At 39.4% G+C, this 1,143,444-nt stretch overlaps 60 protein-coding genes and 2 long non-coding RNA genes across 123 annotated transcripts; 30 read left to right on the top strand and 32 right to left on the bottom strand.

The window, feature by feature from the left end:
• Positions 1–1,774: 1,774 nt before the first annotated feature.
• plaub (plasminogen activator, urokinase b) lies at positions 1,775–8,570 on the top strand. Its single transcript, XM_063894066.1, has 11 exons — positions 1,775–1,923; positions 2,003–2,111; positions 2,413–2,517; positions 2,602–2,755; positions 3,788–3,885; positions 3,973–4,014; positions 4,094–4,292; positions 5,327–5,478; positions 5,559–5,699; positions 6,552–6,693; positions 6,778–8,570. The coding sequence occupies exons 1-11, from the start codon at positions 1,861–1,863 to the stop codon at positions 6,971–6,973; spliced, it is 1,401 nt and encodes a 466-aa protein (XP_063750136.1). The 5' UTR covers positions 1,775–1,860; the 3' UTR covers positions 6,974–8,570.
• A 3,413-nt stretch (positions 8,571–11,983) lies between these two features.
• On the top strand, positions 11,984–14,007 carry LOC134870410 (DELTA-sagatoxin-Srs1a-like). Its single transcript, XM_063892563.1, has 3 exons — positions 11,984–12,147; positions 12,922–13,050; positions 13,445–14,007. Exons 2-3 carry the CDS (start codon positions 12,947–12,949, stop codon positions 13,872–13,874), a joined length of 534 nt encoding a protein of 177 aa, XP_063748633.1. The 5' UTR covers positions 11,984–12,147; positions 12,922–12,946; the 3' UTR covers positions 13,875–14,007.
• Positions 14,008–15,145: 1,138 nt separating this feature from the next.
• Positions 15,146–16,330, top strand: LOC134870587 (DELTA-actitoxin-Afr1e-like). The gene is made up of 3 exons (XM_063892820.1): positions 15,146–15,322; positions 15,488–15,608; positions 15,754–16,330. Exons 2-3 carry the CDS (start codon positions 15,505–15,507, stop codon positions 16,205–16,207), a joined length of 558 nt encoding a protein of 185 aa, XP_063748890.1. The 5' UTR covers positions 15,146–15,322; positions 15,488–15,504; the 3' UTR covers positions 16,208–16,330.
• Positions 16,331–16,506: 176 nt separating this feature from the next.
• Positions 16,507–22,602, bottom strand: LOC134870586 (endonuclease domain-containing 1 protein-like). The gene is made up of 2 exons (XM_063892819.1): positions 22,212–22,602; positions 16,507–21,279 (listed from the first exon to the last, which is right to left on the bottom strand). The coding sequence occupies exons 1-2, from the start codon at positions 22,491–22,493 to the stop codon at positions 20,659–20,661; spliced, it is 903 nt and encodes a 300-aa protein (XP_063748889.1). The 5' UTR covers positions 22,494–22,602; the 3' UTR covers positions 16,507–20,658.
• Positions 22,603–24,201: 1,599 nt separating this feature from the next.
• LOC134870585 (UDP-glucuronosyltransferase 2C1-like) lies at positions 24,202–27,547 on the top strand. The gene is made up of 2 exons (XM_063892817.1): positions 24,202–24,311; positions 25,321–27,547. The coding sequence occupies exon 2, from the start codon at positions 25,330–25,332 to the stop codon at positions 26,932–26,934; it is 1,605 nt and encodes a 534-aa protein (XP_063748887.1). The 5' UTR covers positions 24,202–24,311; positions 25,321–25,329; the 3' UTR covers positions 26,935–27,547.
• A 9,794-nt stretch (positions 27,548–37,341) lies between these two features.
• On the bottom strand, positions 37,342–42,637 carry LOC134870324 (receptor activity-modifying protein 3-like). 3 transcript variants are annotated; one of them, XM_063892456.1, is made up of 5 exons: positions 42,454–42,637; positions 42,122–42,214; positions 41,396–41,506; positions 40,516–40,669; positions 37,342–38,786 (listed from the first exon to the last, which is right to left on the bottom strand). In XM_063892456.1, exons 1-5 carry the CDS (start codon positions 42,488–42,490, stop codon positions 38,546–38,548), a joined length of 636 nt encoding a protein of 211 aa, XP_063748526.1. In that variant the 5' UTR covers positions 42,491–42,637; the 3' UTR covers positions 37,342–38,545. The 3 variants fall into 3 exon arrangements, with proteins under 3 accessions (XP_063748526.1, XP_063748527.1, XP_063748528.1); XM_063892457.1 differs by having other exon boundaries at positions 41,396–41,503; XM_063892458.1 differs by lacking the exon at positions 42,454–42,637 and adding an exon at positions 40,896–41,001 and having other exon boundaries at positions 42,122–42,204.
• Positions 42,638–55,106: 12,469 nt separating this feature from the next.
• Positions 55,107–64,129, top strand: ccr10 (chemokine (C-C motif) receptor 10). The gene is made up of 2 exons (XM_063893627.1): positions 55,107–55,162; positions 62,785–64,129. The coding sequence occupies exons 1-2, from the start codon at positions 55,138–55,140 to the stop codon at positions 63,948–63,950; spliced, it is 1,191 nt and encodes a 396-aa protein (XP_063749697.1). The 5' UTR covers positions 55,107–55,137; the 3' UTR covers positions 63,951–64,129.
• Positions 64,130–69,364: 5,235 nt separating this feature from the next.
• LOC134871154 (formin-like protein 1) lies at positions 69,365–108,069 on the top strand. Of its 5 annotated transcripts, none has more exons than XM_063893782.1 (27): positions 69,365–70,146; positions 80,421–80,504; positions 81,912–81,995; positions 83,271–83,344; positions 83,754–83,837; positions 83,981–84,124; positions 86,079–86,184; positions 86,823–86,899; positions 87,109–87,202; positions 90,972–91,046; positions 93,608–93,718; positions 93,804–93,953; positions 94,202–94,303; positions 95,305–95,548; positions 96,416–96,685; positions 97,421–97,545; positions 97,909–98,111; positions 98,531–98,765; positions 99,144–99,212; positions 100,258–100,338; positions 100,452–100,581; positions 101,592–101,755; positions 102,413–102,514; positions 102,698–102,784; positions 103,234–103,348; positions 106,062–106,141; positions 107,289–108,069. In XM_063893782.1, exons 1-27 carry the CDS (start codon positions 69,994–69,996, stop codon positions 107,292–107,294), a joined length of 3,249 nt encoding a protein of 1,082 aa, XP_063749852.1. In that variant the 5' UTR covers positions 69,365–69,993; the 3' UTR covers positions 107,295–108,069. The 5 variants fall into 5 exon arrangements, with proteins under 5 accessions (XP_063749852.1, XP_063749854.1, XP_063749851.1 ...); XM_063893784.1 differs by having other exon boundaries at positions 86,100–86,184; positions 106,062–106,168; positions 107,289–107,401; XM_063893781.1 differs by having other exon boundaries at positions 106,062–106,168; positions 107,289–107,401.
• An 802-nt stretch (positions 108,070–108,871) lies between these two features.
• Positions 108,872–111,184, bottom strand: LOC134871155 (keratin, type II cytoskeletal 1-like). Its single transcript, XM_063893785.1, has 2 exons — positions 111,084–111,184; positions 108,872–110,291 (listed from the first exon to the last, which is right to left on the bottom strand). Exon 2 carries the CDS (start codon positions 110,258–110,260, stop codon positions 109,208–109,210), a length of 1,053 nt encoding a protein of 350 aa, XP_063749855.1. The 5' UTR covers positions 110,261–110,291; positions 111,084–111,184; the 3' UTR covers positions 108,872–109,207.
• A 2,502-nt stretch (positions 111,185–113,686) lies between these two features.
• srcin1b (SRC kinase signaling inhibitor 1b) lies at positions 113,687–194,956 on the bottom strand. The gene is made up of 19 exons (XM_063893703.1): positions 194,567–194,956; positions 173,708–173,734; positions 152,451–152,652; positions 150,084–150,213; positions 148,209–148,380; positions 141,715–142,655; positions 140,450–140,539; positions 139,372–139,412; positions 139,110–139,133; positions 136,825–136,985; positions 135,798–135,973; positions 135,558–135,688; positions 131,242–131,389; positions 130,196–130,493; positions 129,146–129,479; positions 128,614–128,756; positions 125,387–125,536; positions 122,477–122,616; positions 113,687–116,492 (listed from the first exon to the last, which is right to left on the bottom strand). Exons 1-19 carry the CDS (start codon positions 194,954–194,956, stop codon positions 116,399–116,401), a joined length of 3,792 nt encoding a protein of 1,263 aa, XP_063749773.1. The 3' UTR covers positions 113,687–116,398.
• Positions 194,957–245,747: 50,791 nt separating this feature from the next.
• Positions 245,748–260,478, bottom strand: grb7 (growth factor receptor bound protein 7). The gene is made up of 15 exons (XM_063893763.1): positions 260,302–260,478; positions 258,415–258,589; positions 257,097–257,214; positions 253,245–253,401; positions 252,335–252,456; positions 250,900–250,974; positions 250,043–250,180; positions 249,344–249,454; positions 249,027–249,125; positions 248,814–248,897; positions 248,597–248,713; positions 247,783–247,840; positions 247,588–247,675; positions 247,228–247,321; positions 245,748–247,121 (listed from the first exon to the last, which is right to left on the bottom strand). Exons 1-15 carry the CDS (start codon positions 260,351–260,353, stop codon positions 246,975–246,977), a joined length of 1,635 nt encoding a protein of 544 aa, XP_063749833.1. The 5' UTR covers positions 260,354–260,478; the 3' UTR covers positions 245,748–246,974.
• Positions 260,479–262,259: 1,781 nt separating this feature from the next.
• arf2b (ADP-ribosylation factor 2b) lies at positions 262,260–268,324 on the bottom strand. The gene is made up of 5 exons (XM_063892853.1): positions 268,186–268,324; positions 266,625–266,782; positions 266,120–266,230; positions 264,384–264,508; positions 262,260–264,096 (listed from the first exon to the last, which is right to left on the bottom strand). Exons 2-5 carry the CDS (start codon positions 266,770–266,772, stop codon positions 263,935–263,937), a joined length of 546 nt encoding a protein of 181 aa, XP_063748923.1. The 5' UTR covers positions 266,773–266,782; positions 268,186–268,324; the 3' UTR covers positions 262,260–263,934.
• A 2,790-nt stretch (positions 268,325–271,114) lies between these two features.
• LOC134870938 (uncharacterized) lies at positions 271,115–284,936 on the bottom strand. Of its 3 annotated transcripts, XM_063893472.1 has the most exons (15): positions 284,791–284,936; positions 282,399–282,680; positions 282,147–282,222; positions 280,482–281,244; positions 279,444–279,578; positions 279,194–279,323; positions 278,834–278,962; positions 276,229–276,333; positions 275,345–275,508; positions 275,100–275,250; positions 273,803–274,366; positions 272,788–272,894; positions 272,582–272,702; positions 272,392–272,492; positions 271,115–272,145 (listed from the first exon to the last, which is right to left on the bottom strand). In XM_063893472.1, the coding sequence occupies exons 2-15, from the start codon at positions 282,664–282,666 to the stop codon at positions 271,981–271,983; spliced, it is 2,979 nt and encodes a 992-aa protein (XP_063749542.1). In that variant the 5' UTR covers positions 282,667–282,680; positions 284,791–284,936; the 3' UTR covers positions 271,115–271,980. The 3 variants fall into 3 exon arrangements, 2 of the variants coding, with proteins under 2 accessions (XP_063749542.1, XP_063749543.1); XM_063893473.1 differs by lacking the exons at positions 275,100–275,250; positions 275,345–275,508; XR_010166618.1 differs by lacking the exons at positions 271,115–272,145; positions 272,392–272,492 and having other exon boundaries at positions 273,760–274,366.
• Positions 284,937–288,539: 3,603 nt separating this feature from the next.
• Positions 288,540–302,567, bottom strand: grnb (granulin b). The gene is made up of 17 exons (XM_063892959.1): positions 302,429–302,567; positions 302,094–302,168; positions 300,495–300,635; positions 299,487–299,627; positions 299,102–299,215; positions 298,407–298,545; positions 298,116–298,225; positions 297,332–297,461; positions 297,136–297,227; positions 296,422–296,572; positions 295,490–295,587; positions 294,395–294,628; positions 293,280–293,516; positions 292,197–292,460; positions 291,869–292,105; positions 290,919–291,176; positions 288,540–290,164 (listed from the first exon to the last, which is right to left on the bottom strand). Exons 2-17 carry the CDS (start codon positions 302,094–302,096, stop codon positions 290,018–290,020), a joined length of 2,496 nt encoding a protein of 831 aa, XP_063749029.1. The 5' UTR covers positions 302,097–302,168; positions 302,429–302,567; the 3' UTR covers positions 288,540–290,017.
• Positions 302,568–303,452: 885 nt separating this feature from the next.
• Positions 303,453–315,376, bottom strand: LOC134870664 (protein FAM171A2). Of its 2 annotated transcripts, none has more exons than XM_063892960.1 (8): positions 315,148–315,376; positions 311,783–312,010; positions 310,954–311,046; positions 309,367–309,525; positions 308,874–309,053; positions 308,657–308,770; positions 307,288–307,435; positions 303,453–307,126 (listed from the first exon to the last, which is right to left on the bottom strand). In XM_063892960.1, exons 1-8 carry the CDS (start codon positions 315,227–315,229, stop codon positions 305,641–305,643), a joined length of 2,490 nt encoding a protein of 829 aa, XP_063749030.1. In that variant the 5' UTR covers positions 315,230–315,376; the 3' UTR covers positions 303,453–305,640. The 2 variants fall into 2 exon arrangements, with proteins under 2 accessions (XP_063749030.1, XP_063749031.1); XM_063892961.1 differs by having other exon boundaries at positions 307,309–307,435.
• Positions 315,377–345,606: 30,230 nt separating this feature from the next.
• LOC134871244 (corticotropin-releasing factor receptor 1-like) lies at positions 345,607–417,525 on the top strand. Its single transcript, XM_063893934.1, has 14 exons — positions 345,607–346,189; positions 353,633–353,720; positions 355,512–355,571; positions 355,906–356,031; positions 380,210–380,295; positions 387,479–387,585; positions 393,736–393,856; positions 396,378–396,531; positions 399,262–399,322; positions 400,757–400,829; positions 407,552–407,637; positions 407,838–407,973; positions 408,196–408,237; positions 413,492–417,525. The coding sequence occupies exons 1-14, from the start codon at positions 346,160–346,162 to the stop codon at positions 413,630–413,632; spliced, it is 1,311 nt and encodes a 436-aa protein (XP_063750004.1). The 5' UTR covers positions 345,607–346,159; the 3' UTR covers positions 413,633–417,525.
• Positions 401,244–404,130, top strand: LOC134870489 (protein FAM200A-like). Its single transcript, XM_063892673.1, has 2 exons — positions 401,244–403,560; positions 403,699–404,130. The coding sequence occupies exon 1, from the start codon at positions 401,476–401,478 to the stop codon at positions 403,555–403,557; it is 2,082 nt and encodes a 693-aa protein (XP_063748743.1). The 5' UTR covers positions 401,244–401,475; the 3' UTR covers positions 403,558–403,560; positions 403,699–404,130.
• A 10,063-nt stretch (positions 417,526–427,588) lies between the features above and the next one.
• kansl1a (KAT8 regulatory NSL complex subunit 1a) lies at positions 427,589–460,538 on the top strand. 7 transcript variants are annotated; one of them, XM_063892386.1, is made up of 16 exons: positions 427,589–427,624; positions 428,234–428,316; positions 434,457–435,930; positions 446,771–446,912; positions 447,037–447,120; positions 448,397–448,506; positions 449,200–449,335; positions 450,616–450,784; positions 451,306–451,463; positions 452,061–452,280; positions 452,883–453,028; positions 454,134–454,258; positions 454,395–454,452; positions 455,587–455,699; positions 456,208–456,460; positions 458,881–460,538. In XM_063892386.1, the coding sequence occupies exons 3-16, from the start codon at positions 434,525–434,527 to the stop codon at positions 459,088–459,090; spliced, it is 3,330 nt and encodes a 1,109-aa protein (XP_063748456.1). In that variant the 5' UTR covers positions 427,589–427,624; positions 428,234–428,316; positions 434,457–434,524; the 3' UTR covers positions 459,091–460,538. The 7 variants fall into 7 exon arrangements, with proteins under 7 accessions (XP_063748456.1, XP_063748455.1, XP_063748454.1 ...); XM_063892385.1 differs by having other exon boundaries at positions 427,590–428,316; XM_063892384.1 differs by lacking the exons at positions 427,589–427,624; positions 428,234–428,316 and adding an exon at positions 431,003–431,505.
• A 238-nt stretch (positions 460,539–460,776) lies between these two features.
• On the bottom strand, positions 460,777–492,224 carry mapta (microtubule-associated protein tau a). Of its 20 annotated transcripts, XM_063892395.1 has the most exons (18): positions 492,062–492,224; positions 482,141–482,273; positions 479,179–479,250; positions 478,040–478,129; positions 476,754–476,780; positions 474,599–474,633; positions 473,408–473,548; positions 473,154–473,208; positions 473,007–473,045; positions 472,540–472,787; positions 471,205–471,297; positions 470,567–470,659; positions 469,642–469,734; positions 468,342–468,434; positions 466,720–466,801; positions 465,805–465,911; positions 464,957–465,107; positions 460,777–463,314 (listed from the first exon to the last, which is right to left on the bottom strand). In XM_063892395.1, the coding sequence occupies exons 2-18, from the start codon at positions 482,253–482,255 to the stop codon at positions 463,310–463,312; spliced, it is 1,539 nt and encodes a 512-aa protein (XP_063748465.1). In that variant the 5' UTR covers positions 482,256–482,273; positions 492,062–492,224; the 3' UTR covers positions 460,777–463,309. The 20 variants fall into 20 exon arrangements, with proteins under 20 accessions (XP_063748465.1, XP_063748462.1, XP_063748463.1 ...); XM_063892392.1 differs by lacking the exon at positions 464,957–465,107; XM_063892393.1 differs by lacking the exon at positions 464,957–465,107 and having other exon boundaries at positions 476,754–476,777.
• A 2,065-nt stretch (positions 492,225–494,289) lies between these two features.
• Positions 494,290–504,649, bottom strand: LOC134870911 (uncharacterized). The gene is made up of 3 exons (XR_010166614.1): positions 504,394–504,649; positions 495,583–495,641; positions 494,290–494,601 (listed from the first exon to the last, which is right to left on the bottom strand). It is a non-coding gene; the product is annotated as an uncharacterized LOC134870911 (long non-coding RNA).
• On the top strand, positions 495,687–500,817 carry ghrhr2 (growth hormone releasing hormone receptor 2). Its single transcript, XM_063893726.1, has 13 exons — positions 495,687–495,877; positions 496,109–496,223; positions 496,310–496,417; positions 497,013–497,128; positions 497,248–497,345; positions 497,438–497,570; positions 498,103–498,256; positions 498,335–498,395; positions 498,474–498,540; positions 499,638–499,729; positions 499,803–499,932; positions 500,401–500,442; positions 500,545–500,817. Exons 1-13 carry the CDS (start codon positions 495,824–495,826, stop codon positions 500,635–500,637), a joined length of 1,263 nt encoding a protein of 420 aa, XP_063749796.1. The 5' UTR covers positions 495,687–495,823; the 3' UTR covers positions 500,638–500,817.
• LOC134870909 (S-adenosylmethionine synthase-like) lies at positions 502,894–512,249 on the top strand. Its single transcript, XM_063893427.1, has 9 exons — positions 502,894–503,134; positions 505,661–505,738; positions 506,116–506,238; positions 506,363–506,475; positions 506,729–506,872; positions 508,179–508,397; positions 508,759–508,941; positions 509,326–509,459; positions 510,216–512,249. The coding sequence occupies exons 1-9, from the start codon at positions 503,041–503,043 to the stop codon at positions 510,316–510,318; spliced, it is 1,191 nt and encodes a 396-aa protein (XP_063749497.1). The 5' UTR covers positions 502,894–503,040; the 3' UTR covers positions 510,319–512,249.
• Positions 512,250–512,253: 4 nt separating this feature from the next.
• Positions 512,254–535,052, bottom strand: LOC134870910 (transmembrane protein 150A-like). The gene is made up of 8 exons (XM_063893429.1): positions 534,362–535,052; positions 532,498–532,571; positions 528,677–528,724; positions 526,790–526,876; positions 523,922–523,989; positions 521,005–521,132; positions 514,171–514,348; positions 512,254–513,322 (listed from the first exon to the last, which is right to left on the bottom strand). Exons 2-8 carry the CDS (start codon positions 532,560–532,562, stop codon positions 513,063–513,065), a joined length of 834 nt encoding a protein of 277 aa, XP_063749499.1. The 5' UTR covers positions 532,563–532,571; positions 534,362–535,052; the 3' UTR covers positions 512,254–513,062.
• A 2,919-nt stretch (positions 535,053–537,971) lies between these two features.
• LOC134870857 (very long chain fatty acid elongase 6-like) lies at positions 537,972–551,689 on the bottom strand. Its single transcript, XM_063893335.1, has 4 exons — positions 551,369–551,689; positions 547,501–547,632; positions 544,959–545,110; positions 537,972–543,396 (listed from the first exon to the last, which is right to left on the bottom strand). The coding sequence occupies exons 1-4, from the start codon at positions 551,458–551,460 to the stop codon at positions 542,966–542,968; spliced, it is 807 nt and encodes a 268-aa protein (XP_063749405.1). The 5' UTR covers positions 551,461–551,689; the 3' UTR covers positions 537,972–542,965.
• Positions 551,690–579,554: 27,865 nt separating this feature from the next.
• On the top strand, positions 579,555–634,311 carry LOC134871061 (PH and SEC7 domain-containing protein 1-like). Its single transcript, XM_063893652.1, has 16 exons — positions 579,555–579,960; positions 580,849–580,966; positions 581,711–582,266; positions 583,066–583,533; positions 593,337–593,531; positions 594,767–594,847; positions 595,907–596,019; positions 597,293–597,351; positions 598,913–599,002; positions 613,708–613,751; positions 622,830–623,023; positions 623,805–623,875; positions 625,212–625,369; positions 627,105–627,249; positions 628,782–628,925; positions 629,882–634,311. The coding sequence occupies exons 1-16, from the start codon at positions 579,565–579,567 to the stop codon at positions 630,152–630,154; spliced, it is 3,105 nt and encodes a 1,034-aa protein (XP_063749722.1). The 5' UTR covers positions 579,555–579,564; the 3' UTR covers positions 630,155–634,311.
• Positions 586,504–589,038, bottom strand: LOC134871060 (general transcription factor II-I repeat domain-containing protein 2-like). The gene is made up of 2 exons (XM_063893651.1): positions 587,608–589,038; positions 586,504–587,289 (listed from the first exon to the last, which is right to left on the bottom strand). Exons 1-2 carry the CDS (start codon positions 588,881–588,883, stop codon positions 586,775–586,777), a joined length of 1,791 nt encoding a protein of 596 aa, XP_063749721.1. The 5' UTR covers positions 588,884–589,038; the 3' UTR covers positions 586,504–586,774.
• Positions 634,312–635,676: 1,365 nt separating the features above from the next.
• On the top strand, positions 635,677–658,546 carry LOC134870895 (inhibitor of nuclear factor kappa-B kinase subunit alpha-like). The gene is made up of 22 exons (XM_063893399.1): positions 635,677–635,766; positions 636,245–636,363; positions 636,577–636,671; positions 636,888–637,005; positions 645,057–645,126; positions 645,224–645,312; positions 645,385–645,474; positions 645,953–646,077; positions 648,357–648,464; positions 648,725–648,860; positions 648,998–649,192; positions 649,491–649,593; positions 649,758–649,881; positions 650,662–650,813; positions 650,915–650,976; positions 651,070–651,179; positions 651,982–652,031; positions 652,166–652,271; positions 652,906–653,053; positions 653,759–653,895; positions 655,847–655,946; positions 656,800–658,546. The coding sequence occupies exons 2-22, from the start codon at positions 636,259–636,261 to the stop codon at positions 656,863–656,865; spliced, it is 2,289 nt and encodes a 762-aa protein (XP_063749469.1). The 5' UTR covers positions 635,677–635,766; positions 636,245–636,258; the 3' UTR covers positions 656,866–658,546.
• A 4,440-nt stretch (positions 658,547–662,986) lies between these two features.
• Positions 662,987–677,359, bottom strand: adam8b (ADAM metallopeptidase domain 8b). Its single transcript, XM_063893330.1, has 23 exons — positions 677,267–677,359; positions 676,143–676,249; positions 675,039–675,112; positions 674,876–674,951; positions 674,557–674,633; positions 674,110–674,299; positions 673,945–674,010; positions 672,894–672,956; positions 672,616–672,785; positions 672,446–672,527; positions 672,211–672,353; positions 671,814–672,000; positions 671,346–671,435; positions 670,316–670,514; positions 669,210–669,312; positions 668,840–668,996; positions 668,673–668,753; positions 668,469–668,553; positions 666,466–666,586; positions 666,221–666,380; positions 666,038–666,085; positions 664,992–665,042; positions 662,987–664,708 (listed from the first exon to the last, which is right to left on the bottom strand). The coding sequence occupies exons 1-23, from the start codon at positions 677,289–677,291 to the stop codon at positions 664,580–664,582; spliced, it is 2,484 nt and encodes an 827-aa protein (XP_063749400.1). The 5' UTR covers positions 677,292–677,359; the 3' UTR covers positions 662,987–664,579.
• Positions 677,360–677,709: 350 nt separating this feature from the next.
• tubgcp2 (tubulin gamma complex component 2) lies at positions 677,710–686,485 on the bottom strand. Its single transcript, XM_063892962.1, has 18 exons — positions 686,140–686,485; positions 685,625–685,785; positions 684,921–685,049; positions 684,472–684,648; positions 683,900–684,059; positions 683,536–683,743; positions 683,246–683,445; positions 682,477–682,666; positions 682,003–682,148; positions 681,743–681,923; positions 681,273–681,453; positions 680,016–680,188; positions 679,721–679,849; positions 679,521–679,641; positions 679,246–679,389; positions 679,008–679,124; positions 678,705–678,868; positions 677,710–678,250 (listed from the first exon to the last, which is right to left on the bottom strand). Exons 2-18 carry the CDS (start codon positions 685,772–685,774, stop codon positions 678,175–678,177), a joined length of 2,646 nt encoding a protein of 881 aa, XP_063749032.1. The 5' UTR covers positions 685,775–685,785; positions 686,140–686,485; the 3' UTR covers positions 677,710–678,174.
• A 298-nt stretch (positions 686,486–686,783) lies between these two features.
• On the top strand, positions 686,784–695,795 carry kctd2 (potassium channel tetramerization domain containing 2). The gene is made up of 6 exons (XM_063892963.1): positions 686,784–687,459; positions 687,956–688,064; positions 688,181–688,272; positions 688,370–688,465; positions 689,255–689,380; positions 689,832–695,795. Exons 1-6 carry the CDS (start codon positions 687,100–687,102, stop codon positions 689,859–689,861), a joined length of 813 nt encoding a protein of 270 aa, XP_063749033.1. The 5' UTR covers positions 686,784–687,099; the 3' UTR covers positions 689,862–695,795.
• A 516-nt stretch (positions 695,796–696,311) lies between these two features.
• On the top strand, positions 696,312–712,629 carry slc16a5a (solute carrier family 16 member 5a). Its single transcript, XM_063892870.1, has 5 exons — positions 696,312–696,423; positions 699,737–700,200; positions 705,157–705,300; positions 705,983–706,822; positions 710,166–712,629. The coding sequence occupies exons 2-5, from the start codon at positions 699,840–699,842 to the stop codon at positions 710,429–710,431; spliced, it is 1,611 nt and encodes a 536-aa protein (XP_063748940.1). The 5' UTR covers positions 696,312–696,423; positions 699,737–699,839; the 3' UTR covers positions 710,432–712,629.
• A 961-nt stretch (positions 712,630–713,590) lies between these two features.
• tap2t (transporter associated with antigen processing, subunit type t, teleost specific) lies at positions 713,591–730,233 on the top strand. Its single transcript, XM_063892868.1, has 12 exons — positions 713,591–713,801; positions 714,531–715,065; positions 715,714–715,828; positions 715,951–716,081; positions 716,960–717,165; positions 718,059–718,256; positions 718,932–719,060; positions 719,160–719,351; positions 719,434–719,607; positions 720,084–720,243; positions 720,864–721,000; positions 729,381–730,233. Exons 2-12 carry the CDS (start codon positions 714,561–714,563, stop codon positions 729,564–729,566), a joined length of 2,133 nt encoding a protein of 710 aa, XP_063748938.1. The 5' UTR covers positions 713,591–713,801; positions 714,531–714,560; the 3' UTR covers positions 729,567–730,233.
• Positions 730,234–732,295: 2,062 nt separating this feature from the next.
• acsf2 (acyl-CoA synthetase family member 2) lies at positions 732,296–758,077 on the top strand. The gene is made up of 16 exons (XM_063892869.1): positions 732,296–732,644; positions 734,045–734,240; positions 735,623–735,751; positions 736,836–736,889; positions 736,980–737,098; positions 738,343–738,505; positions 738,919–739,014; positions 739,942–740,093; positions 742,920–743,011; positions 743,171–743,247; positions 752,462–752,569; positions 753,286–753,434; positions 753,544–753,685; positions 754,134–754,244; positions 754,944–755,012; positions 756,176–758,077. The coding sequence occupies exons 1-16, from the start codon at positions 732,526–732,528 to the stop codon at positions 756,236–756,238; spliced, it is 1,839 nt and encodes a 612-aa protein (XP_063748939.1). The 5' UTR covers positions 732,296–732,525; the 3' UTR covers positions 756,239–758,077.
• Positions 743,479–750,004, bottom strand: chad (chondroadherin). Its single transcript, XM_063892871.1, has 4 exons — positions 749,020–750,004; positions 746,226–746,395; positions 745,996–746,148; positions 743,479–744,632 (listed from the first exon to the last, which is right to left on the bottom strand). Exons 1-3 carry the CDS (start codon positions 749,803–749,805, stop codon positions 745,998–746,000), a joined length of 1,107 nt encoding a protein of 368 aa, XP_063748941.1. The 5' UTR covers positions 749,806–750,004; the 3' UTR covers positions 743,479–744,632; positions 745,996–745,997.
• Positions 757,765–761,570, bottom strand: armc7 (armadillo repeat containing 7). Its single transcript, XM_063892877.1, has 3 exons — positions 761,186–761,570; positions 759,778–759,921; positions 757,765–759,683 (listed from the first exon to the last, which is right to left on the bottom strand). Exons 1-3 carry the CDS (start codon positions 761,271–761,273, stop codon positions 759,340–759,342), a joined length of 576 nt encoding a protein of 191 aa, XP_063748947.1. The 5' UTR covers positions 761,274–761,570; the 3' UTR covers positions 757,765–759,339.
• A 1,972-nt stretch (positions 761,571–763,542) lies between these two features.
• Positions 763,543–779,777, bottom strand: ndel1a (nudE neurodevelopment protein 1-like 1a). Of its 4 annotated transcripts, none has more exons than XM_063892876.1 (10): positions 779,491–779,777; positions 777,456–777,552; positions 772,990–773,143; positions 770,751–770,899; positions 769,763–769,899; positions 769,409–769,582; positions 768,352–768,446; positions 768,106–768,251; positions 767,651–767,685; positions 763,543–765,294 (listed from the first exon to the last, which is right to left on the bottom strand). In XM_063892876.1, exons 2-10 carry the CDS (start codon positions 777,539–777,541, stop codon positions 765,278–765,280), a joined length of 993 nt encoding a protein of 330 aa, XP_063748946.1. In that variant the 5' UTR covers positions 777,542–777,552; positions 779,491–779,777; the 3' UTR covers positions 763,543–765,277. The 4 variants fall into 4 exon arrangements, with proteins under 4 accessions (XP_063748946.1, XP_063748944.1, XP_063748943.1 ...); XM_063892874.1 differs by having other exon boundaries at positions 763,543–765,297; positions 779,491–779,776; XM_063892873.1 differs by lacking the exon at positions 767,651–767,685 and having other exon boundaries at positions 779,491–779,776.
• An 889-nt stretch (positions 779,778–780,666) lies between these two features.
• Positions 780,667–788,967, top strand: tex47 (testis expressed 47). Its single transcript, XM_063893591.1, has 9 exons — positions 780,667–780,822; positions 781,882–781,954; positions 784,067–784,170; positions 784,651–784,712; positions 785,324–785,402; positions 785,587–785,712; positions 786,230–786,377; positions 786,499–786,558; positions 787,347–788,967. The coding sequence occupies exons 1-8, from the start codon at positions 780,709–780,711 to the stop codon at positions 786,534–786,536; spliced, it is 744 nt and encodes a 247-aa protein (XP_063749661.1). The 5' UTR covers positions 780,667–780,708; the 3' UTR covers positions 786,537–786,558; positions 787,347–788,967.
• LOC134871007 (rho GTPase-activating protein 44-like) lies at positions 787,565–859,639 on the bottom strand. Of its 2 annotated transcripts, XM_063893589.1 has the most exons (21): positions 859,327–859,639; positions 820,549–820,588; positions 819,677–819,796; positions 819,167–819,243; positions 817,459–817,570; positions 816,733–816,809; positions 815,105–815,222; positions 813,676–813,744; positions 813,511–813,592; positions 812,423–812,550; positions 810,895–811,006; positions 807,718–807,799; positions 807,544–807,624; positions 805,377–805,490; positions 803,575–803,666; positions 803,102–803,282; positions 799,067–799,261; positions 797,346–797,882; positions 795,834–795,946; positions 794,575–794,958; positions 787,565–792,840 (listed from the first exon to the last, which is right to left on the bottom strand). In XM_063893589.1, the coding sequence occupies exons 1-21, from the start codon at positions 859,377–859,379 to the stop codon at positions 792,683–792,685; spliced, it is 2,925 nt and encodes a 974-aa protein (XP_063749659.1). In that variant the 5' UTR covers positions 859,380–859,639; the 3' UTR covers positions 787,565–792,682. The 2 variants fall into 2 exon arrangements, with proteins under 2 accessions (XP_063749659.1, XP_063749660.1); XM_063893590.1 differs by lacking the exons at positions 797,346–797,882; positions 799,067–799,261.
• Positions 859,640–863,304: 3,665 nt separating this feature from the next.
• On the top strand, positions 863,305–871,029 carry stx4 (syntaxin 4). The gene is made up of 10 exons (XM_063893611.1): positions 863,305–863,527; positions 863,878–863,982; positions 864,860–864,959; positions 865,163–865,237; positions 865,837–865,907; positions 865,996–866,104; positions 867,297–867,370; positions 867,697–867,834; positions 867,917–868,027; positions 869,849–871,029. Exons 1-10 carry the CDS (start codon positions 863,498–863,500, stop codon positions 869,927–869,929), a joined length of 894 nt encoding a protein of 297 aa, XP_063749681.1. The 5' UTR covers positions 863,305–863,497; the 3' UTR covers positions 869,930–871,029.
• Positions 871,030–871,394: 365 nt separating this feature from the next.
• Positions 871,395–904,817, bottom strand: srcap (Snf2-related CREBBP activator protein). Its single transcript, XM_063893163.1, is given in 35 exon segments — positions 871,395–877,500; positions 877,917–878,000; positions 878,155–878,331; positions 878,681–878,806; positions 879,336–879,450; positions 880,134–880,330; positions 880,518–880,687; positions 881,201–881,403; positions 881,498–881,811; positions 882,441–882,625; positions 883,601–883,930; positions 884,635–884,790; positions 885,183–885,347; positions 885,807–886,022; positions 886,120–886,268; positions 886,928–887,097; positions 887,196–887,382; positions 887,953–888,282; positions 890,632–890,801; positions 891,270–891,406; positions 891,557–891,734; positions 892,111–892,337; positions 892,476–892,649; positions 893,044–893,133; positions 893,254–893,347; positions 893,869–894,038; positions 895,025–895,090; positions 895,092–895,227; positions 895,769–895,909; positions 895,999–896,184; positions 898,119–898,391; positions 899,164–899,205; positions 899,771–902,556; positions 903,087–903,163; positions 904,616–904,817. Coding segments are annotated over 33 exon segments (12,699 nt in total). The 5' UTR covers positions 902,318–902,556; positions 903,087–903,163; positions 904,616–904,817; the 3' UTR covers positions 871,395–872,706.
• A 1,069-nt stretch (positions 904,818–905,886) lies between these two features.
• On the bottom strand, positions 905,887–924,225 carry fbrs (fibrosin). 7 transcript variants are annotated; one of them, XM_063893352.1, is made up of 18 exons: positions 922,476–924,225; positions 919,685–919,861; positions 919,005–919,031; positions 918,816–918,845; positions 918,489–918,537; positions 917,539–917,884; positions 917,183–917,415; positions 916,209–916,504; positions 916,051–916,095; positions 915,760–915,858; positions 914,766–914,849; positions 914,511–914,552; positions 914,006–914,077; positions 913,711–913,864; positions 912,741–912,821; positions 912,454–912,537; positions 909,984–910,200; positions 905,887–909,270 (listed from the first exon to the last, which is right to left on the bottom strand). In XM_063893352.1, the coding sequence occupies exons 1-18, from the start codon at positions 922,776–922,778 to the stop codon at positions 907,602–907,604; spliced, it is 4,008 nt and encodes a 1,335-aa protein (XP_063749422.1). In that variant the 5' UTR covers positions 922,779–924,225; the 3' UTR covers positions 905,887–907,601. The 7 variants fall into 7 exon arrangements, with proteins under 7 accessions (XP_063749422.1, XP_063749423.1, XP_063749424.1 ...); XM_063893353.1 differs by having other exon boundaries at positions 909,984–910,197; XM_063893354.1 differs by having other exon boundaries at positions 914,766–914,834.
• A 904-nt stretch (positions 924,226–925,129) lies between these two features.
• mrm1 (mitochondrial rRNA methyltransferase 1 homolog (S. cerevisiae)) lies at positions 925,130–927,890 on the bottom strand. The gene is made up of 2 exons (XM_063892565.1): positions 927,445–927,890; positions 925,130–926,484 (listed from the first exon to the last, which is right to left on the bottom strand). The coding sequence occupies exons 1-2, from the start codon at positions 927,675–927,677 to the stop codon at positions 925,428–925,430; spliced, it is 1,290 nt and encodes a 429-aa protein (XP_063748635.1). The 5' UTR covers positions 927,678–927,890; the 3' UTR covers positions 925,130–925,427.
• A 494-nt stretch (positions 927,891–928,384) lies between these two features.
• Positions 928,385–931,731, top strand: chmp2a (charged multivesicular body protein 2A). The gene is made up of 6 exons (XM_063892806.1): positions 928,385–928,531; positions 929,318–929,485; positions 929,886–930,065; positions 930,156–930,286; positions 930,686–930,747; positions 930,835–931,731. The coding sequence occupies exons 2-6, from the start codon at positions 929,318–929,320 to the stop codon at positions 930,954–930,956; spliced, it is 663 nt and encodes a 220-aa protein (XP_063748876.1). The 5' UTR covers positions 928,385–928,531; the 3' UTR covers positions 930,957–931,731.
• Positions 931,732–932,287: 556 nt separating this feature from the next.
• Positions 932,288–938,657, bottom strand: msl1b (MSL complex subunit 1b). 2 transcript variants are annotated; one of them, XM_063892803.1, is made up of 9 exons: positions 938,532–938,657; positions 937,304–938,017; positions 937,014–937,213; positions 935,780–936,141; positions 935,603–935,667; positions 935,430–935,497; positions 934,557–934,681; positions 934,383–934,455; positions 932,288–933,943 (listed from the first exon to the last, which is right to left on the bottom strand). In XM_063892803.1, the coding sequence occupies exons 2-9, from the start codon at positions 937,925–937,927 to the stop codon at positions 933,853–933,855; spliced, it is 1,608 nt and encodes a 535-aa protein (XP_063748873.1). In that variant the 5' UTR covers positions 937,928–938,017; positions 938,532–938,657; the 3' UTR covers positions 932,288–933,852. The 2 variants fall into 2 exon arrangements, with proteins under 2 accessions (XP_063748873.1, XP_063748874.1); XM_063892804.1 differs by having other exon boundaries at positions 935,822–936,141.
• A 2,255-nt stretch (positions 938,658–940,912) lies between these two features.
• snf8 (SNF8 subunit of ESCRT-II) lies at positions 940,913–945,688 on the top strand. Its single transcript, XM_063892706.1, has 8 exons — positions 940,913–941,323; positions 941,404–941,454; positions 942,140–942,278; positions 942,384–942,488; positions 942,962–943,034; positions 943,125–943,266; positions 944,349–944,423; positions 944,880–945,688. The coding sequence occupies exons 1-8, from the start codon at positions 941,270–941,272 to the stop codon at positions 945,015–945,017; spliced, it is 777 nt and encodes a 258-aa protein (XP_063748776.1). The 5' UTR covers positions 940,913–941,269; the 3' UTR covers positions 945,018–945,688.
• calcoco2 (calcium binding and coiled-coil domain 2) lies at positions 945,302–953,639 on the bottom strand. 2 transcript variants are annotated; one of them, XM_063892704.1, is made up of 15 exons: positions 953,548–953,639; positions 952,899–953,069; positions 952,457–952,559; positions 951,234–951,394; positions 950,878–951,003; positions 950,661–950,786; positions 950,476–950,580; positions 950,308–950,402; positions 950,159–950,228; positions 949,662–949,829; positions 949,405–949,584; positions 949,063–949,179; positions 948,400–948,571; positions 947,151–947,176; positions 945,302–946,499 (listed from the first exon to the last, which is right to left on the bottom strand). In XM_063892704.1, the coding sequence occupies exons 2-15, from the start codon at positions 953,061–953,063 to the stop codon at positions 946,335–946,337; spliced, it is 1,779 nt and encodes a 592-aa protein (XP_063748774.1). In that variant the 5' UTR covers positions 953,064–953,069; positions 953,548–953,639; the 3' UTR covers positions 945,302–946,334. The 2 variants fall into 2 exon arrangements, with proteins under 2 accessions (XP_063748774.1, XP_063748775.1); XM_063892705.1 differs by having other exon boundaries at positions 945,302–946,496.
• Positions 953,640–955,424: 1,785 nt separating this feature from the next.
• On the top strand, positions 955,425–972,251 carry ttll6 (tubulin tyrosine ligase-like family, member 6). 3 transcript variants are annotated; one of them, XM_063893796.1, is made up of 18 exons: positions 955,446–955,544; positions 957,431–957,479; positions 959,056–959,243; positions 961,495–961,644; positions 961,843–961,880; positions 962,568–962,686; positions 963,113–963,243; positions 964,351–964,507; positions 964,587–964,730; positions 965,409–965,494; positions 965,590–965,815; positions 966,478–966,656; positions 966,762–966,950; positions 967,837–968,011; positions 968,318–968,593; positions 968,737–968,802; positions 969,544–969,670; positions 971,130–972,251. In XM_063893796.1, the coding sequence occupies exons 4-18, from the start codon at positions 961,496–961,498 to the stop codon at positions 971,393–971,395; spliced, it is 2,328 nt and encodes a 775-aa protein (XP_063749866.1). In that variant the 5' UTR covers positions 955,446–955,544; positions 957,431–957,479; positions 959,056–959,243; position 961,495; the 3' UTR covers positions 971,396–972,251. The 3 variants fall into 3 exon arrangements, 2 of the variants coding, with proteins under 2 accessions (XP_063749865.1, XP_063749866.1); XR_010166639.1 differs by lacking the exon at positions 957,431–957,479 and having other exon boundaries at positions 955,425–955,544; positions 967,837–968,016; positions 971,130–971,143; XM_063893795.1 differs by lacking the exon at positions 957,431–957,479 and having other exon boundaries at positions 955,425–955,544.
• A 1,425-nt stretch (positions 972,252–973,676) lies between these two features.
• Positions 973,677–993,856, top strand: hoxb6b (homeobox B6b). 6 transcript variants are annotated; one of them, XM_063893800.1, is made up of 4 exons: positions 973,677–973,971; positions 984,274–984,356; positions 985,640–985,863; positions 992,361–993,856. In XM_063893800.1, the coding sequence occupies exons 3-4, from the start codon at positions 985,659–985,661 to the stop codon at positions 992,924–992,926; spliced, it is 771 nt and encodes a 256-aa protein (XP_063749870.1). In that variant the 5' UTR covers positions 973,677–973,971; positions 984,274–984,356; positions 985,640–985,658; the 3' UTR covers positions 992,927–993,856. The 6 variants fall into 6 exon arrangements, with proteins under 6 accessions (XP_063749870.1, XP_063749873.1, XP_063749871.1 ...); XM_063893803.1 differs by lacking the exons at positions 984,274–984,356; positions 985,640–985,863; positions 992,361–993,856 and adding exons at positions 976,552–976,945; positions 977,945–977,974; positions 978,065–978,865; XM_063893801.1 differs by lacking the exons at positions 973,677–973,971; positions 984,274–984,356; positions 985,640–985,863; positions 992,361–993,856 and adding exons at positions 976,416–976,945; positions 977,945–977,974; positions 978,065–978,865.
• hoxb5b (homeobox B5b) lies at positions 979,427–981,363 on the top strand. Of its 2 annotated transcripts, XM_063893807.1 has the most exons (3): positions 979,427–980,106; positions 980,464–980,729; positions 981,019–981,363. In XM_063893807.1, exons 1-2 carry the CDS (start codon positions 979,512–979,514, stop codon positions 980,709–980,711), a joined length of 843 nt encoding a protein of 280 aa, XP_063749877.1. In that variant the 5' UTR covers positions 979,427–979,511; the 3' UTR covers positions 980,712–980,729; positions 981,019–981,363. The 2 variants fall into 2 exon arrangements, with proteins under 2 accessions (XP_063749877.1, XP_063749876.1); XM_063893806.1 differs by having other exon boundaries at positions 980,464–981,363.
• Positions 993,857–994,007: 151 nt separating the features above from the next.
• hoxb1b (homeobox B1b) lies at positions 994,008–995,857 on the top strand. Its single transcript, XM_063893805.1, has 2 exons — positions 994,008–994,877; positions 995,132–995,857. The coding sequence occupies exons 1-2, from the start codon at positions 994,313–994,315 to the stop codon at positions 995,440–995,442; spliced, it is 876 nt and encodes a 291-aa protein (XP_063749875.1). The 5' UTR covers positions 994,008–994,312; the 3' UTR covers positions 995,443–995,857.
• A 1,035-nt stretch (positions 995,858–996,892) lies between these two features.
• On the bottom strand, positions 996,893–1,003,716 carry LOC134870483 (uncharacterized). The gene is made up of 4 exons (XR_010166572.1): positions 1,003,623–1,003,716; positions 1,000,895–1,000,990; positions 997,273–997,496; positions 996,893–997,100 (listed from the first exon to the last, which is right to left on the bottom strand). It is a non-coding gene; the product is annotated as an uncharacterized LOC134870483 (long non-coding RNA).
• A 1,510-nt stretch (positions 1,003,717–1,005,226) lies between these two features.
• Positions 1,005,227–1,037,210, top strand: skap1 (src kinase associated phosphoprotein 1). Of its 2 annotated transcripts, none has more exons than XM_063892933.1 (13): positions 1,005,227–1,005,463; positions 1,006,823–1,006,928; positions 1,007,472–1,007,500; positions 1,008,138–1,008,245; positions 1,020,995–1,021,075; positions 1,021,384–1,021,467; positions 1,021,556–1,021,680; positions 1,022,450–1,022,513; positions 1,024,471–1,024,662; positions 1,027,864–1,027,917; positions 1,028,038–1,028,135; positions 1,036,016–1,036,118; positions 1,036,457–1,037,210. In XM_063892933.1, exons 1-12 carry the CDS (start codon positions 1,005,424–1,005,426, stop codon positions 1,036,106–1,036,108), a joined length of 1,074 nt encoding a protein of 357 aa, XP_063749003.1. In that variant the 5' UTR covers positions 1,005,227–1,005,423; the 3' UTR covers positions 1,036,109–1,036,118; positions 1,036,457–1,037,210. The 2 variants fall into 2 exon arrangements, with proteins under 2 accessions (XP_063749003.1, XP_063749002.1); XM_063892932.1 differs by having other exon boundaries at positions 1,028,026–1,028,135.
• A 198-nt stretch (positions 1,037,211–1,037,408) lies between these two features.
• Positions 1,037,409–1,040,284, bottom strand: LOC134870647 (uncharacterized). Its single transcript, XM_063892939.1, has one exon. It carries the CDS (start codon positions 1,040,172–1,040,174, stop codon positions 1,039,548–1,039,550), a length of 627 nt encoding a protein of 208 aa, XP_063749009.1. The 5' UTR covers positions 1,040,175–1,040,284; the 3' UTR covers positions 1,037,409–1,039,547.
• On the bottom strand, positions 1,037,409–1,049,321 carry snx11 (sorting nexin 11). The gene is made up of 8 exons (XM_063892930.1): positions 1,049,138–1,049,321; positions 1,046,446–1,046,485; positions 1,046,050–1,046,136; positions 1,044,493–1,044,593; positions 1,043,742–1,043,837; positions 1,043,400–1,043,624; positions 1,040,626–1,041,805; positions 1,037,409–1,040,566 (listed from the first exon to the last, which is right to left on the bottom strand). The coding sequence occupies exons 2-8, from the start codon at positions 1,046,467–1,046,469 to the stop codon at positions 1,040,282–1,040,284; spliced, it is 1,998 nt and encodes a 665-aa protein (XP_063749000.1). The 5' UTR covers positions 1,046,470–1,046,485; positions 1,049,138–1,049,321; the 3' UTR covers positions 1,037,409–1,040,281.
• Positions 1,049,322–1,049,522: 201 nt separating this feature from the next.
• On the top strand, positions 1,049,523–1,055,509 carry cbx1b (chromobox homolog 1b (HP1 beta homolog Drosophila)). Of its 5 annotated transcripts, XM_063892934.1 has the most exons (7): positions 1,049,523–1,049,535; positions 1,050,307–1,050,352; positions 1,052,524–1,052,605; positions 1,052,854–1,053,013; positions 1,053,368–1,053,521; positions 1,054,374–1,054,468; positions 1,054,783–1,055,509. In XM_063892934.1, the coding sequence occupies exons 2-7, from the start codon at positions 1,050,311–1,050,313 to the stop codon at positions 1,054,922–1,054,924; spliced, it is 675 nt and encodes a 224-aa protein (XP_063749004.1). In that variant the 5' UTR covers positions 1,049,523–1,049,535; positions 1,050,307–1,050,310; the 3' UTR covers positions 1,054,925–1,055,509. The 5 variants fall into 5 exon arrangements, with proteins under 5 accessions (XP_063749004.1, XP_063749005.1, XP_063749006.1 ...); XM_063892935.1 differs by lacking the exons at positions 1,049,523–1,049,535; positions 1,050,307–1,050,352 and adding an exon at positions 1,050,378–1,050,591; XM_063892936.1 differs by lacking the exons at positions 1,049,523–1,049,535; positions 1,050,307–1,050,352 and adding an exon at positions 1,050,403–1,050,580.
• Positions 1,055,510–1,055,914: 405 nt separating this feature from the next.
• On the bottom strand, positions 1,055,915–1,065,356 carry nfe2l1b (nfe2 like bZIP transcription factor 1b). 3 transcript variants are annotated; one of them, XM_063892927.1, is made up of 6 exons: positions 1,064,387–1,065,356; positions 1,062,586–1,063,409; positions 1,061,214–1,061,438; positions 1,060,002–1,060,091; positions 1,059,734–1,059,892; positions 1,055,915–1,059,333 (listed from the first exon to the last, which is right to left on the bottom strand). In XM_063892927.1, the coding sequence occupies exons 2-6, from the start codon at positions 1,063,144–1,063,146 to the stop codon at positions 1,057,969–1,057,971; spliced, it is 2,400 nt and encodes a 799-aa protein (XP_063748997.1). In that variant the 5' UTR covers positions 1,063,147–1,063,409; positions 1,064,387–1,065,356; the 3' UTR covers positions 1,055,915–1,057,968. The 3 variants fall into 3 exon arrangements, with proteins under 3 accessions (XP_063748997.1, XP_063748998.1, XP_063748999.1); XM_063892928.1 differs by lacking the exon at positions 1,064,387–1,065,356 and adding an exon at positions 1,063,510–1,064,326; XM_063892929.1 differs by lacking the exon at positions 1,060,002–1,060,091 and having other exon boundaries at positions 1,064,387–1,065,353.
• A 75-nt stretch (positions 1,065,357–1,065,431) lies between these two features.
• On the bottom strand, positions 1,065,432–1,070,916 carry cdk5rap3 (CDK5 regulatory subunit associated protein 3). The gene is made up of 14 exons (XM_063892931.1): positions 1,070,753–1,070,916; positions 1,070,426–1,070,471; positions 1,069,998–1,070,129; positions 1,069,636–1,069,736; positions 1,069,429–1,069,477; positions 1,068,685–1,068,863; positions 1,068,469–1,068,605; positions 1,068,116–1,068,260; positions 1,067,784–1,067,891; positions 1,066,913–1,066,988; positions 1,066,736–1,066,824; positions 1,065,987–1,066,192; positions 1,065,730–1,065,901; positions 1,065,432–1,065,561 (listed from the first exon to the last, which is right to left on the bottom strand). Exons 1-14 carry the CDS (start codon positions 1,070,756–1,070,758, stop codon positions 1,065,496–1,065,498), a joined length of 1,512 nt encoding a protein of 503 aa, XP_063749001.1. The 5' UTR covers positions 1,070,759–1,070,916; the 3' UTR covers positions 1,065,432–1,065,495.
• Positions 1,070,917–1,078,355: 7,439 nt separating this feature from the next.
• Positions 1,078,356–1,083,119, top strand: prr15lb (proline rich 15 like b). The gene is made up of 2 exons (XM_063893258.1): positions 1,078,356–1,078,603; positions 1,082,223–1,083,119. Exon 2 carries the CDS (start codon positions 1,082,250–1,082,252, stop codon positions 1,082,583–1,082,585), a length of 336 nt encoding a protein of 111 aa, XP_063749328.1. The 5' UTR covers positions 1,078,356–1,078,603; positions 1,082,223–1,082,249; the 3' UTR covers positions 1,082,586–1,083,119.
• Positions 1,083,120–1,083,578: 459 nt separating this feature from the next.
• On the bottom strand, positions 1,083,579–1,089,230 carry pnpo (pyridoxamine 5'-phosphate oxidase). The gene is made up of 7 exons (XM_063893257.1): positions 1,089,006–1,089,230; positions 1,088,072–1,088,196; positions 1,087,888–1,087,987; positions 1,087,420–1,087,473; positions 1,087,194–1,087,322; positions 1,087,043–1,087,113; positions 1,083,579–1,084,989 (listed from the first exon to the last, which is right to left on the bottom strand). The coding sequence occupies exons 1-7, from the start codon at positions 1,089,228–1,089,230 to the stop codon at positions 1,084,824–1,084,826; spliced, it is 870 nt and encodes a 289-aa protein (XP_063749327.1). The 3' UTR covers positions 1,083,579–1,084,823.
• An 814-nt stretch (positions 1,089,231–1,090,044) lies between these two features.
• Positions 1,090,045–1,093,666, top strand: mrpl10 (mitochondrial ribosomal protein L10). The gene is made up of 5 exons (XM_063892531.1): positions 1,090,045–1,090,179; positions 1,090,379–1,090,548; positions 1,091,214–1,091,378; positions 1,091,802–1,091,946; positions 1,093,029–1,093,666. The coding sequence occupies exons 1-5, from the start codon at positions 1,090,140–1,090,142 to the stop codon at positions 1,093,265–1,093,267; spliced, it is 759 nt and encodes a 252-aa protein (XP_063748601.1). The 5' UTR covers positions 1,090,045–1,090,139; the 3' UTR covers positions 1,093,268–1,093,666.
• Positions 1,093,667–1,094,423: 757 nt separating this feature from the next.
• On the top strand, positions 1,094,424–1,109,620 carry osbpl7 (oxysterol binding protein-like 7). Its single transcript, XM_063892528.1, has 23 exons — positions 1,094,424–1,094,663; positions 1,097,918–1,098,074; positions 1,098,659–1,098,802; positions 1,098,900–1,098,953; positions 1,099,035–1,099,148; positions 1,099,234–1,099,374; positions 1,099,481–1,099,577; positions 1,100,379–1,100,497; positions 1,100,600–1,100,689; positions 1,100,905–1,100,928; positions 1,101,724–1,101,874; positions 1,102,500–1,102,606; positions 1,102,699–1,102,867; positions 1,103,681–1,103,827; positions 1,103,907–1,104,043; positions 1,104,647–1,104,784; positions 1,105,685–1,105,748; positions 1,105,881–1,105,959; positions 1,106,681–1,106,825; positions 1,106,939–1,107,089; positions 1,107,233–1,107,359; positions 1,107,476–1,107,598; positions 1,108,216–1,109,620. The coding sequence occupies exons 2-23, from the start codon at positions 1,097,955–1,097,957 to the stop codon at positions 1,108,322–1,108,324; spliced, it is 2,550 nt and encodes an 849-aa protein (XP_063748598.1). The 5' UTR covers positions 1,094,424–1,094,663; positions 1,097,918–1,097,954; the 3' UTR covers positions 1,108,325–1,109,620.
• tbx21 (T-box transcription factor 21) lies at positions 1,109,512–1,129,166 on the bottom strand. The gene is made up of 6 exons (XM_063892530.1): positions 1,128,351–1,129,166; positions 1,118,955–1,119,109; positions 1,115,987–1,116,108; positions 1,115,568–1,115,726; positions 1,114,896–1,114,957; positions 1,109,512–1,114,619 (listed from the first exon to the last, which is right to left on the bottom strand). Exons 1-6 carry the CDS (start codon positions 1,128,893–1,128,895, stop codon positions 1,113,800–1,113,802), a joined length of 1,863 nt encoding a protein of 620 aa, XP_063748600.1. The 5' UTR covers positions 1,128,896–1,129,166; the 3' UTR covers positions 1,109,512–1,113,799.
• Positions 1,129,167–1,143,444: the final 14,278 nt, after the last annotated feature.

The raw sequence follows: 1,143,444 nt of genomic DNA, 5'->3' as shown, positions 1-1,143,444 counted from the left end.
AGTAAATGTTTTTAAACACGTTAATTTTATGTGTTTACTGCTTCAGAAATATTGACATAAAATATTTGCATTTAATACAATGTACTCTAGATTCTATATCTACTGAAGATAATCCAATAATTCCCATTGCCCTTAAAGGTAGCATTCAGCCAAGCAGGATCCAAACTGGACGACTTCCGGGATCCTAATGTACATATTTGCGTTCATTGAAAAGTGGCTTCATTTGCGTAAAACAGTGATTCAGATGCAGGTAATAAGAATGAAACAATCAGATCATCATCATCATCATCATCATCATCATCATCATCATCATCATCATCATCATCATCATCAAATGATGTCATCAACATTTGAAGACGTTATTAGTAATTTGCTTTCTATCTCTAAATACATAAAGAGACAGACATTGGAAAAACTCAACATTTCAGGTACAATCAGGATAAATTACCTCTTATGTTTGCAAAGCAACAGTGACATCCAGTGACACTTTATTACATTATGTATATAAAATTAAACGTGTGTTTGTTTGGTTATGTTAAGTTCACAAATTGTGCAATTAACCTGATCGAAATGTTAATTTTGATGGCTAATGTGCTCGAACGAATTTTCCTCAGACGACTTAAAGTCCTTTTTGATTTTTTGATTTTTTTTCACCAGACAAGAGATGAAAGATCATTTTTAATTTGATTTAATGTTTATTTCTTTTGTCATCACTATTTAAACAGTTAATAACGGTACATGTTAAGTATGTTCTTTTTTGCAACAATTGAAGATATTACAGATTTACAAACTCTGTAATACTGAGTCCTTTATCCCTATTATCCTTTCAGGTTAAGTAAACTTTTTTTCTTATTTCTAAGAAATGGTAATGGTACTTATTCCTATAGATTTGGACCTAACAGTTTTATAAATTAAAAACATATCAGAAATGTATTTTTGGCCCAACACTGATTATTGATTTGTAAAATAAATTAAAAAGTACAAATCTTAAAACATATTATAATTTTAACTCTAATAACTCTTGGTACACGGTACTAAATCCAAAACACAGTATTCACATACAGGTAGAACATTTTATGCAACACTTAAAAAAACAACACCCTCAAATCGCAAATTAATACAATCAGTATAAACGTATACATCATTTTTATAAATAAAATTAATTGTTTCTAAATGTGCCATTAAAGGCCGATTTAGTATGTAAAAGAATCATGGTAGAAAAGTGTAATTTCACGTCATTTCTTTGTTATTGTCTTATTTATTCTTATTATACAGCATATAGAGCCACATTATATGCATTTTATTATAATGTTTCCTTTTAATATACATGAGTATAAACTTAACTTTAAAATCCTATAACAGAGAAGTTCTGTCTTAAAGACACGCCCTGATTACAGAAACCATTCCTTCCTCATGTGGTCTTATTAGTTCACAGCAGTATCAGTTACCCAACTGGTGTTGTTGTGGTGTCACTGATGAGGTCTCACAGGGCGTGGGCACCAACATCCTGCAGGTTTATGATGTCCAGAACCTCACAACATGTTCCACTGTATTACTTTATGACTCATATGCTTCCAGAATTTGTGAAATTCTCCACTCAAACAGCTGCATGTCCGAAATGACGTCCTAGCATACCAAGGTTATTGATATGCTTCCTGGAAAGTACTTATGTAGTTAACAGCCTTAACTCACCCACTCAAAAAACACAGATATTACTTCACATCATATCAAGTCTGTGGGAAAGTTCCCCAGCCAATCAGGAGCGCCCCTCCTCCCTGCACACAGTAGACAAAACACATTACCCCCGAGGAGGTGCACACAGCTCTCTGCAGGCACGCTCATGCTGTTGGGATTCCAAACATGGCAACGATGAAAAGCTTTGTTTTCATTTTCACCCTGGCAGCCCTGGCAGCAGCTGAAGCAGTAAGAACATTTCTACTATGCTTCTATTGAAAATTGCATTTATATGTATGAGAATTAATCCAGCTTTTGTGCTTTTTAGGGATTATTGAGAGAAAAAAGAGGGTACACATTTCCTCTTTTTCCTTCCTCCCACTCTACATCGTCCTCGTCCTCTTCGTCTTCATACTCGTCCTCTTTTGAAAGTTCAGGTGAGAATTCACAATTGTCAAGTCAATATACTGTGCATTAAAACCAGGCTGCATTGAAATGTATCATGCAAACCATACAGATCTTTCAGTTTAATTCAGATAAATTGTAAATATTTGATTAGGTCTTAGGTCAAAATTATTTGATGTATCATTTTCTTATATTTTGCCTTTATGCTTCTTTTTAAAAATGTGTATTACATATAGTTGTCCTATGTTCATGGTGTGCAACAATAGACTGAAGCAAATTCCTTCTACCTGCAAATCTAATAAGGTATAAATGTGATTGTCATTTGTCATACAGGTAGGATCTGTCTTAATGGAGGCAGCTCTGTCCCGTCCCTGACTTCTGGTGAACACATGTTCTGTTTGTGTGCTGAGGGTTTTGAGGGGAGACATTGTGAAAAAGGTCAGAACTAAACTAACAAACCAAATTGCATTTAGGATTTTTAAATATGATTTATTAAATCAAACCCCCCTGCTGTCCCTGTAGTGAAAGCTGGTCAGTGCTATGAGGGAGTGGGGCTGTACTACAGAGGCACCGTGGCCAGATCAGAGAGTGGACGGACATGTGAGGAGTGGGATTCAGACACCAGGGAGGGCTACCTGTCAACAGATGTCAACTCAGGGAGGCACAACTACTGCAGGTAGGCTGACATCACTCCAAATCTACTAACTCAGCCTGAACATAGTCAGACAGCTTTGCTTTGGTGAATTTCAAATGAAACTATGACTATCTTGGTGATGCTAGATGATAGAGCAGATTGGCCAATAATCTTGGCACTTTTTTTCTGCTATATGAATGTGACTATACTCAACATTTCTGTCTTGCACGCTACTAACAGTACAACCAAATGCATGAATGATAATAAATCAGATATTTAAGTGTCCGGCTTTCTGATGTTAGTTTGTATACAGATAAAATACTAATAAAATACATATTTCAACCATTTTTTAAAATTCAAATAGTTTTAAAAATCTTGACATTTAACTGAAAAAGCCGAATCAAATCCAAAAGCAGATTAGGTTAAAAATGGCAGTTTCCTTCTAGATTCTGTTTCAACTCCCCAAAAAGTTGATACTTAGAGGAGAAAAACAAAGTTTGAACACTGCAAACTCCTAAACAAAGAAAATACAAAGCACACACTCTTAGTGGAAAACATGTTAGCTAACAACAGCTAACATCATATTGAGGTTATATTTATATGTAGATACCAGGCAGTACATTGCTACTTCAAAATCTGAAGCGATGCTGGGTGTCATGCTGTTCAAGCAACATGTTTCATCTCAGCTTTTATTTAAAGGGGTTTACACCCAAACAAGATGAAGTGGGCAGGAACTTCTCCAAAGAGATTGTTTATAAAGAATGAATTGCACAAAACACATTCAAAGCACAAATTGAAAATGTGTTTTCTATCCTACTTATTTTTCTGTAATACTTTATTCATTATCATACAAATAAACATCTAAGGTTAAGTGCTCAAACCCTGGAACTCAGTAACAAATTTCAAAACTTTGGCCGTCAAAAGGCGGGGAAACCTATGTAGACCAACTGAAACACAGAGAAAGCTGTTCACGACTAAAAAGAGACGGATCAAGTCAGTAATTCAAACAATTATGTTGACAATAAGGATTCATTTAGGAACCGAAAAAAACATGCTGTATTTTGTTGTTTCCAGAAATCTTCACTACAGGCGGCGTCCGTGGTGTCATGTGTGGAAGAACCTGAAGCTGGTGTGGGAGTACTGTGCTATCCCACGCTGTGGCTCTGACTCATGTAAGTGTACCATCTTTCTTTGGTCTTCCAATAAAATCTAAACCAAATTTCATGTTCCTTCGTGGTAAACACCCTCTAATCTTATAGTTCCAGATCCACCCCTGCCTGCACCCACTGAACCTCAGCCAGGTAAACCCCCCTCCTTTACGGCATTTATTGAATATTCATATGATTTCTTCCACTGTTTAACCCCTGTGTCGACCCCCAGCTGCAGAGTCCTCATGTGGTCAGCGCTCCAGGAGAAAGCAAATGAAGATCGTGGGAGGAACAGTTGCCACTGTGGAATCCCACCCGTGGGTTGCTGCCATATTTTGGCGCGGCAAATCCAAGGAGAAGGTTTTCCGCTGCGGGGGGAGTCTGATCTCACCCTGCTGGGTGCTCACAGCTGCACACTGCTTCCCCGACGGGTAGGAAGTGAGATAACTTACTGTAACCACAGCAGGTGCCTGAGAGTAACTGAGTACATTAAATCAAATACTTTACTTACTTTTAAAAACTGAAACATTGACTTTAATTACATTCATCATGTCAACAAGTGGTATTAGGTTAGTTGAAAGCAATAATATCAAGTTAAACTTAATACGTGTTATTTAAACGTAATATCAATGCTTACAACTAACCTCATATAGTTATGTGAAATTTGTTGACATAATGCATTTAAATAAGTCAACTTTTACATTTTTTGGTGGAAGTACAATTCCAAGGTACTTTATTCTATATTATTCTAAATAATACCATTTTCTACTTTTGAGAGAATTGTTGTACTTTTAAGTTCTGATAGTTGTCTGACAACTGATGTTACTTTTACATTGCCTTCCTGTCCAGTGAAAACCATGCATCTCTTTAAATGTGTTCGTTTAGAGTTAATAAAACGTTTCTTCTTATTATTCTATAAAACTCAATTTAAATATGGATTTTGATTTAAATGTACTTTATTGATCCAAATTTGGGTAATCCATTCATCACATCAGTATGTAGACATGTCCTTTTGCACAATAAAAATAAATAAATTAACAAACATAAACAGCTCAACCATAAACACCTACAGCAGTAAAATGACAATTAATGCAGCAGTATTATTTATATGAAAAATCACAAAAAACTGACAGAAAACATTTACTGCACAATGGATTCTTTTACAGATGAAACTTACTTTTACTTTTAGTTAGACTTTGACTGTTTGGCTTTATTGCAGTAGTTTCACAGTGTGGTGCTATTACTTTTAAAGTGGTAAATAGACTGCATTTATATAGCACTTTAATGGTCTTTACAACTCCTCATTTGCCCATTCACACAGATTAATACAGAGGTGCCATCCACTCATGGAAACATGCAACATGTTGAATGGGCTGGGAGCCAACCCCCAACCTTCCAATGACCTCACAATATATCTTGAAACTTCTGACATCAGGTTGATTTGGCATTTCCTGTGACTTTTCAGCTCCCAAACCAAAGTGCGCCGTCTCTCTGTCACCCTGGGGAAAAATGTGATGAATGAGACTGACCCGATCGTGGAGCAAACATTCAGGGTGGAGGAAATCATCCTCCATGACGGGTTTGACAAAAGTGAAGAGAGCTATAACAACGATATCGGTATGAACTTGTCTATAGAGGCTTCTCTGTTGATTCTGTAATGTTATACAGGCAGTGATTATTTGATAAATGTCTTGCAGCTCTGCTGAAGCTAAAGGCTAGGAATGGGCAGTGTGCAGAGGAGAGCAGCTCAGTGAAGAGTGTGTGTCTGCCGCCGCCTCAGCAGAACCTCCAGCCTGGGGTTACCTGTGAGATCGCGGGATATGGGAAAGAGAAGTTTGGTGAGTAATTTGGTGTTCCGGTCTGGGAAGACCCAGCAGTGCATTGTTATGGGTGACCCTAGGTCAAATTTGGCCCAATCAAAAATCATCTTTGACTTTAGACACCCCACTCCCTTCCTCCACTTTAACAATAATTTGAAATTGTATTCTAATATAACTCTATTATAGTCAGATAACATAATTATCCACTGTCTTTGCTATATGGAATTTAATGAGTTAATTCAATCCCATTTTTTACTTAAAAACATATACTATTATATGTTTTGGGGCCATAAAATAAAACAGGACTGTATGGTTATGAATGCATAATAAGTTATTTATGATGTAGTAAAAACAATATTGGATGATGGTCATTATTTTTGATTGTTTTGGACTAAATCATGGGTCAATATTGACCCGCGAACACAATGAACGGAAACTTTCAAAGACAAGACAGGGTTAAGTTAACTCAACTCAAATAATTCAACTTAACACAACTCAACTCAAATTAACTTGAATAATGCAAGTATAAAAAAAAACATGGCCAAAATTATGGGAACAGGGGATTATGCTTACCTCAATCCATATACAATAGGTCCTGTAGTTATTTCTATAAATAGAAATACTCAAATAAAGTACCTCACATTTTTTCTCAAGCACAGTACTTGAGTAAAAGTACTTTATAAGGTACATAAATGTTCATATCATGTTGAAATCTTTATTGTAAATGCAGTAATTACATAAATGTAGTGGCGTTAAAGAAGTAGCACTTAAGTGAATGTAATTACTTATTTTCTAGCTAATTATATATTATATGCATTATACAAGCATTAAGTTGTACAAGGTTTAACAGTCTTTCTTCTTCTTCTTCAGGTTTGTGGTATAAGTCTCAGTTCCTCAGAGAGGCTCAGGTGAATCTCATCGCTGACGATGTGTGTCGCAACTATTATGGGAACATGATCAGTGATAACATGTTGTGTGCGGGACGTACCGACTGGAGCCAGGATGCCTGCGAGGTATTTACGACACGTCCTAACTCGATCAGGATTCCAAGGATCAGTTTGTTGATTTCCTTTAATGCTGCTGGTTTTTCTCCTACAGGGAGACTCGGGGGGCCTCTGGTGTGCGAGGCTGGCAACACGCTCTTCCTGTTTGGAGTCATCAGCTGGGGCGACGGCTGCGCACAGGAGGATCGACCAGGCGTTTACACCAGAGTGACCAACTACAACAGATGGATAGAAGAGAAAACGGGGCTGACCTCCATCACTGCTGGCTCCATGTTTCCACAGAAATGAAGATAGGGACAAGGACTGTTATTACTGCTGCTGTTTTCTCATGTTCTTGGTGGTCCTAAAGGATTTCTGCAGTATTTAACATTTTCCCATGAATAGAATCAAACCAACAACCCATTCATTCGACTAGCTAGCATGGTTTAGCTAAAGCCAAATCGTATTCCTCTGCGCAATGGGGTAGTTAAGTAACGAGTCATAAATCCCGGGAAATGCATGCGGTAAGAAGAGTCTGCGGTTAACGCAAGTTTGCAAGATTCTCACGTTTTGTTGTACGACATCAAAAACGTAAGTAAATACCCCACTCGGGAATATCCGAGGCTAATATCATCAAAACGGCGGTTGCTAACAAGTGACTTAATTACACTCCTAAACCTTATCAAGCCGTACAGTAGCCGCCTAGCTTTGCGATGAGTGACACGCAGCCATGCAACTCGAATGTAATTCATTTATAGCATTGTTAGCTCTATGGTTCTGCAGTTGCATTTACGCTTCAAAAATCACAAAGTGGTAATAATTTGTGGAGACATTTCTGCTGAACACAACGTATGAAGTGTCATAAACATGTGCTGGCCACAAGACGCATTTTCTGCGGTATACTGAAAGCCAATAGGGAAATCCCATTGGCTTTTTATCAATTGAGCCCATGCTGTGCTAACATGGCCTTCAAAATATGTCATCACTGCACCACTCTATGGAGCTCCATTGTTATTCCAAAACTATTAACAACACCTGAGGCTTCTGCACTCCAACGATTTTTCATATTCAAAATATAGATGATGTAATTGTGTCAATTGCGTCAAGATACTGACCACTAAGTTTTCTGAATATGTTTAATTTCAAAAGACTTTAAGAAATTGATTTAAAACTTGGAGCCACTGTACATATAAAGATCATCATCCATAATGGCGTCTGATTAGCTAGTTCACTTCCAGCACAAAGCACTTACTTAAAAAATGGCAACATTTTAATGGTAACAAGTACATCCATATACAATACAATCAATTTCACTTGCAGCATGTATTTAAAGGGATCAGCAATAATGTAAAATGCACATGATGTGTAGGTTAGAGCTAAAAAGTTATTTTTAGCTAAAAAGTTATTTTTAGCTCTAACCTTGTTTTTTAGCTTAGTTTTTTATTCTGAAATGTAATTTCAATACTGTAAATACAATGCAGCTTATTCTGTAACGACAGGGTGTTTCATATCTGGTACTTATTGCATTAAATGGCCATCTGCTTATTTGTGTCTTTTATAAGGTAATAATATACTCTCATATTCAGAAATATGATTCCCTTTGCTTTTATATTTTTTCTTGTTCTTTTTTATCGGATTTTACATATTAAGGGATTTTTCTAAAGCGCAACCCATAATATTGCACTTGCATAATGTTGCATAATTCCTTGATTGTTGTGTAAGCTATTTGAATAACCACAGGGTCACTACTATTGTTTGTTCTTCATTCTTTATGTTGAATACTTTTGTAAATGTTTTATGTTTTGTGTATTTTATGTTTTTTTGTTTTGCACCATCTTGGAAATAACTGTTAAACACTTGCTGTAATATAAATAAAAATAATATTCTGTAAAAGTTACACAAGCGAGGATGTAGCCCCTGTTACCTCCTTATGTTTCCTGTGCATCATTCTCTCTGCTCCCTGATTGATGGTAAGCAGATTCCCCAGCTGCCAGCTCCACGCCTGCAAAACATCAGAATCAGAACCAGAAACTCTTTATTTATTAATAACTCAATAAAATGATGTTTATTATCCTTAACAAATACTTTTTAAAATTGATTTATTCAATTAGCACGCTTTGCAATCTATTGGATCCATAATATGCTGTAATCCCTAATCTCCTAATTGCACCTATTTTTTCTCAAAATTCAAATTTTTTGGTTTGGTTTATCACATGTATTGAACCTTGTTGGATTTTTAGATTGTAAATAATTCCTCTACAGGTGACCTTTCACATTTCTGTAACTAGGTTATTACACTCCCTCATAAAAGACAATGCTCAGTCATTCAAATATGTAAGTCTTTAAAGATGGAAAAAAGTATAAACATTATAAAATAAAAGGGAATAAAATTAAAATGCAATAAAAACAATAAACAGCAGCAAGCCTTTATACACAACTACAGTAGCCTATAAAGGACATTAACCAAAAGAATACTCAATATAAAATGTTCTAGATAATTAGACTGTTAATTTTACAGTAGCACACATGCATGCAGAGTGTCAGCTGCATTTGGATTTATGTTCCAACCATAGTCTATACAGAAAGACAAGAGGACAATATCTCTTGTTTTGATTGAAATGACTGCTGTCATCTCTGTCTTTATTTTCCTTACTGTTTTGATTTGACCACAAGATGGTGCTCATGAAGTAAACGTTAAACACGTTAGCTCAGTATACAGTATGCTTGTGCTCTTCTTCCTTGATGGGGTAGAATTCAGAGGCCAATTATCCCACAGAGAGGTGTGTAAGTGATGGCGTCACTCAACAACTTGTGTGATTTGGGTGTTTCCAGTCTCTGAAACTATGACTGGGCTTTTTCTAAACTCCTCTAATGAGCTGTAGCTAATGACACTAGGGAAACCACAATTAAGACTGTAACTCTCCACAGACACAAAGACAGTTTGTGAATCTCTATAGACTGAAATGATTTTTATTTAAAATTCTATTAAAGAAATAAGACACATACTGCATGTTCATGCTACATTAAATGTTAACATCTGAGTGAAACTGTGAAACTGTGCCTCACACAAAAAAACAAAAACACATTTCAATTACTCATCAATGAAGTATGTTCTAATACATGGTATATGAAGAAGTAAATAGAATAACATAAAGTTATAAAATGTGCATATATTTTTGGGGCTTTGCAGATGCTATGCAAGAAAGCTGTAGTAAAATATAAACACAACTACAAATGTAGTCATTGCATTGAAATAAAAATACATTTTGGTATATTTCTTATAAAACACATTTGCTGTTGCACTATAGTAGGATGAACATCATGTTGTAAGTCAAAATACCGTTGTTAATCCATAAAGGCTATTAGAGTATGGATAAAAACCAACAACAAACACACAAATGCACACATGTATTTTAAAGCAAAGGAGCTCTTAAGGACTAAATTGGGCTGTTTAATTAAATCTCAATAAATCTGCAAATAAAAGTCTTGCAAACAATATTATCTGTGATCCTGACCATCCTAAACCTATCCCCAATGGTAATAACGGCCTTTGCCCTGACCTGCTGCTCAAAGAATGAGGTTATTGGGTGCTCTACAGGGGCACTCCAAAGATTATGGAACGATTGTTCAATGTAGTTTAGGGGTACCTTCTGCTTCTGACAGTGAAGGACTGGAATCAACAAATCAAACAGAAACACAAAACCCAGTGTTACAGGGGCACAGGCACTGTTGGCCGCCCTGAAATGCCCATGGGAATTTGGTGGTTTTGGGAAGCAAGGCTTGTCCTTTCTGCGGATGCGGATGATGGTGGTGGGGGGTCCACCCCCTGATACAGCGGGGACTCATCTGCATGAAGCCCTAAAGCACCAACAATGCGCTCTTGCATTTCATTTTTGAACAAGTGTTTCATGTTTAAATATATTTTAGAATAAAGACCCATATATAGTGTTTTTTGATTTGCAGACATGATAAAAACAAAACAGCAGAAAAATGGTATGGATTATGGGTGCAGAGCGGTGATGACATGTTGTTCTGCAGGCCGGACCAGTAGAGGTAAGCCGACATGTTCAACTTTGCTGTTGCAACGGAGCATTACAATGTTAGCAGGCTCATTTCAGGAGATATCTGTGCAACATACTAGAAAGATATTTGACATTATGTCAACACTGTTACTTATTATTCCCTGTTGATTATGTTTCAAATGTTTTAAATAAAACTGTTTTACACATACGCCAAAGTTTATACATTGAAACCCTAGGAGGTGTTTGGAAATTAATTGTGTCTTGTTTATTAATTTATCACAGCTCAAAGACACACCTTTTTCAGGGAGAAAATGATTGATGAAAAAAGCTTTAAACTTTGAAATGACACATATTTAATGAGTTTATCAGATCATCTTTGTTCTCATTTTGTGATTCCTGATGGTCATTTTCCGAGGGACCTTTCCATCTTTATTTCTAACAGATTTAAAGATGGAAAGGTCCCTCGGACATATGAAATGTATATATATATATATATATGACATATGACCCCTTGACCCCTTAGTTAAGACTGCATCGACTTCCTCATATGCCATCCATCACTTTCATTCAGTGCATGCTGGAACAGGTTTCACAAATATTAGGTTCATAAAAACAAAAAGAAGTGTGTTGCTTCAGATATATCATTCATCACATTTTGGCACAAAGCAGTAGTGAACAAAGACAGCATGTAAGAAATCACTCGCAGGAACCAGTTTAGGAGTTTCAGAAGGCTTCATCCAAGACTAGTCACTTCCTTGACTCTCTGAAGGGTGCGGCGCTTCATTTTAAAACATTTACCCAGAAATTCAGGTTATTCACCCAACAACAACCAGTCACAGGGCTCCACCCTTTGTATGCCTGGGTGAGGATTACTTTTTCATCTTGTGCCAAAGAAGTGGTAAGAGTCCTAAATATTACATTAAACACATAACCTAATATTTTCTATACTACAGTCTATTTCATATACATACACTGAACAGGTAAAACAATTACTTCATGCGATGTCAATTTTTCATTTGGGGCTATTTTGCTTCCATAACATGTGTTCTTTTAGATAAGTGCAAATAAAAACACCCAAAATACACATTTAAGTTTTTTTACTTGGTAATATGTTCTGTCAACGTAAAGCAACACATACAAAAATAAATAATGCCTCTTTTGCAAATGTAACCATTTACAGGAAACTTGTTGTGCACATGTTCCTGTGTAAGTTATCAACTGAAAGATTAATAGGGGTAACAATTGGTTAGAATTGTCAGCACCCATAACTGGTAGTGTCGTCCCTTAAACTGTCACACATACCCAACATTGCATGAAAGCAAAGACACACCCAGAGTGAGCTGTCAGTGTGTGTGAGTTGTGACTCCCCCTGAGAGGGTGTGACTTTGTCTTCGTCTCTGAACCAAAGTCTCACCTGTTTTCAGAGGACTCTCTGCCATCCCGTGTGTGACATAGAGTAAAGTAAGTACATTTACTTCGAGGTAAATATGAAGTATTTCCCAAAACTGCAATAATTTTGAATAAAGAAAAGCCAAGTGGTAATGTTGATAGATAATATTTTTAAATGCTTCTCAGTAGATATGGCTTTAGTTCTTTGTTGGTTTTTTTGTCAATTGAAGTAGTGTGCGGAGTTGGTGTAACGTTTGATATCCTCTATGCACTGTAATTTGTTCCTGTGCCACAGTGTGTGTTTAGAAGTGTTGTAGCATTAGCATGTATTATTAATTTAAGATGAAGTCAGTTACTGAATACAAATGACATTATAGTTTTCATATGAAACCAGTAGAGTTATCCATTGACTTACAATAAAATGTGTTGAGGTGCTGAAATGAGAACTACAAATATTTGACCCATAGAATTGGTTATTGGTAAAAACATAATAAAGTTACATTGTTTTAAATTTAAAAACATTTTTAAAAAATTGCAGTAATCATTGACAATACAACTTTAACTAAATCACAATTTTTGAAGTGTATTCCAGTTCTGATCTGATTATGTAATCTCAATTACATGTCATTCGTTACATCCCATCCCTGGTGTTAACAATAATTGTCTGCATGCCTTTAAGCAGCATGTGTCACTCGAATAAAACACCCAGCTAATATGTAAGCAATATGATTCTGTAAAATAAAGAACTTTAATGGGAGGTATTTAAGTAAACAAAAATCTATTTTAACAAACACAAAATCAGGATATATTTAAGTTTTGCTAAACTCTCTTTTGTACATCCATCAGTTAGCAATCTCCACCCGTCATCATCATGTCTGAGAATGCAGAGTCCCACTCCCACACCCTCTCAACCAACCGCAACTGCACCATCGAGATCACCAATGTCAGTGCCGTCTACTGTCTCATCCACCCCAAGTAAGAATCTCTATTAGACAGTGAACTGTTTTTTTTGTATTATTTGTGTGTTAAAGAAATGAAGATGGTGTTCTTGAATCCATGCATGCAGTAAATACATCTTACATATACTGACATTCAAAGGAACTTGCACTTTTACACCATCACCTAGGTTGGGAACCATTGGCCAAAATTACATTGGGACCAGTACTGTTTTTGAAGTTAAAACAAATTTCACCCTTTTTACTTTTAATCAACCAGGATTTTTTAATGCAGAGCACATTCGCCCACTTATGAGGAAGTATTTTTACATTGTGGTATAAGCACCACCTGAGTAGAGGTTAGGGTTAGGGTAAGATTTGGGGTTGGGGTTCTGGGTAAGGAAACTCATTACTGCATCTCTTCTATCCTGCAGGCTGCACATGGAAAGTGGCTTCGCCTTCAGCCCTCCACAGCCGACCGTGCGTACCCAGAAGACCGAACTGTGCTCCTTCATCAAAGACGACAACACGGCATCGGGTGCCGTTGGTGTCCTAACCTACGAGCTGTTCGACATGCGCAGCCGCCACTGCAACGAGTTGATCGCTGTCATGTTCTCCGTGCCGTTCGACTACAACTTCTACAAAAACTGGCTCGGGGTGGGCATCTTTGAGCACACGCGAGAATGCAATGAGAAACTGTTCAAACATATGTACAATGAAAAAGATTTCACCAACTTTGTGCGTCACGAGGCCGACGGCTCAGGGGTGACATACAAGGGGAGAATGGTGGATGTGAGGGCCTGCATGTCCGACGAGGGCAAGGCCATTATTAAACTGGAGTTGTACGACAAGATGGGAAGATGAATGTTTGTAATGAGGGCATTGGTGTGGAATAAATTGTAAGAACACAGTTGAAACAGATGTTCCTCAAACCTACATATCATTTGTTTGTCAATGTATGGTCGCTTTAAATGAATAAAAAAAACAATACAATGGATTTCTTGTCCTTGCCATTTTTCATCTTTTTTCCAAAAATGGTCACAAACGTTTGCAGGCAGTCACATCAGGTAAATGAAAAGCTTGGAATCTCTGCAGTAGATATAACATGAATCAGGCCTCACTTTGATTTATAAAAGTATAAGAATCAACAAGGCCAGACTGTGCAGCATGCCTTTTAAAGGTGCAGCATGTTCTTGTCCTCTTGCACACAGGAAAAACCACATCTTGGCAGAGATAACAGGTGTGGTGCATAATGAGACAATGAGATAGTAAACATTCAGCCTTATGCAGCAACGTTTTCTCACAGAAGTTAACTCCAGATGCACTGAATGATCTTAACCATCCAAATCTCTTAATCCAGCTGTGCTGAATGATAAATCCCGCTTAATCAAAAAATGTGAGTATTCTCACAGGAAATGCCCCCTATACAACGGCTGAGCATGTATATTGCAGAGTGAATATTCTATGGCACATGCAAATTGGAGATATTAAATTACTACATGACATAAGTAGAAGAAGAACTTCAGCTAACTGGTGATTGTTGAGAGCATCAGTATGGTGTTGCAGGAAAAGAGTATCTAAAAGCAGTATGTAAGGTAGCCTATACAGAAGCTGAACGCACAACATATTATCCTCCAATGGTTTTTTAAATTGGACCAATGGATTAAGAGTATTCCCCCATTAAAGTTAAATATTCTAAATGTGATTACATATAATTTGTATGCAGTTTGATTTAATTTCCTCAAATTTCAAACGTTTGCAATGGACAATCATTTTGAGGACGGTAAATGTTTGTTTTATTATCTTGGTAATAGTGCTCTCTACCAATAACACCAACAATGGGAAAACATTTGGGAATCCCTGAAATCAAAGGGTATTAACAAAATAAAAACAAAAGGTTGATGGGTACAAAATAAGAGGACATTGCTTTCTGCATGGATACTAAGGAACAAATCACAGATATGAATAAAAATAGGTTTGTTCGCTTCTTGCATGAGGCTCAATGTCACTGAAAGCTGAACAAACTTGATCGTAGCTAGGCAAAAAAAAACACATTATGAAAACAAAAAAAGGCCATCCTTATGTTGCAACGGTTGGCTACACCCTGTCTCCGAGCCTCAGTCTACATACCTCAGGTGAGAGGCCAGGGCAGAAAGACATATGACAGTAACAAGGAGTAGGTGTTGTGGGTGGAAACACTTTTGGGTGGGGTTACAGTGTCACACATTTCCAAACAAGAATGATCGAAAGAGAGAATCCTGTGTTTCGAATCTGCACTGCCTGAGCGAGCAACACACCTGGGATCCGGACAGGTAAGCCTGTTTATTACTGGGTCGATTTGGAGGTTTAATGAAAAATATAGTTTGTATGTAGGATTTAGCACTGTGCATCATATGTTATAGACACTGTTATAGACACTGTTCACAACTAGGCGTATACACTCCATTGTAATAAATTAGAACTCTGCTTTGCTGCAGCCTTTACGAGCAACAACATGAGTGAATCAGCAGAGGCTTTTGCTGCTAACCTCAAAAGCAGAAGAAATGTCACCATTGAGATCACCAACCTCACCAGCAGCATCTGCCTGGTAGACCCCAAGTAAGTACACATCTAAAAGACGATATAGTTTATAGTATTCTTGAAATAATGCAACTTTATTCCCTTGTGTGTGTGAAGCCTGATGAAAACAAACTATAGATGAATTTCTATTTATTCTCTTTCTTCTTTTGCCTTTCAAAAAAAGGGTTTACCTGGATAGTGGGAACTGCCATAGCCCGCCCCAGCCCACCGTGCGCCCTCTCAAAACCGAGATATGCAACTTCAGCAAGACCAGTGCCAAAGCCACCGGCGCTGTGGGTGTCATGACCTACGACCTGTTTAAGAGAAATACCAACGCCCCTCAGGAGAAATTAGCCATAATGTTCTCTGTGCCCTACGATAATTCCACGTACAAGAACTGGTTGGCCTTGGCAATCTACCCTGTGGACAAAGAGTGCAATGAGAAGCTTTACAAAGAGATGTATTATGACAAAGAACCTAAGGGCTTTGTGAGGGCGGAGGCCCATGGCTGTGATCTCACGTTTGAGGGCAGGGAAGTGGACCTGAAGGCTACCATGTCCCCCATGGGCAGGGCCATATTGAAGTTGGAGGTGTGGGACAAGCTCTTCACTCCATCGATGAATCAGCAGAATCACTAAGCCAGTGATCAATTTTTACCAAAACAAAGTTTGATGGGTGGTGTCTTTTATTAAATATGATTAGCCCTAACACCTGTGCTACTGTAAAATATATTCATGCAATAAATCCAGTGTGAAAAGAAACATGTGTCTCAGTGATCATTACAAAAAGTCTTGGCAAAGCTTCAGAACAGTCAAGACCAACTGGTGGAACAAGTTACTGTTTGTCTAAATGTGCTATATCTACAATGGCACCAAGATAACATTACATTATTTTAAAAACATGCCCAGAACAAAGTTGATTCATTTCACATAAATAGTTGATGTGTAGTTTTTTTTTTTAATACAAAACAAAATATCCTTGACATGATTATGTAAAAAATAAGATAAAAGACATTTTTCAACAAACATACAGTGTGTGAACAGCCTGCAAAAGCTGCCTGTCATGTAGAAGGTTTGCACAAGGTTACCATCTAGTGGTTACAAGGATACCGCTACAAACCTTCCTCAGTATCAATGCACATTGTACTAAGATTAAGAGAATACCATCATATACAATATAGGCTACCGTATACTGTATGTATATCAGAGTGAGAGTAGCATTATTTATAATCTTTATTAAGCTAAGAGAATTATCTGAGGTCAAGTTATAGCTTTTACACAAACAGCAACTCACTTTATTGCCAAGAGTTAGATGAGAAGATTGATACCACTCCCATATCTTTAGAGTAAATATCAAGCTGCAAACTTAGCTTAGCATAAAGACTAGAAACAGAGGGAAAATGCTAGCATGGCTCTATTCAGTGATAACGAAATGCACTTCCAATATTAATGTGTGGTATGTTTCTTATTTGATCAGGATGAAAACCCAAGTGTAAAAATATCAAGTAAAGATGTTTTTAAAGAAGGAACTGGGCTAGCTGTTTTCCTGCTGTTTCCAGTTTTACCGCCAAGCTCCATTTATTAAACAGACACAAATGACAGTGGTAGGTTATCAATCATCTTACTGTTAGCAAGAACAAGTGTATTTCTCAGAATAAAGAAAAAATAATCCTTTAAAACCAGCTTTATTAACACTACCTATCAGGTTGAAAGTAGCATGAATGCTACAAATAAAGTATAACATTATTTGTTTCCATAAAACCATCACCATTGGAAAGTTTCCTCAAAAGAAGGACCTCTTTTCTTGATCAATCACACCTTAATGAAAGGTCATCGTGCAACAATGCTTCAGCAGTTTTCTTAGTTCATAACAATAAATCCCCCCAACATTTTAAACATATTATTTTGTTTCTATTGCAAGATATAACAGTCATTAAAAGTGAGTCTCTACTTCTTTTAACTAACAATATTGCCACTGTATTTATATTAGGCCTTAATTAAAGGATCCATATTGTAGCTGTTTTTGCTGATCATAATTCCATTGTTGAGGTGTACTACAATAGATTTACACTGTTCAATGTTCCAAAATCACCTTGGTTTTCTCATGCAGCATCTCTGTAAAGTATCTCTATTCACTCTCTGTCCTAACGCCTTGTCGGAGCGCCTGCCCCTGGATGGTGTACCATAAAGGATGCTGTTGCAGTAGTTTAGTCTGGATGAGATGAAGGCATGGATCAGGGTTTCAGCAGCAGAGAAGGAGAGTGATGGGCGGAGACGGGATATATTTTTGAGGTGGAAGAAGGCAGTTTTGGTGATGTGCTTGATGTGGTTCTCAAAGGAGAGGTTGCTGTCGAAGATGACTCCAAGGTTTCGGATGTGAGGGGAGGCAGTCAGCGTGGTATTGTCGATGGTGAGGGATAGGTTGTTATATTTTTTGGTGAGGGATTTGGGACCGATGATGACCATGTCAGATTTATCACAATTGAGTTTGAGGAAGTTGTTCTGCATCCAGGATTTTATGTCAGTGAAGCAGTTGGTGAGAGTTGAGATGGTTGAAGTGGTGATGGATTTAGTTGAGATGTAAAGTTGCACATCATCAGAGTAGCAGTGGAAGTGGAGGCCGTGGCAGCGTATGATGTTACCGAGGGGAAGGAGGTAGAGGATGAAGAGGAGAAGACCGACCACCGAACCCTGGGGGACACCTTGGGGCACGGGAGCGGGGGGGGAGGTTCAGTTGTTGATGTTGATGAATTGCTGTCGGTTTGTGAGGTAAGACTGTAGCCAGGAGAGTGCAGTACCAGTGATGTTGATGGAAGTTTTGAGCCAGGAGAGGAGAATGGTGTGGTTGATGGTGTCGAAAGCTGCAGTGAGGTCCAGGAGGATGAGGATGCTGAGGTGTCCAGAGTCTGAGGCGAGGAGGAGATCATTGGTGATTTTGAGTAGGGCTGTTTCAGTTCGGTGTTGCGATCGGAAACCAGATTGAAAGGGTTGGATGGAGACTACACGTTCAAGTATTTTAGACAGAAAGGGGAGATTGGAGATGGGCCGGAAGTTGGACATGATGTCTGGGTTGAATCCCGGTTTTTTGAGGATGGGGGTGACAGCAGCCAGTTCAAGTGAGGGGGGGACAGAGCCAGAGCTGAGGGGAGAGTTGATGATCTCTGAAATTAGTGGGGAAATGGTTAACAGACAGTTCTTCACGAGATGGGAGGGGATGGGATCCAGGATGCAGGTGGAGGTTTTCATTGCCAGTCAAGATATTGGAGCGTGACCGTTTTGGTTTTTATGGGAGCCAGCTGGTCGAGACAGGAGGAGAATTTGTTGTTGTAAAGTGCACAAGATCAGAAGGATTATCAGACATCAGTGGGGGGGGGGGGGCGGCCAATAATATTGTAGAGATGGCAGCAGAGAGAGCGTTGGGGGAGAGAAATTTTATGTTTCTGAAGTGTATTTGATGTTTTTCTTTGGGTGTAGGTACTGGTATGTCAATTTCAATAGTGATGGTCAGATGATCAGAGATGTTGAGGCTGGAGAGTTGGTGAATTGTAAGACCAGTTGAGCAGACCAGATCCAGGATGTGTCCATGGCTGTGGGTGGAAGTTGATGTGCTGGGTAAAATTGAAGCAGTGTAGCAATTCCAGGAATTCTGTGGCAGGTTTGTGGATGTTGAAGTCCCCTAGGAGGAGAACGGATGGTGAAAAAGCACATAGTTGAGTCAGGAAAGCAGAGAAGTCGGACAGAAAGGAAGGGTTAGGTTTAGGAGGGCGGTAGATAATCGCAGTGACCAGGGGACTGGAGCCTGAGAGTTTAAAGGCGAGGTGTTCAAATGAAGTAGTGGCGGGGATGGGAATTGTGGTTATTTTAATGTCCTTCCTGTAAACTGCTGCAACACCGCCTCCCCACCCCCTCAGGACGAAGTTTTTTTATGTATGTGAAGCCAGGGGGTGTAATCTGATTGAGTGAATTAGAGTCCAGGGGTTTGTGCGTCCAGGTTTCAGTGAAGCAGAAGAAGTCCAGGTTATTGTCTGTGATGAATTCGTTCAGTATGAGGCTTTTATGGCTGAGTGAACGGGTGTTGAGTAGGGACAGTTTCAGGTGACGCTGCGTTGTGGTTGGTTTGGAGGACTGAGGGAGGAGACGGAGATTGGACGGATTGACGTGCTGTTTATTGCGATGGCATAACACGGAGGTTGGTGTGCAACGTGATGACCACAGTTCAAGACAGTTCAATCGGATGGTAGACCGGTAGCAGGATGTCGGAGAGTCAAGCTAGCAGGTGAGGCTGAAATGTTTGGTATAAAGATTGGCGATCTACACTAATCCTGTAATATGATTGTCTTTTGGATCGTTAGTTCAATGTGGTGTATCCAAATGCCTAGTAGGATAGCAGTAGCCTACAGATTAAAGTAGTTCAACGGCAAAACATACACAACAACAGTAACAGAGCGGCAGCCAAAGTGCGCCAGCGTCAGGCAGCTGAAAATGGTGTATCGTCAGCCTCAGTGGAAAGTGTGTGTTACATTTCAGATGTAATGTTAGAACTGAAACAAAGTAGGAACAGCCTCGTCCTTCAGTACTGCACGCTTGCTTATCGGCATCAACCTGTGCAAGGTTTTTGAAGCTGTCGTCCGTGAAATGCCGGGCACACAGTAGGCCTACAGTACTTCGAACCATTGAACAGTATTAAAAATACATTTCAACCACTGACGTTTTCGTGGTTGTGCCTTCGGTAAGGCAAACAGATGACATTTCCCCTCACATTTCAGGGAACAGTACTTTCTTGACATTTCAGCCTTCCAACAGTACATGGTCGGTTGGCAGAGGGTGTGCCGATTGGCAAAAAGAAGAAAAATCTGCAATGAGGCGTGGGAGGCCAGCATAGACAAATCTTTTCTGCTTTAGAGTTTTACTCGCTACAGGGTGTACTTTGAGGTTTTGTGACATTGCAGACCGTTTACAGAAAAAGCTACATAACACACGAAAGGACGGGGTATAACCAGAAAAGCATAATAGGGGACCTTTTAAAGGAAAGAAAAATTAAAAAATCTAATTCTTGTAGCTATACCATCAGTGTATTTGTGTCTGCAAAATCAGTTGGATTGAGAGCACTGCTCGTAAAAGACACTGACAACAGTTTTGAATCTGTCCTTCAGATACATCTCGAGTGTTTCCAGTGGCATTTTTCTGACATCATACCCTCTGAACTGTTTCTTAGCCTGCTGGTTTACTGGCACAATCTCCTCTGTGCTGTTGCAGTCGTTGCGTCCAATGGCAGCATACGTGGGGAAAGCCTCCTTCAGTTCTTTTGGTAGACTGTTGTTGTAGTTTGGGCAGCAGTATGCAGACCAAATATACTCAGGCACGGCTACGCGATGATTCCTGAGCCAGGGCTCATCGCTTTTGTAAGGGATGATGCCAGTCACTACGTAAGCGTCTCCGAGACAGTATGCATCTAAAGTTTGGTTGACGGTGTTCTCCACTGCAGCCCACGGCCCATCATTAGAGCCTGACATTTGAGGAACCACATTAGTTAGGGTGAAGGTAGCTGCGCGGTCCTCATGGCTCTTGTGATGGAGGCTGGGGTTCAAGTGTCCACGAGAATAGGTGGAGTTAATGTAGTCCAACCCCACTCCTTGGCTTTCTACCACGTTCTGATCCAGATGGCCCAGAGGGAAGGAGAGCATGTTGCCATCAGCTCCTGGGTAGGCTAACTGTTCATTGTGGGGGTCAGAAGAGAAAAGTGATGAACATTGCACACCGACCTATTATAGATAAACTGTTATTTATAGGAAGACTGACTCAAGGAGTGAAGCTGATTTTTATCACATATGTGGAAAACACTAAAGCAAAACCAGACTTGAAACAAACACAAGCTCTGCACCAGCAAAAATGTCTATGTTATGTGTGCTAGGTGTGCTTTTCTTCTGCGCCTGGGTAACGCACAACACATTCTACGATGACATGATATAAGAAATGTAATAATCTTATCATATCAGAGTCGCACCTCCCACAATTTCAAACTTGGCCCGAAAAAGCTGTGGCGAACTTTACTAATTGACCACTTGCAAAGGTGTTTGCCCATAGCTATAGCTACACGTCTTGATATTATTGGGGTCGACGAGTCAGTCCTGCTACAGCTCCCTTTACTCAGCACTATCTCTTTTTTACCATGGGGAGTTAATAGACCGTAAGTACAAACATTTACCAGTTCCCTTTTACTGTGGCTCATTTCCTCATTTCTTACGTAATATTGTTTTTGTGTGTGAAGTATGCTGAACTGGAACATATACCAGCAAGTCAATGTTTCAAAAAAAATCTGTAAATCTTATTTGGACGTATAACAATATATCAGTAAAAAAATTATGACAATATTTACTTTTTACCCAGTAGTAATAGAATCTGCTGATTTTAACTTTCTATATCATATAAATATTTTTATTTTTTATTTCCTTTCATTTTAAAATAAAGTAACCTTAAGAAACCCCCAGGGATAGAAAAAAAAGTAATCAAAAGAATTAGAAGATATTCTGAATCTGATTAATATAACAAGTATCCCAACTTTAACATCTTAAAAACACATTTTATTGAATCATAATTACTTTTTTATGATTTCATGATTGACAGAATATTTGAACATGCTCACCTGGGGCTCATACTTCCAAAATGTATGCGGTCTTTTTCCTTCTGGTGTAGAGTACAAATAGGCTGAGAACCAAGGAGTGCGGCGTGGCCGACTGTAAAGCGTGGCAAAGCGGTACTGGTTTTTATAACGTTGGCAGATCGGGGTCCCCAACAAACCTTTAGGAGGCCAGGATCTAAAGAATTTCTCAAGGCATGGAGCGAAGTCTCCAACGTCAGCTGCACACATGCCCCAGACTCCAGCGAAGGCCAGGATGAACACAGCCAGAGCGTAGTGATGTGCCATTTTAATAAAGACTAGTTGGTTAGGAAATCCAGCAGTCAAATGTTCAAATATGATTTATGCCTTCATGTTCTGCTTTTCAATAAGACATGACCTTTTGGTGAAAGCAGAAGTAGTTTCAACATTAGTTTCAGTCATGCCGACATTTGCATAAACAGCAGAGAATTACCATGCAGAAGAGGGAAGTCACAAAGTAACGACAGACAGACAAACGCATTGTTAGGTTTCAGTCTCCTTTAAATACAGGAATAAGACAGCCTTGATATTTTATTTGAGCATAAATGTAACCAACATTGTCCAGATTTTCACAAAACTACCTGCTATAGTTTAATAAACTCCCCTCTGGAAGGGTTATCAGGACAAGTACGGCGGATACAACTCGAGTCACTTTACGAATTTTTATTGCGCACACATACACAATAAATTCACCCACTGATTATCCCAACTGTTTCAGCTACACTAGCCCGTTGGTAACGTTAGTTACTTAGTGACATTTAGTTAGGTTGTAAACCTGCAATGCAAACACAAAACAAAACCCGAATTAACCAATGAAATTATACACTCGTTCATATTAACATTAATTCCTCATTTAACCTAGCTTAGTTTATAGTCACTCACCGACAAGGCGTACCAGTCCTGACCATCAATTGAATGAAAACAACAAAAGGGGGAGGCACCTTGTGGCGAGTTGTGCATATACACACACACAGGTCGGAAACCAAGTATGATAACAAAATAAACATTAATATAACATGAAAGATATTACAGCAATCAGTTACAGTAACCTAGTTTGATTACAATATAAATATAAACATAACTCTTCCTATCACTTATAAATATATATATATATATATATATATATATATAAAGCAATAGTTTCCTCTGCTGGAAAGTTCTACAAACATACAGTCCCCCAATTCCTTGACATCAAATTTGGATCAAACCCTTTTCTTTTTTATAAAGATGGTTGAAAAAGATGATTATTGACTGTATGGGAGGAATCAAACTGTTCTGTATACACAGGCACTCTCAAACTCTTTCATTTTTTATATTGTTCATTTAAATTATTAACATATGATAGCATAGTGGAGCAGAGCAAAGCCGTTAACCTGTGGTAATTTTAATCTGGAGCCAGCATTCCTGTCTTTTCAGTTAAAGAGAGATTTCCAGCCTAGTGCAAATGTTAATGTTTGTTATTGTTTTGGCATTGTGTGTCAGTTTGTGGTTGTTTTGCACCTCTTTGTAATCTTTTTGGGTCGTTTCTTGTTACTTTATGTCTCATTTTGTGCCTCTCCCTGGTGTGTACGTGTTTCTTTCATTGACTTTTGTAGATAAATGCTTTACCATGATAACAGTTTATATGGTGCTAACGTCGCACTGCTGTTTTTACAGCTCATTTGCTGCTCCCAAGGGAAAACACACCATTGTATGTATATTAGAAAAGATATAAAGCACTCAAGGACTTTGGTCCATTTCAAATAAAAACAATAACTAACTTGACTTTTTGCAGGATGAGCTCATTGTGTCACAGCAGGTCACCAAAAAACTGCATTGATAAAGTATTGTGTTACTTTCCCTTGAGTGTGTATGCAGCACAGAGAAAGAGGGTGGGCCTGTAGTAGAAAAACTTTCCCTCTCCTCCCAGTCAAAATGCTCACATCCTGAAGTCCATTTGTTGTTCCCCCCTCCCCCAACACCCCCTTCTCCTTATGTAACACATTAAGCGGGTTTGGAGTTTGGATTCCTTTCCATGCAGACGCTGGGCTTCACTTATCCGGAGCAGACTTACAGAACATTTCTTCACTATTTCAGGGATTAAAGGTAAGTTTGAACACTTTTTCCTTTATCTACAAAACATTTAAACGATGCCTTCCCAGTCGTAATGAAAAGGACTAACTAACTTGGTACTGCTGACAGTAACTTGTGCAGGATTGTGGTTAATCTGCAGGAGAAAGTGCACAGTGTTATGGTTTCCCTTTTACGTTTCTCAACAATAGACATGCAGAAAGGAAACTAGACACACAGGGCCTGCTTATTCTGCATGTTATGAATAAATAGTGTTTTCAGCCTTATAGTAAGTCCCAGCTGAATGCAGAGGATGAGATTATCAACCCTAGTAACAGCAGGCATTAGTTAGCCTTTCATTCCCCTGGACTTTGAACATTTCAGGGTTTTTGTTTTAGTAGAAGGTCTGTGGGTATACAAACAGTGATTTCCTTTTGGTTGTACCATTTAAAATTACTAGGCTTAGGTATAAAAATGAGCATTTTTGTATTCCAGACTGGCAATAAGCAAAATCAATCCACGTTTGTATACATTTGCACTTCTTAATCAACAGATGCTTGACTTATTTTCTAAAATGTATTGTAACACCAATGTTTTCTAGAATATAAAACCCACAAATTCCAGAATATACTAGACTCAACCTCAGTGCAGTAGAGGGATGTCAATGTTTGTTGTGATTTCCAGCTGATTGATTTAAAGAGGGGACATGAATTCAATAGAGATGTTTTAATACATCAAGTGTGACGTCTTATATGCCCTTTAAGTATGGGAAATGTTATCATTTAGCAGTTGCTGGGGAAAAAGTAGCAAACGAAACACATACATTATTCACAAGTCCAATATTAACACCCTTTTGGAAAGATGTCTAAAAGTCCCTAAGTATAGTTTTGACTTTTGAAAATTTAAATTTAACCCAAAATCTGCAATTTATCTAGTTTTCTCTTTGTATGTCTTTTGTTGTTTCTACAGTTGCCTGGAAGATGATGGAAGGAACGTTTCGTTAAAGTATCACAAAAAAACTGTGAATGTTTTTTCTTTCCCTTAGGGTTTATCAATGGGGAGCATCCCAGGTGTTTCCCTTCTGCTTCTGGTGGTGAGTCTGTCCCTCCTGTGCAGCCCCAGTGTCAATGGAGGAAAGATTCTGGTGTTCCCAGTGGATGGTAGCCACTGGGTCAACATGAAACTCCTTATCCAGGGCCTCCACGCCAGAGGCCATGAGATCACTGTAGTCCGAACAGCCTCGAGCTGGTACGTCAAAGAAGACTCTCCACATTACAGCTCCATCACTGTCACCTTACCAGAAGCCATCAGCATAGAAGAGCAAGACTTCTTCGTAACCTTCCTGTTCAAGATGCTAACAATTCAAAAAGAGGGGGCATCTATAATCAGCTTTGTCGAGTTCTACTGGGAAATGCTTGGTGCACTCTCAAGCATTCACAAACAGGCCAGCCAGTTGACGGTAGAAATATTTGAGAACAAGACTCTACTGCAGAGTATTCGTGAGACTCAATTTGATGTGGTTCTTATAGACCCGGGTTTGCCTGCTGGAGTTCTGGTGGCTCATGAACTGAAGCTGCCAACTGTTTTTAACGTGAAATGGATCACGAGTGGAGAAGGCCATTTTGTGGTAGCACCATCGCCAACATCCTATGTTCCAACTTCAGGAAATGCCATGACGGATAAGATGAACTTTGGGGAAAGGCTCACGAACACACTGTACTTTTTTTTAAACTTTTGCATTGACAAGTTAATAGTGTGCCCTCACTATGATAGACTGGTAGACAGGTACTTCGGTCCAGATGTGAACTTCTATCACCTTCTACAAGGAGCAGACCTCTGGCTCATGAGGGTCGACTTTGTGTTTGAATTCCCCAGACCCACCATGCCAAACATCGCCTACATTGGTGGTTTTCAGTGTCAGCCTGCTAAACCTTTACCATCAGAGCTGGAGGAGTTTGTTCAAAGTTCAGGAGAGCAAGGATTCATCCTGATGTCTCTTGGTACGCTGGTTAAAGGTTTACCTGTAGAGATTACTTCTGAAATTGCTGCTGCATTTGCCCAACTTCCTCAAAAGGTCATATGGAGGCATGCTGGTGAGCCCCCCAGCAATTTGGGGAACAACACCCTACTGATGAAATGGCTGCCCCAGAACGACCTCTTGGGTCACCCAAAGATCAAAGCCTTTGTGGCTCACGGTGGCACCAACGGGATCTACGAGTCCATCTACCATGGAGTGCCAATCGTAGGCATTCCCCTTCTGTTTGACCAGTTTGAGAACTGTTTGAGAATGGAGGCGCGAGGAGCCGCCAAGGTGTTGGATGCCACCAAACTGACTCGTGAGATTTTTTTGGAAGTGATACAAGAGGTTATTCACAATCCCTCCTACAGAGATAACATGGAGCGTCTGTCGGCTCTCCATCGGGATAAACCGATGCATCCTCTGGATACGGGCCTTTACTGGATAGAGTTTGTTATGAGGAATAAAGGAGCTTCACATTTACGCACTGAGTCTTATAAGATGCCCTGGTATGCCTATTATTCATTCGATGTCATATGCTTTTTGATTACAGTCTTGTTGATGTTGACAGTCATTGTAGTGGGATCAATACGATTCCTTTGCTGTGGACTATGCAGGAAAAGAAAAACCAAACAGGAATAGTTACTCAAATGACAACATATACAACTCATATGGTTAGCCATGGGACATTTTTGGTTTTGAGTGAAATCTGTTAACTATTCCATTGGTTGATATCATATTATTGATATGTTATATATATGTTAATAATGGTGCTCAGAGGTTTGTTCCAAGAAATCGTGTTAAAACCCAGACTTTTCCTCCAGCACCATCAGCAGGTCACTGTCATTTTTATAGATGGATCGTCCCAAATGTTGTACAGAATTCATCCTTATGTCTGTAGTGATTGACTTACTTTTCATTCAGCCATGAGAACACATGGCATTGTTTTTCATGACTTTATGATGAAATTAATAAAACCTTTGTGATCCCATAACGTGTTATCTAGAGTAATTAGCCCTATACTTTGTGTTGTGACCAAATACCTGCATAGCTTGCGTAGCTTTGCATAACTGCAAAAAATAATGACAGAAATGTAAGCTCAGGAAAAAATGTGTATTGCATACATCAAATAGTGAAAATGTGCCTGTACCTACTTCCAACAAAAAAGTTTGTTTTTAATGTTGCACTTTATTATATAACTCATTGTATGCAGATTTGAAATTTGAAAAAAGGTAATAAAATAAACCTAAAAACACTTATGTTTGTTTGAAAGATCAATATAAAAAATGAATGCTGCAGCTTTATGGTTTGTATTATAACTTGAAGAATGAACTTTACAAACATCTGAAATTGAAAATAAAAAGGTAAAAATGATTCTTTGTAAATACTCTTTACTTCCTGCAGTAATGGACTCAGGAAACTGATAATTGTTTTATTTTTGAAAGACAACATCTTCTACCACAAATCAGAGCATGCATAGCAGGATGTACATTCACATAATAGACATATAAACATTTGAAGTATGAAATTAGATGGATGTTGGATTTTTAAACATTTTTTTCGCAGATCCATCTATAAGGTGTCTTACAGGAACCATCCATCCAGGACTGGAGTTTGTCTTCACTGATGTCCATGTGTCCACAGTCTTCTCCCAGAGGGTCGTCCTTCTTCCAGTCGTCAGGCTCAGTCTGCAGTCCTTCTCTGCTCAGCCAGTACCTGCAGGAAGAGACATGTCACAGTCCGCACACTGTCTTATTTCAAAAATATTACTAAAACATGCATTCCTTATACAGTAACAACAACACAGTCCTGCTGGTCCCACCTGGACCGGAGGAACACTTATGTGAGAATGCTGTTCATTGACTACAGTTCAGCATTCAACACCATTGTGCCCTCCAAGCTCATCATTCAGCTCAGGGACCTCGACCTCAACAGCGCCATCTGTGACTGGATCCTGAGCTTCCTGACGGGCAGATCCCAGGCAGTGCGGATGGGGAACATCACATCCTCCACCTTGACCCTCAACACCGGAGCCCCTCAGGGTTGTTGTGCTCAGCCCCCTCCTCTACTCCCTGTTCACGCACGACTGCGTGGCCACACACAGCTCCAACACCATCATCAAGTTTGCTGACAACACGACCGTCATCGGCCTGATCACAGACGGCGACGAGACGGCGTACAGAGAGGAGGTCAGAGCCCTGACATCTTGGTGCCAGGACAACAACCTCCATCTCAACGTCAGCAAAACAAAGGAGCTGATTGTGGACTACAGGAAGAGGCAGAGAGAGGCACACACACCCATCACCAATATATATATATATATATATATATATATATATATACAGTATATATATATATATATATTATACACATCTGCCACAAATATCTGTTTATACGTAATGTATGCATCTGTCTATACCTCCTCATTCAACAGTGTAAAGTATTTTAATTACTGTACAGTGTATTTAAATCATCTCAAATCATTCTAGATATGTATATATTTTACATCTTTACATCCTTATTGTTGTTATTGTATATATTTTCTATTTTATTTATCTTATTTGCACCATGTATGTTGAGTTGTTGGAGGAGCATGGGATATAAGATTTTCATTGCCAACATTTACGCTGTATCTGCTGTGCATATGACAAATAAAACCTTTGAACCTTTGAACCTTTTGAACCTGGTCAAGCTATCTTGTTCCACGGCCGCAGGAAACAGGAAATGAAGCCTAACTACCAGTGGTTGTCAAGCCAAAAATTAACAGATTTATTTGGTTTATTAATGTATTTTTTCAGGATGAGTTAAAAGCTTTTGTTGTTGTTGCAATTCACTTAATGATGTAGAAATATAACAAAATACTTATATTGATAGTGGGAAATAATAGTGTCATGTTTTTACAAGATATTGGATCAGCAGTGAATAAATTAATATAGAATCTCAAAACTGTCTCAAAAATGTCCATAGAGAGAAATATTTTTTCAAGATGGACAGTGACAGACTTTGATTTTTTTTAAAGGTCACTTTTATTTACTTTAGGCGGAATAATTAAAACCATTTAGTGCCAATCAGAAGACATATTTCTACCAGAGGTGCTATCACAGTGTCATTTGACTTACTGTTCATCTGAAGTAACCCGGCTGCCATCCACCCATCTCCACACACCCTCCTCCTCCGTGTCTGTCAGACCCATCCACAGCCGGCCGCTGCTCGGCTCAAGAGCCTGGCTGCTTTCAAAAACAAAATTCTGAAAAGGGAGAAAGAAACTAGTTAATACATACAATATCTGTCAAACGGTCCTGCTGTTGTCACATGTTCTTTTTGTCCTTTACCTGTTCTGGCTCACTGTTAATGATGAGCAGGTCGCCCCCCTGTGTCTGGCACCACTCTCTGCTGGAGCTCCAGGTGAGCATGCGGGAGGAGATGTAATAGCACTTGGTCTCAAACAGTCTCCAGCTCTCCTGACACTTTTTGCAAATTCGTTCTGAGGAAAAATATTGTATAATGTTTGTTTAAGGCCTGATTTACAGTACTGTCTTCCTCTGTCCCATAGACATCCACCAAGGCCAATGTGTGTTTCAATGTGTTTCCAGTATTTGCTTGACGAAAAAATAGCCCTGGAAACATCATTTGAGCCTGAAAATGTGTACTAAAGATACTTTTTTAGTTGCTGTTCAAGTGAGTTTTATCAGTTGGGAACATAGTATTTCCATAATTCTGACCGACAGAGAGAAAAGCAAACCAACAAATACACAAATAAAACTCGTAGGTACCTTTTGTATGGTGATTTGCCACAGGGCAGTAGAGGTCTAGAGAGTGGAAAGCATCATTTATGGAATGCATGTTCGCCATCATTCGCTCCATCTCGTCTTGCCTGGTTTCCTCTTGCTGTGCAGCTTCCTGCCTCTCTTTCATCAACACCGTGCTCAAGTTCTGGCTTTGTTCTTGAAGCTCTGTTGATCTCTCCAGGAGCTGCATGTTGTCTATTGATGCCTTCTCACAGTCGTCGTTCATCCAAGCTCCAATCTGATCACTCAGATTCTTAACTTCCCTTTCAAAGTTATTGTTTATTTTCAGAAGTTCTTGATTATTATCCTTGAATATAGCAAGCTCTTCCCTCAGAAGACTGTTCATCTGAGAGAGTCTGTGTCCCTCCTCCTCATGTTGAGTATTGGAGACGGTCAGAAGTGTGATAGCTTGAGACATGTTAAGTTTATTCCCCTCCAGATCAGACGTGTACTGCACCAACCGCAAGTGTTCTTCTGCTTGTTCTGAATTTGTAGAAGTTAGATTCACAATCTGCTCCTTAAACTGGGTGCTTTCCAATATCAAAGCGAGATTATCTGACATAAAATTAGCTGAAGTTCTGTTGAGGAATTTGGTTTGTTCGTGCAGCCAGGCGCTCTGCTCCTTCAAGAGTTCATTATCTCTTCTCAGGTCCTTGTTTACTGCAGTTAGGCTGAGGTATGTGTCACTCATGTTCTGGTAGTCAAAAAGGAGGCTCTTCCATTTTGGCTTGCTGCCTGACTCATTGTTATCTGAAAGATAAAGATGGAGAATCGTTACAACTCAAAATACTTCTACACTTAACTACATTTTAATCAAGTGAATACTGTGCTGTTTTCAGAGAAAAAGCTGTGAAAAGTCACAGTATTCTGCATGTTCAACAGGAGACAGAGTGAGAAACCAGCTGATAAACATAGTTGCAAACCATTTAGCAGCCAAAGAGACAGATATTTCCCTCATAAGATGGTAACAGAGCTTAAAGATAGAGCATTTTGGACTATTTGTGGTCATGTGAACCCAAAAAAGGTCTACAAATGATTGATTATAGCTCTGTAACTGCAGGCTGTGAGAAGTATGGGAACGTTAGCTAAGAATTAGCATTATGTTTGTAAGCTTGTCTCTGCTGTCCCCATGTGGCCAATGTTAAGTATTGCAGGGTTACGCAATAAAATAAATTAAAAAATGTTCCCTCGGCTACTCTTTATGTTAAGCTAAGCTCACCAGGTCATGAATCCAGCTTTTTACTCATTTTATCATCCAATCTGTAACTTGTACTTACGCAATACAGACAGTGCTATACAGGTCACGAGGAGCAGCAAGCAGAGTGATGAGAGACCGACCACTGGACACAAGCGGTGACGCATCACTTTTGTTCTGGTACCCAGGCATGCTAAAGCTACAACAAACAAACACATGTATTATTATTCAAAGAAGCAGTTGAAGTATTGGTAAAAGTATTCATGGAACAACATTTTCTACAATGTAGTTTTATGCAAATATGAAAACATTTCAAAGTCTATAAATGAACTGAATTTCAGATAAATTATCATTTGTAGACATATAATATATTATTAAAAATGTGTTCTTTTTACCAGTTGTATTATTCTGTGTTTACACACTATGGTAAATGACTCATAGTTAGTCAACTTTTATATATCCTTAATATACTGGATATAATAGGATTATGTTGCCATTTATGAAATAGTTATATTACTTACATTTTTCCTGATCGTGCTTGGCTGAAGTCACTGAGATTGAGCCGGAGTTTGGATTATTGAACCAGGGGATCCATTGATGACCGACCATTTTACCTGAACAGAGTCAGAGTGTGAGAGGAGCAAACAAACAAGAACCCTCCTAAAGTCATGGATGTATTGAATAGCATTTTAACCAAGTACTTGCAGAGAAGTTACATATCGATAATTGTTTTAAAGTTAAGAGTTAGATCCTAGGTGTAGAGGTGATAAATGCCCTGCTGGTTGTAAATCCTCTCACACATCCTCAGACAAACAGAGTGTGTATTCTGTGTCTAGACATCAAAAACACACCGAATACAAAACATCTTTAAAGTACCCTTTAACTTTGCCGGAAAAAGTGTTTTGGTGGTTTTCCTGTTATCATAATCAAAGAGTAGTAGTTAGAAACGCATTAGAGTGTACATTTAAACAGAACATTTGAGAGGAAATGTACTGATTTATATTCATATTTAGTGGTACAAAGTACCATTTTTAAGTGCTTGTACTCATGTTTTTAAAAATGTGAACTTTTTTTTAAAGGCTTTTATTCATTTTATCTAAATATTTTACTTCTTAATCAACCATGACTTTAAAATACATTGGATATGGAAATGTTGTAATAATAATCCTATTTAATAGAATGTATGGTGTATAGCATCATGATACAGTGTGATATTTGAGTACAATTAGGTACATGTTTTAGATTATTTCCATTTTATAGAACTTTATATCGATTTTTACTGATCTACATTCATGTAACAATTATAATATTTAACAGGAATCGCTTCATGCATACATATTTATAATTTTCCGTCTTATAAAACAGGACATTGTCACAGATTTAAGGTGTTACACTTAAAGGTTTACCATTCATCAACTTCCCCATTACCTACTCTCTTTTCTTTTTCTTTTTTTGTTTCCTGAACTGTTATGTTGAAATATGCAGGCTTTACCTAAAGCTTACTTCTGCTGGATTTCAAAGAAGACACAAATAGACACCTAAATGTGTATTCTGTATCTTTTCTCATCACTGGTAGACATATTCTTCAGGTAAAACTGTCTAAACTTTCAACATTCTTAAAAATACAATGATGCAAGCCAATCTTTTTCTTGTAATAGAGGAGTGTAATTGTGCTGCTCTTACTTAAGGAGGCAATCTCAATACCTTTCACTGAGCATGGCACTCTGACCTTTTTGCATTCTTAGGCTAATGGTAAAAATGATGTTTTCATTGTCACAAGGTATTGCTTCCATACTTAGGAACAAATAAATACACATACTTCTCCACTTATACATTTCACACATAAAACACACTGCTACTTGTGACTCACCTCAGTTATTTGGTGTCCTTGTCTCAGTCTGATGTCTTTAAAATGAGTCCTGGTTATTTCTCATCTCATTGAAGTAGCAGGAATCACTAAGTTCACATTTATAGCCCCTAACCCCCCGCTGCTTTACTTCCAATAGGTGCAAAAAGACTGTATTAATGGCCCATTCTGTTTGATGTCACCTTATCTCTCACCTAACAATGGTCAGTGAAAGGACCCACTGTGTGTCATTGGGTAGCTTTTAAGCAACAAATAGTTTCTTGTAGACCTAAGTGTATCCCTGAGTTGTTTTGATGTGAAATGTATAAATCAAGTTCTAAAAATATAAAATAAAAATACATGACTCCAAGGTAAATCATTTTCTTTTACCTAATGTCAACCAGTAGGTGGCAATATATCTTTTTGCCTTTTAAAAGTGACTTTTTTGAGTTTTGGGGGGGAATTTTTTATTCACATGGTTTTGACTTTTTGGTTGCAATGAAGTGCAATCTTATTTAATCTTAAGACTTTAGACCCCCATAATTGGCCACACGTTGGGATAAGAAATCAGAAAAAACACTTCATACTCCAAAAGCTTTGTTTTTGTTGTGCTATAAAGACTGATTTTACCATTTCAGATCCCTAAAAGTGATTCAAATAAAGCAAGAAACAAAGATAATTTGGTGTACGCAGTTGGGTCACAATAAGACCACTTTTTTTTATTTTGAAGCGGCCAAAGTTTCAGACAAGCACATGTTTTTAACATCTTGTGTGTCACTTTCCTGATTCAGGAGTATGTCTGTAAGCCTGCGCCGTAAACAAATAGTTTTCCCGGTTTGGTGAGGATCTTATCACCAACATCAGTGTTGAACCTCACTAATGCTCTTGTGTCTGAGTAGGAAAATAATCTCGGGAGGGGGGAGGGACTGAAACAGGAAACACATTAAAACTAAGTGAGATGTTCAAATATCACGTATGGTAGTAACATTGAGGTGGCTAGTACTTGTGGTTATGTAGTGCATGCATATCTGAGGAATCTCATTGGAAAGATATTGTGCAACAAAAAAAAAGTTATCTAGTGGGGCATTGTGGGAGCACTTCATTTCTTATTAAATAAACACAAGACGTTCCAGAACATTTGGAATTTGTATTACATTTGATATTGTGGTTTGTGATACAGTTAACTGCCAAACATGCTGCTGCCAGCAGGACATCTAGTAACAACAGAGGGTGTAAGATAAGAGAGACAATGCTCTTTCTCTGCTGGGAGAATCATCCCTGCAGACATCTTCTCTAAACAAACACGATGCCACTGATATATGTGAGAAAGGAAACACAGACCATCATGGTTTAACAGCCCCAGTCTCCTCTCTATTTAACAACGCATAGTAGAAAGTTTGCAACGCATTTCAAAAGCTAAACAGCAATGTCTCACTCCAGAAATCTCATGGTTACTCAAGATAATCTCAAAGCCTTGTTGTGAGTTTGTGAACAGTTTCATATAGGAACTGTTTACTTTCAATGTTACAGCTCAGCCAAGAATGACTGTATTAAGGTTTGAACCACACGTTGTCATGACGCTCTTGTTACATACTAAATGCATTCTTCCTTTTATGCGGTAGTACAGTATAGAAATGAATAGCTCCTATACCAAACTGAGTGTGTCAAGAAAGTTGTGTGGATTGTCTAAAGTAAAGATGTCATGATTTCTGGAAAGTTTTAAGTATAAGATTAATTATTATTATTATTATGGCACTTTAAGCAACACAAGCCAAGTGCCATGTAGTTCTATTCTTTTTAGGAGAAGGTAGACATTTCAATGGTCAATATCTTTAACACTTACCAAAGTTATCTTCATCAATAACTAGGAAGACAACAAAAGAGAAAATGTGCATTTATGATGAACTTTACCTTTAACAAACTATATAAGTCCTTAGATTCATCAAATACATTATATGAGGATCATTGCTTTTACCCTATATGAGAGATTATGTGTTAATTATAGTGAAATATATCTTTAGTTAAGGTAACCAAGAGAAAGAATAAAAATCTCAAAATCAAAACAAGTTTCTTGGAAGTTGGACAGCTGTGTAGCATTTCTTAGAACAGAATATAAAAAAACCTGCTAGACTGAAAGTGGAGGGCTTGAGTGTGGTGTTGGGTGGTGTGGTGTGAAGAAGTTGACTGGTTTTCCTTTGAGTTGACCTGCCTGATGCAAATGACCTGTTTGTGTGTGCGCATGTGTGTGTGTGTGTGTGTGTGTGTGTTCACCACTAATGCCAGTGCATACAGAGGACAAGCCTTGTTTGCATAAGTGAGACTCTGTGCTAATTCTTCCTCCATCTTCTTATCTTCAACATCTTTTATAACCTATCAAGAAGCATCAACATCAAAGGGCCTTTGCAGTAGATTACATGACTTGCATTGAGTTTATCTAACCTTTTCAAGGTTTCAAGGTTTCAAGGCTTTATTGGTCATATGCACAGCATATACAACGTATATGTTGGCAATGAAAATCTTATATCCCATGCTCCTCCAACAACTCAACATACATGGTGCAAATAAGATAAATAAAGTAGTGCAAAAAGAGAGAAGAATATTTACAATAACAACAATAAAGATTTGAGGATGTGAAATACATATGTGGAATACATTGAAAGTATTTAAATACTTTACACTGTTGAATGAGGAGGTATGGACAGATGCATTTATTATGTATAGCAGATGTATATGGCAGATATGTATAATATATAGATATGTGTACTATAAACAGATATGTATGGCAGATGTGTATAATATATATATATATATATATATATATATATATATATATATATATATATATATATATATATATATATATATATATGTATGTGTGTACTATAAAAAGATGTGAGTAGACATTCACAGAGCTCAGGAGTTCAGCAGTCTTATAGCCTGTGGTATAAAACTGTCTCTGAGTCTGGTGGTCTTGGTCCGGATGCTGCGGTACCGTCTGCCAGACGGCAGCAGACAGAACAGATTGTTGCTGGGGTGATTGGGGTCCTTTAATATCCTACCGGCCTTCTTCCTACACCGCTGGGTGTAGAGGTCCTCCATGGATGGCAGCTCCGTCCTGGTGATGTGCTGAGCAGTTTTCACCACCCTCTGTAGAGTCTTACGGTTGAGGGCGGTGCAACTGCCATACCAGGCGGTGATGCAGCCAGTCAGGATACTCTCGATGGTGCACCTGTAGTAGTTGCAGAGTATCCTGGAGTCCATGTTGAACTTCCGCAGCCTGCGGAGGAAGAAGAGCCGCTGTCGAGCCATCTTGGATATGACCCTGGTGTGATGTGTCCATGTCAGGTCCTCACTTTAAACAACAGTATAACCTTAAGGGCACAGTTTGGATATTTGTAGTGTGGTTGTATGCAGCACTTATCCATAGACAGTGTATTGAATACAGTAGAGGGTACTCGGCACACCCATATTTTGGAGAAACAGACAGGAATAAAAAACAGGAAGCTAAGCAATGGACTGCTCTGGACAAGGGCAGTTAAACGTATGCAAGCCCCCTTAGAAAAATCTATATCAGTTTAAGAACACTTTTACTTTACCTTGGCTTCAGATCAGTTTTCACAGTGAACTAAATCTGTATCAACAATCTCTTTAAATCCACTAATCCTTCATCAAAAAGCTATATTTTACCTCACAGAACAAGGAATTGCTGATGAGTTGCTGGTACTGCTGTCAATATCTGTAAGTCTGATACTCAAGTTGTCCCTCACAAAAAAGAACACACAGATGCAGATACACACAGTACTACCAGGAACCACAGCAGATAAGAAAAACGTTTTGTTTTTTGTTTGCGTATGCACTTTAATTTACCATGTGGGCAGTTTCGTTTTTATCTTGGAAGCTGCAAATTGTAAACAAGTCTGCTGATATGCAAAATACTGAATACTTCTGAAAAAGTATTGAAACTGCTTGCAGTACCAAATCAGGTACATTTGAATATGTAGTTTGATGAATGTTGTTTTATTTATCAAATAAAAATAAATTAATAAAAAACAATAATCACATTTGTTAATATGCAAGCTCTGTTAAAACAAATTCATGTATTCAACCCGTGTTAAGCAAGAGGTTAACATGTTAAACTGCCAAAGAATATGTCTTTAAATGGCTATGAATGCCTAAATACACATATTAAATGAAAGAAGAGCACCCATAACATATCAAACTAAACTTAAAGTATATATTTCAGACTTTATTTACTGAAAACAGAAATTCCAAATATCATACATGTACAGACATTTCTGCAAGGAGATTCAGACATGATACAGTACAGCAAGTATTATGACCGTTTGTGTTTTGTTTTTGTTCATACAGGTTCAAGAAGGGTGTGTGTGTGTGTGTGTGTGTGTGTGTGTGTGTGTGTGTGTGTGTGTGTGTGTGTGTGTGTGTGTGTGTGTGGTTAAAGTTGTGATTCACAGTTCTTGAGCGTGTCTTAATCTTAATGTTTCGGGTTACAGTCTTTTTTTTTTTAGCAATACTGTGTTCTCAGCTTTGTTCTTTCCAAATAATAGAAATGACCCATTATTGTTTTTATGCAGGGTTATGTCTTGACAGTGGGGAGTGACTAACTGGATATTGCCACACATAACCTCCATATTGGACTTCGTACAAATTAAACAAGCAAGATATAATGCATACATATACATGTGTGAGTCGATGGGTAGGTTTTTGTTATCTTTGAAATAGGGCAAGACAAAAAAGGAGAGTTTGATCTATCTTCACATCTAAGGGGTTGGATTTATGGTGCATGTATTAATACTGGAAGTGTTTTGTATTCAATGTAGATATACAGGCAGACCCCAAGGGCAACATCCCTTTTTTTCAGAGTCATGGTTCTCTGTCTGTGTCCCGAGTTACATGTATGTACTGCATATCATGTGACAAGAAACATATTTACATTCATCCGGTTTTGGTTGCTTGTCAAAATCAGGCCAAACTTTCCTAACTTACCCTTTAATATCCTACCAGATTGCATTATACAAAATAAACATATTCTCAAAATGATAACATGTACTGAGCTGAATCTCATCGTAGCATAATTTGTATTTATTTATTTAAGATAATTAACCTTGGAAAATTAGTCCATCATGTAAATGGGCCATATTTATCCATAAAGGCTCATTTTCATCTGCAGTCACTGACAGGCTGATAGCATTATAATTAAACACACACTAGCACATAAGCACACAAAAGACATGAACACAATTTAAAACATAAGGACAATGATGCACAATTGCAGCACATAGCCAAATGCCCAATTAAAATCCCTCATATACAAACCCAACGACATGCAACAGACAAAGGCACATACATAAGCTCAGATAAAAGCTAATAGGCTCAGACATTATGATGGTCTAACATGACTTACTCTTAGACTTTGCTTTTGAAAACCACCAGATAAACCAGTACGGGGATGATGCTCACAGGGATGAGAGTGAGGGCAATCACAAGCCCCTGAGGTGCATCCTCAAAGGGAATCTTCTCTGTAGTGCAGTTGATGAAAAACTTAGAGTGGATGGTGAGGAAAAGCTCCTGGATGGTGGGGTTTGGGTAATAACAGCTGAAACCATTTGACAGGTCCTCCAAGCATAGCGTCAAGTTGTTGTATGGCCTGAAGAAGATACAGAAACCAATGTATTAATGATGAACAACCCTTGATTAAACAATCAGTCCTTTAGGCTACTGTTCTAAAAATTAATTCATAAGTTAAGTAATTTATGAAGTCATTGTCGTCACTGGGAGGTCTGGGAAAATGTGGTAGAGAAATATTTGTTACCGTTTTCTGATATTTTACAGACCAAATGGTTGGTAATAAAATACACGAGAGATGTTCAATTGTTTATCTGTGATTGAAATTAAAATCTACAACAATTAGGGTTGATTTTTTATTTTAGCAACAGTTTATTTTATTTTATTTACATATATTGCATAAAAAACAAAAACAGGAAAGCACAGAAACAATTAACTGATTAGAATCAAAGCCTCATGAAGCCTAATAGAGAGGTAGGTGTTAAAAGCTTAGAGGGCTTTTTTATAATAAAGAGAAAACAGTTCGCATTATATATTTAAGTGATCCAATTTCACAAGACGTAGGATTAAGTACAGCCAAAGAAAAGTTTAACAGTGTTTAATTTGATAAGATAGTGATTTTGGGAAACCATCTACAGCACTTTTGAAATGAAACTCTCCAGTTTGAACATGAAGCACTCGAGCCACTTGAACCAAAACTGTTGTGGTCAAACCATTTCCTGATTGAACACAAACAGAACAGAAATGATTGAGTCTGTGCAAAAAGAAGGTCCAAAGGAAGAGAGCTTTAGTCAGATTTTTTCCTCAACTCTGCAGAGGGAGGCACTAACTCAGGCTGCAGCCGTTTACCGGCCTGGTTCTGATGATAGACATTTCCCATTGCCAAATTGCTGTTCATGTTGCAGAGTGCTGAAGTTTGTGAAACAGCGCTTCCGAGAAATAGTGTTGCTAATAACAGCTAACGTTAGCTAGCTTGGAAAGATAGAGGGAAGGAGGTTAGACTATGTCAACAAACAGACAACAATAGCAACGGTGTATTATTATCAAGTGTATCATGGATAATGTTCATAAGTTGTCCTCATTGGAGAAAAATGGCCTTCGGCGTCAATTAACGTGAGTGTATAATTTTCTTTGTCTGTGTCTGGCTGGTTTCTGTCCTGATAACTTTTTTCAATTGGATTTACACAGAGATTGGCTCTGTCGGTCTATTATTTATTTTAGTCCTTGCTGTGTCATTTTTTCGTTCATGGAGGTTGTATTGTAGCTTGTTCGCTTGGACACTGCTGTTTGGAGGAAAGGGCTGACGTTTGAGAAATGTTAGTCAGGCTGTTACCTGTTGATGTGCAGAATCGTCTAGCTGCATGTGAGAGTTTATTCATTCATTAATATTATTGACTGTGCTGTTTAATGAGTAACACTTTTGACTAATTTACTCAACCAACTTTATTGTTATTAAGTACAGCTGAGGTATGCTGTACTACGTCCCACTACATTTTGCCGTGAAATATCGTACTTTTTAGTCTATATTTGTTGTACTTGTTGCAGATGCATTAATCAAGTGTACCATCAAGTAGGGCACGACATTAAGTAGATGCTAGAAGATAAATAACCCAATGTCAATTTTTATAATTCTGGTAAATTGGACAAACAAATATATATTTTTGCATCCTGGATGTACACATATCAACAATCACAATCCAATAATGTACTGATCTTTCTAATAGTGTGCATATTTATCAGAAAATAAAAGAAGCTTGTGTAAAAGTCAAGACATCATGTAAAAATGTTACCCTGTATTTGGTATTCCTTACCTGATAATGTTGGCAAGCACACATCTGTCTTCTGTGCTGATTTTCATCATTTCCATTTGAAAAATTAGCCCACAATAACTGTGACTGTATATTTCCAGCCAGTCCTCAAGGCAATGTCTGCCTGTGTTTACAATTTCTTGGTCCTGGAAATTCTCTGCATAGAAATGTCAAAATATATTTGAGACATATACCAAAAGCAACAGCAAATCACAAATATGGCTATATCATAAAGCACATTAATCCGACTGTCTTGGTAAATGAGATGTATGAAAGTGGATTAACTGTTTCAAGCAGCTTAATACACAGTACAGGTGTGTTGAATTGATTCCCATTTCAAACACATCATATCATATGCTTATTCATTAGCCTAGTACACATACCTGAAAGTGATACTACATTCCTGATCACATAGTTTTCAAATGTAGTTGCATTCACATCAAGTCCTGGGACATTAGCCCTCTTAGTGCTGTCTTTTGCGTTGTGTTTCTGCGGTAAAGACCATTCGAACCATTAACTCAAAGCGCACCATTTATGTGTGATTTATTTGGTTGAAGATGTTTACTTTTTCTGATTTGCCAATTCAAGTGTTTGCTGCTAATGAATACGATGAATTAACTTTTTATCAGAATGCAATTGATTCAATAAATCCTAGCTAGTGGAGTCCATGGTCCCTCATCCCCAGGTGATTAGTTTGAGGGTCAGAGGGCAGCAGCTCCAAGTTCTCCAAGCAGCAAGTGAGGTAGAGGGACCCTTTTTTGACCAAGTGCTGCCACTGTTCGCTACCCCTGCTTTTTAGCCTATCTTTCAGTAGGGAATTCAAAGGAACTGTTCAGGACTGGGGGGTATCCTTTCCTCGCACAGAATAAGTAGAACAACTCACCATCATCCTCTGTGATAACAGATGTTTGGTTGTGTTTCAGTTTATCCTCAATCCAAGTCTTCTCCTCTCTGTACAAACTGGATGTTGAGTTGACTGGTTCCATTGTACCTGCTGGCAAAATAGCATTGTTTTAATTTGAGCAATATGATCTGAATTTGTTGAATTAATGAGGTCCAATCCACACGATGACTACATCATCTTATTAACACTGCTGCCATTAAGTAATAGCATTTTTGAATCACAAATGAAGTTATTTTTAAGGCAACAATGCCTAATGTTCTCTTGGCTTTTGCAAATATCAGGACTTCCTGCTCTCCTTTGTGTTATATTTACCTCCGCTCTGATGGTTCGACATTACACTATGTAGATTGATTCAGATTGAGTCAGACAATGACTTGCAATTTAATAATTGTTGAATAATTGAACTCGCATTTTACACAAATCGCTTACATTTCACTCCGTTTGAGTTTCAGAAGTAAAAATGTGATGTTTTTTCTCAGTCTTTGATAAAGAATATTTAATGTTTTAGGATTTTTTCCAAACATAATGATAAATGTGATGTCCCCTTTGGCTCAGCAAAACTGTAATGGATACATTTAAATATCTGACATTTTACATACCAATTGATTTATCAACAAAATCCGCACAGGTATATGAAAATGAAAAAAGTCAGTAATTGCTGCTCTGCTCATGCACAGAAAATGAAAACCAAAAAGTCAGTCTTACTGATGTTGGTGTTGGACTCTATGAATGTTTTGTTCACCCAAACTCTGCTCAACTCTTCTTCAGTCATGTTGGCTGTTTGTGAGTCCACATTATCTGTAGAGACGGATTCAATGAAGCAATTAAATGTCACACAAACAATTCCATCCCATTTAAAACACTTGTACCAGCCTTTTCTTTGCTACCAAAACTAGCTCCCCCACCACGCGTTTTCCTTTATCTATCCCACACGGGTGAAACAATGGACATTAGGAAACCTGATCAAACAGGAAATACTAAGAAATAAAACATCATCAAACTCAAACCATTGAGTAAAATTAAAGTTGTATACATACTGAGGATAAGAACAGGAATAAGCAGGTACTGGATCATGTTGGAGCGGTCAGAGGATCAGCAGTGACTTCAGGGTCAGTCTGTGACCTGAGCTGCCATTAATGAAGCTCGTGGTCTGAGAGCTGTGGGGGCTGACGAAGCCCAACCCTCTTTATCTTAGAACTGCTTTCTGTGTTTGTTGTGCACGTGCATGGGTGGGTGTATTTATGCTCCCCTGATATGACTGATGAACACATGATAGCAGATGAAGAAGTGTGATGACAGGGGGATAATATCCTCATCATGAATTTAATGTATCCTGTGGAGGGGTAGGAAGAGGAAATAATATAAACTGACCGCTTACATAATATCAGATATAATAAGACGCCCTATATTACCTACATTTTTTCAAAGCATCACACATTTACTTTTGTGTGAGATAATGTTTGCTACTGTCTAAGGCTTTACACATTGTAAAAAGGTTGGACTATTGAATTGAAGTTTGTAGATTTACTTTATTGCGTTATATTACGGATACAGATTAATAGATTATCAAATTATTCACAGATACTATTGATCAGCTCAGGAAATACTGTCAATTAAACAAGCTTTCATTTTTGTTCTTGGTCTCTTGAGGGCAGCACAAGCAGGAAAAACATGTATTTCTATAGTTGGCAAACATTTTTTCATTATTTTAGAGAAAGGTTTAAGCCTGCATAACCGAAGGGGCACCTATGAAGCACAATGTTATGGCTCGTTTTTTAACGATATGAATACGCCATTAATAAACTCTCTCCAGCCAGATTTAGCACAACAGGAAAGTCAGTAAACGTCACCGGGTGCATCATATCCACTTGTTGTGCAATTGCCGTTATATAACTAAACTATGTGACCATGTAGGAGAGACGATAAGTAATATTCATAAGGTACCGCCAACCATATTTGTATTCACGTTAGGCCACACTGAGCTCCTAATTTTTATGGATTCTCCATCTTTCTTTGTGGGGATGTAGGTTCTGTCTTTGCGCAGGGAGTAACTGAAACATTTTTTCTGTTTACTCTGAGCACAGCCATAAGAATTTAAATGTACTATTACTTCTTGTCTTGTAAATACTGGCAAATGGAAACACTATAACCTTTGCTGTCTGCTCTGTTTGCTCCTGGGGGAAATATCTTCAGCTTCTCCACTGTGTACACCAGGTCTGCTGATGGTGCTAAGCAGGATAATGTACTGTGGTTTTTTAAAAAATCTTTTCTGCTGTTGGCAACTTCCTGCCACAAGCTGTTAAGATTAGTTTTTGCACAATAAAATAAAAACTATAAGCAGAAACATATAGTCTAATGAGCTGAGGGGAACGCCAAAGTCAGATTGCAGTTTTATGTCGGTTAATCTCGATAAACGAAACCATTCTAATGACTCATATTATCCAGTTGTTACAAAAATGAGTAATACAGCTTTAAAGATTCAGGGTATATGGGCAAAGCCATCCAATTGATACCTTAGTGTATTTGTTATGAAGTCAAGTGACTGATGTATTATCAGATGTTGGGGCTCATTTTTTCTCTTTTTTCTGGCTTATGTAAAACTTTATTTTCAAAGCGAAATACTAATAAAATCTCATACCAGGAATGTTGCAGTGCTCTATTGTTTGCCATATTTATCAGTAAGTAAATATGTGTATGTGCTCATAAAGTCCTGTGGGGCAACAGCCATAAACGCATGATAATACATAACTGTAATACAAATGCTAATTGGTGTCGGACTGACCTGCTGGTGGTATTGTGGGTAAAAGGAGGCAGCACGCCCGTTTCCTGCTCTTCATCAGATAGTAAGTGAAAACACTCTTAAGGGATTTCCTCCTGCATTTAGCAGTGGGGAAGGCGGCCTTGATAGAGACATGCCTGGAATTCAGGAAGCTGCTGCAGCATAAAATACACCTCCTATACACATAAGCAATACCTCAATGGGCTCATAGATAGCTGTTTTTATGAGTAGAAAACAGCTGTATGATTGTATTTAAACCATGTTGACTTCTTTTTATTTCAAAGAAGATGTGATAAGGTATGCATCTGCCTTTTACACACTTACTACAAGGTCTAAAAACAAACAAACACCTTCCTGTTCTTTGTGGTTTCTAGTGTGCAGGAAGTCTGAGCTTTTTGTGAAGGTTTCTGTATTCACCTCAGCTCGCAGAGACAGGAAACTGGCATTTGGAGCTTTGCCACCCATGTTGAAAGAAGTTTCGGGACATTGGAAGTCATAAAAGCAAGTCAAGGATGTTGAGCAACCCAAAAATAACATCATGGCTGTTTTTAAAGATTTTAGAGATTCAGTAAATGTAAGCACAATTTGTGTTGCATATTTGCCTGTAACTTGCTTATCAATTTTATATGAGGGGCCGCCTGAGAAATAATTCATACTTGGTCTTACACACATTATCATAATCATGCATATACACCACTATACTCATACATACTCACTGTTATACTCCCTTTACATGTATGTCTGAGAATGTATAGTTGTGTATGTGAGAGAGTATAGTAGTGTGTGAGAGAGTATAGTAGTGTATGTGAGAGTATAGTAGTGTGTATGTGAGAGAGTATAGTAGTGTGTGAGAGAGTATAGTAGTGTGTGTGAGAGAGTATAGTAGTGTATGTGAGAGAGTATAGTAGTGTATGTGAGAGAGTATAGTAGTGTATGTGAGAGAGTATAGTAGTGTGTGTGAGAGAGTATAGTAGTGTGTGTGAGAGAGTATAGTAGTGTGTATGTGAGAGAGTATAGTAGTGTATGTGAGAGAGTATAATAGTGTGTGAAAGAGAGTATAATAGTGTGTGAGAGTATAGTAGTGTGTGTGAGAGAGTATAGCAGTGTGTGTGAGACAGTATAGTAGTGTATGTGAGAGAGTATAGTGGTGTGTATGTGAGAGAGTATAGTGGTGTGTATGTGAGAGAGTATAGTAGTGTGTATGTGAGAGAGTATATTAATGTATGTGAGAGAGTATAATAGTGTGTGAGAGAGTATAGTAGTGTGTGAGAGAGTATAGTAGTGTGTGAGAGAGTATAGTAGTGTGTGAGAGAGTATAATAGTGTGTGAGAGAATAGTAGTGTGTGAGAGAGTATAATAGTGTGTGAGAGAGTATAGTAGTGTGTGAGAGAGTATAATAGTGTGTGAGTATAGTAGTGTGTGAGAGAGTATAATAGTGTGTGAGAGAGTATAGTAGTGTGTGAGAGAGTATAATAGTGTGTGAGAGAGTATAGTAGCGTATGTGAGAGAGTATAGTAGTGTGTGAGAGAGTATAATAGTATGTGAGAGAGTATAATAGTGTGTGAGAGAGTATAGTAGTGTGTGAGAGAGTATAATAGTGTGTGAGAGAGTATAGTAGTGTGTGTGAGAGAATAGTAGTGTGTGTGAGAGAGTATAGTAGTGTGTGTGAGAGAGTATAGCAGTGTGTGTGAGAGAGTATAGTAGTGTATGTGAGAGAGTATAGTAGTGTGTATGTGAGAGAGTATAGTGGTGTGTATGTGAGAGAGTATAGTAATGTATGTGAGAGAGTATAATAGTATGTGAGAGAGTATAATAGTGTGTGAGAGAGTATAGTAGTGTGTGAGAGTATAGTAGTGTGTGAGAGAGTATAATAGTGTGTGAGAGAATAGTAGTGTGTGACAGAGTATAATAGTGTGTGAGAGAGTATAGTAATGTGTGAGAGAGTATAGTAGTGTGTAGTAGTGTGTGAGAGAGTATAATAGTGTGTGAGAGAGTATAGTAGTGTGTGAGAGAGTATAATAGTGTGTGAGAGAGTATAGTAGCGTATGTGAGAGAGTATAGTAGTGTGTGAGAGAGTATAGTAGTATGTGAGAGAGTATAATAGTGTGTGAGAGAGTATAGTAGTGTGTGAGAGAGAGTATAATAGTGTGTGAGAGAGTATAGTAGTGTGTGTGAGAGAGTATAGTAGTGTGTGTGAGAGAGTATAGTAGTGTGTGTGAGAGAGTTTAGTAGTGTGTGTGAGAGTATAGCAGTGTGTGTGAGAGAGTATAGTAGTGTATGTGAGAGTATAGTAGTGTGTATGTGAGAGAGTATAGTAGTGTGTATGTGAGAGAGTATAGTAATGTATGTGAGAGTATAATGGTGTGTGAGAGTTTAGTAGTGTATGTGAGAGTATAATAGTGTGTGAGAGAGTATAGTAGTGTGTGAGAGAGTATAGTAGTGTGTGAGAGAGTATAATAGTGTGTGAGAGAGTATAGTAGTGTGTGAGAGAGTATAATAGTGTGTGAGAGTATAGTAGTGTGTGAGAGAGTATAATAGTGTGTGAGAGAGTATAATAGTGTGTGAGAGAGTATAGTAGTGTGTGAGAGTATAATAGTGTGTGAGAGAGTATAGTAGTGTGTGAGAGAGTATAGTAGTGTGTGAGAGAGTATAGTGTGTGAGAGTATAATAGCGTATGTGAGAGTATAGTAGTATGTGAGAGAGTATAATAGTATGTGAGAGTATAATAGTATGTGAGAGAGTATAATAGTATGTGAGAGAGTATAATAGTGTGTGAGAGAGTATAATAGTGTGTGCTAACATCACGACCATGCTAACATGAATTTAGGGGGACACTGCAGATAGGATGGCGTTAATAAAAAAGAGTCCTTGGATATTCTTTTAATCAACTCAGCTCTTCCTGGATTTCGACGACCATCCACCAAAATGCTGTCTCGTCTGGTAACGGGGTCCTCCGGGTTCCATTAAGCTAGAACTAGAAGCGCGAGCGCTAGAACTAGAGCCAGGTCTGACTGGATTTGCAGTTCCACCCATGAATAATCTCTGCATCTCCGAATCAGAGCTCTGTTGGACTTGATTTAATTGTCGAGACATCGTTGAAAATAGCTTACCATAGCTTCAGTTGGCTTCTCTCTGTCCGTTACAGTTCCACTACAGCCAAATTATTATAACGACAGCGCCGGATTTTGAGCGTCAAATACCGCTTCTTTGTCAATCAGGAACTGAGTAATCAAACTCCCTTCCGTTTCAATCAAACTCTCTCACACACACTACTATACTCTCTCACATACACCCCTATACTCTCTCACATATTGCAAAACATCTCAGCCCACCTACACTTTAAATAAAGAAAAGTTTTGACTTGTCCATTCATATTCAGTGATTAATAGCTTTATATGGTTTTACAGTCATGTTTAAGTTGTGCTAGGGCTGCAATAATCACTAAAGCTGGTTTCAATTCGTTCAAGTGAGCAGCCGGTCTTTGCTATTTTTTTATTTATTCGAAATAATGTGGTCACCCACACATCTTGATCTGAAAATAATTGTATTTCTCCCCCTTGCTCTCTCTTCACACCTTCAGCGGCTCTTGTTTTATAATCACAAAGACAGAAAGTAGGAGGCCTAAACGTGTTGCTTTCCATGAAATAATGCATATTTGTTAACTACTGTAGTGCTTTAAAGAAGGCGTCATGAAGAAAAACTTCTCCCAATGTTTTCTTTAAATGCAGAAGTAAAATAAACAATGTAATATTAATTTTAAAAAATTGCTGCGCTAAATAATTAATTACCAGTCAAAAGAATCTTTCTTTTCAGAAGACTTGGAATCTGTAGTTTACAAAAACGTAAGCACTATTTTTTATTTATTTCATCAATAACTAAGACATAGTTTATTATATTAACTTTTTTATAATAATTTCAAAATATAAATGGAGCCTTACACATTTTTAATGATATTAAAATAGCAATGATAGATTTAATTGTGTGTTTTACATTGGTAAATAGAAAAAGAAACAAATAGCAGACTAATCAGAAGTAGTTGAATGATTGTCAAACAGAAAGGGCGTAATATAATTCTAACTATGTTTTCTGTACTGAATATACAGAACTGAATATTATAAGGGGATTGCTGCTTTGGAAAATTAAAGTATGACAATAACAGTAATACTTTGCCATGAATAATCCCATTCATATGTTGATATACATGTAACACCTCTAAATATATATTGCAGTCCGTGCAACCACTTCTCTAACTCTGACCCCTGTGTTTATTTCATTATCTAATACAAATCTCTAGGACATATCCAAAAAATCGAAACATTATAGGCGTCATTAAAATAGACTGTGGTAAAACAAAACTATTGGATTGCGCATATCAGGGATTCTTGAGATGAGGGACAAAACATGTCCGAGAGATAAAACTCATTGTAATTCTTAAAATGTGTTTAAAAAATGTCCAATAATTTGATTAAACAATAAAACAAGAACTTATTTATACCACAAAATGTGAATTAATGCTTTTTTACACATATATTTTATTTTACATCACCTAGTGTGCTGCCTGAACCCCAAAATACCCTTGTCCGAAAGCAAGTTCCATGACTTTACAATACTTAAATAATTGTTAAAATTAAAATAAAACAAACACAATAGCTACTGTGATCATGTATTTTAAGTAATTATTCAAACTATATAGAAATTTACAATTAAAAATATATATTTATGTACTTTTTACGTGATTGAAATCGCGTCCGGAGTTTCTGTCAACACCATAAGATTTTTCTAAAAATGCAAAAAAACAGGCATTATATTTGCCAACTCATACTCTAAGGACCCCTTTTCCACTTGCTGTTTGGTGGACATGCCATGAGGCCACTGCTCTGGTAAGTAAATATTTCTCATAATTTTCCTTAATTATCTTCTTTTACAAAACCAGCTATGTCACAACCATAGAGTGTCAACACCATGGTCGATAAAATTCAAGGTTTATGTGATTTTATCAAGAAATAAAAGTTTAATCTAACGTTATTGTTGAGGCCACTAGCAGCTAGTGATAAACAAGATGGCTTCTGCAAAGAAATCACATGTTATGATGAAAAATTGAAGATATCGTCAACTCCGTAAGACTCCATCAGACGTCAACTCCGTAAGAAATGTTGTCTTATGGAGTTGACCACTTACCTTATGGTGTTGACAAATGGGATTTAAATGTATCATTTGCCCATTTAATTCAACACCACGGCATCCACACACCACATTGTCTGGCAAAATCCTCAAAAAGTATCGCCTGATGCATCAGGTTCGTGAATTTGGCCTTAGCTACAAAACACTCAGAGAAAACACACCAATCCAAAGAAAGCCCAGTTACCTCCAGACAATCTCCTCAGTGGTTCACACATTTTTTGAAAACAATTCAAGAATCACGACAGACAAGCAAGACACCATCACAAGAAAAAAAGTGAAACGTCAAAGGATGGTAATGACAGACACAATGCAGAATCTCCACCAGTCATATACTGAGCAAAACCCCAGCATTCGCCTGAGTTATTCCTCTTTCTGTGCACTACGTCCCTTCTACATAACACCACCCAAAACCTCAGATCGAAACACTTGTCAGTGCCAGATCCATGAAAACGCCACGCTCATGCTTGATGTTTTGAAATCTTTCCAGGCTGTGTCAACCAGCAAGCTTAAAGAGAGTTTTCAGCTTGTCTGTTGTTCTCCACCAAGTGAATTGTGTCTATTGCGCACCTGTGCAAGATGCCTTCACAAATCATCAAGTCTGCCTTTAGAGCAAGGGAAAACAAAAGTGGACTGGAAGCAGTGGGAACGGGTCGAAGAGAAAACAGAGGATGGAGTTCACTTTCATACCAGACTACAGAAACGTACGGGTACTCTGTCGGAGCTGATGGATCTCTACCAAGACAAATTAAGAAACGAAACAACCACCCATGTCCATCTTGTTCAAAATCAATCCAAAGAGTACCGAAACATGATTGAAAATTGCAATGAAAGAACAGTGATTGTGCATATCGATTTCTCTGAAGCATGGAAATGCAAATACAGCTCCGAAGTACAATCCTGCCACTATGGCCAAAATCTCCCACTGATAACGCTCCATACAGGCATGTTTTACACCAAGCAAGCAAAACAAGCTTTTTGCACAATTTCCGAGTCCAAGCGCCAAGACGCAGCAGCAATATGGACCTACATGGATGAAGTTCTGAAGGACATTCATACCAGATTCCCCCACATTGACACAATTCACTTTTGGTCTGATGGTCCAAGTAAACAATACAAAAATAAAAAGAACTTTCTCCTCCTCTCCACCATCCCTCCTCGACTGGGGTTCAACAATGTAACATGGAACTTCTTCCCTACATCCCACGGAAAGGGCGCCCCGGATGGTATTGGGGCAACAGTTAAGCGGTGTGCTGACAGAATGGTTCTTGGAGGAGTGGACATCGTCAATGGCATGACTTTTCATCAGCTTGTGTCCAGCAGGCTAAGTGGAGTCCACCTACACTATGTCAGCACTGATGATTTCCTGGCTTATGATGCTGTCCTCCCCAAGTCCCTACGACCCATCTCAGGAACAAGAAAGGTTCATCAAGTGGTGGCTCGGGGCAATACCATCTACTGTAGGCATAGTTCATGCTTTTGTAATGAGCCACAAATCTGCCGCTGTTTTAATCCAGTTGCACACCACCACAATCCAGTTGCACACCACACCACACCACACACACCACAGCATGCAGATGAGCATCGGGCTGTTCAGAGTCCTCTTGCCATGTTAGTGGAGGCAATGGAGGAGGAGCCGACCAGAGCACCTGAGGGCTTAATGTCAGCAGTGGGGCCGAGTGACATCAACACAGAGGATTGGCTTGCTGTGGTTTATGACTACAATTGGTGGCTGGCTAAAGTGCTTAAAACAGATCAAGAACAAGGGGATGTTCAAGTGGATTTTTTCCACCCTCATGGGCCATGTAGTCGTTTCCAAAGGAAACAAGGGTGCCAGGATGTCTGCTATGTTCCATCTACTGACATCATAGTCAAAATTCACCCATCATTACCAGTCCGCACAAGCCGCACAAGGGATATCTACCAGCTCTCCTCAGAGGTCATGGACTTCCTAGATGAGGACCTTTTCAATCGGTTGTTGCCAGGTGTTTAAATTCATGCCATGATATAAGATGAGTTCAAGATTTACAGAGAATTTTCCATTTCCAAAGGCTGAATTAATGAATATTCTTAGTGTTTTTCTCCATGATCTGTAAATTTGATGAGTTTATGGACTGTTCAAGAGATCTGATATGAGTTTATGGACTGTTCAAAAGATCCAATATGAGTTTATGGACTGTTCAATAGATCAGATATGAGTTTATGGACTTTTCAAGAGATCCGATATGCCTACTGCCAAGTTCCTGTTTTTAAAGTGGGTGTGAGTGCAAAAATAACGATTGATATTAAATGTCCTTTTATCCTGAAATGTTACAGTTGAAAAGTTGAGTTTTTGAAGTTCAATGGCCATGTTAAATGAAGTTATCTCCAGTTCTCTTCTAATTCGTCAACACCGTAAGATGTGCGTCAACACCGTAAACAGCTGGTCAACTCCATAAGATGAGTTTTCTGTTCATTTTTGTTTTTAAAAAGATATTTTATTACATTTTCTCACATTATCTCAACAAAAGCACTGCATTTCCTAAATAAATGTGTAATTTCTGTATTGCTGACTAACATTGTTTGTTTTTGAGATTAAAAAATAAATGTGAACATGTATATTTCCCCAGTTATAATAATTGGCAGCTTGATAATATATATATTTTAAAGTAATAGTATTAGTTTAAAAACATGGATTGAATAACACAGATTAAAATAACCTCCAGTAGTCAAAATAACTGCAATAAGTTTATTCAAAATACATATTTCTATGTTTCTTTGTGTCTTACGGTGTTGACAAAATCCCAGGCTTGTCCAGCAAACATGAAAAAAATGTTTAAAATGTTAAACCTGGGAGATTGTATTTCAACAGCATCAAAAGGCCAGCACCTGGGACAAATATAATATATAGATATATTTTGGAAAAATCAACATTTTATTTTTAGAAATTAAAAACCCATTTTGTCCCTTGTCTCAAGAATCCCTGATATTTATTTGATTGAGTAGTCACTGAGAGTATAACCTAATTAGGAAATGAGTAAAGCAACAGGTAATATGCACAGAAAATATGATGTTATTAATAAAATATGATTTAATGCAAATGGAATCAAAAGCATGAGAAAAACTGTGAAAACAAATACAAACAAACAGTGCAGTATCCTATCAATAAGCACGAGAAAAATAAAAGGTTTCAGTTTGCGTTTGAATATATAAGTAACCAAAAGCTTCACCAAATCTGGATCATACTCTGTGTACAAATGGAAAACCTCCATCTGAAATAGAGTTTTGTAACTGTTGAGCAGGTCAAAATTAAATGACTGTTACCAAAGCCGATTCTGTATTTTACATGTTGCTCTGTATAGGTGAATTTAAACTGACCACATGTGTTATAATATGGATACCTGTCATTTAGAGCTTTAATGGAACATTATGGTCATCTATTTTAATTACCCAATGATTTGTTATGTTATCTTCCAAGCAAAAAACAAATCAAATTTCTCAGTTTCAAATGTGGGAGGATTTGCAGTTCTTTCTCTCCTATGTGATATTAAATAAAATACATTTAGATTTTGCCTTGATGGCTGGCATTTATGATAATTTTTTGGCAATAAATAATTTCTTATGAACCATTTAACGAAGACTTTTGACTTAACAACATGTACAATTATAAGCATTTAGTAAGTGACTTAATAACATAACTGCAGACCTGATAACTTTAATAGTGCAAATGTTGTCCTGATCAATGGCATATCAATCACCTGAAAACGCACTGATTAACTTTTTGTGTTGAACTGTAAAATAATCCCCTTATACTTAACTCAGAAATACCTTTACAAAGTATGCCTTGTGAGAGTAAAAAAACATGAACAGAATTTCAAGAAATGTAAAATGAAAATATATAAACTAAAAGTGGTAATACCTTATTTAAGTTCACAAGAGGTCACCAAAGGCAAACTAGTTGTCTGAAACCTAATGAAAATATATTTTTAGAGTAGATAAAAAATACTAATATTAGGGCTTGATGGGAACCATTTATGAATGAAAGAGCCATCCTGCCCAGGAGCCAATCATTGTTCAACCTGGTTGTTGTATTTACATGTTGAACAGTTGAGTTATTCCTTCATCTGATAGCTCAAGTTATTTCCAGATACCATCATTTAAAATAAAAATGTTATTAAGGTACATTATTTTACGGTCATTTGTGTTTTAATGGCATACATTTCAAAATGTCTTCTTTTGTTAAATGGAAACATTTTTGTATTTCTTAAAGTAGGGTTAAACAACAATTTCCCGAAAACGTATCATCACAGTTCTGAGTAGTATTAAAGCTTGATGGGAACTATTTACAAATGAAAGAGCCATCCTGCCCAGGAGCCAATCACTGTTCAACCTGGTTGTTGTGTTTACAGGTTGAACACTGGGTCACAGGTTTCACAGCAGTTTACAATAACCACATATTCAAAACAAAATAGGAGGCAGGGTAGAAATGGCAGGTTAACAAAACCACACTGGGGATCAAGAACTGTCAACACATTAGCCCAGCTGTACAGATGCCAGCAGTTCTCATGGGCACAAACGATGTATCGCCCAATCGTACAATGTTCTCATGGTCTGGTGCCAACAAGTGAGGCAAACATTGTGGTTTGAGGGTCTTCAATGTAAACGCCTCTGTAACCATAACCATACATGTTTTCAGCGTGTTTAACCAATTACAATATTAGTGATGTTTTTAATTATTCTTATCATAATCTGGATATTCATTTCACATATTCACAAGTTTTTAATAAGAAACAACATGTTTGTAGATCTGTCCGAGGCTTTGAAGAAAGACCATTATTGTGCTGTGCAATGATTAGCACCGTCGCCTCAAAGCTACAAGCTACTGGTTCTGATCATAATCTTCTCTTGCAATCCAAAGTAATGTAAGATTGGTTAAATTGCTCCTTAAAGTAAGAGTATTTTTACTTTTTCTGTTTTTATATTTGCATACTGAATGTTTTATTTTTGTATCACTGCACCACTCTAAGTAAAGAAAGAGCTCAACTAAATGCAAGTTCAGCTTTGAATATAGACAAAAAAGCTTGCTCTTGGATACTACCTCTAAGAAGTTCTGATCAGGTCGACTTTTTTTGTCTGATTATTGACAAACAGTCATACCAAAAGAGGTCAGTGCAAAGCTGTGAATGCATTGGCTTAAGCAGAAACACCCTCATGTTTTCACATCTTGGTCCTCTGTTGAACCTGTGGCTGCTCCCACTGCTCCTAACACTAGGATGGGTCAAATGCAGAGACCGCATTTCGTTGTCCTAGTACTTGTACTCTGTGCAATGACAATAAAGTTGAATCTTCATCTGAATCTTCAATCTTGATGATGTGAACGTTATGCCCTTAAATGAAATTTGTCCCCGTGTAAAAGAGTATATTTTGTATTTTTTAAATCAAATTTAGAGTTAATCAAAACGGTGATTGTGGAAATTGAGGGGAAAAGCTACTTAATACCGATTATAATGACAGTTACAGTTTTGGGTACATGCAGTATGGTTGCATTGATTAACATCTGTTGAGGTAGAAATAACACATTTCAAATCAGTTTGCCAATAACAGAGTCAGTCTCAGAAATATGAGAGTGACACGTGAATACTTGTGACACAAACAACCAACCAAAGAGGGTATGGTAAGGTCATCAAAACACAGAGCTGGTGTCATTGGGTAGGGTTAGGCCCGCAGGTTTGTTTTAAGAGTGGCAGGCTCTGCATATCTACAGCAGACACAGGAGGACGTGGACATGCTGAACAATTCAAATCACACAGGTAAGTTCACTATGAAAATCTGGAAAGTTTTGCAATAGAAATTAAGATACAAAAGAAACTGATTGATTTAATTTGTGTACAAGGGTACAGCTTCATCTGATTCTAATAGGGTAAGATTAAATATAAACATTTCAGAAAAATAAATATATATAGGGGGATTTAAAAAACGGATATTATGTTTTTTCTAGGAATTCAAAAACACACTAGATGAATACATCAAATAGACATGACTGAGCTACCAATTTTAAATGTTTTAAGTAGATTTTAAAACCTCACTCACTGATATTTTTAATGAGTTTTTGATCACTGCAGATAATTCCAAGAAGCTGAACTGTTGTAAAGTGTGATTGTGGTTAATGACAAGTCAGAGCCAACATCAACCTCTCCTATTCTGTTAAATTAATACAATAATCTTTATATGAATAAATACACACCAATACATTTAAAGATGTCAAACTTTATTTTAAATTATATTTAAGGTAGCTACTGTTAAATAGAGATTATACTGCAATGTCTTTCCCTCCTGACAACTCATGCCGGTAACAAGAACGAAAGATTATATTATTATTCACTCAGCTGCTCCAGTGAAAGAAAAAATTAAACCGACTATAATGGCATGTGACACTGCAGATCTTAAAGCTCCTCATGGCTTTCCTCATGCCTACAGACTTGCTGACACCATGTCAACAATGACTGAAATATATATCACTGCTTCCCACTCAAACTCGAGTACGAGTTCATATATGAGCTCACTTTCAACCTGATTGCAAAGGATTTATTATTTCATTTTTCTGTTAATAATAAAGGCACAGCGAAGAAAGATGCAGAACTGGATATCATTTCTAAAATAAAGTTAATAGTGTGGCAATGACAACTGATGGCAAATGTGAAGAATGTGTAAAATGTAGAATAATTATTTTTCAAAAACAAAAAATATTTGCAATCAAACTTCTTGAAAAATGTTTAACCTTGGAGCATAAAAAAACAATGTGAATTCAGATAACCCATTTTAAAAGTAAATAAGAATAAAACAATTATATATATATATATATATATATTGTAAGTATATCTTGTGACGATGTTTGTGAAGATGATGAAGAAGTCTCCGGAGACACCAGCTTGTATATAATAAGGTTTATTACAACAGCATAGTATCAGACACCAACACGGGCGTTCCCAGAGCCAGTTGTGAGTATCTGCCCTGATCAGGCCCGTCGCGTTCAGGTAGGCATGGTAGGCAATTGCCTAGGGCCCCCGAGTAGGAGGAGGCCCCCCAAAGACGACAGGTTAAGATTTTTTTTTTTTTTTTTTTTCAAAATTCAAAGAAAAGTCTGATACAAATGCAACATGAATCAAACAACATGCATACCAATAAGACAGGTCATGTATTCAACAGCAATGACGATTTTAAATAGCTTCATAATAATAAGCAGTCATCTGTATATGAAGGGCTCTGCTGCGACTGCGAGGGCAGCAACAGCGCCTCCCTAGAGCATGCGATGTCCGAAAAGCGCAACGACACATTGTAGTCGAAATACCCCAGCTCGAGGGGGCCCCCCTTTCCCATGCATTAGCGCGACAGCGTCAAGTGCAAGTGAAAAGTGAAAAATTAAAATGAAGCGAAATTATCTCTCCGGCAATCAAAAAAAGAAGAAGAAAAGGGAAGAGGAGCAGAAAAGAAAACAAGACACCGGTAAGTAGAATATACACAATCAACATGAAAATTGTGCCAGGCAGGGTATACCATATTTTGCTAGAGTAGCGAGGTTGTAACGACGACTAGCTAGGAACCAGTGGTTTGGCATGCTAGCATGCTAACCAAACTTAAACTGCTACCTTTGACTTCACTATAAGTTCATAACGTTATCAGCTGGCCAAATTGATCAACGATTAATTCCTCTTAATATCCTAAATAAACTTCACATATGTTTTCAGTCGTTAGAGCCTTGAGACAACCAGTGAAATAGTTATTCCTGTAGTAGCTAGCTATTTAATAGGAGATTAACATGGGAGTTTACAATAATTTTGCTAGAATACCATTGGGTTGATTTACTTACTTTATTTACATTTTAACGGTTAACATCCCGGCGCAGATCAGCCACATGAAGAAAACAGCCACTTTAGTGTCAATTAATCCTTTTCTAAACCTATTCTGCTGTTTGTTGTTGTTGGTCTCCATGATAGCTGTAAATACCACTGGACCACCGTTAAAAACTGTACCGATAGCTTTGAGCTTTTTCTATGGGACACAGACAGTACACAGACACACACAGACACACCACGGGTGCGGGGATGGCGCTGTTGCCACTCACAGAATTGATTTCAGGAAAACAGCTCGTCTTAGTGACTGTATTTCTGTTTTCAAACCAGTGAAAACGGGATTATTGTAAGATTTTATTATTATTTTTTTTTTTACTTTTTTTTGGTGAAGCAGTGCTTCACCTGTAGTCGTATAGAAACCGCCACTAAACCGCCTAGTAGGAACTGTGTGTAATGCTTTTAATATCTATTTCACCACAATTATCAGACTGTAAAATGATAGGATTTCAAAAGCATTTGAAAAATAACCAAGCTAATCATACAGTACTTATTCTTTCTCCAAGGGGCATTGCTGAAATTTCTTCATCCCGCTCTACCAAGTGTTGTCTCTGGTGCTACTGAAGGTAACGTTCTTTTCTACCTATTATTAGTGCCTTCTATCAACACACTTGATGTTATCAAAATGACTTTACATTTTTCTAATTCAAGTCATAGTTGTGTGTATTCATTCCACTTGCCCACAGAGTCTTCTGGACATTTCAAATATGTGGGACATTCACTAATGTTAATGAATAACTGAGTTGTTGAGATCAATGCATGCAAAATGTGCAATATAAATAAAAAGAATATTATTTATGTATTTATTTATTTTTGCACCAGGGCCATCAACATCGTCTTCGTCACATGTTTATGAGGAGGAGCAAGTGGAAGACAACATTGCGGCGTCCACACCACTTCCCAGCAGTGGTTCAACAGAAGGTGCATTAAGCCGCACAATTTCAACTTATCACCTATCATAGTGACCCAAAGTTATAGCAGCATGTGCTGTGAAAGTGTATTAAAATGACCATTTGCTATAAAGCGTTACACAAGTAGATCACCATACCTTAAGCATTTAGTTGTCGTACTTCACACATGAAACTGTGCCATGAATTAATTTGTAATTACATATTTTTCAGCAGTGCCATCAACTCCATCACGACTTGAGGAGGAGCAAGTGGAAGCATCCACACCACTTCCCAGCAGTGGTTCAACAGAAGGTGCATTAAGCCGCACAATTTCAACTTATCACCTAACACCCATGTGCTATGAAAGTGTATTAAAATGACCCTTTCTTTTTAAAGCATTATACAAGTAGATCACCATTCCCTAGTTGCTGTACTTACCACATGGCAATTGTGCTATAAATTAATTTGCAACTATATGTTTTCAACAGTGCCATCAACTCCATCTCCACTTCATGAGGAGGACAAAGAGGAAGATGACATTGACATGGCAGAGACCACCCCACCATCCAGAACTGGGGTACCTGTAGGTATTGCAAGCACCACATTAAGTGATGACCCAGGATGTTGGCCCAGTGTCCTAACAAGCAGTATGCGCTGTGAAATAGTCAAAAAAGGACCTGTGCAAATCATGGACATTGAATTCCCGCAAAACTTAGACAATCCTCCTCGAAGATTCACCAAGGACAGTTACAAAAGAACCATGAAAAATGGTGAGAATATACATCGATCGTGGCTGGTGTATTCCATCCACACAGATGGAGTGTTCTGTTTCCCTTGTACTGTTTTCGGGAAGCGTGAGCGTGACAATGCCTTAACGACCTGTGGCTACGGTGGATGGAAGAACCTTTCCTATCGCCTAAAAAAACACGAGTGCACAAAGGTGCACTGTGACAATGTGAAAAAGTGGCACGACCTTCAGAGGAGACTGCAAACCAGTACACTGATTGATCAAAGACAGATGGAGTTGATGCAACTTGAAGTTGAACACTGGAAAGGCGTGATTCGGAGAGTGATTGCCATAGTTTCCCATCTGGCAGAACGCAACCAGGCTTTGAGAGGAACTACCAGTACCGTGTATGATCGCCACAATGGGAATTTTCTGGCTCAAGTGGAACTCCTAGCACAGTTTGATCCGGTAATGAATGAACACATCAGACGAATACAATGCAAAGAGACAAAGGTGCATTACCTGAGTGGAGTCATTCAGAACGAAATCATTCAGCTGGTCGGAGACAAAATCCTACAGGAGATTGCAAGAAGAGTGCACAAAGCAAAATACTTCTCCGTGATCATGGATTGCACTCCTGACATCAGCCACAAGGAACAACTTTCTGTTGTTCTCAGGATTGTCAACTGTGAAACACCTGTTTCTATTGCTGAGCATTTTTTGGGATTTGTACATGTTGAAGACACAACTGGTAAAGGGCTCAGTGAAATCCTGCTTGACCAGTTGGAGAAGCACAACCTCAGCATTTCAGATTGCCGTGGGCAGTCATACGACAATGGCAGCAATATGATGGGCCACAAACAGGGTGTGCAGGCAAGAATTTTAGAGCTGAACAACAAGGCGCTATGCATCCCATGCAGCAGTCACACACTAAATCTGGTTGTGTCAGATGCTGCCAAGTCTTCAGTGTTGTCCATGTCTTTTTTTGGTATGCTGCAACGACTGTACAACCTTTTCAGTTCCTCTGTGCACCGCTGGGCAATTTTGAAGCAGCATGTGAAGCAGCTCACCCTTAAGCCACTTTCAGGGACGAGATGGGAGGCCCGAATTGACAGTGTGAAGGTAGTGCGGTACCATCTACCTGAAATACTAGACGGACTGTCAGCACTGGAGACATATGCTACAGAGAAGGGGGACTCAGAGACCATGTCCTCAGCAAAAAGCTTACATGGTGAGCTTAAAACATGGTCCTTTCTTCTGTGCACAATAACCTGGTACAACGTTTTGTATCAGGTTAACCATATGAGCAAGCTCCTCCAGAGCCCGGATGTTTCAATGCAAACACTGAAAAAAGAAACCGAGGGAGTGACAGAGTACCTAGAAGATTTCAGGGAAAATGGACTCGCATCAAGCCAAACGGATGCAATGGAGATTGCAGAAGATCTGGAAATTGAGAGGAAATTGCCTGAGAAAAGGCAACGTAAAAAGAAAAGGCAGTTCCTTTACGAGAGTACAGATGAAACCCAATCGACCCCAGAAGAGGCCTTCAGAAGGGACTTCTTCCTGCCTTTGGTTGACACTGCCATCACCAGCCTAAAAGACAGATTTTCCAGACTGGAGGGGGTGTATGCCCTGTACGACTTCCTGTTCAGCATTGATATCATGAGGGCCACAATCAAGACTGGGAAATTGCATGAGAGATGCAGGAAAGTGGAACAAACCCTCCATGATATTGATGCAGACGACTTGGCATTGGAGATCAACTCTGCTGTCCACACCTTTCCAGATGAAGTATCCAGGTGCCCATTTAAAATGCTGGACTACATATACAGTGAGAAGCTGTTGGACCTGTACAGCAATTTAAGCATTGCACTGCGCCTACTTCTGACCCTTCCTGTCTCGGTTGCCTCCGGAGAGAGGAGCTTTTCATCTCTGAAGCGCATAAAGAATTACATGAGGTCAACTATGAGCCAAGAGAGGCTCTCTGGACTGGCACTCATGTCAATTGAGAGTGACGTCCGCAGGTCTTTGGACTTGGAGGGGATTGTGTCTGCATTTGCTGAGGCCAAGGGCCGCAAGCAGCAGTTTCAGTAGGAAATAAAAAAAATAATAAAGGCTACTTTTCAGTGTATGTTTGACCTCTTTTGTGATTAAAACGCACAGAATTGCGGAAATTTTTTTTTTAAAGGCCCCCAACAACTTCTTTGCCTAGGGCCCCCAAAATCCTAGAAACGGGCCTGGCCCTGATATATCTCCAGATTTAATACACCACAATATATAAACACTACGGAAGAGGATTAGGGCCACACGGAAAAAACATTTTTTGGGGGGATGTGGAAAAAGTCAGAATTCTGACTTTTTTCTCAGAACCCCCCCAAAAAAGAAGAAAAATCACATCCCAGAATTTTTTTTTTTTAGTTTTTTACTTCAATCTCAGAATTCTGACTTTTTACTCAGAACAAAAAAAAATGTCCCCCCCAATTTCATGTGGCCCTAATCCTCTTCCGTAATATACTGAGGTTTTAGAGAATATATTTATTTTTGTATTACCATGTATTAATTGAGATGTATTACTAGAGATGTCTGCCGCAGTAATCCATGCATAGAATGTGATTTATTTGAACGTAATTCAGTTTTTTCAAAAGAGAACAATAAATACAAAAGTATTAGAAGAGTTATAGACATGTGTTATTTAGCCTTAACAACGTTAATTTAATTAGTAAATTATGTTCACACTTAGTCACATTAAAGTCAAACCTCTCTGTTTGACAAGAACACCTGCTTCCATAAAAGGTTTGAGTATCTCCATGGCTTAGGAACCCTTAAAAAGTATTTCCTGACTAAAAAGAAAGAAATATCAGAAAAATTCCCACAATGCTCTCCAAACTTTCTACAAAATCAGCTTATTGTTGTTTCTCTTACCTTCAAGGGAAATACCATCATGCCTATGTCGGCCCGTCAAATACAGATTAAACAATAAAAAATGAAGAGAAAATCGACAAATTGAATGTGCGCATACCCTTGAAAACTTAACTGTGTCGTACAGTGAAAGACGAAATGATAAAAGGTGATTGTGGGAACTGCATATAATGGTTCTTAGCACGCGACACTGACTGATCTGTAGAAACTTGCGCTACCCACGAGTTCCCCTGTGCCAACGACCTGGTGCCAGTGGCACGCAACCCAATGCGAAATGACTGAAATATTGCAAAAGCTTAGTGAAACTGAGAAACAGAGCTGCAGGTCTCTTACTTTCAATCAGATTGAGGAGGAGTTGCTATATCCTGAGTTGCTGTATCCTCATATAGCAACATGAAGTACATTATCTGCTCAAAACCAAACCAAGCGAATGTTTATAAGAAGCCCTTGGTTTAACTATGGCATTTTGTAGAAGCCAAGACTGACTATATAACAACATAACCATAACAGGCATGCTTCAGATGTTTTAAGTTATTTTACTGCTAACCATTGTGGCTCAGTAGTGACAGTTCAGCTACCACAATCCACAAATCACCAAACTATAATTACATTACTTGACATGTTCACAGATGATGCCAGATTTATTTATCAAAAAGCCACAACCACCCTTACATATGGTTTATGTTCGTGCACACAAAGACAATGCGACCAAATATTGGCAACGTTTAAAAATGTATTTCAATTCATTCATTGGGTAACATGTCTGTATCCAATTTCATGGTAATTCACCCAATAGTTTTTGGTTAATTTCCCAACAAAAAAAAAAGGTAAAAAGTCAGGGGATCACCAAAGCTAAAATGTTCACAGAATAATATTCCAAGGTTACGTCAGTTTTAAACATATTATCTTCAAATGATTTTTTCAGTAATATCACTGTTCTTCTTTAATAGGGTTGTTCTTTAAAACATTTCTTATTTTTTTCCCACCAGCAATGGAAATCATCCATGACGATGACCGTTATGGCTCCTATTATTACCCAGACACTGACTATGACTTTTTAAACTTCTCCCTACGGAATAACTCCACAGACTTCAACGAGAATGATTCTGGCCTTTGTGAGGCTGAAGATCAGGAGTTCAGCATCAAAATGTTCCAGACCTGCATCTTCTGCCTGATTTTCGTGTTGGGCGTGGTGGGAAACTGCCTGGTCATAGCCACCTTTGCTTTCTCCCGCAGCTTCTATATTCGCTCCATGACCGACGTCTTCCTGTTCCACCTGGCGCTGGCCGACCTTCTCCTGCTCCTCACACTCCCATTGCAGGCTCTCGATACGCATCAGGGTTGGATCTTCTCTAGTGGCCTTTGCAAGCTTCTGCGTGCATGCTACGCCATCAACACATACAGCGGGCTACTCCTGCTAGCCTGCATTAGTGTTGACCGCTACATTGTGGTGGCACGTGCCCAACAGATGCAACGGCAGCGCAGTCTGATAGTAAAAGGCGGGAAAGTAGCCGCTGTTGCTGTTTGGTTAGTTGCTATTCTCCTGAGCATGCCTGAAATCCTCTACTCTGGGGTGTCAGTGTCTTGGGATAAAGCGTACTGCGGCATGGTAACGCGCGGAACAGTCAAGATGTCAACTAATGGAGCCATCATTGCTGTCTTCTGCCTGTCTTTCTTCATTATGGTGACATGCTACTCTTTGATAGCTCAAGTGCTGCGGGAAGGGAATGCAAATCAGCGGGGCAAGCAGTGGCGTCAGCAGCGCACCCTGAAGCTTATGGTGGCACTGGTGGTGGTGTTTCTGGTGTTCCAGCTGCCATACACAGTTGTGCTGTCGAGAAAAATGGCAGGGCCGTTCTGCGCTCTGCTGCTGGAGTACATCACCTGCACTTTGGCATACTCCCGATGTTGCCTCAACCCCATCCTGTACGCGCTGGTAGGTGTGCGCTTCCGTCACAAAGTGTTGAGGCTCATGTATGTTTTAGGATGCCAGTGTGGGATCCGGTCAGCGCAACAGACTGTGAGCTGCACCTCCACCTTCCCCACCTCACCTGCTCTCACTGTGCTTGCTCGCCAGCAGTGCCGCCGCTCCCATAACGCGCATTACGCGCTGTGCGTAGGGCACCAAGTGTCGAGGGGGCACCACCAAAAATAGCCTAATGAAAAATCGTCATAATAATTATAAGGCCGAAATTATTTCAGTAGACTATAGAAATATGAGGCACTTTTTAGGCATACTACTCAAAGGTACCGATGGTGCCCCCCTCTCCCCTCCCCTCCCCACTCACTCATCACAACTCATAATGTTTTTTTATTGGGGGGGGGGGGGGGGGGGGGAGGGCATCATGAAGGAATTATGCTTAGGGCACCAAAATGGCTAGCAGCGGCACTGCTCGCCAGCAAAGCAGCAACTCCATGTCAACCACCAAATTTCAGTTTCCGGGAACCATGTAATATTTTATGATGTATGATGTGGGCTTTCCATTTTAAAATCTCTATTCTCTGTTTTAGTGTAAATCATGTTTTATTATTGGGAAGAAATCAACTGAATAATTAGAAGGGGTCGCGAAGATGTGCATATTATCATTAAGGATTGAATGAAATGCAAGTGTTGAAACCAGGGCTCTAACTTAATTGTTTCTCTGGGAGAGGAAAACATACATTCAGAATGGTAGCAGGAGGCAAGGTAACCTAAAGTCTAAAGATGTAACCTAATTGTTCAATCTGGAATTGCGAGAGAAATCACAAAATATTCTGCAATCACTTTTTCGAACACAGTGACAGATGCAGTGTCTTTTTTTATTTGAGAGTGTGTGTCATTTTTATTTTGGAGGTCATCATTTATTTCAGTAAAAGTTGATTAAATTCCATACATTTTGGGACATTAGGGAAAAGGTTAAGTTGGATCTCTGGTCAAAACAATGCAGTATTTCTACTGTATTATATACTCATATATTGCTATGCTTGGACTGACTTACTTATATACAGCCCTTCTGAACATGTAGTTTGCTCTTTTGTGTTTTTAAGTGTCATTTGTTAATAAAACTGTGTTTTTGCAGTATCATGGTGTGTGCTGGAATTTTCTTTCGGTCATCTGACGCAAATAGATTGGTTTTAACCCATTGATTATATTTGAAATGTCATTTTTATATTTTTTCCCAAACTATATATTTATAGAACATTTTCAATTACTTAAGGCCCATTTGTTCCTTCCTTTGTAACTTTTATTTGTAGATTTTGATTGGATAATTGAGATATTTTAATATATTTCTGAGTTCCTAAGAGAGACGAACTACAATAATGGTTAGGCATTTAAAGTTTTGAGACTGGCTACAAAACTGTTTTAAATATACCCCTCTAATATAGGTATGTAAAATGGGTGATTAATCTAAGGTGGAAAAAATCAGACTACTCTTTTAGTGCCAACGGTTAAGATGCTGGTTGCCTCTACTTCTGCTTTATGTGGTTAAACCATCTAATTTAACTAGAAGTGGGTTTAAGTTTAATTTGAACAGTTTTCTTTTTTAGTTTTGCTTCTGTTCTCATACTATGCCTTGTAATCCAAATATTTATTTATATGATTATCTGTTTCAAAATTTTGATAGTAAAATCGTTAAATGAGCTGCAGTCATGAGTTTTAAAAGCTGGTTACTGTTGAGTGATTTCTCAAAAAGTCACGAGGTTTGATACCCAGTTCAGTCACATTTCCCTTATGGCCAAACATAGCCACAGAGACATGATCTGGTCACATTTTCCCTTCAGTCCTTTGGTCATATCAGGTGACCAAAAGCAGATGTTCAGAGCCACAGATTGACATAACACTAACCACAACCCCATGTTCAACCTGATGCCACGCAGCACCATGTTTTTATTTCAAGGAACTGGAATTCCATACTTGCCACTGTTTGCAGAAGTGCTTGTTGTCCGAAATATTTTATATGAAAGCCTTCAGATTGCAGGCTGCATTATAGACCTGGCCTTTTTTTATGCCCAACAAAAAAGTAGTTTTCTCTTTTGATCAGTTTCAGGTTCATATCTGTATTTAGTGCCTCTACCGTGACATGTTTCCATGCTTTACTGTTCAAAAAGCTCTTTATTTTTCTCATACTGCCTGTGCTGCAGCACCTTTTTTCACCCTCTGTCTTAAACCAGAACCCAGTCTGCTCTGATTAGTTAGCAGCCTGATCTGTTGTGATTGATCAACCTTTTAGAAATGTCCCGCCCCTTAGCCTAATGTGTTGGAGCGCTACACACTACAAGAAAGGGAAAACACCAAAAGCATGATATTTAAATGATCAAACCTCTACCCTATAATCCAACCTCATTTCTAACCAAACCCAAACGTTGACCCAAAAACAAAACTGTCATGATCCTTGTTTTGTGTCTGTTGTTTCCTGTTTTATTTTGGAATGTTTTCCCCTCTTGTTGTGTCATGTTTAGCTTCACTTCCTGTCTGCATTTCCCTCCTGTGCCTGATTGTGTCATTGTGTTCACATGTTGCCCCTGTGTTTCTGCTCCCCTCTTCCGCTGTGTCTTGTGTTGTGATTACCCTTGTGTATTTAATTTTAGTTCCCCTTTTGTCTCTTGTCCGGTCGTCGTCCTTCATGTGTCAAGTTGAGTATTTTTCATGCCCTGTATTCCCCTAACTTTGCATTTTCAACAGCTTTTTTAAATAAAGCTTGCTTTTAGTTCAAACCCCCATACCTGCCTCCCCTTGTTTCTCTGGATTTGGGCCCTGTCACCCTACCCTGACAGTATGTGAGCCCTCCTAGTTTCAAACAATGTTGTCCTGTTAAAATATGTTACATCATCTCTATTCTGGTCTTACATTTAAGAGTATGCTGTCACAGATACAGCATGTATGGATCAATGTTAAAATCAGCCAGTTAACCACGTATTGAAAACTCCCATCTTCGTAAAAAGGAAATTATCTTGTTAGTTGTTCAAGATTCAAGAAGCTTCAAGATTCAAGAAGCTTTATTTATCCAGAGGAAAATTGAGGACCTTACCTTTATAATTACAGAACAACAAAAACATGATAACCACTTTTATTTGGAAAACAATCCTTTCATAAGGTGCAGTTCCTCCCCTCATTTCATTTGTAGTTAATTTTAAAAAATCATCAAATGTAGAGATTTGGGTGATAAAATTAGTAGTATTACAGCACTACTGCTGTAATACCACATGTTGACCACTAGGTGTCAGTGTGATGCAGAGGCTTATAACATGACACTACTCTATGAAGGGGACAGAGACAGGGATACAGAGCTGTTTCACAGAAAATGTACATAGCAGATCTTTTTTTATTTTATTTAATAAAGGTGCCAGAGACCTTAGAGTCCACACACCAACACACTATCTCACATTCATACTGACAAAGTACTGTCCTAATAAAGGCCATCACTGATTTGTTGTGAAAATGTAAATGAGCAATTCAGTCTGATTATCTATTTATTAATTTAGTTGGTAGGGACAGTGCTCATTGATTAACAGACAAATTGCTGTAAATTAGCCAGATATTTTTTTGTTCATAGACTAATTATTATTAGTTATTTTCTTGAATAACTGATGTATAAGTTGTTGTTTTGATCTTTCAATACAATCCAAACAATGAATATAATGTAAATGCAGAACAGTACAGCTGTAAACGAGGGTTATGTTGTTCAGGAGAAGCTGAACTGCAGCTACAATTATTCATGTATTGTATTACTGTACCCTGTTTCTATTCACGTTTAATGGTTTGATCTTTATCTTTTTTTTTGTCGTAACAGCAGTATAAAGCACAAGGATAACTCAGTTTCATATTCCATGAGACAAACAAGCTGCTCATTCTTACATAAAAAAAACACCAAACAAAATAACAAAACAAAAATGGAATCAACCAAGAAAATTACAAAATCGTTAAATCTCTATTTATTGCAAATATGATATGTGAGAAAACTCCATGACTGCATGTTATGACATAATCTCCAGTAAAAGCATTAGATGATATAAATAACTTTACAGATATTTTGATCTTTATTTTTAATGTGTTATACTTTTGGAACGGTCACTTCCGATCATTATCTGTTAGAAACCTCATACCATAGAACTCCTTATACCTTTATTCTTAAAATCTACTACACCCAGTGAACAGACTCCTTCAGTAAATGTGTCACACTTTATTGTGTCCTGTTTGCGGCTGAACAGGCGTGTCCAGACGTACAGGTAGGTATCAGTGTGACAATCATCATTTATTAATGGCTGCTTCCACCTTTCCTGTTTCACTCTGTAGCCAATAACAACACTATGCTTACTAACAAAGAGCTGTGGCCCTGAAGTCACCGCTGCAGCCACACAACTTATGATTGTGATTAGGTGTGTGATCCTCTTTAGCAGCCACTGGGGTTTGTTAAGATGCGGGGTATTATGAGTTTCTGATGACGCATGAGGCTCTCTGAACTGCCAATGTTTGGCTGTTTTCCTGTTTGTAAGAAAGATGCTTATTTCTGCTTTTATTGACAGATTGTCTCACAACTTGATGTTATTTATAATTAGTCCAAATTAAAACTCATGTCCTGTTTCTAGCCTTTGCAAACGTATAAAATAACCTAAAATGATCACATAAAAACATTAGGTCCTTACAGTATGTTTGCACTAATAGTGTAGCACAGGAGACACTCATTAAATATACCTTTTATGTAACTGTCCCAGTAAATCATGACCGTGGGAAAGCTAACCGCCATGTAAATACCAGGACCCTAAAACTAAAGCCTCTTAATGGATTTCAGCCATCATTCGTTTTCTTTCTTTTCTACTGTATTGCAACATCTATCGAAGACTCAGATTAATAAGCAGCCTGATAACATTTCAAGACTTTCTTGTCTTTGCCAATATTTAGAAACAAAAAAGGCTCAGTAATCTCCTTAGAACTGTTGGCAACTTTAGTTTTTTGCAGATCATACAGGAACAGGAAGAAATCGTGAATGTGTCAGGGACTATTTTCCACAGCTGATCAAGACACATTTTTAGTGGGTTTTTCTTCTATTTTCAGTATTTCAAAAATTAACTGCTATGGGTGGGTTAATGATTACGAAAGAACATGTCACCCAGTGCAACCGTGACTCAATTCATATTTAGTTATTCTTTTTTGGACAACAATAGAGGAAGAAGATGTATCAGGGTTTCATACACAAACATTATCTATGTTTTTAGATGCTGAATGATCTCTGTCTTTCCTCTTGATTTCAAAGTAAGAAAATAAGAAAATCAGGTGGCATGATTCAAGATTCAAAGGCTTTAACTTTAAATCTAAAGCTCCTCCAACAATGCAACTTAGTTATATAAAACATAGAACATATTCAAATTCCAACGTAAAATAAGATTAAAAAGGATAAATAGTGTACAATACAATAGATGAAATCAAATACAGTTTTATTTTTTTACAGTGATAGCTATTGAGATAATATGTTGCTTCCTGTACATGTAGGCTTTAGGACCCAGGGTGCTTGGCTCTGGCTGTGCTCTCTGCTGTTAGGACTCTGCTGCCGTCCGTCTCTCGCTATCTCTGTTTCGGTTAGACACAGTGGCTGCCTGCTGGATCTCTGCCTTTCCCTCTGTTCCTCTTTCTTCCTCTGGATGTGGAGATCAAAGTCCCAGAGTCTCCCAGCATCCAACAGCAGATGGGGGGCTTCCTCAGACTTCCTGCAAGCACTAAGACTCATTACCCGAGAGCACTGCAGCTTTTGGAGTAGTTTCCTGCAGAGTTTTCTCCCCACCTGTGCAGCGGGGAAGTGATACCTTTCTTGGTTAATCCTATATTTTTTTCTTCTTATTGCAGCCTCGTCCTGCATGCAGACCTCCAGGCTTTGAACTTTATCTCCTCCCCTTCTCTTTCAGTCGTTCAGCTGTCACTCTGTCTGTCAGTCTCAGGATATCCCCTTCCCTCTGTCTAGGGTTTCATAATGCATCAGGATCTCATTCGGGGGCAGGGGTGCATTTCATCCCTCTGCTTTCTCCTTGTTTGAGAGTAGGGACCAGTAACGAGTGCTACTTTATAGGATGAACCAAAAGACTGTGGTCATGGAAATAACGAAAGGTCACGGGCCACACAGAACGTCACACGTAACTTTGAAAAACTAGATACAGAGTTTATTTGGTTTTTTTTGGGAGACATTTTTTTGTATTTGTATTCTCTTGGATCTATTAAATTTACAATCATGGGAAATGCAGCAGGAAGCATGGAGGTACCCCAGGGTAAAGAGAGTAAGGCGGTGTCGGCCCCTCCAGGGTCAGCAGGCTCCCAGAATCCATCTGAAAAACTCCCAATGCCACCTGAAGAAGAACTGGAGCAACGCTTCAGTGCAGTGCTGGTGAGTGTTGCACTTGGCACCTGTCAACTTTCAAATTACAGCAAAGGGACACAAGGCAAACGGTGTATACAAACAAAGAATTTGGAATATGTTGGAAATGTGCATGTCCTCAGAACCAGCTTATCACAGTGCCAGGTACACAATGCCACTGTGGAAAGATACATAAGAGGTCCTTTATACTGGAGCTTACTGCAGCTTTAGGCTCACTGCATGGTCTGCTGGAGGATAAATGATAGAGGGGGGGGTCAGATCTGTTTACAATTTCATAAAAAGTGCAACTTATCTTCACCTTTGACCATAAATGCTTAAAAATCAGCTAAGAATACCTTGTACATCACTATTTGATTTGATTTGATGCCCTTTTAAAGAACTCTACAATGTTACAAAGAGTATATAAATACTATATGACCAACACCTGGGCACCACACTTACTTGGTTTGGCCTAAGCTTCTTAGTCCTGATTAACAGAAATGTGTGATGGCATGCAATTTGTATACTTCCAACAGTTCATGTTTGTCTTATTTTTTGTTCCAACATGACAATGCCCCTGTGATGAAGCCAAATCCAGGATTAAATGTTTTCTTTCAGTTTAGTGTAGAAAAACTTGACACATCTCTCTGACGTCAAACCCCTAAGAACCCATGGCTGTTACTTGAACACTTTTCAAACCAGATCCAACTGTCTTATATGAAAATAATGATATGTCTTCATAATAAGTGCCCGAAAGTGAAAAGGAAAGGTCTTCAAAAACTAATGTGAGAAAATGTAATAATCCCTAATTGTATATGCTCCTGTTCCATATGTGTGACAACACACTTTGCAGGTACAACATACTATTCACACCCACATTTTATCCTTGTTTTTTCCCACCCCATCTTTTAAGATTTCTTGGGAAAAAACAGAAAAATGAAGTTTAAATGTTGTTCTATTCACCAAAACACATTGTGTATATCCTTGAGGTTTAACAAAGGCACCAAATGCATATTTTTCTACCTGATGAAACCATAACACCATTGACAAAAAGTGGATCTAGGCTACTCTCAATGTCCTGAGCTTTTAGTATAAAGCCACTGTTTATAGTACACACATACATATATATTATACACATCTGCCATACATATCTGTTTATAGTACACATATCTATATATTATACATATCTGCCATATACATCTGCTATACATAATATATGCATCTGTCCATACCTCCTCATTCAACAGTGTAAAGTGTTTAAATACTCTCAATGTATTCCACATATGTATATATTTCACATCCTCAAATCTTTATTGTTAATATTGTAAATATTCTTCTCTCTTTTTGCACTACTTTATTTATCTTTTGCACCATGCATGTTGAGTTGTTGGAGGAGCACGCGACATAAGATTTTCATTGCCAACATATACGCTGTATCTGCTGTGCATATGACCAATAAAACCTTGAAACCTTGAAACCTTGAAACCAAATGGAAACAGAAGTAACACAAAAGGGTGCAGTGGCTTCACTTTCCTGACCTGGATGTTGCCATTTGAATACAACACTTGAAAAATGTAGCAGCATGCTGTTTTTTTGGTGCATCGCAGCCACCTGTAGATCAGTGGAGCAGTGGTACTATAGTCAGGTCCAAAATCGGTTAAGATCAAAGTGGAGTGTAGGTTGTAAAAGCAGCATAGTTACGTCAAAGATTTGTGATTCCTTGACATATTCAACTATCACATACGTGTCTGATACATTATTGAGGCGTCCACATTATTTAGAACTGGTCGTAACTTTCTTTAGCTGAGTGGTTAGCTGCAGTGTGCTGTGGTTGTATTGAAAATAACTCTCCCTGATTTTTATTCACCAAAAAGCTTTCATGATTCTTATACAAAAATGATATTGACATATTGTGTTAGATAAATGTACTTTGTTTATTCTCTGGCCGTTACCACGACGAGTCAAAGCTACATTGTCAAAATCATTGTCATACTAGAACAGCACTCCTCGTACTACGGTAACTTAATTTATTCTTCATTACTTCCTTCTGCCTCCTGTTTATTACAACATATGCAGTGACAAGCTAAACTCATGCCTTGGTGGTGACACTCAGAAAAAAACAATGGGAGACGGTATTGAGTCTGAGAATGCAGAAATGTTCAATATGTGGCCGGACCACATTATGTATAATGAGCTGCATTCCTGTTGTGTCCTCATCTCTGAAGTGCGGGGTATAGCTGGTCTGTGATTTTAGCGCGGAAGATAAACACACAGGCTTGAGGTTTTTTTTGTCAGTGAGTATACTTACAGAAGCAGCTTCCTTCTAACCCTCCTGAAGGTGAATGGCAATCAATTAAAGCCCTGATAAATGCTGCTCCCTTCCACTGAGGCAGGTCAATCAATGAGTGTGAGCATAAAACGCTGTAGAACCCAAACTCTCATTATGCCTGCTCAAGAGCTAATTGGTTTTCTCAATAGGGAATCCCTCAACCGTACTCTGTGAAAGTCAGAAATAGTTTCAGTCAGCCTTTTAATTATATTTTCAATTATTTTGTATTTCCACAAATACTACATTGATTGTTAGGAAGTATGTGGACACATGTACATTATGTATGTAAGTATGTCATCTAATGCTAGAACAACCTCCCTCCACTGTTCTGGTTTCAGTCTCTCCACCAGATTTAGGGGTTTAAACCCATTGAGACAATGTTTGATTTGGGTGATCAGGTCTGACACAGTCGGTGTTGATGTTAGTTTCAAAGGTGTTGGATGGAGTTGAGGATAGAGCTCTGTGCATACCAGTCAAGTTCTTCCACACCAAACTGGGAAACATTTTCTTAATGTTGCTTGCTATGTGGATGGTGGAATTGTCTTGTTAAAACAGGAAGTGGAACAGCAGAAAAGTAGCCACAACATTGGAAGCACATGATTGACTTACATATCATTTGAATGATTTTGATGGGACTTAGGGTTGTAGAACATAGGTGTAGACCAATTGTCTGTTTAGAAGAAGTGGACCTAGTCATTGTGATGTCACCCATTTGTTTGTGGGCTACAGTTGATTGGTCTTTTGAAATGAAAAGTGGAGAAAAAAAAGGAGGAGAAAACCAAACTCCTACCAAGACCAAAATAGTAAAACCTTCCTGAAGGGTTAAAGTTGAGACAGGACAAGACCTTGTTAGCAACCCATCAATCACAAGGTAGCCACGCCCCGAAAGCACATCCTGCCATATCTTCCTTTTTACTCTAAATGTGATCATCATTCAATATTTTAACACCAAGCTGTATTGAATAAGACTTGAAACTAGTGATTGAGGCCATACAGTGTTTTAATTCATGTTTAGTAAGGTAATACATTAGGTGAGATTTTTTTCATCGACTTCTATGCAGTCAGACTTCTTCTTGCAACCAAAGGAATTGCCCTACTCTTTTAAGGGCCTTCCACATTGGCTTAACAATTCTAAACTGGAGGTTGTTAATTGTTTAAGCAAAAAAGTACACCTAAACTGTTCTGTCAGAGATGTCTACATCATTTTGGCCATATAATAAACATGTCTCTGTAATATTTGACCTTCTGTAGAAGGTGCTCTAATGAAATATAACATGTATCATGCATCATATAACAGGTATTTTAAGCTATCTCTTTTATTCTTTGCTGTAGCTTTGGAATTGTCCATGATTCAAACTGAAGGGCCGAAACCATAAAAACATTATGTGGCAAAAATACTAAATGTTCTCCTATTCAGAATAAATAAACAGTATTTATGCCTATGTTTTAACATCCAGTTCCAGTTTGAAACACAGTCTGTTAGTTAAAATGATGTTGACTCTCTGTTAGTGAGTGGAGGTCATAGGATATCTCCTTATCTAATATTGCATCTGATCTCTTGTTTTGCATACAGGAAGTCGTTTTGCAAATGTTTTTTTTTTTAACCTAGAGTGCATATCCATATTGTACCATCCAGTCCCTCTTGCAGTGGAATGATTTGTGTGTGGGGTCGTGGGATGACCACAGCAATGAATTAATGTGACACCAGCATGTGTCCTGTGCCAGCTGCTGCAGGTTGTTCTGCTTCAGTATGTGAGGAGCTGCAGTGAATGTGCAGTCTTTCATCTTCAAAAAAGCAGGCGTCACTCTGCAGCAGTTTAACTGCATCTAAAACTGTTTCTACTCCCTAGTGCGGAACACATTCCCAGCGTTCTTTTTTTTTGCAACATCATCATTGCATCCCACCAAATGTACGTAGATCATTTCTCCCACACACACCCCCTCCTCATGCAGTCGCCCCTACATCTTCTGCTGAGTCTGCACAGCAAATCTCCTCTGCTAAACGGAGACGATACTCTGTCTGCATACAAAACATGCACCCGCCTGTGTGTGAGGATGTCAAAGTGAGGGATGCTTCAAACTGTCGATGCTTTTATTCTTCTCTTCTCAAAGGGACAACAGAAGAGGTGTGGATTCGGAGGGAGGCGGATAATGTGTGCGTGCATTCTCTCATGTACACATTTGCATTAGGATATATAGGCAGTGTTTGGGAGTTATATAAGCCAATAGGTTTCTTTGGGAGCAGCTTTCATCAATGCTTTATTCATGTGGTGATGGATGTGTGTGATGCCACTGCAGTGTTTTCATAACTGGGAGAATCAATATCGAATCAACAGAAATCTACGCAGTTCTGTTTGTGCCAGTGTTCAAACGCTTTAGGCACAGCCAAGTTTTGGAGCACTTTCCCACTTTTGCATAACGCTTTGCATATTTCCCAACAGGGAATGCGGCAGTGGGTGGAATTGTAAATGTGCATCTGTTGATTTGTTTACTGTATTTACAGACTGCGACAGGAAGAAAAACCACAGAACAAATACTCTCTTGTTAGCCGTTCTAATCATAGAGCTGGTTAAGGGTTTTGTACGTTTGTTTGTCGGACTAAGAATTAACTGAACATTAGTGTCATCTCTACAAAGTACCTTCATGCTGTGTCTTATCCTAGCACTGTTACGCCATTAAAAGACATTTCATTTCTTTAGATAGCGATTCATCACGATCACAAGTCCCTTTCCCAAGCTCCATAAAAAATTATGTTTCCAGTTTGGTGTGAAAAGGACTGGCCTGCAGCAAGCCTTGAACAACACTTTTGGGATGATGGATAAACAACCCACCAGGAACAGCCCTGGGCTAAGTGATAATATTGGTAGAGCGGCCACAGACAGAATTCTAATCAATCATTACACAATATATACACTTAATGCCCAGAAGTCATTCTTGGTATGATCAGAATCTGACTTTTACCAAAAGGGTGAAAAAAAACCTTATAAATGAAAACGCTTCATGCCATTAATCTGTAAAGACAGTGAATATGGAAACAAATCAACATGAATATGTTTTGGGCCGATTGGGAAGGGACACAACAAACAGCCTGAACAAAAAGAAAAACTAATATTTAAGAGGCAATGGTTTATTTACACTAATTTATACATTGTTCGATATCAATATTTAAATGTTTAACTTCAATACCGATATATAGCAACACCCTTTTAAATTCAATGTGGTACCAGTATCAAGATTCCCTCCATGTTTGCCAGTAAAGCTTATTTGCATTTTATTAATAATACAATGTTAAGCATCTCTTGCTCATTCTGCACCCCTATATAACCTTGCATGTGAATGCTTATTAAAGTGTATAATGGTACCAATTCATAACCACTCCAAGCTTTTGCTTAATAAATAAATGTATTGATCCTGAAATTAGTTTTAACACGATTACATGTGTTACATTGAAATAACATTACATGCAAAACAGACACAGACTTCCACTGCGTGAGACAGTAGGGCAGGGAGAGGAATGAGGACACAGATTTAGCAACGATTATTCAGCCATGGCTGCAAACGCAGCTTGTTTCTGTTCACTTGATAATTCCATTGATCCGTCCTTTCGGGATAGTCAGCTCATTTAGGAATTCAAAGTGCATCTTTCAGCGACTCAAAATATGTCCCATTTCTGTCTGCTCAACTCAACACATTGTCTTCCAACTGTCAGTTTGAACCCCGTATTCTTGAATTTACAATTGTTTCATATTCTGTCACTGAGCATAGATGATAAAAGCAGGTGTTAAAGGTCCTGTATTTTCTTTGAATGCCTCATAAATCAGCATAATGGAGGCTATGTTTTTTGGGTTTCCTAAGTAGAGAATACTGAGGCAGTTATTGCGCAGGTTGTCATGGAGAGAGTGTGACAACATGCTTTCACACTTAATGAGGCATTAGGGTGTATAAAAGGATCACATAGCAAATCAGCACGCTAGAGGTGAAAATTAAACTTGTTTAAATACGAAACACAGGTTATACTTTACATGTCTGAGCCTACTTCAGTACAGTTCTACCATTCCAACAACACACTGGAGACCAATTTGATGCTGATCTGAGCTCTTGGCCAGGTGCTTTGCTAATGTTAGTTTGTAAAGGTTTGTTAGTGCAACACATAAAGCAGTGTTACTCATTTGCGTGTATGCATGGCAATCCATTTTCTGAGTTTGATATCATTTTCTAATCTTTTTCTTCCTCATTTGTAAAAATTGGTGAAAGATGTAACTCTCATTCGAGCCGCACATGGCTGAAGAGCACCACTACCCATTGTTCTAAATCGTAAAGCAGCACAGATTAAAATAAAATTAGATAAGATAAGATGTACCTTTATTAATCCCTGTGGGGAAATTCAAGTGTTTATGCAGCAACAGAGAAGAGGAAAAATACACAGGGATATGACACAAATCCCAAACACAAATTTAAATTAAAAATTCTAAAATCAAAAAAAATAATTTCTAATCAAATACATCACATTTAATATATATTTATTGCTTGGACAAAAAAGGTTTGGGTACCACTTACATTCAAACTGATATCAATACCTGTGATTCAGTGTCCAACGGTAACTTGTTTCTGTATTTTGCTCCCAGAAATGTAATAGTGACTGCTTTAGCCTCGCCTGCACGGTTGACTCACTTTCACTCTGCCAAAGCCTCTTACTTGTACTGGTCCTTCAGATGCTTGATTCAGTTGCTACCCTTTAAAAAATGTAGTTCAAAAACAACATTTGCATTGTGTTGAAAGTTTATCGATTTTTAGTCCTGTTTAGAACAAACAATCCTGACATTTTTTCACCTGTTTTCACAAATGGGAAGAAAATATTCCTGGCAAAAATCTTACACAGCACACAACAACTCTTAATATCAGACTTTATAGTTTATATAAAAATATATCTCCAGATTTGTCTCCCTTTCTTCCTTCTCAGGGCTTTCCTATGTTGTCTATGCTTTGACATAAATGGGACAAGCTGACAACTGTGTAAGACTTTCTTTAGTTTCAACAGAGAACTGTCCACAATCCGTTGGGATTTTCGGATTCTTGAAACTTACTGTATGTAGGAAAAACTTGCTTAGATAGAAGATAGATAGAACCGGAGGATGAAACCCTCTTTATTGTCACATACATGCACACAGCAGAGCACACACAGTGAAATTAGTCCTCTGCATTTAACCCATCCTAGTACTAGGAGCAGTGGGCAGCTATCGTGCAGCGCCCGGGGAGCAATGGGGAGGGGGGATTGGAGGTGTCCGGTGCCTTGCTCAAGGGCACCACAGCAGGGCCAGGAGGTGAACTGGGACCTCTCCAAGTAGCAGTCCACTTTCCATATTTCAAGTCTGTTCAGGGACTTGAACCGGCGACCCTACGATTCCCAGTCCAAGCCCCTACTTACTGAGCCACTGCTGGACACTGCTTTTGATATTGTTGGATAAATGTGGCAATATTCTTGATATAAGTACTTTAATTCTGATAATATTTTGTGTATTATTTGGTGACTGATGGAGCGGAGTTTTGAGTGTTGAACTCTTCTTAATTTAAGATGCTTTTCAAAAGTTGACCGTTTCCTTTGCAAAAATAATTATTGAATGTTATATATCAATTCATGCTTGTCATTTTCAGGGACTTTAAATCCTGTCTCTTGCAGTGCTAGAGTAGTTTTATTCAGTGTTGCAGCTGGCCAAACATAACCGGCACATATTGACCCAGCGGCTCCATTAGTCAGGTCTGATTTATCAGATTCACATCCAGCCTCAGAACAACATTGATTTGCTGTGCCATTTAGAATTTACTGAGCCACTGTTTGTCACTGCAGCTTTGACGTCAGGATAACGTTGAATGTTGTATAATGATTGTACAATTTCTATTTTATAAAAGGACACATTTAAAGACTTATGTGGTTAAGCTTAGGCTAATCTCTGCAGCTCAGAGGTAAAATAAAGTAAAGTCAGCAGTAAGAAACCATTGCGGGACATTCCTCAGCAAACTCAGTCAGTGTTTGAGCGCTGACCTCGTGAGGAATCGCTCAGCTACAACTTAGACAAGAGTAGGAGTGTTAGGGAGGACAAAGCAGAGGAACAGATGAGACAAGAGGAGGATGTGTAGCATTTAGACAGTGAGGAGATAGCTGACTGTGTGTCGCCCTTGAGTAGATGTCTCCTGCCGACTAGCCCAGTTTCCTGTGTGTGTGTGTGTGTGTGTGTGTGTGTGTGTGTGTGTGTGTGTGTGTGTGTGTGTGTGTGTGTGTGTGTGTGTGTGTGTGTGTGTGTGTGTGTGTGTGTGTGTTATAATTAGCTGATTTGATGATGTGATACAACCTGTTTGTTATATGGGACACCACAACTGGTGTGTGATGAGAATCTTTCTTTGGAACCTCTCAAAAACTGTGTGGAACATCAAGGATGAAAAAATATATATATTTATAATCCACACAAACAAGCTTATCCTCAAACAGCTGAGTTTAAGATTCATCAAAGTGTAGTATCAGGATGCTGATTCCAAATAAAATATGTTCATAGACTTTTATAGATAAAGCAAACAAAGTTGCATTTCAGATTTGTGGTTAATTTAGGAACAAAGTAACATTGTATCACTGTTTATGAGAAGGTGAATGACGTGCTGCGATGTTAGCAACAAAACAGTTCTTGTGTTGTGATGACAGCTTTGCAGAATTGCAATGTAAACCCACCGCCTTTGAGTTCTGACTCATAGAGTGGCTGAGAACAGGAAGGCCATGACCAAGAAAACATTCATTATTGAAGAAGGCTTCATAGTGGGAAACTGTCCACTTGTGTTTGTTGTCGTATTGTTTTAGGACCATCTGCTTAATTAAATAATACCATTAGAGTTTGGAAGTCCACAACTTGACCCATGGCCATGGATAATTAAGACGACTATAAATAACCTGGTCAGTAAACATGAGTAGTAAGATTTTGAGAAAGCATACTAGCTTTTTTAGAAATGGCTGCGGACAACTTTTTATTATATTTTTTTACCAAAATGTGTTTGTTTTTTCTGCCACATCGTGCATATTTCGAATAGCAATAGCAATAGTAATAGTAATAACAAAAATCCACCTTTTTTGACAGTTTCGCTAAAGTAATTTGCAGAAAAGTAAATAAATACAAATAAGGCATTCAATTAAGGGGGAGAAATACATCTTATCTAAGATTGTTACTAAAATAAAATTATTAAAATAACCCTACATTAGTTTGACATGTGTTTACCTCCTTAAAAAAACCCACCTAAACTAGACATTATTTATTATCACAATTGTTCCACAAGTTAACCACTTGCCATATATTATGTATTTTTGTCTTTATTATTGCTTTTTAAAATACCCCTTCTTCCTAAAATTATACAGGTTTCCAATTTCAAACCACCTCTAAATGCAGTTAGGAAGCCAATTATTCATAATTGCTAAACTTTGTTAATCACAGAGCGCCAAAAGGGAGGTATTTGTTATGTGCATGAGTGAGTCAGAATGCTGAGGATGTAGACAAATAGGTTATTTGCATATTACCAACCAAATTTGGTCATTTTTGCCTAAAGCAGTACACGTGTCAATATTCTATCACTGACTCACAGACTCTAACTAACAGCTGACAGCAGCATGAGAAACATTTAGCTTCCTAGCTAATCAATGTGTCCTGTTTTGTTTTTCTGCATGTTGAATGCTCACAGTAGCAGTTCAACAATAAAAAAGGCATCTGCAAATATAAGAATCATTAGTTTATATACTAATATACATTGTCAACGTTCAATACTGCTAACAAAATGCCATGTTTCCCAGAAGTGTTTCTACATTCTCAGAGCAAATTGTGGTTCCTTTTCAGTTATAGATAAACAGTATTATACAGTATTATATTTTGCCGCAGGTTCATATATTCCGCCTCTTTCTATCCAAAAGCCTGCATCTTTTTTCCTTCTTCTCTCTGTTTTTTAGAACACAATGAATCTTCCTCCGGATAAGGTGAAGATCCTCAGCCAGTATGACCACGAGAAGAAGTGGGACCTGATCTGTGACCAGGTGGGTGTGCCCTTTAGATGTACTGCCCAGGCTGTCACCATGCACTTGTCTCTGCATATTCTATTTAAAAAAAAGGCTAATTAAATGCCCCTATTTTGTGGTTGGCTGTCATACAATATAAGCATTATCCATACAGTGACGCAATGTGGATGCCACACACCACACTAATCCTCAAACACACACAAACACGCAGGAGCTCATTAATATCACACATTGCCTTAGTAACCAAAGGAAGGTTTATAACAGCCTGCCACATGAGGGGAGAGTGATTCCAGAGGACCCCTATCACTAACGTACAGAGGCTCACTCAGTTTTTCATTTTCGGAAATGAAAAAGAAAATGAAAGCCAATTATTTACACTTCTACGGTAGAACATATCAGCCAGGGAAATAAAAAAATAAGAGCCAGGTGATTATAAGCGCAGATGCACTGAATATATTTATTTATTACGTGTGTGTGTGTGTGTGTGTGTGTGTGTATATTATGTGTAGAAAACAAAGTGTAGTAAGTGACACAGTCCACAAACTGAAGTAGAGAGGTAAACATATTACTTTAAAGCTCACCTATTACGCAATTCCACATTTTCATGTCTTTTATACATAAATATGTGTCTCCTCCATGTAAATACATTCTGACAGATTCAGGAAAAAAGATTCTCTCTCTTTTTGTCCTGATCCATCTAAATAAAAACCTGTCTGACAATCAGCTGATCAGATTTTGGCCACTGGGATGTGCAACCATTAGCCAATAACCAACCAAGGTAAAAACCCACCCACCTTACCACCTGAATCCTCCTAGATCAATCAAACCTAAGCTAATCAGTCATTATTTAAAGATACTAAGTCAGTATTCTAAGATAAAAAGACATTTTGAGATTCTTTTTGACATAGTTAGTCATTATTTCGAGATAGTAAGTCATTATAATGATTGGAATTATATATATTTTTTTTTGCATGTTGGCGGATATGGGCTTCCATACTTTTAGATGTTTGTAAGCTCTTATTGTTTTCTCCATGAATAAAAATGTAAAAAGGAACTTCATAGATGGTGTGATTGAAGAGTGGGACTGCTCCAGCTGGACTGTGTGTGAATATAACTCCTGCTCTACTGTAGAATCATGTCTCTAGAAGCATGTTAGGATCAAACTAATTTGCATAAGAGACGCTGTGTAATCAAACCACCTGTGTGAAGCCTCGCCTGAGCTCTGCCCTCTGGACCCCCCCCCCCTCCCATCACTGCAATCAGATATAATTAGAGGTGTGTGTGTGTGTGTGTGTGTGTGTGTGTGTGTGTGTGTGTGTGTGTGTGTGTGTGTGTGTGTGTGTGTGTGTGTGTGTGTGTGTGTGTGTGTGTGTGTGTGTGTGTGTGTGTGTGTGTGTGTGCGTGTGTGTTTCTCTGCTTCTTCAGGAGCGCTTTCAAGTGAAGAATCCTCCGTCTGCTTATTTGGAGAAGCTGAAGAGTTATCTGGATCATGGAGGAGTCAGTCGCAAGGTACAACCCAACTGTCTCCCATCTCACCTCTTAATATCAGGCTCAGTTTCTGTTCACAAAAGTCCCTTATCTCCATATTTTCAAGGGAATGTACGTTTATAATGCTTTACATTATTGTGGCAGAGGATGAAAACAATATTTTACACTACCGACATATTGACTGTGTACTGAATTATTTCTCAGATCTTATCAAGATTCAAGATTCAAAGGCTTTATTGTCATGTTCACAGTAGCTGCAGTGTAGTTATGGCAAATGAAAAAAAAGTCCCAGGGTCCTCCAACAATGCAACATGAATATATATAGGACATAAAACCAATAAAAATAGTGAAAGAAATAACAGAAAAGAGATCAAATAGTGCAGGATTTTTGCAAAATGTGCAAGTAAATAAACATAAAATAAAATTGGTGCAAGAAGAAGTCTATATACATGTAAATAGAGTATGATATACAAGAGATAACTATTTAGATAACTAAATTGCAAGATGCAAACAGATGAGTGCTTATGGAGATTAAGCATAGTCCTTGGTATTTACAGTTCACACAATATTGATAAGAGAATAAGCTTGGTTTAACAGGACTCTTACACCTATCCTGAATCAGAAAACTAACCTTTATTTTTGATGCTGTTCGTGATCTTAAACACTGTTAACTATCTATATTTTAATGATAGGGACACATCTGAAAAAAACACAAGGAATATGTTTGAGTTGTTTTCAAGATTTCCATTTTGTTTGCACGATATTGATTTGAAAAAAAAGAAGCCTATTCTCAATTTAAATTTGGATAATTTCACAGAGCTGTCAATGACAACAAAACACCAAAGCATAAATTCATAAATCCCAAGAAATATGAATCATTCATATATCCTTTCTGTAGTATATGAATTGAATTTAGTCATGTCTGACTAAAATACTAAAAAAAACACTCATAACCATGTATTGATTTTGAAAAGGCACTCTGCAGACCTACAGCTTTGACCGCAGTAAACATTGATTGAATAAGATGACACAGTTAACTCTAGATTCACATCCTGGAAACGTTTAAATGTTTTATTGTTTCATTTAATCTGTGAACATGTGGCTGATTGGAATGTGAAGAAACAAGTTATGAATGGCATGTTTTTGTGTCAGTTTCACTGGTAGAAAGTTTTTCACTTAAATGAGAGAATGAATTCATATCATTTCAGTCAATGCTTTAACTCAATACCCTGACATCCTTCAGATGTCCTTATATTTAAGCTTTACTTGCTTCCCTGCTTCCATGTGTGCTGTCAGTTTAAGAGACGTGTTCAGGAATCCACTCAGATCCTGAGAGAGTTGGAGATTTCCCTGAGGACCAATTACATTGGGTGAGTCTCACTCCAGTTCTCAAAGTCTTTGTCAAGCTCTACCCTCTGTTAAAGGGGACAAGCTAATTACTACACACATTAAAAGTTGAGCAAATACATTCTCAGAAAAACCTCAGAATAAAACTTTCTATTAGCATTTGAGACTCTAAAGGAAGTGTTGAATTTAAAGATGTTTTAACACAGTATATTAAAATGTCATGGTCATTTAAAACCTCCTAAATATTGTTGGAAACATCTCTCCTGCCTAAAATAACATTGTTATATTAAACGTTTGTATTTACTGAACGTGTGCTTTGAACGTTTTCAATAAAACAAATTCAGGCGATGTTTAAAGCAAAAATATGTATTTTTTGTGGCTTAAAAGGCATATTTTCCACATACAGTAAGTGATATGTGGTTTATCTTGCAGCTGGGCTCAGGAGTTCCTAAATGAAGAGAACCAAGGCTTAGATGTTCTTGTGGATTATCTGTCCTTTGCCCACAGTGCTGTCACGTAAGTACAAGCTTGAAACACCATTACTTTTATTCCTGAAACTATCAAGTCTTATCTTCTCCACACAGCCACAACTGTATCAAACCTACCCATAAATACCACCACGGCAACATTTGTATGAGTTCCGATTCTGTGATTTACAGGTATGATGTGGACAGTTTGGACAATGGAGTAATGCCCTCGGACAAATGCAAAATAATGGACAAGTCAGTCGAGGATCTGAGCAGGAGTGCCAGCAACTCACCCACTCACAGTGCCTCCAAGGCCAGCAAGGGATTCACAGTCAGGTACGGAGAGTGTGAGGAATGATTCATGATTTATGGGATGTTGTCCCAGGTGAGAATGACAATAACTGGTTAGTATGCTGATCCTGTACACATGTTTATTTTCTATGAACAGATACCGTATATAATTTAGGCTTCATATTATATTGAGGCATTTCATTTTTATTCATTAAGTGTTTAAAGGCATGAGTGGATGATTAGGCAATGGCCCCCTCCTGTGCACTCATGCAAAACCCCCCAGAACCTCAGATATGAATACTTCCTTCTTGTCTTTGTCTTTTAATCATGATAATGGGACTTTCTTTGGGTTTTGCAAATGACCTTGGACGTTGAGAAGCTGGGATGGACATATTTGACTAGATTTTGAAATGTTATAGACCAGCCCTACTTAGTTATTTTGTTTCTCTTTGCAGTTGTATCACCACTTCTTGTAGTTGTGAGTCTCTTTGTGTCTCTGAGCATCTTTTCTGCACGTCTTTGTAACTGTTTTGGACTCTTTGGAGACTAAATTGTATTGTGTATGGTTGGCCTGTCCTTAACCCATTCATGTGATTACATTATTATAAATGGTTTCTTTAAGGTTTACAAACCATGTAATGACTAAGCACAGTGAGTAACATCCATCAAGTTAATAGAAATAAATATCAGTAAACTATTATTAAAGGGCCATGGCTTTTTTTTAAACAATAAACTATCAAGATAAATAAAATAAAGCTAAAGTTGGATGGGGTTGAAGTCAGAGCAAAAATACAAAATATATTCAAACATTTCACTTTTAAGTTATAATTTATGAACCCCTAAATAATGTACTGTAAATCTATAATATTTCTAACCTACATGTACAAATACTTCACACTTGTATGTATACTATTCCATAAAAACACAGATTTATGTGCAAATACACACGCAAAAAATACTGCTACACAGATTAATTTCAGAGCACGCAGTTTCTGCCTCCTGATCCCTCCCTCGACAGATGACACAGTTGTGGAGTGTCTGTTTGCATTTGATTTCCAAATACATTATCACACACACACCCACCAACACACACAATGTTGTGGCCCATTCTACACACATACAAAACATTTATTTTACACCCAGCATAGAGGATATTTTCTCCAGCAGGATGCCATGCTGTTTAACAAACACAATGTATGTTTATTTCTCTCTTTAAGTTGTTTAAATAAAATAAAACACAATACTGTTATTGTGTTTTCCATGGTGATCTAAGAATATAAGATCATAGTATAAAAAAACAACATTTGAATTATAGATATCTTATTTAAAGTAACAAGTAATGGGACATTAAATAATAAACCTAAGAGAAATAAAATGAATCATTTTTTAATTAAATGATTTCATTCATAATGAATCAATATAAAATAGTTTTTACATCTATATATGATACTACTGATTGACCGTTTATGATTCATTGTTGTCATTTTGTTTTGTTTTCAAATTACAGAGGGTTTTTGTTTGGCAAAACAACTTTCAACTTCAGAAAATAATAGAGTCATTTTTATTAAAGCAGCACATGAACTCTGCGGGTTTTCTTAAAAAGATGTCACACTACAAATGAAGTTGTGCAGTTACACGTGAACACACACTCACACTCACACACAATCACACACTAAGACATGTAATGTTTCTGGTCTGAAGTGCCATAGTCTGGGCTATTGTTCAGATTGCAGTGACAGAAGTCTGAGTGACTCTCCTAACATTAGACCTGTTATAAGACAAAGTGGGGGTTTCTGGCCTTTAGCTTTTAATCTGCAAAATGATAATTAAAATATGGAATATCGTTGTCAACAATCCAAGCACACACAGCCACTGCAGCCATCACACAGAACATTTGACCGAATAAAAGCATGCGTAAGCTTACTAAGTGGTTAATAAATATAGAAACATATAGGTGTAGGGACAACAAAGCCGTAACCCCAGCGTCTCTCACCTGCAGATTCAACTCTCTCCAACACAGGAAAGCCCTGAGGAACTCTCGTGTTGTGCAGACAGACGATGTCCATCTCTGCATCATGTGTTTACGTGCCATCATGAACTATCAGGTATTTAAAAACACATACCTTTCAAAAAACACATACTTTGTTGTTATCAGAATTTGAGTCGGTTTATTACCAAGTAGGTTTACACATACAAGGAATGTGCCTTGGTATATGTGGGGCATACAAAGACACAAAAAGAAGAAGACTCTTCTCACAAATATAAAATAAGGACAATATTTACACAACATATAATTATGTGAGGAACAGAATATAATATAACAAAATATGACAAATACTATATACTCTATTCAAAGTGGAGCGCTGTGCTGATTTAAAGACTTAGTGTGGAGAAGAGATAGGAGAAAATAGGATTTACCATTTTAAAAAGAACAAAATACTGTTCGCATGACATGCATAAATGTTATGCAAACATAAAATACTCATGAGATACATGAGACTACTACATGACTACTACTGGACTTGAGAAACAAGATGCTATGATATAATTATGTAATGACACACGTTATTAAGTTACAAAACAATTATCAGAGGTCAAAAGTAAAAATTCCATCTTAAAAGTAAATATGTTGACCCAAATTCTAAATTAAAATTAAAGACAGTTAATCAGATAAAATGATGTCATTATTTGAAATTAAGTCATTTTTAAGAACTGCATCATAATTGTGATTACATGTTTTCAGTCTGGGTTCAACCTGGTGATGAAGCATCCCTGTTGTGTCAACGAGATCACGCTCAGCCTCAACAACAGGAACCCACGGTACGCAGCACAAACTGTCTGAAATGTAATCTGTGTGCATTGTGTTTTCTGTAGGCTAACTTAATATCATGCCTTTCCTCGATGTAACTCAACATTACAAAAGAATGTGCTGAGAAGGGTTGGGCTGAAAAACCTCATTATTCATCTCACAGATAGATAAAAACAACACTTTCCCTCATAAGCAAGTATATGTTACATGTACTCCTCAGGACCAAGGCTCTGGTGCTGGAGCTGCTGGCTGCTGTGTGTTTGGTTCGAGGAGGTCATGACATCATCCTCTCCGCCTTTGACAACTTCAAAGAGGTACAGCAAGAACATTTCTACTAAATTACGTTCAGCAATGTTCATTTGTAAGCATCATAGCGATCACAAATATGTTGTTTACACCTGTTAGCAGCGATGGCAAAAATACACACATACTTAACTCAAGTAGAAGTACAGACACTCATGTTTAAAAATACTCTGTTAAAAGTACAGACTAAAGAAGTATCGGCTTCTATACAATTACAAACTGTTTGATAGAGTCAACCTGGACCTCACTTAAGATTAATACAACATTAAAGAACTTCTATTTCAAATTGTAATACTGTCATTGTCTTGTCATACATACACCAATAGTTTTTTCTGTATGACATTAAGTTCAATGCAATGATGAATAATAATGCAACCAAATGCAGATTAAAACAAAAATAAGTAGACTGTTTTGAAAAGTAAAATGTTGTCAGAAAAATAAATACTGGAGTAGAGTACTGATACCAGATTAATGTACTTAAGTACAGTAAGGAAGTATTTTCACTTCAGTTCTTCCCACATCTGCTACAATACTTTGAGAAATGAATTTAGCTATATCCCATGACTGGTCTGTAACAAAGACATATTGACTTTTTTCTGGCATTGATAACCATCTCTAATGAGTTTGACATCTTATTGATGACAAGACCAGGCTCTGTTGCAAAAATGTAATTCGTATATTCCACCCAGTCATTCTTAAAGTTCACTTTTCCCACTTTATGCTCCTTTTAAATATCCAGGCCGACCTATTTCACCAGCATCAGCAGAGATGACTCAGCCCACATTGAGACTTTATTTTAAACTGCACATATGCTTAACATAGTCAGGGTATTAGTGTTACAGAGCCCACATACCAGTAGCTCTTTAATGCATGGAAACGCAGGTTAAGGGGAACCCCAGAGCCACCTGCCCCCCCTTCAGCTGCTCTGCCCAGTTGTCCCAGCGCCAGACCAAACTCACTGCAGAGGCGTAGAAGTATGTGAAACACTTGTTGGGTTGCCTCTGACCTCTCCTTGGACCTCTCTCATCTTTGCCTGAGAAAGCAGCAACTGTTGCCAACAGATCGCCTCCTGCAGCGACAACAACGCAGGCAGAAAGCAGCATAGACCTGAACCAGGACCTATTATTAGCAAATGTCAAGGATGTTAGAAATCTGCCCTGCGACACGCTGTACAGCAAGAATGAGGTGTCCACTGGCTTTTGGATTCAAATCTTACAAGTAATTTCACATAGAGACAAGTTACACCAACCTAAAAACTACAGAAGTTTACCTAACTCGTTAAAAAGTCTTGGAAAATGACTGCTTTTTTTCTTTTTAAGTTTTGCTTCAAGTTCACTTTTATCATTTCTTATAATAGCCTGCAGCTGCTAGCATCTACTGCCTTTTTTAATTTCAGAAAAAGCAGTTTAATTAGATTGGATGGGTGCTCCAGTGGTGTTTTACTCATTTTCATTTGAATTTAAATGCGTGGAAGTATCAGTCAGATTGTTTTCAAATTGTGGATTTACCCAGGGGGAGTATATCAAACAGACCAAAAAAAATTAAATTTCTATCACTGAATTAAATTAGTTTTCTGTGCTTCTTCTCCAATGAAGTTATTTCCTTGTTTGTCACCCTGAGAGCGGCTGTAACCTGATGCAGAAGCATCACTTACACTACAACACACTACCGGTACACCTTTGCCCTCATTGCAGTCAATTTCTCCCTGTAAGGATTCCCTCAGAATTCATCGTTCAGAAGGGTTTTACCGTCAGCAGCGGTGTCCTTCTCTTCGAAACAAACACACAAGCTGAATAAAAACACAGAATAAAGTGGCTATCTTAAAAATTAGCATGTTCCACAAGCAGACGATGGGCTGCTAGCTAACCGCTAACGTTATCAGTTAGCTCAGCTTCTTTCTTTGATAACTAAAGACCCATCTGATTATTAGAATAATCCTTCACCCAGCAAAGTTTAAATCAAACTCAAAGTCAACTCTATTGTCAATCTTCTGTGTGTGAGTTACAGACAGGGAGATCAAAATGCTGTTTGTCACAATCCCTCCGAAAGTTGAACTATCCAAAAAAAATACATGCTCAAACATAGACACATATTTACAAATTCCCACATTAAGAAGCATCAATAAAAAATAAAGACACAACAGTCAAATGGCCAATATCTAAAGGATTTCTTAGAAATGTGGCTTTAATTGGATAAAAGGTCAGTTTATGGCAAACAAACCCCTGCTTTATTTTTAAAATATGGTTCAATATTTTATGGAAATGCTTAGGTTTAAGTACATTACTCAACAAAATATACAATAGGACATAAGTTTTAAATGTTAAACCTTCTAACCAGACTCCATTTGGAAACAGCCGCAGACAGAAGCAGAAGGGGCCAAACAAGAACACATACTAGTGTCTGACGCGTTAGGATAAATATGAACAGCTCCAACTTTAAAAAGTAATCTATCATTATGTAATTATTTCTTTAGTGAGTTATTACAAAACACAGCAGGTCACTAGTTTGTGTCAAACTAACAGGAGGAAATGCTGCTTGAAACAGCGGATAAATCCAAATTTGGTACTCGAATGATTATTTTTGGCAGTGGGACTGTGATTTAGTTAAAATACTAAATCACATATATATAGTGAGTATGTTCACTGTAATGAAAAAGCAACAGTATGACATATTGATGTGTTTTTAATAGTTTTTTTATCATCAATTCAGCACTTTGTCATGGAATAAAAAGATATACCAGGATTTGTACTTGTAATGATCAATTAATGTATTGTTTTCATTCAATTTATTAAGAGAGAGAGAAATGTAGAATATTACCAGGCTTATCCTTCAATACAGAAAACAAAACAGGTGACAAATCCACACCTCCCCTGCTTGATCAGTGCGGCATCAGTTACCACACAGGGACTTGAGTATCACAGAGAGTGGCACTTGTTTTTGTGCCGCAGCAACGTGCCGTGTGTGTGGGCGAGAGCCAGAGCCAGAGATAGAGCAGCGATAGATTGGTCGTAGAGTAGAGGCAGGCGGGCGGGAGGGCGCCCAGCCAGGAGCTGGCTCATGTGTCCCTCAGCAGCATAACGTGGGCATTGTTTTGGGTTGTGCAGGCTGTCAGGTTGGCAAGCTGCATTATTTAGCAGGCATAAGTGGGAAAAAGGTGGAGGCAGAGTAAAAGATCGCAAACACAGAGAAACTATTGGAAGCAGGCAGGGAATCTGCTGAGCTGTGAGTTATTGAAACAGAATTATAATTTAACCACATGGTTTTCAAGCACATACTTGAGCCTTGTTTATGTAATAGTTCTCCTGCAAAATGAAGAACAATCAATGTGTGTAGCCTATTTGTTTATTTTATTTATTTTTATTATTTTAGTTTTCTTTAGGTCATATTTTATTATTATTTCCTTTTTGTTTTTTATTATTGCCATAGTTTTTCCCTGAGCTGGGCCTTATCTTAACTTATAGTCACAAATGCACATTTCTATTTAAAAAAAAGGCTAAATGATCTTTTTCTCAGTCTTTCAAAATTGTACATAGATAGATAGATACTGTAGATAGATTTAGAAGGATTTGACTTGTTTTTGTGAGCACACTGCCCCCATGTGTGTACATACGGAGAAGGCACATTAAAAATGTCTTGTATCTCATCCATCATCAGGAGCATGTCTCAAAGGGCTTCACCCAGATTTACCTCAAACACAGTCAACACATCATTAATCATCGTCTGCTGTTTCCCTCTGCCCGCTGTGAGCTGATGTAAATTCTCACTCTTACTGTCTTTCAGGTGTGTGGAGAGAAAAGTCGGTTTGAGAAGCTCATGGAGTATTTCTGCCATGAGGACAGCAACATCGACTTCATGGTAAAGCTGAAACCAAACGGAAACAGAACCAACGATACAATCGATCATCCAATAACACGGCATGTGTTCAACGTGAAGTCTCATATACACAGAGAGGATTTAACTTGATACTGATGCTGGTCATCTGATAGTAGAAATCCTGGTGCTTATCACCATCTTGTTGTAGTTAAATTGGAACCACCACAATGAAGACATTTCAAGTAATCAGTAAAAAAAAAGGTTTAAAACAACTGTAAACTTTAAATAAACTGAATTGGTATTTTCTGGTTTAAAAAAGAGGACAATTTAAGAAAATACATTTCCATTTTGTGGCTTTATTATATTACCACTATAAAAAAAGAGAGACATATACAGTATGTGTATACTCTTGTGACGTACCACAGAAATTTAACAGATGTCGTTTCACTTAAATTGCTTCAAAAAATTGCTTGTTGTGTTTCAAATGCTGCCTAATCTTGGAAAAATCAAATAACAGGATAGTAATTTAAATATTGTAGTTATATTAAATATTGTTTGACCAGCTCAGGTCAGAAATAAAAAAACAGGCCATTCCAACAAAGTTCTCTAACCATGTTTTCTGTACATATATATGTAGCTTCAGACTGAAAAGTTTACCTGGCTCTGCAAAAAGCTAAAACTAAACTGACTCAAATTAAAAATAGCAAATTCAATCTGTAAACTATAACTTCACTTAAAGCACATTGAAAAGTCATACAATTATCAAATACAAACATAAAAAATTCGTAACGATGATAATATTTGTGTAAAGTCTGATAAATGTGTACCTACTGTCATTTAGCTTCACATACTTACCCTCATCTGTAACCATTAGCAACTACAGTGGTATGCAAAAGTTTGGGCACCCCTTAGGAAAACCACTGCATCAGTTTGTCACTTGCTGAGCTTTTGAAGCAGCAACTTCATTTTAACATATGTTATACCTTATGGTAACAGAAACATCTCAGTAGTGAAATAACTTTTATTGGTCAAACAGAAACATGTTTATGTGCATTCAAACAAAAATAGGCATGTGCATAAATTTGGGCACCCCTAAGAAATAATTCCATTAATATTTAGTATTGCCTCCTTTTGCTGCAATAACGGCCTGTAGACGCCTCCTGTAGCCACAGACAAGTCCCTTAAGCCTGGCAGGTGGTATTTTGGCCCATTCTTCCACACAAAACGTCTCCAGTTCAGTCAGGTTTCTTGGCCTCCGTGCATGGACAGCCTTCTTCAAATAAATCCATACATTTTCAATGATGTTAAGGTCTGGGGACTGGGATGGCCATTCCAGAACATTGTACCTGTGCTTCTGCATGAATTCCTTGGTGGATTTTGATCGGTGCTTAGGATCATTGTCCTGCTGAAAAATCCAACCCCGGCGTAGCTTCAACTTTGTGACTGACTCTAGAACATTCTTGTCAAGAATCTCCTGGTACTGTAAGGAATTCATGTGGCCCTCAACTTTAACAAGTTTTCCAGTACCTGTGCTAGCCACACAGCCCCATAACATGATAGATCCTCCACCAAATTTTACAGTGGGCAACAAGTTCTTTTCATTGAATGCAGTGTGTTTTTTTCGCCATGCATACCTGTTCATGTTATGACCAAATAACTCAATCTTGGTCTCATCTGACCACAGTATTTTGTTCCAAAATGCTTCTGGCTTGTCCAGATGTGCTTTTGCATACCTCATGCGACTCTTCTTGTGATTAACACTCAGGAAAGGCTTTTTGCACATCACCCTTCCAATGAGCTCTTCCTGGTGCAAAGTACGCTGGATTGTGGAACGGTGAACAACTACACCATCAGCAGCCAGATGTTGTTGTAGTTCTCTGGAGGTGGTCTGTGGCTTCTCTGTGACCATTTTCACCATCCTTCGCCTGTGCCTTTCCCCTATTTTTGTCGGCCTACCACATCTTTCCTTCACACGGACTGTTCCAGTGGCCTTCCATTTCACAACTACGTTTCTGACTGTGGAGACAGACAGTTTAAACCTGTCAGATAATTTTTTGTACCCTTCTCCTAATTTATAATGTTGGATTATCTTAGCTTTCAGGTCAGTGGAGAGTTGTTTTGAGGTCCCCATCTTGCCACTCCCTAAGAAAGAACCTAGGCCAGGCACAGCCAGCTATTACCTATGTTAAATAGCCTTTTTCATGATTGGTTCCACCTGTCTTTGTAATTGAAGGTCTAATGAGCTAATCAAAGCAATTTTGTGCAGCAACCTGTCAGCTATAAATCCGTACAGGTGTTGAAATGAATGCTATTTATAAGGGTGCCCAAACTTTTGCACATCCCATTTTTTGCATTTTATTTTATTATAATAAAACTATGTAATGCTACCCTAAGAATTTTGGTCTGGAAAACACTAAAACGTCTACATCTTTGTAGGAAAACAAATGTTGTTGCTGTGATCTTCTATTATAAAGGAAAAGCAAATTGTCATGAAATCTCAGAGGGGTGCCCAAACTTTTGCATACCACTGTATAATGATCACACTTATAGTTGCATATTCTGACTAAATTATAAGTTAAGTATTTCCTCTGTCTCCCCACCAGGTGGCCTGTATGCAGTTCATCAACATCGTGGTGCACTCAGTGGAGAACATGAACTTCAGGGTCCACCTGCAGTACGAGTTCACCCGTCACGGGCTGGATGAATACCTGGAGGCAAGTTTGACATTTGTCCATTTAATTAAAAACACGATTGTTTTATTCATCAAGAATCAGAAGATAATTTCCTGTGTTTGTGCAGAGGCTGAAGTTCACGGAGAGTGACCGGCTGCTGGTGCAGATTCAGGCCTATCTGGACAATGTGTTTGACGTCGGAGCGCTGCTGGAGGATGCAGAGACCAAGAACGCTCTGCTGGAGCACATGGAGGAGCTGCAGGAGCACAACACACAGGTGGATACACACACACACACACACACACACACACACACACACACACACACACACACACACACACACACACACACTCACACTCACACTCACACTCACACACACACACACACACACACACACACACACACACACACACACACACACACACACACACACACACACACACACACACACACACACACACACACAGTATGCAGATGTACACAGCATTTGGAAGGTAATCATAATGTGTAAATGAAACTTCACAGTTGAGCTCCAGGCTTGAGGAGAGTGAGAGGGAGGGGATGGAGAAAATGTCAGAAATGGAGAAGAAGCTCATTCAGACCACGAAAGAAGTGGAGCTCTTAAAGGTACAGTACACCATTCAACTCTTTATTTTTCTCAAATGTAAAGTATAAATTGTGATTTATTTTCATCATATTGTTTGCAGCAAAGTAATCACAGAGGTTTTGGAACCTCGATTCATAAAAATAGCTTAAATGTTTAGACAAAGCTAAACTAAAGTTTGTCCAACATACTTGGAGGACAAATTAAAGTAAGGCTTAAAAAATAGCACGCAAATAATCTGTTCTGCCTGACTTTGTGGTTCAGTTTGACCTTCCATACTTGCCATAGTTGTTGATGATCTGTATTGAAAGAAGTACTAAGTGAAAGTATTGATTCTACAATAATATTCTATTATAAGTAAAATGCCTGTATTAAAAATACATGTGCATGTGTGTTTTATTAGTTTACTGCGGGGCAGCTTACTTCATAATAAAAAACAATTATTATATTTGTATTAATAATGTAAATCCGCAAAGTAACTTAAGTTTGTAAAACAACAATATTTTCCCTAAAATAAAGGGAAGTAGAAGTATAAATAGCTAAAAACGAAAATACCTTAAAGTTATGATTAAGTGCAGTATTAGTAAATGTACAAGTTTGATTCATTACTTTTTTGCCCCAGATTTCGTTTGATTACCTCATTTATGAGTGTTGGTGGGGCCAATTATAAAGAAATACCTGCAGACAAAACTCAGGGCTGACAAAAGTACTTCAATTGAATCTATTCTTTTTTACTGTTTACTTCTTTTGTAATGCTAGAATTTTATGTTCAAGAAAGTGTTTTTACAAGGGCCCTTGCACAAGAATCCAAATGTTGCAGTTCAGTACTAAACAATGCAGTACAAACTATATATTTCATTGTGAACATGTACTTTAATATGAATGTCCAGAGCTACAACAATAAAATCCAAGATATAATGCTGGTCATGATCATTGATTCTAATTGATACGTCAGGCCCCTTGTGAGTTTGTCTTTCATACACATCGTTTCCTTATAAATTCTGTATTGCACTGTGTGTTGTAGGAGGGTCTGCGTGAGTCCTGCTCCCAGGTGATTGTCCTGCAACAGCGAGAACGAGAGAGAGAAATAGAACGTGAGAGGGAAAGAGAGATAGAGCGAGACAAGGATCTCTCCACCCAGGCCCTGAAAGAGCTTGAGGTCAAAGTCCAGGCTCTGGTGGAACAGGGGCTGGTCCAAATGAAGCGCTCCTCCTCCGGACAGCTGGAGGTCCAGGTGGTCCCCGTCATCCAGCACGTGATACAGAAAGGTCAGAGCTGCAGGCTGAAATTATAACTGTTACATCATTGATTTTGGTCAGCGTTTTCTCTCACACTGTTTAAACAATACTACTCAAATATTGTCACTTAGAAGCTGAGAAGATGAATTCTGTTTGAGATTGTATTCCTGTTGAGAATCAACTTTCTCCTCACAGATGAGACAAGGAGATAATGTGCAAGTCACTTCTCTTAAAACTGTCTGTCCTCTAAATCAAGGCTTATTTTAGGATTAGAAAAATATATTTTGCTGCCGATGTTCATTATTGAGATCTGAAAAATTGGGGGAGAAAAAATCATGTATTTGCAGACCAGATGAGTTAAGATGAAATATTCACAATTTATCTTAAAAAAGACTCTCACTTATGTCATCACCTGAGTTTGCCTTGATCCACCATGATAAATTCTATATATTTGTTGGTCTCAATCACCTTTATCTTGCTGCTCTAGACAACTTTTGTGACAATGATCAATTAAAAATAATAACATTAATGAAAAGATGTGATGAAAGGGTCCTATGTACTCTGTCTTTAGTTTTTCAGCCAGCACGACAGATTGACCACACGTTTATTTCATGCCCATGTGGTGTCTTCTTTACTCTCAATGCAAAGATGTGATTGGACATCAAATTTACCTTCCCCTGGGGGGTAGGAATTAAAGGCGGAGACGTGCAGTTTGTCAGTTCAAACCTTTCTAAGCTAGTTTAACCTTAGATGCACACAATCAACATCTACGAAGACAAAGCGTGCTCTGGTTTTGTTTAATTATGTATTTCTTTAAAGTAAGCTTGACAAAAAGGACATTTTGTGGAAATAAAGATTATCTGGAGGTATTAAGACTCCTCTTTTTTCCCCTGACAGCTGAAGAAGATGCAGACTCAGGTAAAGACGCCTCAACCTCTTTCCCCTCCTCAGACCCTCAGCCTCCCGCCTCTGAGGATCCTCTGCAGGCGACAGTGCCAGCTCTTCCACCACCTCCACCACCTCCTCCACCCCCACCTCCACCTCCAGGCTTAACTGGAACTCCTCCTCCTCCTCCTCCCCCTCCACCACCAGTACCTTCACCACCCCTGCTGGCTCCTGGAGGTGGTACGACCCAGCTGTCAGGGGCTCTGACTGATGGGAGCTCAGGTGAGTCCACAATGAAGGAGAGTGGTTCTTGAGAAGACTGAGCATGAATACTTAAGAGCAAATGATTTGAAGACGTACTTATTTATTTAAATGTGACCTCATTTCTGACCAGCAGTGAAAACAGCCATAGGTATATTTCATTTTCAACAGAACATTATCCTGAAGAGAGATTCCCAAAGGTTTTAGCTTGAAACCTCAAAAGTAAGTTTGATTTAAATATGAGGTGCCAGAAGAGGTTAAAACTATACAAACATATATTTTACAAGAAAAAGATTAGAGAAAAGTCAAACAATACACAGCAATTTTGTAGAAATACCTTTTTATAAATGATTTTATATTACACAATATATTTGTTGCATTTAGTTTATTCCATTTTTATATAATAAACAACATAAATACAGTTTAAGAGAGGCAGGAAGCCTGACACGCTTATTCAGAGTCTTTTAAACAAATAAAAAATGACATTATTAGTCATTTAAAACTAGGAAACATACTGTAGTTCAAAAGGAATATCTGTGCATGCATAACTCACAATCAAGCATGAACTGTAGGAAAGAAGAGAAAAGCAGAAAGGTCATTTAAAATAAGTAGATATGTAGCATCTTGCTTTAAGGGTCAAGATGAAAAGGGAGTTTCTTCAATCCAACTTTTAGTAGTTCCTTAACTGTGGACCTCTACATTTGATTAATCCTTTTTTTAAATTAAGTTCTGATGTAATTTCGATCTTTGTTCTAGGTTGTAAAAAGAAGAAGCCTATTCAATCCAAATACCGCATGCCTCTGCTGAACTGGCAGGCCCTTAAATCCAGCCAGGTGGCAGGAACCATCTTCAACGAGCTGGACGACGAGCACGTCTTAGAGGTTAGACGCCTTCATGTACAACATACAGTACACACTGAAATGCTTGTATATCCATTGTGTATGCATCAGGTAATTCTTTATATTTGTTTATATATTTGTTTTATTTTTATTAGGGGTATATTTTTTGGGACCACCACATACTGTAGCTCCATTGGTAGAAAAGCCGCTAGCAAATACTAGGGATCAGTCCCTGCTGTGGAGGAGCCTAACCCTGACCCTTATGGTCATTAAGAAAATAAGGGGTTTTGAAACAAACAATGGCTATGGTCTGGCTCTCTTCCTGCTAAAAAAACCCACCAAAATATAAAATAAAATCTAAGAAAAATACAAGTTTTTATATTTCTCCACCATTATCTTTCTTAGGAGCTGAACATGGCATCTTTTGAGGAGCAGTTCAAAACAAAAGCCCAGTCCAGCCCTGTGGAGCTGGGGACCATCAAGATGAAGCTAGCCCACAAGACCCCCAGTAAGGTCTTTCTAATGGAGCCCAACAGGGCCAAGAACCTGGCCATCACCCTGCGCAAGGAAGGAATGGCTGCCTCTGATATCTGCTGTGCAATCGAGATGTATGTACCGGAATTATTATCGCTAATTGTTGGAAAAGACTCCCTGGTAAAAAACACTAAAATAAGCAGGTTGAGGTCAACAGTCAGCGGTATGGATGTCACAGGGGCCACTAATGTTATCTTAGCTTTTTTTCCTTGTTTGTCTGAAACATTGGCTACGTTTGTTTAGCTGATAGTTTTCTGATTATTTGGACTGAAGGTCTAAAAGGTTGAAAAACTGTTGAAAACTGTGGGATTATGTAGGTACAGTACTCAACTCAAATGTAATCGTGGGAGTCCCTTTCAGACGCTTTAGACTTTAGGAATGCATGATGCATTTAATATACTTCTAAATAATCAGGGTATAAAACAACATCCTCTATTGTACCTGATAATATTTGTCTCTGAAATGGGTTTCATTGTACCACACGTCCCTACAGGTATAACCAGAGAGCTCTGAGCCTAGACTTCCTGGAGCTCCTGGAGCGTTTCATCCCCACAGAGTACGAAATGAAACTCATTCACAATTACGAGTGTGAGGGCAGGCCCCTGGACGAGCTCAGCGAGGAGGACCGCTTCATGGTGCGCTTTAGCAAGATCCCACGGCTCTCCCAGCGCATCAGCACTCTCACCTTCATGGGCAACTTCCCCGAGAGCGTGCAGCTGATACAGCCGGTGAGTTCACCATCCGTCATTCAGATTATGTAAGGTAGGAGGCATCCAGTCTTTCAGATACTACACAGAAGAAATGTATACCTCAACCAGCAAATAATGACGTGATAAAACCTTATTTTACAAGAGAATTTATAGTTCCCTTTAGTGGGGCTAATTATTTCTGTCTTCATTTTTCTTTTGCATACCCCTTTTCCTCCATACTGAAAATAACTTGCTTGTATTCTAGGTTGCCACACAAAAGAAATAATTGAAACCAAGCAGTTTTAATAAAAAAAGAAAAACAATAGAAACATTACAGATTTTAGAGGCCATTTGTTACATCTTAAATATTTTATTTGTTATATTTGGCTGATAAAAAATGTCAACTCTTTCTGGCAGCAACTGAATGCCATCATCGCGGCCTCCATGTCGATCAAATCTTCCAGCAAGCTGAAGAAAATCCTTGAGGTAAGTACTGAACCATTTATTTATTCTTTGTTGGTGTATGACTAATAGTTTCTATTCTGGCACTAGTTTATGTGAGTGAAATTCCACTCAGGGATTAATAAAAGTTTATCTTAACCTTAAAATAAAGCACATGTTGGCCTTGGAGTTATTTGAGTATATGAACAGATATATTAATTGCAACTGCCCCTTCCTTTATTATTATTATTATTATTATTATTATTATTATTATTATTATTATTATTATTATTATTATTATTATTATTATCTGTTGTACCTTAGTTTAAATTGAATTAATACCAAAAACTTTATATATATATATTTAATATTTTATCAGAAATGAGCCTGAAATTAATAGATGTATTCAGTTCATATCAAAATAAAGATTATAAATATTATAGTGAATATCTGTGTGTGCATTTAGCATTACCATGTGTAAAAACAGTTCCATTTAATGTTTTCCCCGAAGAGAAAATCACTATTTTGTAGAGGGATTCAGATAGAAGGACATCTTAGGTTTTATTAATGTTTACATGCTGATTTAAAAGTCAATGTGTAGGATTTATGGGGACCAACTTGGCGAAAGTTAAACTTATATTGAAAGCTATTGTTTAATCAGTGTATAAATCCATCATGTTGCACCACTAATTTACTACGGTAGCCCGGAACGGACAAACTAAACGGTGGCTCTCGAGAAGGCCTTTCATTTTTTTGTGTTTTTTAAGGGAGGGGTGAGCTGAGGGGTGTTAAATCGGTTGCAATGTGCATCCTCACAACTAGATGTCACTAAATCCCACACACAAGCCTTTTAGAGGAAACACTTTCTGTAAAACCTCTCCTATTTTTGTTGTATTTTTGGGTTTGTTATTTATAATGTTTATAAAGGGAGTTTTGTTATTTTCTCACTAACGTTGTTTCACAACTTCACACAACAATAGTATTATTCTGTCTTACTGTTCACGTCTTTAAGGAGCCTGACACAAACAATTATTATGTAATCACTACTTTTTTCTTTTATCGACATGTTCTTCTCTGTTTCCGCACAAAGATCATCTTAGCGTTTGGAAACTACATGAACAACAACAAGCGAGAGGCGGCGTTTGGCTTCCGCCTGCAGAGTTTAGATTTGGTGGGTAAAAGGCTGTTATACTCTTTTTAAATTTTCTTATCAATGCATTTCTATACGCAATGTAACAAAGGTTTGAAAAACTGAAATGATTGTTTTTTGCTTTCTATCCTAAGCTGTTAGACACCAAATCCACAGACCGAAAGCAGACGTTGTTGCACTTCATCGTCAGCATCATCCAGGAGAACTACCCGCAGCTCCAGTCCTTTTACACAGAGCTGCACTTCCTGGACAAGGCGGCACTAGGTGAGTACAGCAGGGGCATAGCAGCAACAGTATATTGTAGTACGTGTGGTGTGTTCAGGGGCGTTGTATCAGCAAGGATGCTGTAAGAGTGTCACGTTGACAGGTACCTAACGTATCATTTGAATATGTGACGGATTTGACTGAAATAAATCAAATCAAATCAAAACTAAATAAAAGGAAACATGCTAAAACATTTTTCGGAGTGATTCATGGAATTTCAAAGGAATGAGGCAAGAATCTGTTCACTGAATAACAAGAGCAGTAGTGTGATCCTAGTGTGTACTTTCCAAACATGACAAGTCCCAAACAAATGACATCCTATTTTTATGAATAAATGAAATAAAGCTTACAAATGATTGTTATTATCATTATATCATTCATTCTTTTGGCCATATCAACAGAATACCTTCCATTATAACTGGAAACAAGACAAAAATACAGGACTTATTAACTCCTTATTCTGTATATCATAACATTGTAAATACTTGTATTAAGAGCCTAAAAATGCTTTTGGAAAACAAACCATAGCTGACCAAAAAACTATATATTTTATCACACTAAAATAAATGTGGTAGGATTTGTTTTAATATAGAATATTTCTAAATGTGTCAAGTTGTTTAATTGTTTCATCATCTGCCATGCTGAGGCTTTTTGAAGACTATCTAGCATATATTACTTTTTAAGGATGATTTGTAGCAGTTAAAATAAACTTTATATTGAAACTGAATGGATCTATGGGTGTGAATCCAATTACGCTGAGACATTAAATCCAACCTGTGCAGATAAGTGTGTGTCATACATCAGAAGGTAATGAGGAGTTATGGCAGTGAGAAGAAGGTTTTGTTCATATTTTTTCCTTTGTGCAGGTTATCTTTCCCTTCACCCTGGCACATTGTGACCCCTACATTAGCATTAATACCATATAATCAAATTACTTTTCTAAGAGCACTGATAAGGGTGTTAAATTGAACTTTTAAATGACACTGAAGTCCCTCTCCTTTCTCTGCTAGTTTCTCTTGACAGCATCCTGCAGGATGTGCGGGCTCTGGAGCGAGGCATGGAGGCGACCAGGAGGGAGTTCTCTGTGGAGAAAGACAACCCTGTGCTGCAGGCTTTTCTCAGCAGCAACGCTGAGCTGCTCCAAGCACTTCTGTCTGATGGGAAAACTGCCCAGGTCGGTTTAATTTACCCTAAAATAAACCTAAATCACATGTTACTGTACTGAGTTCACCCTCCAGGACTTCATTTGGTTCCTAGATGATAATGTACGGAAGCCCTGAGAGGCCATGATGCAAAAACAATTCTGATGATCAATTTTCTATGACTGATCTCCTGAGTTTATCACTTAACAATATATATTTTTTTGTATGTGAAAACAGGTGCAATAAGGTACTTTTCGTATGTCAATTTTGTGTTATAAAATGCGATTATAGGATCAAAATAATTCACGTTTTCTTCCAGGTGAGTTATTTCTCCATGCCTTCTAAACACTGGTAGATATATTTTAGCATGTGATAGCAAATTATGTAATATTAAATATTAATATTACTGTCATTAATGTTATTTTCTGAGTCATTGAAACTGAGCAAAATATAAATGAGTGATTTTAAACCTGGAAACATTTTTATATATATAAAAAAAAGTATAACTTAGAATGAGAATTCTGGCAAAAAATTATGTAGAACAAAATTAGAAAATAAATAGTTTCAATCTTTTTTTGTCCTATTTTGTCTCTCAGGGCTTCCATATGATTTGCAATAAATGCCTAGGATTCACAACCTTTTTATTTGAGTTGAATTGAAGCTAAAGATGTTTTTTCTTTATCTTTAAGGATGTGTACGATTCCGCTGTGGAGTACTTCGGAGAGAACTCTAAAACCACTTCGCCCTCCATGTTCTTCCCTGTGTTTGTCAGGTTCATCAAAGCATACAAGGTCAGATAACGCTCATCATATTGATTCCTAGCATGCATGAACAGACAGTGCAGATAGCTGCTTCACTGATAAAACAGCTGTTACTGTAAACTCACAGCCCTATCAGTGAGCTGCTGCCACACTCTTTATTTGACCTTTACCTGGAGATAAGTATATACCATTAAAAAGATTTTTCCCCGTCAGCAAGCGGAGCAGGAGAACGAGCAGAGGAAGAAACACAACTGTGATGCTCCAACAACTCCACCTAAACCTGAAGTCACGGGGAATAAGGTACATTTAGTTTCTGCTCAAAATACAGTGCAAGCAGCAACATATTCATTAACTAACCCAAAAACGATGTGCATAAAAACGAATTCTCTCATAAGCCAACAACCACAAAAGCTACTGTATAAAGGGTAATATTATCTTCATTGCAACTGAAATCTTTACAGATTTTGCGACAACTTGTATCACTTGATAAGCTTAATACAGTATATTTCTGTTTGTTATTTGAGTTTTCAGCTGCACAAATGAAAAAATGTTCAGTAAAAACAGCCATCCCATAAACAGATTTCTGTGTGTACTGTTGTGTACATGTGCAAACTGAGTAGGTATTAGCACAATATACTGAATCTGTAATTTGGGGGATTATAAGAGCCATACAATTATTATTAGTTATCCTTTAAAATGTTTTTTATTTGACGACAGCAGCTGTGATTCAGACATGTTTGATGTTTCAGGTGTTAATGGCGTCCAAACTGCCGCAGATGGATTTGATAGCAGAGCTGAAGAAGAGGCAGGTGTCTCCCCTGGTGAGGGAGGGGAAGGACGGAGCCATAGAAGACATCATCACAGGTACACACATACACCGGCTGCTTCTGTAAAGGAACTGATGAACATTTTGGGGAAGTACACTTACTTTTTTAAAACTTTCTAAGTTAAATACCTTATAATAATAATAATAATAATAATAATAAATTAATTTTATATAGCGCCTTTCAGGACTCTCAAGGTCGCTTTACAAAGAGTGTGTGTGTGTGTGTGTGTGTGTGTGTGTGAGTGCGTGCGTGAGAGCGAGTGAGGGTGCAAGTGCGCAGGGCGCCAGGTGGGGTTGTGAGGGGGTTAAAGTCCATAGGCCTCAGAGAAAAGGTGTGCCTTGAGGTGCTTTTTAAATGAATCAACTGAGGGGGCACAGCGGATGTGTGGGGGGAGTTGGTTCCACATGGTAGGGGCAGACACACAAAAGGCCCTGTCCCCAAAAGTCTTAAGTCGGGTGCGGGGTACTGCCAGCTGGTCCTTGACAGAGGACCTGAGGGACCGCAGGGGGGTGTAGGGGTGTAGGAGGTCGGAGAGGTAACGGGGGGCAAGGGCGTGGAGGGACTTGTAGGTGAGTAATAGGATTTTGAATTTGATGCGGAATTTGACAGGTAACCAGTGGAGCTGCATGAGGGTGGGGGTGATGTGCTGCCAGGGCTTAATGCCAGTTAAGACCCTAGCAGCAGAGTTCTGTACATATTGCAGTCTGTCCAGGGTTTTTGAGGGGAGACCTGTGAGGATGGCATTGCAATAATCCAGGCGGGTGGAGATGAAGCAGTGAATGAGGGTTTCGGTTACTGAGGCTGAAAGTGAGGGTCGGAGTCTTGAGATGTTTTTCAGGTGGTAGAATGCAGATTTAGTGATATTGTTAATGTGGGACTGGAATGATAGAGTGGGGTCGAGAATGACACCCAGGTTGCGGACAACGGGTGATGGGGTGATGTAGCAGCCATCCACTTCCAGGAGAAGATCCCCAACCTTCCTGAGCAGTGGCTTGGGCGCCACAACCATGAGCTCAGTTTTATTGCTGTTGAGTTTGAGGAGGTTAGAGGTCATCCAGGTTTTTAGTTCTTGCAGACAGTTGATGAGTGGGCCAGGTGGGAGCAGAGTGGAGGGTTTGGTGCTGATGTACAGTTGAGTGTCGTCGGCGTAGCAGTGGAAACTGAGGCCGTGGTGACGAATAATTTGGCCGAGGGGGAGCATGTAGATGGTGAAGAGGAGAGGGCCGAGCACAGATCCCTGGGGTACGCCATGATTGACTGGGGCCAGGATGGAGTTGGCATCTTTCAGGGTGACATATTGTTTGCGGTTGGAAAGGTAGGACTGAAACCAGGAGAGAGCTGAGCCCCTGAGGCCGATGAGCTCAGTGAGACGGGAGAGGAGGATGGAGTGGGACACTGTGTCAAAGGCTGCAGAGAGGTCGAGGAGGATGAGGATGGAGATGAGGCCATTGTCGGCGGCAGTGAGCAGGTCGTTAGTGATTTTAATGAGGGCGGTCTCGGTGCTGTGTTGAGTTCTGAAGCCAGATTGGAGGGGTTCAAAGAGCTCATGGTGTGACATGTGATGTTGAAGCTGGGAAGCCACTGCTCTTTCCAGAATTTTACTTAGGAAAGGAAGGTTGGAGATTGGACGATAGTTGTTAGGGTCGTCAGGGTCCAGACCGGGCTTTTTCAAGGTGGGAATGACTGCAGCTGTTTTGAAGCCTGAGGGCACCACACCAGAGTCCAGTGAGCAGTTTATGATGGCGGCAATAGAGGCAGAGATGACAGGGAGGCAGGTCTTCACCAGGGTGGTAGGCATGGGGTCCTGCTGGCTGGAGGAGGTCTTCGCTTTGGACACCAAGTCATGCACCTGGTCAGTGTCCAACATGGTGAAGGAGGAGAGGCAACACTGCAGTGGGCAGGCAGTAGGGGTGTCGGCACCAGGATGGTGGGGAGAAGGGGGGGGTGGCGTAGAATATTGCAGAAGGTGATTATGAATAGTTTCCACTTTTTTCTGAAAGAAGTCCAGGAACCTGGAACACAGATCAGCTGCATCAGAGGGTTGGGGGGAATCAGGAGGGCGCAGTAGTCGGTTGATTGTTATGAAAAGCTTTTTAGGGTGGTTTTGTTGGTTATTAATAAGTATGGAGTAGTAGAGTGTCTTCGCCTTCAAGAGAGCCTCCTTGTAGTCCCTGATGTGGTCTTTGTAGGCCTCATGGTGTACGGTGAGGCCAGATGTCCTGTAGCGCCTCTCAAGCTGGCGGCCGGCTGCTTTCATGAGGCGGAGCTCAGGAGTAAACCAGGGAGCGGGGCGTGCAAATGAGACCAACCGGGTTATGGGAGGGGCAACTGAGTCCAGACTGAGGGAGAGAGCAGTATTGTAGTGTTCCACCAGACCATCCACGGTGGTGTTAAGAGGGGGAGTGGCCAGGTGGGTCACAAGGGTGGAAGACAACAGGGATGTGCAGACCTGTTTGGTTTTCCGAAATGTGATGGTTCGTTTACTGGGCTGACTGGGAAGGGGCACAGAAACAGAGAATGAGATGGCGAGAAGTCTTCCATAAACTTGTTTAAAGAAAATAATAAAAGATTACACTCGCCAAATACCTTGGCTTCACTACTGCATTACTAAATATTCCCTGTGTTCTCTGTAGGGAAACTTACCTTTTTTCTAAGTTCTTCACTCTTTTCTTTCTTTTACTGCTTACCTCACTTGTATTTGTCCTTGCCTTTCTTTGTCTCCCTCCCTGTGGTTTCTCTGGTGTCTTCAGCTCTTAAGTCCGTGCCCTTCACGGCTCGCTCTGCCAAACGCTCCTCCCGTCTCTTCTGCGACTCGGTCTTCAGCGACGAGGTGACTTCTTAAATCCCTCGCTGCTCTGTGGGTCTGCCTCTCTTCCACTCTGTTTACTATGATGCTGAACAAGCAGCTGTTTATCTCTACTGCATATTGTTTTTCTTCAACCTGTTGCAACTTTATTCTTTAAAATCCAAGAATCCATATTAAGTTTGGAGTTTAACCACGCTTACTTTATAATCTGGCAATGTTTCTCTGACACAAATACAACTTTATATCATTATTATTTGACCTTTCTTGTAAAACCATGCTCTTGTAATATGACAGCTTAATCATCAATGCTACAACTTAATTAATAAATTAAGATATTTTGACCTACAATATCTGTAAAACACTTTTAGGGGTTATTCGCAAAGCTCACTGTTAATGTCAATACTCAATGCTGTGACTGAATCATGATTATTCATAAATATACATATTTTAATACCCCTGATGTTGATATTCTCTACATGTTTCTGTGAAGGACAAAATACCGTCTACTCTGCTCAGAAAATGTATTATAAAACAAGATATGGCGTCTAATACTTAATGGGTTTTTCTGCTTCTGTCCAAAAGTAATAGAGTACATTTACTGAAGTTCAATTTTGAGACACTAGTACTTAACTTAAGTGTTTTTTGCTACTTTGTACACTACAATTCAGAGGTAAATGGTGTACTCCTTACTCCACTACATTTATTTAACACCTTTAGTTACTTGGCAGATTTACACTTGGCAGCAGCTACCCTGCAGTATACAGAGCCATTAAAACTAGCTGCACCTTTACCAGCTCTGAGAACACTTTAATGATCAATAATTATAAAACATATCAGAGATATTATTCTGAAATGGACCAATCAAACAATGACTACTTTTACTGTCGCTACTTTTGAGTACAATACTTTTTTTTTACTTTTACTTGAGTAACATTTTGAATGCAGGACTTTTACTGTAACAGAGTATTTTAACTTTAACTTAAGTACAAGATAAGAGTAACTCTTCCACCTCTGAATGTCACTAATGTCATTTACTGCGCTTACGTTCACATTTGATTTCTACTTGAGTACATTTTATACATCGTTGTACCTTTACTCCACTACATCTCAGAGGTAAATATTATGCTTTTTACCCCACTAGTTTAACACTCTGTTTCGTCCACCGCCTCAGATTTAAGGAACCAGCCGTACAGACGGGCAGACGCCGGCCGACGCAGCGCCAAGTGGAAACCAGGACAACAGCTCCATGTGTCCTCAGACATCTCGCTCTGAAAAAGCACTGCACACACTGACAGCTACAACTAGAAAAGCACAAAAAGATCAGATGTTTAACTCACCGTCTTTCTCCCTCATGCATGTTAAGGAATGCAGAGATGATAATGCATGTGAAGCTGTTCACACACATACATACACACACACACACACACACACACACACACACACACACACACACACACACACACACACACACACACACACACAAACACACTTCCTCTGAATAAAGTGAAGAGGTGGATGATTGTAGGATCTGTGATTTGAATAATCAAATGTTGAAGTTGGTGAATATTAGCTGCACTTGACGCTAATGACACTGGATGTCATACGGGCTTGTTAAGACGATTCAGTGTTAGAATGAGCTGATTTGTAACGAGACTGCTTCATTACCCTGCTTCAAGTGAATCTTCAAAAGGCATTTAAAATAAACTTTGACGGACGGATCACTCATAAATCATTTTGATAGGTTTCCTAAAAATGCTCCAGACATGATTTTTTAATTGGTTTAATTTTAAATAGAATCTTAATTACCGCTATCCATCTCTCTGTCCTGCAGGAGGTCTGAAAGATTTAGGTTGAAGATGTGTAATATATTTAAATTATTTTTAATACTGAAGTGCAAGAATGATGAACCTATACTTTCTTCTGCATTTCAACAAATAAAGCATTTTTTACTGTGACTGCTTTAGTGCCTTTTTTTCTTAGTGCCGTGTACGACATGGCATTTTTCGGCCCGTATGGAAATATATAAAATTGAACAGTCTCTGTGAGGCTTTTATGTGCACAGCTGTGGTTTTAGCTGAATGTGCACGTGGAGCGTTTTTCATCTTAGTTCAGCATAAGACACTTTGATTACTTTCTATACTTTGATATTTTTATGACATGATAAAATAACATTTTCATCATCTTTTGACATGCTGTACTATGAATAGTTTTATGATTTAATTGAATGACTACTATGTAATAACATTATGACCTTTGTTATGACATGACATACTATGACATTAATATAGCACACTATCTTGAGAATTTTTGTAATAACATATTTCAGATCTTTGTAGCTGTTATATTGAAATGGTATGATTTATAGACATTATATAATATGGCTCGGATTTTTAAACATTCTATGCTATGCTATTTTTCTCTTATACAGTATGACTATTTTCAAACTACGTATAACATTCTTTCTGATATTTCAATAAAAAACGCTATGCTGCTTTTTCTGATATTTTCAGCATATTATACTACGTTGTTTTTTTGCATAATCTCGACATAATATGCTGTGGTTTTTTAAAAATATATTTTTGACATACTACACAGTTTTTTAAAATATATTTTAGATATATTATACTATGTTGTTTTTTTCCCAACATACAATTTTTTTTTCTGATATTTTCAACATACTATAACATGACTTGTTTTCGGCAAACTATTCTATCTCTCTCTTTCTGCGCCGAGGTAATGGCATTACATAAACACTTGAACTGTAACTTATATTACAAAGTTAAACATCATCTCTGTAATCAGAAATGATCTGCAACACATATGTTATACACTTTTTTAATAACATCTGTAGGCTAATTAAAACATCCCTTCATTAGTACAAAGGACCACAAAGGAGAAGTCTTCCATAAACTTGTTTAAAGAAAATAATAAAAGATTAAAGAGTATCAGGGAGTGGTGTGTGAATCGAATGTACAGTGTTGGTTGTAAACATATTTACAGCTTTTATTCTCCTTGTATCGTTAAAAAGAATAGTTTAACCTGCTGGGAAACAGCAGTGTAACTCGTTTCTAAGGTACTTGTTTTTCAGCGTCAGTGTGTCATCAATGAAACCAACATTTTTTCCCCTTCTTTATTCATCTGCGCCAGCTCCTCTGTGATTCTCTTGCTATGTCGCGCCAATTCTTCAGCACTGGAAATAAACCGTGGCAGATCTGTGATGGGCAGAGAGTCACTCAGGGTTTTCAGCATCAGCTTCACAGACGTCAGAGTCTTTGCGGACTGTTCGGCTACACCCTGTGCTCCGGCACTGGTGGCCATTTTGTCGCTGATGGTTTTGATGCTATTCAGCTCGGTCACCAGGAGTTTGAAAGTCTCACAGAAATGTGCAGTTTTCCTCAACATCTGCTCTTTCGTTGATTTCTCTTCTTCTAAATTACTTGAACGCAAATAATTGACGATTCCAACTACACCCCCTGCAAAGCCCGTAGCACACAACACTCCGAAAGCACCACCAACTGCCCCACCTTTAGCACCCACTCTCCCACCAAAAATACCACCGATCGCACCACCAGTTGCAAGGCCGATGGTGAGCCATACTACATTTCTGACTTTCCCTTTATCTGGACTGTCACTCGCTTTAACTCCAGCAGAGACTGCACCGCCAATAGCACCACTGAACGCTCCCCCAAAAACTCCACCTAACACACTGCCGACAAAGCCCACAGTTGTTTCCGCTGCGTTAATGTGGTCAAAAATCCGTGCCCAAGTTGAAGCAGCAACTGCCCCAAACGCTCCCCCAACTCCACCAGTAACACCACCAAAACCTGCCCCAAGGAATCCTCCAGTTATCACACAGAGAACTTGGACCCCAGAAGAGTCCTTGTGCTTGTCCTGAAGTTGAGCAGCTGTCAGTGATAAGCCCTCTGAGGCTTTCTGAAGGTCATCTCTGCGTTGACTGTAGAGATGAATGAAATTTATCAAACGTGATTCGAGATCATCTTTTGGATCAGTTGAACAGGAAAAGATCCCGGAGCTCATTTTTGTGTTTTTTCTTTCACAAAAATCAACGTGATGCCGGGGAACGTCTTTTACTTGAAAAAGTTCTGTGTTGATGTTGTTGGACGTTGTTAAGGATAATAACATATTAGAGAGGTCTGCATTCTTGCTTTTGTGCCTGTGAAAAACAGAAGGGGCATTTAGAGTAAAACTTGCTGGTATTCCTTTATTCCAACTCCTGAAATCCACCGGTGTTACCTAAATACTAACCATTCATTTTGTTTAAACATTTATACAACTTTTCCAAAGACCCAATGGAATAGTTAGTGTTGTTCATCTCAAAATCGCTTTAATTTAAATATGCGTCAACCATTTAAACATTAAATAAAAGTATTAACCCAGAGCAGCTGTTAAATGGTGAATGCGGGAAATTTGCTTAAAAATCTACACAAATATACAAGCCGATTACGGCAAAGATTATTTTCAAAAATGTATCCTGCGATTACATTTCAAAATACAATAACTAATATATTTCAGAAGAGAGTATACAGTACAAACTATTTGTATTTACAGTTTTTGAATGCACTGCATTACACATATCATTTTCCAAAATAAAGTGCAACACTTCATAAACTAATTCACACATTTTAAAGTCTATATTTACTCTGGTGGCACACTTGAGACTCCATACAACATGCAAATATGTGTGTAAAAAGGGGGCTACCACTGTCACATGTTTTGTAACTTTTCCAGTTTGGAAAGTTTCTAAACTGCAGAATGCCGACAGCTTGCTTTTCTGCTGCTGCCTTCTGTCTGAACATGTTTTCACATACCGAAGACGGCATTGCTAGCTCAACAAGTTCTGGTGTGGAAAATAAAACAGAGGAGAAAATGCATTCATAAAATCTGGTCAAAAAGAAGCATTAAACATGAGATACAGCAGATTCAGAACATGTTATATTGTACTTACAGGCTGCTTTCTGTTCCACACCAACTGCTGGTTCCAAACACAGAGCATGTCACAAAGCTACAGTCTGTTTTAGTTTAGAGGACAAATGTGGAAGCAGGAAGTGAATAAGTGTCAGCCAGGAGGGCGTAGTGTTTACAGTGTCTTTCACTTAGCCGGTGCCTCGAGATCAAAACATGATGTATCAAACAACTGGAAAACTGCTGAGTTTATAGACCACAAAAAGCTTTATTGCAACTCTCTTATTACATTCTGGGGACACAGCCATGAACATTTCACTTACCTGTTCCTCATATTTCTCTCTGCAACTCACCAAAGTTTATTCTAGCCCTTTATTTTTGGCATTGTGTATATTTTTGTTTTGAATGCTTTCATTATTTGTGCTTTAACTGCTGCACAAGTCCCTGAAGTTAAATACATTTCTATATTTTCTCTTAGTCATATTTATACATGTAATGTGTGCATGAAGGGAGATCAAATGAAACAAACACAGCCAAATATACTATTCATTTTGAAACTAAATGCATCAATCTGGTGAACTTTGAGGGCAACAGTAAGAGACTAGGTCTACATCTCTCAACAACACCCATAAACAGACCTGCATACATTTACAAATAAAGATTAGAATAATGTCATATTTTCTATTTTTTAATGCTTATTTTACAAATCACTCCCCCTTTAAACTGTATTTTTGTGTGACTGTCCTATATTATGAATTGGAATTACTGCATACCTTTTTTCCTTTATTCTCTTGTTGTTTTATTACTATAATGATCATATAAAAGCGTGCCTTAGAAATATCTAGAAGCTTATCTAGACTAAAGTTAACTATCTAACTTGGGAGAGTCTGCAAAAAACGCAGCATGTGTATGGCTCCTTCTGGATGAGCTACGTTTGGACAGTATATAGCAAAACATTCACACAACAGCATTCTAGTTAGGTGAATTTTGCAACTTTGTTTAGAGCCAGGCAAGCTGTTACACCCTCTGTTTGCAGTCTTAATGATAAGCTATGCTATGCTAAGCTAGGCTAACCCCTTCCTGCTTTCAGCTCCCGACTTCACAACTATGAGTGTAAGCAAACGTGAACTACCCAATATATCAAACTTTTCCTTTAAACAGTGCTTCAACTGCACTCACAGTTTATAACATTTTCAGAAATAAATCATCCCTTTACCCCCAAAACATGTTTTTTCCACGTATTACATTATCTTACATCTTACTCATTTGATTTTTATCTTTCTCTAAATCCTCTCTGCTAATGCCATCTCAGCTGCTCCTGAAAAATCATTAAACTTTCATCTAATCTAAATGAACTCCCGCCAACCTCATCACACCACAGCTCAAATCTCTTTCAGCACATATTTGGTTGGTTTTAGGCGTTGCTTGGTTTAAGCTAATCCATGATATTTGTTTGTCCATGGGGAGGACTTCAAAGTCAACATGATTTAACGCGTTTGCACAATTAGAATGATGATACACTCATGATTTATTAATGGCAACAGAGCTGCATTCTTCTACTGCTGGCTATTCTAACCTTATAATAAGGATGATGTTTTACACAATAACTAATGTCTTTAGTTCAACTAAAGCAATGATTCATTAAATATACACTTGTTTTAACACGTCTTTTCTTAAGTAGCACACATAAGAGTTTTAAGAGAACTAAATATATATTTGTGTGACCTAATGAATACCATCTTGAAGCTGAATACATTTAAAGTGTAATTATGCTACGAAAGCCTCCTACAGTAAAATAAGACTAAAAAAGCATTTTCTCTGATCACTCACCCTAGCATGCTAACAAGCTGGCTAACTGTCAGTTATCATGCTTGTTAGCTAGGTATTGTAAAAGAAAAGTCAGTTTATTTAAAATTTGCTTTTGTCTCTGTCTGCAAACCATTCCTCTTTTAAGGACTTGCAAGTTTGACAAGAGCAGTTTTGGAAGTTGACGTCGCAAAACAGCTAATTAGCATCGATAGCTTTAACTCCACTATGGACTCTCCAGTTCAGCACTGCTCAGCCTGTTAGCAATCGGTTAGCCACCTTAAATAGCAGGTCAATGTTCAACAAAGTAAAACAGACACAAAAAATGTGCACGCATTTATTTCAGCCATAAAATGGTCTAGTGATCAGATAATTTCCATTGATATTTCTAAGTTTTAAAGGTCGCAGTTAGCAGGTAATTATTAAGCAAGTTAGCAGCATTGCTATCGTTATCATTTAGTCAACCAAAATTATTTTAAATACATATTTTAAAAACATCTTTATACAGCACATCTACATTTCAAATCTAAAATAACTATTTTGATAATCAATGACTTCTTTTAATGGAATTTATAAGAAAAAAGCCAAAAACAAAATATGGTTGCAGGTGATACATTTTGAGGGTTCATTACTTGTCTTTGTCTTTAATTATAGCAAACATATTATGTTTAGGTTATGGACTGATAGTGAGACAAAGCTAAATATTTATAGACATCAAATTTAGCTCTGCATCTTGCATTATTTGTGTCTATTTTACAGACCAAACCAATACACTCACTAAAACAAAACATGGATTGATAAATGTGAGTCCTTTCACAGAAGAGTCACTCACAAGCATCATGTATAAGAGGGTCACCTTTATTGTCACAAAAACACAACAGGAACGTACAAAAGCAGCAACCTTTTTTGTTTGGTAGATTTTTCTCACACAAAGCAGCAACTTTACTATCCATACACAAAGTTGCGCGGTGTTTTGCACGGTTTAGTTGGTCTTTAGTTATACTGACTTGGTAGTAGATTATCATTCTTCTTCACAATTCACAAACAACACTTACCTCACACAGCAAGCATCACTCTCAGACTGGAGGAACAATATGTATTTGATATACAATATCATCCATATTTCTTTCTCTATAATACTTATCTTTTTTTTTTCTTCTTTATTCTGACAGTAAAAGGGGCTTTATCGACCCATTTGGAACATAATACAAAAATCTATGTTACTGTACAATTTTTGTTTACTCTATCATACACTCACAAGTATACACAGAATTATTGACAAGAAAATTTGACCTCTGTTGACCCAGCGTGCAGATTTTCAGGAATGTATACAGTATGCATGCCATTTTGGATTTTTTTTCCCGTTTAAAAAAAATGTCCACATAAAATCAATTTCTGTAATATATCATTTGGGTTTATATACATTTTTTAACATCCACAAATGTTCGAACAATCACACATTCATCAAGAAACCATCAATAGAGTTTAATCTGTGCAGTGTACGTACACTATTGGTTATTATAGAGGAAAACAGCTACAAAATGGGGCGTCCTATCAGTGAGGGGGTTGTTTTTCGAGGAAGTAAATGTGCTTTTTGTAAATGTGGTGGTACTATTATACACTTTTCACCTGGAGAACCTCCCACTCTGGTCTTCTACAACAAAGTTTCATCATGGTTTGTTTTTACGGTTAGCAGGAAAAAAAAATAAAAATCTTTAACACAGAAAAATAAAAATGTACAGATAAAAATTGTGTTACATGCTCATGACTCCTCTTCTTCAAGTATAAAAATACAAAAAAAGCTTGATTATATAAAACATAGATGATACCTTTTCTTTTTTTTACATGATAATAAAGCAATTTCTTCCAAAACAAAAAACTAAATGGTCTTATAATATACATACAATATATCTGTGCAGTGGTTCAGGATATGCTTCAACTGCTGTTTTTTTCTTTATCTGTGCTAGCTTTTAATGCTATATCTGAGACTACTAATACATTCCATAAATGTATTTACTACACGGTTAAACATCCGTTTGTAATTTTATTTCTGCCAGTGGTATAAATACGCACTCACAGTGCGAGATTAATATTTCCCTACAGCAATGTCAGCACAGCACAGAGCCGGTGTGCAGGATTATGTATCTTGTTATTATAGACGCAGTTCAAACAGTTCACCCAAAAACCTTTAATCTCAACCCAGGTTCAATCACACTATGCAACATCTAATATGTGGTAAAAAGCATTCTGAAAAAACCTAAATGTTGAAGGGAAACTGAAAATATTGGTCCATTTCATACCAACTAACTAATGTAATAGTTAATGTGTTTCTATTGTGTTAATGTAAGCACATTAGGGTCTGACTGATTTGCTTGTATCTTTACTACCCGTCTCACCATAATCATCATTTTTTTTTGTTTATATGTAACAACAACAAATACACATGTATTTTAGTTTACGTATGATTCAATTGAATAAGTGAAGGTGCACATTTCTGGTAGGTTACTTTATAGCATATTATCCATCAATGAACTCTATGTTTTAACAGAAAACCCCAACAACAAATCGCAAGATAAACAGAAGAAAGAATAATCATTTGTTATTCTGACCTGCTTCTAAATGTAAGGGCCTCTTCTGTCACCCGTGCTACACCCCCTATTACCAATGTTGTGCTATTTTGGGATTATGCTCATCCAGAAGTAGTTCATACCGAGTGTAGTCGGACCATGTTGGAAATTGAAACAGTTTATATCTGATCCTAACACAATATGGTTTGTATTTGTGGTTAACATTTTCAACAGTCTCTCCTGGAAGACATATATATATATATATATATGGTGATACAATAAAAAAAAATGGAGGGAAGAGAAAAGCCCTTCTCAGTTCTTCACAGTAGGTGTGATTGTAGGTTATGGAAAGTTTTCGAGTGTGAGGAAGTTTGTTTCCAAGGCCATTCCACTCACAGAAAAGCTCTGGAAGCATTCTGGTCGCTTGATTAAAAATATGCTATCAAGTTGCTTTATGGGAAATGTATGATCCAAGAAGTTTGACCCAAAATAGGGACTTCAATGCAGGATATTTCAACATCTGTCGCTTCAATATTCACCGAATTCTCATTTTATTTGTCTTTTGCAAGCCTTTAAACCATATGGAAGAAGATTCTTGGTATGCAGAAACTTACATTTTTGCATACTGACTGCTGCAAAAAAAAGAAGTCATACCGACGCCTTTAACTTTTATCAACTTGGTCACTTTTCCTGTATAAACTACAGACTGCTCAGTATTAGTGTGTATAGTAGTATAGCGTATTAGTATGAATATTGAGACACAGATATGGGTTTGCTAGATATGCTGGATGTTAGGAGTAAAATCCAAACTGCTTTATAGAGCTGAAGCAATTACCTCCAAATGTTAAAATCTTTATGAAGTGTGAAGCAGAACTGCATTATGGGGGAGAAATCTGATCATTTGAACTAATTATTGGAGTGTTATCATCCTTGATTGAGGACCTCTAGCTTATTAAGTCGGATAAATTGCTCAAACGACAAGATCTCACACTTTCAAGTTCTGACCTAGGATCGAGTCCAAACCCAGAATGATCCGAGCGCTCGCTCCTCGCGTTATTAGTCCAGCTGAGACCTGAGAAGCAGACAGAGAATGTAAAAGCAAAGCAACAGAGAGAAGAGGAAAGAGAGGCTGGCTCACAGACCAAAGAGATGTGAGGAGAGGCAGCGGAGGGGAAACAGCAGCAAAACTAATGGTGATTGGCCAGAAGGATGAGCAGCGGTTCTTCTGTAGCACAAGAAGAAAAAAACATCTCAGCACTACCCCAAAAAAAGCAAGCAGAGAGGGAAGATTTAAGAGGAAAAAAAACAAGACAAGAAAAAAATTGAAAAGAAACAAGAAGCGGTGAAAGGGAGGGGGAAAGAAAACAAGACAAAAATGAAAATTTACAAACAGACAAATGTACTTCAAGTTCTTGTTAAATCTTACATGTGTGTCTGATGAGGTTTTCTGCCCCCCCCTCCCTCCTCTCCCACTACCCTACGCTTCCATCTCCTGATTGGCCGCTGGGGAAGTTGGGTTTTGGTGCATCGGCGTGACAGTCCTCGTGCTTGTGTGTAGAGGGGAGAGAGGAGAGGAGTGTCTGTCTGTTGCTGAGCTGCACACAGCCAAAATTGATGCTGTGATCACAGTCTGCTGTCAGAACTCTGGGACCAAAACATGTCCTTCCTCCTCTCCTCTGTGCAATGCAGGGGGGGGAAGCCAGAAAAGTAAAGGCAGGAGTGGAGGGATATTGTTAACGCAGAGTAGACAGCAGGTTCGTATAGGAGGAGAGGAGAGGAAACGAGAAGAGGATACAAGGAAAGAGAGTAAAAAAAAGCATGGAGAGGAGAAGAGAAAAGGAGAGATGTGAAGGAGAGAGCAGGGAGAAGAGGTGTGTCAAGGAAAGGAAACAATGAGACAGAAGTAAAGGAGAGATGATGAGAATAAACAAGGAGATGAGGAAAGGAGATCAGATGTGGAGGGGCCATGGAGGATAGGAAGCAAGAAGTGAAGGGAAAGGAAACAAGGTGGGGGAATATGGAGATAAGAGATGGGAGGAAAAGAAGACATAAGCAAACCGAGGAAATAGGAAGAGAAGAAAGAAGCGGGGCAGTGGTAAAAAAAAAGGAGTGAAAAGGAGAGGAGGGAAGTGAAAATGAAAGGAGAGCAGCTGGAAGGAAAGAAAAGGAAATGTGGAGAGGAGACAAGGAGAGGAGATAAGAGAGGAGAGGAATGAGAATGACCAAACAAGTAAAACAAGGACAGAAGGAACAAACATACTGAGGAAGGTTGAAGAAACAGAAAGAAATTAAAAGAAAAGGAGAGTAGAGATGAGAAAAGGATGTGTCAAAGGAGACAAGGAGGGGAGATTAGGGAGGAATTCAGAAATTAGCGAAATAAACAAAACATAGGGGTATCAAGAAAGAAAAAAAACAAGGAAAAGAAAGAAGGAGAAGAAAGGAGAGGTGCGGAGGGGGAAGAGGAAGGGTACGATTCTCTGACCGGAGCTCTTTATTAACCGAGCCTCCTGGGTGGAAACATTTCCTCCTAACTGACCTGATGTTTCTTTAAACACCTCGCAGCAGCAGCAGGGGCCTCAGAGGCTCCTAATGTGTAGAGTAAATAAAAGCGGAAAGACAACCAGAAGCCGAGCGTCCCCTGGCCCCCTCTGCTGCCAGAGCCAATCTACGTCTCTGTGACACCGCCCACCCCCCGATGCACGTCTGATAGTCCGGTCTGCTCTGATTGGTTAGCTGGCCGGCTCTGTTGTGATTGGTCAACTGCTTAGAGATCAGTCGGAAATGTCCCGACCCTTAGCCTATCAAGTACAATGTGTTGGAGTGCTAATTATCAGAAGCCTGAATGATACATAATGATGTCACTATGTTACTGAAGTAAACAAAGGAGTCCAATGGAGACGTTTCAGGCAGTTGGGGGAGTGTGTGGGGGAGAAACTCCCTCTGGATGGAATTTTGGGATTGTAGCATTTGCAGGACATTTATATAAACATATATAACACACTACAGGAAAGGGGAAACCCAAAAAGCACGATAGGGCCTCTTTAAAGAATGAAATCCCCTAGATGATACTGCGTGTGTGAAAGGGAAATGATCAAAGTAGAATCAGAGTTTTGGCTGCTCTGATGAACATGGATTCTTTGCAGATGAACAGCCGGCAGTGGAGCCTGGCTGAATGAAATACTTTTAAAAAGCCTTTCTCGTGCTCTGAAAGCTCATATTGTGTGTAACTATGTTGGAACAGGCTGTACGAGGAGGAAGAATGCAAGCCTGACAACGGCTTAAGTTAAACAATGAAAGAAAACAGTATGAGGTGGAAGGACTCTGCTCGCAGCCTCAGGGGGACAGGACTGCCTCTGTGTTTACTCCTGGAGATATAGGAGGAGCAGACAGGTGCACCACCCTGATATTACACAGTTCACGCCTCTGTTCACTGCAGCAGAGCAGCCACTTTTCCATCAAACTAACAAGCTGTGTCAAATAATAAATGCCTACACAGGTCAGCAAAAAAAAGCGTATTATTTGGCCACATTGTTTTGTCAGCTTTTGTAGATTGATGCTGTTGTCAAATAGCCTCAGGTTAAAAAACAATCTAAATGCATTCAGTTGCCTGAGGCAAGTTCACAAACTGCACCACTTTCCTGCTGATCCTGGAACAGGCATCATCTGTAAGTACAGTTTAAAGTGACACAGATGCATTTATAATGTACTGATGAGGAACAAAAAATGACTCCCATTATGTGTAAAGTACAGTTGATCATCTGCAATCTTTTGGAATCTTTCCCTGGGATAAGCACGTGTTTGAGTATCTGATATCAAGCCATGATCTCAGTCCTGACTCTGTAAACAGAGACTCTATGCCAAAAAATAACAACGAGTGACTGTTTGCTTTCGGGCTCTCTGGGCAATACATTTTTAAAAAGCAATAAGGGAAATGAGCTGGAAAATAAAGCGGAGTTGATATTCAGAGCAGCATGAGAAACAGCCGGCCCTGAATGCTAATCCTGGCGGTCTGTGTAGAGGGAAGTGCAATGCTGGCCTGGACGGCATCAACATGTCAAGTGGAGGTCAGCCGTGTTAGCTGTGTGCTAATTACTGCTACAGCTAATAGGATCTACTGCCAAAGACACTGAACACGTTTACATACTATTCAGGGTTTTGCCCTTACTCCTATTTAGCTTTTGACATGATTAATGGAAATTAATATTCCACCAATATGCCTTGACCATGCCATTGTGCAAACCAAAATTGAATAGGATATTAAAAACATTTTGCCATGTTCTGGCAATGTTTTACCTTTGCAACACCATCCCTCTTTCATAAGTTTCAAAGGAAGTGTTTTTCTCCTTTCAACCAGCCATGATTTCTTTTGTGCATGCATCTCTACTTGTTTTGCAGCATATTGAGATGCATATTCCAAATCCGCTTTATACGTATCCATAAAAAGGTTCTAACCCCTGAACATCTTAATGGGAAAATGTAACTTTAAAAACAAGGACATATCCAGAATGAACCATGGATGTGTATAGAGAACTGGACACAGCATTGGAGGCGGGACCAAAATCCAAAATGGCCTGTCTTTAGAGATCAAAAATACCTGTATTGGTGCCCTTTTGCGTTTTGCGAAAGCCCCGCCCCCAATCTGCAGCGTCATGGCTCAGTCTCTGCTCAGTCAAATAATTGGAAAAGGAAAATAACTCTGGACTTGGCTTTAAGCTCATTTTACAACTTTTAGACCCTATCGATTTAAATAAGGGCTATTAAAGTATTCGTACTGGGATGTTGATCGACTGATTTGCAGAAGTATTTTCCCCAAATTTAAGTTAAAGGAAAACATAATTATTGGCCCAATGACGTCACGGACTGCCACAGAAGTTGTAGTAGCGCTGTTTGGCCACCCCGAAAATGAGTTTTAATGTTCGGGTCTTGGAATCAAGAAACGGAATACGCTGTTTCCTTTTTTTAAGCTCGGCACTGTCCTGTTCCAAATCAAAGTGGAACATTAGCTTGCATCTGAACGTAGTCAGTGTCTGAGAAGTCCTGACCTGATACATGAAAGCTGAGCCTCTAAATACATCTGGGCTGCTGTGGAGCAGCGGCTTTGGGTTGTTTGGAGAATATAGACTGTAAATAAACTTCTAAATGGGGTCCTGCATGTTTAATGTGGTAAATTCATGAATTAATCAGGACAGATTCCTGAAACTCCCCCTCATGCAGAGAGGAAAATATGGATCGGTGTGAAGCAGTTTAAGCTCTTCCCGGCTGGGACTGACTGGCTGTTATCTTTTTCTCTTTCTGAGTATTTTCTCAAAGCTCTTTTTTTTTTTTCAAGAGTTCCGTGGCCAAGGATGGGTCAAGAATGCTGCACTCTGCAGGTCGGGGACAGCAGGGAGCGTCTGCAGAAGCAGATAAGACGAGAGCAGCTCCACATCTCAGAGGCCAAGTAGTGGGTTTAACCTCCTGTTCACACACACTCACACACTCTCAAGTGTCCCCCTCCTCATGAACCTCAATCTTTGGGACGTAGTTTGAAATGAGTATGTAATATCACATACTCTGCTCTGATTCTTATTAATCCTTTTGTTAATGTCACTGTGTTTAAATTAAACATTTTCTTATTTAAGAAACATTGAATTTTCTATCTATATGGATGTGATTTGAATTTAGTTTTTTTTCCCAAAAGTTTGTAAATTTCAAATCTGTTTTGTTCATGATTGACAGTAACCTGAGTCTGAGTGAAGGCTTCCAACAGCGCAATGTGACACAGTTCAAGTAAATAATCTGTGTGCCCTTAAAAATTGCATATAATATTGGCGATGGTGCAGTCAAAACAGAAGGGGTTTTAGTCTGAGACGTAACATGTGTAGACTTTCTGCCTTCCTGTTTTCAACGGGATGTGGGAATTTAAGTGATGACGAAGATTGAAGTGGTTGGGCAGCACGGTCTGGCCTCCTAAGAAGTTCTGGCTGTGGACTGGATCCCAGGGAAATTGTACTGGATCAACAGCAATCTGGACCAGATTGAGGTGGCCCAGTTTAACGGAGATGTGTGCATCACGCCGATGACCAGATTGATGGAACAGCAGCTGGACTTTTCTTTCGACCTGGTCAAGGGAACGTTACACACTCACACAAACAGCAGCCATCTATCTCTGAGAATGAGCGCCTTATTGAGTTTCATAGATTCTCTTAATTCTGACCTGAAAGGTGAGGTTATAATGTTTTTATTTAAAATATCACAAAGCTGAATGTGTTTCCCTAGTTGCTTTGTATTGTAAATTGATAGATTTTCTATTTTGTGCTATACCATAACTCTCTCACAATCAAGTCTCAAAATCGTTCTTGAAAGAAAAACGCAACCTTAATGACATTTTAAAATGGGATATTCAAGCATTAGTGGTGGTTTTCAAAATAAAACTGGTCAAAGTTATATATCAGTGGAAATGATTTCATAATCAGGTACAGTTGTTTAATGATTTAAATCCTTTCTTTTACTTCCATATGTACACATTAAACTGAAAAGCTCCTCCTTGTATCTTGTGCTTCACTCTTACATAATGTGTGGTAGCATTAGAGCTGTTGAAAGGCAGTTCTGAGTAGGCTAGCTTAATGGATCGGCCTCTCAGCAGTATGCTGAAACAGTGTGAAGAAGAGAGATGAGGAATCAGGAAGAGACTACATGGCTGGATCACTTTCAGATATGAAATCGTTCCGTGGCATTACTGTAGATTATCATGGAAGTAAAAGATGTCTGTGACTAGATCTGACTATTACAGTAAAGTTAGTTTAATCAGTCACAAGCACCACTGAGACCTTCCTCTGGAAATCAAAACATCGACACACTCGAACGACAAAAATGTCTAAGCAAGCTAGGTTAGATCCAGTAACTCAAATGTCAAAACACACACCAAGAAATGGAAAAACCAAGGTTTCTGTAGATAGTCCCCCCCTCTGCTGCCTGTGCAATCTGTTATAGTCTGCTGGCGGGGGCCGGGAGATCCTCTGAAGGGACAGCAGAGAGGAGAGGAGGCAGACGGAGCGTCAGGTGGAGGGTTTAGAAGTGGAATACCTGCTGCTGGCCCTGGACTTTGGGAAAATCCTCTTTCTGCTTGCGTGCTTTGGGCCGCTCCAGGCTGCCTTGTTGGAGGTGTTTAAGCCGGGCTGCCACGGTGGGGCCCTTCGTCGGTCCGGGAGAGTTAGTGCTGTTCTGTGGGAGCAGGGAGAGGGCAGGTAGTAGTTTAAAGACTTAACATAATAATACATACCATAGAGCACACTCCATGAACTCATAATAACACTACTTATGTGATTGTTGATCATCTCTTTCCAACACCAAGGGCATTAATCTGCTGCTATAGCACATTAATAAAACAGTTTAATGCGCATACTAAGCCTTTAATATTTGCCCCCTTAAAGCATAACCTACATAATATTAAATGAACACTAAAATTGTACTTAAAAAGAGTTTTCTAATAAATGGACAGGCCCGTTTGTATGTTTAACTGTTTGTTGACATTTAGGACCAGGTTTTCAACATCGAGGTATTACAAATAACTATTGATTAATAATTATCTAACAGACAATGCATATTTAGCCCAATACACAACAACAAAACAAGGAAGGGTCACTAGCAATGGCCTTTCAAGAAACTCCAAAATGTCTTATAGAAACTGGATTTTAAACCTGACTAACTTTTTTCACTTTTACGCAGAGATATACATTAAAATTAAATTCGAAAAATATATTTCAGATTATGAGTGTCCTAAGGATGAAGGAACATTTGGTAGACCTTTCCTAGAAAATTGGAGAAATGTTTTTCTTTTATGCAGACAATGAGGGCATAATAATATCTGGATACGTCTATATGGACACAAAGATAGGAGACCAAGTCATGTCACAGACACTCCTTCACCCTCCATGAATTCATAGACAGCACATGCACAGAAACTAAAGTGCTCTCGCTTTATTTTAATAACTAAAAGACTTTGTGTTATTCTGCTGACAAGAATCACTTTTTAAGTTAAGACATAGCAGAGGAGCCTCCTGTCTAAAAGATAAAGGATATACAACATGAAAATAGCTGCAGCTCTGAACCTGAACCCCCCTCCGTCACCTTCCCTCCCCCTCTCTGTCCTTTTTATTTTATTTTGACAGCTACCTGCTTGGCGTTGTTGTGTGATAATTCCAACAAAAAAACCTCCTCTTTCCTCTGCTAGATGTGTCACCATCGCTGTCGGGAGGTGCTCACAGTCTGCCAGACAGAAACTGAATACACGATCTGCCTGAATCTGTGACTCACTGCACATCACACCCTCAATTACAATGTGTACACTGCTAAAGCTGCAGCTAACTGAGACCATCAAACACTGGCTCACAAACATACATTACATTATGCAGAGCTCAGAGGAAGCAGCAGAGGAACTGTTAACAAGGTCAGAAAGAGAAGTTCAGAACGGCATCAAACACACTGCTTTCAAATGTCTTTATCTCTTCTATTTGGTTAAAAAATCTGTCTTTTATAATAGTGACTTAAGAAAAGTCCATATAATGTTGTGATTGTGATTTTGTCTGTGGTTTTACTGGAACATAACATGTCTTTAAGATGGATAAATGTCACGGTAATGGTAACAATACCAATATCACCCCTAATTGACGATAAGATACACAACAAAAAGTATAATGTGATAAAAACCATTAATGCTGAGGTCGCCCTTACATCCCTACCTAAGGAAGACTTTAAAACAATCAATGTTATTACACATCCCAAAAGGATTTACTTACTGACCTGTAAGTGTCTACCCTTAGATGAATAAGTAGTCTGTTGCTAGGACAATAGTAACCATTCTCCTCAGGACTTTTTAAACGGACCTCCAGTCTCTTAATAGTGAAATCATTTGTGGGACGATGGATTTAATTATGGCGATTAAAGAGAAGGAGCTACAAAGGAAAGTAAAACCTCTGGACACTGAGAGATGTTAAACGTTCTAGAAGGTATAAAAGTGTATTTGTAAACATATCTATTATATCATACATTTTCTAATTGTATTGTGTATCATATTCCACGAGAAGAGCAACATCTTCTGAAGACTTTCCTTTTTGTCTCTGCACTGTAACTTTTATTCATGTATTTTATACCCGTGTTATCCATGTTTTACGTCTGTTTTATTATCTTTCATTTTTACATTTCATAATGTGTTTCCGCTGCTGTATTTCTTAATGCTCTTAATGTCTATCATTTTAGTACAGCACTTGTGTTGAAAGGTGCTATATGAATAAACTGGCCTTTCCTTGTTCCAGTTTTGTTTCTTTTTGTGGAGTTATTTGTTGTCCATTTTGGAGAAGCTAGCTAACCGGGATGATGATGTCGGTTAAGGTTCAATGTACTGTTGATTAGTGAAGTAAGATAAACTATGGTAAAAGCCTTCGTCCAAAAACTTGGGCAACGAGATTACCTAATAGGATTTATGCAACACTACTAAATGAGTTGCAAAAGGGACAACTTTTTACAGAAGGTAGTTTATGCCCAGAACTTTACACACTGATGCCACAGCTAAAGATTGTGTACACCTCTCTGTTTTCTGTGATTAAAACTGACTTAAAACACTTTGAAAAGATTAGTTTTGAAGTATTGATCCGTGGAGTTCACAGTTTAGGTGTTAGTAGTTTTAAAAGCTGTAGTAAAGTGGTGAATAAAAAGGGGAAGAGGAGGCGAAGGGAAGTCAGTAGAAGCACAGTCCGAAGGCGGAGAGGGGCGCATTTTGATTTACCTTTCTGCCCAAGGACCCAAAGATGCAGGGAGGGGTGGGGGTGGCCTTGGTTTGGGTGCTTTTATTATAATCTTTAACAGGCGTTCTTTGAAATATCTGTGATCCGGGGTTGGTGTGTGAGAGAGTGTGGCAGAGACAAGTTAACACCCATCATCAGCAGCAAAAATCTGAAATATAAACCTCTGTGTTGCAAATAAATTAATGATCTACCTCGAGCTCGGCTATAATCTTCTCTTCGTCGTCCTCGTCCTGAATGCCGGATGCTGCGATCACAGGCGGGGTGGAGGCGGGGCGGGGGGTGTCACAGGGGGTCCGCCTCAGCTTCACCAGAGTTTTAGGCATATCACCATCTTCTTCCATCTTAAAGGAAAATGTAAGACATTAAATGCTCAGGTAGTAGAATGTTTACAAAAGCACACAATAATTAACTTGTCACAGCGTAGTTCATATTTCATGGTTAGCAGCAGGATCCTTTTACGCTGTCTGCTCGTTCAGATGGGCTTTATACAACCAGTAATTACTTTCAAACTGTTGATTAATTTCCAGAAAGGCCTCATTTGTGAACACAGAAACCATTTCATTAGGTATTCTTTTTAAGTACAATGATATTCCATGGTCCTGTCTATCATTACAACTTTAAACGAGGATACACTGAATATTTAGGGGTTTTAGACTGTAGTGGAATACAATAAGACATTTAAACAACGTCTCTTTGGACATGTATTTGTTCACTATTTGAGGTAATTCTATAGAACAAACACATGAGCAAAGAATTTATATGTCAACTGGAAATTGTTGAAAGTATCTTAAATTGTATTAAATCTCTGTTTAATCATCTCAGTAACAGTCCTTTACTTGACTTGAATCATCAACTTCTCAGTTATTGATAAATGTTATAGTTTTTCTTCTTTATGCAAATAAAGAAGAACAACTTCATTAAAACCTGCCATGCTTCACGTTGTTTTCTGTTTGTATCATATTAAAGTAAATACCTCTGACCAAACCAGTATCTGATTAATCGAGAAAAAAATCTGCTGATTAATTAATAAGGAAATATTATTATAATTATTTGCAGCCCTAGTTTTTCATGCTCTCCGGGGTATTTAGTTTACTTCTGTGAGACAACAGGAAGTGTTGTGCTGTGGGTGTATAGACAGTAAAGGTCACAGCCTAACAGAGTGTAATGCAATATGGTGCAGAGCTTTGGCAACAGTTTATTTTTGATGGACACTGATGAAACACTGATGGAGTATCCATAACCCTTAATACCTAATATCAATACACAGATCTCTTCAACATCCCGAAATAACACCAACGCAACTCTGAATTGAAAACGTTTTTTTTCACTTAGATTTTTTGCATATTTTTCAGTCAAGATCAATAGTACAGGAGTTGCCAGGAGTTTTAAAATCCAGTATTAACTAAACAGACAGCCCATCTTGAGGATTATGGAAAGGATTTTTTGAATACATTCATCATTATTTGCATATCATTTTCCATGTCAGACAATAACAGGAAGTGAAATGACATTCCCCCACATTGTTGGATTTGTTGTGGTCTTCCTTTGCTTCCATCATTGTAGTTTTGTTTTATTACAATGTTAAATGTTTTAATTTTAACATTGTTTTCCCTTTGCTCTTGCCACAGGCATTTAATAATCTTTAATAATACTGAGAGAATTATTTTCGATTTACACTGCCATCTTGAAATCATGTGTGAAGCAGCTACAAAAAGGCAGGGGTGCTTGAGTTTCAGCTCTTTTTTTGAATTAATGCCATGATGGATTCCGACTGTTCAGGAGACAGGTGAATTCTACTCAGGGAGTTCCTCCACAGAGCGATGGATCAGGGAGATCAGGGAGGCTTTAGAGCAGCAGCAGCATCTTGTTCTCGCCTGAAACCAAAACCTTAAAATGCCTCCAGACAACAGGAAGCTCACTGAGGTACATGTTGTATCCAGCATGTTTTAAATCCCTACATAGAAAAACCACAGGGACTGTTGGTGAAGCTAACTATTTTAAGCTACATCCAAACTTATAGGATTTTCTTCCTGTTTATTTTAGTTGACAGCGCCTTTTTAAACTTCACAAAAAGTAGTCAGATCTTTAAAGGGGCCATATAATGCTCATTTTCAGGTTCATATTTCTATTCTGTGCCTCTACTGGGACATGTCTCCATGCTTTAATGTTCAAAAACCTCTTCATTTTTCTCATACTGCCTGTGCTGCAGCACTTCTTTTCACCCTCTGTCTGAAACCAGAGTCCAGTCTGCTCTGATTGGTTAGCTGGCCAGCTCTGTTGTATCATATAGAAGTGTTACATTCTGACGCTACAGAAGTAAACAAAGTCCAATGGAGGCGTGTCAGGCTTGGGGGCGGGAGTGTCTGGGAGAGAAACTCCCTCTGGAGGGAACTTTGGGATTTTAGCCTTTGCAGAATAGTCCCCTTTAAACACTGAAGGTTTCAACCCGCAGCGCTGTAGAGGTGGGTTTCATCTATGAAATGTCACTAAAATTAGAAATAAAACAGCTGCTGTTGAAACTTAAATCAGCTCTGCACTCAGTGACACTCTCTGTCACATCATTAATTCAAACTGCCGGCTGTCGTGTGTTTATTTAGTAGCTGCGAAGTTCACTTGCTCTTAGGGAACAAACCCTGGCAGTGTTTTAATGGCAGCTATCACTCCTGGAGCCAACATGGCTTCATTTCCAATAACTAGGAAGTATTAATCATGGATCTGTTACCTTTTAGGAAAACATCAACATTGATTATTATATCTGTTGTTTAACCAGTGATCTTGGGCCTTTCCTTTACTGCGACTTTTCCTGGTCCCCTAGGTACTTTACATGTATGTCTTTGCACACAAAACACACGACTGTACAAGCCGTAACAATTATTCAGATGACACAATATTAAGTGGCAACTGTATTGAATGTTTGAATCATATTCATGTCACACTACTCATTGTTGTAATTTCACAATTGTGAATATTTGCTGTTTTCCTTTTTTAGTGTTTTAATAGGTTTTAATAATAATGTTGGTGAATGGGTCAATGAATGGGATTGGGGGTACATTTATCAGCAATTTCACAATCTTTTATAAGACAATCAATTTATTATTATATAATAGAAATAATTATTACGTAATAGGGGGGAAAGATCTAAAAGTAAAAAATAAAAAAACCTTTGTCTGTAACAGAGTATTTTCACAGTGAGGGATTATAACTTTGACTTTAGTAAAGGAGCAAAGCGCTTCCTTTACGACTGTGTTTAACTGATTAGCTGAGGCATGACTCAATTAGATGGCGTTTGAGGGCATAATCATTCAGTTTTATGTAACAATTAAATTGAATCAGTGTGACAGACCTTTTCAGAGTAGATAAAAAATAAACGACCTACTGCTCGACCACTGATCTCACATGTGGCTAAAGAGCCTCTCACCTTCATACTCTTGGAGGTGACGATGACGTCTCCGGTGCGGTTGGTGGTGAGGCCGTGTGCAGAGGGGAAGCTTCGGCGAGGTGGGGGTGGAGGCGGGGACTTGGAGGGTTTCTCTGTGCGATACCTGGCCACGCTGAGATCCACTGTAAACACAGAACAATGGTTTGGCACAAATGAATAATACATAACATGACCAATAGTGCAGAAGGGGGGGGGGGAACCCCTTGGACTTATTTAAATCCTCTACCTCAATAATGTTAAAAATCACAATTTTCAATCACTGTACAAAAAAAACATCAATATGCAAACAATTGCTTTAATTCAATAGAAATGGCAAACATATACCATACTTAAAATGTAATTAAAATAACACTGGTGTGAATATGAAAACTGGGCACCATAAAGCGGTCAAATTATTTGTGGATATTTCTTAAACCAATGCAGCTGTGAAGTTTTAACAATTGTAAAAAATGTTAAACCCTTCAACCTAAATAAACTGAAATTACTGCTTAACTGGTAGAGAGACACTCACCGGACCCTCGGTGTGAACCTCCCCCCTCCATATTGTTCAGCTTCTGGGCAGCCAGCTGCACTTTGTTGGGCTGCTGGTCCCCGCTGGGCGTGGTGGTCGAGGCGGTGGTCCCGGTGGTGCCAGCTGCAGGAGAAGTGGCTGAGGTGGAGGTGATTGGGACAGTGATTTGGGGCTTGGGGGGCACTACAGGCTTGTTTATGTGCCTGGCAGCAAAGTCCAGGTCCGGGATGGCCTTCATCAGCTCGGCCTGCGTCTCCTCCAGCAGCCGGTTGATGTCCTGCGCACTGAACTGGGTCAGGCTGGCACGCTTCTCCTCCCAGTCCCGCTCTGCCGCCTGACACGCACGCACACACACACACACACACACACACACACACACACACACACACACACACACACACACACACACACACACAGAAGAGTGATGAGCTGTGACATGCTAACTACTAACAGGCCAAGCTGGGAAAACATAATTAAGACACATTGATGCGTGTGTTTTCTAATATTACAAGGATAAATGGGAGGTATACACACACTGCTGCTGCTGCTGCTGCTGCTGCTGGTGTGTGAACAGATTCTCAATAGGACATTTAAGCACCTTCAGATCTGATCTTAAATGTAAATGGACATTTGGCCATCTGGCTAATCTGGACAGGTATTACCACCTGTGGAAAAATGTGCATAGTGTTGTTGAAGTTAACGAAAGGATCCATAGTACCTTCGTTTAAAAACAATAAGCTGCCAACATTCTGACAATGTCTGTGAATACATATATTTTTTTACGATATGCAAGAGACGCAATCTACATATTTGTGACTTCAAACGATATTCAATTACTTTTCTCTTTTATGTGCAAGTTATTTCTTTTGTAAATTAATCTTTTGTAAAACTATCTCAGAGAATATTGTATATTAGGATTTTTCCTTAAAAATGAACACTTTAATCCTGATATTCTCAAAATATTACGCCCCTGTCCACCAAGTTCAAAAACAAGTGATAAAAAAGTATGATTGAAAAGACCCCAAAAAACCATAATCAGCATCTCATTACCAGTCTGACTTCAGCCGACACAGACTTATCTCCAGCACGCCGACTGGGAAGCTCATCGAGGACCCGGTTCCTGTAGCTCATTGTATGCTGGAGGTCCTGCTCGGGGCCCGAGGGGTCTGCGTCGCCCGCGGATACGGGCATCCAGTTGGCAAGGACAGAGCTGGAGCTCAGGTCCGTGAGGCTGAGAGTAGGACTGTTCAGGATGTCCAGGTCAGAGCTGCGACTCACGTCCTCAGATCTCTTCTGTGATTGGCTGGGGAGGTCTTCGGGGCCCTTCCACACGCCCTCCGTCACTTGTCTGTACATATAGGAGGGATACAAGAAACTACAATACACACAGGACACAATGAAGGAAGCAAACTACAAGGAATAAAAGATCAAATACACTCAATGTACCAAAAAACAAATGCTTTGTCAAAAGAACAACAAGGAATATGAAGGTGAGCTAATCAAACCAGGAACGTTGAAGCTCCTGGTCAGTGCCTCAAAACCCCATGGACATTTGGATGGATATTTTTATTATATGATTTGTTTTTTAATCATCTACTTTCGTCATATTTTAAAAAAAATAGTGCATATTTTATCAGAAATTCCAAAAGTGGCATGATGGAAACATCTGTTTTGAAGTACTTATTTATTTTTTTGTATGACAGAATTGTAGTTCATTGTAACGCATTTCAAGGCTATTTTTTTATGTTAACTTGAGTTTTTGAAAGAGGGCTTTCAATGATATCAGCTTTCCATCTCTCCTGCCAATATATATAAACACATATACAGTATATATGTGTGTCAATGTCTTTTTGTGTTTCTTTTATTGAACACGCAAACATTATTATATTTCTCATAGTAGAAAATTATTTGTCATCAAAATCGGGTATTGCAACGTCCTACCAGCTCTATTTTTCAGCATACACTGAGGTTGAGCTTTAAACCTTACAGTGGTCTATAATAAAATCCCCATAAAAACGTCTACGAGAGGAAACTGTGTCTGACGTTGGACAGTGAGGTGTTATGTGAGCAAATTGAGGAGCGCTTGATATGTATACCTGCGGAGCGTGCTGAGCGCATCAGTCATGGTGTTGCAGCGCTTCAGCAGGGCATCCAGACGGTGGGGCTCCTCTTTCAGGAACTTCACAGCCTCCACCTCCACCCTGAGCACCACCCGCATCTTACTCTGCAGGCTGGGGAACTGGTCTGCAGGGGGAGAGAAGAGAGGGGTGAGGAAGACAGGCATGGAGAGACAGGTGGATGAGGAAGACAGAGTGGCATTGTCAGAGGGATGTGTTGAGATAATGATGTGTGGAGGAATAGCAGCGGAGAGAGGGGGAGGTAAAGAGGGAAGGGAGGGGGGGATTATAGAAGAGGAAGACAGAATGCTGTTTTCTGTCGCAGCTATATTTCGAAGCTGCTGGATTTTCTTGTCATATCCAGCAGGAGGATTCAGTGGAGGTCGGCCAAGTGAGAGGGAAGGGCATGCTGGATGTGCGGTAACAAATACACAGCCTGTGTTCGTCTGTGGGTGTGTTTGAGGACACTTCACAGATTCTGACATTCAGCTGTCCTGAAAAATTGTCCAACTGCCACTCAAATGCTGAATGGAAGGACAGTGCTGCAATTGTAGGCGCCAGGTGGACATGCTAACTAGAAGTGGTCAGTTCACACCAGTCTAATGAGGACCCTTGAAGGTATGAACCTGTGAACTTCAGAACCTGAAAGGAAAATAAAGGTACATTTCACTGCTGTGGGACTAATAAAGGATTTTCTGAGTCAGATTCTGAAACTGCAGCCACATTTGAAATGTATGTTTTCTTTTAAAAAATAGCAAAAATAACATAATTTATCAGGGCCGTGAACTGTTAAAATAATATAAATAACCCCTTTTCGGCCCCCCTTCCTCATTATTTTCCCCATCTTTCCTTCATTTTTATATTTGCTTGATATGTTACAACTACGTAAATAAAGCTACATTTCTTTTTTTAACTGTAAAGGTAGGCTTAAGTGTAAATATGTTTGTATAAGAGAGTAGAGAAAGTAAAAAAAAGAAAGAAACCAGAAATAATTGTCAGACGTTTTTTGAATGAATCATGTGTTTCGAATGCTTCTCGAATAGCAAAAATCACTAAATAAAAACTAAAAAATAGACATGTTAATAAATTCATATTATTTTAAGCGGTTCATTCATAATTAAAACTAAAAATAACAATTTGCAGCCACCACATCCTGTAAAAAAAGGTTTGACTGTACGATCATTATTGTCATGTGACTACAAGTCTGTGAAAATTGATCTGAGAGAGGTTGTAAGCAGAAATTGCAAAAATGAAAATAGTTAATGTATTATAGTTATGTACAGTGGGGAGAACAAGTATTTGATACACTGCCGATTTTGCAGGTTTTCCCACTTATAAATCATGTAGAGGTCTGTATTTTTTATCATAGGTACACTTCAACTGTGCGAGACGGAATCTAAAACAAAAATACAGAAAATCACATTGTATGATTTTTAAGTAATTCATTTGTATTTTATTGCATGACATAAGTATTTGATCACCTACCAACCAGTAAGAATTCCGGCTCTCACAGACCTGCTAGTTTTTCTTTAAGAAGCCCTCCTGTTCTCCACTCATTACTTGTATTAACTGCACCTGTTTGAACTCGTTACTTGTATAAAAGACACCTGTCCACACACTCAATCAAACAGACTCCAACCTCTCCACAATGGCCAAGACCAGAGAGCTGTGTAAGGACAACAGGGATAAAATTGTAGACCTGCACAAGGCTGGGATGGGCTACAGGACAATAGGCAAGCAGTGTGGTGAGAAGGCAACAACTGTTGGTGCAATTATTAGAAAATGGAAGAAGTTCAAGATGACGGTCAATCTCCCTCGGTCTGGGGCTCCATGCAAGATATCGACTCGTGGGGCATCAATGATCATGAGGAAGGTGAGGGATCAGCCCAGAACTACACGGCAGGACCTGGTCAATGACCTGAAGAGAGCTGGGACCACAGTCTCAAAGAAAATCATTAGTAACGCACTACGCCATCATGGATTAAAATCTTGCAGCGCACGCAAGGTCCCCTTGCTCAAGCCAGTGCATGTCCTGGCCCGTCTGAAGTTTGCCAATGACTATCTGGATGATCCAGAGGAGGAATGGGAGAAGGTCATGTGGTTTGATGAGACAAAAATAGAGCTTTTTGGTCTAAACTCCACTCGCCATGTTTGGAGGAAGAACAAGGATGAGTACAACCCCAAGAACACCAACCCAACCGTGAAGCATGGAGGTGGAAACATCATTCTTTGGGGATGCTTTTCTGCAAAGGGGACAGGACAACTGCACTGTATTGAGGGGAGGATGGATGGGGCTATGTATCGCGAGATCTTGGCCAACAACTTCCTTCCCTCAGTAAGAGCATTGAAGATGGGTCGTGGCTGGGTCTTTCAGCATGACAACGACCCAAAACACACAGCCAGCGCAACTAAGGAGTGGCTCCGTAAGAAGCATCTCAAGGTCCTGGAGTGGCCTAGCCAGTCTCCAGACCTGAACCCAATAGAAAAATCTTTGGAGGGAGCTGAAAGTCTGTATTACCCAGTGACAGCCTGAAACCTGAAGGATCTAGAGAAGATCTGTATGGAGGAGTGGGCCAAAATCCCTGCTGCAGTGTGTGCAAACCTGGTCAAGAACTACAGGAAACATCTGATCTCTGTAATTGCAAACAAAGGTTTCTGTATCAAATATTAAGTTCTGTTTTTCTGTCATGCAGTAAAATGCAAATGAATTATTTAAAAATCATACAATGTGATTTTCTGGATTTTAGTTTTAGATCCGTCTCTCACAGTTGAAGAGTACCTATGATAAAAAATACAGACCTCTACATGCTTTGTAAGTGGGAAAACCTGCAAAATCGGCAGTGTATCAAATACTTGTTCTCCCCACTGTATATCTTCCCAGCCTTTCCCCCCCTAATATTGGTAACTCTTGGGAGCACTTGGAACATGTTTTTATATTTAGAGTCCTATATTTTCCAATCTGGTTAAATATATTGTCAAAGAAATTCAAATGACTCTTTCAGTTTTTCTGATTAATGATATTATAACTGGGTTTCACTACACATAGGATATTGTTGAGTTCTCCTGACTTCCAACTACGATTCCATGGTGCAGGTCTTCTGAATTGCAAGGTAAATTCAGGCTGCAGTGAGTAAAATGTGGCAGGAGCAGAAGACTCCTCTGGGTTCAAAGGAAGTTCTCATTAATATTCCAGATGGAGAGTGGAAGTACACAGGTCAGAGTCGCAGGACAAGTCGCTAAACCTGGAACTTCATGAATATCAATTCTGAGAGGATTCATAAATATTCATCAGTGACTTTGTTTTACACCAATTTGACATACTGTAAACGTAGTACTTCAGCAATCCCAGTATTTAATCTTGAGCCAAAATGTGTCCAGTGCTGCACTCAAGATTTATGAGTAGAGCTGTTTTTATTTATTTGAGCAATTCATATCCTCTCAAAAATCGAGCCAAAGGATCTTGGACAAAAATAAGACGAGGTACCATCATTGCCATGTTTGAATTTAAGCCTAGATTTGAGCATTTTTTCAAATATTTTACATTTTCCTTATTTAATGCTTGTGTTTGCGTTTAATTGGCAGCAGATCCTCCAGCGAAGCATTATGAAACCACATTGTTCTGAAATACATAACGCAAAAGGACTACCTGGATAAATATGTGCCACTAATAACAAAAAATGCTATTTTGTATCTGACTTTGAATAGTAAAATCCCATATACTATTCATCTTTAGGTGGGATATATAGGACGTTTTTTTTTACAAATCAAGCTGTAAAGTAGTTTTTAGCAGTAATACTCAAACAGGAAGACATTTGATGGGGACTATTTTCAGCGGCGGAATAATACACATTTGGTGCTCTAGTGCGTATTTGCATCAGCAGGATGCTGTTTATGTGATTGATTAGAAAGTCAGTGGATTTAGTGTTTATATTGACAACAGTGGAGCTCTGTGGTACAGAAGAAGAAGATAGAACAGGCTCTGATTCCCACCACACAGTATTTGTTCGTAGAAGCATTCGCCAATGGTTTTGAAAGCAACATGCTTATGTGCAATGAGGCTGCAGCAGTTGTAAAACAGCATGGTGGATAAGTGAAAGTAAGCCAGGCAGGATTTGAACATTTTGAAACCAGCTGCACTGAAATGTTTGGCAGTTTAAGGGTAAAAGCACTGAGACAGGCAGGGAAGGCTTTAATTGGCTGCATCAAGCTTGCAGTGTGACTCAACGCTGGACCAGAAAAAACACAGCACACACAGTAATCTCCCGAAACACGCTGGAGGTCATGACCGCACTTACTTTTGAGTTCAGTGAGCGTTTCTCCCAGCATCCTCAGCTCTTTGCTCTTCTGCTCCACATCCTGCTCCGTCACCAGGCCGTGATTCACCGAAGAGTTCCTCTGCAGCTCCTCCACCGACTTCTCCAGGTCACTGTGGAGGACCAGGGTCACAGATTCATATCACTCCATACTGTCCCTCTCTGTTCTCCCTTATTCATTATGTTTTTTTTTTTAATAAATGGAGGGTGATCTGAACTCACTGCAGCTGCTGGATGAGCAGCTCCTCCTGGTTGAGGTACTTGAGTCGCTCCTCCTCCACCAGGAGGCGCTGTCTCTGGAGCGGGTCCTCCTGTGTGCGCATGGCGTCCAGCATCATGAGGCTGAGCTCGGACTCTGTCTGCCTCAGCAGGGCCAGCACTGAGTCCTGGTTCTCCAGCTGGGACACCAAGAAACATGGTTTGTTACTTGTCTGTCATGTGAATTTACACCGATGTATGAGCAGGCACGCCCTAACATACAATTATATACTAGGTCAAACTAGGTAAGCAACAATTGCCATAATTGTTTATTCTGCCAATCAATTTCCATATTAATTAAACAAATCTGATAACATTGAAAACATCCATGATGAATGTTTTCTTTTGTCAGTTCAAAACCCGGAGATGCCCACCTTAAAATGATTTAAAATAGGAAAAAATAATCTGTGTTCCGTATCAGTATATCCAATAAATAGGCCAATTTTTAATTCAAAATTACCATAACATATTTGATTTTGTTGAGTGGGTTAAGGTATTATTTGGCGGGATTGACATAGTTGCAGCTGTAGTCTAAAATACTGAATTTTACAGTCATTTCTACTTTTATGAAGTTGTGAAGTTGTTTCAACTAACCAATAATAAACATAAGAGGTATCTCTAAAGCGTTATATAGAATTGCATCACGTTTAAGTTAAAGGCATAAAAAGTTTAAAATTATATAATAATTGTGGAAAATAAATAATTTCATGAAATAAAAAGGCAACAAAAAACGACTTCCTACTAAGCAGATTATAAAGGCGTTACGGAGGAATGAACAATATTTAATGTTCAACGTACATTTGGGCTTTTGGTCCATAGTAACAAAAGGCTGTCACTGAATATTTCTTCGTCCTACATGCTGTTTGATTACCTGAGTTAAAAACTAGGAGTATGGAGAAGCTTTTCTAAAGAAATATTAACTAAATATATATAAGAATAAAGATGTAGAGATGCTTAAAAGCCTGTGATGTGATCATGTTCCTTCACACACCTGCATGTTGCGTAGCTGGGACAGTTGTTTGCGCAGTGCGTTGGTGTTCTGCTGCAGGCCTTGTAGGTGGAGCTGCATCTGCAGACGGGACACTGTCACGGGCTGGTTGCCCCCCGAGGGTGGAGGAGGCATCAGAGCCAAGGGAGCAGACGGTGTCAAAGCTGCCCAGCAAAATAACAGGACTTTAACTCAGGTGATGTTCTTTCAGAGCACAGCGGAACTAATAGAAGTTGTCCCGAAACACCGTTAGCAAATCGGAAGCTAGCAAAGAAGCGTGCAGAGAGCATGAGGGAAGCAAATCTCCAACGGTTTGTTTCTCATGACCTCAGATGTCCATCCAGTAGAAAAACAATTTGTCTGACTGGACACAGGATGTTTCCAGGATTTGGCAGCAGCAATTCAGGACAAGTTCTATCAGTGCTGCAGGTCAAGGGTGGAGATTACAGTCTTATGAAGACTTAACAATGATGAACAGCATGGAAGGCTTCATGGACAAACAGGATCAGCAGTGAAAAACTGAATTTCCACTACATCCAACTCTCTCATAATGGCAGAGTCCCCTGACAGCCAAAAATATATCAGTGTGTTTCCAACTGAGATAATCACGGTGGCTGACGGGCAAACACGTTACAACAGCCTAAAACAGAAACATGCTCAGAAATAAACCCAGCATGAACCAAAACACATTCAAATTAAGAAAACATTTTCACCAACTTGACAACCCATCTGCAGGTTTTACTGAACTGAGCGAAATGCGCCGCAAATAAAGAAAAGCTGCAAAAAGCTCAAAACACAACGGAAAAGGGGACACTAAAAAGTGACGCACACAGCTGGGACGTTTCAGGGCTTATAAAGTCGACCAACTGTCACTTGAAACCGAACTAAAATCGAAGTTTTATTGGCTTAATTTAACAATGTGATCTCATGATTCCTTTCGATATTATTGAAGATCGGCTGTAAGCTAACTAGCTAACAAAGATAACCTAGACATTTCAAATATACTGACAAAAGTTTCTTGCAGCGTTTTGTATTTGCAGTGTTCAAATAAACACTGCCCATGTTTCATTAAGTTGGCTAATGTTTTCTAAATGCTGTCCATGTGTTGTCAAGATGGTGAAGATGTTTCTTCATTTGCATGTGTTTTGGCAAATTTGTGTTCTTATATTTACATCGTTTTCCAGAGTGCAGCGCGTCTCTCCTAATGGGAGTGTTTTGTGCCGTTGAAACGTATTTGTACCCATCTGCCACCGAAGATAATACCTTTGAAATGTATGAATGTTATGACAGTAATTGGGGAGTTGAGTCACACGCATCATGCAGAACAAAACATAGGGATAAAAAATCCAGGACAATTAATCAATAACAGATTTCATTATTGCATTTTATGGCCATTTTTAATCAACTGAAATCTTCTGAATCGACCCCATACCAATGAAATTCTAAGTAATATCCTCAACACCTCTGCAGACGAGGTGATGAGTTCCTGCTGTAGCTGCAGTGTGTCCTAGAAGCTCTCACCCTGCAGACTCGGTTGGGTTTCTGTGTTTATTTACACGTAACTCAAGATGGCTTCAGAGGAGTCTGACAGACACAGTCGTCCTGAATTTAACAGGAAGCACAAAGGCAGTCTGAACTGATAACAGTTTGCGTCAATCAGACTAAAATAAACACTGAAGATATACACTTTCCTCATTCTGGCAAATAGTATTTGATCTTCACCGGAGAAAGATAGAAATGTAAAGAGCTGAAGTCATGGAAAATGTTGAGGATTTCTGAAATTGTAGAAGAAATAAATGCACAAACAAAACTAAGTCTCCAAAAAGAAAGGTCTTATTGAAATTGCATCAGATTAAAAAGATCCAGGCTTTTCTATAGTTTGACATGGGATCAAATAATAATTCAATTTGTCTCGGATACTTCAAAACAAAGAAGCAGCAGCTCAAGCCAAGTACTTAATCTAAATAAATCTATGTTGCTTTCAAAACATACAGCCTTTAGAACACTTTTTAAGATTAATCCTGCATGGCTCCCATAAATAACCTACTCAAGATCACGAAAAAGGAGGAAAACCTTGAAATAATGCAGGTTTTTTTCCAAAATGAATGCACTCAAAAGGTTTGTTACTCCAGAAGACAGGAAAGGAGGGGAAGTGAAAGACACCAACTGAGAGGGAGGTAAATCTTTCAAGACACACAAACATGTTTTAGCTAAAATCAGGAGAATAAAGACAGGGGGGAGGGAAGACGAGGGAACAGGTACCAGACACTTCAGGAACTCATAGCTACCTTTCTTTTTTTTACTTCGTCCAGCTAAAACAAGAAGCATGGGCACCAGTTACACAGCAGCAGAGCGAATGAACAAGCTTGCAGAGTCAGCCATTACGATCACATATGGAAGGCTATTCAAAATTATGCAGAGAAAATGAAATAGCAGCAGTTCTGTGAGAGCAGGAAGAGCCAATTTATGTGGCTATCAAACAGGCAGCAGTGGGGAGCAGTGACAAGCAGTGATATGGAATCGTTTTTTTTTTTGGTAGTGAGCACTTACTGTCGGTTCCTGAGCAGTCACTGGCTGACTCAATCTTCTCCCTGGAAGAGGCAAGTGTTAAAGTACTTACAGCCAGAACACACTATCGACTTAGTGACTGAGAAGCTGTTGATATATGGAGGGAAATGTGGGGAATATATGGGCTGCGTGCAGCTTTATTCACAATGTACTTAAGTCTGACATTACTCGTTTAGTATTCCTGACATGATCTACAGTATTGGGCAGGCAGTTAATACGTAATTCAGGCATGAATCGTGATCATTTTCACACATCAGTGACATTTTCTGTCGTGTAAAACTGTCATCTACATGTATAGGAAAAGCAAATACAGGGCTGTAGCAAATGTCATTTTAAATTGAATTTGAAGCTTCAATTGAGGTATTTAAATGACATCATCACCCTAAAACATTTTTTTAAACACTCCAAAGATATCTTCAATTTGAATAAGAAATATGTTCATAATTTAAATTAAATAAATAAAAAAGGGTGTTTTTTTATAAAGGCTAAACACTGACAAAAAATAGCCCGAAACAAAATAAATACTTTGATTAAAAAAACATTATAAATTATAGAAATAATCTGATCTATTTTTACATGTCACATGACTTGGAAACAGGCCTACATATATATTTATTATATGTATGATTATTATATATTATTTGTATACATATACAAATGATATAGTATAAAATATATATATAATGAAAATAAATACATCACATAAAACGATCTGCATTGGAATGGAGATTTAGAGTTTGAATATTGTGTTTATAAATAAAGATTTGAAACTTTGATCAACCTGATACAAGCCCTAAGCAAAACGCATTTTACATAATATGTTCGTAGTTTTAGGGCAAATATATATATGGTCTAATTGTTTTACTACGGGTCATACACAATTTTTAAAAATCACAGAAAAATGCGTTAAGTAACCGAGGTAGAACAGAGCCTTCTAGTCTGCATAAAAAGAGTGTCTTTACATACTGCAGTTTTGTGTGTGTGTGTGTGTGTGTGTGTGTGTGTGTGTGTGTGTGTGTGTGTGTGTGTGTGTGTGTGTGTGTGTGTGTGTGTGTCTTACGGGCTCTCTGCCTCAGGCGCTCTGCTCAGTACTCTCTGCAGCAGCCCAGTCAGGCTGGCTATCTGCTTCTCCATGGCCTCCATACGCTCCCTGTTCCATACAGCACACAAACATACATAAAACACTATCACATAATGACATCATAAATATTACAAGACACCCCCAATGCTCGAACTACTCTCCCCTTTTAAGCCCCATTTGTACGTGGAAGGGATGACGTTTGGTATGATTTTCATCCAGCTCCAAGATGAATGTTTGTACTGATTGAAAAAGCTCATGAATAATGATAAATATATGTGATTATGGTTATACCGTCAAAAGGACATGCATTAGAAGCACTAGACCTTGTTCACAACATCATTTATTTCAGACAGAAATCAATTATTTAAATGGTATTGCCATGCTCAGTTAGGTAAATCTCCCATCAAGCCTTGTTTTGGTTTCTTTGACCCACAGCTAACTCTCTGATCTCTGAGAGCTTAAACCCCCACATTAGGAAACTGTAATCTAAACTATGTCACAGCCTTTCATTTTATATAATCCTGCTCTGCTGGAGTATATACGACTCTAAAAAAAGATAGTTGAAGGCACAGACTGGGGTTCCATATCACAATTATTATTTGGATTAAATAACTATTAACTAATTATTTTCCAGATGAACTGATCAATCATTTAGACTATAACGTCTGCAAATAGCAGATAATGTTCATGTCAGTTTCTGTAATGCTGGGTAATGTATCTGAATTGTTTTCAGTCCAAAACAAATTCAATTCAGTTCATATTCACTATCGATTTAAAACATAGAAAATGAGGAAAATCCTCACATTTGAAAAGATGAAAACAACAATCTCTTCCCACTAGGTCCAGTAGAAGCAGACATACTCATCTTTTGCCCCTATAAGGTGATGATCATACCAAGACACACAGATGGTAGCGGTGCGTAGTATCGGGCAAAGGTTTCAACTTTTCATTTATGCTTATAAGTGTATGCATATTCTTTACTTAATATATAGCCCATCAGCGTATCCAATTCAACATTTTTTATCACCTTTGTACTGTGAACATAAAGCATGAATAGTTTGCAGTTTGTACCAAAAAGGATGACTTAATATGTTCATCCCGAGAAAAAAAAAGTCTGTGGCTAAGACTAGACGATCACGAGATGCCACAAACTTTATTTCTCACTGACTGTTGTTATATAAACATGCAACATTGGTTCAAAAAAACAACATCAGCATGCAGAAGTGTTGAGAAATACTCCCTACCTGGTCTCTGGTTCGTTCACCAGCAGAGGTGAGCCGAATCCCCCGGCGCCCCCTCCCTCCCCCATAGGCCCGGCCATCAGACACAGCTGCTCTGAGGTGAGCCCGAGCCCAGGGCCCTGGCCCCGTGCTTTGGGACTGTCCCCGAACACGGACGAGGTCACAGAGTCCCTTCTCAAACTCTGCCTGCCCGGGGAGCCCCGGCCGGGCATGCTGCCCCCATAGGACTCCCTCATGTCAGGGATCTTCTGTGGGGAGGAAGGCGGAGGCACCCGCAGCCCCATGGCCAACATGGACGCGGCGTAGGCGTCGTTGTAGAGCGGTCCCCCAGGTCTATAGAGAGCCCCACTTTCCATCAGCTCTCCCTGTAGAGCGGCTGCTGTGTAGGAGGTGAGTGAACGCATTGATCCTGCGCCCCCACCTCCCCCCCCTCCTCCTCCTCCACGCCGATACAATGAGCCGTATGGGTCGGCTCTGGCCGGCAGAGGGGAGTGAGGCCCTGCAAGACTCAGCCTCCCTGTGTCCGGGCCCAGAGAGTAGGGGTCAGCGTAAATCCCCCCTCCCCCTCGGTCGTCTCCCCGCAGCAGCACCATGCTCCTGGACCCCCCCACTTCATCGTCGGGCTTCACGTCCCTGCGCTCTAGGATGGCGCTGGAGGAGGCGATGAAGGCCTGCTGGGTGTGATGCGGCTGGTGGAGCTGCTGTTGCTGGTGGGGGGAGGAGTGGTGGGACTGGGAGTGCGGGTGCTGGTGCGGGTGGGGAAGGGAGTGGGTGTGGTGGGCTGGCCCGGCGTAGGAAGAAGGCCGGCCGCCGCTGTAGAGCAGGCGGGCGCGGGACGGGGAGCCTTGAGGGGAGGCGGAGGAAGAGGAATGCTGGGAAGACATGGGGGGGTTGCTCAGGCGGCGGTTGGGTGGAGAGTCCTGAGGGGCGTAGACCATCTCCCTCTGTGGAGTCACCAGAGAGCAGACATAGATCCGGTTATTGTCATGTTTCAACAACCCAGTCATAACCAAGACATTAAACCAAGCTGCTGTCGTTACTAATATCAAACTGAAAAGTTAATTTATTTAGTAGTTTTGTTTGCAGCATATTGCTTGTTAAGCTAAATGGTGCCAAATGTTCAATATTTATAGAAGTACAATTTTTGTTAACAGTGAAGTTTTATTTATTTTTTATTGGGTGATTTTATTTTTTATTAAGGATATTTTAAAACTTTTTTTACGAATAGTATTCAGATTCAAATTGTCATTGCTATTTCAAAGGGTGCACATGCATTTTTAGGATTTCCCATTTAGATTATATCAGTGGCATAACATTTTTGACATTTATTGCAGATATTGTTGGGAAAATATATTATCCAACAACATGAGCCATAGTGACCGGCATAGTCTTAACAGAACATACTTTTGTTGCAGTTTTAACTCTAAACTTTTAACTCTAGTATAAGATTACCTGTATAACCCTTCCCAAACTTACTGATCCTCCGCCTTTTTAAAATGATTCGGCTGCTGATTTACAAAAAAGGGAAAACTAAACTTCGAAAACAGTGTTTGTTGTACAAACAGCCAAAATCAAGCTTTGATTTCTCTTTTCAACGCTGATTAATATAAATAAAAACAAGGATACACTTTTATAACATAGTAGTAAGTGTTAAAGTATTACATTTTGGATGGTAAAGTGTCTTTAGCTGGTTTAAATAAAAAGGAGATCAGAAGGAGTTGCTTGATGAGCCCTGATGAAATTGTACATGATGATTAACCCTTGTAATTCCAATCAAATTCATAATTTTATATCAGGAGAAGCAAAGTGTTGTGGCGGCTAGTCAATAAAAAAAAATCCCAGGGCAGTTTACTGTAACTTTTTACAGCACTTAATAGATTCAGTTTCAAGATTGACAGGAAAGTTTCCAAATTGCCCCCCCTAAGTGTGTTTTAAGTTGCACTTGATAGCTCATGGACGGAGCGAGCATGATGGAATTATCTTTTGGCATCAATCCGAAATAGTCAGAGAAGGAGGCACAAACAAAGCAGAGCATAACGGAGAGTGTAAATGACCGGGTGTCTAAGGGTATACCGGACAGGAGTAATAGATCCAGCGAGGAGGACACAAAAGACGGCGGCGCTGTAATTGCTTGTGATGCACAAAGCCCTCTCCTGGAGACGATGCAAATCATAAAACCAATATTTCCACATAATAACCCTTAGGCCTCTTACAACAACACCCCGTGGACAGCCTCGCAGCACACTAATGACTCTAGCGTCATCATCTTCCATCTTGTATCTTAGCAACAGCCTCTCATCGAAACTGTCCCTTTACAGAAGACATTTCATTCCACCTCCAAGACCCCCCTGAAGAAGACGTCTATCACAGGTATGCACCAGCAAGATCTGTGCCGTGGCCTTTTCTCCCGCTGAGGAAAAATCTGACAATCACTCTGATCCACAACCACAGCCTGTCCTCCAGACCCGGCTGGGATGGACAGCAGTAATCCTGGTCATGCTTCAGTGGGCTGCAATCAGGGAATCTCGACTCTGCTGGCTGGGGTTCAGTAAGCTCTCACACAAACAAACGTCCCAGTCACTCATCTTGGTGAGGCCAGAAGCTGCAATGTTTGAAAACTAAAACAGAAAAGTTATTATTTTCAGTATTGGGGTTAAAAATATGTGAAGTTTATGAACAGGTGTTTGTAAGCGTATATGAATGTAAATGTGCAAAATCATCCGTCTATTGTGTTTGACGATGAAAGATGTACTGTGCCATTGATTTGAAATCAGCTTAAATCTACCTTTAAATATATAACTGCTTATATTTTAGTTTTTCTTTTTTCTTTATTTATTTTTCTTTCATTTTGGATTTCAGTTACATTTTTGTCTTTATTTTCTGTTGTGATTTGTTTAAACTCTATGTAAAAATATGAGTTTATATGCTGAACAAAGTGCATCTGTTCAATGAAATAAGTTGATAATAAAAAGTACTTGGTTGCAATGTACCCCACACACATCAAACTCAAGGTAAGCCTGCAGTTTGATAAGGCTGTAAAACGCCAGAAAAACTATAGAGCCGAGGACAACACAAACACAACGACGGCCCTCATGGGACCAACAGTTGACCTCTGAAATATTGGCAGCGGTGAATCATGAATAGGAGCAGGCAGAGAAGCATTGACAAACAATAAAACCCCAGGGTGTTTGACTGACGGCAACAAAAACGTGTGAAAAAATCCCAGCTGACGACAACACTCCATCTCAGCTGCTTAGCATGCAAATTCATTTTGTGCACTGCACAAGTCTGCCGCCTCGCTGTAATGTAATTTATCTGCTTTATAATTTATTTTTACTCTATAAAAGCAGCATTCTCTAACATTTTAAATTGCTGTGTTCTCATTTCCATAATGGCACTGTAATTAGACGGCAACAAAATGCGAGGTTCAAAAAAACAGAAGCGCTGAGAGAAACTGAGTGACATCAGACACTCCGTCTATCAGCTGACAACGGCTAGTTTTTCTCCCAGCTCAAACTAAATGCATACAGTGTTAATAATCATGCTTATCAGGATGATGCCACATTAATTAATTCATTTGCCAGCAGCTCACTGATAAATTAAGATAACATCCATTGATAAGAGCTCAGCGACTGAACAGGAAGGATGTCACCGGTACGAAGGCGAAGGAAGATTCAAGAAAAATAAACACTTTTTCGGAGATGGCGTACAGAGAGGAGGTCAGAGCCCTGACATCTTGGTGCCAGGACAACAACCTCCATCTCAACGTCAGCAAAACAAAGGAGCTGATTGTGGACTACAGGAAGAGGCAGAGAGAGGCACACACACCCATCACCATCGACGGGACTCCTGTGGAGAGAGTCAGCAGCTTCAGGTTCCTCGGGGTAAACATCAGTGTGGACCTGACATGGACACATCACACCAGGGTCATATCCAAGACGGCTCGACAGCGGCTCTTCTTCCTCCGCAGGCTAAGGAAGTTCAACATGGACTCCAGGATACTCTGCAACTACTACAGGTGCACCATCGAGAGTATCCTGACTGGCTGCATCACCGCCTGGTATGGCAGTTGCACCACCCTCAACCGTAAGACTCTACAGAGGGTGGTGAAAACTGCTCAGCACATCACCAGGACGGAGCTGCCATCCATGGAGGACCTCTACACCCAGCGGTGTAGGAAGAAGGCCGGTAGGATATTAAAGGACCCCCATCACCCACAATCTGTTCTGTCTGCTGCCGTCTGGCAGACGGTACCGCAGCATCCGGACCAAGACCACCAGACTCAGAGACAGTTTTATACCACAGGCTATAAGACTGCTGAACTCCTGAGCTCTGTGAATGTCTACTCACATCTGTTATAGTACACACATACATATATATATCTATATATTATATATATCTGCCATACATATCTGTTCATAGTACACATATCTATATATTATACATATCTGCCATATACATCTGTTATACATAATATATGCATCTGTCCATACCTCCTCATTCAACAGTGTAAAGTATTTAAATACTTTCAATGTATTCCACATATGTATATATTTCACATCCTCAAATCTTTATTGTTGTTATTGTTAATATTCTTCTCTCTTTTTGCACTATTTTATTTATCTTATTTGCACCATGTATGTTGAGTTGTTGGAGGAGCATGGGATATAAGATTTTCATATGCACAGCATATACGTTGTATATGCTGTGCATATGACCAATACAACCTTGAAACCTTGAAACACTTCTTATAGTCGTTAAGCAGGTCTTTCAAAATATTGTTGATACCACCACGGCCGAAGCTATGAGAAGAAACGCGCTGCAGCCTGGGAATTTGCCAATTAAAAATCACACAAGATACATGTTAATAACTGAAAGTCAGTTCGAGGTCGGTATGGTAGCGTCATTGATTCTATACATTTGATGAGAAGTAAGATAAAAAAGTCCTATTGTTCGTTAAGGCCTGACCTATAGAGTGGTCTATGGTCCTTATTGAGCAATCATAGTCGGCAATAGTCTTAACATACTACAATCAAAAACGGATACATTGTCAATGAGCTGCAAATGCATAAATTCATAAATTTAACTGAGCTGGGAGTAGGAGATCAGAGGAGGGGCTTAAGGGAAAGCTAAACTGCACATGCTCTATGGGCCCACATTCGGGGACTTTTGCTCTCGAGAGGCATAGCAACTTTCATAGAAATGACGATGGCCCACCTCCGACGGCGTATCCAGTTCTCTTTAAACATCCATGTTCCTGCTGCTCTTCTTCCTTCAACTGCACCGTGCATGATGCTATTTGCTAGCGACCCGTTGGTTATTGTGAAGTGTCCAAACCACTGTGGCTTTCGCAGTCTGGCAGTTTCCGTTTGCGTTTCAATAAACCCTGCCAGTGTCTGTATCTCCCGTTTCACAGAGTTTTTTTCATGGTGCATTTGCCATGTCACCCCGAGGATCCGCCTGTAGCAATGCACTTCAAAAGGCGTCTACTCTCTTTGCCATATTTGTGTTGTATGTCCAAGTTTTACATTTACAGTGCAATGGATGTCAGTGAGAGCATCGTTTTTTTTTGTTCTGGTAGGGTAATGTTTCTATGATTCCATACCTTATTTAGTTTGGCAAGCTGTTGCAATGGCCAATCTTCTCCACACTTCCAATGGCACATGGGTGACAATGAATAATCAGGTTTGAAAGTGTTTTGTCCTGATCTTAGTTTAAAAACATTACATTGAGTAAGTCCATTCTCAATGTAGCAACTACTACAACGATCAGACTCAGATGATCTGGACCTCAGATAAAGTGTTTACCCTATTTTACATTCTGCCGGCATCCAACCTAGTCAGCACTTTTGAAGTGAAGGACTGGCACTGATCCAGGAACAGTAGTGCTGGAGTAAGTAAGGTCACGTGACTCGCTCACTCTCGGAGACTAATTTATGCTTGGACACGTTCTGTAAGGCAAACTTGTGTTTGAAAACATAGAGAGAAATAATGTCAGTGATTTGTGGGAGATGGATTCTGGCGTCTGGGTGAATTAATGACTATTTTCAAGGGAAATTATTAAGTATGATGATTTGGTCGGATCTGCATAAACGCCAGAAAGAGAACGAGTTTGTCTCGCTTCCTAGACTATGAGTCACAAGCCAGCTGCACAGAGAGTGAATTGGTAATGAAGGAAAAGGTGACTAAGACTTAAGCTGGATGATTTCTCTTCATCAGTTTTGGCACCATAGTTCACACCTAATGTAATAAAAAAAACCTAGAAATGTAAAAACTCAGTAAGTAGGGCTGCAAACAACCATTTTTTCGTTATTGACCATCTGGTAATTATTAAGTGTAATTAATAGTAGTGAAAAATGTCCAATCCCCGTACAAGGTTTTATTTTGCCAGTCCAAGACCCAAAAATGTTAACTTTAATATGATTTGAATTCCCAAAACTTGTGGGTAGGGGTAAAGCAGTGAAGCAGAAAAACACAATTTGAACCCTGAATATTTACCCGCAGGTCTCCGTTCGCCAGGTGTGGGTGTTGGTGTCCGGGGTAGGTGCCGTAGATGGGCTCTTTGCAGTAAATCTTAATTACGCAGCGGTCCTGAACGTCCCGCGGGTCCTCCAGCTCATAGAACACATTACGGGTCTCATCTTTGATCAGCAGAGCTGTGTTGGGAGACCTGAACATCAATAATAATCAAAATAAGAATCAAACACTGATAAATAGTCCCATGCAAAGACAATTTCAGCACCTATTACCTGCTAATAATCACTGACGAACAGACAAGGGAGGATTGTAAAATCTTTAAACTGCATGAGTCCTAATGAGAGACTGGACGCAGTCTTATGTTGAATTCATCAGCAGAGTAATATTCAGGAGTTAAGAGTGTCCTGCTGACAGTAACAATGGGAATTTATAGCTAAGAAGCTTCACAGAAAATACAATAATAACACCTTATTGAAAATACCTTCTTGAATGTTGAGAAGATTTTCAAAAAATAGTCTTTAAGTCAAACTGAATATTTATATTTTGACGTTGCTTCCGATATAAGAGACTTCCTTTAATGTGAATCTAGATCACTCAGGTACCAGATTACTTTCTGCTCTGTGCCCCTTAACTGTAAACTCACTGTGTCTGGATATTACAGGGGCAAGCTGCCATTTTGTTTTTCTTCTATTCAGTTTTATTTATTGTTTTTTAATATTTTATTTGTTGTCATTTTTTTATAGAAAATGGTTATTATTGATTATTTCCTTTCAGGTTTTTATCTATGTGAAGCAATTTGGTCTACATGATTTTATGGGATGATGATAATGTTTATTTTACAACTCCTATATGAAAATATGTAGGCTATACAGAGCTTTAAAAAGCTCATGTTAGCAACCAGTGGTGTTAAGTAATTTAGTACATTTACTACATTTCTAGAGACTTGTACTTTACTTTAGTATTTCAAATTGTTGCTACTCCGTATTTCTAATCAACTACAATTCAGAGGTAAATAGTGTTTTTTTACTCCACTACATTTATTTAATCCCTTAAATTGCTAGACAGATTTGGATTAATGATGGTAAATATAATCAACCCTTAAATCAGACTTTAGTTCAGAGGTAAATGTTGTACTTTTAATCCACTCATTTATTTAGTACCTTTAGTTACTTTACAGATGTGGATTAATGATGGTAAATATAATCAGCCCTTAAATCAGACTTAAGTTCACCTGGAGTAAACTCAGCAGCTACCCTGCAGTATACAAAGCCATTCAAACTAGCTGCACCTTTACCAGCTCTGAGAACACTTTAATGATCAATCATTATAAAACATATCAGAGATATTATTCTGAAATGGACCAATCAAACAATGACTACTTTTACTGTCGCTACTTTAAGTACATTTAGATGCCAATACTTTTGTACTTTTACTTTAATAACATTTTGAATGCAGGACTTTTACTGTAACAGAGTATTCCTACACTCTGGTACTTCTACTTTTATTTAAGTACAAGATCTGAGCACTTCTCCAACCTCTGATAGTAACACACTACAGGAAAAGCCCATTCAAAAGCTCAAAGCTTGGACTCTGTTTTCACAAATATGTTTTAAATACTTTTATCCTCTTTTGTATGTGAACATAAGATGTAGCATTATTTTAGAGCAAGAATGAAGAGGATTCAGTTTTCAGTTGGACCTAAATTATTGTAAAGATTTGACTCAAGTAGAGATGTTATGCATGTTTACTCGTTGCCTGAGAGGGAATTCCTACCTTCTTTGGCTTTATTGATTTCTATCTGTTTGTTTCCTTTATTTCCTGCCATCATTCTCTATCCGTTTAAAAAATATACAGTTCAATTACTTGTGTACTACACACACACTTTTATTAATGTACCTGAGCATGGCCATGGTGAGCCTCTGGGGGAACATGTGCACGATGAGGGCCCTCAGAGTCTCCAGGCTGGTCAGCTCGTGAGTCAGGTGCACCCTGCGGGTCTCCTCCCCAAGCTGGAGGAACAAGATCCCTGCATTTATGGATGGGGAGGAGCAATGAGGGAGATCCACGATGGTTGAAGGGGGGGTAATGAAATTGAATGTCAGGGATAAAAATAGAAAGTGGAGGGATATTTTTTACCTTCACAATATTCTTTTTTTTGTTGATTAAAGGAGTAATAGTCAACTAAATACAATTTCTAGCTTGAATATGCCTACCTTACATATTCAAACCTATCCCGATACCACTGGACTCCCAATCCCGTACTGTACAGTACTGAAAAATGGTCTCACCCCTGACTGGCTCAATACAGGGGGCAGTTATTCAAATCATAGCCCTTGTTTAATATTTACAATTGATGGCTAATAGCTTGAATTGAATCTATTTTGGTACTTCTACAAGACAACTTGATCTACTCATGGTTAAATGCACTCAAACTGGAAAAAACTCAAAAATCTAATCAATATTTCCTACATCTCTTTCTGTTGATTTCCGTATTATCATGTTGGGGATACATTAAGAAAAACAAACGTTATGTTGCCTTCATTTTTCGGGATTTGATAATGGAAAAACTAAACTTCTTTAACTTTAAAAAGTAACTTTTGCTAACCAACAATTTCCCTAGGGATGTCCTCGGTGCCATCTTATGTATCACTCCTGAACAAGTAACAGTCTCATGCAACCACACTTGATTATCATCCGTATATTAATGTGAGCACAGTGAGGATTCTCTCCAGTGTGTGAAGAAGAAGAAGCACTGAGGAAATGAAAATGGTTGCTGAGGTGGTTTTTGAAAAGTAGTTAAAAGAGAGAGCTCTGTTGAAGCTTATGCAGGGTTACATACGCTCTTATCTTTTTATGTTATATGTTCTTGTTTATATTTGCACTGTGGGACTGCCAGAAATGGTATTTCAATTTTCTGTATGTATAACACATGTGGAAACTATACAATAAGTGGACTTTGACTTTTTGACTTTGACTTTGATAATACATTCAGTTATACACAGCCTTAAACTGACTTGGAGAAATGTTTTAGAAACATTTGAACAGTTTATTATATACTCTGTCACTCATTGGTTGCATTTTGTTCAACCTTTTTTAGTTTTTTGGGCTTCCTGCCAAAGCCATTCATAAAGATGACAGGGAGCTGGGCGGGATCATTTGGAAGCATTAGTTAGCTCTGTTTGTATTGAGCGCTCCTACAGACTGAAGGCTGACTTCTACCTGACATTCAGGGCTGAGCAGGTTACCTAGATTCAAACTTGATGCTTTCAGTCAACTTGAATATGTGAGTCCCTGGAAGAGGACATTCACAGCTAACGTGTCACGTCCAAAACATCAAATAACATATACAGTACACGCATAGACAGGTCCAGTTTCTGATTGGTTCTCAGCTTGTCAATCAAATGGATGTTGTCAATAGACATGTCATACCCACATTCATCAATACTGAAACCAGCCGGATTTGGAACAGGGTATACATCAGCAAGACTCAGAAATAGAAGATTTTAACCTGATCATGGCGCTAGATTAAATATCAGATGATCACCAAATCAAATATACAATTTAACATGAGGGTATTATGATTGTTAGTACCAAAAATAATGGGGACCTGACGGTGAATGATGACATATCTGAGGGGAAGAGTCATCTTCTGGGGATCATAAATGTCAAGGAAATTGGTGCTGAGATATCTCGACCCAAGTGATGACCTGACCAACATGGCCATCCAAAAAAAACCATCCAGCGATGGCATTTTCCACAACAAGACACAAATGAAAACCACCAGCATGCAGCAAAAATAATAACTGTCATCTCATGTTTGATTGACGTCTTTTTGCATGATTTAGTGATAAACTAGGAAAAACATAAAAGGGGCAGTTGTGACTTCGGTGGGGAAAATGGGCGTCAACCAATCAGAGGGTCAACGGTTCGAACCCTAGCCCCTGCACTCAACATGTCGAAGAGTCCTTGGGCTACTTGATCCCAAATTGCTCCCAGAAGCATCTCTACTATAGTAAGTGTCTGAAAGACGCTTTGGACCGCTAAATCACGTTTAATACATTTTGTATTAATTTGTAAGTTTAAACTACGTTCTAAATTTCTTTTTTTTATGTTCTTTTGTAACACGTTTCTATGTACATATACATATATAAAGAAAACCTATGCTAAGCTAACTCTTTCATTGGCTTATAGATGTCTATGACTGAAGGCACAGTGTAGCACACACAGTGTTGGTGTTTTACTCAAAGTGTTCTGAGTTCTGACCTGGCGCTCGCAGCTTTGCTTGGCTGGACGAGCGTGCCAGTGGCAGGCTCTGCCGGAGCCGGTTCATCCGGTTAAAACCGATGGGCATATCAGGCTCCGACATGGTCTCCAGATTTTCAGCTGACGCAAAGGAAACCCTGCTGGCCTGTTCAGCAAGAGCCGGCTGTGTCGGGCTGAGGCGCGTCACACGTGGGGTGCGAGACTGCAAGACACAAGAAGATAAGAAAAAAACAGGTTAAGTGCAAAGATACCAACAGATGATGCTGACAGACATTTCTGCCTCCATAGAAATACACAGAAACATTTAAACAGCAATAAAAACTAACAATTTTTGCCTCAGGAAATCAATGCCAATAAACAAAACAGGGACTGAAAAAGAAAGCTTCAGCGCAGAGTAAATAAACAGTTTAGCTTGGACAAAGCAGCCTTTACATTTTGCCAGCAGAAGCTCAAGTAAAAAGGAAACTGAATCCTGAAGATAAAATTAGAGCGCCTCAGATAGAGCGGCAGCAGGGTTAAACTAACCTACACTCACCTAGAGTAAAAATACGCCTCGGAAAAGTCTACCTGGACAATAACTATTGAACAATGATTTAATTACATTTCACAAGAGTGTGTAGAAATGTGGACCGAAAAAAAACGGGGCTGGCAGCAGCAGTTGGCGAGTGTTTCTGGGGGGAGATAAGATGAATGGATGTTATTCTGCAGCGACTAGAAAAAGCTTTAACCCCGAGCAGGCAACAGTGAGCTGTTCCGTAGAACAGAGCAAACACGAGTATTGTCATGCTAATAAATGCAACAAAGCCTCTATCCGGGATGCAGATTACAGCCAATATTTTACCTGTCCAACTGCAACCGTCGGGGGAGCCCAAATTGTGAAGGACCTCTCATTACAGCTCTACCAGGAGCTGCTGGAGCAGGTTGGCTTTTAATGAATCCTCACTGACAGACATTTTCCAGCCCAAAGAATACAGTAATGAGCTCCCACAGTGCTGTGAGAAGCAGCGCCTCATGCATCCGTGGACTTTGCTTAGCCCTCCTGAGCAAAGCACGGGTACACACTTGATTTCTTGAGGCGACAACAATCATGCAGGCGTGGCACTCGGTCATGCATGTGTGCGCAAACATGAAGGAAACACTAAGGAATCCGAAGACATAAAAGATTGAAATGCACACACATCATCTGTTGCATCAGATTTTTGGAGGATTTTTCTTCTGTTTTGAGAGTTCTCAAATTAAAGTGTACACAAACAATGCACCTTCACCAACATGGAGCAGCATGACGGATTATGTGTGCTGCCGCTCATATGTTGGGAGACTTACGGTCTCAGAGTGTGCCAGACACACCTTCTGCCTGCAAACACATAGGAGTGGAGCTACGGAGGAACGCAGCGAACCGGAATTATAAAGTTTTTGTTAAGTGAAGTGTGAATAAAAAGAAAGGGGTTAGGAAGAGTGCATATGCTTAGCAGAGATGAAGAGAGATTCAAACAGAAGCGAGAGAATAAAGGAGAACAACTTAAAGATGGAGGAAGTCAAACATTCTCTAACTTTTCCCTAACTAGGTTCGATTTTCGATTTGTCGCAGAGGAACTTTTCTTCAGGTTGAAAGAAAGAAAGAAAGAAAGAAAGAAAGAAAGAAGAAAGAAAGAAAGAAAGAAAGAAAGAAAGAAAGAAAGAGAGTGAGCTTGGTTAACACTGGTGTTTTATTTTCCAGAGCAACAGTCAATAATCCTTCCCATGGGAGATCTCAGTGGACTCCCTCGCTCTTACTCTCCCCTGGCAATCATCCATAAGACGCTCTACTCGGCTTTTGGGGTTTTCCCTTTCAGAGGGGGTTTCTATCCCTCGCATTCCTCCCCCCTGACTGAAACACCTCCATTGGACTCCTTTTTTACTTCTGTAACATAATGACAACACTATGTAACACATGTGCTTCTATTGGCTAGTGCTCTAACATATTGAACGTGCTAGGCTAAGGGGCGAGACATCTCTACGCGGTTGACAAATCACAACAGAGCTGGCGAGCTAACCAATCAGAGCAGACTGGGAGGGTAAAAAGAGGTGCTGCAGCACAGGCAGTATGAGAAAAATAAAGATGTATATAGACTTAATACTCAAGTACTCAAGTATTTGTTTAGTCAAGACAGTATGTATAAAACTGCACTTTTTAATTTAAACTATCTTTTAATTTTTTTGTTCACTTCAATGTTAAATGACCAGATATTGGAATAAGTTACCTTTTATATCATTTTAATTAAAAAAGCAGTTTGTTGTGTAATAGCTGTATACTGAAAGCAGCAGAAAGGCATAACTGATTACAATTTAATGTCAGTTTATATTTTTCAGGTGATTTGGTTCCTGATAGCCAACAAAGTAATCCCATATGTCATATTTCCCTCACATCATGCAGCCCTAAAATGAAATTGATTTTTTATAACGACAGTTTCAAGAGAGCTAGGAAAATGTGAAAAATTCAAAGAAGTTTGAAAATGCTAAATCATGTAGAGAAATAAAATGATTACAGATTGATGTTCAAAGAAATGGGTTCTCTTTGTACTTATTTCCCTAATAGAGGATAATTGGTAAAGTGTATGATTGAAAGGATCAACAGAATTATTGAAGTTATGAAAACTGACACATAAACGTAGAATCGAACACAAAATAATCATGTTAGTCCCGAAGGATGAGGTGCATCAGAGTTTTGTTATATCTCTATTACTCTGTTTTTTGCAAGCATTCCAATGAATTCATGTTAAAAAATTAATAAATCTGATCTTACATTTTTCTTTATTCTCTCCAGACCATGTGGGAATTCTTCCAACAAGCTCTACACTGCTATACATAAAATATCTCAAGTGCATAATTCCATGTCTTCTGCAGGGATTATCTGCTGAATGATTTTCACTTTTCCTACAAGCGTTAGCCTCGGCCCTTTTTGAACAGTAATGGTAACTGTTGAGTTATATCATGTGCTGCGCAGTATGTATCCATCAAATGCTTTTACTGGGTTGTTATTTTTAAAAAGAGTCAGAAGGAAAATATCAAGTCTGCCAGAGACTGTTTTGAGTCAACTCACTGATTAGTAAGCACTAATTATTTAGCTAAGCGTCAACACTATATCTGTGTACATGCACTGCTGAAAAGAAATATTGACATGCTTAAAAAAGGAAACTAATGGAGACCGTGCATAGCAAATGCTTAACTCTACATTAAGTGAATGTATAACGTATAGCATATATCCACGGGATCTCTCATTAATTTTCCATGATACAAACTATCGGTTGAACGTGGGAAAAATGAAACACACAAATCTCTTATTATATTTTGAATTAAAATGCATCCGTTTGACCCAATGCATATTCTACCCTTCAGTAAACAGTGCCCTTGTTGCCGTCTTTGCTACTGCAAGTGGAGAAAAGTAGAGACCCATGCTTCAGTAGATGGAACATTTTGATAAAGAAACATGAAAGAAGTGAGGGGAATCACTTGGATATGATTCCATTGACAAAAATGGAATTTGTAAAATGCTACTAGAGTAGGCGTACGCTTGTAGTGAGCAGCAGAAGAAGACTAAAGAGGAGTTAGGATGGACTATGTGGGCTGGGTTTGAATTCACTAAAAAGGAAATGTGCTACTTCTTTTAACAGAGACAGCACTTTTGCCTTGACAAAATGATAAAGGTATCACCTTACATCTGTATAATCAACAGTAAGGTTCTTAAACTCACTTAATTAGCAACAGGGTTTTAAGTTGAATATCTAGAGCTAAAAGAAAACCTTATACAGTGTTGCAGTGATGACGTATAGACCTACCAAAGTTAGCATAGAAAGGAATCCCTCTACGATAGGCAATGGGATTGTTCCATTGGATTTCGCAATATTTCCAAAAATAAGATCTGTGGCAAACACACGTTTATGATTCTAACATGTGTTGTCCAGCAGGATAATCTCCACATATTTACGCCACTGTTAGAATAGTTTAAGCATATATGCGAGCGCTATTAGAAATGAGCTAATATAATGCTATAAACTTTACTACTACTACATGGCGGTTGCTTGACTTAGTTTTACCGCCGCTAAGCTAACGGTGGCTAATGTTTGGCGTGATGACGTTTAGTAGTTTTATTAGTCACTTGATATCCACAACAGTTTTTAAAAAACCTAAAGCTTCAGATAATAACCAGTGGGATCTATACTGAAGTATGTTATGTCTTTCAACAAACAATGGACATTTCCGGGTTTAGGACTCATTCCTGCACCGCTCTATAGGCACAGAGTCAAAAGTAATAAACTGCCGTGCAGCACAGCTGTGTTTGACTTGTATATCTCCAGGGGCTAACACACTCATCAGGCCACATAATGGACAGCTCAAAGGTTATTGAAGTCGAACCAGCTGCTACAAAATGTGCATAAAACATCAGTCTTTTCTGAAATCTTAAGTACACCCTGTCAGGAAAATGTCTATTTGTATTTCTTGCATGAGGGACTCCATGAATTTCATGAGGGCTGAACAAGTCATGCAAGATTCCTGGGTTTCTACAGCTTGAAATTGAATTGTAATCACTGAAGGAAGACAAAGGAAACAGTTGTTAAAGTTTACTCGTTTCACCATTCTGATGCATTAATCAACTTTTATGTAAAACCTTCACGTTACACTGTTCTGCCAGACATCTATATTTTCCTGAGTTTCAGAGCAGAACAATTGTTTAATTCTGAGTTAATAGTTTGATGGGTACACAAGATGTATTCAAAATGTTTTATTTGTGTGATCTACTGTATGAATTTAAATTAACGCCATCTCTAACATTGTAAAGTTTGACTCAACATGTCATTTAGCTTCTTTTTTCTCTGTAACAATGAGCAAACACCTGGCTGCATAACCAGCCGTTTCCCTCCACAGACGCACTGAGCAGTGAGCGCTGTATAATCGGCGCTGGCTGCACCACTGTTGATAATCACAACAGCAACAACCCTTAGCCAACAAAGCTACCCACAATCCTTTTAAATAGGGGACTCAGAGAAACCTCGGTTGTAAGTATGTAAATGACTTAACTGTATGAGGTAAACTTTATAATTGTTTCAGAAACAATTTTAACATCTCTTGGAATATAGAAATGTAACCGTTTTTTAAACATTGAAACATCGCGTACATTCCTCATACAGCTGAAACACCAAATAGTCACCGCTTTTTCACAGTTTTTTTTGGGGATCATTTTTCTGGTTTATGTTGCTTTGGAATTTCTTGGGAAAACAAGTATTTTCAAAATGTTAATTTTGCCAAATGTAAATATTTTTTGACACTTTAAACACTTAGCGATAAACTAATGAAACTACATATCCTGTTCTAATGTTCTGTCTCTTTGCAGCTCAAAAAATCCTATTTAACATAGTGTCAGTGGCGGAAGAAGTACTCATGTCTTTGTAAAAGTATCAATATTCAAGATAAGTCATATTAAATGTTAAATGTTAAGTGTACAATACCGTATAGGTCTTTCAGAACCTTTGCCTGGCTCAGAAACCACCCGTAACATAACACAACTTTATGTGCGACAACAATTGACGTTGCGGTGATATAACACTTTATAAGTGTATAGTGGTAATCTAAAAACACTACATGCTTAATGGCAGACGCCCCTTGGAAGAACACACAACCATTTTTAGTTTCAGGTGACTCTACACTAAGGAAACACAGCTACAATGACAATATTGTTTTCATATTTTTGTTAATATATTCCTCTAAATACCTGGTTATTATTGGTTAAGAAATGCACCTAGTTACTTCCCAACTATGTTTTACAGTTTATTTGTAATATGTGTACTTGTAACACATTACTTCCCCCTCAAATAAGTCTATTTGGATTTCTGTTATTTGAGTAGCATACTGTTCCACATCTTATGTTTAAATTATATCAGGAGAAGGTAAATTCATGTTTTTTTAATTAATGGTTTTCAATCATTATTGCACACAGTAGGGCTCTGTGGGAGGCCAAACAAGACTAAACATCAACAGCATGAATAGATGATGATGATCGATAATAGCTGCGGCTATAACCACATGAAAGGCCAATTAGTGCTATTTATTAGTCAAACAGGGTGATATTATAAACAATTATGTACAGTTGACCCTTACCTCGACTTCCAGCATGTCGTTTAGCATGAAAAGAGCCTAGTCATTCACTCTTCAGCTCCTCTCCTTGAAACGGTGAATACATCTTTAGGTATTGTATAAAAAGGATATAAATCCACAGTACTTGTGTCGCTGTTTAACCTTAGTGTATTCACTCCACTGGTCAGACCCAGATTTCCCAGCAGCTCACACAGAAGTTTGATTGACCAGGCAGCTGTGCACAGCTGTAACATGCCCCCCTCCCCACTCTGAGATTTCACAGGCATTACTGCTGTGTACCGTGGCATTCCTTTCCAGTGAGAGTGATAATTGAGAGAGCCTCTGAATCCCGTATGGTCAGCAGATATGACTCTGTGTCACATCGTATGAACTGAGGGTGGAGAGGCAGGTGAAGCAGCACACATGACAACTTCACTAAAGTCACAGTCATGATTTGGGTTCCACAGAGCAGCTGGGGTTAATTGCCTTGCTCAAGGGTGCTTGTTTGTCAGTCAGAGGAAGGAAACCTCTTCTTCTCTTCCCTGCTGAACTCTGGTTTTGTCACAGGTTTTACGACTTGATGATTAAAGCCTAGGTTTGACTTTGAAATCCACAGGAATTTCAAGGCCACAGGAAGAGTGTTTTTGAAACGTTTTCTGAAAGAAGTATTCAGATATTTTAAAGGGAAGAAAGAGTAGGATCTTCCTTTTTGCTGTATATAAAGATAATCTCTCAATCCTAATTCATAACGTATAGTTCCCTTTCTGGATTTTCAATTATTTTCTAATGTTAGATTCAAATTAACTTAGGTAAAAGTACAAAATAATTTGCATATAAATATAGACATATGAAGTACGAAAAAGGGGTTACTCCTGCAAATGGCTTATTGCTGAATGATCTCAATATATTATTGGATTTTAATTAGTGATGCGTTAAAGTGTTCATGTTGCAGCTGGTAAACATGGATTTTAACTACTTTATATACTGCTGGGCATCATTTACAGTTGATTCATATCATGTATTGTATGATTTCAAATCTTTAAAATAGCTTATCTAATAGTCATCAGATTTAATTTATTTTTCCATAAGTCATATTGGAAGTGTATGCGGTATTTTTTCAGACCACTGTCCAAGTTGTTTAGGGGACATTAACGTATTTACATCTGCATCATCAAATACATATTGCAATATTTTCAAAGTATAAGATAAGTGCACACAATGCTAAAAATTGCTACAAATACTCAGTAAATAACAAGGAAAATAAGTCAAAGTACATCAGAATTGGACATTATTGGAGTAATTATATCTAGTTACTTTTCCCTCTGTCCCTGTGAGCCAAAGTTATCATAGTCCACAGCGTAAATGTGTCATTCATTCCATTTTTGTCTCTTTATTACTTCCTATTCATAGCTTACCCTGAAAGCTAATTGTCTTTCAAATAAAATTGAGTGTGAACTTTTCATCCTGTCATTGCTTTTCGAATAAGTTCAGCCTTATTAGTGTGCAGCGTGCTAAGCATAGCTCGCAGTGTTGGCAGATGGCAGAGGAGTGTCAATAAGTGATTCTGGCCACGTGCCTCAGCACAGAGTCTGTCGCCGAGCCAGCCGGGGAACTCTGCAGCGCCCGGACTCCTAAGCCTTTTAACGGCGGAAAACACCAGCTTTTCTGCGCGTCAGATCAGGGAATAGCGATTTTCCACCGAGCATCATATCAACAGCCAAACAGCACGAGGGCAACAAAAGGTTTTGTCTGAATGGGTTAGAGTTGAGCTAGCTCACTGGGACATATACAGCAGGGGAGAGTCAGGGGAGGGCTCTGTGTAGAGAAATGCCAGGGCACTTTCTGTATGTGAGACACAGAGGAGAGACTTGCAAAGCTCCCAAGCTCCCTGAAGTGGTACAAATCCTTTAAAAACATTTTTAGTAAATGTCTGCAGATGATGTCCTTTTTTCTGTACAATCTGGTTTAAGAGTGCTTAGTAAAGAATCATATTAAACGTAGAGTTTCTGTTTTTACAGTGCAGATGGGAAAGCAACTGAAAAATTTAAATATGATCTATGCAAAGAGTCAGTCTAAAGGATTTCTCTTTTAGTTAAAACCAAACATGTACTGCATGTTTGTACTTTTGCCATACTCAACACATTATCACACAATAGGAACAAAACTGTATGTTCTCTGGCTCTTTTCCACTTCCCCAAGCTATATGTAGCACTCATTCCTACTATATCTTCAAAAGGGAATCTGAAATATAGAATATAGAACCAAAAGGCCCAACAAGAAGTTAGCATGAAAGACTATCAACCTTCCTCTTCACACATTAAATAATCTAAAAGGAATGATAAAACGCCATATAGACTAGGTAAAAAAATACCTAAACCGCCTCCTATAAATATTCATGCGATATGTCCTGTCAGTGTCACAGTGGAAGATGAAGGGTAGCCTAGCAACATCTTCTCTAAATTGTCACTGCAACATTGGTACGGACAGCTCCAGAATACATTTTAAATACCATTTAATTTCAACAAAATAAATGTGTCTGGAAAAGTAAAATGATATGCACAGTAGGTGTCGTAATCAGCGTCTCTGCACAATGTGTAGGGCAGACATATTTAAATCTCTTCAGTCATATTGTCCGGTGAGAAAAAATCTCTCTCAGCAAAATTTGAATTAGAATATATTAGAGATCCACAATTCATAATCACTCTGTCCCATCTGTACTTCAGGAACCTGCTGAACCAGCCTTTCAAACCATTCTTGGTAATTTTAGCCAAGAATTGACCTGTGAGGACGAGTCCACTCCAGCCACGGCCGCTCTGACGCCACAAACACAATTTGCTATTCTGTCATAATGTGCTATGAGTGTTAATATTGACTGGATTATTGTGTTTTGAATATATTCTACGAACAAAAGTAGAAAACTTTTACATCTACATGCCTTGATGATGTCATGCTTTTTAAAGCTTGCCTATCAATTGTTTTACAATGAATAAACTCATAGGACATGTGACTGGAATTTCATTGAAATGTTCCATGACACACAACAGAAATACTGGTCTTATCATTATTTTTCACCCAAAATCAGACAAATGGGTATTATGAATCAGGGTTTTCTCCAAACCGGGTAAAAAAAATGCCCATTTCCCCCTCATCAAATGTTAAAGTGATGACAGAAAACAATATTTCTGTTCGTCAAAAAATGGTATGAGTACTACAGAAATATAAAAATCGTGTCGAATAGAGCGTCAGACGGCAGAAACAGCTTTGTTTTACAGAGAGTAAATAGGGGATGGATGTCCGGTGGGTCTGCCGGTGGAAGATTGGCAGGCAGCAGCCTTACACTGAAACTGTGATTTCTGAATTAATTTCTTTTATGCTCCTTTTTCTGTCAAGGAAGTAAAGAAACTGAAGCTTAGGATTTTTTGTCGCTTGAGGTGCAATATATGACTCAACAGCTTTAAGACATGGAGAAACTATTATTTTCTGCTTCGCTCTGATGCAGTATTTTCACCAGAAAGTGGGCGGGGCCATAATTTTCACCCTCATACTGTATTATTCTAGAAAAACACCCGAGAATGATACTGGGGTGCAGTACTATTCATGGTCATGGAATGTTATTCTCCTTTGAACGCTCTGAGGCGGCAATGATATTTCTTTCAAATGAACTATTTCCTTGGCTCTGTCTCAAGAAAAACAGGCTTCATAATAACCAACCCCGCATAAATAAAGATGGTTGATGAACAACCAGGATCCCCTTTCACTGTCTGAAACCCACAGTGTTCCTCTGAATTCAACACCCAGGAGAGAAAAACAATGGGCTGTGATTACTTTGGCCGATCCAGACAGAATTACCAGAGCACAAGAGATGCAACATGGAGAATTAATATTTGTAAAAGTGAGGCTGGGTGCAAAGAAAAGGGGAGAATTATGCAGCAGTCTGCTCTATTGTGTTTCTGACAGTGGCAGAATCCATGTTCTCTCTAAATATGGACACCCTGTCGATCCCCTCTCCCTGTGCTGTTTGAACATCCATATTCACGCTTACCAACACCCCTGCACATCCATGAAAATGTGTGGGCTCATATCCCATATAACGTAATGGTTTGCTAATGTACTGTGTACTGTGTAATGTGCTCTTTGCAGTGGGTGTATCTCCCATGCTTGTGTGTGCACTTAGTGAGCTGGCAAACCAATGAAACATCAAAGGGGAGCAGTGGGAGACTATTAAACACACACACACACACACACACACACACACACACACACACACACACACACACACACACACACACACACACACACACACCCTGCAGCCGCACAGCATAGCACTGCTGCAGGGGATTCTCTTGCATCAGAATAGGAAGAAGAAACACCCCCGACTCCCTAAGAGGAAAGGGGAGCGATAACCAATCCTGTAAGAGCTGCCGACCAGTAACAAATAGGGAGGAGATCGAAAAAACAGCATGTGTGTTTGTCACGAGCTGAACAGAGGAGGGAGATGTATGGAGAGAGCTGCTGCTGCCGCACATGACGAGGAGGAACACGAGGGACCAGCAATATGGAAAGATTATGCAAATGACAAAATGACAGAGGGTGTGGTTATGCAATAAAGCACATCATGATTAAAAAGAATACTCAGAACTGTGAACACGGCTGGCATCAGTACTGTCAGTTGTTATTCTATATACAGTGGGGCAAAAAAGTATTTAGTCAGCCACCAATTGTGCAAGTTCTCCCATTTAAAAAGATGAGAGAGGCCTGTAATTTTTATCATAGGTATACCTCAACTATGAGAGACAGAATGAGAAAAAGAAAATCCAGGAAATCACATTGTAGGATTTTTAATGAATTAATTGGTAAATTCCTCAGTAAAATAAGTATTTGGTCACCTACAAACAAGCAAGATTTCTGGCTCTCACAGACCTGTAACTTCTTCTTTAAGAGGCTCCTCTGTCCTCCACTCGTTACCTGTATTAATGGCACCTTTTTGAACCCGTTATCAGTATAAAAGACACCTGTCCACAACCTCAAACAGTCATACTCCAAACTCCACTATGGCCAAGACCAAAGAGCTGTCAAAGGAGACCAGAGACTAAATTGTAGACCTGCACCAGGCTGGGAAAACTGAATCTGCAATAGGTAAGCAGCTTGGTGTGAAGAAATCAACTGTGGGAGCAATTATTAGAAAATGGAAGACATACAAGACCACTGCTAATCTCCCTCGATCTGGGGCTCCACGCAAGATCTCACCCCATGGGGTCAAAATGATCACAAGAACGGTGAGCAAAAATCCCAGAACCACACGGGGGGACCTAGTGAATGACCTGCAGAGAGCTGGGACCAAAGTAACATAGGCTACCGTCAGTAACACACTACGCCACCAGGGACTTAAATCCTGCAGTTCCAGACGTGTCCCCCTGCTTAAGCCAGTACATGTCCAGGCCCGTCTGAAGTTTGCTAGAGGGCATTTGGATGATCCAGAAGAGGATTGGGAGAATGTCATATGGTCAGATGAAACCAAAATAGAACTTTTTGGTAAAAACTCAACTCTTAGTGTTTGGAGGAGAAAGAATGCAGAGTTGCATCCAAAGAACACCATACCTACTGTGAAGCATGGGGGTGGAAACATCATGCTTTGGGGCTGTTTTTCTGCAAAGGGACCAGGACGACTGATCCGTGTAAAGGAAAGAATGAATGGGGCCATGTATCGTGAGATTTTGAGTGAAAACCTCCTTCCATCAGCAAGGGCACTGAAGATGAAGCGTGGCTGGGTCTTTCAGCATGACAATGATCCCAAACACACCGCCAGGGCAACGAAGGAGTGGCTTCGTAAGAAGCATTTCAAGGTCCTGGAGTTGCCTAGCCAGTCTCCAGATCTCAACCCCATAGAAAATCTTTGGAGGGAGTTGAAAGTCCGTGTTGCCCAGCGACAGCCCCAAAACATCACTGCTTTAGAGGAGATCTGCATGGAGGAATGGGCCAAAATACCAGCAACAGTGTGTGGAAACCTTGTGAAGACTTACAGAAAACGTTTGACCTCTGTCATTGCCAACAAAGGGTATAAAACAAAGTATTGAGATGAACTTTTGTTATTGACCAAATACTTATTTTCCACAATCATTTGAAAATAAATTCTTTAAAAATCCTACAATGTGATTTCCTGGATTTCTTTTTCTCATTCTGTCTCTCATAGTTGAGGTATACCTATGATAGAAATTACAGGCCTCTCTCATCTTTTAAAATGGGAGAACTTGCACAATTGGTGGCTGACTAAATACTTTTTTGCCCCACTGTATGTCTTAACAATTGAAAGGAAAACCCCAACAATGTGTTGGTCCATCTGTCAATACTGCTCGACTCTCAGTCTTAAGCGCATAAGATGCTACAGTTTTTTTAATTGGCCCTATAATGAACATTTTCAGGTTCATATTAGTATTTCGTCGCTGTCCGATGAAACTCACGTACATCCAAAACGGTTACTTTTCAGGAAATGAAAAAAACACCCTAATTTCAAAGCAGTTAAACGTAGCATTGTCATACTTGGTACGTCATCTTTAATTATAATCGTAATATTGCCAGTGTGAAGGTATAGTTCACATTTTACCAAAATCTAGTTTAAATGGATATACGTGCATATTTTACAGTAACGGTGGTCGATACGCGTTCTTTCGATCATGAATGGGCAAGTCGCGTTTCATACTGACAGATGAATAGGCTACGCTAAGTTTATTAAATAGCCTAAGTCCAACCTAAGGCTATTTAATAAACTGAGCATAGCCTATTTATCTTGTCAGTATGAAAATCAGTGAACTGATTCATTGTCCCTTCATAATTATGTCTCCTGCTAACTATGGGATAATGAATCAGTACGCTAACAAGCTAGACAGAGGTTGTAACGAGACCTACAGTGCCAAAAAAAACGAATTAAGGTAGGTCTAACGTCACTCCTCCACTCCTAGACCTACGTCTCAGGCGACAAGGGGAAAACTTTTTCTAGCGATAAAGTTAGGCCCACTGTAAAGGAAAGCTATTGTCTCACCAGGCTATCATCAAAATGATATTTATTTGGCACTGTATTGCAGAAAAGAAAATGAAAAATGAAGCTGCCATTTCACTAAACTCCAGTTAGCCCGTTCCTGTTTATTCCTCTTTCTTCTTCAGGTGATTCAAGCACGACTAATTAGGCTCACTACTGCTACTACAGGTGGAATTATAAAATAGCAACTGTGGAGAGCTTAGTTATTATCTTACGTTCGTCAGCCAGAGATGACACAAGACAGCTGAGATGGCTCCACAGAGCGGGAGATACGCGGCGTGATTGACAGCTTTGACACCAAATGGATATACTTGAAAATCAGATGACATGATTTCACAACTTTTCATTGGTCACTTAGGTACATGACGCATACTGTATACGGAAATGAACCTGGACATTGTATCCATCGTAAAATCTCAAAATCGGCAAAAATGGACATACGAGGTTTTCATCGGACAGCGACGATTTGTTCCTCTTCTGGGACATGTCTCCATGCTTTAATGTTCATAAAGCTTTTTATTTTCTTCATATTGTCTGTACTACCTCTTTTCACCCTCTGTCTGAAACCAGAACGCAGTCTGCTCTGAGCTAAATTTAGAGACTCGTGACTTGACTTGGACTTGAGCACTAATGACTTGAACTCGGACTTGTACTCGTGCATTCGGACTCGCGATGACTCGAAAGGACTCAACTTTGTCATTAAAACCCTGAGGTCGACGAACGCGCCGGCACGTTTTCGATATGTTTCTATTAATTTGTATGCCATACTATGGCGTAGAAATGTTGCCGGAATCGGTAGACTCTCTTCTTTCCGATGCATTCTCCCGCGAGATCCTACGTGATTCACAGCCGGAGCTAGGAGGCCAATAATAGAGCTTGATGTATACATCTTTGTGAATGATGTGTGTGTCAAGCTCTCTTATTCGCCCTTTCAATGCATATCAAAGTTCATAGCGCACGCCATTAGGACACGCCTATGAGCTGCGGGACCAGTTATGTTTTTTTGAAGTTTAACAACACAGGGTTTCCCACACATACACTTCACTTGCGCGGGCCGCCCAGGGACATTAACAGCCGCCCAAGTGTATTTTGCGACCCATTTAGTTTTTTTTTATCCGTCTGCGAGCATGACGCTATCCGCGATCGATTAACTAGTGGACAATGATCTCCTCGCTCTACGCCTCCTGTACCTGTTCGCTCTGCTATCGTCCCCCCCCCGAACTTGATCAATAGGGACTCTACTCGGACTTGACTTGGATGAGTAGTGGACTCGACTCGGACTCGACTTGGATGAGTAGTGGACTCGACTCGGACTCGACTTGGATTTTTTTTTTATGACTTGGACTTGACTCGGACTTGACTTGGATGAGTAGTGGACTCGACTCGGACTCGACTTGGATGAGTAGTGGACTCGACTCGGACTCGACTTGGATTTTTTTTTTATGACTTGGACTTGACTCGGACTTGAACACTGGAAACTTGCACCTGGACTTGGACTCGAGGCATAGTGACTTGACTACAACACTGGCGTCCCTTAGCATATCCTGTCCAATTTGTTGGACAGCTAGCCAATAGAAGCGGGAATGTTACATCGTGATGTCATTACGTTACACAAGGGAGGGCAGGGGGGTGGGTGTGAAAGACAAGGGGTGTATTTTAAAAGGTGTGGTCATTTTCTAAGATAGTTGTTCACTGTGGAAGTAAACATTTGGAAGGGATTATTTTCTGCCACAAATGAATATATGTTATGTCTGGTCAAATCTGTTAGTTATGTTTATTTATTATGTCTGTCATTTCATGTTTAATCTACTATTTATGTCATACCAAGTGAGGAGTTCATGTATTCACGTCATGTCATGTCTAGTCAAGCCGCTGTGTTTCATGTTGTGTCTCGTTTTCCATTTCCTGTTTTATTTTGTACTTACCTTGTTTCTCATTGCAGGCCCTGTTACTTTCTGTCTTTGTGTGTTTTCCCGCCATTGTCAGTGTCTGCCCCGCCCCTGATTGTTGTCACCTGTTGCCCTCGTGTTTCTGCCTCCCCTCCCCATCTGTGGCTTGTGTCGTGATTAGTGTCTTTGTATTTAGTCCTGCTTTCCCTTGTGTTCTCTGTCAGTTCGTTGTCGTCTTTCATGTATCAAGTCAAGCGTTTTTCATGTCTTGGATTTCCCTATCGTCTTCATGTGTTCAAGTCAAGTGTTTTTCATGTCCTGGATTTTTCCTAACTTTGTATTTTTGTAAAACAGCTTTGGAATAAAGCTCGCCTTTTGTTTGTACCCATACCTGCCTCCCTTTGTTGCTGCACTTGGGTCCTATTTCCCCTAACCCTGACAGAACGAACTGACCAAAGATGGACCCAGCAGCTGAGCTACATGAGGTGAAATACAGATTACTTTGCCTAAAGAATTGGTCTCGATATGCCTCAAGTAAAGAGGAGAGGCGTCAAGGTCCGGCCGACTCCAGCCCCTGCTGTCCTGTTGGCGGCCCGGCCGACTCCAGCCTGGCCTGTCCTGTCGACTCCGGCCTCTCCGGCCGTGCCGACACCGGCCTCGCCTTTCCTCTTGGCTCCGGTCTCGCCTGTCCGGTCGACTCCGGCCTCGACTCCAGCCTTGCCTGTCCAGTTGACTCCGGCCTTGACTCTGGCCTCGGCCCCAGCCTCGACTCCAACCTTGCATGTCCAGTCTACCCCACCCTCGCCTTTCCAGTCAACCCAAGCTTCTCCTATCCAGTCGACTCCTGCATCACCTCTATCCTCAGCCGTCGAGTCGACTCCAGCCTCGCCTGTCCAGTCGACCCAGGTTCGCCTGTCCAGTTGGGGGTCCCACTGACACCTGTTCCGCCAGGGGTCCCGCCGACATCTGTTCTTGTTCTGTTGGAGGACCCGCCATCAGCTGTTGTGCCGGGGGTCCCGCCAACTCCGCATCCCGTCAAGTCGCTGGTCCCTCCGACACCTGTCCCGTTGGTGGTCCCACCGATCCATGTCCCTGTCCAGTCGGGGGCCCGGCCGAACCATGTCCCTGTCCAGTCGGGGGCCCGGCTGACCCATGTCCCTGTCCTGTCGGGGGTCCCGCCGACTCAAGTTCATGTCCAGTTAACTCAAGCTCATGTCCCGCCAACACCTGCACCGGCTCCGTTGGGGGTCCTGCCGTCACCTGTTCCGATGGGGGTCCCGCCAATCCATGTCCCTGTCCAGTCGGGGGCTCCGCCGACTGAAGCTCATGTCCCGCCGCCTCTAGTTCATGCCCCGTCAGTGGTGCTGCCGGCCCCTTCACCTGCCTCTTCCGGGGTCCCGCTGACACCATTACCACCAGGGTTCCCGCCAAAGCCATGTCCTCCCTCTTCCGGGGTCCCGCTGACACCATTACCACCAGGGTTCCCGCCAAAGGCAAGTCCTGCCTCTTCCGGGGTCCCGTTGACACCATTACCACCAGGGTTCCCGCCAAAGCCATGTCCTGCCTCTTCGGGGGTCCCGCTGATGCCAGTACCAACTGGGGTCCCGCCGACAATAGCTCATGTCCCGTCGGGGGTCCCGCTGACTGGTGCTCCTGTCTCCTCAGTGGCCCTGCCGCCTCCTGCTCCAGGTGCTCCTTACTTTCCTCCAAAGGCGTCTCGCCGTCCTACAGCCCGTCGTCCAGAGGCGTCTCGCCGTCCTACAGCCCGTCGTCCAGAGGCGTCTCGCGGTCCTACAGCCCGTCATCCAGAGGCGTCTCGCCGTCCTACAGCCCGTCATATAGCCCGTCGTCCTCCAGCCCGTCCTCCAGGCCGTCCTACGGAACTGTCTCGCTGCCCTCCGGAGCTGTTCCGCTGTCTTCCAGGCCGTCCTCCGGAGCTGTCTCGCCACCTTCCAGGCCACCCTCCGGAGCTGTCTCGCCACCTTCCAGGCCGTCCTCCAGAACTGTCTCGCCGCCGTCCGGAGCTATTCCACTATCCTCCAGGTCGTCCTCCGGAGTTCCCTTGCCGTGGCATCCGCCCATGTCTCCGGCTTCCGGAGTTCCCTTACCACAAGCCCTTTCCATGCTCTGCCTTGCCCGTGGGCCGTCCGCCCGAGACACCCTCCTCGTGCTCTGCCTTGCTTCCAGGTCGTCATCCAGAGTTCCCTCGCCATGGTCTACGCCCTTGCCTCCGCCCGTGTCTCCGGCCTCCGGAGTTCCCTCGCCGTGGCCTCCGCCCATGTCTCCGGCCTCCGGAGTTCCCTTGCCACAAGGCCTGTCCATGCTTTGTCTCATGCTCTGCCTTGCCCGTGGGCCATCGGCCCGAGACACCCTTCTCATCCTCTGCCTTGCCCCCGGGTCGTCCGCCCGCATCCCGCCTCCGGACCCCCTCCACCCACCCTTTTGGCCTTGGTCATGCGTCCCTCCTCCAGACCCCCTCCACCCACCCTGTTGGATTTTTTGGGACGTCTGGAATCCGCCCCTAGAGGGGGGGGGTACTGTTATGTCTGGTCAAATCTGTTAGTTATGTTTATTTATTATGTCTGTCATTTCATGTTTAATCTACTATTTATGTCATACCAAGTGAGGTGTTCATGTATTCACGTCATGTCATGTCTAGTCAAGCCCCTGTGTTTCATGTTGTGTCTCGTTTTCCATTTCCTGTTTTATTTTGTACTTACCTTGTTTCTCATTGCAGGTCCTGTTACTTTCTGTCTTTGTGTGTTTTCCCGCCATTGTCAGCGTCTGCCCCGCCCCTGATTGTTGTCACCTGTTGCCCTCGTGTTTCTGCCTCCCCTCCCCAGCTGTGGCTTATGTCGTGATTAGTGTCTTTGTATTTAGTCCTGCTTTCCCTTGTGTTCTCTGTCAGTTCGTTGTCGTCTTTCATGTATCAAGTCAAGCGTTTTTCATGTCTTGGATTTCCCTATCGTCTTCATGCGTTCAAGTCAAGTGTTTTTCATGTCCTGGATTTTTCCTAATTGTATTTTTATAAAACAGCTTTGGAATAAAGCTCGCCTTTTGTTTGTACCCATACCTGCCTCCCTTTGTTGCTGCACTTGGGTCCTATTTCCCCTAACCCTGACAATATACACGTTGTTTTAATTCACTGTTGAGAAAAGACATTACAAAAGATTTTTTTGTGATTGTATTCTTCTTTAAAATGCATGGGTTAGTATTTGTAGTAGCCAACAATTTACCCATCTCTATTAAGATATGCAAATGAGCAGTATCAGGCTGGTTTTAGCTATTTTTCAAATATGACTGTAAAACAAGGTAATAAAAGGCATTCGTTCTGTGCAAGTGAATTTATTTATGTTTTACAAAGGGATTAACCCGAGTTAGGCCTTACAATCCCATCCCATGTGATATTGGATCTGGATTCTTCATATACTTATAACACTTCTCAAAAGTGTGTTTTCATTTGCTTACCATTTGTTGCCTTATCCTCTCGTAACCCCTAACAGAGGTACATCGCAGTGTGTGTGTGTTCATGGTAATGAAGGAACACCCAATGCGACAGAATATCAGTGTTACCCGTTAACATTTAAAAAGTTCCATCTGTACAATAGCTATACAATATTTATGTTTTACTTAATTGGAAAGCAGCAGCTTATCTTTTGTTGTATTTCAGAAAATCCTTTAGCAATGTGTATATTCGCTGGCTCAGCAATACAGTAGGTATGCAAAGAGAGTCATTTTATGGTTAGGATGCTGTAAGCTGCAGTAACTGCTTAGGTTAGCATATGCATAGCAGTACAATTTCCCGCAGGCTACATTAAAGTGAGGGGTCAAAAGGCTCTGTTCAATGAGCATAATGTATTCAAGTCTGAGGTGGAACTAATAATGCATTATAGTTTAGTTTGCCAAGCTCCGAGGGAAACACTGACTTTTGAATTGGAATGTTGCATGATTTGTTTTCTCTCCTCATACTTAAAATGCTAAATCTACCGAAACACAATGAAGGTTTTCTTCCCTCTACACCAGCAGTTTGTTTTTCTGAAACAATGTTAAAACACCCCTGATAAACCACACACTATTTCTGTGGGGATTACCTCTTCAGCAGAAAGTAGTTCCAATGAAAATCTCATAATAACCTTGGTTGTATTAATCCAAAATGTTCTGCATGGCTGATACTGCAAACGCTAGGTTTTTATTTTCTGTGATTTAAGTAAACTGACCCTAAAAAGAGCTCATTATACTTTTACCACATGGGAGAACTTATTTTTGCTGTTACTCCTAGGATTATTTTCTCACTGTTATTAAGCTTCCCCTTAATGAGACCACTCGGCTAACAGCTTGAGCTGAGTTCATGAATTCACATCTCTTGTCCTAACAAGCCTGGCTTGATCTCTCTACAATTTGTCTTTGCATTTTTATATAAAAATAAATAAATGAGAGTGAACTTCCACAGTTAGTAAATTGAAACCAGTTGGGGGTGGCTAAGATATAAAAAGAGAAATAGCATGGAGCTGCCAGCGACTGAAGGCCACGATGGCTCCAATTTCAAATCAACTTGTGCAATTTTACACCGTTTACATCCCAACCTGGCCAGTGCTTGGTAAAAATATCTGACTCCAACTGGAAACCAGGTATCATTTTGATGTTAGCACACAGTGTGGGCACACTTTCAGAAGGAACCGAGTGGTTCAAACATTCCTGGAGGCAAATCATGCGTTTGTAACAGCATGGGTTAAAAAATACAGACAACAATCCCATCTGTCACTAGGTAAACGCGGTAATACAGTACAGATCGCATTAATATTAAGAAATAAGGAGCCATGAATAATCTTGCACCATACTGCACTTTCACAGCTGTCTCCATTTCCACTCTCGGGACTGCTCAGAAGCTCTCTTGCAGCTAATCAAATAATAACCCAGGTGTAGCACCCCCCGAGGCATGGAGGCAGTCAAACTTGCAAGAGAGTCAACATTAAGTGCAACCTCACACCTACAGTATAGGCTGTGCTTGAATTGTGATAAATAACAACAATGTGCATGCTGCACGGCAAGCACATGCAGCATCTCCGGGGCTCGGATTCATGACGTAAAATAGTCCCAAAGTGGATCTAAACGTGTGTAGAAAATTGTATGGCAAGGAATCTAATAGTTGTTGAGATATTTTACTTTAAATCACACATTTTAATATAATATTTGTGCTAGTGGACACGCCTGATTACAGAATCCATTGGGTGTATCCCCTGGGGAACATGATAAACAAAAAAGATTTAGATATTTCATAAGTAAATGAAAATGTTGACCTGCTGGTGGTGCTAAAGGATAAGTTAAGAAGTTACCACAGTCATTGGAGCACTACCTCTGGGGACCATGAATGTCTGTACAAAACATAAAGATGATCCACTGCATACATGTTGAGATAGTTCAGTCTGAATCAAGTGGTTTGACACTTTATTTGATGTAGTTAACCAATCAGCAGTAAAGTGACATTTCTGTCTCATCTATATCATGTTGGAGCATACATTAAATAAGGATGCAGATTAAAGCAGCTATACAATAGTCTCTTTGTCATCTGAAAGTTCCTAAATGAGTGAAATGACCTAGAAATATCTAAGTGGCAGCCATGATAAGATCTTATTGATTAACCTTAATGCTGTTAAAAAGTGCTTCAATGCTTCCTTTCTTATCTCTTTTCACAGGTCCCAGGACTACCATCGCAAAGGAAAGGAGATAATGCCTGAGGGTTGACTTCATGACGTTTTTCCATTGAAGTCAAGAACAAGGGGCTAGGAGAAGAGACATTTATTTGACTTTTCAACTACAGCCTAAGAGTAGCCAATACTTCCCTACCTACAAACAGGACGTTACAGGCCTTTATAAACACAGCATTTTGGAAGCAGAAGCACAAAGCTAAACTCTAACTAGTTATTTAAAGGCTTAACTAGACCACACATATCTCATATAAAAGGGCAGAAATATATAGAGCATGGCCACCAATCAAACTCCATTTCAAGTCAAGAATGCTGTTTACTTCCTGATACAGAAATGCCCCAGCATTCGGTACAAGAGAGAGTTAAAAACAAAAGTGTGTGCCAACATGTGACCAAGACTGAAAGCGGCGGAGAAAAGGCAAGCAGGCATGCAAAGACACAATGAGAAGTTATCTTATTAGAGACAAATCCACACAGAGGGACAGATTTACACTGCAACACAAACACAATATTGGCACTGACCTTGAAGCTCCAGTAGTTTGGTTGTTGCTAGGGGGGGCAGAATAAAAACAAAGAGCAAAGGAGACAGAAAAGGGACGGGGAGGGGAGAAAAAGAAGGAAGAAAAGGATTTAGTGTGAGATATTTTCTCATGTGCAAAACACTGCAAAAGATCACCGGCTGGGTAGAACCGGTACTGAGGAAAAATGCTTTGTCACTCAGTTCCCATGGGAAGATATGCACGTGATACCACAAAGTGTGACTAATAAAGGTTAAACGGTACATTTTTTCAAGGCAGCGAGTGCGGTACGCCCCCTAAAATGTCCCTACCATAGCCAAAAAAATGTATCTATTTTCTTCTGCATTAGGCTTGGTGGGAAAATGATGGGCTAATTATTGTGATGATAGCCAGATTAACTTGCGTTGTCCTTCACTGCCATCATAATAGGACTTTAATTGCTTGTAATTGCTTCTCAGCAATTAATCAAATGTTTACAGTGACTTCACAGACACTAATGATGTAGCTCCTAAACTCTACCCATTGCTCTCCAGAGATGCAAAGTAGTCTGGCGCGGACCCAGCAGCAGGATTAAAGCAATGCACACACTGGATTAAGAAGCTGCCATATTCGCTTTATCTGAGAGGAGGCCGGCGTGCAGGTCAACGCTCCTCTGATTCTTTAAGACATGGCGGATGCATGTGTGCTCATCCGTGACTTACAGTTCATGCATTATAATGAATATGCTCATCCATTAATGTTCTCTTTGTGGCCAAAAGTATGTGGGGAGTCCTATTTGCATACTGTATATGTCTGGGTCTGCTTTTCATGGTTTGTTTGGTTCTGAATGATTCAACAAAACAATCACAGGTAGGCCTCCACTTTTCATCCTGCTCCAAATCCTGGGTTGCATAGCGCTTACATTCAAGGCTGGGGATACGGCTCTATATATTGAAAAAACCTACTTTAAGATATTTTAGTCTGTCTATTAATATTGGCATCCTGGCTGCAGCTCTTATCCCCAATTTTAAATGTTCAAGGTGAAGATATAACTATTTTAGAACTGGTCACAAATGTAAAGTTTTTACATTTTTGTTTAAATAAGCTCAGTCATTTCCTAAAACAGCTAGTCAATCTAGTTTCAAATTAACAGCCCAGGAAAAAATTAAGAGACCATTTCAGCATTATCATTTATCATATCACTTGTTTTGCTATTTATAGGTTTGTCTTTGAGTTAAATTATTATTATTTTGTCTTTATTGTATTCTATAAACTACTGACAACATGTCTCTGTGTTGGAATTCAACAGACACTGGAATGGCTGCCATACATGTAGAGCTAAAGATTTAAGAAACATTTGGAGTGGTCTCTTTATTTTTTCCGGAGCTGTATATATACACTCAAACAGAATGAAAAATAGCTTTGTGGGGACTATTTTCTGCAGCGGATTAATCCAATTTTGGAGCATTTGTTGCAACAGGTTCAGAAATTGTGAAATTGAGTCAAAATAAAATATGGTAATAAAGGAACAATGCAGCAGCGCGGCTTAATGATGTATTGGACTTCAATGGAGCTCTATGGCAGAGAAGGAGAAGATCCATCAGGCTTTTGTGTACATACATGTATTGTTCGTATTAGTCTTTTTGTGGGACTTTTCGACCAAACATAAAACCAGTATTCAGTATTTTCCTACAAATAGCAACAGGAGCAGTGGTGCTTGATAAGCAAATCATGCAGTGGAAATATGATTAGTCTCCAGTGAGAAGATGGAGCTTCCCTCTTCTCTGTTGTGAACAAAAGGATTTTGCACATATTTTCCCCTCCATCAATTATCAATAATCTGCTGATACTGATTGTGCTTTGAATGTACCCTTAAAGCATCCTGAGGCTCTTAAGAAACTGATTCCCAGTAACTATCAATTATTGACTGTGGATAATGGACAAACTATAGGGTAGGGTAATGCTTATAACATAGGGACATTTTTAATGGTTCTGCATACACCATTAAAGCTTGGAACGCGTGTATGCTACAGTTCTGGTCATGACTGATATCGACACAACATTGTTTCATTTATACCTGAATGAAACTGTGCAAGGTCTCAAAAGGAAACGCTAGTTCCTGAACTTATTTTCTGTCATTATCATGGACTGGTAAGTGTTGAATGTGTTGAATGAGTCAATGGATACACACACAGCACAAGGTCTTTGTATTTGTCGTATCAGACCTTTCAAGACTCCAGTGAAAAGGAAAAAGGTATAAAAGAGTTGAATGTTGGAGTTCAAAGAGAAGCGACCTTGTAGTGACTCTACCATTTTTCTCATATCTTACTTTTATTAGTTTTCTGTGGCAATGAAGTCACGTGTAAATTCCAATACATTTACATTGCAGAACATCTCAAAAAGCTCAGAAAATGTTTATGATATTGGCAAAATATTTTAAAACAAAATTGCATTTCTGAACTTGACAAAAAGATTGTGACCACCTTAATGTAGATCCAGATGCATCAACAATAGACTGAGGCTGTGGTCAGTCAAAAATAATTGCTATCATTATGTATTTTCCTAATTACTTTTCATAGCCCTCAATGGAAAACTTCATAAAGTCAAAGAAAGATATGAAAAGAAATGTTTTGCTGTTTGCTCATCGGGAAGTTGGGTGTGGTTAAAACAGCTAGTACAGTTTAGTTTCTATGGTTACATTCCCTGCTAGCTTGCGCCGCTACATACAGTAAAGCTGTCATCTGATTGGTTGCGGTTTAGAATGTCAGCGTCAGTCGAAGTTGAAAACATTTTAAATTTGAGCGCAGTGCCCACGACTATTTTGAGCGGTGTGAGACGCCGATGGTAGTGCTTCCGCCTAGTTAGCGTGACCGCTCTCTCCATAGAAACATGATGACTATGCCAGCGCAGAGCCGTTTTACCGTGTATCATGTGAAAGCAGCTCAAGGACATGCACCGTGCTTCCTGAGCTATAAATACTATATTATTACTAGAGTATTAATATACATCCACCTTATCAAGGGACATATTTATCATGTGATCATCTAAGCATAACTTGTTAGCATGCTAACATTAGCCGAGCAGGACAAAGCAAAGTACAGCAAGGCTGATGGGAATGAGTGTTTAGTCAAACATGTTGGAAAAATCAAACATTTTAGCTGATGACGTTGCTAGATACAAAAGTTAAGAGATCTTAGGATTACAACTTTTCCGGAAGGGAACGCGTCTGTTTCAATGTGATTGCTATCCATCCAATACTTGTGTTTGTACATTTAATCAAACTTGACCCTGAACCAAAGTGGGAGCAGTCGATTGCTTGAAAAATTGGCTGAGATTTCTGATATCTGATTGTTCCTTTAGAAAAGAGCAATTATAGATTCAGATCAGTTAAGTCATCAGCTTTAGTAAAGTTCAAGTCTTGTGTCCAGTGTGGTGTTGTGATTGAAAATAATACACAGCAATGACAACAGACATTGGCATTAACATTCAGAGTCTGTAGTTTAAGGTTCACATCAACAGCTGAAGACACTCACATTGAAAGTGTAATAATAACAACAATAATCTATTTAAAGAAGCTCAGTATCGACCAATAACAGTCTGTATTTAACAGTTTGTATATAACAGTCTAGATTTAAGTCTTCTGCCTGCAGAGAAGAGGCAACAGTAATCTTAAAACCCATCAATTAATCACACATGATGGCACAGACTGAGCTTCTGGGCGAGGATGGGATATTTGGATCTGGCTGCACGCCAACATGCTGGCTTCACTGAATATCATTCTTTGTCTCACATGTTTTTTACAGGGCTTTCAGTGTTCTCCAGGTGTGAACAGAACTTGCGAGCTGTGGTTTGGCTCGTACTGATGCTTGGAACCTGATTGCTCTCTACAGGGATTTGATGGACCAATGTAAACCAACCTCATCACTGCCAATTTGTCTTTAAGCAATGTCTGATCCAACATTTAACTTTATGAATGCATGACTCCACCGACAAGCCAAGTGCACCCATCTATGCCCGAAATGTCATCAATTATCCAACTAATACGGGAAAAAAACAATGTTGACTGAGGTCGTTGACCACCAAACTCCATATTTGCACTCCTAAAATATCGACTCTACTGGAATGCGAGAGACATGAGGTCACAGTGACCATCGATTACATTTTAATCAGTTCATTCTTGATTCCAAGTGGAAATTGTTTGCCAAATTTGAAAAAAGGTCCTTCCAGGAGTACCTGAGATATCGTGTTTCCAAAACATGCAGAGGGACAGACAATAAGAAAACATAATGCCTCCGACCTTGGCTGTCGTGCGGAGGAATAGGAATTAGGTTCAGATAATTTTTAGGCAGAAGAAAGAGATTTTGTCTTGACAGACGTGAGAAATTAGTTCTCCAACGACTGTGATTGTGGAAGAGAAAAACTGAAATGCAGCTTCAGTATTACCAAGAATTGTCTGACTGACTCGTCACGTATACAAAGGATGATAACATTTCTGTGGCAGGCTTCAGTATTTTTAATGGTAAGACAAAAGCATTTATCTAGGTAATTCTAGATGCTGAAAAAAAAAAACCCTTCTACCTTTCCCCATATCAATTATTAAACGTCTTCACAGTGGATTGTGTTTTATATTTATAGTGTCAGCAACCATCCCTGTTGTTTAACCCTGCACCAATAATATCCACTGGTCCTGTAAATATATGTTTACATTTTGAATACACACTCTCCAATATATGTGTATACATACTAGTATTTGCATGCTAGCTTTTTCCCTTTCAGCTCCTCTTTAGTGGCCATGTGGCACACAGTAGTGCACAAATAACCGTCACAACAACCTATTAATAAAAATGTACCTGTCATTGCATTGCATTGATTCAAATACTGATTTGCACTTTGCTTTAACTTAACCTCAAATGAATATCTCATTTTAGTTTTCTGTGAGTCGAATTGCACCACATATGCTGTGAGAGCTTTTGATGCAAACGTTTTCCCTGATTAATTAAACGAAGGTGTAGGTAGAACTGAATTCATGTTTGAGCAGATGTTCAGGGAGTCGCCTGAAACCCAAATATTTTCTCTGCTAAAATCTCAGTTGCAAACTTTTGAAATCCGTCTCACTCCTGTTGAAAATGGAGTTGAAGGATATAAGAAGAGTGTTTGTGAAAGAAAGAACAGGCCTGTGGGCTGCTGTGACCCAGATTTCAGAGCTCCGTGTGGTTTGTAGGCCTCAATCCAAACGTGCTGACCAAAACCGCAAAATCATACCTGATCTGAAGCCATCCAGCCCATTACAGGAAGCATGTAGTGTCTACATTTTGTTCCTTTCTATATGCCTTTGTCCTTTAAATACTATTTGTTCATATTTTATTTATAGTGCGGTTGATCCTCACAAAACTACATCAGCAAATGTTTTGTACGTAACTTCCATTCATTAAATCTACTGGATTCATTAAATGGAATGGAAAATAAGGCATCTATTTAGTGAATCTGACTGATTTACAAATGCTATTATGAAAACAATTCTACAGACTACGGTTTATATGTATTTGCAGATGACGTTTGCTAGTCTTTTGTTTGGGGGTGATGTGACTGCAGTTGCGTACGAGCTTAACTCCAGTAAAACAAAAGGAGCCATTATCTGCTTTAAACAGGTCTTTACCACACAGCCAGCGGAAACTGCAAATTCATATACTGAGGGATATTAACGTGAATTTGGTGTGAGACAGTAAGTTCTTGATGTGAACGTTTTGTCACACGATGTTTGCATGCATGACACCTGAAGGAGCTTGCTAGTGAGGGTCATTAATGTGGACATTAAACTGATCACATGACCTGTTTTCCAGAAGCTAAACTCTGGTAAGTGGTACAGAGAGCCTTTCAACAAGGAGGTAAGAAAACTAATTTATCCCAAAGGGAAATTGGCTTGCTCAAACCTCAGACACTCTATGTATTTATTTGTTTTGTTTTTGGTATCCTTTTTTAACTGATGAACAGCGCTTTTTGTTCCTTTGTGGAAAGTAAACGTGTGTTTTGATCTGTGAAACATTTAAACTTTAGGGTCTCCAAGTAAGGCTGGGCAATATATCGAATATATTCGATGAATCGCAGATTGTTGCACGTACTTTTTTCTCCTCCCGCTATCTCCCAAACTTCTCTCCCTCTCAGAGAAACAGACAAACTACACACTTACCATATGGGCTAGGTCACATACACTCGCTACCATCAGCACTGAGAGTTAAGCTGGGCGGGGTTGTTTACAAAGATGCGTTTAAAATGCAGATCTGCTCACAAAAAACGCCCCTTCGTATCAAATCAAGCGCTCCTTTAACTTACAGTCGAACAAAGTTAGAAAGGTTTGAGTGAGCCGTTTAATCATCAGTCACATACACCCTTTGTGTTCATGTTAATGTTGTTTACAAGACAACATGAGGTCTAATCCACCAGATTCGGTGCGTTTCATTTTAAAATGCATCATTTTGGTTGAAGCGTTCAGTAACTATAACCAGGTTTTTTTTTTCATATACAATACAAAGTTAGAAAAATATATATTTCAATGTCTTTTTTAATGTTTCTATAGCACGAAGGCTCTGTTTATTTGAATGTAAACAAGCCATACAATGTGTCACATATATTGATGAATAATTAAAATAGTCATGATGCCTATATTACAATTATTTTCATTTTCATTTTAGCCATAATCTTGCCGGGCTTTGCATTCAGCAGGTACACATGTAGTTGTTTTTCACTTTTTTGAAGCTACATTGTAAGGAAATAGAAATAAAAAGCCTCCCTTGAAAAGTCATGGAATGGTTTGGAGATTTGAAAAGATATGTTAATCAAAGTTTCATGTAACTATTCACAGATAAATAGGAGCGGTGGGGTTAGGCCTGGGCATCATGAATAGCCCTACATGTTTATGTAAAAATAAAAATGACTTACTTAATACTTGCATATCTAAATGAGCATGCCTCACCAATGTAATCATGTAGTCAATTATTGAAACAACATTATTTGACAAGACACACAAAACACCTTTACTGTTTTCAAGATGTGCCACAATGATGGTTATGCGTTAGGCGTACATGCGTTTGTAGAAACATGAATGCACTACTCTGAAAATCCACACACCTGACCTTGACTACATGGCCTGTTTTAGTGTTTGCATATGACTCTGCTGCAGATGTAGCAGATGTAAATGAAGATAATTAATTAGTTCTTTCATCTATTAAGCCCATTAATAAATCTGCGGCATTTGCTGGAACGCAGCGCCATTAGTCGACTTCATTATGCTTTTACTACGGGTGTTTTCTGAAGGAGACAGTCTAATCAGGAGGCCCCTGTCTGTGCAATTGTTAATGTGTTTGTTCATCAATTATTCTGCTAATATTTGTCATATCCGAACAAGCCTACCCAAATCTATACTTGGCAGCTAGAGCTTTGTATACACATTGCGACTTGTTCATTAATAATTATGTTATTAGAATCAAAATATAATCAAATGTAGTAGTTGACTGGACTGGACTAGTAGTTGGCATTTAGGCCGCCAAACTGCTGTGTTAATATTCTGCATATAATCATATATTTGTAATAAATAAATGGCCTGCTTACATTCATTTCCCAACTTTACATCATGCATTTATGTCATATAAATAATATAAAAGAATAGTTTTGCTGTCAAGGATCATAAAATAAGATAAGAATTACTTTATTAATCCCAAACTGGGATATGTTTGTGTTGCAGCAGCATAATACAATACAAGGCATAGAAAATAATTAGAAATAATAAGAAGAAATAAACAATGCTTAAGTGTAGACATCTCAAAGAAGAAATACAAATAAAAACAAACTGGCATTAGAGAAAACATATATGTACAGTTGACTATGAAGATAAATAATCTATATACTGTCAGACAAGTAAACACTATTCTAATGACATAGTGTCAACAACCCCTGTAACCTCAGGCGGACGATACGTTTTAAACTTTGAAGACCCTCCATGTGGTGGCTTCATCCCTACAGCTGTGCATTAGTATTATCAGCCTCACAGAATCATTGTGACAGAAACAAACAGCTGATGGACGTGTGTTATAACCGCTAATATACATCCCGCCGTTCTCAGGAACTAATCACTATCTCTGCTGGTACATTCACCTTAAATTGAAAATGGCCAAATATACCACCGAGTCCCTCCACAAATAATGGAATGCACCAACAAGCTGACACTTTTGGGAACATAAACCCTGTCTCGTCGCAAACAGGCCCCCTATGCACGGTGACTCAGTGATTACTGCCTGCAATATTTCTCAATCACTTGAGCAGAAATCCCAGAGCGCACATATGCTCAGTGACGGCCGGCGCTCAGAGAGACGATGGGGCGAGAGGAAGCAGAGAGGCAGAGAGGAGCAGAGACACATGCATGCCTGACCTGCATGCCAAGTAGCCATCTTTGTACCCACCCTCTTTTTTTTCCTCTTTTTCAAGCCCCAAACACACACCAACACATGTGCACTGACACACACTAGTGCAATACATTTTTTTTGGGTGATTCTGCAAATTGCCTTCACATCGATGAGGGCACGTCACTGCAGCAGCACACACACACCTGGTCATCACCTGCCAGCTCAGGGAACATGGGAACACACACACACACACACACACACACACACACACACACACATTTTGTCATGCACTCACATCATATAGAAAAAGGAGCAGAGGATAAGTTAACACAAACCACTACACATATTCAGAAGATGGACAAACACACACACACACACACACACACACACACACACACACACACACACACACACACACACACACACACACACACACACACACACACACACACACACACACACACTCCTGTACTTTTCACACTCCGTCATCATTTATGCAGCATTCAAGCGTCACACAGCCATGGCAGCGCCGTGGAAACGTCTCAGTAGAGGATGCAAAGACGGGTTAGATAGTTACCGTGGCTACTTAATGAGCATGTCGGCTGCCTGGTGCATCCTCCCGCTCCACACGCCTCCCTCTTCCTCCTCCCCTCTCTCCATCTTTCTTGTTTTTTTTTCTTCTCACTGCGGCTCTGTGTCTTTCCCGCGCCCTGAGGATCCGCCGGAGTCCCCCCTCACTGGTACCCGTAGTATCGCCTCATAGGCACTTAGCATCTCTTCCTGCTCCTCCTCCCTACTGTGGCTTCCCCTCTCTCTCTCCCCACGTCTCGCTAGCTGTCACCCTCTCTCGCCCCTGACTCAAGCGATAGAAAAGCCTCCCTCTTTTCCTCCAGCGTCTCTCCCCTGCCGCTGTCGCCTCTCACTCAGTACAGCCTGTGCCTCCTTCCAGAGCCCAGGCATTGCCAGCCATATGATATCACATTCTCCTTATATGGGAAACCGGTGGGTTGCCATGACGACGACAGACTCCACCTGTTTCTCCATCTCTCTCTTTCTCTCTCCTGCTGTCAGTCCACCTTTTTCCTCAGGAGATAGATGGTGGGGCTCTGGGCACAGCACATGAACGAGCAAAGAGTGGGTGGAGAGGGAGGAGGAGATGTGAGATGATGCGAGGAGACGGAGTTGTGATGGACAGAAGCTGACGGAGGCTCGGAGAAGGAGAGCACACTTAAAGGAGTAGCTCAACGTTTGAGGGAATTGATTTGCTTCCTTTAGGAGAGTTAGATAAGAATATTGAAATCTAATTGGGTGGTAAATACAGAGCAGGATCAGCTTAGCATAAACGCTGGGGGCTAGGGAAACAGCTAGCCTGGCTGGAGAGAAGAAAATAAACTCTAATGGTTTTAATTACACAATAATACGTTTCATTTGAATCTCATTTGATGTATTTTTTAAAAAAATGAAGCCCAGAATATCTGTAGTAATATTTGATCAGCCTTAAAAAGTGAAAATAAATGTTTTTGTTACTGTTTGAATCCAATTTATGGAGATATTAAGTTGCTGCTCACTGTTAACTTTTGTCCACCAAGCTGGAGAGCAATGCGTTTCTTTTTAATGCAGTGAAATGTTTTGAGTGTTATTGCCAACTAAATATTCAAATGTTGGAAACAATTACATTTTCTTTTCAATCATGTTGAATTTTGAACTGAATAACACTCAGTAACAGTAATTGGAGCTGTTGGATCAAACACCCTAACCCGCCCCCGATGTTATCTTACTCTACAAATATTATAATATATATAAATTAAATGAGCCTAAATAGCAAAATCTTAAGTGCAACTATGCAGTCGTACCTGCTTAAAGGTCCCCTATTACGCAAAATGCACTTTTTGCTGTCTTTTATACATTAATATGTCCCCGGTGTGTAAGGAGACTCAAAAAGTACAACCCTCTCTCTTTTCCTCCTTACCCACATCTCTAAAAACGGGGGTACAAACGAGCTGATTCAGATTTGCTGCTGATATGACGTCATATCGGAAATGTGGGCTGGCTTTACATTGAATTTCTGGCAACGTCCAGCCCACGTGACACGTCCCAACCTATCGTCCCCCATATACAGTTGTGAGCTGAATCCCCTCTGCAGCACCTCTGTGTGTCTGTGTGTTCAGGAGGATGTCTGCAGGAGGGACTTACAGTAAAGTTGTTGTATATATAATACATATAATGTCTCTGTTCTAGTGGTAAACACTGAGAAGTGTTTCAGAAATAATGCTGGATGTGGTTTGGAACATAATATGGGGTTTAATCACGGCAGCATTTAGCTGAGTTTGTCCTGGTAGAAAACTTTTACAGAGGAGAGAGAGCTGCATGACGGTCCAAAGGGGCGTGGCCAGCTTCAGCTCAGCTCAAATTTAAAGGGACAGTCACAGAATCAGCACTTCAGGAACATGGCTGAAATAGAGGGGTATGATGCATGCTAAAATCAATGATGTGTTTGGTATTTGGAGCAAAACACTTCAGAGACATGTTTTTTATATATTTGAGACCTATAATATATGCCATAAAAGAGCATAATAGGAGACCTTGAAACAAAATCAATAAACATGGCTAAAAAAAAAGAATCTATATTTAGAACTCAAATGTCAAGTTGAATGAAGTTTTGAATGGTTGGGTTCAGCCGTAGGGTGAGCCACAGCTGGTTCAGTGACACTTGTGAGGAGACCCAGTGAGGGCACTTTGGTACCATCATACCTGCTTAGAAAAAATGGGTCATTCCACTTGTCATCGCAAAGATAAAACACCCAATGATTTTTCTGGCACTCATTGGCTCCAAATATTTAACAGGGAGAAAAAATGTAGGCGTTTTTTAGCTCCCACAAAAAAGATGAATCACAGCAACCATGAGATATAACTCAGCAAACAGTCATAAATAAATAAAACTGATAAATGAATTAAAGTGTGCTTTTCTTCTATATTCTAATATGTTAGCTTATTCTGTATTATTATATCTTTTTTTACTAAAACCAACTAAAAAGGCTTACACCTGACGAACTGTATATAATTATATATATACATCTCCGGAAAAAATTAAGAGACCACAGCAGCATTATCATTTTCTCTGATTTTATTATTTATAGGTTTGTCTTTGACTTATAAACTACTGACAACATTTTTCTGTGTTGGAATTCAACAGACACTGGAATGGCTGCCATAAATGAAGAGATAAAGATTTTAAAAATGTGGAGTGGTCTCTTAATTTATCCGGGGCTGTATATAAATATCTTTGCTCAATTACCTGTTTTATATTTTTCTGCCAGGAAAAGGGAATATTTTTACATTTTTTGTTATTAGTTTTGTTAATTAGAAGTTTTAAAGGGGCCCTATTACGCTCATTTTCAGGTTTGTATTTGTATTCTGTGCTTCCACTGTGACATGTCTCCATGCTTTAATGTTCAAAAAGGTCTTTATTTTTCTCTTACTGCCTGTGCTGCAGCACCTCCTTTCACCCTCTGTCTGAAACCAGTGCCCAGTCTGATCTGACTGGTTAGCTTGCTGGTTCTGTGGTGATTGGTCAACCACTCAGAGATGTCCCTTCCTCTAGCCTATCAACTATCAAATGATATTGTTCATGGCTGCTTTTGTCCAGGCTGCAGCTCTGTACACAGGGTAGACATGATATTGACATCAATCTTCCTGACTGAGCGTCAGACAGAAAGCACACAGAATGCTGAGCTGCTCCTTAAAGCTGTGCAGGGAGAAAAGCTGCAGCTTCTGTCCAGCCCGTCTGTGGCAGGTTTCACGTCAGAGCATGTGGTGATTGATGGAGGAATGAAACAGAGGCTATGAAGAGAAGAGTGGGACAGGAGAAGGATGTGATGGAGCGTTCAGTTCAATATTTCACATTCTGACAGGTTCTCTCACTTAAATCCTTGTCTCAATATTCTATCGGTGACTTTCTCAGATAATAACCACTAAAATAGTGGCCTTGACTGCCCTTGCAAGGTGATCATAAGAAAGCCTCCACTGCGAGAATCTTAAGCCCCAGAGGATTCTCGCCAAAAATGTCCATCGATGTGCTGTTATTATCTCCCAGGAAGAAAATGGGGAAACAGGCAGCAATTTACAAGGTTTCTTCTTTTGCTAGATTGATGCTGCACTAGTTTAGGAGAACATTTTTGTTGTTGTTGTTGTTGTTATTGTTATTGTCGTTTATAAATCTTTTTTAAAAACTTCAAATTCTTTAATAGTAACATAACATTAGGTAGCTTTCAAATGTTGCTCAGGTTTGTCAAAATCAAACTACATCTTGGTATTTATTGATTATACGTATAAAACCTTCACAACCCAATATTATCTCCACCATCGCACTTAATATTGTCTTCCTGATGATCCTGTTCCTTTGTCCTTCTGTAATAGTGGTGAACGACTCATGGAGCAAATGCCAAGAGCAGAGTTTCCACTTCCACGTAACAAAATTAGAATTGGGGTGTTAACGGCATGCCAAATCTAATCTCAAAACGCAGAGCCAAATCGCCTCCTAAATAACTATATGACCGGTTGGCGATGTAAAAAGGATATTCGTTTCAACAGAGTTTGGCGCAGTTCTCACGTTACATCAAACGCCCGGGGGCTTCATTACATCACTTCCAGCTAAATGGAAGCATCAGTGTTTCTGGATCATAGGACGTTGAAAAGATTGTAGATTTGTGCCAGAGTAAACGTTGATGTGTGGTAAAATCTCAGTCTAGTTTCATTGATATTTTTCAGTATGTATGGTAATGCCTTTCTAATAGTACTGTGTTTACTTTGCATCCTGGTTTACCCGGATAAACAGCACCATGATGAGCAGGTTCAACAGAGTATACATTAATCTAACCTCGGTCTACTTTTATGGAGATTAATAATGTAAGTGTTTATTAGGGGTGGGGGTAATAGTCGATACAGCATAGTATCGCAATACTTTGCATAGCGATATTGTATCGATACACGGACGCCAAGTATCGATATTTTATTATATTAACTATTCATATTGCAAATCCAAATTAAAGTTTTTGATTGCTTTTTCAATCCACTAGATCAGGGGTGTCAAACTCAATTTCATCGCGGGCCACATTAGCATTATTGTTGCACTGAAAGGGCCGGTTTTAACTTTAAGAGAATATAAGTGAAAAGAATTGTTAAAGGAGCTGTGATGCTGAGACTATGTTTCCGGTGGCAACCACTGTAGAATGTCCGATTAGAACAATAAAAGGAAACGGTGTCCAAAGAAATGAGTCTTTATTGAGTCTTCACACCCACAACACAGAGTAAGAATGATCAATGTGTGATCAGAGTTTGTATGTATTTATGTGTGTGTTTCACTAGATGCACGCACACCATCAAACACAAAAGAATCAAATTACTTCAACAGTCAGCCTGCAACAGCTGGACTTCGATCCCACTCCTGAAGATGCCAGAAAAAGGAAGAGGTCCTAATGAAACCTCAGCTTTATAGTGCTCAGCCATAGGTGGCCAATTAACTGCCTGACCAAAATAACAATAGCACAACTTACACATTACCAAAATAATATGAATCGATGGGCTTTTGTACAGCCGCCCCCAAATCTGTTGTACGGATTTGCTTCTAAAAGTCCTTCTCTCCATGGTCGTCTGGAAATGCAGGCAACTTAATCAGTTTAGCCACCGGGCGAAGATAGGTGCGATCCTTCACTTTAACTTCTGCTGCCCTTACTCTTCCATCGGAGCCAGGGCAGACCGTCTTCACTGTTCCAACAAGCCAGAGGGCCCTTGGAGACTGAGGATCCACAATCATTACGACTGTGCCGACGGTCAAATCGTCTTTCTCCTTTTGCTACTTCTGACGTGTCTGTTGGGCAGGCAAGTACTGTCGGATGAATCTGGACCAAAACTGGTCAGCCAGAACTTGACTGTGCCGCCATCTCCTGCGAGTGAGTAGCTCAGACTCTGGGTAGATCACCTGAGGTAGAGAGCTGTCGGGCCGCCCCATGAGAAGAGTATTTGGAGTCACGGGGTCTGGATCTGAGACGTCTGAGGATACGTAACCCAAAGGCTTGGAGTTAAGAATGCCTTCAATCTCAACCAGGACTGTCCTGAGTACTTCTTCTGGCACGGTCTGCGCTCCAACAACGGTGTACAGTGCTGCCTTTATGGACCGTATTTCCCTTTCCCAAGAGCCGCCAAAGTGGGGAGCACTTGGCGGGTTGTACTGGAAAGCGATCTGTTGTGCAGTCAGCTGCTCCTTCAGAGCTGGTTGGAGGGCCTGAAATGCCTCCTTCAGTTCGGTATCTCCACCCTTGAAATTCGTTCCATTATCACAGAGAATCTCATGTGGCTTTCCTCTTCTTGACACGAATCGCCGGAGTGACATGAGGAAAGAATCAGAGTCAATGCTTGCTAGCAGATCAATGTAGACTGCCTTGGTAGTAAGGCACTTATACAATATGCCCCAGCGCTTTTCATTTCGCCTCCCGACTCTGATCTGAAAGGGACCAAAACAGTCGATTCCGGTGGAGTAAAATGCTGGCTTGTAGAGCCGGAGACTGGAGGGGGGCAAATCGGCCATTCTTGGGACCTCAGGCGTTCCGCGCCACTTACGACATTCGGGGCAACTGTGTTGGAATTTGCGAATTGCCTGCCTGCCTCTCAGGATCCAAAAGCGCCGCCTGATCTCCGCAAATACTCTCTCCGGACCAGGATGGTGCAGGTCTTGGTCGTAGCGCTTAATAATCAGCTTTGAGAGAGGATGGGAAGGATCAAGTACAATTGGGTGCTGTACTTCTTGACTTAGCTGATCACATCTACGCAGACGGCCTCCAACATGAATGAGCTGAGTGTTGGGGTCAAGCTCAGGGGCTAGCGTGACTAGCTTACTGCTTGATGTGACAGGGTTTCCAGACAGTAGCTGTGTCATGTCATCTGGGAAACTTTCGATCTGGGCTTGACGAAGAACATCCAGCTCAGCTTTCCTTAAGTCAGCCGCTGACGTACTCTCCGTATCAGAAGCCACCCCGTGAGGTGAGCAGGCTACCGCTTCAAGGAGTTCCTGGAAGGTGCTGTATTGACCGATGTCAAGTAGAGGTGGACCACTGTCGACGGTTGTGGCTCCGCAAAAGGTTTGTTTCCGCATCTCTTCAGGGACCTCAGCAGGATTTCCTGATGGCTGTTCAGGCCATGAAGTTTCTGGCTGTCTAAGGAAATCTGGGCCTTGGAACCAATGGGGGCATTCTGCCAGCTGTGACAGGGTCTTCCCTCTTGTAATGTCATCAGCTGGATTCCTCTGGGTGTCGACATAGCGCCAGGTTTCAGCATCTGTCAATTCCTGAATCTCAGCAATCCTAGTGCCCACGAACACTTTGTACTTGCAGGATTCGGAATTCAGCCAGGTAAGTACTGTCGTTGAATCGGTCCAGTAGGTGTAGCAGTGGATATCCAGGGTCAACTCTCTCTTCAGGACTGATGCCAGTTGAGCACCTGTCACGGCAGCACAGAGCTCCAGCCGGGGAATAGATAGTTGCCGTTTGGGGGCCACTCTTGACCGGGCTGCAATGAAGGCAACTTGGGTGCGTCCACTGCCATCCTGCGTGCGAAGATACACCACAGAGCCGTATGCTTTTTCAGACGCATCACAGAAGACGTGGACGCTCCGATTGCAGGTAGTGAGATCCAGTTCTCCTGCGGTGTAGCATCTAGGCAGTGTAATGCTGGACAGCTGCGGAAGTTCCTCCACCCAGGAAGACCATGCTTGCAGGAGATCCATGCTTGAAGCCGATGCTGTCTAATTGACAGTGCCATATTAGTCCGAGGGTGCGCTCCTCTGGGTCAGCTGTATCGTGGTTGAACCAGAGTTCGCTACTTTCTGACCTGGACTCGGGGGGCAGGTGGCTGATTATGCTAGGGCAGTTGCTGGCCCATTGTCGCAGGTCAAAACCACCCTTGGCCAGAAGACTGCGAAGATCATCCACCAGCTGTTTCGCTCCTTCAGCAGTACGTAGACTTTGTAGACAATTGTCCACGTAGAAGCATTGTTCCACTGATGTGCGCAACTTGTCTCCAGGTCCTGCGTGGTCAGTCACATGCTTCTGGAGAGCAAATGTGGCACAGCAGGGGCTTGATGTAGTGCCGAAAGGCAGGACCTGCCACTGGTAGATGTCCGGGGGGTCGTTCCTCCTCATCTCTCTCCAAAGGAATCTCAAGAGTGGCTGGTCCTCTGGGAGAAGGCGGACTTGATGAAACATGCCCTTTATATCCGAACTGATCGCAAAGGGATGTTCACGGAATCGGATGAGAACACCTATTAGGGTAGCACCCAGCACAGGTCCAGGGAGCAGGTGATCATTCAAGCTGATGCCCTTGAAGGAGAAAGAACAGTTGAACACTATTCTATTCTTTCCATTATGGTGGACCATGTGGTGGGGGATATACCACCCCGGACTACTAGCTGCCTCATCCAGGGGTATCTTCTTCACATACCCAGCTTCCACCAGCTTCTTGATCTCACCCTTGTAGGTAGCCGCCTTATCAGGATCCCCAGCCAGCCTCTTCTCCGTACTGCGCAGTTGGGCCATCACAGCTTCCTTAGGCGCAACCAGTGGGGGGAGGTCCTTTTTCCAGAGCAGAGGAGTGGCGTACCGCTGAACTCCCTCTACCGTCACCCTAACGGTCTTCTCCTCCAGAATACGTACTGCCTCTGTGTCTTGTCTTGAGCGTGTCACAAGCTTCTCACTCCGGTAAGGCAAAGTGTCTAATTGCCATAGCTTTTCGACATGACCGAGTAACTCAGCGGTGATCGGAGTGCTCGATGTCCAAAGGCATTGCTGAGTGGTCAGGCTGTGCCTCAGCAGCTTAGAAGGACCTTGGAGTGCCCATCCCAACTTGGTCTTGACCGCAGCCGGCCCTCCCGGTGGGCCCAGGCGAACAGGTTCAGTTGGGGTTATGAGGTGTGGATGGTCCGATCCAATGAGCAGCAAGGGCTGCGCACGGTCAATGGGCTGCAGAGGTAAGTTCTTCAAGTGACAATATGACTTCTTGAGGGCCGCAACAGGGTAAGTATGGGGTGCCAGACCTAGCTCTTTGGCTGTGAATGCTCTTTGAATGTGGAAGGTCTTACTTGGTTGGTTTGCAGGTGAAACTGTGAACGACACTGTGGCTCCAGGGATGACTCGCACATCTTGACGCACTGTACGCAAGGACAGCTCCTCAGGTAAACCTTGTAGGCCGAGCTGTTGTGCCGCTTCATACAGTAAGATGGTGCGCTCCGAGCCATCATCTAGCAGTGCATATGTGTCCAATGAGTTCTCACCATTCTTTAGGATGACCCGACTCATCTTCAGTAGCACCCTGCTGCTACCAGTAGGTCTGTCCACATAGAGGGTTTCAGCAGTGGAGCTGGTGGGTTTGGCACGCTCCATGGATCCAGTTGTGGCTTTCCTGAAAGTGGTGGTCTTACCGCTACCTCCGGTGTTCACCTCATGAAGGATTTCAAGATGTCGCTTGTCGCATTTCTTACATTTAGCCTTCAAAGTGCACTCGGAAGAGAAGTGTTCGCGTCCACACTTCCAACACCTCTGATTGGCCCGGATCCATTTCTCGATCTGCTCCTTGGACAGTAACTGAAAATTTGCACACTGATTCAGATAGTGCTGAGGTGTGTTGCAAAATGGGCAGAATTTCTTGGGCTTTTCTCGTGGCTGATCTGAACTACTTGACTGTAACTGAGATGGACACTCTTTTGGCTCACTGTTGTGAAGAACCATTGTGGACTGTGACTTTCGGTCCTTGCGGTGTTCTTTGTAGCTCTGATGTTCCTTACCGTGATCACCAGTGAACTGTGAACCATCAACTTGCACCCTTACCTCATATTCTAGCCAGTCAGCTAGGTCGAGAAGAGTTGGAATGGGAGTTCTTATGGGATTGATATACCTCCTAAAGCTTGCTCTTAAATCATGAGGCAACTTTCCCAGAAGCCGTGAAACATGAGATCCACACCACAGTTCGGTTCTTCCACTGCTGCCAAGTTGCTCCAACATCCCTACTAAAGCGCGCACTTTCAGTGCGAATTGACGAAAGGCCTTAGTGTCACCTGCCTTGACGTTCGGCTCCTCCATGAGCTTGGAGATGCGCTGAAGTGCAAGTTGGTGCGGTTGACCATATAACTCTGTGAGAGCCTCCATGGTGTCAGTATATGGATCCCTGCTGTGACTGTATGAATCAGCGATGAGCATTGCCTCTTCCAGTTTGAGGTGATCCAGTAGAATCTGAAACTTGAAGCGCTCTGTGGCATCGGGCGGAAGAAGGTTATCAAGAGCAACTTTGAGTCTTGCGAACTCACGAGGATCTTCATGAACGAAGTCAGGAATCTTTGGCTTCGGGCCCCGATATGAGTGCTCTCTCTCCACTGAAGGATGTCGAGAATGACGCCCAGGTGAGTAAGAGGGTTCGCGGCGTCGGCTTGACTCATATCCCCTTGGAGTGTCATATTTGTATTGGCTTGAATAGTCATGCCAATAGTCAGCAGGTATACTTGAATACTGGTGTTCCCGTGATGGAGAAGATCTGCGGGAACGATGTTGCCGGGGCCAATCCAGGTAAGGATCCTTCCGTGAAGATGAGCTGTAATGAGGAGGTGATTCTCTGCGGCGACTTGTCTGTCTGCTTGGGTAGTTTCTATCAGGAGATCTGCGGTCGCGGCTAGATGGCCGCCCCATCCTTTCTAGACCTCTGGCTATCTCATCAACTTCTCTTTCCCTTGCATGTAGCTTGCCCTCAGTCGCTGTCGGTTCTAATTTATGCCATGGAGGACGCGGATCCTGTTGATCTCTTGGAGACGTCTCCATACATTGTGAAACCGGCGAGCTTGATCTGGAGCCTGCAGCATAGCCTCTCATGCTATTACGCCTTGAAGGGGGGTAGGAAGAAGTGTGATAATGAGAATCTTTCTCCTTCATTTGGTCCAGACAGCGCCTCAACAGTGCATTCTCATCAGAAAGGATGCGGACACACCTCTCAAGCCCTGGGGAGTTTGACCTGTCTCTGTCTGGGTCTTCATGTGTTGTGGGTGACTCACTCTTCTTTGGTGTTGCCATTGTTAACTAGAGAAGTTTGCCAAATCCGGCTCGAAGGACCATGAAAAGAATTGTTAAAGGAGCTGTGATGCTGAGACTATGTTTCCGGTGGCAACCACTGTAGAATGTCCGATTAGAACAATAAAAGGAAACGGTGTCCAAAGAAATGAGTCTTTATTGAGTCTTCACACCCACAACACAGAGTAAGAATGATCAATGTGTGATCAGAGTTTGTATGTATTTATGTGTGTGTTTCACTAGATGCACGCACACCATCAAACACAAAAGAATCAAATTACTTCAACAGTCAGCCTGCAACAGCTGGACTTCGATCCCACTCCTGAAGATGCCAGAAAAAGGAAGAGGTCCTAATGAAACCTCAGCTTTATAGTGCTCAGCCATAGGTGGCCAATTAACTGCCTGACCAAAATAACAATAGCACAACTTACACATTACCAAAATAATATGAATCGATGGGCTTTTGTACAATAAGTATACATATATAATATATATAAAGTAATGTATTATATTACATTATTGCCTCTGCACTGGATAATTATTAGTTTTGGTAATAACTACATCTGAAAGCAGAAGTCTAGGGAAAATAATTGCAAGGGAAAATAAGCAACAATTACAAAAACTGCACAATTTATTTAAAAATGAACACACAGTCGTGCAGTTACATATGGTGCACATAGACACAGAAATACTGAATGTGGGTGCACACTTACATTTCTCTGTCTGTTAAATAAATCCCAAGATCAAGCACTATTTAAGTATTTATAATTTGAATTTTGCAATATTTGAATAGTCTGAAAATTCGCTTCAGTGCGCATGACACAAAACGAGATGAATTGGGGACATTTAGTTTATAGGCAACGAGCTTCTGTAAAGCGGCGTGTAGCTGTATTTTAAACGTATTATATTCTTTGAAAACTAAAACTCTCGCCGGCCACACAAAATGTGTTTGCGGGCCGGATTTGCCCCGCAGGCCTTGAGTTTGACACGTATGCACTTGATGGTGCTGCGCTTTTTCTTGTGCGGTCATGGTCATGTGAAGAGTCAGGGGCATTGTCAGGAAGTTAGTTAAAACAAAGATGGAGTCAGCGGACAAAAAAAATCTGAAATGCTGCATATCGCAATATATCGTTTTGCAATACTTAGCATATCGTAGAATCGCAAAAGTATCGTATCGTGGCTGAAGTATCGCGATAGTATTGTATCTTGCGGACCCTGGTGATATCCAGCCCTAGTGTTTATAATATGTTGCTTATTATAGATATTGTTAAATGGATGTTAGTGACGACCATTGCTGCGATTGAAAAAGTTAACCCTTTTAGTATCATGAACACATTCTTGTTTTTTCTGCTTCTTGGGGGCTATTAAGGCGTGTTTGTTGTGAGGTACCTGTCGTCCTGCGGGGGCGGAGCCCTGCGACAGGCTGCCCGGACTGTTGGAGAACTTGTTCTTCTGGAGATCCATGAGGGCGTCCCGCTGCCGCTCGATGTCCGCCTTGTGGATGCTGTTCAGGGCCTCCAGGCTCTTGGCGGCTATGGAGTTGTGCCGGCGGTCCAGCGAGGACGACGTGAACCCCCCATTGGTGTTGTCGGGGAAACGCCGGGCCCCGCGGCCTCCGCCGGCGGCCAGGGTGTGGTAATCCCGCGGGAACTCGGCATCACCGGCAGAGATCATGGGACCCTTTCTCTTCTCGCGACCTGCAGCAGATTTTCGGGAGGGGGGGGGTTCAAGAGTAGGGGGGTAGAGAGTGAAGGAGTGAGCAGCGACACAACTACTCATGATAAGGGGACGCCACTATGTCATATGATACAATGCAGCAAATATCCAAGTTTGTAGACCTTCTTACTTTCCAGTAGCCTGTTGGTTCTTTTTAAAATGAAACAATATGCAGAGACTGGAGCCCGGACTAATTAAGAGTTTACAAATAGTCAGCTTAATGTCTTTTAAATTAAAAAAGTAAAATGCTGCTTCCAAAGATTGACTGAGCTCAGGTTACACAAAAATCACATTATTGTTATAAAGAAAATATACATACAAAATATAAATCAATATTTGTCTCAGGAGAGTTAAAAAAAGGTTAGGTCTACCACTTCCTCAAGTCTTAAAGATAGGAGCAACATTAACAAACAATGGCTGCCTGAAAAGTGGAGATCCAAAATAAAACCGTCAGCAATAACATACGTCTACTTCCAAAAGTATGGGTCATTACCCTGCAAGAAAATGATCTGGTTAATGGAGACACGCAGCAAACAGTGCACAGGGTAAACAAACAGTAGTTACGAAGTTAGACCTTAAGGCACGTGAAGAGAGCAGCAGTGAGTGTTAATGTGACGACCCACAATGCATCCATGCACTCCGTCTGTCCCCGAGCAACCTGCACCGCACGTTCATGTGGAGAAGAAACACTGAGCATTTGTTTAGGGAGGGTGGGGGGGACAGAAAACAATCAATCATATTGTTCTACACACACACTAGAACAAAACACAAACACACCTCTAGCAGTATAGCCTTTGTGAAAACAGCTGCAACATCTGTCTGTTCCAACAACTGTCCTCGGAGCCCAGGAGCAGGAAGAGAAAAAACTGTTGCACGGCAGCAGCGTCCTCTCTGGGATGTGACAGCAGGAATGTTTCACAGCGTTGTCAAGCGCAGTGAAGGGAAAGTGACACAAGTGGAGAGGATGTCCTCCTGAGCGGGGACAGCTTCTAGTGCCCTCTTGTGACCAGAGGTACACAAAGCAGGGCTCAGCATGTGGAGGTGATCGCTTACACCTGAGTTTACAGAATACACAACTTTATGTTTGTTTCCAAAAACGAAAGGTGAGGAAATAAGGATAGAAGAGAGCATTTTCCATACTTTAGAGGTTTAGAGGTTATAAAATAAAATGACTTGTTTTGTCTAGTTTTACAAGTTGAACTCGAATATTGAGAGATTTTGGAAGATGATGATTAGATTATAGACTGCACAACATGAGGAAATGATGCAATAACGTTAAGTGTGACGACATTTACTTATTTATTTATCAATAAACAGATATAAAAGTGTATTCAGCGCTGGATTTCTTTTGCTCTAGGTATATTACTCAAATACAACTGGATAGAAATTGATTCCTGAATAATAAAGGAACCTATTCATATTTTCAAATTGTTTGTTTTGAGAAATGTAAGTAAATGTAAGTATTGTGATTAATTTCAGCTTCATATCTGTATTTTGTGTCTCTATTCTGACATGTCTCCATGCTTTAATGTTCAAAAAGCTCTTTATTGTTCTCATACTGCCTGTGCTGCAGCACCTCTTTTCAACCTCTGTCTGAAACCAGAGCCCAGTCTGCTCTGATTGGTTAGCTGGTTGTGATGGGTTAGAGAAGTCCTGCCCCTTAGTAAATAATAGATTTCATTGGAAAGATATGTGTCTTTAAATGGTATCTTGTACAGAAAGTGACAGTAAAATCAGACATATTGAGAAATAAAGTATGATGATGAGGTGAAGCAGTAAAGATTTTAATTAGGGATTTAGAAAAAGCCCTTTCCAATACTACTGCACATGATGTCCATGTCAAAGGGTTAGGATATGGTACGAACACAAAAAATTGAGACTTCACTAATTATAAAAAGAGATTAGGCTACATTCTAACAGCCTCCCCATCTGTTAGTTATCTCAAACAGAAGTTTTAGGATTAAAAGGTTTTTTAACTAATAAATCAAGTCTTTTTTCTTATTTTGAAGACTTGATCTGTTGAAGATGTGATATCTTTCCTTTTGAATTTCCAGTCCCACCAGAGAGACTTTCTAGGAACTTTCCCTCAAATATATATACAGTGTAACTAAACTAAAAAAAGATGTCTTGATACACTTAATACAAAGAGTGTACACTCAGAGGCTGTGTACTACAAGCTCCTAACTTCTTGTTGGCGTACAGTAAACTATAAATTCTGTACACATTATTGATCTGTGCTATAAGGTCCTCTTAATCGGACTGCTGTGCGACAAAAGCTGCACTGAAGCAAGAACTCAAACCTCCTTAGCTTGCACTTAATACAACTTTACAGCAGACTACAGCAACTGAAGGCAGAGGTTACTGTATTATATTTTTAATATAAATACATAATAAAGGAACACTAGGGGAACAGTAGGGCTATTTGAACTCCGGAGCTTTGGCTGTATGTAAAATTGGAAGTCAAATCTTCCACAACATTTTCTTTTTTAATAGTATAAAATGGAACAATGTTCCAAACGGTTTAGTTTGTGTTTAATTATTTGCATATTAATTATTTTTGTCTAACCAAACCCGTTGAGAATACAGCTTTTTATCATGCATAAATTAAAGACCTCCATCTTGCTCATTATAATAGACTCTGAATCCAAACAATTTGAGATATTTATTTCTGAGATATACATCTATCAACCTATTTATTTATTGCTATTTCAAAGTTATTGCAAACAACAAAAGGAAATTGAATGAAATGTATGCTAAGCAGTTGGCAGTGTTCCCTGACAGCGATCAGGGGGTTTTCCAGCTTGTAGTGCCACATGGCAGGACATTTTAAAATGACATATTTGCCTCACTGCCTCTGTTGTGTCGTCATTCAGTTAAAGTGTTTCCACACATCTTCGGCATTATGATTTGCTTGCCAAACTGCCACGGTGAGCTGAAGCGTGACGTTCACCGATTGCCGCGAGCTATGGGGATTTTAGGCGCCCAGGAAGAGATGGTATACTTCTCAGAATTGTACTTGGCTATTAAAAACTATGAATACAACAATGTGAGGAAAACTACATTCTTTAATACAAAACTAGGGCGGGAATCAAAACTCTATTCTGAGCAAGAACCGATGCAAACTGCCCAACACCGGGTACCCAAAGAAAATATCTTGTCTGGGCACTATGGCAGGGTTCATAACAGGCGGGGTGCCCCAAACATCCATCAATATTCATATAAATGGAAGGTTTTCATAAATACGTTTCTATACAGGCATTTCCTTTCAGCTGACCCTCTCAAACCAAACTCCAAGATCTCAGAAGAAATTGAAAAGCAGAACCTAAGTGGGAACCGGAATCGTTAAGATCCAAATTATACCCAACCCTATAAAATGACACAAATCAACTAAACACATAATCAATAGTATTAGCCCCAATATTGCCAGCTTGAACAATAAAGTGAAGAACACATAAATACACCAATAACTTTCATCCAATAACATAATGAAATGGGCCCTTTTGCAGGATCAGGAATTTGACTTTTTTAATGTTTTATTATTTATTTATTAAAAGCGCAAGAAAAGTTTGGTATCAGATATGGAAGAGTGAAAAACAAGGGTTCCTCAACCAACAAAAATGTGCAAAACTGCGATGTTTAAAAGTGGAGTGGAGAATATTCCCATCACACATCATACCCTACATGGGGAGTTTCATTTCTATTCAACCCTGGGACCCTGAGGTGTCTCCTCGGGGGGGTTCAGCCTAACAACAGCAATATTTGAATCTGCAAAGTGTCTAAAGGAGAGTGTTTAGTTGGCCACAGATGTAAATATTCCAACAGGAGCACAGCAGCATGCCAGTGTGTTTCCATGGTAGGGAAAAGAGAAAAAGAAAAGCTCTTATAAAACAGAGCATCTAGACAAGAGCTTGTCACTTTAATTTATGTGGCGCCTTGAGCAAACCCCTACCATATTGGGAGGAGGGGGTGTATGTACGGTATGTGGGACAAAGAGATGCTATATTTTACCATAAGAAGCATGTAGTGCCTTTAAGGTCCGCTTCTGAAAAAACGATGTTGATCCAGAACATCCTTCCTACATTCCACTGGATGTATTCAGAGTATCCCTAAGTGTGTCATTTATATTCATAGAAATACATTTAATCACAGCATTAAATATAATCACAGAGGGAACTTTCCAGTACAACCAGTGCTTACTAACTACATCTTGCTCACTGGGTTGTGATGAATTATACCTTCTTTTTTTTTCTATCTTATATTAAACCAAGTTTTTTGGGGGTAAAAAATAAGCAAAATATCTTGCTAAATATAGACATTATTTGTATTTATTATTAGAAATGTTCCACATTGTTTTCCAGAATCGACATGTTGAAACTTAGGCAAATGTTCTTTCAGTATTCATTTATTTGAAATGGTTTCATTTGTATTTATTTATGTTTCGCCTGTCAACAACCTTACCATTTTGATTTTCCCCCAGTCAGACCTGGGAACCGACTGAACAGTTTAATATTTTACAAATGTATAGTTAATATGCAGAATTAATTCACTTAAAATGTAAAAACTCAACTAATACAATTTTATTGTATGTACAGGTCTTTATGACATGGTAAAATCTGCAAAGGTCAGACGAAAGGTCCAAATTGCCAGTATATAATATATAGCAGCTTCTTTTATTTATATTTGTTGTTGTTCAGTCTTTCTTTCAAACTTTCAAATCAGAGGTGGTGATTGTTGTAACGGTGGAAAGTCTATTAAGGACGGTTTTGATGAGTTTTATTTTGTTCAAATGATGATTTAGCGAGTTGGACTGAGTGTTCTGAGGAGTATGCTGGCATTGAAGGGAGCATTTTAACTGCATGTTTTGTATCTTATTACAGTAAACCACAATACTTTTCCAAATCCCTGTTGATTTTGTTTATTCGAGACACATCACATAGAGAAAAGTGCGGTTGTCCCTTGCATCCATATGTATTGTATTCGATCATATTCAGGCCTGCAATGTGTGGTCTAATATATACTGTGTGTTCAACTAGAGGCACATACACTGTGCACATAAAGCCAACACCAGCACATATTATTCAAATCATGACATTACTCATCCATGTGTGAAAGCAGCGACAGTGCTCTATTTTGTCTTAACTCTAGCCTGTCATTATTCCTCATGGTGCTAGTTAATGGGCTGCCACCTCCTCCCAGCATGCTCCTGGCACCTCCTCTGTTATTATGGCCGCGCTAACAGCTAACAGCGCTACCAGCTCCGGCTGATGGATTGCCCTTTAATTGTCTTACTTAGCTCACATTGTTGAATATTTAACTGTGATGTTGTCGCCATGGGGAAGATGTAATATATCAGCTTCACTCACATGCATGTGAAACTTTATACACATTAATACTGCTATGCAAACATGTATGGAAGCCCACAAGGAATGCAATTAGCATACATGTGATGGATATAAGCCGACCTGCAAAACAAAAGGTTCCTCTACAAATAGCTCTGGGATTTTTCCTTTGGACTTTAATGGAGTTGAGCAGAAATGAATCCTAAAACCAGTTCATGATTGAGCATTTTGCCACTGCTAGTTCGCTGTCTCAAAGTCAATGTTTTTTTGAACGTATTTGAGGTTAGAAGCCTGAAATAAGGTATCTGGTTAACACAAGCTGAAGAAATGTTCACGTTTTGTTCTAAGACATAAAATGTGTCAGTAATTATGCCACTTGTGAATGTCTGGAAATGTGTGTCATCAAAATAATGGTAGCTAGCAGTTGACTAAATAAGACTTCTACGCATCATCACCCCAACACGAGTCTGATGAAGCGGCCATGATGTAGTTCATTTAAAGCAGTACATTAGCATTCTTCTGATTGCCTTTTAAAATCCAAAACTCCTGTTATATGTTGGAATTATCCTGCTGAACATAATGTGTTAAGTATCATAAATGTGTGCTGGCCATAAAGCGTATTTTCTGCAATATACAGAAATCCAATAGAGAAATTGCTTTATGTCAAGGGACACCTTGTGATGCCAACTTCCTGTTTGGCTTAACAAAATATGTCCTCACTGCACCACTCTTTATTGTAGAAATTAAGATGACGGCAAACACACGTTTAAAATAATCTATGTTTAGTTCAGCAGGATAATCGCCATATATTAACAACACGTTTATGATTTTTAAAGAGTAAAAGCATAGCCGCAGTGAAAAGCTAACGCTAGGCTAAAAACAAACTACTTCCCAATTGCATTTCTGCTAATCACCACCGCTAAGCTAAAAGTGGCTAATGTTCGACCTGATGACATTTTGTCTCATTTTGTCACTTGAGGGCAGACGCCATTTTTCATGACACATACCTTATGGAAATTCACATGTAGGGTCTGTACTGATGAATTATATGTGGTCGAACCAGACGTGAAAAGCTTTTGAAATGTGTTAACCACAGATCTTACTTTGGGTGTCTTAAACACGTAGACTTCGAGATGAGGGAACTGGAAGTGCTTAAATGCTAACTAAACTTTTTGTTGTTGTTGACCTCATCATACTACAATTTGAACTGAAACTAAATCAGTTTTTATTTATTGCTTCTAATATTTCCAACACAGAATAAAATGTGTGTGTATTTTAAGACGCTGCCACGCCGGCCTGCCCGATTGATTCATCATTCTGTGTTCATTATAGTTGGGGGGGGGGGGGGGGGGAGACTGAAAAACAAGTGAGTAATTGTCATTGTGCCGCTGATACCATATTTCAGCTGTCCGGGACTCATTCCAAAAGGCTTCTCAAGGCCACGTCCAAACATTTCTCATTACAAGTGTGCGTTTGTGTCAGTGTCTATGTGTGTGTTGTTGGTACAACCTTGGCCACTGTTGGCTGCTGCCTGACAGAGGCCGTTTGTTAGTTTTATGGTTTTATCACACTGAGGTCTAATAATTTGCACTCGCCTGTGCTTCACTCAAATTTACTTCAAATTATTTTCCTCCTGAGTGTCTGAGCTGTGGTTTGTTTTTATGTGCCTGCGGGAGCACAGTGCAGCCTGCTGATGACTGTATGTACTGTCACGCAGCATGAACCCGTCTATAGTGGGGATTGAATTAGTTTTCGTCGGTATCTAGTGCAGGGATGACAGATACATTTATAAATGACAGACAACATGTTGATTAATCGTTTAAATCAACAGAAAAATTATTGATACCTATTTTGACAATTAATAATCCTATCTTACTATTAATTACAGCTTTTGTATGTAATCATATTAAGTTATAAATGTGTATATCATGTTAACCGAATTCCTTTGGGTCTTTAAATCTTAGTCGGCCATAAATAATTACTACAACAAGACATGTTGGGCATTAGGTGTTAGGTTTCAATGTTAAAAAAAATGACACTAATTATACAGCGTACATTTGCTAATACCAAAGTGAGAGGATGAACAATGACGTTATGTGTTGATTGCTAATATTCAGAAAATGTTATTTTAAAAGCTCACAGCTGATGTTGTTTTTTATTTAGTTGTTGATTCAACACTCTATAGTCCTGCTAACATGTTTATAAAATGCTTTAGTTATTATAATACATAGTATATTTTGTGTCTTTTCTCATGTTTATTACATTTTTCCTTATTACAGATCTGTTCTCCTTTGTGTGGGGTTATTTTTCAGATTTCTGACGTTTTATATTGAATTACTTTCATGTCTTTTCTGACATTTTGTATTGAACCGACTAAATTATTGAACAAATGATGAATAAAGCAGCATAATAATTGTGTTCTACAACAAAACGATCGTTTAGTAGGCACCGACACATTCCTCTAGCGTAGAAAGCTGGTCACACTAGCATAAAAAATATGACATTTTGATAAAAAATCAATGCATGCCAACAGAACTGCTGTGAATTAGTTTGAGGAAATGTAAATTCTCCTCCACCAGAGTGCTCACTGCTCAACGAAGGGGGGATGTGTTTCACACAGTTTTGATGCTGTGGTCAAAGGTAGGATATCCTTCAGATAAACATCAGTTTTTTGTCTAATTAGCTCAGATATTCAAAAACTTGAATGAAATTAAATCTGAGAAAGTAAATGTTACTATGGAGTAAACAGCAGTGACAAAAAGTACAGGAAAAAGTCAAAAGGATCTTGACTGAATGGCGTTAGCACGTTAGCAACTGGCTTGCCTGTTACAGTCTGAGTACTGAGTAGTCACTAGGCTATCATGCTTTCAGAAAATATTTTTTTGCGAGATAAAAAGGCATTCTAAGAACTTAGTGTGGTCACAGTATGAGCAAAACCTGCAACTTGTTAGAAATGTACATTGATGTTTAAAGATTTACATCTCCCACAATATTCAGTCATTCTCATTAAGTCCGTTAAACAGTGAAAACTTTCTCACTACCCTCCTCCTTTGACCACTTGTCTCTTGTTGCTCCTTCTTCTTTGCAACAAACCCATCCATTTATTCATATATTCATTCCTCCCCCCCCCCCCATTTCAATCATATCACAAGCTCCAGCCAGTGGCTTCCTTCCACCAGCTGCAACTTCTAGCTCAGTCTTTCCTCCCAATCTCTCCCCTAGAAATCCTCTGCGCTCATCAGAGACCATTCATTAAGAAGTGAAGGCTCTGTGGCAGGATTGAGGGGGGAAAAAATAATAAAAATACGGCGCTCCTCTTTCCACAAATTATAATATCCGGCTCTCCAGGGCACTCGAAAATTAAAATAAAACCCAAACAAGATCTGAATGAGAACACCGAGCGGGCTATATTTGGAATAAGCGTCTGTCTTCCCTGAATACAAATTTTCTCCAAACTATTGCCGGCAGGGAGGAACTGGATTTCATGATCACAGTGAACCAATTGTTACGGTTTAAAATGTTACAATCACCGGTGTTAAGAACTGACTGTGTCTCCCCCTAAGGTAGCATGTACATTAGCCTCTCCTTCATTTCACAGCGTTACTATTCTCAGAGTTGGGCCCCTTAATAACAGTAATTATTAACGGTTAAAAGGTGTAGTGTTCCTGCTGTGGGAGAACACTGACTGTACCACGTTACTTATTTAAAGAAAGCCTCCACTTCTTTCTTTGACCTCCAGTTCAAATTTCACTTCTGAGAGTCCTTCATAATTAATTTACAGCTTTGGAGATTGATAAAAGAGTTATGGGGAGTCTGTAAAAAAAAAAAACAGAGTGACTTTCTAAAATCCCTCCCGGTAGGAGAGCGGGCTCAGTTCAGAGTCCCTAAATTAACAATGTATGTCACCCAGTCCTGCCCCGTTAATCTGCAGCCTGCAGGTGCAGTGTAAGCAGGCCTGAAGGACACCTGACCCTCAACATGGAGCCTCTGTAAAGCCTCGAGCAACACCTCACTCAGTCAGGAGGGGAGGTTTGGAAGAAGAGAGTCACACTGACTATTGAATGTACTTTGTTTTTTGAAGCACTTTTAAATGAACTGACCCATCTGGGTAAAAGCATGTGAAGGGGGGGGCGACACCATGAGGGGATGCACTGTGGGGCTGCAATTATTTTCATCAGCCATTCATCTGCACATCTCTTTTTGATTAACTGACTCATTATATATTATCAGTGCACATCACAGTTTGTTAGAAATCAAATCCATGTCATATAACAGCGTGTTTTGTCCAAAGAATACCTGAAGATATTATTAGAAGGGGCTAAAACATGGGAATGGTAACTATTTCTATTTTTATTTTATTTCATTATTTGTAAATATTATGTGTAAGCACATTATTTACCCAGCTAAATTAGGTTCATTATGAACAACTTGTTTTCATGTCTCCAAGATGAACCCAATGTCCAGTAAACTGTGGTAGATATTGTTAAGCGTGTTCGATTCATTTGTGGAATCTTTTACTAAACAGACACCTGGTTTCGTCATCTATAACTATTTATTATATTTTTTTAGAGGTCATTAATTTTTTCCTTAATATCATAAACAAATAAGACTATTATTCCATATCCAGGAATGAGAGTATTTTATTGTATCCAGTTTTAGCTTCATAAAAAACCCAAATTCGCCTAAACCAGAGGCAATCACATATTTTATCATTGATCCAGAAATGGATTCAACACTGTTCAAGTTCTTTAAAACGCTGCCCCTCACTTTGTGTGTGCTTCCCAGTCTAACTGGTTATCCTGGAGATAAACATCAGTGCACCATGGGAACGTAATGTCCTCTGCTCTGCTGGGCACGTCTGTTCCCCCCCACCCCTCCATTTCTAACCACAAAGCATAATGTGTGTAGCAACTATATCTTACCATGTCACATGTGAATTTCATAGAGCCACATTTATGGCAAAAATATTCAACTTGGCCATAATGGATACCAAAATGTGTGAATTTTCATATTACATCGTTACTCAACTTAAAAAAATCTCCATCACCGTACTTTGATTGAGGTTTGATACGATTTTCCAACTCCACTCTTACATAAGTGCATTAAAGTGCTGTAAATATTTTCCAGTTTTTGATCTTCTGAAGCTGCTATCAACAACAACAAACAAAAAGTAAAAAGGGGGAAAAGCTGGCAGGTATATAGTGTATGTTTGGTGAAATTTAAATCAAACCCTGACAGTCTTTGGTAACAGCTATCACAGTATACAAGTCACCTCAGATCTCAACACTAAACGCACATCAGGATCTGAAGGTAAAACAGAGCCGTGAAAAAGCAGAAGATCTCCAAAGTGTCTAATCCTCCTGGCGTCAGTTTCTGTACCAAACTTCATGGCAGTTTATCCAATATTTGAAGATTAGGACCAAAGTGGTGTACCACCATCAACTAACAGTAGATTCCTTTACTTATTATTTTTTAGGGCTGTAGTGAACACTTCGAGCTGCGTTCAAAAGTTTGAATGCCTTATTCTTAATCGTCACTTGAATGCTGCGCAGCTTCTTCCTTTTTTGTCTTTTTATTCCAATAAAACCGGTATTTCTGCTCCAAGATTATGAAAATCTAAAATAGTGAAATTATGGTGAAAAAGAAGCAGGCTTGATGCACTGGAGTAAAGAATTGATGGTAAATGTAAACATAACACTCAATATATCAACTACAACTAAAATCTAAAAATGGAAATATATATGTAAATTAGACAAGTTTGCAAAGTAGTTGAAGGTATTTTTTGCATATTTTTCTTTGAATGCAATGAGAGCTGAGTATGAATATAAAGCACAAATTCATCAGGGTTATATATGAAGCAACCAGATTCATACTAAAGTCCATACGTCAACATGTTTTATCCCAATAAATAATCTGCTTTATTCCATTTTTTTTCTTGTTGCTCACAAAGTTAGGCATGCATCTGTATTAACGAGGCGACCGCAGCAATCTCACAGCTCCATAAATTAAATGTAAATAACCACGATGACTCATGAGTAAATGAAGTGTCTCAATGATCTGGGCGCTCCATCAAGAGGTTTTCCCTTCATTTAGTACGCCTTGTAACCTGTAATGTTTCACAAGCCTGAGAGATAGCTACACACCTCCCTTCTGTGGAAGTAAATAACTGTGTATAATTTACGCAGTTGTCTTCCAGTTTTAAGAGCCTGCCTCACACCCCTCACATTTCTTTAGATCTTGTGGAAGGCAGAGTCATGACAGGAAATGGAATGAGGAATGATGGCTATAATAAAGCCAGGTACATTTTTAGCACAACTAATCCCACGTGATGCCTCCCTGTGACATTTATCCAGCGCGCTGATGCCGTTACGCGGTCAGTAAACACTGACATTTATCACTGTATCAACATTTGCCTTGCGCAAACGCCGCCTCTCTCTTTTGGGTGTCATCTCTGCGGATTTGTGCCAGCCAAGGACAAACCACTGTGCACATTTCCCAACATCACTGGGAGCAGATCAGAAATGTGATGATCCATCTTCAAAGGGAGTAATAATTTAGGACGTGCCCTCGTGACGAGAGGCGGGGACATGTGAGTTTCAATCCTCTTTCACTTTCCCCTCCACTCTGATCCTCTAACTGACAAACCTGCATGCTCAGTGAATATGCAGCTATTTCTTCCTTCCTTTAAACAAAAAAAACACTCACATGAGCTCATCCTCGTCCAAGTATCACGCTGTGGGACATATATACTAGCACTTGGCAGGTGGTCCCTCCTTGATGCCGTTAAAGTGTGATGAGAGGCTGCATGATGAGGATGTTAGATGAAAAGAGTAGTGGGTGTGTCCACCACCACATATGTGTGATTGAAATCAGCCCCTGAAGAGCCGACTGTGAATGCACAGTAACGTCACCATGCTCAGTCGGCCCTCTCCTCAACCCCTCTCCCGATGACAGGACAGGACCTGGTCGGAAGGTCAGACATCAATTCCAGCTCCGAGAGGAAGTGGTGGTAATTACAAAGTGATATTTTTGGCTGCTCTGAGCCTGCGACCCGTCCTGAAGGTGAGTAATTGGTATCATTGAGTGAACAGTGGGACAGGATGAGTCAGGGACGGAGATCTATAAGTGGCCACTAATCAGAGTCTCACACCGGGCTCTGGGAGGCAGCCAGCAAGAGGAATGCTGTGTCACAAGACTGGGAAACTATGCTAAATGCACTACTGGATAAACTGTATTTGAAGTACGTTTTATTGCAGCCAATCAAAACGCAGTGGTGGGAAGTAAAGTTTACTTCAGTGCTATCCTCAGATCCAGATTCATATTACTTTATTGCCCAACAAATTCCTATGAAATGGAAATGTATCTTTGGCAACCATACTCACCATACATTTCACACACATTACACTACAATTATACATCCTAAAGTTTAGAAGTGACTCTAAAAATACTGTGTTTATATATCACTTTGACAGTACTGCAAACAACTATAATCTTGCTTCTGCTTCTTTGTACTTCTTACTTTCCAGATTAACCAACAAATCAATTCTGCTATAAGGCTTGTTTGTATAAATAATGTCCTGTGTCGACAGAGTGTCTCTTTCTGGCAGGGTGCTGGGGAGAGCCTTATTTCTGCTTTTCATCCCCCAAAAAATAATCAAATATTTCTATGACAACAACATCTTCTTGACAACGTATGACAACTCTTCCCGCCATTTTACGACAGACAGACACTGCCCCCTTATCTATTTGTGCTACTATCTATTCGTTTGATATTGCTTTTTCACCACGAACAACACCCGGAAGATGCTTGCCTTCACACTCAATCTGACAGCTGTAGTTCAAAGAGGACCATCGATGAACAGCGATAAAAGTACAAAACTCACCGGCAGCAACATTCACTGTCCGCTCGGCCGATCAGCTCCCACTAATGGGCTCTTCTGTCTTTGTAATGATAGTTTGTGTCTGACATATTAAGATCTGGAAAGACAGCCAGAAATAAGTCACCAGCTCTTTTGTGCAAATTAGATTTGTTCAACTAGAACTGCAGGGAGTGGCATCACGGAAATGAAGGTGCGTTCGGAAAAAGGAAATCTACAAGCTAACCATCAGTATAAAGTTTAACAGATACAAACACATTGAAATGGCTCCACTTTTACCAGCTGCAATGAGTCAGTAATGCATCCATAATTTCAGAAATCAGTACTTTTGCTGTTGGTATACTATATTTGATACCTTTTGTGCTTTAAAAATGATTTGTTTTACCAGGTAGAGAGTATTTCAAAGCTGCAGTATTGATATTTTACTCAATAAAATAAGGGCTTCTTCCATCACTTTCAAAAGTCAACCAGTGAACTGGGTGAGTTTATAGTATTTAATTTCTACAATGATTTGATCTGACTGACTGCCACTCTTATCAAACTGAGGAGATCTCACTTTAAAAGGAAGCTCTTTGGTATTAATATATGCAACACGAAACATTTGAGCCGCAACTAGGGCATCTGAGACTTTGAAATGTGACGAGCATGATTCATTCATCAAATAAATACATGTATAAATATCAACGACAGAGCCAAATTACTGCTGAAACAAAGATGAATTGAAATACAACAATTGTTTTAAGTTTTAATGCAAAGAGGAGAAAATATCCCTCAGGGTCTCTTTTCAGACACATGACGCGTGGGATTAAAGTGTTTTTCCTGCAGGACGGTTTAGAGGTAATATTTAGATTTGATCCACGGAGAGCACAGGAGATGACTTAAAAATAGCACAATTTTTGGTTCATGTAAATTGGAAGGAACATATTCATATTCTTCACTAAAAAAGTAACTTCTCACTTAATACATATCCTATAATAACTACCCAGTGGTATGTCACAGGAAGAGTTAGTTTGAGACATTACACACAGAGAGAAGTTACCACCATGTGTCAAACAGAAATAAAGAGCCATCGAGTGGAGTGGAACTGGCAGCATGAAACTTATCTGCTAAAGGCACTAATTGTGAAACGCTGTTGTAAAATACGCTCCAAGAACTCAGTAGATAAATATGTTGTTTAGGGAAGGCTTGTAGGATAATAAATTTAGCGGCAATGTTCATTTGCAGAGGACATTCTCTTTCCACTTCATCACAGGCAGGGACAGGTTTGTTTGTTAGGCAGTGTGCAAACAGAAAAACCACATCTGCAGAACTCAAGTCCTGCAAATTATTATTATCGCCAAGCTTTCTTTTGACCGGCATCTTTTACACCGTATATCGTTCACATACAGCCCCAGAAAAAATTGAGACCACTCCACATCTGTTGAATTCCAACACAGAGAAATGTTGTCAGTAGTTTGTAGAATACAATAAAAAACAAAGAAAACAAGTCAAAATACAAACCTATAAACAGTAAAACCGGAGAAACTGATACTGCTGCAGTGGTCTCTTCATTTTTTCCGGAGCTGTAAGGCCACCAAGCAACACATTTGTAGAGATCAACTTCTGTGAATGGTGTAATATTTACGCAAATGTACATTCTCCACTGTTCTTTTTAAAATTCAAACCTTCCTAATCCAATGGTCCTGACCAGATTCAGGAGCAATAGTAGAAACTTGACATGGACTTAAACTGGACTTATCTAGGTTTATTTCTGTCTCTACTTAATCCATTTTGAATTATCTAAGGGTTGGAACCCACATTTGGTGGAATAGTCCTTCGTTGCCTTAGAGGAAACTGAATGAACACAAGCACATAAATCAAAATATGAACTACTGGTTATGTAGTGACCTGTCTGCTGTAAAACCTGCATGAATTCCCTATAGCTGCAAACACTTACACACATGCATCCACCACGAGATAATTCATTCACACACAAACTAACAAATATTGAACTTCCATAATGCATTAAAGCCTCTAAGGGCTAAAACTGTGGCCCCCAAAAGATGGGAAAAGTCTATGGACCGACAAGAAAGCTTAAGAGCTGCTCATTTAGCAGCAAGGCGAAAAATAAAAACATACTATATGTATACAAATGTCTTTCTTTTTCCATTTATCTAGCAGCTGGTGTAAGGGTAAAGCGTCGTAAAGTAAGTCATTTATAAGCAGATGGTGTTCTTTATCAAAATAAGTCACGTTAACTGGTACTTTCCTATCATACTGTCTAAAAATATGCTTTCTGTGCAGATGGTGCGCTTGCATCATTTGGAGATTAGAATCTTTCAAACTGGATGCATGTTACATCAGTGGTCATAAGTCAATCGCTATGGGTAACATGGAGTTGGCCAGGCAATTAACAAGACTGATGTGCTCGGAGGAAAAGTGAAGCAGGAGGGAAATCCACTCCAGCTGAGAAGGCACTTTCAAAGGAGTGTGTGTCTGCCTCTGCCTGCCTGTTCGTATATATGCATATTTCAAAGCTGCAACTTCCCTTGCTGATAATGAAATCCCATCACAGTAAGTGCCAACCGCTTATACAAATAATACACAAATCCTGAAATAACCATGAAGCCTGATATCCCAAAACTCATTCCAACACTTAGTGGGAACGTTTTTCTACCTGGAATTTTCAAAATCCTTTCATCTGTCAAACCACGTGAAGCGCAAGGGAGTCGTTTTAAACCTTGGCACCGTGACCCGAAGGCTGTTTAATGTCACGGTGTACCCAGCACAACTCTGTTCCCAGAGTGGCAACGGACATCTTTTCTGCTTTAGCTTATCATCATGGATTTAGAATAATGACACCATTGGGGTTTAGATTGGTTCCTTATAAACCCCCTTTTCAAAGGTTCAAAGGTTTTAGTTGTCATATGCACAGCAGATACAGCGTAAATGTTGGCAATGAAAATCTTATATCCCAGGCTCCTCCAACAACTCAACATACATAGTGCAAATAAGATAAATAAAAAAGTGCAAAAATTAGACAAGAAAATATATACAATAACAACAATAAGATGTAAAGATGTAAAATATATACATATGTAGAATGAATTGAAATTATTTAAATACACTGTACAGTAATTTAATAAATGTTCACTCAATAGGAAATAAAGCCTCCCTTAACAGCGCAAATTAAGTGTGTCACCCGAGGAGGACACCGCCTTTTTTTCTCCCCAGGATTTTTCTGAGGTACCAAACCGTATCAATGTAAGACCTTTGCACTATGGTCTTTGAACAAAAATGGAAGAGGTTGGAAGAACCAAAGTAACTGGAAAATAAAATGCCATGTGTCTTGTGCAGTCATGCCATTCCTTGGTCCTTTTGAGTCCATTTTATTCACCGATCTTTGCATACACTAGACAATTTGTAAGAACTATACAATACAAAGGCAACAACAAATGTCATTGACTTACAAAACCTAAGAAGTACACTTCAAAACTGGTCATTTATAGCCAAGAGAAGGCAAAAGCTAAATTGTTACAAATGAAAAGTAGTTGGCATGCACATTTGCTTACTGGTGACGTCATTTCGTATTCATTTGCATAGATTGTAGAGTTTGTGTCGTTGCAGCAAAGAAGAGACCCCCAAGAGGAGAGGGAGAGAGCCCCTGCTGAAAAAGCCGTGGACTGAGATTATTCTGAGCAGCATTGGGAATTAGTGTGGAATAAAATATATTTATCATAATTCTTTCCTAATATTATAAAGAGAGGAAGAATATTTAAAATTCCACTTAAAATCTCCCCATGTCCAGACTATCTGGAAGTACATATTAAGGAAAAACCTCACACCATTTCCTGGAACTGGATACTGCTCTCACTCCTCCAGCTCAAACCCACAGAATAATTCAGTTCAGTGCGGCTCCAGCTTCTCGCAGCATCAGTACCGGCAGCAGACTCAGACTGCTTGTTATCCCCGTCCCCTCCGTACTGTTCATGTCCCCCGTCTCCTCTTAGCCCGGCACGTGAGGCTGACAGTTCAGTGGGCTCGGAGCCAGAGCTGATACTACTGTCTATTGTAGGTCAGCCTCCCTCCGGGGGTTGGGGGGGCGGGGGATCAAACATGCTATCACAATACGTTTAACAGGAGGTTGTGCCCTGGTAGCTCTGAGGGTCATGTTCCTGCAGCACTGAGGATATCACGTCTGGGTATGATAAAAGAACTCAGAGGCTCTACCATGCTGCCAAACGCTCCTAAAGCAGGAACACCTAATGCCGGGTGTGTACAGTATACTAGGGGATAGTCTTTAGCATCCAAACCATAAGTGTTTGGGAGGCTGGGCTCGGGGAATTGTGCGGTCGCCGTGGTGAGTGTTTTTAAACTGAGCTAAATAATTTCTATATTTCTAAGGAAAAGATTGCTGTTATTCTATATTTTTCATACACTATAAGGACCTTACTTTATGATTTACCCATCCTGTCTGTGGCTCTCAGCCCTAGGGACAGACATTCATAAGAAGAAAATCTATTGAAGCAAAGTTTCACTTTAAGCAGCACCATCAGCTACTCACAGTTTTTCCCCATGGAGGCTGACATTTGGCATGGAGGCCAAGTGTTTCTGAGGATGTGACTGTGAATGCATGAAGGAGCCAGTTAAAAAAATTATTCATCCTGTCTTAAAGCAGCTAGTCACTGCAGTTTTTAGCATACATCGGCTTTTCATATCACCATCATCATCTTGAAGTAGCGGGGGAAATTGACATTCTGCATTCTACCCATCCTAGTGTTAGGAGCAGTGGGCTGCCATATGTACGGCGCCCGGGTAGCAGTGTAAACAGCGCCTTCAGTCCACTTTCGGGGACTTGAACCGGTGACCTTCTGGATCCCAAGCCAAGTCCCTATGGAATTCGCCACCACCGCCTTTTATTTTCAAAAGCAAAGCATACTTCTGTGTAATTCGATATAGCCCAATTTCTGTCCTTAACAGTTTGTGATTAAAGTCTAAATAAGAAGTGGAACTAATTAATATAAATAAATGTTCTTAAAGAATATATCGTTTATCGTTTTCAGAGCCCATTAATGTCAACCGCCAAGAATCATATTCAATTCATTTTTGAGGGTTTATATACGTGTATGTGTTAAATGTGTGTATGATAAAGTCACATATCCATCACAGAATTGAAAATCATATTGTGTCAGATTTTGTGATATTAGCAAATATGGTATTGTTTGTGAAAAGAATATGGTGATATTTTATCCTGATGAAACTTGATTAAAGCCGTTATTAAATAGTGCTTTGTTGGGGGCTATTTACAGCAGCAGATTAATGAACATTTTGTGAGTCAAACTAAATGACTGTATGTCTGTTTATGGTAATAAAGTAAAATGTCACCCGGTGCAACAGTGTGACTAACTGTTTAATTTTTCCTTTAGGGCAACAAATAAAGATCAATGGTACAAAAGGAAAAAAGGAGATACATTTACTGTTGGTCATTGGATGTATTGACAATAACAACAAAATAGAATATGGACAGACTTATAGTGTCTTAATCAAAGTTAGTCTATGGTTGAGGTTTGTTTGAATACCCTTTAATTTGAAATTGAAGTTACAATCAAACGAAAATGTATAGTAATGTGTCGATCAACACAGTTTGTGAGCTTTATATAGAGTTTTGGGCAACCCTCCAGGAAAAGTAACACGTTCACACCTCAGACAGCATGAGAGGTCAGGCTGAGTGTGTGCCTCGGTTGTTAACAGTGTGTGTTGTAAAGCTCTGCACCAGTGGGCGAGTTCAATAAAAGGCCAAAAAAAACTGAGAGATTCATGGTCAGGGCGAGCAGAACATGCACAAATATTTAGTTAGCGTTTTGTTTCTTAGCAAAGTAGTGACGCTTGATGGATGGTTTCTTAGCAACAAGAGGAGTTTACTGCAGGTTTTTCTCAAGTTCCCACGACAGACATGATCAGCTTGTGTGTAGACTATTACTTTCTTTATGGCGTGCTGCCACTTCTTATTTATTCAGGATCTTTTTAAAGAGGAGATTTGACAGTTTTGAAAAATAATTATACAACAGATCTTTGGCAGGACTGATGTAACTAGGCCGGTGATTTAATCATAAAGACTTACGTAACAAACGCCCAACACAGAAAAATGCTGCTGTAGTTTTAAAGGCTGCATCACAACACTGGGACCTTTTTCTGGCTTGGAGCTGTTTTTCAGACAGCACTGACTCGGTAAGAGACAGATCAAAGAAATCCGAAAGGAAAACGTCAGCAATGACTCAGATTAAAAACTTCATTTGGAGCTGCTCTTCTTTCCCTGTCTTTGCCAGCACGACATCATTCCAACATATTCCTGAAAGCAGGAAGGCCCCTGCAGTCTGGAGATGTACAAACTGATATCAAACCAGCATCAAAGTGAAATCTGAAACCCCAGATTCTGAGTCCCTACCAGAGTGAAAAAAAGAAACCTCATTTGTACAGCCACTTCAAAAAGCTTGAAATTGATTGGGAGTCAGCGGTGTTTCTCTCACAAGGTTGTCTACTTTAGTTTCTGCAGGTCAAATTCTACGCTTACGAATACACATTGAATTACATGTAATTCCCATTTATATGCTGTCTGAAAAAGTCTTGAATTACTATGATGCTCTGAACTCAGTCAAATATGAACTAGAGTATCCATCCATGGCTGGTTGAATTTGCACTTCCCCATTGCAGCAAAGTGAAGCAGAACCCAAATATAGCTACATTTAATCTTAAGAAGCTGATAGGTCAGCATTGGAGTCACAACGGGAATGTGACAATGTGCTTCATGGGGGGAATTCAGACCAAGTGGGAACAATTCTATGAACCCTCTTCATTATTAGCAGCAAACACAACAGTGGAGCATTACTTTTAACAGCTATACAATCGTTTATGAGACAAGTATAGACCTTTTAAGAATTTAAAGGGGCTGTAGAGAGAGTCAGAGCAAGAGCTACCATCCGAGGACAGAGCAGACACATTTCACAAGAAGCAATAATCAGCTTGCATGTCCATTTGCATTTCAACCAATCACAGCAAGTCCCCTGGGATGTAGTGCATATGATTATTAATATGGACCCTGGAGAGAGAGAGAGAAGATATTAAGAGGTTGTGGGTAGGGGGTGTGGGTCTTTGTGGGCACTTATTTTGGGATAGGTAGGTAGTAAAATCAATACTTTCCATGTGAAGGTCAGCCCAGGTTAGCTGGCCGCCTGCTGCATACTTTCCTCTGCCCTACATGAGAAAACACTGCTAAGAGTTTGGCTTTTGTCTTCACTGTCCTTTCATCCCCCCCCCCCCCCCCCCACTCCTCTCTGGCTCCTCTCTTATCTTTCTTTTTTGGTTCTCTCGGGGCTATGCAAAAAGAAGCCGGATAATCTTGGTGCATGCAGCCCTGCGAGAGTCTTCTGCAGAGAGAGTGAGTGGCTGGCTCTCTTACACAGCGACAACCCCAAAAAATGTGCTGCTGCATGATGTGAGCGGGAAAAAAAAAAAAAAAAGGAAAGGAACGAAGGAGCGTACCTGGCTCGTGGTCCTGTGCAGGTTGGTGTCCCCCTCTCTTGGCCCGAGACTCTACATGGCACTGGTGTGTTTGTGTCTGCACATGTGTGTGTGTGTGTGTGTGTGTGTGTGTGTGTGTGTGTGTGGAGGAGAGAGAGAGAGCAGCTGTTGAGAGTGCAAGATGGGTACTCAGTGTGTGCTAAGACAGAGCTGTGCATCTCCCACCCTCTCTTCTCTCTCTCTCCCTGTCTCTCTCTGTGTGAGTATAATCCTTTCCACAGTCTACGGGGACGAGCTGCAAATGAACCAGCTCTATCTCTCCCTCTCTCCCTCCACTTCCCTCTTGCTCTGTATCTCGGCTTTGCACATGAGCCCCGAGCAGAATTACCCTCCCCATGCTTCCACCTTGCCGTAGATAAGGCAGAATTGCAGAGAGCAGTCTTGCCGTTAATGACTGCTACAACTCTATAAAGTCCTTTTGTTTTTCTAACTCGGGTCCTTAAAAGCGCGTCGGAGTTGTGTCGCAGTGGCTCCTCGCTGCGATTACGCCGTCTCTCCAGCTGTGCTATTTAGACGTGCAACTTTATTGTTTATACAAGCACTAAGGGTGCGATAATACCTCAGTGGCATTTCCTCTCACTGTGAGTTGGGCTTGTTGGTGCATAGGCTTTCAGATGAATTTGAAGTTTGGTGTACTCGTTTCTGGCAACACTTTCAGATGCCCTATGTGCAAATGCTGTTAGTGACTCAGACTATCCTTTATTCCATCAGGGAATGTCTGGCAATATACACACACAGGCTGAATGTTTGTGGAGATTTTCTCTTTCTATACTTGTAATTAGAGCTTCCATGCTTCTAGCCTTTTAATGTGTTCATACTGCTGTTCTACAATCCCCTCATAACATAGGGCTGGTTCAGGCAAATTACAGAAATATATTTGTTTTTGCACTGTAACCGCGTGTATACATATTTTTGGTGCCATATTTGTACGGGGTTGATTTTCCAAGAAAAAACTATATGTTTGAATCTACAGGACATTTCTCCAATTATTTCCAATCAAAGTAGTTTTTTTAATTTTTTTTGTTGTAATGTAAACACATTTGGGCTTTTGGCCAGCTCAATTACACTGAAAAACTGAAACGTTGACTTTAATTAAATGTATTATGTCAACAAACTGCACATAAATATATTAGGTAAGATGAAAGCAATAATATTAAGTTTAATCTAATTTTTTTTTTTCCAACTAAATAAAATTGCTTTAAATAACCTAAAACAGTTCAGTGCAATTTGTTGACATAATACATTTAATTAATGTTAACGTTTCAGTTTTTTCATTGTAAGTATTTTCTCATTTTAGTAAGATAGTACTCAATCATTGGCATCAAAATTGGCAAAAAAGGATGTCTAGGTTTTTTAGAAGGAATATTTATAAAATTATTTTGCATCTTATGTCCAAGAAAGTCCAACATAATTTGACGCATTTCAAACAGTGACAAAGTCTACATTAGATTGCATTGTGTTCTATTTACAATGTCCTAATTGGCACAGTGTGACACTTTATTCGTCAGGCATCCTGTTTCTATTTATTCCTATTGCTCACGGTGCAGCAAAGGATGAGAAACAGATATTTTGAGAAGTTGAAATGAGGAGTTATCTATACAATACCTCTTCAACAATCACATAGGGGTTTTTTTGGGGCCATTTTGTGCATATGTTACCTCCACCACACAATGTATACATGTAATGTATATATAATCAAATGTTACCTGCTTATAGAAACAAATAAAGATACATTTTTAAAAATCTAAAACGACAGAAACTTTTCTTACCAATGAAGTTTACACACTTGTTTCTATAGAGTTGTAAATCTGTCCACAGTGAAGTATATTCAGAGTTACCAGGACATTATTTATTTGAAAGACACATTTCTGTTACCAGGGATAAAACAGTGTACCTGCTTTCATTTTTCATGCCAGGGTTTGACTAGTTTTTTTGTCTGTAATGATGGTCAGATTAGGCGATTATATTTTATTATAGTCATAAAAACCTTTGTGTGCCTTGCCCAGAGACTTGAGGGACTCCATGAGCAATCAAAGCTTGCAGTCTTCATCAACATCTTCTTCAAAGAAGCGCTGAGGATCATCTTTTGGGAAATATGACTGACCTTTACTCTTGCCTTTAAATGACCATAAAAAACACTTAATCATAGTACTAAACCCAGCAAACGCTCACATTTTGAGAAGCTGGAACCAGTGGAAAAATGTTGGCAATTATTCAATCCTTCCACTGGCAGAATATTAAAAACATTTTTGTTTTGTGGCCACTGCACTAATCCATTTGCATCCACTCTACTGGTGTAGCAGCAAAAGTTTTAAATATCTAAAAACATAACCTTTAATGTGCGATCTGGGATGTTCTTCTAAATATACCAGGATGTTATTTGTTCCTGGTGCCAAATAAGGATGTCATGCCAGGTGGAATTAGTCTAAGATATCAGTGCTTGTGCTCCGGATATACAGTATGCCTCCTATTCATGTCATTCACTCTCACTGCGACTTCCTTCTGAAGAGCAATCAGCAGCACACAGAACAAATTGGTTGTGATGTTAGGATGCGCTCCAGTTTGGCTTACAAATCCACATTGTGACAGATATATCCATCTGTACGCGTCTGCTTCTATCACGTGCGCCTTTGCATGTTTAGACCAATTTCCTCTTCCTCCATGCCCACTCAAAAGCTCCCGGTTCCTAATTTAGACCGAGTGTTTCTCTCCACCCACGCACTCGGCCTATACCGTGTGTATCCTGTGCTCCAACGCGTCAAACCTTTCGCCTTCTCCGCCATGGCTGCGGGGTGGAAGAACCGACGCGAGCCCGGCGGATTATGAGCGTGTCAAATTGGCAGAATGTATTAGCGTCACACCGATCACGCTCACATTTACCCCCACAAGTCAATTATCAAGATAGATAGCTCGCACAGATAATAGCCTTCAACGGCAAACTGGACCCATTTTCTGCTTAGTGGACGGAGAGGAATGAAGAGGGATTGAGAGGGGAAGGAAAGTAAGCATTAGCGATGTTATGATAGGAAGAAAATGCTACTTTCAGCACAGCTAAATCAGATTGGGTAGAGAGAGATAAAATAAGGGTAGAGGAGGGAAAAAACGGAAAAGAAAACAGCCTATATTCTAGCTGACTGCTTTGGATCCAGGCTAGGGGCCCGGGTGCAGAAATATGGAGGGATAGGAACACTTGTCATCCCAATGAAATCATTCTCCAAGGCTGCTGAGGAAAGCTGCACAGAGATGAGATTCTACAGCCTGTGAATGTGTAAGACATAAAGCAAAACAAGTGGAAGAGACAGAAAACTAAGACCAAAAAACGGTTTGCAGATTATATCGCACTTTGCTTGTTATAGGTATCTTTCCTCTCTTACACTCAAGAGCCTGCCGATTTGTCTCGCTCTTAAATCTGCTTCCTGCTTCTCATAACACCACAAACAACCGGACAAGATTTGTGTCGGCATGTCGGTATTCACCCCAATGATCTATAACCCATTTAGGCCTAAACCGCCTGGAAAAAAACGTATGGGCAATTTTAGAAGAACCCCTAAAACCTGTAGTTTTTCTGGAAATTCAGCAATTGAGTCAACGCCTACTAGATAATTGATTTCTCAGCCTCTGTAGCAGATAGAAACAAAATTCAAAAAAGTATTTGAGAGTTTACAGCTGTGGCTTTCATGAGTGGCCTCTCCAGGTAAATCGACTTTCACCCCTGGAGTGCGGTTGAAAAAACTCTGTGGATTAGAGTGGTAATTCTCCGTCCTCCACTCGGTTTCAAACCTTCGAACTCATGGTCATCATTTTCGCCGTCTTCAAACATATGTCTTAACCATAAATCCCGGTCGATTGGTTCGACGGGTTCAAAGTCGTCGGCAATAATGTTATCAGCTACCTCACTAACTTCAGAATTCCCTCCGCAGTAGACTAAGTCTGCCATGATTGCTCGAAAAAAATCCAAACGATGCCACGTGTATATTCTGATGCATTTCATTGACTAAGAGGCCGATAATTAATGCAAAATAATACCAAAGAGCTCTTGTACCAGAAAATGACGTATCTGCTTTCCCGGCTTCAATGGTAGAATGACAAACAGCGCCCCCGGTTTTAATGGTAGAAATGCGGCAACGCTTTCCCAGCTTAAATGGGATAAAACAACCGGGCATTACACTGAAATCTGTATGAGTATAACAAATAATCTACTCAAGTGTACTTACTGTTGTTCGGGTGTGCGAATCAATAAAGTGGCCTCTTAAACTCCCGCAAATGATTGTGAGTAGTAGCCTCTGAGCTGGTACAATTAGACAATTAATCAGTTAGTTGATTTAAAAATTGGAGTGGCATCCACTTTGAGAAGGAAAATTATTTCCCTGTGCTCCCTGTGCTTCAAATTGGGGGGGGGTTGCGCTTCTGCGAGTGAGTGGCTTGTCACATGTGAATAGATGGTCCACCTTATAAAAATCAGCCCACATAAAGCTTCAGTCGATTTTTCCGTGGTAGCTTCGGGGCTAACCAGAGCCCCTTCACTTGGTCCTGCCAAACACCGGCAAAAACCTTGTACTTAGTCACATACAAAAGCGGTAACAACATGCCTGTGATTCGTACTCCGCCTACTATCAGTCCACCAGGCCAACAACAATGGGAGTTTCCACAAACCTCGCTTATTACCTGAAGCATGAAATAAAGCATGCGAGAGTGTAGGAGTGAAACCCATCTACCGTAACAAACAGAGACACTCAGATAAAAAACTGACAGATTTGACTATGTGGTTCTCACAGAGCTTACACTCTTACACATCACACCAACACACACTGGAACAAATGTGGGAGGCAGGCGGATAGAGGTTATTGAATTACATTTTTACCTAAATTCATTCTATTTATTATCATTTTATTGAAAATGAATTTCCTCTGTAAATAAAAAAGGCAACATGTCATATTGACATGAACAGAAATATTAAATAGATTTTATTTCCTAATATAAATTTATCAACACATTTTTTCTATATTTCCAAGCAATTTCATTAACTTTCTAATCGTATACACCCCCCCCCCCCCCCCCCCCCCCCCCCCTTCCTCATTTCAGAGCCCCTATTATTCCACTCGACAGAAGCTTTTTATTTGAGAGTCTAATCGTGGTTTCAGAAGGACCATTCTGTTTAATCAGCAAATGAGTAGCTTGTTAAATGTTGTTCACTGTAATTTAGACGTCAGCGCTGCCTGGCTGCGTGTGTTATGGATGCTTTCAGGGTGACACGTGTCAGAGCTTTCACACCGGCTTATGAGAAAACAAAGAGCTGTCACATAGCTCATGTGGAAATAGAAGCAGCTCACAAACATGATGCCAACAAACACACAGAAGGAATGCCGGCATGTGTGTGTAAACCTTTAGAGAAGTGGAGGTGGTGTGTTTCTATATTTACATTAATCACAGTAATATACAACTAACTGCATTTTGCTGTCTGAGCATGTGTACACTGTGCAGTGACAATAAAGTTGACTCTAATCTAATATTGTGTTCTGTAAATAAGTTCAGAGAGCCTAAAGTTAAGATGGTTAGGGAGGCAGTGTTAGCGGCAGGCTAGCAGGTATGTTCTGATATTGCAGTGCCTACAAATACTAAATTCATCACTATAAATTAATATCCATGAGTAACACGTTGGTTTAATACGGAGACACATTAAAACACATCAGATTCTGAATGTTTACTTGAATCCTACCAACTGAGGACTCCGCAGACCCCAGAGTATAAACATTTTTGTATATCTTGGTCAATCAATTTGTTCCCAATGATTTGATATTGAAGGAGACCGAAATAGATTCAGCAGATGCAGATATCTTCATGCAGTCTGTCTTTTTTCAATCAAACACGAAAAAACACTATATGCAAATGAACTGTTATCTTCTTAAATAATAATATGTTGTTCTTTGGATGAAAGTGACAAAACTAATAATGATTCCATTAGAAATAAGTGAACATTTCGCTATACTACTTATTCATCTTAGCACTTACTCTGGGGGTCCCTAGAGGATAGTTTTTGTTTGTTATACACGTTGGTAGGACGAGAGTCCAATCACATTGTCCAACCACATCCAGTGGTTCCCAAACTTTTTCAGTCAGACCCCCCTTGGGTAATTGGAAATATTTTCGAGCGCCCCCTAACCCGGTTCAGACCTACATTTGTAGGATTAATTGTATATAACTGTATAAACATTACATTTTCTCTGCTAATAATATCAAGAAGCAAAGATCCAACTACATTTTTATATTCTTTTATGGACAGAACATCCAATTGTACGTAGTTGGTTCGATAACATGTGCAAGATAAGAAATCTATTTTATACATTTGTTAAATTATAACAAAGAGAAACCCATTTTTCTTTACAACTTCCTCCCAAGCTTCACACAGTACCTCCGCGCCCCACTAGGGGGGCCCGCCCCCCATGTTGGGAACCACTGGGTTAATCTGTGTTAAAACGTCAACTAAGCTTTTTAACAAGACACCCCTGTTCCTTAATAAAGCATATAGAGCTAACATCAAAATGCTTCAATGTTTAGCAGGTTAAACGTTTACCAGGTGCCATTATCTTAGTGTAGTGTGTTAGCATGAGCAAGATTTACAACAGGAAAAAGTACAACAGATGCTGATGATTAGTATTGCACGTATCAGACAAAATGAAGTGTTAAACATTCATCCTAACAGCTCTCCCTGAAGTGGTGGAGCGAGCGACAGAGCAACACTGCCATCTTAAGAGCCAGGCACTAACATGGAGCTCAGCAGCAGGTGAACAGGTTGCTCTCCCTTCCCTTCTGTGGGAAACCTCTCTCCTTGCTGCAGTGATGCAGAACTGTATTCCAGGGTGTCACACTTCACAAATTACAGTTCTACCTGATGTCTGCTAGGCTCTGAACACTGACCAAAAACCTAAGTCAATTTGTATGTGGTTCAAGTTACAAACCGGAGTCCCAATTCTACATATATATATATATATAATGATGAGTGATTTGTACAAATAAGACTTGATCTCCCTGATGAATGATGTCTGAGCCCTTCTGGCTACACATCCAGCATGTCAATGGCTGATGTGTGAAACAATGTGGTGCCGTGCCTGCAGCACAAACCAATCTCACACTGGTAAATCTGCTACATAAAACAAATAAAGCACACAGAGGTACTTTTTTCATCTTCTAACGTCTCTCTTCTTTTACAGAAATACGCTTTTTACCAGTGCCCATTCCTTTCTGCACTTTGTTCATATTTGTGCCACAGTAATGCCATGTGATAAGCTGTTCTCCCCTAGAGATGTCACTGAATATCAATCCCTTATCAAGGACGGAACGGTAGAGCTGGAGGAAAACACAAGTTGATGAATATCTATGATTCAGTATTTCAGGGAAAGCTGTCGAATTAGACTCTGAATGCATTTCCCAGTGCACCAAACATGCCAGACATTGGGATAGCAGCAGGAAGACCTTGAGGTAACCCCTCACACACACCCCATGACGATTGTAAATGCTTTTCCTACGGAACCTTAAAAACTACAACAAAGGCCATTAGAGGCATGTCTTCTGTTGTGAAAATCAGACTGTGCTTTTATATGGCAAACATTTATCCAGAGATCCCTGTTGCAATACCAGACACGCTCACAGAAAGATGCAAGAGCAATGAGACCTTCTGCAGAGGGATGTGTGAACAATGGATTCCTCAGACATTCTGTCAAGAGTTACTGTGATTGAATGAATTCCCTTTGTGCTGCGGAATCTGTTGGGAGCTTTATTACAAAACTAAATCATGAACAGCCTCATTCCAATCCAGCAACCTGAGAGAGAAGTCATGTACCCTGTTCAGAAACCCAGTCATTTTTAGTTATTAAGCAGAAAGCAAGGTTTAACTGATACCATTACATTAGTAAGCTCTATATGCCAATAGCAAGACCCTGGACTGCTAAATAGAATGAAGCTTTTATTAATATTAATAGTAACACCTGTGTGAGACGGATAAAAATGTCGGCTGTGAGAAAGATTTATCGGCTGTGCTAATGTAACAAGTCCCTGGTGGGATTTAAAGAGGCACTTCACCAATTTGTCCAGTCAAAGTCAGTTTACCGGTCACGGTAAGCACTATTCTGCCTAAGAAAATAGCTCTCTTTACCTCCGTTTGAAGAGATTAGTTTAAATAAAGCCTTGGTATATAAACTTGGGGGAGGATTGAGTTTTCCCAGGCATGGACGGTGTAAAAATAATAGTGCTGTACTGAATGTCTGTATTTTCATTCAAACTTCTTAGAGGTTTTGTTGATGTCATAGCCTAAAATTAAATCCCTATATTTGAATAATGCATATTCAATGAGTCAGACATGTTTTGAAATAACTTCTTTTAATGAATACAGTCAGTGTGCCTTTTAACTGCACTGAACATTTTGTTTTTGAAAAAACAGATTAAAGCAGAATATTTAGTTTGATGAAAACACAAATTAAAGAAATGTTTACCTCTATCATTTCCCATTCCATTTTGGCTTTTTGGTTTCCTTCAAGGCTATAGGAAATCACAGAAACCACTGGAATGCCAGAAGTCTTATCATTATATGTACAGCTAACAGATTTTTGGTGCTCTATTTTCCAATTTGAAAAGGATCAGTGATCAGTCATGTCAAAGAAAGTCCTTGTGGGATCATTTCAGTTTATCTGATATCTCCACAGCCTGAAGAGTACACCATGCAGCTGGAGTACAAGTTCCTACAGGTAGGATTTACCCCTATACCTTTGTCATGGACAGATAGAGCCTGGCTCACACATTTAACCCTGCCTGCAAAAAGACAACCCGCCCTTCTTTTGTCATCCAGCTTTTTTCGCGCCAGAAGCACACACTCCAGGTGGTTTATTTTGAATTCTAAACACTCTGGTTTACCTCGCCGTCATCACAATAAAATATAATATGATGATAGCTTTCCACGGCAGAAACACCCTTCCTCATAATATTATAAAACCAATGAGCGGTGTTTCAAACTAATGTAAAAGTGTCACTCGGAGTGGACTAGCTGAATCCTGTCACTGAAACCTGAAACAGCTAATTACTTCTGTCCAAACAACCAGAAAAGGAATCTGAAGATCCAAAAAAGGCAGGAAAACCATGACACTTAAAAACAATATTAGACTTATGGCAGAAGTAGATGTTTGGACACATAGTACACCGTTTACATTGCTTTCCCAATGTCGCTTTGCATTTTTTTCTAAATAAATGAAACCCATTAAGTTCATTTTAACCCATCAGCACACGTCCATAGAATGATAAAACTTCAATTTGTAATATATTTGTAATAAAAACTTCAATTTGTAACCCTAACCCTAACCCTAAGTGTGTGTGTTCAAAGCTGAATGTAACAACTAACTGTAATAGCCAGGCAGATTCACAGCACATAGGAGTCAGATTTCACTCATCACGTGACGGGAGTAAAGAGAGTTGACCGACAAGATGACGGCGAAGAGCAAAATCCCATTGGAATTAATATTTCAGAAAACCTGATAATGTCAGAGAAACATGTGTGGTCTGATAAAAGGTGGCAGCAACTGAATGAAATCTACACACAGAGACCAAAGAATAGCACCATTGCAGAAGGAATTTGGCACAATAACCATTTTATGTCGATTAAAGAGTTAAATCCTAGGTCACATGTGTGTTAGAGGGTCTTGAACATGTTTCCCTTGAGTCCTCTCTTAAATATTTGTCCTTGTTTGATGTTGCAAATGGAGATGCGGTGATGAAAGAAACATTTCAGACTTGATCTGACAATAAAGTATGTTCAAATCGTAAGGTATTATGTACTTTTAATAATCTTTGGAAGCCAACATTGTCACTGAAATAGCAATGTGACTAATTGCACAGCCCTAGAGGCACACCTAATCAATATACAGGCTGTGTATTGACAAGTCACCTCATCAAGATATGCCACAGTCCTATTTCCCAACTTGCATTTACTCAAATCACACAACTTTAAAAGGTCCCCTATTATACAAAATGAACTTTTTGCTGTCTTTTATACATTAATATGTCCCCGGTGTGTAAGGAGACTCACAAAGTGTCAGGAAATACAACCCTCTGTCTTTTCCTCCTTACCCACATCTCTAAAAATGGGGGAACAAATGAGCTGATCCAGATTTGCTTCGGTTATGACGTCATATCGGAAATGTGGGCTGGCTTTACATTGAACTCCTGGCAACGTCTCACCCACGTGACATGTCCCGACCTATCTTCCCCCATATACAGTGGCGAGCTGAATCCCCTCTGCAGCACCTCTGTGTGTCTGAGTGTTCAGCAGGATGTCCGCAGGAGGGACTTAGAGTTGTTGTATATATAATACATACACCCAGCCAAAAAAAAGTTCACACTCTAATATTCGTTGGACTGCCTTTATCTCTGATTACGGCACACATTCGCCGTGGCATCGTTTCCACAAGCTTCTGCAATGTCACAACATTTATTTCTGTCTTGCATTAATTTTTCCCCAAGATCTTGTGTTGATGACGGGAGATTCGGACCACTGCGCAAAGTCTTCTCCAGCACATCCCAAAGATTCTCCATCGGGTTCAGGTCTGGACTCTGTGGGGGCCAGTCCATGTGTGAAAATGACTTCTCATGCTCCCTGAACCACTCTTTCACAATTTGAGCCCGATGGATCCTGGCATTGTCATCTTGGAACATGCCCGTGCCATCAAGGAAGACAAAATCCGTCTATGGAATAACCTGGTCCTTCAGTATATTCAGGTAGTCAGCTGACCTCATTCTTTGGGCACATAACGTTGCTGAACCTAGACCAGACCAACTGCAGCAACCCCAGATCATAGCACTGCCCCCCCACAGGCTTGTGACCTTTTTCTTTTGGCTGGGTAGTCTATGATGAGACTGTTCTAGTGGTAAACACTGAGAAGTGTTTCAGAAATAATGCTTAAGCCACCTGATGTTTGTGGCTCATTTAGGCCCATTAGTCTTATTAATGTGGATAGTAAGTTGTTATCCAAACTGCTTGCAGCAAGACTGGAAAAGTTCCTGCCGTCTCTAATAAATCCCGACCAAACCGGATTTATACAGAACAGGCTCTCCCTCACAAATGTGAGGAGACTATTGAACATCATACAGTACTCAAGTCAAACAAATCATAGAGGACTTGCTGTATCTTTAGACGCTGAAAAGGCGTTCGACAGGGTAGAGTGGGAATATTTATTTGATGTACTGGGGAGGTTTGGGTTGGGAGGGGAATTTCTTAAATGGATTAAGATACTCTACTACTCTCCACAGGCCAGCGTTGTAACTAATGGCACACAGTCGTCGCCCTTCCCGCTGTGTAGGGGGACGAGACAAGGTTGTCCTCTGTCTCCGTTGCTCTTTGCGCTAGCACTTGAGCCCCTAGCGGAGGCTATTAGACAACACAAAGATGTGCATGGGATGACGGTAGGGGGGACAACCCATAAAATTGCACTTTATGCTGATGACATTCTGTTGTTCCTGACAAAGCCTGACATATCGATACCAACCATTCTCTCTATTATTCAGGAGTTCAGTTCCTTCGCAGGCTACAAGATAAACTATGGCAAATCAGAGGCCATGCCATAGGGTAGCTCATTTGATCTGGCCTCACTCACCAACTGTCCCTTTAAATTGTCTCCCACAGGCTTCACCTACCTTGGGATAAAATTCTCACCAGACCTGACAGAGCTATGGAAGCTTAACTTCTCTCCCATAGCAAGTAAAATAAAGAAGGACATAGATAGATGGCACGATCTTCCCTTATCCCTTATGGGGCGCATTAGACTAATCAAAATGAATGTATTCCCCAGGTTATTATATCCCCTACAAATGCAACCCCTGTGGATCTCCAAGAAGGTTGCTCTTGATATAGAGAGGGCATTCTCTAGGTTCATATGGCATGGCAAGAGGCCCAGACAGAAAATGAAAACATTACAGCTACCCTCAGATAGGGGAGGCCTGGGCCTGCCGAACATAACTCTCTATAACTGGGCATGTCACGCTCGCTTCCTATGGGAATGGTTACATGCTCATCTCGAATCCAAGCCCTGTCTAGATTCGTGGTCCGCTTTGCCGTCCTCACTTTGGAGCTTGGTCATGGGTGATAAGAAAAAGCTACATAGGGATGTCAAGAATAACCCAATTATATACAACACAATTAGAGTGTGGCAGGAAATCTGTAAATGTATAGGCAGAGGAGGTCATACCTCATTCCTGACCCCTCTTACGAGGAACCAGGATTTCCCCCCAGGTCTCCTTCCCAATATTTTTGACATGTGGCATGGCAATGGGGCGTGTGTGATTGGAGACCTATACGACAATAGGATGTTAATGACTTTCCAACAACTGCAGTCCAAATTCAGTATTCCCACAAAACATCATTTTGGCTTTCTCCAGGTCAGGCACTTTGTTGGATCCAGGACCTTACTCTCTCTTGACCCAGTCATGTACAGTGATGTTGAGAGGTTCCTTATTTCCCGTAAAGGCCTCACCCGTTTTATCTCTTCCTTCTATGCACTGCTATACTCTCTTAGTCCAGGTGATATCACAAGCATTGCACAGAAATGGGAGAAAGATCTTGACACAGAGTATATTGAGGATGACTGGCAGGAGGCCATTGTAGTATTTAAATCCACCTTTACATGTAATAGATTGAGAGAGACACAGTATAAAATATTACACCGTCTACACCTGACTCCTTACATACTAAATAAGATGGGCTGTCAGGTTTCACCTCTGTGTAACAAGTGTCATAGAGGGGTAGGAACATATTACCATTACTTCTGGCAATGCAAATTGATAAAAAGATTTTGGGGAACAATCTCACAGGAACTGAGTGTCATCTTTCAAGCAAAGGTGAAGAGGGACCCTGGCCTTTTCATCCTCGGCCTCCCCTCAAAGGAGGTGACTCTAACCCGTTTGAAGTTCAAACTATGCGACAAATTACTACTATTGGCCAGAAAATGTATTTTAATTAACTGGATCAATGACAAACCACCTACTGCCACCTTATGGTATAGGGAAATATTCCGGGTCCTCCCCCATGAACGACTTAGTGCAGTTGTGAAGGGTAATGAGGGGTCCTTTAGTGAAGTGTGGGCTCCTCTGCACAACTATCTACCTGACAAATTGACTCATCTAGTGATGAGGGGCCAGTCTTCCTTACAATGGCCACGCCCACCTGATATCAATCCGTAAGGGTCTTTTCTTACAGTGTGGCACTTACTGCTTGATGTATCACTGTTTACTGTTTACTTGATGTATCACTGTTTATTGTGGGATGCTGATGTGACTGGGTCTACATTAATGGGAGATGTGTGTATAGAGCAATATGAGGAGGGTGCCTGCTTACACTGCGGGGGCAGATGGGGGGCAGTTAACTGGAAGTTGTGCCTGCTAAGGATAGATGGATGGCAACATTTTATTTTATTTTATTTATCTCTGTTACTGATATGATGGCAAAATGTATATTTTGTGTTTCTGTTGAAAACCAATAAAAATCTGTTAAAAAAAAAAAAAAGAAATAATGCTTTATGTGGTTTGGAACATAATATGGCATTTAATCACCGCAGCATCTAGCTGAGTTTCTCCCGGTAGAAAACGTTCACAGAGAAGAGAGAGCTGCATGACGCTCCAAAGGGGCGTGGCCAGCTTCAGCTCAGCTCAAATTTAAAGCGACAGTCACAGAATCAGCACTTCAGGAACAGGGCTGAAATAGAGGGGGATGAGGCATGCTACAATGGGTGATCTGTCTGTTTTTTTGAGCAAAACACTTCACAGACATGTTTTGTATAGATATTGCCCGACAATATGTTGTTCAAATATAGCATAATAGGAGACCTTTAAGACCTTCATTTCATGCACTCTACAGTCCTTTGTGTAACTGGTGCAGGTAGCAGGACATGATGCAGACGTGTTCTTGCTTTTAATTTGTACCTATGATGTTGGAAATGAACCCGCTCTGCCTGGCCCAACCATGTTTTTGTCTGGTAATGTAAGAACACAATAAGATCACATTCAAACATCAATGGATAAAGCACACACAAGTACACACACACAAGTGTAGAGCCATCATGCCAACCACACACACACACAACCACACAGTCAGTGATGTCACTCCTGCAGAAATCTATTGTGTAGCTGATGTTAGGGACCATGTGTGCAGCTTGTTCAAAATGATGCATGATTGGTGTGAGACTGTGATAGATATGTTGTCCAGCATCCAGCCTGGCTCTGCTGCAGAGGAGATGAAACGAGCACACGTCACTGTGCCCACATTAGCAGACCAGGGGTCATTATCAGCACTTTATGTCCAGCAACTGTCGATGGGAAAAGAAAATGGGAACGGCTGCTACTGAGAAAAATGTGACGCAGTGCTCCGCAATTAAGCTGATTTACAGCAGAAAGCAAAGCAGCGTCCCTTCTGAGGAGAGGCTTCTCTCTCTGCTTATTCTCTCCATTTCTCTTCCCCTTGTACACAGCTTCAGGAGGCTGGGATACAAAAATACTGATGACAAAAGCATAAAAGGCTGCTTCACTTTTTTTATCTTACTTTATATTGTCGCTGAAAGCCTATTGCATATCATTTGTCTTCAGACAGAGGGCTTTGCCTATAAAGACATCAGACATGATTTTTAGAGAAGAAGATCTCCCTTTGCAAGCAGTGCTGTATGACAGTCGTCAAGAACAACAACAACAACAAACGGCATATTCTATTTTAAAACTATCCTCTATTCTCTTAAAGTCCTCACATGTTTCTCAATGTGAGAGAAAAAGATGAGTTTAGGTTAAAAGAGGTTTTTAAGCCATGCATGTGTTGCTGCATGTTAGCAGAATCTGCCTGTAGAGATGAGTACGGTGCACTCAGGGCGAGAGCAGGTCGAGTCAGGAACATTTCAAAGTGGATTGGAAGATGCTTTGAGTGCCCTAGAAAAAAACATGTGGGGAGATTCTTCATACATTTTTATTCTGAAAGTTGAGAGCCGGTGAGAGTGACTGTCCTCATCATGATTTTTAACCCAGGGGCGAAACATCTCAAAGCACCTGACATCAGTACCCTGAATAAATTTAACTACATCTGTTAACAGACTGCCAACATTATCCTCGGTCAGCTTAACAGAGCCAGCGAGAAACAAATTAACGGAGATTTATAGTTAATAAGTCTGTGCTGCGATGGGCTGTAAATGTTGTACTGCTTTGTGGGATAGGGATGGCCAAGGATGTTTAAAAATACACTAATACTCTCCTCTATCCCCATTTCTTTCCCGAAGCCCTCAAGGTCCAATGATAATATCATCCAAGTAAACACAACTACATTTATCTTATTTTATATCAAAGGTTTTCATGCCATCACATTTATGACCCGCTCTATCATAATCACTCTGATGTTGCAACGGTTCATTTCCAGATTAACATTCAAGATTTATATCAAAAACTTGTGTTATGTTCATTCTGGGTTTTTGTTCAGTGGCTGCCAGCGGCCCAAAACACATGCAAATGAAGAAACATCTTCAACAACACCAAAAAGCGTTTAATAAAAAGCACTGCATAAACGCTGAAGACAAAGGAAGCTGCAACAAGCTCAAAACACAACGTAAAAGGGGACACTAAAGAGTGACGCACACAGCTGTGACTGGATAATATAAAGTCGGCTGACTGTCACTTTCGGCATAGATAGTCAGTTACATTGTTGTTTTGTAATTACATTTGAAATGACGAGGTTAGCTAGCTAGCTTACAGCAGATTACATTGTTGAAATAAGTCAATAAAAATGAAATGTTACGTTTGTTTTTAATGACTGTGACAGTTGGCCTACTTTGGTGGCCTACATGTTTGCACCTGTCGGCCGTAGTTTTGGTTGATTTTAAACAACGATGAACGAAACCAAGAGGTTTTCAGAATTTCAAACTCTTCGCATATTCAGACAAATACATTTCTTTTTGACTGCAGAAATGTACTGCATACTTGCAAAACATTTTTCTCATAATCGTTACGGTCATCATGATATGTGACATATTTTGCCTAACACAAACAAAAGATTGTAAGAAAAGGGAAGTATCACATCTTTCAAACTGTAAACTCATAATGTGTTGACGGGATGAGCAGAACTACTGGTGTGTCCTTGGAGCAGGAAACTGAATCTCCGCTGTTGCACAGGTGCTTTCAGCCTGCAATCTACTCAGAACCCAATCGCCCCAGGACTCGGGACATCTCCTTCAGACAGGAGGATCTATACTGCAGCTGTGTCCCAGGTAACACTGGATAATATAAATATTAGTCCCATCTGTAGACAGATAAAAAAGGGATGAAAACTGCATCATCTCATATAAAGAGAAAACATGTCCTCTGATTGTAAAACAATACACAATAAAAAAGATATGGTAATGGCCCAAAGCTAAAGAAATGCAATTATTCCTGATACTGTGTCTGTTGCGCTATTATTTGTGACATCTTACCAAGGGTTAGAATCATAAAAATACCCATTCTTATGGCACCAGAGGACTCAATAAAAAACAATGACTGTATCACTGGATCAGTCATATTATGCTGATTCGTCAGGTTCATGTTGGTATTTTGTGCCTCTACTGCGACATGGCTACACGCTTTAATGTTTAAAAGAAACTTTGGGATTTTGAACTTTACAGACCATTCACATGCACACAAACCCATATAACACACTACAGGAGAGGGAAAACCCCAAAAGCATAATGGGGACTCTCTTAAAATATCTAGGTGTTTTTCTTCAACACATTGAGAAGAATGTGTACTGAAACAATAAACTGGTTGACCATCTGGATAATTGATTACTGATATGAAGGGGGTTAAAATTGTCAGCAGTTTGTCTTTAAATAGTAGAAGGTTGAGCAGAGTGGAAGATTTTAAACTTTTACTGTGAAATCATTGTCAGTTGAAGCCTTCCCACTTTCTTTTACATCCTACAGAAATAAAGAAGTCTCTGGTGTGGAAAGCTGCGTTTGGGTCCCTGCAGTCTCGCTGCTTGGAACAACATTTCTGGGAAATGTTGTTTTGACTTCTAATAGAAGTCAAGCGGCATTAGAGTCTCTAAATGTCAGAGTACGGAGCAGCTTCTCTGGGGGAAAAGACATTCCTGAGTCAATATTATAGTGGCCCTCACCTGGTGGCTCGGCATCAATCAGCCCTGTGATGTCGACATACTGCGCTCTGCAGCTTCCTAGCTGCCCTTCATCTCTTCCTCTCTCTAGCCTCCATATCTTCCTCTCTGTTTCCCTTCCATCTCCTTCCACGTGTCAACAAGTTTGATCAGACTGACATGGGAAAACTGCCGTTGGCTGCTGCTCTGACTGATCCTCCACCCTGCCTCTTCTTTTCTCTTCTTCTCCCCAGTCACTTGTGATTCCAACATGCTTGATCTGTTGCACCACCAACACCCGCCCCCTCTGACACCCCCCTAGGGAGCGGGGGAGGGCTCTGTCATGTCATAGAGGTGACATGACTCACACATTCATGCGGCAAAAAGAAGATAAGTTTGAGATGTTCAAGGGTGACTCTACATTCTGTGTTTCAAAACGCTCCGTTCAGAGTTAATACCCTCAGCATTTTCCGGGGGAGACGGCACGAAGGATGTGACAAGCCTCATATCGGCTCGATGTAGAACTTTGAGATAGCTGGTATTTCTTCCCCAACGTGATCAAGACACCAGAGTCTTTTCTTGCTCTGACAAAGAGCAGCGTGTTGGAGTGTGAAGAGACGAGTGTATCATTTAAATCAATACCGATTACAGATAGTGAACAGCATTTCCCGCTCAGCAGCCTGCTGTCAGTCACGTCTGCAGCAGCAGCATCTCTCAGGAGAAGAGATACAATCCAGGAGAACTTTGAAAAACCCAGAAGGTTGTTTAACTACCAGGCATTTTTTAAGTACTTGCAGAATCCTCATACTTCTTTGCTTCTGAATGAAATATATTCATCGCTGTATATGGTGGAACGATGCAAACTAAATTACATGTCACTTATTACACGCTTTTATCCAAAGCAACTTACAAACATTCAATACCGTGGGCAATCCCCACAGCAGCCATTTGGGAGTGAAGGGTCTTGCCCAGGGACACAACGACATGCTGACTGAAGTGGGATGGAACCAGCGCTCTCCTGATCCGAAGATCAGCGCACTATCCCACTTAACCACAGCCTCCTGCAACTGAGTTCCAAGTTTTAACTATATTGAGAAATCAAATACAAATGTGGTAGCAGGTAAAATCATATGTGGTCGCTTGTCTTTTTACAAGCATTATAGTGATGCAGAGATGAAATATTTTAGGCCAACCTGTAAGCATTGCAAGGTTTCCCTGCACAAAAAGTCAACTACTCAGCTAAAGGCAGCTATAAAGCTAACGTAGGCTGAATCACGGTGGCATTCACCATCGGGGTATTTACTCATACACTTTTATGACAGCTTGTGTTAACTAAATACCTTATTTCAGGCATCTAACCAAAAGGTCATTCAAAAAGTCATTGAGATGAACAAACCAGAAGTGCTCCAATGCTGAGTCATTTCCTGCTTTTAGGACTCATTCCCAATGAAATCAACTCAGGTAAGGGCCTTTGTAGCAGGCTAACTGCACTATTAACTAAACAGACTAACAGACTCACTGGGGTGAGGTTTTGCACTTAAGAAGAGGATAAGAGAGTCAGTGGAGTAGAAACAAAACAAAGCATTAAGAGCCAGAATAAATGACTGAAGCTGAACACTTGTCACAGTGTAGGACGGCACATCTGACTCTCCCCTGGGTCAAGCCGTCTAGCAGCTTTCCGTCTACAGAGCAAGGTGCGCCTTCTTTGTGGTGAGCTGCGACCACATTACAGCCCCACTGAGTGTGTGTGTGTGTGTGTGTGTGTGTGTGTGTGTGTGTGTGTGTGTGTGTGTGTGTGTGTGTGTGTGTGTGTGTGTGTGTGTGTGTGTGTGTGTGTGTGTGTGTGTGTGTGTGTGAGAAAGACAGCTGTCGGCCAACAGGGAAGGTTAAAAGCACTTGAGCTGTCTGGAAACATTTTGGTTTGAAGGTGTCTGATGAGGTACAACAACTATCACTCCATATACTGTTTACAACATTAAAGAAAGGAGAAATGGCAAATCAATAAATGCATGAGGTTAAAGTCAATGAGTAATCGTGACCGAAATATCATGATTAGGATTTTGCCATAATGGAGTTGCTGTAGTCCTTTGCTTTTCTCTTCAGGGTCATTATTTATATATTAATATGTATTTATGTATTTATGATATTAATTGTTTCAAAGATCTCCATTATAAAAACTACTGCACCTGCCAGAGTTAAAAGAATGTCCTGACTCCAAATATTTTACATTTATTGATCACATCTAAAAAGGGGAATAGATAAAAAAATGTTTTGATTTGTTCGTTGTTGATTTAGTTTTCAGAAAAACAGAAATGCTTCGCTCTCCATGTCCTTATCTAAAAAAACGGTAGTTATATAAATATTCAAGAACTGCAGATTTTAAGGAGGACAACCCCACCCATAGATGTTCCACCCACTTAAAAAAAAAAAGAGGAAAATTTGAGTTCCATGTTTCCGATGCAAATTAGTTTTTGATGTTGCAGCTGTCTTTATCAGAGCTTCTATATTTCAGACTGCTGCTGCAGCCAGTAAACAGGCTATAAACTGGCCTCATTGTCTGCCTCACTCTTTCCATCTCTCTGACCAACAGCACTTCTGGAAATCCTTCAATAGCTCCCTTTCATGCTGCCCCAGATGCCAGCCGCAGAGAGCCAGAACATCAACCGTCTCCCCCCCGCACAGGCAGTAAACAAGCGCGGCTGCCAGACACAACTGACACCATAACACACTCACACCCCCCGGACCTATCACACACTCAGTCCTGTCAATATCTGCACTAAAATGCATTTGAAAAACACACTTCAAATGTGCTGTAGCACTTACAACTGATCCTTCCAACGGGATAGAGGCTTTATTTCAAATCAAAAAACATAAACTTCTACATGTTATATATTCAGCTTTGAGGGGGGGGGGGAGTGCCACATATGTACTTTAACTCTGCAAAGTGATGCATGTTTGAGAATCATGCAGGCAAAGACAGATGTGCAGCAAACACACACAGCATCACACTGAAGAAGAAAGCGGAGGCACACAGCAGTAGTTTCCCAGCACCCCCAGCGCGTCAGAGAAGGGCACTCAAGTTAGAAATACCTGCAACTACAGAATGGACGGAGAGAGAGGGGACATGCCTGGGAAGGAGGAATTGCCCATTCTCCGCCTGGATGCACCTGTGTCCTGTCCTCTACCGCGCCGTCACTTTCTCTGTGATCTTGTTCAGAAGCTCTTCTTTCTTCCGTATTCACTCTTCGGCTGTTGCTTCTTCTCCTGCCGCCCCCAAAGCTCCGGTGTTATCTCTTTCTTCCCTGCGCGTCCATGCCTCAGCGTGTGTGTGGAGCGCGTTTTCGGACGGGGATGCTCTGCCTGTGGTGAGAGCACGCTGAAGTGCAGAGGCGCTCCTAACCATGTCTCAGCGCGGCCACTGAATAAACTCATGTTTTATGGATGCAGAGCCCCCCCCCCACACACTCTGCCGCTCTTAAAGGGCCAATCCTGCTGCCTTTGATCTCGCCGGATGCCATGCGCATTGGATTTTAATGACGCGTCTGTGGGAATATACCTGAGAGGACATCAGTAATTCAATATCACTGTGTGTGCTAGACACTTGTCCCCATGCAGCTGAGGAAAGGAAACAAGTGATGGAGGGATGAAAAGGAATCCAGAAAAAAAAGTATATACAGATACATCTCTGACACTTTTCAGCAGTCGAGATGAATTATGAATACCGGCAAGCAAAGTGTGGAATAGCAAACACTGAGAGGACATCATGAAGACTATGGTATATGCCTGTGGAATGAAGCTGATCTTAGAGTGTGTGTCCACAACAAAGGACATTATCAAAGTGAATCCTGCACCAGCAGCAGCTGTTATTCAATCCTGAGTTGAAGGCCATGAATTAATGAGACAGAGAGTGTGTGTTCAGGGTCACAGGGGCAGTATGTCATACACACTATGACACTTGATAATAGGATGCCCTGAGAGAGGAGTTACGATGTATTTGGTCACCACAAAACATGGTGACACCCTGACCTCAACTCTATCCTGGTAAAAAAAATAATAAAACAATGAACCAGCAGGACCTGAGCTCAGCCTCCTGATAGAGCTGCGAGAATTAGTTACTCATTTATCAACTAAGTTGCTGACAAAAATGATCTCTTACTGTTTTAATAATCAATTAGGGTTTTTTTTCTGAAAAAAAGTAACAAAAAATGCTCTTCTCAAACTTTAAAGCTTTTGTCTCTGTTTATGTCACATTAAAGTCATTATCTTTGGATATTATGATGACAAAATAAGACATCCCATTTAAGAACAGGGATGAACATCTTTATGACACTCAAATGTGATTACATTTGTTCTGCGTAGGATACATGAAATGACTATATTCCATACATTTAACATAAATTGTCTCGTACTTTTTTGGGACATCTGACTTGCCGTTTGCTCCTCTCACGTATACGTTGCACACACTTGCCCGCCTAGTTACAGCATGAGTTGAATTGGGCAAAGATGCATACAAAGAAAACCCTGCTGCATATTAAATCAAGACAGCAGCCAGCAGCCGGGAGGCATTTACTTCCCTTTTGTCGAGTCATCTTCACGGACCTGCTATAGTCGGTCAGCTGGCAGAGGTGGCTCTCTGCACCTGGATGTCTTCATATCAAAATATTTTTGCATGCAAGTTAAAAACTGTTCCAATAGATGCCATTAATCAATATACAAAATACATTTTTAATGAGTACTACTAGGATGCTGATATTGATGTGATGGTTAAGGAAAGGGATTTCAAAATATTGCGATGAACAATATCCTATACATCGTCAAAACATTTCAGATATTATTTACAAACCCCGCCCTAGAGGCAGCCCTACACAGTAGACCGGATGCTGCACTCTGGTCCACACAGAGCCTCGTTTGTGGCTCGGTGGCCTGAATCGAGTTGCTGCTTAATAAAACATAGCGATAAATTAAAGATAGCGCTTGCTGGGCCTTGGGAGCGCGGATGCTCCAGTGTTCATAATGCTCCAGAGCTCTCTGCCCTTGAGGGGCTCGCCCCCACTTTGCTGCACACACACACACACACACACACATATACACAGCCCCTGCCACAGGTGGGTGACAGGGAAATATATCAGTTTGATATACGCTCAGCCTTGGTTTCTCTCTTCGGGAATCTTATTGAGAATCGTTTGCGTGCCTCGGCACCTTTCCATGTAGGTTGTGAAGTAATTAACACACTAAGTCACAGCTCAGCGAGAGACCAAACGCACCCTGAGGAGAGACGAGAGGGGATGTAATTAGGAAGAGAAGTGGGACAGGTGGGAAGGATAGGGAGAGAGAGGAGGGAAAGAGAAAGTATGGCTGGGAAGTTTACTCAATATTCACCTGAGGTAGCATCAGTTATCTGTTGATGGCAGGATTTTAAATATACGTATTCCCTTTAGATGTGGAGAACAGGAACAGCAGCAAAGGAAGGAACAGGATGGTAGTTTAAAAAAGCCTTTCCAAATAAAGAGTGGGAGGACGGGAGGCTGACAGGCTGAGTGAATGACAGACTAAACTGAGACACACACAGGTGAAGATAGAAGGAATAAATACAGACCCAGGACAGAAAGGCAACAGACAGATGACAGGATAATTACAGACTCATGGATGTTCCTGGTTGACCGGTGACAGCGAGAACAAATCCTCTCTCGCTGCGCCTGGCTGGGGGAGCCCAGTAATGAATTCTGCATGCAGCTGTTCTGCAGACACGTACAGTAACAGGACATACATCACACAGAGGAGCAGCCATTACCCACAGACAGAGAGGAGAGGGCAGGTGCATTGGACTTCCAAGAGACCCATGTAGTGTTCCTGGACATTTCCAGATGTCAAGAAGAGGGACACAGCGCCAGCTAGGCGACAGCAGAGACGTGCACAGGCTCTCTGGGGGAGGGTGATTACAATAAGAGGGTACCAGATAACTTTTCCCACATACAAAGGGTCCACCAGGACAACAGCATGGCTCGCCTTTCTCTCTAGTGTCACATTAGGAGTTTCCCTACTCAACCAAAATATCCCCATGCACCACCATGTAAAAGCAACAGTGAGAGAAGTGTTTACCGCTATTGTGTTAACATGGGGGTGTGGGGGGGGCAATCCATTTTAGCATTTGCCTTTTTCAGCATGTGTTCCAGACAAAGACTCCCCCTGGGATCGATGCTTGTTGTGGCATGACGCTGCCTAAGCTGACCTGGGTGGAATCACGCCCTGCTGCACTCCAATCATCCCAATACAGTGGACTGCTGCACCCACTGACATGCTAGTGACACAGAATGCATTCTGCGGTTAATCCAAAGCAGGGCCAATTTGTCATTAAAGGAATACAGAGCAGCCGTACTGCGGTCGACCACATGACGTCAGGAATGTTTGAGCATTAGTATTATGCTTTACCAGAAAAAATGTGACCAGATCATGTGTTGGTGCTAAAACCAACGAGCAAGTGCTTGTAACGGTTGAAAACAAACACTGCTTGGGAAATGTGGATTCTGTGATGACTCTACTAACGTCGGCCTACAGAGAACTGACCAAGGACTTCACTCTTTGGTGCCAGAGGAACCACCTCCAGCTCAGGGAGGACCAAGGAGCTGGTGATTGATTTCAGACGGCGCCAACACACCTTTTTGTCAGTCACTGCACTTTTATATTTATATATTTATTTGTGATTTGTGCCTTGGCAATCACATCACAATCTTGTGTAAATGTTTCCACAGATTTAATTATTCCCAGAGTGTCCCAGCAATGTGTGGCCCTAACCCGGGCCTACAGCAGCAGCCAGCCTTGAGCTTGTTGCATAACGTGTGTGATTCAGGTAGTGGGTCTGAGACAAACGGGTCGGGGCGGGTCTTGTACAGAGTCAAGTGTCAGATGTATCTGTAGATGACAGGTTGGTTACAGTGCTGAGCTTTGAGCCTGGATACATTGCAGGGTTTACATCCTACATGCAGGGGCTTTTACTATGCTAACGCTTTCCTCGTTTCTCCCTTGCATCTCTTCCTCCCCTCTGGTGAGGACGTGAGGAAGAGAAGCAAAGATGAGAGCTGAAGCTGCCACATAAGAATCTCCACTGCAGAATACTTGTGAAATGCTGCATAGCTGTACTACCTGAGAAACTGACTGCTAGGGTTTATATTGATTTAGAAATGAAAATCGCTCAACATCTGGATTATAACTGTTGTACTGTTATTGCTTCTAATTTAAAAATCATTTAATATTCCTTTTAAGACTTTTCATGAACAAATCAATGTTTCTTTGTTTTGATTACTTAATGGCCTTTTTTATATGACCAAAAAATCTTGTGTTTTCCCTCAAACTTTTATTGGATGGGAAGCCATGTTATCTTATATTTGGCCACTCATTTTAGCATTTTCATTTTTGTGTCTGTTCGAGGAATGATTCCATCCCTGATAGATTGACTAGTCTTGGATAAACACACCACACAACTGTCAGAGTTTTAGTTCAGAGTGTTTAAGGCTTAATTGTCTGGGTATTAAGGCAACAACACCTCATGTATTGCCGAAGCAGGACAGCCTACAAGTCAGAGTCAACCTCGGCTCCGATCAGTTAAGTTTGACTCTAAAGGTGGATCCAAACCCTAAAAACCCTAAAAAATAATCTAATTCTGTGGTGTACTCTGCTACACACCACATAGAAGCTCGTACGTCCAGTGTCTTGTAAATAAAACAACAATGCTGCTTTGTGTGATACCACAACAATTTGGAAACAACTGGTCCTATATATTCCAAACCCCAACATTACTTTGCATCTCAGCATGTAACTCAGGTTCTACTTACCACCTGTAGATCTGCTTCAAACTGTGCCATCACAACTTGATTGTGTCATGTGGGAGCTCCCCCAACAGGGTCCTCTCTCCTTTTCTCCTTGAGGTGCATTTAAGGGATCAGAGGAGCCTCCATGATGGCCGAGGAGGAAACAATTTGGAGGTCACTGGAGGAGAGAGGACACAGAGTGTGAGGAAATGCACACCATAAACGAATGACAGACATTTGGAAAGTGGAAGAGGAAAAGGAACCAGAGGAGGACATGTTTCCAAACAGACATTAAGCATGTGTGAATAGTCAGACAGACAGGTGCATGGATCACACCGCAGAGGGGGGGGGCGCTTCAAAGAAAATCAAATTAAAGTGAACTTCATAGTAATTGCATTCACACCTTGATATATTTAATTAACAACAGCATGAAGATCTCCTGCTGAAACACCTTGTCTTTAGAGCAGTGAAACCCGAATGAATCTATCAATCTGGTATAGGTACTGCAATCTCCCATATGCCTCTTTCCATATGAGCCGAGTCTGTAAATGAGCTGGTGTGTGTCTGGATTCTGCTGTTAAGCGGTAATAGAGTTGTTCTATTTTCTCTAATAAACAATCACACTTTGATGTTTTTAACGCAGGGAGGTGAAAGTAGGTCAGGTAAACACCATGCTGTTCAGATACATTTCTAGACTTTCAAATCTCTTCTTGACTTCTTGAATATTCTTTTATTTTAAAAGAATATTCAGAGACCGTTTGTAGCGTAGTGCCATTTGTGCTTTGATATGTTTTTGATTGCTCTGTGCACTTTCACCCCTCATAATGGCAGAACTCCCATTATGGTTTGGCAGATCAAGACAATTTTGGTCCAAAGAGAAACTTCACAAGCAGCCTAATTGAGCTGTCAAAGGCATTTCCTTCCAGTTGGGTTGGATGAAGGAGGCCGCAAAACAAAATCAACAAATGGCAGAAGCTGCATTTTGCATTCCAGTGAGACCATTAGAGCCCAGGGTAAACTACGACCTGCAGTCACTGGTAAACATATGGGACACAGTTACTAACCAGTTAGTTTCTCAGCGTTATCATGGTCTGTCCTAACACCAACACAGTATTTGCAAGAGTGTGATTCTAACTGCCAGCCGTGCCCAAGTACACCAAGTGATTGAAATACGTGGAAGATGTTGAAGCTGCATTCAAGATGACACAAATTAGTAGTAGCTCATATAAAAAATAAAACTGTATTTTTTAGAATTTCTGAATTTTTATTCTGCTGACATTAGAAGCATTTTCTTTACTGAAATCTTTGTCAACCTGCAAGTCATTTCAGCAAAATGTTATGAATGCCGACATCTTTGCATCCCATAAATGCTTCCTCTTCTTTGTTGTTTGGCAGTATGGAGGTACTGTTAGCTTGCATTAGCTAACCTTACTGAGGTTAGGATAAACTATTCTCATTACAACGTTGATGTACTCGACTTGTAATCAAATAGAGGTTAATTGCTATGTAGTTTATTCACTTACAAGAAATTGCCTCGGTGTTTGGTGCATATCATGTAAAACCATAGCAAACAAACTCAGAAGATGCTTCCATTTCCTCTATCTATCAAACGGCATGGTGCTTTTTAAAAATACCATGTAATTCATGTATTGATACTTGAACTCTTCAGCAACAAATTGATTGAAAAAGTCATGAACATTTGGAATAATAGAATAAAGTACCTGTGAGAAACAACAGTAATGCAAAAGTCAAGAATATAATTAAACACTGGAGAAATTGCAACATTTTCTGAAAATATAAACAGAAAACATGTACAATCGAGCCATTTAAGATAAATAAATGATAATAAATAGTATTCTCTGTAAAGTAGATCAAATTTGCTCCACATTTACCAGGTTCCGCGATATGAGGATGTCCAAATAATTAATCAAAAAGAATACAGTGATAATATCCATCTGCAATGGGCCTCATAATAAATACTTTCACTGGGTACTTTAGGTTCATTTTGATAATGATTGATAATTAATACCGCCGTACTTTTGCCCTATTCTTATATGCCTTAGCTTTTTCTTTGTGGTTTATTCTTATTTTTACTAGAGTATGGCAATGAATTAAAGTCACATGTGTCATAAAGGTAGGTGAAGTTCATTCATCCATTCTCTACAGCTGCTTGTTCAAGATCCCAGGGGCCCTCATACCTCTCCGAGCATGCCTTTTGCAGAAGCTAAAGAAACACTCCACACTTGAGCGGGCTGATTCACATATTCATCTCTGGACTATTCAGCTTCCCCTTCACCCGAGAGCTACACGTCTCTTTTACTGTGAAGGAAACCAAGGTGAGAATACAGCAGCTGCTGATAAAGAGGGCCGAGGTCATGATTCACACCAGAACAAGAAGTCTTTCCATCAAATAAAAAAACACTTTAAAAGAGTTCAAGTAGGATCACCTTCTCCTGCCTCCCTGAGAGCAGCTGCTGGGAAAAAGGTACAGGCTGCAGCAGCTGGAGGCTAACTCTGGATCTATTGGTTATTTCCATTAATAATGTGGACATTATTTCCACGATTCATTGTTTTATCTCTGGTTCATGGGGCCCCAAATGTGACATCTTTTGATGTCTTGTTTTATCCAACCTAGAGTCCACAAGCTAAAGATTAACATTTTAAAAGACTTGGTGCTTAAAAATGACTCAACAACTGTTTTATGAATCAAAACATGTTAAATGAATTACATTTTTCAGAGCCCTACCTTTACCAGTTGCAACATTACAGTCAACAGGTCTATACACAGAATATTATCATGTTTATTAGTTTTGAAATATCTTCAGTCTTCAGTACAGTTACAGTTTTGTTGCCATTTTTGTACATCTGATTGTGTAGCCTACACCTTTGAATACAGGGCTTCGAATAGCATCTTCACTCAGTAGTATTGCAACTTTTACAATTAAAATATCTTAATGCTTCTTCCAATACTACTTTAAATATTTATGTTATTCAAAGGCTAGTGTTGGACAACAAATCACAAGTTATAAGGCTAATTCCCAAATCCCCAATACATTAAACTATATTTGATAGACTCAACAACACATTCATAAATCAAAAATACATATACTTAAAGGGTATTTAAAGCCATGTTGACAATATTGAATACAACCATTCTTAATAAATAAACATTTGTGAATAATACAGATTTTTTTGTAATCTTTGACTAAGTATTTATCAGCTTAATTCAATAACAGGCTTAATAAAATACAATGCTGTAAACTTAATTGAATAGCATGCAGCTAGCTAAAAACATTATCAACAGTGCTAAACTTACCATTAGCTTGATAGCTCTCTCATCCTGAAGGAGGTTCGAAACAAACACTTTCCTAGGCTTTGGTAACATTTTCCTCGTTGTTATCTTTGTGTCCACTTTCGACAGCAATTGTAACGTTTTAGTGCTCCATTTCTCTAGTTTCTTCCAAAAAAGGTTCGCACGGGTTATAATGTCATAGTTGTGTCAGAGTTCGATTTGGGTCACCCGGTTGCGAGACGGGCGGTGATTAATGGGCTACCAAACGTTATACACGCTTCATGTGTGTTTGTCTTCATCAAGCATATTATTATAACTAACCCTTTCTGATAATTGTATCCGTATCATGTAGCATTCAGCCTGTCCTTTTTTATAAATATGTGAGATGTTTAGATTCCTTATACACATTCTGAATAAGCCTATATGTCATTTTGAGATAATACTGTTATTTTAAAAAAAAAATTGTTTCACGATTTACAATAAGCTTTCTCTACTGGCAGGTAAGTATTTCTGGTGGTCAAAGCTAAATGATATTGTATTGTCCATACTTTGAGTCAGTATAAATGTGTAGCTATTTGGTTATTTCAGTTAGATTGCTGGGAAGCTTAACGTGTATAACTTTAATACAATTATTTCCAACTGTATTTGAGTAGAAGTCAAATATATAACATAAGCAACAGGATAAATTCAAATTAAGTGTTAACATAAATAGATATGGATAATTGCGAATGTTAACCTAAAAAATGACAAACCTAGATTGTAGCATCCCACTTTGAACAGAGAAGGATGATATCCACAGTGAACATACATCCTTCATTTCCGTTCATATTTCAAAGCTTCCTGACCTATATCCCTTCTGTCCATCTTCATTTCACCCCCCTTCATTTACCTGGCCATCTAGGACAAAGTGTTTCCATAGCAACCCCTCTTAAGAGAAGGTCTGCAGTGAAAAGTAAGGGTTACCAAGCACACTGGTATTTAACCACACACACCCTCACACACACTCTCAGAGTAGGTCAGCGGAGACATCAGCTCTTTAGCCTCTGAAGCTGTGGCGCAGGCTCTGTGCCTCCAGCAGAGGATCTGTGCACACTGCCAGGACACTGTAACCCCCGGCTGAATTGTATGTGGCTCCACCAATCAGATCGCAAGGATGCAGGCCAGCTTTTTTTCAGTTATTCTAGTTTTAGGCTGATAATGGTTTTATAATCATCTTCTTTGCATCAGACCGAGCAGCACTGTTGAGATAATGTATTGGTGAAATGGAACTCAACACAGGTACCAGCAGTTTTAGGGCACTCGTACTATACTTGAGCACATAAATGATATACAGTAACTGAAACATTCATATACAGTTAGCTTCACAGGGCATTGACGTGCATTTAGCCTTTAGAATTAAGGGAGAGGCATGAGGAAAAACATCACACATTTACATAGTGTCTTTGTTGAGCTAGCCATTTTGTTGCAGATTTTTTTACCTTTAAGGAATAAAACCATCTTAGAAGTGTAGAGGGGTTGACTATGGACAGATTCCCTTGCCATTCGTTTTGATTGAGAGTTCCAGTTTAAAGTACTGAACTTTGAATTATACAACAATGTCTTCACTCAAAAAGAGCAGCAGCTCAGGGCTCAACTAATATTGAATTTCTGAAACTCTTATGAATATATTTTTTCATTTTAAACGTTATTGCACGTAATTGGAAATTCAAGGTGTTTTTATTTCAGTTTGCAGATTTTACATTTCTGGATTTTTCAAAATGTAACCTTGAGCTATTGTTTTTTTTTTTTAATTTAATCAGACCTGTTGGCCTGGATCCATCTCCATATATAGTCTTGGTATAGAGTTAAAGACAATATTTACAATTTAAGAAAAAATATTTATTCAACATATAAAACAGGTCTGGAAAAGGCACAAACATTTTAAGTGTATAAAACTAACTAAAAGGCTGAAAACAGTTAGCCTAGTACTGGATGAGTAATGCATATAAACATGTGTATTCAGGCTGACGTTTTAAGAAATGGATCTTCATGATAAAAAGCAAACAGTAAGTGCAAATATTTAAACTAAAAGAAAATATGTTCAAACAACCACCAATAAACAAAAAGGTCAGAAATGCCGGATTTTTACAACTGTCATTTCCCAAGGAGTTATCTGGTATGACATCTGTAATTCTGTATTAAATACATGAAAATCATCTTTTGGCTGCTAACTTTGTTCTACTGTATGTTTGACTAGACTTCCGCTATGCTGACTATAATAAGACTTTAAAAGGTAAAACTTGCTCACCATTTTAGCCTATATCACCCCAGAAAATCCTAAAAATGATTAAGATATTTCTAAATAAAGCGCCGTCCTAAAGTCTTCATTAAAGCTTTCTCCAGGGGTAAAACACATTAAATGTGCCCTGATAAATCCCTTGTACGTTATATGTTTGGTTGTTTAAACACAAGAAACTGCAGTTCCCCTTCACCGACATCGTGCAAACATAGCAATGAAAGTACTTAAAGTTGTTCTAATTAAAACATCGATTGTGTTTAAGGCACAAATAAGAAACTGTACAAAACTTCACAGAGTCAGGGGAATGAGAATTTACATGCTACATGATTGCAACCTGGGGCTTTTTCATGATTGTAGTACCACAATACATGGGTTACATGAAACAGCTGAAAAAAATGAATTCCTCTTCTGAGCGTTGACTCGGAGCGCCCTCTGGTGGCCACGTTCTCTCAGTTTGTCGATAAAACGTCCTCCTGCAGCACTCCACCTCTCATCAATCTGCACTAAAAGTCTGTCCAACATGGCTGGGTTATTAAAAATAAAAAACCAACCACTGTCAGGAGGTGTAGCCGGAATATTTAAAAAACTAAAGAGAGGAAGAGGGGCAGACAACATGCTTCCCAGAAGTCTTAGAAACCTGATAGCGTAATCACACAGGCTACACTTTGCACTGCTGTTCTATGGAAATCAGTCTACTCTTTATCAGCTGTGCTTATGGAGTCAATAAAATCCGATGACTGACACACATGCTTTTGAGGCCGAGGTAATATGATCAACGGGGCAGAGGTCAGAAGCTGTAAAGGCTTCACAGCGCTACACAGACGCAGGGGTGTTTGAGGCACACGGGGAGGATGCCCTTGTTGATTTGGTGGAAATCCACCAGCTGCAGGAGGTCTATGAAGAGAGTCAGCCCGTCGTCCATGGTGAAGTACTTCCTGCCTCCCTCCTCGCACTGCCGATAATACAAAGACAGTTACAATAAAGTAATTATTCAACACACTTTGTAATTACAAATAAAAGTGCGTTTCATCCATGGCGTTTCTTTGAAGGGGACTCACAGGGATCACCAGGTAATGTTTGGTCTTCAGCTTGTAGCACAGCGAGAGGACGAAGCACTGGGCGTGCTGCTGGCTCTCACGGATCAGGAACATCCTGCACAGAAACACACGTGCGGAGAAACAGATCAGATACCAACATCCTTTAATGCACTGGGCAGGGTTTATTACGTAAAACTAGAAAAGGTCCCTCAGTGGAGTACAGATATTAACCAGGCGTCTCCCTCTCCCCGCCCAAACTGAGCAGTGAAATCTCATACTGTGAATTGAAATGTATACAACGTGGGTTTTGGATCCATAAGATCATTTATGAGACCACACAGTGTTTAGTAAAATATTCTTCCCTGCAGTCTCTCCACTCACCCGTCCACCAGGCCCTGCTTCTCTATCAGCCGCTGTGTATCCTTTCTGGAGACGCCTCCGTGAAACCATGGCTGGGACTTGTGGATGGCTACAGACAAACACAGAGACGGTAAACATAAGAAAAGTGAGCGAGGACATGGTGTGATGTATTGGAGATGTAGAGGCTAGGCTCTGTGTCGTCTCATGTGGACTTACAGGATGGGCGGGCGGCGGCGTTGGAGTTGGGCAGACTGCACCTCAGGGCTTCTCTCCTCTTCATGGGTGGAAGAAGCAGAAACAAGAGAAAGAGTCACAGTGTCAGATATTTGTGGAGGATTTATACATACATACTATTAATCAATTAGTTGTTTGATCTAAAAATTATCAGAAAAATTGGGAGGACGGGATGACGTCTTCAAAAGTCTGTGTTGTTTCGTCCACAATCCAATATTAAAACACTTTAAGTGTCATAGAGGAATTATGAAACTACTTTATATATTTTATTAATATCAAAGCCTGCAACCAATAATTAATGTCACTCAAGACCAGTCAGCTTATGATCAATAATATCTGAGCAGAGTCTAAAAAGGATATTTTTCCTCACCAGCTAGTGCGTGCCTTCTATCACAATATAGAAATATAGAGCCTCTACCTCTGATCAATTCTGACAGTTTTATCATTTGGTGAAAAAGGAAGTAAGTTACCATGTGATACCTGCCATACTTACTTTATGCTCCTGTATAAAAACGACATGAATGCCATTTTTCTTTACACCAGGCTAAAACATGCTAACGTTTTAGTTTGACATGGCCAGATTGAAGTGATGTAGTACTCTTTTCAAAAGATATATGCGTGTATGACCCGTTTACCTTCGGGTATTCATCGTTGAAACATAATTTAACTTTAAAGACTTAAGTGAGTCTCGGCTGGACGGAGGTCTACCCATGCGTGATTACTGCCTCCATATCAGTCTTTATCACTCTTTTTATTGCATTGCTCTGCAGCCATGTCCCTCCCCTCATGTCCTCACCCTCCAGGCTTGCCCCTCCTCCCTCTCTGCGCTCTGGGCTTCAGTCGGGTTCTGGATGACCCGCCCGCCGGCCTTCCCTGAGAAATCCATGGCCACCAGGCTTGCCTCGGACTTTGACTGCTCACACAGAGAAACAGCAAGTATGAGAAGAGAAACTTGAGAGGACACTACACAATGACTTCTTAATCCTATCATGTGACATGTCTGATGATCTCACTTTGACATCTGCCAGCTTGCTTCCTTCCAGGATTTGCGGGGCCGACTTGGATAACTGGTAGTTGCACTGAAGCTGCTTCCCATACTGCGCACACACAAGCACACCAAATAAAGGTTACTGCTGTACTCAAGGATGATATTCTACCACAGTGTTAAGTTTTTTTCAAATACTCCAGTAAATACAGGGTGTTTAAGGAGGAAAAAGACAGGACACCTTGAAGAGTCTGAAAGCAGACGTCCAGCACGTTCGTGTCTGTTCGCTCTCAGCGCAGAGGATCTTCAGGTCCTGAGTACGCACAGGGTTTTTGGAGGGCTGTACAAATACACACACAGTACACAAAACTCCTTTGAAATATGGTTTTCACATTCGTCATTAAATGCTTAGTCCATCACATACTTCACATGTTGTTCTTATTTTGTTATTATTATCATTTGTTGTCTGTATGTTGTTATTTCAGTCCTGTTTTGCCTGTTCCTACTCGGCTATTTTGCATTTCTGCTATTGTTAGACATATCTCTTTGAGTGTGTACCTTGATGCAGAAGGTGAAGTCTGCAGGCGCTCCGTACAGTTTACGGCTGTTCACCACCGTGTACACGTTCAGATCGTCCAGATCAGCCACATACTGCAGGTGGCGAGGCTCCTGGTGGCACAAAGACAAACACACTCAGTGAGCCTCTAATTGCAAATGCTTTGTTTTGAGACACAGAACTATTGATTCAATATCACTATTTTAATTAGGGCTGCACAATAAATCTAAAATTGTATTAATACAATTTACAAATCAAGGGAAGCACAACATTTGTTCAAGGTTAAACATTTCTGAAAATACCATTTTGACGCAATATTGTGGAGAAGCAAATATATCCCAGCCTACAAATAATAATATATAATATAACACATATTTGTTTGGTATAGAGCACACCATAAGCAGATGAGAATTATGATTTAAAAAAGTCCCTTCAATATGCTGAATCATACTGAAATGGCAATATCAGTCAAAATAATTTGGAACAAGTTATTTTTAAATACTTTTGTAATAATTTGAAGCTTATATTTAGTTGCTGCAGAAGTGTTCCTCACATGATTTGTCCTTATTTGCTTTTTTTGTCACATTCAGACTATGATGAATGGCCGGGTCGTGGGTTTTCATAAATGACACTTTTTGTTTTTTAAAGTGTCATTTATCCATTTAGTCTGCGCTTGTTTTTACATTATGTTAGACTCTGACCTTAGAGGAGCCTTTGGTGGAGCAGTAGAGTCCTGAGCGGCGGAGGAAAAAGTAGACCTTCTTCCAGGCCTTACGGCTGGACTCTTTGACCTGCAGGAAGCCCTGAATCTCCGGACACGTCCCCGACCTCAGCAGGTTCTGAGGGACACACAGGATCATAACAGTTAGAGGGAGCTGTCGTTGTTCTCAGGCTCTTAATGCAAAAAGAGTGACGTATAAAAAAGGGAAATCATGAATGTAAACTCAAGACGTAAAAGACATACTGCAGCAAATAAAATGTATGAACACAATATTCTATGATATAATATGTGGACGATAAGTGATTAAGTGAATAATAAGTACATGTATGTGTGCATATTTAAAAATAAAACAGTTGCAAAACAATTATTTCACAATATAAGCCCTTGATTTGTTTTTTTAACCTGAAAATAAATGATTTCCTAATGTTTGATCATTGCAAGAGGACCTCGTTTTTTGTAAATGACACTATTTTGCTTATATGTTTGTATGAGTAGGGAAATAAAATAGGCATGATTAACAGTTTGAACCGATCAAAAATTATATTGTGAGTAATTTTTGGTTATTGATTTATTCTTCAAAAAATTGCAAAAAAGTCTCTGTCCCGAGCTTAGAGAATGTGAGGATTTATTACTTTCTTCTCTGTCGTAAGAAATCAGTTAAGTTCATCACATTTTTTATAAATAAATGATTATGGGAAGTTATAAAATGTATTTAAAATGATATATCTTTGCTTTACCAGCCTTTGTGTCTGAATAAATACAATCAAAGACACTTGACAGGTCTACTCATGATTACCAGTGTCTGTACATGAATCGGTGTGATTCCAGCAGGTTTACCTGAATGAGCTCTGAGGACGTCATGTCCTTGCTGACATCAGCGCTGTCTGAGATCATGTTCTCCGGGAAGAAGAGCTGAGAAAGGGAGAAGAAGGGTGACATCATAAAACCCTCATTGAAGACAAAGAAGCTGCAGGATTCTGCTTTGGACAGGGATTGTCTTGAATATGCAGATTAAACACATGCTCCTTTGTTAGGGACATGAAACATCATAACATACCGTTCGGACAAAGCCTTTAATAAATGAGCAGTCGCGCAGTGTTAGCCGCAGGTGCGTAAAACCAACAGGCGTCAAATTTCAAATGTGCTCACGAGGGAAACACAAAGTCCTTCTGGTGTCCTTGTTTGCATACTGTATGCACCTGGATGTGCTTAAATGACTGTATAGCTTTAAGAAGACATATTATACAAATGGTCAGGTTCATATTTGTATTTTCTGCCTCCACTGGGACATGTCTCCATGCTTTAAGGTTCAAAAAGCTCTCTATTTTTCTCATACTGCCTCTTTTCACCCTCTGTCTGAAACAAGACCCCAGTCTGCTTTGATTGGTCAACTGGCCGGCTCTGTTGTGATTGGTCAACCTCTTAGAGATGTCCCGCCACTTAGCAAATCATGTAAATGCATTGGAGTGCTAGCCAATAGAAGCACGATTGTGATGATGATAATAATAATAATAATAATAATCATTTCAATTTATAAAGTGCCTATTTTAATAATCAAGTAAATGTTTAATTATTTTGCAAGCAATAAATTAATAAAATCTCTTTATCAAGCATCTAAAAATAAAGGTTGATCTCTTTCAGAAGATAAACAACAATTGAATTTGTTTGTCACAACAGCTTTTGGAATGTGCTGCATTTCTCCATCTTTAGTAAATGTAAACTGAACATCTATCACATCCAACTGATTTTGTTACGTATTTATTAAATATTTTTAACATTAACTAGACTGGCAATCAATTGATAAATCAGGAAAATAAGCAGATTATTTTATATTGAAAGAAGTTACAAAATCATTAGCAGCTACGAATGACTCTTGTATGCTGTGTGCATGAGGCAGCTGTGCGCTCCAGGACACATGGTCACAGTGTAGGACACATTTTATGAGTGAGATGCAGTGAGTCCATGAGTAAATTCACTTTGGAGGCAGTGAGGCATACTAAAATACAGAGAACCAGTGGGAGGATCATCTAAACCAGTTTTTAAAGTGTCACCTTTGTTTAACAGCACAGGCGACAGAGCAGATGTCTGGAAATACCCGAGGCATTAAGTCAGCGCGTCTGCAGCAGCACGCAACCCGCCAATTACGTTGTTTTTTCATAGTTATATAAAAGCAAGGGATGTCAATGTATTGTCTTGGGTTTTTTTTTTTTTCTATTCTCAGAGTTTGCATTGGTAAATATGGAGCTTTGAAAAAAGACTGAGGGCTGCTTACCACTGGCTTCCTGAAGAACTCGTACTTGGCGTAGTTCTTGCAGAATACGAGCCTTGTGTCGCCTTTGAGAGACCAGGTGGCCTGAACCTCCACCACGACCTCGTGGTCCTCCAGGCATCTCTCTGAGTACACAGGAGAACATTTCATAAGGCATTTTTTACCATTTAGGAAAGGAATACTTCACCCCACAAATACATTTCACACTCCCCCCTTGCCTTGTCCAATGGACTCTTTTTTTGACTTCCATAACACAATGACATCACTTGGTAACAGTTGTGCTTTGGCATACGAGCATAAAAGCGCCCGTTTAAAATCTCTCTATTTAAACTGGTGTCAATTAATTACATTTAATGAATCAAAATGATTTGAAAGCGTTTGTATCCCTTACTAAAATGTCTTCAACACCAAATTACAAAGCTGGGATAAAATTGTTTTATGTTTGTCATTTTACTAATTTATTTAAATTTGATTGATTTATGTGTATTTTATTTGAGTGTAAAGTAAATGGAATTTTATATACATTAATAACTGTCTGACTGTAAGGCCATTCGTTATTGTCACTGTCTGTATGCGAGTGTCATTATTTGTATTTGTAAAACATACGAAAACAAAATGTAATAAATATTAGATATTGTTTTTTTTAAATAAAGTAATTAAAACCATGTGTTCAGGAAGAACGTGGATTAAACGGCAAGAGTAGTTTGAGATTTGTGTTGTTTTGATGTTCCCTAACTTCAATTCATTAAGTTTATTGATTCTTCGCCAACCATGGAGACATGCAAGAACCTGTTACCTTTCATTTTCTCCATGAATTCAAACTAACCCAGGGTGAGTAATTGGTATACAAATTGCAATTCTGGGGGTGAAGTATGCCTTTAAGGTTTCTGTTCATTCTAAATCTCAGTCGTACCCAGGCTCAGAGTGGGATGGAGCTCCAGCAGAGCCCAGTTCTCCTGATCGCTGCAGTGCGCCGTCTGCACCAACATGTGACACACCTCTCTGGCCGTCGCTCCCCGAGAAACCCACACCGACCTGCTGTGGCTGTCCTCTCCATATACCTTCACCAACTGATGGAGAGGAGGAACACATATTCAGATCATTAGCCAAAGGTAGCAATATAAAAAAAGAAAAAGTTATAGAGTCAAACCAACTCATAATTCAATTTGCCTTCACAAGCACAGGGTGTTTACCGAAGGTAATCTATCCAAATGATGAAGGTTTTTCAGACGAGGGTGCGGTCTTATGAATTAAAATCAAATATCACAATATATTTTAACAAATACCTCGATATTGTTTGGTTGACAATTGATGCTTTTGAATTTGAAATTATTACACAGGGGAATTTTGATAAATAATCATTGGATATGAACAGCTAGAACATTCAGAAAATGACATGTATTCATTGTACTTTAGCCATTAAACCAGGAAAACACTAGACTTATTGCGATATGTCATATCTTAGACTATCTAGTTTCACATGACTTATTGGTCACCAACAAGAAAATCCAATACCACAACATTTTTGATTGGTTTGGTTGTTTGGTTTCTTGATAACAGTGATAACACTTCTCACACCTGGCTTTGGCAATGCATGTAATCTTGAGACATGAAGCCAAAATGGGAAGCCAATAATCTGTCAGCAGTAGTGCAGAGGCAGACAGTAACTGGCTCTGATAAGAGACAGTCCTTCACCCTTACAGAAAGAACTGTCATAAAGTCATAAAGTTAACTGCTATCACAAAACAGGCTGTTGAGAGACTACAGGAACACAAGCGCTATTAGTGTGGGGCCAATGCCCCTGAAACACTGAGCTTGGACCCCCCGTGTGGCCCCCACTCCAAAGAAAATGTTATGATAATACAATGTGTGATATTTATGCATCGAAGGCTGTGCTGTTACTTGGGTCGAAAAATAAGAGAAATCTTTTTGTTTTTCCAGTCAAGTAATTGAACAAACTAATTATGTTACTAAAACAAACACCACTCCTGGTATTGTATGTCTTTCTGTTGCGAGCGAAAACTTTACACTGAATAAAAAAACGATGAAATCTGGATTCCTGTCTGTTTCGGTGTTGTTTGTAGGGCTGCACAATTGTGAAAAACAAACTAATTGCGATTATTTTTGACTGCAATTGCCATATGTATTAGGATTTTGAATGGATGACCATTTTTAAATAATAATTATCCTTATGATTTAAAACGTATTATAATGGACATGGTGTGATTTAAAAAATAAAAGGTTGTCAAGCCTTTAGCATATGGTTTGTAGGCTGGGACATCTCAGCAGCTCCACAATACTATTAAAAATGGTATTTTAAAACTAAATTAGCCTTTAAAAAATATTGTGCTTACCGCAATTTAAATATGGCACAAGCTGATATTGCGATTCTGTATAATATCGATTAACTGTGCAGCCCTAGTTGTTGGTATAGGAACCATCAACCAGCAGAAGCCATTTTCTCCTCTGCTTAAGAAAACCTTTTTAAACTCCTTTTCTCTTTTCCTAACTTTTTTAGCTCTTAGATGCTTGGAAATAACTTATCTCTACCATGATCTGGTCTATGATATAAAGGGGAATTCTTAGAAGATCTCATAACTCTGATAGAATTCCAGATGATAGGAGCAGCCATGCTTGCTGAGCGCCTGTGTTTGTGCTGCTGAGGTGAAATGGGTGCAGGTTATTCATGGGTCAGGATGTTCCTCAGAGTGTGCTGTGTCTGACACAACGTCTGGATCCTGCAAGCCTTAAGAAAACAAACCTGCCTGACCAGAAACCTGCGGCTGTCAATCAGCAAGTCCTGACTGGTTGGGCTAGTGCTGACGTCAGTCAGGACAGATAATGGCTGAGTATCAACCGGGGGAGGATTACAGGGGAGGAACATTCCTTCAGTTCAATATCCGGTCAGTCTACTTCGACTCCCCAGCAGGATTTATTAAAAAGCAGAACATATGTTCCCCTTTACCTTTGCTTCAGACTGAACAGTGGAGAGCAGATATTCAAAAACAATAGTCTTACATACTATAAAAGCATTTCATGTTGTGCATGCAATCTAAAATGCTGGAGAAAGTCATGTTTCTGCTAAATACCATGTTATCACCCTCCAAAGCCACACAAATAAATAAATGAAAGGTTTTGTACGACAGAGACATGACAGCATGCCTTCATTGGTTTGAATAACGCTAAGCCACACTAGCTCCACTTATAACAAGATAATAAGTGAGATAAACAACACAACCTACATTTTTGATCAAACTCTAATTGAGGTAACATAAAAAATAACCCATTATAAACATTTGCTAATGTTAGCTTACATGATTATATGAGGCTTTGTCCATTGTTTTCCTGTTATTATGCTAATGTTGGTTTGCTAATGACATTAGCATCTAACTGATGTTAGCCAACACCAGCAAACTTATAAGGTTCATACCAGTTACTTGTGTGTTAACATTACGTTAGCTAACTTAATAAGTTACAGTTAGCCCTATATTGAAATAATTAGTTTGTATAGAGAAAATTCACTTCAGCATTATCATTTGCTCTTTTTTTATTATTTATAGGTATGTCTGAGTTTGTTTTTATTGTATTCTATAAACTAGACAATTTTTCTCTGTGTTGGAATTCAACAGACACTGTATGGCTGCCATACATGTAGAGATAAAGATTTAAGAACAATTTGGAGTGGTCTCTTATTTTTTTCTGGAGCTGTATTTCTTAATTTCTCAAAAATGTTCTTGTTTTTGAATCCTTAATATTATCATTACTGTATTTTATTTTATATTGTTAATTCATTAGTGTTACCTGAGGTGCAATTCTGCAGTGCACTGATCATGTGTATGTAATTCTTAAATAAAGTTAAAACAAGTCTTATTGTGTAAGCATCTTCTTGGGTCATATGTCTCTGAATTTTAATAATTGAAGCGCCATTAAACAATACACTTGTACTTATATAATACAGGTGCGTATGAGCATCATTAAAGCATCATAAATACCAATGCTGATGTGTTTGCTTCCATTTCAGTTCGTGACACACAGGAGACAGTGTGGCACGCCGCTGTAATTAGACATGTTTATTCTGGCAGTGCATGTGTGTCAAAATAAGACAGTGCAGGCATGGCAACACGGCCGTCCTGTCAATCAAAATCATAACCGAACTTCTTCTGCACTATTGGAAAACAGGTTAAGACACATTAAAGAGATCCAGCTGCCAGGCCCTGCAGGCAGGTGTGATGGGATTAACCCTGTAGCTCTGAGTCCAAACAAAACAGTTAGAGGATCAAATCTGACGTTATCCTATTTTCTTAATGTCCATTTATTGTACGAATACCTTTGAATCTTTAAAAATAGCTCACAAATATATAGTTTAAAATAGAAAAGAACAGTAATTTCCATAAACAGCTTAAGTCAAACTAATAAATACTAGCACAAATAAGTAATCAAAGCAAAGGAGCGATACTTTATAAAAGCAGGAGAGGAAGTGACTTGTTGGCTAGATATTGGAGACAAGGAAACAAAACACCGTGCAGATGTTGTAAGCTAACTCTGCGATAGTGACAGCTGGCCAACATTCAACCAGCGCTCCGGTCCCAGCTGTGTGCATCACTTTTTACTAAGTCCATTTCCAGGGTGATTTGATATTCTTGCATGGTTTGTATTTGCAGCATTTAATTTAGGCAGACTATTTAGACACCTTAATCCTGAGTCAAACTGCAGAGTGTGAAAATATAAAACCATTAGAGATGCAAAAGACTTGCTTTGAACTTACATGTTTGTTACTGGACAGTTGTGGAAGTGAATTATTGAGCACTGGAGACTTGGAGGGGCTGCAGAGCTCTGGGAAGGGGTTGGGTATCGAGGAAGAGAATCGCTCTATGCCTTTGGCCCTGGAAACAAAGTTAAAATGAACAAAAGAACACAAAAAAAGGTCAGAAGCAGCCAAGATAATTTACCAAGAAACTGTCAAATGATTTTACCAGACAGCCACATGATTTACAGGTGGTGGTAGTATTCTGTATTTCTCTTATTGTTGACAATTCCCATGAGGAAACTAAAAGCATATGTACTAACAAGTGTTGTTCTCAATGAGAAACACCATATGAATCCATGAACACACACACTGTAGTTTATTATGTCCCAATTCAGCATGCATCGTCCCATCCTGAAAAAGGTGGATTCATCCGCCACTGAAAATAGCCCCAACAAAAGCACTTTTTCTTCTGGTCGGAGTGACGCATGTTAAAAATCATTACAGCAAAACTAACTACATCCATTTGAGCTGAATTTCAAAGATGCATAATAAGAAATATTGATAATTGCAGCTTTACACATTAATTTCTTTGGGAGGAACCAATGGGATGGGGTAACATATTTTTGATTTGGCTTGATTTGGATTTTTATTTAACAATAAGAAAGCCTCCTCCTTGAAGGTATATGTGTGTTTCCTTGCACTAGTCCACATTAGAGATCTAATGAGTATTCTGACTTTAAACAGAGTAACAAAACTTCCCTATCTTGGCTTGCTTTGGCTAAATACAGCATTTGGTTATATTATGAGAGAACAAGCCAGTCACTAGACAATAATCTGTTATAAAAAGGCATTATGTAAAGACACATAGAAGTGAAACAGAAACAAAGCCTCTTAACAGTGTCAAAATGTGTAGAATAAAGGCAAACTTAAGTATGTGTACTAAGACTAGTGGAATGATGTATTCCCTAAATGTTCAACTATGACTTGACATTTTGAAAAATATTATTTCAACTTTATTTTCATCATTGCTTTATCTCAAATTGAAGGAATGCCACTTCATTTTCAATTGTAGTCCTGACTTTCTTCGAAATGTCCATGAAAATTTGTTTTCCTACTTTCAATGTTTTGCTAATGCCCTGCCCTGATACTCTCCCTTGAGTTGTCTTAACAGAAACTGCTGTACACGTCATAGGACTTTTGGCCTGAAGTTGAGTCACCAACTTGGGTCAATACGCACGTTCAGAAGACTATTGACTTACTTCCTGCAGGCACGGTGCATATTGAGTAACCAGGGAGTAATGCTTTCTGCCTGTGTGCACACAGCTGCTGGTTGTACCTGTTTCCGGTGATCAGGATGGGTTGGGAGCGCCGTATGGAAGGAGACTCAGCTACCAGAGGAGCCAGGGTCAGGGTGGAGCTCCCCAGTAACATCTCTGCTCCGTCGGACATGTCCTTCATCTCTGAGCGCTCAAACACTTCTGTCCAGTGGCCTGCCACTTCCATCATGTTGCCTGAGGGATGGAAAAGTCATTATTTTAGACCTATGATATACTAACATAAGCAACCTATCATAAGGGTTGAAACTAAGAATATTTTCCCCTATCAATTATAAACCAGAAGGAGTTAAATGAAAAGATATTACATTTTAATAAATGTATGCCTTTGTCTATGTGTTTTTCAATGTTTACTTGATACCCAGCTAGGGCTGCACGATTTGGAAAAATAACTTATTGCCATTACCTTGACTGATATTTCAATCGCGATATATATTTAATAGCTCACATTGAAATATATATTGAATAATTATGGTGTGATTTTTTAAGAGGACCTGCATGCATGACTTATTATTGAATTGCATGTAATATCAGCTCCAAACTAAATAAATCCAAACCCATTACATATTCATTTGCAGCTGATTTTTGTCAGAAAAAAACCGAATGATGGTCATGTTTAACTCAATTTACATACTTTATCATTAATCACTTTTACGTGGAAGACTTGTCATGTTGAAACCTGTCAGTTTGTGAATTTCCTTTTCTACAGTGACATATCAAATGTTCAAACTATTAACTCACCAGAATTTGAACTGCATTTGCAGTTTTGATAGCTGATAAATAATAGCAATGTATACAAACCCTTTATGGCTTTTAGACAAGAATAAAGTCTTTATTTATTTTCCAGTGACACATACACCCACAGCAGTAGTGTGTGTTGCAATTCTGGTTTGTAATATTTCTCTGGCTCTGCGCCATCAAAGTCTATTTTCAGTAACGATAGTGTGACTCAACCGTGTTGTTTTTATCGTAGCTATGTGTGTTCATGTGATCAATGTGTTTTTTTATTGTTGATGTAATTGGAGTTATCACGAACAGCCATAGGTGTGTATTTTGACTGAGGCAGCACCAACCTTAAAAACCATAAATATTCACTCAAGATGATCAACTACCGAGTCAAATTCACCAAGTTTGACACAAGAGGACTTTTAAAATTGATCTTAATGATAAGTGAATTATTATTTATTCATATCACTCAGCCCTATTTCAAATGCCATCTATGATACAAACACAGGATGCATGTTTAAAGACAGGCACACAAATGTCCTCAAAATGCAGACATTAAAAGACATTAAATTATTTTCATTAAAAACACAAAACTGTTATCGATTAACCGATCAAAAGAAAAATTATTACTAACCACACATCTCAAACATCTTAAATAAGGAGATGTCACTGTTTTATTTCTTATCAAACTAAATATTGTTGGTTTTGGACAACAACAAAAATCAGATACTAGAAGACATCACCTAGGACTTAGGGAAACTGGGTCAGGTGGTTTTCCCTATTTTGGACATGTTGCAGAACAACTTGAAATGTGTTAGTAGCCCTAGAGATAAAGATAAAAAACGTTGAATATATCTGTAAACAGAAGGTGGAAGAGAATAAACTACTGCTAGTTCTAAAAGCCTAAACTCTAGTCTCTGCTAACACAGGTGTAGTCACAGCGCCAAAGCCTAATACAGAAACTGAAAAAAAAAGTACTCACCTTTTCTCATTAATCCTCCTTTGGGGTAAAAACAATTTAATTAAAATGACACTAGGTTAAGGACCAATACGGTTACCTTCGGCTACAACATATATTTAAATAAACTTTATATTTGAGGTTAAAAACAGCCTGCACCTGTTTGGGCTAGCTTGTTAGCATCTCCGGACAAAGCACCACTTACCTGTACACTGTGCGTTATCAGACGGCAGGTTTTCAGCTGTCCGCCATTGCATTAATGCCAAAACGTGATGCAGGACTTTGTGTTTGTTCTTATGTGTGGCACACAAAAACAGGATGGCGCGCCACTACTAAAATGCCAACAACATTATCTGAGTTTAGAGGCGGAGGGAAGGCGGAGTCTGTCCGTCAGGTGTGCACAGTGAACTCGACCCCCTCCCTCACCGAGCCGCTGACACCGTTTTCAGGTGAACGGGTTTAAACCATAATGTTTATGGTGTGCACCATTGGGGCTTCTATTATATTTTATTGCCAGTAATTAAATTGTCCTACATTTCGTCAAAAACTGTTTTGAGTAACGTGTACTTTATTTACAGTTTACCCTTTTAGGCTTTTTACTTCAACTCTCCTACATTCAGAGGCCATTCTTGTACTTTTTACTGCATTAGAACTACATTTGTTTCATAAACTTGAGTTGCACTGAGTGGTAACTTGTTTTATCAGTCTGTAATTAATTAACAATTTATATAGAATAACAATGTGGAATGGAGAGTGTCATCTGTGAAACCCCACATGATGGCAGTGTTACAACGTTATAGACTTTTTATATAACATACAACAGATTCACTAGCAGTGCTACAAGTATGATGGCCTCTCCCAAATGGCCTATGCTAACCTTCCAAATGGTTTCCATGCAAATTTAACAGTGATGCAAATGCTCAAATCATTTATTAACTGTATCAAAAACTACACTATGATAACAAATTGTAAAAGAGGTGCTGAAGGCAAGATGCGAAAAAATAAAGCACTTTTAAGTATGTAAACGTCACAGTAAAGGCAACAAATACAAATATGAACCTGAAAATGAGCATAATAGTGCGCCTTTAAACATACCTTACAACATACCTTTGTAGCAGGGGCTCCATCATGCAATATGCTGAGGAAAGGCTTCACTGGCAGATTTTTTAAGGTATGGCAAATGTTACATTTAATCTAATGATCTCCATGCCTTCACAATGTTGGCTTTCTTGCATTACATAAGCGTTAGTGATGATTTAATCTTCAAGACCTATTAACACACATTGTAACTGGATTATGCAAACTCCATTCTACACAATGAATACTTTACTGGCATGATCTAACATCAGTCATATTTTGCTTTGACCAGGAACAAAATAATATGTAGACGTGATAAAAGCTACTTGTCCACTCCCCGTGGTAGATTGTTTGACTGGAGAGAGAGGTGCCCCATTTGTTTTTCTTTACTTGACATGTGTGTTTCTCTCAGACCCGAGTTTTACTACAAGCTTAAACTGGGTTAATGTTTACAGACCTGTGAAGCTCTGGAAGAAAGGACAGACACATTAGATCAGTCACGTTCAATGATGCAATTTTTATTATTATAACTACTGATGAATTTAACCCAGATGCAATATTTAAGTGTCCATCAGTGTTTATGCAGGACAGGGAGGAAAACATGCTGACCTCTTCTTTCAGTCAATTACCAGATCTCAAAATATAAAGTTGTAATACCACTAAGATTATTAATTCAGTGAAATATATCTTAATTGCAATTTTTTGTTTTGAGTATTCTGCATCATGTTACTTACTATAATTGTACTCCAATACGGTTCAGTCATATGTACAGTAATGAACTTATTGTTTTGGTCTCACTCAGTACATTTGAAGAAGAATGTGGCTCTATGAAGATGTAGTTTTAAACAACATAGATTAATTTAAACATTTCCACTACAGGAAAGGGAGGAACCAACAGGGCCTCTTTAAGTAACAATTGGAACGCAGTTACATATTTCTACAGTCTTACCTACTATTTTACTTTAAGTAAATGTACTTATTCCACCACTAGTAGTTGCCACCCAAAATGTCATTCGTCATGAAGGTATTTGGAGTGGAGCAAAGTGTTGATACAACTGAAAAAATAAAACACTTAAGCACAAACAGTTGGATCAAATCATGTTTATTAATGTGTTCAGGAAATCCCCACAGAAACAGTTTACAGGGGAACGTACAGATTTACAATCAGTCTCGACAGAAGTGCCAGCTTAACCCCCGCGGTGCGACACTGAGAACGCCTGCTGAATCTCACGGCCAGATAACTGCACACCCATTGCCCTTTAACAGGTCTACCACCAAGTCCTTCAGCTCACTGGCGAGCCTCTCGTTGAGTATGTTGTTTTTTTTCAGTCATGAATATGCTGCAGCGCTATAATGTGTAGTAGCCTGTCAAAAGCTCATTCATTAAACTAGGTTTCCTCTCTTTACGTCTGAACCATTCACAGTTAAAGAGCCTTCATATTTGGTGCCAATCCTTCATCCCAAGATTTTACAACTGCCAACCGTTGGTGAGAAAAAAAAAACCCTCTTCAGGCCCTCAAGGATACACTACTTTCATATACAGGATTTGTCATACTGCTCAAATGCATTTGGTTCAGCAGTCAAAGAACAAATAGAAATGCTAAAACTAGTCACAAAAAAAACCACATGTAACATCTCAAAGGAATAACATGTGAAGCGTGTGAATGTCTCAGTCAACCGGCTGAAGTTTGTGAAATGCCCAACGCCTTGATTTTGACCTACATGAAGTAGAAACACTGTCAGAATGATACATTGTACTGAAAGTCATCTTCAAAATCCAATTACATCCAGGAATCAACTGCTAGCTACCCGATAAATTTGACGATACTTGCATAAATTTGAAATCTTTATTTTAAGGTACATTTTAAATTTGTTAAAATCGTTGGCTTGCTTTGTGCTTCACGGTCTCACTCGGTAGGGGGAAGAAAGGTAGTGTTCATTGGAGAACCATTGCTAAGAATAATCTGTAATATTCCAATATAATAATAATAATAATAATAATAATAATAAAACAAAAAACAGCATGATTTTCAAATGACACCAGAATGATCGAGGATGGGCGTGTTTTTTTCTTCTATTTTTAGACTTGCTTCGACCTGATACAGGTTAAGATGCAATTTACTGAATCTCTTACTGGTGGGTTTGAGGTTTCAAAATCAAAGAGGTTAAAATGAACATTTAGCATTCAGTCTACATTAGGTGAACATTTCTAGTTAACATAGATATATACTACAGGGGGAGGGGGGAGGAGAGCTTGCACCCTTGCTCTTTCTTTGCCGTATGAAAACCATGCTTCCTCTGGAGAGTAAGGGTGGGGAGAAGGGGGCCGTGCAAGACTTGGAGTGGGGGTAGGCTGAGTGGGGCAGAGGCTGAGTTTGGTGGATGGAGAAAGGGGGCTTGAAAACCAGACTGCTGATTCCACAGGAGGTGTGTAAAAGGCACGCCAGGGTTACTCCCAATCCCAGCCAACATACACAGAGACGCCTTCACACCCACGCACACACACGCGCACTCACTCGCTGAACACACAAGGTACACACACACGCACGCCCACACACAAGCAGCACAGGCTAGAGCCCCAAGAGTACTGACGAGGGCAGGAAAGCGGGGAGGGAGGGAATGAAGGAAGTTCTTGAAAGAAAGAGCTGAGGTTTGAAGAGTGGGTTAGATGGGAGCGAAGGGGGGCCTGGATCCGGTGCTGCCGCTGTGTTGAAACAGAAAAATAAACAACAAACAAAAAAATCAAAACTGGTGGAATGGATCATTTCTGGTTCTTCAGCTGGTTGGAGAGCCAGTCCAGGCCCTCGTACAGGCCGTCCCCGCTGGTGGCGCAGGTGGCCTGGATGTACCAGCTGCGCTGACGCAGGGCATGCAGGCCCAGCTTGTCTGTGATCTCTGCGGCGTTCATAGCGTTAGGGAGATCCTGGGAGGAGGAGAAACGGACTGTCATTACACAGGGTACAAAAGAAGATACCTCCAAAAGTAAAAGGCTAGAAACAACGCTTTTACAGAGCAAAATTCAAGCATCTTTGGCATTTAGGGTACCTACACAAACAGTATTAATATTGAAATTAAAACGGCAGAGGTTAAACATTTGTAAATCTTTTAAGAATTAGTAAGAACCTCTGCTTTCAGACAATTTCAGACCCTCAATCTCAGGTTAATAGTGAAATATAGAAGATACTCCAAGAAACAAAAACGTGAGCACACCTGTTTGTTTGCAAAAACGAGCAGCACAGCGTCTCTGAGCTCGTCCTCAGCGAGCATTCTGGACAACTCCTCCCTCGCCTCGTTCACTCTCTCCCTGTCATTGCTGTCCACCACAAAGATAAGCCCTGCAAGCAAAAATAAAAATCAACCGTTAAGACCAGTACAAACGTATGCATATAAAAAGTTGCAATGCCATTATTTATCTTCTGGATCTAAGGCATCTTCTTCTCACAGTTCGAAATCCTGTGACTTTGTTCATTTGATAATGCATTTGGTACAAATTGTTCCCGCTGCTTCACAAGTCCGTTTGTCCCAAAAAAGCCTTTAAAACTAATAACATTGTAAGAGTTGAGTGCATTTCCAAACGGTGTGGCTCAAACACGATGCTTATACAGGTATCAAGTTGCCTGCATTGTAGTGAAGAGTAGGGGAAAAAAATAAATCATCTCAAAATGTATCACGTAACAGCAAGTCTGTTGAGTGTGACCATTTTATCAAACAGAAAACATGAATCATTGGATCTGACAACTTCAGACTTACGCCTACAAGTATTGTGAATGCAGCATTTAAAAAAACAGAGCTTATAATTTTACATTTAAGGAGACTGATAGTATCAAATCAAACAAGTCAATATTGTAATTTAAGACACAGGAGACAATTTCTTTTAAAAGTGAAATTCATAGTTTAAGATTAATTAAACACTTGAAGAAAAATCCATATATCTTTGCAGCTCTGAAGCAATTAAGGACCATGGAAGTGTTGTTTACACGCTCTCCCTGATTTATGAGGCAACATGTTTGCTTAATATTTTGTCATCTTGTAGATTACTAAAAGCAAACAAGTTATTAATATAGACGCAGTCATCACTTAGGCAACACTAGCCATCTGAACGCAGCAGCACTTTATTAAATGGCAGACCCTGTGCTGTGCTCAAGATATCACTCAACAAAAGAATCAATAGTCCCTTAATGCAAGAGGTTAAACACCAAGGAGTTTCTCACTTCGGGTTTAGAAAAACTGTGATATTGTTTGAAGGTATCCCGTAACAGCTAGAAGGTCAGAAACTATAAAGGTTCCTTTTCTTATCATCTTAACCATACTTTGTTGGGAGAGACTTATTTGGGCATCTCCATGCTGGAAAATCCTGAAGGCTGTCAATGAGCCTGTGTAATTATGCTGAAAGAAGCATTAAGCATCTTTTTGTGCTCGAGAAAACACTCAAATATTCAGCGGTAAGGAAAGCAGTTTTTTGATTATACTTTGGGACTTCTTTTGATTAATGATGCTGTATTTAATTGTCATTACAACCGGGATTCACATGTTCAATTTCACACTCTGATGCTCAGCATGTGGATGGTGATGTGTGTTGCAGCTGGATGTTTGTGTGGTGCATTCAAGGAAAATGGGGAAAAGCTAAAGCAGTACCAAGTGCTGAAATCAAAAAAATATTTCGGAAAGAAACCACTTGTTTTAAGACTATAACAAACTACCAGTCCAGTTGAGAATGTACACGCATGTTGCATCAGTAGGAGACACTTGGCAGTATTACCATAGTTTCTTCGCATTTTCTGATTAATTCAATTCCAGGAAATAGATAAGCCCTTTGTGATTGGACAATAGTGTCTGAATCACTGGTTGAATAATAGTAAGATCATCTTTTTTATGCACCAATGAGGCCACCTATGGGCAGTTATGTTCCCTGACAGTACTGCATGCTAATATAAAGTCCCCCTCACCTTGAGTGTTCTGGAAGTAGTGGCGCCACAGCGGCCTGATTTTGTCCTGACCGCCCACATCCCACACTGTGAAGCTGATGTTCTTGTATTCTACAGTTTCAACATTAAAACCTGGACAGAAAAAGAGAAACATGGATGAGTCACAGGTAAATATCAAAAAATGTGTCTACATGTCTACCATGTCTGATATTAAACAGCTCCAATCTAATGCAATTAGTTCAAGTTTGGAAGACTGGCATCAAATGTCTTCGAAGTGTTTTTATTAGATAGTTCGTGATTATTGTAGGTTTTACTGTATTTCATTTGCTAAAAGTTCTAGAAAAAAACATTTTGTTAAATGTAAAAAAAATTGGGGGAAAAGTGAAGTGATGGTATCAGTCCACAAATTGTATTGACATAAGTATCAAAAATATAAAAGATATATCCAGAACTATACAACACAAAATTTGAAAAAATACATTTCATTGTGAGCAAAATGGATTAATACTATTAAAGATATCCATACCAATGGTAGGAATGGTGGTGACTATCTCTCCAAGCTTCAGTTTATAAAGGATGGTTGTCTTTCCAGCAGCATCGAGCCCAACCATAAGAATCCTCATTTCTTTTTTGCCAAACAGGCCTTTGAATAAGCTTGCGAATACATTCCCCATGGTGACGAAGCTGTCAAAGTAGAGAAGGAAACAGGGTTAGGAGAAAAACATTTGCAGTGTAATATACACCAAGAGGAAAGGAGGAAACAAAACGGTTCCAACAAGATCAGTGAAACTGTATACTGGTGGTAAACATAATATATTATTGTTGATTGACAGTTTACAATTTCAAACATTTGTTTGTTTTTTAAATGATTAAAATCCAGCAATAATTCCCCAATTAGCCATTCTGCATGATGAACACGTTTCTGTTTGGTACATAAAGTATATCTTCAGTCCAGTGCTTTGAGTTTTTCCTTTATATTTTGAATGGACGTTTTTATCTGCTTGTAACTGAGGAATTTTACCCTTTGGTTCAGTCACCTTTTCTATTAAAATAACCGCTTCCAGCACTGCAGATCGATGACAGCAATAATATATTTGGCAAAGTAAAAAGGTCAATTGTCGCCGACCCCAAAGGTGGCAAAATAAATATAACACGGTGGTAACTAAAATGACATGTTTGCTTAAGCTAATGGTTAAACGTTAATGTACGGTTAACGTTAGCAGCCAGCTCACACCGTCAACATCAAACATTATTTGACGTTTCCCTGAATTATTTTCACGACGTCGCGTGATTTGTACAGCAATCTTGATAATTATACGATAAAAAAAACACAGCCAAAGCAGCTAGATTGTTATCCCGGATAAACTGAATGGCTAGCTGATCACCAGATAAGAAAGGCCTGTTCCAGCTGGCCAACTCTATCCCTCCCTATGTGCACTAGCAGCAGGGATAATGTTACTGTATGTGAAAGCCGTCACAAGACACTAGCTGGCTAACAACACCTTGACTAAAGGCCTACGATCCAACTACGTGTATGTCAATGCAGATCAAATGTGCAAGTTAAGAAGTTAGGAATCTTTAAATATTATAGATATGTTGATAACCGAAAACGGGTAGCATAATCTTTAATTGTAAAACTCGAAGCAGATGACCGTTATCTTAACTAAGGGCGGATGCTTCAGCTTGTTAGCTTGCTAGAGTACGTTAGCTTGGTGCTAGCGGGAGCGACACAATTTTGCGGACGTGAACAGTCGAAAGAGCTCCGCCGTTTAGATAATTGGGTGACGTTTACTGGTATATTTAACCTCGACATATTTTGTAAAATTGGCCAGCGACATTTAGGTCAAGTGTTTTGTTAAACTGACAGTGACAGCTCTTTGATCCGTCTGTTACTGTTACAGGAACTGCCTTTAGCGAAAAGGCTAACGTTAGCTGCAGTTAGCTAAATGCCGCGTCACAGTAAAGACAGAAAATCGTGACGTCGGGTTTAACGCGGGAGAAAAATAGCCTTTCACACAGAGAAACGTTAAGTTCACACAATGTATCATTTAAGGGCACACAAACAGCGCATTAGTGTGGGTTATTACCTTTAGAAATACAGCTTCTCGATCTTTCCGTTATCTTCACTGTTACTTCAAAATGGCGTCTTGCGCAACCAGGGAGACACCGGCGTACAGGCACTTCCCAGTATAAAACCTGCTCCAATCACAGTGCAAATGGTGTAACTAATAACCCTCCCTCTGTTGTCCTGCTGGCCAATCACAGCGTCGACAGATCCATGTCTGCACATTGCACAAAATGTCGAGGAAGTGAACCGCACACAAGTTTATTCAAGTTTCAGACAAAGTGAATAACAAAGATAAGGATTCATTTTATTGTCCCACATTGTAGGACATTTGGTATGGGTTTCAACCCATGCTACATCCATAAAACACATTCCACATTGGCATTCATGCAGCTACAGGAAACAATAAATGTATTCAGGAATATAATGATAAAACATACGCTGATGCTTAAAAGGTTAAATCCTTTAAAATGTGCTGCTTATAGATCATTGTCAATCATCGTAAGTAACAATGACCTACTGTATGTTGGTTTCGGAATACATCCTTATTACCTTTTTCCAAGGATGTTTTCATTAATCTTGGTGAAATGGAGTAGCAGGAAAAAGTTATTACACAATTAACATTTCAATACTTACAGAGTGCCCTTTGTTTTTCTGATAGTCAACAAAATTACAGAAGCACAATTTTGGCCAGATTTTTTAAAAATTTGGTGGGAGGGTGTAGCATGGTCCAATAAATAACCCATTACATTTTTGATTTTGTCCAAAGGGCAGATACTAAGCATTATTTTAACTTCCATTAATGCTGGTATTGTTTTCACCTTTTGAGTCTGTGTACATGTCCTGGATATTGTTTTTGTCACACAAATAGCATTGTAAGCATGCAAGAGACCGACACAAGCTTTACACCTATGGTTTCAAGGTTTCAAGGTTTCAAGGTTTTATTGGTCATATGCACAGCATATACAACGTATGTGTTGGCAATGAAAATCTTATGTCCCAGAAACCTATGTAGGTATGTCAAAGTCCAAGTCCACTTTATTGTCAAAATTTCCACATGTGTTATACATACAGAAAACTGAAATACCGTTTCTTGCAGTCCCACAGTGTGAATATAAACATGGACATATAACATAAAAAGATAAGGGCCTAGAAAAAAAGGGGGAGTAAGGGCCGAGATAAAGGGGTATACAAAAAACTAAGTATGTATATATATATATCAATATGTAGTTTAAATCAGGTCAAGTTTTAATATAAGAGTTAACCAAGGAAGAAAAGGGGCTGTTGGCCCCCACTTTACCAACCCTGGTCTGAATTGCCTACACACAAACAACATACACTAAACCCAAGGTAACCAAACCAAGCTGTATTGACATATCTAGATAAAGCTGTGCAGGCTTGATAAACTTTTGATTAACACCATTAACTTGTTGTATTTTCAAAAGAGACCCTCAACATGCATGTTCATCAAGCCATCAACAAAACTGACTGACTCACTTGATTCTGTCTGGCTTTTCTTGCATTTGTTCAAAAATCCAGCTTGTCAAAATGGTATTCTGGATCATTTCTTATAGACTAAAGATCATGGCTTGGGCCTGGACACTTAGTTCAATAATACAAAAGACAATGGTGTGTTTCCAACTGTGGCAAGAGACTGTGTTTGCCTCTTTCCTGTTTCAACATGACAATGTATCCCAGCACAGAGCCAGCTCCATGAAGACATTTCCAAGTTTTTTTCCAGTTTGAAAGAACTTGACTGGCCTGCTTCTGACACCTTAATGAACTTTTTAAATTACAATTACATTTTCTTATCCCCTCTCTGACCATTGAAAACCATGTATCTCAATATGTGTTTTTTTATATGATTATGATAACCTGAACAATGAAATGTTTCTTTATGTCTGTTCGGTCATCTGGAAAATGCATCGGCAAAAAGCTGAAAACAGGGTCGTTTTTCTGAGCTTCTGAAAGGTTTACTCAGGACAGGGATAAATATATAATGATCTTCTGGAATGTAATGGGGTTTTTTTACATTTAACTCGCCAAACAATTAAAATGAGCACAACCCTTTTAACACAACTATTAAAATACACACTAACACTTATAAAGCAGTAATATTAATCCAAAAATATAATATATAAGTCTAAAACACTGACAGGGAAAATTTTACTGCACAATCAATACTTCTTTACCTTGAATTTGAAGATGTTTACACTGTTGGGAGTTAGTACTTTTACATCAACTACATCATCCCAGAGAACAGGATCCTTCAGTTTCTTTTACTCAGGTTTATTTCCCTCTTGCCTGATGTTGTTTTTTCCCCTTATCCAAATCTAGTGTCGAAGTACAGACTTACCTAAGTATTTTTTTGTAATTTAGAGAGTTTAATACAACTGATTTTACTTAAATGTGAAATTCTTTTTTTACGTGCTTAATGTACTTTCCCCTCCGTGGTTTAAGCTGAAGTTTAAAGGCAAAATCCATTTTCTATTAACTTTTGTGTTGACATTTGTAATTTCTGAGCTACTGGACACCTGCTGAATGTCAACAAAGAGCCCTTTCTATTCTAACCAGGTGGCCTCAAGTCCCTGAGCACTGTTAGATTATTCAGGCCAGAAGGAATAAGCATTCTTATCCTCACATGAAGTATCATGTTGAAGAGCTAAATGCTATTTATCATGTTGTGGCTAAAAAGAAGGAAGAGTAACACTTTTCAGTAAAGCCATTCAAAAGGCGGTAGGCCATGTTTAAATATTTACTATAGGAGGAGCTGCTTCAGCGACCCTGTTAGCTTCACATTCCTCAAACATCATACCTAATTTGAAAAGAACATCCAAAATTTTAACAAATATTGGCCAAATACTCCACGACAAAACATTTAGTAAAACTAAAATCAAACTTTTATTTGGTTTTTAATGCAATTTCATAACAAAAAATCTTAATCTAGTCTTACAAAATAAAGAAATCGGCCATAAAATATCCACCAAAATGTTTTAATTGTCACATAAAGAAAAATACCACCCCGTCTCCTAAAAGGGAAAAAAAGTCCCATACTTGTAATTAATCCTATTTTCTGTAGTTGACATTGGGAGGAAAAGTCATTAACATCTTGAGGCTGAGTCATGTGATCTGATCACGTGTGAAACTTTCGTTTACATGTGATGAAGTCAGATGAGCGTTCTTTATTTTATTAGTGTTGTAAATGTTCTATAGGCTACAGCTCCGGTCTAAGTCTATGGTAGCCTGAGAGACCTTACAGCAGCAGTGTGTGTTGAGTGTATCTCTTCTGCTCTCCTGCATGAGGACTGAACCTGCATGGGCCACACTATGAATGAAAGGGACAATAATTGTAAAACAAGCAGAAGAGACAAGCTTTTTTGCCGCTGATGTCATGTTTTATTAATATATAAAGTGTCAGTAAACTTCAAGGATTAATGTCTTGCGAGCTAATATTGTAATATGTTTTAAGCACCTTTACTCAGACTAAACGGCAGTTAAAAAGCACCAAGAAACATGACACTGGTTTCCAGATCACAGATGAAACATAAAGTATACTAAAACATTGATCTCTTTTGCCTGCAAATAAAGGTAAAGCAATTCAAGAATATAAAAAACAACATCTTTATAAATAGAAAATCCTCTTTAAAGACTCATCTTGTTGATGAGATTAATATAATTCCTCACGCACAGGCTATTTCATCCAGGGAATTCAGTCATAACAGTAGCACATCTTTAGTACGCATGTTTACGTCCTGACATCTTTAGATCAATGTATTCATAAAGAAGTGCAAATGACAACACAAAAATAACTAAAGTATCATTCTCGAAGTTCCAGCTTCCCGTCTCTGACCCTCCACCTCCAGCGCTGACATCTGTCAGGAGCAGGAACGCAGCGCAGCCACAGACAGGACTCTCTGATCTCTTGCTCAAAGGACACTGTCTTCCTGTCCAAGGTCTCCAGTGTGAAGGCTTTCCCTGAGATCTGTTAATGATAGATGAGATTGTTCATGTGGATTTCAGTTGGGTGGGTATCAAACTTCAACTGGCTACTAAAATTGGCCTATCACTTACAGTAATGGTTTCAGCCAACATTTAACATCTGAGAAATGTGGCTTTTTTCTTTAATGTGGTTCAAATAAAATGTTAATACAACTACAATTTTGAGGTTCTTATGCTCCAAGTACACTATATTTAAATGGGAAATATTGTCTTTTTTTAGTCCTCTTACCTGGTCGCTTATTCCTATAGCAACATGTCCCACTTTGACCTGCCGACGCTCACGGATCCGCAGACACTCGCCCATGATGTTCTCGATCCAGATGTCAACACCTGGAGAGACAGAGAAGAGAATATCAATGAAAAAATATCAAAAAATCACCCAGCATTAAAACTAGATTACAAGAGCCCGGGGATCTTACCCTCGAAGCAGCAGGAGGAGGGCTGACTGGCTGAGGCCAACCACTCCAAATGTCCGTCTGTCTGACTGTTGCAGGAGGAAAACACTCCAGAGCTCAGATCATCAGACGAATGGTCAGAGTCCTTAAACACAAAGGAAACATTTGTTTTTTAGGAGCAACCCCACCTGCACATACACATCTGTGTGCCTACACCTAAAGACACATACCTTTTCTGAGGCATCCATCGGCGAGGTGTCCGAGCAGCTGAAACAGGAAGGAGGGTCATCTCGGGGTTCAGGGGATGGGGTCTGGATTGTTGTGCCGATAGCTACATCTAGTGATAGATAACAAATCAGCAGTCTCTGTTAGCAGCATACCTTCCTTCCAACTAAAGGGACAACAGCAGTGTTTTTTTCTCAGATTCAAGTGCTTTCACCAGAAATCCGGATACTAATCAATTACTTAAATATTGTCCAAATTAAATCTTAGAAAGTCTGGCTCAGTAACTCAAGGTGGTGTTTGTTTATAAAATTGTTTGGATGGGCAATTCTTCTGTGTAACTCCTTAAAAAAAAAACTCAACTTAAATGAGCTTTCACACCTGATGTAACTTAAAGAATGGCTTGAACATTTGGACTGGAGTAACACATACATCAACAGAATACGCATTCAGCATTAATATGGCATTCGACTACTGTATTGCAAAAGTACTCACAAAGCACTCCTATAAGTTGGTTTTAAAAAAGGGCTAAAATCAAAGCAGCAAAACCAAAGATTTCATTCTTTCATACAAGCATAATATTTCCTTATGTAAACCTTGTGCCTGCATTCCCCCACAACGCAATTTCATCACACTAGGAGCAGCTAATGTAGCTTGGAGCCTCTTAGCCTGCAGCAGGTATGAGCAGCAGGCAACAAAGACCTGAGCTTGCTAATAGCATACCTCCGGAATTTTTGCATTTGCAATCTTGTCAGACCCAACCAACGACTCATGTGACATCACTTGAGGTGATTTTTTAATGCTTCAGACAACTCTCTCTGGCGCCGCTGAGGTTTTATATAACATTTTTCTGATGATTCAATTTGGTAAACTTCCTCCTTAAGACAACCTGGGAAAAAAACCTCCTGTTCATTTAAATATGCAACACAGAGGAAAATCTCTGTAATCACTGTGAGATGCAGTATTCTAGCGTGTATTACCTCTCTTAGGCTGTCCTCATGACACAGAGGTTTTCTGACTCACCGTCTCGGAGGTATTCCAGCTCTGGCTCTGATCCCCATGAATTGTCATTTGTCTGTTGGCCTTTTTGCAGCACAGGGAAAATATCCCGAAGAGCACGGAGATACTCTGACTTGGAAGATTCCCACTCTTCCTCTTCCTCCTCTTCCTCCTCTTCATCTCCTTCCTCTTCCCAATCCCCCTCATAGTCCCTGTCACTTCTCAGCCACTTCTCCTGAACACATTCCTCCTCTGCCATGTATATATCAACCTCTGAGTCAGAACAGCTGTCCCAGTCTCTTCCATCTGTGGTGTAATCGTCCTGGAGTGATTTTGGCCGGGATTCCCACTCCTTAATTAAGAAATCTGTGTCCGCTTCAGAGTCTTGATCAGACACACCATCTCTTGAGTCATTGCTGTCCTCGTCCACTGCTGTAGTCCTCCAGGGGCTCACCCAATACATAGTATCTGATGCTTTAGTTGGGTTGACATCAGGTGACAAGGAGCAGGGAGTGTCTTCATTCTGGCTCTTGCTATGATGCAGCTTCTCACAGGCATTTTTGACGGACCAGGGACTCAAACCCCCAACTGCTGAACACATTAAGAGTGGTCAGTGACACAGATCATGTCACAACAATAATAAGATACTGGAGAAGATCGATTTGTAGGGTTGACACATTGTTTTCCTACTTAATAAATAAACAAATCTGAGTTTTTTGACAATCCTGTCAAAAAAACTAGGTCTGAGGTGCCTCAAGGCTCAATCCTGGGTCCTATTTAATTGTCCTAAACTTGCTCCTTCCTGGGGATATTATTCTCTGCCATGGCCTTCCCTTCATTTTAATGCTGATGGGGCCCATCTATACTTGTTAAATAAATCCTGCAGACCTTTATATGTAACATATTTTTGACCGTGTATTTAAAAGATTCTAAATTGAGAGACATTTTAATCACCATGTGTTTGTCCTTTTATTTTTTGTTCTTTTATTGGTGCCTTTTTATCTTTATTTCTTATAATGTACTTCTAACTTTTAAAACATTGCATAGCCAGATACCTTAGCTACTTCACTGAGCTATAACATAGCCTTCACTGACTCAAATAAGCTTTGTTTTATCAAAATCTTTGTGTTTTTATTGTTGCCATGTTTTGTTTGTACTAAACTGTTTCGCAAACTGTTTTGTAATCTGGTTTTATGTTGTTGAGTCCTTTGTATTGTTTTGATAATGTAGAGAACTTAATCTTTGATAAAAAATCAGTTCAATAGACTAAGTTTCATTTTATAAAATATAACAATGATTCTGAAATATGTATCACATTGACCTGCTCTGAGGGCCTTGGTGGTTTTCCTCCTGAGCTCTTTTGCAGATGCTCGTCTGTCGGGGTCTTTCTGGAGTCCAGCTCTGAACACTTTGGCTGTAAAGTTGTTGCAGTTGGACGGCACCTCCCATAGAGGCGGTGGCTCATTGACAATCTGACAAACACACAGCAAGAAATCTTCACGCATGTGTTTTTGCTTGAGAATGTAAACCTCACCCTTTCAAATGAATAAAAAATAAGACTCTGACCTGCAGACACAGAGGATGGGAGTAGTAGCGTATCCAAGGGTGGCATCCGTTGAGCATGTGCAGCAGCATACAACAACTGCTCCACACGTCAGCCTTGGCACACAGTTGATCCCCTTGGGCCACCTCGGGGGCCATGTGGGTCTCTGTGCCGGGGAATGCTGCTCCTACATCCACAAACAATACATTCATTTTTATCTCTCCCTATTTTATCTCTTAATGACCTCATCTTCAGGATTGTGCTGCTGTTTTTTATACATTTTGGCCTACTTTTTTCTTAGGCTGTAGGCAGGCAGCATTATTTAATGTTATTTTTGTTTTCTGTGTTTACAAATTCTACAGAAGCCCTGGGAGGCAAGTGGGAAAAAAAAGTTTTGGTGATCCAAGTCTGATCTACAGTAAATTGATCTGAACAGGAAAAAAGGGTACCTTTTCTTTTTCTTTCTTTCAATTTTGTTTATAGTTTTTGTGTTATTCAGAACAATTTGTAAGCATTTGTAGGCAGTGAAACAGATTATTGCTAAATACATTCAGTTATTTTGGTGCTACAGCCAGTCTCACTTAGTCTAGTATGAACAGAAGCTCATGGGGGCTAAAGTTGATTTACAATTTACATTAACATGGGCCTGTTTTCTAACTTTGTGACTTTATACTTGCAGACTTTAAATGCTGAAATAATAATAATAATAACCTTCTGCTTATTTCTTTCAGTCAAAAAGTGAAATTTGATACATTTCCATTCCTAAAGTAAACTATATCCCTAATATATCTAAGTGTAACTTGTTGAACCAAATGCAATAACGTGGTCATGATTAGTTGAATGATATGGTTTTTATAATGTACACAAATTTGCCACAATGTATGCTGACATTTTAAACCTTACTCACCCCTGAATGTGTTGGTGCTCCATCCATTGTCATCCAAAGTCTCTGAGAGACCAAAGTCACAGAGGAATGTGTCTCTGCAGTCTGCAGACAGCAGCACATTGTCAACTGAAATAAAATCAACACACAGGATTTAGTTTGACAGCTTGCTTTCATTTGGTGCTCATAAATAAACAGATGAGTGAGAAATCGGGAGTGATGGGTTCACGGGGGGTCAAAGCTGTGGTGACCAGGGTTGGGAAAAAATGTTTTCCGTTACTATTACTTATTACCTGTTAAAAATGTTAACATTAACCTATGTGTGACATCATTAAAGTGATTAAACCTGGTTACTTTCTGTTATGTTTCGAATACATCAAGCCTTAGTGAAAGGCTGGATCTAAACTAAAGGCCATTTATTCAGGCTAATTGTATTTGAATTACAGGAAATCCTTTGGTTTAACTTTAAAGTTGATGCAACCCAGTAAAAAAACAACTAACATGTCAAATAATAGACTTATATATTTACATCCTCCCTATAATTCTCAGTTTAATTCTTTAATTTCATTCCAACCCTGAGGATGCATATGGCCACAAACCACAGCCACAACAACAAAGAAAAACGTAACATATCTTGCAGTGAGCAGAAAAGTAACATTTTAACTGTTAGCTTCATGCAAGTTATTACAATTAACGTTAGCATTTCTGAAAGTAGTGTTGTACTGCATGCTAACTACATTCTCTGTCAGTGCAATAAAGTTAAGTGCAGTAAGTTCAATTATGTAGCATCCCTTTAACGCATACAATTACATTGAAAGGTAAAACAGTCATGTTAGTAACTCAAGTCAGTGTGATGGCTGTGAGTGACTGCTCTCTGTGAGTGCTTTATAGTCCGGCCCATAGCTTCGGACTGCGATTGACCAGTTGGTGACCACCAACGAGGACCAACAATGAAAGTACTCACGGCAAAGACGTCTAAAAGTTGAGAAAGCTAAAATAAAATGTGTGCATTTAAACTCATTCATAATTACTTTTTTATCCTAATAATGTAATCCCCCTACATCGGGTTACACCCCAATCGTGGTCTGGAGGTAGCGTATAGCGTATGCACCTCCTGTTGAAGATCTGATATGTTGAAACCTGTTGTTGGCTGCAGTGAACGCACAGGGACCTCATTTTGAGCGAGCCCCCTCCTCTTCAATCCTCTCAGTGGGGATTACTGAGGGTTTAGGTGTCAGTCAAGGATTAAGTACCAACACTGGGGATGCCACCTGACAGTAGAACCAGCAGCTACAGGCTTACCGGGCTCCCCCCATCCCTGTGAGTACTGCTGAAAATGTCACATCTACTATCATGGCTATTTCAAGCTAACGCTAAACGCAAAAGGAACCATCAAAATAATGTAGAAAACAGTGATGAAAGATCCGATCATTTAAAAGTAAATATAAAGGTAAAAGCCGAAGTACACATAACAAAAGTAGAGCATCAATTCATCAACTATTTTTTATATTTATTTATAGGCTATTGTCATATACTCTAATGTATTTATTATATAAATCAACCAGCGTTTCTGAAATGGAGACACTAGAACCCCAAAGTGTATTGGTTTTTAATATTTTAATTTGTAAAGTAACATAGAAATAAGTGTAATGGTATAACATTATAATAAGTCCCTTTTTTATCTACTCGAGGAAGTATATAAAATAAAATGCAAATATTCAAGTGTAAGTGAAATGCTTTTTACCACTTAGGGTCAGCAAAACCATTTGTACACAACATCAACATATGTTTACCTACAAAATGTTGATGTGAGCAAACAGTTGCCCGTACAGCAGACATGAAACACCGTTGTCATTCATTTGGAGTCATGTTTCTGGTAACCAAATATGTGTCTGTTTAACTGCTTTTGCTCCTCTCTGTTCAACAGCAAGTCTCTAATTGAGTCAGTCTCCTTTGTTAATGAGTTTTTTGATATAATAAACACTGGTTTAAACCAATCACCAGTAATCACAAACAAAATGCTAAAATGCCACTAAAGAGAAGTCTTGAATTATTTTCTGTGTGTTCGTCACTATGAGTGTCGCCTTTCACATTAAACATTTGACCCATTGCTCACATTCAAATATTGATGAGTGCAGCTTTAACCACAGGACTTAAGTTACCTTCCACCACTGTCATATATAACACAAGCATGACCAATCGTGCAAGTGTTCAAATCACATTTAAGAAAGAGATACTATAGAAAAGTAACAAAAAAAGTATTCTTCATTTCAGTTAGTGTATCATTATATCAATGGACAGTTGGTCCATTGTTCTTCCACCACATTGTTCCATCAATAAATGTTCATGTAAACATTGCTTTATTGTTCAATGCACAGGAGCTTGGTTATATTCTTTTGGTTAGTACTTCATATCTTTTGTTTTTAAAATATGAATCTAATGAGCTGTCAAATAAATGCAATGGAGTAGAAGTTTAAAGTAGCATCAAATGAAAATACTCAAGTAAAATTACAGTGTTTGAGTAAATGTGGTGCATTTCCATACACACTTGCCTGACCTGACATGTCCAAATGCTGTATACACTGGTGCTCCAACCAGACCTACTATATTGTCTAAAACCTAAACATACCTTTGACGTCCAGGTGGAGGACCTTCCTGTGGTGCAGGTGCTCTAGTGCCCCTAGTGTCTGATGAAGGTAGTGCATGGCCAAATCCTCAGGGATGGAGTTCATCTCTTTGAGAAGCTGGGCCAGACATGCTGAAGAAACAAATATCAACTTACAAATAAACAGTAAAGGAATTATGTCATTCATTATGAAGAGGTGGTTAGCTGGCCGGCTCTGTTGTGATTGGTCAACCTTTTAGAGATGTGTCAAAAATGTCAAGTACAATGTGTTTGAGCACTAGCCAATAGAAGTGCGAGTGTTTCATAGTGATGTCATTGTGTTACAGAAGTAAACAAAGGAGTACAATGGAGGCAATAGAATACCTGGCTTCAAGTCCATGAAGAGGACAATGTTTGGCCCGTCCCTCACAGCCCCAAAGAGCTCCACCACACGAGGAGAGTTGAGAGCGCTCCACGTGCTCACCTCCTCCCCGCTGAAGTGACTCAGTGGAATCTAAGATCAGTGGATTACAATGTGCTGAATTGTATTCCAATAAACCTAAAATCATTTCAGTGCTGAGGAGGAGGACATTTTGGGTGATGAATATATGAGTCACACACTTTCTTGGCTTACCCTCTTGGCTGCACACTGGAATCTGGTCCTTTTGTCCCGCACACAAAACACGTCCCCGTATGAGCCGTTTTGAATGTGGTTGAGGACGCAGTACTCCTCTCCCTCCCTGTACTGACAGCTCTCTGGCTGGAGTTGCTGAAGGATACAGAAGTTCAAAAGGACAAAACAGCTGGCACGTTAAAACAATCAGAAAGTCAGATGCAGTTTGGTCACACCCCAATCTGTGATGTCACTGCAGGTGTTTCCTGTCTTAAATTAAAGGACAAATTCTTGCTCTAAAGTGCATTTACAAAAGTACAATACATAAAGCTTCAACCGCAATTTCATCATGCTATTTCAATAACTCACTTGTTTTTCTCGCATTTATCCACAGTGAATGACGAATACAAACATGGAGAAAATAATAAATTCAGTGTACTAAATACAACGTTTAAAGATAGCAACATTTTATCAAAACATCCGTATACAAACTCAGAAAATTCATGCAGTATAGTCTACTAAAGTCAAATGTATCCAGTATTATACTAACTACTTTACAAACACATTTATTAAATAAACTTTTGCATTAAAAATCACACACTTGGGCAAGCGTGAGAGTTTTTATGAACATTTTTTTAAATAGTAAGGTTTATCAAAAAATAAGTTAGCAGTTATATGGCAATGACTAATTTGTACTTATATTGTACTGCAATAGTTATATAAGAGTTTGTAAAAGGATCTTTGATATAGTTTTCTGTCGTCATTTAATTTAATTCATCAAGACTTTTATTTGAATGAGATTCTTTGTTTATCGAGGAGGGCTGTCTGTCTTCTACTGTTGAATTCTCTGATGTCCAACGCTCTGTCTTTTAACCTCATTCTTTCTTTCCCTTTGAACCTCCTTAGCAACGCTCCTTATTGCTTAGCAGTGTTATTGAGTTTTAACAACCTCTGAAGTGTCCAAAAGGACCAACATAATAGAGTATTCAACAAAGCTGTGTAATAATTCACTAAGTATTCCTTCATGTAATTAGACAGTGTGGATGTAATTTTTCTTACATGATGAAATATGAGTCCTTCATTGACAGGTGCGCTGGTCTTCCAGTCGTTGACTGTCTGTTTTATCAAATCTCGAAATAAAGGTGAAACGAAGAGCTTTGGCAGCAGTGTCACTCTGCCTCTGAGGTCGTCCAAAACTGTGTCACTCAAGTCATTAAAACCAAAGGCGCACTGAGGTGTATTCACAGTGTAGTCTGAAACTCCCAGCAGGCTATGCACACCCTCTGTAGAGTCAGAATCCCACTCAGCATGAGCAGAGGAGTTAAAACCGGACACTTGCATCAAGTCAAAGGTTAAATTTGACATTTTGGCTTCTACTTCGAAACTCTCTATGCCATCTTCTGCAGCACAGGATGAGTCTGACTCAAGAGTGTAAACAGATTCAGAGTCTGCTCCTCCCTCAGTGCTGGAGGTGTCGTCTGTATCCGCTGATCTGTAGCACTCCTCTGATAGTATCACACACTCTGATCCTCGGACACACACATCTGCACAGCCCTCAGAGTCTCCAGGGCTGCAGTCAGTGAACTGCGGAGGCGGCGGTATGATCTCAGCGGATGACGACATCATCTCTCTGCTTGCCAATTTCAGCCAATCGATCTCCTGCACCCAGAGGCCCCGGATGATGGGAGGCTCTTCCCCGTCCTCCTGGCTCTGTCTCCTGGTTTTCCTCCGCTGTTTCCTCTGGAGGTGGTGCCGCGGGAGTTTGCCATCAAAGTCCTCGTCCTCCGTGTCAGTCAGCAGGGAAGTGTCTTTGCTGAGAAGCCTGCAAAAGATAGAGGAAAACTGAGATTTAAGAACTGAAGCTGTGCAGTTTCAACATAGACAGCTTAAAGTTTGCATATACATACAGTATATACAGTATGTCATTATAGCTAATATTCCTAATTATATCAATGGCACAACACAAGTCTTCTTTTTTCCCCAAAGTATCTCAATTAGTGGTACAAACATAGTATGCAAAGTAACAAAACATTTGATTTCCAGGGTTGCTACAGATTCAGGTAGATTAGAGTTAAGACTTTTTAAAAGCCAGTCGGAAAGAAATGCAAGAAAAAAGTGTACGTGCAGTTTTTCCACTTTTTGAAACTGCATGGCGTTAATGCAAGAGGCATTTGGATAAAAAAATAATCCTACTTCCCATGTCCTAGCAATACTAAGACTTTTAAAAGATTGATTTCAGACATTTTTAATAAAATGTAAGCCTAGTTATAGTTTAAAAATGTATTTCCTTTGAAGACTATGGTATTAGATCTACCAAAACCTTGGTTCCATATTTTTAAGAAGAACTAAAAAACAAAACAGACCGAACAATAGATGAAGAAAAAAGCTGAATAAAGAGGAATTCAGTATAGTTTGGGAAAAAGTAGGAACTCAGGAAATGTATGAAACATTTCTCAGTCCAATCTGATCTCTTCTATGAAACGAATGCCCAAGATTTGGGAATAAGTAAAGAAAGCCTGCTACTTTCAGTACTCAATATTTATGTTTAGGCTTAACATGATATCATATCTTTAAGTCACCTTGATGTTCTATGTCTCTCCAGCCACAAGTATCAGAATCATGCTGGAGTATTGAGGATTTTTCTAAATCCTACACGTTTTAACTCTTGCAGCTGTTTTGTTAAGTTTGAGACATACTAATGGGGGACTGTATGTTGGGAGGTACCTGTGCTTTTTGAGGAGCTGAGCTCTGGTGTAAGGGCACTGTGTGTTGGAAGGGCTGAACTCCTGGAAGTCTTCTCCTGGGACAGATAAAAGTTAATGTTATAATCGCTGCCGTTTGAAATACACTCTGATAATTATTCCAAAGAGGAAGCATGGATTTTAAAGCAAAAAAAAGCAGTAACACAAGAAGGCTGATACTATGATGCATGATCAATCCCATGCAGCATTCATAGATGCATATTGCAGGACTTACTCTCTGCCTGTGCCACTATGGAGACACAGACGTCCTCCTCGGCCCATTCCGGCCCCTCCTCAGTGACCACATGTTTGGCGGTGCCGTGCTGCATCACTCGGCTCAGATGGGGGGTCATGGCTAGGACCAGCGAATCCTTCACCTCCTCACACCCCTGGCTGCTCTCCTCCTTGCCGAGAAAGGAGATTTCAGATCCTCCGCTCACGATGATGAACGACGTGTTGGAGTTCAACATCCGCGGTATGGCCATTTCTCTGTCGCTGTGCATCTACGCTGTGAGAACTGGAGAGAAGATGAACAGACACATCAGTATATTGCTTTGTGGAAATCACCTACAATCTGGGGACGTTTTAAAGTGTTCAATGTTAGTTTCTTCATCAATACTTTTACCACCCTTTACAATTAATTAAATACAAGACATAGAGTTAGAAAGCATTTTCCACTGTGCAACTTAAGTTTAAACTACTCTTTTAGCCGAATATATACAAAAAAACATCATAAATAGAGCTAAATGCTAACAATAACCTGCTAACATACTCATTGACAATGCTAACATGCTGATTTACAATATACAAAGTCCTGATTTAGCATGTTAGCATGCTAACATTTGCTTATTGGCACTAAACAAAGTGCATCTAAGGCTGATAGAAATGTAGTGTATTAGGTCATAAATCTACGGAAGCAGAGAGCAGTCATGCTTTTTACGTTATATCAAAATCAAAAGGAAACAGAAAGACAAGAGATTGCACCTGATTTCAGCTTCCTGCATCAGGAAGGATTAATAACTAAAGAGTACATTGTTCTCCACATAATGAAACAATCAACTTGAGATACTGACAACTACAATAGTAAACCAGACATTTCCATCATAATTCTCCTTCTTTTCTCAGGCAATACTAACTTTTGATTATTTATGTGATATATTTCAGACCAAAAACGTTTTCGGAGAGCATGTTTAGTTTGCTAAGTAGTGTTTGCAGTCATTTTGCACTATACTTTGGACCGTGTCATTCATCCATGTAATGCTGCTGTGGCAAGCCTATTTCGAATGACGCATCACTCTACCTCCAAGATTCTGCCCAGAAAGTTGTGCCAATTAACTAAGGCGATTTAGTAGATGAGATATTTCACTGGCTATGTGAAGTCATTAGGGTTCATCCTCAGGAGATCATGAATACCTCGCCAAATATTGGACTCTTGACCAAGGGTTTGACCTACCAAGAGTGGCGAAAAGACATGTACAATACCAGCTAGAACAAGCCATCTTCAATTAAGGCAATATAAAGTACTTTATGTACATGTATTTGTCATGGTCACTATGTAAAACTTAAGAACCAGCATCACACCCTGACTGCAGAATGTTTCCGCCCTGGTTGTCAGTACTCTAGATTGTACGTGTCAATTGATAACATTAGATGCTTTTCCACACTAATGGAATAGCAGCAACAGCAAATTTGTAATTGGCACTCCTTTGAATGTGGTGGCATTTGCCGTGGCCGGGCGTGAATGAATAGACACCAGAAGTGATCCTGGCAAGGTGAGTATAAATAGCACGCAGAGATTTGGCACGCAGGAGGGCGGCCGCATGCCTTCCACTGCCGAGACAGCTGTCCAAGTCTCTCTTCCTCAAACACTCGCCATGTTGACAGCGAATACTGGAGGGGATCACAACACACACACTCTACCACACACAGAGACAGTCCTGATGTCCTCAGACACAGAGCCTGAAGGGGGCTGGAGATATTGTATGCTTTATTCTTGTTGTTTTGACCTACAGTTCAAACTAGTCTAAAAAAGTGTTTTAAGTTCTAATTCCTATCATATGCACAACGATTACACAGAAGCAGTCATTAGCGATAATAGTCTCAAGTCTCTTAATTCCCACCAAATATGCCAATGAAATATGTATGAATGAGAAAGACGTTACTGTATATCATGTGGAAAACCAAAATGAAAATCTGAGCAGATTGTTTAAAAATAATTGAGAATAGGTATGATAAAAAGATCACCTGAGTTGTGGAAGTTCACAAAGTAAGTAAAACAGGATAAAATACACTAAGATCAGATAATATAAAATAAAAATAAGCACAAAGATGGACGTACAGACATATAGAACTATACCTCAGCATTTACATGAAGGAACTGCATTGTAAAGAGGAACACAATAATTTAAACGTATTGGTATTAAGTTAAACACAATATACTCATCAAATCTTCCATCACATGCAAAATCATTGATCCCATAACAACGGCAAGCTCTTCCCATTGGTCACTGCTAGCTACACTTCCTGTCTGATACACTGCTTGCCTCCTTTTGTGACCTGAGACTGAAAACACGTCCGATAGAACAAAAGTCAGAGTGGTTTAAAGTTTCCTTCCAGGTGCACATTACCTCAGTCAGTGTCGATCTGTGGCTCCACTTCCTGTCTCAGGTTCAGGTGAGATCCTGGACAGAGAGAAGAAGAAGAAGACGAGGGTTTCCAGACTGTCTGACTCTCTGTTCGTCCTGTGTGGTAATGTCCAAGTGTAACCTACCGGCTTTCTGCCCCCGCAGCCTCTGCTGATTGGTCCACCATGTGTGTGAGTTACAAGCTCTTACACCTCGGACACCCCAGCCACCAGCCCAGCCCCCCAACACACCCAACACCACCCACACATAACAGCCTCTACAAATTACAGATGGTTTCTGCATATCTGTAGTGATACAAATAATAATTGTTGTTAATATTATAATAACAATAAACGTAATAATAATAACAACAACAATAATAATAACAATAATAACAATAGCAATAGCAATAACTCTGTCTCCCCTTTAAAAAAGAAGAGAATAAAATGAAAGCAATTTAAACTCCATGGTATAACCCCAAAACTACCAAACCAATGCAAACTTAATGGAACATGGAGAAAACTTCAAATGAAATATTGTTTTAACAAGCTGTAATGTTAAAACATAGAAAAGTCAGAAACAGCTGTGAAACCTGATATATATTTAGACTGTTTTTTCCCATCAACCTTCAACTCACCCCAATTATTTTTCTTCTCCTAAGTCTCTTAGATCCCATACCAATTAGCCTGATTATATCAGTTTTACCCTTAGTTAACACTTATTTATTAGATAAGATCAATCCGTCTTTATTATCAGTCAATGTACCCTGATCTTTTAAAGTAGCTTTTGTTAAAAATCCAAGTCGAGATCCAGAGGGTAAAGAAAACTAGACTGATATGAAACCTTCCCTTTTTCTATAATATATTTAAGAAAGCAATCACAAAACAATGGTATGATTTTTTTTACATCACTATAGTTAATTTGAATTTTTTCAGTTGAATTCAAGTGCATCATAGCAGAGAGACTGCACAGGGGAATATTACACATACAGTAGCATTATAATTGCATCAGATAATGGACTTGTCATGTTAGATCTTAGTGCTGTTAGTAGTGGAGTCCCGCAGGGTTCTGTACTTGGACCTATTCATTCAGGTGTTATTAGGAAACATTCAGTTAACATAGTGTACTGTATGCGGATGATACCAAATGATATAAATTTATCAAATCAATTCAGATAAAACCAACAGATTGTCAAAGAATACCTCACGCTTACATTTGTAAAATATGGTGTTTTGTTAATCATCAGACAACATGTATGATATCTATACTCAAAATGTGCTATTTAGGTCATCCTTTGTTTTAGAAAAAATAAAACTACTCAACATTATTACAACTACATAAAGGCAAATAAGGCTGTTCCATTTCAGTAAGTATATTAAAATAGAGTATATTTAGTATGCACTCAACCAACCAAAATGTGATACATGAAATGTTCACACACAAGTTTAAAGTTTACTCCACTAAGAAAGAAAATAACAAAGTAATTATCGCTACATCTGCCCTTAGCACTTTTTAATATAGCATCCTCCCGCTGACACATTTGCTGTCCAAATTGAGATGGTGAGAATCTGTACATTCCTGTGGGAATTAACAAAATACCAGAGGAGGGTGTGTGTGTGTGTGTGTGTGTGTGTGTGTGTCTGTGTTTTTGGGTGGAGGGTCCCTTTCCCCGGCAACATCTGAATGGGATCAGCAGCTGACCAATAGTGAGGCTGAGAAGAAAGTTTGCTCACACGTCAAAGGCTTTTTGTCACTTTGGTCCTCTCTGCTGTTGGTAGGTCAAGTCTGCTATACATAGAACTGAAAAGCTTCACAGAGGTTATACTGGGCTTCTTCCCACCTTATTTACTTAGAGAAAGGGATTATTCAATAAACAGTAGCTAGATTAATAAATGTTGATGAGGTTTTTTTTCAATGCACATAAGCCCAAATTCCTCCTGTTGACTCACTGTTTAGTGGGAAAGTTTGACATTTTGGAAGTATGAGTTAGATTAGAAGATCAATGCCACTCATGTTTATTTGTTAAATATAACGCTGTAAAGCCAACAGTTGGTTAGCTTAGCTTAGGTAAGCATTATCTTAACGAGGGGAAGGAAATAGCCCTCCTTAAAACGCGCAACTTCCAGTAAATTAATTAATGTATCCTTGTATTGCTATTTCTGCACAGATTAAATAAACACAATGTGACATGTCTGGTAGGGGGATTTTGTTAGCATTGGACGTTGAAAGGAAGAAATTGGTGGACTTCACTCAAGCCCCTCTCCTCTGTGATGGTAGATCAGTAGGTGGCGGATGTGGGAAAAAATAATAAGTCATCGACAATTTCAAAACTAGAATGATTTAAGAGACTTGGAATTTTGATAGAACATTTTTAAAACCTAAACATTATCATTATTTTCTTTACAGCCAATCTTCGCACACACCCTGATCATTCTTTTTGCAAGCATTCTGCACCAACAATTGAATCTCTCTCTTTGTAAAAAAGTTGTAACGAACATATTACAAAATACTTTTTTATGTTATTGAATGTTGTTCATATATTTGATTTGATTTTTTTCTTTTCTATGTTCTCTGCATTCTAATTAGGGTTATCGCTCGTCAGTCACCTTGTTCAGTCCTTCTAAGTAAAAATCCAACTGGGCACTAAACATTGTTCTGATCAATTTGTAGAATTCAATTGTTTACTTTTGGCTTAGCATAAGTACTAGTAACAGGTGAAACACCTAGCTTGACTCATCTTTAGAGGGAGCCTTAAATAATTTACAAAATATTCATCTTCAGTTTTACATTCATACCGTCACTGGGCGGGTTACTTTATTGCAACTTGCAAAAGAGTACTTTCCTTTTAACATTGTCCATAGTAATACTAAACAATTGCAACTAGCAGGGTTACTCATTAATTCACACATATTCAATATTATATTCTTTTACTATTTGAACTAAACAACATACTGTTCAACACATTATCATATAAACCAGAGAGAACTTCCTGTAATGAACAACTATAACATTAATCATTAACATTTAGAGGATGAGAACAGGTTTTAAAGAGGGCTGCATGAAAGAGCCTGCCCTGTAGGACTTCAGTTTTTCAAACAAACCTGTATTTCCTCCCTTTAAAAAAAAAAACTAATTTCAATTAGAACCCTTATGTTCCTTTAAAAGGGAAACCCAGCCAGCCCTCCTCTTTATCTCGACTCCACAAAGACATCAGTGTGTGTTTGAGGGCTTTAATAAGTAACCGTCCTGTAGATCTTTAACAATGGGGCCTCACAGCATCTGACCTCATTTAGAGCTCATGCAGCATGTGTTGCTCATTGTTTTCCACTCACGCAGGAGAGCCGCCATGTTTGTTTCTGACCACCAGAGGGCACACAATAAAGAAAAGCTGACAGCAAAGTGGGACACAAACTCCCCCCTCCCCTCCACACACACGCAGCTGTGTCTCCACCCATCTATCCAATATTTACTCTGGTCGTCATAACAACTTTCTGATGACTAGGGAAGATGGAGGAGGGGGTGGGGGTAAGAGGATATGGAAGGGCAAGGCCAGAGGAAGTGTGTGGGAGAGTGTGATAATACTTCAAGGATGACCTCGCTGAATTTAATTATCACATAAACCAGAATTATATTTGGAAGAACCTTATTTCCCCTTGCTGGGAGTTAAATTTTCTTTGAAAGGCTGAAAAAAAGAAAAAGAAAATTGGGATAATTAACCACAACAAGTATCTGAACAAAGCAGAGACATGATGTTCAATCTGGGTCCCATCTTTATTCATCCAATTACAATAATCTCATTACTTAGAAAGTCCTTCAAATATCCTCTGAATTCCTCTACGAGATAGTTTTACAATCTTTCAGCGATTGGAAACTATCTACAGCTGCAATGTATCGGTGTGTTGCCCCCACTGATAAGCAGAATAACAGTCAACAATTGAGCTCATGAAAGCAGGAAACACTGCTTCCTCACAGAGTCGGGCCAATACAGAGGCAGATTACTATTCTTAGAAACACCTTCAGCCTATTGTCTTTTGTATCTTATCAAATGTTGTCCAAAATCAGGCTAGCTTTCTCTCTTAATAGGAGAAATTATATAGGAATCAAATCATCAAGCTGACTTCAGTGTATTTTTAATTGATTATCTGGATGCTGGTCTCTTTTTCACATCCTGTTTTTTTCTGCCTAGCTGGACTGCTGGTTCTAGGCTCTTTTTCTGTCCCAAACACTGTCCTGCTGCCCCCAATATTCCCTAGAGCACCAAATGTGGATTAATCCGCCACAGAAAATAGTCCGCAACAAATACACCATTTCCTTTAGAACAATATATTTTAGCATAAGGTTGTGTAATATATTTTATATGGGAAACACCATGACAAACTCAGGAAAAAAAATCCTTAATCGCTTGGCTGCAGAGAGGTACCAGGTCATAGAAACCTGATTGCAAGGAACAAAAAAGTGTAAACTCTATTTACATTTTCCCCATAATTCCCTTTTACATCCCGAGGTAACCAGTCCAGCACCACCATAACCTTTATCCATCTGTATTTTATTTATTTAAGTACAAAAGCCCAATGAAACACAAACTGAATAAAGGATGTGGCATGTTGACACTAGCTAGATATTTTCTAAACAAAATCAAGGCTTGTTTATGTGTTGAATAACAGCTGAAACAGAATTAAAAAAGGTATGTTTTAAAACATATAAAAACTGCCTCTCCAACTTTATATCCCAGGTATGAGAAACAATGAGAAAATAAGAAACGATACATTTGAGTCATTTTTAAAATCTTATTCTGGTTTGGAGTTTGCATGGGATTTGTTGACAATAAGATGAATACAGAATAACAGCAACATCATCCTTAAAGAGACACAGTAAATCCCAAGTCTGATTGTTATTGCCGTTACATTAACATGTTGAATTCCAGAAAATTAGGCTTTTCTGCCTGGTGAAAATCATGAAAGGACTCCCCTTTTGCTGTTTTTCACTTCAAGTTGAAACAATTAAACATTATAGTGAATGAGAGGCTGTCGTGTCACCTGTTGAGCTCTGTAGCAAAGTGCTTCTACTTCATTTTACATTTCCACACCAACCACCAAAAAAACAAACCTAGGAGTGCACACAGTTGGTCATAAATACACCTCATTGAATAAGCAAACAGGAAGTGTTGCCCATATACAGCGTCAGCAGTAGATGGATTTTATAAAGAAGATCAGTGCATCTTTGTTTGGCATTAAAGTCCATGTGGGACAAAGTCTTTCTTCCTGTTGCCGATCAAAAAGTCCCAGGTCAGCTGAGAGTGTGGGACGCAGCCTCCATCCTTTAGGTCACACAAGAAGCCCGCAGGACAGCAGTGCTTCGAGTCAGTGCAGCACACCGCCTGTCAGGAGAACAAAACCAGCAGTTGAAACAAGTCGGATTCCTATTGGCAAAAACGCTGCAGGCAGACAAGCTGATAAAGTGGCAAATGCATTGTAATAAGCTCGTTGCGGAACTTTAGAATAGAAATCCCCTAATCCCCCTTTCTTCCTCTAACTGGATAAAACACCTGATATTTTTTCAAAAAATGTGCCCTATAATGCTTCTTGGGGTTTTCCCTTTCCTGAAGTGCTCTGTATAGGTTTTGTGCATGGAAATGGGGAGCAAAGGCTAAAAAGAGGCCCTATTATACTCATTTCAAGCACTCCCACTTTTCTAGAAGAGATCCACAGATCCCCCAAAAATGTAATCTAATTTTAAAGGCGCCCTATTATATACATTTTCAGACTCATAATTGTATTTTGTGCCTCTACTGTGACATGTTTCCGTGCTTTAGATAGATATTAAAATATTTAAATCATATCTGAGTTGCTGCCAGTTTCCCTTCATGCATGTGGAGAACATTGTTCCCCAAAGGTAATATTTAGACTTGGAACAAACTAAAACAAACAAACGGGACACAGCATGTTTAATGAGGCAGAAAACAGGCAAGCTGCAGAGGTTCTTTGATCATGTGACCTATTGTTCACTGGTCACATTATCCACACTCCAGAGGCCTGAACCAGACCTGGCCCCACTATAAAACATGCTCACTAAATCAAATTTTCCTAGGAAATAGAATCTGCAGTGCACATGTGATTAGAGTGTGAGCGTACCCTGGGTGAGGGGCAGCAGGCCCAAGCCGAGTTGGACACTTTACAGCACGTTTCCTGCTTTGGGCAGTGGAACTCCCCCGTGCTGTCACATGGTACGTCTGCGTCGTTCTCTGGGTCTCTAGGCTCGGACTGCACCACTTTGCTCTGAGGGAGGGTGAGGGTGAGCACGTTGTGGTTCTTCTTCTCGCATGTCCCAGTTTGCATGTTGCAGGAGTAGCCCTGAGGACAGCAGTGCTCGCGGTCTGCACAGCAAACCGCCTGCAGGAGACAGAAGAAGAGTTTATTATCTGCTCAAACAGATCATACTATCACTGCGCTCATAATGCTAACATTTAGAAAGGCTTTCCATATTTCCAAACTGACTTCTCATACTTAATAAACAAGTATTTTGGTGTTTTTTCAAATAAAAAGTCAGGTGTAATACCAATCCTGAAGTAAACTAGTCATCTACCACAGCCAATGCTGCATTCAAATGCTCTTCGGATGGTGCCATTACCAAAGTTGGAAAGTTGTCTTCAAATGTGGGTGTGTTCATGAGCTCCATATTAACTCATGCTGTGAAACATTAGGGTCACAACTGCCCATCTTATTTAAAGATGCCTGAAGAGACCCTGGCCCTAGTTCTTTCTTAATGGTATCAAAGTGTTTTTTGTAATTGACTAAACATTTTAATGTGCTTGTTCGTGCATTTTTAAACCCAATTGAGCTTCACACAGTGAATGAACTATATGACCTTACATCTAATTAACAGGCAAACATAACTGGGTTTTGGGCTGTATTGGTTTTAGGTTGTTACACTTTATTTTGACCAGCCCTGAAATATGACATACAATTATGATTTGTTTTGTTGCTGTTTATCTGCCTCTTATTGATATTGTGGTTCTTTCATTTGATTTAGTTTTTGTTTCACTGCTATAACCTGCAATGAAATGATTAACGGACTAGCACACCTTGATGAGCGGGCAGCAGCCCCACTCTCCCGTCTGCAGCTGGCAGCAGGTGGTTCCCGAGGGGCAGCTACTCTTGTCGTCACATTTAATGTCTGTGACTGCGCTCAGCTCGGTCTGGGCGCTCTGTTTGGTGAACCACGGAATAGCAACACTGGGGCCCTTAGAGCAGGAAGAGCGGTGAGGCTCACAGGTGTGACCGCTGGGGCAGCAGTGGTTTCCATCCCTACAGCACACCGCCTGAAGAGCAGAAACCGTTAATGAAACCTCTATAAATAAAAGAATCAGACCTGATGAGTTTCAGTGTGAGGGTGTTTTAATGGTGATGGACCTGCGGCAGAGGGCAGCAGCCCCATTTTTGTGTCCTGTCCATGAAGCAGCAAGTAGTGTCTTTGGGGCAGCTGGTTTGAGCGTCACACATGTTCCTGGCCGACGGAGATGAACCGGTGACGGCCCGGCTGGGTTCCCTCTGCAGGGCGGGGATCTTCTGCAGCCAGGGCAGGCTGAGGGCGCCGGGCTTATCACACGTCTGCTCAGCCACGTTACATTTGTAGCCTTTAGGGCAGCAGTGCTCATGATCGTTACAGCACACAGCCTTGAGAGAAGAAGGGGGTGTTAATGCTGCCTGACATCCCCGTTAGTGTCACATCAGTTCCACAGATGGAAGGGATTTTATGCATCATGACTTCCAAAAAATGACATAGAAGCCAAAGAATGTCACGCAGATCTGAATCATTTCTGCTGGTATTTTGTCTAAAAACTCAGCTGTTTGGATAGTCCAGTAATCAGATAGCAATGTCTCTGGTTTGCTTATCAGCGTCATTTTATCATGTGATAAAGGTACAAAAAGCTGCCGTTTCAAGAATCAATGAATTCTCATTTTACAGTATTATTTTAATCTTTTCTAAAATGTTCCATAACACAGAAACAACATTTTCCTGTTTGATTTCATAATAATAACAACATGTGTATTTAAAAAGGTTCCATTTTAATTTGTGTCACTTTTTCCTACTCATATCAGCAGCATGATTTACAGATGAACAGAATGGGGAAAACGAGACAATACCCGGGCAAAGTACAAGTACCTCAGAAATGCACCCAAGTACAGTACTTAAGTAAAAGTATTTAGTAGCTTTACACCACTTATCTTTCATCCTTTAATCTTTTGTTGTTGTGTTGTCATTTTTGGCTAATGTGGGGGACTGTCGGATTCCTACCTTGAGACTTGAGATTTATATTTTGTTCGTTTAAGAGTTTTCACTTATTTATCCGTAATATTTGAGGTCTAGAAGTCAGTAATAACCATTTCCATATGATACCGTTTATTATACTGAAGAACAAACAAACCCTCAGCCTCAGCACTGACCTGACCCCCCCCCACTAAGCTCTGACACTGTAAGAAGCAGACACTGACCTGAGGTAGGGGGCAGCAGGCCCACTGCCCGGAGTAGCTCTTACAGCAGCTGGTGTCTCCCGGACACATGGTCTGCTTGTCACATTTCTCCGCCTCCACCTCTGAGGTCAGAGCCGGGACCTTCTCCACCCAGCGATGGGAGGGCGAGGCCCCCGCAGGGTCGTCGCAGGTTTCAGCCTCCAGGTTGCAGACTGTGCCGTGAGGGCAGCAGTGGGTGTGGTCGTCACAGCACACAGCCTGGCAGGAACACAGGATACACACCCAGTGAGTGTGTGTGGGCATACTGTTTTTTGAGCTAAAACTTGAATATTAATAATATATGATAATAAATGTGGCTTTATTTTTCATGCTTCTTTAAACCATCATTATGATCTGTGATTGTTGCAAATGTTTTAAAGTGAACTGTATGGCACTAAAAAGGTTTGGAAAGCACATGTTAGAATAGAACCTCATCTTAAATTAAGAAAGATTGGGATTTTTGTATTCTTACCCTTTTTAGTCACAAATAAAAACACATGCTGCACTTTCATTTATTTTAAACTATACTTAGTGCTAGTGTAAGAAGTTTAAAATTAACGTTGATGATTCTACTGGGGGTTGCAGTCCAGAAACTAGTTCTATTTATGGTAGAATGTAGAATAAAAAGCATATATTTATAAGCCATGAGTTGTCTTTTGTCAAGTAGTAGGAGTCGTGAAAAATAAAGAGGGGATTGTGGGATCCTCCCAGAAGAGTACAGGTTAAAAGCAGAAGAAAAAAAATGAATATAGACAATAACATTTTACACATATAAACACTCAGTTGCCAGTGTATAGGTCACAGCTAATTTAAATGCATGTATCATACAAGAATCATGCAATAGAATACACATCACAGACTAAAGCCTCCAACAAGCAGTTAAATAACCTTCATGGAGGAGGATTTATTACAGGGGAAGCTGGTAAACTAGCCTCTGAATGTAAAGACATGTAATGAAAAAATGAATATCTTGTTATGTTGCGGTTAGGGAGGAAGCATTCTCTTTCTGTGTTTAACTCATGAGTTTACAAGCTTGTCAAAACCTTTCCAGAGACTGACAATAAGCAGAGTTATCAAAGCCATGGTCCCATTTTTACCTGAGTCAGCGGACAGCAGGCCCAGCCTCCAGCCTCCGTCTTGCAGCAGGTGGATTTTCCAGGGCACGACGTGGATTTGTCACATTTGCTGTTGTCGCTCACTAAGGGGAAGGTGGGCATTTTGCTGAGCCAGGGCATCACGGGGCTGCCCGACAGACCGTCACACGTGGAGGCTGCCAGGTTACAGGTGGTGCCGTGGGGACAGCAGTGCAGGTGGTCCTCGCAACACGTGGCCTACAGGCAGCAGAAACAAAACACTTAAAGCAGTTAAAGATAGAGTCAAACAATTGAAACTCAACCATACGTCTGATTAAATTCACAAACCCAGAATATAAATCCAACTGTCAATGTCCTGCAATGTTACCATTAGAAAAGCAGGAAGCTCATTATTCTACATTATGATCAACTTATGGGAAAACCTGCCTCTACATATCAAACAACGTCAAATAAAAGCCATTTTTTAAAAGCACATTTAAGAGTGCTTTGTGCTGATGGTTCACTTTTACAGGAGGAGTAGCAAAGGGACTAGGACATCTGTCCTTTTTGTGTCAACTCTTTCCACTGGGGAATATCTTGAAATTGAGTGTTAGAAAACATTTTTAAATTACTATCCTCTGGGATGTTTGAATCATGAAATGCTTTCAAGATGTTGTGCTTTTATAGAAAAAAATCTAATCAAATGAAATAATGGACATATTTGAAGGCCAACTGTCCTCTTTCGCCTAGCTGAGCATCACAAACACAACACAAAAAGGAACATAATTACCAGAGAGACACACTGACTACAAAAAAAGGGACAAAACAACTACAAAGTCACAAGTTTACAGGTTTTATACACAAAATCAACTTATTATTATTATTATTATTATTATTATTATTGAACAATGATATTTCTACATGTTTGCTGAAACGAATACAAAAATGTCCCTGAGTCTAACTGAGATTAGTAGAGAAGCCATTTTATTGACACCACTGAAAAACAAAACCCTGCAGACCGGAGATGAATCTGTGTGTTGAGTAATTCAGTGCAGCTGGACAGCAAGCCAAACAAAGTCAGTGTGTGTTTGACTCACACACACATCAGTATGTGGGTACCTTAGGTAGCGGACAACAGGCCCATTCTCCCTGCAACGTTTTACAGCAGGTGGATCCGTCAGCGCAGGCCACAGAGCCGTTGCAGGGAACAGCACCGACTGAAACACAAACATCCTTATCAGTGCACACGCAGGAAGACCCTATCTGAAGAGCATTGCATTCCTAGGACATCATCTTTGGACTCGTGATGGACATTTTTTTTTTTATAAGGAGTAATTAAAATCTATGCAGCAGAATCTGAGATATCATCTTTTCATTCCACACATTCTTCTTACTTGTCAACTCCTGCTTCTTAAATTGCCCACAATGCACTATTTCATTGCAGATGAATGTCTGAGGTTAGGAGAACCAAACATTGTGTCACTAGATAAGATGTGTGATAAGATAACTGTCCAAACTGTAAAGAGCGCGTTGAAGACCTACATTGTTAACAAAGCCTTTGGTTACAGCTGGCATTTTATGGCATTCATTTTATTTTATTTAGCTGACACTTCATTTAAATAATTTGAATTTCTTATTTATTTTTAATGTCTTTTGTTGTTATTTTATTTCTATTTGTATTACATACACTATCTTGTCTTCTCATTTTGCTTTAACTCCATCATTTACAATGTTGTTTGTTTTTAATCTGTAAAGCCCACTGAGACAAACGTGTTTTGTGATATTGAGCTATACAAATAGAGTTTGATTTGATTCCAGTTGGCCTTAGGTTGGGAAATTTGTTTTATGGATATTTTTAAGATTACATAATTACCCTCTGGAGGGTACTTTGGATATGTAGTCTTTATTGAATATTTGGAGTACATGTACAAAAACCTATAACACAGTACAGGAAAGGAAACACTTAATATCACAAGCCCCTCGGACCGTGGAAACACAAGTTTGTCTTTAAGATGGATTTCCTCTGGTGATGAAAACCATCCCTCTCTGACCTGTGCTCTGGACTCCCACCAGCTGTGTCTCAGCAGCGGGGATCTTCAAGGGCATGGGGCTCTCTCCCCGGGCGTCCAAACAGGTGCTGTGGACGAGGTCACACTGGCTGCCTTCAGGACAACAGTGGATGTGATCTGAGCAGCAGACAGCCTGGAAGAGGAGAGGAGAGTAAAGAATAATCACTAAATAAGAAACTAGTTGACACCTTTCTTTCTTATATGTCCAACATGTTATCAAGTTGTGAATGTGGAAGCTGTCCTTTATTCTTTTATAGTTTTCCTTCAATTTTATTGCTATTTTTAATTTGAATATATATATTTTTTTAGCTAACTTTTCTTGCCACATCGGCATATTTACTAGCCTATTGATAGGTGATAAATGCACCTGAATTATCAACAGATGAGGGGATCGTTCAAATGTCTCTATGACCTTTTTCTCTTGCCTTTAATTTTTCAGAAAGACATTAAACATATTTTTTTTCCCTTTCAAATGAAAAGTACCACATAAAAGGGTGAGCTCTTCCTCCAAAAAGATGTGGTAATGACTGTGTTATATTCGGTTCAAAATGTCAATGCAAAACTCTTTCTGTTTAATGATTAGTAGTCGACAGCTTTCCACACAGCTTCCACACACACTCGTGTAAACTAGACTCCTGCAGATATCCTAAGAAAATAAAGACACGGCAGGTTCTGGTTCTGGTCCAGGTTACTCACATCAGGCATAGGACAGCAGCCATATGTCCCGTTGGTCAACATGCAGCATGTGGTCTGTTCAGGACAAGCTGATATCTGGTCTGGACATTGAACTGACAGGAAGAGAAGTCAGACGAGACAAATGATCAATACGTGTTTGCTTACCTTAAATGAACGGTAAAAACATATTCAGATCATTATTGTCATATCTGCTCACCATCATTAGGTAGAGCAGCAATCTTCTTCAGCATGGGTACGCTCGTCTCACCAGACTGGCAGACCCCATGCACCAGGTCACATATTGTGTTGCTAGGGCAACAGTGGATATGATCATTGCAGCAACTCGCCTGCACATGATTCAAGTATCAGACACACAGTCAGGGAGAAAATAAAAAGATGTGCTTTTTGTTTGTTTTCTTACAGCTAAGGACAGATATGATGAGATGTGTGAATCATGTGTACGATTTAAAATCTTCTTATTAAAGTACTATGTGTTCAAAATGTATGTTGTTGTGTATTTTTTAAAAATACAAATGAAAAGATTTACTTGAATTCTTTTAAGAATAGTCACAAAAGTCACTGGTTCATCTTTTTACATAATTATGCCGCAGTACTTTAAGTAGCTTTTAAAATCCCTAGTTAAAGTGTGTGTATGTATACAACAATGACAAGCTATTTATACAGTAATTACCAAGAGGTGAAACATAAAGCACACAAAGGCAGGGTAAGACATCATACATATTATTCAAAAAGCTGCCTCTAACTAATCAAAACAAATTAACAGTCTAATATTTGGTCACTTACATGATACAAACAGTGTAAATTGCCATGGTCAAATGTATACTAATATAAAAGCAGCAAACCTCCCATTTGAAAAGCTAATTTAGCATGACTTTGTCAAACAACTGATTATGAAAACAGCTGGTGCTTCATTTCTGTCCAGGAGCAAATCACTTAATCAACAAATCATTCAATATATTTTCGACAGACTCATAAAGTACCTGTGGGTAGGGGCAGCAGCCGTAGTCTCCGGAGGTTAGCAGGCAACACGTATAACTATCTGGGCAGCTGCTTTTTCCACCAGGACATGTCACTGCACCGGCTGAAGGAGCTAAAAAACATGAAGAAAGAAACAGTGTCATCATCATATACAGAAACAAAAACCGGAGAAATGAGTTATTATCACAAGTCATCAGCATATAACACCAGAGGGACATAAAAACGTTTCAGCCAGGTAAAGGGCTTATTATGCTCATCTTCAGCATTTAATATGTGCATGAGGAATTGCCCACCTGGATTGTTCTTCCTCCTGGCAGGCAGTTTCTCCAGCATGGGGAAAGACGCCAGGGAGGAAGACACACACTTTGAGTGAGCGATATCACACTTTGTGTTCTCAGGGCAACAGTGGAGTTTATCCTCACAACACACCGCCTGTAGAAGAGGATCAAAGGAATTCAGAAAGCCAGGAAACGCTTCTTCTTTTTTTAAGATAAGGGAAGCAGAAATACCAGCTATAATATAGCAAATGTATATTTTTCAGGGTTGTTTTACTGGATTTGTTTTTATTTTTAACCAGACAAATAAGAATAAAATATCAAAGAAAATTTTTCGAAGATTTGCAATTTGGGACATTTTGTAGTTCTGCAAATCCCCATAAGAATGTCTTAGTTATACATACTGTACATTATGTCTATATATGAAGTTGTCTTTTGATTGTGCTCTGGTCTTGTGTTTCTGTAGGTGTTTGTATTTGTAAGCAACTTTGACCGAGAGAATATGTAATTCAACTGCTCAAAAAACTTAAACATAACTGAGAAAATGAGCCTTGGATAATATAGCATTTTCTGATGCAGCTGAAAGAGCAGCTGGCAGAATCTAACACTGACCATCAGACCATCCGATATGTTACTTGTTGTGGGGTTTGTGCTGAGCAAGCGGTTTGAGGCGACAGTGTTTTAGTATGTTTGTGTGAGCTGCTGTATATCACCTTAGCTAACGGACAGCAGCCCCAGGAGTCGTCAAGAAGCTGGCAGCAAGTGGTGTCATCGGGACATTCAGACTCCCCATCTGGACAAGTGATTGCTTTGACCCTCTCCTCGAGCTGCGACATCACACATTACAGCCCATGCATACCAATGAATGAAAAAGCACATCAACTGCTAATGTATGTACCATCATTCCTTCTCTTATAACAAACGTAGTAAATTAAACTTATTGTGTGTCATTTTTACCTACATTCTTCAAAAATTTACATTCGCCATTCTAAAGATGGAAGTCTAGAAAACAATCAATGGCTGCCAGAATGTTATGCTCTACAGCGCGACCTTGATACAAAACAACATCTCGTGTTCAAAAACTTTTGTTACAGTTACCTGAGGGACGAGTAGGGCCTGTTTGGCAGGGAGTCGCCTCATCAATGGCAGGGAAACGGTCTTATTAACACACTTGGAGTGAACCAGATCACAAACGGTTCCCTCAAAGCAGCAGTGGAGGTGGTCTGAACAACACTCAGCCTGCAGGTGGATCAAAAACAAATATGGGGAAATATGATTACGGTTTAATGAAACACACATCAGCAGAGAATGATGTGTAGGACCAAGAGTTCACTTTGTGCATACCTTACATTCTTTAAAAGCTTAATAGACTCAGAAAAACCGACCGACGAGTCTAGTCTAAAGAGTCTAGGTCACAGTATATCTGGAAGTGATGGTTTAAAATTCCTTTCAATACTAAGATATTTTTGTTATTGTATTTGTTTATGATTCTTTGACAAATACTGACTTCAAAATGATCATTTGTCTGTGCTCTTTCCATTTCCTGACCAAGCAAGTAAATATTACACTTTGTTGATTAAATCGCAATATTTTCCACAATAATCGCAATATGACTTTCACCAAATCGTGCAGCCCGAAAATTTAGTATTTTAAAATCTAATCACCATCAAACACTTTTTCTTTGTTTTTCTATAATTTTAAAGTAAATATATTTGGGTTTTGGGCAAAACAAGACATTTAAATATATGATTACTGGCTTTTAAGTACTTGTATAGATATTTTCTTAGTAGTTTATGACATTTTAGACAAAACTAATACTCAGAAGAGAAAGTATTCATTAGCTTCGGCCATACAAATATCACAATATTGTACCTGTAAACAAGTAACTTGAAATTTTGAATGTATCATTACCAAGTGACCATTAATAACTTTTTTTTAAAAGGGACTCGATTATGCTATTTTGAGTTTCCCCTTTCCTGTACTTTGTTATATAGGTTTGTGTGCATGTCATTGTCCAACAAATTCACCCCCCCTGCCTAAGGGGCGGGACATCTCTAAGTGGTTGGCTTTCATAGCTCAACCCTGTGTTACTGAAAAGTAACTCACGTGGGGTAGTGGGCAGCATCCGTATCCGCCCTCGGCGTTCATGCAGCAGGTGTCGTTGTCCTCACACATGCCTCCATCTGGACAGACCAGCGCTGAGCTCAGGCCCAGCAGAGCCAGGAACAGGATCCTTAGCTGCAGCGTCTGAACACAAACAGGAGAGGAGAGGAACGTTAGCAACATAGCAGTATGCTACCTACAGGCTATGGGTTTAACACTTTACAAAGTTCATGAACTATTGTCAAAAACTTCTATTTAATCTTCAGTTTCTGTATTTTTTAACCTTTGTGAAAAAGGATTAGAAAGAAAGAAGTATGTGTTAGAGCTCAGCAAGAATTCTTACTCATTCAAAAACCCTATTTCCTTAATCTACTAACGCACATGTCCTTTTTTATTTATTTAAGTAAAGCACTCATATCTTAATGAAATGTGTTTTCCCTTCAGCGGAAAATTGCTCATTTGGTTGATTTTAGAGATGCAAATAATGATTATTTATTATTATTATCTTTATTGAGGGATTAGTGAAAATAATTGTTTTCAAAAACCCCAACGCAACGACAAAATTAAAACCTTGACATTTATTTATTTTCTGTCATAATTGACACAATAAAATAGTTGTATTTTGAAGCTGGAATCAGGGAAGTTTTAGCATTTTTGGCTGGATAAATGTTTGAAACAATTAATCGTTTATCAAAACAGCTGCTTGGTTTCTTGATTGAATAATCAACAAATTGACTAATCATTGCGGCTGTTGTATGTTTGTCGAGTCACCATATTGTGTTGAAAGTAAGTCAATTGAGTCACTATTTCTGATAAGCAGAACCATGTACAATTTGAGAAGACAAAGGGATTATTTTGCATTAAATAAATGAAAGACTCATGAAAACGGCTACTTATATTTAACTGGATTATTCATTCTCATTAGTAAAAACTGCACAAATGTTGAGTTATCTGCTTGGATACAGCCGAGAAGATGTGGTATGTGATATAAACACACCTTAAAAGAACGAAAGTAAAACACCTTCACTGTGTCACAAGCTCAATCAGGTATGTGAACAATAATATGCTGTTTAAATCCTTAGTTATTGTTTTTGACTAACTTTTGCACTACAGCGACAGAATCAATAATAAATTGTTGAAAAAAACCCTCAGGAACAAGGTAAAGTATGTAAAAGTATCAGCATCAAATTATAAACACTAAAAGTAATTTTGCAGAGCCACTTCAGGGTAATTACGTTTATAATATGCAATCACAAATGTTCATTAATATTTGAAGAAAATCACTTTAAATAGTTAAAGGGATTTTGCAGCTGTATGCTGCTAGCTTGGATATTTATCTCAGAAATCAATAAAGTCCCATCTTAATCATTGAAAATAATACACCAAATGTATTTTTGTTAATTATATTCAGCATTGCTAACCTGACTCTTTACAGTTAATAAAGCTTTAAGATAAATGCAGGTAGAGAACAAGTATAAGGTAGTAGAAAAGAAAGTAAAAAAAAATGTAATTAGTAAATTATTTGAGTTAATTTATGTAGTTACTTTCCACCACTGTATGTAATATATAATAATTATCAATATAGTAGTTAGAGTACTTTACCATTATTAGTAGAGGACTTGGAGAATGAGTTCAGTATTTAACAATCAGCACTGTGCAGCATACTCCTCTTACAACCTGTAAAACAACAAAACACAATTATTCACTGTCATTCTGCCATAAAATACTCAACAGTGTATTCAAGAACCGTGCTTAACATACAACAACTTAACAGCAAAAATATCTCGCTATCGCTAACATCAGACGAGTAGCTGGAAAAATACATGTAAAGCCTATGAGAAAAACAAGTTAGCTTAGCATGTTAGGTGGCTAACCTTAAAGCTAGCCGGTGAATGACTTGAAGCGAATAACAGAGAGAAGTTGAGTTTTTGTCTTACCTGGTACGTTCAGTGCAATATGTCAACTCGTTAATATAGGTGCATGCATAGGCTGCACAAACATTCAGAGTACAAAGGACAGACAGAAGCTGTTTTTGATTCACAATTCATTAATCACATGACACACTCACACGTGACTGTGCAGTTTTGTGTTAAAGGGATATTGCACTCCACCTTTAAATCCCCTGGAGGACGTGTTTATATTTATTTGTTCGCACATTTACACAAGTATAACAAACTGTAATAATAATATATTCTAAAAATATCTCCCTGTCAAGACTAAGCAGTTATACATAAAATGCAAGACATGTATAATCGACCCAACTTGTTACGTTTGAAAGTTGTGCGTGTGTTGTACAGCATAATAATCTATGAGATGGAGGTATTTCCCAAAAGCTGGTCCTCTGCATTTCAATGAATAGCCTAATCACAAAGTGAAAATATTGAATATGGTAATTTAACTAAATAGGCATCACATTTAAAGGGTAGAGGTATAAAGTAACCCTGTCTACATTTACTTAATCACTGTATGTAAGCACAATATTTAAGGTAATTTATTTTTACTGGAGTATTTTTTTAAACTTAATAACTTGAGGTATTTTCCAAATTCAAATACATCATGATGCTGTTCTATCAAACTTTGCTGATCCCCAATGGTAATTCACAAGCAATTCAGAGTTGTATAAACAATTGAAATACTGCTTGTCTTGTAATTGTCTTGTTTAATTGCTCCTAGTTTCAATTTGTATTATTATCAATTTTATAAATACTTCTAATCATCTTTTTTTAATTTTCTCCACATTATCCAGTATGTGGATCTTAATTGCCTTTTTGTAATTTAGCATACATAACCATGGAATATTAAACTCCAAACTTCCATTCATTCTTTGGTAATAATACCTCTCAGCTTTTGTACTACTGTCAATTAAAATGTTTGTTTAGTCTTAACTTTTTCCTTATTGGTCTACTCTTCAACAGAAAACTTAAGTATTTCTTTGTAAAAAATAGAATCACACACGCCGAATGACTGTGGGAACAAATTTATTTTTCATTTTGTCTCATGTACAGAAATAACCAATTTACAGTTTACAAACAACTGACCAGGTTTATGAAGCATATGATGTACTGCACAGGATGGAGGCCTACAGTCCAATCCTCCTCACCCTCATGAGTATGTGTACTATCACAAACCCAACCAAATGGTTCAATAACAGGTTTAATGTGGATTCAGCCAAAAACACAAGGTCACAAAAATCCACTGACAAATCAGATTATGTCATGATGAAAAAACAAAAAAAGGAAGCCACAATTGCACAACTCATAATAAAAAATCCACAGCTGGTCCCCCCCAAAAATGTACATTTACAGCAGTGGACACGACAATTCAGTAGGAATCATTTCATGGCTTCATGGGTTTTCTTCAGACTTTGAATTACATCACATTTTCAGTTTGTACTGTAGGCTACTGACACAGGCTTATGAACAGCAAGCAAATGTGGGAAAAAGGACCAACAAGTCAGCGTGACCTTTGAACAGCCTATACTTCATAATCAAAATATAAAACAAAACAAAAAACATCTTCAAGTCTTCTAAACTGGTGAGCTTTCATGTGCTAGATGATATAATTAAGTTCACAGTTGTTGATGCTTCGTAGGCAGTGGTGATGCTAATATTAGCGGGCGCGTGTTGTCAGTATGTTGTAAACATTTACGACCGGAAGTGAATTTTTGTTAGAACTGGATCAAGGGAGAAGTCAGTGTTTCTTCATATAATCAAGTTCATTTTTGGCAACATGTTTCAATGCGTCAGTGCATCACATTTCTGTGCCAAACAGCCTGGATCGATATCCGAAAAAAAGGTTTCATTAAAAACACCCTATTCTACATGTTACATGCACATCGTATAGACATAAAATCTCATATAGTTCATACCATTTACAAGTTTGGTGAAAAAGAGGATAGATAAAAGAAATTAAGATATTAAAAGGACGTAGTAGTTAGTTTTGGCAGGCATGCTCCCCAAAGTGACGCGTGTTGTTGTTACCACAATGCAGTGTGCTTAATAGTGCCTGGTGATGACTACTAACTGCATTTTGAAACGGGACCTGCATGCCTATCACTCGATCCTATGTGAAAGAAGGCACTTACAGGAGAAAAGTGGTACAGGCCCTGTCTGAAAACTACCCCTGTAGATCTTAGTGGAATATTAAATAGGTAAGACTTCAAGTAAAGTGATGTTTATGCTGTTTAGCACACACGATTCTTGGCAAATAGGGGTTGTCTATGCAGGAGCCCGAGGAACAATGGGGGGCTTTTTGGTGCCTTCTGTTTATTTCATACATTCATATGCATGCAACTTTCGGAGCCAAATGCTCTTTCAAATGTCTGGGAATCTATTTACACAGCAGAAATCGCTAAGAATTCTCTGTTGATCTAAGAGAAGAAAGGCAGAAAGTCCACATTTTGGCAATAAATCAACGAGAGAGGGTGACATGAAGACTCAAACGTGATGTTCAACATTTCAAAATCATTATTATCCAAAGAAGTAATTTGTAGATATGAACACAACACAGGAGGAAGAGGAAATCAAGTACTTCCCTGAAGGAGCAAAATGCAAGTCGCACTTTGACTTTGATTCCCTACATATTCAAATATTAGGATGCTGTTTCTTTTAAAGAAAACGTATTACAGTTTAGGGCAGGGGGGAGGTTAGGGAAACAGAGGCGCACATCTTCCACCTCCAATATGAGCATTTGTATTGTGAAGGTAATATATTTTACCCACCAATACCATAACAATGTCATCCACTTCCTAATACTTTCAATCACTAATTTATCAAATAATTAGTAAGTGCTTCATTCTTATATTTTGCTCTACAAAATGGCTATTTCCACAATCAGTATATGCAATGGCTCAGACGACGATTCAGTAATGTGATAGGTGACACATTTCACAATAAACTGGATACATTTCAGTATACGATTGATCATCTCAGTGGAAACCAGTGAGATTAACTGACAGTGAGACTAAGAGAGCAATCGGAAAGTGCAAAAGCACTCAGCAAAAATACAAACAGCAACCTTTAAATGGACCAGTGAAGCATGGTTGTGCTTTTTATGATCTCTCTCTGTGAAAACATCCTGTTCCAAGTTTTTTGTGGAAAGATTCCCCCTTGTGGGAAGATTGTTAAAAGTGTCAGCAAACTTGAACAGCTCACTTCCTGGGGTGGAACACCATGAGAGGCCTGTCTTCAATCTTCTGCCAGGGGCTCTTCTTGTTCTCGTCTTTGTCGTCGGGATCGTCTTCGGGGCTTGTCATGGAGTCGCGGCGGTTCTCGCTGTTGCTACTGCGGCTGCTGTTCACGCGACTGCGTCCTCTCCTGGGGATGGTGGACCCTCGGGAGGACGGACCTTCATCCAGAAGAGGGGTGAGGGAGTTTTCCTCAGGTGACACTGGGCGTCCCTCGCTGCTGCTAGGTTCGCTGTGATCGGGATACGCCAGCTTGGAGTAACACTTCCCCCCACTGCTGCTGACACCGTGGCCCTTCCTTCCTCCAGTCCCCCAGCGCTCGTCTTTTCCCTTCCGGTTCATTGCTGACTTCCGTTCTTGGGACTCCAAAGGTGTTTCAAAGTTGATGTCACGCACAACGCAGCTGGGGCCACCTAAGAATCCAGCAACACCACCACCGCCGCCACCGAGGTCATTCCCAGCATCTATGTAGGAGTGGCGCACATGAGCGTTATTACGTCCATCCAGGGAGATGAACCATGCCCTTGGGTGCTGCTTGACACCAAGCTCCAGAAGCTTCTTCTCAGTCAGAGCCTGCAGTTCTCCATTCATCTGAGCCATGGTGGAGTCATTGAAGAGCACAGGGATGGTCACAGGCCCACCAGAGGAGTCGGACGCCCAGCTCGGGTCTTCAGAGTCGTCACCTTGGGATCCACCTTGCTGCTGCTGTTTCTGGGAGTGGTGGTGATGGTGCTGCTGCCCTCCTCCCATCTGTGCACCATCTTTGTCTTGGTCCTTCTGGTCTTTGCCGTCTTTGGAGAACTCAGAGGGCAGGCGCATGTAGTGTGCAGGGATGACCAGGGTTGGCACCATGCTCCGGTACATGTTCTCCTTCATCTGGTCGATGGAGCTGCAGAAAATGATCTGGCCCGGTTGCGTGTTAAGGGACGTGGGTCTAGCAAGGCTGTCTGCAGCTGCTGCCGAATATTCCGGGGGTTTGTCACTCTGGTTTGGCACGTACCCTTGGAAGCGAGGTGGGGACGGGGGATCAGAGGCGTAACCTCGATTGTCGTTGGCGTTGTGGTGTCGGTGATATTCAGACTCCTTGCTCTCCATGGGGCTATAGCTCCGGTTGTAGTCTTCATGCAGCAAAGGGTTGTCCAGGTTGTTGGTCTCTGTGGCACGAGTAACCTTCATGGGGAAGCTTTCACCTCGTTGGGGACCTGAAGCATTTTTTCCCTTTGCGTGTCGCAGCATGTGAGCTGGAACATGCTTGGTTAAGTCCTCTCTTGAACTCTGGTAGTCTCGAGATGGGGACATTTCAGATTTGTCATTAGAGGGGCCAGACTCAACATGGCTTCCACAGATCAGATTTAAACGTGAAGTAGATGTTCCTTGGTCTCTTTTTGCACCGTTTAGATTCGCTGCATGGGGTTTCCCTTGCTGGCGACGAGGTTTTAAACACTTCCGCCTATAAGGTAAACAGACATTGTAGGTCAGAAATGAAAGAACACCTGTTATCTTTTGGGGATTACAAGATCTAATCTAATATTTAACCAGGGTTCAATATTTTCAATTATCAGCACCAAGATTCTGTGATTTTTGCTATTAATAGAAACCTAAATCTGAGACCTGCGCCTACGCTCCCCACACCTGCAGTAGTAGAGCAGCACACAGAGCAGGATGAGCACCAGCAGGGCCAGCGAGCCCAGGATGGAGAGCAGGAACAGGGTGTGGTAGGTGGTGATGTCCCTCAGGCCTGGATGAGACAAACCCATTCCTGAAACACAATTAAAGGCAGAAATAAGTTCAAGAATCACTCATTGTGTTTTCTCAATACTGCTGACGTTTGATAGTACAAAATATGATGTATTTTCCTAGCAACTTTTCTTTGACATTGATTAAAATCATGAATTAGATATAAAGGAGAACTTATACAAAGTGACTGCACTTACACTAGTCTACTTTATTATTCAATGACAGATGATTTAACAATGCTTCAAATGTTGCAGCCCTAAGAAATTGTGGGATTTAAATAGGTCCTTTTTTTATTAAAGGTATGGTCTAGTGTACCTAGTGTAGAGATAAGAAATAAAGCCTTCAAGCATCTTTTCTTCAGCAGATAGTCAAAAAACATTACTTGTATGTATCTAACAATTTTCCTGTGACCTCATTGGAGTGTGTCAAGGTAAAATAAATCCTAATGCAGACAACAAGAATTATGTGAGGGCTTTGATACTAAGAAGGGTGTTATCAATTTATCCTTAATGTACAATTAAGCGGAGACCGTGGATGTTATTGATGGCCAAATGGTGCATTGATATCTCCCTTCCTTCTCAATACTCAATACTAAATACATTTTAGCAACTTAATTTACTACACAATCAGACAGACGGTACAGAATCAAACAGAATCACACTTGGAAGGCATGCAAAATGGTGCGTTCATTTAAATTGTGGGACAGCATTATCTTTGGTAAAGTATGGTCCAGTGTACCGTTTAGTGAAGGAGATAAGAAAAAAAGCATTGTAGTATCATCCTTAGCATTTAGAGAACCCACTTTTAGCTGAAAATGTGATACTTCCTGGGTATTTTACTCACATAGTAACCTTTTTAAGCAAAACATACTTATCCACCACGGCCACAATAAACTACAGTGTGTTTATGGTAATGATGAAACTGGTTAGCCAGGGCAACAGTGTGACATGTCCCTAAACACACACATTACTAGAAGATACATGTACAAGAAAATCCCCAGCCTCATCGTTTTAAGTGGGATGTTTTTATTGTTACGTGATTGAACTTGGACAAAATGTTCTAAAAGTAATGCTTCTCTCTTTCCCTGTATCAATTTGAATATGTTGTTACAGACATTACAGTCTGAGTTCCCTTTTTTCTATCATCCCAAGAGACAGAAAGCAACATCTGCTGGCAAAGCAGCCACACTAAAGATGAAAGCAGCACAAACAGCAGAGTATATGGTGTAGATGGGTTACTGTACCTGAAGATGAAGGGAAGGCTGCTAACCAGTATCCCGTCTGAGGAACCACAACGTTCCACACAAACTGTTGGCCGTCCTTTTTGATGTAACCCGTCCCGTTCCGAACCCACAGTCCTGCAGGAATGTACATTATCATCACTGTTATCTTCATTCACAAGAAAATGAAAATCTAAAATTTAGGAAAATAAGGCAAATACAACTGTTGTGCCTCCATTACCTGTCTTCGGCTGATACAGCCAAGCAGGCACGCTCGTGGCCATCCTGTTGCGGGTGTCAGACGGCAGCGGCACAGAGACGTGGATTGGATCTGAGACATGGATCTCATGGCCATCTTTGTCAAAGAGATGAATGCTGACCAAGGCCAAAGCTGTTAAGTCTGTCCATCCTGTTTCTGCACCTGAAGAGAAAAAATTTACAATATCAGCATTAATTCTTCTTTTATCTGCAATCTGTTATATGTTGCCATGTTGATAGAGTGCACTAGCTAGCATTGGGTATTTTTCTAGACATAGTGTATGTTGACTTTTGAGAAAAATTCATTGTAAATATATTTCATTTTCTTTTGGCAAGGAGGCCTTGAACTGAAATATAACTAACTTTGTCTTTAACACCTGAAAAACAATAAGAAAGATATTTAAATAAACAGGTCCTCCATAAAACATGTTTCAAGAGAAGGGAAAGATATTTTAAGGACACCAGGATGCTCCCACCTGAGCTGTTGGTCTCTTGGCCCAGCAGAAACGGGAAGCCACCGATTTCATACTGAGTCCTGGCTGTGGTCAGAGCAGCAGACAGCGCTGTGTAGTTGGAGTCTGACGGCAGCTGGAGGGACTTCCTCTGGAGCTGCACCAGCGGCTGGTTACGACCTCCTGCAGAGAAACACATCAGTGTGTAAACCTTGCAACCAGTTCATGTCTTGATACCTCTAAATAAGGCGTAAACATAGGTTTCTTTATAGTGTTTTATCGATACCATACAGTACAATATGATAAGATGTGATGTGATACAATATGTAACGGTACAATGTGAAATGGTACAATGTGAAATGGTACAATGTGAAATGGTACAATGTGAAATGGTACAATGCGATACGGTACGATGCGGTACCATGCGATGCGGTACGATGCGATGCGGTACGATGCGATGCGGTACGATGCGATGCGGTACGAGGTACGATGCGATGCGGTACGATGCGATGCGGTACGATGCGATGCGGTACGATGCGATGCGGTACGATGCGATGCGGTACGATGCGATGCGGTACGATGCGGTACCATGCCATGCGGTACGATGCGATGCGCTACGATGCGGTACGATGCGATGCGCTACGATGCGCTACGATGCGATGCGCTACGATGCGATGCGCTACGATGCGATGCGCTACGATGCGCTACGATGCGCTACGATGCGGTACGATGCGATGCGGTACGATGCGATGCGGTACGATGCGGTACCATGCCATGCGGTACGATGCGATGCCCTACGATGCGGTACGATGCGATGCGCTACGATGCGCTACGATGCGATGCGCTACGATGCGATACGATGCGCTACGATGCGGTACGATGCGGTACGATGCGGTACGATGCGGTACGATGCGATGCGGTACAATGCGATGCAGTACGATGCGGAGTGTTAGAATACGATAAGATGTGATAAGATAAGATAAGATACGATACAATATGATAGAAGGAAAAATATTTAAATAGGATACAAGAAAACATACTTTTAACAGAAACATTTTCAATTGGTGGAGCAGTTTTGACTTTGAAGTGGCAAATACTTTAAAACACTCGCATAGAAAATAAGATTTTTAGACAATAGAATAAGGTCTATCATTACACCTAAGTATTTATATGAAAGAACCTGCATGCTTTTTTTTAATAGAGAGGTGGACGTGACTGAGCTTATTTGTAAAAATTGTTTAAAAAAGTATTCTGCTACAGCTGTTGCTATGGTGATAGCAGCACAAATGGCATGGGGTCATGTAAATGTTAAGCAGTAAAATATAAGGAGGCCTGAGCAGACACATTGGAGAGAAGCGGAGTGTGAATGTGTCTTCACTCTCTGCAGGAGACACACTAATCTAAGATGTGTTGACAGGGTAACTGTTGATGTGTGAAATTCCCTTTTCCTAGAACCCAAAATAGGAAAACCGTAACAAAAAAGGTTGATTGATGTGAATCTTTGGAGAAGGCTAACAAAGATTTATAAATTCAAGGTATGACAGAATTAGTTCTCGTTAACAACTTCATCATCATTTATTGCGGGTTTTTTGGAGATTTTATTTTCTTTACCTGGTGACCCAGACAGCACCTGCAGGACGTCATCGTACAGAATAAGTGTTCCTGGCCTCTGGACCAGGAGGTACAGGCTGACTGATGCATACACTAAAAAAGGGAAAGAGAAATATTAACACAGCAGAATTCCAGGTGCAACAACAATGCTCAGACAGGGTTATGCAAGAGACAAACATTTTATTGATTTATTGCAAATTATTCCTCATTGAACAACCCTCACACGATAATAGATTTTAAAAAATAGATATCGTTAAAATGGAAAGGGGGACATTTAAAAAATATATATACTATTAAAATAAATATATTATATATCTCATTTTTTTGGTAGTACTTTTCAGTAATATATGAAGATAATTCCTGATTGAATTAATCTAAGTCATATGACCTGGACCCTGTTAAGATAAAATTATTCATCCATCGTTTTTTGCTAAATAAACACTTACACTTATAGAAAACAGTGTTTGCTTCGGGTCTAATAGTTCTCAATGAACTAAAACAAAAAAGATTAAAAACAACGTCCTGTAGCAATGCAATCTCACTTTTCATTATAGTTGTACAAAATGTACCAAAAGCGTGCGATCACATTTAAAAAGAAAAAACGTTAAGTACCTTCTAAGACCTTTTTGAGTAAACTATTTGTACATGTAAGACTCTTAAAGCCGTGCAGATGTGCAGTGAGAGTAAATAGCTGCACAGATGTTCATTGAGATAATTGCTGGGAGGCAGATTTCAGAGCTCGATACTCATCAGGCGTTGAAACAAGAGGCGGGGAAAGTGCTCTTCATGCTTAATAAAGTTAACTGCGCTTTCTTCCTAGGAGACTTACGGGGGATGCGGCTGGAGTGCCAAGGCACGGAGTTGGTGACGTAGTCTTGTTTGGAGGCTGTGATGATGACCCATGTGCCGGTGCGGTACAGGAAGCTGACTCTCAGGACGCCATCGCTGCCAGCCCTGCTCGACGCCAAGATGGTTTGGTTTCCGTGCACTTCCACCTGAGCGCCCGCCAGGGGTGACAGATCGCTGTTGTCGAACACCTGGACTTTTATTTGCACCTCTGTAAGAACATAGAGACAGATTCTTATGATTAGCGATAGACAGGAAATGTGATGATATCTTAATCAAGCGACACAATTTTACTGGATATTGTCAAATATGCAAGCTGGAACCAGTGAGCACTTGACTATTTTGCATAACAAATTACTTAGTTATTATCTGATATTAAACATGTTTCAGCACACAAATAACACGCTAAATATCTCTTCTGTGGGAAATTGTATTTGTTTCGCAATTAGGGCTACAGGATATGGAAAAAAAACTGCAATTATTTTTGGCTGATATTACAATATTTATATGATTCATGACATTGGAGGGATTGATCATTTTTGCATGACTAGGCTATTCTTATTATAATTGAAAGATGAATAAATGATCATGGTGATGTTTTGTAGGCCATCAATGTATCACCATAATACTTAGTTTAAAATAATATTTACACATATTTTGTGACTTTGACGTATATTGCTTCTATGCACAAGCCCATATTGCCATTCATTAAAATTCAATTAAATGCGAAGCACTATCAGTTCAAACATCAAACACTATTTGCTGCTCTGTCATACATTTGTTATTTAATTCAAACAAAAGTGAGTAGAAAAAGACACTGTGCAGTCAGCTAATACTGCAGTATAAAAGCAGAAATTACACCTGGGTTTGGCTCAATGATTTAGTATCCTTGGCTGTCTTACAAGGACAGCATCATTATGCAGCAGGGCGAAGATCCAAGTCATGTACAATGACCTTCAAACTGTAGGGAATTTAGCATGAAACAACCAGCAGCACGGAGACAGCCCCCTCCCCATGTTTGTGTGATTTCTAAGCACATTTAAAGATGTCTATTCAAAATGGAAATAGGAGATGGTGATTTATGACAGTGTAAGTCAGTTTAAATTTAAAAATGTATATAACATGTCTTTGGGTTCAGGTTTAACTGATTTATGACTATTTTGAGTAACAATTTTGATGCAAAATACGGCAATTGGGCGCTAAAAACAAAAACTACAAAAAAAATTCCTGTAGTTTTCAGAGCACCTGCCTACACTTGTCCCTTTCACATCACTCAGTATCTAAGCATCATGAACCTATGGTGCAGACTCATCATTCCCAGCAGAGACGGATTATGATTATAATATCTGTAGTTATTACAGACGCAGCCATCACAAATCCATCATGTGACGGTTCCTCCCGTGTTTTCAGCCCCAGAACATTTTGTTTATCATCCCGCCTCTTGGAAAGCGTGTATGTGGGTCAACGCTGGGGGAGGTTTCCATGGATACATGCTGTGCTAAGAGCTGTCGTCTTCTAACTCCCCCCCAGGCCTCTAGTGACAAACCCCTCCATGCAGAAACTCCCTCAGTCTCACTACTGGCTGCATTCACATCATAAACAGCCCGTATGTGTGTGTCTTTATCCATTGTGCATGAGTAAAGGCTCAACTATTACCATAATTGGTTCAATAAAAGCTCCCTTGTTTGTGTGTCCAGAGGACTTCCTCAATCTGGGCTTGAAGAAGCTCCATTGACCGAACACTGAGAGTCACAGTGTCACTTCAAGAGTCTGGGAATTTTCAACCACTCAAGAGTGCTTGAATACAAATTCAACTGAGAATTATTAGAGTGTTAACACTTCTAAGGCAGGGAGAAATCATGTAGATTTCTTCAGACGATAATTGCTTCACAACCTCTTGTGAATTGTTGCAGCCGCTCAGGAGAGGAGATGTGCTGAGCTGTCCCCCAACACCTCTGTGGTATCAATTAATTTACAATGTAATCAGTAAATAGGCCCCAACAGACAAACAAAGGACAGGAAAATCCCAATTTATAGGTTCAAGAATGTGTCTGTTAAGCCAATGCTGGAAGAAGTATTAAAAAAAGCTTTACTTAAATAAAAGTTTAAATACGGCAATGCAGAAATAATCTTATACCTAAGAGTACAAGACCGGTGGAAGTCTTGAAGAATACCTTCACTGTAACGTGTATTACTGTCAGATTAATAGTGTGTTAGCAGCTTGCTAACATTGTAGCTAGCAGATGGAGCTAAAAAGATCAGAATCAGAATACCTCTATTTGTCATACAGAGGGACTTCATTTGAGAAAGTTAATAAACATTTTGTATTTCAATCCTTAAAAAAGTGACATATTATAAATGGACAACATGTTATGTTTTGAAAACCAATAAGATGTGGTTACTTTGACGTAAATAAAGCAGCATATGAGGTACAAAACTCCATTACAAGTAAGATTAAAGATAATAAGAGGTACTTTTATTATCATTTAGTATGCAATACACCTCTTTTTGACTATTATATGATTATTTATACTGATATATTTCATACTAATGCTAAATAGAATTTAAATGTTGCAGTAGATTTGACTCCTTTGTAATATGTTGGTTATGTTATTATATACCATGCATCATATTTTATCAGTTGATGATATGCTTTGTAAAATATTACTCTGAACAGTAACTTTAGCTGTCAAAACACAAATGCTGTGGAGTAAAAAGTATAATATCACAAATTTAGTGGAGTAAATGTACTTAGTTACAATCCAGCATGTCTGTGTCCATTCATGCAGCTCAAAATAGCTTGAAGCATAAATAATGCAATGTAATGACATAATGTCCTTCAAAATAAAACACCAAAACACAAACACTGGTGCTTTTAATGCTGCTGCTGCATCGACATTCATATTTTTGTAGTCATGCAAATTCATTCTGGGCTTTTGAATTCATAATCGTGTCCTGTGTTTTAGTAACACACGGATATAAACACACTGTCAATGCTGTGCAAAGCAGCAAAATAACACACAGGCCTATGTTACAGCAGGTGAGGCCTGACATTACAGCAGACTATATTTAAGGCCTTTATACAAACATCTGTACAGTATTAGAGTACACACTCTGATGTGGCCCTCTGTATAATATTACCTCATATTTTAATAAACCCATACCACCAAACTAACATCACAAAGTGGATGCAACCTTAAAAAGCAACCCCTGCAACCATCCATTTTCAGGCTGCACGATCAGGGAGTGCATCGCTGCAAAGAAACCGACGCTTTGTCGACAAAAGCCATAAAAATGCAACCACTCCCATCTCCTCATTGTGCTGCATCCCCCGTACGGCGAGCTTACCAAATGCTCCCTGATCTGGAAGAGATTTGGCCGTGCAGATCGAGACGAAGAAGAGCACACGAGAGATGAAGCTGGCCGGCATCCTGGCTCCTACATCTCTAATCCCAGCTCGGCGGCCATGTATCCATACTTCTTCTCCCAGGAAGCAGCAGCGGATCACTCCTCAGACCATTTAGCTTCGGATGCTCGCTGAGATGCTGCCGTCTGCCTGTGTGGGCTTCGCCTTGTTTTTATTGTCTGAGGGCATGAAGAGGGAAAGGGGCCACGGTTTCCCTCTGTTGGGCAAAAGCGGGACAGCAGCTTCTTGTTCTCCACTAAACTGCTCTGATCTCTGGAGAGAACATGTCAACATGGAAGTGGAAATGATGGATTCTACAAATTCCTTTTTAATCGTCAAACTCATCTTTCATTGACTTGGGATCCGGAAGGTCCCCGGTTCAAGTCCCCAAAAGACCAAGACCAACGTGTCCCCGAGCAAGGCATTGGTGCCATTAAAAGTATGCTAACAGCAGCCCCAGTATACACATGAATGTACAGACAACTATAACTGAATGAGATCAGTCCTGTTTATAATGCACCACCTCTTTTATATCCAGTGGGGCAATGTAACTAAGTACTGTACTTAAGTAAAACATGGAGGTACTTTATACTTTGACTTCACTACTTAAAGGCACATTTTGTACTTTTTAACTCCACTACATTTATTTAAAAGCTTTAGATACTAGTGACTTTGCAGATTTTGGTTATTTATACAAAATATAAATCCACACACATTATATTATAATATCATAAGTCAAGGTACCCCATTTAGAGGAACGGCATGTTAGAGAAAATGCCCAACTTAATCACATTTACAGCTTTATATTTATTTCTCCACTCAAGATGTTCCATACTTAAACATTCCTCTGTCATGATGGGTACATATCATGATGGCAGAACATATTGCAGGTTTCAAAGTCAAACTGTTTGGTGTCATTTACAATAAAATGTAAGACATATTTCGCCCTCCCTCTGCCATAAAAACACGATTTTTAAATGGGATTTTAATACTATAAATTACTGTATTAGCAACAGTGTAGGACTGTATTACCGAATGATGGAAGCTAGAGAATAATTTTAAAAAGTAGTTGTGTTTAATTTGTTTAATCTGTTTTATCTCTATTTTTCACAATTCTCAATCTGCTTGTATTAACATTAATAAAGTTGACTTATAACTGCATATTAGTAGCACCATTATGTCACTCGCACTATTTAATTGCATTGTTTCATCACTTAAGACTTAAGATTTGTATTGCCAACAACTCATTTGTAGCTGGTGTTCATATGACAATAAGCCTATACATCTCTGAATATGGAAAAAATAGAGATATTATTGTCAATGTGCTTAATACAATTTAAATCTGTTTAGCTGTTCTACAGCACAAGTACTTTACCACAAGTTGCTATGAAGACAAATTGGATAGGGGGAACTTTGTAAGGTGGGACACCTCATTCCTCTACAAAGACAATCTCTGTCAAGAATTTGAGGTGCTGGATATGAATCTGAAGGAGTTTGTGGATATGGGAAAGACCTCATCTCTACACCAGAAAGACATCCGTCCTATTGTACCTCAGGTGGCAACAGCTCTGAAAGTCCTGAAAGGCTTGGGGATCACTCACACAGATCTCAGATCAGAGAATATTATGCTAGTGGACCACGTACGGCAGCCATTGCAGGTCAAACTTATCGACTTTGGCTCTGCCTGCGATGCCACAGAAGCAGAGCAGGGGCCATCTATTCAGCACAGTTGGTGCATGGCTCCAGAGGCCATTCTGGGTCCCCTCTGTTTCAAGCACATAGACATGTGGTCCCTGGGCTGAATTGCTGTTGAGCTCTTCCTGGGAGCTGCGCTGTACCCCGGGACCTGTGAATATGACATGATGTGCAAGATAACACAGACTCAGGGTGAAATGCCAGGGCACCTCCTCAATGCTGGACTCCACAATCCCAAAGTTCCCATCACCAGAAAAGGCAATCTGGGAAGTCACACCTCCTCTGAAAAGGCCTTCTGTTGAGATGTCAAATGGCAGCAAACACAGCTAACAGATATCTACACCGAACATAAAGAGATTGAAGAATATCGTAATTACACAGGAGAAAGACACTACCAGGCTACCAAGCTCCTCGACAACAACGGGAAAACTCTGATATGGATCATTGGATCTGGTTATGTTCAAAAAGGAGAAGTTGCAGCTTATGAGAACTTCGGGGAGAATTTTGGACTTAACGCCAAGGTTCAAGGCCAAAAATCCTACATTCACAATATTACATTATTTTAAGTACTGAAGTATTGGCATCAAGAAACACTTAAAGTATAAAAAGTGAAAGTACACATGATAATCTATGGAATCTCATAGCTTTATATACTGCAGCTGGATATCTGTTCTATAATTTGATTTGTCAATGCTTATTTATTAGTTGATTTATATTTATTATTCAAATAAAAACTACTGGAAAAAAACAAAAGGTAGGAATTATTAGCATCTGATGGGCTGGAATTAGTATATTGTACTGATTCAACAATGAATTCATAGCGATATTATTAAAATGGGCACCAGCATGTGTTGGGGTACAAGCTAGGGAAACTGGTTTTAGCATTTGGGACGGACTTTATGGCATCATAAATCATTTCTCAATTTAAAAACAACACTCTAGAGGGCACTGCCTCTCTTTCTCTACACCGCAAGGGAACACTCTTGGGCCCGTTATCAGGTTTTCTCCACAGAAGAGCATCCCAAGAGTCCACTCCATAACATATTATCTACCACTAGTGCAACCAAGAGAGCTGAGGTTGTATCTCGACATGGGTGTGGATGTATTACTGTATTATTTACTGTATTTTTTATAGTCAAAGTATTTTAAATTTTAATTCTGTAAGATCAGATATCAAATAACTTAGTTAACAGTTTTCAGAACTGATTCATTTTCCCTGGCAGTGAAGCTTTTATTGAAACAACATTTAGACGTTTATGTCTGGAGAAAAAACATGTAAAATAAAGAAAGACTGAATTATTATAGGTTTTTTAAAAGTATTTCTTTGAGCCAGACATGGTCCACAATTAATTTCTTTAACAGTATGAACGCATTAAAGCAACAGTTATCTTTTAAATATAATACCTTTGATTGGTTTAAGAAGCACAAGACTCTTTATGTATCCCCAATAATCTTTTTTTGTTGTTCACTCAGTTGTTTTCACACACAGTACAATACACACACACATGCACAGGACCGGACCGAACAGGCTCCAGGGAGCAGTTGGGGGTCGAAGCCTTGCTCCTTGGCCCAAGATGGGAACTAGCACCTCTTCAGCCACCACACTCCATATTATTTTTGTCCGATCAGGGCTGGAACCGCAACCCTCAGTTCCCAAGCCAAGTCCATACAGAGTGAGCTACTACAGCCTGGTTTTCTCAAAATATGACAAAAAATAAATCAATGTTTCAAATGTTTACGTTGTCAGCAGAGAGACAATGTGTTGCTGTTCATGTAGGGGTAACGTAAAGTCTCGAACGCAATTATAAGTTATTTTATATAGTGTTGGACTATTTTAGAAATGAATAAAGTCTTCTATTTATGATGCTGATTATTTGTTTTAAATAAGTGAAGAGAAAGTACGAAGTAGCATAAGATGTGAATACTTCAGTTCAAGTTCTTCCAAATTGTACTCCAGTACTTACTTGTGTTCCAACAATAATATGCAGGGGGCGATTCTGCCTGCACAATGTCTAAAATAGCATTTATGCTTGTGGAGTATTCTAATAAAGGTATTGCCACTTTAATTACTAGTATATTTTCAACAGGATCTTAAACATTTTTTATTTTGTGTTTGTTTATGGAAAAAGTTTCCTGTTGTTGTTTTGGCAGCTTGAGGAAGTGAAGCAGCTCAGCAGTCAGAGTTCATTTGGGCTCAAACTTTGTGAGCTGTGTCTGTTTCTCATATCAGAGCTGAAACTGAGAGCAGAGCAGAGTCCAGGATTCCTTCTGCCTACTTTCACCGCTCGACAGCTGGTAGCCATATTTGTCATTCCAAGTATTACATTAAAAAGTAATATTGCACAAGTATTTCAATCTTTGCACTGTGAAGAGGTGTTTGCAGATTTACCGCCCTGCAAGTAAGACAGCTTTACTGACATTAAAAAAAAAAAAGAATTTGAAAATGTGTTGTCAAGCTCCAGCACAAAGCAACTGGAAGGTGAAAATGTAATCTGGTTTCAAACCCAAGCCAGATATACAAGCATAGTGTGGTTATGAGCAGATGTAAGTACATGTATGTGCATACTTTTCAACACATCAACATTGTTTTATGAATTCAATCAAGACTAAGAAGCTACTTAAGGTGCGATTTACCAGTATAGATGAATTCCCCGCTGTGGGACTAACACAGGATTTCTGATTCTGATAAAAAATGAATAATGTACACATGGTCTGACAGTGACTCAGTCTGTAGGGACCTGGCGTGGGAAAAGTAGGGTCGCTGGTTCAAGTCCCCGAACAGACCTAAATATGGAGTGTGGACTGGTACTTTGAGAGCACCGAGTTCACCTCCAATGCACCGGACAACCCAACCCCCCCTGTACAATAGCTGCCCACTGCTCCTTATATTGGAATGGGTTAAATGAAGAGGTCCAATTTCACTGTGTGTGCATGTACATGTGTGGGAGAAATCCATTGGGTTTCATCCTCCGACTCTAATGATACTGTGGTAAGGATCCAGTATCATTAAATCATCATAAATAATAGATATAATGTCGATGTATCCTTGGGCAGGATAGTTAACCCAGAGCTGCTCCCGATGGCACAGCCAATGGTGTGTGAATGTGTGTGAATGTTAGCTTCCTTGAACAAGTGGTACATTTCTCTTTATAAATGGGGTGCGAATGGGTGAATGATGACTTGTAAATGTTAAGCGCTTTGGGGGGTCGTAAACACTGGATAAAGTGCTATATAAATACCATCCAATTACCATTTCAAACATTTATGGTAATTAACTTTCCGCCGCTTGTGTTAAGAGTTAAAAAAAGAGACAAAACACACAATAAGCAAAGTTCATATTGCAATAATATCGTTTTTGTGAATCATTTTAGCCGTTCTAGCAGTTCTATAAAGCTGCATGTAGACACATGCTGATGTTGAGCTGCTAAAGTGTTTAATACACTGCCTGGCCAAAAAAAAGGTCAAAAGCCTGTGGTGGCAGTGCTATGATCTGGGGTTGCTGCAGTTGGTCTGGTCTAGGTTCAGCAACGTGCCAAAAGAATGAGGTCAGCTGACTACCTGAATATATTGAAGGACCAGGTTATTCCATCAATGGATTTTGTCTTCCCTGATGGCACGGGCATGTTCCAAGATGACGATGCCAGGATCCATCGGGCTCAAAATGTGAAAGAGTGGTTCAGGGAGCATGAGCATCATTTTCACACATGGATTGGCCCCCACAGAGTCCAGACCTGAACCCGATTGAGAATCTTTGGGATGTGCTGGAGAAGACCTTGCGCAGTGGTCCGAATCTCCCGTCATCAACACAAGATCTTGGGGAAAAATGAATGCAAGACTGAAATAAATGTTGTGACATTGCAGAAGCTTGTGGAAACGATGCCACAGCGAATGCGTGCCGTAATCAAAGCTAAAGGCGGTCCAACGAATATTAGAGTGTGAACTTTTTTTTGGTCGGGCAGTGTATGTTCATCATCTTAGCTGAAGCTGACAGGAATGTCATTAGTTCTGAAAGTATTCAGTCATTGGACAGCCTGAAATGGGGTCCTGATGATGGGTGTAGGAGACAAAATGCTGAGGTAGCCTGTGAAGTAATATTATCTTCATTATTGGTAAACACCAACACACTTGTAATTGGTTGTTTCCGGTAATTGTCACATGGGTGTGGTTATTGGTATTTTGGGCACCTGGTGTGTGTGGAGATTTCTAGTATGAAGATGTTGTTGAGCTTAACTTGGATACTTTTTGTTGACCATATGATTCTGTTTGTTTATTGTTTTGATTTACCTTATTAAATATCCTTAAAACATTCACCAAAGTACAGACATTATTATTTATACGCGTCACAACAATGAGCGAAGTTTAGCCTCAGAGCAGCTGATTCAATGGGAATATAGCCGCCACATTTGCCAACAAAAAGTATCCAAGCTAAGCTCACCCCCATCGTCAACTCCACACACACAAGGTGCCCTAAATACTATTAACCACACCCATGTAACATTTACCGGAAACGACCAATTACAAGTGTGTGTTTGGTGTTAACAAATAATGAAGTTAATATTAATACAAACACAGGCTACCTCAGCATTTTGGCTCCGACATGGTGAATATTTCAAGGTTTAAAGAACACAACTATTACACCAAATTATCCTTATGGGAACATGCATGTTTTAACTAAATTGAATGGCACTCCAATCTAATAGTTGAGACTTTGTTCTTAAAATCAGACATATTAACATAATTAAGGCATTTATAAAAAGCAGAGAAATCACTAAAGTCATTAGGGTTCAATCTTTGGGGACATTTGCACCATATTGTATGACAATCGAGTCAATAGTAGTTGACTATTACTAAGTAATTGTTTATCTGGAATTAACTATTGGTATCTACATTTCTAGAGCCATACTGCTTGCAGGTAATGTAATGTCTTCAAAAGAATAATGGGCTTTGATAGTTACTAATACTAATAGTAACATAGATTTACATTTATAAAGGGATAAATGTATATGCCAACTGAAAATGAAACCATAATTAGAGGGGTTTTTGTGCGTGACATGCACTCATTGGAGTTTTTGAAACCCCCTCCTCGGACAATCAAGCGTTGTTCTCATGGAAGGCCTCTTCACATGATTGTAGTTGCTTCATTTTGTAAAAAAAAAGTACTTGTTATGTTCCAGAAAACACCTCATCAAAATTGAGCAATGGGCAGCAGAAACATGCCATGAATTCAAAGCAGAACAATCTTGTGGAAAACATGAGCAGAGATTATATGTCATGTAAGGAAAGTATTACCTCTGGCATCTCAACTACTATAATTATAAGGATTAGGTACAATTCATCAAAAGCAGATGTTTGTTGGGCTTCAGAAATAATAACAATGTTTATCTAAAGAGACAGTGGGTATGGAAGCAAAATAGGGCCAAAAATGTAACGTTATTTACATACTGTACCAAGTTTTAAATTGAATAGGGTCGATCTGAACTCAGTCAAATACGGTTTCTCTTAAAATTGGAACCACATAAATTCATATATAGTATTGATGAAAATATTTGAATGCTATTCGCTTGAAAAATCTGAAATCTGAATGAAACATTAAAGAGTAACTGAAATCTGCTTTTCAGTTTAAACAGGCCTCCTTTAACAAATAACAAAGGTATTATAACGTGTGGTAACTGCTCGTGTTTAACTTGTGCAATCAAAAGCATCATTTGTAATCAACGAAAGCAATGTCTGGGTTTTCGCCACCTTCCCAAGTCTCCACCTTAACTGGGGGAGATTCAGAACTGATAGCTTTATGTTAGCTTAGCAAGGCGCTACCCTCCACAACACAATGTCCCAATAAGTAGGAAGGCAGTACACCTTCAATTTTCACAACTCTTTGGAAGTCAAGTTGACTTTTAATTTTAAGGGCTGAGGTCTTGGTCTCAAAACCACTTTTTAAAGGTTTTGGTCTCTTCACAGGTTCTGTCTCAGACTCATTTGTTAAAGACCGGTTAAGACCACAACTGCTGGGTTATGTCTAAATTAGAAAAAAATGGCGAACACCTCTGCAATTCATCTTGGTCACTTTTTCAAGACCTTTTTCATGGCACAAATATATATAATATGGCAAAAAAATTGAGGTCAATGAACAGAAACCTTCATTTGTTTCTCATTTGTGATTTTATGGGAATGTGGATCTTACTGATCATTACGAAAAATTCTCTTTTGGACAAGTTGGGCCGTTGTGGGAGTGGCACTGGTCTGGGTATGGACTCAACATGAACACTTTAAAGTATTGGTCTTGTCCTGTTGTCTTCACACTAGGTGTTAGTCATGACATGGTCTTAGTTTAGGTGGTCTTAACAACATAACTTTATGAAATGTGATCAGGATCAAAAGAGATAAAAAATAACAGAACATAAAATGTACTAACTCAAAGGAGAGTTATTACTCAGTATAATTCAGGGTCAAACTCAGAGTGAGGTACATAATGAGAAAGAAAGTCTGATGGCAAGAGTTCATCAGTAACCAGCAGACATTAGGGTTTGTTTCAGGACTGAATTTACAGTCATACTGGATTATGTTGCATAATAACAAGCATCCCATTCAGACTTTAAGGTTTTTATTATCGTTTGCAAAGTCAGGCGCTCTGTTCGGGTTCAGAGAACATAACTGTCTCCTTTCAACCAGATGTTTTAAAGACCTCAGAACGGGAATCATGAGGCTGAGTGCGTGGGGTCAACTGTGGGAGGATCATGAGAAAAAAAAAACTAAATCCTCTGTGGAAAGAGACAGACTAAATACAAGGACACTTTTTTGAAAAGAGTAAAAGATGGGTTCACTTATAAACTGGTAACGATATGAGGAATTCACTGTACAAGAACTGTCTCATTAAATATACTGGTATCAAGTTGAAAAATGGGACAAAAATATTACAATATTTGCGGTTGTAGTAACATACTGTACTACTTCTGATACCTATATATATATTAAAGATATATTTCTTATGGACTTTAAGCACTTTTTCACTAAATAACGCTGGAGCATTAGTTTACACGTGGAAGAAAATGCTGTTTATCAGTGTTGGACTACATTTGTGCGAGATAAAATATTAGTTTTCTTTTTTGTAATGTGGCGCTGGCATGAAGTATCTCAAAGGAAGAGTTGGACATTTATACTAAAGCATGTTGGTTTACATGTAAGTAGCACAATAGCATGTTAAATGAACTACTAGAGGAAAGATCACATGAGCAATAATCATTTATTTTGGTCATAAATAATTAACATATACTTCAGGTGCGCAACTGTAAAGCCAGTTGGCTCTGTTGTGATTAGTCAACCACTTAAGAGTTTTTCATCTACAATGTGTTGGAGCGCGAGCCAATAGAAGCACGAGTGTTGCATAGTGATGTCACTATGTAATGGAAGTAAACAAAGGACTACAATAGACGCCTTTCGGGCAGGGGGGAGGGACAGTGGGGGAGCAAACTCCATGTAAATAAGCAAATACACAACAGAATGACCTTCACTTTTAATACCTTTGTGTTAGTAAACCGTTACAACTTAAGAATAGTGTCACTAGAAATTGAGAATAATTTCCAGTTTGAAATCAATCTGTTGCTGTTATTGAGGAAATGATTAGAGAAATATGCATTTACATCAAAAACACACCCCACTATTTTATGCATGTGAAAGTCTGCTAGCTTGTCACATGTTGACCTGCAGCAAGTAGCTTATTAAAATGCAAATAAGATCAAACATGACTTACTGTGTTGAATTAATTATTTACCTGATTAATTACGAGGTTTCCCTTCAAGAAGAAAATAACTATGAGTTGAATTGATTCGGATCTGTATGTGAGGGAAGGCCCTTAAGACCCCAGCAAGATGTAATTGAATTAAAAATACATATAAAGTGAAATACTACTGCGTGTGTAAATATAGAAATATTATTAAGTAATACCTGCATTAATCAAGGACTTGCAGTCGAGTTATTGGCCACCTAAAACAATTACAGTTATGTTTGAAGTTGTGAAGCTACAGGGACTTGCTTTTGCTAAACACAGCATTTCCACTAATTTCAACATTAAGTCTTTCTAGGGTTAGTTTATATTTTCCCAGATCACAACTCTAGGTACAATCTATGTGGTTCTCCTCAAACACATGACTGGAGTAAAGGGATTTATTACCATGCTTTTAGTGCTTCCTAGAAAACACTTTGCCTGGAAATCTCCATTGTTATCATCTCTGTCTTCCTGGTGAAAGGATGTTGTCTTGAATCTTTTTACATTTTTAAAAATGTGCTAAAGGATGTAATGATCATTTCATCAAGACACTATTTTCCCTTCTTGTCTGTCTAATTGATGTGGTTTTAATGTGAATTTACTGGATTAAAAAATAATTACCTAAATGGCCATATAGCCATATGGGTTGTTAGTTGTTGTGTGTTTGTTTTTCTGCTTTTTTGTTTCCCTTTTTCATATTTTCCTTGCCTTTAATTCTTTGAGAAAAAAAAGCCTACTGGCCAGATAACTAATAATTAAACCATTTGGCCCATGGTGCAACACCTACAAGTCATATTTGCAAACTGGTTTAATATATTTATTTTCCACTTCTTTTTTAATTAACTTCTACTTTTTAAAACCTTCTCCGGTGTCAACACATATATTAATGACCTCATCAAAGGAGTTTAATTTCTGAGACCTATGCACACAAACAAGTACCTTCATACCAGATGGTGCGGGCGTGAGAGAGCACTTCCTCTCCTATATACTTTTTTTGTTGTTGCTGTTTTAGGTCATTAGTGAAGCCTAAAGCTGCTGCCATGACGTGACTGCACGGGGAGATATCCACCAGCAGGGGGCAGAGGTAGGCTTGACAGTCACTTCCTGCTGACAGTGACCTTTGTCACAGTAGACCTGTCTTTGAGACAGTACACATGTTGAAATCATGTCATGATTAAATACCTTAGGAGATGAAATCTCACGTCAAGATTAAGGGATTTGGTATTGACGTAAGCTGTGGTTATCACAGTGTGACTGGATTTCTGTAAGCTATGCAGGGAGACTTGATGGACACCAGGCTTTCAATGTCCCCCCCCTACTGTTTGTGTGGGATGCATATGTTGAAATTCACCTGCTGTTATCCTCTGATCTGCTGAACGCTAATTGATAGTTATAGTGCTGTTAGCCTGGAAGGTTATTAGCACTTTAAACATAGATTAAACACTGTCTTCATGTGGTGCAGAGTTTGAAATTCATGTTCTGTATTTATCAAACAGCAAAAATGTTGATTCTGCTCCAAGGGAAAAATAGAAATCCTTCACTCCTCATAGACTTAATGATCAAAACAGTTTGTTTGTTTTGAAGTATAAATTCAAGACACCCAGTAGTAGGATGTCATTTACACAAACTGTATACGTTCTTCTGTATTTCCATGTATTTTGAAGGCAATACTTTTTACTACATTACATTAAATTGACAGCTGATTGATGGATTGAACTTAATACATAATATAAATCAATTAATTAATAATGATGTACAGTAATGTTATCGGTGAAAAGTAAATGAAATTAGCTATACATATACAGCTGTAATATTAAAGTGAACACCTGAATAAAAAGAGCGTCCATTTACGCCAAGGTGCAATTATCATCCAGAACCTCCAGACCCAGAGGGGGGCATGTATTTTCTGAAGGGGGTCACAAGGTAAAAATGATAGATGGTGCTGGAACATAAGTTTATTGATCATGCTGATTAATTACAAGCATATCTCCTTATATATAGGTTACATATATGCTTATGAATTGCACTGACCTGTAAACAACATACTGTAGTTAAACACATATATTTAAGAAATGAAACCCCCATTATCAAGGGCATTGCCAATATGTTGACCTGGTTTCAGCCCAGCAGAGCAAATGTTTTTGATAAACAAGCTCATTTTGATGCTTTTATATGCGTTCTGGTTAGTCATTGACATGCAAAGAACATCTCAGTCATTAAAAAATAGAAATGTGTAACATTACCACACATTAGCATGTTTATTCTGAAGATTAAATATGAATTGTGATGTAAAAATATGCATGCTCTGCCGTATCGCCTCTTCTGCCTGTGTCGCTCAGGGCTGACTGAGTTAGTTCAGAGACCTGGGACTATGTGACGACTATCTCACATTCACACACGTTTATTTTGTACACATCATCTTACATTTAAAGTGTATGTTTGGACCTACAGGTTCCTTTAATAAACATCCATGGCCTACACACTGACAATAATAACGTTGATTTCTCCTGGAAAGGCCACAGTCTTCGATGGCGCCGGGTCTGATAGTATCGTTAGCTATGGAGACACGGGTGCAGATAGCATGCTGCCTTAAGTAAATGAACTATTCATCACAACCGCTCCTTTAATGTTGAATAAACAAATAAAATACTGTCTACCTAGATGATCCTGTTGAAAGTGTTTATTGTTAAGTTGTTTTTTTAAAGTTATTTCTCCAAAAATAATTCCCATCACATGTATGCCATCAGATTATCAGGCATAAAGCACTCTTAGACTCTTCTCCTTTGAACTTTATTTATTCAGCAGGTTTTACTTTCTGCAATGTCCTAGAATCCCTGGTTCATTTTTAGTTAAAATAGAGAGTCATCTTACTGGTAGATGATGTTTGGTAACCTGGCTGAACACGAAAAGTGAGTAGGGCAGTAAACACGGCTCCATAATTCATAGGAAGTTACGTGCTTTATTCTCATTCCTTCCTCAGGAAAATACATAGAGCATCAGAGGTCGGACTGTTTTTCCTCCAGGCGGTTAGACTTCTGTACAGCATGCCCTTTAAATCACTCACAGATTTATTATTGTAGGATCTGTTATTATTGTTGTTTTTGAGTCAGGGCAGATGAATTTCATTGCATTTGAGCTTTTGAATCTATATGATAGTGAACTAGAACTTGACCTTAGTGCATTAAAAGGTAAGCTGCTTTATAATAATATACATTATTCAGAAATCCTGCATAACAGCGAGACTCTAGGTTTGTTTTGGTAATTTTATTTACTTCAAATAAGATTTTTGAAGCAGGATGTTTTGTAACAGAGTGTTTAAAATGTGATGTTATTATACTTGAACTTATCTGAATATTTAAACCACCATTGATTACATATAAGTGTTGTTTGTAATCAGTTATTGTGCAACTTCACTGTCTCTAATTGTAACTATGGTTCTAAATTCTCAAAATGTTTTAGGGGTTTCTATTTCTGTCAACTTTCTTTTCCCTAAAAATCAATCCCTTGCACATTTTTTAAAACTAAAACTTGGTCAAAATAAATGCTTAAATGAAACAAGCGAAGAAAACAAAACTTTGAAACATGTTCAAATGCTGACGGTAGAGTATTCAGACCCCCACTCACTCAGTAAAAATACAATTATACAACAAACGAAACCAAAGGAAACATTCATCTGTCCTATTGTGATTTTCTAAACAGATCTTAAATGATTTGAGTGCTCAAAACAAAAGGAACAGATAAAAGCATTACAATAACCTTTGTCCTACTGTCTCACTTTTAAAAAGAAATAACGAAAAGTGTTTCTCAGTATTTCCCATGAGTGTGAAATCCTGATTTTAAGTGACACCAACGAACTAAGATCCAATCAAAAATTAGTTTGAAGAGCCTAACTGCACTACTCTTCTGTATCTTGCTTTAGACTAATGCTACACTGCATAGTAATTTAGCAGAATATGTTTCACTTCTATAAACAGGGAGGACGTGCTGTAAAAGCAAACTAAACAGAGCAGAAAACAGAAAAAAGTAAGAAATAATTTTACAGCGTGTGTTGAATAATAACTGAACTCAATATAGTCAGGGATGAACACAGCACAACCAATAAAATGAAGTCCATCCACCAGTAGGACAAGACTTACGCTGTGCTAATGTAATTAGCAATGGGGAAGGTCAGGATGTGGCATCCACACTCAACCACAGCCTCTCCTGTGTGTTGATGTTTAAAGGATGCAAAAACATACTTGACTGAACAGCTATATCAAACTTGCCTCTTCGGCAGAACACAGTCCCATGAAAATTGTACACAGTTAAACATGCAAGATGTTTGGTGACACAAAGAAATGGGGGGCAGTATTTCACCTCTGCTGGCTCGATAGAATTTCAATTTACTGTCATCTGTTCTTAAAAGAGCCTACGACAATATGTCAACTTGCGCTTGATTTTTTTGTTGTAGCAGATTGATTCATTTCTAAGTCCATTTTAGCGTTGATATATTTACAGCACTTTAAATTGCGTTGTGTTGAAATGTGGTTAATAACAAAAATGGCCTTGCCTGCCTTTCTTATTTTTTTCTATGTAAAGCAGCCTGTCAGTCTGATAGAATGCCCACAATTTCCCCAAACAGCCGGAACTCTAAGAGCCGTCAAAATATCACTGCTACTTTCTAATTTGCGTGGGGTTAAGCCATCAGTGTGTTTACTGTGGAACTAACTGGGAAAGTTTTACAAACCAGCAGGGAGTCAGGGCAGTCATCTTCCCCAGGGATCAGACCCCTTCCCTCAGGGAGTTCTGGTGTAAGGTGAGCTAAATGCTAACTGCTAACAGACGCTCCATGCATCTTGCAACTGCAGAAAAGTCAACTCCCAGTACAGCAGCCTCCAAGCAGGGGTAGCAACGACTTACACAAGCTATCAAATCCCAACAGAGGAGCTCTAACTCTTCTCTCTCTGGAGTGAGGTCAAACTGGCACTACACTGACCCACTATAGCCTATACATGTGGTATTAAAACAAGAATAAGGAGACATACTTTATCAATCCCCCAGGGTATATTCACTCCTGCAGTTGAAATACCTGCATAAGTCCCATACATATTAGATTAAAATATTGAAAGGCTTTATTGTAATATGCACAATAGCTTCAGTCTTGTTTAGGCAACTAAAATCGTCAAGTTCCAGGGTCCCCCAACCATGCAACTAAAAGGGAAAAAGTGTCAGTGTAAGGGGCCGCTATAGTTTTGCGCCCTGGAGTTCAAGGACTTCATCGCAGAGTTATGTCTGGTTGGTAGGACTCAGAGGCAGAGACACAATCCGAGAAAGAACATTGCATTCAAGGGCTGTTTGTTTGAGTAGTGTGGAGTCCAGAACAAAGGCAGAAAAACAGTGCAGGCAAGGGAATGCAGAGGGGCAAAGAGGGGAGTCCAGGAGGAACAGAGGGCTGGCAGGTAAGGGGATCCAGGTGTGTGAGGTTGCAACAAAGGGCTAGAAGTGATGGCCGGAGTCAGGTCAGGGTAACTGTTGCAGAAGGAAACAGGAAAAAATCAGAGACGGAGAGGAACTGCAAAGAGATAAAGAAGTGTGAAAGTACCTGACAGTGTGAACAGAGTTTACTATCTGCTGGCATCTTGAAGGTTGAGCCTGGTTTCAGTAGAGAGCAGGGGATTGCTGACAGCTGCAGAGGCTGGTACCTGACTCCTGCACACCTGCTGCCAACCTTGCAATCAAGCACACACACACACACACACACACACACACACCCACACACACACACACACACACACACACACACACACACACACACACACACACACACACACACACACACACACACACACACACACACACACACTAACACACACACACACACACACACACACACACACACACACACACACACACACACACACACACACACACACACACACACACACACACACACACACACACACACACACACACACACACACACACACACACACACACACGAAGAAGGGGGAAGGGACACTATAGGATGCATAGGACATTAGGACATGCATGACCAGAAAGTAATCCACCACCTCGGCAGCTACCAGTCCATGCAACGGATATACAGCCCCAGAAAAAAACAAGAGACCACTTCAGCATTATCATTTTCTCTTGTTTTATTATTTATAGATATGTTGTTGAGTTAAATTACATTACATTTTATTATATACGCTACTGACAATTGTTCTCTGAGTTGGAATTCAACAGACACTGGAATGGCTGCAGTACATGTAGAGATAAAGATTTAAGAGAATTGTGGAGTGGTCTCTTAATTTTTTCCAGGGCCGTATATATGTATATTTATTTTTCAATTTTTTCTTATGTGTCCAGGGACCATCTGGTGACTATTAGGTTGCCAAGCCACAATGGAGTGAGCTACTGCCTGCAGAAGGCTAGTAAGTTATCATGCTAATTTCACTTGGTATCTCTTTGACATAATTTAGCGCTGTTACATTCTGCTTGTAATGTTTTTCATACATTGAATGTTTAACGTTCAGATTTTGGCATATTTTACAAATTGTTCCTTTAATTCATTGTTTTCACTTTTTTGCTCCACTGTGTTTGATGCACTGATTCAGAAAATAATATTTACTTCTATGTGGATACTTTGTGGATAGGTGGATGCCTCTAAAGGTTATTGAGATTTTTTTTAAATGCATTCTTTAAAAAAAAAATATCTTGGCTTTGAAGAAACCTGAGCACAACAAAACCCTTAAAACAAAACAGAGATGAAAAGAAAAAATATAAAATGAAGCTTATTAAACAAAAGGGCAAGGTTACATTCTCATTGATGTCAATTTGAAGTTGTTTCCATTTCAAAAAAAGCAAAGCACTTGAAACAATTCATTCCACCATTTGTGTGTATGGCAGATAGTATTAGTTATAACAAGGACCTGTTATGATTTTTACAGAAGACCCAGGCACGGACACAGGCACAGTGTGATACTGAAGTGATAGTAAAAGGGATTTATGGTAAGGGAAAAAGTGGGAAATGGAATTCATGAGAAAGATTGCTGACCGAGGCTGGGAGCGTTGAGCAATGACCGGAGATGATGTGGCGGGGTGAGGGATTGAGTAGGGGGGAAACCGAGGTTATCTCAGGTGGCTGGGAACGCTTGATAAAGAAAGGCAGACAGATGAATTGGCAGGTGGTTGTAGATGGTCATGATATCGAAGGAGAATAAACTTGCCCACTAGGACCAGCCACTGATGGAACAATATGGAGGAGAGTGGATGTCCAACCAGCTTGATGTAATGCAGTGTGAGGAGCCTGATGGAGGCAGGTGTGAGTAATCAGTGGTAACCCAGAGCCAGGAGGGAGCAAGGGCCACGTATACAGGAACACATGGGGACACGCACACACAAGGTAAAGCCATCGTCACGGATAAACAGTGACCAGAAAAAACATTCATCTCCAAAAGAAGAGTCTGATTGATTTATGCTACTTTGAGCAATTATCTGATTTCCATCTGCACTCCTTGGGTCAGACTCTACAAACATTTAATTTAAAAGAAACACCATTACATAGTCTTCAACCTAATTTTCCATCAACATAGAGATACCATTATCCAGTACATTTATTAAATTACATTTCATCAAAAAACATTAAATAACCGTGATAATTATCAAATGAATAAGATCTTTTTTCTCTGCTACATGGGAGTAAAAGAGAGAGCGGCTTTGCACGCTCAGCTGGAAGCATTTTCCTATGCTTGGTTGCCGTAAATGAAAAAGCAGATTGTGCGAAGGCAGTCCGCCTCAGTGGGATGTTTAGGCTGAGTTTAGAGCAGATCATGAGCTCCTAAGTGGAGCAGAAAAATGATCCAGAACACCATGTCCATCTTACTAAAACAGAATGAGATTTTAAATCATGCAGGGTTGTATATCTGGACAATATGGTGTGCTGTAGATTGGATGTGAGATAGCTTGGGAGCTTCAGCAATAAAGCTCTATAAATGATTTACACGAGATGGCTGTCCGTTCTTCACTGTAGGAGGTCCATTGAACCATGAGATTCAGAGAACACTGAGGGGTCTGAAATGTGACGTTTGTGATAGAGCATAATGCGCTATGATACACAGGGTTTAACAACGGAAGTGTTGATGGGGCAGAATGGCACAGTATCTCCATAGTCAAGGACAGACTTCAAGGTTGACTGCACAATGGTTTGCGGCTGGAAGGAGAAAAACATCCATTAATTCTATACAAGAAAGCCAGCTGGATTGGTTAGTGTTGAACATCAAGCCGGATTCCCAAGTATTGTAAAGTTCAGCAAGAATATGAATACCATTTTAGTTTTAAAGGTCCCGTATTATACTATTTTTGAACAATATATTATAGGTCTTATATCTATAAGAAACTTGTCTCTGAAGTGTTTTGCTCAAAATATTAAACAGATCACCCATTGTAGCATGCCTCATACCCATCTAGTTCAGCCATGTTAAGTCTCTCCAGTACAGCGTTAGCTCTGAGTGTTAGCGATGCTTGCTAATCGCATTGTTTCTGATACAGCACATAGCTTGACATGTTCTTTCTCCAGTGTTTACCGCTAGAACAGTGCCATTATATGTATTATGTATATACATATATATATATACATATATATATATATAACAACTTTACTCTAAGTCCCTCCTGCAGACATCCTGCTGAATACACAAACACACAGTTCGGGGGGATTCAGCTAGCCGACTATATATTGGGGATGATAGGTTGGGAGTGGGACGTAGGGGGGGACGTTGCCAGGAGTTCAATGTAAAGCCAGCCCAAATTTCCGATATGAAGTCAAGTCCGCAGCAAATCTTGGTCAGCTCGTTTGTACCCCCGTTTTTAGAGATGTGGGTAAGGAGGAAAAGAGAGAGGGGTGTATTTTCTGACACTTTGTGAGTGTCCTTACACACCGGGGACATATTAATGTATAAAAGACAGCAAAAAGTGCATTTTGCGTAATAGGTGACCTTTAAATGGCAGGAAAGCCAGTGAGAGACAGTGGAGGTGGAAAATACCATGCCTATTGAAAATGTAATTGTGTGTAAGATGGTGTTGGATTTGAAGAATCAAGTCCCACAACACAGTAACACAACAAGTATATTTTTAATAATAAGAACAATTAAAATAATCTACAACATATGATAGAATGAGAAAACATGTTTTATGGGATGTTGCCATATTTAGTTATTTGTCTTAATGATGAGAGAGGCAGCAACCTGTTTGTCGAAATGCATCCAAGCTCAAAATAACACCACAATAAGACTTTGAATATGAAAAATCAAAAATACCATAAAGATATTAATAAAACATAATAATAAAAGGAAGTATTGCAGGGTGCATGCTAGCTGCTGGAAATGAGATGTGGTGAGCACAAGGGCCAGCTTTAATAACCCAAGGGCCCAGGTGAGTTTAATAAAGCCAGGGTTGTCAGGAATAGACAGTTTCCCCATTTGAAGTGAGGGAAAGTACTGCCACTCTCACACTGCAATGACTGCGGAGACACATTGATCCATCTCCTGTGTGGTGGCAGCAGGTATTTAATAAACTCAAGGTACAGAATGTGTTAATAGCTGTACTTATTACCTTTAATTGCTAAGTTAAGTTTTGTTGCTAAGCCACATTCATTTACCTGTAACATACTGTACAACAAGTTTTCTAAAATGTAATGATGCAAATTAGGCATTGCATAATGCTTAAATCTTTTTATAATAAATACTGTCTCAAGCTTATTGCAATACACTTGTGTGTTTTAATAAAAACATGTGGTCTATTGCTACCTGTTGTTGTAATAAAACATATGTGTGCAGAAATTGTACATTTAAAGAGCCTGACTTTTGACTTTGACTTTTTTATGTGAAGGGAAAGCTTATTTGAACTGAATTGAAATGTGTAATGGACAGTGTCTGAAAAAATAAAGATGTGTCTTATTTAAATCAATAAAATAAGCACAGCATCATTTGAATCATCTAATTAAACATACAGCCCCGGAAAAAAATCCACTCCAAATCTTTCTTAAATCTCAATCTCCACATGTTTGGCAGCCATTCCAGTGTCTGTTGAATTCCAACACAGAGAAATGTTGTCAGTAGTTTATAGAATATAAGAAAACCAAATAAAAATCCTTTAACTCAAACCTATAAATAATAAAACCGGAGAAACTGATGATGCTGAAGTGGTCTCCTATGTTCTTCCGGAGCTGTATATAGCAGTTTTTTTGTTACAAGAAATACAGTCCCAGTTCTTGCTAATATTTAAAGCAGCTAATAGATGTTGTATGGAAACATTTTGCCTGAAACATTAGCTGTACATTTGACTCTTCACCACATATAAAAGCAGGTCCTCTTTTGTTTCCATCTTTTTTTCTCTTCCTCTTTGTGCAGTATTTATTGACATGAATGCTTATTTTCCAAGGGCGTTCTCCAATTAACCCAAGGGCTAAATTAACAACCTTACTTTCATCTGAAGTAGCTCCACTGCAAATAAAACGCCCTGACAAAACATATACACATGCAAAGGGATAATTAGGCCATCATTCTAACCACAATCATGACAGTACGTTGAATGAAAAAATAGATTCTCTCACACACACACACACACACACACACACACACACACACACACACACACACACACACACACACACACACACACACACACACACACACACACACACACACACACACACACACACACACACACACACACACACACACACACACACACACACAGGATCAGTAATTGCGCTCTGTGTGTTCTCTCCATGACGGTCTCTTCAGTCGTGGACTTCCTGCTGCCAGTCTTGGCTCCAGCTCAGACTCCAGGTGCATTGCGGAACATTCCTCACCACTAATGGCATCCTTAGCAGCAAACCTGTCCAACTGACATTTATGCATAACAACAACCCCGGTGTGTGCGTGATAATTAAAAGGTGTGCACCGTAGAGCCTTTTCACATCTCCTTGAGTCTCTCAGCGTGCTGCCTGCTGGGGGAGTTTTATTTTTAGCTATCTGGTCTTTGATTAAAATATGACTCTGTTTCTGACCTTCACACCTGCTGCAGCTCTGCCAGGTCCACTGGAACATGACCACTTGAGCTGCCACCGAAACCACTGACAAGGCATAATCAATTCTCCACAATATGGGCCAGTCCTGCATGGTCTCTGTCACGCTGCTGGAGGAAAGCACACATCCTTTCATGCTAATATATCCCATGTTGCATATCTGTCACCTCACACTGCATATGTGAGAGGCTCATTTTATCCCTCTTTTTAAAATGCCAGCGGCAAATCTTTAGGGATGTCTGTCATTGCTGAAAATGTCTCAAAATATAATAATGGATGGATCAGGAAATATTTTATACAAATGTTCATGGTCCCCAATAGTGTGATTGATTTATTTCTTTCAGCTCCACCATGAGGTTAACATCTTGAGCTTTTAGTCACTTTTCTAAACATCTGCAGTATTGGCACAGCATGCTGTATGTGTTTGGCTTTCAGTGACAAATCAGGATAACCTTTTGATCGATTGCCATAGAATAATCTGGGCACCAGAATCAATTCCCTGATGATACATCTGAATGGATTTGGTGTTAACCTGATTTCGCCACTGGAGTCACTAGCAGGTAGACAACTGTATTTCAAAGGAAATGTCTGGAATGATTTTGTTAGCATTAACGTCAACTTCGACATTTGTTGTTATGTGATCCCTAGCCCTGTCATCTATAGTGCCATAACCAAACATCTGTAAACTAATTCCCATTATCCTCAGCTGTGCTTGTGTTTACAACAATTTAAGATGAGATAAGATTACACATGATAAGATAACATTAGATAAGCTGTTTATCCTTAGAGGGGGGACGCATGTGTTGCAGCAGCTTGATGGTAGTAATACAGTTGCATAGAAATGTATATCTATTTAGAAGTACATACAAGTAAAACAAGCACTTCAAAAGTACTTCTAACTGCAGTACTTATAAACACGGGTAGCTATGTTAGCATGCTAACTTTGTACGCTGAACATTGTTCACGTTACCATGCTATTGTTGGCATTTAGTCCAAATCAGTGCTGTGCCTTAATACTTATTCTTGTTCCTTATGTATTTGTTATTAGAGGAGGTATACTTGTTGATTACTTTAGATATCTAAGACATAATAGTAATATGTAGAGCTATCTGCTGTACGAGATTACTTTTTAATTATTGTGTTGTTTTAGCTTAGTGTTTGTTATGAGCATTGTTGTGTCTTGTATGAATGTAAGATGTTTCAGGTCAGTTCATGTGTTGTTGTTTCTATATTATGTGGACCCAACATTAAAGGCTAAACTGTTAAAGCAGTTAATGGGAATCTTAACGAACAAAGCTCACAGAGCTGCTAGCATTAGGCTGCAACTGAAATTATACTCCATTCTACATTTTATTTGTGTGTCTAAATTCTCAGTGTGTGATGTATCTACCTTGTTGTGCCATCAAAACCTCCACAATGAGTAACAATCTCAAAATGTAATTTGAAAATGATGATAAATATGTGTCCCAAACCTCAATTCACTGTTCACTATTGAGTAAACCACTGAGCCAGGGAGCAACGAGCGAGTGATTTCGGACTCAGTTTGTTTGTTTCCTAGGATAAACACAGGCAGTGAGGCAGGAAGAGAAAGACAGCAGATGGATGAACGGATAGATATTGATCGGCACAGATAGAAAGAGTAATTGACAGATGATAGATGGATGAAAAAATGGCGCAGATCTGTTAGAAAAGGTTCAAGGAGACTGACCTGCTGCACCTTGTCGTCCATTCGTTGGGGGCTTCATTACCGTAATGGATGAATGTAGGACATAAACACTCTTTGGGTGTCCTGATAAATTAAGGCCAGAGCCACTTCAATTCCCATGGGCACATTTGTCATTTTGTGAGTGTGCATATTCATCTGTTTATTATTTGTTTGTTTATGTTGTTCAGCTGTACAGGGATTTTAAGAGGTTATCATGTTTTGCTTTTTTACAACATTAATTTAATAAATCTGCCTTTTTTCTTTTCATGGATCAACTGATAAAGATTAAATGCCAGAATAGATCACTACAAGGTGAAGGGAAGTAATTGTAAATATTGTATTTTCTTTTTTTTTACCTTTATTTTTACACTTTTATTTTATCTATTAACTTCAACAAAAATATTTTTGTTTCTTGTAAATGTTTTGATCTTACTTATTATATTTGTATTTTTAGTATTGCATAATGTGAACATTTATTTGCACCTTTATATTATAATGTATTTGAAGTTTATTTGTTAATTAATTTAGTTATTTAAATGTTACTTTTATTTATATATATTTTTATTATTGGTGTTTTTTATTTTCAATTTTATTTTATCTCACTGATATTAGGATATATTTTTTAATTTGCTTCTTTATTAAAATAAATTATTCATTGGTCCTGTTTGTATTATTATTCATATTTGTATATGTATATAATTGGATTAAATGTTAAATATTTTAAGAGTCTATTTGTCTTTTATATTTGTATCTTTATCAAGGATTTTGTTAATCCTTGTGTTTACTCCTGGTGTGTTACACTGCCTCAACATTGGATTTTTACTGTTACATGGACAACTCCGTACAGTTACACAATAACAACGTTTCCGACAAACAGATTGCAATTTAATGTTTGTTGTTATCATCTTACACAATGCCCACTTATATCCTCATAAATGTCAGGAGTGTGAAGTGATGATGTCAGATAAATTGATAAAACCAAATGTTCTTTTCGACCCAAATATGATTGTCAGGAAGTAATCCGCTAACGTAACGGAAATGAAATGCTCCCCTGAAAAACCACTACACTTTTTTTGTGTGATCAGATCACAGTAATCCTGTGTTGTTTGACAGTGCAGAGCGTAAATGTCAAGGCTGCTTTGCATGTTGATGAGGAATCCAAACAAAGCTACTTACCCGTGTTGAATAAAAGCAGGATGGCTTTGTAAATGTACCTACATGTGTCTTTCGAAGGTTAGCGGTTGTTAGCACAAAGGCCGTGTTCGTCAGGCAACCTTATTAGCATGCACACAGTACTTTCATGTTGTGAAGGTGCTACTACATCCACCCCTGTCATAAAATCAATACACCATTTTCCGAAGGCTTCACCAATAACTCATATTGGCTTTGTCACAAACCCGGTTCAAGGTCTGACTCTTAAAATTGTTTACCAGGTGAAATATTTGAGCGAGAGGAGAGAAGATGTAGTAGTTAGGAAACATGTGCATCATAAATATACACTACGTCATTCTCCCTTGGTACATAAGCAGAACCAGTGTTCCTTGTTCTCTGCTGTCTTTGTTTCTCCCTAACATATCCGTCCTGATTACGCCTGCAGATTATTCTGCAGAGCCGAGTGTGTTTTAGGCCGCTTTGTGTTTGTTATTGTTGGGAGAGCTCTTCAAGTGCTGCTATGAATGTGCCGTTAAGACAGAGCACAGATGTGGCGAAAACTCAAAACAAGAATCCGCACGAGCACGCACTCCTCACACACACAAACACACGCTGACTCCTTTATTGTGGAGCTGATGCATTTTTCTAGGTCACCATCCCACTTGAGTGACTTGACAAGTTTTTCCTATCTCACAAAGTGTTTGAAGTTTGCTACAGTGATTACATGAATGCATTTATGATAATGCAACTTTTCCATGCTGACAATTTTAAACAGTTAACTCGACCGTAGTTGAACTCAAAAACACCAAAAAACTGGACCATAGTTGACCTTAAACACACCAAAAATACTCAAGTCCACTTAGCTTCGTCTGGAACTTCTAACTTTAACAAACATTAGCATGTGTTTGTTTTTTCATCATGGAATTGTAGACGTTCAAACTTACCAATGTTCTGAGTACTTCTAGGGTTCTTATTAACGCAAATGCTCTTGATTTTAGAAATAGTATTTTGTCCACTTTTTTCTGCAGTTCTCTACCATATCCAACTGTCTTCATTATCAGATTAAAGTGACTTTGGCTTAAAAGTAGAAAGCTTGATAGGTCATTGACCTAACGAACAGCAATTTGCGTCCTCCCTACTTCAGCATGTGACACAGAAATTGATCTTGACACTGAAACAAAGATCTTTACGGAACTCTTTGCAAACAAAGCTAAATGTTTCTTTCCTATGAGTTTTATTTCTTGTTTAAGATGATCAGAGGTGCGCTCAAACTGCCTTACCATCACCATATGTGTAGTCCCTTATAAGTGGCTTTTTTAAATTGCATTCCTTAACGACATTTCATTTTAAAATTACTCACATTTTATCATGTAAGACACCCACTTCAACTGCTATAATCTTTACATGAGGTTGAGGGCTAAAAACTGCTCATTTCAAATGAGTATGTCAATAAGACTAATATCTTGTATCCTTATGTTGTCATACAGATGGACGGAAGTGTGTTGCGTAACATGCATATGCATCATATAGATAATATATTTCACTTTTCATATGAATGTTTGTAGAGCTTCACAAACAAAAATACATAAGAGCTGTCTTTGTTTTAAATAATAATACAAAAAGAATGCCTTTCTTATCTGTGCATTCTTGTCACATGCAGTGTTGTGACTTGAATTTGAAGTAAATATATCATTTGTCATGAACAGTGTTATGTTGATCTGAAAGAGATCGTAAAATATAGCGATGGGCCATAACAAAACAATGACACTGCCAAATGCCATACTTAATTGAGGTTGTTTTTAAAATTATTGCTCCGAGGCAAGGATGTCTCATTTTGTTAAATGCCTGTTGCCTTGATTCCTCTCTCCTCAAATCTCTTCTACCCCTCCTCCGCTCGGTTCTCCCATTGGCGAGAGTAAGACACGAGCAACATTTGATTGCACAAACAGGGTTGAAGTTGCAAACTAAGTTCGCTCTGTCACAGAAATGTAAATGTTCCATGGTTGTCAAAACCAAAAATTCTGGCTGCTTGAAAGTTCTTGAATACGGAAACAGAACCTTAACAAAACAATGTCATCTCCAGGTCTACTTCTTTGGTAATTCTTAGGCTTTGATCCATATTACACGACCTTCTTCTTTACATTTTGCTTGTTATTTAAATAGACTTAGAGGGATTTCTCGTCAAAAATGTCTGATCTTAAAAGTGAGTAATTGACCTTGGAAACAGCTATAAAGTCCATTTCCTCCTTGTTCTAGAGCTTTTGACTGTTTCAAATTGAGTTTGCTTGTATCGCGGAAATACAGACATTCAAACTTTCTGGGATGTTCCTTTCTATGTTGGCTTAAAAGTTATTGTCTTTAGAAATGGCAGTTGACAAACCAATCTCCACTCAACGTCCACTTACTCACTTTTTCCTCAGGCTTGGTTTTAATCATAACTAAACTTAATTAGCCATTTCAGTTTGCTCGATAGTTGTGAAAATGTATTTGTGCACCCTGTACAACATTTGGATTGAACATTGACCTTGACAGCAGTTGACAAAATACCCAAGATGCACTTTTTTTGTTGTCCTGGAGCTCACTATTTTTTTCAACAACTAAATCAGTCACATTATACGTCTTTTCCATGTCTACATAAAAGTTGATGACTTTGGAAACAGCAGTTGTCAAATCTTCCTGAACTCAAGGTCCACTACATGCTATTTTTGGAGCTGTCCAGAAGAGACAGTCTACGTCAGCAGATTGAGTTTTTTTACTATAATTATAGTTGTTTTTATTTACTAATTGAAATGGAAATGTAGACTTTGTTCACCTATTTGACTTATGGTTTAAAATGTGACGTTAACAGTTCATTGGCTTTAGGAACAGAAGTTGGGTAAATAATCTCAACTCAAAGTCCAAGCACTTGCTTGTTGTGGTGCTTTTTTACTCTGTCGCTCTATCTTTGTCAGCCCACCATTCCCTCGAAATTCAACATTAGACATCTCTAAACCTCATGATTTATGTCTATGGAGGGAATCCAGCACTGACGCACTGTGGGCCAACACAGAGCTTCACCTTTTTAGTAACTGCAATAATGATCTTTCCCCAACCTCAACCAAGAGTTTAATTTTTGTAATCCCAAACACCCATAATTCATTTGCCAGAAACATGTTTTTAACTTTAATTATACTGAAGTTTTAAGTTGTTCATAATGAAGAAACTAAGGGTTTAAAATGGTGTCACTGTGTGATACAAATCTATGGTGGCCATGATGGTCCAAACTAAACTTTTCACAGAACCCAGATATATTTAACAAAACCTTTTTTATTTGTATTTTGTTATAATTTTTAGGTTTTATGAATATTGTTTTTAAAATGTGGTGTTTAAGGAAATGCCTCTCATTTGTTTTTAAATGTCATTGTTCAAATGTTGTTGTGTTTGGAACCTCAGGGCCACCATAAAAAAACAACTACATGATTTTCAATGTTACTTCAGGGTTTCGCAGATCTGCCTTATATGAACTCTCTCGTCCGGGGTTAGGGCGTGTTCAGCTGCAGAGATACAAAAAAAAGGATTTCAAATAATTTAATAACACACATAAAAAATTATGAGAAAAATAAGTGTTGAAATGTGTCTTTCAACTAACAGAGAGCAGTCAATCTGCTGATGAACACTGAAGTCCCGCTTGCATTAGCTGATTGGTGTCGGCTGTTTCATTCGTGCTTCACAATCACTTCATCAGCTGTAGCTACTAGCTGACAAGCACCGTGAACTCATAATCATGCAGACGTACAGCACGTACATCAAGAACTGACACTTCTCACTGTTACTCTGGAGCTCCCGCCACCACCCCAACCTCCTCCTTATGTGATTTATTTTTTGTATCACACACAACATTTATATGTTCCTGTACTGTATATGTGTGTGTGTTTCTTTAAGGGAATTTCACAGTGATGCTTCTCTAAATTCTATGAGAATGAGTTTCGCCTTTTCCAGCAAAGCTCATTGTACCAGTTTAGCTACAAGTAGTAAAATCCTTGCCTTCAGTTGAGATTTGTTTAACCGCAGTTTCCAAGACAAAAATGAACATGTTTTAAAGTATTTAAGGGTTATGTTTCAATGTTGATTTATCCCTGTATACTTTTCTTGATTAATTGACTTGTCTATAAAATGTCAGAAAATAGCAAAAGAAATTTCCCAACACAAGTTCCCAGACCTAGCCTGTTTGGTTTGAGAAACAGCCCAAAATTCCGAAGTATTAATGAAATATAAAGGAAAAAAAAATCAGCAAAACCTCACATTTAAGAAACTGGAACCTGAAAATGTTTCTCTCCACTATGAATGACTCAAATGATTAATACTTTTTTTAAATGGCTGCAGATTACATTATCTGTCTGTCGATTGATCATATTATTGACTTATGGTTTCAGTTACTGTGCCCTAAAATGTGTTAAAGCAAGTGAGAACAGACCCTTTTTTCCTCCCCTCCCACCCAAGCGTATGAACTCATCCTGCACGAGACACTAGGTTACCCATTTTCCTCCCAGAATGCACTCATATGAACAGAATAGCAACTTTATCTGGACCTTTGCATGGGCAGCGCGCATGTTCATCACATAAATGTGCGACACCCTGACATGCAGCAAACGCCTGCTTTGTCATCGATCATGCATCTGGAATGACCCTTGGCCCTAAAAGAAACACAGAGCTAGCATTCGATGCCATGGAGAGTATATATAGAGTTTCCAGTCCCGGGGATGTGACATGTCTAGATTGAAGATAAATTGTGTTTCAGATTAGATGGAGGAGGAGGTGGGGGGAGGAGGAGGGCGGGAAACTCCAACAGCTCCAGGAAAAAGGGATTAGAAAGACCGTTTTACACAAGCCCAGGTGGCCTCTTAGAAAATCCTCATCAATACCAAAACAAATTCCACTAAAGCATCCATGAAAGTTCAATTAAAATGTACTGTGTTTCTCCACCTGAATGCTAGTCCCACACAGGTGCGTATACAGTATGTAAGGTACAGAGTGTCCTAGACTGAGCAAACTAATAGGTCCAATCTTTACCACATAACACAGTTTGCCATGGTCTCCCTGTTGCCAGACTTGACACTTCCTGAGATGGCACTCTCATGGGAGGGCACTGTCACCTTGGATTAAAGCATCTTCTGAATAATGCCCCTCTTTGCACGTCACTGGGTCTAAAGAAAGCTTTAGTGCAGCGTGCATAAATTGCATTTTGCGTACTCAAAGCATCGCTGGTATGGATATTAGACGCCAGCCATCCGTCATCCAGCAGAATATCACGTATGATAATATGATGTAAAATGTTAATTTAGGAAGGAAAACACGAAGAACGGGAATACCATGGGGACAGAAGTCCTCATTTGCTATCAATGACAACTATGATGGCAATACACAACTTCGAAGACACCAAGTAGACGCCTTCAAACTCGTTTTAAGTGATGAACAGTTCAAAATGTAAAGATATTCACTTTCAAAGAGGGCAAACCCAGAAATATGAATAAGAGGATGTTAGCATTTTTTTCCCAACCTTTTTGCTTAAAATGAAACTTGAAATGAGTGAGCATGAGAATGACAGAAACATATTTGTAGAGCCTTGGAGGGGCCAACGCTGCTATAATCAATGCTTTTGTTTAAATAAGATCAATAGATCATAGTCCAACAACAAAGGTCTGGCTCCAAATGATTAACTGTAACTGAAATGTGTAGTTCCCCTCAGCTCTATTAAGCTCTTTACTGTCTTTCAGCTAATTGTTTTGGTTTTAGATCAAACAAATGTGCTGTTTTATTTATTCTTATAGCTCTCACTATGCAATTATCACAGATGTGTTTCTTATCAGTCAACATTGGAGAAGAAAGGGGTGGATGGTAAATGGAAAATAAATGGACTGCCTTCATATAGGTGGATGGGTTGAACAAACATAGCAGTTGTCCATGGATATCATTGGTTGTATCCCTATGGGATAAGTCAAAGCTGATTTTAGAAAAAATATATATACATTTGTAACTAAAATTGTATTTTGTATTTGTTTTTCAAGCTAAACCATAAACTTTTTGTCTGAACCTTACAAGTTGTTCACCTTTTTTTGTTTTCTTGTAATTTACAACGGAAATCAATTTGAAAACTGCAATCGTAAATGAGAACACAAAGTAAATGTATCGGAATGTTATTTTGTTGGAGACAGGGTTGATCAGACGTGTTATCCGAGAAAAACTCTGATAATCCCTGATGAAATACCTTTACACTAAACAGCAGACATACACAGATAGAGATAGAGTACACTGTTATGACGTATGGGCTTAATGTATACACAAGCATTTGTTTGATAAAAGTTCATCTATCAACTTAAAAAGTAATATGTTAATGTTACGTTTACAGATTGTTTTTGCTGCCCCTAGCGGCCAAAACAATCAAAATGTAGTTCTCTTTAAAGAGACCAAATTAGAAAATGTACATTATTCTTTCTCATGCCTTTAATCAGTTTGTAACCCACCAGATCTAATGTGGGACCACACAGAGCTTCCGGACTGTCATTAACTAATTGATTGACTGATTGACTGATTGATTGATTGATTGATTGATTGATCGATTGATTCAGCACTAACCTGAAAGCATTTATTCTCGAAATCTATTTTTAACAAGTTTCTTTGTTGAATTATGATTTATATTAGATTTTTTATTTAAAATGATCTCTTCGGGGGGGAATTCTTAACTGTGTTGACACAGTGGGACCATCTGTCCAGCTTGCTCACGGCCAAATCAGTCAACTCTGATTTTGGCACTAATTCAGCTGGAAAACCGGGGTGTCTTCCCTGTGTAAGCCTCTCTTATTTTCTGTAATGCGCGCGGATCCTTTCCTCTTTACAAAATCAGTTTACCCAGGCCCAGTCGTTTAACTTTCACAGCAGTGACGTCTAGATTGCAAAGGGATTATGGATTAGAATGTGGAACCGCGTAGAGACGTTGCGTAATTAACCCGGGACGAGGAATTGAGTTATTTCGCAGTCGCGTCGCACACCCCGGTTTAAATGGCACAACGTGGGCGGTGCATCGACGACATGATCTGAAGCACCGAGCGCAGCCGGCACTCACAAACCGGATAGAAAGCGGTGGAACACGATGGTGTAGCCGGCAGTACAGAAAAACGCATGCAAAGGGAGTTTTTGGTCCGGGGCCAGCCGTGAAGGGCACCGTGGTTTCTGTGTGATGGTGCGTTTGTCTCTCCAAAGCTGGATTCTGTTTCCTGTCCTGTAACACACCCTGAAGAAGCGACTTAAATTCAAGAAAAACTGACATGAAAAGAAGTAAGCTGCTCACCTGTAAAGGAATTATCTGAATGGATCATCTATGCTGCTCATTTGGAGACCTGATTGGTTTCTTTCTGACCACGCGCCTCTCTCTGTTGACAGAAGTGACATTTCAACAGAAGCAGCATCACATTCAGTGCACACTTCGTGCTACTTTCACAATTGACTGAGGGGATAGTGAAGAAACATTGTTTTTAAAGTGACAAGAAGACATTTAACGTCCCACATGAACATTATGTGAAAAATACAGGAGTGGAAATGCGTCGCAAATGCTTCGGTCTGCTTGAGGTAAGTTATTTTGGTTTATCCTAAAACCCCAGCCTGTGGTTGAATTAAAATAGCTTAATAAAAGCAAGTGAATCTGTCTTCTTCTCGCAGGATTTCAGCAGAGTGTAATCTTAATGCTAAGGGATTTATCAGCATCACATCCAGATGTTAGTTTTTGGATATTGTCTCCATCTCGCAGCTATTTAAAAATGATAATAGGCCTACCCTTTAACTGTTCTGAACTAAAAGCTTTTGGAATAGGAGGGCTGAGATTCCGTGTAAGCACAGAGACACCGAGCTGTATGGGTTTTACATTGCATGAGAAAAACATCCCAAGTGACATGATGCCTCCCTCTTCATGGGACCAGGGCTCAAATGCTGGTGCTAAAAACCTCGGATTTGTGACACTGGAGATTAAAAGTGTTAGTGCAGCAAGTGCATTGCTCCACTTCCTGTTCTCATGTTTGATCTCTCAAAGCAAAGTCTAATTAACATTTTTAAGTGTTGAGAAATGTTTCCCTGACAGTCATTATTATGTTCTGGACTTGTGGTGCAGATGCTGATGTTGTTAAGGATGACAGCCTGAGGTGAATCACATTCCTCCTACCTATTGTGGGTGAGGAGAGCAGCCGCACTAAGAATAGTCAAGAGCCCCCACCCTGTGTTGTTATTTAGGGCCACGCAGGGCCCCTTCACTCACATATCACTTGTCTGCTGGGATGGTGTCAAAAACTAAATTGAATGCATGTGAGATTCAGTTGTGAAGCTTGTGTCCCTACCTCAGTATGTCTTACATTTTCAAATATTTGTGATTTTCAAAGATAACAAAAATGCTGTGGCTATGCTTCTTTTCCACGTAAACAAACCTTATGTGAAAAGACAAAGAAACAGTCCTATTAATAAAAATGAAAACAATTCTAATGATAATAATTAATCAAATCATCAAAATACTTTTTATCTTTTACTCTGCAGCCCCAGCATACACATACTCTGCACATTTTAAGTGCAGAAGTAATAAATACTAAGACCAAAAGTTCTTCTTGATCCCAGGGATGAATAAAGTCTTATCTTAACCTCATAGAGCATAATGGAATGAATGATTTCTTTATTATCGTGTCATGCACAAAACCGCCCAAACCTCATGAGATTACAAGACACAAAAACAATTATTTTCGTTACAAAACGACAGGTTGTTTTACTGCCCCGCTTTGGATTTGATAAATGAAATATACTTTACTTATCCCAATTTACAGAGATTGGTGTGTCACAGCAGCAATTGAAAGTAGAATAAAAAGAAGAAATATTTTTTACTTGATCTAATCTATGAATTGTCAGAAGATAGTGAAATACTGTATGTATGGCTGAAAACTGCACTTTCTGCCACTTTTGTATAAAAAATGACTATCAAAATAATTAATCAATTAATCGATAGGCTTTCCATTACAGCTCTAGTTCACTACATTTAACACTACAAAAGTCTCTAAAAAAGAATCCTCAACATAGAAAATACAGAATAAATTACTATAGTAATAGACCAGTCAAATACAAAAACAGAAAAATATAGACATTATATACTTCGGAGTATTCTACCTAGAGATTTGCAGATAAATTCTGCTACAAAAAAGATGTAGAAGAAGTTACTCATCTGATACCCAGTCAAAGGAAATCAGCATACAGTAAATGGAGGTCATTTTACTTTCATAATTCATCCTCACAGACAGGACAGTAAATAAGAAATTGAACCCTATTCTCAACTTCTCCTAGCTCATTTTCAGATTTTTGTTCCAGAGAGATATTTCTTTTCACAGCTAGTGCACAGAAACACACAGATGGATGTACACATAGGAGCACAACGGCCACATACCGACATAGTAGAGTGCATCAAATCTTCATGTATGCATTCATTAAATTATGCCAGCTGTGTCAGCGAGGCAGATTGTTAAAGGCTGCTCATGCAGGAGAAAATAACTCCTTCTGGAGCGCCTCTCCATTTACAAATCCTGTTTCCCCCACAGATGGAAGTGATGTGAGGTGTTGGGCTTTTTCATTATTGAATCATCTTTCTGTTATTTTCTAGTTTGATATGGTCTATGAAATGTCAGAAAATACACAAACACGTCCACCCCGGTTTCTCAAAGTCCAAGGTTTATGTCAGAGCAAAGACAGAAATGTATCAAAACATGTATTTAGATTTTAATTATTGATTTCTTAATTTTCTTGTCATGCACACCAGCGCCCTAAGCTTTACAAGACACCAAAAAAGCGATCAAATATTTAATATCATTATAAAATGACAAATTATTCCCGTCTGAGTTTAGATTAGATACTTTACTCTTCCCAGCAGCAGAAAGTTAACAGGTATATTACAATATTCATACATCTGCTGGTTATTTGTTTATTTGGTCTATGAAATGTCAGAAAACAGTGAAATATGTCCACCCCGGTTCCTCAAATCCAAGTGCTGTCTAGTTATGTCAGAGAAAAGCCAGAAATGTTTATATTTAAAAGCATTTTCTGCCTTTTTTGCATTACGATTATCAATATAGTAAATCGACCAAACGATTAGTCGTCTTAAAGTGATTTGATATTGTGCGTGTGATGGCTCGAATCAGAGGTCTGTTTTAGAAAACTGTTTTGGAGAGATGATTTAAATTCATATTAGGCATGAGCTAGGGGGACTCTCAGTTTAGTCTTTGCTGGCCTTCTCTATTGATGCATGGATCGAAATGGAGGTTATTGTCTGTTGTGACATGAATGGAAGTGGTCCAGTGGGTGGTGTGTTTCATGTCTTAATGATGAGGCCTTTTCTCATCTACCTGCAGCTGTAGGCAATTATCAGTTCAACGTTCTGCACTTTTTTTTGGCATATTTTTCGCATCGGGAACATATGATCAACTAAACATGACTCATCGTTTAGTATAATGATCTACCTCTTATTGAAGCATTTCCATCTGGAGAAAAAGTAAAAGCTAAAATAGAATCTGACAGAATATTTCAACCTGCTTTCAATGCAAATTAACTTGTTTCAAGAATATTCTTCAGATCTGCCTTTTTAAAGTGCTGCTTTGTTCTTACGTGTTTCAAAGCATGTCATTTGTTTCAGTGGCCTTTGCAGGTGAACCACTCTTCAGTTTAAAGCTAAAGAGTCTGCAACACATTGACACTATGGATGTCATAGAAAACAAATGCAGACCTATCCAAAGTGCTTCACTGATTTTAAAAGTACCTCTATAAACTGTTTAATTAATATACAAAAATAGAATTAAAACAAATACTAAACCATTAACTAGGATTAGGAACCCCATAAGGGAAAGTGTCATATTACCACTAATGCATCAGCACTTTAAGCTGATCATATTTTAATCATACAGCAATATTTTTAACCGGGTTATGTTTTATTTAACACCCATAACATCCCTAAACCAGGGAACATGGAGTAGTTTAGATACATAGATGTAAATGTAGATGAAGAAGATAAATCTGAAATAATAAGATTATCATCTTAATCTACTGATTCTTATTGAATATTATAATGGATGTTATACTCCCCTCTGGGTGGGCATGTGGATGTTTCCTCCAGAATGCAAAATGTTAAGAAACAGCAGTGAATACAGACAACTTGATGTCAATTAATAGAAGTGAAATAATATTGCGTATTGCAGAATTAAGTTGTGTCTTGATTGTTGATGTAAATGTAATTTATGAATGGTTTTTGAGCCACTTGGCTTCATCTCAACCAATGGCATGAAAAATGTTGCTCAAACACACTGAACCAAATATCTGAAAGGACTGAAATGTAGCACAATAAATAACAATTTAAAACTCAGTTTGTATCCTCCCATTATTATATTTAGCTTTCAATGAATCTGCAATTGAGCAAAGCACATAATGCATTTGTTTCTGACCACAATGCATTTGTGTAATCCCAGCAAATGTTACACTAACCATGGATGGTGCTTGTTTGTCTTTTCCAATATAATAATTAACCGCAGGTTTGTGTGGCTGGTTTCGCTGCACCAAAAAAACCCTGGTCCTTTCATAAATTTGCCAAAGCCAAAGACCGGAGAATTTAATTTCCACGGGTCTAGGCTAAACTGTTAAACCAGAAAGTGGGGTTTTAGGGGGGAAAGATTTATCGTACCATTTAATGAACAAGAAACCGTTGGATCAAGGAAATATTAAAAGCTTTAACAATGTGGTAATAGCAATTAAAAGTTTAATCAGTTACAAAATAAACTGTGTGTGGTTGGACTCTTTCCAAGAAACCACACTTTAATAATAACGGCAAAAATCGTTGCTAAATAGTCTTGCTTGGTAATACAATTAAGTTGCGTGACTTGTTTATCTTTCACAAAATTAAATATTTAAAGGGGTCCTATTATGCTTTTATGTGATTTCCCTTTTCTGTAGTGTATTATATAGGCTATAGTGCATGTAAATGGTCTGCAAAGGATAAAAGCGCAAAGTTCCCTCCAGAGGGAGTTTCTCTCCTACACTTCCCTTCCTTCCTGAAATGCCTCCATTGTACTCCTTTGTTTACTTCTGTAACCTACTGTAGTGACATCACCATGAAACACTAGTGCTCCAACAAATTATACCTGATTGGCTAAGGGGTGGGACATCTCTTTCTGTTGACTATACTCCTACACTTAATCTTAATTATAATTTTAAAGGCATGACTTAAGTAACTTGTATATGTTCATAAGGGTTTTATTATCTTTTCTATGATGAGTGTGTCGTTCCACAGCAGAAAATAACGCCCGCTGATTAAACAGTAGTTAATGTGATCCTTGTTTGCTTCCTGCCTGTCAATCAGCGGCTGAGCTTTAATAACCGCAGCACAGTATGTTAGTGTACTCTGATCCCTGCGCAGAATTCACTGAGCGTGCAACAGACGCAGCGACCCATCAGGAGCACGTCTTTACACTCTGGGGCAGTGTAGCTTTCTGCACTATGTGACCAGACCCCGCTGCTGGTATTTCACATTTCATGCTGCCATAGCTATGAGATATGAATGCCTTTTTTTGTTTTACACTCCAGAGCAACATATTTAATAACGACACAAACAAAAAAAGTCAGGAATTTGAATTATTTAGACTTCTCCTTTATGTTCCATCTTTATGTATACCGTTTCAGATGCTGCATTATTGAGGCGGAATGTTTTATTTAAGCAGGGAAAGAAACATTGGCTACAGTATATGGGTAATAGTAGCTGTCCGCAGGGAGCAGGCCCGTACTCAAGGACAGCTGCACCGACATGTAACCCAGATGGGGGCCAACTACTGTAGAGAAGCGCATGAAAACTAAAGGAATTACATTTTTCAGTCTTTTGTGGTGTTTCTTGTCCCTCATGAAGTGGCACCGACAGAAGCTGCCAGTAGCGATCATGGTTTCCATGCAGCACAATGCACACATTCACAGGATGATTTTACTTTTTCCTAGAGCAGTCACAAAGCATCAAGTGAAGATCAAAGTGTGGATGAAAAATGAATCCATTGTGCTGTCCTCCAAAATACCTTAAATACAGGTTTATCCTCTATGCTGTGTAAATGTATGATTTGCTAGCTTACATTGTTATTGTGAAGGGAACAAGCACAAACACACTGGAGACGCAGCAGATACATGCACAGAAGCCCTCCCCTGTACTGTAGTTTTAAAATTATGTGCATAATTTAAATGTTTTCCCCCCTCTGCACACAAATAAGTAGGCTGACTGCAACCACACACAGAAATATTTTTAATTTAGTGAAGAAAGCAAAATCAGGAACTTCCGAGCCTACTTTTTTATTAAATCCTTGTATCTGTAAACATGAAAGAGTGCTGATAAGGGGGGGAGATTATACACTACAAAGTGCTCCAAATTCGGCGATAGGGGTTGTTAATGCATGCATCCTCTGCTCAAGGGCACTGGCTGCACGTGAGGGAATAAAAGTACTGTATATGCAACTATTCTGCTTTTAATATGTCTCAAATCTTGAATTGTAAGTGAATTGACCCTTCAACTCTGGTAGAGACGGGGGCTGATGAAGAGATTAGTGTGGGCTCTGTGTAGAGCAAATAGCAGCTTGGTCAGTAATCACTAGACCTATGTTTTATATTTAGATGATTTGTGTGCTATAGTATCCCAACATTTTTCCATCAGACCTAGATATATAGGTAATTTTAAGAGATAACAGTACGTTTCATTTGTTCGAATCTAATGGCTACGCATCCCTGTTGTGCATGTGTTTTGGTTGTCATGAATTCACTTTTTATTTCATTTTGAGCCTTATTTTTACAAGTCACTTCCACACCTAGGATAGGGTTTTAGTCATGGGTGTTTCGATCTTTATTTATCAGAGAAACAAGCTGAGCAAACAAACCCCATTGGGGAAAGACTGGATTTTAATTGCTTTTTCTGGTGTCATTACTGATTTTTCACCTGGTCACGGTTTTTTGTAAAAGAGGTGAGCTCTGTGGTTACTGTAACTCAGCTTCTATTCAAATCGTCCTCAACTTTTGAATCTCAGGTTATCAGCGAAACAATGTCATCCAAGGCACCGCATTGGAAAAAAGACACATTGTTGAGGGAACATTTCTTTATTTTGTGTCTTTACTGCCTTTTTTTTCACCTGATCCATTTATTTGTAAAACATTTGACCTCTGTGGATTCTTAGATTTCCAGTGAAGTACTCCTAAACATTTATACCTAACGTATTGAGAGATCCAATGTGAATAAAGGAACCACACTCATAAAGACTGAAAGTTAGTGTTAAATTGCTCTATTCTGTGTTTTTACTGCTCTACCTCTGTGGATAATTCGGCTTCCATTAAAACTATCCTCAACATTTAGATCTCAGGTTATCAGTGAAACAATGTGAATAAAGAAACCACATTGAGAAAGACAGAATTCTAAACTCAAATTGCTTTATTCTCTGTTTTTACAGTTTTTCATCAATTGGTCTCCTTATTTTGTTAAAAGGGGAGACTTCTGTGGATAACTCGTCTCCCAGTGAAATCATCCTCAACATTTGGATCTCACTTATTCAGAGAAACAAACTGAGCAAACATTCATGGCAAGTCAGGCCCCAGCCTCTCCGGGACATCTGTCTTCTGTCGAGCGGTGTCGGAAAAACGCTGATTTTTAATGTGAAACTGCTTTACTCAGTGTTTTTACCACTTTTAATCAGTGGGTGCGTTTGTTTTGGAGAGGAGACATCTGCGGATAATTCGGCTCCCGGTAAAAACTTTCTGAACAATGAACACTGGAGGAAGCAGACTGTGATGATGTTAATGATGGTGAAGACAACAAATCCAATGAACCCACGTCTCTTCACGAGACCACCACACTCGGTCTTTAATTTTGTTCTTTTATAGGCACACCCAGCAGCACAAATGTACATATTGTATGTTTAAGAGAGTATAATAGCTTTATGTTACATCATGTTGTGGTATTTCTGATTGATGTGTGTTCTCTGTCTGCAGGTGTGTGCCATCATGAGCCTGCTGCCTTCAGGCTCCTTGGAGAAACTGACATGTGAATCTTTGCTCATGCTGTCAGGAAATGTCTCATGTAAGTCAATGTTTACGACGTCAGCAACTGTTACAAGCTTTTAAAATGGCTGGCAATTACAACCTGCGTGTTTGAAGTTGCTCCACTGGTACTACTGGTGATCAATTGATTTTCAGTCTTCTCAGTTATACGACCACTAAATGCCAACTCTTTCCTTATGTTTGTTGACAACATGTCTATTTATATTATTTTGTAGTACAGTACAGCATATGTTTGTTATTTTAACATACTGAAAGGCACACACCCAGAGAGATATGCAAATGCAGTACTGATCTTCCTGTTTTTATTTGCCTCCGGGTTTCATACTCACAATGTTGGTATTATCCTGTCCCATTGCTGTGTCATGACGCAGCCAGATGTCATTCTTCTGTCCTTTAATGTCTTGGTTAAAGTGAAAAGTGCCTGCGTTCAAAGCCTTATGGCAGAAAATCCTCCCATTGGAGAAGCTTCAACCACAGTTTGCCATTTTTAAATAGATTTAAATAGCTGTCATAGTTGAATAGCTTCTCTTGGTGTGCGTTGTTACAGTTTTTTTTTTTAATTTTAAAGTTATTTTTTGGGGGCTTTTTGCCTTTAACCGGATAGGACAGTGGAGAGTGACAGGAAAGTGGGAGAGAGAGTCGGGGTGGGATCCGGAAAGGACCACGGGTCGGGAATCTTACCCGGGTCACCGGCGTACGGTGCAGGTGCCCCAGCCAGTTGCGCCACGGCCGGGGCCTACGTTGTTATAGTTTTAATTAAGTATCATTAGTTGGCTTTGAAATAGAATCCGATTCTGCAGCTCGATAACTACTTCCTTGATCAGGTATTTCCTGATTCAAATAAGGGGACTCCTCAATCTTTAGTATCTGTTTCATTTAAACAAAGGTCTTTATTAAACTCTACATTGAGCACAAGTTGTAAATGAAAAAAAAACAAGCGCCGCTGTCAGTTGGCACTGGAATTGAGTGTAAAAACAGAAAAGTAATAACACAAAAAACGTTTCTGGTAAAGGCCAACGTATTTGAAACTCAAGCGTAGGCCAAGAGCTATTTTCTGAGTGACGAAAGCTCCTCCAAAACTACAGAGGATATAATTAAACCATTTTCACAGGCTGAGTCATAGTTACTAGATATAAAACTCCCATATGGATTAGTGAAATGGAAATGTAATCCCTAACAGTACTCGCGTAATGAAATCTACTGCCCAACACCGGTCATAAAACTATTAATTTCATTAGCAAATTTGGTAGGAATTCTCCATTAAAGGTCATTGTTAAAAGAATAACAACTTGATTCACGGAGGCATAATTGCTTGGCTTAAAAAAGAGCAAACTTATAATCATTTAGAGAAAAAAAAATTCACTAAGTCTTTGTCAAAAAACCTTAAAACATGTCCTTTTAATCATTCAAGCAAACCAATGTTGTGCGTTTGCTTGTGGGGATGTTTCTTAAACGAATATTTTTCGTTCGATAATTTCTCACCACAAGTGCAAAGGAATGTGAAAGCATGAGACTGAGGGGTCAACTTTACCCCCCAGAACATCCTTATTTCCGGATCTTTTTTCATATAAATCCGCTTGAGTAATTACAGAATGAATAGCCTTCCCCCTGGGTGCATGTCTTCATACATACATGTTGCTACCGCCTCGATATTGCCCAGGGAAAGGTCTGTCACCAGTGTTTACCGTTGCCCTTTAATGCTCAGCCTTTTGTTGCTGTTAAGCTGCATCTAATGAGACTTTCATAGCTCTCCTGTATAGTGAGCAAACAGAGATTGAGGTTATTGATGATTCCTCCTCTTGGGTTGCAGTACAGTCCCTGGGCGCCTCCTGGAACCAAACCCTGAGCAACGCCACAAGCCAGTGGAGCGGTGAGTGTGTGAAACTGATTACTTATGCAGCTACTACAGTACAAAGCACAATTGCTGTGTTCTACCCCACGAGGGGAACAAGTTTGATCCAAACTCAGATTATAAGTACTTACATCAAAGAGCTGAACAGGGCTTGAGATAGATTTGGCGACTCTCAGCAGGAGACTATGCTCAGGAGTAATCATTAAAATCTGTGCACATACAAACAGCTTATTCAGGATTTATTGCCAAGATCATTGGAGGATTTTCAGGATTTCACCATGGTCTATATGTAATCCCCAGCCATGTCAGGAATGTGTGTTTGTGTCTTTACATTTCTGTCCTCGCGCTCCAGGCTCGGGGCCCTCCTGTGACACCTCCATCGATGGCATCGGCACCTGCTGGCCCCGAAGCAGCGCGGGCCAGATGGTGTCACGACCCTGCCCTTCGATTTTCTACGGTGTCAGATACAACACCACCAGTAAGTCCTCATTGTCATCTCCTGCCAGCAAAACAGAAAAACAATAGGTTTAAAGTCAGATTTAATTAGACTGCACCCCCTTCCCCCTTTTTACTCAGCTTCCCCATGGGCAAATCCTGTTTACGTAATTGTTTATACAGAAATTACCATGAGCATACAAATTAGCAGGAGACACAGAATAAAAACAACACGTGTAAAGTAGGACTGCTGCAGATAATTCACCGTGAAGTGCGAGAAGAAAAGGAGTGTTGATGCACCGAAAAGAAGAAAAGCAGTGCACCCGCTGTGAGAAATGTGTGTGTCAGGGTCTGAATAGAAATAGAAAGCTGGGATAATGTTACAAAATAAAAGCTGCCAACTGAGAAGCTTAAGCCCGTTAAAATGATTGAAACAGGAGAGAAACCTCTCTACTGGTGTTTATTCCTAACGTTAGCAGCACTACCATTCAAAACTAGTTATTGAAACATGATCTCAATAAAAAAAATCGGACCCATTTCTATGTGCAGTTTGTCTGTAAATATTTTATAAATCACCTTTTTAAACAGTGGAAGGATAAAGTGGTTCAGATTTCTGTTCTGGTGGTAAACGCCTCTGCACCACAATTTCTTCTAAGGTCAAACGCTTAAAGTACAACTGACATCAAATCACTGCAGCAAAGGGTTCTGCTCTGTAGATTAAATGCTTGGTGCTATGTTTTACAAAGAAATCGGTTCTCAACAGGGGGAAATTAATATTGTTATAGCCATTCTTGAGACAAGGCTCTAGGGATTGCAGTAAGTCTTTTCACCACTTTCTCCTGACTAAATATACTGCATCAGCAACAAAATCATGGTTTGTTATGAAATTTCCTACAGATATTCATAGTCCCCAGAGGATGAATCTTACTGACTTAAATGATGAAATTACTTGTCCCACCATAAGGTCAATATTTGTGATTTACAGTGAAATATCTCAAAAGCTATTTGATTGCTAATTTTGGAATTTGGCAAAGACCTTGCGGTGAAAATAACTAGTTAGTTTCAATTGTATTGTTAAGTCCGCTGCTAGCTTGCGCCACTTTATCTGTTATCCGATTGGTTGCCCGTCGAGAGGTCAGTGTTGAAATACGTTGAGCGCAGTGCTCAGAAATGTTTTTGAGCGATGGGCAACGCCAGGGGTAGCACTTCTGCCTAGCTTCCGCTCTACTCTATGTTTACAACTTAAAAGTAAATGCTAGCATGCTAACATGCTAAACAAAGATGTTGAACTTGGTCAATTCTATGTTCAACATATGCTATTGACACTGGGAGAATGTCAGTATTAAGCATTAGTATGTAGCTTCAAATGTTCAAGTACAACATTGATACTTTTTGCCAAACAGTATTTATTTAATCAACTTTGGATTCCTCAAGATTATTCTGGCTAAGATATGCATATCCTCGAGCCTAAAATATTATCAAAGTCAAAGTCCATTTTATTGTCGAAGTTTCCACATGTGTTATACATACAGAAAATTGAAATACCGTTTCTGGCAGACCCACAGTGCAAATATAAAACAACATATAACATAAAAAGATAAGAGTGTAGAAAAAAAAGTGTGGGGGGTAAAAAGGGGTATACAAAACAATTACTATCATGTATAACAAACAAAAAAAACTCCTAACTCCTAATTTAGATTTTTGTAATTGCTTGTCTTTATTTGGTGGAAACAATCAATTCAACGTATTATTTTCACACGCACCCCACAGCACAGCCTCCTGCAGCTACTTCACACCATTGGGATAGCAGTGTTGTGTAACCAACGCCTGGGTCAAGGGCACCTTTCTATTCCGTAAAAGGATTTCAGACCTATTGACACTTCAAACATTTTCTTCACACTTTATTTCAAACTTTATCACCATAACGCCAACTTGGATGCATTTCTGATGCGTCTCCCTGTGGCCATGAAACATTTTCAAGCAAAATGTGAACATACTAGTGATAATATCATCACATTAAACTGTGACATTTTTATCTCGGGGTAAAATAAAAGCAAACTGAATCAGGTAGCGTTGTCATGTCTGCGTTGTCTCAAACGGCAATTATTGACAGATGACCACCTAACCTTTTCCTGTTCTGTTGTATATGAATCAGAATTATGACAAACAGAAGACAAAATAAGGTCATGTGGATTCCTTACTTTCGTGACAGCAATGTGGATCTGTACAAAAGCTTTTTTGGGGGGGTATTTTTATATAATAGCATAATGCACAGTAGACAACAGGGCAGATCGATATTTTTTTAATATTAGGACTTTATTCTTGTAAATAATACAACTTTATTTACGACTTCTTAAAGAACCAGATATGTTGAATAATGGTTATGAATGTGTAAAAAGTTTTGAACACAAACTATTATGTACAGGGTCTAAATGTGTCCTTGATGTGAATAGGTGCTTCTTGCACACACAAAAGAAAAGACACATAAGGTGAAGGGAAGAATTAATAGTGTGTACATGTGTGTTGACCTGGAATAGTTAACATAAATGAGAACAATTCATAAAAAAATAATGTGTGATCTGGCGCCACAATTCCATTTATCCTTTACATACATACAGCATACAAACATTTTTACCCAAAAATTTGCAAAGAAATTCATCAGAATGCAGAAAAAAAAAAAGTTTGACAATTCGGGGCGAACTCGGGGCCCTTGATTTGATAACCGCCACTGTAGGGTGGGGGTTATCAAATCAATCCTGCTAAAATGGCCTAAAGTCTTACATTAACAGAAACAAGCTGCACTTTAAAAACAGTTCAAATATAAAACCAAAAATGTGCGAAATACATGGTTAGCTGAGTTAGCTAGCTAGTTTACAGCAGATCTCTAGTAATATCGGTAGGAATCATGCCATCGTATTGGTAAAATGAGCCAACTTAACTTACATTATACTGTAGGTATATTTCCAGTGACAGTGAAATTTGGCTTTTTAGTGTCCCCTTTTCTGTTGTGTTTTGAGCTTCTTGCTGTCACGGTTGTGGTAACAGGACCCAAATGCAGAGAAACAAGGAGGGGCAGGTATGGGGGTTCGAACTAGAAACGAGCTTTATTAAATAAAAGCTGTTAACAAAACACAAAAAGGCTAGGTACAACAAAACAGAAAAGTAGCAAATGAAAACTGTGACAAGCCCAAGGACGCAGGAGGACGCAGGAGGGTAAGCCAGGGAAATCCAGGACATGAAAAAGACTTGACTTGATATGAAAGATGACGACCGGACAAGAGACAAAAGGGAACTAAAACTAAATACACAAGGGTAATCACAAGACAAGACACAGCTGGAGAGGGGAGCAGAAACACAGGGGCAACATGTGAACACAATGACACAATCAGGCACAGGAGGGAAATGCAGACAGGAAGTGAAGCTAAACATGACACAACAAGAGGGGAAAACATTCCAAAATAAAACGGGAAACAACAGACACAAAACAAGGATCATGACACTTGCAGCATATTTTAGTTTTGAATTTTTCTGCGTTTTGGTTATGCAGCTATTTTAGTCAACACAACTTATGTTTAGTCAAATTGATAAAGATGTTCAATCATTTGCACGTGTTTTGGCACATTTGTGTTTTTTGTTTTTGTTTTTTTAAGTTATTTTTTGGGGGCTTTTTGCCTTTAATCGGATAGGACAGTGGAGAGGGACAGGAAAGTGGGAGAGAGAGTCGGGGTGGGATCCGGAAAGGACCACGGGTCGGGAATCGAACCAGGGTCGCCGGCGTGGGGTGCAGGTGCCCCAGCCAGTTGCGCCATGGCCGGGGCCATTTGCATCGTTTTCGAAAGTGTAACGCGGTTCTCCTAATGAAAGACTTCCGGCCGTTGTAACAAATGTTCACCTGTCGGCCACCATACATCACCAGCCTGATCAAATATGGATCTATAGTCATGTGAATTCACTTGCGGCACTGCAGCACTCTGAAGGTCTAACAAACACAGCACGGTAAACAGTACATTTAGGAGATAAAAGCAAATGTGTTACCTAGTAATTTAAAGTATTAAAAAAAACCAAAGGACCCCGAGTATCCACTTGAGAGAGAGAAAGAGAGAGAGAGAATGAGAGCCAGGTAATAATTTAGTTGACTGCAAGGTTCAATTCACCTTCAGGATTAACATAATCTCCATTTGAGCGCTGTCTAAAAGCCCTAAAAAAGGACTCCCTCCCTGCTGACATTACCACCCCTAGGTCAATAGGGGAAAATGGTTCAGGATACAAGATGATGTAATGTTCACTTTATGAAGATAAAACTCCAAATCACTTGAGGTTATATAAATTATTTACTTTAAGGTGTGTTTTTAGAACAACTTCATAATTAATCATTCTGAAGCATTAAATATTTTCTTACAGATGATGTCAGGAGAGGCAAAAAGTAGAATTTAATGTTTGCTGGCATTTCATTAGCTAAATGGTAAATTTTCTGCACAAAGGACTGTCCATGCCAAATGCATTGAAAATCATTGTGACTTCAGAGAATTCGTCCCTGAGCTGAAAGCACTAGTTGTTATAAGGACACCTAATGTGAACACATCATAAGCTTGTGAGAGTTCTGATTCACAATAATGCAATGCAGCAAACAAGTAACAGCACTAATGGGTCTGATGAAAAACACATTCTCCATCAGTTTATATTTGTATTACTTTTCACTTTTAGCCATTCTCACACCGTAGCTCTGTGGGTTATCTCAACATATGCAGGATGAATTATTCAAAGTGATTTAATAACAGATAAATTGACTTTGCATGGGACAAATACATTATAATCAGAGGTGATTAATTGTTTTACATGTAGAATCTCAACATTTTAATGTGTAAAGTTATAACGTATTTTTTATGGAATAAAAAGCATCATACAGTGCCCGGCCCAAAAAAAGGTCACAAGCCTGTGGGGGGCAGTGCTATGATCTGGGGTTGCTGCAGTTGGTCTGGTCTAGGTTCAGCAATGTGCCCAAAGAATGAGGTCAGCTGACTACCTGAATATACTGAATGACCAGGTTATTCCATCAATGGATTTTGTCTTCCCTGATGGCACGGGCATGTTCCAAGATGACGATGCCAGGATCCAGCGGGCTCAAATTGTGAAAGAGTGGTTCAGGGAGCATGAGACATCATTTTCATACATGGAACGGCCCTCACAGAGTCCAGACCTGAACCCGATTGAGAGTCTTTGGGATGTGCTGGAGAAGACTTGCGCAAGGGTCCGAATCTCCCGTCATCAATACAAGATCAAAAAACAATTAATGCAAGACAGAAAATAAATGTTGTGACATTGCAGAAGCTTGTGGAAGCGATGCCACAGCGAATGCGTGCCATAATCAAAGCTAAAGGCGGTCCAACTAATATTAGAGTGTGACCTTTTTTTTGGCCAGACTGTGTATTTTCCTTTGAAATGTAGTGAGTAGCAGAAGATGCAAATAGTCATGTAAAGTACCTACAAATTCAAATTATTTAAACAGTTCTTGAGAAAATGTATCAGAGTTTCTTTTGTGTTATTAATATAGGTTTTTTTCTTTTACTTTTTATGAAATATTGTTAAAGATAACAAAACACATTGCCATGATCCTTAAATATATAAAGAAAAATCGAAATAATATAAATAAATACATAAAGAAAGAAAGCCATTTTATATTAATAATATAATAACTAAATAAATAGTTATAATAATAATAAGAATGACTATAATAATTATTACACTACACTCATTTATAAAGCTCATTTATATAATGATTAATTGTGTATTCACCCCAAATTACTTGACCAACTGCAAGTAACTAAAGAAAAATACAATTGAAAAATGAGCACCACTGTCTTCTTCTCTGCTCATTGCAGCACATTCTGACCTGCAAACAAGATTTAAACAGACGCACATGTTATTGTGATGATACTATAATTTCTTATAGGAAAATATTCCAGTTCATTTCACTGTTATAAGTCGATGTTTTGTTGAGGTGTTGAAAGCCGTTAAATAAAAAAAAATAGCTTGACAGGCCAGAGTCGTCTCCACAAAGAATGTAGGGATCAGGCTGAATAGGCGATGACCAATTAGTTTCCACTCCATTTAGTTTCTAACTAATTCACCGCCACCAGGAGACAAGGTTACCATTAATCCCTGTGTTTTATTGTACTGAGCTGATCCATTTTAACCCTTAGATGCATAAGTGGGTCAAAAATGACCCGGTGACGTTGTTTTCTTGAAATATCTTCGTAATGAAAAATTGTTATCATTTCATATTCCAGGTATTCCTCAAAAAACATGTTTTTGATATCATGCCATTTAAATTTTTAACTTACCTTTTATACATTTTAAGAAATTGTAGTTTTTGTATTACTACCCCAAGCTTCCATAAGTGGGTCAAAAATGCATTTTCTATGGAATCCAATGGGAACCTATGATTCTCATCAACTGTGGCTGTCAGGAATACATTAACTGTGGACCACACAGACTATATCAGAAGTGTCACACCTCAGGAAGATTATTTTACACAGCAAGAGCTGATACGTGTAAGTATTATCTTCATATAATATTGTGTGTGTGTCTTTCATGACTGTTATTATTATGTATCAACAAATTAGCCTACTTTATAACTAGCTAACACTAGCTAGCTAACTAAGATAGCTAACATTACTATATGTATTGTGTGTGCGTGTGCGTGTGCGTGTGCGTGTGTGTGTGTGTGTGTGTGTGTGTGTGTGTGTGTGTGTGTGTGTGTGTGTGTGTGTGTGTGTGTGTGTGTGTGTGTGTGTGTGTGTGTGTGTGTGTGTGTGTGTGTGTGTGTGTGTGTGTGTGTGTGTGTGTGTGTGTGTGTGTGTGTGTGTGTGTGTGTGTGTGTGTGTGTGTGTGTGTGTGTATTCATTTATATAGCTACATATTGATCTATTGAAAACATTACTCTTATGTTTCCTCATCCAAGGTGTCATGGCTGCTAGATACACAGCTGAAATGGTCCTACAGATGCTGGATGATGGAGAGGCAGTAACGGGGTTGGACTCCGAGTCTCAAATTTCTGATGATGAGGACCCAGACTATTGTCCAGGTGGCAGTGGCAGTCGTCCACCTGGAAATCCAACTGAACAGGATCAATCTGACTCAGAAGATTCCTCTTCTGTGTCTTCTGAAGAAAAAAGTGTCCAAATCATGTCCAACCGAATGAGTCGGAAGGGCTCTTACTGGAGCGAGTTACCTCCCACCCAGGGCAGAACACAGAGCCACAATATCCTCAGAAGTCGGTCAGGGCCTGCACAAGAGCTTAGCACCACTGTGTCACCAAAAGATGCATGGGAGCTCTTTATCACTGATGATATAATACAAGAGGTGATGAAGTGCACAAACTTGGAAGGATGGAGAGTAGCAACAGCTAGAGGAAAAGAATGGAAAAATGTCACCAAAGATGAATTCATGGCCTTCATTGGATTGACCCTGCTTGCAGGAAGTGAGAAGAACTGGGATGTATCAGTCCGTGAGCTGTTTGGGAGTCCTCTACATAATTCCATGTACAAGGCCACTATGGCTGTTGGAAGATTTGAAGACATTCGCCGTACCTTGTGCTTCGATGATAAGAGGACCAGCACCCAGAATTCAAGAGCGGCTTCACCAATGCACGACGGCTCTTCCTCAAAGAGCTGTCAAAGGAGCTTGTCACACCACACATGAGGAGTCGACTGGAAGGCTGTCCCCAACTGCAAACCCCGATTATTGAAGCAATGGAAAGATATGGGGTGACAAAAGCCACAACCCAGCCACAGGAACGAAGCAGACCGGGCCAACCAAAGAGAAAGAGGTGTCAGATCTGCCCAAGTAGCAAATTTCGCAAAGTCAACAATAGGTGTGGGAAATGCAATGTACTTGTGTGCAATGATCACAGCCAGAAACAGGTAGTTTGTCTGAACTGCATACAGTGATGAGACAAGAAGGCAAAACAGGGAAAAGAGAGAGGAACTGTCAATGACTGGACAGTTACACATACATACACACAAACACACACACAGACAGACAAACAGACACACACACACAGACACAGACACACACACACACACACACACACACACACACACACACACACACACACACACACACACACACACACACACACACACACACACACACACACACACACAATGGATGTTCACATTTTTCTATTGCTGTTCTGGGTAAATTTCTTTTTCAAAAATGTTAAAAAGTGAAAAATAAAGATATTTCAATCATGAAATCATTCTTGTGTGGTCCTAAACATAATACTAAAAAACTTATACAAGTGATTATTCTTAACCAAATTGACAAAAATGGCATAAAAACACATTGATTCTAATATGGGTCATTTTTGACCCACTTATGGAAGAGTGTAGGGTCCAGTCACTCGTGCATCTAAGGGTTAAAGGTGTTCTTATTTAGTAGATGACACAGCTCTAAACTGGAGTTTGGGTGTTACTCTTCATGAATAAAAGTGTTTTGACGCACCATGCAGACAGAGTTGTAACTAGTGTGGAGGAATATCTGCTCTCAAAGGGTCTTTCTATCTGTAAGAGCATTAACGCAGCTTGTTCAGTCTTTGGAGTTCACATCACACTGCACTACGATAAGGTTGCAGCTACAAAGACAGATCTGAAAATATACATTCATTCATATTTATCCTGGGTAAAAATCATCTGTATGCACTTAAGATATTTCAGAAACCAACCATATCTTGGAGGCTGACGTGTATAACTATATCCTGGGTATTCTTCTACTACTAATACTGCTTCTACTACTAATACTGCTATTACTACTACTACTACTACTACTACTACTACTACTAGTAGTACTACTAGTACTACTAGTACTAGTAGTACTATCTAAAACTCAAACTTTATATACATGCACTTTTCATACACACATAGTAACATATAGTGCTTCACAAACTACAAACAAAACCCATAGACTAAATTAAAAGTAATACAACCCCCTCAGTTCATATAAAATCTACACTCAGCTTTTGAGTTAAACATTAACCACCTAAGTCAATAAACACAGAACTGAAAAAAAACAAGAATAGTTTTGAGTAGTCTCTTCACAGTATGGAGAGGGCCACCGTATAGCTCCCATGAACTAGGGCTCAATTCCCTGGTGGACCCTGTTTTGAATCTTGCCTGGGACCGTGTGTTATCTCCTCTGTCTCCCCCTTTCAAAACTGTCACTTCAATAAAGTCACTGGTGATACAAAAGAACAAAACAGAATGAACGTCCTCTGCCGCCGTAAGTCTTCTGTCAGGGTGTTCCACAATCATGAGCCTAATAATAATAAAAAGACGCCTCACCGCGGGGCTTTGTTTTCACTTTAGGCATACCTTAAAGGCCAGTGCCACAAAGCCTAATGGTTGTATAGGTAATGGGTTGAAAGCAATGTGTTAAATGCTAGATCATTAAGAGCTTTAAATATGAACCAGAGTATTTTAAAATCACTACTGCTGCTTTTAACAATAGTCTTACGCAACCTGACCCATGTCCAGAGCAGTGGGTCGGAGCTGACTCCACCTATAATCATATTATCACAAAATAGGTAGCAGAGATTGCATAAAGGGAAGAAAATGGCTCCCAAAATTGACAAAGTCAATGGCAGGCTCACCGTATTTCCATCCACGGGGACTACTACAGGAGTTATTTGGATAAAGCGCCAACTGCCTCCAGCGGAAAACAAATGTGTGTTTTTATTGGTAATGACATTTTTAGAAACAAAATAATAACTCTCGATTTATGCATGAAATAAACCATCCCGGTTCCTGCTGCTATTTATAGGCTATTTATAGTTGTAAACTGGTCTTTCAAATCTGCATTGCTCGCAATGTCAAGTGCCCCGAGTGTGGGAAAACAGAGCATGCACAAAGCCGCTGGCAGTGAAGCCGCATGGGAGAAATGATCCCCCGGAGATTTGTTTCAGAATATGAATCTGAATCTTATTTACACAACAACTAGAACTACGATTAGAACACTTGTATGCACACTGACATATAGAAACATGTTTGTTGGATATTCTACGTCTACATATGTGAAATCATTAAGAAACAAGTGTTTTTCTATATTAATGATTCTAAGAATAAGTCCTATATTTTAATTATGTAAAGAAACAATAAAAAATAAGTGACGATTGTTTTATCCCCAGACAAACAAGGTGTCAGTGCTGATCTCAATAAAGTAAAGGGGACTAGTAGTAGTTGTATTAGAAGAGTAAGTTATATCCGGACAATAAGTGGCTTTAGAGGAAGATAGGGGAGCACGGTGAGAACAGAGTGGGCACTTAAAGGCTGAGTGGATGCTGCTGTCTTCAGATCCAGAGGGAGATTATTGCAGAGTTCAAGTGCCCAGAGAGCAAAAGCCAGCTTCCCTTATTATTCCGAGCTGTCAGTACGGAAATAAGCCAGAGATCTGAGATGTATCTCCGCAGCAGATCAATTTCATTGCAAAGAAAAAAAATCCATGAAAAGATTTCGGAGTAAAAAAGGATCTTAAATTGGATTCTGAAAAGAAGAAGGAGAGCGATGTAAATTGCTTGTTTCTGCTCCAGTTACAGATAGCATGGATCCTGAACTCAACTGAAAACCAGAAATATCAAATCTGCAAAGCCACAGACCTACCCTCATTGTGAACTGCAAAAAAAGAACATTTTAGATTATTATAACTCGTGCGTGTATGTAAACTCTTGATTTTACTTTGTAATTGGTTTAGGTGGTGCTGATATGAACTAATCCACTGATCTTTTTTCTCCACCCATACATGTTTGCATGTCTTTGTTTTGTTTTCTAAACCTCATAATTATAGCAAACATTACAATTATTCTAATAATTAAAAAGAAGATAAGCTGAACCATGAAATGTATCGCATTATTTTAAAAAAAGACATTTTATACAAATAATTGACAATTAATTTTCCAGATTAATTTATTGACTATTCATTTAAGCTGTACTCATATTTCCCGTTGGGTGATTTATTTACAACATAACAGCATATTTTATAAAGTCTTTATATGTCAACTAGGGACTAAATCTGTGATTGCAAACAAGCAAGCTTTAGGCGACAAATGAAACACATTGCGGGTGCATTACTTCACAGCACTACCCATTAGCTAAAGACAGACAAGTCTTTCGCATTATGATGTCTAGGAGTCTCAGTTAGCCACATGTTAGCAAATGTTTCTTTAAAGACACATAGAAGCTTTAGAAATATAGGAGTTGTATAAGCTGACATACTTTCTGTCAAAACGTGAAAATCTCTTAAGCTTGTTTTAACCACAGCTCTATTTCATTCAGACTCACTCTTTTGATTAAAGAAGATTTTTGATGTGCACAAGATGATAGAATTGTGTATTGTTTTTAGCCACTCCTTCGTGATATCACTTACCTTTAAGTTAAGATAAGATAAGATAAAATAAGATGTACCTTTATTAATCCCTGTGGGGAAATTCAGTGGTTTAGTGCTTTAGGGGACTTGCAGCTGTAGATAGAAAGGGATAAACCCCACTGGGGTCTAAACACTGGTGGTGATGATGAAAGGGTGAAGAGGAAAGTGACAACACCTGAAAAGACAGCTGACAGCAGTATTGAGGAAAACAGAATTAAACTTTGACAGCAGCACGACTGGCTGTTGGGGATCGTGGCTGCTGGAGGAGTGAGAGAAAACAATGAATAAACGTAAAGATTTTCCTCCTGTTTGAACTGACATTAAGCTTCATTTCAGCCTCTAACCTAAAAGCCATTTAAGTAACCCATTGACTTTGAAACAAGGGAACTGGAAGTGCTAAAGTGCTGACTAATTTCCAAGTTTTACGACTCATTCCTTCAGCAGTCTATTGTGTCCGAGGATTGAAAGACTCCATGCCTGCAGTAGCAGTATTGTGAAACAGCACTTCCATGAAGTAGGTTACTAGGTGCCAGGCCAGCCTTCTAAAATTAGATTGTGACAAATCCTCGACTTAAAGGGATAGTTTGGATGTTTTAAAGCGGGTTGTGTGAGGTACCTTTTATAGTCAATGTTTTACCTAAAGTAGAAGCGGTGGACATGCTCCCATAGAAGCAGAGACGAAAATGGCATGGAAGCAATGTGCTGCTGCGGATAGGGGCAGTAGCAATCTCTATTTCCCCACCTCAAATATAAATAATTGAAATGTAAGTGAATGTTATGTTTAGGGAACACGAGTATTGTCAAGGCAATAAATAGGAAAAAGGCAAATGTAACAATTATAAATAATAAATAGTTAAATAGTAATGGCTTGATCATCTGCATATGCTATTATTTACAATGAATTGAAAAAAATGAAATTACTTTTTAAATCATTTTGCTATATGGATCAAGCGAGAATTTTAAAGAAGCCCTTTTATGCTCATTTTCAGGTTCATATCTGTATTTTGTGCCTCTACTGTAAATGAATCCATGCTTTAATGTTCAAAAAGCTCTTTATTTTTCTCATACTGCCTGTGCTGCAGCACCTCTTTCCACCATCTGTCTGAAACCACAGCCCAGTATGCTCTGATTGGTTAGCTGGCCGTCTCTGTTGTGATTGGTCATCTACTTAGAGATGTCTTGCCCCTAAGTCACAAACAATTCTTTGGAGCGCTAGTCAAAAAAGCTGGAGTGTTACTTGTGATGTCACTATGATACTGAAGTAAAGACATTAGTCCAATTAAGGTGATTCAGGCGGGGAGTGTGTGGGAGAGTGTGGGGGAGAAACTCTGGGATCTTTGGGATTTGAGCCTTTGCAGACCATCTACTTGCACAAAAACGTATAACACAAGAGAAAACCTTAAAAAGCAGAATAGAGCGTCTTTAATTGGAGCGATCAACATGTGTTAATCATCCGAAGCTCCTTGTTATGTCTGCTCTCTGAGATTTTTACAGCATGTTGTCAAACATATGCACCGAGGGGATGACGTACATCCAGGGGGCGTTGTCCAGACCACTCAGCGACTGTTTCGTGATTGGCGCCCCCGGCGCTGCACGCCCTCCTCTGGTTTTTGTGACTCAGCCTGGCATACTGCTCTTTGTTGTTGCACGTTTCTTGCCCCACCCGGAAACCCCTTCACCGTTTGTTCACCAAGCTTGACTTTCCCTTAATGGTCCCCAGAGGGAGGCCAGCAGACTTAGTGTGTGTGTGTGTGTGTGTGTGTGTGTGTGTGTGTGTGTGTGTGTGTGTGTGTGTGTGTGTGTGTGTGTGTGTGTGTGTGTGTGTGTGTGTGTGTGTGTGTGTGTGTGTGTGTGTGTGTGTGTGTGTGTGCACATTTCACCGACTGGCTGTGAGTTGTCGGATCTTGTGCCAGTCAAAGTGGATAGGGGGGAGGGGGGTTTAGTTTTATTTAGAGTAGTGCTCTCGGTCAGTGTGGTGGCAAAATCCTCACCCTACCTCACTCTCGTGTTAGCTCATGCGGAATGCAATCCATCGTTTTGTTGAATGAGCTTGAAAGCCACGCAGAATTTGATTAATACTAAGAGTAGTGGAAAAAGTATACTCAAATAGGTAAAAGTAGCTTTACCAAATTGTAAAAAATACTTTGTTACAATTAAATGTGCTGCATTCAAAATCTTACTTAAGTAAAAAAAATTGCATCAAGATATACCTTAGTCCCAAAAGTAAAAAATAAACGTTATGTTTAATAGCCCATTTAGGAATCATAATATTGAAGAGGCCCTATTACCTTTTGGGGGTTTTCCCTCTCCTGTAGTGTGCATTATATGTGTTTGTGCATGTTAATGGTCTGCAAAGGCTAAAATCCCTCTAGAGGGAGTTTCTTTCCCACACTCCCCCCCTGCTTGAAACGCCTCAATTGAACTCCTTTGTTTACTTCCTTTACATAATGACATCACTATGTAACACTCGCACTTTTATTGGCTAGTGCTGCAACACATTGTACTTGATAGGTTAAGGGGCGGGACTTTCTGACGCATCTCTTAGCAGTTGACTAATCACAACTGAGCCGGCCAGCTAACCAATCATAGCAGACTGGCCTCTGGTTTCAGAGGGTGAAAAGAGGACAGTTTTGATCATTAAAGCATGTTAAAATGTCACAATAGAGGCTTATAATACAAAATTAAACATGAAAATTCAAATAATATGGCCTCTTTCAGTAAAAGTTAAAAAGTATTTGCATCAAAATATATATAAAATAAGTATCAAAAGTAAATTATGAATATTGAATCATTTATGTGTTAATCATTTCAAGGTTAACGGTGGATTTAATTCCTTTGTACACTGCTGTTGGATATTTTAAACTAATTGTATGTTAATTTATTAGTACATTTTTACTTTGCATTAGCTTATAATCTGATGTAGGATGTTAGTATGAAGTTGCATAAAATGAAATATTGCAAGTACAAGTACTTTAAAATGATAGTTAAGGAACTTGAGTAGATGTGCTTTACTACATTCCACCACTGCTCATGCATGAGGGCGTGTAGACGGGAAGCATCAGAGACAGAAAAGACAAAACAGGAAGATATAAAAGTGATGGGCAGGTTTTTGGTTTTTTTCCCTGCAGTAAGTCGGACAAAAAAGTAGATTATTTTCCTCTCTTTAAACCTCATTCCAGACACACTGTGCAGGCCTCTGGAAACCCTTGAGGTGTCTCCTGCTGCAGAAGCAAACTGAAGTTAGCCAGAACACACACCCAATGTGAAAACTGGCAGCGCCCCCCCCCCCCCCCTCAGTGTGTACTGCCTGCAATGTCTCAGGAGTTGCTCCAATTTCTACTTTGGATCATTTAACAAGTTTTTCTTTCAAATGAAAATGAGGTGGCAGAAACTTTCCAATGTTTTCCAGAGTGCAGGTACTACTTACCTGAACCCTCCTGATTATTTGTGTGGAAGTGTGGGGGAGATGTGGAAAGTTGCAGTAATATGTCAGGTGTCAGAAACGCTCAGCATTTACGAGGTGTTAGTGAATACATTTGCTAGGGGAAGAGTCAGAATTCAGCAGGATTTATTTCGCTTTACCTGGATGTTACAGTATTATCATTCTCTCTGAACTGAAAGAAGCAGAGGACATGGATTAGGTGTGCCGTTACACCAAGGTAGTGGTCAAATCCGTCCTGGGATTACAGGAGAAAGTCAGGGTCGAACCTGCCCTGAAAAAACTGAAACCTTGACTTTAATTAAATGTATTATGTCACCAGATTTCACATAACTGTATTAAGTTAGTTCAATAATATTAAGTTTAAATAGGTTCAACTTAATACAGTTAAGTGAAATCTGTTGACATAATACATTTAATTAAAGTCAAGGTTTCAGTTTTTTCAGTGTAGGCTCACAATGCAGGAAGAAGTGGAGAAGGAAGTCTTGAAGCCCTTAACTTAAGAAAAATACTAATGCCACACTATATAATCAAGTATGAATCAGGAAATTATAACATAACTCATGTAAAAATATGTAAGTCAAGTCAAGTCATATCAAATCAAATCACAGTTTAATTATATAGCCCAATATCGCAAAACACACTGTAAACAATAAGATTACAGCAAAATGAAAAGACCATGAGCTCGAACTAAAGGCTTTGTAAAAAATGTAGATCTTCAACGCACTCTTAAAAGTTTGGACACTCTCTGCCTCTGATAAAAACAGGAAGTTGGTCCCAAAGAAAGGGAGCTTGGTAGGCAAATGAAAATCAGAAAAATTTACTTAAAGTGTTGAAAGAAGAAAGATATCCCCTGTAACTCTAATATTATTGATATATATTTGTAATTGTATTACTCGTACATTGATGTAATTTGATTTTGCTGATGTGAAGCTCATTTTCAAGTAATTTAAATTAGATTGCAACAAAAACATTTTTTTTTAAATGGATTAATCTGCAGAATTTGTTCTACATTAATCCATTGATTGTTTGATTGGTTAAAATAACTGAAATGCTGTCACAATAACCGCATGGTCTTCAAAGGCTAAAATCCCAAAGGTTCTTTCAGAGGGAGTTTCTCTCCCACACACTGGACTGAGTGCTTGAGCAAATGTAATCTACTTTGAACATTTCTTTCCATTTGCAATCCTGCTGATGAAGCGTACAATGTTTTGTGCTGAGGTTGAATAGTTTGCATCTTGATTCTATCCCGACTTCACTGCAAACACATATAGAAAATACAAAACAAAATGTTACAAGCACTGGCAAGAATATTCAGCTGTAAACATATCTAAAGTGCTTCACCCCTTTTGAAACAGATCATAAATAGAATTTAAACAAGTATTACATCGTAAAACAGGGCGCTCCTACGCCAGCACAGAACTTTTAATGTAGCTTTTCACTGCATAAACAAGTTAACACATCACGTTACAGCTCAGTCTGTTTTTCTTTACAGTGGTGCATAAAAACCCAAACACCTCATTTAGTTTGAATAATATCTGTTTTGTTCCCTGCTGGTCCTGGTTTTAATTGCTCTCAGAATGCACAGAGGAGGAAGATGGTTCTTAGCTCCAGCAATTGATCCAATGTGTCGAGTTGCTAAGTAGGTGTGACTAAATTTAGGTCAGCAAATTTGCTCGTGCAGGGCCCGAAAAGACTGCAGCGTTTCTGCTCCGCTCTGCGATTTTTCTTATTTATTTTTGCCACTGAGAGGACCCTCTGAGGACGGATCTTTGTTACTAAGCAGCATATTTGCAAGGCCGGTACTGTTTGGATATGAAATTAAAAGAGGATCATTTAGCTCCAGGGCTAGAAGGGGTGCCCCAATTCCATCCCATGTACCTAGAGAGCTCCTGTTTCCAGGGGGAGGATTAAGCACCAGGCACAGGTCCGATGCTGTTTTTAACATCAATTCAAAAGCAACAATGGCCAGTCACTGAGCAGAAATTAATCCTATATTTGTACCCTGCAGCAATGAAATTACCATGGGAGGGTTACATTAAGAAATATATTCCGATACAAATACCAGTTACCTGTAAAAATGTATTTTACTTAAATCTATTCTGAAAGACAACAGAATACTTTATCATAACGAAAGAGGAAAGCAATATATTATTACAAATAAACCTCCTTTTAGTGATGTTATGTGTAGAAAACCTGCCTGAATTAAGTATATTCAGGCAATAGCCTATACACCAATGATGAAACACATGAGCACGTACTACAGTTTAAGATTTAAAAATATATTATTAAACCTATATTACACACAAATTACACACCGATATTACATCCATATTACACCATTATTATCCCATTAGTACACCCATATGACACTCATAACATCAATATTACACACATATTAAATGCATATTATACCCATATTTCACATTTAGGACATTATTACCCCCAAATTACACGCAAATAACACCAAAATTACACCTATATTGAACAATTATTACACCATAAGTACACCCAATAAACATACGTAAAAAATCAGTATTAAACCCATATTATATATGTTTTATACATATAAAAAAGCCAAACAGAAAATGTTCAGTTTTTTACATAATACATGAATTAAGCTCACACACACTACTGTATAAACACCTACTGAATAAAAAAAGAAGAAATGCACCAAAGAAAGTGAAAACCATTAAGGTAATTCAGGCAGTAGGCGTATGGATTCACACTTGTATTAGCTACAGCAGTGGTTCCCAACCTTTTTCGACTCAGGGCCCACTTAAGAATCAAAAATCTGTCCTCTGTCCTACATTCAACCATAAACAATACGGTGCTAAAAGAAGTTCTCAAATGACTTTTTATTTCATTTATAAAAGGAGCTGCCCATCAGTAATAAACAGAAACAAGAAACTAAAACGCGAGGGGCGGTCTGCAGTAGGCAAATGAATAACAATTTCATTCACAAATTGAGAAATGCATTCTTATACATAACAATTGCACACATGCATCATCAGATTTAGTGATGGTGCAGAAAAAACCCAAACATCAACACAAGTCAAAACAACTGCATTAAATTAATAGGCCTAAAAAAAATGCTGTAAATGCAGCATGTAGGCTCAGCCAGGAGCAAGAGATCGCTTTGCGTCGTTTCGCATCAGCTGCATTATCAATGTGGTCCCACGGGAAAGTTCCTACCATCGACTTTCAATTTAAGTTTTGAAAAAAATAAAAATAAAAATAAAAATAATGTTTTGCAAATTATTTGGAGTTGCACTTGCAATGCCTTCGCGGCCCACTAGGGGCCATACAGTTTACAAAGAAGAAAGAAAATCCGATTATTTTGCATCATGCTCTTTAAAAGTTTTTAGTAACATTGTAATCCTGCTAGTAATCGCCTATTTTCAGAAATGTTACAGTAATCTGATAACGTCTTTCTTTTATGCAGCTCTAAGGGAATACAGTTACCTTTTGTTTGTATCCTGAATAGTAATCCTTTACATGTAATCAGTTACTCGCTGAGCCTGAAAAAACACCCTTCTAAGGATGCTTTCTGTCCTCTGCTTTTATATGACTCCTGGCAAATCACCAGTTTGGCAGCGGAGAGTAAATGAATTCATGACATATTTTAGGGACCTTGAGCTCCTCACCAATGCAAATTTTACGATTTTGTCAGAGGCTACCCGCTATACCTGCATGAAGACTGCAGAAGAATGCTAATTTATGCCACTGCAGTCTGCGTGAGGTGTCCTGCAACACTTTCTGGGAATGTTTATGTAGGAACGTTTACAGGACAGGAGCACTTTGAAGTGAGAGAGAAAGAAACCTAAGAAACCAGAAACTGGCACTCGTCCCAAATGAATGAGTACTGAATTCATCTCGTTCACTGAGTGAAAGTCACGTTTTTGTGTCGGCTTAGGTCATTCATTAAAGGAAGGTTATTTGCTTCGTTAAGAACAGAGCTGGAGCCAAGAAGCAGTTTAGATTCAAGACTGAAAGCAGGGAGATAAAACATGTATCTTCAAAGGGAACAACTTACCTGCGCTGCTAAAGCTCACTAATCGTTGTGCTCTTCAACCGTATGTAAACCTTAATGTTAAATCATTTTCAATTTGTACAAAAAAAAATGCAGGAAATTCCAAAGAAAAAATCAAATTACCAAAAGCATGTGAATTGTGATTTTCGTGTTTTGTCAACAAACAAAAAAAACATTTCTAGATTTTTCTTCAAACTATGACTTTTATTTTTCAGCTTACACTCTGTATCTTCTGAAATACATTTCCCATTTAGGTTAGGTTATACATTTGTATATTATCACATTGTCCTATATCACACCCATATTACACAGTTATTACAACATTATTTCACCTTATTTACACGCCAATAGCTCCAATATTACACCATTACAACATCAATGTTACACCCATATTACCCCATTATTACACCAGTTTTACATCCATATTACAATTATATTACACCCATGTTACACAGTGGTCAAATGATCGTATCACACAGCATACAGAAACCTTGAGCATCCACTGAAAGGCGCTGAAAACATCAAGTGTGTGTGGAATAAGGTGGTGACTTTAACTTTCCTCACATACATGACACCAACAGAAATGTCACATTTTCACAATGATTTCCACCTGGTTTTCATCATTTTAAAACTGACCGGAGCTTGGTTACTGATGTCATCCCATGGCACCCTCTTCTTCTGTACAGGCACCTGGCTGCGGTACGGCCGAGGGGAAAGTGTGCATTAATAATCATTATCCTCTTGTGCCAATTTACTGGAAATTATATATATTGTAAAATTGGAAGGATACTTGGACGGATGGAGGTCTCTGTGGAGGACTTCACAAAGCTGTACACAGTAGTTATTCAGTTCGCCACGAAATAGTTCCAGCATAACACCCCTTAAAACCAGTAATTGTTGCCAGCCGAGAAAGTGTGTTTCCACCTTGTGGGTCTGTGTGTGTATGTGTGTGTTGTTGTGGCAAAATGTCCTGGAGACACATACTGTAGCACAAACTGCCACCGAGGAGGTTTTCAGTACAAATATTGATATTTCTGTGGACAGATTTTCTCACCGCAATGGCATCGGACCATGGCGCAGTCACAAAACAGGTGTGTTGAGTTGAAAATGTTTCCAGTGGACAGTCAGGTTAGATGAATGAGCCAAAGCGTGTTCATATTTATTGAGCTTCAGAGTTGTGATTATCTGCTTTGGAGCCAGGCGATCTGCTTTCAATTGTCTAACGTGTTTTAGCCCCAAAGGTCACTGGCTTTGCTTTCTGCCACAGCTGGAAACAACTAACAGCAAATGTAATACTGCCACTATGTTCCCTAGGCGTTAAATCCACTTTCATGTGCTTCAGCTGTAAAACACCCTCATGCATACTGACAGCAAACAGAAGAAATGACCGAGACATTCTTGACATTTATTCTTAGTCATAAAGTGGCAGAGTATACACCATCTATTTTTATAAAGCAGTTTAGCAGTATATCACCATTCTTCTGTCAAAGTTTAAGGTCGGTGTGTAATTAAACATGTTGTGCTGCAACAGTTCAGAATTGGGATTTACAATAATAAAATTCAACCTGTTTACCCATTTGCGGGTTAAAGGATTAGATCAGAATTGATATGCTCTCTTTATTACTTTATTTACTGCTGAGTGTGGGAGAGAACTTTGAGATTTTAGCCTTTGCAGACCATTTACATGCACAAAAACTGATATAAAACACTACAGGAAGGGGGAAACCCCAAAAAGCACAATAGGGACTCTTTAAATGGACAAAACAATTGTGGGGTTAGGGTTAAATAGCAGAAGACCTACAGTTTTCTAACCATACTTTTTTCAACTTATTTAACATGATACACCACATTATATAGGGCATTACTGTTGACACCTCATTCTGACAAAAACATCGGATTAACTTTTTGACTGGAAAGTCAACCGTTTATGTTGAATTATTTTTTTACTTGAAATTAAACGATGTGGGTCAGACAGCCTCACCATACCTCATGAGGTTTCATAGAGTTTTAAGCCCACGATTAAGCAATTCATTGTTGGAAAACTACTGGAGTCTGAGTGCATATAAGTAGGACTACCCAATAGTATTGCATTTAAGAGAAGAAGATTATAAAGCTGACTTCAAAGCTATGCTTTAAAGTAACAACTAACAGGGGCCTTTATATAAATGTAGTGCAGCCAAAAATGCAATATCTGTCTTTCAGTTGAGTAAAAGTAATCAGTTACCAAAAAATGCAAGTAAACTCACAAAGAACAGTGCTCAAGTAAATGTGCTTTGTTTCTGTCCACCACTGATAGTGAGTAATGCGGGAAATCCACCTTATTTTGCTTCAGCTGTATAACTTAAAATAATTAATAAATTGCTTCGTACTGAATTTATAAAATAAAGATGAAGATTTCAATGACTTTCAGTCTTCGGTGCGATATGTTTGACATATATGGTCTATTTCTATGAAGCGGTTTAGCGGCCATAAATCACTGTGTGGTCCAGTGCCAGAAAGAATTTATTACAAGGTCAGAGCACTTGATTTGAAGGCTCTACCGATCACATAACACCTCGACTGTGATGTCTCTGTGTGGTCCTGTTTTTGGTTGTTTTCTCTGCTTTTCCTCAATTCTGTTTGCTTTCTGAAGCCACTCATGCATTGTTATTTGATTAAAATAAAAGCAGAGAATTATGGGAACTCTCCTACATATGTCAGATTTTTGCTAGTACACTAAGGTTTTCTAAAGAAAAGAAAGTAATATAAGTGGAATGTACTGTTGAAGGTTCTCCATTAAGAACTCAATACAAGTATTTATTCTTGGATTCTACATGTCCATGCAGAGAGACATTTTGACTTTGAAATAATTCTCCATGGACAGATTTCAGTCTCTCTAGGATATTGCGTTTGGGGTTTACGGAATATCACAGGCGAGGTAATCTTGATTGGGCATGACAGTCCCCTTCCAGTGTCAACATGCTATTTTTACCCCACTCATTTCACATTATTGCCCTGAGGCAACCAAATCCCATCTCATCTCTTACCCTCTTCAAAATCTCTCATCATTTAAACATGCAAAAAGTAATTAGCCTCTATCGCAGGCCATATTTAAACTGATGTGGTCGCATTTCATATACTCTTTTAGAATAACGCAGAGCTCATCTCTTGACAACTTTGAAAATGTCTCTCTTGTGGTATTGTAAGAAATGAGTAAGAAGAAAGAACACATGTTATTTTGTAATGTGAATCTGACTTCTTACATTTATTGTATGTTATTTTGACTAGAATGACCTGTTGGCTTAAGTATGGAGGGAATATTGTCGTTTTTTTGGTATTCAATATTGTTGGTACAATGGGCGACATAAACTGTAGATTAATGTCTTCAACTTTTTGATATGTAGAAATTATTTACGAGATAATATAATGTTAAGGTCCACGGTTTTGTTGGGAGTTTTCTCATCTATGACATTCTGGATATTATCCATATTGTTTCAGACAGAAGGTGAAAAGAGGCGCTGCAGCACAGGCAGAATGAAAAAAAAAAAGAGCTTTTGAACATTAAAGGACAGGAGTAGAGGCACCAAATACAAATATGATCCTGAAAATGTGCATTATATGTCCTCTGGAAATCATTTTTAGCTTCAAAATGAATAAAATTGTTTGCTCTTACAGTAGAATAATATGCAATTTTGCCAAAGATAAAGCAACATAGTTAATAAATTGCTTAAGCAATACAGCGTATTTTGGGTACATTTTCTCATTCCATATGCGGTCTCAAAACAAATCGCTGAAAGATGATAAAACGTGTCCTTAAGCTAAGGTGAACTGCAGAAGCGGGTTCAAATTCTATCATCATATAAACCATAATGACTATAAAAATACTGTACATAACGCTTTACATTGGTCAGTTTTCCTTCCATGGGAAACAGCCATTAATAAGCACTGACATGTGGACTGTAATTCAGGGGTATGCACCCAGGTTACCTACAGTGTAGACGGTCTATATATTTACTATTTGTCTAAACGTTTGGTTGATGTAACCTCGGAGCAAAACCGACTCCCAAAATAGAAGCAGACAAGCACTTCAATTTTATTGATGTTGTGTCTCACTATTTATGGATGTTGACAACTTTCGTATTGCAGAGTAAACCAACGTAGCTCTAACCGTGTCGGTGACTGCTCAGCAACTTCACTTTTCTACACCCACTTCTGAAATCTGTCACTGGGAAAGGTTTCTAATGACCCGAGTCGCCCCCGTCTCGAGATCAGGGTCAGATCTGTCCATATTATTGAGTGAAATATGCTTTGTTACCGGAGGAGGGTTTTGCTGTCTGACACATTGGTACGTGCTCCTGCTGCTGAATGTCTCGAAAATGACAGAAAGCTTTTCTTCGAGGAAGTAAACAATCATTCATTTATTATTTTTATATTTCAACTTGTTTACATCAATTTGTGGCGAGCACCACAACTTCATTTCATATGTGCTTATCACTTTAAATTAATGCAACCTCAAGCTTTCAGGCTTCACCTGCGGAGAGCTGCTGATGTCAAAATAAATATAGAATTTAAAATATTTATCTCCACTTTCAACTTTAAATTGCCTCAATGCAGTATTTCAACTCCACAGGGTCCTGCCTGACGATTTCATTTCCTTCATCTTAAGAAAATAATAAACGTAACATTTGTTGGAGATTACTTTATTTTTGGCTCGAGATTGCGGCAAGAAATGTGTGCTGTGATAGAGCGAGCCTGCATGGAAAAATATAATTTTACTTATCATTTGTCAGGGTTTTCATGCCGACCCCCTACTACTACAGAAATTGTGTTTTTTATATAGAAAAAAATCACTGGGTCACTCTGTCTAGGCTCCAGTCTGAGTCTTTCTTTTGATTTAACAGAAGCGATACAGATTGAAATTGTGAAAAATATGCCTTGTAGTTTAATCACAGCTTGTAACAAAATAGTATTTGCTCATTGCATATGAACAGCAGGACTCAAAGAAAACTAGTTTTGTGTAAAATAGTTTAAAAAATGCATTTGCATTAAAAAATTGGGGGTCAAAATGTAAGGAAAGATATGATGCTTAGGCAGAGGGTGGTAGACTGTTTTGACAGAGAACGTGTGAAAACTCACAGCTTGTGAGACTACCTCTAATGATATCTCTACCTATTAGTCTCAAAGCGAAAGAAAAGGTCACGGTGCCACTAGTTATTATGCAGGAATTCACATTCTGTCCATTTCCAGGGATACAACACGAAAACACAAGAAGTATTCAATCATTAAATGCAGAACACGTAAGAAAGATCTTCTATAACAACAGTTTTTTTTGTTCTCTTGCTCTCTGTACAGATAATGTCTATAGGAAATGTCTTGCAAATGGGACATGGGCACTGAAGGGGAACTACTCCATGTGTAAGGCAATACTTCACGAGGAGGTAAGAGGTCACAGTGTGTGTTGTTTGTGTGCATGTTTTCTGATTAATGAAGCTTTTCGTGCAGCATGAAACATAATGAAACACCAACAACAAAAGCAAGGTTAGCAGGGGAAGATGAATGCTGCAGGTTTGCTCTGAGCTTATTTATAGTAAATATAGATTCCAAGTTTGGTTCCTCAGAGCCTGCAGCCTAACTGAATACAACTACCATGACTGTACTATGAAATGCCCAAAAGCATCCCTTGCAGGCTTCAGGAGCACAAAGAATGTTTTGCATTTCACACGCACTGCAGCTTTAATGTCATCTTGTCGGATTTTATAAATATATAATCTGCAAATCAACCTGCAGCTATTTCTCTTTTGAATGCACCCAAACAAAAATGAGTTTCTTGTAGTAAATTCCTCAAAAGAAATGGCAGTCACAACCAAGATTCTTCTAAACAGCATTGTCCTCTGGCAATGACAGCAAGAAAAAACAATGGGTTGGCTTTGGTTGAAAGCAACAGCATGCTGCCTTTTTAGGTCCTGCTGTGCTCTAGTTTGTTATCCATTCATGTGTTCTTTTTTGCATGCTCTTATCCTCCACCTGCATGGTGTTTTGTGATGTGCAGATGTGGTGCTGAGCACTCGTCTTAATTAGGAGTGAACTGACGACAAAGCCTTCAGACAGAACACACTAACCCAAATTAGGCTGTGGCAAGTAGACATTTCAGGTAATGTAAGTGAAATATAAAATGACTTGATGGAAAGATGGGACACGACATGTTTGTTTTGCCTGACCTGACCATCTGCTGAGACTGAACTGAATATGCAACAGTTGAGTTTCCATCGACATTATTACCATGGTTCAATAAGCTCTGTTGTGTTTTCCTTTCCCTGATTTCAATCCAATTTCTATCTCCTTGACCTGCACTCAAAAGGTTGAAGCCTTCAATATTCTATATAGCTCTTATTATCAACATGATCAAAATCAGTATCAGTTCATCTGTAATTTAATACTTTAAAATTAATCTCCCTGTCCTGACTTTTGCCACATTTGTTACACTGAAAATATATGCAATTATTTAGCTTTACATATCCCCTTTTGTCATTGTTTGTTTGGCAGGAGAGGATATTTGTTTCATCTGTCCTTAACCAATTTCTAACTCCTCACAAATCTTGTATGGTTAAGGACATTGTAATTAGACTGAGAAGCTAGCTGTGTAAGCACTTGCTACATTTTTCACAGCCTTCAAATTTAAAGATAGATTGTGATTTTAATCTACTTTTACTTTCTTTCTTGCTAAGAGTTATATTAGAGGAATGATAACACTCTGATGCCTGTCTGTTAAGTAGTCTAACCTATAAAGCTTTAACTAAGAGGTGGTTAGCTTAGTTTAGCTTAGCTTAGCTGAGGACTGTAAGCAGTGTGAAAGTAAATTAAATACCTATAAACTCACTATTAACACATTTGACCAGTGGTGGGCCGTCAGGGCCAGCAAGGCCTTCTCTGCTGGCCTAAACATCATCAGAATATAAATTAAATTTTGATATATTTTTTCCACAAATACGTATTAAATTATTCCCCATAGTCTATTCTCTTCATTTTATAGCGTTCGTCTTGGCTGCGCTGCTTCCAGCCTCAGAACGAGATTTGGAGGGCTGGCCTTTATGTTAGAGCTTTTATCCAATCATATTTCAGCCATAATGTGTTGCTAGGGTCAAAGAAATCTGCCCTTAGGCCTTCAGAATCAACAGTGCGGGCGGCTGTAGTTTAAAGTGAACGCAAACAAAATTGTGGCGTTAACCAATCAGATTTCGAGGTGGCGACAACGGGCCAGCTAGCAGGCGTACGCTAACGTTAGCACGTGCACATCTTCTGATTGGATAAGCAATATTGAGAGGCAGAGCTAGGCAGTAGGCAGAGCCATACAGTCTATGGGCAAAGCTAGCAAACAGCACTAGAACTTGAGCGAGCTAATTTGTGTAGATTTCTACAAGCTATTTTTTCAACCCACAATGGCTGAAGGAGGAGAAGAGATCAATTTGGTCGAAGATATAATTACAACGCCATTTTCAAAACGAACTTTTCAAGTAAAGCTACACATCTTGAAAAGGGAACGACCAACTCCAACGCTAGCGAGCCTAGCACAGCAGGGAAACTACGAGCGGTACCCCTGGCTCACAGCCTCCGAGAGGCACTGCAAATTGTACTGCCGGGAATGCCTGGTATTTGCAACTGATCGATTTGGTGTTTGGAGCCACACTAAACTTGCAAACTTGAGTTGTCTAACCAAGGCAGCAACGAGACACCAAAGCACGGCTGGGCACTTGGAAGCACTGGTGCTTTTGAAAACCTTTGGGGACACCCGAGTGGATCTACAGCTCAACGAACAAGTGCGCAGGGAAACGGAGCTCCACAACGAAAGGGTGAACAAAAATAGGGAATTATTGAAAGACTGATTGATTGTGTCCTGTTTTTGGGTAAACAGGAACTTTCATTTAGGGGACACGATGAAAGCGCCGAGTCCAGAAACAGAGGAAACTACGTGGAGCTTCTTTCTGTTCTTGCTGAGAACAACACAGATTTGCATTACCACCTGTACACAAACAACATGTTTACTGGGACGTCAGGCCAAATACAAAACGACCTGATTTATGCTATTGCTGAAGTGATGGGAGAAGAGATCAAAATGAAGATTAAAAAAGCACCCTTTGTCGCTGTTATGGTGGACGAGACGTCAGATGTGGGTAATGTAGCACAGCTGGCACTTGTCCTGCGTTATGTGACGGACACAGGTGTCAAGGAGCGGTTTGTCAGATAATCTGATTAATTAAGTTAACTGTAAATGCTGATGTATTGATTATAAATGCTTCAGAAATATTAATATAACTCTGTTGTACTTGACTATGTTAAGGTGATGCAACGCCCGGTTATACTGCGTTTCTGTCTAAATGTATAGTTTCTAGAGCCATGGCGTCATAATGATGGTATTAAGAGGTGGAATAATTCAGGTAGGACTGTGTAGGACATCACTGAAGGCCTAGGTGTGAAATGCACGGCCCGCCACTGCATTTGACCATATTTGTTTATTCTGTACGCCAACAGCAGTGTAAACCAACAAGTTAGCTTCCTCCTGCTTATATTCTTTATGCTAATGTAAGCTCATTACCTTTCAGCTCACACTCATTTAAACACAGACTTGTGAATGAAATCAATCTTCTCATCGAACCCTTTACACAAAAGCATAAAGGCTTTTTTCTAAAAATGTTTATTTCTCTTCTTAGAGTTATTTCTATATTATGACTTAAATAGCTTCCTTTTTGACGCTCAATTTTGTCAATCAGGTGCATTACAGTTGTTTCAGTCGAACTTTATAGATCTGTGAACATGTTGTGGAACGAGGCTCTTCATTTTGTGTTTTCCGAGAGAGACTTTAGGTCTGATGTCCAATCGATCCCTGCAGAAGATGGATATGGACTGTCTGACCTTTTTGAATATGTGTTTGATTTTTTTCTTTTTGCGGCCATGAAATAAATCACCAGGTGGTAGCGCTGGCGTGATTGACATCAGTAGAAGAAAAGGAGGGGAGGCATTAGGAAGTCTCTCTTTAAAGTTCAGCCTGAATTGAACTGGATGTTCAGTGCTCCCGCTGGGAAGAGAAAGTCTGTGGATCAAAGCCTTAATAGAAAGTTAGTTTGAGGAAAAGAAAAAAAATCCTCGTTTGGGATTGTCTCAAGGTTATTTTCTCAAATACACAATAAGTGTCTTTGTTTTGTCTCATGGAAAGAGAGTGATTCAGGTTTAGGTTTGACTCTTGTAGCCCACACATTTTCTCAGAGACCTGAGGCGAGTGGTAGGTTGGGTCTTATATTATCCTGTTGTCGTCCACCCCCTCCTCTCTGAGCCCTTCTATCCATTTTAAAACCTCCTGTTGGCTTGATTTATGTCCTGATGTGTTAGCCAGTCTTGCAGTGTCTCTTAAAGGACCGACTCACATTTTCTCTTTTCTGGTCTATGTTACAGCACCCTCATTCATATATACATTGAATTCATTCAAATTGTAGTCACTAATCATTGTAATCACCCTCCTGTCGTTCTACCCTTGAAATTATCCTTTTATAGCGTGATTCTGCTGGAAGACACAGAGTACAAATTCTACATCCCTTGTTTGGTAAAAAAATGCATTATGCAGCAGCAGACGGAAATGTCAGTAGTTTTATTTAGTTTGTATTACTGGGACAATACACATATGGAACTCCCATGACAGGAATACCCAACCGCCTCATTTTAACATTGCGATGTGGACTGTGGATCACAATGCAATAAACAAACAATTTTGTTTGGTTGGATTGGATTTGTCATCTTTCTCGGAAATGTTTCTGAAATCACACTGTCCACATCCAAATAACAATAACAAGCCATCATTTGTGTGGGAGAGAACCTCCCTCTGGGGGGAGCTTTGGGAATTAAGCCTTTGCAGACCATTTACATGCACAAAAACCCACACTACAGGAAAGGAAAAACCCAAAAAGCATAATAGGACCTCTTTAGGATATATAACATATAACAACCTGAAAGAATACTGTAAAGCTTGAGAGTAGAGACCTAGACACTAGACAGCATGTTTTTTTAATAATGTCTTACTAGAATTGGTGAGACTTCATGTATTATACAGAAACATTTATACATTGAAAACACTGTGACATTAACCAAATACCCTAAAAACTAAATGTATCTTATCCCAAAACATTTATACAGATAAATAATGGTTTAGATTAAATTCATTTTAGAGAGTATCTTATTTGGGAATCCCCAGCCGGTTAGTGTACTCCAGCTCTGACATATTTAAATAACAACTGCCACCTTAATATCTTTTTGAAGGCCAATACAGATAAAGACATTTTTTGTAACGGTATTAATTCCCTTCCTTACCTCTGGACATCTGCAAAGCACTCTAAAGCACACTGCACTATATACAGTTTGTTACACCCAAGGGGGGGAGATTTCCTGTTTAGTTTCACAAACTTCAGTGGTATTCAGTTTATTTTCATGTAAGATGAGGAAACGCAGCAATTTGTCACATTTAAAAGGCTGACACCATGACATTGAAAATTCATCTTTGAAAAACAGTGGCTGATTCAACAAACATGTATAGTAGATCATTTGCACTGTTTGTTAGACGGATTTTTCACAGTTTTTCATATTTTAAAAGTTCTTTGTTTATGAAATCATTTCTAGTGTTTCTAAAGATTTCAGATAAATGTTGTGGATTTAAAAATGAAAAATTATTCTGAAATGTGTTGAAATGGATGAATAAACTGTCATGAAATTGGATGAAGTAAAAGACTTCTAAGTATCAAACCCTAGCTCCTTGTATCTTGCCAATCACTTTTTGAAGTTGTTAGTTACAGCCTCATATGACAAGTGAGAAGTGTATTAAAACAGACTTGACCAAATCCGTACCAATCCTTTCATTTCGCATTCCGAGAGAGTGCAGGATTATTCTGTCGAAAATCATTAAGCATGACCGCAATATTTCCGTAACCACGACAAAGTATTTTGCCAAAATCAGTGAAACCCTACCCACAGAGGTTGCAGATGGGAAACTCTCACAAGGCTGATTTTGTAGTGGTCATGTGGTCTTTTTGAAAGGAACAAACAACCTATTAGCATGAGGACTTGTTTTTCAATTCCACTAATCTAAGATTATACAGAGATTGATGCGCAGTCATGAAATAAAATGCAATAATTAATGATTCAGTTTTAATACCAAGCCATTTTTCCACTTAATATCAGTGAAAGAATTAAAGATTTTAGTCGCTGCTCCAAAACAAAGTGAATAGGAGAATTTGTTGCAGGGTGGGAGAGGCAGGGATTAAACATGTCCAAATTTAATCTGGGCGTAGACACCACTAGGTTATGTAAATCCACTTACATCACAGATTACTGTTGGTAGTGTGGGGGAAATCCGATCACAATGGCTATCTGAGTAACAGACAGCGAGTTTTTTTTAGCTCCAATTCCTAGGAAGTTGTGTTCTATGTAAAACATTCCTTAACAGCAGCATTACCAAACATGTGGATAATGTATGTGAGTGTGTGCTCTTATCTTTTCTTATAGGAAAATCAACAAAGAGATTAAAAAAACGACCATAAAGAGACACTGAACAAGCCCTTAGAGACACAGAGCGACCATAAAGATGTGCAAACCAATCATAAAACACGAAAAAACAACCAAAAAAGAAAAACAGATATTAAAGGGAGGAAAAACATCCACAAAGACTCGTAAAATTAACACAAAGGGATGAAAAGGTACTCCAAATAGATGAAAAATGACTGTTAACAGATACATAATGACAGAAAAGACACAAGCACAATTATAGAGAATAAAAAACAGTCACACAAAGATCAACAAATACATGTAAAATGACCACAAAATGACCACTTCTAACTTGTATTCAATGTTTATTTTACTAAGAAGTCCCTTGATATGGGAATCTATTTTTCCACAGGGAGTTCTAGCCGAGGCAGCACAACAGTAACAGTTTAAATAGAAATAAAACACATCAGGAAATAAAATCATCAAACACACAAGGAGGAGACCTAATCCAGCTCAAATAAACAGTTGCATTTCTCAGTTTCATGGATTTATCACATGGCTTTACATTTATCAAAAGGAGTAGATTGATATAGTATGCTGTACAGATAATTCCAAGTCCAAGAAGTAGAAAAAGATTCTTTTCCACAGCTCTGAGCAAACCCTTGGAACCTATAGAAGCCAACTGGTGATAACAAATTAAATTAAATCACCTATAAATACAAAGCAACCGCAAAGACACACAAATTGTCTACAAATTTCAAGTTGGGGGCCTATTACGTGTCTGTCCAGGGGCCAATTTTCCTGCTACTATTTCAAATTTTAGTGGCCTATTTATATAATCTGTTACACAATATAGACAGTGTAGTTATTAATAATGTAATGGAAATTGAAACCCAGAGCTTCATAAGTAACACATTTTTACTCAAGTTTCTAAATCCGCCTGTGTTTAAAACCACAGCAGGGGTCCACTATTTAAGAACAAAAATAGACAGAAAAAGATTTTTCAGCCTTTGAAGTCTCTTCTCTTATTCTGAGAATATTGTTTCTGTAAATCAGAAATACCCCCAAAAGAATCCAGCTGTGTTTCTTCTCTCCCTGCAGAAAAAAGGCAAGATGCACTACCAGATAGCTGTGATCATCAACTTCCTAGGTCACTGCATCTCCATGGTGGCTCTGCTGGTAGCCTTCTTCCTCTTCTTGTGTCTGAGGTAAGTGTTGGTTGGTCCCACTGCCACCATTCCGCTGATAATCCTAAAGACATCTTTGATGTGACAGAAACGTCAGAATTCCCGAGATCCCTCGTTTCAAAGCGCTTCTCGTTCTTATTGAAAAACCGTTTGGTCATGGGATGAAACCTTCCTTATCTCAATCCCGCAGATGTAAAGGGGTTTAGAAGCCCGCAAAAACTAGGGCACATTTCCCCGTCAAATGGGAATAATAGACCAATCTCAGGGAGAAAACCAAAACACTCTTGCATAGGCCTGCTGGGACAATCGGTGGAGATGGAGTGGGTTTCTCTGACAAACCAAAATAAGTCGAGCGTAAACGACAAAAAGGTCTTAGCACCCTCAACAGCCGGTGCTGTTATTGATCCCCGAGACACCCCCGGGGGGTGAGAAAAGCATGAAAGGCCACAGAGAGACACAATAAATAGAAGCTCTACAGGACAGCGTTTATGAACAAATCATGTTGCCTGGCTCGGATAGGGAGGGAGAGGTGAGGACAAGTGTCAGCCGGCTAAAAATGGCATCAAGGTAGTGAGGGAGTTTGGCATTTATTCCTCACCTTATACTCTTTTTAATGAGATCGAGAGCCATTTAAGGGAAGCTTGCCCCTGACAGTGTGATGGAGAGAAGGTTGACACTTCTGCTCAGTGTTGTGGAACTGGAACCAGAGAGTGGAAAAAATTACAGCAGAGAGAAGAGATGGGCTAAAAAAACACTGAAATGGGAGTTTGAACAGTGAGACAGAATAGAAATTGAACTGTGAGTTACAATTTCAGAGTTCACTTTTTAACAAGGTCCTCCACACAGAAAGACAGGACTCTCCTGGATAATCTTAAACATATAGATCTTTTATTTCCAATGTTGTTCAAATTAAATAACTTGGAAATGAACTGCTTTTATATCCGCTCTCAACCGCTTTGTATCCAAAGTTAAAAAATAAAATAAAAAATCATGGACTCCAACGTGACAAAACAAAACTCAGTTATAACTAGAAAGATGTCCACTCGGTCCAAAGGGACATTCATGTGCTCCTCAGATGGTCCCATTTCCAGAGACTTTAATTCATTCATGAGCTTTAAATCTTAATGTGGACACAAAGTGGACACTAAAACCGAAGATGTGTTGTATGTTATCGCTCAGAGCAATGGAACAACGCTACCATGAGCCGCTGTTCCTGAGTTGTTTTTCCAACTCGAGATGTTTACATAAATATACCTAGTTTGTTTTTCAATTATTCCGAATGCCGCACAAATGCTGCAATTCTAAGTGAAACATTTGCCTTGGGATTTGGATCTGCTCTGATAAGTAGCGGATTCCTCTGTGGCCCATGGTACACCCTTTTACAAGTTTTGTGCAGGAAAGTGCAAAAGCAAAGACACTTTGACATGAGGATTCAGGGATCGAATAACCAAACCTGAAAATAGTCGAAGAAAAAAACCCTTAACAGTCTACTGAGGGCTTAAAATACTACGATACATGTGAGCTGTCTTCATATTTTATTGAGTCACATCCAAAACTGATCCAATCTAAAAGTGAATAATTCAAACTCTTAAATGTTTAATCATCTAATAGTTTTTTAAGCTCTGTGTTTTCGATGTTTCCGCCAGTAGAGGTGTTGAAATCTTTAACACAGAATCCTCAAGTTAAACTGGGTATACTTGGACACCAGTGTCTCTGAGCAGTGGTGAGAACCATGTATTTTCTCAAGACGGACCCTTTCTAGCCAGAACCCTCTAAAAGGCTGCAGAAGGCACAATAATATTCACGTTGCATAAATGTTGTTATATAGGATGAGAAACAGTAAATACTTATTATCACAGTCTTTTGCAGTTTGAACATAAGACTGAACCTACTGCACTGAAAACGTTTGAACCATTTGGTGTGGTGACAGTGAACAGATGACATGATAGCTTAGCCGAGAAAAACAAGCTAACGACAGTCAGTGACCACCATTCAGATGTTTTCTAGCACAGCTTTTTATTTGATGATTCACCCAGCACAGTCAAAGTGTGTCCATCTCAAGCCTCGAAGCGCTCCAACTGTCAGTCAACTAACACTTAATGTGCATGAAAATAAATGAGACTTTTATATACACGTTGCCCTGGAAGCTAGAATCAACTCATCTCTCTGTCTGCAGTCAGTGCATAACATAGAGAGGAAATTGATCAAATTGTTGAGGGGATCTGATTTAGCGAGCAAGAAGACAAGCTGTTCACAGTTCCACACCTCCCACGCCCGCGATGTTAGACCAGGGAAATGAAGGCATTAATAAATTAGACCGTGGACAACCTCTTTTGGAAATGTAAACAAGGTTTTTGCCAACGGATATTCAAACGCGCACCTCTGACCTGTTAAATCGCAGCAGCAACTACCGTCACACTCACGCTAACGAAGCCAGTTTAATACGATGGGAGGGGGACTGCAGAATGAGTCATCTGAAATGTTTCTCAGCCAGAGAAAGAAATACTAAGTACTCAAGAATTCCTTCTACTGACATGCTTTCAACACTTCATTTAAGAATACTTTGTTATAGCAGCACAATGACAGGCAGGAAGGAAGAGGTTAGAACACAAATGAAGAGCTATTTGAGCAAAGTGAAATTAACACATTAAAATGGTAACGATACATGAATCTGGCTCAATGATCCAATAGCATCAATGCAAACTGAAAACATTGACACATCTTAAAGATACTCTATTTTCTATAATACCCATGGCACAGTTGTGTCCCCATTTTCAGCCAAGTGCACCTCCTCCCCTCAGATCCCAGTAATGCAATTGTTAAAATGATTATTGATTATATTCATAAAGTTGATCTAACTTAACTGATAGTGTTAAATGGCTGTTTGGTACTCCTCGTATCGATTGCAGGCCTCTGAATTTAATTAAATCGTATTGTTGTCCGAGGAATTGGTATAATATGTTATCATAATGAAACTTAAGCCTGATTTAAGCCTCTGGAAAATATACAATACATTAAACTATTGGTAAATTATTCTTAATCCGTAATTTGGGAACTTAATGTAATTTATATGTATATAGCTATAAATGTGAAGGATAATGAACAATTGTACTTCTACATAATAATATTATAAATTATTTGTTTATACTATTTTCTATAGTCCATTGCAGTATGTCATTCATTTGTAGTGTTTCTATAATTCACATACATGTCTAAAACTTTATACTGTATCATATTTGTATTTTTATTGTTTTTGAAACTTTAATTCACATAAATTCACTCCCAGACTCATATAATGCCTTTTAATGAATGTATTGTTTATGTGTTTCTTAATTTCTATTTATTCAATTGTATTAGTAGTTGTTTCATTGTCCTTTATCTGCCTTCTTACCTTTCAGCCCACAACTAAAGGTTTCCCTCAGGGATGAATAAATTCTCATCTTATCTTATCTCATCTTATGTTTTCATAAATACATAATAGGGTACTTTAAAGAGTACACAAAATAACACAAAACAGAACTATTGTATCGTTCAAAAATGAGAGAGGATACCAAGATAAAGCATACAATATAATATAATATAGAAAGTGGGAATAAAATAAAGCAGCAAGTTACTATTACTGTTATTGTTTTTCTTAATATAATGATATAACTTATATAATGGTAAAAAGGGGGTTTAATGCACAAATACTTCCACTAAATTAACAATGCAGCAGGGGGTATCACACACAGAGAACAAAAAAAGAGACACAAAATAAAATATGGATTTTACATGTTTGTTTTTGATCAATTAAAAGGCTTCACAGACGGTGAAAAAAAAAAAACGTCCTTATTGAAGGTTCCTCAGTGCGTGATGAGTCACCCTGTGTGTGGGTTACTCTCTGGGAGCACCGAGCCAATCATCCTGGGCTTGATTAAACATAAATGGAGCCGATTGTCAGCAGGTCAAGTCATTACAAACACACAACAAGAGCCACATAACAATGAGAAAGTTATACATGAATTCACCCCCCGGCTCATTAAAATATACAATAATTATGATGAGTGTATTTGATGGATTTCTTTTGCCAGAAGTCCCCAAATGGGGGCTTTTTATGGCCAAGAAACAAGCTACATTAATATTTGTTGTTGCACCAGATCAATACAAATCCCTGGCATTGACACATTGTCATACTCAATCTCATTTATAGTGTAAAGTTATACTCTGGAGATAAGATCCACTGGTACTGAAAGACAGAATGAGATAAATTGACAGAAAACAGGTGTTTTCAGACGTAAGAGTCGATGTCGATAATGAATACCCACCAGGCAGAGCTGATTCACTGACAGGATGCCAAAGGGAGTGAGATCACACTAGGTAATGAATCAGTTGTTGAAATATAAAACCTCTTTTCATGACAGTCGCTGCCATGAGCTATCATTGTCAAAAGGAGTCAGATTACCCGCTTACTTTGGGGACAAAGCGATTGATAATACTTATTTTTGTACCCATTAGGTTTACTTATGTTTTACTTCTTTGTAATATTGTACTTATTCCGAACTGCAGCACCATTTCTGTGCATGTTATTCTGTTAATGAGGTCGTTATTTCCTTTAATAGCTCCATGATTAATATAAATTAAAGTGAAAGCGAACAGTAATGCAGTGTCAATGGAAAAATCTTGCTCCTGTGCGGCTGCTCAGTCATCAACAAGCCAGTGCAAGTGGCACTTATTAATAATTGATGCATGCTTAAAAAAATAAATCATGTGATTCATGGTTGCTGGCTGATGACGCCGTCAGCTGGTGAAAACAAGCGGGGCTGTCAGTGCTGTGACCGGGGTCGTTTTGTTACATCCGTTAGTATGTGTGCTTCTATTTTCGACCTCTAACTCTGAGGCAGATTTTTTAATTGTATCCTAAGGTCGATTCATTTGCATAAATGTAAGACATCAAATGTTCAGGCGATGACACAAACAGGAGTTCAAACAGTGGAAATGTTACATCATGTTATGTTAGGGGTAAGGAGACATGTTGAGGCTACATCTCTTCATTATTTCTGTATTCCTCCAAGATTACTTAAAGGGTTATATCATTTGTTCAATGTATTTGATTCAAATTCAGTACAAAAAGATTTTTAATGAACATATTTTCTATCAGTTTGCTCTTTCATGTCTGTAAATATGAATTTACATCCACCGCCTCGGTCCAAAGTTCAGAAACACATCTACCAACACCTCTAATTAACAGGCCTGTAACAACACATTATGTGATAAATGTTCACTTCATTATGTAGTAAGACCCACATTTTATAATTATCTTCTGCACTTTGTTATAAACAGCTTGAATGCAAAATCTCATTTATTTGCAATGAATTTTTACATCTTAAAGGGGGTTAATACATAATGTGGGAGTTGCAATTTTCCCTAGAAAAAAGTAATAATACGTACAATTATATTACAATAATAATACAAACCAAAATAGATGCTTTAATCTGTTCTTTTTTTTTTGTTAAGAAAGCTAAGGCAAAATGTGACACTTAATGTAGTTTTGGTCAATGAGTCAAGATAATCTAAATAAATGTATCTTTTAGGCGAACCAGTATACATAAAAAAAAGCACATTTGTTATAATGTTATAAAGCTTTTAAGAACAAAGACATTCAGTTTGGTTGGTTCAATTATAAAATTGTAAATTGTATTATTACATTTTCATGGAAAAACTCAATACAATATTTCATTTCTCAAAATGCAGAGAAATGTATCGCCTGTTGCATTTAGGCTATTTGTTTCAAGATTTTGTTATGTGTGGGGCTCGCTGTTTTCCCCCCATATCCAGTCTCTTTATGCTAAGCTATGCTAATCATCCCCTGGCTGTACCTGCATTTTTGCCACTTAATTGGTATACATTTTTATGTTAAACTTTTAGAAAGAAAGATTGTTTGATTGTACTTCCCAAAATGTTGAACAATTTCTTTAATTACAGTCAGTTTAGGGTATATTTCATTTCAATGTAAGTGTACCATCTCGGTTTAAAATATGCTACAAAAGAGGAAAATTCCCACCAGTTTTGTCACATTTACGTACAAAGCATATTCTTTTTTATGGGCATTGCAGGAGAAGAGTTGAAAAAAGGGCAAAAATACCTGAGTTGAATTATTTAATCTGAGTTTGTTAATCTCTGTTTCCCTCGCAGGAGCATCCGCTGCCTGAGGAACATCATCCACTGGAACCTCATCACCGCCTTCATCCTGAGAAACGCGACATGGTTTATCGTCCAAATGACTATGAGTCCCGCAGTACACGAAAGTAACGTGGTACGTACCGCTGCTTCTGTTGATCTTTGACAAGTAACACGTTTGCTTTGGAACTAAACAACAAGTCTAGTGATATTATATATTTTCTTTTTATTCACAAATCACACAAATGTATAAAAGCAAAGAAGAAAGTATAGTGTGTAAGCGTCATATATCTCTTTCTCTTTGCCATTATTGTCTAAACACGCCACACTGTTGCACTGGGGGTTTTCTTCATCAGATTTGCATAAGGGATGTACTTTTGGTGGGTAAACATACATTTAGGTTATTTTATGTGGCTGGATGGCTTTGAAAAATGGAAAATACCATTTGTTTTTCAAATTTAGTCAGCCAAACATGGGAGTAAAGGCAGAATATTTCATTCGAATCCAAGCTGGAATAGATAGATGACACATTAGCAGCAGCAGACTAGCAAAGATGTTTCCAGGATTGGATAAACGTCATTGAAACACTGTAACATTTGTTTTGGAGCTGCCCAAAACATATATCATCTTGTCGGTCATTTGTGATATTCTCTAATATTTGTATTAGGAGATTGGACCTGATCCAGTAATTTCATAATTTGGAGTAACTCCCAAAGTGTTTGCACCTTCAGGTACACATCATTAGCATGACAGTTGACAGTTTGGTGTTTATTCACTGCCAAACTGTCAGTGCACTTTAAATGGGCGGAAAGTGATTTGTCACAGCTCAATTTGAAGAACCTAAAATTCGGCTCGGTAAACACAATGTCTGGAAACCTTTTCTCACCTACTTGGAACAATATTTTGCATCCAAATATATAATATACAGTCTTTATCGTTTTTTGCTTTTGTTTTGGTGTTACTGTTTTGTTCCTTCTAGTCTATGTCTGTTTTTATTGTATTGTAATGTATTGTTTGTATTTTTGCAAGCTTTGATGTTGATTGCTATTACTTGTGTTGCGTTAAAGCATATGGTGAAAGAAGTTCAATAAAAAGACTACAAAAAAACTAGATAGAGAGGTTAAATAGCTTGTAATTTTGGATTAGAATGAAATGTTTGCCCACTGCAGCTTTATTTTTGGTGTTTTATTAACCCATCAATTATTATGAACACAAATGGTGCAGGTTATTCTGGACTTATTCTTACATACACCATGCTGCTGGCACATAATACTAAGAAGAGCACCAAATGTGGATTAATCTTATGCTTTAAATAGTCCCGAACAAATGGGCTCTTTTCTTCTGTTTGCAATGTTTGATAAAAACTGCAATGATCTGCTGTTTTATAAACACACATATAGCCTTTTTTTTATTTGTTATTATTATTAAACTGTATTTGGGAACTCTTTGTATGGTTATATCTGCAGTAGGATTATTGACAGCAACCCTTCGAGTTGGACGTACACCTTGTTGGTTTAGTGTTAGGGTTGGGGCTTTTCATGAGACATAAACACATCAAAGAAACAGCCTTTTTTCTTTAAATAGTTTATGACATCCTGCATGTATTTGCATATGTCTGACTTTGTGCTAAAAATCATCCTTTAATTATTAAGCTGTTCCTTCTCTGCTTTACACAAAATGTTTTTCGAATTGAGTCAATTTCTAGAATTCTTTCATGTTAGCGTCTTCAAGGACGGTTCACCCACTGAGTTTTAAGAAACAGCGGCTGTATTCATGAGCTTCACATCATAATGTGTCTTTATAGTGAGGTTTTGGGTGTCCTTTAACCAGCAGAGGAGTTTGAATACTCCTGGTCATTTATTCTTTAAGTCCAGTAACTCGATTGGACGGATCCAAAATCCTCTCAAATCCCCTGTGTATTTCTGGGAAATAAAACTTGTACGACAAATGACTGGCGGATACGGCGCTCATAAAGAAGAGCATGTTTCTTGTATTAAAAACCGTTGAATCTCAAACAGAGATTTCCTTGACAGACCATTTAGCTACAGTTTCTTGATGAAATGATAATAATGTAACTCAAAGAGCAAGTGATGTGCTTAGCAATGTGTTGCAGTAGGGCTGTGAAATGTTTGACCGAATAATTTGTTTTGTACAGCTTTGGATTGAGCTGTTGATATGTCACACTGCAGTGTGGCTTTTAAGATAAGATAAGATTAGAATAAAATAAGATAAGATTAGAATAAAACAAGATAAGATTAGAATAAAATAAGATAAGATAATAATTATTTATTAATCCCAGACTGGGAAATGTTGTGTTGCAGCAGTACAATACGATACAAGTCATTGCAGAATTAGAAATAAAATAAATAATAAATAAATAAAAATAAACCAGTATTATATATATATATATATATATATATATATATATGTATATATATATATACAGTTGGACTATGAACATAAATAATCACTAAAAATATAAATAATCAGTATTTTAGCCATGTATTTTATACCTGTTGTGTTTATTTTAAATGCCATTTTATGTGTTTCTGTTGCATTTTTTCTTAATGTCTTTATTTTTTTGTAAAGCACTTTGAATTGCCGTGTGTTGAAAGGTGCTATATAAATAAACTTGCCTTGCTTTCCTTGCCTTGTAGATTTGGTGCCGCCTCGTCACAGCCTCCTTCAACTATTTCCACTCCACCAACTTCTTCTGGATGTTTGGCGAGGGCTGCTATCTCCACACCGCCATTGTCCTCACCTACTCCACCGACAAGCTGCGCAAGTGGATGTTCATCTGCATTGGCTGGTGTACGTACAATGATACAAAACCTCCCTACAGCTGAATAATAAACCTTTGGGGCTTTGAATGTGACTAACTAACTACATTAATCAGTCTATAAAATGACCGAAATAAGTGATCAGTCGTCCATCATAGTTTTTCTCAGTCCAAGTTGATATTTAAATGTCTTGTTTTGTTAGACTTTAATATGAAACAGAAAGAAATCTAGATGTATCCTTACTTAAGGGCCTGAAAACAGCATGTTCTGCAATTTTTGCATGAAGATGATTTAATTGATGAATCATTATAGTTGGCGACTAACTAATCAGTAGACTAAACATTCCAGTTTGAATAAACTTTAGTTAGTATTGTTTTAGTTCTTGGGGAAATACACCTATTTATTTTCTTTCAAATCTAGGATTGATATCACTCTAATGGCTATGTTAAGTATAGATCAAGAGCCAGGAACAGTTAGCTTAGTTTAGCTTACATAAAGACTTGTAGCATGGGGGAAAGGCTATCTTTGCTCTTACCAATGTTAAAAAATACACCTACTAACACCTCTAAAGCTCCCTCCAACATATTAAATGTTCACAAAGAGAATAGTTTAGCAACAATTTGTTTTTTATATGGGAGTATTTTCCAGGCTAGCTGTTTTCCCCTGCTTCTAGTGCTATTGCTAAGCTAAGCTAATTCGCTCCTGGCTCTTGAGCAGTATCAATTTCATCAGCGGAGAAAGAGAGTAATTGTATTTAAAACATGTTAAACTACTTGTTTAACTCCAGTCAGTTTTGATATATTTCGCTTTAACAGACCACACTGAGGGACAGACACACATTTAGCCAACAATGGGAGCAGATGACTTGATGGAGATACCAGGATTTGCTGTGGCAGCTCGGAAACATCTTGGTGTGGAGTTCCCTAACACCCCGTTTCACACTGTCTAACTCAACTTTGTGCTGCTGAGATTAGGTGTATGGTGCCATCTGGATTACATTTACCCCAGGGCCGCGTGAAGCCTCCGTGTGAAGGGAGATATGGCAGCACATTTCAGGGCGGCCGTGCAAACATTTTTAAGATCAAATTGTATTTGCTTCGCTTATCTTCAACTCAGGCTTCAAGAGCAGAGATTATTATTAAAGCAGATGGGCATAGACACAAGATTACATCAAGACAAATTAAATATTTCAAGTAATCTGAGAGTGTGAGAGTATATTTTTTCTAGAGGTTTACCATTACAATAATGGCAGTATAGAGCTCCTGCAGATGATGTCATATATGCTGGTCACGTGACGAGATACGACAGGGGCAGCCATTTTGGCAGTCATCGCGGCAGTAAATTGACAGGCACTGGCAGACTGTCAAGGATGGTGGATAACTGCTGTGCACCAGGTTGCACAAATAGGCGTGGGAAAAAGAAAGGTGTATCGTATTATCGCATTCCTAAAGACGCGGAGAGGAGGGAGAAGTGGATTGGAGCGATTAAAAGAGCCAGGAGCCTTCAGAAAAAGACTGAAAGATGGGACCCCCCGGCCGTTGGCTTTCGCTTATGCAGTGATCACTTCATATCAGGTGGGTGAAGGAATACAGTACAATGCTACAAAAAGTTTCTGGTCAGTTTAATTAAATTTAATTAGTTTAATTTAAGAAGTAGCACCCAGTTATTATAGCTAACGGACACTGTGATGTCCCTTTTTAACTCAACAAGTGTGGCTCTGGCGCAGCCTAGCCAGTTAGCAAGTTAGCTTGTAGCAAGCTAGTGGTAAACAAACCCGTGTTGAAATATTCCTTCTTATTTTGTAGGGAGAAAGAGTGATAATCCGTTGAGTCCGGATTTTATCCCCTCAATTTTCGATTACCTTCCATCTCCAGAGAAGAGGAGACATAAAACGAGACTGGAGGTTTTTAACAGAAGGCAGAAGGCTAAACTGCACAAAGTAGAGCAGGCAAAGATATCTGCTAACGTGACACTGCCTATCAAACTGGAATAATTTAATACTTACCCTTGCAGTGATGATGCCGAAGTTTTTGGATGTAAGACTCCACAGTTGAATGTTGTTTACGAAGCCGGACTGACACCATTTGTAAGCCTCCAAGCTTTTGTACGCTCTGAGGGAGTCTCCTGAGTACACTGATGGAAAGCTTACAAGATAGCTGTGGATGTCTGCGTAGCGCAAGTCGGGTACATCGTCTTCAGAGCAGGAGGTTATGCTCTTGAAAAGCACACCGGGTGAATTATATGGGTCGCTTATATTTAATCTCTCTAATTTTGTACTATAAAGCCGAATTTCACTTGAATTAAAATGAGAAGTATACTCGCTCGGTAAGAAAACACTGGCACCGGTGGTCATGTTGACTGCCAAAATGGTGGCTCCCAACCAAAAGTCACGTGACCGCAGGAGCTCTATATTGCTAATGCAGTGGAACATTTCCAGACCGACATGGTGAAGTAATGGCTGTTTGTCTGCTCTATCATACTTCCTTAAGTCAATAAATCAGATGATCATTCTGCATTATCGTCAAGCAGAGTCCAGCTACTCATTCATTCACAAAAAGTTCACATGGTGACATGTCTTGGCTTGAATCAGTGGATCACAGTAACAGGAACAATTGCTTCTGACAGAGCTTGGCAGGCGCTAGTGAAAAAAATATACAAGGATTTGTTATTGCAGCGTGAAATCCATGAAGGCATATTTTGTTATCTGAATAGCAGAGAAAGATGAAAGTATCTGTTATGTGTCCTTTCTTTTCCTTCACAGGTATACCATTCCCTATAATTGTGGCATGGGCGATTGGGAAGCTGTACTACGACAATGAAAAGTAAGCCCTTTGTTGTGCCTGAGAAACCAAACCAGCTAATAAAAGGACAAGGGCAAAGTCAAACTGTATTGCATTAAGGAGACTAATGTCTATTATTAACCTGCCGTAATCACATTTTCATTGTACAATATTCTTAATTACATATTATCCCTCTGGCCATTTTGAGAGGGATATAAATTGATATAAAGTGGTCTCTTTTTGCACTGACACAGGTGAAAATGGATTCTGCATTTCATATGTACGCTGAAAAACATCAAATTAAAACCCCTAAAGCGTGTCATTAAGGACTGAAAGGATGTCAGTGTTTCATGTTTTTCTTACCGTCAAAATCCCAGAAAAAAAACATGACTGAAATGACAAAAATAAACAGCATACTTTTTAAAGAACTTACATGGTTGAAATGCAATACTAACTGCAATGCCATGCAAACAAACTTTTGGACATTTTTACATTAAATAATATGCCTTACTTTTGGTGGGAGATGTACCCCTTTCTAGGCAAATTAGCCTCATTGCAAAACAGCCCTATTCAAAAGGTCAGCGTTATTAGCCCGTTTAAATGATAAGCATCATCAGAGGGGGGGGGGGGGGGGGGGGGGGGGTGAGGTCTCACCCAGAATTTTTCACTCATCATGGCAATGTTGAATTATATTATTTCTTTTGTCCTCTCCTTCAAATTATGACATCCTCATTTACATTCTGAGGGTGTGCAATAGAAGCGCTGACACATTAAAGGGTTTCTCTTTGCACATTTTAATTTCGTCCCAGAAGTTTAGAGGAATACCTCTGCACCAAAACAGTGACCATCTAAGTATATTATTTTTCCATTTTGAAATAACTGAATTTGTGACCCATTTTTAAACATTTATGTCTTCAGTAGGAAGCGATGGGCTCGGGGCTGAGTGTCACAGAAAGGGCAGGGACGTCAGAAATTGACGCCTTTTGGGCTTTTGCCATTGAATCTGTTGACGAGAAAAGAATATAGAACACCAGCCTTATCCTCTTATCTATATCAAATATTTTATCTCAAATAGAGCATTTTTTAAATAGCTTTTCAGTGATCAAAATCAAAAACATTTTGTTGGTAGAAGAAATCAAACTCAGTCAGGCATTTGTTGTTCATCTAAGATCCATGATGTTTTAGAATAAGTTTGAGTAGTATAAGTAAGTTAAGATTCAGTTTTTATATTTCAAATATATTAATTTAATATTGTATCTTAAATAAAGTATTTTTTTTCAGATTTTCAATGCAGCGACGTTCTTCATGTTTCAAAATTATCTATTTTTAAAGGAAATGCGTTTTCTCTGACCAGAAAAGTGTTTAAACACCCTAAGCACAAAATAAATGAAAATTCGGAATTCTTTATAAAGTGAGTGACAATATAATCACACCTGCCTAGAAGTAAGCATTTCTGATTTTTCTGTTTAATTGCAGGTGCTGGTTTGGAAAGCAAGCTGGTGTTTACACAGACTACATCTACCAAGGTCCCATGATCCTCGTCTTAGTGGTGAGAGTCTTTTGTTTTTATCCTGAGGCAGCCACACTTCACATACCTCACTGATACAATTAGTCTTTATTATGTCTTTTAAAATGCCTGACAGGCGTGAAATGTTAAAAACTGCAACACATTTTTCACGTTACAAAATGATGAATGTGAGGTTCTAACAATTTACCTGTCGAGCGTGACGTTTAAATCTCTACTGCTTGGCACATTGTTAGAAATATTAGAATCCTGATGGAAAACGAGAGTGATGTCCAAAGTTGTCTTCATTCTTGTCTGTACTTATGAATGATCTTGTTATTTCCAGCGTCTGAGGGAACATTTTCCAGACTTTTTTTTTCTTTATTTCATTAGGTGTTGACTATTGTGAGTCCATGCTGTCTCTCTCAGGCCCCTGATTCAGCAGCTACACATCCTAGAGCAGGGGTTTTCAACCGGTGGTCCGCGGACCCCTGGTGGTCCGCGGCGGCATTGCATGTGGTCCGTGACAAGAGCCTATGTTGATCAGTTCACCATTGTTTTTTTTTAATATAAATTCGCTTTGATATTTCAACACATTTCCAGAATACCGTTACATATCGTGAAAAATATGTTTAAAATAATATAAAGGAAATTCAAGCTGACAGAATGTAGCCTTGCGCCTATCCAGTCTATGGTAGCCTGTGATTCGCTAATGGTAATGAGTTGCGTCGCTAACCTCACTTATTATTCATTACGTACAGTCTTGCGAGCAAAGTTGACACACATTTATAAGCATAGCCGACGAGAGTATTTTAAGATAGGTTGTAGTACAGCAAACATTTGTTACATATGTACTAGTCTAGCTATATATCTAGCACCAATGGATCGTTTTGTAGTGAGGAAAGTGCCAGAGGGACAGGCTGCCATGACAGAGGGTCAGGCTGCCACGACAGAGGGACAGGCCGCCACGATAGGGCAAGGACAGGCTTCCGAAGCGTCAACTTCGCAAAAAAGACGAAAAAGAAAATACAATGAGGAATATGTTAAATATGGATTCACAGTGACGACAGACAGAGCAGGAGAGGAGGTACCACTGTGTTTCGTATGTTCAACAATTCTCTGTAATGAAGCTATGAAGCCGTCGAAACTTACGCGGCATATGGAGACGCATCACGTCCACTTGAAGGCCAAACCCGTTGAGTACATGCAACAGATGTTGCGTGATTTCAAAGGACAGCAGGCTACCATGAGGATGAGTGCAAAAATAAATGAAAACGCACTGAAAGCATCGTATCTGGTCGCTCTCAGGGTTGCAAAAAGTAAGAAGCCCCATACCATTGCAGAGCAGCTTATATTGCCAGCAGCCATAGATATGTGCAGAGCTATGGTAAGCGAAGAATGTGCCAACAAATTAAAAACTATTCCGTTGTCAGACAACACAATCGGAAGACGAATTGGGGAAATGGCAAATGATGTCAAAGACCAGCTGATGGCAAAACTTCAGACAGTTCTGTTTTCCCTTCAAATCGACGAGACGACAGATGTTACTAATGATGCGCAACTGTTAACATTTGTGCGATACGAGGACAGTGGCACTATGTGCGAGGAATTTCTTTTTTGCAAACCACTGCCCGGGCGAACTACCGGTGTAGAAATATTTAAAGCACTGGACGATTTTTTCACGGAGCACAATATCTCGTGGCAGAGGTGCGTTGCATTATGCAGCGATGGGGCCCGAGCCATGAGTGGCAGCAAGACTGGACTGTTTGCGCATGTAAGGAGGGTGGCTCCGGGGGTAATTTGGACACACTGCCTGATTCATAGAGAGGCTCTCGCCTCCAAAGATCTCAGTGTTGAGCTCAGTGGTGTGTTTGATGTCGTTGTCAAGACGGTCAACTTCATAAAACGAAACGCATTGAATACACGCCTGTTTTCATCCCTATGCCATGACTTGGGAAGTGAACACAGCTCTCTCCTTTATCATTCAGAGGTGCGTTGGCTGTCTCGCGGCGCTGTGCTCGCCCGTGTGTTTGAACTACGCGGAGCTATCTACGAGTTCTTGTGCGAGAAGCATTCTGATCTGGCTTCCAATTTCAACGATAGTTACTGGTTAACTAAGCTGGCGTACCTCACAGATGTTTTTGCAGAGCTGAACAAGTTGAACAGCTCCATGCAAGGGAGAGATGCAAACGTCATGCAGCTCTACGAGAAGCTCGACGCATTTGTGAAAAAAATGTCAAAGTGGATCGAACGAGTGGAGAGCAATAACTTGGCGATGTTTCCTTCAGTTGAGGAATACCCTGACAGCACTGACATCAACGACACTATATGTGAGCATTTGAGGAAGCTTGTGCGTCAATTCGCAAAGTACTTCACTGATTCGGAAGAGTGGCGCCGTGACAGCAAGTGGATCCTGCTCCCATTCAGTGACGATGCATCAGTAGGGTCAAGTCTGACGGCTGTGGAAGAGGATAAGCTGATTGAGATGTCCACAGACTCTGTCAGGAGGCATATGTACGACACACAGCCCCTTGTTAAATTCTGGATAAGTTGCCAGACAGAATTTCCACAGCTTGCTGCAAAAGCAATGAGGTGTCTTTTGCCCTTTCCAACCACATACCTGTGTGAGAGTGGTTTTTCTACACTGGCGTACTTAAAGAATAAGTACAGGGCTAGGCTTGATCCAGAGAATGACATGAGACTGTCTCTGTCTACCATTTCGCCACGAATAGACAGGCTGTGTGGACTTCACCACGCTCAGATATCACACTGACAGGTAGGCCTAATTCTCCCATGTTTTCACTGTTACGACCCTGGCGGGTTTAGGCCCCGCCCTGTGTTAATGGTAAGCCTGTTCTCTCTCCCTGCTTTTCTCAATCTCTCTCTGCTTTTCTCAATCTCTCTGTCTCTACAGCAGGTGATTGGTGACAGGTCTGTCCTGGCTGGGTTATAAAAGCCCTGACCAGCCAGCAGTTGAGGCTGCCTTGGTCTTCATTTGTTGGATTTTGGTTCTCCGGTGTTGTTGGATTTTTGTTCTCCGTTGTTGTTTTGTCACACACCTAGACTGACTTTGCATGACATTTTTAGTTACTTTTCCCAATACTGAATTGCACAACACTTTATTATTCTTTATTCTTTCTTTAAAATAATCTTTAATTTAATTTAATTTAATAAATCTACTTTTATTATTATAAAATCTGCGTGGCCTCTCTTTCATGTTTCATGCATTGAGCTATGCATGTAACACCAAATACACACGCGCACGCGCAGGCACATCAGTGGGCCGCGGATTGCTTTCTAGTCCGAATGGTGGTCCCTGGGACAAAACCAGTTGAAAACCCCTGTCCTAGAGCGATAGTTCTGATCTTTTGAAGTGTGGTTCTAGAGGTACTTTACCCATATTTAGTGTGTTACATACAATAGATGGTGACGGCACACCCCCACTTAGGAGAGAAGGCAGAGTACCAGCACAGAAGCTGAGAAATGTATTGCTGTGGACATCAGCAAAACGTGTACAAGACATCTAAAAGAAAGGCCCACCAAAAAAATCAATATCAGTTTAAGTGCACGCTATATTTAGAATCTTTTCACCGCCTAACCTTGCTGTCAGTCAACCCTTTCCTACGGGGAACTGAAGCCGTTATCTATCCCCTCTTCAAAGCCACCACGCTCCTTCGACAAAGACAGTCATTTTACCTCACAGAACGCGGGGGTTTCTGCTCTACTGCCGCCTCCATCGATTAGTTCTTAGGTGTTATTGTGTGACTTTGGTGAATCCGGGCTAACTCTTTAAACAGGACATTAAGCCCCTGCAGGACCTCTCCTTTAAATTCAGAGCAAAGCTGTGTGTTATTGTGACTCTTCCTCACTCTATGTGTAGCCAGACACTTAGGCCTCCAGCAGGGCTCATGTTGAACGATCCTGCAGATTTGGCAGATTGTCAAGGGACTCAGCGCGGCAACTTACAAGATTTAGTCATCTCTCGTCTGGACTGCAGTAACTCCCTCCTGGCTGCGCTCCCAAAATACTGGCCGAGGGCCAGGGCTGGAAAGTACATTTACTCAAGCCCTGTACTCAAGTGCATTTATGAGATGCTGGTAATTCTGTGCTTAATTCAGAATGTAATCAAAAAGAGGATGTATTTTTATAAATTCCTAAATTCTCCGAGCATGATATAAGTAGTTAAAATTGGCTTCACTTCTATCAGTTTCAACATTAAAAAGATTCCTAAACATTTATACTTAAATGCTCATGATCCAGTAAATTTGACAACTATTTTCAATTTTGTTTAGATCAAACTACCACCACAAAAGGACTTTTACTTGCAACAGAATATCTCCTTTTTTATAAACACACATGAGACTGCATAAAATCCCTTGTGAAATAAAGAATTGAATCATAACAAATGTGACAGGAGAGGTTGATAAGCCACAGGCTAATACAAAGGACCTCCTTTCAACTTAAGCAGAAAACAAAAACATAGAAAAAAGAGAAATATTATGAAGAAAGAAGACTAAGCTTACTCAACCGTAATGACAGATGTGTTTGTGTGTGTGTGTATCTGGGGTTTGATTATTTCGCCGACCCACTGACCGAACAACTCTATGCTTGGCATGTGTGCTGGTGAGGACCCGGGGATGTGCAGTTCTGCGTATGAAGTTACTTGGATCAGTGGTTCTGCAGAAAAATGCGAAAGCCCGATTCTCTATGGACATCGGTTATCACCTGCGCTAAGCAGGTCTGGAATTCAACTTTCTTCAAAAGCCTCCATCAAACACGTTGCAGACTTGACTTCGTCGTTTATTCACTCCTGGTCACTGTTAACGCCTGAAAACTCTCATGTTGAAACCGAAGAAGCAGTGGCACCACCACATCCAGAATGGGCAATACACTAGTGGAGATAAAATTAAAAAAAATACACATCAAGAAATAGAGTGACATCCTGATATAAATGTCATGACAGTAACTTTTAACCCTTTCTTAGGATAACAAGCTCTTCCACTTTGGTGTTTTACATCATATGGTACCTTGTGGTATTGCTAGCCAATTTAAAAGTTCAGAGTCCTTGTTCCACCTCCTGTCCCGATCCACATGGACGCCCTGACTTTTTAAACCCTACCTCCCCTCGCTGTGGTGGATTGACCATTTCTCTGCTCAGTTTGATCTATTTTCTCCCTGCCAGGTCTCCAGTGGAGGACTGACCTTCCCATCCCTGCTTGAACAGAACATTCCCTGATCTTCTCTCACTAGTTGAAAAAGGCATCTCTCAAAGAGGCACTTTTCTGTCTCTCCTGCCTTACTCTCCCCCTAAAGCACACAGCTGCCTCATTCAATATCCCTCTGCTACTTTCACCGAAGATTGTCTTGCTTACAATAGCATATTTCCCTCTCAGGCTTTTATCTCTTTTGCTGAGCACTTGATCCTCCAGGATCATCTTCAGGACACCAGTATATTTTAGGTAACTGTCAGGTTGCTGCGGTGGTGAACCATCAGTGCCTTTTACTATTGGAGGCAGTTAATGTCAGGCATTAGGTGATGTACTGGGATAAGGTATTAAATAAGTATCTTATTTAACATGCTAATATAATGCATGAGGTTATTGAGCACTATTGAAATGGATGGTTCTTGAAAGATTGCCATCCATCTGTTCAGGCCAAGGTCAGGTCATCTGGCACTGGGAAGTGTTTCTACAGCTATTTTTGCTCCATTGTTACACAATCCACACCTATTGTGCAAGGTATTGATTTTGTCATTCATCCCATTGTGGGGAATATTAATCTCAAGGTGCAGTTTAGATAGCAGTTACAGGTTATAGCATCGGTAAAGGAGAAGGCTGGCGTTATTTTGTATTTTTTCAATCACAAAAAAGAGGAAATCAAACCCAGATACACAATCCTGCTGCCATCAACAGTGATGGAGGAAGCTCTGCATTTATAGATCAGGAAAACAGGAAAACAATGCTAACTGTTTTAAATTTAAAAGTCATTTTTTATTAATGAAAAAGACTAAAAAGCCTCTTTAGCCTCTTACATATGGAGATTTACTGTTTTCTGTTTTATATCATATTCAAGTGAAAATCTTAAAGACATTACCTGGGACTTAGATACAAAAAGTTAACTTTTTTTTGCAATGTAGACCTAACTAAAAAATAATCCAATTAATAATTAAATAACAACCGTCATTTTACTTTTATGTTGCAATACTATCATGTAAAATAGTCTGTTACAAATGATTCCTTTAAAATTATACATTCGTAAAAAACATTTTTTTACTTTTAATAGACTTAACTTGATAAAAGTTGTTGACTTAGCACACGTACATTTTGACCTTAAATCTAATTTTAAGTACTTTTAATTGTTACATTTGAATTAATGTTTCCCTTTTCCTGTCACAAATGGGCTTCCATATTTATATCTTTCAAAACTAAATTAAAAGCCATTTTTTCAAGTAACACCAAAGGTGTTTTTTAAAACCTGATGATAGTTAGACACGTGATGCATTTATGGACGTCATCTTTGTGGTTCACAACACTAGAGTTCCTCAGGGCTTTCCTGTTTTGGAGGGAGTTAAATCCACAGGTGAGAGACCTGTGCTCCGGGCTTTGTTGTCCGTACACTCTGATGAGTTTTGTGCCCCACTGATGCCAGACAACCATCCTCCATTGTTTGCTTTCCACCCGTCTGAAACAGTGATCCCAGCCTTTCTCTAGACTCTATAATTACTTGAAGAGTATCATTTTAATTGCTGAGTTTGGTTTTCCCAACAGATCAACTTCATTTTCCTTTTCAACATCGTGAGAATCCTGATGACCAAACTGCGGGCCTCCACCACATCAGAGACAATCCAATACAGGTACGTTTACTTTCCCGTGCAATGCTCAGGTGACCCTGCATGGGAAAAAACGTTTGAGCTTCTCCTGAATGTGCACACCATAAATAATTCATGTTTTATACTTGGCTCTGTAGAGTGTGGTGATGGGATACAGCTGTACAGTGTGTAAAAGTTTTATAACAGCTTTGCTGTCTACTTTTTGTTTTTCTGATCGTCTGTAGGAAAGCTGTGAAGGCTACGCTGGTACTTCTTCCTCTCCTGGGAATCACCTATATGCTGTTCTTTGTCAACCCGGGGGAAGATGAGATCTCTCAAATCGTCTTTATATATTTCAACTCTGTTTTGGAGTCCTTCCAGGTACGTGTAGACGTCCTAAATGCTCTCAGGGCGTAATATTATCTTCTGCATGGGTGTATTTTGGAATAAAAAGTGGTGGACGGATGAATTGTTCATCTCCGGAGATGATTGAATGAGTGTAATGTGTGATAAGCTGCTGTGCACGCTATGAAAACCGGATCAGGGCGTTGATGTTTTGAATGCCCTCCTTTTTATACGATGTTTTGTTTCCTCTCCACACAGGGCTTCTTTGTGTCTGTGTTTTACTGCTTCCTAAACAGCGAGGTAAGCACATTCACATCTGGATATTGATCTAACATTTCACATTCCCCCATGCTTTCAACATTTATTTGTATTATCCATCTTCAGGCGCTTCCACTCTCCCTTTTGGTGGCTGTTGTTGTTGTTCAGTGATAACGCTGGAAGCATTTTTATTTAGGGCACAATTAAGACTTGTCATGTGTAAGTGACATCAATTTCTACTCCTCATGACAGTGTCAGCCTTAACTTGGTCTCACTGAGAAATCGGGGGTGAAACCCTCTCAAAATAGCGCTGAAATATGAATATGCATGCGGAGATGCTACATTTAATGTGTTATGTAATTAAAACTAATATTAATAGCACTTGTTTAAAGACCAACATTTTGACACAGAATTAGAACCAGAAATCTGGTTTCTGGGATTTTAGACTTTGCAGACCATTTCATGCACAAAAACCTATATAACACACTAAGGAAAGGGAAAAATGCACAATAGGGCCCCTTTAAAAAAGTACAGATCCAAAGTATATAAAAAGTAGAAGTGGTATCAGAGTTAGTTAACATATAACCAGTTGTTTCCCAGCAGCATGCATTAATATTAACAAATTATGAAAGAAGATATCGCAAACGCTATCACGTGGTTTGATTAACAATCCAACAGCTGTTGTTACATTGTCACTAGTATATTGCTAAATTTCACCTTTTTTTAATAAACCCTGGCCACTTGAATCTCAGAAAAACTCAGAAAAGGAAGAAACCCAAACTGTTAATAAATGACTTCATCAGTTATAGTATAGGGAGAATCCATTTTAGAGCCTTTAAAGTTTTTTTAAGGGCAATTTTGCACCTAAAAGTGTAAATTACCTTCCACACTGTGCTCTCTAACGTCATGATGAATACCCTTCTGGCTTGACTATAGGACCTGCCAGGTGTAAATGAAATCAGCACAGTTGGTATTGCAAACACCAGGTGTGTATTTATCAGAGTCCTAGTGCAGAGATCAGATAAAAAATAAAAATAAAAACTCCCATAATCAGGAAGTAACTCTGCACAGGCTGAATAACTGGGAGGGCACAATATGCTGCTTGTGGGAAGAGTTCACCACTATACAGCAACAAAGAGTGAAAAGGAAATGTATACAATAACATAACATTGGGATACTAGGTTCATTTAAGTGAATCAAAACAAAATGTACTTTTGAAGACCAAGTCAGTGATGGCTCCTCCCCAAATCCTGTTTTTTGTACTCTGTTTAGTTGAGTAATCCAAAAGGCTGTCAACCTATTTATAGCCACATTGCCGGACACAGGTTTTTAGAAATAATAACTATAAGACTTATGGGTAGATGGCACGTCATCTATCTCTTATGTATGTGTCCTTTTTTATAAGAGATAATAATCTTGAAACCTATTTACATGTTGCACACTCTCCTACTTCAAGCTATAGGATTTATGTATTACATTTTTATGGAAATGGAATTAAATACACTGATCTTGACAAATGATTTATTATTCTTACTTTTTACTTGTTATTGTATTGAGTATTTTTGTCATATGATTTCTATTTGCATACATGTGGGATATGCATTGTTTTCATGCCCCAAAACAGAGATAATTTACCAAAGCACAGCATTGCACAAGTTAAAGAAAAATCCATTAAAAAATATGCATCAATCTTTTTTTCTTCTTCCAAAAATCACAACTCTCCTGTCCTCGACCTTATCTGTCCCTCCTCCCATCCTTCACAATCTCTGCAGATGTTTCCAAGCAATAACAAGCACACTAACACAAATAATTATTTCGAATGGCAATCCATCCAAGAACTATCGACATATTTGGGCCATAGTGAAAGACCAACTGACTGACTTTCAAAATAAAGCACAAGGCTGTCCTGACAGATCACTTCGTAGCCGTATAATAAACAATAGCTCTATTGTTCCCGTGAGTTCATCCTGTAACTCATTGTCCCTGTTGCTTAGTTTTCTCTTTCTTGCTACATATCTGAAAAGGTTTTGAAAAGCCACTGAAAGACATGTTTTTTCATACGAAGTTATTTGTTATATTTATAGAACACAGAAGAAAAAGAGTTTTTGGCTCCCTTCAACGATGCTCATTAAATATGAATATGAATAAAATCATGTAAGTAACAAAAAAGACATAAAATAAGAGCATATCTGGCACATTTTTACAGAATATAGAAATACAGTTTGACATATATAAAATATAACATAAAGGGACCCTATTATGCTTTTTAGGGTTTTCCCTTTTCTGTCGTGTGTTACATAGATTTTTGTGCATGTAAATGGTCTGCAAAAGCTAAAATCCCTGTGTTCCCTCCAGAGGGAGTTTCTCTCCCACACACTCCCCCCCCCCCCCCCCTGGACTCCTTTGTTTACTTTCGTAAAATACTGACATAACTATGTAACACTCACACTTCTATTGGTTAGATCTTCAACAAGTTGTACTTGATAGACTAAGGGGCTGGACATCTCTTTGTGGTTGACAAATCACAATAGAGCCGGCCAGCTCTGACTGACTGGGCTCTGGTTTCAGAGGGTGAAAAGAGGTGCTGTAGCACAGGCAGTATTTTATTAAAAAATATATAAAATATGGCACAGTAGAGGCACACAATACAAATTTGATCCTGAAAATGAGCATGATATGGCCTCTTTAATATTATATATATAACTGTGTTTGACAGGTGTACAGTAATTTCAGTAATGTAAACAAGAATGGTGTAAATACGTACTTATAAAGTGTAAAGTATACAAACAGTATATTCAAAATGAAGGGAATGTAAGTTGAGCAGGTGTTTTGACTGACAACCGACACCTTTTCTCTCTCACTTCAATGTCAGAAAAAATACGAAAAATCTTACAAAATTAAATAGCGACCTTTTAAACTCTGCAAGTTCTAATTGTTCTCTAATGTTTTTCAGCAATAAAAACGACTAAAAAAAAGGCCAAAACATCAGTTATAGTAGAAGCTGACAGAGAAAATCAATTTTTAGAGCCTGTAAAGGTTTTATCTGAAAAGGACAGCTTTCCACTTAAAAGTGTAAATTAACTTCCACATCGTGCTCTCCCAATCAATATCCTTCTGGCTTCAGCTAAAACCTGCAGGAGGAAGATGAAATAAGAATTAAGATATAGTATCACCTGACCTTTTTGTGTGATAATGAGGATTATGTGAGATCTTGACTTTAATCAGGAAAGCCTGCTGGTTCGTCGGTTGAATCATAATCTGGTGATACAGTCCACTGCAGAATAATCATCACTTTACAAGGTGTTCCTCGAGGAGCGGCACATGGATGTGATATCAGCTGACTGCTGGCCTTTGGTCAACGTCCCACTCTCTGAGAGCTGGGTAGATGATGAATGGATGTCTCATCACTGACCAACAAGGAGATTAACCAGCGTGTGTAGTTTACAGAGGATATTGATTTAGGGTTTTGTTTCAGGCCGAGAATAGCAAAAAATAAATGAGACAGATGAACAAAGGACTTGATAGAAGGGGGAAACATTTTGTTCCATAACATGTGCGGGGAGGATTACATCCTGTTCACAGAGGACAGCAGCCAACACAACACTGGTTAGCAAGCTGATGAATTGAGATGTAAAATATCATAGTGTGTTAGAGTGATTGTGGGGGATCAGCTTTTTTTAAGATTAAAGCTCTTTTTTGGATAATGATTACTAAAGGCAGGGATGTAGAGAAGTGGGACACATGGGACGATTGATTTTGGTTTGGACCTGAGAGAGGAGAGGAGGAGGAACTCTTTTTAATCATCATTAAAATGATTTACTGTAAGATGTTGCAATAGATCGTGGTTACAAAATAAATGGAATTTAGTGTAATTGCAGGCGCAAATTTGATTTTAAAATGCAGAGACTGATAGGTATGGAAGCCCACTCATGCCAAGAAAAAATTATTTTAGATTTTTTTAAGGTTAAGTATTCATCTTAAAAAAAATTAAATCTTATAAGCTTTAGTCTTATTTTAGTCTGTTTTAAAAAAAAAATATTTAGTCAATGATAGTCAAAATATATTTTGATTCAAGTGTAAGTCAACATATGGTCAACCTCAAGTCCTTATTAGGCAAAAGGTTTTCTCTCTCTTCATTTTATTCAGCTATATTTTGCTTATATATATATATACTGTATATATATATATATATATATACATTTATATATTATACATTTCAGATAGGCCAAAACAAACATATTTGAATTTGAATCAAACTTATTTCACATATCATGATGAAAAGAAAACCCAGATTGAGTAACTACATATACAGCTCTGCTAGGCCGGGTCCTCCAGACTGAACTCATTAATAGTGTGTAGGTCAGTCCCATCCAAACCCCCCCACCCCCCCTCCCCATTATTAGAGAATCTGCTCCACCCAACATGCCCAACTATGCCATTATAAATCAACATGAACCTGACCTGACCCAACAAAATGCCAAATGAATTATTATATTTTATGGTAGCCAAAATTACGAAGACTGACACAAGAACTGAGACACGGTTGAATGTGACGGAAATGAAAGGAGATTTTGGTATCGTTATAATTTTCAACATTTACTCTCATCGTTTTTGTCAACTTGGGAATAGTGTTTAATGAAATCGTTGCCATGTTATCATCATTTCATCTTAGCCATGGAAAAAAATGGTAATAGCTGAACCTATTTTGTCATAGTTAAATAAATAAATTAACACTGAAGGTAGGTCAGCCATAGAGACTTTTAAGATGTTTTAGATTTCCCCCTGTGGATCAATAATGTCTTACTCATATAATATCATCTTACATTTGATTTAGCTGACACTTTTATCCGAAGTGACTTACAAAGCACCTCTGGGGATCAGTGTCTCTCCAAATGACACTTCAACATGTTGACCGCTGGCTGTAAGAACTGAACTACTGAACCTCCAGTGATATCACCCAATATCATAATATTTACTGATTACATTTTGTACTATTAATCTAGGTCTGCGAAGTTATTAATAACTGAAGATTCTAGATAAAGAAGCGCAACTGTTACATAGTGATGTCTTTATGTCACAGAAGTAAACAAAAGAGTCCAATGGAGGCGTTTCAGGCTTGGGGGGGAGTGTTGGAAGGAACTTTGGGATTTTAGCATTTGCAGACTATTCACATGCACAAAAACCTATATAACACACTACAGGAAAGGGAAAACGCCAAAAAGCATAATAGAGCCCCAGGGTAACACAATGACCATCAGCTGACTGTTTATGATTCTTCCTGTTTTGTTGTCACCAGGTGCGGTCGGCTGTGAGAAAGCGGTTCCACCGATGGCAGGAGCAGCACTCCATCCGGGCCCGGATGACCCAGGCCATGTCCATCCCCACCTCTCCTTCACGGGTCAGCTTTCACAGCATTAAGCAGTCCACGTCACTATGAGACAGAAGGCCGGCGCCAACCTGGATACAGTTTTTTGAGCTGTCGTCATCGTTTTTCTGCCACATCACTGGACTACACTGAACCACTTTGTAAGCTGGGGCAGGGCCACAGAGAGGGACTGCATCAGTCCCCTAAACCTCCAGAGAGACATTACACAGTCGTGAAAATGGATGAGGAAGGAGAAAAAGGACACTGCAGACTTTGGAAAAACAAGAGGTTAGTGGATCAAGTGATGCACGTGACCAGGCTGGGGGACTTTGAATCAGGGTGTGAATGTACAGCACTCCATATTCTTCAATGTTTGCCTGCCATAGAAAGTCTCTGTTGTATTCCTGCTTGCATACTTTTATTTATTTGTTTTGCTATCTGTGAAAACTCAGAGCTTTGGCCGCTTGGACTGCACTGAACTGGATTCCACCGCTGCGGACACTGGACTTAAACTAAGTTATTAAAATGAATTTATTTTCAGTTATTTTTATTCTGTTGTCACAGACAATTGTCTGATCATGGTGTTTGTTGATTTGGTGTTGTGCTATCTTCCTCTGTTCAGTGCATTCATGCTCTTTTTATAATTTTTCCAGAAAGTTGAACGCATTCCATCATTTTATACCTGAAGAGTTTTGTTCTAAAGTAATACATCGATCATGAAGAAAAACCAGAGGCAGTAGGCGATTAGCCTAGCTTAGTATAAAGACTTGAATCAGGGGGAACCAGGGGTCTTACTCCAATGTACAAAAATCATGGTGGAGTACAATTACTCAAGTACTGTGTTTCAGGTACTTGCAAACAAAATATTATGAAGAGTTTATAAAGTATGATGTTATATTAAGTTAAACAGGTTATAGTATTTTTATTTATATATTTAAGTACAAATAAGGACTTGATTGATAGAAAAATTAATCAGCAAGTATTTTAATTATTGTATTTAAAAGTTTTATGGTTCAATAATAGTAATACACTAAGTTGAAATTACCTCAACTTCCATCAATACAACAGTAATATCCTGCTTTTGCATGAATGGATACATCATAATACTCTAATGATTTAATAGTATTCTTTCACAGGGAAAATTGCTATACTTTTATTACATAGTCTACATTTTCCTGATTATTCTTACATACTGAATTAAAACACATTAACTATGTAATATCAGTAATGTTTCTGAAGTGAAGGACTTGAATACTTTGTATGTTGCAATTGAAAGCTAATAAAAAAGCTAGTAACTAGATTTTGAGTGTCAAATTTCTTTCCATAAGGTCAAGAATGGACTTTGAAAGATCTTTTTGGAACAAAACTCTTCAGCTGAATAAAGAGACTTATTATTGTTTCCTCTCTACCAGCAAACCAGTGACTATACCGTTTATTTTACCATGAAGGAGTTTATTCTTGTATCTCATCAAATGACTTTCCACGGTGGTGGTTTGACTTGAAACATTATGGGAGCAAGCTTCGCAGTAACTCTGTTTACCAATTTATTGTAAATATATAAATATAATATAAACAGGGGGTTTAAGTCACAAATATAAACCAAAACACAAACCACACACTGTGAATCATATGGGCACATCATCCATGTGATCAGCAAGTCACAGTCCACATTCCTACTATACCAGTATGCCTAGCACCTGTGCATTTTTATCTACTGCTGTTTATGTCAAATTGTATTTGAACATCATCATTTTGTTCTAAAATCAATTTATGTTTTCCCTCTCAATTTATGTGAATACCAAATTAGGGCCATTGTAGATTTGTGTCATTGTAGAGCCATTGGATTGGGGTATTAGTGAAAGAAAAAAGTGTACAATTGCCACAATCATAAAATTTGCACGAAAAAAATCCTTAAAATCTTTGGGATTGAAGTCACAAATTTTCAACAAAATAAAAATTCTGAAATTTTACCCTGTATATTACATTCCATTTTTATAAAGACAGTAGTCCAGCTAAGTTGTTTATATTTGAATTACATTGTCCAAAATTGTACCCATCTTCCTACAAGGGATTTTTTTTTTTGTATTTGATATTTTATTGACCTTTTTTTTTTTTAAATGTCTTTCTTCTCCTTTATTATCGCAACTTTCATGAAACCCACCTCTCAAGGCTCCATAATGAAATGTTTGCTAGTAACCTACGATGGCACTAATACCCAATAGAAGTGTGAGCTCTGGTTGTGATGAAATGTCAAAAATGTTTAAGGTAACAGGAATTCACATGCCGCTGTGATGTGTCTTTTTCTAGTATTGATCAGCTGAGCAGTAAAACTGCATCATGAGTAATTGGATGTACAGTGTATGGGGGTAACATAATGCAAGATTACACTATGGTTGAACTGTTTTTAATTAAGCTGTCATATTTTCTTTCCATAATGTCTATTTTAACTGAGATAATAACCGTATAATGCAGACACTAAATGTATTACTGACATTTGAAATAGTTTTTGCCCCGAAAGAAACCGAATGAACATTTTTGTACTTATATTTTAATCAATTTCCCTACAGTGTGGCATGATGGGGGAATACCTTATTCTTTTTCTCCAAAGTTATCTCATGGGAAGGTGTTTAATTATCATGCTGCTTCAAAGGGCATTTTGATGTCATTTCACGCAATTTAAAGCTTTTAGCGCGTCATTTTGAGCCCCATTCTCAGTCCCAGCTCATCTCATATGGACACATATCGGCAGTTTTAAACACTGCTGTTAATTCAAAGAAAACTACATGGTTATGTTGAAGCAACATAACTAATTGGTCAGGTTAAGAAAAAATCATGGTTTGTGTGAAAAATGTTGTATGTTACGTAAATGAAGTTATTCATAAGTAAGGTGAGTAGTCATTGGTATTAATTCAATGGTTGATTTGGGGTTTTGCATAAGAAATGTCTCCTGAGAAGATCCTGCAGTTTGACCCATCCCTCCTCTCTATGCAGACTTTCATGTCGCCTTACTCATGGAGAAGTTGCCTCAAAAACTGACTCGCCATGAAATGACATGTGAAAAGCAGAAATGCACAGGAATAACAGGCTAAATCACTCAAGAAATTGGCATGCGTTAAAGAACCAATGATCATTACTTAACCCCTACGTTGCAATTCAGCTCTCAAAAACGCAAAGTATTTTTCTTTGGGCCCTCTACAGTCCATTGAGTACTTAGATTGAAGAGGTTTAAACTAGGGTTTGTGAGAACAGTATGCTCAGAGGATGTTCCTGATCCAGTTCCAATTGTGTTAATGCTAACCTTTTATTTCTGCTGCAGAGTTTCACAAAGAGCTTGCTTAAGCAACATATTTGCTGTTTGTACGAGCTTTCATGTGCACTTGACACTGAAAGCTGTTGCTCTCTAAACCTGCAAACATATGCTGATGCTTTGTGCACAGTTTATTTTACCAATAACTATTGATTTGCTCTGTTCTTATTGGAGTGATGCCCAGAGGGATTCTTCTGCAATTTCAATCGTGTATCTGGTTCAATCATCTACAGTTCTCCATCTACAAAACAAACCTTTTAAGAAAACTTTCTAAAATCTAAAAACATGAAGGCTCAAACACATAAGAGTATTCCCCTCAGACATAACTGGAGACAATCAAGCTTTGGTCGCAGGAGATTACACACTTTTGAACAGTATTGGGTTTTTTTGTGTGTAAGAAAAGTTTAGTAATCATATGATGTTAGTGAAATTTACCAAAAAGAACATTTAAAATGTCAGACATGAGCAGCAGAGGATGTTGGTGACACGTAAAAAGCATCCGAAGATATTTAATGATGTCTTCACAGTGATGTGGTACATAACATGTTAAACAGAATTACAATGAAGTTCACGTTCTTATTTATTGTTATTTATTTTCAATGTTGTTATTTTCATACTGGAAAAAATGTGAAGAGATAATAAACGGTACTGCATTTGACTGAATGAAATATTTAACAATGTGAAGTCAAGTTTTATTTATATAGCACCACACATATACACATTCAGCTAACGTTATGGGGTACCGCTTTTTTTTTTAACCCACTTAAAAGGCTCAGACTCACTGTGGCAATCGTCTCCACGGTCCCCTGAGACAAATGCAAACAAGGAATGCATCTTGAGCATCGTGTGATCCTTTTAAGCCCTGTGTGTATGTGTGTGTGTGTGTGTGTGTGTGTGTGTGTGTGTGTGTGTGTGTGTGTGTGTGTGTGTGTGTGTGTGTGTGTGTGTGTGTGTGTGTGTGTGTGTGTGTGTGTGTGTGTGTGTGTGTGTGTGTGTGTGTGTGTGTGTGTGTGTGTGTGTGTGTGTGTGTGTGTGTGTGTGTGTGTGTGCGTGCGTGCGTGCGTGCGTGCGTGCGTGCGTGCGTGCGTGTGACAATTCAGAGGTATTTGCACTTTCAGTGTTTCCATTTTCTACTTCTTATATTATTAGGGATATATTATTCTTTTTACTTCACCACATTTACTTTAACATGTTTTGCTTTAAAAATTCAGATTATGAATACAAAATATAAACCACTGATTAAATATCAATGAATTAATATCGATTAAGCTAGTATATAAGGTAATTAAAGTGAGCTTCACCACTATCAGTTTCAACTTGTGAACTGATGAACACTAATTATTATTATTATCATTATTATTATTGTAATCCAGTGATTTGTTTGATTATTTTGCATATAGTATTGGTCCTTTTATCGGTAACTATACTTTGGTATTAATTATTTTGTACTTTTGTTTAAAGATCCCAAATTGTTAAAAGATATTCATGTTTATATAAAGCAGGTCTAAGTGTGATATAAATACTTGGAGAGTATATTGAAATCGGACTTCAATAAGGTCGTAATGTCCCCAATTTCACAACAAATGGTGGAGATTACTCTTTTGGTAACTAGACCGTTCGCAAATTCAGAACGCTGTTGGAACATTTAGAGCTACTTAGTTAGCCAGTTTATGAGCTACTAGCTTGCTCTAAATAACCTTACGGCATGTTTCAAAAGCACTCAAAGTTTACAATGGATTAAAAGCTAGCTATACATTATCTCTTATACTCCTATTAGCTTTCACCTACATTTTTTTATTTATTTCCTTAGGCATACTGTTACAGATCATCACATGTTATCATAACCATCTGTTACATTGTCATCCTCACTGACTAGCGGAGGCACTTTATTTTGTATTCTACATATCAATATGAAAGTTTTCCTTTAATGGATTTTAATTAGCCCATTGGTTAATTCATGTAAAATAGAACACGTTGTTTTACGCTCTCATTTTCGCATAGATCGTCAGATTGAAAATACAAACACCCCCATCAAGTCACAGTTTTAAATTTAAAGATTCTAAATCTAGTTTTAGTCCTGTTACAGTGTATGTAAATGACATCAACTAACAGGAAGTATACATGGACCCAAACTGTCAACAAGCAACCCAATGTTAAACTGCTAAAACAGAGCGTTTCAGACAATGCTGTATATTTAGACAGAGAATATGAGAAAATGTACGTGCTTTTTATCTTTAAAGCTTGTAAAATTGTTCTAGCAACAACTGTAAATACAAGTATGAATCTGAAAATGAGCTTCAATTGTATATCTTTACTGTGGTATTGCTACTTTTACTGAGGTAAAAGACCTGTGTCTTTATTTTTACTTGCAACAGAGTATTTTTACTGAGTCAAAATTGTACTTTTACATGAATAAAACACATGAGTAGCATCATTTTCCATCTCTGGATGTTTTGTAAGCAAACATCGCTCTCAGAACTTTATTTTTAAGCCTTAGTCTTCAAAAAGCCCAAATGTGTTTGGCTGCGATTTGGTTAAATGTTTACAGAAACAAAAAATCATCTGCAACATTTCCATCTGATTGAATAGTGCAGCCATGAATCACACGGAGCCATCATGTGGCTTCAATACAGATCTGGAAGAAGCCGACTTGTCAGCCTGCATAGAATAAGATGAGTTTATGAACTGTAAAGCTCTGGAGTAATCTGTAAATGATGAAGTAAACATTCACCATTTCCTCTCGTGAACAAGAGGGAAGCCTCTCCTGCTTTTAATCATAGATGTTGTGCAAGTGCACAACAGTGAGCGGGAGGGTGGGTATGAGAGTTGCAGATATTGACTGTGACAGTATTCATGTTGATTCTCAAAGGATAAAAACATACGAACAGTAAATTGGTTGTGAAATTCCATGCAAACACTTAAAGTGACCAACAAGGTTAGTGGCTGCCTGCAGAGCAGCTTGAGGCGGACTGTTACTGCCAGTTTACAGAGTCATTGATGCAATCAGCGTTTAGCTCTGGGACTGGAGCTCTGATTAGCGTCTACTCAGCATGACTCAATTCTTATGTCATTAACTTAACAGTCGGAGCTGTTGGAGATGATTTCATAATGACTAAAGGTTTGTCTGGAACAGTATGAGTATTGTGCCAGCGTGATGCACTCTGTAGTAGAGAGGCTGCATCGTGATCAATCTTAACAACCATTTAACAAAGAAGTTGGAAGAAAATCAATGCATTTAAAGTAGAAATGTATTTAAGTACATGAACTTACAGTGAGTACTATACTGGGTTTGTGTTTTTGTCACGTTTTAAACTATTTTATGAATTGTAAGTTGTCTTTGGGTGTTGCCCTTCAGGTTTTTTTATCCATTATTTATGGCCCAAAGATGAAATTATTGCAATATTTATATTTTTTGCAAAATTACAAACTGGGTGCCTATGGCAAAGAACTTCATTAAGGTTATTCTGAATTTTATGCACACAAAAACTTGAACTATGTACACAATTGTCAACCAGTGGCGTCATTAGGCCTATTTTAGGGGGGCTTCAGATTGCACAAACACATAAAGACAGTGTTGTTGCATGGAAGACCTATCAGGCAACTAGAAAACAGGGAAATGTTGCACAGATGATAGCTTCAGCAAATGTGAGTGAGATAGAAGAGAGAAGAGAATATCTCAGGCGAATTGTTGCAGTCACTTCTATGTTAGGGAGACAGGGACTCCCTTTTCGTGGCCATGATGAAGGAAAAGACAGCACAAACAGAGGGAACTTTCTTGCGTGCATGGAGCTTTTGAAGGAATTTGATCCTTTTCTGCAAAAACATAACCCCCCATCAAATGCTCAGTATACCTCAGCAACCTCCCAGAATGAGATGATTGACTGTTGTGCCCAGGAAGTGACAAGTGTCATTGTATCTGAAATGACAAAGTCCAAAATCTATGCCAAAATGGCAGATGAAGCAAGAGATGTCAAATCAGAGCAGTAAGCTGTTTGCGTCAGGTATGTGTCAGACGGGGCAGTGAAGGAACGTTTCCTAGCGCTTGCGGAGATTAAGTCATTTGATGCCCAGTCCATTGCAAAGGAGCTGCAGCAGCAGATTCAAAAAAATGGTCTTGCAGAGCTTAAGTGTGTAGCACAAACTTATGATGGTGCAGCTGTCATGAGTGGGACCACTGGAGGTGTACAAGCACATTTTAGAAGGCTCCACCCTGAAGCTATCTATGTGCATTGTTACGCTCACAAACTCAACCTGGTGTTGTGCCATACTTGCAAGGCCATCCCAGAGGCTGTGGAGCTTTTCAGCTTGTTGGAGTGTGTTTACTCTTTTTTCAGCACCTCCCTAGTGAATCATCAGAAGTTCATGGAGACTCAGACAAGGCTTGGATTGAGAACAGTTGAGCTTGTCCAACTTTCAAACACTTGCTGGGCTTGTCAGTTGCGGTCAATCAGTGCAGCTCTTGACACGTTGTCTGCCATTTTGGAGTGCCTTTCTGCTATTAGATCCCCCATGACTGTTGGTCTCAGAGCAAAGCTCTATAAGTTCTCAGCAGTCTATGCACTACTGATGTTTCAGGCCCTTCTGTCTGTAACCGAAGGACTCCACAAGCTCCTTCAGAAAGAGACTTTAGACCTGGCAGAAGCTTTGATCTGCAAACAAGCAGTGTGTGACACACTTAAGGGAAAACGCACAGATGCATTTGCCATAGAGCTTTATAAGAAGCATTGGTTGAATACGGCACTGTAACTATGTGATTTTTCTTTTTTTGTTGTTGTTAATGCTGTCAACATACAGTACTTCCTGTGTTTGTTGTTGTACTGTATTAAAGATGTAATGGTGGCCCGAAACATTTACACAGTAAAGGATCTGTTAAATCTGTCCAAAAAGTGTAAGGCAATTTCTCAGTTTTTGTTAGCTGTTTGTGAAATTAAACGTTCGCTCACATCCTGTGCATCTCCTGGAGGCTTAGCCCCCCCTGTCCTTAAAACCTAGTGACGCCCCTGGTATCAACAAGAAAACTCTAGACAGCCAGCTCCATTGTTTTCAGTCAAATAGAATTAATAAATACAACTGGACTAAATCTTATGGAGAGCTACTTGAATTTGATTTCAAAGTCCTTTTAGTTTACATAAGATTTTTAATTATAGTCTTCTTTGTTGAACTTCTATTCCCTTACATTTCAGAGGCAAATACCATATTTCCACTCCATTTAATTGATAACTTAAGTTACTTTGCAGTTTCAGAAAGGTAAATTATGAAGTACTCTTATAATGGAAGATAAAACAAGTCACCGAGCTGCATAGTAATGAATAAAAATTGTGTCTATCTTTACCAGCTGCCAAATCTAAGTACATAAAACATTAATACTCCATTATAATCCTTAATTTGATATATACAATTCTAAAATAGACAATTCTGTATTGGGGAGGGTACTTTAAGTGTATTATGATGGTAATAGGTTTTTACTTTTACTGTAATTTGACTTATGCTACCTAGACAATCTGTATTCTGTATTTCTTCCACCATAGTTTCTTACAGATAAAATATGAATTAAATGTATGAATATTTAAATTTGACACAGTGCTGTAGATTTAACTCTCCAGCATAGACTTGTGCTCCACATCCACCAGCTGTGAAATTCAAATGCTGCTTGTGTGTGAAAGCATTAGTCACAATATTTCAATAATATACGATGGTATAAGGTGAGATACAAAACTAAAAATGTCAAAGGAAATGTTTGCAATTGCTCAAAATGAACAGAAGAATCAAGTAAAAAATAAAAGAATAAATATAACATATATAATATTTTTAAATATTTATTTAAATATAAAAATAATAAACTTAAAAGTAATATTGCACGATGTTTATATTTAAATATACAAATGTTTATGGCCTGGGATCATTCCGCCCTGTAAATAAAAAAATAATAATTTAGCTCCTAATACTTTTTTTCCGTTTGCAACATAGAACCGACAGAACGATATTGCTAGCTTTATTTAAGTAAATGAAAAATAATTCTCCCATTTCTGCATCCTGTTACGCTTTCAAACATTGTTCAAATGCACAGTACTTTATTTTCAATTCAATACTGCAAAAACGTTAAATGTAATGTGTATATGATGACGCACGACATTTCGATTTTGACTGAATGGAGCAGCCATAAACAAAATAAAAGGTATTGGCCATTATTTATTCAGGGGAAATCTGACAGAAGCCAATACAGCATATAAAAGATGTGACTGTGTTATACAATGAGTGTAATAACAGTGAAGCTAAAGGGCCATCTGTAAGTGAGCAGCTTTAATAATGAAAGGCCGTGCTGAGGATGTGGAGGTCTCAGCAGGGAGCTGCCACACTAACTGACACAATGTTGCGTTTAAATGCATGAGAGCTCAGCTCATAACATGGTTACTCAAGTAACCTCTCCACATGTAAACAACACAACTCTGTTAGGAATAACCCAGTCTAGCTCGTGTTTCTCCAGTGTGGATGAGTCTGGCTTTGGAGGATATTAAAAGGCTTATTGATGCACAAAAACATATTACTTTTGCCCACTAACAAGTCACATTTCTTGGCTGTGATGTGGGGGCAGACACAACCGATAGACATTATTTTTAATTAGTTTTTTAGTTCAAGGGAGAAATCAGTTGTGGAGGAAGTATTCAGAACTCTTGCCTAAGTACTAGCAATATTTATACCATATTTGGCTACAAGTTGAAATCCTGCATTGAAAATGTTGTTGGAGTATTTAAGTATAACTAGAAAGATAAACCAAAAGTTAAAAACTGTGACTGTTATACTATTTTCTACATGTTAGAATATATTTACCCATGCCTTAATATCAGGATTATATTGTTTTATTTATTTAAAGTGAACCTCACGTATTATTTATTTATTAATTCATCTATTTATGTATAAGATTATTTATAAGAATGTTATTATCGATTAATCTTCTGATTATTTTCTACATTAAGTGTTTTTAAGAAATAGTGAAGAAAGTGTAAAATGATCCATACCCAGTTTGTTTTAATCCAAACCTCAACCTTAAGGTTATTAAATGAATTCAAAGGATAAACAGCAGAGCTTAACATTTGCAAAATGGGAACCATGATTTTTTTTTAATGAAAAATGACATAAGCCTTTAATTTATTACCAATTAATGTCTGGCCCATCGACTAATAGTTTCAGCTCTATGTATACATGTTGTATATGTGTTTTGAGCAAAATAAAATCAATGAATGAACATACTCTCCACTGGGAGACAAAAGGAAACTGATGATGACAGCTTAATCAGAATAATAACATAATAACAGCCACCCCCATCCTGGACTCTTAGCCACATCAATCACTAAACTCCTGGTGTGGAAAAATAAAAAAACACATTTAAATTCTTTACATGGTTTAGAATAACAGCAAAAATGTATTCAATATGATGAACAAAAGGGAAGAGGCTGCTTTCATGAATAAATGATCATGCTAATGAGATCCCTTGTTGTATTTGCCACTCGTGTTGTGGAGATGAAAAAACAACTGTTACCCACAGACAATAAAGAACACGGCCCGTAAATGTGACGTTTCCAGCCTTTTCCTGTGTGCACTGCTGATAATGAAAAAACGCCATTTGTACTAAAAGTTAGAAACATTCAATTGCTGGTTATGAACTAATAATTGCACAGTGCCGAACCTGAATGAAAGTGAATATTAGAAGTATATATTATAAGTCAAATACAATAACTCAATTTCTCCACAGTAAGCAAAGTGAGGGCAAGCTGTGTTATGAGGCTCGTATGCATCCTGATGTTGAGAGTGAGGTCTCAGTGCCATCTAGTGTTGATTAATTACAACTACAATTTAGTGTTTCCGCAGCGTTTTCAGCTTTTTGCAAAACAAATACACATTTAGAGGGTGCGGATGAGGTGTGAAGCCTGGGAAACAAGTAAGGTCTGAACACTTGAAAGGGGCCAAGGAAGCTCAAAGAGTTTGTAAGTCCCCAAACAAATCCAGAACTGATACCTACATGGGCGCTGTATATAACATATCTAGCTACACACTGCTCCGCATACTACTTGGGATGGGTTACATTTACTGTTTGTGCAAAACTGTGATAATGTGTGACAGATGCCATTCTTGGAAACCTCCATTTGATTTGAGTCCTCTTAACACCACTCTCATAGAATGGGACATATAATGAAGTGCTCCTACCTCATGGCAAATAAAAAAAAGGTTAACTTGTAAACTAAGGTTAATGAAAAGGCATAAGGAAGAGGCCACAGGTAGAGAAATATGTGGATGAAAGCTTCAGATGTGATATATATAAGCTACAATAAGTTGATCATCTGTTTTTTAAAAATATTTCTTAGAGAACCACAATGCATGAGACAAGATTGAAGAAGTAACGACCAACTGTGAATTAATATTTACAATGAACGACTACAGTTTAGGAAATAATATATTGTCTATACGGAAGGATTTGCATGGACAACAGACAATACATTGGATGTAAGGAGTTAATGGGATTTGCAGGTCAATCACATAATTGAAGAGGATGAATGGGAGAGGTCCTGGTACTCCTGACATATGTAGCTCAACTTAAAGGCCATCATTAATCATAAAGGAGTCTTAAATAACATATTTTTATTGTCGCACACATTGATGGGGCAAGGTAAGACATTATTAATGTGAGAAATTCCCAACCTAAACGGACCATTTAAACCACATCAATTGATTGTAGAGAATGTGTATCTAATGGGGTTGGGGAAAACCAATTATAAATTGGAATTTGTGGGTAAGAGCCCATAATATCATTACAATCAACTAGCTTAAGCCTCACCCACCTACATTAGAGCAATGGATCCAAAGACATAAGACTGTGAACTGTAGGGATAACCAAGCCACAAGACAGAAACTTATTAAGGAAGAAGGTCATCTGTTATAGTGTACATTAAAGTAAACATAGAGGATGTTTGGGTGGAATGTGTTTTACTGAGTTTAAATTACAAATAAACCTGAAATTGTAAGTGCGGTACTCGATTAAATGTAGTAAATACACTATATTTAAGACGACCTCCCACCTCTTAATTGTGTGGTGTCTTATTAGCTTAAACTCTGGTTAGTATAATAATGTATCTTTATGTCTCAGGAAAAGAGACATGTGATTTGGTTTGTAGCAGCAAAGTAAATGTTATATAGTATGATAGACCAACTATGCAGTGTACAGGAATAGTGCATTTAAGTATAATAAATTGTATGATATGAATACAATTTAATGTCAAATTAAATATATTGAACATCTACAGTACTCAAGCATTTATATCTAAATGTCATACTTACATTTTAACTGCTACAGTATTGTAGATCCAAAAACAATTTTAATTATGTGACTTTTTTTATTTAAGTTTATGTCCATTTCTAAGATCTATGAATTTCATTGTCTAAGACTGATTTGCTGTCTTTGTTGTTGATAACAATAAAGAACCTAACTTGTGTGTGTTGTGTTTATATTTGGGGTCTTCGATTTAAGCACCTGACACATGGAAGTGTATTAAAAAATGATCACAAGTTGAATACAAATTTATGGACTCTTCATCTTCAACCTCATTGTTTTGAGAGGGAATTAGTTTTGCAAATAAATTACATCAATACATCGAGTAAAAAAAACAACATCAGCCTAAAATAGTTCAACTGAAAACCAAATATCAGCTGGGTCATCTAACAGCTTGGTTGCCTTAGAAATAAAGTAATTATTCATTATTATAAAGGAACATTCATCATAATAAATGAATGATTGGCCTTTGGAAGTCTTAATCTCTGTCAGGCAGGTAATAGTTTCAATTTTTCACACAGAAGCTGAAGAGGACACTGTTAAAATATATCAAGCCTGCAGATATGATCTTACATAACAAGCGACAACACAAGCTGTATGGTAAATTATGGATCCATGTAATGATCTACATAATTCATAAAAAGTTATTTCCAGCATTTGCATTTGTCAATGTAAAAGGTGACAAAATGAAGACATATAAAACATGAAATGCACTTACTACTTACATTCCACCTCTTGCAAAGCTACATATTCAAACCACCCAACATTGCCTCACTCATCTATATTTGTATCAATCCAATGTGCATTGTCTCCTGTTTTACCAGCTCCAGCTTAAACTTAACTCTTTAAAAAGGGACTGTCTTCTCTCAAAGTCTCATGTCTTATTTTGGGGTAAAGAATTGATAGACCAAAATCATTCAAATCTCATCCAACCACCAGCAGCATAGTCGGTTTAGCATTTGATGCAAGCAATCAAATAAAATCCAACAGAATGAAGTAACGAATTTGCAGCAATCAACCTAAACTGCATGTGGTTTGTTTTGGGCTGTGAAAACCAGTGGTTCATTTATAAGTAAAGACCCAAAGACAAAACCGGAGAAATATTAGATATTGGAGTTACAATGAGTGAAAACACACAATGAGTAGCTAGCATGGGATGAGGGGTAAACAACACTCATGTTATGGTGCATTTTTGTGAGCCATTAGAAAGTAGTGTAAATGTTGCAAAGACATTTTTGAAATGAAAACAATATTTTCTGGATAATGAAGTTTCGTGCTATGAACTTTCCGTCCCACATTTCCGCTGTACGGGCATTTGCTCTGACTGACACTGGTGGGGAGCCAATAAAGAGCCACGAATGAGAGTTTTGACCAATAGGAACACAGGGGGGATGGTTGTTATCAAGTCGTAAACGGTTAGTAACAGGACAAGCAGGTAAGTAAGATTCTTGTTATTTTTCTCAAAATTAACGAACGCACCGCTTGTCAGGAAAAAACATTAAATTGGTTAAACTATCAACTGTTCGATTTGAGAAGGTTGGATTTTTTTCTTGCACTTTCATGCCAAACGTGCAATAAAACGGTAGTCATTGAGAAGTCAGTATGGGGATCGGGAAGCAAACAAGCTAGCTAGCTGAGTCTGCTAGCTAAGTTGGCTGTTATTGGCCGTTAGCTCACTACGTCAACATTAGCATGGCTAACATTAGCTTATCATCTAGTGCTCGGAGAAAGTACAGTTAATTGTGTCACAATATCACTGGCATTTAATTCATTGACACGATAAGCCAGTAAAGAACCCCACTCATAAGTTACTTTTACATTCCCGAGCCCAGTGTTAATATTATTCAACATGTAAAACTTTTTCATTATAAATGTGCAATGATAACGTTCCCGTAGGTTAACATTAGCCCAGCTAGCGCTAGCTTGCCAGTTGAACGTAAGAAAAAATACCCTTCAGAGTCTGTTAAGAACTTGGTTTACTGAGTGATGCTCTGACATAAAATACGAATAAACTAATATTTTTCATGTTTTCGTATCCTTTTAGGTGTCATGTTATTTCCATGTGCGGAAACTGGAATTATGGTGTCAAGGAGTATTGAATGGAGCGATTTAACAATGGAGCTTAAGGTATTTATAAATATATAATTTATACTTTTGTATTGATTCTGACGGAGACCTTTCGCTCCTCTCAACCAGTCATCACATGTGTTCATGGACTTACTGCTGACAACAACTTGGATAAAATTGTGGACACTTTATCCCGAAATAACTGTCTTTTTGATGGATGGATCACACATCGCAGCAAAGTGGGAGAACGCCTCTTAAATCCCATGAGGAGGTTGAGGATGCAGTTTCAGAGGCTGGAAGTGTAGGCAACATTTTTAGGCTGTTGCTTGTGTGACCTGGAATAGAATTTTAGTAGACAAGGACACATTTAGGATAACTATCCAAGTTATCACATAGATCGTGGCATTTATAGTTTTTCTCCTGAGACTTGTATGTAGAATTTGAAATAATATTCAGAACATGCAGATATGGAAGGTTCCTCATTTACACATAGGATCACTCATTGGTAATGACTTGCTTATTATAAATGGTAGTCTGATAATACTCAGAGTCCATGCAAATGTTGTAGGAAGCAAGTGGTATGCAATAATTAGCATTAATTAAACAAGGATGCAACATAGCACTGAATTTCGCTTGGAAAATCATGTAGTGCAAAGGAAGTGACAATAACAGTTGTTTATTTAGAGTCATAGAAGATCCCCCAGATAAGCAAGAGAAACAGTAAATTGAAAAAGTGGAGATAGGCAAGTAACCACATAAATGGGAACTTTCTCAACAGAAAAAAAGATAAGGGATATCAGTACTGTACACACTGAAACAGCAACAGTTACTCATCTAAAATTATATATATTTAAAAATAAAAAATATATACAGTGTACACTCTAGGTACTGCACAATGTTATTCAGTCCAATGGAATAAATATATATATATATATATATAAAGCTGGTAATGGTTTTTGAACCTGCTTTTTTGTAGCTATGTATTGCAAACTCTGAAATACAAGTACTGGCATCTGAATATTTGGTAAAATGTGTAATCTTAACTGTTTTGTGGTTTAGAAACATATAGTTCCAATTTGAATCGCTATCTTTTTTTAAGCAAAATATTACACGGATGCTTGATTATAGGCATTATTTAACGTTACCTTCTTTTCAAAATTATAAAACCGATCTTAAGTAAAAGCAAAATACTAAATCACAGATACAAAAACAATACACAGCCCTTTTTAATGCTTTTATGTACAGTTTTTGATGTTTCAGATTAAAAAAAAAACTTTTCTCTTTGTTGTTTTACTCCATTATAAAATATAATATTTGTATTTGTTATATCATCTTAGTCCACTACGACACACCCAACAAACTACAGCCTTGAATTACTGTTTACAAACCAAAAGAACCCACTTAATGTTAAGTGCGTTATGTATTGAATTGCAGATTTAAATTTACTATCATTGCACATGTACAAATACTAAGACCACAAAATGCGGTTGGGCATCTAACAGGAAGTGCAGTGCAACATGCATGTACAATGCGTTACATATAGAATAATCAGTAACCGTAGATATGAATAGGAATACAATATAATCGGCTTTACATTTTATACCCCTGTATTTTTTCAGTAATCATTGTAAGTATGTCTTACTTGATGCTTTTGCTTCCTGTTTGAGACTTTGAGAAAGGTGTTTAACATAACAGAGACTGCAGTTTGTGGTTGTAGTGTACTGCAATAGGAAATATTATTATTTAATTGAATCTACTTCTATACAATCAACTAGCTAAAGCATCACATGACCAATTACAAAACTCGGACACAGACGAAACAAAAACAACATCTTAAAGGCAAGTTTGTTACATTGCATTATAGTTAAATATATGATATTAGATATAATATAATTATATTCTCTAGATTCCTGATTAAATGTTTGGTGAAAAATGTGCATCCTAATTTCAAAATCCATGATAATGCTTGAGAGGCTTCCTAATCTCCCATGATTTTGCATTAAAAATTACTTAAACGATTAATCCAAAGTGGGGACTTGTCTGTGAAGGTTTGTGATTTGTGTAGTGTAGGTGCCATATATTTTTTTAGTGCAGATTGTACACATTTCCTCTTTTCTGGTGTATTTTGTTCTTATGAACTGTACTATATATGTTGTGTGGTGTTGTATTTTGGGCTATGGCTGTATTAACAGTCCTGTGCTGTAGAGCTCCTTCGTGTGGCCACTGGCTGTACATTCAGAGAGGTGTTTGTGTAGTGGTGGGCGATCTAGTTCCTGTTAAAAGTGACTTAAGAGCCAGGCAGTCTGGACTGGGTTTAGTTTCCCTGTTGTAATTATGTAGGTTTAAAGAACCCTTATTATTATCATCTTTAGGTATTTTGAAGGGTAAATAAAACCCTTAATGTATACATATATCAGTAAATGGTTAAGTGTGTGCTTTATGTGGATAAAATACAGGTGGTTAAACTGAACGCATGATTTATTTACTATACATGTGGTGGAGAAGAGTCGCACATAGCTGTGGTAAGATATCCAGTTTAACCAGCAGCTTTTTATCGCGGCCTTTATGTCTTAAGTGCTAAAATGACATTGCACTATGTTTTTGGAAGACAATGCCCTCCTGTGGTATCTTCTTTTGAGCTTTTATGTCGTTTCTTATCTGCCCTTTACTCTAGTGGTGAGTATGAGAAATGTCTCCCGCCTACCAGCAAGCAACACACACACGCGCGCGCCCGCGCACACACAAACACACACACAGCCCTCCTATGTTTGTCAGACTCAAATCCGAGGGAGAGGAGCTAGCCGCCATTTTCTAAGCGTCTCTCCCTAAAACGAGAGAAAAGGACTCGCGACAAAACTGCCATCTGGATTACCTTTCGTTTACTGAGAATTGGATTTTTCGGTAAAATATTGCTGCAAAATCGCCTACATATGAAGTAAACCGGATTGGAAAGGAATGTTTCACGGCCTTGTCTTTATATTCGCTGAGTGTTAGCGGCGAGGCGAGCTAGCTGGTCGAGCAAGGTGTAGATCGTTGATTCGCCCATTCGCCTGAATCCGGAACGAGATCCGAGCGGCTCTGTGAACTGGGCCTTTTTGGGGCAATGTGGTTGCATTTTTGTTGGATTTATTAATGGCAGACTGATCGATTCAGGTCGCGTTTTTTGTGTTAGAACCCTTGGTTTTTTTCCACTAAAACTGCAGGGGATTGTTGCCGAAATTCCCTCGGATAGTGCAAACTCGTCACGTGGTAGGTTCCTCCTTTTTCTTTGTTAGCGAGCTAGCTAGACTGGCAGGGTCTACTCCCAACTTCTCAGTTTTTGACATGTGTGCATTAACGTTTCATACAAATGGATTTCTCTACAGCGAGTGTATCAAATGAAGGCCGCCGTTGATGTACAACAACAGGCCTGTCTGTTTTTATTTCCTTAGTCTAATTGCAATGCACACCATGTCTCCACTCTGCAATAGGTCCTAAAGATAAGTTGTGATCTACAAGGAGTGGGGTTGTCTTGTTATTATGTTGCAGCAACCAGATATAACCCTGATGTTAATGCATGTGCTACCGTGGCTTGTTTAATATTACATTGGGCGTTATTGGCTCAAAAACTACCACTAATGTGAGCGTATGTTGAGTATTCTGTGACTAAAATATTTACTTGTCTTAACGAGTCTTGCGTATCGTTAAAGCCCTGGTGCTTTTGCCGAAAATCTAGACCCCGCAGGCATGTGCTAATAAAACAAAAGCCTCACAAATGATCTATAATTTGATGAGCGTAGGTTACGTTAACGTTTCACTGCAGTTGGCTTATGGATCCGCACGCTAGCTTTGCGAGCAGGTTGTGTTTCTTGCATCAGCAGCTTTCCCGAGCTAACGTTAGCCGGACGCGAAGCGCAGTAATGTGCACGCAGTGGATACAGTGACATGGGTTTTAATAGTGAGATATTTATCTTTTGGTTCTCGGGAGATCGGTTTATGTGGAGATCGGGTGGTGGTTTTTTTTTTTTATGGCATGGCTCGGTGATACAAACACACTGGTCTTATTTTCAGCGGAAGCTATTGTAGAAATCAAGATAACGAAATAACGTTATAACACTCGCATGCATCTAGGAGCGAGGCGCAAGGTTTTATTTTAAAATGTATAAGTCTTTTTGTAAACATCAGGAAGACATTTTGGTGATTACGTTATGGTTGGCTAACGTTTGATGTGGGGATTTTTTGTCGCATATCTAGGCTGACACTACATATATACTGGTATTGTAGTGCATGTTCATTAAAGCGATGCATTGATTTATGATGGATGTTTAATCTCGCCTTACAGCATTAACAAGTTCGGTGTGTTTTGAGCGGAATGGGCGGTTTTGGGTAGATGAATTGCATTGCATAATCTGCTTCGGAAATACCAACATGGCGTAGTGCGCGCTGACTAGAAACTGCGGTGAAATACTGAGCCCCCATTCATCTGACCCTGCAGACGATACGCGGAGATGCAGCTCGCTTTTATCTCTTGTTTTACGTGAATTGAGGCTCTTTCCTTTAAAGTGTGATCTAGATATGCAGCCAGTCTGTATGAATGACATGTTAAACACTAAACCAATTCGCCAACATGATCAGAATATTGAGGTTCTCTTTAAATATTACATTTTTTAAATCAATTTGTTGACATTTTAGTAAATAACTGCTTCTGAAATTGACACAGGAACCTAGTCAGGATGACATCATGTGCTTTGGACTAATGCTGGGGCCTAAATCCACCTACTTACACTGCCTGTGTGCTGCACAGGGTACATGTAGGGCAGTGGGGTTTGAACAATTTGCATTGGCTTTGCCTGTTTCTTCCCTCTCCAGAATTGAATTCCAAAGCTTATTCTTTAAGAGCAGCCTTGTAAGTAAATGACAATGAAGGCCTGTTCACACAAGCATGGGTGTAGTGGGAATTATTTATTGGCCTTGGAAGAAGTAGCTCAGATGTCTGCTGTTATTCTACCTGTATTGTTAGTATCCCTCTTGCCAAGGTCAGTGCATATCATTAATTCTTTGATATGTACTTCAAGTCTTTGAAGAACTCTGTAGATTAATCCATATAAACACACTTTAGGCTTCAATTGTAAATTGTAACTATTTACTGTAATTATTGCTTTTTTAATATATGAAATTGCTTTTCTTTCTTTAGGCATATATGTTGTATGTGTATTGCACTTGAGGCACTGTATTTTGTCATTTTTCTGTCTGTAGGGAGTAGTAAATGATGACATGAAGGCATTGTAATCAAAGCATTATTTTGATTACAATGGAATCTAGTATTTTTTCTGGAATTTTGTGAGAGCCAATTGGCCAGGAAAACGAGAGTGAATTTGATAATCTCATATGTTCCTCCTCCTCATCTGTAGTGTTTTTTGAGGTCCAACCATATTTAGCAACACTTCCCACTAGTAGGACGACAAATTGTCAATGAGAAACCGGTTGATTAGATGGCCCCCCTTTTTAACTTGATTTGTGGTAAACATCTAAATTAAACTGTAGGTTTGTTTTTAAGTTACACTTGATATTGAAGCGATGGTTTTGGTGCATTTTCCTTCATCACATCTGGTTTTATATATTTAAGAAATGCACCATTGTTTTTGGGTGGAACTTTGGTTTTTTGTTTTCCACTCTGAAGTGTCACAGAACCTGTAGGGCAGGTATTTCAGTTTTATGTTTCCCTATGTATATGAACAGCCTGCATTTTATGTTGCTTTCTAGTGAACAAAATATGTCAAATGGAAATACAAGTGTATATATTCTTTATATATATTCTTTAGTTTTATTTATTTAATTTAAAGTAAGTTTTGGACTCCACTTCTCCATAGCATTTTCATTATCTGTTTAAAATAAATAGTTATGGGAATCAAATTGAGCATCATTCGTTACTTGATGGCCTTCTGAATACTTCTAACAGATAACATTATTGTAGAGTGGCCAGTTTAAGTGTTAAGTGAACATTTAAACCCAATGTCTGTAAATGTGTTCATTAGGTGGTTTTGGGCCAATATTTGTACAATGCTGTGAATGTTGTAATTGTTGATTCACCCAACATCCTTCTATACGTACTAAGATTAGAATTTGGTGAAGTGTGTATGGGTTTTATGTGTGCTTGGGATAATGAGACTACTTTAACATTATTTCTTGTCTCCCCTCCTGTCTTATTTTATCATATACAGGCTGTCCTCAGGTGGGGCAGTAAGCGGGTGGTGTGGAGCAGGCCGAGGTGCCCGTCCCTCTGCACTGCATGGCTGCGATGGCGCCCGCTCTCACCGACGCCCCAGCCGAAGCTCACCACATCCGCTTCAAACTGGCTGCCCCATCCTCAAGTCTCTCACCAGCCAGTGCAGAGAACAACGGTAACGCCAGCAACATCCTCATCCATAGCAGTGGCCCCGCTAAGTGTAAGGTCGTGTCTGAAGATTGCCCTATCGACTTTTGTGGTGGCGACCAGGAGCAGCAGCAACAGCAGCCCCAAGTCGACTCTGTGGCCCAGGCTTCGGCCCTGGGAAAGTTCCAGCCACTGGTGGCTTCTTACCTATGCTCTGATGTGACAACTGTCCCTTCAACTAAGGAATCAATCACGCTGCAAGGAGTCCTCATTAAACAGTCTGTGTTGAAAGGTCACAGAATACTGCCCAACTCTCTGCTCAACGGCGGAGGAGACTTCCTGTCGAGGAAGAGGCAGCAGATCGAACTATCTGGTGGCCAACTCAAGAGCCTCATGAGTGGCAGCACTAACGGAGGTGGCCAGCCAATGGCACCTGTCAATGGCCTGGCCAAAAAGCTGGCCACCATCACTGGCCCTGGCTGCGTGGTGGCAGTGAACGGTGACAAGCCGCCTGCCACCACAGACACTCAGTCCCAGAAACTGCCCTTGGACTCTGAGACCTTGACAGCTACCTTATCAGGTCATATCCAGGTGAAAGGAACCCTCAAACAGAAGCATTCCTCTGGGGTTTCTAAAAATACAGATGGAAAAAACTGTGAACCACCAGTGCTCCAGTCTGCTGCCCTTTCCCCTTATACCCTTAACAACCCTAACCCCACTGAACAAGTGAATTTGGAGGAGGCTGATTCACACACGCCTGCTGGTCAGCCACAGGGTTCTGATAGGGAGAGACCAGGTAGCAGCCAGCAGGGCTCCCCGTCCTGCACATCTGCACCACAGCCTCCTCTACCCTGCACTTCTTCCTCGGACAGCCTTGATGCTCACGTTAAGGAGCGTTCCCTTCTCAACAACAGCCGGCAATCTGAGATTGATAACCGGCTGCGTCGCCTGCGCAAACGTCTTCAGGTTGTACAGGCCAAGCAGGTGGAGCGGCACATTCAGCAGCAGCTGGGTGGCTTCTTGGACTCGGCTCTCAACCGGCTTTTGGTCGGTAACCGCAAAGCAGAAACGGCAACCCCTACAGCTACATGGAGGACTGGACGACACTCTTCCTCAAGCAACAGAGACGGCCTCGGTCGCTTCCTTAAAAGCGGCTCCATGCCCTTGGAACTTGAGAGGCTGTATTTGAGCGGAACGGCTAACCTTCATTCAGCAGAAAGCGCCTTTGACTCAGATGTAACAGAAAGTAGTTCTGGAGGGGACTCTGACCTAGAGGAGGAGGAGCTGACCAGGGTGGACATTGAGCAGCGACATGTCAAAATGTAAGTAAAGCCTTCCACACCCGCTGAGACATCAAACTTATTTAGTGTTGTACATAAATAAATGATTGTCCATTAACAGAAAACGAATTACTGAGGTAAAGTTGACCTTTTTAAAGGCATCATTTATGTGAGAAATGGAAACAAAAAGTTTTATAGACGTTACACATCCCCCATGCACATTACCTGTTTAATATTCACATTTCTATGGTGCTTGTCGCCCTTCAGCTCTGCTGTGAAAGTCCCTGTATTTCTGGGCCCTGCAATATGCTAGCAGGTGCTAATGACAATTATAACTGGCTCAGTAGTGGTTGGGTCAAACTCCAGGGAGGGGTAGAGATACCATTTGCTATTCGAGTGAGTGTAGTTGTGTGGGTGGAATCATCCTGTGGAGAATGCACAGGCTGGATTGGGCTCAAAGTAAAAAGCTCTCTCGTCACACAATGTTTCCTCCTGAGTGGGGCCTAGGCTGAAAATGAAAGTTCTGTTTATCTGCAGAGCGAACAAGCAAGCACCCACAGAGCCGTTAATGTTTTGATTCAAACTGAAACCAAAGAGGAAACAGAAGTCGGGTCGTTTTTAACAGAAGGTGTGGGTTTTATGTTTTTACATGCTGCCTATTGTGATCTTAGATTTTCCTCAGGAGGAGCTTGCAAATATATTCCATGGGAAGTTCACATAGTCGTTTGTGTCATTAGTGGTTGGAAGGGGGGGGAAATAAAGCAGGAGGGTCAGCAGCGCTAATGGACTTACTGACCTGTGTAGGATCGGGTAGATTATTAACAATGTTGCTGAGAACACTTGATTTTTATGCTCCTTTCATGTGTTGACTTTAGACCTTTGACCTAAATATCTTCATAACCTAACAGGAAGGTTGTGCGTGTTGCAAGAATGACCCAAAAGTAGAACTGCTTGTAATTTATTCATATGTGTCCAATCAAGGGTCAAAAGAGGTGTTTGTGCAAAATTATAGCACGTCATGGTCAAGGAGAGTGAACTTTTGGACCCTACTATGCGGCTTGAGTTTGTGGGAATGAGAGTGATTATGTCATCATGAATATCAAAGTTAAATAAGGAAGCAAATAGAATTAGTTTGAGCTGGTAAATTCCCTGTCTGCTTGTTGTTTAAGATCTTCCATTGTCAAAACCACACCACTACTTTGACTTGACATACACAGTTATTATGCAAAGTCATCTTCTTTGAAATAGTTGTCTTTTGTTCTTTAGTCATAAAATGACACCTTGAGGCAATAACTCTTTCTGCTGATAACAACATAGCATGACTGCATTTGAATATGGCCAGCTGTCGCATTTTTACCATGAAGACTGAATAAGATGTACAAAATAATCAAAGATTAGTATATTTAGTATTCACATCTACTTAAGTCAGAAATGATCAAATGAAATTCTTGTGTTTTGGCAAGTCAGTCAGATCCATTTGTATTTATATATGGTTTGCTTATTAACTACTTTGTAACTGAATGATCCTCCATATTTTATGTTACGTGCATCCTTATTATTACAATTATGAATATTCTATATTTATGTAATGAAGGTAGGCAATGTACCATTACGCTTTTTGGAAAATGGAGACCTCTGGAAGTTGACGGTGTTTTCCACAATTTGAATGTATAGTAGAATATTAAATTAAGCCCTTTTTTATTTTGAATAGTGAATGAGATTTCCTCAGGCCCCTGCTACTTATGATCATGATTCTAGAAACAGAAAATTGGTTTAACAAAAACGATAAGATTATATATTTTAGTATATTCATGCATTGTAATTCTAAAATTTGACTTGGACCACAAATATTTAATTGCCATAAATATACATTCCATATTGAGGAGAATTAGGTTAAATGCTGCATTCATAACCAGCCATCAGAAATGCTTCAGAGTGCTTTTACATGATGCGTTGTTAAATATTTGTTGGTTTTATATTAAAACTTTGGTGATACTCTTCTAAGAATGTATTTAGTCTACAGCCGTGGCCATCAAGGTGTTCATGGAAAGAGGGTTCATTTTGTCGTTAGACGTAGTATTTATTCCTTTTGTTGTACTGCCGCAGACTTTATTGTACTTTATCATGGTTCTTTTTTTCTTTTGACAAAGCAAGCCTAATTGTGTTTTCATTCTCTCTTCACAATCATCTCCCTGCTCGGGTGAAAAGCAATCCCTAGTTGTTTGCTGAGCTCAAGCATGAACCATATTTATTGTAGTCTTCAAACAGCACATTGAGTACCACCTACATGTAGTTCCATACATGAGAAAGTATCTGAAAAATGCTGAGACATTATTTAGATTTACCAGCAGGGATAAGGTAGCTCCCACAGTAAAATGGTAATATGACTCCTGCCTAACCCAGTTCACTGTGTTTTCCCTAGTCTTGACCGAGCTCCCTCTAATGTCCTTAAACAACCAAGGAAAATGACTGGTAACACAAAAAATGCTCGGCTGCAGTTTATCTGCCGTTACAGAAACATGACATATCTTGTTTCCTGCCTTACCGTGAAAGCCAACCTTATTTTTATTGTGAAGCAGCTTCAGCTTCTTGCAACCTTAGTCACTGTTGTTAACTGCTTAGTCCTTTGTGCGTGAAAAGAATAAGGTCTCTGTACCTTTTTAAAACATTTTAAGTGCTTTTACTTTGTCAGTGGATCAGTATTTAATATTATAGGGTGTCATTTTGATAAAATCTTCTGCAACGGCAGACACAGGCATGTTTTTCTGAGCCTTTATTAATAAAGCTGTTCATGTATAAACTGCAATCTTGCTCACATGGTCAATAACTACATTACCTCTTTGTTTCTCCCTATACCCCGTAAAAGAAATCAGACTGGCCTTTTTGCATTGCGAGTGTCCATATGTTAAAAAAGCTGTTTAAATGCTGTATGAAGCCAATGTCTCAGTTGGCTTTAAATTCAATTTATAATCATTAATCATAAATTAATCAAGTTAGGCCTACTATAATCCTTCGATGATGACCCACATAACAGCCTGCTAAAGTAGAAACTGAGACGTTGCCCTCCCTGCAGGAGACAGGCACCCAATGTCATCTTACACTCAGAAAAATAATACTGACCTGAGCGCACATGACAATTTGTACCCTTATTATAAGAGCACAAAAGCTTGCTGGCCTGTATTTTTTGCTGCACAGTTAATTTGCTCAGATGTTCTTGGAAAAAGTCACAATTGAGGGTTTTTGTTTTGCTGTCACAGAAGCACCCATCACTTAACAGGTTTGATAATGTTTGCTAAATGGTAGCACATGTACGCCTAATCATTTCTGTGTACACAGAGTGAAAGCTGCTTTGGAAACAAAAAACTGCTTGTCTGTTATGCGTTCATAAGCAGACGTCTCATGCACATTGTAGAATCATTCATAGCACGCAAACAGGTTCTCAGCTCTCAACCTAGCAAAAGACATTATTGCCTCTTGGTGAACACGATATTTGTTCAGGAAATAGGGTGTGTGTGTGTGTGTGTGTGTGTGTGTGTATATATATAACCATAACGCCACATTTTCCCAGCTGACATTTTGTCTGTTACCAATTAATGGCTTACACCCTTACCACCAGTCAACAGTACAGACAATGTAATGTCTTCTTTAGGCGGCAGCACTTCAATTATTTACCCACAGCTGAGTTGACAGCAGAGTGGAAAATAACCTATTTGAGCAGCTTGTTTGGATGTAGTGAGTTGCTTACATCTAATCCTGTCATCCCTGTCCCTGCCGTAGACGTGGTTTCCCGTATCTTAGAGAGGATTGCAGGGCAAGCCAACATCTGTTGTCGTGCTTATGCTGCAGGGCTTTTCTGCCCTAGCCAGTGTCTGTCTGTGAATGTGACGTCCACAATGGTCCTTTAACAGGGTGTGGGTGCTGCTAGTTTCAAAATGCTTTTATACTAGCTAAAAAATGACAAGGACAGTTAATGCAATAGAGCTGCACCTGCATAGAATGTGTTTATTTAGGCATGTTACGTGGAGCATGGGTTGTTCTGTGTTAAACAAGTGGGCACAGTTTCTTGTTTCTGAGGTAACAAAACGCTCATCAGGAAATCTCAGAGCTTACATAATCGCTCATAGACAGAACATGGAAAATGTCGGGAGTTTTTGTTATCTCTCCAGCACTAAATCGTACCAATGTTGGCATACTTTTTGTCTGTCTGATGATAAAAGGAGACCTGGATGATCCAGAGTCCATGTTTGTGTGATCTTTATGCAGTTAGGCAGTAAAAGTGTCTGTCTGCCACAGCGTGCCTTTCATGCTTATGGCTCAGCATTACTCTGCTGTGTGTGTGTGTGTGTGTGTGTGTGTGTGTGTGTGTGTGTGTGTGTGTGTGTGTGTGTGTGTGTGTGTGTGTGTGTGTGTGTGTGTGTGTGTGTGTGTGTGTGTGTGTGTGTGTGTGTGTGTGTGTGTGTGTGTGTGTGTGTGTGTGTGTGTGTGTGTGTGTGTGTGTGTGTGTGTGTGTGTGTGTGTGTGTGTGTGTGTGTGTGTGTGTGTGTGTGTGTATTCATGTATGTATGAGAGTGCCTGTATAGGTTGCTGTCCCGTTTCACACATCTGGATGTGTTTTCGCTCGGCCCAAGTTCCTCAACACAAACCCACAGGCATTACATAAGCCCCTTCTTTTATGTAATGACTGCTGCAGCTTTGTAGCTGAATTTGCCCTCACTAGTTTTTCCTGCCCCACACCCTGTTGGCCTTCCTCGATCAGTCCCGCATCCCGAGCTGTTTCTTCCTGTAACATGAGTTTAACCAGCTGCCCTGCACGCCATCCCAGCACATCAGAATAAACCTGAAAAATATTGTTGTACATTTGAAATGTCTGGATCCTTTTCAACCCTTTCAGTTGGCTTTGAAAATGTTTGACTCTAGAGAAGAAAGGAGTGAAATGACAGCTGCTGCTTTGATTTCCCTCGTCCTTGTTGCAGTATGAGTAATAATAACTGAACGGCTTGTGAGGCCTGCTTTGTTTTGTTCCATATGGAAAAGTAAAACGTGTGTAGGCCTTTTTGTATTATACTTTACCTCTCATCCTGACCATGTTTCTATGGAAGATTATAGTACAAGGAGCCCCGGTTTCCTTATGTGAACTTGGGTGTGTAAAGTAAAAACGAGGGACTTGTCCCCTAATGGACATAAACGACATTACTGACTTGTGTAATTCAAACGGCCTCAATTCAAGTGTAATTTCTGTCCCCACAATTGAAGTGTATGTTAAGTGTGTCATTTTTCCCAATACAGAAGTTCCCCCCCCCCCCCCAAATTAAGCCAACATTTGTTTGAGTCAGATATGTTTGATGGCCCAATATCTGCATTTAGAAAATATAGCTTTAATCACAGCTCTGTTGTTTTTGTCTGCAGATGGAGTTTTGTAGGATGCAGTTTAGGGATTGGTTGAACAATGCCATCATTTAAAATCCATGGCTGCCTGTCATCAACCACTGACTACTGGTGTCAAACAATACTGACAGGATGATTTGGAGAGCTAGCATGCCACGTTTGGAGACACTTATCCTTTCTTCATTGCGCCTGAGAAAATGTTGATCTTTTAAATCCTGTTTTCAATTAATATCAGTTGTAGTTGTTGTACATCTACAAAACCTCGCTGAAACAACAAAAGTGGGACTGAGGCAAGCTGCTCTCCAAACTAAGCTGACTGTATTATATTTATGTTTATAAAACTGGGAAATATCAGATTATATTATCAATATTGTGATATAAGAATGGACCTTGTATTAGCAAGTCTAGCACTCATTTTATTTCCTGAAAGTACAACACTGTTGCATTAATTGCCCTCACCTACAGGCTGCGTTGTGGAACCCCTCTTTTATCACAGCGCTCATGTTAACAGGTAGCCACACAGCATTTCTTGTGCCTGCTGTGTTCATTTGAGGTTCGTGGCCTTGCCTATTTTTCCAGCGTGTTGGGCTTGTTTCAAAGCAAAAATAGACGGCAACAGTAAAATCTTTTTGTAGTTTATAGATATCATACTAATAGTAATATTACTCTATAGGGTCTATATGTCATGGTGTGCAAAAATACTTCCTGTCTGTTTTAAGATAAAAGCCCTCTGATGCAGTAACGCACCATAAATTGAGAACCTTTTTTTAAATTGTGGATAATAATTTACAAATGAGCACACACTTCTTGACCTATATTCTGTCTAAAATAAATATAAATGCCATTCAGAATGAAATGAATAAAACACCCTTTTAACAATGTCTATTGAGATTGTCTTTTAAAAATAGGTCACTGTTATTTGTTGTGGTCTATGCTTTATATGTAGTGGGTGTATACATTGATCTTATGAAAGTGAGGATTCATATGACATCTTTTTCTTTCTTTTTCACTTTATTTATGGTGATTTTAAACAGATATCAGATAACGTTTTCACAGTTGTATAATGTATAGTTACTGTATGTATAACCATATGACATATCTTAAACGGAACAATCTAAAAAACTTGTGGGGGAGATTTTTAATTCAGCTGCATGCTTTGGGAGATTGGACTACTGTAGTTTGATATCTGTGGAGGCCGTATATTGCGATAAAACTGTTAAAATAGAGCGATAAAGAGGGGTTGGCTGTTAGCCGGGAGGCCGAGCTAGGACGGTCCTTTTTAATCATAGGATTTCCAGTTTGATTCGATGTTAAATGATGTTTGAGCAAGACGCTGAACCCCAGGTTGTTCTGATGTGCCGGCCAAAGCCTTGTACGGCTGCATTGCTACCATTGGGGTATAAATGTGTGTATGATTGGGTGAATGAGAGAGAATGTGTAGAGGTGAAAATGTGCTATATAACTGCAGTCCATCTGCCATAAGGTCAGGGCCCTTGTTTCCTTGTTTTTATCAACCTTTATACAAAAGACTTGCATGTTTTCACTCCACTGACTGCTCATAGTGTTAACCCATTCAGACCGGCTCACGCATCTATTCGTAGTTCCCATTAAGGCCGGCAAACACGTCTGTGTCATTTTGAGCGGTGTCGTATTTTTTTTTTCCCAGGCACGTGGCCAATTATATGCCCTGTGATTTGCTGAAATACTCTTGGGGTGAGTGACAGAGATGCTTAGGGATTTTTTTTAAACTCATGTGACTAATAAAATGCGCTGTGATTGGTCGAAATAAGCCTACACGTGGAGTATGTTTTGGTCGAAAATTTAAACACCGTGCTAGCGATCCGTCATGGCTGACTCAAGTGAAGGAAGTGATATTGAGGAAGTAATTGATTTGGATTTTAATGAAATATGGAGGATGACACAGGACCAGATTTAAATGATATCCCAGATCATTTAGATGTACCATTAAAAAAAAAAAAAAAAAAAAAAAAAATGCAGTTGAAGATTATAGCCAAGCAAGTCAGTCAAGTTGAACGCCAAAGAAGTAAGCTCTCGAATGCTTTTTATTTCGTGTTTTTATCTGCTATAGAGCCTGAGAAGTTAAGGTTTTAGTAGGCGTTGACACATTTTGAATATTTTTCTGAAAACCCTCAGGTTTTGAGAGGGGGTTTACAGAAAGGTACTTAGGCATAAAAAGGCCTTTTTTAGCAGGCGTTTTAGGCCTAAATGGGTTAATGGATAAAACGATGAGAAAAAATAGAGACCATATCAGGTGTACAGCATAATAGAAGCATCAAGCAAATAGAAAGTTAATCTCCTTCCACCAGCCACTTGTGTAACCATATGGAGAGGAAGTGCACCCCCGCCCCTCCCCCCCCCTCCAGTATGAACAAAGGCACACAATAAAGTAGAGGAGAGAAAAGTGTTACAATGGTTGGTATCAACGGCGATAGAAATAGTTTCCGTGTTCGTCACTTCTTGCACAATACCAAAGGTCTTTGAAACGGCTTCTCTTAGCCTGAGGGAGCAGCATACATCTTCCCCAGTGATGGTACTGATCCAGTGGAAAGGTAGATCAGGTGTAAATGAGTCTGCTGCCTCAGTGACCCCCGCTCTCCGCCCAGAAGCCCGGTGGGGTTTTTTCGAGCATGGTGTTGGTTTTGGTAGGGATGTCATGGCACAGGGGTGCACCACGCAACATATGTGCTGCATCCAGAGAAGCACCACAAAGGAGAATGTGCTGACAGACACAAAACCACGGCTGTACAGATTGCCGCCGGTGCTTTTGTGTTTGGGAGTAGAGGGGGAGGAAAGTATGTCCTGGTTAGAAGGGGAGACGGAGCATCTCGTGGAAGGGGGGGGAGGGATTTCTCCACGCTGCATACCAACCCATCCTCCTTCGTCACGCTGACGATTAAGGTCATTGCACTTGTAATGGCCCCTGTGTGTTTATGTTTTACTAAAGTACAGTTTTAGCTCTTCCTGCTTCCTTTTCATGATTATCCACATGAGTGGGGGCCAGCTCTTGTCTATTGGACCCTGAGAAATCATTAATTAATTAGTTTTCTTCATTAATTTTAATTAATTCACCTGGTATATAGAGTCTGAATCAGCCCTTAAGACAGAGCTAGAGAATTTGAGGTGGGCAATTTATTCTACTCCAACCTTTATTCATTCTGTTTTGATCAGTTTCTGGCGGCTGTAGAAACATACTCAAATATTTTACTAATATGTACTCGTATATTTTAAAAGAACAATACCGTGCAGGAATACCTTTTTTAAGTAGATGTCAAGCATTGAAATAAAAACAAATATGAAAGAAAGAGCAATAAATCCTTCCTAACTTAAAACTCACAGTAATGTCTACATTTGTTGTATGAGTGTGAAGGCCTTAATTTGTATGTCACTTTACAGCAGCTTTTAAATGTGGGGCTTGTCTATTAATTTACATGTATTTCTTTCTATATTTTCTTTATATTACTTTATAAACTGCTAAGTTTCAGGTGAATTTCCAACTCAGGATCAGTAAAGCCTTATTCATAGAATATCATTATTTATTTTTTGACTGTATTTTTAATCTTAATCCAAAAACAGCTGTTATCGAATAAATGTAGATCAGCTGTCCACCCCCACACCCTGGTGAATCACAGCATACAGGCTCCGGACTCATTTGTGCAGTATACTGTGTGACACTCTTAGGGCCACCACCTCCAGTGTTGTTTTGAGACCAGTCTCCACGGGGACTCCCGGATGCAAATGACTTGCCAGAGCATTGATCTGATGCACCAGCAGTAGGGCGTGTTCAAGAGTGTTGCAGTGTTTAGAGAGCATTCACCAGTGCATATTTGTTTATTGTGCAGGACAGGGTTGAGTGTGTAGAGTCACAACAGGAAGTGTTAGGAGCAGGTACCACTGCAGCTGTGTCTGCAGTAGTGTCCTTGATGCTGTATTGCAGTGACCATGCTTGTTGTAGGAAAGTAAAGCAAGAGTCAAGATGTCTGTCATGCCACTGATTGGTGTCTGATATCTGCGTCAAAGCCACAGTGACTCCCCTTCCACTCAGCTCCACAATAATACAGGATGCTTGCTTGGATTATTGGTTATCCCAGAGTCTGCCGCACTGTTCCCTGACCCAGCCCCACCCCCTCCAGCACCCTGTGGCCTGTAGATTGCACTTTAACGCCGTCTGTTCTTCCCCAGGCTGCCAGAGCTTTCCCAGTCCTTGTTGTCCCTCTTTTTACTCCTCCCCTTCTCCTCCTCCCCCCCTAGGCCATAGCCCTTTCTCAACTTCCTCCGTCCTGTAGTAGATCTGAAAATTGAAAACAGAGACGGGTGTGGAGAGGGGAGAGCGCAGAGGAGTGCAAGGTCTATCTTTGTCTGCCATCTGAGTCATTTTTTTCCTTCATTGTTCCGCCACGGTCAATGCAGCCTATATTTTGATAAAACAGCGCCCTCTGTGGCGGCTGCCACACGGTGCAAGAGCAGACATTTTCCTCTCATGTCTGCCTTTTGAAATGCCCATTCTGTGTGTCATACTGGTAAAATGGAGTGCTCTGCTCTCAGCTGGCACTCATGGTTCGCCATTAAGCAACTCAGGGCGAGGAAAATCCACATTTTTATGTTTCTCCCTCGCTTCTGAAGCATCCCTTGTCATGTTGTTTTTTGATTAGGAGGATTTTCCAGGGTGCCTGCAGTTGCCATTGCTGGGAGCTTAGTGTAATGCTGATTCACTGACCTCTGCAGACTGACTGGGGAAATGCTCAGAGGCTCACTGAATGCTCTCACTGATCTATTTACCATTCATTGATATTATAATGTAATGTGTTGTAGAATGATTCAGGACAGAACAGACATTCACGATACATGCCCATACTCTACTGACAACCAAATAACATTTCTGTTGTAAATTAATGGATTTTAAATGACTGAAACTGGGGCTGCAACTAGGGCTGAGCAGTATGGCCATGAACTTGTGTCCTGGTATTCATATCTTCATGACCATATAGTATGTCATAGTAATTCAATAAAGTAGTCTTTATGGTAAAACCTATTTTTCTATACTTGTATGAATTGAATACTTGACAAACTGAAAATACAGTATTTCTTCATTTATTGAGAACTTAAGTGCACAGCTGCATTACAATAGTGAATCATCACCCAGCCCAAGATGCCCCTAATGATTACTATCTTTAGAAAATAATTGACCATCCCATATACTAGGTGATGTCTTCAAATGTCTTGTTTTATCAGACCAGGAGTTTATAACACAATGATAACCCTTTTAAAATGATAAAATTCAAGGTAAAGCACAACCACCCCAAGTTGAGAGGCTAAACACTGCTGTTGTGTTTCCAACGCAATTACATCAATTTAAAAATGACTTTGTTCTTGCAGCGTTTTTAAGGAAGGAAAGGCTTTTTGTCGCAAAAGTTAATCCAAAATCTCCTTCATGTGCGTTTTATAAAATTAGCACTCACACCCTCTATTTGTCCCTAAGATGGAAGCGAGCCGAGAGCCGCTACACGGTGGAGAGAGCGGCCATCATCAGCCACTGGAACTGGCTCCAGGCCCACATCTCAGACCTGGAGTACCGCATCCGACAGCAGACCGACATCTACAGACAGATCCGCGCCAGCAAGGTCAGCACTCACTCTCATGTTAGATTTGTCTGTTGGGGGCTGATAAATAATAGAATATACAATGGTTTATGCGCAGAAAAACACTTTTACTATAAATATGCTCCTCGTGTAAATCCTTCTACAGGGCTCAGTGGAGCTGGGAGGAATTTCCCCCAGTGGAGTGCCTGCAGGGGGGACAGAAGTGAAGACAGAGCCTGTAAATACTCCGGTGAGTGTAATTGGGGAACCTTAGCAGGAGGTTTTGTTCCTCTACAGCGCTGTTTTAGCCATATCCTGTCTCCTGGGGCTAAACCAAATGAGTAGCCTCTTGGGATACTTGTCATTTAAGATTGATTCACAGCGTAAAGTTCTTAAATCTGGCTCTCAAATGCAGTTGCTTATTTAGCATTTTGTGCTACACCCTGGCAAACTGTTTAATCTAAATCTAGTGAAGTTTTGTATGGTTATTGAGGCAAACATCCCTAACAAGTTTGTCCTTTTTTAAAGGGATCTGCTGTTGTATTGCCTTAAGAATTCAATAAGTGATGTTTTTTCAACAAAAGCTCAAAAAACAAAATTGTTAAAGCTTTAAACATACTTCAAAATGCTGTTTGAATAACATTCAAGTTAACCATTGAAGTGTGAAGAATAATAAAGATGCGCGTTACCTCTGAAATGACATGAATCACTTTTCAATTTGAAAAGGTAGGTATTCAGCAGGTATTTAATTAAACCAGCATTCATTCAGCACTTTGGAATTCTGAGCACTGGATGTTTGATTGGAAGTTGAAAGGGGCTGTTTTTTGTTGATTTAAAGACGCATGATAATCATTAAAGCATTCAACATGTTTTGGTCAATCAAAGCACCTGCAGGAAATGAAGTGTGAGATGTGCTCAGGAAATGATTTCTATTTATTTGTCCCTCAGGCCTGAAATGAGTTGCAGCTTTTGTGTAATAAACACCTTCGACAACACCATTTATACCAAAACAATTGAGGAATAATGTATTACAGGATGAGCCTGTTTCTCTGGATATGTTTATGCTGTTTCTTCAAGCTACGGCAACTGCGGGTGTGGCTCTAATCTTTTCGAACAACTGTTTTCATTAATCTCACAGTCCGTTTTCACTTCATCCTGGTTGAATTGAAGGATTTTCTGTTTTCTGAGGCCTACTGTCAAATAATGTGCTTTAACAACAAAACAAAATGTCATTCAGAAAAATTGGCAACATTCAGGTGTGGAATTTTTAGAAAAGTTTGAATGAAAGAATGAATTGTGTTAATCTGTAGTAGCTCTGGGCAAAAAAAGGGTTTTAGTTTGTGTGAGAGCCAAGCCCTTATCACAAATCCAGAATTAATAATTCAAGGCTACACGACTGAGATGATTCAGTAATGTGGTTCCCTTAAATATCCCGGCTGTGCTTAAGTGCTGCCGCTCTGCCCGTGCTGCTGTGCCAGTGAACAGGAGGTGTTGTCTCACTGCCTCTGTCTTATCTGTCCTCGCAGGATGTGGGTTCAGAACGGCTGGAGCACACAGGCGTCGCCCACATCTCCAACACAGAGGCCGGCCAGTGGAAAGGTCAAAGCGCGCAGCCCGTTAATGGCGTCCTCAGCAGGTACAGCTGATAATAATAAGTATTTTAGGAGTTTCTAATTATGACATGCTGTTTTTTAATTAATAATTAATTGAGTATTGCAACAGAATGCTTTTCATTTATTATAATATTCTACATATGGCCCTTTTCAACATTCACAAATGTGAGGATTAATGCTCTTGTTTGTGGTAGTGAAATGAATGACTGGTTGTTGAAAAGAATGAGCAAAGCTGTTGGAAATGTTACACTATTCTTTTTACATGGACAAAACACTTCTGAAACAAATCAATCATGAAGATAATCAAGTGACGTTACTGTTGCTACTGAGATATGTAAGGGTCTGTTGGAGATTTTAAATATATATTGTATTCTCACCTAAGTTCATTTCATTATGTTAAATATTCAAAATGTCTTCCAAAAAAACCAAACAAAATATGAACAATTATTAAATCAGCAAACAAACAAAACAGATGGTTATCATCACACAATATTCAATCCCCCCCTCACACAGGCATGTACGTACTTAAATAACTATATCAATTCACTTTAAGATGCTCACTACATAGCGCTGATGCTTTTGAAAGAGACGTACATTGATGTATGCTAATATATTTGATTAACTGTCTTGTCACTTCAGACAAATTTGTTTCTATCTAATATTGAATGTGTCAGATTTGTGTCCTAATTCCTCTCCGTTTGTTGTCCTTGGTTCAGGATGGCAGAGAGTGCAGACACCAAGCCGCCGTCAGCCTACGACAGCTCGTGTGTGGCTGCGCGTACACGACCGCTCGTCAGCTGCCGGCGACGGAGGCTCATTCAGCCCAACACGGTGCCCAACCTCAACGGCAAGGTGAGCCTCACTGTCCGTTCACACACAAGGATAACCAAAGGGGATTCATTTGACTCGTATTGCAATCGTGACGTGATTTGCAATATCAGAGGGAATTAATTTTGGAAACGTGACTCACTTTATCATTGAAAAACATATTAAACTGATCATGATGTGATTAGGAGAATGTTTACCAAACAAGGAGATTTTATTCGAAGTAGAATACCATTTGTTGGTCGAGACTTGATACTGCAATGGGATTCTTCAATAGTCCACACTCGGATAGATTCAGAGCTTGCAGCAAATTCCTTGTCATGAGATTGCGCAATGCTTTCACCCTAAAGAAACGGAGAGGATGTGTTTTTATAAATAGGATTGTTACTAAAACTGAAGTGAAGATGTTAAATATTTAGCTGCAGAGAGCAATGGAATGGCTTTTATTCTCGTGTGTTAGGCACTCACTGATTGGTTCCTTGGTTTGTAACCCAATAGCTGAGTAAACAAGAGCCGGCTGACTTATTTATGAAAAACTAGGGCAAACAACAAAGAAGGGAAATAACCCTTGTGACGACTCACAAGTTTCAGAAGATGAAAAACGAAACATGGACCGATTGTTCATGCTGTTCCCCCGGAACACAAGCGTGGCCTAGGGGTCTCTGGGACATCAAATAAGGAAATGTATTAGTGTACAAATGTGTTGTGTGTGCTGATTGTTTCAACCTTAAGCAATCTCATTTTTCCAGTTGTACAGTAGTTCATAGTTTTAGGACAGGAAGTCCTAAACTAGTCTGCCTGTTAATAGCAAGTAGAGAACTAAAATTAGAAACATTTCTTGTAAATACAACTATGCTGTCACCATGACGCTTATGACTCCTGTAGTGTTTTACATTGGATGCGTTTGATTTGAAGCTAGTTAGCTAGCTAAATGTTTTATTCAAAATGTATTGTGCTGCTCTTAATATCCAAACGGTATAATCTAACAGCGCTTAGTTTGGGAACGGTCCAAATTGTGCATGTTGTATTCTGAAAGCATCCTTAAAAAGGTGTCTCACTGAATAATACGTACCTTTGAGAGGTGTGTTTAAGGTTCATGGAGTAGGATTTCCTTAGGAACAGTGTACAGACTCATACGTTCTCTCAGCCGTCGCTCATGACCCAGCAGAAGTGTGTACCGATGTCTGTATCTGCATAGACCATCGCCAGCTTTCACTGTTGTGTATACAAACTGCAAATGACTAATCCTACTTGTTGTACCTAAAGTTTACTGCTGAGCCTTACATGATCTGCGACATGGTTTCCAGGCGCAGAGAAGCAGCTGTGTCCAGTGTAGCTGCAGGGTGAACCCCGGCAGCTGTGCGATGTGTGGTGGCTGGCCCACCCCCAGAGAGGACCCTCAGTACGATCAGCCCACCCTGGACCGCCTGTCGAGACTGGATCTTGGCGTCCACCCCATCCTCTCCTTCCCTGACGGTCAGTGCTGGGCTCCTCGCCTCAAAAGAGTTTACGCTGTCATTTCCTTCTTTACATCTCGAGGGGAAGACATACAGGGAGTGGCCGTAGAGAAACTGCTCCTCAGGGAGTGTCTAGAAAAAACTACATTTCCTAAAAATCTGAAATGGATGCCATATCCCCCCCATCATTGGTGTATTGTCAGGACTGTATCTTCACTCCCAGAAGAACATCATCTTCCTTATATCAGTCTGAATTAAATCAAAGCGTCTATATAATTATTGAGGAATTTGTTGTGGTTTGCCTTGTTGATAAATAATTTATATAAAGTTGTTTTTGCAACCACAACACCATAGTGCGTTTGTCATTAGCTCAGAGTAGATTGCCCATGGTTAAATATAAATGTTGCATGCCTTGGTGAATTGCTAATGTTGAGCTACAGATGGCAAATCTGAAGTATCCACTGTGAACTCGTTTGTAATGGATGGATCTCCTAACTCCTTGTTTTTGTACTAACTCTCTTCTGTTTACCTATCCCTCAGACGTTTGTATAGGCCTACGTCTGCAGCAGGTGATGAAGAGCCAGTGGCAGACCAAGTCGCTGGAGAGGAGCAAACCACTGAAGAAGCTCTCCCTCAAACACAAGCTGTCCTCGTCCAAAGAGAAGCACAAGTTCACCAACTCACTCATGGCAGTCAGTAAGTACAAATGAGGACGAGTCACAGATATCCGCTGATGGCAATGTTATGTTTTTATTAAGAAAAGACACACATTTAACCCGGGTTAAATGCCTCTGATATTAAATCACCTAAGTAGAGCCAGACAGGATTTTAATTCCTTAGAACAGACACACATTTAACAACACTAGGACCTAAGGGACCTTCTAAAAATGTTTTGAAATTATTTTTAAAATCATTTATAGAGACAATATATATCGCCACAAAATTGAAATTCTCCAAACTGGAATCATAATGATGAAAGGTTCTTCTCTGCACAATAACAGAGTGAATCAAAGGTTGTTTTAATTTGATCCCAGCTGTTTGAGTACATAATGGCCTTTTTCCCGGTCACTATTTCACAAGGGCACATGGCAGAGGCAGTTATGTGGTTGGTTGTTGCTTTGGTTAGCCAGCTCCAGTACTAGCAACCTATGTTCTTACAGGTCTGCTGTAGCTTTATTTGTATTTTCTTTTGAAGGGCTCTAACAAACACACATTTCATACCCAGAGGAGAGTACCTCATGAATCTGGGGCTCCGGTTTGCTCTGTCTAATGATGATGTGTGCGTGTCTCCTGGTGTTGCAGGACTGGGCCACTATAAGAACCGTGCTGAGAAGCTGAGGCCGGTGGACAGCAGTGTAGGCAGCAGCAGCAGTGCGGTGCTGAACGCAGCCCGGCTCGAGGGCCAGGCGATGTACAAGACGGAGCGTCTGCAGGGCCTCACCACCCCCTTAGGGCCCTACGACAAGAACTACAGCCGCAAGAGATTAAGAGAGCACTCTCTGGACAGGACCGACAGTGAGTCTCTAACAAATGAAGCCCCTGTATAACACGCGGTATTATATCAGTGGCATTAATCAATTTAAGTAGGGCTCTACCAAATGACTTTTTACATCCTAAGCTTATATTCAGGATTTGTATGAAGCTCTACTCTCATGTTTTATGATGTTTAAATCCTTAAATCAAATTAAAAACCTTTGGAAAAAGTCCTTAATTTTTACAAAGTGATTTATCGGATTCAATTAATTAATCTTTTTTTCTATTGAACCAACTTTTTTATTAATACGACTCAACTTGTAATGACCTTTCCCAAATAGAAATGTAGTAACATTAAAATATACATTTTCTAATAATTCACCATAATATTTATTGAACCTATTATTATTATTATTATTATTATTATTATTATTATTATTATTATTGTGTTTACACAACCATCATTTTTAGTGCCGAAGGGCATACATATAAAGATTTTAAAAATCTGAATGAAAGAGTAAACACCAACAAATGCAGCTTTTTTGAACCTTAATATTTTATTTAAAGTTTTGAAAATGATGACCATCTTTTGTAATACATTTTGACTTTGACTCCTCTAAACTCTTTGTCTCTCTGTCCTCCAGCCTCCCCTAAACTCTTTCTGGACTCGAGCAGCACCTGCCCGACTCTGGCCAACATGCACTCGTCCCTCCACAGCCCCCTCACACGGCAGCTGTCCACATCCTCAGAGAACTCCACGCCGCTGGGCCCGGGCATCCAGAGCACGCCTGTAAGCAAACACTTTTATTTTACTCTTATCTGATATGAAGCGGGACATCACGAGGTCTCCGTTTTTCAGTTTCAAAATCACCCAAACTAGCAGAGCATCATGACACAGCGTTTTTTGAATTCTTTGCTTGTGAAAATCTGGTGTTTTCACAAGTCAGAATATGACCAAGTTAAAGAACGCAGCCTGATATCATAACCCCTGTCAACATGCAGTATTACCAGACATATGAGGGAGTAAGTTTGAAAGTCAAACGAAACTGAAACTCCTTTGCGGTTACAGTAGCGGGAAAACTGTCAGATACTCAGAGGCTACTGAGAGGTTGACTTCCGCTCAAACAGACCTGCCAGTGACAACAACAACAACAACATGTTAACCTGTAACAGAAGCTGTAACGCTGTAGAGAGGCTGATCCAGACAATAATGTACAGGTTAAACAAAGTCATTGCGTTTTGTTTCACTTGCGTTTTGTATCTATACAGTTTTTGTTGTTTTTAATTCTAGAAATCTTAGTTTTTAGATCCTAAGAGTTGATACTGTCTGCTCATATTTGAAGTTAACGTTCCCCTATTATGTTTGTGGGGTTTTCCTATCCTGTAGTGTGTTATGTAGGTTTTAGTGCATGTAAATGGTCTGCTAAAATCCCCAAATCCCCCCCAGAGGGAGTTAATTCCCCCCCCTGTGCTTCTATAGGCTAGCGCTCCAACAAATTGTTTGTGATAGGCAAATGGGAGGGACATCTCTAAGTGGATAGCCAATCAGAAAAGAGCTGGGCAGCTAACCAATCAGAACAGACTGGGCTCTGGTTTCAGACAGAGGGTCAAAAGAGGTGCTGCAGCACAGGCAGAATGAGGAAAATAAAGAGCTTTTTGAACATTAAAGCATGGAGACATGTCCCAGAGACAATACATAGAAATATGAAGCTTTAAAACACTTTAACAAAATGTCTGTAAATGGCCTCCTCTTTATCAGAACATTTGGGAAATGATGAGAACACAAATATATTTTAGTTGAAATTGTCACAGAAAGGCTGATTTTCGCCCTGTGGTCATACAAGTGTTATATTTATTTTGTATCCTCTTACTATATGTCCTCCTTTGTTTCCCAGCAGCAGCCAATCAAGAGGAGGCGAGGGGAAAGCTCCTTCGACATCAACAACATCGTAATCCCCATGTCCGTGGCTGCCACCACCAGGGTGGAGAAGCTGCAGTACAAAGAGATCCTCACACCCAGGTACCTGTCTGCAGGATGTCCGCTGCTCTGTTTGCTCTGACACAAACCCTTCCTAACTCCCCGCTCGACTTCCTCTTCCAGTGCTTTATACACCGCTGGCTTCCCTGCACTCACAGTTATTCCTCTGTTTGCTTAGGTGGCGATCAGTGGACATCTTCTCTCAGCCCATCACTGACGAGGAGGACGAGCGGGAGGTGAGTGTCCACTCCTGTCTCTCTGTGATGTTTGTTCAGCGGGATCCTTCATTAGACATCTGTTTCCTCATGCCATATTACCACCACTGGAAAACGTATCCCATAAGCGAAGGAACCATGGGAGCTAGTTTGCACGATTCTTTCAAAACTATTTAAAAAACAAGAGCTCAGGCATTAATTATTTAGATATTTCAAACCATGTTGACACATTCAGAATTGTTAAGGAAAACATATATCTGTTTTATTTTGATACATTCTCAATCCATAATAATGGTTTAAAACTCATCCATTATTTTGGCCTAGGTTGTACATTCATTTTAGTTATATAAAGTATTTTAAGATCTTAGAAACGATGTCACAAAAATATAGAAAAAGTCAATGGTAGATCTTTTCTATCCAGGGTTCAGAGGGTTAAACATCTGCAGATGCTTTCTGAGAAATAATGATGAATTCTCCATTAATACACAGCAGCCTTTCACTTAAACACAGTGTGGCAGCGAGGAAACAGAGACACCTGGTGGTCAGATCAAAACTGTTTCAAGGTCTATCTGAAATATCTTATTACATTTGTATGGAAGGAACACCATCAGAAGTCTCAGGCTTTCTGAAGTCAAAGCAGTTAAATGTTTTTAATAAATAATGAAAATGTTGTATGTATGTTTTTCTCAAAAATGGGTAACTAGGTAAAATACCAATCTGTGTTCTACAATGATCAAAAAAAGAAGGTCAATTCGCTCTTAAAAGAGTCTTAAAAACACAACTAGTCAGTTTGACGTCTTAAAAGCATTCATCAGTTCCTCAAAAGAAGAACAAAGGTGTGAAATACTTTTAGCTGCAGGGTGTAACTTTCACTTTAATTAAAAATATAAATTATTGCTATCAACGCCTAGGAAATGCAGTGCTCATTTTAATTAGAAATAAATTAAAATACTTTCTCATTATCCCGACTAGTTTTCTTTCTTGTATACTTTTGACAAACTTACCTGTGAAATATTATTCCAACACGACTATTCAAGAGTTGAGTCGAACTTCCTTGCAGACATAGGGCAAGGCTAAATGTTCTGATGTTTGCCATACGGTCTTTAAACGTTTTACCACATGGTCCGTGTCCTGATGGTGTGTGTGTGTGTCCAGGTGGAGGACCTGACTGATGCCGCCTTCACTCTGCTCCACCAGCCCCACGAGGACCAGGAGCGATCCCGCTGGACATGGATGGCCCTGGCTCCGGCGAAGAGGAGAGGCAGCAGGTCAGTACCACTAACACCACACCACACACACACACACACACACACACACACACACACACACACACACACACACACACACACAAGACACAGACCACACACACACACACACCCACACCCAATAGTCCTAAGCTTCATTCAGGCTGTGTTGTATGTCAGTGTAACAGAAACAAAGACATTTATATAACCACAATAGCTGAAGACGTACAGAAAAGGTCATTTTAAAAAGGTCATTATCAAAGATTGTGATGACTGTGGAAGGCTGGTAGACAAATCTCCAGTCAGGCAGCGTACAACATAATTCAATAAATCATTTAATGGGATGAAACACTTTCTTCAAACTGAGGATTTGTTCAAGAAATGTTTTAATTTCAAGGCGATGATGTCGTAGGCTTTTATCCAAACTCCTCTCAGAAGCTTCTGAAGTGCAAAAGGAAAATGTGCTTCAGTCCTGCAGCGATTTACTCCTCTCCCTGTCTGTGTGACGTAACCTCTCCGTCTCTTCCCTCAGGTCGTACAAGTCTGTTGACGGGCGCACAACCCCTCTGCTGTGCGGGACCAACCCTCCCACCCCCCAGCCGGCGTCCCCGGACCCTGGCCAATGCCCCATGCTCCACGACTACAGCTACGTGCCCTCCCCCATGAGCCCCGCCAGCCCCGACACCGCCTCCAACCCCCACACACCCTGCTCCAGGGACTCCCACCGGCTGCTGTCGAGCGAGGACACGCGCTGCTCAACGCCCGACTTCACCTTCGAAGAGAGGGTACGTACCTCAGCTCCAGCAGGGGTCAGGAATCCGCTTCATGCTAGAAGGGCTACCAAATGATCCACTCCCTAAATAGTTTGTGTATGATATAATCCTCTGCTGCCTGTACGCCACAAATACTGTTTCTCATCATGTGAGGATTAAAGGTGGGTGCAAAGGGAATGTTTAGACTAGGATTGGACCATCTGCAGTGGATTCAAATTAGGGTGTCATAGTTTCCCCCTACTGTGAATGGCGATCATAAAGGGAGGGGTGATATGGAGAAAATAAGGATATCAGGGTATTTCTACCTCTTAGCATGCAGGGTTTTGTCTCAAGTGGGTAACGGGGGCGCTGCACCCTCATCCCAAAATGCAGATATTCCCTGTAAAATGTTAGTGATGCCAGAAAACAAGATTTCTGTTCATCAAAAACGGTACAATTATTCCAGAAATAGGAGAAGCTCTGGATCTATTTGTTGTTTGAGGTGCAATGCATGACTAGGAACTGTTATTTTCTGCTTCGCTCTAATGTATTGTTTTCCATGGAAAGTGGGCGGGGCCGTAATTTGGCCCGGAAGTGACGTTGACGCCCTCACACTTTATTTTTGTAGAAAAACCCCTGCCCTGATATCGATATTGCGATAAAGTTGGGTTGACTACTGGTGATTAGGCATGGCACGGTTTTGGTGAAAAAACCGAACCGTACGGTTTGCTTGCCACGGTGCGGTGCGTCTGTGCACCGTACGGAGTCCACGGTTTTTTTTTTGTTTTTTTTTTCTCCAGACGTTCGACGTTGCATTGTAGCCTAATGCCCGTATGTTACCACGTGGTTTTCATTCGCGCGAAAGAAGCGAAAGCTAAGAGGTCGAGGTGTGTCAGCTGTACAAACATGGCAAGTGGGAGTGGAGAAGGCGGGCCGCCCAGGCCGGAGATAGAGGATGATCCGGGAGCCGCGGTACGTCATGCCCTCTCGCAGATACTTTGGCACCAATGTGATACCCAAGTTATATGACGAGACAAGGGAGGAAATAGTGACGGAGTTGTCTTTGGCATGCCACGTAGCTCTGACGACGGATGGATGGACTTCTAGGTCCACGGAAAGTTACCAGACAGTGACTGCCCACCACATTAATCCCCAATGGGAGTTACGAAGCTGCGTATTACAAACGCGCCCAATATACGACAGCCACACAAGCGAATTTCTTTCCAAAAAGCTACGATTTTTTTACAACACAGGCAAGAAGCACAAAGCCTTTCCAAGATATAATTCGTGAAGAGGTCACTTCATACAAGGAAACAGGCTGCATCTCTGTGGATGAAAATCCCCTCGCATGGTGGAAGACCAACGCACGTATCCCCATGTAGCAAAGTTGGCACAACGTGACCTGGCTGTCCCAGGTACATCTGTGTCAAGTGAGCGGGTTTTTTCCACAGCAGGGGACATTGTAACTGCAAGTAGGTCTCGTCTCTTGCCAGAAAATGTTGACAAACTCATTTTCATGCAGAAGAATATGAGAATTAAGTGAAAGGGGGAAGGCTGTTTTAAACAGTGCAGTGTTTGGTTCTATTGCAATATTTTATACTGATTGTGTCTGTGTGTATTTTGTTCGAAATTTTGTTAATATAACAGTGGCACTGGCACTTTAAGTTTAGATACCAAATCCAGCCATATGTTTCAAAGCACTGCACTTTAATTTCAAGTGAAAAAAATACATCCTCACTCTCAGGGATTAGAAGAGTTGTTGATTTTGTTTTCTGTTAGGCTGGTTGGATGGTGGGCTCATATTATGTTTACGGCCTCATGTTCTCATAGGCAATTGTGTTCGCCTGTTCAAAGGACAGCAAACATTCCTGACACTTATTTTGAGTAATAAAGTAAAACATGTTGAAATCATACATGTCTTCCCTCTTGCTCTATCAAAATACTACCTTTCTGAGATTGTTAAAACAGTGTGCTTAGAGTCAATTGAAATTCAAGTTTGTGCATTATTGTTACATTATAACTATAATTTTATACCCTTTTAAATGCTGTATCCTAAACTATGGTTAGTAATAGCATCTGCCTAAGAATATTCTCAGAGACAGGGCTCCTGTTATAAACTGGCTGTTACCAGAATGGCAAGGACCAAGTTGTAATGCATTGCTAAAGGCACTGTGTAATGTCATAGAAGTGTTGTGCTGTGGTAGTAAAATCTTTTCAGTGACTATTACAGTGTTCCACTGGTGTAACGGCGTGTATTATGGGGCTACGATAAAAAAGTAAAAAAAACACCAAGAACCGTACAAAACCGTAAACCGTGGACCTCAAACCGTGATACACCGTGAACCGTGAGTTTTGTGATCCGTGCCACCCCTACTGGTGATGTATTAAAGTATTGAACCAATGTGGCTTTAAACAAATCATCGAAGTTTAATGAACGATGTTGCTGTTTGCAGACGGTGGCGCCGTGGGAGCGTCGCGGCTTCCCCCTGGCGGCGGACCCGGAGCCGGAGCCAGAGAACGAACACTTCAGGCCCCGAGTCCGCACCATCTCAGGTTGCCGAGCGACAGCCTACGGGCGGCTGGATTCGGACGACACGGAGCCGCCCTGCGACGAGGACGGCGGCTCCAAACACAAGGCGGCGTCCTCCGCCACACACCGATGAATGACTGATAGGCTGAGGTCCCGCCCTCCTACCCGCCCCACAGCTCCTCTCTGGCATTAACAAGCAGAACCTCAAAGCAGAATAAAAGATATTAAATGGGTTCCTGTTGTTTGATATTCAAACATCAGTCTAATACTTTTCACAGTTTTTAGTGAACATTATGGAGATAGAAGCCTTTCCCTACACTTGTTTTTGTCACAGGAAAAAAAAGGATAAATGTAAAAAAAAAAAAGTATAAAACAACACGTTACAAAATGTTTTCTGTAGTAGGCTGAACAATGTACATGGGGGCTTAGTGGTGTTTCATATGTCGCGTGTACACTTGTAGCGCACTATGTAGCGGACTCCTCAAAATATGGCCAAAGGGTGTTTTCTATTGACTAGTTTGCTTGTATTTCCCATGTACATTTTTAGTGGAGTGACAAATTACAAAACAAGAAAAAATCCCCCCCCTCCTCCTTTCTCCTCCTCATCCAAATAAACAGGTACATTTGAGATGTGGTTCCCCTCTTCTCCCACTAGAGGTCGCCTGAAATCACCAGAGCACTTCTCCAACTGCCAAGTCTAGTTTTGTTGGTTTTTGCTTTTTTTTCCTTGTTTGTTTTTTCATTCCTGACATGTTTTATTTGTACGTGTTCTGTCTGTTCCTGTGTAACACATTCTTTGTGTTTTTTGAAATAGTAAATCATTCCTTTCTACGGTCTCTTTTTTTTGTTTTGGAGAGAGTGTTCCGGCTCCTCGTCTCCCCGCTGTCTCTGTTCTTTTTATTTTTTAAAAAGGGTGGTGGCATAGAGAGGACTGGGGTGTGTTTTGAGCACTTGCCCTTACAGAATAAAGCGCTGCTGCATGCTAAAAGAAAACATGCTAATGTTAGTCTTATCACAGTAAGATTCCCACCCTAAAGAACCAAAGGGCGGGGGAGGATTGTACCACCTGCTGGTTTCACTGCGTACAGTGGTTGCTGTATTAGAAAATTGTGGCATAATAAAGAAATAACACAACCCCCCCTCCTCTTTTGTTTTCCTCTTGTGAACATCTGAAATGTAGCAGCTAGAAGCCCCCCCCCCCCAGCTCAGGTTTTTTCAATTTAAGGGATTAGTTTTCTGCTGTGTGATACTTTCACTCTGATCAGATCTAGACTACTCCATTGCCAGATGGGTAATTCTTTTATGCCACCCCCACCATAACCACACTCTTCTTCCCCCCCCCACCCCCCCCTTCTCCTCCCTCACCTTAAGTAACTAATTGCTATGCAAAAAAAAACTGGTTGTTTTTAATTTTACACCTCCTTTTAATGCCACAGCCATTCAATCACTGTTCTTTTCTTTTGTAGTTTAAGCAAGATGTCAATGTACCTGTTTGATTGTTGCAGCAGTTAACCTAATCAAAAAGCAGAATTGTTTTTCTTTTTGTAAATAGAACCATTAAAACATTTATGTTTAACTTGGCGTTATTGTTCTGGCCTCAAGTCCTTTTAGTGTCAGAAATCACTCCCACTTTCACTCGGTCACTGTTAGTGTTTAATAGTTACACATTTCGGTTTAATCTGTATCAATACAACATCTGCAAACGTGCTATCGTGAACCTATTTTGTGTATTTTTGACATAAAACAAACGGAAGATGGTGCACTACGTGAAACATAGGGAGTGATTTCCGTACTTGTGATATAATGATCCACGACGACGGTGACTTCATAGCATTTATTTTCAAATACACATATACAGCAACAAGAATCATCATAAACCAGTTATTGATCAAATGCACAATAACGAGAACAATCACATTTCCACAACTGTACAGCGTCAGAAGCAACCAAACGAAAAAAGGGGTGATGAGTTTTGTTACTGCAGAAAAACCGACCCACCAAAAGCATGTTACTGCACGCCTCTCCTCTCCTCCTGCACACCGACCATGTGGTCTGAGAACTCAGCATGCAGAGAAAGGTGCAAGCACTCTCAGGTCCCACCTTTGCGATCATAGAGATAAAACACCTTTAAATCTATGTTGGCAACATGTTAAATACACACAGCTGGGACTGTTAGGACTCTTTAAAACCACTTTTTTTTTTTTTTTTAGATCAGTAGGTCTTTCCATATCCATAATATGTTCATTAAACAGGAAGAACAAAGAGACCACTTTGTGAGGGGGGAGGCAACAGGCAGACTCCTACAGGAGGTGCATGCAAGAAGTTGTTCACTTCATATTAATGCGAGTAATAGTGATGAGTCACTGGGAATATCCATCAACATTAGGACGTGTTTGAGCACATGAACGGAGTGTTATATTTTTAAGGAACATGGTTCTCGTTACAAATTGAGGAAAACAGCTGGTTGCTTCTTTACAAAACACTAAATACTCATATTACTCTGATCTGTGGATCTGTCTCTCCATGGGGGGCCAACACAATGTGGACAACCCTGCAGACTTTACACAAGTATTCTTTTGTGACGTTTGCTGGACCTGAAATCTTCAGGCTTTCCAGCAGGCTGTTTTTCACTGTGGTTTCCAACCTAAGGGTCGAGACCCCATTCAGGGCCGCAAGATAATCTTAAATGGGCCATGGGATTATTACCAGGATTTTGAGCCTGGGAATTATCATATAATATTTCAAATTACGAATTATGTCAGTCAGAAGGACCACAGTCAAACTACGGAGTGTAACAAGCGAGAATAGTTTTTTAGACCACTTCAGGTCTCTGAAAAGGGTTCAGATAAATTAATTTGCATGGTGTGCGGGTGTCCACATACTTTTGGCCATGTTATGTTGTGTTTTTTTTACCCAAGAGTATTTTATCATCAAAAGCAACCAGCTAACTTGGTGTCACGTTGAACCGTCCAGAGACGCAGATGAACTGCTGTACTGTTTTCCCTCAACCTAACATGGCCCAGTCAACCTATCGTCATCCATCTTCATCATCCATTAACATCCGCCTACCTGCTTAGCAATATTCATTATGGTTGAGAACATTCTCAAATACTACTTTTTCAACTTTTAAAGTGAGACTATATAACATTTAAGAGGAGCTACAACCTCAGTCAAATTCATACCTAGCTCCTTAACACTATTAGCTTAGCATTATCGGATCATATCGTCTCGCTTTAAGAATAACTTCCAGTAATTGAGGTGATTATTGTACCTACCTTTAATGTGCATAAAGCCGTTTAAATGCTGTTATCAATGACTAGCTCGAGTCTCTACTCTTTATAATTTGGCCATGAGAGATACAGTTTAAATGCCTTAAAGTTAATTTCTTCTCAAGCGCATTTCCGATAGAGCAATAACAAAAAATAAAATAACACTGACAGTAGCAGGCACGATACAAATGTTTCTTCATATCAAATACATGTCATATATCCACAGAGAACGATTATAAAACTGTGCCCAACACAAACCAAAGTTTCTACGCTAGCAGTTCTGTTTTTTCTTTTTTTTTTAATCCAGGTTACACCCCCGTCATGTCGGGACTACACAAAGCAAAATACAGCACTGAGGTCTGAAAGCCTTTTTTCTGCCTTGCACAATTAAATTGCTACTTTTCTTTTGAGCAGTTTTCCTCCGACACCCTTCACCGTACCCTGTTAACTGCTCCTTCTGCGTTAGCACAAACCGGACCCCAGCAGTACCAAAGGAAATGTCAGGGGACACCCTAAAAGGGGACGTTAGAGACACACCTCTCCAAAGGGCCCACAGTCATGTGACAGGAAACCAAGTGTTACATGATTACCAGGATATGTATGGAGATCTGTGGATTCACAGGGGGAATTTTGCTCTGCTGGGGTGCTTTAACTCTTAAAGGGAGACTTACAAAAGGTAGAAATAGCAAATGAAGAGACCACAGAGAGAAATTAAATACATATTGTTAATCATGTTTCTCTCTCTCTACGTAATGCCAGTTTAGTGAAGGATAAACAGTGATGGGTAGCTAAAAAAGTCCAGTGATAATAATGAGGAGGGCATCACAACTCCTCTACGTGGTCGTGTGGTCGAGGTGGAGCCAAGTGTAGGGAAGTGGGGGGGGGGGCGTTCACAAGCCTTGTTTGGCCAGGGAGGCGGACACCTGGTCAGCCAGCGTGGAGAGCTGCGGGGAGTCGGCCATGTTGAGGCTGCCGGAGGAGGACACGGTGCTGAGCTGGTGGGGGGAGTCTTCCAGAGAGACGATCTCAGCGCCGTGGTCGGTGCGCGCCTTGGCGGACTCACGGAAGCTCAGCTTGTGGCTCTCAATCTGTGGGGGGTGGGGTGGGGGGGTCACAGCAGGAGGTCAAACATAAAGCCGGGGCTATGTTACGTGCTGTTGCGCGCCCTCTGCTGGGAAACAGCGTGTTGGAGCAGACTCTCTGAACTCTTATTCGCTCACGACTTTTTAGGTGTACACTTGAATTAAGCATGGGATGTAATGTAACCACGGTTACTTTAGAAGACATCACTATTTCATACATCTACCAATTGAATTTGATATTACTTTTTTAATAACTATAGTAGAGTTCATGCATACTATGGTCTCCTTTGTATTAAATGGTATATTTAACTATGACTTTTCTATGAGAAACTACTATGCTGCTTTTAATGGTCTTTTATGGCACAATAATATGTAGTAACCTTTTCTATTACATACTATTCTGAGCTTTTGTTCTGATATTTTCGACATACTATACTTTTGCATATTTTTGATATTAAATACTACATTTTTGATATTAATACCACTTTTTTCCATGTTTTCTAATTTATTATGTTGTTTTTTTGCGTATTTTCGACAAACTATACCAGGGGAGACCAAACTACAGCCCGGGGGCCAAATGTGGCCCGTTGTCCACTTTGAATTGGCCCCTAGCAAATTTAAAAAGTATAATGGAATATGGCACACATATGAAACTTGTGCTTTTCTTATATTGTACTTCTTAAATATACAGCAGCGGAAAAAATGAAGAGACCGCTTCAGCATAATCATTTTCTCTTGTTTTATTATTTATAGTTTTGTCTTTGAATTAAATGATTCTTGTTTTGTTTTTTATTGTATTCTATAAACTACTGACAATATTTCTCTGTGTTGGAATTCAACAGACACTGGAATGGCTGCCATAAATGTACAGATAAAGATTTAAGAACAATGTGGTCTGTAAATCGATGTAAACAGATATTACACAGCAGCATTGATGAGTAATAAGCCCACTTATCAAATCAATTCTGTCAATTCAAAGTTTAAAACCTTTTGTAACAAATCTAAGTTGATATAAATGCCCAATAACTAATTTCCATAACAACCTTGAAATAGACCCTTCATATTTCCCCTTATTATGGGCAATCTGAGGCTTCTGTTTGAAGGGATGAGATGCCAACACTTCTTGTAACCAAATAAATGAAGCCCAGACAGTTTTTTTAAGCATCATTTACCTACATTTGATGGATTTTGTTAACTTATAACTTACAAGTCAATATACCTCACCTCTAGTGAGGTCCACCCTTCGTATGATGTTCTGTATGTGGCCCTCAAAAAGTTTGGACCCCCTGCACGATACTATGTCGTTTTTTGTTGCACTTTCGACATACTATACTATGTTTTATTACAAGTTTTATGTGACCTGCTACAGTATGACCTTTTTTGATATTTTGATGGCACATTACACCATGACTTTTCTCATTTTTTATGGCTCAGTAGATTTCAGTGTTGATGATCATTTTAGGAGCCAGCTTTTATGGCAGCACATTTATGGGCATGGTTTTGCTAATGACACGTTCAACGATCACACAGCGCTGCGATGCTCCACGTAGTTTGATAGTATGTATGTGTTTATCTGATTGAGTCATCTTCAGCACCTTGAGGCAGATAACAGAGCGCTGCAGACCACACACAGCTGGCGAGTACTTACGGGAGTCCTCAATCTTTATGAGGGGGTTCGTCAGGATGGGTGTGATGGGTGTTGAAGGGACAGTCTGAGGTGACTGAGGGGGGGTGACAGCTGGGGAGGGGATTGAGGGGCTGCCTGAGGAACTCCTCTCTGCTTCCTTCCCTTTCTCCCTCTACAGAGGAACCCCCAGCACAGGGAAGGACAAGGAATGCAACAAAAAAAAAATGGGATGGCATCAACAGAAATCAAAACACAACGAAACCACATGAAGAAACCAAATACAAGACAACAAATCAACAATCTGTGAGGAAATCAACAGGATGCAGAAGATGGAAGCTTGAACAAAACAAGGATAGAAGCAGCAAGCTCAGGGAAGGATGGGATGAGAGAAGGATGACTTACCGCTCTTAAAATTGTTTTTAACTAAAGTTTTAAATCTAAAATCACATGTTGCATTGTGGGTTAGTCAATTCTGCCAAGCATTTCAAAGTTTAGCAATAGAGTGCAATCCTCTTTCAACACCAAATAGATTGTGAACTGGGAAAATAGATTGTTTTATTTTATTTAAATACTATATTAATTGCTAGATTACTAACGCTATATATTTAGTTTCCTTTACAACTGATATTATTTTATTTGTATTATGATGAATACTAATCAGTACAAAGAACACGTTCTCTCTGCTTTCAGGATATACTGCTCTCTCAGAGTTCAGGGGCCGTGGTTCTGTTGGTCATTAGCAGGCAGCTGTGATGCAGATAAAGCTTTGGCCATGGAACAGCAGGACACGATAATAGGAAGCAGGGTAACAGCACGCTGATAGAGGAGATCTAGTGTTTGTAACATGGAGCTTGGTTGAGTGTGTTTACCCTTCTCCCTCCGCCTCCAGGGACGTGGCCGATGTTATCGAGAGAGCCGACCTTAGACTGAACTTTGAACTCCAGCTTCTCATGCTTGATCTCAATGTTCCCACCACCTAATGAACACAGAATACAGATTAATAACCACATAAAGAAGTATTTACGAACATAAATGTAATATATTTAATGTGAATAGATGAATAAGAGACAGTTTCATAAAAACAAGTTCTATCAGAAGCACAAGACAAGTGATGGAAGATAACCTAGAAGTTTTACGGGAGTAAAAGTACAAATACCACAATGTGAAAGTCAAAGTAAAAGTACAGAATTGTCCAAAACAAAATGCACTTTATAATGTTAGTAAAAGTACTTGTTCTGCAGTAAAATGTCCCTGTGGCTGTTAAATTATTATATATTGCATTATTATATTGAGTGGTTCCCAAACTAGGGGTCTGGCCCCTCCAGAGGGACACCTGATACATCTCAGGAGTCGTGAGACAATTAATGGGAGAGAAAGAAAAACTTCTGATACACATCTTTATATGAGTTTGTTGGACCTGTCCCTAATCTTTGCCTTTTTTGCATATTATTATTATTTTATCATTTTTCCTCTCTTTTGGTGGAAAAGCTAAGAAATGAAGGAAATTGACCGGCAACTAGACAGTGACTTATTGTTTAATATATTAATATTAAACAATAAATCTGGAAAGTAAGAAGTAACTATAGCTGAGGAATAAACGTTGTGATGAAATAGAAAGTATAATATTCCCTCTATAAAAGTGTAACATAAAAGCACTTGTGCACAAAACACATTCAAAACAAAGCCTGCTCCATAAAGACTGTAAAGCCTGCTCTAAAAGCTAGAAAGTAAAAATCATTTTATTCCATGTCTAGATTTAAAGTTTTTGATGGATGATAATGTACCTGGCTTATGATGGAGGTTGGATTTGGATCCACATTTCGACTGAACGTTGGTCAGATCGATCTTTTTGTGCACAATCTGAACCTGTGAAGGGGGAAACACAGAGAGCACAGACAAATGGTTTTCAGTTCAAAGTAAAACAAGTATATCTTACCCCGGGAACATGCAACTACAGAGGAACAGCTGCTAAAAACAAGTTAAGACAAACGGGGTTAGAGTTTCATGTACTGGAATCTTTTCATGAAAGAAATGCAGAAAATGATCCAGTTTGTAGTTAAAACGTTAAGAGTAAAGTTAAACGGATCATACTCTGCATTCTTTCACATGCTCTGCACATGTTGTAGATATAAAGCCATATTTCTCTGTGTGCATCACAGAGTCTCATCTCTCCTGTCATGGCCGATTGTGTCGTACCACAAAGCGCTCAGTCTCTGCGCTGAGGTCATCTGAGCGCCCTCCACAACAGGCACAGTGCGGACAGAGACTCTTTGTTACCGACTCCTTCTTCTCTGTCACACAATTAGTGGCTCCCCACCAGGGAATTACGAGTCATTTTTCTGTTCATTTGCTAAAGACACATCTGATTAAGGTGGAAAACAACGGAAACACACACAGGATTCATGCATGTTCGTCGAGGGGCCAGTTTGGGAGGTTCTGATCACAGTCAAACTGACAAGCACAGATCCAACAGTTATCAGGCTTACAGAGGAGCATGAGCATTACATAACACTGGGAGCTGCCAGGAAGCACTGCGAGACCCAAGAGAGACTAGAGTTCATCAGAACTAGTTCACGTCTGAGATTCAGAGCAGATAACACCACTGGTAGTCAGTGATCTAGGGCTGGAGGAAGAAAAAGTACTAATGCCATAGGTGCAATTCATTTAAGAGAAAAATGTAAATTAATATAAATGTAAATGAAATAATGATAGTGTTAATTCATATAAATAAATGTAAATGAAATAATGATAGTGTTAATTCATATAAATAAATGTAAATTAAAGAATAATAGTGTTAATTCATATAAATAAATGTAAATTAAAGAATAATAGTGTTAATTCATATAAATAAATGTAAATTAAAGAATAATTATTTTCACAGTTTTAATTGGCTGAGGTGCATTTTTATATAAAAGAAATCTATCGACAACATTTTAAATAAAAATGCAGTAGTCTGACTTTAATATATTCAATTGTCATTCAAATAAATTAAATATAAAATAGGTGATTCAAATATTACATTTTGTATTTAAATTGACAAATCCTTTTTTCTCTAATTTTAAAAACTGTCATTTAAAAAATATCTTCATAGGTTTCAAATGTAAAGAACATATTGTGTAAAGTAACTATAGCTGTCAGATGAATGCAGGAAAGTGGAACAAAAGATCTCAAAGTAACTAAATGTAAATATAACAGCTATTGTTACACTGGTGGTGGTTTAGGTGTACTCTGCTCATGCCTGTATTAATGATAAAACCGTTAATAGGAGGAGGGGTTAGCAGTGTCTGAGTATAGAGGTCGGGAGAAAACACACACAGGAGGCTTCGTCATGCGGACATCCTCCTCAGTGAAGGAAGGGTTTGAGGCCCCTGCCGTCTGCCAGGGGCCAAACCCCCAATCTACTCACATTGCCACCGCCCGCTACATGTTTTATATTATCTTTGGAGCCGCACCGGGACTGCACACTGCTTAAGTCCAGCTTCTTTTCAAGAATTTGAACCTGGAAAGTTGATATGAAAGACGGTTATCCTGGAGGAAGGAACAGCAGCAGATCTGGAGAGAGGGGGAACCAGGGCTCAGTGAAGAGGGGGAGGGGGGTCACTTGGTACACGGTTTTATTGGGCAGAGTGTGACTTTACAAATCCCATTCATTAGTCCGTCTTCTTCTCATGTGTTTTAAAAGGAAATCTTTACCCAAAGTTAGTTGTGATAAAGGATTAAGAAATGGAAGAAAAACCTTGCAGTGTTTCTTAGTTCTGACTGCGATCCAGAGTGTAAAGCTAGATGTCATATATGCAAGTTGGCCTTTAAAGGGGCAAATCCAAAACTGAAAAAGAATCAAAGAATGCACAGTACGGATCATACTTCATTTGGTGTCTTCATGGGCAGGCACATTCATACGAACTATTGTGCACATGCCGACACGGGTGAATGATTACATTTAAGACAGGAACATTTTACTCAACAATTTCTTGATGAATTGAACCTGAATTGCTTAAAATTCAGGAGGATATCAGTTCCTTTCATGTGAAATGGGAATAAGCATCCATTAATCAGCAAAAAGATTCTAGAAAACTTCTTAGAACTGCAGAACTTGTCGAGAATCATCCTATTTTAAGAGTTTCTCCGGTAGTAGTTGTCACCTATCCTCACATTTTTTGTCAAATGATCACTCAGTAAAAAAGAAAATCAACTAAAGCAGCTGATAATCTCTTCTGAAAAAGGCATTCAAATGTTTTTGTTATGTTTAAAATTTCTGTCAATAGACAAATAATTGGAAGTCTAATTGTATGACCTGTTGGTTGATTTCATCTATAACTACTCATCATATGCTTCATATATTTTCTATGTTATATCTTAAACAAGTGCACAGTAAATAAAGCTATTAAATAAATCATTGTAGTAAGACAGAATATAAAAATGGCAACCAATAATTAAAAAGATGGATTGTGTACTATAGCACTGCACACTGGGAAATGTATTGAGCTTAGGGTCTGCTGTAGTCACCGCTGCTCATGCCTGAGTATTAATGATAAAACCGTTAATAGGAGGAGGGGTTAGCACTGTCTGAGTATAGAGGTGAGGAGGGAACACACACAGGAGGCTTGGTGCACGCTGACTTCCTCCTCAGTGAAGATGCAGTCTGAGTAACAGGAAGGGTTTGGGGTGCCGGCTGCAGGTACGGGCCAAACTCCCGATCTACTCACATTGCCACCGCCCGCTACATGTTTTATATTATCTTTGGAGCCGCACCGGGACTGCACACTGCTTAAGTCCAGCTTCTTTTCAAGAATTTGAACCTGGAAAGTTGATATGAAAGACGGTTATCCTGGAGGAAGGAACAGCAGCAGATCTGAAAGTCCATCTTCTTTTTCAAGTATTTAAAAAATAGAGCCCTTTCTTTTTGTTACTATAGCTATCGAGTGCTTTCAGTGCTAATCCAGACTGAGAGCGAGTGAACAAGGCATATATTAGAGATGCAAGTTGGCTTTGAAAGTATATCCACACTGTACTGATCATCTTCGTTGGGTGTCTTTATGGGCAGACATGTCCATACATGTTTTTTTGGCATGAACACTTGCAGAGATGGGTAAATGATTAAATGTAGGAAATGGATATTTTAATTCTCACTCTATGAGGAGATCCCATCCTACTTTTTCAAAGGATATGATAAGTGAATAAACGTCCTTAAAGATGCTCCTTAACACTGCACAACTCGCATTAGATTTATCATACACAGTATGTAAGAGTTCTTCAGTATCAACGCAATCTAGTGATAGTTGTGTGAACATCTTTGGAAAAACTGCAAACAGGAGCGGCTACAAACTGATTCAGCATGCTTTTAATTATGCCCTTTTATCAAAATGAAAGGAAATGGAGTCTCAACCATTTCCCCAGCAACCAAAAATCCAAAACCCGTTGGAAACAATAGACAAATGCTACTTTTCACTTTGTACTATCAGTCATTTTACTTAATTAAAGGGTCAGCCTTGCATTTAATGTGTCTGAATCCAAAATAGTGTACCTGTATTGCATATATGTACGGTACAAATGATACAGCAGTCTATTCAAAGAGGACTGACGTAGGGGAATTATTTAAAGAATATAAGAAATAAAACCAGGCTTCCTCACCTTGCCTCCTCCAGGGGTGTGCTTTATGTTGTCCTTAGATCCACAACGAGATGAAACATTGGGTAACTCCAGCTTCTTGTCAAGGATCTGGACCTGCAAAGGTGTGAGAAGAAGAGATAACAGTCCTAAATTAAATTGAGAATAACTGCAAGTGGGGATCAGCTCAAAATGGAAGAAATTAGATGTTGAAGGGGTGAAGATTAAAGTAATCATTTCATTAAAGCTGCCATCCATAACTTAGTATGTTTGTCACATTTACTGCAGATACTACTGGGGCATACTAATATCTTAACTGCATGTTATGAAATAGGGATAGATTACACCAACAAAGTATATTTTAAATATCAAAGTATAACGTGAGTCTACAAAATGACCGTATTGTTACAGATGCCAACTTTAAAGCAGTGGACTTTTGGTTAAATGCACCTTGATGTTTTAGTGAACTAAGGATTAAAAAACATATGTCAGTGTCTTGAGCAGACAGTGAGTCCATTCAGAGGTCCATCTTCTAATCAAAAATGGAAAGCACAAAAAAAAAGAGAGCGCACTTCCTTCTTTTACCAAAAGCTGTTTTTTGGTGATCATAACTGCAGAGATACTCAAGAGTCTGGTGTTGAGTTCATCCCTCAGTTACTCACATTGCCGCCACCGGGTACATGTTTCATATTGCCTTTGGAGCCACACTTAGACTGGACATTACTAAAATCCAACTTCTGTTCAAGGATTTGTACCTGGAAGAATGAAAATGTCAGCTTTTAGATTTTTGGGTTTGAAACATGTGCTGTGAGAAAGAGGACTGACGTGTTGACCATGCCGTTACCCATGCTGTGAACCATGGTGGTGCTTTGTGTAACATGCAGCTTGGTAATAGATGGAGATGCTGCTAAAACTCTTCCCCTCATTCCATCAGTAAAATATATGTGACATCCTCTCTTCTGTTTATTTGAATTTCAGGAAGATAAGACTCTTTAACTTCATTATTTTTGGTTCATAAATATACAACAAAAAATCCTTTCAATATTAGCAGACAAATTATATTGATAGATACACAGAACATTAGACATGTGACCATAGCTACACTGAATTGGAACAAATACTTTGCAGTGCTTTTCCTTCTAGAATGGACGACACCCACACTCATACACACAACCAAACATACACACATACACACACAAGTACATTGTGTTGATCAGACAGGATTTCCAACATCAAACGGCAGATTGGAGTTGTAGTTCCAAAAACATTTCTCAGAGACGCTGGAAGCAGAAACATGCTGATTCAAACCTCAGTGGGTGGAGCCAGATTTTACACCTATTTTTAACAGATCAAGACTGAAACCCAGAATGAAATAAGGACCTTTTTTAACAATAAATAAGTCCTACAATACATAGATACTGTTTGAAACAGGGATTTTTCTACTTAATTTAAAAACAAATCTGTATACCTCCGCCAACTGGTCGAGTTACAGTTTATATTTATTTCTGCTTAAAATGTCCTTGCTTCTAAAATACATTTCTTTAAAATGATCATAAAATGAATTTGAAAGCTTGGGTTGAGCTTGACTTTGACCTTTAACCACAAAATTATCATCTTTAGCAGTTTAATCTTTCAGTCTAATTGGATGTTTTTGCCAGATTTGACGAAATTTCCATCCCCGCTTTCCTGAAATATACTGTTCACAGGTATTGAACTCTCTGAGGTTTTATAGAAAAATAAAAACAGCATTGCAAATGTAAAAAAAAGGAAAAAGGATTTGGACCTCAAACAGCACCTTTAAGTTTGCATTTCAGCTTAATAAATAGGTATTAAAATCTTCCCAGACGTCCTCATCGAGGTTCGAACCTTCCAAACTGATCATTTCTACCTCCAAAGCTGGCTCTAGCTAGACCTTCGATCTGCAGATTGCAGTGGACTCTTTAATCTTCATGCAGTATGAGGTGCACTCAGTGTAACAGCTAACAGAGTTCAGTTACCTTTCCCCCACCAGGCTGGTGCTTCAGGTTGTCTGTAGAGCCGATCTTGGACCTGACGTTCTTCAGGTCGGGCATCGGCGCCGCTGCAGCCAGAGGGGCGGGGGGGCGGGTCTTCAGCGAGCCCGGGGATTTGGGCGTAGAACGCACCACGGCCACTTTCTTCACTTTGTTGGCCTCCGCCGCAGCCTTGGCAGAAAGTGCTTGGCTATTGGGAGAGTTAGTGCCGGGGCTGCTGTGTCCACTCCCATCTTAAGCAATCAGAGAAGCAATGAGTCAGGGGTTTCGCAAAAAGTCATCAGTAGAGGATGGGAGTGAAATAATAAATAAAAATATAATCAGATTAGGAGCTCTGCGGACTAAAAGCTGACCAAGTTTGATCCAGCCCCGGATCAGACTGTGGCAGTGTGCCTATGGGACGCTAAGAGTGATTGCTATTGATTTGCTTCTTTTTTTATTTATTGTTTTACCTTTTTGATTTTTTGGAGTGGGAGGTTTCTTGGCACTAGCTGTATCACAAAAAATATGACACATCATAAGTCATTCTTAAATCTTACACCTTATAAAAGGACAAATGAAAATGAAAAGAACACAGATGTGTAGTCCTCGTCCTGTACCTGCTTGAGCTGATGTCTTGACTCCTTGGGTTTGAGACTTAGCAAGACCGGGACCCTGAAAAACAGACCAGAGATGCTGCTTTTATTCAAGTGCAAGTAATCAAAACATGATTGGAGACAAAAATCACCCAAAATAATGTCAAAATTGGTTTTAATGGTGATTAAAAATCTAACAAATTAATGTCAGGTGCTTCTCAAACCAGACAAGGAAACTGAGCCACCATCTTTCACCGCTCATTCAGAGCTGTACTTACTCCGGCCTGCCGGGGCCCCGGGCTGCTGGTTTTAATGGGGATGGAGCTGGGGCCGTTTCCGGAGGGAGAGTTTGTTTTGGTGCCCCTGGTGACTGGGGATGGTCTTTTAGGGGAAGAGGTTGGTTTGATGGCAGTTGGGGTCTTTGTGACGGGGAGGAAAAAAGGAATAAAAAAATCAAAAGTTCTAATGATAATGAACATAAAGAGGAATGAGTGAACAAATGAAAAATGATGGAAAGGAATGAATGTATTTCACAAACGTAATGGAAAAGGATGGGAGATGGGAGATCTGGGGGCACAGCGACACCAAAAAGCAGAAAGCAAAACAAATGCTCCAAACTATAGGACAAACTAAATTATATTCTTTAATTTAATTCTTCCAACACCATAAAAATATATATAATCATTTTATTTTAAGCAAGTTATTGTAGGTATTTTGAGGTCCTTTCATATTTGGTTTTTGGGATGACAATAGTTGCAATGAGGCAGCTGAAATACGGAGTACAAACAAATATATATACTGTACTCCACTGCAAATAGCAAACACAAACAGCTAATGGTGACCAAATGTGGTTGATGGAGACCAAAAACAGAGCAAAAACAGAGAGAATATTGGACTTGAGATTATCAGGTGAAATCAAGCTTGACTGAAAAAGTGCGATAATATTTTTCCGTGACTGATGGATGTTCAAATAAAAAGCCAACAAGTTAAATTGATTTATTTAAAAGCTAACGCCATGTCAATGTCAATGGTCCAAATTGGTTTTGGTCAAGTTCCGATCAGATAAGGATTGTAGTCATGGTTCAAATAACCTTTGACTGAAATAAACACCAGGGTAGGGCTTTTGTAGAAGCATCCATCCTAACCTCTATGAAAAACGAAGAGCTTGTGTTATTATAGTCTTTTCTAGATGCTAACCCTCGATTAGCTGAACTCTCACAAGATGGTTGAGGTAAGGCATTGCTCGTGTATATAAGAGTATGATAGGTCGAGAGTTCTCGCAAGATTTTCTAACCTGGAAATCCATTTACAATCTAACTGATTATTTCTTTCTCCAGTGTTGCCATGTTTCTGAATCAATGGTACAGTAACTGACAGAGAAGTTGGACAGAGCTACGATATGTGATCCAATTTGTAAGAAACCAGAATATTCCCCTGAATAAAAGTAATGATGATTCTTGGTCACATACCTTATCTGCAGAGCCGTTATCCGTCTTTGCTTGAGCTATGGACAGAAAAGAGAGTGGCAGACTTTAATAAACAAGTTTATCATCTTTGGTCTGTCTTATTTCCACCCAGTGAACTAAATTAAGTGTGTGCACATTCAAATTAGACAAAAACCAAATGTTGGTGATATGCAGCATGCATGGTGACATAAAGAAACCAAAAAAGTGGATTTTATTGGGGGACGCATAACCAGCAGAGTGAGCCAAGATGGAGCCATGAAAGAAAAAGTGGGGAGGGAGGACAACAAGCTTCTCCTCGGGTTAAAAAAGTTTACGTCCAATAGAAAAAGTCTGAGGGGGAGTGCAGCATGGCATACGGTAGAAGCTGCGTTGTAAAAGAAAGAAGTGGAAGGAGTTAACTGAGGAGGACTCTGGTGATTATGACAGCAAACAGACCTTTGAAGATAGGGACCGGCACCATAGACTTTCTGCCCGGAGAGCTTTGGGGGAAAGTTTGGCGGAGTTCAGCGGTACCAGTGGTCGGAGTCGCACTCATGCTCATTATGTCTGAGTCATTAGAAATGTCAGGATTTGAATAGCCGGCTCTGTGTAACCATGAGTCACTGCTGTTGTTTTCAGTCGCCGTATCGGATGGCATTTTGGTTAACAGGCTGTCCGTGTCTGAAATGTTCCTGCTGCTGTTAAGATCTTCTGAAGGAGAGTCAAAGTGTGAGAGACTTTGAGCTTGTTGAGTTTCTGTTGGGATGCTTTCTAACACTAAAACTGCTTCATCTTTTTCAGAGCTGTTCTCCTCTCCTTGACTGACCAACAACTGCTTGTCCCCAATGGAGGTCAGGTCTTCCAAAGCTGAGCTGCGAATTAAAGACATCCCGGGCAGGTTGCTCGTTTCATTCAGGCACTCAGAGGCATCGAGGCTGATCGCCCTCTGAGAGTCCGCGGCTGAAGGACTTGCCATGTCGTCCCGTCTCATCTCCGACCCGTGGCCGAGGTCTTCAGAGGCCCATAAAGACTCACTTAGCCTCTTCCCACATTCCCCCACTGCCTCATTTCCTGGGTCCATGGAGCAGGAATCTCCCAAGAAGTCAATGCCCTCCCCAGTGTCTCCATCGCCCGCAAACGCAAAGTCACTGCTGTCTCCAGAAGCAGGCTTTGCTAATTTGTTTGGAAAGGAGATTAATAATGACATTCACAGCACTTGTTTTCCATCTCCCCGTAGAAACAAAATATATAACAAAAGAAGGGAAATGAACTGGATAATTGATGTCCATGAAGAAAATAAAAAAAAGTTTATTTGGATATTTCCATAAACAGAAGAACAGAGAGCTATAAAGGTGAGAACGCAAGATGTGATCAATGGTGGAAAAAAAAACTTCACATGAAAAAAAAATGGAAATGGACATTAATGCATCTCATCAGGCTGACAGACAACAGATGATGCATTCGAGTGAACAGAATGAACAACAGACTACTAACATAGTCCTTTCCATAATAATAAGTAAATAACAATATAGAGCTATAAGTGAATGCCGTCTGGATTGGACTTTTACAGTGTAAAATAAAAACTATTAAAGAAATTAAGTAATAAATACATTGATTTATAATGAATGTGCATGCATTAATAAGCAAAGAGGAAAAATATCGTTACTTTTGCAAATGATTAATTATGTTTAATTATTTTGCCATTGACTTATCAATTCATTACTGACCTTTACATTTTAAATCATAACATTAACAGAAACATTTTAAATATTGCTTTTTACTACGTGACAGATTTAAGTAAACATGATCTTTTAAAAGCTTAAATTATTCATTCAATTCATTATTTTTTACACAAATGAGAGATCAGACATAACATCCCCAACAATATTTTAAATTGTATTTGTTATGTTTTAAATCTCAGACAGGGTGGGATATTATTTTTATTTTTGGCAAGTGTAATGATATTCCTTTTACTCTAATAACTACACATGAAATGCATCTAAAATGACCTTTTTGTATGTTTTAATCTATAACAAAGTACCAATTAAACCCCGACAAAGTCTATAACAATTTCAGGCATCACACTAAACAGTCCTGGAGTTCTAACTGTGTTCATATCCATCACCGGCAGTAATTAAATGCAGTCCAAGTGCGATCAATAAAATGCTTAACAGCCTACCTGTTGAAGCTGCTCCTCCTGCCGCTGCTGAAACATGATGAGACAAATGGAAAAACATATTAGTAATGACTTTCTGTCATTATAATTCATCAATGCACTTCCTCACTGCAAAGAAATCCATACAAAGCCCACATACAGCATGTCTACAGTTAATGCAGAAAGAGCAAACAAATGTTACATTTGTCATCGCAAAACCAAGAGACTAATATGCAAATAATGTTTGTAAAAGTGTGTCGTTGTGCAGCAGTACCACACCAAAGGGCCTGCTCCATGTGGTGCTTCAGCTGTTTCTAACATTATTCTGGTGCATCTGTTTAACAGATCACAGGAGGCGTAAATCTGCCTTGAGGTTTGGAGCATGCCCACCATTCTGAAATAGCCAGCATGTAACCATATTTTATGTCCGTTTATGATCAAGTGTAGTTCCAAAAGGAGCAAATCATCAACCATCAAAGCAAGCTTGAAGAACAAAAAGAAGCCAAAGGATAAACCAAAAATAAAAAAACAGCAGTTTCCATTTAAGATGCTGAAAGAAAAAGATAGTAAGCCATGTTTTAATCAGAACAAACACAAGAGCAGCTTCGGGACATACAAATTAAAGAAATAGTTCCACATTTTAGGAAATTCCCAAACTTGCCTAGAGTTAGATGAGAAAATTGATACCACCAGCTAGAGCAACCGGTTAGCTTAGCACAAGCAAGGGTAAAAAAAAAAGCTTTCTAATAATAAACCCTGCATGATGATTATATTTCAGGTCTGTTGGTTTGTTTGACCGTTTGTCAGCAAGAACATGAAAAACTACTGGCCTACAAATGGTGTAGCATGGGCTAAGGAGGAAGCATTAATATTTTAGAGTGGGTAGTATTTGGGGTTTTAGCTAAGTACAGTGATAAATCTAGATATTTAAAGACTTGACTTTGTGCCATGGGACAATTCAGTGTCTTCTGGTGTTTTATGTACAATTAGTTGAAAACATAACTTAAGTTGCCCAAAAATGTTAACTAGTGAACTCTAGTGTTACTGGTAGAAGGATTTTGTTACATATGGAAAGATTTGTGCTAGCAGTTCCCCTGTTTCCTGTCTTCGAGCTAGGCTAAGCTAAACTAATCTACGTTAAGCTAACTGGCTGCTTGCTGTAGTTTCCTTTGTTAAATCATGCAGACTCGATAGTGGTATCAATCTAATCATGCAAGAATGAGAATACATTTCCCAAAATGTCAAACGACGCAAAAATCTAAATGCGCAAGCGGCTGAAAGAGGCAGGAGCTCAAAGACTGGGGGCGTACCAAGCTGCCCCTCGTCTCCACATGAAGTGCTCTGTGTTTCTGAGAGCTCAGGCACTGCTGCTTCAACACCGGCCTTCTCAGACGTCTCCACTGCAGGATAAATGGATGTCAGTCAGTCAGAAAAATAGGAATAGAACATCACAAAACATCTCTCTAATCTGACAGACTTTTTTCTGGTTTCCTTAAGCTAAATTAGCTCTGAAACGACACCTCCTGACCTCATGTTGTGGTATTTCTCACATTTGCAGCCAGGAGCTGTTTAACAGATCAAGGACTATTTCAACCCGATGACCCTGCTTTCCACTACATCTTAGGAGTCGCTGTCACTCTCACTATTTATGATCAAAGCATGCTCCACCCAGGCTGAAGTGCAGCTACTGTGGCTAATTCTCACAGGCGTAGAAAGACTTTACTTTCCATGTTAGGCAGCTATGTGTGGCTGTGGAAGACACTCAACATGTCCCCTGTGTAGTTTATGGCACTGTGTTTGTACTGAGGACACAGCTACATGCACTGTGGAATGAAACTAAGGGCATTTACTGAAGCACTGTTGTTAAGTACAAATCTGAGGTACCACTTTCCACTTTTATTCCCCTACAATTCAGAGGGAAGTTGCAGTTATTTGTAATTCACTTATTTATCTGACAGCTTTACAAGTTACTTCACTCAAAAAAAGAAAATCACGGAAAACACAAGAACTTTATACAATATCTTTTGTTATAGATTAAATGAGCAACATAGGGAACAGGTAGAGCTGAGAAGATTCATTGATAAATCATTTAGCTCATTGACAGAAAATGTACTGCCAACTATTTGAGTAAAGGGGCAATACATGTGATAGTAGGCTGTAGAAATCAAGAAAAGCAGGTTTAAGGCACACAATTTAAAATAAATAAGCAAACAAGCAGAAAAATGTAGATTTAAACCAAGACGAGCTGAAAAATAAAAAGAACAAGTTGGGAGAAAACCAAGAAGCTGGGACATTCCTCCGATTAGATCTCTGACAAAAGGAAAAGTTATTTATAAAAGAAGAAAAAAAAGCGGCATACGAACTGAAACGTGCTTAATGAAGGTTATGTTTAGTCAATAAAGTCTCTGGCGTTCGAGTGTCATGACATGAGGCGTGCAGGCGATCGTACCAGGGAGCACCTTTTCGTCACAGAGCTCAGACACAGGTTTAGGCCCGTTTTCACTGACAGCTGCTTCAGGCTCTGAGGGATAAAGGTTAACTGGAGGTCAGGCTGGAGTGTTGTTATGACAGACAAAAACGTGAGACATTCGTTAAATTCGACCACAACTGTTGTGAGCTGTGCAATGGAAATAAAATGGTTAAAACCGTTGCAACATTCACTGTCATTTAGCTGTTAAATCCAGATTCCTGTAAATGAGGAAATAAGACAAGAACAAACAATAAAAACACAATAAACCAGGTCTCAAATGAAAAAATTAGCCAAATGTTTACATTCTAAATAATAAAACAGTATGTTGGGGAAGATTAAATCAGTTGTTACATGATAAACATGTACAAGAAACTCTGAAAATAAACACATTTAAGGCTTTCTTTCTAAAGTTCACTCAGCCACATAAGCATCTAGAAATGACCACATCTTTCTGCCATTACACAACATTTAAAGACACAAATCCTGACATTTATTACAACTTATTGATTCAATTGAAACTAGGACTTCAACACTTCATTAAAGATGTGTGGTATTATATCTAGATTATTTCTATATTTGACATAGCACAAAAAAACTAATCTCAACAAAAAAGCTGAAGTGGGAATGAAACTTTTGTCTGGGAAGAAAGAAATCCACACACAAAATCATTGGGATTTTGTGTTTTGCAATTCTTTGCAACTATAACGACTTGACTACCTTTATCCTAGAAGTGCTACACTTTTCAACTACGTTTCCGCTCTATCAGATTGATAATACTCACTCTACGTTTCACCATTGACAGACGGACCTGACTGTGTGTGCTGCTGCTTCCTGTTTGCATGTGAGAATATGGAAAGTGGAAAGAGGGAGAACGTCTGCACCAATGAGGGCTGTAAACTGGGGAAAGCTAGGCTACGCACTAAGTGGCCATACGTTGGATATAAGGGAGGAGAAAGAGGAAACTGAAACTGATTATTAGCTACTGAACAATGTGCCAGGATAGTTACTATGTATTGTATAACTCTGCAACTGACGAACTAGACATTATTAATTGATAAAATGTGCCTTTTCTCTGTGCAGCATTAAAAGACTGATTGTTCACAGACTGAATTGGTAGCGTACAGTGACACAGGAGCTCGTTCTGACCCAGATGCCTGGATTACAGAGCACAGTGCAGCTGCAGTCAGGCACTCGAGCATGTCTTGTATCCATTATGTAAAAGCAGGATTAAAACAAAGCACAGTTAAAACTGCGGGGCTCGGCCTCCGCCCCAAATCTGTACTGATCACAGAGACTTTAAGGAAACTGCCAGAGACGTCAATCTTTTTAAATCCCTCTCTTTGAGAACTTTTAAGAATATGCTTTGAGATTAAAGCGCTAACAGGTTGAGTTAACCTCCAACTTCGGGGCCACAAAGATTACCCACAAGCTGGTTCTCATGATGAGAAACATGGAACTATCGGCATATAATAGACATGTAATTCATGGTTTATAACACACTGTAGTGTAGCTATAAGCACATATAAAGACAGTTTGAAGGGATTTTTTAATACAATTCATTTTAAACATTTATAATTCCTCCTTTGGAGTGTTAAAATAATGAACGTATGAAATAAGTTTAACCATTAAATCATATTTAATCGTAATTCTTTGATTATTTATGCATAACAGAATCAGGGTCTAATCTTGATAGAATATGATTTCATTTCAGCATTCTACAAAACCTTTTATATTTTTACTATAATAGTTTTATGTAACAAATATCTGTAATATGTTTATGGTGTTAATAAAAACGACATCTGTTTGTGGCTAAATGTTAAGTATGCACAGTATGAATATTTAACATGTTAATTTATATAGGTGCTTAAAAACATACTGTATCATACAATGGCATTGAGTTGTTCTTCACTTAGACAGCTTTTATTATGATCTTTTTAGAGCAGTACATCTTTCATCCAGGCATTTTTGCTGTCGCTGCACATGAATAAACTACATTGAAGCAGTTATTATAATCTTTGAGAGCTCTTTCTTTCAAGCTAATATATGCACACGTGTTCAATATTGTATTTTTAACAGCTCACGGACAGAGTGAAGGTGGTGTGTTAGATGCCAGAACATAGGAGCTGACCCATGAATTAATGATGAGAAGATAATATGAATGATGTCAGCAGGATTAGTCATTATGCTCAGACAGACAACAACAGTGTGTGAAATAGCTCAGCTGCTAATTCATTTGAATGGGGGTAATGATTTGAGGAGGCTCCTGCAGGATGACACAATGTGGCGAGCTGCAGCATTGGCCAATCAAACGGGTGCAAACAGACATTTTCTGTGGTTACACGAACCCTGCATTTCACCCATTAACGTTCATTTAAACGAGGAAGCATTTCTTTATTGACTCTGCAGGTTTACTCTATTCTGTACAAGTGGCATCTACTGCCTTACTGAGTAGCCCTGTTCTGTTCATTAATTTTTAGGGGAATTTGTTCCTTTTTAAAAGAGTATTTGGTAAGGAATGACCATAACAATTATAAATCAAGTATATACTATGGAAGGTGTACATAAAGGTTTTAGATTGTTTATATAATATAATTTATGTTATCGTATCTCAATCCCTGCGAAGCCTATTGTTTTTTGTATCCATGTGCACATACCATGTGCAATTGTAAATAAATAAATCTAATATTAGAAAAGGAAAAAGAAACCTGTGAAAGAGCTACGTTGTAAATGGTTATTGTACTGCTAAATGTGTTTTTTAAATTGTGTTTAAAGATATGTGAATCTGCTTGCAGTAATACTGGTACTATGTAGGAAGATGAATGTGAAATCAAGGCTTGTTTTTCCTTTTTAAAATCAAGCCTGTAAGACACAGGGTTGTTTCTGTACAGACTGTAAACCTGGTGATATTGAGACATATAAATACATTTGACTTATGTCTGACCTTTCATGATCCCGTTCTCCTGGGGGTGCTGGTCGTTGATGGTCATGTTGGCTAAGGAGGAGCTCATGGTGTCTCCGGAGCTGTAGCTGTTGGAGGAGTTGTTCGTGTAGTCCATTGCCAGTCGCAGGTCAGGCTGCAGAAGAGCAACAAACGCAGATGGGGACACGGTTAGTCCGGGAGGAGGAACGTAACATATGTCAAGTCACACACTTCACAAAAGCAGCTGACCCGGATGACCACCTGGTTTTAAGGATTATAAATGATGAAGTTGCACTTCATGGACACTTTGTCTTCCGGTGTGCAGCACCAATAAATGTAAACAGACACTGAGTCGGTGAAAAATTGGTTATTTATACATCTGACGTGGGGTCTGTGCTTCATGTTACAGCCTGACAGATAAAAATAGTCCCTTCTAACACCGTCCTTGCTGTCATTAGTTGCACTTCCTAGACAACCTCCTCTGGACAAGTGCAGCATGTGTTTCATGTAATGTTTCAGCATTATCATTATCATCGTCATTAAGATGCTAACAGTCTGCGCTGGGGGACAATTCAGATCCATGGCCTTACTAAAAGTACCACCTGTAAAAATGCTTAGGCACAAATAATAGCGATGCGTTGACAGTGTTACTTCAGTTCAATTACAGAAGTATCATCATGAAAATCTACTTAACTATAAAGAACTAAAAGGAAAACCGAGTGTTCTTCAGTGTGTTTTGTGACTCAAACTCCAAATTCAATCATTTTTAAAATTATCATTCTGGATAATCTGATGATTATTATTTCCATTAATAGACTGTGTGGTTTGTAAAAATCAAGAAGAAAACGAGTTAAAGTGAGCAAAACGTAATATTAATATTACTGGACTCCAAATAAAGAATGATAAAACAAATTAGAATGAACAATAAATAGAAACAACTCAAATAATTTTAAAAAGACTCACATTTTAACATTTGTGAATCTGGATCAAGGGCACAATAGAAAAAAGTTGTTTTAATATAAAATGATTGTGTAAATTAATTATACTGTCAATCAACTAATTGATTCATTTATAATAAAGCAACTTTATAAACTCTTAATATATGTAATGTGGCATGTAACTAAAGCTGTCAAATAAATGTAGTGGAGAATTGAATACAATATCTCAGAAATACACATTTCAGGTACTCTACTTAAGTACAGTACTTTAGATACACTCCCCTCCAATACTGCTGAGTGTACATCAGGAAGTAAACCTAACATTCCAGACATGATCCTTCAACTGGCGAGATGTGAATTGCATTAAATCTCATCAAAAGAGGATTACATATCAGATTAAACACAAGCCTCTGGTTACATCAACAGTTTTCAGTTTGAATTATACTTTTTTTTCACACTGCCTTGTTACACAATCACACACACACACACACACACACACACACACACACACACACACACACACACACACACACACACACACACACACACACACACACACACACACACACACACACACACACACACACACACACACACACACACACACACACACACACACACACACACACACACAGAGGCAGTGCAGAGAGCTTATGGCGACATCCAAACTGCTCTTTCCATTTATGATGATCTGATTTGCTGGCTTCCGATCAATATTCCCCACCCACATGATCACTTTGGTCATAAACATCCCTTTGTGCGAGCTTTTAGCAGAGCAGCTTAAAAACTACACACCTAACTTGTAGTTTACTGCAAAATTATTCCGGAAGAATCATGATCAATATTATGGCAATGCTTCATCATTGATTAAATGCAAGTTTCTTAGATAATGTTTTAGAAAATAGTAACAATATAGATTTAGTCAAGAGTGTACAGAAACATTCTCAAAGAGCTGTGTTTCCATTCAATGTGCTTTTCTTTAAAATTTGGCCCTTTTGGTTACTTGATACTATACAGATTAAGAGTTTATAAAACAAAACCTATTGTTAAAACTGTTTGGTTTACAAAAGATGACCTTTGTTACACGTTACAAAACCAGACCTTATTAGCGTTTCTCCGCCCCTCATCTGACTAATTTCCCTAATCGCTGTGAACTACAGCAAATGTGCGCTATATTGTCTCGCAAGCCAATCAGAGCACACTGGGTTATTACAGGAGGGGCTTAAAGAGGGAGGCACCTATAAGGAGAAAAGAGTCTTACAGGAAAGAGTTATCACTTTAACAATTCCCTTTCATTTTTCAGTCAGCTAATTTTTTAGCGTGTTGAATGCATGAAATAAGGTCAGCTCAGCTTAAAAGATTTTCAAGTTTTGTCAGGAAATACCCAGACTTGTGAATGTCTGAAGCTTTTATGTGTCAGGAAAATGGCGGTTGCTAACAAGTGACTAACTGAGACTACAAACGTCGTCATGTCGAACATTAGCCACCTTTAGCTTGGCAGTGATGATGTTGTTCGTCTATAGCCTTACCTTAGATCGATTGCAAATACGCTTCAAAAGTCATTAAAAGTGGTGTAAATATGTCATGCAAGTCACAGCAGAAATATGTCAGCACCTTTATATACTTTGAAAGTACATTATATCATGTGATAATACTTCATTTTAAATGCGGGATTTCTAACTTCAGGGTTGAATTGGTCTTTTCCTTTATGTAAAGGAGTACTTTTTCCCACCATTGGCCTTCTTTAGGCTTGCCACCATGCAGTGATGCAACTTCCTTTTTACAGGCGGCAATGCCTCAACTGTTGCCGTGGTTACTCCCCACAGTAAAAGCTACTCCAAAAGGCACACTTGGCTCAGCTATGTGACCTTCCCTCTGTGTACATTCATATCTCCTGACCTTGGATGTCTAAACAATGTCCCACATGCAGCACAAACAGTATGAATGGGAGAAAGTGGCCACCAGACAACCTGACTAGAAAAACGTCTCTTTCTTTTGATAATAACTATCCAATCAGAAGCAAGCTACATATCTGTCGCGCTAACGTCATTGTCAGTCGACAGAGAAGCAGTGCTTGTTAGTAGCATAGCAGAAATAATGTCCCACAACCTGTACAGCTGTATCGATCTCTTCCTTGCTTGCCCCCATTTTCTTGGCCGTGCCCTTCCTAATTTTTCTGGCACTGGCGCAGGAACACAACGTCCCCATTCTTAATCCTGCGCGCAAAGCTCTGATAGGCTCTGCTGGTTTTTCTAAATGGTTGAAACACCAGACATACAGTTACTTGATTCACTGAAATAATCGGAGATCTAGGCAGCCATTCATCGGTCTGGAACAAGGCTTGGCTTAGAGCTGAGTGACATAAGATTGGGGGGTCAAGCTGAGAAATTGCTGTTTTTTGTCTTTTAGTGGGATTTATTGACAATAAGGAAAACAGTAAAAAAACATCAACTTAAACTTGAAAAATGCATTTTTTAAAAAAGAGCTTACAATATCTTATAAACGCTAGAGCGATGTTTGTGTGTGCCTTAGAAATCCAAATGAATAGTGTACTCTCAGTGCTCCAGGACAAATCTGCCATTGTAGCATTACACATGACAGAATCCAAACAACAAGAAAGCTGCACACTTGCCAACAAAGACAATCCACTCTGAGGAGCGCTCACTCTGCATCCGGGAGCTCTGACGGTTCGAGAGCAAACAAACTCAAGGCGGATAGGAACTCCATCCTTTAGATAAATATATGTACACAGTGAATTAGGTCCATTTGAAGTGTGGTTATATTACAGGGGACAGGTGGTAAACACTACGCTGAGTTGACTTTTTTATGGGATATGTACTGACGCTTGTATTTAATCAACACGTCCGTCTCTCGTTGTGTCATGATTTGCTCTAGGTTAAAACAAGCACATACATTTCACCTGCTGCAGAAAGGGAACATGACAGCGGTCTTTGTCGCAGCTTCATGAGGGGGAAAAGGCTCGAAGGTCTGCTGATGCAGCTTGTTCCTCTCAGGGGCGTGTGAAAATGGAATCTTGGCACAGGCCCAAGGCTCCCGAGCGAACCCACTAAGAAGGCTCTGCAAGGAGCTTGGTCAACAGGGATGTTGACACAGCTCAAGGAGCACAGTGCATGCAGAAGGACATGCAGTCTGAAACTGTGTGCTGTTATGCAGTGAAATGGGGCATAGTGTTGATGTATCTTAAAGATTTTTGTGTCTTTTTTAATATAAAGCAGGTTTGACTGGTAGTGAAATACTGTGGACGTATCAAAATGCACGATGTACGATGACATGCAGACACACCGTGCCTTTAAACGAACCGTTCGGATTTCTGCAAGGTTGTAATGTCACAACTCTACTATCTATAGGTAGAAAGTGCCGGAACAGCGTCATTTACTGGTCGAATGACAGTGCAGAAACGCAGAGGACACTGGCCAATCAGAGCAGACTTGTTTATACTCGGGGGAAGCACTGACACAGATAGCGCCATGCTATGAGCTCAGAGGTGCTTATAGTTAATGTGCTGTTCAATGCATTACTCTTCGAAAAAGGAGTGTATATTCAGGGGAAAGGCATGTAAAAACCATACACCAAATATTCACCTTCAAGAGGAATCTCTTGTCAAACATTCACAGATATGAAATGCCCTTACAATCCCTGTAGAGAATCAAGTCAAGTATTTAAAATGTATTGAAAGGAATAATGTTGACTATCCTGTGAAATGTGATTCCACTGGGAGTGTATTTACTTAAATGTAAGTTTTTAAGAGCTCCGGTTTCTAAAGCATTCCAATGAATTGGCCATCTTTGTGAATCCTCAGTAAAGCTAGTTAAAAAGAAGTCTAGTTATACAAATTCTAAAGGTGCTCTGTGTGTTGTGTCTGGATTTTAAAGAGACAGTGCTTAAATTAAGCATTTCAGACAGAGGGTGACTACAGGATATTCAAACAGACAGTAAAAAGTACTAGTAGAAATGCCAAAGGAAATTAGCATGCTCATTTTAATTTAACACAATCTAGTTTTACACGTCACATTTGTTTTGTAGTTTGAGAAGGAAATGCTGTATAATGTCTTCTGACAAACCAGCATTGTTTCTGTAGCTTGACCCTAATTAGGGCTAAAAAAGAAAATAATCCTGGGCTGTGGTGCTTACAGTTTGAAAACCTTTTTTTTCCTTTTTTAAATCTGTCTTTTGCAATTCCCTAGAGCAACAGTAACCCAATTTCAAAAGTGGCGTCTGCAAAATTGCTAGTTAGGCTAAACAAAAAAGTCCAAAACCCAAAGAAATTCAGTTTACTATCAGATTAACAAGAGAAAAAAGGGAAATCCTTACATTTCGGAGACTAAAGACAGACAGTTGGGGTATTTTTGGTTGAAAAATGATAACAATTATTAATCTATTGTCAAAACCCTTTTGCTAAACGCTTTATTCCGAACTGAAAATAGTTTACAGTTAACTTATTGACAATACATTTTAGTAATTGATTGTTAATTCTATCAAACCAAATAAAATGACCAATATTCTGTAATTTCCCCTTCTAGAATTGGAGAACTAGCTGCTTTTTTCCTGTATTTTACATTACTGGAAACTCAAAATATCTTTGGGGTTTCAGACAGATCAAACCAGATGCCTGAAAATGTCATCTATAATCAGGCGTTGCATGTATGGCATAACTGAAACCAAGGGAAGGGGGGTTGATTTACTAAATGTCAAAACCATTACTAGTTGAGGTCTTTGAAATTTATTCTGTCTGACCAGCAGTCAGAAAAATTGAGATGCTGCATTTACATCGACATTACAGAGACAAGCAGCATATCCTCACATTGAGCAGCTAGGAGGAGGGAATATTTAGCATTTTGTCGATTCATTTCATGCCAATTTATTCATCATGTAATTATTTCCGTGCTAAAACAGATCTAACCCAGAAACAAAGGCATCCGCCACCGTGCAGCGCTGCGTGTAGCTCAGCTGAGACGAGGATGCTGCTCTCATGCTTGGCTGCTTCTGTATCTCTGACCTACTTTCCTCCATCATTCCCTCTCTCTGTGTTCTCAGCCTCCAGCAGCCTCAGACTGACTCCACCTTCCTATGATGTGGGCCCGGGCCTGCGGCGGAGCGGCTGAAGGTGGGGCCTGTTTCCATTTTGCCCTCCATCTCTAAACACCGGAGGGGAAACATCTTGCAGGACCGGCAAGCACATGGCCGCTTGCTAACTCGCCAATTCTCTGTTTATTAACCAATAAGGTTATTATTTTGGCTGGGTACTGCAAATATCATTTAAAAACTGAAATTTGGTGGAAGGGTGTAGCATGGACCAAAGACCAATCCAGTACAATTTGGAGAGGATCCAAATCTTTATACATGCATTATGTTTAATCAATGTAATCTTTGCCAGATAAGACATGTTTGCTGCATTCATGTGGTTTCAGAATAATACAAAATGGCCATGACTACACCAATCTGTCCATAACCACCTTTTCAGAGCTGCTTTATTGATAATGTGCGGTTTAGAGTTCAAAGGTGTTGTTTTTCATAGATTTTGTCTTTTTTCGGTGATTTATGTCTTTGAATACCCAACTTAATGCTCCAAAGAAATTATACTACACATCGTCTTTTTAGCATCCAGGTTGTTTTCGCATCACAAGCTCGTAAAGAAACTAAAGACAGAAGAATGAATTCCCAAATCAAAAATTGGACCATTCAAGAAGCATTTAACGCATCGTTGGCCTTGACTGACTGTGTGCTTACCAAATGCCAATATAGTTTCTACCTTTGTTTTCATACCTCCAGGATGTTAACCACACCCTGCTACCTTTCCACACATCCTCCTGTCAGGCTCTGAAGACAAGACACGTGGAACAAAATCAAAACAAGACTTTCCTTTCAAGTTAGTAAAAGACAAACCACAACACTAAAATCCCTCGGTAAGGAATTTAGAATATGCGCAATTATTCTTGGGTTGTCATGGTGCAGAGCGTTAACTCATCTCCAGCTGCTGGATGCTTCAATATGTATACAAGACACACACACTCACACAAACACACACACACACTCGTCTACTTGGGAAATGAACCATCCTCCCTCAGCATGGTGCCAATTAACTGCGAAGAAGAATGCGGTTTAGAGCCAGCTGTGGCATTTCTTCTTCTCCTTAACAAGACAGTGCAATCGGAAAGACGTCAGAGCGGCTTCTTTCAGCAGACTTTTACAACCCTGACACACTCATCCTCTTTCTGAATGAACACCTGACTGAATGAACTTGTGCAAAAAGGAGAAGTGTTTTGTTTTGTTGGAGATACACATGACTTCACAAAACTGGGATTAAAAAAACATTGTATGAAGAGAATAATGATGAGTCCAAAAAAAGACCCCAGAGGAAGCAAATTTGAGATTCAGCGAACTCATTATCAGGTATTGTTTTCACAATCAAACAAATCAGAAAATAGCTTCAACATTTCCAAAGATTTGAAATTGTTTTACTTTGTTTGTTCAGAATTCAATATATATTTGCTTTACATTAATTAATAAGAAGACTAGCAGGAAATCTGAACATCTATGAGCACCTTTTTGTAGTTTTGTTTAAAAGAATACTTTTTTTAATGATATGCTCTGAAGCAGATATTTGAGTCTAACCTTTTTGTTTTATAAAATCTGGATGTACAGAAGTAACTTGAGTGATGTTGTTGGTTTTGCCAGCATAAGCTCATCAGGCCAAGGCTCCTCAGGCCGAGGCTCCTCAGGCGGGTTGAGGTCACCTCTGGTCTCGGGCCAACACGAGGCAGGCAGCGCGTCAGTCTTTGCTAAATGGAGCTCTTCAGTTTGGACTCATTTCACAACGCCTGGCGCTCAGGAAAGGTCTCTGAAGCTGATGACTCGATGAAGTCAGCGGCCAAAATCAGAACAGGGATTGTTTTAATTAAAAGGCCTGGAATACTTACAAGCACCTGCATCTTTAATGTATTCTGAGAGACATGATTTTCAGAATGCTCTTACATTTATTAGAGACAGGTGATAGGGGTGGCTTGTGGGATAAATGGGCATCTACCAATCAGAGGTCAGTGGTTCAATCCCCAGCCCCTGCAGTAAACATGTCAAAGTGTCCTTGGGCAAGACACTTAACCCCAAATTGCTCCTGTTGGTTTGGCTATGATACTGATGTGTATATAAGTTACTCTGTATAAAAGCTATATGACATGTTATAATACCAATACTAAGTGTTCAACTTTCCAACCAAAAGGGGTTGGGTTTCCCTTCCCTGTAGTGTGTTATATAGGATTTTGTGCATATAAATGGTTTGCAAAAGACTTCCATAGGGAGTTCCTCTAATCAGAGAAGACTGGGTTCAGACAGAGGGTGAAAAAAGGTGCTGCAGCACAGACAGTATGAGAAAAATAAAGAGCTTTTTGAACATTAAAGCATGGAAAAATGTCATAGTAGAAGCACAGAATACTAATATGAAGCCTGAAAATAAGCATAACCGGGCTCCTTCGGTATAGATATTCTGACACCCTGCATGGCCAGTATTAATTATCAGGGTACATACTGTACAGGCAAGCGACACATTAGAAAGACTCTGAACCCATCCTTTAATTTAAACTACAACTTCAGCAGGGAGGGAGGGGTCCATGTAGATGTCCAACCTCACACCAGCACATCTTTCCAGTAACAAATCATTTCAAAGAGGTGCAGAAACTTGCAGAAAGCAATTCTCTCCACACATTAACAAAATGACTCTGAGATCTTTCATTCCTCATTTGGCCTGCTGGAATAGCTTTCAGCTGCGGTTACACACAAGGACATGCCCACTTACCCCTCCCTTCCTTCTAGCACAAATCAATGTAACAAGAAACTGGCTCTTCCCATGAGGATGGACAGAGGTGTGTCTGTGGCGAAGAAAGAGACTCACTCCAACAAAATCCATGCACAGTGCTATCACTCACATGCAAACAGAGCATTAAGCCTCATTGTTTTTCATGGTGAAAAGCTTCCTATGCACCTTACTATGCCATCAGATCCTGTCCATTGACCCCGTACGGATTAACGAAGAGCCCATATGTGGCACATAAGCAGCCTGGCTCATTGCGCTGCTGTGCGCACTCTCCACTGTTGATCAAATGAAAAATGGGCTTGGCATTTGCGCACAGGCGCAGCATCATTGCCAATTCCCAACAGAATTTGCTCTATTAAAAAGGTAGTAAAATGAACATACATACATGATTGCAAAACACCATAGGGGGGTTGTTTGTGCATTGCTTTAGATTCCGGATTATAGCATAAAAAGGGCTGTCTTGTGCACATACAGCGATGCTAGACACCGTTTAGGCCCTGAGATGCAAGAAAGAGGAGAAAGATCCAGAAAAACGGGAGCGAAAAGAAAGCAAGCTACAATCAGATCAAACCAGGAGACACAAAGAAACGAAGCAGCTGAATTTGACTATATAAAAAAGAAATAACACTGCATTACTGTCCCCCTGGGATCCGTAAATAATGAGATTATAAGTATTCTGACAGATCAGTCTTGAAACAGCGCGCAAAGGCGATCTCCGTGCGGCTGGAGCGAGAGGAGGACCTGCGAGAAGAGGATGATGGAGACATTTTTGTTTTTGCACGGAATGAGGAGGAAAACAGGAGGAGGCTCCTGGGGATTTGATGGCTGCAACAAAAACACGTTTCTCTGTTTATTGTAGATTGGGAATCGATGGAGATCGCACATGATTAAAATGTGAAGAAAGAAAAAACCCACCAAAATAAGCAACTGCAGGAGGGTGTCTGCTGCCATACGATGATAGAAAAATGCATTGTAATCAAGTGCATGATATTTCTAGACGTGTAAACGCTCAGAGGCCCAACCTCTCCCACCTCATGCAAAAAATATTAAGTGACAAGACGAATGCCGATGGAGAATTACGAAGCAGCGTTGGTCTGCGACTCGCTGCGATGTTACGGTGTAGTTGCCGGGCATTGTGTCGGTGAAGTAAAGGAAATATGTCGGCGTTATTCTTACCTGAGTGCAGACAGCAGTGTTGTGTCTTCAGCAGCAGTCGCTCACCGGGCTCACAGCTTCTCCTCGCGGTGCAGCGGCTGGCCAGAGGGGGCGCTGTGTAGCAGAGGGCTGGCTGTGCTGAAATGCAACCTGCTGCTGCACACAAAGAGCTGCAACACAAGCTCTTAAAACAGTGCTTATTTAGCATTGCATTTATTTCTAAAATACAACAATAAAATAAAATAAAACAGCAAGTTCATATGTTATGTATTTTTTAAACCAGGTTCATTTAAAATTATTAAACAAGGTCCATGCATAAAAATAAAAAACGTTCTTTTTTTAAATCATAGCTTTACTAATCCTGGGGGTACATGGGTTTTGTGATATTTTGGAATAAAATAAAAAATGAAACATAAATAATTACATAAACATAAGAAGAAAGAATGTGCAATAACATAACAACGTTGCATAATTAATGCTTACTAAAATAGAAATATATATATTCCTGTTGCTCCCTTTAGATAACACTGAACACTCTGTACATACATTGTGGTGGATTGAGATATATCAATTAATGAATAATAATAATATTTGTATTGGTATTAATGTTGTTTATTTATTATTATTATTATTATCATTATATTACACGAACATTAGGATATATTATTATTATTATTATTATTATTAGTGTTTAATGTTTCCAGCATATTAAGAATGTGTCGATTTGTTATCTTACCTTACTGTTTGTATTTTGTGTTTTTACAGGACCACATGTCTGAATTAAAAATAATTGTGATATTAGTTGACAGCAAATATGTTTGATGTTATTAATAGATTCCAACAGCACATGGGAGGATATATGGCTAAAATAGCCTGAGAGGAACCAAAGAGAAACACACAGGTTTTTGGGATTTCAAAATAAGAGTTTGTTTTTATTTATTCCCAAAATGAAAATAGGTAAAGCAAAGATGGCCACAGCACAGAGATGATGTCATTGAAAAGCAACTAACATAAGTGAGTGACATAAACAAACCAGAACAGCGACCTAATTCAGACATAAGAGGAACGTACTGTATATACTGACAGGGTAAACCATTTAACAGACAGGATGGACAAACACAATAACTGGATTAATCACAAATAAACACTAGACATACTTTGCTACTAACACAATATTGACTATGCAACAATAAAATCTAAACCAAACTAAACAAACAAATGCTATATGTGGTATAATCCAGGGCTCCGCTGAAGGCTTGTAACTCTAGTTATATAAGCTCATCTTTTATGCTGAATTTAACAAATCAACATTAAATGTGTGTTCTTCATCAAAGATGAATGTGCGCCAAGTAATAATAAACAATGCAAAATGACACTGCTTTGTTTGCTTGTTTTTATAAACACTGTTAATTGACATTCGTGATTAGTAGGTAAAGTCAAAGCATTGTTGGGGAATAATAATATGAATATTATTATTAGTGAAATGGTCTGTATATGCCATTTCAAAACATAAGCAAATGTTTAACAATACTTTATGAAGTTGTATTTTTTAATGTGCTTTTTATTCAGATATTTTTACATGAATTGGGCTGTTCGAATACATTTTCCATCTATGATCAAGTATCTTTCTGCATCTGAATAAATCTGAATAATTAGCAGCAGTCTGAAAAAGCTATGCGCAAACACCCATAACTTTTTAAAATTAAAATAAAAACATATTTATTCAATTTTGCTTCAAGCCAAGAAAGATAATTGACAATAATTTAAAAGACGTTTTCCCCAATAAAAACAAAACAAAAACATTGGGATACTTCACCACTCTAAGTACTGAGAAACTGATATGCATTGGTAACTTTGTGTGAAGTATTATTTCTGTGAGGGGAAATAAAAAGGGTAAGTAATGGCTTTATTTTAGATTTAAACAAATGTGCACTTATTGGTGTGAGAGTTCTGCATTGAACAGTAGCTACAGTACCAGATTGGTGTAGTCGGCACACAAAGGTCGAGTCTTGGCATATAAAACATGGAGGCGCGGGGGACTAAACAGTGCACCCTTGTGTCGCTGCTCTTTCACCGGCCTTGCTTTGGCCTCTAACTATCACACACACACACACACACACACACACACACACACACACACACACACACACACACACACACACACACACACACACACACACACACACACACACACACACACACACACACACACACACACACACACACACACACACACACACACACACACACACACACACACACACACACACACACACACACACACACACACACACACACACACACACACACACACACACACACAGCAAACTTTTACACCAAGTCGAGAAACCGTCCGGCTCAGTGGAATAAGTGACACTCCGAGTCGTTTGGGAATGTTGAAGCTATAATCAAGACAAGGCTCTTTGTTCCTTCTTTCTTTCTTTTTCCTCCTTCCCTCCCTTTCTCCTCTTTGGAAAGTTGCCTAATGCAACAGCTGCCACGAGCTGTGTGGCTGAAGATGATTGGATTTATCCTGGTGAGAGTTCACTGTGGGCCAGGTGCTGCCGTGGGAATCCGTCTCAGTTAGCATAGCCTAGCAACTCATACTACAAAATACCCCACTCATCCAATGGCATTTATACTATCAGTTTTGTACAAAATAATGTTGGAACTTACACTTCTTTTCATACTTACAACCAAAATGCTTTGGTTGATAACTTACATTTAAAAGCAATTGATGCTCAGAAACATGGAGATGGGAAATACAAAAATGTTGCAGAAGTAAATTGGCATCAAATGAAAAATACTCAAGTAAACTTAAGTACTGTAAGTGTAGTAAACTGCCGAAACAAGTATGCAATCAAACACTAGAGGGAGATATTGCAGCATGAGTTTGAGTCTCACTGATGCAAGAATTCATCCCATAATTCTGTAGATGGTTTACTATACTGTGTCATGCATGCTAATACAAAATGTGTTTGACTTTTTCCTGACATTGTATAGACCAATTGAGGAATCAAGAAAATATTTGTCAAATTAATTAATAAAAGTAATTGTTCCCCAAAGGGAAATGTTTAATGTGAGTGTTTGAATGTTATATGACAGACTAAACAATCAGTTTATGTCTTCCATACGTACTCACAGTAAAACCATCAGTTGTCAGTACAACTCCTCATGCTATGTAGTACTGCATGTGTTTTTCTCTTAAATATTGCATAAACTACAAATCATGGCATGTGGATGAATACACTAATACATTTAAAGCAGATTTTAAACCTTTGGCCGACATCTTTTGGTCATGCAATGGTCAGTTTTAAGAATTGGGGAAGGAAGACTTTGATTACATAAAGTGTTTATTTTTTTGTCTCTATGTGTCTGTACATTTCTCCTTAATTCACTAAAAGTTAACTTTGGATAAAAACAAAAAAACATTTGTCTTAGTAATCACCTGGGGAAGTTTCACATAAATATGTATACCCTATTCTTCTAAAGCAGTCTGTTATCATGTGTGCAGAATCAATATTGCAGTGAATTGAAGTCACCTTGTTTCAGGGGTTCCTCCTGCTGTTCAGTTTGAAGCTGCTCAGGTGATGTCATCCTCCTTTAACAGAGATGTTTGTTTAAGAATGCTTCACATCACTGCAGCTGCAGAGGAAGCAGCTTCCCTTTACCCCATTTGAAAACTAAACCTTTAGCAGATCGTTTTTATATGATGGACGACAGACTTTCTGTTTAATGGAGAGCGACAGTTTGTTTTTCACCCCACTTTTTAATGATTGAAAGATGAACTTCAGCCTGAGTGCTGCCGTTTGCCTCCTGATCATCACACGCTACATGGTAAGTTTGCAACGTTCAAAAGGAAATATTGTTCAAAATCTGCAACAGTTACTATAAACCATTATTTATGTATTTGTGGAATGTCCCTAAATTATAGTTTAGCACAACCATGGATTAAGTGATGCAGGGGGATGAAACATGTATTACCATGAGATCTACTGTGGATAACATTTTGTAGATCTTAATGAAATCTGAGAATCAGTTACATTAACCCACATTTTTGTCTATCAGGTGAAGTCAACTCATCCAGAGTGTTTAATTGTTCTTTATCTACAAAATAAAGAAAATGAGTGTAAGCTTCAGATGAACACTGATGCTTCCCTTCAGCCGAGTAATACCAGTGCAGGTAACTGATCCTAGGGATACAAATAAATCTAATTCAAAGCATAAAAGGAAGATTTTCTCAGTGATCATTACGTATTTGAATTTTAGGATGTGTGACGGAGTGGGACGGAGTGAGTTGTTGGCCGTCTGCCTCTGAAGGACAGATCGCCTCTGTCCACTGTCCTCTGCCCTTAAGGAAGCCAGAAACTCCTCCAGGTAAACATTCTATATCACACACAGACACCATCCAGCCTGTAGAGTCTAGCTTACCTTTCAAAAATTCTTCTAACAAGTACCATACAATGGAAAAAAAATGGCATCAATTAATGAAATTAAAAATCAGTTAAAAGATGTTAAACTAATGAAACGTAAACCTAAAGACACGTTTTCGGCATAAATAATGCAGTAATTAAAATAACAATGATTAAAACAACTGAATGTAGAGTCACGGTGTCGCTCTGTACACAGTCTGAATACTGTCCTCCCTGCTTTGCGTGGGATAATTATAATCATTTGTATAATATTTATATATTTTATATCCGCACACAATACCACATTTTTATTCATTTCAAGAATATGAAGAATATTCAGTGTTGGAGAAATATTCTTTACATTGTATTCCTTTAAAAAGTATTATTATATAGCCTGAAAACAGTCATCTTAAGCAGAGACATATTGCATTTAAAAAAGAGTTCACAATTTCTCTCTGAATTACTTGCATGTAATGTCATTCTGTTACCTGATAGCCTAAACTTTTTATTCATTCAACACTTTTAGCTCTCTAAAATCTCCTGAATCCTATTACTCACAGTTCTCATCACGAGGCAGTGTACAGAGCGAGGATGGAGTGGGGCGAGCGTGCCGTATTACACAGCCTGTTACTATGAGGGGGCAGAGGAGGAAGAAGATGAAGACATGGGCAAAGAGGTACAGTGCAGAGAGTTCAGTATACCTGATGATCTTATTCAAATCCCTTTTGCCAGCAGGGAACCAGAGGCTCAGTCCTTTATGTCTCTGATTAATACATATTACATATTTCGCTCCAGAAACACTACTTTGATACCCTGAGGTTGATCTACAGCGTGGGATACGGAGCGTCTCTGGCTGCTCTCCTCATCGCTGTCCTGCTCTTCTGCTGCTTCAGGTGAATTCCTTTTCACATCAGAACAACTCAAAGAAAAATCAAGTGATTAAAGTTTAATAATGAAATGTTTGTGACAATATTTCCCCTCTCAGGAGGCTGCTCTGCACGCGCAACTACATCCACCTCCACCTGTTTGTGAGCTTCATGCTCAGGAGTCTCGCTGTGTTCATCAAAGATGTCGTGTTGTTTGCAGACAAGAGCACGGACCACTGCACCGTGTCCACAGTAAGAACAGTGGGGGGAGTTTTAATTTATTTTGTGAAGAGTATTTTTTATTATTGGTTCATCTTTCTTTTATGGCCAACTTTTTGTTACCTTTTGTAGTTATATGTCAAATATGTGCAAAAGCTCACAGTGTAAAGTACGTATAAATGATATGTGCAATGTAAAGAGAAGACATAATGGTAAAAAAGGGTTAAGTCATAATAGTTTCTAATCATTTTGTTGTCGATTGACAGAAGCACATTTAGTTTGCATTTAATCGGTCCTATTCTAAAACAATTAGATCATCATTTGTAACCATCATGTACAAAACATAAATACTTATGTGCGTTAATACTTAATGCTACAACAGAAGATGCCATGTGCCTACATTCTAAAATACATTTATGTAAGGCACATTACACTTTTTCAAAGAAAGATAAATGCTTAGATTTGAATTTAAATTGTTCTGTGTACAATGTGTTCTGTAATCTAAAATTGTAAATGTCTCCGTTGCGGGACAAAGAAAGGAGTTCTGAACACCATTTGTCCTCAGCTCCGATGTAAAGCGGCTGTGACGTTCTTCCACTTCTGTGTTCTGTCTAACTTCTGCTGGCTGCTGGTGGAGGGTCTGTACCTGCAGTCCCTGCTGCTCTTCACCTTCACTCATACCACCAAGCTCTTCAGGATCTACGCCATCATCGGCTGGGGTTTGCAGTATTTATATTTATCCTGATCGTATTAATGTTTGTTCACCTGTATTGCTGATTGATAGTCTGACTTTACAGGTACTCCCTCAGTGACTCTTGTAATCTGGGCCCTGCTGAAAAATCAGCTTGATGATGAGGGGTATGTATTGTGAAATATCTCTCAGATTTTCATGTCATTATTTGATGTTCATGGATGGTCATTTCTGTATATGTGCAGGTGTTGGGACAACCTGGAGAGCCGTTTATGGTGGATAATCAAGATTCCCATCCTGCTCTCCATCTTTGTAAGCACATATTCAGCCCACATATCTTTAGCAAGAACTACATTCAGGGATCAGCTATGAACATTTCCTACTTTAACAGTCTCCTTATTGCAGCGTGGAAGTGAGAAGTTATCGCCTATTAAACAAATAGCTCAATTTTGGGGGGAAACAATACTATATGCTTTCATCCCGAGAGCTAGACGAAAAGATTGATACCACCTGTGGTGAAAGGAGTACTCAAGAGTTTGCCCATTCCAGAATAATACAGTACTGTATGAACTGTCTATTGGATGGCTGGACTTTTATGAATGAATTGATGCAATCATTCACTAACACTGCTGGAAAATGTTCGTTATGCTGCTGAGTAACTTCACCTATATAAATACATCATAACTTAGTTTGTAGAACGTATAAAGCTCAATGAAGTGGAGTAAAACATCCTATATTTCCCTCTGAATGTAGTTAAAGTATAGGTATTTTAATTTGAATCTACCCATGGATACCACATTCATATACAGTATGTCTATTAAATATGTTAAAAGATAAAACAGGCATCACACATATACAGTCAAAACAAACAGACATGAATAACGAGTGAGCTTTCGAGATGGATTGTTATATTTGGACAGAACCATGCTAGCCGTTTCCCCCTTTTAATAGTCTTTATGCTAAGCAACTGGCTGCTAGCTGTAGCTCTATATTTAAAGCTACCTGAAAGTGGGAACGATGATCTTATCAAACTCTCGGCTAAAAATTTCACCCATTCCTTTAATCAAATGTGCTGATTTGTCAGACTGATTTTTTTAATGGATATATTGATCTTATGGAGAAATTATTCCTAAAGAAGACATTAAATACTAAACAAATGTTGTTTAATATCAGTGATACAGGTCTCACAGCTTTAAAGAGCTGAATCTCAGACTGAATATACATGAAATGGTCTCCAACATGTTGTCTTCAGTAATTGTAACGTTATTTTAAATGCCTGTTTCCTTGTTTCTTGTCTAACATTCTAATTCATGGTCAATGATGCAAATTGAGCTGCTGTAATGATGAGAAAATAGTAATATTGTATCGTTATTCAGTCTACAGTAACTGTGTGATAAAATGCTCCACAGGTAAACCTCGGAATCTTCCTGAACATCAGTAGGATCATCGTTCAGAAGACAAAGGCCACACATGTGAACCAAAGTGAGACCCGGCTGTACAGGTAACAATCTCCACCCTCACATCTCTTCCTCTGCTCTGTCAGTGTGTAAAGCGTCCTCTGCTGTCCTCTGCAGGACGCTGCTGCGCTCCACCCTGCTGCTCATCCCTCTGTTCGGGGTTCACTACGTGGTGTTTGCTCTGATCCCAGAGCATGTGGGTGTCGGGCCTCGACTCTACTTTGAATTAGTTTTAGGCTCCTTCCAGGTAACAGATCCATTATATATATCTATTCAACCAAACTGTATGTGTGGACTATTGGTAAAAGATATTTGGGCTGCAACTAATTATATATTTTGTTGTCTGAATAATTGTTCTGATTATTTTCTTGATTAAAGTTTGGTCTAAAAAATGGCAGAAGTTGTCTCGGGACCATTTGCCATACAAAACGTGGCATGTTAAGACATGCCAATGAACTGGGAAATGATAACATCAGTATTGACCAGTTTCTTTTCATTTTGATAGTTAAAAATCGTTTGATCTTAAAATACTAAAAATGCCTTGTTATGTCCGGCTAGCGGCTCCTATCAACTGTCACCTACGTACACTAACTGTCATATCATAATCAACAAACAGAGATGCATTTGGTATCAATCATTATACTTCTTGTTGCAGCCCTACAATAACATGTAATGACATAACTTTCCTAACTTAGATTTTTTCCTGTTGCTCCAGGGTTTTATTGTTGCTCTATTGTACTGCTTTCTAAACGGAGAGGTAAGAAGTTTGTTCAAAAAACTAAAATCTCACAACTCAACTACTGTACATCTCAATGTCGAATCAACTGCGTTAGAATTATGAATCATTTTTATCTTTCAGGTCCAAAAAGAAGTCCAGAGGATGCTGAGAAGATGGTGGCCTGAGACAGAAACTAACGCCATCAATCTTCCAACACAAGAATATGTCCCCTGAAGTTAAAGTATATGTTGTATGTTGTTTGGTGCTTATTAGTTCTCAATTGTTGAAAGTGTCTCTTTCCATATAAACCATTTATTAATTCACCTTAACATTATCAGTCTTTCCTGATTTTCTTTTATGAAATATTGATTCATTTATATTACATTTGTTGTATAGAGATATTGGTTGTTTCCACATGCACCAGTTGGCTCTCGTATGTGTTCAGCCCTCAGTAGTGCCACAGAATGTGCTAGGATATGATTATGATGTCTGTGTATGCTGAAATACAACTAATGATAAACAAGATATAAATACGCATTCGTTTTTATTATTGATTTAGCACTGAGCATGTGCAAAGATGAGTAACTCATGACCAAAGACAAAGTACTGTTAACATAATCAGGGATTTAGCATCAGGCTCACATCTAGTGGTCAAACGACACCTTCATTTGACGGTTATAATTATGCTTATGTTACTTTACTTTGTTGAGTCAGATGATCATATCAAATAAAATATAAATGATGATGCATTATTTTAGGGATAAACTACACAACAGTATAAGTCATTTAAAATGAGCTTGCCCTTTATCAGCAGCAACATTAAAGTGATGAATACAGTAATGCATGAATAATTATAATCCAGCAATATTATATATGTATTTCTGAAGTAGGCTATTCTGCATGACGATTATTTTTGGTGCTTTATTTTTGATGCACTTACTTTTATCTATACTATTTTCACTCTGAGCTGTTGCTAAACTGTGTGTCAACAGAAGGAGGTCATGCAGTCGTAAAGATTAGAGGACCATGGAAGGTTTCAATGTCTTGGGAAATGTTTGTTTCGGTTCTGATTATATTTAAGTTCTCAGAGCAGAGCACAACACAACAAAGCAAACATTAATACACCCCTCTTTATGGTCTTGTTTTTGGGTGCTTCTGTGCTACTGGCTGTGATTATGTCAAGCAAAAATGGGTTTGTCGTTTTATAGCTGACATAAAAAAAAAAGCAGGAGTAAACTTGATCTTACTAAAAAAAAAAAACAGCCTAATGCTGGATACTGTCTTCCAATGAAAGTAGCTGCACTATCATCAAGGCCCTGAATCCAGCAAGAGAATCAGCAAGTTGGCAACACAGCCTTTCCATTCAGGACACTCAAATAATTATCATTATACATTTAAACATATCATCATGAAGGTAAACAACAAACATGGGTTTTGTAGGTACTATTATAAGTAGTACACAATTTAACAAAAAATGTTTAAAATACAAGTTGTATCAGCAGCATTTTTTTTTCAAAAAGTTAAAGTAGCCACTATGCAGATTGCTAACTGTCAGTGCTATATTATTAAAATAGTGTGTCATTAATTATGTTTTTATATGCAAGCTGTACATTAGCTTTGCTAGTCAAGCTAAAGCTACTATACTTCATATACTTTTTGTATAAAACAAATGTTCTGCATTAAAAGTTCTTATCGGTGGTGAAAGAAATACTCAGGTCTTTTATTTGCATAAAAGTACTAGCACTACAATATTACTTAAAGTCCTGCATACTAACTCATACCTAAGTAAAAGTATCTAAGTAATAGCATCAAATATACTTTCTACTACCAAAGAAAAAGTAGTCATTATGGAAAGTGGCTTATTACTGAAATAATGTTATATAATGTAATGATTGTTAACATGGCTGGGAAGCTTAATCTATAATATTACATCATTATTCATCAGCTGATTAAGATTTTGTATTAAAAATGTAAATTTGTAGAGTAATTAAAGCTCTCAACTGTACCTAAGAACAGTACATGAGTAATTCTACTTAGTTACTTGATCCTGTATGAGTTCATTTCTGAGTAATCCCATTGGCAGATAGCTCCATGTGTACTTAGCCACAGATCCCCATCAGAGACCTCAGGGGCCCCCAGGTATAAAGCAACAAAGCATAGGCATGAATGAATCCGCGGAAGAGCAGCAAAGTAAAACCCGGACTTTATATTGTCAGATTAAGGAGTTTGCAAAGAGACAAATATGAGTTTGATGAATCCACTAAGTGACTAAGTGGGGACTCTTAGCATGGGAGGAGTTAAAAAAAAAGACTCTCCAAGAAGAAGAAGAAGAAGAAGAAAAAAGGAATCCCACCTCCCCTTCCTCGCCTCTGAATGGACTAACCCACTGGTTCACATGGCACCCTCCCCCCCCCATGTGTGTGTGTGTGTGTGTGTGTTGTTTTTGCCTTATATAGTGCAGAGTTATCCAGCTGCTCTGCCTTGGGACCGAGAGATTCGAGTGCAGCAACACTATCTGTCCGTCTTTCAGCCCCTGTTTGAATAAGAAGCACAAGAACAGCTTCTCTGCTCCACAGCATCACTCTTTCTAGTTCTATCCATTCTGCAGCGCATCAGGCAGCTTTCACAAGAGTCAAAATGAACGGCACGACTGATGGGAACTATGAGCACGGTGATTCTAATGATGGGTCCTTCATGTTTACGTCGGAGTCCGTGGGAGAGGGGCACCCTGGTGAGTAGAGGACTCCCTCTCTGTGCTGATGCTGCAGGATGTGAATCAGGAGTAGTGGTGTTCGACACTTTTATGTTTCACTGATCATTGATGACTCTGAGGAATGCAGAAGCCTGACTGGTGCATGGAGGCAATGTACCAGGAAAAAAATAGTTTGAAGAGCCAGACAACTCTGATTTAGAGCATGGATCCTGGACTTTGTGGCTATTAAATTATATTCTCTAACATGCTGCAGTTTCTAACAAAGATAAATCTTGACCGGAAGCTGTATGATATTTAGAATTTAATCAAACTGCAAGAAGTGCAAACTGTGGGTAATTTTAAAATGTCGCTTTGCTTCAACTCTTAGTTAACTGAACCTCAACTTAATCATCACTAAACTAAGTATATTAAGTTGACTCAACAAAACCTGCTGTTCAGATTTGCTCAGTGTCAAGAGTCAGTTGGTCATTTGACACGATGAACTGCAGCTGTTCATGTAGGAGTCACGTTTTAACCAGAATTATTACAAAACAACATGTGGCACTTGTCCTATATCATTCAGGAACTCACTAGTATCATACAATCTGTTTATACACACAGGAAGCCAGTGCAAAGACAGAGAACTGCAGCTGTTTGATTGACTGGACTAATATCAATCCTATTCTGCTGAATCCACAAGTCTCATTGGACTTTGTTGCAACACATGCAGTGACTGATCCATTAATTGACTCACCATCATTTTAGCTCTTGCATAGGAATGGCACTGTTGAACTTTACTCAGCTCATCACATTTCATCATGTGACTTTAAAACAGGAAACTGTAGTATTGGAATATGTTACTATGTAAAAAGACAAAAGTAAACTGTCAGTAAAATGTACCCTACTGCTAAAGGATGTTATGATATAACTAATTTCTCAGGGTTACCAAATAAAGTGCCTCAACATATCAACTGATGGTGACACATGACAGCATCAGCCACATTAATCCTAATATCCGAAGCAAAACAAATAAATCTAGGAAAAAAAACGTATTTATTCTATAATTACTGACAATAAAAAAGGATTAAATAACAGCAAAGTATAACTAGGACACAAGATGGTAATACAACTGTCACATTAACAGCAGACTTAAACATCAACAAGTCAACAACACAGAAATGCATAGACATAACTCGACAGCTGCTGAAGTCATAAAAGCACACATTAAATCAAAAATGATATGCTGCACTGTTTGCACACACCCATAGTACAACACACATCTTTGCATTTGGACTTACCTGTCTCGTGTAGTTCTCTTGTCCACCTTAAAGTCCTCCTTACTCTGCTCCAGCTTCAGCTTCTCAGCTCGTTCATCCTCAAAACAAATACAACAAGTCCTGCTAGCTCTGTCCCCTTGCGCTCCTTAAAGTTGTCACACATTTTTATATTAACGACATTAATGTGACAAAAGATAAATTATGTCTCTCACTGAAAGTAAACTTCCAAAGAAAATGTAGGGGGTGGGTGCAGGAGCATCCTTCATGAGCACATTAGCATGTTAGCAAGGGGCATGTAGCTAGCGCTAGCTTGCACCTGTTGCTTATGCGTCATTTTCGGTGCGTTTGAATTGCGTCACTGCTTTCCCGCCAGGTGATGCTCCTCAGGTGCTAACCAAGGACTGTATAGGTGCAGACAGACAGACAGACAGACAGACTGTAGTTTAGATGCACAAAATAAGATTTGGTTAAGATCGACATCTTAACCTTAGCCTGCTGTAATTTGTTTGGCTACTTCGAACACTGGTTTATATGTGTATGTTTGCAACTTTCTGTGGTGTCAGAAGTTATTCACTGAAGTAGATTTAGTAATACCACCAAGTAAATATAATCCTTTAAAAAAAGAAAAAGTGAAGTGTTTATTGTTAAATCTGGAAAAGCCTTAGTCGTTTTATATATTATAAAGACATTTATGTCTCTAATTTAGTTCTGAAGTCCTGTAAATCCAAATCCTAAAACGACAGATAATTCTTTAATACGTGTCTTTATTTAGGTAAGAATAAAGGCAGATTGCTGCACTAGAAATATATTTTATAAATTAAACTGTTTTAGAAAATAATGTTTATATAAGAAATATGTTTTAAAACAATTCACATTCCAGCAGAAGTGCACTGAGCAAGGCATCCTATTTTATAACATAATATAAGGAAAACTCTAATAGCTGTTAAAAAAGAAGTTGTCAGATACATGTGGTGCAGGAAAAGTACAATATGCAATGTGTTGAAGTAGAAGTAACAGAAAGGTAGTGTTTCAGTACAGCTGGTCACAGTGTGGCAGTGCTTTGATAATATAATGGAGTTGCAGTCTTGCATGTCACCAATCTGGGGCTATTCCTGGAGCTGTAGCTCATAACAGGAGTGATGAGTAGACCTCTGGTTAAGTGAAATATGATACTTCAGGCTCTGCCCAGATGATAAATGTGTGACATGTGCAGCAGAAGGTCACACGAGGAAACAACCTAGCATAGTAACAATTATCCATGTAATGAAATTAATCTCTTATTTTCCAGATAAGATATGCGACCAGATCAGTGATGCTGTGCTGGATGCTCACCTGAAGCAGGACCCGGATGCCAAAGTTGCCTGTGGTGAGTAACAATGTGATTCTCTCGAGCGGAGGGAAGTAAAGCACAAAACGAAAGGATTGTATTTCCTCATATCAGTACATGAGTATTATCTTACTACAAATGTTAGCAAGCAACATGACTATAGCCTATGTGTAAATTATTCTTTTACTTTTCTGCTGCTGACTAAATATGGTTGTTACTTGTTCCAGTTACAAAAATGTACAGATAAATAGGCAACAGTAAAACAAAACAATAACAATAGGTATTAAAAACTGAACATGATAAAGTAAATGAATTGTCATGTCAACAGAACTTTAATGTTGCTGGAAAAAGCACAATTTGCTCAGTTCTATCCTATCAGGATGTAAATGCACTGTAATATCTGTGCTTTGAAACAGAGACAGTGTGTAAAACCGGCATGGTGCTGCTTTGTGGTGAGATCACATCCCGAGCCAACGTAGACTACCAGAAGGTGGTAAGAGAAACCATCCTCAACATTGGGTATGACAACTCAGACAAAGGTGAGTGGAACCAAATGTTTAATCTCTGCACATGTCCCTAAATAAATTAACATTGTTAATATTATTACGTCAGGAGGTTTTATATATACATTAAGCAAGTTAACTCTGCATGTCAACCTCATAGGCTTTGACTATAAGACCTGCAACGTGCTGGTGGCCCTTGAGCAGCAGTCGCCCGACATCGCACAGGGCGTTCATATTGATCGTCTGGAGAATGACATTGGAGCTGGAGACCAGGTCATCTGAAACATTTTAAAAAAAAATACACAACACAACATTGGAACAAATGCTGTTGTCAGTTTTTTCACATACTGTAGGTTCTCTTGTTTTTATTTTAAAACACTTTAATAATGGAGATTTTCACAGATATTGACACTTAAATACAATACTTAGTAAACAGAATTACTAGGTTAACAGATCTCTGCCACTCTAGATAAGACAAAGGTATGGATGACAACATTACTTATTATATTTTGTCCTCTGGAGACAGGGTCTGATGTTTGGGTACGCTACAGATGAGACAGAGGAGTGCATGCCCCTCACCGTCGTCCTCGCACATAAACTCAACTCCAAGATGGCGGAACTGAGACGTAACGGGACCGTCCCTTGGCTCCGTCCAGACTCCAAGACACAGGTAAGATCTAAATGCATACGGACAAAATGACCATGACTTTTGCAGTAGTGAAACAATTATCAGTGAATAAGTAAAATGTCATACATTGCATGTAAAACCAAAAACGGTCCATCCAACTCTACAAAAGTATTCTCCACAGTAAAGATTATCTTCCCAAAATAAACAATGCAAAATTATTCAAACGCAGATTCTATTTGCACCCGGGTGTCTATAGTCAACAATGCTATTTGCACCCGGGTGCAACAACATTGCCAAGTCGTCTGAATTGTTAGGTAAACTATACCATAGCATAAACTTATTTTTGGTTTTGCACCATTTTGATATTTTACATTTGCATTCTCTCCTACTGAAACTACTCCACAAGTTCTATCTCATCATTCTTGCATAATTTCTGACTGCTGAATACTAATTCCACTAAATAACCTTCTTAAAATTCAGACGCTGTTCCAAAAAATAAGCTAAGCATTCAGAGTTAAATTTGGACATCTTACCAAGAGATATCCAGGTTTAAGAGTAAGTCGAGCCGGTGGTTTTCACTTTGTTTATCTCACTAGTAGGTGGGGCAGTGGTAGTGACCTCCAGAAGCTGCAACCAGAGCACGCTGGTATGCAACATCTGAGCTGTCTTTCGAATAACCCCTCCACCAGCTTCAGCCTGTGCGTGTATCAAATCGGTTCTTTGGAACTCACTGCACTTTTGGCAGTCATACGATGTACAGTCCTCCATTTGGAAAGTCTCAAATATAAAAAGAGTATTGTTATCAATAGATTTTCTTTTCTTTTTTTGGCTTCTAGCTGACATTTCTAATGACTTAACATGTCTTAACACTGGACTTGTATCCCGATATGAACATGACACAATAGTATAGTGTATAGTAGATTAACTGTTTTACTCATGCAAAGAAACCAGCAGAAATTGCTTTAAAATTCAGCATTAAAAATCCCCAAATATAATTTAAAAAAAACATACATACATACATACATACATACAAAGAGGAAGGAAGAAATATTTTAGAAAAATTAAAGATTAAAAACAGACAGCTAGTATTTGAAGGCCATGTGGTTTCTGATCACAATTCAAAGCATTTTCTATATTTTGGGTCATAATGGCTAAAAATAGCATTCCCAAAAAGCAGCTGTGGAGGATCATATGGTTCAGGATCATAAAAAGATAGTGTCATTTAACAGGGTGCAAGGCCAAGAAAATACCTTAAACCAAATCAAAAAATGCAGGGAGCTGGTGTTGGTTTTATATTTCTCTCTTATATCTCCAGTAAACTAAAGCCTGTCCACTCCTATCCAACCAGGTGACCGTGCACTACACCCAAGAGAACGGTGCTGTGATCCCCAGGAGGGTTCACACTGTGGTGATCTCAGTGCAGCACGACGACTATGTGAGCCTGGAGGAGCAGAAGGAGGTCCTGAAGGAAAAGGTCATCAAAGCTGTGGTCCCCTCGAAGTACCTGGACGAGAACACCATCTACCACCTGCAGCCCAGCGGACGCTTTGTGATCGGTGGCCCGCAGGTAAGAGTCTAGATGAAGACCATAAGCCAAAACATGTTTCTGTTTACATTGTAAGTGCTGCTGGAGGTAATTTTAGACAATTTTTCTACTTTATGCACCTTGGAAGTAGGAAAAGGTGGGAAAAAATCCGTACTCTAATATAACAGGCAAAAATGTTGGAGATTTTATATTATCAACAAGATCTATACAGAACTTTACAAAGCACAAGGATTTAAGGCTCTTATTTGTCTTATCTCATATTAAATTCATGTAACTTATTTGCACATTGGGATTGAAGAACAGTTACACAATTTTTGCACGAGCATCGGAAACAGTAGTTTGTGTGACATGGAAATGTAAATTGTGGGTGATTTTTTGTCAGGGCGATGCTGGAGTGACGGGCAGGAAGATCATCGTGGACACATACGGTGGTTGGGGGGCTCACGGTGGAGGGGCTTTCTCTGGGAAGGACTACACCAAAGTGGACCGCTCCGCTGCCTACGCTGCCCGCTGGGTGGCTCAATCTCTGGTGAAGGCCAAACTCTGCAGGAGGGTGCTGGTGCAGGTGAGAACTACAAATCCTTCCAAATGCTAAGAGCTTTTTTTTCCAGTGAATGCGTGTCTTTGTTCATGAAGCTTAAAAGAAATAACAGAGCAGAGTACACAATCACAGAAAGATATTTAATGTGCTGATAAATCCCATGAATACTGTATTGTATGTGGACACAGTCTTCAAAGTCTTACACTTGGTTGAGTGATTGTGTCTTAATTGTTGTGAATGTTCGGATGTCCTTATAATATTATATCTTGTGGTCCATTCAGCTGTTAAAGGTCAAACTTACTTAACTAATTCTGAACATGATCTACGCTACAGATCATTGGCATAAAAATGTTTTATCCATCACAAAATTAGATTTGATATCTATTCTTCTCCTGTCTGTATTTTTAGGTGGCATATGCGATCGGAGTGGCCCACCCTCTCTCCATCTCCCTCTTCACCTACGGCTCCTCTCAGCGGAGCGAGAAGGACTTGCTGCAGATCGTCAAGAAAAACTTTGACCTCAGACCCGGCGTCATCGTCAGGTCGGCATTTAACGGATAACAGTGCTTTGTTGGTGTATTCAAAGTGATTGATGTTAAAAATGTAACTAGACTGTGGAAGAAGTAAATGTAGCAATACCACAGTGTAGAAGTATTCTATTAGAAGGATTCAAAGGGTCACGGAAAATCCTGAAAGTCATGAGATCATTAAAGGGAGATGAAAGAAGAACCTTAAATTACAATTTATAGATTTTGCTGTAATTCTGCTTTATTTTGTGAAATATTTGATCATTTTTTGTCTTTGGTTATTAAAATTGAGGAGTTTAGAGGAGATATTTATTGGAACTGCTAAACATGTACCGTAACCATGACATAAGAAGTCAGGTACATTTTGTTTTTTATGAACTAGTGACATGAGAAGGTGTAGCCAATAAAAAACGACTGTTAAAAAATAAATGTTTAAGTTTTTAGGTGTTAAAATTAACTTTGATTAAGTTAGAAACAAGAAGTTAGAGTTATGTTGATCACAAGGTAGCCATGTTTCATAGTGTACCCTAATTTAAAATAGTACTCAAGACTATTAACTTGTCAGGAAATGTTTACTAAACTAATAAATCGAGAGAGTAAGTAAGGTAATTCTTTCCTAAACTTCTATACAATCTGACTCCTTTTTACAGCTAGTGCATTATACCCTTGCTCCACACAGTTATTTATTGTGCTTAGTTACTTTCCACCTCTGATTGTTCTTCAAATGGGTTAAACCATTAATTATCTGATGATATCTTTATTGTTTTGCAGAGATCTGGACCTAAAGAGACCAATCTACCAGAAGACAGCCTGCTACGGACATTTTGGCAGGAAGGAGTTCCCCTGGGAGGTCCCAAAAAACCTCAACTTCTAGAGTATCTGTGTCTATGTGGGTCTGTGTGTGAGTGGTTGAGTGTGTAAGGGAGGTATAGATAGCTGTCCATGTGACCCTGTAACCCAGTAAGAGAAAATCAGAGGGATGGGTCAGGGTGGGTGCAGATGATCTCCTGTGATTGGCCTAGCTGAAGAGGTTTCATCTGTACTTTGTGACCCTTCAATAGTATCCTGAAATATGAGCAGGCTATTTGGTATTTTTGTCCCATATATTCAGTGTCAGTCACATGCCTGCAGTTTGTTTCACACGTAAAATGGTTGCTTGCAACTGTTTCTGCCAAGGAATAAGTGAATGACCAAATTTGAAGGGAGAGCAGCCATGCAAATGTTTTCAACACTTCTAATGTCTTAATACTTACGATGCTGGTTTTAGTATTACTCTGGACGATCTAAAGCCTGTACTGTAAGTGCTAAAAGTTGTGTTTTCCAGCACAAAATCAAATCTGTACCCTGAACTTACTGTTTTGGCCCATTTTCAAGATCCAAATGGAAGCCCCTCAGCCCTCAGCAAGTGAGAAAAAAATGTTTCCGGTGACCAGATCTTAAAGTCTGATCTAATTTTATAGTTTTATTTTCTATACATTGAACCTAAAATACGTAAAGTGTGTTAGCATGTAAAACTTGCCAAACTTATCCACCAAATCTGATGTTTAGGGATAAACACAGCAGAGAAAATATTTGAGATGAGGAAAAAGAACTGGATCACCAGAATTGTTTCTCTCGCTTGCATTTCAGGGCTTCCGTACACTCCCTACCAAACAAAGATGATATCAAAGAAGTTATACAGCAATATCCCAAAGAACTTCAAAATGTTAGTCTGTTAAAAGTTGTAAATCAGAGGGGTTTCTTTGCTGCGTGCATCTTAACATTGCTTTAGATATTTTAACTATAGTAGTTTGACGTGTATTTGCTGGCTCTAAGCAGTTTCTGAAAGTGTTGGATAGTCTTAAGCCTTAAAAGCTTCAGAGTCTTTAGAGCTTAAAGAAGTGACTTCACAAAGTTAAACTCTTCTGAATAGAGGATAATGTTTTCTTTATATCTATTTCTAACTTGTACATTATTGGTAAAAAAACAAACAAATGATATGCAGACACTGGATCTAATCAAAATGACAACAAAACAAAAATGAGATTTGAGGAGGAGAAACATCATTCATGTCCCAAAGACATTTCAAATGCTGGAGATATTACAGATTGTTGCTGATTATTATTCCGTTTTGGTAAATAGCTTGCTCGTAGGTTGTCTGCAGGTTTTAACGGTAAACTGGATGATCTTAAGCCTCTAAAGGTCTTAATTTATAGTTTTCATTGCTTGTTTTATTTTTTATTTAGGAATCAACGCACAAACCTCTATCCTTAACATGGTTTTCCGAGGTACATGTATGGTTTCATGTAATTTGGTGCTAAGCCATCATGAATTCAGACACTATTAAAGATCCCGAGATGAATAAGATGAAGATTCAAATGTCAGAGATTTATCACTTTACTGTTTTACAAATCCTAAATGCTTCCTATACTTTTTTAAAAGGTTGATAGATAGTTGATAATCAAAATAACTACATTCTTTCTAAAGTCTTCATATTTTTAGTATGAAATAAATGCAATACCTGCATTCTGAACATATTACCACATTTTACATGTGTTGTTTGAAATGAACAGCAATTGTTTGTTTTATATTATTTGACAATAAAAACTGAGAATTTCACCAATACCTTCAAACATCTGCTAAAATAGATAAGATGTTATCTATACTTGTTTTAAAAAGTAAAAAAACCTGAGATAATCCTGTGAATCTGCGACCTTGTGTGGCACACCTCTTATTCATAATCTCAATCCTTTAACAAATACTGTGTCATTTGTCCTGGAAAATGATGTAAATATGACTTTTGAACAATAAAACATTTTAACAAGAGGCATTACATTTTCCTTGCTTTAATTCTTTTGTTCTCTTCATACATTATTCTTGTTAAAATATTTCAGCATATTATTAAACAAAATTCAGATAGTTTGGTCCCATTCAAACTGTAAAACTGTCATTGTTACTGAGAGCAATGATACGTATTATTTGGCAAAGATCTGATATAACAAAATATACAACAGAGCTTTAATATGAGAGCTATTTGGGCATTATCCCCATAAAAAGTTGCACAAAATGTTTCTTTGGACATCATAAAAAACTATAAAATAAACTGTTCAACATAGGGCAGATCTACCTGCTATAAAACACATTAAAATGATTATTTTCGGCACATAGTTACCTTTAGTCCATCTATTGTCTTTTGGAAAACTCTCCCTTACATTAGGCAAAAGCGGTTTATGTAACAAAACTTCCTGAGTAAAAAAACAACACAGAGCTCGGTGTCTGCACGTCTAAAGATTTGTTACATCTGAAGGAAGTTCAGGAGGTCCGGTCTGATAACACGCGACTGTAGCCAAGAATGCAGAGAGGCATTGTTACATTGAGACAATTAAAACAAACAGCGAGGGCTGTGTGTGAGTGTGTGCACGTGGATTTCTGTCAGTTTTCAGAAGGCACTTCCATTATTGTGCAATGTTCTGCAGTTGTGGCTGCTATTAAATAAAGAGAAGCAGGATAAAAGTCTTTGGTCACTGCTGTGTGCAAGAGTGAGCATGAAGGTGCAGCAGGATGCAGCATCCATAATCAGCTCCTCCATATGTGTCGCCCTTTGACCTCCAGGGATCCTGAAGCTTGTTCGCACTTTGGTTACAGCATTGATAAACTCTCCGGCTGATGGTGGTTGGATCCGCTGCTCACCTCCGTCTTGTGTCCAGAGGTGGAGAAGCTGTTTACCCCTCCTCCTCCTCCTCCTCCTCTGGACAGCACCATCAGCGTGTCCCCCGACATGCCCCCGAACTCGAAGGCAAAAGTCCCGTAGAAAAGCATGATGAGCATGCAGTAGATCCACTCAAAGATGGCGGAAGCATGCTGCAAGGCAAAGCTCTCCTGGCAAAAGAAAACTCCACCTGAAGAGTCAAGGGTTAAGGAGAACAATGGCTAAACAGCAGGAGGTAAAATCTCTCTCTCTCTCAGGAATACAAACACTAAACAAGATTTATCAATGTCTTAACTTAAGGCATCTCCTTTCTTATTTTTTATACCGTTTGATTTAGGGAAGGGATGTAAGTCTTGTTGTTTATTCTCCAGCAGGGGGCCACATCACACAATTTACATACATAACCACTGACCACTGGTGGAAAGTTACTAAGTACATTTAATCAAGTAGTGATTTTAATTTATTTGTATTTATTTTATTGATATTTATTGCCATTTTCTATTTACCATTTGATTTTAATCAGAATTTGTTTGCTCTCTACTTTAGCTCTGCTTCCTTTGTCTTTAATTTAATTAATGCTTTAGTTTAGTGTTTCTGATTGACTTTTTGTCCAAGATTTATTTTGGCCACCCGTGCATTTATTGAAGTGAAAGTATTGACACATGGCAAATAGTCCCAGGGCTGATTCGTACATGGGTCCTCTGCACATGGATTTAACCCCATCAGTTTTTGTGTTCTTTTATTTCCTGTACCCTGCTATTGTTTTACTTGTAAAAGCACTTTGCTTTTGAAGGTGTGACAAAAAGTGAAGTTATTCAACACTGTGGTATTACTATATCTCTATCTTTAGACATTTAGGGGAAATAATCCTCTCTGAAACTCATGTCTATCTACAATTTCTGTTTCTTTTAATCATGATGTTTTTAACTGATCTCATAGCTAAAAACTCAAGAAAAAAGACCTTCAATGTTTAAAAATCAAGCTAAAAATATAAAATGTTAGAGGGAACACAGAATAGGCTTCATGTGGGCAGGATACTGAGCACCAGAGCAATGAGGCCCAGCAGGGCCATCCCCACTCGCAGGTGTCCTATCCGGTACTCCTCCTGGGTCTTAGCCAGCCTGTAGGTCAGAGCCGACTGCAGACACACAAACAACATGCTGGAGGGGAAGGCCACTCCAGCCCCGACGTAATGGAGGACTTTGGCAAAATCCACCTGAAAAAAAGACACACAAAAGACAAGTTCAACTCCTGCACTGAAACAATGTAACCTCAAGGAAACTGTTTTAGTATTATAAATCATAATCTGGGGAAGAATCAAGACATGCTGTGTTATAATCTAGGTGTTATCTTTCAACTTTGCTTAGTATTCTTAAGCGGAATGACAGAAAAAACTCATGCAAACAATACCCGGCCTTTGATTTTCCGTCCCTTACTTATGTTTCTCTCGTCAGCTGAGCTACACTATTCTTAATTTCTTTCTTTTTTACATTCTTTCTTTTGTCTTTTAAGTAACATCATGGCTTCACAAATGTTGGTCAGTTGCCCACTTGGAAACATCTCAACCACTATTACATACATTGCCATGTCGTTTTATTCAGACATTCAGGATGCCCAGATGATGAATCTCTATGAGTGTATTAATCCTCTTATTTATCCTATAGCGCCATGCAGTTCAATTTTTCTTTTCTTTTTCGAAATATCACTACAACTTTTAAACACATTCATGGTGCCCAGACGCTGAATGCTAATCTGCTGTAAATGTGTTTTTGTTGTTGAAATAGTGCTTTGTTTTCACATCCAATCAAACAGTGATGGCAGGACATTGATTATCGGACATTGATACCCCCACAGTAGCTGAATGACTTGTTAATCATTCAAACAGTATTTAAAAACAACCACTTCTCTTTGTTCTTTTGCAATCTAAACTGAAAAGATAGCCATTAGCAATCTCTCACAATAGGTACATAGGGATGACAACATTAGCATTTAGCTAAAAGCACCACTGTACTCTTAGTTTTGTTCTCTTTTTGATATTTCCGAGATAAACGCCTTATGTGGGCTGTATCATTTTTTTTGTGGCTCTCTTGTGGGAACACACAGACACTGATGACAAAAACACACACAAAAAGGGTCACCGTGACCCAAGAACAGCACTCAGGGTAATCACTGCTTCAATATCATGTGACAAAGAACGTCACGGAGCAAGATCAGACAATTTGCACAATAAGATAAGAAAAAACTGTAATGAGAATTTACAGAGCCAACAGGATCTTCATTGTCATCCATCACACAAAGACACAGAGTTGATTTGAGCTGATAAGAAACATGTGAGCACATCTCTTCTTCATTCACTATTTTTTTTTAAAATACAGCGCCAGAAAAAATAAGAGACCACTCCAAATGTTTCTTAAATCTTTATCTCTACATGTATTGCAACCATTCCAGTGTCTGTTGAATACCAACACAGAGAAAAATGGTCAGTAGTTTATAGAATACAATTTTTAAAAAAAAGATATTGCTGAAGTGGTCTCTTAATTTAGTGCACACATTTATTTTCATATGCAGCAGCTGGTATGAGGATGACATGGCCTGAACTGCAGGTTTGGTGAACGATAGAGGTGGATTGTGGAAGGCATCACAGCTGTTTAGGCTGTGTAATTGCAGGGAAGAGCAGGAAAATGTACCTTCCGCTTGATTTACACAGGCTGCTTCCAGCAAAACCAGACTGGAAACGCTCAGGACTCAAAGGAGGCGTAAGATTGGTTTAGAATTTAAAATGCAATTGTTTGGATGATATATGCCATTCCCTATATCACGTTTTTTTTTTTTTTTACAAATTAATTATTTAAAAAACAAGTTGACTAATTATTCACATCATACTTTACAAATGAAAGGTAGTTTAATAAAAACATTTAATATTGCTGTATCATTAAAGGGACCCTATTATGCTCATTTTCAGGTTCTGATTAGTATTTTGGTTGGTCAACCCTCAGAGAAATCCCGCCCCTTAGTTTATCATGTACAATGTGTTGGAGCGCAAGTCGACAGGAGCACTAGTGTTTTGTAGTGATGTCACCATATTAGGGAAGTAAACAAAGGAGTCCAATGGAGGCGTTTTAGATGGGGGAGTATGTGGGAGAGAAACTCCCTCTGGAGCCTTGGCAGTCCATTTCCATGCACAAAAATGTCACAGCCTGGTCCTGGCTAATCGCCCCTCACCCTCCCCTGAGTTGCTTCCCTGCTTGTTAATCACCTGCCTGGCCTCAACGAGGTTCAGCTGTCCCTAATCATCCCTCTTCCCCAGTGTATATAAGCTGTGCTGTTGCCTTGGTCAGTGCCAGTTTGTCTTGTCTGTCAACCAGGATGTACTCCAAGAGGATTCCCAGTGTTAGCCACAGTCGTAGCATTTTGCTGCCTTTTCCAACCGACTTAGTTGATCCTTTCTTGTTTTATAAAATTAGTATTTTTCTACCAACTTAGTTAGTGGGTTTTTGTTGCTTCTGTTCGCCTTTTTGGGACTTTGTCTGCATTCTTTTGCCCTTTTTGATTAAAAGATTTGACTAAGACCCCTTTTGTCTGGTTGTGCTTTATTTTCTTGCTGATGCCAGTGGTTTTTGCCTGATACAAAAACATATACAACACACTACAGGAATATGGTCCCTTCAACACATGATATATATTAATGACCCAAACCATAATATGTGTGGTAAGAGACTTTATGATTTTCCACAAAAGTGGGGCCTTTCTCAGCTTGCAGGTTAGCCTCCTTCCTCTCAGATGTGTGGGCAGCCTGTACACAGCCTGAGAGCAGATAAAGCATCATTATTATGACCTCCTCTTTTTCTTTCTCATGGATTTTGACAGCTCGGAAGTCAGAAAATTACAGTGAGCAAATCAAACTGAAAATATAAAAGTGTGAAGGGCAAAACTAGGCTTCTGGTAGTTATTAAATACATGGGGTCTTGTTTGTACTTATGCTGAAAGTCCATGTATCTTTGTTCAGTATGATCAGAAATTGAATGTCTTTTTAAAACTGTTCATCAGACAAAACAAGTCATTTGAAAACTGGTTTATGGGAATTCTGACTCATTTTAAAAACGTTTGACGGACAAATATAACTAGATTGCACTCGGAGAGCCCAGACCTCAACCAAGGCCAATAGTGCATTCACATGCTCCTTGGACGGTTTATTTCCCAGAGTTTCTAGGTCGTTTACTGAAAATCGTGCATAAATGAACTTTAAATCATAATATGGGGATAAAATGTACATTAGGAACAACATGTCTTGTAATTGCTCATCAACTTATTTCCGATGTGTTTCTGCGGAATATGACATAAATCTTCTAACAACATTTCACTGACTAATTTTTCTAATTATTTCGAAACCACATAAAGGGATCACAAACACTCCATCTCTTAATGAAAGTGAAAAATAATAATGTATGTATCCTGCTTAATTTGGATACGCTCCAAAATGAAATGGGTTCAAAAAACATGACCTCCTCGGGGTTGGTAAAAATAAAATACAGGCAATGATCCAGAATAAATATGACACTGTCAGACATTGTACAAAAAACACAATTTACTACTAAGGGAAATAAAAAGGTCTTATATTTTAAGAGGTTAAAGATGTGGACAAATTAACACCTAACAAAATCTAATGCTGTTCTTCTTTTCAGCCTATCTTTGGCAAATCTCATTCAAGATATCATGGGACTCAGATTCAACATAAAAACTTCATCCTAATGTAAACAGTGGCCCTTAATGTGTGTGTGTCTATGTGTGTGTGGCTGTTTATTGCTCCGCAGATGGATGGAGCACATTGATACAGTAAATAACTCCTCAAGGACTCCTGCCATGTTTACTCTGTAGTGAAACACTGAGGTTTATTATGTAAGAGAGCAGGGGCCGGGAGGAGGGCCCCTGCAGCCAATCAAAGAAGAGAAGGAGGAGGAGGAAGACCACCCTTAACCACAAGAGGGTGAGCTTGATGATGGAGCTGTAGTTTCAACTGTGCTGTGTGTGCCCCAGAACTTAATAAGAGGGGCCCAGACGTGTGCAGACAGAGCAGGGGGGAATCTGAGAGGGCGTGGAATTGCACAGACCTCTGACCACACTCACATGTCTGAGTATTACCTTATCATTCATCTGGGGGAATAAACACTAAGCTTAGTGGTTTGGTAAGCTTTTTATACACTATTTCCCTAAAGAGATGGTGGAGAACAAAAACCCCGCTAAAATAGGAGAGTATTTTGAGAGGTCAGATTTTAGAGAGAGCTGCTGTCGTGAGTAAAAATAATGGATGTTTCCGTTGATTCAGACCTGATAAGTTGGTTCCGATTGCTGTGTTGCTACCACCTGGCTATTTTGAATAAACTTGTTTGTTTGCCCCGACTCGCTCTTCTTCCATCATTTTGAACCCTGTGTAGCCAGAACGCTCACTCAGATCCATTAAACAAAATAGTCAACTCTAAAATCTGAGTCTGCATTACAACAAACAACAGCTGTACAGCTTTCAAATAAATGCAGTGGAAAGAAAATAAACTGCTGCAACTATTAAGTGCATTACTTGAGTAAATGTACTTTGTTTCTTCCCACAACTGGCATGTACATAATTCCCTTGTTATTCTCACATGCTGAACACATGGCAAATACCCAGTTACATGTTCAGCAGCAGATTTAACACAGAGCCCACCTGAGGCTAGGAAAACTCTCATCATGATGATGTGTGAAGGTGTGTTGCAACATGTGCATGAACATGTGCTGTAGCTCTTCTCTCTGTCTTTAGCTCAACAGTTTTTTAAAAGCAGCAGGTACAAGTCAGCAGAAAAGGCGACCCTGATACTGAGCTTCCTCCAAAACAAATGCTGGGCGTTTATCATGAGAGCGTCTTCTTGAACTCTACTTCTTCTGAGTGTACCGAGGACAGGAACACAGACACAGACAAACAAGGCTTGTTTTTAAGAATACTACCACAGAGAGGCCTGCCAGACAATTTCCCGACAGAACAAAGAGAACATCAAAAGAGTTTTTTTGGAAGGATTACAACATGCTGAGAGCCTGCACACATCAGAGGCTCAGCCAAGCCTTTAAAACCAACAGAAACACAACATACAGTGTGCACTCAACAGCCTGCTAGTTCGTGGATCGATTGATACCTTAGGTAACACTTTAATACAAGTAGTAAGACTAGTTTTGAGTATTGATATTGTCATCAATTGGATTGATTCCATATAACATTGGGTCATGTTTTATGCAAATGAAAAGCTGTTTTAGTTCACTCTTTGCTTCTTTGCTGCCATTGTTTGCATGCATTGATTACATTGACAGCTCAAATAATTGATATAAATATTCAAGTGTTACTGCTGTTACTGTTACTGTTTTAACATTCATGGAATTAAGTTATTAACATAAAACGTTAATAAAATAAATGCCTAAACTTAGTGTTGGGGAAAATTATTCAGTGGCAATTTAAGAAACCTCTTAATTATGCCTTGAAGTCATGAAATGGTCCATCTGCAGAACATAATCATTGATTTTTCATAATCAAAAAATATTTATATTTGCGGTAAAATAAATGATCCTCTGTGTTTCTTGGTATCAAATCATAATCACATGTTGTGCAATTTGAATCCTCTACTCTGTTGGGATAAATCCTGTTATTTTTTAAACAATTTGCTATCTGTTGAAAAGCATTTATGCCTATGGCACAAATTGACACAAATACCTTTTCTGTCGTTCTGTTCATGAAATAATGATGAAATATCTGTAAATGACTGTGTTTGTGCCACAAAGAGTTCACAGCAGCAGGTGGATAGTGAAAAGTGTCGGGAAATATTTAATATGTTTAACCTTGTGTTCCTTTTATAAGGAGCCAGGATTTGCTCAGACGTGCAAAGGTTCTATCCATTAGCTCGGAGTACCTGTATGTTTGCTAAAGGGAAGCAGAGCGACCCCGCACTGTTATTAACTCCACAATGCTGGTTACACAGAGTCCCTCTGCTTCCAGTTGCCATGGCGCTGACCCATAAATCATGTCAAGTCTTATCTCAGCAGCAAGGTCATATCGAAGTGTATAAAGTCTCGGCACAAGTAAAAAGCATTGCATGGGGAATAAAGAAGTATTTTAACCTTAGTATTTTCACAGTATAAAGACCACAGAATGCCCCGCTGACTGTCATTGGATACCCCTCGTCTACTCCAAAAGATCAAGGATCCACCTCGATTTTTTCCCATTTGTTTCAAAAAACACTTTTTGGAAATTAGGAAAGAAACTCATTTTGGGAAATTCAGCACTTTTTGCAGAAAGGAGATTTATTTATAAACTCACCTGAATGTCTTTATAATATGGATTCTTAATCTTCTCTTTTCAGCTCTTCCATTGCATGCTCCAACTTATTTTTCCAAATTTGGAAAATGTAGACCATAATCATGATCTTCTTTCTGTATGTCTTTGACTCCCTGATCACTAAAAACTGTAATGAAGGACTAACATCATCCAGTCTTTAGGTCATTAAAAATGGTTTGATGTTGAAGTATTTTCCTTCTTTTTAATCTAGGTTAAGCATTAAAAAAACAGGGTCCATAGTGCCACATTTAACAAAATGTCTTGGCAATGGGTCCTATTGTTGTTGAAATATGTCAATGTGAACCAAAGGAGTGGACCTACTGATACAGAACACAGAAACAGGAGGATTCACAAAAAATGAACTCTGCCATAGCTAGAGCCACATCGCTATTGAGGCTTAAAACAATGAAGAAGCTGCTTTTAAAACCCTATTTTTTCATGATTTATTTGTGAACCTGGAGCCATTGTGCGCCAGAGGTGTGGGGGCCAAGACAAGTTGGTAATCCACATTGTTAGCTTACCTGGAAGTTTCCCACCATGATGAGCCCTGCAGCACAGATCCATGCAGTGGAGAGGCCGGCCGTGTTGAGAATGCAGTTCTGGTGCTTCTCGATCACATGAGCGTAACGCAGCAGAGCAATCAGCATCACTGCAGGAGCAGATGGAGAGAGAAACAGATAAGAAAGATAAATCTCATCCTGCCGTCTGGCGATCACATCTGGCTTAAATCTTTCAGCAACTTTGCCAATCGACAAACTAGATTTCAGATGTTTATAGTTACACTGTCCACTGTGCAGTATCTTTGCATACTCAATAACTTTATATGTTTCCCCAGCGTAGAAATGTATTTCTACTGAATGTTTAGTGTCATATCACTGACTACTAGGTCTACATTTAAAAATATATATTTAAAAAGAAAAGCTCGCACAAACTCAACTGATACAAGCCCATGGTGTGGTTTGTGTCTGTATAATTTCTGTACTGTTAATGTAAAATATAAACTTAATAAATGACAAATTTGCTGACAGTATCAGGATGCAGCACAAAAAGGAACAAGGTCAATGTTGTATCTGATGCATTAAGTTTCAATGCTGCAGATTTCAGTGTGAGCAGATTCCTGATGAATGTTTATTAATCTGCTCCATCAAAGCCTCACAGCAGCTTCAAGTCGCTCTACCAAACGACCACCTGATGCTCATACCGCTCACATCTGGTGCACATCACGCAGCAAAGTACAGACAGCGACTGTTATGATGTCCATAGTGTTACTCGGGCAGGGAACCAGCAGCAGGCAGCTATAAAGATCTGCTTTCTGATCTTCTCATGTCCACTCACACCACACCTCAGAGTTAAAACAAGCAGCCTCACCAACATAAACGCAGTATTGTTTATGAAACACAATTTTTTTTAAAAAGGAGGAAAGCTTTTGATGTTAGGGAATTTTCCAGAGTGAAAACTGGGCAGACACAAACTTGGAATGCTAATGCTTTATGCTAACACTAGTGCTGGTGTAACGTTTACCATGTTCACCATCTTAGTTTAGAGTGTTAGCATGCTAACATTTACTAATAAGAACATTACAGAGGATGGGTGGACATTCTGATCTGATGGCGCTAAAGGAAAAGATCACTTAAGGTAATACCGTTCATCCACTTAAAACTATTAGTATGAAACTCACAGTGTCTCAAGAGAAACACCCACCAAAGTCAATGGGGTTCATCCTCTAGGGGTCATGAATATCTGAATTTTAAAGTAATCCAATAGTTATCATGTTTTTGCTCAGGCTTCTTCCAGGGCTAAAGGCAACTCTTAAGAGGATGATGTTTTTTCTTAGTTTATTGTGCGGTGTGGACCTTGTGTTGTATTGATGGAAGTTTACAGAGCGGTGTATTGTGCTGTAACAAGCCTACGTGATCAGCAGCACTTAACATTTCATTCAAACACCAAACCCAGTTCCTCTATAATGCTACATCAAAAAGCAAGGGCAGCGCTTTTCAAACAAACACTGTGTTAGAAAAAAAAGTGTTATCTTTTCTTTCTGGGAAAAGGAATGTCTGACCATTACCTGATACATTTTACTACATGTCAAGGTTCAAATACAAGACCTTAAAAGTTATTTAAGAGTCTAGGCATATTAAACTGAGTGTGGAAACCCCATACAGGCTCCTAAACACTGTGTGTGAGCAGAGATCAAGCTCAAGACTTACAAGTATTAAACTGTACTTCTGATGCAGCAGTGTGTCACCCCAATACTGTGAGTACAGGCTTGTGCAAGTTTGTGCTATCACAGCTTGGTTAAAAAAATTTTGACCTTGTCTTTATACTACTGGGGAACCTTGTATTAGGATTTGTTATTAGCATTAGGTATAATAATAACATTCACAGTGTTATTAGAGCTGAAAATCCTATTCAGGTGACTATGCAGAAGAGCAAATAGTTAGCAGAATGTGTGCACCAGGCCATGAAACAGTTAACTGTACAGACAACACCAAATAACCAACATATTTCAGTGTGTAACAGTATATCAACGTCATCTAGTTTATTTTCTCTATTATTTCATCTCCCAGTTGTATCAGGGAGTAAAATGGAATTACACTTTATAACATGTTGTACCTTCTGCATACCATCAATGCCAGAATACCATTGGAAGCTTTGTTTAAAAGGTGCAGTAGTGCATTTGGAGTTTAAAGCTGCCAATATGCTTGCTCAGAAGTGTTTCTCAGTTGGCTTAATATCTCAAAGCGGGTTTGAACTTCCCTCAGCCCTCTTTTTTGAAAGTTATTTGTTACCTTTCCTAAACAATCAAGTGAAACACTATAAACGCTTTCCAGAAGAGATTCCCTGAATCTGCATTATAAGACGACATCAGATCTTCAGGTGTGGCCCTTAAGACAAGCAATAAACTCTGTTTTCCAATGTGGTCAGATCTTACAAACTAGTTCAGTCTGATCTGCGGCTGCAAAACTTGGCATACCGAGAGAAGCCCCCTCGCTCCATTGGAAACAACATTCTTGCCCTCCGTAATGTCAGAATTCCATGTTGTCAACCTGTACATTAAAAGATTTCAGTGGACAAAAGTTCACAGAGGGTATATAGTCGTAAAATTAAGAAAAGCACATACAAAAAATGCATGCACCACCCTGAAGTAAATGACCCATATAGACGCTTTAAAATAGTTTTGGCACATAGCAGAGCGGAGTAGTTGCCCTCATAGTCAGAGGGTGAATGCTCATAGGTAATAAAAAAACATGGAGGGGGTGAGGCGGGACCTGGCAGTGGATTGTGGGGAACAGAGACTTAGCTGGAGACGTCGCAGCTGAGAAAACAAGCCAGAGCGCACAGAGCTCCGTTTAACCAAGAGTGCATGTTGGGTAAATGTGTGTGGAGGCAAAAAAATAAACCACATTTCTATGAGCACAACCGTGTGTTGATACTCACCCATAAAGGATCCAGTGCTGCATATGAGGCTGAAAAAGCAGCTTTCAGGTGGCAGGGTTCCACATTTACTGCAATGAAAACACAGTGGAGAAAGGTGGGGGGGTTGTTAGTGTGGGCTGGCTTACACACTCAGAAGGCTAAAGTGCAAGTTCAATCAAGTTCCTGCTGAGTTAATATTATATCTGCGACCTCCATGTTCCTTCCATTACTTTTTGGATTCTGGAATTCCTTAGAAATATTCCTAAAAAAGCAACGTGGCCTTATATGTGTTCTGACTTAGTCTGTGGCACGTTTTCTTGGAAAGAGATTAACAGGGAAAACATGTCTATAAATGGAAAACATGCTGGGAGGTTGAGGAAAGAATGACACTGAGATCTCTATCTACAGATCAAAAAGCACCACTAAACTATTGGAGACATGCAGAATATGTGTCTAACAGTGGGAATCTTAAACCTGCTGTTCATTAATCTGGAAGTTGCTGTCGACAGGGAGGGAGGAAAACTATCTCTTGTTTACATTTTGTGTCTCAGTGTGGCGACATTTCAAAGAGCGGTGCAGGATCCACTACACAAAACAAAAAGCTCTTCTTCCTGTCGAGGTGAGGAGGTTAAAGACTGCAGGCCTCAGGCAGGCAAGTGTAGGCTTATCTCCCAAACTCTGCCCCGCAGCTGCTCCAAGACGACTAGAGCACCAAACACAGCTCTGTTAGAGCAAAAAACTGCACTACCCCGTATTTTGGCTGATATGCTTTTCTTTAAGTGTTAATGATCGCTTGCATAACGTTACATATATAATCAGCCATTTCTACGATGGCTGACGGGGGCAAACGTGCTACAATGTTCCAAAACATTTCCATTAGCAGATAAAAATGAGCAGAAGCTTTAGAAACAAAGCAGATATAAAAACGTTCCAAATGTTCCAAATAAAAAAATTCCAAAACACTTGCAAATGAAGAAACATCTTCATGAACTTGACAACAAATGCACTGGATTTAGAAAACATTTACATATTTGATTAAACATCTGCATGGTTTGCGAAAAGCGCTGTATAAAACACACTGGAAACACTGACACTAAAAAGTGATGCAACAAGCTGGAACCGGAGTGCTTGTTGTTGTTCAGGATTCCAAAGTTGGCCAACTGTCACTGTTGGCACAGTTAGCCTGTGAGCCTGCTAGCTTACAGCAGATCTGCAATAATACTGGAAGTAAGTGATCACATTGCTGAAATGAGCCAATCAAACTTTAGAAACATAAGAGGTAAATTCCAATTGAACGTCAACAAGCGCTCTGGTCCAAGCTGTGTCCCCTAATGACCTACCATGCTATGATGGATCAGGCCCATCCTGATCCAGGAAGTGGTTACACCCTACACTCCAGCATGTGCTCACTGCCAGTTTGAACAAGGTGCCCTTTAACTGAAACACCTGTTTGCTATTCTGTTTCCAAAATGGTGGAACAAACTCCCCATTGAAATTAGGACAGCAGAATACCTTGCTATTTTAGCTGCACCTTGGCCCAAAAAATAACAATTCTGTTCATAGCGCTTTAAAATGTTTTCGCTTATTGAAAATAAAATTGAATTTTTTTGCAATTGTGTTGTTTTTTTTTGTTGTGGAATGCACTTATTGCAAGTCTTTTGGACAAAAGTATCAGCTAAATCTAAAGAGATACAACTTTGCTGGTTTAGAAGAGTTTGGTGACATAGCAGATCGTGGGAATTTGCCATTTCAGTTGGCTCCTTATGTTAAGGGCTCCTTCAGAGTGTATCATAAAACAGGATTTTACTAGAAGGAATTATCCTCCAGGTCTTCCCCTCTTCAAAACAAACCAGAATAACGCTGGGAGAAATGCTCAATAAAGCAGTTTCTCTGATTACATAAGGTTCAGATATCATGTTGCACTGCATGCAAAGCATTTTCCTGGATATTAATTAACTAATTGACGCAGTTAAAGGGAAGTAGGGAAGGGGAAGAGAAACACTGTTGCTTAGATTAACACTTTGGTTCAGTACAGTACAGTACAGTTTATAACCTGGTATTCCGAAGTCAATGCTCAATGGGAAAGAAAAGTATTTTTTTCTGGTGGCTGAACCAACATGAGAAAATGATTACATTGACTTGTCTCCTTAATTGTATTAATTACTTAATGTATACGAGTATAGGAGATGAAGATTAAGATAACATATGAATAACAGTGAGGCTGGTACCGTTACAAATATAAACATGTGACTCTAATTTGATCTCCTTCACTTCAGACTTCAACTTAGAGTAACCATGGTGCTTACTGTATTTGGTCTGGAAAAATATATATATAAGATTCAGACTGATGAATGTTCTTTTGCAGCCACTTAAATGTCTTTTATTTCATATTTCGTCCATTACTCATACTAGTTTTTTTTCCCATTATCACAGACTTGTGTGCCAAAGAAAACACAATGTTCTTGTTTTTCTATTTAGGTTAAGTGCTTCAACAAAAAAATAGTTTAAGCAACAAAAAAAAAGCAAAAGCACAACGACCAATCATGGTCAGAAGAAAAAAAAAACAGACCATATAAATGTAACTAGTTGAAAACCACAGACCACAGTGAGGCAAGCTGCTATTTCCCCATCAGTGGATACCCGCCGCCACATGATGCACACAACATGTGTATTGTTGTGTTATTATTGTTATGCTGAGAGAGGAAAAAAGGTCCTCCTCGGTCAGTTTCGTCACTGTGGCTTCAAGAAACCACCCGTCTCGATGTCAACACTGTTCTATTGTTCGGTTCAATGAGGATCACATATAGGAAACTGACATCTTCACTATATAGGAGGAGTTACACAAAACCAGAATGAGTAAAATACTTGTGCAGAGGTGGGTTCACTGACCTGATGAGTGGTATGTTGTCCAGGGTGCAGCACAGGACTGGACCCCTCTGTAGTGGAAGCTGCTCTTCACATGACTCATTGTACAGCCTGTAAACACACACAAAAACTCATGGTGAAAGTTTACTTTACTTTGAGCTAAAATATTTTTGAATTCACCTAAAAGTTAAACAAAAAAATCCCTATTTCAAGTTTCAATAGTGCATAATGGATCTGATGTAGGCAAATGTGTTCAAAGTCTGTAAATGTTTGAGCCTTAAGACGCACTTTTGGAACTTCATGACTCAGGATCTACGTAAACAACTGTATAAAATTAACCCAAACCCGAATGGAAGTGTTTTGGGCCGTTGTAACACGCTTGTTAGTTAGTTAGCACTTGTCGGCTACTGTATATATTATCATATGGAAGTCATTTATTTTGGTACCTGCACTGCAAACAGCCTAATGTTGGGCAGATATTGACTTAAGCATTTGTGCTGATAAGGTTTTTGAAAACATCTTGACATGTGATAACTAATCCTTACACATTTTCCTTTGGCATATTTATGCCTTTTCTGTGGGAGCAGGGAAGGTAGTTTTATTCCAAACAGGTACGTTTAATCCATGTTTAAGTTTCACATTCCACAGACTATTAGGAGTTAAATGCATCTGTCCTGACTCGAGTTTGGATTCTTCCCATTTTGATGCATTTGCATTCTGAAACTTAAGTTTACTGTAACTCCCTTCATACACCCACACAGTGTGTCTCTCCCCTCATCTCAACATTTGCCCCTGCAGCACTGTATCTTCTTCAGCTCCAGCCCAACATCTTCATCTCCCCATCTCATGCCTCACTATGTTTGAATTAAGACTGACAGGAAACAGGGAGCGAGGCACAAAAACAAGCCTGCAATAAATGACCTTATTCCTAAATCAACGCTGCTTTACTCGCCAGCTGAGAAAGATTTTCCTTCCACAGTTTTCACAGTTTTCCCAGTGGGCATCTGCAAGTACTTATTCACAATCAGCGACTGCTTTTTGTGTGTTTTGAGGCACATTAACAGGAAATGAGAATAACTCCTCACTACTCTATAAAAAGCTTTTTTTCCCTCTTGATTTGGGCCCTTCACCCAAACTGAGCTGATGTGTTTCAGACCCAGAAACTGATCTTTTTCTCCAGCTTTAATGAATACAAAACGCTAGCATCCTGTTTTGGGGTAGATGAGGGAAACAACGTTTTAGAACCATGATGTGAATCAGTGTTTTATGATTGATCTGACCAAAGAAACATAAAGATACATAAACTAAACTTTGGGGGGTTTTTTGCCTACCAAAATAGATCAAAGATGTTGAAAACGCTGGTATGGACACCATGTTTTCACATGTAGTTTGATTGATATTGATTAACTGTTTAGTTTATAAAATGTCGTAAAAATTGTAAAAAAAAATGTCAGTCCTAGTTCCTCCAAGGATGTCCAATCGGATGTATTTAAATGTTTGTTTTGTCAGTCAATAACCTAAAGATATTCACTTTAATGGGATTTTAAAGAGAAAAAAGGAAATCTCCATATTTGAGGGGCTGAAAGCAGCATTTTCTGACATGCTTGGATTAAAATAAACAGCGTTTACAATCAATTGAATATCAAAACAATTATGAAATACTTTTCTCTCAAGATGTAATTAAGATAAAGATAATATGTTAAGGTGATAAGATAGTTGTTGATCTTTTCCAAGCATTACAATCTGATTCTTGGCTTTATCTGGCTCACTGCTTGAATGTCCTGTTACAACTGAATTTCTAAAGAGGTACAGTACACGGTAGTGAGTAATAAGTTCCATGATATTAAATGCATCACTGCCAGTACTGACATCCTGAAGCAATGTGTGTGCATGTGTGTGTTTCGTACATACCAGTTATGGACAGGACAGACATGCTGGTTGTACAGGGACATCGCATATCTGTAAAAATAAAAGGATAGAAGAATCTTTGGTCAAAGAACTGAACAGGAGGACACAAAATGAATAACTTAAAAATAGATACAATCATTCAAACAAGAGCTCCAGTCCTAAAACATCACTGTCATTATTATATGTTTCTTTAGAAAACAATAAATATCTTCCACTTGGGGAAAAAGTTCTGTTTCACCCATTTAAATGAAGCACCTAAAATATAGAGCAGCATTCATGCTTTTCAGGGCATTTAAGTGCAACTTACTTTTGTACTAGCAAAACATATGTCACATGAATTACCACAATGTAGCATTTACACACTGAGGCCACTTGTGTTCGTCACACATGTACACACAGAAGCAGCTGGCTGTTTATTAACTAAGGCTATGATTTTAACCTGCACTCTGACGTTATAGGAGCTGCTGTTGCTTCTCAAATCCTTTAAAGGTGTTCACTCTACAATAAGCACCCACACTAAGACTAAGAGCAAGTTAAAAGTTAACTAAAATGAAACCTAACGAAAAGTTTACTCGTTATTTCATGTTTCTCAACCAGTAAAGGCTGAAATTCAGAAGTTCAAGGCTGCTTGCGTGGCTGTAGACTGACTTGTAACAAATTCACTAATCACTTACAACGGCATGACTTGCTTGAAGTGAATATATCTGCGCTTGCCTTGTTGTTAGGAGTTTGATTCTCTATGTTTTTGCACTTATTGTAAGTCACTTTGGATAAAAGCGTCAGCCAAATGAAATGTAATGTAATGAAATGTTTCTCTGATGTTGTCAACGTTATCTGAGGCTTAAATGTATCAAGACAAAATGTAAGAGATCAAATTATGAAACCCTCGCATCATGCCACAGATAAGATACACTGAGTGAACACACAGAACAAAACAAGCCCCTGATAAAAGCTACTGTAGGGAAACGTAAGGTTAGACATGTAACAGTTTCAGCGCCTCTATTGAACGCTGATAACAGGAACAGGTCGGGAGAATTGATTTGCCTTAACCTAAGAGTGATGAACTTGTTGAAAGGAGCTTTTGGTCTGAAATAATTTACATGGCTTTGGTTAAAATGTAAAAAAGAGCAATGTTCCTTGATTGTTTCCAATGAAAACTTCAGTTGCAGTTCATGCTTCAGTTGAGTTTTTGGGGCAACAGAGCATTCAAAGGCACCAGCAAACAGGTGTCAACGTGTCGGAAAAACAAAGCGAGGGGGGATACAGACTCCTCTCTGACAGGAGAAAGCTTTGGAGACCTGGTGTGAAAGATTCTCCCCCCCCCCACTTTGTCAAGGTGTGAAAGGCTTCTCACAATAGGAGACTGTGTCAATGCACTCACACCGAGGGGAGAAAGGAAGAAGAAGACCAGAGACAAAAGACACATTCACACAGAGTAGAAATAAACTTAACGTCTCAACATCCTTAAATCTGCAGCAAAAGTGTGTATGAAGGTGATTAAAGACAAAACAATTGACCACAACTGACCACAGATTTGTGGTGTTTATGTTCTGTGGAATGGCATTATATGTCACAATGTCATTTTCTGCAACTAGGGATTTATCAATGAAAACAATAAAAAAAGACAGAGTTTGTTGGCATTGAAAGTAGCATTGGATCATGTGAGATCAGCCAAATTATCCAGAGGTCTCCTATCCTCCCAAAGATACATACCGAGGGATTAAAATGGGTAAAAACAGAGAATTATGCACTTGTAGGTTAAAAATCTGTGTTTCTCTAACATTTTTTCTCAGCTTTTATTCTATGATAACTTAAGAGCAAGACATCGACTGAATGTATATTCTCCAAGGCACCGCCAAGGTGGTATCAAACCCTATTTCCCCCTGGGATATGTAACGTGTTCTCATTCTGCTCTTGAGCGAGGCACAAAATCTTCAACTGCCCTTGATGCCTAACCATTAGCAGCCCTGTCCTTTTGACACCTCTCCACTAATGCATATGTATGGGTCCTGTTGCTGCATGTGTTTGTATTTCCGGTGCTGCTTGGAAAATAAAAAACAAACTGAGGATTGAATTTCCAGTTGAGGGATATAAAAAAGTATTTCTTCTTCTAAATGTGAACTAAATCTAGAATAGAAATTCATTAAAATGATCAAATGCCGAAATGTTACACTACTTTGTGGAGGAAAGCAAACCTGTAACTTCTGAAAAAGTTTCATTAAAGGGTTACTGCAAACTAGTATAACAAATGTCACAAATCTGATTCATTTAATTAGAGGCATAAGAGGGCCAAGACTGAGTTAGGAATAATAGTTCTATACTTTACAAATCCACTTATTTGCTTTAGTGCAGAGAGTAAGAAGAACGATGAACACCACTCTCATGTCTTTACAGTAAAAATAAACCTGCAGCTTAGCCTGGTTTAACATTAATATTAAAAACAGCAAGCATGGCTGTGTGTTGTCATCACTGTGAGGCTGCCAGGCAACCAGCAGAGACTGTTAAACCAGAAGTTGTTTTTATTACACTTACTGGTATGTGTACAGATTAAACAAACCAGTGTTAATTTGTGAGCTTTTCAGGGGCTGGTAAACTCCCTTAAATCTCCATTTAACACCTTCAATGTTAAACACACAGATCACTCCAGAAGCTGAACTCTCACTCTGTATCCATGATGCCTCAGTGTTCTGCATTCTTATAAATGTAAAGATGAAACTGGATGTGTTTAAAATGGTTTTAACTACATTGGCTAGCATCTTAACTGCATAATTTTATCTCTACCAGGTCTAAAACTAAAAACAAGGTTTCAATTTGACATTTATCGGGTTAAAAAAAGAAGAACAACGAGACTTGCAACACTGACAAGTTTGGTTGTAAATAACTATTACAATAATTTCCCCCTTTCATCAGAGCGAGAAACACTAGCTGAGCATGGCAACATGTTTGTAATTTAAAAAGTTATATAGCAAACTAGATTTTCTTCAACAGAAAATTTGAGGGGTCATTTTTGGGAGAAATATGTATATTTACTCTTTTGCAACAGTTAAATGACAACGTTTGAAGTATAAAGCTGAAACCAGCAAGTGGTTAGCTTAGCTTAGCATAAAACTACCTCAGTTTTTGTGATTTGTTATCAAAATAATATACTATGTTTATAAGTGAGCTTTAAAAGGAGCTTGTTGGCAGATTTTGCTAACTTTTTAGTGCCAGGCTATCTGTTTCTCCCTGTTTCCGGTCTCTATGCTATGCTAAATTCACCCCTGCTAGCTCTAGCTACATATCTAACATACAAACATGAGAGCGGTATCCTTCTCCTCATCATACTTTTAGCAACAGTGCAAATAAATGTATTTTTAACTTGTCAAGCTTATCTTTCAACATAGTTGATTCTGCGCTGTCAAAAACACATTTGTGGTACACACTGACTGACTCCCCTCACAAGAGCAGTTTATTGGCAGCGTGGAAAGCAGCTCTCAATTTAAGCTGTTGTCGTGCAGGCCTACAGATGTGACTGCAGTGGGAATAAGTGCAGATGAGGGGACACGCCGACCAGACAGGCCGAGAGGAATTTCAAGGGTGACTCTTCTCAGGCACAATCGCAGAATAAACAGAAGGACGTTATACTGTCTCTTTCCAAAGAAGGAGCCTGTTTTAAATTCATGAACTTTGTACAGACAGTTGAGGTCATCATGACCGCGGCAGGGACAATAGGTAGCCTCTCTAACCAGACTTATGTAAAGATAACCTGAGTTCAAGTTTGTCTACAAAAAGACTTGTAAGGAGCAAATGTTTATGTATATTTTCACAAGTTCTGAGGCACTCACACAACCCATATCCCAGTGATGGTGAAGACAGGCAGGCTGATGGGGAGGATCGTCCACAGAGACATGATAACCACCTGAAGAGGGCAAAAACAATATTAAAACCACATTAATCAGTATAAATAGCAATAATAATCTGGTTATGCACTTTTAGGACATCGCAATATAAGACTACTTGATCCATTGTTTCATAAACACAAATGTGGACAGCCAACAATGATTTTACACATTTAATGAGCTATAATGACTGACATTTTTTGTTTCAGCTTCTTAAATGTAAAATGTTGCTGTCCCTTGTTGGATAGTGTAAAAGCACTCTAAAATCTAATATCAAAAAAGTACAATGGAATATTTCATCACTTTTGAGCAGCTGGTGGATTGGAGCTACTACCTTATATAATAGTCGAACTTTATAAAAAAAATCATCGTTTGTAAAATTAAACTCAATCCTGTGGAGCAGAGGTACAAAGTAGCATAAATTTGGTATACTCAAGTGAAGAATCAGGACCTCACAATTGTACATAAGAACAGTATATGAGTAAATGTACTTGTTGTTTTATTTTGCCTCACTGATCAATGTAATTTGATCAGTGATCAAACCAATTGTGGTTGAGTGCTGTGTGAATGCAACAAGATCAATACGCTGACAATGGGCTGCTGCCAGCTCCCTGTACGTTTACCATTACTGATTGATCTACTCAGAATAAATTAAGCTGCAGACAATGCAGCCATGAAAACACCTAAACATACTGTCCCCCATTAACCTGCCCGGGGACCCAGGGGCCTGAGGGAGCTCCTCTTAGCCCCCTGTTTCTGCCCCTCTTTTACAAGCTATTACCTGGGCTCAGGTTCACTGGGTAGCAGTCATTAAAAACAAATAATTTGAGGTTCGACTTATATTATTAGCTTGGACTGCATGTTGCGTTAAAGTCTTTGGGAGTAACCTGCATGTTAAAAAGGCTTTGCTAGATGGGTATCCAGACATTAAGCTAACACCAAGGGGTCTTGATGTGATGTAACGATGTGGTATCGACAATATGTTGAGCACAGAACTGAAGCCATAAAGCTCTTAAGAGGGTTTTGGTATTGAAGAAGAGGTCAAAAGCAACAACCAATGATTATTTCCATTATTTTCATTATCTGGGGTTACATTCTTTACTTATCAATAAATTGTTTGGTTTTAGACCTCATAAGGAAAACAAGTCATCAAACTGACTATAAGAAACTGAGGATAGTTTTGTACAATTAATATGGTTTGTGTTCAGTCAATCTTATGGTTGAATTCACTTTAAAATAAACAAAAAATATTAAGCGACCATAGACAATAATTCCATGAAGTGTTGAAGGCAAGTTTCTACTAATTTACTCCTAAGTTTTTTCTCCAAAGTCAAGATGGAATGTTTATCAAAGTGGAAAAATTATACAAACCCTTTTTAAATCACAGTAAGAAATACTTAAATTTGAGAAGCTGTCATTGCCTTAATTGAAAATGTAATTGTTGTTGGATTAATTTATTGTTGCATAAAAACCTTGAAATAAAAGTGCTGCCTGCAATTCCATTCACCTGTCAGTTTGAGAAAATAATAATAGTAATAATAATGAAAATACATTTTTAAAAAAAGAGATTGCATGTTCCTTCCCGTCGGTTTATTTAAACACACAGGAAATTCTGACCATCATTTATTATACTTGTTGAAACTACTATCACAACTAAAACCAAACAAACAGGGAAGTTTCTTTTTCCATTTTTTTAGTCTCCTCTGGTTTTACTGTACAAAAGCTGCTTGTTTCTTCCAGTACTTCCCAATTACTGTCATTACTTCAGGAACATCTGCATGCAGAGGTGCAGTGAAGGGAGTTGTCCTACCTATGGTTTGTTCCGTGGAAAAAGTCTTCAGGCTCTCCTCTTCATCTTAGCTCCTCGAGGGAAAGTTGTACAAAGTCGCTGCTGATCTGAGCTCCTCTGCATCAGCTGCTGTGACTGGTTTCATTGTCAAAAGTATGACAGATATGATGCCGATTGATCCCCTCAGGATGTTCCTTCATCTCACACTGAGGCTGTTCCGTGTGCAGCCTGATGGCAGTGATCCTCGTACACACACAGCAGCTGGATACAGGAACACCAAACTCCTCCCAGTAACACACACTCACATGTTGTACTCCTCTAAATCCAGATCTGACAGTATGAACTGTTTTAAATACCTTTTTCATTTCAAGGTTAGACAAATTAAGATGTTTTTGCATTTAAATAAAAGTTTGTATACGTTTCTGTGAAGTGTTGGGGCTTTCGTATACTTCATTCACTGGTTGTAAGTGTGCGATCAGCTGCAGGTGTTGTTGTTTTTTCTTTTTTCTTGTTTTGGATTATTTTTTTATCCTTTTTCTAGTTCTTAGAATCAAATTTCACGCCCGGATTGCAGAATAATCACACACACATAACTTCTTGGACGCTATAGTTTTCTATTACTTCCCAAAGAAGCTCCAAATGTTTCCAGGAAAGCGGGATATGGTGCATTCATGTCTCCCTCAAAAAGCTCGTATTTTTGTGTTTGCAGTGGATCGATGGAACTGTTTTAGGATATGTGACTGGAAGTTTAATGTAGTATGGGAACGTTTTTTAAATGGTCTGATTTTTAAATATTATAATAATTATTATAATACTTATTATTATTATTATTATTATTATTATTATTATTTCTGAAACGTAAATGGTATTTGGAATGAAATGTCTATACTTCATATTTTTGCACTCATATCTAATTATTGCTTGTTTAAGGGCCTCCCTTTTTCAATTATGTTTATTTATGTTGCTGAACTTTTCTTTGATTTTATTGCTTGTCATAGTTGTCTTTCACACTTTTGCTTTAATGCTGTGTACACAATGCTATGGAGGAATAACCATACAAAAAAAAAGTAGAAGTCCACCATCGAAAGTATTATAAGCTAAACTCAGCCTACATACAAGTAAAAGTAAGGATCCTACAAAACCATGGCCTTTGTGAGTGATACTATATTATCATATAGCACCATCAAATCTATATCAGTTGAATACACATGTTCTAAGAGCTGGAAGGTGATAAATGGGGCATAAACTAAGAGAAAACAATGTTCTGCGACAGACATTACTTTAATACTATGTGGACTTTTCTCCAAACTAAGTTTGTTTTTGTTATGTGTACTACTATGTTACAGGTTCAGTACAGCCTAGGTTCTCACTCAATTAACTTACAACTGTAAAATAACTCAACAACTTATCACTGGAGCCACCATTGTTATTTACTTTGTGTATTTTCATTTCAGTTCAGATCCAATTTCTTCCTACAGGACTTGAAGGAAACTTAACGTGGCTGCTCGCGTGCGTCACTGTGCAGATTCCCACAGCTGCTTTCAATTAACGTGATTTCAAGTCGGAAACAAATGGCGCCACTTTACAGAGCCAGAGTTACACATGAAGCAACAGAGGAAACCATGGCAACTCACTCCTGCCGCGCGAGGGCGCCACAGGGTATACATTATAGGCCCAACACCTGGGCAGCAGTACTGCAGTAGTACTGCAGTGTAGAAAAAGGTTACATGTAAAAGTCTTGCATTAAAATCTTAGTTAAGCGAATGTAGAAGCGTATAAGCCTTATAATGTACCTAAAGTAAAAGTGTTTATTCTACATACCGGAGGAAATATTGGCTATTCAGATCCTAAGTAGCGATACTACTGAGTAAAAATATTTTGTACCAAGTAAAAGTGCTTCCTTTGGATTAGTATTATTCTTGCTTACATGTTATGGTCAAAATATGCTTAAAGAACCAGAGGTGAAATTACTCATTATGCAGAATTACTGTAATACCATCTTCTCAGGCCCTTCCCATCAAACTCCTCAATGAACTCCAAATCATTCAGAACTCGCCCTGTAAAATACCAGATAGACTACAAAAACCTCCTGCTCACCGACAAAGCCCTCGACAACCTGGCCCCCACCTATCTGGCTGACCTCCTACAGGAGTACACCCCCTCTCGCTATGACCGCTCTTCCTCTGCTGGCCTGCTAACCGCCCCCACCCCACGCCTATAGTCACCATGGTTTGCTCTGGGTTTTAGCCACACTTTCCCCCAGACTCTGGAACTCCCTCCCCCAACAGATCCGACGTCTGACACAATCAATAGATTCAAGTCCCACCTCAAAACCCACCTGTTCAGATCTACTGACTGTTGAGCTACATGTCCCGTTTCCCTACATGTTTCCTGCTACTGTCCTTTTGTACTGTTTTAAACTTTCCCTTAGAATTTTTTATGAGTTGTAAGGTGTCCTTGGGTGCTTTGAAAGGCGCGTCTAAATAGACTCAATTATTATTATTATTACAATTTCAGAATCGTTGGTTTACGATTATTGATAAACAAATTGATTTAACAAAAGTACATATACTGTTAGTAGCATAACCTTTAAAAAATATCTTAATTCAATATTTGATTTATATTTTGGATTTATAACCTGAATTAAAGTAGCATAAAAGTGCAAGTACCTCAAAAATTGTTCTTGAGTTGTGGTAAAAATGTATTGTAGTTACGTGCCATCCTTTGTCGGTTCCATCAGCAGATTATTACAGTCTTTACTGCGTGACAGATAATAAATGTAGTGACAGAGCAGAGCTGTAGTTGTGACCCTAATCCTTTATGGGATGTATCATCAGAGGCCCCTCACAGTGTGGTGTCCCCTGTCCCCCCAGCCACAGCTGCAGCACTGATGCTGAGCAGGCCTTCGTCAGCCTGCAGGCCTCCAGCCAGGACACACTGCGGCGGGGTTAATGCCACAGGAGTGATGTAGGCTTTAAACGTCAACATGACAAACACATAGTTTAACTGTAGTCAGGGTGAAGGATGGTGGTTATCAGAGACGGATTATCAGTCTTCCAAATCTGTGTATCCTCAGCTAAGATCATTTTAGTTGGCAGGGATATCTGCTGCAATAAATAGTAAAAACGACAAAATCCTTCCAAAAATATAGCAAAACTACAGTAAGGAAAAACATGTATTTATCACAAGCGCTAAAGTGTGAGGCCCATTAGCATCAATACCTACTCAAAATGCTGTAACTATAGCAACTATCAGTCTATCCTGTTAATGTTTATTATTAATAAAATGTGTTACTATTACTTCAGGGAAGTTTACCAAGGTGGAGCGCATTTATGGCCAAACCTTTGTGCTTCTGTTAAGCATCCAAAGTGAAAAAAAACTAAGATTGGAGTGTTGCAGTTCAGTAGTTTTGGTAAATATGTAATGTAATGCAAGTTATTTTAACCACAGTCACTGCTGAAACAAGTACAAAGCTAACATGCTAATGTTAGCAGATGCTAACCAGCTAACATTTCCTAATAAGCACTAATACCAAAATACAGCTGATAGGAAAGTAATTGGTTTTAGGTGGTTGGGGTCATGAAACCCTTTCTTTACAGCCAATAAATCAACAGACACTTATGTTCAAACATAGTTTTCATCAACATTTTAATCTGAATTGATTGTTTTAAAACAGTATAGGTTTTGTTGTGATTTTATTTACAAAACTGTTAAAAATAACAAAACCTTTCATGGATTTTCTGTCAACATCTATGACAGAAGAAAATAAAGGTGTAAGTGTTTCCTTCCCATCTGAAACAACGAACAGAGATATTTTAAAACCATTATTGTCATTTATTTAATGTAGCAACATTTCAACACCAAAAGCCCTTTAACTGTTTTTTTATCTCCTTCGTTTGCAGTTAGTCACTAGAATCAATTGGGGTAAAAGTGCACATACTGTACAGTACTTTATGCTGTACTGTATACTGTACTCCACTGTACTCTGTACTGTACTCCACTGCACTGCAATGAACAGAGCAAAAGGTTCACTCTGATCCATGATAGAAAAAAATAACAGAAGCATCGTTTGGCACACAAATGACCCATAACCATTTCAGGTTTAAAAAGTGTTAAAGAGTTACAACAGCTTCTGAGCAGGAATCATTACTGACGTTACAGAACACCTCCGCCAGTCTTCACCTGGGGCCTTCTCAACATTAAATGAATGATGTTTCATAGTAAACCACATGTTTAGTACTGTAACACTAGCCGCTATACCGGTTACCTTAACCTCCGGGATGTTGGTGGTAAAGGTAATTCAGAGCTCCATTTGTGGCCTAAGCACTCCATCCATTGGGATTCTGTCCTAAATGCATCAACATTTGTTGAAAAGTAATATTTTTCTTTATGTATTTGCAGGTTTCTTCTTAAGAAATGTTTTTGTGAATACAAGGGTTACACCATCTGTCCTGAATAATGACATTCTTTCACTTTAAGTCTGCAAAGATTGAAACACGGGTTGCATGATATTGGAAATCTGGCAAAGCAATGTTTAGTCTTCTGTGGTATATATTGCATTAGGAAAAAATACAGGGATTTTCACCAGAAGAGCTGTTTTCCGTTCAACGTCATCCTTTCTGTAACCAAAGTATTTCCACACTGACAAGCAGGGAATGCTTTTCTTTTTATAAGTTGAAGAAGAATTCATGTGATTGGTGGTTAGCAAGAAACTGCTTATCCTTGAAGCCTTTAATAGTAATAAATGCAGACTTTTCTAGTCAATAGGTCATGGATAACAACAACTGTGCAGCTTTTCCATGTGTATCATGCAGTAAAAAGATGTAGCAGGATGATGCGAACATCACAATGTCAATGCTAACACAGTTTATCGTGCAACCCTTATTTTCACCTTTCAAACATTGGATTTTTCTTCACACTACATGAAGAAATAACGCATTTACGTACAAAGTGCTGGCGTCACAAATGGGCGTGTTGGGACACTTGAAGTAAAAGCTGGAAAACTAAAAACATCGTCTTCTCTAACTAATGTCTCTTTTTAAATTCCACTCTAGCATTATGTAAATGTCAGCTCCTCCGCAACAGAAATACAGCAATAATAGTTAAACGTGATGGCAGAACAATCTTCTTTACTTCATAATGTTCCAGCCAAATCCCCCCCCCCCTCCATGTACATTTGTAAACTGCTACTACACACACACTGGCTTTACCTAAAAGGGCATTAAACACAGGACGAAGAAACAAAAGAACAGCCTGGCATTACACAAATTAACCTTCCAACGTGAAGTATTACTGGCCTCTAGAGTCTACTTTACAATCCTCCTTCTCATTCACATTGCAGAGGCGGAATGGGCTTCATGATGTTTGTCAGCAGATGTAAGGAACAAGGAAAACACAACCAAGACATTTGGATGGAAGAGGACCAAACTGCACATCCTGATACAAATACACACTTCAGATCTGATGGAGAAGGATATATATATATCGAGAATAAATAAAGACATTGTTATTTACAATGGTCATTTTGTATGGCCCTTCTGAGCAGCTCCTCGAGTGCAGCGTGCTAATGCAGAAGCTTCACTTTGTTTTACCATTTCAATCTAATAACAGTTCAGTAGTGATCTAATCACGTCCTGCACGCCATTGGGGATCTGTAGTAGGTTGGGTTGGGTGGATTCTAATAATCTGGATTGTAAACACAAGGAGAATTAGGAAGAGGACAAACACTGTGTTCAAGTAGGAGAAATCCCAGGGGCCAGATACTTCAATTTCCCACATATGAACTTGTAATTAAGAAGGAATCATACATCTTGATATCAGTGGTTTCCAACTGGCCGTCTGAACCTTACAGGTCCTAGTTAATAAGGTGTTTGAAAGAGGATGCTTGTTTTTTTTTCTCCTGGTAAAACTCTGGATATTTTAACCTCTTTAAAGCCTCTAAAAAAAGTTGTAGTTTGGGGGTGTGGAAACCACAGCAACATGAGATTAAACATGTTTTTCTTTAAAAAACATGTTTAACTTCCACCGCAATGAGCATCATAGACTGGGACCAGAAACAAATCATTTAGAAGTAAAAAAACAAGTTATTTTACATGTAATTTCGGGTGTTCAACTACTTCCTTTTTCAATTTTTATTGTCCATTGTGTTTATATTTAATCCCTATCTATTACCTTCATTTCTATTTTAATTTCCTCTAAGTATCTCTGGCTGAATTTCATATGTTTGACAAACACTAAGACATTAGTGCAGGGCATGGTTTGCATCTACATGAGATAATTAGTCTGAATAAGGAAGTTAAGAGAACCTCTATGCCTTTTTTTTTGTCTTGTCAAGCAAACAGAAATACTACAGCAGATGCAAATAAGTGATTGGTTGTAGATCTATTTATGGTCGACAGTGGGAGTGGAAGTCAGTCGAGTGTGCACATGCTCCCAGTTTCTCAACAACTGAGATTTAAAAGATCCACGCTGACACAGATCTGACATCAACAGTGCAATACATACAGCAAGTGTGTCCTCTGGCATGAGTTTTATTCATCTGATACCACTAAACGCATGAAGGGGGGAGCAGAATGGGCTTTGTGTAAGATCTCAAGTGAGGTGAAGAAGGCAAGATGTGCTGAGTGTACACAGGATAATAAGAGAAGAGCAGAGAGGATGTGAGCTTTAAAGAACACATTACATAACCCACTTCCTGGAAGTTGTTTGCTCTGGAACGGATGTCAGCGGAGGAATGTGTTTGGATCTTATCATCAGACAAAGCGCTTTGTGAGCACGTATCAAGTATCAGCTGTAGAATTGATTGTGGTGTGTAAGCATGTCACCACACAGGCTCATTAAAAAAAGGAGATACTTAGTGTACTGTGGGAGAGGTGACATGTTGAACTCATTGCAATGTTTCTCTGACCTACACATGTTACCCTTATGCACCCCTATAAAAAAGATGGCCATACATTAATTATACATATTTTTTCAATTTCAATTGAATTAAATTCAACCAACATCAGTGTCATTTCAGAATTTTAACCCTTTAAGTGCCACATGTTTGTTTTCATATTGTCCCTGTTATGTTTTTGTTTTTCTGCGTATGGGTGGCAGTAGATCAGTCTGTAGGGACGTTGCTTGGTAACCGAAGGGTCGCCAGTTCAAGTTTCAATCTGACCAGAAAATACAGAGTGGACTGGTAGCTGGAGAGGTGCTAGTTCACAGGTATTGTCAAGGTGCTCTTGATGAAGGCACTGCTGTTTTCTCGACAAACTCTCCATAACAGAAAAATGCAGGTGTTGCCTACTTTCCCAGGAAAATGTAAAGGTGATGCCAATGCTAAACAATATTTCTGTTCATTAAAAACAGTTACTAAATTGACTCTTTTTTTCTGTAGAGGAAGTACAGAAACCATAACTCGGGATTTATTTGTTGTTTGAGGTGCAATATATGACTCAGCAGCTTTAACACATGGAGAAACTATTGTTTTCTGTTTCGATCTGATGCATTATTTTCACTGGTAAGTGGGCGGGGCCGTGATTTTTGACCGGAAGTGTCGTCAGCGCCCTCATGATGTATTTTTAGAGAAAAAACCCTGTATACTGTATGTGTACTATATATGAATTTCTCCTTTTGGATGAATAAAGGGTCTTCTTGTTTGATCTGGGATAGGCCAATTATTAAAAAGAATAACTTTGCTTTAATGGTCATGGGTTTAAACATTGGGGTTTTAATAGGTTTCAATGTGGATATACTTACCTTAAGGGCCTCTATTATTTACCTGTGATACTTCTTATAAGTTGTATAAAACACCTTACATTTATGCCATAAGCATTAGAAAAGAAACAAATAAGAAAACTGTCCCTAGAGAGGCACACGGGTTAAAATGCTGTGTGTAATGTGTGCGTGGTGAGTGCTCAAAATAAATATGAGAAAAACACCCTTCTGTCTTTCCGTGCATTGTGAAGTCTTTGTTCCCTTTTAGTAATCCTAAACTCACTATCTTGTAGGTCACAGTTTTGCTAGGGCTAAAAACAGACACAATTTTAAAGTACAACTTGAACATTTTGGGTAATAACACTTATTTGCTTTCTGTCTTAGGCAGTTAGCTTAGCTTAGCATAAGGACGCTAGGCAGGGAGAAACAGCTATGCTATCTCACTCAGAAAGAAAACATATACCTTTATTTCCCAAAATGTTGACCTATTCCTTCAACAATTTAAAAGTACCTTTTATCGTATTTCTTTCCTAATTTTTACATATACATATGTATATATATATAAGTATGATCACTTTTCATTACAACATACAAATATTTGGCCCTCATACGGCTGTTCTTTTTTGATAAGGGTAAGTAGAACTATGTTAGTCAAAGACAAACATGTTATTCCTTCACTCCCTTAGATTAATTTCCATAATGTACTGTACAGTAAAAGCTGTGCTCAGTCTGAACTGGTCTCCTCTTTCCTGCCGCTCTCAATCCATGGACGTTACAAGCAGTGCCTATAAAAAGTCAAGTGAAAACGTCATAAAAAGAGGAGGACCGAGCAACCAGTTAACTAGTTGTGACTCACACATTCATGGCCCCTCGCTGCTGGTCATTTCTACGTATGGCACGCTCCAATAGCACGGCACAGGCATGCTACTCCGCCTTGGATCCCTTGTGCCCGGAGGAGCCTCTGAGGTAGGTGTCGTAGAAGAACAAGGCAAAGAGGACCAAGTAGCTGAGGTACATGAGGAAGCCCCACGTGATGTTGTCCATGTTGGACGGACAGCGCACCTCATGCTGCCAGTTGTACACCAGGCCCAGCACGGTCAGGCCCATCACCATCTGCAGGATCTGGGTGGTGGTGATGATCATGGCGCAGGGGCGGGGCACCCTCCAGCCGGCGGCCCGTGCAGCGTAGTACGTGTACATGAAGGAATGGACCACGAAATTCATGGTCATGAACCAGCCGCCGCCTGCCACCTGGTCCTTGTAGGAGTACCAGGAGTAGAGCAGCACGGTGATGTGGTGGTACCAGTGCAGGAAGATGAGGCGCTGCTTCCGCAGGATGATGAACACCGTGTCACCTGGGCGAGGGAGTCATCACGTTCAAAAGACAGGCATTTTTGAAAGTTTTAAATTGTCAAATGATATATATACAAATTGACGTGACTTTGATACTTTTTCCATTATTCTCTTATTGTACGATATAGGGATGCGACTACGATCATTTTAAATGTATGAAAATAGAATAGTTATGTACTCATCGTGCAATATATGCAGGTGACAGAGTTTTAAACTATAACTAACCCTAACCAGCACAATGTTTATGTCAATATGGGATTTATTCTGCACCATGAGCATACATATATTAAGCTTTCATATAGCCTAAGTCACATGACCAGACAATTTGTAGAATTGATCTACTAGCTGATTGCTATCTTTAGCTTTGACCTAATGTACTCATCATCGCTCCCGATAGAGTGCCGCAGGAACGAGTCCTAAAAAACGGAAGTAAGTTAGCATTTTACGACTTCCGGTTACATAGTTTCAGAGTCAATACGATTTCTTCATAGGATTTAGGAAAATAGCTCGAAATAAGGTCTGTGGTTGACACAAATTTAAGAGACATGTCACGTGTTTTTTTTTAAGAGATTACGTGTCTGAAAAACGATGGTCGTTAACAAGTGGCTGAATAGGACTACAGAAGTTGTCTTCGCCGAACACGTAACAGTGCTGCTAAGTTTGTTTTCCCCTGTTCTGCTTGAAATACTTCTAGTTAAATTCAGTGTGGCTAAAAGGAAAAGCTTTGTTAAAATATGCAAGCGCACGAAAGTCAGTTGAAACGATCTTAAGTTGGCGTGACGTTGAAGTCGTGCGACCCTGCTGTACACGTCTTTATGATTTGAAAATGATAAAAGTACGGTAGACATGCGGAGGCTGAACAAAATGTGCATTTATCAAACAGGTTCGTTTCCACAGATCTTATTTTTTACAATACTCCAAAAGCCTATGGAGAAATTGCTTTGCTTTTTTGTCAAGATAACCCATGTACTTCCGGGTCGGCCTACAAAAATAAGTCATCCCTGTGGCGCTCTATGAGGACCAACCAATCAGCTGACTAACTTTACATCCACATAAAGTGCTTTGGATGAACTGCTGGCTTGTTTACAACTGGTTTAAGGATCTGAAGCTTAATATACTTGTCAGAGTTGTATTGGTAGAATTGCTGTGTTTCTGTAAACCATAATTAGCCTATATATCTGATTAATTTGCATAAATTATACTGGTCTTGAGCAGTTTATACCCTGTAGTAAAGCTGTAGACTGTCTTTCTGTCTGAGGAAACCCTGTCTGTATTAATCCTCCGCTAATGGGATTTTCTTGCCAACTCAGCATATGCCTCCATTTATCACAGCACTCAGGTCTCCGGTCCTACAGAGGGCATGAAGAGACCAGATCAGTGTGCACACAGGGACACAGCGCCACCTTCTAAAGGAGCAGCTTCAAAGGTTTGCTGAGACATTTCTGGAAAGTACCGTGAGAGCTTTTTTCCAAATGGAGCCTAATTTGAACCTAGACACCACCAGACGTTTTAGTGGCTCTTCTGACCTTGTGGACAATGCAAAGCGAGGTTACAGAAGTCTTACCCAGCTCTGGTGCCTTGCTTAGAACAAAGGCGTAGGCCCAGAATTTGCTGACGGGGGCGCTGTAGAAGCTGATGTCACACACGGACTGTCTGAAGCCGTTGGTTGTGAGGACGTGCAGCATGTACAGTCCAGTCCTCACCGCTCCTATGATACTGCAGAGGGAACCCACAATGTGCAAAACCATTAGAACACATTATTTTAAAGCAGTGATGAAATCAAAATACCAACAAACAAATTCTCTTAAAACCTGAAACTCTGATTAAGCTGTCAGATCTAATGCTGCTGCTGCATCCACGCTGCTGATGCTCACCAGCCCCCCAACACTCCAGCATCCACCTGTAGGCTCGGGCGGTAGTTATTTGATCATCACTCAATGTTCTATGTAAATATGTGGAGTGATGAGGCTCGAGCCTAGATGCCAAACTCAAACTATGCTGCTTCTAATAAACATATCAATGAAACACGTGAGTGGTCTGACTGGACTGTTATCAGATTTTCCAAGCATTAACTGTACAATCATCCTTGGTATTTAGTTTCACCATTGACATCATAAAAGAAATCACTCTACTGCTGAATTTGCATAAAACACCCTAGTAATCAGACATCAAACCAGACAAGTTTGCACAAAAGTCTAATCAATTATTTCCTGAATCCAACCGGTTTGTTGCTCCCATGTTGAAATCTGGACGGTACCACCACCTGCTGCTACCTTCTAAGTGGGTCACCATGTCTACACACTTTCCCAGTAGTGATCACAGAATATTCCCCAGGTGTGGTTTTATCAGTGCAAGTGAAACACATTGTAAAAGGATGGAAATCTATATGAGCAGAGCACTGGAAACCAAAGACACTTCAGGACATGACTGCTAGAGGATTATTGGAACTTGGCCAAGGACAGCAGACAGGGAGCAGTTAAAATGAATTACAGTGATGTACACCACCGTCTCTTCTGAAGGTCCTGCTTCCTCTCTGGGTATTAATCTTACACTCGATGCACTATACTAGATTCACCAAACATGGCCAGTGCCTGCAAACCTATGCAGCAGTTAGCCGGTGTTTACCGGAATTTGACAAGAAAAATCAGTTGAAGTCTGACAGTGAAAATAATTCCAACTGAGCACAATTGGAATGTTTGAAGTAGTAACAAGCATGCTTGTATTGACAATCCCAGAATCTACTAAATCTGATAGAGTGTTTGCTGGTATGCTCCTTATCAGTTGATTTGTAATTCTAGAAGAAGAAGAGGAAGAACAAGAAGAAGAACAAGAAAAAGAACAAGAACAAGAAGAACAAGAACAAGAACAAGAAGAAGAACAAGAAGAAGAAGAAGAAGAAGAAGAAGAAGAAGAAGAAGAACAACAAGAACAAGAACAAGAACAAGAACAAGAAGAACAAGAAGAGCAGCATGCCGACAGTGTGGGCCTTTATCTAGTGTTAGAGAAGGACTACCTGGTTGCTCAGAAAATCTTAGCCTTTTTTGTCATTAGCTGTGCATAAAATATAGGTTATGAACTTTTTTTAATCCTAAAAAGTTGAAATGTTCAGCTATCTTATTGTCAAAGGTCATAAAAAGCAGGTACTAAGCAGTAATTGGCTGAATAAGATCCATATTGTGCATCCATTATCAATGTGTATCACTCTGTTTTCATGCATAAAATACTGTGCAGTTCATTTTCCACAGGACTACATAAAGTCAAGTGTTTGGCCTTCCCTTTAAGTTCACGGCCCTCAGCTTCAAACCCACAGAGGAATGTGTTGTAGGTGACAGTTGTGCCATCTAACTGGTTAAACATCAACACATTTCCTGCACTCTTCCAGCACCGTTGGCCTCCTGCAGGTAATGAAGCAATGATGCTGTTATCATCTTTCCTACACTCCACACTCTAGTTTAGAGTAAATCAGAGGCAAAAAATATAGAGACGTAAAGTGGGAGTAAAAGAGCATTCTGGCGTTGATTGCTATGGTACTACACTGAAAAATGTTATCATGTATTACTAACAGTTGTCTTTGACTAGTTTATCTTGTCTACATCACACAGGACTTGAATAACCTGCTTAGAGCAAGCAGTACATGGAAGACAACTTGTAGAGAGAAACCAAATGATACAATGGTGCACAAAGATATTTTAGACAACAGTGTGCTTCCATTTAAAGAAGACTGCACCGATACTGCGGAACAAGAGATAAATATTTACCCACAATGCATTGTTCTTTACTATCCATAACTTGGTTTCTACCTACCCTGCAATGAAAGACCACTGAAAGCTCAATCGTGTATTTAGGTGTGTTTATGATAGTTCAGTAGCTTAATATATAATATCATCATCATCTTTTAGAATAAGTAATAAATAACTATATTTGGTATTGAGAATAATAGTCTCTTAAGTTACTGAAAAATAATGTATAGGGGAAAATGGCAGTTTTGTGGAGTAGCGGTTTAAAGAAGCAGAAAATGGAGTTTCTCAACCAAAGAACAGTAAATTTAAATGTCAATCCACCAAATCTAACACCAGTCATTTCAGCTCTGCAGCATCGTGACTCACCTGAAGATGGCCAGGCTGAGAGACCACAGCACTAACGGCCGTCGCAGGTTCAGCTTCGGCCTCTCCCTCATGAAGTGCTGACCGCCGAATACGAGCGCGGCATACAGGCCACAGAACATGAAGGCCTTGCTCCTGTGGATGCAAAATCACAACTTCAATAAACAGGTTTGTTTGCCTTAAAGCTATTGTTTTTTTGGGGGGTAAAATGCATAACATATGGTTTGTGGTCAGCAGGAAATTGGTCAGTAAATACCCAACTGGTGAATGTCTGAAGCTTCCATGTAGCTTAACAGTGGATTCTAACAAGAGACCAAATATGATGACCAAACTTCATCCACTGAACATTAGCCACCTTTAGCATAGCGGTGGGGATTGTGATGTGACTGTGATGTAGTTTGATTATAGCTTAACATTGGCTTTTTACTTCTGCCGATGGCATTTACACTCCATAATGCATATCACAACTGTAAGTATCATAACTGTGTGTTTGTCAAAGAGCTTTTTTTTTACATTTCCAAACACTCTATGGAAAAATCCCCTTGGTTTTTTTCAAGGGAGCTATTTCGACGCTAACTTTCATGTTTGCCTAAGATACTTCATCACTAAACCACCCTATTAGTACCTGATAAAGTGGCAACCGCAAAGAAGAACTTAGAATGAATAAGCTGTGTCCATGGTTTTGTGGTTATGTGGAATTTGACCAAATATCTGATACAGCTGCTACTTTGTTTGAATTATATGTCTTATCCTATAAAAGTAAAAACCATAAAGATAATAAAACGTTCCTTCAACATAAATTAACAAAAACCAGTATTTTACAACCATTATGGGATTGAAATACCTGACATAAGGTGCCCTTACCTGATAGTACTTTGACCCCTATCAGGTTAAAAAAGAGGAAGTAGGTGACTTCCTCTGACAAACCTCCTCCCTAAACCCTAAACCACCTCAGTCAGACGCTGGACCGGGCGTGATTACACAGCTGTATTACATAAGGACATTATTACACAATTAGGGTGAACGCACCAGACATCTGCAATTATAAACAAATATGACATGATCCGACTGTCTGCTGCTCACCGAGGCCATGACTTGAACAAACAACATGTACGCAACGTTTTTACAAGCTATAGATTAAAAAAATACCAGTCTTATAACCAAGTCCTTCAACCTTATCCTGATCTATAATCACAGCAGAGGATTAAGAGATTAGTTGCTGACAAACTGACTGTTTACACTGCCAGCTCTGAGTGATGAGGCAATTTTAACTCTGCACTGCTCCGCCTGGCTTATCAACAGTCACCAATATTATTTGAATTAAAAGCCGTGGCAGAAAAATAGCGACTGAGCAGACAAGGTTAGCTAGTGGGGGTGAAAAAATCTGAGCACTATGAGGCTGCTACTAGAAAAAGAACAGCCATACCTGATATGTATTTATTTAATCTAGGCTCTATGGGTGCTTTAGAACTGTGTGTGTGTGTGTGTGTGTGTGTGTGTGTGTGTGTGTGTGTGTGTGTGTGTGTGTGTGTGTGTGTGTGTGTGTGTGTGTGTGGGGTGGTTTGGGAATAGACCAGAGGACTAATCCAGATTGGCACAATACATATTAGTCCGAGTGGATGCTGCTTGACCCAGTTAATGCCACGGGGACTTCCGATAGTCCTTCCCAGTGCATCCATGTTGAGTGCAGAAAAAAAAACTTGCATAAGGCCGAAGATTAAGAATGACCGCGATAATAAACTGATCAAATATTCAATAATGGATACTATGGCTGAAACTAACAGTTGTTTTGCTTTGGATTGATCTGATGGGTATTTGTTCGGATTACAAAAAAATGTTAGTCCATAAAATTAAAATTTGAGTGTAATATGACATCTTTAAATAGCTTTTTTGCTTGTTTTTAAAACTAGACAATTGGTATTAAAGCAGCAAATTTGACAGAATAGTTTTAGATTTAGCGTCGTTTGGTGAAGACATGGCTGAACCTTTGATGTGCCTTTTTATAAATTAAATGGAATTTTATAGACAAGTGCGACGCAAAAGATGCACCCAAGCTGCGCCTTATGGGTTCCGCTTTCTGAACGTTCCTTCCATTATGTATAAAAAACATATTGTATTAATTTTTCATGCATAACGCCACCAGTTGACAGAGTCACATACGTTACACAATGCATGTCAGAGAGAGATAAGCTTTTTAGTGAGTGAAAGGTTATATGGTTGAGTTAATGAGAAATATGTTAGAGTGCACAACCTGAGGTGTGGCTGAGGTAAGTTTAAAGAGGTGAACAAATAAATATGTCTACTGTTATAACCCAGAGCCCCAGTTAGTGTACTAAATGTGCTCGTGTTATCCAACTTATATGACGTTTACTAACCAAATTAAACAAATCCTCACATTTTAAAAGCTAAAGCCCATGTGCAGTTTTTGGTGAGGCTTTATTCCTTACAAATTCTCCATTAATGGCCTCATATTTTCGTCAATGTCCTCAATTCATCAATTGATGAAAACAGCAGCAGCCAGGTTGACACTCACTTAGCCTCAAGAGTATTTTCCAGCACTGCCACTAAATTATTACAGTCTTGTTAGATACAGGCCTAAATCACTAATCAGCTATTTAAACAATGTAAATTTACTGATTTTAACTTTTAAAATATATTATTTGTTTGTGATTTCGGCTAAGGCACCTGCTATAATAGCCTACTAATAGAGGGCTGCAAAAAAATGTTTGAAGATGAATTGATTTTTTTTTAAATGGCGATTAATTACTCATTAATCAATAAAGGTGATCGAATAATCAGTTAGTTGAATACATTTTGCAGCTCTACTCTAGAAATTTGATATACTGGCCACATTTCATTTTAAAGAAACCCATACCAGACACTTTTTACTTTTTCTTGTGAAAATTCTTGTCATTTCATTATCCAAGATGAGTTGATATAAAGCTTAGGTTTTGAGGAAAAACATGTGTATATTCTTGAGTGTAATATAGGATATATGTATTTCTCGTCAATACTGTTCTCTAAAGTGATACTGTATGTTGTGAGAAACAACAAAGAAGCACTCTCAAGTAAGAGGAGAGGTCAGGAGGAAGAAGCAGAGGAGAGTTATTAGCCTACAAATGAATGGAATTGATCCAAAAAAGGAAAGAACGCTGTCTGGCAGTAGGCCTATAATTGTGTTCCTTAAAAGCAAAGTTACATTATGACTCTGCCAAAGGAATGCTGAAGCACGTCCAAGTATTACAAAAGCTTCATTGTTATAATACACTTACTACTCTTTAAAACATAGTCTGCATTACTCATGCTATTTTTCAGTGTTGAACTCCTGGCCAATGTGGAAGAGGTTACACTTTTACTCCTTCACAGAAACACAGCTGCATTTATATTCAGTAATGAATAGCCTCATACGGGCGAATGAAAAATGTGCTCTTTCTTGGTTTGTATTTTGCATATTGTAAACTTCCAAGTGACAACAGTGCACAACAGACATAGCAATGTTTATTTTTCCTGTATGCAAATAGCTGTAATTGAAACCCGGGCCGACCTATGAGAGCACGGATGAAAACATGTCTCGCATCCTCAAGGACATTTGAATTAAAGCGGGTAGAATGTGATTCCGATGTTTCTTTAGCTAACTTTGGCTAACTGCCGTGATTTTTTGAAAATATATGACACTTTAAGCTAGACAAAGAATCACATTAATGGAGGGCGGTGATATAAATGTAAGACACTGGGTCCGCATGGCGACCGAACCCCTGACAGGATATGGGGTACTGACAGACCCCATCAGCCACCGTAGAGGTGGAGAAGGAGCAAGCAGACATTTTCTCGTGTCTTTTTCAAAGCAACATTTTCTCGTATCAGTACGTACCAGTTTTCCTGCATCCATTCCAGGGCTCTTCTTTCGTCGAATCGCCGCTCGAAATCGTACTCAGCCAGCGGGGAATGCTCAGTCGCGTTCATGTTAATTATTAGCGTTTCTTCCGCTTAAAGCCTGCGTTTGTTCAGGATTTTCGAAGGAAGGAATAATATTTAACCGCGCCGAACCGGCCTTCTGGAGGACTACAGCCTGAGTGCTGCTCCTTTATCTTATCCAGCTGATATTAGCTGGATTATCACCGGTTGGAGACTGGGAGACGGGAGGATGCGGTACCACCAGATGCACTTCCCCACCGCCTTTCACTTTCCTCAGTTCGTCAAGGCCGCTGGAATTACACAATGTTTTCCGTTTTGGACTTTCAAAATAAAAATATGTTGAAGCAGTGACGCAGCACGAGCTTGCAACTGTTTTAGGCCTCGATATTGGCAACCAGAGATGCTTCAGGCCTTATGATGTTTTATTTGCTTGCACCTTTTTCAACTCAACTGCAACTGCTGCACAGCCATTCCCCCTGCTGTAAATAAAATGTTCCATCTAATCTTACTTTAACTAAGTTGAATCGATGTTCAACTCAATAATCAAGTATTATATACGGAATATTCCACGTGTCTTAAATCCTCCTCCAATTATATCATCCTTTGTAAACCTAAACTATGGTTTTCATATAAAAATAACCTGCACTGAAAAAGAACAGCAAATTCAAGTTGATCATCTTTTTGTACTCACATGTAATCATTTTTTTATGTCTTACAGACACGCTCAAAAACTGTGAAGCGAAATCATATCCTTTTAGAATATGTTACCAATAACCCTAAACATTTATGATGTGTTAAGTATATCAAATACAATCTGGAAATGTAATAATGTAAGTTAATAAACACTAAAGATCTGGAAGGCTTACAGCCGCTCAAATAAGTGTTTGTTAGGAATAATTCATAATTAATTCAAGACTCAATCGAATTTTTTCTATATGTTTTTGCCATTTCAGAGATTAAATTAGCAATACCTTACTCAATAAATTCATTAACAAATAGAAAAGATCAAAACATTGGAGTCCTAAGTTTTATTGTGAAGGTTAGACGCATTCGTTTCCGGTTGTTCTTGCAGTCTCTGCAGTTTGACGCAGTGAGAGCACGCTCTCTGTTCCCTCAACGTGCAGTGATGGAGGTGGAAGGGGCGGGGCTTGACTGTGACATCGAGTTCAGTGTGGTCACCAGTTTCACCCAGACACTGAGAACTCCCCTGTCACGATTATCACTCTATTGTGCAAGAGTATATATTTTTAGTATTTTAAGTAACTTTGATGCTAGTACATTTTCACTTTTTAATACAGGACTTTTACTTGCTTGTTACAGAATCATTTGACACTGTATTGTAACAATTATTAATGTGAAAGATTTGATATACTTTTCCACGAATGCTTATGGTTAAATTCAACAGAATATTAAACACCGGCTATTTTCAAATTTGATATTCCTTAAAAAAACTAATATGACAAAAATGAACTGGCTACAGCTTTTGTGCAGGTTCCAAATGTTACAATTTGCTCGTTTTCTTAATCCCCTATCATTTTGGATTTTTTTATCAGACAAAACTAAATATTAGGACGTGGATGTTGAACTTTGAAACTGTGATGGATATTTGGCAGACCAAAGAATATATATTGATTCATTCTAAATTTATAATGGAAAAATAGATTCAAATCAATTGAAAGGGAGTTAAATTTGAGCTTAAGGCTTCATTTATACAATTCACATAATACTTTCACACAAATGCATATTGAATTGTTCTTAACTTAGCCTGCAATCATGCTATTTATAGTTCTTACCTAACTGACTGATCTCAGTGATCTTCTGTAATCTGTCTGTGCCAAAGGGGAGAGAGTTACTTGCAGTATCTGTAACAGATAGGTGTGCAGTTGCATCAGACTCATGCTGGCACATCTGCACATATCTGTTAGTTACTAATTTGTGCAACTGTAACTTCAAAGGGAATTGTTGGGGATTATACACGTGTAATGTTATACAATGTCTGGAATTTGAACTCATTTTCTCATCTCATCATTTTCGGATGTATGGAGTGATATGGCGATAAAGAGATTTCCAAAATCTGCTCGATCTGCTTGACTCTAATATGTCAATAAAATAAATTCTAACCTGATTTCACCCTGTGTTCTTCTCTGAAAATGATCAGATAATATGCAAATAAGAAAATACTTAATAAAACATTGAATCATTTACATATTTTAATGTAAATTTCCATAAACCTGTAATACTAAAATAATGTCTTAATATAAATAATCATCAGGTTTCAAGGTTTTATTGGTCATATGCACAGCATATACAACGTATATGTTGGCAATGAAAATCTTATATCCCATGCTCCTCCAACAACTCAACATACATGGTGCAAATAAGATAAATAAAATAGTGCAAAAAGAGAGAAGAATATTTACAATAACAACAATAAGATTTGAGGATGTGAAATATATACATATGTGGAATACATTGAAAGTATTTAAACACTTTACACTGTTGAATGAGGAGGTATGGACAGATGCATTTATTACGTATAAACAGATATTTATGGCAGATATGTATAATATATAGATATGTGTACTATAAACAGATGTGTATGGCAGATGGGTGTAGAGGTCCTCCATGGATGGCAGCTCCGTCCTGGTCATGTGCTGAGCAGTTTTCACCACCCTCTGTAGAGTCTTACGGTTGAGGGCGGTGCAACTGCCATACCAGGCGGTGATGCAGCCAGTCAGGATACTCTCGATGGTGCACCTGTAGAAGTTGCACAGTATCCTGGAGTCCATGTTGAACTTCCGCAGCCTGCGGAGGAAGAAGAGCCGCTGTCGAGCCGTCTTGGATATGACCCTGGTGTGATGTGTCCATGTCAGGTCCACACTGATGTTTACCCCGAGGAACCTGAAGCTGCTGACTCTCTCCACAGGAGTCCCGTCGATGGTGATGGGTGTGTGTGCCTCTCTCTGCCTCTTCCTGTAGTCCACAATCAGCTCCTTTGTTTTGCTGACGTTGAGATGGAGGTTGTTGTCCTGGCACCAAGATGTCAGGGCTCTGACCTCCTCTCTGTACGCCGTCTCGTCGCCGTCTGTGATCAGGCCGAAGACGGTCGTGTTGTCAGCAAACTTGATGATGGTGTTGGAGCTGTGTGTGGCCACGCAGTCGTGCGTGAACAGGGAGTAGAGGAGAGGGCTGAGCACACAACCCTGAGGGGCTCCGGTGTTGAGGGTCAAGGTGGAGGATGTGATGTTCCCCATCCACACTGCCTGGGATCTGCCCGTCAGGAAGCTCAGGATCCAGTCACAGAGGGTGCTGTTGAGCCCAAGGTCCCTGAGCTGAATAATGATCTTTGAGGGCACAATGGTGTTGAATGCTGAACTGTAGTCAATGAACAGCATTCTCACATGAGTGTTCCTCTAGTCCAGGAAGGAGAGGGCAGTGTGGAGGGTGAGGGAGATGGCATCATCCGTGGACCTGTTTGCCCGGTAGGCAAACTGCAGGGGGTCCAGTGAGTCAGGGAGGGAGGAGGTGATAAAAGTTTTGACTAACCGCTCAAAGCACTTCATGATGATGGAGGTGAGTGCAACTGGGCGGTAGTCATTGAGGCAGATGGGTTTTGTCTTTTTGGGGACAGGGACAATGATGGACTCTTTAAAACATGTGGGGACTACAGACTGGAGCAGTGACCTATTGAAAATGTCTGTGAACACATCTGCCAGCTGAACTGCACACACCTTGAGAGCACGGCCAGGGATGCCATCAGGTCCAGGAGCCCTGTGTGCGTTGATCCTTTTCAGAGATCTACACACATCTGCACTGGTTAAAACCAGTGAGCAGGGATCCTGGGCCTTCTGTGCCTCCACAGCCGGGGGCCTCTCAAAGCGTGCATAAAATGTGTTCAGGTGAGGAGCTCGAGACACGGCAGCCATCCTCGGCGCCATCTTGCTTCGATCAGGTGTTTCATGGTGAGCCCATAAGAAAAAGTTATATTATTGCAATGTGTAATATGTAAGCTGTACTTTAATGTTGTCATGTATTATTTTTATAATTATAATTATAACTAATATTAGTAATACTTTTACACCTAGTTTTAAATATAACTATAGCTCTTAAATAAGTGTTAATGTATAAAAAGTACAATCTGTTACTCTTATTGTAGTGGAACAGTAGTATAAAGCAGCAGATCATATAAATACTCAATTAAAATACAAGAACCTCAAAAAATCTACTTAAATACAGTTATTTAATTGAGTGAATGTACTTAGTTACATTCCGCCACAGTTGATCAACCAACAATATGCAGTGCAAGTGTGAATAATGGACATGTACTGCCATCTGCTGGACAAAGCATGAATGACATTCTCAGTTTAATAATGTCACTCATTCTTCAGCTGCAAAGACAAAGAGCAGGAGTTGCACTGTTTCCAAACAAGGCATTTATTTCTTACTAAATGAAGCATATTTATTTTGAGTCTATAAAGTGAAAATAAGTAATTGCTTGAAGCTGATAATGTAACAACAGGCCTCAAATTAAATGACGAGTTAATACAAAAACTCATTATGCAAGTTGTTACATTATAAGTGTTGCTGCAACATTCTTAAAATAAAATAAAAACTGAAGAAACTAAATGAACATAGATTATAATAACAATCTAGTGCTTTTACATCCAGTCTGTTGCTTAAGGAAAACAAGATCTAAATAAAGAGCATATGTAATATAATTAACAGCAGCATCAAACCTGTTGTGAAATAGTTAAGTGATGTACGGTGAAGACTAAGTGCTTCAGATGTTACTCCTGACAGTTATAAGGACGCCTTCTATATAATGCTACTGAAGCGTATAATGACTTGTTTTCCTGTCATTGCAGCACTGGGACTCATCCAAAGGAGATTACGGCAGGAATTATTACTGCTGTGATCTAAATGCGTTTCCGACCAGTGTACAGTAAATTGGCACTGATGCCTCAGGCAGGAAATGAGGTTGACAGATTAGACAAGCATGAACATGATTTTCAATTCACAGTCATTAGTGTGGTGTAAAGGGAAACAAATTAAAGTGGATTAATACATATTAGAGTACATTTCCCATCTGAAATGCCTTACAAACACAGGCATCACTGATTTTAATCACGTTATACAGCTGGGTAGTTAATAACACATCCACACATATATAGTGACAATATGTTACCACATGTTTCAAATACATGTCGTCAGGTTAAAAGTGAATTAGGCTACTTGAAATGAAATGCAGGAGATTTAGTCTAGCATAAAATGGAAATACTCTAGAAGTTCTTCCAGTGTGTTCTTAAATACAGTTTAAAGAGAGTAGACTCAGATGTAAATGGATGTATTTTTCTTCAAACAACTGCTTATCTACAAAGAAATGGTTCTTATTTCTTTTTTTAAGCTTTATCCATCAGATCAACGCAAATCAACTGCTACTTTGCTAAACTACGTAACTTTTTATGCAGACTTACTAGTGTCCTTTTTCTCCATGATGATTAATTCAAGCTAAGAATAGCTAAGGTATATTTGTTTAATATAAAGTTAATAGGTTGTGGTGTAAGAAGGGTTAGGGTTAGGGTTATACTTTCAGTTACAGGAAACCACCAAAAACATTGAGTAAATTAGCTTCAGCTATCTTAGCATCAATTAACTGGTTGGTTTACCTCTGTTTGTATGTATCTTTCATACAGTACTTTTTATGGTAAACAGATGCCAAAAGTTAATTACTGCAGTTAGGTTAATACATGTTATGTTTGTTGGGCAGCTCATTCCCTCAGAGTATTTCTTGTCTTTATTAACATTCAGGTCACAGTGATTTGAAGAGGAGTTCATTAATCCCACATAAACAACAGCCGGGCTATTACCCTCTTGAGGACAATGTGAGGAAACTCATGGACATCTCAAGGTGTCTCAGCATTACTTTAATCACACAGTGAAAGTATTTATTTCCCCTTGGAATGTATCAGTCTCATTATAACCAGGAAACACCTGAACATATTGTATTTGTGCTTTGCATGTAGAATCATTTGAGGCCTCTAACCGTCACTTTAATACTAAACTTATGTTGCATTTAGACCTTGAATTTAAATATTCCTAAAGGTGAATGGAACATAACATTTTGTAACAAAATATAAACTTGATGAGATAGGATGCACATGTTTGTATTTCAGTAAATTATCTTTTGCAGGTATTTTAAGTACGCTGTTGCTCAGTTCAAAGGGCCCTATTTTGCTTTTTTGGTCTGTCCTTTTCCTGTAGTGTGTATGTTTTTGTGCCTGTAAATGGTCTGCAAAGGCTTAAAACTCAAAGTTCTTGGCAGAGGGAGTTTCTCAGAGCAGACTGGGCTCTGGTTTCAGACAGAGGGTGAAAAGAAGAGCTGCAGCACAGACAGTATGAGAAAAATAAAGAGCTTTTTGAACATTAAAGCATGGAGACATGTCAGAATAGAGACAAAAATTACAAAATATAAACCTGAAAATGATCATGATATGTCTCAGGAAACCTGAAAATAAACATGTTTTTAATGTCTCTGTCCACCAGTATTGGAATGTAACTACACAAAGGCAAAAGTTCAATATTTATCTCTAAAATGTTGTGATGTAATCGTATAAAGATGCAAATACTAAAATAGAGTAAAAACGAGTCAAAATTGTATTTAAGTAGTATAAGACAGTACTTGAGTAAATGTAACCTCAGTTTCTTTAATGAACCTGACTAACTTGTAGGCCAGCAAGAAATGAAGTGTTGCTCTGCTGCTGCTGATGAGGAGGAGGAGGCAAGGACTGGGCATGCCCAGCCCGGTGGGGAGGGAGAGGAGAGGAGGTAGCGAAGGAGAGAGGAGGGTGAGAGGAGACGGAGAGAGGCAGAGTGGAAGAGTTTTGATGTCTGTGAGCTGAGGAAAAAACACCGACGAGGATTTGTCCGTTTCACACAATCACGTCTGTCTTTACCTGACGTGAAGCAGACCGCCTTCAGCCTTCCATACCCTTGGCTCGAAACACACACACGCACACACACACACACACGGATCTTTGGGGAAGCGGATAAATGTGGACCGCAGTGTCTCATTTGCAGCATCTCATCATCTGTGGGAGACAAGCGGTGCTGCTGCAGAGATAACATCACATGTTCTGGTGAGTGGACACCTTTCCTTATCCAGCCGCCTTCGAGACGGAAAATGTAAGATTAGGAATGACGTTTTTTTTCCCAGCAGCTCGTTGCGTTTTCAGCGTGTTGCTGCCTCAGATGCATGCAGTATAGAAGTGCACAAGTTGAGCCACGTACAGTAGCCTACTGCTGAGAGAGTGCACTGCATCAGCCGGACCTGTAGGATGCAGAAAAAGGTCATACTCCTCACAAACACGGCTGTCATTGACGCATCTGTGCGTGCCATTCACAGCAGCAGCAGAGCTGGCCCCGCAGAGCTCTGCTAAGTTTCGCCCTTGGCAGGAAAAGTTGGCACTAGATCTTTATCTTTAAGGTGAGCGTGTACGTGAGAAGGGTTCTGATTAGTTTCCTGCTGTCGAACACGAAAAACACACAGGTGAATGCCAACAGGCTTTATTCTTTCCAAGAGGATCGATAAGTCCTAAAAAGATATATAGAAATTAAGATTTTTGTCTACATATTTGCATTTGGCTTATTGTTCAGACCAAACGCACACATTTTTCCATCCATTTATAGACTTTCTTCTGAAATAATGAGTTGATATATCAAATTGTCAATAGATAACAAATGTATCTGCAACCATTTCAGTCATTAAAACAATTATTTTTGCAACAATTTTGATAATCCACTATTTGTTTTTAAGCACAATTTACTATAGTTGCACCTGCTCCAATGTACTGTGGATATCTAACTCTTCTATGATAGTAAAGTTTGTCAAATGTGAATTTTTATATCAAACAAACATTGAATCTAAAATAAAGAAAAATAAATTAAATAAATCAGTTGTGGCATCCGAAACCAAAAGCATCAAACAAAACACACAGACTTTTGTTAATTTGTAATAAATGAAATCCAAAAATGAAAAAAATAATCAATTAACCAATTAGTCAACTGAGATAATTGATAAAACTGTTGAGGAGTTTTTACTAAGCCAAAAATGTTTCCAGCATCTCAAATCTCATTATGTTGTGGTTGTCTTCCGCTGGTAAAGTTGGTTAATTCAACAGATTTAATTCATTTGAAAGAAAGACATTTTCTGACGTTTTACAGACCAAACCAACCATTCTAATTTATTATTTTTTCTCGAGATTAGCGAAATTTGACAGGATCAGTTCAGGCTGTAGCCTATGCTAATGCATGCTCATGATGATAAATGACACCGCAGGAAAAAGGGTCTTCTCTGCAGCTCAGAAAGGACAGGGGCTGCAGGACCTGGTAAAGATTCTGTCAAATGTCCCCCCTTTCTTATGAGTCAAGAGCAGATCCATTCCCAGTCAGCTACCAAGGGCAGCTGGAAGCATTTTGTCTTCATTTGTTGCAGTTTATGAATCCCCCATCTGGGGCTCAGTCTAGACTCTGCCTCTGGCTTTTAATGAATGGACGGTGGGGGGAGAAAAGAGACTCTATTCTTCTCACCTTTCCTGGAAAGACGTGAAACATACACAAACACACACACACACACACACACACACACACACACACACACACACACACACACACACACACACACACACACACACACACACACACACACACACACACACACACACACACACACACACACACACACACGGAAACACACATCTACTCCATTACGTCTGCAGGGTTGTTTGCCACAGCGTCTCTGAGGAATCAGTTGCACTCGACCTGTTTGTGTTTGTTACACTGCAGATAAAACCAAGTGTTGCTTTCACTCCTTAATGATGTGACACTCAGGTTAAATTGCTGCAGCTTGGGCAGTTTATCACAAATTGGTTAATGCGTATGACAAGAGTGGAAAAGTTAAAGGGCAAGGTCAAAGATTAACAATGTGTTTGTCCTTTCCTCAACGCTTTATGACGTCACTTATCTACCTGAAGCCCATTAGTTCCTACTGAAAACAAGCTACAAATATATAATTTTCTATTCAGTATTTTTCTAAAACGGCATGACATTGTAATTTTGATCGAATGTTATTCACAGGAAATTGTTTGTTTTTGGGGACTATTTACAGCTGCGAATAAACACAATTTTGTTCATCTAGTCAATATAAATCGCAGCATGATGGCTGCTATCTAGATCAGTCTTAAGTGATATTTTGTTTCACTTGTTTTCCCTCAAAACCAGTAGCAAGGTAGGTATTCTAGAGATGTTCAGTAGACATGCAAACAAATCTTAAATGTTATTGATGATTGTCTCAGTGGATTTATTAGATTAGCTTCTTTGATCATTTTGATGCAGTCATTGAAGGCGCTTTCATGAATAGGGATGCACTAATCTGACTTTCAATACCGATACCTGCTTTAACTATTGTCGGATACCTTGTGCCATTCCCCACTTGTTTCATTAAGCTGTTTGCTTTAAGGGACTGAGGTCATTCTTTTTTTGTGCTAGGCCTCACGATATGAAACAAAAGCAGCATTATGTAACTTTATCATAAAATAACAGCTTTAATATATGTTTTTGATGCTTCACTGACTTGTAATATGGATAATGGTGCCGGGCTCTGCACCCTGAATGTTATTGCGAAAGGCTAAGAAATGATTTAGAAAGGCCATTTTTCATTCCATCAGTGTGATCACGAGATTTAATTTGTAATGTTGAATAAACAAGAAGGCTATAAACACACATTTTGATTAAAGTGCTTAAAGAGCATATTGATATCGGTTTCTGAGTTGTTTTGTACCAATTTGGGAGCGTTCACATGATATTTGTCGAATCCGAAAAACATTTTTCCAATTATCTCGACACCAGAACACCATTTTCTTTTCACCATTCCCCCCATGATTTGGATCCACTCCAAAATCATATGAGTTCTTCCAGAAACCATACCAAACCCTTCCACCAAGTTTCATCAAAATCACGCCTGTAGATTTTTGTCTAATCCTGTTGGGATACAAACAAACAAGAGACATACAGTAGGTAACAATACAAAGCTAGACTGTCAGCATCAATAGAAAGAGGTATCAAAGGTTGCGTTGCAGGCAGCAGAAAGTATACAGCTGCTTGTCTGCGACTTGTGATAATAAAGTGGTTAGCACTAACGTTTGTGCTCCCGTTCGGTCTTAATGGAATACTGAGATGGTCAGCCCTCTTTTTATTCTCTTTTGTTAATGCTGCTGAGAAAACAGCATTAGTGGTCCTGAGTAACTGTGTTCGTCTCCTTCCCACGTCTGTTTCTATTTCTTCCTACACTCTCACTCATTGCACCCTCTTACAAGGTTACTGCCTCTGTCTTTTTGTCATCATCGGCTAACAGTTTGGGCTTTTTTTCCCCAAAGAACTAGCAGATATTGTACAATAGTATAGTCAGTGTAGCTGTGATCAGGAGCTATAGGGTCTGCTTATATTTTTGAGCGCTGAAAACTGAGAACACATTTCAGAGGTGTGTTAGTGGGAGTATTTAGGAGGTGAGAGCGCTGGCAATGAAAAGGGCCTTTTTAGCATTTGGATAGGAGCGAGCTTGTGTGATGATGGCGAGCATTAGCATTTTACAATCCTGCTGTGTGTCCGTTTAATGAGTGGTCGTCTGCTGCTAGCCGCTCCAATCTGTGAGGCTTTTTTCCTGTGTTGGCTGCGATGCAGATGGAGCGCTTTGCAGTGGCCTGGATCCTGTGTGATTAATGAAACGCAAATCTGTTGTAGAGGCGCTTTCTCCTGGTTACATGCTGAAACGCCTTCTCGTTTTGTCATGCTGGTCATACGCAGGCATTCTTCTTGGCTATTTGGCAACATTTCAATGCCAGTAATTGATTTTCCTGAAGCTTGATGGCCCACAATTCTGTGCTAAGTGTCCAGCAGCAAGTGATATCACAGTTTATCTAGTTCAATAGAGGGGTAGGGTTACATAAACCACAAGCTTGTAATACATCTCTAAATGTTTTGACTGTCTTGATATGGGACGCACTGTCTCCTCAATGCTTTAAAGGAACATTTCAGTAATTTTTAAGGTCTTACAGGAATACTTTACCCCAAAAAAGGTTAATTTATTTATCTGGTTTTACCTTGAATTCTTGTAGAAAACTTTGTTTTTCTCGCAAACCTCCACTTGGAACGAGAAATCGAAACGCATAATATTTAATTTCTTCAATTCATGAAAGATTCTCTCCATTACTAGATTCTCTGTTTAGCTTGGAGGTATGCAATTTGGTTTTGTTAGGACCCAAATGAAGCACACCGGCAGGTAAAAGTTTGTAATGATGTTTAATACCAAAATCCACAGGTACAGAGCAGGGCAGGTAATCTGTGCGCGAAAAGTCCAATGAGATTCTCAGACAGGGAAAAGGCAGAAGACAGTCTGAGGCCCGGCAGTTGATCAGGGAGCAGGTAATTAGCAGGCACATGCGAACAGGAACGGGGGGAAACAAAAACCTAGTCTAACACAGAAGGCAGGTGTGTTTACCAGGACAGCAATTTGGCAGGTCAGAGACAGGCAGGTTCAGCAAGAGAGAGTCATTCCGGGAAAGAGTGCTGGAAAACAATCTGGCAATATGTGACGAAGCCAGAGTGGCTTACTGTATATACTGGCTTGATTAGCAATGATGAGCAGCTGGGAGCCCAGGTGTGCTGATAAGGTGGGCGTGGCTTGGGGGGTGATGTGAGGTGGAGGCAGGGTCGGTGGAAAATTACTGAGGTGCAGAAGGCAGCAAAAGAACAGAGTGTGCCAAATTTAACCCAACAAGTAGGAAATATTGGAAAATAGTGGACATCACACTTTCACAGATCCCAAGGTGATGTTTATCCAGCCAATAGTCAAAATCCCAAACATATTGATCTTAGAATGAGAGAAAAGCTGTAAATCCTTACATTTCAGACGCTTCAACAAGTAATTCTTGATGAGACATAAGTGCAGAAAGACAGTTGTGGGTAAAGGAAAGAGGAGACCCAATCTAGGGTTTATTTTTAAAACCCCATCGATCAATGAGTACTGTTGTTTGTCTCCGAAGGACTCAAGTTCACCCACAAAGATCGCCATTGAACTACGGAGCCAATCAACATAATCTTTTAATTTGATTGTCTTTATGTGATTTTTATCGGAAATAGAACAGCGGTCAAGAGGTTTTTCATACTGGCTGCTGAAAGCCTCCATACTCTCAGCCACATCTGCCTCGGGAGTGCTGACACTGCTGTTTGGTAAATGCTGGCTTGGTTGTGCTTGGTGCAGTCTGCGGAGATTGGATGGAGCCTGTCATATTCACCTGTTTCACCTTATACACACACACACACACACATACATACACACACAGGGAAATTGTTGACTTTACTGAGGCAAACTTTGAGGTGCACTCTGAAAGATGAATCCCTGTAGGAGGTACGTCATTGTCAACCGTCTCCAAACTTCAAGTATTAATATAAGTAAATATAAGCTGCTTAAGCTGAGAGTTTCATCCGTTTTCTGGCTTCTTTTGGAACCTGACTGGCTGACATTGTTACTCAGTCAGACTTGATCCCTGAGCTCAACATGAGGATGTTGTATGTTACGTGCCAGACTTTGGTGACATTTCCGCAGGGCTTTATTTAGATAAATGAGCTGCCTGATTCAAGGGCTACGTAGAGGTCAAAGAATAGAAATGTCTAACTCCTATCTTCTATCTCGTATCTATCTATCTTTCCTGTCTGTCTGTCTGTCTGTCTGTCTGTCTGTCTGTCTGTCTGTCTGTCTGTCTGTCTGTCTGTCTGTCTGTCTGTCTGTCTGTCTGTCTGTCTGTCTGTCTGTCTGTCTGTCTGTCTGTCTGTCTGTCTGTCTGTCTGTCTGTCTGTCTGTCTGTCTAAATGATGTCAATCAAAGACATGTTAGCTGTGTCATGTAAAGTTTGATGCTTCACCAATCTGCAAAGGTCGATAAAGTAACTGCATGGCCAAAGAGACGTTACAACATCCTATACTGTTTTCACCTGTTGGTTGACATCTTAAATGGTCCAATGTAGACATTGTAATCACAGAATCTGTTAATTTTTTTATGGCCATAAAACAGAGTCCAGTGAAATAAAAGTCCCGACAATATAAAATAAGACTTGTAACAACAATTAGGTACAGGATGTAATAATAAGACTAGCCTGCTGTTTTAACACATCACAACGTTAAGACATTCTTAAACCATCAACCACTTGGTCTGCCTCCTACCTGTGGCACTCAAACTCGTAGCATTTCCTTGAACAGCTTGTAACTGGTGTTTTTATCAAACATTACTCAAACTGGAAGGAAAAGAATATTCCTTGGGGACTATTTTTAGTGATGGATTAATCCACATTTTGTGGCTTAGTGAGTGTATGGAGCAGCAACAGTGTATGTTCGCTGAAATCCAAATAAACCACAGTGGGTTTGTTGATGTGTTGAAGGAACATAGACCACAATGGAGCTCTATGCCATACATGAATCAGGCTTTGGATTTGTTGACAATAAAAGAAACACAAATGTATTCTTTATTATATATGTTTATTTTACTTAATGTGGCACAGTTGTTGCTATATCTTTATGGTTATGTTTGTATGTCTCTATCTTATCCTCAATCTGTTTACGTCTGAGTGTGTCTGACCTTTTACCTCTGATGATGTCTATCTGTCTGCTTACATTCACACAGTTTACTTTCTTGGCTACCTCTTGTCTCCCTCTCATTAACCTCTGGGGCACCTTGTATCTGCGGCTAAATAGTGGATCTATAATATCCATTCATTCAGGCAATTAACCGTTATTTAAAAGTGGTCAAAATGAGTTGTTTAGTCCCTTTAAATGTGCATCACGGAATCATTCATTAAAATAAATTAACATAACTAAACCTGGGTCCCTCCAGGTTTTGCATCCAGCTATCAGAGAAGGGTAGGCAATGACTTCCCCAAAATTGAGTAAAAGGGAAATAAAACCAAGTTAACTTTTTAACTCACCATTATTTGTAAGTCGGAGGAGCATATTATTGATAAACTACATCGGTATGTGTGGTTACATGCGTTAAAAACCCATTAATCCGTTGTGTAGTATTAGTGTAGTCGCTATCACATTTTAAGCTAACGTTAGCGTGTCACATATTATCACGTTTATCTCACTAGTCAAAACACTTTTTTCAGTTGTTCCTAGTTTACTGAAGATGTTACGGCTACACTGCAATACAATAACGGCGTTTATTTGTTTCCATGATGTCTACATGGATGAAGCATTGAGGATGCTAAGTTTTACCTGGAACGTAAAGCCTACAGTTGTTTTTAAAACAACTCAAAGAGGAAAGGCTCGCTTAATTAACTAGCTAGCGACAACAGATTCAACTTTCAGTGGCATTTGTGATTCCAGCCAGCAAAAACATCTTGCTTTGGTTTAATTCTGTCTCAATTCAAGGGCAGGTTTCAAAACATATACCAGTTTCTTCGTTGTTGTAATACAATTACAGTTTTCCATTCAATGAGAGAACGTGGTCTTGGCTTTTATAAAATACAAAACAGGCTACTGGAGAGAATCCATGCAAATCCATTTTGGCATCACAATCAACCTTTCATCCAAGATTTTAAGTGACAGAAATTATTATGGTTTATTTTGATGAGCACTTGGAAGATTTTACCCGGCAGATCGGACAAGATGTAACATGATGTCTCCTCAGACAGAATTTTATTTTTAACTTGTATCTGATAGGAGTGGAGGTGGTGACAAAAACTACATTCAGCCACATCAGTGTGTGAAATCTGCTGAACTGGGAAACTTCATTTTAGTCTCTGTATAATCCCTCACATCTAGTGAAGAAATGCTACAACTCTCTTTTTTGTAGCTCCATTTTGTGATTTAACACAGGCAACTGACCAGTTCAGATTAGTGTCTCCTCCAAAAATAAGGGGTTGGGGGAAATCTTATTTTTGTGAAACAGCTCTTATAACAGTTTGAGTTGCTGAATGTGTATATTGTGTTAACATGTACATTCATACTGTTTGCAGAAGAAATGAAAGTAAAGTGTTTGTTATATTTTGCTTCCATGCTTCGCTTTAATATTTTAGTGGTATGAGAGCGGGCTGCTCCTTTCTCCCTGATGTTTTCAGGCTCTATAAGAAGCATCGCTATATGTATTAAATATACAGTAGATATTACATAACATAGCCAAAAGATAGTAGACAGTTTAACGTTGCTTAACCATGAAATACAGCCCCAGAACAGAAGTACACAAAGTACTGTTAATGTATGTGTCCATCTACTTTCGTCCACATGGTTTATTTCTGTCCGATTTTGTAGAAATTGTTGAATGGCACAGATGCCTTGTAAATGTAAAACATATCAAACAGTTATATGTATAGAGTACCATTCTGACACGAGGCAATTGTCAGTTTTGTATACTGGCAAATTAATCCATTAAACAAGAGATGTAAAGAGGGCAAAAATCACCCAAAATGTACCCGATAAAAATATTTTATTTGGACATTTTGTTTTACATGTGATACATTTACATCGATGTTTTCAGAGGGTGTTAATGCTCGGTATTGTTATCTTGTTATTTACTGCTGAAGTGTTTGGGAGGAGTTCACACATGCTTGAGGTTTTGCCGCCCTACAGATCAGACCACATGGCAACTTTTTATCCACTCACATCTGTTGTTTTTAATTTGATATTTTGAACTATGTAGAGGAAGACCAGTTCTTGCCTTTAAACATTTAACATCCTCATTACTTCTTGCATGTTGCCTCCCTGCAGCACCTCCCCATTCCCACACTAACTACTCCTCACTGACTCAGCATGTATGTGAAAGGCAGAGGGAAGGGAAGGGGGCAGGGCTCTGTTATGTGAGCCTGCTAACTGGCTGAGTGTGAGCACTTGCAGGCGGGGAGGGTGCAAGGAAGGAGGGAGGGAGGCTCTGCTGGCTGGACAGGTCTGCAACTGCTCTGTTAGAGAGAGGGGGGAAGATGAGAGGGAAGGAAGAAGGAATAGCAGAAAGGATGAGACAAGAAAAAGCATGTGGGAGGTGTAAATCCTCTAAACGGCAGTGAGAGCAGGAGAGGTGAGTGTGAGATTGAGAGGAAGATTTTGTGTGTCTTAGCTGTTGGTGTCTCTGGTGTGCTGCTGCCAGCTCGGGGTCAATAAGGAGACCGATTTACAACACGATACAAATGATCCAGATGTGCATGTCATGTTATAAGACTCACAAACCCGATGAATAATGGTTAGCAAAAAAGTGGGGCTCTTCAGTGTAGTGTGTGTGTTTGTGGCTGAAAAGGCATGAATAAAAGAACACGTGTGAAATGAGGGGCTGTATATTTTTCATTCCAGCCATGTGAGCAGTTGATTACATGCAATTCCACCCGGGCTGGGCTTTAATTATTATCAGTATTGAACTTCAGCAAATAAACATGATAACATGAAGTATTCAGAGCATGGTCCAAATGTACAAATCCTGAGATAACTGCAACTAAAAACTAACAAAATATAAAGTTGAAAGTATTTTGTAATGCACAAAAGTGGATCACACTTCATTAGTTTGAATTTTATTTGTGATATTGCTTCATTTGGCGTAGTCATTACTGTGCTGATGTCACTGCTTCTTTATTTGGTAGGGAATTATAAAAACTACTCGGCAAAGCAATTCAATTATATTATATTAAAAGAGCGCCATGCAGACACAAGGCAATTCAAAGTGATTTGCAGGGGCAAAGAAATATATAGGAAATTAACAAAACATTAAAATATTATTTAAAGGACTGTTAAAAGCTCAATAAGTTCGCCAATAACTTTAGGCAGATTAAGAATGAGTTATGTATCTAATTACTAAAAAGCTGTAGTTAACAATAATGTTGTTACAATAAACTGAACTGAAATAACATCCTCTGCATGAGCAGTACAGCAAGTCTCATTGTATCCACATCCTAGACCATCTTATTTGCAGGCATTAGAGCGGAAAGGTGATGGAAGTTTGTTTTTTTCACTGTATTACACACAAGGTAATTGATAAAGAAAATAAATGATGTAGCCTCCATAGTTTGTCAATAGCTTCTTTTCTTTTTTGATGTTAAAAACTACAATTTCCACGAGAATCAGAAAGGGTCCGATGAACCACACGTAAACGAATGGATCTCAACATGTCTGTTGCGGCGCAGAGGCGTAAAACACAACAGCGATGTGGGTAAAATCTTGTCTGATTCTCTACATGAGGTAGTAGTTATCTTGACTGGTGGTCTTAACATTATATTTGGCTTTGGTTAATCGAGAAAGGTATGAAAGATGTTTGTTGGTGTTAAATGGCAGAAAAAGGCCTTATTTGTATGGCCTTATATTTTGAAGACCTGTACATGGACCCTTTATCAGAGATGATATGAGCAAGGTCACCACCTGGGACTTGCTTTGAAATGTGAGACACTTTCTGTTATGTTGAAGATGTTGCAAGTTAGGAATCACAAACTGGAAATACGTATTACAAGAACAATTGATTTTTTGAGGGGTCTGGTGTTGGTCACATCTCAGAGAGGACTTCTTTAAATAGTGCACATGGCAGGCTCAGAGAGGAGTGTTACATGCAGTGAGATGAAAAACAGCAGAGCAACTTTAAGTTGATTTGTCTGTCGATAAAATAAAAAATCATATTTAATCTCATTTGTTTTTCCAGAAGTGACAAAAAATAGGCTCTGTGTAAATGAGTGAGACGGCACTTAATAGTGAGAATAGAGGTGCACTTTATCGGTACATCTCCTTTGTACATACTGTACAGCCTAAGGCAAATTAGTAATATGTGTTATTGGATGACATAAATACAATTACATTTGATCTATGGGTGCATTTAAACTGGCATTTACACTTTTACGTTGCCTGTCAGCCTTTTGCTTGTAAATCAAAGATCAGTTCCCACGAGCATGCAAGGTAGTGAGTGGAGTTGTATAAGCTGCAAGGTCACGGCACATGTGGTGTCTCTCCCTTATTTTTCTCCAACAATAAGCCTCTTTGCAATTTTCTTCTGACACACTTTCTGTGTATCTGCATGAGTCAGAGGACACGTCTCTTTGTCTGAATGTGCAACGAAGAACCAGGCATGACAGCCTTGTATCAAACACAAACAAATTCCTCCAACATTTTTGACACTCGCTTCTTTAAAGTCAGTTCATCCTGTTTATTCGCCCGCTTGGTTAATTATAATTCAGTACCAGTGAAAGATCAAACAGTCATTTTTGTGTTACACTGAGCCCCCCGCCATTTCTTGGGAATTTGCACACTGTGCCAAATACAGTATGATGTAACCTAACACTATGCAGAGAAATCAATAGTCGTGAGTGCATGTTAAGGGGTTTTATGTGGCAATGTGAACGTGCCGCGTCACCCATTCACTTCCTACAAACCCTCTTAATCTCTCCTTGGTTTAATGCACAACCTGCCTTGTTGCTCAAATCAAAGCAGCTAGTACTCGGCGCCAGCAATAAGCAAGCCGGGAGCTAATATTAGCATGAGCACCCACCACCACCACCTGCACCCCCCATCGTATCCATGTGGAGCTAATATTAGAGCTGCACATGGTGCCTGGGGTTTAATTACCTGTGCGATATGACTCGTAAATGCACCACCAAAGACCTGATGTAGTTTATGTGTGTGTCTATGTGTGTGTGCGTGTGTATTTGTCTTCGTGCAAGCATTGTGACCCAGAATGATAACAACACCAGGATGAGTCATCAGTTTTGAGCAGCAGTGGCCTTTTTTTGTTTGTCTGGGTGTGTCAGGTGGTGCTAAAGTTTTAAATCTAATCCTTCATACACAGCTCTCCCATCAGGATTGTGCTTTTAAATGCTAAGCTAAGCTAACTGGCTGCTAGCTGTATAGCTTCTAGGGCTGACCCCAATGTACTTTTACATTTTAATCTTTTTTGTTGAGCTTTGAATGTCTTTTCTCATATTGTAGGACAACATCACCCTAAAAATATAACAAGACAACCCTCAAACAAAAGCCAGTGTTGTTATTATTATGAGTACTTTCAGTAATTAACTTAAATTGTGAGTTTGTGCCTCCTTTTGAGTGCAATAAGCGTAAGGGCAATTCAGTTTTTGACCACATCAAAAATGTGGTTTTTGAAAAGCTAAACGCTAACCAATATGGATTGAAGCAGAATATTTTGTAAGATAAAAACATTTCAAAACTACCTGGTAAAGCCTTATTAGTATCATTCTGTATTTATCGCACAGAGGAAAAACAAATAATTACAAAAAGCTGAACTGTTCCTTTAAGAGTCACACTTTGACTGCCTTTTTGTATTCAATTGCCAAAAAAGAAACCAGATTTTCAATTGATATCACGAAAAATCTTCTTATTGTGATTTTTTGATCATGATAACTATGTAGTAAAATGTTATATTATTTAAAGAAAATTATTTTTTGATTAGTGGACATGTTTAGCTAATTCTGAATGAAGGGTTATCCTGTAAATCCAGCACAGCGTGGCAGGTGGCGAGGGATAATAATCTGTTTCTATTGTAACTCCTGGCACAGCAGCGATGGTGCCACCACACATAAAGCCAAACTGGAAGGCTGTCAGAAAACTGTGATGGGAAAATCAGCATGGGGGTGTGAGATTCATGATTCAAGAAGAAGAGAAAAGAACAATAGTTAGATAAACCGCTACTTTATTTCATCTTATAATCCTATTTCCTTCCTAAGATTTCTGCTCAGGTGGATTTAGGGTTGACAAAGTCACTTTATTTCAGTTAATGCTACAGAATACAAACATTTCGGAAGGATTAGGTTGTGATTTTATCGTTACGGACGGGACTCCCTCATCCAGCTTTCCTCTCCTTCACTCTCCTGATCTACATCCTTCTCTTACCCTACTTATCTGTCTCTCTCCCATCAACATCTATCTCAGATGATAAATTAATGTACAAATGAAGTTCAGGCCCATCAGCTCCTTCCCAGAATCGATACCAGCCGATGTTATCCGGTAGACTTCCTCTCTGGGTGAGGACAAAGACGACAAATCATATCTAAACATAGGATATCGATCTGTTCCTCAACCAGCACATTTTTTAAGAAGAAAACCTCATTTACGTGCATGTCCTTTTCTTATTGATTCTGAACTAAAACATCAGAACAATAAAGATACAGGTTAAACTGGCTCGTATGCAAACAACAAAACTGTGCATGTGAGCCAATATCAGCCAGGACACACCGCTGGGTTATAATTATCACTAATAGCCAAACTCAGGATCTCATTAACATATGATGTTATATTGTCAGAGAATGTGAAATTAATCAAACCACAATTTCATGATCTGACAAACTAATACATCATATGATCTCCTAAATTTACTTTGAAGTAAAAATGTGCCTTAGGAGACTTAGGAGACATTGTCTCATGAATCCTGACCTTCATTTGACCTCACTCACAATAAAATATGCGGACGGTGTTTTAAGATTAATTCACAAAATATTGTTTTAGAAAAGCTACACAAAGAAATGCACTAGCATCTGGAAGACTGAGAGACATCGAATAACTTTTTTTAAATGAACTTTTTTTTTTATACAGCACTATTCAAGAAAAAAGTTCAACAGGCTTTACGATCAAAACAAATAATGAATACATTAAAAATCCAAAACACGAGAGGAGATTTATTTACATTAATGCCTATTTCTACTATTTTACATTAAAATCATCATTAGACTTATCCAGAGCAGCAAAATTCAACTTCATCATATTATAATGTGCAGGTTTGGTGTCAGAATCTAAACTGAACAACACATCCACAGCAGTCCCTTCTTTTTGTCTACACCTTAACAGTATCTTAACACCAGGCATCTTTATTGTCAACCTGCATCATTGTCGTGAATGTTGAACATTGTTGCACGCACTATATATAGAACTATATCCCACTCTATGGACTTCATGGTTTTATTTCAGGAAATGCTCAGCTTAGTGTGGATACTTTTGCCAAAACAGAGAGAAAATTATGTATTGCCGTTTGGAAGTAATTTATCTTGGTAGTTACTAATATGAAAAATGTCCTTATCAGTGTAGTAGATTCACAATTGACCCATCTCTGTCAGATTTAAGCTGCAGCCTAGGAGCCGCATCGTCTTCCTCACACCTCCATAGACAATGGGAGCCAATAGCAGCAGGACAAAGGGCTTATTTTGAGAATGGCAGCTGTGGGAACCTTAGCTTCGATGTGTGAAAACGACCTAAAGATAAGAGTGTGACAAATACAGAGGCGGGAAAAGTTGTTAAAGACACTTGCACATTTTACTGTATTCATCCAAAAGGAATAGAAGTAAAGGTTAATCGATCGTGAATGTAAGCGAATAAAACATGTTGCTCTGAGGGACAATTTAATTAAGAATTAGTGAGGCGGTAAAGGTTTTTAAACTCGGTTTGGTCTCTTTGAAGACGCGGGCAAAAACATCAGTTGGGGTCAAGGAGGAAAAGTGTCTCACCTCCCGAGCCAAATCCCTCACAAGTTCTCTTTGTTCTGTCAACTTCCATTTTCAACACACACGTCCTCTCCCACTGCTACCATACGGCAGCTCCAATCTGTCGCTGCTGGCAGCAGGCGGGAGTTCACAATCCTCCTCTTATGCCCCTCTCAGTGACTTTTTTTTTTAGCACATGAGTTCTGTTGTCTGTAGCTTTGTTGGCAAGGAAAGTCGTTCTGCATAAGCACTAAACAGAACGATGGCAATTGGAAAGATTTCAGCTTGGTTTAGTTGAGTAAGTGCCGAGGGATTTAACTAAACAAAAGGGGAAAAAGAGTCTCCTGCACAGGATTTAAACACAGAATTATAAAGATGTTTCTGTGATAGGAGTTGGGTCTTTGGTGCATTATGTGGTGGTCCTGGATTTAATGTGTGAAAGAAGCAGAGGTGGAAGAAAAAGTACTCCTACCTTAAGTATACCTTACTGTAAATGTTTCTTAACTTTGTTTTCCTGTTTTATTTGTAAATTCTCCTTGTTTTACCTGTCTTTTTGTTTTCCCGCCTGTGTGATTGTCTGATTGTTTTCACCTGCCACCCTTGTGTATGTATATGCCTGTCTTCCCCTGTGGTCTTGTCAGTCCGTTTGTTAATGCTTCCCCGGTTCGGTTCAGTCTGTTACAGTTCCTGGTTTCTTGTCTGAATTCTGGATTTCCCCCCTCCTGTGTTCTCAAAGTCTTACCGTCAGTGACTTGTTTTGTTTTGCTTCCATTTGCTTTACCTCACCAGCTCCTCCAGTTTTTATTTATTTTTGTACCAACTTTAATTTAAAGGTGCCATAGAATGGAAAACTGTATTTACCTTGGCCTTGTTGAATAAGGAGAGTTTGGTACATTGAACCTCAAACACCACTGTTTCCTCCTTCATGTGCAAATCATGAATATGCATATCACAGCAGTAAAACGGGCGAATTACAACAATCCCTGTGTGTTACGTAACACACGGTAGTCCAGCCCCAACATTTGCATTCACCAGCTGCTGGAAACACTAACGCTAACACTTACCACTCCGTAACGCCGCTCTCCAATCTCAGACCAACGGGCTGTTCTTCAAATTCATCGGTTTCCTCCTCCGATAAAGGCTCAAACATGTAAGGTTGGATGCCAATAGCCTACATGGTTCATCTCTCACAGTTTCGCAAACTTCACTTACTTCTGTGGGCTCTGAGGCAGCCATAGATTGCTCCATGTAAACCAGCCAATCAGAGCAGAGCTCGTCATAATTATTTAAATGAGCCCCAAATAAGACAATTCAGCTTGTTTCATCCTAGGACCAAATCATAGGGTTATAAAGGGGCCTGTAAAACTGCATCTGGACATTTTTTGGATCAACCAAAGGTATATACCTTCTTTGTAGACATCAGAGAACAATTTGAAATACCAGATAGATGCATTCTATGACCACTTTAGGCTTGCTTTTTGTTTAAACTTTAATACCTGCCTCTCCTCTTTGATTCTGCCTTTGGGTCCTACTTTCCTCAACCTCGTGACACCCTATTTATATAGCTATATTATAGCCATTAATTGAAAATGTTACATCATTAAAAGTATTCAAAAAGTAACATTAAAACTATTATATATATATATATATACAATATATAGAGCATTATTATTATTAATCAATCGATAGTGTAAAAGCACCAATGCCCAATTATACTTTGCTATTATTTTGCAGATGTTTCAACTGATTTATTGACCAAATGTTTAAAACTGTTGGGTAGTATGATTTATATATTTGATCAACTTTTAATACGTTATGTCTTTAGTAATCCTTATTCGTAACATAATCAAGGATTTCAGATATATGTAGAGTTAAATCACAGTTTTTGTTTTTTGGATATAGTGTATTTTGCAGCATAAAATGGAAAAACTCATTTCAGGACCGGCCCAGGAGAGGAATAAAACGCTCTGTAGTCCTATTCATAGATGACTGCTTTGCGTCATTCCATCACATTCTGGAAGGTGTAAACTGCCAGAGGCCCAGTTTTTATTTACAGATCAAACACTGTGCTGTCCCAAATAAGTTGCTTTCTCCAGGCACCTGACACCGATTCCATCGATCTGGGGCTTGTCTTCAATTTATCAACCAGAGGATCAGGGTATTACTCTATTCCAAAACATAAGGGATAACATTTTCAAGCAGGTGCATGTGTATTCTCTCTGTGCTTGTCACTCCTTCATTTAACTAAAGGTTTATTTGGACTTCATGCTCTGGCTTTTGCCATTCTATTTGTTACATGTGCAATTGCGTTGAGTAGAATGAAGCCTCCCCACCCACACACTGTACACAGTTTGAGACCAGAATATGCAAGTTTGCCAATACATCCCCTGCTAGAGTATAAAACACGTTATGGTTGAAAACTTACTGTTTGTTTTAAGATGATTGGTTATAATCAAATACATTGAATTTGTACTTAAGTGCAGTAGCTTACTTGAGTACAGTACTTGAGTACATGTTCTTTCTAATATTTCCCCACTGGATATGTGTAAAGTGGGATAGGCGAGATAAACTGTTACTCATCTGAATATGTTTGCACACACAGGAAGTGTTCTGCATCACTGCTGCATCAATGTCACATTGATTCCTAAAATAAAATCTGATCAGATAATCAGATTTTCCAAGATTGACTTTAGGCCTCTCACAATCAAACTATCATTCCATTTAATAGATTCATTTGTGACTCAATCCTGAGTGTTGTTTCATTCAGAGTGTAGATAAAGCAGCTGTCACCGTCAAGTCAGAGAGCAGAGGAGGAAGTGAAGGATAATGTCCTGCTTCCTTTCCCTGCAGGATGAGCTCATGTTCCTACCTTAATTTACTGTATGTCTCATAGTGATGTACAAGAGATTCAAGGATGATCCAGAAGCTAAAACAGAAACTTGAACAAAGAAATTAACAGAAAAAATAAGGTCAATAGGTGACAAAGTATGCCATCTTGAAAGGAACTCAAATAGAGAAAAAGTTGATCAATCTTAAAGTAATCCTGTATTTATATGTTCAACTAAAGATGGATCGTACATGTAGTTAATGTTAAAAACCACACATGTGTTAATATTTAATAGCATCTCAAGTTAGGTTCTCAGATGACCCATATACATTTTAAATTGAGTCCTGGCTTTGAATGAATGTCCAGTAATGTCACCGTTTTTATCTTCACTGCACAACCCAGAAAATACTCCATGTTGCATTAGAAGTGCAGATTATTACCATGATGTTCAGTCCAGACTTATTTTTGCACATCATTTGTACTGGCATGTCAAACATCTGCATGTCAAGCCCAATTTTGAACATCAATTTTCAATTATGAACTCTTGAGACACTTACAAAAACATTTAAAACATCTGAAAGTTCTGTCTTTTTACACTTTTATACCACATGGATATCTGGACATATCTGTAACGCTTTCAGCAGATGTCAAATTAATGTATGTAACATCAGTCCAGCCGGTCTTTGTTAACAGTATAGCTGTGCCATTGTGTTGCACTAATTTGCTGTAATGAGGCTGAATCAGTTGACCTTGGACAGTATGTACTTTATTGTCTGTGAGCGTGGAAGAGGTGTAAATTAAATGGATTGAATGGCTGCATTTATCTGAAGTGAGGCTTTTAACCATCTCTTTGCTTTGTTGCTATTTTAGGCACTCTGTTCCACTGCTGCACCTTGGCTATCTGTAGCATTTTGTCAGAGAAGAGAGAGTGCTGTGAGTCTGCCTAAGAATAGAGTATTTTCTGTAAAGACTACCTGTTAGTTTTTATTATCATATGAATCATTTAACATGTCAAACAGCCTTAGTTGGTATATATGTTATTTAGCACACAAAGGAACAGGCTGCCAAAAGAAAGAGAAATTACACTATGATGACATCTAGCTATATGTTCTAATGGATAATGCCTGAAATATTATATATTTCCATTACAACAAATCCTCCAGAGCTTCCTGTTGCTGTAGTTTAATCATATATTTGCACTTGTGAAAATACTTAAATACAGAGTGAGGTAACTGTACTTTCTGTCATATGGTTTACTTTTATTGCATGATGTCTCAGAGACAAAAAAGTATCTTTTTACCCCCCTTTATTTCAGCTTACTTACTTACAATTTTCATCCTCCATGTCGATTGAATTTTTCTTTTTGGGTGTAGAAAATTCCCCTGATTACTTAGAAAACCCTCTAAGGTGGTAAATGCACCGTCACAAAGCTGACAAACAGGGATGGACTTTACATATATATTAGTACAACACTGACAGGGAGCATTTTATAGATTTATAAATATTACAGGTACATTTAGCTGATAATACTTAATACTGGTACTTGTAGTGGACTATTTTCACAGTGTGATATTAGTGCTTTTACTGAGGAAAGAATCCTTCTTCTACCACTATGTGTAACCTTTTTTTTAAAGCTGATTGCTACTTACAGGTGAGATAAGAAACTATTATAAAAAGAAACTATAAATTTCTATTATATTAATAGAAACCACTCAAAAGTGAATGAGTGCATCAGAAATTCTGGAATACTCTGTGTGTATCTGGCGTCACTAGAGGTAACACATCCTCCGTTCTCTCATTCACAGGTATGAAGAATAGGGAGCAGTTGGAGGTGTCCCATGGGCATGTTTGTCCTCTGACCGTTCAGCCTGTGTGTCTCTTCTCTGCACACAGACACTCTGGGAGGGAGAAGCAAGACCGTCTAAAAATAAACTGACAAGCACCACCAGCCGAAAAACAAACCGACAAAAACAAGAAGAGGACAAAGAGGAGCCTCCCATTGTTGTTGCCTCTTTCACTCTGTATGAGACTTTCTCTCCCACCATTCAATTTCTGTGTCTTCATTTTGGTTAGAGAGGAGGTCATGTCCCAGTCCGGAAAAGTACTTCATTTGTATGTAGAGGTGAGGTCTGCCCCAGATCAGAGCGGAGGGAAGGAAGGGATTGCTCAGGGGCATTCGGTTCAGGACAGTCCAGCGGAGCTCCTGTCTCAGCTAGCAGGCCAGACTTCCGTCACTAAGACCTCCACAGCTCAGCGTATCCTTCAAGACTGCACACATAGCCAGTCTCCGTATAGAAACGTTCAGCTCCAGCAAGCCAGCAGCTCCCCTACAGTCTCTAAGCGTTGGAGTGCACCGAGTGATGGAGCGTCTTCCTTCCACTCGCCAAAAATAATGCTCTCTTCTGGAAAGGTTGACGCTCCTCACACACCTCCCAACTGCCAGAGGTTCAATGAGGATAAGGTCAGCGATGGTACGCGGTCAGTCGTCACCTTTAGTTACATTGAGAAGTCCAACGTGAACAGTCCACAAAAGAGAGGAACTATAGAGGAAAGATCCACCCCTTCTCACTTTCGTAAAAGACTCAGCGACCCAATTTGGTTTGGGAGTCCTAATTCATCGTGCAGCTCCAGTCCCAAGCTGACTTTCCGATCTCCAGGAAGTCACCAGCAGACGTTCTCTCCCGGACTTCGGCAATCAGCCTTGGACCCCATCGGCAGAGCAGCTACCCAGAGGGCTGTGGAGGAGTTTGGCTCTCCTCTGTTGAGGATTAAGCTAGCCCATGCACTAGAGCAGGCTGCATCGTCACGCTATAACCAACAGCCGCGCTGTCAGTCCTGGGCTGGGTCTCCTGTCCAGCGTCAGAACATAGGTGTAAACCTCAAAGACCACTTCACGGAGAGGAGCCAGGCTGTTTGTGGGCTGCCTCGGAGCCCGGCTTCAGACCAGCTATCCACCAGGGCCAGGCAGTCATCTAGTGTGAAGCCTGAGTCCTTTGTTGAGACCCAGAGCCCTCTTCACTGGTCGGCAGAGGACAGAACTGTAGTCAGAAGTCCAGCCACAAAACGAAATGTCCACCAGTCTTGCAGCAGAAGCACTTCACCGCAGGCAGCAATCCTCCAACTTGGCAATAATGTAGTTGATGGCTTGAATCAATTAAGTGACAGTAAATCCTCTCTCCGGCTCATAGCCCTGAGGTAGCCCGGAGGCTAGCAGAGGAGGCTACCAAAGTATCTTCTATTTTCACAGAGGCACGAAGGTCCTCATTGCACAATGCTTTGGGAGAACCCGCTGGAGAGCTTAACCATTCAGCACCAAATGCACAACTTAAGCAAACGCTTAAAATGAACATCCCTTTAAATGACCAACAAACGCCAGCAACTGACAACACAGACTCTCACCAGCCTGAAAACTCGCTCTCTCAATCTATCTTGCACTCACACGAAACCAACTCCAGTACTAATCATCCAACACACCAGGAGGACTTCATTGAGAAGTCCCAGCATCATAGTTCAATTTTAAGTTCCCCCGCCATACCTTCGCGAGTTTTTCGTCCTTCTCATCCTCCAACTGAGTTCAGCTCTCCCATGAGGGACCCCAGACTATTCCAGGCAGAGCTACGAGCACCGGATACCCCCACACTGCATAGGCGCCAGCTCCCGAGGTACACCGGAGACTCCTGGTCCCAGAGTCTTGATAAGAGAGGAGACCTGAGCTGTTTCGAAAGAGGGGACTGCACTGAGCTTGCTCGGAGGCTATTTATCAATCAGAGTGTTGAGGAGGCACCAGTTAGCTGGACGTCCAGGCAGCAGTGGGGGAATCAGGTGGAGAACAGCCCCATGCCGAGCCCTGTGGCTGGTTTTGGGTGCATCAATGACCAAACCCCTGATCGACTATCCAGTCACCGTCGCAGGCCGCTCAGTCCAACAGCACAGCAGAAACGAGCAGAGCAGAGGAGGAGAGAGATCCTGCTTCTGGGCCCGGTAGTGTTGGACTCTCCAGAGGAGGACGAGGGTTGTGATGAGGAAGGACAGGGCAATGAGATGGAGGAATTTGAGGCAGAGCAGCAGGGGGAGGCTCCAGAGGCCGAGCAAAACGGTGCCATGGGAGGTTCGTCCTCGAGGAGCTCTAGCGGGGTGACGGGGAGCCTGGGAGACAGAGACTGTGTGTCCCCAGAGTCCAGTCAGTCCAGTCACCAGAGCAACGAGACCGGGGCCGCCACCTCAGGAATACAGGTGGGAATTGGGTTAACAGCAAAACTTCAAATAACAACCTTTTCTTTGATTATTTAAGCGTGTTAGTGCAAACCTTTTATCAAAGTTTTAACATGCTGGAGTTAAGGAGAGACCCTTCAGGAGAAAAATTGTTATCACGTAATTGTTGATATTCAAAGTAGTTGGCTTCTTTGTTTCAAAATATTTGAAAAAAAACATCAAAACTATATATTATAGGGCTTTTCTACCACAACATTTCTCTTTGCATTTGTAGATTTCTCACAGATTCACCAAAATGTAGCTTTATGGCAGGGGTGTCCTAACTTTTTCCACTGAGGGCCACATATAGAAAGACATACGAAGGGCTGGGCCACTCAGTAGAGGTGAGGTATACTGTTCATAGATGAATTGATAAGTTATCAAAATCAATCAAATGCAGGTATCAGAAATCAAAAGTTTACATAGGGATTAATTTATTTTGTTACATGTGTTGGCAGCCCATTTTGGGAAATGTTTATGAGTTGTTTATTGTATTGTCAAGAAAACAATGAAAATATTGATACAACTCTGATGTCTGTGCTGTAAGTATAGAGCTGGAGACAGGCAGCTGTTAGCCTAGCTTAGCATTAAGACAGGAAGTACAAGGAAACAGAATGTTTAAATCTCTCCCAACTTAAAAAATCTATCTCCACCTCAAAAGGCCCCTAATGTAGAATACTGTATTCTCCTTTTTCAATACCCCCAAAAATTTGTGGAAACGTTTTCCTTAAAAGTAGCTTAATATTTTCTGACATGAGGGGGATCATTTCATCGCACTCTGTAAGAGAGTGATTAACCGTATCTCCCTAACTATCACTTTAATGCTGCACTGCAGAGCTAGCATCTCACGAGTCTGTGTTTGTCTTTCAGACGGACAGTGGCTGTGCATTGCCTGTGCCCTCGCTCCATTGTCAGAGGATCGCTCGTGCCAAGTGGGAGTTTTTATTTGGGACCCCTGCTGAGGAGGCTGCTAGCAGGGGAGAGAAAAGTGAGAGCATGTCCAACTGAATTTCATCTAGTTACTGCACTTTCATGATTGTTTCACTGCTTAAAATAGTCACTAACAAATGCACTATTTCTTCCTCTTTGGGCCATGTTTGCTAAGACCTTAAAAGGAGTTAGGAAAATGGAGAGCCTCTGCTGAGCTGGTAGAGAAACTGCTCCACAGTCTGTCAGTTCTAATTCCCTTCTGCACTCTGTATCTATCTTAGGAAAGATAAGATTTCCTGTAAATTAAAGACCACAAGAATAACATGCATTTTTATAGGTAAAAACCTGCCAGAGCTGTCTTATTGAAACACCTATACTGTATATCTTCGCCCATTTATTTGAGCACTAATTAATTTGCATTTTCCTTCTGAACAGTCTCAGAGGGCTGCTTCAGAAAGGTTACCGGTATTGTGAAAACTCTTGAATGAGCCGAATAAATCCTACTTGTGAAGTGACTCATATCTCAGCTGAAATGTTGAAGAAATGCAGAGGAGTTTAAACCTTACCATGCCAAAAAAAAGGATTTAAAGAAAGAAGGATGACGAATCCGAAGAAACATCTGATCATCCATCTTTCAGTGCCCTTGCATACATTTAGATTTTGGCCTGTACCAAAGACAGCATTAAGGTTTAATATTGAGCTTTTATTCATGGTATGATCTAAATATGTCTTGTGTGTGCAGTTGAAACAGGGAATAACTATTTGAGCATTGAGGTTGATGTTTAATTCTTTCCACCTGCAGATTCTCTGGAAGCCTCTACAGCTCCTCCCAGTGGTAACTCCAGCGAGTCCCCAACGCCGACTCCCCCTTCCTCCCTCCCTCTGCTTTCTGCCAATCACAACGTACAACAAGTTGAGGTAGAGCTTGTGACCCCTCCTCCAGCTCACATTGGAACATCCCCCAAAACTGGCATTATTCGCCGGACCTTAAAGTACTCAGAAACTGACCTGGACGCAGTTCCTCTTCGCTGCTACAGAGAGACGGACATAGACGAGGTGCTGCTGGCAGAGCTGGACGATGCCGACTCTGCGTTTGGGAGTAACCGCAGCGTCCAGGGCACCTCGGGTACTGGCAGCAGCCCACTGGGGGGTCTGGCTTATGGTAGGACAGATGGGGAGGTCATGGAGAAAAGAAGGGGAGAAGGGGAGGAGGATGAGGATGAAGAGGAGGAGGATGAGGAGGAAGAAGAAGAGGAAGAAATGGTGAGCTGGGCCAGTGTGAGAATGCAAGGAGACAGCAGGAAGCAGCGGTATGCAGCTCAGGAGGACCCAGACGTGTTTGGTCACCTTATGAAGAGGTGAACATGAAACACACTCACAGTCTTACACAAAGCTGCAAACACACACATGTTCACAAACACTATAGTGAAACAGAATTTTCCCCTAAACTGTATATTGTTCTGAAGTGATCTCACTGGTTGGAAACCTATGTTTCAAGTAGATTGTAAAGAGGTATCTCTAACAATACAGTACACATATGGACACATACTGTAGTGAGTTGTCTGCGATGTGTTGAGTGGAGTTTGAAAGAGGTAGTCAATGTATTATAGTAGTTAGTGGCTGAAACACCCAGACACATAGGAGTATCAGCAAGGATGCAAAGCAGCTGCAAAACCATTTTATTTACATAAAAAAGCCCACCAAAAAAACCTATAGCAGTTCAAGAACATATGATTTGCTGGTCTACTTCTGCCTCAATCTGTTAGTGGTATGTGTCTTGTTGTATGGCTTTGGTTTAGATTCACCAAAGTAATTCAATTACACAAACAAACAGATGGAGGCAGCGGTAGACCAGCGACTACAGTGTTCTGTGAGGTCAATGGAGTCTGATGGCTTTGGGTGGAGTATAGATCATAGAAGAACAGCTTCATTTCCATTTCAGAGATGCTGTCTGAGAGAAAGGTATCACACTAATAATTGTAAATATAGCAAGGTATATGGAAAAGTACCTCAAACAACGCTACTTCAACAACAGTTAAGCTATTGCTTCGAAAGTTGGAGTTCCTTTTTTTTAGATGTGTCTTTGCACATTTAACCTTTTCTTTATAAACACAGCTGTGTTGTTGCAGCGTTCCTAAAACCTCCCTCTCTGTCCAGACCAATGGCAACATTTTTTGACAACCACCACCCGGCTCTGAAATCCCCAATCTTGGTGTCCGGCCCTCGCTGTGCTGCAGAGGACACCTTCAGCCGCCACTTTGAGAGCATCATGGAGTCTCACCGAGCTAAAGGCACATCGTACAACAGCCTGGACAGCGAAGAGCTGCTTACCTCGAGTACCCAAACCGTCCTGACCTTTGACCTGCCCACATTAACTCCTGCCATCCATGGGCCGGTCTGCCAGAGCGCCAGGCAAATCGTCCAGCTTAGTTTCGCCCCTCTGGCGCACGATGAGAGACCAAGTATCTCAGATTCTATCTTTACCATGACTGGGGACTCGGATGCCACCAGAGCCCCGTCCAGCGAGAGGCTGAGCAGCGGTTCGGACGATACACCACCCAAAGGAAGAGCGTATTCACAGCTTGGGAGCAGCTGGTACAGCAACCCTTCTTTCTCATTACCAAGGTGAGTTAACAGCAAGTCAATACTAAAAAGGGCTGCAACAATTACTGAATTGGCAGAAAATTCACTGGCAACTATTTTGATTCATGATTAGTTCATATTTTTTGTTTAGTAATGATTATAGACTAAATGTTCAGTTGATTGATGGTTAATGGAAATATTTGTTTGTTGCAGACCTATGTGTAGTAATGCATTTTGCCTAAAATGCACTTGTGAAGGTTATATAGGGAACAATATAATATATAGGGAGCATTCACTTTTGTTGTTGGCCATTAGGGCAGTTTAAAAGCTATAAACACAACATTGGCATATTATGACATTACAAAGTTGATAACTTGAACTTGTTAGCACACTGTTGCACATTTGCATGCAGCAAAGCAGCTTTCAGTCACTTGTAAGTAAGTACATCATTCACTCTCTTTTGGCTCTTTTTTTGGTTTCTACCAAGGGGATTAAGTGACCCCTAGTGGCAGAGAAAATACATATCGTTGTGTTATCACAGCATTTTATACAATGGCACGTTTATAATAATTCATAATACAGAAGATGCAGAATCATTTGGATTAAAAAGGGATACATCTAAATCTAAATCTACTGTAGGTAAAGTGACTTCTTGTTATTGAGGCCCCTTATTTATTCTAATTAATATACAGTGAGATTCCAACATTGTGGCAACACTTTTTCTCTTTCCTGAATCACCATGACAAGGCCCCTATGCACAAAGCCAGCACTATAAAGAAAACGCTTTTTCCTCTTGCTCAACGCATAAATGTATTTTAATGATTATCTACCATTCCCAAAGTATATGCCTACATGCTCTGTTTAGTGGCAAGTCTTCAGTGATTCACTCAGTATCTGAGAGAGGGTGAATCTAGGTCAAGTTTGTTATTGCATACATTTCTCTGATTTCTGTTTATCTCTTCCCTCCACTGAAACAAGGGCAGAGCAACATATTGAAATGATATGACGATTTATTTTTCATCAATCTGTCAATGATCTGCACAACCCATTGCTTTTTTAGCTGTTATATTTATTATATGCCTATAATATGAAATACAATCCACCAACAGCAAACTAACCTATTATCTCTTCAACATATAGGTCTTAAGTAATCGGTTTATTAAGTGTATTAAAGTAGTAAAAGCCACTGTAATGTTAAATGGTACACAACCAAATGTTATGTCTTCTGGCATGTTTAGGTTTAAACGTATGCACATTTTATTGAATTTAATTGTTACAAAGACTGCATTAACAGCACATTCTTCCATGAAAGACAAACAACAGCATCAGATTAAATAACAATAGGCCTACAGTTAAATTACAACCACATGTGCACTGCATCACATTTGCAGCCCACAACAAGCCAAAGGTCTTCATGCTGTCATGTAAGTTTTTTGTTATATAACAAGAGTGAATAATATATATATATATAGATTTTTATACTTCAGGATATTCAAGTTGCCAAAACCTAAAGCATAGTTACATTATACAGTTTGAAGTTAAACAGTCAACACCTTTTGCTAGTGTTTTCTAGTTAGCGTTAGCTGTTACAACATGGGATACAGCTTGGATTTACATGCTAATTTAGATATTGATATTCCATTCCAACGTATTCCTAATTGTAAAACATATTTTTTATATGTAAATAATTCCATTTACACCCTAAGTATGTACCTACTAGCCTACATCGTCACATTTTAAAGTAGCATTAGCTTTGCACAGTCATTAACTTGCTAGCAGCTCCCTACATGTCATATTTCACACATTTTGACAAATTAATGGAGTTTATACATGAGTATGGTAAATACAGCCTGAGCATATATAACCCCAATATTTCCATTTTATTTATGGTAATTCCTATAAATTGTCAATAAAGTCCAGTTCATTCCCATGGACATGGTCAATTTTCACCTTGAACGTTCCTGAACTTGACAACTTGAATGCACTTCATAATCAGGTTTTGATGTTGATTAGGGATTGTACCACTGTTTTTACTGCTTTCATTTGATGTCAGTTTCAGTAATTGGACTGTTGTCAGTATTCAGATGAATGAACTCAAGTTGTTCCCCTTGTGCAGAGCAGTACTGCAGTGCTATTTTGGAGTAAACATCGCTAGATTCTGCCTGTGGTCCCTCTGCTGTCTGTCAGGCTGGTGTGTGTTTGTATGTGTGTGTGTGTGTGTGTGTGTGTGTGTGTGTGTGTGTGTGTGTGTGTGTGTGTGTGTGTGTGTGTGTGTGTGTGTGTTAAATACATATGTGACTCCATCTGTGCATATGACATCTTTTTGCAATGTGCATGCACGTGTATCTGTAGGTTATTTTGGAAGGTTGTATAGCTGTAGTTTAGTTTCAAACTTGCCTTCTGTGTATGTGTGTGTATGTGTGTGTGCGTGCGTGCACGCACGCGCGCGCGCGTGTGTGACAGCGGCAGATGGCTGCTGCAGCAGTGAGGGACTCACCTTGACTGTCAGTCCCAAAGACTATTTTTTTCTCTACAGACTCCCACCTGCATTTCATGACACTCTATCTTGTATCTTGAGTCATTTGTCCAGAGTCATTATATTCTAGCTTTCTTTATGCATCTAACATCTGACTTCCTGCTAAATATCAGGGGCAACAGTCAGCTATTGTCTGGAAGTGAAATGCTAAGGATATTATGTGTGATGGAGAATGTTACCCTAAGTGAATGTGGCGGCACTGCAGATGGAAAGTCACTGCACCTGGTCACCTCCCTGCCTACAGCACTAGATGGCGTTAAAGGACAGGAATAATACTGTCAGGTGCTCTTGATAATGTAATGAAATGCAGGTGTGTGACTGAGCAGCAGGAACAAATGTATGTCTAGTTCAGGGGTGCCCAAATACTTCCCGATGGAGGGCCAAAATTGAACGTGAGGGGAGGTGCCGAGGGCCAAAATGATAATTTTGCAGTACATTAAGTGTGCGGTAAATATATGAGTGCAGTACATTACGTGTGTAAGTTAAGCATATGTGTGCAAAATAAACACTATATCACAAAGTCCTTTTGAAAAAAGAATTGCACTGTTTATTGTGCTTCACATTTAGGTCAAAAACATTTCAGAACATCGATCTGGCTTCTTTAAATTAAAAAAATAACTGAAGCACTATGAAATATTTGTGGACAGGTGTGGAACATTAGGCTACCAGTCCTTGGGCCTACCATACTCCCAGGTGACACAATGGGGGCCTAGGGCAGGCCTACATATTCTGCCTGTAGTAGTCCAATCAGTGGGAAACATGAAGCCTGTTCTTGGTTTTTAAAAGCCTCTCAATATCAGGTTCAAGCTGACTAACTGACAAAGTGAGAATGTCATGTAGGTGAGAGTCAGATAAAGCATTCCTCAGTTTGGACTTGTTAAGATTCATAAGGCTGAAAGCCTGCTCACAGACATAAGTACTTCCAAAGAGGGATAACATAACCTGGGCATGTTTGCGGATCTTGCCATATCTGTGTGCGGGAATAGACCTGTAAAAGTCTTGTAAGGAAAGCTCTCTGAACCTGCTATGGAGGTCTGAATCAGACTGAAGTTCCAAAAGTTCCATTTGAAGCTCCTCACTGACTGCATCCACATTCACAGAAAAAGGTTGAGCAAACAGCTCAAATGCTGTTGTATTTCCACGAAAATCTTCAAAGCGATGGTCGAACTCCACCTCAAGATTGTTGAGAATGTCGAGGTATTTTGGTGTGTCTTCCTCCATCAACCCAACTTCTCTGAGGCTGGGGAAATGTGCCAAATTTCCTGAAAATACAGACACAAAGACAAAAGCAGCAATGTAAGATGCAAGGTTGTTCATGAAATGAAATGAAATACCAATCATCAATCAAATGGTGGGCAGGGGATATATTTTGTTTTGTTTATGGCTGCAGTAGACTATGAAAAGCAATACAACTACTGTTTTGGATTTAATGCCTGGTTTAGTGGTTTTAAAAAGAACATCTATTTTCCACCAACACAAAGTATACATGCATCACAAACAATATATCTATGATAGCATGTTGTGACAACAAGCGTAATACATTGTTTTATGTTCAATAAAATATTAAAGTTAGATCTCACCTGTTGAAAGATGTCTGCTAAGCAGCTGGAGCTTTTGCTTGAAGGCTTTGACATGGTCATACATCTGCGTGATCATCTGGTCTCTCCCTTGGAGCTGAAGATTGAGGATATTCAGCAGCTCTGTGATGTCCACAAGAAAAGCCAGGTCTGCAAGCCAGTGTCTGTCCGTGGGCACTTGGATGTTGTTCGTCTTCATGGCTTGAAACTCTCTTATTTCCTCGCGCAGATCAAAGAAACGCCGCAAAACTTTCCCACGGCTCAACCACCGCACCTCCTGATGGTACAATACATCACCATACTGGGCATCCATCTCATCAAGCAGAGCTTTGAATTGACGGTGTGAGAGGGCCTTTGAGCGAATATTGTTGGCAATGGCGACGACATCCTGCATTACGTTTTTCAAGCCCATGTTTTTAGCGCACAGTTGCTCCTGATGCAAAATACAATGGTACTTTAAAATCGAGCCACCAAACTCGGAGACCTTGTCCGACACAAGAGCAGTTAGCCCTGCTCGCTTACCGACCATGGCGGGGGCTCCATCAGTCATGATGCCAGATAGGGTTTCCCACTTCAAACCGTTCTTGTCCAGAACTCGCTCCACTGCCATAAAAATATCCACACCTTTTGTTGTCCCTTTCAATGTTTCAAGGCCCGCTAGTTCTTGACACACTTCAAAGTCCTCATTGACGCCTCGCAAAAACACCAGCAACTGTGCTGAGTCGGACATGTCGGTGCTTTCATCGCACGCAATGGAGAAGGCAGAAAAGTGACTTGCTCTTTGGGCTATCTGACCTCGAACGTCTTCGGCCATGTCCTCAACGCGGCGGGTGACAGTGTTCCGTGACAGGCTAATTTGAGAAAATACACGCATCTGATTTGGACACACATCTTGGGCAGCAATTGTCAAACACTCCTTGACGAAATCACCCGCTGCAAAAGCTCTCCCACTTCTCACGATTGCATTGCTAATGCGATAACTAGCCCGAGTGGCATTTTCTTGTGCAGTCGACGGCTGAAGTAGAGTTCGCTGCTGGGTGGTTAGCTTTGTTAGCAAGTCTGCTAACTTGACCTTGCGATGTTCTCCAGTGTACTTTGCGAACTCAGCCGCATGCTTAGTTAGATAGTGACGGCGAATGTTGTATTCCTTTGAAACAGCGACCCTCTGCTTACATACCAGACACACTGCATTGGAATCTACCTCGGTAAAAAAATAGTCCTGTTCCCAAGTTTTTTTAAATTTTCGTTTGTCTGTGTGCCACAGCCTACTACGCTCCATCCTTGAATCCTCTCACTCACTGGTCTTGGGCGTTATCGGGTAGCTAGGAGCTGACTGGAGCTCAACAGCGCCATCCTATGGCATTATTTGGTAGTGCGCCAATAAATAATTTTCAACGAGAGCTTCCGATCGTTTATGGTGGGACAGTGCGGGAAGGCACGGGCCCCAATTTGGGCAGCCATGGTCTAGTTTGTCTGTGCTTATCGATGTAAGTCTAAAGATGAATGCACAAATACATGCCTGAAAGCTAAAAACTGTTTGTGTGGCCAAATATGTTCTGAGCCATAAATAGAAAAATATAACTCATGGCCAAACAAAAGTAAATGCGTCATTATCAGTGTTTATAGACCAGAAAACCCCATGTGCAAAATACAATTATATTTTATTAAAATAACTACATAACACTACTAAATAGTTTGACATTATCTGTTTTTTATCGCTGTAGGCCTACCCACATGTTTAAAAAAGTATATAATAATCCTCCGGTATAAAACTGTGTTTAAATGAATTAATGAAATAATTGCAATATCTAATACAATGCACGGCTGAATTACCCGCTTAAAATATTCAGGGACTAATATTGTAATTTAACAACGCAGTCGCAAAATAAAATGCAGGTGTGATGTGGTCCATTTATGCTACACAAAAAAAAAAGGAAAAAAACATTGCTGTAGAGTTATTTTCTAAAATCACATCAGGATAAATAAACTGAATAATATATATTTAAATATCTGAATGTTTTGTGTAAATGAAATGCTAATTTTGTGAGAAATAAAGATGCCTGAATCAGAAATGTGTTCATAAGTATTCAGGCAGATATAATATATATTTGTGTTGCTCATGGTAGAATAAAGCTGACTCATACGATCAAACAAGGATATTCAACGTACATACAGATGTATTAGAAATACGCTGAAGACTTATTCTAGGTATTTTGCTGTAGGCCTTTTATAAATGGGCCACAGTTTGATTAACGAGCCAAATTCTTGCCACTCATGGCTTAGCATGTTCATTTTGCTACTGAGTGTCTAGGCAGATAAACTTGTACATTTTCCTCCCAACTTCCTGCTAGCTCTATTTATGAGAACTAAATCGCCCGGACTAGCTCAGGTAAATGTTTGCTTTGTACCGATCTTATCGTGGTTTTATAACAGTCCGCTGGCAGCCCTGGAGCTGTGGAATCCAGGAGCGAGACAAATATTTCTGGAGTCCATACTTTGATAAAAGTTGGAATTTCACTCCCCTGCCGTCCTCCCCCTCCTCCTCCTCCCCTCACATCTCCCTTTTCAGATAGTGCGCACCATTAGACAGAGGCTCATTGTGCAGAGCCATCCAGTGCACAGAATTAAGCGGGGGATACCGTTAAAGCAAGAATTCTCTCAGGACCTTTTGGCTCTTAATGACACAATACAAACAGGTGGCTGAGCCTAAAATCCAGTGCTGGCCTAATCTTAGGATCATGCACACACTCCTCAGGCCCTGATGAAGCGTTTGCTGTAAACAGATTCAACAATGGACTCGGGTGTTAACAAAAGGCCAGCAATTCTCTCCCTTAGGCAGTTATTGTTGTAGGAAACAGTTAAAAGCACACACCCAGCGGATATATCATGACAAACCTGGCACCTTGTATACCTTGTTTTCTATAGGTGTGCTTGAAGCTCACACCAGAAACAAGGTAAACCAGAATATGTACAACACACAGAGGATGGATATACTGATTGTGTGTAATTGGAGATGCAGAGAGCGAGAGAAGAATGAATGGAGGGTAGAAAAGGAAAGGGAGGCGGATCTTTAGGCAACAGACAAGCCAAGTTTCATGCCATGCTTAGAATCCAAGGTCAGCAGGGGACAGTGAGAGTTTACACATTGGAACAGGGAGGGAGAAAGAGGGAGGGAGGAGTGAAAAGAGGGAACAACAGCAAACAGACTCAGAGGGAGAAAGACAGAGAAGGAGAGGCATTGCAGGACAAACTGAACTTTTACTTTGGAGGGGAAGGAATTTTGCTGTGAGGATCAAATGACAGCAAACAAAGAGGGGGGGCGAGGAAGTGGAGGAAAACAGGAGACCCATGAAGTGCCTTTTTGAGTGGAAACCAAGCAGAGGAATGTCTGCAGACCCCACGGGAGAGACTACAGGTGTTCCTCTGCCACGGTGATGCGTTCAGGTTACCAGGCCGGGAGGCGGCGAGGAGGGGTCATTCAGTCTAGCAGTCAGAGAAGAGGTAGCGTTCAGGGCACAGCAATGAGGCCGCCTTCTGTCTTCTGCTGTCAGGGTTCAGCTGCAGTCGGGGAGGAGAGGTATTTGTCGATTAGGCGGTCTTTCCACAGGTAGGTCTCCACCCAGGATCCTGTCTCGCATGTCTGCGCACGCATATCAGAGGATTTGATTATGAACATTTAAACTGTTTTTATTGGTGTCAGGAGCTGTGCAGTCTTTATTTTCAAGCTGTTCACCTCGGTTTTATAGTATATTATTGATAAAACATTTCCCATAACAATGTTTGCATAGTTGTAGCATGGGCATGGTTGGTTATTCCTATAGACTTTATATAACTATTGGATCTAGTCACTGTTTGCCATTTGTTCGGTTTGTCACATTTGTTTTTTGGAACTAGACGTAACGCGAGACAGTTGAGCTAGTACAAATAATTTATTAATAAATACATTTGTTCTGTTACTATTAAAGTTCATGAAAATAGTTTGAAAACACGAACACCCAAACCAAACAACACCGTTGTTGAGACCTGTCAATCACAAGGTAGCCTTACCACAAAGCATTCCCTGCTTTATTATCTATTTCAGAATGAGATCAGAATACCTTTATCTGTCCCACAGAGGGGACATTTTCACTTGTTACAGCAGAAAGAGCCAAAGACGGCTTAATATTACATCCAAGATACAAAAATATAAACAAAAATAACTCAATTTACAAAACTCACAAAAATAAACCTCAGAAACATTTCTGAGGTATAGCAGCCAGGTATATGATTTCACTATATTTCCCTCTAAATGGGTCCACCATTTACAAAACATCATGCTGTATTTAAGCAGACACATGTCTGCAGACTGCACAATTTCTCTTTTAAAATAAATTGTAAATTTATTTTGATGATCACCTGACTTTTTATCTTGCTCCATTGTAAATTTCACATTTTTATTTTGTCCAACTGTTTAAGTGAAAAAATAAAAAAGTCCCATCAGCATCAGCTGTACCTTGTGTTAAATAGCAGCATGCAAACACATCAAACTACAATGATAGCATGGTAAATATAGTACATGCTGAGCACTAAGCTCAGCTCTAGAGTGCCTAAGTACAGCATTACATTGGCTGTAAAGGTAGTTCTTTTTCTTTGTGAAACCAAAGTTGACCATTGAACTCTTTGAGCTTTTTTCCCCCGTTGGCCTGTGTTATTAATGACTGTTTGCTCTGGTGTGATTTCGCCTGACTCATTTACAGTGTGAGGATGTGTAAGTGTGGGAAGCGACGCCCTGGGACTGTGGGTTTTGTTGGCTTGTTCCTCACGCTGAGAAAATCCAAATGAGAGGCTGACTTGTTCAGGAAGTGTTCTTTGCTCTTTGGATACAACTCTCAGCTGATGAACTGTCACTTTTTTTCTGTCTGCCCAAGTGGCATGACTGGAGTCACACTGCTCTTGACAGCATCAATGATAGTCAGCATCATGCAGAGTTCTAAGTAACTAAACTCAGAGGCCTTCATTCTGTTATCCAGAAGCCAGACAAGAAGTTCTATTTCAGCTCAGTGTGACATAACATGCTTAAATTATTATCACAGGATAATTCAGATGTAACAAGTTTTGCCCTTCTGAACTGGTTTAAGTTTTGAAAGGGCTTAATTGGGAAGTGATAACAACAAAGCCAGCAAAGGAGATTTGTATAGTGTATAATCATGCCAAAGGTAGTGTTTGAATATACAATGATTTGCTTACATTTAATTAATGTACAATGTAGGCTTTGTTTACTACTCTGTATATATTACCTTACATCTCGCCCTCCATACTGTCTTTGAATCCTCTTTTATCTCCCTCTATCCGCTCCCCATTCATCTTGGGTTATTTTAAAATACTGTTTTAAGATATTTATCTTTTTTATAAGCTACTTTCTCTTGATCGGCTTTGCACTTCCTCATTTCTTTTCTTCCACTGCTGAAACTCACAGTGCTGCGCAGATTAGATTTGAGTAATATTACATTATTGATATACCACAGTTATTAGTTTTATTATTATATCACCATCATTCTTTGTTCCTCTTTTAATGCCCTTCTGTCTTTTCAATTATTTACAAAACTATATCAGTTTTTCTACTTTACACTCCTCGACCAAAAATGTTCTTCATTTCCCTTTCTTTCCATATCCTGTTCTGTCCAATTTATTTATGTCTTATCACTAGCTCTGCCCTGTCTCAACCCTCTCAACCTCCCCTGTCCACCTCTCAGCAGGGACAAGGCCCGCCTGGCCACAGATTCAGAGCTGGACCAGGACCTCAGTGAGCGGCTGGGTCTGGGCAGCAGTGAGACCCTGACCAATGGCAGCCACCGTGCCGACGTGGCAGCCGCCAGACGCCTGGCCAAACGTCTCTTCAACTTGGACGGCTTCAGGAAGTCCGACGTGGCGCGGCACCTCAGCAAGAAGTGAGCTAATACATGATGTTATTGGGTTGAAGCTTTAGTGCTTAATGTAAATCGTAATCGACTGCTTATAGTGTTTTATCCAGTCTTTATGACCCCTTTTACAACATTTACAAGTCATCATTCACACCTCATTCCTGTAGAGCCACTTGCGGAAGCTAACATTCACACACCATTGGCCATTCCATGCCATGTATTTGAATACAGATTTATACAATCTCAACGTTATGCAAATTAGTCCATCCAGCTTGACACGGCTGGTTCACCAAACTAAGCTATCAAACTGGGCGATGTAGTTTAGAATGAAACTTGATTCAGCAGTGGCAAAGTCTAGTTCTCAAATGTTTTCAGAATTTCTTTGTGGATGGTTCAGTTGGAAAGTTTATGAGCAGGGCTGCCACAATCAGATAACCACGGACCAATCAGGTGCATTTCATGATAAGGTGCGTCAATGCTTGAGCGTCCAATCGATAGGAGAAGCTTGTCTAATAGTTTCCTTGTCTGATCTAGTGGACATGAAACCTAAAATTCTTAACATCTCTTAAGTGTGCTCGTCTTGTTTTGTTCGACCCCTTTATGGCAATCCTGCATTATGCAATGATATCTTTGCTTTTTTTATGGCTACTATTTCACACCCAGTTAATAAACTGAATGTTTTAATCTCAGAACCAGCAATCAGCAATTGGTCTGTTTACAATTAGCCTCTGTGGGTGGGATATTTCTTGGGTTCCAGTGTAGCCGGCGGATATTTCGGCCAATACTTCCTGTTCCATGCGCTTGTTATTGATTACAGTCAAATGTGTTGCTCTTATAAACAATCAGGAGCTATTGGCACTCTTAGTAACCTCAATGGTAACTATGGTACTCTGAAACTGTGGGCTCCTTTCTACTGCATTCTATGTTTATTTAATGATGTAATACCGTTGCACATTCCGGCACATACTTACTGTATGCCACTCTGCCTACAAAGTGTGATGTGTTCAACTACATCAGCATTCCTGCAGCGATGTGCCGCTCGATCGGCCTGGGAATCTCCTTCTATTGTTTCCATCCGGTCTGCATCCCCTGGCTGACTGACTGACAACACAAACTGAGGCCATTCACTGATCTCAGAAAGATTAGAAAGAATTTGGAAGTTTCATTGAAGCTCATATGGACACTGGATTTGTTTTTGTTGCCTTTCTGTTGTCATATTCCTACTCACTATGTAATATTATCTCCTGTCTGTCTGTCTACAGTAATGACTTCAGCCGAATGGTTGCAGAAGAGTATCTGAGTTTCTTCAACTTTGCGGGCCTCGCTCTTGACCAGGCATTGCGGTGAGAACACATCACTGGATATTTAAAAACACATATAATTACATTACATATCAATACATCTTTTTTATTAAGATTGAAGAATATTTCTGCCAGTTTGTTTATCATGAAATAGTTTCTAAATCTTAAGTTGTGTCTAGCAAATAACCAGCCAAATTTTACTGCACTCCCCCCACTCCAAGACAAGGTATTTTAATGATTCTATCATTATTTTAGACTATGACTGTGATCTTGATGTGTGTAAATATTTGAAAAATATTTTTGGGTGATTATGGCTTTCGTTTGGCCTCATTTCATTGAAAATCTGCAATGTTTTTTTGTTTGCGTGTAGTAAATGCTCTCCACTGTAAAACGCTGCTCTCCAGAGGGCAGCTTTGGTGTTGCATTCAGAATAAAATGACTGAGGTTTATACTGTATTCATTTTATTTGACTTTTATTTGATTTACTGAGATTCTTCTTGTGCTAATCATGCTGCTTCCAGTCTTTCTACTGTCCTTTATTGCAATGCAGTTTAACACATTGAAGAAGAAAATAACTGTAGTCTGGGCAAATACCAGTATCGTGTGTTTTAAATCAGCCATTTCCTATCAGAAAAGAAACGTTTGGTAAGTATTTGTATGGGTAGTGGGATACAAGAAGTAAAGTATAAGCATTACAATGAAAAGATAGTGAAGTAAAGGTACAGCAAAATGTAACAACAGTTAAAGTACTTTGTGCGTTTTGCAGGCTTCTGTCACAGATTTATGTGGCTGCCATTATTGAAATGTTTTATTGTTATTTTCCAGGAGGTTGAGTTGAGTTTTAGCTTTGTTTTGTCTCCGTGGGTAGTTTATTTATCTGTCAGATAAATACAGTATAATAGAGTTAAACACGCATTGTTTCCCTCTTAAATGTAGTAAATAAGTTTAAAGTAAATACAACACTTGAGCCAATATACAAAGGTACCTTCCATCTCTGGAAACTAATTACATTTCATTAAATAAAAATGTGAATCACTCCTTCGAGAGATATCCACATAGAAACTAAGGGAACACAGACTGATTTTGTGTTTGTGTGTGCAGGACTTTCCTCCGGCAGTTTGCCCTGATGGGGGAGACTCAGGAGAGGGAGAGGGTGCTGTCACACTTTTCTAAGCGTTATTTGGACTGCAACCCAAAAGTTATACCATCAGAGGGTGAGTCGTTCTGCAGAGGAGTGTTTCTAAGTACCAGCAATAAAAAAAAAAGAAATGTCTGGATCTTTAATACACCCACCCAGCCATCGTTAAAGCGGCAATAAGACATATGTTATAATAACAGTATATCAACTGACAAATCTGTGAAAGCCCATTGGAGACTTTATGAACATCATTATGAAAAGCTAAAAAATGAAAGAGTAATTTTATAATAGCATTGTCCATATGTGTGTGTTATTTAGGTGAATATGCAAATAAAATGAAGCTCACGCCTAACACAACCCCTTAGCTGTTTTAAAATCTCTGTAAAGCATGGCCTCTAAAGTTTAGAATATGATATGATCCGTTGTAAAATGTGGTACGACCTAAAAAATGTAAATGCAAACAGATATTTCCTTTTTAATATGTTCATAGTACACCGGTGGGAGTATGTTGAATAAAAAAACAAACAAATTGAATTAGTTAATTTTATTTTAAAATGCAAACTTTGGCTACAATGATTACAATCCTGTACTAGTTTCCCATTAATTACCTAAACTGTAGTCGTCCCCCACTGTCTTATTCACCCTTCACCGTTTCATAGTGAACCTAAAATATTTTTACACTTCTCAGCGGGTGGGCTTGCCCTTGCAGGCAGGACAAGCTCTAGTTCTGCTCTAATGCTGCCGCCCCCCTCCTCACCCACACCCACTCCCTCACCCACATCACCCCCTTTCTTCAAAACCTGCACTGGCTCCCCGTCCGTCAACAAAACCATTTCAAAATCCTCCTCCTAACCCACAAAGCCCTCAAAAACCAGGCCCCCTCCTAACTCACTGCCTGCTCCACACCCCCTCCGCAGCCTTCGCTCATCAGCAGCCGACCTCCTGTGTATCCCCACACAAACCAGAGCATTCTCCATCGCTGCCCCCACCCTCTGGAACTCACTCCCACAACACATCAGAGACTGTACTGACCTCCACACCCTCAAAACACTGACCAAAACCTTTTGAGACTAGCTTTTAACAATTGATGACATGTCGTTGTGTTAAATGTGGTTTTATTGCTGGATTTTAATTAGACTTTTTATCTCATCTTGTTTTTTCCTTACCTCAGTAAAACGTCTTTGAGCTCTTGAGAGAGCGCTTGATAAATAACATTTATTATTATTATTAAAGCCATCAGCTCATCTTAAAAACCCAGAGCCCCTGTCCTTTACCGTGCCTTGTGTGAGTTCGGTTATTTTGAAACTGTGTAATCACAATTCATTTACCATTCTGTATTTATCCTCTAGATGCGGTTCACACTCTCACCTGTGCCGTCATGCTGCTGAACACTGATCTACATGGTCAGGTGAGTGATGACTAGTATATGATGGAAGCATTGGTGAATAATGAGGCTGATGGCCCCTGGGTAAAGACACATAAACGACCCAACCACCTCTCCTATATAGGAGCAAGCACACAGAAATTATTCGTGTTCAGCCTCTTTTTGTATTTTGTGTCTCTGTCATTCTGTGCATCTTTTAGGTCATTTTGTGCCTCTTTGTGTTGTTTATTGTTGTTTTGTGGATCTTTAATGCCAGTGTGAGTGTTTGTGTGGTCATCTTGTGTATCCTTGAAGTCATTTTATATTTCTCTGTATTAATTTTGTGTATATTTGAAGTCATTTTGTATAGTTTTTGGGTCAATCTCTGTCTCTTTGAAGTCATTTTATGGTCATTTTGTGTTCTTCAGTTGCTTTTCACCTCTTTGCAGTCCTTTTGTGTCTCTTTGTGGTCAATTTGTGTCTTTTTTTGTGGTGATTTTGTGTTTTTTGCAGTTGATTTGCATGAGTTTGTAGTTGTTTTATGTTTCTCTGTGGTCATTTTGTTTCTCTTCTTCGTTGGTACATGTGTCTTCAAGTGACATTTTCGGGTCAAGGCCAGTGGGGCCTCTAAAACATTGTCCCCCTTGGCCTGTGCCAGGTAGGCTTGTCCAGTAATCCATCCATGTCTGGCTTACATATGTACAGGTGTTACATTCAGGTAAAGAAAAATAAATAAAAGGTCAAGTTTAAGAGCTGAATTCTCCTTAGATGCCCTTTCGATTAACTCTGGAGTTCAGGGAATATAAACCCGATCAGCAGCTTATCTGTAAGTCTGCCGGCTGAGCTGCTTTCACCATCATTAATGTGCTACTATTACAGTCAGAGTCTTGCTGTGCAAATCTGGGCCATTCTTCTCAGTGATAGTTCAGCTCTGCGGATGAATGATTCATTAAAGTGGCTCAAAAAGATCAGCTTTTTTAGGAAAGTTGAAACACATTTGATACTGTAAGGGTGATCTCAGAGGTCATGATCATCATCACTAGCACCCCCTTTTTAAATGTTTTGATTAATCTAGTAAATATTTCTAAATTTGCCTTGTTTTTCATTTTTAATGATCTGATCAAAGACTAAGTAGCTAAAATAAGTTGTTGTTTTTAATTAAAAAAAATACAATTTACATACTTTCAGCCGTCATTGTTGTAACCAATTTAAAATGTGTCTGTTAAAAAGTAAAATGATATCTTTCAAATCATTTTATTCCATTATGATAAATTATTATACTGCTTACTACCCTGCAGTATATCAAATGATAAAAAGTGAACTCCAGATTTAGCAGATGCACTTTGCAGTGATGAACACTTTATGCATCAATAATTCTGATAAATCCTAAATCCTGCATCAAGAGTACTTTTACTTTTGGTCCTTTGAATATATTTAGATGCTAATACTGTTGTACTTTTACTAAAAGTAAGATTTAGAATTCAGGATTTTAACTTTTTCAAATTGTTGTATTGATATTTCTACAAAATGTTAGTTCTGAATAGCTTTTCCACCACTGTGTGTAAATATAAGTATGAAACTAAAGAGAATATTCCTTTGTTTTCAGAACATCGGTAAAAGGATGTCATGCACGCAGTTCATCTGCAACCTGGAGGGACTGAACGATGGCCAAGATTTTCACAAGGATCTGCTTAAAGTAAGTCTAAAATAGCGCACGTGCGCATGCTGTCATGCACAGACACGAGACGAGAGCATTCAGACTGTGTGTGCCAGCGCTGTATTGTCCCTCCAATCTGACTGTCTGGCCTGCGCTCACTGCCAGCTGGCTTTCACCGCATCTCCAGAGGCCTCCAATCAGAGTCCTGCCTGCAACCAACACTTCCTGGTACAGTCCAGCTGGAAGACTAATTGTTATGTGATGTGTAGCCGCCCCTCGGGGTATCTGCGCGTGACTTCAGCAGCATTAGATTAGGCTTTGAGCTTAACCCAGTTGACTTTAGTTGCAATAGATATAGTGAGCCATCAGACGAGGGGTCAGACGGAGGGCCGGGGCCACGTGATGTGGTGAAATAACCCAATCAGTGCAGGCTGCCTGTCCGTCTGTGCGCCTAATGATGATGTCGTTGATTCGTTTTTGTCTGCAGAGTGGTCCGTCAACTGCCACAGGACCCTAGAGTGCAAGTCAACAAGTTGTAATGGGGTATTTATAATGCATGAGGGGCAGAGAGCGAGGCCACGTCCGTCTGCTGCAATGAATTGTGAAAGGAAAAGCTGTTATTAAGAGCACATAGTTTGCATGCTAAGCGAGGAATAGAGAGAGAGAGAAACAGTTTCACAGACGTGCATTCAATGTTTTATTAATGCTTGTATGGATCCCGGAACAGGCTTTCTAATCATGCCTTCCACTTTCCACAAGCTCTTTTATTCCCTTTCATTCTCAACGAGAGTCCGTCTCACCCTCGAGCTACACTCTCTTTTCTCTCCTTCGCTTGTTCTCTGATTTTTAAATGTTTTAGCCGGCCCAATCTCACTTTCTCCTTATCGTGGCTCTGTTAAGCCTCTGTGCAGTATAACTCCATCTCCAGACTGTCTCACTGCCAATTTTAATCTGCACATTCTCACCTCAACACAGATCTAACTCCCTGCTCCAGACCGTCATCTCTGCCCCCTCCCTTGCTTCACTTTGGGGTGTTATTTCTCTTCATAGGTCTTAATAGGTGGTTTAAGGAATTTAATAAATTATGTTGCACTTTTAAAACTGAAAGGGGCTCTATTTTGCATTGTGGGGTTTTCCCTTTTCTTTAGTGTGTTCTTGTGCATGTTAACGGTCTACAAAGGCTGAAATCCTAAAGTTTCATCCAAAAGGGTGTTTCTCTCTCGCACACTCCCCCCATGCCTGAAACGCATCCATTGGACTCCTTAGCTTACTTCTGTAACATAGTGACATCCATATGTTACACACACGCTCCTATTGGCTAGCGCTCCAACACATTTTACGTGATTTGTTAAGAGGTGGGACATCTCTAGGCAGTTCAGTAGGCCAGCTAACCAATCAGAGCAGGCTGGGCTCTGGTTTCAGACAGACAGTGAAAAGAGGTGCTGCAGCACAGGCAGTATGAGAAAAATAAAGAACTTTCTGGACATTATAGCACAGAGATATGTCACAGTAGAGGCACAAAATAGAAAATATAACCCTGAAAATGATCATGATATGTCCCAGTAAACTCAGCTGCAGTTTAACAGTTAAAATTCCAGTGTTAGTTTGACAGCTTTATATCACAACTAAACTTTATCGACAAATGTTGGTGTTTTTCAGGATTTTTGTTAAGCATACAGTGTAAGGCAGGGGTAATGTTTTGCCATTTTACACCAAAAGCTTGCGGAAAACAATTCCATTTCAACCCCACCAAGCAATAAAAATGCATCTTCTCCTTGTACCCTTTCTTTCTTGTTTTTGTCCCTCCCTTTTTTTCTCTGTTATCTCTTCATCATTTCCTGCAACAAAATAATTGCCATCCCCTCCTCCATCTGTGGATCCCTCATTTCCTATCCTCATTCTCCTGCCTTCCCATTTCCCCTTCTCATGTCTGGTATCTGTGTTTGTATGTGCTGTAAATACATTAGGATTCAGCCTGAGAAATCCTTCACTCTGTGCCATTTTCTCCCCGCTGTTTATTCTGCAAAACACATATAGTGTATATCTCACACATCGCCCTGGACTCCACACTTGTTCCCTCTGTTATCTTTTCACAACAAGATTTTAGCCAACATTGTGCTTCCATCACATGTTTCCTTTGTTTCTCTACCATCCTTCTGTCCCTTTTTTCCGTCCCCTATCTTTGAATTTGAAGTAGTTAATACTGCCTTGGTACGGCATTAAATATCTTCCTCTCACTTTGCCATACTTGTATACTTACCAGAAAGTATTTAGTTATTAATTTATTCTTTCTACTGTTCCATCTAGAACTAAATTGTCATGTCTGCCTTTACATTTGTGTCTTTACAAATAAATGCCCTGCAAGAAACTCAGATTGGGAGATTGTAATGATTTTCACAACTTTCAAAGTCATAAAACCTACTTTTTCCAGTCTTTTTATAAAGTAATCACACACAGCTGAATTGTAGACATTTATCATGTGTTCAGGCAGTAGCTATAGTTTAACACAGGCACATTTTGGAGACAAAATCTGCATTTACTCAAGGTGGGACAAAGTCAAAGCTCTGCATCCACGTGGAACACATCCACCATAATGCACGGTACAATGCGATTATTTAAGAGTGTGCCATATGTTTAAGCTTCACTCTGAGGAAACACTGCTGAGCCCTGTAACTAAAACAGAAATCAGCTGCCTGCTGGAGTGGAAAATAATAAGAGGGGCTTTGCATCCCCATGACACCTCCTGCCACCTCTGTCCCTCAGGTACCCTACCTACCTCATCATCAATTAGTTCCTTTCACTTTGCATTTTCCTTTCGTGTTTTCTAGATTTGTATGCTTCAATAACTCTCTCAATTGTTGCCTTTTTCTTCCTCTCTCTCAATTATTCCCTTTGCTTCTCTCTCTCAGCTTATTTTGATTAAACCTTGTGATATTTTTCCCATTAACACAACAATGGAGCAGCAGATTGCAGCAATCTTCTGAACTTTGTGAAGCTTCGGCTTCAGAACCTTCTCTTATACTTTTTCCAGAACCCTGATGAAAGACTAAACTTTGAACTCCAATATTGTAATTGCTGGGCAGGGGGTGTACAGAGGTTATTTTGATGTAAACAGTTGCTTGCTGCCAAAACCCAAACTTTAAAATGGGTAGTTTGCTAAACCAAAACAAAGAGCTGAAAGAGGCTAAAATGCTCCACAAAGTGTAGGGGAGATGCAGCGTCGGGTGATAATTATCTGTGCAAAGCTAAGACTGACTCCTTTCATGTTGACAAAAAAAAATGTATGCAGAAAATTCTCCAAGATACTTTTGTCTTAAGGTTTAAGTTTAGGAAGTGCCAAAACAGATATTGTTTGTCATTGCTTAGATTTAAGTTCTGTTTTTAGCTCTATTTAAAACACTATACCCCAACAAAAACCTTTTCCTGCTGTTATTAAGTCCCAAATCAGACTTGCCTTATTCAGGCCCTGAGCAGAGCAGCATTTAATCATATTTTAGTTCCCAGCTTCACTAGATTGAAGTTTGCAATGATTGAGTTTTATATCCATTTCAATTGCAATATATGCTCTTAAAATATGAAAAATGACAACATGATTGCTCAGAGAATTGAATGTCACTCCCACCAGTACCAGGATGGATGACTTTGGCTGCATACAGTACGGGGCACATGTCCGTTCAAAGACTGATGCTTGTTTATCTCAATCAGCGTGTTCTTGTTCCAGGATTCATAATGAGGCAATACAATATTTTAATGCTCTCCAGAGGAAATTTCCTCCCACAGTTACCCACAGCAGACTATCTGTCAACTGAGATGTGATAGGCTGCTCATAATCCAGGCACAGAGGCCAGTCAACAACTCAGCAAACATTTATTCTTCCTCGCAAACCTGTAATGTGCAAGTACAATATTGAAGGCCCAGTAAATGTGATTTATAACAACCTGATGTTATCTTCTAATAACATTATGGGAACCAATCTGGGAACATGATGGGAAAAAAGGTCAGTCTGGTCAGGCTATTACTCAGATTATTCAAACATATTTAGAAGAGAAAATAAAATAGAAATCTAAAATTATTCCCCAAGGCTCTGTTGTAAATATCCACCACAGTTTACAGACACAACATCTGTTTCAACTTTGACTTACTGTGCAAGTCTTTCAATGTAATGGCAGAATGTATTACTTATGTGAATGTAAGGTTATCATAACTGATAGAAACTATGGATGAAACTACGAAAATTAGACCCAAATCTGATAAGAAAAGACAATAAAAGAATAGCTTGGAACCAGCCTGAAGGGAACACAAGATCTTAACCTGACTAGTAGTTACCATTATTAATCTGGTTTCTTTAACCGATTCAAAATAGAAAGTTTTAATCAACAATTTTGTATTTTATAGGGTGTTATGTACCTTAATATTATTTGGCTTTAAGTAGTTGCCAGGCAACCCTCAAAAACGACTGTTCAGAGCCAAAATAGTCCGAAAACCAAACAATAGAAGAGTAGAGTAAACAAAAAAAATATATCATGTTGAGAATAAAACTTTAGAGGTGTTGGTAGGTAGAGAGTGTTATATTTGGAAAGATGTTTCCTGTCTCTGTTCTTTGTTAAGCGACCCGATATTTATATTTAACCAACAGTTATGAAAGTGGTAACGATCTGCTACTCGCCGCCAGGAAAATAAATAATTATTTTTACCAGTATTTGTTTAACTATTTGTCTTTCTAATTCAAATACATCTTCATATCCGTAATAAAGCCCTTACAGAAATAAACCACAGTTTTTCTTGTAATTTAAATTTCATAAACCAGAAGACTGTACTGTAATTTGTTTATTTGCTTGCTTACTCATTTCTGTCAGACTTTTTGCAGCACTGCAGTGTTTAGACCTAATGTGTCCATAAATGATGACTAGCTCACTGTTTGTGCAATTACCCCCAAAAAATTAATGATTAAAACTTCAGGTCCCAGAGCCACAATAAGCCTTTAAGCCGTCATAACTCCTTTATGTTCCTCTACCAGCCTGCATGGGAAACGCAGCTTTACCGCAGCTCCCTGCAGAATCTGAACCCCTGGCTTCCGGCCCAAGCTAGTGCTTTAGAGAAAAACTTTCCTCCTTTTATTTTGAGGATCAGAGACGCATAGGTTTGCACTCCTTCTCACTCTCCCTCTCTCTCTTCAGCACTGCTCAGGGCTTAAAGCTTGAAGTGGGAGCTAATGATGCACTGAAGTAGGTTACCAGCACGCATTAGAGCAGGAGAACAAATTCTGCTGAAATGAAAATGTTGTACCGCTCAATCAAAGACACCCGTACCGCCCTCTTCAAACAGTAATTAGGTGCACTGATGTTATCGATCAGTAGCAGCATCAATAGCGGGGGAAAAGATGGATGTCTTATTTGTTTTGTAAGTGAGGGAGAAGGAATCTTCCTTGAATGTGTCACTGCTGTCCTCCTGGCTAGCAATGTGTCTGTATCTGCACGCTTTAGTGCCTGTGTTGGACAGCCTGGGTGAAGACAAGAATATCATGTCGGAGGAGAGAGATACCGAAATACAAATGCCGCTTTTGACTCAGATCTGTACAGATTTACATATTGAGTGTGTGGGGAGGACATGTCACATTTTTTAAAAATAATCACATGGCCCACTTTCTTGTTTTAAGTACATTTAGCAGATTGTACTTATATTACATTTCTGTTATTCTTATGTAAAGTATAACAATTCTTCCTCCAACACTGGCCAAAGGGACCGATTGTCCTCTCCTAGGGGAGCTGCTTGAACACTCAGCAGTAAAATCAATTTTTAACAAAACATTTCAGCTATTTTCACTCGAAAGCTGCACAACTGCTTTTCCTCCTCTCCTCATTTCTCACACAGCACACCGACTGGCATGTTCAGCAGAGGAATGTTTTCTTTATTCATGGAGAATAGAACCAGTCACTTTAAACTCGATGAAGAAAACATGAATTGTCCACTTCTTTTAAAACTGTTGGTGCTCCAGATTAACCTATTCTTTAGGTGTAGAAACCAAAACCAACAATGAATATATCCAGTAGCGAGTATGGTCTGTGTATCAAAGCCATAGAGCTCAATTGTTGTTTTGACTCAATCCCACACACAGCGTCCTGCTGTCACAAACACTCACCAGAGCACCAAATGTGGATTAATCCGCTGCTGAGTGTAGTCCCCTACAAATACACAATTGTCTCCTGTTTGAGTTACATTTGATAAAAATATCTAAAGGTGCTTGACTGACGTAGAGCAGTAGAAAAAGCTGTTTTTTTATTGTTATATTGACAACTATTCCTATTATAGTGAAGAGCAAAGCAAATCCTACATCTTAGGCTCCCTCCAACTCTCAGACAGGTACAGAGAAAGTGGAACATCATCTAGCTCCTTTCTATGGCCAACCCAAAAACAATCCCTTAAATATGATATCAAACGTTTTAAAGGGCTAAAACAGCATGCTTTATGCCATTTTTGCATTGATTTCCTATCCTCTATTGAAACCATGCTACACCTTTTAATTCTGTTAAGGAAAAGTGAAGGACTATACTATACTTAAAAGATGGCTGATTGTATAAGTCTATGAAAAATGTACGTCTAATTTTATAACTGTGTTTTAGGCCTTAGTGCTTTGTTTTTTGAAATTACAGCTTTAACTCCTACATGTTTTTGTTTCCAAAAAAAACCTAAATGACAACATAACCAAGATGGCGACAGCCCAAAAAACCAAACTCTTTGTTTTATAACCATGGATGGAAATAGAGAACTGGATATAGAGTTGGAGGCGGAGTTCGTTCCAATTAAAGTTGCTCAGTGGAGAATGAAGCCAAAATGGCCTGACTTGAGAGCAAAAGTTTGTATCTGGACCCATAGAGCATCTGCACTTGAGTAGTCCTTAAACCCCACCTCCCATACCCGCTATCGGCTCAGCAAATAAATGGAGACGGAAAATGATTCTGCATTCGGCTTTCAAGCTAAAAAAAACCCTGCTGATTTACAGACGTCTCTTCCTCAATGTAAGTCAATGGGAAATAATTTCTTTTGGCCAAATGATGTCACGAACCGACACATAAGTTGTAGTATCACTGTTTGGCCACTACAACAATTTGTATGAACGTACGGCGCACTTCCTGTGGGCTTAAAATGGCTGTTCACAAACCAATGGTTGATTCCATGGTGACTACGTCCCCTCCTTATTTACAGTCTGAAACACATGCCAAACGCATCATGGCGGCAGCAAAGCAGCCATTGACGAGATACAAATGTCACACATTTGATGTCAAAAACAATATCAAGTGCTACTGAGGAGTAAGGGCAGAGAGCGGCATAGTGGAAACGAAAAAGAGAGAGTGTGTGTGAAGAAGAGACAGCTGCTGAGGTCAGCAGAGACGTGAGGCTGTACTCTGAGCTGTCTGGACCCTCCATAAGGGACAGAGGGCGAGAATCAGACAGGATGTGAAATATTGAGTGGGAGAGAAACTGACAGCGGACGGGAAAACTGATAGAGGGCAGAAGGTAACAAAAAGGACTGCCCTGGCTAGTATTTTCGTTTGATTTGTGTTGGCACGCAGGTGTTCTTAGTTGTACAGTCGACTGCAGCTTTGAGTCATTTGGGGTTATCTCTAAGACACATAGTTTTTTGGGGGGATTCAAGCTGCTTCTGCCAACAGAGTAAAAGAGAGAAAGTTATTCAAAGACAGACAGACACTCCAGCTTCTCCCTGCTCCTGTAACAGTCTTTCGTCTTGATGCAGGTTGTTTTTCGGTCTCGCAAGTCAAAGGTTAGCTCCATTTCCCCCCGGGCTAGCAGATGTTCCTTTTCCTTTCCCTCGTGATAAAGTCACAGCTCGCCAACATGTCCACCCTGATGGTGAATGTCAAAAGACAGACACCAGTCAGGAGGGATGAACTGTTTCCTTCAGTCACAGAATCCATTAAACTTTTATTAAAGCACTTTAAATTTAGCATGGAAGAGCATGGAATACTGGACTACTGCAAGTTGACTAGGAGGAGGGCACCATTAAAACCAAACAAATACACAGGTGCAGTTCAGCAAAAGGCACATTGATATTGAAAAAAAAACAATAATAAGAAATAAAGAATAGGAAAAGAGAAATACAGTTTCCTTTAGTACGTTTCCCAGTGAATGTTACTAGGATATTTACTCAAGTTCTACTTTAACTTAAAATCAATTTCATGCATTCTAATGCTTCTACTCTGCTACATCTTGGAGGTAAATATTGTACTTTTTATACTGTCTATTTGTCCGACAACTTACTTTCATATTTTCCTTCCCTTCCTGTCTAGTAAAAAACATGTATTTTCAGATGTGTTGATTTTGAATGTTTGTGATAAAAACCATTGTCTCAGAACACAAAACAGAGCTATTTCAAAGATTAACTTTATCCCCAAGGCAAAGAAGGGGTTCTTTTGGGATGTTTCCATCTAGTAAATTGGAGGGAGATTATTTTCTAAATTTGTCAAATTAACCTTTTTCAAATATTTCTCAATTCTAAACATCTTAACAATCTTTAGCTCACAAAACAGAAAAAAATGTATTTAAACATTAAAAACTATAACAAAGTGGCCTGCAAAGCACATTTTTTTAATAAATCTATTGTTTTTTTAAATTGACCTTTTTTAAATTAAGTTATATTATACACTTCAATATATTATAATGATAATAATAATATTAATGAAAATAATAATTCCTTTTAATTATAGAGCGTTCTTACTTTTCAGTCTACAGATACATATTAAAATTAGATTTTTTTTTATAAAAACAACATCTAAATGATAAAACACACTATATGAATGACACAATACAAGCAGTTTTGAAGAGGTGAGTTTTAATTAATGTTTGAAATGAGGAGGGATGGGATGTGTATGGGGAGGTTAGCATTGTTAAACTACACTGGTTTGTTAAGATAAAAATCCGTCCTACCAATGATGATTGACAGTGATTTAATCTCCGGTCACAGCCCCGCAGTTAACGTTGTACCTGTTACTCTCTCTCAAGTCAATAATTCTATTTGACCAATTTCTCTTGGGGGGAAAACCGTGTTCATTTATCTTGTTAACAAAGCTTTCTGTTTGATTTTCTCCATCGCCTCCTCTTTCTTCCTTTCCCGCCTCCACCTCAATTAATATTTTAGTATTTGTTTGTTTTTGAAATAGTTTTAATTATTGAGAAGAATTGAAGGATCTGGCACCAGCTAACAGCACATAAAATATTATTTTCTGGATTTGTGAGAATTGTAATCGATGTTGGACCTGACTTTAATTTTCTCATCTCACTCTCAGAAAGAATTATTATTCTCCTCAAAAAATATTAAACTATTCCTTTAGTCCACAGCGTTACACACCTTTTCATACTCTCCCTTTGGTGCCAATTTTTTATTGCATTTTTCTTCCCACCTCTCACCTTAGCAGTCCCTCCCACAAGACCCCCACTGAATACTAATTTGTCATTGGAAGTATATTTTTAAATAAGCATGCATGTATGCGTAGCCTTGCCTGTGTGTGTGTGTGTGTGTGTGTGTGTGTGTGTGTGTGTGTGTGTGTGTGTGTGTGTGTGTGTGTGTGTGTGTGTGTGTGTGTGTGTGTGTGTGTGTGTGTGTGTGTGTGTGTGTGTGTGTGTGTGTGTGTCTGTCTGTGTGAGAGGAGGACTGTGATTTGCTGGCCATGACTGAGGGAAGGAGTAAGGGAGAGAGGGAGAATCGCATTGACGAAGCAAAGGCACAGGGAGGCAGCGAGAGCGCCGTCCCTATCAGCTTCATTTTCGCTCTGCGACTCAGGCAGCCTGCTGTCCTTTCCTCTCCACCTCCTCCTCCGCAGAAGCAGCAGCAGCAGCAGGAGGGAGAAGGGACGCACACCAGCTCTGGATTGGACGTGGAAGATTGCAACAGATAGATAGAGCAGGCATCCACACACACAGACGTGGAAGGCATGAGAGACATCGCAGCAAGAGAGCAGCTTTTTTCCCCCTCAGACCCCCACACCGTATGAACGTACGATGGGAAGGGACTAAAACCAAAGAGTCTGAAGTGGAATCGCAGAGGAAACTGACAGCGGACCTCCACGCATGGACGGAGGAAAAACTGAGATAATCTGACAATCAGCACCATAAAACTGATGGTATCCATTTTACTGTGGGAGCAACAGGAACGTTCAGCGCTGAATTTCTTATTCTTCTTCATCCGCTTCTTTTTTTAAAGTGTCTAATTAATATTTTGGGGCTTGTGACGAAATCAAGCCTGCTCTTTGGATTCTCTTCTGTGAAGTCCGAAGGCGGCTGTCCTTCCCTCCCACCCCCTCTGTATCTTCCTTTTAATTTTTTAAGGCTATAACTGCGTGTCACATGAGCCTACAGAGCGTATTGTGTGTGTTTTTATACCTCTTGATTTCTGCATTTTGATCCCATCTGTTTCATGCTGGCTGTCCGTTCACACCTCTGCCAGTGTTTCATACCATCTGTGAAAGTGTCAGCTTTGGTCCCTGTGTGTGTGCATGCGGTGTGTACCTGTTAGTGCAGGTTTAGCAATTTATTGCTTTAGCGTGTTGTCATTGGATTTTGCTAAAAAGGTGGGAGCTGGACAGGTGTCAGCTTTGGGTAACTTGGCCGAGGCTCATGTCCCTGCTGAGGCCGTGTAGAGAGAGTGTGTTTGTCTGGAGAGAACTACACATTTAACTGCCTTGAACTGCAGCTTAATTCCCATTAAACCTAATAGACAATCCCACGCGCTCACAGTGGAAGAAAGGGGGGCTGGATTTATTGTTACCTGCGGAGTTGAGCTGCAGCACAAGAGTCGTTTGTTTCATGTATAATACATGGCTGCCTTATCAATAATTCACCGTCATGTGGGCACCCCGTTGTTGCCTGGTGGGCGTTGATCAAGACTCTCCGGGGCGAGACTGTTGGGGTTTGATGCCTGCTGATCGCTGCTGACAGCAGCCTGATGATGTGTTGCCTCCCCCTGCGCTCTCTGCTTATCACCGGCTGCTTCCAATAACAACTGAATGCACTTCCAGTTGTCTGTTGGCACATCTACTGTATCAGAAAAACCTTATTTCACACTTTTTATCTCCTTGGATCAACTTGTTTTCTGCTGGACTTCAATAATAACTGAATTATTCTGGCAGATTTTGAATGTCCAGCATTTTTTTCTCTTGGAGTTTCATTTCTGGACATGATCGGTGTTAACAGCCTGCACTCAGCAGGGCGCCTACGCTCACGTTCTCTTTGCACCGTGCGCTACGGAAGGGATTTCCGCATGATGGACCCCTTTCGCTATCCCAGAACCCCTCGATCCCGTTCACTCAAACCCCTGGTGTTTCCTGACCTGCTGGGGAAAGCTCAGGACGGACAGAATCACCCACAGGCCAGAAAGAGGAGAAAGGTACCCACATCCTGTCAGTTTTACATTTACAAGTCATTCAGAAACATTGTTTATTATCACAAAAGTGCTCTTGATCCACATCTTCACAACTAATACCTAAAGTTCAGAGAATAATAACCCTTTCCTACTTTATTTCATGATACATAACAAATGTTTCCTACTCCACATAACCTTGAACAGAGGTTTGGACCTGTGTGGAGTCACAATAATTTAGACTTTAGACAAAAGGCTTTCAACATGATTTGATCCTTAACACCAATGACTCTTGACTTCTCTTGGACTTGAGCATTTTGACTTGAAAATACTTTATAGCTTCCCGCAAGTTAAAATCATTAAGTTATTTGTGCCACAAATTAATTTCCTGAAGTAACTGATGTTGATACTATTCATCCCTAGCAAGATGACACTTTATTTCCAATATCCACTTTGTTAAAACCATTCCAAAGCATCCAATCACTTGGCAAAGGGAACCAGGAAGAAATAACATTACTAGAAGCCAGGTTAGGGTTATGATTAGGGATACGTTTTATTTGTACAATTTATTGGCATCAGTCTTGACTTGAGTTTTGTGACAATGACTTGCCCCTAACGTTTAACTACAGCTCATAATAAATGATCTGGTAGGGTTTGTGAATTTTACAATGCATCTTAATTCAGCTATAATCCTCCCACATACAAACCATGATTGAATGACATATTCTGAAACTGGGATGGATTCATTATTGATTTAACATCTAAACACTTTGTTTACATCCACATATGGACAGTAGGATGTTTGATGATGGAGATTGGTGGACTGCCAGCTCAACAGCGGGTTGTGTAAAGACACCACTCAAGGCTAATGGCTCTCATTTGCTGGCACTCACTGACATTTGTAAAGCAAGTTGGATAAGATGACGTCCTTGTCTTAGTGACTCCAGACTGAATTGGTGTGATGTATACTCTATACCGCCATAGTTTTTTTGTACTTACCTCCCTCTTTAGTCATCTTACAATCCACAGAGTCCCTCTGATGTTTGTACTGTTGTGTTCCCCCAGGTTTCCCTTTCATACAAATGAAAAACATTGTTCAGGGACAAACTTTAAATGACGTGGTTTTCTTCACTTTTGTAGCCAGAAAATATGGTGCTATTGTGGCAAATCATTAAACTACTTCCAGCTTACAAATTCTCCGTTAATATTTGATGTGGACCCAATTTGTGCTACAGAAGCAGTTTGTCTTTCACTTTGAAAATTGGCCAACTCTTGGAAGCTCAGCTGTATTTCTGTGATTACTCAAATATATAAGCACATTTAGTGCAAATGCCATTATATATACAGTAGAGTATATATGGAAACCAGAACTGAAATCTATTATGGTCCAGGCTGGATGCGTGTTAATATTCATGGGAATATTTCCGATTCAGTTTCGAAGAAAACTCTGGAAATGAACCCGATTAGGTATGCTGAATCAAACCCTATTATAAATCCAATTTCATTCGACTAAAAGTCACAATGCAACAAAATCATATTCATAATAGGTTGGGAGTGTTAGACAGCAGAATCCAAGTGAAGAGCATTAGCAGAGGCTCTTTAATCAAAGGAATGAAATGGGGAATTATCGATTCTAGCTGAGTGTGATGTTTCTCACCCCACGAGGAAGTATCGGTCGTGGATGGAAAGAATGTATGGTAAAGGTCCATGAGGATTTCAGAGGTGAACAAGGTTGTGATGAAATGTCTTTAGGCGTCCTCTCCATCACCTCTGCTGTCACTGCTGTCTATCAGCTGCATCGTCTGCCTCCGTCTGATGGATCCATGCTGCCGCGTCAGTAATGTGTCGCAGGTCTTGATTGTCACTGCACATTTTGAGGAAGTAGAAGTGCTGCCTGTCGAAATCCTTTCTGTGTAGAGGTGTAGCTTCCACATGAGACTCTCTTATATGTTCCCTCCCTGCTGTGAATTTTCAGATTAAGGTGATAACGAAATTAAAAGAGTATATTTTCTTTTAAGAGGGGAACAATAACCTGAAACAAAGTGAATTAAACTTCCATTATAGACAAATGGAAAACATTTGAATTTGAACAAAAACATAAAGAAAAACGTCCGTTATTGCAGAAACTAAGCATTAATGCAGTGATATATGCATCTTACTTGGTGGCAATGCCAGATTAATTTGCCGTTTATACAGTCCTGGGAAATATTGATTTACAGTAACGCAGTATGTCTGGTTTAATTAGACCAACGCTCCCAGTCATTTAACTTCTTTATGGCAATCTGGATTTTTATACCAGTTATGCTTTCAATCATTAGATTTATACTTTGTTACATGTTCTTAATAGATGTGTGGGGGAAACAAAGCTATGTCATGGTATATCCTGTACAAATTTCAGGTATTTAACTTGAGTGTTTCCGTTTTACGTTACTGTACAGTTCTATTCCACTACTACTGTTGCCACTATTCTCTCTGTTTTCCAGGGAGGGAAGGGAATGTAGCCTATTTGTTTTCTCAAGATCGTTATTTATCTCATTATCTCATTGTATTAACATAACCATTTTTAAGAACTACAGAGATAACTGAGAAATATTCTCGAGTAAGATAATGAATCTTTCTTGAGTAGTAAAAGTAGAAGTGTTATTTTGTAAACTCGGGAAAATTACTAGTTATCGCCGGAAACTGAGGAAATTAAACGTTTGAACCATGGGCGTTTAGGCTTCCATACTCAACGAACAGATCTTCCAGCTTCTGGAGTGTTTTCATTGATTAATGAATTTTTATCTGACAAACACTCAAACAACCCCGACATGTAAACATGTGTTGTCGTTTACCAACGGAGAAAAACAGCTTATCTTTACTGGATAAAGACGTTCTTATGTTTCTTGATTACGTATTCTGTACTACAGCATTAAGGTGAATGTGTGACCTCAGCTGTGTTTGCGCACGTCTTTGTCATGTTTTAAATTTTATCGACCGTTTTTTTTTGTGTGTTCATGCTCTTAAGCTGTAACTACATTTTTGCTCTCTGCCACTCGACGCATTTGAGTCAAAGCAGCTAAATTATTTATTGGGCCAATTGATTTGCTCGTCTATCCGTTGGCAGGCGGGTGCTCGACAGATAATGGCTTTGTAACTGATGTTGTGGTGGTCGCCTGATTGGATGATTGATGGATTGTTTTCGACAAAATAAAATGAGTTGGGCTCAGGCGAAGGGCTGTTTGAGAAGCGTGAAAAGGGATGACATTTCCCTGAGTACAATTTATTGAATGAAGCCGGGCTTGCCCACCCTGCTGTTATATTTGATCAAACCGCTCAACATAGCTGCTGTTTGTCATATTTGTCTGAAAATTGTCTTGCTTTCCCTCTGCAGGCTCTCTACAACTCAATCAAGAATCAGAAACTGCAATGGACACTGTAAGTCTTCTTATGTTCATATTTTTCACCTTTATTTTATTTTTCTTATTCTTGTGACACTGTTTCTTACAATGATTAACTCAAATACATTTAAGGAGACACTACAGATGAAAATGGGTTGAAAATCTAATTTGTAAATATCACTATGAAACTCCCCCAGGTGTTTACTTATTTAAGAGATTTATTTTCTGTATTTCAAGTATAAATTATGCAAATGAGGGCTAACTTTTGCTGAATTTAGGACACGTTTAACGACACAAGTAGAAAAGGGTGCGGTAATCCAACATCTAAATGTGTATTTTGGATCTATTTCTTCCTACTAGTCTGAAGTACGACATTTTATCGATGAAAAATAGCCCTTTTTTTTAATGAATAGTGCATGAGAAACGCATTTTTGGCTGTAGTGTCTTGCCTTAAATACACACTCTCCCCTGACAGAAAACAATAAGGGATATTGATAAATCCGTTTAGCGTCTTTATTAATGACGCGAGCGTTGTCTGGCATGCGAAGGAAACATTAGTGTGTCAAGGGTTGCTATTCTCGATCACAGTTGCAGAGCGCCTCAGAGATGCCAATTAAGTCACTAGCTTTCCAAGCTTTGTTGCCATAGTTACGGCACCATGGATACGACTCCATAGCTACCGCATTGCTCTTTCCTCCCTGTGTTCTCTCGGCTGCAAACACACACAGGGTACCAGATGGATATGCCCATGTACAAATGCACACAGGAAACGTATCTGTGCGGCTTCAGTACATGTGAATGTGAAGGGGAAGAAAAACAACAATGACTAACAGAGAGAGAGGGATGATTTAAATGGCTCTTTACCTGCATCCTGTACAAAGGTGTGACCACAGCCTCCCACTACCTCTCCAAAAATAGCTGCAGCAGCGCTCCCGAAGCAGCCGGAAAAAAAGTGGTCAGAGGAGCAGATCGAGGAGGAGATCCACAGAGAGCCAGGCAATCCAGTTCAAACATCTCCGCTGACATATAGACAGCTATTTAAACACTGCCACCACATAAGCGGCCACGCGGGGATAGAAAATATGTCATTTTTGAAGACGCGTAAACACCACAGAGCAAACAGAAAGTCCACCTCCAAACAAAAAGTAATTACAGATTAAGAGATTCAGCTTGCAGTATTGTTTCCCTCTTTGGCAGCACAGATATACACATTTCTATTTTTTCAGCATGCCAGTATCATTGAAATAGAGTAAATTGTGCTCTGAAAACACTTTTTGGAAGCAGAGCACGGTGTCACTTTTGCCACCACGTTCACACCCTCATGCTTAGTTGATGCATATTTCATCACACAGACAGAGGACATTTTTTCACTTGCTAACTCACTTGACTGCGAACACAACACCCTGTGACACACTTCTGTTGTGTATCCATTCTGAAGCTGCTTTGGTTTGTCTTCCTAGGAATGTTTGTCCTCATGTTGTGTTTGCAATTTGCAGATTTTAATCACAGCACAACAAAGTGCGTATAATGTTTTGTTATTTTATATTCAAACAGTTTTCACATAGGCTCCTAGGCATATTTCTTGGAATTCTGGTGCGTAATGGAAAACAATACCTCAAAAGACAAGAATCGTGAATATAAATGATGCTAGGCTTTATGAGAATATTATAATAGAAAAAAGAATGGATTTGAAAATATGTACATTTTTAAGTCGTTAAAGGGCTGAGTATGCAGTAAAAATAGAAGGTTTTTATTCTTGACTTTAATGTGAAGCTTGTCTAATATATTCTGGGAGACTTTCCAGGTCTATATTACAAATTAGACTTGGAAATAATAAATAAATTAGGCATTAAAGGAAAAAATAAATGAGTGTTCTAGTAAAATGGTCAAATAGGAAGAAAACAACATGAAATTTAGAGTTACATGCATATCTACATACTGTTTATATTAGTGTAATATCATTTTGTTCAAGTAATAATGTAAGCAATCTTTTCATTCTATATATAGAGAAGTAGTATTGATTTTTCTAATTTATTAGCAGATTGAGGCTTAATAAAAACTCTGTGATCGAGGTGTGATTTCAGACACTAAGACAAACCATGTGCTGTGATTACATGGATACAACTTGTACTGTATGTGAAATCTGAAATAATGTGTCATTACAGGTGTGTGTGTGTGTGTGTGTGTGTGTGTGTGTGTGTGTGTGTGTGTGTGTGTGTGTGTGTGTGTGTGTGTGTGTGTGTGTGTGTGTGTGTGTGTGTGTGTGTGTGTGTGTGTGTGTGTGTGTGTGTGTGTGTGTGTGTGTGTGTGTGTGTGTGGGCATAGAGTATTATGGGACAGCGCAAAACACACAGCAGTGGATGTTATTTCCCACCCCCACAGAGAAAAGACACAGCCACTCTCTCAACGGTGCAGTTGGATGCACCCACATGTTCTCCTCTCACACACACACACACACACACACACACACACACACACAAACAGAGACAATATACACACACAAGATTCCTCTTTGAGGAGCGGGGGTGGAGAGCACAGAGAGGTAGAGAGGTGGTGGTGGGCACTAAAAGAGAGACGCAACAAGTCAGAGATAGGGAGATCTGTTGATAGAGACATTGTGTAAATTGCGGAATATCTGCGGAAGACAATTATGGTAAAACATTAAAACATTAAAAAGGACCCTTTTTGTATTTAGTTTCTCGAGTTTATAGTTGAAATGTTGAGAATGAAGTGAAAATGTCTAGAATGAGGATCCTCTTTTTAGTCTGACATTTATTCTCAACATTTCTACTTTCAACTTATTCCTAAAGGGGCCCTATATTATCTGTGGTGTAACCCTTTCCTGTTTATAGGTTTTTGTGCATGTAAATGGTCTGCAAAGGCTAAAATCGCAACGTTCCCTTCAGAGGGAGATTCTCTCCCACACTCTCCCCCCTGCCTGAAACGCCTCCATTGGACTCCTTTGTTTACTTCCGTAACATAGTGGTATCACTATGTTACACTCGTGCTTCTATTGGCAACACATTATACGTGATAGGCGGGACATCTGTAAGCAGTTTACCAATCACAACAGAGCCGGCCAGCTAACCAATCAGAGCAGACTGGGCTCTGGTTTCAGACAGAGGGTGAAAAGATGTGCTGCAGCACAGACAGTATGAGAAAAATGAAGACCTTTTTGAACATTAAAGCATGGAGACATGTCACAGTAGTGGCACAGAATACTAATATAAACCAGAACATTTTGCCCATATCACCATGACATTGTAAAGTCAGGGTGAGAAGAACTGTGGTTCTCAAATAACCAGACATTCCAACTGTATTTTGTCGGCTTATTTTGAAATATTAAAACCTGAAGTCAAGTCTTTGGTGTCCTCCATAGATCATAGTATTTATTTTCAGCTATTAACCTTAAAACCTGTTTCATGAGAAATATATTGTCATGAGGATCCTTAACAAAGCACTTATTAATTGAGTTAAAAACAGTTATGGTATTGTGATATATATTGTCACCAGGATATACATTAACATAAGTCTAAATGCAAAAAAAATAACATCTTCCTTCTCTTTTCCCCCGTTATGCATGACCCTAATACTGTTCTGTACAATACGGCAGTATGACTTGATGGGTGCAGAGTGGCGATTGAAATGTGTGAAATGAGTGATGGGAGAGGGACAGATGAGACCCCCTCTGCTCCAGTATTCCTTTCATTCTGCTAATCCCCTTTGTCCTCCTCCCTCAATGGCTCCAATCATCCTGTCTCACTATTGTGTGCTGCCTCCACCTCTCACCTGCAGGATGCCCTGCATTCCAAATTTGAAATGTATATATATATATATATATAGTGGAGGAAATACAAATGTGATCCCCTGCCAATTTAGTTAGTTTACCCACTTACAAAGAAATGAACAGTCTCTCATTTTTATGGTAGGTTTATTTTAAGTGAGACAGAATATTTAAAAAAATCCAGAAATGTAGATATTAAAAAAGAAGATATAAATCGATTTGCATTTAATTGGGGGAAATAAGTATTTGATCCCCTTGCAAAACATGTCTTAGGGGAAGGAGGTTATCAGCCAATATTTTACGATACATGGCCTCCATCATCCCCTCGATGTGGTGAATCGCCCTGTCCCCTTAGCAGAGAAACCTCCCCAAAGCATCATGTTTCCACCTCCATGCTTTACGCTGGGGATGGTGTTCTTGGGGTCAAAGGCAGCATTTCTCTTCCTCCAAACACGAAATGTCGAGTTGATGCCTAAGATCTTGATTTTGGTCTCATCTGACCACATCACCTTCTCTGAATCATTCAGAGGATCACTGGCAGACTTCAGATGGCCTGTACATGTGCCTTCTTGAGCAGGGGACCTTGCGGCGCCGCAAGATCTGAATCCATTACGGCGCAGTGTGTTACCAATAGTTTTCTTGGTGACTGGTCCCAGCTGCCTTCAGATCATTAACAAGTCCCTCCTGTGTAGTTCTTGGCTGACCCCTTACCTTTCTCATGATCACTGATGCCTCAAGAGGAGAGATCTTAGATCGTGGAGCCCCAGACCGAGGGCGATTGATGGTCATTTTGTGCTTCTTCCATCTTCTAATAATCAAACCAGTTGTCTCTTTCTCACCAAGCTGCTTGCTGGTGGTCTTGTCTTCTATTCCAGCCTTGTGCTGGTCTACAGTCTTGTCCCTGATGTCCTTAGGCATTAGTTCCACCATGATCACAAGATGTCTTTGGTTTTCCCATTGTAGAGAGGTTGTACTCTGATTTATTGACTGTGGACAGGTGTGTTTTATCCAGGTATCAAGTTGACATCAGGAGTACTTTCTTAAAGCGAGAGGATCAAATACTTATTTCCCCCAGATTTTTTTTGTTGATATTCTGTCTCTCACTGTTAAAATAAACCTACCATAAAAATTACAGACTGTTCATTTCTTTGTGAGTGGGTAAACTAACTAAACTGGCAGGGGATCAAATACGTATTTCCTCCACTGAATATACATATACATATATATATATATATATATATATATGTATAGTGCATTCACACCCAAAAAATGAAATCCCTTCTTATTAAACAAAAAAAGAGTCGTATAAAAGAATATTTGTATATACCAAGTTTTTCTTGTAACGATGGAAATGCTTTGCCATGATCGAATAAGGAGCTCACTGAATGAATGAATGAATGAATGAATGATTGAATGATTGAATGAATGAATGAATGAATGAATGATGATTGATTTAATGAATGATGAATGAACAAATGATTGATTGATTGATTGAATGAATGAATGAATGTCTTCTTTCAATTGACTGTGTTTGCACTGATTGGTTAGTGTCACAGGTGAAACTCAGTCTGTTTCCATTGGTTAACTGATGCAGCAACATCAGCACAAACATCCCAGTATGCACTTTTTTCAACTCCTTTCTTCACATTTTATAAACACACCTATTCCTTTCAGTTTTTTTTATCAGCTTTCCTGTTACTTTACCGTTTTCTCTCTGGTATTTTGCCATGCTCTTCCTATTTCTTTTTTTCCTGCCTGTGATTATCATCTCTGTCTTTTATGGTCATTCATTTATTTACTTTCGTTTTTTGTTCTCTATGAATGTCATTCTTCTCCTTCCTTTCTCTACTCCATGCCCTGTTTCTTTTCATTCTATTCTTTTCATTACATTTTCCTTACCTCTATTTTTTCTCCTTTTTTCCTTTTCCTCTCCTCTCTTCTCCCAATCAATTTCCCTCTTGAATAGGTTTTTTCCCTTCAGTGTAGTTCTTATCTTTCCTTTTGCTACTTCTCTGTTTCTTTCTTTTTCTTTCTTACTACCTTTTCCTTTTCTTTTCTTTAGTCTCTTTTTTTGTGTACTTTCATGACCTTTTTCTTCTTTTTCCTGTTTCTGTTACCTTGCCTTTTTTGGATGTTCCTTAACCGTCCAATCCTTTCTCTTCCTTTGCTATCATTTATTTGATCAATGTTCTTTTTCCTTTTGTCCCATTTTTTCTTTCTATTTATCTTCTTTTTTACTTTTTTGTTCGTTACCTGTCTTATCCTGTCCTTTCCTAATCTTTCTTTTCTTTTCTTTCATCCTCATTTATTCCTTCCTTTTCTTATGTGTTCCTTTCCTTACCTTTTTGTTTTCCTTTCTTATTGTTTACCTCTGTCCTCCCCCCCCTCCTCTCACTCACATCATTGAGGATAATGTTCTGCCATCTAAGAAGGATCAGCTTTGTCTTTCCCCCCTCTTCTGTCTCCTCAGCTCTCTATCTCTCTCCTGCATCCCTCCCCTCTCTATCTCCTCTCCACTTTGTCTCTGTGTAAAATGGTATTGAAGCAGGCCAGCAGTTACCAGGCAACAGGCTGCATGCTCATTGGCTCCATCTCTGCCTCCCTTTTCTCTCCCTGGCTCCTGCACGGGGTTAACTGCTGTTATGTTCTGTTGGTTACTCATAGCGTGGTCTCGGGGGGGTTCGGCATAGAGCCATCTTTCTATTTTCGGGCTGAACTTTTGCATGGGTGCCGGCTGGTGAAGTAACAAGTGGAATTGCCAGGTTACCTCACCAGCAGATGCAGAGACGCTCAGTGTTGTTGCTCAAAGCATTTATCATCTCCTAATGTGACAAATCCCTTTAAAAAAACACTCAAAGAATCCATACAGCGTATTGTGAGCGGTTATTGAGAGCAGAATGGGATTAGCGCTGCTGTAGTAATGTGTACACTTAGTATTGTCTGTGTGTTTCCAGCACAAAACATACAAGACGGAAATATATCTACAAACTATTCATATACTCAGGAACAGACATTTCTAAGGAATTTAAAGGATATGAAAGTCAGAGACAATGTTTTAAATAAAGTAGAAAACAAAAGCGAAATACATTTTTTTTTAAATGAAAAAGGGGCAAAATAGAAGCAACGACAGATACCAAAAAGTAAACCAGTTGTTTAATTTAGAATGAAGAATAAACTGGACAACAATTCAAAAGAAAAATACAGAAATTGATGATTAAACATTTAAAATGGTAGTCAAACAGTAATGGCATGAATCAAACCTGTGCGAAATAAAGAAGGGGCTGGAAGGGGACAGACATTTATGTAACAACAAAACATACATTTTAAAATATATCATTTTTACAAATATTTTGAAACCGTACATAAAAGGTAATAAAACAATGATAAAACACATTAGAAATAAAGCAAAGGTGAATGAACTGGAATATTCATTAAAATACAAACAAAAAAGGAGAATGATAAAAGGTGTAGAAATTACAATTAAACCAACAAAAAAGTCTACAGATGAAAAGAAAATGGAAAATACATGTGTTAAAAGTAATAAATGAGTAATGAAAACAATATACAACACAACAAATGGAAAAGAATGTATTCAACTTTTAACCAAATGAAATCACACTAACAAAGTATTTCATCATCCAAACACAAATTGAAATGCACAGTTGGTGGATACAAGAGAGACGGAAAAGACCAAAATAAGATAAAAAATTTTGGCAGAGACACTCACAAACACATGAACAGATACACTGACGGCGCACATTTGATTAGTTTAATAAATAAAAAAATTCAGTCAAGCTCACAGGAACTCAGCCACTCATGAACAGTCCTCCTCTACAGAGATGGCTCCTCAAGGCATGTTTCTAATGAGCAATTTGCACAGAAACTTCAGCAGCAACTGCCAGCCTGAAAACTTTCTTTAATAAAAAACAGAGCTGGTACATTTTTTCAGCAGTGTCACTAATACTTTTTTAAATTACAGTATGTCTCAGTTAACCACAACAAGGTCATGTTTTAGCGGTGTGCCATTCCTATCAGATATGGTGCTTTAATACTGTGCTGTGTATTTTTTCTTTTCTTATTTATTGTATCTATTAAATTAAACCTACACATGTTTAAAAACATTTCAGAAAACGTTTGTTTGCTAATATTCTAAAAGGTCTTTATTTTTCTCATACTGCCTGAGCTGCTGCACCTCTGTTGGTGATTTGTCAACCGCTTAGGGATGCCCCGCCCCTTTGCCTATCACATACTATGTGTTGGAGTGCTAGCCAATAGAAAAGAGTGTCACATAGTGATGTCATGATGTTACATAAGTAAACAAAGAAGACAATGGGTGCGGGGGGAGGGTGTGGGAGTGAGACACCTTTTTATTTTAGCCTTTGCAGACCATTTACATTCACAAAAAACTATACTTATAACACACCACAGGACAGGGAAAACGCCCAAAGCATAATCGGGTCACTTTAAATGCTTTTCAGATGTTCTTTTCATAAATATATGTCGTAGTGTAGTCCTTATATTTGATACGAACATACAGTACCTCAGGCTAGTATCTAAGATGTGTTTATTAAATGTCTTCCATATGAACACCATTTCCATTCACACATACTGTATAAATAAGATTCTCACACCAAGTCAGTTGTTGTGAAACCTTCGATATCACACAGTCTTCCTGTGCAGATAGAGCTGAAATGTAGATCACATTTCCATTCTTTCTACGCATTTTAAAGAACCGTCATCCAGGCTGGCTTATGAAATAAGACTGAGGTTCTGTTATATCACTGCGCTATGAAGTATTAAAGTACTCTATGAGGCTTCAAGGGGTGGAGGAGTAACAGTAGTGTGCCCGTGTTTCTGAGAAGAGTCGACAGACCCCCCCTGGGTAAAGATGCCCCTGTTTTTCACCTCAAAGGTGGAGCAAGATATATGGTGTCACTCTTTAGCTGTGGTTCTTTTTTGATCAAGGAGAGTGCTTCCCAGGAGAACCGGAGCAGGAAGACACACGGTGAAATCTTTGAAGGTAGCTTACAGGATGCTTTGTAAATGTCTTGTGCAACTATAGAGCTATGGCAACACACCAGTCGTAGAGGTTGGGTATTACTCATGTGTTCTGTATGAAAAGAAAAGTTCCCCCAGTACAGTAAGTGTGTGAAATCTCCAGACCTGTTGTCCTGTAACAAGCACAGAGTGAGAGGCAAATGGACAGGATGAATGATGATGTGTTTATTCGCATTGCAAATGAGACATGACACATAAGTGTTGATCACCATGGGATCTGGGTTCTTTCTTTTTTTCATTCTCTTCCTTTTTCTTTTTTTCTTGTCTCCATAGCGACGAGGAAGAGCTGCGGAAGTCGTTCTCGGAGCTCGGGGACAGCCTGTGTGACTCCACCGCCTCCAGATCGCTGAAGGCAGAGGGCAGCAGTGGGAAGCCCCCGACAGACGAGGCGCAGCAGTCCGGGTCGCTGCTCTACAAGAACGGGTTCCTCGTCCGCAAAGTGCACGCAGACTCAGACGGCAAGAGAAGTACGAAGAATTATTTTACCGAAAGACAAGTTTCAAAATAAGATCACCTCAAGGTCCATATTCAATGTGACTAAACAAGGCATTTAAAGACGACTCCTTAGATTTTGAGAAATTAGGATGGATATTTTTCACTATTTTTTAGACCGAACTATTAATCGATTAATCAAAAATGATTATAAAATAGTGAAAAAATTAAAAGGTTATCATTTGTTTTACCACTACACTCTGTCTCTATCAGCCTAATTTTTTTCTTCTGTATCAGTGTGTGCTAGCTTCACTATAAACGTTATTTTACATGAAATGCTTTTTTCTAATAATGTTGAAATTGTACTGTACATTTTCTTGTTTGTGTGTTGAGAAAATAATAATCAAATCTGGGTTAATTAAGTAACTTATCACTTTAAATATTGTCCATAAAAATGTATTTTTAACTGGTTGTTTTCTGCTGAAAAGCAATAATTAAAAGACAATCATTGACATGAAGGGGAATTAAAGTTTGTAACGAGTCAGAAACTACTTCTAAAATAAGGTTCAGTTATAGTTAAAGCCAAAAGGCAAAAGTCTCAATCTTCATGATGGGAATCCCCTGCTGTGATGTCTTTGAATAAATCCTCATTTAATGCATTTCTTGCCTCCTGGATTTGGAGGGATAATTCACACAAGCGCATACGTTTATTTAATTAATCAAATCAAGTGGAATGTGGGTCAAAACTAAGATACATTCATATTGCAATTGTATTTATATGTATTTTTGATGTTATTTATTTTCTCCTCCTGACAGCACCAAGAGGGAAGAGAGGCTGGAAGACCTTCTATACCATCCTAAAAGGGCTCATTCTCTACCTGCAAAAAGTAAGTAACTCACATTATTACAGAGTATATTTTAATTGGTATTTTGGTGGTACAGGCAAAAAATCTGTATGAGAAGCAATTTTATTACATTTTTTAAGTTTTACTTTCCGTGGCAGCAACAAACCAAAGGTGAATCTTTTCCCCTCAGCAGAGATCCAGAACGTTCTTTTGTGTCAGGTGACTTTGATACGCATTCAATGCTTTATATCAAGCAGTAGGGAGTCAAAGCCAATATCCTGTTAACATGTTAATTGGCTGTGACCCAATGTCCTGGCTTCCATGTGGGGCAACCTCTGCCAATGTAACGGCTACCTTGGCTCCAACATCTGCCTGAGTGGAGAGACGAAAACAAATCAGTTTTCTTAGATAAACTAGTTGACAAGTTTTGTTTTGTGATATAAATTGCTGTTTCAAAAAATTGTTATAATCCACATAGCGCTATGTATAACTTTTTGGTAAATCTTTTCATAACGTTTGTATGCACACTATGTTTTCACTAATGTTTACTGGACAGTATTGTTGCGCCTTCAACAAACAACATTTGTTTGTATAAAATCCAACCTCCAGTCATGGAAATTCATAAATTAATCAGGTATCTTTTTTTATTTACTATAAAGGCAGCATTTTGATATTTGCACAATGTATCAGAAAAATAAATGTTTTTGTAATAATACCTGTATAGAAACTTTCATTAATATACAGCCTTGATGTTCCCTACAAAAATCAGGGTTGCAAAAAGGTTCTTCCTGAACCATTTTGGGTTCTCTTAGTGTTCTTTGTAAGACATCGTTAAAATGCAATTTGGTTCTTCCTAGAACCCTCAGAAGACAACATGGTTTCAGACGAAACCCTAATAAAAAGGCTCACCATTGAAATATAAAAGGCTTCTTTGTAGACCCCCATACGAAGAGTTCCCTTGGGAGGTGTAAAGGTTCTGGATTGAACCCCTAAAAATGGTTCTAGGTTGAACATTTATATATCGGCTTCTAGGTAAAACCCTCTTTAAAGTTTGTTTTTAGGTTGGAGCGTATATAAAAGGTTCTACCCAGAACCAAAAACAGGTTCTCTGATGGGGACAAGCTGAAGAAACCCTCTTTTGTTCCAGTTAGAAGCTTTATATCTTTGAGGGTCGTCCAGCAGCAGATCGTTTAGATGAGAGAATTAATCAGTTGTTTACACAAGGGATGCGTTCAAAGCACTGCTAATGTTTGCATGTAACTCTCCTGCTGCTCGTCCAATAAAATCGGTTCTTTGTCAGCACTCCCACTTTAATAAGTGTTGAGACCCCTCGGCGTTAATCATAGCATTCATTTCTTATTCATTACTGCCCTGCCAGGGGGAGTACAGGCCTGACAAACAGCTATCAGAGGAGGACCTGAAGAACGCTGTGTCCATCCACCACTCTCTGGCCATGAAGGCTTCAGACTACAGCAAGAGGCCCAACGTCTTCTACCTGCGCACCGCCGACTGGAGGGTGTATCTCTTCCAGGCACCGTGAGTCCTGCTCTATGTTCCTCACTGAGATAATGTGTAAACAATATTACATACTGTTGAGTATGTGCACGGACAGCTGCACAGCATCTGCAGCAGACCATCAAATTCAAACCAGAGATAAACTTGAATCATACCATGCATAATTCAACCTTTCTCTTACGTTGACTTTGATTTGATATGAGCCGTGTATTTTCTGTCTAAACTGCAGTATGTAGTCAAAGGTATGTGGACAAGTCAGTGCCCCCTTGATTCAATTGAGCAGAAATGGCAATGCTCCACCATAAAATGATTGAGTCTATATGCCTTTACTCCTTTATGTAGAATTTTACCCACAGGGGGTTAAGGCAGCTCAAGAGTAAAAAAAAAGAAAAAGGAATAATAACGGTAAAATATTAAAGATAACCACCAGAAAAAATCGAAATAATATCAGAACAACATAGTTATATACACGTATACACCTTTCACGTTTACAGATAAGATCCAAGATGAATACAATGATAATTGCACTCAAAAAGGGGGTTGGTAGATCAGCATGTTCACTGTAAATATGGATATACGGCAGCTCATAAATAATCAGATTTCTCCCCCATCCCAGAGCGGCTCTTTCCCTCTCATTATTTAACAATAATCAAATGTTCTGTGGTAAAAAAAATACTCATTAAGGTGGAAGAGGAGAACTTTTTAAATTGGCAAAAATCTGCTTTCTCTTGATGGGGAAAAACACTTTTTTTGGACTTGAGCCTAATTTACATGTATTTTGTTTTACACAAAATCTCTGGCTACCAACTTGTTTTATGTATGTAAACACACTTTAAGACAAAAAGGATCTTCTAGCTTTGTGGCATCGATTTGGTAAAAGTCTTGATTGCGTCAAGACCGCTATAGACACAACAACTTCCATAAAGAAGTGGTTACCCCAAATGGTTACGCATACGTTGAGTATGGACCTAACCTCGTCCAACACCTTTGGATTTAGATTATCAGCCAGACCTGGTGATCAGTGTTGAACCTTACTAATGCTCTTGTGGCTGAATGTGAGTGAATCCCTGCGGCAGGTTAAAGCACCACTAGCTGAAACCTGAAGATTAAGCCGCAGAGACAGACACTGTCCGCATACTTTTGGCTCTGTAACTGGCTAATGGCAGCTGAGCACCCAACCTCAGCTAACAGCATGCAGAGCCAGCTGTGCACAAGGTGTTCAGCGGAACACACGCAGAGAGCACACGGATCAATGGAACATACACAGGACGTATACATACATGGATGTTAAGAGAAAGGTGGAGGTGTGCATGTGTGTGTTTGATCAGGAAGTGGCACATGACTGGCCACATGTTTCAGCCCCCTGGAGAGCAGGCTCTGTGCTCCAGTTGCAGCTTGCATTTGTCCCAGATACTGTACCCCTCTCTGTGTCTCCCTCTCCTCTTTCCGTCTCTCCATCTCTCGCCATCCTCGTCGCTCCCTGGGGAATTAAAGCAAGGCTGTCTGAGCCAATCTGAAATTTCTCATGGGCCCCTAATGGGTCCGTTAGTGTTTCACAGGGACTTTTTTTCTCATGCATTAATTGGCTCCAACATAATTTCTTTGTCAACAGCAAGGCTGCGTTCTCCGATAATTATCCCTTTGATGTTGTAAGCTGGCCATGCGCTGATGTGGGCATGGAGAGTGGCTGATAGTGTGTGTTTCTACTGTTTCAGATCTGTGTGTAATTGCTTTCTGTGTGTGTTATACATCACAGGAACGCGGAGCAGATGCAGTCTTGGATCACAAGGATCAACACGGTGGCCGCCATGTACTCAGCTCCTCCTTTCCCAGCAGCCATCGGCTCCCAGAAGAAGTTCAGCCGGCCGCTGCTGCCTGGGACAATGTCAAAGCAGTCAGAGGTATCTTAAAGGAGCCCTATTATGCTTTTTCCCTTTCCTGTTGTGTGTTATAAAGGTTTCTGATCATGTAAATGGTCCTCAAAGAGTAAAATCCCAAAGTGGGGTAATCCCCTATCCGCAACCCCACCACATAGCCTGAAACACCTCCATTAGACTCTTTTGTTTACTTACATAACATCGGGCAATCCCTATGTAACGCCGGCGTAAGATTGCTAGCACTTTGTCACATTGTATGTGGCCAATCAGAGCAGACTGGGCTCTGGTTTCAGACGGAGGGTGAAAAGAGGTTCTGCAGCACAGGCAGTATGAGAAACATTAAGAGCTTTTTGAAGATTAAAGCATGGAAACATGTCTCAGTTAAGGGACAAAATACAAATATCTTGCTTTTACAGATGAAAGTCTTGTATTGAGTATTGATTTAGTTTGTTAGTTTAATAAGAAAAAAATACTTTAATTATTTGAAATATACAAACGTCCCCTATGACTGTAATGATATTATAAAATGACATTATTGTTGTTATTATTATTATTATTATTATTCATGCATTAGTGTTAAAGCAATATGTCACTGATGCAGTTGAAAGAGCTGAGCTCAATTTTAACAAATGATCATTTTAATTATATATTTGTCTGGCTTATATGTTCTCCATTAATCGATTAATGATTATTCTGTTGGAATTTTGGAAACAGTGAGAGTGAACTATTTTGTTTTAATTTATAGAGTAACTAAAGTAATCAAATACATATAGTGGAGTTAAAATGAAATATGTTTGTTATGATGTAATGGAGTAGAAGTATGAAGTAGCATAAAAGTACCTTAAATTGTGCTTCAGTACTTGAGTAAATGTATTTGTTCCTTTCCACTACTGTTGGTTTATGTCTGTAACACTGAGTACTGAAATCTGTACCAAAATGTGGCAAAAAAGTCAGATAGTTGAAGATTTCAATCAAAGTTTTATGTATTTAAAAAAAAGGTTGGAAACAAATACTACCTTGTTATGTTGTTATTTTTATCACAAACAAAAGGTGTGATATAAACACTATTATTGTTAAAAAATTACAAATTTTGACTTAATTACAATATTTCTAAATGTCCTTAATTACATTCCACCACTGGCTGTACCTGGTCAGAGTCAAGTCCAGGCTCCTGTGAAATTTGACAAACAAGCCGATACAATTCTTTCAAAACAGTCATTTTCCAAAGGAGTTGACACTTCATTTTTACTAACTTGACGGCAGAGTAATTAGAATTATATTTTCATGGATTAACGCTCCAGCTCACACCGATGTAATAAATCACTTCTTGTCACCGGTGGCTTATGAGGGCAGGCTTCTCACTCCTGTCGATCTGTTGTGATGCGAAAGTGGAAAAGTTTCTCAGAACAGAACTTTAATTGTATTTATTTTCACAATGGCTTCAATACCCCTACATTTTAACATTCAAAACATTCCAACACTCTACCTGAAAGGAGGCATGTGTGTATTCCTTCCTTACCCTCCTCTCATTCTCTGTGTTGACCTTGTGCTTACAGGAGGAGCAGGTCAGATCCCACGAAAACCGGTTCAGAGCCCTGTCAACTGAACTGACTGAGCTGCGATCTTACCCCCCCGACCGCAAGGTCAAAGGGCGCGAACTGGAAGAGTACAGGCAGCGGGACGAGTACCTGGAGTTTGAGGTGAGCCACAGATAAAAGAAAGAAATGGGAAATGCAGTGAAGCGTTAGATCATTAATACATTACTGCAGCTCTCTCAGCGGTCCAATCTTCACTGGTCCATTCTGTTTGGCTATTTCACTTTTAGAACTTCTTCCAGAACAGTGGGAAGAAAACCTCACACCCAAACCTTTGGGTCTTTATTTACTACATTTGTCTAGTTTTGATTGTAGATTTCTCTTAATTTCACCAAAAGTTAGCCTTAGATAATGACTAATTTGCATGTTTAAACAATTAATAAAAGTTGTATTACAAGAAATAATCATCTTAATGAAAATAAAGTGGGGAAGTTAGATGGTAACATTAATTTGTTACATATGTTTAGTCCATTCACTTCTAGGGCAAACTGTATTAAATATATATCTTTTCAACTTTTGAATACTCTCCAAAGTGAAAAAAAAACCTAAAATCGACCCTTCAGCAACACTTACATAAACCACATTATATTCCTACTGTATGTATATTATTTTTTATGTGAGACAAACTTTTTATTAATCTATCTATATTCTGGATGTTTTTACTGAAAGGTTTGTTCATATATTATTCACAGCTTGATTCATATCAGTTTTTATTCCTAAAAACATGGCAAAAATTGAATTATTTATTATAGCTGTATTTTATTATTGCTGTATTTATTCAGAGAGAGAGAGAGATCCAAACAGATATCTAATAAATTGGTAACACTAAGAATAACCATCATTAATTAATGGTAAACTCACAAACTTTAATACAATTATTTACTGTTAACAAACAAAGACAGGTATCATGTTTACTAAATATTAGTAATGCTTTAAATATAAGATACCTAGTAATACTAAAATGATGATGTTACTGTAGGTGTTCAGCTGGGGAAGTTTAATGAAGCTCTCTATAAGTTTCAATGCTTCACCCTCCTCACCAGTTCTGTCTCGCCTTATAGAAAACTCGGTATGGGACGTACGTCATGCTGCTGCGAGCTAAGATCCGGAGCGGCGAGGAGGACCTGTCTGTGTTCGAGGCCCAGCTGCTGGAAGACAACAGTCTGCAGAGGGCTCACTCCAGCCCCACGCTGCAGGACAGCAGCCAGGCCAGCCAGGTGAGCCAGGCCAGCAGCACCCGGGACGGGGGCAACAGCAGCAAGGCCAGCGGCTGCAGCGGCAAGCTGCGGCAGGAGGGCCAGAGACACAGCTACCGGCAGGCCGTCAAGAAGTGAGGCGGGGCGGGGGCGCCGGGAGCGGCACAGCGTTGCACTGCCAGCGGCAGGCCGTCTCCCTGCATAGGTTTTTATTTGAGATCCAGGAGGGTTTGGAGCTCTGCTTGAAGGGGGAGCAGGAGTGAAGTTCTCCACCCCACTCCCTTCCCCCTAAACCATGACGCCCTACCCGGCACCCCAATGTTCTCGTGGAACTGAGGAGGTGCAGATCCTGTGACTGGAAGAGGAGCACCAGCAGGGGTGTGGGTGCAGGAGGTGGGAGGTCACACACTACAGTGACGATGTGTCTGTGGGTGCGGCGGCAGACTGAACGGGAGAAGGAGAAGTGCTCATAAGGAACACACGGGGACGTACATCCAGCTTCTTCTTTCTCCTCTTTTGTTCTTTCACCTCTCGGGCCACTTCCTTCCACCTTTTTCTCTTGACTTTTCACTCAGTTTTGGGACCAAACTATTAAAAACATCACATTTTAAGACGACTGATTTTCAGTTGTCCTGCTGCAGCCGCTCTAATACCGCTGTAACAGTCACTGGACTTGTAACGCATCACCAGGTCTTATGGAGCCATTCACATTCCAGCTCCTTGTTTTTTGCCACATCACCACGGTGTGTTCACATTCCGCACATAGGCTGGACATTACAGCTTTTAGCTTCTATCTCACTGAAGGTGGATCTACACACTGTGCACAACACACAGCGATGGAGTGTCGAGGGCGATTAGACGCTGCAGCTCGGCTTTCTCTGGTCACTGACGGCTAAATAGATGTCAGCAGAACTTCACACCTGATATGCAGCAACTGCATCTCATCTAGGTCTTTTTCTTTTGCTCTACTTGAACAGGAGATCTCTTTCCAAGTTGCTTTGGCTTCTGTCCCGTGGTGTGCTTCTGTTCTCTTTCTATTTCTTGGCCGAATGTTGTTTTCCCCAGTGATCCGCATGCCTGCATCCAGCACTGCTTCTTTTAAGCCTTTTACTACTTCAAGGGCAAAAACTGAGAGCAGCAAAAGTTGTTCTCTGGGGTCATTTAAGTCCTTTTTTCTTCATACCCAACATGTGTTATCTCCGTAATAGCCTCTCATTTATAATAGCCTATTTTAACACTCACCAGGCAGACACTGAATGTTCTTGTTTTTTCAATATTTTTACAGTATTTTACAGTCGTTTGTTGATGTTGAACCTATTCCTCATGTGTATGTCAAGTGTATGATGAACTATGATATTGAAAATGTTAAAGGAAAAATATGTTATCCATGCTCTTTGTAAAACATCCAGGATGTGTTGTATATATAGCAGCTTATATTGTATGATATATGACGGTATATTTACAATATATTCAAATACACTATTGCGAAGATGCGTTTGGTGGGCCGCACTTCACGCGTCTTCTTGTAAGTCCTGAAAGCGCTACACGATAATCATGTGTTGTTGTTTTTTTCTTACATGGTGGTAATAATTCAGCACAATATGAGTATTATAGTGACGCCTATGTACCTATCAAACATTAGTAAACGATCAAAAGGGTTTTTGTGACGGGATTACAAAAAAGAAAAATGAATTCACGTGTGGATTTCAGGTGGCAGTAATCCAAAGAACGCGCATGGTTGGCTATGACTTAATAGCATGATTTTAAAGGGATCAGGGTAAGAGATGCATGAAAAAGGTAGAGAATGTACAAAAAAAAAAAGGAAGGAACTCTTCATTTAGTAGGGTGTTGGCAGCCTATGGTGTTTTGGTAGCCATAAACGCCTCCATAGCCATTTTCTACTCAGGCTTTAGAACGACACCTTGAGCAGCTGCAGTGCCGGCATCCGACCAGCAGGGGGAGCTGTTCACGTTTTTTTCAGCCATAAACACACCTGCTGCACCTGCAGTGAATATGCATGATATACACCACTCACCTAATGGGTGGGGTTGGGTATTGCAGGGCTAAATGACACAACACCTGTTTGTATAACTGTAGAGTCAGTGTGTGTTTGAGTGTGTCTCGCTGTGGATGTTAGCGTGAGCATGCTGGAGCCTGTTTGTTGCTTCTTTCATCCGCCATCAGTTCCCATGTTGTTAACTCTGAATGTGAATTAGTTTTCCATGATCTAATATTCAGGCTTAGAATTAGCCAAGTGTTTTGCCTGCAGTTTGAGCGCTGAATTCATTAGTTAAATGACACAAAAATAATCGGCAACTCTTTTCATCCGTGTAATTTTTCATAAAGAGTGCCAAACATTTCTCAGTTATTGCAACTTAATTATGAGTTTCTTCATCTTTTCTTTATCTTTTCTGACAGGGAAGGTGTTGACAAAAGCCGGTATTTCAGTTCCTTTCGGTTTTCGCTTTGTCTCCCTCCTAAACATTTAATTGGTTGTGAAAATAATTTACCATCTACATTTCATTTTATGCTTTTATTCTCTTTCCTCAAATCATCTCACTGATCTTACTTCGATGGTTTAAAAAAAGGTGTATGTGTATATTGTTGCCATAGCTGACATCTTGTACCTTTCAGCAGTTATGTAACGTGCTATTACAGCTTTGTGTTTATTAATAGCGTCTGCTTTTTATAATGTGGCCAATCTGTGGAAGAGCAATCGGACTCATGTTGAGTGCCATTCATGGTGTTCTGAGGGGAAGGGTGATGAGTTTTGATTCATTCAGTTACATCACATAAATACCACCATTTCAAGCTTTTAAAGGCACTTCTCACATTTCATTCTAGATCACATGATCTACATAAGCACACAATGTCAAACAAGTTCTGGTTCCGTCTTCTCAATGGTAAAGATTTGCTGTTTTATTTAACAGTTACTCCAATTACTTTTTTGGAGTTTTGTTAAAAAATGATGTCACGTTAGGCTGTCAGAAGTTACATTTCCTTACCCTTATTTTTATTTACGCAAACTAAGCATATAATTGCAAAAATAATCAGCCGATTAGGGGAGACACTACAGGTAAATAGAGTAAATTCATTGGATATAACCTGGATTACTTAAGTGTTTTTCCAATCTTTCAGTCAGATTTTGCTTTTTTAATGGCCAGTAGTAGACTACAGTACATTAAGACCAGACTAAGCCTGAGTTTTGCCATTATTCAAATTTAAGATGAAGCTAAAGACGCAAACATATATTAATGTGTATTTTGAATGATTTCTTTCCACTACTCTGAAAGGATCACATTGTGCCTGCAGTGTCTCGCCTTAGTCAACAAGAAAAAAAAACCTGAAAGAGTGGTCTTAAAATGTTAAGAATGGATTTTAGATCATTCAACTGAAAAATACCTAAATGTAAACATCTCAAAAGCATATATGGTAGTGAAAATACATTATTTACCCAATCTGTAACTAGAGACTGATGCAAGAAGATGCAAAATATCTTATGGTTCTATTCTAGGATCAGGCTGTATACTCTCCATGCAGTGGGGATGGATGTTGTATGAAAGGAGCCTCCACCTTGACAACTCTCCAAGGTCCTCCTCTCCTCCTTCCCAACTCCCCCCCCCCCCCCCCCCCCCTCTCCTCCTGCCATGTGTTGTCACCGCTGACTTACATCAAAGAGCAGCTGCAGGATCTCCATGGCGCTGGTTAGCATGGAGATGGCTGGTTCCCCTGGTGACGGCTCTGTGATGCTCTAGTGAAAGTCACCCTGTTGAAGTGCGTTCACCGCGTACAGTACCTCTGTTACAGCAGCAGCGCATGCCTGCAGCTGTCCTTTAAAAAGCATTCATTTCTGCTCATGAACGCCTCATCTCTGAATGTAAATAAAGCATGAGATATTATGGCCTGTTTTCATTTATATTATGGTTAGAGTATTAAATGAAGGGTTAATATTTAAGGTAGGTCAACATATTCTTTTCCTGTCCTACAGCTCATGGTCATTTTTGTTTTGTTCATTTCTTTCAATGTGAATGAAGGAAATGGCTATATTTAATGCTGTTGTATGCTGTTGTGTTTTAGAGAGCCAGCTCATACAAATGTTTTTACATGTAGAGGTCTGATCTGATCCATCTCAGTGTTTTTTAGACTGGTGCAGGTAAGGCGATGTTCATTTAATGCTACACATAGAGTGAGCTACATGTATCACTGCCTTGTTTAAACTCACCAAGGATATGTTGTTTGTTAGCCTCCCATTTTGGGAGGCATAGAAGAGGAAAATTAAAGTGTTTTGAAAGGTTTACTGTGTCTGAACATCATTGTGTGGAATGCACATTGCAAAGGGTGTCATCAATATGTAACAATTGCACTTCTTTTGGCTAGTGCACCCACACATTGTAGGTGATTGTCTAAGAGGCGGAACATCTTTAAACAGTAGACTAATCACAACAGAGCCGGCCAGCTTACCAATTAGGGCAGGCTGGGCTCTGGTTTCAGACAAAGAGTGAAAAGAAAAAAATAGAGGGCTTTTTGAACATTAAAGCATGTTAACATGTCACATTAGAGACACAAAATACAAATATGAACCTGAAAGTAAGCACAATATGCTGTTTAAACACTCTTTGAATATTTTAATACTTTGCCCCCATTACATTTCAAAGGCATATTTTTCAACAGCTTTTTAAAAAATATGAATCCTATTTTAAAATACTACAATTCAGCTTTTTGATAGACAATACATGTGGCTCCACCCTGACCAGCTGCAACATTTAAATGTCTTTGATCCTTTTTTAAAGTAACATTAATGTTGATTCTATAATCATACAACAGGAGAAGGGGCCATTCTGCTGCTTAATAAAATGTACATATTTATGATAATATTGACATACTTTCAAGTACATGTATGCAAGATGTTTACTGGTAATGATGTATTTACATATTGTTATTTTACTGTACGGAGTCCTTATAAAAAGATGTATTACATTATCACCATCATTATTCGTTATCTGTGTACAGGATCCATATCATTTACACACATTATATTATAAAGGGCTTGTCTTTTTTTACTTTAAGGATTACACTGTTGAAGGGGCCTTAAAAAAGAACCTATTGATTCACAATAACAATGTGAATGTCAAATACATTCACAATGAGTGATCATTGGCCCCATCAGGTCAGTTTCCTTTTATTCCTTGTAAGTAATCCAAAGTTTTTACACCTACAAAGGGTCATATTTAGGGACTACAGGGCCCAATAGAATTGAGAAGATAATAACAGGAATACAAATTAATATATATAAACACTATTTCTATCTGAAAGGGAAGTATAGAGGGATATGAGGGGGACATACTTAATGTATTTAAATGTCTATAAATTAAACATCAAGATATGCTCATAAATGCAGTGTGGAAAAAAGGAAAAACAAAAACATAACATTTAATTTAATAAACGAAGTAGTTATGAAGTTGTACTGTTTAATATTCATCCAAAGTAAGTAAGTAAGATTTCAATACCAATCGAACAACGTAAAGAGACATTTTTGGAGGCTCACAAATGGTCGTTTGTAGTGTCTTTGAACACAGCAGGTGTTTGTGTCAATGAACGCACCACTGTTTCATTTTCAACAGCCGGGCACTCTGGTGACGTCACCCAGGAAAGTACACATTCTCACTGTGCTGCTGCATTGAACAGAAAACAACCGGACAGTACGCAGTTTTACCGAAACACAGCTCATGACACTTTCATAGAAAAACGAAGTAAGTCTCAAAACTCGCTTTGGAAACGGAAACGTTCATTTAAATGTCACATAACTGGCGTCAAAGCATTTATTTGTCAGCCATAATGCTAAAAAAGCCGGGCCCGTCTATTTCCTGCAATGTACTGGGCTGTTATTGGTTGGCTAAACTCTTTACGTTGCTGCTAGCTATCTGTTAGCCATTGAAGAAAACAAATAAATACATTGCTTTTAGTGAGTGTTTTTGTTCAGCAGCTACCTTTTAGTTCAAGTGGCAACCTGTACCAAATCTTCACAATACGTCAATATGACTTCGGTATTGAGCCAAATACGATGTAATCTGACATTACTGATCCAGGATGTAGCCACGTTCCCTAGTTGTATTTAGCTAAGCTAGCTATGTAGGAATTCAAACGTCGCCATTAGATTGTGAACATATATGCCTTAAAAATAAATATATTAGAATGTTAATGATCTATGTATATATTATTTATACACAGCCTGGGTGACAAAAATGGAGAAACCTCCCTTCAGGCAGAACCAGAACTGCGGAGACTGGGAGCTGAAAGAGAGGCTGGGAATGGGCGGTTTTGCCCATGTTTACCTGTACCAACATCATGTGAGTTTGGAGCTATATAACCCAGTTAACACTACCCCTGCAAGACAACCACTATGATAACTGCATCATTACTAATTTACTTCCTATTGGGATTGTTGAAGTCTTCTGTTTTTGTGGCATCTATGAGGGTAATAGCTACACACAAACTGCTATTTCTGGGGTAAGCTTTTATGCTCTGATATAATAATGCATTTTTTGGTGTCTGTTTTTTAGGAAACAAATGAAAAACTAGCTGTAAAAATGTGCCGTCTGGAGCTCACACCAAGGAACAAGGACAGATGGAGCAGAGAAATCCAGATCATGAAAAAGTTTGTCTTTTTTATACACTTCTTATATACTACTTATTTAAATTGCACACTGATTCAACAACATTATACAGTGCTCTCCTGGAATATTAATGCCAATACATATTCAAAGTTTTAATTGTTTCTGGAAAACTGCAGACATTTAGGGGATGACAGTGCACCATCTGTATGACCAATAAAAAGTAATGCAGCATTGACCTGTCATTCTGTCTCACTCAGGCTGAATCACATCAATGTCGTGACAGCCCGAGATGTCCCAGAGGAAATGAGGCACATAGCCTTAAATGATCTTCCACTGTTGGCCATGGAGTACTGCTCCAGGGGAGACCTGAGGAAGGTAAGGTTCACCTGGGAATGCAGCTAATAAAGTACACATCCACATAAAGCAAGATAAATTGAAAATTGCCTTTTGATATCTTTCCTGTTTTCAATTAAGAGAGCGTGTTTTGAACACCCCAAAACAGAACGGTTCACCCTCAAAAGTGGATACACCTCAATCCAACCACCTGATATGTTATTTTAGCCATGAAACAGCTTTACTGATTTATTTTTTCAACATCCCTTACCTGAAAATATGATTAAAACAACATAATTCACACCCTTGCCCAATTATTATCATATCACCGGAGAGTAGTTGCCCTACACTAAACTCCTATATCAGCCAACATGTTCAGCAGTTTCAATGCTTTTGTTCATCATCTAGTAAAGTATCAGATTTCAACACAGTCCTATTAATAATAAATCCTAATCATAGTTTAGAAGCAACCACAGAGCGTCTTTCCTGCTTTGTTGCAGACCGAAGTGTAAATCACACGGCAGTTGAGGAAGTTGTCTCACTGTCTGTCATGCTGCTCCGCATTCTTATCACTCCCTCCTGTTTTCATCATTTAGTTTTAAAGGTTTCATTTTGAGACAAGGTTTTTAAAAGTTTGTTAAAGCATGCTTGTTGTTCCTGCTTCACTCTGTGTTCTGCCCTCACTGTTGTATGCAGACAGATAACTCCTCGACAAGCGTTATCCTCTTTAATAAGATGTTTTACCTCCACAAGTCAACAGAGTAAAACTGAAAGAAAACACAATATACATAGAAATTAGACCCTTAGCTGTGATACAAAAATATACATACCACGGTTCATTACGTCACAAAAACCACAAAATATCCACATGAATAACAATCCACTTAACATAGAAACATCTAAATAAACATAGATATCCACTTGTGAATATGTAAGGAACCACAATACTCACAGACAATGCTATCCACAACATAGCGAAGAAGGATGGATGCAGATTCAAACTTCATGATAATTATCTCTGTCCTTGTCGACCACTACTAACATGTGGTAACACTTCCTATATTTACACTGTGAGGCCTCCCCATTGGCTGCTACCAAACACAGAAGAAATAAAACAAAAAGCAACAGCACCACCTGGAGTAAGAGGGCGTCTTACACAGCACACTCCCCGCTTGACATCTATGAGATGTCACAATTACATTTTATTTTGATTGTCCCCATCATGAGTGTTAGGAAGGAGGAGGACAGTGTCAGTTACGGGCCTCAAGAAAACCTTGCATTTTCCTCCAGATGAAACCTTGACTTCTACTTTCCTGACCTTCCCGTCGTGGCTGGGGAAGGTTTTGACCACCATGCCCATTGGCCATTGATTCCGATGGGCTTGACTGTCCTTCAGCAACACAAGGTCCCCTTCTTGCAGATTAGGCCTCTCCATTTCCTGCGGCCTTGTAGGGTAGAGAGGTATTGGTTCTTCCAACGATGCCAAAAGGCGTTTGCGAGATGTTGTACCTGCTTCCACTGGCGTTTGTAGAGGTCACCGTATTTGAAGTCACCAAGAGGTATTGATGAAACGCCGACCTTCTGGGTTAGGAGGGTAGCTGGTGTTAAGATGACAGGGAAGCTTGGGTCGGTGGACACTGGGATGAGAGGTCTTGTGTTCACGATAGCTGTCACCTCTGCCAAGAAAGTGGATAACACTTCATGGGTCAGTTGCCGGGATGAAATGCCCAAAAGCATTGAGTCGAGTATACGTCTTGTCACCCCAATCATGCGCTCCCAGCTACCTCCCATATGTGAAGCGTGAGGTGGGTTAAACACCCATGTGCATCCGTTGTCGCTCAAGAAGTCCTGTACCACCTGGTTGTTGCAGTGTCTTGAGTTGATGCCAAGCTCTTTACATGCGCCTAGAAAGTTGGTCCCACATTCAGACCTCAACTGTTTTACTGGGCCGCGGACAGAGATGAATCGCCGCAATGCATTTATGAAACTGGATGACTCCATTGACTCGATCACTTCAATGTGTATGGCTCTGACACTCATACAGCTAAAAATGACTGCCCACCGTTTACTGTTGGCACAGCCTCCACGAGTTCGACGAGCAGTTACTGTCCAAGGCCCGAAAACATCCACTCCAACATAGGAGAATGGTGGACTGGGGCTTACGCGGTCTGTGGGGAGGTCAGCCATCTTCTGTGTTTCGGTTTTCCATCGAAGCTTGCGACAGGTCACACAGCTGTGAATTATGGAGCTGATACTCCGCTTTCCACCAATAACCCATAGGCCAGCTGACCTCACTGCACCCTCTGTGAAATGGCGCCCTTGATGCTGGACTTGTTGGTGATAGTGTCTGATAAGTAGGGTAGTCAGATGGTGACTGTGAGAAATGATGAGTCGCTCCAATATCAGCTTTAGACAAACGACCGCCAACTCTGAGGCAACCTGCGTTGTCCAGGTAAGAAGACAACCTTGTGAGCTGACTCTGTTTGGGAATTTCTTTTCCTGTTTCTATGCATGCAAACACTTCGGGGAAGGCCTTGCGTTGAAGACTGCGTATGATGACTTCCTTGGCCCTGGCGAGGTCTTCTGGGCAGAGACCTTTGCATATGTGCCAGCCTTGACATTTGGTCTTACTGCTTTCTCGCTTGAAGGACCTGGCTATGTGGATCAGCCTTGCTATGGTTCTCACAAGCGATCTCCAGGTTGAGAATGATTCGAAACATCTCGGATCCAAGGGAGACCTCACAATCTGAGTGGCACAGGAGGTCACAGGAGGACGGATGTCAGGATCAAACTCTGGGTTCACCAGGTCGAAGGAGGGTTCGGTATCGTCATCGTTCTGTTTTGGCTTCAACAGGAAGTCTGGACCCTTTAGCCACATGCTGGACATCAAGGCGTTAGCAGGTATTGACCTTGAACCAATGTCAGCCGGGTTTGCGTCTGTGGGAACAAAGCTCCATTGTTCTGGTAGGGATGATTTTCTGATTCTCTGCACACGGTTGCTTACATAGACATAAAACCTTCTGGATTCATTGCGAATGTAACCGAGGACAACTTTACTATCGGTGAAGAACCGCAGAGAATGAAACTGGACATCCATCTCCTCTGAAAGCATGTCTGCAATTTCCACTGCCATAACAGCTCCGCAAAGTTCTAGTCTGGGGATAGTCACCTCTGGTTGCGGCGCAAGTTTAGCCTTGCCGAATAGAAATCCAAGTTCACTTTTGCCTTCTGCATCCGTAACTTTAATGTAGGCTACAGCTGCTATGGCTTGTGTAGAGGCGTCGCAGAAAATACAAAGCTCCCCGTCTGTTGAACTGCTCAGTGGAATGGTAGTGTATGTCCTTGGAATGCGGACGCGTTCCAGATCCTTGATTGAGTCTTTCCACTCACACCAGTCTTTAAGCTTCCTTTCAGGAAGGGGTTCGTCCCACTGGCAGGCCTCCGTTGTAAGCTCTCTTAGTAGGGCTCTACCTTTAATGCTGACTGGAGCTGCAAAACCAAGCGGGTCATAAAGGCTGTTTATGGTTGATAACACCCCTCTGCGAGTGTAAGGTTTCTCTGTCCTGGAAACCTGGAAGGTAAACTTGTCAGTGGTAACATCCCAGCTTATTCCTAGACTTCGTAACATCGGTGGGAAGTCTGCTCCAAGATCAAGGTCCTTTAAGCCTTTTGCAAGATCCTCTTTTGGAAACGCTTTCATCACGTCGATGCTGTTAGAAGCTATCTTGTGCAGCTTTAAGTTGGATGCAGCTAGCGTTTCTTGGGCCGCCTTGAGAGCCGCAACAGCCTCGTCTTCTGATGGAAATGAAATGAGACCATCATCAACATAGAAATGGCGCTCAACTAGGTGTTTTGATTGAAAGTCGATTCTTTCTTGGTCTTCGGATGCTCTTCTGAGCGCGTAGATCGCCACGGCAGGTGATGGACTGTTCCCGAACACATGCACCGTCATGCGGTACTCCACTATCGGTTGCTCCAAGTCGTTGTTCTTGTGCCAAAGGAAGCGTAAGAAGTTCCTGTGATCTTCTCGTACCAAGAAGCAATGGAACATCTGCTTGATGTCAGTAGTTACTGCCACTCGCTCTTCGCGGAACCGCATAAGGACACCCAGCAGGCTGTTGTTGAGATTGGGGCCTGTGAGAAGGACATCATTTAAAGACACTCCGTGGTGTTGAGCACTCGAGTCGAAGACCACCCTGATTTGTTCTGGCTTATGAGGGTGATAAACCCCAAAGAAGGGAAGATACCAATGTTCCTCATGCTCTTTTAGTGGGGGTGCTGGTTCTGCATGACCGTTGTCAAATATATTGTTTCAGGTCGCTTATTCAGCGTGCGACGTACTGAGGAGAGACGTTGACTTGCTAGCTGTTTGTTTTTGGGGAGACGTGGTCTTGGAGAGCGGAAGGGCAACGGGGCCACCCGGTGTTTGAGTCATCTTGATAGACTTCCTTCTCCATTATCTGCAGGAAGGTTCTTTCTTCTATGGAGTAGGCATGTTTCTCGTCAGCGCTAGTGGATTGAAAGACTGTATCTCCCATGGCATCTTGGCAATCAAAACTTTCCTTCACCAGCATGTTGTTTTGACATGGAAGGAAGTAGCTTGGTCTTCCATTGTCCAAGATGTTTGTCTTTAGAACGTTCACATGCCCAGGAGTGTGAGCTCCGCCAAGACAAACGTCACCAACAATAACCCACCCCAGCGCTAACTTCTGTGCGAACGGAGCATTTGGGGGTCCGTTGCGCTGTTCGAGCACCTTGTGAGTCTGAATAACATCTCTTCCAAGTAGCAACAGAATATCAGCCTTGGGATCGAGTGCTGGAATCTCTGGAGCGACGTCCTTGAGATGTGGATGATAGTGAGCGGCTTCAGGAGTTGGTATTTCATTTTGATTGTCAGGGAGCATGTCACATTCAATAAGCGTGGGTAAAGCAAGACTGGATTGGCCATCAGCTGATTCCACTATGAAATTACTTGCTCTTCTCCCAGTCACTTTTGAAACACCTGCACACGTCTTGAGAGTGTAAGGAGAAGAGTTTTTGTCAAAAAAAAGATGTCGAAAAAGGAAGATCTAGCCAGAGACTTGTTGCTCTGATCATCCAAGATAGCATAAGCTCTGAGTCGCTGGTCATGGCGATCTTTTGGGTAGACATCGACAAGGCAAATCTTGGCACACGAGTGTCCACCGACCCTATTTCCACACACCTGTGTGCATGTGTGACGTAGCAATGGGTGAAGCTGAGCCTTGCTCCCTGCCGTGGTCAAAGACAGGTCCTGCAAACCTGTGTGTTGCCCATGGTGCAGGACCAGCGTGGAGAGCACTGATGTGTGAGTTACTTTCACACTCTGAACAGTGGATTTCCACCTTACAGTTCTTTGCTTGATGGCTGGAAGAAGCACAACATCGGAAACATATCTGATTTTGTCTCAGATAAGCCTTACGTTCTTCCAGAGACTTCTCCCGGAATAACCTGCATTTTTTGAGTGGATGAGGTTTTTTGTGGATGGGACACTCTTTGCTGGGGTCTGTAGCTGCTTTTTCAGCACTTGGCTTGTGTTCGGAGCTAACCACTTCTGTTCTGTGGACTGTGATAGGCATTTTTGATTTGTCGTGTTTTCCCAGATGCTTGTCTGCTTTGAAGGCAGCGAAGGTGGGTGGAACCAAAGACATAAAACTGGGGTCATTTCTCATTTTGGCTTCATCTTTAATGAAGGTGGCGAAGACCGAGAAAGGAGGGAATGACACAGAATGTTCATGTTTGTATCTGGTTCCGTTCGTCATCCATTTCTCTTGCAGGCCGAATGGAAGTTTATCCACTATGGGATGAATTCCTCGTGCGGTGTCGAGGTACGGCAATCCTGGTATATGGCCTTCGCTCTTAGCAGAGTCAATCTCTAACAGAAGGTCACCAAGGTCACGTAGCAGATGCTCCTTGTTGGTAATTCTGGGGAACTGCTCTATCTTATCAAAAAAAGCCTTTTCTAAGGCCTCAGGGGATCCATAACACTCTTGAAGTCTCTCCCACACTTTGTTCAGACCGAAAGAAGGGTGGTTAATATGCACTGCTCTGAGGCGTTTTGCATGTTGTGAGGATTCGTCGCCTAACCACTTAGTCAACAAGTCAAGCTCTTCACTGGCTGTTAGATGTAGACCTTGGATGGCATTTTGAAACGAGGATTCTCTTCACTGGCTGTTAGATGTAGACCTTGGATGGCATTTTGAAACGAGGATTCTCTTCACTGGCTGTTAGATGTAGACCTTGGATGGCATTTTGAAACGAGGATTTCCACGCCCAGTAGTCACCTGGCTTGTCGCTAAAGCTTATAAGGCCTCCATTGAGCAACTCACGTCTAGCTAGAAATCTGGGAAGGTCATAAATACTTGAGGTTTCTTGTGGGGGAATCCGAGAACTTGACCATTGTGGTTGTTCATGTACTGCGAAGCTCCTAGGTGGCTGGGATGCTCGGTCATTTGCATTGTTCTTGCAAGGCAGCAACATGTATGGAGATCTCGGATCAGGCGCTTCAACTTCCTGCTTGAGTTGGTAAAATGGATCAGGCGTTTCAACTTCCTGCTTGAGTTGGTTAAATGTTGAACCCGCTGGAGCCTCGTTAGGCTTCATGGATGCATGTGGGGTTAATTTCTCATTTTGGAGAAGTTGGTCTTTCACATACTCACTTGTGCGTTCTAATGGGTGAAATGTCTGTGGGAGGCGAAAGCTTATGTGGTCTTCTTCTATTTCGCTTGCTGCAGCTTCATATACATTGGCTTCAGCGAGAGCTGCTTCTGCATCTCGTTCCTCATGAAGTGCTGCCAATGTAGCCTCCAGACGTGTTTCTTCCACTCTGAGTTCTGCTTGTTTTACTCTCATTTGAATTTCCTTCTGAGCATAGGCCGCTCTGGCTCGTGCTGCCTCCGCCCTAGCCCGTGCATTGACAGCAGCCATGCTGGCAGATGACTTACTGGAGCCCTTAGATAATTTTGATGCATGAGTGTGGAGTGACGTGGATTCATCATCTCGTGGCTGAGACATGTTTAGTTTCTTATGGAAGACTGACGTGTGTATCCTCCTGATATTTTGATGATGTAGACAAATGTGTCTTTTTACTGTTCTGCCCTCACTGTTGTATGCAGACAGATAACTCCTCGACAAGTGGCAAGCGTTTATCCTCTTTAATAAGATGTTTTACCTCCACAAGTCAACAGAGTAAAACTGAAAGAAAACACAATATACATAGAAATTAGACCCTTAGCTGTGATACAAAAATATACATACCACGGTTCATTACGTCACAAAAACCACAAAATATCCACATGAATAAGGATCCACTTAACATAGAAACATCTAAATAAACATAGATATCCACTTGTGAATATGTAAGGAACCACAATACTCAGACAATGCTATCCACAACATAGCGAAGAAGGATGGATGCAGATTCAAACTTCATGATAATTATCTCTCTCCTTGTCGACCACTACTAACATGTGGTAACACTTCCTATATTTACACTGTGAGGCCTCCCCATTGGCTGCTACCAAACACAGAAGAAATAAAACAAAAAGCATCAGCACCACCTGCTGGCTGGAGTAAGAGGACGTCTTACACAGCACACTCTGTGTACAAGGAAACAGCGAGAAAAGGTGCAGTGATTTGACAATATGCAAATCAATCGTTGATCTTCTCAATTTACGTTGTCGGAGCTAGCATTTTATGCTGTAATCAAAGTGAATGCTATGTAGTGAATTTAGCATATTTAATTATGAGTCTGATCGATCAGATGTACAACCAGCTGAGACTCAATAGACTCCTGGGCTATGTCTGTCTTGTATATATTTCAATATTGCCCATGATGCACATTTTACATTTTGTGGATTAAAAGAGGAGGGAGAAGAAGAGATATTCATTTTCTCTCTGATTAAGAGCATTGCAGTGCGGACATACACCTATTTGAAATGTACCCGGCCTAGAGTAGTGTAAAACTTGTCACCGTGCAATGGTTAAAGTTCCATCAGGTGTCCAAGACTGTTTCTCTATTTATGTAACGTAGATTAAATGCAGATGTAACAGAACTACATTTGTGTGGGTTACAGTTGCTGAGCAAACCTGAAAACTGCTGTGGGTTGAAAGAGAGTGAAGTGCTTTCATTACTCAATGATGTTGGTAAGACCAATATTTTGTCTTTGTGAGCTTCTTCAATCAGACATGTCCTTTATTATAACATCATCATTTGTTTTAAACCACTTTCTTTCTGATCCAGGATCTGGTATCCAATATCTGCACGAAAACAAGATCATACACAGAGACCTTAAACCTGAAAACATAGTGCTACAAGATATCAACGGAAAGGTAAACTGACAGTTTGGTTTGACTTCACATAGTAAATCAACTTTCTTTTATTAACATATTCTTCTTCTGCAGCTGGTTCACAAAATCATTGACTTGGGCTACGCTAAAGACCTGGACCAGGGCAGTCTGTGTACCTCCTTCGTTGGCACACTTCAGTACCTGGTAGGCAAACCAAGCCCATTATTATTATTTCATAATCAGATGATTCTACCTCCATGAATCATCCTAATTATATGTTAGTAATTCAATCTTCTTCCTGCCTTAAAGGGGCCTTGTTATGCTTGTGTGTGTATCGTTTTCTTTGCATGTAAATTGTCTTCAGCCTGAAACAGCCCAATTGGACAATTTTGTTTACTTCCAACACATACTGGCATCACTAAGTAGCACAAGCTCTTGTATTGGCTAGCACTCAAACACATTGTAGGTGATGGGCAAAAGGGTGGGACATCTCAGACACATGTCGAAGTGGTTGACCAGTCACAACAGAGCCGGCCAGCTAACCAATCAGAGAAGACTGGTGTCGCGCAAAGGCAGTATGAGAAAAATAAAGACATTTTGAACATCAAAGCTATGTACAAATGCAAGATAACAGAGTTGTGGATCAAATGTATCATGTGGAATTGCATCCCTTTCTCTACAGGCACCTGAACTTTTTGAGAATAAGCCGTACACTGTAACTGTGGACTTCTGGAGCTTTGGCACCATGGTATTTGAATGCAGTTGTGGCTTCCGCCCATTCCTGCACAACCTGCAACCTGTGCAGTGGTGAGTTGACCTGAGAAGCAAAACATTAAGACTTGTACATTTCCAGCGGGAGGGATTTGTTTTACCAAGACCTGAGGCAAAGATGCTGAGGTGAAAGAGACGGGTCACACTGGTGTTCTAAAAACAACGGGACACTTCTTACTGTAGTGGCTCCGATGATTTGGCTGCTCACCAACACACACAGTGAGTGTTTGCAGCAGCAGAAGGTGTGACTCTCAGCTCACGGGGAAACATTAATTACCTCTTTCCCTCAGTGCCCCATTTCATAATCTATGTCAAACTGATCTGAGTAACAACTCTATCAAATCCGAACACATAGACATAAAAAAATAACCTTAAAAAGTCAAAGCAGGCCTCAGTCATAATACGCAGCTAACTAGTTTTAGTGGCAACATAATATGTCCTTCCTTCTGTCCCCCAAACCTAAATTATAGCAACTGCAGTAGCAAACCCCAGAGCATGATGAGTCAGACGGTAGGAAATAATAATACTCCATGAGTATGTTTTTTGTGTTGCAGTCAATTCATTTAATAGTTGGACTATTTTCAATTTGTGAGTGGATCCAATATACTGAATTGATGAGCATTAAGAGAATGTCATGTCCTACACCTTTAATATTTCTGCTAGAAGGTCAAGTAACATGGTTTAGGTTAACCCTTCTCTTGCGTTACGAGTGACTTTGTGTTTTATCATAAATATTGTGTTTTTCATCCAATTGCCTCAAGACCTTATGTATTCCTCCACACTAGGCCTCTGAACATATAACATTGATGATCACCACTTGCAGTGAATTTTGAGTGATTTATTCAACAGTGAGACACCTATGATGTTTTCGGTCAGAATTGACCACCATAGTAAATGCATGGGTATGAGTATATTATGTTCATCCTGCAGATGGAAAACATCTCCACTCACTCACTCACTCACTCACAAACTCACACACTCACACACATATACACATATACACGTGTACATTTCTTGTGCTTGTCCCCCCACACCTTCCAGACAAAAACAGTTTACTCTAAGTTATGGGAACCTCTCACGTTCTCACGCTAAATGCCCCCACCCCTTACTGTCTCTCATGCAGTTATATTTGTGCCTTGCTCACATTTGACTCATTGACACAATGAGTAGGCGACCAATTAGGCGATTTTCTGTCAGAGAGGCTCTGGACAAATGTTTCGAACCAGATGAAGAGGAGATTGAACCAGAGATAGAGGAAGATGTCTCAGAAATGGAAAACAACAGCAATCCAGACTATGAGCCTGACCAAAGGAAGAGGTGCAAGCTCTGAGCCCCCAGAGACAGAAAAACTAGCCAGGCCTGCCAGAAGTGCAATGCTTACATCTGCAAAGAACATTCCTCCACATTTGTGCATTGCGAACTATGTGTGTGAACACACACACACAAACACACACACACACACACACACACACACACACACACACACACACACACACACACACACACACACACACACACCACACACACACACACACACACACACACATTGAATGCAGTGAATGCTGAACTTGATGGGCCCACCGGTGGGTCCGGACCATAAACTGTAGTTGAAACAACACAATAAAACACTGGCTTGCTTGTATCAAATCAATAATTCCACAGTAAGCATTTCCACAGTAAGCATTTCCATTTTCAGTAAACACAGCCTACATGGCAAGCATTTTTATAATATATACTACTGTACAGTAAACACTATCTTTGAACTTACTGCAAAATTATAACATGAAATTCACCCACGATCTCATTCTGTCTGCCACCTCTTGATTTTACTTGCTTTGACTGTTCAAATGAGATGTCAGCCATCGAAATTGGATAAGGGGTTCCAGAGATGTCACTATGCGAAACACACCGGTCAATTTTGACCGAAAATAGTATGGGAAGGGGGGTATGACCAAACGCAAGAGAAGGGTTAATAAGATACAAAAGCAACACAATTAAGAACACTGAGGCACGCAAAATAATAAGCAGGAAAGGCCAGCAGGTAGAGCCAAATCCCAGAAATTAGAAAATGTGGCAATCTACAAATAAAACAAAACCTTTAAATCTCACCTTTCACCTTGTGATGAAATAACTGGCAGCCAGCCCAACACCTAGGGGGGTTACAATGATCATCATTCCTGTACAAAAAATGTAGCGCTGTGTTGAAGGATAAAATTCATACTTCCATGCTTTTGTGCGTGGTATAAAAATAAAAAGCATTTGTTTTAAGATGTTAAGCCATCCATCATCAACATCTCTTGTCTTTCCATCCACAGGGCCAGCAAAGTGAGGAATAAAGGCCCAAAGGACATCATGGCTGTAGAGGAACCTAACGGGGAAGTCCGCTTCTCCACACACCTCCCCTACCCCAACAATCTGAGCAGGTGAGGACCCTGTGACTGCCAAAGAGAGCTCTTCAAAGACTGGGGCTGATCAAATCATTTAAAGCTCATAATCTTTTGTACAATGACGTAATGAAGTTATTGCAGTGCATTGTGTTTGCTGCTCCCTCTGATTTTATTTATTTGTATTAGTGCAGTGAGAGATGCCAACAAAATGAATATGGATTGTTGCAAACTGAGTGAAGTTTTTGGAGAGTATACATTTCTCTCTTTGAACACATGTTTGATTTGCTGTATTTTAGCACACTGCTGGAGCCGATGGAATCCCTGCTGCAGCTCATGTTAAAGTGGGATCCTGTCCATAGAGGAGGCAAACTCAACCCTGACAACAGGCTTCCATCCTGCTTTGATGTGCTGGAGCAGATCCTGAGTATGAAGGTGAGTTACCGACTGAGTTTATCTGAGGATTCAGCCTTGGTTTGAACAAACATCTGTGCTCTCGTGCATCGATTTTGGAGTGCTTGATACACCTTCAGTTTACCAAACAGTTCAGTGAATGTTTCTTTTGTCTCAAGGTTGTCCACATCCTGAACATGACCACGGCTCAGGTCCACTCTTTCCAGCTGACTCCAGAGGAAAGTCTCCACAGTCTGCAGATGCGCATTGAGGCCGAGACAAAGATCGAAGTGGTGAGCCAGGAACTGCTGCAGGAGACCGGAGTGTCCCTGGATCCCAGGAAGCCTGCTGCACAGTGTGTCCTGGATGGAGTGGTAAGTTGACTTTCATGCAGTTTAGATAACAGTTGAGTCACAATTAACTGCTGTAATCTTCCGCTCCCCCCCCACTTCAGTCAGTATATAATTCACATCCAAACCATTCATTTCTTATAATGAAAGAACGGGTCAGGTTAGCTGTTGGAGTTTAAGCCTTCATTAGGTGGTGTCCTCGAGGATTTTAAGGACCCGGATGAAGTCTAGCCACAGACTTTGTTGTTTCCTGCAACACTCAATCCATGAGGAAATGCATCTACAGGCTGTATAAGTGTGTCTTTTCTTTTCTCTTGTGTAGAGAGGCTGGGATAGCTACATCGTCTACCTGTTCGACAAGAGCATCACCAAGTACTCCGGGCCCCTTAGCGCCAGACAACTGCCGGATAAAGTCAACACTATAGGTGAGTCTATTGAAGGTGTGCTCATGCTGAGACAATGAAGCTAACTGGTATTCAAAGCATGCAGACATTTGCTTATATTCAACACATCATCAGTTCGCTTATCAGGTGTAAAAATGATTCTATGATGGATTACATTTGGTCTCATTTTGTTTTAAACTCTGCAGTGCAAGAGGCAAAGACCCAGCTGCCTCTGGTGGTATTGAAGAAGGTTTGGGGGGAAGCAGTGAGCTACATCTGTGGGCTGAAGGATGACTACAGCAGGCTTTTCCAAGGACAGAGGGCTGCCATGTGAGTCACATGACACATCTGATGTTGTTTTACCACAACAACGTGACAAATATCCTCTTGTTGTTATTGTTATTAATAATTTGTTTTTGGGATGGACCTTTGCACATCCCAGTACTCCGTCATGGTGATTTGGTTCGTGAAAATAAACTAGTGCTACCACTAACACTTTTTTTCATTGTTTTTCATCTGCCAGGTTATTTTGAGATTGATTGTTTTGTCTATAAAATCTTAGAAAATGTCATCACATTTTCTCAAAGTCCAAGGCGATGTCTTCAAATGCCGTTTTGAGGGTTCAAAACCCAAAAATACTCAGTTTAATAATACAAACTGGAAACAACATGAAAATAGGTTTGACTATGATTGAAATATCCCAAAGTTGATTGAAAAGATTTATTTTCTCTATCTACTCCTTGATTGGTTGAATCATTGTTGCAATTATACGATAAACACTGCATAACATTATTTACAACAGATATGTGAAAGAGTGTGTGCAGGACTGTGCAAAATATAGAACAGGGATGTGCAAAACTTTAATTAGTAATGTGTGCATACGGGGAGATGGAAGAGAAGCGGGTTAAAGTAATAACTGTGTATCAGGATGAGAGTCTGGTCTGGTCCCAGGCCTTGTTACCTCACACACCTGCAGATTCTGCTCATTCTGCCTGGCACACCAGAGGCTTTGCACCAGGGGATTCAACCTAGGCCTCTGCTGTAATGGTGCTTTTTTATCTTCCTTACAAACCTTTCCTACTCTAAATTGTCTCCTGCCTCCCCCTCCAGGCTGAGTCTCCTTCGCTACAACACCAACCTGACCCGGTGTAAGAACAGCATGTTCGGCTTCTCCCAGCAGCTGAAGGCCAAGCTGGACTTCTTCAAGAGCAGCATCCAGTACGACCTGGAGAAATACAGCGATCAGATGCACTATGGCATATGTGAGTGTTCAGTGGATACCGGTCCCTCTGATGCAGAACATTTACATTTTAAACTGAGCAAGATGTGGTTTGTTTTAATGAGCTGTGTATGTTTTTTACAGCTTCTGAAAAAATGCTGAAGGCCTGGCAGGAGAACGAGGAACGAGCTGCTGCTTTTGCACAGGTAAAGCTTGTTTTCAAAATGTAAAGGAGTATGTCCTGTAATGTCTGTCTGTACAAATTCCTCTGGTGATGAAATTCTTGGTCTGTCCTGTAGGTGGCGGAGGTGAGCCATCTGGACGATGAGATCATGGCTCTGCACTCTGAGATAGTGGAGCTTCAGAGGAGCCCGTACGCTCGGCGCCAAGGAGACAAGATGGAGCAGCTGTGAGTTGGACTCTGGTCGTTTACACAAGAGATGATTGGTTTTTACAGCAAAAGTTGAAAAGTGTTAGGAGGGAGTTTGGGGTGCAACAAAGGTCCCCACCAGGAATCAAAGCAGGGATCTTTAAATGACTCCTCCTGTCAGGCCTACTGAGATGCATGTGGGGACCCAAGGGTCTGTGATTGGTCAGCTGCTTGTGTTCTCTTAAAAAAAGTTTTGATCATTGGTGGTAAATGATAGATAGTGAATACAGGAGGAAACGTTTAAAAAGGGCCACTCATCTCCTTTTCAATAACACTGCAAACGCTGCAGCGATCAGTGATACAAACAAATTATGAATATGTACAGAATAGTCTTATTAACCACTGAAGGAATCCACTATGACTTGTTTCACAAAGCGCAGACAATAATATATGCACAGATTCTCTGGTATAAATATTACAAATTCTCTATATTTTTCTTAACCGTACACCCTTCCAGTGTAACATTGGTCATATTAACCATTGAAATCTGACGCTGAACTATGAATTAAAACAGGAAACGTTGTAGGTAGAGTTTATCCTAAACACCTATCAACATTTTGAGTTTTACTAATTTTTTAGAAAAAAAATAGAATAAAAAATTAGAATCTAAAGTTCAAATTAGCATGAAATTGTTCAAACAACTTCTACATTGGCGTAATGGGTGTGGGGGTGAAAACCAAATCACTATTACTGTTAATACACCCCCCCCCCCCCAGGCCTTCTTGACAAGTTTAAACAGTACACAAAAATATGTTAATGTGACCAACTCATTTTATTGCAGAGAAGATAAGGCGATTGAGCTCTACAAGCAAATGAAGATGAAATGCAAAAGTAAGAAACAACCTTATGAAATGTATTGTCTTTTTAAATGTTATGACACCAGTTTAATAGCTTGCTTTTACTCAAAATAGTAGTGAATCGTTTTAACTTGTGTGTTCAGTATTTAACTGATGGTTCCCTCTCAGTACCGGAGACAGATGTGAGCAGCGACAGCTCTGAGATGGTGAAGGCCATCATCCAGACGGTGCAGAACCAAGACAAGGTCCTCAAAGATCTGTACACACACCTCAGGTAGGAGTCCAACACTCTAAAAGTGTTTATTCACATCTGTCCGTTAACTCTTCAACTCTGTTCTTCTTAGTTTCCATTATTAATGTGTTCTCTAGGGTTGTATCAAAGGTTTTCCATGTCAGAAATGTACCTGTGGCATAACAGATACAAAAATAGGCTGACATATTAGTTTATAAAAGAAAAGCACACATTAGTTATGCCAGGCTAAAGTAGCTGAGTAAGAACACATCCATGGATAAAAAATGAGGAGCAGCAACTTGGAATAATTTATGTAATATTTTATGATGTCATCACATTTTGTAGCAATATTTCACAAATTCAGTTATATAAAGGAATTAATCAGCTTAAATGTTTCCTTTGTTTTATGAAATCAACTTTCTAACTTCTCTGAGGGCCTTTGTGTGCTTCAAGCGGGAGAGAAACCATTTTTTGGACTGCAGTGAAAATATTTTTAAAGGCTCAATGACAACACGCATGGGTTCAAGTATAATGCTGCTTGAGATAACAACACATTGTGCATTTTGGAATGATTACGGCTATGTTCTGTTAAATAAATGTTGCCTTTTGGGCAACAGCCCTACACAGCAGTAATGCTGTATGCTAACATCTGCCCTTTGCCAACTCCTCCTGACAGTAAGATCCTGATCAGCAAACAGAAGATCATCGACTTGTTTCCACGAATTGAGAAAACCCTGGAGAGCATCAAGGACGCCGACAACACAGTGATGCAGATGCAGATCAAGAGACAGAGAGAGTTCTGGCATCTACTGAAGATCGCCTGCGTAAGTGGCTCTGCACTCTTTATTTTTATTAGTTCTTAAAGTTAAGTTAAGCTTTTTGTCGTACAGATGTAAAAGGATGTTGTTATGATATCACTGAGGGCTTTAATAATCCGAGCAGGTTCAAGACCGTGTTCTACTGTCCCAGGGCTGAAAGTCGTGGTTATCTTTATAATAATTTATAATGTGGATTACTTTCTTAATTAATTTATTAGTCTTTGGTCCTTATACACATCATAAAGTGTATTTATTTTTAAAGTCTACCCCAATTTCTTTAAGATGATTCTATTCAAGGTGATGATTCTTACTACTTATTACTTCTAAACTAATGATTTTTTTACCTCATCAATGAATCATAATATAAACAAAAGCACTATGAACTGCTTCTTTTGTTCTACTTGCGGTATAAGACAGGGAAACATTGTTTTTGTATTATCACAACAGGGGATCATCACAATTAAAGAACTAGAACTTTTAAGTTTTTGCTTGGAAATGTATTTTAAAACAAAGTAATTTATCCATCCAGCAGCTTATAAGCTGTACGTCAGCTGTGGTACTTCCTGCTCATACTTCCTCCTCAGACTCTGCTTCTCTAAATGTACTCAACATAAACATGGGGGGGGCTGCCTGCATTCCTTCTTGTCTGGGAAATGTTTATTATTCCTGCATGAATCAGTAAGATCTCTCTCTCTCTCTCTCTGTCTCTAGGCTCAGAACTCTTCTCGGAGCTCAATAGCAGCCAGTCCAGAGTCGTCCAACCTGCTGCAGGTCTCTCAGTGGTCCCAGTCTGCACAGCCCGTCAGCTCCCCCCATCCCCTCACCTCCCTACCCGGGCCGAATGACAGGTAACCCGCCCATCTATTCTGAACAGCTTATGGTTGCTCTGTCATGCCTTCACCTTTTTCATATTTCAACATAGAAAACAAATTGATGTTGAGAAGTTGTTATGTAAAGGTGAAAGTCACTATAAAGCAGAGTCTGTGGGTTCGTCACTGTGAGCAGTACCGTCCATATACAAGCAGAGATGTCATTGCTATCATTGGTGATCGCCACGGTGTCTTATTAACCATCAAGATACAGCTGAATGGGGTTCAGGTCATACTGTCAAGTCAATTTGAACTATAAGCTCAATATCCCAATACATACATTCAGGCTTTTAGCTAGGATTTTTTTACAGGGTGTCCAATTTATTTTCAATGGCCTAGCAACGCGCGAGCGGGGCAGGCGCGAGTATTGTAGAGGGGCCCAGGGGCATCCCCTCCACAAACAACATCCATTTATCAATCTTTTAAAAGTATTATTCAAAGGAACCATACAAATTTTGATCTCCGTCATGCGCCCCCCTCCCCAATACAGTTCTCGCCGGTCGCATCGTCATGACGTTTTTGTTGTTGATTTTCCCCCGGTTCATCGACAGTTATTGCCACCAAAGAAGCCAGAAAACTCCGAAATACTTCTATAGTTATCAGGCTTTCTGTCATCTTTGTAGAGATTGTTAAAAGTTTCAAGCTTACCTGCACTTTCTTCCCACGAAAAAGGTTAAAGACATATCAGATATTCCACCAATACAGCGCCCGTCCATGCCGCGTCACTGAAAATCGACCAATGCAATGCAGGTCTCGCGACTCGCCGTGAGATGTGAGCTTAGTGCGATTTTGCGAGATTTCGACTTGAATTGGCGAATTTTGACCACATTCAGCGAAGTTACCGGGGAAAACAGCGGAGGAAAAAATTAGGGCGTCTTGCCTAAAAGTAGGACGCCCAGACGCCCACCTACCTAAAAGCCTGCATACATTTACACTCTGAACAGTTAACACATCCTCTGTTCATAGACCAGAGGTATTCAATTCAGATTCAACGAGGTCATGTTACTAAAGGTTCCTCCGAGCAAAGATCCGAACCTTATATTTAAATTGTATTCTGTAGCTTACATCTATTATATAAAATCAGAAACAGTCCTTTCAGTAGGATCATTTAACATGTTGTATGTTATCTGTATGTAAAAACAAATATCTTCCTTCATATTAACTCAATGAACTTGAATCCTACACTTCCAACAGAATATATTGAATAACAGTCATAACAAAATCAGTTACACAACCGCATGAAACACAGCCGAGGACTGTAGTGTTTCTTTGGTCGGTGTTGTAGAGTGTGTAGCCTGAAAGTAGCAGCATGCTATCGTCTTGTTTACAACCTCACAATGTTGTTCTTTGTCTAAGCAAAACAGATCATTTATTTGATTTCCTCAATTCTGAGAAGTATTGCTGTTTTAAGTAGATTAGCTGCATTGTGGTCTATAGCAACGAGTCAAACAATCAATAACAACACCCTGCAGATTATTTTTCTATATAATCAGCCCCGTAATTGTCGTATGACTGGAACTGCATGTATATCCCTGGGAACGTAGATGTCTGTAGACGCTGGACACGGGAAGTACGTACGAGTATTTAGACATGCAATAGATTGTGTGTACAAACCAACAACATCACAAAATGATAGTATAGACAAACAGACTGACACGTTTTAAAATGATAATGTATTTAAAGGGGCCTTATCATGCAAATGTTTAGGTTCATATGTATTTTCTTCCTCTACTGTTTACATGCTTTAATGTTCAAAAAGCTCTTTCTTTTTCTCATCATGTAAAATAAGTAGCTATGAAAGGTTTGTAGCGGGGTGCATTTTTTGCTTCCCGTAGCCAGTAGTGTCCTGCACACTTGGCACATGTGATGGGGGGGTTTTGTGTGCTCAATTTGTGAACAGGCCTCTGAACTGTCTCTGTGCTTCTGATAGCGACGCAGCGCCTCGTCTGCTGCAGGAGAACCAGAAGTACCTCAGTCAGCTGACCAGCCTGATGCAGGAGGCCACCGATGATCAGGCCAAAAGCATAGTGGTGAGTTCTCTGTTTAAACCCCTCCATCTTTTCAAGTCCACTTATTGCCTGCTGACCCTCTGACACATCCGCAAAGAAAGACAGTCAAGTGAAGTTCTCTGAAAGAATGTAATAATTGTGATTTTTAAATAGCAAATTAATTCCTCACGAAGCAAGTGCTCAGAAATGTGTGTCAGCTCTATTTCAGTCAAATAAACTTTATAATAATCTCTTAATATTGGAAATAATGTTACATACTTGTACGCACAGTTCTCTTTCTAAAGAGCAGAACATGTTAACACTCACAGTGTCCTTACAGATGCATCCTCCTCTGGTTCTTCAACACGATACCAGTTCATCATTTCCCAAATGTTAAAGTGTATTAGTAAACTTTTGGGTTTCATGACTGAATTAACTGATGGCAGAAACACTGAATTCCTGTACCAATAAGATCTGTTTCTGCATCCATGTGTGATTAGTGAGGTGATATGTGTAGTTGCTTCATTGCAAACTATTTAAGAAACAAGTTGGCTTTGGATCATTTTAGGGTATAGCTTTGACAAAATATGACAACTTGTTTGATTGGTGTTAGTAAGTGAAAATACACTAAGATGTGATCAGAACACTTTTTATACATGTTGGTGACACAGAGAAGTGTGTGTGTGTGTGTGTGTGTGTGTGTGTGTGTGTGTGTGTGTGTGTGTGTGTGTGTGTGTGTGTGTGTGTGTGTGTGTGTGTGTGTGTGTGTGTGTGTGTGTGTGTGTGTGTGTGTGTGTGTGTGTGTGTGTGTGTGTGTGTGTGTGTGTGTGTGTGTGTGTGTGTGTGCGCATTTATTTTATTGACTCTTAACACCTGGTGGTTTTCCTCTTTCAAGGACCAAGACTGGAGCTGGACCCAATACGAAACTTTAACGACAAAATTAAAAAAGAGAAATGCGTAAGCGTTTTGTCGCGTCCTCCCATCCCCGCCTGTGCTCCGTGTCACACTACAGACTGTAAGCTCGAACACCAGCAGTCAAAAAACTACTACTAACCCGCACATGCTCGGTCCGTCCACTCCCGTCGTCTCTTTGGTGGATTCTTGTTTTTATATGAAAGAACAATGAAGCTGTGTGCTCTACTTTTTTTCTTTTGCTGCACAATATACATCATAATGCATACAAAATCTGATGATATACATTTTTACTGTCATTGCAAAAAAAAGCAACCTGTAGCACCGGATTAGAGCATTTTGAGGAGGATCTATCACATGAGAGCGCTGGACAGAAAACATGAGAGCGAGTTTAATTGTGTGACATACAAGGAAGACACAGGACGTGGTTGCAGTAGGAGGGGGGGGGGTGGGGGTCAAGGAGAACATTACAATCACGCAAACAGCACTTTGATACTCCCATGCATCCTCCTGCAAAGAGAGGAAACGTTTCCAGGCTGCCAAAAACGATTTACAAACTGTTGTTAATGTCATAATCACTATGATATATTTGACTCAGTCTGGGTTTTACACTCTGTAAATGTTATTTTGAGTATTATTTTAAATGTTCTGTGTTATAGGCAGAAGTCTTTAGTCATGCTATATATGACAGACGTGGCTGGCCATCATGTTTATACACTGTTCATACTGTACAGCTGCCTCTTCAAATGTCTGCCGGATGAATGTGTCATGTCTCATTTAGGTTCACATTTTATTTCACTGGATTATAACGCTGCGTTCATGGCACAGTTCAAAGTGATTTGTTTCCACTGGAAAGTAGTTAATAGTTTAAGCAAACTCAATAAATCTGTGAAAAGAAAATTCTTATTACTGCATTCAGAAAGGGCCAAACACCGCCAAGCTCAGTGTCCTGAATAAGGATATATGGTTTTATGTTTTTCTAATTTTCAGTGTTTCCAATTAGGTTTGCAGAAATAAAAAATGGGACAGAAACACACTGAATTAATTTGTGATTGAAAGAAAAACAAATCAAAAAAGTAATTTAATAATAAATAAATACATTCACCAATGTGAGGATTTGTTGCTTCATGTCTTACAAAGAACTAAATATCCTTAATTGTTGACTTCAGTCATAAGAAGACATTATTAGGAAAAGTTAAGTAGACTACTTTCAGATAATTCATATTATTGTTTTACTGTAGAAAATGTCAGAAAATGCATTAGGGAAGTTACATTCGGCATTTATCGCTTGAAAAATCCCTGAAATAATCAATCAGTTTACAAAAGGGTCCATTAATCTACGAATAAAGTTGTGCTTTAACACTGGACTGTTTGATCTATGACTGGAGCGCAGTGTTATACAACAAGGTGTGACACCGTGTGGAGTCCATGAAACAATGGAGATTAGTCGACCTTTGACCCACAGTGAGATCAGAGTGAGTGGCTGGAAGCCCGGATAGTAAATAGTTGAATGTACTGCCGTCAGGTGGTAACCTCGGGCCACACACAAGTAACCCCTCTGACTTGTATTTATGATGTGGATAAATATATTTTCCTGGTATTTAAGTAACACATTTATTTTTTTCAATTTAATTATTTGTTTCCATCTTTAAATGTTTCATTTTTAGAAATGTCATTGTATAAAGATCAACCGTTAGCCTGGTAATAAAATAAAATGACTTTGGCATGAATCTGCTTCCTGCTTCACTCTCTTCTCTCTTGTACACGCATTTATAACCGTCGGAATGATTCTAATAGCTTTGGTGAACACTTAAGATATCTTTGAACCCAATACCTGAAAAATGGTGCTCCCGTTAGCTGTACTCTGGCAAGTGCCAGTTAGTGAATGTTAGCATGCTGAGCTTAGATGGCGAACATACCTTCAAAACATTAGTCTACTATACTCACTCATGTATTCTTTTTTTTGTGTGTTTAAATTATTTCTATATAATAACATTTCCATATTTATTCCAACAGATACAAATAATTTTTAAAAGGTTACCGTATTTGGAGAACACAGTATTTGTTTTATATATATAGATTTATATTATACAGTATTTATTTATTTATTTAACAAAAATAGATTCAACATAAGACTGTCCAAAGAGCAGGAGGTAGCAACAGCTTATTAATTCCCTCCATTAACTTTAATCCATGAGTCAAATATTTTTATAAACATAAGTATAGCCAAAAATATATACAGAATTTAAAATACCCTTATGCTAACAGCTGCAACATCAGCTAAATGCATTTAAACATCACAATCATAATCTAGTAACATTAACCCTCCTGTTACATTTAGGGTCAAATTGACCCGTTGAAAGTTTGAAAATCTAGGAAAAATACTGAAAATAATTTTTGAGTATGAAACTTCTTCTGCTTGCCTTAATTAGTGCAATACACATGTAAAATGTTATTGCACTAATGTTTATATCACAGAGATTGTATTTGGGCCAAGCTGACCCAGCAGTGAAAGTGGAGGCAAAAAGTGGTCAGAATTGCAAATGTGATACATATTATTTTACACACACACACACACACACACACACACACACAGCACCTGGCACATTTTTGTAAATATATGCCACCTGGCAGTGAAAGTGGAGGCTAAAAGGTGTCAGAAGTTTGAATCTGATGCATGGGAAAACTCCTCACACAGTGGGACTCGCAAGTCCCTCTAGGCATTGAATCTTTTGGCCATCTGGGTCAGTTGTGATAAGGAACCACACTGGCAAAGCTATATTTATTGTGTCCTGTTGTCCTATTTTAGACTGGGATAGAATATGAAAAAATAAACATTGCTTCCCGCAAGACGGAGTGTAAAATGTGCGGGAATGTGAGAACAGACAGGTGTTGATGCTTGAATTTTGCAACAATGGTGCAACCTTGTGCGGGAACAGCACGCACACACACACACACACACACACACAACATACACACACACACACACACACACACACACACACACACACACACACACACACACACACACACACACACATACACACACACAGGAGGAGGACAGAGTGAAGTACACAGGACAACACTACAATTTCCACCCTTGTATTAGCCTCAGGTCCACTGGACCCGAACATCCTGTATGTAATGTAAAGGTGTAGGGGGGGTGTACAATGTATGGTCATTGAAAATGTGTAATGATATATATTCTTCATAGTAAATGAGCCAAGGCCATTGAGTCAGAGTTTGAAAAAATAATTAATTGTATGATTTTTTGCTTGAGAAAAAATCCCACAGACCCAAACACCGCAATTTGACCCTGAATAGAAGAGGTGTCTCATCTCTATCCATCAACATCACTTGATGGGAAAAAAAGAGTTTGAAAATGTAATTAAAAACATTTTATGTTATGCAAAACTAATGTATTTTATATATAGTTTTTTCCAATGTACAGAAAAATGTGTTTGAATGTGCATTTTTTGTGAAAAATGAGTGAATTATCCTAATGGAACCATGATCTGTGATAGGTGAATAACACAATTGCACTAAATATTGATTGAATTGATAGTAATAAGAGGTACAAACAATGAACAAGCAAAACAATCTGGATGTTAGGGTTTCTGACCATTTTTTAATAATTAAACTTGCACTGGGTCACATTGACCCAGGAATATTTTGGCTGTTACAGAAAAACGAATATAACAGAAGGGTTAAAAAGCTGGAAACAATCAAGATTATTTGACTGAACAGTTTAGGCTTTGTGCTGGCCTTCAAAGTGAGTGATTAACAGTGAGTCAAAGAGATTATCCTCCTTCCTTCCTTCTTTCCCATGGCCAGTCTTTAAGGGTTTCTGGTTCCGTTCAGCCTCGTCTGTTTTACAAAATGTGGAAGTGAATTGTCATGAGGGTTAACAGCTCGAAACTCATGTTTGGTCACTCTGCAGTCTGCGCTCTCCTGTAGCAGAGACATTTCAACCAGAGCCGACATCAGTAGCATCTTGTTATTTGGAGTTTGGACATATTCATTTTTTAATGAGTCTGAGACATAGTTGGCGCAAGCAACTCATCGAAAATCAAACCACAAAAAGACACATCATGGTGTTACTGTGTGGTTGGAAAGTCTTCTTGTGGATTGTTCTGAAACTGGAACATAAGTCAAACAAACACATAGCTGCACGTTTGACTCAACGCCCAGATCTCCCTTTCAAGACGGATGATGTCACTGCATATCATCTCGTGGGGATTCAGTCCAATCCGATCTGAGCGAGCTACAAGCAGAGACAGAGCCTCGCTGTAGAGCAAACCACACTCATTGTAAACAGTGCTGTTTACAAGCTGTGGTTCAGTGTGAATCAGACGAGCTCTCTGGGAAGAAGGAAGCCTCCCCTTTCCTCGGGCCTACATTCCTCAACTCCCTCATCATGCCTCGAAAAAGACATCAACATTTTCAGATAGATTTTGGGGGGGATTAGTATGATAAAGGTTTACAAGTACTAAGTGTTTGCTTCATTAGTTTTAACTGACAAAAAGCAGAACTTTTTTTGGCTGTTCTGCACAGACTTCAACCCCAGAAATCCCTGCAGCAGGTTCAAACATGTGCTTGGAAAGAATAAAACCGGAGAGTCTGTGGGCGATCTGCTCAATTAACTAGTGTGTTACAGGAAAGTTCAGCCTCTCTTATAGATCGCTGCAGGGTAGATGTTCCATCCACGAAATCCACTGAGTATTCCATTCGGTTTGGATTGTTGCAGAAGAAAAGATCTGTGGCAAGCAAATATTTTTGATGCGTTCGAATTAGATTCTGAAATGAAAAATCTACATTAGAATTAAATTAGCTTAAACTGGGAATACATGTTGCTATGATGATGTTTTTTAGTCTAATTTTTCCATTGTTAGCAAACGCTTTTTTAAGACGCATAGTAGCTTATAAATTCACAAGTAGGGCATTCATATAAACAACTTTTTTAAGCAAGTGTTCACCAAAGACCCTATTTCTGACATCTTTGAGAAAAGGAACCTGGAAGGGAAACTCTTTTTGGCCTTGTTGCTCATATTAAGTTGCTCAGAACCGATAAGATTTGTCCATAACACAAAGAGCAGAAAGGTCTTTAGACACTTTGTAGAGCTGAGGTCATGTATTATGACATTTAAAATTAGACTAGAGTCTGGAGTCTCTCTGCTCTACTTGGACACAGCAGTGCTTTGGCTGAATTTTGGATGTTAATAGATTATCAGATATTTAGTCAAAACCCAAACTTTTTTGATAGACTGTAGCATGGGACTAATCTTCCAACATCATTCCGAATATGAAAAATTCCGAATTTGATGGGGGTAATCTAAATGGCATATTCCAAGCCTTTTCCCAAAGGAGCATTTTCCAATTAAGACAACTGGAATATTGTAATAATATTTCAGTTTGAGGAGCCTTCTTTGGGTTTACAAGCAGTTCTGCACACATCGCATGAACCGTATGAAAGTCTGAAAGTTGCATAACCGTGGGAGAAGCTTCATATTTCTGTGTAGAAACCCGCTTACTACTTCCTTATGTTTGTAAATGGGCTGATTTATGCTAACTGGAGTAAAGCTCCATTTGAACGGTAATATAATCGAAAAGTTATTGTCATTAGCCATGTAAGAAGAGTAATAGGAGTATTTTGAGCGTGTTAAAATAGTCACTCATGATGGTGCTAGATGAAAAACCACCAAAGTTATTGCGGTACATCCTAACGGGAACACAAATATTTTAACCAAAAATGTAATGGCAATACATCCAATAATGGTTGAAACATTTTACACAAAACCCCAAATGTGAACGCTACGGGTAAAGTCAGAGGATCTGCAAAGTCAGTAGGGTTCATCCTCAGGGGAACATGAATGTCTATGATAATATTTCAGGCTCTTTTTGATATTTCACTGTTCTTAGTTTGTTTCCCACAAGAATGCCTCTGTGTCCAGCTGTTAAAGAAGCTCTAACAGGAAACTGTTCATGTCCTGACTTGAGACCGAAATACATAAATTAACCGCTAACTGACGTCTTTTCTGGGGAAAAACAATACGAGACTTCTCAGTAGGCTCATAAGAAGAGGCACTTGGGGGGGGGGGGGGGGCTCACACAACACACAACACAATTCATTAAGACCTTTCATCATTATGTAATCCACATAACGACCATACTTATATAAAGTGCACTTTATTTGTTGCAAAAATAAAGCTTTACACAGGAATTCATTCAGATTTTACATTCAAATTTAAATGCAGTGTTTCCCAGAGGCCCTGTCACATACACAGCCCCGGGACATGAGTTAACCACAGAAGCATGGAAATGTTTCCTCCACTCACAGGTCATCTGAATACTGTGTTATTCATACAGAAGGTTTGGAAGTATAGTGCAAAGTGATAAAACAAAATGACCCTTGTAGAAGGCACAGACTGGCTTTAAATACAGTTTAGGCACTGTATATAAATAAGCAAAACTTCCCCCCTAATATCTCATAATAATGACAATGAATAAATGGTACCGCAATTCCAGTTGCGACAACTAGAATAAATAAAATAGCTCTGTTTGCAACCTATGGTTGTGGCTATAAATCAAATTTACAGTGGTATAAAAATGACTTACAGGAGCTATTTATTTCATCTTATGTTTTTATCTTGTTTTTTTTTAATTTAGTGGCAGAAATGGGCTTTCATACAGGTTCAATGTCCTTGTGATAAAGTAACTTCCTTGAAAAATGGACAATAAATTATGATTAGCGAAATGTACATTGCTAATTTAATACGGCTGACAGGGTAAGGCTACACATGTAAGCAGAGAAGGGAAGTAACAAAGTACATTTCCTAAAGTACTCTACTTAAGTACCATTTTGAGATATTTTAGTATTGAGTATTTCCATGTTATTCTACTCCACTACAATTCAGAGGTAAATAGTGTACTTTTACTCCACTAGATTTATTTAATCCCTTTAGTTACTTAGCAGATCTGGATTAATGATGGTAAATATAATCAGCCCTTAAATCAGACTTTAGTTCACCTGGAGTAAATTCAGCAGCTACCCTGCAGTATACAAAGCCATTCAAACTAGCTGCACCTTCACCAGCTCTGAGAACACTTTAATGATCAATCATTATAAAACACATCAGAGATATTATTCTGAAATGGACCAATCAAACAATGACTACTTTTACTGTCGCTACTTTAAGAACATTTTGATGAGAATACTTTTTTACTTTTACTGGAGGAACATTTTGAATGCAGGACTTTTACTGTTTTAATGTATTCCTACACTCTGGTACTTCTACTTTTACTCAAGTACACTATCTGAGTACTTCTCCCAGCTCTGCATGTGAGATGCGATTTAGATATTATGGAAATACTGAAAATGTCTTTGAATTCTTCTTAAATACACCTTAATTGCATACAGTCCTGTGCACAGACATTCAATAAATATTTATGTAAGTTTTCATATGAGCACCATTTCGCGAGAACACTTCATATTAAAGGACATGAGCCGAAAAACCTTTTGACAAACAACTTAAAGCAACTTTTTTTGACCCATAATCACTTTTCCACAGCCGCGTGGAGCTGTTGGTCATCAAAAGCATTCTCATTCGGTGAAGCCGCAGTTGCTCACGCATCTTTAAGACAAAAAACTTAACTTTTCCTAAGTCTTTGGAATCTGTGACTCACATATGACCCAAGAAGGATCGCTCTTTTTCCATATGTACGACTGTGCTGGAGGCTCTCTGCTTTGGTTAAGTTTGAGACTTTCATGTGAGTCTGAATGTCTGTGGCTTCGCTGGGGGCGGAGGCGGAGGGTTAGGTTTCACTCTGGCAGCAGTAGGAGGACTAGGCTTGACTGGAGGTACAGGAGGAGGAGTTGGTTTGGCTGCAAAAAACTGAAAAACAAACAAGATGATTGTTAGACACAACCATATGTGAAGTAGCTATGTCTGCATGTATGGCGGCTTGGGGAAAACTAGTTTCTGTGATTTTATTTGGACCCCAAACTGAAAAGCAGTCTTAACCGCTCATGTTAATGGCCAGCAACTGTACGATAATACTCAAGTGATTCCCAGAAGAGTCATGAAAATAGCTGTTTGTTACACTGATGAGCTCTGGCACTACTGAACATCCTTTTAAACTGAACTTCTGGGGGGAGCAGCTGTCAGTGAAACTCACCTGAGGTTTACTCAGAGGAGGTACAGGTATAGATGGAGGTGGAGGTTTTGCCTGTGGTAAAGAATAACACATTTGTTATTATTTTATCTCTTTATACACATAAAATCAGAGTGAGCAACAGTTTAAGTATACATTTGGATGTTCTATATATATTTTAACGTTAGGAACTCCCATGAAGAAACCAGAGCCAACAGTTACAGTATTTACACAGCTCTGTAAAAAAATGAACAGACCACACGTTTTTCTTGAATCTTAATCTCTACATGTACATGTATGGCAGCCTTTCCATTCCAGTGTCTGCTGAATTCCAATACAGAGAAATGTCACCAGTAGTTCATTAAAAAAATGTTGATTTTGCTCAAACACATACCTATAAAATGTGAAACCAGAGAAATTAATAATGGTGCAGTGGTCTCTTAATTTTTTTCAGAGCTGTACATATGTATCTAATTACTAAGTACTGTGTGTGTATATCAAAGCCTGATATCTTCTTCCTCTGTGCCAAAGAGATCAATTGTTGCCAAAATACATATTTAAAACACATCAATGAGTCAAACTGTATGAATCCATAATTCTCAATACAGTTTATTACTGTACCAATCCCACTAAGACCAAACTGGTGCTGCTAAGAATCACTACAGCACCAAAGATGGATTAATTCACTGCTGAAAATAGTCCCCAACAAATGCACAATTTCCGTTCGGTTAAAACTTAATTTGGCAAAGCTGTTTCAGCTACCTTCTGAAATATTTGTGGGCTGTTTTAAAAATAACTGTTCAGTAGGAACCAGTGGGATTGAACCACATAAGTGTAATAAGACCCAGATCAACACATTGTTGGCTTTAGTCGTTTCTTGGGATTTGTTGACTCTAAGAACAGAATGCTGGTTAAGCAGTTGCACACCACATGTCTGACTCAAACAGAGCTTTCCCTAGCTCAAATCATTTATATGTAATCAGCCGACTTAGGAAGCCAGCTCAGAATGTGATCTTCAGTTTGCATTATGCATTGGATCAAATAGCAAGCTGTTCTTTTGTTAATCTTACCGGCTCAGTCTGGGATGTAGGAGAGACTGGAGACAGTTTCTTTGGTGGCTGGAAGAAAAAGGCAATTATTAACCATCACAGTACTTTGCCGGCATACTTTCCAAGCTCTTTGACTTTAATGACACAGGAGTTAATCATTTTGGAACAAGAGTTTCCATGAGTAATGCTTTGTGCTGTCTGTACCTGTGGAGCAGACCTGCTGGGAGTCACCGAAACAACCAGAGGAGCGTAGGCCTGTGTTGCTGTAGACGCCATGAAAGTGGGCACACTGATCTGAGGTCTCTCTTTAACACTCTGCTCCTGGAACATCGGGTTCAGCTTGTCTGGAGCTGAATGCACTTTCCTGTCAAAAACCAAATATATTTAACTGGAATGTGGAATACGAAAACAAAGAAAACAGACAAGAGAAAACATTTAGAATGAATTACCTTTTGTAGGTGTAGTTCTCTGTGTTGTCCTTTTTGCAACACATCAGCCCGGCAGTCACTGCAGTGATGGTCAGAAGGATGGAGAGAGCTGCACACACTCCGGCTATTATCCCACTCTGAACTGCAGGCAGGGAAATCAAACCGTTACATCAGCAAAATGAATAAACAGTATCTCTGTTGTATAACTTTATGTGCAAAGAGCTGTAGCCACACTGTTTGACTGTTTGCAAGATGTTTGTAGCCATGCTAATTTTTAAGCCCCCCCTATGGGGATTGAAATGCCGTTTTCCAGGTTTATTCCCTCCATCCCAACTGATATGAGTGAATTTTAGTCCAGAAATTCATGTTTCTCAGAGGATAAATTCTTATAACATTGGTGAACACCTGAACATGAAATGTGTCAAGGTTTTACATTGAGAACCTGCAGAACTCATTTTGTTTCCACTGAGCTGTGTTAATCGCCAATTCGCCATTTTTGTAAAACGTGTGTTGAAAGGAGCTATATAAATAAACTTGCCTCTTTTGAATGCTAAAACACTAAATAATGTACACATCTTACTAGCACAATAAATGCTAAATGTTAGCATGCCAGCATTGTCACTGGGAGCATGTTAGCATTTAGCTCATATAATCAAGTGTGCAAAACACAGACATTTTTGAGAAAAGGCACTGAAATACAGCCACCATTACAAAAACACAATGTGTTTGTGAATGCATCAGGTAGATGTTCTTTGTCAACAACATACCAATGTATCATGTTGTAACATTGAAGAGGCTTTCTAGTTTTAACCAGCTGATGGTATTGGGCCATAGAAGGGCCAGCCCGTGGCATAGGCAGTATAGGTGAATACTAAGGGCACATCCATCCATCGGGGGCTCGACAAATAGGGGGAGTAAAAAAAAAGAACATTCAAAATGTTTAACTTTTACTATTTTTATAATAAAAAAACATTTTCACTTATACCGTTAATTTTGCCCTCAAAGTACACCAGATTGAAGCATTTTACTTTAAAATGTTTAAAATGTTCTTCCTGGGGGAGCGTGCCCCGAGATTTCCTAACCCAGCTAAAAAACTGCCTAGTGCAGCTAATAGGTCAGTGGGCAATAATGAGAAGTTTGTGGGGTTAGAACTCTCTTTGTATATATTATCCTAATGATGTGAAAAAACTAAATTCTACAATTTAGAAAGGATCATGTTAGAACAAGGGAATTGTTATAATAGTAAAGAGAGCTTTCTTCTTTTGTCATACAAGCAGAAACAAGACAAACAATTACAATGGTAAAACTGCACAATGCCCCAGCAAAGGTTGATCATAGCACAAAAAACTCAGTTTCCTGTTGTGGTATTAAGAAAGTAACTTCTTCTAAAAACGAGAAGGAAGCTGATCTGTTGCTCAGAAAAATATTTAGGTAACTTCCAAGTAGTCAACAGGCGTACACCATTACTGTCATGTAATCTATCAAAAATAATTCACCATTTTATTACTTAAAATACAGGTTCTTTGTTCTGTTCTAGCGAAGAAAGTGTTGTGCCAAGGTATTTCACAACTGTTGACTGCAAAGTCTTTCCTTCCTGTTCATTTAGTTTATAGATGCTGTTTATAGAACTGTGAAGACTAATGTTTTTTTAACTAGTTTGCAAACTCAATTTTCAAGGTGTTTTATCTAGCTTCTTGTGAAATTATATCACAACTTCCTATATAGCTGACAAACAGAAGTGTGGTTTGAATGACAAATATGACTAATATTAACTGAGGTCACCAAGATATATCAAGAACACTCTTAGTGTTAGAAGAAATATCAGATCCCCCATAATGAATCATTTATGTGTCTTACTTACTGGAAGAGTGATTCATGGAGCAGGTGTGACCTGTTTCTGTCTGGGCTGCTCACTGAGAGCTCACCATTTAAACCAATTTAATGTTTTGTATTTAGCTGCTCTTAAAGTTGGACTTTGCATATATCTACTCTCATAATATCAAATCCAGAGAAGAGTCCTGTACCTTGAGGTATATCTGCATACTGGATGTCACAGTAGGGTGGAGCCCAGCCAGGATTACAGTGGCACTCTTTCTTGTGGTTACACACCTGAACATAAAATGCAAATACACAGGTTAGAACATACGTCAAGTACTTGGACTTTGGTCTGGAAATGTCAGATGGAAAACAGTTGCAAGTGATTCTAAAGCCTGAAATAACTCACTGACCCCGTTGTTGTTGCATTTCTTTGAACAGTCCTCCTTTTTCCCATAAACTGACATATCCACACATCTGTTGTCAAGGCAAACCTGCACACAAATGGTGGATTATGAGCAAAACATCCATCATAAGTAACAAAACTCCATGTACTACGTCTCCCCAGTGGAGGTTTTACCTTGTTTGGTCCGCATTTGGTTCCTTTTGGCACCATGTTGATGTTTCTGGTCTCATCGTCATCCACCGCTAGTTTACATTCTAAATTGTAGTCTGCCCTTTTACCTGTGATGGGCTCGCCCCCTCCTTCACAAAACATAGATCCACACTTCAGATTCCTATAAAAAAAAGAAACAGTGGTCAAGAACTTGTTGACAGATTAACAACATTGCATAAACTAGCCTCAAACACACAAAATGCCTTACATATGTCTTCAGTTCTATTCAGTTACATTCTGAGTGCTAGGTTCCCTTCAGGGGTATTTTGAGATCAGATCAAAACTGTGCTGGGCTTTCAGCAGGAAGTTCAGTATAAATGATGATTATACGTACGGTGTAGTGCAGGGGATGTAGCTGACTTTGTCCCTTCCACAGTTTAAATCTTCTTTTCCCATACCGTTCAGTTGAAAACACCTATCCGATCCAACTCTGGTCCCTGAAGATAAAAGATATTCTTAGTTAGCACCTTAAAGTACCCAATGGAAGCCCAATCATGCCAAGATTTTTTTTAAGAGAGAAAAAGAGATTACAAAAATAGAAAAGTGTGAAAAATTCCAATATCCACAATTGAAGTTGACCAACTTACTTTTGGTCTTTTTATCTTTACACTTATATCTTAACTCACAATGTTGCCTTCCTTTAAAAAGGTCACAGCTGTAATTCCCTTAACACGTTCAGACATTGTGAAATACTGTAAGTCGATTTCAGGGGATCATTTTAGGGCTTAAAAAGGGACATATTGTGTTTATTTTCAGGTTCAAATTTGTATTCTGTGCCTCTCCTGGGACATGTCTCCATGCTTTAATGTTCAAAAAGCTCTTCATTTTTCTCATACTGTCTGTGCTGCAGCACCTCTTTCACCCTCTGTCTGAAACCAGAGCCCAGTCTGCTCTGATTGGTTAGCTTGCATGTTCTGTTGTGATTGGTCAATCGCTATGAGATGTCCCGCCCCTTTGCCTATTAGTGCAATGTGTTGGAGCGTTAAGTGTTACATAGTGATGTCACTATGTTATGGAAGCAAGCAAAAGAGTTCAATGAAAATGTTTATGCAGGCCATTTACAGGCACAAAAATCTACATAAACACACTACAGGAAAGAGAAAACTCCAAAAAGCATAATAAGGCCTTACTTAGAGTTGGAATGTTATATAATGTTGGGATGTCACGAAAGATGGACATTTTAAAAGCACACTGTGTAGATGCAGGGACTGCTTTTTCTTTGAGAGAGTAATATTCATTAAATTCCCCGAAGTCCTTTGATTTAAAACAAATGCACACTATTAAAATAACCCTTTTTTAGAGCAAGACATTTCGCACATGTGACACTGAAATGTGCTGATATTTCTGGAAGCATATTATTAATAACGTACGCCCCTTGAGGCTTAGCTTCTTATGTAAAAAAGGGAAACAGTGAAACCTGTGTTTTTGTGGGGAGCGTACCTGATCCAAACAGCCTCCAGCAGTGCTGCTGATGTGTGGGGCATTGTCCGTTGTAGCAGTAGCCCTGTGCCTGGTCGTAGCAGGGCTTGCCATTCATCTCGAAGCTGTCTTCAGGACACTCCTCCGATGCTCCGGTGCAGTATTCAGGCAAGTCACAGTCACTGGCTGACTTTCTACATACACTTCCAGCCAATTTGATCTGTGGGTTAAAGTAAGATTTAGGGGATTTATTACGCGTAGAGATAGGTCAAGTTTGGCTAGAGTGAATTTCAATCAATCAAATTGTATTTATACAGCCCAAGACCACCTCCACCTCTTCCAGTCTTTGAAACTGTCATTAGAGGAAGGATGTGCTGTGACAATACATGGGCACAGCAGGATATCACCCTCTTGTTTCCTGTTATTATCCTACTAATGCTGTTTAAATGTGGTTTGAAGTGTAACCTCCTCCTTGTCCTATTGTTATGCCCACAGTTATTAGTCACTGACGCCTCTGTAAGTGCGATCGGCAAGTCAAAGTTTTCACTTTTGCAGTGTGAATACATGAACATGGCATTACATATAGTTTACACATTCGTTATTCCCAGATGATGGACCCTTTGTTTTTCCTCTGCCATTTCCTGTAGTGCCTCCACGAGGTTAACATTTCAGATCCTATTGGGCTGATCCCAAGATTTGAATTTGTCCAAAACTATGGTTTGAGAACAAATATATATAAATAACAAAACAACTTCGCATCAGTGTAGTATTAAGAGCTACTAAGCAAATATTAGTATGCTAACACAAGTAACTGAGATGGTGAACATGGTAAAGTTGAAACTGTGTTTCATCAGCAGCATGTTAGCATGCTGACGTTAGCATTTAGCCCAGACAACAGCTGTTAAGCATCACACTGTTGCTAGCTTGGCAACAGAGTTTCTTGTAAAATGGACCTTAGGGGGAAATTCACATAGCAACTGTGTTTACGCTGTGTTTATTATCTGACAGAGTATAAGAAAGCTGAGTTATTCAATAGTGGTAGCTAAAGTACCTGGCAGTTGTTACAGCATTCTCCCTGAGCACACTGGGATCCTTCAGTCAGGCGACAAGTTGAGGCATCACAACAAGGGTTCTGGCATTCCTGGAAAACAGATAATGTTTTTCACTCATTATGTTTGTTTATTCAACAGGAATTGCTATGATGAAAGTTTAAACAGATCAGATTTAAATCTTCATCAGAAGCAGCCTATTTGCCAAGGGTTGTATATCTCAGATGTTAGCAAAACTATTTTCCTTTTTGAGGCCAAACTCCAGCTTGGGATGCTATGAATCACCACTGCCTTCCTTTTTATTAGTTGTAGACTGGCATACAGGAAACCACACCAGTCTGACCAGTCAGCTAAAACAGAAAACCCATAGGGTGTCTTCCTTCACCGAAGGATATATTTAAACTTTCCAAGGTTCCAAAAATGACTGTTCCATCAGTGCCATTAACCACAGCCACTGCTGAAAGATTTACCTCGACAGAGCCGCAGTCACACTCCTCTCCGGGGTCCAGTAGGTTGTCCCCACAGCTCGGACTTGCAGCGATGTTGGTATTGGAGCTGGGTCTGGACAAGCAGGTGGGCCGAGCTCGCGCCATGAACTCGGCAAGCTGCTCCACACTGCAGCCGCTGAAAAACTCTGGGAAGGCGTGATTTCCTGTCCTGAAGAGGAACAAAAAGATTCAGCTTTGCCTACGATTAAATGCATTTCCTATAAACATGAAATATACTTAATGACCAAAAGCATGTGGAAACCAGAAGACAGTGATTGCTGAATCATTTATTCAGATATTTTAAAAAAGTATAAAATGAATATGCATCATAAGCTGCAGCATGATGGACATAAAGGTCCACTTGCAGTGACATCCTTACCTGAGTTTTTCTGACATCACACAGTTCCCACTGCTGTAAGATGGACCACACATACAGCCTACAGCATCATGTGACAAGCCAAAGTTATGTCCCATCTCATGAGCAATGGTAGAGGCAAGGCCTATTGGGTTGTCATGGTGATCCTGGATAAGATAGACGGATCATAAATTATCAAACACTCCCTTTTGCTCCAGTCCTAAAATGATCATTTTAAGTTATGAATCATAATGTATACCTGATTGACTCCACCTGAGTTTCCGGTACACATGGCAAACTTATTAGCCAGTCCAACTGTGTCTCCCTCGAAATCTTTGCCTCTATTAAGAGTAAAAAGTCAAACATCAGGCAAAACTGGAAACATCCCTGTGTTGAACATCTGCACAGAAATGTGGGACTGATCCTCACGTCACAAATTGGGCATTGTCGTGCTTGGTCCTCTTCAGAAGATCGGCCTGCCGCCACAGGAGGAAATTATCCAGGGCAATCTCCGATTTACTGTCAACATCAATGTGGTCTCTGTACGTCCAAATCTCCAAGCCCACCAGCATGACGCGAATGTTCAGAGGTCGATACAGCTGCACGCAGAGGAGGAGGTGTGAGTCAGGATTGAATGAGCAGAGAGCTGTTGGCTAAGAGTACTGATAGAACGACCCAAGGCAAACAGGTTCCGAACTAAAAATTACCTTGTCAACGTGATTTATAGCTCTGAGGACCCGGGACCTTGTCTCGCTTCCATATCGCTTATACTGGAGGAAGAGAAGAGACAACATGATCAGATTCATATATCCAGGCATTCATTCTCTGCCACTTTAGATAGTCCAGACATCCTTCTCCCCAGCAACATTTCCAAATCCTGCTGAGGAATTCCGAAGCCAGATGGGATAAAGAATCTCTCCAGTGTTTTCTAGGTCTACCCTGAACTCTTACCAGTTGGATACTTGGAAAATCTCTCCAAACGGATGCACCCAAGAAGCAACCAGAAAAAGTCCTAGAACTTCTTCAAATGTCCCCTTTTGGCTACACTTCAAGCCCCTTCCTGATGTCTGTGCTACTCTCCCTATTCTTAGGGTGGCCATTCAAATGAAACTCATGTTGGCCACCACTCTTCAAATCAGCCCCTTACAGGTTATTCCATCATTGCACATGCGGGCGCTGAAGTTAGTCAAAAGAATTACAGAGACTCTAGGTAGTATCTTTTTATGATCCCATCAGGAGACACAGAGGCGCCGGATGCTCTGAACTTATCTCAGGGCATTGGCACAAACAAAGACTTCCTCTCAGTAACTTAGGAGAGAGGCGACTATTCGGTGAACACCCCAACACAGCAGGGCTCATGGGCTTGTAAGCAAACACCAAATGCTTCTCAACCTGGGCGACTCTGGAGAAACGTTCAGCACCTCTCTTGGATTTGGGTTACAGTCCCAGTGCGACGTGTAGAGGTGAACCCAACTACCGTATATAGAGTTGGTATCGCTAATCCTCTCGCACTATCTCCTGGTCCGTCTGTGCAATGGAAGTGATCCCACTCCTTAGAAGAAATTTGTGATGCCAAGCACAATTTGGTCGCACACTTAGCCTGCTGACTACCAGACCCCAATGGCTATTGCGCATGGGTTGGGCATGCATGGTGGCAATTCTATTAAGTTCTTCAGCAAGTGCCCAATCTCATGGCCCAAGGACCAACTTCATTTCACGGAAATTATAGTTGTAAAAGAATGAAAATAAGGAATTTACCTCAGTATTGTCCACCACCACAAACAGCTCGACAAACTTCGGTGGACCTGCAATGGGTTTGGTTTTCTGAAGACAAGAAGGAAACACAAATGCACATTTTTATTTTAAAGAATAAACCATACATTTATTTATGGTTTACTATGAAACCATACCCTTGTCACCTACCCACAATCTGGATCTGAAGAGGCTAGAGAGCCGCGGGCCCTGGGCCTGGTCCTGGTCGTAAAGCACGGTGTTGTTGGATGAGGAGTTGATTCTCTTCAAGTCCTCCGGTCTGTACACTGCATGGCCACCATCCTCAGACTGTCCCAGAGGCTCTATCAGGTAAACCTGCTGCCGGGCTCTCACATAGCCACTGCAGACAAAGAAAACAGTGGTTTAAGAAAGCAATCAGACGGACATTTTAAAACACAATCAAAAGATAAAAAGGGGACTGAAAAAGCAGTTATAGTGCAGGAAGGGTGTAGTCATAACATAAGGTTACCTCAATTCAATAGTGAAGTAACATATTTCACAAGAATACATTGTTTGAGAAACTGTTATTGGAGATAATGTAAGCGGAAAATCACAAATGGGAAGTTCAAGGCTGTAAAAAGATCCAGATTTTCTTACCTAATGCCTGAGCAAATCCCAACACTGACTGAAGAGTCCTTCATGCCCTCAATGTGACCGTGATAGTAGCAGTGCTCCTGGACCGGAATACATTCATCAGATTATAGATATCAGTGAGTTCACATACTCACAAAGCGCTTCTTTGTCTCTAATGACCATGAAATTGTGAATCACACGTATGGAATTGCAGATCTTTATCGTGTTGGGTTCACATAGTCAAAAGTATTACTAAGGTGAAATGAGAACTTCCACAATAACTTCTAAGGTACAAATTTTTAGATATTGAATGTTTAAATGATAGATTATGAAAATGACTCACCTCATTTGGTGATGCTGTAACCCGTTTCCCATCTTCTAAATAGTGCGTCTCAGTGTAGCCTCTCCCAATAAGATTCCTAAAATGAATAATAATTTAAATTATTGAAATACATGTTTAAAAGTAATTGAAAAGGAAAAAAAGTGACCAACAAACAATTGTTTACCTGTTTTTTTCCAGATTAATTGTGTGGTTCCTCCCTGCAATGGCTAACTGGTACTGAACCGTGTCAGGATAAAGCTGTTGAAAAATGTCCGTCAGTTATACAACTATAAATAACTGTTACAATTATACTCATTAATAATAATGGAAGCACTCACATTGTTTACGTGTGTCAAAGTTGCAAGGCCACAGTAATAAACACAATTTCTGCTACAGGCAAAGGTCCTGTATTGTGAATTCTTTGTGGATCAATATTGTATTTTTTCAGATAAAAGCCTATTATTGGATTACTGTTAGTGATGCACAAAAGTGTCCCCATGACCAATTCTGATAAATGAATGTGAGTAAATATTAGTCTACACGGAGTGTGGTTTTTTTTCTGACTTGCGGCTACAGATCATGGGCACAGATAATCCAGTTATAGCTTCACTGAATTCAGCTAATCAAACCAATTATTCCCTGTGCATAGACAGAAGACAGAGTCATATTGCGAGATAAATGATAGTATGCTGCTACACACTGTTTTCCTAGTCCAGCCCTAAACACATTGATCACGGTTAGATCAGCAAACACCTGTGAGTCAGCTTACTCCACTATCTACATTATTAACACCAAGTATCACTCAAGACTTACAAATGAGCTCTTACTAGGAAACTGTATTAGGAGCTTTGCTGGGAGGAAAGTGTAGTAACTGGATCTCTTGAAATGAAAATGGAACAGCCATGTCACAAGCTAGAGAGGAACCTAACTTTAGCTAGTTTACTTTATATACTGATGGTAGTTCAATCAGTAGTGGAAAGTAGAGTTGATAATTGTGTTTAGTTTGAATATAATGTTTTTCATAAACATTTATGTCATAAAATAATGTTTTAAAATCAACTATGCAACTGTGTATAAAGTAATAAAAAGGAATGACTTATTACTCCTCCCGGCTACAGCAACAATCCTGCATGCACATAAATTAATATGAAGGACTATATTGTAATGATAATTATTATTTTTTACCACCACAACAAGAATTAGGAGTTTTTGCTGTTAACACTTTTGAACATATCCAACAAGATGACAGTTTATTCTGTGTGCATAGGTGAGGCTCGAGTCTAGTCACCTGGGTTTCCTGCAGGCTCCGCTTCTGTCTGCCCTGGAGTCTCCGAGGCGCTACGACCTCATATCTCTCAACATGAGACAACATCGCAGAGCTCTGCAAGAGACAAACTACACACAAAAAACAAAACTATTTCTCATACTTAACCAAAATATCTGAACTTTAATCCGTTTTACAGACTTCTAAGAATGCACCGATATGAGCTGATTGATATTTCCTCTTCCCAGTGGTGTACTGTAAGTACATTAATTTACTGAAATACTGTTCCTAAATACAATTGTTTGTTATTTCTGCTTTACAAAGATCTACTCCACTATATAACAGGGTAATATTGCACTTTTTATTTATTTGACAGCACTTAGGAAAGTAGGATCTTACAGACAAAAAATGTTTGTTATTTACCCCCCAAAATATATACCAGTTAATACAAAAAGCTAAAACTATTAAGTAATTAGTATCTTGAAAGAAAAATGCATCAGAAATTAGCATCAAAAACATTAGTGTCCAAGCTGCACTCAAAAAAAAAAAGTTCTGCTTTCCTTTTTATTATTTTAATCATGTTAACATATTAGTAATCTTTTTTGAGCATTGTGAATAACTCTAGGCTCTGAGTATTTGTGAAGAACTTACTTTGCTTTTTACAGTAATTTTAGTCCTGAAGACTAAGCAAGCAATTCATGGAAAATAGTGAGCAGATCAATCAAAAATAACCACATTATAGTTCAAAATTAGCTTCCCCTTAGCAAAAACTGTAAAATGCTGTTTTATATGATGCATTAGTAATAATAATTCAATTCTATAATATAATATGCTATAACAGTAAAGGGAACATGTTTTTCTACGTTTAACACTTATACTACTGTTCCTGATTATACTATATTTTTACTTAAGAAGCATTTGTTACAGTATAGATTTTTCCCTTTGAAGGAGTATTATTAAAGTTTTATATCAGTCTTTTTACCTTGTATAGCCTAAAGGATCTGGATACTTTGTCACCATTGCAGACAGTACATTAACAGCTTTTTAAATGTTTTACCAAACTCTCTTGCGGTCCTTAAACTTAGTTGTATTCACCCATGAAAATACCATCAAACAATGTTCTTATTATATTAAAAGTATAAACCTACCCCATATCAGCCACAGTGAGACCATGTTCGCTTCCCTGATGGTGCACTCTGCTCGGTCACTGGGTCTCCTCTCACGGTCAACATTACCACACGGTGAATCATCCACTCCAGCTGCCTTCCGTAGAAGCCCCGCCCCCGGTGACTCCTTATCGCCGCCTCGCATATTACCGGAACAAAACCGTAAAGCATGCTGATAAGAAACGAAACTCAACACACTTTCGGTAGTGAAAACCCTTTCAAAATAAAAGTTTACTGTAATGATAATCAATGTAAGGCACACGGGCTTTATTGTAGTGCAAAATGTTAATTAATGAAAACCGAAATGCTAAAAGGACCGGAAGCAGTAACGACACTGAATAGTTATGACATACCATTGACACTCTATTTATGGGGAAGAAAAACAAGAACGTTTTTCGTTTGAATGTGTATAATGATACATGTTTCTAAATTACAAATCAGCCATACTGTGGTCTTCTCAGGTTATTATCTTTTAGTGTGGTTTTACTGTGTGTAAAGTATGTACAGTACATACAGTTTATATACACTAAGAAAATAAATCTTTATGGTGGGATTTACAGTGGGACGCAGATGTTAAGAGTCTACATTTATTCAGTAAAGTCTTGTTTTAATGAATACAAACATACCTTTTTATTTTACAGGTACAATACGTTACCCATAAAGAGTGACAGTTTCAACATTTCTTAAATGTACAATTTGAAGCATTGAAATGAGGATGCAAGCCTTAGAATGTAATGCTACATTTCCTTCAGTACATAATATATAATATACACACTGATGCATCAGTTATTTTGTCTTTATGGTAAATATCTGCATTGGCAGGGAGTGGTGTACACACATGAGGAAAGGACATTTATATTGCTGATTGTTACAAATAAAGTCACGACATGCTACGCTGAAGCTTTCTGGCTCCGCTCTATGGCCATCTTCTCCAGCCGCTCGGTGTAGAATCCATTGAAATCCAGCCTGTGAAATCATAAGAGTTAAGTTAGCAAAGTAATTAACAAAAACATACATTTTGCAATGGATAATCTTAAGTAACTCAATCTATACGACATAATGTTCATACGTAAATTAATGGTACAGCTCTGTATGAGGTATTGTAGGTAAAAGAAAGTCTGGGAGGGGGGCAAAACTCCCCACAAAACTCAGATATTACATTTTGAAATTTAAAGAGAAAACAACCTGGATATTATCAAGTACACTGGATACTAAACTGGTACAGTAAAGCAAATGCCTGTCTTTTTTTTAAAACTTACAATGGCCCTAATATGTTGTCATAGCGTAAAAAAAAAAAAAAATGTTTGGAAGACGAGAAAATAAATAAAACACTAGTTTGCTTTGAACATGTTAGTGGCATTATCAAGTATTATTACACATTATATCGTGCAAAAAGACATTTAATTTAAAGCGTATGTACCTGTAGATGATGCTGATCATGCTGTGCTCGCAGTCGTTGGTGCTGTAGATGCTCAGTTTGTCCAGCAGGTCCAGCAGCAGCGTGCTGAAGTTGCTGTCAAACTTGCTGATGCTGGTTTCAAAGCCAGCGTCTGACTGGAGGGTGTCTGCATGCTCAGATAATAACTGAAGCCGGGAGAGAACACAATTAACTCAAAAGCTGCAGATCTGTGTACACCATACTTTAATAATGTCTGGCTTTGATGGAACATTTATGTTGTTTCTTGGATGGGGGCCGGCCATGGCGATGATCTATTGGAAATACCTTTGTGTTCAGCTTCTTCTTCTCTGCCTCCTCAGCATGTTCCCTCTCAGTGGGAGGCCCATCCATAGTCCCCTGCTCCCTAGAGAGACGCTCTAACCTCTTACTCTGAGTGAACCGCTTTGACATTCAAAAGAAAAAAACATTTTAGTAACAGGACCCCTCATGGTTGTATTTTCCAGGAGTAGAAAGCAGACACTGTATTCAGACAGATTTGCTCTTTATTGTCCTGTCAACAAACCTGCATGCAGCTTGTAAACATGACGCAGACGGACATCAGTTTGGAGAAGATCCTGAGGAGTTCGGGGTTAGTCAGCATGCAGTCCTTCAGGCAGTTATCCAAGAAGCTGGTGTGATGGCAGAGCACATCATCGATGTTTGACGCCTGGAGATGCAGAAGACAGGAGGTTAGAACAAAGGGAAAAAAAAGCTGGCTATCAGTCAGTTAACTGTGATGTTGTTAGACTAAAAAACATTGACATTTAGATAACAGCGAAGAGACACGGTTTCACTCACTGTTTTCAGGTTATTCTCCATGATGTGCCAGGTGGGCTCCATCACCTCAAACATCATGTAGTACTGGATGTTCTGCACAAAGTTGAGCATGCGCTGTCGCAGGGCGAACGCAGCAGCAAACCTGTGGCATTAACAAAATGTGAGGACATTTCTGGTAGAGACTTTGACATTAATTCACTTTAAATTCTACATCAACTCACCATTTTGCACAATTTGAGGAGTACAGCTTGAAATCTTTGTTGCAGATCCACACGTTGCACAGCAGCCTCTCCACGTGTTTGCAGTAAAATATGTGTCTGAACAACATCTGGTACCTCGTCAGGGCTTTCCTGGAAAATTCATACAAATACAACTTCTGTTTAATATATGCTTCCAGGGATAAGTTCCTGGATATTTCTAGAACAAAGAAGAATTCCTTATGTGTCTACTTGATTTCTGTTCAGTACTTATTGGTGAACTTACTTTTGATTTCAGATAAGTTCAGCAGATGAGTACCTGTTGATGATGAGTGACAGGGGCCACTTGACGATGTAGTCGAAGGAGAAGGCCTCCAGGCCGCTGAGGCCTGTGTCTGTGGGCTCTGCATTGATGATGGCCTTCTCCTGTTTGGTCTCGATGGCCAGCACCCGCAGCAGCTGAGTGATGACGTCATGAGGCATGAGGTCAATCTGTGGGGAGAAGAGAGGAAGTTTAATCTTATGAAGTGTGAAGCAGTATGGCTCATATATCATGGGATGAGTGTGCGCATGAGGAGAACTAACTACATTAGTGACGGTATAATGAAAACTGGATAGATTGTCAAGTTATGTTTCCAGTTATATATTATCATTTTCTTTGCAGGTTTCTTTCCACTGGTTGAAGGTTTTCAAGAAAGTTGTGATGGGTGAGCTAATCAAGTGTAATTCTTCTGCTTTCTAAACATTTTACAAACAAATTAAATACATACTTATTGTTGAATCATTAAAAGAAAAGGACCATGAGGCGCAGTGAACTGTCAAGTTGAGTGTGTGACCAGTCTGGTTGCAATGAGACAGAATAATATCAGGCTTCATTTCTCCTCTATTATTGTTTTAGTCTTTGTGGGAATCTGTGCCGCCTTTCCTCCACTGAGATTAAATGTACATTATTCTTATATTGGCCTGTCAACATTGCAATATTGCTGTTATTGCAAAAACCATAGTACATGTTTTGTTATTATTTAGTAAATCTAGTGCAAGAAAACAGCAAGTTATCACTTAAGGGACTGAAAGCATTTACATGAAATGTTACTTTGTGCTAAGACACGTGTCTTTTAAGGGGAAATATTATGCAAGACCTCATTTTAACAAATACAGGTTTATTCAAATTGAGTTAATCTAAAATTAAATGTGTGAACATCTTCTTATAAAAACCCAAAATAGGATTAAGTTTACACCTGAACATTGAGCTTAATATGTCCCCTACAAAACATGCAATAATTCCTTATTGCCACTTGGGGGTAGCACAAACAAGATTTATAATCCACTTGCATTTTATCCAGCTACCTGGATCAAATAATATCTCTCCTTTTTTAAGCTGCTTTATGGTCAATACAAACTTCTGAGGGAAATATATGGCTCTTTAGCTGCTGAATGCTCCAGTATGCTCACCAGCTGGTCTCATACTGTATCTGATGCTGCTGAGCAGTTAGTGTGGCTTTTCAACAGTTTAAGAAGAAATATAAACAGCTGCCTGTTCTAGGGCACAAACTACAGTATGATTATTTGCACCCACCTTGAGGTCGTCTTTGAAGGGGTCGGTGTTGGCGGTGCTCATCCTAAGAGCCAGCTCCAGCAGGGCTTCCAGTCTGGGGGGAACAATGTCGTCCACAGGCTTCTTCAGCTCCTCCTCCGTCAGGTCCATGAAGTGCACAAAGAAATCCCCTTTGTCCATCAAAAAGTAGTGCTTGATGGATCTAATGACACAGACAGTTTTATAAGTACATAGTAAATCCCTATGTACAAAGACTGTAGTGTAGGCAAGCCCAGAGGTTAGTATCTACAGACAGATGAGAATTTAGGGCTGTACCAAATGTATACATTTTTTTAAAATTCAATGCTAATGAGGTTTCATTTGACTTTGAATATCATTATTTTATAAATGTAGGTGTTACCATAAAGAACACTAGGGCTTTTTAAGTACTTTGCAGCATGTCATCTTCTCTGTGTTATCTCTCTTGCTTCCAAATACCATTCAGCATTTACCTGAGGCGTGCCACCAGCTCCTTCTCCTCCATGAGGAAGTCCAGCAGGACCTTGCTGGCGTAGTTGTAAGCTTTCTCTATCTGCTCCACATACGCCCTCTCCTTCAGGGTGTACAGCACCTCCTTGGCATCAGGACACGTCACATCGCGGCCGCACTCCCGCACCACATTCAGGTATTTACCTAAGTAATGACAGAAAGGAAATCAAGCTTTTGTCTAATAAAAACACTTGTATAATGTTTTATATTTGTTTGTTTTTACCTGTGCTTAATATCTTGTCTGCCATTTTCTGTAGAAAGGAAGGAATGCGATGCTGTACGATGGTGTATCTCTGATCCCAGTACTTGTCGTTGTAGTCCTCCTGAATCTTCTCTTTCTGCAGCTCGTGCTCCTCCACCATGAACTCACTGTGGGGACAAAAATATAGACAATAGAAGTAAAACAGAAAGCATATACTAATAAGGAGTATTAGGACCACTGTAAGTAAAAATAATATGTATTAAGGGACTGGCAGAGGAGGTTTTATTCCAAGGAACACCTTTCCAAGCTTAAAATTGTACAACCAATACATGTACAACCAAAAAATCAGAAAATGTTGGTATTTTTTGTCCCACATTTATTGACTGAAGCTCAACAGCCGAGTTCTTTCTTGGAAATGCTTTCTCATTGTATTACCCCCTCCCTTGACTCTCAACAACAATGGCCCTCATTTCTGAGCATCTGTTTGTACAGTACCTGTATGGATCCTTGATGATGCCCCTGTAGGTCCACTTCTCCAGTATTTCAAAGTAGGGGACGCTGGCGGCTTTAGTGAGGTAGAGGCACAGCTCCTGAGCCTGGCTGTCCCCGGTGTAGTTGAAGGTTCGATCGTGGAGGAGGCTCAGTGTCGACCCACCCATACACTCCCCTTTGTCCACCGAGGAAGCTATGAAATGAGTGAAAGAAAAATGATTTAACATATTTTTTTTTAAAAAGGTACCAGTTTGAATGTGCAGTTATCTATCGGCAATAACACAAATATTTATAACTAACTCTATCTTGGAACAGGAAAGAATCACCCCACGCTAAAACACGTTATTAGTTTGAACTTGTATTGTTTAGTGATGAAATGTTGACATCAACAGCTGAGCTCAAACTGCTTGGTCATTGGAGTTACTTTTGTCAGCTTTCAATTCATTCCGTCTTTGTCAAATGTCCTTGTTAGTTTTTATCATATTTGGTTAAAGCCATCCTGTTTGCTAAGTTTTAGTTGACTCTGGGAATTTTAGTTGGATCTAGGTAAAAAAACATAACTGTTTTGTTTAAGTCGGGCCAGACAAACACAGATTTAGTTTTTAAACTGCATTTAGTCTCGTCTTTTTTGTCAACAATAGAGCTTGTTGATAGTCACAGTAAGTATTTAATGGCATTGAAAATAAACTTTATCGGAACATATTACAGTTGTCAGTATTAAAAAAAACAACAACTCCCCGATCAAGGACAAAAAACATGTTCAGACTCTCACCGATGGAGGCCAGTATCTCCATGGTCCTCATGGTGGGCTGGATGTAAAACCAGAGCTTCTGCAGGGACAGCAGGCCCTGCCGCTGCAGGTGCTCCAGCTGAGTGACCAGGATCAGGTACTCCTTCATCAGGGTCCTCATGGCCGCCGTCAGTGCGTGGTTCACCTGGCCGTACTCAAAGGACGACTTCTCCTCAATGAAGCTGAAGGAAGATCACAACACCATCATCATCGCTTTGTTTGGCATTTTAGTTATAATTGTGTGTTAACCAATTACATATTTATATTCTCACCGTGTTATAGTGGAGTAATATGATGCAACAGGTAATATTCTGTTAACCAGCTCTTTGATGGACATGTCCAGCGTTGAATCGACGATGAAGGAGCGGTTCTGTCTCCCCAGGACAGGCTGAGCTGTGATGTCCCGCCCATCAACTCCAACCAGCACAAAGAGCAAATCCTCCACCAGAGCCTGTTCCTGAGCAGGCAGGGGCATCGTACCTGACAGCAGACAAACCAGGTATTAACACCAACAACAACACAGTGTTTTAAAGGCGTACACAGTTGATTCCACCCAATTGAAGATCCAGTCAGGTAGATAATGAGCAAGTGTTGTGCAGAAGTAGTAGAAAGTCATTTTTAAATGTAGTGGTTTACCGATAGCTACAGCTGGATCTCCTGTTTGGCTCGGGCTGGTGATGAAGTCTCCGAGGAGAGCGGGACGGTCGTACACCCAGTTAGGAAACACAGGGTTGGGCTGTGTGGGGTTCTTCTTGTTGTGTTTGTCCCTCAGCATCTTCCGTGTGACTTCAGCAGGCTATAGGATAAAAAAATCACCAAGAAAGGCCGATTAACTAAGAGCCAATAAAATCTCATTTTAACTTAGTATTCAACAGTAGGTTCAGCCTTTAAGCATCTTTAAGCTCTTGTGTTGGATTTACAGCGAAAAGCATTTCTGTTTGGATTCACTCTGTCATAGGCTTTGTGAATCCTGATGGGGACTTAAGTATGTGTGTCGAAAGCTAGGAGGTAGTTGTCTCTTTTGGGGTAGAGGAAGAATAGCATGCGCATATCCTTCTAGATGGGATTACAAATAATGGAACCCCTAACATCACCAAACCCTTCAAGAGAAATAATTTTTATCCAAGTGGACTTTATCTGAATGGCCTATTCTACATGTTCTTGGACCTAACTTTCAGACCTGCTGCATCTGTGTAAATAATGCTCACCATAGGAGCGTTGGAGCTTGCAGTCACGTTGCCGAGCTTCTTCCGCAGTTCGTCCAGCTCCTGCATGGACATCTTGGTGCTGGTCTGAGGCAGACTGTAGCTTGTGGTCGTTGTTGCCGTTGTGTTTGTGGATGACTCTGACCTCTCTTTGGCATTTTGCTGCAGAAACTGGAGCGTCTACGGAAAATATCATGACACAGATGTGAGATAAAAAAGATTAACAAATAAGGTCAAAGGAAGGAATTGTTTCTCTTGATTGTTTGTGATGCAACCTAAAGAGTGTTAACTGTATATGTCACTTGTCTGTTGACACTACTCCCATTGTTGACAGATAAATTATAACCATATGAAGACACAGAATTCCTTCTTTACACCATTATCACTTGAGTAAGTTAGTTGGAAGAAATAAACAAAAACAGATAATAAGCTGCTTGTAAACAATGTTTTACCTCTTTATCCTCACAGAGTTTGGACAGCAGGTAGACAAGAGGGTCGAGGTTTCGAACATTTTTGGACTTGAGCTCCTCGTACTTCCTCAAGAAGTCCTCAGGGGTTTTCGAAAACTCCGCTAATTTGACCTGAAAAAGATAAGATAACAGTCAATAAAGGATTATATTCAGTTGGCAACACATTTCTACATGTCTGTGGTTTCTTCCACAGAAAGATACATTTAGGAAATATACTTATATTTTTAAAATACCATTATGCCTTTGTTTATCCAGATCCAGGTATGTATTTGAAACAAGCGTTTTCATTAATATGCATGTACAAATGCAGAGAGATGTCCCAGTTTAATAAAATAAACTGGGACATCTCTTTTTCCCCTTTTTTTTTAGTTGACTACAGGGCACTATTTCTTTTTCAGGGTCTTTTCTAAAGCTTATAACATTGTTAGCAGAACTTAAGCTGAAATGTCACATAAATATGATGTTGTAAGCAAAATATGCACATACAACTAGTACTATTGCCAGTTGATGCCGCAACATCTGACAAAAGAAAACACATGTTGTTGGTCAATGAGACCTGAAAAACATCATAATACCAGTCTTTCATGTCCCGTTATCACCTTCAGGACATCATGGTCAACTCTGTCATGTTCCAGGACTTTTGTATGTCCAGGATATGACGTTAAAGCGTGTCTGTTGACTCTCACCTTAGCACTGTGAGAAGAAACTGTAGTATTGACATAGGGAGTCCTGTGTTTCTGCAGCAGGTCTATGTAGCCCTCTGCTCCATCACCTCCTCGGACATGCAGCAGGCTCAGCAGCTCGTTCACATCATGGTGGATCCTGAACTCACTCATGACTCAGTCAGCTGGAACAACAACACACTTTATTTAAGGAAACAGTAAAAAGAATATATAAGCCCCATTAACAGGTGGCTCCTACTGACATACTTATTTCATTCAACACATTTAGTCTCCATCAAATATGTTTAAATGTGTGCATGCAACATCTACTCTTACGAGCTGTGATGCTGAGCTAACAGTCAACAGTTATTTGATGCTAGCTTGCTAACAGCCACTGGTAAAATACACCATTAGGATGCTAACTGCGTAGCTAGCTTATCACGCATGAAACATATAATTCATCGAATTGTAAAAACAACGTTATCCAGTAATAATGAGCCTTATTACAGGTGTAACCCGAGTCTCAACAAGCACTATACCTGTCAGCCGTGTCTGGTTCAATACAACAGCAAACAAGCAACAAACGCGCCCACCACTAGCTAAATCCTTCTTCTTCTGCTGCTGTAATAGGGGCGGAGATGGGACCACACTGCCCCCCATAGGTTAAAATATCGTGCTACAATAATACTATTATTTTTATAGCACAAGAAAAATATACAAAAGAAAAATCAGACCGGGAACTAATTTACAACGATGTAGGAGATTATGTTATCATAAATATAAGCATATTTGTAAGCTATATACTTTCAAATCCACCACCATAATCTTCTAATGTATGTGGCTGTTTCTTTGTTAATTTTAAAATAAAGATCACGCTGAAACGATGCCTATAATAATAATAATAATAATAATAATAATAATAATAATAATAATAATAATAATAATAATAATAATAACAACAACAACAACAACAACAACAATAATAATAATGTTAATTACACATTTTTAATATGTTGAAACACTGTGTGTTTTTAGTAGGTAATCTGTGGCACACATTTCTATATTATTTCACATATATCAAAATCAAAATAAATGTTATTATTTGGGAGGTTACATTTCCCCCTACCAAATATTACTTTTAGCTTTTATTTTGAAAAACGACGACAGCGGAAGTAAACAGTAATCACGTTACAACCCGGAAGAGGTGCCTTTCTCTGATTAACGTTTGAATAGACAAGAATGAGCAATTTATCTTGAGCAGAAACGATTAAACGCGATGCTGCTAACATCGTACAGCCTTTGATAATCATATCCGTGTCTTAATCTTCGGCGCTGGAGGAGAGAGAGGCTGTCGAGTGCGAGCAGCAACGCCCTGATGCCAGCCGCCCCGTCGGAGAAAAATACCCTCTCCGCTCTGTTTACAAATCGGCTGGGCGAAATTGTTACCCCGCAGTGTGTCGTTAGCTAATCGTGTGTGCTTTTCAGAAGAAGAGAAAAACATGGCTGAACTGCATGTTGTGGAGTCGAGCGGCACTGGCACCATAGAGCAGCCCGAACAACACCGCGATGTCCGGGGCTCTGTGCGCCTGGCGTCGCCCACTCTCATGGTTCCGCCGCGGAGCAGCCAGCTCAGCCCCGGCGGGGTGTCGAGCGGCAGTGGCGGACGCTCGGTGTTCGGGTTCCCGGCGAAGAGCAACCCGAGCTCCCCGTCCGAACCGGCGGACAAGCCGGGCTCACGCTGGGTTCGCCTGAACGTCGGCGGGACCTACTTCGTCACGACCAAACAGACGCTATGTCGGGACCCCAAATCCTTCCTGTCCCGACTGTGTCAAGAAGACCCCGACCTGGACTCCGACAAAGTGAGCCGACAAACACAACATATTGGGCTTAATTGGATATTTAATAGTTGTAATCACCATAGAGACCAGTAGAAAGAAAGCTAAAAGTACGTTTGGATCTTAAAAGCGAGTTTTACTGTTTCCTTTAAAGCACAAAAAAAGGCAAGAATTTTGTATTACTTGGCATTCATTCATGAAACCGATTTAAACAACAGTCAGTAAGCAAGAAAAGATACATTTGTGAAAGACAAACACTTTAATGGCTAATGTTGTGAAATTTTAACTGCTCCTTGCTTACACTCAATAAAATGGAAAGAAATGTGTAGAGAGTAAACAATAATATTGATTATCACTTATTTAGCGAACGAACAGCTGAACATATATTTGGCAATAATATAATGAAATGTCTTGTTATTGATACAAAAATAACATTCATAAGCAAAGATCAGCTGATGATATGATTCTGGTTGTTCCTGGACATTATCTGACTCGATGACATTTTAATTTGCTCCCATAGGACGAGACCGGAGCCTACCTGATCGACAGGGACCCCACATACTTCGGCCCCATCCTAAATTACCTTCGCCATGGAAAACTGATCATGGATAAAAACCTGGCTGAGGAAGGTAAAATGTTTTATTCTGGATTTCGCTTGAACATGCAACATCTTTGTCAGTGAAAATAAATGTTGAGTGTATATAAGCCAAACAATGAAGTCTTTAAATATTTTTTTTTGTGTCAGGCGTTCTTGAGGAAGCCGAGTTCTACAACATCGCATCACTGGTGAGGCTGGTGAAAGAGAGGATACGGGACAACGAGAACCGAACATCTCAGGTACAGAGAAAACTCTACTACAAATACAACAAAAATAGCTTTATTTTATCTGTGTGCGGATTGTTGATGTTGTTCTGTGTGTTTGTCTGTCCCCCAGGGTCCTGTGAAGCATGTGTACCGAGTACTACAGTGCCAAGAGGAGGAACTCACACAGATGGTCTCTACCATGTCAGACGGTTGGAAGTTTGAGCAGGTGCAGAAAATACAAATCTTTTCCCCTGTGGTCATATTTCAGTTCATGCATCAGTTGTTTCAAAGCTACTGTTTTAGATTTCGCCCTGGAACATTTACCAAAAAAAAACATTTTTTTTCTTCAAATAAAAATGGGAAGAGAGACTGGATCGTTTATTATTACAATTATTATTAGTTTCAGGCATCTATTGGAGATTTTTTGGACATTTAGTATTGTTAATGAACTCAACAGTGGGGATATGTAGGATACTAATTCTTTTCTTTTATAATAGTGCAGTCACCCTGCAAAAATAATATTACAGACATACTAACCGTCCAAATTGGGAATGAAAACATTAAGATTTTAAATGAGCTTCATATAAGTGTAATATCTGCAAATTAGGCTTATTAATTCAGACAATATAGGGTCAAGTTTGTTTGTGATTTTGCATTAATAATTTGGACAATGTGTGGGACCATGAATTAGTTATCATCTAATTCTAAGTCATTTTTGATTATATATTACTTTTCAGGAAGCCATTTTAATGCTGTTTGGGCTATGTATCAATTATTATCTGTTTATTTTTTGAAAAATGTCCATCATTTAAACAATCCTACATGCAACCCGAGGCTCTTTAAAACTGAGAGAAACAGACGAGCATCACATATGAAATGCTGAACTCGGAAATAATTGGTAAACAAATATTTCCCAGAATGTAGATTGTTCTAACGCTCTGCTCGAGTCACAGAACTTCATAAACATATAAGTGTACTTAATATTTCTTGCCTTTGTCTTTTTTCTTGTCCTCAGCTTATAAGCATTGGCTCCTCTTATAACTACGGCAACGAGGACCAGGCAGAGTTTCTATGTGTAGTTTCCCGGGAACTCAACAACTCTACCAACGGCATCGTGATCGAGCCCACCGAGAAGGCCAAGGTGAGCTGAACACAAGGCACTGCACACAATCAAATACCATTAAAAGACAGCAAATTGACAAAAAAATAAATATAAACTAATATAAATGATATTATCCTTCATAACATTGTTTTTGTTTTGAAAGACTAGTTAGTTTTAACTCTCTAAAATGATCAAATGTAACAATTTGAGTCGGGGAAAAAGGTTGGAAACCACTGATCTAGAAAACCCAATGTTTATTAATCCACCACTGAAAATAGTCCCCATCAAATCCTGTTTTGAGTTACGTTTTTATAAAAGCTGCAGTGACAAGCTGTTTTAGAAACTTACTTAACATTTTTAGGTTATTATATATATTTATTTTTCCTTAAACAATTACTTTATCATACCAGCTTTAATTACCTGAAATAAGGGCAAATGTAACGCGATTTCTTTGTTTTCCACTGACTTATATTTCCATCTGTCCTCACAGATCCTTCAGGAGCGAGGCTCGCGGATGTGAGGACGCCAAGGCGCTGAGCTATATAACACTTTATCAACAAAAAAATGACAATAGCAAACATTTCCTCCAGTTTTCATGAAGACCCATGAGTTCCCTCTCTTTCTACCATCACCTCTGTCTACATCATCATCAACGCCCCGCCCTCCTCCTCTGGTGTGCCTTTCCACAGCGGGGGCTGCCAACCTCTCCCCCCACTCCAGTGCTGCAACTCCACCCAGATGTTTCTCCTCCTCCGTCACCGGCTGTGGAACACTTGAGGGGGAGTTTAAAAAGGGATTACCAGTGAGTGTTCTTTTCCTCATAGCAGCTTTTTTTGATGGTCAGTGTCACTGCGGTGCAGGCGGGCTAAGGTGCTGGTTGTAGCCCCATGTTATTGTCAGTGGGTGGACACTGAGCTCAAAGCTACTATACAACATCATCATCATCATCATCATCGCCACCTCTACTTTTGGCTTAGCAGAAACCTCCTCAGGACTCTCAAAGGACGTAAAGGAATGAATACCGCTCCTCTGTCTGAGCCTCTTTACCTAAATCTGTCAATTGAGCGACTGTTGCGTCTTGATCTGCACCCCTAGAATCCTCGGCTGATTTCTGAGGCAACACACCGAGCCTACCGAGCCTCGAGGAGGAAAGGCGGAGGATTTGAAGGCACCATAACGCAGAGTCCGATCACTCTGTTTGAGCCATCCTTGTGCAGCATTTCAGTCTTTACACATCTTAAAGGAGTAAACCACCATCTTACAGGCGTTTTGGTCCCGTGTCGCTGTAAAAATCACAACATCCTCCTGTTTCCTATCCCTGGGCCGGATTTGGTCTCTACTTCCCAGGGAGAAATGTTTTCGAGCAAAAAAAAAAAAGACTTCACCTGTGTATAAATTGTCAAGGCATGTGAGGAATCTATATAAATCTATATAGGCTACATGATGAAATTATATGAAATGCAAAATGGTGTAAGTACTGATTTCTGTATCATAGTTGTTATATATTTACATATTCTCGGTGGGGTAGTTATATTTAAACGATGGAAAAAAAATATCACTTTTCATAATCATTATTTTTTCCTGAAGGTTTCTCGCCCGGTAACATGCAGTGCCTCTCTGCTTTCTGTCCATCACTGAAATATCACGTTTTATCAGCTGCACGTTTTCTGTAAAAAGAGAAAGGAACGTTTTCTCTATGATATCCTACTTCGGTCTCTTGCATATCTTAAAATTGTAATTGGAGAAAACTGTCATTTGTCCAGATAAAGAGGCGGGGACTGTGGCCACTGCGTACGCTGTGCTCTTCCTATACCAATGTTCTCTCAACTGCCTCTTTTGCGAATCTCTCACGACTAATCACCCAAAAATCTGTGTTGTCTCCCATTCTGCAGCACTTGTAGCAACTTAACCCTTTGCGCTTAAACCCTGAGAAACCTGAGCCTACATTATCACAGAGATTTACAGGCCTAAAGCAAACCTGCTGCATTTATTTCAGATGTTATGTGACGCTGTTTTTCTTGGCTAAAGTACATTTCTCTTAAAGTATACTTGACATTTAGTTGCTGTGTGAAAGTGCTGTTTTTAACACTTGTAACGAAGTCTGAACAATTAATCGGAATTGTATTGAAATTGCAGCATGCACTAGTGCAGTAAATCTAAATTTGAGGTGTCAAATACCATTCAGCATGAAGTGTTGGAACTGCAGTGAAATCTTGGCTTACAGATCCTGAGGAGGAAAATCTAATTATTATATTTTTCAATAAAAATCTGAGTAATGATGACCAATATCTTGAATCATAGCGTAACTGCAATATCAGTCAAAAATATTTGCAAAAACATATTTTTTCAAATCGTTCAGCACCTACATTAGATATCGAATGCTAACCCCCAACACACTTAACGATTGTAGGGCCAAATGTGTGTGCTTATTAGCTTCTAAGTCATTGATGAATTGGCTCCTACCTAAAATGTGCATTTACTAAATCAGCAGGGCTACGTAACCGGAGCTGATGACTGAAAATTAATCTGCAAATGTTCTGTTTTATATCATCGTACATTTGATATTTTAGTTTTTTTTCCTGTGATAAAACCAGACACTAGAAGATGTTTCCATAAGTCAAAAAAATATGAAATTCTTTAGTATCGTCAGACGTTATTGGAATTTAACTATAAATTGGTTTATCGAAAAAGCTATCAATAAAAAAAGTGAATTGTTGTAGCCTAGCAGCAAAAACTGTTTAATCTATAAAATGTCAGAAAACAGTTAAAAATGCACATGCTAATATCTTCTAGTTTCTTCTAGTTTCCCTTCAACGTACAGTAGAGTCGAAAATCAAGAATATTCAACTTATAATGATATAAAACAGAGAAATACAGATCTTGACATTTGAGAAACTGAAACCATTGATTGACTAATGGTTAATTCACTAATGGTTTAACCACTAATCCCCAAAAATGTATTGTCTATTGCTGTTATAAAAACGTTGCTACTGGTGTAAATGCGGCCTTGTTATATGAGCAGCTTAATGCAAAGTTTGATCCATATTAACACATCAGACGGAGGATCCCAACATTTCATTCAGCCTGACCTCACGTTTTAAATCCTGTCACGTGAAAGCTAAACAGAGCATTGAATCTTTAATCACTGACACCGATCACTTTGATACACCCTTTGTTTGCATAAAGAACATATTTGATGCGGTTATGTTATATCAAGCATGAACAAAAAAAGAATGTGAGAAAAATGTACCTGTGCTAACGTCATTCTCCCGATGTCAGTCAGGTCTCAGAGCTCAAAATGTGATGTGACTTATTCTTTGTTGTTTTTTGTGCATTTTTTATTCTACTTTTCTGAGAGTCTTCAGCAGACTGAGCGCTGCTATAAAACGGCCCAACGTCTCATTAAGGAGCGCTTTTTTACCTCTCTCCCCTTTGTTGTTTCTCTGGGCCTTTAGCAAAGCACCTTGGGTGTTGTTTCCCCTTCGTCTGTGTCCAGTGTTGTGCCTTTTGACCTGTGTTGTGCACAGTTGTGCTCCCCTCTTATCATAAGGTGCCTCTCATACCTTAAAAAAAAAAAAAAAGCCAGGAAGCACCTACCTGAGGTGTAATGCGGTTTAGCTTGTTTTCAATTTCAGTGTTTCAGTGAGAGGCCAAACCAACCCATTGTCCCCTGCTTTATTTTACAATACCGACAAATTAAAATTATAACCAGCTGCTTTCTTTGTGCCATTGCTTTGCTTTATCACTCCTGGAGGTTCAGACTTGTGTCCCAATCTGCTGTAAACACTGCTGGTGGTTTGGCTTTATTTAATTTTGTATGAAACAATATAAAAGCAAGGAGCAATCGGCAGCAGAAAGATCATTCACAGCTGACCTCCCTCCTCTTTTCTTTAAAAACCCCCAGCAGTGCACTTCAGAAAAGGATTTGACTTTAATCTCAACCTCTTCTTTTGTTTTTGGGTTGCATGTGGTAGCTATCTTTAATTATACCATTGTTAGATGTATGTTATCAACCTCTTAAAGCACTTACTGTTCCCCGTCCCGTTCGTGGACCCAGTTGTATCTTCCCTTGGTTGCACAGTTCAGTGGTTCACAAACTGAGGGTGTATCCCCAGAAGAGTTCGGAAGTTTGCTAAAAAGATACGAAAGCAAAACAAATATTTTTGTATTAATTATTGTTTTTTTTCCTTAGCCATGCTAGTATGGTAGGTGTTTGGTCCATATATATCAACAACATGTCGTATTGAACACATATTCATGGTTCCCAGAGGATGATCCCTACTGGCTTTTCGGCTGTACTGCTACGTGTTACTATCTTAAAGGTTTAGAATAAGATTTTTGATTAAATTATATTAAAAGAACATGCAATCTAAGTTAAAATAAACAGCTGGTAAATTAATTGTCAGTATAAGATATATATATTCATATATACATCTCATTCATTTTGTTAACCTTATTTGTTACCTGTTTATCAAAAGTCTCAATAATGTTGGTTTGGGTACCTTGAAAGAAATCTGTATGAATCCTGTAATGACATTTCATCACCCAAAGCTGTACTTTTCAAATATAGTAGTGCTAATAAATTAAATGGTGAAAGTAAGATAATTAAGGAGGTAAAAATGATACATGCTAAACATTAGCATGTTACCTCGAAGCAAAAAGTACAGCCTTACAGAATCACTGCTTTGGTTGTTGTTTTTTCTGTGAATGTTTCTTTGAATCACCACATTTTTAAGTTCTTTAGGAATTTTTAAAAAAGGATTTAAATGAAAAGAAAAAGAACATTTTAAAGTGGTAAGTCAGTTAGTCAGTTGTTGATGTAATGTTTCATATAAAAATGGCAGAAAATTCAGTTTTCGTCCTCCCAATGTGAAAATGTTCTGCTTTTCTCTGTTTTATATCATATTAATGTAAATGTCTTGGTTTTCGACAGACAAACGAGAAAGTAATCAGTAGTTGCAACCCTTGTCAGAAGCCACAAAGTTTGCGAACCACTGACCTTGATGTGTGTCTATCTGGACATTTCGAATCAAGCAACCTTTTTTCAAGAACAAAAAAATAGAAATAATGACCATTACAGTTTTTACTTTCCAATGCACTCGTTAACGTACAGATTATGTGCAATTTTAACAAATAAAATATATATAAATATATCTGTTGTTTGGGCACGTGAAAACACAAGAGCATGCATTGTTCTAGAGATTATGATGTGTACTGTGTACTGGATTTTGTCTGACCCATGTGTTGGTGCAAAGTGTATGTGATGCATGGTGGGAGGAGCAGAGGAAGGCATGGCTCTGTGTTTGTAGGTATAGGTTTCTTGTGTGGAACAGTTGGTCTACAACTAGACATATTCTCTACTCACATGTTCTGCTTTTTGTTGTTTTTGTATCTTTGTCACGTCGGTTTAACTTAAATACAGAATAACTAGCTTTGAAATTAACCAACCAATCAGATGCAGACCCCGCCCCCCCTCCTCCTCGCCCCTAACCTTGGTTTATAAAGCGTTTACGCAACTCAACACACAAAAGAAAGATTTTTTAATCCATGGATCATGTTGCCAGTTAACCTGTAAACACCTGCATGCGTTTGTGGACATGCACACTTGTACACTCATTTAGAGGTATTGAATAATGTCACCTATTAAACGTTACTTTGTGTTCATTCATCAACAGTATTTGATGTCAAATGTGAATATTGTCAATGGAGACTGTGCAGAAAAATGTTTCGGAAGCTGACAAAAAACACTTTTTGTCGGATTTTGTTTCACTTTTATTTATTTTATATTTTTTTGAATTTGTCTACCAATGTTGTTCTTTTACATGTAACAATTTTAACAAAACCCTGTCTGGTTTTTAATCATAAAATGTGTCTGTGTTTTAAAAAAATGTGACTCACTGATTGTTTGTAGGCTACTGTGGATTTTTAAAGATGATGAACCTAGATAAAGATATAAAACGTTTTACATATAGCCACCTGTTCTACCACTCAGGATGGTTTTACTTCTTATAATTTGCATATATTTCCATTGCTCACAGTGTAGGGTAAAGCCACAAAAGACACCATAAATTAAATGTTATGCTCCTTCATTTAAATGGTCAGTTCACAATAATCAGACACTTTTTCTCACCTACCCCTGGTGTTATTCAGTGACAGATATCTCAAAATGTGTGCAGATAAAACTGAAGTGAGAATGGTACATAGAGAAGATATTTTACATTGAAAAATGTGGAACATTATGTAAAACACATTTCATTTAGGCTCTTGAACCAATGTGAAAAAAACTTGCATTTAAAAAACAAACATTGGTGCTACCAAGGGCAATATTGTAGACTTTTCTTTTACAATTTGAATGATTGAATCACTTAAAAAGACGAATAAGGTAATAACAAAAAACATATCACTTATTATATGGTTTATTTCATTGTATATCATTAAATCTTTTCATCTATAATATGTCCTAAATTACTAAAAATGCCCATCAAAGGTTATCAAAGTCCAAGGTGATGTCCTGAAGTGTCTTGTTTTGTCATTTCAAATATTAATTTAAATATCACAATACCATTTTCAATTTAAAACTGATTGAATGAGTTTATTCTTAAAATAATTTCTGATTCTTTTTCTGTTGGTCGACCAATGAATAAGTCATATCTTAATTTATATGTTGATTGTTATATGTGTTGAGTATAAAGTAGCCAAATTCAAATAAAGTGGGCTACACATTTTTGTAAACAGTAGGCTACTTGGTACACTGCACCATTTCTAAGTAATAAATAATAGAAATATTCAAGTATTTCAGTAGAGCTACTGCTGTTAACCACACAGGCCTTCAGTGGGACCACACCTATCCAGGGCTGGGGCCTGCGCAGCGGCCGCCACCGACCCTCCCTGCGCGGCCACGTTAGTCTCCTCCCACCGCGAGCAGGCTGACGCTGCTGGAGCTTCACGACGAGTACGAGCACTCCCATATGTGTCAGTGGTCCTGCCCCATGGAAGTGCACCGTCAGTCATCGAGGAGCGACTGCGTCTGTGTGTGTAGGACCGACGGCAAGCTGGACGACCACAACCAAAAATAAACAAAGGTGATGTTTCAGCATTTGTTTTTCAATTCTCGGAAGACATTGACGGGTAAATTCGCTTTCTCTTGACTCCGAAGTGCTGACCCAGTGATGTTTAGGCTGATACACACTTGGGAAACAGAAGCTGTGGTAATACCTCCTCTTTGGAAGCACGACTCGTGAAGAGAGAAGATGATTTGATGTGACAGGGATGTAATGGAGTCTGCACCCTGTTTTTGTGCATCTTTTCATCCACAAACAACACGAAATCATTGCGAGTTGCCACGTGGGTGGATGTGTGAAAAAAATGCGCGTTAATTCAGTTTAAAATATGAAAATAAGTCATGTTTAATGTGGATAATGTCGAGTTTCCGCTGCCTTGTGCAAGTCAACAAATTCCACTTTATGACATGTTAAACAGGCGACTCTTACGCAGCGCTCACATCTCTCCATGGGCTATCCCACAGGAAGGATCATCTGTTGAGCATCATTTTTATTTATCTAGAGAAAACCCACTATTTTCTCTCTACAAACACCTGTAGGGACATTTTGTTTTTAATTGCATGAGGACACAACGCTGCAGGAAAGGGAGATGGAGGTGAGACAGTAAAAACATGGCTCGGTGTATCAGATTGCAGAGATATGTGAGGTCTGCCAACCCCCCCTCACTGATCCTTACACACTCAGGAAGAGGAATATGAAGGGAAGGCGCCAGAGAGTCATACTGGCAAAACATTCCTGCAATTTGTTTCTGGCCTATATGGTGTTTTAGCAATACTGTTCTGAACGTATATAAAAGCTTCTTCTTACCATCTGGGGATTTTTTTTACTTGTTTCTCAAAAAGTAGACTTAGTTTCCTGAAGGAAATTAAATTGGGTAAACCTGCATATTTGCTTCCTTGCCAAGAGTTAGATGGGACCAGACCACTTCCATGTTTGTAGAGTAAATATTAAACTATTGGTCATCCTAACTTTACACAAACCAAGGACACATGTGCGATTGGAAATAACTTAGAATTCCTTACATTTTTGTGATGGAATATACATTATTTTCTGTCGCTTAATGAAGATAATGTAGTGCAAAGTCTAACTTTACACTACAGGAAATGTTTTCCATCACAATTAACAATACCACAGTTTAATGCGATTAAGTAACTGGAACTCCAACGTGCATCCTTCCTGTGACAAGCTTCTCCACCCTTTAAGCTCCATTACCCCAGAATACACAGGACAGGCTTCTCTCTGCACAATATTGGTAGAGCATAATGTTTATTCATTGTTTTGTCTCTTCTCTTGTCAAGTATTCAATCCACTAAGAAGTACACAAAGACAGACTTATACCACATGATTATTTGAAATTATCGATTTCTTTATTGACTTACCAGAGATCATGCTTTATAGCGTTATGGAGATATGAAATGAGCTATAAGCAAGATCGCTCAGCCCTGTATGTTTATAACAATAAACCACACTTTTGAAATACGACCTGCCCAACACTGACAATATATGGCACTTTTTTGAAAGTAATTAAAGTATTTTCTTGTGAGTTATGAGTGATTTAAACCTGCATTATGTTGCAATGCTTTGTTTTTGCAAAAATGTGTTGCAATTGATTCAATTAATCTGTGTGCAGGCTGATAAGCACTTCAAGTTATTGTGATATGTTTATCTGTATTTTGTGAGCATGCGATTTAGTGTTTTTGTTTACCTACAAGTAGTTTTCCCTTTTTTTGTGCATTTGTGTTATGAACATTGAGCTACAGCATATGTGAAATAGTCTAAATACATGTATTTAAAATATTTGAATAGACAGTACAGAGCACAGTAACATTAGCTATTAATTGTATTCTCACAACAACATAACCTGAGGGGATGTTGCTCTGCTCAGCCGTCAGTACATCTGGAAATAATATGAAGAGTCTCCAGGGGAAATTCTACTGGAGCATTTGCACAGAGGCCCATTCATTCACAAGGGTTTTCATAAGTGCATGCTAGTCTCATGCTAGCCAGATGCCCTCTGCATCCACTATTTAACCCTGCAGACCTCTCCTTTCTTAACTGATTTTTACACATCAAGGTGTTGAGTTTTGCTGATAAAACTAGAGCACTTAGAAATCATAGGGTTGTTTCGGAGTTACTGAAGTTTATGTATACACTTTAGCAGCGTAACAAAGTGCATCATCTGTCAGCTCAGGATCAAAGCGAATACAAGGTCATTGCTTTCATGTTAGCTCGCCTTTGTTTATTAGATTACTGTACAAAACTTGGGCACCAGAAGATTTAAGCACATTTCTGCTGGGTTTCCCAGCACCATTATTGCTTAATTAATAATGAACATGCAGTCATTGTCCTTTGTTCACTAATCCGAAGAATGGCTGTTTGATCCAGGGTTTCTCTAGTCTGCTTATCAATGAATCCTGTGCCATCGTTTGTGTGTGAGAGAGTGTTTGAATGGCGCTACCTAATTGCAAGCCCACTTAGGCAAGATACTGAACCCCTAATTTGCTCCCGCAGGCTGTGCCATTGGTGCGTGAGTGTGTGTGAATGAGTATTAGATTATGATAAGCGGTACGGCAAATCAGTGTGTGTATTAGGGAATGTTGACATGTGGTGTAAAGGCACTATTCACTATAATCTGCCTCTCTCCATTCACTTGTGTGTTTGTAGCCTTGAAGCTCTGCTGTTAAGAATGGAACATTGTGTGTTAAAATTTCCAAACCCTGTGTTACAATATTAAAGATGCTCAATATTTTGGTTATGTTTCAGTTTTTTTCGTGGTCACTTTTGTAAGATTCCCAAATCATTTGCAATTTTTTCAAAATGCTTCTTCTGCAATTTGCTGTCAGACCTTGTCATTTCATTACATAAAAGAAAAACTGCTTCAGAAGACCGTTTTACAGCGCTGCATTGCAAAAAAAAAAAAAGGAAAGAAATGTTTACATCTGATATCGTATTGTTTATTGTTGATTATCTAAAGAATTACATATTTCCCCTATAAGTAACAGTCAAGTTTTACCTAAGAGCCAATCTTCAATTCCCTCTAAGCGAACCTTGTCCCTACAGAGGCCAGTAATGAAGTTGTTGAATCATGCTTGCTTGAAATTTTATTATCGTATTTAATTGTGTTAAATAGGCGTATCATATCTTATCTTCTTATATGGACCAAAGGGCCCTGAATTTAATCTCAATCCTATCTCAGTAATATCAGCAAACATTTCCAAAGAATCAATATAATAAGCTATTGTAATGAAACTTGATTTACACCCCGTCCATAAGAACCTCCCACCTCTTCAGCTTCTCTGCACAACCTGATGGATTGTTTGCTTTGTCATCGTAGGTGTCCCTGAAGGTCGCAGCAGTCACAGTGACATGGGCAGGAAAGGTAATCACACACCCTGCAGAGCTAACACAGGAGCCCCTCGTGAACTGCTGAGCAGAAAATGACTCAGGGAAATGGAATCGGTGAGACGAGGGATGGCTGCCTCCACTCTCAGGCCTCCGGAGACCTCGAGCAGTCAAACGGCATCGAGAAAGTTCAAGAGGTCAACCAGTGTGAATCTGAGGAGGGAGGGCAAAGAGGCGAAAGCGGCGGCTCTGTGGCTGTGCCAGGAACAGTCATAGCTCCAGATGGCGGCTGGGGGTGGGTGGTGCTGGCTGCCACCATCATAGTCCTGTCTCTGACTCTGGCCTTCCCCTCCTGCGTGGGAATCTTCTACACCGACCTGCAGAATGAGTTCCACGCCTCCAACAGCGAGACCTCCTGGGTGCCTTCCATCATGACGTCAGTGCTTCACGCAGGAGGTAAAGCTGGCAGACCAGGAAATAGACTGGGCTCTGTTTAGTTAGTTCCTCTTTTCAGTAATGTGTTACCTTTATTCCAGTATGCTGGCAGTTAACAATTCCTCAAATTCATGGCTCACTTCAGATCTTGATTTCTGAGCCATGGTTTTTAGCTCTTTATTTTTTTGTTGTTGATATTTTTGGGGACGGTTAGGGGTGGCTATAGTTTTATTAAATCAACTACAAGAAGACTAAAGGCTCTTTAACATATCTTGGTGCCTTAAAGGCTTTCAACTCATTTATATTAAAGGGGCCCTATTTTGCTTTTGGGTTTGTCCCTTTCCGTAGTGTGTTCTATAGGTTTTTGAGCATGTAAAGGGTCTGCAAAGGCTAAAATCCCAATGTTCCTTCCAGAAGGAGTTTATTCCCACACACTCCGCCCCCCCCAGCCTGAAACACCTCCATTGGACTTGTTTGTTTACTTCTGTAACCTAGTGACATCGCTATTTAAAACTTGCTCTGGTTTTAGCTAGTGCTCCAACACAATGTATATGATAGGCTAAGGGGTTGGGCATCTCTAAGCGGTTGACATCACAACAGAGCCGGCAAGCTAACCAATCAGAGCAGACTGGGCTCTGGTTTCCGACAGAGGGTGAAAAGAGGTGCTGCAGCACAGACAGTATGAGAAAAATAAAGAGCTTTTTGAACATTAAAGCATGGAGACATGTCACAGTAGAGACACAAAATACAAATATGAATCATGAGCATAATAGGGCCTCTTTAAGATCTCAGTCATCCTGAGGTAGATAAACGTTTTGAATCGAGTTCACATAAACTAACTAAGAAAAGATGCAGATAGAGCAATTCAATTGAATGTATTATTGGGTGTCACATTGTTCTTGTGTATCCTCTCTGGATAAGCCACAGAAGCTGGCAGGTAAACCAGTGAGGTGGAGACAGCTCAGGTGCAGAGCTCTGACCTCCCAGTAAGAGCTGAACAGGCAACTGTGTGGCAACAGGTTGGTCAGGGAGAATGATTCACACATTTATATTAGACAATTCAACATTTGAGTTGCCCTTAAACGCCCCGCAGCCTGGGGGTAACTTCAGCTCCTACCTGCTGTTGTTGTCCAGGGAAGAAGTGAAACTCAAGAGAGATTCTGTGTGTGTTTTAAACTGTCTTGCTGTGTTGGTGTTTATTTTAAGAAGATTATTCCATGAGAAACTAAAGTTTGGTTATTACCCACAGCTCACATGGACTTCAAAAGGCTCCACATCACGGTTTCAGGAAATAGTAATATTCAATGTGACACTTTGTTACTTTTAAGAGAAGTGAGACTTTGCTGAATTTAATACACTGAGGGTTTTTTCTGCAAAATGTAAAATGTTATTTCATGTTCTGGAGTTTTCAAAATACTGTTAGGCTAAGTATTCATGTTTTATTCACTAGGAAAAATAAAATATATGACACTTCCTTTTTTCTGATGAATCACTTGTAGGTAGGTAGGCAAAGTGAACTGCAGCCTCTGCTGTCAGCATTGAAAAGGAACTCATATAAAAATCCAACTCAGAATATTAAAAGCTGGTGTTGTACTGACACATATGTTTATTCGTAGACTACTATTCTTTTTGTCAGTGCAGTAGTTCTCCGTGTGGTGCACAGTGCTCTATCTCTGCAGTCACTAATGTTAACTTCCTTCCTCAATGACGCATTGTAATGAGTATTATGTAACCCACAAAAACAGGAAGAAGTGTCAGCCGTGTGGGGGCAAAAAAAAGTCAATATAGAAGATAAAGGTCAATGCTTATTTATTTTTGGCAACATCTTGGTTTCGTCTGTGTGTGAAGCCAAATGTAGATTAGATGAAAAGCAGAATTCTGCAATAATGCAGACAGCACATCATGCTGTTTCTCATAAATCTAGTGAGAATTAGATAGGAATTTGGCATGGAGAGGATCATTTCACAGGAAAATCCAACCCTTCGGATGCACTTTCAGGAAGGAATGTCTCTCTGACACTTAACTGAGTCCAGGAAACTTTCTAGGTTCAAAAGCATTTTGGTATAGAATAGATGCAAATAATGCAAGTTATTACCAAATTATTTGAACCCTCTACATTTAAAGTGCAAGTATTTTTAAAACCTATGAGCACTTTTAACCTGTAAACACATCCAATGTAAACTAAAGATTAGTATTAATTTTGTATGATTTAGGAAGGGAAGATCACTTTCACGGATCTTTTGATTGTACTGTATGCGTGTTGAAGGACATTTAGATTGTAACGGCTGCATTTTATCAGATGGTTTTGATAACTTTCCTTCTCTCTCTGCCACAACGGCACTGATTCTTTTATATGATTGTCCTGCTGTCAACATACATATATGAGTGAAGTGTAGTTTGTCTAGGTGTTGCTCAGTAATTGACTCCTGCACCCTTTTTCTTTGTCATACGAAGTTATGTGGCAATATCAAAAAGGTCAGTTATGGTCTGTGCAATCTCAATCCTATTGAATTGTGTTAACCTTCTGCCCACCATTTCTTCAAATTCAACAGAAAGCATCTGTTTGGCTCCTATTTGGCACAAATCAACAATGTGTCATAAACATGTGTTGATTTTGACCCCTGAATTCCTCCTTTCACCTTCTTTTAAAAGTATTTTTTCATTTATAATGAAAAGACTTATTCAAATATAGCTATTAACAGAACATTCATTGCACAATGAATTGCACAACAAAACTATTGCATAAAAGTTAGCCTAGTTTTTTGGTAATTACAAATATGAATACCAAGGCCTCACAAGGGGTCACTGAAGGCATCGCACATTCAGGATATATGTGGTGATCATCTACTGTACATTTTTCTTATCGTTAACAAAACCCACAAAGAATACTAAAACAAACAAGTTATATGTGCAATTCAAAGCCTGATATATCTTATCATATGTGTTGTGTTCAGTTATGTCCAAATATGTCGATCATTCTGCCCCAAATACTCCCTTAAGTAGCGAAAGACGGATTATTGGTTGCTGGAAATGGTCCCTATCAAATGCTCCATTTCCTCCTGTTGGAGTAACATTTGAAAAAAAAAACTACAGTGAATAGCTGTTTCAGAAATTACTGAGGCTATTTAAACAGAAAATTATCAATTTGGAACTGTTTGTAAGATGTTTGTCTTCAGTAGAACCAGTGGCCTGCAAATTTCGTGAGAAACTATTGAAAGATGTTTGATATTTGCATGGGTTTTGTAGACTTAAGTAACATCTATAATTATACAAGTCTTATCCTTTGATCTGCTGTATTCAGAGCAAAGTAGAGGGACTTTTTTATTCAGGAGTATAAAGAGCTGCAAGAGGTGGGTGTGTGAAAAATGACACCTGCTTGAGTTCTCGTGGTTTGTGGACACAGGAATGCTTTGGTGTTCCTGAGCTGACAGAAATCTGACAAGAATTTAAGATTGATGTTTTCATTAAGTTTCATTAAGTTTGAGCAGCTCTTATTCAAGTCTTAAATGAAGTTGATTTAAAAGTCAAGTGTAGGCCTACACAAAATGAGCAGATAAAGAGTATTAAAGGTCTACTTTGGATAATTGGAATTAGGAGCCCTATGAGCATATTAACCATACTATTACCTATGGTGGTCGGCACACCCCCAGTTTGGAGAAACAGAAAAGAGTCCCAGGACAGAAGCTTTGAAATGTACTGCTGTGGAGAGGGGCGGCAGCAAAACATATTAAAGACACCTAAAAATCAATATCAGTTGAAGTTTATACTATATTTAAGATATTATCTCCGCTTCACCTTGCCTTCAGATTTCCGCTTTTCCGATGAGGAACTAAAGACGTTATCTTTGCTTTCTTCAGCTCTACCAGACCCAGTATATAAAACAATAATTTTACCTCACAGAATACGGGAGTTTCTTATCGAAGGCTTAGTAGAGTTTGCTTGTCTTATTGTGTGACTTAGGTTAGGTTAGGTAAAATTTTGATAATCTTTCAAATATGGCAAAAGGAACCATTTTATGTTTATTTTCAGGTTTCATATTTGTATTGTGTGCTTCTACTGTGACATGTTTGCATGCTTTAATGTTCAAAAACATACTGCCTGTGCTTCAGCACCTCTTTTCACCCTCTGTCTGAAACCAGAGCTCAGTCTGCTCTGATTGGTTAGCTGGCCAACTCAGTTGTGATTGGTCAACTGCTTAGAGATGTCTTGTCCCTTAGCTTATCACGTATCTGTTGGAGCGCTAGACAATAGTAGCCCAACTATAATATAGTGATGTCATTATGTTACCGAAGTAAATAAAAGTGTTCTTCCATCCACAGCAGTACGTTGGTTAGCCAGGTTTCTACTGCCTGTTTCTCCAACTGCTGGAGTGCACACCTCTATCTGTTGGTAAAACACAGCATACCTCATACAACCCCCACTTCAAAATGTCCCCACTATCCCTTTAATAGTGATTTTTGCTGGCTGCTCTTGCTGACCTTAGTCTTAAAACAATGAGATGCTCAGTTTGGTCCAGGTATTATCCACATCAATACCTTGCAGCCCTGTTGCCTAACAACACAGGCATGGGTTGAATTTACCACCCCTCGTTGCAACCTTTAACCGGTACATCATCGCTGTGCTCAGCACTGAGAATTCAGGAAACCCAATGTGTTACTTCCTCTTTCTACTCTCTATAAATATATATACATATAGGTATTACTCATTCATTTCCCTATCAATCTTTCTGATGTATTTTTGAAGTGCATCATATTTTCACACAGTTATATAGGTCAGCTATACTGCTATACTTAAGCTATATCCCATCTACTCACACAAATTAAGTGTTCAGTCATGCTTTCAGTGCTTCCATTCAGCTGGTACAGATTACAGCTAAACACAAGCAATGTTAATGTGAAACCGGCTGACCTCGCCTCTGTGTAAGCCTGTTTCTGCTCCGGTATGCATTTAACTAAGAGCATTACGTTTGATCCACAGGTCCCTTTTGTAGTGTGCTGGTGGAGAGACTTGGTTGCCGGGTGACAGTCATGTTGGGCGGCGTCCTGAGTGGGCTGGGAATGGCTGCCAGCTCGTTCACCCAGTCCATCGAACAGCTCTACATCACAGCCGGGGTTATTACAGGTCAGCAAACAGTCCACTGATTTATAATCTTGACGCGTTCAAATGTTTGCTTCCTGCCCGCCAAATAATATCATTTAGAGACTAACCTGATTCCCATTTAGAGACGGAGTCCCTAGCAGTTTGTGGAGACCAAAGCTGGACAAAAATAGCGCTTACGATGCTCCATGTCTAAATAAGTATAGGAAATGACAATGTTATTAAGCTAGTGTATGTTAGAGTTGGTAAGGTGGCTAGAAAATAAATCAAAGGCAAACTTGACCCACAGGGCGGCAGTGGCTGAGTCTGTAGGGTCTTGGGCTTTGAACCAAACCGAACCGGTTCACGTCCCGATCGGACCCAAAAATTACGTAGTGTGGACTGATTCATTATGAACCCAGCATAAAAACACCTTATCACTTAAATTGTATTTTTTTGCCCAATATCAACAATTATACATTTGGCTCAGGGAGTTTTACAATTACAATTTATTTTAAAAACTCTTCTCTCCGAACAGACCGACGTGCAAAGGTGTCGTCTGTATAGATTAAAAGGAGAGTAGAAGTATTAAGTAGCAAAAAATAGAATCACTCAAATTGTTGTTTCTTTTCTTTACTGACTGCATTTCTACTGTACATTTTCTTTACATAACCTTGTAAATCAATAAAAATGATGTTATGATGATGCATGATGTTGTCCATTTCAGGACTCGGTTTCTGCTTCAGCTTCCAGCCAGCGGTGACGATCCTCGGTCACTACTTTGTGCGTCGCCGTGCGTTCGCCAACGCGATGTCCTCCACCGGCACGGCGCTGGGACTTTGCACACTTCCTTTCCTGGGTAACTACCTCCACTACGAGCTGGGCTGGAGGGGCAGCTTCCTTGTTCTGGGGGCTGTGCTGCTGAACTGCTGCGTGTGCGGAGCCGTGATGAGGCCCCTGCAGCCCCCCAAGCATCGAGGCCAGCCGCTGATGAACCACGGACCCCCTCTGCCTGAAGTGGAGAAAGTGACAAAGGAAAAAGGGAGGATGAGGAGGATATGGAACTTCTTTGTGGCTTCTCTGAGAAAACACATGGCCTTTGATCAGCTATGCCACAACTCACGTTACTGCGTGTACGCCATCGGCATCACCTGGATGATGCTTGGGTTCGTGGTGCCTTTGATTTACATGGTTCCCTACGCCACAGCTAACAACATGGAACAAGGCCGCGCTGCACTGCTGCTTTCCATCCTGGGTATGGTCAACATCGTGGTTCGGCCGCCCTTTGGCATCATCTTCAGCATGCCCTGGTTCAAGGGACGACACATTTACGTGTTTTCCTTGGCGTTGCTGGTCAACGGGCTCAGTAACACTATCTGCTGCATCGGGCCCAGCTTTCCCGTGCTGCTCGCCTACGTGGTTTTCTACGGGCTGTCCATGAGTGTGGTGGGCTCCCTGATGTTCACCGTCCTCATGGAGATCGTGGAGATGAACCGCTTCCCCTCAGCCCTGGGCCTGCTCGCTATCATGGAGAGCATCACGCTGCTCATCGGGCCTCCACTAGCAGGTAGAGTAGGAGATGGTGGGGAGAGATAAGGCGGGAATGTGGGGCACATTATAATCAGATGGTCTGGATAGGATTTGCGTCAGCTGGATTTAAAAGCCTCTTGCAGATTTTTGTCTTTGGTAGAAACAGTTTTTTTAATGAGAGCTGCTCTGAAGGAAGATTTATTGGTTGGGTTAGGCGGCAGTGGTGAAACCCCCAAAACCTGTAAAATCACAGCTGTGTCCTACTTACATACTAATAATGTACTGCAGCTAGCGTACAAAAAATAATATACTTTCTGTTTTGGATTGGAAAAGGATGCACACAGCAATCAAGAATGTTTTGATTCATCATATTACATTTTATTCAAGCAATTTGACCAACCTCTGCAGTTTTAAAACCCATTTCCTTTGCAAATTGTATTATGAGTTTAATCAACAATATGTACTTATATGCTGTTAGGAATCTCTAAATCAAAACAGTAACAAAGGAAGGGGTTTGGAGGTGTTGTGAAGTTATTTTGCATTATGGGAGTTGCTGTCTTCATAATCACTGGCCTCACTGGCTATCCCTATATGAAACCAAAAAAGAAAGCGATTTCATATTTAAAATTAGTATTTTCCGACTCTTTTTGGCGTCCAGTCCAGTTGTATGACATCTATGTTAAATACTGGTGTTACTCCGACTCTTCTTGGCATTTTCTCTGCTATTTTCCTGATTTTAACATCAACACTTCGGATGATTCATTTTAATAATCCAGTTACGGTGCACTGGTTGCAGAAAGAAGTCAGGCTGTATAGAAGTCTATGAAAATCTCACCTTGATTTATTACCCTAGTTAAGACTGTTCATGCTGAGTTTATTTCCAAGTTCAAAGCAGTCACACTGACGTTTAGTAGCTGTTTAAATACTGTAATCTTGAACTTTTTATCAGGAAAGTAGTGCCGCAGTGCCGTGGTCAAATAAATGACATTACCAGTTATGTCTTGAGCCCCTCTGCTGAGGAGAAGTGTTTCAACTTCTAGGTTAGCTGATAAAAATAAACTGTTATAATCCAGGTTTTTTTTTGCTGCATAGTGTTCATGTTTTCTCTTTATCTTTGTTGTAAAACGTAGAATGTGTTAGGTTATCAAGGTGAAGTCCCTGTTGAGGTTTACAAATGAATTTCAGCCTGCAAATGTAATGCTGCATCACCCTGAAATATTATATATCCAACGTCATGTTGTTTTTGAAAGGCTAAACAGATATCATTTGAAACCGAGTATTTTCATTTCTTTTGAATAATTGTGACTTTTGGACCTTAAACAACTAGAAATATTGGCTCTAAACGCAATGAATAAACATGCAAAAGCAAAGGAAATCCATTCAGAATGAATGAAGCTTCACACTGTCTGCGAGACCTACAAAAATACCAAATTGAAGTTAAACTTACAAAACACATGTAGTCAGATGATCTGCATGTTTTTCTGCATTTGCTTTGCTGTCATTGTTTGCTTTTGATTATGAGAATGGCAATAAACTCAGCAACACACAGGTCAGCCCCTCCTGCTCGAGGCTGCTGCTGTAAATAACATTGTCATGATCGCAGTTAAATTATCTGTTGTGAAACAAGTCTGTGCCTAATGCTGGGGGAGTGGAGGTTTAGTTGAGTAGCGACAGAGTGGGGAAAGGGCAGAGGCCGCCTCGTCTCAGATGACAGGTGCTTTCCGTGTTAGTCTGATTGCTCAGATACAAGTCACAACACGATCACACATGCAGGGAATCTGACTGGGGTTGCTCTTCCATGTAGTCCCGTGATCACTAGTGGTGCTCACACAGCTGAGAAAAAAGGGTTAGGTTAGGATACCAAAAAGAAAAATACTTTATTAGAAGGAAAACATTTTGTTTTGTTGGTCCATAAATTCTTTATAATTCCATAGAAAGTTTCCGGCAATTAAATTGGTGTATATTATTCTGTAAGAAAAGGAGAAAAGTCAGGGACAAATAACAAACAAGTAATAAAAGATAAAATAATTCAAACAATAATAATAATTTTCCCCATGGAAATTATCAGGGATAGTCTTAAGCATAAATAGAAAACAAAATAATATGGAAAATGACTTTAAAAAAACAAAAATAAGAAACAAATATTGATAAAAATACATTAAATGTATATATATATAGAAATTGTATTTAATGATAAGGATAAACAAATATTTTATACTTGAATGGCTAAAAACTTAAAAGTTAAGTAAAATATGTATTTTTCAAAGTGTTAAAAGGAATTTCAGGCCTGATGTGGGGGTATTATAGTGGTGCTGAGTTTAAAGGCCGATGCTTTTCCTGAATGAGCTTTGCCATTTTCATGTATGCAAATATGTGTTAATCATTAATCATTCACAGTTGTGAACCTTATTTGTTTTTATCTGTTGAAGTATACATTTGCCTGCAAACACGGTTTATATGTTTGTATGTTCAGCTGACCATCAGTGTAGCGACTAACAGACCGTAGGTCAGTTACTCCCTCCTCTGCTCTTTGACTCTTTAATATATGTATTTATTTGAAGGTGGAGCCCTGCTAAGGCTATATAAATCGAGTGAGGTGATCTTAATACGTTTATATATATATATTTGTTTTGAATCATACACTTACTATTGTCATTGTATCTCTTTTCCGTATACACACTCACAGCATTACACACTTTCCCAAACACACCCCATTCTCTTTTGAACTATACATCTCTTTGTTCCTACTTTTAACTTCAACAGTTAGCATTGTAGCTGAAGTAGTTTATATATACTTTAGTTTAAAATAAAAAAATATACTTGATTGAATCATCTATATTAACCATAAACAGTAGATACAGCTGAGGAAAAGAAAAAAATCAGTAGGCAAGATTGTGGTTATGATTGTTTGATTCGCTGTTACTGAAATAAAAACTAAGTAAAAACATTAAAATAAATCAGAAGGTCGAGAGAGTTTAGTGCACCAAAAATATGTTTCTAAAAAATGTGTTTTTTCAAATTTAAGGAAGGAAAAAATATGCAAAGCTCTGAATAAGGATAAATGAAAATAAATGGGGTTTGGCTGTTTATCCTGTTGTTAAAGCACAACCCTCTTTACCTAAATATAAGTGTATTTCAGTCTGCTTTCCTATCCTTTTATTTATCTCTTGCCTTAGCAATTAATTTTAATTAATTCATCCAAATTCAAGCAATTAACAGTATCACATTTTTATTGTATTTTTACCGAATTGTATAGCTTTTTCAGGAACCTTATTACGAATTTCTATCAGTTCTAATGAGGAAATTATAAAATATAAATGACTTTTTAAAATAAATGTTAAGACAAAACATAAAATGTCTGATGTTTCTTGTCTTTGTAGGAGTCCTGATTGACAGCACAGGCGAGTACTACCACGTCTTCTTTGCCTGCAGTACCGTGGTTACCTCTTCCGGCTTGTTCCTCATCGTGTCATTTTGGTGGCTGGACAAAAGGGACAGGAAGTTGTTGATGCAAAGTCAATCATCCCCTCTAACTGAACCAGCAAGACCTGTTGTGGACCTAGCTCCTGGCTGTCAGTACCGCAGCGTGCCCACAGAGGGAGACAAAGACAAGGCCTCGTCTGAAGGAGACACCTCCAGTGTCTGAACCCTGCCCCCCCCCCCCCAACACACATCACAAACTCAATCAGCTTTGCAGATTGTTTCCGGATGTTTGCACCAGCCAGCTTGGTGCGGCAGATGTTGCAATGTTTACTTTCCGGCCATCTGGTGCGCCATAAAAGTCAAGACGACCGTGATGAATAATTAACGTTAAACACTTAAACCTGTATACCAAAATGAACAGATGTGCACTTAACAACTACAGTGATTGTACTATTTATCGGAAAATGCTGCTGATCTTACCAATGTGATCACACAATCTATCTTACATTAGGTATCTCACTTTATCAAGCCAAGTTGCATACAGGATCCTTTGTTGAAGAAATCACTAAATTTTTGCTGGAATGTTTAATGATGATAGTATATGATCATCATACAGACATATAATAGGTCTGACTAGCTGCAGTTAAATGATACAGTACAACAAACAAAAATAGATATAAATAGAAAAAAGTCAAATGTGGTGTGATTATTCTATATTTGTCCTAGCTACCTTGCCACAGACAAGCAGTGTGTAGAAATAATTTATAGTTATTTCATTAAATGCAAATATATTTAAGGATTTGAACCTTGAATGTGCAATAAGAACTCATACAATCCAGATTGTAATACTTTTCCACTCAGTGCCTCAACATTATGACCACCTAAAGGCCCTCATCACCTATCAGGATAAATATTTACTGTATGTTGAACAAACTTTTGTCCCAGAAAAAAAATGCAATTCACTATTGTTTATTTAATTTCAAGACCATTTATTTGGATGATAATATAACAGAACAATAAGGCAAGCTCACCATTTAAAAGAGCTATTAATGCTTAATTCTTAAGAATATTCAGAAATTGGAATTAAGATCTAAAAACATATTATCCTGAATACATAGCACATTATTAAAATAAAAATGGCTCTCGGGTACTGTTAATAAAAATATGCAGCATCAGCTTAGTGCCCAAATCTTGTTACAATAGGAAAAAAAACCTGCTCTTTATCATATTCGTCATATTCACCATTTATTCAAAAAATGCATATAAAAACAACAGCCAATATCGAGGTCATGTACATAATTTGTACAAAAAGCAATTATGTAAAAAGTATCAAGGTCTTTGCCACATTATGTATAATTAGTTGATAACCTAATATGTGACGGCCTGGGCTTAAGTGCAATCCAAAACCAGACTGGCACAGTACCAGTCGAACACTTAAAGATAAAGCAGCACATAACTTTGGTGCAAACAGGTCACAAGTATAAAAATGTGTCATTTGTAATGGCCACAGAACTTGACTACCAACCAAATATTGGAAGTAATCATGCATTTTTTGGGGAATATTTTTAGCAGCGGTTCATTCCACATTACTTCCTTTAGTTAGAATTCTGGCAGCAGTTCAGTGTATGTGTGATTGAGTCGAAATAATTCTATTTTTGACAAGAAAAATATAGAAACATCACCAAATATATCCTTTTATTAGCAATAGCTTGACACGTGTTACAGTAGGCCACATCAGTCACGAAGAGGAAATAGCAAATGACAGTGTAATATCTTAAATATATTTTCTTGAGTGTTTTGACATCTTAAGTCGGAGTGTGTTTCTCCTATGTATTGTAGAGGCATTACACACAGCAAGCATTACACTCATATTTATGGGCTGCTTTAGATCATTACATCTCTTTGTTGTATACTGTCACATGTAGAAAAATTAAAATTTGTACTGCATAAGCAGATATAAATCATGTTTGTTTAGTGTTTCACATGCTTTTTCAATCTTTAATGGAACAGTGCCTTTTTATAGAACTGCTGCATTTAAAACCATATGAAAGTGTTGAACCCTCGCTGGAGGATAGAAGCAACTTATTTAATGTTGTTAGCTTGTTTTTCTTGAGAGGAATGTTTTACAGTGGAACTGAGGAGTTTTATCACACTGTAACTGACTTTACCTTAAATCCTAATCAGAGATTGAATGTGACAAATGTTTTGATAAATGAGCCAGTGAGACTGTTTTTTGTCAGATGTGAACATTTCTGGTGTGCTGAATTGCAGTAAACTAAAAGACATTTCTCTACAATGAGAGGTTTTATCTTAATTTTTCAAGGTTTGTATTGCTTTGGGCCAAATTAAGCCTTTTATTATTAATTCTTTATTTATACATTATGATCGGGGGTGGGGGAGAATAAATGTTTGAATATTAAAGTTTTCTCTTTTGTGTGTTTTATTCTGCGCAAATTCAAAAAACAAATCACCCCTTTCAGGTCAGTGCTCTTATCTTCAATATGTCCTAGAGTAAGACACTAAATCCCAAATTCCTCTGGAGGGCATAGCAATGTGTGTGAATGTTAATCTACCATATTGAGCAGCACTTTGTAAGCTCACCTTTCTGATACCAGTGTTTGCATTTTGGTGTGAATTGGAGTGCTGATTTGTGTTAAAGCACTTTGAGTGCTAAATACATTTATACAAATACAGTACCAGCTGCAACATGAATGTAATGTGAATGTGACTGCCAACAAACTATTTTTAGTTGCACATGGAGTAAATTCAGCAGTTACCCTGCACTATACAAAGTCATTAAAACTAGCTGCACCTTACCAGCTTTGATAACACTTTAATGCATCAATAATTATAATAAAACATATAATATATATTATTTTGAAATGGACCAATCTGCATAATATGTACTTTTATTTATATATGTAACTTTTGGAACTTTAATTACATTTTGATTCTAATAATTGTACTTTTACTTGAGAAACCTTTCAAATGCTGGACTTTTACTTAAACTACAATCTGGTACTTTACTCATGTACAAGATCTGAGTACTTCTCACACCTCTTAGAGTAGCCTACCGACTTTACTTTGGGAACTTCCATTATTTCTGATGTTAATAGCCTACTTGTGTAGTTTCACTTGATTATTCATTCATTCATACATTTATTTACATACATTCATTTTGCATACAGGACTCTTACTTTTACCAAGTATGATCTATACGTAAGTGTGGTTTATTTATTTTTTTAAAGTCTGCTTTACCAAGAAAATACAAAGACTGTATGGTTAAATATTAATAGTATATAAGTATTCCAATTCCATAACACAGATGTGAGCTGGTGCCATCTTGTGGCCATAGTGTATAACTGCGGCTATACATCGACGTTTCCTCTTTGTGCATCCCTGGTTAAAGGACGTAAAAATTAAAGTTATACAACCCAAAATGAAGGCTATGATTCTATTGCCATGGCGTGTTATACCGCCTTGTTTAATGTGTACGGAGACCATACAGAGGAAGCATGCGTCAGCCAGCTGAAAGTGAAACTAAAAGTGAAACTACAGCAGTTAGCTAACCGTGGACTGAGGGGAAGCGTACGGTAAATCCAACAAATAACCCTGATTACCTTTAATCTATGGAACTATTAACGTGCCGCAGGTTTCTTAAGCTAATTATCAAACAGCAGAGAGGGGAAAGGTGACCCTACAATCTTATCAACAAGTGTTTTAAGAGTTATTAGCTAACACTAGCTAGCAAGTGTAACACACTACTTACCAAAAACGATACAAAAAAGTTACGAATTAATAAAGTTAAATTGAGCGTAACGGGGTAAAGTATATGTTGTTGATATTTTGGCCGGCATGCTGTAAGCTAACAGTAATAATATTTCTCAGTCATAGCTCAGAAAATAATATGTTTGTGTCCTGGTTTGCATGTTAATTAGGCACTGAACAACGTATGTATTTCTTCACAATTGAATGTTGAGTATGAGAGTATTAATGGTATGTTTTAATATTTTGGTACAATTAGAAATGCATTGCTATAATGGTTCATTGTAATGTAAGTTAGGTATGTGTTCCCAGCCCAGATGGACTTAAAAAACACCATAAATACAATGCAGTAGTGAAACATTTATAAACATAACTTCATATAGAAGACACTGTGTATTTGCATATGTTATGCTTCACAATGTAATGGTTTTAAACTATTAACTTGCATACAATTGGAAATGACAAATTCCTCAAAATCAAGTACAGTACTTGAATAAATGAACCAGTGTTGGCGTCACCATCATTGTACTATATAACAGAAATATTTGTCTTTTTAGGATCAGATTCTGCCTCTTGCAGTCTTGAAAATGAAGGAATTGGCAGCATGTGGATTTGTCATTCTCGTATTCGACATGGCTCTGTGTTTGGCTCTGTGGGCCGGGCTGGTGATGCTGAGGTACTCCAGTTGGGGAGGCCTGCCAGGAGTGTGGGCCTTTGGGGCAGCAAAGTGGGCCGTTCTCCATGTTTTTACCTCAACACTGACTGATGGAAAGCCAGAGGGCGTGCTCCGCAGATTGGTGGCACTCCTCTGCCTTCTTTCTCCTGTGTTTGAAAGTGGAAGGATCCTCATGGCGCCTCCCTCACAGCCTTACGCAGGACCATCTCCTGACCTCAGCATGCTGTTCCTGGGCCACATGTCCTTGTTGCTGGCATGTGTGGTTTGGGAAAAGGGCCTCTGTGGTGATTCAAAGACGAAAAACGACAACATTGACCTTGATGCCAGGCGGCTGCTTGTCAGGGTGCTGAAATACTTCAAACCAGACACCGTTTACCTTATTGCAGCTTTCAGTTTCCTCATCTTAGGTGTCATCTGTAAGTATGAAACGTTGACATTCTATATGGTAGATGGACAACACAGCATTTACTCAATTATTACATTTTCAGAAGGACAGAGAAACTATTGTGGCTCCAACAAATGTATGTTTATTTACTTTTTCTTTCGGTTTTTGAATAAGGCCTGAAAAGTTTGTTTTACGATGGCATTAGAATAAAAAAACAGGGAATATAATGAAATATTATTTTGTGCTATCTGTGCAGCATTTAAATGTTTATTAAAACCGTACAAATTAAACTTCAATCTGTTAAGTGCAGCCTATAAATGACTAAAGGATATTCTATTGTGTTTTTTCTAGATGTCAACAAATACTGCAGTAAGACTAAAACTTATAATATTTGCTTTTTTCAATATTATGGGGTTTAAAACATAGGTTTAAATAAACATTTGCAAACTGTAGGTTTCAATTTGGAACGCCAACATGAAAGACAAAAAATGATATGATACAACAAATAAGAAGTTGTGTAATTTTCATTAAAGATAGTTATTCTTTCCATCTATTTGAACGTTTAGAGATTGCTTAAGTACATTGAAATGTTAATATATTATTAAAATAAGGACATATATCACAGAAACAATTTATTGATGTTTTTATAATCTGTTGTGTTGTTTATCTTTCCTGACAGGTGATACATACATCCCTTTATATCTGGGGAATGTCATCGATATGCTAGGAAGTGAAAATCATCAAACCAGCGCTGGTTATGCAATTGGACAGCTGGCCCTTTTCTCGCTTGGAAGGTAATGAAATTAAACTTCTTAATGTTGTTGTCCTTTGTGCCCTAATAAAAACAACACCAGAGGAGAAAAATGCTATTTAATTGAGTGATGGGGAACGTAAACCTAATTATTCATCCTTACAGTGCTGTGTTCTCCGGCATGAGAGGAGGCATATTTATGTGCACTCTGGCCAGACTCAACAAGAGACTGAAGCATCTGCTGTTCCACACCCTGCTGCAGCAGGAAGTGCACTTCTTTGAGGAGAACAACCCTGGTGAGAACAACAAAGTAAACATGTCTGAGGGATGTTTCAGGGATGCAATGATTTACAAGTTCGAGAAATCTGTTTTTGTAGACAACACATCTTTTCTACCTAGACTTCTATTCCAAAAAGTAACCTACATGGCCAAGGCAATATGAGGACACACTATGGAGACATTTATCCCATTTAGCCTCAAGAGAATTAGTAAGGACCGACACTGATGTTGGGTGAAAAGGTCTACGCTCATAGTGGACAATAAAGTGATAATAAGTCAGGGATAATATTCCTTTAGGGTAAACCTTGAATCCTCCAGATCACCCTTTTGAGTTTCATTTCACTATGATGACCGGGTTGCTGCTTATAATCCCGCTTATTAACTGGCTACTAAATCAATAATTTGACACAACATATTGAATAAAAAATGATTTTATTGATGGAAAATTATCATATTGGTTACGCTAAGCCGGAATTACAGCGACAGCAATGTTACTAAAAGAAAATGACATTCTTCAAACAATGCCAGAGCCCATACCGTGTTGTCGTTGGTGTTTGTTTGCTGATTTCTCTGTCGTCCAGCTCTGTCTTTTAACCTCTTTCCTTCTCTTTTGCTGTTTTTCTTTTCTTTACTGAGGACAGTTTAACCATCATTAAAAAAAAATCTATATTGAAAAATAACAGACTATTTAATGTCCAAATTGACCAATAGAAGAAGTAGTATTCAACTAAGCCATGTAACTATGATTAATTGAGTAATTATTTATGACTTACTAGGAAGTCGAACAATTTGACAGTTCCACAATATGTACAGTATTGAACTATTGTACTTCTGTAGACATTTAGCTGCCAGTAAACATTCTCGAACATGCTCTTTCCTCCCTCTCACCCCTAAGGACGTCTGTCCTCCCGCCTGCACTCTGATGTGGACCAGATGGGCCGCACGGTCACACTGAACTCCAACGCTCTGGTTCGCAGCACAGTCAAAACCGTTCTCATGTTCAGAGTGATGTTCGGTCTGTCCTGGGAGCTCACATTGCTCACCTGTATAGAGATGCCTCTGTTGGCCTTCCTGCAGAACAAATACATCACCTGGTCCAAGGTAAGTGAGAGGAGATAGATCACTCTGATTGTTTCGAATCATTTAGTAGTTTGGTCATCCTGCTCTTCAGTCAATTTGAACAAAGTATAATAGTGCTTTTCAACCAGTATGTATAGTGGGACACAAATTAATCTGCTTTAAGGGCGGCCAATATCTGAAAAAAATGTATCCAACCAATCAGCCCAAAATATGGCTATAGTTAATAGGTAATAAAAGCTTAATTTCTCAGTTTACACATCAGATTTAATTTTAAGGTATCCAACTATCTCTGGAAGGTGATCATAAAGAAAAAAAAAGCCACATTCTTTGTTTTATATTTCTTTATTCCTCCATTTTACACCAAACGCATATTAAAAAAAGTAAGGGGAAATACATATTATTAAAGCTGCTATAGTGAAGGGCCATAACCGCTGGGGCCAGGCCCCAAGGATAAACATTCTGTTTTGCATGAAAACTGTTGCACTGAAAATTACGTGCTATAAATCCAGCACCACATCTGGTTAGAGTGACCAGGTGCGCTGCTTTGTGTGGGACTGCACAGCATATTTATGATTTGTCTAGTGTCCCGCAAATGGAGACGATGTCTCGCATTTGATTGACAGTCGTCCTTTTAAAACTTGGTTTATCCAATGGCAGTGTAGAAAGCAAGAGAGGGCTATCACCATTGCCTTGGTCAAATGTCAATCAATCAACACTTCACTGTAGTCTAGGGCTCGCCTACTTTACCTGTCCTCATCCTGGCAGCAATAACAGCAGCTCGGCCAGATTTAGAATCATTCCTTCAATTTTTCACCAAAGAGGCTCAGAGTAGAGAAGAGGACCCTGAACCTGTTATGATGCATCTGTCTGCTCATGTGTATTTTACAGTTACTGAAATAGTCTTTGTCAAACAGGATCTAAAAGAGCAAATCCAGGAGTGCCACGCTCAGAACAAAGACCTGGCTTTCCAGACAATCAGCGGGATTCACACTGTCCGAAGCTTTAGGGCGGAGAATCATGAGCTGAGGAGGTATAATGAGGCTCTGGACGTGATGTGCGCCGTGAAGACAAGAACAGGAGTCTACGGCGCAGTCTTCCTGTTGATACGGAGGGTAGGAACAGCGAGCACTCATATATCATAAGAGCACGTGTTTAGGTCTAAACTCATTGAGACCCAATTCTACCAGGAAAAGACTAAAAAACAAGAAAAGTTCAGTTTGAGATTATATAAATAAAATGATGCAGTCAGTAGATACTGTTTTGAGTAACTTATTTAACTTTTTGAGTCAAATGTATCAGATTATTTCTCGTTAATATTAACGACAAATCATTACCTTTTTACCATATTATTTACAAAGGTAATGATTATGATATACGTAGGTCTAATTATAAATAATAAGACGACATGTATTTAAACATTTGAAGATCATTTTTTTATATTTTAATTCAGAATATGAAAGACTGAGCAGTAAATGTTGGATTTAACTCTAAAATATAAATTTTAAATGATGAGATAGTGACATTAATGACTTATATTTTATAACATTATGTCGAATTTATAATAAAAATTACTTAAACCTATGTCCACATTATGAGATTTATGTGAAATTAGGAGATATTGAGCTCTCATTTGGACGTGGAAGTATTTTATATTTGTATTTTCATCATATTTAAACATATTTCCCTTTTTTATTATTTTCTTCCATAGTCTTTCATACAAATGTGCTGCTGCAATAATATAAAACAAAAGTACGATGTGAGTAATTCCTCTCTCTGCTTCCATGTAGCTGGTGACTCTCGGAATAAAGATACTCATGCTGGTACAGGCCCGCAGTCTCATATTGACCGGTCACCTCACTATTGGAAGTCTTTTGTCCTTTTTCCTGTACCAGAAGCCCATGTCAACCAATTTAAAGGTGAGCTGAGTTAAACAAATATGTCCCCATTTCAGAATCCCTTCCATGTGGTTGAGTTGTAAAATAAATAATTCCTGCTGTTGATTATTTGTGCCACAGGAGATCATGTATTGCTATAGAGAGATGATGTCCACAGTCGGAGTCATCTCCAAAGTGTTCAGTTATCTTGACAGAACACCAAAATGTAAGAAGGAGGGAGAGTTAGCTCCTGAGAGGCTGGAGGGAAGAATTGTTTTCCAAAATGTGACCTTCAAATATCCCTCATCGACTGACGTGGAACCAGCTCTGAAGGTACCGTGTGTCCTATAGCACCATTCATCATTTATAATGACGTTAATATGAAGTCTGATCATCAGAAACATGCTCTACACAGGCAGTTTCTATGGAGCTTCAGCCAGGGAAGATGACAGCTCTGGTGGGTCCCTCTGGCGGCGGTAAGACCTCCTGTGTCAGCCTTCTGAAGAGGCTGTACGAACCTCAAGAGGGGCAGATCCTGCTGGACGGAGAACCTCTGCATCATTACAAATGCAAATACCTCCATCAAAAGGTACTGCTGGCTCAGTGGAGGGAGGCTTAATCCCTGCAAAAGATCAATAATGGGGGAATGCTTATGTTTCTTTTGGTGTACACTATAGAGTATGTTCTTTGTCAAAATGTTTAAACTGGTTTAAGTTAAACGCTGGGCCGGTATACCAGATTTTACCACTAGAGGTCAGTGGTAAAGTCAGACCCATAGACTGTATATATATACAGTCTATGGTCAGACCACAGAAGTCAAGAGTCAGGTGCAGAGGAGTAGCTTGTTACTTAAAGGATGTAAGCTGGTCCACCTTAAAGGTCAGCCCACCTTAATGAGCCAGTGTTTTATCAGGGTAATATCTGCTGATTACACAAAACCAATAAGGTATATAAGGTATTTTGATTTATTTTGAGATTCAAACGGTTTTTTTTTACTTCACTTTTTAATTATACAGTCATGAGAAAATTATATTTGGTGAATGTGCATCAATATACTGCTTTTAGATGGCCCTGGTATCCCAGAATCCCGTGCTGTTTTCTGGTTCACTGAGATACAACATTGAGTACGGCCTGAGTGACTGCACCTTGGAGAGAGTGAAGGAAGCTGCAAAGAAGGCCAACACAGACAACTTCATCTCTGAACTGAAGAACGAATATGACACAGGTACAGAAGTTTGGAAAGATATATATAAATAAATATATAGTATAAATATTAAACACGTTTAATATTTAACATAGATGTCTACAATATTCATTAGGATCAATCAGATCTGAACAGTACATATACATTTTTACTTTTTTTAAAAATACCATCCTACTAGGAGGGAAGTTATCAGTCTAATGCTACAGTATTGTTTTGTTTGTTTGTATTGAATGCCCTTAACATACATTATGTCATTTGTTGTTGAAATTGTCTGTTTAGTGCAGGATCAGTATGTCTGTACTGTATTTGCATTATATGTGTATGAAAGCAGAATTTACTGCAAAGGTTTACTACTTTATTTTGATGTTATTATTTTGTATAAATACAACTTAGCTTACATTACATATTAGGATAAATATTAACTACATATAGGAAAAAAGCTGACACAGACACAGAAGATACAAAGAAAAAAAAGAACTAGTAAACTTTTTGCATTGTGCGAATGAACATGATTGGAAATGAGTTCAACATTAACCTGTGACAGACCATGATCCTAGCATATGTGATGTGATAATGAGATATATCTTTTTAGAATATATTTTTATTATCTGCATAATCCTCATGTCTGCGTTTGGTCTCAGATGTAGGGGAATGTGGTGGTAAGTTGTCAAACGGACAGAAGCAGAGCATCGCCATCACCAGAGCTCTGATTCGGGAGCCGCAGGTCATCATCCTGGACGAGGCCACCAGCAAACTGGATGTTGAAATGCAGCACGCTGTAAGTAAAATATAATAATTAAGGTTCTAATGACATTCATCATCCCAGGAGCTCCAACTCAATATTCTTTCAAGTATACTTTCCCATTACAAACACCCTTGTAATTTGACTTCCTGTCTCAGAGTTCTGACTTAGTGGTGTAACTAAATCTTAAAGGTGCAATGCAAAGGGAACATTTTATTTTAAGGGTTTTCATGTTGACTTAATTACATTTTGAGTAAATGTGCACAATTGCACTTATCCCTGTGACCAGGGGTGGCCAGCCCGCGGCTTTCGAGCCACATGTGGCTCTTTGTCCAGCCTCATGCTGCTCCTCAGTTCATACCGAATTTTAATTATGTTCACAAAGGGTTAACAACACACAAGTTCCAGGCCAATCGTTACACAGTGTTTTCGACACAGAAGTGCTTTAGCCAATCTTCATTTATTTTTAAATAACTGTCATGAAGCAGTGTTTGAACCAACTTTAGTCATGGGTTTGTTTTAAATACAAACATTTAAATATTCTCTAAAGCCAAATTTGTAAAGGATTGTTGAAGGCAATGAATGCCAACTTAGTTCAAAGAAGCAACATGCAGTAATATAAAAGTAGTTTACAAATACAATAAGTGAGAGTGTGTGTGTGAGTGCACACACTCTTAATGGCTGACAATAACGGGCCTCTGGTCTTAATACTGATTTCTGTCAATATCATGGTGTGTGACATTTACAAGAAATCTGGCTGTCTGTGTGATGGAGTGTGTGTCTATTGGAGGGTGTGTCTTTGAGTGTGTGTGTCTGTTTGTCAATTATTGTACATTTTTAGATTTTCATTTTCTATGTGTGAGAGATAGAGAGTGGCACAGAGGAAGAGAGTGAGGGAGCACACCAGTGTCATAGCCACCTAAAATGTTTAAAACCCACTGTCATGGCCCGGCTCTTGGCCACAACAAAAAACGGTGGCAAGGACAAAGTTATAAGAAAATATATATTTATTATAGCAAACAAATCAAAGACCTACCATCATGAGGTGTGTCAGTAAGATCAGTAGTGTAGATGTGGATGTGTGAACATGGTATGATGTAGGGTGTTGCATGCCGAACCAAAACAAAAGGGAAACCTAAGCATGAACGAGGCTGCTCTCCCCAGAGTCCTTCAGCCAAAAGAGAGACCTGGCAAGACTCTGGCTCCGGCCTTTAACTGCTCAGCCAGGTGCCTTCAATCAGCGCTAATGAAAGAAAGGGAACAATCATTAACGGGACAGACACCATTACAGGGACAACAGGGACGCAGGGTCGTCACACCCCCCCCTTAAAGTCGGTGTCCCTAGGACCACCGTAACAATACTTCCATCCCAAACACAAAGATAAATATAAACAAAATATACGTACCACCTTTTTTCAACTAACTAGTTCAGTGGAGCACGTGACAGGGCATCAGTAATAACATTGTCTGATCCCTTAATATGCCTAACATTAAGGTTGTAAGCCTGAAGGAACAAAGACCACCTTGTCAATCTTTGGTTGGGACATTTCTTAGAATGCAAGAAAGTCAGTGGATTGTGATCTGTGTAAACCAAAATTGGTCCTCCTGCTCCCACATAAACATTGAAATGTTGCCACGCCCAAATGAGTGACAGCGCCTCCTTCTCAATAACAGAGTAATGTTTCTGGTAACTGTTAAACTTCTTGGAGAAGAAGCTGATTGGTCTCACCACGCCTTGCTTATCACCCTGGAGCAAAACCGCACCCGCTCCCACCTGGCTTGCATCCACCTGGAGCATAAAAGTTCGATCAAAACATGGAGCAGCTAGTGCAGGAGAGGAACACAACAGAGATTTAATATCATCAAATGCTTTTTGACAATCAACCGACCAAGTATATTTTACAGTAGACTTAAGAAGTTCAGTCAGGTGAAACACAGTAGTTGAAAAATGTTGACAGAAACTCCTGTAGTATCCCACCATACCCAGAAACCTTTGGAGTTCCTTTTTGGTTGTGGGCTGTGGATATTCAGCTATTGCTCTGACCTTAGCCTGAACTGGGGCCACACAACCTTGTCCCACCACATGGCCAAGGTATGTCACTGTGGCTTTTGCAAATTCACATTTGGCCAAATTTATTGTCAGGTGTGCTTCAGCCAATCGTTCAAAAAGCATCTTGATGCGCTGAATATGCGAAGTCCAAGAATCACTGCAAATAACCAAATCATCTAGATACACAGTACAGCCCTTTAGGCCTGACACCACACGATTCATCAAACGTTGGAATGTAGCAGGAGCATTTTTTAACCCGAATGGCATTACTTTATACGAATAATGTCCTGAGGGTGTGATAAATGCCGATATTTCTTGTGCACGCTTGGACAAAGGAACCTGCCAATAACCTTTAAGCAAATCAAACTTGCTTGGCTGATCCCACCTGATCTATACAATCGTCCATTCTTGGCAAAGGAAATGAGTCAGATTTAGTCACTGAATTCACTTTTCTCATGTCAGTACAGAATCTAGGTGTTCCATCCTGCTTTGGCACCAAAATGCATGGAGACGCCCAACTAGATGCTGATGGGATGGCGATTTTATTCTCCAACATGTAATTAATCTCAGCATCCAAACAATTGCGTTTAACTGGTGGCATGCGATAAAAATGTTGTTTAATAGGCCGAGCATCCCCAACATCAATGTCATGCTCAGCCCAGTCAGTTTGCGAAGGAATGTCTTTAAACAGACATAGATACCTGTGTACCAACGCTGAGAGTTCTTCACGTCTCGACTCTGGCAAATGAGAAAACAACCCGTCTAAATCACTTAGCGATTCAGAGTTTCTCAAACGACCATACAGCAAACTATCATCAGGTTCAGGCACTCTATCTCTCTGATGCAGCAAACTATCTGATGTCACAGCCAGAGCTGGATGCACTCTATCATTCACCACCTCTGTGTCTGTGTTTACTTCACGCATGTGGTATGGTTTCAGAAGATTTGCATGACAAAGACGTTTGGCCTTCCTCCGTTCTGGTGTTGACAAAACATAATTTAGGTCAGACCTTTGTTCAATGACAGTGTATGGACCTGTATACTTAGCCTGAAATGGGGAACCAACAATAGGCATAAGTGATAATACTTGGTCACCTGGATTAAATTCCCGTTGAGCCGAACCACGGTCATACAACTCTTTCATTTTACTTTGAGACAGAGACAGCTTTTCTTGTGCCATACTCAAAGCTACCAACAAACGATGTCTGAAGCCATTCACATAATCAGTTAAGCGCCCTGGTGGCTCAGTGTCAACACAGCCATCTTTCAGCACTGCCAAGGGACCACGTACAGAATGTCCAAAGACCAACTCATTAGGGCTAAAACCTGTACTTTCCTGCACAGCCTGCCTTGCAGCCAACATTAACCAAGGGAGAACCTCTTCCCAGTCTCTATCCAGTTCCGTACAGTATGCATGAAGCAAGGATTTCAGAGTCTGGTGAAACCTTTCCAAGGCACCTTGGCTTTGTGCATGGTAAGCTGTTGATTGGTTCTTTTTAATCTTCAAAAGCTTCAACACTTGTCCAAACATGTGAGAAGAAAAATTTGAACCTTGATCACTCTGGACGATCTTAGGAATTCCAAATATCGAAATAAACTGTGACAAAGCCTTAACCACAGCTTTCGTTGTAATCGACCTCAAAGGATAGGCAGCTGGATACCTAGTGGTTTGACTCATTACTGTGAGCAGATAATTGCAACCAGACCTTGAACATAGTAATGGGCCCACACAATCAACTATGAGATGAGCAAATGGTTCACTCACCGCCTGTATCGGCTGTAATGGTGCTGGCTTGATCTTCTGTTTTGGTTTCCCTGTTAACTGACACACATGGCATGATTTAATGTACTCAGACACATCTCTTTTTAAATGTTGCCAGGTGTAGTGTTTAAGGATATTTAAATATGTTTTCCGAACACCAAAGTGTCCACACTCGTCATGTGCAACTTTCAGGACAAGAGGACGAAACTTAGTTGGCACCACCAACTGGACAACGTGATCCAAAACACCATTATCATCCATAGGAATCCGTTTCCTAAACAACAAATCCTTATGCAAAAAGTATCCACTTGAGCCATTTTCTATCTCAACAACCGGTAAAACACACTCAAAAATCTCTTTCAATGAAGAATCATTACTTTGCTCTTTTACCACTTCATTGTGTGTGAGTGTCAGGTCCAAAACTGACACTCGCAGCAAACACTGTTAAATAAACACATGAGACATCAGTTAAGGTTGTTAAAACTTGCAAGGAGAGAGTGCAGGAGACAGTGCAGTTACAACGCCCCCACAAACTCTGCCTGTCCCGCGCACCTCCCTTTCTTTTTATTAATTTTAGGATGCCCTAATCACATAAGCACGAGTCAGCATAGAGGGAGGGGATTGTGAGGCTGCTCGTGTCCTCTAAAGTACATAGTTGCTTTATATGTATATTTGTTGGTGTGTGTGTGTGTGTGTGTGTGAGGAGTGTGGAGGAGTCTTCCTGCACGTGCGTCCTTCGGTGGTCATGTTGCGGAGTGTTGTCCTGAGAACGTGTTCGCCCACACGTTCTCAGGGAGTAGTTTCTCATACCAAATATCTGTACAATCATAATAATCTGTTGCTTAAACAGACGGTTTCTACCAGTTATTTTCCATACACGATTAGGATATGGTAGACAATGATAATGACTGTGTATTTAAAAATATATACATTTATTTACATTTAATTCTAACAGTGAGTAATAACGGAAACTCAGACAAAGGTGAAACATCCACTTCCTCAGAGTTGTCCTCTGATGACAAGTCATGATCAGTTTTGGCCATAGCCCGTGTGGTCACGCAAGAGGACGTGACCTCTGGCACCACTGTAGAGTTATCCTCAGGCACAGACTCATTCAGACCACAGGTAACTGAAAGCGCCGGGGAAACATCAGTCCACACTCTGCTACCTGCCAAACCGTTGCCCAGAATGAAATGTATCCCCTCGATCAGCAAAGCCGGACGCACACCAATAGCCACTTCACCCTTGACAAGGTCACAGTTAAGATACAACTTATGAACGGGAACAGGGAGAACCTTTAACCCCATCCCACGACTCAGAACCGTGTCACCAGTGTCACTTTCCTCAGACAATGGCAAAATAGAGTCAACAATAAAGGAGTCAAAGGCACCTGTGTCTCTCAAGATTTTGATTGGAACTCTTACATCACTATTTAGTAATGACACAAAGCCATCTCTAATAAAAGGGGCATAAGATGCCAAGACATCTGTTTCACATGAGTGGGCTGTAAGCACCTCAGCAACACAGCAGCTTTCCACAGGGGCAGCAAATGCAACAGGCTTAACAAAATATCTTTGTCCCTTGGACTTTGCTCTAAGCGCAGGACATTCTGCCTTCCAATGTCCTTTTTCCTGACAATAGTTGCAATTATCATCATTATCCAAATGGTCAACATCTGATTTTACGAAACCCAATTTCTTTGGATACATCCCAAATGAACTACCATCAGCAGCACTTCTCCTCCCTTCAACAGCAGTTAGGGCCCCAGAGCGCCCTCCAAACCTGTTCTTATGAAGCAACACAAACTCATCTGCTGCCACAGCAGCCTCAGCAGCAGAAGTGACCTTTTGTTCTATTATGTATGTGGCCATGCGATCAGGAAGAACATTTTTGAACTGTTCTAAAATCATTAGTTCACACAAATCGTCGAAAGAATTGATGTCCAGAGCAGTTAACCAACGCTTAAAATGAATAGACAAATCCCTCGCCATCTGCACATACGTTTGACCTTGCTTTTGCTCAAGGAACCTAAAACGCTGACGATATGCCTCTGGCACCAGTTCATATGCTCTAAGCACAGCAGATTTTTAACATAGCTCGAGCTATCTTCAAGACTTAGAGAGGAATAAGCAGACTGTGCTCTTCCTGTGAGCACACACTGAAGCATCAGAGCGCAGTCTGCATCGGCCCAATCCCTAGCCTTTGCTACACGTTAAAAAAAAACGTGTCTGGATCACTTTCATTAAAGTGAGGTAACAAGCGCATGTTACTAATATCAAAACGATGAGGAGACCTGGGCCCCTGTCCACCCTGCCCCTCACCGGACAACATGCCATCTCTGAGCATAGACAGGCGACATCCCTCCATATCTAGCTTGGCTTTCTCAGATTCTTGTCGAATTCTTTCCACTTCAATCTGTTTTTTAATTTCTAACTCATATTTAACTCTGTCATGTTCCAGCTGTAACATCAACATTTCTTTCTGCTGCTCAAAAGACAGTACACTCGACTGAACAGGAGGCTTTGAAAAAACCTCCCCTTTCTCTGCAGGCAAAACTTTAATCTCCATCAATCTCGATATTATAGAGTCCTTGATGTTTTCTTTCACCCTTTTGTCACCACCAATAGACACAGAAAAATGCTCAGCAATCAAGAGCAATTGATCCTTTGTGAAAGCACCAAGAGACTCCTGAGACGGAGCTTTAATGAATGCCTCTATGTCAGCCATGTTTTTTTAGGATAACACACAGGAAGACAGCAACGCGACCTTTAAGCACCAAAACACACCAAAAAAACGAACAAAAAAAAATCATTTTGAGTAAATGTGCACAATTGCACTTATCCCTGTGGCCAGGGGTAGCCAGCCTCATGCTGCTCCTCAGTTCATACCGAATTTTAATTATGTTCACAAAGGGTTAACAACACACAAGTTCCAGGCCAATCGTTACACAGTGTTTTCGACACAGAAGTGTTTTAGCCAGTCTTCATTTATTTTTAAATAACTGTCATGAAGCAGTGTTTGAACCAACTTTAGTCATGGGTTTGTTTTAAATACAAACATTTAAATATTCTCTAAAGCCAGATTTGTAAAGGATTGTTGAAGGCAATGAATGCCAACTTAGTTCAAAGAAGCAACATGCAGTAATATAAAAGTAGTTTACAAATACAATAAGTGAGAGTGTGTGTGTGAGTGCACACACTCTTAATGGCTGACAATAACGGGCCTCTGGTCTTAATACTGATTTCTGTCAATATCATGGTGTGTGACATTTACAAGAAATCTGGCTGTCTGTGTGATGGAGTGTGTGTCTATTGGAGGGTGTGTCTTTGAGTGTGTGTGTCTGTTTGTCAATTATTGTACATTTTTAGATTTTCATTTTTCTATGTGTGAGAGATAGAGAGTGGCACAGAGGAAGAGAGTGAGGGAGCACACCAGTGTCATAGCCCCCCAAAATGTTTAAAACCCACCCAAATGAACATTTTGAAATTGAAAAGATTTTTTTTATTTCTCAAATTAGTGTTAAGAGTTGTGCCCCCTCCCCTTACCAAGAGCACACTGTTTTATTAGATGTAGCCTCTTAGTTTTGCTCTCAAAGTGCACCAGATGCATGCAATTCACTCTAAAATGTTTTTAAAAATCAGCCCGGGGGAACATGCCCCCGGACCCCCCTACAGGATGTGAAGTCCACCCCACCCAAACTTCAAAACCTAGCTATGCCCCTGGAGCACACAGAATGGGTGAGAGCAAAAGAGAGAGGTTAAGAGAGAAGTGGGGGACATACATCCAGCATGTATGATGCGGCTCTTTGCAGTAACACAGTTGGCCACCCCTGCCTGTGACCATCTCCCTCTTCTATTTGATATTTCAGTTTGTTCTTTTGAACTGGTCGTATGCATGAATAAGACTTTAACACACTCTACCGTTATACACTACTCACGTTTACCCCCCTGTAGAGGGGTTACTACATTCATGATTATATCCAGGTCACTCAAATGCAATCACTAATTAAATGTCTTAGATTCTCATTTTGTTTTAATGTATTGGATTTTCCTTGGATGTAGGCCTACATTTATGAGGATTTTTCAAGAGACCCTGGGATTCAAGATTTTAAAGTCTTTATTGTAACTGTTGTGCATATAATAGCCTTAAACTTAGGTCAGTGCCTGTGATACAAGCCCATGAAGAGTATCCACTAAAAGAAAAGCCACTTTGTGCGTGCTCTGCATGCATAAAGATGCTGTACTGTCATGGGACTGAGACGAGTGCTTGCCACCCTCCCAAATGGATTGAAACGGCCACTCCCCCTCTCATCAAGAAGGCTTTTATAACTTTGGTGGCAGGGCTGGAATGTGGAAACAACAGGGATGATAAAGATATGTTTTCTTTTATTGTTCATTTCATTAAGGCCCCCTCCCTGACCCACACCAGCCAATTCCGACATGTTAAATTGCCAGTCAAGCCTGTCATCAAAGTAAATCACTCTGATCAGCTAAAGCGAATCAGTGTACAGGAAGAGAAACTGACGGGAGGAAAACAAACAAACCAAACAAACAAATGAGATGTACAGGTGTAACGTGGTATTCCTTTGTTGGGTTGTGTCTCAGGTGCTGCGGGAGGTTCTGACTTGTGGTCGGACTGTCCTGGTGGTGGCTCATCAGCTGACGACTGTGGAGAAGGCAGATCACATCATCTTCATCGAGAAGGGAGCCGTCGTAGAAGAAGGGACTCACCAACAACTCATGGCCAGAGAAGGACGCTACTATCGTCTGAAAGAGGAACTGTTCTCTTAACACAGCCGAGAGTTTAAATGCTTGAGTATTTATCCTAACCCACTTACCTGCATGTTATATCTTCTAAGGATATGTCACTACAAAATGCATTTAATGAATGCATAAATTTAATTATTATGATCTTTGTTTGTAAAGCACCTAACATACAATAAATGCATCTGTACGATACATGAAAATAGACATAGAATGAAGATAAAACAGGGTAGGAATGACATAATTAATGTCAAAAAGGAGGTTAGGAGGAAGGGTGTGGTCTGCATGTTCAATGGAAATACGAGCATAAATGATGTTTACGTCTAGACATATTACAGTTTGATGTCAACACACAAACAAATCAGTGACATGACAAAGGACTAAAACTTATGCTCCAATAAGCATTATTGTTTTTAATGCAGTTTTGTTAATTGTAGTGTATAAAGTCGACCCTCAACTTCAGCTGAACCACAGTGGACACAAGCAGAATCTGTGTCAGATAAACGGCAATGTCTGTTAGTTAAAGTTTGCTAATATTAGCCAAGCTACTTACTTATTCCGAATGTGGATTAGAGCACATTATAGATACTATACCCAGTGTGTTTTTACTGCAGACCAAATCAAATTGGACAATGCGGTGATTATAAAAGGTTGGATTTGAAATAAAAGAAAGGATTTATTTTCACGTTGACAATGGCTGCTCACGCTCACCTTCCTGTCCACTCATTTTTATTGACATGAATCCCATGTGTTTATATGATTACGAAAAAACACGATATTTCTAGTGCCGTGGCAGTTCATGTTAATTGTGGTATTTAACATTTTGGAAATGTGAAAATATGCAATGAAAGCTCTTTAGTGTTGTAATACTTAATGTTTTGAGTTTTAAGATGGAAGACTTTCAGAACACTTCAGTTAGTGAGTGGTGTAGAGGATCTGTGTCTGTGTTAAGATAAACCAGTTGACCTGGGTATTCAGTTTTCGTTGGTGTACTTTTCTACAAGGTTCAATCTTAGCTGCTGCGTTTGTTTAAAATAAAGACCTGTAAGAGATTCAAAAAAGTCCTGTGTGTTAGTTGACTTACTCTACACTGTACAGTAACTCATTTTTTATTTGCCTTGACACAGGTAAGGTCGACCAATTGTGTGTGACATTATACTCCAGCTAATGTCTAATGGTATTCCTACCAAATGTGGATTTAGATTAATTTGTTAGTGGGGATGAGTAGCCAGAGTTTAGCCAGCAAAATTTTAACCCTGCTTGCTCGCCCTACTGACAGACAGGCTAATGCGTTGTGACATGGTACCTGGTAAGACTAATATTATACATTTTCCTCCTTTGCAGCCACATTGTCTTATCCCATCATGTCTAGGGACAGAATTCTATAGGTGCTAGCAGACCCTCATCAACGTGGAGCTGGGCTGTTAGGACGCAGAGGGTAATACCAACTCTGCCCTTGGGACGAAATAAAGGATGGTGCTGCTTCCCCAGTGGACAACATCTTATCTCTGCAAACAGGTCGCTTTCCTCTTGGGGATAGGCAGCCTAGGACGCTGAAGGGGTTTAAAGAGACCTGTATGATGGTAAGAAGACCCCACCAGCCAAAACACCATCCAAACTACTACTGCCAATATTCCCCAGCAGTGGAGCCTTCGGTTGCATCTGATCTCAGTCAGAACCATTGCTCTCCGTTAGCTTATGTACCAATCAGTTTGCTCTCTTGCAATGAATCTGCTCTCTGCGTACTAGACAAGGATCCTAGCAGAGATGGGCCGACAGCTGAACACTGAGGAACTGCCCTCTGGCCATCCTACCCCCATCATGTGGGTTAGGGTTACATTGACTAATATACTTTTTACATCCACCTTTTCTGCCAGCAGTAAGCCCTTACTAAGGTCTGACAGCGGCCCAATCCAGCTTTTGTTAGTTTTCAAATGTTTTTCTCGCCTCCATTTTTCTAAGTAGAGGAACCAAGGCTGGACACATCAACAGATTTCAGGAAATAGATGAGCTGTTTGTGTTTTTGTCCGAACCTGGCAAAGGAGTGTGGAGGCCATTTCTCAGGCTTATGTATGTGATGGTTTGCAGCTCCCCTGATGGTTTAAGGGCTTATTCCACAAGGAGTATGGTCACTTCTTGGGCCGTGTCCAAGTCACGAGGTTTGTACTTTTGAAAGGTTTTACAGGCTGGATGTCTTGGGGCCATGCATAGCACAAGTAGTACTAGAGGCAGAGTCCCTGTGGTTATCACTGCCAAGATAGACATTTGTTATGGCTTTGGGAAAGTTTATGCTATCTGGGAGTGGTCTATATCTCCCATACAGCGTAGTACAACAGTGAACACAGATTTGGGGTTTTTGGTTTTTAATAAAGCCTATAGTTAGAGCTGGTTTTAGATTACCCTGTTTGTCCTCCTGATACCTACATCTTATGGCACTGTATTTTATTGTTTAACTGTCTTTAATGTTTTTATCTCGTTTTATTGTAATCTCCTATCATGTTTTTTTTTTAATGATTTTCTTGTCATTTTAACTATATTTTACATTGTCATCTGTGTTTGTTAATCTGTGAAGCCCACTCGGACGAACATGTTTTGTGATACTGGGCTATATAAACTTTGATTTGATTTGATTTAACTTCCCTCAAAATTGTACTTAAGTACAGTACTTGATTACATCTACTTAGTTACTTTACACCATTGATAGTAAGGGTCTGGATCTAATTGCTGAAACTTGTAGTAGTCTTCCCTGCAGTGTAGTGTGCCACCAGCAGGACAGGCTGCTACTCTCAGAAAGCAATTGTGTTAAAGGTAAAGGATCGAGGTCCGAGCAAGGCGCTGCTAAAAGCTGCATACTCTCAGAGAACAGCGACATTCCTCCCTATCAGTGCAGATCCCTCCAGCGGTGCACAGGAAGTCCTTTTTGGAGAAGTTCTGTGTTTTCGGAATCTGCTCAAGTGTTGTGCAGAGTGATCTGCAGCTGCACACAATGATCCCCAAGATTGCCTTGTGTTCCCAGACTCTTCGGAGCAACTGTGTTTTTTCCAGATCTGTAAAAGTTTTGCAGAGACCATGGACGCGTCATCCAGCACTACCTGCAGCGAGTCGGTGAGATACATAAACACATGTGATAAATAAAAATAGGATTAATGCTCAACCGAGATTACTTTCAATTTTAAACAAATCGCCACGAGTGATCACAACTGAACATTGTTGCATTCTACAAAAATGATTAACTACTCATAAATGCTTTGCACAATCTTGACACAATATTATAAAAACAAAATAATATTTCTTATTTTTATATTACAAGCAGTAGCAAAAGAGTGGGGCTGAAAACAACAAGGGAGGAAGGGGAGGAGATTAAGGAAACCAGTATGTTGTTCTGCAGTCCACCACAGGAGACTTAATGTATATAAAAATAGTTATCGCATTTTTTCTATTTCCTGTTGTGAGAGTGAATTAGAAAAGAATGAGGTAACTTTGAGGCAACATATAGCCCTTCATTAATGTCATGCAACAAGTTATGTGGAAACATAAAATGTGTACCTAGGAAAAAAGCTAGCAAAATCTGGACATTTTGACTGACTGTTGCTGAAGTCTGTCTGTCGTTGATCCGACTCTCAACATAGGTTTGTTGCGTGCGTGATGCGGCTGCGTGTAGGAAACCAGCAAAACGCGGAGTGGATTTCTATTGATATGGGTATTCCCCATATGATAAAGTGGAACGGATTTGATTGTGAAGCAATGGAAAGAACGCTGGACTGAAATGCAGTCATGCACTAATATTTTTGATGGCAAATGTGGGGGGGTCCAAACGACTTTTTTCTTAAGGTGAGGGGGACGTGTCCCACCCCAAATTATATTGTGGCGACGCCTATGAACTCCCCCTATATTCGTATAATATTTTCAAGAATGAGTGAATCCACTCAAAGCACTGATTTTGCAGGGGAGCGCATAACACCACCAATAACATTCCCTCTGGTTTCTGTAAGTCTGTAGAGGAGCTCCAACAGTGACTTGGCTAACATTGTGTATTGCAATTAACAGAATAGAAAATGATCAAATGGAAATCTGGATCTGCAAAAATGCCCTTAATGTTATCACTACAAATCATTGCAGCCTTGTTATAAGCTACACAGGGCGCTTTTATTTCAATCACAAATATTCAATAGGAAACCTGTCTCCCTGGGTCATTGTGTTTCTGTGTGAGAGGTGAACTGACAGTCCAGTTGAACCCAAAACCTTTATCATTTGACTTCGCCCTTATCAGGTAAAAAAAAGATTATGTCATTAAACAGTGGATGATGGCACCAACGTAGATTAAATCAGTCATTACTACTTAATCAACATGATAATCAAGATAAAGAAGGCATTTTAATAATTACCCATAAATAAACCTAATGAAAGATCCAATTTATTTGATCCTTCATTAAATTTGATTGACCCGAACAAGACACTTTGTTTTATTTTCTTCGTGTCTGAAAATGTACTCTGTTTCCCTGCAGTGGCATCCATGTGGACTTCCCACCCATCATCCCGTCTCTCACCACCAGCTACGTCCACGGCACTTCCTCCACCTCCCTGCTTCACACTACAATAGGAGAGTCCCTGCTGAGGACGGTGGAGCGCTGGCCTGACCGAGAGGCCGTGGTCTTCCTGGAAGACGGAGTCCGCAAAACATTTGCACAGCTACAGAAGGATGTGAGTTTATTTTTCCATAGTGTACTGTATAGGTCCAGTCAACCCAAAATGTTGAAGGTCAATCCAACAATGTTAAGATTGTTTTGAGGTTGGATGTTGGGCCTGTGGAGTAACGTTCATCAATTTCACCCCACTTTTTTAAAAACATTTTTATTTTATAGCCCTCTGACTCTGACTATGGGTCAGTAAAACAACTGCAGACTGCATTGTGATGTGTTACAACCAGCAGGTTTGCCTGGAGAAACAAAAACTGCTTCTCAAATAATTGCCTACCTCTTTAAGATTCAGATGCTATCAACACCCACATTTCTCAATTTTAATGTTTACACTATCATGGTGTAGTTTGACAGCTCATAAAAAGTGATAGAAAGTTATGCAGATGGCTTCACCTTCTCACCCTATTCCACAGCAGAAACTCCAGACCTATGACATTTTAGCACCTTGACTTCAGTGAAAAGGGTCAGTCAAAAGGTTATTGTGAAATGCTTGCAATTCCATTCAACAGTTAGACATTTGTAAAGTGACCTTAACCCTCATTTTGCTACCTGTACCGCCCTGTTCCTCTCTGTTGGTTGAAGCTTGAAGGAGGCATTTCCATCCATAGATGAGTAATAAGAACATACAATTAACGCTTTCTTTCTTTTTCAGCAGTTGCAAGAATTTATGGAGTTATTTCACCCTGGGTTTCAACTTTCAGGCAAAATAATTGATCCTTATCCCATTGGTTGAGGTTGATTAGGCAATACACAACTGTAAAACAAGATTACCTGCGTGTTCAGTCCTGTATAGTTTGTTAATTTTTACCCAGTGACCTTAAAAACTGTTCACTGAGTCAAAGTGATTACACAGATTGATCCTGTTAATCTGGAAAAAGAATACAGGATCAAATGCAGCTTTCATAAAACATCTCAAATTGATCTTTGCGCTGAAATCATTAAAAGTGTTTGTTTGTGCCTAAACATTAATGCAATATAAAGTACAAAGAATATTCCAAGAAAATTGTCATTTTCAATTGTAATTTGCTTGTGACATAATGCATCAAAGAGTTGCATCAAAGGAATAATAGCGCCCTGGAGAGTTTTTACCTTTACTTGATGGACCTGCATAGCTGCATGTTTTCTCAAAGTTACATTGTTTCTTTTTCAAATCCAGTCAACAAACATGTTAAACATATAACAAAAAAAAAAATTCCAAGTCACTCTTCACACACTTTTAAACCATTAAAACAACTTCATTGTCATGGCATAGTCATGTTGACCTAAATACAAACCCTGCCGCAGTACATGTATCAAATGTCAGAATTCACGTCCAGGAAGCACACCTACCCAAACATTTTTTGGGAACATTTTTAACCTGTTCATACTTTTTCCTTATCTCTGTAGGTGGATCAGGCTGCAGCTGGGCTGCTGGCACTTGGGCTGCAGAAAGGAGACCGGCTCGGCATGTGGGGCCCCAACACTTATGAATGGATCCTGTTCCAGTTTGCCACAGCCAAAGCTGGCATTATATTGGTGGGTCAAAGTGCATTAACAGGAAGGCAAAACCAACATTAGAGAAACCGTGAAGAGATTTTATAGCTTCTATCTCTGTGCCTTGATGCTCTTTTTTGTCCATAAGCAGTTAAAAAAAAAACATCAAGCCAAACTGTTTCACTGGGTAACACGTTCCCTCATTATCATGATCACACATACCCTTTGTCGAGTGCACTCAACGTACACCGTCCTGCTGCCACCAACACTCACTAGCGGACTCACAAATGACGATTATTCCGTTGCTGAAAGTAGTCCCCAAATAAATTCTCCATTTCTTCCTTTTACAAAAAACAAAACAAGAGACTATATATTTGTTTTGTGAGACATTTGAATAATAAGAAAAGAATATAACAAGAATATTCCTAAACCATACAATTTATCATGTGCACTTTGCTCGGTGTTAGCCAATCGGCTTGCTACTCAATCTCTGAGAGTGGGACCCAGGTACACCTAAAAAACAGTCCTGTTTTCTATCATGGCTCCTAAAGGGTGGAACGAGCTCCCCATTGACATCAAGACTTCAGACACTCTGCATATATTCCGTCGCAAACTGAAAACACACTGTTTTAATTGCATCTTGGCAATTCAATTCTTGCAAAAAAACCAAAAAACTTCAATGACTTAGCTCAGGCCTTGTAACAAATTCACCAGCACTTACAATGGTATGACTTGCTTGAAGTGAATAGATCTGGAATGGAATGGAATGAATCAAAACAGCAAAGGGACCAGGGGTAGGTGTATAGATTCTAGTTTTCCTGGGAAAAAACACAATTAAAATGTTAAAAGAAAGTAAGAAAAATAACCCAATGTTATAAACACATATTAGACACCAACTGCACTTAATGATATTGAAAACAGCTAGACACAGTGGAGTACAAACAAGTGTTTATGGGCACCTTAAACCTAAACCTGTATTGGTGAACACAGCCACTCAGTAATACAATTGTACATACTGTATGTTCTTTACATTGCCATTGTTTTGGCTGTGGTCCAATTTAATCTGCAAACTTTCTTTTTTTTTTTTTTTCATTATGAGTGACTGTTTGTGTTTTCCACCCGACAGGTGGCTGTGAACCCAGCGTACCAACTGCAGGAGGTGGAGTATGCACTGCGGAAGGTGGGGGACTTGGACATACAGGTTTTTATTGTTATGTCACGCAGAGACTTTATCACATTTAACGTAAATTATATGCTGCTCTTTCCACAGGTTGGGTGTAAAGCTATTGTGTGCCCCACACAGTTCAGGACTCAGAAGTACTGTGACATGCTGAGACAAATATGTCCAGAGATCGAGACCTCCACCCCAGGAGACATCAGGAGTCCCAGGTACAGCTGCTGGTGCTCACCAGTACCCTCACTGTACAGTCGCTCACTAAGAACTCCCTGCAAGTTATGGACTATCATGAAACAAATCATGTGAAAACTTCTATACTGTACAATTCATGGGACTTTGCAAAATCGCTGTAGGATTTTTCCGTTATGATTTTACATTCTGGGTATCAAGGCCAGATTTATGGTCTATTTTTCACTGGATTTGGTTACGACTTTTACTGGACATCCACAAAGCCCTCAGGCTATGTATTGATGTAAATAGTAAATGTTAAATACAGTTATCAATTAACTAAATGAATTTTCTAACATTAATTACTAAACTAGTTTACTTGCAACTTAACTTTATTTCTGTTTAGTATAACTCACTATCAAACCCAGATTCCAGGTCCATTAAAATTAATAGTTTTACAGTTTTTGTTGACATTAATTCCTTCATACCAATTAAATCTATGGTATTAGTGGAAGGTCTGGGTGTATGGAATTATTCTTTTTGTATGATTAGGTTTAAATTATGGAGAATTGCAATACTCATAGGTGTCAACTGTTGCAAATATCTCATTCCTACACATGTTTAAAGATCGTTCAGAGATACTGTCAGATCTTTTAGTTGCTAATTTTAGACGTTGTTGCCTGCACACTGAGCCTGTTCTGAATGAGTCGTTGAGTTGAGCTGAGCTGAACATGCAATGGGAACAACCTCAAAGTATATCAGATATCAATCTATTTTCAATGCCTCTTGGGTGCATTCACATTTCTACATAGAGCTGGTGATACATCACCAGAGATGCATAATGCCACATGTGAACAGGGCTTTAGACAGTGTGTCTCATGACGGCTGAACACCTTTCCTCTCTGAGGGATCAGTCTTATAGTCTGACAGAGGAGCTCAAATGTAGGACAAGCTACCATAGCTCTCAAATCGGGCTGCCTGACTCTCTGTTCTCAAAGAGATGATGCTGCTTTAAATACTGGTAAAGACAGTGCCTTTGTAAAAAATGTCTTGGGGGAAATGTTGCCATGTTGGTGGTGATTTGGAATCCTGCCCTCAGTGTGTGAAATGTTCTAGCTACAGCCTGATTCTACATTTACAGAAAGATCAGTTAGGCTATACAGGAAACATGGATTGATCAGTAACATGCTGCTTTTGCAGACAGTCAAAGCTGCCAAATATTACTCTGCAACTTGGAGCACTTCAGTTTTAAAGGATTGACCCAGATTGTGTCTGGTTTTCCCCTCAGACTCCCAGACCTCCGCTCTGTGATCATTCTGGGTAGTCGGCAGCCAGGAATGCTTCATCTGGATGATGTGATGCAGGCCGGCAGCAGCCAGTACATGCAGCAGCTTCAGGATCTGCAGAGGAAGCTGTCCTTTGACGACCCCATAAACATCCAGTTCACCTCGGTAACTGTTGCATAACTCCTACTGCCCTTAAAGGAATAGAATGTGTCATTGTCATTTGTTGTTTTGGGTTCAGTGCAAGCTGAAACATGTTGCTTACATGCCAGGTTATATTTTGTTTCATGAAAAAATGCATGCACCCTGACAAAGTTGCACTGTGACTGTTTAATATTCCTCACATCACATTTTGGACATGCTACACATAAAAGTAGGAAAAAAGGTTTTGCACACTATTTCATTTTAATTTCTTTTTTATTCAGGGGAGTTTTTGGACCTCAGGCCTTCTACGAAATGATGACATTTGAGGGCTTAAATGTTATGTAAATAAAATAGAATCAGTCACCCTAAAAGACAGTATCCAACCTTTTTTCTGGCTAATGGCAGTAATTTATTTCTGTAATTGTGTCTATTACCAGGGCACAACTGGAGCTCCAAAGGGGGCCACGTTGTCTCATCACAACGTCGTCAACAATGCCTACTTTGTTGGAAAGAGAGTGGGATACACCTGGAGAGTGAGTATATACACATCATCTGAGAGTTTAATTCAAGTCTTCTAAACAGTGAGCATAGAGTGGAGAAGGTGTAAGGGGAGTTTGGAGTATGATAGTTTAGTATATATGGAGTTCTGGATTGAACATACAGTTTATCCATAAGAGGACCACACCTATCACTAAATGTATCGAGTGACAAGTACTGCGTGTGTATCAAAACTGGATAGTCTTCCTTTTCTGTGCCATTTAGCTTAATTGTTGTCCAAATAATATTAAAAATGGAACAATAAACCACATACACAACGTCCTGCTGCCACAAATACTCATCAGAGAACCAAATGTGCATTAATCTACCCTCATTACTCATTTAGTTGTAAACGATAAAGAAATACCAAATTTGATTTGCCTTATCCTTTATATTATGGTAATACATTCAATACAATACAGAGAAATTATCTGAGGAAGGCTTCTAACTAAAATGTCATTGTATAAAAAGCGATTCACAGAGATAAATCTTCATATATCTCATCAGCAGGATTCTTTACGTACATTTCTTTGATGTTGTTGACCAACAGTTTAAATAAAAATAAAAGCCTTTTTAGAAAAGTGCATTTTATATTGTGTGGGTTTTTAAAGAGCAATGTTGATGTGAATCTTTCAGTTGGATCTGTTTTTATAAAGAAAACATATATGACATTGCCATTTAAGTTCTTCCACAAGACCCTGGAAAAACCTTTCTGAAAGTGCACATGTGAATTGTGTTGAAACAGGAAAGGGACCTTCCTCAAACTGTCGATAGAAATGTGTCTAAAATTAAAGGAGCGACATACTTTTGAAAGCAAGCAAGCAGGGTGGTTGTTTCTCAAAACATATAGATTCATCATCCTCCTTCTTCTTAAAATAACCTCCATAATTCTGTCCCTTTTGTGTCCTAATATTGTCCCACAGCCTCACACTCGTATCTGTCTCCCTGTGCCTCTGTACCACTGCTTCGGCTCTGTGGGTGGGGGGCTCTGTATGGCGCTTCATGGCCTCTCTGTGGTCTTTCCCTCCACTGGGTATGATGGAAAGGCCAATTTAGCAGCTCTGGAGAGTGAAAGGTAATGTCAGCAATCCTTGGCCAGGTCCATTACTGTAGTCTGGAGTCTTAAAAAGATTATATTATATTAGTACGACAGAAAGCTGTTTGATCTCTATTATCCTGTAACCGTCTGTAACAAAGGATTAATGTGCTTAAAGTATAATCCCCCTTTCTTCTCAAAACTGTGAGAACCGGTTTTCCAACATTCTTTGTGTTCTTTGGCTTACATTTTGGAATTATACAACCACAAGGTGTAAGCAAGAGGTGGTTGTGCACTAAAATAAACTGCATATCTTTTTTATTTAAAAGAAAATCAAATGTCTGGAAAGCAATCATTCCCTTTTAAATGATACAATGTATGCTGAAGGGTTAGAGGGCTGGAGAAATATGCTTCAGCTTGTGTGTGGGGCCAGTTTAAGGTCATGCAGCTGAGTCTGGTATGCATTAGTGTCGGAGCTTCTTAACCGATGGAAACTCTCTGAGGGCGATCAGATCACATGTTGTTTTTAGTCATGGACAAAGAGAACAGAACCAACAAGAATAGCTTGAAAGCAATCTCTAGCTTTAAGTCTTTAATTTCTTTCCCAAAATGTCATGTTGCCCTATTAGAATACCATAAAGCGATGTAGCCAGCATAGATCTGAATGCTATTTAAGTCAAAAGTGCTGATCCACAGTTACTGTTACTATTGTAGTGCCCAGTAACAAACCATTTAAAACTTGACACTGTGCTTTCTTGGGTCCTGCTCGAGCTGATAATTATAATGACAGTGGGTTATAAATGATCTGGAAGGACTTTGTACACATGACATAAGGACACAAAACATCAATGGATGATTAAATTATTAAAAACCATAGAGTATCTTCACACAGAAGTTAGAGAAAAAGAGTTTCTCAGAATTAAGAATACAGCTCACGATGACAACGTGGAGTTAAGTTAATCCGTCTAGATAATTATAAAATCCACCCCCGACATAACTGCCACTTTGCAACCAAAATTAATTGACCATAAGCTTTGCTTTGTATGTCTCATATCTTGTGGTACATTAAACATGGTGCTCGTCTTTGTCTACACATGGATGAAACTTGCTTGCTTCGACCTTAACCTTCACATCATGCCACACACCTACAGGGTAAAAGAAAAACACAAGCGGCCATGAGCTCATCACAAACTGATAGAGATGACGCTTCATAGCAACTTGCTGCAAGTATGACTAAGCTGCAAAGTCCGAAATGTGAACCCAATGTGGAATATCCTTAAACCTGCATTCCTTCTAATGGCCAGCAGGCGTGACTCCGTCGGAGCATAAAAAAGTTTGATTTTATAGAAGTGTGTGTGAAAAAATGATCCTACTTTTCTGGTGATTAATTGCCCCGATAAACATTGAAACCTTTGAATGTAAGGTCTTCTTTCTTCAGTGCAGCCTGACATACATTTTGTAAATGTGGATAAAAAGTGTTGGCTAAATAACATATTAAATGTTAGCAGACTACCTTGTTATTAACATGTTGCTAATGCCGTCTTGTAAGGAAAAGCTGTTCTTGTTGTTTGGGTCTTAGAACTTGAACTTGTGAACAGTAAGTACTAAATCAAGATTAATTGTAACATTTTGGTTGCTTGGAAATGTCTTGTTCAGCATTTGGTTGAACTTAACTCTACAGTTCTGCAACTTTTGGTTCCAAAAACATATTGTAGAGGGCGATGGCCAAAACGTCATCCTCAAATGATAAGATGGCGTCACAGTGACCTTGTCCAATAGCAAAACAAGTTGAGTACTTGAGTATTTGTCAACTGATGGGAATGGGTTATTTACATTCCCATCGGTTGACAAATTACTAATGAATATGTCCCTCTGATATCCGTCTCTCTTTGTTCATCTGGTCTTGAATGTTGTGTTGGCTGTATCAGAAAGCGAGTTATGCCCAGCATGCTGTTGGATGGAGTAACAGTTAATAAAAGTTCCTTTTAACACACCATCCATTGTGTACATACTGTAAAGCACTATTAAGAAATGTCCAGTAGATCTTAATACTAAACTCGCTTTGGTCCTTAGCTATACACTCGCCCATTGTGAAGTTGATCTAATGAATGGTTGTCGAATTTGACTTTAATTTAAGGCAGTCCTACTGTTAAGATTAGCCTGAAAGAGAAATATAGGAAGAATGTGCCGCTGGCTGCACTGATCCCCTGTCCCTGTATAAGCACTCAGTATTTGTCCAGCTGTGTTAGTGCTAAGCTGACCAGCTGCTGGATGTAGCTTAAAATGTAGGCTAAAGGTACAAGAGGAGTATCGATCTCCTTATCTAACTCTTGGCATATAAGCGTTCTTTCCAAAATGTCAAACTTTTCCTTTGACCTAAATCAAACAGTGTCATAGCAGAAAGGGGCTGATCTCACACACTGAATCTCTTAAGTTTCACTTTGATGTGACTTATCATGCATACCAAACTACCCAATATCAGTATGTCGTATGTGCAATAATGCAACCATTTTATCTGTCTACCTGTCTCAAGTTTTTCTTTTATTTGTTATAACATTTGTTATATTGCTCTTAGACTTTTTTAACTGATTGATCACTCCCTTTTGCTGCTATAGCATGGCACATTTCCCCTACTGTGGGAGTAATACGACTCAAAACATATAGATGTACATTTTTTCAGCAAGTTAAAAAAGTTGAAAGAGAACAAATGATAGCATATTGGCACATTTTGTAAAGTGTCTCCCAAGCATGAGCAAATCATCAAGAGAAACATCCACAAACTCATCTTGTGTTACTTCTAATTGTTGTATTGGATTTATTATCTCAAAGAAATGTTTTTGATTTTGATTACAATTTTCCTCATAGGTGCACATTCATCTACGGCACACCCACCATGTATGTTGACATGATTAGTCAGCCAGACCTGGCTAAGTATGACTTGTCATCAGTTGAAGCAGGTAAGAAAAGAGTGATATTCTGCCTGTATACTTGGAAAGAATAAGTGAGTATTTAGAGGATTTATTGCCTTTTTTTCTGCCAATATGTTGTATTTGTTTTAGAATATTTCCATAAACTGATTGCTGTGGATTTTACATTCCTTTCTATTTGTTATGTAGGCATCATGGCTGGTTCTCCTTGTCCTCAAGAACTTGTGAAGAAGGTCATTTCTGCGATGAACGTCAAGGAAATTACAGTAAGTCAAAGTACAAATATTACAAATAATAGTTTTTTGAATGTTGTTATTATAAATAATATAGAATGAAAACTGTGATCAGAAATTTGGTTCACAAAAACAATTCAGCTTTCACCGACTAGGGGGAGACAAAGCATTAAGAAAAGCCCATTAGCTTCAGCAGAAGTATGAATAGGTCAGTCCTGTTAGAGATATTAAAAAGAAGTGTATATTAAAGACAAATAGAAGGCATGATTTTGTAAAATGTTTATTGGATAGTAACCCTTCCAAAAGTCCAGGAAATGTGAAGATATTGAATAAAAATTAGGTTAAAATGCATACAAGGCAACAGTTGGTAACATATTGCAAGAAAGTGTTTAGTTTTTCTTACACTTTATATAAAGGAAATGTGTAGAAAATAGTATATTACAAAGATTTTCCTTAATAGTAAAGACAAAATAACACGCATTCAACTTTTGGGATTAACTTTTAGTTGTCTACATTCTTAGCCGTTCCAAATACAAACTATATACAGTTTTAGTTTCTGTGGGGTGATACAAAACCACCATACAGGGAAAATGGTGCTATAAGAAAGACAGAAAATGTGAATTGTGTCCTGTGATTCATGCTATAATTGTATCAACATATTTCTCACTTACACTTCTTTAAGAAAAAAGTCTTCTTAAACTGATAGTATTGTTGTGGTCAGTTTTAACAAGTATTGGATGTTTTCCCAGACAATGCGGGTGTCAAACTGACATCATAAAGTAGAAAAGAGGATAACCACTTGTGGATACATGTTTCAGTGACAGTAAGGTATTTCTCTGCCTTTTCATCTTTTGTGGAGCCAAAGGTAAAACAGGTAACCACCAAAATAAAGTACATTCATACATATTTATATCAATAATGAATCAAAAATAAAGAGTTAAGTTCATATTATTTTATGTTTTAAATTAACAATATATCTGTCAATGTTGATTCCGAAGGTTTCCAGGTATTGCTGGGGTATTTTATCACATCACAAACAACCGAGGCTAGCTGTATACCAATGTTTACAGTCTTTGTGTGGAGCTAACCAGCTAGTAGCCGTAGCTTAATCTAACTCTCTGTTAGACGGTGAATAAGCATACATCTTAACATTTCTGGTCCATTCTTCTGTCTGCTTCTTTGATATAAATGAAGGAAAACACATTTAAGTTACGTCTCAGGTCTATAAAGTTCTTAATTTGTCTGGTGTGAGAGCAACAGACGGAGAGCAAATGTAAATAGGAATGTTTTTGTCTGTGTTTACACTTGGGACAATATTTGGCAGTTGAAAAGAGGGACAGCCTTGAAGTATATGAGTCAGCATTGCTTTTAGTTGCATGTGTAGCCAGTCACCTGGACAGGCTCCTCTTCAGCGTGTTCTGTGGAAAGATGCAAAAAGGGAAAGCCAAATGAAACACAGACCCCATGACTTGGACTCTGTGAACTGGACCCCAGGGCCAACAAGGAAACGCTAAGATGGGGACACAGGGCAGGACACACAGTTCTTTGGTTAGAGAGAGAGGAGGGAAAAAAACAAATCATGCAAAGCCAAAGGCCGCGTACTCCAAAACTAACTTAAACCTCATGTGGTAGCGTCTGAATCCAATGTCACATTGTACAGGAAACCAGCTGAAAACCTTTACACCAAACCACCACAGCATGTGATTAAGCACAAAGAAGGGAGCACAGCTGCACCTCAGGCAAAAGCAGCTATCAAGTGAGGGTGTCACTTCACATTCAACTTCACTGTCATTTAACCTCATATAAAAGTCACGTGTCCCCAGTCCCATATGTGCAAGTTAAGTCTTCAAAACGTACAGATAAAAACTGTATTTATTTTGATTATACAGATTTTTAAAGTCCCATTTGTGTAAGATTTGAACATATTTCTCTTTTCTGACTCCTAGTGGTAGTTTCAGGGAAGACCAGAAATACTCACCCAATCACCCCATTCATAATTTAATGAGGCTTTAAGACAAGTTTTAGAGTTTTAGAAATGTCGGGGGATATGCTTATTGAATTATGTTATTAACTAAATATGTTCCAGCCAGGAGATTGTAAGATTAGCTTAGCATAACGTTTGTAAACAGTTGGCTCTATCTAAAGGTTTAAAAACATAGCAAACCCCACCAAAGCTCGTGCATTTCCATGTTCCATATTTGATCTTAGCTAAGAAATATTCAAGCACAACTCCCTGTGTGACCAGGGTTTTTAGTCTTGATGCTAAACTAATCTTCTTCCGGCTTTACTCCTACATTGTGTATTGTTAAGGTCTGCAATTCATAATTATTTTTCATTGAACATTTTCTTGGGTACAAGATTATATATTCCCATTACATTTTAGGGAATGGTAAACAAATGTTGGAGTATTTCCCAACACCCAAGATGTGTCCTTAAAATGTAATTATTTGTCCAAAACTCAAGTTATACAGTTTAGTGTCATAGAAAAGTGCGGGAACCAGAAAATATTCATGGAATCAGATAGTTTTTACCATTTTATCTCTTGAAAATGACTACAACCGATAAATCAGTTATAAAAAAGATTATTTCTGAATAAAATAAGTTGACATCTAATCATAACATCTTTGTGGCTCTTCATATTGTTTCTATCTTCTCAGCATAATAACATTCAAATTGTGTATTTTATTGTCTGGTCAGGTCAGTTTGTTAGATGTGGAAATGATGATGTAGAGAAAAGTTTTTTTTCTCTGTTGTATCCTTGACGTGTTGGGTGGCAGTTACCTCTACTGCTGCGAATTACGTCGGCCCTTTTTGTTTCTCTTTGATTTGACTTTGCAGCCACTGAAGGCGGTGCTGTCTTTCACTTGCTTTCCTTTCTGCTGAGGGGGAGATGCACACACTGCTTCTAGACGATTGCGGCTAGAGTCCATCCACCTGCAAGTAGACACAGAGCAGAGAGTGTAGTTGGAGCCGCCCGTGAGGCTGTATTGTGTTGTTTTTAAATCTCTTACCTGCGCAATGGAGCTAGCTGGCACGTGCAGCCCCAAGGGTTGTTGGTGAGGGTGAGGTTGGTGATGGCTATGTTGCTTAAATCAAGGCTTTTGGGAAGGGACTTTAGCTTGTTGTTGTCCAGGTTCAGTGTCTTGATTGCAGTCACACCAGTGAACGCACCGTCAGAGAACTAGAAAAAAAGAGTCATTACAGAAACCATTATGTTGGAAAATGGTTTCTGTTGTGTGTGCGTACCTTTCGACCAAGAGCTAATCTAACATACTGGGCCCCTCAGTTTATGACTGTATGCTCAAGGAACTCTTGTGGTTTCTGTAGAACACATTTAAAGAAAAAAAAAGGCTAAAAAACAAGTATCACTTAATCTGTCGCAGTTGCCGTGGTTCAAAAACTGACTAGAAAAGTTTTGGCTCATTTTGTACAGGAGCTGCAGCAGATAGATTCACCAAAAGTTATAATATGAGGTTATTAAATCCAGTTTTTTATACCTTGGTGGCCATCTTGACTGTAAGGAAGCTGGGAAGGACAATAAAGTAAGATTCAACTCCTTTTTGTTTGAGGGGGAAATTCCTGGTGAAGATCCGAACCCTGCTAAGTGGTGTTTTCTAGTTTGTTTTGTGAGTGGCTGCATTTTTATAGCACTATCTTTTCATATGCTTATTCCGATGTATTCACCACAGGCAGTCAGCTACCATGCAAGGTGCTGGCATGGCCATAGCATGTCTGGGTTGAGTGTGTTTCCTAAGGACACTTTTTTGCATGTGGACATGTGAATCTTGGGATAAAAGAGTCCTTATTGTAAAAACAGTACATGAATCGATGCATATCTTCCTAAAACTATTGTAGTTCTGAGCTTATAGTGCATGCAGTGTTCATGTAAACACGGTTCACACCTCTGAATGCTTCACAGAGACCAACACATATCCTTGTGTGTGTCGGTCAAAGGAGAGTTAGGGAATCTCTCCACTGTTTCTTGGGCATGAAAGCCTCCTCTCATCCTTCCTTCTGCAGCAGCACTTATGTAAACACTGATGGTCCCTGCCCTTCGTTTTTTCCCTGCTTCGACATCATAAGCATGTCTGCGACTGCAAGGGTGCTAAAAGCTTCAGAGAGGTGCGAGGTGAACCGATCTCAGCGTGTCAAGTTTTGTGGAGGAAGAGGGAGAGGAGCTGAGCTTTGAAGGGTTGTTTTATGTGAGCCTGGTGGAGATGAGGCTGTTTGGAAATTTCCACTGTAGAGCAACAAGCAGCCCAGGCTCTGGTATTTTGAAGCAATGGAAGATGGATGACTTCCAGCATGGCCGAGGTGTTTTCGCTCTCTGTCGTTTCCCTCGTTGCCAGGAAGGCTTGCAAAGGGCCCAATTGTCCATTCAACTGGGGCAATGGCAAGCTAAAAATACTCCTCTTCATGCACTGTGGAACACCCTGCCTCTATTTACCTGTCTCCTCTCACCCCTCCTGACCAGTTTACAAGACCCTCTTGCTGAAAGTAGAGAACACACCTTGCTGAAAATAACACTTGTGTAATAATTAGACTCGGACATGCTTGGCCGAGGTCCAGCAAACAAAACTACTCTAAAAATATCTGCATTTGGCTGGAAAATTGTTTTAATCTCGTGCCACTCGCCGTCTCCTGCTGCTTCCACCTGGCTCGCACACAGTCCCAGCGTGAGAAGGTTGTTATTTTACTCCATACTGTGGCACAGGTACACTCAAATATTGGATTAACCTCAAGCATGAAGCAAATGTGCACTCAGGAATGTCTGAGAAGAAGTGTGGTATAGCATAGAGCTTATACTGTATGTAAGCTCTGCTGAAGCTGTGTGGGATATGGTGGAATGGATGGATGTTTTACAGGCTGGAAACGTGTCTCATGTTTCTGATATCTGAACATCAAACCGAGTCAAACGTCAATATGTGGCAGACTTCAGTATTCATGACTTTGGATTTATTACCTCCATCTGGATTGTTTTGCAGTTTGGTTTGTTGGTTTGTTTGTCAGCAGGATAATGGAAAAAACTTCTGGCTCGATGTGAAGTAGCATGGGCCAAGAAAGAGCGCATAAAATGTTGGGGCTTATCTGAATAAGATGCACACTTTTTTAAAATGAGTGAAACATGTTTTTCATGAAACTGAATTACATGAGTGGTAGTGTAACTGTGTTATACAGTTGCACAGCTACTGAGTCTTTTATCGGTTAGTTCCAAACAGATTTGTGCATTAGATTAAACATTGTGCCAAATAGAGATGAAGCAGGATGACATTAACCAACTATCCCATACTTTTGAGTCCCAATATCAAGTTTTAAAATAATTAATGAATATTTAGAAGCATACATTTCCGCACATTTACTGGGTGAAAAATGCTGTTGGCTGCAGACAAGGGGGCGTGGATTGTTGGCGCACCCATAAATGTAATTATTCTGATGAGACATGGTGGAGACTGGTTTGCCAGATCAAAACAAATAAGCAAATATGAAGAAAGACACACATTACAGTATAGTATAGAGGACTTTTCATGAGATTAACAGAATTAAAAATGTTTTTTTAACTAAAATGTATCATCATGAGATTTCCCCAGTTGATTACTTTTGAAAGATATTGTTATGTTTAAATATACAATGCATACTAAATAAATGTTGTATATATATATATATAAATGTGTGTGTGTGTGTGTGTGTGTGTGTATATATATATATATATATATATATATATATATATCTTTAAATCAGGCTCAGTATCCCACCTTAAAGTCCAGTCTAATGTCTATTAAATACCCTGTAAAACCATAGACTGACCTTCTCCAGCCCCATGTTGTCCAGGTGTAGTTTCTCCATGTAGCGCCCAAAGCTCTGGAAGGCGATGTCTGGGATGGTCCTCATAGGGTTCTTCCCCAGCGTCAGTTCCTCCACCACTCGCAGTTTGCTCATCGCCGCAAGGGGATAGGTGGATATCCTGTTCCTCTCCAGGTGAAATATAGCCAGATTCTCCACTTCGTCCAGAGAGCCCGGCTGCAGGGTTGTCAGCTCGTTCCCGCTCATGTGCAGCCAGCGCAGGTCTTTGGCGCCCGTAAAAGTCCCCGGCCGCAGCTCCCGGAGCTTGTTGTCGTCAAGCTGCAGGATGAAGAGGTTGATCATGGGGGAAAAGATGCCCTTGGGGAGGTCGCTGATCTGATTGCCATCCAGGTAGAGGTAGGTGAGCTCGGTCAGGTCATCGAAGGCACCGGGCTTGAGGCTGCTGATCTCGTTGTTGGACAGGTAGAGGTAGATAAGCTTCTTCAGTCCCTTGAAGGCTTGGGACCCGATCTCTCGTAGCTGGCATTGCTGCATGTGCAGAGAGATGAGGCCCTTGCTTTCTGTGAAGGCCCCCGTGGGTATGCTGCCCAGGTTGTTCCTCTGCAGGTTCAGCAGACGGGTGACCTCGGACACCCGGGGGATCTTCTTCAGCCCGACGCTGTCGCAGATGACGTGCTGAAGGTCACCGTGGCAGTGGCACAGGTTTGGGCACTGGCCCGGGGCTCCCTGCACCGTGGGGCCCAGGACCAGGATGAAGGTCCCCAGCAGCAACCAGCTCACACAACGCATGCTGACGAACTCGCTGATTTAGTAAAAATGCCTTCCAGTCTTGTGACAGAAGAAGAACAAGCTGATAGGTCCTGTGGAAAGCCTCCAATAGAAGATCTCTGAATAAGAAGAGTTGAGCTGTTGATGTGAGGGAGAAACAGATGCAGAGAGAAGGAGAGAAAAGGTGAGGCGCTGAGAGAAGGTGGGCGACGCACTTTGAGAGGAGGATGGCCGGTCAGTAGAGCACACAGCACTATTTATAACATTTACTTGAGGAAAAAAACGAAGAGGGCTTGCCAGAGTGTTGGAGTTAGAGGTTTGCAAGAGGAAGTCAAGTGTCTTTGAGAATTTAACCCTGAAAGAGCAGGAGGACGACATGAGACCCAGGCTCACTCTTTGCTGCATTTTTGCAGAACATAAAAGGAGGACTGACTTTCTGCTGTATGCACATGATTAGCTGATAAAATATGAGAGAAGTGACGAATGATTTTTCCTATATTCAATATAGAAAAACTCTGAATATCAAAAAATGTATTTACTGTTCTATATACACACTGGTACTAGCAGATGTATCTCCTTCTTCTCTTAAACATACGTTTGCAAGCATTTCTTGCTAAAATAATGAAGAAATTACCCCAAAACTAGTTGTAAAGCATGTCTGCATAGAGCCCATAAAAATGTATAAATCTGTTTTAAAACTATTTGTTACTCTAAAAGCTTATAATAAAAAATATGAATAATACAGATATTACAGATACATTTTACAATTCATTAATAATTAATAAAACAACACACCTAAAATATAAAACACACATGTTAGTTACACATTAAGAGAAGTTCTTTGTTTAGTTTTTTACTTGCTTTTTGAATATGTTGCAACTCTTGAGGCTTTTGAACATCATCACTACCTCCAAAATATCTTTTTTGTTAATTTAAGATGTTTACGACAGTCATTGTGCTGTTCTCTGCATGTCAACATGTTAGAGCCTGGCTATATATATATTTTAATAAATCTAAATATATATATTTTCAATATACACCATATCCAGATTCCAGGATCATGACCACACTACTCTCTCAGTGTCAGTTTACAGATAAATCTCTCACAACGTGGCAGGTCAGATTAGATGTGTGCGCTGCCAGACGTCTCTATTGTTTTTCAGTCTGCGGTGACAGGAAAGGAGCCGCTCCTGTGCAGCTGCTTTATAACCCATAATAGTCTCCAGATGGTGGGACAGCAATGAAATGCTGTTTCAGGTCCTAACAATTGCAGAAAGATACTTACAAAGGAAAGTTTTGAGATGCCACTTTACATTCCTCTTCGCATTCTTTCTTTTGAAATAGAGTGCGGTATTATGTAATGGTCCATTTCAGTCAAACCTGTGAGTACTTAAAGCAATACTTCACCCCCAAAATGACTATTTTTGTATCAATTACTCACCCCCTTGTTACCTTGAATTCTTGAAGAAAAATGTAGTTTTTTCTTGCATTCCTTCACGATGAGCGAAGAATCAAAAAACGTTGAAAGAAATAGCGAAAGAATTGGGTCCGCTTTTCATAACAGCAACAATTATATTAAAAAAACATTGATTAAAGACAACACAACACAACTTGTACAATATATTCTAAGTCCTTGTTACCAAACATCTGCATTTTCATAGAAATCTTACTCTTAGACATAAAACAGATGCTTTGATATAGTTTAGGTTTGTTAAAGGGGCCATATTATGCACATTTCTAGGTTTGTATTTTTATTTTGTGTCTCTACTGGGACATGTCTCCATGCTTTAATGTCCAAAAAGCTCTTCATTTTTCTCATACTGCCTGTGCTGCAGCACCTCTTTCACCCTCTGTCTGAAACCAGAGCCCAGTCTGCTCTGATTGGTTAGCTAGCCAGATCTGTTGTGATTGGTCAGCCACTAAAAGATGTCCCGCTCCTAAGCCTATGTACAAGTGTTGGAGCGCTAGCCAATAGAAGTGCAAGTGTTACATTGTGATGTCATTATGATACTTAAATAAACAAAGGAGTCCAATGGAGGCATTCCAGGCAGGGGTGAGGGGATGTGTGGGAGAGAAACTTTGGGATTTTATCCTTTGCAGACCACTTGCATGCACAGAAACCTTAACCTATGAAACACAATACAGGAAAGGGAAAACAACAAAAAGCATAATATGGCCTCTATAAACCGACCTGATTTACTTTAAAGCAACAAAACGTCTTGCAGCAGGACTTTAGTAACTGGCTCAGGTCAGATTCAGGTGCTGCATTTATAAGATGGATGGACCCACACAGGATAAATGGAATTTAGAGTTTACTTAACAAATCTAACAATTTAATGGGAATATCATCTCCTCCCAGATTTTCCAGGTAAAGTTCTCCGCTTCTAAAATGCCCTGCAGGTCCCATGTGTCTACAATCCATCTGTGAACAGAGCAACACATCTCTCTCCAATTTACAAATAAATGTATATAAGGAAAAAGCTATATTTAACAGTTATATTTAGGTGAGGATGTTTAGGAAATATTCTCAATTTAGAGCAGAAATGAAAAGTTGATGGGCAAAAATACTATTCTGTCACTTTTTTGTAAGGCGATTGATCATTGGAGTTGCATTTTGTGCATAAGGGGCTATAAAACCAAAGTTATTTATGTTGTTATTATTTTGTGTGATTGACAGATTGGATACGGCACCACAGAGAACAGCCCCGTCACATTCTGCGCGTTCCCGACCGACAACATGGAGAGGAAGTCTGAGACCGTCGGCTGCATCCTCGACCATTTAGAGGTACTCTGATCATGCACAAGAACAAAATGACATAAACAATCTAAAAAATGTATCCTGTACTACAAGTTTGCTTAAGTTTTTCCATATTGTGCTGGTTCTTTTCACTACATCTCAAAATAATATTGTAACCTAATACTCCACAAAGCCTCAGTTATTATATTTAAATAATAGGATATATAGAATAATGCAAACTCTTTAAAGGGACGGTTCCACCCGCAAGTCCTTTGGCTTTCATACTTTGGGTACATTTTACTGTTAGTACTTTGGTACATTTACTTGGGAAAAATCTTGAATGTTATGTAGGATTTAACTTGTAACAACTACGCTGTGATATTGTTAGTTTAACTTTAAGTTCTGAGTACTTGTCATGTAGCAGAAATGTGGAAAGAAATGTGGTCTAAGTGATAGTTGGTGTTTGAGTAACCCCTTCTATTTTCACACATTTTTCTCAAGTGCTTAGAGATAGAAAAAAACTCTAGATGTAGCGTAAAGAAATGCAGCTGATGAATCTGCAGCAACACGGTCGAGAAGAAGGATTTAAAGCTATAAAATCTATGCCACAAAGAATTCAGGATGCTGGAGGCGTTTCTAAAAGTGTAGAAACTGAGTGTATATGAAAATAATATATATAAAAATGACACGTCGTTACACGTGGATTTTCATACCATCATACCATTTGGTATTAAATAACTAATGTATAATGGAATGCTCCACAGGCTAAAATAGTGAACCCAACAACAGGAGAGATGATGCCGCTGGGGGAGACGGGGGAGATCATGATCCGAGGATACTGCGTGATGTTGGAGTACTGGGGGGAAAAGGCCAAAACAGACGAGTGCATCTCTAAAGGATGGTACAAAACCGGGTGAGAGGAAGCTGTTAATGTATAGCGTGTTTTTGTTTATACATCTTTAAAACACAAAGATGTGAACGCTTTTTCAGTCCAGTTGCTGATGTGTAACCATTTCCTGCAGAGACATTGCCAGCATGGATGCGTTCGGCTACTGTAAAATCGAGGGCCGGATTAAAGACATGATCATCAGAGGAGGGGAGAACATTTATCCTGCGGAGATCGAGCAGTTCCTGCACACACACCCCAAAGTCAAGGAGGCCCAGGTGAGCAGAAAACATACACATTGCAGATAGTCATAGATTTGGAGAAAAGAAGAAGATTCACACTTTTGTGTCAAGTTCAAGTATTAACGATAAAGGTCGATCTTTGCATTAATATGGGTCTGTGGTTTGAAAAAAGTGTATACTACACCATTTAACTAATTGAACTATTGTTTTGGATCATCATAATACGGAAAAATGTTTTGACGTTTTTATGAATGTACTGTTGAATTGAAATAAAAGATGTAGTCTAATAGAGGTGTTCTATTTTCCACTGGCATATTACAACATACGACAGCAGTTAAATGCCCAATAAAATAGCAAAACAAAACAAATGAACAACAGAACATAGGTCTTAATTTTTCTGTTCACTGTATGTGTTGCACCAGAAACAATGATTTTCGCTTTTGGTGCTGCAGAGCTACATGTGTGTTTTGGTTTTCCTCACCAGGTGGTTGGAGTTGAGGATTCCCGGTTGGGTGAAGAAGTGTGCGCTTGCATCAAACTGGCAGACGGAGAGGACTGCACTGCAGAGGAAATCAAAGCTTTCTGTAAAGGACAGGTGAGGCCCAGTTCCCTTTATCATATTTTATCATAAGATGTAATATTCAAAGCTTTTGCATCACTTGGGACATTTGTGGCTTTTTGATTTTTCAGTCGTTTCGGCTGTTTCTTTTTTTTTTAAGTTGAACCTCAGCATCCTAAAATAAGTATTCGATTAACTATGTACCGATTATACAGACAGCAGGATACTTAATGACAGAGAATTCCCAATTGAACATCTGATCCCATTGCCATTAAAGCACACAACTCTGCGTTTTATAATGAAGGGATTTTAATGTACTGTCCATGCTTTAGCACTGTAGTTCTTTTATACAATTTTCCCCCCAGATTGAGTCCTTTCAGGAAAATTGTGTGTATTATTCCACCTAGCCACCCAGATTGTTGAGATATATGGAGAAAGTGTTTATTTATTTTATAAAAAGCAACAGTTTTGTTTACAAACTAACATTTAAAGGGATAAAATTGTAAATCAAGAAATAATTAGTAGTTAACATCATGACTGAGCGCAGTGAAAAGATTTGACCCTGTGAAAGTTAACAATATTATTGATTTATGAACTTTTATAGCAGTTTATGGAAGGGGACATGTTTGCCCATTCAGGATATAAGAGCAACTTTTTTAAAGTGAGGCACAATGATTAAAGATATATCTTCCTGGCAAACATTTTGATTAACTCTGCTTCATCTTCTCCTTATAGATTGCACACTTCAAGACTCCCTGCTACGTACTTTTTGTGACCAGCTACCCACTCACCATCACTGGAAAGGTAAGAGCTCATACATTCCAAAAATGTAAAAGGACAATGTCAAACAGGGTTATATTTCCAGATCTGTAATAGTCTGTGATAAATGAAGTCCAACACAACCTGCCCTCTGGTTCTTGTGCTTCTCTCATGGGATGCAGTTAGAAATAATTTACTGTACACATGGCGTGGTGTTTGAACAGGCTGCCCCTGAACGCCCTCAGACAGGAGGGAAAGGGAGCTATTAGGTCGTCTGCACGCACAGCGCCTCTGTTACATCTACCCAGAGGGGCGGCAGTACCGATCCCAAAGCAGCGTATCAGATCAAACCAGCCCTCCCTCTAAAAGTGCATTTCACTTTTTGGAGATTCCACTCAGAATTAACAGTGCTTTCCAAAGAGTCCTGGCTACAACACGTCAACACAAGCCTGAAGAAAATTTGTTCCATACAAAAGTGACACCTTAAGACTTCAGAAATGTGAATCCCACCTCTCGAAAGCATTTGAACAAAATAATTTGCGTCTATTGGAGAGTTAGATAAGAAGATTGAATATCATAGCAGTAACAAGGCAACGCAAACCATTTTGAGACGTCAGCTACAGTAATCAAGTCATTCTCTAACATCCTGTAACGATATAAAATAAATAGCTTTTATGTCAATCAGAGAAAACTGATCATAACCACATGGGTTGATATGGGGTAAGTACTTGAGGCTTATCATCACATCAAACCAAATATTCTGTTTATCAAAATCTCATCATTCATTATCAAAAAGCATTTCTGCTCTTTTTGCATTACTCGTTAACATTAGTGCTGCAACCAATTACTACTTTAATTATTGATTTTATCTGCCAAAATATTCCAACAGAATCTGCTTACCAGCACATCTGACTCTGATTAAAAACGTATTATTTGTAATGTTTGAGAGGCAGATTTTGACACCTTTTGGATAAAGTTAGACCAGCTTGTCTATAATAATGAAAATAAATGCTAATTAGATTTCAATTCACCAATTTAAGGTGTTCTGTACCTTTTGTATTTACAGTGTTAATTGTCCTATCCCTGAGGAATGATACTTTTGGAACAGCTGTTAATTCTATTAATCATTATTTTACAATGTTTAAATTGTAAGGGCCATTCAGACTGTTCTCCTTCTGTACAACTCAACAAACTCTCTCTTCTTTCAGATCCAGAAGCATTTACTAAGAGCGCAGGCGGAGCAGCAGCTCGGGCTGAAGAAGGAAAAATGAACTCATGTAACGCATATGTAAATTCAAGTACTTAACATCCTGCCCCGCAAACACACCCAACCATCAGAACATCTTTAAAATCACTATGAATGATGACCATGAACACACACACATTGTAGTTTTTCTATCCCACGTACACCATTGTGCTGCTACAAATAGAGGAACAGCAACTATGGATTAATCCACTGCTGAAAGTAGTCCCTACAAATCATTCTTACTGTTTAGTATTTTATTTTTGATAAAGACTTCAGCTTCCAAATCTTTGAGGAAATTACAGAGTTACTGTGAAAAAAGTGTAATTATTAGATTTTTTTTTCTTTTTAACAGTTTTTATGATGTGTTTGGGGTTGATTGCCACACAGGGCGGGGGAGATGGAGATTATTTTGAAGTAAGACATTAAATTCATGGGATTTGTTCACAATATGAAAAATATAGAAAGACACTGGAAATGTGAACATATTAGCATACTGAATATCATCGCAGAACTTGTAGTGTTGTTCTTTTTTTATGCTGCAAAAACCTATTACATTTTATTTTAAGGATCTTGAAATAAATTTGGTACCATATTTTCAAAAATAAGGTGTGGGTGTTCTTCTTAAGACTTTGGAATTATTTATTATATAACACTTGACTTTTTTAACCAACTTTTTTTAAGACATTTACTAAAAACAAACTATACCACGAACTCTCCAAGTCAAATGATAGTGTACGTTACTGATACAAAATACTATGATATACTGTATTATACTATGACTTTTCTGGAAAAACTACTCTAAATGTATTTCCTGATGTTGACATGCTATACTCTGACTTGTGTCAGCATATACTGTCACGAGTCACAGTATAGCATGTTGTTTTTTTATCATATTTTCGACATATGATTAAAATATGATTAAAAAAACAACATAGTATAATATGATGGAATTTCCCCCAAAACTACATAGTATAGCATGTCGAAAAAGAAAAAAAAGACAAAGTATAGCATGTCTAAATATGTAAAAAAAAACTACATAGTATACTATGTTGAAAATATGATCAAAAAAGACATACAGTAGAGTAGTATTTTGAAAAGAAAGAAATAAACATCATAATATACTACGTCGAAACACAGCACATTTTATCCTGGTGAAAATATCTGAGATAATATACAATGTCCACATAATAAATAAACAAACTCTATAATAAAGTATGTTGGAAATGAGAAAAAAGGTCAAATGTGTCAAAATTAGCAGAAAAGGCACACGGTACAGTATGTCAGATAAACTAAACAGTAATACCATGTGGATCAAATAAAACATAGAAAAGTACAGTATACTCTACTATGACTCTATTAACAAATGATCCTGACTCTTTTTGACCCTTCTGTCCTAGGGTTACACACTTAGCTACCTGAACATTTTAACACTTCTTGAAAACTAACTGCCGGATATGAATCCACATGCTGCAACTCATTTGAGTATTGGCATATTATACATAATCTTTACCATCAACTTTTTATGTTAAATGAAAAGACCAAAACCAACAATGAATTGTTCAAAGTCAACTTTATTGTCAATCTTTCAGTTTGTGGGAACAGACACAGAAATCAAAATACTTGTTTTTCAACCTAAAGGTTGTGGTAGGATGTTTTGAGTATGTTCATGGATTTGTTTACAATGAAGACAATATGAAATAACCCAAGCCTAGTTCTTCAACAATACCCTTTTTAACAAATAGTTAGACTGAATATCAGTGCATAAATTGTTGTAGATGTTGAGCCACTGAGTTCCCGACTCAAAAGCTATTCAAATATTTTTAAATCAGCTTGAAATAAACTTTGTACCACATTATTAGTACAAGGTGTGGGTGTTTCTCTTTTTACGGGAAGAATGAAGGTATTTTATTGATCTCTGTGGCAGGTGCTCAACTCTGAAGCCCATGGAATGCCATTCAGACACACACACACACACACACACACACACACACACACACACACACACACACACACACACACACACACACACACACACACACACACACACACACACACACACACACACACACACACACACACACAGAAAATGAGATCTTTGTAGCATTTACAATGAACGAGTATCACACACACACACTCTCCACGCTGTAAAGAATTTCCTCTGGAGTCTGACCGGGCTACATGTGCAGTCCAACTGACGCTGGGCAGCAGGATCGGATGTCGTCCTCTGTCTAGACCTGAAGGACTCGGCCCAGAAATAGCTCTTAAGAGCCCAGAAGAAAACAAACAGCGCTCCTGGCTCTTAAGAATGGTTTATTTAGCCTTTTACATTTAACATATTTTTGGGTTTGAATTTATCTATTAGAACATGACATTCTTACAGAGAGCACAGAGTTTGAGAGGCAACTAGTTGGCGTCAAGGCTCGAGCATCCTTCCAGGGTCTTAGGAAATAACTTCAGAGCAGAAGGAATGTACATTTTTCAGGGAAAAAAGGCACTGATATGAATCTTGCAGTCAGTGAATCTGGCATTACAAAAGAGTCTCTCTGTACCCTTTGTATACAACATTTTGCTAGTCAACTTAGTTACATTCTGCACGTAATGTTTTTGGACAATTAGCTATCAACTGTATTGGGCTCTCACAAAACAGCCATACAAACTATCCAGTACCATGTGGGAAGAAAAGGCACTTCTGTGCGTGTGTGCTAGCAGACAATATCAGCTGTTAATACACAGCACATGATCTAGAAACAAGCAATGTGGCTTTGAACAAACCACACAACACCGTTACAGCCAGCACAGGGGTATGGTCATGGATGTTTAAAAAACAAGAGAAAGTAGAAGAAGAGGGACAGTACATCTGGCACAATCTCACACAGTAACACTGACCAGAGGAAGCCAGCTCCATTGAGAAATTGTTTTCCCAGTTTGATGTTTTATAACATGACTGGTCTTTACAGAGCTCTGACCTTAACCCCATCCAACACTTGAACACCAACTGTGATCAAACCTGCTCACCCAACATCTGAGTGGCATTGTTTGCCATAGAGTTTCAAATATTTCTTACACTCTCATAGAGAGCAAAAACAAATTCAAAAATAGAACTCTAACATGAAAACATCAGCTGTCTCAGTCCTTAGGCAGCGGGATGCCAACGGCAGTCTGCTGTCCCTGCATCTGCTGCTCCGCTCGGGCCACCTGCTCCTGATTGCAGCAGTCCTTCAGGAACACAGCGGCCAGGTTGCGCAGACGGGGGCTCTCTGAGAGCGAGAAACGCAGCATGCACTGTAGGATAGCCGGATCAGTGATCTCAGCGTGTGACGAGGTGGTCGTGAGGTTCATAAGTGTAGTGATGGCTGATAGGACGGTCTCCTCTCTCTGGTTCGACAGGCAATTTGTGACCAGGCTGATCCCGTTGCTCTGCAGGATAACGTCTCGGCATTCAGGGTCCATACTCAAGTTACACAGCCCGCCTGAGAACATGACACACACGAGGAAAGTGATGATAAGTGAGAAGACAGCGTTTGCACAATGTTAAAACAATGAAAGATAATGAGTTGTACACACCCATCCCAAACTCAACAAAGTTGGCATTCTCCTCAGTGAGCATGTCCAAAAAGAGGTCGGGCACCTGCAGCTCCCTTAGATTCTCCATGTTGTTTGGGTCGTACGCAAAGTTAGCAAGGTTAGCCAGCACCTGCTCCTTTGCCTCTGAAGATGTGAAATAAGTTATGTCAGCAAGTTAAATTATTAATTACATTAAACACATTCATCTACTAAATTACAACCAAGATCAGTTTATCCTAAACATACATACTAGCTGATAAATAATATGAAGTTACAGTATAGAAATGCAAACAAATATTTGAAATCACATACTGTAGAAACAGTGACATCATTACAGATATTGCCCACCAGAGGGCAGTGACACTCTTATTTGTCAACATGAGGGATGTTATGAGTAGGAAAAACAAAAACAGACTTCATGTGACAAATAATGTGTGTACATTAAATCAAATCACCAGGTTGTTTGCTTCAAACAACACATCAGAAATTAAATGTGGCCCTATTGGTAACAAGCTTTAAACAACTTCAAAATCAGTGGAAACAATTAGATGGTGGGAACAAAATAAGGATTTAACCTTAATTTAGATTTAGTGACGTTTCCAACAATAAATTGTTACATTAAAGGTTACATTTTACATCTCAAATCACTTCTAATTCACTGGGTTCATAATTTCCCCAGAAACAGGCCACAGGCTCATGAAATATAATGTCATGAACACAGTCACCACAAAGCTGGAGCCCCTCAGGGCAGTGTCCTCTGCCACCTCTGTACACACTCTACTCAAATCCGTATCATCATAAACATCAATCCTCTGCAACTCCTATAGGCTAAACCTTCTACTCCATGGCAATATCCATAACACTTTTAAAACCTAATTGCTCACGTACTGTCAGCAGCTGAACATGAACAAAACTGAAGAAGAATGGCACATCTGACACAGCTCACACATAAATGAACCCAAATCCATCCAGGGCAATACAGCTGAACAGGTGACTCCTATCATTTTCTATTGCTCCCTTCCCACTGCTCATTATGGTACTCTACAAAAGCGTAATGCAGACCGTTCTGCTGTACTGTCAAATAAATACAGGAGTATTGCACTATTTGACTTGTATACAAAGTTAATAACAATCTAAATAGAGGAAATGCAATGCAAGAGAAGTAACTCACAAGTTTACCTGACTACTTGAGTAGATTGACTTAGTTTATAGTTACAGTCCTGTGTTAGACGGAGCAGTTTATAGTTCTGTTGTTTTAGTGAAGGAGGCGGTTAGCCTGTTATTTACATTTATATTGTGCTTTCAACATAGACAATGAGAATTTTGCTATTTTCCAGAAATTCTCAAATGAACCTTATAAACATACAGCATTGAATTAGGACATACAAAACTAAAGAAATGTACCTACCTTCACTGTCTGTGTCCTGAAACTCAGTGACCAGAGTTTGTAAATATTCAAACCGGTCGGAGCCCTCAGACGAACCTTTCTTCCACATATTATTAGCTTAACTATATTAACTCGAGCTATGATAAAAACAGTATTTCTGAAACACAAACTCAATCTTATGCCTTTGCTTCTGAATATATGTTCATGATAAGATGTGAACGCTGTGTTCACTCAAATTCAAGACTCTGGTCCGTCTGTTAAATGTGTCCGTACACTGGGCGTTTCCGCCTAAACCGTAGACTCAAATTATTTTTTGTCATATCGACTAAAAATACTCAAGTGCAGTAAATTATCAAACATATTTTGGCGTGGGTGGTTAATTAAACACCATCATGTTTTGCAGCATAATTTTGATTGGTTCAACAATGTGAACCGGAAGTCGTGTTACGTGAGGAACTGCACGACAAGCAGGGGGTGTGTATGGAGTGGTTAGGTAGAGGTCAGCTATAAAGCAAATGTTAGGTGAAACGTTGCTTATATTTCGGCCTGTAGCCACTTCTCTGTGAATTTATCTATAATGAAGCAACACCAGCTGTCCGCTGTAAAGCGTCTGACCAAACCCTTTTTATTTGGGACGCTTATAGTGGGATTAGGCACTGCTTTCTTCAACAGGTAACGTACGATGTATTGCATTTTTGTGCATGTTTTGGTTGCATTCACTGTCACCTGGAAATGTGAACTTTATAATATTAAAGGGCAGCTCCGAGTAATGAAACAGCCCAAGCCTGCAGTGTTTTATGACGCATGTAGGTTCAGTTGCCATCTACTGTATTATTTTTCCACCATTCGGCTTATTAATCATCTGAAATGCAAACATACAGACATCATTCAGCAGCTACAAACAAGGTACATTACTTTGCATACAAATAACACTACTTACTATAGTTATGGACTACTGTGTATGCCTATTTAGCAGATTTAATCGACTGATATGTCAAATATTTTCTGGATTTATTATTCTGAAAATAATTCCTGCAGGACAAATAATTGTGTTGCATAATACAATTTTACTATGATAAAACACAAAAACACCTCACATTCTTACATTTGAGAAGCGGGAACCAGTACATATTTGGTGTTTTAGCTTGAAAATTGCTTAATCAAAATAGTACAGTACAATAAAGCAGAGAAATACAATACAATGCAACGTTTTTAAGACATAGCCATGTTTTCAAACATTCAATGGTGTCTAATGTTGTATTCCTCCTTCATTTATCAATATAATGAATATAATTCCTGCCTTTCCTCCTCCATGCAGGCACAAGTTCTTTGAGGATGTAGAAAAGCTCAGGGCTCAGGAGCGAGAACGCAACGAGACCAAGAGGAGGGAGATCCTGGAAAGGAGGATGAGGCAGATCGAAGAGGTGGCCGAGAAGAACAGAGGAGGCATCAGCTGAGCCGCAACCTGAACTACATACGGCTGCTGAACTTCACAATTCTTCAGACTGTACATGTATATATATATTCCTGTACAAAGCCTGAAAATATCTATACTGGAGACACATGGCTGGCCTTCAAGAAGCCAAACTGTTTGTGTTTTGATAAATGAACCATCTGTGAATGATCACAGAAACATTTTATGATTATTCAGTCATACACATGAAATGTACCATTTTGTGTCTGTTTTGAGACATAAATACTAACAATTAAATGACCAATACAACATGAACAAAGTACGGCTCCTCATGTTCGTCCAGCAGAGGGCAGTGTTGATTATCATTTAAGGGGCATATTGAGTTGTTTAATGATTTATCATGTTTTTATATTTAAAAAGCACCCTGTAGGTTTCCATTTGTTTTCATTTGGCGCTCAAATCATAAAAAAGACCCTTAAAGCTTGCTCAAATGTGTTATTACTTGCAGTAAACATCAAATATGCATTCATTTTGTAAATATGAAGGCTGATGTGATGCATATATTATTCAAGCCCGTTCCAAGAGACTGATGATTTAAAAGTAGTTTAAAAATAAAATCGCACAAGCAAAAGTAACACACCCAAAATGTTATTTTAACACAACAGAATAAATTCATTTGAAAATGTTCTCGTTTTTTCTTTTTTATTATTATACAGAAATAATCTCCACAGCCCTAGTGATGTTTCAATTGTTTTGTCAGACTTAAATTTTAAAACTCCTACATTTTTGATAAATTGTTGTACAAGACATAAATACCAGATATTATCGTATGAGAATCTGGAATCAGAGAATAAAAACAGCATTTGTTTAGAAAATAACTACAATTATGGATTCATTTCCAAAATAGTTCAATAATTGCACCTCTTATTTCCCCCACAGCAAGAAAAGATGGAAACATAACACATTTTACAGAATTGCACCTTTTATTAAAACATGCCATAAAAGAAGGCCGAAATAAATTAAACCTACAAATTATAACAAACAGGCAATATTGCACTTGAATAAAAAGTGAGTTCAAACAAAGTCAAAGTGCTTCAATTGCTAATTGTGTACAGTAAACTGACTACAGAATAAAAGTATGCTGGTTAACTGGTCTGAACACGACGACAGCACCACTTAAAAGGCTGTCTATAAACAACGATCAATATGACCAAAACTGTACACATCATGTCACATAGTTCAGAGGATAGATGGTGTGTTTGACTCACTACAATGACACATAGACATACTGTACCTTCCCTTCTTTTAAAAATGCTTGAAAATTAAATTCTATAAAACGGGTCACAAGATAACAGTTAAATTCCAAAATCACAGACACAACAGAGATCATGTTTAAAACATTAACCTGTGAGGCCCACATTTTGAAAACATCAACAAATAATGGAGAACAGGTCATGTGTCTCAGGATTATTTAGGACATCTCCACATGTGGCAACCCATGTAAGCAAATGGATGCGAGTGCACTTAACTGACAACGTAATTGAAGTTATTGCTAGTTTAAAGCATAATGTATGTATAAGGGTTTCAACGCTGAAAAAGCTGTTGCATTCTTTATTTATTTAAAAAAGACACATTTTAATTGCATATTTCCCTTTTAAGCGTGAGAGGATTGTGAGACAGCGTGCCCCTGGGCACAGACTCTTTGTTTAGCCTATTTCTTATACGGTAGTTTCCTCTGTGTCACTGCTTCTGTCCTTTCTTAGTGGTTTTAGTCTCCTTTCAGTCCGTTTGACTGTCTTTGTAGTATATTTGCTTCTCTTTGTAGATGGTTTGAGTCTCATTGAAGTATTTTTGAACCTCGTATTTGATTTGTGTATTTTCTAGATCACAGTGTGTCTCTTTGTAGTTGCTTTTTGTATCTATTTTAGTTGCTTTGTAACTTTTTAAGTCTCTGAAGTTTAACTTTGCGCCATATAGTCATTTTAATTTTCTATGTAGATCATTTGTGTCTCTTTGTAGATGTTTGGTTTGTCTATATAGTCATTGAAAATATGTATTTATTTATTTGGTGTTCCTTTCTAGTTGGTTTTTGTCTCTACTCATTTTAAGGCTCTTAGATTGGTGTCTCTTGGTGGTTCTCTAAGTCTCAGTAGTTGTTTTGTGTCTCTTTGTAGTTGTTAGTGTCTATTTGTAGTCTTTTTGTGTCTTGTCCTAGTCCACTTATGTTTCTTTGTGGTCCTTTTGAGTCTCTTCCTGGGTCGTACACGTGAAACCAGGAGAGCCACTGACCCTTTGGCCCTACAGTATGGCCTGTGGCCCGTAAGCCTGATCAGTAATCCATCCATGCTTTTTAGATGATATGGTGCACATATTTCGCAATTCAGGGTGAGATCCTAGAAAAATCTTTAGATTTGTGACGAGTAGATCTTTGTACAAGCCAGTGAGCAAACAGCAGATACAGTAAGACATGAAATATACAGACAGCGACCCATAATTACAGTGTATCGGGTTAGAACAACAGAGAGGGCTACAACAGTACATCAATAAAGTTTTACAGTATTTGTCTGAGGCCATGTCTTCATAGATGTGATTTTTGAGTCGAAGGATGATGCGTTGGGTTTACCGTCAAACAGCGAGCGGCACTAAGCCCTGGGACGAGGCAGCAGGGGGGGCCGTGATGGCCGTCAGGGTACCAGGCTTCAGTCCGTTTGCCGTCCTGCTGCAAATCAGTTACAAGAGTTACATTAAACCAGGAAGGTCTCAGGAAGAACAGTGTGGCACAAATTACCTTAACCAGTCACAAACATACCAATATGGCGTATTAGATTATTAATCGAATACCACTTAAGGCAGTAATGATTAACCAAATTGGAAGCCCATTTCTGGCAGGAAAAATATTTTCTAGAGATAGATAAATCATTTAAGTATACAATTTAAAAAATACCTAAACTTTGATTGAAAATAATGTTTAACTTGGTTTAACAAATCATATTTATGTGAATGTAACAATGAGGCATTTTTGACAATACTGACGGGATTACATTTCCTTTGCTATATGTTTGTTTAAATGGATTTATATTTATATATTATTATTTTATTTTCCTGGCAGAATTAGACTCCCGTAATAAAGGCAAAGAAATTGGAAATAAAGAAAAAACTGCTTAAATTGTCAGATATATTCCTTCTTAGTTAATGTCTCTATCTTATCACAGAGGAGCCTGCAGCTACTGTAGTAGACAGAGATGACGTATTTCAACTGAAGATATGTGTCTGTTGCTAAAAATGGAAATCAAATGCAAAAATTGGGAAGTAGGCTGCAGCGTTATCCTATCTGACAGGTTACACTGGTTTCTTTTGTCGGTCATAGTCCAACTATGACCAGAATCCCTTTGTTTGGTTTAGGCCTGAGTCATGACTCTGGAACGCACCATTCAGAGTTGGAATGAAAGACCTTCAGTGCATGTTGATAAAATGTAAATAAAGAAAGTTGGAACGCTCTAGCCCTGGTTTGAAATTGTTTAAGAACTACTAAGAGTTTCTGAATACCAAGGCAGTTTTACACTTTTAAAAAGCTTTATTTTCTTTTTCATGATTATTCAAAGTATGCCAAACTTCTAAATACATCAGTGTTAAAAAATATTGTCTAAAAAGGTTGAGAATATTTTAGATCGTGAAGTATCTGATCAATGAATACATGAACACGTTGGTCAGTGATCAAAAGGTATCAAGGTTCAACCCCAAGCCCTATTCTATTTATACTTTCCTCTATTACAATAAGTAAGACAAGATGCCTTTGGCTTGTCCTGACCTTCCTGAAGGTAAGCGGTGTACATAACAAACGCCCTGCTCTGATACCAGAAGGACAATGACCTTGTTGTGTATTTATGTCAATATGCAGACTCTGCCTCTTTAGTTCTCCCTCACACAGCAGAAACACAGTCACATCATCACACTGCCAGTCTCTGCTCTCACTATCCGCCTCACACAACGAGAAACTGCTATCAACACGAGCTGATGGAAGCAGCATAAAAAGTGCAACAAATAATATTACTGACTTAAAAAGCGATATTTACATTTTTCCTATGGTCAACAAAATATATATTCTTCCTCTGTGTCATACAGCCAATGGTGGATTAAACCGTAGCTGAAAATAGTCCCCAACAAATACACTACTTCATCCTGTTTGTTAATAATAAATACAGCAAATCGTGTTGGTACTAAGCATTTATTAGCCACACTAATTGCATTGTCAGTCCACAAAATGTTGTCCTGACCTAAATATACCAACTTTTGGATGTATTGGTGTAAAACTTTAAATATTTATGGGTCCCAGACGATAGATCCTACTGACTTAGGTGTTTCCTCGACTTCTCCTCCAGCATGCTATGAGCTGAAATTTGTATTTGGAGTGAAAGTCACTATGATTCAATACTTTGGTTTATGACTTTATACCTGCAGAACGTACACATCAGCACTCCGCACTCTGTGCTTAAATCTGAGCAATCATACACATCAGCCTGTTAGCATTGCCAAAGTGAGCATTTTAGCAGTCCTCAAGGAAGACTTCATGTGACAAACGCCTTTTTTAAAATAATTCTAATCCAGCTGTAACCAGATCCACCCATATTTAATTATTTTAAATCTTATTGTGTTACAAAATAAAGCAACACCCAGCAATATTTCCAGTCCTACTGTCTAATAATTGCAATTAATCTGATGTTATCCAACTTTATGGTATTTTTTTTAAAACTAAAAAGGACTCTGTTTGGTTTAAATCTCTCTTTGTTAATAATAAATGGTTAAATGTAGGATCAAAACAAAACAAACAACTCCCACTAGTAGGAAAGAGATCTATTCAGTCAGCTTAAAGTTAGAGAGACATTAGAAATATTCCAGCACCATTACATTTCACCGCCACCACAATTACAAAGTTAGTGGCTGGGACGTCATCTAGCCCACAGTCATGGTTAATGTCTATGAGCTCTACATGGAAAAATAGGTTTGTTATAATCAGCAGCAGCATGCGTTAATGTACCCCGACACACTCAGGGAATGGGAGGAGCTGTCATTACCCAGAATCAATGCAGGGAATGTGACCTTCTCTGTCCTGCTGAGAAGAAACGCACACAGACTCTCCTCCTTAGTCATCCACCAGACACAATACGTATCACATGACCTCTCAACAGTGTCCGAAGAAATATTCTGATGCTTAATTGAGCAAAAGTATTGCTTAAATACTCATAGTAGTTATTTTTCAGGAAGAGAGAATTTTAAGTAACTAAAGCCTTCAGTTAATTGATTTGAAATAAAAGTAAGTTGCTGCACAGATTGAACATACTCAATAAATTAGCTTGAATTTGCACTTAAGTAGAGTACTATTTAACACCACTAATGAATCCTGTGAACACATCTGACTGGAATTAGATGTTGACATTACATTGCAAGAATGTTGTCTATAATCATCCCTGTCTAGATTTAAAGAGGGGACACAGGAAGCAAAAGGCAGATGAATTTTGGTTCCACTCACGCTTTGTCAAAATACGATGTGTGGAGTGATTGTGAGTAGTTAGCTGTGTTTCCGTTGAGCACGTTGCCGTTGTCCAGAGTGTACGTCTTCCTCGCTTTCTGGTCCTTGGCAAAGTTCCTGCACGCAGCAAGCTTCGACTCCAGAGCCTGAGGTGGAGATATAAACATAAATAAGACATGATGGAAAGATGGGGACTTTCTAGAGAAAGGGAAACCTTGAAACAGGAAGTCAGAAGGAGTGACTCACCCCGACTTTCCGCAGTAGATCACTGACGATGTTGAGGGCTGATATTCTGGCAGAAGGAGTCAACGGAGTGTTGTTGCCAAAGCCGTTTGATAGGCCTGTACAGGTGAGGGTAAAGAAAATGAGTTTTACACTGTAGTCATCTTTTTAAAATAACAATACTACTGGGTGCACTGAATGACCAAACACTTTCTCAATTACAAATGGCAATCCATAATTGTAGATATTTTATGTCGAAAGATGGCATTGTTATACTGGAGTGTCTCCAAAATGTGTTTTTATTTTCTTTATATTCTTAAGTACCATACATTGTTAAAATGTTCCCAATTGAGACATGAATAATTTAAAGAGCAAAAAAAGGCATTCATCCATGAGGAGGGTGTGGCATATAAAAATTAAATTTAAAAGGCGCTCAAGTGAATTATTAAATCTGCAATAACTACTACATGCACAAATATGTTCACCAGCTGTGTCAGTCCGCTGCTGAGGAGGTAGTGAACTGTGGCTTTTTTCTCTGAAGACACTGGACTATAAACATCAAAATAAATGGATGATATAACACTACATATAGCTGAGAGAAACTGCAGAGTTGCTACAAGCGGGTATGTTATCAATATAAAAATATTGATCATAGCAGCTTACTGTAGATGATAGAAATAGATATGATCTTATACAAGATACAACATCCTGAGGAAACTGTACAAGTATTCTCTGTTTATACAGATACCCTTCATAACCCCCCACTACAACCTACAAATGGTTAAATATATTTTTGTACTGATTTTTTTTAAGTGATTAACCTTCCCCCCTCAAAATAAGTTCATACATAGATTAAAACAAATAAATGACTTGAGAAAATATAAGAAAAGATAAATCAAATCAAATATAAAGATAAGACAAGTGCTTCCCCCTTAGAGACCAGACGCACTTCTTTAGTTTTCCCAAGAAACAAATAAATACAAATAAAAAGCATCTGAAGTCAGGACGTTTGTAAAGGAACTTTTGGATTTCCCATCTTTACGTTCATGATGAGATGCATTCAAGAGAAGTCGACTGCTACCTGTGGTGTTGGCAAAGGCGTTGTCCAGACCTTGGCTCATAGGGGTTGCAGGGAGAGAGAGGGAGGCCTGGACAGCTGTGTCCATCTTCTCAGTGTCCTCTGTGGGGGAACTCGGAGCAGACATCCTGGTCACATCTGTCTGTCTCTCTCGTACAGCCAGCTCCTGCCGCAAATCTACAAACAAATGTAACATAAAGCAACATTTTGTAGCTTTTCCTAAATTCAGACTCAATCCCTACAACTGAAGGAAAGCAGATATTTGAAGTGGTTGGAGGGGAGCTGCAGCTTTATGTAAATGTGATGCAGCGGGTGATTGACAACGTGGCTCATTAGCTAAACCTAGTCAATAATCACCTCTGGCTTCATCCTTAAATCTCTGCACAGAGAACAGAAGAGACTCCTTCTCATCCAGCTCGCTCTCCAGGAAGGCGTTCCTCTCGATTGCGTGGTTCATACGCTGCTCGAAGTTCTCCAGAGACACGATAGTAGCTCTAAGGAAGAAAGGAAGTAAAAAAAAGAAGGAAAGAAAGTGAAAAACAAAGCAATGTTGAGACATTTTATTAATTAAGTATCCTAAGGGGGGCTTTTTGTATATCCTTAATACTCATTAATCAATATTCAAGTATGAATAAGAGATCAATGTGAAACATTGATTTAATTAGGTTCAAGGGAAGCAAGTTATTGAATTCGACCCATATGCTAATTGTTACAAAGACTTAGAATCACATCTCAGGCAAATTTCCATATAGATTAAACAAGGATCACAAAGAAGCTGAATTGACAGTGGAAAAACACATTTAGCTTTAGTTAAAGAAACATTTTGGATGTAATATTGTATATCCTGTATCAACCTTAAAATAAAAGAAATCTTTATACAGTGATCCATACAACAAAAAGGTTTTATATAGCAAATATACGTTTTTCTATCCTCGCAATCCATCAGCCATTGTTGTTTCAATGACTGTTTGCAGGGATTCAGTTCTTATTTATTTTAATACGTGTTTTATCCCTTTAAAGCCTAACCAGGGACAAGTTCTGCAAATTTGCTATGGCTAGAAGTCTTATACACATTGCATGTTATTTAAATGTAAAAATGACTGTAAGTAGTATCCCTGCCATATAAATGAATATAATCAAATTGTATCCAAATATATATAAACATATCTTGTCTATAGTGCATTGTGCTTATAATAAAGAAATAGATCTTCATTTAGGGACATAAAAATGTGCTTTAACCAAATGTAACTCAGGAATATCAAATGCTTAACAGAGAAATGATATAGTCAAAAAAGGAAGAAATTTTGTAATTTATTTTTGTTAAGCATTACGAGCTCTTTCACACCTTTTGGCTCTCTCCAGGTCATCGTTGGACTGTTCGAGCTCCCGGACATATTTGTGGAGCTGATCTTTGATGCTGCGTGTCTGGCTGAGGTCGTCCTCCAGCATGGAGATCTGCTTGTAGCTCTGAGAGTACTGCTGCTCAAACCTCTCCTGAAGAAGAGGAGGGGGAAGAGAGGAAGAGAGGGGGGTGAAGACAGACAGCACATTATTGATCGCATGTGTTCAATCTGGCACATGTCGGGCAGGAGACGCGATTCAACAGCTCCCCACGCACACCGCCAACATGCTTTCATACATTTTTCAGTGCTCCCCTTAATTTCCCCAGTTAGGCAGCGGATGTGCGGTGTGACCCATATATCTACCAGCTCCGAGACAATCAGCTCAATAAATGCTGCCAGGCCCGTTTGCATGTCTGACCTACATCTGCTGCTTCAACTGCAGCCACACAGGAATCTTTTTACTCCAGAGTCTCATTCAGCTCATGCCACTAACACAAGTAACATTTAGAACACATTGTATGCTGTGATGTGACTCTTGTACGGGGACCTTGAGGTGCTAAACAAAAGCAACATAAGACAAAACATGAACAATTTAGAAAACCGAGATACCCATTTTCTCTAACACACAAATCATTAATTCTCAAGTTTTGCTTTTATGAAAATGTTTTCTTATTTATTTTTGCAAAAAGCTATCCTTTAAATGTCCGTCTTCGGAGATGTTGCAATTTCTGAAATGTGAATTTTTTTCTAAAACGTTGTGCTTTTAAGATTATACTGTTTGAAACGTCATTATGTTTCCCAAGTTGTTTTGTTTTAGATTTAATGGTTTGTTTTGTTACACTAGTGTGTTGACAATGGGTAAAAGTATCTAATGAACACCACATCTTTTCACAATCCAATTGTAAAATAGTGCCTCTTCTCAAAGGTTGTTTGTTTCTGAGATTGTGTTTGTGTGAGTGCCAACAGTGGGTAAAAACAGTTTGAGTCAATACTATCATGAAAGTCGAAAAACATACATTCCCCAAAGCAAAAGATGTTGCTTCAAAAACTGTTTGGGGGAGAATCACTATTCGCCAACAAACCAAGCGAATGAACCACCTGATGTGCGGGACCTGAAACCTGACAGACACTTTGGCACACAAACATCTCATCCCTGCTGGAAACACGTACACACAAATGGGCATCCCACCTTTCTGTAATTATGGAGCGAGAATCAGACACAACCTGATGCATTATGTACGAGACAAACAGTGTCCAGCCAGCTTAGGACAGAGCAGGTGTTGGTGGATAAGTAGTGAAATCAGAGGTATATCAGCACTTCCTGGGGTGAGATTAACATTTAGATTGCACATGGACACAACCCCAGGATTATACTAAGGCGTCCAACAAGCAGAGAAACGCAAATGTTATCATAATACATTTTTGTTGTGCGTTGGACAAGGTTTGAGCTACATATTTCCCATGACCTCTTACATACAGTATAACCATAATGAAAAAGCTGCAGGTGCACAAGACAAAAATTGTGCTGAATGCATCCTGGGGAGCAGCAGCTGCTACAGCGTGACTTTACGTCTCCTCCCAAGAGACTGCACTCAAGGACGGGTGGTGATATAAGGAATACAAAAAAACCATCAAATATTCATTTCAAGGCGACACATGGAGACATGCCATACTTTGTTGATTCAGAGCTTACAGTACAGCGAGATATACAATTAATATTTCTTTACATCTTTTCAAGACATTACGCATATCTTCGCTTTTCCAGTGGAAAAAATCATTTTTATTAAAGACTCATCCGTCATTCCTTTTTCAAATAAAACAATTAATAGTTTATTCTAAATTATGAAATCCTGCAATTCTTTCTACTGAAGACAAGCTGACTTCTCAATATTCCTCTTTTAAATTAACCAACAGATTTCCTTTACAATGAACATAACTAGTGCTAGCTCCAGAAGTCGCTAAATGTCAGCAGATATATCAAATCCTCACTTAAATATTGTTGATGTCACCGCAACATTGGTAATCTTTAATGTGTAATGTTGGACAAGTGTGTGTTGTAAGTTAGCATTGTATACTTTATATACTGTATTATATTATATTATCCAATATTTTTAAACTACAAGGATACTTCCACTCAAACACATATTTATATTGGTATGCATATAAATATCAAAGTTAGCTGTTTCAGATCAGGGCACACTTAAGAAACATATTCCCCCATCAGCATCCTCCTGCAGTTACCTTGAGGGAATCCACCTCACTCTTGAGTCTGTGGTTCTCAGACTGCAGGTCCTTCATGCGGTGCTCGGACTGGCCCAGCTGTGCTTCCAGCTCAGCCTCCAGCTCCCGGCTCCCCTCCTGAAACTCCAGCAGCTCCTCCTGCGCCTCCTGACAGCTGAGGGCACACAGAGGAGGAGAAGCCATTAGACAACAGGCTGAGACAGAAATGGGTCGGTAAGAGCCACAGTAGGCACGGCATGTGGCTGCATTCATCAGCATGGAACCCATTGTACTTATTATTTATTTTTTGGATCCCATTTAGGCTCTGCCCAGAGAAATTCCACAAACTAAAGCATGATAATCACATACAGTATGTTTTTGAGTGGCAGTTTCAACAAAATCATGTGATGATGCGAAGTGTTATAGTCTTATTATTTATGAAAGAATTGAACCGCAGGGGTTGGGCATCAATATCAGTGGTGGATCACAATCAAGTACAGTACTTAAATACACATTAACGGTACATATGTTTCTTTTTATATTTCTGCTCCATTGTATTTATTCGACCATTACCAATTACTAATCAGAATAATATTTTTCAAATTAAATATGGGATCAGTGTATTAACTATGGTACTGAGTTGATATAGCTTCCTATAAGCAAATAAACTCTGTAGTACTCATTAACTATACTAATCAAAATATATTTATTTTTTAAAGCAAAATAGACCCAAAAAAGACATTTCAAGACATTTAAAGTCATCATTTTGTACTTTTAGAAACTGGAATGGATATTATTTTTTACTATTTTCTTACATTTTATGGACCAAATAACCGGGAGAAAAAAGTTCAAAATGTATTTGTAGCAGATCATGCTGTATTTGATACTTCTCCCTTTACATTTAATGACAACAAACAAAACCTGACCTGACATTCCCCTTCATTCAGTTCGACTGATCTCTGACAATTCATTCAGCCACACAGGACATGTGATCACTGAACAGCTTACCCACAAAGTGCAGGTTACGTAAGTGTGAATACTGCCATGGATGAACACACACGCAGAGCCAGCTGTCTAAAAATGGCAACCATCATGTGAGTGAAAGTGCTAGGGATGGCACAGAGCCAGGAAACCCATTTACACAGCCTGTGTTCAGTTTGCTGTGGAAAGACTCAGCCTCGCACTGAATTGCTTCAAAAGGTTTGGCTGGGACTAATTTGCAGACTGGTGCTTCCTCTTCAGTTATAATCTTTATTCAAAATACTCCACAGCATCTGGGGAAATCCTCAGCAAGCAGAGGAACATTTGGTCCGTTTGGTGACTTTTCTCAAAGATAAATGCACAACGGTTTGAAATGAGTTCTAGTTCCCCAGGGTTCTTAAGGTCCACAACAAACAAAGCAAAAAAAAGCATAATCAATGCTAAAAGATTAGGTATTTTATTTTTAGACCTGCCAAGCATGTGTAGAGATAATGTGTTCGATCATGTGTGTGAGTTAATATGCGTGTGCTTGGCGTGCGTGTATCTGACCACAAATCATTTTGCCAAAATGGAGAAAAATGAAATCCCGATATCAATATTGTTGTAACGTTGCTTTCACAAAATATTCACAAATTGTAATGTTTGACAAAAAATGATAAGTAACTTGGACATAATGGCCATCTGGGTAAATTAAATGATAAATGGACTGTATTTATAAAGCACATTCTGGTGTTTATGACCCCTCAAAGTACTTTTACATATAGCAGTCAGCAATCACCCATTCACATTCATTCATACAGAGGCCGCCACACTAGGGGCCATCTGCTCAAGGAGACTCACATTCAAACAGCATTGGTCAAGCCATTGGGAGCGACTTGGGTTACTGTAAGTATCTTACCCAATGATACATCAACATGTTGACCGTAGGGGCTGGGATCAAACCCCCAACCTTCTGATTGGTAGATGACAACTCTACCTCAAAGCCACAGTCGCAAAAAAAGCAAATAAAAGAACAGCTAGAAAAGTCCTGTTACTTCAATTAATACATCCATTTACTGAATTGCAGTCTTTGGGACCAGGAAAAGACACTCACGCCATTATACGATATCCAACATTCACCGTAAGAAAATATTGGATATTGATATAATATTAATATATTGCCTCACACTTATTTACTTGTCCCATCAGCCTACAGTTTTTTCTGATAAATTTGGACTGTAAGGACCTCTCCTGTTTTTGTGACTCACAATTTATAACAAAAAAATAAAACTATTTCACTGTTTTATATTGTCATTCACCATTGACTCTTTTGAAATGGTTGGCAGGGGCTTGAAGTGATCTACATCTGCTTCATTTTGGAAAAAGGCTAAGAACAAGCCTTACCTGTTCTGTAACAGGCCATATGTAGGTCTTGAATTCCATACCTCATATGCTATGATCCACTAATGGTAGGGCCAGTAAAAGACAAATAAATCCCTGCCTTCATTATCTTGGCAGACATTTTGATTGCTATGAAGCTGGGACGGGCAAATGGGTATTATAACCATCATGGCCCCCGGTACACCCCCACACATATAAACAGATAGATAGAATCGGAGGATGAAACCCTCTTTATTAGTCACATACATGCACACAGAGTGAAATTTGTGTATTTTGTAAATTGTGTGATTCTTGTATATATTTTTTTGTATCTTGGGTGTAATATTAAGCTGTCTTTGGCTCTTTCTGCTGTACAAATGAAAATGTCCCCTCTGTGGGACGTTTAAAGGTATTCTAATTCTGATTCTGATTCTGATACTACTCTTCTTAGGGTGTGAGAAGAAGACACATCTGGAGGAGATATGCTTTCTTCTGAGTGACCTTTACTAGTTTCCTATTGTTAAATCTGCTGATAAAATCATGCAACATAGGAATCTTTTAGTTCATTAATGTCTTTGAAACTTAATAGCTAAAAGCTAAAGTTACTTTAACACTAGACAGATCCATAAGAAAATGCCTCATATCCTGAATAGATGTAGCGAAGAAAACACTTATTGTATATCACAAACAGGATGGATGTAGCCTTGATTTGGAAGGAAGCTCATTGTCTAGAGACTCTTACATAACTGGGTGTATGCCTGACTCTGCTTCCTTTAGCAAAGCGGGTTGAGATTTAATCACTATTTAATCAAGTGACGTGTTGGAAGATAAGATTATATTTTGCAGCTTTTAAATCATTAAAATGTTGAGTTACAGCCAAAACAGCAGCTGCACTGTTATCTGAAGCCAGAAAGATGGGGCGACAAAGAGAAATGAAAGTCCTTTATGTTTTCTGTGAAACATGAGCCATCGCTTTGGGAAATAAAGGGAAAGGTTTCCAATGGAGCTTTCACTGCTTGTCCCACATATAAGAGTGTCACTGGATATGTCAAAGCTGGCTTTTGATTGAAAGACAAAGAATGGGCGACTGAAACCCAATGACAAGATAGCAGATCAAACAGGGGATGTATTCCCACTGTGATGAGCTGTCGTTCCCACAGACACAAAGAGACTGGTGTTTCTATCAGAGCCTGGGATCCAAACCGTCACTCAGTGGTACAATCTGGGATTCAAATGTAGCCGAATTCATGACAAAGGTTTTGGATGGGGTTAAGGTCAAGTTCTTCCACACTGAGCTGGGAAAACAATCTTTCTTTATGGAGCTGGCTTTGTTGTGTTGACACAGATAAGGGATAAACACAACCTGTTACCACAAAGAAACACATCCAATAGAAGATATCAAAAGCTTTCAGATTTCCCTTATTTTGGCTAAACCAGGGGGAAAAGACCAATACTCGGGGGTCTACATACATTGCCTACTTGGGCCATTCAATGCATGCACATTTTATTGATTATAAGTTAATATGTTCTACTCAAATGCAGCAGTTAGTAGCCAATTGTGAAAGCATGGTGTTAAAATGTAAATTATTTTTACAAACAAAGAAATAACATTTGGATGATCTACCAGCTGCACAACAAAATAAAATGTATTCAGAATCATTATTGTGCTGCAAATTCGAAGATTAATGGTCAGAAATATGCTAAGGTGTAGCCGCTTTAGCATGAGTCAAGCTTCACAAACCCTAGATCCTACAATTCCCATAATGCAACTGCAAGTAATATCTTTATTGATTCATTCCCTGCTCTCATTTTTCAAACTCTATGGCCAAGTTTTTAATGCAAGCTGTGCAGACAAGCCAAGTTCTTCCCTATCAAGCTAGGACTTCATTTAGCTAGAGTTGTGCACGGGGAGCATTGTCATGCTGAAAAGGAATAAACACAAACTGTTAAAACAAAGCTCACTATTGTTGTAATGTGGAACAAAGGGGGACAAGCCCAGATCATAAACAGGGATGTCTACACATTACACCATAATACGTAGAAGAAAACAAAACTAGATGTCTGTGCATTTGAGTTGTTGACAAGAACAAAAACTATGGAATAATGTTTTATCCTTAATGCAATACAATACGAGTCAGTTTACGTACCCTTTCTTGTACTTGAGGGAAAGAGCCTTCCAGAAGTTAATTTCCTCGTCTTTTGAGGAGAATTTTGGTATCATATCTGTTTCCATGGCAAACAAATCTGTGCGGGAAGGAAAAATAAAACAAAATTGATTACCATTAGATAAAGCGGCCAGGTTTTCCCACACAGGACTGAAACTCTCACTCAATGTTCTTATAGCGCGAAATCTGAGTCCATAAAAACACAAGTGAGAAACTTCTCACAGCTAGGAATTCATCATCTAAAGAGCTCTCTGCAGATTCCCAGAAATCCTGAGGAGTTCCCCTCACAGAGAACCATACTATTCTCTCTAAAGTTTGAACAAAACAGCATTTTGGATGTGGTATTGGCATTCCATGAGATCAAATACATCTAAGGCTGGCAAAAAAAAGGGGCCCTTCTGACATTGAACAACTTAAAAATGCAACCGAGTGCTTGACCTGTTCCCAGAGGTAACATTGTGGCCTGAAGCCTCATTTATCATACTGACTCATAATTAGAGAGGAAACAAGAATTTAACCCCTAAACACCAAAGACGTATTTTAGAAAAGCTGTAACATCTTAGTCAATGTTAATCAATCCCTTTGACTTAAATAGGCTAAAGATAAAGACAAGCTGATGATGCAAACAATGTTGGACAATCTTTGTTAAGTTCAAAGTCCTTTTCTCCCCCCATCTTTGAAACCAGTTTGCTTTCACTTGCTTTCCACGTTCTGTCCCCAGTTGATTGAACAGGAATTACAAGAGATGTTTAACCTGTAAACCAAGCACTGACAGCTATGGCTAGAGGTAGCAAGTAAGTAATATTCAGTGTTTAAGTATTCGTACTTTTCAGAGATATATTGTATTTTACTCCACTGTTCTCGTGTAACTATCTACAAAAAAGATATATAAGCATATTTCCCAAAATGTTATAATTTAGTGGATGTTTGCTTATAGACACAACATAAACATGAGCATCCAAGAGACTTGTCGGAAATAATAGTGAGAAATTATCATATTCAAAACAGCAAACCAATGGTTCAAAATAGAAGAGTGCACTACCAAACTCTGATATTGTGCAGGTCCAAAAACCTCAATAAGCCTTAAAAATAATGATATGTGATGATTCAAATCTATGGTATGAGAAGGATAACAAGGCATCAAGGCAAGCAGATGCCTCTCAAGTGTCACAATAAATAATGCTGACTTCTAGCATCATGGTTAAAGTGTCCTTGACATAGTAAAAATCCTTTACTGCAACTCAAGGACAAGGGAATGCAATCTGAATTCAGCTAAGTCAAACAGAAATGTCCCCAACCATAAAGAGAGCTTGGCTGCTCCTGCAGTTACTGACTTGTTTCATGTTGCCCTACAAATCTCATTTTATTTTTCCCTGAATTATTCAGCTTCGGATTACATTCAACCATCAGCCCACAGGGAAACTCTAATGTTATTACAGGAGAGGAAATGCATCGCATTGCATTTTGGTGGCATCATAAGGAGGGCCAGGTATGCTCCCTACATTAAAAACCAGTTCATATTATGCAAGAGCATAATTCCTTTAATTATTTCCCGTTTCTCTTTTCGTTTATTTGATCAGTGAATAAGATTGATCTTGACCTGCGAATTTCGATATTAAAAGAAATATATTATAGGATTCAAAACGGTCCTCCTCATTATGTTTTACAACACTAGCGTACACTTTAAAATATTACAATTTTAGACATCCTGATTTCATTTTCCAAATGACAACTGACCCTGTTGAACACTCACTTAGCTAGTCACCTAGCAAACAAAATAAAATAGTTAAATTAATGCATATCATGCATTGGTATTAAGTCATTAGATAAAACAGGAACAGAAATGACCCCAGCAGAAACGTGATGCTGAGCTCAGCTGTCAAAACTGGGTGTGCAAACATGCCGTGAACCGAACAAACGACCAGCTGAAAGCCAGACGACATGTTAGCCCTAGTATTTTAATTTAACTGGTTTCCAAACGAAGACTAAATACAATGAATTTTAAAGCATTTAGTACCTGAACATCGCCCCAAAAAGTGATGTTTATCAGTCCATTATTCCCGCTGGTGTGAGATGCTGAGGCCGAGCTTCTCCTCTGACGTCTGATGATCTCTGCTGACTTCTCTCAGCGGGGAATTTAATGGAGAGTCCATCCTAAATATGAATAGTATTAATCCTGATATGTGTGACTCAGGTTGGATTGAAGTGTGAAACATTAAACGGTTGTATTCTGTGTTTTAGCCTGGGAAATACATGTGGATAATCATGTTAAAAGCTTTTGAATACAACCGTGAAAAGAAACAGGTTTTAGGGTGGATTTTCTTTACATTCGCTTGCTCTGTTGTGTTCAAGAGCTTCACTTCCGCACACAAACTGCGCATGACAACGCATTATAACAAAATCTGAGTAAATATCAAGTTAGCGCCATCTGCTGTTTGTAGACTACGATAGGGTTAGCATCACTGGATTTAAGTTTTTTTTAGGTCCAAAAAATAAATAAAAACAATATAATAAAGTTATGTTGTGTTGTAAAACTAACTGTGTAAACAAAGTGTTCTTGTGTTGAACAGACCACCTGTATGGAGAATCTAAACTTACTCTGTAAATCAACGTTTTTAGATTACAGAATTGTAATTTACAAAATCTAAATTATGGTTTAGTAGATTGGCATGATAATATAAGTAGTCTGAAGTATTAGGTAATATATAGAATAGAGTTTGGAAGTTAAATTGAGAACACAATAAAACATTTAATTAAACTCAAAGTGATGAAAAAAGAAAAAAATCCATATCTTAACTGAACTTAAAGTCTTTTAAAAAAATTAACAAAAAACAATTGATTTTGACTTGGGAAGAAATAAATACATTCTGAAATAAAAAATCATTATAATACATATTTTGAATTACAAATATGTACAAATGGTCAACTTCTTTATGTGTTCACCATCTCATCATTATTTACTTGTCATGCTATTTATTTACCAAGAGCATTTATAAAATCATATGATTTATCATATTTGTGCTCTACATTTTGTGCCTGTGTTGTAATTATTACAATCAACTAGTTTGTTTCTTTAAATATATTGCTTGATGTTTTTTTTATTAGGTTCTTCTTGCAACATTTTTTCAACAAGTGTCTGGCTCGTCAAAGTAATAACTACGTGGTCTTTGAACGCGTCAATAGCTCACATGTTTCCATGGTAACTCTGCGGAGCTCCTAAAACAAATGAAACAAAATGACTGTGGGGACTTCAGAGAAAATGAGGAATTTCTCTTTGGACAGAGACTCTGAGCACATGAAAGAAGACACAACGACCATGTTCGATGTGTTCCACTGTCACATGAGAGAGGTTTGTGCTTCTGTAGCCTTTTCCTTGCGGAAGTTAGCTAGCTCACCTAGCTACTCTGCTATGTGAGTCACTGTATACCAATCTTTGAACGTTACTCGACTGCCCCATAAAAAGGGCAACAAAAATAACTGCCAACAATCACAAAAGTAGCCATATGGATCACATGACATTTTTCTTTTGTGAAATATAATGACAATGCCCCTTAATATATCTCAAATAAAATGTAGACTTATATGTATGGGTAGAATAAAACTAGCATCAGTAGCCTACAGTACTTTGATGACACATTCAATTTGGAAAGTAGACATAAAAGCCCTAGAAATAAAACATTAGTTATTAATTTCACAAATAACAGATTTTGAATTGATTTATTTCATATTTAATTGTTTCCTATTGCCTTTCTTTGTTAACATTTATTTATTTATATACAACCTTTATTTTGTAAAATTGGTTATAAGAAATTCTCCCTTCAGGAACCAGCAAACTTTAACCCAAACTGTTAATTCTAGTATGTTGTGTCTTGTGCACATCCTCCTCCTATTGGCTGTTATCACCTGAAATACAAGGCTGGGATTGGCTGGTGCCTTTTATATATGTAATTGCATCCTGTGCAGCAGGTTGGGTTTATCAGCATCTGGGGAACAATAGGTTTCTAGGATATGAGCTTTTATAAACAGAGAGGGTACGCAGCTCGCTTATGCTTTACTCACTCAGTGCTTGATTTGGACAAGGAGAAAGTAAGATGGAAGAAGTTAAAGCTGAAAAAAAGAATGAGGAGGAAACTGGGAGTAGTTTGTTTCACATACTTATGGCAAAGAAGACTGATCTAGAAAAGGAAGAGGTTTGTAGAAATACAGCTAGAGGCATGTTAAAGTTGTATGAATTAAAGCTAAATATATGATGACAAACAGCACATTATCTATTAAACTATATAGCTTATTTTTACTTTGTGCATGTATTTTCCCTCCTGTATGTGTTTGATATGTACCAAAGCACTCTGTAAGAATTTCTGCTGTTGCTCTGCAGCTTTTCTTAGACTTTTCTCCATTGTCTCTACAGAGGATCGTGCTACAGCGGCTGATAGTGATTGCTCGGCTCCCCCACGACCTCACTGACAGGACAGAACTTGGAGGTCAGCCAGCAATTACTTTAGAGCTATGAAGAGCGGGGGCACAATAGCTCAGTGCTTGATAATAATAATAATAAGGCATTGCTATTCCACTGAGAAGATCCCTTCATTAAAATCAATGAACTAATCACCTTCTACCAATTTAATCCCCTTTTCCTTCAGGGCATTGAAGGATGATGGTAATTGGTGTTACAAATGTACTGATCTACAGTGGGGCAAAAAAGTATTTAGTCAGCCACCAATTGTGCAAGTTCTCCCATTTAAAAAGATGAGAGAGGCCTGTAATTTTCATCATAGGTACACTTCAACTATGAGAGACAGAATGAGAAAAAAAAATCCAGGAAATCACATTGTAGGATTTTTAAAGAATTAATTGGTAAATTCCTCGGTAAAATAAGTATTTGGTCACCTACAAACAAGCAAGATTTCTGGCTCTCACAGACCTGGAACTTCTTCTTTAAGAGGCTCCTCTGTCCTCCACTCGTTACCTGTATTAATGGCACCTTTTTGAACTCGTTATCAGTATGAAAGACACCTGTCCACAACCTCAAACAGTCATACTCCAAACTCCACTATGGCCAAGACCAAAGAGCTGTCAAAGGAGACCAGAGACAAAATTGTAGACCTGCACCAGGCTGGGAAAACTGAATCTGCAATAGGTAAGCAGCTTGGTGTGAAGAAATCAACTGTGGGAGCAATTATTCGAAAATGGAAGACATACAAGACCACTGCTAATCTCCCTCAATCTGGGGCTCCACGCAAGATCTCACCCCGTGGGGTCAAAATGATCACAAGAACGGTGAGCAAAAATCCCAGAACCACACGGGGGGACCTAGTGAATGACCTGCAGAGAGCTGGGACCAAAGTAACAGAGGCTACCATCAGTAACACACTACGCCGCCAGGGACTTAAATCCTGCAGTTCCAGACGTGTCCCCCTGCTTAAGCCAGTACATGTCCAGGCCCGTCTGAAGTTTGCTAGAGGGCATTTGGATGATCCAGAAGAGGATTGGGAGAATGTCATATGGTCAGATGAAACCAAAATAGAACTTTTTGGTAAAAACTCAACTCGTCGTGTTTGGAGGAGAAAGAATGCAGAGTTGCATCCAAAGAACACCATACCTACTGTGAAGCATGGGGGTGGAAACATCATGCTTTGGGGCTGTTTTTCTGCAAAGGGACCAGGACGACTGATCCGTGTAAAGGAAAGAATGAATGGGGCCATGTATCGTGAGATTTTGAGTGAAAACCTCCTTCCATCAGCAAGGGCATTGAAGATGAAGCGTGGCTGGGTCTTTCAGCATGACAATGATCCCAAACACAACGCCAGGGCAACGAAGGAGTGGCTTCGTAAGAAGCATTTCAAGGTCCTGGAGTGGCCTAGCCAGTCTCCAGATCTCAACCCCATAGAAAATCTTTGGAGGGAGTTGAAAGTCCGTGTTGCCCAGCGACAGCCCCAAAACATCACTGCTTTAGAGGAGATCTGCATGGAGGAATGGGCCAAAATACCAGCAACAGTGTGTGGAAACCTTGTGAAGACTTACAGAAAACGTTTGACCTCTGTCATTGCCAACAAAGGGTATATAACAAAGTATTGAGATGAACTTTTGTTATTGACCAAATACTTATTTCCCACAATCATTTGAAAATAAATTCTTTAAAAATCCTACAATGTGATTTTCTGGATTTTTTTTTCTCATTCTGTCTCTCATAGTTGAGGTATACCTATGATGAAAATTACAGGCCTCTCTCATCTTTTTAAATGGGAGAACTTGCACAATTGGTGGCTGACTAAATACTTTTTTGCCCCACTGTATGTGGAGAAAACATCTATATCTCAACTTTTAAAAGGACACAAATGTGAAAAGAGCTTTGAAAGGCTGTCTTTTTTCCTTTGTAGGAGTTTTTATAAGCTTTCACACCTCTTTATGTGAATGCGTCTGCAGGGCGTCCTGTCTGTTGGGCATTTTGTAGTTGCTGCTAAGGAATACTGACACAAAGTCAATAAAAGAAAGGCTGAACTGTGTGTTAATGACAGAGACTCTTTTCAGGTTGTCAGGATTCCTAATTTCAGAGTTATCTGAGAGAAACTGTCCCTTTGTTTTTCTCCACACAGCTCATTACGAGAGACTCAACTTTCAGCTCAGCAAACGGTACTCATTGGATCTGATGACGGGCCGGCTGTACATGTACCCATCCTGTCTGCTGCATGTCATCGAAGTAAGCATTAAAGTTTGTCTATGAGGAAGATGTGTGTTCTGTTATCATTAAGGTTGCGTAGTAAAGTAATCCACTGAATTACAAAAACAGGTAATCTAATCTGAATACTTTTGTATAAATTCAAAATAAAAAAATGATAAAAAAATGAAAAGTATTTTTGCATTTTCAGTACCCACAGTTGGTCAAATCAAATGACCCTGTACTGTCATAAACTGAAGGTGCAATGTGAGTGTTTTGACAACATTGGAGTCAAATTTAAAAAATCAATTTCAATTTGCCATATTTCGAATTACCAAAACAAACCAACTAAATAAATGTATTCTACTGATCATTGAAAACCACTACAATCTTCTTTGCTTTTTCTCAGATATAATTGCGGATGACTATTGTTTTTTACATTTGATTACTCCGTCCCGATTACTGTTATCCATTAGGACTCAATATGGTGCACTTACAGTTATCTGTGCCTCTCTCTTCCAGTCATCCAGGGAGGTGCTGCTTTCTGTTCTGAAAGACCTTAAAGACATGCAACAGACAGACGGGTAATGATGCTTCATTGATCTTCACAGGAATATCATACAGGATAGGATGCAGTGCTGGTGCACGAAGTTCATTCCTCTAAATACTCATTTACTGGATATTATCTTGTTCAATTGAGTGAAATACTTAAAGACCCCATGTTTTTATGACTACACCATTCCAGATAGATACAGAGTGCTTTAAAGGAAAAAAGGAAACAATTAAGGTAAAGGAAAGTGCAAATAAAAACAATGAGATCATAAAAACATATTTAGTAGATGAAGTCATAACCTGCCAACTTCAAAGTACGTATATTTATGTTTCAAAACCAAGGTCTCAATTTCCTTTTTGACAGTGATGGAAACAGATGAATAATATAAAAGTTAAAAGCACTGTCATGGTCATACAACATCTTGCTTAGTGTGCTAAATAATAATGTCTACCTGTTTGTGTGCTCATTTGTTTATTCCCTGTCGGTGTTTTTGTTTCTGTTTTTTTCATGTGTAAGTAGGTCCATAAACACCCTGGTGAGGTCACTGTAGAATAAAGAAAAGTGATACAAATACCCTAAAATCAGACTGTTACGGTTATATCCTGTAAACCAAACCATAAGCATGTTTTTCATCTGTTTTAGTACCTTGCTGGAAGCTCCCAGGGTTGTGTTCATGGCACATAATCCTCAAAGCAGGCTGTTCCAACAGTGGAGCTACAAGGTTTGCTTTTATCTTTACTTTGAGGATGCGTTATCATTTAAATTGTCTTAGTAAGGTTATTCCACCACCAGCCTTCAGAAGCATTAATTAATGATTTGATTTCCCCTAGTCTTTTATTACTGTTTTGAATTATAATCTGTATGCATGAGTTGGTTTGCTGAGTGTTTGATGTTGTTGACTGAAGGTGCTCGATGCAGACCAGGTGGCAGGAGACCCTGGAGCTAAGGATCTTGAGGATGAGGAGGAGACCACAGAGACTTTAGTTTGCACGGTTCTGTCAGGGCTGCAGAAACTGGAGAAATCTAAAAAGGTGTGTTAGTTTTATAGTCTGTTTAGGGATTGATATGCAATATATGGAGTAGTAAATAAATGTAGCAGTAAAAGCCTCAATCACCAAATAAATGTTCCCGGTAATTTAAAAACAATATTGACAGATGGCTGTGAATTCACGACATCAAGGCAACAAAATAAGGGGAAAAATAACCGGAAACAATTAGTTGAGAAATAATTAGATATGACCATGATAAATTATTATAACATCTTTTTTTTAAATGAATAATAACTTATAATAAATATACACATTGAGGTTCTTATGTTTCTATTTCTGAGAACATTTATTATAACTGTTTATTAAGATTCACATTATTTTGGTAATGTTCTTTCTTTCTTTCTTCAGTTTGTGTTTATGTTTTTCATTAAGCTGTGTTATTGATTAAAATGGCAGCTTTGGTCCTTCATAATCAGACATAACTAACATGTTTTTCTTTATTTAAAACCATAAAATAAAGACAATGTATTAATAGGATTTTCTGTGAATGTTCTCTAAGGCTTATCCCTGGTCAGTACCGGATGAGACCCCGGAGCTGATCGTGTCTCAGAGGGTTCTCTACAAGCTTTTGGCTCGAGATGAGCTCCTGACGCCACAGCAACACCTCCAGATGTACAACTCACCGCTAAACATCCGCATGGACTTTGGTGAGAGCGGATGATAAATATATGCTTACTCATTCAACATTAATTTTAAAAACGATGATTCAAAGGGTTGTTAAGAATGAAGCCATGTTACACTTTGCTATGTGTTCTGATCACTCATCAGGACAAGTAATCCGCAGCAGCTGCATCACTAAAGTTTAATGTTTTGGACAAAAGCTCAAAGGTAAGGAATCTCCTTATATTGCTTGTGTGATAACACGAAGGATAGGAATGTGGTGTTGGTCTGTCATTTTATTCCAGACCCAGGTATTTTAATAATCACAAAACATGAATTTAGAAATTGGTGGAGAGCCCTCTATGATATTTCTTTGGACTTAAACTCACAGTTAAGCCTTGGGACTTACTGTATGGGCTGGTCAGTCTTGGCACTTCCAAAACAATGACCATGTCCTAATTGTTTTCATACATTCATGTTGCCCAGAAGATAAATTCTTAAAGAAATGAGTAATACATCTGAAATAAATCCGAATCAGATTAAGAAATACTTTAATTGTCCCTGGGGATTTGTGATATCACATTAAAATGATGACCCAATACATGCAAAACTATTGGCCTTCCCATCAGGCTCAGCTGTACTTTGTGTTTACTGCTTATTAGCAGCATGCACTCTAGATCATCAGCATGTTAGCATTGTCACTGAGATCATGTTAGCATGTTCATACAGTATTAGCGTTTATCTCTAAGCCTCACAGGGCAGCATCATGGCTGTAGACACTGAGTCTTGTTACACTTTTCACTGCATTCTCCATTATTTGCATGCAGCACAGCTTGGTTTTAGCATGACAGCTGTATGTTTGAGATTTTAGGGTTAACGTTTAGCAGAGCATGTACAATATCTCCTCTTAGAGGACTTCATGCTAGGTGCATTTCAGCGCTGTCACTGTCAGACACTTGAAATTGTGATTTACCTCGCAATTCAGAAACGTAATGGAGTGTTTTATGCCTCTGCAGAATGTTAGGCCTACACTAAACTGCCTTGGATGTGACTGAAGTCTTCCTAGAGGAGAGAAATCACCATGACAGTTTAATACCAACATTTAATATACTGCAGCTTTTTGTTTTGTTCTTCAATATGCTTCTTTCTCTTCCAAATGCTGGTACATAAAACATCTGTTTATGTGGAATAACATTGACATCACATTTGCAACAAAGGCACAGAAAACTCCAGGTAATATAAAAACATTTTTTAATAGTTTCAACATTCGGATGAGGTTAATTTTTATCTATCTTACTTTACACTCCACTTGGTGACCGGGAGATAGCATGACCAAGAAAAAAGGCATTTCCTCTTTAATCCAAAAACTTGAAAGAGTCCACAGCGTCACTACAGTTTCACACAAAGATTTTTTAAGTCTCAAAAGATTCCTTGATCACTCATGTGTTCCCTTTTTATTTTGGCCCCCATTAGTTGGAACATAAAGCAAAAACAAGGGAAGAAAAGAAGACTTCGAGATGAATTTTTGCAATGGCTGCATGCACCACAGTGTAATCTACAAATACTTTGAGTTAAAACAAATGCAGCATGTTTTCATCTTGCTCGCTATATGATTTCTGGAGCTTTTCTAAAGATTGTATTCCTTTGAGAGCGCAGTAATCTGGGCACAAACATAACGACAGATTGATTTCCTGACAGTGATCTCTGTTCTGAGCCAGATGTGCTTTTCTTATTTGCTATAGACAAAAATGGGGGAAACAGTAAATCATGATTGTTTCGGAACAAAAGGGTGGAAAGTTTGACTAAAAAAGGTCAAAGGGCAGCACTAAATTCATCTTCTTCTTTTATAAAGGTTGATCTATTCACTTATAAAAAATAAATACAAGCACATTTATATAGGACCAAAGATGAGACACATTTCGTAGGCATGGTTTAAAAAAGCATGCTGCCGAGTTTCACACAGGACGATGTCGAATCAAACGCCCACCCACACCTCCCGACCCAAAACTGACACTTTTTATCAAATACCCCACCACCCTCTTTTACTTGAAAATATGTCCACAACACAAACAGTCCGCCTTTATCACAAACTATGAGGTGAACATCGTCTATCACCAATACATTCCACCTATTCATGTAAAAAAAGGCCTTTCGTATTTGTAGTGCTCAAAGGGCATGCTTGCAAAAGCTGTAATACTGGAAACTGTTTCCCGGCTGTCTCTTGCTCGACAGGGTTATTGTTAATAAAGTTGTGTTTGATGAATACTGTATGTACAAGCCTTAATCTGAAACCCTTTAGTACAAAACGAAGAGCAGCACATTGTAACACAGAACTCCAGACAAAGACAGGACAGACCATTCACTTCAGCACAGCCAAATTGCAACACTACTTCATAAATAAGATGTTTTTTAAATCCTTTATGTTCAGCATATAAATACTGGTGATAGAATTTCATGCTGTTTTGATTTAAACTCAGCTGGAGGGTCGGATTGAATCATTGGTGTGAATTGTAGCACAGCTAAAACTTTAGGTAGAGTTTTTGATTGACAGATTATTCCTAAGAAACCTTTTTGTTAACTGGTTAGAGCTGAAGTGCCAGACATTTTTTCATAAATAAATATGTGTTATTCAAAGCCCTTAAATATCCTGTTGTTTCTGTGCCTGGGATTTTTTTTTTGCATGTTATAATTTCTTTTCTTTTTTTTTTTACATCTATCACATATCTATAGAGGACAATACGCTGTCAAACTAAAGACAATGGTGCAACAGTTTCACGCAGAGTCCCTTTTAACCTCTTAAACCCTGTGTTACAGCTGCAGGTTGTTCGGACCCGCTCTGTGCAAGCCCACAGAAAGTTATTTTAAATCTTAAACAAGATCCCAACATTTCCAGAAATATCAAATTAGCTGGGTTGCATTGCTGGAACATCTTGAATTCTCCACTTGATGTAATGTAGCATCACTAAGATGCAAAGACGTGTTGGAACAAGCTTATACCATACAAAAATGCAATATTACTAAACTGCAAAGCTAAAATTAGGGTTCAAGAGGTTAATTCTTATCTGCAACATAAGCACTATCAGCAGGTTTTATTTAGTAAATCGAAAACTAGATTTAACCTTGAGCCTATGTCAGTAAAGGATTTTTTTGTGTGAATGTGGTGATATTGTGCTAGAACCAGCGACTTTATAATATAATGCTCATCGTCATTTATATTTTTCAATGCAGTATTTTCATATATCTATATATATATACCTATCTATCTATCTATATATATATATATATATATATATATATATTTGAATTTCTCCCCTGCCACTATATACAGAACTGGTATGTACAGCGGCTCACTATTTACAAAAGTCCTGTAAGTGATATTTTAAAGATAGAGGGTGGCAGAGCAGCACAGTGACTTTGAGGCCATGTATGGAGGATGTTTCTCAGGACATTATGGAAAGTCAAATCTGGATGGGTCATAATGAAGCCCACCACAAGGCAAATAACAAACTGCTGCTGTCGAATGCAAACCTTGTTACTCCAGTTTTATTGATTTTCAAGTTTTCTGCTTCCTGAAAAGGTTTCGATGCGACAGCAGGGAAATTCTGGTCCCGTGTTTTTTTCAGATGAGATTCATGTGTAGTGGAAACAATCACAACTCTTCAGACCTAGTAAAAAGTATTCAGAAATATATCTGTATAAATACTCTCATTAAAATAAACACATATACACACATTTTTGCTCTCGCCTATGGTTCACTTATATGGACCAAAAATACCAGCATCATCAGACAGGGTTTTGGGGAGATGGCTGCCAGAGAGAAAGGTGTGCTTGTTTTTGCCACCGAGGCTGCAGTTGATGAAAATAGCACCTTTTCTCCTGGCAGTAGGACTGTTTGCAGTTGTGATATGATAGGATGTTATTACACCTCAGGGCAGGAGGAGGAAATCTTATCACGCTCAACTGAACAACACCTTGCCGGGAGGATTGTGTCGAGGTTTGTCGTCACAAACGGAGCCTGAAGTGTGCCATTATTCACTATATTGGAGGGAAATACATTTTGTTTTTCAATACCTAAATCATTGGGATTTTTTGCTAGGATCTGCACCATACAAAGATGTTCCAATAACAATATCTTTAGAATACGTTTTGTATGCCAGGACATCTCTGCAGCACCACAATACAGTGACATGTTAAGGATAGTATTTGACACATACAACAACAAATATTGCGTCTGATGCATTTTGGATATTTACTGTAAGTCCAAATTGCAGTTTCAGCCCTTATTGGCACAACTTATTCAATGAAGGTGGGAATCAAATGTGAGCCTGCTGCCGATCTCGTGCAGTTCTACTAATTTGGTGATAGAAATGTGCAAGGAAGCACAGCAATAAGCCCTCAGAAGCAGAGAAATAGAGGAGGGAAGGACGTAGACATCGCATTCTTATAAAGGAAGGATATGCTTTCAACTGCTTTGCTTGTGTGTGCGGAGAGACACTAAATTTGAGCATAACTTCTGTTCTTTTACGAGAAAACTCCACAGGACACCTTCAGAGGAAGTCCATCCCGCAGAGCAGGTTCCGCAGTCCTGCCAATACATAACAGCTGCTAACAGCTTCACAAAGATTCATTTCAGCAAGTGTCCTGGTGGCACACTACAGGCATCACGGACTCTCTGTGGATCCTGCTCCACATTCTTCAAACTGGAAATTACACATTACTTATCACAGGGAGTTTTTCCTTTCCCAACCCTTTCTATTTGTACCTGTATGTACCTCATATGTTTAACAGAGTTCTGACAGCATCTACTGTATGCTATCTGGAGGAAATGGTATCATTATAGCTCTCCTTTGGATACAAAATATGATTTGATCTGATTTAAAACCTTAATTGTATCATATATTCTGAAAATGTACAATATAAACAATAAATATTCAGTGATTGATATCCTGATTGATGTAAATACAGATGAGAGTGTGATTGTTTTTCTTTTACCTCTTTGCAACCTGGTCGTGTTTTCCTAAATCTCTAAAACATGCATTCCTGTTTAAGCGCTACGACAACAACAGTGCAACATCAGATAGTACAACACATATAAACACACACACACACACACACACACACACACACACACACACACACACACACACACACACACACACACACACACACACACACACACACACACACACACACACTTTCCAAAACGACACACTGGCACACTCACAGTGAACGCTCAGGCGGGACACATATTCAGGGTTGTTGCCACCACAGGCCGGAGCGAGGCATTTCAACTGATACCCCTGAGGGATGAAGAGGAACGTGAGATGGGAAACAAGTGTTGTGGAGGACAGATGGACAGTACTTCTTAAATTCACTCAGGAGAAGCAGCAGCAGAGCGCACTCATTCCTCCCAGCACATTATGTAATAACTCCAGAACATGTAGCACATTTCCACTTGATGTAATAACAGCAGGAATTGTAAAGACTACAGTTTAAATGCAAAATGTAAAACGTTTCCCTGCATTTTGGTGTAAATTATTAGATACTAAAGTGGTACTTGCAAAATGCAGGATTAAGCTATTTTATTTATGAAAATGTAATAGATACATTTTATAATAACCAATAAAGTCTTCATCTGTTATTTTTTGAAGAAGGCTAAAATTACATTTGCAGTTGAAATATAATCTACTAGACTAATTGTATCTATGTGATTACGTCAGTATGCATTAAATAAACATTGTTATCATAATGTTATAAGAACTGTATGAATGAAGACATTCATTTAGGTTTGTTCTACATAATGTATTAAATATATTTGTGGAAAAAAAGTTAAATTCCTGAATGTTGCATTAACCGCTGCAATATGAAATAATTTGTAACAAAATGCATGAAAATCAAATACATATTGTGTTCAGGCTGTTCACTGCAAAATGTGACAGATTATTACAAAATGAAGTGAAAATGTGTTACATTCTGTCTAGATGAAAAGTTTTGTCTAGTTGTTACATATTGTGTTAACACGTAATGCCTTTTCCAGTCTCGTGTGTGAAGTTAAAGGCAATATTGCAAGTGAATCAAATAAGGCAAAAGAAACATAAAACATTAAAATAAAAACAACAACAGTAAACATAAAATGTCAAAGTATGTGTCTGATTAAAAGTCCCCTGACAACATCGTCGCCATTGCCTCGTGTGATCCGGATTTCTTATGTTATTTTCTCAGTTTTCACCCTCTGGAGTACAGGTGAGGCGTGACGATCAGATCCAGAGCGAGGCTGTATGTAATCCAGCGGGAGAAGTGAAAAGGTCAATGTATGAGTGTGTGCCAGGGGAGGGCGGGGGACTCAGTGGCGTCATAGCACTGTGCTCTCAGGCTCTTCCTCTGACTCGGCTCTGTAGCCCGTCGGTTCACGCAGTGCCATCGAGTTCCTGAAGGGGGAGATGTGGGGCAAGTCAAAAATACAGTTCAGTTCCACGTCGATGATGGGGAAGTCCAAGTTGCAGAGAGAATCTGGCAGGGCAAAAACACACACAGGAAATCAGTGAAAGAAGGTCAAATACCAATCCTGTTGATTGGGAGTGAGAAAATGCTGGATGATGGTACACACAGCAGGGGGGTCATTATAAATTCAACCATAGTATGAACATGATTAAAACAATGCATGAACTGGGTGCACGATTTACAAGGTGCAAATTATGTAACGGGTGTCTGCATACTTGCTCTTGGTTGTGTAGTGCATATTTTTAATTAGTATAGACTTTTATACTTTAATTCGGCACATTTTTAGACACTAAAAATATTTGTTGAAAATGCTTTTCTTTCCCACAATACTGAAATTAAAAAACTGCAACATTTTACAAAGTTTGATGATTTAAAAAAAAAAGTTGGTAATAGTATAAACCCAAATCCGTTCTGCGAGGCCAAAATATACTCTACATTTAGTCCTTATAGCATGAGTCAAGCTTTAGGAACCTTAGATCCCACAATGCTAATATCTGTATGGACTCAATCCCTATCTATAAAAACCATTGCTTAGGCTACACCTGATTCAGACATGATCAATGACCAATACAAAAAGGCAAGTCAATCCAGCAAACACTCAGACCCAAAACCATGAGATCAGTGTTCCTTGTGTATGAATTAATATATTGACCTCAGTTTTAATGCAACAGCGTAACATGTTTTATGAATATCTGCACAAACAGGAAGTGTGCCGAATGAACAGCAATGGTGAGGGCAGTGAGGCACAACACTGTGGAGGTCGAGTGGGAGGGGATGGTATGGGGGGGCAGCTTGAGCAGGGCGTTATGGGTTGGAATCCTAAGGGCAGAGAAGGTTGGAGGTTTTTGGCGACTGCCCTGGTCTGTTTAGCCATGCATCGCGTCAATCTCAGCCACCATGCAAAGGCCAACACAATGGGTTAAAGCTGGTCCGAACACAGCTGCTGTATAGAGTGCTGCAGGATGACTCCCAAAACCTGGAAATGAGTCAGCGTTTTTGCACTTCAGGTTCCCTGGTCTCATAGTCATGGAATAATAAAATAAAAAACGTCTGTCCTCCCTGCAGCACTCTACATACATAATGAAAGGTAATGTACAATAAGTAGTGCATTAAGAGTGAGGCTGCCATAGAGCGGGGAATCAGACAGAAGCCTGATCTAATATCTGCATCTACTGGCAACCTCACCCTACTGTGAGCTGACTCCACGGCAGGGGGGTTGGGGGGTGGGCGGGTGAGGCTTTAGCACAGGAACTCCTGCTTACCCTAAAAGTCCCTCTCACATATAGAATCACACTGAACCTCTCGGCTCATACCGCTGTGAGACAATGAGAGCAGTCGACAAGAAAGGAAAAGTAGAAGAAAACACAGTTGAAACATACAAGTTATGTTGAGATAAATATTAAATAGATTAAGAGTTTTAAGTCCAGAAATCAATATTAAATAAACACATATAACCATTTTTTTATTTCATTAAAAAATGTTTATTTGGAACATTCAGGTTGAAAACAACCATACTAAACTACACCTTACCTAACCTAACCTTACTCATCCAAACCAAAACGAACAGAAATATTCATTCATTAAAATAGTTTAGAGCAACCAGTAATTAATGGGCTAAGATAAATGCAGTGAAATGTCATAAATTGAAACCACAAAGTGAGTATTCCTTAAAGTACCTCAAAGCTGTACTTGAATACAACATGTGTACACGTGATGTGTTGTTATCTTTATTATACACCTTACCTGTGGACATGCTCTCCCCAGGAGACAAACCATCCAGGAGGTCCGATGAATGATCCAGTGGCTGAGGGCTTGTGCCAGGCGTGCTGGGGGGCTGAGGGGGGGGTAAGCTGGGTCTCTGCCGGGGCGGCTTGGGGGTGGGCCTGGCCTTGGTGAGCGTCCCGGCCAGTGAGGGTGGAGAAGAGAGAGACGGGGTGGTGGCCAGCTGGATCTGTCCTGGGGAGCCGATGGTGGCATATCCCTGAGGGTAGCTGAAGCTGTATGGGGAGGGGGTGCTGGGGGGGGTGGGCGACAGGCTGACAGGGGACGGCTGACCTGTGGACTGGTCCGACATGGCACCTGACTGGCAGTACGGGACTTTGGGTGGGATTGGGGCCAGCTTCTTTGCTGCAGGGAGAACAGAAAAAACATATTCCTGTTATATAAATATTACAAAACCGCAGTTATATTTTACACCTGTTGAGCAATATAGAGCAGAGCCACTGCTGGAGAGCAGCAGTCAAAAGAACCGGGGCGTCATTGACCAGTCAGTTTGAAGAAGAACTTTTTTAGCACTTTCTATTACACCCATTTCTATAATGCATTATAGACATACAGTACATACACATTACATTACAGTCTTCTTACAGCACTTTATAATTATAGTTAGTAGCCCAAATTAATGCTTTATTATAATTATCATAACACATAAGAAAGCGTTTGAGAATTACTTGCAAGGTCAAAAATACCTCATAATTGATGGTCATCATCACTTTTATAATGCATTATATGATATAAGTTACTCATGTTTGTAAAGATTATTTGTTTTAAGGATTTCTGTATGGTTGCAATGATTAAATTATATTTGTATTTTTTACTTTACTTAACCAAACAATGAACAGAATTACTTTTATATATTGGAATGCATTACAAATTGTGTCATTATAACATGGAATTTCCAGTGAGAAAATGGTATTAACAGGCTAGAGTGCTCATACTTTCAGAATTTTAATACAAAATTACTGTGGACAAGAATTCCCAATAATACTATTATTGCAATATCTGCAGAACATTTGGAAAATACAATAACAATGCATTTCATTTTGTATCATTTTCAGCAAATTCATTATACTCGCGTATGAAAAATGAAAAAGATTTAAGATGTTTTGGATTATTTTAACTATATTATCATAGGTGCAGGTTAGTAAGTAACATGATATCTCGCCACATATATTGCGACCGCCTTGGTTTAGAATGTAGGGGTCAGCGCTCAGCCTCATTACCTCTCCTCAGGGTGTGAGGGCTGTGATCAGATCCACTAGAGGTCATCGTCCCCTGCAGTCCCTGCAGTCCCTTCTGTCCAATCACTGGAGACAGCTCCTTGTTCTTCAGAGTACTGAGGACACAGTGAAGGAGAAAAATACACACAGGAATTACAAGCATACTCATGCATCTGTTCTTTAATAACATGCCAACCCTGTTTAAAGCTCTACACCTACATTACAAATATGAGAGGACCCATAGTTCAATGTCAAGTTGCCTGAGTGATCACTGTCACAGGCCATCATGTAGTATACACTGTGGTGCAACAGAAGCACTTTAACAATCCAAAATAAACTGTAATGGCTTAATGGATTTTCCTTAATTTTACAGTGCAGTGCAGCCAGAATGCCAATGGGAGGACGGCCTGAAGGTCAAACATAACCAGTTTACTCAGCGGATGAGGCATGAATGGATGACTGAGGATGCTGGGATTTGAAGATGGAGTGGAGCAATGCACAGGGGCATCTATGGGCTCAATTTCAAAGTCTACATAAATTGGGCCTCATGCTGGACATTCACTTAAATTCCTCTTATAATTTCTTTTCATTTTCACTTAAGAAAAGAAATAACAGGAGTCACCTCTAAAGCTGCCTATAAGTCCGTGTCTGCTCGCACCCGGCTCTGCTAAGTAATGAATATTCACTGATCATGAATCGGAGGGATGTGGCTGATTGTTGACATAGGGACAGGTGATCTGCTATGAGCAAACACTCTGGAGAATTACCAAAAATTGTAGAGATGCCAAGAAAAAAAGGCACTGCTGTTAAATGAAAGAAAAAAACATTTTCAATGCGCGAAGATGTTTTTCGCCCACCATTGTTATAATTCAATCACTCTGAAATTAAATTTGATTATTTATGGGTTGTTTTTATAATCGTCAAATTTGAGTATGTCTCCTTTTGTTGGCAGACCATTTTTGAACTTTGAACACCAGAGGTTTTTTCTAATCTTGGTTAGTGCCCGACATATGTGTAAATCCCAGAAATCAATGGGTACCTAGAAAAGAAAAATGTGGATACAAAGGAGAGAAAAATAGGCAATGTGTTATCATAATCACTTCCTGCATGAGGCCCATTGTGTTGCTCTGGTCTTGCAGTCTACCACTCAGGGCTCACTGGTATGACTCATTAACACCCACTTTTTATAATGGTATGCACCGAAAGCCTTGAATTTCCTTTGTTGCCTGGCAACCACCTCCTGAATATCCTGGCAACATGGAAAGTTATGGATTGCATTTATGGCAATTATATTAAAAGATGGATGGATCTGATAATGGAGATCCAAAAGAGCACATATTTTCCATGACTGACGGATACACTACGGAGGGAATAAATGAGAACAAAGAATAGGGAACTGTTGGGAGGATCTTAATCTCTCATCATCCCCTCTTCTCCTCACATCATCCCTCTCTCTTCATGTGTGTGTGAAGTGTGTTGGAAGTTGGAGCGAGCTCAGCAGGCTTCTGTATTTACCTAGTCAGCTTGGCTCCTCTCTCTCGGCTACAGGCACAGGCTGCCCATGGAGGGGGAGCAGAGAGTGGGGTGTTGGGGGGTTTGGGGGAGCCAAGGAAAAGATCTTGACGAGTAAGAACGAGCGGGGGTTTGATGTAAAGGGTAGAGCCGTTCGCTTCAGACGGGGCCGCATGCGAAGCATCGGACAGGGACCCCTGTTTGGGCAAGTGCAAGGAACTGGGTTTGGGGTTGGAGTTGACGTCAAGCGGCTGGGGGGACGGGCTGAGGGAGTGGGGGAGCGGGAGCGGGGGCGGGCTGTAGCCACAGCGGCGGGAGGGAGGTGACGGTCCGGGGGGCACGGAGTCGGGATTAGGAGCGACGGGACGCATACCCGGAGGTGCACGGGTGAAGTGATGGTGGTGAGGGAGCGAGAATGAAGAGCAAGAGGAGGATGAGGAGGAGGATGAGGAAGAGGGGTAAGGGGGAGGCGGCCTCTCCTCCTCAGGGGAGGGGTAGGCGTAACCGGAGTCCGACCAATTGGAGGATGCATCATCCGAGCTGCAATGATAAACACGTCAAAGTTTCATGGGGTTCGAGCTGCAGGCTGGAATGCTGAGTGCAGGGATGCATTAAAGGTTAAGACTGAGAGCAGGGGATTTAGTGTTATGAGAGTTTAAGTTTGGAAGGAAATCAGGCGAATATTAATTATTGTGTGATGTGGGAGTCAAGAAGTAGTAAAGGAACGAGAAGGAGAACAGAGGAAACAAGGTGCTTATGGAGGAAATCAGAAATAAAATCAAACTGAAAAGTAAATCACCTCATCCATTGCAGGGCCTTGCGACAATGGACTGTAAAGCTGTTAATGATACTTGGACTGATGACAAAAACAAAACAGATATAATTCATGCACATGCAGCAATTAAACACTCAACTATGGGTGAACTGTTACATGAAATAACCTAAAGACAAGAACACATCTTAACATGATATAGAGTTACACCACTCAGGCAGAATAATTATCCTCCAGACGTTACTACTTTATGAAAGAATTAGAGATGGGAAATGAACACTAAAAAAATGTACTTAAAAAAGGTACAATCACCTGAATATGAAAAATACATATTGTTCCTCCAACATGTAGTACTATTTATCAATGTAGATACTAAATAACTAAAAGACAATAATGTACTTTCTTCTGAGTGGTGATCTGGTTGCAGCATGTGGAAAATAGTTCCTATATTAAACTGCTCAGTCAGTGGATATCTCTAGTAACTAGGTCAATACTTCTGAAAAGAGTCATTGATCTTTAATTTGTTGAATGTATTGTTTTGGCCCTTTCTAGCACCACATGTAGGTTCCATCTAGTTTCATTATAGTTAGGAGAAGGTCGAGTCGATATCTCCAAAACTCGACAACTAACTTTAAAATAATCTAGATTGAATAGCACTACAGTTAGGAGGATGAATGGGTATTTTACATTTTTGGGTATAACAATTTGCCCTTTAAGGCAATGACAAAGTTGGACATGACATGCTCATCCGAGGTGAGACACCGGGGTTCATACAAAGGTGATTACGAGCATTTCGTGGAGGGAAAACAGCAAGAGGCAAGATAAACGTGGAGCAGACAGCGCTGTACGGGTTTCAGTTGCAGGGCGCGGTAGCACGCGGGTGGGTAAGGGAGCAGCAGCATGTGGGAGGTGGTTAAATAGGAGGCCAGGGGTGGGGGCACGAAAGCCTTACCTGGCTCGATCGCTGTTAGTGGGAGGAGGAGTGGGGGAGGGGGAGGCAGAGAAATCCCCAGCAGGCTGCTCGGGGACGAGAGCGTCAGTGGGCGCGACAGGGGGGTGCACGCTCGGTGGCATGGACGAGCATTTACGAGAAGAAGACGAGCCCCTGCGCGACACCCAAGTAGTGTCCATCACCCTGACACCCATGCTGCAGTGGGACAGAGATGCACAGCCAATCAAATCAAGGGAGGGCGGTGGTGTAGTTTAGGGGGGACCACACCCAACACAGAGTGTCAGGGCTGCTAAAAACGGAGGAGCTTCCCTGTCGTATGTCCCATTATGAAAAAGGCCTGTAGTGTCACTATATTCCACCCACATTGCCTACATGGGTGTACATGTGTTCCTGAGCATGCAGGAACAGAGAACATTTCACCTAAACAATATATAATTCCCTTATTTATTACACATTCTCCTGTAGGATGACAATGTATGAGGAAGTTGAAATTAAGTTAAATTGTGTGAAGACTGCAATGAAGATGTGAAGGTCCTTTTAGCATTTGGGAAACACTCTTATTTGCTTTGTCTGTCCATTCAACATGCTAGCTAGCATTTAGTTAGCTTAGCTTAGCATGAAGACTCAAAACAGGGAGAACAGCAAGGCTCTGTCCAAAGATGGAAACATTTACCAGCAGCTCTCACTAGTTAAACATTAAATCTAAAAATGTAACCCTTTCAAAAATAGACACGTAATAGTAGTATGACTCTCTGACAATTTAACCACAAACTTTTTTTACATTAGGCAAAAACATGGTGGGTGACAATAAATGGGAGTGGTTGGTAATGTGTATCATTTTCAAATGTTATTTGTAATATCGTATAAGGTTGTAACCATTATTTGCTGTTAACATGATTTATTTTAGTGACAAAACTTTGTTTATCAGCATACACTCTGATAACAGTGGTGGTTTTAGGATACAATTTCAATTTTAAAAGCTAGATATGCTTTGAGCAATAAAATTCAACACATTTTTTTGTAGCGTCGCTTATCATTCCAGTACATCACTTTTAAAACTCATCAACACACCAAAGTCGATAGAACGACATTCTAACTCAGTGGATAATGTGCATGTGAAGGCACCACAAGAGGTGCTTATTTTTCATCTTTTTACCTAGCTAGCTCCACCTCCTTCGAGTCTTTATGCTACGCTTATTGTGAGCAGGTTCATATTTAATGTACAAACATTTTCATATATCTTTTAAGAGTATTTCCACCAAAATAAATGTTACTCTTTTTGATAGAAATAACAGGAAATAACCTAACTATGACTAAGACTAGAGACAAGAGGCTATTGTACTCAAAGTCTGAACAAGTTTATCAAGTGCCAGAAAGATGCTACTTATGTAAACACAGAAAGAAAAGCCTGCTTTGTCCATGCCCCCCCCTTTTGTCACCCCGCTCTCTTGGAGACATTGAACTATACAAGTCCAACAGGCAGACCTGCCCAGAGCATTAAACACACACACGACAAATGAGCGACACTTCCTGTCAACGTGCAGCTGACACAAACAGATGATGAATAGACCGATGAGAGGATGACTCAGGGGGGTGGTGAGGATCTATACTGTACCTTTGTATCTTCCTAATGCTGCATAGTTAAAAACAGAGACAAGCACAATGAGGACAGGGAGTGAGGAGCACAGAGGACAGAGTCTCCCCACGCTCATTAATAGCACTGTTATCAAAGCAGCAGAGGAACTTTGGCAGGATGAACCTTTTAAGACAAGACGCAAGAAAGAGGAACAAAATGGGGAGGCTGGCCTGGCAGGGGGGCTGAAAGGGATCAGAGTCACGCTGAGTGTAATGAGGAGAGCAATCTGACGGGTGATGTGTGTTCTCCCTGGAGTGCTTCAGCCACATCAAAACCCAGAGAGAAAATTATAGTTCCATTTAGCGCTAATTAGCTCATAGTTTCCCTAATGGATAGCAGAAATTCCCTACAAAAAGAAAAATGCTTCCCAATCTGGTTCATTCATGCATCACGTGGTTGCATCGTGGTTCAACTACAATATTATTACCAAAGATATAAGATATTTGGACACCCTTATTTTATATATTGTTAGTTTTCCTTCATGGTTTTAGCCCATAGTTCCAGTGGAAGGGATTTTTTTAGACAATGAACATCCAAATTTGGAGCAAAGCTTGGGTAAGACCCTTCTCGTTTCAAAGTGGTAATTTACCCATGTACAAGTCCAGATTTTTGGCCAATAAGCCCCTGGGCACAGACATGTAAAAGGCTCCAAGCCCACATTCATCACAACAATAGCAAACAACATTAAGAGACACCGTTTAGGTTGTATTGCTTTCTTTTCAGCCATTTTGTGTCTCTTTGTAGTCTTTTTGCGTCGCTTTATAAATGTAGACGTTTTGTAATTTCAAGGTCTTTCTGGCTCGTAGTGGTTTTGCATCGCTCTGTAGATGTATTGCACTCTTTTGGGTCTATGTGTCTCTATTTGTTATTTTGTCTTTAGGTGGTGTTGAGCTGTCTAGGTGACAGATGTGTAAGCATCTGTTTGGTGGTTTTGCATCGCTTTGTAGACAAATTGCCCTCTTAGTGGTTTTTCGGTGTCTCTTTTTAGTTAATATTTCTTTAGGCGGTGTTGAGAGGTCTAGGTGACAATTTGTGGCCATTCTGTATCTACCTTCAATTCTAAACAAGAATAAATGTCAGCAGTAACATAATTACATGCTCTGAGCCAGGGCAGAGCATTACATGAGATGATACATACAAATCTCAGTAATTACTCTGATATCAAACTTTTTATCTGACTAAATAGCCTTCCATATGCTTCAACATTGTTGGGCTCAAGAAGTATCGCAGATTTTTTTAACTGGCGGCTTTCTCAGTGCACAAAAGATGTTGCTAGACCAGCTTAACTTCTTTCTTTGTATTTCCAGACCTACCTATAAATTATTTTAACCGGTCAGATTAATGTAGGGGTTTAGTGCAGCATGTGTCCTTCAACTACTCTTGCTCCCTACAGAAAATAAAGGGGAAAGTATCACATCTTTATTCTTCACATGTTGGCAGACAGATCTTCTCAAGCAGCACATTTTAATGTCTGGAAGTCAATTAACTATTTGACAGGGTTGTGCAATACGTAGAAATGTAAAGTCAAACTCTAATAACCATGTACACCGCTAAATCTAAAATCTTTTATACAGAAAAAACTCAGATTAGAAGGCAGGCGTGCTATGCTGCTGAGCCTGCTAATTCTGAAGAGTGTGTTTCTATTGTAAGCTGGGTTCTATTGATGAGATCTAACACACACACACACACCGAGTCCAGGTTTAATTAGCAGGGCCGCATGTGGTCTCAGGGCTGAATCGCTCAGACTAGCCGCGGGGCCTGATAAGACGAGGGTGTATTAAAGCATTAAAGAAAGACACAGTGAGACAGACAGAGAAAAGAGAAAGGAAGCCACTCACTGGGCTTCAGCTAATCCTCCTCCACAGCTCGAGGATTGTCAGATTCCTCATTTCACAGACTAAATGTCATCTCTTTCTCTTCTGTTTTCTCACTTTCTCACCCCGCTCACTAGACAGCAGATATGGATTCATTCTGTCCACCTCATAGTGAAACTGAGCTTTTCACTGACGTCACCTCTTAGATGAAACTTGTTTAATCATGAGGAATTCTTCTCACGTTGGAAGAGAATCAGGTAGAAACAGTTTCTTAGACAGTTTCCTCTGCCTTTGTTCGATTTCTCAAGCAATTTTTCCTCAAAGTTTGTTTGACTTTTACTCTCATTTTTATTGCTTCACAGGCATATTGAACCCAACAAAGCAGCTTATTTAGATTTAGAGATTACAGCACTGTGTCAGAATCAGTTCTTGAATGTAACCTTTACTTGAGTGATGTGGTTATGTCTTCTTATTTGAGATACTTATTTCCTTTCTTATTTGCATTAAATGAGCCTTTGACTTGCTAAAGATTAACAGACAATTAATTAACAGTAATGGATCCCAGTTGGTCTAGAGGGGTCTTACCCATCCTTCTTATAGAACTCCAGCATCATGTTGTCAGTGGCGACGCTCAGCGGCCGTCGACTCTGGTCGTTATGCTTCCGCTCTATCTGATCCATGTCAGGAGACGGCATCAAGCTGTAGTTGGCGTTGTGGTTTGTGTGGACCGGGCTTCCATAGTTCCCCGTGACGTTGAACTCAATTTCTATGAAGGACCATTAGAAAAAGAACAAAAACAGGAACAATTCAGTGTGTTGTTGATTTAGTATGTCTAATCAAATCCCCAATTGATGTATCTACACAGTGTTGGAATGTAACTAATTACTTATGTTATTTGTCAAACCTTTCCTGTCCAGTAAAAATGAATTATAACGTTTTTTTTTCTGATCAGCACAGGATCAAGTGTTCCTTTATCTGTTGGAAAATAATATCCTACATCTTAAGCTAAACAAAGTATTTAAAAACGCTTTGGGATCAGCTGGAAAATGCATCGTCACCTCCAGGGAAGAACCAGTCGGCGTGCTGGATGATGGGCTCGATGATGCCGACGATCTGCAGGGAAACTGCGGTCATCATCTCAGTAATGCTCCTGCAGACACAGAGGAGACAGAGGCTTTAATATAGCGGGCTGTAGAGGATCAGAAAGATTTACACTCATCTGTGATTAACACGTTTTTATTGCATTACAGAAGCATTAAAAAGGAGAAAATTAAATGCATTTTGGAAAGGTTGGCTATTAAAATACTAATTAAAAATAAGAGGGGGATAAAGGGTTTGTAAGATTTACACAGAGATATTATAAGGGAGGTGTCCTTCACTCATTCTAAACCGCTGACTCATCCTCATCATGAGTGCACTTTCTGATAAAATGTGTGTGTGTGTGTGTGTGTGTGTGTGTGTGTGTGTGTGTGTGTGTGTGTGTGTGTGTGTGTGTGTTTGTGCTTTATGGCCATTTCGTTATTAGCACTTAAATCTCCGAGCAGCATCATCAATATTAGCAGATGAGAAAGAAGAAGAAAAATGAGAAAGACAAACTTAGCTCAGACATCGCTGTGGAACTGCATACAAAACTGTATTTCCACATGAAATTAAATAAAGTTTATGAAAGAGAACGCTCCTCTTCTAGACTGAACAAAGAGGACACTGAGTTTCTGCTGCACCTGAACATGACATGATAAAAACCTGCATTTTCGCCCCCTTTAAAGATCCCTGATACTGTCAGATTTTAGCTCCTACTGTGCATTCAAACTTCTGTAAACACTTATTTAGGATTTTATTAGAGTTCACAAAGTTTCAAATGATGCCAAATACTGCAAGTCAGTGTATTTTGTGTAAATGTGTATACAATTATGCAAAACACATAAAAAATGGTGCTATTAGACAGATTTGAACATCACATGCTGAGACCCAAAATATATATATATATTTTTAAATAATAATTGGGACGCAACAAAGCAAATCTCAAAGAGATTCTATCAAAACATAAACATTTATATTTAATAACTTTTCCCTTTAGTGGACATTGGTTCCATATTTCAGTAGGTTAATTAAGAGAACAGTACATTCACATTAAATATGTAAATTCATTTTTAAGATATGTAATATTAAAGGCATCGTGCATGCTTTTAACTGGTTATTACTGGTGGGTGGTTCTGTACAAGAAAAATCATCCATGTACAACTTTCTCAACAATCTTGTTTGCCTCACTCAGAGCTCTGTTTCTTTAAGATCGGAAAATGGTTAAAAATGAGAATAATAAAAAGATAGTCTTACTGTCCCCCACAAAGGACCGAGATTCAAATGTGTGCTTTGAAGCCCCTTTGATTATTTAACCGGTTCGGTGGCCAAGGAAGTGCTCTTCCCAGCACCAGGACTCAAACTGCATGCATGGTGTTTGAAATAAAGCCTTTATGTCATGTCCTCCAAAGAGGACAAATATGAAATGCTGCGTCTGAGCAGACTAGCTTTAGTCAAGAGCTGGAACAAGTTTATGCAGAATGCTGAAAGCATTGAAAAAGATGATATAATAACCTTTAAAAGCTACTTATAGGTAGATACAAAGTGAAAACGAGGTTCAATCTAATTAATCATACATCTGTGTTGTACAGTATGGATATCAATAGTTAACTTTGTATTTAGGAGCTTTTGCAAAGGACCAGTGATCACTTGTAATATGACCTATCATTTTCTCTTCTTGTGTTTTTAAGCAGCATTGGAAATCAAAACATTTTAAGTTCACATTATTGATAAAAGAATGTGAACTACTGACTGAGTATGCGTTGCGTCTCTGCGCTCTTACCCTTCGTCGTGCATCCACAGCAAGTTGGGTCCCAGGACAATAGCGATGTTTCCAGGCGTCATCTTGTTCAGATCCTGGTATTCAGTCAGTTTGGAGAGGAACTTGATCAAATACCTGTTAATACCAAAACAGGGAATAAATTATATTAATTTATATTTTTAATGTTATATTGTATAGATTTTAAAAGGTTACTTTTCCATTGCTGTCCTGTGAAAAATACTTCAAAAGCTAATACAAAGTTCCCTGTTTTTAGTTTTGCGTGAGTTCATTTTTCTGCAGATCTAATTGTATTTAAATGCTTTATTTAACTCTGGAGGTAAACACTCTGGAGCTGCATAGTTTCTATTGGCAGCTATGATTTCAAAAACTAAGAGAGCGACATTTGCAGGAGGCTTACACTCTCTGGAAATGAAAACATTTGACAGCTGCAGAGTTAGTGAGATACTTCCTTGCTGTATGGGTTGGGTTTGTGTAGCTGTTGATACTGTGCGAAATGTAGAGCCACATTTCCACATATCGACTTTTTTGTCATGTTTGCAAAAGGTTAGATTTGTGAAAGTGGGAAATAACAGAACAAACTGAGCTGTAGTGCAGGTCAGGTTTCCCACCCTGCTTCCTTTAAGTTTAGATAAGATAAAATCCAAGACTTAAGAGAAAACTGAGCTTCCACAGAGCATGCCTGCATGAATTACACTTGGCTTATTATAATAGTAAACTATCTTTTTTGTCTCTTCGTTGGTTTTCTAAGATCCAGAAATGTGCCAGTGTGTTTCTGTGCGGGGCAGAATGACTCATCCCGAGCTGAACTGCAGCGGAATGAACATCAGGCGGCTCTATCCAGCCGGCAGCGATCATCCGGACAGGTCTGACAGGTCTGCTCCGAGGATGCCTGTCTAAACATACCACCTATTTGTGCGATTCGATTATGACACTGACAAGTGCTGCAGTATCTCTGCTCTTTCAATTTCTCTCCAGTCTCTCCTTTCTCACTTCCTCTCCCCCTCGTCATGCCTTTTGATCGGGAGATAAGCCCTCTGGCAAATATCTACGGCTCGTCTTAATCCACCTCAGCCATAAGGCCTCTTTCTCAGCCTCGCTTCACACTGAGGTACACATGTGGAAACTGTAGATTAGAAGCCTACACACCTTCATGCAGGCTTACTGTTTCCATGGTAACAAACAGGGACATCTTTTACCGATTGTTTTATATAAACTAATACTGAGTAAAAAGTACTGGCATCAAAATACTTAAGTACATAGAGACCCTAAAGAAAAATGACTTAATATGCAGAATGGCCCATTTTTGGGTAATCTATCATGGTATTGGATTATAATTGTGGAAGCATTCGTGTGTTATAATGGGGGGTTATATTTAATGTATGTACTGCTGGCTTAATCCATAACATATCATAATTAGTTTTTGATTATATTTTGTTTTAATCATTTTAGATCTACAAAGTAACAAAAGCATTGCTTATTCATGCAGTGGAGGGAAAATATAACATTTGCCTCCAAATTGTGTTAAAATAGAAGTATGAAGTGGCAACAAATACTCAAGTCAAGTACATCAAAATGTTACTGTATTAAAGTACTTTAAATTGAAGAAACCTGAGGAGGAGCAACAGAGGAGGGCACGTGGATCATAGTTTGGGATTTGTTAATGTTGTTGGGTAATGGGAAGAGTGTTTATTGAGAGTACAGTAACATTCTGCACCTGTTGAGTTCATCACCAATCCTTAGTATAGAGTAGCTATAGATAACTAATTATATATATTCTTTAACTTGACTCCATTTGCCTGTAAAATTGCATCTTTTAAGTCGCAATCATCCTCTTACATTGCTCTGACAAATCTGCCTGCTTGACTTTTGAAACACTCCCATTTGGGACTCTAGGTATTTTGTCTTGTTGCAGTACATTTCCTTGCAACTGGAATTTCCCCAAATATTTTTCTGCTAGAGTGAACAGAGCTGAGCAACACTTGGCTTGCTCTATCAACTTTGTTTTTATACAAAAGTGGAAATGTGTCCTACTTAACACAGTCAAGAACTACAGAGGTTTGTGCAACAGATGAATTTAGATTTCTGTCTGAAGCCTGACTAATCATTTCATGTGGCTGACTTGCAGCCGAGCCCAGGAGAGGACTGAAACATGGAAACAGTGACTCACTTAAAGTTGTTGTTGTTGGCCGGAGGGAGTTTCTCACAGGCGTTGAGGAGAGCCTGCAGTCTCTTGTCTTGATCTTGAATGCTGGAGGACCACAGGAAGAGAAAAAGTTGAATAAAAATGAAAGAGAAAGTTCAAAAGAAAAGAAAGAACACCATGAGATAAAAAGATACTGACTTTGAGGCCTGGATCCAGTCGTTGTAGAGCTCGTATGTCATTAGAGGCTCCGGGAGCTCTCGCAGGTACGACTTCAAAGCACCTGAGGAGAAGAAGAAAAAATTAAATGAATGCATGTATGCATCGGGAAATTATAATAAAAATGAGCCTGCACGAGATCTTAGCGTCTCAGCATGTCACCTTGAGACAGGAGGGCATTTGGAAGGGTTGTCATGTTGTGATTGACATCTCTGTGCTGTCAGTGTCGTTATTTAGGTGCCTATACAGTTTTTATTCAGTCGTAATAATATAGTCAAAATGGTATTACTTCTGGGAAGGAGGTCCTGTTTTTGGTTGGTTGGTTTGATTATCTGTTTACTAATAGGATTAACACAAAACAACTGCCCTGTTTTGTGTTAAACTTGTGTGAAGGTTGTTACGTTACGTCACAGTGCGGATAATTGCATTATTTTTCACTGGAAACAGCCTTCGTGTAGGTTTTCTCTATACGAGTCTTTCCAATTAACTTTGAAAGGGCACCATGAGAACCGTTTACTCACAATGTAGTAAAGCTGGGGTTTAATTGGCTACCAAAATATTAAATGCATGAACTGGTTTGGTAAGAAAATGGCAAACAGAAACTATTGAATACAGTAAATACCATAATGCTTAATATGAAATGTTAATTAACTACTTCATCAATCCCACCCTGAATTCTGTCAAACATAATTGAAAAACAATTACTTCCCATGATTATTTTTTAATAATAAATGAAGGCATCAAAGAATCATGGAGAAACGGGCCACTGTTTAGGTGAGATATAAGCAAGTACTTATGTCAACTGATATTTTGACCACTAACTCTTGCACTAGGTATCAGGCTGTGCAGGGCCTCCTGATGTTCCTTTACATTCTACACTCACTTAAAGCCAAAGGCAGTTACTAGATCCCGCCTTATATCTACATTGTGTCTGCTCAGGTAACACTACAGTGGCTGTCCAGACGGCAACTTCATCTTAATGCAAAGGCCATCATCACTGTATCAGTCTGCCCAATAGCCAAGAGGATGAGTTATAGCATACTCACAAATACCTTTATTGAGAACAGAATAGATGATGTTTTACTCCAATTATATTCTCATTCTTATGTATGAAAATACAATTTCTAAAATCTACTGTTTATTTGTTTTTTCTGTAAAAAAATACAAGTGCATCAGACCCTCCTACGCTGATAAACCCTTTAAAAGAAAAACAATCTTCAAACATAATTTGATCAGAAGTCTTGGGTGGCAGTGACATTTTCCAGCACTGAGGAGGAAGGGGACGGCTGAGTGGGTTTCTCTCTAACTCGTCCTATTCTTCTCTATGGTCTGCTGAGTTAGTTTCCCCCCAGAGTGTGTGGGATGGATGACAAATAGTGTATAAAGTCAGGGCATCCCTCACTGGGAGACAGCTCGGAGCTGCAGTTGTTCTGTCTGACTGTGTGTTTGGATCTTTGTTAGTGCTAAATAAACACAGTAAATGCTGGAATAATGATGAAACCACTAATCTTTAGATATTAACAAAGAGAAGTCTGTTGCTTTTTCACTGACGCTGATGGGAGATGACCCTCTGCTCCTCCAGTGGGAAAGGCTCGCAAATGAGATTTGCTGTTGGAGCTAACCCAGTTTAATATGGGATCATTAGAGAGGGATAGAGCCTCTCTCCACATGCTCCAGTGAACACAGAGGACTGACTGATTTGATATTTAATAAAAAGGAACATATTGTTCTAGATGGGTGAAAACGTCGTATCTCCCGATTTTGAGGTTTAATCTTTAAATGGGCCCTATAAAGTTCATTTTCAGGTTCATATTTGTATTCTGTGACTCTACTATGACATGTCTCCATTCTTTAATGTTCAGAAAGCTCTTTGTTTTCCTCATACTGCCTGTGCTGCAGCACCTCTTTTACCCTCTGTCTGAAAGCAGCCAGTGGTCAACCACTTAAAGATGTCCAACCCATTAGCCTGTAAGGTACAATGTGTTGGAGAGCTAGCCAAAAGAAGCGTAAGTGTCATAGTGATGTCACTATGTAAAGGAAGTAAACAAAGGAGTCTGTTTCAGGCAGGGGGGGGTGTGTGGGAGAGAAACTCCCTGAGGGAACTTTGGGATTTTAGCCTTTGCAGACCATTTACATGCACAAAAACTTATATAACGCACTACAGGAAATGGAAAAAGCATAAAAAGGCCCCTTTTCACCATTTATTTCTTAATTTAGGTTAACACATAACATAATTAAAGTTATTCCTAACCCACAATAAAATAAAACAATGTTACCTGTTACAGTTCTGTATGTGCCCCATTGGACACATTTTGCATTTATTATTTTTATTTGTGTTCCTTGTGGACACATTTTGTGTGTTCTATATAATAACAAACAAGACAATAAACCAGAAAGGTGGTTTAACAGTTCATAAACTGTAATGACATAAGAGGGGTGATTACACAGGAGGAAACCTAATGACTAGTGAGGATGCTTGCTGGGAATTCACTTTCCAAAAAAATGCATTTTTCAGGATCAAAGGAAAACTGTTTAGCTTGTCTTCTTTGGAGTTATGTTGTACTCCGAGGACAAACACCTCCCTCACAAATAAAGATCAATACCAGCATTATAAAAGCTTTTTTTCTTTTATAGTCTATCATGGTATGGATTTAAAGGCAGATCAAAAACAAAAAGACCGTTTTGCTGCAGAAGATGAAGAAACTGTCAACAATAATCCTAGTAATATTTGGAATTTTTCACAAGACATTTTTTGATAGTTTATTGGATTTCCTCTCCAATAAAAAAGAAATACAACAAACTAAAAACATTTGCTTGTGGTTGACTCTCCAGAGAAGCCAACTGAATTGTAATCAAGGCTAAAAGTAATCTTTGTGAGGCCTTTAAATGGGACTTCTAAATTAACCTTTAGCAGGACATCCATTGCTGAGGTTTACCAATGATAGCTGCGGAATCAGTCGTGTGTGAAGAAGAAATACACAGCCTTATTGGTAATGTTTGTGTGGAAGTGGCCATTAACACGTAAGAGCGTGCCAGAAATGTGAAGAAATTAAGATTCCTAATGAGCTACATGTGCCAGCTCATAAATCTAGCCGTGTAAACCGAGATTAGGAACTGCTAGGAGACAGGAAATGGGGAGGGTGGTTATGGAGAGCTCACCTGCGATGGCATGAGGGTCTGCAGAGTACTCCTGAACATCCAACACGCCACAGTCCAGAGACGCTTTCAGTTTCTTCAGTTTGGAGGCTGAAGGAGCGATTCTGAACAAACCCTGAGATACAAAACATGACAACATGAGTTTAAGTAACTGTTAAGTCATGGATTTCTTGGAAGTCGTTTTTAAGCAGAAAAGAAACTGAGCAAACTGAAATGATGCAATTCCTTGACCAAAAGAATACAAACTTTTTGAATTCTGACCCTATAATCCTGTTGTGCTAATACACAGTCAGACATAACTGAGGGTTACCCGAATGGTGGAGCTTGTTGTTTGGGGCCTTAAATAGTCAGAAAAACTAAATGCACATTCTAGCACCCAACTCTAGAGTCTACACAGATTCAAGTCCTTACATATTTCTTAATAGTAAAATTAAACTAAAGGGTTAGCATGTTTTTAAGAACTCATTTTTGTTTTTGTATGTTTATGAATAGTCAGAAAGGCCAAAGACAATGATTTAGATGCAGTCCGTTTTTAGGTACTCCACGCTTGCAAACAAAAATGATGTACCTGTACAAATACATTCAGATTAAGATTTGACGTACGAAACATGTAACTAGAAATATATTTCATCACATAATATAAGCTATTACAGTATACTATTATAATTATTAACAGTCTGAAAGGCAATCTGCAGTATTAGCCCTTTCTCCTGATATATTACTGGTATATTGTGCTGATACTTGTTGGATTTAGCAAAACATTGAACATTAAATGTAGTGTTTATGTATATGAATCGCACAATAATAGCATAATCACATGAATAAAAACCTGAAAATATTATTCACATGGTTTCGTTTTAGCAAGAGTTGTTGTTGAGTCCTTTTGTTATTTGCAAAACATTCAGGTTATTAAACCCAACTGCTAATGTGTGAACCACTGAGTCAGCAGCAACTCTGGTATCAAAGGGTAATTTACTAAATTAATTTCAACTGCCTGACATGTCGAGTTGAACACCAATGATTTGTTTGACTGTCAGCTTTTAAACACACATCCAAACACACCATCTATAATGTTCAGCAAACATCACATTACGTCTAATGACTGTTGAAATGAAATGTAGTTATTCATGATGGTGCATTTGTTTTTCTTATAATCTCTAAACATTTGTTTAAGGGGAACATTTAGATTACTCTCAATAAGTCTCCATTAAACAATCATTAACAAGCTGCACAGCTCATTGGCTTGATAACATCAGAGAATTAGGACATTTCTAACCATCACACATTAATTAAACAGCCAAGGACTTTGGTTTCAGGCTGTAAAACTGCAAATTGCTTTGAGGAAATCAAACTGTAGAGTGGACATTATTAGTTTTTCTTTCAGTGACTTCATCTCAGTCGTTACGTGTGTGTGTGTGTGTGTGTGTGTGTGTGTGTGTGTGTGTGTGTGTGTGTGTGTGTGTGTGTGTGTGTGTGTGTGTGTGTGTGTGTGTGTGTGTGTTTGTTTGTGTGTGTGTGTTGAGGGGCTGACCTCCTCCTGCATGCCACACTCCAGCAGCATGGTGACACAGGCCTCGATGGGGAAGGCAATATCTCTCCCGCTGAGCGCTAAGTGCTGCTCTAATGATTTCCCGTAGCACGGCTTCTCCACCCAGGTCTCTGTCAATCACACACATATAGTCAAATACACACAGGGAAACATGCATGGAAAACAGTCACAGCTACAGATGCTAAACATTTCCTCTCAGGCTGCAGGAAGTTATCAGTCATAACAGGAATACAATTGCCGGAGGACCTTAAAAATGTGTTACCTCATTAAGCTTCTATCTGCAATGGAATCCTGATGTTCCACTGTTGAATGCTACATTTGCAATGACCCTGGATATTTGACATGACAGATTTCACTTTTGTTGCTAATGTTCTTCTCACAAGCTTTTAGGAAAAGGTGATGTCACATAATTTTACTGCTGGAAAAGTGTAATAATAATTTCTTGACAATGACGTTTGAGTTCAGGACATGTATGTGACTACATACAGACACGAAATACACGTTTTTACTGTATTCATTCAGAGCAATAAAATATGATATATAACTCATAGTATTAATTGTCTTAGAGAATTTATTTAAGATTTTTCTTTAAGTCTTTTAACAATTTGAGTTTTATCCCTGCTCCCATTTTTATAATTATTATGAATATCTTAAACTACCTAATTGCCCAAATATGCCCAATTTATTTGTAATTGCATAAATGCTTCACTTTGTATTTACTTGTGTTGCGTGGTGGGGGCTACAATTGTATTCCATTGTGCAATCCTGAATTGTATAATATCAAAATAACTTATATTGTTTATGTACATTTTGATACAATTATTTAATGTTACCTAATTTGAAAAACACTTTTTCAGGTCCCAAAATAAATCATTCTTGTTTGCAGAGGGTAAACTGGCTGATGAGATATTGGTCATCTCTCCCTGCTTATTAAAGTAACTAGAATTTAAGTACAACTAGACTGCACATGATTTTAGTGTTGGAACTCAGTGTTACACACTTAAGACATTGCAGCAACATGATGTAGGAGAAGACAGTGTCACTGCTGCATCATGTGCTCTCAAACTCACCCTGATGAGCTTTGATCTGGGGCAGCACGCTCTGCAGCAGCTCTAAGGACTTCCTGTGGTACTCTGCCTGGACCTCTATCAGCTAGAGAAGAGAACAGAGACACTGTGATGGACCAGCAGAACATTTTACCAAAGCCCCCGTCACTGCCGAGATGTTGGACTTACTGTCTGGAAGTAGCTTGCATAGTCGATTTCTTTGGCCACAAAACTGTACATGTCTGCAGATAGCTGGTCCTGGTGAAGAGACACAAAAACCATCGGTCAAACAACAAAGTAAATCATATCAAAATCTTCAAATCTTTTAAAAGCAGGCGTTTAGACTTGGGATTGTAGGAAAGAACAGGTGTAATTAATTAATTAAGTTTACTGACAAAAATAGTTGCAATACAATAATGCGTTAAAGTACAAGAGTAATGTCTGTGAGATGGCCCAGGCCAATAGGAAATTGGCAACAGTTAAGGCTGTGAAAAATAAAAATATATTGCCTCACAGCTGTGTTCCCTGCTGCTCCCGGAGAGCCCCAGCATGACATCATTTCCATCTTTCTCTGCTCTGTCCTCACCATCAGCTCTTGTTTAGCTGAACACACCCGAGTAAGATAATCATGTGAGGACAGAGCAGAGAAGGGAACCTGAGAAACTAACGTCAAAGTGCTTCATAAATGATCAGATTTTCCTTTCCTCATGCCAACATTTTACATCACATTACCTAACACTGTGTTGGGTTATGTGGTTTAAGTGAACTGAAAACACTACTCATTTCGCTAAAGTAGCTGGCAATAGTTTGCTTATAACAACTGTAAGTACAAATAACAACATTTTGTTTATTTACATTGTCTCAAATCTGCCTTGGAAGGATAGCTGACATCAACAAAAAACTATTTTTGTCAAGGGAGTTTTTAAGTACCCTCGTCTAGGTTTTGTTCTCTTAACCGTAATTTCAGGAGTGTTTTCGGATCTTGCGTTAACTTGATAGTTAAGTTTTGATTTTATTCAGCCATAGAAACTCACAACGCTAGAAAGAAATGGTACACTGCTTTACACACAAAGTATGTTGCATTAGCCCCGCCCACCCTCTCTGAAGTTACCAGCCATTGCTGAGTGATGGAAAATATGTTACTTTGCACCATGTGCAATTATTTGATTGGAAAGTCCCGAAAATCTTTTAGAATATAAAGCTTTGCCAAATTGATATGGCAAACTTTATTAGCACACATGTCATAGATATGCAGCAACATTATCATCTATTTGAGTCTTTGTATGTTGCTCTGTTTTTGGTCTTTTCTATCTCCAAAAGCTCCACTTTGTTCACCAGCTCTAACTGTGCGGTGGAGCAGGGATAAAACTGTGTCCGCCTGCTGTTTGCTGGTAGTGAACCAGGGCTTTTTCTCTGACACAGGTTCCTGCTGAAGCTGCTTAGCAACACTATGAGAGCAGTGGGTAGGGACCAAAACAGCTAGCTATCTTACATTCAAATATTAATTCAAACAGCTTTACCCAAATGGATCCTTTCATTTACCTAAAAGATAAGGCAACATTTACATAATTCTTGACATAAAAAGTTAATTTGCTAGTGAATAAATGTGATCACTGACTCGACAGATCTCCATGCGGTTGGCTGCCTCCTCCATCTCCTCCCTGTGGTGGTCGGCCTTGGCTCCTGATGGCTGCAGGTTACTGGACAGTCCAGAAGACTTGTTGGACTGATAATACCTGGGGAGAAAAAATAGCAATATATTTTTGTCAATATTACTATTAATTAAAGTAGTCAGATCCTATATCAGGTGAACATATGAACACCCCACTGTGAAAGTACTCAACTACAAGTAAATTCTACATAAAAAACGTACTTAATTAAAATTATGTAAAAACTGAGCATTTTTCGTCTCTTTTTAAATAAATATGATATTTTTTAGATTAAACAAAAGTATTTCAACATATTAGAAATATTCAGATTCAAGACATTCATAAGATTCCACTGTTAAGGAAAGAGGGGGTTAAATGTCATCTGCTAAGTAACTTTATCTGTCTGACAAATGCAACTTCAGTGTATGTCCTTATTCCACCACTGGGAGCACAGCATCCTAAACTAAACAGCAGCTTAGACTTTTGTTCTTACATTTAAGTGATAATCATCGACAACACAAACTGCCAGATAACTAAACATCTTTTAAAAAGCCAACTTAAGTCTTCACTTGACATTTGACTGTCTATAAACACCGTAATTCATTCCACTTAAGCTGTTTTCTCTTCCGATTCAAACCCCCCTCTGCCCTCTCTGTCTGACTTTCTGTCTGAGCTGAGTCTCTGGGTGGAGATAATACGCAGCACTGCCAGAGGAGCTCAGCACAGCAGTATGATGGGAAAAACTGACTCAGATTTGGGTCACACAAAAAAAACTGACTGCCTGGCTGGATTGCAGTGAGGAAAATCACATTTCTCTTCATATCCCTGCTCAGACTGAAGTGATGACAGTGAATCAGCACGAAGAAAGTGTGGGGATAGCACGTTACAGGAGACAGATTCTGATTGGTCGGGAGAGAAAGCTGCACTGACATGACTATTCAAGAGGATTTGATATGTCTTTATAAGAATCAATCAGATTAAGAACACTTTCTTTATTGAAATTGGGTTTTGTGAAGTATATAGATATAGAAAGGTACATTTCCCAAAAAAGATAAAACAAAATGTAATAAAAAAAATACAAATATTTATACAATCATAACAAGTTAAAGTAAGTGAATTTAGAATTAAAATGTCAAATAAAACAAAGATATTTGTATGAAAATAAAAAGGGAAAGTAAAGAAGATAAAAAGGATTAAAATAAAATAAGTTAAAAAGGAAAATATAATAATATAGAAGATGTAAGGACAAGTTCCTTAAATCCTTAAACCAGCAATATATTGATTCAACTAACAAATATTGTCCGTGTAATAGCTTAATATAACTCCTCTGTTTTAGGATTTTCATGGGTATTTTAAGATTTTGAACGTTTAGGTTTTCAATGAGCACATTAATTATTATGTGAAGCACCAGGAGCGGTCCATTCACAGCGGGTGGAGTTTCTCACATCGCAGCCCAGTCTGTCTCTCTCACACACACACACACACACACACACACACACACACACACACACACACACACACACACACACACACACACACACACACACACACAGTCACACACACTCACACACACTCACACACAGTAAAGGAGACTCACCGTGTGCGCGCTGAGTCCATGTCCAGCACCAGCTTGGCTAAGTGTTTCCTTTGTTTCTGGATGTTTGGGATTTCCACCTGAGAGAACAGAGTAGAGAGTGGTTGTTTGTTTGTTGGTGTGAAAGAGGGAACACAGCAACTGCACCTGTTGGAGGAAAATTCTGCTCTCATGAAGATTAGCTTAATGGCTTATTGAAAGAGTAATCATGTACCTTTTTCCCTGTATAAAAACATGGAGGAGCAGCTCTGTGTACATGATATTACAGTGCAGGTTTGTCTGACAGCTATCAGGGACTATTTAAGGGCATAAACACATGTGCTTACTAATTAAACAGACAATGTGAATAACGTGTGAACATATAAGTTGATACGTTTGAATTTTTTATTTAAACAACAATGATGGTATCAAGAGGCTGGGGCAAAATGTATTTGCCTTTTATAAAAAATATTGTGAATGATTAACATTTTTTTGAAGTGAGTGGAACAAATGGATAAAATCAAGGTAAATAAACAGTTATTATAAAACAATTAAACATATTTTTATAGGATTTTATTTGGTTAATCTCTTTGTGCATTCCTGTTTGTTTTTCTGAAATAATGTTTTATTCATATTCAATTCTCTTCTTGCTGTAACTACTTTTTTCCTGTTGTGTTACCTTTTTTTTTATTGAATTACTTTAATAAGTTGCCTTTTACCACAGTCATTCACACAGTGCTGTTTCTGTACCTCTGCCAGGTCGTAGAGAGGCTCCACGACGTCCCTCTCGATGGTCAGCTCGAACAAGATGAGCTCGTGAGCGAGTTTCTCTTGGGTCTCGCCGCAGAGCTTTAGCATCTTCCTGCAACACGCAACACAAGCAGGAAACACCAGATATCAGACAGAGAGCATGGGTCCCCTCGTGAATGTCTTTAGCACTCGCTGATATTCATGCACCTTCTCTAAAAACTCTACTAAACGGCAGTGATGCTTATACATGAGTAATTGCCTCAGGTGATGTAACACAGTGTAACAGTGTCAGACTTCAACACAGACATGGAGACAGCTCGACAACAGCAAGTGCATAACATTTTATTTTTCTCTATTTTACTCTCCACTGTCAGAAATAAAGTACACACAGATAATTGTATCTTCATAAGTGTTTGTGTTTGGATTTGTTTTTTCTCATCCAGATGTCAACTGATCTCTTTTGTGCTTGACATACTGTAACTAAAGACCACAAAATATACATTGAAATAGACGATACACACATTCGATTGATTATCAAAGTAAATTAAATGGCTTCATCATGTGCAGTATTTAGAAAAGGTGTCGCATGGGAGAAGGCACAACCAAAAACCAATGAGTAAAAAAATGAGAGTAAGTAAGTCTTCGATGCAAATAGATAGTTTTTTTTGGGGTACTTGTGTGCCAATACAAAAAATTGATACATAATATCATGTATTTATGTTTGTTAGTGCTAATAACATGTATATTCTTATCCTTTTCCATCTTTTTATTGCGTTGTTTTGTAGTGTTTTTGTTTTTATTATGCTTGTGATATCGTTAAAGTAATATTTAGACAGAACGAACTCCTTCTGTTATTAAAATATAGGAATACACATGTTACACAAGGCAAATGTAAAATTCTATAAAATAAATACAAAAATGGTTTTGATCTCAGTGATGCTGTTTCTACTATTGACACTCTTTGATTGAATTGAGTGAGAATAAATAGTCAAGCAGTGTACAAAAGAAAAAGAAAAAGTAATAATAATCTAAGGAAATGGTATAAATCTCATATCATAATCAGGTGTGGGGAAGGATCATCATAAACACATCTGTAAGAGAGGACAGTTAAACAAGTTGTGGATACATTTAAAATAATATATGGTGGAATATTGAAGAATTGTAAATGATTGTAAAGCACTTTCTTTTTCTTCTTATAATCATTGTAATTAATATTCTTATTATTTCAACATTTATGTGATGGGAGTAAATTGTGGTATTGTAGTATTCCTTTTTATTATTTCATTTCAATGTAGTATTGTTTGGTCATTAATATGTATTGATTTGTAATATTATAAGAAAGGATACTTTATTATATGCATTGACCACATAGTTTTTATTAGAACTTTTTGGAACCTGTTAATGAAATAAACACGGTTTGTCCTCATCTGGCTGCCTTTACTCGAAAATCAGTTCTGAGTAATAAAAACATTCCTGTCCATGTTTGTGTTTAGAGAAATATGCTGTGAATGTTACAGATAAGCAATGATGTATATGTGTATGTGTGTGTGTGGTGTGTGTGTGTGTGTGTGTGTGTGTGTGTGTGTGTGTGTGTGTGTGTGTGTGTGTGTGTGTGTGTGTGTGTGTGTGTGTGTGTGTGTGTGTGTGTGTGTGTGTGTGTGTGTGTGTGCGTGCGTGTGTGTGTGCGTGCGTGTGTGTGTTTACTTACCCCAGTAGAGACTCGTCTCCGAGCACCGCTGCCCCTTCCACCATACATTGTGCTAGTGTGGTTAGAGGAAGCTTCTTCTGCACAAAAATTATAAACACACACGAGAGAAGAAAAAAAAACATCTTTATTATCTCAAACAGATAGAGGAGATATTTTTAATTAGCACCTGCACATGCACATTAATTCCCAATTTATTTAATTAGGTTGTTGTTCTCACTCAATGTTGCTTACTGTATCTGTCTGTTTCTCTTTAACAGAATAACAGAAAAACTACTGCTTGATTTTAATGAAACTTTGTGAAAGGCTTAACAAATGGTCATCAAAATATGGGGTGGATCTGAATCCGGGGGCTCATAAACAAATTACTTTTCCCTTGGTTAAGATATAGCGTTTGTGCTGCATCAGTTTGATGTTGTAATCATCAGGGAAATGCACCATTAGACTTTGATAGAGGTCTGCCCTCACTGAGAGTCTCTGTGGGCATTAAAGTGGTTTTGGGTGGCTTCTCACCGAAGGTGACCTGACAGACTTCTTCTCCACCTCCACGCCCTGCTGGCCCTGCAGACAGGCAGTCAACTTCTTGTGTGTGCTGTGGGAAACCTGCTTGACCAGCTCCAGACGTTTCTCCACCTGAGACACAGGAAGAGAGAAAAGATAATACAAAAACACAATATACCTATTTGTCTTCCTACCTCTTCATTCGTACCTGAAGTTCTAATTATCTATCTAGATTGTTTTGGTGCAAGTTGCTATGTGTCGTACATATCAGCCTTACAGATGCCTTCTTTCAAATAGAATGAAATTAGATGGCACAGGATATGAGAAAAAATATGTAATTTGGGGTTGATCTATCCCTTTAAGTCATATTCGGGATATCCCTAATTGCAGTTACAGTCCGGCATGTGCATGCTCTTACAGCCTGTCTGCCTGGCATCAAAAAAAGCTTCTTCTCATCCGGTGACACTTATACAACACCATTACCTGCCTCACTTAAATGCCTCTCATTTCATTATTAACCCAACTCAGCGGAACTGGCGTCGCTGGCGCTAAGGGCGGCATTAATCAGATCAATTACAGCGCTGCACCCCGAGTCAATCAGCGGGGACGCTCAGCCTTTTGTCTCACAAAGAAGTTCAATTTCAGCGCTCATTAACGACGGCCGGAGGCAGTGCAGAGAGCCGTTTGAAAAAGTCATTTCATGCAGGCTGAATACATTGCACCAAAGATGATTTTTCCTGAGAGGCAGCAAACATCGTTCACGCGCGTGCGCGCGCGCACACACACACACACACACACCACACACACACACACACACACACACACACACACACACACACACACACACACACACACACACACACACACACACGATTGATTAGTACCTGTAGTAGGTCTTCACTCAATACTTCTGTTTTTTCCGCTCTGAAAGAGAAGAGAAGAAGAAAAAATGTAATTACATCATTTGCTGAACTTCTGCTCACATAATAAAGAATATTACAGTTGCAGCCTGGAGCTAAAATAGGACTGCTTCCTTTTCTATCTGGTACAAATGGCTCAAGCTAATTCAAAGAAAAGACTACAAAGTGTGAGGATTGAAAATCGGACAGAAAAAAAGAAATGGCATGTCGCACAGTCAAAATGAAATTATCTAGAGTTTACAGAAACAGCTGTTTCACAAAGTGAAATGACTCTGAAGTCAACACAATACAATCTCCACTGGCTCAACATGAAATATAGTAAAGGTTAAATCCACTACATGAAGGATAACTCCGCTGCACACAACGATGCACAGAAACATATCAGTGCACAACATAATAACTGCCAGATAATGTAATTACTTGCTTAAGTATGATAAAGCTGTTTCTCTAATTGGATGGAAATATGAGAAAGCTTGTTGATTAAAAGAAAATGTTATTAGAAAGAAATATGATGACACAAGAGTCTGCAGTAATGCTCTGTGAGTCTGTATAATGGTGATTTTGTTGGGGAGCTCGATGGAGGAGATATATCAGGATTTAATACACACAAAATACGTTTTAGTTGAATCATTCATTGTTAGTATGTATTAACAATGAGATATAAAACAAAATCAGCCTTATTCTTTAATGAATGACCCTTTTTTGTATTAAGCTTTATCCTTTTTAAGTTGGACCTCTGTAACCCTACTGCAAATATTATAATAAAGTCTTCAAGCCAAGTGATTTTTTTTTCTGTCTCCACATTTAAATTTTACTTGGTTTAATGGTCTTTAAACAATGTAGTTACAGATAAAAGAAAGAAGCCAACATTGTAAATATAACAGGGATGCAAACTCATCAGGTAGGAAAAAAGGTATGAAAAAGTTAGACTGCCATCAGGAGCAGTGGAGTTTAGCGCACCATTAAGAAATCACCCTACGCTTCATGATGGCATATAACAGCTCACAGTCGCAGATTATGTAGGGTCTCAGCGGGTAAAGACAAAAGCTAAACCTTTTAAAATAACTTCACTCTGAAATGCACTTATTAAAACCAGAAAAAGTCAACAATTATGCCATAACCTATATCCAAAATCTAAAAGCATACCTCTCATATCATGATATCTGTATAATATTGATCTTTTGCCCAGCATGACTTTCATTATGATACTCTACCGCTGAGTGATCTTCTCTGTCTTTGCTCATTCAGCTCAGAACACATCAATATGATACATCAGGCTGAAAGCAGCATAGCATTCAGCTTCTCTTTATTGCTTGTGCATTTGCAGACACAGAAAGCAATGTGGTTTAAAGTAAAATCAGATTGATGGCAACAAAACATGTATTTCAAGCACTAGTTCCAGAGATATACAGCAATCGGCATACCAACCCAGTGATTTATAGCCCGTCCTGCTCTCACCCTAAAACAGCCCAAAGACATTCTCCAAACATGTCCACAAATAAAACCGTCACTAACTCTATTTCAACACGGCATCTTTTCATCGTCTTGCACCAAAAAGCTGATTTGTAATGGCGTGTCAACAGCCTTGAAAATAATAAAACTGATACACAAGAAACAAAATCACGTGAGAAAAACTACTTCAGCCTTGGGGGAAAGATGTGTATTTCAACAGTTAAAAGACAACGTTGTAAAAAATCTTTCTTAAATCTCAATCTCTACATGTATGGCAGCCATTCCAGTGTCTGTTGAATTCTAACACAGAGAAATGTTGTCAGTAGTTTATAGAATATAATCATTTTTAAAAAAAAACATTTAACTCAAAGACAAGAAACAACAAGAAATGTAGTTCAAATCAATTATTGACAAAACTGCATATGTGCTATACAGATGCATATAATCCAAACCTACCTCAGCACGAGTTTACAAGCTTATCTTGGATGGTTTTGAAGACAATAAAATCATGATTCTAAAACTCACAACAGCTCTATACTTTTTCTTTCTGATCACCAAATCAACAAATTCAGACAACACAGACCTCCCCTCTGATTGTATCCTGACACGGACATCTATAATTTAACCCAAATAAAAGAAACCTTAAAGTTCTCCTTGGACTTACAGAGCCTTTCTGTTCCTGCGAGAGGATCTAGTCCTGTTGATTTGCAGCTTTCTCTTCCACATCCCCCTTACTAACAGGAGGAGAAACCACCTGCTATCAGGCAGGAGCCGAGTGACAATGAGGGGGGGAAGTGGAAGGACAGAGGGAGGGGAAGGAGGGCGTTAGCCTAAAGAATGACACCTGACTATCTTGTCCTTTCCCTCTCTCTCTCTCTTTTCACCCAGGTATGTGTTTTCTTCTATAAATTGATTTCTGATAGCTGGTTGGATGGCAGATTTTTCTTGTTTTGATTTTTGCAATAAAAAAGGATGTAAAACACAAGTGAATTGATTCTGTACTGTTCACTTCACACATATTTGCTCTGATGGTTTGGGATTATATTTTTTCACTAACTGGAAGCAAGGGGACAGAAAGGAAAAGCTTTTTGCTTTTATTCCTCCGCCTTTTCTGCTAGTGTCTGTTGTTCTGTGAGCCCAGAGTACAGTATAAGAACAAAATACAATTACAAAATTAGCATTATAGGGCCCCTATAATAAATAGCCGACTAAAAGTTGTAGACCAACCAACCGCAACACATATAGGTGAAAAACTTTGAGACAAGGGGATTTAGTTACGTCAATATATGTTTGGCTTTGTGAGTGTGTGCATAGCTTTAGCAGAACGACACTGTTTCTGTTAGCACAGCCACAATAGCTCTGTGTCTGTATGTTGATTCAACCTAGTTTATTTCTGAAACACTGTGTGCAAATACAGGACTTTTTTTCTCTGAAGTTCAAAGTAAATCACTGACAGTCTCCGGATTCTCTGACAACAAGGACAGATTTCCTGGCTCAGTGATTTTAACTAGGGGGAGATAATGATCACACACACACACACATACAGAAACACACACACACACACACACACACACACACACACACACACACACACACACACACACAAATGAGCAGGTTAGCAATTAGTCAAGCCTGATGCTGCTCTTGCACACACTCAGACAAACACAAGAAAACCAAACATGCTAACAATGCAAAGGAGTGTTTATCATTTCCTTCCCTCGGTGACAGTTGTTTAGATTGCATTCAGGTGCGGCGCTCACACTCACACACACACACACACACACACACACACACACACACACACACACACACACACACACACACACACACACACACACACACACACACACACACACAGCTTTAACACGAGCAGAACAACCTGCTGTCAGCTGCAAAGCAAGTTTTTTTTCAACCAGACGACAAATATTCCCTGACCTGTTGACCTCCCAGTCCTCCATGTATTATATTTGTACCTCCATAATAGAATGCAATAATATATACATAGAGCACAGATGATTTAAATGTCTCGAGTATGAACTGTCATGTCTACAATTACCAGCAGGAGGCAAGATTTGATAATACTTTGACCGCATGTCTCCCTGAGGAAATAGAATGCAAAATTAACTGTATTCTAAAGCTGCAGCATAATGTACCTGCAAAGCTGCTGTAGATGCATGAATGTCAATGTATTTTTCTGTAAAAAGCATTTGTATACCTGTTTGTATACAGTGGCTATACATATTGACACAAAGTGCACAATGTTAAAAGCAGACACTTTGAATAAGAAATCAGTCGCAGTATGCATTTTAAACCATATCTACGAGTCAATGCGTTCAATGTACCTCTCTTCTCGCTCTGCCTGAAAAATGTTGCTTTTTTAAATAAAACATGCATGCTGCAAACATTTCCTCCCCAGTCCCTACATATCTGCACGTGTATGAGGATGAGAAGGTCAGCTGTTAATGTTGTTGTGCTGACGTTTCCACTCCGGGGATTTGGTCGTCTTTAAGCAGTGGGACGGGAGGTCACAGCTGAGGAAGGGAGAGTCTGAACAACATATGGTCCATATTTGGTAAGATAGATCAAAATCAAATTAGACAAATAAAAACACTTGCAGGAAACTGTGGCCTTGTATCAGACAAGAATGGAAAACCTCCATCCAGAATATTAATTTGAAGACCTTTCCATCTCTCTGCAGCTTTTAGTTAATTGTCTGACACATCAAGGGCGCTAAAGCGTCCGGAATCAAAGCCTCAGCAGCAGAGTCAGGACTTTATTGCAGAATCAGCTTCTGTCGTCACACCAGGGATTCCCACTGGTATGGAGGGAAGAGGGGTAGGCGAAACAGTGATGAAGAACTCAGAAGCAAGAGGAACATTATAGATGTGTAAAAATGGTTTTCAGAGTGTTAGAGCAATTTGGCAAAAGTATGAGATAACAGATTGCTCTTCTTGTAAGATGACTCAGCTCTTTTGATTTCATAATAATTTCTTAAGATCCAGAACTTTTGTATGAATACCAGAAACCATCAGATTTTAGTCATGGCGGACCGTTGGGGTGCTGCTTCTAACCTATACCACCAGCTAAAGGAAGTTTGTTGATCCTTTTGGGAGGTTGGAGCAGGTGCCAGGATTAGAGCCCCAATATTTGCTCTGGCTAAATTCAAGCTAACTGCTAGCTGCTAACGGGGGGCTGTGTTTCCATCAGACCTGCATGTTATTGTTTCCACCTCGCAATTAATCAAATAAAGAAACTATCAACCTGCACACTATCCACGGTTGGTTTAAAAATAAGCCCTCTCGAGGTACACATTGTATTACCAGACAACAGAGGCCAGGGCTATTCGATTAGCATGCTAATAGTGGAGGATATCTCTGCAACACAATTAAAAGGTGTCTTTGACCGAAACATCAACACTTACAATCTGATGATACTGTTAGTTCATATTTGGAATGTGTTAAACAACAATTCTGGCCATAATGCACACATTGCATCTTTAAAGCTTTGGCTAACACTTAAATGTAAAGCCACTACGTGTACATGTACTATTCAACACATAAAGTAAACAAACACTTACAGACAACATTACTGCTACCAGCAAAGCTCCCTAAATATAGGCTTTAAATGCCTGAAAATAACAACTCAGCACTCATGAATCATTTGTGGCCTTAATAAAATAAATAAAGCAGAGGTTCTGGTATGAACAGAAAAGCATAGTTAAGCAGAATGTTATAGGGGAGTGAGAAAGAAAACAAAGGGCAAAAGTCAAAGACATCAAATTAATAAAGTTATTCAACTACTGTATTTAACACAATGCTGACTTATAAGAAACATATCTGCATTTCCTGATGAGCTCTGCAGCACAAAGCCTGCTGCTGTACAACATGTGAGCAGGTTGACCTGTGAATATGTATGCCTGTGACCCCTGAAGGGTCAGAGGTCAAACACAGCCTCCATCTATAACTGTTGTGGTTGTAAAATCCTTTATGATATGCAACGTTTTTTCCAGCAGTTTATTATACCATTGTGCAGCTTTAATTAGAATCTCTCCCATCATATTAAAATCGGTCCCCTCTAGGTGTTACTGAAGTAATCTGGCAGAGCCGTTTGGAACAATAAAAACTGAAATAAACATGTATTCAAACTGATTTCCCACATTTTTCCAGCTGATTTCTCTAATAAACGTTTCCATTACTGTTTTGTTTTCTTTTTTAAATAACTGCAGCAGCAATAATTTGCCAGCATTGTTCTCCTGTCACATTCAGGCAGCATAGCACATGATGTGGTTTCTCTCTGCTGAATGAAAGTTAAACCAAACCAACCCGCTTCAACATTGTTGCTGCTGATTAGATAAAAGAGGACCATCAAGTGGTGACAGATGTACTTACTACATCTGAGAGATGAAAGCGGCACAGTGGATCAGATCACTTTCTCAATCACAGCATACCTGGATATCATATATGTTGTAATGTTGTTTTGTCTGATTTGTCCAATGCATTCTTTCCTTTTTAGTCATTCATTTCCTAAAAACAGAATACATTCTGAAGAAAAAAAAAAACTGTCTGGGCTTCTGAGATGTCACAGCTCCTCACTTCAATTGTACCATTATTTCCTACACCCACCTGTCTGCCATGAGCTCCGGTCACACAGCAGACCTGAGAGACATTATTTGTGTCGACTTAAGTATATTCATTACATTTCTGCAGACCCATCATTTAATCCACACATGGAGAAGCAGCAGGAAAAGAAAATAATGATGTTTCCTGTAATACCACTACACCAGAAGGATACAGAGCTCTTTGACTGCATTATTGCATTATGTAGGCTTTGATATGAACAGGTCATACATACTGAAAATGAAATTCATTCCATCCTAATGAAGGGATTAAATATATGGTGAGGAAAAAATGGTTGAAGGACAGGAAAATCCCAGGAGAAAGGTTCCAGGTGAAGTCAGATTACCCAGCATGCTTCTCTCCCGCCACTAACTCAGGGAGGGACGGGGGATGTTGTGGTTGCCATGGCAGCAGGTGTTGCAGAGACAGAGGATATGGATGGATCAAACATCGAAGTAAAGAAGAAAGCTTGTGAAGATGAATGAGTAAAGTGGAGTCATTCCTCCAAGCACCATCCTGAGGTGTGACTGTGGTCGAGCTTTCATTTGTCACAGCAGCAGTAGAAGAGATCTGTATCTCTCTCTGTTTGCATCTACATGCACAGCACACACACACACACACACACACACACACACACACACACACACACACACACACACACACACACACACACACACACACACACACACACACACACACACACACACACACACACACAAACTCTCTCATCTTATTTTGGTTTCAAGGTCACCTGCTTTGCCGAATGGAGTGGGGGTGGAATAAGAAATCATCATGGAGCCTTTAAAGTAGATCCTGTCTCAGTAAAATGTAAATCAGTGCACGTAATAATAATAATAATAAAAACTTGTCAAGTGTTTCTGCCTTTGCACATGAAAGAAATAAAAATGTCTTTTCCCAACCATTTTTCATTTATAGAATGCTCTATTTTCAGCTTTTTGATCATCGTGGACATAAAACACTAGGTATATGCAGGACAAAGACAATTAACCGAGCTGGATATTAAACTGACATAAACTGCACACTGTCAATAGTCAAACATTCAGCTATGAGGGAGATAAAGCCCCACCATAGTGCAAAATAAGTAAATGAGAAGTTTGATGCCAATATATCTGTGCATCATAAACATAGCCAGGAAAGGGAGGCATTTAGCTTAGCTAAGCCTAAAGATTGGAAACATGGGAGCAACTGCTACTCTGGTTCTGTACAAAGTTCAAAAGTACACATATAAGCACCTCAAGAGCTAACTAAAACAAAGAAGAAATTCTGGTCGTACAAGGGGTTAAATTGACAACATGTTTTTTGCCGAATAGCAGCACAACTACAGCAAATCTAAGCTAGCCGTTTCTTCCCTGCTTTAAGCGTTTATGCTAGGCTAAGTTAATCACTTCCAGGCTTCAGCTGTCAGGCATGAGCGTGGTTTCCTTCTCCTCAACTATAGCTTTAAGAAATCATGTCAAAGGGATTTTCAAAATGAGTGCTAATAATTTGTAACTACTAAGCTACCTGTTCAAGATGATAACCGTCTAATTTGCAAGATCTGTAGCTTTAGCCTATCCTCCTTGTTCAAGTTTGTTTGGTTGTTTCTCTTAAAAGAATGCAGGACAGCATATTTATGTTCCATTGAATGTATAGATATGATCGTGCAGATAACTTTGAGTTTTCAGGACTTTAAAACATTTTAAATTATTTATTGGTTTTGGCACAATCGTTTTACGAGAAATCTGACAAAAAAAAGAAATTGTGTAGCATAATAAAACAGTGTGTATTTAGTAGTATTCAGAAATAAAATGTTCAGCTGAGTTTCAACAATCTGTTCTTAACATCAAAGTAAATCTTTCCTCTGTGGGGATTCACTCCAACACAAGACAACATTGAGCCTTGTGCTTTTGACAACAGACCACCTTGATCCTGGTGTCTATGCACAGCACATGCTGCATATTAAATAGCTCCCACACAACACAGCACAGATAACAAAACACAGCCCAGGGCTAAAGCTCTACCCCAAATCAAAATGCTGCTCACAGCCAAAAGTTTCGAGCGCCGAGGTCCAGTTCTCCAGAGGGTTGGCTATTTTTCTCGAGGAGCACTAAATCCCACAGCTTTCCTCAGCTGAATACAATGAATTGGCCTGACTCATTCCAGATTCACCCAGAGTACCTAGAGCCCCATTGGCAATCTCGATTGACAAGGCAACAAAACAGAGCAAAGAAAAATAAAAGTCTACCACAGGAGGTCGCGCACTTTTTAAAGCCTCCAAAGATTGACTTTCTACCTCCTAGGGCTAAACGTTGCAGCCTGAAAATAGCACAGAACACCAAACGGAATATTTGTAACAAGAAAAGTAGGCTTATGCACGGCAAGTTTTAAAACTGAAAGAGCATAACAACTTAAAAATACTGCTTCAATACAAAGGTGGATTAATGAACCTTTAAAAGAAGGTCACAATTACAAAATCAAGCCCACTCCCTGCAGATTTATAACATTCTGAAGTCATGAGGTAACAAAGGAAACAAAGATGTAATCGTTTTGTGTTGGGTAGCTAGAATAACAATTTCTACTTCAAATACTGATAATTTAGTGTTCTATGCACACACAACTAGAAACTGTTATTATTGCCAAACAATTTATGTTGCCATTTTAGCAGTGCAGCAGAAATGACATGCCTTACGTCACAGTGAACCATGAAAAAGGCATCTGATCTTGAACAAATGACAAAGACATGTCTTGTGAGGAAGTACAGAGATCTGATTTTAACGTTTCTTTAAAGCCTGGGAAGTGACTCAGGCAGCCGTGCAGCTCAGACTGAAACTTTAATGCCCTCTGGTTGGATGGTATCAATATTTCAGTACTGCTAAAAATACAGAATACAGGCATCTCAACAATATTGTCAGAGTGGGCCAGTTGCTCTGAAGGAGTGCTGCAACAATTAGTTGTATGATAAAGAAATGTGACACCTTCAAATCTTTTGCCTTACAAACAGCTCAAAACCCAAATTATTACGCTTAAATACATGTATTGCGGTCTGAAAATATACTGAAATGATCAATTGATTATCCAAAAATGTAATAGGATTTTTTCTGACATTATGGACGAGTAAAACATGTGCATTTTAACACAACATTTCATTAGACTTTTTACTTCCCCTGAACAACATCTAAGAGGGAAATATTTACCTTTTTAACTTGACTACATTGATTTGACAGATTTAAATTATTAATACAAAATGTATTTTATTATTTATTTAAATTGATGTTTGTACTGACTTACTTTTTGAATGCAGGACATGTAGATGTAACACAGTATTTATGCACTCTGCCATTTCTACTTGTACTTTTACTTCAGTAAAGTGTACTTGTTTGATCACTGGAAAAAAGTATTTGAATGTTTATTTGTAAAAATCGAGATGTTGCAACTCCTGTAACTTTACATCAAAAAGAAAGAAATGCAATAAGCCTTCCTCCCTACACACAGACAAAAACACATAAACTGCTCATGTGAGAACACAATAACTAGTGTTGTCTGCCTCCCTGTCTGAACTCTCCCACACTCAGCGTGTGGACATGCGATCCGACCCCGTGGCTTTATTTTCATATTCTTCAGCCAGCTGGCCTGAGCAACACTGGTGGTGATTCTTGACACCAGAGACACTGAAACATGTGGAAATGTCCGGGCTCAGGACAACGACCCCAGGTTCACTGACAGGAAACATGTGTGCTGATGTAACTGCTTCTTTTCTCACAAATAATACCTCCTATTCATTGTTGATATTATTCAAAGGGGAGATATTTCTTCCATTGTGTTGTGTTCATCCCTGATTTCTACTCAAGTAATGAGTGAAAAAAAACATTTTCAATGGGTTTTCTCAAAGCAAAAACAAACTGAAAGCACAAGACAAAATAAAAACAACAATAGGCTATCTTGTGACGGGATCAAGCTAGCCACGACTCCAAATCAGGTGAGGGGCATTGAAGTTGGGGGACCATTGGCACCTTCCCCCCTACTACCGGGGTCCTCCCCCAGACCACACCAAACTTCAAACTCAACCTTAAATGTGGTCTCAACAACTGTACATTTTATGACTACATATTGCATGATTACAGATTTTAAGGCTTGAAGAGTTCAATTTATCCGGTATTTAAAAACTGTAAACCTATACTGGAGACACATATAAAGAACATTTTAAAAAATATTAAAGTTTCAGCCTTCTAGTTGGGAATATTTGCTGATCTTGATAACAAGCATGATAAATTGGCTCTGAATTATTGTGATTGGGCTTCTTCTTCTGACTTCTAATAGTTGTCAACATAAGAAAAAAATAATCTTGAAATGCAACCCTAATTAGGTAGACCTCTCGGATGTATCTTGGGACTCCTAAAGTTTTACAGTGCATGAAAAACTGCACGTTGGGCTAATTAGCAAGTGTATGCCATTTAATACAAATCCCTGTTAACAAATCCTGCAGGTCCAAGAGAAAACTGAACATCTGCTGAAAGTGGCAGAATCTACATCCAGCTACAGACGTGTTTTGTTTATCCAGCCCCTCCCTCTTTCCAATCCCCTCTCCCTAACAGGCGTTGGGTCAGAGCCAGCGATGGGGTGTGCTTGGGTCTGAAAGATTTTTGTAAGCCGGTAAATGCTCTGACGCTGTGTTTCCTTTGTTTGCTCTTTTGCTTTTATCTCCTATTTTCCTGCTCCTCGCATCTCAGTAAAAAAATCCTCTGCCTCTGTCAGCGCTCCCAGCTCTGTGTAGCCGGGGGAACACACAGCAATCTGGCAGCCGGTCTGAGGACAGCTCATTGGACTCGTCTCTACTGGAGGATTGGGAGGGGAAGACTTCGCTCCTGCCAACTTCTCATCATACTCAACAATTACACAGAATGACTAATAGCTGTGAGAAGAGGACAGGAAGGACAAGGAGGATACAAACACCAAGGAAGCAGTCCCAGGGTTGGGTTGCACCAACATGGAGTTGTTTTTCTTTGTTTATCTCTGTTTATGCTGGTGTAGACCCATTATTTGACATGCCCCTTTTCTTGCTCACTTTATAAATACCATGTATTATTATTATTATTATTATTACTATTATTATTACTATTATTATTATTATTATTATTATTATTATTATTATTATTATTATTATTATTATTATTATTATTATTATTATTATTACTATTATTATTATTATTATTACTATTATTATTATTATTATTATTATTACTATTATTATTATTATTATTATTATTATTATTATTATTATTATTATTATTATTATTATTATTATTATTATTATTATTATTATCCTGTCTAGAGGTTACAATTAATGCATGTTGTCTATTCTGTTATTATCATTTTGTATTCAGTTAAAACACTTTGTGATCTTGTTCTTTGAACAATATTAAATAAACTTATTTAAAACTGGGTAAAATCACGATTTGACTACAAATAATGCTGCACCAAACTTTAAGAGTACAACAAAGTAACATGTAGTTTAAAACCTACTTGTAATGGCTGGCTTTTGAAGACGTATTAAGCAAAATAATCAATTTTTTCACTCAGATGATCTGATGAATCTATCTGAAATGTGTGCACAGAACAGCTTTTTTTCTTTTTAAATTTCTATTATGTCACTTCTGTTCCGATTATTTTGGCAGCCTAGTTTTCTAAAATATCGAGAAACAAGATATTCCATGCCAAGCCATTGTATCCTTTAAACAGATTTTGAGCAAGTCCATCTGTTTTATATTGACTTAATAGGTCCTGACCGCACACATAGTGACATCAATATTTAACATTTGCACTTCTAGTGGCAAGCACTCCAACAAATTGTACGTAATAGGCTAAGGGGTGGGACATCTCTAAGCGGTTGACTAAGTTAACCAATCAGAGCAGACTGGGCCCTGGTTTCAGACAGAGGGTGAAACGAGATGCCCCAGCACAGGCAGTATGTTAAGAATATAGAGCATGTGGACCATTAAAGCATGTAAACATGTCACAGTAGAGGCACTAAATACTAACATGAACCTGAAAATGAGCGTAATATGTCCTCTTTAAAAGGTGCAACAGAGCACCGCTTAATTTAAGTTGTTTACTCATTTTGGAGTTACTTTTTGCTAAACTCCAATTATAACTAATGTTGTTGTTAATTCTTGTTGGTGCAACCCAGCGAAAAGGTGACAAACAAAAAGCCCTTTATATTCATGTTGGAGCGGGTGAATAACTCATGCAGGTGACAGGCCGCCGAGACGATCTGCAGGAGTGACAGCGTTGTCAAAGTGACACGGGGTGTGCAGAGTGCGTTGTTTTTTGTCACGCTGAAGGCTAACAATAACAGTGGTCTGTGAGTTAGTACCTCCCTCTTCTCTCACATCTTCAGACTCACTGTTCCTGTCGCGGCCTTCAGTAGAGTGAGGTAAGGCTGTTGCCATGGATACCGTTGACCTCTCCCCTCCTCAGTCATGCTGCCGGAGCATCATCGCTTACATCTGAGCCTCAGACTTCAGCCTCTAACACTTCTGAGAGTGACATTTCATGAGGAAAATCACTTCTGAAGGTTCATCTACCCCAGACGTCTAGCCCTGACTCAGGAAGATCATATTTCAGGGTGTGGGCAGATTCTCTAAAACATGACTTGTATAATGTCAATCTTTATTTTGCTTTAAAACCAAAAAAATCTAATGTTATTAATACAGCTATGAATTTATATAATAAAATGTATGGTTGACTGCAAAATGTTGTTTTTAGATAAGCTGTTACTGTCACTTTTGGTTCAGAAAGACAAAACAAAAGTCCTAATTCACTTTTTTACTTACAGAAGGCTAATAAAGTTAAGTGGAGGCACTACAGGTGAATAGGGTGAAACGAACAGGCTTTCCAAATGTTTATGTTGAATATGCAAAATAGTCAATATAATGCAATTGTTTCTGTGATTACACAGAGTGCAATATGTTCCTGGGTCTCTGAAAACCAGAAGTCTGTATTTTAGGATTTAATGCACATGTGTTTTTCTTTGTATGTGACACTGATAGAACAGCACCAGCGGTTAGAGTACATTTGTGCGTGTAATGGCTTCGACTTGAACATATGTAACTGTCAATCATGGTATAGTCTCAAACGGCATATGTACACATGATTTATGAGACGACACAAACACAAACATGAGAGACTCCCACACCAGGGAGGAGACAGCAGGCGTGAATCCAGGCATTACTGCATCGCTGATGTCACGTTTCACTGTCGGATCACACTAATAAGCCCAACAGCTGCTTCCTGCTCAGACACAGAGCAGAGTGAAGTACAGACTGACCTTTGATAAGAGAACTTCCCAAATATTTGACTCAAATTCTCATAACTTTTCTCCCCAACATTTTTTATGTTAGCATGGATCATTTCAATTTATTTTAATCTTATTTTGACAGTAACAGTCATGTTTGAGAACAGGTTTGACTCTACTACTTTTCATAGAACACTTACAATGTCAGAAATGATTCTCTGATTGCACAGGAAAAATGAATTTGCACATACAGTAGTTAAAGTTAAATGAGTCAGTCTTCACGTTTACAACAGTTAGTTTTTGATCATTTTACTTGTCACCATTGTTTTCATTAAGTCCATTAAGTCATACTTTTGTGTTAAACGGTTATGCTTCTGGCAGTATGGTGTGAGTAGTTCTATTGAATCTTGATATAAAGATTGTTTACCACTTGTTCATTTTCAGCAATCATTCCAGATCTAGCACAATGTTATCATAACTAATATAAATTATGGTCAAAACTAGTAAAATAGGAAATAAGGTGTCCATCCTCCACTGATCCTGTAGTGCTAATCTCTTACTTTAATGAAGCTCTGTTCTCTTTGTTACTCCTGACTCTGTTACGTAAAGGGAAAGTTAGAAAATAGATATATTGATTTGTTGCAACAAGAAAAACTATATTTATATTTAATTCAAATGCCTATATTTGCTTTGTTTACATGTTGAGAGTGTGAACATTGTTTTTTGTTCCTCCAGTTATAACGGGTTGAAAAGGTTATTATGTTTTTCATTTAACATTCACATAAACTGCTCAGTACTGCAATTTTGATCAATCATGAAATCTTAGTTCTTCAAATATCTTTTTTATTTTTTAATGTGTTTATGAATATCAATAGCCAGCGTTATTTTTTGGACAATCTTATCCATAAATTCGTATTTCTGTTCGTATACATGTGTCTATGCAAATAAAGAAGGCAATAAATAACACTGGCAGCTCTCTGACACAGTGCACTATACAGTACATAATGTATGAAGGTCAAAATAAGACTTTAGATAACATTGTACTGTACGTTTTATACACGCAGCCTCAAGCTTTATAATATCACATCCTCCCTCACACAATGACGGTCTTCCCACCCCAGAGAAACAATACATCTTATATGCTCTAAAATCATGTGTGTGTTAAAGTACTGAGACACAAAGGAGGCAGTGAGACTGAGGGAGAAATCCATGCATCAAGGATCCTCTGAAACAGCATCTTGTGACAAGAAACGATAGAGAGCATCATCTCTACAACTTATAACGTGACACAGTGTTTATTTATAGATCTGAGAGAAATTACACTGATACGTCTGTTTTCTGTTCCCTTATGTCTGCTGCTGTCTTACATTCAGTGTGACTTTTTTTACCTTTCAAAAAATAACATCAGTTACTAAACCTAATCATAGAGTCTTTCTCTATGAACATCATTTGGTACAGCAATTTTGTTTCTATTAGCAACATTTAACACGTCCATAAAATTGTGACTCTTTCCCTCAAAACTTGAACTATAAGTAAAGTATATGTAAAGTTTTTAAGAGACAGGGTCGTAATCTTTATAATGTCATCAGTGAATTAAATATCTTTGAGTTTTAGACAGTTTTTTGAACAAAATTAGCCAGCAAAAGATGCAATTTGGGTGTTTTTCATTACTTTGTAAATTACATTTTATGTTTCACATATCAACTAATCATAAAAATAATTGGCATGTTAGTGGAAAATGAAAACAATTGCACTTGCAGTCTTTAAAGCTCAACTATATCTAAAATATGTTAACATTAAGATCCCCAGGCATGGCCACACTTGAGAAAAGGTAGTTTTAATCAAGTGATACGATGAAAATTGTTTGCTATGCTGCTCTTAAAGCGAGTAGTGGGTGGTAATCAGCAACCCTTATGAATAATAATAACTACATTCTTTTCTGCAAAGGATGGCGAGCCTGGCGACAACCTAAAATAGATCTAAAGGTATCGCAGACACACAAACAACAAGAAGGCTTTGATACCCAATACTAGACCTCCCATCTGATGGTGCAGACATAGAGTGAATAAAATATGTGGCAGCATGCAGCCTCTGCATGTGCATCTGGCTGATTGCCGCCTTGGGAAATCCTCTGGATCTCTGTCAGTGGCTTTTAAAGCTTTTAACCAATGCCCTCTGTTATAACTATATAGGCACTAATACGTATAGAACCTCTACACACAGGCTCAGGGACACACACAGCCACACCCATGCATGCAGTTACACACACACACACACACACACTCACAGACACACACACAGACACACACACACACACACAGACACACACACACACACACACACACACACACACACACACACAACACACACGCACACACGCTGTTGCTCTGATCTAATTTTAGGCGACTCAACAGATTTACGAGCCTCCCACAATCCTCAATGGATTAAGCGGTATGGCCGGGTTATTTGATTATGATGATACGGTACTTTGGATGATGCAACAGTATGTGCATCTGATGTCACTTTGCTATGCTAATCCTTTACAATATATAATGGAAGTGAAGTACTAAAGAATGCATTTTAGGGTTAGGGTTAGAGATTTTAGAGCCATTTTGTAGCCATTGAAGCTATATTACTGCAACAACAACTACTGGATGGATTTTCATTACATTTGATACATCCATGCATGATCCCAAGAGGATGGACCCTCCTGACTTTAGTGATCCTCTGCCTTTTCATGTTGCGCTGCCATTAGGAGACATTTTTAAATTGTACAGTGCTTTGTATTGTAGAAACGTATTGCAAGTCTTATTTAATTTTATATATATATATATATATATATATATATATAGGTCAAGTAATTATTTCCGTTAACTACGGCTGTCTTACCCAGGCTTTTGTAACACCTTTAATACAAAATACTGGCAACCTTATCTTCTCTAGAGACAGGAGGTTCAGGCAAATGATCATACGGATGTTACCTGATATAATTAAACATGCCTCATGTCCTTTGTTTGAGCATCCTGTAATGTAAATTGCTTTGTTGTATGCAGTTCGCCCCTCTGGCCAAATGTTCTCCAATACTCTTCAGAATGTAGAATTTGATTGGCTGTTCCCCTTCTTCCTTCCCTTTAAGAATCTGGTTAAATGTTTGATCGGGATCCTTGTACGACATTGGTTGTGCAGGTTATCTGTCCTCCAGCTGGAATTGATTCTGTTAAATGCTCTGCTCTTTATTAAATTACACAACTTTGATTTGAAGCTTGTAACTTACCAGAAGGTGATTAAGTGTGGAATCTCCACAACACTTTGGTTTATGACCAAGGCTCAGATAAACACTTTGTTTGTTAACAGCGACGTGCTACAGTTGACTTGTGAAAAGGTGCTTGTCTGTGAGCTGAAGGAAGTTCTTTTCCTCGCACAATAGCGGAATGTATGAAATATGTTACAGTTTTCCCAGACGCCTATGATTGGTTGGCACTGCACGCCAAATATAAGAGTGATTTCTGTGATTTCCAGCTCAACTGGGATTTGATGGATTATGCTAGTAATAATTAGCTTGATGATTCAGTCTTATAGATTAAACAGGATAAAAAGTACATACAAAATAATCTAGCAACCAGACAGCCAGTTTATTTAAAACATTTTTTATATTCTCTACACTTAAAGGCCCTTCACACACACATGAACACTCAAACACAAACTTTTATATGTTTTCCAATTCCTCTAGTGTATTAGACAATTACGGTAGGTCTGTGCATTCTGAATAAAGGTCCAATTGGGTAGAATACATATATTTTTTTTGTGATATGGCTCAATGATACTGTGGCATTTTACATTTTGATAAAAGTCAAGGATCTTAATACTTCATAATTGTCCTGTGTGACTGTGAGGTCCACAGGCTTCTTAAAAACAGACTAAATGATTCTCCCCAGTAATAAACATACAGCAGGAGGAGGTTAATTACTTTTCAATGAGGCCAAGTATAAGAACACCAAAGGTAATATTATCTGAAACTGAATTGGTTTATCAAGTGAAACAAGTGTGCACACATAGTTTAAAGTGGCTCCTAGTGAGAACATGTTCTACACAGTGGTAGTGTCTTCATTTACGGTATGAGGCCAAAGGGTTAGGTGTCACCACTGCATGCATAGACTTGGTGTATCAGAAAAGTGACAACAGAAAGTGACACACTCTCACTGTGAGAGAGGATAACTAGGCAACATTCGTGCAAAGGGAATGTGGTTTTACTTCCAGCTTTGAGAGGACAAACAGATGACAGCTAAACATGTGTACAAATGTGTGTATGCACATCCGTATGTTGGTATGTTTTGTCATCTTATCCGGCATAATAAGCAGGTGACAACTTTTTTTGATTGGCTGACTTGTGTAAAAAAAATGGTGATCTGGATCTTAAGCTATCAGAGAAACATGCTGAGCTAACGATAGCTTCAGCCAAACAGCACTGGAGAAAACCAAAGATGTTGCGGCCAAACTGATTTAATATGTTTTTATACAATTTTTAATCAACCGGTCTTTTTGTTCTGGACAAGAGGACACCTGTATCATCCCTCTCTGAACAAATGGATGAATTAACCCTTTGACATACTCTTTAGCAATGCTGGATTTCTTTTTAGTAAATGGAACAGAACATCAAAGCTATTTTATTTGATTCTGTATAAACAGCAACAACAAAATAAACTATTGCAGATGCTTCAATGAGAAGAATCTTCCTGACATTACACTGCAGAGATTAGTATCTATCAAGGCAATTTAAGTCTGCTCATCTCCTTAGCTAATGAGCTAGATTTCATTGGTTAAACCCTTCAGGCGTTATGACTTTCACCTTCATAAAAAGAGGTCTGACTAAAACGTTTCTGTGCGCTCAGCATGCCGCACAGTGGAGGGAGGTCTTTCTTTGTCTCTAACCCTGTGCCTTTTCTTTCTGACAGTTACAAGCACAGCATAAGGCTTTCTCTTTCTATTCTCCATCGTCCCTTTCCTTCTCTGCATTTTACAAACATAATTTCAAGGAACCCCACAACGCCTGACGAAATAAAAAGCAGCAGAAATTTCTCTTGCTCCAAAGACTGCGTATGAAGCAACACCTTGCCTCAGGCTCTTCTGAGCTCCTCTGGGGTTTTCCTTAGACCCGTTACTATGAGCAGCACCGACACACAGCTCCTGCTAACCATATAACCATTAAAACTAGAGAGGGAGAGAGATATTTATGGCGCTCCCCGCAAGGCCTCGCTTTCTCATTGCGACCCACATTCTGTGTGACAGAAAAAAAATTCTCTTTCTGTTATTATCGCAGGATGGGAGCCTGAAACAGCGTGTCTTGATTTTTTAGCAAATAAAATGCTTCATGTGCTTCTAGATTATAATCTCACTTCACAGTAGTCAATTTTCAGCATGATAGCATTCAACATTCATGTATAAGGAGCCGGAAAAGGTCAATGGTGCAGGAGGAAAGGGAGACTTAAAGATGGAGGATGCAAAAAGGGAAGGAAAAAGGTGAGAAAATCTCTCTGTGAACCAAACGTAATCCTTCAGTCACTACCCTTCATCTACTGGGCTGGGCGCATGTCGTGTTTTCAAAATGTCAGCTGCGGTTTCATCAAGCTTCATACGGCTCTCTAACCGGGCACCAGATGCCTTTAGAGGAGAGGCCCTCAGGCAATAAACCCACATCTGCCTCCAAACAAACACACATAGACAAACACACACTTGCTTTGTTCAACACTGGAACGACATGACACGAATGCTCTTAAGGTGAGGCTTCATAAGAACTGCTACTGTTCTGCAATTCAGCACATATGCAGATCTGATGGGCGGAGGACTCTATATTACAGTAGTGGAGGTGGGGGTGGGGGGTTTTGAAGACTAACAGAGAAAGTCTGTTTCCCTGCATGCCCTGGGAAGAGCACCTGCTACGTTATTAGGAGCATATGTTGCTCTTTTCAGCTACAAGTCATTGAGGGCGTTTCACTACAGGAGGATCTAAAAACAAGCCATCCGTCACTACAAATAAATAAAAAATGGTACTTGAGTGTTGAAAGTAAAAAGAATACATTTATATACTGCAGAGAAGGCGTGTCACAACAAAAAATACATCGCAAGCTGACGTCCTCTTTCGTGCATTCATCAAAAGAATTCCTGATCCCTGATTGTGTGCATGAGAAATTAGCTTTGAGAGTCGGATGAAAGAGAATTCTCCCTCTTATCTTTAAGAAATCAAGCAGCATTTTCGGAATCTGAAACTGGACGTCTCACAGGATGTCTGATTTCTTTTCACCATAACAGACTTTATTTTATAGCACTGACAGCATTCGCAAAGCTGAACATGTTGGCAGCCTTTCAATAGCTGCTTGTATTTAACTGCAACAACAAAAACAGGAAGACTTGTCAATCTGGTTTGTAAATGCCATTGTAATATTCTCAGTGGTGTGAGATAAATCTGATGTGAAAGCGCGCTAACCTTTCTTGTATAGAGTCACGGCAATAATTGCTATTAACAGTGTTACACAAGTGACATTTTCCATTATACTAGCTATTCATAGCGCCATTCAGCTGCGTGGCATGATGCCGCTCTGCAGAAATCCATCCTGAGGATCTGAGATGAGACAAGTCGGAAGGGGAAGCCTGGCTGAGTGTGTGTGTGAGTCATCACCTGCATCATGTAGCTTCTGGCTGCCTGGACACTGAGACACTCTGCAGAGAATGACCCACACACTTCAACATGCAGTCCAGGACTTGTGTTGACATAAATATATATTCCTGAAGAATTGATATTGTATTATTAAATTATAATTGTCTCAAGTTATGAACTTAGTTAATTATTTTAGGTTTACTCAACTTGAGCATTTTCTTCTCAGGCCTCTTCAAACGATAAATCACTTTACAGAAACGTAAATGGGAACTATTTTTAAAGTCATTAAGTTATTTTTCATGTACAGTAATGCCATTTAACAGTACCAGCATAACAAACATGAGCATATGCTGCGTGTCCTTTAAATTATTCCAATTTCATTGTAATATTAAGGGCTTTGGGTTACTGTAATGACATATTTCCATTATTTTCACAAAATAAAAACACATTTAGTCGCTTAATGGAGAAAACAACCAGCAGCTTAATCCACTATGATAATAAATAAAGGTAACAAAATGAGCTCCACCTCAACCGACTGCATTAGAATCGGCCTTTACATGAATGCATGATTAATAATAAACAATTATAACAAAAAAAAGTATATTATAAATGCTGTACATTTTCCTGATTATACTTGTATACTTAAACTGTTAAATAAAACTGTTTTTTGACATTGTGCTTTTTATACTGATGGTAAAATGGGGTAGGTTAATTGCAAAGGTAATATTATAAATACATGTTTTTTATATGTAACTTTATTTTAATAATCAAGTTTTTTATGTTGAAATCCAGCTTCTCTCTTTGTCAGGATATCAACGGTAAACAAAATACTACATTGAATGTTTTTCCCTCAAAAAGTCTGCATGTATGTTTCATCTCGCCTATAAAGAGTTTAGGATTACATTTGATTAAATCAGACTTTCTCAAACTCTGGAGAACTTTGTACAAACTCTGCTGGCTTCCTGCATCACTGCATCATCTTTAAAGACGAATACTTTCAGTAGAAGTGAGAAAAGCAGGAAATCAAAAACAGAGAAACCCACTTTGCCTGTCAACAAAGTGGGTCAGAGCTGTGTTAGTGCGCCAGAGGATGTGCCTGAAGCCCTCACACATGAGCGGACATGTCAACTTCATGAAAAGGAATAGATTGATTTGGATCAGTATTGCTTACTTTATCCATCAAATTAGAATCCAACAAGCAATTACTACAATAACCTTCAGCTGCATGTGTTTTCCTTTCATGCAGGCTCCATAACCGTACTGTAAACTCTAAATAGTCTTCTGATGAATGCTAACATCCCGCTCCTCAGGGTCGTCCTGCATCATAATGACTGAGCGCCTCATTCATGCAGCCGCCGTGTACACAGAGAGACCTTCAAGCCAAATTATGATGACAGTAAATCACCACAACGGCCGGTGTCGCAGTTACAAAAGGGTGAAGAACAGCAGTATGGAGCGACATGAAATCTCCATACATGACAAACAGCAAACATGTATAACCAAAATGAACCGTAGGTTTGTTATTCCTGAAAGAAAGAGGGGGGTCTACAGGATCTTTAAATACTTTTTTAATAAGTGGTGTGTCTGATGTTGAGGTTCAGGAAAAATCCCAGAGTCCCAATTTGTAACACATTTCAAACACTATTTCCAAATCTGATCCCGTTTTAGATGTGACTGTTAGCAGCACAAGCTGCCTAAAAAATGGAAGTAAACAGAACTAAATAAATCATTCAAACTCTTATCATGAGTTGTGAAAATGTATAACCAGGCAAGTTAAGTTCACTAAACTTGACAAACCAAGTTAATTACAATTAAGATATTAGGTTGAATCAACACTTCTTCAAACCTGTTTTTTACCTCTCAGTAATGCATGATGGGAATTCTGCTTGTGTGCCGATCATCCTCCAGAACCTCCACTTGCTCCCAGTGAAATACAGAATTGAGTTCAAAATATCGCTCACCACCTTCAAAGCCCTTAACAACCTGAACCCTTCCTATCTCTCTGAACTCGTCTATCCATCACATCCCCAACAGTTGCCTGACATCCGGAGATGCAAGCAGCCTAAAGACCAACAGGACCAAGCTCCGGACCTGGGGTGACAGGGTCTTCTCTGCTGCCATACCATCGCTCTGGAACGCCCTCCCTATACATAGCAGACAATCAACCACCCTACCAACCGTCAAACAAGCCCTCAAAACCCACCTCTTCCCGTGCAACCCCCAACCCCCAGGTCATTACTCCACCAATCTGAATGCTAAATTGTCTGTTTTTTCTTGTACAACTGTGTTTGTTAAATGTGAATACTGTAAAGCGGCGTTGTGTGTCCTGACGCTATATACATTACATTTAATATTATTATCAGCTTCAGAAACTTAATTTAATGAGTTGAGGGAACTCACAGCAGTAAATATATGACATTTTTTAAATTGAATTCAATTTAATGACCTCCGTCTCCATCATTCTACAAACAAAGTTTTAGAAAATGCGTATGCAGATATTAGAGGAGCAAATTTTTGTTACCATAGTAACCTCCACCAATCGCACATTTAATCCTGACTCATAGTATTATCAACCTCTGTGCAGTGTTTTGGCATCAGCGTTAGGTCTGCTGAGAGCTAAACTTCACGTGGATAAATGTTTTATATTTTTTAAGAGAGTCTTCTCACAGTAGCATGGGATGTTCCTGCAGCCAGCTGGGTATTATACAGTAGGAGTTCCCTTTTCATGACTCAGCTGCTGAGTCATAATGTACCTGCCAAACCACTTCATTCTTCTCTGTAGATTTGTGGGATTTTAATAACACAATACAGATTATACATTAATCATTTTAAAGCTCCATTTAGCTTTTTGTTGACACTGAATCAAATATGCTGCTGATCCCAATGAGAATCAAACGCCCAGTGTTCAGATTTTTACTGATTTAAACTACTTTTTGTTAATATTTCTATTCTAATTCAATACAATCTAAAACTACAGCTGCATTTTAAGATGGAGCTAATGATTATGGTAACAATTACTTAATCTATATGTTTCTTTTTACACTTTTCATATTTCTTACTGCATATTTTACCTTTATATTAAATAAACCGTATGTGTTCTATATAGCCTTGTCCTTCCTGCTTTTTATTTCTTATATAAAGCCCTTTGAATTTCATTGTTGTTTAAAGGTGCTAATCAAATTCATACACCATTATTTTGTCGATGAATCAGCAGTACCTGGAATGCAAAGCAACGCTCTGAAATAGCTCATTTATTCTGTTTAGCGGTCCAAAATCCTAAAGTGGGTCAATTTACAATGATGCAAAACAAAAAAGGACGCAAATCCTCACATTTGAGAAACCAAACCAAGCAACGTGTGGTATTTTCTGCACAGCACAATTCCCTGACATTCCTTAAGGATAGGGCTCCGTCTGTTTTCTTCACCCCCTCCTCTGTGCCATTTATATGTTGATATCTATCCTCAGGATTCACACACTTTCCCCTTTCATTCCCCTCTGAACAAAAACAATCTTTCCTCGTCCTTATCAGTTGCCAATGCAGAGCAAAAGGTGCTCTCCTCTTGTACGGTAGACTAAATGACAGAGAGTCAGATTAATTTCCAAGGCTCCAGAGGCAGCAGGACGGGGGCTAACTGCACCCCTGTAGTGCGATGGAGGCATTTTGTTATCAGCAGAGACATCTTTACTAAGCCTCCTTATCAAAGAGCTGCTTCGCTGATTGCTCTGAGACAAAACCGTTTTTTTAAAGAGAGGTTAAGTAAAGTGCAGGGAGTTTTAACAAGAGCACACATTGGAAGACAAAAAGCTGGCTGAGATTACAATGTTTGGAAAAACACACACCTGGCAGGACACGTGCTGCATCAGGTGTGTGATAAATTGACCCAATCATACCTGAATCTGCTCTTAGGTGTTTGTGTACTGGTTGGGACCCTAGAGTTCACAGCAGGGTAAGTTGCAATGTTTTACAGCATGGTGGAGTAAAATAAAAAGTGTGACTTATTGTACTTTGACATACTCCTAAAGTTCGGAAACTAACCTAACTGACAAATGTCTGACAGAAATAAAGACTTAAATATGTTTTACAGTAAATTCAAGTGAGTTACTTTCCTGAATGTAGGCAACTATCTCTACGAGAACATCTCCACTTTTCAAATTCTCCTCCGTTGTGACACGACAGATGTCTGGCCTTGAATATTAATCACGACAACACAAAGTGATTTCTGTGACTTCCTTAATGTGACGCATACCTTGATGAAAATGCCGGCAGGGTGGGACACTGATGGATCATTTAAAAGCATAAACCAGACCGAGCTGGTTGAAAACAAGCTGCTAGTGGGCCCTTGAGTTAACATTTCTTTTATCAAATCAGATGAATATTATGGAGAGAGAGGTGGGTTAATTTAATGGTAGAAGGGCAACAATAAGTTTAACTCCCAGAGTCTTGGGGTACTGCCAAATCTTAGTTTCGTCCACTACTGTTCATTTGGAACAAACCCTATGCCAGACAGAGATGGAGCACTGGGCGACTCTGCAAATCTCAAGTCTTCTGCATGAAATTCAAATGCGTTCACAGGATATTTTTCTCAATAAAATGCAATAAAACACTGGTAAATAGGCCTTAGTGTGATGACTATAATGAAAGTTTAGCAACTGTTTCACCTCTTTAATATCTGTCACATACTTACTGAAAATGTGTATTTAGTTCAACTCGGACTAATTTAATAAAAGAGGGATTTAGATGACTATGTGTCTGAGAATGCGTATTAGGAATTAGGGTTATGTGAAAGGTGTGAGGGAGAACTTATTTAAAGTTCTGCATTCAGTTTTCTCGGCTATTATATGTTTTTCAATATATGTTTTCAAGTATTTTCATGTTTTGATTATCTTTTTTACTCAGTTATATTTTTCTTATTTGTTATCTTCTGTACTTGACAAGGCTTTGCATTTCCATAAAGTTATGAGGAGGAAGTATTAACAGTAAATAAAGCCGAATAAGTTTCAAAAGAAAAGCTGATCCAAGTCCAGACTGATGATAAGTGGGATTTTAAGTTTGTCCCACTTTCTCTTGTTTAATGGCTTGCTTTAACAGCAATGAACTCCCAAAGAAAGAAGCCGAATCCATTTTCATTTTATATAAGGACAATTAGCTGCTCACCCAATTCTGGCCAAAAGTAACACCTTATTATGGACAGCTCCAGACATGTTGGGCTGAACAGCCTAGGTAGCAGATTAGCAGCTATACTGCTGTTTACGAGGTGTGCAGACTAAACAAATTGAGGCCTCCTGCAGAAGAGTAAAGGCTGCGTATTTTTTTAAATGAAAGATGAACTTCCTCTAGCTTTTGTCTTTACCCAAAGTGAACAACCTGATAATGAAATCCAAGCATGAATACTGACTTAGTGTTTAACTGCAAGTTTGTTAAACGTGCCACTTGGGGTGTCTCATCAAAACTATAACAAAATACAAGTTTTAAAGCTTGTGACATAGCGTAGGATTATGGGTGTTGTTGTTTTTCATAGGAGGTTTTTATCTGAAAAGGTTTCCTCAGCTTTTTTCTCTGATAGTTTAGAATCCAAACATTCAATTACGTAAATCCATCTGGTTAGAACGTATCGGTTGAAATCACCAATATCTAAAAGCTGTATCATCTAAATGCATCTTAAAACTGGAAAAAAGTATAATGACTTGTGAGTTTCATGTTAAACATCGGCATGTTTCTAGTGATTGATGAAGCTAGCGGTTACAAGCTAAAGGCTAACGCTTGCTCAGCACGTCTAATAAAATATTTCATCTTGTTAAAACGTATGGATAAAACAACCAAGATATAAAATGTTCATCATACAAATGTAGCTTTGAACTGAAAAAAGTCTTATGAGCAGTTTTATGACCTCTGGCTGACAAGCAAAACACTGACCCACGCCAAAAGGCCATTAAAAGGGGTCCAAATAAAACGGTCCATTGCCTTGATTAAAATGAAAGATTTGGAAATCTTTGTTTGGAAAATGGTGGAAACATTTGGAATAATGTAAATTCACCAATCAAGTAAAGGGCTAGAATTTAAATGCAGAAATGTAACATATTGTTCCTTGATTCGGCAGCATAATATTATATGAAAGGCCAACATCTATGTCCAAACATTTCATGACAATCCCAGAGGTGTAACACGTAAAGCCAAACGTTGGAAGCCAGAATTACTGCACCCCGCCTACGTCATGATCACACTTGGTTTACACTATCAGCATGTTTACATCATCGTCTCAGCAGCGCCCTGAGTAAATGACTCAACTGTTGCCATGGATTCCTGCACGGAAACGAGGCTGTGTGGGTTGAGGCTTGTTAAAGGGGTCTATAGCTGAGAAGCACTAAATGAAACATACGCTTTGGGGTGAAAGATAGAAATAAGCTCACAATTCCTCCACCCACTGTGCCAAGATTTGTGTGTGTTTGCTTCACAGCTAACTGTCAACATTCTTATTCAGACTACAATGAAGACTTAACAGGATCATGTTCTGCGCCCGTATCCTGTTCAAACCAGAAATATATGAAATGCAGATGTAGTAAACTAAATGTATTTGTTCTTTAGGTTCAAAGATTATATTATGTATTTTTGAATTAAGCTCATTAATTAAGCCTTTTCATCAACATTTTATTTACTGTACATCTTTCAACTATTCTCTTCTTTGTCTGAGGCTCTCTGAAGCCCACTCGTTCCTTTAAAAGAGAAAAATCTTACCAGGTCACAAATATATAGCTTTATAAAGAAAACTTTAGCTAAAAAGATTTTGTAAAATAAGACAGATGTGGGAATAACCGAGTACATTTACTCAAGTACTGTACTGAAGTACAATTTGGTGTTACTTGTACTTTACCTGAGTATTTCCATTCCATGATACTTTGTACTTCAACTCCATTACAATTCAGAGGTAAATCGTATAGTTTTACTCCACTCCATCTATTTTGTGCCTTTAGTTACTTTGCAGATTTGGATTATTAATAAGAAACACTTAAATCAGACTTTAGTTGCAGATGGGTTAAATTCACAAGCTACCCTGCAGTATACAGAGCCATTAAAACTAGCTGCACCTTTACCGGGGAGATGCATGTGAAGTTGTCCTCTTCACCCCCTGCCCTTCATCTCACACCACAGACGGAGAAGAAGTGACACCTGAGCTCCGAGGGTTTGACTTCCCATTAAAGTTTAACAGACATAGATAGGAGTGGTAGCAACACGGCAACAGGTACAGTAAAAGAAGCTAGCAGGAAGCTTTCTGACCACACCGTGAAACTGCTGCTCCGGGTTTTACCTCTGCAGACTTTACTTTTGTTCAACTTTTCTGTGCATTTGTTATTAGAGCAAGATTCAATGATACACAAATAAAGCAATATTGAAAAAGTAGGTAGGTAAGTAATCTTAATTGTTCCTTTATAACTAACACTGAAGGCCATTTAAGTTTCTTTGATTGTAGGTGACATGCAGAATAATAAAGTAAAAATAAAAAAATACCTTCCCAAATAAAGTTTATTTTTACTCTAGAAATAAGCCCAGCTACTTAAAATAATGTTATAACTTGTATAGTACTTGCAGTTATTCCCATTTCATATATCTATGGAATTGTTCTCCATACGATTGAAATAATAAACCAAGCAAACGGAAACAATGCTTGCTGCTTCACTAAAAGGAAGCTCTCTGAAGAAGGATATGCTGAGGGGAGCGAAAAACCAGAGAAGGAGGAGAGAATATTTCCCATTAGAGTGTGTCTGGCTCGTTCTGAGGGATAAGAAGTAAATAATGAGAATGGCTTCTCGACTCAGCCAAGCTGGTAATTTCAGGTCTGCGTGGAGGTTTATTGTTTGTTGTGAGCACAGCTGAGTGGGAGATTTTACCCACAAAGTCTGACACTGTTGGCAGTATCAATACTTCTGGGTGTGTGCTACAACTCCAGACTGTATTTGTTTACATCTAAGCAATTAAAAGTTAGACAAATTCCCCATTGACAGCTAATTTCAGCAATGTACCCATGGATGTGCAGGCAACTATCAGTGTATTACATTGGCATTTTTGTTCCTGACTTATCAGTGGAGATACGTTACATTTTTTACATTGGAGATACATCGACATAAAAATGGGGATATTAAAATATATGTCTGTATGTTCACATTTGAGTTATAATTCAGAGAAGGAGTATGACCATTAATGCAAATTGCTGCATTCATGCCACAATTTAGGTATGCCTCTATTGACTTCATAAGCAGTGTGTTACAGCCACTGCCATTAAATGACGAGGAAAAATGTGTGTGCAATTCGTTGGACTGAAACTCAATTGTAATGTGATTTGCCAAATAAGAGAAATGTTACATCATTATTCAGATTTTCATTGAAAAACATGTGTAATTCTTTGTGAGGATCTGTACCAAACAACAATATTTCATTTAAGAGGCTTTTTTTTTTTTATCACACATGTAGGTATTGCATCTCCTGAAATTTTCAATAGTGTAATTTTGAATAATTGTTCAGCCCTATGTTCGACAACTCTCTTTCCCAGTACCCTGCCTAACAGTCTGAAATCCTCAGTCTCAAATATCAACAGTGTCTCCTCAAGCGGCACACCATCAGGGTTGAATAATGTTTACTTTTGGTCACCTCATATCGTCTCTCATGAACATGAGTACTCTCGTCTGCATCAGGGAATGAGAGGATGTTGACGCACTGTGTGTTCTCAGCTACACTCGGCCTGACAGCTCTGAATAAGAGACATCAGCACGCAGCATCAGCATGTGGTCATTTGAGTGGAATTTCCATAACAGGCTTCCAATTAGTGTCCATTACAACAGTGAAAACACTGCAGGAGCTCTGGGAGTGTTAGCCCTCGGCTGATGATGTCATTTCCTGCCCTGCTCAGGCTGTAGAGCACTCTGGTTTCAGCTGATGTTGTTTTATTGTTTTAATCGTCCTCAGAGGCTGTTTGGAAAGTGTCACAGCTGAGCTAATGTTTCCAGCTCAGCGGTGTGTGGGTGTGTTCGACACACAGGAAAAAGGTGGAGTGTGGTGGTTGGGTGACAGGGTGGGTAACGTCAGCAACAACAGAACTGAGGGACCCTAGTTGCTGCGGCAACATGGGTGTTTCATAGGACGCCATGTGGTCACTCAAACACAGAACTTGTTTTATATTTTAGATTCTTTGTGCATATAGAATAGAATCGGAGGATGAAACCCTCTTTATTGTCACATACATGCACACAGCAGAGCACACACAGTGAAATTGGTCCTCTGCATTTAACCCATCCTAGTACTAGGAGCAGTGGGCAGCTATTGTGCAGCACCCGGGGAGCAATGGGGAGGGGAGATTGGAGGTGTCCGGTGCCTTGCTCAAGGGCACTACAGCAGGGCCTAGGGAGGTGAACTCTGACCTCTCCAATTAGCAGTCCACCTTCCATATTTCAAGTCTGTTTGGGGACTTGAAACGGCGACCCTACAATTCCCAGTCCAAGCCCCTACTGACTGAGCCACTGCTGGACTGTTGACCTGATATGAAGTCTTATGTATTTTGTTCCACCAACCCTCAAAAACCCCAGAGATATTATTTTATTACGATATTAAACTGTGTAAGCATTCAATCCTCACGTTTGTAAAGCAATGAATGATCAATTAACCAACTTGTTTAAGATCAATGTACAGGTCAAGTATTTGACCAAATAGCAGAAAGAAAAACCATAAAGAATATACTATTCTAATACAAAATTCCTGCTGCCTTATGATCAATTCATGTCCATATTTGTATGTTGTACCTCTACTGTGACAGGCTTTAATCTTAAAAAGCTCTTTATTTATCTCATACTGCCTGTGCTGCAGCACCTCTTTTCATGCTCAGTCTGAAACCAGAGCCCAGTCTGCTCTGATTGGTTAGATGGCCAGCTCCATTATGATTGGTCAAGAGATGTCCCGCCCCTTAACCATTTGCAAAACAATATGTTGGAGCGTAAGCCAATAGAAGCCAGAGTTTTACATAGTGATGTAGGGCTCCGGAAATTATTATCAGTTTCTCCGGTTTGTTATTTATAGGTTTGTCTTTGATTATATAATTATTATAAAAAATGTTTTTTTGTATTCTATAAACTACTGACAACATTTCTCTGTGTTGGAATTCAACAGACAGTGGAATGGCTGCCATAAATGTAGATATTGAGATTTAGAAAAAAAAAATTCCAGAGTTGTATATAATGAACTAAGAGCGAAAAAACCCCAAAAGCATAAAAGGGTCTCAATGGTAATTTCAAAGCCTTCGTATTAAGGTTAATATATTTAACTACATTCACTCATATCTATGAATATTCAGTTGATCATTGAGTTATACCTTATGTTATTATGGTATGTCTATTCATACTGTTATTCTGTTATTCATATTTATTTGTACTGTCGTATGTTTCACTCTTATTCTTTTGCTGCTTTCACACCTGAATTTCCCTACGGGGATCAATAAAGGTCTATCTTACCTTACCTCTTTGGTCTGCCCGGTGTGCTGTTTGCCCTTCCATTCTCCGAATCACTCAGTGACTACTTAGTTATCTCCTAACAGCTTTATTCCTTTTAGAACATCCAGCAACATTGATGGTTTAGTTTGAAACGGAAATCTGTTTTGTGCCTCTTTAACATATTAACTCGCCACTGGACAAAATTGTGAGCCCACAGCGAATCCACTAAGAGGCTTGATCCTGATTTTTAAATCTGCTCTGCATCTGTAAGTCAAAGCCAAAGAGTTAAGAAGGGCAGTTTCTCACGAGCGTCCTGAAATTGTTGGCAAAATTAACAGCTGTGATCAGAGACCAGTGTGGCATTCATCAGCTTTGATTATATTGATGATAATATGATGATGAGGGTTTTTTTTAAGCTTAGATGTGACTATATAAAACCTTAAAGATGAAATTCACAAGCTACCCACCATTATGTAAAGACATTCAAATGATCCCCATATTAATAAACCGCAAAGTGATATTTATGATCCAAGGATCTAAGTATAATCAGGATCCATTGGACTACTTTGTATGCTTCCGTTACATAAGTGAAATCACTATGTAACACCAGTGCTACTATTGGCAAGTGCTCCAACCCATTGTGTCTGCATATGCTTAGGGGAGGGATATCTCTAAGCGGTTGACCAATCAGAACAGAGACAACCAGCCATCCAATCAGAGCAGACTAGGTAGATATAAAGTCTTGCTCCGTGCCTCTATGTTTCAGTGATTTACCTGGCAGCTTAGCAACATCCTGCTGAATGATTTCCAAACTTTGTAGATCGAGCAAAACTATTTTCTAAATGCCACGCTGTCATGAGCAGCAGCAGCACAGTTGAGGGGGTTGATCGTCTGTCTGCTGGCTCCTCGGTGGCTCAGCAAAAACCCAGAAGCAGCGTCTCCATCATCACACTCCAGTGAGTCCAATAACGCTCCACTGGCTGTGACTTCTCCCTTAGAGACTCCCTCAGTTTCACCCAAAAACACTTACGTGCCGGGAGAACATTGACAGACAAGTCTAGAAATCATGCCAGTGATGCTTTTTTTTATTCCTCTCCTAACCCAAAATCCAATGCTACTGATTGGATTATAAACTCCATGGGGTAACTATATCTGAAACACTTCTATGAGTGTCAAAGTGAATATATAATCATACAGCTCAGCCACTTTTAAAAGATACTATTTCTGTCAATAAGTGCCCCTGCATAACCTCCCCTTCTTATGCTAATCAAAGCATCATTTGGGAACGTGCTGTGCTTTCACAAAGCTAAGTTTACTTTATACTGGAGGCTAGAGAGACTTCAATCATGGTTGTGGAGGTTGAAATCTCCAAAAAAATGTGAGAGTACTGGGACAGTTCTGTCTTTCTGCAGCTTAGTGTGCTGATAAAATACAACCAAGTTCAAATCAAACCAAACACAAAAGGTGCCAATAAAAAATGTTGATAAGTGCTGTTTGTTACTCATATTTTCCAACTAACTCCCCTAAGTGCAATATGTCCTTTTTGATGTGTTTATCAAACACGTAACTATCACTATGAGGACTTAAAAACTACAAATACCATATTGTGGTTGTATGCCTCCACCAAATCACAATGGCAGTTTTAAATGTCCTAAATGTCATCACTTCAATGTTTTATTCTGTTAGACCTAATGTGTAATTGTGATAATTACCATATCAATTCTACATTTATGGCCAAAATGTGTTTTGTTAGGTCACAGTGCCCTTAATCTATGACCCCAAAAATCGAATCAGTTCATCCTTGGGGCCAAGGGTGATGTTTGTTTCAAATCTGAAAAGAAATCCCAAAATGTTTCCTGAGACAGCCCATTCACAAAAGATATGGATGTGAAGTTATGGTGATTTTCACCTTCGACCCCCAAAATCTAATCTGGTCATCACTGAATCCACGGGTATGTTTTCGCCTATTTGAAGAAAACCCCTCATTTCTGAGGTCTCATATTCAGGAGAATGGATGTCTTTGGTAGCCCTACTAACAAATTAACACATTTTCTTCTAATTGTGTGCTAGCATCTCTCATAGACACATAATTACATTGAAGCTAGCACACAGGGTCATCTTCCAACTCCTAGCAGGAATTCCTCATTAACGGACTCTCATCATGATCAATGAGGATGAGCTGGACAGGTAGGTGAGCCCACACACACTTACTCCTCACTTAATCACTTTTTCATACACACATGCAAATACTACTGTGTTAGCGTTCGTCTTTACTCGACACTAATGCCTGTAATGATGCTCATAATAAAACATCTCCCACACGCTGTGAATCATCACCTCAGATGAGCCCGGAGAGGTGCAACACCTCACTCTGTAAACATCCGTGTCAATTCATAGTCCAGCCTCCTCTTCTTCACACTTTCACCCTGCCCAGCTTATGGCAGTCATTAACACTAAGTTCAACAATTACATTTTCCTCTCTGGTCTTCATTATTCTCACTGTATTCAGAGTGTAAAGTAGCCTTGCTATGAATACTAATTATGTTCTGAATAAAGGGCAATCTATTATCAAATCCTAAGGATGCTGCTGGAATTAGCACACACATACAGCACCATGTTTGACAAATGGGTTCATTATCTTTCGGCTGAATGGTCCGCCAGTCAAGGAGAGAAACGTTTGTGCATTATTTATGTTTGCCCTGATGGAGCCATTTGTACTAATCCGATGTGAATACACAATACTGGAGCTCCTGTACTAAATCCATCTTCAAGAACAAACACTGAAGCTAAGAATTGATGGGATGTCAACAGGGTCGTGACTACAGAGTGAACAAAGAGAGGTCCAGGGAGCAGGGGGTCAGGGACTGTTTGGGATGCAAGACACCCATGAGGACCCCAAAACCCACATAGGGACACAAAGGCTGAATCAAAGCCATCCTTCTTCCTAACCCTCACCTACTTCATTTCTCAGGACATGTTCTGCTAATTTTCAGGTTCATATTTGTATTTTGTTCCTCTGTGAAAGGTTTACATGCTTTAATGTTCAAAAAGCTCTTTATTTTAATCATACTGTCTGAAACCAGACCCCAGTCTGCTCTGATTGATTAACTGGCCAGCTCTGTGTTACATAGTGATGTCATTATGTTAGGGAAGGCAACAGAAGGAGTCCAATCAAGGCATTTCAGGCAGGGTCAGATTGTATGGGAGAGAAACTCCATCTGGAGAAGGAGGATTAGAATTTTTCTACCTGGATTCAAATACAGGGTTTGATCAATGTCAAAGAACCTGTTGCAAATCAACACATGTGTTCACCAAGGGGCATCATATAATTTGAAAAGAGGATCTTAACGCCTTTACATTGTTACTTCCTCCATGAATCACAACATCCAATTGCTCAGCTTTCTGCTCCAAGCAGTACAACAGATTAAACTGTGTAACAGGCAGGAGCGGAGGTGTGGGCACTGCAGGGCAAAATATCCCGCCTTCCTCCCCGCTGCTGTCACAATATCGAATAAAGCCTTACCGTGGCTAGTTTCACAAGTTATTCCTCAGGTTTTATTGAAGGGAGACCAACAGAGCAACAACCAAGTCCAGCATCAACCCCACACAAACAACAACAATTATTGGTTACAGGTCCATGCATCAATCAGAGAGTCACAATTTGTTCCTGTTGCCCAGAATATGAAAAAGGACACAATAAAGCATGAAGCGAATAACCAAAATTAATGAAGCCGTTAACGGCATGTCTGTTTTTTTATCATGCAATTTACTGTCTTCCATCACAAAAGCTTACAGACTGACAGTTGATAATGGCTTAAGGACCAAATATAAACAATATGTTCTCGGGTCTTGTCGCTCGCAGCCTCCACACCGACAAAAAGAAACAATTTCCCAGCCTGTTGGTGGAGATTAGAAATCCACTTCCCAACATCTCGTTAATAGATTTCTCTCTGCTTTCTGTTTTATCTCACATTGACATTCACATCAGCTTCCTTTGCAGAACCTGGCCTAGTCAAATCTGTTTTCTTCTTTCCATGTTTTTATTAAAAGGACTTTCCTGTCCACAAGTCGAATAAGCAGCCTCTTTCGTTTATCGCCAACACAAAAAGAAATGTGAATGAGAAGATGATTTGAAAATACTATGCAGTAGAAGTGACAGAGCCAAGAGAGGATTATGCTTGTCCCCTTCCTGCCGTAACCTCACAGTACAGTCAGAGTTACACATTTTCATTCAGTCGCACAGTTTTACGCAGCATTACGCAGGATTAATGGCGACTGTTTTAGAGATGAATTTAACTGTGTCTGAACCTCTCCTGACCTATATTTTCAACCGGAGCGATGCAGCGATGTCCTCTTGAAGGGAGATGCTTCATTAGTTTCAGGATGCTCATGTGCGTGTTTCCGGCACTGAGTAACACTTTGGAGGCAGATGGGCACATTATAAGCTCCAAATGTCTCTCTAATGCTGAAGAAAGGCAGATAAAATAGATAAAGCAGAAATCAAATATTTCCAGACTTTGGATTTTATTTCCTTTTGCTACAAACCAAATCATATTTTCTGGACCAAAAGGAGAAGGAGAATTAAACAAATGAGTATTCTTAAATAAACTTGATGGAGAAATGCTAAATAATTTACCTAGCTACGCTTCTGTGATGAACTATTTAGAGTAGGCCTTTGAATATTAACTATAATATATTCTGATTTCCCAAAGTATTAACATATAGTTTAAATAAAATTGAATAAAAGGTTCAGAGTATATGATTACTATTTGGTTTGACTGAGCAAGTCACCTTTCCTGCTTCGTTGCACTTTCCTAGAAATTGTACGTTAAGGCAAGCTACCACATGCATTCAAATCAAGTCTGTAGCAGAGTTTGGTGTGTGTTCCAAAGGCTCAGGAAATACTGTGTGTCCTGGCATGTTAGGTAGGGTTTTTTAGTTCTTATCATAAAACAACAGATACATTTGAAAGATACTGTGATTGATGTCGGCTATGCAAAGAACTTTGATCATTTGTGTCAGATCTGGAATACATTTCCAGTTATACATTACTGACATAGTTAAAGGAATGGTTAAACAACTTCATTTCAAACAGGGGAAGGGTTGATATGTGCCCAATTTAGAAATATTATTATACTCACACAGAAAATAGCACTGTTTGCAAATGCTTTTGGTTCTGATGAAGTTTTATTGTAGTATCCTAAATATACTTTATACTCCTCGGTAGCAGATTACTGTGGTTTTAGCCTACTTATGTTATTTGTAATTTTAGTATTGACTGCCCTTTCGGCCGTGTCTCTCTTGCAACCATATTACTTTTACAGGAAAAACATTGAAATATTACGTCAAAATGAGCATACATCTAGGTCTTTATTTTATTGATCATAAATTACAAATAATATTGCACTGGATATGGATTGATACTATTAATATGAAGTGCATTTACTTCTCGCTATCATCTGCAATATTTTCTCTTAATAAATGTATCCTTTCATGGTTATGACTAATGTTTTGTTTCTATTTTTTCATCTTATTGTTTTCTTTCTTATGTGATTGTCATTTTTGAGCAATCTGATTAATAAAGTTCCATTGTATCCTTCATTGTACAAGTGCTAAATTATGATAATAATTAATAATACTTGGCAACACTACTAGGTGTCTAAAAATGTGGTTTGTGAAGTTTATTATCTGTCAAATCGGCGAGACATAAGGAACCTTCGACAGTAACAGGTGAAGCGGACTGCCAAGGTCATGGGGGGCTATCACCAATTACCTGTGTGGCCAGCAGTGAGGCGTCATGTTGGAGTCTCTGCCCTCTAAATATGACTAATTGCCCCTGCTGTTCTGCTTCTTATGATACAGGTTAGAACTCATTACCGGGATGTTCCACTTCACTGGGCTCTGGTGCTCTGGCTCTCACACAGAGGAGGGGAAATAAACAACCACCTGGCCTTGCACACACTCACTCACGTTTTTATGTTTACATAAATACTTTGAGGGGTTTTGTCTTTCCAGCTCAAGTAAGGCACCCTTCCAGCATCTCTTTTAGCAATGGGTAAATTTCCTCCAGGGATTTCTGAAAAGTCTGCCAAGTCCACTCTGTTGGGCATTAGCTGCAGTAATACCTTTTTCATTGATTAGTATCAGCGCCTCTCCCTGCAGTCTGGGTGAGCGAGTACAAGATAGCTTGACACAAAATCCTTTCGGTGTGCCAGCGTCGTCGGTTACTGCCGTTAGCTAAGCAAAACAAACAGGTTAGAGTGCACTTGCTTTTAGAACAAACCTGGGGCAAGTTTTTCAAGGAACTGACAGGCTACAAATCAACCTGTTTTAAGATTTTATGCGTCCTTAATGTAGACCTTGGTTCATCTGAAACAATGACTCCATTTTAAGGTTGCACAACAATTAAACAACACTCGATCCAAATTGCTAAAGGCGCAGTGTTGACATATTTGGACATTGGCTTCAGTTATGATAGGGTGTGGTTGACAAATAGAAGTGAAAATACAATACCTACTAAGACCCAGGCTGCAGCTACACCTCTTCAATTCTTCCCTGCATGTACACCAACCCGACATGCAGGCTCAAAAAAGCAAAAACCTATAGTGACTCCCAAGGATCAAGTTGCTCTTAAAAGAGATGTATAGAGCTTGCTTTCAGCCAAAATGGGTCATGTGTTTTTGGACTATTGTTTACCAAGCCTCAGGTTATAACTGAGATCAACAAACAAAGATTTATCGGCAACATCAAGCCTGTCAGGGGGAAACAGAGACAGTGAAAACAAATAATCACAAAGACCATTTTATACATTTGCGTACTATCTGATGCAGCTTTATGTTCTCAGGATTTATAAGGATTACACACATCTACATTCATCAACTGTGACTATGTTTAAATGGCACAGTATGTTAAAGGCTAAATAGGACTTTCATTTCAATGATTAAAAAAAGGCTTTTCTGGAGCTTCACACTCAAAAGCATAACTCAGTGGGTGTTTAACATATAGAATGTATTGGATTACTACAATTCTTTCAACCATCATGGTAAAACTTGCTTTTCATTGGCGGGGTGAAAGGTTATCCTACACCTAAAAGCAAACATTTTGGTTTAAAGTTGAAAGAACTGGGACTCACATTGGGAATGAGCATAAATTAAACATCCAGTACAAAAGAAAAAACGAGGTAAAACAATGATGACACATCAGAAAAACTTCTCACTATCTGCAAACAAACAGTGTGAGCAGAGTGAGCAGTTTTGATTGGAATTGTTACTATTTAATGGAGTTACCCAAGGCTCAATCATTGGGTCTCTTTAAATGTATATGTTTCCATTAAGCCAGATATTAAATATAAACATCATACTTTTGCAGATTACATCTAAATGTATGTGCAAGCTATACAAAACACAAAAGACCTAAATTGTTTGTCAGTTATTGCTTCAGTATCATTTTCTGTGCTCATATTTAGTCAATGTTCTTTTTTGAGCAGGTTTGAATCCAAACATATATAATATGTCATACTAAAACACTTCCATTGCATTGCCTAAGATTCAATTGGAAACCATGTTGGCACACTTTATCTGTGGTTTATCCCCTCTTACCATTTAATTCCAGTCATTAACCAAGTAAAGCTAACCATGTCCTGTCTTTAGCTCCTACATGTCATACAGACAAATGTCAAGAAACGTGATGAGAGCTGTCATGGTCTTTTCTCCCATTACCGGATGAAAAGATTTCCATGAAATACAAATCCATTTGTATTTGTCCTGGATTGAATGGGATGCCACGTTCAAATCACCCTCTCTAACCACTGCACGTAGAGCAAATAAAGGCAAAACGGCTATTTGTTAAAGGAAAAAATTAAAGAAATTACATGATGTCATTGCAGATATGTTAGTGTAAGAGGGTGATCTGACTCCCCGCTGCAGGGTGCCTGGTGGCCGCCCCTGTGCGTTGCTTTTATCGGTCAGTTGGCAGCAGCAGCCCAGCTCCTTGGGTACCATGTCGGCTCCCTCATCATGTGTGCGAATACGCTCCTCCCCTGCTGGGCTCAATCAATCACACAACACTGCAACTGTGACCTCCACTGACAGTTAATGCTTTGTGCAAATCAAACCAGCTGAGCAGCAAAATCCCATCGAGTGAACGTAAAGCTGGCAGCCGAACACAGCCGATAAATACCTGCTTTGGCTGTTTTGTGTCAGGGCAAATTACAAAGCAAGATGTCGTACACATAAAAGCGTTTTCTTAGATTCAGCTCTTACCTGCCGACTGTTTGGTTGGCGAGCTGTCTCATTCGGTTGAACTGCTTCTTCATCTTGTGTTTTTCTGCGTTAACACCGGGCGGTAGAGCCACTCCACATATCTCTCATTGATAGAATGAAGTCAGATCTCCGCGCTGATCTACGGCAGACCGTGAGGGTCAGTTTTTAAACATCCACGCTTTGAACATCCACTGTGGAGAACATTGGGCTAAAATCTCCTCATTTTAGCTGATGTGTGTCTCTTTCCTGCGCTCCTCTCCGCCGCCGCTCCAGAGATGCTGGACCGATTCCTCCTCTCTCCCTCAACACTGACAGCTCGCTGGCGACACGACGTTCCCGACCGGTGCACTATGGGAAGTGTAGTTGAGTTAGATCTCCATTCACAGCCACAAAGGATGATTTCATCTTTTATTTCACTGTTTTTTAAAATGTTTTTTACCAGCTATATCTTTATTAATTTAGCAGTTTATTACCCCATATTTTATTTATATATTCACTGACTGCGATGTCTAAGTGCTCAATACTCTGAATTCAGAATGTATACATTTGAAACAATATTCCTATTACTGCATTTTACACTGTTTCTAGTGACAGACTTATACAATACTACTTTTTTTTAATGAATATTTTAGAAATACAGTATCAGTTTTGTCATTGAAATTCCATTTATTTGTAATTGTGTTTTATATTATTATTATTATTATTATTATTATTACTATAATAAATAATTAAGATGATATCAGAAATACCACATTTTGAACCATTATGAAACACAAACACATAAAGCATTAAAAAAAAAAATCTAATAAATAGAAAAGGAATAATCAAGCTTTAATGGAAATGCTATGAACCAATGTCCACAATGAGGCTGTTCGGATCACAATTTGACAAAGGGATGCTTAACCAGGCCATCAGAGTAATTAAATACAGGGAGTAAGGATTAAAGTAATTGATTTTCTAACTGTCTGATTGAGTATAGGTCATCAGGAAGGGGTCAAGGACACGAATAAAGCCCTGTGAGCTTTGCACAAGATATTGAAAAAATCCTATAATTGGTGCCTCGGAATCAGCCTGTTAATAAATTCTGTAAACCGATTAAATAATATTGTTTTTTTGAAGCTTCAGTACATCACTTGAAATTGATACATGTACTTGCTGTTATGAAGAATCATGGACACTTTAGGTACACAATAATTATCTGGACTATTCAATGTTTTGCAGGTTTATTTTCTGAAGGCTGTATTTTAAATGCCATACACATTTTAGCCTAATCAGTCTCCAATAGGCATATTTATAGCTCGCAATAAGGAAATGTCAGTAGGCTTGAATATTCATAAAGACATTGATAATTCTCCATAAAGGCTGTTTTACTGATACAGGTGATTTATTTATTTATTATTTAGATCAGTTTTGATGACATAACTATAATTAACTTCTTCCTAATGTCCCTGATGGCGGAAACAGCTTTATTGGATGTGATGGTTGGTGCAGTTTTACAGTTTGTGCAGGCAAACAGCGCCATCTTGCGGCTGTCAGAATAACGACAGAAACTGTGTGGCTTTCATATGTCTGATCTCGAGGAGCAACAATGATGATGCTGGAACTGACTATACACTGTGTTGGCAGGATGTGGAGATTTTTTTTCAAGAGTCAAAAAGTCTTTAGATAACAGATGTTACTTGTTTTTTTAGAAGTAAATTACATTTATTCCTTAATTATTTTTTATTTAATAAATAACGATAGCAGTATATTTTAGTCATAGTCATTTCCTTCTAAATAGTTTCAATGTATACAAATATGCAATAGATCATAGTGTAAAAGATATGCATATAAATAACATTATTTCTGAATGCAAGTCATATACAGTGCTCAGTGTAAATGAGCACACCCCCTTTGAAAAGTAACATTTTAAACAATATCTCAATGAACACTAAAACAATTTCCCCAAATGTTGACAAGGCCAAGTTTAATCTAACATCTGTTTAATTTATAACATGGAAGTAAGGTTAATAATATAACTTAGATTACACATTTTTCAGTTTTACTCAAATAAGGGCGATGCAAAATTGAGTACCCCCCACAACAAAAACTACTACATCTAGTACTTTGTATGGCCTCCATGATGTTTAATGACAGCACCAAGTCTTGTAGGCATGGAATGAACAAGTTGGAAACATTTTGCTACATCAATCTTTTTCCATTCTTCAAGAATGACCTCTTTTAGAGACCGGATGCTGGATGGAGAGTGATGCTCAACTTGTCTCTTCAGAATTCCCCATAGGTGTTCAATTGGGTTCAGATCAGGAGACATACTTGGCAACTGAATCACTTTCACCCTGTTCTTCCGCAGAAATCCAACAGTGGCCTTAGATGTGTGTTTAGGATCATTGTCATGTTGGAAATGTGCACGACGACCAAGGACACGGAGTGATGGTAGCGTCTTCTCTTTCAGTATAGAGCAGTACATCTGTGAATTCATGATGCCATCAATGAAACGCAGCTCTCCGACACCAGCAGCACTCAACCCCACATAAGGACACTGCCACCACCATGTTTCACTGTAGGCACCATGCATGTTTCTTGGTATTCCTCACCTTTGCGACGCCATACAGTTTTGAAGCCATCAGTACCAAAAACACTTATCTTGGTCTCATCACTCCAGAGTATAGAGTCCCAGTAGTCTTCATGGGCCCTGGCAAACTCTAGGCGTTTTTTTTGTGCCTGGGCTTTAGGAGATGCTCCCTTCGTAGATGGCATCAATGCATGCCATTCCTCTGCAGTGTACGCCGTATTGGGTCACGGGAAATAGTCCCCCCAGTTTGGCTTTCTACTTCCTTAGATAACTGCAGAGAACTTGCATGCCGATTTTCTTCCACCCTTCTCACCAGAAGACGCTCCTGTCGAGGTGTTGACTTCCGTGGACGACCTGGATGTCTCTGTGAGATGGTTGCAGCTCCATCTTTTTAAAGTTTCTGTACCACTTTATTCTGACTGATAAGTACAGCTTTGCTGATCTTCTTGGAGTCTTCACCTTTGCGGTGTAAAGAAATGATTTTCTTTCTCAGGTCTTTGTGACATTTCTCTTCCATGTGGTGCCATTGCTAACAACACCCTTTTATAGTCAACTGTCTGCTGGACACCTGTGCAGTGAATAATTAGACTCACCTGTGGTTGATTATTGTTAAATTAGACATTTGTAGTCTAAAATGTTGCTTTGCTCCAGAGACTTTCAGTGGGGTGTACTCATTTTTGCATCGCCCTTATTTGAGTAAAACTGAAAAATATGTAGTCTAAGTTATATTATTAACCTTACTTTCATGTTATAACTTAAACAGATGTTATATAAAATGTAGTCTTGTCAACATTTTGGAAATTGTTTATGTGTTCATTGAGATATTGTTTAAAATGTTACTTTTCGAAGGGGGTGTACTCATTTAGTTCAGTTATTAGCTTATATTTGTCTGTGTATTTGCTTGGTTGGCTAAAACTAAAACGAAATTTTAACACATCTGGAAAAGGATATATATAAAAAGGAACACAAATAAGAAAAACATATACATATTAAGATACGAAAACTATCCAAGAATATAAGATATTATAATAATTGTAATAATTAAACTGTAACTCATGTCTGTGCTGTTGCAATCTGCTATGAGGCGGCAGTGGCTCAGTCAGTAGGGACTTGGTACATCGGACCAAAAAAAATGGAGTGAGCTGGTAGCTGGAGAGGTGCCAGTTCTCCTCCTAGGCCACTGCCGAGGTGCCCTTGAGCAAGGCACCTAACCTCTATCTGCTCCCTTGGCGCCGGGTACCTGGCTATATATCCTCTGTGTGTTTAATGTGTGTCAACACAACAGAGTAGAGAAAGCAATTTCCCTGTAAGGGATTAATAAAAGTATGTCTTCTTCTTCTTCTTCTTCTTCTTCTTCTTCTTCTTCTTCTTCTTCTTCTTCTTCTTCTTCTTCTTCTTATCACAGAGGGAGCCAAAGAGTCGCAGTTTAATGTTTTGAGTAGCACCAGAAGAAGAAGGGTTGCAACTGTAGTTTTTCTTGGTGAATGACACTAGATCAAAGTTTCCAGTTCATTTTAAAGATTGTTTCACTGCCTGGGAACAACTTACCATACTTCCGCGTGGAGTCGCAGCTTTTCTGAGAACTGACTCACTGGAAAAATGCGGGACCGAACAAAAGAGTTAGGAAATGTGAGTACAAGGCTAACTTTAGCATTCACACGCTAGCCTGCTAACTTAGCAAAGTACACTGATAGTTTGTTAGCAGGTGCTCACTTCACTGTTCAACCTGCACAGCCTTTGATCAGATAATTCAACACCACAAATGATTAAAATAACAATGTGAAGCGTTTTACGTGTCTGAATGTTAATTTTCGCGACAAATTACTCCCAACTTCCGTTCCAGCCCTGTCTTCTTAAAGGGTATGCCAGGCCGGGAAAGGGCATGGCAGCTGGGGTGGTGAAGTTCGTTTTCGTGCTTTGAGATGGAAATACCTTCTTCTTCCCCGTCTTAATTAATCTGTCTGTTATCTGACTGGCAGGAGGCAGTGGCTTCAGATGAGGAAGACGAGGGTAAAGCTCTTATGATCAAACCTGGAACCTCTTCAGCCAAAGAGGAGAAGGAGAACGATGCATTCTTCAAAAAGGTGAAGTTTGTCTAAATATATTATAAATATTAATCCACGGACAGAAGACAGATCAGATAAAATAACAGGTTGTTCTCTTTAATGTTTTTCCTCTTGTTCTATAATTCTTAAATTATACACTTACACAGCGTTAGGAAAAGAAGGGTTTCAATGTATAGATGTCTTTGTTTACATTTTCATTGACCAAAAGAGTATGATATGTATATGTATATGAAATAATTCTAAAATGATATTGAGGAACTGTCAAACAAAGGAGATAAAAGTTACTGCATTTCATTTTCTAATCAAACATACAGGACAAGTACAATTTAAAAAAAAAAAAACATTTTCCAAATTAAAATCAGAATCAGGAATCCTTTATTGTTTCTCAAAATATATAATAAATGTAAGGAAAACAAGGTAGGACACCGGTACCTAGACCCCAAAAAAGTATTTATTATTTGAACTGTTAAATAAATTTGTAATTTCATTTCCTTTTTGGGAAATTATTCTTGTCTTTCAGTTAAAGCCTGAAATTATAGTAATTACCACATTGTTTATATTGTTTAACTGAGGAATATCAACTTAACGTAGAATAAATGGTCACATTGCTTGTTCCCATATTTTGTCACTTTAAACATTTTATCACGTCAACATCAACAAAAACATCTGGCTTTTTTTGTCCCACCAGCAGTCCACTATATAATAATAATCTATCAGAAATTAAAAGCAGCAATGTCCTCCCTTTTCAAAGAATCTAACCACGGCATGTCTGGCATATTTGCTTGACAAATTTGTCCACCAATTAAATGATCAATTAGACTTCTTGTGTATCTGTTTTGTTTTTACAACTAAATGCACATTTCAACAATGCTTCTGTCTTTTTTTCTAATCTCAGGTTCAAGAAATTCATGAGGGGCTGCATAGCCTCAAAAGGATGGTGTCTAACCTCGAGAACAAACAGAAAGCTGTGCTGGGCGAGCCGCTGCCGGACGACAGTACGTGTTTTTGTTGATGCCATCAGTCCGCCCAGATTTACTACTGATCATATCTGTGAAGGGCAGAATATGCCGAACAAATGCGAAAACACCAAAAAGTCAACACATTTTTTAAAGTTTTGAAAGTCCAAGTCTTTTCTGAATCTCTAGTCTTAACCATCACCTCTGCCAGGGCTCACATTGTCTGTTGATGTTTTCCTCAGGTATGAAGAGAGAGCTCCAGACTCTTCGAGAGGAGATCAAAACGCTGACGGGTCAGATTCAGAGAAAACTGAAGAGTGAGTACTGACAGATAACAAGTCAATAGAAAGATGTTACTTCAGTGAGACTATGACGTGTCCATTGAAGAGCCATTCACTGCAATTTCTCTGATCAGCTGGGGAATTAGTGATTACATAACATATTTCTTGTTTTCTTCTGATGGCCTTTAAAGTCGCTTTCTAGGAACTAAGCTGCAAAGATGGTCTTAAAAGTTGCTAAAGTTAGCGGAAAATGTTACAATTGTTGACCATGTGTATGTGTGGCTCTGAAATGTTAATAGTTGACTGATGTGAAATAAGGGAAGTGTTTTGTTACAGCAGCATGTTAACAAGGAATTGAACATGAGTTTAAAATATAAATAAACACACAAACAGTAAATATATACATATCAGTATAATACACAACATCAAATATACAGAGTAAGTTAGAATACATTGTAAAAGTCAGAACTTCTATAAAAAAATATAAACATTGGATAATATATACATTATGCAAAGTAGTTGCAGTTTTTAATTCAAATGGAAATGCAAGGATTGGTGCATTTCTAGAACACTGTTTGCTCTTGAGATTCGTGTACATAATGTACATAAATGACACTTATGAATGATCTCTACAGGTATTGAACCGAAAAAAGGAGAGGAGGATGGAAAGTATGTACCAATAAACTCTCGGATGCAACGGACCCAGGTTGGATATCATTTTAAATTCCCACAAATGTAAATAAGAGCTATTCATAATGTGCAGTAAAGTGACCAAAGTGTCTCCTCCTTTCCAGCACGGAGTCCTGTCCAGGGAGTTTGTGGAGTTGATGGGTCACTGTAACACCATCCAGGCACAGTACAGAGACCGCAACGTGGAGAGAATAAAGAGGCAACTGAAAATCAGTGAGTACAGCTGAGCTCTGGCCGGTGAGTGGTGTGTGGTCGACACCACTGCTGCCATCACTTCCTACTTCACTGTCAGCCGTCTCATGACCATGTGTCATCTCCTCTCTCTATCACTTTCTGCTGAACCTTTAAACCGCCATATTCAGCATTTATAAGCACGGTATAACAATGCAATTAAATGTTAATAACACTATAATGAACTTTATGTTATTACTGCTCTTTTTTAAGACATATTTTATATTATTAGAGCAAATGTATTGCTCATGATTTGTTTATACAGCGCCCTGTGTTTACTGATTATAAATACTGAATTAGATTTTCAAATTAGTTTTGGGGCTGTGTGATCATTTTGAAATTAATTATTTATTACTAAAGCGGCAAAGATGAGAGGTTTAATTGATTTATTGTTCGAAAGAAAATGAATCTGTAAATATTTTATCTTTTGAGTGATTTTCCAAGCAGAAATACCAAATGTTTGCTTTGTGCTTTTTGTCATTACGGTAAATTGAATATTTGTTTGTTCTTACTGTAAGTCAGACAAAAAGTCAGATGCCCCATTATGCCTACGCTCCCCCCTGCCTGAATCGCCTCCATTGAACTCCTTTGCTTACTTCCGTAACATGGTGACATCACTATGTTACAAACGCGCAGTTGACCAATCATCACAGAGCCGGCCAGATAACCAATCAGAGCAGACTGGGCTCTGGTTTCAGACAGAGGGTGAAAAGAGGTGCTGCAGCACAGGCAGTCTGAAAATAAAGAGCTTTTTGAACATTAAAGCATGGAGACATGTCACAGTAGAGACACAACATACAAATATGAAGCTGAAAATGAGCAGAATAAGGCAATTTGTGTGTTGACGTATCAATAGAAATCCTTATTATTGTGCTGTTGTATTTGTGTTCAATACCTCCAATAGCAGATTAAGTCTTTGCTGTATTTTTAAACTATTTGAACTACCAACCTACAATAGAGAAAATAATAGACAGATTTATCAGTAATGAAAATACTTAACTCGTTAATTTCATTCCTACATAGTAGCAACAACTGAGGAAAAATACATTTCTTACAAGTTCACACAAGGAAAAAAAGTCAGAAGGAGAGTTTTTGTATTTTCATTTTCACTTTCTCTCCTCACCCAACCACAACATCCTGTGCCAGTAACATTGATGAACTTCTCCTTTTTTAGCTGGGAACAACGTGACAGATGAAGAGCTGGATTCGATGCTTGAGAGTGGGCAGACGGATGTTTTCACTCAAAATGTGAGTATGAGGAAAGATGAAAGAAATGTCAAATACGTGATGTTGTAAACCACAACACCACTGCTGAAGCAACACACATCTACAGTTGCACCAAGGAGTCAGAGTAGCAGTGACTTTAAGTGTCATGTATGAAATGATGACAGCTGTGCTCTGTTGTCTCTAATCACTCAAACTGGACAGCAGATTTGGTAAGCAAAGAAAGACACCCACGTGCAGCCCATAGTGATCAGTTCCACTAGATCATATTGTAAAGAATCCTGGAAACCCTGAAACCTCATGACTTGCTGCAGCTTCTACTATTGTTAATAACTAATAAATATCTTTAGATCCTGAGCGATGCTAAAGCCACGAGACAGGCTCTGAATGAGATCGAGACCCGGCACGACGAGATCATGAAGCTGGAGCAGAGCATCAGAGAGCTGCATGACATGTTCCAGTACCTCGCCATGGAGGTGGAGGCTCAGGTAAAGCAACGCGCATAAATTCCATCAAGCTTTTGTTCTGGGTGATCAAGAGGATTAATGATGTCTTTCTTACCTTCTGCAGGGGGACATGGTGAACCGGGTTGAGAGCAACATCAAACAGTCGACAGACTTCATAGAGAAAGCAAAGGAAAACGTGGAGAAAGCAGTCGTATATCAGCAGAAAGCACGCAAGGTACAATATAAATCTTTAAGACACATGATATGGACACTTTAAATCACTCCCGACTTTTGCCTACATTATCAAACCAAATAGCCTTTTCCCTAACGTCCTGTGACAATGTGTCTTTATAAGAAGAGTTTCCCTTAAATTAAATAATATATATGTTTTAATCCCAGTTGAAGTGCTTTTCATAAATCTAAATTCTTTTGGCCAATGTTGGCAGACTGTCCTTAGAAATTTCTGCCTTCTCTGGACATTTTTCCAGAAATCATGACTTGGTCATTAAAGCAGTTTCCTGTAGGACCATTTTCTTTCTACCGAATTACACCCGCTAACTATATCACCGAGCGCAAAGAAGCAGGCTCGGCCACTTGTTGGCGGGTGTAGTTTGGTAGAAAGAAAATAGTTCCTACATGACACTGCTCACAGGTGTAATTGTAAACGTACTAAGATTCGAGACACTTTGTGTGTAACGCAGTCATGATTTCTGAAAAGACACAATGCTGCTGATTTTTTAAAAATATATATTTGGCCGCTTTGAGTACCACAAGCCAAAGGCTATTACATCCAGTATATTTGGAAGAAGGCAGACACCTCTATGGCTGATAACCCCAACAACACAACTTATAATAAATATAGGACAAATGGCACTTCAGGTAAGAGGAAAAATATGTATTTTTCATTTTGGGGTGAAGTGTCCCTAGGTTAAAATAAGATAAGAATTACTTTGTTAGTCCCTGACTGGGAAATGTTGGTGTTGCAACAGCATAATACAATACAAGTCATTGCAGAAAAATAAAATAAAAATAAGAAATAAAAATAAACCAGTATTATAAATAGATATATTCACTGGAGGAAATAAGTATTTTGTCCCCTGCCAATTGAGTTGGTTTACCCACTTACATAGAAATGAACAGTCTGTCATTTTTATGGTAGGTTTATTTTAAGTGAGAGACAGAATATTTTTAAAAATCCAGAAATGTAGATATTAAAAAAAAGATCTGAATCCATTACGGCGCAGTGTGTTACCAATAGTTTTCTTGGTGACTGGTCCCAGCTGCCTTCAGATCATTAACAAGTCCCTCCTGTGTAGTTCTTGGCTGACCCCTTACCTTTCTCATGATCACTGATGCCTCAAGAGGAGAGATCTTAGATCGTGGAGCCCCAGACCGAGGGCGATTGATGGTCATTTTGTGCTTCTTCCATCTTCTAATAATCAAACCAGTTGTCTCTTTCTCACCAAGCTGCTTGCTGGTGGTCTTGTCTTCTATTCCAGCCTTGTGCTGGTCTAGTCTTGTCCCTGATGTCCTTAGACATTAGTTCCACCATGATCACAAGATGTCTTTGGTTTTCCCATTGTAGAGAGGTTGTACTCTGATTTATTGACTGTGGACAGGTGTGTTTTATCCAGGTATCAAGTTGACATCAGGAGTACTTTCTTAAAGCGAGAGGACTTATTTAACTGGTCCTTGGGAGCCAGAATTTGTGTTCGTTGCAAGGGAATCAAATACTTATTTCCCCCGATTTTTTTTGTTGATATTCTGTCTCTCACTGTTAAAATAAACCTACCATAAAAATGACAGACTGTTCATTTCTTTGTGAGTGGGTAAACTAACTAAACTGGCAGGGGATCAAATACGTATTTCCTCCACTGAATATACAGTTGGACTATGAACATAAATAATTAGTAAACTGTAAAACAAGTAAATACTATTGGAGTTAACAAACTATAAAGCAGGATATTATATAGATAGTAGTGCAGTGATTGTATAGGTTGCACCTAATTTATTGTGTTGTATATTTATTGATCTGTCTGTCTCTCTCCCCATGCAGAAAAAGGTCTGGATAGCGGTCTGTTTGGCTATCGTCATCCTCATCCTAGTCATCTCAGTGGTCTCCGCCTTCGCCCCCTAACACCAGGCAGTTGTGTTCAGACTGGTTTATCAGAATCGCATCAAAAGAAAGAAACGCCTTTTATGTAAATACTTTCAGCCCACAGGATATATACGGGTGGATTTATTCCATTATCAACCCTGCTTTTTTCACCTTTCATATACATCTTCCTGTAACTTTTCTTTGTTCCGGACAGCCTTTTTTTGTTTTTAAGAAGAAATGTGCTTTTAACTCACTACAATCTTGCCTACATTTCAACTCAAGAGAGCTGGTCTAATGGAAAATACCCCCCTTCAGATTCTGCGACACAAACACCAGGACGATTTGTGAGGTGTTATGTCAGTGCCTCTTCCCCTCCTGCATAAAAAAAAGAGGAAATGTGGTCTTGAGCAAAGCACAATGCAGTATTGAAACCCTGCACTGGGGCGGATCATACTGTACTCAGGAAACTGTGCGTTGATTCTTGTTACGATGTTTCTGGATGAATTAGGAGTAAATAACCGTTTTAATAGACTAATATAATTGTACATAACCTGTAATGCTGGTGAATGACATTCTTGAGATGTTTTTTTTAAGACTTGAAAGTTATTCCAAACTGCCTACATGTAACAAGTGTAAATACAGATTTTTCTTTTTAGGGTCTTAAAAAAAAAAATAGCCCTCTTTGATTTTGGTGTCTCAGCACTGCATTAGGAGACCCGACGCCCGCTTTTATTTGTCCTACTAGTATGTATTTATGATTTAAACTGTTGTGAAAACTGCTGCAACCACATGATTAAAACTTTTTCCAAACTGTGCCTTCACCTAAATGTATGTTCATGTGAGAATGTGATGGGAGAGGTCAAAAGGGATAGGTTTTATTTTCTTTACCTTTACACAGTAGTGTTTTAAATTGAATGGTTTAGTCTGACATACAAATACTCACTTTGTTATTCACCTGTCTGTCACACTATGCAGTCGGTCAGTTTATTCTGTGAGGAAAATCCTGGAACATTGGTTTTATTCACAGAGACAAATGATGACTAGTGTGCGCCGCAATGTTTTGTAAAGGTTGTCCAAGTGTTAAAGTTGACTTTTAATTTAGGTTTGTTTTAAAAATAAATTACTGCCATGGTATATTGTTCTGTTTGTCTTGTAACTTTCTTTTGTTCACACATTGGATGTTACCGACAACCAAAAATAAGTATTTGTTGTACATATTAAATATAGCAGTATGACACAACCCTGTATTTTACCCACCATTAAATAATCCTGAACACAATAAAAAAATCCAACTAATTTTTGGTCTTTTTATTCAACTGTAATTGTCTTAATTTTTCAAGTAAAACAATGTGGAATTACAAGGGATCAAAAGGAATGCAACAAATAAAGAGACAAATAAAAAATAAGACCATCACCATAGACTACCCCCAAATCCACCCCCCCCCCCCCCCCAAAATCACCTTTTGCTCAATATCTTCGACATGTCCAGAAGGAAAATCGACAGTTTACAGTCATCTGGAACTGTACCAGTCATTTTTATTCACATATTTTGTCCAAGTAATTTTTTATTTTTACATGAAAGAAGAGCAATGAAGTGATGGTGACAAAGAAAATCGTGTGAAAAATCAAACATTGAATTGGTAGAACTGATGCACAGGGTGCTTTTTGATGTTCTCTGGAGTTGTATGATTTTTGTTTGGCTTTTAAATTTTTTCAAAGCTTTTAATAAGCTTGGCACCCCCGCTTCAGGTGCTTCACAAGGCAATCTGAGGTTCTAACCCATTTGGCCAAAGAGGCACTCTTCATTTCAATAACATCGATTTGCCCTTTTGATATTAATACATGACAAAGTGGACCGTAACTATAACTGCCTTTAGGAAGATTAGGAAAAAGACATTTAAATTTTGCTGCTCCAGGTCTGTTCAACACACGTCGCAGCTTCAATTAATACATGAAACTGTAGAGATACATCGTGAGGTACATGGAACCAATTATAGACTGCAGTTGATGTAAAAACGTATTACTACACCACAATGTATTCAAAAGCCGAGGGCCACAATATCAGATGTGCAAATGAGAAATGCAAGGCTGGATTTTAAAATGAATCCAATGAACAAAAACTGACATGACAAAAAGAAAGGGCCCAAGCAAAAGACAAGCTCCAGCATAGTGCAGCAAAGATCACATTGAAAGATCTGGTCTCTTCCTAATACCCTGGAAGAAATAATAAAATATGCATAACTTATCAACTGACTACAAAGAAACAATAGTCAGGACAGCTGACAAATTTCAAAACCAAACGCTCTAAAACCTCCAACTTACAATACAACTGGTCACTCGTAAGATTTTAATGTCACACAAATGACTTTTCATTTCTGACCCTGATAGGGGGTGCTGTATAATCCCATCTCAACACATAAGATCTGAGTGTTCCAGTCTTTAATGATTACAGTACATAATGTGAACTAACAGCTTTCCTTTATTATCTCTTGCACCTCTGTCCCCACTCAAGTCCCAGTGGCCACTTATCCACTGTACCAACCCTCTGCCTGTTTACGGACGCACAACAATGGCGCCACATTTTTTTTTTTTTAACTCTCAGTCCGGCATTCCCTGAGCCTTCCCCCAGCTGAGCTGCTGAGTCGACCAGCTCCAATTGGAAAGGGAGAGGGCCCAAGAGGCAGGGAGGTCCCTGGCTTGTGCAGCACTCAGTTCCCCTGCATTCATAAAGAGTGCACACAAAGCAGCAACCTTGGAGGTCATGACGTGCCCTCGTATCGTGCTCTCGCTTTTATTTTTTCCCTTTGGCACTCTGATCATGTCTTGTTGTGACGGTGTTGACCGGACGAGGAGCGGGTGCTTGCGGCCGGTGACCTGGCCTGCACCGCTGCAAGGGCCGCGACGCTCCGCAGCACTCTGTCCGGAGTCCCCTCTGCTCCTGAACTGCTGGTCACCTCCTGCAAGAGCTTATGAGACCTCAGGCTCTCCCTGCGTTGCTTGTCTCTTTTGTCTTTGCTCTCGGAGCTGCGATCCCTCTCACGCTCGCTGCCGGAAGAAGTGGCGCGGGACTCTCGGCGCTCCGTGTTCTGAGAGCTGATGCTGCGGGTACGCTGGCTGCTGTTGCTGCTGCTGCTGCTGTGGCTTCTGCCGCTGCGTCCGCCAGCACCGCCCTCGTCGTCACTGCTCATGCTGCTGGAGGCACTGTGGCCTCGGGAGGAAGACCGGGCCTCTGCCTCGCCTTCCTTCCCTCTTGATGACTTCCTACCCCCCCTGTCTTTTTCATCTGCCTTAGACCTCTTGTACTCCACTTCCAGGGGTGGAACCAGAGAACCGGGGCGCTGCCTGGTCGAGCGGGAAGCAGAGTGGCTTGTCTGATTGGGCGTTAAAGTTTTGCTGCAACTGCTTTTATTATTACTAAGATTTAAAGAGTTACTCTGAGGAGAGGCTGGAACACTTTTGCTTTTAGGCTTTTGATTCTTGTCAGAAGAGGCAGGGGACGTCCCGGCAGCCTTAGCAGCAGAGTCTTTCCGAGTGGTGTGGCCAGGGGTATCCACCCTGCCTTTCATTGCCAGGAGCTTGGCTGCAGCATTGAGGGCCGAGCACCTCTTCCCAAGGACTTCAGGCTCAGGAGGCATCAAGGGTGCACTGTTTGTTGGAGCTTTACTTTCTCTCGAGTGCTGAGATCCGGCTGACTTCCTGGTGATCCTGACAGAAGACGTATCACTGCCTGACTCGCCACCTGTGGATGCGTTTGCATTGTTGGATGCACTTCTGTCTGTTTTTTTTCCTTGCCGGCTGTTGCCCTTCTCCCTCTCCTTATCTTGCAGCCTGTGCTTAGCTGAGCGTGTTAACCGATGCTCTTCCCTGTGCTCACCGTTTTCAGAGTCCGAGGAAGAAGAACACCTGGAGCGCCTTCCCCTAGAGGCGTGCTTCTTATCCTCTTCGTTATTCTCCTCGTTACCCGTTTCTGAGGTGACATCCATGCGCCTCTTCTTGACAGGATTTCTATTCTCGTAAGTCCTCTTGTGGTGTGCGTGGCGAGTAAGGGTTGAGCACCCAGATGATGAGGAAGAGGAGCAAGCAGAATCCTGGCTACTCTGGCGGCTGAGAGGCCGTTTTTGGATTGGCGTTTGCTCCGACCCTTTCTGCTTAGGTTCTTCTTTCTGAGCGGCAGTTCCACGCAGGGTCCCCTTCCTTGATGACTCAAAGTCTTTGGCCCCAGGCGAGCTCTCCACCTTCCTCCGTTTACGCTGGGACTTACAGATGTCTGTTTCTTCATCTCGATCCTCCTCCTTGCTAGCTTTTGCATCAGCCTCTGCTTTATCTACTTCTTCCACCCTGTCTGGCTCACTTTTAGATGCCGGTGCTTTGTGCGTTAGCGATTGTTTCTCAGATGTGACAGTAGAGGAAGCAGGCGTTGGAACCTCAGTGGATGCAGAGCTTTGTACTTGCAGGGAAACTTCTGGAGTTGTTTGTGTGGTGGACATGGGTACTGTATTTGTTGGGTTAACTTCTACAGTTGATCGAGTCACAGGGGTGACTATGGTTGAGGACACTTGGGTAGTTTTGACATTTGTGGTGGAAACTGTCATGGACTTTTCTGGGGGTGATGTAGTTGTGGTAACTGTTGGTAATGGAGCTGGGGTAGAAGTTGCTACGGGAGATGGGATCTTGACAGTCTTTTCTGCAGGTGTTTGTTCTTCGGAAGGGGATGCTGTTGCTAAAGGGGTGGGGACTTGGACGTTCCCTGTTGGGGTTGATGAAGTTACTGTAACTGCCTTCACCTCGGCTGTGGTAGTTACAGTAGCAGATGTTGCTGTTTGAGGAGGTTTTATGTAGCCACCTTCCTGAGTCTGAACAACGGTCAAGTCTGGTTTGTTTGTTGTCAAATTAGTCAAATTTGCAGTGGAAACTGTGTTAGCATCAGCTGAACTAGCTTGGACTGATTTTACTGTTAACTTGGTTGTTGCTGAAGTGGGGGAAGATGTCGAGGTGGGTTTTGGTGAAGTTGTAGGTGGGGTGGAGGTTATAAGAGCTGTGGTCGATGTTGTGGATGGTAGAGCGGAAGCCTGTGGCAAGTCCTTTACAGCTGTAGCTTTTGCGACTGATTTTACTGTAGTGACTGGTGAAGTACAGCCGAGTGTGTTTGATATGACCTTATTAGCGGTTGCTGTGGCAGGGATTGATGTTGAAACGGCTTTGACAGCCATCATGGAAGAGGGTAAAGTCAATGGAGTGGTAGCAGCTGGTGGCGCAAGTGTGGTGGTTTTGGCGGCGCCTGGGTCTGTTGTTTTCACAGTTGTTGAAGAAACTGATTGTTTAGGCTCTAGAGAAGCTTTAGAAGTTGTAGGACGTGAAATGTCAGACTCTAAAGGAGGTTGTGAATTTGTAATAGGTGAAAGTATGGGCTCTTTGCAAGCTTTAGACGTTGTAGAAACTGAAGGTTTGGGCTCTTTAGGAGTTGTAGAAGCTGAAGGTTTGGGCTCTACTTGAGCTTTAGGAGTTGTAGAAACTGAAGGTTTGGGCTCTACTTGAGCTTTAGGAGTTGTAGAAACTGAAGGTTTGGGCTCTACTTGAGCTTTAGGAGTTGTAGAAACTGAAGGTTTGGGCTCTACTTGAGCTTTAGGAGTTGTAGAAACTGAAGGTTTTGGCTCTACTTGAGCTTTAGGAGTTGTAGAAACTGAAGGTTTGGGCTCTACTTGAGCTTTAGGAGTTGTAGAAACTGAAGGTTTGGGCTCTACTTGAGCTTTAGGAGGTTCTGGCTGTATGTGAGTATTGGCAGCTGTTGGTTTTACACCTGTACTGGTTGATGCAACAGTACCAGTGGGTAACAATGGAGCTGCATGGGTGGTGGTTGTAACAGCAGACATAGAATGTGTTATAGAGGACAACTGAGGGTGTGATGTGTCTGAGCTTGGAACTGTAGTCACATCTGAAAGAAGGAATTGGGCTGGTGTGGAGGCAGCTACAGGAAGGGGTGCAGGGGCAGTGGCTGTTAGGGGTAACGCTGGTTCTGAAACTGTATCTGTGGTTGTGTGAGCTTGAGCTAGATTTGGAGCAGGGCTTGAATCCTCACTCTTAGTGTCCATTTCCTCAGCTTTGGTAGACTGGGAGTCCTGACTTGTAGTGACAACATCTGCTCTAGGTGTCTCTGACACGTTGAGAGACCGGGCTGTTGGCTCTGTGCTTGCATCATTTTCAGTGCACTCATTTTTAGAGTTCTGTTCTTCTGGTGAGGTTGTGGAGTCTTTTCGAGGACGCCCCCTCTTACGTTTCGGGGAGGTTGGCGGGTTCCCTTCTTCGATTTGCGAGATGGGCTGTGGGGAAGAGGCCACTGCGTTGTCAGCCTCAGGTAACCTTGGGGGAGTCTTAGGGGGCCGGCCCCTCTTTCTTTTCAAATTCCCTGCAAGAGAACTGACGTTGGACTCTGTAGAGGTTGTGTCTTTGCCTGGTGTTGTTTCCGTTTTTCTGGACTGGTTCGCTCCCCTTCCCCGACCCAGAAGCTGCTCTCCCAGCTGAGCAGCCATGCGAGATTCAGTTTCCAACCTGCGGCGTACAGGAAGATTTCTCAGCACAGGCATGTCAGGAAAAAGATGGGGTGGAGAATATGGAGCGTAACTTCTGACAGGTGGAGGGTGCACAGAAGGTTTTGGAGTAGGGTCTTGGTCCTGTGTAGATTGAGCCTCAGCCCCTTTAGTTTTGCTGTCGGAGCTCGTTGATGTGTTGTCTTTTGTGTTTGATTCTTCGACTGATCCGGAAGTGTTCTCCTCTGTGGTAGCCTCCTCTGAAGAAGCGCCAGTGCCACTTCCCCGCCGCCTCCTCCTTCTGGGCTCCTTATCCTCCACCACTGTGACCAGTCTCCCAGGAAGCTTCCGCAGGACTTTAGCTGATGGGGAATCTTCAACAAGGCCCCGCAGGACTTCTTCATCTGCTGACTGGCGCTTGCGAGGTGATCGGGAGCTGGTGGAGGGTGGAGACATTGCACTGTGATCTTTGGTGTCATAATCCTTTGCTTCGTGGTCCACCGGGAGGCTGGAATCTGGCAATGACTCCGATTCTTTCTCCTCCCTGCAATCTTTTGAGGTCTTGATGTCGGTCTCCCCAAGACACTGTTTCCTTGTTGGTGGAGAGCTTGTTGGAGGGGAAGGCACTGGACTGGGAAGAGAGCGGTTCGGCAAAGTCCTGGTTTTGATGGTGTGTTGATCTCTGGCAGGAGATGAGGCTTTTGACGATTTAGAGGAATCTTGATGTTTGGTTGATGAGGAGGTTTTATTATGGTCTGTGCGGGATGGTGTGGTAGACACAGCACCAGAGTCTTTGGCAGCTCCTCGTCTCAGACCGCAGCGCAGTCTGTCAGGCACTTCTTTTGGCGACGTGGGTGACTTTTCAGGCTCAGTGTCGGGCGATGCCCCACGCAGCCGACCGCTGGTCCTGGTAGAGGTGACGTTCTTGCTTGCCTCCTTGGGTTTGCGCCCACGGCGGGCTGGCTGAGTAGGCTCCACAGAAGCTGGCAGTGACAAGTCATTATCGTCTTCATCAGATGAAGCATTGACCTTTAGGCCTTCCTCCTTGGCCTGGTCCAGGCCCTTCCTGGCAGCCTCCACTTGCTCCTAAACAGACACAGGCAGAACACATTTTTAGAAGTCTGGTTTAACAAAACGTATATAAAATATCTCTGATTGGTTCAGTAGGACTACAGGGCTGGACAAATAAGTAAAACACAAAGCAAAATGTTAAGTTAATACCTTTTAAACACTTTTAAGTCACTGACCATTTTTACGTAACATATTATATATTCCAGTATTATTCGAAAGTTAATAACAACATTTTGCCACATGCAGGATTTTCCGATAAGGACATATAGGATATGCCAATATTATTCTGGTTTTAAGAGAATTCTTTGAACATGTGTACAGCGCATTGGAAAATTCTCAATTGGATTTTGGATTTAGGATTTAACTTTTGGATCTGGCTGATGAGACGTTCATCTCAAATCAATACAAACAAGGTAAAGATTGTGACATACCTCGGCCTGCTTCAGCTCCTCTTTGCATACGTCTTCTAAGGAGGCCTCCAGGAAGTTCATGGCGTAGCGTTCAATCGGAGTGAGCTAGAGGAAGAGCACATATTGAGTAAACAAAGCATAAAATAACTACAGGTATAATGCAGATATACGTCTGACTACAATGCTCCATCAAGCTCTGTATAGAAACTTTATCATATCATCACGTTCAAAAACAGATAATCCAGCCATGATAACTCACCTGCTCCACCAGAGCAGCAATTTCCTGCTCTGCCTTTGAGAGCTCCTCCACCTCCTCCTGTTCTCCTCCATCATCCAGTGGTATGTTCTCGTTAAACTCTGCAAGTTCTGCCACCTGCTCCGCTTTGGCCTGAGAGGCTGCTACTATGTCCTCCTCATCCTCAGCACGACATAGGGCCTAAGGAATCATTTCAAGATGATCATGTTATATAAACATTGTTTTTTTAACAGTAAAAATGAGGTTTAGCTCAATAAGGTTCTACCATCTGTATAATTTCACTTGAAATATGTTGACCTTGCACTACATTTCTTTAAAAAGTGAAAACAATTATCAGTTTCTTTTATTTGTATAAATGAAAGAGAATAATTCAATCAAATACTTTACCATGTGGTTGTTCGATTTATTTATTGAATGACCAGTAACAATGCGATACGGTTTACCTGTGCTGTTTAAGTGTTTGGTTCTGCTTAGAACCAGATGTTGGGTGCTACATACAGAATATATGCGAACATGTGATGCATCTAACCTGCTCCAGAATGGTGGTGCCGTGTTTGATGACAGCCTCCTCCTCTTCAGGTTGCGGCACTGTTAGCTCGACTGCCACCTCCCTCTTCTCGCCATCATTCATATCAAACAGCTCTCGGATGGTTTGCTGACAAACAAAGAGAAAAACAGACACATTCAACTTAGGGAAACAGTTCTCTGTAATGGACGAACAAACTGGAATGCGGAGGCACTCGAAAAGCTAAAAGGTCCTGCGGTAATTAAATCAAACTTATGGTTTCCTTTAGTGCATAAGTAGAAAAATGGTAGCTTTGTGGCCTCCCTGAACGCATTAAATGAAAGGGGAAGAGTGTATAGCCGGTGTTTATGCAATGACAAACATTTCATTATTTGCTTAGTCTTACAAGTAAACACCTACATATTTGTGTTTAATTATAAACCAATGATTCATCATCATATAATCATCTGGGATTTAAACAGAAGAGAGAAAAATAAAAACACTTTGTTGAATTTTACTTCATGCTCTGCACTTCTATGTAATGTGTAGCCAGTAGCAGAAGTGGACTTCATATAATTGATTATATAACATAAGGGAATGTACTTTCATTGTATTGTTAGGCAATTGTCCATAAAACGAATAGTAGGTGTGGTTAAAATACTGTAGTTTAAAATCCTACCTCTTTGAAGAAAGCAGTAGTAAAGTTTCCTCCTTCAATAGCCATATCTCCCAGCATCCTTTTCTGATTGGCTTTCTTCAAAATATTCTCTTCCACTGTTCGCTCGCTGATCAGCCTGAAGATGAAAATGAAAAACATCATTATGCTGCTGAAATCATCTCTCACTCACATATCCCTTGTTTTTCAATCATACATCTTGTAACAGAATTAACATTGGCTGCATTTGTTTAGCACTCCTTCTGAGCATGGTGGCCTGATGGCTACGTTCTGACACACACAGATGGATTTGAGCCAATCATAGGCAGTTAGTTATTGATTCTAAAACTGTGCTTCTACTGCAAAGGCATCGAAACATCTGTCATAATGCAACATCTCCTGAAGGCTCAGCAGTAGGGCTGGGTCGGTCTCAAAAATGTACTCAAACTGGTTTTATATTGAGAAACACTGGACTCCACCACTAGGGTTCTTGCTTGACTCAGCAGCTGCCTATGTTTATTTTTTCTTGCACCCTTTAACCTTTGCCTTGCCTGTTTTGATGTGATGATTTAAGAAGATGGTGCAGCCCTTCGTAGTTTAATTTTTTTTACCACCGCTTGCTTAATTCTTCCTTCTTTAATCAAATGTTAAAGGTCCAAATGAAAGTGAGACTGCGCTCTTGAAAATGACCATATGTCAAAAGAATTTAAAAAGCGATTTGGCCATTTCCTACTTGTCCTTGTTTCACTGTTACAAAGCGATTGTATGCATCTTTACTCTCTCACAAATGAATGCTCATGTAAAACCACTTTAAGCCATTACCTGTAGATGTGGACGTCTCTGGTCTGGCCAATTCGGTGGCAGCGGTCCTGTGCCTGAGCATCCATGGTGGGGTTCCAGTCACTGTCGTAGAAGACCACTGTGTCGGCGCCAGTCAGGTTCACCCCTACACCTCCGCTGCGAGTCGACAGTATAAAACAGAAGATACGCCGGTCTGCATTGAAGCGCTCCATGAGAGACTGAGGAAGAAGAAAGAAGATGCACAGAGATTAAGCAAAAGAGACACCGGACTGACGAATCCATAAAGAGATTTTTGGTTGTTGATTTTCTGAATATTAAGAAGACAACATTACTGTTATTTAAGAGACACATTCCAAATCTAACTATTTTCAAAACATGGTTATCGTACAAAGCATTAGTTCTAACCTGTCTCATCTCCACACGGGTGCTGCCATCCAAACGCAAGTAGATGTGCCCGTGGTAGTTGAGGAACTGCTCCAGCACATCTAACATGCGCGTCATCTGAGTGAAGATCAACACTCTGTGGCCTCCTGTCTTCAGCTTCCGCAGCAGAGAGTGCAGAGTCTGCAGCTTACCTGCACAGAGGAAGAATACACTTGATTTATGTAGGAAAGCAAAGAGCACCAACAGTAGATTGTCAATAGCATCTGCTTAATATGCAAGATAAATATGTCAAAAAATTGAATGGTTTGTTACTTTTAATGCTTATACGTTGGTTACATTTGCTTTCAAGCAGCAAAAAAACATTAAGATGGTTAATAGGTTTATTGTTGGTTGTATTTAATGTGCCTACTATAGTTTATTTTACTATATAATTGTGCATATAAGCGTGGGGTGGGTACATCATTTATGCATGATAAAATATGACCTAATTTGTGTCACTCGGAACAAAACGGATTCAAGCGGAAAGAATAAACCGGCCTTACGCCTGTGGCTAGTTGACGTAGACCACCACATATCCCTTTTTCCATTAGTTGTATTGCTGTATGCAGTTAAATAATAAAACGCTATCACATCAAGTCGAAACAAACTCACTACACGTTTTGGTTCTCTCAAACAGATGCATAAAGAGCATAATGCCACCTTACCGCAATCATACTGTATGAGCCTCAGGTCTGGGAACTGGGTCCGCGTGTAACACTGGATACGATGGAGACTGCGAGACAGAGGAGTGACTTGAGTTGACAGCTGAGTGGAGAAGACGGCCTGCTTGTGGCTCAGGGAGGGTGGAGGGTGGCAGCAGTGCATAGAGATCGGAGGAGCCTCCACTGGGGGAATCGCAAATGTAAACCTACATCGGGAACAATAAATAACAGTTGAGTCACAAATGGCTCCTCTTTGTTCCCCGGAAAAGTCTCATGCCATAATTCCCATCAGTCATCTACCTGTCTATAATGGGATTGAGCAGCTCCAGTCTGTCATCAATGCTGTGGATGGCCTCTCTCACAGCATGACTCTGGAGGCAGAAGTCAGATTTGTTTTGCCACTGAGCGTACAGAGCACTGCTGTGACCCGAGCGGCCCCACTCCCCTTGAGCACTCAGGGGGGCCGGCGAAGGATGGCTTCCAGGGAGAAAAGTCAGGAAGTTCAGAACCTCCTGGCCATACATGGGTTTGGCTGCACAGCGGTTCTCGTTCACTCGAATGATGAAGTCCAGTTTGCTGTCACGCTGCTGTTTCTGGCTGTCTGCCATCCATGACTGTGGAGTAGGGGAGTACATTTAAGCAGGTAACACAAGATCACAAATCGAATACATATACACTCACCCAAAAGTAGCCAACAAAAATGAACATAAAACACACACTGGTGTTCATACCTCAGTTTTATATGTGTCAAAGCTCATTTGTGGAAATGTGAAGACACCTTTGTGTCAACAAATAAAACAATGTAAATTAATGCCAAACAAAGTGTATTCTTTTTGCATAGGGTCTGGAGTCATTCTATGTATCCCTTTTACATTAATTAAAAACATATAAAGTTATACCAATCTATTAATCTGAGAGCATGCAAGGTAATAAATATGTCGGTTGATTAACGATAGTTAGGAAATATTGTTTATGAATTGTCCTGAGAACTCAGCACAGCAGTTATTTTATGAAACTATAAACAAACCGAACATTTCCTTTTAAGAATTTAGATTAAGTTTTGTGCAATGTTTGTTTAACATGTGTGACTACATTATTGAAATGTGGTTTCTAGCAATATTGTTTGGGGTCTCAAACTTTTTCTGAGATGAGACATATCCTTAAATATGGCAGGATCTAAATATGCTAAGATATTTTCTCTGAGGTCTGTTGATGATCATCATCACAGGTACAGCTTGCTTACCATGTGGAAAGGAGAGCGAGGAGGTGGAGGCGGCCTTCTCCTGATTGGAGGGAGGGGTTTTGCACTGGGCCTGGACTTAGTGGTAGCTGGTGTTTGATTGCTGCTGCTGCTGCTGCTGCTGCTGCTCTCATGTGCTGCTGCCAGAGGTTTGGATGCAGAGGACGAGGAGCTCACCTGAACTGGAGCTAAGGGGAGGATGGAGCAGAAAGCAGAGCTGTGTAAATAACCTGGGAAATATAAATAACCATGGATTTTGGATGAAATTCTTAATTAATTTACTTTAGTTGTAAAGTTAAACTCTCTCCTAAGGTACATCCTTAGATACCACTTTTTTTATATAGCACACATTAACCGGTTACACCCAATGTACTTTCTTTGTTCTTCTTTTTTATACCTGCCACCTTATTTCTGACACTGACTTATTTTAATGGCTTAAGTTATGCAACATGCTGTGTTGGTAGGAGTAAGACAGAGCAAATATTTCCCTGACACGCAAATGTATTAATAATGTAATAAAAAGTCAAACATTCAGCCTTATTTGAACTGCGAAAAGCTACTTTGTGTTACATTTAGTACGAATTTTGAGGGAATTATGCTAAATTCAAGGTTGCATCTTTCCCTGTATTCATTGCTTTCCCTTCTATATTGCCACCCTGTTGTTGCTATGCTTGTCTGAATTCTTAAGCCACACATGCATACTGGTAAATAGCCAATTTAAAAGCTGGTTTGTCTGTGAGGAAATCTTTATTCTACAGGACAAAATCTACTTTCTCAAACGCCATGACCCCCTAATGTAGCCTTGCTATTTAAATGCACGTTTAGTTTTTTCCATGAGGGTAAAGATGTAGACGCAATTTGAAGACATTTCTACGAAGAATTTTACTTTGCTATGGAACAAAAACATATAAGACACAAATTATTATTTGAAGCAAAGTGTTTCCATAAGTCTTAAAAACATGTCTGGATCTTTAAATTCACTACACTGGTTTTTAAAAACTTGTTAAAAATGTATCTGCTTAGAGCATCACATGTTTGCATAACTGAGTGGAAAAAGCCCTAAAGATTAGTTGCATAACGTTGTAACCTTGTTCTGCCCGTCATGCATGCAGCGTAATTAATTAACGCTGAGAGGGAATAATATCTCTAGCTCATGCTCTCACCTGTCTGCGCTGTGCTCGGTGGAGGAGGCTGCACTACTTTGAGGATGGGGCGAGGGGGGTGGGGCTGGTTCGGGGTAGAGCTAGGGTGTCCGGGAGGAGCTATGGTGTAGTGAGCAGTAGCAGGACCGGGGGTGCGCTGGGCAATTTGCAGTGGAGCTGGGGTTCTAACAGGGGTTGTGGTGGCTTGAGGGTGTGGGGAAAGGGAGGCCAGAGGACCAACACGAGGGGAAGGGGCCACAGCCAGGGTCGGCACAGGCCCACCGTCCTTGCCTGCTGTCTGACGCACAACGATCTTCACCACACCGGGGCTGTTCACCATGGAGGGGGCCACTGAGGGAAAATCAAACGAATCAGCTGTGAGAAGAAATGTGAGCTGTTTTAAAACATTATTACGGAGCTGAAAAGAGGTGGTAAAAGTCAGCATTACCCAAATGAAAATCATAAATATAGGAGAAACAAAACGTTTATATTCCCAGGAGATTATAAAGTCATACATTTGCAAGAAAAAAACACAAGGAGTAAATACTTTAGATTAAACACATTTTGAGGAAAAACACTTCAGACTTACAGTTGTGCTTTTTTAATCCGATTTAGCAATAAGGAAATACTTTAGACCAAATGTACAACATTATCATAGCAACCAGACTTTAAAAAGAGACATTGCCAGGGATAGCACCTCTCTTGTAAGTGTGTAGGGTATACCCTGTTTTCCTTCTGCAGTGTCTGTAGTAAATGTATTACTTTAATTTCAGAATATTTGGGTTGTTTTTCTTGTAAATGTATCACTTCAATCTTTTTCTCGGAATATTACACTCACCCCCAGGGTCCGTAATTCTATTTATCTAAAATGGCCTTCATAATTTGCTGTAGTCATAGAAAATATTAACATGAGTTTCCAGGCAAAATGACCTTTTTAACATTAAAGTCAAGACATGGATAATTCAGATTTCCATAATTAAATGAAAGCCATTTAAGATCAGAAAATAACTTTGTTAAAGTACAGAACATGAAAGAGAGGATGAAGGGTTAAAAACCTTGCGCTGTGACATTTAGAGGCATCCGATTGGCAGCTGGAGCCGTGGCGGAGGTGTTTGCAGGGTGCATGTTGACTGCGCTCTGGAGAGTCACCTGGGCCGGTTGGCTGATGAGGTGGTGCTGCACCCCGCTGGACACCAGGTGCATCACATTACCTGCAGCGTGGGAGTTATACAGACGGGTTATGATCATGGACGTTTCTCTTCTCAGATTCTCCAGTAACAGCATTACACGCATCATACCTAATACCTCAGTGATTTCTTCATTAAGAGATGAGGTTTAGAACTATTTGATACATGAAACATAGCAAACTTTGTGTTTCTGTTTTGCAGGCACAGAAACTTTGAAAGCAAATCCGTTATCTAAATAGTTGCCAATTAATTTTATCACTACGTTTAATATTTCATAAAAATGAATGAAGAAAATCCCAATTGTGACCCGGTCATCTACCTATGAAATCTTGTAGGTGCGTTAATAATCTTCAGTGACAGAACATTAACACTCCCTTCATTCATCCACAGTGAGTACAAATCAGGGAAACACGAACCTTGAACAGGGCGTGGGGAAGCTGCTGGGACCTGGTGGATCTGGGCTCCAGACAGAGTCAGCTTGTTGCCCTGCAGCTGGAAGGTGACGGGTTTACTGCCCTGACATGACGACACAGGACGCCCTGCCAGGGAGGCGAGCTGGGCTATGCTCACTACCTCACCAGCTGGGGAGGGAAAACAGAGAAGAAAAGAGAGGATTTAAAACATTATATTAATTTTACTCCAAGTCAGTTATTGTTCGTTGAGTTAATGAGAACCTATACACAAGTGAAGCACTGGGTTGTGAACAAGGAAGTGTGTGCTTCTCTAGCTGCTATGTCAATAAAGAAAACAATCACAAGCCTTAATCTTTAAAAAAACAATGAAATATTTTGTATTGAATATTAAAGGATATTTCATTCAAGATTTTACTGAATATTGAAACATTCTTTTTCACCAAAAATGGCCTTAAAACTAATACAGAGAGCTAGTGAAAAGACTTCAAATTAAAAGTTACTCAAGTGTTCATAAAATATTAACTCAAACTGACAGCTAGTATTCAGTGGGAATTGAAGAGGAGATGAAAACATTATCTGTTCTGAGAGTCAAACAACTGAACACTGGAAATGACCATCTACACTTACAAGGCAACCTGGCCTGCATATCCGGACTGAGCAGCACCCGCTGGGGCAGGACGCTGCCAGGGATGGTGCCTGGATGAGTGGGGATGCTAGCGGTGCAGGAAGCAGTGGGAGGCCGAACGGTCAGCACTGGCTTTGGAGCGCTGGCTCTCACTGCAGTTTGAGCAGTTGGTTGCATCGGCAGGCGAGTGAGGGCCGAGGTTGCCACTGTACACACCACTAAAAGAAAAAGGAAAAAGCATCAGGAAAAATAAATTAAAAGATCTGCAAATGCAAGACTCATTGAGAGGATAAATCCCTTTTCCTTTTCACTTGCCTTGTTGAACCACAGGAGCAGGACCAGCAGCTGTGGAGACTTCGGTAACTAGAGATTTGGGGGTCTGTGCTGCAGGAGGTACTGAGCAGGTGGGTTTATTCATCAGGAGGACCGGTCGGTTATCACTCTTAGGAGGCGGCTGGAACGTCCTAAAGCAGAGATAGACCCACATAAAAGAGATCACACAATGTTTTCATGTACCGATTCTTATAACGCATGTAACACTGACCTAAGCTTTTCCAAAGTGCTCAATTCATTTGTTTATCTTTTCTCCCTTTATTGATTTTTTTACAGTGATCCAGAAAGTACTGTTTTCTAATCAAAGGTATCAAGGTTAGAAAGTTTGGAGAGAGGGCAGATGAAGAAAAATCAAAGTTTTACTATGACCACTTGCATGTTTGTCCACACTCATCAACATATTTGCATTATAGGTTGTCCAATTTTGAGGGATCGTGGGAAAAGCCAGCAAGACAACAACTTCACATTTACAACTATGATGGTGGCCTGCCCACTCATTTTAATGCAATTCAAGACGTTTTATACCGTTCAGTTTTTTAGTTGTAGCGCATGGAGGAAGACTAGATCACAGTGTTGAACTATTTTTATACATTTCTTGAGGGAAAGTGTTTGGATTCAGTATCTTAAAAATGATCCGGATTGACTTTAGTTTTCAGAGGCCAGTGTTTCTACACCGACAGATTGATTTTTAAATTGAGAATACTGGTGTAGGTTCAGCTGTACTATTCTGGGAAAGCCATTTGGGTTTGGCTTCACATTGTATGGTATTAAAAATCTTTGCACTGCGTACCTGTTGACCTTCATGCGGACCGGTTTAGGTCTTGGAGGGGGTCCAGGGGAATCCATGATCTCCTGGATGAGTTGCCGGTTGACCTTCTGGCGTGGCAGGAAGATGTCCGCCTGGTACCGGGACACACGGCTCTCCAAACCAACAAGGTCAAACATTGAAAGGTCGCAGCGCTGATGACACAAAAACAGAGTAATACATTTAAACATCTACAGAATTGACGGAAAATGTGAATTTCTGAACAAATTAAAGCTTTTTCTTTAAAGCTAACCTTCAAAGGGGAGATATCCAGAGCATCCATCGCCAGAGAGGCTGTATGGAAAACAATGGGCTTGGTGATGAAGGGCGACTGGATGGGCCGAGGGTCGAACAGGTTGGGGTGGTTGCACACTTTGCGGAGCTGCATTAGGATGTTAATCACAGACATGAAGTGACCGCTCGCCAGCGTTTCCCGTGTCCTGTGAAACAGAAACAAACGCTAGTAAGACAAGATGAAGACACTAGTCATAAACAATTCATCATAGTTATTAAGAGGAATACATCAAACATAAAACCACAGGGTATGTGATTGTCTTCAATTTAACCAAAAAAGGAAGATATTTGTGAATGATACAAAGCAAACTTCTTGAACTAAAAATTAAAATGTATGTTACCGTGACAGATATCCATGTCGCTTTTTAAAATGTGATAAATACAATTTTTATTGAGCAAGCTAATTCTAATAATACCGAATAATTTGTCGACCCCAAAAGCGCCACAAACAATTTGCCAAGTAGGTAAATCATATTCTAAGCAGAGATGACCTCTCTACACTCAATATTTTCAGTGCTTTGCAACCCACAATACAACAATCTAAAACATGTTTTTAAATTAGTGTCCCTTTAAATGCACATATCCATAAAAATAATAATATGCTTTTCTGAAGTAGAAATCTTAAGGAGGCACGTAATTAATCTGTTATATAAAATATACATATTTTGCCGTGTACTGGATCATCTCTACACTAACACAACAGTGTAGTAACTTACGAGGCCTGCGCCATGAAGTCATCGTAGAGAAACCGCTGTCTCTTGGAGAGGCGACAGCGCACAACATGCTCGTATTTTTTGGGCATCTGCTTCTCCACGTCGATTTTGATCCTCCTGAGCAGGAACGGCCTCAGCACCTTGTGGAGCCTCTTGACCAGGCCCTCGTTGTACTCCTGGCTGCCCTCGATCATTCCCGTCAGCGGGTTGGAGAACCATTCTTTGAACTCGCGGTGGGACTGGAAGACGTGGGGCATGAGGAAGTGCATCAGAGACCACAGCTCCATCAGGCTGTTCTGGAGAGGAGTTCCCGTCAGCAGCAGGCGCCGGTGGCTGTAAAAGGGAGATCAACGTTTTGATATAGGCGGCAACATTTCTTTTGGAAGCCATCAAATCTTTTCACCGCTTTTGCATTCCTTGGTTGCCATGGAGGCATGCGAGGAGAACATGGGGTAAATAATTCATATACAGATTATGTCATTACTTTAGAAGTTATGACTAATGGTTTATCTATTTGTTTGTTTTTATGCATTGTTGTTTGTATGCATGTATAACTTTCAGTACAGTATTTGGTGGAATGTTTTTTTTAAATCAGCTTAAAATTAGCATAGGAAAAAATAATTGTCCAGCATCCCTTCAATCACTTATATGCAATCCCACAAATGGGCAGAAAACATCTCTTAGGACTACAAGACCGTTGTTCAAGAATGTTGTATTGAAGATACGCAGATGTTTTTTTTACTGAGGCTCACTACTGAGTGCCCATATAAGTGCTCTTTCTGTCTCCACGCACTGGGTTTGGCTTAAGAAGATCCGTGTCTAAAGGCTTGTGTGTAATAAAACAGTGTGTTCAGCTTCTCCTTGAAGCTCAATGTACAAGTGATAAATAGCCACCAGCTGGAACAGGCCTCCAGCCAAATGATGGCTGGTTAGTCTAATTACAGTCACTTTGAGGAAACGACAAGAAAAATACATTTTATTTGTAGGATGAGCTAGTTAACATTCACATCCACACACACCACTGTGATCTGGGGATTAACAGTTGCGTGCCCGGGTGTATTTCGGGGGGATGCATTCAAAGTTAAACATGTTAAATGTTAAATTATGGCATATTCTCTACAGCTGAATGCACACTGACTATTTGTGACAAGCGGTGACAAGCATCCTTGAATGTTCTTTGAACCACTACAGAAGAGTTTAACTATTTTGTACAAAAGTACATGGTACATAATACTTGCATAAAAGATTTGTCTAATTTCCAAAAAGAAATCTAGAGCTACAATCGTCTGTGTCTAGAGTATTATGTCATATAGGGAGCAATGCTTTACATCAGGGTTAAAGTGCCTTTGGGAAAATGGACACAGATGTTTGCTTCAATCACAGCAAATCATTTTGTAGAATCAAAACTTGTCACTGCATGCATTACGGATATCTGTGAAACTTATACCTACTACTGCGATATGTTGGATGGAAATTTGAAACACTACGCGCACCAAAGCATTTAAAAAGTCCTAGCATCTTTTTAAAACCATATGTATTTAAACCTGCTAAGAGAATGTTTGGATAGTAGGCACATAACATAAAACAAAAAGAAGATATTTATAGGTAGGGTTGCATGTTTGAGCCTTAAGCAACAGCCCTTGAAAATAGACAGGGGTCTAATCCTCCCATTGCTAAATTCTTTGTGGTCCTTTTGCAAGTTTCGAGGAAACCACATTATTTTTACATTTAGAACCCTTAGGTTGGTGCATGTCTGTTTATTGCCCCTTTTCCACCAAACCGGATCCGGTTCAAGATCCAATTTTTTGCTTTTCCTGGCACTTTTCTGGTTCTAGCCTGTAGCACCCCTTGTGTTTCCACCGCTCAGAGGCCGAGTCGAGCTTAAATGGAGCTGCGTCATTGCATCATCGTTTGCATCATGACGTGACCTCCTCTTATGACTGACTCCTATTCACTGTCTGACTGTCACACAAGCAGCTGATGCATACCCCCCTCCCCATTAGTGAATGTGTTTCAGTCTGAATTGACGCTGTTTGGCATCACAACGCTGTTATGAAAGTGTCTCTGGCATTGGACAGGTGATGCTAGCATAGCAAGCGAGGCTACTCTGAATATCTTCACTACTCTGCCATCCTATTGTGGCATAAGCCGTTTTCTACAGGCATATTTTAGCGGCGTAGTTTTCGTCATGATTTTACTTCTGATGGCAACCTGTGTAGCCCATGTATTGATTCCATCCGATAGCTGCAATACAAAACAACAGGAGAACGTCTGCCTGCTCTTCCCAATGATCAATAACAGTGAATGGATGGTGATTAAAGTAAGATCAAAAATAAACAGCATCACACTGAGCGTGGTTAGTGTTGCCTGACTTTATAAAGTGTGTGTTTTATAAGTGTGTGGTCGCGTTTAGTCACTTTGCTCAGCGCTACTGCCGTTACAACTTGTACTTGCTGTACTCGCCATGAACTGTTATTGCTCAGGTTAATCTCCCCCCTGTGAAGTAAGCGTGATGTATTGGTTCGTATTGGATCTTGGATCTTGCTGGGCCAGAAAGATCCGGTTTTTCAGTGCTTAAAGCCGCCGCTGCGGTGGAAACACGAAAAACCAGATCTTTATCGGCTCCAGGTTGGTGGAAAAACAGCATGTAACACTTTTTATACACTTTAAAACTAAACTGACCTGTTGAAGTTCAGCAGGCTCTGCCAGCGCTGGGACTTGAAGTTCTTGATGTTTTGTGCCTCGTCCAGGATCAGGTATCTCCAGGACTTGCGTCGGAATGCCTGGTGATCCTGCAGCACCAGCTTGTACGAAGTGATGCACACATGGAAAGCATTAGGCTTCGTCCAGCCCTAAGAAAAAATAAACAATATGGTTACAACCATGAGTGTAAAAAGAGAACAAGATAGAGCATGAGGGGCCTGTTCAGATACCCATACACATTTGACTACTTTTAGTATGTACTGATTTAAATAAGGGCTATACAACTGAACTACAATTGTTGATGTTGTTTTAGCTGGACAAAGATTATATGCAGATTTACAGGAATATCTTTCCCAATGTTATTCAATGGAAAAAACTCAGTCCTTTGTGCACTACCGCATTGTAGTGGAATGTTTTTTAACCCCATTACACATTTTAAATGGTCACAATTCGCTTATGAATTCTTGAGTTATGGCCAGAAACATGCTTTGTGAACTTGTGGTTTTGACTTTGGACCACCACACCAGTGACTCTGGGGTTTCGTCTCACTAATTGGCGAGCACAATAACCATCGTTCAGTTAGAGAGGAGAGGCCAACTTTGCTGTTAACGCTTTACCTGTCTCTTCAGCTTTCTCTCCTTTTGGCTGCCAAAGTATGTGAGGATTTTAAATCCAGGACACCATCGTTTTAGCTCCATCTCCCAGTTCAACATCACACTTGTGGGGACGATGATGAGGTGAGGGCCCCAGTTACCTGAACACAACAAGTCGAATGAAAATCAATAGTTGAACGCAAAAGAAGTTAATTTAGCTTAGAAAATAGGAGTAGCACTACAGATGAACTACACAATTGAACTGCCATTTGTATAAATCGTGTTTAAAGCATCAGGAGCAGTTTGGTTACTTTTTTCACAGGCGAGGTGAGCCAGCAGAGCGATGGTCTGGATAGTCTTGCCCAGTCCCATCTCATCAGCCAGAATGCCGTTGAGCTTTTTCTCGTACATGGTGACCAGCCAGTCGAGTCCAATGTGTTGGTATTCTCGTAACGTGCCATGAAGCAGGAAGGGGATAGGGGTCTTGACCTTTCATTTGAAAGAAGATGAGAAAATTAGACCCGAGCTTCGACTTGTAGAGTGCTTCTACACAGTTGCAATGACAAGTTGACTAATGAAGACATTTTTCATGCAGAAATGGAAGAAAAAGCTGTGATCAGTCTCTCAAATCTGGAGATTCAATGCTTTTTATGTTTGGAATTATATAAAAAATGAATATGTTTGGGTTTTGGAGCTTCAAAACGAGACATTTAAGGACATAACCCTTGACGATCATGAACTGAATGGAAATGTTCAATATTTCAAAGGAATTTTGCAAGCCAAACATTGGTAAAGAAACACGTAAAAATTAAAATAAAATCATTACTTGCAGAACAAAATATACTTGTTAATATTTAAGGCTGACCTTTGTAGTAGCCAGAGTGTAGCCCTTAGGCTGCAGGCTTTCTGCAGTGGCAGCAATGTGGCTGATCTCTTTCTTCGGTCGTGAGCTGGAGGAAGGTGGGCTGTTGTCTCCTTCCTTCAGCAAAACCTCCATCCCTTCATCTCCACAGTCATCATCTTCTTCTTCTTCCTCCTCACTCTCCTCTTCTTTCTCACTGTCATCATCTTCCCTGCTTTCTCCTGCTGAATCTGAGAAAAAAGCACATTTGAAAGAGTAACTCATTTAATATTTAATTTGAAAGCAGAAAACTGAAAGAAATATAAACTAGTGAAGCAGATAAACAATGTTCACAAGATCATTAGAGAATCTCTGTCAGCGGTTAATACCTGAAGAGGAAGTGTTGCTTTCCACATCACTCTCATCTTCTTCAGTCTCCTCCTCCTCCTCCCCAGACACCTCCGAATCAGAACTCTGTTTAGAGCCAGATGCAGACGGAGCCTCAAAGTCTGATGCATACGCTCCTTTGTACTTCTCCAGCAGCTCCTCGACACTCATTTCGCCTACAAGGGAAGCAGAGATATGTTAGGGCGGATGTTTACTGCTCATGTTTTTTAACAGGGCAGGGCTTAGAGTGATGAATGCATCTACACAATGCACAGCAGTTTAAAGAAGCACTGCAAGAGGAGGTTTTAGGATCAGTTTCTGCACTTATAATTCTACATAAACCCAACTTAATACACATTTTGGCTATTTTAAACTCGGATCGTCCATCCATAAGAAAGCCATTGGTTAAATTCCTGGCCCCTGCAGTCAACATGTCAAACTAAAAAATACATTGCCAACTAAATGGGAGTAAGTTCTATACAAACCTCATCATCAGGAAAAGGAAGCTCTTCAACAAATGAGGACTAAAAAAGTATAGTATCGACAAGAGGCTATTTCGTCCTTAAGTACCTTCTCTGGCCAAGTCATCCAGTTCCTCTGCATGATTCACATCTCCCTCTACCTTCTCCTGGTCATCTATGGTATCCTCCTCATCCTTAGCTGAAAAAGGGAAGGCAGAGTAAGTCAGTATTACATCGCTAATAGAATAATGTCAGGTCAGTAAAAAAAAAATACATCTATGCATCTTTTCCCCGCATCTTATAATGAGATCCGTCTTACCATCCTCTTCATTGGCAGTGAATTCACCATCTTCCTCTTCCTTCTTCCCTGATGAAGAGCTTTCATCAGAGCATTCTCCATCTGAGACAGACTCCTATGTAATGATTCAGTGATTAAATTAAATGCAAACACATGTGATCTGTACGAAAGCACCCAATTAAAAAAAGAACTAAAAGAAAAAACAGTCATTCTCAGGAAAGACTCAAGAGAGGCACTTTTGTAAACGTTACTCAGAATAGAGGGCGATTTTCAGTTATACTGCTTCTTTTTTTAAAGAGGGCACCATGGGCACAGCTGCCTTCATTATTAATATTATTTTTTGAAGGATCACAAGGGAGAAAATGTATCCAACATTAAAAAGAAGCACATAACTCTGCTCAGTGAAATTCCATGTGTGTTCAGTTGAAGCTAATTGGAATTAAGTCATTTACATATACTAGAATTAGGTTTTATTCAGATTATACATTTCTCATGAGATGATCAGCAAGTAATGGACAGAAAGATGAACCCTGTGGTTATATGTCAATGTTTTGAGCTTGTAACAAAAATATAACCATCTGTGTTCAGTCATCTTATGCTATTTGACAATAAGTCCAATCAGTTTAGTGGCTGTACCTGAGGCAGTTTGAGGGTGCTGAGTAATTGATCCAGGGGCAGCATGCCCTCCTCCTTCAGCAGTTCAATCTCCCTTCGATGGCTCTCAGCATCATTGCCCTCCTGCTGCTCCTCCACATCTATGGTCTCTTCATCATCATCTTCCTCACAGGGAGGTTCAAAGTCTTTGTCTGCACCAGGAAATAAGAATGGTTTTGTAAGAGGAAAATACCTTTTCTGAGTATTGTTCACATCTCTAAAGGGAGAACAAAGAGATTTATAGTGTATCTAAACCATTAAGTACATCCATTTTCAAAGCCAATAAATGCTTCCTTGTCATAGCTTCAGGAAGTAATATTGTTCTAACAGTCAATATAAGTGGAATTTTAAACCTGGGTTCATTAAGCTTGAGATTTAATTGAAATACCACAAAAATGTTGCAAGATCTTTAAAAGACAGGATCACTTACTACCCCTTAGGCAACCTGAATTCTCAAATAAACCATGTTTTCCTCACATGCCTCCATGGTCAACAAGGATTCTGAGGAAGCTCAGTGCGCCTGCACAAGCATGAGACTGTTTCTTTAGGAAGTGGTTTACACAGTAGGAATAGTGAAGTCATTTGAGAACAAAGTTTTATTCAGGAAGTCAAGGAAACATGGTGTGAGCAATCATTCCTTTAGGGATTGGCACGTTTGTCCTTCCTCTGACTGAACAAACCCTTACACCTCAGTGTGCCATGCTTAAAGAATCAAGTGCCATTGATAACACGGTGCAGCAGACTAGTCTGACAGGTTTGACAAGTTTCAGCTTGACGGTTCACAAGCAGTGCTCAGTAAGGTGCAATGGAGATGTGCCAAGAAGCGTTTTACTGCACTGACAAATATTGACCTTAACATCCTCAGTGTATACATTTGAGCTTATCGTCAGGTTGGGTTTGCACAGAGCAATAGTCTGAAAGATGCAACAACCTTGACAATCAAGCAAAGCCTTTTGTCTCCATAAAACATTTTACCTTAGTGTCATCATGGTGTGTAACTATGACAACGTCACCCTCTATACCAATGATTCAGCTCTGAACACCGTCTCAGTGCTTTAACATGGAGACAGTGAGCTTTTTTATGAGGTGCAGGTTTGTTTTTGTTTTTTGTTTTTTTTAAACAAAGTGAAAGTCTTACCCTCCTCATCCCCGGCAGGTGTCTCAGGTTTTTGGGGGGTCTCAGGGACAGGTTCAGGTTCAGCTCGCAGGTCTGGTGGTTGCGAGTGATTTGCTGAGGAGGTCTGAGTATTTCTCCGTCTGTCCGACAATGAAGTCCAGCTGAAGGTCCAAAGCCTTCTTCCTCTTCTCCTCCAGTCTGGACTGCTGCTTGTACTGAACCACCTTTATGGACAAAATAGAATTGCTCTTGACACGGCGTGACACATTTTAGACTAAATTAAGCAAAACATTTCATAATGTTGCCTACGTTAGGAACCACACATAAATAATGTGAAATTGTCTAAAATCATTTCAATAAATATAAGCGCAGGCGTACACAATGACAAGTGCCGTTTGTGATTAGAAAATGTTTAAACACAAGGTGTTGAACATATACATCTTACCAACATAACAAATGCAAGGGAATGAATTTTATTTGTAGAGCGTTTTCATTCAAAAAGAGCTGCCTATAAGTGTAGGTATAAAAGGCTTGATCTTCAGACCATATTTTCAGTTTGCATGTTTTATTTAAGCCTTAAAGTTAATTATTTATTTTTATGCAACATTTTTTTTAAATAGTTCATACCTTCTGAAAAATAAATGTGTATGTATTTTATTGTCTTAGAAGTGCTTTTTCTTTGTGACCAAAACATTCAATACACTTCTCATTGAGCCGAGCATTGAACCAGAATGTTTTGTTTGCTTGTTTTTTCCCCATCTGTACCTTCTCCACACTGCTCCAGAAAGCCCGGACCTCCTTTGCGATAGAAGAGGCGACTCTTCTGATCTTAGAGTGCTCGTCTCGCTTGGCTTTTTCTTCTTTTTGCCTTAGATCCTCGTGGTGTCTCATCACCATTCGGACCACCTAATAACATATCAAAATGAAACAACTTGAACATATATACAGAACATAGTGAAACACAAACATTTCTGGGAACAAAATGCTTGACATACCTTTCTAGCCACCCCTCTCTTCCACCGCCTCTCCTGAGCAAAGTCAGCAGAGAGCCACTGCATCTCCTCACACAGATAGTCCCAGTGGACTTTGGGTCGCGGCGGCTCCGTCAGGCGGGTGAGGCGCTTTGATGACCAGTAGCCCTCTCGCTTCAGTGATTGGGTCCTGTGCTCGATGTCAGCTTCCTGCAGACACACAAAGGCCAAATCCCTCAGTAAATCCTGCAAAGACACTAGAGTGCTACAACAATGTTACGGATCCAGGATGGTGCAAACCCTAGAGATGTCTCTAGTTCATCTTCTGAGACTCAACCCAACCTAAAAAGGGGTACTATTTGTAAATGTGTCGTACAACTTAAACCAGAGAAAATCTTAAGCTGAGTGTGGCCCAAAACTCCAGCTTTAAAAAACTTGCTGACAAACAATCCCAACCCTTGCAAGTGGCAGAACAAGAGTTTATGTTCTGTTTCAGTACAAAATAATAACGGCTTTCCCTGATAGAAATGGTGCAGCAGAGTCTTTTCTCCATTACTGAAGATATACAGCGTTAATAACACAGTGGAGCGCCCCACTTTTCTCTGCTTCACACACACAACAATGACTGCTTTTACCACAACAAAAAGGATTTCACCGGTAGGTCAGCTAAGCAAATTCATATCATTATTCTCTTACAGGAACCTGAACGTAACATGCTTCAAATTTGAGCAGCTTCCATACATTTCTGAATGTTTTTTACATAGCATTTCATGGGACTAAATACGTGAATGGTTCGACACACGGAGATGCTGTCCCCATTTCTATTCCTCAATCAAAAACGGTTTTGAATACAAAAATCAACTCTGCATCGCCTCAGAAGATGTTCTTCTGCTCTGCAGCTGTACAGTGGATTTGTGGGTAAATAGTGATAGTGGCTGTTTCTTCCAGACTTTGTGATTATTCACTGCAGAGTTCTACACAGCAGAGTATAATCCAGCAGAGTTCAGGCAAAGTAAGAACATCAAAGTGAAATTTTGATTAGTGGGTGAATCAGGAATTACAAAGAAACAGAGAGCCTTCAACTTTGCAGGTTGGGAATTTAAGGTCTTTTCATCATTTCTTTCACTCTCTTCAATTATTCAAAGACTCTCAAAGCCTTTATCATGGCATCAAAAAAATATATACAAGTGAAATGTGAAAAAGCCTCCAGTACTCCTTTAGAACCACAGCAATCAATGTCCATTGTGATTTGTTTTTTCCACCAGCTGTACATATTAATTATGATTGTATCCTTTGATTGCCCTTTTCCCCAAAAAGACAATATTACTCCCAAGCCGTTTACATTGCTAATTAAAGAGAATATTCCCTCTTTATTTTCTTTAGCATGCAGCAGTGCATTCTGCAAATAACATCTAACCCATGGGGTAAGCATACGCCCTTCAAATCACTTGAGTCCCTCCCTTTCTGACTGCAGTCATGTTGTTTCTGTGGTACGCTATTTGTCACAATTCTGCAAAACCGTGTTCTATGAGCTACTCTTTTAATGGCTGCTATGCATGGGAACAGACTCCACACATTGTTGTCTAGTTGATTTTCCACACCTCTCACACTTGTTGTACACATTACATCCTGCTTTATATTTTGTTTTTGTTCATATTTTCTGTACATTTTGTCACAAATGTATATTTTTTACTTTATTGTATTGTACAATATTGCATTGTTTTTATGCTGCTGCAATGTAAAAATGTCCCAAATTGGGATAAAAAATTCTATTCTATTCTATTTGCTCAATGCAGGGGCTGGGTGTTGCAAACTGCACAGAACTGCACAGAATCTCCTATTGAGAATTCTCAATGCTCCCTATATATTATTCAGCATTTAACACATGTCAAAAACACAACAAAAAAAACATTCGACGATCCGCACAGATGGTCATATTTGCTATAATAGTTAATTATTTGTGTGCAGGTAAACTTAAATCAACGACAGCATTTTGCAACACCTCAAACCAACTCTGGAAACTTACATCAAACTTATTTCTGATTAAATAAATATTCTTAGTTCCCCGAAGCCCATTTAGTCTTGCATCTCCAAAAGAAAAAAGTAATTACAATGTGTTATAGGGCATGTTATGGCTCACTCACATGTTTAGCCAGCTCTGCCATGTCTGTGTGACGCTCTCCGCGGGGGCGCTGAGGAGTGACCGGATCAGGTGAGGAAGAGGAGGAGCTGCAGCCACCGCCAACAGAAATAGGAGAGACAAACTTCCCGTGAGGACCCCGGAGAGGTGAAGACTTTGCGTCCCGTCGTGGGTTCGACCAATCACTTGTGGGTGAGGGACCCAGGTAAGAAGAGGATGTGGAGGGGGAGACGGGAGATGAATTTGCCGTGACCCTGTCTGCTATCCACTGGCGTACCTGAAGGTTAAGTGTAAAGAGGCAGAAGAGGAAATTATTTCAAAAGGTAAAAGCAGTAAGGTTCACTAACAAAAAGCCACATGCATGAATTGGGTTAACAAGCATTTATAGGAAGCAAATCCAGACATGCTCCAGAACCATAAAGTGGTGCAGGAATGAGTCCTAAACGTGTTTTTGATTAGATCCCTGAAATAAGGTCTCTCACAAGCTGAAGAGAGCTCCACTTTTTGTTCTATGACATAACCTATGCCAGTAAATACCCTATAATGACGATGCTTCTATGTGTCATAAAAACAGCGGCTGCTAACAGGTGACTGAACATTAGCAGCCTTTAGCGGAATTGCGACCGTCATGCAGTTCGTTAAAAGCCTAGAATTAACTATTTACCTTTGGCAATTGAATATTTGCTTCAAAAATCCTAATATGGTGTTAATATGTTGAAATTATCCTGGTGAAGAAAACATGACAGCTTGAGAAATATTTTCTAAATGCCAAAATCCAAAAGGCTATATCCCTGCCTGCTTTTTGTGGAAAGAGCCGTTGCGATGTCAACTTCCTGGTCGGCCTACAAAAACATGTCATCACTTCACCACTTTATAAACTAGCCGTTAGTGACTTTCAGTCAGCTTTCGCCTCATGCAGAATAACGATCATCAAATAAAAGAAGTCAAAGTGGTCCCTGGCATTAGCAGTGACAGCGCCTGACTAGGAAGAGCTGGTGAGTATCCTGTGTGAAAGGAACCTATGTGGGTGTCTGACAGCCCCCACTTACCTTCAGGAACATTGCCTTTCTGTCTGTCCTGCTCTGTCCATGCTGGAAAACACACACGGCTTAGCATGCGGCCAACTTAAAAGAAATAAATCACTAAATAACACATACGGGTGATATAAACATGTACTAACATGCAGAGGGATGTATCAAATGATGCCTTATTAAGACAAACATGCTACAAACCAACATGAATTACAGGAGCATAATAATGAAGGCGTTTATGACAAATATTGCTTTTGTTTAAATTAAACAAATTAATAGTACGGATAAGAAAACTGTCCTTCACCTGCGGAACATCACCACAGCTTAAATGTATTTTTGTGTTATATGTAGTAAAAAGAGTGTTCCCCACAATACATAGTGAGAATAGCTCTTTACCTCTAGTGTGGCTCATCCCTCAGATTGGGAAAAGTAAAGCACAGCATTGTCTGAAACAATGACATACACCGCAGCAGCTAATACACACATTTCTTCCTCATCTTAATCACAATGTCACAGAAGCCTGGATACAAACTTAATATTTATCAATATTGTTTTCACTTCATCGAGGCAGATACAACTTTCTCACTGTGGCATTCAAGCACAAATAATTTCTTCATGAAAATACCTTGTTTGGAGAGCTGGGGGTGTTCATCTCGCCTTCCGTTTTGTCGCAGTCTGGTTCTTCGTCACTTCCTTCTTCTGGGCTGCTGACCTGCCCTGAGACGTCCTCCTGAACCTCGGTTTCCTCCGGTGGTTCGTCCGCTTCCATGTCCTCGCTCGCTTCCTCCACATAGAGGGAATCCTGTTGGCTGGGGTCATTGAGACTGGTAGATGCTTCATCTTCCCTTTCCACTGATGCTGAGAGCAGGTAAAGGGCATTAGACGTAGTAGGGGTGACAACATCTTGGGAGTCTTCACTTGTAGTTTCTGTAACATTTAAGGCCTCTTTGTCAGATTTGCTTGTTGAGGTTGTGACTGATACAGTCTGGACAGGTTGGAGTGAGATACCGCTTTGAGGGGGCTGCTGTACTTTGACAGACTGGGCTGCTGACATAGACGTTTTATTGACAGAGTACTGCGTCTGATCTTTCTGGCCGCCAAGAGCAACAGGCGCACATAAAGAGTCCGAGACAGTTTGGGGAAGGCACTCCTCAGAGCTGTGGGCATTCACTGCCAGCTTGCCGGCCGCATTCTGTTGCTTGGACAGCCGTGCCAAAAGGGAGGGTGGGTGCTTCAGGAGAGGAGTTTCACCCGGGTTAAGAAAGAGCAGCTTTGGATTTATAGTACCAGAGTGGCGAGTGGTGCAGGAAGCCTCTGGGTTGGTTTCTGTGGGCACAGCAACATTCTGGATTTTCTGTGATGGAGTCTCAGTCAAAGCAGGGAGGGTTTCTTTGGTCCCTTCAAGTGAAGAAACCCAGGCCTCACGCTTTGTGGCACTTATAGTCTGATTTAGAGAGGGGGCTACCAAAGACAGTGCACCAGCTGTTGCTTCTGCTTCCTGTTTAAGGGGAGTCGTTTGAGGTGCAGAAGAATCACTCACCTCTGTTTGGTCTGATATTGCCTCATTGACCTGTGAGCCAAGTGTTTGTTGGCTAGTGTCTGTCTGTTCAGCAGTGAATGAGTCAGCAGCTACTTCAACTAAACAAACCTCACTTGAGTTCGCCACTTGAACAGCTTGGCTAGCATCTAATACCAAATGCTGCCCAACGACAGCAGCTGCCCCCGTGTTTTGTATGGACAAATTATGGGAATTAAGGTTTGCATGTATCTGATTTGCATCATGCGATGCTGAAGGCTGCTGGGAAATAATGACAGTGCCACTTTCATTAAGTGTGTGAATAGCTGGTTCAAGGTCCACAGAGTGTTCGAGTAATGCGTTGAACAAGTTCACCTCGTATCCTGGAGAGTGAGGTATCAGTGCGCTGCTGCTGGCACACACTTCCTCCGCAACCTCCTCCACCAGGGTGCAAAACTCGTACACTTCTACGGGCTGTGAGTCCAACTCGATGTCTGCTTGAACACTTTCTTCATACAGCTTTGGTTCCCCAGAACTCAGCTGGTTTACAATGGCAGCTTCACAGACACTGCCATCTTCTCGCTGCAGGAGGTAACTCTGATTCAGGTGCATGTTAGTCCAGTCCCCACTGATGTGAGCCTCCTCCCTGACCACAACGATTTCTTGAGCCTCGGCTGAATCCACGAGCTCGGCAGTTAGTGGCGTCGCTTGTTCAGAGGGGTGAGATGTTTCTGATTCAGCTACCTCCTCCGTCTGCACTGAGACAAACAGAGGAGGTGCAGCAGAGGGTTTCGAGGAACTCTCCTGTGTGGAAGAGCGCTCTGGCAGCATTGTGATGTCAGATGAGGAGGTGTCAGTTTGTTCTTCCCTCGTGCTACTCCCCACGTTCTCTCCTACGAGTGGATCGCCGCTCCTGTGGATGTTGGTCTCAAGTATTGCAGCTGAGGGAGGTTGTCTTTCTTTCTGAGAAGTGCCAACAAGCTCTTTGACAGGCTCAAACATCTCAACTGTTTCCAAAGAAATTGCTTTTTGCATTTGTCTGGCATCAGCTGAGAGCTCTGTGGTGATTTTAGGTTGTGTTTTCGACAAGTCAGTTTGTTTAATATCACTGTTTCCAGACGAGGGTAAAGGGCTCCTAGATGTTTTTGAGTCCTGGCCCATAGCCCCATGTTCTGTGGTGTCTTGGACTTTAATAACAACACTTGATTCTGGGACAGAGGGAGCTGGGGCTCGGAAACAGATTTGAGATTTGGGTCGTAGAAGAATATTTCCACCTGTGTGCTCTTTTCCAGTCTCTGGTTTATATTCCAATGTGATGGACTGTTTTTCCTTTGTCCCCGTGATAACCACAAGTCCAGCAGCTTCTCTAGGCGGCTGCACTTGGTTTGTCTGACTATTTCTGTGGCTTTTCTCTTTATCAGTTTTTGACCCGTACTGCAACTCTTGCACTGTGCTGTCAATTTGTGTTTCTGGGGCAAGAGGGGGACAAATGGGAGCTGGAAGCCTTTGCATCTCAGCGGAGGAACTACAGTCCGCGTTGAGGGATGTTGGCAAAGATCTCGAAACTCCAACAACACTATCCCCAGCAGGGACCTCTTCGGAGACGCTGCTGATCGGGAGTGTCTCCGGCAAGATGGTCTGAGGGGCGCTCTCCATGCCGAGGAATGTTGAGTCTTTGCTCTCAAGCAGTGGCAAAGTGGACAGATTGGTGAACGGAGGGACTGGGCGGGGGGCAGCTGCGACCGGCTGCGGGGCATGCTGAGGTGACTCCCCAGCCACATTCTGTGCAGCCTGGGGGTTGCCACCCTGCACATCCACAGCCGGAGAGGCACCCTGCCGCACCGCCTCCTCCCCAGAGCTTGCTTCCTCTGTGCTGCCCCGACTACACACTGCACCTGTGGGAGATAGAGATGTTTTTTTTTTTATATATATAAAAAAGGTGTCTGGTTATACAAATGCTGAAAAAAAGAAAAAAGGACATGCAAAAAAATAACTTCACAAATAGAAAATATATATTTTCTATTTGAATTTTTTATTTGTTTGCAGCCAGCAAAACATGAATATATCAAGGGAAATCAAGAAACCTATGGTGCGCCATGCTTAAAACAAAAGCTTCCACTATTGTTGAAGGTTTTAGAGATGGCATACCAAGATTGCTGTTGTTACTTGATGTGTGCATGATTTTTATTATGTTTTTGTACCAAAGTTTGTGTGTTCTTTGTAACTGTGCTAAGCTATTGTTTGTTTATTTATTTAACTACAGGACATTGTATTCTCATTGTATTCTATGACACTGTATTCACTATCTTAAAAAAAGCAAAGCAGCAACGCTCTCATCTAAATAGTCAGGAATAAGAATGACTCTTTTCTACAACAAAAATATATATGACTAAAAAAGTACAGTTTCAAGGCATCAACTTCTCACCTGTCTGTGGTGTGAGACACAGATCTTCAGTGCTTTCTACTTCCAGGATGCTGAAATTAGGGTCCCCTCGACATATTCTGAGGAAGAAAGAATAGAGACAAACGTCAACTTTGTTATTTAAATTAAACGAGCTACTGCATCCCTCTCCACTTCGCAATTCAAAACTGTAATGTAGCTGTATTTATTTATTTCATTTTCAGGTCTGAATTAAGTTAACACAAATAGCACAGTGTGTGGGACGCTGGGTAACATGTCACGTCATGAGAGCAGCAACAGCAACACTCGCATAGCTTTGACTAGCCAACTGCTAGGACTGCAGTTGGTATATTTGGCAGTTTTTTGTGCATTTTGCAGCAGTAATAAAATACGAAGTGAGTCAGCGGAGCAGGAAAGGCGAAACGAGCAGCTCCGTTAGCTATAGCTCCAACTTGCATTTGCTGCAGTCGCCCACAGGAAGATAGGAATCCTGCAGCACGCGCTCTCAGGCTAAAAGCCGGTGACCAAGCGCGGGCCTCCACTCATTCATTTATATGCTCTTTTGAATGTAAATGTAATTCATGTTGGTGCTAGTTGTAGCTGCATTGAGTTGTAGATGGTTTTGTACCATGAGAAAGGACATTTGCATTTAGTAGTTATGTGTTCATGAGATGAAAAGAGGATTCCCAATCTCGTGTGGTAATAATACCAAAACTCTTGGAACCGTGTGATTCATAAAAGTCACACATTTTAATGGTTAAACGTTAATGCCTGCCAGTTTGGCTAGTATGGTTAGCTGGCTAATGTTAGCTTTCCACAATAACACACTGCTTGGGTGGCACTAAAAAGGAAAGCTAACTAGCAAGGTACAAGAGTTTAGTAAGGGTGCGTTCATTTAATGCGCAGGCGCTCCATCTTCCCCACCCGCAGTTATGTAATGCTCCAGCCATCAAAAGAACCCTGTTTAGACAGACACATTTGCTTAAGTTACTTCACTATCAGGCAAAAACATCTGAAAAGTCGCATTAAAACCCGCTTCTTCAGCATGCACTACTATACAGAGCTAGGGGGACAATCACTCGTGACGTCATTGCGTGGGGTCAAATCTTCTTTCCAAGATAATAAATACGTTAAAAATATTTTGTTTAACACACTAGTACATATTACCTTATGTGTGAATATAAAAAAAGAGCAAAAAAAACAATATTATAAAAGTTCCATATACATTTTGCAATGATTATAAGGGGGAATTTGGGGGACCCTTACGGTACAACGGCTGGATCTTAAGAAGCGACACTAAGGAAATGATGTGTATAAGGAACTCATTTCGATTGAAATTGATTTTTTTTAGTTCCGTCTGGTTTCATTTCAATCTCCGGCCTCGGTTTTAATTCATTGCCAACACATTTCAACTACATATGTTCAAAAATACTGACAAATAAATTGCATTCTGTTTGTGTCCTTTCGTTAGTCCGAGCCCCCTTTCAATTCCCCCATTACTTCCTCCTTGCCCCCCTCCCTCTCCTAAGCCGCCATCTTAAGTTCCCACCTACCTGAAATTTCCGACCAATTTTCTTTTACTAAATTCTCGTTGAAGGAGTCGTCATCCGCGTAAAATCGCACTCAATCCTTGATGCCAGTAATCCAAACTGTCTCCCGGTACCCAACGAGGTACCACTAGGTCTGTGGGAAGAAGTTAAAATACGGACCGCGAGAGACTCTGGGTTTCGGCGCAGAATGTAGCGGTCGCGGGGAGGAGACTTTACGCAGCGAAATGGTGGAGGAGCGCTGCTGCTGACAAAGTACAGAACATAGGAACATCTCGCGAGATTTTGTTAAGCGCGCCACTTGAAATTCCTGATAGAAGCTCGTTTTCAGAAGCAAACTTGATAAGATTATTGTAAATAATCGTTTTATTCCAACTGCTTATCTTTATGTCTTAAACGTAGCTTGCATTATATAATCATGACGGTGTTGTTTCTCAGTAAAATGATTATAATAGGTCCCATTCAGATATTAGATTTAACGTGCAAAAAGGGAATCAATCTAAACGCATTGTTGGAGAAAGTATTCAAAAATCTTATCTTAAATGGTGTCTTAAATTACCAAGTGTCTCCTCAAAAACATTTGGTTTAACCAACCAACAGTCCAAACCTTAACAATATTAATAATACAATAGGCTACCTTTATTATAATATAAACGGAAAAGCAGCATATCACAAATGTAAAGCTGGAAACAAATCAAATGAATTGTATTCCCTGATAATCAACGTATGATTTTGTTTTTATTTGTTTAAACTATAGGGGAGCTTAATTTATATCAATACAACATTTTATAAACACGTCATAGTTTTGAAATTAATTCTTTCATTTGATTAATTAATAATATATATATAAAAGTTGAGTACTTTCCTGCGTATTCCTTTAAATGCAGGATTAATAATGACTGGTCCATCAGAATAGCTTTTTGTTAGTTTGGATTACATAAAGAGAAAATGTACTTCAGTCGAGATTTTAAGTTTTAAACAATTGACATAATTGCATTTTCTTAAATTGAAAGAAAACAAACGTCCCTACTGAAAAGTAAATATGTGGTGATTTTTGAGTTCTTAGGGTATATCTATACAGCAGGGGTATTTTCTTAGATTGTTGATGTTCGCACAACCATACGCCAAATCAAATTCCTTGTACGAGTAAACTTCCCTGGCAATACATTTGATTCTGATTCTCACTGTTTTCGATTTTTTAAAGACTAATCAAGAAAAACATTTGCCAAGTAAATCATCCATGAACAGACTCAGAAGAAAAGATCCACACAACAGAGTAAACAACAATTCATTTAATAATTAATCTTTGTGGTCTCTAGGGGAGGGGTTTGAAAGGTATAAAATGGTCATATTAAAATAATCGACCCAGTCTTTTCCCTCTCAGGATACCCACTGTCTAGTTGTCGTTTGACACAAGTCCTTATAGTTTTTTTCCGTTCTTCAGCAGATGTCCCAAGTATCCATGTATATAACTTATTTTTATTGGTGAAACAAGCCGACAGTTCAATGTACAAGGCTCCCATAGTCCCAAAATGGATAACACACAACCAATGACATACAGGCAAACCTCCCTCAGTGTATTAAAGTCGCCAAGGAGATCCTTGAAGAGGCCAGAGGCTGCGAATGGAGACGGCTTAATGTTCACAAGCGTTTAACAGTTTTCTGTGACGCAAGCCTTTTTTGTCTTCTGCATGATTTGAAACTACCTGGGGGGAGAGAGTACTGGTTGATACCCGAAACAAAGACAAATAACATAACAGTGAATATATTTATTATTATAGAAGATAATTAATGTTAAGAATAATAATTACAAAGGCAATTTCTCTAGACTACTATATTCTGGTCCTGCTCATATAGTCAAGAGGAGAGTGGGAAACAGTTACAGGAAGCTCTAGAACACTGTGTTCACTCACACAGTGTAGCACAGTTCATTTCGCCATTCAACCTTTGATAACAAAACAAAAAACAAAAAAAAGCAAAAAATAGGTTGAATCTCATCAATGAAGATGAGGGGTTAGATTTTTGGGTAAAGCAGGAGGTGCAATTTTTACGAATCTTCATTGAAATGGTCTCGAGTACAGAAAGGACCCCTTTTGCCATGATTTCCAAATCATCTGCAATACATAACCAGGGTTGAATTATGAAGAGGAAGGCTGTATAATAATAACAACAATATCCCATGAGAAGCTGAGGATGAACCTTTGCATGATTTCACAGTGTGCATCCCTCTGGAAGTCATTTCCAATCCAACCTGGAAAAAGGCTTGCTGAAAAAGCATGGATCACCTGACAAATGAAAGAAATAGTTGTCTTCTGCCTCTTCCTACAGTTTATTAAATTGAGTACTGTAATAACCAACAGGCAGTATAAAATAAAAATACACCAAGGATGCACAGAAACCATGTACCTTTTAATTGCACTGATAGAACCATTGCGCATATTTCCAAAAATGTCTTAAAAGCCTTGCATTTCCCTCCTTTTCATCACCTCCAGTCAGCCATGGGGTTGCTTTCATTACGCCAACATATGCTTCCTCGCCTCCTCTATCCTGCCATGACCTGGAAACTGTCAGCCCCCCCCCCCCGCCATCATGGAAGATCTTCTTCAAATGTACCTCGAAGAGACGAGAAGCTAGGAGGCTTTGGATGCAAGGGAACACAGGTGTATCCTACGCAGAAGTCTTTTATCAAGTGGGGTATTTTCTAAATCCCACACCTCCAGTAACTGACAACAATTTCTCATTTGTAAGCTTTGGCTCCTGGCTGCTCTCTCTCTTCGATACAAGCTGAGAGGAGCTACGACGCATGAGGGAAGCAAGGAAACATATTAGCATAATGAAAAGCACCCGTGGTTACCCTTTTTTTGGGCAGACTGGAGCTGGTTTGGTTGTGTAACAGCGAGGGTTAGTAGTCTGCAAGAGGTAAAGGGGGCAGGTAGCGAGCAGCACAGTGATCCTGACATTTCCCTTAATCTCCTCCAGTGTTGTCCCTGTACTATCTGGACTCTCCGTCTTTGTGGATGCTGTACAGAGCCAGCTCCCCCGGCCCTCCGAGTCTCCGGGGAGGTGTGGACGAGCGGCTGGTGATGGACGGAATAAGCGGAGGCGGTGCCCCCACCGCCAGAGCTCCAACCAAGCCCGCAGGGGTCTTTGTCAGGATGCCGTTGGGCACGTGGTGCTGGTTCAGCTGGTTCAGCTGGCCAAGACGGGCGAAGAGGCCGGCATGGTGCTGGGAAGCGGGAGAGGCTCCGTGGGGGAGCGAGTGGGAGAGAAGGCCGGAGTGGAGCTGCTCCAGGTGAGCAGCAGCGGCAGCGTGAGAGGGGCCTGAGAGGTGAGCGCCGGGGGGGATGTGCGGGTGCATCCCAAAGTAGCGGGCCCTCTCAAAGTCTTCTCTCAGGATCTGGGCACGCTGCTCCTCGTCGATCAGCCCTCCTCCTGGGTGTCCGAGGTGATGAGGGCGCTCAAAGTGATGCGCCATGAGACCGAACTCCTGGCGGACAGCAGAGTTGGGGGCAGCAGAGGTAGTCGGAGGGTGGTGAGGGTTGGCCGCAGCAGCTTCCATAAGGCGCTGATGCTGGAGCAGCCGGGCCAGGTGCGGATCGTTTCGCAGGGCGAGGTGAGGATCTGCTCGGAGCGCCATAGCCTCCCTGCGTTGCTGATGCTGCTGCTGAGCAGCCAGCTCCCTCCAGGGATCCCAGGTGAAGCTGTGGGGCCCCTGTGACGGCCCTTGTCCGGGACCGTGGTGGAAACGCTCTCCTCCTGGACCCATCACCAAACCTGCCGCCCCTGTGCTCCCCAAGTACGCCTCGATGGCCCTGGAGCGGTCCAGCAGGGAGAGGTGGTGCTGGTGCTGTTGGTGCTGTTGGTGTTGGTGCTGTTGGTGCTGTTGGTGCTGTTGCTGTTGGTGCTGTTGGTGCTGTTGGTGCTGATGGTGCTGATGGTGTTGGTGTGCAGCAACGTTTTGAGCATGCGACATGAGAGGAACACCGGGAGTGGGAGTCAGTGACAGAGAGGAAGAGGAAGGAGTACCAGAGCGGTGGTGGTGGTGTGGATGGCTGTTGGGGCGCTCGAAGCTGTGGTTGGGTGCTGGGGGAGGCAGTGTGATGGGAATATGCTCTGGCTCCTCTTTCCGCTCCTCTTTGACTTTAACAGGCGGGAGAAGCAGTGGAGGTTTAGAGACGGGGGTCGTGGTCCGGTCAGACTTCTTGGCCTGAGACAAAGAAGTGACAGAGGCGGAAGCTGCAGAGGAAGGAGGGAGGTTACCGTCTCTTTGCGAATGCGAGGGGTCGTTGTGGAGCCCGTGTCCTGTCGGGGCAATCGGACGGGGGTAAAGGTCCAGAGGAGATGGGGCTGAGCGGTTGGAGGGCGGGGGAGTGGTGAGAACAGAAGATGAGGAAGAGCGTGGTCTGTCCCTGTCTGCTACTAAAGATGAAGGAGGGCCCCGTGAAGACACTGTCGGCTGCGGCCTCTTGTCCCCGTCTCTGTCTCGCTCCCGGTCTCTGTCTCTGCTTAAGCTGCGGGTAAGGTCCTCGATGGGCCCTGTGCTGCCCCCCGGGGCACTGCTGTGGCCGTTAATTTGGGAGACGGGGGTGCTACTGCGGGGCTTGAAGGGAGGGCCAACTGGAGACATTCTCACAGGTTGTCGGCCATACAGCATGTTGTCTCTGTAAAACACAATGGGCATCAATCATTCGTACCAAGCCTTCTATTCCTCATTTAAACAACTGTTTTTACTAGTAAACTGAACGGTACTTATAAATGCAAGTTCAGAACATAATTTGCTGTGCAGAATTAACTGGCAGCTATTACTACATCAACAATTAAACCATACTTTAATACGTTCAGAAATGTTTCTAAAGATATGAGAGACTATTTGTTAGATTGTGATTTGTTGAATCTATTTCGTATCGAAGAGCATAAGCACCAGGCATAAGAATTGTTATAACATTTAAAAAATATATATACATTGACAAAATGTTGCAAATGAATTTTTCAGTATATTCACAAAACATTTACTTCAATGATTCTCTTATTTTTTCTTCTTATGCCTGGCACTATAAACGGTTTTATTTAATTCTTTAAAATATTTTAACTTAATTGTTAATATGCAAAAATAAACCTTCACATTTATATTTGTTGTCTTACTTTATTATTCCTGGCATGGACGTAATACTAAATAAAATTAAAAAGTCCCAATCTCATGATCTTCTTTTGCAATAAGGCAAAATTAGAAACAACCCCAAAAATGTCAGATGGACCCTTATCTCACTAGGAGGTAATGCCTGAGGTAATGTTGATTCTTAATGCAAACCAATCCCTATGCATGTAAAAAAAAATCTAATTTAAAGCCAGTATTGAAATCATCTGCTTAACATACCTGTCCTTTTCGTCCTTGATGTGTGGGATGTCTCTCCTCTCCACGTCCTTCGCTCGATCCCTCTCATCCCGCTTGTCTGGCCCTTTAGCCCAGCTGGGGCCGGGTGCGAACCCAGACGGGCCCCCGTGCAGACGGTTCCATGAGTCGTGATGGTTGGGGTTGGGCAAACCTCCAACCACGTTAGCTGGTGAATCTTTAGGGCCGAACACAGATCCTGCTGCGGACCAGTTACAACAGTTAGAGAAATAAATCAGCATAGAAGCAATACAGTAATACAGTTTTCTATAATATATCTTTCAAATTAAAATGTATACAAACGGCAATTCTAAACTTGTGGAAGTGAAATGTGCATGCTTAACAAAAAGGGCTTCATCCTTCCAAACTCAGAAGCATGCATAAAAAAGGGTGGTTTGATTGGAACTTATATCAGTCTGCGATTAATAATGGAGACAAAAGACAGAAGCGTTTTTTTAGCAGCAAGCTTTCCATCTTCTTCACTCTTAATGTAAAACTTTCACATCTACAGGCCTGTTGTGTGTGTGTGGCCGTGTGTGTGTGCGACGTCAAACCATTGACTATCCAACAAAACAGAAATAAAACAAATACAATACATGTCAAGTATTATTTGATTAACTCCTGATATCCAGAAATACATTTATTCTGCATATAAAAGCGTATTGTATGTCCATTTGTACGACAAAACTGCAGCTGCTGCATTTAAAACACATTTTCCAGGGAAAACATGCAACAATTAAACCAGAAAAAGGTTTCAATCCTTTTCTTTTTTAATTGTATACATTTTAGAGGAAACTGTTTGGATGCATTTGAAATACCAGGCTTGAAAATGTTTTCTTTTTAATGTTATATCAATTTCCTTTTCTCCTAAACAGTTTCCTTATATTTTACCGTAACCTTACTAATATATCCAATAAACTGCATATTGGCACAAAGACCAAAAAAATAAAGCTGCAATGGTAGTTAAGTCAGGACGGCTGTGTTAAAGCTCTACCGGCATTTATGACTGAAGACCTAATCTCAGTTCCTCACAAAATATCCACTGTGGTTATTTTAGCCTAGGTAAGAGACCTTTTGAAAAAGATTATCCTACAATCCAATCATACAAAACTGCAGAGGATACGCTCACGGTGAGGACAAACCAGCTACGATCATATCTCGTTTGTAAAATGACAGGATAGCATGAAAGTGTAGCAGTTTCTTTAGAAGCAGCCAGTTCCTGTTTTCGAAAACTGCCAACAGTTATCTTTACAACCCAAACCACAATAGATTGGCTGCTGAATGTAAATATACAGAACAAGTACATACCACTTGGAGAAAACCCTAACTTCACCAGAGAACCTGTTGGTTCCACAATCTTTCTTATGACGAGTTTTGCTTTACGATATATGATCTTCATTTCCAAATTGCCATGGAATTCTACAACAAAGATTGCTGATTTTTGTAGAATCCTTTATGGAAACCATTGCAAAACGTTAAAAAATAAGTTCATTAACTAGCATGGAGTGAATCAAGTCAACTAAAGCGTGTGTGCATAAAAAAATATTAGTCATGGTATAAACATTTTACAGACGTGATTGGTGAAGTCCCAACTGAGCAAAGGTGCGACTTGACAAACTTAAAACAAGCTCATCTTCTTTTGTAGCAAAGCTTTTCCAATCACAGTAAATGTGCAAATTGGTGTGTTTTAGAAAATGTTCTTACAGATAACTTAGTTCCACATATTAGTGAACATCATAGGACCTAAAGTAGCATTTATAAACTGTTCCTTTAACCATCTTCCCAACACACAGAGCTGTAGCGGTTGCATTTAGGGATAGGCTTGGAGTTTCCGAGTCTGTTTTAATACAATACTCATGATGCCACACCTATGTTGATTTAATGGTTGAAATAATAGTTCCTCCTCTCCATCCCGTCTGTAATGTGATTCTGTTCGACGGTTATGTTAAATTCTTCTTAAGCAAATATGAGGCTCTGGAATTCAGCTTTAAATGTCTCTACTCAAATTATAATAAACATTGAGATGTTTTCTTTCTTAAAGGCCAAATTACCACAAATATGGATTGAAGAAGAATATTTGTTTAGATAAGCACGCTTTGCAAAATTTGGAAGTATCGTTCCTTTGGGATAACGTTGCTTGTGGGTGTTATTAGAAACGTTTGTATCACACAAGTTGGAAAAAAACATCCTATACAACCACCACCGTAATCTAATTATACAAATAGTAAAATACTTAAGATATTAATGAAGCCAATTTATTGATTTGCAACTGCAAAAATGCCAGCATCAAACAGGATGAATGACATGCAAGAAGCTAAGCTGAATTTGAACGTTTCAGAATTAGAATTTCAACGTTTTGATGGAAGATTTCAAGTCTTTTGGTAAAACTCTATGAGACATCTGAACCTATCCCTTGATTTGTGTGTTTCAAGAGCAGAGAAAATATAATACTGACCCAGTGTTGGACTGCCAAGTCCTCCAAAGGCACTAGTACCAAGGGCCCCAAGTGGGGTGAAGGGTGGGGATCGGCCATACGGATCTAAACAAAATGCAAATAAATGTCAGCAAAACAGCGTTGATACAAACCTTTCTACACAAACAACTGTCGGAACGGACACTTCATTTATATTCATTTACAAGAAGTTAAAGTCAAAGTAAGATCTGGAGTGGTGAATCTCAGAAACTGTCATGTCATTTGTTGTACGAGTGGACTACAGAAGTGTCTTTGGAAGCAGCTCTTACCCAAGTGTGCAGTTGGGGGGAGGAAAGAGGAGTGGGAAGTTGATGGAGAGATGAAGGGAGAGGAGGACGTATTGACTGCCCCTGAGGGAGAGAGGTATTAGTAAAACAAATGAAACGTCACACCACATTAAATCAAGTTAACAGAGCTCCTGCACACTTCATGCCGTGACTCAGCATAACGGAGCCGTCAAACCTCTGGAGTGAGGACAGGATTAATCAAAACGCAAATAATGACAAGTGGGAAGAAAAGGTTTTTAAAAAGTTAGGCAAAATCACATGAGCAGACTACATATGATTCGATTCAACATCCACTTTACGTCATGCACACAGTTGCACCTACCCAACAGCCAAACAAACAGTGTTGAAACTTGGCAGCTTTCCTGCTGGATTAAGGGACTTTTTAGATTGTATTTCTAAAACTTGGAAGTTGAAACATTTAGGAATTATTCAGACCATCAGGAAATAAGTAAGAAATAAGTAATGTTGTAGCTCATAAGGACTTTGGGTGTTTTTCTCTCCTTTGTCAGTAGGTGTGTGCCAGGCAGGAGGATGCCACAGAAGTAAAAGTTAATAATGAATCAGTATCTATCTAGAAGAATGTAAATGTGTGTTTATTAGAAGTTGTGTATAAAAATAAATGAATACTAATATACCTAATATAGAGAGTAGAGTCTCTAAAACAGGCCTCGGACACAGTACAGAATAATATTTTCTATGTGTAGTTATTGCTTACACATCATTCTCATACTTAATGAACATACACTTGAATGTTTCATCCAAGCCAATGTTTGTGTATGCTGTTAATTGTAGTTGGAGAATCTGCAGGGAAAATTGCAATCACTGCATCTGTAGTGCGGAATTGAAATCCCCAAAACGATCCCAGCACAAAACTCAACTGAAAGTTTTCAGATCAACAATACATTCCGTTCCGTCAGCTGTCCTTATGAAACAGAAATATTTAGACATGCACCTGCAGCTGAGAACAGACTGGGAGGTCTGGTCAGATCATGAGTGGGAGGCATGGCTCCTCCCATTGGCCCTAGGGGTCCCATTCCCCCTGCTCCAGGAAGACGGGCCAGCAGGTCACTACGGAAGTCCAACTTGTGAGGTTCAACGTGCATGAGCTGAAAGATATGACAGGAACAGTTAACCAGGCATATAAAAAGGATTCACAACACTTTATATTATCCTGTCTACGGAGTGAATATCTCACTGGGATTGAGTAGGATTAACAATCTGGGAAATTACATCACAGCAACACGTACCTTCACTTTTTTCTGATGGCTTAGAATCATCCAGGCCACGTATACATGCATAGCACACCACTTTCCTGGCTTCTGCACAGCAGAAAAATGCAAATAACAGGAGTTTAATATGTTATCCACACATGAACATCTTTAAAGCACAGAGTGAGACCGTCTTCCTGTTGTTCAGAAATCTCATCTATCACTTACAAAGTGTTTTCTAGCTGGAGATATAGTTACCCTCTAGAGATTGGTATACATTTGGGAATATTACAAAACAGTCAGTGAGAAATGCAAAAGCAACGCAAAAAAGAATCACAGGGGAAAAAGCTATCGCATACATTATTCATAGGGTAATGTCTGGCGTCTGAAATATCTAACTAGGTGTGTAAGGGCAGAGAAAAGACCAGCAGCAGTCAATATTACAAGTGGGATTAGTGCAAAGAGTGCGTGAAGCAGTGAGAAAGTAAAACAGGCTGAAGGTTTTAAGAGCCATGGGATTAAAGAAACATCACTTTTTGCTTACATTATTACTGATTTTCAACGCTGTCCCAAATGGATCAGTTAGCTACAAGAGAACAGAAGTGTGAAACCACTTTTAATGCACATGTACTCACTCTTTATAAGGAGTAAGTTGCACTTCTCTCTACTACTCTGACTAAGCCTGTGTTGCAGCATATCTGAGCCTAAACGTTGGTCTTACAGTGCTTTGCAAACGAACCGAAGCAACTCTAGAGTGACGACGCAAACTTCAGGTCCATAGTAAGCATGTTGTCCTTACCCTGGGGTCTTTGGGCTGCAGGTGGTGAGGCACAACCCCGAGTCGTGCAGATAAATCTGGACCCGCTCCCTGAGGAACAAGAGGCTGTCAAACACATAGCACAACACATGAAGCATGACCTACAAATCTACGATTGATGTTTACTTTTTCCCGGTACAATTTTCTTTTTTACTTTAACTGAAGCTTGTAGGGCCAAGAGCGAACACCACATATTCAGGTGATAAGAGATTACAAGGGTAGACTCATGGGTTGGGTATCGTTAGGATTAATTGATGCTCCTTTTAGGTTCTGTTCTTTATCGGTACTCTTATCGGTTATAACTAAATCATTTCTCAATACAAATATTTAAAGGGCCCTTATTATGCTCATTTTCAGGTTTATATATTTGTACAGGAAAGGGAAAACTGCAAAAAGCATAAAAAAGGGCCTCTTTACCGAAACTACATGTTTGTAGAACAGCAACAGCAAATGTTGACAGCAGGAAATTAATTATTTCAACGCAATATATTGAAATGTCAAAAAATTAAAAGAGAATGATGAACACATCAGTCAGTATCAGTCATTCCTCCTCCCTCTGCTGATATGAATCACTGCCTGCAGGTACCGCTGGTACAGGAGGAAGGGCTGGTCTGTCTCAGATAGTGGCTTGTTTGTAACAATTCCTCATATGCGGAGATCCCAGTTTTTGCTTGTGTAAAACATAGCATGCCGAATTGGAATATTGATTTTCCACATGTTTATACTTGTTGCACAGGTGTATTGTTAAAGTATTGGTTTTCTACTCGTCAGGAAGGAGCAGAGTTTAAAAATCTTATCTCTGACACAGAGAGCATATAATAGGTCTGGTAACGTTGGGGCTTGTCGATACTACAGGCCAATGTTAAGACAGTAATTACTAATTAATAATTACACCAACTAATGCGACGTTTCCCCTGACATCTAGGTGCTGCCCAGGAATAAGTGATGCAAAGATGTAGGGAAAGTGTGTATTCACCTTTGGCTGAAATGCTCCTTGCAGGGAGCTGAAAGGCCCAGTGGGAGGAATCACAGGCTGGATACTGGGCACTGAGGGCGGTGGGTATTGTGGGAAGAACTGCCATGACAGAAGCACAGACGCACAGTTTAGCGATGAATGAACAAATGAATTAAATCAGTACATTTGTACACTTTAAATGTAAATTCTTATCTAAAAACAGAGCTGAGTATTCTCAGCCTCCTTGTTTTATGATTTTCCACACTAAATCAGTAATTTATCACCAACGTTGGTAAGATTTCAAGTACTCACCGGGTGTCGGTACAGCCCGTCTATTTTGCCTGCATACTTATCGAACTGAAAGACAAAAGGCAGAGCGTGGGTTAAAAACACCTCATAAAAACTGACACAGTTCAAATTCCAGCCACACAGGAATTTCAAATACGGAGCAACAACAGAGAGCATCTCACCAGAGGCGGTGCGGTGGCTGTGGGCTGCAGGAAGGGCGTGAAGTGTTGGTGCGTGTGCGTGTGTTGGTGCTGGTGGTTGTGATGATGGAACTGGAAGGCCAGATGCGGGATGCTCGGCTGGTTCTGAGACGACCGACCGGATGAACCTGGGCCGGAGTTGGATGCCGACGGACCACCAGGAGTGGAGCGGCCCGCAGCTGCTCCGTTGCTTTCAGCCCCCGGGACACTGCGTCTGCCCTCGCGCTCTTGTGAATTCAAGAAGTGGGAGTTTAGGTTTTGACGCAGTAATTCTTGGTCTACATTGGGAGTAAACAGAAGTAAAGAAAATATATAATGTAATTACTTGGCAACAAAACACCATAGATTGGCTCTTAAATTTAAGTCTTAGACTATATCTTTGTAACCTTTCTAGCAGGTATACAGATAAGATTAAACTTGAAAAACGCAAAGATCATAACCCCCCAAAAAAACCATGATTCTTACTACATTTTTCCTGATTTATTTTTACTAATGCATCTGTTTCTAAATTATATCAGTTGTCTTTACTGGCCTTGCAATAAATTGTGTATTTAGTAAATTCACAGTAAAACATTTATTTGTATTAATTCCTGTTTTTTGTCTTCTTAATACCTGTACTTTACATACTTGTTCAAATGTTTGTTTCCCTTTGAAAGAAAAAATGCAATGTTGCTACTTTATTTTGCATGCTTCCAACACTATTTCCTGTTAATTTAACAGAAAAACAATAACATAGTTGGGTCTTTAAAGCTGCCTCTTATTCAGTAACCCGATACAATACAAAATGCAAGTTCTGACGTCCCAGATCCCATTTCATCGATATGCAACTTCCTAAAACCCCCTCAGACAACCACCAGAGGAAGTTTCTTTTAGTCACATATTAGTCATTCAGTTCCCATGAACATCTGAAACCGACCACTGAAAGCAGTAAAAAGCAGCATTCCTCTTGACTGTACCTGCTGCTGATGAGTGGCCAGAACCTTGTAGCAGAGGTGGAGGGGGAGGAAGACCAGGTGAAGCCGTGAACAAGGCCCCAGAGCCGGCTCGGGATGGGGGTCTGAGGGGTCCTGGGGGTCCCGAGCCCCTGATGTAGGGTAGCGACACACTGGTGGAGGGTGTCGGAGGGCGCATGGAAGATGAGGAAGACGCAACAGATGCAGATGAGGGAGGTTTGACTGTGCTGTTGCCCCTGAGAAGAAAGGAAGCACAAATAATACATCACAAATTAAAGAAATAACTCAGCAGGCTTTAAAAAAGAGGTTTGAGGATTAAATAAAAGCACTTTCATGATACTTTTTCATAATTTGCATACCTGTTGATGTTCCATATGGAGTGAGATCGTCCAGACAAAGTGAGGAAGGGTTTGGGTTTGGAGAGGGGCGGGCTGCCGTTGTGCCGGCTGCCGTTCCCGTTGAACGGGCTGGAGCGGGGGACCGTGCCAGGGGCTGTGATGGGGGAAGGCAGGCGAGAGAAGAGGGCAGAAGAGGTAGAAGAAGCAGGCTCTAGGAAGTGTTGCTCCAGGTTTTTCTCCTGACTTCGCTCCAGGCCAGATACTCTCGGGGTCACCATCAACCGTGAGATGCCACCTATACGGGCCGGGAGGGGCGGGCAGATTTTGCCCATGGATGTGGCCATGTTTGAGGGGGCAGGCTCCACAACTGAAAAGAGAACATCAGTCAGCATTTTGTCTTTCCTGTACGCTACAGCAGTGAGAGACCAAAGGGTGAGAAATGCTAATCATACAGAGAGGGACCACAAACTCACATTTAGAAGAAGTGCTAAAGACTTCTTCAAAGGTTCACATTTTAGCTCTTAATGCATTTCCAAACAAAGAAAAAAAAGGAAGGTCAGAGCTGGTTTGAAATAAACCCGAAAAATAAATCCATAAAGATATGGCGTCAAGGTAAAAAGCAAGAGCATCCGTCACCTGGAAATACTTTGGAAAAAGCTGACCAAACAGTTGTTCAACCTTAAAAAGAAAAGCGACTGCTCTAAAGAAATTGAGCGTCATGGAAGATTACCTTTCTTTATAATAAAATATCAGATTTAATCAGTATCACCGGTGTTGACACAGGGGTATTAACTGTTAACTGACGTGGGGAAATGTCCTTACGGTGGCTCCCCTAATTCTGCAAAATGGCCAAAATCCTCTTACCCAATATAGGTAATTTCATATTTCCAGGTGAATACAAATATAATGATCCAAAAATGAAAACAACCCCAGCAACTTTAGTAATTTTCTATTTAGAACATTTCTCGTACCTTTCCTCGTACTGACTGTGAAGACTGGGTCCATGTCGTTGTCGGAGGCCTAGATTGGAAAAAAGAAACAAAGATTTAATTTAATTTTTAAATTAAAAAGAAATGTACATGTCAACCGGATAATTTCAAGACTGCATTGAAATGTGACCATCTACTATAAAACCTATAAAAACAGATAAAATATCTTAACTGTAAATTCTGTTTATTTAAGTGAGATCCCATTCAAACAGTTGTTCAGGTAATTTCAAAGCATGCAAACTGTGTCACGCTTTCATTAACTAATAAAAAAAAACATGTTTTACATAAAATAAAATAAGCAGTACGCACCTTATCTCCTGTATCACTCTCAGTGTCGCACTGAAACAAGAAGTAAACATTCAGATTATAATACTTTAGGCAGTACACACTTTTAAAGCAGTTAACAAAAATGCTGCATTGTTTTTCAGGACATTTATACATCAGGACATTTATACATCAGACCATCATGTTCACTACCATAATAAAAAAAGTACTTACAATGTAGCCAGTCTCCAGAGGGTGTCCCTAGAAAAACAGGATTTACAATATTGAATATACAATACAACAATGAATAAATGTGAAATGTATATTCAGCAAAACTATAGCACATTTTAGATTAGACCATTTTTCGTGGTTGTTAGAAAAAACACTGACAAAATAACAACAAATAATGGGTGATGTGAACCAGTTTTACGTCTAGTTTGATACTTATTTAGATGTAAAGGGCAGAATAGTGATGTGAGGTTTGCCCTTTATGTCATTACTTTTGAATATGAGAACAGCAGCTATGGGTTCAGTAATACAACTTATTATTACACTTGAAGGAATACTTCACTGACAAAATATCAACTTGTAAAACCAATTACCTTCAATTTTGTTCACAAATTGAAGGTAAGACGGGATGAATAATATATTTACAAATGGTTCAAATTATTTTGGGGGTTAGGTATTCCTTTTACATGAATTCTATTGACATGTTGGTATGTGAGTGATAGCAATATGATGGGTAATGCCAAAGCTTACCCTGCATTTATTTTTATTATTATTTTCTTTTCTTTTCATGATGACTTTGTTCTGTTTGATTTTACAAAAAAAAGAATTAGCTTAACATCTAACATGAAAAGACGAAGGTGAATCCGACCAACACATTCGAGCCAAGCAGGGTCTTCATCCGTTACCTCGATCTTTCTCCTCTTATTTTTACTCTTGTTCCAGCAGCTGCTGGAGTAGCTGTGCGGGGCTCCCTCTTCCGGCTCCGACAGCGGCCCTCCACCGTTCTCCTCGGGCCGCCTCTTCCCCTTGTTCCTCCTGACCAGCATATCAGAGCGCTGACTGGGCTTCAGAGAGCAGTCCATCTGAAAAAGGTGGAAAAAGAAATCAGTGTTTACATGTTAAGCAATAATCATGAATCTATAAGCCTGAGGGCAAAGGCCATCGACTAGCTAAATGCTGATTAATGTCCTGATAGAACTCATTTCTGCATAGTTTCTAGCTTTAAGCAAAAAATAGTAACACCAGAGTGATGTAATGAAATATATTGTGAGTTTCGAAACAGTTTTTGTTTTGTATTTAAGTTGTTGTTAAGCTCTGATGGATTTTGCAATTAATCAGATGCATTATTTTTTTTTAATTTGCAACTATTGGTTTTCCTCCTCTTTTTTACTTGTTTGTTTTCCCTTTTTATTGCAAATGAAATTTGTTCTTCATATCTTGTGTTTAGTATGTTAAATATATTCTATGACCCTGTATATTCCTTTAAATTGCCTTGTGCTTTAATGCTGCAATACAAATAAAATGGCCTTGCCTGAAAACAATATTCAAATATTTGTTTACACCTCATCTAAATAGGTAAAAAAAAAAACGACTTTCTACAATAAACACAAACAAACCAGTTTGATAGGAGTACATTGCAGTGGATAGACGTTCCCGTCTTTCCGATCACTTATTATAGGATAATATCATTGGATAAACCTGAGGAGTTGTGAGACGATATACAAGCTAGTAGAGAGAAAGAAGAAGCAATTCTGTTACAGAAAAAAGGGATCACCGTTTCTGGTAAAAAAAAAAAACGAAAGATGGATTTAGACGACGTAAGCTTAAGATATACTCTTTTTGGTATAATCCTTCGAAGTTCACATGAAGGTCACCTCAGCTTGTCCTTCCAATCAGTCGAACTGTGTTTCTTTTTTAATGAATTATCTTCTGTAGAATAACTTAGGGCAGTTACTGCCCTTAATAAGATCAGACAGGAAGTTCTACATTCAGAGAAGGAAATTGCCACATTCCTCGAATAATGGGTATTTTTATTGCACTGTATTTCTTTCCGCTGGTAAGGGTATTTTTTTCTATTAGCAGTTTTAGATATAAACCAACCATCAATGTGGCCAGTCAGTCACTGGTTGATTTGACATTAAATTCAAGTTACCCAAGAGAAAAGTGGAACTGTGTGCATGTAATGAGGGCAGTTTTGCAACATAAACTATAGTCAAATTATTTGGTTTCCTGTCTTGAAGCAGAGGTCGAAAAGACCATCAGACCCACCCTACAGGCGGAATGACATATGAGAGATTGTTTTCTCTTTATCAGAGTGTGATTGTCCCCCATGCATGAATTAAATTAATAAATGCATGGTGGTACAATGCTGATTTTAGAATCCACATGATTCACATTGGACCTAAGAAAGTGAGGAATGACAAGCATTCCTGAGCACACCTACTTTAAAGGCCCACGTACATTCTTACTCAACTAGTCAGTCCTTATATTTTCATCCTACTAAATGTCTTACTTCCAGAGGGATATCTTTAATCATAGTGGGAGGAAACACATTATGAACTATCTTGACCCACCTGTCAAAAAATGGTTGCGCTATAGAATGTTACAAAACGACACTAAAAAACAACTTTAATGACTTTTATCGTGGTCTATTATGAACCAATATCCCCCTTACAAACACAAGAATACACTGAAAATTGTGCTCTATTTGTGTATTTCTTAAATGTGGAAATAAACTTATACTAAACTAGGTTAGACCCCACGTAAAACTGCAGACCTCTGGTGTTGAGTAATGAATAATTACGATCAGTTTAAATATTTCTTGTGGTTTATTTTTGTTCGTTCTCAGTCTGAATAGCTATTTGGCAGCTCATCAACACCTCAGTGAATTAGGACATGAATAATTGAGGCCTCTCCAGACCCATCAGAGGGATGCCTTGGGGTTTGGGGTTGGCCTGCCTGAGTGGATTGCTTTTTCCAAGCAAATGAATAGTGTCAAAGAGTTGAGGAGTTCATATCTGAAGCCTTTTCACACCTTTAGCTGGAGGGAAGAGGGCATGGTTTGATGTGATGGAGGGGATTAAAAAGACATTAGATTAAAGTAGTCCATCAGTGCAAGAAAGCACCAGAATGCTATATTGTATGGACGAACAAAGGTATTCTGATTCTCAAATAGCAAAAAAGTACTATTCTTAACATTTGTTTTACTAAAACTGTAATTGATGAAGTCGGTATTGAGAACAGTCCTTCAGAAAAAGTAGGCCTTTTCACAATGTAGAGGGATTTATCAAGATATGGCAAGTAGTCTGGAACTTCACTCCATTAAGTTAACAACCGAGGAAGGAAATACAGCATAACCTAGCAAGCGGAATGAAATAATGTCAGGCTGGTGGGGTGTTTTGGTGGGTTTTTTTACAGGGTCTATAAAGTTGTGTGGTTGTTTTTATGATTTGTTTAGGCAGTGAAAAAAGTGTATCTGTACATATTTAGAACTTTAAGTATACTTTGTGTTATTGTTTAATCGTTGTCAGATTAAACAATAACAGCAAGTAAAAATAAACATATATAAAAAGCCGTCAATACAACCAATGTATTATTTAATTAAGGATGATAATGTGAATTGCAACAACTCATTAAACAGTATTCAATCAATGTGTTTATGTTGTTTGGTGAATGACAGCAGTGAAAGATATTTACCTCCAGTGCCTCCAAGCTGACAAAGCTCGCGATAGCGAAGCCATCAATGATGTCTTCCTCGCAGGACACTGACTCTCTCTTCCTCCGGCGTGGAGGCCTGTGTCTTCCATAACCAGGTCGGCATTCTCTCCCGCCGGGACCCAGCACACTGTTTGTCCCACAAGCCTCCCGATCGGAGCCCGAGGACAGGGATGTGGCCCGCTCCTCGGCCAGGTTCACTCTCCTCCTCCGCCGCTCCCTGTCGCGCTGTGAACGGGACCGTCGGCTCTGCCTAAATCCAGTGCTTCGGCTCGGGCCCTCCATGTTGCAAATCTCCTTTTGTAACTCCAGTGAGAAGCCAAAAGGCACTTTAATCAAGTCCCGGTCCGGTCTAAAGCACCGAACCGCTAATAAAACACCACCACACAGACAGGCCCTCGCAGGGAGCCCCTGTTAAAATGGCGTAAATGGAACCAGTGGCTATTATTTACCGTCCTTTGACAACAGTCTATCGGCATCAGTGCCTTTCTTCCGGCGAAATTTTAGTGTCATTTCAATTAGTCTAAACGCAAACTTAGCCCAACATGAGGATTTAAAACTATCCAAGACACACACTTAAATGTCAGGACATAGCTGATTAGAAGGCTAACATTAGCTAACTAGCAAGAAATCCAACCGACTTTAAGTTATACGCATGTAAACAAAAAAAGACCAACGTTACTAATGCTGCGGACAAAGCAGGCCAAATAGTATCTAGATAACTTTCGAAATGGAAATCAAGAAAACCTTGACATTGCTCAATAAAAGTATTGCGTTTACGATTTATTTATTTTCTGCTGACAATTTTATTTGCCTGTTAGCAAAAACGATAGCTAGTTAGTTAGCGTTAGCTAGGCCAATAACCCAGATATCCGACATTAACACAACAGTGGCCGTGACATTATTTTGTATTAATGTTAAATGTTAAATGTTATTGTTGACAGCTCCTGCAATTTACTCCCAACATAAAAAGGAGTAAAATGCTGTTTGAGTCAAAGTAATGCGGGCTAGCGTTAGGTCAGTGTTGACTCCAGCTAATTAGCATTTCGTTAGCATTTACACGGCAATACATTACAATATATTTAGCCAGTGACCTAAGAATAAAACGATATTCTTAAAACGTGTCTGGAAAAGACTGACAAGTCGGTCCGTTTACTGTAAAGCTAATTTGTAATCTGCAAAAATGAGCATAAATATTTCCTCTGCCGAAATTTGTTGATGGCCGATAGTAATGGTTGAATTCACATCAAAAGAAAGACGTAACGTTAGCATTCGGGCTATCTAGCGTTAGCTGATCCAGCTGTTAGCCACAAGCAATACTTGTTAAAGGAAGCAGGACGGGGTTGTTTGGCAACCAATCGCCCATGAAAAATGTTTCTTTACACGCAACGCTTCTGTCGTTCCAGCTTCACCATAAACGGGAAAAAATCAAGGCCTAAATATTAAAGCCTCGGTGTCGATTTCCATAAACGAGGGTGTCGGCCAAGCCCCCGTTGGGCTGGGCAGCTCCTTCATGCAGCCTTCACTGTGGTGTAATCCAATGTTTGTGGATTAGTTGGACCATTTGCCGAATATTCCCCTCAAAGATTTCTTATTCTTACTAGATCCACATACATACAGAGAGAAAGCGATCGGCTCCGCTGCAGCCCCTTCACAAGTTTCTACGGAATTGGAAATTAATCGTGAAAACCAGGGAGACACAACCCTTGTCAGCCGTGCAGTGCATTGTGTGCGCCACTCTTCTTCCTCAGTCATCAAACTGGGCTCGTTGGGAGCTCTGTTGATGCATACTGCCGCCATGTGGAGAGTGTTAGGGCTTTTTTTATTTTTGTTTATGAAATTAGTTTTTTTGAAAGCCGTTTTATTGCATCTTGCATACATACATACATTAAAGGATTTGCAAATAAACACATATGTTAATGCATCATAAATGAGGCAAGACATATATAAAAATACAATTATATAAATTAGTTGAGATTTGATGCTCTATATCCACTGCTTCCACACATTCCAATGTCTGTTGCTTTTACTCACTATGTAAATGCATAAGAATCCTTTTTAAGAGTGTTTGGTTTATTTTTTCTACACCCATATGACATTTTTATAGTATTTATTAACACAGATGTAAACAATAATGTCTTAATATATAAAGACAAGTCAAGAAGATCCAGTAATATTTTATAAAAAATGAATTTCATCTATTTAGACCTCCTTATTGTTTTACGTACAGCATCTAAAAAGCATGCAGTACACAGTGTCAAGAAATGACTTCATTCTATGAGATATATATTTTTCTTACTTTCAACAAATCCCAGTACAAGAGCAAAGTTTAGTCTCACAATACTTCCACACTTCCATAACCTAATGAAGACTTTAAAGAAATATCACAAATATATGATTTCATATTTAAGAAAAAAAAGCTTTGTTATTTCCTATAACAGCTAGTCACTGTATTACAGTTTTTAAAGAAACAATAGGAAATGTTTCAATCATTGGGTACTACATTCAGCTGCAGATTAATCCACATTTGGTGTTCTGGTGAGTTTTTGTGGCGGCAGGACGCTGTTTGTGGGAGTGAGTAAAAAAAAACTACAGTGTGTATTCATACTGCAAACGCAACCAGTACAACAGTGTGCCTCATTCATGTGTTTTTAATAGTTTTGGGGAAAAAAATGGAGCTCTATGGCACATAAGAAACCAATACACTAGACTTTGATACTCACACAGTACAGTAGTTAGTCGATACATTCACTGTTGGAATGTGTTGACAGAACAAACATTATAGAATATCACCCTTATTCTTTATGGCCATTTCTGAAGATTGCCCTGATGTGTTCCATTTCAAATACACATGTTATTCTGTGATACATAAATATCTAATTCTCAGTTCCCTTGCATATTGCATAGAGTGCAGACAGATATTCAAGGTGGTCTTCATCTGGCGGGCCTCCTGGAGGACAGCAGAGAGTAGAGCAGAATGCCTGAAGCTACAGAGACGTTGAGGGACTCGATACCCGGGAACAGGTCTCTGCCGGCAGGGATGGTGAGAAGTGTTTGGCACAGAGAAATCATCTGCTTTGACAATCCCTCCCCCTCACCCCCCATCAACAACACCGTAGGTTTTGACATCTGGAAGTCTGAACACTGGGTGATAGGAACCTGGGACCCCTCCGCTTCAGCTCCCACTGTGCCCACCACCTGCCAGCCCTGCGCCAACTTCATCTTCAGCATATCCTCAAGGTTTTCATATCCGTACACGCCAATCACCTCCATGACGCCTGAGCTGGCCTTGCTGACCACTGGCGACAACGGGCAGCTATCGTGAAGACTGCTGACAACTCGGTCCACGCCGAGGAAATAAGCCGAACGCAGGATGGCGCCGAGATTCATGGGGTCCTGAATTCTTTCAAGGACGAGCCAGAGAGGAGTGTCCCCCGTGTTGGGTTCAGAGTCTCTGTTTTCATTGAGATAGCCCAGAGGACTTGCTTGTAGGCATACTCCTTGATGCACTCGCCCAGAAGACATCTTGTCCAGATCGGTCTTACTGACCCGCTGGATTTGTACTCCTCGCCGATGAGCCTCTTCGCACACGTTTAACACAGAAGCCCTGTTAGAGGCCTCGCCATCTTTTACAAACAGTTTACGGGGCTTCCTTCTACCCTGAGTAAGAGCCAGGACACAGGGAGCGATGCCAAAAACAACCTCATACTTTTCTGCTTTAGAGTCCACTGTTGACTTATTCCTGTCTCCAACCAGCCTTTCCTTCTTTTCTCCCCCAAACATCTCCTTCCACTCACCCACAAACCTCTCCTTCCTCTCACCCACCAACCTCTCCTTCTTCTTCTCTCCCACCAGCCTCTCCTTCTCCTTTTTCTCTCCAATTAGCCTCTCCTTTCTCTCCTCAGGGAAATCCTCCATACTTAGTCTCCTGAGTTCAGAGGACATTCTGCTGTCCACCCAGCTCCTCTGATTTGGCTCCTTCGACATAGTTCTGTAAAATAGAAAAGAAAAAAATGTTATTTCAAAGATGCAACACAATGTTACTTATAGGGATTGATTTAACAGTTTAAAAAATAGTTTCTGGAAGTACTTATCCACAGACACAGTTTGGAGAAGTAGACAGGAGTTATGGTATGGAAGCTAGAAAATTGGACTGAGACAGAAGCAATAACTTGTTTCAGCCACCAACAACCCCTGTATTCTGCAGGACAAATGACTGTTTTCATCAATGGGGTCTGGTGGCTTTTGAGAGAGCATAGAGAATGGCTCCAGCTCCCCATAGGTAAACGCTGTCTGATTGCAAGGTTAAACTGCGTCCCCTGCCCACAGCAGTTCATTGCTTAGCTTCTGTCTCATTACTGCTGTCTGTTTTTGCAACTGGGGTCGTGCAGACTGCCATGTACTGTAGGTAATACACTCACTATAGGTAAGTACATCAAAACATTCAAATTATTTCTTGAATTTCTTGAGAACTGTAAATATTATATATATATATATATATATATATATATATATATATATATATATATATATATATATATATATATATATATATATATATATATATAACAAAATAAATAATGCTTTATTTATTTTGCATCGGGCAACTTTTGTCATAATTCCATTTTTTTTTATTAAAAGGGGACACTTATATCCTACCATCACATTTATTTCCAAGCAATTGTATTTCCATTATTTGTGTTCTTAACTTAATAAATGTGAAATTATGAAAGAAGTCTTATGACAAACGTCCGGTTTTAATAACAACAATTAATAAAAATGTATTAATGGAACTATGTTGGCCAATTTATAATTACACATATTTATTTTTAAGTTAATTATTTCAGGGCTTATTCCAGATATATTGGTTGGGAGCTTTCTTTTCTTTTTTTTATCAGTCAGACTTATAATCATCTCTTTAATATTAAATGAAATAAATTCCATAACTGACTTCTCCTGTTTGATCCATCCATCAGATACACCAGGCTTGTGTTGGACCCCGGAGGAGTTTATTGAAACTCTGCGACGTCTCTTCAGCACGGGTTTGCTGCTGCTGTCCTCTGAGTACAGCAGAGAAGCTGAGACATGATAAGAGTCCACCCTTGAGATTGATTCCGGTTTGTATAATCTTCTAGCCCAAACCAGTAGGAACTTCTGCTGATGTGCAATGCTGTTTACCCACATATTGAAATAGTTGTAATGTCCAGATGCACTAAGAAGGGAAGCTGGCCAGGAGAAACATCCAATAATCCATAAAAGATGCGACCAAAGATTAACTCCTTAAAAATATTTCCTTTGCCAAGCATCAAAACCTACTGTGTTCCTCAGGAGACAATGATTGTGTCCTTTACATGAAATACGCACATGTTCAACGTAGCTACGTAAAGTTAACAAACTTAGTACCGGATGTCGAGAGATGTCACCTGTAAAGTAAAAGCCTCACCACAAACGTTTGCCATTTCTGTGGGAACATTTTTATTAAATAGATATTTTATACACAAAGCAACAAAACACATCAAGTACAAAGTACATCGTGATTACAAATTATGCCAGACCAGCCATAAAATCTGCCCAGAGTATTTACCAGTGTACTGATGCAAATAGAAATAAAAATAAAGCACTAAATTCTATTGTTTTTTTGATTTGTTTTTCTTTTATATGATCTGACTCCTTGTTATACCACTAACAGTAGGCTTTTTCATATTACACAAACAGATAAAGCATTCAACAAAAACCAGAAACAATACTTAAAAGTTAATGCAAGAATCCCAAACCCAAATTAAAAAGACGAATGATTTTAGTTTGAAAGGTTGTTTTTCTTTCTCGGATACGTGACCTTGACACCACCTACCGGCAAAAAACCGACGTCTGTTTTTAAAGTCTTTAAGGTGCGCCATTACGTCACTTCCCGGAAACTACCGTAACACGGAAGTGAAGGAAAGAAAACAAATAATCGTTCAGAATTGTGGCGAGTTGAAGTCGGAGAAGACGCCTTAAACACCGTTTTACCTTCCGGATAACCGGCTTTTGACGAAACGGTGAGACTATATTCTACGGAGGCCGGATTTCGTGAAGTTGTGTGTAGTGTTCAGTTGTAGGGTTAACCGTTTTTGTAAGATGTTGAGGCAGTTTTAAAATCTAATACACGGCTAAACGGATTCCTCAGGCCTCTAGTCACATTACTAACTGCTGAGTAATATTTTCCAGGAAACAACAGGTCATCGGTTGACCATTGACTTTATATAAGACTGACATAACTAAAACCGATACAATGTGTTTAAATAAACCAGGTTTGAAAGAAGTATAGCACATTAGGTAAACTCATAATAAAAAATACATATCTGTGGAATATGGAATTTGGGGAATGATTTCGTTTTACTGGATTTGATCTTCTTAATCTTCTTTACAAAATAATTAATACCACAGTAAACAATACTGAAAATTATTTTAATAAGTAAATAATACTTAAAAGCCATATTCCTGCTTTAGAAATGTTTACTTAAGTCAAAGTATGTAAATATAATCAGGAAAATGTTCCCATAGTATTAAATGTATGAGTTTTAAAAATTAAGAAGTTACAAAAAAACATATTTGCATTTTACATACCAAAAACTAGTTTTGCTAATTTTTTTTATAAATAGAAAAGCTATAGAAAAGAGCGTCAGAGGAGCAACATTTACTATTATTAACTACTACTACTATTTACTAATTGATTAATTGACCAATCTTGCAGCACTGGTGTCATCTATGTCCTGAATTTGGTTTTTCGAAGTATATATTGAGCTTAACTGTTTCGATGTTCTGCCTTTGGTACTTTCAAATAGATGGATTTCCTGTTTGGAAAGAGGAAAACCCCGGAGGAGATGCTAAGGCAGAATCAGAGGGCGCTCAACAGAGCCATGAGAGAACTGGACCGAGAGCGACAGAAACTCGAGCAGCAGGAGAAGAAGATCATCGCTGACATTAAGAAAATGGCCAAACAGGGACAAATGGTGAGACAAGAAAAAGTACCCTGTGACCCTGTGTTTGTAGCTTCATTTCTAACATTGACTTGTGTGAACATTTCAAATGACTCCAGCGCATGAGTCCAAAGCTCATCATTTATAGAAATAAAATTGATGTTATCTCTTCAAAAATTCACCACATATATTTCCCCACTATACCACCAGTGATTGTTATTCATTAAAGAAAGTTAATTTAATAAAATAAGACAAACTATCAATCACTTTGTTCAGACCAGGGATTTTCTTCAGGATGATGAGAATATATGAAGGCAGAAAATATGATGACAGATATACAAAGCTGAATAAGAAAACCTCTATTAGGTTAAAAGCTAAAACAAATGACTAACAGAAAAGCCCCAGTGACGTGTGTTATTTTTGATCTTTGCAGGACGCCGTCAAGATCATGGCAAAGGATTTGGTTCGCACAAGGCGCTACGTCAAGAAGTTCATCATGATGAAAGCCAACATTCAGGCCGTCAGTCTGAAGATACAAACGCTCAAATCCAACAACAGCATGGCACAGGCTATGAAAGGCGTCACCAAAGCCATGGCCACCATGAACAGACAGGTCTGCCACTCAAACACAATTCAATCATTCAATAGAAATAAACAATAACAAACTGATGTTGACCACCTCTTATGTATTCCACTGTCACAGCTGAAGCTGCCCCAGATTCAAAAGATCATGATGGAGTTTGAGAAACAGAGTGAGATCATGGACATGAAGGAGGAGATGATGAATGATGCTATTGATGATGCCATGGGGGATGAGGATGATGAAGATGAGAGGTGAGGGACTTTCTTTCAACATTTCTGTTCTGTATAGTAACAGCAAATAAGCACCTTTCACTTAAAGTAAACTGTCAATTATTACAAACAAGTTCTTACCAAAGGAATGAAAGAAAGTACAACTTGTTTAAAATAAAATTAAAAGTTTTAACGCGAGAAGAAACTCAAATGACCGTTTTATTCTTCGTGAATGTAATGTTTAAGTAGATTTTCCAACAGTAGTCTCTCCAATAAAGAAGAAATAAGTGAATTAAAATCAGTTAATCACAACATTTCAAGTAGAATGCCCGTTTAACTCAAACTCCCACTGTATGACTTCTTGATTCAGCCTCCATATTTGGATAAAACTAACCCAATATATACTCGCATTTACTTTAATACATTTGTGATTGTGTACAGTGACGCAATCGTGTCCCAGGTGCTGGACGAGCTGGGTCTGAATGTGTCTGATGAACTGTCAAGTAAGAAAATCCCACACTTTCAATCCTGCATTTGCATTTTTTTGTCTTTTGCGTTGTACTTTATTATAACCCTTTGTGTTATTTTAGATCTTCCGAGCACCGGAGGAAGCTTGTCGGTGGCCGGAGGAAAGAAGTCCGAGCCCCAGGCCGCCCTCGCAGACGCAGACGCCGACCTGGAGGAGCGGCTGAATAACCTCCGGAGAGATTGAGCACAAAGTGACACTGTGGCGGGGTTGTTAATACAGATACAAACATACTCGAATCTCTGTGTTTAGATTCTTTCTGAAGGTATAACTGGCAAACAGAGCTATTTCAGCTGTGTTATACAAGGTGTGTGGCTTTCTGTTCTGAGGTGTTTTCATTTTATGCGTGTTTTATGTATTTTATCAAAAAAAGAAATGCTTAGTGTCATTATCCTCCATAGGCCTGGTCTCATTTATTGCCAAATGACACAAGTTCACTAAAAATGAAAGTTTATTTTGCTTTCTGTGTAAATACTAACTCCTCAAGGCATGATGTTGTAACAATTTAAATCAACACTAAAATGTTTAAATTACCCAAAGGAAAGTCGGTATAAGGACAGAAGTGGATGTTTTATATGTCAGCAGTTTTTGTACATCAGGCTGGTTTGGCTTTCTTTTTATCAATCTCATATAGAATATACGGTTTAGCCCCGGTGTCAGCTTTTTGATGACTTTGATCTATTTTTTGAAGTCCGGATCCAGCTGAAGATGGTCTACAAAAAGTGTATTCTCTGTCTAAATGTATAAATGGGCAGTTTGTTTTAAACAAATATATAAAGGATGAAGGAAAGAAAGGTGTGTCAGCTGACTCCTGTTTACTGCCAGAGGTGACCATGACTCAGGAGTTTCCTTGAGAACAGCAGGATTTTCCCCAACATTTTTAAAGAGTTGGTATTTTTAATTTTTAAGTGTCCTGGTTTTACTTTGCTTTATTCAATAAACCTTCTTTTTCCAGATTAAACCAACTGGCTGATTTGAAGAAATGTTATACATAAAGGTCAAGTTATTTATGTTGGAAAGTACCACTCCAGCAAGTGAGGAAGAATAATAAACGTAATGATGTCATAGTGATGTCATCAGCGGTATCCTTGGCGGGGCCTTTTTAAATACATTTAATTTGTAAAGCACCTTTTAATGTATATTCCTAAGTGCTCCACCAATATAAAAACATGGCTCGACTGAAATAAAAATAGTATAAAAATAATTATGAAAGATTAATAAAACAATGTTAATTTCTGTAACTGGATTAAAAAAAAGACTTGTCTGTGTTACCAGTTACGGAGTTACACCTTTGAGTTGCATTATGGGAAGTGTAGTACCCAGTGTTTTTCCATTGTATCTTTGTAACAGAAGTGATATTGGTTTTCGATGTGTAAAATGCTTATTACATATCTGCGTCACAATTATGGAATAATAACATTTAAAAAGGATCTTTATTAAATGTTTCTTTATATAAAAAATAAATATGGGCAAATTTGTCATCAAAAAAAAAAAAATGTACACAACGAAAATTCAAATAACGTAGACATGTTAATTTTATTCCCAAAATTTAACTTTCAAAACTGTCAATTTGTCAACATACAATCATAGAACAATATTGAATGTACTCAACAGGTCCAACATTAAATAATAAAAAAATAACAGCGATGTTTTATGTACATTTGTTTCTGGAAGCTATGTACAGAAAAATAACCAAACCAACTTCGTATTAGCAAAAATCGGCCTACACATACAGATTGAAGCTGCAGAAAGCCTTTGCATCATATGTGGAAAGAGGTTTAGCTAACGCAGCCAGGAAGTAACGACGGGCAGAAACCAAACACTGCGATTGTAGCTGAGATTACCTCAGAAAGGGCGGCATGTTTAAGAGCGTACTAGTGAACATCGCTATTACTACTGCTAGTAAGCTTAGTTATTGTCTAAAATGATTCACTTAAATGTCAGATTACTGCTTCAAGAGATCAAGTGCATACACACAACTTTCCTAGTATTAACTGGATGTAAGCATATTGTTAAAATTGTAAACATGAAAGATCGGATAGGTTATCATCAGATTGACGATGAATGCAGCTCTCACTGAACAGAGCAGCCGTAAGTCATGCTTTCAAGAACAACATTTTGTAGCCCGATGAGCAGAGAATGTTCTCCGTTCGAGGGGTGAAGCCATGCTACCATGTTTTATTAAAAACAGCTAAATAGAGTCCATGCAACTCACTTTAAAAAAATATTTATAGAGCAGGGAGCAGAACTGTGGGTTTAACGTCAGCTCAACACCCCTGGAATTAACCATGCCGTTGTTCTCACAAAGCAAACCAGGAACACAGAACAATCAGTAGTTGATATATTCTTATGTTGAATTGGCTAGAAATGCTATTTTTCTTTATGGGAATCCAGGCTGAGTGTTGCGCAAATCTTCCAATATCAAGCTAAACATGGATGAAATCGTATTTTAAGTTGTGTGAGTAACGATATAGGCAACACACAACACAATACAGTCAGATTTAGACTTTTTTCCACTTAAGCTTGGAGAATGAGTGTACCCAGGACAAACAGCTGGAGCGAATGGCATACAGCACAAGCTCTACTTTTGTCAGAACGGCAACAACGGCGCCCAAGATTAGAGTCAATTAATCAAGTAAGCTGATTGCATAAAAAGAGACAATTTACTCCACTTTTAAATGATAAGACTCCATTTTGGACGGCACAGCTGCTACAAAATGTGTTTGGTACATGGGACAGAACATGCACACAACTGTTCCTCAATTATTTTTTTTAACAATACAAACTGGAGTCTTCAACTGCTGCTAACACGGGGACTGTTATCTTTTGGCATCAGGATGCATCTCCCTTTCAGAAGTGTAAATAATTCATATCAAGGACACCCAGAGACGCAGCAATTTATGGTCCTTGCATAATATTCTGCAGGACATCAGTTGATTGGTGGGGACACTCGGAGACTTCAGGCTGAAAGCAACAGCGACTGGTGACTTTTCTTTTCCCCCCTCCAGGCAAGACAAATATAGCATTTTCTAATCTGGGCATGGAGCGGACTCTCTCCGCTTAACACATAAACCACAGGGTTTCACTTCCGACAGGTCCGGTGAGGAGTGTGTTTTTTGGGCACCTCGATGCGACATCGGCTTCGATCATCCAGCCAAGGCAAATCGAAGTTCCTGAAAGAACAAACATTATTTTATTATAGAGATTTAGGTCTTTTTAGGAGTATAGCATTTCAGCATTAAGATAAAATGTTCCTGAGGTACAACGTAAATGGTCTCTTTGGTTAACAGCTGTCCAATTGAACTTTGTTTGTTTTGATTGTGATTATTAAATTCTAAGCTAACTCAACAAGCTTTGACAAAATCATCTCAACTTTTCAACAAATACAACTTTTTAGAACTTCCTGCAGTGCAGATTCACTGAAGTTATTTTTTTCAGTGTGATCTTTTCAGACAGTAAAACTAAATAAAATGTGGCTCTGTGCCATGTATCTATTTTGTACTCCTTAAAGCTTCTACTGAATGTTGGTTAACAAGTGTCAATGCACTCAACTATTCGGTACAGCCTAGTTAAATGTTATGAAACAGAATCAAAAACAAAACCAACACTTACTGTTGTGAGAGTTTGGGTAAAGGACGGCCGAATGCAACCACAGGCAAGAAGGGAGTGATCACTATGGTTTCAACTGGCAAACAAATAAGAGAATCAAGTTAAAATCTCTTGAATCCATTCAAAAAAATGTCATTCATGTTGCTAAATTGAGTTGCAGTAAGTCATCAGATGTACCATCTTCAGTTTCGGGGTAGAAAGATGAGAGCTCTGGTTCAGTCTCCGCAACGACTTTCTTCCGGTTCATGCGCTGCTGCAGACGCTGAAACACACGCTGCTCTCTGATTCGCTGGATGTCCCACCTGAAAACACACAGGAAGAATAAAGAATGAGTTAGGAATCTTGCCTCTCATAATAAAACAGAAGGCCTGAAACTTGAGTACTCCACAATTTCAAATTAGTATGAACTTCAGCTTCATGTATTTATACATTTCAACAACTGAGTATGAAAATAAATCTTCATCTTAATCAAACTATAATTCCTCTAGCTTGGATTGCATGGCCAGAAATAAAATACCAGTAGTTTATACTTAAGGATACATTAAGACTTTTGTTACAGACAATTTAAAGCATTGTCATTTCCCACCTTTAAAATATGAAATTGTGTTTGTTTTATATAAGATTTGTTATCAATAATATACTTTTTGTATCCATTCAAGATACTGTAGTAACAGTGAATATTATTTAACTGTAAAATGTCTCTGTTAGTAGATATGTTCTTCACAACAATTTAATACCAAAATAAGGAATCCTTTATAAAATAATAAAGTGTAAATCTAAAACAAATATTGCTTGCCAACATTATTATCTTATGTGATCTGTTTAATCCTATGTATTGTTTTTCAGACAATAAATGATTCATAATTATTACAATTGTAATTTTTTTCCTAATCCACATTTAATTTTCTTCATTTTTTTCAATGCTTGCCGTTATATTTAATTTTGTCTTACTTTGTTTATGTTATTAAACCGAGCACCTCGTTTTATGTGTAATTTAACATGGCCATTAACCAGATCCTGATTCTAAAAACTTTAGTCAGTGTTTGGTACCTTTTCCTCCGCTTCTCATCCAACTCGAGCTTTGCGTGGCGTTTCAAGAACACACTGTCGTCCATCGGCTGGATGATGGGAAGACAAAGTAATACATGAGTTTATTCTGTTTGGATTTAATGTGAGACAGCTTTTCAAACTCTAGTAGTAGGGATTACTAAGATGTGTCTCACCTCAGGAGGGATAAAGGAGGGTTCATCTTCCAAAGGCTCTATTGGATTTTCCCTCCAAGATGGAACTAGAAGAAAGAAAGACGGAGGGAAAGGAAGTTATTCAGACTTAGCTCGTTTTAATTTATTTTGGATTTGATGGATATAGTGATTAAAAGATGAGATATAGATTACGCTTACAAACAATCAGCATATCATGTACTACATGAGGAGTCCACTCACTGGCCACCTCTTCTTCCTTTTTAGGGGAAGTCTCACGTAGAGGCGAGAGAGGAGGTTGGTTCCAGCAACAGAGGTACATCTCAGTAGTAGACATGAAGGGCAAATCGTCAATCTGACAATTCAGCCCGGGCTCCTCTTTGCACGGGAGCATGAGGTCCCTTTCTGCCCCTGACCTCATTGGAAAGGTCTTCTCTGGGGTTTCCTTACTGCGCAGTTCTCTTTGATTGGGAGAGCCGGGCTGCATCTCAGACTTGTGGGGGCTGAGTTTGGTGCTTTTCCCCCGGGATTTCTGCCCTTTTGCATCTCCAAAGCAAGACTTCCTGTGTGTGCAAAGAAAAAATTAAAAGTTACTGCATTGTGTGGCCCCGGCCGTGGCGCAACTGGATGGGCCACCTGCACCGCACGCCGGCAACCCGGGTTCGATTCCCGACCCGTGGTCCTTTCCGGATCCCACCCCGACTCTCTCTCCCACTTTCCTGTCACTCTCCACTGTCCTATCCGATTAAAGGCAAAAAGCACCCAAAAAATTACTTTAAAAAAAAAAAAAACAGTTACTGCATTGTGACAAGAAATAAAAGTCATTGATTGTACCTGTTTAGAGTTCTGCACACACAAAGTTTGATCAGAACAATTAAGAATACAAAATGGAATGAATTGCAGTAGATTTTAATTTCTCCTTTTCTAAATGCATTTATCTACTGTGGTTTTATTAAATACCACACAAGAAAAGTCCAGTGATGTCAGCAAGGAATGAAACAATATGACATGATTATTCTGAACGAAAAAATTGGGATATTATTCTGATAGTCATCAAAACATGCTCAACACTTGAATTGCTTATAAGCATACTGAAATCCCTTTACCTTTCATTTTGACAAGTACTATTGCTATTGCATCACATGTAGCACAACTTTTTGAGTAAAAATCCTGTTTTGTTCAAACAAAAACAAAATATCTACAAATAAGAAATCATAAATCCTTGCAAAAAAAGGAATGCCAAAAATAACATCTTCTTATATGATCATTCCTGTACTATTTCTTTCACTTCTCAAGATAGACAGCTTTTTCAAGTCACTCATGTCAGGATATCTTTCAAGATTACTCTGCTGTTATAAAGTCACTCCTAACAAAGCATTTTTAATTGTGATCAATGGTATAACTGCCCCATCCCTACTTGATACTATTTATTTACCTTTTTTGACCTTTGCCACCACGACTAAACGGGAGCTGATTGGTTGAGTTGCCCTGTTGACCCTCCTCTCCTTCCTGATCCCAAATGTCCTCTTTGTCAGGGGTCCATGGCTCCAGGGGCTGGAAAAGGCGTTTGTCTCGGGGCGGGTCCTTCTTTGTGAGCTGCAGGCGACGCTCCATGCGCTCAATGCGTGCAAGCAGCTGCAAAAGAACAAGACACAACATTTTCAACTTTAAATGCTATCACATTATGGGAGACATCAATTTCTGTGAAAAAATGTTTTTACTCACTGTATCCTTGTCTGCTTTTAGCTCATCTATCTCCTTGTCCTTGGACTGCAGCTGTTGTTGCTGTTGTTCAATGAGGTCCAGTTGGAGCAGGAGAATTTGCCGGAGGCAGTTCGCCTGTGTGTGGGGATTGGCAGGGGTCTTCCTGATGTTCCTCCACTTGCCCTCAGCGGAGAGTTCAATGGACGCAGTGCCAAGGACTCCAGGGACCATGCCCTTCACACTGTCATCCGCACCTGCATCCTTTGGGTTATTGTTTAGAGCCATCTGAGGGTTATCCATATCGTCACCAGAGAGGGGTTTACCTTTCACCGGGGTTCCCTCACCCCCCATTTGTCTGACAGGGGACAAAACCCCCACAGTTTTTATGTCTCCTTGAACAACTTCTGCAACTGTGGGCGCGAGGGAAACTTTGCTTGTCATGTAATTCTGGTTTAATACATGGGATCGGCTTGGGATCTCGCCCCCATGTGCGTTTTGAACATTTATAACAAAGTCGCAGCCTGGCTCCCTTTTGAGGGTCACGGGTCTCACGGTGGCGTTCCCGAAATGCGCCTTGTCAAAGTCGATGGTGTCAGCGTCCTGCTTGAATCCTGTGTTTGGAAACAGAGTGGACCTCAGAGTCATGGCGAACACAACGAATGTTCATCCTGCAGCGCCTCGGCGGTGCATTTCAACCTCGGCTGCCTCCCATGAGAAGCTAGCAGAGCTGCTGTCCTACAAAACAAAGAATATTTAGACAGTTGTCGTATCATTCTTTAAGTGTGTGCGCTGAACTGGGCTTAAAGGATATGCATTTGCCAGTCATGCTTCGGCCAACCGAAAGGAATATAGCATCAAGACGGTGCCTGATCCCTGTCATCATTTTCCTAAAATCTGTTTGAATTTAAGCTAAGCTAAATTAGCATTGCAGTACAAATACACACGCGCTATTTCAGACACAATCTAGTGACGCCAGGAGGATTTAAAGCTGCGTTTGGGTTTCAGAACAAGTGCTTCACACAAGGACTCGGGAGTGGCTGTGTAGGACTCTGGCAGAAGCCTGCTCCTCCATTTTGGTTCTCATGAAAGCACGAAAAACAATAACAGCTAGCAAGCTAATGTTAGCCGGCTAGTTTAACCAACAAAAAGCGAGTCCAGAGCGAAGCGGGTATATCGACCGTGCTATTCAACACTCACAACCGGACATACATGTTTTTAACAACACGTATTTATTGTGTTTTGAGCTTACCTCAACAGTTATTCAAGTCTACCTGCAGCAGCCTTCATGTTCCCTCCTTGACTTGTTTTAAAGCGCCGACTACTGCGCATGTGTAATATGCTGGCTGGCCATTTCTTATGTTTTGATGAGAAGAGCTCCAGCCAGCAGAGGGAGACACAATACATTCGGGTACATGTTACATAAAACTTTAAAGTTATTTGAACGCATCCAAAAGTACATTTACTCAACCCCTTTTTACTATCATATCGCTACTTTTAGAGTAATTTGCATTTGTTGTACCATGTCTAAACATAGACAAATACAGAAACAACCCCTAAGTTATTTTCATTTACTATTGGTAAGTCAAATAAAAAAAAGAAGGCTAATAAACTGTTGCATTACACAAAAGTAACCGGAGATCCGTTGAACTTTTTTAGAAGAAAATGGTTTTGCTCGGAAAATTCTCACTTGACACTTTATTTGTACATTTATATTTGATTTAATATTCCATTCACTGCACTACTATGTAGGCTATATAATATCCTGCTCTATATTTAGTTAACTTCCATAGTGGTTTTACTTGTATCTTACTGTTTACTGATTATGTATGCACATAGTCAACTGCATATATGTGTATATATATATATAAATATATTAAGCCGGTTTATTGTTATTTCTATTTTCTCTTTTATGTTCATACTTTAGAATTGTTTATTTATTTTTATTTGATGGTCTACTTCTTTTTTTAATAACTTGTATTGTATTATGCTGCTGCAACACAAAGATTTCCCAGTCTGGGATTAGTAAAGTCATTCTTATCTTATCTTAAAATTCTATTTCTAAGATACAGTAAGCTTGAGTCAAACATGCACACATTATGGCCCGGAGTCTGCATCTTTATCTTACCAACAAACAATTTGTTGTTCGCAGTGTTAAAGTTTCATTAGTTTAATGGTCCATAATCCTTGATAATTTTGCACAAACTCTTTATCATTTCACTCCCAACATTTGTCTACTGCTTATCAGTAGACACCTGTGTATGTGTGTTTCATTGATGCTTTAATGTGCTGGAACTAAAATATTTTTCCAGCTCAGTTTCCTCCCACGACACATAATGCAAAACTGTATAAAAGGCCATTTTTAAAAGTGGATGTATTGATTTAAGCTTTATTTTTATGTTTACTGTATTTCTCCCATTTTAGAATGCTGTACTAGGACATACTTACGAATAAGCTCTCATTAAATTAAAAGTGTTCTGCCTTTAGCTTTAAGGTCATCATGGATTTTGATCTTTTAGTCTTCTGGTTGCTTGGAGCACTGCATGCAGAAAACACTTAACTTGAAGAGATAGGGTTAGTCCAGTTTACTTAAATTGTGTTTCCCTAACGTATTATATTCTAGGATTATATTGTTATAAACAGCAAAACGTTTATATATTTTTTGCTATCAATCTTTAGTTTATTAAATTAAGAATTATTTTTGCATCACCTTTCATGCAGGTAAACACAATTCAAAAATATTGACAAGCTGATAAGTCACTTTTGAAGGGCACTTTTTGATTGAAGCAAGTAAGTCACAGAATGATTCGAAATATTATTCCAAAGTAGGAACAACATATTTTTATAGATATCAATGCTCTATCTCAAGGCCGATGCCACTGAAGAGGCAGAATCAGAGAAACAGCTTTGCAATGACATGCTGAAGCTCACTCTGCAAAACAAGCAGAAGAGGAGAATATAAGTGAGTTTCCACTTTTTTCTAATTCTAAAACTGATTTGTCTTTCTGTGTTTTATAATAAATCTTTTCTTATAGGCTTCAAAAAGGTGCAGAGATTCTTTGGAAAATAATATTCTTCTGATGGCTTGATATCTTTAAATCTTGGATGATGATTAGGCCTACTTTGTAATCTTGTATGTAGTGATAACTTCCTTAACTTATATCATTATTCAAAAATCGTCACTTAGCAAAATTAAGTGAACTGAGGCTGAGTAAAATTATTGTCATGTCTTTTGTTTTCTCAGAAACATGTAGGAGCATATGGCTGAAATACTGATCAATGATAAAGACTTATTTTTATTCAAATACAATTGATATTAATTCACGCTGCCAACTTAGCTACTTCTTACTTCTGAGACTACATTAATGTACGACGTAGGCCTAGTGTCATTTAGCCTATGTTTAACAACCAAAATGGTTAGTAGCTTCTTCCACAACTGCTTCAGTAAATAGTCTGTCTTAAAGACTCAACATGCAGACATTACTGTAGGGTGATAGATGTATTTTCATTTTCCTGCTTATATGTCTTAACCTATATATATGAGGTGGTGTGTACTGTTGTTATCATTGTAATTCCCGTACTGGCCTGCAGTATTCTCCGGGACACCAGGGGGCGGTATGACATTAAACATACTTACAGACAAGGAAGCGCTTTACTTCCTGGTATTCCAAATGGAAACAGTTTGTTTTGCTTATTTAGCTTTATAAATCACAAATATCAATCTACGTTTCACTGAAATTGTACTTTTACATCACTTTGAGTTTAGTTTTAATGCATACTGCTGATTTTAAAGCAATGTGAGCAAAGAAGTACGTATTTTGGGGAAATTGCGATCTGTAGTGCCAAAACAAAACATATTCTCGCCGCTTAACGTTAGCTTCAGTTCTAGCCTAAGCTAAGTATAACCTATAAATTATTTTACTGCACATCTGCAATAAATACTCACTAGTTTAGATTATTTTGTTCAAGTTTGGACCACACGTCAGCGGAATGCATCGAAGAGGAGTTGGTGCGGGAGCCATTGCCAAAAAGAAGCTCGCAGAGGTAAAGTTACTAACCATTTTGTGTTTTCACATTAACTTGATTTACTAAGAAATAACCTGTAATGTAATGTTTCTATTCAGGCCAAATATAAAGAAAGAGGAAATGTTCTGGCTGAGGATCAAATTGTCCAGGTGAGTTGTGTCAACAGAAAGCTGTACTTCTTTACTTGCGTATATTCAATTTATGCTACTTTAAACTCCTACTCTACTACATTAATTTGCCTTTACTAACTAGTTACTATTCAGTTTCAAACTATCAATGCAAACATAACAAAGAATGCAGTATCAGTCCACATTTAAGCTACCTAATAGTGTTTAAGGTAGTTGAAATGAGCTCCACCTTCTCCAGCTACAATGTGAAAGTTATGAACACAATAAAGCATCAGTTTTAATAATACATTTATAGTGTATGTATGCTCATCTGAAATGAACCATTCTTCATAATGTGTACTTTTAATTGTACATTTTCGTTTAGACTAGTAAGGTACTGACTGCAATGAGTTATTGAGTACTTCCTCCACCACTGGATAATTGTTCTACTGTATATGCATATTTTGTATATCTGAAAAATAACCAATATTGGTTACTAGCTGCTGGCCTTTATCCTATAAAATTAGAAGTTTAAGTTGCCTTGGAAAACAAAACTAGCTTGTATGTTGAAAATATTCCTAATTGAAAAATAGCATTGGGTGCATCATTAAAAACTCAATCACTGCTTGTAGTTACAATCCATACCTGCCTTTCATTCATTTTGAAGGCAGTTTTGTCTGTTGATGTTTCCTTGTTCTCCATTTACTAACATGTTTTTGTCCTCTAGATGTCAAAGCAACTGGAGACCTTTAAGTCAAACCTGGAGGAGTTTGCCAGCAAGCACAAACAAGAAATCCGAAAAAACCCACAGTTCAGGGTTCAGTTTCAGGAGATGTGTGCCACCATTGGAGTTGACCCACTTGCCTGTGAGAAACATTTTTTATATATTATTTCAAAATACAAGGGCCTGGTTAAATGTATTTAAATCATATGTTACACATTTTTACATCCTTTCCCTATTTTTCTCACAGCTGGCAAAGGTTTTTGGTCTGAGATGCTTGGCGTAGGAGACTTCTATTATGAACTCGGTGTACAGATTGTTGAAGTGTGCCTGGCCCTGAAACACAGAAATGGAGGTTTGTAATTTGAAACTAAGTAGTAATCGTCTTTTTTGACTGGTAGCAAAGAGATGACACACATTTGTGCACACAAACAGTGTCTAAATATCACCACTGCTAAATACAGTGAACCCAATGAATCCAGTATAGTAGAAATAATGGGATTTATTATGTTTCTGGCTTGTATATGTTGACTAAATAAGAAAAGTATTAAGCCATTTAATCCCCTTTTCTATAAAATATTTTAAAATGATATTTGTTTATTTACAGCTTAACACAGATGATATGCAAGAAACTGGATTGTATTTTAGATTGGAGCAGTATCAATAATGAGCAAATTAAAAGATGTTTCTTTTTATGAAAACTTGACAACTTTGACAAATTAAATGACATACTAGATGAAAATACAATTTAAATCTCAGAATACAAACATGATTTATTTAAGGCAGTCTAGAAACATTGGTTTTGTTGTCCATTCTTTTTTCTTTTAGGGCTTATCACCTTGGATGAACTCCATCAGAGAGTACTGAAGGGAAGAGGTAAATACGCCCAGGATGTGAGCCAGTAAGTGTCAATGTTTAGTTAGGGAAACTCAGGACATCTTATGCCTGTCCTTAATTGTATGATTAATAAAATTAAACATTTGCCATTCAGAGATGACTTGATGAGGGCCATAAAGAAACTGAAGGTGATGGGGAATGGCTTTGGGATGATTCCTGTTGGAGGATCTTATTTGGTGCAGTCGGTCCCTGCAGAGCTCAACATGGATCACACTGTAGTCCTGCAGCTGGCCGAGGTAAGACACAGATCCTGGGTTAAATATAACAATTGATATAACTTCCTTTCTACAAAATAGGCTTTGCTTTAACTGTTACTTTATCACTTCAAATTATTCTTCCTGTAATACAAAGTCCTGAAGTAACATTTTTGGTAAAAGACCAAAGTCCAACAAGTTCAAATGAAATGCTTTGTCAATAACATTAAAACTACTGCAACACAGGGAGAAATATGAAATGTACATCTATTCCAACTGCTAAGAGCACTGTCAAATCTTTGTCATTTAATAATCATCTCTTATACTCACAGAACAGATATGAGATTCTTCTCATGTCGGATCAGTTTATAAATATGTGTTTTCTTCGTCACGTTGTGGGGAGGGTATAAGAAAGGAACTGCTAAACACGTTTTAAAGTCTACCACTTGATGTCACTATTTCCCAACTTACCACCGTTCTCCAGCGGTATGATTTTGTGGTTTGGGAATTGTATTATTAGCTTTTTATAACTTAAGGGTCTTAATAGCTATACGTTTATTTGAATTGATGAATAAAGTACAACAAAGTTAAATGTGGAATTGTATGGATTGTTAACATTTATCTTGAGTAAAAAAAACAAAAAACGTTTGTAAGTTTACAGAACAATGAAAAAGTAAATAGTGGGGGGAAGATGTTTTTCTAATCCACCCAAAACATAATAGTCAATATTATGTTGGAAACACAAGATTAACTGTGTAAATTCGACATGATAACTTGACAGATCCTTAAGCTTGTGAGTCCTTATTGAGTATTTATCATGCTTTTCTAATGCTTTCTTTTCCTTTTAAACAAGGAACACCCTAAAACATCTAGATGAGGGGACATTAAAATAACTTATTATGTTCCTGATATTTTTATTACAGAATTTCCGGTGGAAAGGCAATGATGAGATAATAAAAACATAGCATAGTTTGCGCTTTCCTTCCTTCTCATGCATCAGGTGCAAAATACAACATGAGTCTCTCAGCTCTACCAGGAATGTTGCTGCCTTGTTTGAATAAACAAACTACTATGTAGCCAACAATGTTATAGACTTATTATTATTGTTCTCTTTTCATTCGTAGAAAAAGGGCTATGTCACAGTGAGTGAAATCAAGGAGAGTCTAAAATGGGAGAAGGAACGGGCTTGTCATGTTCTGGTGAGTGCACATCAATGTATTTTAGGGAGCTGTATGACAGTAAGACTCTCACTCCTGCCCTTTCACTTGCATACAGTACAGTTACTGCTGGTTAAAAAGGTTTTTGAATAATTATTGTTAGCACTTCTTATTTGCAAGGACAGACCAACAGCCTGACAGGTGTGGCGCATGGAGATGCTCCATTAAACAGCATGATTAATGGTGTGCCTAAGGCTGCTCACAGTTAAAGCCCTCTATATAATGTGCTGTTCTATCTTTAAAAAAAAGCATTTATAAGGCTCATACCTGTCAGATGGGTGGGAATTCTTGGAAAAGAATAATACAAAATGATTAAGCTTTTTGTGTGTATATAACAAGACTGATGTTTTTTTTCAACTTGAAAAAATAGTAAACCTAAAGTGTGCATTTTATGTTTTTTACTGGAACACTATTGACCTCCACTCTTTATATTTCCAGGATCATCTGCTGAAAGAAGGCTTGGCATGGTTGGACTCTCAGGCCTCTGGAGAAGCTCAGTACTGGCTGCCGGCTCTCTTCTCTGAAATCATCTCCCGTGATGTCACGCCAGAAGAGGCCAATCAGATGACGCCTTGAGAAATGACCGACAGCTGGTGGACAGCTTCAGAGACTTGTTGGTAAACAAAATGTGCCTGGTGGGGGAGGCTCATGTGAGGAAGTTGGCTGCGTGAAGAACAATTTCTGGACATGAGGAGGGCTCTATAACTTCTATGCAACGAATGCGCTCACTTTATCAGACACTACGCTGCATTTAAACTTCAGTGTTGCTGGTGTCACGGTTTATGGACGGTTACAGATTAATGTGCAGAACATGTAATTGTTTCTTGGGTCTATATAAAGAATTACTTTTAAAAGACCAGTTGCGTTTTACCTTTTGGTTTTTATTATATCAGCAGAATCATTGAAATGCACTTTATTAAATTGAAAATTTAAAACATTCACTTGTCACATCGCTCAACCTCTCATCAACAACTCATTCTGTCATACACCCTTAAAATCTAATCAACAGAAGGTAAATCAAATGTTTCAATGAGCACGATACGGTTATACTAGATCAACAATTTCCTCTTAAAGATTAAAGATAAGTGCAAAGCTATACTGTGAATAAAGAGTTGTGGTTAATATATATGAAGTTTACAATTACTTACATTTGAATGATTAATTCAACCCAATGGAACAGTCGGTTTTTTAAGCCTTTTTTACAGAAAATCTTGGATAACTTACTGCTTAAAAAAAAAAAAAAAGAAGTACAATATGAAAATCACCTCTCAAAGGTGAGAAAATCTACTTTAATGTTCAGTTATTTTTTAAAACCTACTGTCCAAAACATCATAGTGATCATACCGTTTATTTCGTCTCAGATGCAAAAGGTGCAGATTTAAATCACACATTTTCAGATTTAATGCCAAAAATTAAGGGGACAATTTTACAACGGCATAGAGGGACTTTTTAGTTTTGAGAAAGTTTACCAGAAAAAAAAGTAATATTATCTGAGACAAAAAAAAACACCATGAGAATGAAGTCACAAATTTAGGAAAATAAAATATTTTCTGAAATTAGGAAAATTAAAGTCACAAAACTTAAAGAAAAATACTCGCCAATGTTTTTAAGACTATTAAATGTGGCCCAGTGTGGTGAAGATTACTTTTAAGAGTTTGTGAGGATATGGTAACAATACGACATTATGTTTTACATGCTGTAACTCAGGCAGGATCTCTAACAGCTGCTTATGTCTGCATGATGGACAGTAACGAATGGAAAACCTAGAAACGTAAGTATGCTTACGCTTAATCTACAGTAAAGTTTCTGTCATGTACAGGATTTTTTTGCAGAAAACATAAACATGGTCCTTTGACCACATCTTGTTAGAGGTTTGTTTTCTTCAGCCGTTTCTCACAGCTCGTGGCCGTAGACGTGATCTTCGTACACTGCCTGCTCCATGTTGTCACAGAGCAATGTGCAGTAGGGACACAATCGGTGACTCTGCTCATGCTGCTCCAGTTCGTGTTGGGTTATGCAGGGAAAGCTCTCGTGGCAGTGACGACACACCAGCTCCTGCTGAAATAGAGACGGAAACAAAATACGGAGCGGATTATGTTTAAAGGCCTCCTTCAAAAATAAACGGTAAAAAGCCAAGGCACACTCGGGCTCAAGTGTTGGATCCAGAACTCCGTCCGGTAGGGAGGATTTCTCATTATTTTTGTGTATATTGAGTTGACAGTTGCCTTTCATCCAGCTGTTTTAACCAAAATACGTTAGCTAGGGCCATTATAGGTAAAATACATGTTTTAAGGAGCCTGGTGAGGAAGGTAATATTCCAAGAAAAACTCCCAAGAAAAACTCCTAGATTAAGTTGTACATTTACAAGAAACCTGTTTGTTATCTGACCAGTATGAACAAACAGTGTGTTTTTTTCTCTTCCAGCTATTTACTTTATTTGTTTTACCTACAATGGCCCTAATACATTTACATTTAAGCTGACTTAACCACCTTGTACTCCTATAGGTTACCATTTAGTACCATTTGTTCATAGTGTCGGAGGAATGTTTAGCAAATACTGATATGAAAAATAAGAGCTAGAAAATATAAATAGAAGAGCAGCTGCGGCTTGTGAAACCATGTGGTGGATATTAATCATTTGAGTGATGGGACAGGTGAGGTTATGGCTTCCTTACTTCCCTAATAATGTACTATTATTATTTAACTTACCTCTTGCTCTGCTTCTTCAGCACTTCCTGGAAGGAAAGAGAATGTATTTTCTGGTAAATATATTGGGAAATGGTTAATAGATACAACAGGTTATGTTTTTTGGTTTATCTTACTCATGAAATAATTTTATCAGATGGAAATGTCCATTAAAGCTGCTGGATGTTAATAAATGTTCATGCACGATAAATAACAATACTTCTTTTGATTTTGAATGATAACAAATTTCTACATTTCTGTGTTTTGAACCATATGGGTTTACAAAAAAATAGCAGTGGTCAAATATTTAATTCCATCACAAAATAACTACATATTTTAAATCTTATACTTAATATTCTGCCTTCCTTCCTAAACTTTACAAATAAAATCTGCTTTCATAAAAGATTCCCTCCCTGAAGCACAACTTCAAGGGGCCCTGTTGTGCTTTTTTGTGTTTTTCTTTTCCTGTAGTGTGTACGTGTTGGGCTAAGGGACGGACATCTCTAAGCGGTTGACCAATCACAACAGAACCAGCCAGCTAAATCAACCTCGAAATGAGCCTAATAGGGCCCCTTTAAGTTTCATAATGATCCAGGCAAAAGAACTCAACAAGGATGAAGGTAATTTTACTAAAAAAAAGAACATACCTGACATCCTAGTACACAGTAAAGATGAAACAGTTAACCCATTCTCGGTTTCACATAACTCACATTACAAAAAAGTCTTGATTAGAGTGGCAATAAAGCTGCCGCTAATGCTAGTGTTCCTGAGCCAAACTGTGTACATAGTATTTGTTATTTTTGGTTTAAATGATACTTCATGTAAAGTTCTACACTCTAGTTTTCCTCAAAAAGTGTGTAACTTTTGTTTAAATCATATAGGATCCAATCCCTTTTCTATACATGACTCACATTAAAAAAGTAAAAGCTTCTTCTGTCCAAACAGAGAGGCTAAGTCTTATATCGTCATATGGCCCAACACTAATGTCTATTCCTGTCTGAGGTCTAGATAATACCTCAAGTAACAGGGTGACAGGTTCTGGGAAAGACAAGTTGCCATCAGTGTTTTACATTTCTAGAAGCTCTACAATAAAAAATGTGTCTCCAATGTACTGGGGTGTCTCAGTTATCTGAAATCCTCAGGTACGAAAGTGTTTAAGATCTCATATTGTGATTTGAGTGAACCTGACCTTTATACTGCCAGGAAAACATACTTGGAATTAACTTTTTAACTCTCCTTCTACTTTAAAAACAGCAAAAGTAATTTTTCTCACCTGTGGTGTCATACACAGGCTCTTCAGGTGCCTCCGACCACTGCGGCCAGTTGCGTGATGCGGAGGCAGCTGGTGCGGTGGTCTCAGGCTGCCTAGGTGGTAAGTCAGCGGGGGGTACTGAGTGGAGTTCGTCATAAGCTCTGCGCTGCCTGTCAATTTCATCAGTAAGACTCTGGTGGAAGAAATAGCGTCTATATCACCACATGGTGTACATGTAACCATTTGAACATGTGCATATACACTTCTACTATTAGTAATACATTTCTACTCTCACTTAAAGGATTGGCATTGTGTTTGTTCTCTCAATGTAAATTGTAGTTTCCTTTGTTATCCTTCGTTGACATTTTTTTTTAATGGTTTGACTTAAAATTGTATTTGTTTTTGATTTGTTTTGAATATGTATTAATTTATACAATTTTTATTTGAAATGTTCATCAATTAATTTTTAACTGTTACATTTATTATTATTATTACATTTCAAATTGTGTCTTTCCTTGATATTTACAATCATCATTACAATCTTTCCATTTCTCAAAGTCGAGAGGCATTTGTCCAGAAATGGGCATTGAAACTAATTAATGTTGTGCCCTTAAAATTTCAATAACTTAAATAACATAACTTTTAAAAAAGTGGGCACTGTAAATCCAAAAAGTGTTGACGTACCTGGTTTTCTTTGATGAGCCCTTCTTTCTCATGTGTTAGCAACATGATCACATTATCCTTGTCCTTTACTATGCGCTCTTTATTTGCGATGGCTAAATGTGCTTCTGTGAGATTTATCTGAAAAGAATGAAGGAAAACAAGCTTCAGTGTTAATCATGTCCTAGTAGGCACAAAATATAAATATGAACCAGAAAATAAACTCATGATTCCCCTGACTCAAACCAAGACATTAAGATTTCCTTGACCTAAACTTCTCTCTAAATAGCAAGAAGAACCCGATAGAGCTTAAACTTAGTATAGCTTAACCGTTCTTACAATTCTGCAGGTGATTTTTGAGATTACCTCGATTTTGCCATTTCTCCGTTGTTCATTCTCCAAAAATTTGCTAATCTTATCCAGCTGCTCCCTGACTTCCTGTAGATCTTTCTCCAGAGACTGAGAATGTCTCAGGATTTTTTTTACTTCCTCTCTCTTGGCCAACAGCTCCAGCTCAGCCTCATGTAGCTGAGTCTGACACTTCCGCTGGAGAGAAAAACAGCAATAAGCTTTTAGCATAAATAAAGACTCCTGTTTTTATTTAAATCATTTTTTGTTCCCACCCTTAGATCGTCCTCAGGACAGTTCTGCAGTGTCTCCTGCTGTGACAGCCTGATGCGTAACTCCTGGTTCTCCCTCTTCAGGTCATCCATGTTGTGTGTGAGGCTTTGCAGCTTTTTTAGCTCCACAGAGAGCCGCTCCTTTTCTTTCTCACTGCTCTGGAGGTCAACCTGCCAAAGGTAAAAGAATACACATTTGAATAAAAGATTAAAATGTGGAACTGGACTCAATTAATCTATTAATCTGACCTTTTATTTTTTCACATGGACCTGATAACGTCGGTAACAAAGTGTTAGAAAGGTGTTTTTAATGGTAAAGTGCTTCATTTTTTTTCCAGATTTAACTATTGATGTTGCTTTATAGTTATTGGTATACTATTCCTCGTTAGTCTGCTTTTTAAGAGTAAGTCTGCAAATATTTGTATAGGGCTGCAACTAATGAAGAGTCAATCATGAAAATAGTAGAAAGGTGAAATAGAAAAACAAGTTGGTAGATTTACCTGGAGGAGCTGTACATTGTCATTCATTTTTAACACTTCCCTCTGTTGTTCTCTGAGTTTGGCATTAAGCCTAAAACGAAAAAAAAGCTGTTACAGACATCAATGCAACCACTTTAATGATGGAAATAAAACGTGCAGACTCGACCCACGTGGAATTCTCCGCACTTTGTTCATCGATCTTCAAGTTCAGCTCCTCGCGCTCCTCTTTCATTTGGTTGATCTTCATCACAGCTCGATTGTATTTCTGTAAGACAACATATGATTTATTAAAGATGTTGTCAGAGCCTTTAACAGCAAAAAAGATACAAACACCTTACCTCATTTTGTTTTGAGTCTCCATCCAAGCTCAGGCTACGTTCTTTCTGCATGGTGGCTTCATGTTGCTGCATTTCCATCTGCTTTGTCATTTGAGTCAACATCTCCTGATGATAGCAACACCAAGTTTAGTTTTTTTTACACCGAAAATGTAGTACTGATTTCACAAGTAGACTGAAAAACCAACCTTTGCGTTGTCCGTTTCCTGCACCTGCTGCTGTAAGGTGCTCTGTAAGTTTTCATTTTGTTGCTTGATTTGATCCATTTGTTTGACCAGTTGACCAGTTTCTTTCTCTTTCTGATCATTCTGCTCCTGTAGAAATAAATCCTACCATGTCAAACATCAAAGTTCAATATCTATTTAACTCTCCATTGCGCAATGAGTTCATTAGCTGTCAGCAAACCTTTAAGCTGGCAGCTTCTTGCCGTTCTTTCTGTAGATAATTTTTTAAGGTTTCATTTTCTTTCCTTATCTTATCCAGCTCTATGTGCAGATCAGCTTTCTCCCGTACGCTCTGTTCCAACTGTTCCTGGGTTTGGAAAAACATTAAATCAATAAAAGGTTTTATTTAGATTTGCCTTCCTTCTGTTTCCATTACATATAAACAGTTGTGTCTTTTACACAAGAGCTCGAATCATCAGCCAATCACACTTCTGCCAAAAGTACTAGTTGATTATTAAATATTTCTACAGCAGTCATGTATTGATTTAAGATACACCCACTGGCTTTGGCTCCAAATCTATCATTGACGTTTGATACCTGTGATGTTATAACCAGGAGGTCATCATCCGTGCAGCGCTCCATGCTTTGCTCCTCTGGGCTTCTGAAACAGAAAGGAGTGCTGGCTCCTCGCACTTTACCAGTACTGTCCACGTAGCAGAACTGGTAAAACTCTACCTCATCTTTAGGCAGGTAGTAATCTGATGGGACAGGATCAGAGCAAGCAAATCTTGTTAACATGCTTCAGGGCTGAAACTAAAGTTGGTTTTCTTTGTTGATTCATTAATCAGCTGTTCAGTCTGTAAAAAGTCAGGAAATAGTGAAACGGGCCAGTTATAGGCCTCATTATGTCCTGGGTTGTGGTTGTTAAGGCCAAATTTAAAATATTGCATTCAAGAAAATGTAAGTAGGGAATGTGTAGACCTGTGAGAGGGCTTTTGTTTTTTAAATTCTGAAATCTATTTTTTCAGTGGAAATAATTAGTAAAAACTGTAGGCATTACCTATTATTACAGGTCAGAAGAAGACCAATCACTTCATTTACAAGCAGAAAATCGACACCATCAACACTTCCTTTATTTTATTTATTTTTTTGTTTTATTGTGGGAGAATGTATATTTTGGACAAAGGTAAACTATCTGAGAAAGAAGTTGAGGTCCACACTGAGGCAGTTAACTGGGATGACAAGTCCCAGGTATACATTAGTTCCTAAAAATGTATAAAAAACTGCAAATAACTGCTGCTTTCAGCCTCCGATATATGCAGATTTCCTGCTTTCCTCATATCAAACTGAATATCTAAGGGGTCTAGACTGAAAAAACAAGACATTTCACCTTGAACTTTAATATACTGGGATATACATTTTCAATATGTATTGACATTTTATAGACCGTACGATTAATAAACAATCTAGAAAAGAATCTGCAGATATGTCAATACTGAAAGAAAACTGTTAGTAGCTGCCTTTAAAGACACTGAAACTAAATATGTTCAAGCTCTGAGAAATTAGAAAGTGGAGAGAAAATAAAATCTGACCCTAGTTTTAATAGAAGACTGCATAAGATATGATGTCAACAACACTGAGCCAAAGGATCAGATGTGTGTCATCATAGCAGCTCATAAAAACAGATTTAAGACCCACTGATTACTCCTCACCTGTTTACACTTTACACACTCACAGTGTTCAGACAGGAAGGCCATGTAGCAAACATGACTAAGCAGTAATATGACATATGCTATGGGAAAAGTGAAACTATTTCTTACCTTTAAAAAAAGTTTGCCTGTTCAAAGACTCTTGCCCTATCACATCCAGAGATGGCTCCACCCAAACAAAGGTATGATATTCCCTTGCTGAGCTCCACCCCACCTAAAGATGAGACAAAACAAGCAGAAATATAAAAACAAATCTGGGAGCACGGTTAATTTCCCTAACACTTTGAATGTTGTCATTTGAATTTAGATGTATAACATTTGATCAGGGACCAAATACTTATAATCTTTAGAAAGAAAGAATTTACTTGTATTTTTATTTTTTACATTTTTTGCTTTCCTCCGAACATATTTTCTGGAAACCAACTAAACTAGGCATACACATATTTTGTGCTCCTGTGCCTGATTTAAAATGTCCATAACAACATGCAATCAAATAACGAACAAACTCCAATGATTATATTTTTCTAGTGCATATTTAATAAAGTTTCCTCACCTTAAAAATGCCCACCCAGTCCCTGGGATTTGGCTGGAAGGCAGAAGTGAGGGTGTAGCAGCAGGTGATGGGGGTTGAAAGCGGGTATGAGTACGGGGTGTCAGTGAACACCACCTGAGAGAAGGTGTTGGGATTGCGGTCCTCGGCCTCTGCGGGCTTCTCCATGTTGAGCTGCAGCCAATAAACAACATAAAAACATGACAGCAGGGGAAATGTCAGATATCAGCACCCATGTTTTCTCAGGCTCTCTTGTTCTTGTTGTTGTTGCTGTTGTTGTTGTTGTTGTTGTTGTTGAAGCGCACGTAGCCCACAATCTTTAGTTTCACTTTTAACATTTTCTTCCAAATCTATTACGCATTAAAAATGTACTCAAAAACACAGCGTTAAAGAGGCTTAAACGTTCATTAAAACGATTTCTCACCTAAATGAGGGTGATATTTAATCTGTTTAACAAACTTTTAGATAGTAATTATCATATTTTAGACCGTAAAGAAAAGTAAAGAAACCGAAAGTGAGCTTCGGCAACAAAGACCGCACCCCAAACATTATAAAATGTTAACTTTAATAAACAAAACAGTTTCTTTCTACCAGACAAATTAATAAACATACATTTTTTGACTAAATGTTGAAATAAAGACATAAAACTTACATTTGCAGCCACTTGTCACAGCTCCGACATCAACCGTCTGCTCAGGTCGGATTCAGGCGCTGTGATGAGTTCAGGTGCTGCTCGGATATTTCTAGTACCAACTTCGTAAACGCCGAAATGCCCGATAACTTTTTTTGGCCAAACGGAAAAAGTGACCCCTAATTTAACCTTTTCATATGATTTTACAGAATATATTAAGATTCTTAAACCTATGAACACCAAACAGTTATACAACTCCGAAACATGTGATTAATACTTAATAATATAATTAATAATTTGGGATTTTCACTGAATTAATATCATATTCTTGCAATATATAAATATATATTTGCACCCAACTCTTTTCTACTTTTAATTTTTTTTTTTTTTAACAATCTGTTTATTGAGATTTTTCAATTAAAACAAATATACAATACAATAACATTTGGTAAATATAAGTGACAAAGTAACAGTGCAAGTTAAATGAACCAAAACAAGACAGGACATGACAAACACAGCAGACTAAGAATATAATCCGGACTAAGACTAAAGACATGAAATCAGTCAATAGATAAATCGAGAAATAATAAATAAATTAATAATAATAAATAATAAAATTCAATAAATAAACAACAACAACAACAACAAAAAAAACATTGTGTATACATAAATCATAAATCACTGTTGGTCAGTCAGTTGCCTGGCAGATATCTGGCATGTCCAGCCCCCGTACATATTCAACAAATGGGTCCCAAATCTTATAAAATTTCCTCAGGGAGCCCCCCATTAAGCATCTGATCCTCTCCAGTTTAGCAAAATGTAACACTTCTTTTATCCACAAGGTATGCGAGGGAGGAATTGAAGATTTCCACCTGAGCAATACCAAGCGTCTGGCTAATAAAGTAACAACTCTTATCCACTTTTAACTGCAAAAGCAACACTTTAATATATCTGATTTCTTTGACCGATAATCCCAATTTAGGTTTAGTTTCCTACGTTATGTATGGCATGTAATAGACTGTTATCAGTTATCGATATATGTCTTGTACGTTTGATTAATTAACCACTTACTAAAAATAGATTTACAACCCAAGCTAAACGCGCAGGAACAAATCAAAGACATAGCTGCCTCGTTTCAGATTTTCCTCAAAGGCATCAGCAGTTGCGTTAGGAAAGCTCAGTATGCTGAATTATGGGAATTGTAGGACAATATTAACAACTCACTCGTTCCTATCTTCTGCGGTGTGACATAAAAAAACAAGAGGGAGCCAAACACTGAATACATGTGATGATAATCTTTATAATTATGTTATTACAATAAACCCTTAGACATTGCTCGGTTTAAAACTCAGTGTTTGTTATGTATTTTATATTCCTGATTTTTATTTGTGCATGACAGGCTCCTAACATAAAGGTCCAGCATACTTTGGAAGATTAGACTAAAGGGAACTCTGATTAAGTGTGTATTTTCATTTTGAATTTTCATTTAAGATTGATTTATTTGATAAATAAATAAAATTGATAACACTATCACCAGAAACATACAGTTGAAAATTGAAAATAAATGAATCTTTATATGTTTTATAAATAGGAAGCGAATTAAGGTATGACTTTCAACAAATCACCTGAACCTGTTGTATGATAGACCTTTTGTATCTAATAATTTAGATTTTATTTTCAGAGAGACAAATATAGATTATCTTAGACAATTATATGGTTTTAGCAGAAACCATTATCTTGAAACCATCCAAACTGCAAGGTACACCTGTGGATCTTTCATTATGCATCTTCCAATCGGTGAGCCAACAACCAATCACACACGAGAACCCTCACACCCCCGGCTTGTGATAGGCTAAGGACGTAACGGAGGACGTTCCATCTAAAAAGGCAACACCGCGCGTGTTGGCCTCGCGTTCGGTCATGTTTACATTTGTAGGTTTTCGTCTCCACCGTGTATCAAGCCGAGAAGTCTACAACACGACCCACCTGACAACAGCCACGTTACTCAAGGATGCTCGGTAAGTTTTTGGCCGGTAACGAGACGACTTCCTTATTTATAGCGGTAATGTCACGTTTATGACATTTTTAGTTGACTAAAAGTTAAATGTTTGACGTCTCCCGCTAGCTGGCAGTTAGCTTGAAGCATTCCGTTACTATAGAAACCATACAGTACAAATGATTAGCATATAGTTAGCTACAACTCATGTTGCTAGTTCACGATGTTAATTGTTGATTTCTTTCAATAATGACTAACTTAAACGCTCAAACACTAGTGTTACACATTACAAATACAATTCAGAGATGTATTACTAAACTGCCGTAACGTTAGGCCTTATGAAGCCACTCGTATTTAGATTAGTAGCCTACTAAAACCACAATGTACATTCTCTGTTACAAGTAAAACTCAGTATGACTAATACACTATTTGGTTTTATTATGTTTGCAAAATATAATTTTTAAAGTTATTAATAGCCTAAAGCTGTCAAATAATAAAGTTAAGGTAAAAAAAGTACATCACCTCTTAAATGTAGTGTATTAAGTAAAGAGAGGCATGAATAAAAAAAGACTCAAGTAAAGTAAAGTACCTTTAATGTGTAGCTTATTTAAGTACGGTATTTACGTAACTGTACTTTGTTACATTGACTGAAGAAGATCTTGATCAATTTATTTGGAGCCTCACAGCACATTGTCACCTCTTTGCATATTCAACTCACTAAGTTGTACTTTATTTACTGACAAAACAAAACTACAAAAACAAGTTATTTAATGACAGGCCTGAGACACTATTTGTTAACATTTAAAAGAAAAGGGCTCATTCATTTCTCCTACTTGCATTGTATATCTCTCCATAAAAAATACTTTGTGACATTAAATCATCATTGCTATGCTCTGTAATTAAATGAGAGATAACGTTGCCCATGCAACTCTCACTTAGTCACACAGTTTAGATTCCTTTAAATACATTCAAGGGCCAATTTTCAGGTTACAAGATTAATTATTCAAAGTCTGAGGCAATGCCATTGACACCTAATGTATCTTGGACCCCAAATTGCTCTAATCCTTTTCGTTGGTACCCGTCAGGTTTTGTCTATTTAGGTTTACATATCACGCCCTCCCTCTCTGGCCTCTACAAAGCTAATATTGTGTCCCTAATCCGAAGGATTAAAGAAGACCTGGCCTGCTGGACGGCCCTGCCCCTGTCACTCCTGGGACGAGTGAACCTCTTTAAGATGATAGTACTTCCATGATTGCTGTACCCCTTTCAAATGATCGCAGTTTTTTTAACAAGAAAATCGCTTTCTATTATAAACAGTTGCTTGTCCTCTTTTCTTTGGAGAAATAAGTGTGCTAGATTGAAATTTACTACGCTGCAACGTCCCCTTGAGGAAGGGGTCTAGGGTTGCCGGATATTAAGTTGTATGCCTCTGGTTATCAAATTGTATGCCTCTGTAGTTATTTGTGGCATTGGTTCAGAAATGACCCAGAATCTACATGGCTTACCTTGGATGCTGGCCCAGTGGCCCCCATTCCCCCACGTAACATTTTATATGCTCCTTTGGAATGGGTTTGTCTCAATGTAAAAGACAATTTTATTCTTCAGAACACTCTAAAAGTCTGGAGATTAACTAGAAAACTATAAAACCAAGTGGGCTGCTTCTCTCTCCTCTCACCTATCCACTTAAACCCGGATTTTCCCCCTGGTTTGCTGGACCATGCCTTCTCTTCATGGGCTGATAGTGGTATAGTAACTGTGGGAGATTTAGTGTCAGATGGCACTGTGATGTCTTTTAATCAGCTGAGAAAGAAGTACAACCTTCCTCAGAGTAATTTCTTTAGATACTTGCAAATACGCAGTTTTATCTCCTCTGTTACTAAATTGTACCCCGTGGGTTTTCTCTTTCAGGTGTGGAGAAGGCTATTTATAACCCTGATACCAGAAAACATATCACCAGGTATTATAGGGCCCTGTCTATCCCAAACAATCAATGTGTGGTTCGTACCAGGGAAACTGCTTTTGGAGAGGCTATCCCAGATGATGAGTGGGACCGTGTTTTCTAGGTTGCTTATTTACCAACAAAGCTAGGGAGATCCAATTCAGGATTATACACAGGCTTCAAATCACCCCAGTACTGTAATAAGTGTAAAATTATTGAAGGTTAATATTTCCATTGTATTCTTGATTGCCCTCTTATTAATGATTTCTGGGTCAAAGTATGTGTGGAAATTGACATTCTATTAAAGAAGAATCTGTCACTTCAACCAATTTTTTGCATTCTTGGAATACAGTCTGCAGCAGTTAACATTAGCCCCTCTTCACTCAGGTTGCTTAAGGTGCAAGGAGATGTAGCTTCTCCTCCAATGGAATTCTGATTCTGTCCCCACGGTTTCGCATTGGATTCGTAGTGGAATTTATTCCTTTGGAGGCCATAAGCTTCTGGCTCAGGAACAAACCGTTTTTTTAACATATGGGACCCTTGCCTGGAGTATATTGGAGATGAGGGTGCCCAGGCCCTCAGAAGTGGTCTTTACGGTCTAGCGTGGATGGAGATCTCTTGGCATATTTCCAAATAGTTCAAGCCTTTATGTAATTGTTGTCTTATCACCCTCTGTGTACATGTCTGTATATTCCCTTTACTGTTATGCTGTCTTTGTAATTTTCTTTATATAATTATTGTTATTATTTTTATTATTATTATTATTGTCTTTTCTGTGTGGAGAATGTGTTCTGTGTTTGAGACAGGGTGGGGGTGTGGGGGGAAACATAAAAAAAGGGGTACATATTGCTGTCATGCTCCTTTTTGACTGTGCAACCCTGTTCAATAATTTGAAAAGAAAAAATACATTCAAGACTTGACAATTCAGCGGCAGACATCGGTGGTCGAAGCTTAGCAGGCAAACATAATAAAGACAAAAGAAAAATGAGTGTGAAAGGGTTTAAGATGTCAACTAATTATTAATTGATTTTTATTTATTGATGTCAAGAAATGATATCAGCTACAATTGCAACCACGGCAAGATTTTGTGCTTTCGTATTATTGTCAATATTTGAATCCAGTCTTGTTTTTTTCTGATTGACTCCTGGGAAATATAAGATACATTGTACTGTTCGTCTACAACTTTAACCAGAATTTCCCCTTCTGCCTTTACTTTTACATTTTTAATGTCTTCAATGGAAGACTAGGCTTCAACTGAAGGTTCTCCATTTCAACTTGGCTCCAAGATGGATGTCCAACCTGTTCACTTACACCACACACTGTCACTCCGCTTTTCAGCACAGATTTAAATTTAACAACTCGAGCTGTTGAAAAACACATCTCCTATTTCAGTGAACATATATCAGGGATTATCTCTCTCTTTCTCCTAGTGAGGGCTCAATGCTGCTCATTTTGCTCTCCCATCATGTCATGAGGGATCAGGTGTTTGTCTCCATAGTTTCTAATTGGTCACCAGATCCACTGCTGGGCTCGTTGCTTGAGTGTGTAAGTCAATCTGAACTGATGATACAAATCTATTCTCTTTTTTTCAAAGACTCCAGTGGCAGACAGTGCACGAGGTGGAGATGTGGATCCTTGTTTTTTCTACTGAGTAGTGTGACAGCGTCTTAAAGAGCTCTGGAAACAAGGATCTGTGTACCAAAGACGTGTGAAAGCAGACGGACAAGGGAGGCAGCATCTTCCATCACCTTTGTCCTCACAGATGTAGGCTTAACACTGCAGGTGAGTTACAATAATCTTAAATGCATACATTCTATGTAGAATTGCAGTCTTAAAGATGACGACAAAGTTAATTCACCATCTCTGAAACACTGAACATTATTCATTTTGTATTGTTGTTTTACCAGACTGCGTTACTTTTAGGCTTTAGTTGTTTCAAATGAAGTGGCAAGTTGATTACTAAAACTAAAAGATGATTAGTGCTGATTTAGTTAAACATTAACATTAAAGGAATTTACACAAAAACAAGAGAGCATTCGTGTGTTACTGCCTTTCATATGTGATATATATCATTGCAAATCAAGCACATTTGTGTTTTTTGACAGTTGCCAGACCAAATTAGACATTTTAAGACAAAACGTGGGCTTTGGTTGAACTCAGTGTTACTTATTCATATAGTACCTTTTGTACAAACATGCATCCCAAAGTAATTCACATTTTTGCAACACTAAAGAAGCTACAACATTCATACAATATAATGCAAAAAATCTATGAATAAAACTCAAAATGAAAACTTATTTAAAATATACCCCACATTGATTTATAATGTTTTAATTATTTGACTTGAATATTATAACTATTAGTCGCAGCATTATTGTGAATGTTGACATGTGAGAGGCAGTCTGCTGAACCAAGTTGAAAAGCTAATAAGACAAGAAAATATATTTTCTTTCATTACAGTAAATGAATTAAGCAGCAGTGAAAACTCCGCTCTGTAGACACAAGAACTACTTTTCTAAAATTGCTAGGGTATCCCTTAAAGATGTTTCAGTGTTAAGTGCTGCACTTTGTTTGTTAGTTATTAAAGGGAATAAGATAAGGTGATGGTATGTCTTGTCATGGTGTAGCCTAAATGTAGGGTATTATGCAGTGACACTGAGCAGATAACAAAGTCATTCTGACTGGGTCCAGTAATTGTTGGAGGACAGATAATAAGGTGTAATTACTTGTGGTTGTTGTTGTTGTTGTTGTTGTTGTTGTTGTTGTTGTTGTTGCACCCTGAGGGAAAACCTTAGAAAAGCCCTTTTGCTGGACTGTAACTGTATCCAGGCTGAGGTCAGCGGTGCGTCTCGGCCCGATGTAAAGCTCACAGTTCAGGGCCAGGATTATCCAGATCATTGGATCAAAATACTGTCACCGAGCACCGTAGCCTCCCACAGGGTGCCTGGGATGTCCCTCCATACTGCCACCACGTTCTCCATCATTACCACGAATTAACTTGCCCCCAGTTTCAACCCTACAAGACACCAGATAGGGGCCTTAGGAAAGCAGCTGAGAAGCTGCTGTGACGATTGCCTGCCACTGTGCTCAGGTCAGAGTGCCGACAGACATTTGAACTACAAGTTGAACTACACCGACCTGGATTTATTCCTATAAACTTTAGATTTGTATACATTTTGTTGACATGCTGAAAGCAGGGCTCTATATCGATCAGTTGATTCATCACTTTGGTCCAGACCTAAATATCTCTACAACTATTAAATTGATTGTCATTTAAACAATTTACTGGACATCTTGATCCCCACAAGAGGAACCCTAATGACTTTAGTGATGCTCTGAATTTTCCTCTGGTACCACCATGAGGTTTACATTTCTGGTTTGGACTGAAATATATCAACAAATATTTGATTGTTTTCCATGAAATTGTTACACACTTGCATGTTCCCCTTTAGGGTGAATTATTATTACCTTGGTTAGCATCAAAGAGACACTACTAGAACCACAAAAGTGGCATTTTAGTGGCATTAGCAGTGACGTTGGAGATTCTAACCAACTGAATATCCCGCCGCTCAACCCTTTTGTTTACCGAAGGCGCACTCACAGAAGAGATATACATGCCTTGTTCTAAGCTTACAGAAATATGCTAATGATCCTTGTTTCCTTTGTATCAACACTACCAAAATCTCTCGTTGGCATTACATTTTATTCCCCCTTTCTCTTGTCAAACTATTAATGACCGTTTGTATCCGTCCTGCCACAATAACCTTTGAATGCGGGTGTGTGACAGTGTGCTGACAGCCAGAGCACTCACCTGATGAGAGGAATGGAAACAGTAACATGAGTCCTTGCTCGCACTTACACCATGTCCTTTGTTCTCTTTGATTGAATTTCATGGCTTCGATGGCTGTGCCCATAAAAACCTACCATTTGAGAGAGTGGATTGGCATCATTTGTTTTTGAGTAAACTGTCACATACTGTGTACTGTTTTTATATTTGCTCACATTCAAATGAGTGCATTTTTTTCACATCCAGGATGGGTCTACAGGTGGACACCCCAGACAGAAAAGATGATGCACTAAAATATGATGAGCAGGGAGAAGGAGAGGGTGGCGAAAGCCAAGCGGAAGCCTGCACCCGCACCCCGCCACCCATTAACAAAAAGAGGAAGAAAATCAAGAAGAGGTATTTTCCTACAAGATCTCCTGCATTTCTTCTTCTACTGTTATTTACAGATGCAGGGTCCTCCAAGCAGACTGACATTTAGGATTATCTCACTTGTCCTCATCATCTGGTGAAAGGTAGAGCCTAATGAGGTATTTGACGGACCTTGCCGCAAAGCAGATGTCTGTCCCTCTTTCTGTCTCTCTTCTCTTCCAGATGACTGTGGATCAACATCACCAACTGCAAATATGAAAGTGGTAAGTTTTAATGACTATAAATGTCTGTGTTGTTATTTTGTGAAGACATTAGTCCCAGATATTTACATATTTGTACAAAGTCAAGAGAATTGCTTAGTTTTAACTGTTAAGTTTTAAAGGTTAGGTTTATGCTTGAATTCATTCAAATGTAGACACTTTATTTGTATAGCAAGAAATGTAGCACAAATTGCTTCACAATAAGGAAAACATTAATTTAGAATGAAATGGGGATACATTGCTATAATTTCTGGAAAATGAAATGGATAATAACACAGACTTCATCAAATAAGATGCAAATAATATAAGGTTAAAACACGCATAACATAAGATGTAATATTAAACTCACTAAATATGAATAATATCAGGTACCATATTTACATCATGCACATACTGTATATCAACATATCTAAAGACAAAATCTATAAATTATTTGGGCCATCGCACTCTTGGAAAATCCCTACGGCCAGTTTCAAACAGCTGATGTGAAAACTGAAACCAGAAGAGCGGAGGTTGTAATAGCAGGAGATTGATGCTCATTGTTTTTGTAAAACTATTTTATACGGGGTAATGTTGGGGTGTCCACATACTTTTGACCTTGATAAAATAAAATAATCTGTAGCCAGTTCTTGTAGAATAAGTTATTACAGAAATGGATTTATTTATTACACCTTCTTTTGGTGGTCTCAGTGCGGCGTGCTGCTCGCAGATACGGCCTCAGGGAGGCAGCGGAGGGGGACGACTGGACACTTTTCTGGACCGACTGCTCTGTGTCTCTAGACCGGGTTAAGGACATGAAGCGATACCAGGTATTCAACTGAACGTCCACATTACTCCCATAATCCTTGAACCCTAATCAAACTGAATTGAATTGAATGAATTAAGCTGAAAATGAATTGTATGGGACTAGTCATTCTGCTCTATCATATTGTAATAGCCTTACATGCAATTTGAATTATTCTGCTCAATATGCCTACTCATGAATAAAAAAATAGATTTCCATTTAGATTATGAGATTGCTTTATTTTCTCATTGATCATGAAAGCATTTGTAATTTAATTGGGTAACTCAGTGCAGGAAGTATCCAGCAGGTTATGATTTTTCTGAGAATTAAGAAGTAGTATTAGTTTCTTTTGTCATATCTCATTTAGTACGCTTTTGCACATAACCCTCACTTACATACCAGAGTTCTTCGCCTATAAACATTGCTGTGTGTATCTCTTGTGTCTTTGCAGAAAATAAACCATTTCCCAGGGATGAGTGAGATCTGCCGGAAAGATTTACTGGCAAGAAACATGAACCGTATGCTCAAGCTTTTCCCCAAAGACTACAATATCTTCCCCAGAACATGGTGCCTTCCTGCAGAGTCAGTTTGCACTTACCACTGTGATTTTGATCTTTTATTTTTTATTTTTGTGTGTCATAACTCTGGAAGCTATGAGAGGAGGATGAAAAAAACAAATTCTGGGTTTCATTTTCTCTAACTTAAATCCAAATTGTCTTCTTGTGTTTATTAGGACTCAAAGCATTAATGAGATTCGCACATTTGATATTTGAAAATGATCCTGACAAAACAAAATCACCTGACAATGCTTTTTATAAAAAACTATCACAAATGAAAATAGTAGAAGAAAAACATCCTCGTTAAACCTGTTTTCTAACCTCTTCTTAAGTGTGTTAGGGGCTGAGGGGCAGGGTCATTGGAGGCATCTACATTCTTGCAGTGGCTCCACACACTCCTAACTGACAGCATTAGAAGCAGGTGTGGAGAGCCACACAGCTGGAGATCATCAACAGGGGAGAAAAGGGCAACTGAGGAGCTCAGTTTGTGTGGTGCCACGTCTACAGAAGAAGGCGCTGTATTTTGCCTCGCTGGGGTTATAAGAAAACTTTTTCCTTGATGCGTTGTTGCTTTTTGGGGTTTTCCCTTTCCTGTATTGAGTTGTAACGGTTTTTTTTGTGCATGTAAATGGTCTAAATGGGCTAAAATCCCAAAGTCCCCCCAACTCCATTGGACTCCTTTATTTACTTCCGTAACATGACATCACTATGTAACACTCGCGCTTCTATTGGCTAGTGCTCCAACATATTGTTCGTAATAGGCTAAGGGACGGGGCATCTCTTATCGGTTGACCAATCACAATATAGCCGGCCAGCTAACCAATCAGAGCAGACTGCGCTCTGGTTTCAGACAGAGGGTGAAAAGAGGTGCTGCAGCACAGGCAGTATGAGAAAAATAAAGAGCTGTTTGAACATTAAAGCATGGAGACATGTCACAGTATAGGCACAAAATACAAGTATGAACCTGAACATGACCCTAGTAAGGCCCACTTTAAGAACATGGAGTAGTGGCACACTTCAGCCTCTTGTTGTAGACATATGTATTACAACAACATAAATGCCGTTATCATTTACTTGGCTCTTAAGGCTTCCATACTTAATATACTAACTCCTGTGATTTTTTTCGTTGCAGTTACAGTGACTTCCAAGCTTACACCAGGGCCAAAAAATGCAAGACGTATATCTGTAAGCCAGATACCGGTTGCCAAGGAAAAGGCATCATCATCACCAAGTCAAGTAAAGACATTCAACCGGGAGAACATATGATCTGCCAGGTTTACGTCTCCAAGGTGAGGGCCTGTTCTACAAAACACAAATAGGAACAAATAGGGGTTTAAATTAACATGTCGTTTTACATTCCCTCCTCAGCCTTTCGTTATCGACGGATTCAAGTTTGACTTGCGGATATACGTCCTTGTGACGTCATGTGACCCTTTCAGCATATTCATGTTCAAGGAGGGACTGACTCGCTTCTGCACCACCAAGTACAACGAACCAACCCAAAACAATGTGGTGAGAAACGCTAAAGCATGTCTATAAATATTCTATACACCAGGGTTGACCGAACATAGGTTTTCCTATATTTCCTATATTACCATGAAAACAAAAACGTTTTTGTATTTTGTTTTAATCTTACATACAAGTCCAAAATGTTCATTGTTCCACCGCTGAAAGTAGTCCCCAAAACATTTACTTTTTCATCCTGTTTAAGTAACTTTGGTTTCTTATTTTGCCATGTTGTGTGTGTATAGTAGATAGTCTGAATCCTTGTAATTACAAATTGCTTAACAAACAAGTAACTATACAAAATAATTAAACTAAGACATGCAGTAACTTTCCAGTATGTAACCCTTTTGGTTAAAAATAAAAAACAATTTTAGAGCACAGCAGATGCAGCCTTTACAAAAAAAATCCATTTACAATTATTATTACATTTTTAAAATAATCAATTAACCCTTCTAATTTCCTGAAACACATAATAAGTTTTAAAATATATTTTTATGTCTAGCAGAACCCAATGAGATGCAGTTTTTCACTAAAATGTTTCGAGAAAAAAAAAACTTTCTTAAACAATTGTTTTGTTATCAAACATCTTCCAGAAAATGTTTCACTCTAGCTTTCTCAACCTGTAACTGTATATCTCAGTCTTTTGTGTGATGTATCTCTCTTCCCTTGTATTTCTCATGTTAGGAGGATGTGTGCATGCATCTCACCAACTACTCCATCAACAAGAACAGCGAGAACTTTGTGCGTGACGGGGACAAAGGCAGCAAACGGTGACACATTGACAATACTTGTTGTGTCATAGCACCAACACTACTTAAAATCCAGCATATTTACTGCATGTTTGTTGTTTTTGGCCCTCCCCCAGTAAGCTTTCCACCCTGAACAAGCTCCTGGAGTCCATCAACTGCAACACAGACAAGATGTGGCTCGACATTGAGGATGTGATCATAAAGACTCTGATCTCTGCTCACCCAATCCTAAAGCATAATTACCACACGTGCTTCCCGAACCACACCACCGGCAGCGCCTGCTTCGAGATCCTTGGTTTCGATGTTCTGCTGGATCACCGGCTCAGACCCTGGGTGCTGGAGGTGAGAGATATCTGACCTCTGTTTAAAAAGGCTTATTGCTGTGAGCAGTTTCATGTAGGAAAACATTTCTTCCTACTGAACCACACCTGGAAACGACTGAGTCTGTCATTTAAGAGTATAAAATAGTTCCATCATGAAACTACTCGCAACAAGGTCTGCGGAGTATCAGCAACTGCACCAAAACTATTTAGATAAATGAATAGCGTTTAAGAGAAGAAAATCTAAATCTATTTAAATGTATGCTTTAGCAAAGAGAACATAATTAACATTTTGATTAACATAATTAACTAAATGTAACCTATAAAGTAGCTTTAGGGTTGAAAAAGTTATTATATACTATTTTACAGTATAATCTAATTCCTTTAGCTCTGTCGGACTGCACCATTCTATTGTCCATTTAATGCCTTGTGCATCTTTTTATACACAATTACATCAAATCTAGCCAATGGACTTTAAGAAACATAACTGTAAGTAAACTCAAATGTAATATTGCTGGTTATATTTAACAGAAATTAAAAAGTAATATTATAATAAATATTACTTTAATTTAAAGTACTGTCCCTGGCTGCGCAACATGAGTTTATATTAAAGTTAAAGGGGTTCAAATCTTACCCAGAAAATCTTAATAGACATCTGAATCGATCAGTATATTTGTATTCCAGGTGAATCACTCCCCAAGTTTTACCACCGACTCGCAGCTGGACCGCGAGGTGAAGGACGCGTTACTCTACGACACGCTGGTTCTCATTAACCTGGGCGCCTGCGACCGCCGCAAGATCACCAAGGAGGAGCGACGCAGGGTGAAGGACAGGCTGCAGCAAAACAGCACCAGAGAGGCCAGGTAGAGTTCTGTCAGTCTCAAATGATGTGTTATTTCCCCAAGGTCACGCACCCGTCGCTATGCCTCCTGTGAATGATGCAGGTGACTGTTACTGTGTGTGTGCAGGTCGGAGGAGCTGCGACAGTGCCAGGCAGCCACGGTGGAGCAGATGGAGAGGTACGAGGCCAAACACCTGGGAGGCTTCAAGAGGATCTTCCCCAGGGAGGGAGGGGAGAAATACGACAAGTACTTCAAACACAGCAGCTCTCTCTTCCAGGAGACCGCAGCGTCCAAGGCCAGAGAGGAGTGTGCCAGGTACCCGCAGCATGCTTTCAACCCAACTTAGTGAAGAGCAGTTAGTGATGCACATACAGTACAGGCAGCAGGAGGAAAAGAGGATTGGTGGTCCATTGTAGGAAAGTGAAAAAGTTTAGCCTGCACAAATGAAGACAATTTAAACCTGCAGCTTTACTGAAGCTAAAGGAGGTTGTGCATCATTACACATGTTAGCTGGTGTTATCACATTTAACCTGCTGACATTATGAGTAAAGTAATGTACTTAATGAGTTGACCAACAAGTAAAAAACAAAAGTAAAAAACAAGTAGTGAGAAGAAATGAGTGTTGGTGACGGCCCACTCAGACCATTAAAATATGTTGTCTAACTCACTCTCATGGTAGAAAAGTGAAAAACAGAGCCTGGTTAAAAATAAAAGGGAATTGTTCAGAAAGAAAAAACACATTCAAACATAATTTAGCTATTTATGTATTTCCTCATCTTTTTTTAATGCTTTTTTTAAAGGATTTTCAAAAGACAAGTTGTGTTTTATCTTTGATGCAATAAAGATATTTCTTTGGAAAAATGTATATATGGTAAAGTGATTATTATATAGCAAAATTTATATAAGCATTTTTTATATTTTGATGATCATCAGGATAACATCGCAATTATTTTATCCGGGATAATCATGACTTGAAATCTTCATAACTTTGCATGTGTAGCATACTTTAACTGAAGTATATCACATCTAGCCTCTACTGAAAAAATTGTTGGTAGGGCCTTGAACATTGCCATTAATTCATTATTTTTTCTTATTTTTAGGGCACAAAAAAGGGATATAATTGCAGTGAATAATATCATAACAATCCATTTGACGTAATGCCTAATAGGAACCCTAAACTTTCGATGTATTATGTGTTCAGGCAACAACTGCAAGAGCTGCGTCTGAAACAGGAGCAGAGGGAGAGAGACAAGAGGGGGGGCAAGAGGAGGGACCTGCAGGGGGAGACAGCGGGGGAGAGAGCTAAACCCCGAAGAGAACAACCCCCCCACTCTAACAGTGACTGTGACCTGCAGCCAGTGAGGCTGTCTTATCATGTAAGGTGCAGCGTCCACATGACGCCACAAGAGGGAGTCAAACAGCCTCTGTCTCAGGATGATGAATGCTTCATATACTGGCTGACCTCTGAGAGGAAATAGACTCTTACCCAATTTAAATTAGCCACAATAATACTACAGAAGATAATTCCTATTGGACGTCTTATTTCAAATCCAAATATCTTTTATTGTGAGAACAAACAGTGTTATCAGGGGTATTCAGTGACAGTAATTGCTAATATATTGTAAATGCACACATATACAGTAAGGCAATAAAAACAAATTGAATCAAATGTCTCCCTGCAGCTCCCTCCGTCCAGTGCGTCAGTGCATCCTGAAGCTGCAGAAGTCCGAGAGGAGAAGCAGCAGCAGCAGCAGGAGGAGGAGAAGGACAAGGAGGAAGACATGGAGGAGCAGGAGCGAGCCGGTGCGCTGCTCCAGAGGAAGAAATTACTCCATGATCTCGGGGTGGTGGACCAGATCCAGCAGCTGCTGCAGGGCCGGGGGGACGCAGGGGGGGTCCCACAGGGCGCCTCCACCCAGCCGCAGTTTAACCAGCCTCATCATAGACAACACACCAAGGTACTGTGTATATGTGTCGTAAAAAGGCAATATAAACACAACAATAACTCAAAATTAAGGCCTTGCATGGTCTCACATTTTTTTTGTCAGTTTGATGATAATGGTTGTGTTTTAGCTTCCAGTCTGTTTTTCTTTCATTCCAGTTGGAGACTTTGACGCAATTTCCCCAAAAAACAAAGCAGCAGCCCTGCACGCAGATCTCAAGTCAGGTAAAGACAGACAGAACGCACCAATCCAATTAAAATAATCCAATATAATGTGAGGTGCCCAGCCACTCCACTTATTTTTTCAGATTGAGTGTAAGGGTTACGTACGGAGGAGGATTATTTTCTCAACTGATACATTTTGGCATTTATTTTTCTTGGTTAAACATTCATACTATAAAATAGAATAGTATAAAATATAAGAATAACAAAAAAAATACCATTCAGATTTTGGTTTGCTTGTTTTGTCCTACCAACATTACAAAACCTAAAAATATATTACTTATTACTCTGGAAAACCTTTACATTCTCTCATTCTTCTCTTTGCTTGAAAATGTAAAGAAGTAAGTGGATTAATTGTCTTTCAATCAAATCATCTGAATAAAAACATTATATTATTCAAGCTTTGCACAGGATTATGATTTCAAATCAAACAGTATGTTCTCTCAGAGGCCAAATGCTGGATTTCAAATCTAATTTCGATTAACCAGGGGGTTCCACAGTCGCATCATAACTGTGGCAGCTCTATGAACAGGCAAACAGCAGTCCAAATAATATTAACAAATACTCTTCAGTGGAGAACAAATGTATTAACAGTTGAGATTTTGGCTCATTATCAGTGATTGTTTAAACACTCAGGCAGTTCAAATGAAATCCCTCAAGGTGAATATCACTGATAATTGCAGCTCTAATGAAACATCATCAGGGAGCAGGATTAAAACGACATAATATCTGGCTGTTTTGCAGCACATCCACTCCCACATGACTCAGCAGCGCCTGCTCAGGCCCGCCATGGAGTCTGAGCCGGGAAGCCTCCACATAGGAGAGGGAGAAATACGCCAGAGCCTCAGCGCCCAGCGGATACACTGGCCAGGTAAACACATCTCCACACTCTTACATACTCTGCAACAAAGCCCATGCTTTATACTTCAAATCTTTGGATTTGTAGTTTGGCAAGCTGTTTTGCATCTGTTTTGCCAATTTGTTGTCTCTTTTACTCCTGCAATTACTAAAAACATCCTAAATCCTGTGTGTTCCACTATATTCTCAAAATAAAAGAGCAAAAGTCACTGAAAACTGAGAAAACATTATTTATTATCACAAATGTTACATCGGAGACAGCATTTCATACCTACAGCATTTTTCTTCTTTATTGTCTCCGTCATATTCGTTACATAAATATTAAGAAAACCAATTACAATAAATAGTTTGAACTCTAACTTATGTACATAATGTTCATCAGTATTGTCGGTTTGTGTACAGTGCAGTTGCATTCACAAACATCACAATCACAAACATTATTAAACACACAATTGAAAGCATTTTAGAATTGCAATTCTAAAAGCCGTTTTATATTTCTGGTATTTTGGATATTTTGGGTTATGGTTCATTGATATTCTTTAACTTTTATCTTTATTGATGTTTTATATTTGCACCCTTTGCTTATTTGTACTGCTGCTTCACAAGCATGTCCCTCGGGTTCAAAACAATTCTATCTTTCCTTATCTGTTTGGATGCATCTACCTTCACTCAAGTGTTTTACTTCAGTACAGTTGTAAGTTCCCTGTTCTTTATTTGAGTAATTCCACGTATTGTTCTACTCAACTACCTTTTGGGGTCAAATATTGTATTTATTAATTTAGAACATTTATTCGATAGCTTTAGTTACTTTAAGGATTAATGTAATTAATACAAAATGTACATCTAATAATAAGACATGATGCTTAATATAATAATGTATAATTATTTATTAAGACATTTTAATTCATATATTAAGTGATGAACACATTGACATGCAGTTCAGCATAAATATCTTACATGTTATATATTGTATTATGATATGCCATTTTCTACTTTAACTTGTGTTTATATAAGTATTTGTATTCTAGTTTATTGAACATTTTACATAACTTTGTATGTTTGTAGAAATATCTTTATTGTATTTCATATTTCTATTGCATATTCTTACTTTAACATTTGATCTTTATGTGTTTTTCTAAACTGTCACAAAGCCCAATATCCCCCAGGATACATGAAGTATTCTGATTCTGAATGCATGAATATAAATCCTATAAATAATCAATTATAAAAAGGATAAAATGCCTGTAATGTGATACTTAAAGTCAAATTTTTACTCAAACTGATTTTGAAGGCAGGATGTTGCAGAGTATTTTTACGCTTTGGTATTTGTACTTTAAGCTTAAACATCTGTATAGTTCCCCTCCTCTTTGAATCTTTTCATTAAAACCAACAGGAAACACTGTGAAACTCCACACCTGATCGTTGTCAGTGTATTTCCAGTGGGTCAGACCTTCTCTCTGTTTCCTCCTCAGTGGGGGGCTCTCTGTCTGTGAGGCAGGACTTCAGTAGCAGATCCCTCACCTGCTCCCAGTCCCGTCCCAGCATCCCCATCATAAACCACCACGTCCCTAAAGCAAACTTGCACTGCTCCTACGTGTCCCACGACCCCGCCGCCCTGCAGAGCCTGCTCGTCATCTCCACCCGTGCCCCCCTGGTCAGGAGGCCTGGCTTCTCTCATATGGTCCGCAAATCATCCCGCAGAATCCCCCCCCAGCAGCAGCACGGTAAAGGGCAGTGAGGGGAACCACACTGACCTGAAGCAGGGTGTAAAGTTCTGCAGACACACAGAGAAGGAGAGGAGGTAGAAAACTGTGTAACACACTGTGCCTATGATGTTTATAGATAGATTTTATATCCGGACTCCTGCAGTTTACTCTGCTTGCCACTAAATAAGCTCCTGCACTGCAGACAACACCATTATGGCTTTTTAACTTTTTCTACCCACTGTGTGTGCTCACATATGTGTAACATTTTGCTCCGGGGATGAATTCATCTCAAATAAACCTCACCTAGTGCCAAAAATAAAAGCAGACAAGCCTGATTTAACAGCATGTGTCATCCAAATCCTCTGGAAAATGGACCAGGATCTAATAAACTCAGTAGTTATAAGGGGTTGATATGAGCATAAATGTGCTCAATGAAACCAAATGGATATTATAAATACCAATAAACCATATTTCAAGATAAACTAAGGGATATTAAAAAATGAAGGCCTTCTGCTCTTTTCTCAAGGACGTTTTTTGAGCAATGAAGTTTAGAATTTTTTTTGCACTATTGGTCAATAAAATGTGTATTTTTTATTTATTTGTTACATTTGTTTAATTCAGTTTTCTGAAAATCTATTCCAGAGAACATCTATTTTAGAACGTTTTATGGTTGCATATTTAAATACAATGCAGGACTATTTTACTTTAATTTTCTTTAATTTTTGCTACAAAGTTACTTATTAATCGAAAATGAGTGTGTGTGGTTTCATCTCGAAGCTTTAATGAGAGTTGAAAAGGCCCTTAAGTTTTACAGCATCCCTGCATCCGGTTCCTTTTGTTTGGTCGCAGACTGAAGACAGAAAGAAACCAAAAAAAGACGAAATTATTCAACACGGTGAGAAACGTATTTCTAGCTGTACGTAAAGATTATTGTAAAAGCTCAGAAATATAGTTGGACAGTAATGTGTGCAGGAATATTATTATTGTAATATATTGCATAAGATAGTTTTAAATGTCCAATGTCGCGTCTAAAATAAAACAAAACACGCAAATGAATCGACTAATTTGAATCGAAAGAGATTTTAGAAAAATATATTTTAGCCAGTAAGGCCCCTCCGAGGGCTTCCTTTTAACTGAACTTTTACAAAATGACGAAAGAAAATGTTTGAAACTCACAGGGCCTAATGATGTATGCCACATTTGTCTATGAATATTGGAGATCAAAAGTTAAACATAACGAGCTTTTATTTTGGAAATGATTACATTTGAAAGCTAATTTTTGTTTAGCGTATTTTCATCCGGCAGTATAACATTTTAAGGAAACGAGAGTTACTTTGTCTGAGTTTGTGTGTTGGAGGTCAGCGGAGGATGAATGTGTTGCATTTCAGGAATTTATGGTTTTATTGCGTCTATAAATGTCGGAAATCCTCGTTGTTTTAGGAAAATCACCAGATGCCAACAGAAAAAGGCCATTTGAAACATTCCAAAAGCGGAAATAAGACACTAGAAGAAGAAAAAAGATTTAGAATAAAGAATTCCTTTGACTTTCCATGACTTCTGTTAATTTCGCCGAGAATAGAAAAGTGGGCGAATGTGCCGCCTAAAGTTTTTGTGACCTTAAAATCCCCCTCAGGATTACAATCAGCCCAACGCCATTTCCATTTTTGGTCAATTTGAAACTGATCTGCAGGGACAGGGAAAATCCTCTATTTTGGGATTTCATAATAGTCTTTAATGCAAAAATCATTTTAGACTGAAACCATTTTACAAAAGCAGGAAATAAGATCCGAGTTTGAGGCATAAAAAGGACACAATTCTCATAACGAAGGTGAATGAAATCTAAAGAAGCCCTATAAGCTTTACTATATTGGCAAATTCAAGCAAAAATAGTTCAATATATTCTGATGCAAGCCTTTCAACAAGCAGATAACACTTGTTATTTTAAGAGAATTCATAGCTGTACAGACCTTTTTAGTTCGAAACCAGAAGCTGGAACACACCAGAACAAATCTCAAACCCTCTTTAACCCTCAGATTTACACATATTTAAACTTTCCCTCGTTATCCTGCATCCAATCCTAACATCTCCGGCCTTGGAGAGAATAAAGATGGAGATGAGAAAGCATGTCTAAAGCACAAAAACGGCCTCTGTTTATGAAAATTTACAACTTTGCCTTGGAAGTTTACGAGGCGCCTGGCTCGCGGATTGGTCGCTGGCGGTCATGTGGACAGCAGGAATGGGAACTTATTTCCCAAGAGGTTATATTGCAGCTGCTGTTTTCCACCGCTCATTCACTTAACACTAGTAACACAACCTTTTTCTTGGCTCTTTGTTTATGCAACACGCGTACGCAGTTTTGTTGTGAGACGTGCGTATTTTTACCAAAAATGGACGGAAGGAGTGATGTGCGCCATGTTAATGTGGCTGTACTTGTGTAGCTATATGTTCGGGAAAAATGAGGGATGATCACAGCCCTGGATGGTGGGATTATTTCCATTTAATCACTTGAACAAAGTAGGGGATTCTCGGGGAAAAAGACTTGAGAGGAGGAGAGAGGAGTTTTGCGCGGAGTGGCAGCCACACTGGAAATGATGGATTATCAACAAAGGTAAGGGCACCATGTTTCTAATATGCCAGCGATTATCTCCAGCACAAGTGAGCCGCTGCTGCACTGTTGTGGCTGGACTGTCACTGTAGGCCTGATGTTTATATTACTACAAATGGGAAGACCAGTCTTTAAGAAATGGCAATTATTCAAAAGAATCTTCTTCTGTGCTTTCGTACGCTGTGTGGTATTCACAACCAGTTGCTGATCTGCTGTTTAACCCGTTACATGCTGGAGCAACAGAGCGATATTTGTGCGCTAAAATGTGTGAAAAATAACCCTAAATGTTGCTAATTTGAGGCCCTTTTGAAGATTTAAAATGTTATATAATCAGGAGGGGCTTCTGTAAAACGGACAGGCTTGACTTTGATGATGATGGTGGTGATAATGATGGTGATGATGGTTATACAGGCCCTATGATACCGCCGATTCTCGCTTTTCTTAAAAATCTGCTATATCTATTCACGTTTTACTCACGTTAGACTTACTTCTCTTTTATGTCATTTTATATCGCCTTATTTTATTGCTTTATTTTGAAAAGCGTGACTGAAGTGCATATGTAGATATGTCGCTGCCGAATCGAGCTGTTTCGCCTCTTTTCATCTAAATACTGTACCATTTTGGACTTATATTTGCTCTTTTGTGGCCAATTTGTCATTTTGCAGGAACTTTAAAGTCAATAATGACCATTTAAAACATGTTATCTGATTTCCGGCGCTTCTGCAGCCCTTCTCGGTGTTGTCGTGTTTGATCCTGCAGTTTAATAAGAGCTTATATAACGTCTTGTGATCCTGTAGAAATATATGACTGTGTTGTCTTTCTCGCTGCACTTTGCATAATTAGTGGGTGTGTTTGTTTGTTTATTTTTCCCAATTGCAGCAGCTGTCAGGCTGCAGAGCTGCGGCCTGTGGAGAGGCGTTTACCTATACTGAAGCCAAATAACAATAGTATTGAATTCAAAAATTAGAATCCAAACCCTTTATCAATGGATATTATCAAAATAAAGAAAATATAATCATCAGCATCGCTCTGCATCTAAAGCAGATGAAAAACAGGATTGTTAATAAGCTAATATGCATCAAATATTTATTTTCTGCCTAATGCATTCAAAATAATGCAAAAACAATAAAGATTCACATTATTCCAGCAACAAAGTGCTTTTGTCGTTATTTTAAATTATGTATTATTTAATAGGGTGTGTTTTATCAAAGGCTAAAGTTATGTAAAAAGCAGGAAATTCTCTTTCCTGAATTAGGAAAAAATCATTGATGTAAGTTACATCAATTTTAACAAAATTACAAATGTGTTTGAAAGAAAGGGCTGTACACTCTTATTATTAAGAAGCCCATAAAAAGACTTCAACTGTAGAATAAACCACTAAAAATGAAGGTTATTGATAATACTAAGCAACTAATTTGAATTAACTGATACATAATGAACATACCATTGTAAACAGCTACTAAAAGTAAAGTTAATAACGTAATAAAAATGACATTAATAATAACAGCTACACTTACAGTAACTAATTGATTTTCTTAACTATGTGTAAACACATTTAATAATTGGGAACTGAATCATCATCCAGGCTGAATTCTCACATTTATACTCACACGGTTTAAGACATAAATGAGGAACTAGTTCCCACTTGATCACCGTGGGTGAAGATGATGATGATGATGATGATGACGATGATGAAGGTGATGATGATCAGTGTGCAAGCGCGTGTCCTCGTCTTGTGTCCTCTGCATGTCTGCGTGGACTTCAGTCACAGCTGGTGTTGAATCAGAAATCAGGAAGAGCTCACACCTTTTTTTAAAGAGTGAAAAAAAACACATTGTTGACGCTCTATTTTTGTTGTTGCATCCATTTGGATTAATTAATTCACACGGATTATTGTAACATTTGGCAGCTGCGTTAAGGATACAGTGTTTGATTTCTTTATTAGTTATTAAATCATTTTAAAAGATGGAAGTGAATGTAAGAGGAAGAGGAGGAGAAAGCCTGTTATTTGTGGGCAAATGGAAATATTGCGCAAAGTAGGCTACATTTTATTTGCATTGTGTTTGTGTGCATGTAAGGGAGAAAAGGGGGAGTTTTTGCACGCATGCTTGTTTATAATAGAGGGCATTCCATCTGCTTTATTGGGCTTTATTTACATAAAACGAAAAGTTATTCCACTAATTGTTCAACATTTAGCATGTTTTTTTAAAGTGTATTTCTATGAGTCGCAGCTTCTCTGTGTGCGTGAGCCTGCGTAAAGACCGATAGGCTCGAGCGCTTCATTTCGATTCACCGGGGACCCCTGCGCGCAACAAGAGCCCCCCATGGGTGCAATAGTGCAAACACAGACGGCGGTGATTGGCCAGCGGTTGATCAGATGGTACACTTCCCCTCTGTATTCAGTGGCACCTCACAACCCCCCCTTTCAGCAAAAACCAAATCTCGGATAAAGTAATGGCAAAACCACTTGGACTATAAAAGACAACAAATCATATTCCTCCGGAGTATATACACCCCGTTGTCCACCCAATGAGTTCCTATTTTGTTAACTCAACTTTTCCCGTGTCTCTGCCGGGAGGACAGGACTCTCTCCTGGGTCAGATACCGTTATATTCCTCGGGATACACTGATCAGTTAAGACACTACTCCAACGCTGCCACATATGGAGCAGCCAACATGCAGGAGAAGGTTTACCCGGCGTCCTACTACCAGCAGACGGGCGCTGCGGCCGCCGCCATCTACGGTAGGGCCGGCGGCGGAGCGCCCTGCGACTACAACCCGGTCGGGACTTTCTACAAGGACTCAGAGGGCTCGTGCGCTTTCTCGAGCCGCGACGACCAGCCACTGTTTGTCACGCAGGAGCAGCGCAAAGCGGAGTGCGCGGAGCAGACTGTCAGCATGAGCGGCAGCAGCATCGACGACAAATCCTCCACCCTCATCTACCCGTGGATGCAGAGGATGAACGCCTGCTCCGCCGGTGAGTACAAACTCTGTTGTTGACACGCAGCCTGGAGGTAAAAGCTCTCCGCGTGATGGAGCGAGCATCCCGAGCCGCACACAGTCACCTGCCGGCTGTGTGGGAGCTCCGAGCTCACGCTAATATTTTATCAATTTAGAAACATCAAATAATTACGCCATTACCGAGCCCAAAGTGAGATTATTGTGATTGCGCACGGATCTTTGTGCGCCTTCAGGGCTTTGGCTGCTACATCATCATCAAATACATACACTACGGCACGCGCACCCACACGCACGTCCACACAGACTTGGCCTACTCCATCCGAGCTCCAACTTAAAGCTCTAAGTGTCACATGGCATCTTCGGAATGGGCTTTTTTTCATTTTTAGAGGGATACTAAATATCGCAGAAACACTTCCAGCAGCGATTAAATGTCCAACACAAAAATTAAGAGTATATCTAAAATATGAAACGGGACGTTTTATGCGTGTTGTTCATCACTGCGCAGTTTCCTCCTGACTGTACATCCTTACTGTAATGGTATAGAACAATACACTGCTGCAATAAGGGAAGAAATACACATGAGGGCACTTTTACGCACCATGCAGTTCACACACTAAAGGCTACAACCCAGAATAGCCTATAGTGATGACATCATTTAGGATGTGTTTTTTTTTAGTAAAGTAAAACATGTCTAAATGTCATTTTAAAGTCTCTATAACGCGTTTCATGTGTATTATTACGCCGTATTATGTAAAAATGTAGTTATATTATATTTTTGAAAAGGAATATAATCCTTTGAGTTCTATCTGCGTAACATCATGTGATCTTGAAAAAATATAATGGGCTGTTTGTATGAGAACATTAAAATAGATCCCACAATAACGTACAATTTAAATATATATATATATATTCCCACTAATTTCACAACAAACCATTATATGTCAATGTTATAAGCCTGTTTTGACAGTTGAAAAACACCAAATATCTGAAATACCACTTTATTGTATTTTTTCAGACACACCACTACAGATTTCAGCATTCTCAGGTAGACGTCTCTCCTACACTTTCGACATTCACTTAAAGTACAGGTTTAATAATTAATTCATGATTGTATTCTATTCTTTTTTTCTTCCAGGTCCATTTGGCAACAGTGGCCGCAGGGGCCGACAGACCTACACCCGCTACCAGACTCTGGAGCTGGAAAAGGAGTTCCACTTTAACCGCTACCTGACCAGGAGGCGCCGGATAGAGATCTCTCACGCCCTGTGTCTGACGGAGAGACAGATCAAAATCTGGTTTCAGAACCGCAGGATGAAGTGGAAAAAGGAGAACAAACTTCTGAACCCCTCAAAGACACCCGAGGAGGAGGAGCAGGCAGAGAAGAAGAGCTAAAAGGACACCCTCCTAAAAATAAAAATGTATTTCTTTGTAGATAAAGTGATGCAAATCCCTTCTTAGAGTCGTGTTGGGTGATAGACTGTATTTCAGTTTCTGCACGGTGATAATGTCTGCATTCGGTTACCATCAGGTCCTCCTCTGTTTGTCCTTGTGCTAGTGTGTTTATTTAGGGGACTATGCAAAATCCGCCAAAATGTAAATACTTTTTTAGTGTTTTAGTTTTTGACAATGTTGTTACCTCATTATCGTAGGCCTACTGAGTTTTATTGTTATTTTTATAACTTCAACAGAAGCTTTGGTCGTTCATTGTACATCTTGTGGTGTTAGTTGTCCTATAATAATAATACTTATAATAATAATAATAATAATTATAGTCTTGTTGTTTACAGCTGTGCCATCAACACTTAACATTTGTACAGATACAAAAAATGTTACATGTTATTTATTGTCGTTCACCTTGTGTTCAATGCCCATCTGGATATTGTGTGCAATATTTTGTTTAGGAAATTGTACATAGAAATAAAGGCTTTTTGATGTATATTGGAAAATCTCGTGGCGTCATTTATGCACAAGGAAAACGATACTTCTATTTAATATGATAACCAGAAGGCCTGGTATTGTTATTATAGGGCACTTAACTGCTCCTGTAGTCACAATAACCTATAAAATAAGCCCATATGTACACATAAAACCTTCGTAAAGATTAAGATAATTTCCAGTTTGACACTCTCCACGGCCGTGTGGCTGATAAGTCTCTGTTATGTGTTACCTGAGCCTTTTGTGGCCTATATTATGAGCGCGTTACATAAATGATGGATGAGTTTAGGGCCTGACAGCGAGTGCCGGAGGAGTGATACCTTCTCTGTCCGCAAGATGGCGCTCTCTGCCTGCGCGGCTCTCGGGGCGCAGCGGGGAGGCACCATTGACTGGAGCCTAACGACCATTATTTCGTCATCATTTGTAACCATGGAGCATGAATTACCTCTTGAAGTCATCAGTGAGGATTTACGACTGGTCAACAAAGGCACGTGATTCCCGAACGCTCTCCCATATTTGGCCGCATACCTGGCAAAGTACAGTAGGGCTTCATTGCTTATAATTCATGATTGCATCCATAAATCGTGCAAGCACACAGGATTATAGCGACAAAGATCTACAAATCGAGGCTTTAAAAATCCAAGCAAATGAGCTCTTACTTTGTAAACTCGTTCTCAGGGCGCTATCCAAATGGCTCCGACTATCAGTTACTAAATTATGGGACTAACGGCGCTGTGAACGGCTCCTTCAGAGACCCTGGCACCATGCACTCCGGGTCTTTCGGCTACAACTACAATGGCATGGACCTAACCGTGAATCGCACCAACAACGGTGGCCACTTCGGGGCCGTGAGAGAGGATGCCCGGGGATTCGCGCCGGACGCCCGTTACAGACAGACTCCCAACTGCTCGCTTTCGTCTCCAGATCCGGTGCCGCCGTCGTGCGCCACAGCCAGCCGGGAGCAGCTGGAACTAAAAAGCCCCTCTCCTCCATCTGACCGGAGCTCGACCTCCAGCGGCAACAACCTCAACAAAAACAACAACGCTCATTTCACGGAGATAGAGGACGCCACAGTCGCCTCTGAGACCGAGGAGGGCGCGCACAGCAGCGGCGGCTCCAGCTCGGCTCCTCGGGCGCAGCAGCAGCACCAGGACCCCAACGCCACCTCTTCCACTCCCACGTCAAATGATTGCCAATCGCCACAAATATTCCCCTGGATGAGGAAACTGCACATAAGCCATGGTAATTTTTACATCCTCTAAATAATATTTAGTTTGGAAGGATGTCACGCTGATCGTAAATCTGTCAAGTGTTGCACGAGTGAGCAGGTTAGTGTGGATGATTGAGAAAAAGGGCAGTATTTGTAACATGGGGGTGCAGGTATGAGAGAGGATGTCCAAATGTGTGCAGGCTGGATCTTTTGACATACGAAATGCACAGTTAAGTGAGTGTAATGTGTCGTGTTGGTTGCATGCTTCCTCTGCATCATCCCATGTTGTGACCCCTCTGTGCATCCTCATGGTGAAGCCACATTTAAAGCCCCTCTGTTGTTGTTGCAGTGCAGTTGCTAACTGTGTGGCTTTTCTGTAAAAATTGTAGATATGACTGGACCAGATGGGAAAAGGGCCCGAACCGCGTACACCCGGTACCAGACGCTAGAGCTGGAGAAAGAGTTTCACTTCAATAGGTACCTAACCAGGCGGCGGAGGATAGAGATAGCCCACGCCCTGTGTCTTTCCGAAAGACAGATCAAAATCTGGTTTCAGAACCGCAGGATGAAGTGGAAGAAGGACAATAAACTGAAAAGTATGAGTCTGGTGACAGGAGGCAGCGCCTTCCACAACTGAATAACTTTTTGGGGGCAGGTAAAACAAAAAATAATAATAATAATAATTCAGAAAAAAGAAAGGATAAAAAAAAGAATCCATGAGTACTGTAAAGCTATTTGGAAGCGCAGCACCTTTCAGCATGCTATTGTGATAGAAAAATAAGTATCCTGTGGTCTTTAAAAAATGCAATTTTTAGTTATGTTGTTGTACTATGATATAGCTTAGATGTGGAAAATAAGATGTAAATATTATTGGGGGTATTAATTGTCTCTCTGTCTCTCTTTCTATCTATCATTCCCTCCCTCCTCCTCACTCTTTCTTGAAGGTGTTTCAACTTGAGCTCTTTATTGTGACTTCTTGACGGTCTAACAGGAGTAAATTCATTGTACAGTTAAAAAAAAAAAGTTTCCAAACCATATGCTGCTCTTCATTGAATGTAAACCTATTGTATTCCGGGGCCATTCAAAGCGCTTTAGTGTACGTTTTACTGCTATTTTTGATCTTGTGGCCACATCCATTCAAGCCAATTGTGTAGCTTTAGGAATATTTTGTGCGACTCTTATTGTTGTTATTATTATTGTTTAGGATAATTATGAGCAATGCAAATGTATTCAACCTGTCAATGTGATCAATTTTTAGTGCAAAGGGTTATTCTGTGGATAGGCAAGTGATGTAAGCTTTTTTCGCCAATAAGCTTTTTGTATTTGTAAGTGAACTCATAGCGCTTGGAAATAAAAGTTTCTCAATTCAAATTGCTTGTCTAAACCTTATTATCAATTAGAATAAAAAACAAATGAAAGTCACGTTATTTTTAGTTTTTTTAAAGCAGCTGCGTAACAACTTTTTGTGACTCGAATTTAACTTAATGATTAACCTGTGAGAATTATAAAAGTGTCACACGAACAATACACATTTTACACCAGATTTGTGTCTCTTTGTATCACATACAAAGTGACACAATATACATAAATATCTAACTTCTTCAAACTTACCTCCTCTGACTCTTCTGCAGCGAGATGCGTGTGTGCCATGTGGGGAATATGCTGGTGGTTTAAATCTCCAAAAGCTTTGGCTTACAGGTATATAGGCCAGGCTGAAGTTGGTAAAAATCCCCCTTACCAAAGATTGTATAGACCTATATTACTTACAGACTGTGAAAAGTCACGTGAGGTCCATAAAGTTGGTTTTATGGTTTTGGGGAGTAGACAATGTACTATATAATTCACAACCTTGAATGAAAGTGACGGCTTAACTGCATGGATGGGACTGGAAAGGCTGGACAGGGGAGGAAGTGTCCAGTTGTGTTTAGGTAGTTGAGGCTTCTGGAAAAACTTGGGAAATAATACTATAAAAATATTGTGGCCGCTAGAATTTTATTTAAAAATGTGTTTAATGTCTCCTAATTCAAAATAATAAAAAAACCTAAAATTTGAGGAAACAAAGGCGAGATTTCTTTCACACTTCTACCAGAAGAAGGACTCAAATATTTGATATTTTTAATATTTTCAAAAAGAAGAAGAAAGGAAAACGCTTGGAAAATAACCTTAAAAGGCCTCTTCGATGCTCAGCAATATCCAACATTAAAGGGTCTTGTTATAAAGGAACACACCATTAAATTACAAACTCAAAATGTTCTGCAGGGGAAAAAGAACGTCATTATTTGTATTTAAGGCTGAAACTGTGCACCGAGCGAACTTGAGCGAGTCTCAGCAGTGATTTATCCCGGTGTCGAGTCACCGAGCGGCCAAAGGTGAAGTCTCGGACACCCCAGAGCTGGACACAAGCTTCACTCATTTAACATAAAGAAATCTCCAGGCCATGTGTGGGCTTATATGCATTTGAGTAATAAAAACTAATGATATTATCTCCAGGAAACGAAAGGTTGTATGAAACTTGTGCAAACTCATTTAATGTAAAAAAAAAATAAAAAGGGAAAAACCAGTGGTGGGCTATATGGGTCCCAGACATTTTCCACATATTCATAACTATTAAGTGGCAATTTAACCAGCGTAATGAGTATTGCATATTGATAGGGGTAATCTGTAGCCGGATCTCATGCATAATTCATTGCGGCGGGGATCATCGCTGGGTCAGTAGACGGACTGCAGCCGCAGATGCGTCAGGAGCAGGAAGCTCTGCTGCCACACTTTGCACTGTCACCATCGAGATGGGAAAAGCCTATGTTTTGCAAAAAAGATAATGCACTTTATCTTTTTATTTTTTTAGATTGAAAAGTGTAGAGACTGGTTTTGGATGAAAATCACTGCAAACTCAATCCGTAAAATTAACACAATTTCTTTTTTGTCTGCTCTGACTTTCTTTATAGTTTGAACACATGTATAAAAAGTGGTGCATATACTGTATTCCAGCCAAGTATTTATTATATATATTAAATTCCTTATTATTTACGATACATAAAGCACCACAACACTATTTTTAATCGGTTATGGGTTCTGTCTATGACATAACATATTTTGTCACGTTTAGTAATGCAGCTTCTGTTTCAACTCAATTAATGTTGACAGTAGCTACATTCCAAAATCAGTTCTGAAATTAAATATAATTGAGAAAAATTTGTTATTTTTACAATTACAATGAAAATAACTTAATGCCAATAACCATTTTAAATGGGCTACTTCTCACGTTGAAATAAATGCATTAATTAAATCATAATAATGGAATTCGCTAGAGGAGACAAATGTCACCTTGATTGTTTATTTTGTGAAGCCAGTTTCTCGTCTCATAGATTCCCAACATCTGGCAGTGCAGTGAGGTGTGTGCAGATGTAGTGCAGGTGTTGTGCCAGCAGATGGCGCCTCAGACCGAGCAGGCCGATGATGGATGGGTTTCTCTGCTCAGACTCCTATCATTAGAGCCCTGTAGGTTACAGACACACAACATAGAAACACCAGTGTCACTGTGAGCCTGTTCAGTAGTTATCAGCTCTTTGTTCAAACCCTTTAATCCTGGACTCTTTGAGCTGAGAATGGAACCTATTTTTTCTTGTCTCTTTGTTTAGGTTGTTCAGCCTCATAATCAGATCTAACACTTAAACATATGAACAATCATACCAGCGCTGTTGTTTTTCTTTTTTAGAATCGAGTTTCAGAGCACAGAAAGATGTCAATTAAGAAAACACTATTTTGTATCAGTCTTATGTCATAGATTAGGCTACTTACCAAATATAAATATATTTAGTTATTTTATTTTGTTGCGCTTATTATTAAATTAAGTGCATTAAGTGTACTTTCTTTAGGTAACCTGTTTTTCCCTCACTTTATTATTCTGGAAAGTAGCTGTGTATCACTTATTTTTTCTTGAGAATTTCCCGTCTTATTTCTTGTCTGATGTAGAATTTACTTAATAAGAAGAGGATCCATTCAAAGTGCAATTTTAAAGAATACACCAGTGCTTCCTATCTTTTTTGGTTTAAGACCAGTTGAACATGTTTTTGGTGTTAGCAGTCCCCTCTAACTGTTTGAGGAACAACAAGGTCAGGTAAAGTAAAATGTCATATAAATGTTCAAAATATAAATAAACATTTGTGTAACAGGACTTGTTTTTTCTTCTTCCTCATCAGTTCAGCTTCTCATGACCCATCAGATTTATCTGGTGACCCTTTGGAAGGGCTCGACCCCTCAGCTGAGAACCACTGGATAAAAGGTATAGCTCCATTGAGCAGCTCCTAACATGCTATAATAACATTGATGCAAAGAAACTACTCTTTTTTATGTCTTTATATATCCCAGGTACATTTTTTTTGTGGAATACTGGAGAACTTATTTAGTTTGAAAACATTTCTTAAAATTTGGAATGCAATACTGTAATACTGTATTTTGACATTTCTGGTACAGTTGATAAAGTAAATGATTTGGGTATTTCCTCCTCCTGCACTGTGAGCCTAAAGGGAGACAACAAATTAAAAACCAGAAAGCACATTTTTACTTTAAACCTTAGACAGTGACAGAAAAAAGTGACATCATTTCTAAGTGCTAAAAATGGGCTTACATACTGAGATATGCAATCTCAACATGTTTATAATTAACTATCACAAAGAAACTGTCAACAAAAACGTATTTAATGGGTAACAAATCATGACCCAGTATTCTAAAAATTAGCTGACGTCACTTTTTAGGTGGAAAACTTCATTTTTGGTGGATTTTACCTTTTAATTAAAGACTTTTTCACATTTATTTTAATGAAGAAATCAATTATTTAACATCTTTACTAACAGCTTATTGACATTATTAAATGCAGACTTAATTTAATAAACCCCTTTATTGATGACTTATTAACATTTATAAGTGCAGGCTTGATTTATCAAAGCAACTTATTAATGAATTTATTAACATCCATAATGACAGGTTTATAGCTAATTCAGCAGTCATACGCCTATGAACCAACATTGAAAAGGATAACCACCAGTGCTTTTTCCTGAAACTGGAAAGACAAAATGTTTCTACTCTTCTTATAACCTCTTAAATGTGGAACTAACCGTTAATAAAGCTGTAAATAGAAGGTTATAAACCCTTAATAAGGGCTGTCTCATTAGAGTTTAGAAATAAGATGACATTTAAAAGCTGTGATATGAATGATTAAATGTTTTACAAGGCTGCAACCCCTCCTGTGCTGATCACCTGTCACCTATATATACCCTGTAGATCCGAATTTGTGTAAAAATAGCAGCAGCCACAAATTCGCTTCTTGGGGAGTATGTAGGTGATGACACTTCACCTCCAGCTATACATAACCATCTTTTAAAAGACAAAGGAAATACTATATTTAATGTTGGTCAATATCAGTTTTCTGTGGTGGGAAATAAGTGTTGTTTTGTACATGTTGTTTTTGAGCTAGGAGTTCTGCAGGGTGTTTAAATGCACACTGCTGCAGGCCCTTCACCACAGTCCATGCAATGTTTTGAGTATTTCTCTCTCTTTCTCTTCTAGCTGCACATTGCTGGAGAATATGACATCTGTGAGAGCTGCAGGACGGGCCCTTCAATGCGGGCCATTGTTCGGCACATCATTTATCTTCTTTTCACTGCCTCCACCGCCTGTATGGTCGAGGAGGAGTTTGAGCTTTCCAGGGAAATGTGAGGAGGACACCAACAAACAGCCCCAACCAAACACACAGGACGGAGAATCTGAGAGGATGAGATCCAAAGAGAAAAGTAAGTTCATTAAATTATATATATTGAATTGGCTTGGTGTGTGTGTGTGTGTGTGTGTGTGTGTGTGTGTGTGTGTGTGTGTGTGTGTGTGTGTGTGTGTGTGTGTGTGTGTGTGTGTGTGTGTGTGTGTGTGTGTGTGTGTGTGTGTGTGTGTGTGTGTGTGTGTGTGTGTGTGTGTGTTGGGGAGAGGGAATAATAACTTTAGCATATTTGAGTCACACTTTACTGTAAGCATGTATAAACCAACAGTTAATTAATGCTTTATAACACTTCACAAAGAGGTTATGAAGAGATATTGACACATTTGACTGTTTATAATGGACAGTATTTATATAATATTATAACTTAGGCTAGTATTACAACTGAGCTTTCATATATTTTCATTCATTATGTTTATACACTTACAGTTGTTGACACATTCTTTAATAAACAATTATATCTACCAATAAATAATTTGTTATAAAGCAGCTATTAATGGTTTTTACTAAACCTATTTATAAAACCTAAATAAAGTAGTGTTCTACAGGCCTGACCTTAAAGCTCCTGTTTATATGATGTTAAAATGTAGTTTATTTATGACTAAAAAATAACATTAAATTGTAACTTGTTTTGCACTTTAAAAAAATTCAGAGTGACTTTTTAAAATATAATCATTCATGCATTTATTTGCTTTGTTGATGAGTTGTGGGACTTGGCCTGTACTGTTGATTCAACTGTCCATTAATTAATTCAGAGGCATAAATCCCCTCCTTATGGACACGTGGTTCCTGCAGCTAATTGACAAAAGCCTTGTCAGCAGGCCTGCACACTGAAAGGCTGGGTGAGGATGGAGGTGGTGGTAGTGGTGGGGGTGTGGGGTTAGCAAGAGGGTGGGGGTGTAAGTGTCCATCACAGATTAGACAGGCAGGCTGAAGAGTGTGGAGCTCGCCGGGGTGATGAAGATGGGATGTAAAGTGCAGCTCAGGGATGTTGTCATATCTGAATAATAACTGTCAGCCCCTGCAGGCCGCAGGGATCCAACATGAATTTATATTTATACTGTACACTGACTCGTCATATCAGTCTGCATCTTCTCCTCTCGTGCCCCATACATCACTGGACCATTTAGACATTTTTAAGACACCACACTTAATGCTGATTTTCTTTGTATTCACATGGCTCTTTTAGGCTATCAGAGAGATTTATGGCACATGTAAGTGTGGAAGTCATATTCAGGGGGGTTACTTCCGCAAAATAAGTTATTCTTCTGTGTAGAAATAGGCTACTTTTATAGCTAAGAGTCTTTTTTTTACTCAAGTAAAAGTACAAAAATACAAGCATACAAATAGACCAAGAGTAGTACTAGTGAAAGTACATTCTTGGACCATTTAGTGTTGTATATGTTGTATAAGTTATATTATAAACTTGTTATTCTTGCTGCATTCATTGATTTAATGTTGCATCTGGCAACGGTGAAGCTTGATTTTGTGCTGTTATAAGATAGCAAGTAAATATATTGGAATAGAAAGTACAATATGTCCCTCTAAAATGCAGTTAAGTAGAAATCTATATAACAACTACTAAATACTCGCATAGAAGTACAAGTAGCTTAACATTGTGTACAGTACTTGAGCGAAGTAAAAGTATTTGTTATGCAGAATTATATTATATTCTGTTACCAACAACAAATCACACCACCAAATACATTTTAATGTCATAGTTAATCATTGTGGAGCAAATTTGAGATACTACTGGTTAGATGTAGTACTGCATAATATCATATAGGCCATTATATGTTTTTTAATTCTGAAAACTGATCACATGTTGTAACCGAAAATGACAATTAAAGCTGAACTGTAACGGACTAGAAGCATAAATAAGATGGAAATACTCAAGTAAATTACAAGTAAGTCAAAGACGCAGACTGCAGTTTAGTTTTTGAAACAGTCTACCAATGCATATACACGAAGATGTCAGTTTATTAGGTACAGCTTCACTGCGTTTTCATTGAGATGCATTCATTTGTTAGGACATAACTTATCAGCACTACACCCTCCATAAAGGTGATTATTAAATGTACATTTCCAGAGCTTTCTGTCACATCTCATGGCCTTCATCATGAGCAAGCTCAGTTGTCAATGCTGTTTACTCCAATTAAAACCTACAATAGGTATGTGACTGAAAGCTCTAGATGAAGGGAATGTTCAGTAAGTTGACCTTTAACTGATAATACTAGCATATTGTAGGGTTTTGCATTGGATTAGTACTAGCCATGTAAGAAGTTGAAGGCCACAGAGCACAAATACTCGACAACAACAGACCTGATTAAAAATATGACTTAAGTCAAACGTAGCTTAAGTACTAAAAGTTTAAAAAATCAGTGTGCAGAATGGCCCTATTCAGACACATATATTATATGTTTGAATTATGGTTATGATTACATCAATGTTAACATCATGTTAATGTTGTAGTTTATCTATTTAGAGCCAATTTGAAATACTGTGTATACGTCATTAGTATAGAGGACTGCATAATATCATATATTACATGTTTATTTTAAATGTTAAGGGTAATCCGTCCAAGAGATTATAATATTTGCCTCTGAATTGTAATGGAGTATAAGAATAAAGTAAGAGGAAAGTAAAAGTACCTCAAGTGTACATAAATACTTACTATACACCACTGGCCATGTGTACCTAATAAAGTGGCATTGAAAGCACGCATACATGTTTTGAGATACATTTAATTCATTTGTTTTTAAAGTTAGAATCTCATTGTGCAGCTGCAGCATGGAGCTTGTATAAAACTTTGAAACAGATCTGGTCACTCTATATTCAAATGTTTCTGTGTGCACGGCTCACAGATCAAAGGCGTTCATTAGCATTAATTAACGCCACACAGTTAAATATTACCTTTCAGAGCCAATCCAAGCGATCGAGCAAAACATGAAGATGAGACATCAAAGCGCCGACAGATCGATGCTGTGTAGCAGTCTGATGGTCACCGTGTAAAACAAACCAAGGCCTCATTACAGAATCAGCTTTATAATGGACGCTGCTGCTGACCACTGTCTGTCTTCCCCTCACTGCTTCAAAATGACTCACTCATTTAAATTAGAAAACAAACAAAAAAATTCTCATTACACAAAGGAGACGTAATGCACTTTGTATGTGTAGTAAAAAAAATAAAAAAAAATCCAGACTAAATACTGATCGCTTTTCTTTGCCGGGGTAATTTATTGCATCTGCTGGCATCGCTCCTAAAGGGGATGTTTGAATTTATTATAACAGCGCTGGACGAGTTCCCAGGACGAAAATAGAGATGTTTGTGTGTTCTCATAACTGGGAAAATACAAGTTAATATAGCAGTTTTTTAAAGATAGTGGGAGGCATCTTTTTTTTAACAGACGATTTCCCTTACCTAAATCTACTTAAAAATAGCTTTAAAGACCAACATACTCAGCCTTTTTGGCCACTCCGAGCTACCTTAATGCATGCTATAATTGTCATTTCACCATATAGTAAAGCGTCTCTTTATTACAGCCATGCTATTTCCATATATGAGCTTGCATCAGCAGAAAGGTTTTTCTCCCTCTCTCACACACACACACACACACACACACACACACACACACACACACACACACACACACACACACACACACACACACACACACACACACACACACACAAAATCCCACACACACAGGCTGACATTGTGTGCTATGCAGGGCGGTGTGAGCTGCAGAAACACTGTCCACTCTGCTTCACCCCATGCAAAGCCACATCATCATCATCTAATGCGAGGAGAGCCGCGGCTTTCTCTGCAGGATTATTCTTATCTGGGGAGGGTATCCAAGGAAAACGAAAGAAAGGTGAGAAGGAGAGGAAGCCGATGTGTGTTTGTTTGCGGGAGCATTGTTTCAGTGCAGAATGAATGTAGGTTGTGGAGGTAAGGCAGCCTGGGTGTTGTGCCGCGGACTGGGTTATGTGTCTTTGTGATTTACGAGCCTGACTCCAAGCCGCAGTTCACCCAGAGTTCATAAAGCTGCATGCCTCCAGACTTTATTCTCTCTCACTGCCTCTATCGCAGCCATCGAAACCCCTGCTTATTAATAATTCTGCTGTGTTGAACTGTGTTTAATTAAGATTTAAATCAGATGTTTTTTGTTCCTTTAATTCGCGTTTTGGCGCAGAAAAACGGCTGAACACGGTGCACAATGGACGTCTGTATTATGTTGTGTTTGATGGAGATGGATGAGATTTTTAGTAGATTGTGATATGATCTTTAAAAACGTTTCCCTTTAAAAAATGCTTACTGACAGGATCTTGCATTAATATGATGAAGGTTGTTGTGTATTTATTCTCATAGGTCTAATCTAATTTGAGTTAAAACAAACAAAAAACAACGGCTATTTAAAAACACATAAAACGAATGTTCTTTTTAATATTAAAATATAATTTCTATTTATGTCTGTATTTTATCCTTAGATCAAATTAGCATTCATGTGTGCTGTTTGTTTTTGGTGTCCTATTGTTAATATGTAACTATTTTAAAAGATAAACAAAAATACAAAAAAGAAATCTCGTTTTAATAAACTGAAATATTATTTTTTTGCTTATTTTAGATGTAATACAACAATAAAAAAAACGCAAGAAGCCTGTTTGTATGCCAGTGAAATCTAAATTATTATTAGGGGGAGAATAGGGACAATGTTTAATTTCTTTACAACATTTACAATATTTTCCTCTTATTGGCGTTTTTTCCTCAGGGTGTATGTCCACCAAACTCTTATTCTCCTTTGCTTCTCAGGCTAGGAAAGGCTTGCTATTCATGTCAGCATACTATTGAGTTGATAAGATGGATCATGTGGTCTCCTCCCTGATTTTCTCTCGGTCTTTTTTTCTGGATCCTCTCAGGCCAGAAGCTGCAGGGCTCTCTGGAAACCTGCCATGTGACATTTGGCTGCCAGCGCTGCGTCAGAAGGTCAAAGGGGAACCCCGGTGCACATTTAATGGAAAAATGCAGAAAGGCAGTGCGAGTCAAAACATCCAGCAGCACCGCGACCTCTTCTTCAGCGAGTCTCTAGAGGCTGTTAGCGGGTTTGGCTGCACGGCTGCACAACATCAACAACTTGCGCAACTGGAGACGTTTGAGCGCAGGAGTTCCAAACTAAAGTTTCCTGTGAGCAAAAAGATTTTCCCCTGGATGAAAGAGTCCAGACCCTCCAATCAGAAACATGACAGGAGAATCGCAGGTCTGTATGACGTGACGAAGAGACAGCAGTTGTTTTCAAATGAGGCCTTTTCATTTGTGTCCCTTTAACGAGCTCTCATACATTTAATGGAGGAAATTAATGTATATTTTCTTCTCTTCAGGCTCAAAAGGTCAGGTGCCTATTAATGAAGCTACAGTCAGACATGTAGCAGAAGGACAAACACATTAGCTTACATTATATTAATCAGAATCACAACGACTTATTAATTTAGCCCATGTATTAAGTTTTCAACGCAAAACATAAACACCTGAAATGTATGAAATAATGAAAAATGAAAGGGCACAGGAAAAATAATTAAAAATTGAGGTTAAAGAAAAAACAATAATATGCAACCTACATTCCCTAAAATATAATTTACTTTATATAAGGCCGAATGATAATCAGTCCTTCTAAAGCAAGTTTGTTACAGAGTCCTTTGCAATCTGCAAGTCTAAATTTAGATTACTATAACAATGAAAAATCTGTCCAATATCCACCCCTTAACACTTTTGAAAAAACATCACCATTTGTGAAATATGTGAGATTCCTCCTCTCCCTATACATCCCAGTGTCATCTTATGGCTGCAAGTAACAATTATTTTTATCATCGATTTACATGGAAATTAATGTCCAGATGAAGGATTAATCGTGTGGTCTGTAAAATGGCAGAAAAAGGTGATTAATGTCTATCCCAGTTTCAGGTTTCAAGCCCAAGATGATGTATTTGTCTTATGTTGTCGGTTTGAACAAAAATATTCACTTTAATGTGATATAAAACAGAGAAAAGTGGGGAATCTGGGAAGGTGACAACAGCATTTTCGGACCTTTTGAAATAAAATATTATGAACGAGTAATCGATTAGTGGACTAATCTCCACACAGCAAAACTTCATGTAGCAACACCACAACCTCTGTCCCTTGTAAACAACCTTGTGTGGCCTACCTGATATCTTTTCGTTTTTGGCTATCTTCTACCTCTCTTTCTCACCGTGTGATTGTGGATTTGAATGTTTTATGGCTTATTGTTATTTATTTAACCTTATTTAGACAGGTTTTATTGACGAATCATGCATGCTTTTTGAACAACAGAGTCGAGTAACACAACAGACAACTGACAGTAAATAAGGAGCAAACTGAGGACTGCAGGCATAGTAAAAAACTGAGAATGATCCGGAAATCATTAATAAAACAACCAGAAAAACAAACCTCTTCGTCATTACAACCAGTTCAACTTTTCTTTTTCTGTTTAACTGTCTCCACAGAGTGCACCAGCCTCGAAGAGAAGTGTCCAGGCGCGCCCCCAGCCTCCAAGAGAACGCGCACCGCGTACACGAGTGCGCAACTGGTGGAGCTCGAGAAGGAGTTCCACTTCAGCCGCTACCTGTGCAAACCGCGGCGCGTGGAGATGGCCAGCCTGCTCAACCTGCACGAGAGGCAGATCAAGATTTGGTTCCAGAACCGGAGGATGAAGCAGAAAAAGGATGAAAGGGTGCACGGCCTCACCTCTCCCTCCTCACCCCCGTCCTCCCCCTCCGCCCCGGGCAGCCCCACTCTGTCGAGCCTGGGTTATGTCCATCTGGGCGGGGATTATCAGCCGGCCTCCCCTCCGCTCAAGTCCCTGCAACAGCAGTCCCAGCCGGCATACCCGGGAGAATACTCCAAATATCCCGCTGCAGGCTTTACGCACGGCCCGCAGTTTAACATGCAGTACGACACGCACACCGACTCACTCACAACAGAACCAGATGAGGAAATTAACGGGTCATATTTTCAACAGAGCTGCACTCAGGACAGAATCATGCAAGCTCCAAAATTGACTCATCTGTAGCAGAAACATGTCCTCACTTCTCCACAAAAACGTTTTCCCTTTAATTTATAAAGTTATTCACTGATCTGTTTTGATGCATGTATTTGTTGTTCTTAATTTGTGTATTTATTGGACTAATTATTCTAAATATTAGTCTTATTTATTTGTGACACATTATGTGCAGATTTTAAATTAAATGTTGTATTAAGTTTACGCATGGGCTTTTTGTAAATCTTTTTTTCCAGCCCTGTAGATGTTGGCTGTTATTTCAGCTACATAAATATTTGCAATTTGTTGAGATTACACCAGAGTCTCCTAAATTAATACTCCTCAATATACAAAAAGACGACTGTAAAGCAGCCAAAGTGTTGGAATAAATGGCAACTTTTACTGTTTTTTGTTAAAGATAGTTAGCACTTGAGGTCTATAACATAACATTAACTCTTATTTAATTACAGGGTACTTACGGATGAGTGTGGACAAGATAGGTTTGTGGAAGATATTAAATTATGGTCTCTTGGTGTCGATAGAAAGACGCCAGCAAAAAAAGGCTGTATGGTTCTTAAATGTGTCTTTTGTTCTTCTATGGGCAAAGTGGGCCACACAGGCTGTCAATCTGTAAAAAGAGCACATGATGGATCACTGAATTCACTGCACTGCCTTTGAGTCAGAGCCTGTCTGCAGGATTCCTGTTGACGACAGGCCGGAGAAATGTATGGTAATAAGCCAAAACGCCTTTTGACCGTATGTATGTTTAGAAAAGGAATCCCAGCGAGTTATTAGAGTATCAGAATTTCCTTTTCAAAATAGAAAAATAAGCTTAATGTGTGCACAACTGACAAAACACATTGGCTAAAACAGCATTTAGACCGGAAAATAAAAATAATACGGTCAAGATATTTATTAAAAACAATAATACATAGAATTTATCATCCCGCATTTTTACTTTAGTGGCATTTAGTTTGGTAAAATTAGCAGTCTATTTACATTCTGGCATTTTCAAGATAATTATAATGCATAATGCTCTATTTTGTTGTCTTTGGAGGCCATTAGAAGACTTATTCATATTATTATAACTGTCATTTGGAGCTCCTGTAACACTAAGTCTGAAAATGTGTCCTGATGTTTGTGTTCTTATCAGATGGATGAGCGAGTTTGATTGAAGCATTTGTCATGTAAATGCGAGCCGTTTGATGGACGAGCCTGCAGACTTGACAGAGTGCTGTAGGTCCTTCGCCATTGGCGTTTCGCGGGTCACATGGTGTGTCAGGAAGGTGATATGAGGGTGGAAGGCACTTTTACAGCTTTGACATACTACCTAGAAGGTTAGGGCAAAGAGAGCAGCGATTAATGACTGCTCAGTCTTGATCGGTTGTGAGCAAACAAAAGGCCAAAGCAGAGACCAAGATGAACTCCTACTTAGACTACCCCGTGTGTAACAGGGGGACGAATATTTTCAGTGCCAAGGCTGGATATCACAATTTAAACCATGGATACATGTCGTCCAGCTCGTGCGCAACAAGTGATAGTTACGCACCGGACGGCCAGTTACTTCCTTCTCCTTCTGCGCCACACCAGCTCCCGAGCCTCCCTCTGCACCACCAAGCAGCACACGTCAACCTGGATCTGCAGTTCGTCACCCCTCCGGGAAATACCATGTATGGGTCACCTCTGGAGTACGGACATCACCAGTACGGCCTCGCGCCCGAGCAGGACCGGAGTTTCATCCACTCGCAGGTTTCACCCCGCGGAACCAACATGGCTCCTTACACCGGGGACAGTTGTGGGTCTGGTGTTGTAACAGGCGGCCAGTATCTACATTTTGGAAACGGGGATCAGAGACAGCAAGAGTATCCAGAGAGTGTTTACACAAGGTTACCGAGCCAAAGCAGGGAGAAGGATTTGGAGCATGTGGAGGAGGCTTCTAAAACATTCGACTGGATGAAAGTGAAAAGGAATCCACCTAAAACAGGTATGTTCATCTTGAAAACATAGAGTTGAGTTGTGCGTTTTCTAGTTATTTTTCTTCTAAAACGTAGCCTACTGACAAGCGTAAAAACGCAATTTATCTGAAAAAGATATACCCACATTGTTCTAAAAAGGTATTTGGCAACTAATGTTTTGTTCATATTTCTATTCATCCTCACATGTATAATTCAAATCTATGCCTCAGCTCCATGACTTCCATATTTTTCCACTCCATCATCCATCCATCTCTCTCCACAGCTGTACTGTCGGAGTTCGGAGTTCCCGGCCAGCACAACGTGATCCGTACCAACTTCACCACCAAGCAGCTGACCGAGCTGGAGAAAGAGTTTCACTTCAATAAATACCTGACTCGGCCACGAAGGGTTGAGGTTGCCGCCAGTCTGGAGCTCAACGAGACGCAGGTGAAAATCTGGTTTCAGAACCGCAGGATGAAGCAGAAGAAACGCGAGAAGCTGGGCTGCGTTTTGGTCAGCAATGCCGCACCTGTAGAGAAACTTTCTGGCACTGACACCTCTCCAAAGGGGAAAGGGAAAGACAGTAAACCATGATGTGACTTTTAAAAAGAACTATATGATTGTAAGGGCCTGACGAGTTCTCCACTTCTTTCCTTCAGTCACACCATTCCAGAAAAACTGTGAAAAATGCACGTGGACTTTGTGAGGTTTACAGGGTATGTGTCTAGTGCAATGATTAATGCTGAATTGGATTATGAGAAACTTTAAAAAATGTATTTTCATCCACTTTTGTATTTTACGCCTTCTTATAATAAGCCCATGCTGTTTTGTGTTGGAGCACTGAACTATTCAGTGTCATTGTTTGCACTATTTATTTACAGGTTATTTTTCCAACAAATGATTTAGCTTAATAAAGTTTATGAAACAAAAACAAAAATTGTTTAAGTAGCTTATTATGTAAAAAGAAATGCTGGTTAGTGTATTCAAACTTTTAATTTTGATACCGAATGTGCTCACTTTTAACTATTTGCCTTGTTTTAAAAAAAATACATGTATATAATAAATTGTTCTAAATATGGATGTTCTTGCGAATTATTTTCTATATTCACTTCCATTAATAGTCTCACCAAAGTTCCCTTGCATAATGTGACAAGAGGAATCTTTCACAGCACATGGGGTGGTTCCCAGTGACCTTTTCACCTCCAAATACCTCCAGGGGCTCTAAACATGACAACAAACTCCAGGGAGCCAGGTCTCACCCTTGATTTGTTACCCAAATTCTGTTGAAGACAGTTGACATGTTGCAATGACATCCACTATTATTTGACATACTATTTTTAATCTAACAACCCCAAATGTAGTTTAAAAATAGAGGAAAAAGTTGACTGTTTGACATTTAGGTGCTCATTGTGGCTTCACCTCAAGATAAACGTTTGCTGAAGCTGACCACCTAGTTTCATCTGATGGGGAAGGGGCAGCAGTTCCAATATTTGCACTGGGTGTTAGGTTTGCACACACAGTTTCTGCCCCGGCAGCATCGGCCAGTTGGTGCCCTTTTTCCTAAAGCTGAGGTTCACACAGAGTTCAGGCACAAATGAATGCAGAGTCAATCTGTCAAGACACCAGAGTGGCTCAGAGAAGTCAACGCGAGGGGCTCTCATTCTTAAGATTTTTGAAGGTATTGCTTTTAATATTTATACTACAGAGATTAAACCCCATTTAGTCAATGTTCTGGTTTATGCAAACTGTTATAAGTTCAGGGCCTCTGAAAAACAATGTGCTTGTAGGAAACAAAAAAACAGCAATCATTTGAAATATATCCGCATGCAGTTCTCGAGCAACTATATTAAAAATGAATACAGTTCCACTTATAGGAGCTACAGTTGAAATACCACAAGCCCCATTATTGTAAATTAGAAAAGGGGCTGAGAGGTTTTGTTGACACACATTTATTTTAACAGCCAAAAGCTTCCAGAAGAGTCGCAAGGCCACGGTGACAATCGATATGGTGAATAGCGACAGATTCAACAACAAGAAGAGGGGGACGGAGCAGAAAACAAGAGTGGGACTTCATTCCAGAGGTGTGATCCCTGCCATCTCTGCAGGTAATACCTCAGCGCTCTCAGCGGGCTCTCCATCTGGAGGTGTCAGAGTCGGCGCTGCAGCCAACACCAAGGAGACAGATGTTCGAGTCCGGGGGAAGAGGAGGAGGATGTTTTTCACCTTCGAATCAGGAAAGCTCTTTTCGCCTTCTGCAGGGGGAATGTAGGGCAAGGAGGAGAGAGTGGTTAATTAACACTGAGGGACATGACAGAATATCATTTATGGTCAGAAAAATAATAAAAGAATGAACTGCAGAGTGCACAAACAAAAAGGTCTATTAATACATACAGCGTCCAGCGTGTTTCGCCTCAGATATCTTACCAGCTTTAGCCGGCCCGCCTCCCTCTGCACTTTGTTTGAGGTCAACCCAGTGCTGTTTGTACCCCATGCTGCTGGCAGTTGTTGCATGCTCTTTTACAAGTCTATTGCCATGCTCACTTCCTTGGTTTTCTACCAGTTCCTCTGTCGCATGTCACTCTGCAGGGTCCCAGGGCTTCAAAGGGAAACTAGATACAGTATTCATGGGATACCGGGGGGTTGGTGATCTAAGAGATACAGCAGAAGAGTCATTTTTGTTATCAAACTACATTATCTACTACATACTCTAATATGCTGATAAGACGCAGTGATAAGCATCAGTTGGAATGGAAGACACAGAGCAATATCAACCATACTCTGATTTATTTATAAAACATTTTTCAGGAATAAAACATAAAGTCATATTTCTATCAGGCTGGAAGGCACGAAGTAAAGCAGCAACTAACAATTGTCTATGTTATCAATAATTTGCAGATGTATGATTTTCATTGTCATTTGTTTGGTCTGTAAATCACCAGAAAAGAGAGAAAAAAGAATACATTTTGGGTCAAAAATCCAAATGTATTTAATTTATTCAATTTACTATAACGTAAGACAATTAAAAGTAGCAAATTAGCAAAAACTAATAGTTTAGAAGCTGGAACCTTTACATGTTTTTCAGTTGTGCTTGAAAGAAATTGAATAATTAATCAAAATAGCCGCAAATAAACGTTCTGATTGACTTATTGTAGCAGCTTTAGTAAGTAAAAATGGATTAAAAAAGAAGTCCTAAATGAAAATAATGGATATATAAAAATAAAAAGGTGTCCTCGATATAAGGTGCAAATATCAATGGTATCCATATGCGTTTTACTATTAATGAGAATATATATTTTTAGCACTTTTATCAGAATTTGACAGTGTTGTGAATTAGAAGAAACTTAAGAAACCATGAATAGCCACATGTGTGATTTTTACTATTGTTTTTTACTAATATTTCCACAATTCTACTGCTGAAGCCTTATGGAGAAATGCTGCCCGGTTATGAATGGCACACTCTCTTCTTCCTTTGTTGTGGCACTGAGGCTCTTTTTAGCCCAGACTGGGAGATTCTTGACAACCATCCCCCATCCGAGTCAGGCTCTATTGGATCTGGAAGCGCCAGCCGACCTGAAGCCCTGGCCTCCTGGGTCCCCCCTGCGACTGCATCCTTTCCCCACTCCATCAGCAGAGTAACTGAGAGAGACAAGTGACTTGGCCAGGGTTAACATCTTAATACTCCCTGGGATTGCCTCCAGGATCCAAATGGCTACCCCTAATAGTTTTCCTCCTCTGTGTGCCTGTCAGACCGCCATGACTATATGCCGTAAGAAAAACAAGACTAGCTGAGAGGCAGCGTAACGAAGCAGCACAATGAAATAATGAGGGGTGGTGAGGAAGAATTGAGCAGCCCATGAAAGGTGATGGTGTTAAGAAACAAACCGGGGAGTGCATGGATACTTTGCATGGAGACGCTGTACACTTGAAATGAAACTGGCTTCTTCCTTTTACAGCCCAGGAGGGGGGAAAACCAGAACTCAATCAGTGTCACGTCACATGGTTCAAAGCGGCCAATTCGATGCTGCCAGGATGCTGAGAAATGCAAGGTGACAGTTCATTTTACCAGTGACAGTGTGTCGGTCTCGCTTGCTGGTTCCCCAGTCAATTCGCAGCGAGCAGTGAAGGTTGAGCATTGCTGGAAACAGACAGCAGCTCCCCTCCCCTCCCTCCCCTCCTCGTCCTCACCACTCTCTCATCGACCCTGCTCTGCTTTGTATTCCAATTAACTGGACAGAGGGAGCGGCGGCGGTGTGCAGGATCACAAGCATCTCCTGGCGTCCTTCCAGTCTCTCAATCCCAGCGCCATCAATAGTGCTGCACTTCCCTTTTCCCCTTTACTTTCCTTTCTTTTCTGTTCCTTTCCTCTCTCCTCAACTCATGACAAGGGCCAGTTGTTCAATGGATTCTTCTTTAACAACTGCCTCTAGGGACGATGTCTTGGTAATGAAAAATAGGTCCCTCTCATACATTCATATATCACATGTAATAGAGGTATGTAATCACTCAGTCGAGTCGACATACTGCGAGCTGTAACTGCTCCCCTTAACAGACAGCTCAAATAATGCTGAATTAATATTTTGAAATGGCTCATATATCCTACCATAATACAATTTGAATGATTTTCTATTCAATGCTCTCAGAGCTAACATTGATTTGAGTTGAGGTAACCCCTCCGACTCAGTCAATATGAAGGCTGACTGAAGGTTGTAGATTTAGCGCAACACATTTGCTCTTCTGTCTTTTGTGTCCTCAATCTATCATCACTTTTCAGCTTCGCCGCCACCAAAAGCCCCCCTACACTGACATATGTTTGAGCAATGGGTGGGTTGGGAATACAATGATTCTGAGGAAATCCGAAAAGTAAACTACCTCTTTTTATCTCCTCGAGCAACACAAATATTTACAACAGACCATTAAGCACCAGGCCACCTTTTCTCATTATCAAGGGTTTAAGTATGATTGAGATATTAGCTGTTCGAAAAAGTTAAATGTATTATTACAGAACGATTTTATGGTATGGTAAAAACTAAAGGTAATGGTTAAATCTAAGTCAAGCAACAGCAATCATTGCAGACTTTCAACATTCTCTCTTCTCTGAATTTGAAAGCTTTGTAAGGAAGCCCATTCAAGCCAAACCACTTGTCAGTGTCTTAAATGCTGCAGAACTTTTGAGATACCTCTTGCATTGAATACACAAGCACTTAAGCACTTAAGCATTTAGGACTATTTCTACAGGTGCCAATGTCACATATATGGTCAAAAGTCTCTAATATTTTAAGATGATTTCAAGTATTTTTATGTCAAGCAATAATTGAAGCACTGTACCCAGACAAATTCCACCTCAGGGACAATGAATATTACTCTGATTTACTCTACTTAAATCTTCCTCAACAATTATATTTTACCAATTTACAGAATTGTAGGCTCACAATCCTTAATTCAAGCCTCAAACATAACTTCCTTTTCCGAAATACAAATAAAGACAAACAAAGCCTGAAGACAGGCATGTCCCTCTGGACTGCGAAATACTTTCTGCCTATCTTGAGAATGCAATGTTGTGTGTGTGTGTGTGTGTGTGTGTTTGCAGGACAGGATACACACACCCTTCATGCCCTGAGGATCCTCCTGACTCTCTCTCCTGGCTCTATCAGATCAGAGAGACCTGCTGTCCCTCCCCACACTGCAATGCAAATGAAAAGGAATGCACTGATAAAAGGCCAGATCCTAAAGATGAGAGGGCAGAAGGAGGACAGAGGCAGCGAAATGCTAAAGGGGGAAAGAGCCTCTTGGGGAGATGAGAGGTGGCGGAGGAGTCAGTGTTGGTAGTAGCGGGAGATCATAGCCTTGCTCCCCCTCAGCAGCGTTTGATACAGGGCTTTTGTCGCTCTTTCAGCGGTGCATTGTTGGGTGGTGTAATCCCCGTCGGATTACAAAGAGCTTCCCTTTTCATATGGGGCTGACCCAGCAGGCAGGTGGCTGGGGCTCTGTGGAGCTGTCAAGGGGAGGGAACCTCTTTTCCAGGGGAGGGGACCCCAGTTCCTCTTACCTTCACAGGGGCTTTTTGCTGGGAGGCCAGTCAGGAGCAGGTCAGCGTGGGGACAATTCTGACATGGGATTCAACTTGCTCTGACCCCATTGCTTCCTGTAGAGAGGTGACAGGCAAGGAGACCATCATGAAATATCAAGCCTATCAACATAAAATACTAAAACATTGTCTGATACAATTAAAAAGATAATTCTGCCACTGTTGCAGTTTTCTACATTATGTGATAAGTAAAAAATGCCACAACATTTGTTCTCATTGGAGAATAAGTTTTGGGGGATCATCCAACAATAAAATTGTAACTGACATTTAAGATCACATAAACATCTGACTTTTTAAATTAGTCAAAGTCATATTTTTTCAAAGATTAGGAACCAAAATTTCCGATTATAATTATTTTGCTATTTAGATGTGCTGGGGAAGGTTGCATTAAACCCATTTATGTTTAAATACTCAGGCGTGTTAGTCTGTGAAATAGCAATTAATGTTGTGTGTGATGTTGTTTAGGACATGAAATAATTATCGTGTGAGCTTCAATACACATTAGATCAACATAGACTTGACTGATATCTGGTGCATTCTGTCGATGTGAGCAGTGTCTGATTGAGCTTGAGCTCCTTGATGGCTTTTCTTGTTGTGTTTCAGTAATACACGATCAATAAGGTGATGGTCAGACTCACCACTATTTCTTTAAGTATTACAACACTCCCCAATCCCTCCTCTAAAGCCCAGTCAAGTATATTCCATTGCTGATCACCCTCAATGGGTAATATAAACCATTCATCCATGCCCTGTCAGATATAGTGAGGGACCAATTAATGTGATGCTGCATTCACATGTTGTCAGAAATACCCTCATTAGTTTTCCAGCTTGAATAAAAGAACAATTAAAGTAATGATTTCTACAATTTAATCAGTGAAAGTTAAAACATGTCTTATACCCAATTGTACAATGCGTGTTAGTTATCTATTTATTTATCTAGTATGAAATGTAGTCATTTTCTTATCTTTAAGTTCAAGGCAGTTATGCAACTTTCTTCATAAATGATATACAGTCTATGGCAGAGGTGTCCAAACTTTTTCCACCGAGGGCCACATATAGAAAAACATACTGTACGAAGGACTAGGCCACTCAATAGAGGTGAGGTATATTGTTCGTAAGTTAATTGATAAGTTATCAAAATCAATCAAATGCAGGTATCAGAAATCAAAGGTTTACATAGGGTTTAATTGATTTTGTTACAAGTGTTGGTAGCTCATTCCTTAAAACACAAGCCTCAGACTGCTTATAAGGGGAAAAATGAAGGGTACATTTCACATGTGTTTTACAAATACATTATTGGGCTTTTTTTTAATCAACCAACATTTGTTAGAAAAAGGTTTTCAAATTGAATTGACTGATTTTATTTGAAAGGTTGGCTTATTACTCATGAATACTACTGTGTAATATACGTTTACTATGTATTTAATAAGTACAATATAAGGAAAGCACAAGTGTCATGCGTGGGCCATATTCCATTATACTTTTTAACCCTTCTGTTATATTCTTTTTTTCTGTAACAGCCAAAATATTCTTGGGTCAATGTGACCCAGGGCATGTTTAATTATTCAAAAATGGTCAGAAACCCCAACATCCTGATTTTTTCGTTTGTTCATTGTTTGTACCTCTTATTAATCTCAATTCAATCAATATTTAGTGCAATTGTGTTATTCACCTATCACAGATCATGGTTCCATTAGGATAATTCACTCGTTTTTCACAAAAAAATGCACATTCAAACTCATTTTTCTGTATATTGGAAAAAACTAGATATACAATACATTAGTTTTGCATAACATAAAATGTTTTAGATGGGGTGGCAAATACATGACAAGAACCATTTTAATTTTACATGTTTATTGCACTAATTAAGGCAAGCAGAAGAAGTTTCATACAAAAACAAATTTGACCCTGAATGTAACAGGAGGGTTAAATTAGCTGAGGGCCGATTTAAAATGTACAATGAGCCGCATTTCCCCCCGGGCCTGGTCTATGGATAACGTTGGATATCTGTGACAGCGAAAGTTCACTTGAATGCACCACAATTTGAATTAACAAACACGTCTACTAAAATAGTAGGTAGGTAATTAGTAGTTAGAAAGCAGTGTAGGCCAGCCTACACAAAAAGTAGCAATATTATAATTAAAATAATAACCGTTTTGGAAACATATTTTAAACTCACCTTCGTGGACAAAGTCAAATGAAAATCATGGTAGCCCTAAGTGTAAGTGAAACTCGTGAAAATACGTATTGAATGCTTGCTAGTGTCATGTTTCATGCCACCGAAATAACTTATAATAATGTGTGCCTCTTATCAAAGCGAACCATGGCACTTTCATTCAAGCCAAACCACTTGTTAAACTCATTTCCACCTTTGCTGCAACCTTAGGTGTTAAGTATATAAGTTTAGTCTGGAATAATGCTGCTAAAGGGGAAACTGTCGGCTGCTACATACCCCAGGCAACGTTAACAAGCTAACTAAACATTCTCCTAACACTTACCACGACAACGTTAGCTGACAAGTGTTCCATTAGCTACAGGTTTGGGTAAGTAAAGGTAAACACACGTTAGCTTCAAGTTAGCTCAACGTTAACATATTGGTAGACATGTTCGGGTTAACACATTCTTACACAAAACATACAAAGCAAAAGTCAATAAAGACGTTACAATAATGTAATGTAACGTTCTTTACCTGGATTGAGAGAATATATCGCGGATTTACACTTGCAGGCTAACGGCCGTAGCTTATTAGCAGTTGAGTGGCATTCTGACAGCTCCGCTCTCTGCGCTAATGCTAATGTAAGCTAACGCTAAGTGGATATGGCTATGTATTGTTAGCTGAGCAACTTTATTTCCTTTTTATGCTAAATTGTACTGGTACTCCACTTAAGTTTGGAAGCCAATATTTTACTTTGTATTCTTTGAACGTTATTAGTATAATACAATTATAATTAGCTAATAAAATATGTATATCAGCATTGTTCTATTTCAATGAGTTACACATTTACCATCTGCAACATAAAAGTCATGACCACATTAATGAATTGATTCTTTTTCGATTTGACATAGTATTTCCACTAATACTAATAGCTAACCAATACGAGGGAAATTGGTTGTGCCTGTAGAATATTACTTTTGCCACTTTGAGAGACATTTAGAAGAATAATCAGGATCTATTTGTGTATGTTTAATTAATACCACTAAAAGATGAATCTGAAACATAAATAGCCTCAGGCAGAAAAACTAGGACATAATGTTTTAACCTTTATTTACAGTCTCGTATGAACCTGCTACCACTCTCCACTCTAATCCTGGTCTGACTAAAAAATACTGGCCTAATGATTTAAGGCTAAAAAAAACATCACAGGAAGACCTCACCAAAACATTACTGAATCAGGGGCCTTTGTTTTGACAATATTCAACGCAGAAAGAGCAGTTGACTGTATTGCTTGATGTAAAAGTCTTGCTAAATGATTTCTTATTTACATTAATCTGTGTCTGTTTTGCTGGAGTAGTATGGAGATATACTAATATCTCCATACTAATATCTCCATAATACTACTACCTTAACAACTTTTAGTTTTGAAATCCTATTTTGTTCAATTCAGAATCACACAAGTGCAATCTTATTTTGCTGTAGTTGTTTGTTTTTTTTTCTCAATATAATGCGGCTCTATATTGATCCCTGTGTTGAAATTGTATGTTTGGTGTCATCCTTTTGAAGGGGAGGTCAGGCTAAACAGATCACTAATAGAGCAGCATATCTCGAGCTGACAGGCAGGGATTCACTGTCTTGCTCATGAATACTTCCAGATTCTTGCCATCCTACACATGTGAGGCCAGTCAAGGTAGGAAGGATTGACATTTTGTATTATGTTGAACATTTCTATTTGTAACGGGACATGACAATGTTTTGTCACAGGGAGCACAGCTGCAATGATAATTTGATCAGTTGATTCGTTGACTAGTTTAAAAAAAAAAGTATTGTTTGGATATAATTGCCTATTGTTTAAATAATTGTTATTTTTTGGTTCTTTCCACCACTGAAAATGTTTGCTCTCATCTCTATCAAAAGCATTTTTTGTTATGCTTCAATGCTGCTAAATGTATCCTATGTACAAGAAATCAGCCTCTACTCACCCTTTTTTTTTTCAACTGCTTCATTTGTGGCCAAGACAAAAGTGGTTTCTCAGTGTCAGTCAAACCTTGTCATCAGCCTCAACTGAAAAACCAGAGTGCAGAGGAAGTTGTCAGCTGTGCACCTGCTCCACCCAATTTTGTGCAAATCTAGATGCATGCACGGAAGTTAGGTTTCAGTACAAGAGGACACAGCGGGTTATATACTAGGCTGTGCGAGGTTCTTGTCTGTCATCAAGCTGTAACAGTAAGACAGAGGCTGCTTTGTGGAGGAAAAACTAAAGTGTGAAGGGGTGGAACAAGTCTGAAAAGACAGCAGACCAAAGTGCCTGAAGTTGGACAGGTGAAAGCCAAGGATGGGGACAATACCAACTGACATTAAGAGGCTTTTGGATGGTAATGTACTTTTATGCTTACCGTTAATAATGCTTTTTTAACAGTGCAGTTTTATCTGTCTAAAATAGTTCACTCAGGAATGCTTATCACATTAGAATCAACTTTGAATTACTTTCTATTCAGTTTATGTTTTGTTTCTCATAATATCTTACGAGTGACAAGAAAAACAACTAGAACAAACTTTAAACGGACTTTAAACTCTACAGTATTTTATTACATTTGCATATACTGCCAGGCAAGCAAACAGGCCCTTTGGAAGAACATTATTTGCATTATGTCAGTCCGTTTGTGTTACATGAGGGAACACAGAGATATTGTATCAGATAAGTAATGTAGGCTGACCTGAGGTACAAATGTCTTGTTTTACTTGGTAGAACTACTACTCTATTTCATTTATTTGTATCAGTGAGACTACCATTGTGATTTTCCCGAAAGTAAAGTCTGTAGACCTAAAAACATGAAGCTGTAATCTTTGTAAAATGAGACCTATTGTTGATATGGATTAAAGGTACACTGTGTTGTATGCATTCATTAAAAAATGCCTTCACTTGCTGCAGAATGTGAAGGTTACAGTGCTGATGTTATGTCAATGAAGTCAATGTATTTTGTTGCAGAGATATTTATACAAATTAGCATGGCTAACAGTTAGCCCATGTTCAGCCTGTCTTGTTGTGCCTTGAATGGTGATATTGAGTCACTGTTGCGTCGAGTCTGCATCAAATCCAACATGATAGGATTTCAAACTCATTGAAGGTGGCCTACAAGGTCCTTGAGCGGTTTTGGTTTTTAATTGGATGCAATTCATAGTTGCAGGAACTATAAAAACTAGTTGTATCTTTGTTTCTTCCTCCCTGCCACTAAACTTTACCAGCAGAGGAGTAGACATCAGTTCTGGTAGACAGACCTTCATTTAGCTGTTGTAGCAACTTGAATTCAACCAGCACAAACCCCAGGACCAGGGGTCTTCTTCTGGGAACTGCCGTGCCTGGTTTAGGCCCAACAGCATCCGCATGCTGGGACTCCTGGACTGGGGTATGTGTTGACTGAATTTGAGTTGCTACAGTCGTGGACTAAAGGCCCATCTTCAGTAGACACTGCTACTCTCCTCCTGGTGAAGTTGTCTCCTGACCATGGCTAGTAAAATGTGACAAAAACACAATTTGGATTCTAACGAAAAACGAGGACAGATCGACACATTTTTTAAATTTAAGTTCATTATCTGAGCAAATAATGAGGTTCTCTTAAACTGTATAACCTTGATCGTATGAAGTATTATTCAGTGTTTTAATCTTTCAGCATTGCGCCTTCAAAAAACATGTCAAGGATGCCATGTATACAGTGTTTTTCTGTTCTCTTCAGACTGTGAGCTGTTTGTAGCAGACATCCTTGAAGAAGAGGATCTGAGTGAAAATGCCCAGGAGACACGGAAAGTCTTACTGAATAACTTCCTGGTCGTCCATGCAAGGTAGGATTTTACCTCTTACAAGCAGTATTAAATCAGTGTTCAGCAAGATTTAGAAGTGAAGCGTCCCAATGTAATTTCATTCCACCATTATCTAACTTTTGCTGTTAATACCACACAAGAACCTTAATTGTTGCTGTAATTGCTTTAAACACAGTTTGCAAAATTACATTTGAAAAACTCATTTAGTCTAATGGTGTCACCTTCAAGACTTCTTGGTTCTGTTTATTTGTTGTTATGAACAGTTTTAAAATATCTCATAGAATAATCTATTTTGATGAGGATCATTTAATCTTAGCATGATATTATTTCAAAGCATGATGAATAGTCCACAACCCCCTTCTAAAAGTGAAAGTGTGTGATAGTTTACGCCGGAAACTGCATATTAAGAGACACTGGTACATAAGACTTGTGGTTCTGAGGTCTCCTCTGCAGGAATCTATTTTTGAAGCAAACCTGGGGCTAAGTTGTCTGAAAAAAATGAAAGCACAAAATCTTTACAGTTCAGTGAAAAACATGTTAATATTCTGATTTGATCATTTCCAGAAACCCTCAAGAATTCCCCATGCCATCATGTAAGTAGAATTATGCTCAGTCTCTATCATCAAAGTACCACACATTTACGTATGTGTTCCTCTTAGGGAATTTTTGGCTTAGTTAAACTTTGACATGTTATCTCTGTTATCTCCCTTAAGGAGGGGTAGCTTGTGCGCATTGTTGATGCCAGTCTATGACCGAGCACAAGCTACCATGAGATAGTTTACTGTTCATGGACGTCTAGAAGCCCTTCTTATCTGGAACGTAGGTTCCCTGGCGTGAATTCTTTTGTATGGACGACAACTCTAGTTAGATTCAGGATCCATATTTGTCTGGTCTCGCTGATGAAGAATGTTGATTGTTCTTCAGAATTGGTCGGGTAACCGCTCTGTCAACTCGTGGCTGCAGCAAATGTCTTGTCAATTCTCCGGCCGTTAACTTCATAATGAACCTTCAGTGTTTGCCCTCAAAGTTCCAGCGCTCCCTGTGTCTCTCTGAGTTTCATCTCCATTGCTACAGAAGTTTCCATCACAGTTCCGACTGCACATGAATGCAGCGTTATCATGTTCTACTGAAAGTTAAATTCTCTAAGAATGTTTTACCTAAACCTCTCACTCAAATATGCTTTACATCTTTCTATTTCACACCTTTTTACAAACAAATACACACACTCAGCGGACTTAAGAGAGGAATATGGTTCTGATGACAACCGCAGTTCCAGTCTGGGTCGCTCCGCCCCATCAGACGACGCCTCTGACTACCAGGATGACGGAAACCCTGATTGTGAGTTAACAGAAGCCCTAATTCTGGTTTCCTGTAAAGTGTGTGTGTGTGTGTGAGATCTTAGTCTATCTAGGGATATGATCTCAAAAGAGGCCTGATTCTACTTTACTGCAAAGTACAGCATTACATGAAAAAATGACAATCGTTTTTTATTTGAGCGGCAGTATATTATAGCGTATATGTCTAAATTATCTGTATGTGCATTCTAAAAGACTACAGTGTGAGAGGAAATCTGCACCAACAAAGGAAAAGGTAAAAAGGAGGAGTCACAGGAGACAATGCGGTACTCCTCTGAGAAAACTAAACCAAGTGCAATTTTAACAAGCAGCCCTCACCATCCTTACTGGCTCCCCTACACCTCTCCACAGGACGCACAGTTGAACCCTTCTGTTGTATATTGTTGCCTCACCCTCCTAATTTGAAAAAACAGACCACATCTGTGAACTCCCCCTCCCTGCGCTGGCCTCCTACCTCGGTGCCTGGATCCAGTGACTCCTCCTCCTGGCCTGTGTGCAGGTAGACTGTTCTGAGGAAAAAGGGGGCTGGTGAGATCACGCAGGCCTGATTGGGGACCTAGAGCTCCCTCCAGTGGTGGATCCTCAGCTCGTGATCTGTCCCCCTTAGCTGTATGTGTGGACTGTGGGAGGCATGGAGGCGGCCCACACAGAGAGGAGGCTTTGTAGCTCCAGGCTTATGCAGTGATTGATTGACCTCGAGCCCCTCTATTCTTTCACAACCGGGTTTGAAATACAACACTGTACCTGAGGGGCCATGTGTGTTCCATCCCTCTCTCCCTTTATCAATCTTTCTCTCTATCTTCCTTTCTCTGGGACTTGCCCTCCCTCCTGTTCAGACTTTTTGTATTTCTGACTATGTGCCAGCTAATAGCCCTTGACGTGACATGCCCCAGGTGGGCATTATTGACTCTGCTGCCTCAGGTGCCCATCTACACTCTGTGCTCTTTTTTTCTGCTCCTTTCCTGAGGTAAAGCTGGAAAATGTGGAATTTCCCAATAAGGAAAAAGCACATTGTTTGCAGTTGTTTTGTGATACCGATAGTTGATGCCAGCTGGATGTATTCAAAAACGACTTAATGAACCCTTACGTCCTCTGCCGCCTTTCTTTTCAACTTTGGAAAAATAGAGTAAACAAATCACGGCAGATGGTGTGACGTTAGACCACAAGATAATGATAATTCATTTTTTAAAATTGTTTATTTCAGAAAAAAACAAGCCTAGGGGATACAAACAACATCAAACAATAAAATGCTTAAAAAAATTCTCCTTAAGGCTATAACGTTAACACGCCCAACTACAAACTACGCCGTCTGTTACTGTGAGTGCGTTAGTTGTTAAAGCTCGAACATTGTATCACGCCGTTGTTGGTGTTAAATGTGAGAAATAGCCAATTATGCAGCACTAACAGAATCTGTTCGAATTTTTTCATTTGCATTTTGCGTTGAATATCGAATGTCCCTTGACATTAAACAACTACCTTTCAAAAACACACACACACACATTGTATTGTTGGATCAATAATCATAACATTTGATTGTGTAAGACAAATTTACACCCCACAGCTTGTGTGTCTTTTTATTGCTGCGACCATGTTAGCGTAGTGAATGGCCTGTGTCCTCACTCAAAGGGCATGTGGAGTTCATAGTTCATTCTGTGTTCACTGCCAGTTGAAAGAAACAGCTCACACTTCTCTGCTGGGCGGTCTGTTTCAATGGAAGAGGGAGTGTTTGTGGAAAATAATGGCATGACCACCTAATGAAATCAGTGGCATTTTTGGGTGGAACAATCATCCATGGTGAAGATTTGAATTTTCTTCTATAGCCTTTAATGCAAAAATAAGCACCTTTTCTTGCAAGCATGAATTTGTAATTTAGAAAATGGTTCTTGGCTTTAAAGAGAAGGTAGAAAATGTAGTTTTTTGGCCTTGGCTTTAATTGTATCATTTTATTTGAGGCTACTGTACACAAAAGAGACTTTGTGACTGGGAGAATGTATTATCCGTGGTAATCGACTGCCTGCCTTCGCTGCTCTCTGTTCCCTAACCAGAGAGTGAGTGAGTGTGAAGTCGATGGCTGCTTTTACACGCAGGAGGAGCCTGTGCCGTTTGATTAGATGCGGTGGCCTGTTGTCTTCAGTGGACTGGGTGACACCAGATTTGTAATGGCTGACAGGAACAGATGGAACCTCCATTGTTAGCTTGGGTGTCTGCATGGTAATGTGAACTGAGATTCACCCGCCGACCGCACCGGTGACCTGACCGCGCCTGCAGCCTCACCCCAGCCTCGTCTGCCCCCTTTCCAACTCAACATCTCTCTCACACCCTCCCTCTTTCTCTGTGCTATTCAGAGCTCACATTTTTTCATCACGTACCTATCTGCCATTCCAATACATGTTGCATCCTAAAGAAATATATGCACACCGTTTCTCCCTCTGGCGTATATTATCTCATTCACATAACACTCACACACACACACACACACACACACACACACACACACACACACACACACACACACACCCCAGGAGACAGCCTTGGATGTGGGGCTTTTAGCCCTGTCATGCTGTTTGCGGGTCAAGTTTACGAAGTCGAAATGGCCTGTTTGTTTTTCTTTGATTGGGGGAGCACCGCTGGGCGCTCGGGGATATTTGCTAGGAAGCTGCAGCGATGACAGAGTGCCACAGGAAGAGATTTGTTTCAAGTCGTGTGCAAAAAGATGATGCTTTAGATATGCATCCCTTTTCTTCTTTGTGATTATAATGATTATATTATGATGCACCATATAGCTTCTATTAACTCTGTGAATGTAGTATTTATTAACAAAACTGCCTTGTGCATGTTTTCTTTCTTTCCTTCACTTTATCTGTTTGTGTCATTTACTGTAGATAATCAGGCATACATTATATGATCCTTTTGATTGAAAGGATATGTCTTGGGGATAATTTAACTTGATATACTGGCAGGTAGAGCTGCAATTAACAATTATTTGATTGTTTCTTCAATTAATCACTTTATCATTTGTATCTAAAATGTCTCAATTTGCTGAAGGCCAAGGTTATTTCTTCCTTTGTTTTTTTTTCAAACATTTGCACGTAACTGTTACATTAGACAAAAAAAGAGCCGGATATTCTTACATTTGAGAAGCAGCAACAAGGTGTTTGGCATTTTTTGTTTGATCCGAAAGACACATTAATTATCAAAATCAGGTGCTGATTAGTTTCCGGCCGTTCATCAGTCACACTAAAGGCAGGTGGGTTCTCTGGCCTTTTTAAAGAATGCAGCAATGGGACTCCTGTCAATGATTACTTTGCAGACCCAATTTCCTAAACCAATTACTTGCAATAGAATGCAGTAGGATAACCAATTTGAATTTATGTCTGGCTGTTGCATATTTCTCATTTGAATATGACGAGCCAATGCACAGTACCAACATTATCACGCGGTGCTGGTTAATAGAATATTCGATCGACATCAATTAAATTTTAGCTGAAGCTTGAACAAAAAGTGTAGTGCTTTTAAAAGTGCATACCAGGGTTTTTTTTTGGCTTGCAAAATTTGAAAAATGTTTTGCCTGCTGACGGATGATGCTCCATTAGAGGGTTAATCAGCAATGTTTAAAGCGCCAACTGGCCCCTTGTCTGTGTTTTAAGGCAAATTAACCCACAAAGAAAGAGCTTCTGGGTGCTTCACTGAGTAATAAAGGACAACAATGTTGAAACACTGCAACAAAAATGTCGGTTTGATCTGTACGCAGAACCTTGACAGTATTTTGGGTCTGCATAGATGACCTCCTTGCAGGTTTGTTGGCCTGTGGTCATGCTGTCTGCCCACATACTGAACTCTTGACCTTTGGCCTCTCGCTTGACCAACCTGTGACCTGTCTGCACTCAGTCCCGGCCTTCCTGTCACAGGACGCCCATCAGTCATGAAGTTTCTTTGGACTTTCTCTGATAACCATCTACTGTATCTCCCCGTCAGAAAATTCGCCTGGAGATTAATTCTTCTTGGCATTCATCGGTGTAACGATTTTGTGACATTTGGATAGCGGCAGCTCGTTTGCAAGGAAGAAAATATGTTAATGACTTCAAGTTTTTCTCATTCTCCTTCACTCTCCTTTCCTTTCCTCTCTCAGTCGCAGGCTGTGTGCTTTTTCCTGACACACACACACACACACGCACGCACACACACACACAAACACACACACACACACACACACACACACACACACACACACACACACACACACACACACACACACACACACACACACACACACACACACACACACACACACACACACACACACAACGCACATTACGAGGCAGGAGCAGGCTCTGTGCATCGCTGCAACTGCTTGCCACCCGGGTTCAAAAGTTCACACTATTCCCCCAGGGCTACTGTGCTGCTGCAGATGCTGATAGTCTTTTCTTTCTCTCTCTTTCCCTGCTGCCTTTCTCTCCCTCTCTCTCTCCCTCGCTGTTTACACTATTAATCTTGTACACTCTCTCTCACACACTCACTCACTGCCTGGCAAGAAGAGAGCGGCTTGAAGGGGGGATTTGGACGTATTTAACCGAAGGGCATTCATCACTCTCATCTCTGGCTTCTCCCCCCACCAAAAGCCACACAGTGTAGTTTTTTGCATCCACCCGGTCTGTGAGCCTTCTGACGCAGCTCTCCCCTCATTTGCTGTGTTTTATCGTTGCATAGCATATAATTACATCCCTCCGTTGCCTCTGGTATAGCGTTGTGTTGAAACCCAGGGAAAACAGGCGAAGGTAAATGTGCAGCAGTCCATCTGTAAAGAGGCACATAGGCAGAATGCAAAGTGGGAAGCTGGGGCAGGGTGGCTCCTAATCTCCCCTAGAGCTGTCAATGTCACAGACAAATAGCAAAACTATCAGATGCGGCGGGTTCACCCAGAGGTTAGCGTTCCCAGGTACCTCCTGCATTCCCTCCCTCTCTTTCTCCCCTTGCCTTGCAAATGAGAATTTGATTTTGCCCTCCACTGGAATCCATTTCTGGAGATGAATGAAGTTTCAATGCCAAGCCCAGGTGGCCCCGCTGATTTCTTAGGGAAATAAATGGAGACAGGAGAGATGTGTTGGACTGTACACAGACAGTGACACGGCAGCTCCCAATGCCTCTGGGATCCCTCTGTTTAATTGTTGCTGTAATGTAGCACTTTAAGGTCATTAACATGCCCTTGTGGAGTTATTCTAGGATGTTGAGGATGCATCCCTCTTTACACCGGGATCTCCGCTCGGCTGGAAGAAGTCTGCACCATGTATATGTGTGTGTGTGTGCCAAGTGGGACAGGGCTGCCGTAGGCTTGTATGCTGTTGTCCTTTTTTATATTGGACATTTTTACTATTGATTTATAGTGGCCTTTTGCTGTTGGATAACTTATCTCAATGAAAAAGAATCAAAAGCCAGTCGGTTAGGAAAATATTTTATAGAAAAGGAACCTCTTCTTCTTTGGCAATTCTGAAACTGTACTTAGTTATATTTAAACAAATCAATAGTACAATTTGATAATTAGCTTCAAAATGATTACAAAGTAAGACAAATCCAGGCATAATCTACATAGTTATATTATTGGTTTTAAAACTTTTAAAAAAGTAGGTAAGCCCATTGTGCATGGTTTGATATGTAGGTGATTTAGTACGTTAAGTGATAAAAATGTATGCAGACATAAAAAAAAACAAGTATTGAGAACAAAGATGAATTAAATAATGATCGTCCCTGCTGTTTTATTTTGCATTTAATTGTTACATGAATTTGGATCTTGTCATAAAATCAGTTGTAAATGACTACTGCTGCAGTTACTGTCGAAAGGTTGATTTAGTATTTCCTTCTGAATAAAGCACTGCAACTGCAATTATTTAAATATTTGTTTGACCAAATAAAAAACATGGAATAAAATAAATGTTTGTTTGTTAACTGTAAAAAATATATATTGGAAAGAAAATATACATATATATTTTTTAGTATTCATTCTTTCTTGGTAAGTGGAAACTATCCATGTAAAAATGTTTTAACCTAAATTCTAAGTAAGTTATATCTTTCACCATGTTAAAATTATTTATTTTATTGCAGCTTTTTTCAAAATCGACCAAAACATGTTTTGAAGAAAAATAGGAAAACAATAAATAGTAATTGCACCTCATTGTAATTTGTGACAAAAATACAAATTAAATTACACATTTTCTTGAAAGACTGAATAAAGACCTGCTTAAAATGTTGTAAATATAACACGGCATGAATTAAACACAGAATATACATTATAAAAACTGTAATTGATGGCTCTAAAAAGGAATAATCTTAACAAGTCTTACTTTATCTTATTAATTGGAACTGTTGATTTTGTGTTGTTCCTTTTTGGTTCTTTGTGATCTTTATGAATTCCAATTAGTCAACAAAAAAATCCAGAATAAAACACCTTAAATACATATTTTTATTTTACGCAAAACCACCTGCTTCAGATTTAAAAAAGAATGAGCCTTTCACATTTTTTTCTTGATGGAATCATTTTTCTGTACCACCTGTTGACTTGTGGACATGCTGATGATTTATAAAAGAAGTCAAAGAATTATAGCATCATATAAATGTTTATTGGCATAATATGTAAAAGCCAGAGACTATAAAACAAGACCAATTATATAAAAATGTAATAGGCATGAGATATTGCTAAAAAAAAACACAGTGCAATAACAGGGTCCACACCAACATTGTTATTTACCATTATTGCTCAAATTAAATTCTAAGTATTAAGTGGAAATAACAAAAGCCTTTTAAAATTGCAATAACTGTACATTCAGGGAGTGAGTGCGTCGATTTTCTCTGAGTGTTTTTCCCTCCAGGCTCTGTCGTAGATTGTGTTATATCCCGTTTTTATCACAGATATGCAGGCTCTCCTGTGGGCCTGAACTCCTCCATTGTTGGTATTTATATTCTTACTACTGTTTTTTTTCTTTTTTTGTCTTTGTCAGTGAAGCAGCTGAAAACCATCCCCAGCGATTAGAGGATCATTGTATCTGCAGTTAAGCATTTGAATAGTGGTAGTAAATCTAGAAAAGGGAAATTCAGGGTCGCTGTATTCGCTTCTTATGGCTGCCCAGGGGGAAGCCGATGTCACATAGTAAATTTAGCCCCTTAGTGTCTTCGCAGTGGCCAGCCCGTGATGTTTGAATGTAGGAATAGACCCACACTGAGGGTACAATGACTTGACATCTAATCCCGCAAAGAAGCAGAGAACTTTATTTATTTTTCTTTAAAATTGCATCAAGCGTAACACACTTAGACACACAATAAAAGAGAGAAAACACCAGATATCTCTGCACTGCATTACATTTGCAGTATAACTGAATTTCCAGAATTCAAATCTGAAATATAAAATATTTACCTGATCATTTGTGTGTATATTAAAGTTTTTATTCTTGTCTCAGTCGCAAAGCTTTTATCTCAAGTCAGAGAGTTGTTGTTAAACCTGATTGACATCCCTAAGCAAAAAGAAAATCCTTAATCACTCCTGCATGAATTCCCAGTCCCATTAAACATTATTAGACAGCGATGCAGGCATCATGCAGTCTGATATAATGCACTGCATGTTTTCTTTGGTTCGAACACATGCATTAGGAGGTTCTAAACACGGTTTATGTATCGATGACTGAAGTCCTAATCAAATCATGGGGAGGAGAGGAGGGCAGGGAAGTCATTCTGCCCTTAACCTCAGTGCCTCTCAGTCTCTCTCCTCCCTTCTGACGGCCGCCTCGCTGGAGGGACGTGCAGCAAAGGCCTCCTACTTTAATGAGGAAAAATGTATCAATTTAGCTTGGGCCTGTGCGCAGATTGAGCGCCGGGTGGGTGAAGGTGCACTGAGTGAATCCTTTTTCCTAATCAAGGATGGTATTGAAGAGGATTGCGGTCTCTCTCGTTCGTCTGTAAGAGTCAGCAGCAGCATTCCTCCCCGCAGCCCCCTCAGGGCTGGGAGCCTCTCGCTGCCTTCTGTTTCACCTCATCAGCAGAGTTCACGTGGGGGTCAGGTCCTGCCCCCTGATGCTGGATTCAATGCAATGCCTCTCTGGTATAGCCCCGGTGCCCAAGCACTAAACACGGGAGAAAGAAAACATATGATGACTCCCTGATATTGATTCTTACCTGTGTTGTGTGGGGGGTCACCTCTTCCTTCTGCTCAAGATATACATTTCATAGAGGGGTAGATGTATTTGCGCTTAGCTTAGTTTTGTGATTTCTTCTGGTAGTATGTTGCAGTTATTTCTTAATTCAAAACTAAAATGTGCTCTTTATTTACTTTGCTATTTACTTCACTTACTAAGTGACTTACTGTATGTTTGTTTTTATTAACTTGTGTTTTTATTAATATACAGCTCTTAATTAATAATAATCAATTCAAAGAAAGAAAAAAAAGAGTAAAAACAAACAATAAAAACGCTCTCTACATTTCTGGATTAGAATACAATGATCAGCAAACGTTTTTGATAATATTTTAAAGGCATAATATTGCCAATATACAAAAAGGTGTGATTATTAATAAAGAAAATGTTCAAATAAAACCGCATATCCCTGGGTTCGGGACTTTAGGAACTAGTGACTAGCATCTGTCACAATATATTACATTTTATTGACCAAATGATGAAATAAGAGTATAATTGACAGATTAACCGATAATGATTATTCTTTTTTTAAATGCAGCCCAAAGCGAACAAAAACACATTAAAGCATATATTGTACATAAGAACATCAATTATAGCCCAATAAAAGCTATTTCATAGACACACATACAGCTCTCATCATCAAATCACATCCAAACAGACTAAGCATTACAAACCGATACAATACAATATACCTTTATAAGCACAAAAGATTTCATATGGAGTTCAAGCAGATAATAAAAGTGCATCACACACACAAACTCAAAAAATAAATAGTGCATAATACAGTTTATAAAATGGATCTGTATTTCGGAGATTTCAAATACAGCTAGTGGACCTTGATGGACAGAGCAAGTTAAAAATATAATCTTTAAAAAAAATAACAAATCTTTTAATGTTTTTTTTCTGGACTTATACTGTATGTCCTCTAAAGACACTTCTTGTATGCCAAACATCATAAATACAGCAAGATGCCTTACACTACAGGTAAACAATATGAGAATCACAATATATACGGTATAAATCTATATTTCGGTAACAGGTACAAGCCTCATTTTCAATTTATTCCTCCGTCATCTGAATTTTTGGCTTGACCTAAATGTTTGTATATGGAGATACAAAGTAGTTCAAGCCCTCTGCAAGCGCAAGTTCCCCTGCCAGTGCTGTCGCTCAGAGAAAAGAGCTTTCCTCCAGGATCTCCATCTTCTGTAGCACCATAAACATCTCCAGCGCGCTTTTGTGTTTTCATAACATCTTTGTTGCATTATGACCACCGTTAGATGTAATGTAACATATTAGTCCTCCCACCCGACCATTTCCCCTTCATTTTGATTCACTCTCCATCCAGCCTTTGATTGACTTTCAGCCTAAGTAAAGTGGATTTTAATGAGAGAATACATTAACTCCCTCTGGTCATGCTAACATAAATCAGCCTTTTCTTGCGGGATCAACTGCTGAGCTCATAACACCATGCTGAGAGAGTGTGAATAACCAAATGAGAGATTGCGGCTTTGGCAAACTGCTGGCAGCTCAGATGCATTGTTTTGTACCCCCCCCCATCACACCCCCCTCGAGTTTAAAACAAGTTCAGGAAGGCAACAGAACGAAGCACTTATCAGCACCTAGGTCGTCTTGCTTATAGAAATACCCCTTTGTCTGGATCAATTAAACACATATCCCTGCTCAAATTCCATTGATTATTTCCTTCCATTTGGAAATGAGGAGACTTGCATCTTTTCTTGCTGATGACCACTGAGAGCAGTTAGATTCAGTTAGCGTAGCCTGTAGAAACTCCTCACCTTGATTTACAAAGCACGGGATGCGACTCTAACATCACATCTATCTGCTTCTCTTTGTTGGTAATTGCACTCAGCTAAATAGGTTATGCTGAAATATCAATAAATTGCCATCAAATTAATGTCAATACCAAAGCTGTGGATGGTGCTAATTAAAACGCAAAAGGGATGAAAATGAAGTCAAGGCATTGCCCTGAATAATTGATAACGCAATTTATGATTTTTATGAAAGAGTGCCGTCTGTCTGCGATTTTGATGAGGCCTTAATTAGATGCATTAATGTGTCTCTCCGTGCCTGTAGTCAAACTCAAAACTCAAACACCATGATGGTTGTTGGGGTTTTTTAACGCCCTTAATTACACATTTTCAAATAACATTACCTCTGACTATCCACTTAAAATTGCACGGGTCCCAAAGAGGTGTTAGTGTGTAATTTTCATTAAAGGAGGCTTTGTTAACTCATGACCAATCAAGAGTCTGCTCCTGTTTAGGGTGGGATCAGGGACTTGAGCAAGCAGCATTAAGCAGCGTGATGCTTTTAGGTTGTGCTGCTACCCTGTGGAAGAATACAGAACTATTGTGTTGAATATGTCTCTATTTTCACTATACCTGTGTTTGAGAATCATACAATGCCGGACAGTCAAGTGAGGTCAGGTCACCCGGTGCTAAAGTGTTAAACACGCATGAATGTGTAATGTTTATTGACTCAAGCAGATCAGAGTGATCCCATGTTGATTTTGTACCTCCTCATCTATTAGCCTGGCTCGACCTTTGAGATAAATGAAGAGCGAGGGAAGCAGACGGATGAGGGGATTAGAAGTGGGCCGCAACAGGGAAGCAGGCCCATGAAAAAAATGGACGGACTGTCGGTGGATAGATGAGGTGGGGGAGCATAATGACTGCTGTTTGTTATGATGTACTGAATCAGGTTCCCTTTGACAAAACAGTCCTTAGCACCTCTGTATTTATAGTGTCACCAGTCAGTCCATCCACAAAGGCAGGCTGATGATATGTGAGCGTGTTAGTGCCATGAGGTGTCTGGGGCTCTGCTCTGGAACGACCTGCTCATCTGTCAGGCCCACGAGCTGAAGCGGTGCCGGGTTATGGGATCACAGGCTGGATTGTTGTGAACTTAAATCTCTGGAATGTTAGCCAAGCAAAAACAAAAAAATCCTATATCAGCTTTATTTTGCTCCCTAGATCAAAGTTATTCAGACAAAACTCACTCAAAAGAGACTCAAAACAACAACTTTTAGAACACAAAGTTGGAGTGAGTATTAAACTGTGGCTTAAGAGGTAGGCTGGTCAGTCCATTTAACTGCTTTTTATGTTTTTGGTTTTCCTGAATAAGAAAGAGGTTCCAGTGTGTCTGATGTTGGGGGATACTCTTTGTTTAAACCATAGGACCCAGATGTGGGCTGACATGTTTGGTTTTTCCCAGCAGTTAAACAGGTTCCTTTCTGAGGGGGATGGACTCCAGGCATTCCCCTTGTCATCAGCGGTCTGAAAGGGGTGTCACACTGACTAGTGTAAATGGTCTTTAAATTGTTCCTGTGTTTCAGACTAAAAAGGCGGTTCCTGCTCTCCCTTTGCTTTTTTCCCTGCAAGGCCAAGGCATGTTGACAAATGAATTCAGAGGAAGCAGGGCTTTGTTTTTGACACATGGCAAAGCCAGTTCCCCCTGTTGAAGCTCAGGGCGGAAGATAGCCCTTGTGAGGCCGACAAGGGGTCAACTTTACAAGATCCCCTCTAATGGCTAAAGGCTTAAAAATAGGTTTTAACAAGAAGTATTCTTGTTAAAACTTCAAACCATGAAACAGCTGGATAAAACCTTGTCCCTCAAACATCCTGGGGGTCCCTGGTGGTACAGTGTGCCTAGTAAGATTCAAACTAGCCATAAAGATGAAGATGCCAACCAAGTGAGATTTAAAGGATAACATCCTCAACTGATTTTAGCCAGAAGCATCACTTCTAGTTTAACTCATGCAACCGAGGAATGTGAGATTGTTTTACAGAAAACAGGATTTTGGTGAAAGTTTTAAGCAGTTTTACCAACTTCCTCTTCAATTCCTGTATGTAAGAGACACAACCTGGAGCAATGATTAGCAAGTCGTGAAATCCAAGCAAAAACAAATAAGCTTATGTCTGCATTGTAAGGGAAATCACATGTTATAACATCTTGTTCCATCAAGAATCTATGTGGTTATGAGTATAGTGCAAAGTTATTTAGTGTAGTTCTACTCAAAAGATACTTCTGTCCAGCACAGCAGGCTGAATACTATGTGAACTGCATTGTGCAAGGGCAGCCTAACAACTGCTTTAATTAACTAAAGCCTTTTAAGTCCTTCCATTGTCCTATCATGTTTAACATTTGACTTTGCAAATTGAAAAGATGTTTGGATTTCCACAGGAAGGCTGCTCCCATTAAAAGTGCAATGTGAGCAGATGAATGGTCTGCAGTGCTCAGCAACACTGTAAATGTATTGATTCCCGTTTTCTAAAGCCTAGCAGGGATGTATTTGATCCACAGAGTGGGAGACTTTATAACCATGGTGTGTGTTTCTGTGTGTGTGTTGCAATGATGAACATTTTAAATACAGCTTATAAGGAGCTTTCATGCTGAAAACAATCAATTGCTAAATGGATTAAGTGGATTGACAGAAATGTAATGAATAATTGTTTATTAAGCAAAATGCATAATTAACAGTTATTATATTGTTGATAGATTTATTTCATTTATTTTAGTTTGCTGTTTCTGTTCACAGACTTTGGTGATATTCCCCCTGTGGCAGCCCAGGACCTTGGCAACATCTTGAAGCAAGGCTTCCTGGAGAAGAAACGACGAGGTATAGCAAGATATGGATGAAGTACTTTTAATTTATCTAGTAATGCGACTGTGTAACAGAGAAGAAAAGACACTTCTGGCTAATAGTTGAAACTCCTTTAATCAGACAGCTATTTAATGGTTAAATCCTTAATACATAGACAATGTTCCTTCATGTTAAGATAGCCATGGATGTTGTTCACTACATAAAGACAATTTGAACCCGCGCAGAAGGAAAAAAGACATAAACTAGTATTTTTAAATTAGTTTGAACAAATATTTCTCATATGAGTTATTTTCCATTTGATCATCATACACTTCTTTCTGTAGATCACAGCTTCTTCGGCTCAGAGTGGCAAAAGAGATGGTGTGTTCTGAACAATTCAATATTCTACTACTTTGGAAGTGAAAAAGGTTTGTTTGAAATGCCAAACTACAGAAACATTACAGGCTCATAAATTGTGTCAGATAATATCCTACCACTTGCACTCCTCCCATACAGATAAGCAGCAGAAGGGCTCCTTTCATATCATCGATTACAGCGTGCAGCTGGTCACCAACCTGAGGAAAGACTCCAAAAAAACTGCCTGCTTTGAGATCTTTTGTCATGGACGGCGGGCTTTTCAGGTTTGTATTCCCACAACAACCCTGTACAATTTACCAAATGAAAGAATGTTTGAATAGAAGTAAAGGAAAACCATTTGACCCTATTTTTGAAATACCTTTTAAGGCTGTAGTAGTGGCTTTAAATAAAGAAAAATCCATTTTCTTTGGCAGAAATATCTAAAATGTCAAATACAGCTGTCCAATAAGTAAGAAGAAATTGAAGTACATATTAAAAGTAATTATCAAAGTGTCTTCATTACATTGTTGGTCCACTAGAGAGCACTGAGGGGATTTTTCTACTTTGAATGGTTCGCTAAGTACATATCTTTGTAACATTTATTTATTCAAAGAAATAACTGACTGGCTCCACACCAAAATATTATACAATATGTGATGAGACCCTTAAATGAATAATCGATCGATACGATACATGTAAATATGTTTAATTTAATAAATATTAGTACTTCAATATTTATAATAAGTTCAAAAAATCCATCATCATGAGGCTTTAATCTAAATTCATTTGGAAAGCATTTTCATTCACATGTCTATATGCCACTATAGCAATCATACTGTCTGATTATAACACATTTATCTCACAATTTAAATGTCTGATTTAAATATTTTAGATCTGATCCTTTCAAAAGAGAACATTTATATATATGCTCTTTTTGTTCCTCATGGGGCGGCTTGAATAAGAGCTGGTGTGATGAAGATTACATATCTGGACTTTTATTTCAATATAAATGCACCCTTGGATGAGATGATAATTGCCACTGTTTCCCATTAGTTCACTGCCAGCGGTCCTCAAGAGGCAAGGGAATGGGTGGACCAAATCAATTTTGTGCTTAGAGGTAAGCCAGCATCTTTTTGAAATTTCTCCCGGTACCTCCTGCATGGTCAGTTTTCAGGAAGTACATGTATTCTCTTTTTGTTTTGTGTTGCTGTTTTGTGTATCCTTATTGGAATCAAAGGTTGTAGCATAGAGGATATCATGTTGTCCAGATTCTAAAGCCCTCTGGGACAAATAGATATTGGGTTGTATATAACATTTACCTGAGTTGACTTTTTAAAAGCTGCATAGGTTAATTGGAAAATACAAATAAAGCAGTATCTTTTTTTACCTAAATTTTCCTCCAAAGTTTGTGTGCGTGTTTTCAATGGGCACAAAGGTCAGAAATGAAAGGGAGCCCTTTATCTTCTCCGACTCAGATGGAAACCACCCGATCCATCACTAACTGCACAGCCGAGTCCTGAATCTCCTCATTTGATGTGTCACCCACCATGTCATGTGCACCATCATGTAGCTCTAGTTCTCCCCCACCTCCCCCAACCACTCCTCCCCTAACCCTCCTACCGAATTCCAACTTACAGGAAATTGATTGGTAGATGTTCTGGTTATCCTCCAGTGACATTGATTTCTGCTCAGCTGCTGCTGTACGGCAGAGGACCTGATACCCTGTGTTGCAGCAGCCAGTCGCCTGCAATGAGACGCCTCCTCCATCTGAGCCAGCAGTCGTGCTCTTGTCTCCTCTAAAATGGGCTCAGGGCCGGGCCACTGATTTGCGGGAAGTAACAGACACTCTGCAGTTTGTCTTACTTCCTTCCAGACCAGTTTTACTACAAAACACACTCTGATCCAGGACATGTACATGATTATTATTTACCCTCTTCACCTCGTGAAATAACCTGAAAACAAGACTTACTGACATCTTTTGAACATCTGTGTTCACTTTTGTGGCAACTCCACTTCCATGATTTGTATGGTATTTTTGACATTTTGGAATTTTTCTTTTATTTATTCTGAAAGTAGAGATACAGTTACAAAGTGCATATTTTTTTATATAGCACATTTCAGTTACAAGGCCAGTCCAAGAGCTTTGCATGAACATTAAAAGCATTGAGACATTTCAAAAACAAAACAATCAACAAAACCGCCTTTAGAATACAATCTACAGTACAGGAGAGAGAAGGATGGGTATCAGACAACAAAAGATACAAATATATATATATATATATATACTATAGATTGTATTCTAATGTATATATATAGTATGTGTATTAATCACACGTCCAGTTCAAAATACAGACAAGAAAAGTAAACCGAAGAGATAGAGGAAAGCTGAGGAAGCATTTTAGTCAATATGAAACTTCAGCTGGTTAGATTGTCTGCTTATCTTTGCAGTATGAACTGTTGAAATTAAGAGTAATTAAAAGTAAGGTTATTTTTTCACATAACATTAAGGTAATAGATTTGAAAATAAGATTAAGAAATACAAAATAAAAATGTAAAAGGCTTTTACATGCAATGATGTTTGATCTTTAGCCAGAAGCAGAGAATAGCCGAATCGGCGCAGCAGCGATATGTGTGTGAGTGTGTGTTTATTTTCTGTTTGAGAGGACGGAGAGTGAGAAAAGGCAGCTGGTACCGTTGTATTGAAAATAATCATTCAAACTGTTTCAAATATTCAGAATTGATAAATACTGAAACAAATCTGGTTAAAGATGTCACTGCGGGCTCTGGAAAACGGAAGTGGATGTTTTTAACTACATCAGACTCTGCAATGAACTACTTAAAAAACATATTAACATTTTAGTAGATAATGAAATAACTCTATTATTACAGACAGAAATCAAGCCTCCGGTGCTCGTCATTGCTGCTATAAGGCACGTGTCCTGGTCTGTTGTGCAGCCAGGTCCATTGGACGTTTTCTCTTACTTAACCCTGTAATGCATTTGTGTCTTTTTGCCACGCTGCGCTCTATCCTTACGCGAACGCCGCCCTTCACGTCGTCTCTCTGTCCCTCATAGATCTACGCTCCACAGCCATCCCTTGCGATGATGAAGAGGAGGAGGAAGGTGAGGGCGAGGAAGATGAGACCTATGATGATATTGATGGGTTGACTGCCCATCCCCTGCATCGCCTCGGCCCTTCCAAGGACCATGGGCAGGAGACGGGGCCGGTTGAAGAGGAGGATGAGGATATCTACGAGGAGCTGCCAGGTATGAGGATGTGGTTACCTTGCAGGCAAACACACAAGCACACACACACACACACACACACACACACACACACACACACACACACACACACACACACACACACACACACACACACACACACACACACACAAATAGACAGGACGGCTGCACACACCAACTCTCATGATACTCAGTCAGACAAATAGACACAGTCGCTCTGCCTCACACACACACAAACCCGAGCCCTCAGGGAATTTTTTGCAACAAGAAAAATTTGTGATGATCTCTCCCCTGGCTGTGAAATTTGTGTTGCCAGCTAGGTACCTTCCTACCACCACAACACCCAGACTGATCAGTCATTTTAAATCAAGCAACACTAATAAGCCTGTCAGGGCTGAGGTTGGTGCTGCAGAGTCACACAGGGCAGGAAGGGGAGGCTCTCCTCACATCCACTGGAAACCAGCTTCCTCTGGTCTTATCTCACTGAGAGCCATCTGTTGTGAAACAGTTATGTTGTTGAAATCAGCGAGAGCCGGCTAGTGCCGAATGCTCTGTCATAGAACGTCCAATTAGCTAATGTTGCCAGGCAACAAATAGCCTACAATTCAATCCACTAAGCAGAGTTTTGGCTAAAATTGCCTAGCAACAGCAATTTAGTTGAAATGAAGTAAAAATTGCATCTCTCAGGGCTTAAAATAGTTCTGGAGCTCTTTATGTCACATATTTAATAGAAATTAGAGTTTGATTAAGATTGTTGCAAGACGAGTGCGAGTGTGTGTGTCCCTACTGAGGGGCGAGACAGTCCCATGTGTCAGGTTGGCTACAAGATCCCAAGAAGGACAAAAGGGGTGATCTGATCTTCTCAGGGCCGTCGTCCATCACTCTTTCTATTAAATAAGATACATCAAGATTCTGTTTCACTCAGTGAGTACATTACCTTTGCCAAAATCACTGGTGAGAGGGAAATCAGTCTTCAGACTGTCACGCCGGCGTTCAAAGCCATCTGGGAAGAGGTACAGATTCTGACCACAGATGGCATATCGAATGACAGGCTCTTTCGTTCACTTTCTCACCCCTTCACTTATCAATCATTCTGCTTCTCCCTTTGCTCACTTACAGCTTGTAATGTACATAGTGATTTTATTTTCATTGATCAGGATTGCAAATTACAAGCTTTTTGTATTTTTATCTTCCTGCACATTCAAGGAATTCACTTTGGTGTATGATGAAGAAAACTAAAGTATTTAAAAAAATATTCAGAAAACTATTTTAAAAACTCTTATACAAAAAGATAAAAATATTTAAGATGAATTCTTTATTTTATTAATCACATGAAGGTATAAGATTAATATGCAAAAGTTGTTGGTCAAGTACAAGTTGATTACACTACAGTCTTCAATAAAAAAAAACAATAAAGTCACACAAGTTAGGGTATATATTAAAATAATATACACCCAACAAATTATAAAACAACTAGGCCATGGATATCAACATAGGTACAACACCTGATTTAAGAGTTCACATGCATTCAGTCTGCTCTGTCAGTCAAAAAGGGATTAAATGTAATTAGCTTGTCTTTATTTACAAGCATTTTCAGATTTCTGCCAGTTTTCCAATCTCAGTATTAACTTGATTGCTTTCGAGGACAATATCATATCGACTTGGTGCAGTGTCATTGATCGGTTCTGATATAGACAAGGTGTAAATATACATATCGATATCTGGGTAGTTAACATTAGATATCTGGAGAATCCTAACAATTGGCAAATTGCTCTCTTTCAGATACATCCTGCATATTCAGCAGGCAAACTAGTGAAAACATGTACAAGTAAAGTATCATTTTCCAGTGATGAGCTCTCTCCGTTTTGTCAAAGCAAAACTCAGAAAATGGCTCAGTTGCAGGCAGAATGCAGAGCGATGGTGGTGTTGGCTCTGGTGCTGATGACTGATTTTATTGACTGGAAAATGAAATCACTTTGATATAGAAACCGTTGGCCCATGGCGGTGGCCTCTCGACTGAGGGATGCTCTCCTGCACAGCGGTCGCAGAGCGCTGAACAAATGTTTAGATCCTGTGAAAAATTAAAATCACGTAATTCTTTATTTTGGTGTGGTAACAATGGAGGACATTTACATATTTCATTAGGTAAAACCATAACCCTGAGATTTTTAATGATATTCTTTTCCATTTTAAAGACTTTCTTTTTTATTCATGAGAAGTGCAGCAACCCGAAAGTGATTTGAAAAAGATACAAAGGACATTTGTACTGTGTGTGTGTGTGTGTGTGTGTGTGTGTGTGTGTGTGTGTGTGTGTGTGTGTGTGTGTGTGTGTGTGTGTGTGTGTGTGTGTGTGTGTGTGTGTGTGTATTCGGTCCTTCCTGGTCTTCCTGGAAGCAGGGGCGCAGGTTGTGCTGGAAGGTGGATAGTGTTGCTGGGTTGTGGCGTGGCTGTCAGCCTGCTGCTGTTAAGGATGGATGTGTGAGACAGAGGGCAGGATATCACTGTGTCACCTCTCAGACCACCGGGGGCCACGCCCCGCAGTCGATGACACGTCCGCCTCTGCGTGCCTGAAAGACAGCCTCTCTTTCTTTAACTTTTTCTCGCTCTGTCTCTGATAAATGTGAACAAATTGATTCCTCACCAGGGAGTTATGTCTTGGTAAAGAAAAATCATCTTGTGCCACGTGGTGATGTGACAGGCGTTGCCTAATGTTCCACTTATTTATTTTTTTTTTTTTATTTGTATTGGTTACGGTTCTTATCATTACTTTACATTCTACCTCTGTTGAATAATTTGAGTGAAATGTTAGGTCCAGATGTCTGGTTAATAAATGTGTCCTGCAACTGTTAATTGATCAACATAAAAAATTGCCTCAAAGTATTTGCGTGAATTATTAATTTAGTTTAATAAAGTAATTAATCATGCAAACATGGCACAAAATGCTGTTTTCAGCCTCTCAAATATGGAGGTTTTTCTGCTTTAACATATTACTTATTAAGTATACCATATTTGTCTTTGAGACAATGGGATATACATTATTCTCTTTTTTCTGGCATTTTAAAGCTTAAAGAGGCATTGATTAATCTAGAAAATAATTGTTCAATAAATCAATAATACAAATAATAGTTAATTGTAGCCGCACTTCCTGCTTATAAGTCAGACAAGTATAAAGGTTCTCTCACAAATATAATTTTGTTGCATTTGCTGTGTTTTTTTATCTAGATGAGGATCTTCATGGTCTAACAGATGAAAGCGGTGAGAAGAACAACAGCTCAGGTCAGAGCCTCATCACAGTCTTTCACATTTCCAGCGTAATAGTTTAAATCGGGGGGAAAAAAATGGTCCAGTTTTTTATTTAAATTTACTCTGTGCATTTCCTCTCAGCCTGGTCCTTAGATTACGCTAACTACTACCAAGGTTTATGGGATTGCCTGCCTGACGAGCCGGACGAGCTGGGCTTCCAGAGAGGAGATCTCATCTGCATCATTAGCAAGGTCAGCAAAAAATACCCAGAGAGGTTAAGCAAACATCTCTCAGAATTCTGTTGTTTCTGGACACGCTTTCTCCTAGTCGGAGGAAATGGGACATCACTGTTCTGCAGTTCATCTTTAATGGGAAACATTCCTGACTCGTAAACATAATTACAGGAGCAATTAGTAATTTGCAATGAGTAAAATGTGTTGCAGATGGGTAGAATATGTGATTATTAAAGTGTTAAACAACATCAATACCAGTAATCACGTTGCCCTCATTTACTTTGTGAACATGCTGATATCCCCAACATCTAAATTCCTCTGTTAGTGTGTCGATGCAGCAGAGAAGCACCAACAGTGGCATTGTCTATTCCCGGGCCACTAGGGTGAAGTGCCATTCAGGCGCTGCGTAATGGTGCTGTTGTTCATTATAGAGCCTCTATCACAGGGGTTAATTGAGTAGGCAGCCATGCGAAGCCCTTCCTTCCTGTTTGACATAAACTGCAGGTGTAGCCATCCAGCATCTCAGCTCTTTTTCTCTCAATCTATTTCCTCGTGTTTTATGGCCATCTTGTAGTTACATGCAGAGTATCTACCAGTGAAAAGCCGCCCTACTGGAAATCAATGGCTGGTAATTTGGGCACTTTTTACTCTGCTGCGTGCAGGGTCTTGTTTCTATTGGTCGGCTTGAAATTGAATCATCATGTTCCGTGTTTAGGCTGAATTATCTGAACGGGAGGAAGAATTTACAGTATATGCAGCTTTTTGTTGGTAATTATGCAGTGGAAAAGGGATTGAGAAATTATGTATTCAAGCCCATTATTCCTTGCATCTTTAATCAGCAGCTTGAGAAGAATGTAATTATTTGCGATTTTTGTTTTGTTTTAGAGCAGAAACAATAATGCCCTTGCTTTTTCAATAAGTAAAGGTTTAGGTTATAGATAGACAAACAAACAGAGTCAGTATGTGTTAAAGGAAATGGAGCCTTTTGTTTGTAAGGGCAGGTATGGCACAGGTGAATTATGCTCTTCACAGAAGATGGACTTTTAATTGAGGTTCTCTTGGCAGTGCCAGATTAATGAGATGCCAGCCTTCTCTGTCTGAGCGTGCTGGTTGATAGGGGAAAATGTCAAAACAGCCATGTCCATTTTTCACGTAAGGATGACAAAGGCAGCGTACGTGGGGAAACAAAGGGGACCTGGCTCTGAGCAACAGATCCACCTCAAACTGCCTCAGCCCTGCCCGCCGTATTACTTTTCACTGTATGGATCAGATTACTGCTTCACTGAAGACCTTAAAGCAAACTAAGTCCAGGTTGGAAGCAAGACCCGGTAGACGGACCTCACAAACTTAATGGCACAGATTACTCTTGTTTTGTCAAGCTGTACGCTGAAGTCATAACATAGTGACAGACTACGAGAGAGTATTCTAACTATCCTCTAATGGATTTAAAGCGAGGGGCTGGTTGTAAATTATTTAGAGGTGATCTCCGGACGGCTTCCGAATGGTTTTGTGTGAAGACACGACTCCATCCGTGTGACATTTTGTGTCCTAAAAGTGTCAAATTTCCCCCCTGAATAGCATTATTTGGATATAGCTTGTAATCGGCTATTTGTTTTAATGAGCCCTTGGGGAAGGCTTCCCCACGTCTTTCGTGCAGGCCCCCAGTTGCGTTCAGTTTTACGGGGGGATTCCTGAGAACCCTGACCTCGATGAGTGAAATACGGGCCCTTGGCTAGAACTCAAGTCTGTCGCTTAACTGGGGACCCAGACACATGAAATGGCCGTAATAAAACCAGGGCCCATAAATTCTCTTAGAGGGTGGGAGTCCTGGTTGTCTGTGCTGTTATGTCAACACTGACCATAATTACAAGGTAATAAGGACACGCTCTAAGTGCTAAATCAATGGTGCTAACAAACTGTTATTTTTAAAGCTGCGATGTGATTGACTGCTGAAGTGCAGAATGGGATAGCCACAGGCATGGTGTCATATGGCTGTGAACTGAGGAGAACATGCCGATTGTATAAAAGGCCCTCATCCATCATTATTGATCTCTCACTTACTGTAAAGTGGGGGCATTTTTACTGTATTTGTGTTTTTTTCTCCCTTGTGTGTTGCTGTGTGTGTGCATATCTGTGTATCACTGACAAAGTAAATAAATTAGGAACCTCACAACTCATATGAATCCCATTAGTTCAAGAGAATTAATCTCGTAGTGCGAGCTGCCGCCGGTTGCAGCGATGCCTAACTTACTTTCGCAGAGAGCTGGATGGCGATGCTCAGCGCGCTGATACATGAGGTAGAAACACACCGTTAGATCCATCTTCTGAGTGTTGCTCTGGCATTTCATTTCTGAGAGCTTGCATTTTTCTAATGCACATTATAGCTTTATGCCGACATTTTAGTGTGGGGTGACAAATACTGGAGAGCTCGGGTTTCTGCAATATCACACTCACACACTGGCACATTTTTTTGTACTTGATTTAAAAATGTTGAGATGTTGCGCACACATATTTTCACTGCATCATAACATGCAGCAAGATATTTGTTTTAGTATTTACAATGTGAGTGTCGGGTTAATTTATTGCAGTGGCTTAAGGCTGGTGTTTTACTTCTCCCTGACACGTGTAATGCCTGTGTACTTTGTGGGCCACACTGAACCATAAGGCTGTCCTGCATTCTTGCCCTCTAATTTATGTGTCCAGAATCAAAAGACATGGGCTCTACAGGTCAGCTGTCACATTCCTGTATTCCCACAGGCACTCATGGAGAACGGCGGGATGGAGTGGGAAGAGATTTATGGTACAAACCCATCCAGGGTCCTTAAAACTCTGGCAGGCGCTGCTGCCACCTCTTCCTCTTTCTCTCCATTGCCCTGCTCATCTCTCCCCCTCTCCCCCGGCGTCCAACCAAAACACAGAGAGAGTGAGATGAGACAGCCAATCCGCTGCGTCTCCCAAAGCAGAGCATCACATTACATTTTTCCAAAGTGTTCAGCTGCAGCTGCTTGTTAGAGACAATGAGAACATGGACACCACTGACACCTTGTGGCGGTTTCTATCAATCCTATGTCTTTGGCCATGATTTTATTACATGACAACAAAAGTAAAAACAACAAAAACTGATTTACAGCCATATAGATTTAGCCCCTGTGATTTATAGCCGTGTATAAATACAAGTTATGATTCTAAAATTAGCAATAAGACATTCTAAAACTCATTTTGAGCTAATATTCTGTCTAGGCTACCTGCGATATTTAGGGTCATAACAGACTTCTCTGTTTAACACGCTGGTTTGGGCCGCTGCTACCAGGTCACTCTGACTGAATACAGCTGAAGAAAAGGAAAAGTGGGCAAACAATCAGATGGGAAAAGTCAAGCAAGAGACAAAGAGGGTGGATCCCTTTATTCTTTTGTGTGAACCCTGTCCCCCCTCTCCTTTCTCCTTTTCTCTGTCACACACCCATTTAAAGACCCCTGGCTGCTATTGTGGCCATAGACACCAAGACGCTATAGACAGGCAAGACATCCTATTTACCACCCAAAGAAGCAGGGGGTGAGTCTGGGGTTTGGGGTCATGCAGGAGGCAGCGGTCATCCTCCGGTCAACTACAGTAGGTCATTATTCAGCCCAAGCCAATAGCCCAGAACCGCGTCCGAGCAACCCACCCCCAATCCATTCTGCTTAATTATTATAAATGAGGGGCGGCGTAAACAGCCATCATTACAGACACTCAGTGGCATACACAAATCCACTTTAAATTGCTATTAAGTTAAGGAGCTATCTGTAATCCCAAGCGTGCATTAGAAAGGAGCGAGTAGGTTTTCTTTTTATTAAATCTCATCGTCCCTGAGATATTTTCTAACGTTCTCATGCTCTGTCATGTTTCCAATTTGAAGCCAATTCACTGATTTAATTAAAAGCCCACTTGGAAAAAAAATGGACACTAAGTAGCCATTTCGATCTTTGGTTGTGCAGAATTATCGTCCATATTTCTGGATGGATTTCGTCAAGATTTCTTTTGGCACAGAGTCCTTATAACGGCAACACACTAAGGGTTTTCCCCAGCAGTTTCAGGTATTATCAGGTTGTTTGTGAGGTGTCACCGGTGTGAGCAGGGAGGAGAGCTCGCTAACCTAATAGCGGGTTACAGATCATGCAGCTATGCGTCCATGTTTCTTTGTTAGAGTGAGCAGTGATGGAAGAACTGCAGAGAGCTGCAGTGCATCTGATCAGTCTAGGTAGAGGAGTAGGAAATGCAAAAAAAAACGAAAAACAGAGAGGATGCAAGTGGAAAGGCTGCTACAGGAGAGATGGAAAGAAAGCAAGGGGAGGAAAGGAGGGAGGGGGTTGGAGATGGGGAAGGAGGGAGGGAGGGAGAGATTGTAACACCCAGGCGGCGGGTTCAGCGGCAGGGCAATGAGAGACTTCCTGCGCTCCATCACGCCCAAGGCCTGCCTCAGTCAGCTGGTGGCCGAGGAAAGATGCCTCATGTGTCAGGCTTATTAGCACTCCCCCTAGTTTGTATGCATTTGGGATTTTGTGTGTGTGTGGTTTATGTGCATGCATGTGTGTGTGAGTGTGTGTGAGAACAAGATGAGGCCGGAAGAGGGAAAGAAAAGGACATGGACCCTGAATCTCTACAGATTTTGTATCTCCCCCCCTCCTGAAAAAACTAAAGGTGCATTTATTTTCTGACATAGAGAGATATTAAAGCTGTGTTTTGTTTTGATACACGTTAGCGTCACCCGCCTCACCCGTTGTCTTTTTCCCGCATCCACCCAACCTCGACTCACCTTCTCCTCGCTTCAGGCTCGGGTAGCTGTCAATCTGTCCTCCGGTCGGGTTCATGAGCGATGGGCCTATCAGAATGCCACCATTAGCCAGCCCCCTGAGTGGTAAATAAACGATCGCGCCGGTACACTGCAGGTGTTGTCATGGCAACCCGCTCTCAGTGCCAGCCCCGCCCACGCCTCATTCCCCCGCTCTCTCGGCGGAGGAGTCACCGGGAGGTCAATGAGTCAACGCGCCGCAGCCGCCACGACACGGCGCTGTTTGCCCCCCCCCCTTCCTCCCTCCTGGAGTGGATCTGATCTGCATCCAGGTTGCAGTGAACAGTGGCTCTGATATTTGTCACCCATCACACAACACCCTGTGCATCTTGCAGCATCTTGCTAATGAGAAAAAAACTAAGACATTTCCCAGAACCCAGGGGACGCTTGATTTTCATCATCCCAGAGCATTTAGGAGGGAACATCTTCCCTCTCACACGTAAACAACTGGCCACAATAAGCCGATATGTGCCTGTTCTTTGCCCCAACCTTAGCATTAAGATGCAAAATCACACAAAAACTAATCAAGCCTAAGAACAGCGAGGGGAAAGCAAACAGACGGAGGAGGACATTGAGGAGTTTGCATAGTTTTTATCATTTGGATAATTTACTCTCCCCGCCTCTTGGAATGTCCCTATTACAGCAGGTGTACTCTGGATGAACCCATTTCAAGTATGAGGAAGATGGACTCTGCACGCCTGACAGACTTCCACCGCCATTGGCACCCACTCTGTGATGTAGCAGTTGTATTAAAATGGCGGCGCTGATAATCCAAAAGACCTTTCTCAGGGAGAATTTGAGACCGACTGCACAGATGGGCCACGGAGATAAATAAAACTCTCTGTCACTATGGTTGGTGGAATAGTGCTGCTACGCCCCCAAGGGAGAGAAAAACTGTTTCGCTCCCTCTCTCCTAAGCCCCCCTTCCCGTCCGTCTGTCCCCCCCTTCCTCCTCCTCTCTTCACGTTATCCAGAATTGGAACCAGAGCCAGCTTTCCGCAACTGGGCTTTTCCCTCTACAGTCTTTTGGGGAGCATAAAAAGACCATTTCGGACTTAACTTTCCCCTGCTTTATGAGCCCAACACAGTCAGTCAGAGTTTGTCAGAGTGCCAAGCACACTGGAGCATCCCAGTGTGAGCTGTCAGCGAAGCTCGTAGGGGAAAACAATGAGGCCTGGATGGACAATCTGCTTATTGCGGGTTCCTGTTTGTGCCGTAAGAACACTTGAGTCTTTTGGTTTATTACTTTCTAAGCAATCCATTTGTCGTTGCTGTCCAAACACCTCTCATTAGCTGCAGGCCTCATTCCTCTGGACGGAGGGAGGTGGCAGGTCGGGATGATGGGCTGAACCTTTGACAAAATGTCGTTCATCACGTCAAAGTATGTGTGTGTTTTCACAGCTAGAGCCTGTTAGAGCAGGAAGAAAAGTCTGATTCTAATTTCAGACGTGTAAAACTTTATACGTTACATGTGTCTGCTCGCACGCACGTTGTGTGTGTGTGTGTAGCTGAGTGTTTCATCTGCTCCTCAGTGCCGAGACAAACTGTTCACGCAGCCATTTTCAATCTGCTGGAGAACAGAGGAGAGATGAGTGGCCACGCTCCTCGTTCCATCAGGGCAGGAAAATGAGGGCCGGCTGGTGCCTCCTCTGCTGCGACTGCTGGGCTCCTACGCCCCTCTGCTCGCTGGACAAATATTGATCCAGTACATCTAGTTAGAGCCCAGATGATCATGAGGTTCTTAATGAGACTCAAGTTCCTAAAATGTAATAATGAATGAAAGATTTTGTTATTCCAGTTTTACAGTAGGTAAGAGCGGAAATAATGATTTTGGATGCAGAGCGATGGAAGCTATAGGAAATACCTGTAAAATATCTGCTTTTAAAAATGATTATGGGCCCTAGAAAGAATATTTACATCCTACCAACAATGTATTGATTTTTTATTTACCTAATAAGCAATTACTTTTGTATTATTAGGTGAGTAGACAATTTTTTAAACATGGAATAAATGTCACAATCCAACCCCAATACAATAAAATGTATTTAGAAACTTTCAAAATACAGGTGTAAATTGTAAAAAGCACCTTAGTAAGCAAACAGTAATTAGAACGTATATAAAGCCTCTATTTAAAAGAAGGCCTTTTATTTTTAAGGTCTGATTTTTCTCAGTTCACTGTCTTTTTAATATCTTGTAGGATACATAGCAGGAGCTTTTGTTGGTTTCTTCACTACGCAAACAAAGGGAGGTAGCAGTGTTTTTTTAATGACAAGAAATCATTTTGTTTTAATTTCTGAATTTAGTCATAAAATAAACGCTTTGTTGTTCTATGCCCCTGTCCTTTATACTATAACATATCCAAGTTTATTGCAAATGCACACCAGGAGTTAAAAATAAATCTAAAATGATTTGCAAAGCTGCTTGTTTCATTTTATGGCCTAAAGGTATTCAACTTTTAGAGAAATGAAAATAATTGAACAACTTTGATTCAATATTATTGTTAAATCATCTTTTTAATGTTACAAAGCATTAATTCTTAGTTTTTCTATTTGTAAATGGAACACTCCAGTTCCCTCTTTTTCTTTAACTACTGTGCAGATTAAAGTCTTGTATAATTAGTCTGGGAAAACGGGCCGGCTGTCGTTATTGTTTTTTAGCAGTTAAAAAAATAGCAGTTTTATTTTAGATACATGCTGTCTCAATAGTCTTGTTTACCTTTCTCTCCCATTTTTTTATTAAAACCCTCAGGCTAATACACCGGCAGTGCTTATTAGAATAATGTGCATGGTTGTTCTTTGGTGGAATCAAGGCTTTCTTGGATTTCCTTTGCCGAAGTTGAGATAATACAATTTTAACATTATTATTTTTGTATCCACTGTGCGGTCCTGGGCGACATTTAAGTGGAGTCCAAATCTTTTGAATGGTTGTTCTAATGTTAATAAGATGACACAAACGCTTCACTCGCATCAAATAAAAATGTGAGATTGGTGCTAAATCCTGCTTTGTTTACTTGTCCTTGAGCCCCTGAGGAGACTTATGGTTTGTTTTTATTGCTTTTGTTGGGTCCAGGAGTACAATATTCACGGCTGGTGGGTTGGCGAGCTGAACGGCGCTGTGGGGATCGTCCCCAAGGACTTCCTGCACCCTGCCTACATCCTCTGAGCTCCAACAGGTACCGAGGCACTCTCTTATCATCAGCATTATGGACCATTACTGTGGCCTAATACACAGAAACGGTCCCCCTGGTACTCATCGAGATTGCCATTGAGGTATATTCAGTCGTTGACCTGCCATTTATGGCATCTGCTGGCTGGAAGAAGTACTACGTGAAGCAATCTTAATGGGGCAATGGGTGTGAATAAATATGTGCAACAAAAGCATGATTACAACACCGTTGTCCTATTTTAGAAAATGATTCCCTAATACTGTTAGATAGGCACAGCTTAAGAAGAATACTGAATTATTAATGCCTGTTTCTCTGATGGTGTGTTTATTTGTTTTATTTTACAGCACTGTTACTGACGCTGGCCATGAATCTCAAAGACAGCCCCTTCAAATAATCTATTTTTATTGGAAAAGTATTTTCTCTCATAAGACTAAGTTATATCATGTGGATGTGCTGCCGTAGTACTTATTCCTGTCACACCTGTACAAGCTAAAACAATTAGTTGATCAATCATTTTGTCAATGAATTAAGTAATTTATCAGGAAAAGCTTTTCAAATTTGTTTTATATAATTATAAATGTAATGCATTTGTATTTTTGGGCTGTGTTAGATTGGGGTTTTTCACAGATGCATTAAATGATTAATCAGAAAAATAACTAAAAGAATAATGAATAATGAAAAGAAGATATATGGTTATAATTGATTTGTTGTTTGTCATTTATCAACAAATGCTCCTAAAATGTAATGATATGCCTGTTTACTTTGATTTATATCATTTACACTTTTAAATACTTTAGTGTTTTTGACCGCCGGTTTGGCAAAGAAGTCATTTGAAGCCATCATTGGGCTATTTTAATGGGGATTTTTTTTCATATACTAACCAGTTATTTATCACGATCGTAAATCAACATAATACATTAAAATAATTGTTAGATGCAGTCCTATTTTTTTTATGTATTATTTATTGTTATCTAATCAATTACTTAAATTAAGAACTGTGCAGATTTGTTTCTCATTTTTCTGATAGACATTAAAACATATAAGCAGATGTGATGTACAATATGAAAAACATTTTGAAATACATTTTACACAAAAATACCCAACAATATTATAAGCCTTTCCTTCTTGTGTGTGAATTCTTCAGTGAAGTCTGTGGGTTATTCAACTGTTTCCTTTCTAGCCACTAGGGAGCAGGATTGCACCAATATCTTGTCTTAAAACCATAAGAGGTGTTTTGTAAAACATGTAAAATCAGTAATATTAAACCACAGAAATAAAGAGTCACATTCAACACAGTTAAGAAGAAAAACTATTTATTTGAAATAAAATTAGATAAACATGGACACATTCACTCAGGGTTTCATAGTGGCCCTTGTAGATCCATGTTGTAAAATAGTTCTCCTGCATAGGGCAATCATTCTTTAAAAAAACTAAATTCTTAAAAGCAGCTTTTGAAAAATAATACCTGCAGTCAGTGACATTGTAGAAGACAAAATAAAACCGGTAATCTACTATCCACCTACTAGACAACAAAGGATGTGTGAGGTGCTTTATTCTCTGTGCAACAACACAAACAACTCTAGGTCCCTTTTAAACAAATGCAACGGAATTCACTTAAACCAGAAGCAGCAGCAGTGTGTGACAACAACGTGGAAAATACACATCCATACTTTAGAATGTATGCTGCGATTAAACAAACTGAAAATGAAAAAGCTTAGTGAATGTATCTGTAGTGAGTTTTTAACATTAACAAAAATTCAGTAAAAGAGCAGACAATCTTACAGAAATTACAAGAATAAACATTATGAAAATCTACAACGGTCAAGGTGTCGGTGACTATTGCACCGGAGTTCCAATTATAATTCTGATCATTTATTTATAACAACACGTTTAAAATTCAATAACAAAACCAAATATTCATGTGTGCATTGATACGCTAAAAGGTTTTAATTTTAGCTCTCCTAATAAATATCTATAAAACATCATTTGTAAGAGCAATGTGCGCCATAAGGGTAAACTATTACTAGCCTGGCCTCAATTCTAACATGCTACTGATCTGATTTAATGTTGACTCCCATACAGTGTGTCTGTCATTTGTACACACAGCCAGAATTAGTGACACTTTGGATTATAAACAGGACATGCCGATTTTAACAGGATTGTTTTCGAGCAGCCGGCCTGGACTTCAAAACGTATGTTTATCAGGATTCAATAGGGGACAGTTGTTGACTTAAAATATAAAGTGATTGTTTTTCACATTTAAATGAGAGCTGTGTATGATTCTCAGTGACTGTAATGGCAGATTCAATCCGCTTTTTAGGGATTTCATTTTTCTCCTGTCCAAACTGGCCGTGAAGGGATAACATTTTAACTACCGTTATATTGATGCTTCAGCAGCCTTACAACAGGTAAGGTGGATAAAGTTGTTTTGAATTTCCTCTTTTTCTTTCCGTCTCTCCACTACAGATACGTGAGGAAACAAACAGAAATGGGTTTTATAGGAAGTAAACTTGACTACAGGAAGTATTTTTGACTGTAAATTTAGATTTTTATTCAAAAGGATGGTATCTCTTGACCCTCAGTATGTACAGCAGAATACATTACAGCCTATAAAGGGGTGTTGTAGAGTGTAGAGTGTGTATTTCAAGCACAATTTTTTCCACTAGAAACATGATGTAATTATATAGCAAGCTAATTAAGATAAAATTAACCTTTTTTCTATTAACATTTTATGTTCACACAGTAGCCTTGGTACTAAATTTATGGATTTTAAAAAGAAAATCACCCTCATATGTAGTTTGTGAACTTGAGCATCCTCTGGTGTTCCCAAAAAGCAGATGAACATCCAACCAGAGGAGAAAAACAGCGCCAATATTATGTTTACCTGAGTGTAAATGAAGGTGTACTTTAAAATTAAATATACATAATTCAAAAGGAAAGAAATCACTAGTTAGTTAGACTTGCTATTTGTGTGACAGACTGGACCATCTACATTGTGAAGATACTACAGCGCATAAGGGCCATTGTAGATTGCAATTATAAAGCCACATGGAATAAAGTCACATTAATGAGAAAAAAAACTTGTCACATCGATTCACTTTGCAAGGTTGAATTAACATCAAGTGTATGACGCCTGCAGTAGATGGCCAAATCAAAAATAATGACTTGTTATTTTAGCCTGGAATCACCATATTCCGCGTGTTTTTGGTTCACTTTTGAGAAATGTTTCTCTTATTACTAACCACCTGTTCCGGCTCTTAATTATTTGATATTTTAACACACAATGGCCCTAATGCAGCATCATATGAAGACGGTTTATAATGAGCAGTATTTTTAAAGTACCTTGTTTTTGAGTGTGATCAAGTGGCAGAAGAGAGCTTTCACAATCTTTTGTTTTCAGCCTCTGAAGGGTGAAGCCCAGGCATGTGACACCATTTAGCCATTTGACTTAAACACCTCTACCTCATGATTCTCCTCTGAGGCGTCCAAAGACAGCACAGGCAAGTTTTCCTGCTCCGTACTTCTACTATCAGCTAGCTCAGGCGTGCAGCTTGTTTCTAAGATACTGAAGTCACAATTTTCTGTCAAATCTCCACCTGTAACACCTGAGATCAAGTCCAGAGATTTATGCAAGTCACTAATGTCGGTAATGTATTGCAAGTCGTCTTCCTCATGGGCAAAAATGTCGTCTTTTTCTGCAATGCATCCATTCATGTGTAGGTCCAAAATGTTTTTCCTGGGGGTCTGCACTTCTTCTGCCCAGTGAGCGACCTCCTCATGAGGAGTGTCCATGTGTCCGTTTGCAGACTGGATCAGTTCCTCTGCCTCGTCACAGATGCTCTCTTCATCGCTGACCTTGACAATGCTTTCATTGGAAGATGAATGGCTGTCCTCGTCGCTGTCATCTTTGGTCCTTACCTGATCTACTTCCTGTTCAACTTGGTCCATGTGTTGAAGAATGTCATCGCCGCTGCCTTCCACCTCTGAGTGCAAATTGTCAGTCTCTTCATGGATTTCTGACATATATGGTGTCTCATCTTTCCTCTCAGATTCATCGCTCATTTCCTTTCCTGTGCTCTTAAACTCCTCCAGACAGCTGGCATCTTCAACAGGAACCTCAGTAGTATCAATGTGTTCAAGACCATTAATTTCAGAGGTGACAGGATTTTCTAAAACACTTTTCTCAAAGCAGACTTCAAGAACCTCCTCTGAGATATTGTGTCGCTATCTATAAGAGGTTCCTTTAAGTCACTGTCCTTAAAATCGAAGTTGACCTTTTCCATATTTGCCTCCACAGAACTTTCACACTGTTCAGCCTTTTCCTCTGTGTCCGGATGAGGAATAGCCTCCTCCTCTGTGCCTGGATGAGGAACAGCCTTCTCCTCTGTCTCTAGGTGAGGAACAGCCTTCTCCTCTGTGTCTAGGTGAGGAACAGTCTTCTCCTCTGTGTCTAGGTGAGGAACAGTCTTTCCTCTGTGTCTAGGTGAGGAACAGTCTTTTCCTCTGTGTCTAGGTGAGGAACAGTCTTCTCCTCTGTGTCTAGGTGAGGAACAGTCTTTTCCTCTGTGTCTAGGTGAGGAACAGTCTTCTCCTCTGTGCCTGGATGGGGAACAGCCTTCTCCTCTGTCTCTAGGTGAGGAACAGTCTTTTCCTCTGTGTCTAGGTGAGGAACAGTCTTCTCCTCTGTGTCTAGGTGAGGAACAGTCTTTTCCTCTGTGTCTAGGTGAGGAACAGTCTTTTCCTCTGTGTCTAGGTGAGGAACAGTCTTTTCCTCAGTGTCTAGGTGAGGAACAGTCTTCTCCTCTGTGTCTAGGTGAGGAACAGTCTTCTCCTCTGTGTCTAGGTGAGGAACAGTCTTTTCCTCTGTGTCTAGGTGAGGAACAGTCTTCTCCTCTGTGTCTAGGTGAGGAACAGTCTTCTCCTCTGTGTTTAGGTGAGGAACAGTCTTCTCCTCTGTGTCTAAGTGAGGAACAGTCTTCTCCTCTGTGTCTAAGTGAGGAACAGTCTTCTCCTCTGTGTCTGGATGAGGAACAGCCTTCTCCTCTGTGTCTGGATGAGGAACAGTCTTCTCCTCTGTGTCTGGATGAGGAACAGCCTTCTCCTCTGTGTCTGGATGAGGAACAGCCTTCTCCTCTGTGTCTGGATGAGGAACAGTCTTCTCCTCTGTGTTTAGGTGAGGAACAGTCTTCTCCTCTGTGTCTAAGTGAGGAACAGCCTTCTCCTCTGTGTCTGGATGAGGAACAGTCTTCTCCTCTGTGTCTGGATGAGGAACAGTCATATCTTCTATATCCAACATTTTATTGCTCTCCTCTCTTACGGAACACTCCTCAAACAAGCCGTCCACCACACATTTCGCCTCAAAGTCACTGCTCATGGGCGAGTGCACCTCCACAGGTGTCTGTATCTGACAGCTCCTCTGCTGAATCTGTTCTTCAAGGCTGAGACTCTCAGGAACATCCTGGCTTTCACCCAGATAAAAGGTTGCCTCTGTCGGGCCACAGTCCTCAACAACTGCCTCAAGATGGTTGTTCCCCTGGAGAACCATCACTGAGGAGTTTTCCTTGTGCAGGAACTCAACTGTGTCCTTATCATGGCTCTCCAGTTCACATTCTTGAGGGTCAGAGTCAATACAGGACAAAAGCTCTGGACTGAAGGTCTCTTTAAGTTTTAGGCAAGGTTGATGAGGAACTGGGCTGTGAAGCGGGACGGAGAAAAACATTGTCTGAATTACAATTCAAACAGAACAGGAATTGTTAAGAATAGTAGTTCCAACACAACAACCCACCATTTTTTTTAACTCTGCCACAAGTCCCACTAAAGCCAGATTTGTAACTATCTTTACTGGGAATATGGTAAGCATTTGGTTGACAGCTTCTCAACACAATTTTGGCTAATTTGGGAACAAAACGTAATAATTAAATCAGTTCCCTGTGCTAAAAAAAGGTCAAAATCGTTTCACAAATGATATTTATAAAAGTAAGTAAAACTAAAAAAACTTGACATTTTGGGAAATACATTTATTTATGTTATTGACTAGAGTAGTCAAGAACTATGTATGTTAAACATAGAACTAGGGATGCACCGATACACCGGTGAGACATCGGCATCGGCCGATGTTAGTCCTATTTACCACCATCGGCACATCGGTAAAATACGGAGACATCACCGATGGCAGTCGCCGATGTTTATGTTTTGCTACGTGACCGGGAGAAGTCGCATTAGCGTCGCTGTTTTTAAATCTGACGGACCAAATCTGAAGTCAGGGCATAATTTTAAAGGATTGGAACAGTGACTGTAGGTCTCCCGTAACTCTAAAGTCTTTCGGGGGGGGCGTCTCCTCTCCTCTGTGAGAGCTGCTGCACGCTGCAGGACTTCTGCCCCGTGTAGCGGGTGTCCCGAAGATCGGTAAATTAAATCCATCCTTCAGTGTTCTTGGGAGGCCGTTGTATATATTTGTGACTTTGTTATACTTGCTGCTACTCCGGTTAACTTCCAGAAACGTACTATGGCTCGCTCAACCTCTCTCTCGCGCTTACACATGCACGCACGTATCCCCCACTCTCTCTTAAAGGGATCGGCTGCCGTAGTCTGCATTGTGCTACCATTACAGTTTACATAGTGAAACATCGGCCATCGGCAAAAATGTTATTCTTAACATCGGTATCGGCATCGGCCGACATTTTTGCAATCGGTGCATCCCTACATAACTACTGTCAGTAGCCAGAAAGCTTAGCTTAGCACTATGACGGTATGATGGTAACAGCTAGCCTGGCTCCTTCCTACAGTACCCAAATCTGCTGAGCTGCACCTCTAAAGTTGTACGGGGGGGTTATGTGCTGGACTCTTTAAAGGCCAGGCAAGGGGCCACACGTAGATTTCATAATCTTTTGACAAAGCCAGAATGGCTGCTCCCCCTCGTACAGAACTGCGCTAACTTGCTACATATTAACCATAGAGATAAAAGAGTGGGATCAATATTCCATCAAACTCTCAGCAAAAGTCTCAAACTATCTCTTTAATTTAAATACATGAAAAAACGACATCCAGCCTGGTGTAAAGACCTACATTAAGCAATATGTTTAGACTAACTTTTCCACCCTATTTTGCTCATTTGAACTGGAATTTATGTTTTTAAACTTTGCATAGTGTGTTATTATTACTTGTTGTATAGCACTGTCTATTGGGCCTTGCAATGGCACAAACACATAAATAATGAATAATCTTAATCAAACAGAAGGGACAATGCAAATGCAAAAAGGTTATTTCAACATTAAGGCTAAATCATACCTCTCCATGGACTCGTATGAAACGGTCAGACTTGACTCCTTGATGGGATCGTCCTCCTGAGCCTGAGCATAGCCCCGATTGGATGAGGCATAGGTGAGGATGGCGTCCGTCACAGAGTAGGGAGTGTGGCCCTGCACGCAGTCCTGGATGTGACCTACTGGAAGCTGAGTCTGCAAGAAGAGGTGGAGCTGGCTGTCAGACAGACACACCGTCATGTTCACCACACTGCCAAGACAAAAGGTCATTGTTATATATATATATATATCGTAGATTGCATAACAAAATAGTAATTTATATTACAGCAGATCAAATGTTTTATCAAAGAATACTTCAAGAACTGACCTGTCTAAGAAGGCCTGAAGACCTTTCCTCCTCCTCTCCAGGAAGTCCTCATTAATAAAGGAGAAGAAGGACTTAGCTGGAAGGTCTGGGACTGGCCTGCAAGGAAGAAAACAGACACCCCTGTTTGTAGATTATAGCACCTTCACTTCAGTAAGTATGGTACGGAAGTGCAATGTTGATACTTCACAAAAATTGGGTTCTGTTGTTTCTTTTTTACCACAATGTCATAATAAAAGACATTTAATTTAGGAGTGCAGCAGGGATGACATCTTAACTTGGAAGTTAGCATGGCCCTGGTTCCCTCGACAAAAAGCCAATTAGACTTCTTCATTGCAAGATAATATTCACAAATGATCCTCTTTATAATTTTGAAGCAAAACAAATAAACTATTTACAACAGGGTCGCCTGACTTCAGCGTCACTACCCCTAAACTCACCAATTGTAATTGGATTTCACGCTCATCTCTATAACGAAAGCCTTTCAAATAAACTTGCCTTTCCTCTGAAAGATCATGAGTAAAACACTGGTTGTGAAGGCTGGCTACAGAGTAGAAGACACAATGGTCAAATCTTTTGAGCTTGTGAGACATTGTTTTTACACATTTAATCAAAAACCTATCCAAAAAACCCATTGGCTAAGCGGGATAGGAGAACCAAAAGTGTAAAAATGCTGACTCAATTCTCTGGTTATAGCACTCATCCTGCAGCACTCTATAGTTAAACAGGACTCTCACTCTTCACAGCAACTTACACCAAACCCGTGTTCTTCTGAAGTTTCTTCTTGAGCCAGGCAAACTCACTGTAGCGCCGACGCACGCAGGATGTCTTGGCTGTGAAGGCCTTGCTGTTGGTCTGCAAATTTAAAAGATATATATTACAGTCAACAAAACTCAATTATTATTCACTGTAAACTACTGCTACTCCACTTACAAATACTAATGTTGTAAGTAGAGACCCAACTCCTGCTGAGGTATAGCAGAACTAAAACGTTATCATAGGTCAGTTTTGTTCCAGTAGCGTGTGACACAGTCAACTGATGTTTGCATAACAAGCTCCGTCTGACAGACCATAATCAATTATGAGCAGCATTGGTTAAGTTCTTTGTCATTAAATCAAACTCCATTAAAAGGGTAAATGTCCTCAGAAACATCCCTTCCTCCCCTGTTTGATCAATTCATTTTATTCTGCAACTACTGCAACTATATTTGACAGAAATAACAAACATTTGCTTGTTCCAGTATTTCAAATGTGAGTATTTGATGCTTGTCTTTTTCGCACATGATCGTAAACTAAATATCTTTGGGTTACAGACTGTGGTTACGTCAAAACAAGAAGTTACGTCCTTGTCTGTGGGAAACTCAAACATGTATTTTTCTCTGTTTTTGGACATTTTATTGACAAAAAAATTCATCTGTTTTTTCAGAAGATAATCTGCAGGATAACTGATATTGAATTGTATTGTTGGATGCAGAAAGGGCTGCTCAATGAGTAAATGTGCGATAAAAATAAATAGTGCCTTGTGGAGTAAAGCTATGACATTTCTAGATGTTAACTTTAACTTTGTGCACACTTTTTTTGTGGCCTCGCTGTCACATTTACCCGTACAAAAAACAATAGTTTGTAGTGACAACCAAAAGGAGGTCGCATGATCTTAGCCAATTTCATGAGTCAACACCCACACAGCACATCCGTTTGGGAATGAAGCCTTACTGCTGACACAGCACTACTCCACACAGGCGGCTGCCCTGACAACAACATCAACTCCGGTCCAAAAACATGTAAGGAATCCATGCTGCTGCAGACTCAGTGCTTTCAAAGATTGGAGTTAGGTTAAGCCCAAATTCAATATGTTCCCACAAGTTTTTGGTATTTCAAGCTTCAGGCTTTTGGTTCCTATTGCATTCAAAATCATGGTTTAGTTTGAGATAGGCCTAATAGAAATTCAGTTTGTAGGTTATCTATAAGACTACAAGTTCTTGTGTGAGCTTTCCAAATATCATAATGCGTCTTAATTTAGGATGAGGCCAGTTTATTACTGATGCACATTTCAACAACAAAGCCCACTAAATGTAATTCAAATTATTATTTTTTGGAAAACTAAATCTAGATTATTCCTAGCTCATAAATAAGTTGTTGATTATTCTGATTGTTGTTTTCCTAAAAAAATATGTATTGCCTCTATATTTTTTTAATCCAAAATAAACAGTACATAAATATTACATTTTTATTTAGATAAAAAGAAAGAATGGCAGGAACTATTCACATGGACGCTGACGAGACATATTGTAATTTAATGGCTATTACTTACATGTAGGAATATTTTGTAATCCACGAATGAATTCCAGGAGCCTTCATTCTGCACGCGGGGATCTTGGACCCGCACTGCAACAAACTCCTAAAAAGGACAAAAAGAGTCACAAGTTTAAATAAAAACTGTAGTGTCTGTGTATTTTGCTGCACCGTCGTTAAACCAAAAGATTGATATCTACAGAACATAAGAGTGTGGGCCTGACCAATAAAACCTCTCCAAAGAAGTGAAGCATCTCAAGTCTTTAAACACATAGAAGGACATATTTTCCTTTGACATTTGTTAAGTGGAATTTTTAAGAAAAAGGAGAGTTTTAGATTTAATATCAACAAGATAAGTCACATTAGACCATTATTAAGATTATATGCAGAAAAAGAGGGAAGGGAGGTTACTTACATCTTCTTCTTGATTGTTTATCATCCTACCGAGTGCAGCACTGCAATGAGAGGGGAAATCAATGATGAGGGAATTCAATTCAAATATCAAACTGTGCTACGTCTTCTATAGTGTTACTGTCATGAGCTGATGACTCATCTTGCAAAAGAGAAGCTGGTCAGCAGAATCCACTGAGTCACTGTAGCAGGCATGTCCCTTTAGCATTTAGGGGTTAGACTCTTTTTCAAGGTGTTTAATGAAGAGTAGTTTCTTAAGTTTGACTTCTGTATTTCCGCTCTCTATTATTAGCTTATCAACAGATACTGTACAGCTGGTACACCAACATTCCTTTAATATAATGCCAGACTTACTCAGCCATCACCAGTTACAGTGGGGCAAAAAAGTATTTAGTCAGACACCAATTGTGCAAGTTCTCCCATTTAAAAAGATGAGAGAGGCCTGTAATTTTCATCATAGGTATACTTCAACTATGAGAGACAGAATGAGAAAAAAAAATCCAGGAAATCACATTGTAGGATTTTTAATGAATTAATTGGTAAATTCCTCGGTAAAATAAGTATTTGGTCACCTACAAACAAGCAAGATTTCTGGCTCTCACAGACCTGTAACTTCTTCTTTAAGAGGCTCCTCTGTCCTCCACTCGTTACCTGTATTAACGGCACCTTTTTGAACTCGTTATCAGTATAAAAGACACCTGTCCACAACCTCAAACAGTCATACTCCAAACTCCACTATGGCCAAGACCAAAGAGCTGTCAAAGGAGACCAGAGACAAAATTGTAGACCTGCACCAGGCTGGGAAAACTGAATCTGCAATAGGTAAGCAGCTTGGTGTGAAGAAATCAACTGTGGGAGCAATTATTAGAAAATGGAAGACATACAAGACCACTGCTAATCTCCCTCGATCTGGGGCTCCACGCAAGATCTCACCCCGTGGGGTCAAAATGATCACAAGAACGGTGAGCAAAAACCCCAGAGCCACACGGGGGGACCTAGTGAATGACCTGCAGAGAGCTGGGACCAAAGTAACAGAGGCTACCATCAGTAACACACTACGCCGCCAGGGACTTAAATCCTGCAGTTCCAGACGTGTCCCCCTGCTTAAGCCAGTACATGTCCAGGCCCGTCTGAAGTTTGCTAGAGGGCATTTGGATGATCCAGAAGAGGATTGGGAGAATGTCATATGGTCAGATGAAACCAAAATAGAACTTTTTGGTAAAAACTCAACTCGTCGTGTTTGGAGGAGAAAGAATGCAGAGTTGCATCTAAAGAACACCATACCTACTGTGAAGCAGGGGGGTGGAAACATCATGCTTTGGGGCTGTTTCTCTGCAAAGGGACCAGGACGACTGATCCGTGTAAAGGAAAGAATGAATGGGGCCATGTATCGTGAGATTTTGAGTGATAACCTCCTTCCATCAGCAAGGGCACTGAAGATGAAGCGTGGCTGGGTCTTTCAGCATGACAATGATCCCAAACACACCGCCAGGGCAACAAAGGAGTGGCTTCGTAAGAAGCATTTCAAGGTCCTGGAGTGGCCTAGCCAGTCTCCAGATCTCAACCCCATAGAAAATCTTTGGAGGGAGTTGAAAGTCCGTGTTGCCCAGCGACAGCCCCAAAACATCACTGCTTTAGAGGAGATCTGCATGGAGGAATGGGCCAAAATACCAGCAACAGTGTGTGAAAACCTTGTGAAGACTTACAGAAAACGTTTGACCTCTGTCATTGCCAACAAAGGGTATATAACAAAGTATTGAGATGAACTTTTGTTATTGACCAAATACTTATTTTCCACAATCATTTGAAATAAATTCATTAAAAATCCTACAATGTGATTTCCTGGATTTTTTTTTCTCATTTTGTCTCTCATAGTTGAGGTATACCTATGATAAAAATTACAGGCCTCTCTCATCTTTTTAAATAGGAGAACTTGCACAATTGGTGGCTGACTAAATACTTTTTTGCCCCACTGTAGGTCTGGCAAATTACAATTAGGGCTGCAATAAACAACTTGTTTCCTTACAGAGTCTATCCTTCTTATTTTTATTAATCAATTAGTTGTTTCAAATTAAATTATGTATACTTTTCACATGCCCAATCATACACAGTAAATGTGTGTGATATTCTGTAATTCCTAGCTTCAGAAAGCCATTTACAGATTATAATAATTGTAAAATCTTTTTAAAAGAATACATGAATTTATATAGTAGCAATGATAAAAGACATTGAATGTCATGCCAATAAGGGCTGAAAATAATTACTCTTATTATTAAGTATTTGTACTCTGGCTTTTCAGTAAATGAATCAGTTGTTTACTATAAAATGTAAGACAATATATAAAGGTATCCACGCAGTATCTTCAATTTGATTTTAAAACTTAAATGATGAATACATATACATGAAATAGCTTTCCATTGATGTTGACAACAAAAAAATCTAAATGCATTTCAGATGTTTATTCCAGAGAAACTTGCCCCACCACGTTCTATAAGCAAACTTAATATCCACTGACTTTTATCAGCCATTTTACCATGAAAACAGACAAGTATTTACGATGTGTGTTTTTCTATCACTATTATAATTAATTCAGTAAGTAATGCAACCTTAGTGTTCTGGCCTGAATGCACACACTTCTAAACAATGTGGCTAGAGGAAATATCAGCTAACATTAAATGCTAACCCCAACTACTTACTTTCATGAGTTATATGTCGGCGGCTGTGGAAGTATCCAGCCGGTTTTGGGCGATGTAGTCCCGCCTGTCGAGGTTTCTGTTCAATTTAAGCACAAGATCCTTAAATAATGAGGGTTGTTTTGTCCAAACAGGTCCTATCTTCATTTCGCAAGTCACAAGCTTCAATTGCTGCGACGTCACTGTGACGTATCTGCTTCCGGTAGGCGTGCGCGCGGAGGTATTTTATTATTTTTTGTATTTACAAAACATTATTTTTTTTCTTTATTACTTCAAGTGACAACATGAAATAAAAAGAAATATTGACAAAAAAGATCACTGGTTTGATATCACAAGCTTTCATTTATATGCTTGCTGTTTGCTCACGTGACAAACGTGACGCATGAGGCTGAAAGCTCACGGTATGTGTAATTTGAAGGACCCTATTGCTGGCAAGTTCCACTTATCATAGGGTTGTTTTTTTGCGGTGGGCCCACATTTATTCAAAAGCTCCTAACATGTACAGTTGGTTGAAGAGTAAAGGCCATTCATGGCGAGTCAAAGTTATGAGATACATTTTGAGAAGTGAAAACAGACTATAAGATAGTGTCATTATTATGCACTATAAGGTACAATTAAAAGGTATTAAATGTAAATTACATTTCAGATTAGATAAAAATGTATTTTTATTGCAAATAGTTGACATACTAAAACAATAGAATACAGTTTGGCCTCGAACCAGCAAAAAGCAATAACGTGCAGAATTTACTTCAGTTCAGACAACATGATGTGCTGTTCAGTCTCTAGGTTTAAGTGTATTTAAAAAGTCAAAATAATATTAAGAATAATATAAGATATTAAGTCAAAATTTCATATCTGATCTTATAAATACAGTCAGTGTATGATTGTGATACAGAATATGCACCCATATACATCCAGACATTATATTTGATCACACAATTTAGTTTTAGCCCTTAAGTTTTTAGATCTGGAAGAGAGCTTTTCATATATGTTTAGATTGTTTTGGGTATGTAAGAATTTTTAAACTGGACGTAATTTTAAATATTGTATTATTTGTATTTTGAAAAGGGTTGTTGTATCATTAAATACTTCCCAAAGGTAAACATATAAAGGCTACTTTGTTTATTTGCTGTATCAACTCTTTTTTTCCACTGTTTGCTCCCACTTCACAGATCTATGTATCCCCGGCACGCAGCACCACCGGCTCCGGTGACGTTGGTGAGTAGATCCATATGCTTTAGAATCCGTGAATGTGCCCGGTCCTCCATCCAGCTTTTTTCTCCCCTCATACCAGAGACGAAGGGGCGTAAACGATACATTGTAGTCAAGCTAGCTGTTCTGTATGTAACATCAAGTCAAACGGTGAGAGTATCACACAAAAATACGAGGAAAAGACTACCGTGTTGTTTTATATCGGTTCGGTTGGAGGTTAAAAAATATTAAATTGTGAGTCCTCGGTGAGTTTATTTTTTTACCTTCCCTCCTCCCTCTAAATGGGTTGTCTCGGTAACGTTTGATTGTGCACGAGTCCAACGCTAGCCAGCCGTTAATGTGCATGTTTACAATGGGGATGAACACATAGTACTCTAGTTAGTTTATATGTCACGCATTCATAAAAACACATATAACCGACAGTCACCACAGAGTTTGTCACATTATTTGCTAACACAAAAGCAATATGGAGGAGGAGACACCATGTAGCTGAAACTGTGGGTCTCTCCGAGGCTTTGTCGTGTGGTGTTTTCTTCCGTTTGCCTGCTAACGTTAGCAACAAACGACCCCTTATAATGTACGTATTTTACACAACGACAATGCTAATGTAGAGAGATAAAAACGTGGTTTTATTTCCTTTATTTCTGCATTTCCACATTGCATCGTGACAAGTCGTCCTCAGATGTGGAAAACCTGTGCACAGTTGTTGGCACTGGCACGGTCAGACATTAGTGAAGGGATTAAGGGAGCAACACTAAATATCCTGCTAATAGTGATCATTATGGAAGCCCATTCCTGCCAATGTGTTAGAAGAACAATGTGTTTTAATGAGAACTATCTCAAAATAGTGACTTACTATCTTTATATAATGGACAATCTTACTCAAAAAGAATGACTTAGTTCTCCATGACTTGTGTCATAGTCATCTCAAAATAGTGAGAAGCTTTCACAAAATAATGAGTTTGTATCACAATGTAGCAATAAACTTATTTCAAGACAATGTCATTATTTTGAGACAGTTGATTAGTATTTTCCAACTTTAAGTTATTTATTTTCAGAAGGTTCCTCAATATTTTGCAACACTAAGTCATTATTTAGAAAATGTTTCTCATCTTTTTTCTCATCAAAAGGCTACGTTTTTATCTTATTATCCCCCCCCCCCCCCCAAAAAAAAAATACAGTGGTAGAAAGTAAGTAAGTGCATCTAGTAACTAAGTACTGTACTTAATTTACTTTACACATTAAGATTTTTGCATATAAATCATACACTGCCCAGCCAAAAAAAAGGTCACAAGCCTGTGGGGGGCAGTGCTATGATCTGGGGTTGCTGCAGTTGGTCTGGTTTAGGTTCAGCAAGGTGATGTGCCCAAAGAATGAGGTCAGCTGACTACCTGAATATACTGAAGGACCAGGTTATTCCATCAGTGGATTTTGTCTTCCCTGATGGCACGGGCATGTTCCAAGATGACGATGCCAGGATCCATCGGGCTCAAATTGTGAAAGAGTGGTTTAGGGAGCATGAGACATAATTTTCACACATGGGTTGGCGGTCCAACGAATATTAGAGTGTGTGACCTTTTTTTTGGCCGGGCAGTGTATAATAAGTAATTGTGAGCACATTCCTCACTATCTGCCACATTTTGATCAACAAACAATACATTGATTAATGGGGAAAATAATTTGAGGATTAATGCGTAATGAAAAAAATCAATAAGTAAAAGTTTAGCATGTGTTCAACCTTAACCAACGGCAACAGTTCAAGGCGGATTTTATGTAAATGCAATTGAATAATAATCCAGTGATACATAATATTGTCATAGTTATTTTTTTCTTGATTATACCTACAAGGTATACCTCAAGGTAGGACCTCCCCTTTAACAACTTATTTTCACAGTGAGGAAATAGTAGCAAAGGTACTTCTTCCACCACTGCTAAGAAATGAATTGATTTTACACCATGTCATAAAATAATTGGTAACTTTAGACAATTTTTCAAGTCAATAAGTAAACATGTTTCTTTCCCACAAAGTGATCCCACATATTGCCTGTAATCTATATTGCCTCACATTGTTATCCTTGTATCTTCTCAATAAATCCCATCCTCCTATGTTGTTTTCTCCTTTCCATCACATTGATTCCGTTTCGCTTCCATCATGCATCAATCTTGACGTTGACCAGGAACCTGCTGGTCCCCAGGTCAACCTGATGAGTATGAGCCTGGCTACAGAACCCCCTAATGATGTTCCCGCTGTTACAGAAGGTTTAATATATCCTTACTACAAAATAAATGTATTTCTATCACTTTGTCCTTGTGTGGTAAGGTGTGTGTGAAGAGCTGACTACGTGTCTCTTCACATGTTTGTAAACCATTTGGAACTACCCTCAGCAGCAGAATTACTAATCATCCACATGTGAACATCTTCTACTCTGAATATTAACAGTATGAGCTTTCAGTTTTGGAGGGTGGCTGTAACTCTCTGCTCATTGCTTCTGTTTCTAACCCGTCAGAAAGCAAAATGACCGCAGTCCCTGAAAAGAAGGACAAGAAGCCAGAGGATGTGGCAGAGGAAGAAGAGGAGGAGGAAGAATATGTGGTGGAAAAGGTCCTGAATCGGCGGGTGGTGAAAGGGAGAGTAGAGTATCTTCTGAAATGGAAAGGCTTCTCTGAGTGAGTGTTTCGGATTGAGTTGTAGTCATCACATCATTTACTAGAATTGCAAGAACTAGTTGAATTATTAATTAGTTGATCGCCCGAAAAATTATCACACGATACAAAATACTGTTATCAGCCACTCAAATATGGAAAAGTCTGGATTTATACTGTTTTATATGGTATTATAGTGAATAGATTTTCGTTTTGGACCGACTCTTGTTGAAGCCCCATCATTCAGTCTCTTTTTCTGCCATTATCCTATTTAGACAGTCCTCAAAATCAGTTACTGCATCAAGATTATAACCTAAACCAATCACATACCAGTTGTCAAAGTTATTATTTTTAATTTTTATGCATTGATGTCTGCAGGGAAGACAACACGTGGGAGCCATCAGACAATCTAGACTGTCCGGATTTGATTGCAGAATTCCTGCAGTCCCAGAAAACAGCACAAGAGGGAAAAAGAAAGGCGGCTGGAGACGCAGAAGGAGACGACAGTAAGACGAAGAAGAAAAAAGATGATGTAAGCCCCAATTATTTGTTTTTGTTCTCAAACGCCTGGAGTTTATATGCATAATTGCAAGAGTTCCTTTTGTAACAGGTGCCCTGACACTGTCAGCCAACTTCAAAGTAGCTAAGACAGACCTAGTCCACGCGACAGAGGTATTTGTGCAAATTGGGGTTTGCCACCTCTACGTAAACGAAGTGTGTAAAGAAATCCGTTCAAATGAAATTGCAAAACACAGTTGTAGCACTGCCAATGCCATTGAGCCACACAGACACAGAGGCAATCAGCAACGTTAGTGAGAGTGGACTTCCAAAGTGCATTCTGGTGCCTCCGTTCCTCTACAGTGACAACATGTGAACAGTTCTGTTAGAAGGCGCTATACTACTGCACAAAATCTCATTTGATGCCTCACATACAAGATAATGGCGCACAGTCTAATGTTAGAAGCCAAAAACTCCCTTACTACACATCAGCGCCGCAAACGGAATTTCTGTAAAATGTTCAGCCTGGAAGGAATTATAGGAAAAATACCTGTGTGTGCGTAGACTAGGCACGCTCAGGCATAGTAAGTTGGTTGAAGGACGAAAAGCAGGGGGGACTTCAGGTGTACACTTCAACAGTGCGTCCCCCTCCCCCCACTTCCTCCTATAGTGATCACACATGTACAGGCTGTGTGTCTGCATGAAGACTTTCTGGAGAATTTGAAAGGGTCTGCCTGGGGATGCAGCCTTAACAAGACTTCTTTTATATCTGTTTTTATTTCAGATTGAAATTTAAACGTAGGTACTGTAGGAAGTTAAAATCTATGCTCAAATTTAGTTTTGTGCTTGATTGAAGTTGTAAAAAATACCTGTGTGTGATCCTCAGACCGAGAAGCTAAGGGGCTTTGCTCGAGGATTGGAACCAGAGAGGATTATTGGTGCCACAGACTCCACAGGAGAACTCATGTTCCTCATGAAATGGTTTGTATTCTCCTCAGCTGTTGAAACTGGAAATGTAGTTACACTATGACTGCTTGGTTTGTTTGGTCAACTAAATGTGTCATTAAAATAATACTTAAAATCCTAAATGATTATTTATACATCAATTATTCAATTGTTTTCTTGCATGTCCCCCCGGTGAACATACTCAAAAATTGAGAAAATGTTTGATGATTTGAATTCATCAAGAATTTTCCCAGCTTTCGAATTCTTCTATCACTGTAGAAGCTTTCAAATTCAAAGTTACACCGAAAATGTAAATTCAGTTCAACTTGTTTTTCTGTATATTTTTGCAGGAAAAACTCAGATGAAGCTGACCTGGTGCCGGCGAAAGAGGCCAACGTGACATGTCCGCAGGTGGTCATCTCTTTCTATGAGGAGAGACTTACATGGCACTCGTATCCCACCGAAGACGAGAAAAAAGAGGAGAAAATCTAACACAGGGCCAGGGGTGAGGGGGAAAGAGAAACTGTAGTTTTGAACTTCATTGTACTTTTGAGAAGGAATTTGTGGGGTTGAATTGGGGGGGGCAGCAAAGACAAGCAAGACTCCATTGAACTCATACGTCTTGATGTAGTATCACTCATTGGATTCTACTTTAATCCAGATATACTCTAACTGTAAATATAAGCTTTAGGTTTGCTAGACAAATCCCAAGTGAAATGTAAAACGCAGTGTTATTTTTCAGTATCGGCAGAAAGTATTCACTTTCGTTTTCTTAAAAAAATAAGTGGGTCCAGTGCCTGGTCTTCTTGTTATGAAATTGTATCAGTGAGGTAATGTTTGGATTTCATTCGTGTGCCTTTAAAAAAAAATTCTACTTTGGTTCATTTGTGCTTTTGAGAGCAAACCTGAGTCAGTCCTGGCTGTTGTTTTGTGTACGGTTACAAACTCTTTTCATTGATTCATTTGTTATCTTTGAAGTGTTTAACATGTTAGGTTATGCTTGCCGGTTTTGGAAAATAAACCACTTTTTGTTACTTTGGTGGTTTTGCTTTGAATAAAAACAGGATTATTACCTTATCTTATATTAATTGCTTGATCTGTTAAAATCAGTAGACAGGGAAAAATGCTCATCGTAATAGCTAAGGGCCCACGCTAATGTCTTAAAACCTCTCTTTTTGTCCCTACAACCATATTTGTATTCTTTATTTACTGTAATGCAAGCAGTAAAGGCTCACAATACAAGTGCAACCTCAAACCGTTTGGCATTTCTTAAAAAATGATAAAAGTTAATGGCGATACATTTTTTCTTGTCCAACTGATCCAGTCTAAACGTCGTAGATTTGTCAGGTAGTTATGGTTGTTCAGTCCGTGGACATTTTCCAAAAATCTGAATACCAACACCCTCAAACCATTTATCTAGATCCTCTGTTCTACAGCATACAACATATATTATTCATGACAACTAGAACACAAGAGTCACAGTTGAAAATAAAAACACTTTATTAATCGATAAAAACAATTCTTGATTGCCGGCAAATATCTCAAAACAGAGGGAACTACATCCAAACTGAAAGCAGAGTGTGAGACCATTATGGAGACGCTTGACAAACTACATAAAATCATGACAAAAACAAACATGAAAATATTTCCACAAGCAAGACAGACGAAAAAAGTGCACTAAGTAGTAGCAGAACTAAATAGTCGGTGTCGCACTGGGTTACACTGAAGTAAATGTTAACCAGTTGCATGCCTGAATATCACATTTAATGAGGACATTTCTCCTTTCAAAAAACATTTTTTTGGACATCATCTATAAGTTGCGAGTTCTGTTCTGCCTCTTATAAATATTTTAGCCTATCTGCTATCTGAGCTGGCGCTAAAGACCTATTTTTTCTTCTTAAAAAGAGGGCGATGTTAAATGTACTGACAAAACTTCATTCAAATAGACGAGTAATAGCACTTCTACTTTGAGAACGTTCTCCTCCTGTTCTCAAAACATTTAAAGTGACAGATAATGAAATTGTGAAATAAAGGCATTCAAAGCAAAGTGGCCACAACACACACAGTCATATCACACATTCATTTTTTTTTCTTTTTCTCATGTAACAACTTGGCTCACTTTGTTTTATTCACACAAAAACATAGGACTCATAATATTTAAGCCAACACCTCGGCTTTACAGCAGTTAAAAAATTGCCTAAAGTGGCTTTCAGTGGGGTTGGCAAATAAGTTAAATTAAAACGGATTCCGCTCCACCAAGCGTCAAATGAGCCCGTTTTAAGTTAGTGCGTAAAACGAGGCGTCAAAGATCAAAACAAAACCTGACAAAACTTGAGGTGGAAATCCCTCCCTGGAGCTCCTGGCCCATCACAGTATCTTCAATTCCTCTTATGATTACAGGCGCTGCGTGAAGTTTTAAAACCAACAAAAAGAGTGTAGACTTTTATATAAAGCTGATGTGGCGAGAACTATAACCTTGCTTATACTACAGATTATGAACAGTTAATAAGAGCCCTCCTCAACGCAGCTCCCGTATTTAAACCCGCAGCGAAGGACCAGCGACAGACGGCAAAATGCATAAAGCCAAGCCTTTTTTAAAGACAAATTACAGTGCTATGTATAATTTATAAGGAAGTTGATACATTTTGCAATGCAGTGTGCCTCCTCCCTAAAACATCCATCTGCTCCTCTTGCAGGACTTCACCTTCACCCCCCTTCTTCTTTTTTTTAACAGTGGCCGGCCCGGGAACACTCATCCCAACATCCTCTTTCCAATCCGCACATCAAACCCAATCTCTTCGGGGAACATCTGAACTCCGACAAACGGACTCAAAAACTGGAATTTGACGTACATAAACAGACAATTGGAGTGCAGTATTTAAAATGTAGTCAGATCCAGTGATGTGCACCATACAACCTTTGGTTAGTATAGGTGTTAATAGCATTCTAAAACTGATGGACTTCCTTTAGCCTTTGGTAAACTCACAGAACCTTAAATGATGTTCTTCGCCTGAAGATTTCCAACTTAAAAGCCTCAGTGGCGAAATCACAAAAAGTCTCCAGGATGGGATGATTTGTCCTTTAAAACCTCCGGTGCATAGGTACTCCAACCGTCCTCGTCGACAGTGTTCTTTTACTCCCACTCCTCTCGAATAACAGTCCCTTGTTTTACCTTACAAATCGTCTCCCTCCTTAGCGGTTTGCTGCAAAAGGATCGAGAGCAGCTAAACATTTTCTAATAGCTCATTTTATGTCCTTTTACATCCCTCTTCTCCGCGCTTATTGTTTTCCCCCAATTAAAGAATGAAATATCAGTACTCAAACGGAGAGAGCTACTTCTGCTTCAAAGTTGTTTCCAGGAAAAAAATGTAGCCACAAATTGAAAAGGGAGAAACTAATGCAGGAAGAGTAGTCAACAATGCCATTTTTCTACTCACCAGAATCTTCTTAAAGGAAAAAAGGGCATCTCTCTTGCATCTGCAGAAATCTTTCTTGTTGATTTAGCAAAGTGAATAAACAGCAGTTAGCGCCCCCCCTCACTTCTTTTTGTCTTTTTGTTTTTTCTCGGGCTTACGGTGTTGCTCGGCCGTTGTCACACCGCGGGGCATGATTAGCACGCTGCCGTCGGCACTGTACTGGAGTGAGTACTCGCTGGGGGGGTAGGGCCGGCCCTCCTCGTCCCGCAGCTGAGTGAACACCTCCTGGTACAGACTTTGCATCTTCTGCTTCATCTGCCGGATTGAACGGATGAACTCCATCTTCTCCTTCAGCAGGCGAGCCTTGTCGCGCCGCAGGTCGTGGACGCCCTGCTCCAGGTTGATGATGGTGTCCAGCTTGCGCTTGCGGCAGTTCTGAGCCGCCATCTTGTTCTTGCCGCGCCTTCGGATGTCGCGGATGAGCGCCAGCTGGCCTTCGCTCAGGTGGTGCTTGGCTAGAAGCTCGTTGAACTCTTCCACCGGCAGGTTGATGATCTTCTCGTTGGAGAAGGGAATTTTCATGGAACGGGCTCTGCGTTCGTCTCTACTTGAGTGCTTGTCGAACAAGTCCTGAGGAGGCTGAAGCTTTGAGTGTTTGACGGTCTTCTTCCCGGTTGAGATGGGGAGCTCCGGATCCTCGGCGAACACTGAGGAAAGTGGCAAGTTGTACGTGTGATTGTGGCTGATGTTGTCGAGCTGAGGGAGGCCGTGGAACTGGGAGGGGTTCTGATAGCTCATACGGCAGAGCTTGCTGTACCCGGGCTGATAACCGCCAACAGCACCTTCCTCTGCGGTGGCGACCTCGGAGTCGGTGCTGTACCCCACGGCCCCCTCCTCGGAGAAGGTGGCGGACGTTGAAGAAGAAGACGCCGCCGAGGAGCAGGATGTCTCGGAGCTGCTTGGGGAGGCCGGGCTGTGGCTGGAGTCCAAGGAGAGACCAGAATCTGAGTCAAGCTCTTCCTCCAACTGCGAGGCCTGGGCCTGGCTGAAGCCCTCTTCCATGGCAAGGTCCAGCAAGCTGATCTCATCCAGCATGGACTCTTCAAGAAGGTTACTGAATGGATCGGGAAGGATCGGCGTGGATGTAATGTTGGTACTAGAACTGTTAATGTGTGGCGGGATGAGGATCCCGGTCAGGTTGGTGGCTCCAAACGTGGAGTTGATGCTGCTGGAGTTGCTGGAAGAAAGTCTGAGCATGGTGGTTCTTGGATGGATGGTAGTCGAGTCCACTTGGGGATAAAATATGGGGGGGAAGTCTTGGCTGCAGCTGGGGAGGGAGGCCTGATGGAGGCTGACGTCCTGGTTTACTGGCGTTGAGCGGGTGGAAAGACCAAAGTTTGCCACGGTGTTCGAGTCAGTCGTCCCGCTTGTGCCACTGTCACTGCTTGAGTTGCTGTTGGGCGAAGAGCTGTTCACTTCCATCGCCTTGGAAAAGAAAGATTTAAGCATTAATCTCTAAAAAATAGAGAGCAAAACATTAGCTTACATTTTTACAGTTAGGCAGCACTTTTTCATACTTCCTAATATGGCTGTACCCAAAGGTTAGATCTTTTACAATACGATGGAAGACGCCAAATGTTAATGGGACATATTGTAGACCCGCACAAGGCTGGAATAGGCTACAAGACCACCAGCAAGCAGCTGTTTTTTTGTTATTCTACATTTCTGGATTTAAAAAAAATATTCTGTCTCTCACTGTTAAAATAAACCTTCCATAAAAATGACAGACTGTTCATTTCTTTGTAAGTGGGTAAAACTCAATTGGTAGGGGATCAAATACTTATTTCCTCCACTGTATATGTTATGAGTTAAAAAGAGGACATACTTGCAGCTCCATGATGGCCATGATGTCTTGCCACTGCTGCTCCAGGTCTAGCTGTGTCTCTCCTGCAGGCAGGAGTGGAGCCACAGGAAGACCCTGAGACGTAGAAGGAACTTCCTCATTGGAAACTATTTCTGGCGTGACAACAACCGGTGCTGGAAACTATTTGAAAAATCACAAAAAAAATTGCAACAGCTTTAGTTTTTTTCCACCCTAATGAAAAACACAATACTTGCAATGCATGTAAAACAACACTGTTGTATGGTTTGACCTCAGATTCTTCTCCAAAAGGGAAAGTGGCCTCCAACAGCCTCAAGCATTCTTGTAGAGACAGTGAAGTCTGTGAGCCAAGAACTGGGAGCTGGGTAACAACAACGACAAGAGAGATACCAGTACAGTCAAAAATATTTAAAATGATGTCGGGGCCCTTTTTCACACCTTAGCCCAGATTGTTTTGCTAGTGCTACCAACGCCACTGTTGCAACTCTTTCTGTATCCGATCCTTCATACACAGGATTCCAGGGTTTGTGCTGTTGGTGCGATGCCGTCTGTTTTTCTTGGACCAACAAACAAAACTAAGTGTAGAACACGTGCAAATACGGAGTTTATTTCAACCAAGTGTGTTGGTGTTTTGTGTGAAATATCCATCATTTTGAATTAATCTAGCTGATGTTTCTATTGGTATGTGTCTTGAGTCAAGGCTAAGACATAATAGCATATAGCAATAGCTGATGAATCACAACAGTATCTGCTATCAGCTGCTTTTTTCTTTTCCTTAGGAACCTGTAACAGCTGCACACAGACACACCCTTGTGCGATATGCAATTGCTGGTTATTTGGCTAACAGTGGTCCAACCCAATCTAACATCAGTTTCTTGCACTGTTGATAACAATTCTGTGCGTTTAGGTAATTCTTTAGTTAGACCATTCTGTCTAGTACAATATAAACAAAATAACACCATCTTTGTTTTCTTTATCGTCTTGGGTTCATGAAAATGTAATTGATTCCTCCAATTCCAGGTCTGGATAAGCCGCACATGTGCATCTATAGATTAACAAGGGTGACATTTAACGTCATAGAGGCTAACCATTCGGAAGTACCTATGGAAAATGTTCATGGGTGTTAAGCCCTGATATAAATGCGAATCCATAGAAATTAAATTTCCTAAAAGCAACCGCTTGATTTGTTTGAGCTCTCTTTCCCCAGCATGAGTCTGGACTCATTAACTTGGGTGACAAAACAATGAGATAATACTCTTGTATTCAAACAGCAATTTCTCAAACCACAATGTTTTAGGCGAGTGGTGAAGAGGGACTGGACATGTCTCCACATGAATACAAACTCATATGAAGCAGAGAAAATGATCCTTTATCACCAGAGAACAGCTCCTTAGTTTCTATTGTCTTTTTATGTACTTAGAGCCAGTTAAATGTACCACCTCCCACTGGATGAAAGACAAGGAGATCCATTTAGTTTACTAACCTGCTCTGGGATACTCTCTCCGGTCTCCCCGTCCACCGGCTGGGCACCTTGTAAGTTTACTCCATTTCTCCAGCGCTCTTGTTCCTCATTCCCATCTTTGTTCTCTCGTGGGCTGGGCTTCTCCTCTTCCTCGCTCTCCTTCTGACGGTTGCTGTAGTTGAACACTTCTCTTCCCGCACCGAGGTCGATGTCCTGTCTCCATAGAATGTCAATCAAGTCAATGTCCTGGAAAAACAGATAGCAACCATTGAAAAATGGCCCTGTGCAGAGAAGAGTCACTTTAATAACCAGGCAATGTGTAGGCATTCAATGTATTCAACTTATATTGTAGCGAGGTAAAAGTCAACATAACTGGGCCATTTCTGATAATCAACTAGTAGTTATACTGTCTATTTTTAGGCTCGTTATTTCATAAGAGTGGGTCATTTTGGCAGATCATGCAACAGAAATGAAGTCAGATGATGCAACCATGACAGAATCACTTTGACATGGTGGTGTTCATGTGATGAGAAAGAAGTCGTTTTGTTTTTTACAGTCCGAACAATGGTGTTGTGTGACTCCAACTCCGCTGCATTAATATTGCCATCATGTGCAAGTTTTCTCTAAACGAAAATGTGTTGACTTCAAGAAATAGCACTGAAATTAAGTTATTTAAGTTGCAACTGTTTGCTAAAGTTTGTACTCATAAACAACAGTAACTATGACAAGAATCACAGCTGTAATGAATGTGACTCAACTGCTTGGACTAAAAATATCTGACACTGATTAAAGACCGGGGTGGTGGACAGTGTTTAATGTCGGTAAAGCCATTTTAACCGAGTGTATGTGTTATTATTTTGGAATACACTATACCTATGTGTTTAATACTGCCATACCCCGTAAAATGTATACATCTGATACTAGTTGCATAGCAGTTAGAAATGACAGATTATGTCATTTTAAGTGTACAGAATTAATAGGAATACATTATTTTCTATCTATTCCTGCTAACATCTGTGGATTACGATGCTACTTGGAATATTAGGTTAGGTAGGCCAGTGAAGATGTGACCCTCCAAGTTAAATTTCATTAGGGTTAGGGTTAGTTATTTAACATACATTATAAAATCTGCTTGTCCAAAGAATTACAGATATAAGCTGATTACCAGCACCTTATTTATCACCTTTTTTTTTCTGGAAAAAGGAAATTTATTTTTGTTTTTATTGTGTAATCTTGATAAGATCAGGGCTTTACAAAAAAAAGTGTATTATAGTATTAAGTTGCGACACAGCAGGTGAATGTGATGACAACAAGCCACTGTCAATACAGTTTGCCCCCACCTCCACCTTTTGACAGGTGTTTTCAGAGTGGAGAAAGTAACAAACTGCAGTACCTCTTTGCTAAGGTCATCATTGCCATCCCTGTTGCCCGGCTGCTCCTGGTTGCCCTCAGGGGCCACGGCTCCCAGGCTGCTGTCCTCTGCATTCAGGTTGTACGTGGATTCAGTTGTTCCACTTCCTCCCCTCATGGCCGGGGTAGCGTCAGGGTTGTTAACGTCCTCTAGGCCGCCCCCATTGTCCAGGGTGATGCTGGGGCTGGGCTGGCTGCTGGTGGAAACCACAGTCTCAGAGTCACGATGCACAAGCCAGGTGTTGAGCTCGGTACTGGGGACGGAGAGGCGATCCAGCTGGCGCACCTGGTTCAGCAACCGCCGAGTGGTAAAGAATTGGTCGAGGTCCACACTCTTTGGATGGATGCCATAGCCGTCCAGCGTGTTGCGCAGGTTGTGGAACTGTGTCTGGGTGTAGGCTGAGCTAGGGCCCAGGATGATCTCTCTCAGAGGGGGCAGCTGATTGCTTAGATAGCTGTCAACGTCCACCCGCACCCCAATGAGACTCAGGAGGATGGTGAACTGAATCAGGCCCTCTGTGAAGTATTTTTTCAGGTAAAGCATTTCTTTACAAAGGAACAAAAAGGTGAAAGTAAAAAACAAAAACAAAAACGGGGAGCGTGGATCACTACTTCTGTACTTGTACTAGAAGACAGAAAGAGATACATGAACGTAGAAAAAAGTGGTTAAATATAGTTAGGGGGTAAAAGGGTCTCTTCAACAGGATTCAGTATGTTTCAAAAGGCATGTAAGATCCAGGAAGGTGTTGCCACTGTCAGAGAGTCCAGTTTGTGCTCAAAGCTTTGTTCTTCATAGGATTCCCATTCCTGATAAAAGTGAGAAATAACATTTTAATCTCTCTACAGAAACTACATAGTAAAACATTACAAACACACTGCTTTCAGCTCTAACATACACAAATCTTACCTTCCTAAATTTGCATTAAGCACATGTTAATGACAAATAAATAAATATCAGGACTTGCTAGCCCACAGCAACCACTCCATCCTTCCAAGACTCGCACCGCGCAATGGCCTTTTCTTTATCGTTAAATTCAGCAGATCAGAGATGGTGAACACAGAGCTTAAGGCAGCATCACCCCACCCTTGCACAGGACAACTACTTCTCGTGGGTGCTGCTGAAGGTGAATGGGAGAGTGGAGGAGGCTTTTCTAGGCTGGCTAGCACCAACGACAGCGTTAGGTAGCAGGCAGGGTCCCTCCCTCTTCTCCTATCTTCGTCCTTATGACGTTAGCTGTTAGCTACCTTGTGTTTTGAAGCCGACTACTGCTATTACACATTTATAACCATCTTATTACATAACATGAAGTAGAAATAATATTTCGTGTCGCTACATCAAGTAAGCTCGCGTCTTTGTTTACCTTAAAAAAGTGACAGGTACCTCTACTGGTCTCTTTGCTAGCATCAAACAATCTCCCTAGCAACAAGTGGTGATAAGATGATTGACAGATTGCACAGCCATTCTCGGGCCAAAAGTGCGGTGACGACACATGACTCCAGAACATCACGGCCAATACGAATGGCACGTAGGTGGGGCTTAAAGAAACAGCTGAACTACTATTGGAACTACACTGTGCTAGCCTTGAAAGCTAGTTTGCTGCTAACTACCATTTCAGTACTTTCAAAAGTAACTTATGTATAACAACACACGCCACAGTATCCAGTCATTTACATATAAATACTACCTTTTTATCCATGTGTCTGCTAACGTCACATCATGCTCATGAATCACTGCAATCAATGTCTCGCTTTACGTATTATTACTTAATTGATTTAATACTCACGCATGAAGAATGGGAAACTTTGTCTTCATGCCCTAAATTCCACTACCACCTGAAAACAGAAATCGATCGCTGTTTTATTAAAAGCTTCACAGTGTTCCCCGATCTCCAGCCTTTGCTCATTGAATGGCCCACCATGACTTGCAGAATTGCTAGCTGGCCCGGCTAGCCTAGCATTGAGCACCGCTTGACACCAAAACACGCTTTCAAACAGAGCATGCGCAGAACATTCTAGTAGCAAGCTTTCATCAGCCCACTGATAATATTACACACATTTGCATCACCATTATCACATTTTTCAAGATATAACGTGGCAAAGGCAAGCTTATTAAAACGTGTTTTATTCCAAAGTATATTTCGAAAAAAATATCACACGATAGATATTTTATGATTTTGTAATAACGGAGTAGTGTGTTCAACAATAGCTCCACCCTTACCAGCATTCATTTTAAAGTGGTGTTCATATTAAAGCATAAATATATTTATAGTCCATTAGTATAATATATATTATTCAGAAATGGGCTAATATGCATACAGTAATCGAGTACTATTTGTACATTACTTTAAGACAACATTACTTAATGCCAATAGTTGGTTACTAAATATTCAAACTTTTTTACGTTTTATATTATTAATTAATCTGAACCTTCAAACGGACCTAAAGCTTTCAAATAATAAGTGGAGTAAGGTTTAATGTTTGCCTATGGTGAATTTTAAAATAGCCTCAAAACAAATGTAAGTACCTCAAAATTGTGCTATAATTATTGTAATTACTTATTTTCCACAACTTTTTGACCCATCCTATTGTTAGGAGCAGTAGGTTGCTATATGTAAGGCGCCTTGGGAGCAGTGTAGGGAACGATGCCTTACTCAGGGTCACCTTGGTAGCACTTGGTCTTTCGGGGACATGAACCATTGACCTTCTGGTTCCCTACCCAAGTCCCTAAGGACTCCCCACCACTGCCCCATAATGAACTATCCATTACTTTATTATTGTTTCTCAGTGTTAAACCAGAAAATGTAAAGAACACAAACAAGACGTAATAAATGACAATTAAATACCACTTTAATTTCTGAGAACAAAAGGTTTTTAGTAAATGTCACAACATCCACTATATATTAACCCCCATTAGGTTGACAGGCCGGTTGTTATACCGCCTTGAAATGTCTGCTTCAATCTGCAAAAGAAAAAAAATCTGGATTAATCACGACAATACTCATTATTACAGTCAACATAGATCGAATGATCCAATGATGTGGGTGGGGAGGAAAAACCCTACAGCACTTTCTCTTTCTAGTGAACTACCATGTGCACATAAAAATAAATTGAAAGTGTAATCCAATACCATTTTCTGGAGTTCCCGGGTGCGTCCTGCCAGCAGGTCGACACGAGGCTCCAGCCTGGACTGCTCCTCCAGAGCTTCCTGTCTCCTTTCAACCATTGAGGCAGCTTTCAGGACCAGGATGTCTGCCTGCTTCAGCTTCTGCCTCAGCACCTCTGACACACGCTCAACATACCTAAACAACACATTTCAGATGAAAGAAAAAATGAAAATGTGGTGATTTGTACTGACTGAAGCAGATGCTATGGGGATCAGCGTACCGTGGCGAGGCCTGGATCATAAACAGGTGCTGCATCCGTAGCGAGGTGAGGCGGCCCAGAAGGTCCTGCACCTCTGAAAGCATCTCTCGCACGTGTTCACGGGATTGGGCTTGGATGACAGAAGGGGCCATCTGGAACTGGCTCATGGCTACCACATCTCCCTCCTCTCCCATCTCACTTATGCGCAGGGTTAAAAACACTTCCAGCTGTACAAACACATGAAACCAGCATCACATGTTTAGGCTAAATCCGTCAGATGAACTAACCCAAATACTTTAAAGCAACCGTCCTTCTGCCGACCTTGTGTCCAACAATATAATGTACTTATTTGAAGCATTTATTTTCCTTTTTCCCTTATTATTTGAAACGTTTTCCTTTATTTTTGATCACCCAAGACAAGGTTCTTTTAATCATTATCTTTAGTTTGATACTTTTACAGCATTATTCCTCTTTTAACATTTATACAATACAATTATTGAACTTGTTGACCATCGGTTGTTTTTGATTTTGCAACTAATAAATGTACAATTTCAAATTAAAAAAAGGGTTAATTGTATTTCCTTAAGGCCTGTAGGTGGTAATTATTTCCAAAATGTAATAAATGATATCGTACCAGTGCTCTAAAAATGGGTTTTCAGTGTTCAAGCCATTTATTTGAATCGTTTCCTAAAAGCTAAGACTCTTTATTCCAAATAAGGGATGCACGGTTGTTTAAGAGTTATTTGACACTAGATGGCAGCAGTTCTTACCTCCATGAGCTCATCAATGAACTCACTGCGTGACTGAGAGTTCTCCAGTATAGTCAGAGCATCCTCACCTCTTGCCACACCCTCAGGACCTGCAGGATAACCAACCTTCTTTTAGCAAACATTATGTATGTTAACAGCTGAGCGATAATGGTGATTCAAAAAGAGAAAAGTAGTTACAGTCTGTGCCTGCGTCTACAACTTCAATTTCAATGGGAGCTGCTTCACTGTCACCCCAGTCAATGCCACCATTGTCCTGTTAAAGGGAGCCATGTACAAGATGTTATAATGAAGCAGATGTTCCAAAAGCAACATTTTCCCAAATGTGTTCTCTTTAATTGCTTCTAAAAACAACACCATTGGGCTTACGACAGTTGTCATTCCACTCAATACTACAGTGGAATATCCCTCCCCCCTCTGATCTTCTTCTACCTGCTCCCTCTTCCTGCCATCCTTGAGGGGCAGAGCTAAGTAATCTAGAAATGCAGCCGGCTCACCTGTGGCAAATCATTTCCTGAACAAAGAAGCGTCATGTGGAAGCCTCACACCAAATGTTTGTCTGCATAAATGATCTGCGAGTGTTCTTTTCTATATATGGAATAAATCTAACAGCTTACGTTGTTTATAGCCTTGTTGGCTGAACTGTTTAAACTGCACTAGTTTAATTTAGTCGCAATTCTTAAGCTTAATTATGCTCGCAGATGACTACATTGCTGAAATATTTTTTGAATTATAATTACTATGTGTAATCTCAATGTAATTTGTTATCCCCTTTTCTGTCAGATAAATCAACAAACAATAAGGGATAATTACATACATTTGTAGATGCCTATTTCTTTTTTCTTTATCTAGAATGAGAGTAAATGTAGCAATGTATTTCACAATAGGATCAATTAGCTAGATTAATACTATTACAGAATGCAAACCACATATTTAAATGTTCCATCCGTAGAAAATGTTCAACATTCAAATGAATATGTACCATAACAGTTGGGTAATATAATGCGTATGATAAAATGAGTACTGTATATTTTAAATCAGGATATGTTACCTCAGAGCCGGTCTCCAAACTGATGCCATAGTCGGCCCCATCCTCCATTGTGATGGCGGAGGTAACACCCAGAGTGTCTGCACTGCTGCCAAAGTTACCCCAGTCAATCTGGAGTGGATTTTATCAGATGATACAGAACATTTAAATCAGCAGTGAGGCAAATTAATTGTCAAGGAATGTTGAAATATCTTGCAGTAGGAAAGAGCTGCCCCCAAAAGGACTCTTAGTGAGTACATTTGACAACATGTACTCACTAAGTACATGTTTATCAGGGGACAGATGTACATGTGTCCCCTGATAAATATACTCAATATAGAGACAGTAGAACCAACCATATCATCTGTGACTGTTTCAGAAGGTGCTTCCTCCACAACTGGCCTCTCAATAACTGTGGGGATGTTCCCTGTTCTCCACTCATAAAACGTTGTGTTCCCCTTCTGCTGGGCGAATGTCAGCATGGGCAGGACTGGTTCAGACCTACAGATGACAAGATTTGTGATTATGACAAACAAAAAGCAAAAATGTTCCCGTCTTTATTTTATTTATAGGCAATAAACATGTTTTTTTTTATTTTAGGGGCTGCAAATGTTTTATTTGCTGCTGCTAGGAATGTGTGTATGTAAAGAAAAACGGAAATTCTAGAAATAGCTATGGTATGTAGGACTGTATTTTGTTATATACTCACCACTCGCATACAAAGTTTGTGAAAGCTGTATAAAGCTTGATGTGCTCCTCAAACTTCACTGCATCACTCCCCACCTGATCAAGAACCGCTGGTAGGTCTTTGACCAGAGCCTGCAGCTCCCGGGCCACATTTTCTCCCTGTCAGAGGAGGACAAAGTAATCAACAGGATGGAGAATATCTACACAGAGCAGTACGTTCTAATGTTTTTCTACTTACTGTGATGCCGTACTGTTTGCAGGCAGTGTAGTAGCGCTCCCTCAGGTCTGTGGCCGAGCTCTGGCAGTCCACTTCCCGCCGGCTCAGCTCCTGCTGCAGCTGCTGCGCTTTGGCCAGCTGCTTCCTCAGAGCCGGCCCTTCATAGCTCACGTTGCGACTCAGCAAGCTGGCCACCTCCGCTGGGAAGCACATTCGTTACTTTAAACAACATTTATGGGATCAGGGGGTACCATCAGGTTATTCCTGGACTCAAAACATCATGGCCGCTTTGCTTGTAATTTAAAGATGTTATAAGACCCACAATATCCACACTGGGCATCATAATGACACCCAGGGTGAGTATTGTGAGTGCATCAGTAGTTGGGGAAAAAAAAAATTAAATTCTGGAATAAACCATGTAATGATGCAAGACCCTTTGCATGCATGTGTTCCTACACATGCATAAATGCAGAAAATATATTAACACTTATATTATTTTTTCTTGTTTGTGCATTAGCATTGTCTGTTTTCTTATGTGTCTGTCTGATGAAAACTATATGCATTTCATTATTTTCTATACACTTATGCAATTTTGGCAATTCATTTCTTCCACAGTGTAGCATAATTTGATCAGCAGCATCAACAACTTTAATTAAAATGTTTTGACGGCCAGAAATACCTTTACTTCCTTATAAAATACAGAGGAACCTTACAGTGCATACAGATGTTATACAACGGAAAAATACATACAGATAATAAACTTACCCAAATAGATATTATCAGCCTCATAAAGGGACACAATCTCTTGCCAGTCCTGTTAAAACAAACACAATTCAAATCTGAATGTGAGGATTTTTTTTCTGTGGTTTTAGGGCAGAGGAACAGAACACAAAGCAAGCCCCTCAGACTCTTTGTTTGAGGTACTTATTGGAAACTCCAGCAGACAAAAGCAGCTTGTTTGAATATGCTCACCTTCATCCTCTGAGATGAATATCTGCCAAAGATGTTCTTAGAGGAGGCCTCAGTTCCCTTCAGTATCTCCACTATCCTCAAGCAGTGAAAGTAATGAATGTCTGTCAATAAAAACAAACAAAAGAAACTTAGAAGCCTTACTACATTTAAGGAACAAGAAAGAGAACTGGACTTCACTTTACTGCACAAAAAATCATATATCAATACAATGGAGAACTAAAGCTGCAACATAAAAATTCATCTGTTGTATTTTAAAACAGATTCTCATTCAGGAAGTCTAAAAATGTATGTTCATCTCTGTGACTTCAATGTAAAAGATGTTAACAGATGAGAGGCTCAATCTCGGGTTTTAATGGACCTACAGGAGCCGGAGAGGAGCTGCTTGATCTCCTCATTCTCTGGCATGTCCTGAATGGCAGCATTGATCTTCTCTCTGATTTCTTTCACTGCAGTCTGCCATTTCAAATTACAGTGACGACGGTCCAGCAGCCAGTCTGTGGACAAAGAATGATTCAACATCAATATGCATCTGGCGTCATCCGATTCATCTGTTGCAGTCAACAGTTGGTGACGTTAGGACAAGACTTTAGTTTACACATAAGCACTGGTGGAAATATTCTGTTGATGCACAGTTTTGCTTAAGAGAAGTATTGAATGCAGGAAGTCACTTGTAGTGGAGTATTTTCACATTATTAGTAATTTTACTCAATAAAGGATCTGAACACGTTTTTCACCATTGCACATAAGTAACATATGGATATAACAGCAACTCATTTTGTTTGTGTCTTACCCAAGAGCTTGCTGGTCTGTATGTCAATTGGAAGGTTTTGAATATTCTGTTGAAGGGGAAAAGACAGAGAAAACATTAATAATACACATTGTAAGCGACTTAATTTTTAGTTGTACCTTGTTTCTGGATAAATAAATCGCATTAGGGTGCAATATGTGACGTTAAACGGCTACACACAGAACAGAATGGCAAACTTTGTATATCGCATATCTTTGGAAGTGATTTACTTTTTAGTTGCTGGACTTTGATTAGTTGACAGCTAGCAAGCTAACGTTAGCTAGCAAGATTTAATGAAATCCAACTCAAAAAGACTTAATTTCAGCTTACCTCCATCTTCACTTTACGTCCTCAACATCAAAGTACTTACAATATGTTAGGGCTTCATTATATGTTTATTTATCAGGTTTTAATTCAGCATTATTGTCACCAGCCGAACTTCACTGTTTATGACACGTTACGAAGAAGGAGAGCCAATAGAAGGAGGTGATGTTATATCTGTTGTAAGGACTGGCCAATGATATGACACTGTGCTGATTCCTACAGCTGATTGGTGGATGGTTCATATCCTTAGGTGTAAATCTACAATGCACCACTAGAGGGGGGCGTCCACCTATAACTGAGATAATATTTTAAAGCAAACCAAGATATTGTCTATTGATTTATTCTGTTGATAAAAACATAAACAAACAAACAAATAAACAGACAAGCAAGCAGTCACCACGTTAAATGTATAAGCCTAGTAAGCATGGAGTTACTTATATGATGGTATATTTATTTTATAATAATTCCTAATGTTATCTGTCTTGTCCTTGCGTCACACATTTTAAATGATGTTCTCAAAAATAATATAAAATAGAACACTGATTATCTCTGTTATTGATTATGTATGTGTGTGTATATTGATTATTTGATGGGAAAGAGTGAGAACAAAACCAACAAACATGAATGTGTCCCAACCTGTCAATTGGTTCACTGTACCATCGTAGCTATTCCCTGAACCCAAAGTTGACCATTTGCTGAGTAATAAGCAGAGAAAGAAATCAGGGGATAGAGCCAAGGAAGTTGAATCTTTTTTCAACAAGAATGGAGGTCGTATCTAGTTTTAAATAGTAGGCTACGATACGTTTATAGTAATTGACATTATTGTACTATACAACTTCATAAAAGTATCATACTCCAACAAATATTTGAGTCAAACTCACACATTGATTTGTTATGAAAAACCAAAGTAATAATATAACATTACGGTAATTTCACAAAAGAAAAATGGGTGCTTTTAAAATACTGTACAGCAGAAGCAATGCCTTTCGTGTGACCTACTTTCAGATAATTTGAATGTAAAACAAACTTGCAAAGTAAGCGTCCATTCACTGTCTGAGATTCTATGTAATCCATGCAAAACAACAGGGGCCCTCACCTCATTCACATGAACTTTCAGAGCCTACAACTCTCCATTTACTTTAGTTAGACTGTCCAGGTTTTCACTAAACTACCTGCTATAGTTTAATAAACTCCCCTCTGGAAGGGTTATCCGGACAAGTACGGCGGATACAACTCGAGTCACTTTACGAAGTGTTATTGCGCACACATACACAATAAATTCTGTTTCAGCTACACTAGCCCGTTGGTAACGTTAGTTACTTAGTGACATTTAGTTAGGTTGTAAACCTGCAATGCAAACACAAAACAAAACCCGAATTAACCAATGAAATTATACACTCGTTCATATTAACATTAATTCCTCATTTAACCTAGCTTAGCTCATAGTCACCCACTGACAAGGCATACCAGTCCTGACCATCAATTGAATGAAAACAACAAAAGGGGGAGGCACCTTGTGGCGAGTCGTGCATATACACACACACAGGTCGGAAACCAAGTATGATAACAAAATAAACCTTAATATAACATGAAAGATATTACAGCAATCAGTTACAGTAACCTGGTTTGATTACAATATAAATATAAACATAACTTTCCCTATCACTTATAAATATATATATATATATATAAAGCAATAGTTTCCTCTGCTGGAAAGTTCTACACCTCCCACTTGGGCTACTGATTCTCGAATGCAAGCAGGCCACCATAACCAGCTCAAACAGTTAAACTTCTATATGAATTTCACCCCATAACCATGCACATAACGTTGCACTCTTGAACATGAATGCCACAATATGAATAACTATAGGATCAAGGTAGTTTTAATGTCCATAACCAACACTCATCATCCTTGATGAGATGACATCTTGATATCCTTTACCGAAACACACCACCAACCTCTAAGACAGCGGTTCCCAAACTTTATTTGCGGCGCACCCCCTTCTACGTCCCAACCGGGTTGACGCACCCCCCCAAAAAAGGCAAAAAAACAAACAAAAACCGCGACAAAGCTTTGTCATGAGACGTTCCAGCAGCTGTCTTCTTCTACGTTTCTATCAAAAACTAATAAATTATAGTTTTTTTATTTAAAATAAAAGGGATTACAAAGGAAATGTTTATTGTTCCTGTTTTTTATTGTAGCCTATGGAAAAATCCCACTTAAAAAACAAAACTGTGTAATATTTTTATACCAGACCACCATTACATGTTTCATCTTGCGCACCCCCAGGGGTGCGCGCACCACACTTTGGGAATCCCTGCTCTAAGAGAATGGCGGTGGGGGGGCCTTGATCCTTTACCGAAACACACCATGGTGGGGCTCCTTTACTGTCCTTTACCAACCGAAACACACCATGGTGGGGCTCCTTTACTGTCCTTTACCAACCGAAACACACCATGGTGGGGAGGTCATTTGCTCCTCCACTGGTAGCAGGACCACCAGCCTCCTAACGTCCCTGTGGAGGATGGTGGAGGGACAGTTCTCAGCATCACGGCTTCTCTTGGACTGCCCGCCGACAACCGGACAGTTCTGGCATGTTCTCACTCTCACGTCTCGTACTACACCCTTCAAATCAGGACACGCCTCCACGACTCGACCCAGCCTGAACTGGCCCCTAAGCGCGTTCTGGTCCGCCAACCACACCAGGTCCCCCGTCGCAACATTTCTAGCAGGCGCGTGCCACTTCTGTCGGATGTAGAGACCCGGACCCGCCAGCTGGCTCCACCGCTTACAGAACTTGTTGACCTTGATCTGGACTGCTCTCAGACGCACGACGGGGTAAGTTGGATACTCGAACCCTCCGGCGTCCCCACTGGGTCCTGCGCGTCCGAGCAGGAGGGAGTTGGGAGTGATAACTTCCACCGTCTCGTCTTGTACCTGGGCCCTGGCACCGATTGGTCTCTCATTCGACAGGTTACCAACCCATTTCGGTGAGGAGAGCCAGCCGGGTGAAATACCCACGTCCAGTCGGTTCCTGCAGCTGCCGCCTTCCCTTGGACCTGATCCTTGTCGATGTCACTTAGGAACTCATAAAGCTCCCGTAACGCCCACGAAGTTGGTTCCTTGATCCGACCAGAGCTTTCTTGGGTGACCCCTGAGAGCTGTGAAGCGCTGGTACGTCTTAAGGAATCCTTCCGTCGACAGATCTTCCACGATGTCTGCATGCACTGCTCTCGAAGCCATACAACTGAACACCACACCCCAGACTTTCATCTTTATTCTTCGTTTTACAGTGTCTCTAACGACGTAGGGACCGAAGAGATCCAGTGCCGCAAACTCGAAGGGTGCGGCTGGTTCAGTTCGTTTGAGTGGAAGCTCACTCATCACCTGTTTGCACATTCTTGCTTTGGTCTTTCGACAGTGCATACAGGAGTCAATGACACTTCTGGCGATCCTTGGTCCCTGTACCACCTATGCTTTAGACCTCACCCGGAGGAGTGTACCAGCAACACCTTCGTGGTTAGCCTCATGGGCCTCCCGCGAGAAAAGGGTGCTGATCCACGCATTGTGGGGGAGCAGAGGCACACCGGTCTCCCCCTGGGTAATGGTCTGGACCCTACCATGGCATCGCAGCAGTCCTGAAGCTTCATCCCTGCTGACAACGAGTCTGTTTAGTGTCGTCACAGGAAATGTAACTCCCTTCTGGGCGGCCAGGCACATGTCTTGGAATGCAGCTTTGAGTTCCCTTACTATGTAGGCCAACCACTTCTTCACAGCTCTGCGGACATAACCGACTATTCCACAGAGCTTAGCTAGAGAACTGCACCTTGTTGGATCCACTAGGTCTATAAGCGCAGCTCCCCACAGCGTCTCTGTTTCCGTGGTCTCGGTTGAGATCAATTTCATCCCATTTTCTGAGGACGCTGGAGCCCCGCTAACTCCATCTGTGACTACTGGACCTTCACCACCAGGACTGTCGGGGTCTAACAACTTCCTTGCTTGAACTCTGGTGAGGACTGCCGAAAAGGCCTTTCTCTGGAGTTTGCTCACCATCTCTCTAGCATCGGTTGCCACTTCTGAAGCGGACTTCATGGGCCAATCCTCGACTGGACTAGACAGGAACTTGGGACCCTCCTGCCACTCAGAGTCCCCACCCAGCAGTTCAGGGGAGCACCCCCTCGTGACTAGATCAGCGATGTTGACCTCACGTGGTATCCACCACCAGTCAGTCACGGGTCCAGCCTTCTGAATCTCTCCGATTCGGTTTGCGAAGAACGTCTGGAATCCGTAACTCTCTTTCTGGATAGCTCCCAGCACCGTCTGACTATCAACGAAGTGGTACCACCTCTCCACTTCCAATCGCCCATGCTTCAATACGTATCCCTTTAGACGTGTGGCGAAGACAGCCCCGCAGACCTCAGCCTTGACCGTGTCGCCTTTCTAGTCGAGGGGGGTTAACTTGGCCTTTGACTCCACCAGCCGGGTGACCACACCATCTGACTTCTCCCATCGCAAGTACAATACAGCGCCATAGGACCCACAGCTCCCGTCAGAAAACGTGATTCCCCAGGGCTTACCCTTCCAGCTGGAGGGCGTGAGGCTTCTATGGAACTTGATGCTACTCAGGCGAGCGTACTCCTTGAACAGCTCAATTGCCTTTCCTCAGAGCTCGTCAGACAGAGGTTCATCCCAGGTGTCTTTATTAAGCCTGCCAGCCTCCTGGAAGGCTCTTCTCACAAGGATCACTCCTTTCTGTTTCACAGGTGTTGCTAGACCGATTGGGTCAAACAGCCCGGCAACCTGGCTCAGTAGAACCCGACGAGTCAGCGGTTTTGGTGTCTTCACTTCCACTTCTTCTTCCGCGAGGTCAATCTCAGTTCTCATCTTCTTCTTCCTTCTGGAGAAGTTGATGGAGACCATCACAAAGAGTTTGTCCTCTTGCACGAGGTAACCAACCCCCAGGGCTTTATTGTCTTCTTCCCCTAGCTGGTTGGGCAACATCAAAGTCACCAGCTTGGACTCTGTTCCTTCCCGCCTCCCACTTTGACCAGACCGGACCCAGGGCTTGAGGTAGAAGCCTCCTGCTTTTAATATCTCCTTCACTCCCTCTAGGACCTTGTCTAGGCATTGCGGGTCATTGTGGGACGTGAGGAGGTCATCGACGTAGGAGTCTTCCTCAATGACTCTTCTCTCCTCCCTCATATCAGAGAACTGGGGCAACTTTGCAGTCTCCCGCATGGCAACCTGCGCAATGCACCCCGCCTGTTTGTCTCCCATGTTCACCCTTATCACAGCATAGTCCTCAATCTCCTCATTTGGTGAGTCCCTCCACAGGAATCGATGCACATGAACTTCTCGTTCCTCCAGCCACACCGAATTATACATCTTAGTGATGTCTCCGATAGCTGCGTGTCCTCCCTCCCGGAATCTGAGGAGCACCGCTCTGATGGGATTGAGGACGTCTGGGCCTTTGAGTAACATGCTATTCATGCTCACCCCTCTGAACTCCTGACTGCTATTCCAGACAAGGCGCACCGGCGTAGTCACTGAGTGGGGGTTTGGTGCGGTTAGGTGACTCACCCACCATACGGCACCATCCCAGCTGTCCATTACGTCCTTGGTGAGTTTAACAGCAGATCCCCTCTCCACCATCTCGTGAACTTGCCTTGTGTAAGCCTCTTTCCACATGGGGTCTTTCATGAGCCGCTTCTCAGACCTCAGGAACGTTGCTTCCACAGCCTTTCGGTTATTGGGAAGAGAGGCTGGGTTTTCCTTCCAGGGGTACATTGCATCCCAGTGTGGCTGGCTGCTGTGTGTGTCACACTCTCTGAAGGTCAGGCCTGCCCTTATTATCTCCAGCTCCTTCTCGTCAGGCAGGGACATCTCCTTTCCTCCCGGTGGGCACTTTCCACAGCGACACCCTCCGCAGGCAGGGTCACAGGCCGCTCCGATACTGTCCCATCTCAGCCACTCAATGACCTCTTTATTGCACGTTGCTGTCGTTCGAACTTCCACGCTGCTTTCTAGTTCCAAATGGCATCCCGGCCTTCCTACAAAGTGTTCTTCAACTTTGACGGCCACTGTCCTCATGGAGTGTGCGAAGTGCGTCTTTGAGTGCCATGTGGTCACCTCCACTTCTTCAAAGAGGTCCGGATGCATACCACTCACGGTCTTGCCTAGGGGACCGTCCCACAACACCAGGTCGCCGACCCTTTGCAGTCTTTGAGGAGCTAACCGGCCTTCTCGGGTACTGATCAGTAGATCGATCTCCTCTGGGCGGGCCAGTTCTCCCGGCTCAACTTCAGGAAAAAAATGCTCCAGCCGCTTCGTCACCACTCTGTCCACTTTAGCGATGTCTTCCATCCCGTAACAGATCATTTCGTGAAGCTTCAGGGTTCCTCGTGAGGTCCACACTTTTATTGTCACAAGATACCTTTTTGTATTAACTGTCACCTTCATTGTGCCGACACCATACACAACAAGTGAGATCGGTTCACCTGTCAGCCCTAGTCTTTCCGCAGCTTGGTGCGTAATGTAATTGGTGTCAGACGCAAGATCGACCAAGGCGCCAAGGCCGTCTCCTCTCTTTGTCGTGACAGGTACGAGCATCATGAGGACCGGATGTTCCTTCAAGCCGCTCTGTTCTATCAGACTCTCACCGGAACACACTCTCGACGTTACTGGCTGCTACAAAGTCACTTTATTAGCTCCGGAGTTTTTATGCTATCCACACAGCCTTACTTACGGTTGTGGAAGTTATTCAGCCCTTTAACGGCCCCGTTAGCTCTTGGCATCGGCTTCTCCGTTGTAGTGGCGTTGTTGACGGGCGCTCCCTTCAGACTCCGGGTCTCCGGTCCCGACGCCGGCCCTCAACGATGGCTATTCTCCGCTCGGGTTCCGTGTCCTCTCCGGCACGGCTCCGGTTTTCACAAAACTACCTGCTATAGTTTAATAAACTCCCCCCTGGAAGGGTTATCCGGACAAGTACGGCGGATACAACTCGAGTCACTTTACCAATTTTTATTGCGCACACATACACAATAAATTCACCCACTGATTATCCCAACTGTTTCAGCTACACTAGCCCGTTGGTAACGTTAGTTACTTAGTGACATTTAGTTAGGTTGTAAACCTGCAATGCAAACACAAAACAAAACCCGAATTAACCAATGAAATTATACACTCGTTCATATTAACATTAATTCCTCATTTAACCTAGCTTAGTTTATAGTCACTCACCGACAAGGCGTACCAGTCCTGACCATCAATTGAATGAAAACAACAAAAGGGGGAGGCACCTTGTGGCGAGTCGTGCATATACACACACACAGGTCGGAAACCAAGTATGATAACAAAATAAACCTTAATATAACATGAAAGATATTACAGCAATCAGTTACAGTAACCTGGTTTGATTACAATATAAATATAAACATAACTTTCCCTATCACTTATAAATATATATATATAAAGCAATAGTTTCCTCTGCTGGAAAGTTCTACATAGACTGATAATGGGAATTAATCTGCCATTTGGAAAGCTGCTCACCTCAAGTTCACATAACCCCTGATGTCAGTGAAATGGCCTGGGTTGGCCAGACGAAAGGCTTCACTAAATCACATGGTTGCAACATTTACTCACTCACGCACTTAGCTGGGGCAGGTTTTAGCTGTGTGTGTTTGAGGAGGGTGTGTGCTAGAATGGGAAGTACAGAGGTGACACAGAGAGAGGGAGAGAGATGCTGCACCTGTGCATGATCATCTGAGAAGGAGAGTAAAATAGAGAGGAGTTTAAGAGTTTGTAAGCATGGCGGGACAGTTTCACATCTGAGGCAATCTTCTTCAGTCAACAACAAGGTAAGAAAAAACAATTTATTTCTCTAACATGCAGCAGAAACTGGTCTTGTGCTTGACAATGGAATGCAGATTCTCCTCTGAATAGATTGAGGAAGCTGCAACAATTCTGTGTTTGATCTGCAACAATTTTGACAATCTATTAACCGTTTTAAAGCAAAAATGCTCAAATGTTGAGAATGTGCTGAATTTCTTCATATTACATTTCATTTAAAATATTTGGGTTTTGGATTGTTTTTCAGACTAAAACCACAAATGTTATGTAATTTATAAGTCTCTGCAACAGACATTTGAAATACTGTTTTCTCACATAACAATTATACAATTTGGAGAAAGATGTTCAATGTTTGACATTTAAAACATTAGAAAATTAGAAGTAAAAACCAAAGAAATGCAGTAAGTTATTTGAACTGATGACATTGCTAGTGTGATGCTGGAGCTGCTGACGGTGATAAATTGCCTTCATAAATTCAAGATTGCTACAAGCTGTCATAAAAGTAAAACAATTATGAATTTATTAAAAACACTTATCCTTGCAACCTTAATAATATTGCTGACATAATGTCCAATTATCAGCCTCACTTCATGAGGTAACAAAGTAAAATCACCCTTGTTGTTTCTGTGACTTCTACTTCCACAGAACAAACTAAAGGCTAAGTTAGCATCAGATCTAAAACGCTATTGGGCTTTCCATCAACTCATTCAACTCTTGCTGTTACGGGTCACCAGTAGCTGGCACAAGGGAGGAAACCTGAGAATCTAATAAACCTTCAGCTCAATTATGAGGGCCGCACAGTCTTCGTGCCCTTGGAGCCTCCTCTCGTTCTCTCCCTTTGTCTCCCCCTTTCCTCTCCCTCTCCAGCTCTAACACTGCTTCAGAAAAGCTTTGCCGCTAGTTAGTAATTTCCAAACGTGGTCACGGTGTTCTTTTTCTGCCGTGCTCTCTGAAGCTCACCCACACATAACGGAATACATGGTAACTTATTAAAGAGAATGATGGCAGGCCTCCTTTATGTCAACAGGGCTGTTTGTCTCAAAGGTCATATCTAAGTCAAACATGGCAGGAAAAAGGAAATATGTGTCCAAATTATACCACTATGATCTGTTACTTAACAAGGTGTGAAACTGCTGCTTAAAGTCCTCCAAGTTCAGTAGAAACTGCCAAATGAAAAGTCAACAACACTATGCAAACGCTCTTTCAACATTTGTTATGGAGAAACCTGTCTTTTCTGTGAAGTTAGATTGAAAAGTAAAGGGACCTTTTTCATAAGCAACAAGTAATATTATAGCACATTAGCATAATATAATTTTCCAGTATAGTGCTTACATTACAATTTTGAAATTACCATTCAAACCCTATCACAACATCAAACCCATTGTTTGGCTTTCCTGAACCTTGGCCCTGCTTGCAGGTGCCACAAACATCACATGGCCCAGATAAGAGTAGCATGAGTGTTTCTGCAAAGGGCATGCTGGGTATTTACATAGGATCTTCATGATAAAAATGACCACACCAAGGAGGATTAGTGAGCCTCTTTGCTTCCTGTCCGCCCATGTAAAGTACAAATCTTAGTGTTTGCAAAACGCATAAAATCATGTGTTTGAAGTTCATCCCAGTCTGAAATGCATTAAAAAAGAATTCAAGAATTATAGCATCACAATTGTATAGACTTTGTTGGAAATAAGGGATGCCTGTTATGCTCTTTGGAGTTTTCCCTTTCTTGTAGTGTATTATATAAGATTTGTGCATGTAAAGGCTAAAAATCCTAAGTTCCCTCAAGAGGGAGTTTCTCTCCCACACGCCTGAAACGCCTCCATTGAACTGCTTTTTTCACTTCTGCGACAGAGCGACATCACTATGTAACACGCATGCAACTATTGGCTAGCACTCCAACATATTGTACGTGATAGGCTAAGGTGCTGGACAACTATATAAAGTTGACCAATCACAACGGAGCCGGCCAGCTAACCAATCAGAGCAGAATGGGCTCTGGTTTCAGATAGTGGGTGAAAAGAGGTGCTGCAAAACGGGCAGTAGGACCACATTTAATACTTTTTTTTAAACTACAGCTTGTAAACATGTCGTAGTGGAGACACAATACATACATGAAACCTGAAAATGAGCATAATAGGGCCCCTTTAATTGAATGAAACCAACTAAAACCAGTTTGACCTTATTGGTGTTGATGGTGTGGCTTTTTTGTAATTTTGCTATGAAGATTTTTGGTATTTCTTTGCCTGTGTTAAACATTTTAAACAGTAAGGAAACATGAGAGTATAGACCGAAATAATCTAAATAAAAAGGTCTGCAGCAATGATCAAAAAGCAAACCAAGAACGTTATATTGAATCTTGTGCCAGGGCAGAAATGTACATATTTTGTCATCAATCTTGCAATTTATTTTGTTTGTAATCATTTATGTATTGTTTCTCTATAAAAGATAAGAACATTTTGAAAAATATCTAAAGTGACTTTAGGAAATGTCTGAACAACAAGGCAAAACTCCCAAATAAATTACATTTAAGACATGTTTTCTTGCAAGAAACCTTAAATTATTAAGTGAATGTCAAAATAATAATCATTGAAGCTGAAAATACCAAACTTGAAAAGACAATGCATTTTTCCAACTTAAAGGTCCACTTATTACCTTTTCCAGAGCTTTAGAGAAAATCATCTGCGAATGAAGACAATGTGTTTTGGACCGAAAGCTCTTGAAAAGTTATTAGGGACACTTTGATAAGAAGAACTGTTTTTATTAGATGTTTTATAGAGCATATCATAAATCTGTTTATGATTCAGGACTCATCAAAGAGTCAACATTCATTTTATGAGGAAGTTATTTTAGCCGAATGGTTGCCAGGAGACCGAGATAGCTGATCTGAGTAGCTTTTTGAATTGTAGTATATGAAGTCATATAAATAGAAAATCCAGGTGTTAATATTTGATGCTGACAATAGAGCCTTCTTTGTGTTGCTGTTTATAACGTCTCTAAGTTCGAACAGCATTAACACAACAGGTTGCCTGCTCATCAGTCAATTATCTTTTTGTTTTTACACTGACTTCATATCAGATCACAAGGGAGAAGAAAGAGGACACTCTTCAGATGATCATTAATTTATCAGCTGAGAGTAGAGTGTCAGGTTTCCTCATCCCTAAGGTTACACCAACTACTGTTAAAAAGAAGCTTTGCATACTGTCTGATCTCTGAAGACAGGGCTGGTGGAAAAATGGTTTTGGAATAGCGCCATAGCTTGCATTTTATAAATACTTAGGTCGGAAATCCAAATTCCTCAAGCAAAGTCTAAAACTGTAAGAAATGTTTGACCAACAACCTGAAAAAGTTGTTGAAAATTTCACAGAGTTAACAGAATTGTTGCAGTTAATAATAAGTGGTAAGTGGATACATTTTAATAAATAATATTGCCGCAATATTTTTAAATGTATAAGCGGTTACACAATAAGATTACAAGCAGAGGAGAAACCAGCTCAAACTGTTTCTCTTCCTGCATTGCTTGGGTTAAAGCATATGCTCACTAAACTGTTCAATGCCAGCTGTAAATATTATAACTTTCAGTACAGTTTTGTTCTCCATGGTCTTCAGTCTCTGCTCTGTGCCCTTCAGGTCAGTCCTCCCCACTCTGCTGGTGCCATGGCTGAACAAAGCTGGTGGAAGCTGACCTTCTCTCGCAAGAAGAAGTCTGAATCTAAGGTCCTGTACGAGATCCCAGCAGAGTATGGCAGCAACACGGGGAACAAGGAGCACTCTGGCAGTAACCCTCCTGCAGAGCACATGGACAGCCAGTTCAATGCCAGGCTGGAGAAGATAGTTGACAAATCTGCCACCAAGGGCCGCCATGTCAAGGTGTCCCACTCTGGACGCTTCAAAGAAAAAAAGAAGGTCCGGTCCACGCTGGCCGAGAACCCCAGCCTGTTCTCAGAGCACAGCCTCAGTGACGAGAACCATAAAAAGAAGACTGACAAATGAAATGCACACTTGATTGAAAATGTGTGATACACTAATAAATGCTGAAATGAAGGATAAAACATACACAAGCACAACCATGTGGTGCTACATGTGCAAAACTGGATCAACACAAGGCCCCACACCCATAGATACTGTAAACAATGGACTCCCACCTATACAAACAGCTGGTATCAGCAGACCATTACACAAGAAACGTTTTTATTATGTCTCATATTCTCCCTTTCTGTTATTTATCTACAGTCTGCCTCGCCTCCAGCAAACATCCCTATGAATGACTTTAGTGTAAATGTATTTTTATTACGTTTAAAGATTGCTGGAATTAAAACCTCCTTTTATATGTCTTACACAATCAAAAGACAATTTTTGTTATGTTTTTATGACCAAAGTGAATAGGAGCCTTGATTCTGATGTTGGATATATTGTGATAAATAATAATTTTAAATGAAAGCTGTTTATGTAATGTTTTTCTAAAATCCTAAAGCAAAAATAATATTGTTGTTTTGAATAAAACGACCAGATGAGTTAATATAGAAAGAGTGCTTTGTATTTGTGCAGACAATCATTTGATCGTGTATTGTCAATTAATGATTTAAGCAACTTAATCTTGGTTTCAGGTTACAAGTGTTTTTATTCACCTGAGCCTGTGTGTGCTGGATGGTTTTGTTGTCATGGTGACAGTAAACAGACACTGACATTTGATATGCAGTGCTGTGCAACAACATTTTGTTATATGGCTTTTATTACTTCAGTGCTGACTAATGCTGGCCACTCAAGACAAATCCACTAATCAGCTGGTTTGGCTTAAAGGGCAACTTGCAGGTTAATAAATACATTTTTAAAAAACTAATTTTATATTTAACCTTTCCTGAAAAAGACCATTTGAAAAATTGTTGCAGAATTTTATCTTTGACTTTGTCTCATGACTATTAATGATTGTTTTTGTTGTGTGTAGGTGCTGCCATCTGCTGGCCAAACATGCACTCAGTCCTCAGCTACAAATTAAACTTTATTACTGGCTTTTCTATCAATTCAAAATAACATTCTCATCTTCCATCAGTAAACAATAAACACCAGTATAACTCTCACATAGCGCAACATGTACATGATACACACGATAATTGGCACAATTCAAATCGTCAGCTCTTTTAATCTCATTGTTAAAAGGCAGTTAGACCCACTGTCTGATTGCTGCTATTTATAATGAATCAAACTCTAAGTAGTTACACTGTATTTTACAAGCCCTATAGTTCCCTCTTATTCCCTAGAAAAACACAGATAGATGCTTGTTAATTCATATGGTGTCTCATATATAATACTTATTAGAAGGAAAAATGTAGGCAGTTGTCCGATACACTTCCAATTATTTTATAAAAATAATCAATTGAAGAATTTAAGAAAGTGCTGAGGATGTTTGATACAATGAAACCTACAATCAAAACAACAAAAAAACAAACAAACAATGAATACACTCCGAGGCCCCCTTATTCGGTACGCTTGTACAATGTGTCACAATTCCATGTTGCAGCTCTGCCATGCATTTTCATAAAATGCTATTTATGAAAATGTGTACATTTTGAGTTGTTAATGTATGTATATAGAAGAAATACGTGGTGCCTCCATTACTTCTCTACTTTATAAACATCATAAAAGTAGACTTGGCAGCTCGCTTTTCAATTGCGTTAGATTGTCAGGCGTAAGTGAAAGTGGCCACTGAGTGTATTTATTTGTTAGACATCAATAACTGCCTACATATATTTTCCCCTTTAATTAGCATATTATATTATTTATTTTTTGTCAACTTTCCTCGAACTTATTAGGAACAGACCTGTGAAAATCTAAGCATTAAAGATTACTGCAACTTTGAGGGTTGCATCAATGGTACAGATTGTGCATTTTAAGATATAGGACACAGTATTCACGACGTTAAGACAACACATAGCATGTTCCTGTCAATCATTATTTGGCACGTCCAGGTTGACTTTGCTCTTTTTCTGTAATCCATAATTTGTGTTTTTGTTTCATAAAGACAAGGAAAATGTTGAGTTGTAAAGTAAGAGCAGCACACCTCAAATATGTGAACTGACAAAGAGAACAAGGAGAAGACACAAGACAGCTTGCTTGTAAATAAATCCTACACACAGTAGCACCTATGAAATCAACATTGAAGTACCTAGAGAGGAGCTCTTACTTCCAGTGAGGTGAACACATTTTATCATGAATGATAAGTTGAGGTACTTTTCATGGGGAGAGTCGCTGGTACACCCAGCCTCCCTCTGCAGTGTGCTGAAACTCCCCCAGCTCGGTCTCTCCCTCTTTCGGCCGGGTGAAGACGATGCGGTCGTGCAGCCTGTTGGTCTGACCCTGCCAGAACTCTATCAGGAAAGGCTTGACGATGTAGCCACCCCTGTTCACAATGGACAGTTAGAATATTTGAATCAGGAAATTATGAGTAAGCATTGTCTTGATATGTATATGAGAAATAATCCTGTGGGTTACCAATGTTGAATATATAAATATATATATATTCATAAAAGCATAAAATGACAACAAGGTGTGGGATAAGTTGGCATGACTATGAATAAAATATAATATAGCACTATGGAATGAGTAATACAAATGTATACATAAATAAAAATAAAGCACTAAATTCATACATGCAAGAGCAGATGCATGTGAGTGGCCAGTTTATTTGCTTTATTGCTAAGAGATAGATAAGGTTTTCCTAGTTTTAGATAAAGCAACGGGGTTGTTTGACTAATACATACAGGTGCATCTCAATAAATTAGAATATCGTGGAAAAGTTCATTTATTTCATTAAGTAAATAAAAAAAATTAAACTCATATATTATATGGATCCATTACATACAAAGGGAAATCTTTCAAGCCTTTATTTGTCTTAATCTTGATGACTATGGCTTACAGCTAATGAAAACTCAAAAATCAGTATCTCAGAAAATTAGAATACTGTGAAAAAGTTAAATATTGTAGACTCACGGTGTCACTCTAATCAGCTCATTAACTCAAAACACATGCATGGTTTCTTAATCTGGTTCAGTAGGCTTCACAATCATGGGGAAGACTGCTGACTTGGCAGTTGTCCAGAATGCACTCATTGAAACCCTCCACAAGGAGGGTAGGCCTCAAAAGGTCATTGCTAAAGAGTGCTGTATCCAAGCATATTCATAGAAAGTTGAGTGGAAGGAAAAAGTGTGGTAGGAAAAGGTGCTCAAGCAACAGGGATAACCGCAGCCTTGAGAGGATTGTCAAAAAAAGGCCATTCAACAATTTGGGGGAGCTTCACAAGGAATGGACTGAGGCATCAAGAGCCACTACGCACAGACGCATCCAGGACATGGGCTACAACTGTCGCATTCCTCGTGTCAAGCTACTCCTGAACCAGAGACAACGTCAGAAGCATTGTTGCTCAGTGGTCCAAAGTCCTCTTTTCAGATGAAAGTACATTTTGCATTTCATTTCGAAATCAAGGTCCCAGAGTCTGGAGGAAGAGTGGAGAGGCACAGAATCCACGTTGCTTGAAGTCCAGTGTGAGGTTTCCACAGTCAGTGATGATTTGGGGGGCAATGTCCTCTGCTGGTGTTGTTCCACTGTGTTTTCTCAAGTCCAACGTCAACGCATCCATCTACCAGGAAGTTTTAGAGCACTTCATGCTTCCTTCTTCTGACAAGCTTTATGGAGATGTTGATTTTGTTTTCCAGCAGGACTTGGTACCTGCCAACACGGCCAAAAGTACTAAGACCTGGTTTAATGACCACGGAATTACTGTGCTTGATTGGCCAGCAAACTCACCTGACTTGAACCCTAGAGTATCTACTTTGTATTGTCAAGAGGAAGATGAGAGACATGAGACCCAAAAATGCAGACGAGCTGAAGGCTGCTATCAAAGCAACCTGGACTTCCATAACACCTCAGGGGTGCCACAGGCTGATTGCCTCCATGCCACGTCGCATTGATACAGTCATTCATGGAGTGCATACATATGAACATTCTTTTCAGAAGGCCGACATTTTTGTGTTCAAAATCGTTTTTTTTATTGGTCTTATGTAATATTCAAATTTTCTGAGATACTGATTTTTTGGGTTTTCATTAGCTGTAAGCTGTAGTCATCAAGATTAAGACAAATAAAGGCTTGAAATTGTTCACTTTGTGTGTAATGAATCCATATAATACATGACTTAAAAAAAATTTGACTTAATGAAATAAATACTTTTCCACGATATTCTAATTTATTGCGATGCACCTGTATATCTATAAACTAAACTGACCTGAGCTGGAATTAACAGACTGGTATGAAATGTCTTTTATCCAACTCTCTGCAAGAAAATAAGCACTATTGCTATAAATATAAATTATGGATTCTTGCAGGTGAAATGTGACAAAGTTCCCTCATCTTTCACATGATTTTAAGATGTTAAAACGACAAGTGGTCTGATGCTCACCAGTAATCGGGCATAGGCACATCTGTGTCTTTGTACTTCTCCTCCAGCTCTGCATTCTTCTGCCTTAAATACTAAAAAGACAAGACAGTGAAACTTGAGCCTTTAGCGCATTTACCTACAGTACATATCACAGTCAAGTTTGGGTTCTTACATCTCTGTTAAGAACCGAAGTGCTTTGTCGGCTCACAACGGCCCCGATCTGGCTGCTCTTTGGCCGGGAGTGGAAGTAGTCACAGGAGCTCTGGAAGGGGATTCTCTCCACATTGCCCTCAATGCGAATCTGCAGAGCAGAATTATGTATGAACATCCACTGTGAGAAAATCTTTTGAAATATTATAAATAGGGCAGAATTTAATGAGAAGTTTACGGATGCTGACCTGTCTGTTAAGGGGTTCCCAGTAAAAGACCAAGCATGCATAAGGATTGCTCTCCTGTGGACAAATAACAGAACAGAAGGCAATAAGTAAAAACTAAATATAATAATTGATACTCAAGCTACTGCAACAACTAAACAGTGAAAGAGTCAAATCACATACACATTGTCTAATTTAAAAATCAATTGTGCATTAACTTTATTTTCACCAAGCTCTTACATAAATATCTCATTTTTTTAAAATAATGTTTTCCGCACAACTGTGTTTGCCATACTGTAATGATTGTAGAGACCGATTGTCTGTATGTGACAAAACATGACATTTATAATTGATGCACTGGGAATTCAGACAGCAACAACTGTATATCTTATGATTGGAATAAAAATGTAACTGTGTAAACATCAACCTTTCATTGTGTTCCAAGGTCACAAAGAGCCTGGACAGTTGCTGTCAGTCAATGGAGTAACTCACCAGCTCAGAACCTTTCCTGCTCTCGTAGTTGGAGAAGAAACGGAAGCCCTCGTTGCTGTAACCTTTCAGGAGCACCATACGAGCAGACGGGCGTCCATCTCTGTACAGACAGGCAGGGATAAGGTTGACATTAGACATTAACAAAATGAAAATACATTTCATTTTGAGAGTTTGTGTTACCTACTTGGTGGCTGTGGCGATGCACATAGCATTTGCCTCTCCAACTTCAGGGCACTTTGTGGCTTGATCAAACCAGTTCCCAAACTGAGTGATCGGGTCAAGAGATACAAGCTGACTCTCCTCAAAGCACTGGGAACCAAAGAAACAATCATATGTGAATGTTCTGAGAAACAGACAATGGTGGAATGTATTTACTCAGGTAGTGTTACAATTTGTGGCACTTGATTAGAGTATTTCCATTTTGTGCAACTTTACCTCTACTCTACCACATTTTAGAGGGAAATATTGAACGTTTTAATCCTCAAATGTGTTTGACAGCTATTGTTGCAAATCACTTGGTCCTTTTGAGTGTGAGTGTTTATGATAATCTAAAAGGATTTAGTGTTCCTCAATGACTGATTTTCATAGGACAGCAATACAGCTACAAACATATGTCTTATTTACAGAATATGATACATCCTGCATTATCTACAGCACTAAAATGCACCATGCACATGACTGCAGCAGTAATATTATTCCAATAACATAACTGACTGATAATGTTCCTTTAAATAGATAGCCTACTTTTACTTAAGTAAGGTTTTGGAAGCTTTTACTTTTAGTTTAGTGTATAGTCTGGGAGTAGCTCTTTCACTTTGATAAATGATGTAAACACTTCTTCTAACACTAAAACAGACACTGCTAACCCTCTAAAAACCTCATGCAGACCTTTCTGACTGAGCCAACCAGTGTCACTGTTTTTGGATTACCTAGATTTGCTTATAGGTTGTAAAAGTCTCATGGTTTTTTTCAAGGATTCAACACAACCAGGTAGATATAGAAACACACATATAGCAGTGTTTTTCCACTTTCATTGACCTTAAATTATAATAACCTTGCAGTTACACAATTTCTGATGTTATATGGCTCAGTGTATTTCACCCTGACAGGTAACTCACGTCCTCATCTCCTTTGTATTTCTTCCTCATGTTACTCAGGTCCATGTTTGAGTCCTCGCTAGATGATTTCCTGCAGAAATTCCGTGCACAGACGCGTTGTTGACCCGCTGTCAGAAAGGCATGAGACAGAGGTTTTCTAAGGAATAAACTGCTCTGCCTCAATAATAAATTCACACTGAGTATGCGCCTCATGCTTGTCAAACTGACGCTGACGTAACAGCACATCCTCCTTTACGTAAAACAGTCTGTTAGTTGTTTTTTAACTGGACCAAATGTTCGCAATGTGCATATCAAAATACATTTAAAAATATATTTCCACATGTTTACTTTTGTTATGAATAAATATAGAACGGTTTATGATTTAAATACAAAATCCGAAAAACTAAGAACTTGTGCTGCGTTCAAGTTGTATCTGTAATTACGAGAAACCCAGTGGGAGAAAAGTTCCCGCTATGTATTTTGATCAACCAGCATCTGTTCTTAAACGGTATTTGACATTTTAAAATCTATATAAATTATCTTGTTTTATTTTACACAATTAACATTAACCTTACATCTAGTTTGCATTTAGTTTTACACATTACATTATATTTTAATATTGTGGTATTAGTAATTTGTGGATGATTTCCACAAATAAATGTTTTTCAATCTGTATGTACTTAACATTTTTTAAAGTGCAATGACATGTTCTCAACATAATGTTTCAGAGAAATAAGAATGTGAAATAGAATAATAATACAAAGATAAAACAGACTTGGTATGAATACATTTCATAATATAAACTAAAACAAGGGGAAAATAATACAAAATATAACGCAAACATAATAGTACTAATGATAATAATGTCAAACAATAACAATAATATGAATAATATGTTGTAGATTAGACTTCAGTAATTTATTCACCCATAAAGAGTTAAACTACACTTTGACAGCTCAATTACTTTTATGTTTGTTTGAGATTTACAACACAATCCAATCAAATTGAGGATTATTTATGTTTTTCGCATTAATGTATAAACATGTTCCAATAATGACGGTTACACAATAATCTGTCGTGATTCTCTATTCTACGATATTGTTGAACGCAGCATTAGTGTCAACGTCATTTCCTAAAAACGTTTTCCTCTTAAAGATGGCGGCGACCTTGTGTGCAAAATTACTACCGAAACAGGGTAATTTAATGTTTATTCTGCCTTTCTAGCGTTTTCTTTGTGTCAGTTACAATTAACTACTGTCTTGTCTATCTACTATAAGCATGTTTAGCTACGTTTCAAATAAACACTCTGTTTTAGACAGGCTAGCTGGTGTTAGCAGGGCAGCCTCAGGTTTGTATTTCATGTTAGGAGATGTTTAACACTGTATGTCTTTCAGGATGGCATCCCCTTATACAGTGTGTTCGCCACGGCTCCAAGGCTGTGACTCGGCACAAGAGACCGATGCACTTTCTTAAACAGAAGCTGATGTCTGTCACACGTTACATTCCTCCCCCACGACCCATTCCTGTTGGAGCGTATCCACGACCAACCAGACAAGACCAGGAGGTAACAGTCACCCCCTTTTCATCATCTCTGTGACAGACATGAGGTATTAAGTGCTTGCATTTCCAGAGCTGGATGTCATTTTTACAATTTGGCGTGCAACGTTTATTGACAACAAAACAATACACTTACATAGGGGTGTAAAGGGTTGGTACATGTCCTAGAAATTGAGCTCTGTAATTCTGCACCACTTCCAAATAGAACTCTTACCTTTTTAAACAGTGAGGGTAAACACGTTTGTGGTGTTGTGCAATTAGGGTTTAATACCATGTTAAAGAAGTCAATTAGTTTAAATAATCTTAACATTTTTATTTCTGTTATTCCATACTTTTTCCAGTCGAAAACTTTTTTGAACCTTTTGTTTCCTAATGTGACACACTTACCTGTGATATCCTTAGGATTAACAGTCTGCAGCTCTTAAATCTTTAAAATAAGCCTCGCTCTTGAATGATTTGTTTCAGGATGAGTTGGAAAATGAAAAGCTGCTTGTGTTTACCTTCTTTTGCTGAATTGAATAAAGGGAATATTCATAATTATACCTTTACAAAAAGTGTTAGTATGGAAACTGAAACTTGGGTATCACATTGACATTAATTAGAATTTTTCCCACCAATATCTGTAAATAAATTAACTTCCATTGTCCAAACTCTTCTCTTTTATTCCACCAGGATACACCTTTCACGATACTCGTTAAGAAGAATTTGAACAGCGTGTTCCAGGAATCAAAGATGGTCGCTGTGGTGCAAAACAGTGGCAGCACTGCTGAAGAAATGATGCTTATCAAGTACAAACTTCATAAACATGGCATCACGGTGAAATTCTTCCCCAACCAGGTAATGCTTAATTGTTTTATTGGTGACTATTTTGTCCCTTTATATGTCAGAAAAGATAAACCCCCATAATGTATTTATCACTAATTCAAGGTATGCATGGGGAACTTACGGTTAATGATTACCTCATTTAAGATTGTTTGTGTTTACTAAAATGGATGTTTCATAAAAAAAAAAGTTAAAATGTAGTTCTAATACTATTTTACGAGGTTTAGGCATATTTTGATGATAATTGGGATATTTTAGGGAAACGAGCATAGCAATTCTTTCGATCAAATATACCAGGACCATGAGGTTGTACCTACTTTGCCGTTAGAAAGGACTATAAAATGTTTCTTGAAGTTGGTTACTAGCATTGTTTAATTGATATTACACCTGTTTAAAAAAAAGATATACTTGTCTAATCCTTAATCTTGCTTTTTAAAGGTGGTGCGTTCGTTCCTGAAAGACAGCCCTTATGCCAACATGGCTCCTCTATTCATTGGTCACACGGTTCTGTTCATTTGTAAAGAGCCGAAGGTGAAGGAGATGCTATCGACTATGAGGACCAGCCGCCATATGCTACTCCTGGGTATGTTTATCTTCTATGTCTGCATGGAAGGAAAAAACGTTGATATGCAGAGTGACAAACACCACACGCCAAGAAAATACACATTCATTTAAACAAAAAAAAGGCCCAAAATCCTAACAATGTAATAACAAAAGAATGGTACACCAAAAGACACTTCATTTAAAACCCTATAGGAGTGTGTTGGCCAAACGAAAGCATTGAGAAACACTGCTTTTTGACACTTAGTCAGAGTTTTAACGGTTTAACGGCTTGAAATGTAGAACAACTCGTTCGCAGTCCCTTCAGAAATTCAGTTTTTCTGTGAATAGTGTGTGAAACTGCTTTATTTAGAATACCTATTGGCTTTAATCTCCTGGTCCATTTGTTTTTAAGTGATGGTGACCTTTTTGAAAAATTCCGCTTCAGGTAAAATCTACATTATGTGTAAAGGTGAATTAGTCTCTTCCTATTAACTCTCCACTTACCTCAGTTAAGTTCAGGTTTCGCTCTCTGCACAGGCAGCTGGCTTTTGGCCTTGGGGTTTAGGTTCCCTAGTGTGAGGAGATAAGGTGGCGCCTGTGTTCTTAGGCTCTATGCATCAGCTGTGTTAGGAGATGACTTCCTTCTGTCTCCTGAATACAGATAATAGATAGACAGAATGTCTCTTATCTGACAGATGCCTTTTAGACCCTGCTTTCCTGTACGAAACGTAACTGGTTATGTCTTTCTGATTTTTCAGTGTCAGACATGAACTCAGTTTAGAGCGGTCATGTCTGCTACTTGTTTTCTGTTTTTCTTTGCTCCATGAACTCCAATCACAATGTTGAATGTTAAAGAATCCTTAATAGGAGAGATGGCCGCAAAAATATTATAAGGACAACGTTTCCCATGATCACACACTACTTCACGTCACAATCCAATTTTGTCTGTTCATTTTGTTCTGATTGAGTGCCAGAAAATAACATATTGTGCGTTTCATACACCTGGATCTCAATGCAGAGCAGCATGTTTTACTCTTCCTTACCTCCGCTGAAAAACATATGAAACAGATTTTGATAATTTAATTGCATCTCATCTACCCTGCATTGCTCATCCGTCAACAGGAGCCTGTATAGACAACACGCTGCTGAGTGCACAAGGGGTGGTGAGCTACTCCAAACTGCCGTCGGTGTCTGTAGTCCAGGGTGAGCTGGTCAGTGGGCTCACCCTGCTGACGTCCCAAACAGCCGCCATGCTGCAACGCCACCCGGCCCAACTCTCTGCACTCCTGCAGCAGCACGTCAGACAGCAGAGCTCGGACAACAGCTCGGAGGGAGCTCCTAAAGCACAGAAGGCTACGTAGAGCTGGAAAGGAAAAAAATGGACTGTTGTAGATTTCCAGCTGGTTGAAATTACAAGGAAACGTCGGGTTGGATGCATATATTGAATTTATTGTAATTTAGTGCCAAACAACTAGGCAGATTTTTAAGATTACTCCACAAAGAAAAAGTTGGTGGTTTACTCCATCTCAGATCCGTTTGATTGGTGTTAAATTCAATTAATTCAAACAATATGCAGCCACCAATAGGAGCACTGTGGCTGCTGTGAAAAAGGGTGCCTACAGACTTGACTGTTTTCAGTGCACCTCACCTCAACCATCAGTGGAAGTCTTGGATGGACAGAGCTGAAAAATGTCAATGTCTTTCATGCAATTCCTTAGTTTAAGGATATTGTCACACATAAATAAACTATTTAAACATAATGTATTGCTCAGTCTCTATTTTTGGATTCAAGAACCGCAGGATAAGTAAAAAATGCATAAAAAGGTGTAGTCTAGAGTACATTTTAGTTGCAAAATTTGATTCAGTGACAAGTTTTGTAAAGTGGTGTTACAAAAACCACTCCAGCCAAAATAAACACAAGTGGTCACATGTTAATCTAGGCCAGTTAGTCTATTATGGCCGCTTTCACAAGGCAGACGGACACTACTCAGGCCATCACTCCATATCAGAGGGGAAAAAAGAGGGAGCGTCAAACGGAATATTTTTATAAACAAAATGAATGTTCATGATTTAAGAATTTTGTTTTTATACTGTCTAAACATTTTAAATAATCTATTTGCAGATTTGCATTCATTTGATTGTTACAAAATTATACAAACTGCAGGCACCTGATATTGCAAACTATTAAGGTAATGATAAATAACAAAATAAATGTAATCTGCAGAGAATGATCAAAAAATAAGTAATTTACACCTCATATGGTTGTTTATTTGGATGTTTAATGTAAGTAGTGTAAGTAATGCTTTTTTCCCTTTAACACCACATTTGTGGTATGTTAAGATCTTATTTAAGATCTAGTCTTTGCTTTAAAGGAGAATACACTAGTTGAGTAGAGTGGCTGGCGTTACCCTCCACTACAGCTCTGCTTGACGAAGTGTAATCCAGCTAATGCGGATAACGCCCAGGACACATTGCGCACAGCGCGCGCCTCCTGCGCACATCTTTGGATCGGGGGGAGTCACCCACCAGCTGAGAGGGCACTGCCGGGGAGATTATGTGATCAGACTTGTTACTAATCTGTGGAAGTAACATTTAGTTTGACTTTTTGAACGGTTTTCGATGGAAAACAACTCTTTGTCTTCTTCTTCGTCCAAATTTTGATTCCCCGCAGCTTCTATATCGCCTGATGAGACACTGTTCGGATTTATCAGGTGCAGAGGACTGCAACAGATGATGAGAGAAGGGGGTTAATTTCAGGTAATACATCTTTCATGGCTTTTAAATCTTGGCTCGCTAAATTAAATTTGAATTCTGATGCGAATAACCTAACCAAACCATCCGAATATTTCGACAACTTAAATATTTAATATATAGCAGTAATATCTGTCGTGTATGCAGCCTGGCCCCTGCTTATATTGTTAAAAAACAACATGCATTTGGTTACAATAGTCTTCCTTTTCTCTGTGTGCTGGGTCAGGGACATCTTAATGGGCTTTAGATAAGAGCGCGTGCAGCCCTGAGTAGTTCACATGGGCCCTGAAGGACTTAAGGATGTGAGCTAGGAAACATTGCCACATACATGTAGGTCACGAGACAGGTGCATATGATAACCAATGGTAAATATAAAAGCTCGAAAAAACTCTAGCATTTTCAGGAAATAATTATATGTGAATTTGATGTCAGGTTAGACAGTGTTGGAGCAATTTTGCTACGTTGAGCCCCTGATAGTATGAGAAATGGAACAGGCTGTTAATAAGGAACCATTGTTGCTAAACCAGCATTGTGCGTTATGAGTTAATTGTCTGTCAAAAACTAGCAGAGAGTGTGTGACAGGCAACCTCTCACACGTTTACAGCTGACTGAACACAATATTCCTCCCTCCAAGTGATGTAAAAAGATACCTCATATTCTGGATTATAAACTTTGCAATTCGAGTAGGAAATGTCCACACCTTTTCATAATTATATGTCCCTTATCTTTAATTGGCAGCATTTGTTTTCCAAGAACCGAGATTATATTGCTGTAATCTCTGCATCCTACCCCCATTCTCTGGCACCATGCAGTTTGGTGACCGTTGCCAAAATGCATCCTTCAACTCAGCTGACTTTCCTTTTGTTGCCTCCCATTTGGGAGCTCTTGATCTGCTCTATTTTGGTTCAGACAAGATGAAATGTGGCATCCTGATCAAGAAAATAAGAGTCTTTGGACAGTCCTTTAAATACTTTATTGCATTTTTTCCCAATGCTTTGGAGTGGAGTTGATGCATATTTTATAAAGTGCATAACCTCAGCAGCACGCAGCTATGAAATCGATTTTATCTAGATTTTAAATAGAAGTTTGAAATGATAAGTTTGTAAAGGTGAGTTCCATTTGAAAAAGAGAAAACATTGTACTTTAGGTAAGTGCCTTGTGACAACGGTAATGTTACTTGCCATCCAGTGACATCCAAACCAAATTTTACTTACAAGGCCGAATATTCTTTGTTTTCCTTTTTTGACTAAGCAAGCTCAGAAACGTGTAAATCCTTTCATCCTGTTTCCACCACATGCTGTCATCTCTGAGGTCAGTTACTCTCATCCTCTCCTGCCTTTACATAACAGCAAGCCGGTCTGCTCCTGCCCAGATTTATAAGGAAATAAGTGCATGTAAGGCCTCATTCATTTTGGATCACTTGAGATGTCCTATATGGTTTAAAAGTCTTTAGTGATGATGTTTCAAATAAAGAAAATATCTGTACACTTATGTTTAAATATACAAAAAAAAACACAGACAAAATACAAATTAAAGAATGATAAAAAACGAGTGAATAAAATAAGGTTTACATATTAAATAATCACCCAAATATTGCATATGCTGGCCCATATAGACCAAAAGAAAAATGGCTCCTTTTTTCTCAATGCAAACCAATTGGGATCAGTGTCACACAAACATGTTGCTGTTATTGAAGCTATTGAAGCTCAAGTTTTGCTTTTGAAAAGTGCATAATGTTATTATCTTTCCAGGTTTATCTTAACAAGCAATTTATAAGCATTTTGATCAGAATGCTCCTGCTGTTATTGTGTTCAGCACGTATGCCAGTTTCTGTTGTATCAGTGATTCATGTCCCTTCATGTCCGAGAAGCTAAAAACAAACCCTGAAAAACCAATTAAGCAAAGGTTAGTAATCCTGTCCTTGCAGACAGTGTAGGCCGTGGTGTCATACAGTATCCTGTGTAATAAAGTTCATTCAGTGTTATTACATAAACAAGAGCCCAAATTACTAATTAATCAGTATTTGGAATAATTGTAATATCATTTCAAATAGCTCCCAACTCTTCTTTCAACATGTTTGATGAACTCTCTTTTGCCTAAATGCAATGATTTTTTTATGGAATAGAAGGTTAATATGTATTAACTACCCAAACTTTGTTCAAAACTGTTAGTGATGATTTCACAACACAGTAACCCCATCAATGACGCCATTATCACAGGCTGTTCCTGTTTTTACTCCTAACGCAGTATAAAGGAAAATGGTGGCAGCTGAAGGTTGTTTTTCTCTATATGTTAACTTGTAAAAAGAGACTTTAAAGCTTCATTTGCCTGTTAATGATTATCTCAAAACAAACTTCAATTTCAGATACAAAAATACTATATCACTTTTTGGCATGATATTGGCATGAATATATTCCTACATATTTCCTGTTCAGTGAAGTGCTTGGTGTGGGGGACTTTAGATCCACAGTGACCTGGATGAGGATGTACAACGTGTATCCAGGTAGTGATAACTGGATTACCCAGAGTCCCATCTCACCTGCTGCTCTGTTGAGCCTGTTTAACACTTTCACTTCGGTTACCTGCTTGTAAAGCTATCTCTTTGGAAATCATTATACAGCCTTTTGGTGAACGCTGTTTAACAAACAATCAACATAGAGGAGTAATTATCAAACGTTTTTTATTCAGAAAACCGTCCAACTTCTCAAATGTGAAGCTTTTCAGCTTTCCTCTGTTGTATAACATTGTTAAAAGAATAGTTTTGATAATAAATCTATCTCACCTATCTATCTCTCTATCATTGTAAATATTCTTCTCTCTTTTTGCACTATTTTATTTATCTTATTTGCACCATGTATGTTGAGTTGTTGGAGGAGCATGGGATATAAGATTTTCATTGCCAACATATACGTTGTATATGCTGTGCATATGACCAATAAAACCTTGAAACCTTGAAACCACCATGAGGCTAAACTTCTGATGACTATATTGATATATTATATCAGGGGCGTAGCTAAGTTTTCAAGTTTGGGTGGGCTTAGCCCAGAGGTGAGCTGGAGCTGTCTGTGTGGTAATGAGAGCATTAAACACTTTTTTTAAGGTGGGGGGAGTTTTGCACTGAGCAAGCCACTAACACCCATAGTGTTTTGTGCTGGTTGCATCTTCAATATATCACTCATGTTAGCCAGGTCCATGTTACCTGGCCTTAGTCATGGTGACTACGTATTATATCGTTAACAATATGATCTCTCCACAATCAGGCTATCAGGGAGGGGAGTCTGACGTCTCTGCACTGAAATGGAATCATACGGATCTTCACTCAACCGCACCCAGTCCCTTGCGAGCGGACTGGAGAAGTCCTCACCGAGATGGAAGCCCTCACATTCTCGGAGCAGCAGCACCGTGTCATCCAGACAGGTGAGTCACCGTTCACCTCAATAAAGGGGATTATGGGTATTCAATTTTAATTATTCCTTGTTTAAGGGGAGTTGCATGTCCGGACTTTATATCAGTTGCACTTCCACCAGGATAGTATGGGACTTTTGTTGTAAAATATCCTGTTTTTATTTTGTGTCACACTCGTTATTTTTAATGAAACCGCTGATATTAGTGATATGTGTCATACATACATATTTTCTAAACCTATCAAAATTCACCCAGAATGCACATTTTCAAACAACACTTAAAATAGTCTTACAATAAAATTATACCTGTTCGCAAATCTTATAGAATTGTGTTTTCGCATATTCAAAATTCAACAAAATACAAAGATTACTAATATGTATTAGATAAATAATGTGAAATAAAGAAAATACATATTAAAAAGTTCCTTTTTCTGTGCACATTTCAACAGAATATAAGGTTTCATCATGCTATTATATGAAAATCTGACAAAAACATGTCATAGTATGTAAGATAATAAAAAAGAAAATGGGACTCACATTGGTTACCCAATTCATTTTTTGGGGTGTTTTGCTTTATCCTACCCATGCTTTTCATAGGTGATCAAAGACTGGGAGGTGATTGACGACCTTCAGGTAGAAACACAGCCAGGAGGGGAGAACCCTTCTGATATGACCATCCCAGGGATCTGTGAGGGATATCTCCTGAAAAGGAGGAAGTGGCCACTGAAAGGTTGGCACAAGGTGAGAAAAGCTTCCACTCTCTCATTTTGTATGTCAATATTTATTATTAATGAAGGAATCTGTTCTTAAGCAGATGATGTTTGACCTTTTATTTCAGCGATACTTTGTCTTGGAAGCAGGGTACTTGCGTTACTCCAAGAATCAACATGATGTAAGTGAACATTGCATTTAGTAAAAGGATCTTATTCCTACTTGATATAAAAAATGACCTAGATTCATTTCCCCTCATAAGGTCACCATTGGAAGAGTCCAGGGCTCTTTAGATGTTAGTCTGGCAGTCATGACGGTAAACAAGAAGTCCAATCGGATTGACTTGGATACAGGAGACATTCTTTACCACTTAAAGGTAAATATACATATTTTTCAAACAAAACAATCTCTTTGGGATCAGAATTCAAAAGCTTAAAACGTGCACTTCTTGTTCCTCCAAGGCAAAGAGCCATGAACTGTTCTACATTTGGTTTACCAAGCTGCAAGCCCACCGCCTGTACAAGAAGGCGTCTCATGGTCACAGCGGCATCCTCCTCACACATGGAATTGCGGCTGGACAAGCTCAGAGAAATGGAGATTTGGTGATTATAAAATAAGAGTTGTTTTATACTGCACCTAACAGAACGATGTTTAAAAGTGACTCATATTAACCCTGTGTCCTCTTTCCATCTGTATTTTGGTTATCAGAGCTCTACAGAGATGCTGCCCTCAGCTAACACCGCTGTGAACAGCAAAGTGTCGGCCTGGCTGCAGCACAGTCACAACCCAGACACCTGTGTGCAAGGTAGTTTTCATATGTAATATATATTAAATATATTATATATGATATATTAATTACTTACCCTGTGTTGCCTTTAATTCGTAAAGAAACTGTTTTTTGCATGTTTCAATGATAAACAAGAATCCAAAAGTGTTGATGAACTGAAGTAAAGGGGGCCACAGTACTGTACATAGTGAGACTGTTCATGAAACAATGGTTAAATAATGTGGATTTAGACAAAACCTAAATATACTGACTGGTTGGGAGAGTATATAAAAACATTTTTTATAAGAGTTTGAGACTTTTTCTTAGTTTTAAGTTTTCTTCAAGAAATCAAGGTAACAATGGGTTATTCATTGACATACAAATCATTAATATGGGCATGTAATATTCTGTTAGAGGCAAACATTTGTGTCTCCACAGGGAGTTCCGCAAAATCGCCCAAAATGTCCTCATTTAATATGGCTTGAGTTGCATTGTGGGTAATGTAGGCAATGTGTTGAAAGTTTGGAATCAATACAAGAATATTTCTAGTTCTGATACATTTCAGATTGATTTGATCCTTTTTTTATGTCCATGCTATATCTGACTGTTATAGGTGACATAATATTAAGATGCTTAATTACATAAAGTATCTGTCATTTTAAAATTTAGAAGCTCTTGAAATGTACTGAACTGCTATAATATATAAAAGTACCCACAAACTGTACTCACATTTATTTTTTCTCTGTAAGTGTAGATGTTTTTAAGACCAATCATATCTAATGAGTTTGTCACCGAAACTCTTTAAATATATATTAATATTTCCCTCTGGTTTTCCTCCAGAGCTAAATCGTTGCCATGTGGATATCTCAGAGATAAACCGGTTAATCCAGAAGCTGCAGTTGTTGGAGGCGGGCCAGGCTGTCAATAACGGAGACCTGAGGCGCATCATTAGCACACAGGTACACTGCTCTTCACATAGAGGCAGCATCTCACAAAAGTAAGATAATTGATGATAATATTATATAATATATTCTTTTGTTTTTGTTTTAATAATGCTATAGAATCTGTTGCTTGAGAAGCCAAAAAAGCAGAGGTCAGGGAAGATTTGGAGCCACTCGCGCACATTATCCAGAGTTGAGGCCCTAGGAAAGGTAAGAATGCTCTGTAACTTATTCACAATTAATATTTAGACAACAAGATATCATGATGGTTCAATATTATTTCTTTTCATTTCATTCATTTTTCAAGTTGATTTAAATTACGCATTGAATGAAATCATTAATTGATTATTATACTGATAATTATCTTATAAGATATTGAATTTAAGTATTCGACCTCCCATCCCTCCTCTTTTTCTAATTCAAAGCCTATCCGTGGGATGACTAAATCGGTGAGTTGAAAATGGGCATTCAATTCATTGTTGATTCAATGTTCTCCATTTACACACAGTAGCATCCTGAAAAACAATGATGATGAATGATGTTTGTGTGTTTTCAAGTGTGGTAGACTCCTTACCTCTCGAACACGTTTTGTTTCCCCCACAGAACAGGGTATAGAAATGCAATGAACTAGAACATTTCAGTAAATTAAAGATCAATGACGTAAACCTCAATATTTTTTTAGATGCTAGATTTTTAATGCTGTTTAGTTGGTTATCTATCCTAGACGGGGGATAGTCATAGTACTGCAGGCTCCTTTATTATTAAACATAATAATAAAGGAGCCTGGTGGGACCGAAAACCTACAGGGCTGAGATACTGGAGGTCCAATCCATCAACCTGAAATAAAGTCCAGTATTAGATTGTACCAGATCGACCACAAACATTAGCCTCTCCCTGTACAATCTTATCTGAATATTTCCTTACATTACTGTCATCTAGAGTTTGGAGACTATTTCCTCTACCTCTTTGTCTTCCCACTATTTCCCCTTCTGCTTAAGAAACTGTTAAGCCTCTTTAAAGTCCTCCTCCCTGCTTCTAATGGTATTTCACCTAAGGAGCTCTCTGAAGAAGTAAATGATGTATGATTAACATTTTATCTTAAGCTTAACATAGTCTTAATTGAAGGGTCATTTTAAGAAAATATCATTATTCTGAGGTTCCTAAAAAGTTAATGCTTGGAGCAAATTCTTTTTTGTTTTGCCAAACTAATAGTCTTTTTACTAATTTTCTGTTCCCCTTCATAGCTGTCCTCCAGTCACCTGAGCAGCTCGCCTCAGCTCGGTGCTTCAGTCCCCTCGATCCCGGACTACGTCTACTCCCAGCTGACCCCTCCCACTGTCACATCACCTGAGGGCAAGAAAATCCACCAGGACATCTGCACCATATCGCTACGAGGTCAGAAAAACACATACATGCATTTTAAAACTCAGGAAAACAGGGTTCTTGCAAGGTTCTGTTGTAGATAGATGAGCACAATCCAAGAGAAGATCAGACTGTCCACATTAGTATTCCTCTTTACACTTTTACTCCTGTGTCCTTGTCATTTTGTTTTATAATTATTTTTTAAGATTTAGTGGACCAGATTAGGCCATTAGGCCAATTTTGTTTGCCTTAAATTTGGGCTTGTTAGTCAAATCTTATTCAAAGAAAAGCTCAACTATCATAGTCTAGTTTAAGCCAGTAAAAACAGTTTTAGTCACTGATTATACATTCATCACCTTGTTTTTCCTCCTAAATTCTGGTGTTTTTATTGGTCAATTTAACTTAAGTAAATACATTATTCGTAGTACTTCTGTTACTTCTAGTTTCATTTCTTAACAACATTTGAGTACATTTTGTTCCACAATATTGCATGTTGATATCTTCACACTTAGTTTTAAATGACATGCCTTCTTGTAAAAAAAAAAGATGGTTGACAAACATATTTTTTCATAGTTTTAATGAAAATGTTCTAGAGGTTCAGTTTAAAATAAATGTGAAACGAATTTCCCCTGAGACTTCTCTTCTCTTTCCTCCTCAGTGCTTGCATCTCTGAAGTCAGTGCATGAAACTCTGTCCCAGGAGAGGCAGAAGCTGCAGGGTATCTGGGAACCTAACAACCTCCACCAGTCTAACACATTAGCAGAGGTAAGATTCATGCTGCACCTCCCATCTGGATCTTTTAGAACATATTCCCGATGGGTTTTGATTGCAGTTTTTTTGTTCCTCTTTCTGGATAGCCTGCAGAGGCGTCGCACCTATCCCACCGGCCTCCCTCAGTGGCAGATTCGGCTGCAGAGTATTTTGATGCCAATGCTGACGTGATTTGTGACGGCTCCTCTGAGGTGTCTGATGAATCAGGACTCAGTGATGGAAGCACAACCAACTCTGAGCCAGAGGAAGGACATGGTGGGCACACGTACACAAATGACTGACTATCAATCGTACATGAGATATGAGGATAGGAGGATCAAAACATCTGTTAGATATTGTAATCAGTTTAATCTATTTTTGATTGCTTAGCAAACCTAAAACAAGCTTGAATTGTTTTTTTCCTGTTAACTTTAAACTTTGTTGTGTTCGTAAAGACCTTTTCCAATCTTAAGTGTTTAAGTCTGAACATGGATCATTTTTTTCTTTGAGCGCTCTACAGTGCAGTGTAGTGCTACATTCCCCCCCCCCCCCCCCCTCATGTCACAAGCACTTTAAATTAAAAAAGGTGACAAAGGGAAAGAATGCTGTGTATAATTAAGTGAAATGTGGACATAAAATGGACAGACAGACTTTGTGGAACTGGGTGAGAGAAGGGAGGGGCGTGTATACATGAACAGAGTAAAACAGTCTTTCTATTTTCTTTAACTTCTGTACACAACTAAATCTATATGCCTTTTCCGAATTTTCCAACTCTACTCCTTTGAGATGGCGAGAAAAAAAAAAAAGAGACGAGAGCGAGGGATTCATTAAAAAAGAAAAGTCAACAAATAAGGAAAACCTCGAACTCGACTCAAAAAGGAATTTAAAAACCCAGTACGATTGTTTTGACTAAAGCCAAATCAAATGAAATAAATAATGAATGTTTATAGCTAATTAGCAATTGTTACTCAAGATGGTAAACATGGTAGACATTACACCTGCTAAACATCAGTGTATTAGCGCTTGCTAAATTAAACTAAACAGAGCTTTTTCTATGTTACATATTATCTAATTTCACTGTCATTACAGCATCAGCCACCAGGAAGTACCGTGCAAGCATTCACAGAAGTCCCAACAGTGATGTTCCCAAGAGTACCGGCCAGCGAACTACGCTGCCTGCTCAATGTCCGGACAACAGCCACGTAGGCCTCATGGCTATCCTTTACAATAACATAGGCAAGTCTCACCACTCTGCAATTACATAGACATTTTTTAAAGACAGTTAGCAGTTTTCTAATGTACTCTGTGTCCTCAGGTAAAGACCTGGCTCGGGTGTCCATGCCTGTTCCCCTCAATGAGCCTGTTACCCTGCTGCAGAGGCTGTGTGAAGAGCTGGAGTACAGTGAGCTGCTGGATACTGCCAACAACACAGCAGACCCCTACCAGAGGATGGTAAGAATAATATCAACTATAAGACACATTGGGGAAAACATGTCACCACTGTATTATAACTTAACCAGGGTTGTTGAAGATGCACCTGCTAAGAAGAATGTTTCACTAAAATATAATCAAGACTCCAGTCTAGGATTGCATGATTCAATCTAAATGCAGTTCAGCTGTCTTTACTCTTTTAACATCGACCAAAAATGAATGTATAAGATATGCTTCCTGTTTCGTTGCTGCACACTCAATGATCCAGCAGTGATAACATCATATATATATTTGTTTTAAATAAACAACAAGGAGGGATATGAAACAACTAACAACAATGTCAATTTCCCAACTTCATCGTCCTTTCTCTAGACAAAGTTGAAACAAACTCAGAGACAAATAAAACAAAGTAGATGAGCGTGAGAGATCAGGGAATGGAAATGTGTGCAATATTTGTATACATTTTTAAATAAAAAACTGATCTTGATGAAGCAAACTGAGAGACAAGATACCTAAAGGAAGCGAAGTTGGCATAAACAAAAGGAAAAGTTACTTTTGTTTTCTACATTGTTTGCACAAATTACAGATGAAACAAAATGATTCATGTTCTCTTATTTCTTACAGGTTTACATTGCTGCCTTTGCTATCTCTGGTTACTCCACTGCGACGTTCAGAAACCGCTACAAGCCCTTTAACCCGGTGCTGGGGGAGACCTACGAGTGGGTCAGAGAGGACCGGGGCTTCAGCTACATCAGTGAGCAGGTATCTCAGGAAGAACCTCACTAACACATTCATTACAGGATGTCTGATTCAGGAAAAATATTTAAGAGCTCTGAGTGGCCAAATGCATGGGACTGAAGATGATTAGGCTGACTATGGGGAATTACCATTTATCCCCCATAATCCCCTCTGGGTAAATTAAGATGAATCACCCTTGGTGTAATGGAGCAGCTCAGACACATAGCGCTGCACAAATCAACACAGAGTGATTTATGGCTGTAATAAAATAACGGTAACTAATCATGTTATCAAAAATTAAAAACACATCATTTATCGTGGAGCGAAAATGAATTAAATGACTGTCTTTGACGAAGCAACTCGTCTCTACAACAGTAGAAGTAATGCAGCTATTAGAAAAATATAATTTCAGGGAGGCACATTGACATTTAAGTGACTTATTATACAGTCACTATTGTGTATTTCTAAACACGTTTTACTGTGATGCACAGTCATCAGTTAAGCAATACAGTATTTAAGTTGGCTTCTGCTAATATCATTGATTATAATTCATGGTATGTGGTCAGAAGTAGCGCTCCTAATTCTGTTGTATTCTCAATCACAATAAGGGCTCTTTATGTTGTAATACAGGTGTTAACAAAGCCAATGGTTACATACGGTAATTGTGGGTAATGTAGTCCCCAGGTTTTAAAACGGAGGCATGGCATGAAAAAGATGATATCTCTGATTCTGCTTTTGAATCTGCTGGAGCACTTATTTAAGAGAAATGCACAAAAACAAACACAATATAATGTGTATCTCATATGTTTAAACGCTCAACTCAAATGATAGCTAGTGTCTGTTCAATGCAGCAGCTTTTTATCTCTCTAGCTTTCATTCTTTAATACTCAGAAAGTCTCTGTATGATTATTTTTTCATCACAAGGTGTGCCACCATCCCCCCATCTCTGCCTGTCATGCTCACTCAGAGAACTTTTCCTTTTGGCAAGGTGAGACGCTTCAGATTCCTGCTTACTTTCAGTTGGTCAATCTAAGGAATGTTTATCCTTTAACTTTGCTTTGGAAATGCATTTGAGTAGCTGCCTCGCTTACAACACTTGTTTATTTAAATTCCTAAACAGACCAGCGATGGAAAAATAAATTCTGGGGGAAGTCTCTGGAGATTCTGCCAACAGGGATGGTGAATGTGACTCTGTCAAGGTAAACAGACTGCGTGGCCTCTGTTAGGCATGACACTAGAACCATTAAACCTGATGGATTCAATGTGAGATACACAATACTTTATGTGAAGAGATCAATGTTCTCTACCATTGAAAATAAGTTGGGATCAATGAGACATGAAACACTTTTTAATGAGTATCACGTTTTTAAAATACGGTCAGTACAAACCTAAAAACACACATCCACATTTTTCACATGGCTTCCAGGACAAAGCGTTTAACTGTGTACATTTTATGATGTGATGCAATAATTATTGCATAATGAAGTTTTGGATTTTTATGATGTAGAAATTCCTAACATTTTTGGAGAAGCAACTTTATTCCTTTTTAGAATTGTACCTTTATTTGACAGAGAAACCACTTGGGGGGCAGGGGGCAAAAGAGTGGTAAGACATGCAACAAATGTCCCTTGCTTGATTTGAACTAGGGACGGAATAAAAATACCTTATTTTGTAGATTTGTCCAAAACTTAAAAATAAATTGTAAACATTTAATAAAAAACTAAAAACTCAATGTGTCCTCTTCAGATTTCTCATTCTCTCCAACCAAAAGCACAAACCCTGTGTTAATCAATTGATACAATTATATAAAATGATGTCAAACACTGAAAATGTTATAACAAAACAAACAAACACAAAGAATTCACATTTAAAAAACATATTTTTTGTTGGTAAATTGTTGAATTTTGGTGTTGTGTCCAGGTATGGAGACCACTATGAGTGGAACAAAGTAGTGACCTGCATCCACAACGTCCTCAGTCAGCAGCGCTATCTGGAGCATTACGGAGAAGTCACCATCAGCAACCTCAAAAGCAACGTCTGCACCTGCAAGATTACCTTTGTCAAGGTGAATTCAAAGACTTCCTGAAGACATTTTTTTAATGTCTTTAATGTTTATGCATGTGACTGTCTGGTTTGGTTCCACAGTATAACTCTTGACACATTTGTATTTTGATGTAGTCTCGTTATTGGGGTTCAGATACGAACAAGAATGAGGTGCAGGGCACGGTGCTAGACCAAACTGGGAGCGTCATTCACCGGTTTGGAGGTCTTTGGCATGAAGGCATCTTCTGCGACACTCTGCCAACTCCGAAATGCGTCTGGAAGCCAAGTAAGTCTTTGTTCTGTCGTGAGGGTTTAAGCGGAAGTGACCTGAAATGATCAAGCGTCCTGTTGCCCTAATTGCTAATCAGTGTAAGTCCAGGTGTCACATTCATGGAACAGTTCACCTAACAGTCTTCTGTCACCTCACAGATCCCCAGCCGAAGGATCACCTGCTGTACTACGGCTTCTCCGCCTTCGCCATGGAGCTGAATGAACTCCCCCCAGAACTGACGCCTCTACTGCCTCTTACAGACAGCCGCCTGCGCCCAGACCAAAGGTCGGCGCAAAAAGAGCTGCTAGAGCAAAGAAATACATACACTATACGCTATGTTATTTGCTGAAAAAGTGGATTCTTTGTAACGTTATTCTTTGAATTCTTTCTCTTTTTAAAAGGCTGCTGGAAGAAGGAAAACTGGAGGAAGCAGAAGCAAAAAAAGATTTTATAGAGGAATATCAGAGGGAGCGAAGAAAAGAGCTCGCCAAAAGGGGGGAAGAACATATTCCTCGTTTTTTCAAGTAAGTACATTTAAATGATTACGTATAAAGACCATAACATAATCATGATTTGCTAGTTTTAATATGAATGCTAAATGTTATGCTCTAATGTTTAGTCCATGAATGTATATAAGGTACTTTTATCTGAGTCTGGACTTTAGAATAACAATTGGTCTGAAAATGTGTTTCATGGGTACATGGTATGGAGCAAAAAACTATAAAAAGACTAATAGATACTTTTTTTGGCCTATAAAAGATCAGAAAAACAATGAAACATTTGTATTACAAGGTCGTAGAATTTGAGGGGATTTCATGCAATGTCTTGTTTTGTCCAACCAATAATCCAATCCCAATAACTATATTATGGTAACCAAGACCATAATATTGGCATTTTGTCTTTTAAAATAGACTGAATTTTGTAAATCAATAAAACTTTGAAAGTATATTTCCATAGTACTTAGTACATTTACATTTTAACAGAAACCTTTTGGATTTACATTGACATGCATCATGAATAATTTGGAGATATCACTGTTTGAAAGCTACAAGCTTGCTTGTTGTTCTTACCATGTTCCTGTGAAAATATATGAATTGCAGCAACATCCACATTTTTCATTGAATATTTTCTTCTTCTTCAGGAAAGCCAAAGACTCCTGTGGACAGGACGTGTGGCTGACAAACGGGTCATACTGGAAGGTCAGAGAGAATCCAGGTTTTGCTAATGTTGACAACTTAACCATCTGGTGATGAGACGACAGAGACGATCTTAAATGCCAGATAAAAGACATGTGTGAGAGATGTTGGACATTTGGACAGCATGTATGAACTGCTCTGACAAACGTGTGGAGTGGAGATAGTGCTGTTGGTCTCTCCATGCTCCTTGGTGTCTTCCCATGACCGGCTCATGGGAACCCTCCATCAGACAACCCAGATAACCTGGCATCAAGTACAGGTGAAAAAACATATAAAGACTTTTTCATGGGGTTACATTTTCTAATGCATTTTACTGTTATATTTGTTAGATTACTCACACATTTATCTTTATTTTTTGAGAATTTTACGGTTTTAAGTAGGATAGGCTGAATGTGTGATTACTTGAAACAAACGACTTGAAATGGATTTCTCTGTCAGGTTAGTAATAAGCCTATACGTATTGTGTTAGCCTATTCAATTCAAACATTGAATCAAATTATGTCCTCTAATGATTAGTACACTAGTTTGAACTGTTTATGTAAGGGGTACCTGTCTAATAGCATATTTCCTAAATCCATACACCAGATTTATTTAAGAATTGATCATGTGTTAATGTTCAAGTTGCCAGCAAGTGTCCAAAAAAGGAACTTCTTGACAGATAGTAAATACCCATCTTTTAGGCTAATCAAGCCACAGCTACAGTATATTTACAACCTATTGGTGTACCAGTGCTGACGTAATGTATTTGAAGTACTCCAATTTGGTAATAGTGACTTTCACAATAATGAAAACTGAGTATGATGCTATTAATGATCAAAATAGCCTGCTTAGAAGAGGTAATGGTAAAACCTCTGGGCATTGCTAAGATCATATGATGGTCAAAGTTTAATTTATTTATTTGAAAAGCAATAACAAACCTTCATTGTAATGTCATTTAAAAGAGGAGATACGATATTTAACTCTATTTTTATGTCATTATTAGTGAATAATATCCAACTGGTTGGAAACATGTAGATATTTATACAGTAACATCTTAACTGTGTTTTTATTCTTCTGTGGTATCAATTTATTATAACTGTACTTGACTGCAGATAAATGTATATTGTAAGTCAGACATTTGTTTGAAAATGATATTATGGCACAAATTTAATCTCACATAATTTACAAGGTTGTTTTTTGTTTGTTTATTTGGTCAAAAGTTCTGCCTACGTGAAATAAAAGGTTGATCTAAACAGCCGAGATTTGTCATGTATAAGCTTTAATTTCATGAATAAAAAAACATCAATACAATAAACAATTATGCCACCTTTTAATAAATAACAATTTTCCCCTATTCAAAAATCTTCATCTCTTAATTTTTGCAATGTAGAAGCTCTCAATGAAAGAGTCGAAGGAGGATTTTTGCTCCCTCAACATAAACAGTGAACACGGATCACACACAAATAAAATAACATGCTTGTTGCTTGACCTTGTCTGGTCTCCCTTCTTCACTCCTTTATTTCTATTTTATACAGTCAAATCTCTGGAAATACAGTTCCCACACCGTCTTATTCTCTTATAGAAAGGAAATGTGTTTATGGGAAACAAAGACTCATGGGAAAATGGAGGTATTTAAGGTTAAACATCAGGGATAGCTGATTGTAAAAGCTAATCTATCCAGCAGGGGTCGATCCTGAGGCGTCTGAAAGCATTTTTCTGCTGTTTGATGTGAGATCTTGCACTAGGGTGCAGGAGTTAAAAGCACACAACCAACCACAGCACAAATAAATAACTAACCGACATCGTTCGGAGGCTAGAGATCACATGAATGTTTCTGCAATGCCATCATTAAGTCTAAACTAATTTACTGTCTATTAATTGCACTTGAAACAAGAATTGTCCATAGTTCACCTTCATAAGGTACATCAATAATCGTCACCGTTTCCTCTAATTGACGTCAAAATAAAGATTAAATAGTAAATCTTTTGGAAACGTTACACAAGCAAGATACAATATATTCTGTTTTGAGCATAAAATTAACACTTCATTGCCATTTGACTGTAAATTAACGGTTCTGTTTAAGGGCTGAACTGTCAGACACTTTTTCCTTTATGCATCATTATGCATTGTTCCGGCGATTTTGCTGTAGTCCCACTATAATGTTACATAATGTGAATGTAACACCAACACAACTATAAAAGAGCTTGAATGTGAAACCTCAATAAGGCAAACGGGCGCAGGATAAAAAAAATATATAGAGGAACACTGAAGTCAGTAGGAGTCCAATCCAACAGGTAACAGCTTTAATATTGACCAGACACTAAACACAATGTCTGTAAAATTGTCTAATTATTCAGATTATCCAAAAATAATTAGACAATTTAAAATAATTAATGTTCAGCAGATTAACTTACAGGTCTAAAAATGTACAGATCGTTTGCCTGTCAGAAGAACTCATTCAAGTTGTTTAAATCTAAATGAAATGAAATGTTTTATTGTAAAAATATTGTTTTTAATAGTACTGTATGCAAGTTTGAAATGTACACATTTAACTCCCCTTAGTCCCCAAGGCCTCTAAATTGTCAAAAGAAATGTTTGATTCGTCACAACATGACAGTTATGAAGGAATAGCTCCACATGATTTCAAATAAGCTTGCTATTTTTTTGACTGAAAAATAAATGAGAAGATTATAACCATTCTTAAATTGTGATAACAACTAGAGCCAGGAAGCAGGTAGCTTAGATTAGCATAAAGCAAAAACACTGACAGCTCTTGGGTTCACAAATAAACTTTTTCTATACAGTTTGTTAAACCTGGACAAAACTCTCAAAAACGACACTGTATGCAAGGTTGTGTTCAGGAGTTTACGAGTTAGGCTAGGTGTTTCCCCCTGTTTTGAATAGGTAAACAATGCTAATGATATCCTAGCTTAAGATCTTTTTTTTAGCATATGTGAGTAGCATCATGTCAACATCTTAAGCAACTATTTAGGTAGTATTATGTTTTGTCTGGCTATCTCCACAGTTCATACTTCAAACAAATTAAGGAGGTGTATCATTTACAGATGACTGGTAAAAAATCATTAACTCTGAGGAGATATTAATTTAGAAAGTTAGCAAAAACTGCCTTTACCGCAAACTTGATGATGCATTGAGGAGTAAGTAGGCCATAAGCTTTAGGTGGGTGATTTCAACTTAGTGACCGGGGCAAACATGTATTAAACATTTCACCTGGGATAAACCATTGTTATAACCTTCAACTGTAAATGTGTCATTGAAAAGCTCAGTAAAAGACATAAGCCAAATAACAGATTCTGGGATTTTTCTTCTTTTAGGCATTTTAAGGGTGCAGATTTATTTTTAATTGCATTTCTCTGTCAGAAAAGACTAAAGTAACCCTGAACTGCACCAAGCGAGTGCCTGCCTGTCGCCTCCAGTGTTGTCTGAGGCCATTAGCACACCTGGTGAGGAATGAGGAGCAGATCTCTGATCAGCGCCGACTGCCGCCTCACTCTTCATTTCTGTCACCAGGCTGGGAGCCGGGACTCTTGTCAGGCAGTGTCACGACATGATGAGCCCGAAGACTAAAGGGGAAATGCAGAGTGCCTGTCTGGTCACTTTGTGCTTCCTGTTTATCAGGGGTCTCAGGGTGACAGTGCCTCTTCTTTTACCTACAGGTGCATATAGTCATTCTGAATGACCCACTTTTCACTTGTCTGCAGCTCTGTTGCTCTACTACTACTGTACAGGAAGGCTTTGGGAAGACTTGCAGCACCACAGCAAAGACAATTAAGATAACAAAATGTAACCGGGTGTAGAAAAGTGACTGAGAATGAAGATCTCTTGCTAGGTTTGTCTTCTATTTCCGAGTTCAATCTTAGTAAATTGTCCCTCCCATATCCCTTACAGTCAAGATGGCGTCTCAGATAATAAACTAATGATGTATTCTGCTTAACTTTAATTACTGATAACATTTTGGCTATGGAATCGATCAACAGATGCTTTGGTTCAAAATGAAACTAACCTTTTGATTTCAGTTTTTCAGCTACAACAATGGAAAAAATGTGGCCTGCAGCCAACTAAGTAGGAAGGCCGGAAATGCCTCTCAAAACTAGAGAGGCTGTTGTTCACTTGCATGAGGAGTCAGCATTCATTGACGTTATATCATAGGTATTTCAAAATACATTATGTTAATCAACCACGGGAGGTCTTAGAGCACAGAAATGGCATGTGTGCAGAGATTAGCTTTAGATGGATATATGAATGCACATAACTGCACACATTATTACTAGGCTTAGGCCTGGCTGAGATAACACTGTGGTTATGTTCATCTACAGTGCGTGCAGTTAGTGTATGTGTGTTTTAAGCTTCTGTCTGCCAATTCTGTTTTCCAATTATGTCGTTATCAATGCTGGTATTGATGCGGTCTTTGTGTGTGTGTGTGTGTGTGTGTGTGTGTGTGTGTGTGTGTGTGTGTGTGTGTGTGTGTGTGTAAAACAACAAGTACGTTTTCCACGCTTGATTGAACGTTTAACAAATCTGGATACAACATTAGTGAAGTAATTTCATCCTTCCCAGGGTGTCGTCTTTAAATGTCTTTTTTTGGCAAAGATCTGAAGAAATTCAGATCAACATGATAACCAATGATACCAGCCGTTCAATCGGCTGATAACTGTCAAAGCAGGTGACATATTAGAATATTGTTTATATTATTTTTTCTTCTATAGACCCCCTTTTTAGACATCTGTTTGTAAGTTTTTAGGTGAGATTTTAATCATAGAAACCAAAATTTCAACATTATCTGTCTCTGTGTGGATTGTCTTCAGTTATAAGGACTTGCTATTTCTGCTGTAGTTGCTGATTTACTTAGCATTGACACACGCACACACGCGCGCGCGCGCATACACACACGCACGCACGCACACACAAACACGATCACAGAAGAGGTTGTCCCAGCGGGGTTGACATAGATTAAGCTTCAGGACATGCGCTTGCTAAACCTTCTTAACCTCTTGACATCAGTTCTCTTTAACCTCTGCACAGTCAGCCTGCAGTTCTGCTCTGTGGACACTGGTGGGCGCTGCACTAAACAAATTGATTTGCAGAGAAGATTGTGTGTGAAATGTATTTTCTGCTCAGAATGATCAGGGGAAACGACCGTGAGCATATTGTGAGAGTATGTGTGAAAGGTTGAGGGTGAGAAGAAAGAAGAGACAAGATGGAGCAGAAGAGACAGAGAGAGTGTTTGATGCAGAAAGAACAGACAATCCCTGCAGGCGACTGTCAACAAGTAGATATGCAGATCATTTCCCCCCCACAAATCTATAGATGTTTCAAAGGCTTAAGTCACAGGTCTGTTTGTCTGTATGGTGTTTATGTGACTCTAGGCTAGATTCCCAGTCACATTCACTTCTGTTCAATTTGACAGCAACCTTGAAAGTTTCTCCTGTTATCATCTCACACTTTTGAGGGGGGACTCTGGTGTTGTCTGTTCCAGCCCTTCATTTGACCAGTGCATGTTCATGAGGGCGGTGTGACCCTTGGAGGTCTTCAGTGAGTGTAGTAGCCATAGTAGTCTGCATCACTGTTGCTGTCCTTTTCACAGACCTCCCCACTGCGCGGAGGTGGGGAGTTTTCAGTGCTGGAAGTGTACGGCGACACCCTCCTCTTCTTGTTGTCACCCACGCCGCCCTCATAAAGGCCCGAGTCGGCTGAGGCTGCTGATTTCACAGAGGGAGGCTCCAGCCAATGGTCCTCGGACACCACTTCCACAGTGTCTTTGGGCTTGTCCTGCAGCAGGGCCGGCTGCAGAGACTCCAGGAGCGAGGGTGGGTGCAGTCTGGGGTTGCCAGGCGACGTAGAAGAAGATGAGGAGGATGATGAGGAACATATGGGTCTAAACCAGCCCAGGCTGGGGCCGGGTTTACTCGGGTGGCTGAGGTACTGAGGGGTGGGCCGGCTCGTGGTCCAGCCTGCCGAAGTGGCTCCTGATACAGACACGCTTGTAGATGCAAAAGGGTGGTCTGGGTAGTAGCTGAGGGCATGGTGAGCAGACGTCTGCAAGGGGAAGGTCTTATAGAACCCGTTTCCAGAGAAGTCCCCCTCATAGGTTGAAGTGAAGTCGAGACGATTGGTGGCCACGCCCTGCTGAGGCGGCAAGTACCAGCGGCTGTGAGGACCCGGGCTGGAGGATGGGTCTTTGTGCTGCTGGCCCATACTGAGGTGCTCACGGCTGTAGAAGCGGCTCTGAGGCAAGGGGCTCATGTATTGCTCAGAGAGGTAGCCTTGGGGGTAGCAGCTCCCTGGCAGCAGTTGCTGGGTCTCGGTAGGGGAGGGGGTGAGGCGATCAGAGTCAGGAGGAGCGTACAGCCTAGGCAGGAGGGGAAGAGAAGAGAGTGTGAGAAGAGAAGAAAAAAGAAGGTGTTATTTCCTGCCCAAACCTCAACCTATCCATCAAACATCTTACAGCCCCTCACACCCTCACACTGCAGCACACTTGAGCAGAATTGCACCTATTCTAATATTTAAAGGGAGACACTTAACATGTACCAGCGATAATTTCACAGAGCAAATGCAACGTTAAAAAAACAAGACAGTAACTGTATTTTGTTTCCCCACATATAGCTTTTTTAAATAATTGACTTACGTGTCGTAATTGTCGCGGAAACCTTTAGCGAAGGGGTTATGGTCTATTTTCAGCTGAGTGATCTGTGTAAGGAATAGGAGGAGGGCAATGAGAGAATGTAGGCTTAGGAAAAAAGAGAAGCAGTGAGCAACCACACAAGAGAAACAAGCGAACAGAGACAGAGGAGGTCATTGAGTAATAATTAATGAGGATAATAGGCAATTGGAAAGTTTATCTTTAGAACACACCATCATACAAACAGGGCGAGTGTAGGCTTTGGATTACAGTAACTCTTACACAATGTATCTGAACAGCTGTTATCAATATATACAGCACATATTGTGAGCTACAGCAGGTCAAACAAGGTGAAATGACTCTAGTTGAACTCATACTGTACTATACAGTCTCTGTATAGTAACTGCTTTTAACACTTACAGTAGATTATAGGATTGTCAATTAAAGTGTGTGCATTTTTGATGCATGCATGCATTAACCAAAACTTCTATTTAAGCATGACTGTACCATGAATCATTGAACTCTAGACCTCATTAAGATGGTGGAGAAGAGATGCTATTGTGAATTCAGGAGATCTTGCTATAAACAAGTGTGAAAATTAAATCATAAACATTTTTCCCATGTCACAATGGGTTTAACATTAATTCACAATTACACAAAACGATGAATAGGACTTACATCTGCGTTTTGATAAGCAGTGACAGCGATGAACTGATTCTCGGGGAAGATGAAGGTCTGAGCTTTGGATGAAAGGAAGGGATCTTCAGAGCCATCCTCCTTCACCTCCACGATGTGAAGGCGGGGCTGGTACTTATGGAGCGACTGGAGCACGATCATCTGAAGGGGAGGGAGAGGAATTTTTTACACCTATTGCCTTTTTTGAAAGAAAATACAGTAGATTTGAATCAAACAAGAAATGGAAGGAAACAGAGAGAAAAGAAGGTCTATGACCGTGTCCAAGGTACCTAATACTAGTAGTCTTATTTGTGGATATTTCAAAAGTTGAACACAAATCAGTGATCTGTTAATACCATGCCTTGACACAGAATAATGAATGGAAAGACAGAAGGTTGAAGGCAGAGAACTGGAAATGGTACCTGTGCCACATTGTTGGTGCTACCCTTGTTGTTGGTGAGCTTGAGTTTGCTGAAGGACACTTCCTGTCTCATCCAGTGAGCTCCTGTGTTAGGAGAATCAGGGTGCATGTACATCCGGTTTCCTGTAAGTGCAAATTACATGTAAGCAATATGTATAACATTTTGAGAGTATTTCTCGCCTATAACACTCTTATCAGACAGAATTATTTATGCTTTTGGACACATTTTCAAAGATAACAAAACATGGTATTGAAATGATCATTTAAACAACAGCAATTTTAATAGACACAAGAATCCTAGAAAATAATTCATAAAAAAAGGAGAACAAAAATGATTTCAAATTGAAATAAATAAAACAAGAGTAAATGAAATAAATGAAAACAATAATTGTTCAGATTATTAAAAAAAAATAGAAATACATATGTCACAGGAAATTCAGCTGTAAATCATGTAGATGTTATTTGTTGCTAATATTTGTCTAACACAATAAATCACTCAACTTGGTTGATTAAGTTTAAAGGATGGAATGTTAGAAGCTGTTTATAAAAAAATTCTGTCATATGTGACCCAAATTCATCTCAATAGTTAAAATGCCACAGCTTCCATCTCTTTTATATTTGATAAATAATAAAGTAATAATCTTAAAGCAGGATACTATCTCGGCAAAATGATGTCTCACAGCGATACCACAATGACCTTGCTAACCTTCTATGAGCCCACCACATAAATGAACTATTAAATCTAATTGACAAAAGTTGTTTTACCACAGTTTCCACAATGTAGCACATCAACAGTCACATTTCACTAACACCTGGCACATGTGTGACAACACCCTGTACTTTCTCTTTTATTTGTATAAATGTGGCTAATCATCAATCACAACCAAAATTTCATCTTGGCTGACTTGCTATTGTGTTTTTTTCTCAAAGATGTGAACAGGAAGAGAAAGGTGTTCAACGGAGGAAGAGAGAAGGGGAGAACGTACATGGACTGAAGCAGAAAAGTCTCATTACTGGCTCAAAAAATATCATCTATCTTCAATATGCCATCTTTTCAAGGGCTAAAAAAAATCCAAAATAGTTAATTTAACTACAGAAAACTACAATAGTAGTTTGTCATTAGCTGACATACTGATACAATATGTAATAAGCTAATATTAGCCAATATATCAGTCTGGCTCTTTTTTATGGAGCTGATAAAATCTGCACTAAGGCCCATAAAGCTTTTGTTTGTTTAAAGAGGTGGAACTCTTTAATGCAATACATTTGATATTAATTGTTTATTTATATGCACTATAGATCTTCTTTTATCTAGTTTCTCTTATGTGATTGATGCTTCTTTCCCCCCTCTTCTTATTCAACACCAACTGTTGTCTCGGTCCCTCCCTACACCCCCCTTGATGCCATTCTCCATCCATCCACCAGATGCCCTCAGACTTTTCCGAACTGTTCCAGCCACCTGACTCGCTGCTTCACCTGATCACCTGCTCACCTGCTCACCTGTTTCCACTTTCCTGTCATCAGCCCTGCAGTATTATACCAGCCCATTTCCTCTTGTTCCTGCTTTTGTTTCCTGTGCTCAGAGACCTGGTTGCATTCACTGCCATCCTGTTGTCAGCCTGTAAGCCTGTTCCTGATGATCTTCCTGAGTAAGTTCCCTTTATCCTATCTGCCTGCCTGCTTTTGAGATCTCTATCCATTACTGTGGAAATTCATTATTGTGTAACCTACATGCATGCAGTAAATGTATTTTTGTTCTTTAAATGATTAAAGATTTATAGCTGTAAAATATGAAGGACAAAATGTCCAGTGAATCTAAGCCAGTATAATACTATAAGCTTGCAACAAAAGCACTCATAATTACTAAAAATGTTTTCCTTGGACATTAATTACTTCATAAGGTCCATAATTTAAACAGAAATGTAGCCTATATTTACCAAGCAATGCATACCTTTTTGAATTATTCACACAATCTCTGCAGGATGTCAGAAGAAGCTGTTGACCTCAACAACAGCAAACACAATATCACACATGTCCACAGAAACCTCTCACACTACGTGCATGGTGATGCTCATCTTGGTTTCTCTAATGTATGCATGTAGGCTGGCTACAATATTGCTAACTAAACCACTTCCTTAAAAAATATCTTCAATTGTGCACGCACTGCTGAATGCTTCTGCTTATTGATTGCTTAGGGTCTTTGCTCCTAAGCTGGTGGTAGATTATATACTTTTGTCCTAATATGCAACTACAAATGTGAGCACATATTTTTTTGTCCCTTTAGGGCTATGGAGCTAAGTGTCCAATTTATTAAGGTCTTAAAATTGGTTTAAGTATAAAGTAAAAAAGAAACAATGTTTGTAACTTTAAATGTTTGTGGCCTAAAATATTTAAATTTAAATGGATAATCAACTTGAATGGATAATTAACTTGAAGGGATAATTAACTGATAACTTCATTGTCAGTTAATCATTACCTTTATTCAAGGGTTGTCAAATAGAGGAAAGACAGAAGACATTTTGTCAGTGAGTAAAAGTACTCAAATCTTTAACTTAAGTAAAGCAAAACCACATTAAGGGAGATACTGTAGATACTAAGGAATTACAAGCATTTTAAAGCTTTTACTGAAGTTAAAGAACAATAATAATAATATCAAATTATACTTAAAGTTCCCAAAGTAAAATACTCATTATGCAGGGTGGCCCATTTCAGAATACTGGATTAATGCAGTAATGCGTTCATCATTTTAATGTTGCAGCAGGTAAAGGTAGTTGTAAACAGAGTATATACTGCTGGGTAGTATATATCTGTAATAATCATCAAATGTAGTGCTGTACAAGGTGTACAACCTCCCTCTGAAATGCAATGGAGCGCTTTTATGTTCTCTGATCATGGAAACGATTCAATCAGAAAAAAGACAGCAATCAATTGACATTCTTGTAATACTCTATGTTTTAATGTAAAAGTACCTGGCATGTTGCCTTCCGCTTTCCCACACTGGACCCACTTGCCGCCCTGGTACCTCCAGTGGTGCTGATCTGCAAGAACCACGTCCACATAGACGTTATAGTGAGCAGACGGGTCCAGAACACTGATGTTGAAGCTCAAGAAGGGGAACATCCTCCTGGATAAACACACAGGGAGAAACGGGAATAATCATTTTTAGCATTAATCTTTTTTTTGTTTGTTTTCGTTTTGCAAAGGAAAACATTACTTGATGAATCAACTAATTTTTGCATTCATTTCATGATGCTCGTCTCCTCAACTGCTTCAAAGAAAATGCATGTACTTAAAATATGCATCAATAACGAACAGCTCAATGCTATATTTCCCATTGGGAATTGAATGCTCAAAGTATTTATGCACTTATGGGAATGTAAAATACACGTACTACTACTCGGAGGATTTGACCTACTGAGATTGTGCGGCATTTTCTTTCATTTAAGGGACTTTTTCTCTGCCTTGAAAGACCAAGAAGGAAGAAAGAATTGAAGAAGGCGTGCTTACACATTTCAAAGTGAAAGTGATCACAATGACAAAATCAGAAACTAAACCACATGCAATAGTTCAAGCTGTTTCAGGAGAACTTTTCTATAGCTGACATGTTTATCGCATTGATGTGCTTAAGATTAGAAAGCTTTATTTGTACGGTTTGTCCGTATTTTAACACCTAATGCTTTAAAGCATTCTACATTCCCCAAACCCACTGTACCATATATTGAATTAAAAAGTAAATCCTTTCCAAATTTAGAAAGTAATGAAAATGAAGTTGAACTTAATATCAAATCCAAAAAACAATTCTGTGAAAGGATATTCTACAATGTTGGAAGAATAGCAACTAAACGATCAAGAGTATACTATGGACGAGAGGTGGAGGGGATGGCTGACAGTGGTGTGTGCAGGTCAATATTTAATGCTGCTGTTAATAAAAGATGCCACCACAAGCTGCTACTGATTGCTGGAGCTCTTTACATGTTGAACTTAGTTTGAACACCGAAGGCTTCAGCGAGACGAGGTAACCGGGAGGTCAGGGTGTCCCTGGGCGCAGTGAAAAGACAGAGGGGCTGGGTTATACCAGAAGCAATGGGACACACACAAATGTATAAGGCATGGACACTGAATACACAAAACCACAAACAGACATTTGTGACAGTCTGCAGTGGCATATTCATGTGTACACAAAAGTAAATACAATACTTCACTACACATCAGTTTAACCAATGAGTTGTATCATCTTGAAGTAGATTGACTTTTTTGTATATTTTCTCATTTGCATTCTTGCTGAGGGGATTAACAACTCTTGTGGCTTTAAAGCAATCCAACGGAACTTGTCAAAAAGCCCATTATGGAGCTCCCCCTACAGGCTTGGAGGTAATGTACGTTTACGACACTGTCGGCCTCTCTCTTTCTCTTCCTTGCTTCATCAGTCAACGTCTTCTTTTTCTTCGGTGCCTCTGCCATGATGATGTACTGACAATGCTGCGCTTGCTTCTCCTTATACCTGGGTGCGTGGAGGGGGTCTATTTGTTATTGCGGTAGGTGTGCCAGAAAGCAAGTCGAAGTACTTCCGCTCATCTCCCGGCCCGGTCTAGCAAAGTTACATAGCGCAGTTATCTCACCTCAGACCCCCGATGGGCATGAAAGAGAGGCAAATCGTCATATTAAAAGTCATTCTAGCCGCTCAATTTTTTTCAAGCTGTTATTTTAAGGTACAAATGCTACATTGGATCGCTTTAAGGTAAATGAGAAGCTAAAGCTATTAACATAGCTTAGCTTAGCAAAGATGGAAATCTGATGGCCTGGCTGGGGTTATCCCCATGTTTCCATGGTCGTGATATAAACTAACATTGTAAGTGAAAGTGAGTTTTAGATCAAATTGCAAAAAAACAATAGAAGATGGATGTTTAGTGCAGTTTAAATGGGAACATTTGATTCCTCAAGGTGGAGTAACATCATTCAGCTATAAGTGGAATGTGGTGAACATTTCAAAATACATTTTTGAGATCAAAAAACACTCTTTTACTGTGTAATATTACGAGGAGATCAGGTTGATGGACATACTGTAGGACCCTTAGAACATGGATATGTTTTCAGCTGGATTTGTTGAAATGTAAACAATGCAAGAGTCCGCAGCCATACAGTACTAGCTACTTCTTCAGCTTAGTTAGCAATGCATTGAGCTAATGCTAACATCGGTATGCCAACATGCTCACAATGACAATATACATTCTGATGTTGAGCAGGCTTTATATTTGCCATGTTAACAGTCTTTGTTTAGTGTGTTAGCATGCTAACATTTGTTAATCAGCCCAAAGCCAACAGTAAAGCTGATGCTGATGGGAATACCATTAGCCTTAATTATATTTGGTTACACTCTGGCATTTGGCCATTAACCAATATTTCATACATAAAGAAAATTGGCCTGATGATGGGGCTAGAGTGAAGAAAAGGACAACCTACGTTTAGAATATTTCTTGGAAACATTTCTGTCGCAAATTTTAACGCATCCATCCCACATTATTGGAGATGGTCCGTTAAAAGATATAACTTGTGGGTGGTGCTTTAGCAGTGGTTTTGGTCTGGTGCCTCTCCTATTTATTATTCATTATCCAGGTCTCTAACACCAACGCCCCTCCCCCATCAATTAAAATGTAGTGTAATGGTCCTTTCCTGAACATTAACTATCATAATAAAACATAAACATAAATGCATGTAACACCTTAAATGCATAGCAATAGGTTTGATTAAACTACACAATATTGATCTTCTCATTTCACTCTCTGTAAGAAAACAAATAGTTTACCAGGATAAATTCGGCCCTGTTTCTAACTGGATGTTGGCTGATTCATTCATGCTACGTGTTTGCATTTGAACTTGCGCTGCAGTCTGGCTCTATATGATGTCCCCAGTGTGTAATAAATCAGGGCAACATGTTTGACATTTGCCCCAGCTGTTTGACACAGGCTAATAGCACCTGAGGCTATGGAGCATTTGTAATGAGTGATGGGCAGCCAACACCACCACTGTGTTGTATGCAGTGCATGGCTAAATTAGTCAATGAGTGCAAAGACTTTACACAAAAGAGAAAAAAATACTTCCTTTTCAGGAACTACCCTCTTTCTTTTAAGACATGTTGCTTTGGGCGGAACAGATAGATAAGATCTTATGTTTCCAGTATTTGATCTCTTGACGCTTTTCTTTTGTAATATCATTCAGTGTGAAAAAGCAGGCAACGCCAATGTTAAAAAGCGAATGTTAAGTGATCTCGGTTTCCCTGAAGCAGTTTGTTGTTTACTGGTGTAAATACAATTGTGGTGTGAAGAGACACTAATCCCTCCTGTTTGTATAGTTCGGTAAACAACTACAGTTGCCTGCTGTTTAGTAATTGACTCAGGCTTTTTTTTAAAGGCCTAGAAAATGCTCACATACTTACTAATATTAACACTGCGCAACATTATTTATTTTTTATTGTTTAAGAAAATTGAATGCAAATATCAAGATTTTTGCCTTCATACTTTATTAGTAAATTGAATTTAGCTTTGACTATTTGTGACTTTTCTTTTGAATTTATTCTGAACATTTCCTTTGAATGACAACTTGTGGAAAACACACACACACACACACACACACACACACACACACACACACACACACAGACACAGACACAGACACACACACACACACACACACACACACACACACACACACACACACACACACAGGGGAAAGACTACCCTGCCCTGAGCCGTCCCAGTTTGGTCTTTCTGGCTACATGGCGAGTCCAGTTTAACAATCAATCATAGTTCAGGGTGAAACTGAATCATGGCAGCAGCTCTTCACTGGCTCGCAAAGAACAGGTGAAAGGTCTCCTCTTCCACTGCACAGTTTAATACAAGTGAAAACAGAAACTCTGCTGTTCAGCGTATGAATGGATCCACCCGCCTACACATGTGCGAGAGTAATCTAGAAGGAAGATGAGTAGTTATCATTTTTGCTTGATATTGTCACTCACACTAAAGCCTTTTATAGGAAATCAGAACTTGGCAAGGGGGGAAACCATAGAAAACACAACACAGAGAGGTATTTGCATGCGGGGGTGGCGCTTTACGCACCAAATTTAGAGAAGGAAGCTGAAAAACACAGTTAGTGGTGGCGGCTTGGTAATGAAGCATACAGTAGCTTCATTGCCTTTTGAGTAGTTTGACACACAGTTTCCACCTCAGGGAAACCAGTTTGCTTGTTTGCAGTAGATTAATGCACAAATCCACTAGCTTGAGCACAAGTAGGAATTAAACCTGCAGCTCCACAGTAACCAGACATACTCCCTAACCAACCTCTCAGAGTGCAACTCTAATTCACTGGAAACCTTGATGTTAATGACAACTGGCTGGCGCTGTGATCCAGGTGTTTGTATACGCACATGAATACTCATAACTGTAGTCTTTTCATCAGACAAAAAAACAAACAAAAAAACAGAGGAGTGTGGTGAACCAGCCAGTAATACAGAGAGAGACAGTACCGCTGGTGGTGACATTTAAAAATAAAATCAAAATAAACTGAGTGGATGTTAGAGAGAGAGGAAAGGGGGGAGGGTTTGGGTAGAGAAAGAGCGCGGGAGGGGGAATTAGAGGTTAGAGAAAGGGAAAAGGAAAGAGCAGAGGGTGGAGCGAAGGGAGGGAGGTGGAGGGTTGGTCCTAGGGATGCATGGCAGAAGAGGAACTAGATATTCACCAGGGAGAGGACTTTTCTACATGAGTGCACCCGCTGATTCATCCAGACAGGAGTTCAGGTCCAGTTTTTGTCACCGTGTGTACGCTTGATCATCTGTGACGAAAACATGCCAGTCTACAGCTGCTGCCAGACACAAGCACTCTCTAACACATATAATCCTGCTTCTGTATTGACCTATTGCAGAGGAGGTCATTGTCTAAGATGTAGAGAAATGTTAATTTTGTTATGTAGCATGTAATCTGATACTGCTGATTTCATGGTTTCAGGCCAAATAAAGGATGATGCTGGTAATCTGTTTTTTTCTTATCATCTGATGGAAAAACCAAAACCAACAACATGTTTGTCTCTCTCAATACTTCTCTATGGTGCCTCAAAACCATTTGCTCCTATAAAATAGGTCACAAATAGAAATGTTGGTTAATTTTAAGTAAATTTCAAACTCTTAGCGAGAAAACAGTCTTCATATATTGAATCTAAATAATCACAATTAGCAGTTTATTTTCAGTCCTCAGCCTCCCATGTTTTAATTAACCTTCTTTGAAAAACAAATATTGAGGAGCCTGCTGAAAAAGAAAAAGATTGAGGCCAGCAGGCATTGGCCTGTGGCTCAAGCAGAGGTGGATTTCACCACTTAATAATTAGAAGTTATTTACACAGTAAGAGGAAGAAGTCATTTAGCTATTCAAATAGATTGCCATTAGATGTTTCTGCGAAAAGCTCCTTATGCACACATAAACAGCTGAACAGGAAGTGACAAGTCATGCTGCTAAAACCTTGAAATCGTTCCACTTCTGCTTTTATACAGAAAGAATTAGCACACAATACTTTCAAATATTCCTTTCAATATTACCTCGCAGTGCATCTAATAAGAAATGTAATTCTTTCTGTTTGTTTTTTGACATGTTAAACATTACTGCATTACACATTTAACTTTCTAAAGTAGAGAAAAATACCCACTCTTTTGTGATTTGAAGTGATCATTTCCTAAATTTGACATATTTGGGAAATATATTTGATTATTTAATGATTTATTAAATTATAGTTTTACTTTGTAGGACCTACCTAATAATGACATTACATTACATGTCAATTGTTACACGTGAGCAATTTGGGGTGAAGTGTCTTGCCCAGGGACTGACTGCAGTGGGGATGGAACCATGTGCTCCCCTGATCCAAAGCATTAACCCACTGCGCCACAGTATGAATAAGTGTTAATATATGTAGGCCAAAAGCGGAAATTCCTTATATTTCTTGATTATTCTGCATTGTAATTCAGCTTTTTTGCAAAAGATGTGCTCATAGCAGTACTTGTAAAAAGTCCCTACTGTTCTTGGGAGCAAAATAAAGCAAAGGATTATTTCCTCTCTGAAAAACTACCAAACATCAGCTTGATTTGTGTCACAGTTTAAACTCAGTAGAGCGGAGAGAGCAGATGAGCATGTTTCCTCTAAGCCTGAAGTTTAGCTCTACATTATTTCCCTGAAAGATTTTTTACAAAAGAGAGAACTATAGGTCTTATCTCTTTCCTTCAACACAGATGATCATGCAGAACTTTGTAAGCATGACTGGTGACTTATTGTCTTTTTAACCTTTTTGCAGAAGTCTTTCGACGTTGATTATATGCCAATCATTCTAAGTGGCTTTCCGCTTGTGAAATTAATTACCACCCAACTGTCATTTACTTTCCCTTTTTAAAGGGGACCTTTACAACTTTTATAGAACACAAAGGAGTCTAATCGAGATGTTTCAGATGGGGGAATGGGAGAGAAACTCCCTCTGGAGGGAACTTTGGGATTTTTGCCTTTGCAGACCATTTACATGCACAAAAACCTATATATCACACTATAGGAAAGGGAAACCCCAAAAAGCATAATAGGGCCCCTTTTAAATTAATGCACTTCTTGGAAATCATGTTTTGGAGACGTTTGTCTCCTTGACTCACATCTAAACTAAGCATACCCCAGGTGTAGGATTGGATGAAACAAATGAACAAGGAAAAAAGCTTCACTTTCTCTTTTCAGTTTTAGTCATTGGTTTAACTTTCTCACTATTTCAGAAAATCCCATTATTTTGCATTTGAAAAACCTTTTTCTGCTTTTTCTTGTCTTTATTTCTTTGTCCTGTGGACAACAAAAAAGGACATTCAAACTAAATGCACTTCTAAATGCGTGCAGCCTCAATGAACTCTGCCGGTGAATGAGTACAACAGCAACGCCTGAAATGGCATCATAGTTTGATCTGAATTTAGCTCATGAGAAATGCAGATGAATTCGGCCCCATTCGCTACAGGCCATGAAAAAAATCTAGATTTCAAAGCCCATGTGTGGTACATGAGCAAAACTTCTGAGAGATCTGTCAGGCGGTGCACCCAGCGTCTAGTGCAGGCTGAAAAAAAAAAGGAATCTAGTCTTTTACTTCCTGAACTTCAAAGGTGCCTCACTTGTGACCATCTAAAGGCTCAGTGGTGTTGGACCCATCTCTATACTTCTCTCTTGAGCTTCTTTCACCTTTCTACCACAGATACCAGGGTTTTGATTAACATTGCAGACCCTCGGACTTCTCTCTATAAACCACAGCAAAATTATTGTAGGAGCCTCAACCACGCGAAAAAAATGTAAGGAGGCTATCACTTCTGATATTGAAAACAGCTCTTGTTTTTGCACTGCTGAACTTCAAAATCGTGCAGCAGTGTTTGTTTGTTAAAAGAAACAAAAGGCATTCACAACTTATTGTGCCTGGATGCCTGCAGTTCTGCATTTGAGCAAGGGGATTGAATAGAAAAGGGCGAGAGCATTTTTGACATTTTTGTAACATGAGGTTTGTGGTTTTTACGCAATTTGACAATTTGCTTTTTATCAAAGGTGGAACGATAACACCTCCGCACCCATTTCCCCGATCCTTTTGTCTTTGCAGGAAAATTGATACACTTTTGCTTAGGTGTGTTTGTGTGTGTGTTTGTGACTGTGTGGGTGTAACTTCTAATTCTTGTATTTGAGAGCTCTCTGGCAGACATGGTCCACACACACACACACACACACACACACACACACACACACACACACACACACACACACACACACACACACACACACACACACACACAATACAATAATGGCCATTTCTTGTATAATCTATATTGCAAGGACACAAAGCATTATCAGCATTTATTCAAGCCTTAAGACAAGATGGATGTAGTTACTTCATAATATTTTAAGAAATGACATCCTAAAAGCCAAGGGATGCATAGCTCAAATAGCTCTGACAGTAAGAAATCATGCAGGTCAAAGGGTAACATTTAGCAAAATGGTAACATAATAGCCTTTAGAAAAACCTGCATATCATTTTGAAACTATAAAATCACAAACAGTTGTTGAAATATCAACAAAAACATACACTTTCTTTGAAGTAATTATTTCAATTTAAAGACCCTCTAAAATAAAACGTGTGTTCAGCTGACAAACAGAGTGAAGTGGAAATATCAGTGTCCTATTATGTGACAGCGCACTTGTTTTCTGATTACGAGAAACCATGGCCTGAAACCTTCTGTCAAACACAAGTGTCGCATATTAGTGAATTAATGCTCTTTGACAGGCCGCATCTTAATGCTCAGTGACCCTGCACAGCCGCGGCAGCAGCGGCCCTGCCCTCTGTGCTCAGGGGCTCCAAAACCTCACAGACCCGGGTGCTTGTTTTTTTATCTCAATTTCAGTATCATCGTCTCTACATCCGCCTACTCGAGATATCGCGTTGGGGTTTAACTATCAGAAAGTTGGTTTCTCACTTGATTACATCTCCTTTTTAAATTAGCATCGCGAAGACATAACAGAGATTTGTTTTTCTCTCACTGATGTCGATAAAGTCGAGCCTAGTATTAAAAATAATCGGGAATTATTGCAAAGTACTGCCTCCCGGGAATAATGAGGAATTAAAATGTGCCATTTACGCAAATAAAGAAGTATTTTGTGATTTGCTTCTTTTTTCGGGTGAACTTAGAAGTCAAGCAGATGTGTCAAAATGTTCTTCAGCTACTCAGCTCGCAATTGATAATGTACTCAATAACTTTTCCAAAAACTACAATATTTTTGTTCACTTTTAACACACAAAAAAAGAATAATGGCAAATTATATATTGGAGTTTACTGAAAGAAAAAATATTCAGCATTTTTATTTCTACAAGAGTATTTCAAATAAATTACTGTAAGCGTTTTCTATTCAGACTCTTGTTTTAACTTAGATTTTGGGCAAAAGGAAAGCGTAAATTGACTTGTATGATGCTAAACATGTTCAGAGGTCATTCTCCTCGACTAAATAACGTAAACCTGCCAACACCTCTGTCACCTGACGGCTGAGGGTTATGCCATGCTAAAGTAAACGGGAGCTAAATGATGAGTGAACTCTGACCTCCACTCAGCACATAGCAGCATGGCAAGTGTTATTTATTTCTAAAAGAAAACAGTTTTCAAGTCAAGTTGTATATGAGGTTGTATGTGTTCTTCCATAACATAAGAGCAGTGGTGGAGTGCATTTGAAAGTGTAAAACCAAGTAGTTTTTCATTTCATCATCTGTTTTAAACAAATCTGATAAGAGAGGGCAATCAGTGGAAAAATAAGTGATATTTTTTGTCAGTCACTTACCTCCCCTGTTTGGTGATTATCATCTCGGTTTGGAACTTGTGGAACTTGGCCCATAGCGGGTAGTTATTGAGCAGAGCCTGGGTCTTCCCGCACACCTGTAGCCCAGGTAAAGGGTACAGGGGGGCCCGCTGGTAGCCGTGCTGAAAGCTGGCCGTGTAGTTCTCCGGGGAAGGAGAGTACAAGTCTTTACCGGCTGGAGGAAACCCGTCTCCCGTCGCAGAGATGTACCCCTGTCCGGCTCCGCTTCTTGGCGGCGAGCGTACCCCGCCGTACGGGCAACTACCGAGGCTCTGTGCGTAAAACCTGCCTGGCTGCGCTCCGTACCCTCCCACCGACTGCTCGGAGTGGTACGGCAGAGCCACGTCCTGCCCGCTTGGAACAGAGTCTGGGTAGTAAAACCTGGCGTCCTGGATCCCCATTTTAAACTCTGCTAGATCCTTGCTGCCGCGGTGGAGGTGATTGCTGATGTCCGTGCTCTTTCCGAAAGTTTGCGTTTCAGTCCCATTCAACATGCTGAGGAAAATGTTGCCACCTATGCCGCCCATTTGCAGCCCCACTCCCGTTCTGTGCGTAATGTCATAAGGCTCCGCTGTTGCGTCCAGTTCAACAAGAGCATGTACAATAAATACAAATCACAAAAGACCACTTTGCGGACTGTTATCCTCAGCAACGCACAGACATGCTACAACTTTTCAAATTCAGTCTCACTCGGTCAAAGCCCATCATAAATGACCAGCTCACACCGCCTCATTAGGATATTTATCCATAAACTTTTTTAATACCCGCGCAGCTGATTGTCTTGTCTTATTTTGACGAGTGGAGTCGCTACCAGTGACTCAAACACACGCTCAGTTTTCTAACCTATGATATATACATTTTGTAAGTGGTCATATTGTGGAGGTGTGTCTCATGCGGAGGCAGGACGTGATAGGCTCCAGATATGAAAGAGCCTTCCCCCGATCACAGACACCACACATCACACACACTGCCCTTAAAAAAAAAAGAATTGTAAGTTGCACTAAACATTTAAGAATAATACTAATTAAAATAAAGACATCACAGGACATGACGTACACAAAATAACCAATGTAATACAACAATTAAATGCCCAAAAACTCCCTTTTGGGGACAATTTTGCCTATTTTCGTTCTTCACATGAATAATTAATGTTATCATGATACGTAATAGTCAAGTGTTAAAACCAAACATAAACAATAAGGCTAATTACTTGAATTATTTCGTATAAAAAAATACAATTTATTTGATATACAACTGAATATTTAGCTTTGGGTTAATACGTTGTCCGTTCAGACGACTATATATGATGTAAGAGTAATTAGAAGTAGAATGATTAAAAATAAATATCCTTCACAAAATGACTAGTTTTTGACTTATGGGTCTTCCTAAAAAACATTGTTTGACACTGTAAAGCTTGTCCGATAAAAGATAAGCGAACCGCGTCATTTAATAAAAAATGAAACAAAACATCTTTCCCTTCTTGTCGCGCGTGAGCTATTTTTTTTAAACACGTTTTACTTCACACGTTTTCCCCCGTTGACAGGTTAATCCTCCACCTGTTATTTTCATTTTCCATTTGAATTACGAAAAACTGTGATTTGTGTAACATTTTTTTAATGAACCAGTACTAAAGCTGTGTGAATATGAAATGGTTTCATTTCCCCATTTCCCCCTATTAGGCCATTACAGTTGTCACGTAGTGCCATATTATGGAAATTCATTTAAAAAAAATGAATGAAATACATATCTATCAATAAATAGAAAAATCTAACTAAAATTCATTTTAACAGAATGTTTAACTTAAAATGGTTCAGGTCATGAAAACATGAAACCAATTTAACCAACAACTGTTTATACTTGTCTTGCTTTCTTTTATTTGTTGATCATAACCAATCAGAAAACCCCCTTAGAATGATATTGATGTCAGAAGGGGAAGTTAGTGTAGTTCAGCCTCCCAATAAGATAAAAGACATGAGAAGAATATCCAGGCAGAAATATACCAGAATACTAATCTAAGGCTTGAAATGATCTCACTCCCAGCATAGGCCTGTGTTTGGAACTCAGTATTAACAGGTTTAAATGGATGTTGCCCTTTATTATTTTCACATACTTGCCGTTTAAACAGGTTGCCAGTTGCGGCAGCAGAACATGACAGCATCAGGGAAGGTTTCAGTCCCAAATGTTCATTATTAACTTTCACAAACGGGTTTGTTGAAGCATCATACAACACATAACCAATCACACATCATTTGATCTGGATGAAACCGAAAGTAGTTTGTCACACAGCAGTATTCTCTGCTCTTTAATGGTATAATAATTAACATTCCTGTATCAAAATGTACAAAAGTTGACATTAAATATATTTGGTTGGGTTATATACATATCTTACACAAAATACTTTAAACGATTTTAAACCCCAAGAATTCTATAATTTTAATTGAGGTAATGCTTGTTTCATTTGGTGGTCTGTAATGGTGTGGAATCCCCTTTGAGCATGTGTCACTGTTCTGGTTGTTGGCTATAGGCTTTCCTAGATTTACCTTTTATCCAGTTTTAAGTCCCAATCCTTTTAAGTTTAGCAAACGTTAGCAGTTAGTTATGGTGATTTTTATGAGAAACTGCTTAATTCAATGTTGTTTAGTCTATTGAAATGACTTAATCTGTTTGTTTTTGAGAGGAGGATACCATTGAAGGTCATTTGGCTTGCAATGCAGATTAACTTGCGATATCCCGAGCTACTTTATGATGCCTCCAACATTAGTTTGATTGAGAGACTCCTACTGGCAGAAAATTACACATTTCGCGTTTAAGAGCTTTTAGTGTCCTGTTTTTTGCTGTCGCTGGTCAGCTCTGTGTGAACAGAGAATCTACCTCATAATCTCAGGTGAAAGAGATAACCCTGAGGTATAAGCAGCCACATGTGTGTAATCATAAACACACACATTAATAGATGAAACCCCCTCCAGTGCAGGTATGACACAGTTATCCCCCTCGACACCGTCACCGCTCTGTGTCTCTCCTAGCAAGGTGAGCTCATGAGGGCACACTCTGAGTCATCAGTGTTGACATGGGTAGCGAGAGGGCAGCAGTGTGAGTGACACAAACGCCGCCACAGTCAGCCAGGCGTGTCCACCCCACCCCCATCACGACCAACCATCAACCTCCGGCTGGAGTCACCACTTCCTCCACTCAGCTCTTCCTGCTTCCGGAAACAGCCCCGGGCTATCACCTTGTGAAGCACAATCAGCTTTCATTTACTCCTGGAAGTGTTAATAGCACGTCGGGTGGCTCTCGTGTTCACATGCATGGGGAAATCGTAGAGTAAACGCAGAGATACAGAACAGGACAAATCATTTTAATCTGGATGTAGATCCACTCTTTTCAAGCAACAGATGCATATATTTGGATTTATCAAGAATCTGCTGCTTATTTGCAGGTTTGCCTGCAGAAATGTCTTGGCGTCAGAAAAAGTCTGGTCAAAGGGCCTTCCCCAAATCTCCCTTAAATCATATCAATACACTCTTTAAATGTAAACTGATTTAAACACTTTCCAGCTGTCTGCCTACAACTTTCTGTGCAAAAAATAGGCCTACAATTTTCAAATAGAGGCGGTTATCGTTATGAAAGAAGAATAGGAAATAGTGAATGTGAATATTTCTTGGTCTCCATGATCCCCAGTAGGAGGTGTGCACCAGAAAGCTTTCCCCTTATGGGCTCTCCTGGCTGTATTTCCTTCTGGGTGAGCAGGAGTTCTGAATAGTGAATTATAATATCCCTCATACTTGCAGACATGATAGGCAACTGGACACTAGTAAAATCTTGACGGCTGTAAAATAATCTTGTAAAAATTGAGTGTGGTGGACTTGAGCTGACAGGTTTAGACATGATAGATGGGCACATCCGCAGATGTCTTAACATGTCTTCATTAACAGTTTCACCTGACTGCTCAATTAAAACGGATGATATCTTGTGAAAAGGACGACATGGCGATGATTACCAGGTTGTGGGAAATACACCCTAAAATCATCTGGTTGTTAGAAATATATAACAGGTTTTTTGAATCTGTAATAAATGACAATTTGGTTTCCTCACTCACATTATAGGCCTCAGTTTGCGTGAGATAAAGAACTTGTAAGACAGTCAAAGAGAACCTTCTTTTCAAACACTTTTTCAATGTTGGAGTTCAGACCATTTTTTTAACTTTCAGAAGCCAAAAATCAGACACTAACACTTGCTCCAGGCAGCTGTTGCTCAGGTATTAAAAAGAAAAAGGAAAGTAAGACCATTCTATCTTGTCAACGTTGGTGTTCTGTTCATCCATCCCGGCCTCTGACCTACGGCAAGTCCTGTAACATCACCCAACTTCTTCCTTTGTTCCTGACAATCCAGGCTGGTATCAACAAATGGCCTTTAATAACATGCTTAATTAATATTGAATGCTCAACCAGAAAAGGCTGTGTTGTCTCCCGAGTATGACCAAACAGTGGACTTATATACAACTAAACTTACTTAACTTAATTTATGTTAAAACTGCACCTTAAAAAACTGCATGTGACAAAATGGGAAGGCTGCATCTAATGACATGGTAATACATTATTTTGTTTCACATTTTTTAAGTTTCTCTTGCTAGTCTTGAACACATCTCCCTCAGATGTGTTTGGATGAGACTTTGTACCTAAGAGTTCTTCCGACACATACTGAACCTTTAAGGTGGGTATACAGATTTGAAGCTGACAGCGCTTAGTTTACAGCTTGTTCCAGCTGAATCTGTACTGGAAAGACCACCGGGCCTCATTTGAAACCTGAGGAGGCTACATGTTTCTCTAACTCATGACCACAATGTTCACTATGTCAAACGCATATTGATGCTTGTTGGTAAACCTAATTTCCTGTATACTGTATATCAACCAAAACAGCTTGATTGAATACTCAGCCTAGCTTTTTAATAATAGTAGTATCCCCCCCCCCCACTTCATTTTACTGTTATCCTCATTGCTTCAAGTTTCAAGTTAACTATGCCTTTCAGGTGTAAGACCACCTCGGCCATAAATATCCACGTCAGGACATCATGCCGATGTGGGTGGGCATGGCATGTCTGACAGACTTCACAAATCAAACCCAGTGTACAGGCTGAGCCAGGGCATTCGTTTCACTGGAACTCAAGTTTGGTGCACATAGAAAGCAGTGTAGTTGAAAAATATGACGTTATCCTAACATAGAACGGGAGATTTATTACTTGCTTCAAAGTGAAAATAACTCTGTAGTCATTAAATCATAAGGAACTCCCGAGTTTGATGAACTACCGGACACTGACCTATTAATCTGATGGGATTGGGCAGTTGAAATCATCAAAACAAAGTATAATTTAGATGTGAAGGAAAATATTGAGGGTGTAAAACCATAGTTCGTATTTCACATCCTGAATAGTATATACATGTTATTTGGAGGCTTTATAATCTAAAAACTAACCCAATACAGTAAGAGTAATAGCCATTTTAGGTTTAATAAGGCGATGTCATTTCTAAATACTTAATTTCCCCTATTGTCTAAAATGCCAAATTGTTACTCCCTTGTTCTCGAAAGTCTTGTTTTGTTCCCTTGAATCTGCATTTAAGTATCAGTAGTAACCAGGGCTTTATTGGTACCTGATTCCGAAGATATTGTAAACTCATACGCTATATAACCAAATGAGGTTCTTATGCTTCACCAAGCAGAGGTGTTGACAAGTTTATTTTAAAACCAGGGTAAAAATGTGATGAAGCCTGGCTTGAGTTTGGGTGTGTTTGCGCTGCATTGCCGGGAGCAGGTGTTTAGATGCTGTGAGTATCAGAAGTGAGGTTGTCCCTAATAATCACCATGTAAACGTTTCTCATTAGGCTGACTTAGCTGGAGCTCAGCCTTCTCAAAAGATCCTGAAGAACGTCTTCCTGTCTGTGGCGCACCATGGCACTGGTTCATAATTAACGCAGCATATGTTTATTCGAATCTCTGCACGGGTGTGAAAGAGGGCTTCAGGAGGCACCACCCACAGAGACTGTGAAAACAGAGGGGGGTGGAATTAAGTGAGGAAAGACAGAAAGGAGAAATCTTGTGAGATCCAGATAGAGTGAGATAGAAATATAGCACTTAGTGCTCAGCGGAATTCGCACTCAATAGCTCATGAACTCTTGGTGAAGTGCAAATGTATTCCTCAGCAACCTAGAAACAAACAAGCTGCCACTTCCTTAGCCTATAATTAGCTGGTAATCAATGCTGGGTGGGTTTCTGTCCTGTCAGGCATCCCATAGCCATCGTGGGGCAACACTAGACCTGCAGCTGTACTCTCAGGTCTCAGATGACAATCCAACATAAAGAACATTAAGCCATGTTTTCGGAAAGTGTCCTTTGCTTAAACGAGCTTCCTGAAAAAACAGGCTAACAGGATTCACTTGTTTAAGATTTGAATACAACCTCAAGTAAGGTTATGTTGCCTTTTTCCTTTTATGTGAACTTTTGAGGATATTTTGTGACAAAAAGCTAAAAAACCCATCACCTCCCTGATTCCCAGGGGACTTGGTAGACAACTCCATTGGCACATGTTGCGGTGTGACTCCCCCAGATATTTGCCACTTTCTCCAAGAGCTTGTTTAAGAGAGGGAAGTGTTGTGGTGGGAGAGTAATGGGACAGTGTGCACTCTCTTGTTGGCCTATGAACCCTTGCTAACCCCTATAAACACGCAGAGGGTGTGTGTAAGCTTAAGGCAATAAGCAGCAGCTCTCCAGCTCCGACACTCCACAGTCACAGATGTGACCTTTCAGCCTGAAAATATTACGCACCCAAAACCCAACTCAGCTTCATTCCTTTAATTAGATTAGTTTTCAACATCAACACATAGTCCTCTTCACTTTGAGCTCCTATCATTTGTAAATGGTAAATCCTGGTTTGAAAAAATGCATACTTAAGTGATTTGGCGCCCCATTTCACAGTCAAACATCCATCAAGTACAACAACACAAAACAGTAAAGAAGCTAACATTACTTACAAGTCCGAACAGCAAGATGGCCCCCTCACTTTTTCACTCTTCTTGGTTTTCTCCGTCAACGTCTTGCTAAATCTTTAAGCCTTTGTCATGATGTCTTGGGTCTGCAAAGGTCTGACTCATAATGTTGCATTTGAGTGATCACAGACTGGGGTTTGAATGCTGTTTGTGTCAAAACTTTCACAATGACTTCAAGGTATTTCATTTAATCTCTAGGTTTTCAAGAAAACCTTTGTAGCTAAATCTAAAGCAACTGCAAGAAACCTTTCTCATTTTGAACTCTGCTCATAAGAGGCATTTACAGCATCAGTGCTAATGTTATCTGTTAAACCTAGATTAAAAAATATATTCCTCATTCAAAATATAGTATGCGACACATAGTCGGCAGTGATGAGGTAAAGTAATGACCTAGCTGTTGGATGGGTTTTCTGGTAATTTAGTCTTGCATTTTCATAATGTTGGGGACAACAATGTAGAGCAGCAAAGAGGACCGTGTCCTAAATAGATCACGCATCAAAAACACTGGATCCTACACTTCACATAATCAAAGTGTTTCCAAAAACCCACCCTGTCTGGTTAATATTCACGTCCGATAAACTTCACACCTCTATTTAACACCACAGAATTTCTGTAAGGCTAAGCAGTTCCCTTCATCATCTGAAAAGATTTTTTTTAAACACAGAATTATTTTTTTATAGGGGTATCTCAATCAAAACAAAAAAAAACTCCACTGAGTTTGGGTTTTGTATAACTGTCAGCTTCTCCTTGTTAACATTATTGATAGATCTGGGGTTTTTAGCCAGGAGAGACTGTGGGGAAACTGATAAAAACACATAAATAAAGGAATTTTGTCTTAAAATTCTGGCATTGTTCAGCTGGTGCTAATGATAACTTAGCCTGTTTCTCTCATAACTTTAGATTCAAAAGTTTGACTTATGTACTTTCTTTACTTACAGTTTTTTTTTCCATTGCTAACACACTAAAATAACACATAAAGCATAATTATTTAAAGTGACACTCAAAGAGCAAAAACCTCAGCTGAAGTCTCCAAAACTCTAAACACATTCTCAGCTTTGCACTCAATTTGCAATTCATCTTGGCACTTTTTGCAAAACACTGCACACAGTTCTCTGAGTAAGACACAGAAATTGGTCAGGTTAACTTGTTTGCCATTTTCGAAACACTGCCATTTAAAAATGCTACACACATGAACCAAATAACAAATACACACGCCATATGACAATAAAAAAGGAACTGCTTTATTCTTGACACAATAATCAGGATGTAAGCACTACAAAAGGACTAAATGTAATAACGTTTTACAATGGATATATGGACACAGCAGTGACAGGAAGAGGTAGAGGGAGATCTAGTGATGGAGGAGATGTTTTCAGCATGGAGCTGTATGAGCGTCAGCCCTGTGTTCCTGCCTCTTCTACTGGCAGTGGGAGAGAGGGGAGATATCCTCTGTGATAGTGATGAGTTGCTGGGGCCACACACAGCTAGGCCACAAATCAATTAGTTTTTGTATAAATAAATCTTTATATTTTTAGCTCAAAGTTACTTTTCAATTTACTGTATTTGATATTTTGTTCACACAACTCTCACTGTGCATGCATGGTGGTACGCTTTGTTCCAACACTATATCGGTGTTTCTGCACGTATTTCTCTAGTGCAGAATCTTCTAACAAAGATTTTCAGAACAAAACTCAAATGAAAATCCTTTTTTAAAAAAGTATATTTTGACCAGATGACCTTTATTGGAGATGTTAGAGTAAAAGGGGAGATAAGTAAGTAAGTACGTAGGTAAGGGAGGTCACTGCCAGAATTGACCAGCAGGCTCAGGACTTGAACCCCTAGCCAGGTTTCCTTTGGTTAGGCCATCAGCTCTAACCACTAAGCTATCTGCCAGCCAAATGAAAGTGCTTGAGATTGAGAACACAGTGTGTAGTTGGTTAGACACAGACCTAGCTTCTTCCCTCCATGTCTGCATGGAAGATGTTCCTGTTGATGATGTGGCCAGACCCAGCCAGGTGGTCAAATGCAGTCTAAGTATTTCTATATCCTCTATTATTTCGAAAAAAGTTTTTAGATTTTTACCTCAAAGTTGTTTATGTACTGAATACTCCCCATACAGAAAAAGCCCATAAAGATGAGTGTGCTTTAGATTGATCACATCCGTGTGTAGTTGGTTGGACAAAGTGTCTTTTACTATAAATGAAGTGTGTGCCATTTGGTGCAAAACTTTGGTTTTGGTAAAGTGTTAATGTAGTTTTGGTGCAGCGCTTCATTTTGCAAGATATATGAGGTGTTTTGTAATTTGAGTGTGTGGTTTTGTGAATTCTGTTTAGTGTTTTGAGAAAAGGAGCCCTGCTTTCAAAAAAGGTGTTTTAGCATTTGAAAAAAACTGTAAAATGAATGGTTAAAAACAGCCTAAATCTAAAAACTGCAACAGTTTTCTTCAGGCTTGAAAACTGTTTGAAACATTTGGTACAACTTTCACAAATCAACAAAAAAAGGCCTAGTTGTTTTTTGACATTTTTATGCTGAAATAATACATATTGTACCATTTGATTATCTTTGTATATTCAGAAAAATGTAAGTGCGTAGGAAAAGTATAGATTATATGATTCACATTTGATTCCCTGAAAGCAGCTAGTAAAACTGACTGATTCACGAGCCACAACTAATTTAAACTAGGATCTGACTGATGGGTGGTTTTGCTTACAAGCCCAACCTTCACTTTATGAGCTTGTGCTCATGTAGGTTCAATGATGCTGGGTTGTGCATATGGGGCCTGCTGATCCTTGGGAGGTCCTGCACATATGCATACAACACTGGCAGCTTTATGTTTCTCGGACAGACAGTGCAGTGCCCAACTTTGACAAAACAGGGCAGCTGTGCATTTCCCAACATTCCTCTGGCCTGCTCCATGAACGCAGATCACCAACCTGCCATCAATCTCCCCCCAAAACATTGCCAGGCTTCCCTTACAGGCACCATACATCTCAACACACACCCTGTAGCTGACACCCACCTCATATGCAGACAGACTCCCAACCTCAGCCGCCGTCCACTTGCCCTCCGACTACATTAAGAAATCATCACCCTTGTCAGGTTCAAGCTGACCCTGCTATACTAAGTGCTACTGTCAGGGTCAGCTGGTGCAGGGTCAGCTGCAGCACTGTCAGCTGCACGGCTGCAGCTACAGTTGGGGATTGAATCACCATCAAATAAGAAGCTTATAGAAGGTTGGGTATAGAGGAGCCCTGTGGAGTCACTGTGAGCCCATGCAGACTGACTAGTAAACATTTGAGTTTCCCCGGCTCAACTTTTTCTCCGTATGACTAAAATTGTGAATGAGTGGTTGTAGTGGTGCGGTTGTGTTTCTATTCGCCAGTGGCCCAGAGTATGTACTTGGCATTTTGCCATGCTATGGTGTATGTTTGCATGTGAGTAAGAGAGAGAATGAGGGTGAGAGTAAGTGTTTCCATGATTTTCTGCACAACCAAATAGAAGTTTTTCGGTGAAGCTGTTTGAATGTGGAATCATTTATGAAAAATTGAATAAATTGTTAAACGATGGACTTGTCTTCTTTCTTACAGTGAGTTAGATGAGAAGATTGATGCAACTTTTATGTTTGTAAAGTAAAAGGAAGCTACAGCAAGGAGGTGGTTAGCTTAGCTTAGCTTAGGATAATGACAGGATGTGGAAAAAGCTAGCCTGGCTATGTCCAAAGGTAACAATATTTGAACTACGTGCACTGTAAAGCTCACAGTATATTAACAATGTATCTTGTTTGTTAAATACAAGGCTGAAATTGGAGATGGAAAACAAGAGGAAATAGCTAACCTGGCTTGCTAACAAATGGTCTGGCATCCATAAAACGGCAAAAAGTCATTTTAACACATTGTTTTTGTAGAGATGAAATAAACGGTGCTTTGCTGATAAGTAATGTATTCATTTATGTAATTTTTGTTTCCTTTGGACAGAGACAGGATAAGTGTTTCCTCCTGTCACCATTATTTTTGCCAAGCTGACTTTATATTTACCGCACTGAAGAGAGTACCATCAATCTTGCCATTTAACTCTCTCAGATCAAACAAAGGAAAATAACTTTTTGAAATAAAGACATCTACTTACATTACATACATTTTAATCATATTTTCATTCTCTCTGTGTCCTGCAGCATCCTGTCTTCATGATTTGTAATTGAATTGCTAAACATTCAACTTTATTTGTATGACTGTATTTCCATTTTTTGATCCTTGGAAAACTTCACAAAGTTATTTAGGGCATGGAGGAATACAGGATGTTTTCTTTTATTAACAAGCTCTGTTGTCTTTGTCTATCCAGAGTGTCAGCTGTACATCAGCTGCCATTCTGGATAGGCGCTTGTTCTAATGCCTAATTATCAGGCCATAAATCCTGCAGGACAAAGCGTCAGGTGTTCACAGTTCAGCCAAGGATTTTCACAGATCTGTGTCACCTATCCATACTAAGAAAAGCTCTGTTTATTTAATAATTGATTGACCCTTATTCAGGTTCAGCACATAAAGGCACCTAACAACGTTTCTGTTGTATGGCAGTGTCTGCCCAGACCTCTTAATCCCATTCTGACATTTGAGAAATGGCTTTATTATCCCTAAAGTTACCGTATCTTAACTAATGGAATTCAGAGGATGTTCACAAGAAAACCAGCAGAAATCTGAGATGTTGAACTGGCAGTGAAATATTTGGTGAATTACATCCATTCCCTTAAGTGAAAGAAAAGCTTTATTGCTGTTTCTGCTGACTTAGCTTGATTTCAAGCTCAATCAAACGTCGGTTGTCCTCAGCCAATGCATAGGATTTCCTAACAAAAAACATTGTATAGACTCATTAAAAAGAATCTTCCTCAATCCACAGTTATGACACACTAGAAGTGCATGGTGGTGTCTGTATCTGAAGTGCCATCTGCTTAAATTTTCTCTACTTCTCTACTCTACTTTACACTTTGCTGTTTTCGGGACATTTCTGGGCATCAACTTCTATAAAGAATAGCGACCAGGGGGTCACATTGCGAACAAACTTTAAAAAAAAAAATGGCAGATACAATGCCGATATGCCAAGCAGACAAAGCTAATTTCAAAACGTGAGGGACAAGCATCATAACCCTCTTTGAGCCAGGAGGAGGATGGAGTAATTATAAACCACGACCAACATATCCAACTTATTGTGCTTTCAAATAGTAATATTGAGTGGGAATACTAAATAAATCCTAAAAAACTAAAAGTTGCAAAAGATAATAAAGGACATTGAGAGGACTATTTGTTGAGATGCTAGTGGTTCATTCCACATTTCTGGAGAAACAAATAGTCAGATTCTAAGTTTATTTGAGGAAATTCAATCCAACTCAAAACTTTTCATCCCCTTTTGCACCCTTACTCAGTATTAGAACAAAAACACCTCCCAGGAAGGTGCAGCAGAAAATTACTTTTGAAGGAGATCTGATCTGAACGCTGTATTAAAATAATCCTGCCCCCTTTGCTCCTTAGCATCCTGCGAGCTTGATGCTGGGGGCCTTGATATTACAATCACTGTAATGAAGCCGGGATTGATTGAATGATTGGCAGCTAGAAACATGTGCGACGAATGACCTGAGCCGCTGACTCGATGCACAAACACAGCGATGATGGACGCTGAGTTTTTAGGGGGACGTGAAGGCGTGGAAAGTGCAGCAAGGTTTAAGACCAAAGTGTGTATGTGTGTGTATGAAGATGCTGGAGTAGGATAGCCGCTGTTTGTTTAACTTGCTCCTGGGTGAGCGCTGGCATTTGTGTGCAATATAAATATGTGTATTCGTGTATAGTGTATGTGGTTTTGATTGGCAGGAGGCAGAGGGGCACTGCTAGGGGGTCAAACAAGTGCAGGAGGAGGAGGGGGAGGTGTACTGGTTCTGAGGTGGTGTATATATGTGCGTGTTGGGATTCAGATCAGACACGTTTAGCTGGACACGTTGGCTTTAAGCGGCGTTTCATCTGACAACAGCTTGCCAACCAGAGGTCTTGCCTGCCACCACCGCCACCACCTAAGCCCTCTGATTTATCTGGCCCTATCAGTCTACTGCTATCTGTATCAATCATTAGAAATCATTTATTTTTAGTGGGATGTGGCCTCTCGCCCTCCTTGCTGCCCTCTTGCCCCCTCCAGGCCCCCTCTGCCTCAGAGCCCCTCACTAATGAGTGTCAATCTGGAGGGCTGTGGCACTTTTACTGCAGACACCTCCCCTGACAAACGCAGGGCTTCAGTCAACATGAATCACACAAATGGACGCCAGCAAAAGTGACAACCATGCCCTCCGCCACCAACCCCCCCTCGTTTCCTTTCCAGCCTTTTAAAAAGTTTGTTCACAGAAGCCAGAGCATATTTTGATGGATAAACGGTTACTGCTTGATTCAAAAGACTAAGTGTGTGTCTGAAAACATTCTGTATTTACTATCAGTGTTAAGAAGATCCCCTCTGAAATGTAATGCATTTGACATTGACAACATGTAAAAAGTAGTCTAGCTTTTATTAAATGTTCTTCACCATATCTTGAATTAAGACTGTAATTGATTACATTTACATTTATTTTGTCATTTTTATTTATTATTTTTATTTACACTCAAACATTTTACAACAGCAATGCTTTGTACGTAATGCTAACTTTAGCATGCTAACATGCACACAGTTGTAACATTTATAAAATAGTCAGCCAACACAACTCATTAGGATTCATCCTATAAGAAGCAATGGTATCTGCATTAAATTCAGCGCAAGCCATTGAAATGTTTAAAGATATTTCATCCTGAAACCAAGTGATGGACTTACCTAACAACTGACTGAATGATATTACCATCACAACATTGTGTGGTTAGAAATGATTGAGAAAACAATACTGCATAAACTATAAATAAATACTGCCATCTTTTTATTGCATACTGTGGTAATGTTTAGACATTTACACCGGGCTTCAAATAAATCCATGAATCAACTGTGGAGGTCCTCTGCGACTTTTGTTGTGCTGTTTGTTGTATTGATAGTATTGACATGGGGTCAAACTCCGGTCACCACAACACGCCCCCCATCCCCCCCCCCCCCCCCCCCCCCCCCACCCACTCCCTAGCACACATGACATGACTACTGGAAGGGCTCCCACTCAATGTGATGTAGGCAAGATGGTTTGACATTACAGCAACACTGTTGGTGTCAGAATGAGTGTGTTTGAATGAACTTTTGTCTCTGTGTGTAATAAATATATGTACAGTGTGTGCCTATCCTCTGTGTTCCTTTTGATTCTTGGGACGATGGCGTATTCTAGTAATCAGACGGACGTCAGAGGTCTATTCTGGATGCCCGGTGCAACAGCCGGCCAGCAACAGCAGCAGCAGGGGGAAGGAATGCCGTCAGTCCGGAGGCCTTGGCAGAGTGATCGCTGATCCTGTAGGAGGAAGCGGAGATGGTGGCTCTCCTGTTTCATAGGTTGTGGAAGAGAGCGAGAGAGAGAGAAGTGGGGAGAGAAAAGGGGGAGTTGGACTGGGGACATGATGCCCATGAGAGGGAGAGGAAAGAGAAAGAGAGAGAGTGAGAGTGGTGTTGGGGAGGGGGGGGGGGGGGCTGAAGGCATTTGGTTTGGTGCCAGTTGAGCCAGCTTTCTGGCATGCCGCATTCCAGGAGATCAACACCACAGTGTTTCCTTTCACCCCCACCCACCCACGTCCACCACCCTACCGCCCACCCCAATGCCCAACACCATTTTAATTCAATATGTTCTTATTGAACAAAAAAAAACAATCAACTGTGTGTTTTTATTGGAACAAGGTGTAAACTACTACAATAATAAAGAGTAATCCAGATACATGGCCAGTACTGGTTGATCTTAATCAAACTAAACAATCTAACCTTCAGAGAGACAACATAAGCTTTAAGGCCTTTACACACCAAGGGAAAAATAAACAACAAGAAAATGCTATGTACTCACCTGGGGATATTATATGTCCAGGACTTTTATTGTGAAGGGTGAGAACGGAAGGGGT

The sequence above is a fragment of the Eleginops maclovinus genome, chromosome 10, assembly GCF_036324505.1.
Source record: "Eleginops maclovinus isolate JMC-PN-2008 ecotype Puerto Natales chromosome 10, JC_Emac_rtc_rv5, whole genome shotgun sequence".
Lineage (NCBI taxonomy): Eukaryota > Metazoa > Chordata > Actinopteri > Perciformes > Eleginopidae > Eleginops > Eleginops maclovinus.
The sequence above is the reverse complement of the archived record's forward strand: the minus strand, read 5'-3'. Positions and strand labels throughout refer to the sequence as shown.

Bases quoted from the DNA above. Each gene is read 5' to 3' on its own strand.
- plaub (XM_063894066.1), top strand. From the start codon at position 1,861: ATGGCAACGATGAAAAGCTTTGTTTTCATTTTCACCCTGGCAGCCCTG. The intron at 5,479-5,558 runs GTATGAACTTGT...AATGTCTTGCAG, and splicing joins GAGCTATAACAACGATATCG to CTCTGCTGAAGCTAAAGGCT. The intron at 5,700-6,551 runs GTGAGTAATTTG...CTTCTTCTTCAG, and splicing joins ATATGGGAAAGAGAAGTTTG to GTTTGTGGTATAAGTCTCAG.
- LOC134870410 (XM_063892563.1), top strand. From the start codon at position 12,947: ATGTCTGAGAATGCAGAGTCCCACTCCCACACCCTCTCAACCAACCGC. The intron at 13,051-13,444 runs GTAAGAATCTCT...TCTATCCTGCAG, and splicing joins TACTGTCTCATCCACCCCAA to GCTGCACATGGAAAGTGGCT.
- LOC134870587 (XM_063892820.1), top strand. From the start codon at position 15,505: ATGAGTGAATCAGCAGAGGCTTTTGCTGCTAACCTCAAAAGCAGAAGA. The intron at 15,609-15,753 runs GTAAGTACACAT...TTTCAAAAAAAG, and splicing joins ATCTGCCTGGTAGACCCCAA to GGTTTACCTGGATAGTGGGA.
- LOC134870586 (XM_063892819.1), bottom strand. From the start codon at position 22,493: ATGGCACATCACTACGCTCTGGCTGTGTTCATCCTGGCCTTCGCTGGA. The intron at 21,280-22,211 runs GTGAGCATGTTC...CACAATGAACAG, and splicing joins TTTGGAAGTATGAGCCCCAG to TTAGCCTACCCAGGAGCTGA.
- LOC134870585 (XM_063892817.1), top strand. From the start codon at position 25,330: ATGGGGAGCATCCCAGGTGTTTCCCTTCTGCTTCTGGTGGTGAGTCTG.
- LOC134870324 (XM_063892456.1), bottom strand. From the start codon at position 42,490: ATGATCCAGTACCTGCTTATTCCTGTTCTTATCCTCA. The intron at 41,507-42,121 runs GTAAGACTGACT...CTATTTTGCCAG, and splicing joins AGAGTCCAACACCAACATCA to CAGGTACAATGGAACCAGTC. The intron at 38,787-40,515 runs GTAAGGAATACC...TATCTTCTTCAG, and splicing joins GTGCTTGCCAACATTATCAG to GCCATACAACAACTTGACGC.
- ccr10 (XM_063893627.1), top strand. From the start codon at position 55,138: ATGCTGAACAATTCAAATCACACAG. The intron at 55,163-62,784 runs GTAAGTTCACTA...TTTTCCCACCAG, and splicing joins GAACAATTCAAATCACACAG to CAATGGAAATCATCCATGAC.
- LOC134871154 (XM_063893780.1), top strand. From the start codon at position 69,994: ATGGGAAATGCAGCAGGAAGCATGGAGGTACCCCAGGGTAAAGAGAGT. The intron at 80,505-81,911 runs GTGGGTGTGCCC...CTGCTTCTTCAG, and splicing joins GGGACCTGATCTGTGACCAG to GAGCGCTTTCAAGTGAAGAA. The intron at 100,339-100,451 runs GTGGGTAAAAGG...TTCTATCCTAAG, and splicing joins GCCTGCAGAGTTTAGATTTG to CTGTTAGACACCAAATCCAC.
- LOC134871155 (XM_063893785.1), bottom strand. From the start codon at position 110,260: ATGTTATTATCCTTAACAACGTCCAACAACATCAACACAGAACTTTTT.
- srcin1b (XM_063893703.1), bottom strand. From the start codon at position 194,956: ATGAGTAGTTGTGTCGCTGCTCACTCCTTCACTCTCTACCCCCCTACT. The intron at 135,689-135,797 runs GTGAGTTCAGAT...GGTCCTCCACAG, and splicing joins CTGCTCATCCAGCAGCTGCA to TGACCTGGAGAAGTCGGTGG. The intron at 131,390-135,557 runs GTAAGTGCGGTC...CTCCCCCTGCAG, and splicing joins AACGCTCACTGAACTCAAAA to ACCAGTTCCCCAGCCTGCAG.
- grb7 (XM_063893763.1), bottom strand. From the start codon at position 260,353: ATGCAATGGCGGACAGCTGAAAACCTGCCGTCTGATAACGCACAGTGT. The intron at 249,455-250,042 runs GTCAGAGTCTAA...TTGTGCCACCAG, and splicing joins CCACCAAAGGCTCCTCTAAG to GAGCCTCGCCACCTGCAGTA. The intron at 247,676-247,782 runs GTAAGTCCACAT...GTTTGTCTGTAG, and splicing joins CGCCGCCGCCCGCCCATCCT to CCATCCACAAGTCCCAGCCA.
- arf2b (XM_063892853.1), bottom strand. From the start codon at position 266,772: ATGGGGAATGTATTCGCAAGCTTATTCAAAGGCCTGTTTGGCAAAAAA. The intron at 266,231-266,624 runs GTATGGATATCT...TTTTCTGTCCAG, and splicing joins CACCACCATTCCTACCATTG to GTTTTAATGTTGAAACTGTA. The intron at 264,097-264,383 runs GTGTGCTCACGT...TCCTCCTCCCAG, and splicing joins TCGTTTTTGCAAACAAACAG to GATCTCCCTAACGCTATGAA.
- LOC134870938 (XM_063893472.1), bottom strand. From the start codon at position 282,666: ATGCACAGCGACAGAGAAATGGCCATACCGCGGATGTTGAACTCCAAC. The intron at 276,334-278,833 runs GTATGTTTAGGT...ATTTTATTTCAG, and splicing joins CCTCCACCTGGACGTCAAAG to TTGACAATGTGCTGCTGTCT. The intron at 272,703-272,787 runs GTATGTGTCTTT...TTTGTGTTTAAG, and splicing joins CGATGGATGCCTCAGAAAAG to GACTCTGACCATTCGTCTGA.
- grnb (XM_063892959.1), bottom strand. The intron at 295,588-296,421 runs GTCAGAGAGGGA...TTTGTGTTTCAG, and splicing joins GGTGGGAGTCCAGAGCACAG to TCGGTGCTGTTCCCTGCAAC. The intron at 290,165-290,918 runs GTACGCTCACAC...TTCTCCTGACAG, and splicing joins CCTGCTGCCCCTCACCCAGG to GCGGTGTGCTGCACTGACTC.
- LOC134870664 (XM_063892960.1), bottom strand. From the start codon at position 315,229: ATGCCGGCCAGCTTCATCTCTCGTGTGCTCTTCTTCGTCTCGATCTGC. The intron at 312,011-315,147 runs GTAAGCTCGCCG...ATGTTCTTACAG, and splicing joins TCCAGATCAGGGAGCATTTG to AGGTGCAAATAAAAGTCCAG. The intron at 309,054-309,366 runs GTGGGAGCATCC...TTTTCTCTTCAG, and splicing joins CCAAGAGACCAACAGCTCAG to GTGCAGAAACAGGATGGACA.
- LOC134871244 (XM_063893934.1), top strand. From the start codon at position 346,160: ATGCGTCGCAAATGCTTCGGTCTGCTTGAG. The intron at 407,638-407,837 runs GTACGTTTACTT...GATCGTCTGTAG, and splicing joins TCAGAGACAATCCAATACAG to GAAAGCTGTGAAGGCTACGC. The intron at 408,238-413,491 runs GTAAGCACATTC...TGTTGTCACCAG, and splicing joins ACTGCTTCCTAAACAGCGAG to GTGCGGTCGGCTGTGAGAAA.
- LOC134870489 (XM_063892673.1), top strand. From the start codon at position 401,476: ATGGTAGCCTGTGATTCGCTAATGGTAATGAGTTGCGTCGCTAACCTC.
- kansl1a (XM_063892386.1), top strand. From the start codon at position 434,525: ATGGCTGCGATGGCGCCCGCTCTCACCGACGCCCCAGCCGAAGCTCAC. The intron at 449,336-450,615 runs GTGAGCCTCACT...CATGGTTTCCAG, and splicing joins TGCCCAACCTCAACGGCAAG to GCGCAGAGAAGCAGCTGTGT. The intron at 455,700-456,207 runs GTCAGTACCACT...CTCTTCCCTCAG, and splicing joins GCGAAGAGGAGAGGCAGCAG to GTCGTACAAGTCTGTTGACG.
- mapta (XM_063892392.1), bottom strand. From the start codon at position 482,255: ATGGACTACACGAACAACTCCTCCAACAGCTACAGCTCCGGAGACACC. The intron at 479,251-482,140 runs GTCAGACATAAG...TTTATCCCTCAG, and splicing joins GGAGAACGGGATCATGAAAG to AGCCTGAAGCAGCTGTCAGT. The intron at 478,130-479,178 runs GTACGATCGCCT...TTTATCCTGCAG, and splicing joins TGACGAAAAGGTGCTCCCTG to TGGAGACGTCTGAGAAGGCC.
- ghrhr2 (XM_063893726.1), top strand. From the start codon at position 495,824: ATGAACTTCAGCCTGAGTGCTGCCGTTTGCCTCCTGATCATCACACGC. The intron at 498,396-498,473 runs GTATGTATTGTG...GTATATGTGCAG, and splicing joins AATCAGCTTGATGATGAGGG to GTGTTGGGACAACCTGGAGA. The intron at 499,730-499,802 runs GTAACAATCTCC...TGTCCTCTGCAG, and splicing joins AGTGAGACCCGGCTGTACAG to GACGCTGCTGCGCTCCACCC.
- LOC134870909 (XM_063893427.1), top strand. From the start codon at position 503,041: ATGAACGGCACGACTGATGGGAACTATGAGCACGGTGATTCTAATGAT. The intron at 505,739-506,115 runs GTGAGTAACAAT...GCTTTGAAACAG, and splicing joins GGATGCCAAAGTTGCCTGTG to AGACAGTGTGTAAAACCGGC. The intron at 509,460-510,215 runs GTCGGCATTTAA...ATTGTTTTGCAG, and splicing joins AGACCCGGCGTCATCGTCAG to AGATCTGGACCTAAAGAGAC.
- LOC134870910 (XM_063893429.1), bottom strand. From the start codon at position 532,562: ATGTCTCTGTGGACGATCCTCCCCATCAGCCTGCCTGTCTTCACCATC. The intron at 523,990-526,789 runs GTCAGTGAACCC...TTTTCATTGCAG, and splicing joins GACAACATACCACTCATCAG to TAAATGTGGAACCCTGCCAC. The intron at 514,349-521,004 runs GTAAGCTAACAA...TCTTTTTTTCAG, and splicing joins TCATGGTGGGAAACTTCCAG to GTGGATTTTGCCAAAGTCCT.
- LOC134870857 (XM_063893335.1), bottom strand. From the start codon at position 551,460: ATGAACGCGACTGAGCATTCCCCGCTGGCTGAGTACGATTTCGAGCGG. The intron at 547,633-551,368 runs GTACGTACTGAT...TTGCATCCACAG, and splicing joins GAATGGATGCAGGAAAACTG to GAGCAAGGCCTTCATGTTCT. The intron at 545,111-547,500 runs GTGAGTCACGAT...TTCCCTCTGCAG, and splicing joins CTCAGCCTGGCCATCTTCAG to TATCATAGGAGCGGTGAGGA.
- LOC134871061 (XM_063893652.1), top strand. From the start codon at position 579,565: ATGCCGAGCCCTGTGGCTGGTTTTGGGTGCATCAATGACCAAACCCCT. The intron at 580,967-581,710 runs GTGAGAGCATGT...TTCCACCTGCAG, and splicing joins TGCTAGCAGGGGAGAGAAAA to ATTCTCTGGAAGCCTCTACA. The intron at 628,926-629,881 runs GTGAGCCACAGA...CTCGCCTTATAG, and splicing joins ACGAGTACCTGGAGTTTGAG to AAAACTCGGTATGGGACGTA.
- LOC134871060 (XM_063893651.1), bottom strand. From the start codon at position 588,883: ATGGAGCGTAGTAGGCTGTGGCACACAGACAAACGAAAATTTAAAAAA. The intron at 587,290-587,607 runs GTGAGATCTAAC...CTGTATTTTCAG, and splicing joins TAGCAGACATCTTTCAACAG to GAAATTTGGCACATTTCCCC.
- LOC134870895 (XM_063893399.1), top strand. From the start codon at position 636,259: ATGGAGAAACCTCCCTTCAGGCAGAACCAGAACTGCGGAGACTGGGAG. The intron at 650,977-651,069 runs GTAAAGCTTGTT...TCTGTCCTGTAG, and splicing joins GAGCTGCTGCTTTTGCACAG to GTGGCGGAGGTGAGCCATCT. The intron at 653,054-653,758 runs GTAAGTGGCTCT...CTCTGTCTCTAG, and splicing joins ATCTACTGAAGATCGCCTGC to GCTCAGAACTCTTCTCGGAG.
- adam8b (XM_063893330.1), bottom strand. From the start codon at position 677,291: ATGGTCTCACTGTGGCTGATATGGG. The intron at 671,436-671,813 runs GTAAATCTTTCA...TCTGTTTTCCAG, and splicing joins GTGACTGCGGCTCTGTCGAG to GAATGCCAGAACCCTTGTTG. The intron at 664,709-664,991 runs GTGAGTTTCACT...TTTGTTTTTCAG, and splicing joins CTCCTCTGAGTAAACCTCAG to TTTTTTGCAGCCAAACCAAC.
- tubgcp2 (XM_063892962.1), bottom strand. From the start codon at position 685,774: ATGAGTGAGTTCAGGATCCACCATGATGTGAACGAGCTGCTGAGCCTG. The intron at 679,125-679,245 runs GTTTGTTGACAG...TGAATGTCAAAG, and splicing joins TGTTTACAAGCTGCATGCAG to CGGTTCACTCAGAGTAAGAG. The intron at 678,251-678,704 runs GTACATACGCTT...ATGATTTCACAG, and splicing joins ATGATCAGCATCATCTACAG to GCTGGATTTCAATGGATTCT.
- kctd2 (XM_063892963.1), top strand. From the start codon at position 687,100: ATGGCTGAACTGCATGTTGTGGAGTCGAGCGGCACTGGCACCATAGAG. The intron at 688,065-688,180 runs GTAAAATGTTTT...TTTTTGTGTCAG, and splicing joins TAAAAACCTGGCTGAGGAAG to GCGTTCTTGAGGAAGCCGAG. The intron at 689,381-689,831 runs GTGAGCTGAACA...CTGTCCTCACAG, and splicing joins AGCCCACCGAGAAGGCCAAG to ATCCTTCAGGAGCGAGGCTC.
- slc16a5a (XM_063892870.1), top strand. From the start codon at position 699,840: ATGACTCAGGGAAATGGAATCGGTGAGACGAGGGATGGCTGCCTCCAC. The intron at 700,201-705,156 runs GTAAAGCTGGCA...TTTGATCCACAG, and splicing joins GTCAGTGCTTCACGCAGGAG to GTCCCTTTTGTAGTGTGCTG. The intron at 705,301-705,982 runs GTCAGCAAACAG...TGTCCATTTCAG, and splicing joins CACAGCCGGGGTTATTACAG to GACTCGGTTTCTGCTTCAGC.
- tap2t (XM_063892868.1), top strand. From the start codon at position 714,561: ATGAAGGAATTGGCAGCATGTGGATTTGTCATTCTCGTATTCGACATG. The intron at 715,066-715,713 runs GTAAGTATGAAA...CTTTCCTGACAG, and splicing joins CCTCATCTTAGGTGTCATCT to GTGATACATACATCCCTTTA. The intron at 718,257-718,931 runs GTAGGAACAGCG...GCTTCCATGTAG, and splicing joins TCTTCCTGTTGATACGGAGG to CTGGTGACTCTCGGAATAAA.
- acsf2 (XM_063892869.1), top strand. From the start codon at position 732,526: ATGATCCCCAAGATTGCCTTGTGTTCCCAGACTCTTCGGAGCAACTGT. The intron at 737,099-738,342 runs GTACAGCTGCTG...TTTTCCCCTCAG, and splicing joins GGAGACATCAGGAGTCCCAG to ACTCCCAGACCTCCGCTCTG. The intron at 743,248-752,461 runs GTAAGTCAAAGT...TGTGATTGACAG, and splicing joins TGAACGTCAAGGAAATTACA to ATTGGATACGGCACCACAGA.
- chad (XM_063892871.1), bottom strand. From the start codon at position 749,805: ATGCGTTGTGTGAGCTGGTTGCTGCTGGGGACCTTCATCCTGGTCCTG. The intron at 746,396-749,019 runs GTCAGTCTATGG...CTTTTTTTCTAG, and splicing joins ACAACATGGGGCTGGAGAAG to TTCTCTGACGGTGCGTTCAC. The intron at 746,149-746,225 runs GTAAGAGATTTA...GTCTACTTGCAG, and splicing joins CAGCTAGCTCCATTGCGCAG to GTGGATGGACTCTAGCCGCA.
- armc7 (XM_063892877.1), bottom strand. From the start codon at position 761,273: ATGTGGAAGAAAGGTTCGTCTGAGGGCTCCGACCGGTTTGAATATTTA. The intron at 759,922-761,185 runs GTAGGTACATTT...TCACATCTTCAG, and splicing joins TCAGGACACAGACAGTGAAG to AGGCAAAGGAGCAGGTGCTG. The intron at 759,684-759,777 runs GTGTGTACAACT...TCATGTTCTCAG, and splicing joins CTTTGTTGAGTTTGGGATGG to GCGGGCTGTGTAACTTGAGT.
- ndel1a (XM_063892872.1), bottom strand. From the start codon at position 777,541: ATGGAAACAGATATGATACCAAAATTCTCCTCAAAAGACGAGGAAATT. The intron at 773,144-777,455 runs GTACGTAAACTG...GTGTGCCCTCAG, and splicing joins TCCCTCAAGTACAAGAAAGG to CTGTCAGGAGGCGCAGGAGG. The intron at 769,900-770,750 runs GTGTGAAAGAGC...TTTCTTCCTTAG, and splicing joins GACCTGGAGAGAGCCAAAAG to AGCTACTATCGTGTCTCTGG.
- tex47 (XM_063893591.1), top strand. From the start codon at position 780,709: ATGACTGTGGGGACTTCAGAGAAAATGAGGAATTTCTCTTTGGACAGA. The intron at 784,171-784,650 runs GTAAGCATTAAA...TCTCTCTTCCAG, and splicing joins GTCTGCTGCATGTCATCGAA to TCATCCAGGGAGGTGCTGCT. The intron at 785,403-785,586 runs GTTTGCTTTTAT...TGTTGACTGAAG, and splicing joins TCCAACAGTGGAGCTACAAG to GTGCTCGATGCAGACCAGGT.
- LOC134871007 (XM_063893589.1), bottom strand. From the start codon at position 859,379: ATGAAGAAGCAGTTCAACCGAATGAGACAGCTCGCCAACCAAACAGTC. The intron at 819,797-820,548 runs GTACTAATCAAT...CCTGTGTCTCAG, and splicing joins TGAGTGAAGACCTACTACAG to GTGGAGAAACGTCTGGAGCT. The intron at 803,667-805,376 runs GTAAGAGCGCAG...CTGTGTCTGCAG, and splicing joins CTGTGGATGCACGACGAAGG to GAGCATTACTGAGATGATGA.
- stx4 (XM_063893611.1), top strand. From the start codon at position 863,498: ATGCGGGACCGAACAAAAGAGTTAGGAAAT. The intron at 863,983-864,859 runs GTGAAGTTTGTC...TTCTAATCTCAG, and splicing joins ACGATGCATTCTTCAAAAAG to GTTCAAGAAATTCATGAGGG. The intron at 864,960-865,162 runs GTACGTGTTTTT...TGTTTTCCTCAG, and splicing joins CGAGCCGCTGCCGGACGACA to GTATGAAGAGAGAGCTCCAG.
- fbrs (XM_063893352.1), bottom strand. From the start codon at position 922,778: ATGGAGGGCCCGAGCCGAAGCACTGGATTTAGGCAGAGCCGACGGTCC. The intron at 919,032-919,684 runs GTAACGGATGAA...CTGTTTTTCTAG, and splicing joins ATAAGAGGAGAAAGATCGAG to GGACACCCTCTGGAGACTGG. The intron at 918,846-919,004 runs GTAAGTACTTTT...TTCTTGTTTCAG, and splicing joins CTCTGGAGACTGGCTACATT to TGCGACACTGAGAGTGATAC.
- mrm1 (XM_063892565.1), bottom strand. From the start codon at position 927,677: ATGTGGGTAAACAGCATTGCACATCAGCAGAAGTTCCTACTGGTTTGG. The intron at 926,485-927,444 runs GTCAGTTATGGA...TCTATTTTACAG, and splicing joins GGATGGATCAAACAGGAGAA to AACTATGTCGAAGGAGCCAA.
- chmp2a (XM_063892806.1), top strand. From the start codon at position 929,318: ATGGATTTCCTGTTTGGAAAGAGGAAAACCCCGGAGGAGATGCTAAGG. The intron at 929,486-929,885 runs GTGAGACAAGAA...TGATCTTTGCAG, and splicing joins TGGCCAAACAGGGACAAATG to GACGCCGTCAAGATCATGGC. The intron at 930,287-930,685 runs GTGAGGGACTTT...GATTGTGTACAG, and splicing joins GAGGATGATGAAGATGAGAG to TGACGCAATCGTGTCCCAGG.
- msl1b (XM_063892803.1), bottom strand. From the start codon at position 937,927: ATGACTCTGAGGTCCACTCTGTTTCCAAACACAGGATTCAAGCAGGAC. The intron at 937,214-937,303 runs GTGAGTAAAAAC...GTTCTTTTGCAG, and splicing joins TAAAAGCAGACAAGGATACA to CTGCTTGCACGCATTGAGCG. The intron at 935,498-935,602 runs GTGAGACACATC...CCCATCATCCAG, and splicing joins CCTCCTTTATCCCTCCTGAG to CCGATGGACGACAGTGTGTT.
- snf8 (XM_063892706.1), top strand. From the start codon at position 941,270: ATGCATCGAAGAGGAGTTGGTGCGGGAGCCATTGCCAAAAAGAAGCTC. The intron at 941,324-941,403 runs GTAAAGTTACTA...GTTTCTATTCAG, and splicing joins CCAAAAAGAAGCTCGCAGAG to GCCAAATATAAAGAAAGAGG. The intron at 944,424-944,879 runs GTGAGTGCACAT...TTATATTTCCAG, and splicing joins AACGGGCTTGTCATGTTCTG to GATCATCTGCTGAAAGAAGG.
- calcoco2 (XM_063892704.1), bottom strand. From the start codon at position 953,063: ATGGAGAAGCCCGCAGAGGCCGAGGACCGCAATCCCAACACCTTCTCT. The intron at 950,403-950,475 runs GTAAGGTGTTTG...GTTGTCTTACAG, and splicing joins GAGACTCAAAACAAAATGAG to AAATACAATCGAGCTGTGAT. The intron at 947,177-948,399 runs GTGAGAAAAATT...CTTTCCTTCCAG, and splicing joins GCCTGTGTATGACACCACAG to GAAGTGCTGAAGAAGCAGAG.
- ttll6 (XM_063893795.1), top strand. From the start codon at position 961,496: ATGGGTCTACAGGTGGACACCCCAGACAGAAAAGATGATGCACTAAAA. The intron at 964,508-964,586 runs GTGAGGGCCTGT...TTCCCTCCTCAG, and splicing joins GCCAGGTTTACGTCTCCAAG to CCTTTCGTTATCGACGGATT. The intron at 968,594-968,736 runs GTACTGTGTATA...CTTTCATTCCAG, and splicing joins ATCATAGACAACACACCAAG to TTGGAGACTTTGACGCAATT.
- hoxb5b (XM_063893807.1), top strand. From the start codon at position 979,512: ATGAGCTCTTACTTTGTAAACTCGTTCTCAGGGCGCTATCCAAATGGC. The intron at 980,107-980,463 runs GTAATTTTTACA...TAAAAATTGTAG, and splicing joins GAAACTGCACATAAGCCATG to ATATGACTGGACCAGATGGG.
- hoxb6b (XM_063893797.1), top strand. From the start codon at position 990,703: ATGGATCATGTGGTCTCCTCCCTGATTTTCTCTCGGTCTTTTTTTCTG. The intron at 991,100-992,360 runs GTCTGTATGACG...CTGTCTCCACAG, and splicing joins ACATGACAGGAGAATCGCAG to AGTGCACCAGCCTCGAAGAG.
- hoxb1b (XM_063893805.1), top strand. From the start codon at position 994,313: ATGAACTCCTACTTAGACTACCCCGTGTGTAACAGGGGGACGAATATT. The intron at 994,878-995,131 runs GTATGTTCATCT...CTCTCTCCACAG, and splicing joins AAGGAATCCACCTAAAACAG to CTGTACTGTCGGAGTTCGGA.
- skap1 (XM_063892932.1), top strand. From the start codon at position 1,005,424: ATGGGGACAATACCAACTGACATTAAGAGGCTTTTGGATG. The intron at 1,021,681-1,022,449 runs GTTTGTATTCCC...GTTTCCCATTAG, and splicing joins ATGGACGGCGGGCTTTTCAG to TTCACTGCCAGCGGTCCTCA. The intron at 1,027,918-1,028,025 runs GTCAGAGCCTCA...ATTTCCTCTCAG, and splicing joins TGAGAAGAACAACAGCTCAG to CCTGGTCCTTAGATTACGCT.
- LOC134870647 (XM_063892939.1), bottom strand. From the start codon at position 1,040,174: ATGAGCGATGAATCTGAGAGGAAAGATGAGACACCATATATGTCAGAA.
- snx11 (XM_063892930.1), bottom strand. From the start codon at position 1,046,469: ATGATAAACAATCAAGAAGAAGAT. The intron at 1,046,137-1,046,445 runs GTAAGTAACCTC...TGTCCTTTTTAG, and splicing joins TAAACAATCAAGAAGAAGAT to GAGTTTGTTGCAGTGCGGGT. The intron at 1,043,625-1,043,741 runs GTCAGTTCTTGA...TTGTCTTGGCAG, and splicing joins CTTCAGGCCTTCTTAGACAG to TGTGGTGAACATGACGGTGT.
- cbx1b (XM_063892934.1), top strand. From the start codon at position 1,050,311: ATGTATCCCCGGCACGCAGCACCACCGGCTCCGGTGACGTTG. The intron at 1,052,606-1,052,853 runs GTTTAATATATC...CTAACCCGTCAG, and splicing joins TGTTCCCGCTGTTACAGAAG to AAAGCAAAATGACCGCAGTC. The intron at 1,054,469-1,054,782 runs GTTTGTATTCTC...ATATTTTTGCAG, and splicing joins CTCATGTTCCTCATGAAATG to GAAAAACTCAGATGAAGCTG.
- nfe2l1b (XM_063892927.1), bottom strand. From the start codon at position 1,063,146: ATGCTTTACCTGAAAAAATACTTCACAGAGGGCCTGATTCAGTTCACC. The intron at 1,061,439-1,062,585 runs GTACTGCAGTTT...CTGTTTTTCCAG, and splicing joins ATGATGACCTTAGCAAAGAG to GACATTGACTTGATTGACAT. The intron at 1,059,334-1,059,733 runs GTATGTCCTCTT...TTCTTTTCCAAG, and splicing joins TGGCCATCATGGAGCTGCAA to GCGATGGAAGTGAACAGCTC.
- cdk5rap3 (XM_063892931.1), bottom strand. The intron at 1,066,989-1,067,783 runs GTAACATATCCT...TCCCTTTAACAG, and splicing joins GTTTGGAGACCGGCTCTGAG to GACAATGGTGGCATTGACTG. The intron at 1,066,825-1,066,912 runs GTAACTACTTTT...GTTATCCTGCAG, and splicing joins TGTAGACGCAGGCACAGACT to GTCCTGAGGGTGTGGCAAGA.
- prr15lb (XM_063893258.1), top strand. From the start codon at position 1,082,250: ATGGCTGAACAAAGCTGGTGGAAGCTGACCTTCTCTCGCAAGAAGAAG.
- pnpo (XM_063893257.1), bottom strand. From the start codon at position 1,089,230: ATGTGCTGTTACGTCAGCGTCAGTTTGACAAGCATGAGGCGCATACTC. The intron at 1,088,197-1,089,005 runs GTGAGTTACCTG...TTTGGTTCCCAG, and splicing joins AATACAAAGGAGATGAGGAC to TGCTTTGAGGAGAGTCAGCT. The intron at 1,087,474-1,087,887 runs GTGAGTTACTCC...ATTTGTCCACAG, and splicing joins GCAGGAAAGGTTCTGAGCTG to GAGAGCAATCCTTATGCATG.
- mrpl10 (XM_063892531.1), top strand. From the start codon at position 1,090,140: ATGGCGGCGACCTTGTGTGCAAAATTACTACCGAAACAGG. The intron at 1,090,180-1,090,378 runs GTAATTTAATGT...TATGTCTTTCAG, and splicing joins AAAATTACTACCGAAACAGG to GATGGCATCCCCTTATACAG. The intron at 1,091,947-1,093,028 runs GTATGTTTATCT...ATCCGTCAACAG, and splicing joins CCGCCATATGCTACTCCTGG to GAGCCTGTATAGACAACACG.
- osbpl7 (XM_063892528.1), top strand. From the start codon at position 1,097,955: ATGGAATCATACGGATCTTCACTCAACCGCACCCAGTCCCTTGCGAGC. The intron at 1,098,075-1,098,658 runs GTGAGTCACCGT...TGCTTTTCATAG, and splicing joins GCACCGTGTCATCCAGACAG to GTGATCAAAGACTGGGAGGT. The intron at 1,099,375-1,099,480 runs GTGATTATAAAA...TTTGGTTATCAG, and splicing joins CTCAGAGAAATGGAGATTTG to AGCTCTACAGAGATGCTGCC.
- tbx21 (XM_063892530.1), bottom strand. From the start codon at position 1,128,895: ATGGGCGGCATAGGTGGCAACATTTTCCTCAGCATGTTGAATGGGACT. The intron at 1,119,110-1,128,350 runs GTAAGTGACTGA...GTGTTTATCCAG, and splicing joins ATAATCACCAAACAGGGGAG to GAGGATGTTCCCCTTCTTGA. The intron at 1,116,109-1,118,954 runs GTACTTTTACAT...TTGCACTTACAG, and splicing joins AGCGGAAGGCAACATGCCAG to GAAACCGGATGTACATGCAC.